The following is a 981124-nucleotide window of genomic DNA, read 5'->3' on the forward strand; positions in this document are numbered from 1 at the left end:
CGTTGTGGCGATGATGGCTACGAGATGGCGCCAGAGTAGCGCGTGTCGTCTATATGGAAACAAAGCGCTCCATGAGCGGAGGTCTGTCTGCAGCGGCTGCTGTGAATCACGCCCACGCGTAGCCCACGCGGTGCCTCTCGCGATCTCCCGATTAGCGAGGCAGTCGCGCCACACTTCGCTCCGTTTGCAACGCGCCATACGAGACAGATTGTCCTCACGAGCCAGTATATCACGAAATGAAAACACACATAGAGCTGAGTTCGAATATTGCATTAGGGAGTATCGTAATCGTCGGTGTATTCTTTTGCCTCTAAATTTTGATCATGTTCCCTCACTCATATATTAAGGCAGCAACCTTGTAGTGGCAGTTACGGTTCACAACCCTTTGGTATCGATTTCTTATTATCCCGTTGAACGCATGATATGCTCAGTTTTCGGCGACACAGTTGCGGCGCGTCGTATGATCACTGCTCATGGATGGAGGATCCAGTTTTGAGTTGACGTGTCCCTCATTTCTAATATCAGTGATACACGAACGAAAGGCGTGCTGCACTTGAGTGCGTTTAGAGGTAATAATAACATATATGATGGAATTATTACTCGTTGGGTTCTGAAGGAAATGAGGCTTCATACGCCAATTTCTGGGTCAACAGCTGTGCTTCTAAAAAGAAGAGAAACAAACATTTGTATAAGTATTCTGTTAGGTAATGATGGAACATAAAGCCTATTACCTAACCATGTATTGACCAACACGTTAACATTTGTTCGCGTTGAGAGCAAAAAAAAAAAAAGAATCTTGAGGACTGTCTGTCAGAGGTCCAGGAGAAATAAATATATGTATAGGAAAACTATTAAAGTATATTTAAGGGTAGTCGAACACATTGCATTTTCCTATTACATTAGGAACCGTGAGTGTCTTATTCGTATTTGATAAGCGCTTAAGAAATATATTTGCGCACGGCCCTGTTGCCATGAGTCGATCGACATTACCGAAACAGGGCCTGTGTAGCAGGTACAAGAACAGGGGCCATAAACAACCCAGCGCACATAGTGTTCGCTGCCCGATCTTTATGGCAGAGCGTAGCTTTTCCCGAGTGACCGAATACAAGTGCGGGCCAACAAACCGAAATGACCGAGGAAATCCATTCTGCACTCTTGATTCGTGGGGTTTAACTCCCCAAATGAACCATGGCGCTATAAGATAAGCTGTTGTGGAGAGAGCTACGCAATAATTTTGACCACCTATGGCTTTTTACGCTCCCCTAAGTGTAAGTACACCGGCGTTTTTGATAGCTGATGCATTTACAGTGTTTCAAAAGGAGCAGAAAAGTATCCAAATAAGTAGAAACAGAACAGGACAGGGAGGACGCTGCTCTTTCACTGATAGTTAACTCCCGGAGGTATGTCAAGGGGTGTGTGGGCATGTATATATATTTGCGCGTATGCACACATGTATACTTGAGGGCATGTGTATTTGCATAAGTTATCAGAAATTCAACTAGCCCAGCTTTCTACCATAACGAGCACTCTCGCATTTCACTCCCTTTGAAGTGCGACCGCTGTGACCGGAAATCGAACCTACGACCTCTTGCCCAGAGACAGAACGCCATCAAAGAACAGTAATAACTGAAATGTCCTAGTGGTGTTATACAATTCAGTGACATCTTTAATGCCAGTGTAACTGGGTGCTTCGAAGGGGCCGTTAAAAATGTCTCGCTAAAGAAATTGCGGCTTTCTTTGATGACGGAGTATCAAGATGAAGCATCTTGTTGTCGGGAGGGGAAGCTCTCGTTTGGAACCAAGTGCTTGACAGAGCGTTTGCGACGAGCGGCAACCGAGCGACAGCATAGGTTTTTGCTATCTAAAGCTGATGTGTCCTGAAGGCGTAATTTGTGGCCAATATCTTGAATCGTTATTCTCTTACGCCACATGTTTGCATGAACACTCCCTTTCGCTGTTGCCAAACTCGTACGCGGCAACCTGTCCGTACATGATGAGATGCAAATAGAAATATCCCGAGACAATCCTTACAAAATACAACCCCGGATGCATTTTCTTTCACTTGATTTAATTTGCATGCTAGTTGACTCCGGAAACATGGATAGAAAGGGAAGCAGGAAAATGTCCACAGTGGAGACAACCAAAAATAGAAAGGGCCAAGGCGGGTGCTGTGGTGAGCCGGTGGGGGGGGGGGGGGGGGGGGGTGAGGTGGATGGTCTTAGGCGCGCAAGTCCTTTTCAATAACCAGCATCCCCGCTGCACACAACGTATGCGAGCGTTAGTTTGTAGCCTCAGGACGACGGAAGGCTATGGTATGCTCTCCACTCCTCAGTGTATAACCCTGTCGACGTAGAGGCATCACCAAAACTAAGCGAATTCCTTCGGTTCTCGCTTGTATATATTGCACGCCGGGGACACAAAACATGGGAAGAACGGACAAGCGAAGCCGTAGTTTACGACGTCGTTACACGACAGCGCGGATGAGTTATGGCGGTGGAGGAAGCCGACCAGTCCCGTAGCGCACAGCAACACGTGCTGGGAGAACTCCACGTAATCACTCGCTTCCTATACGCTGTACTGGCGATGTTTTCATGCGTTCGCTTTTCCTTCGTTTTCCATCCGCGCACTGTTATATTTGTCTATCCGGTAACAAGAAGCCACTTCCCCCCCAAGAAACGTCGCCGAGAGTCGACACCATGTTTTCATCTTGGCCTGCCAATGATTAATGGCTCCGTCGAGACTGCGGCGCTGAGAAAAGCGCGCCCTCTTTTGAGGAAGGCGCGCGCTTGTCGTCTGGCAATGTGTAAAGAGCGCCACCTGCTTGGGGCTTAACGAAAACCAGGCATGGCCCGCAGACGACGGCCTACTGGGGGCTGTTCTCGACACCGCCGTATCATTAGCTGCAGGGACTGTGGCGGCGGAGTGCGTGCGACGAAGGAAATCCGCTCTCTCGGTTTTCATTTTGCTTAACTTGGACCTTGTTGGCACACGATACAAGTGCAAGGGTTTCGGAGAACGGCCGGTTGAATGTCCCCGCACGATTGGAGTCGCCGCCAGAAGGAAAAAGAACCACCAATCTGTTGCGCCGTACAAGATCTTTGCAAAGTGTTCACAGTTCATTATATACTTTTTCGCTGAGTCTCATAGCCATGATATAGAGGTTGTAATGTATAAATTTAGTGACAACGTGAATTTTTTTGTGCGAATTTCTTGTGCATCTTTTTTTTTTCGTTTCCTGCTACTGGTTTTTCATTTGCTGGTACGTATGTATATAGGCTTTCTGTGCACCATTTCTGTCATTCCTCAGTTTAGTCTTTTTTTGTAATTTACTTCTATAACCACTCGTCAGGTTCACTTCAATTTCTAATTGCTCGCATTCGTACGTACGAGGCCTGGCATACAGTTTTCGCTTTCGAAGACGTTTCTGTTTAGGGCTGTGCGTATTAATTGATATTTTATAATGGAGAGCAGATATAATTTTAAATGAATGGAACTAGCCGGCCACGTGCCTGCAATGAGGAGACAGATGCTACTAATAGCGTCATAGCATGTCGCGCTGTCCCATAGCAGCTGAACACTTCAGTGCAGTGCAAGCCTGAAATGCAGAGAAACATATATTATCTTGGATGAGAATGTATATGTCTTTGAAGGAGCAGGACTCTGGTGCGAGTTAGTTGGTACATGATCTTGAAGTAAACTTTTACCAGCGAGAAGAAAGCGAGTAGAGGGACGAGCACATCTTCATTGGCAGATTCAGTCATAACTACAACAGGAAATAAATACCCTGATAGCATTTTTCTTGCACCAACAGATGAGCAAGGAATTTACATGACATTTATGAAACTAGAAAAACAGTAAGGCGCTGGACATTGACGACATTAATCACGTATTTAACTTCATACTTGGGCCAGGAGTATTTCTAGACGATATGAAAAGAAATAGGGTAACCGTGTTGTTTAAGGGTAGAGACAGTAACTATGTGTCTATTTATAGACCTATATCTTCTATTCCTGTATTTTCAAAAGGAATGGAAAAAATAATCTATTCCCGCACATGAAATTTTTTTTATTCAAGAAGCATAATAATCGACTGTGAATTTGGTTTTCGAAAAGGAACGTCAATGGAACAGCCTTATTAACACTTAAAGAAATTATTCTGCAAAATATTGAACAAAACGTTCTCACGTTAGCTGTTTTTCTTGATTTCAACAAAGCCTTTGATTGCATTAATCACAACATTTTATTACTTAAATTACATTTGTACAGGATTCGCGGTATGGCACTGCCCTTGATAAGATCATATGCACAGAACAGACAGCCATGCGCTCATTTCGGTAATCAAATCATAGTACCTATCTGTGCTCAGTGGTGTTCCCCATGGAAGTGTACTGAGTCCCCTGTCATTTAATGCCTATGTCAACGACATTGTCAATAGTGAACCCAATGTGAGCTTTGTTATATATGAAGATGACACAAGCGCACTTTTCTCTAGCCCTGATGTAAGTGAATTAATTATTTGGTGCAATAAACTATGGTCTACCGAAAACATCATAAAAATTAATCAATTGAAGAGAAAGGGATCGTATTCCGAGCAAAAAATAAAAGAAAATCCAATCAACACAATCTTTAGTTTATGCCGGCGAAGATATTCTTTTCATCGATGAGCATAAAATTTAAGGCGTCACATTTTCTTCAAACCTCAGCTGGAACCAACACGTCGTTAATATTTGCAAGAAGCCTCTTGTATAGTTGGTGTACTAGCTCGTTGTAGATCTATCATACTCACGAAGGTGAAACTACAAATACACTACGCCATTTCTTTTATCTCACATAAATTACTGCAATTTGGTGTGGGCTTCCACGACAAACGCTAATGTAGTAAAACTTCAAACGTTACAGATGAAAATCATAAGGCATGTAGCTAATGTAGATTACCTCTCATCAACGCAACTTACGTGTCGGGATTATATTACTATTAAAGTGCAAAATATGTACGTTTTTCGCATTCTGCGATCCTGTTACTTCTGTTCTGATTCTTTTAAACAATTTATTAAAGACACTGCACGTCAAACTACCAGAGATGCTACCTCACGAACAAGAAACCCTGATATCTGACTTGTTCAAAGATTTCGCAATAATTACAAATCCCAAACACTTCAATGCAATTCGCCAGTGATTCTCAATAAATACAGCCATGTAAGCAACTTCTCGCTAAAAGAACTGCGGTTCTTTTTTGTAAATATGAAATAATTTTGCTGTCATTAGACTTTGAAAAATGTATCTTAATCTTTTTCTGCTTGTGCCTTTCTGACTTTATTATGCTGTGCATAATACATATAAAAATCGACATTGTATAAGTATATCATTTCTGTGATATTTCGTTCTTTTCAATCATGGTTCTTTTCATGGTTTTATCCCACCTTTTACTATGTATTTTCTGGTGTCTATGCCTTTTTTCCATTGACATGTAATTGCACATGATGTACTGACATAATTAATTTGTTATCTCATTTTTGCGTGTATTCGTATTAGGAAATGGTAAAAAACATTTCACGGCTTCGGTTTACGATATTACGTATTATACCTTTTAGTTATTCTTGTTGTAGTCCCCACTGCCTCGTAAAGAGTTACTTTGCATAGTGAAGCTCTACATAACCGCTTTTAGCCAGTGAACCTCTCCAGAATATTTTCTTTCTGGGAAATAAAATGATTACATTTGGTTTGAAGATAATGATGGAGTCCTGGGAATTGTATACGGAAACGATATCTAAACGCTGTTTGAAATTCGGCAGAATCCCTACCACGATGACCGTCTACCGTAATATGTTTAGCATTGAATCGATATAACGACACAACGTATCGCCTCAGTCGAAACGAGTTATGTACTGCAGCAGGCCTGCTGTGTCGCGCTTCCTTAACGGGCCCCTCACTATAGGCCGCATAGCAAATTTAGTTATATGGTGGAAGTTGTTACGTGCCTTGTAAGGATTGTTCTAGCGTGAGGATTTCAAATGAGTTGGTAGTAGCAGATATGGAATTATTCGAAGTGCCGCGAACCCATGATTTCAGGAGACGAGCGTCACCGACACTACTCGCGTCTGTCTAGGCTCCGCAAGAGTAATTCCTTCCCTGCGTTCTCCCACACCGGAGCCGGAGGATTGCGCGGCGCATACGTCACAGGGCCCCGCCTCCTTTCTTTCTTTCTCGCATTTATGCTGAGTGGCGGACTTCCGGCAATGGTATCGCGCGCGAGCTGTTGTGTTGGTCTCACGCAGCGCACGATTTTGCGCGCTCTGCAGGAGAACACCTGACCAGCAGTATAAGGGAAAAAAACAATTATGGGGTTTTACGTGCCGAAACCACTTTCTGATTAGGAGGCACGCCGTAGGAGGACTCCGGAAATTTCGACCACCTGGGGTTCTTTAACGTGCACCTAAATCTAAGTACACGGGTGTTTTCGCATTTCGCCCCCATCGAAATGCGGCCGCCGTGGCCGGGATTCGATCCCGCGACCTCGTGCTCAGCAGCCCAACACCATAGCCACTGAACAAACACGGCGGGTGGGAAGTAATATAAGAATGCTAAAGCATTAAATACAAGTAGAAGTTTCAATCGTTTCAATACGCACGCGCACTTACTCAATCAGCTGTCACCTTTGTGCACTGTAACCGTTGGACTCCCTGTGTTTCGATAGGACACAGCCACTTGAAAGAGCCCATTCGATGAGCTCTTCTGTGCTGCGCGCGAGCAAACGATATTGTTGATTTTCTTTCATAGTCATTTACCTGGCGCTTTGTCTATCATTTTACGGCTTTTTATAAGTCACAAACATATGAAGTAACAGACTAACACAAATCCAGCCCCTGGGATTCCCTTCACGCTCTTGCTTTTCTTAAGGCTCAGCAAGTTGAGTGCTGCATTGCTGTACCCCCTCACCCTGTTATCTCACTCGTGGGTCTTCTCTGGGATGGTAGGAGAGTGAAGGTAGTAAGGATATCGTAGAAAAAAAGCGAATGTCGCCCACAACCACGGAGGAAGTAAAAGTCAAGCATGGGGCATGACGTCGAGAAGCTGGCCTCCGCAAAGGCTCCGTCCCCTTTAACGCTACCCGTAGATTGCTTCGGCGCCTATCGACGCGTTGACTCTTGGGAAGCAGGCCCTCCATGTGTGGCCGAACTTTTATCTAGTTATTTTTAATATTTACTTATAATACCCTCAGAGCCTCTCAAGAAGTTACAGAGGAGAGTGCGTTACAGGGCATATAAAAGATAGTTCACCGAAAAGGAAACAAAAAAGAGGCAGTGCAAGCTGACATGCAGAATAATTTCATAGGAATACAATGAGTAGAAAAAAATAACTAATAGCAAAAATATGACATTCCAAGTGTATGAAACCGCGATCTAGTAAGCGATATTGGCTAAGGTATCACGAAAGGAGGAATTATCACTGATGGAAACCTTTCTTGCGGGAAGGTGGTTCTACTCTAGTGACGTATGAGGTGTGGAAGACTGGGAAAATGTATATTTATTTTAATATTCATTTGGCATCCACAGCGTCTCTTCAGGCATTAGATTTGTGCTGCAAGACGAGAGATAAACCTTGTAAGGGAGATCGATACGACGGGATGCGTGTAGTGTGGAGCACAAATAAATACCTCATGTTGTGCTGCATGCAAAGGCAAAGGCCTAGGCAAAGCCGAAGGGTGGGTCTAAAAAAAAAAAGAGTGGGTCTAAAAATTAATCTGCTGAAAACTAAAGTAATGTTTAACAGACTCGGAAGAGAACAGCAGTTTACGATAGGTAGTGAGGCACTGGAAGTGGTAAGGGAATACATCTACTTAGGACAGGTAGTGACTGCGGATCCGGATCATGAGACTGAAGTAATCAGAAGAATAAGAATGGGCTGGGGTGCGTTTGGCAGGCTTTCTCAGATCATGAACAGCAGGTTGCCATTATTCCTCAAGAGAAAAGTTTATAACAGCTGTGTCTTACCAGTACTCACGTACGGGGCAGAAACCTGGAGGCTTACGAAAAGGCTTCTACTTAAATTGAGGACGATGCAACGAGCTATGGAAAGACGAATGATAGGTGTAACGTTAAGGGATAAGAAAAGAGCAGATTGGGTGAGGGAACAAACGCGAGTTAATGATATCTTAGTTGAAATCAAGAAAAAGAAATGGGCATGGGCAGGACACGTAATGAGGAGGGAAGATAACCGATGCTTATTAGGAGTTACGGAAGGGATTCCAAGGGAAGGTGGCAGAAAGTTAGGTGGGCAGATGAGATTAAGAAGTTTGCTGGGACAACATGGCCACAATTAGTACATGACCGGGGTAGTTGGAGAAGTATGGGAGAGGCCTTTGCCCTGCAGTGGGCGTAACCAGGCTGATGATGATGATGTTGTGCTGCATGATGAAAACCCTTATGAAATAATGTTAAACGGGAAAACTTTCGTCAGGCTGCAGGCTATGAAAGAGAAATTATAATTTTCATAGCTGTTACGCTGGCAGTTATGTTATGATTCGAGAAATATGAGACGAGAAATGAGCAGAGTTGTTCTGAACTATTTCCGATGTGATAATTAAGTTTATGTGACTAGGGTCCCAGACTGATGTAGCATAATATAATTTCCGACTTGTTAATGTTTTAAAAAGCAACAATGTTAAAGATTCAAGAGGAATAAAAACGTTTCTCCTTAAGTAAACAAGCTGCGTGGTTAGCATTATTTACTATATGCTTAATGTGCGTCGCCTAAGTAAACTTGAAAGTGATATGAATTCCTAACTACTTTACGAGTTTGCCCGTTCAAATGGAAAGTTGTTTAAATAATATACGTGGGAGGTGTTAGACGTCCTAGATACAGGCATAAGACTACGATAATTTGTTTAATTTCATGAGCCATATACTGCATCAGTTCGATATCATATGTAGGTCGGATTGAAGAAGGCTATTACCAGAATCGCGAGTAATTTCTTTAAAATTAACGCAGTGATCAGCAAGAATATTAATGCTAGAAGATACTTATGACGGAAGCTCGTTACTATAAAAATAACCACAAAGAACCGTGTACCCACCCTTGGGGCACACCTGAATCGAGAGGAAGCATCGAGGAATAATAGCCGTTTGCCGTAACCTATCATAGCGTACTTATTATTCATTTATTATTATTGTCTAAATTCATTATTATTTTTTTTATTTTATTACTCTAAGGGCATGTTAGGGCATTACACAGGGTTTTCTATAGAAAAGGTCAATTTTAAGTGCAATGTGCACAATGTAAATGATGTAGGATGAAATTATATACACTAAAAATGATCTAAACGTTGAACAGCGACAAAAAACGCACGGTCTTTACAATACCTGGTAGCGTGAAAAACGCAAACGAACTCTAAACGCGATGCAGGCGACTAGGCCCCTTCAGAACATAAGTTTAACAACACAATCGAAGCAATAAGTAAACAACCTACAAACTACATATCAGATATAACGGAAAGACATGTCGCGCAGCAGTAATGACATGAAAACAGGGTTAATATAAATATTCGAGCATATCTAGGTTATTACAAGTTAATACAGTCTAAGAAGGTTAGCAGTGCTGCGTGGAATGATGATGATTCCGTAAGCGAGATATTGCTTGAAGGTAAAGAGTGTCATTCAACAATAGATAAAACTAGAGGTGAATTTCCACAAGCGTTAGTCGTCAAAGATACAGGTTTTAGTTTATAAACATGGCCTGCACGAGGGCAGAAGTGAGGAGCGGGAAGAATGTCGGCTCGAGGCGAATTGCACGTAACTATGCCAAAGACTATGGAAGAACGGCAACCGTGTTAATTTCCTGCGCATGTGAAGAACGGATGTCATTTGAAGGCATGTCATACGAAGGCGCTGTGGACGGTTTCAAGCAAACAGTAGTTCGGGTAGTTCTTAGCCACTGGCTTCTGTGCTCTACTCTCCCCCATACTCTCCGCGCTTGCGGCGTCAGGGGATCAGAGAGCTTTAGCATGGCATCATCGTATTAGCGATATTGGCGGCCACTGTTGCGCATGCGCTGAGCTCACAGGGCTCCGGCAACTTTACCGCCCCACCATAAACAATCGATTTCAATAATAACTAAACAACACCGCTCATATATAGTTTACCCCCAATGTGAAATTTGCCCAAGGTGGCTGATTGTACAATTCTTTTCTTTTTTTTATTGCTGTCGTGACGGAGAGCAAGTAACGCGGACGAATCATAATCGAAGCGGGCAGCCATGCTATTAGGCGCTCATGGCAAGCGCTGGATGCCGTCCGGAAAAATTGCAGGTGGCTGGTAAAGTCCGTGCATGCGCGGCTCGTACCGCTAATGGTAACTTGAAGACGGTAACACTATTTATTCATTTCGTACCTGCTTCACCTTTTCATGCATAACAGCAGAAGGGACTTAACCAAGCAAAACAAATCGACATCCAATTCAAGTACACAAAACGTAGTAACAATCATCATTCGACAGCAGTACACATACAGTTTCTAGCGGAACAACATTTCACTCCCTTATTGTCAGAGAAAGATTGATATCAAGAGCTTTCTATGTCGCTTGCCCATCACGTGGTGAGGGTCTGTATCCCATGCGCCGTCTGTTGTAACTTTAATGGGCTTCAAAATTGTCACGTCACGCTTCCTCTTAGTCATTTCTCTTTTCGTATGCTCACAACACAATCATTTCCTAAAGCTCCCTTCAGCTCATGACAGGGAACAGTGTTAGGCTGTAAAACACGCGAGTAGCAGATGAAGATCGGCGCGTCAGCATGGGCATGCGTGAAAGGAAGGGCAGTACAGCTGACACAGCAGACGAGCACGTAGGACCGGGGAGAGATTGCAAACATGGCAGGCAGATTTCATCAGCGGACACAGAAAAAGAAGGCAAGAAGAAACACGAACGTGAAAAGTAGAAAGCAGCGATGACGTCGTTAAGTGCTGCTAAAGCAAGCAAAGTGCGAAATGGTGACTCAAGCGGACGATAAATCGAGCCCGGATGCTTCCAAAATAGAACGGAATAAAGCGGACCTCAGATAAGAGAACCAGCGGGGGAAACCACAGGAAGGACAATACGACACAAAGTGAAGCTCAAAAGACACGCATATAAAAAGAAGAGGGGGCAGTCAACGTCGTGGGGTGCCAGGCTTTCGAAAAGAAAAGCCACAACTACGCGAAGCAGACGATGGCGGCGGCGACACAAACAAAACAGACGACAGAGCACCGCAGTCGTCTGCTCGCAGAAAGCAAAGGCGGCAGTGTGTAGAGGGGAACAGACCCTAACAGGGGGACGCCCGCTGGGCTTGCGGACTCTATCCTGCAATTTTTGTAGTGTTGTCTTGCGCTTTGTGCGGGGTACTCCGGCTGACGCTCGTAAAACACGTCCCCACCGCCACCCGCGCCCTCGACGGTGGTTTCGATTTCGGTTCCGTATAGCATAGCGGTCGGCAGGGATGGCGGAGTGGTAGCATGCGACGTCTCCGGCTGACACGCGAGGGAGCAGCGCTTGAACATTGTGTATTTGCAGCCCAGGTGGCTTTCCGAAGGACGGCTCCTCCTTTCGCAGCGTCCGGCGCCCGGGCATCTTCGCGCGCGCCAGGATGGAAGCGGGGGGGAGCGTGGGGTCGACAGCGGGAGTCGAGTTCAGAGTGGGGAGCGCACCAGGGCTGGCCTTTTTTAGTGTGGGCGGCTTTGTCGGACCAAGAGCCAGCGGCGGCTGGTGTCAGGAGGAAGCAGCCAAGCACGGATACGCGGTTTGGTTTCGAGCAAAAAATATAAAGTGGTAATGTTGCGAGGCAAAGAGACGGCGATGGCGAGGGGGGCGACGTTGATTCTGTGAGCAAAGCAGCTCCGTAATTCAGCAGAGCAGAGAGGGCAACGCAGTTGAGAAGTTTGAGGGCCGCGGAATAACGAAAGCGCGCCGCTGTGCCCCGTTCCTCCTCACGCTCAGCACACACTTCATAGCGGAACCCCCGGCGCTCTGCGCGCAGTCCATAGCTGGGTGTAATGTGCCTGACCCCGTTTCGAATGCAAATAAGCAACGCTCGGGAAATGTGCCGTTCTTTAGTCCGCTGCACGCACGACGTCGCCCGCGCGGTCAGAAACACGAACCCGCCTTTCTGTTAATCGCCTTTTCCGGCCGTCTCGCTGGCAGCGCCATCCGTGCGCGGATGCTCGGGCGCCGCGGCGTGCGAGCCACATTGTTCGAGGTCCAGAGCGACGTCACATTCGCGAGCGCAATTAGAAACAGCCGGCTGCGTGTCTCACTGTTTGTCGATTTTAATTTCCCGTCTGTGAAGGCCGTTACGCGATTGCACTACGCGCAAGGTCGGTACTCGAGCGGAAACCGTGACAGCTTATTTTGACAAAGCCAGTGCCCCACTACGCCCGCGCAGGGTGGACATTTATTTCCGCTACACGCCAGAGCAACGTCGACGAGGGACGCAGTACTGCTTTTATCTGAATGAGTTGCTGTGGAGAGACCGATGTAGATAATTCCTCGTATTCTCAATTTGTGTCCTTGTTGTTTATTATAGCTGACTGCGAAAATAGACCACCACTTGACGCCGGTTATGCCAGCCACACGCACACGAAATCCCACTGACAAGAAGTGTCAGAGGAACAAAAGAAAACTGAAAATGCTGCGCAGATCCAATGAACGCGCTCGTTGCTATCCACGAGGAGCGATGACCGCGTGAAGGGACTGTGCACAACTAAATGCAGCGCGTGTTCGTTTTTGTTTAATCTGATGCAGCGTTTATTTATAGCTCGTGTATTAAGTTTACTGCATTAACTATTACTGTAGTCGAATCTGTTCGTGTATTTTTAACACCTTTTGTATTATGCCGAAGGGCATGCTTTCGAATTAAAAAAAAAGAACTATTACTGTATTGACTTTACTGCACTGCTCCGTTCACAAGATATGCCGAAGTTCGAGGAGCTGTTCAGGTTGGTGGACACAACGTCGATGCAGCGATGCCAGGAGGACGAGGGAGATGTTTGATCCTTGTCGAGGGAAGAATGGTGGCAAGAGGTGTGCGGCAAGTGAGAATAATGACACATACGGTGTAATTTTACCCTTGTGTGACAGACACGTAGGACGATTTCAGACTTCTGTGCACCTTGAGTCATAGTGGGACATACACCCATTCCAGAGGATTTGCCAAGAATGGGCACACATGCATGGCCGCAGAATTTGGGTCGGTGAAATATAAGGCATTTGTTTGAACCCGGGTTATTCAATTAATATCATGGCGCCCTTCGGACCGCATGCGACCGTACGTAAACCGTTTACACAAACGCTATAGTACAATGCATTTTCTTATCAGGCATTGAAAACGCCTTCGAGCCAACTCTGACGGGACTAGTCTTCGCCAAATTCGCAAAGTGTTGTCAAGCGCCTTTTGTCACCGGTCGTATAAGGTAACCTATCCTTGTAAAAGAAAGCAAATTATGTGCCTCAGATTGAGCGAGAAGCAACCGCGTGCAAACACCCGCAACATTCGACCACCTCATGTTTCTTTTTTTTAAAGTGGAGCCAATGATCGGCGCACGATCTCTGTCGCATTATGCCCCAGTTTGAACGCGGCCGCGGCAGACGACGGGAATCGAACTCGAGACGTCGGGCTCAAAAGTACAGCGCCACTGAACGGCGGGTGCGTTGAGGAAAGGACGGCTGCGTGCCTGCTACTGCATTGCAAATAAATAACAGACAAAGAAAGAAAGAGAGAACCGACCGACCGACCAAATAAATAAATAAATAAATAAATACATACATAAATAAATAAATAAATAAATAAATAAATAAATAAATAAATAAGTAAATAAATAAAGTGAGGGCTCGCTTCTCCATGACGCGCTTGTGTAAACGTTATATGCTTTCCATGTGCTTGAGTCCGCCATTTTATTTTTATTGCAACTTAATGAGTCATGTCGTCAAGCGATTCTTTCCGTTTTCTTTTGCTCGCTGCATTGTGTTATTTATTCGCACGAAATCGTGCCGTCAATACTTGCAGGATCGGCCACTTGTCGAGACGGACGATCAAACATGGAGCTCGTTGAAAAAACAGTCTCACATGCTCAGTTGCTCACATGATCGAATTTGTCCTCTCTCTCTCTCTCTCTCTCTCTCTCTCTCTCTCGTTTTTCTTGTTGCTCGCTTTGAAGCAGCACTGACCGCATGAAATTAGGAGGCAGGATATATAGCGACTTACAAACTTTAAAAACCAGTCATATTGAAGTAGATGTTAATGAGAGACGCTAGGTAAGTTTGGATTGTAAAGTCCAATCTTCGGTAATCTTGTGCTGAGAGGATGATCATTAAATGAGTAAATAAGAATTTCATTTTTCGAATTTCCTGCCTAATAGTCAGCGGAGGTACATGAGGGAGACGTCATTCATTTCAAAATAAATTTTAGTATTTGGTCCTTTGTGGCTCGGTTCTCGAAGCTTGTTACACTCAACATTTGCCTCTGTTAAAATACAACGCTGGTCCACCTTTGCCGATGCAAGATTAACGACGCCCTAGCAGCAGAACGGCGTCAGAATCCACGAGGCGACGGTAAACCGGTGTGGAACCTTCAAGGCGGCGTCGCCACCCTGCTTTTCTCGCTTACTGAGCGTCTTCTCACGATAAGAGTTGGCTTATGAGCATTGTAGAAAGGTGACTCGCTCAAGCTATCTTTTCCTCTTTAAGAGGAAGCTTTAGCTCGGGTCCTACTCCGACGCGGCCTATTCAAATACATGCAAAACGCAAAAACGCTTTTTTGAGATAACCCCTGGGCCGATTTTTATGAAATTTGTTCCATTTGAGAGAGAAAGTTAAATTCTAGTGACTGTTGGAAGCGGAATCTTGATTTAATTCTTGAATTTTACAAAAAAAGATTTTTAAAAATTCGAAAGTTTGGAAAAGAGGGACGCATGAAGTTTGTCAATTAATAGTTCGGCATCAAAAAACAGATATCACGATTCTGTAAACGGCATCCATTAGATCATTCAAAGCGGACAAATTCTATATGTCAATTAATATTTTACCTCAATTCGTTACGTTGTGTACATGAGTTCTGAAAAAGCTGTATTTGCACATTACTAATTTTTTTATTCATGTATAACATATTAATTTTGTTCGCTTTAGATGTAGGGGCACGACACCCCTTCCAGAATGGGAGGCTTACGCCCGTTGCCTTTTCAGATCACGCTCACCGGGGTCGTGTGTTCCAAGACTGCTCGGTTCGCGCCATGTTGCTGCAGAGGATCCGCTTACAGCACGGCCGCCATGGTTGCGCAGGACGCCAAGCTTGGATACAACCAGCCAGCTCATCTGGCAACATGGATCCAGCACGACTACCGTGGACGCAACCGGCTGCCTTCATAATCGACAGCCGGCAGCCGCTTCACTTGGGCACTACACCACTTCCAGAATGGCAGGCTTACGTCCGTTACCTTTTCAGGTTAGTTACCTGAAAGGTGCTGCTTGCGTTAAATCCAGTAATTATTGCTTGTTGGTGGTGTCGTGCCCACGAGACCTGAATGATGTGTTGAAACAGTTCTTGGCTCTTGCGTGTGAAATATGCTATGCTTTGTCTGTAACAACACTGATGCTGTCGCGAGACGTTGAAAGTAATCCTGGACCAATGACTAAGGCTCAAGAAGAAGCTTTTGCTGCTGCACTAGAGGCTATTAGGAAATTAGAAGAAGCGCACTCACACTTGCTTTCTCAACTAGCTAGTGTCAAAGCCAGTAATACGGCAGTTATAAACAAGTTTCAAAAGCTAGAAAACGAGCAGGTAACACTACTCGCTGAACTAAAAAATTCGAAACAATAACAGAAGGCCGCTGAAGGTGAAATCAAGCTGCTGAACGCCAAGATCGCCGCGCTAGTCGATACTCCCGCATACGGAAATTTGGTTGTTACAACAACAGGCGCTGATATCCTTCGCGGTGTATCTGATAGATTGGCCACAATTTCTTCACGGTACGATGACACTGAGAATAGAATGCGACGCTCAAACCTGCTCTTCTTTAACATAGCGGACGAAGAAAAAGAGGACTGGGCTGCGTCGGAGCAGAAAATTGTCTATTTCTGTGCCGAAAAACTTGACGTAAGCCTATCAAGCACTCATTTCGAAATGGTGCATAGATTAGGCAAGCACGCCGATAACAAAAAGAGACCGATCATAGCGAAATTGACCTTTTATAAGGATAAAGAACGCATCTTGTCAGCTGCACGAAAGCTTAAGGGCTCCGGATTTTCGATACGAGAAGACTTCTCCCCAGCTACACGAGAAGCAAGAAGAAAACTGATCAAATTCGCGAACGCAAAAAAAAAAAAGAAGTATTTCAACCTCAGCGTCGATAGAATGCGCATAGATGACACAATTTACGTGTACGACGGCGTCACTAGCACAGTAGTACAGCTGAGCAGATAGCTGAAGCATAGTACACGAAGCCATGACTGCCATCAGTCACCAGAACCTCGGATCATACTGTCACTATCAGTATCACTTACTAATATTCGAAGCCTGGTGCGCAAGCTTGGTCAAGTCTTTTCTTTCCTAGACGATACAGGTTCTGACATTATCATCTTCACGGAAACATGGCTCCATCCTGACATTTCAGACAATGAAATAAGTCCCATACATATCACGTATAATATTTACCGATGTGATCGCACTAATAAACGAGGTGGAGGCGTACTTATAGGCGTTAGGAAGACGGTAACACCTTATTTATTTGATTCCAGCACTAACCTAAAAATTGTCTGGGTTGCGTGCATGACTCATTTTGAAAAGTTATTGTTAGGTTGCTGTTATCGTCCTCCTGACTCAAGTGGGTTGTTTCTTAGCGACCTGCGAATCAGCATAACTCACGCCGTTAGGGCTTGTCCGGCTGAAAGTTTTTCTCTTCGGCGACTTTAATCTTCCCTCCATAAACTGGAAGCAGTTGTCATCGACCTGCCGCCTTTCCTCTGGCTTCATTGCCTTAACATTGGATTTCAACCTGTCACAGATCGTAAGTCAACCCACTCGTGATTCCAATATACTGGATCTAGTATTGACAACGGTTCCTAATACTGTTGAAAAAATAACATATTTAGATGGTTTTAGTGACCATAAATTAATGCAATTGAACCTTAAAGTACCGTGCCGTTTTTCTGGTGCGACAACTAAGATAATTCGTGACTATAACAGAGGTAATTACAGTGTTATTAACGCTGAACTTTAAACTTTTCTTGTTAGTGTATTACTTGTTTCAGTAACCGAACAGTTCAAGATAACTGGGATTTGTTCAAAAACAAGCTAATAACACTTGTTAGTCAACATGCTCCGTTAACTAAAATAACAAATGATAAACGCAACCCGTGGTTCACTAAGTCGCTTAACAAACTGAGAAATAAAAAGAAACGATTGTACGCGGCCGCAAAACGCGCGTCCACTCCAATATCTTGGAAAAAATACACCGACTTCTTGAAAAGCTACTGCTCTAGAGTACGCGCTGCCCGAGATAAGTACTTTTCGCACGATTTGCCATCCCTGCTCACAACTAACACAAAACCATCTTGTGAATCAATGTGTGCGGAGCGACAGGACAGCAACATCATTTTGCATAATAAGGACCACATTCCCATTCCAGACCATGACTGTCCAAACGCGTCCAATTCATTCTTTTCATTAGTATACACCATAGAAGACGACTCAAACGTGCCTGAGGTAGCTGATCTTGACCTACCCTTTTTTACAGCCCATCGACATTACTGTCGATGGCATCGCATTCATTATAAATAATCTGAAAGTGTCCACATCAGCAGGCGTTGACGACATAAACTCAGATACTAAAAAACACAATATCAGTCTCGAGTAAAATATTATCTCATATACTCCGACAATCGCTATCAACAGTAATGCTTCCCCAAGAATGGAAAATCGCCAAGGTCATTCCCATCTTTAAATTTGGCAATAGAAATTCACCACGAAACTACAGACCCATTTCATTTACTTTCATCTGCTGTAAGATGCTAGAGCATATAATCACCTTCCATATTTACAATCATTTAGAGAATAAAAACTTTTTCTTCACAAACCAACATGGATTTAGAAAGGGTTTATCGTGTGACAGGCAACTATTTGAGTTCACGACTGAAGTACATTTTAATCTGGACAAAAACCTGCAAACTGACTGCATGTATTTAGATTTTTCAAAAGCCTTTGATCGCGTAGCTCACTGCCGACTAATTTCTAAACTGTCTTCGTTGTCCTTAGATTCGCTAACGCTATCTTGGATTCGGAACTTTCTTACCAATCGGCAGCAGTTCACCGTGGTTAATAATTTTTCCTCCCCGCTCTCTTACGTTTCCTCTGGTGTGCCACAGGGCAGTGTCCTCGGTACACTACTTTTCCTGATATATATTAACGACTTACCGAATAACATTTCTTCTCATGCGCGGATCTTTGCTGACGATTGTATAGTTTACCGAGAAATTGCTAGTACTGATGACCACGTAAAAATTCAAAATGATCTTGACCTTATGAACACTTGGTGTAGCACTTGGCTAATGTCGCGTAATCCAGATAAATGTAATGTATTTCACTCCAAAACATCTCCTTTCCGACCACTGATATCATATTAATAACAATCCTGTGTCTGTAGTTACTTCTTTCAAATACCTAGGCGTAACCCTGACAACAAACCTTTCCTGGACTACACATATCAACAACATCTGCGGGAATGCCTCCCGATCCTTGGGATATTTACGCCGGAACCTCCGTAAGACGCCGACAAATGTCCGCAAATTAGCCTATCTTACATTTGTTTGCCCTAAAGTTGAATTTGCTTCTTCAATATGGTCCCCTCATTACATTTATTTAGCCACTATGCTAGAATCAGTTCAGAATAGAGCCGCTCGATTCATTTCACAAAATTACAACTGGAACGAAAATACAACGCAAATTGAAAACAGCCTATCAATTCCATCTTTGAACACTCGTCATGATGTAGCAGTTATATTGTTGTTTCACAAGTACGTTCACGGACCGAGGCCATCACGAATAGCTCTGCAAGTTTCTCCATTCACCTCACGAAGATTGCATAATCATCTTTCTTTCACGCGCATATACGGCAAAACAGACGCTTTTAACTCATCTGCGCTTTCACCTGTCATTCGCTTGTGGAACGACCTTCCCGATATCCTGGTAGCTGAAGCTAACAAAGAAAAATTCCGTCACGACATAAACATTCATTTCTTAATTAAAAAAAAAAAATCCTCTTGTCTGCGTTGCTTCTTGTACGGTTTTTTCTTTGTATCTTAGAATTTTAGAGTTTGTTTAAACTTGACTCTTCATTGTATTATTATTAACAAAGCATTGTATAATTGCATAATTTTGTATGATTGTTTGCTCTTTACACTGTGTAAAACTTTTGTTTCCCTTACCCAATGCCCATTCTTCGGGCCTGTAAGGTATTTTGAACAAATAAATAAATACTATCAGAAGCAATTCACAAAATTGGGATATATGTTCTCCTTGCTGAGTTAGAGAGTTGTAAACTTGATAGTTTCGTTTTCTGAAAATTTCCGACTTTCGACAATTTTTAATAGAAAATTTACGATTTAAATAAAAAGTTAGAGACCAAAAGTCACTAAATTTAAGTTTTTTTTTGGATGTGACCAACCTCGTCAAATTTCGTGCAGTGGTTGCCGCGAAAAGACGAATTCGCGTTTTACATGTATTTAGATAGGAGCACTCAAGCTAAAGCTTCCACTTAAGATTCCTTTAATCACGGCCACGTCAGGAAATGAAGTTGTCATTCCTGCGTGTTCCCCGGAAAAGATCCCCGGTCCATGTACACCGCGGACTGGGTCAATGACGTCCATACCTGTGAATTTCCCAATTTTGATCTAGCGGAGTTTCTTTGTCGACGAGTTGGTGCGTACTAGTGAATGAATGGGAGACAAGGGAACAGCACGCTTGCCGAAGGGACGGGGCGAGCTCTCTGTTCATAATTAGCGTTAACCTTCAGCGATCTATACAGAAGCGATGTCATTCAATTGACCCTTGACTTGTCACTTACTCAACTTGTTTACGAGGCCACACGTAAAGCGAACACTTTAGATCTTATTTTCACATCTCCGCCCGATAACGCAACTTCTTTACAACAGTATAGCAATGGGTTTATTGACCACTTGCTTCTGTCTGCTGTACTCAAAATACCTGCCTGTTCGCGTAACGTTGTACAAAAACATATTCTCAACTATAACAATGCAAACTTTGATGCTATTAACCAGGGCCATAAAATTTTTTGGAAATCCTTCCTTCAATCGTTCTCCTCTGGCTCAGTCACTTAAAACTGGTCTCTTATCCAGCAGAAACTAACTGATTTGGTTCAGGCGCACATACCACGCACCTCGTTTAGAACGAACTTATCTAAACCATGGTTCCACAGATGGCTACGTGAAACGAAAATTAAAAAGAAACGGCTCTTTAAGACGGCAAAGCTCAGCGGCACGCCCCAGTCTTGGATGAAGCATCATTTTGTAGAAAAAGAGTACTGTCGTGCTCTTCGCACCACCAAACACAAATATTTGTTATGTGCCCTTCAATTGCTTGTTGAAAATAACCCCTAGAAAGTTTTGGAATTCAATTTCTCCCATCAGCACTGCAGTTATTGACATTTCATTGGTGGATGATGACGGGACAGACGTTAAACCGGAGGATTGCACTGTTTTATTCAATAATTACGTTACGAGTGTTTTTACAAAGGAAGACTATTCCAGCTTTCCATCTACGAAAGAAGTCGATTATATAGGTACATGAATGCCACAGTCGGAACTACTGCCGGAATTGCAGAATTGATTACCAACCTCAAAGTATTGTTACAGGATTTTGGGACTATAGAAAGACTGTATTTAGAATATATACACGATCAGAGCCAGTGTAGTTAAAAAATGGCTGACCAGCAACAGCACGCCGCCGCCAGCGTCTCGCGATCTTCTGTTTTCTCGTTATTTTAGCCTTTATTTTAGCCTTTCGTAACAGAATTGCTGAAGCGCCGTCTCGGCGCATGGTAGGCGAAGACTTGCGAGCGAAGTATGGCTTCAGCCGCAAAACGTGCACGATGTCAACAGAGGCCGGACTTGAGGATGGATCAAACTGTAACGGCGAAATCTCGTAATTGACCTCGTTAACTTGTCGTAGGACTTCATAAGCCCCTGTGTAGCGAGAGATAAGCTTCTGGGAGAGAGCGACCCGGCGACATGGTGACCGAAGGAGCACCTAAGCACCTGGGACGAACTGAACATCGCGATGGCACCGGTCGTAACGCTTTTTTGCATATGCTGCGAGGCTAAAAATTATGCAGATCCCACGCACAGTGGGAATCGATGTAAGCGACGCTTTCCGTGCTGGTGCTTTGATCCGCAAGAACAACTTCTGATGGAAATAATGCAGCTATGTCACCAACTAACAGAAAAAGGACATGACTTCACTTTTCAGTGGCTCTCAGGCCACTGCGGCATCATGGGCAACGAACATGCCGAAGAAGCTGCTATTGACGATAATTAGCGGTGATGTTGACGGCTAAAGCTTAATTTCTTCAACGTCTAGGCTAACACGAGAGCGGTGCGTTGATGCTAAACGTTACCTTCCGTGCACTACTGCTGTTTGCCTGCGTAGTACACAGAACACACAGGGAGAGGTGTTTACTTGAGGCGTTGTTGTGCGCCATATTTTGTAACTTCCGAGATGGTTTAGCGTTGTCATTCCCTCACGTGGCACATCGCATTGTGGCAGAAGTATTAAACTTGAACTATATTATGGGGCTGTACGTTCAACACCGCACTCTGATTATGAAGCAAACCTTAGTGGCAGACTCCGGATTAAATGCGGCTGCCGCGACTAACCTCAAATCCACGACCTTTAGCAATGCCATAGCCTGAAAGCTAACGCGGTGGCCACAGAAGTGTTGATTTGGCGGCCGACCGTTTCCGTAGTGTCTCCTGGACCCTGCGGTGCGCTTTAATTAATGCGGCTCTGCTTCTGAACGCCCTGCGTAAGTTACCCGCATGACATATTTGCATGGCGTTTATTTTTCAGAGATAGCAGCAACTTACTGTATCGTATGTTGAACATAAGCTTATCCTGTTTCCCCGTAACCGCTGTCGTATAGTAGTGGGGTTTCCTTGCCTTCTTATGTCACTTCCCCCTCTCTTAAATGGGAACTGCCTCTTCTCCTTCTTCTCCTTTCTATCTGCGTCCCCTCTGGCCTCGCACGTTAGTAGAAAGGGAAGCGCTGCAGTTTCTGCAATGCTTCCGAGGGGAGTCACGGATAATTACAGCTGCCAAGCGGCTAATGTGGCGACGGCCAGGGAGCTCTGGAGGGCATTCTGCACATTCAACGTGGTGGGGTGAAAACGAGTTTCTCCTGTCACCTTTTCTCTCTTAAGACGTCCGCGCGCCAAGTTTCATTCGAGACGCCAGCGCTCGTTTCTCCCCTGGTGGAACTACTCCCCCCCCCCCCCCCCACGGGTGTACGTATCCGCCACTTCCCTTCAATGTAGCGCCGGCGCTTAGTTCGCGCTGCGTGCGAGACGTCTCTTGTTTGCGACTGCGCCTCTTCGAATGACTGGAAATTATTAGTGTGTTGTTAACTGACACGACAGCAATGTAAACACGAAAGCGTTGATGCCACCAGTGAAATTCTGCCGATTCACAAGAAAATGGTACGATAAAAGCAGACGACAGACATGGATTACTGCGGTGTGCAGAACAAAACAAGTCGCTTTCGTGGGCATCACCTTCTTCAGCCACTACTGCGGGCCTTTCCACCCTATGTGGCTATCAACTTCATACACATCGGACCATGTAAGCACGTATACTGGTCTCCGTTCATGCTCAATCGCGGCCGATAAAGGCCCCAGGCACAATTTGCCCATGGCTGCAGCAGAAAAGGGTGAACGGGGAGCACGAATCACGGTGTGTGTAAATTGGGAGTCTATGTCTCTGTGCAGACTGCAGGAGTGAATGCTTACTTCGAGCGACTGCTTTCCGATGCAACTGACCAGGCCGCCATATTCGAAAAACATAACACGGCGACCGTAAGCAAGTGAGATAACAGCGAAATTAAACAGCAATCGATTACCGCATAAGGTTCAGACAATACATTATACATTACAGCACACATTATACAGCATGCTGTTTGGCTCCTACTACCGTCCACCAAGCGTGTCGTATAAGCAGTTCATCAAGCTTTCTGACTTTCTGGAGTGTTTGAAAAATGACCGTGTCTTGATTGGAGGGAACTTTAACCTACCTGAAATTGACTGGTCATGTGCAGTTCCCAGGAATTCTGTTCGTGGTTGTTTGTACTCCTCGTTTTTTGATCTAATGGACACTCATGCATTTGAAGAATGTGTCCTCAATGCGTCGCGTGACGATGGTACTGGCCGTGTCTTGGATTTGCTATTGTGTAATGGGTCTGGTATTGCATCAGACGTTCATGCACTACCTGGTTTGAGCGACCATAACATTTTTATTGCTGACGTTAGTGTTACAAATGTGCTAGTGATGAAGAAACCGCCTAGAAAGGTGTTCTTGTATAGTAAGGCTGATTACTGTTCTATAAATCAGTCGTTAGATTCGTGCTTCCCAACGTTTCACATATTAGCGGATGATTTGAGCGTTGAACAGTTGTGTCAAAGCTTTAAAGAAAAACCCTTCTATCTTCGAAATAAATTCGTTCAGACTCGGATGCTTTCATCTAAACGTGATAAAGATAAACCGTGGTTTCGCCAGGAACAGCGCATCTTGCTGCGCAGGTTGCGGAGGGTATACTTGAAGTATAAGAAAACACAGGTCCCTGGAAAACATCCAAACTAAAGAGGCTAAACTTTGAATTTGAGAATTCAGCCAAATCGGCTAAAGAATCTCATTTTGCTCGTCTTGGGGAATGGTTGGTAGAAGATCCCAAAGGATTTTGGAAGTATATTCGGTGTAATGGACAGAACGACAATTCTGTCCCTCCTCTTGAATGCTTAGGCACGGTAGTCGATGATGACAAGGGCAAAGGTGAAGCATTTAGTAGTTATCTTTCTTCCGTATTTAGTAATCGCCAGTTTCGAGTTGTAACTTTCGACTTTTCGCTGTGCAATGGAGAAATGCCCGAAGTTGAGTTTGCTTTGGAAGGTGTACGCAAGCTATTAGCAAATGTTTCTTCCAGAAAGGCAAATGGACGAGACGATATAGCAACAGCAACGCTTAGTAGTTGTTGTGAATCGTTATGCCTGTATTTACGCCGTCTTTTCCAAAATTGTTTAGACATGGGTGCTGTACCTACCGGCTGGAAATTGGCAAATGTTCTGCCTGTACACAAAAGTGGGCCTAAAAACTGCATTGAGAACTACAGGCCAGTGTCTTTGATTAGTATTACATGTAAAATAATGGAGCATGTTATATACAGTTGTATTATGTCACATCTAGTTAAACACAATCTATTAAATGCAAACCAACGCAAATTACGGCAGGGTTTTTCTGCTACTACGCAGCTTGTAGAATTCACTCATGATTTGGCCCTACCAATAGACAAAAGGCAGATAATTGATCGCATCTTTCTAGATTTTGGTAAAGTATTAGACTGTGTGGCTCATGACCTACTTATTAGCAAATTACACGCCTACAAGTTGCACAAAAAGGTAACTGCATGGATATCTGAATATCTTTCACATAGACAACAGTCTGTGGTTCTCAATGGCATCTCCTCTGATCCTGCTGCAGCGACCTCTGGAGTACACGAAGGCTCTGTCTCGGGGCCCCTCTTGTTTTTATTATACATAAATGATATCACTAGTGGTATTACGTTATCTTTGAGGATGTTTGCAGACGACTGCGTAGTATATAGGGTTATTGAGAGTGATTGTGATTTTTATGCACTGCAGACTGATTTAGATAAAATTTTTCAACTTGGTGTGCGAAATGGGAAATGTCGCTTAACGTTTCAAAATGTTTAAACATCACCTTTACAAGGAAACATTCATACAAGACATACGAGTACAAATTAAATAGCGTTACTCTAAGCAGGGTTACGGAATGCAAATACTTGGGAGTTAGGTTTACCTCGAATTTAAGGTGGAACATGCATGTACAGGAGGTAAGAAGGAAGGCGGCACGAAAATTGGGCGTCGATCCTCCGTCGAAAGTTTGTCCAGTTACCTATTAATTGAAAGAACGGCTGTATTTTACTCCCGTACGTTCGATACTTGAGTACGCATGTGTCTTCTGGGGTCCTTATACGTGTCAGTTAGTCAATTTACTTGAAAAAATTCAGGATAGGGCGCTTCGCTTCGTTCTGTGGAATTACAAGAACCTCAGTATCACCGAAGGCAAGCGCAGACTTCATTGGCAGGAACTAAAGGACAGAAGAAAGGATCTCAGACTCAAATTTTTTCATAGTGTGCCTTGAAACTTCACGAATTTCATTTTAAAGGTGACACCTTGCGTTATGATTTTTTTTATAAGACCACGAGGGAGTGGAATGCTCTCCCGTCAAATATTGTAGGTATACAATGTAATGAAAAAGTTTTACTGCGCTTTGTGCATTGAAAGGAGCGTCAATTGATGTAGATATGTATGTACCCCCCTGATGTATGTACCCCCCCCCCCCCTTCCAAGGCGACGCAGGTACTGAATAAATACACAAGTAAAAAATTGGCTATGAACCATATGGCAACAGTGAGCATTCACATACACAGGTCTCATAGGACACATTCAGCCGCCTACTTACAGGCATAATGCTTGCCTTCGTCGCAGGTGGCGGTCTGGTAACGGGCGACAACCAGCGGCGCAAGCAGATTGTACAGAGTGTCCCACCTGTTTGAAGCGGCAGTCGCCGTTAAAGATGAGCAACTTGCATTGCGAAGCAATCAGGTGACGCAGGCATCTGCTGCCGCAACCAACACAGCGACATGGACACCCGGCATTTTAGCATTAACTCCTTTCTAACCTGCACGTTTATTTTCTTTCTAAGGCCGCTAACGTAGTAGCTCACACTTGGTGTCCCACATTGTCTCAATATGGACAAGTTGCTTTCGTGGGCATCACCTTGATCAGCCGCTACTGCGGGCCTCTCCACAAATGTGGCTCTCAACTTCATACATATCGCACCATGTAAGCACGTATGCTGGTCTCCGTTCATGCTCAATCGCGGCCGAGAATGGCCTAGGCACAATTTGTCCATGGCTGCAACAGGAAAGGGTTTACGGGTAGCATGAATCACGGTGTGTGTAAGTTGGGAGTCTATGTCTCTGTGCAGACTGCAGGAGCGAATGCTTACTTCGAGAAACTGCTTCCCAACGCAACTGACCAGGCCACCATATTCGAAAAACGTAACGCGGCGACCAGAACCAAGTGGAACAGCAAAACCAGATTCTGCAATCAATCACTTCAATGTAGCTTTCGCAATGACCCAGTCTATCGAGGAAGAAGAGCAATCATCAATGAGACTAGGAATATGGAAAATAAGGAAGCTTGCGTTCAAGAAAGAAGCCACTCTGCTCTGCACGCATGGAAGGCTAAAAACATCAAGAAAACTGAAATAGTGTATAGCACATGGTGCGTAGGTTAGTGCAAGGCACATGCCGATGCTGCATCAGCTATTTCAGGAGAGGAATTGTACACTAGAAGATACTGCTACAGATACGTTACGCTACTAGACAGAGTCTGGTATTAAGTATCAGCGAAGAATCGGTTGACCTTTATGTTTGGATGAGCGTGAATGATTTCTAATAGAATCGGCAATGAAAAAGCTTGCATTTATAGAAAAAACAATTACACTTGGTATAAATGAAATTGACATGGCAAAGAAACTGATTAAGGGCAAACTGACTGAACGTTTTTGGTCAGCCAGCGCCGTCCGTGCTTGGTCAGAAGTTGCAGGTGCATCTGAACACAAACAATTTCTAGAAAGTCGTTGTTGAGTTACCTGGATGACTCGGCCAAATGTCCGTGCTGGTGGAAATGGTGGTTGAAGTTCTTTTCAGTCTTGACCCAGACCTCTGCAGACTTGATGTCTCATCCAAATTCTTCTGCATGCGCTTCTTTGTTCGTGGTGTAAAAGACTTGCAAATTCGGCTCCAGCCCCTTCCTGTTGGTGGAGATGGCAGCTCCTGTGATGACCAGGATGTGCTTGGCATAGACTATGTTGGGACAGAACAGTGACACATGAGATATAGCACATATTATCCAAACTCATGTAGTGTTTTGTTTTATGTTCGAGCCAATTGTACTGAACCATAAATATGAACAAACATTCATATCTGCTGCAAACAAATGACATGTACCTCAAGACTAGCTAGCCAATACAGCATATATCAAGCTTAGTGTGGGAATTTATAAGCTATTCTTTGTCATCTGTACACGATCATCATCATATGGGGTTTATATGGGGTTCTTCTTCATCATCGCTTGTGGGGCTGGCTCTCGAGTGTGCTCCGTGCTGTGGGCGTGGTCGGTTCGCCTAATCTTGTGACGCGGAATAAAAGCCGTGATTACTGCTGCGTCACAAGTGGTGGAGTGTGCTCTTCGGTCCCCCGTCCTCTGACTCCCCGCTCAACCTCCTGGAGCTTCGATCGGGTCGCCGATTGTGCCAGCTGTCCGCCAACATGTCGCAGGACGAGCCAACAGGCACTTCTACTTCCACCATCTCGGCCTCGACTACCCCAGCCTCTTCGTATTGGGTTGTCAGTGGGCACCAGCGTGATCCCCATCTGTTTGCTGGACTTCGCGGTGAAGACGTCGAGGATTGGCTGGACGACTATGACCGAGTGAGTTCGGCTAACCGTTGGGACGATGCGTCCAAGCTACGTCACGTCGCCTTTTATCTGACAGGCGTAGCGAAGACTTGGTTTTTCAACCATGAGGTTGATTTCACGAACTGGGGCGCTTTCAAACAGCAGCTCCGCCAAATCTTCGGTACACCGGCTGTTCGTTCTGCCCTCGCAAAAAAGACGCTCGACACTCGCAAGCAACAACCCGGTGAATCTTATACGTCGTACATCGAGGATGTGCTTGCTCTTTGTCGACGCGTGAACACGGCCATGACCGAATCAGACAGGGTTCGCCACATCCTCAAAGGCATCGGAGCTATTGCTTTCAATGCTTTAGCCATCCAGAACCCCGCTACCGTCGCTGATATCGTCGCTACTTGCCAGCGCATTGACGAACTCGAATCAGTACGGTTGCAGCCGGACACCACTGCAAACACTAGCGCCGACGACCCTACGTTACGAGCAATGATACGCGCAATAATTCGAGAAGAGCTTCAGTATCTTGGCTTAGCAGCAGGACCTATGCCTTCTCATGCCTCCGATACCAATCTGCGAGATGTCATCAAGGAGGAATTGGCATCCATGGCTGGTGCAGCGTACACGGACCCTCTAACACCTAGGGCCCCATCGACGTACGCACAAGTAGCCGCAGCTACTCCAGTCATCGTCCCACCGATGCCTCCAAAACCAACACCGGCTCACATCGCTTCCATGACTACCAGCGCACCTACCCAAACCAGCTATCCGCAGTGGCGTCCTCCTCGTCCCATCTGCTACTACTGCGGCTATCGTGGCCACATAGCGCGCTTTTGCCGCAAGCGCCAGCAAGACGAGCGTCGCGGATATGACGTATACGAACGGGATGACTTTTCGCACGGAGCTACTTTCCAACGTCTAGGGAGCTTCCATGACCAACGCCGTCCTTATGGTCCACCGCGCGGACGCTCTCCATCGCCTACTGTAGCATCCGAGACAGCTTACCGTCCTGCGAGACGCCGCTCGCCGTCACCCCTTCGCCGCTCTACGTCCCCACTGAGACCTGCTTCTCAATTCGCCGAGCGTCGTCCGGAAAACTGAATTATGCAGCTTTTGGAAGAAAAGCTGCATCGAACGACAGGACAGAAATTCCTCCATCGCGTCCGTACAATGTGATATTGGTTGTAGTAGAAGGTGTACAAGTAGAAGCTTTAATAGACACTGGTGCTAGTGTTTCCGTCATTCACCGTGATTTGTGTTCGCGACTTAGGAAAGTTACGACCCCCTATGATGGACCTACGCTACTCGCTGCTCAAGGGGCCTCCATTCGACCTATCGCTATGTGCACAGCTCGTATTTCCATCGATGGACTTCTACATCACGTACAATTTGCAGTGCTAAGTTCGTGTGCCCAGCAGCTCATATTGGGATGGGATTTTCTTTCTACGGCCTCCGCCTCCATCTGCTGTGGACAACGCGTTCTCCACATGACCGACACGACCTATTCACTTCATGCAGATGACACACCCCTTCACTTCGTTGCTGCAGAAGATACCGCGTTACCTCCTCGCCATCAAAGCATCTTTACTATCACGTCTGATGTGATTGACGGCGGCGACGTGCTCTGAACCAGGTGTTATATCTGAACCAGGTGTTGTTTACCTTGCAGTAGCAGCAGAACTAAAAAAATTATAGGGCCATTAGCTTACTCCCAGTATTATTTAAAATATTTACCAAAATAATCAATAGGATAAGGACACCATTGGACTTCAGTTAACCAAGGGAGCAGGCTGGCTTCAGGAAAGGTTACTCTACAATGGATCACTTCCATGTCATTAACCAGGTTATGGAGAAATCCGCAGAGTACAATAAGCCTCTCTATATGGCTTTCTTAGATTACGAAAAAGCATTTGATTCAGAAGAGATGCCAGCAGTCATAGAGGCGTTACGTAATCAAGGAGTACAGACCGTTTACGTAAATACCGTAGAAAATATCTACAGAGATTCCTCAGCCACTTTAATTCTACACAAGTAAGAAGATTCCTATGAAGAAAGGGATCAGACAAGGAGACACAATCTCTCCAATGCTATTCACAGCGTGCTTAGAAGTGTTCAAGCTATTAGGCTGGGAAGGCTTAGGAGTAAAGATCGACGGCGAATACCTCAACAACCTTCGGTTTACCGATGACATTGTACTATTCAGCAACAATGCAGGGGAGTTATAACAAATGATTGAGGACCTTAACAGGGAGAGTGTAAGAGTGGGGCTGAAGATTAATGTGCAGCAGACAAAGATAATAATAAATAACCTGGCAAGAGAACAAGAGTTCAAAATCGCAAGTCAGCCTCTAGAGTCTGTGGAGGTGTACGGATACCTAGGTCAACTAATCACAGGGAATCCTGACCATGAGAAGGAAATTCACTGAAGAATAAAAATGGGTTGGATCGCATACGGCAGACATCGTGAGCTCCTGACTGGGAGCTTACCGTTACCATGGAAAAGGAAAGTATACAATCAGTGCATTTTACCGGTGCTGACATACGGCGCAGATACTTGGAGGCTGACAATGAAGCTTGAGAACAAGCTAAGGACCACGTAAAGAGCGATGGAACGAAGAATGCTAGGCATAACTTTAAGAGACAGAAAGAGAGCGGTTTGGATCAGAGACCAAACAGGTATAGAGGATATTCTAATAGACATTAAGAGAAAGAAATGGCGCTGGGAAGGTCATCTAATGCGCAGACTAGATAACCGTTGGACCATTAGGGTGACAGAATGGGTTCCAAGAGAAGGGAAGTGCAGTAGAGGACGGCAGAAGTCTAGATGGTGCGACGAAATTAGGAAATTTGCGGGTTCTAGTTGGAATCGGTTGGCGCAGGACAAGGGTAATTCGAGATCACAGGGAGAGGCCTTCGTCCTACAGTGGACATGAATAGGCTGATGATGATGATGATGAGCAGCCAAAGTCCATACACCGGCCTTGTTGTAGCAGGCAGCAGCTGTAGCAGGCAATAGCCACTAAGCCTGTTTTCTGTCGGTATTTCTACAGAAAAAAAAAATGCTAGAGATATTGTCACGTGATAGTGACTGTGAAGAAAGCAGCCAAACTGAGAAATACGAAACTAGCGTGTTATTGGGCGAACTTGTGCCCTCAAAAACAGGCTACACTCAAAGAACGGCGACAGCGACGAACACAGTCGGCGATCGTTGAAAATCTGATCTGCGGGTCAAGCGCGTCGGCTTTTATACATCCGTCGTCGAATGTTCCAGAGTAATCGCTGGGACCCCCATGCCTTCCACAAAGTTCTACATTATTCGAGCCACGCGATGAAATCAGATAACACAAGGCTCGGCGACAACAGACAGCGGATAATAACATCGGTAACTTTCCAGAAAGTTCGGATACATGCAGGCGCGTCCCGCGCTGTGCGATAACATTTGTTAGGCGGCGAAACGTGGTCGCCCGATAGATATAAGTACACGTGTCAATACCCCCCTCTTAAAGAGCATCGACCCGATGCTGCAAACAAACGAAAATAATAAAGAAAAGCACTCGTAGCAAAGAAAACAACAAAATAAGGAAGTTCGTCAGCGTCCGTAGAAGGGTTTAAGGCGCACCACGTGGACCACTTCAGATTGTGCGCGGCGCCGCTGTGAATGCGAAATGCCGTCTGGCATGACCTCATAGTCCAGTGCGCCAATACGTCGGATGACCTTATAGGGTCCGAAATAGCGTCGCAATAGTTTCTCACTGAGTCCTCGTCGGCGTATCGGGGTCCATACCCAAACAAGGTCGCCGGGCTGGTACTCGACGAAGCGTCGTCGGAGGTTGTAGTGTCGGTTGTCGGTATGCTGCTGGTTCTTGACCCGTAGGCGGGCGAGCTGTCGAGCTTCTTCGGCGCGCTGGAGATAGGTAGCTACGTCAAGATTTTCCTCGTCAGTGACGTGCGGCAGCACGGCGCCGAGCGTCGTCGTCGGGTTGCTGCAGTAAACCAGCTTAAACGGCGTGATCTGTGTTGTTTCTTGCACCGCCGTATTGTAAGCGAATGTTACGTACGGCAGGACGGCATCCCAGGCATTGTGTTCGACGTCGACGTACATTGCTAGCATGTCGGCGAGGGTCTTGTTCAGGCGCTCCACGAGACCATTCGTCTGCGGGTGGTAGGCAGTTGTCCTCCTGTGGCTTGTCTGACTGCATTACAGAATGGCTCGGGTAAACTCCCCTGTAAAGTCCGTTCCTCTGTCGGTGATGAGGACTTCTGGGGCGCCATGTCACAGCAGGATGTTCTCGACGAAGCATTTCGCCGCTTCGGCTGCGCTACCTTTCGGCAGAGCTTTCGTTTGAGCGAAGCGGGTGAGGTAGTCAGTAGCTACAACGATCCACTTATTTACGCAAGTTGATGTCGGAAATGGTCCCAGCAAGTCCATCCCGATCTGCTGAAAAGGTCGATAAGGAGGCTTGATCGGCTGTAGTAATCCTGCTGGCCTTGTCGGTGGTGTCGTGCGTCGCTGACAGTCTCGGCATGTCTTGACGTAACGGGCGACGTCGGCGGTAAAGCGCGGCCAGTAATACCTTTCCTGTATTCTCGACAGCGTCAGGGAGAATCCGAGGTTCCCACCGGTTGGATCGTCATGTAGGGCTTGCAGTACTTCTGGACGCAGCGCTGACGGTACAACAATTAGGTAGCTGGCGCGGACTGGCGAGAAGTTCTTCTTCATGAGTAGGTTCTTTTCAAGCGTGAACGAAGACAATCCGCGCTTAAATGCCCTAGGGACGGCGTCGGTGTGCCCTTCCAATAATCGACGAGGCCTTTTAGCTCCGGGTCGGCTCGTTGCTGCTTAGCGAAGTCTTCGGCGCTTATTATTCTAAGGAAGGCGTCGTCATCCTCGTCACCTTGCGGCGGCGGGTCAATGAGGGCGCGTGATAGGCAATCGGCATCTGAGTGTTTTTTCGTCCAGACTTGTAGGTTACAGTGATGTCGTATTCTTGTAGTCTGAGGCTCCACCATGCCAGCCGTCCTGAAGGGTCCTTTAAGTTAGCTAGCCAACACAACGCGTGATGGTCCCTGACCACTTTGAATGACCTCCCATATAGCTAAGGACAGAATTTTGCTGTAGCCCAAATGATGGCGAGGCATTCCTTTTCAGTCGTAGGATAATTGCCTTCCGCTTTTGACAGCTACCGGCTAGCATAAGATATCACCCGTTCAAGTGCGTCTTTCCTCTGGACTAGGACGGCACCGTGGCCTAGGCTACTAGCGTCAGTGTGGATTTCGGTATCGGCGTTCTCGTCGAGAGAGAGAGAGAGAGAGAGAAGAATACAGGAAGGCAGGGATGTTAACCAGTCAATAGTCTGGTTGGCTACCCTACACTGGGGGAAGGGAGAATGGGAAGAGAAAGAAGGGAGAGAGGAGGTGTAGGTACGTGTATGGACAACACTTCAGTTAAAGTCGCTCGAGCAAACCAGAAGTTCTGAGAAAACACAAAAGTGCCTTCACTGCCTTCTGAGCCGATGATCGGTCGGTACGGTGCTCTAATATTGTCTGTTCACTCAGAGGACGATCGTCTAGTTTCCTCAATGTGTCGGACAAATACTGTCTTTGTGCTTGAAATTGAGGACAATGGCACAATATGTGGTCAATGTTCTCCTCGCATGCGCAAACATCTCATGCAGGACTATCAGCCATTCCAATTAGTGCTGAGTAGGCATTCGTGAAGGCCACTCCAAGCCATAACCGACACAGAAGAGACGCTTCACGCCGGTGCACACCGGCTGGAGGTCTGAGTTGAAGTGACGGGTTTATTCGGTGCAGTCTTGTGCGCCTTGTATGTACGGTATTCCACTCTGCTAAGGAGATAGTGCTTGCCAGAATGCCAAGTTGTCTCGCGGCGTCGGTCCTTGAGAGCGGAATGGGGACGCAGCGGTCTTCTTGGTTTGACGTCCGAGCTGCCTTATCGGCGTCATCATTGCTAATGATACCGCAATGACCTGGTATCCACTGAAAAGAGATATCATGGCCTTTTTCTCTTAAGTGATGGACAAGTTCCGTGATTTCGCACGTGAGCTGATCGTGAGTTCCATGTCGGAGAAATGAATGCACACATTGCAAGGCCGGCCTTGAATCGCTGAAGACTGCCCATTTTCTAGGACTTTCAGTATTTATCACTTGAAGGGCGTCGCGGAGAGCCGCGAGCTCTGCAGCTGTAGACGTAGTGACATGGGAAGTCTTGAACCGCTTGGTTATTCTCATTGCTGGTATAACTACAGCGCCACCGGAACTGGTTGATGTAGTTGATCCATCAGTGTAGACGTGTGTGCAGTCGCTGTATTTCTCGTACAAGAGAAGTAAAGTTAGTTGCTTGAGCGCTGATGATGGCAAGTCCGACTTTTTCTGAAGTCCTGGGACTGTAAGGTTCACTTGAGTACGGCGCATACACCATGGAGGAATAGATCTATAGGTCAGGTTACACACCTGCGGCAAGGCCTTCGAAGGCCTTGCCGCAGGTGTGTAACCTGACCTGAAAAAGGCATGGTGCGCGAAGACAGTCGCACTGAATGTCGTGTGGGGCCTATCTACTGGGAGACTTGCTAGGTGGTGGGTAGGGGTCCGGGCGAAGTGTCTTATGTGCACACGCATTGTTTCAATGCTAATGTGCGTTCTAATAGTGAAATCTTGAGCGACTGCAATAACTTCAGTCGTTGACGCACTCCGCGGTAGACCGAGACATATCTTGAGGGCTTGGGCTTGGATGCTTTGGATTATGTTCAGGTTAGTTCTGCAGGTGTTGGACATGACAGGTAGGCTGTACCGCAGGAATCCAATAAAGAGGACCCTGTACAGTTGCATCATAGAGTGTATTGGCACTCCCCAGGTCTTTCCTGCAAGGAACTTAAACATATGGCAAATTCCTGTCAGGCGTTTTTTCACATGAGGGGTCCAGGAGAGATTTTTGTCAAGGACCACCCCCAAAAATCTGTGACTCATGCTGTACGAGCTTATGTGTCTGTCGACGGAAATCACGTATGGAGATATTGATTTCCTGGTAAATGCCACCGCTGCGCACTTCTCGTATGATATACGAAGTCCTTGTTCTCGAAGGTAGGATGATGTTAAAGTAGCTGACTTTTGAAGCCGCGCGCGAAGCTGCAGTCGCGTCACAGCCGACGTCCAAATGCAAATGTCGTCGGCATAGATGGAGAGCCTAACGGTGCCTGGCAGGATGTCGGTGAGTCCAATGAGTGTTAGACTGAAGAGCGTTGGGCTGAGTACTCCGCCCTGAGGCACCCCACGGTTACTGTAATGCTGGGAGGTCAGGCCATCCTCGGTAAGTACGAAAAAGGATCTCTTATGTAGATAGCTACTTATCCAAAAATATACTTTGCCGCCAAGTCCTACTGCCTCTAACGCGTTGAAAATCGCTTCGGCGTTACGTTATCGTACGCTCCTTTAAGATCCAGAAACAGGGCAGCAGATAATCTTTTGCAGGACTTCTGGTGCTCGACGTACGTCACCAAGTCGATAACGTTGTCTATGAAAGAACGGCCACGCCTGAAACCGGCCACTGCATCTGGATATACCTGGTAATGTTCGAGGTACCATTCTAGCCGTGCTAGAACCATCCTCTCCATTAGTTTTCCGATGCAAATGGCAAGCGCAATTGGTCGGTATGATGCAATGTCTACAGGTGACTTGCCAGGCTTGAGCAGTGGAATTAGGCGACTGGTCTTCCATTCTTGGGGAACCGTACCTGTCTGCCAGGAGCTGTTGAACAGGAGCAGGAGCACTTTTCGAGCCTCATCGCCAAGATTACACAGGGCACGGTAGGTTATACCGTCGGGTCCTGGTGAAGATGAACGCTTGCACAAGGACAGTGCAGCTTCGAGCTCGTCCATGGAGAAAGGATTATCCATGCGGGAGTCGCGTGAAATCGGTGAGTGGCGGAGCGTCGACGTTCCAGCGCAACTAGTTTCGCCAGCAATCCTCCTGCAGAAAGCTTCCGCTACGTCAATCTCGCTGCATTGTTGGTGAAGGGCCAAAGACTTAGAAGGCCTGCTGAGGGGTTCCACGGAGGCCACGAACAGTTCTCCATATGTGAGACAATGGTTTTCGTGGATCCAAAGATTCGCAGAATGATTTCCATCTTTGTGATGCAAGTTTGTCCATGCGACGCTGAATTTTCTTTTGAGTTCTTCTGGCCAATCTCAAGTCATGTACAGACTTCGTGCGCCTGTATCTTCGCTCTGCACGACGACGAATTGCACGAAGCTTCTCTAGCTCAATGTCGTGTTCGGTGCGTGTAGACGTTCTCAGGAGCGAATGTTTCGCAGCCTCTAGGGCACCTTTTATGATGTCCTCTAGGCTACCCAGTTGAAAAAGAAAACAGGAATTCTTGTCGCAACTACAGAAATTTCTGTTGTGCGACAGAAGTTCCTGATGTTTCTGTAGTTGCGACAGACATTTCTGACGTTACGACAGAAATTCGGATGTCGCAAGAGAAACATTCTGTCGCGAAGACCAAGAGTTCTGAAGTCGCAACAGAAACGTTCTGTCGCGTCAGCAAGAGTTCAGAAATCGTTACAACAGCTTTCTATCGTGACAGCGATTCTGACGTTACGACAGAAATTCTGTCGTCGCAATAGAAAGATTCTGCCGCGACGACGAAGACTTCTGAAGTCGCAACAGAAACTTTCGGTCACGACAACAAGAGTTCTGTAGTCACAACAGCTTCCTATCGTGACAGTGATTCGGACGTTACGACAGAAATTCTGTCGTCGCAACAGAAAGATTCTGTCACGACGACAAAGAGTTTTGAAGTCGCAACAGAAACGTTCTGTTGTGACAAGAATTCTGTAGTCACAACAGCTTTCTATCGTGACAGCGACTTTGACGTTACGACAGCAATTCCGACGTCGCAACAGAAACACTCTGTCGCGACGGCCAAGAGTTCTGTAGTCGCAACAGAAACGTTCTCTCGCGACCACAAGGGTGTATGAAGTCGCAACAACGTTTTATCGCAACAGCGATTCTGACGTCTTAACAGGAACTCTCTGTCGGGACTACACAAAAATGTGCTACTTTCTGTCGCAGCGACATAAGTTCTGACGCCTCGACAGAAGCGCTTTCCGTTGCGGCGCTATAAAATTGTATGTCAGTTTCGCATAGGTGGTGTACACTGTACTTTTCTCTTGCACTGTTTTCAATCGTGCTTCTCTGAAGCCGGCAATGCTGATAGCACCGACACCGGTATTAAAGTCGACGTGGCCAATTGTTATAATTGTGCCTTACGACGAGGCACTAGAACCGCCATATCGGCCTCATCAAAATCATACCATCTGCAAGAATGGCTGCGTATCCATTTTACTTTATTTGGTAAGATGTGGCACACAGGCCTGTAGACTTACATGTGCCGTTACACTGACACATTAGTTAATTTCCCAGAAATATTGCATAAGCTTCTGCGAAGCGAGAAGGAAGTATTGGGTTGTTCCTTAAAGTTGCGTGAAAAGCTGTCTCGCTCTGGTCTTATTATTCTGGTACAGCGCTGCCGTGAGAAGCCAGTATGCTGTCAGAAAGAACACTCATCCACGAATGTTCATGTAGCTATTTTGCATTGAACACACGAATTATATGCGTGCTCGAAAGTGTAAAGAATGAGCGACAACTGTCGAAATTAGCAGCAACAACCCTAACAGTCACCGTTGTCTATTTCTGAATTTCTTATTGAATATGGATATCGTACATAAAAATTGATGTTCTAGCACTCCACGATGTACATGTCGATGGCAACAACACTTTTTCTCTGCTAGAGATGCGGCAGTTGACGCGGTGGAGTGACAGCGGAATTTGGCTCTGAAAATGCAAACATCAGCGTATCGTACTATTGACACGGCCAAAATGTACACTCGAAAAACATGTTAGGAGTGGTGCAGTGGTAAGATGCGGGGTTCGGAATCGTGAGGTCGCAAGTTGGAATCCTCGGCGGGGACCTTTTTTTTTCTTAATTGTTTTTTTACTTTCATAGTTTTCTTTTCTGTACTAACAAATTTACATAGCCTTAAGGAGGTCTCTGTCAATTTTTAATTAAATATTGATCAAGAACTACAGAACTCTCTACTACAGGACGTCACACTACAGAGAACAGAACTACAGACAACAGTACTGCAGACAACAGAACTACAGAAACAACGTCCCAAAATACGACAGACTGAAATTTCCTGTTGTGTTTTTCAACTGGGTAGTGGACAAGTCATCACGACAGCCGTCTTCGACAATTGACTTGAACATTGGCCAGTCGATACACTGTGTGACGGCGGCTAACCTGGAGTCCGTCAACCCTTCAACCCTAGGATAAGGCGGTAGGTGGTCACTTTCCCGCGTTTCAATATCCGGAAACCACCTGACCTTTCTAGTGAAGGAGCGTGAAACAAGGTCAGGTCCAGGCAGCTACAGTAGGCAGTTCCACGTAGAAAGGTGGGGCTTCCATCATTTAACAAGCACAGTTCTAGTTCGGAGGCAAATGACACTAATCTTCTGCCTCTCGAGTTTATCTTAGAACTTCCCCAGAGATGGTGGTGGGCATTAAAATCTCCAGTAATCACCAAAGGTTGCGGAGTCGCTGTGGTGATTCGCCGTAATCTCTCGCAGTCCAACCGACTTGAGGGCGATACATAGGCTCCAATTAATGTGAAAGTGAGCTTGCCTTTCTTCACTGTCAGACAGACGTATTGGTTTTCTTGGTCAGGCGACACTGGGTGATGGACATACGTAAGATCACGTCGCATGAATACGATGATCTTGCTGCATTCTCCGTGGGTGGCGGACATGAAACACTCATACCCGGACAGTCTGATGTTATCTGATAGGGGCTCGCAGATGACGATGACTGGGAACTTATTCGTGAACACAAACTGTCGAAAGTCCGACATGCGTGACTTCAGTCCTCTGGCGTTCCACTGAAATATCGACGCGTTTCGGGCTTCGTCACGAAACGACGGCTTCTGGAGAGCCATGATTTTAACCAAGAGCTGCAAGTACTGGACTCAAAGTGTCCAGCACCTGTAGTGCGCTTTGCGCAGACGAAGACTTCATGTTGGTAAGTATAACGCGAATGGCACTCATGAGCGACCGCAGAATGTTGATGACCTGGAGATCATCAGCCAGCGTCGCTTCAACAGTTGCAGAAGCCGTTGAAGTCGGTGCGTTTTGAGGTAACTTAGCAGGGAGTTGTGCCCTCGCTAGCTCAGGCCATTCCTCAGGACGGGCGAGCCTCTCCTCTTTGTTCGCTTTCCTTGGTGGCGCAGTGTGGAGATGCGGCAGCCCTTCTGACTGTAGCTGGCGTGTACTTATCTGCAGTTGCGGAATTTCTTGAACGTTTTCGGTGTCGATGCCGACGTCGCCGACCAGCGGTAGCAGCCTCGCGATGCGTTGAATTGTCCCGCACCATGCGTTTTAGAATCGTGAATTCCTTCCGCATCCGCGGGCAATCCTTTGATGAGGCCTTGTGAGGACCACTGCAGTTAGGGCACTTTAGAACATGTGCGCTGCAGGCCTCTTCTGAATGGGTCTCAGAGCACCGCGGGCAAACTACGCTGTTCACGCAGCCACCCTTCACGTGGCCAATCTTGCAACACTTGAAACACTGGAGGGGCTTCCGTACGAATGGTCGTACTGGATGGCGGACATGTCCTACTTTGACGTGGGAAGGAAGGCTGTCTCCTTCAAACAAAATCTTCACACAGCGTGTGTTTCCCAGTCTGGAAATCCTTGTAATGAAATTGCCTTCTGTCGTTGGCTTTATCAGCGTTGCCAAGTCGTCATTAGGAATGGCAACGTCGACGTCATAAATGACGCCCGCTGTACCATCGCCGCCTGTAGGGATCATTGATCGCACCTTTACCTTGTCGATATCAGTTATATTACGTAGGTGTTGTAGGGCACTGCGATGTAGCACATCAACTGCCAGGACATTTTTCCGCGAGTTTATTCGCACGTCTTTAATCTCATTTAATGCGATTCTCTCGAGTAAGGAAGAGAGGACCTGCCTGTTGAGGAGCCGCAAATTGGTCGCCGGGTCCACGGGCATAAAGAGCACAGTGTGCGGCCAGCGCAGCGGTGCACTCTTCACGGTAGAAGCACTTGGCGACGAAGATGCCTGCAGTAGTCTTCTTTTCGCTGATCTACTCATCACGACCTGGAAGTCATCGTCCGACGAGTCGTAGCTGTCCGAACATATCTCAGTGGCCTCGCCGTCTGTATCGCTTGACGCAATTCCACGTTTCCTGGACGCTAGCCGACCTGACGGCTGCACACTAGGAAAGTTCTCAGAGATTTCTTCATCCATTGCCACAAGGAGGGAGCGGCAGCTCCCAGAAATGCAGGGAAACAAAGCGAAAAAGCGGAGACAAAAGCACAAGCGTTCTATCTATCGTCGAAGTGTGCAAGTACCGGCGGCGACTGCATGCGTCGTTTGAGTTCTTGAAATTCATCGGCCTGCGGCGTTTTCCGCTTGAACTAGACATCACATTTGGTTAGATGCGTTAGCGGCTCCGCGATGCGTGAAAAGTCCTTGACAAAGTGCCTGTAGGAGGCACACATGCCAAGGAATCTACGCACTGCGTTGTTGTCGATGTGCTGCTGGAATTTTGCGATGGCAGCTGTCTTCTGCGGGTCGAGGCGGACTCCAGATTTGCTGATGATGTGGCCTAGAGACAGAAGCTCGCCGTAAGCGAAGAGACACTTTTCCGGCTTCAGAGTGAGCCCTGATGACTTGATGGCCTCTAATACTTTCGCAAGCCGCTTAAGTTGATCGTCGAAATTTCCGGCGATGACGACGACGTCATCCAAGTAAACAAGACAGGTCTGCCACTTAAGTCCTTCTAAAACCATGTCCATCACGCGGTGGAACGTTGCAGGCGCCGAGCACAGTCCAAATGGCATAGCCTCGAACTCATAGAGGCCGTCTGGCGTGATGAAGGCGGTCTTTTTGCGATCCCTTTCGTCGACTTCTATGCGGGAGTAGCCAGACTTGAGGTCCATCGATGAGAAGTATTTAGCGTTGCAGAGCCGATCCAATGCGTCGTCTATCCGTGGGAGGGGGTACACGTCTTTCTTCGTGATTTTGTTCAGTCTACGATAATCGACGCAGAAACGTAGGGCTCCGTCCTTTTTCTTCACCAGGACTACAGGAGATGCCCACGGACTTTTCGACGGCTGGATGATGTCGTCGCGCAGTATTTTGTCGATTTGTTTTCTTATAGCTTCACGTTCTTGCGTCAAAACTCGGTAAGGGCTCTGGCAGAGTGGTTGAGCGCACTCTTCGGTTATTATGCGATGCTTTGCGACTGGTGTTTGTCGAATCCTCGATGACATCGAAAAGCAGTCTTTGTATCGTCGAAGCAGACTTCTGAGCTAGTGCGGAGAGACAAGTCACGGGGAGACTTGGATTTATGTCGAAGTCTGGCTAGGGAACTACGGTTGTCGGGGTAGATGCGACAGAATCCCAGAGGACAAACGCATTGCTGGTTTCCAGAATTTCCTCGATGTATGCGATCGTCGTGCTCTTGTTGATGTGCTTGAATTCCTGGCTGAAGTTTGTCAGCAACTTTCGTGTTTCCTCCGTGCAGTCGAGCGATTCCTCTTGCGACGCAAATTTCGCGATCGAACAGTAGACGTTGGTCGCCTTCGATGACGCCTTCTACATCAGCGGGTGTTTCGGTGCCGACCGAAATAACAATGCTGGAACGAGGCGGGATGCTCACTTGATCTTCGAGCACACTCAAGGCGTGGTGACTCTGAGGGCTCTCCGGCGGTATCGCTTTATCTTCCGACAGCGCTATTGACTTCGACTTTAGGTCGATGACTGCGCCGTGTTGGTTCAGTCAGGAAGTCCATGCCAAGAATGACGTCTCCTGAACACTGTTGGAGGATAAGGAAGGTGGCAGGGTAAGTCCGGTCGTGAATGGTAATTCTTGCCGTGAACATTCGAGTTGGCGTTATGAGGTGTCTTCCAGTGGTCCGATTTTGAGGGCCTTCCCATATACTCTTAACTTTCTTCAACTGGCGGCGATGTGTCCACTCATGACGGAGTAATCAGCCCCTGTGTCCACTAAGGCGGTAACTTCGTGGCCCTAGAGAAGCACGTCGACGTCGGCGGTTCTTTGTCTGGCGTTGCAGTTAGGTCTTGGCGTCGGATCTCGGCTGTGTCGTGTTGAACTGAAGCTGGAAGATCGCGTCGTCAAGTCGTTTTTCGTCGGTTTAGTCTTGGCTTCCTTACTTCGTCGGGACGGCAGCGTGTAGTTATTATGTCGTCGAGATGGTCTCTTCGTCGTCTTCGTCGGCGGCGGAGGGTCTTCGTCAGTTCGACGAACAGCAACCGCACCTGCATCGGTTGCTGCTTTTAGTTTTCCGGATATGGGCTGGGCCGGTGTATGGTCGGCGCTGCGGTGACAGGTAGCGGCCTGGTGACGGCGAACGGGACGGTCGTCGAGGGCTCCACTGAGTGGCGGCGAGGTAGTCAGCGATATCGCGAGGTCGTTCGCGAATCTGTGGTCGCGGCGCGTTAACCGTGAATCCTCGGAGTCCCATCTCCCGGTATGGGCATCGGCGGTAGATGTGCCCGGCTTCTCCGCTGTGATAGCAAAGTGGACGGTGGTCGGGGGCGCGCCAAACGGCACTCTTCCTTGGAACGCCGCGTGAGGTGACGGCTTGGCGTGCTGGCGGCGGTGGCGGTGGTGGACGACGGAACTGTGTCGTCACTGGGCGCTGCGTGGGCGCGGAGGGGGAACGTGAAGGCGGGCTACAGCGGCGTATGTCATCGCTTGCGACTGAGGCTGGGGCGATTCAGGGCCTACTCCGAGTTGCTGTTGGAGCTCTTCGCGAAGAAACTCGTCGACGGTCTTCGGTGGGCTCCGTACCATTCCGGCGAAAAGTTCCTCCTTTACACCAAGCATCAGTAGGCGGACTTTCTTTTCCTCAGACATTTCCGGGTCGGCGTGGCGGAATAGGCGGCTCATTTCTTCTGTAAAGGTCAGGGTGGTTTCATTAGGCAGCTGCACTCTGGTTTATTGTAGTGTTTGGGCTCGTTCTCGGCGTACAACGCTTGTGAAGGTCTGCAGGAAGCCGCTTCGGAACAGGTCCCACGTCGTTAAGGTTGCTTCTCGGTTATCGAACCACGTCCTGGCAACGTCTTCCAATGTGAAGAAGACATGTCGCAGTTTGTCGTCGCTTTTCCAGCTGTTAAAAGCAGCGACCCTCTCATACGTCTCAAGCCAGGTTTCGGGGTCCTCCAATGTTGAACCGCGGAACGTCGGAGGCTTTCTGGGCTGCAGCAGCACGATGGGGGACGCTGGGGCTGCCATTGGGGTCGCCTTGGCCCCAACCTTTTTGATCTTGTCAGGTAGAAGTCCGTGCTCCGGGGGCAGCTGTTGAAGACGGCGGCTTGCTCGATGGTCCGGGACTACGTTGGTGTTCTCTTTGCGGTCCGGGCTTGAATCACGGCTTGCCGGGGGCGTCCGGTACATGAACGAAAAACACCTCCACCAGATGTCACGTGGTAGAGACTGTGAAGAAAGCAGCCAAACTGAGAAATACGAAATGAGCGTTTTATTGGGCGAACTTGTGCCCTCAAAAGCAGGCTACACTCAAAGAACGGCGACAGCGGCGAACACAGTCAGCGATCGTCGAAAATCTGGTCTGCGGGTCAAGCGCGTCGGCTTTTATACATCCGTCGTCGAATGTTCCAGTGTAATCGCTGGGAACCCGCCGTGGTTGCTCAGTGGCTATGGTGTTAGGCTGCTGAGCACGAGATCGCGGGATCGAATCCCGGCCACGGCAGCCGCATTTCGATGGGGGCGAAATGCGAAAACACCTGTGTACTTAGATTTAGGTGCACGTTAAAGAACCCCAGGTGGTCGAAATTTCCGGAGCCCTCCACTACGGCGTGCGTCATAATCAGAAAATGGTTTTGGCACGTAAAACCCCATAATTTAATTTAATTAATCGCTGGGACCCGCGTGGCTTCCACAAAGTTCTACATTATTCGAGTCACGCGATGAAATCAGAAAATACAAGGCTCGGCGACAACAGACAGCGGATAAAAGCATCGATAACTTTCCAGAAACTTCGGATACATGCAGGCGCGTCCCGCGCTGCGCGATAACATTTGTTAGGTGGCGAAACGTGGTCGCTCGATAAATTAAGTACACGTGTCAATATTCTGAGAATTGTCAACGAATGCGTAAGCATTGTTTGACTCGGCTGCTCCTTCACTTTTACTGAGTTATTCAGCTAGCTTATGCAAGCCTGCCCATCGCTACCAATCGATCACCTACTAGTACACTATTATAACGATTACATATGTTAACTTGAACAATTATGGATTTATGTTGCATATATCGTATCAACCGAGCGGAAACGCCGTCACGAGTGTTTTTGTTTTTTCAGGATATAGCTTACTTTTATTTTCCTTTCCTTTACGACCTTGACATGGCGACGGCGACGTCACCAGTTTTTTTCCTAACCCTTCGAATCATCTACTATTACACTTTCATAACGATTGCATTTGTAAACTTGACTAATTATGTATTCATTTTGCAGACATAAGACGTCAGGGGACGGACAAATTTTGCGGGGTACTCGCCAAAGAATGCCTGCGTACGCTGCGGTCCATGGTTCGAATCTCGGTCAGAAGTATTTTGTTTTGTTTTTATATGCATAAGCATTTCTATGCCTACTCGACCAGCAAACCCGTCCATCCGTCCATCGGTCGCGTAAGACGAATCGCTTTGAAGAAAATAATGTGTAAAACAAAATAAATTCGAAAGGAAAAAAAAGTTGCGGGTGGTTTAGCTCTGGTTAACCCTAGTTGAATTGCGAAAGCAAGAGCTGTATGGCTACGCTTGTGGTGTTAGCTTATGGCTAAGCGTTTGGTTTAGCTCTATTGTATAGACACGACAAGACACACTGTTCATGTAACGACTAGGCTTTTATTCCTTATACCAGTGATGACGCTGCGATTATCAGCTCTCGAGAACTCAAAGCGGTCTCTTCCGCAGTTGAAGAATCACTCCGGGACGTGGCACGACTTCTTCTAGCCGCATCTTCGTTACGACGCTTCTCAAGTAGTGCGGCGCGTTCTTCTGGCGTCTCTTGAGCGCGTTGTCTCTTCCTCACTTCGTTCTGTCGCTGTTGCATCTCTTTCGCGCCCTCCATAACGACTAAATACACTGAGGCGAAGCGCATATATATATATACCGCCCGCGAGGCGACATCTCCACTCCTTCTACCCCAGCGGCGCGCATCTGGTGGAGCGAGCGGCGACAGCAGCGGAGTCGACGGTGGTGCCATCTGTTGGAGCGCGGCTGCGGCGTTGCTAGGCAACGGCGGCTCAAGGTCGTTCGTCGGCCATGGAATATGGCATATGGCATACGTGTGCAGTATGCCTGCATGCCGCATACCGTATGCCGTATGCCTGCGTATGCCTGCATACGGCATATGGCGCGACGAACCGAAATGGCTCGCTGGCTGGCGTAGTAAAGCTTTCGCTTTGAAACGTTTGAGGCGGTGAGTTTCCAACCTACGACGCACCAAGCGCAGAAGCTGGTTGTCTTACCAACTGTGCTAAACACCACGCTTGCAGAGAGCCAATATATATGAACCATATGAATATGATGTGCCTGCGGTACAAAACAAATATCAAGGGAGAATAGTTTTTTATGAAGGCGTTGTTGAAATAACTGGTGATGGTGAAATGAAAATCATTTCTAGGACCACACGTAGAGCCGTCTTGGATCATTGTAGAGATCAAGAATATTCAAATTTTGCGAAAATTTAATGCCAAACGCGCGACATCCCCGATGCGTTTAGGTGGTCGCAGGATGCGCCTTCGATTGGGACATTCCTTAGCGACCGAAATGCAACCGACCTCTAAGGGTTCATGCACTTCACGTCGGGCAACACAGACAGATAAGCAGTCAGTGAGTTAATAAGAAGTGATGATCGGTTATACGAGTTTCATCACAGTTCATAATAGTTCGACGCGGATGTATAAGGTGCTAAAGTGCGATAAGTGCTTAGGTTGGTCGAAGCAATTCTGACAAGGGGAATAAGGCCTGATAAGAGTTGATAATGGTAGCATCAAGTCGAATAAGGTTGATAGGGACCGGTAAGAGTTGATAAAGTTCAGTTCATGTCCGATAAGGTTGCTAAGGATAAGAACCGGGTCGATTTCGATAAGGTTGATACCGGCAGGTAAGGGCTGGTAAGCGTTTAGACTGATCGGATCAAGCTTCATAAGTTTGATAATGGCCCCGGGCTGCGTGGAGGTGAGCCAGGGGGACAATTATTATGCATACTTGGACAACTACCAGAGGAGTTTCTGCGTGAATGTTTTCCTACGCAACCAATCATCTACTATAACATTATTGTAGTGATTACATGTGCTAACTTGACCAACTATACATTTATTTTGCTGATATAAGGCATCATGGGATGGACAAATTTGCCGGAGCACTCGCTAAAGAATGCTTACGCATTACAAGCAGGATGTGTTGTTAGCTATAGGTCCGGCTCACAAGTTAAATGTTTCATGTAAGACAGTACATTGTATTATTCACTAATTGCATGAGCTTTGGAACATGATCCCATCAGGCACCAGGGAAAGTTTATCGCTGAATTGTAAACAATGTGGCTGTGCTCCCACTCTGTGTGAAGCTAGCATTATTGGACAATGGAAAACGCTGCTCGAGCGGAAGACTGCAGAAGCGCATCATCTTAGAAAACTGCTCCGCGAAAGATGTGATCGCACACAATAATTGTTTTTCAGATAAGAACTACGGAAATCATATGTATCATATTGTACACATAGATTTTTATGTAGTGCATTTTTCTGTATTGTGTCTCCTTATTCTAGAAAACAAAAAAAGTGGAAGACGACGAATTGGTTGTTGTACATATCAGTGTTTTGGTCTCTCTGGAATATTGTATATTATCAGCGGTTTGTGCTTGGAGACGCCGCTTCCATTTTCGGCGATGGAAGTGGAAGCGGTCGAGGAGCGCCCAGACCTGCCAGTTTCTGCGGGAGCTACTCCAAGGAAGAGGAACTGTCCTCGGAGCGAAGCTGACAGTGATGACACCTAGCTGTACTCTCCCTCGAGCGACGCCACTTCGGACGATGAAGGCTTCGAGGTCCACACACGCCGGAAAGCCAAAAGACGAAACGTCAGCGGGTGCTCCGCATCAAGTAAGTCGACTGTGACTCCTACGCTGAGAGCTCCGGAGCATACGATTTTCTTTGTTCCCGAGACGGCTACGGACAATCTCAACCGACTCAATAGACAGGCCATCTCTGTTTATCTGGAGGCTGTCGCTCCAGGCGAGATAAAAGATTATTAAATAAATTAATTGATAACAGAGAAAAATATTAACCGCTGCAACGTCCTCGCTATAGATGTTTCTAACCGAAGTGCCTTGGACCCGTTGGTGAAAATTAGGAATCTATATGACTTCAAAGTGCGCTGCCACATTTCAGAGAGCTTTGAAACCACTGCAGGTGCGGTTTACAACATCAATGTGTGTGACAGTGATCTGCATGTTTTGATCAAAACAACGACGGACAGCATTGCCATAATGCAAGCTCGTCGTATTGGCAAATTAACTTGCGTAACGCTGCTCTTCAAAGGTTATTGCCCACCATCGCACGTGAAGGTCAACCATTTTCTTCATACTGTACGACCTTTCGTGCCCAAGCCCCTACAGTGTCGGAACTGTCGAAAAATTGGACGCGTGAGTGCTGTCTGTAAGAACCCGGGCATATGCCCAAGATGTTCCGAGTCACATAGTTCTGACACTTGTGCTGCAGCGGACTTCAAGTGCTGCGACTGCAAGGGCGCGCACGATGCGACTTCGAAAGATTGCCCGATCACGAAAAATGCACAGTTGATCTTGAGGCAGATGGTAAGAAACCATTCGACACAAAGACTCCGCAACTAAAGTGAGACGCCAACATTCCCGGCACCGCAAGTGAAGACGACACACTGATAGTTCTAAAGAAGTGCATAATCCGACGAAGACTGGTCGTCAACTGCTCACGTAATGCATTGCGAGTGCAGATGAGAGAAGGACGCCCATCACAGCTGATTCAACTGAAGCATGGCCACCTCTACCGAAGACACACCAACTCACAGAACCACGAGACACGACTCGTCCACGAACTATAAATGACCCTGCAGGAGGCCCTGCAGCAGGCCCTGTAGCAGTCCGCACAGAAGGCCAGGATTTACAAGTGCTGGCCACGCTGAGATCACTTATGAATGTTATGCGTACATTACTGACGAACTTGAACAGCCCGTATGTTCACAGCGCACTGCAGGTAGTGGACGCTATGAATCCAGTGCTTGCAAGTCTTGAATAGCACCATGGCTCATTCCCCACTGTCGTTCCGTGAAGATGTCAAGGAAGCATCACTTTTTCAGTGGCCTTTCAGTGGCTCGAGGCCTCAGATGAAGAATTTCGGATTTTCGACCTTTCATTTTCTCGAACAAATTTCCCATCATAATCGTCTGTGAACCAAACCTTCAAACCACAATCCGGCTGTCGGGCTATTACGCTCACTTACGTGCTACATTGAGTTTTGCCTCAAAACGACAATACATGTGTTTAACTCTGAAAACTAGGAAACTTACATTCGCTCTAGTCGCTGAATATATTGTCGCGACGATCTCGCCTTATCTCGGACAGTCTCGGGGGGAAGCGAGGAGCAGGTCTTCCACGCAGATCGTAGAGGCTGTGCTGCAGTCGACATGGTCGCGTTGTTCTCCTTCCGATTCACGGCTCACGGCTCACTTGAGACAAGAGCGGAGAGCGGTATTTTATCTAGACAATTAGAACAAGCGTTCAGTCTTGGCTTCGTCTTCTCTAGCACCCTCACTTGCACGCACGAGGTCGTCGTCCTCGTCGTCAGCGTGGTTGGGCACAGATGGCGTCGCGGCAATATTTATTTTTCCAACCAGTTATTTTGACACGCAAAGACTTGGTGCTTTGTTATCCACAACACCTGGCCCTTCAATTCTTAGCGGAGATATTAACGCACACCACCCGTTCTGGGGGAGCTTGAAGATGAACTTCAAGGGAAGAAAACTAGTAGCATTTGCTTCGGACCAAGAGCTTTGCTGTCTCACTGACGACAGCCTGACATATTTACGGGGACTGACGTACAGCAGTTGTCTGGACTTGACTTTGGTCTCTCGGTGTATTCGAAGCAGTGTAAAGTGGTTCTCAGACATAGAAACTCATGGAAGTGATCACGTTCCCACATATTTGTAGATTAAAGGAGTGACCAAGTCTCTATCTACTGCCCTTCGTAGAACAGACTGGACGAAGTTCACGTCACTTATGGAAAATGGATGTCAAGAAGGCCACCCGTCATTTCTGGAGAATCAGATTCGTTATGCACTAGAAGAGGCTATGTTCACTTTGTTTTTTTTTTTGCCTTCTCCAAAGTATACAGAATACGAAGGTGAACTGGAAAGGCTTCGAGGCGATTCGCCGACGAGCAGAAAGAAGACATAGGCGCACAAAATGTATTCACGATCTGAAGGAGGCGAGGTGGATCTAAAAGAAAATCAAGCGCCGCATGAATACGTTACAATCTTGAAACTGGAAACCCTTTTGCGAGTATTTGGAGCCTCGCATGCCTCTGTCTCATATATGGAGAACTCTTCGTAGCCTACAATCGTCTCCGCAACAGCGCCACTCCTTTAAATATCTTTCCCTGCATCAAGGACGACTTGAGATTGACGTTGCTGAGGACTCCTGCGCAAGATTTGCTGGCTTGCCGTCACTGCCTGTATCAACATCACGGGATGTTGCGGCATCCCAGGACTCCCCGCATGGATCGCGTGTTCTATATGGAGAAGCCAGAAACTGCACTGGCGACTCGTAGGAAGTCATCGCCAAGGTCCGACAGAGTCACATATAGGCCACTAGGAAACCTTGGCCAAAAGGGAGAGATACAACAAATCCCGGTACGATGTAATGATTCCTTGTGAGTGGAAGGTCAGCCGCCTAGTACCTTTACTTAAGAGTTCTAAATCTCTATTAGACTTGACATCATACCGCCCCATTGCTCTTGCCAGGTGCGTTGGTAAACTAATGAAAATGATGGTGTTGAAGCACCTTCAATGGTTCTTAGAGGCTAATGAGGTATACCCCAATGCAATGGCGGAATTCCAGCAAGATCGGCCATCCATCGATAACGTGCTTGATTTGGTAACATATATTCAACATCCAAATAGCATGAAACTATTGACGATAGCGATGTTTCTTGATGTCAAAGGTGCATATGATAATGTAGCAGACCAAGCAATCCTGGATGCTTTGACTGTTGAGCGTTGATGGCCGTGCACCACGCTGGATTAACCTATTCCGAGGATAGAACCTTCTTCGTGCTTACCGAGGATGGATTGACATCCTACCATCTAACCAGTAAAGGTGCGCCGCAAGGCAGCACTCTTCAACGCAGCACTGTTGGGCCTTGTTGGATCATTGCCAAGGACGGTCCAGACATCCATCTATGCAGATGATATCTGCATCTGGGCGTCCGGCGTGACATGCCCGCAGATACGACGAGGCTGCAGAAGGCGGTCACACAAACGTCTTCTTACCTGAATGCGAGAGGCCTTGAACTCTCCACATAAAAGTGCCGATTAGCCGCATTTACACGAAAAACAATGACTCCATATGTTATACGCATAAATGTACAAGTAATTGCTTATGAAACAAAGCACCGCTTCCTTGGAGTCACGATCGGTCATGATTTGTCTTGGACGCCGCATATACATGAAAAAGAGGTTGACTGCAATAGCCCATGTATACAAATTTGTCGGCGGAAAGTCTTGGGGCGCATCTGTGCAATCGATGCTACAGCTGTACCATGCATAATTTATGGGCTTCCTAAGATACAGCCTGTCCGTGCTGGGAAGCACCAGTAAAACGAACCTTCGTACACTCCAGATTATACGAGCCCAAGTTCTACGGAAGTGCCTCGGCCTTCCTAAGGAGGCATCCACAGCAGCTACAATCGCCATAGCACGTGACCACCCTATAGCAACATACACTGCAGTCGACGCTCTAAGAGTGCGCATTCGACATGCCGCAAGGACACCCTTTCACCATCTTGCTTGCCTGCCAACTAGGCCACATACGAGTTTCAGTCGTATCCTGACTTCTCACGGAACATCGCTGCCATCGAATTACGCTCCAGCAGCATGGCCTGCGTTGCCATTAAGCTCGAGTATGCCTTACCATCCCAGGAATCAAGAAAAAAGCACTGTAAAGCGGGTTTACTTGGGTGAGTCGCCTGGGGAACAGCCAAGCCTCAGCCGAAGCCCCGGAAGAAGCTGCCCCAAAACCCGCAGGTAAGGGAGCTGGTGGAGCAAATGAAATTGCTCCAAAAACAATTAGCTGCGGCTAATAACAAAATTCGACAATTAGAAAACGGACCTACTCCTAGTAATGCTCCCAGCACAAAAAACGAGAGCGAGATCGTGGCTTGGTGTTAAGCGTGGAGCGGATGCAGAAAACGACATGGAGGTAGATGGTGCACGCCGCACTAAACGGAAGGCGGAAGGTCCCGCCGCAGTACCCGTGGAGAGCGTCGCCGCGCCGGACCCCCGAATTTCAAAACTTGAACGCGTGATCGAGAGCATGGTCGCTGAGCGAGCCGCCCAAAACAAACAGCTGGTAGAGAGCGTTGCCGCTGTTAGCTCCGCCATGACTGCAGTTATGTCCCACATTGGATTAACCACGGCACAACCCCAGTCCCAACCTCAACCTCACATTCAGCCTCAGGTGGTAACTCCGCCTGCACCAACGCCAGAACCAAACATGCTCCGCAATTCTGTGACTCAACGCGCTTCCGGAGTGCTCACAAAAACGCCTAGCACGGTTTCACCGTGCATCGAACCGCACAAACAAACGTGATGGCCAAAGCACTAATCGTAATCTGGCAGTGGAATTGCAGGGGCTTCCACCGTAAACGCAGGTCTCTGGAATACACGTTTCAAAATAACCAAAGCAAACCTGAAATAGTTGCCCTCCAGGAAACTGGGATAGCGGCAAAACTATCAGGCTTTGCGGCTTACAACGAAATTACCGCTCCAGATATCTCTCCGGCCACGGTGATCCTTGTGAACAGAAATCTGACCGCCAACTAATTAAACCTAGAATTCATGGCGGTGTCATATACCTTCGTTGAAATCCTGCCAAAACGACGATCGGACCAAACGCTCTACATCCTGAATGTTTATAGCCCCCCTAGGGATAAAAGCCTAGCAGTAGCTACCTAATAGGCAAAGCATATAAAGCTGCAAAGCATGCACAACTCGTGCTGCTGGGAGATATTAACGCGCACCATTCGGCCTGGGGCTATCAAAAATGTCAAAAGAAGGGCACTAAACTCTGAGAGACCGCTTAAGACCTTGGTTTTATTCTTCTTGTTGACCCTGCAAGACCAACCCGCATAGGCAATAGCGTGAGTCAAAACACCTCGCCTGATTTGACCTTCACCAGGAACATAGACAATGCCATCTGGGAGAATACCGAACTAAACGTTGGTAGCGACCATTACATTCTCTCCATTACGGTACCCTGCAGAAGCTACAAGCGAAATAAGCTGAAAATTAAGCGCACTAAATGGGACGCTTTCAGGTATGTTCGCAATGGACGCGAACACGCAATCATTACAAACCTTTAAGAGTGGATATCCACTGTTCTCAAAGACGCAGCTAACTCCACCACGGAGGTAGACCAGGAGGAGGACGGCCCGGCTCCTGATGCTAAATTGGTCCACCTGTGGTCTGCGCAGCAGAGCTTGCAGAAGCGCTGGCTCGCGCAGAAGCACAACCGTGGCCTACGCAGACGCATCGCGCAACTGGAACGGGATATCGAGAAATGCTCACGACAGCTCAGTCAGGAACACTGGCACCAGCTATGCGACCGCCTTAACGGCCAGTTAGGGTGCAAAAACACCTGGTTCCTGCTTAAACACCTACTTGACCCCAGTCAGACTAAAACAGCATCACAAACGAACCTTCAGAGGATCATACACTCTTTCCCGGGAGATAATGATGCCCTTTTTGAAGCTCTTAAAAACCGCTTCTTTGATACAAGCACCAATATTCCTCTACCCGTAGCTTATACCGGAAAGGAAAACAGGGAACTAGACAGGGAAATTATGGAATCTGAAGTACGTGCTGTCCTAAACAACCTAAAAACTACAGCGGCGGCTGGCGAGGACCGCATCACCAATAAAATGCTACGGAACCTAGACGATCAGTCGGTTACCGAAATCACCAATCTTTTCAAGATGCACTGGAAAGAGGGAACTATACCCACCAGCTGGAAACATGCAAACGTAATTTTCATACCCAAGCCAGGCAAGAAGCTGGAGCTAGAGAATCTCCGCCCTATCTCCTTAACCTCTTGCCTGGGGAAGGTTATGGAACACGTAATTCGTAACAGGCGAAACGAGTACACTTAAAGCAATGGACTGCTGCCCCATACGTTGATAGGCTTCAGATCAAATCTGTCAACTCAAGACATTCAGACATGGCAAATTCAGCAAGATATCCTACACCCGGGCCCTATAAGAGCCACTCGTACAATTCTAGGGCTGGGCGTGAGTAAAGCGTTTGACAATGTGTCATATGCTTCAATACTCACAAATCTAGCCCAAATGAATGTCGGGAAACGCACTTATAGCTATATTACAAGCTTTCTCAGGGATCGCACTGCAGAAATACATTTTGGGGCCTATAAAAGCGGACAATTTCAATTAGGTACAAGGGGCACCCCTCAGGGTGCGGTCCTCTCCCCCTTCCTTTTCAATGTCACCATGCGAAACCTGCCTCCATTACTGGAAAGGATCCCGCATATCAAACACTCCATCTATGCCGATGATATCCCCATCTGGACCAATAGCGGTTCCCATGGAGAAATCACGGAAGCATTTCAAGCGGCCGCGGATACCGTACAAAATTTTGTGCGACAGTATGGTCTAGCGTGCTCGCCAACAAAGTCGGAGCTTCTCGTCATCCGAGATAAATCAACCAAACACACCACCCAAAGGGACGCCACCTCACCTATACGAGTCAGTGTGGAAGAAGGCCCAGTTCCGCCCGTGCTGACTATAAGAGTCCTGGGCATGCGAATCCAACATAAACCCATAATCCTGAGGCGATTGTCCGATTACAGACGACAGCCCGCCAAATATGTGGCCTAATCAGACGAGTAGCCACACGGCACCGCGGTATGAAGGAGGCTGATATGTGCCATCTGATGCAGGCTTTCCTGATCAGTTGCATCGTGTATTCCTTCCCCTACTACCACCTACGCCTTTCTGACAAGGAAAGTGTTAACAGCGTCATTCGCACAGCTTATAAAGCTGCCCTTGGTCTCCCGAGGTATGCGAACACTGAACGATTACTTGAGCTAGGTATATACAATACCCTAGACGAACTCGTGGAGGCCCATAAAACAGCCCAACGTGAATGACTCTCCAGCACCGCAACTGACAGGGGCATTCTAAGTAAACTCGGGCTGAATCCCGTTATGAATTCAGCAGGTGGAACAACATTACTCGGTGCGGTCAAACGCCGTTTGGTTATAAAACCATTACTCAAGAACATGCTCCCTGGGAGACACGACAAGAGGCGGTCTGCCAGAGCCAAGGCCCTTCAAGAAAGGTACAAAAGCAACCAGCACACCGCTTATGTCCGCTTATGGGAGGTACCCCTCAGACTCGGATCCCATGGATGAGGCATCGACGACATACCACGAGATAACAAACTACTACAAGCAAAAAAGGCGAATCTACCCGCCTCCAAACGCAAGCCTCACGCGAGCGCAAGCCTCGATCCTGCGTCGAACCCAATCTAAGTCGTTCCCCAGCCGACATTGGCTGGCCCCGATTACCAACGGGCAATGGAACCCAATATGTCAAAACTGCACAAATCAGACATTGGCTACCCAAAATCACATTCTTTGGTGGTGCGAGGGCTTACCCTCTCCCAGGTCGCTCCTGCCAGCTCCCTCAGAACAGACGTGGGAGGAGCTGCTCAGAACGCCGGATGAAAAACTGCAAAAAGCCCTCATTGCCTGGGCCGAAAGTGTCGCTCCTCGTGAGAGGCCATCCTAGGACTCAAGCCCGCCACTGAGCAGAATCTCAATAAAGTTGTTACCACCACCTAGAGCAGCAGCGACAAATGCAGCACCAGCAGGTAGGGCGCAGTCACAGAGCGAACTGGGTAAGAGCCGCGCGATGGCAACGGGGCTTTTTTAGCGTGCCGATCTTCTTCCTCACAGTCACCCTCGGAATTGAAGAATAGTCAGCCTGGCGACCTAGGGAGAGGTGAGCGGATCAGAATACGGCTTGAGCCGGTCAATGTGCACAGTCTGTATCGCATCGCACGCATGCGCACCAGCAATGGGCGCAAGCAGTCATCACGCTGCTGTCGGCTGTACGATAGCGCACTCCCCCTCTTACGAACCATGTGCACTATAAGTACCGACGCTCAATAAAAACGGGGGTTAACTGTTCACTGGCTGTGTCGACGCTTCACTGCGGCAAGCTCAGAACGATACATGGTGCCAGACGTGGTGAAGCCTGCTCCTAACGAATTCCACTAATGGTGGTTAGCTGCCGACGGACGTCCTGGATCCCCCTTCGGCAGTCATGGAAAGCGTCAAGCCTCCAGAATCACTGAACACAGCGGGAGACACAGGGAAAAGCTGGAAGCTGTTTCAAGAAAGGTTCGAACTCTTCTTGGATGCAGCGTCACCCGACAAACCAAGGTCACAAGCGACAAAAACTAAACTCCTTCTAAGCGAAGCAGGCGAAGATGCGATGGAGATCTACAACAATTTTTCGTTCTTTGCGACGGAAAGCACAAATGACTACAAATTGGTCGTCGCCAAATTCCAGGAGTATTTCGGCGAGCAGGAAAGCGAAGTTCACGAAAGGTACGTGTTTCGTACGCCTGTGTAGCGGGAGGCCGAACTGTTTCTACGAGAAGTTAAGAAACGGGCCAGGGTCTGTAATTTCGGTACCCTCACCGATGACATGGTTTGGGACCAAATCGTTTTCCGAATGAGCTCCCCGAAGCTGCGGGAGACAATGCTCAGAGAAAAGTTATCCCTGGAAAGTGTTATCGCCTTATGCAAAGCAGCCGAAACCTCAGGTCGCCAAAACGAGGTATGGTCTAGGACAAAGGAAACACCTGAAGTCGACTCAGTAACTGCGAACAGAAGGGTGGCACGTCAGCCAGTAGGTTCACCCGCTGCGACCGAATGCATCCGCCAAGGCGTTGCCCGGCATACGGCAAGACTTGTCGTTTGTGCAACAGGCCAAATCATGTTGCCTCGTGTTGCAGAGGGGGAGCTAATATTGGCGAAGTGCAGCGAGGAGACGACTTCAACGTCTTGGGTGTAGCCGTAAACAGTGTTCCGACCAGACGCGACTGGCTTGTGAAAGCCACAATAGGTGGAAGGAACGTTACATTCAAGGCTGACACCGGATCCCACGCGAACCTCGTGGCTCTATCAGTTTATCGCAAGTTAAATGTCGGTACGCTGCAGTCAAACGGCGCGGCGCTGCGCTCGTACAACGGCGGAATTATCAAGCACTGTGGAACTTTCTCGGCAGCCCTCGTCATTGGTAACCGGCAGGAAAGTGCAGGGTTCTTCGTGGTGAAGAAAGACCATCATTCTGGGGTTGAAGCAGGCACGTAGCCTTCACCCCCTCCCCGCCCCGAAATTAGGACGCATACACCCCCCCCCCCCCCCACTTCTCCCCGCCCACGCCACCACTTCTCACACACATTCCTAAAGCGCCGCCAAATCAATGTTGAGACTTAACAGCATTCGACGGTCAACATTTTGCTGCCTTTTTCACTCCTTTTGGATGGCGGTAGTTATCGGCGTCTCCTGGATGTGAAGGCTAGTTTCCTCATCAATTTGGTGCCCGCGCGATTAACTCGAGATGCATTCAGTTGTCACCGTCTATTCAATGGTCACGCGTATCGTTGTTGCTTTGTTAGTTGGACCTCCTTCGTTTAGACTAATCCAGGGACCAGAAAAGGGATTCAGTTCGTGGTCAGCTGGTCTGTATGCACATGCACGTGGAACGAGTTGCGGCCAGAGAAAATGTCAATTGCGTTTACCTTTTTTTTCCTTATTTCCTCGAGTGACGGCTCGCCGCGATGCCGACAGATCCTCGGAACCATATATCCGTGATATGGTTTAGATAAGGTGGAAAATAAAATAATGCGAGACAGTGTCTATCATCAAACCCTGCAGTAACCCTTAAACTTATAGGCAATATGAGTGTCACCCGTTAACTCGCCTGGTTTTTCCATAATTGTACAGCTCTTTTCGTGCAAAATTGCCAACTGGAAACAAAGTCGGACGGATTTGACAAATTAAGCGATCTACTAAAGGAGAGAGCCAAGGCAACATTGAAACCGGAAGGAAAAACGAAAATTAAGAAATTTAACTGTTGTTTATGGACATATTTATGGTTCAACATCGTTTTGTTTAAAAAGGATGTAGACAGAATGCCGCCCAACGTGGAGGACAATTTCGTGTGTTCTGAATGACGCTTCTAGTTATCATTCGAGCCGCGTAACGTCGCCACTTCTCTGCTGTGCTTATGTAGGTGTTTTCCTAACCTACCGGGGTGGGTGCAGTACGTGTAAAATCGCAGCTTCCTGCGCCATACGCGGTTGTACGGGAATTGCGGCCACGCATTGTTACGTAACTTCCCAAATAACAATACTAGTCGGTTGTGGCACTTGTTAGAGCACTAAACGAGGGATCCAAAAGGACTGCGATTGTTCCGCAAATATATATTTCTATATAATTCTTCCAGAGCTAATTCAAAGAACGCTACTACAGTCGGATACAATTTAAGTCTGCAATGAAGCCCCGCCCACGCCCTCATAACGGCCTGGCACTGTTCCTCCGCGAGGCTGCAAATAATTCGTACTTCAAACTATTTCTGTTACCCAAATAAGGCGGTAACTACAAAAATAAAATTATTAGCCCGTAATTTTAAGCCTTTGCCCTCGCCTATTATAGTGGAATGGCGAATGCCTAATTATTTACTGAACTGAAATAACATGCTTGCTTCGCTACAACTATTTGTAGTGAAGTTTCATGAGTAAAACGGGTTCAGCAGTGAAATGAACTGCACCGCACACTTTTGAAGAGTGAAATTCTCAGACTCCATACATTTCGTCCATGTCTGTTGCACACCTCATTGCTTCCGCCGATGAAAAGACTCTTCAAGAACAGTAGACGCTTCGGAGGTATCAAGTACGACGCCATTTTGAAAAGGCCGCATGACGACGATTTTATTTGCTTCTGTGATTGGCTGGCGGAGTAACACAACTCCGCGCGGTCCATGTGCCTTCGTTGCCAACTGCTCTGTTTTTAAGTTCTCTTATACTCAAGTAATCTTTATTTTAGACTTTCTCTTCTTTACTTGTTCTTGGCAGTGTTCTTCCGGCTCTTCTTTCCTGCGCGAGTCCATTTGACGTAGTTCTTCGTTTGCCAAGTAAAGGAGAGGTGTATCGTACAGGCGTACCTGTAAAAAACACCTTATTTCATTTCTCTTTTGTGGGTTTACGCGTTATTATGGCGAATGGTAGGCGTTATTCACATTTGTACTAATAAAGGTACCCCCCCCTCATTTGCATAGAAAAGTTACCTTCGGTTGCGCCCCCCCCCCCCCCCCCCCCCAAAAAAAAAATCCTGGTTACGTGCCTGGGTTGTAGGCCAGCGAACGCTTTGGTTTAATTCAGCGGAACTTTGACACCGTAGCCACAACCACCTCCGAAGAAACAGCCCGGCAGTTCTCCCACCCATTTCACGGAACTGGACGCCTTCATCAGGAATACAAAATTGTGCTTCGCGCAGATGCTACGCCCATCGTCCAGCCAACGCGAAGAGTCTCTTCACTATATCAGTTTGAAACAAGCAAAGCAGTTCATGGCGCTGTTACGAAAAATGTAAAGGCCCTGAAATGAACAAATTGAGGACAAATATTTTAAAACAACTTTGTTAGCCTCCCTGCCTTTCTCTCATTTGCATCTCTCTCTCTCTCTCTCTCTCTGTCATTCACGAACCTTGTTTTTATTTTTGTACGTATGCAACGACCAGGGCAAAATCACACTGACGCTGTCCTTTGCTAGATTGTATTGCGCAGAAGCAGCTGCCAGAAGTCGTGTATTGCGAGTAATTGCGCCGAAATTGTAGTCGTAACAGAGAGCACGTGTAAAAAGCAGAAGTTCTGCAATATATGCGAGGACGAGTCAAATGAAAGTGAGCCAGTGCAAATATATGACAAACGGGGTACTTTATTCAAAAGTAGTCTCCATGAGCATTTAGACATTTGTCCCGCTGACTAGCGAGTTGCGTGATTCTCGTCTGATAAAACTCGTTGCGCTGCAGTTTCAAAAAAAGTCTGTAACTGACTTTTTCACGTCATCGTCTGACACGAATTTAATTCCCCTAAGGTGTTTTTTTCAAATGCTCCAAAATGTGGAAGTTGCAAGGAGACAGGTCTGGGATGTATGGCGGATATTGAAGCGTTTCCCATTTGAACTTTTCCAGTTTTTTATTGACCACATCAGTGACGTGGGGATGGGCATTGTCGTGGAGCAAGATGACTCCATTCCTCAATTTTCCAAGTCGTTTGTTCGTGATTGCAACAAGCAGCCAATCCAACGCTTCAAAATATCGGAAACGATTAAATAGCCTCTCTAGGTTTAGCAAATTCGATCAACAATGGCCCCTGACGATCGAAAAAAGTCAACATTACCTTTGCGGCAAAAATGATGACGTTTGCTTTTCTTGGTGGCGATGAATTGAAATGTTTCCACTGTAAGCTTTGTCGTCGTGTTTCAGGCTCGTAGCAGTGGCACCATTATTCGTCCCCGGTCACAATTGCAGACAAAAAGTCCTCACCCTCATCGTGATACCGTATTGGATGAGTCAAGGGCGCCGAACCTCTCCGTCTTCTGGCGGCGGTTCAAAATCTTGGGCATCCATTGCGCACACGAGAGGCGATAACCGAAATGTTCATGAATTAAGGTGTGACCCGAACCGTGAATGATGTTCATACGCCCTGCCAATTCATCGATGCTTAACCTCCATTCTTGTCTAGCCAGGCTTTGTAATTGTGTTGGGGGTGGTTGCACGGTGGCTTTGGCCTGTTCTTGGATCGTCTTTTCGTACTTTCACGTCCTTCTTTGAACCGTTTGCTCTAACGCTTTACAGTGGCCAATGAAATGCAATGTTCAAAGTACACTGCAGCCATATAGGGACAAATTTTTTTTACGGAAACATCTTCATCTGTCAAAAACCTCACGACACGACGCTGTTCAACTTTTGGAGTGTCCATTATGTCCCACAACCATGTTCAACCCAGTGTATGAGAGCATCAAAGAACCTTGAGCTTCTCACCTGTGTGCCACTTTTGTAAATAAGAGATGCCTTTGTCCCACGTGCATGGCTTGCAGATAATGAACCAAGCCATTATTGCGCAGGGTGGGTTGGCTCACTATCATTTTACTCGCCTTTGTACTTCAGAAATGCGAAGATACAATGGAATATACAAATGCGAAGGTACAGCTTGATAAAGGGCAAAAAAGTCACTGGAAACAAAGTTCACTGCACGTATACACAAAACTTCTCAACAAGATATTTAAATATACGTATAAGTCTCCAATAAATATACGTATCTAAGAAAAAGTCACTCTATATGATGCGTCTAACAAGGCAAATAAACATGTTGGTGGTGGTCGGGGTAACACGAGAAAAATGCATGCGCTCTTGCTGACTTTGGCAGCCCGCGCGTAGCGAGAACAAAAAAAAAAAAAAATGGAGAGGCTCAGTGTATCCTCGCGAATAAAAGTCCAAGTAGAGAAATAAGCGCGAACGTAGTTACCTTTGCTGGCTTTAGTGTCTTGACATGGATGCTTTGGCACAGATGAAAAGTAATGTTGGTATTCTTTTCTGTGACATGACGGCACAAATGAACCACCACAACGCTTCGTCTCATCGGACCTCGTCGCGTGCTTTGTCAACTTGTCTGATAGTGTGTTGATTTGGCTTGTCTCGTTGTACGGTCCAATGTACGACTTTAGAAAAGTCAATGCACTTTTGGTGTCAAATGTTTATAACGAGGGCATTATAACGTAAAAGTATTCCAGTATGTTTTTATTCCAATCTCCTGACGTCAAATTTGCGTAACCTTCGGCGCAAGCATCGCGCGGTCAACCACAGGGTTGTCTGAACAGACCAATCAAACGCTCTCCTCGTCCATAGGAGGTCAGTTTTCTTTGTTTGAAAAACGAATAACTATCCTACACTGAGCGGTTTGTCTTATCTGATTGGCTCACAATAGGCGAGCAGCACGCTCAAGGGGAGAGGGATTCGATGGGGCCGAGCCACTGCACTGAAAATTGATAACCGGATGAAGAGGGTGGTGCCGGGCGTCTGCAATTGGTCTCTCTCCATTACTTAGCTTGCGGTGGCTCGTCGACAATAGCGGCGGCATGCAACGGAAGCCTAATAATGACGCTAAAACGGATCCTTAGCAAAGAATAGTAGGCAGAACGAGGACTTAAACGTGCCAAAAGTGCTCGAAAACGTTACACGGATACGCAAAAACCTTTATTACACGCAAATAAACCCGTGCGCTCCGGCAGGTGCGAGTCCAATGCCTGAGCGATCGGCGGCAGCCATATTTTATTCCTTTCGGAAAGGGGGAGCCTGCGGCTATTCAGAAGAAAATTCAGTTTTTCTTTTCGGCTCATTAATGCACCTTTAACAGGTACACGTCACTTTGACGCGGGGAGTTTTTGCGGTTTTGTGACGTCGCGTGAGAGACAGGTGAAGTGGGTGCAGCCCGAAAGCTTTTGACCAGTAGCCGAGGGATAATGGCGAAAAGGCGTCAAATTAGCAATAACAATTTTTTTTTGTTCGGTCAAATCATGCATAATCATTGTGTACACGTCATATCAGATGGGGAGCTATCGCGCTTTTCGTGACGTCGCGAAAGAAGTACTTGACCAATCGTGGAGGGCTGATTGCTGAATTGGAATAGAAATGTTTGGAATAGTTTTACGTGATAGCGCCCCAAATTTAGACCCACATAGTTTCAAACCCACATAGATTGAAAATCTAAAGCAGTACTTTGGAAATCTCAATACACCTTCCGCATCAAAATTTTATGAAAACTTTATACCCATAAAGTTTCAGAATTTAAATCCACGCGCTCCCTATAGATTCCGCGGCCTCCGCGAAATGCCGCGAGGAGCCCGCTCGCCATCCAAACGCCTCTGAAACTTTGTGCTCGGATAGAGCTCTTGGCGTTACGATATGACTCCCTGTGCATGGGCGTTGCCGCGAAATCCAGCCCGATTGCGCAATGTTCGCGCTAAAATGTCTTTTCGAGCGTGAAAAGGACATTCTAGACAAAATCGAGCATGATTTCCGGCGCCGGGGGTTGTTTTGGTCGGCGGCGCATGACAGTACCAAAAACTTTCGGGAGGGACTGAAGCCCCATAAGCCCCCCACCCCCTCCCTGGCTAGGCCGTGCTGTTTGGGTGCCAGCTTTTGCGACAGCTTTCACTCGCGAGCAGCAAGGTATGTCGGCCTTCACCGCCTACCCAAGGATCGCGCACATCGTAGAGCGCGGGGGTGGGTCGCCACCTCATGCAGCGGGCGCGCCAGGCATGCCGGCGAAAGGGTGCCGACGCCGACAGCGGGGGAAGACAATGGCCCGCGTAAGTGCAGCGCATGGCGGCGGCGTAACTCTCGCAGGGGCGATCCCCGCCGCGGATCAAGGTCACGCTATCGAAGGGGGGCCTTCTTTTGTACGCATGTAGGGCGGCGGGATGACGGCTGAATAAAGGCGGGCGCGCAAGCGACACACCGCCTTAGCGCGGGGCTGCACTCGCGCGAGAGTTGACGAGCGCGTTTCACTTTGGACGGGAGGCTAGCGGCCGTCGTTTGAACGGGACACTCTCCTAGGAGTTCTTCAAGAACGAACCGTAGGTCCGCGAACAATGGTGTTGGAAAGGTCGGGCGCCAAAAGTGATCGAATGGGGCCTTGTCTGTAGGTCACGTTAGTTCCGTAGTGCGTTTATAATTAGTTATTTAGTCGGAACGGGCTTCTTTGGCACATAGCGAATAAGCCATGTTGTAACCGCATCATCTTACTGCAATACATCAGCTTTCCTATTTAGTTAAGGTAGGCGGGCAAGTCTTTCGAGGTTTAAAGAAAGCTGCATAATTTACGAGTACAGAACAATGTGGAAAATGCCTTGCAGATCACTAAATGGGGCGATTGCTCAATTCCCTTCCGTTTTATCCATTTGGGAGCAACATAACCTCTTGACAATGATCAGTAAGGGCCTCTCGCTCCTGTCAGCTAGTGGAGGGGTTAGAGAGCATAGAGTTAATATAACCAACTCTAGAGGAAAAGCTGGACGCAAAGAGGGGACCTGCTTGGGTGCCGCCCTGTTGCTACTTGTCAGTGTGGCCAGCGCAATTACTACTAAAAGAGCTGAAAACAAATGTAGGTCGCCTTATACTTTGTCATTAAAAAACCAATACCTGATGGCTTCATGAAGGTGGTGTGTGAATAATAAGCTGACAGAAAGTGCTTGCTAAGTAAGTAATTTATGTAAATCACAGTGTACACATCCATTCAATAAAGCACGGTGTGAGTTCCGGTTTCGAATCTTCTTTATTTGTGTTTTCGGGTGCGTGGTAATTTCGTTTGGTACAGTTTAGGTTCGACACGACATCGCGGAACGACGTTGGTGCATTTTGTGCAAGACCGAAGCGCCAAAGGGTTCTGGCATTTCCCTTCACATGTAAGTAAACGAGTGTATCTTGTTGTTCAGAACATAAGGCGAGTAGACAGCTATCGTGATGCATCGCGATGGTTTGAGAAGCATCGCAGTACAGCAATTTCTTTACCTATCGCTTTGTCTGGACGGCTATGATGAAAGAAGACAATGAACATGGTGTGCGGTGTTTTTATTTGCAGGTTTCCCTTCATTAATATGGAATTGCTGGACAGATGGATCAGCCCAAACGGAATTGTACTGGTGAATGCAGAAGCAAGTCAGAATCTGTTTATTTGTTGCATTTTATTTGAACAATCATGCTTCTACAAAGGCCACAGCTGAAAGACAGCCTGATGGTGCGCCGAGTATTTCTGTGCCAGGAAGCAAGCAAGAGGCGCGCGGCTAATACGGAAGAAATCGCGTGCATGAACCCACATATTAATAGCGTATGCGTATTTTTAACTGTGCACTATGTTCAACACTTCCTCGCATGTCATTTCATGTGGCATATCTTTCCTGGTCACAAATGTGTGCAGCGAATCAATTTGCATTATCGACTCCTGGCGTGTGGGACCGTTCACTTGCACTTGACGCTGAGTCTTTTACATGTGTTCATAAACTGCAGATATGCACATCAGATCCCTACGAACATTTTCAAAATTTAATTATTTTAGAGAACATGCACATATGCAATACTGGCATAATCTCGAATACTACTAAGAAGCTGCGACACATTTTTGCTGGGTAGACTCGCAGGTAAAATAAATAGATCGTGTGGGCAGCTCCACCTCTTTTTCCGTAAATCTACAAGGGGTTCACAATGCAGAAAAAAAGGGTAAGGCGTGCAGAAACGGACACAAGAGAAGTGGAGAACACGGACGCCTACTATCAACTGAAGGAAGCACTAAGGCGAAAAAAGAAAGAAGACACAAAACTCATCTGTGTATGCAAAAATAATTTTTTTTTCTCGCGCAGTGATTATTTTGCTATAAAAGCAAGATACCCTATCACATTAGTGCAAGAAATGTTGTGTCATACATCATGCTAAAATGTGCTTCATTTTTTTGGGTTGAGTTATCCTTGTGGCCTATTCTGTCTAATCGCACTGCAAGCTGCATTCATCAATCTTCCGTTGGATCTTTGCAAATGTCCAATGAAATATGTTTCCCTCTTGTTATGCAGCTGATACGCAATGACAAACCCTTCTGTGTGCTCCGAAGGTAATATTTAAGCTCTAAATTAAAGAAGACATTTCTAGTCTGAAATAACAACCAGAAAAGGCAAATGCACAGTCTCAGATGTGCACGGTACAGAAATATTGAGAAGTGTGAAATGATTTTGTTTAAAGAAATAATGATATTTCAAGATGCAAGACTATATTGGAGGTCAAGCAAGTCAACATAAGTAGACTACTCTTAGAAATTATGCGAGGTAATGGGAGAGCGCACAATTGATCAGGAAATGTGTTGTTTTCCTGCAAAACGAGAAGTGATGATTGTCATTGCATGAGTCACTTTAACATCATGGGAATGTTTTCTGATAATTCAGAAACGAACAAAAAAAAAAAAGCAACGCAAGAAAAAAAAAACCATTTAATGATGCTCTCTCCTCACTGGGGTAAATAAAAGAATGGATTACATCTAGCATATACTTATCAGACAGCTGGTGAAACAATAGAATAAATATTTTAGCGAAGAAGACTGGCGTGCCCTATGGACGCACTATCATCATCGGCCCGCCGACGAAGAGGGGCTCGCGCTCTCGGTGTCTGACGCTCGACTGAGACGGTCGCGTTCCTGGCTGTTCAATAAACCGCATTACATATTTGGTGGAGCTGTGCTGGGTAGTAATTCGCCAACCACCCTGGAACTACGTAATCGGACACTGCCGGCCATCATGCCTGACGACGCCAGCCAAACAACACTTCCGGCATCGCCAACACTGATTTGTCCTGGCTCGGTGCGTCAACGCGATCCTCCGATCTTCAGCGGTTGCGAGGAATACGACGTAGAAGATTGGCTCTCGACATATGAGCGGGTGGGTGCCCACAATAAATGGGACGATGCTGCGAAGCTCAGTTACGTGAAATTCTATCTCACGGGTGTCGCTAGCGTGTGGTAGCACAACCACGAATCCGACCTCATAACCTGGCCAGATTTCAAGGCACACATTACGCAAGTCTTCGGTCACCCTGAGGTGCGGAAGCTCCGTGCCGAAGAGCGCTTGCGCAGCCGTTCCCAGCAACCCGGTGAAAACTTCACCAAGTACACAGAAGACGTTGTGGACCTCTGCAAGCGCGTCGATCCAACGATAACTGAGTCTGACAAGATCCGTCAGGTAATGAAGGGCATCGAAGACGACGCATTCGAAATGCTCCTCTCTAAAAGCCCGCGGACCGCGGTCGAAGTGACTGAACTTTGTCAAAGCTACGACGAACTCAGGAGGCAACGTCTACTCACTCGACGTTCTTCAGTCCCCGATACTTCCATTGCAAGTTTAGCCGCTGTGACTAACAACGACCATCTGTTCGGCGTAATCAAGGAATTTATACGCTCCGAAGTCACCCGCCAGCTATCCCTACTCACCGCCGTCCCAGGGCCTACGCCGTCCTTGGCTCCTACGTTGCGTCAGATGCTCCAGGAACAAGTGTCCGAAGCTATTCAGTCCCCTCGTGCAGCGCCATCATTGCCTGTACTTGTAAGCTACGCCGAGGTTGCAGCACGACCACCTCCATCGACTTTTTCAGCACCACCGTTTGCTACACCGCCATGTCCAATCCCTCCAGTGTACACCACCAGATCACCGGCTAGCATGGGACCCTGGCGTACACCCGACAATCGACCCGTGTGCTTCTTCCGTGGAATCCCTGGTCACTTGGCAGGGCACCGTCGCCGTCGCTTATGGCTTCAAGGCAATGACCAACCTGTCCGCTCTTACGCTTCGCCAGCTTCGTCCTTCTCGCCACCAAATGACTCGCACTTGCCGTCTACGACCAACGGCATGCCTTCTGCCCGTGATCGTCGCTCGCCATCCCCTCGTCGCCGCTCACTTTCCCCCATGCGACGGCGTCCAGTCCCATCGGAGCAGGAAAACTAGCTACCGCAGTTCAAGAGGCGAGAACTGCGTTCCAGTCGAACCACACAAAGCCTCGCTCTCTTCCGACGAACATAATCGAAGTATCTGTAGAAGGAGTCGTCACACTGGCATTAGTTGACACAGGCGCCGCCGTTTCAGTTGTTACGGAAGAACTTTGCCGCAAGCTTCTAAAAGTAATGACGCCCTTATCTGCGGTGTCACTCCGGACAGCAAGTTCCCAGTGCATTACCCCTGTTGCCGCATGTACCGCCCGCATCGTCATTCAAGGATACACATATACAGTCGAGTTCGTCGTCCTCTCATCCTGTTCATACGACGTCATCTTGGGGTGGGACTTCCTTTCCGATCATCAGGCCATCATTGATTGTTCTCACACCGAAGTTGAATTTTCTCCGCTTCCCGATACCTGTTCACATGGCTTTGACGATTTTGGTGACAAACTGGCCGTTACAGAAGACACCACGATCCCTCCGCACTCTTCTGGGAGTGCGAATGCCTGCTCTACTTTCGCCACTGACACCACTGCACTGTTTGTCCCATCGTACATTTTTGTTCGCCGACGGTGTTTTTTCCCTTCGCTGTCCTAACTGTCAGCGGTGGCTGCACGCGACTGCTCATTTCCAACACTAAGGCCACGCCCCTCGTCTTATGTCGTGGCGAGTGCCTTGGACGTCTTCAGCCTGCCGACTCAGTGACCATCTTTGACGCACCTCTTGACGACACCTGTTCAGACGTGAACTCGTTGACCTATAGCTTGCCTTGTCCCCAGCCTACGCAAGACGTCTTCCATAGCTCAGTAGATGCCCTCCTGAGCCCTACGAAGCGTTCGCAGCTTCTCAGCCTTCTACGAAAATACCAATGTACGTTCGACTGTGAACAAGCCCCACTAGGCCGCACATCGACTGTACGTCACGAGATCGACACCGGCACCCACGCACCACTGCGCCAGAGGCCTTATCGTGTATCACCCACGGAGCGCCGTGTTATTGAAAATCAAGTAAGCGAAATGCTTGAGCGTGAAGTGGTTGAACCCTCTAATAGTCCCTGGGCGTCACCTGTAGTCCTGGTTAAGAAAGAAGATGGCTCAATTAGATTTTGCGTCGACTACCGCTGTCTTAATCACATAACTCGCAGAGACATCTACCCTCTACCGCGCATCGACGATGCTCTGGATTGTTTGCAAGACGCAAAGTATTTTTCTTCGCTCGATTCACACTCAGGCTATTGGCAAGTGCCTATGAATCAGGCCGATCGCCCGAAGACAGCCTTCGTGACCCCAGACGGCCTATATGAATTCAACGTTATGTCGTTTGGGCTTTGCAACGCCCCTGCTACATTCGAACGAATGATGGACAATCTCCTTCGTGGGCTAAAATGGAAGACATGCCTATGTTACCTTGACGATGTCGTCGTTTCTCCAGATTTTCCCACACATCGGGACCGTCTCGAACAAGTCCTGCAGTGCATCACCGAGGTAGGCCTCCAGCTCAACTGGAAGAAATGTCGCTTTGGAGCCAAGCAGCTTGCAATACTTGGACACGTCGTATCGAAAGATGGCATACTACCTGATCCTTCCAAACTTAGCGCCATCGCCGAATTCCCGAAACCCACGTCCCTGAAAGAATTACGGAGCTTCATCGGGCTCAGCTCCTACTTTCGTCGTTTTATCTGGAATTACGCTTCTATCATTGCTCCCTTGACTCAGCTGCTTCGCGGCGACACACGACTTTCTACTTGGGCCACAGCTTGCGACGATGCTTTTGAAACAATGCGGCGTTTGCTCACTTCGGCTCCCGTACTGCGCCATTTCGACCCCACGGCCCCCATGGAAGTCCACACCAACGCCAAAGGCGTAGGATTTGGTGCCATGCTTGCACAGCGAAAAAGTGGGCATGATGAATACGTAGTAGCCTACGCAAGCCGAACACTAACGAAAGCGGAATCCAACTACTCCGTCACCGAAAAGAAGTGCCTGGCTATCATCTGGGCCCTTGGAAAATTCCGACCCTACCTGCACGGCCGCCCCTTCGACGTCGTTACAGATCACCATGCTGTATGTTGGTTATCGACCTTCAAAGATCCGTCTGGCCGCCTTACGCGATGGGCTCTACGGTTACAAGACTTCGACATACGCGTCATTTACTGGTCTGGCCGTAAACACACCGACGCGGATGCCCTCTCTCGTTGCCGACACCAAGTGACATGACTTGCATTTCAGTCATCGAATCGGAAGCCGTGGCCGAGTGGTAGAATCACGCACACCTTTAGTGCCGCGTCGCGATGGCCGCGGTTCGATTCCCGCTTCGCACTTTCTTTTTCAAGCCGCATAGGACCTAGTTTTGTAGTCTCACTAGATGGCAGAAGCACAAAACCCAACATTTGCTTTCGGTTCTGGTTTTTCAGCGGTGTAGTTTGTTTTTAAAAGCCGCATAGGACTTAGTTTTATAGTCTCCCACCAGATGGCAGAAACACAAAACTCATGGTTTGCTTTCGGTTCTGGTTTTCCATTGGTTCGATTGAAATATTACGTTTTCTATTTTTCCTTACTAAAACATAGCAGTGTCGTGTTCATTTGTTAAGTCAACGCATTTATGAAGATTTTGTTCATTGGACATAACTAGAAGCTTACGTATAGCTAAAAAAAGTTTCGTGCTTTGTAGCGTGGAACCTGGGAGAACAAAATGGCTATTCTTATTGCGTTCTTCTCGAAGGTCTGTTTTCTTCGACTTTCGCCTGTCTTTAATGGCACATACTCCGAGCGAATCAGGTCCACCTGGGCCACAATGCCACCCGATGGCCAGTGCCATTCCTATCCAACATTCGTGTGGAACAAAGGGTCTGCTAGGCTGACTCGCTGCCCGAACGTTAATTATTTCTAAAGATTCATCCAAATAATAAATGCACCAACTAGGAGAAGATTGCAGCGTGTGGATTAATAGCTACTGTTAATGTGTTCCCTACAGCCAAGTGGTATGAATCCATAGGTGTGGCCGTAAAAAAACCATCTGAATAAGTGTCCCGTGCTGTGCTGCCCGGTCGCTCTACAGAAGCTAGCTTGGCTAGCCGTCAGTATTTAGGATCAACGTATGGCGTCCCTCGTTCGAGGCATTTGCTTTTAATGCGCAGCATTCTTTGGCGAGTACCCCAGCAATTTGGTAGCAAAATCGTGCAAAATCGTGTCTGTAACGCCAAAAAGCTTGACGCATTTCCCATATGAATACATAGATCTTTATAAAAATGGTTGGGGTGGCCAACTTGAAATTAGAAGTGGCATCAGCATAAATTTGGGCGTGATACAGGGATGGGCCAAGTTGAATTTGGTAGTGATATGGGAGTGGCCCAACCTAAATTTGGGGTGGAATGGTAATGAGCCAAGCTGAATTTGAGGCTCATGTGGGGGTGGCCCAACCTAAATTTGAGGTGGTGTAGGGGTGGGTAAGCCTAAATTTGGGGGAATATGGGGGGTGGGCCACCCTAACCATGGGGCTGATATGGGGCTGGGCGAAGCTGAATCGGGGGTGATATGGGGATGGGCTAACCTAAATGTGGGAGTGATTTGCGGTGGGCCATCCGAAATTTGAGGTGATAGAGGGGCGGACCAGGCTAAGTTTCGGGCTGATATGGGGGTTGACCAACCTGGATTTGGGAATGATATGGGGGTGGGCCAACCTAAATTTGGGGGTGACATATGGGGACGGGCTAGCCTAACCATGGGGGTGATGTGCGGCTGGGCCAAGCTGAATTGGGGGGTGATGTATGGGTGGACTAACCTTAATTGGTGGGTGATTTGCCGTGGGCCATCCTAAATTTGAGGTGATCGAGGGGTGGGCCAGCGTTAGTTTGGGGCGGATATGGGGGGGGGGGGCAACCTCGATTTGCAGGTGGTATTGGAGGGGGCCAACCTAAATGTGGTGGTGTTGTGGAGGCGGGCCAATCTGCATTTGGGGGTGATAAGGGATTGGTCCTACCTAAATGTGGGGGCAATCTCGGGGTCGGCCGATCTGACTTTGGGGGCGATATGGGGGTGGGCCAACCTAAATTTTGGGGTGCGTCGACTCGAAATTTGGAGGACGATTTATGGAAATTCGCGCGTGGACCAACTTGAAAATTAGAAGTGGCCCAATTGAAATTTGGGATTGGGCTAACTTGAAGTTTAAGGCTGGAAGAAAAGAAAATCGGGCGTGGCAAACTTTAATTTTGAGGGTGGGCCAATTTAAATTTGAGGGCCTGTTTATGAATAGTCAGACAACACCAGTGGTGTTTCTGCATATTTTTCATCATCGCAAAGTACGTATCTATTAAGTGTTACCCAATACCCCACAAGGAGAGCTACCACTCGAGCATTCCCAACCCACTGAGCTAATAATGTGACATGAGTGCTCTCATCGTGACGACTGCGACGTTCAATGTGGAGATCCACAAGGACAAATCGCAGACCGAGCTCACAATTTTCATGCGAATGTCATCGCTAACACTGCTCGCTCGTGCTAGACGCAACACAAGCTTGCAACGATCATAATTCAACTTTCAATCGCACGCTAGTCGACACGTTCTCAGTGCACAATTTCGTCAATCATCTGGATAGGAACCTTGCTGGATGTTTTACTGTTATGTTGCGCCGTTTTTCACGAAAGCCTTCTCCCGCAAAGAGAATACGTTTTTGAGATTGACGAGGCAAGCTAGTATATAACTCATACGGAGCAAATGTATAAAGGGTTATAGTGATTTTGCGAAAAATATGTATAAGTAAATAAGATTTCAGATGGTATTGTTTCGACCGGGCATGATAACGATTTCTTCCCGCCTGTCACAGTGCTTTGACCGAAAACCTAATCATTTTGCTCAAACGTGTTGGCCCAATACTTCATGTGCTGAATGTACAAAAGTGCGGTGCGTGACCACAGCTTCAAAGCCAGTCTATTTTCTGTACTGTTGTTGATATTGTAGTAATGTGGAGTTTTCCTCTTCATAAGAGCACAAAAAGAAAAAAAAATATTAGATAGTAGCTAAGCGCAAAGTACCTTGGAAGATCAGAAACAAGCAATTATTCTTAATTTGCGGGTTGGTCTTCTCCGCTGGCAGATCGCTGTCCGATCACTTCAACGAATTTTATTTGTGTGCAACTGCAGCAAAAACAAGGATACTACCATTTCATTGCGAGGACCTTTATGCCCTCCACACACACAAGGACACGAGATAATTGACACTATCAGTTTATAACCTAATATTGTTTTGCTAATTTCAGTGTAGCGTGGTGTCTGCGAACGGAGTATTTTCCTAGTATCAGTCCAGTGTTAGCAGTGAGACAAAGTTCGGTCTACCATCCCCATGAGGGCATACTAGCCATTGTAGCGCTTTACTCTAGGACAAGGGCTAAAAACTTGGTGTGCTTTGTCCTTTCTGCAGGTCGTCCATCCATTCTGTTATGGTGACCATCGACGTTGTGTCCGTCAGGCCTCCTCCTCATCTATAGCTTCACCATCGCTAGAGTGGACAGAGAAAGGAAGCTTTCTTCACAATCAGCCCCAGCGGAATTCCACCACTTGTAACTGCTGCTATTTGCATTCTGTGGCTGGGCATGCTAACTACATCCTTAGTTTCACAATGGCTAGAGCGCGCAGAAAAAGTAGAGCTTTGGTCGCTATCACTACGACGAACCCATGTCAATGCAGATATAAGTACGTGCAGGGGCTGGGCATACTAACTTCTGCGCTGCCACCTGCCGCCGCCACCTCAGATTTTCTATGCATACCTGCTTCTTGTTTTCATCGCAGACGCATGCAGGACAAACGCGGACAATAATTGAATTGGATTGGGAAAACGCTTATTGAGCCTGCAGTAAAGCGCGAAGGCGCGCTTCGGACGTGGCCTACGTCGTCATCGTGGCGGGTGCTCTGCGAGGATCCCCGCTCGCCGTTGCCGGCTCGCCAGGCTCCTGCCTAGCCAGCGCCTCGATGACCTGCTGGATGGCCTGGAGTTGTTTTTCTTGGTCATCGCTTCGCGTTGGTTCCTCAAGCTGCGGCGGTATACGTCCTGAGTTAGCTTCGCTTGGATGTTTGGAGCAATATCATAGCATGTGCTCGAATGTGGCCGTCTCCCTGCAGCACGCTCTGCACTTGTCATGGGGGTGCGAATCTGGGTACATCGTATGCAATATCGCCGGGCTTGGAAGCGTTCTCGTTTGTACTTGCCTAAACAGCACGGCCTGCGACCTGCTCAGCCCTTTGCATGGCGACCGGAGAAGTCTGCGGGCCAGCCGAAAGCCTTGGTCAGTTCGTTGTAGCTGGTCATCCGGACTTTGGCGCTGAACCACAGCGGACAGCCGTTGCCTTGGGCGCGGTCGGTTAGTCCTCGTGCTCGAGCGTGTGCCGTTTCGTTGCGATTGGCATGCTTCTCCGACGCTTGTCCTGCGTGCGCCGGGAACCACTTGATTCGAGTCCTCTTGTCGCGGTCTGCCTGTCGGAGCAGGACGCGTGCCGCCGTTGGGGCAATTCTTCCTTTGGCGTAGTTCCTCACCGCCTGTCTGGAGTCGCTGAGGATCATGTGGCATTCTCGGACTACGAAGGCCAGGGCGATAGCTATTTCTTCTGCTTCCTCCACTTGCTTGCTCGATGGGCTGGCGATCGCCTGCACGTTGCCTCCGGAGTCGACCAGCGCGATAGCGAAGCCGTTGCGGCCGGCATATTCGGCTGCATCCACGTATCTGGCGCCGGTGTCTTCCGCGTGCAGGTCCGTCAGTGCCTTGGCTCTAGCGCGTCTTCTGCCTTCGTTGAATTCCGGGTGCATGTTCCTCGGCAAGGGGTCAACCCGCATGTTCCGTCGGACGTGGTCGGGGACGAGGCCTTTTGGTCCCTGCTGTTCGTGATAACCGATGCCTAGACTGCAGAGGATCTTTCTGCCGGCCTTTGTTGATGACAGTCTTTCCAACTGAGCGGCTCTTTGCGCTTCGGCGATCTCGTCGAGCGTGTTGTGTATGCCCAGCTGGAGGAGACGTTCCATGTTGGTAGTTTCGGGTAGACAGCGGGGTGTCTTGTAAGCCCTCCGGATTAGGATGTCTAGCTTGTTCTTTTCGCTTTTCATCCTCTTGTGGAAGGCTGCCATGTACACTATGTGGCAGAGTACGAAGGAGTGTATATGAAGTTTTCCTCCTTGATGACTCCCTTCTTGGTGGTAACGCGCTTGAGCAGTCTGGTGGCCTTGGCCGCCTTACTCATGATGCGGGCGACGGTGTCTCCGTTCCTGCCGAGCGCTTCAATCGTCATGCCCAGGACTCGCATCTTGCTGACCGTCGGTATTGTGTTACCATCCCTGGTGCGGATCTTGATCTTTTCGTGTTTCCTTTGCTTCTTGATTCTGTGCGTTTTGATCGGTTGGTAAAGCAGGAGCTCCGACTTACTTGGGGAGCAACGCAGTCCCGTACCTTCCAGGCTTTCTTCGATCGTGTCGACGGCCGTCTGTAGTGTGGATTTTATGCGGGCATCACTGCCCCCGTCCACCCACAGCGTAATGTCGTCCGCGCATATCGTGTGCTTCAGTCTTTCAAGCTGGCATAGTCTTTTGGAAACTTGTATCATAACAAGGTTAAATAGCATGGGTGAGATGACGGAGCCTTGGGGAGTACCCTGGCTCCCTAATGTCTTCTCGTCCGTCTTCAGGTCGCCGGCTCTGAGCTCCGCCGTTCTGCCGGTGGGGAAGTCTTTGAAATATTTGTTCGACCTCTCGCCTAGGTTTAGATGGGATACCTGCGCGACGATGGCAGAGTGCGTCACTTTGTCGAAGGCGCTTTCTAGGTTGAGTCCGACGACGGCTTCGGTGTCCCTGGTTTCGCCGTCGATGACCTGATGTTTGATAAGTAAAAAATCTCAGTGTCCTCCCACTCTGGTAAGAAAGATGACCAGCAAAGCTTTGTATGTGGGCTACTTAATGGCGAACTGCACCTCCGCCGTATGTCGGCCCCGCATTGCACTGTCTTCGGGATCGGCCAACGTAGGGGGGAGTTCTTAATGCCTGCTTCACCTCCGCCGCCGGTCGGCCTGACATGGCGTTACATTCGGGATCGGCCCACGTACGGGAAGAGCTGAACGCTTGCTTCACCTCCGCTGCGGGTCAGGCCGGTATTACGCTATCTTCGGGATTTTGCTCTACACGCGGACGCGATAGTGGGGAAAGTAGCCCTTAAGAGGAAACTTTAGCTTTGGTGGTCCTATCTAAATACATGTAACAGGGGAATTCGTTTTTCTCCACAACCAGTGCATCAAATTTTACAAGGTTTGTTGCACTTAAAAGAAAAACTTAAAATCTTGTGACTGTTGGTTTAGAATTTTTGATTTAGGTCATCATTTGTTTATTCAAAATTGGCAAAAATCGAACATTTCAGAAAACGAAACCATGAAGTTTACAACTCTGTCTTTCGGCAATGAAAAGTGATATCACAATTCTGTACCTTGCATCTAACAGCACATCTAAAGCGGACAAAATTTATATATTACCCATGAATCTAAAAAAAGTTTTGTAATGTGGAAATGCAGCTTCCACAACCCTTGTTCACAACGTAACGACTTCACGTAAGATATAAATCGGCATATTGGATTTGTCGGCTTTGAATTGCTTAAAGGATGCTGTTTACAGAGCCGCGATATCAATTCTTGATGCGGAGTTAGTAATTTGTAAACTTCGTGCTTCTGTATTTTTAGCACTTCCGAATTTTTGAAAATCTTTTACCTGAATTCAAGCCCTAAATAGAAATTCCACTTCCAATAGTCACTAGAATTTACCTTTCTCTCCCGAATCCAACAAATTTCATTAATATCGGCCCAGGGGTTATCTCAGGAAAGCGTTTCGGCGTTTTACATATATTTGAATAGGCCCCGTCGGAGTTGGGCCCGTGTTAAACCTCACTCTTAACGACTTCGTTCTAAAAAAAAAAAAAAGGGAATAAAAGAATAGAAAAAAACGCCTCAGCCGTCAAAATCGCCGCCTCAGATTTCGTCATGATGGCACCGCCACCATCGGCACGGCTCCGTGAGCAGCTATCAAGCTGTTCACTTTCGTTATCTTCCTTCCCTCGGCGGTGGCGCATTGTGTTGATGCCAGCGAGGCGCTAAATCTGCACCATCATTCGGTCATGAATCGCTTCCATGACCAAGCAAGCTTTCGGCGGTACACGTTCACTACCGTATTAACACCAAAACTTTAAAATGCTTGCCTTCGAGAAAGCAGCATGAATAAAAATGGAACGCGACTATGTGGCTATGGGGAACATGTTCACGGGGCCATACTATTGATGACAGCATCACAAAAGGCTAGATATGTTCAGGTTTACAGGTTTGGAAGGAATGACTGACGGGCTAGTTGCTTCATTATCACATAAAGAACAGCGCTTAAAGTTAGCGCAGTTTGTGTGTGGTTCCTCCTTTGTGTCCCGTCGTGAAGTGCTGTTCTTTCTGTGACTTTACAGATGTTCTTCTTCGGCGTCAGTTACGTCTTCCAAGAGTGTTTACTTCGAAAATTTTTGTTCGCATGGCTCTTACAGAAGCATGTTTAGTCGAAAATTTTTCACTTCGCTGCATAATATCGAGGACGGGCTCCAAATTGCTCATTTTCTTTAGCCACGCAAGAACCATTACTGAAAATTTCGTTAACTTAGCTTTGTTAATTACGCAAACAACTTCTCAACTTACTCCGCCTCTAGAGGTGACCAATCTGAACACTCGAATGATAAAATGATGTTAACATTGTCTGTATCGTTTCAATAGTTTTGTTTCGTGCAGTTAAAAGCAGCCGGCATATTGATGGTGCTGTAGACTTTTTATAAAGGAAGTGTGAAAGCTTGGACAGGTTATCTTGGCACAAATCAACTTCATGAGCTTAAGCACATGGCCCAACCTTGCACGTCTGTTTTTACAACCAATTCTCATACATTATAGAAGAAGCACGTTAGCGCTACGGTACATTCCACAAGGTGTGCGAGAACATTGTGCGCGCTCCCGATTAGGTTTCTGAGCGTTGGTGGCATCAGGCTCGGTTTCCTGACATCATAAGGAATAAAAACTTCCTGGAGGAAAGCATTGGTACATTTTCAGTACTTTCTAACATATGGATCAGCACGGATATGCACGTTAGAACGAAAAGTACTGAAATATTAAGGTGAGTGTTTCGCTGGATGTATTTTAGCTGTCTAAGGATAAGATATTAAGAAAAAAAATACGGTGATTTTGTGACAATTAATTCTGACATGAAATATGAGCTCTGACACAGTACCCGTGGTGGAACTGGCCCCTGGACTACAGGGCTACATTGAACCACGATTTGATAAATACCAGTAATTGGAAAGTGGTTCGCTCTTGAATTTCCTGTATGTCGGCGCCGCTGTGCAGTGTTGGGTGCCCTTTTTAAACCACAAGAACTATGTTTCAGCTAATATTGAAAGCAACTGTATTCTTTCTTTTAGGGGGAGGGGGGGGGGCTTTTTTTAGCGTCTAACCACAGTTCCAAAGTTATCAGTTAGCTCAAGATGCGCCTGCATGTGTTTCTAATATCCAGTATGTTATGACGGATTCAATAGCGAAAGAGCGTTATCTTATCAGATTGCGCGCGTGGAGCGAATACTGGCGCACATTCTCGATCACATTTGACGACCCGAGATTGCGTTGCAATGTCCGAGCATTCCAATCTGACGAACCGACGCCTTGATCCGTAGATCGGAATCAGAGGAATCACTTTGCGTGCAGCCATCGTTATGTTTGAGTGTTATTTTATTTTCCAGCGCAAGCTCATCTTATAATGAGTAACATTCGCGACTGATTCTTTTGGAAGTGTTTTGTTCTTGACATTTCTACAACGTGAGAGTATAGAGGGGCTCCATCTTCATTGAGTGAGTACTGGAAACGGACTAGGCCTTTTCTTGCGTCGGCGTTTACACATTTACCGCACTAATTTATTTTTCATAACTTACTTTTTAATTTAGGGGGCTGTAAAGCACAGCAACCTTTTATTAACAGGATGTTTTAATAACACAAAATTTAAATGCTTATTAGTCGGCTTTCACCTCATGGTAAGGAATTACAATAAATATATACTTATGATAATTAAAAGCCTATCCGTTTGACAACGTTTCATCTGAGTTCCCCTTTGCAAGGTGATACAGACTTGCAGGTGGATCGTATCGGGGACCCTCGACATATGTCCAACCGCCAAACAAAGGGTTATTCCGAATGTTCCATTTCAGGAAGGCGTGTTACCCTCCTGTCTTTCATTTCTGTTCGCAAATACGCATAAGACGAAAGTGCTGCGTGAAGAGCGTCGTTAGTCCAAGCCAACGAGCTACCGTAACTCACATCGCCTATATCGCTGTCATTTAGGCTTAGATAAGAAATATATATATTTTAAATCGACGCATCACGAATCCAAAGAGAGCTGCCCGCGACCAGCCCAGTTAGGTTTCTTTCATTTCGTACTTCGTCGTAGCGGCTAATAGTAGCTCACGAAGCAGAGCACTGAGCGTGGATATGGCAGAGAAGGTGTTCTATATACTGTCTCGTCACCCACCGAAAATTGCCCGCCGTGCTACTGGCCATTCCTAGAAAATTGTATATGTGACGCCCAGCCATTTGCAACACAGCAACTTTGTTTTCCGATGGGAGAGTCCAGGTGAGAGAAAGGGTGGTTATGGAGATAAAGACACGCTATTTTCTGCAGTAACTTAGGAATGCATGAATGAATTCCTTCATTTATTGAGAAAAACTAGGAGCAAGCATCAGTGGAAGCACGTCTCAGCAGACCGGGAAAGAAGCGGGGGGACAAAGAGGAAAAGCTGGGGCCCGGGTGGCAGGCGAAGTCGCAGCTTATATGGGCGAGAGAATATAACCAAGAGTTGGCGAAACCAGTTGAATTCCAATGTAGATGTGTGATGTGCCGAGTAAATGATTGGAGTCACCGCCCAGCATCCGTCCTTTGCGGCAGTATAAGCTCCCGCCGTTTTTGGTAACAAACCTTTACTGAAAACAAATCGTCGCAATTACTTATTCATCAGCCATGCCTAGCCGCGTATTCCTCAGTGGCAGGGTCTGTGGATTGCAACTACGCTGCCCCGTCAAGTTACGACCATATCGTGACGCTTGCGGTTACGGATGCCATACTCGTGACTCTTACTATACTACTACTATACTGCGCGAATACTATAAACATGGCTTTACTGCACAAGTTAGTGAACAGACATTTTAGAACCGCGTTTTTCGCCTTACATACGCTCAACGCAAGCACCATTGCAGCATGTTACGATGCGCGTCCCTTCAAGACAGAGACGCGAACGGAAACATAAGAACGCGTTAGAAGACAGGGTCTTGGGCCTCGTGCCAAACATATCCAAGCCAACAATATATTAACAATCATGCCGTCGTTTCTATGCAAAAGAGGTTATGTATTTCAACTTCTGGAGTGACAGTCCAATCCGCCACCTACGGGAGCGCATGAAGCCGCCGGGGGCCACATTGTTAGAGAAAAAGGAGCGCGGCCACAGTACGTGGCTGCGGTATACGCGCGACGCAACCTGTGCTTGCGATTCTGCAATGAAAAAATAAAATGAAACCCCTTTAGGAAGTATATCAGTCCGCCATCGTGTGCCGCTGTTGTCAAAAATGAAATGTCATGGTGGTGGGTGCCTTGTGTTCTGTGTACAATATGTTGCGAGAACTGAAAAACAGTCGTTTCCTGTTTGCTTCATTCAATAACGTGCCGCGTGCATCGGCACTGTGATGCCCTTTCGTCGATACGTAGTGCCGGCCCGTATTGACACAAAGACATGACCTCGAAATATAGTATCCTTGCGCCATTTCTTAAAAAAAAAATCACTATTTGTGTAAATGAGCGTTTTTGGTTTAAACCTAGAAAACAAGAAAAAAATATTCAATGGTAGGTCTCATTTTTGTCCGGCATTTCAGTTCTAGCTGAAAAGAGTCGGTAAAAGCAAATTTACAATAAAGCTAAGGCGACCCACAATCTGCACGCAGCCGCAAGCCTACATGTGCTCCGATGAGAATAACCTGCCAAAGTTAAGGTAATGTGTCAGCTGGCGGCTCAAGCAATCCTTACTTTTTTTTTTTTCGTTTCTGCATCCGTTCTGCCTGCGTCTGCGGCAAAAACGTGAAGTGGGAAGGCAGATAAACAGAAATTGGGGGAGAGGGTGGAAGCGTAATAGTTGGCGTGCCCATCTCCCAAATGCAAGATGGTACATTTGGGAGATTCGCACATACATGGGATCCGCAGAATTTTTTGACTGTCAATTTAAATGCTTAAGAATGGTGCTCATTAACGCAATATTTCCATTCACAGTGAGCAAAAGCGGCTGTCGTATCCACAGTAGAATTGATTGAAATGGCTTTAATCCCATTGACATTTTATCGTTGCCAGCTTCTGTGGGATCGGAGTCGTCAAAATGGGATACAGTTGACAGCGAAATCAGGAGGTTGATGAACGGCAAGAAGGCAGTAGCTTGCACAAGACCTCAGGGATATAAAATGACTTTTTGAGCAGATTGGTCAGGGGGCCACGCAATGGTTTCCACGTCTATTGAAGATCCTCCAAAATATGAACAGAGGCCGACAAAGATGCGGACATTTTGGGAAAGGTGAAACCACTGGAAATTTTAGGACAGCATTAGCCTAAATATAAAAGATGACTTAAAAATAAGAAACCATAACGTTGACAGGGTGGCGCAATTTTGGCACAAATAAATTGGCTGTTGAAGCAGTTCAGCTGAAACGCAATGGTGCGAAATAAGGCGAGAATGTCGGCAAGTGTTGAACAAAGGTCAAGTAGGTCCTGTGGCCGACGCCAGCGTTCGGCAGCTGTCAGGCGACTGCACGTATTAGCGAGATGCCTGGTCGTCAGCAGTTACAGTACGATTCGGGTCTGAAATATTGGACGCGGACTCTATCACATTGAATACATTGCATTCTACGGTGTCATTCTTCGACAGATGGTACCGATTCTCGCGCAATGAGGATGGGAACAAATTGTCTCACGTGCCGTCTGTCACCTTCCTCCTACTGCCAACATTCCTTCCTCTCTGTAGTTTCTTAGCTTTTATTAGGTTTGGCTGATAATCACGAGGTCTCGGGATCGAATCCCAACCATGGCAGCCGTATTTCAATGGGTGTGAAATGCGAAAACCCGCGTACTTAGCGTTAGGCGCACGTTAAAAAATCCCAAGTGGTCTAAATTATTCCCGAATTCTCCACTACGGCGTGCCTCATGATGAAATCGCGGTTTTGGCAAGTAAAACCTCATAATGTGTTATGTAACATTCGATAAGGACGTCCTGGGCAGTCGCACAACTCTTGAATACAATTAAGTGTCAGGAGTTGTGCGCGAGGTCTTTGAGTATGTCGATAGCCTTTATGGCGTTCGATAGCTGCTAGTGACAGTGACAAGAACTTTATTAGAGTGTCCTGAGGAACTCGATTGAGGGGAACCGAAGGCTCTCCGATCAAGTTGGTAGCTCCGCCCACGACGGGACTGGGAGATGGTGACTCTCCGTGACGACGCGGTCCCTCTGGACGGCCTGTAGTTGGTTTGTGAAATCCGAGCGCTTCAGCAAGGCGTCCCACTTGGACTTGTTATGAAAGTCGGAGCCCGCGTTGTACGGGCACAGCCAGAGCATGTGGTCGAAGGAGCAGCACGCGTGACCGCATTTGGAGCACGATTGCGGGAAGTTCGGGTCTATCCATCTACGCGCTCTCGGGGTGAGGTAGGATCTTGTCTGTAAAAGCCTGAAACTAACAGCCTGAGCCCTGTTCAGTTTCGGGCTGGGGGGAGGGAACTTCCTCCTGCTGTGTCTGTAATGTGACGTAATTTCGTGAAAGGTCGTAAGATTATCTTTGAAGGGGCAATCCTGCGGGAGAGCCGGACCGCTAGCCCGGGCGCGGTTCGTGAATTCACGTGCGAGGCAGTTGGCCCGCTCGTTAGGGTTGCAACCCGCTTGGTTAGTTGCATCGTCCATGTGGGGCGGGAACCATGCTATGGTATGACCTCCGGTTTCTTCTTGCGTAGTAATACGAAAGGATGTGTTGACGATGTCGGCTGCGTGTTTACAAACTAGAGCGGACGAGAAAGCCCTGACCGCCGTGCGCGAGTCGGAGAAAATGGCCGCCGGGCCTTTTGCGGCTCTAAGAGCCAAGGCTATCGCGGTTTCCTCTGCCTCGTTCGCGTGTTCAGCGTAGATTGATGCGGTGCTAATAAGTGTTCCGCGCGCGTCAACGACCGGGATTGTAAACCTGTCTTCGCTGCCATATTTGGCGGCGTCAACGAAGAATGCATCTGCCCCTTAAGGATCGATTCGTCGAAGGTGCTTGTCTACATTGCGGCTATATAATAAAGGCGGAACGGCAACATGGTAGAGAATGTGGAGAACATAGAAATCCCGCATATATTACTGCACAATAATTTTAAATAGCGTTCTTGCTCCACGCACGTGGATAACCGTCATAAGAAACTACTTTGGAAACTAACTACAAGTACTGTACATGTCATACCCAAGGGTGTACCTGGCCTGGTGGCCAGTAAATGTGACGTAATATTGCGAGCAGCTTCGGCCATTTCCTGTTAACGGACGACGACACAGACTGAAGTTACTAGCGCAAGAGTGGACAGGGGACACTAAAGAGGCTACAAGGACAAGCGCCCAGTTGGAAGTTTGCGCTTATCCTTATCGCCTCTTTACTGTCCCGTGTCCACTCCTGCGCTAGTCACTGCAGCATGGAATACCAACTAGCCCGGTCTCACACCCTGCGACGACACAGGGACAGTTTGCTCAATTATTGGGTCGTGACTTTTGTGTCACGACCCAAAAGAGAAACCAACATATCCATGTATATGTCTTAATACTTAAGCACATCTAGATTTGCAGCTGCGGCGGTAGGCCACGAGTGCGCATTGCAAAGTTGCTGGTGAAATAACTGTGTTCACCTTAACGAATTCGATAGGCGAAAATCAGAATCCGTCCACGACGGCGTCTCTCATAGACGCTGTGCCATGTTCGGTCGTTAACAATGAGTGCCGACTGACGAAAGGCTGCCACGATGTGCTTCTGATAGTTAGGCTAGCTTCCTTACTCCGTAGAATAAAAAAAAAGAAAAAGTAAAAGGAAAAAGAACAAGAAAAGAAGAACCGTATCAAAAGCCCAAAATCAACCATTGCTCGTCACGACTAAATGCTCTTAGAATGACGAGTAATTTCCAGGCGACGAGCGGCTACGCTTTATCAAGAACACTGATAACGCCGGCGGGACAAGCATTGTGGCGAAGTTCAACGTGCAGGGATAGCTTTTAATTATTTTATTTTTGTTTTGTTGACGTCATCACGCGTCACCGCGGGAAGTTTGAAAAGTTTAAGGTCAGTACGCCATGTGGTGGCACTCAAGCGATCTAAACCCTTGTGTCCAGAAAAGCTGGATACGAGCCAAAGACTGAACCGAGTATGTTTGAAGTATGCTGAGTCACAACGGCCCAAATACAATAAAAGGCTTTGAAATACGTGACGTCATAGTTGTGAACTGGCGCGAACTTTACGGCGCAAAGTGAAAAAGAGATGTAACTCTTACGAGTATTTTCTCTCTTGTTATTCGACGTGTTGTAGCAAAAGAACGCACATTGAGTTTTAGACGTAGGCGTTATCAGTCCGAACTGATCAAGTGTCTCTGTTTACTGTTTCTTTTTCTTTTTTTACACTGGCCGGAGCACCTGCCGGAGCACCATTCCTGCATTCGGCCTCCGCCGCAACGCGCCATTTCGAAGTCAATGAACGGGAGGATACGAGCGGCGCTTGCTGAAGCGACTTCCGAGGCCCCTTCTCGCTCGTCCCGGGCGTCCTTGTCCTCGTCCCGCGAACGCTCGTTCCGCGAGCCGGCAGCGCTGGAGCGCATAACGCGCGCAACCATGGAGCGCAACACCACGCAACGACGGATCCGCGCGCGACGCTGTTTGCGCGCAACCCTAATGGCCGCTGCGACGCCGCTGTCGACGCGCGTCCGCGAGACCGAAGAATGCGGCACGGTGCGATCGCAAGTGGCGCCCGCGCCTGGACTTGAAACGGCCGCCCGATGGTCGCGCGCGCGTTGACCTTCGCGCCTCTTACGAGAAAACTCGGGCAAAATCGTATGGATTGTCAAAAGTCCCATTTTGCACCGCTACCGCTGTATGATTAGTCCGGTTCTCATAGAGTGATTTCACACTGTGTGGATACGTCGGAGGGCTTGGCGGCAAGACAGATGCGACAACGATTTGAAATTGCAAAACTGCTAGAGTAAGGAACCGAACGTCTCACACGACTATGCGGACATATTCTCGTACTTGTAGAAGGCAAGTCGAGTCGGTTCTTTATTTACTTAATACTGCCAGTCGGGTGCAGCCATGGTAGGGGTGGGTAAAAAAATTATACAATTATTAACAAAAGGAAACGTGAAATAGAGCGTCACAATGCGCCTGAACTCTCGATGTGAATACCGGATAATGTGCATTACAAGCATAACTAAACATAGCGCGCACAAGTAAACAAAACATACAGCTATCTCGAGGCAATAACCATCTGGTCTAGACAAAAAAAGAAAAAGAAAACTGAAGAAATGCAACCGGCACAATGAACTGCGACAAAGAAAGTGACATTAAGGTTTAACACAACTTGTATCCATCTAGGCAATTATCCTCAAGCACAAAAGGAAAGAAAAACATTATTATGCAGAAACCGGACGCGCAAAAAGAGTAAAAACGCAAAGCTAGCTCCAAGATAAATGACCTGCAATGATGAGCGAAGAGGGCAATGTAAAACAACATGAATAGTTTAGAATAACGATAGTTACTTATAATGGGTCTTTTAACAATGTTACTCAAAAGTAACTTTCTTTCTCATAGCGAAGTCCTGTCATGTGCGATATCCTGCGTCATAGTATTTGTTATAAACTTATTGAGTTCCTTTTCATTGTACTCATACACAGCTGCATGTAGCTAACATCGTTAATTTTTAGGCTCTGCACTTGGCTGGTATTTTTTTTTCTCTGCTTTCGTATTGTTACGAGATTGCATGTGCTTACTAGATTCTATGCCCCCCTACTCAATGCGCCATGTAGGGGCCTTGTAAGGTATCTTACAAATAAAAATAAATAAATAAATAAATAATAAATAAGTTGCACCTTCTAGGGTATAACAGAGTATAACTGACGTTTATTTTATATTCTTGATAATCTGGATCTACCAGAACTCAGGTTTCAGCTAGTGCTTCATAATAACGGTTAAGGATATGGAAGCTCTCGTCAGTCCTCCGTTGCCATGCATGAGTCATAAAAAAAAAAAAAAACATGTTTTAGGATGTTGTTAGTAAGTGCCCAAGCAGCCATTTTATCTAGAGCAACCAGACGCCACACGCAAACTTCACAAAGCCCGCCCAGGTTTCGCCCTCACGCGGGACGTTATTGCCCATTGGCTGCGCAAAAAAAAAAAAAAAAAAGCCACTGAGAAGAGGGCAAGGATCGTCCGACCTACGAGCTTGTGCTTGGCTATCGCTCGTCCGGAACAATAGCGAGGCCAAACATATGCCAATTATTATGAGATTTCCCTGTCAACATCGACATACTTAAATGAACAAGGCCTCAAGATCTCGCCAGAAAAATGCGCATTGGTTACGCTTAGCCGAAAGCCAATGAGATGCAATGTCTCTATCGATGGCCAAAGCCTACCTTATGTCAGGACGCACCGATTCTTAGGTGTAATCACTGATTGTGAGCTCTGCTGGAGTCCTCATGTGGCCTACCTAAAGAAGCGCCTGGCGGATATTTCTAATGTGTTAAAGTTTCTTGGAGGAAATGTCTGGGGTACGTCAGTACATGCAATAATGCAACTATAAAGGACGCTCTTTCTTGGGTATGTGCGATACAGCTTGCCTGTGCTGACCAACACCTGCAGAAGTAATATCCGTACACTCGAAAGCGTCCAGGCCCAGGAGTGTGTCTTGGATTGCCGTGGTGCTCGTCAGCGGCTGAAACAATTGCCATTGCACACGCTTTCTCAGCCAAGACCCATATAGTCATGGATGCGCTCAGAGCACATGCAAGGCACCTTGCTCGAGCCCCTGCCCATCATCTAGCCTCACTGCCAGAGGATCGACCACGTGCCTCCTTTTGTGAAACAGTGCTGCCCTATCGTGCATACCTTCCATCAGGTTGTACAGCTCCAGCGAAAGTTCCGTTTCCCATATTGTGCTTGGCTCTAGCAAAGGTTCGACTATTGGTACCAGGAATACCAACAAAAGCCCAACTCTCGTCTCCAGCACTCAAGCAGCTTTCACTGCTCTGGCTATACGAGACATAGAACGAACATTATCATCTATATACTGACGCTTCAACCACAGTGAATGGGTCTGAAGGACCGGTGATCTTTCCTGCAAAACCCTCCACAATAAAGCTTCTACTATCTCACCAGACTACATCGACTACCGTGGAGCTTGCTGCTATTCTTTGTGCACTTCGTGTAATTTCTGATGAACTACCCAAGAAATGGAGCGTGTTCAGTGACTACAAGGCTGCTCATCATTGTTTGGTTTCTGCCTTACGGCGAGGACCCCACGAACAACTAGTTCTAGAAATCAGACCGCTCCTTCACCACCTCGTCGAGCAAGGACACGACATCCCGTTATAGTGGATTCCAAGGAACTGTGGCATAATGGGCAATGAACATGCCGACGCAGCAGCACGATCTGCACATGAGGAGGGCTTGCAAGACTCCATTCCATTCGCAAGAACAGACGCTGCAATGAAAACTCGCGTGTTTGCTGTCATGTCCGCTGCCGGAGTGGTGATGCAAGCAAGACTGACGCCACTCCGCTGTATACCCACGAACCCCAAAAGCCCCGTGTTTATTACACAGCCGCTTTTTATCTCTTTTCCTCAATGACGTCACAGCCTGTACACATGAGTGCTGGGTCAGATCAGAGAACCGATAACACTACATCTCCCTTTTTTTACAACACATAGAAAACAAATGAACCACAAAACAACCAAACAGTATGAAACATACAAATAGGATGAGTATACAGCACTCAAGTGTGGCCATATCGCTGTGGCGGCCTTATTTCTCGACCGTAGCGTGTCATATAACCACCGGGTCTCCCGTCCTCATGTGAGGCAGCAGCCGGCGTTGAATTAAGCGCAGAAGGCTCTGCCGAGGCCTTGTTTTCCTCGGATTGGCCTGCAGCGTCCGTAGTCGCAGGAAAGTCATAGGAGGGGTCATGCACGCCGGTTCGCTCGCTGTACCGGACCAACGCGCGTCTGTTTCTCTCTAGTTCAACCCCGTCGTCTGTCCGCACCCGATAAGACCGAGGCCGCATGGCTCGACTCAACACTTTTGCTAGAATTTTGCTGTCTTTTATCCATACCCGGTTTTCCGGGGCGAGCAGCGGTAGCTGCGTTACGGCAAGGCGACGGCCGTATTCGAATTTTTGCTTAATCCGCGATTTCTTGTCTTTGTATCGGAGGCTCCTGAGACCATTCGTCATTAATGGTACTATAGCTTTTTCGGGTGCACGGGAAGCGTAGAGCGCAACCGTCGGCCCATCAATAGCTGGGCTGGGCTTGTACCCAAAGGACCTGGGGAGTCCCTATAAGCTATAGGAGGGCCAGGTACGGGTCAACCGCTTTTTCCAACATTCGTTTTACCGTCTGCACTGTACGTTCGGCAGCTCCATTTGACTGCGGATACCTGGGGCTGGACGTGACGTGATGGAAGCCATAACTAGATGCAAACAATGCAAATTCTGCGGAAGCGAATTGAGGACTGTTGTCTGTTACGACAAGTTCTGAAATCCCGTGCCTAGCAAATATACTCTTGATTTGCTCAATAACCGCCGCCGATCTCGTGGAAGATAAAAGGGGCAAGCTCTGGATAGCGCGAAAAATAGTCTACGACCACGAGATACGATATACCATGCAAATGGAAAAGGTCAGCTCCTACCTTCAGCCAAGGCAAGCTGGGCGACTTTGATGGCATCATGGGCTCGGCTTTCTGAACGCGCAGTCTCGCGCACTCTCGACAAGTGTTTACCAGAGCTCCTAGCTCAGCGCTGAGACCGGGCCACCACACAGAATCGCGGGCCCTCGCGCGACGTTTCACAATGGCATTGCATGCAATGAACAAAGTATTTCACTTCTTAGGTTCTGAGGCACCACAAGAAGAGACCCATGCAGAAGCACACAGTCACATATTGTAAGGTTTGCTCTCTCCGACCAGTAAGGGCTTAGCCAACTGCTTACTTTAGCGAGACGTGGCCAGCCCTGCTTACAATACAACCGAAGTCGTTGGCAGGTTGAGTCTTTTTCTTGCGCGAACTTTATTTGGTTCCAATGGGCTGCAAATTTCAGTTCGCTAATGCAGCCTTGTGCATGGCTCGATACTTCACCGCAATCCAGCTCCCCTATCTCTACATCCGCTTCCGTGCAAGGTGCCCGAGAAAGGGCGTCGGCGGTGCCAATCTGTTTTCCTGGGACATAGGAGACTGAAAAGAGATATCGGATGAGCCTCAATCGGAATCTTTGTATTCTAGGGGGAAGCACATCAAGGGGTGACTGACCGGGTAGCGATACGAGCGGTTTGTGATCTGTCTCAAATTGAAATTCCAGCCCTATCAAGAACCCTTCCAGCCTTTCTGCCGCCCACGTCAGCGCAAGTGCTTCCTTTTCTATCTGCGCGTACCGTTGTTCTGTTGCCGTTAATGAACGAGAGGGGTGTGCAACCGGCAGCCTTTCCCCATCTGATTGTACTTGCATGAGCACACAGCCGAGACCGAATGACGACGCGTCGGCGGTCACAATAGTGCCCAGCGTAGGGTCGAATTGTGCGAAGCATTGCGCCGAGGTGATCAATTCTTTCAGAGTCTCGAAGGATTTTTGCTGAGGCAGGCTCAACTGCAGTGCCACTCACGGCCTTTCAAGAGAAGACTACGGAGCGGTGCTGACATGCCGGCAAGGTTGTTCACAAACCTTGCCAGATAGTTTATCATGCCCAAAAGCCTGCGGACATCAGCAACATTTGATGGCGTAGCCATTTCGTTTATGGCTCGAACTTTCTTGGGATCCGGCGTGATTCCCGCCGCATCGACCACGTAGCCTAAAAACGCTACTCTGCTGACACAAAAAGAACATTTTGCCCGATTGAGTGTTACCCTCGCTGCAACCAACCTTTTGAGCACTGCGTGCAGCCGTTCATCATGTTCACGCTTAGTAGCTCCGTAAACCAGAACGTCGTCCATCAGGTTCACTACTCCTTGAAGGCCACCTAAGATTTCAGTCATTCGCTTTTGAAAGTATTCCGGGGCCGAGGTGATACCGAACGGCAGTCGCTGGAAGCAGTACCTACCAAAGGGGGTGATAAATGTTAGTTCTTGACTTTCTTTCGCCAATTTAACCTGGTGAAATCCTGAATTGACATCTAATTTCGAAAAGTATGTAGCTCTGCTGAATATCTGCTGAAAAACAACCATTCACTTCGAGGCGCTCATTCGCAGCGCTTCTCAACACCGCTTGTGACCTGTCTATACGAGGCGGTACACCGGGGAAATCGGGCGGAACAACAGTGACTTTGGCTCCTGAATCAATTTTTGCACTTACGCGTACACCATTGATAGACACTTCCGCGTATCTGGCATTTGAGCTGTTGAGAGTCCCAACAAAAAAGTTTTGTCCATCGCCTTCTAGAATATATAGACACGCCCACCTGGTTGTTTTCTGTTCTCTTGTGACACACCACGGCGAAATGTCCCTTGATACCACAGTGGTCACCCCGCGCTGAACGTGCAGGGCACCGGGCTCTCGGGTGGCTCGACCGTCCACAGAACTGGCACGCCTGCGTTCGCCGCTGTGCTGTGGCGCCAGGCTCCCAGTTGTTGGACGGCTTCCTCGTTGTTCGTCGGACTACGTGAAGTTCGCCTGTATTCGCCTCGTTGCTGACGGCCCGGAGTTCCAGTTGCTGTTGGTGAACCGTTTCCTTGAGCCTGGCCCTCGCCAAAGCGGTCGCTAGCGTAAGGGTGGCATCCATCTAGAGCGCTTCCGACAGTTGCGCGTCCTCGAGGCCGACCACAAATCTGTCGCGGATCATTCGATCCGGGAATTCTGCAAATTCACAGCGGTCTGCAAGCTCGTGCAGGGCTGACACAAAGTTGTCCGCACTTTCCCCGGGTTCTTGCTTTCGTCGATGGAAATTTGCGCTTTCATAGACTATATTCTTCGTGGCCACAAAATGGGCGTCAAGTCTTCACTATCTCGTAGCTTCGAGACTCCTCTTCGGTAAGGCCGAATGTCTGAAAAATTTTTCTTGCCTGCCTGCCCATGGTGTACAAAAGCGTTTGCACCTGGGCCTCCTCCGTTCTGTCGTTGAGCCCCGACGCGTAGCGGTAGTCATCGAATGACATAATCCATTCTGGCCATTCGGAAGTCCGGTCGCAGTTGAAGGGTGTCGGTGGCGGGATGGCTGCCGGTGGCGGGGCTGCCGCTGGCGCAGCCGTCATCGCGCAGATCGAGCGCCGAAAAGGCAACTAGGATTGGGGGGGGGGGTCGATCCCACTTCTGACACCATGTCGTGTCCGCTGCCGGAGCGGTGATGCAAGCAAAAGACTGACGCCACTCCGATGTAGCCACGAACCCAAAAAGCACCTTGTTTATTAGACAGCCGCTTTTTATCCCTTTTCTTCAATGACGTCACAGCCTGTGCACATGAGTGCTGGGTCAGATCAGAGAACCGATAACACTACACTTGCAAATGAAGCCATCAGAACTTTATGGAACACACCATGCTTGAAGCACACACGTCTACACCGAATGGACCCATCCCTTAGACTTCGACCTCCATCTAGACTCTCTCGACTCGAGACAGCAGTACTTTGCTGACTGTGGCTTGGTGTCGCCTACACAAGATCTTTCGCCTTCCGAGTCGGTATGGACGACAGCGCGGCTTTCGGTCACTGCGGCGGCGAGGGGACTACCGAACACGTACTTTGCCACTGTCCTCGATACAGCGCGCACCGGCTGTCACTAGCGACCGCGTTGGCGACTGTTGTCAAGGCGTGCCACGTCTTTCAGAACAATCAATCTTGGAATGCCGACATGAACTGTCGTCGCAGGGAAAGTCATTCGAAGCTTTGTTGACCTTTTTACGTGACAGTGGCCTATAAGAAAGACTATAATGATCCAATTCCGTCCCTTTTCTTATTTTTTCTCACGCTTTTTTTGTCACGCTCTTCTTTCCTTCTTGACTTCCCCTTTCCCTTCCCCTAGTGCAAGATAGCAAACCGGAGGTTTTAAGTCTGGTTAACCTCCCTGCCTTTCTCTCATTTGCATCTCTCTCTCTCTCCCTGCAATTCCTAGTAGCCACGAAAAGTGTGAGGGGACAATACCGACGCTGGATGAATGAATAACAGTGCAAGTGGAGACCTAGGAACCTATCCTTTCGACTTTACAAAAGAAGCGGGAACAATGCGTGTGACTTGTTATCGCATGACCAATTGCGCTTCCCTCTCCTGCAGTTTTTATTTTCTGATTTTTTGCAACCTCCGCCACTTCTCTTGATTTACTTGTTTTCTTTGCGGTCCTGCCAGCCCCTTCACCAATCATGAGCCATCCCCTGTCATTCATTCATTCATTCATTCATTCATTCATTCATTCATTCATTCATTCATTCATTTAGAGAAAAATGGAGATAAATCGTCCACCTAGAGGAGCCGTACTATGTTGCACAAGCGTTTGAAAACTTAAGCAACGTGAGAGATCTATCATAAGTTGCTTTCAGAAAAGACACCCAAGTAAAACGATGAACACTAGAGAAATGTAGATAGAAACGTAATACATTTGTAGTACTTGGACGTCAAATTTGTTACGTTTTATCCAAGCTATTGCATTAGTTGCAATATATGGAGGGCGGCAAAGCGCCTACTTGTAATTCAGATGTCGCGACATTTACGAAGCTTCATCGGCATATAATGCGCTTATAACCAGGCAGCATATACATAGTCATTATTAGCACTTTCAAAGCCGACTGCTTGTCAGCGAGGCTGACGGGTCGATGTACAAACATCGAACTTGTGCACTATAGGTTGAAAAGACGAACTGAACCCATGCAACTGTGTGCGGAGATTAGAGCGCCAAAAAAGCTGTGGGACCCTTGAAGGAGGACTGTTCTCACCTGGGAAAGGAATAAATTATCCTGTCACAATTATTTCTTTATTGCTGACTGCTCATGAGAAAGAAACTATCTAACAGACCGGTTAAACTATGTTTCCTTCAATAACGACGTATAACATAGGCTCATAATAATCAGAGGTGCACTTCAAAACTCTGTAGTTCGGTCATTATGATTCATTTTAATCAATATAGTGATGACCTAGTTACCAAAAGTTACATTTCGCGTTGAAGCGCGAAATTGACAGAGCGGACAGAGAACGATACAATAAATAAGCGCTAAGTTCCAACTCCTCCATTTAGACAAAAATTACGGCAGAGCTCATCTCACGATGTGTGTCGATGCTAATGCGATTACATTGGAGCAATCTAGCGACACACTGTATTTCTGAAGTGAAGCTTTTTAACCTCAGTAGTTGTCATGCAGAGACTTCCGTTGCTTGAGTTATATGTGGCATAATCTGGCATCCTTCCATGTTGGTATGGCACTCGCTTGCCATAGTAATGCTTAAGCGTGGCGCCATGCCGACTACTCTATAACTCCGGCGCACAAGGACTTAACGACTGTGGAATGATGACTGTGGAATGACAGAGAAGGAGCGACGTCAGTGGAATGACAAAGGCGCTATAGCGACAACGGCATGATGACAATGGTATGGCCAGTCTTAAATGATGACCTTGGTATAACAGCGTGACAGCGCCGACATGAGGAAAGTTCCAGTCCCCACAGTACGTGTGCTCGGGCTTTTCCTCGAGCCAGGAAACCATGGACACGCCACCTCGAGCACACAGCCCGACAGATCCAGAGCCTACTCAGGCGAATCACGGATAAGAAGCATAAAGCAAGGGGAGATATGCAGGCTTATCCAGGCCTTTTTCATCGGTCGAATAGCCTATGCCTGCCTCTTTCTGCAGGTGCACAGATCGCACTTTGACAAAATCAACAGGGAGATCCACTACGCTTTAGAATAGCAGCCGGACTCCCCACGTGGGCCTGTAATGACAAACTACGCAGTCTGAGGATACATAATACTGTTACCGAAATAATTGATGCCTAACGTGCAACACAGTGGTGGAAGCGTTCTCAAGCTGCTAAACCTTCCACCAAGCACTGATATTACTCCCCGGGCCAGAATCCCCCTCGAGATCAGAAACAAGATTGTTATCCCACCGCTCCCCAAGAATATGGGTGAACAGAGCAAGCACTGGCGTCACGCACGCGCAGAATCGCTTCGACGCACCCTGACAGGCAAGCCAGCCGCCTTCGTGGATTTAGCTCCCGCAGACAGTGGCTTGTATGCGACAGCAGTGGCTGTTGCATAGGGCGTGATCCTTCCCACACAGACCATCAGAGCCCAAACCATGCTCGAAGTGGAAGAGGTTGCCATCGCTCAAAGCACCAACATCGCCGGTACATGCTATAGTGTCGGATTCCATGACGGTCATTGAAAGTTACCGTACAGGATGTGCTAGTCGCGCAGCCCTGCGAAAACTACGAGACCCACAGGTGGCCATCAAACTTCTCTGGGTCGTACGAAGGCCCCGGTCAATGAAGCAGCCAACCTAGCAAGCCGAGCATACACGAACCGGGGTGTAGAGGCAGCTCGCCCGGGTGCTCATGAAGAGGAGTCAAAGAGCTATGCCGATAGTCTTAGACAACAGCGCCAGGAGCGATGCGCGTATTCTCCTCCATGTAACACTCTGGAACGATACCAAACTGTCGCCATCCGGAGGTCTGTTATGATCGGCCAGCAGGGGCAGTGGCCTTCTAGCCTCTCCTGCCCCACTGCGACGAATCGCTTCGTGAAGCTAACAATGCGTCATCCTCGGACAGACTGCGGCGTCCGCAAGGCAACACACGTTTGGCGGACCATGTATTTGTTTGTTCATTGTCGCTTTTACGGACCAATGGGAGCAAAATAACTTCAGGAAAAGGGTGTTTAAGGCGTTCCCTCACGGTCTCCGGTAACCGCCACCGTCGTTTGACAAACGCTCCAGCTAACTGCGGGGTCGTTCCAGGAACCAAGACGCGCCAGTCTGAGTCAAGCGTGGTAATCCCCGTCTACGAAGCTCCACTCCTTTCTGTGTGTTAAGTGAAAAAAAAAAGGTGCGGGAGTGATTGTGTGAACGCTCGCCCTCAACGCGGATCCTGCAACGACTTTGGACGCTCCGATTGTACAAGGCGGGGGGGGGGCAGTTTTCTCTGCATTAGGGATCTAGGGAGGACAGAGGGAGTTTAAAGGAACTCTTTCGGCTGCTCGATGTGCTTTACTTCAGTCATGCGAGACTGACGACATGCGACATTCTCCACTCTTCATGTAGATATTGTAAATGAACCCAGTGCCCCTCGTTCTCGATGAGAACAAGTTCTTCCCTTCAACAACGTCCTTATGGATGAGCCGGACGACGGGATGAGCCAGCTACCCCTTTTTTTGCATGCTCAACCCCGACTTTTACAGACACAAAGGGTTTAGAGCTAACACAGGCTGGCGGCCATCCACAAAGATGACAGCGTGTCCAGGTGCACACGTTGAGGTTTGACGGCGTCAGGGCAGGAGGACATAACGTGGGAGCGCACGCGCAACCCACCCCCGGGTGACCTCATGCGATTGGCCCCCTCCGGAAGGCCTGGGAAAGCGTGCTTCGAACTTCAAACCATCTTCTTTAAGCCAGGCTGGCAGATTAGGTGGCGAAAGTTGCGGCTACATGGGCGCCGACCTGGCCCTCCCTGCTGCCCGGCCCCTGTCTTCCCCTTCCTGCTACAATAAATTTGCTACCAGCCTCCGTACTGAAACCAACACCTGCCGAGCAGCACATTTTATTTGTGTTCTGCCGCTGCTATGGGCAGGCCACGTTTAGTTAGATCTACCAAAGAGCAACGTGCCTACGAGGAGAGACGATGGGAACAGCAACAGGAATGTCAACGCCGGCGGCGGGCAGCAAAGACCACAGAAGATCGCGATGGAGAAGCGGACCGCAAGCAGCGAGCTATGCAAGACGACGAACGTCGCGAGGCGCACAACGAATCAAAGGGACGCAGCTACCACGCCGCTAAATTGGAAAACATTAAAGGAGCATTCGCTAAATTCTGATCGTGATGGTGGAGCCACCATCACGACCAATAGTGACCCTCCGATCAAGACAAATAATGACTACCGATAAAGACAAGAAATATTTGCGCATACCTTTCGTCCCGATGACCACCCATGGAGGCAATAAATGAGTTCGTAACTTTGTTCAAAATTCTGTGGCACCTCTGTGTCGTGTACTAACAGCTTTGCTGGTCATCTACCTTTGCAGAGTGAAATGGCTCATAATTTTTTTCATGGAACCCCACCGCATTTATACACTATATTGTCACCTAGCTAGTACAAGCTAAAATAGTTCACCACCGACAGATTGGCAAAAAAAAAAAAAAAACGTCTGCCGTTATCAATGGCTGATCCTCGGAGAGCGCGCGCGCAACCACGAACTTCCTCGTTCTCGCCTCAAGGGGCCAGTGTCATCACGTGCCAACTTGTTTCGCGTCAATATTGCTCCAGCTAACATACTTGGAATTTACCTTTTGTTTGCGTCGGGTTATCTGCCCCCTGTCGATTTCGAGCTTCAACTCTACTCATGCATTACCAAATAGCCCACTCCTAAGCCTTGCTTAGTTACCAAATGGCCGAAGTTGAATCATGTATATGCTGATGACGCGACCGTTTTCTTCGTTGTCAAAACAGTTTCGCGTTTATAACACTTAGTTAAAGAGTACATAAATGTACTATCCGCTTGGCTGCGTAAAAACTAAGGTTATATAAAACAAAATAGGTTATTTCTGTGCACTTGAGTAAGCTTTTGCATAAAAACGTAACATTACTTTTTTATTAACGGTAAGTTAGAGGAGGCTAGAGGAGGTGCCTAAACATATTTGTAGGGTTCTGTGTCAGGAGTACCTGTGTTATAACACATCTACATGTTGAAAAATTAACTGCAGGACTAAGAAGAGTGATCGACTGCGGCTTTAAACGCAATGATTGGTTGGTTGTATTGCTAAATAAGGTGTACTCTAAGTACACGCTAATTACTCCACGTCATCATACTGCTGCTTAGTATGGGGCGCCGCAAGCAACCAAAATTAATCGAAAATAACGGCATTGCAGAAATGGGCTGTGAGAGTTTCTAAGAACTATCATGAGCGGAAGATTTACGAACCCACAAACTGCTTATTAGACCCGAAATACTTTAGGTAAGTCAAGTTAATAGGTTAAATTAATACAGCATGTCAGAAAATATAGGAAACATGATGCCTAAATCTGCGACACAGTTTTTCCCGCGCAGAAACAACCCAAGGATACAATAAATTAGAACGAATATTATATTCGGCAGACATCGTGTAATTTTCCGAATTCCAATTTTGTTAAATTAACTAAGAGAAGAAATTGGTTTTAATTAACATGTGAATAATAAGCGTATTTGAAAACTAATGTTAGAATACGTTATTATACACGATCCAGGGTTTATGGTAAAATTATGGGAATTTCACCTTAGTTCCTTTTTCTCTCCCCTTCTTTTTTTGAATACGTTATGTGGGACTGCATTTACATTGTGCGCCTGAATAGTCAGTTGGTCTATAATTTCAGAATTTTTGTATGTAGTTACTGTTTGATATACATCGCTGCTCTGTATGTTTCGTATAATTGATGATTATGTTTACGGATTCAGTGTACGAAAACGCATCGCGCACATTTGCACTTTGTCCACTCGAAATCTACGCTCGAACGAAAGCCCTTGTCTTGCTTTGTGTCTTTAGCTCTCGTACAATGAAGCTGTAAATGCGACTAGAAACACTCAAACACGTTATATGCCTGTTTACGCAGTTGTCTGAGAAATCAAGGTCACTTACAAAGTTCATAGCTTGAGGAAATTTGGGAGATATTGTGGTTACTGCAGGCAAATGAGTTAATCAGGGCTTAAATGAATATTGCTAAACCCTCGTTTCTGACCTGTTTACAGGCGCTATGAAACGCTTGCAAAGTCTTTCCGTTTCCCCGGCGCACCAAGAACAGCAGAGATTTCTTATTTAGAGAACATGGTGACCACTATATGTTTAACGTGTACGGAAAGTGCGTAGGTTGATTATGTGCTTTGAAAATAATTGGTAAAACATATTACTTCATACTTAAGAAAGCATTCACTTTGCGTAGTACCTGCAGGCAAGGAAGGCGGGTTTGTCATCCTCTCAAACAGGACCTGTGACACCATAGCATGTGCTGCATATACAGAAGTATTTAATGACCAGAAAAGAGCCTGCTTAACTTAGATCCGTGCGAAATCCATTGAGTTATGCAAAAAGATGAATCTAACAAAATGATGAGGAGTACAGAGAACAAGAAATCACAGCCTGGAATAATTTTTTAGCTCAAGGACGCATAATATCGGTAGACAGCCCATTTAGGGTAATTATGTCGGAAAGAGACACGTGGCAAAAATACAGCGCTAGGTATTTGCTGGGAAAACTCTACGTGTTAGACATAAGAGAAGCATTCTATGTTAGACAGTCTGACCAGGTTCCAGAAATAAGTAAACATGCGTGCTTACAAATGACTAAAAGCTTCTTCTGCTGACATCACGCACTCGTATTACTCGCTTCCACAAATCGATTGAATGAATTGCATTGAACGCAGCATAGACTGCTTAGGCGCCGTTCGATTTCAGAGCGAAGCAGGAATTTCTATGTGGAAAGCTTCTTAAACAATTTTTTTTTAGTTCTTATTTGTCGTCTACTTTTGAAAGACAGACCTGCAGAAAAACAGTGTGTATATCGGGTCCTACGTAGCTCCGGTCCCCGAGTAACTCGTTTTTAGCCATGTTAAACAAAAACTTAGCTAAATGGTTCAAAGGCTTGAAAGTTCGTATTGTGTTTCGATATGTTGACGACTTCTTTATTTTGATTGACTGTACATGCGCATATTTCGAGCAGGAATGTGTCAGTGTTCTACGTGTTGTACGATACTGTCTCAGACCACTCCAATTAGGTACTGAAATGCCAAGTAACGATGCCATATAGTTTTTAGGCTTGCAGTTTGTTTTAACCGACCATCCATCAGAAAGGCCGGTTCGATCATCACCACGCTAACAAGCCTATGCTGCCATTTCATCCAGCGCACTCTCATTTCGTTCAGCTTGTCAAGAGTAACATTGTGAATATGTGCTGAACAAGAGGAAGATTGGGAAGATGTGCTTATTAATGCCTGAAATCTTGCCAACATGTGGTCAAATCTTACGCAAGAAGCGAAGCGTCTTCGCGGCTCTGGCTATCCAAACCATATCACTGTACCGGTAGGGGAAGGACTACCAAGGCAAATTCAGTGAAAAGAACACACACATGAATATGCCACAATGCACATAAGATTAATGTACCGAGAGTAGATGCATTCATCGACTGTTGCACTACCTCAAGAAAGTTGCCCAGGGTACTTAAAAGAATTAAATTATGGGGTTTTGCGCGCCAAAACCACGATCTGATTATGAGGCACGCCGTAGTGTGGGGACTCCTGAAATTTGGAACACCCGGGGTTCTTTAACGTGCTCCTAAATCTAAGTTCAAAGATGTTTTCGCATTTCGCCCCCATTGAAATGCGGCCGCCGTGGGCAGGATTCGATCCCGCGACCTCGTGCTTAGCAGCCCAACACCATAGCCACTACGCAACCACGGCCTGTTCCCAGCGTAGTAAGATTAGTTTTGCGCTGTCAGCACCAAACTAAGCAGCCTTAATTTGCAGGAAGACCCGACCAGGGTGCACCAAGGAAACAAGCTGTGAAAAGAAACACAGAGCAAGGGTTGTCGAGTGTAAGCCAGGTGTCATTTACCACATTCTAACGAGATGCGGAGCTAGCTACATTTTGGACAGACTGGCAGATGTATCAGCGATACGTGAATCGATAGAAGTAAGCAAGGAACAGCGCGATGGTTTTCTTGGCCTACTGTAAGAAGAACACCGGCTGCCCTTTCTTAACCATACAATGATTCTCCGTTAATGCGTCAACGAGTTGGGCAGGCCAATCGACCATTGAAGCAGAACACATAGCCAATTCTATGGTGACGCTTGCATGAGGAAACCATCCATATTATTTATCAAGGAAAAGGAATCCTTGCGCTTGGCACGAATGTTTATCAGAAGATAGGTCTCTTATACGTCGCGATAGACGTTGTCAGCATGCTCTGAGCACGTGTTGCGTTATGTACCTAGTGATATTAGTTTATTTTGTGCGCTTTGATTCCGCAATTGAACTCATTGTTAAAAGTGAGCGCCGCGTACGTGTGTGCTCTCTGTCGCGCTTGTGTCCAGTCCGGGGCGCGCTGTGCACTCCAGTTTGCGTTCAAGGTTGACAATCGTCGTGCACGGCGTCTGCTTTGTACACCTTTCTGGCGCTTAGCCGCAACGAAGTTATCGTTACAGAAGAGGCAAATACTTTTAGATTGGTCCCAGAGGCTGCAAACATCGGTATAATTAAATAATTCGTGAGACATGTTTCTAAGTGGTTAATAATGCTTGCGCCAATGAGGGCTGAATAATCTGTGAAGCAACGAAACTGTGATTTTACACCTTCAATAAGCGATACGAGTGTTAAGTCCACAACGAAAATGCCTGCCGTGTTGTTTACACGCAAGCTACATCCCCCCTCCCCCACGTGCTAAATAAATTTCCTGGAGATCAGTAGCTCGTGCGAGCATGGCGCGACCCACTAGCCGTACTCTAGTACACGATGTCATGCTGTGTTTACGCATGTGGTGAGCGGGCACAAACTTCCCTGCTGCTGTCGCTTACGGCCACCTCCATAAGTAAACGAGTGCACGAATCAGCTCAATACCTACGTCCGTTGCTTTTTTTGTTCATGTTGTAGCGGCACGCTTGTACACACAAAGAAGAAAAGGAGCGGGTGAAGAGGACTTTGTTTTTGCTGTAGCGGCCTCGCTCCATCCAGTGCTTTAGTGCCGAGCCTTCTAAATAGACGGCTCCCGCCTTGTAACAATATGTCATGCGCGTAACTTTGCATCCGTGGTCGACATTGTAATAACACAGATACGGTATATTACACAGGTAGTCTGTCTGCCTTAATTTTGTCTGCTGTTTTTAGGACATCTATTACGAGCTACCCGGACGAACGCTACACATTCGAGAGTTTACAGCTAAAAGAACATTTTTCCTTGTTGCGCGAGGAGCACATTTTTTTTTCACTTTGCGACAGTTACGCGGTGAAGTGCTCAAGGCACATATCCCAGGATGGTTGTACCGTCATTTGTCTAATTTGTTTTACTGTGCTGCTGCTGTCGTTACAGCTTCTGCTGATCTTAGTTGTGCCCGTCAAGATATAGCCCATCGCTGCACCGTTGACAACAATTAGCTGCAAGTGCTGATTGCTGCTGGTTGGCTCAGTCCAGAATCAGGTATGTACGTCTATTTGCGCAAGGAATTCTGATGCTTCTAATACTTGAGCTGCTCCAGTAAAGGAAGATTGAATTAGGTGTCGTTTGAGTGATGCGTGACACCCTATCACTGTTGTGCTATACAGGTGGCAAGGCATCTTCAGATCTAGGCCAGTAAGGCCGACCAGTTGTCTGTTGGAAGTTCCTGCAAAGCATTAAATGCGAATATAAAATTGTCTAGGCCAGAACTCTTATAATACTGTAGTGCCCTTGGTGCCTGATGTCATCACAAAAGAAACAGTAGAAGAATCCAGAAAATTTGTGTAGAGCTGTCCCGTGACAATCATACAGATATAATTATGTTGCGAACTGTGACTGAACATCCACAGCTGTGAGTAATTTCCTTGTGGGAATACTGCTGCTTTTCAGCATATATTGTGTCGGGTGCACTATCACTTGCCAGTTGCATCCTCAGTGTCTGACTCATTGTGATAAGACTGTGTCTATCTGTACAATGCAGTTGCTGCACCACAAGCGATGTCAGTGAGTGGTGGTGAAAGTGTTAGAATAGATTAGGTCTCCTACATAGGAAATGCCAGTCGGCCGAAACAATCGCTTAAGTTGTTTCAGCATCAGAAATAGCTCTGCAAGCCTGCAGGTATGCTTAGATGTCTCGGTGTTTGTCTGAGTTGTGATCGGCAACTGTTCGTATATTGCTCTTACGGTGGTATATTATTGAAACTTTGCCACTGGCTCTGGGCTTTATGTGTAGCAGTGTGGTGTACTCTGCATTTCATTCTGACATGGATGTGTAGCTGCAACGAAATATTTTGAAGTGAATTTCTTTGGCTCTTTCAATCATTATGTTTTTAGTTGGAGGTCTGTAATGGTTGGTGATCGGACTCTGCGAGGAAAGCATTCGTTTGCTCTTTCTTGTTCTTTTATTTGCTTGTTCTTTTGTTTGTTCACGCTTTCATTCCTTTAGGCTTCGCTTACATCGATAGTCATCATCTATGGTCCCTGCACATTTTCTTCACATAAGTTCATGCTCTAATTTGCCAGCAATCTTACCAACAAGGGTTTAGGGCTTACACTCTTGCTTGCTAACATTGCACACCTTTGATAAAGTTTGGTCACACCTCCGTTACTACAGGAACCCATTCCTTGAGTTGTACGTCACTGTTCATGACTTACAAGAGGGTTGAGTGTTGTCATTCCCTCTCATGGCCAGATGTGTTAAACATAAATATAATTATGGGGCTGTATGTGTCAACACTACAATCAGATTATGAAGCATGCCATAGTGGCAGACTACGGATTTTGACACCTTTGTGTTCTTTAGAGGGTCGCTGAAACGGTTCAGGACCTGCTGTGGTTGCTTAGTGGCTATGGTGTTGGGCTGCTGAACATGAGGTCATGGGATTGAATCCTGGCTACATTTTGATGGGATCGAAATTCGAGAATTCCCATGTTTCAGGTGCATGTTGAAGAACCCCAGGTGTTCTCCCACTACAGTGTGCCTTGTAATAAGATCGCAGTGTTGGCTTGTAAAAACACAGTTAAATTTTTTTTGAATGGTTCAAAGAAGTTTTGTAGACACATCGGGTACAGTAAACGTTCGTACCACAATTTGTGTGAAGCATCTCATATTAAGAGAGCTACAGACAATTACATGTCACCCTCCTCCATAGCCATGCATTTTCTCCTAAACTCATTTGCCGAGTGATCGGCCTTTAGCTCCACTTTCACTGGCTTTGCCTCATGATGGGACGTCATATTGTCTACTTCTGGTTGTCTTGGAGCCAGTGTGCGAAGCCTCTACAACCTCTCTACCAGCTGCCTGGCAGTCGGTTCCAAACGCGAGCTATCGAAGCAGTGTACGTTGTGAGCATTCTGTAGCAGCACCAAGTGTGTCTGATATTTCGGTAACCACGGGTGAGCTGGATGCTTTGATGGGTGGGTGGAGGCCTAAAGCCCCTCCCCATACTACTATTGCTGTAATGAAGGATAGACGTATCTGAGCGACCTGATTAGTCTACATGGTCCAAGCACCTGGTGGTGCAGAGTTGAACCAGCGAAACGAAGAGCTAATGTTGCTGTAACCAAGCCTAAAAAATTTTAAACATTTAGAAAAACATGTTCATGGCTAAGTTCCTAGCAAAAATTTACACCGGCAGGAAAATACAATGCACTTGGTTACTACTATATTAGTTCTGTGGTTGAGCACTCTGCTACCAAGTGGCTGCACCATGCAGGGCGTTCACATTTGCGCTTCCACTCGTCCAATAAAACGCCCAGGCCCAGTCGGCTTGTGCTTGGGTTTACTTGAAATGTCGCACATACGAGACACTGTTGTGGTATATGGTAATCCTTGTGTGACGTGATGGCCGCAAGTGCACAGATGCTGGTGCCGATGGTGCTGGTGCAGCCACTTCGCTCACATGTTTGCCTTGCTGAGGAGCATGATATTGCAGTTTGACATGTTGCCAATCGCTACGTTTGCAGCCCATAATGCAAGGGCGAACTGTATTGCTTGCGAAAATACAGATTCAGACCAACACCGACCGCGCAGCTCACGTCATAATGGAGCATGTTGTATCGTGCGGTGCCGCAGGCAGGACATGACCAGAGGCTCCAAGCAAGGGGAGCGGAAAGCGTCCCCGTTTATTCAACAGCCGTATATATATACACCAAGTGCGAGAGGGTGTGTTCCCTCACCACCATGTGCCATTGGCGATACCGATATCTGTCATGTCACACGTGCCATAGATGCGAAGCCAGCGCTGCGCCAGGTACTATACATCCCCTTTTCTTTCAAAGGAGGATAAAAGAAACACAGGAAAGAACATTAGTAGAAACGAACATTGAGCACGCTATTTAGGGAACTTGCACAAAGCTTCGATTATAAGTAAGCCTCTGTGGGGGCCTTCGCTCTCGCGTTGACCTTCTGAACGCAGGTTCTTGGTTCTGCTGCAAGCATGCAGGAGCGTTGGATGAGGCGGGAATGCGGCCAGTTGTGGCCGGTGACTCGGCGGCACTGTTGCTGCTGTATGGTGAAGGTCTTCCGTCAGCCCCTTGACGGAGGTCTTCCTCGGAGTCACAAAGTCCTCTTTGTCGAAAAGCTTCTCTTGTAGGCAGCAGATGTCGCCGATTGTGCCGCAGGAATGTGCCGTCTTCAGTGATTATTTTATACGACCGGGGATATGTCGCAGCTTGAACGACTTGACCTTTGGTGGCCCACTCCCCTTCTTTGATGCGTACCGTGTCTCGGGGGTTGAGTGGTGGTAGTCGTCGGCTGCAACGGTCGGTCTGACGATGCTTCTGTACGCTGCGGCCTGGGCAGGGCTGGACGTCGGGCAACATTGTCCGTAGTCGTCTTCCTTGAAGTACTTCGCCAGGTGATGGTCCGGATTCCATTGGAGTAGATCTGTAGGCAAGAAGACCAAGCCAAAAATCGTGATTCATTTGAGTGATTTTCTTTAAAATCCTCTTAACTACTTGCACACCTTTTTCCGCCAGACTGTTGGACTGGGGGTACCGAGGGCTGGAAGTGGTGTGGTTGAAGTCGTACATTCGGGCAAATGCAGCAAAAGCGTGGCTAGAAAATTGTGGGCCATTATCCGAACAAACTTCAACTGGTATGCCATATCTAGCAAAGATTGCACTTGTTGCTTCAATGACCGTCTTCGCGGTAGTATCTTTTAGCAGCTGTACTTCAGGAAAGTTTGATAATGCGTCGTAGACGCACAGGCATGACCGTCCACCATGCTCAAAGATATTGATGCCGACACGATGCCACGGTTTATCAGGTACTGGTCGTAACTTTAACGGCTCTTGGGGCTGTCTGTAAGCGTACGTTTTGCATGCAGAACACGCCTGTGCGAAAGTTTCTATGTTACAGTTTATTCCTGGCCAGAAGACGAGATGCCTGGCCTGTGATTTGCATTTATTGATGCCCAGATGACCTTGACGAATGCGTTCCAAAGTTTTTTTCCTCATCGTAGTTGGAATTACAACTTTGCAAACTTTTAAGAGGACTCCATCTCGAAAATTCGAACCTTTGCTCGAATGCCTGCCAGTTCTTGGCAATTTCACCAGCCGAGCTCAGCGGGCCTGGTGGCTTCAGGAAGTCAATGGGGCTGGTCTTGTAGTATAATTGTCGGTCCACCAAGACTGGACGTCGGCGCTCATCCCACTTCTGACACCATGTCTCGTGCGGTGCCGCGGGCAGGACATGACCAGAGGCTCCAAGCAAGGGGAGCGGAAAGCGTCCCCGTTTATTCAACAGCCGTGTATATATACAGTAAGTGGGAGAGGGTGTGTTCCCTCACCACCATGTGTCATGGGCGATACCGATATCTGTCACGTCACACGTGCCATAGATGCGAAGCCAGCGCTGCGCCAGATACGATACAGTTGCAACACAAGCAGACAACATTTATTGTATGCCGGAAGTGCTTAAGTGTAGCGATAAATTGTCCTTGTGCATTCTCTTTCTGGTACTTTCTTTTTTGTAGAAACAAATTAACTTACATTTCAACTATTACAAACCACATTTGTTCACCATAAAGTTGGGAAAAGTATTGATAATGCGCCCTGAGCAGTGAATCGGACAGCTCGCCTTGTGGCACCATGTGGTCACCTCAAGTCACTTGGTCAGGGGAGGCTGAAAACTCAAGAGGAGTGGCGTGCTGCGATTGGTAGTGAAGTACAATCACGCTCAGAATGAGCTACAACACAAAAGCGCATGGCAAAGCGTCGTGTGTTGTAGATTATACTGAGCGTGATAGTAAATATTTAAAACCTTATAATAAATTACACACTTTTTGTCAACCAATTATCACAAGTGCCAACTCCAACAACTCAGCACATTTCTACAAAATCGTGAAAATTGTTTCAGGGTCACCTTAACGTGCACTTATATCTAAATGCAAAAGCGTTTTTGCATTTCACTCTGGTCGAAATGCAGCTGCTGCAGTCGGGATTGAACCTGCGACCTTGACCGTAGCCGCAAAGCTACCGCCATGAGCACAGAAGGGTTGATTTCACATGCTGCTGCTTCTGTTTTGTCGCCTAGACCCTATGGTGACGTAATGAAGCATGGCGTGTACGCACCCCGCGCCAGTTGTTCACTTGGCAAATATGCGTCGTGTTTATATTTCCGAAATAGCAGTAATTTAAAGTATTGTACCTTTAGTTTGCGAGCAAGTGCAGTCGTTTTTGCTTTTCATTTTTCACGTTTTCCCTCTCCCACCTTCCTCTCCCTCCTCTGTATGGAAACTGAGAGTGAAGAGGGGTAAGGCTGTTATTCACTCGTTTCCCAACTGCGTAGGTTCTACCCATCCTCTGCATTCTGTCTATCTCCCCTCGGGACTAGCGCGTTAATACAAGAGTAAAAACCGCTGCAGTTTCTGCAATTATTTTTTGGGGGGGGGGTTCACGGATAACTACAGCTGTCAAGAGGCTTATCTGGTGATGACCCAGAGGGTGTTGTGCAAATGCGGCACAATGTAAAAGTTGAAACGAGCCTCTTGCATCACCTTTCCTCTCTACGTCGCTCCTGCCATGTTCATGCACACTTTCAGCCACTGCTTGAAGTGGCTTGTAAGGCAGTAGCAGCAGTAAAAAATTCGAAGGAACATGCAAAGAAAGCTTAGCTTTAAGAATCCATATATAACAACATGTTATTATCATAGCACATTAGTCGCAACTATCAGTTATCTCTTCTGGATGGTGTTTTCAGACTGTGCTTGACATTTGCATTGCCAAGTTCCCTTTAAACGAACAGTGTTAAGACAGGGTGGAAAGGTTGCCTTATTAGACTTCGAATGTGCCACCATTTCCGCGCAGTGCATCTCGCAAAGCCACGGAGAGCATCGTAGCTTCGCGCAAGAGGCGCCAGCTGCATTGCATCAGCACCACTCATAATGGCACTTCATATGGATCCGGAGAGAGAAAGAGAAAGTGAAAGAAAAAGGGCTAGAAGTGAAAGGTGAAGTGGTGCCTCGGCACCTCCCTTTCTGCCATTTCTCTCTTTGGGTGAGCGCGGAAACAATGTGGAAAATTTGCCGTAGAAGCAGCCCCAAGCAGCAGACAGCCCAGTTTGTAAATGATAGTGCTGACAGAGCACAACACCGTGTTGCTTGAGACGAAGCTGCAAATTTGGAAGACTGGAAGAAGTATAAGCTCGCATTCAATGATATTGTTACACGGGAAAATGCAGACGAGAAGCTATATGCAAGTATACTTACAAAATGAATATGCTGCACTTCACCAAAAGGCAACAGCCCGAGCTAGCCTTTAATCATCGTCTTGACACCGCTGGCCTCTTTTGCATTGTAACTACTACCCTACTACCGCCACAGTACTATCATAGTACTACCATAGCTCTACCCTCGTCAGTAAAAGTGCCAACCCGGTGCAACTAAAGGCTTGGCTCAGAAGCACTGTAGTAGGCCTTGAGCCTACTGACATGCACAACATCACTGGACGACCTACTAGAGGGTGACGTTGAGCTGACGGGAGCAATTTCGTAGATCACTGGTGTCACCTGGTGGACCATGTGGCAGGACCTTGTCTAAATCAGGAAAGAAGCTTCTCTGAAAGTCGAGCATGACAAGAGAGTGACCATAGGAACATGTGCACACCAAGGAAAAACTGTGCGTTACGGTGGCAGGCATTGTACAGTTGCTGCTGAGTGGCTTGCGATGCCGTCAGTCGAGCACGGGCAAGTTGGCAAGATTGGTTGGCCAAGGCGATGGCACTGCGCATACTCGCCTGTCGAGGAGGTTCAGAAAGAAATGCCGTATCCAGGGGCAAGGTTGGTTTGTGACCGTACTATAAATAGAGAAATTGTGGCAGCGTCATGCCGAGAATTATAGGCAAATGTAATGTAAGAAAGAGCAATGTCCCAGGCATAACAGTCCTTAAAAACGTACATGGACAGCATATCTGTGAGGGTACGGTTCAACCACTCCGTCAGTCTGTTGGTTTGAGGATGGTGTGAGGTGGTCAGCTTGTGTTGTGTGGAGCAGGAACGCACAATGTCGGTGATAACTTTCGACATAAAGTTATGACCACTATCAGTAAAAATCTGTTGCAGGTACCGTGGAGTAAGATAATGTTATGCAAGAAAAAGTGCAATGTCAGTGGCCCAACTGGTCAGGAGAGCCCGTGTGATTGGCACCACCCTTAGTAGGTGGCGTAATCATTTTCAACGGCTACCCATTTGTTTCTAGTGGATGACGTGGTAAAAGGGCTAAGGAGCTCTAATCCAGCATGGAAGAATTATTCTGCAGGGACAGTGATCAGCACGTAGCACCTGAGGCTCTTTCTGGTGCTGGCAGAAATCGCAGGCAGCAACGTGTTATCGGATGGAGCAAGTGAGACCGGACCAATAAAAGCGGCAGTGGATGGGGTTGTACCTGAGAGATACCCCAAGGTGTCCTGCAGTAGATTCATCATAGAACTCAAAGAGCAGAGTGTGTTGTAGAAGTTTGGGCATGACAAGAAGATAATCAGACCAGCCATGGGAGCAGTTCCTTCGTTAGAAAACCAACCTGGAGGACATATCGGCCAAGAGAGGCATTGTTAGGTGAAGAGTGCAGATGCTCAATGAGTGCTCGAAGTGATAGGTCTCAGTACTGCTCATCGGCGTTGTTAGGGAAGGCAGACACAGAAAATGCCTTCGGCGGTGCTACAGACAGTGTCGTCAGGCTCGTTGACCGGGTAACGAGACAGGCAATCAGTGTTCTTGTGGAGACAGCCAGATTTCTAAATGACAGAATACGAATATCCTTGTCAGCGTCACGCCCAGTGAGGAAGTCGACCTGTAGGGTCTTTCTGTGAGCACAACCAGCAATGTCCGTGCTGGTGTGTGATGACTTAAAAGGGTCGGCCATATAATAATAGGCGTAGCTTTGCAAATGCCCAAACTAATGCCAGAACTCAAGTTCAATGATGGAATGGTTATGCTTGAAGGTTGGGAGGTGTCTGCTGGCATAAGTGGTAATATGGTCGTTGCTGTGCTGGTGCTGTGCCAGTACTGCACTGATTCCGTGGCTGCTGGCATCGGTATAGACTTAGCTAGGTGCAGAAGGATCACGCCTTTCCCTGTGGGTTCTTGACAATGACCCTGTCATCAATCAGTGGTCTCTTTGTGACGCTCAGGAGAGGGTGACATAGTTATCTTGAAATGAGCTGTCATTTCTGGGTGCTCGAAAAGCTGAAGATCTGGAGCGTGACTGCCTGTTCTATGACTCAGGCAACGCTGATTGAGCTTCCTTGAGTGAACGATGAGACGTGATCAGCGCCCATGATAGCCACATGTCTGCCGGTGAAGCATCTTTTTTCTGAGGGATTGTCAGGCACAACACCCCTGCCACCAGACGGCGCATGAGGACGTTGAGCTGTTCGATGCAGCTCGGCTGGCTTGATGCTTGCATTCCTCCAAGCCATCGGGATGCAGGTTCCGAGAACTAAGATCTTCTGGCCAAAGGCATCTTAATAGGTGGGCTCTGACTTGACTGTATAGATTCAAGATGACAAGCTCCAAGGAGCGACCTTTGTCAGCCCTGCACAATGCCGCAAGCGCCACATGCAGGCCACTTATCGCCAAACTATACAAGTTGAAATAATCTGACAACCCCCTATCTGAAGGGAAACTCTGAAACACAAGGTTCACATTAATCTGGACAAGCACCAGGACTCTTTCAACAATGTCTCCGTGCATATAGACACAAACAGAGTTTATGTAATGAAGCTAAGTAATCATGAATTAGAGCTTCCACAGATCAGGAAGGCGAAGGGAGAACTGGCTTTGATTAATTGATATCTGTAACACTTAGCACACGATAGCTACATGATCATGACATAATGCCAAGTTGCGAAATAAACAAAATGGAAAACCATCTACAAGCCTTATCACTTTCCTAAATTGGCTCAGAAGGCCTGATTTATTCTGCCTTTCGTCTAGTTCACTTTTCAATTGTGCTACTGTAAAGCTACGCTCTACCCGAGCAGGAGGCCATATTTATTTATTTATTTATTTATTTATTTACATGTACCTTACAGGCCTTCGAGAAGGCATAGTGTAAGGGGGGAAATACGGTAACATATTACTACGGAATCGGGAAAGAAATAAACATCTGCATAATGAAAGGAGTACGCACAGAACGTGGAAAATTAATACATTAGCAAATACAATATGTAGAGCAATAACAATAAATGGTAAACAACAACATAATAGCATCATAACATTGTGAACGTTTTTACATGTTATACAGTAGTAAGTATTGTAAAAAAATTGGGAGCGCTGAAATTCTTTAACGTGTAGAAAAAATGCAAGAAAATTACAAAAGACATGATGTGTTTAGACGGTTGAAACAGCATATTGATCGGTTAGCAGATTGCGAAATGCAGTGTGTTTAGATTGGCATGCAATGGTATCTGGTAGTGCGTTCCATAAACGGACCGCACAGGGCAAAGCTGAAAAATTAAAAGCGTGTGTGTTGCCATAAATTCGGGTGTAGCTGAACTGATTGTTCAGTCGTGACGTCAAGGATGCTTTTTTCAGGTTTGATAAGGTTAGGCCAACTGTGTGAACAAATCTATGAAATAATAACAGAAGGGAAATATCAGGGCGAGTAGTTAGTGGTTGCAACGAAAGATCGATTTTTATTTGGGTTACACTTGACTGGTTACTATAATTTTTAGAAATGAAATGGCTTGCTCTATTCTGGATGCTCTCCAGGAGTTCGATAAGGTAATTTTGATGAGGAGACCATATACAAGAGGCGTACTCAATTTGTGGCCGTACAATAGTTACGTAAGCTAGTTTTCGTAGTGGTAAAGGCGCACTTCTTAAGTTGCGGCGCAGAAATCCTAATGATCTGGAGGCGTTAGCTGAAATGGAGGTGATGAAAGATTGTGTGTAAGGAGCACTCCTAAGTACTTATGTTCTGTGGTGTGGTCGACTATGTTATAGTCCAGATGATAAGAAAAGTGAGAGTTAACAGTTTTTCGAGAAAAGGAAACTACTTTGCACTTCGACACGTTTAGGGACATGAGCCACGTAGCACACCAATCACTGATATGTGCAAGATCATTTGGGAGTGCCGTGTGGTCAGAGGGACAGTTATTCGAACGGTATACAATGCAGTTGTCAGCAAATTGTACAGAAGATGATATATTGTTAGGTAAGTCGGTAATGTACATTAAAAAGAGAAGAGGCCCAAGTACACTGCCTTGGGGCACACCAGAGGAAGAGTTAGTCAGAGAGGCCAGAGGAAGAGTTAGCAACAACAGTGAACTGTTCGCGATTAGTAAGAAAATTACGAATCCATGATAGGGTTAGTGAGTCGAGTTTAATTGCTGAGAACTTTGATATCAGGCGACTATGGGCTACACGATCGCATGCTTTCGAGAAATCCAAAAAGATGCAGTCAATTTGTTTATTACTGTTCATATCAAAGTGTAAGTCTGACGTGAATTCTAGTAGTTGGGTTTCGCAAGAAAATCCTTTTCGGAAACCATGCTGTTTCGGGTAAAAATTGTTATTACATTCAAGATGAGAATATATATGGGATGCGATAATGTGTTCCAATATTTTGCAGCAAATGCATGTTAATAGTAACATGCTGATGTTAGTAGTAATGTGACATACCTTTGCATAATACAGTGCAGCGTGATTAGAATAAATCGCCAATTCTGACCAATAATAAAAAAACTTCCAACAAATCATGCAAACTATGGAAAGCAAGTTACAATCAAAATTACACTGTGGCCTTTTATCTTCACTGATGCTTTCCTTTCTCGAGTGTTTAGCTATCTGATTTTTCATGGAAGTAATCAAACTAAATAAAGTCTGCCATACCATGAGCAGTAAAGCAGAAGTAAAGAAAGCCATGGGAGCTATGCAAAGGGGGAAGGCAGCTGGGGAGGATCAGGTAACAGCAGATTTGTTGAAGGATGATGGGAACCCTGTCCTAGAAAGATTGGCCGCCCTATATACACAATGCCTCATGACCTCGAACGTACCGGAATCTTGGAAGAACGCTAACATAATCCTAATCCATAAGAAAGGGGACTCTAAAGACTTGAAAAATTATAGACCGATCAGCTTACTGTCCGTTGCCTACAAAGTATTTACTAAGGTAATCGCAAATAGAATCAGGAACACCTTAGACTTCTGTCAAGCAAAGGACCAGGCAGGATTCCGTAAACGCTACTCAACAATAGACCATATTCACACTATCAATCAAGTGATAGAGAAATGTGTGGAATATAACCAACCCTTATATATAGCTTTCATTGATTACGAGAAAGCGTTTGATTCTGTCGAAACCTCAGCAGTCATGGAGGATTACGGAATCTGGGTGTAGACGAGTCGTATGTAAAAATACTGAAAGGTATCTAAAGCGGCTCCACAGCCACCGTAGTCCTCCATAAAAAAAGCAACAAAATCCCAATAAAGAAAGGCGTCAGGCAGGGAGATATGATCTCTCCAATGCTATTCACAGCGTGTTTACAGGAGGTATTCAGAGACCTGGATTGGGAAGAATTGGGGATAAAAGTTAATGAAGAATACCTTAGTAACTTGCGATTCGCTGATGATATTGCCTTGCTTAGTAACTCAGGGGACCAATTGCAATGCATGCTCACTGACCTGGAGAGGCAAAGCAGAAGAGTGGGTCTAAAAATTAATCTGCAGAAAACTAAAGTAATGTTTAACAGTCTCGGAAGAGAACAGCAGTTTACAATAGGTAGCGAGGCACTGGAAGTGGTAAGGGAATACATCTACTTAGGGCAGGTAGTGACCGCGGATCCTGATCATGAAACTGAAATAATCAGAAGAATAAGAATGGGCTGGAGTGCGTTTGGCAGGCATTCTCAGATCATGAACAGCAGGTTGCGTACTCATCTATGAGGCAGAAACCTGGAGGCTTACGAAAAGGGTTCTACTTAAATTGAGGACAACGCAACGAACTATGGAAAGAAGAATGATGGGTGTAACGTTAAGGGATAAGAAAAGAGCAGATTGGGTGAGGGAACGAATGCGAGTTAATGACATCTTAGTTGAAATCAAGAAAAAGAAATGGGCATGGGCAGGACATGAAATGAGGAGGGAAGATAACCGATGGTCATTAAGGGTTACGGACTGGATATCAAGGGAAGGGAAGCATAGCAGGGGGCGGCAGAAAGTTAGGCGGGCGGATAAGATTAAGAAGTTTGCAGGGACGTCATGGCCACAATTAGTACATGACCGGGGTTGTTGGAGGAGTATGGGAGAGGCCTTTGCCCTGCAGTGGGCGTAACCAGGCTGCTGCTGCTGTTGCCGCTGCTGCTGCTGATGATGATACTATGAGCACAAACAAAGAATGTCCTCTTTTTGACAAAAGCTCCTAAAATGTTCAAAATGTAATATCGTCGAAGAAATTAAAGTTTATGAATGCAACCTGCAAAATGTGCCTCCAATAAACATTCCTGCATGTTATGACTCGTTATGAACTCCCGTAGAACCATAACTGATCCACTTGCGCAGCTTGGATGTGACCTTCCAAACTGTATGAATGAGAAGAAAGGGGGTTAACTGACGGGCCTGGTTCTTATTAAATATATCATGAGAAGCCAACAAACAGAGACACCAAGGAGAACATAGGGTAAATTACTTGTACTTATTAATTGAAATAAAGAAATTATAAATTAATGGCAATGAAAGTGGATGAAAAAACAACCTGCCACAGGTGTGGAATGATCCCACGTCTTTGCTTCATGCATGCGATTCTCTAACCAATTGAGCTACTGCGGCATGGTTTCCCCATCCACTTTCTTGTGTAATTATGTGTTAGTACGAGAACTAACCTTCGGAGTGTTAGACAGCGTCACGACTCTCAAGCCATGTTGGCGGATGTTCCAAACTTTTTGCAACACTAACCCTGTTTGCTTTACTATTCTACATGTTTTGTGACATAAACTTTCCGTTTGTGATTGGGGATCCAACGTGAGCCGAAAATGCTAACGACCTAACAATATTTTGTGTTATTCCTTACGCTTCTTAAGCATTGATCTTGCAACTAAGCTAAATACAGCGCGAATCAAAAGAACAAAACAATTTGCAACATGTCTGTCTGATTTCATATTTCAGACGAGCTCGAGAGGGTCGTGCATTTCGAGGCTTTTGCAAAGCGCTGTCTTGGAAGAAGGCAAAAGCCTCTAATTTGCCTGATGCACCTCGTAGCTACAACATTAAGACAACAGCCTCCAAGTACTGAGAGAAGATTACGTTTACAGATCCACACACGCACTGTTCCCTTAGGTGATAGGCAGCTGCCTTTCTTTGCCCCCGTGAGTGACCGGCCCTAGTAGCAGCCTACAGGACGCTTCGCTTTGTTCCTCTGCTTACGACAAGACATCTGCAGTGCGGTTAGGTGACGGTTACTACGCCTGAATCTTCATGAAGCTCTCCTTCTTGCGATGTGCATCATGCTGATCTCCGCAAATGCCTAAGCTTGGGATTTATCGTCCTTCGCCTTTTTCACAGTCTCCGGCTTGTGGGGATGCGCACCCGGCATGTTTTGGGGATAGCAACTCGGCTAGCAGGCATTGATCTATGAAAGGTGCAATAAATGCCCTTGTCATTGTTTGCACTACTGTGTTGTCGTTCTTTTGTCCCAAGAGTACGGAGGAGAACCACGTATCTCCCACATCTGGCGCCCAACGTGGGGCTCTTGGGGCATCGGATGATAGATTTAACAGTTTTACTTCGTTCGAGACCTTTGTTTGAACCGAAGCGTAGGCCTAGCGTGGATTTTGATCGCTAGCGTCGGCGGCGTGCTTTCTTGAGCGAGGCGACGGTGGCTGTAGTGTGTTTGAACTTATCAACATGCTAAGCCTTTTCGCAAGTGTTTTTTTTTAATGACATTCGTCAGTACGAGAGCCACGTGGTCAGCATCCTGGGAGAGCGAGGCTGAGCGCCCGCGGAGCAGTGGCAAGCCTGAAGCGAGTGAGTACGGAAGCCTCGTGGGTGGTCCGAATTTCTTATGTAAATAGCTTCTTCTATCTCTTTGACTCGGATGAAGTCGCGGCTCTGGGAGCCGGGTGGCCGCGGGCCACGGGTGCCACTACGGGCTGACTGGTATTGCGGCCTGGCACCGGGCGCTCCGACACCGTCTGGGACGGTGGGCGCCGTCAACTCGGATGCTGTGTGCACCGAGCGGAGTAGAACCACCTCACAGAGCTGACGTCTCCTCGCGGCTGCCTGTTTTGCTCCCATTTTGGGTGTTGTTTTTGGATGCCGGTTGTTGTCAGAGTAGCGACGCTTTAGGCCTAAGGCTTTACGAAGCTGCCTGTCGCACGCGGAGGGACACAACCTGGTGGACCGTGGCGTTGAGGCGTTGCAATTTGCTTCCCTAATTCTATTTAGCCTCGCACGAATTGAAATAACTCGTTCGACTCAAGGAAGCGAGCTTCGTTCACGTGAACTTAGCATCTGAGTAGCTGCCCCATCTTTTGCTAGCCGAGTTGAACATCGTACCACGTGGGCGATGCGCATGCAGAATTCCTCTCCCTTGCACTACTTTAGTGTTTGCCGAGTGTGTTGAGTTTACGCAGCGTGATTGGAGTCACCCCTGGCTTGCCGTCACCTGCACATCGTCTACGCTGCTGCTTCGGACTATGATCGAGCCATTCCGGGCGATGGTGATGCTGTGGCCAGTTCGGCGCGGCGACTTCGGCGGCCTCCTGTATCCAGCTCACAACCCTCGGCGGCGGACAAAGGAGCCGGCGGTCACCGACAGCTACTGCGGCTCTCGCCAGCAGGGCGTGTCGGCGCGAGCGACGCTTGCTCGTTCCGACTACTGCGTCGTCGTCTCCTGGGTCCTGGCCTGGAATCGTGCCGTCGAGTCTGCAAAGCTGCTGCTGTGACCGGCGGACGCCAGCGGTGTACCCCAAGGACAGTCGGCTCGCATGTTATGGACAGCGTGTGGACATTTCCTCAGCGCGGCCACTGTTGCATGTACTATCTTGTTCGCGAAGCACGGGTTAATGTTAGACCGTGTCACATGTTTCGCCGGAATAAGAAGTGATTTAAGGTTGGGGGGATGTGGGGATGCGTGACTCTCGCGCGTCCCCTGATGTTTTTCCCGCATAGCGCGTCTCCTGCAGGGCGGCTTCGCCCGCCGCGTGGCCTGGCGCCCGCGGCGCTCGGAGTGGTTGAAGCGCAGTGCGAGAGATGGCGCTAGTGTTGCGCTGCTAACGCCGCCGACAGGCGAGGTTACTTGGGCGCCGAAAGGAAGGCGCTTGCTCTCTTTGGTTCGAGGTCGTCGGCGGGCGCGGACGTCCGCGTGGGCGCCGTCGGATGCTTCTGCGAGACTGTCTCGCGTGGCCGCCTTCGAACGTGCCACCATTCGCGTGACTGTACACACGAACGACCAGGCGTTCGGATCCAGCATGGGGCGAATATATTCGCTCGCAATGCGGTCGCGGTAAGTCGGACTTCTAGATTTGTCGCGCGCCCATCGGCATGTTTTGGGGATAGCAACTCGGCTAGCAGGCATTGATCTATGAAAGGTGCAATAAATGCCCTTGTGATTGTTTGCACTACTGTGTTGTCGTTCCTTTGTCCCAAGAGTACGGAGGAGAAACCCCCGTATCTCCCACAGGCTGGATCCTGACTGTCGTGCATTTTTGTCTGTTGCCTTGTCGCTTCACATGTTTGGTTCCATACTCCTTACCCCGTCTGCCTTTCTCATCTTGGGTCTATCCCTTTGCTTCACCATCTGCTCTGACGTATGCAAACAGCCATAGTCAACTTGTACTGGCAGGCTGGCCGAACTTGCTGCCTCCGTACACACTTGGCCTAATGAGCCCTCCGTTTCTTGCGCAGAAAAACCGCCGCTGTCTACTGCCTTCCCCTCGCTTCCGGCTACCAGCAAGTTTGACTCATCACTGCACTCAACTATCTCAGGAATCATTCCATGGTCCTCTGACTGTTGCGCAATAGGGAATACAGTACGCCTATCAGTCTCTGAGTTTCCTTCCATGTTTTTGCCCTGAAAGATCCCATATTGGAGAAGGGTTCTCGTTACGTGAGCGTTTGCTCCGACCTATTCGATTATCAATAGGTTACTTGCTCTGGCAGGCTGGCCAATATTGCCGCCTCCATACACACCTGGCTGTTCAGTGAAAGCTGTCCCATATATGGCTGCATGTTCTTGTCGGAGTCCTGAGCTATGACAAATACCACCCGCTTCTCACAGCTCCTAGATATGTGGTCTTTTCCTCTGCAGTTGTAATACACAACTCTCTTCCGCGCCTCCAACGTGTGTACACCATCAGCGGGGGCATCTTCGTTTCTTGTGCTACTTTAGGTGTGTCACCCTTTTTCTCCTGATGTGTGCTGGGGGGATTTGAAGTCTCCGGTTTAAAATTCCCACGGAAATACTTGTTACCCTTTGGCTTCCGGGAACCATCTCCTGCTTTGTCGCTTGTTTCTGATTGTCACGACTTACTTCGGAAACTTCGGAGCGTGCGGTAATGCTTGGCGAGTTCTGCTGCTCTCTCTTTTTGCCCTTCGAAGTCGGTTTGAAATGCTAGACAGAAGGGTCTAAAGAAATCCTTCTTAGCCCTATCGTAGTTTTGCACTTTGTCCTCAGACAAGCAGTTCATGAAACAGCGATACTGAACAGGATTAGTGCTGGTAATCTCTTGGTCCACAAGTCCCGGCTGACATCCTTTCTCAGTAAAACTTCATTTGGGCCTAGTTGGTGCATAATTCTGAACTTAAACTTACAGCGCAAACACCCAAGACGGACCACAACAGGAATATATGACACTCTTTCAAAACCGGCGAGGAAATTAACTATATCATTCTCTACCATGAAAGTGTGGAGCTGGAATCGCGCTATTTGCCATCTAAGTATCTGACTTTTCTGCTCAAGCTCTTCCATTCCAAGAACATGCCATTGTGCTGCCTCCTGCACATGCCTCTGGTGTGTTTCTGCTTCATGTTTGCATCATTTTGCCTCTTCATGCTTGCGCCTCTCTGCTTCACGCTTGTGCCTTTCAGCCTCTTCATGCTCGCGCTTTTCTGCTTCACGCTTGCGCCTTTCTGCCTCTTCATGCTGACGCCTCACACACCTCTTCTTGAAATTCGCACTCGCCTCTCTCCTGCTTCATGCTTGCACCTCTTGCACTCCTCTGTCATTTGCTTTCTTTCAACAATGGTTTCTCAAGCCTCTTCAGCTTCCTCGACCATCACATCTGCATTCGTGACGTTGAGGACTGCTTTCTTGTGTAGTTGCGTAGCTGACGAAAATGCCCAGCTCTTCGCAAATTAAAAGGAGGTCCTGCGCTATGAATTTCTCTATGGCGAATTTGTTGGCCTTCAAAATGGACCCTTCCATAGAACTGAAATTTGCTATTTAAGGAAGGTGAATTCCCAAAACAGTGCCTACCAGAAAACACAAACATACTCTCCTAGCAACTGCTTACTTGTACTAGTGAGAGTTTTGGTGACATGAAGAGCAAACATCAGGCCATAGCTAGCCCATCCTTATCACTATTAGGAGACTGCAGAATTTCTTGTTATTCATGCTCTCTTTTTCACAAAATAATTTTCCTAGCCTCACCAGCCTCCTCCTAACTCCTCTCCTCATTCTGCAAAAGCTCTAATTGCTACCTTTTGCCTTTCGCAGGGCCAACCGAAATGTTCATCTGCTCATGACTTTCAAGGAGTTCTTGGACGCAACTTCTCCATGCTCACAAAGCACCCTGTGTTTCTTCCCCACTAGCAATCAGCCCACGAGACACTATATTCTTGGTGTATGTAATAAAATAACTAACACCAAACACTATTATGGATTGCCTGCGCTATGAGTCTGGCGAAAAGAGAAGCAAACATGTAGCACTCACCACACCAACGTATTCAATGCTGATCAATCTCATAAGCTGCCTGCCTGTATTGTAAAGTCGGTTCCATGTATGGTGCCGTGCCAGGTGCCGAGAGAAAGAAGGGTTGCGAGCGACAGTTACGAGAACAAAAGGTTTTATATTCAGAAGTACATGGTTGAGTTTTATACACAGGGCTCTTAACTTTCAGAACACACTACATGCTAGAGTGTGTATGTCCGAGCTTCTTCCTTCTCACATCCATCCCGATCACTTTTTATGCCGTTTATTTCCCTCTTTCCCTCGTCAAGGGATTTCACAGGATAATCACAAACGCCTTACCATTCACCACCTCCTTCTCCCAATGTTGCGCAATACGAGGCGGCTTCCACATGGCAAACTGAACTGGCCATTGACACCTTTCCCGGTAGTTCTCGACAATGATCCTCTCATCAATCAGTGACCTCTTCGTGATGGTCAGGAGAGGGTGACATTGTTATCTTGAAGCGAGCTGTCATTTCTGGGTGCTCGAAAGCCAAAGATCTGGAACATGACTACCTGTCCGTAAGACTCATGTGATGCTGATTGAGCTTCCTTGAGTGAACAATGAGGTGGGATCAGCACCTGTGATTGCCGCATGTCTGCAGGTGAATCATCCTTTGTTCTGAGCTATCGTCAGGCATAACAGCAGCAAGTTGGTGATTGTAAGGGTTGCCGAACAAGTTCTGCAGCTTTTGTTTAAGTGTATCAACTGGTGAGCTCATCTGCGTGTGTCCTAAGGCATACTTGAGCTGTGCTACCCACCGAGGTAAAATACTACGTTGGCAAGCATGACAGTTGAGTCGCACTGGTTATTGGTGCTGACACGTTGGTACAGGCTGATCCAGTCGTCGACGTCTTCCCCATCGTTCTCCAAGAATATGCCAGGATCATGTGGAGTAGAGAGTGCGATGTGGCTCGTCGGAGTAGCAGCAGGTGTCAGAGCCGGTTGAGTCGAGCTGTCATCTCCGGGAGCCATGACAGAAGGCTCGATATACCATCCACTGCGAGCCCCATGACGAGGACAGGGCATGTCTACCTCCACCAAATATGTTACATGGGAAGTCACAGAAAAGAAGCTACATACAAGTTTATTTACATAATGAATACGCTGCACTTTGCCAAAAGACAACAGCCCATACTACTAGCCTCTAATTATTGTCGTCATCTTCACACTGCTGGCCTCTTCTTTATCGTAACTACTGGTCCGTAACAATATTGATGATTCTGAAAACTGAGAGTTCTGTCATCATGAAGGTTGTATCCAGTGGCCATGCAGGGACCCTTTTTCACCATTAACTGCTGTTTCAAAAAGGCGGGCTTTATGCACTAGAGAAAAACTCGCATGGTAGTGATGGCATCATGGTGGAAGCTGCTAACATAACCGAGCCCTGGGAGCACGTCACTGTTTCTAGCCTCTATGTTGCTTTCTAGGCTCTCTGTATTTCAAAAAAATATCTGATAAATGGTAATGCAAGCCCATCTGTTTCATGAATAAACAGTGCATGTTTACCTGCAGAAAATATGTTTGGTCACTTTATTGTCACTCTGAAAAAGTTGAGATAACTTTTCTGCAAAATTTGTTAGTCTGAAGATTTTAAATCTACAGTAAAAATATTGAACACTGAGGGTTCACATTTGGGGGAATAATACTCTCGATGGTTTAAGAGGAAGATAATTACTGGTGCATCGATTCTTTTGAGATGTTTGGCAACTTTAATGTCATTAGCAGTCCGATGATTGGTGCACGATTGTTGATTGTATGTTAAGTATTAATATGAAAAGTGCTCACACCTGTGACCCAATTTGGCGGCAACGTGGTTCAATAAAGAGCAGCACGTACAGAGTGCGGCTGCAAAGCACCTGAACTAGGCGTAGGTGAGTGCCGAATTGGAACATATCTATGTCGGTGTATCTACTATTTTATTCTGATAAGTATTTATGCAAACCCATCTGTATATGTACTGATGAATAAACAATGCATGTTTACCTACAGAAAATATTATTTGCCACTTTATCGTCACTCTAAAAAAGTTGTAACTTTTTTGCAAGATAGGTCAGTCTGAAGATGTCAAACCTGCAATAAATGAGAAAACGTGGAAGGGTCGCACTTGGAGAAAAAAAATAGGCCCTAATGGGGTTAAGAAGAAGCAAATTGGTGGTGCATCTATTCTTTTGAGATGATTGGTGACCTTAATTTCATTAGCAATTTTATGATTGGCGCACAATTGTTGGTTACGGTAGTGGTGGGGTAGTGTTAATAGTGGTGTCAGAGTTTCTTTCAATACTGGCACATGCACAATGACCCAAGTTGGCATCAAAGTGAAGAGCAGCATGTACAGTCGACAACACATTGAAATGGACCACTGCTTAGGCGGCCGGAGCAGCTGCAGGGCCGCACCATGGCACTGCTATCGCACGCTCACGATGAGTACCCCGAGTGACGTGAAACTTCGTCTCCGCACCCTTGTTTTCGCGCTGGTGCTTGTCATGCTTAATAAATTTCAAGTGCGGTGTTCGGCCGTTCTGCTACTGACGGTCGGGACGAAGGGACGCGTGAATGCCAGTAGTTTCGCCAGCAGTAGAATGCCAGTAGATTCGCGAGTAGTTCAGCACTTTGCGTTGTCGAGCAGTAGTGGGTGGCCGCAAGTCATCAAAGCCCCACAGTGTGAAGGAACCAGAACTCGATGTTCTTTTTCCTTTGCTTCTTTTTTTGTCGGCAATTTTCAGTTGCGGACACAATAAAATGAAGCATGGCTTCGGTTCAAGAACGCAGACCAGTGCCAGCTAGTGAAAAGGGCAGCTGGTGTTTAGACGTCTGCTCTCGCATGTCCGTCCTTTTTAGCTCGCAGTTTCTCCAAACCTTTAGCGTCCCCTTAGCACTCTTTATTCCTAGAGAACAGTGCGAGATGATGCCGCTGTAACTGCAATGTCTGATGCGCTGCTGGAATAGGTTGTCGGGGGCGCAATTGTTCTCCGTGCCCAGCTTGCGCTGCAGCTTACGGTTGGCACCTTAAAGGGACCCTCACCAGGCCGCATAGCAAATTTTTGTTATATGCTGGAAGTTGTTACGTGTCCTCTAGGGAGCATTCTGCCGCAGAAAATTTTCAAATCGGCTCACTAATAGCAGAGATAGAAATATTTCAGTGCCATTACTGCCAAGCAAGACAGTCTCCCTACTCGCCCTGTCTAGCCTCCACAAGCAAAATTCCTTCCCTGCATTCTCCCATACTGGACCTCGAGGATCGCGTGACGCATACGTTTCTCTCACTTTTTTTTTCACTGCTATGCACTTCCGTGGCAACATCGCGCGCGAGCTATGCTCTCGTTCGTGCAGCGCACAAATATTCCACGCTATGTGCCGGGAAACCGTACTAGTGGCATAATTCAGTGCTATGCTAATACTGAGGCAGAACAAGCGGATCGCACGGAATGATCACGCACTGGAACACAGTAGAACATGGCACAGTTTTGGTATCTGCGCACGTGACCGCACGACCATGGGAACAAGCAGACGACGCTGAAGTACATTTCAATTCTTCAATTCAAGCAACATGTCACACAAATAACAGATGGTGCCTTCAATAATTCTCAAAGTCGCGCGTCACCACGAGCTACGTCACACTGCAGACACGACTACGTAGGTGCAGGGATGGGAGTATGTCATCCTCCGGCTTGGAGCGTGGTGGCTGCGAGAAGGAAAAACAGCGTTCCGTTTGAAATTTCGGATCTTTCCGCGGCACATGGCAATGAAATACTTTGCAGACACGATTGTTGTCACGTGCTGTATGCTCTGCGCTTGTCAGCTCAAAATGGCCAGACCTGGTGAGGGGCCCTTTAAGCAAGAAAATTTATCTCACTGATTTTTCCAACAACATCAAAAGTTGCCTGCATCCATCACCTACTTACAGCGAAAAAAGTTTCCAGTTCATCCTGACTTGGAAAATGTCCAGCGACGCGATCGAGCCAATGTTCGGCTTTCTGCGCCACATTGTCGGGTACAATGACATGTTGGACGTAAAGAGTGCAGCATGTGTCCTGGAAAAAATGCTGAAGACCAGAATCGTGGCAGCTTCAAGTGAAAACAATGTTAATTGCTTGACCACGTTCTCATCGCAGCATCTTGATATTCAACAGGAATTGCATGTGCGACAAGCACCTTTGATGAGGTCCTGAACATGACAGCGCAGGGGTAAAAAACTGCCTTTCAGTGTGACCATTTGTCTCCACCCCTCAGATCGCCAGCGTGGCCATGATTGGCAAATACACTGTGCGTGCGGCGAGTGAGCACATTCCCTGTGCAGGCCGTATAGCCTTCCTACGGCGAGCAAAAAGCAGCACTCCTAAGCACGGGCCCATCGCTCATCGAGACTGTGGTGGCCTGTTTTATCGATCTCGGGAACTGCTGAATCTGCTCATAGGTCTTCGGAGATTCGTGGATTGTGAGCTTCATTGGAGGCCCATCACGAAGCCCTTGAACATTACACACAGAGGATTGTGCAAGAGCCCATGAGCCTACCAGTGATGAGCTGTGGGAACACCGACACTGACCACTGCAAAGTGAGTAATGGAAACAAAGCCTGCTGACTGCTGAAATACCTCTTCTCTACCTTTGCCTCCTCCTTTCCCTACTTTCCCCTTTCCTCCACAGTTGGCATATCGATGAAGTGCAATACTTCAAACAGCTGAAGCAAGGTGCATTGATCATGTTCTGCAGCAAAGCTGAAGTGGACGAGTCGATGAACAGCGCCGAGCTGGATGCCTGCGGGATGTAGTCATTGGACAGTGGTGTGGAGACTTTTGATGAATCGTGGTCGTCATTGTCGAAGAGTAACGAGCAGGGATGCTTGAGGAGACAGCTGCTTGAGCATCATGTCAGCATTCTTCTCATGACTGACTTCATTGTGGCTAAAGACGAGAATGTCATCCATGAGCTTGATGACTCCTGTTAGTCCGATCAAGATTTCGGACTTTCACTTTCCACAGTATTTTGGTGTTGATGTTATGCCGATCGAATGGGAGACTTGTGAAGCGCAAAATGCCCAGTTGGCAACATTTATGTCGTCAGCTCTAGGCATGGCGGGGAGAGAGGGATTTTGGTGGGAGCCTGAATATGCATTGTCTTCAAACAACTGTTGCCTCACCTAGCTCTTAACATGCCCTTTTCTTTCCCTGCGCCAGTACATACTTCAGTGTGTTCCATTTACATAACAAAATTTCTTCGTTCTTAAATCAAATATGTCTTGTTTGGTTCTTTTTAAAGTTTTTTGTGTTAATTCATAGCAGTGCCTTAACACAATATAACGTGACAGTACTGAGAGCGTGTTCGACGCGTCGAAGCTGCCTGTTGACTTCGTGTCCCATTCATGTTCAGTCAGAAAGAAAGGTATTTAATGTGTAAGAGAGAGAGAAATAAACTTTATTGTGAGACCAGGCTTCTTGAGCCCAAAGGTGGGTGGCCTCCTCAGTCCAGGTAGCCATGGCTCGCTGCCGCCGCCCGAGCCCTGTTCACCAACCGCAGCTGGCTGCCAGGGTCCTGCGTCACCAGCAGAGCCTCCCACTGGTCTTCCAATTCTTCTGAATCTGCCTCTTTCTGCACGTTATCGCCTGGTGGAGATGATGATGGAGGTGCCTCTCGATTATTCCTGCATCCAAGCACCATATGGCGCAAGGTGTTGGGCGTGTCCGGCGGGCAGAACTTGCAATCTCGCCCGTAGATGCCCGGGTACATGGCGTGCAGCAGTGTTCCGTGTGGGTAGGTTCCAGGCTGTAGTCTTCTCCAGGTTATCGCTTGGTCCCTACTCATCTTCTTATGCGCGGGCGGGTAGCAACGCCACTGCTTACTGTAGTGCGCCAAGATATCCGAGTACTTCTTGGATATGCGTTCATCTTCCTCGTCACAGTCGTTGGTACGTGTTCTCTGCGCGTTGGAGATGGCTCGGCGTGCATGATCTCGAGCCGCGGCGTGCGCCGCCTGGTTCCCCGTGAGAGACTCGTGTACCGGCGTCCAGAGGATTTGTGCTGCTTCTATCTTGGTGTTGTTCAAGACCTGAAGTGCTGCCTTTCCAATCCTTCCATTCATATACCTTCTGCATTCTTCTTGCGAGTCCGTCACCACGGTAACCATGGCCTTCTTGCACGTTGCGATGGCCAGGGCTATGCCCACCTCTTCCGCAGTGCTCGCGTCCTTGGCACGTATGGATGTGGCTGTAAGTTGTTCGCCCTTCTCGTCGACCACGCTGATTGCGAATCGGTCGTTGGTACTGTACACAGCTGCATCCGTATATCTAACGTTTTCTTCTTTGCTGTTGGTGCGTTCGAGTATGCGCTTGAGCGCCTGTATTCTCGCCTGTCTCCTTTCCTTGTCGTACTCGGGATGCATGTTTCTGGGAATAGTACTTATGTGTAGCTTGTCTCTGATCTCGTGTGGGATACGCTGAGGTAGGTGCCTTTCGATTCAAAAAATATACTTGCTAAGGTGTGCCTCACAGTCTTCTCGGCAATGATGAACTTAAAGAGAGCCTGCCAGCCCTGAGCTATGGTCACCGTGGTTGTAGCAACCACTACTTCAGACCGGCTCAGCAATGCTAAAGCTGATCGAAAAAAAAGGAATCAGGAATTTTGAGCATACCTTTCTTCACCATTCATTTTTTTAACATGAACTAATCCTGACAAAATTTTAACTTTTTGAAAAGCTGCCAAATTAATGTAATGCTCAAAACTTCAAAACTCATTGCACGACATTGTCAAAAGATGGCTGAATGCTTATAAAAATGCTAGAAACGAGTTGCTTCAATGGAAACCATAAATGTTCTGTTATGTCCTAATACACACAAAAATAAAGTAAGCATGTTATATCATTCACATTAGAATATTTCTAATAGCTTCAAAGAAAAATTTTGTGACGAAGCAGGCGTGTGCTCTACGTCAAGCCTCCAGTGCATGTTACAAGCATACAAGCAACCGCCTGCACAACGTGTAGCCAGATGCACCGCTGCACCGACACAATGTTGCCAACAGCATCCCTCCGGCTCCAGCAGTACAGTTGCGAGCACGACTACGGGGCGGTCTGCTCGCATTTTGTGATGGCAAACCTCTAATGGCAAAACAAGCGACGTCCAAGGCATAATTTTGTTTAGAGGAGGCATTGGTCAGTGCTACACAGATACCGAGGCTGACAAAAGTCTATCATAGAGCATGACCACATGCTGGAACAGGCTAGAAAATTATATAGTTTTATTGTGTTTACTTGCAACTGAACGATGCGGGAATAAGCAGACAAAACAGAAATACAGTTGAACCTACTTATAACAATATTGATTCAAGTGCCACAAAAAATCCATTGTTATAACCGGGTTCCACGAAAAACATGGGGAATGGCGTAGCCGTTCCGAGAAAAATATAATGGCGCGAAGATCAGTTGTACTCCCCGCCACCTTCCTCCATCTGCCTTCTGATTGTGTTGACTCGATCAAATGTTTAACTCTGCTTCCTGCGCGCTTAGATCGCATGTTGTTAAGAAGCCGCGACTGTCGGCGTTCAAGAACGGCACTGGTATAACAACTGCCAAGAAGAGTCAAGAGCGGCAAATGACATACGAGCTCCACCGAGGCATCATTTTGGTGGCCCCAAGAGGCGCCTTTTAAAATATGCGGGAAGGCTGCTATGGCAACATCTCAGCTTGAGAAATCCAGAAGAAATGCTGGAGCCAGATCGCCACAAGCATCTCGCCACGTACCTCCCCACTGGCTTGCTTGAAAAAACCGCATGTCCGTCAGTCTTGCTCGCATTATGCGAAGCTTGCCGACATCCTTCTCCAAGGCATTTAGGTGCCCCATGTAGGGAAGCGGAAGGTTCCTCGCAAAAACAAGCTCATGAGGAACTGAATCATATGCAGGACCTCCCGCGGGGACAATGTTGACCCAGCTGCCCTGCTCCGTCATCGCTGTCGTCGCTATCGGATGCAAGTACGTTCGCGACGATCGCCTCATCGGTTAGAAGCACTTCGTTTCCAAATTTATAGCAGCGCGCTTTCTTTTGACCGGCAATGTTGTGCATTGCTGATTATCAGTGGGCTAATGAGCCATCTTCCCTTTCGGTGGCATGTCAAACTAGGCTGAGAAGCAATGTGGCCAGGAATGACTTCGACGCAATGAACAAAGAAAAGCATGGGCGACTTAATCCGTTAGCAGAATTGCCAAGAATGAGGGCCAGAGATGAAAGGAGCAACTGTGAGGGTCGAGCGAGCAATCTGGGAGCAGCGCCGGCAGCACTGTCAGCACAATTGTTGTGGTCCAGTCGTGTTTCGAAGGGTGGCGCAGCCCAGAGATATGGGTGCAGTCCGTTTGTGTTCGGAGGAGTGGAAGGGTGAGGGAAGAAATTCGAACGGAGCGGCAGTTGAGGTGCCGGGCGATCATGCAGCCGCTCGCATCTCACTTTTCCTTTTTTCATTTACAGGATTTCGCATTCCATTACCTTTCAGTATGGACGCCCAGCAGCCATACTTCATCGTTATAAATGATAATGCGTCATGAGGACATTGAAGTAAGCCGGTTATTTCCCCATAGAAAACTTACAAAAGTTTATGGTGCAGCTGCTTTTCGTTGTTATAACCGATATATTGTTGAAACCAGTATAGTTATAAAAATGGTTCGATTGTACATCTCTCTTGCTGTGGTGCAAAGTAAAACAAACACAGCAGATATTCGGTCTGCATGTTATATTATTTCTCGAAACTTTAATTCGTCTCTTGAGACAACAGATTACACAAATAACACATGTTGCCTTGAATAATTCTTGAAGGGTCACATGTCACTATGAGCAACATCACAGCATGCACATGTACGTAGGCGCTTTTGTTGATATAAGTCATCCCCTCATCTTGGAGCGCAGGCCCGTGAGGAAAAGTGCGAACGGTGTTTAGTTCGAAATTTTAGCTGTTTCCGGGGTGTGTAGTGATGTAATTTTAGCATCCTTCATTATGAGTCCGCATTGTATGCACTGTACTTGTCAGCTCAAAATGGCCACACCTCAAGGGGCCCTTTAATGCGAAAGTGGGGGAAAATTGGGTGGGGGAACAGGTGACTGGCAACTGTGTCATGAACTCTAGAATTAGAAGATGAAAGATGTGGCAGACTTCATGGAAATAAATTGCCTCTGTGTTATGAATACCTTCTTCTGGAAGCGAAATAACAGGAAGTGGGCCTGGAAAAATTGTAATGGGGACACAAGAAATGAAATAGATTTCATACTTTGTGCCGACTCTAGCATAGTGCAAGTTGTAGAAGTGTGAGGTCGGGTAAATAGTAGTGATCATAGGTTGGAGAGGTCTAGGATTGTTCTCAATTTGAAGAGAGAAAGACCAAATTAGTTGGGAGGGAGCAGGCCACCCAACCTAGACAATCGGGGGAAAAGTAGATGACAAGACAGGGATAATTGGAAATCACTGGCAGAGGCTGCTCAGGGTCATTGAACAATGGCATGTACCGAGTGACCCAACTTAGCACCAAAGAAGTTTGTTGAATAGCAGCACATACCCATTGTTACATGCTCAGCGACCGAAGTTGGGCCGGCAGTTAGTTTTGAACCCAGTTCCCAGGGACAGCACAGCGACCAAATGCTCTACCCATTTGATCATAGACTACACACAAACCCAAGTTGGCAGGAAAGAGGTTATGTGCGGTCATACATACATACGTACAGACCTACCGCTAAGTGGGTAAAGCTCTTAAAGAATGCTGTTGCATTGTAAATGAACTATGGACCAGCAATATAATGTGTAGGACAGGTAATCGATGGCCTATCAGGGTTACTGAATTGTTATTAATAGAACTGACGTGCAATCCTGGGCAGCAGACAGGTAGTGTGAGGACATAGAAAATTTGCAAGCATGGGATGGTATTGTCGGTGAGGAAAGCAGCAATACTAAATATGAGGAAACTAGCGTTTTATTGGGTGATCTTGTGCCCTCAAAAAACACGTTATACTCAGAGAACAGCGACAGTGACTAACACAGTCGGCGATCGGTAAAAATCTGATCAGCGGGTCAAGCACGTCGGCTTTTATAGATCAGTCATCGAATGTTCCAGAGTAACTGCTGGGACCCGCGTGCCTTCCACAAAGTTCTACACCGTTTGTGTCGTGCATACATGCACTCAGCTTACGCAAGGTTCGGCGACAACAGACAGTGGATAGAAGTAGCGATAACATTCTAGAAACTTCCTATACATGTAGGCAGATCCTGCGCTGAGTGACAACACTTTGTAGATGGTAAAAGTGCTCACCCGTAAAAGATAAACGAGGTCATATGTCAGTATCATCTGGCACCAGACATGGGGTGACAGGAGATCCTACAGTTGACATTAAATAGGCTGATTGCAATGAGCTTAGGATGTTGCAACAACTTTTCATTACTTGGACTACACCAATAGCTTTAAAATGCATGAGATGAAAAAGTGTCACAAATAGGTTCTGCTGTCATAAGCCTTCCACAAAGAAGAGGTAGCTCTGCTTTCGAGTATTCAATGTGGATTTTCCTTTGTAGCCCTTTAGGAATACTGAACTGGAAGGGTTATTTTCTGTTCCTTGGCTATGCTCCTGTATTTATTCTATTGTATTTTACCTCTTGTTCTTGATGCTGTAACAGGACTGCAATCGCCTCGCTTATTTTCTGCAGGCCTCACAAATGCGATGAGCCTAGCTGAAAGCATCACTGCCAAAATGGCATGCCATGCCCCTTCAAAGATCGGTGGTCAGGTCGAGGTTGGCATGCAGTGCAGCTTGCCTCTGGCTGACAAGTCTGTTGGGTGCTCGTTCAAACCAGGGAGCGAGTCTAGGAGCGTGCAGACTATGGAAGCTGTGGAGCAGTTAAGCTCCACCTCAGGTGGGCAATGACTGGCACTTTTCTTACATTTGCCTGCTTATACGAGTGTGGTAAATGACCAAGTCTGCCTAGCTTGGCACGACTTGCTCAAGTGTGTGTGATATTCTGTCGCTGAGGGTAAATTAGCCTAAATAAATAATATAATATAATATAATATAATATAATATAATATATTATAATAAATAATATAAGTAAATATTGCCCTACTGAGCACATTGAAGTACGTTAGATGGCAGAGCTTAATCCAGAGCCCTCTTGTCCTGGCGTTGTTGTAGCCCTTACATTGGTCCACGATAATGTTACACCTAGTGAGTCTTCTAGTTATGTATAGATCGGTGTATGAGTGTAAGAACATGAATATAAACCAATGGAGAATGTAAGTTGAGCTCTGGATTTGATGTGAATAAAATGAAAACATAATGCAGTCAACTATAAAACATACCTTGTTTTATCAGTATGCTCATTCATTGAGGGAGGCAAATACTACTCGGGAACTGTAAGGATTCTTGTCCTGGGACAGGTTTTGGTCACGACATCCCAGAGCACATCATTGGCGATGACTAAGCGGGCCTAGTTGTGTGCAACACTGCCCTCAGGCAATGAGCAGCATGCACTGGGCTCCTGAGGTGCACGCCAGCAATCGCTTCAGACGACCTGTACGCATGTTGAGGTGAATGCTGGCTATGTGCTGGTTTCGGTTCTCTTCCGTCGATAGCAGCTTCAGGTTTTTTTCCATGTTTACAGACATCAGTGGCGGACGGGACCTCTTTTGTACCACCTGTTTGTGCCAGCGGATACTTATTCTTCCTTAGCACTCTTGTTACAAGGTGCTATCCACCTCTGCTGATGCGAAAAGTGAAGCCTTCTCCCTACGAGAAATGAGACACTAGTGAGCAATTGAAGTGCCTTTGCAATGAATTGAATCTGCTGTCATCAGGAGAACTCGTCCACGGTGCTCTCAAGAGAATTCCATCATGTGTCTTCAGTTTCACTGTCAACAGTGTAGCCGTTTTAGAACAAAGCCTCCAGTGAAAATCGACAGTTGCTCTCTACTTTCTATTCATGTAAACCATACAGCACACTGCCATAATCTTGCTTTGCACTTCCACCCATTTTACCACATTGTTTTCAAATGCAGTTATAAAGTCAAGGCCTGAAACGTTATTCTTGCACCTCCAGCAGAAATAACTCGTGTTTGGAGAAAGTTTGCAAAGTTGGCATGTTTCCCACAATAATGACAAAAATGATGACGCTTTCTTCATTTTGACAACTACAAACAAAGAAACTTTATTTTGTTTCACTGTATACTACATGGCAGACACAGGAAGATCGTGCTAGTTATTTTGCGACAACCGACCAAAGCGCAACCTCTCCTTGGTAATTCAGATGCATGCAGTTGCAGCGTAACATTTTCAAAATGGTTTAAAAGATGTTTATTGCCACGTGTGTGGAATTCGAATATGTTCTTTTTAACAACATAATAATCATACAATTGCCGACCGATTTTCTTGGACACCCTATTTTCTGGGCCGGCCGGAATATTTTAACTCTGCAATATTATTGCCAATTTGCTCCATATAGTTATGTATAATAATAACGAAAATTTTGATTGTTTCGAACTGGTCTCGTTTAATTTTTTTTAATTTTTCTCACGATCGCAAGTTCGAAGCTACCGCAAATGCAAACAACATCGTTGTAATTTTGTTTTCCTGCAACCTCAAAGCAGCGTTGCACACATCTCGCATGCCGATTCAGAGCTACCATTTTAGGTGCAGCCTCAATAGGCACCGCTTGATGCACTCTCCTACGTGCCTTTGTTCTCTCATTGCTGTCGGCACTCGTCAGTCGCATATGGCCAGTGGTACTTTTTGTATTGCCTGTCTTCTGCATTGTGGTTTTCTTCAGCTGCATACTGTGATGCTAGGCTTAGCCACTTCAACAACCGATTGTCTTCCGTGGTTTCATCGCCAGTTGTTAACAATGGTGCTGACGCTGCCTTTGTCATCCACCGCCTTCCGACAAAGGCTTTGAAGCAAGGAAATCATAGCTTATTGACGATAGAAAAGATGGCTACCATTATCGTGAAAGTGCAAAGGGACTTGTCGCAATCGGACGTCGCAAAAGAATTAGAACTCTTGAAGCAAACAATATCAGACTACATAAACAACACGGTGAACATTTTGGAAGCCACTGAGAAATCTTCTGGATCCCACAGTGCGCACCCAAAACTTGAAGCTATTCTAATGTGACTGAAAGCCATGATTACCATGCAAGAGCTGGTGTCCGGTGATGTTGTCAATCAAAAGGCAGAAACCGTAGCGCTTCAGATGAACATTGAGGATTTTCAACTTAGTGATGGCTAGGTCCAAAATGTTAAGGGGTCCCTCACCAGATGTGGCCATTTTGAGCCGACAAGCGCCGTGTATACAATGGGTGCTAGCGTTCGTGTCTGTTAAGTATTACATCACTATGTGCTGCGGAAAGAGCTGAAATTTCAAACCAAATGCCGTTTGCCTTTCTTCTCGCGAGCTTTGTGCTCCCAGCAGGAGAGTTGATATATTTCTCACAAACGCGCTTACGTACATCGCACTGCTGTAACGTCACTCATAGTTACATGTGACTCTGTATGGTCTGTGGCGAATTAGTCAGAGAAAGGCGCTCAAGACAAAGAAAGGCCAATGAGCGAGTTAGTGCGGACACTCAAGCAGGGTGGCTCCGATGTGGCACATGGGGTACTCAACTGCACTCGGGACGAAAAGCAGCCAGTGAGCGGGAACAAAACATTGGGGGTGCTAGTAGGCACCTGTTTCACGCGCGTCTCAAAGAGTTGAGCAAATCCGAAGCTGGCACGGCTACGAATAGGGTACACATCTAGGCAGTCGACGTGACGAAAGGGCTTTCCAAAGAAGGGATTGCTCCCAGTGGCCAAAAGCAGAGGGTACGTACCTCATGCTGTAGGTGTCATCTGCGTCGAAGGAAATTACGTCCATGGCCAGGGGATCAAGCAGGAACAAGGGCTGAAAAGGGGCCTGCAGTGACGACATGCTGAAACCAAGTTGGGTGGCAGTTATATGGAGGTGGGTTTGCACAAAGCTCACCCGACGAGCAATGGTCAGGGAAGGGCACGACGCTCCTCCACTCTGCAACACACAAAAGCACTTGGGCAGGGTTCATCGAGTCTGACATGGCGCAGAGAAGGTTCCAGAGTCAGGTCGCCAATAAGCACAGGTGTTTATTCAACCAAGATGCAGCACAGTGTGACAGTCACGGCACTTATGGGAAAAGGCTCACCGCAAGACTGATCGACTATGCGTGCCCGCTGCACTAGGGCTAACTGCGAAGCGGCCAACCAAGTGCGAAAACTAAAGAATTGCGGGAGCAAAGGGCCTTGTAACCACCTCGTTGTGGGCCTGTGAGCATCTGCCGCGGCAATGACGCGCTCAGCGAAAGAGAGCTCGTGTGGAGAGGTGCCCGGGGCACGCCACTCGGGAGGCCAATTGGGGCACATCTTGGTGACATTAGCTCACGCGGTGATTCGACCCTGGGAGGGATAAGCACAGTTTGTGCAAGAAATTAGCTTCGGCACGCTAGTTGTGCCAGCCATGTTGCCGTTACGGTGGCAGTTCCCGGAGTTCAAGCTAAACACAGTACAGGAGTTGGGGGACGAGGCACAAGAAGGCACCTCAATCCCCACACCATGCAACGTGCGGGGAAGAGATGTCAGTGACCAGCCGAATGGTACAACCCAAGTTAGCCCATGATTCATACACACCTGCCCACTTGCCCTACATTCTGCGAAGGGTGTGGCAGATTTAGAGCCTGTCCAGTGGCCATCATGCTACCACACTTGATCCTCCCACCACCGCCACCGCAGCAAGGACAACGAACAACACTGGCGAAGCAGTGTTTGTAACCACAAGCATGGGTACAACATATCGACGACAGAGTCAAGGCCTCCTATGACCATGCACAACCACAAAAAGGACACAAGCGGCTACAAACACTGTCACACGAATGACTACGTTACCACCGAAAAAGACCGCTGGTAGCAGCCACCCCAGTTTCGAACAGACCTGCGTGAGCCGAAAGGCTCACCTTCATCGACGAGCAGAGATATTTTCTGCGAACTACACCGCAGAGTCCGCTATTGCCGAAGGCACCCAATGACTCAACATTAGACGACTTAAATCAAGTTCGATAGAAAGTGCTGCGACACAGTCATGATGTACAGCAGATCGTGATGCTGGTGTATCAGCGAACACCTTCCTGGCGCCTAAGTCGAGAACCAGAACGACATGGGCGAATTGCTATTGATGAACTCATCCAAAAAGAAAAAGAAACAAACCCCTCTGTAAACTCTGCGGCTGCTTGGACATTGTCAGGTGATTCCTGGGTTTCCCTTCCAGCCTGGTGGGATACAAGTAGCAACCGTAGTCACTGCTGCAGCGAGCGTGTTAGCCTGCTGCAGACTCAGAAAGTGACAGTGGGCAGGTACAACTTGCACCGATTCGACTGCTGGCAGCTGAAGAACTTCGTAAGGACAGTGTGCTTAAAGGAGTCACCAAGAAAACCTGAACAATGCCAATGACTTCCTCATCCACAGCTAACTGAAGAACATCAAATAGAAGGAGCATTGTCATAATCGACCGACTCGTCGATTTCCTCGCACGTAACAGCGCGTTGTGAACAGAAGAAAGGGGACAGAACCATGCGTACAGGTCAGGCAATACGAGGTTCCATATATTGCTTCTAAAACATTGGTGGTAATTACTGTGCGGTATTTTAAAAATTTAGATACTGTTCGTTTCGGCTTTTGTTTAAAGGCACATGCTCTGAAAGCATCGGGGTTTGAGTTAGAAAAAGTCAAGTGCAACACATGGCAAGAGAGAAGGCAAAGCGCGCAGTGTGTGGGGGGTCCCTCAAGGTAGAGGAGGCGCCAGGTGAGAACAGGGAGGAAATCAAGTCAATCGCCAGACATTGTGATGTCGATGCTATGCTCAAGAAAATCGAGGATTTCCAGCATGAGCTTGTGAAACAGGTCAAAGAGCTCAAAAATTAGCTAAATATGGAGCGCGATGCACGAAAAGCGGTCGACAAAAGACTTTAAGCAGCCGAATAAAAGCTGAACAGGGCCGCCATAGTGAACGAGAATGGATGGATGGAGTTATACTATGAGCGTCCCCTTTGAACCTTGATGGTGGGTTGTGCCACCAAGCTCATATATTGCCTCATGTCCTACCCTGCCCCCACCTTCATCACATTGGCATAACCACGTCTCTAAAGGTACGATAGTCGCTTTCTGGCTTCAAAGAACGAGATTTTTTTTCTTTCACGGTTAGTGCAATTCTTTTTCCTTTTTCCAGCAAGGGCAAGACTGAGTAAGCTGGATGGTCTCCTTTGCAGTTAATGCAATGTAGGGAACAAGTGCAATTGTCAGATTGGTGATCATTTTAGCTGCATTCAGCACAGGTTGTTTGGCCTTGGCATGCATTTGAAGCATGTCCGAACCTTTGGCACTTGAAACATCTGGGGTTCGGGATATATGGTCTGACATCTACTATTACGTACCCTGCATCCAGCAAGGTAGGCATGACAATTGTTCCAAAGGTAAGCATAACATGTTTTGTCGGGAATTCTTGGTCGTTCCTGCGGATGACAATTCTTTGTACTTTGGTAACATTTTTTTCTTGGAAACCTTCCAGCAGTTCCTCATCGCTCAAGCCAATAAAGACTTCCACTGATATCACACCCCTGCTTGTATTTAGTGTTCTGTGTGGTGAAATTGTCCCTGTCGAGTCGCCAATACCACTAAGTGCCTAGAGATTTCGCGCTTGATCTTTGTCATTTAGTTCTAGGAGGAGGTCCCTGCTAGACATTTTTGAGACATTGTACGTAGGTCCGATTTAGTCTTTTAGACACTTGGCCACTAGGAATGGGGAGAGCCTTCTTACTGGTATGTTGTTTTCGCTGTGGACAACATAGTACTTGGGAAATGATTGGGCGTTGCTCTGAAAAAACTGGAACGGTGCGCCATCTTTTAAGACGCCGATCATAGACAGAAGTTTGCGCTGCCATAAGAAAATGTATTTGTTCGGCAACAGTGCTAACTGCCCACCACGGAGCCCAACGAGGGGACGCGGCAGAGCTTGTGTTCAAGCCTGCACAACGCCAGCCGTACGCCGTCACTATAACCAAATATAAATACCCAAGGTAGGATAGCCACACAAACTTAACCCTCGCCGCCGTGGAGCAAGGAAGTAAATGGAAGAGAGAAGAAGACAGGAAAGTTAAAAAAGTGAGAGAGAAAGACGAAGATTTGAGGAGAGAAAGGAAAAGGCGACTGCCGATTTACGGCGGGTGGGCCAGTCCGGGGGTGCCGTCTGTGTGAAGCAGAGGCGAAAGAAGCGTGTTGCCTCTGCCAGGGGGCCTTAAAGGTCCGAACACCCAGCATCGGCTCAACCGCCAGGATCCCCCTTTCCCTGAGCATGGCTGAACCGTGCACAGCTACATGCGGGAGGGTCTAACCCTCGTGTGCTCGCACACGTGGTGCCGCAACACACCAAATGCCTGCTGATGCAGATGCCCCTGCGGGAATATTGAAACTGGGATATGTAGTTGCGAAAGAGAGCAAGGAGCAGAAAATGGCCACTCCAATTTTTAACGCTGAACAAATAACAAATATAGTCACAAGAGTCGAGGAAGAACTGCGCAAATGGTCAAGCAAAAACTGGGAATATAGTAAGCTTCTAAGTGTAGTAACGACAGAAATACGGAAAGAGAAGCAACATGTTCGTTGGAAAGGAAAAAAGAAACCCAAAAGCTGGTGGAAGAGGGAGATCCGAGAAGTGAGCGTCAAACAGAAAGAAATCCGAGAGCACAGGGAATAAAAGAAAAGCACATTTGAGGCAGGATGAAGTAGCCAGAAAATGGGAAATATACCACGAGAAAAATTCTATGGCTCAAATACTGGTTCAAGCAAAGATAAAAGCTGAAAGTGAACATTAGTTGTCAGAAATATGTGAGAAAAAGAAGGCTGCACATAGAAAACTTTGGAACCACACAAACTTATTCAGCAGGATGTCTGGAACAATACAACACATCGTAGATGAAGACAGAAGTGAAACTGAACGAGGAAACAGCAATAAATTACATCCAGAATATAACAACTGAATCTTTTCAAGGCAATGATGAGATTTTACTTGAAAAAAGAACAGCATGAAAGAGAACCAGATGGAAAAGGAGCTGGTGCTCACAAATTTCAACTGCAAGAAAAATGAAGAGAAAATTCCGAAGCGGACATCCACAGGGCTAGACGAAGTTCCCGTTAGGCTGATTAATAAACTAGGTCCAAAAAGTAAGGAAGCTCTGTTGAAAGGAGTAGAAAAATGTCCAAAAGATAGACGAATACCAGACAGTTGGCGACAAAGCAGAATGAATATAGTTTATAGTGGTAAGAGGCAGAAAGATAGAATTCCCTCATACATGTATAGACCGTTGACCATTACATTGGTAATATAAAAATTAGCAATGCAGGCAATTAAATTAAAGCTACAACATTGGGCAGAGAATAATGGCATTTTGGGAGACCATCAGGATGGCTTCAGAGTAGGTAGGCATCTGGACGATGATTTTTTGGCCTTACTCAGTCTATTGAAATATTCAGAGTAGAAAATAAACCAATATATGCAGCTTTTTCAGACATTACAGGAGCACATGACAATCTGGAGAGCAACATTTTGTGAGATATTCTGGAAGAGGAAGGCTGACGTGACGATTGTATACAGCTTTTGAGAAAGGTTTACCTAGAATATACAGTTTGTGTTGAATTGGAAGAGATGAGGAGCAAGGATAAAGTTGATATCAACAAGGGTCTGAGGCAGGGGTGTCCTTTGTCCCCACTGCTGTTTATGATATATGGCGACGACGGAAAGGACGCTGGAAGGAAGTTACATTGGGTTGAATCTCTAATACAAACATGCAGGTACAGTAGTAGAGCAGAAGCTTCCAGGTTTGTTTTATGCGGACGACATTGTGTGGCTAGCTAACATGCAAAGTGATATGCAACGTCAGTCTAATATCTGTGGACAAGACGGCGAGAATCTAGGTCTGAAATTTATTGTAAAAAAATCAAGTGTTATGGCATTCAATGAAAACAGCGCACAGACAGTGACAATACAGAGACAGGATATATCTCGGGTAACAGAATAGCAATACCTTGGTATATGGCTAAACGAATACTATCATATATGGAACTACAGAAAAAAAAAATAAAGGGGAAGACAATTGCGGCCAAAATGAAACACAGAGCGCGATGGGGATACAATAGGTACGAGGTGCTGTGGGGTATGTGGAAAGGTGTAACTGTTCAAAGACTTACATTTGGAAATTTGTTTGTTTGCTAGAAATCAGGGGTACAATCAGGACTCCATGGCAACCAAAGGTCAGCGGGACGCCTCGCATTGGGCACTCACAGGAAGCCTATAAATTAAGCTGTGCAGGGTGATATGGGTTGCACAAGATTTGAAGTGAGGGAAGATCACAGTAAAATTGATTCTGAAGAGCGACTGAGGATTATGGAAGAGAGTAAATGGGCTGGGAGAGTGTTCAGGTATATGTATAGGAAAAACATTGATTCCCAGTGGAGGAAAAGAACTAGGAAGCTTACCAGCAAGTATGCAACCTGTGTGGTGTGCAACATGGCAACAAAGAGCGTCAAGCACAAAGTCAGAGACGAGATAATCGCATGGGTGGCGGCAATGGAAAGGAAACCTGCTATGAGTAACTACTAAAGATAAAAAACCAAATTAGGAAAGAAACAATTTATGATAACTCAAAGGGAACCTCATTACTTTTTGAAGTGAGATCAGGATGCCTTAGAATCCGCACATATAAAGCGAGATATAAGAAGGAATAAGAAGCATGTGCTTGCTGTGGAAAAGCTCAGGAAATAATCGAGCATGTTTTATGAGAATATGAAGATATCTGCCCAGCAGTTCATTTAGGCACCACTGGCCTCCTTGAAGCTATTGGTTTGAGAGAGAGCTGGGGAAAAGGAAAGATATCTGCAATAGAGATTAGTAAGAGGCGATTGGAAGATTGGTGAAAGTAGGAAAACTACAAACAACAGACGCATACGAAAACAAAGTTCACAATAGTGGTTCAGAAAGTTTGGTTATGGGAATTCATCAAGGTGTTTTTCTCATTCCTTTCTTTTCTTTTTTTTAATATAGGTAGGACATGAGGCAATGTATAAGCTTGCTGGCACAAACCACCATCAAGTTTTAAAGGGGACACTCTTAGTATAACTCCATCCATCCATTTTTGCTCACTATGGCGGCCCTGTTCAGCCTTTCTTCGGCTGCTTACAGTCTTTTTTCGACCGCTTTTCGTGCATCGTGCTCGATATTTCGCTAATTTTTGAGCTCTTTGACCTGTTTCACAAGCTCATGCTGGAAATCCTCGATTTTCTTGAGCCTAGTATTGACGTCACAATGTCTGGCGATTGACTTGACTTCCTCCCTGTTCTCACCTGGCGTCTCCTATACCTTGAGGGACCCCCTACACACTGCATGCTTTGTCTTCTCTCTCGCCATGTGTTGCACTTGGCTTTTTCTAATGGAAACTCCGATGCTTTCAGAGCATGTGCCTTTAAGCAAAGGCCAAAATGAACAGTATCTAATTTTTAAAATACCGCACAGTAATTATCACCAATGCTTTAGAAGCAATATATGGAACCTCGTATTGCCTGACCTGTACACATGGTTCTGTCCCCTTTCTTCTGTTCACAACACACTGCTACGTGCGAGAAAATCGACGAGTCGGACGATTATGACAATGCTCCTTCTATTTGATGTTCTTCAGTTAGCTACGGATGAGGAAGTCATTGGCATTGTCCAGATTTTCTTGGTGGCTCCTTTAAGTACATTGTCCTAACGGAGTTCTTCAGCTGCCAGCAGTCGAATCTGTGCAAGTTGTACCTGCTCACTTTGTCACTTTCCGAGTCTGCAACAGGCTAACACGCTCGCTGCAGCAGCGATTACGGTTGCTACTCGCATCCGACCAGGCTGGAAGGGAAGCCCAGGAATCGCCTGACAATGTCCAAGCAGCCGCAGAGTCGACAGAGGGGTTTGCTTCTTTTTCGTTTTGGATGAATTCATCAATAGCAGATCGTCCATGTCGTTCTTGTTCTTGACTTAGGCGCCAGAAGGCGTTTGCTGATACACCAGCATGACTGTGTCGCAGCACTTTCGATCGAACTTAAGTCGTCTAATGTTGAGTCATTGGGTGCCTTCGGCGGTAGCGGACTCTGCGGTGTAGTTCAAGGAAAATATCTCTGCTCGTCGATGAAGGTGAGCCTTTTGGCTCACGCGAGTCTGTTTGAAACTGGGGTGGCTGCTAGCAGCGGTCTTTTTCAGTGATAATGTAGTCAGTCGTGCAACGGTGTTTGAAGCAGCTTGTGACTTTTTTGTGTTTGTGAATGGTCTTAGGAGGCCTTGACTCTGTCGTCGATATGTTGCACCCATGCTTGTGGTTCCGAACACTGCTTCGCAAGTGATGTTTGCTCTCCTCACTGCGGTGGTGGGAGGATCAAGGGTGGTAGCATGATGACCACTGGACAGGCTACGAATCTGCCACACCCTTCGCACAATGTAGGGCAAGTAGGCGGGTGTGTATGAATCATGGGCTAATTTGGGTTGTAGCATTCGGCCGGTCACTGACATCTGTTCCCCGCACGTTGCATGGTGTGGGGATTGAGGTGCCTTCCTGTGCCTCGTCCCCCAACTCCTGCTCTGTGTTTAGCTGGATCTCCAGGAACTGCCACCGTAACGGCAACATGGCTGACACAACTAGCATGCCGAAGCTAATTTCTTGCACAAACTGTGCTTATCCCTCCCCGGGTCGAATCACCGCGTGAGCTAGTGTCACCAAGATGCGCCCCAATTGGCCTCCCAAGTGGCGGGCCCCGTGCACCTCTCCACCCGAACTCTCTTTCGCTGAGCACTTCATTGCCGCGGCAGATGCTCACAGGCCTGCACCTAGGTGGTTACAAGGACCTTTGCTCCCGCAATTCTTTCGTTTTCGCACTTGGTGGGCCGCTTCGCAGTTAGCCCTAGTGCAGCGGGCACACAGTCGATCGGTCTTGCGGTGAGCCTTTTCCCATAAGTGCCGTGACTACCACACCGTGCTGTATCTTGGTTGAATAAACCTATGCTTGTTGGCGATCTGACTCTGGAGTATTCTCTGCGCCATGTCAGACTCGATGAACCTTGCCCAAGTGCTTTTGTGCGTTGCGGAGTGGAGGAGTGCCGTGCCCTTCCCTGACCATCGCTCGCTGGGTGAGCCTTGTGCAAACCCACCTCCATATAACTGCCACCCAACTTGGTTTCTGCATGTCATCACTGCAGGCTCCTTTTCAGTCCTCATTCCTGCTTGATCCCCTGGCCACGGACTTAATTTCCTTCAACGCAGATGACACCTACAGCATGAGGTACGTACCCTCTGCTTTTGGCCACCGGGAGCAATCCCTTTGGAAAGCCCTTTCGTCACGTCGACCGCCTAGAGGTGTACCCTAGTACTAGCCGTGCCAGTTTTGGGTTTGCTCAACTCTTTGAGACGCGCGTGAAACAGGTACCTACTAGCACTCCCAACGTTCTGTTCCCGCTCGTTGGCTGCTTTTCGTCGCGAGTGCAGTTGAGTACCCAAGGTGCGACTACGGAGCCACCCTGCTTGAGTGTCCGCACTAACTCACTCACTGCCTCTCTTTGTCTTGAGCGCCTTTCTCTGACGAATTCGCCATAGACCAGACAGGGTCACGTGTCACTATGCGTGACGTTACAGCAGTGCGATGTATGTAGGCGCACTTGTGAGAAATATGTCAACTCTCCAGCTCGGAGTACAAAGCTCGCAAGAAGAGCAAACGGCATTTGGTTTGAAATTTCAGCTCTTTCCATGGCACATCGCGATGCAATACTTAGCAGACACGATCGCTAGCACGCATTGTATACACGGTGCTTGTCGGCTCAAAATGGCCACATCTGGTGAGGGGCCCCTTAACATTTTGGACCTAGCCATCACTAAGTTGAAAATCCTCAATGTTCATATGAAGCGCTACGGTTTCTGCCTTTTGATTTAAAACATCACCGGACACCAGCAATTGCATGGCGATCATGGCTTTCAGTCCCATTAGAATAGCTTCAAGTTTTGGGTGGGCACTATGGCTGACATTCTTCTGTCGAGATTGGGAAGATTTCTCAGCGGCTTCCAAAATCTTCACCTTGTTGTTTATGTAGACTGATATTGTCTGCTTCGAGAGTTCTAATTCTTTTGCGACGTGTGATTGCGACAAGCCCCTTTGCACTTTCCTGATAATGGTGGACTTCTTTTCCATCGTCACTATGCTATGATTTCCTCACTTCAAAGCCTTTGTCGGAAGGCGGCGGATGACGAAGGCAGTGTCAGCACCATTGTTAACAACTGGCGATGAAACCACAGAAGACAATCGGTTGTTGAAGTGGCTAAGCCTAGCATCAAAGTATGCAGCTGAAGAAAACCGCAATGCACATGAGAGGCGATATAAAGAGTACCACTGGCCATATGCGACTGACAAGTGCCGACAGCAATGAGAGCACAAAGGCACGTGGGAGAGTGCACCAAGTGGTGCCTATTGAGGCTGTACCTCAAATGGTAGCTCTGAATTGGCATGCGAGATGTGTGCAACGCTGCTTTGAGGCTGCAGGAAAACAAAATGACAGCGATGTTGTTTGCATTTTCGGTAGTGTCAAACTTGCGATCGGGAGAAAAATTCAGAAAAATTAAACGAGAACAGTTCGAAACATTCCAAATTTTCGTTATTAATATACATAACTATATGGAGCAAATTGGCAATAATATTGCAGAGTTAAAATATTCCGGCACCCCCAGAAAATAGGGTGTCCAAAAAATCAGTCGGCGATTGTATCATTATTATGCTGTGAAAAAGAACATATTCGAATTCGACTTTCTGTTATTAAAGATGTTTTAAACCATTCTGCTAATCTTACGCTGCAACTGCACGCACCTGAATTACCAAGGACAGGTTGGGTTTTGGTCAGTTGTCGCAAAATAACTAGCACGATCTTCCTGTGTCTGTCATGTAGTATACTGTGAAACAAAATAAAGTTTTCTTGTTTGCAGTTGTCAAAGTGGAGAAAGGATCATAGTTTTTGTCATTATTGTAGCAAACATGCCAAATTTGCAAACTTTGTCCAAACACGAGTTGTGCAAAAATAACATGTCAGGGCTTTATAAGTGCATTTGAAAATAATGTGATAAAATGGGTGGAAGCGCAAAGCAAGATACGTAGTGGCAGTGTGCCGTATGGTTCACATGAATAGAAAGTAGAGAGCAACTGTCGATTTTCACTGGAAGCTTTGTTCTGCACAGCTACCCTGTTGACAGTGAAATTGAAGACACTGTGATGGAATTCTCTTGTGAGCACCGTGGACGAGTTCTCCTGGTGAAAGCAGATTCAATTCATTGCAAAGGCATTTGAATTGCTCACTAGTGCCTCATTTATCAAAGGGAAAAGGCTTCACTTTTCACATCAGGAAAGGTGGATAGCATATTGTAACAAGAGTGCTGAGGAAGAATAAGTACCCGCTGGCACAAACAGGTGGTACAAAAGAGGTCCTGTCGGCCACTGCAGTCTGTAAACATGGAAAAAAAAAACCTCAAGCTGCTATCGACGGAAGAGAACCAAAACCAGCGCATAGCCAGCATTCACCTCAAGATGCCTACAGCTCGTCTGAAGCGATTGCTGGCGTGCAACTCACGAGCCCAGTGCATGCTGCTCATTGCCTGAGGGCAGTGTTGCGCACGCCTAGTCCCGCTTAGTCATCACCGATGATGTGCTCTGGGATGTCGTCACCAAAACCTGTCCCAGGACAAGAATCCTTACAGTTCCCGTGCCGTATTCAGCTCGCTGAATACGGCACGGTATATTGATAAAACAAGGTATATTTTATAGTTGACTGCATTATGTTTGAACTTTATTCACATCAAATCCAGAGGTGAACTTACATTCCCCATTGATCTATATTAATTCTCTTACACTCATACACCGATCTATACATAACTAAAATACTCACTGGGTGTAACATTATCGTGGACCAATGTAAGGACTACAACACCAGGACAAGAGGGCTCTGGATTAAGCTCTGCCATCTAAGGTACTTCAATATGCTCAGTAGGGCAGTATTTTTGCATTTTGCCTCAAATATTATGCAGACAAGAATAAGATACCTGCCAATTTATCCTCAGCGACAGAACATCACACACACTTGAGCAAGTCGTGCCAAGCTAGGCAGACTTGGTCATTTACCACACTCATATAAGCAGGCAAATGTAAGAAAAGTGCCGGTCATTGCCCACCTGAGGTGGAGCTTAACTGCTCCACAGCCTCCATAGTCTGCACGCTCCTAGACTCGCTCCCTGGTTTCAACGAGCAGCCAACAGACTTGTCAGCGAGAGACAAGCTGCACTGCATGCCAACCTCGACCTGACCACCGATCTTTGAAAGGGCATGGCATGCCATTTTGGCAGTGATGCTTTCAGCTAGGCTCATCGCATTTGTGAGGCCTGCAGAAAATAAGTGAGGTGATTGCAGTTCTGTTACAGCATCAAGAACAAGAGGTAAATACAATAGAATAAATACAGGAGCACTTTACAATGCATAGCCAAGGAACACAAAATAACCCTTCCGGTTCAGTATTCCTAAAGGGCTACAAAGGACAATCCACATTGAATACTCGAAAGCAGGGCAACCTCTTCTTTGTGGAAGGCTTATGACAGCGGAACATATTCGAGACAATTTTTCATCTCACGCATCTTAAAGCTATTGGTGTAGTCCAACTAATTAGAACTTACTGCACCATCCTAAGGTCATTGATATCAGCATATTTAATGTCAACTGTAGGATCTCCTGTCACACCATGCCTTGTGCCAGATGATACTGACACATGACCTCGTTTATCTTTTACGGGTGAGCGCTTTTTACCGTCTACAAAGTGTTATCGCTGAGCGCAGGACGCGTCTACATGTATCGGAAGTTTTTAAAATGTTATTGATGCTTCTATCCGCTGTCTGTTGTCGCTGAACCTTGCGTAAGCTGAGTGCATGTATGCACGACACAAATGGTGTAGAACTTTGTGGAAAGGCACACGGGTCCCAGTGGCTAGTCTGGAACATTCGACGACTGATCGATAAAAGCCAACGTGCTTGACCCGCTGATAAGATTTTCACCGATCGCGGACTGTGTTTGCCACTGTCGCTGTTCTCTGAGTATAACGCATTTTTGAGGGCACAAGTTCATCCAGTATAACGCATTTTTTGAGGGCACAAGTTCATCCAATAAAACGCTAGTTTCTTCATTTTTAGTATTGCTGCTTTCCTCACCGTCACTACTATGTGACTATACCATCCCATGCATGGAAATTTTTTATGTCCTCACACTACCTGTCTGCTGTCCAGGATTACACGTCAGTTCGATTGGTACCAATTCAGTAACCCTGATAGGCCGTCAGTTACCTGCCCTACACATTACATTGCTGGTCCAAAGTTCATTTTCAATGCAAGAGCATTCTTCAAGAACCTTACCCACTTAGCGGTAGGTCTGTACGTATGTATGTCTGACCGCAGATAACCTCTTTCCTGCCAAATTGGGCCAGTGTGTAGTCTATGATCAAATGGGTACAGCATTGTTGCTGTGCTGTCCCTGGGAACTGGGTTCAATATTAACTGCCAGCCCAACTTCAGTCGCTGAGCATGTAACAATGGGTATGTGCTGCTATTCAACAAACTTCTTTGGTGCTAAGTTGGGTCACTCGGTACGTGCCATTGTTCAATGACCCTGAGCAGCCTCTCCCAGTGATTTCCAATTATCCCTGTCTTGTCATCTACTTTTACCCCGACTGTCTAGGTTGGCTGGCTTGCTCCCGCCCAACTAATTTGGTCTTTCTCTCTTCAAATTGAGAACAATCCTAGACCACTCTAACCTATGATCACTGCTATTTACCCGACCTCACACTTCTACAACTTGTACTATGCTAGGGTCGGCACAAAGTATGAAATGTAATTTCTTGTGTCCCCATTACGACTTTTCCAGGCCCACTTCCTGTTATTCCGCTTCCAGAAGAAGGTATTCATAACTCGGAGGCAATTTATTTCCATGAAGTCTGCCACATCTTTCATCTTCTAATTCTAGAGCTCATGACATAGTTGCTAGTCACCTGTTCCCCCACCCAATTTGCCCCCACTTTCGCATTAAAGGGCCCCTCGAGGTCTGGCCATTTTGAGCTGACAAGCACAGCGCATACAATGCGGACTCATAATCAAGGATGCTAAAATTACATCACTACACACCGCGGAAACAGCTAAAATTTTGAACTAAACACCGTTTGCTCTTTTCCTCATGGGCCTGCACTCCAAGATTAGGGGATGACTAGGATCAGCAAAAGCGCCTACATACATGTGTATGCTGTGATGTTGCTCATAGTGACATGTGACACTTCAAGAATTATTCAAGGCAACATGTGTTATTTGTGTAATCTGTTGTCTCAAGAGACGAATTAAAGTTTAGAGAAATAATATAACATGCAGACCAAATATCTGCTGTGTTTGTTTTACTTCGCACCACAGCAAGGGAGATGTACAGTCGAACCATTTTTATAACTATACTGGTTTCAACAATATATCGGTTATAACAACGAAAAGCAACTGCACCATAAACTTTTGTAAGTTTTCTATGGGGAGATAACCTGCTTACTTCAATGTCCTCATGACGCATTATCATATATAACGATGAAGTATGGCTGCTGGGCGTCCATACCAAAAGGTAATGTAATGCGAAATCCTTCAAAAGAAAGAAGGAAAGATTAAATGCAAGCCGCCCAGTGCTTCTCTCCATGAGAGATGCACACTAGCTTCGAGCACATTTCTTCCATCACATTTCCACCCCTCCGAACATGACTGGACCGCGCCAACTGCACTGACAATGCTGCCGGCGCTGCTCCCAGGTTGCTTGCTTGGCCTTCACAGTTGGTCCTTTAACCTCTGGCCCTCATTCTGCGCAATTCTGCTAATGGATTAACTTGCTCCTGCTTGTCTTTGTTGATTCCGTCCAAGTTATTCCTGGCCACATTGCTTCTCAGCCTAGTTTGACTTGCCACCGAAACGAAAGATGGCTGATCTGCCCACTGATCATCAGCAATGCACGACATTGCTGGTGAAAAGAAAGCGGACTGCTATAAATTTGGAAATGAAGTGCTTCTAACCGATGAGACGATTGTCGCGAATGTGCTTGCATCAGATACCGACGGCAGCGATGACGTAGTAGGGCAGGCTGCATCAACATTGTCCCCGCGGGAGGTCCTGCATATTATTCAGTCCCTCATGAGCTTGTTTTTGCGAGGGACCTTCCGCTTCACTACGTGGAGCACCTAAATGCCTTGGAGAAGGATGTCGGCAAGCTTCGCATAAAGCGAGCAAGGCTGATGGACATGCGGTTTTTTCAAGCAAGCCAGTGGGGAGGTATGTGCTTGTGGCGATCTCGCTCCAGCATTTCTTCTGGATTTCTCAAGCTGGGATGTTGCCATAGCAGCCTTCCCGGATATTTTAAAAGGCGCCTCTTGGGGCCACCAAAAGGATGCCTCGGCGGAGCTCGTATGTCATTTGCCACTCGTGACTCTTCTTTGCAGTTGTTATACCAGTGCCCTTCTTGAACGCCGACAGCCGCGGCTTCTTAACAACATGCGATCGAAGCGCGCAGGAAGCAGAGTTAAACAGTTGATCGAGTCAACACAATCAGAAGGCAGATGGAGGAAGGTGGCGGGGAGGAGAACTGACCTTCGTGCCATTATATTTTTCTCGGAACCGCTACGCCATTCCAAATTTTTTTCGTGGAACACGGTTATAACAATGGATTTTTTGTGGCACTGGAATCAATATTGTTATAAGTAGGTTCGACTGTATTTCTGTTTCGTCGGCTTATTCCCACATCGTTCAGTTGCAAGTAAACACAATAAAACTATATCATTTTCTAGCCTGTTCCAGCATGTGGTCATGCTCTGTGATCCACTTGTGTCAGCCTCGGTATCCGTGTAGCACTGACCAATGCCTCCTCTAAACAAAATTATGCCTTGGACGTCGCTTCTTTTGTCATCAGAGGTTTGCCATCACAAAATGAGAGCAGATCGCTGCATAGTCGTGCTCGCAACTGTACTGCTGGAGCCGGAGTGATACTGTTGGCAAAATTGTGTCGGTGCAGCGGTGCATCTGGCTACACGTTGTGCACGTGGTTGCTTATATGCTTCTAACATGCACTGGAGGCGTGACGTAGAGCACACGCCTGCTTCGTCACAAAATTTTTCCTTGAAGCTATTAGAAATATTCTAATGTGAATGATATGACATGCTTACTTTAATTTTTGTGTGTTATTAGGACATTACAGAACATTTATGGTTTCCATTGATGCAACTCGTTTCTGGCATTTTTATAGGCATTCGGCCATCTTTCGACAATGTCGTGCAATGAGTTTTGAAGTTTTGAGCATTACATTAATTTGGCAGCTTTTCAAAAAGTGAAAATTTTGTCAGGACTAGTTAGTGTTAAAAAAATGAACGGCGAAGAAAGGTATCCTCAAAATTCCTGCAGATTCCTTTTATTTTCGATCAGCTTTAGCATTGCTGAGCCGGTCTGAAGTAGTGGTGGCCGCAACCACGGTGGCCGCAGCTCAGGGCAGGCAGGCTCGTTAAGTTCACCATTGCTGAGAAGACCGAGCCACACCTTAGCAAGTATATTTTCTGAATTTTGCACATTAAATACATTTCTTTCTGACTGAACAGGAATGGGACATGAAGTCAACAGGCAGCTTCGACGCGTCGAACACGCTCTCAGTACCATTACTTTATTTTGTGTTAAGGCGCTGCTATGAATTAACACAAAAAACTTGAAAAAGAACCAAACAAGACATATTTGATTCAAGAATGAAGAAATTTATTATGTAAATGGAACACACTGATGTATGTACTGGCACAGGGAAAGAAAAGGGCGTGTTAACAGCTAGGTGAGGTAACAGTTGTTTGAAGGCAATGCATATTCAGGCTCCCACCAAAATCCCTCTCTCCCCGCCATGCCTAGAGCTGACGACATTCGTGTTGCCAACTGGGCATTTTGCGCTTCACAAGTCTCCCATTCGATCGGCATAACATCAACACCAAAACACTGCGGAAAGTGCAAGTCCGAAATCTTGATCGGACTAACAGGAGTCATCAAGCTCATGGATGACATGCTCGTCTTTAGCCACAATGAAGTCAGTCATGAGAGGAATGCTGACATTATGCTCAAGCAGCTGTCTCCTTAAGCATCCCTGCTCGTTACTCTTCGACAATGACGACCACGATTCATCAAAAGTCTCCACACCACTGTCCAATGACTACATCCCGCAGGCATCCAGCTCGGCGCTGTTCATCGACTCGTCCACTTCACCTTTGCTGCAGAACATGATCAATGCACCTTGCTTCAGCTGTTTGAAGTATTACACTTCATCGATATGCCAACTGTGGAGGAAAGGGGAAAGTAGGGAAAGGAGGAGGCAAAGTTAGAGAAGAGGTATTTCAGCAGTCAGCAAGCTTTGTTTCCATTACTCACAAATTATGCTTCAGCGATGCATGACAAGATCGCGACAATCATTCCCTTGCAGAAATTTCAACTACAACTTAAGAACTTTTCCTGACAGGGGGTTTCCTTTCAAGCAGTTTGGCGGCAGCATTTCTGTCAGCCACTCCTTGAGCAAAATTTTTAAAAAGCGGCCTGATAGTTCCTGGAACTTAGAAGCAGCAGCAGCTCTTTGCGGGGGTCAGTGTTGGTGTTTCCACAGCTCATGACTGGTAGGCTCATAGGCTCTTGCACAATCCTCTGTGCGTAAACTTCAAGGGCTTCGCGATGGGCCTCCAATGAGGAAGCACACAATCCACGAATCTCCGAAGCAGATTCAGCAGTTCGCGAGATCGATAACACAGGCCACCACAGTCTCGATGAGCGATGGGCCCGTGCTTAGGAGTGCTGCTTTTTGCTCACCGTAGGAAGACTATACGGCCTGCACAGGGAATGTGCTCACTCGCCGCACGCACAATGTATCTGCCAATGGCCACGCTGGCGATCTGAGGGGTGGAGACAAATGGTCGCGCTGAAAGGCAGTTTTTTAACCCCTGCGCTGCCATGTTCAGGACCTCATCAAAGGTGCTTGTCGCACATGCAATTCCTGTTGAATAAGAAGAAGATGCTGCGATGAGAACGTGGTCAAGCTCTTAACATTGTTTTCACTTGAAGCTGCCACGATTCTGGTCGTCAGCATTTTTTCCAGGACACATGCTGCACTCTCTACGTCCAGCATGTCATTGTACCCGGCAATGCGGCGCAGAAAGCCAAAGATTGGCTCGATCGGGTCGCTGGACATTTCCCGAGTCCGGATGAAGTGGAAACTTTTTTCGCTGTAAGTAGATGATGGATGCAGGCAACTTTTGATTTTGTTGGAAAAATCAGTGTGATAAATTTTCTTGCTTAAAGGGCCCCTCACCAGGTGTGGCCATTTTGAGCTGACAAGCGCGGAGCATACAGTGCATGATAACAATCGTGTCTGCAAAGTATTTCCTTGCCATGTGCCGCGGAAAGATCCGAAATTTCAAACCGAACGCTGTTTTTCCTTCTCGCAGCTGCCGCGCTCCAAGCCGGAAGATGATATACTCCCGTCCCTGCACCTACATAGTCGTGTCTGCAGTGTGAGGGAGCTCGTGGTGACGCGTGACTTTGAGTATTGAAGGCACCATCAGTTATTTGTGTGTTCTGTTGCTTGAATTGACGAATTGAACTTTAGAGAAATAATAAAACACACAAACGGAATGTTTGCGTGTTTTTTGCTTTACTTCACACCGAAGCAAGAGAAATGTACTTGCGCTTCGTCTGCTTGTTCCCACGGTCGTGCGGTCACGTGCGCAGGTACTGAAAATGTGCCATGTTCTACTGTGTTCCAGTGCGTGATCATTCCCTGCGATCCGCTTGTTCTGCCTCAGTATTAGCCTAGCACTGAATTATGGCACTAGTACGGTTTCCCTGAACATAGCGTGGAATATTTGTGCGCTGCACGAACGAGAGAATAGCTCGCGTGCCATGTTGTCCCGGAAGTGCATAGCAGTGAAAAAAAAAGTGAGGAAAACGTATGCATCACGCGATCCTCAAGGTCCAGTATGGAAGAATGCAGGGAAGGAATTTTGCATGTGGAGGCTAGACAGGGCGAGTAGAGAGACTGTCTTGCTTGGCAGTAAAGCCCGCCTGCAGAAATCATGGGTTTGTGGCACTGAAATATTTCTATCTCGGCTATTAATGAGCCGATTTGATAATTTTCTGCGGCAGAATGCTCCCTAGAGGACACGTAACAACTTCCAGCATATAACAAAAATTTGCTATGGGTCCTGGTGAGAGTCCCTTTAAGGTGCCAACCGTAAGCTGCAGCGCAAGCTGGGCACGGAGAACAATTGCGCCCCCGACAACCTATTCCAGCAGCGCATCAAACATTGCAGTTACAGCGGCATCATCTCGCACTGTTCTCTATGAATAAATAGTGCTAAGGTGATGCTAAAGGCTTGGAGAAACTGCGAGCTAAAAAGGACGGACATGCGAGAGCAGACGTCTGAACACCAGCTGCCCTTTTCACTTGTTGGCACTGGTCTGCGTTCTTGAACTGAAGCCATGCTCCATCTTATTGGTCCGCAACTGAATATTGCCGACAAAAAAAAAGAAAAGGAAAGAAAATAACATCGGGTTCTGGTTCCTTCACACTGCGGCGCTTTGATGACTTGCGGCCATCCACTACTGCACGACAGCGCAAAGTGCTGAACTACTCGCGAATCTACTGGCATTCTACTGCTGGCGAAACTACTGGCATTACCACGTCCCTTCGTCCCGACCGTCAGTAGCAGAAAGACCGAACGCCGCACTTGAAATTTATTAAGCATGACAAGCACCAGCACGAAAACAAGGATGCGGAGACGAAGTTTGACATCACTCGGGGTACTTTCATCATGAGCGCGCGATAGCAGCGCCATGGTGCTGTCCTGCAGCTGCTCCAGCCGCCTAAGCCGTGGTCCATTTCAATCTGTTGACAACTCTACATGGTGCTCTTCACTTTGATGCCAAGTTAAGTCACTGTGCATGTGCCAGTATTGAACGAAACTCTTTGACACCACTACCAACACCACCCCTACCATAACCAACAATTGTGCGCCAATCATAATATTGCTAATGACATTAAGGTCACCAATCATCTCAAAAGAATGGATGCACCACCAATTTGCTTCTTCTTAACCCCATTAGGGCCTTTTTTTTTTCTCCAAGTGCGACCCTTCCACGTTTTCTCATTTATTGCAGGTTTAACATCTTCAGACTGGCCTATATTGCAAAAAAGTTAACACATTTTTTTCAGAGAGACTATAAAGTGGCAATTAATATTTTTCGTAGAAAAGTATGCATTGTTTATTTTTCAATACAGATACAGATGGGTTGCATAACTGCTTATAAGAATAAAATAGTAGATACACCGAAATAGATATGTTCCAATTCGGCACTCACCTACGCCTTGTTCAGGTGCTTTGCAGCCGCACTCTGTACGTGCTGCTCTTTATTGAACCACGTTGATGCCAAATTGGGTCACAGGTGTGAGCACTTTTCATATTACTACTTAACATACAATCAACAATTGTGCACCAATCATAGGACTGCTAATGAAATTAAAGTTGCCAATCATCTCAAAAGAAACGATGCACCACCAATTTTCTTCCTCTTAAACCATCGAGAGTATTTTGCCCCCAAATGTGAACCCTCAGTGTTAAATATTTTTACTGCAGACTTAAAATCTTCAGACTAACAAATTTTGCAGAAAAGTTATCTCAACTTTTTCAGAGTGACAATAAAGTGACCAAACATACTTTCTGCAGGTAAACATGCATTTTTTATTCATGAATACAGATGGGCTTGCATTACCACTTATCAGATTTTTTTTTAAATATAGAGAGGCAAGAAAGCAACATAGAGGCTAGAAACAGTGACATGCTCCCAGGGCTCGGTTATGTTAGCAGCTTCCACCATGATGCTATCACTACTATGGGGGTTTTGCTCTAGTGCATAAAGCCTGCCTTTTTGAAAAAGCAGTTAATGGTGAAAAAGGGTCCCTAACACTTTCTCTATTGCTAGGCATGGCCACTGGATCCAACCTTCGCGATCACAGAACTCCCAGTTTTCAGAATCATCAGTAGTGCTACGGACCAGTAGTTACGATAAAGAAGAGGCCAGCGGTGTGAAGATGACAATAATTAGAGAGTAGTAGTATGGGCTGTTGTCTTTTGGCAAAGTGCAGCGTATTCATTATGTAAATAATCTTGTATGTAGCTTCTTGTCTGTGACTTCCCATGTAATATATTTGGTGGAGGTAGACGTGCCCTGTCCTCGTCACGGAGCTTCGCAGTGGACGGCACATCGAGCCTTCCGTCATGGCTCCCGGAGACGACAGCTCGACTCAACCGGCTGTGACACATGCTGCTACTCCAACGAGCCACATCGCACTCTCCACTCCACGTGATCCTGGCGTATTCTTGGAGAACGATGGGGAAGACCTCCATGACTGGATCAGCCTGTACCAACGTGTCAGCAATAATAACCAGTGCGACTCAAATGTTATGCTTGCCAACGTAGTATTTTACCTCGGTGGGTAGCACAGCTCAAGTATGGCTTAGGACACACAAACATGAGCTCACCATTTGAGATACGCTTAAACAAAAGCTGCAGAACTTGTTTGGCAACCCTTACAGTCCCCAACTTGCCACTGTTGTGCCTGACGATCCCTCAGAACAAAGGATACTTCACCGGCAGACATGCGGCTATCACAGGTGCTGATCCCACCTCATTGTTCACTCAAGAAAGCTCAATCAGCATCACCCGAGTCTTACAGACAGGCAGTCATGCTCCAGGTCCTTGGCTTTCGAGCATCCAGAAATGACAGCTCACTTCAAGATAACGTCACCCTCTCCTGACCATCATGAAGAGGTCACTGACTGACGACAGGGTCATTGTCGAGAACTCCCGGGGAAAGGCGTCAGTGGCCGGATCACAGTGTGCCATGTGGAAGCCTCGTATTGCGCAACATTGGAGACAAGAGAGCCACCGAAAGGGTGGGACATTGGGAACGGAAGGTGGTGAATGGTAAGGCGTTTGTGATTGTCCTATGAAATCCCTTGACGAGGGAAAGAGCGAAATAAACAGCATAAAAAGTGGACTGGGACGGACGTGGGAAGGAAGAAGCTCGGACATACACACTTTAGCATGTAGTGTGCTCTGAAAGTTAAGAGCAGTGTGTATAAAACTCAACCATGCACTTCTGAATATAAAACGTTTTGTTGTTCTTATAACTGTCGCTCGGAACCCTTCTTTCTCTCGGCACCTGGCACGGCACCGTACATGGCACCGACCTTACAATACAGGCAGGCAGCTTATGAGATCGATCGGCATTGACTACATTGGTGTGGTGAGTGCTACCTGTTTGCTTCTCTTTTCGCCAGACTCATAGCGCAGGCAATCCATAATAGTGTTTGGTGTTGTTAGTTGTTTTATTACATACACCAAGAATATTGTGTCTCCTGGGCTGATTGCTAGTAGGGAAGAAACACAGGGTGCTTTGTGAGCATGAAGAAGTTGCAAATCCAAGAACTCCTTGAAAGCAGATGAACATTTCGGTTGGCCTTGCGAAAGGCAAAAGGTAGCAATTAGAGCTTTTGCAGAATGAGGAGAGGAGTTGGGAGGAGGCTGGTGAGGCAAGGAAAATTATTTTGTGAAAAGGAGAGCACGAAGAACAAGAAATTCTGCAGTCTCGTAATAGTGATAAGGATGGGCTAGCTATGGCCTGGTGTTTGCTCTTTATGTCACCAGAACTCTCACTAGTACAAGTAAGCAGATGCTAGGAGAGTATGTTTGTGTTTTCTGGTAGGCACTGTTTTGGGAATTCACCTTCCTTAAATAGCAAATTTCAATTTTATGGAAGGGTGAATTTTGAAGGCCAACAAATTCGCCATGGAGAAATTCATAGCGCAGGACCTCCTTCTAATTTGCAAGGAGTTGGGCATTTTTGTCAGCTATGAAACAACACAAGAAGCTGTTTTCGACGTCCCGAACGCAGAAGATGTGACGGTCCAGGAAGCTGAAGAGGCTTTGGAAACCATTGTTGAAAGAAAGCAAATGACAGAGGAGTGCAAGAGGTGCAAGCATGAAGCAGGAGACAGGCGAGAGAGGTGCGAATGTGAAGAAGAAGAGACACGCGTGAGGCTTCAGCATGAAGAGGCAGAAAGGCGCAAGCGTGAAGCAGAGAGGCGCAAGCATGAAGAGGCCGAAAGGCACAAGAGTGAAGCAGAGAGGTGCGAGTATGAAGAGGCAAAAAGATGCAAACGTGAAGTAGAAACACACCAGAGGCATGTGCAGGAGGCTGCACAATGGCATGTTCTTGGAATGGAAGCGCTTGAGCAGAAAAGTCAGATACTTAGATGGCAAATAGCGTGATTCCAGCTCCATACTTTCAGGGCACAAGAGGATATAGTTAATTTTCTCGCCGAGTTTGAAAGAGTGTGTGTCGTATTTTCCTTTTGTGGTCAGTCTTAGGTGTTTGCGCTGTAAGTTTAAGTTCAGAATTATGTACCAACCAGTGGCGTAGCAACAGGGGGGGCCGGGGGGCCGTGGGCCCCGGGTGCAAGGGGCCAGTGGGGGGGGGGGGGGGGGTGTCATACGCCTGAAGACACCCCCTTTTTCCGCCGGCTTGACTGCTCGCATATGGCAAAGAATGCTCCGGTATCCAGTAGCCCGAGCTCATGTACCCGATGCGTTGCGCCGCGGAATTGTTGGCTGCAGCTCTATCAACACCCCACGAAATAATTGCACGAATGTGCGGGCGAAAAAATTTCATTCGCAAAATGGTCGCTAAACTCTTCGCCTTAGCGGAATGTTTCATGTGGCGTGCGATCGTGCCGTGCGTTCATGCTGGGAGCAGGAGTCGCTAAACACACAGTTAGGTTTTGGAAGGCGTTGAGGTACAGTGTACTATAATTCCTATTCCCCTATTCTAGTACACTGTAGTTGAGGCTCTTAGGTCCCTCTTCTGTTCAGAACGCGCAGCGAAGACGAACAAAGACAACAGCAAGAGGGCGTTGAACGAGCGCGCCCGGCGCTCTCGTTTACGGCAAAGCGTTCGTTGAGAGCGACGTTGCATAAGTGCGGCCGCCAAAAGTCGCAAATGGGATTCTCTGGATCGTCTTCAGACTCGGTGCGGCCGAAGAGTTTGGCGGCACATGACTCGACAGGCTGTATACAGTCGCGGGCACGGCGATGTTCAGCTCGCGTTTACTTCCCCTCTCCCGCTCGCTCCGAGAAGCCGCTGCGAAACCTGCCGTTATGTTTCACGCTTTCCTTCTTACCCTCGAAAGTTTCAGAAAACTGTTGTTGTTGTGTGACTTCATGTCACAAGTACAGTGTCTGTGTCAGCTGCACAGAATTTTACAAAAAGAAACGTGAATTTTGTAAGGATATTTTCCTATATTCTATAAGTTATGTATCTTTGTGATTACTAGGAACTCGGTAGCGTGAAAAATATGGCAGATAAGTAATAACTATATCCTTAATAATCCCTTAATTTGTACTTAGAGTGGAAGCACTTCAATTCCAGAATTGAGGAAGCGAAGTCATATGATTACCTCAACAAAAAGTTCTTAAACAAAATCGTTTTGGGTGCTACAACCTACAGTACATTGGCACTGTGCGCGGCGCCCAGTATGGCAGTAGCAAAAGAAATATGAAATAGTGGACCAATGAGGTTGATCCCTCAACCCTTTCCATTGCGAGTGCAGACCAACAGGTTTCGCTGGCACGGGCTTCATCGCGGTCTTTTTTTTTTTTTTTATGGTGACGCCAAGAATCGACGCGAAGCCTGCTCTATTATGTTCTCAATCTTTTGGTGGTACCGCAGCTCGGATAATCACGTTTGTCCGTATAGCAGCAAATAAAAAACACAGGTCTTCATTGATCACAATGAAAAGAACTCGTAATTGTCATAACATTGGCGTCCGCGCAGCAGGGAGGCAGGTGGCGTTTTCCGTTTTTCTAATATGGTGGGAAGAACAGCGTCACTAAGACAAATAAATTTTCGTTTTCGTTCAGGGCTGCCCACAGCCAAAATACTGCGGGCCATAGTACCTACGACGAGTTTTGTGAAGTTGTTGTTGGGCAAGATATGAATGTCGGCCTTCAATTTTGCAAATGCAATGTTGCCGCTAAAATTAGTAATTAAAACTTTATAAAAATATTTTTTTTAGTTGTGACGTGAGCCGTATTTGCCACGATGCCGTATTTGTATTGGTTGCCAAGCCTTATAGTCTGACAGAAGATGTGCACATGCGCTTATCACAAGTTATCAGTGCAGCACCCTGTTTTATTTGGTGCAGAAAAAACAGCGTGTATTGGCCTCGAACTCCACCACTGGAAAAGCTGGTGCTACCGTCGGCGTGACGTACTAGTAGGGATGACGTAGACAGAGCGGCCGCGTCGGCTGCTTCGGGAGCGCCGAAGCGAGCTGAAAACGAGAGTTTAAGCTCCCTCGTACGCTGCGGTCCTCATTTAGTGGCGAGATTTTCCCGCTTCGAGTGTCTCCTTTACAACGCTTGAAAGCACTACAATAGGTAGTGGCTGCCTTTGAAGGCGCGCAACATGGTAGGCTACTGCTCGGTGCCGCAGTGCCCGACGTACGCAACGGAGCCCGATGTAAGCCTTATTCATACGTAGCCGCAGGAAAAGAAGCTGCGTGAAGCTTGGCTCGCTAAACATAAAACCGGCAAGCAGTCATCGGCTACCACTCGGGTATGCAGCAAGCACAGACGTGAGGACGATTTCTGCTACGGCGCCCGGTCTGCGATGTTCGAAAAACGCGCACTGAGACGCTGGCCCGAGTCCGCTGCCCGACTAATGTCATGACGGTTTGTTCTATGAACTTGTCGATGCTATAGATACTGGCAAGTTCACTGGAGTGGAAAGGGAGCGGTAAGAAGCACATTAAAAAAAAGCATGGCATATGGTCATGTTCGCGTTATGAATTAATGCACTGGATTACAAAAAAAGAAGCAGCGGGAAATCGCACGCTGAGAACACTGATAAACATATAGTGCGACGCAACTCAAGAAATAATATTGAAACGTCCAAGAATTTAGAAAAAAAAGAAGATTGAATCGTCGCAACGGCCCATCTCAGTCTCCGTAGGCGTCGAAGTCTCTACAATGAAGTTATTTTTGAACAGCTCTGGTAGCGCCCACGCAACAATGGTTGCTTGTATACTGTCAAATGCTCATTCTGCGGCCTAAAACTCATGGCACGGTGCGAAAACGCGCACGCGGCGAAAGCGAAGCAGTGCGCGGACAAGCATGCAGACGCGCAGTCGGTCGCTGCGAACCCGTGCGATCGCTGCATTGAGGCTTCATTCTGTTATGCCCCATTTGGTTTTACAGACAGCCCACTCTAACAACATATTTCACATAGTTTACTCAGCGTTTGACTACCTTTCACGCAAGAAGCCGGTTCGGGAGACTCCATCGCGGCGACCGCGCACAGTGGCGTTAGCTGTACGTATTCGGTAAAGAGAGAGCGTGTGTAAACGATTCTAGATTGTTATTTAGACATTAAAAAAACTTCTCTCGTTTCGGAAGTACTTACAGAAATGTCCGGGAGAGCTCCCGCGTGGTGTTTTCAGTGAGCGCTGACAGCAAAACCTATGAGGAGCGCGCCGCGTGATCCTTCATACTACGCCAGCGAGGCGCTTCCGATGGGTGGCGACTCCGTAACTCCTCGCCGCCAATACCTGCTGCTTTCCCCATCTCTGGGAATGAAAGCGAAGGAGAGGGGGACCCGGGGGACGTGCGCGGTATCCAAGGCGGCTGTACCGGTGCTGAAACTCGGAAATTGTCGATATCCTAGCCTTCCTCGACTACACCCGGGGGGGGGGGGGGTGACAAAAGACCTATGGGCCCCGGGTACCAGACGACCTAGCTACGCCACTGGTACCAACTAGGCTCAAATGAAGTTTTACTGAGAAAGAGGGTGTCAGCCGGGACTTGTGGACCAAGAGAAAACCAGCACTAATCCTGTTCAGTATTGCTGTTTCATGAACTGCTTGTCTGAGAACAAAGTGTGAGACTACAATAGGGCTAAGAAGGATTTCTTTAGACCCTTCTGTCTAGCATTTCAAACCGACTTCGAAGGGCAAAAAGAGAGAGCAGCAGAACTCGCCAAGCATTACCGCACGCTCCGAAGTTTCCGAAGTAAGTCGTGACAATCAGAAACAAGCGACAAAGCAGGAGATGGTTCCCGGAAGCCAAAGGGTAACAAGTATTTCCGTGGGAATTTTAAACCGGAGACTTCAAATCCCCCCAGCACACATCAGGAGAAAAAGGGTGACACACCTAAAGTAGCACAAGAAACGAAGATGCCCCCGCTGATGGTGCACAGACATTGGAGGCGCGGAAGATCGTTGTGTATTACAACTGCGGAGGAAAAAACCACACGGCCAGGAGCTGTGATAAGCGAGTGGTATTTGTCATAATTCAGGACTCCGATAAGAACATGCAGCCATATATGGGACAGCTTTCACTGAACAGCCAGGTGTGTATGGAGGCGGCAATTTTGGCCAGCCTGCCAGAGCAAGTAACCTATTGATCATCGAATAGGCCAGAGCAAGCGCTGATGGAACAAGGAGAACCCTTCTCCAATATGGCAGCTTTCCAGGCAAAAACATGGGAGGAGACTCAGAGACTGATAGGCGTATTCCCTATTGCGCAGCAGTCAAAGCACCATGGAATGATTCCTGAGACAGCTGAGCACAGTGATGAGTCAAACATGCTGGTAGCCGGAAGCGAGGGGAAGGCAGTAGACAGCGACAATTTTTCCGCACAAGAAACGGAGGGCCCATTAGGCCAAGTGTGTACGGAGACATCAAGTTCAGCCAGCTTGCCAGGAAAAGTTGCCTATGGCGGTTCGCATAGGTCAGAACAGACGGTGAAGAAAAGGCATAGGCCCAAGATGAGAAAGGTAGACAGGGTAAGGAGCATGGAACCAAACATGTGAAGCGACAAGGCAACAGAGGCAAATGCACAAAGGTCAGGATCCGGCCGGAGACTGTGAAAAAAGCAAAGGACGGTAAATCCCCAGCTTAGGCGTTTCCAGAGATCGACGTGACGCACGTTGCAAAAAGGAGAGCTTCATGAAGATTCAGACGTAGTAACAGTCACCTAACCGCACTGCAGCCATCTCTTTGTAAGCACAGGGACAAAGGCAAGCGTCCTGTAGGCTGCTACAAGGGCCGGTCACTCACGGGGCAAAGAGAGGCAAATACCTAGCACCTAAGGGACCAGTGCAGGTGTGGGTCTGTAAATGTAATCTTCTCTCAGTACTTGGAGGCTGCTGTCCTAAAGTTATAGCTACGAGGTGCGTCAGGGAAATGAGAGGCTTTTGCCTTCTTCAAGACTGCACCTTGCAAAAGCTGCGAAATGCACGACCCTCTCGAGCTTGTCTGAAATCTGGAATCAGGCAGACGGGTTTGCAAATTGTTTTGTTCTTTTGATTTGTGTTGTATTTAGCTTAGTTGCACGATGAATGCTTAAGAAGCATAAAGAATACCACAAAATTTTGTTAGGTTATTAGCATTTTCGGCTCACGTTAGATCTCCAATTACAAACAGAAAATTTGTCACAACACACGTAGAACTGTGAGGCAAACGGGGTTAGTGTTGCACACAGTTTCGAACATCCTTTCTGCCTGTGGTAGAAAGGATGACCCACATTCGCTGCCAAAGTTTGCGAGTGGTGGCACAGGCGAACACTCCCAAGGTTAGTTCTTGTAGTAACACATGAATGCCCAAGTATATGGATGGGGAAACCTCGTCGCGGTAGCTGAATTGATTAGAGCATCGCACGTGTAATGCAAAGACGTGTGATCGTTCCCCACCTGCGGCAAGTTGTTTTTTCATCCACTCTCATTGCCTTTAATTTATCATTTCTTTAATTCAACTAGCAAATAAAAGTTTTTTTTTCCCATATGTTTCCTTGGTGTCTCTGTTTGTTGGCTTCTCAAGGTATGATTAACAAAAACTGGGCCCATCGCTTAACCCCCTTTCTTCTCATTCTTACATAATGAGGGTCTTGAATCCGGCAACATTGATGCCTTCAGGTAGCATGTGCGGGTTTATTGACCAGTTGCCTGCACCTTGAAAAATCATGTACTTATGCTGCCTGCAGCACAAAGGATGTTTCACATCCTCCGACAAGGCTTGAGAGTGGTGGCGCTGGATAACACTCCCAAGGTTAGTTCTCGTAGTAACACATAAATACCCAAGAAAGTGGATGGGGAAACGATGCCGCAGTAGCTCAATTGGTTAGAGCATCGCACGCATAAAGCAAAGACGTGGGATCGTACCCCATTTGCGGCAAGTTGTTTTTTCATCTACTTTCATTGCCATTAATTTTTCTTTATTTCAATTAATAAGTACAAGTAATTTACCCAATGTTTTCCATGGCTTCTCTGTTTGTTGGCTTCTCATGATACGATTAATAAGAACTAGGCCCCTCAGTTAACTCCCTTTCTTCTCATTCATACAGTTTGGAAGCTCACATCCAAGCTGCACAAGTGGATCAGTTATGGTTTTGCGGGAGTTCATAACGAGTCATAACGTGCAGGAGTGTTTTTTAGGCACGCTTTGTAGATTGCGCACAAGAACTTTACTTTCTTCGACAATATTAAATTTTGAACGTTTTGGAGCTTTCGTCAAACCGAGGACATTGTTGGTCTGTTCTGCTCACGGTATGGCAGACTTTCTTTAGTTAGTTTGATTACTTCCATGAAAAATCAGATAGTTAAACACTCGAGAAAGGAAAGCGTCAGTGAAGATAAAAGGCCTCAGTGTAATTGCTTGTAACTTGCTTTCGATAGTTTGCATGATTTGTTGGAACGTTTTTTATTATTGGTCAGAATTGGTGATTTCTTCTAATCACGTTGCATCGTATTATCCAAAGGTACGTAACATAAATATGGCCACCTGTTCGGGTAGAGCGTAGCCGTACAGTAGCACAATTTAAAAGTGAACTAGAAGAAAGGCGGAATAAATCAGGCCTTCTGAGCCAATTTAGGAAAGTGGTAAGGCCTGTAGATGCTTTTCCCTTTTGTTTATTTCGCAATTTGGCATGTCATGATCATGTAGCTATCTTGTGCTAAGTGTTACAGATATCAATTAATCAAAGCCAGTTCTCCCTTCGCCTTCCTGATCTGTGGAAGCTCTAATTCATGATTACTTAGATTCATTACATAAACTCCGTTTGTGTCTATTTGCACGGAGACATAGTTGAAAGTTTCCTGGTGCTTGTGCAGATTAATGTGAACCTTGTGTTTCAGGGTTTCCCTTCAGATAGGGGGTTGTCAGATTATTTCAACTTGTACAGTCTGGCGATGAGTGGCCTGCATGTGGCACTTGCGGCATTGTGCAGGGCTGACAAAGGTTGCTCCTTGGAGCTTGTCATCTTGCATCTATGCAGTCGAGTCGGAGCACACCTATCAAGACGCCTTTGGCCAGAACATCTTAATTCTCGGAACCTGCATCCCCATGGCTTTGAGGACTACAAGCATCAAGCCAGCCGAGCTGCATCGAACAACTCGACTTCCTGATGCGCCGTCTGGTGGCACGGGTGTTGTGTCTGATGATCCCTAGGAAAAAAGATGTTTCACTGGCAGACATGTCGCTATCGTGGGCGCTGATCACACCTCATCATTCACTCAAGGAAGCTCAATCAGCATTGCCTGAGTCTTACGAACAAACAGTGATGCTCCAGATCTTCAGCTTTCCGAGTACCCAGAAATGACAGCTCATTTCAAGATAACAATGTCACCCTCTCCTGAGCGTCACAAAGAGACCACTGGTTGACGACAGGGTCATTGTCGAGGACTCTTGGGGAAAGGCGTCGACGGTTGGTTCAAAGTTTGCCACATGGGTGCCTCGTATTTTGCAACGTTGTGGACAGGAGAGCTACCATATGGGTAGCGTTGGAGGCTGAAGGTGGTGAATGGTTCGGCATTTGTGATTGGCCAGTGTATTTCCTCAATGAGGGAAATAAACGGCATAAAGAATGGATCCGGATGGCTGTGAGAAAGGAGAAGCTCGGAAATGCAAACTCTAGCATTAGTGTGCTTCAAAAGTTGGAGCTGTGAATGTAAAACTCAACCATGTACTTCTGAATATAAAATTTTTTCTTGTTCTCTTAACTGTCACTCGAAACCCTTCTCCCGGCACCAGGCATGGCACCATCCATGGAACCTTCATGACAGCACGAATGCCCCTCCCATTCCCCCCATGACTTCACAACACCGCGAAGAAGCCATAGTCCAGATGTGCGCAGACGTCAACAGACCCTTACGTCACATACATTCAAGACATTTTGGCTCTGTCCCGCAAAGTTCACGTACATGGCTGAGCAAGACAAGGCTTCTCACATTCTCACAGTGTCGCCGATGGCACTTTCCACTTGCTCGTCTTCAACATGTCGACGGTGGACGCATTTATCAAAGAGTGCTGCTGCTTGAAACGCGCAAATAGCCAACAAAACAAACAACAGCTTGCCTGTCTACCAAACATGGCAGCAACATCTGGCTGTGCTGCCGCTCCCCATCTCAACAACACTCGCGATGTTACCCGGATTGAGGCATTGAGGCAGCCTTTGAATCCAGCTCCTTGAACACACCTGCAGTCATGGTTTCCCTAATTCTGGCAGTTGTCCGTCAAGAGTTCGCCTACGTGGGTCGTCTTCACTCAGTCTGCTCCGCTCATCATCATGACGCCCCCTCAGATATTCTCCCCATATTACATCTTATTACCCATCAAGTTTCCATAACTAGTCTGAATGGCGCACTGCTGACGACAAATCAATTTGTTCTCAATGTCATCAAATCAGGCACATTTCTCGCCCCTGTCACAGTCGCTGGAGTTCCCAGCCCAGACTGCCAATACTGTTTACTCTCACCCAAGGAGTCTTTCTCGCCCCTGTGTTGCACAGTCCAATAATGCTACCACTGAATCCCTTGCACTGAACCGCCCCGATTCATGGTCACATCTGCCCTAATGCTGAAAATGTAACTCGCCCCAGCCCCATTGCTCATGATCCCTGACTCCCTATGGATGCTGCCAGCTGGAAAACTAGATGATTCAGTGCCTCAAGGTGATGCTGCATTGCTCTCTATGCCGCCAAATCTCCTACTGACACTACCCAATCATATCAATCTTCTTGAAGTGCAAGTCATTGCGTGGTTGAACCGTACCCTCACAGATATGCTGTCCTTGTACGTTTTGAAGGACTGCTATACTTGGGACGTTGCCCTTCCTTACATTACATTTGCCTGTAATTCTTCTCGGCATGACGCTGCCACAATTTCCCTATTTATTGTAGGGTCGCAAACCAACCTTGCCCCTGGATACTGCATTTCTTTCTGAACCTCCTCGACAGGCGAGTATGCGCAGTGCCATCGCCTTGGCCAACCAAGCTTGCCAACTTGCCCGTGCTCGACTGACGGCATCGCAAACCACTCAGCAGCAACTGTACAATGCCTGCCACCGTAACGCACAGTTTTAACTTGGTGTGCACAGGTTCCTGTGGTCACCCTCTCGTCATGCTGGACTTTCAGAGAAGCTCCTTTCCTTATAAACAAGGTCCTGCCGCATGCTCCACCAGGTGACACCAGTGATCTACGAAATTGCTCCCGTCAGCTCAACGTCACCCTCTACTAGGTCATCCAGTGATGTTGTGCATGTCAGTAGGCTCAAGGCCCACTACAGTGCTTCCGAGCCAGGCCTTTAGTTGCACTGTGTTGGCACTTTCACCGATGAGGGTAGTGCTATGGACCAGTAGTTACGATGCAGAAGAGGCCAGCGGTGTGAAGACGATGATTAAAGGCTAGTTCGGGCTGTTGCTTTTTGGTGAAGTGCAGCATATTCATTATGTAAATATACGTGCATATAGCTTGTCTGCATTTTCCCGTGTAACAATATCATTGAATGCGAGCTCATACTTCTTCCAGTCTTCCAAATTTGCAGCTTCGTCTCAAGCAACACGGTGTTGTGCTCTGTCAGCACTATCATTTACAAACTGGTCTGTCTGCTGCTTTGGGCGGCTTCTACGGCAAACTTTCCACATTGTTTCCGCGCTCACTCAGAGAGAGAAATGGCGGAAAGGGGGGTGCCGAGGTGCCACTTCACCTTTCACTTATAGCCCTTTTTCTTTCACTCTCTCTATCTCTCTTCGGATCCATATGAAGTACCATTACATTATGAGTGGTGCAGATGCAATGCAGCTGGCGCATCTTGCGCCAAGCTGCGATGCTCTCCATGGCTTTGCGAGATGCACTGCGCGGAAATGGTGGCAGATTCGAAGTCTAATAAGGCAACCTTTCCACCCTGTCTTAACACTGTTCGTTTAAAGAAAACTTAGCAATGCAAATGTCAAGCACAGTCTGAAAACACCATCCAGAAGACATAACTGATGGTTGTGTCTAGCATGCTACGATAACATGTCATTATATATGGATTCTTAAAGCTAAGCTTTCCTTGCATGTTCATTCGAATTTTTTACTGCTGTTACTGCCTTATAAGCCGCTTCAGGCGATGGATGAAAGTGTGCATGTACGTGGCAGGAGCGACATAGAGAGGAAAGGTGATGCAAGAGGGTCGTTTCAATTTTTCCATTCTGCCGCATTTGCCAAACACCCTCTAGGTCATCACCAGATAAGCCTCGTGACAGCTGTAGTTATCCGTGAGGCCCCCAAAAATCACTGCAGAAACTGCAGCGCTTTTTACTCTTCTATTAATGTGCTAGTCCCGAGGGGAGATAGACAGAATGCAGAGGATGGGTAGAACCTACGCAGTTGGGAAACAAGTGAATAACAGCCTTGCCCTCTTCACTCACAGTTTCCATACAGAGTGGGGAGAGGAAGGTGGGAGAGGGAAAATGCGACATAAGAAAAAAAAAGACAGCACTTGCTCGCAAACTAAAGGTGCAATGCATTAAATTTCTGCTATATCTGAAATATAGACAACACGCATATTTGCCAAGTGGACAACTGGCGCGGCGTGCGTACATGCCAAGCTTCATTACATCACCGTAGGGTCTAGGCGACAAAAGAGAAGAAGCAGCATGTGAAATCAACCCTTCTAAGCTCGCAGCGGTAGCTTTGCGGCTATGGTCAAGGTCGCAGGTTCAATCCCGACTGCAGCAGCCGAATTTCGACCAGAGTGAAATGCAAAAACGCTTCTGCATTTAGATATAAGTGCACGTTAAAGAGACCCTGAAAGAATTTTGACAATTTTGTAGAAATGTACCGAGTCGTAAGAGTTGGCACTTGTGATAATTAAGTGAGAAAAAGCGGGTAATTTATTATAAGGTTTTAAAAGTGTACTATCACGCTCAGTATAATCTACAACACGCGACCCTTCGCCATGCGCTTTTGTGTTGTAGCTCATTCTGAGCGTGACTGTACATCACTACCAATCGCAGCACGCCACTCCTCCGAGTTTTCAACCTCCCCTGACCAAGTGACTTGAGGTGACCACATGACGCCAGTAGGGCGAGCTATCCGATTCGCTGCAGGGCGCATTATCGATACTTTTTCCAGCTCTATGGCGAACAAATGTGGTTTGTAATAGTTGAAATGTAAGTTATTTGGGTTCTACAAAAACGAAAGCACCAGAGAGGGAATGCACAAGGACAATTTATCGCTAAACTCAAGCACTTCCGGCATACAATAAATGCCTGCTTGTGTTACAACATGCTCCATTACGACGTGAGCTGCGCAGTCGTTATTGGTCTCGATCTGTGTTTTCGTGAGCAATACAGATTGCCCTTGGACTGTGGGCTGCAAACCTAGCGATTGGCAACATGTCACGCTGCAATTGCAATTCCTGCAGTTCCTCGGCAAGGCAAACATGTGAGCAAAGTGGCTGCAGCGCTCGTCGGTATCCAATCGGCACCAGGATCTGTGCATTTGCGGCCGTCACGTCACACTGACGGATTACCATATACCACAACAGTGTCTCGCATGTGCGACATTTCAAGTAAACCCAAGCACAAGCGGACTGGGCCTGGACGTTTTATGGGATGAGTGGAAGCGCAAATGTGAACACCCTGCATGGTGCAGGCACTTGGTGGCAGAGTGCTCAGCCACAGAACTAATATAGCAGTAACCAAGTGCATTGTATTTTCCTGCCGGTGTAAATTTTTGGTCGGAACTTAGCCATGAACATGTTTTCTAAATGTTTAAAATTTTTTAGGCTTGGTTACAGCAATATTAGCTCTTCGTTTCGCTGGTTAACCTCTGCACCACCAGTTGCTTGGACCATGTAGACCGATCAGGCCGCTCACATACGTCTAGGCTAAAACTCCTTCATTACAGCAATAGTAATATGGGGAGGGGCTTTGGTTTAGGCCTCCACCCACCCATCAAAGCATCCAGCTCACCTGTGGTTACCGGAATATCGGACACACTTGGTGCTGCAACAGAATGCTCACAACGTACACTGCTTCGATAGCTCGCGTTTGGAACCAACTGTCAGGCGGCTGGTAGAGAGGTTGTAGAGGCTTCGCACACTGGCTCCAAGACAACCAGAAGTAGACAACACGACGTCCCATCATGAGGCAAAGCCAGTGAAGGTGGAGCATAAGCCCAATCACTCGGCAAATGAGTTTAGTAGAAAATGCATGGCTATGAAGGAGGGTAACTTGTAATTGTCTGTAGCTCTCTTATTATGAGATGCTTCACACAAATTGTGGTACGAACGTTTACTGTACCCTATGTGTCTACAAAACTTGTTTGAACCATTAAAAAAAATTAAGCTGTGTTTTTACAAGCCAACACGGCGATCTGATTACAAGGCACACTGTAGTGGGAGAACACCCGGGGTTCTTCAACATGCAGCTAAAACATGGGAGTTCTCGAATTTTAATCCCATCAAAATGTAGCCAGGATTCAATCCCATGACCTCATGTGCAGCAGCCCAACATCATAGCCACTAAGCAACCACAGCGGGTCCTGAACCGTTTAAGCGACCCTTTAAAGAACACAAAGGTGTCAAAATCCGTTGTCTGCCACTATGGCGTGCTTCATAATCTGATTGTAGCATTGACACATACAACCCCATAATTATATTTATGTTTAACACACCTGCCATGATACAATGCGCCACGAGACGGAATGACAATACTCAACCCTCTTGTAAGTCATGAACAATGACGTAGAACTCCTCAAGAAATGGGTTCCTGTAGTAACGGAGGTGTGACCAAACTTTATCAAAGTTGTGCAATGTTAGCAAGCAAGAGTGCAAGCCCTAAAAGCCCTTGTTGGTAAGACTGCTGGCCAATTAGAGCATGAACTTGTGTGAAGAAAATGTGCAGGGACCATAGATGATGACTATCAATGTAAGCGAATAGCCTAAAGAAATGTGAACAAACAAAAGAACAAGCAAATAAAAGAACTCCAACCACCAACCATTACACACCTCCAACTAACAACGAAAATGGTCAAAAGAGCCAAAGAAATTCACTTCAAAAGATTTCCTTGCAGCCACACGTCCATGTCAGAATGAAATGCAGAGTACACCACACTGCTACACATAAAGTCCCGAGAATGTGGCAAGGTTTCAATAATATACCACAATAAGAATGGTTGCCGATCACAACTCAAACACCGAGACATCTAAGCATACCTGTAGGCTTGCAGAGCTATTTCTGATGCTGAAACAATTTAAGCGATTGTTTCGGCCGACTGGCATTTCCGATGTACAAGACCTGATCTATACTAACACTTTCGCCATTACTCACAGGCATCGCTTGTGGCGCAGCAACTGCATTGTACAGATAGACACAGTCTTATGACAATGAGTCAGACATAGAGGATGCAACTGGCAAGTGATAGTGCACCTGACACAAAAGAGGTTGAAAAGTAACAGTATTCCTACAAGGAAATTACTCACAGCTGCGGACGTTCGGTCACAGTTCACAGCACAATTATCTCTGTATGATTTATTGTCTCGGGGCAGATGGGCACAAATTTTCTGGGTTCTTCTACTGTTTCTTTTGTGATTGCATCAGGCACCAAGGGCCCTACAGTATTATAAGAGTTCTGGCCTAGACAATTTTATATGCGCATTTAATGGATTTTGGGAACCTCCAACAGGCAACTGGCCGGCCTTACTGGCCTAGATCTGAAAATGCCTTGCCACCTGTATAGCACAACAGTGATGGGGTGTCACGCATCACTCAAACGACATTTAATTCAATCTTCCTTTACTGCAGCAGCTCAAGTAAGAGAAGCATCAGCATGCCTTGAGCAAAAGAATATACATACCAGATTCTAGACTGAGCAACCAGCAGCAATCAGTGCTTGCAGCTAATTGTTGTCAACGGTGCAGAGTTAGGCTAGACCTTGACGGGCCCAACTAACATCAGCAGAAGCTGTAACGACAGCAGTAGCACAGTAAAACAAATTAGACAAATGACGGTACAACCATCCTGGGATATGTGCCTTGAGAACTTCACCGCGTAACTGTCGCAAAGTGAAAAAATGTGCCCCTCGCGAAACAAGGAAAAATTTTCTTTTAGCTGTAAACTCTCTAATGTGTAGCGTTCGTCCGGGTAGCTCGTAATAGATGTCCTAAAAACAGCAGACAAAATTAAGGCAGACAGACTACCTGTATACTATACCGTAATTGTTTCATCACAATGTCGACCATGGATGCAAAGTTACGCGCATGACATATTGTTACATGGCGGGAGACGTCTATTTAGAAGGCTCGGCACTAAAGCACTGGATGGAGCGAGGCCGCTACAGCAAAAAAAAAAGTTTTCACCCGATCCTTTTCTTCTTTGTGTGTACAAGCGTGCCGCTACAACATGAACAAAGAAAGCAACGGACGTAGGTATAATGAGCTGATTCGTGCACTTATCCATGTTTACCTTTGGAGGTGGTCGTGACAGCAGCAGGGAAGTTTGTTTACCTGCCCGCTCACCACGTGCGGAAACCCATAGAGTTTCCTACAAAAATTACTAGAGGCAACTCTGGCGCTAGTGTCTACGGGAGCTGCAATGGGAGTGGTTGTACCTAAAGCCCCTGCATCCACACGAGACGGTCATTTGAGGAATCGCCAGTCCACGGGATTGGCCAGTCGTTTCAGTGGGTGCGAGAGAGAAAATCTGGGGGCGTTTTGCGCCTGAAATTTCTCCCTTTGCCTAGGTACCACGGAGGAGCAGTTTCTTTGCTCGTTCTATGTGCGTTTGTCCCTAGGCGTGCCGGCATTTTGCCGTGTGTCGGCTGGCGATCCTTCACATCAATGTCTCCTTCCTTGACTAAGCTGCGCGGGCCGTGCGTCGTCTACAAGTTTTCCTCGTGCGTCTCCTTGGGTGTTGCTGGCGCAGTGCACTGGCGCGAACGATTGTTGTCGTTTGGTCAGTGGTCTCCCGTGAAGGCGAGTATGATATGGCGTTGCCCTGTCACTACCAGTGTCACACGTATACTTCTGATCGCGATCGGCGCCGATCCGGATTGAAATTCTCGACTGCGATTGGGTCTCTCGCTCATTTTGTCCAAAGGAGGCAATCACGACCGCGAAATTTGATCAGGATCGGGTGTGATCGCGATGAGCAGTGCGCCGGAACACAAGATACGCACACAGCGCACACTGTCAACAATTTCATTGCGAAAGCATTGCGACCTTTGAAGATTAGTGCATGGCACTAGTCACTTGATAGATATAGCATGTATTACATATATAGCAAAATATATAGCATCTTCACACTTTGCCCTGTGTGTGCGTTTTCGTTCCTTGCTTGTGCCCCTATCACACTGGTATCCTACCGTCCTCGCGAATTTTTCCATGCGTCGAACGCTTGGAGAGGGCTCAGTTGCGCGTTATTCAATTGCCATAATTTAAACTTTAAAATACTACTAACTTGTAGCGTGGGGTCTCTTTTTCACGTTTCTGTGTCTTCGTCCGCTTCCGCTGCTGCCTTAGTATGTCAAACGGCAAACTTCTGACTGCTGTTGCAGAAGTCTTAGCGTCACAAGTTGCCGGCTGGACGTAATAATATTTATATTAAGTCCGGCATGCTTAGGCCTCCGCCACGCTTAGGCCTCCGCCACTCCAATCTACGGGCCACCCTGCTTCCAGCTTTGACCTCCCCACTACCCCTTGGGTGCCCTGGGGATCCTGCGCCGCCTGCTTTATTATAACCTAAGGTCCTCTTCTGAGGCCTCCCGTAGCATGTGCCCTCTTGGAGCATTGCTTGTAAAAAATCCAATCTATCGTCGCGAGTTAAAAAGCGACCCGCGACTTATACAACACCAGTCAGAACTTTGCCTGTCGAACCAAGTCATTCTCACCGAATTATTTAAACGATTAAGCGACTTCTGTAGGTGTCGGTCAATGTCATATTAAGCCACTGGCAAATTTGTTCCCTTTACTGGACGGATCCTGCATCTCGGCACGCATTTTATAGCTGTGTATTCGTATAGATGTAGGAGTTTGGTCGGAGATCTCTATTAGTGCAGGCAGCATGCGCTAACACCATGTGGCAGATACTGCTTGATGATTTCTAGTATACCATACCTGTGCGCAGCTATCGTGTGCGCTACGGCCTTTATAAGTTACTTGACTCAGCCTAAGTTCCAGCTTTGCTCCGACACCACTTAAGTGCTGGTTTACCATGTCTGTGTGTCCACCCAGTTCTTTTAGCTGACAACGACTGCTGTCATCATTGATTTTCATTTTTCGTTGCCAGGATCGTGATCCCCGTCTTCACATTGCATTAGTACAAATAATAAGAAAACTTTGACTACTATTGTCACCACTTTTATTAAAGTTCAGGTCCCTGCAATAATGTGCATTTCACTGTTCAGCTACCCACAGCACAAGCTATTAAGCAGTTTTGTTCTATTGTGTGTCTATCATGAAAAACTAGCATCAACATACATAATTACGGACACTATGATTCAGTTATGCACTCAGCATCTCTGTAAACTTGCAACAATCACTCTCTCAGGCATAAAGCGCACTCTAAAGGGCCATCATAAAACAATATGTATGCATTTCTTTTATTGGGAGTTCTTCGAAAGTATATTTTTTTCACTGGAAGGTTGGTAACAATGAGCACCTCACCGTCATGGGCTAACAGTTTGGTGCAATGTCCCACTCATTATAAAACAAACGGTCCATTCTGTGTTATGGTTCTACCTACCTGTCTTCTACAAGCTGTGCATTCACATAAGAAAGAACTGTATATAATGATAGTGATGAAGCGGTGCATCTGAAATAACCTTTGACATCATCACAGGAACTTGAAAACACGTACCACATAGTGATAACTTTGATAATCCTTAATCATGTCTTATACATGGCTGGACATGTTTTCGTTCGCTTCTGGCCTTCCTTGGGTCACATGATATTTTCTGTACCTCACTATGGGACCTTGAAGCATAGGCATCTAAGGCTCTCACCTTAAAATAGAAGGACACAGAATTGATTGCTTCAATGTTGCTTACCATGAAAATGAACTACTTGTACTTTGTTTAATTTATTCACTTGAGAAATGTACATATAATACCATCCATGTTAACATAGCAGCATAGGTGGCGAATATGTGGGGGGCTCCGGGGCCCGAGCCCCCTCCGGAGATTTCCAGGGGGGGGGGGGGTGGCTGAGCCCCCCCACCCCAGGCGAAGCCAAAGCTTCCCTCCCCCTTCCCCCCACACACACCTAAAGTGCCAATACCAGTGCTTTGTCACCCAACATCATTTGAGGTTTCTTTTCACTTTCCTCGACCTTTTCCCTTAAAATTTTACTGAGGCTAATAGCTTACTGCATCCTTGTTGGCGCAGACTTGAACGGCTTTTAATTCATATTTTCGATTATTCCTGCAAAAAAAATTTAATTATGCGGTTTTATGTGCCGAAACCACGATCTCATTGTGAGGCACCCCTTAGTGGGGGACTCCGAAAACTTCGACCACGGGGGGCTCTTTAACATGTACCTAAATCTAAGTACATTGGTGTTTTCACATTTCGCCCCCATCGAAATGCGGCCGCTGTGGCCGGGATTGGATGTGGCGAGCTCGAGCTTAGCAGCCCAACACCATAGCCACAAAGCAATCACGGCGGGTCACTTTATTTCTTCAAGTCGTGACAATAGGGGGACGCGCCCATCAGAAGCACTCGCGGTGGCTGCCTCACCCATACTTTCTTACTTGAACATTATTTTAAATTTCCACTGTAAACATCATGCACATATACAATATATTTAAGTATACACACAGGACAAAATTTATAATATTTTTGAAAGAGATGGAGGTAGCCAATTAAGAATTAATTATAACGGTATGGATAGCCTGTGCCTAGAGAATGAATATGTTGTTGTATGCTCACGAAGCTTCAAATTGTTTTGAGTGGTTTTTTGATCATGAATAAAACCTAGACTTCAGTGACCCCTTCAGCAGACTCTTTTATCAACGGCGTGTGAAATGCACATAAATGTTGTGTGTCTCGGTATTGCTTCTCTTTACAGTAAACAATGTCAACAACTCATGAAAAAAAGAACATTTCTAATAATTTACAACATTTATTATGGATGGGAACATCGTCACTTACATTCAAACGTAAATATATACAGAGTGTCCCAATTAATTATAATGCACTAAGATTTAAAAAGAGCAATGCGTTACTCGAAGAAAACCGAGTGCATATTGTTTACAGTACATTGCAGTAGCTGCCAGTAATATTTTCGTTATAGAGATTTAATTTGATCATTGTAATTAATTATCTAAGTCAATATGTACTATCCTAATTATCAAATTATCAATGAGGCATCTGAAGGCACAGCCAAGAGACATCTGACTGCGATATTTTCAGCGACGTACTAATTGCGTACTAATTTTTTATGATAGATAAATAAACCCTGCGAAATATGGAGAATACCACGTGACTGTGCTCCCACCCGCATCATAAAGCAGCGCACTCGAACATGCTCCCTCTGAGTTGTCTAGGACGAAATAAAGGAAATAAAGAAAAACATTGTGATCGACCTAATGCCTTATCTGCCGCATCCCTGCCGAAGTAACACGTCTCGTTTGGCGTTACCTGGAAAAAAGTTGTGATAGCTGTTGTCTTAGCGTAGATAAAGTGCACGGATGCTTTTTTTTTTTTCCTACAGAACCTGTCACCACAAAAGTGAATTGACGTCAGTGCAAAGATTTAAAGGTGTGTTTTGTTCAATCCCATTTGCCATGTGTTTCTCTAATGAGCACCCGGTAAGCATGATCCTTGCCTTGGCATCTGCAAATGGCAACAAGAAAAAGACTGCAAATATGTATATCACTCATGGAAGTGTGGCGGTAGACCAAATGCATCGACTATCATCAGAAATTGTGAAAACCTGAGACAAACCGGCAGCTTCAACAAACCGGCGGAGGACTCCATCTTTGAGTCCTAGCCTTCGCAGGGATGTTCTAGCATTTATGGCCTCAAACCCTCATGCTAGCATGCGGGACATGGCCGCCCAGGTACCAATTTCCAAGTCGTCAGTTTGGAGAATTCTAAATGACAGCCTTTCACCCATCCCACCTTAACCAGCAACAATGCTTGGAAGATAGGGTCCCGTAGAATCGTTTATATTTCTCACAAAAGCCCATGAGTCACCGTACTTTTTGGGCTCCAAACACGCACCTTACCCTCCCCTTATATACGCTCGCGCTATCACCACGTCGACACCGACCCCTCCTGTACCCTCTGCCACCACCCCAAAGCCACTCTCGATCACATTCTTTTCCTCTGCCCGGCGGATCCTCCCCCGCGGGGCCTGGAGCACCTTACTACTTGGGAGGCTTGGGAGACCCTACTGCGCTCCGAGGACCCGGCCAAGCAAGCCATCGCCACAGGCCGGGCTGCCAGCGTCATGAGCCTCCGGGACATGAACGTTTGAGTGCAGTGGGACCGTGCGGGGGCCCAAGGACCTGCGTGTCCGCAACTCCCCTGTGTGCAATAAAGTTATCACTACCACCACCAGCATCATGTGCACAGATGAAGCCAATTTTCGCCGAAACGCCTAGGTACATTTGTATAATGCACACTAGTTGAGGGGCTCCAATCCATGATGTGTGAAGTGCAGTAGGCACCAGTACCAGTAGTCGCCCAAATTGTGGTTCGGAATTTATGCTGGTGCTATAATCGGTCCCATTTTCTTCGATCACATACTCACTGGACAGTGTTACATCAACAAAATCCTTGAAGGAGTGGTGGATGAGTTTCTCTGTGAAGTCCCGCTGTCACCTCTTCCGCTTCTGTGGTACCAGCAAGATGGGGCGCCCGCACACAGCAGCAGCCAAGCACGAAACTGGCTGGATGCGACTTTCAGTGCGCAATAGATTGGAAGGCACGGGCCTGTGAATTGGCCCGCTAGGTCATCTGACCTCTCTCCACTCGATTTCTTTCTTTGGGGTTATTTATGCGAATGGTCGTGCTTACGTAATTGAGATGGAGGTCAGATTAGTTCAAGGCAAGGATAACGGATGCCTGCCATAGAATTCCGGCGTCGGTCATCAAGAAAGCCACTAAAGATGTTTTATATTTAAAAGAGCGCCAAAAAACATGGACAAGGAAGGACACAGAACGAGCGCTGACTGCCGACAACACCTTTATTGAAGCATGCACAAATATGTACAATTCGCAATGGGCATAAAGAGAGTAAAAGAAGAAAGGGAAGGTGAGTCATCGTCGTTCAACTCCTGCTGCGCATGCGTCAATAACATTAAACTTGAGCAATGTTAGTGACATGTTAGTCGCACATTCAGCCACAAAAACTATAAACAAAAATAGTGACTTATTTCACTAAGCGTCCCTTAATTCATAGAATAAGGGTTCTCTCTTCTTTAACATGTCCAGCCTGCTCTATTGTTAGCGGCGGTATGGTGTACAATCTTTACAACGAAGTGACCAGTATTACGAACGATTTTGGAGGTCCCAGGCATTTTCTTATGTCTTTGACTGTACATGTCAATGCCCATCTATCTGTCACCCTGAAGGTCCAAGCCAAGTAAGTCCACTTGCTGAGTTTCTGTTACTGAGTAAGATGCATGCCAATGAACCAGCAATAAGTGCAACATTCTTTTTTCTCAAAGTATAGATCAGAAGTCACTTCTTGAAGCAAACCAGCTTGGTGCCTTTATACAAATGCTGCTTAGTCACTAAAAGTCGTACCATAACATGTTTGAGGAAAATCAATTAGAACATTGATGCTTTAATGCAGTGCTGCTGTGGTGCTTAACACTGCACTGTAAGTCAATTATAACGCAGCATTTTCTCATTCCAATTACAGTGGAATCTTGTTAATCCCATTGACTCCTGCTAAGATTGTGCAATTTTTCCTCCATGCAAGCATGGACTGATTTATCATCTGTTTGGGAGACAGTCTTAGTTTGTCCAGTGACCCACTGGGCTATGTGAATAATGTACACAATGATGCCATTTCAGACTTTTCTATCATCATGATGTCGATGGCACTGTCTGCAAGACTATCACCACTGTATTGCCCCTCTTCAGCGGGTAAGGCAGCAGCAGCACTAATAGGTGTGGTACCATGATAAAGCTTACTGCCTATGTTCTGACCATCCCTTCATAGCTTTATTGCCCACATAGTCAGTGCCTTAATTTTATTCCTACATATGCACAGGTGGTGTCCCAATCCTGTAGCCCTCTGGTGAATGGGGGTATTGAGATGGACCATCGCGCTATTAGACCAACTAAAAGTTCACAGGATAAAAATTGTAAACTTGGTCCCCCACTTGATGAATGGCTAACGTCATGAACTATTGTAGTGTTGATAGCTCAGATATGTTGAGATAATTGTTGCTCTTCAAAATGAAAATAACACATGACATTGCTGAACTGTGGCTGTTCGTCAACTCTTGATATTAAACAATAGAAAATCTTCTTACTGCCCTCAAATAGTTTGTGCGCGGTTTACAAGCTGGAACATACATTCAAAAAACTTTCTCCTCAAAACTTAATAACTGCTTCTCAGAATTAAAATATTGAAAATTGTTCATGGCAGAACAGCTCTTTTAGCATCATTTTGTGGAGTCTTGATAATAGCGATCCCTTGCTATTGAAAGTTGTAACATTCTTTTCATTAACATTGAAGTTTGAAAGCTTTCAAGTCCTCTTAAATAAAGAAAAAAAATAGGAGGCTTGGGACATATTGTGATATAGGGCCTATCCAGACATTTTTAAACTGCTGGAATAAGAAGTGAACATTCACGAATGTTTGTACTGAGAAAAAGGTACCGAGTTCCATTTATCTAAGCAGTGGTTCATACACACCTTTAACACCACCCCAGGAGGAGCCAGACACTGCCAAATTTTTTCCAATATACACCCCCCCTCCTTACTTTCTCCCGCACGCAAGAGATATTCGCCAAATGCCAGTTAGGTCGGAAGAGACAAAATAGAAAGGCGTCTTTTTGCGCCTCTTGTTCATCGAGCAATGTTTCAGAAAGAATGAGGACATACAAGGCACTGTTTCCAACTAAATTTTTTATCCAAGAAAACCAATATACAGTAAACTACCACTTGAATGTCACTTAAACAAATTATTCAGCTGTACAAACTTTTTTATATCCCCCATCGAAACACCATTCAACCCAATTCAAATGCCTTTCAGTTTAACAAAATTCAGTACAGTGGCATTTCAGTTCTGTGACCATATTCTGCTACATCATCATCATCATGATTTTTATTTTCACCACTGGATACAAGGTGAAAAAGGGAGAGCCGGAAAAAAGCCGAAATCTCTTCGGCTTGACAAAGCTCCGGTCTCCCAGACAGGCACGAAAGCGGCTGGTGTAGCAATACAATCACGCATAAAGTGTGGATATAAGAGTATTTATAAACACAAATACATATAGAAATTTTCATGTTATTACATAGAAACTAGTTATAATACAGTTGTGTCAAATGACTCCCAGTATACATATATAATCTGTTATCTTGCATATTATTATTTAACACAGACTCAGTCGCATATATCATAAAAATGCAAAAGCAATGTATGTATACATATATATACATATATACATACTTGAACGAAAAAACCAGTCAAAAACACAAAGGACAAGAGGAGAGGTTCACACCACAACGACTGGACTATCAACTGAGGTTTATTAGAATCGGTCTAGTCCCAGCAAGGCCAGCAGAGCATGCGCAACTGCATCATCGCTAATCACATAGCATGAAAAGACAAGACTCCTCTTGTCCTTTGTGCTTTTGACTGGTTTTTTCGTTCAAGTATGTACCAACTGGCCCAGATTTCAACCCTTCTATATACATACACACACATACATATATAAATATAACAAATTTCACAGAACTGTACAATAAACACAAGTTACCATCAGGAAATGTTCTTTTCTTTAGAAATTATTTTACATACTTGCAAATATATATGTGCATCTATGTTAAAAAAAAAATATCTGCATATAGGCTGCTGCTTTCACAACAGACATCTCGGCAACATAGCCCAGGGCGTCGTCACATCCTTGAATTTTAACAAACGCGAAGACGCCCTTTGCAGCATCCAGTTTACAACGCAGAACCCTGCCACGTAGTCCGGGCACAATCACTGCAGCGGAAACCTGGATTCTAGGAATAATAGTTACAAGTGTGAACGTATAAACACAACGAGAGTATATGATAAGTTCTGCGGAACTGTTAGAGCAGTTAACAATACACGTCTATAAGAACAAATCCAATATTTTAGTTTTGTTTAGAGATAACACATCAACATGTTGTTGGTTAAAATAGTTAGGTAGGGAAGGTAGTGTATGTTTAAGGCATTGGCAGCCATAATTAGTATGTGTGTGGTGCCTGTTGACGATATGAATATGCACTTCTAGTCTGTTGTAGAGTTGCCAGGGCTAGGAATGAATCGAGCTTTCGCAGCATAGCATTTCTATAGCTTAGTAATGTATTGAATTTATATATGTCACGGGCTCTAATTATTCTGTTTTGTTGGAAAAGCTCTTGCGTATGCTTGAAAAAAAGAAACTTTCGCTATCGCCCGAATTGCTTTCTTTTGAAGTATTTCCAGCATTTGAATATTTTGCGCTGTAGTGTTACCCCATATAAGTGAACAGTAACTGAGGTGTGAATGGAAAAGAGCATGATAAATGAGACGCTTAACTTTAAAAGGTAATGCACTTCTATTGCAATTTAACACACCAACAACTTTTCGTACCTTTGAGCAAACATGACTAACGTGTTCATTCCAAGACATACACACTGTGAATATTACGCCTACGGTTTTTATGGATGACGTAATGGTAATTTTATACGTACACCACACAATGTTATCTGGCAATGTAGTAGAACTTCCCGGAGCATGAAAAATAACGCATTTTGTTTTGGTTTCATTGTGGATGAGGCCGTTTGCCTTAGACCATGCTCGAAGTCCATAACAAACGGAGCTTGCTATAGGCGTTATTTCTTTTAAATCTTTACCTATAAAGAAAACAGAGCGATCATCTGCATACGCGACAAATTTACACATATCGCTCACTTGTACAATATCATTAATGTAATACAGGAAAAGTATCGGGCCAAGAATGCCAACTTGGGGCACACCCGCTGTCAAAGGTTTTATCTGCGATCTGTTCTCTATAATTTCAACAAACTGATGTCGGCTTTCTAAATAAGATCAGATAAGTTCAATTGTTATTCCTCGGAAGCCATATTTTTCCAGCTTTATCAGCAGCAATTTCTGGTTGACCCTATCAAAGGCTTTGCTGAAGTCTAAGTATAACCCTAAAGTCAGACATTTTTTTTTTCAGTGTTCTCTAGAATAAGCTCCTTCTGTATACTTAAAGCAGTTTCCGTAGACCGCTTTTTCTTAAACCCGTGTTGACAGTCGGTTAGCAGGCTATGTTTTTGCTTAAAATTATCAATACGAAAGTTAACAATTTTTTCGAGTCCCTTTGATAGCACAGGAAGTATAGATACTGGCCGATAATTGCCCATATTATTTTTGTCACCTCCTTTGTGAACTATTACTCTCACTACCTGCATATTACGCGGGAAAACTTCGGTTGACAGGGAAATATTAAAAATGTGCATTATTGCAGGTGCAAGTAAGTCTATGACGCACTTAATTGGCCTAATTTCTAAATCATCTAGGTCTCGACTATGGCTATTTTTCAAGGATGAAAATGTTGTAATCACCTCAGGGATGCTAGTAGGCTTTAGGAATAAAGATTCTTTTAATGAAGCGGCATGCATTGTATCATGAATGTTGTGATCTATGCATCCTACTTTAACAAAAAAGTTGTTAAAACTGTCCGCAAGTTCCGTACCATCTACAAGAGTGCCATCAATGTTCAACGTATCTGTTTGTGTATCGACTGACTTCCGATTTAGTGTTTCGTTTATTTTTTTTCCATACTTTTTCACTTCTGCTAGTACCTCCATGGGGTTGTTAGTTGAGTTTTCTTCTCTATTAGTTGCAGGTGTGCCTCATACAGTGTTTTCACTTTAACCTCCTTATTTGCCTTTCTTCACTCTCATTTCCACTTGATAATTTTGAACTTTAAGTGCCTACAACCCATATTAGGAAGTAGCCGCTAGCAACACTTGGGAAGCAATGTTCTTTTTTATTTTAAGCATGAATGACATTGTCATTCACTGTATTTTGTGTGAAGTGCACAAAGCATCACATGGCAATAATTGCTTTGTTAAAAGAACTGTAAAAGACCGACTGGCAAAAATTACTGCATATTTCACTTGGGATAGGTAAGTTGAAAACCCTGTATTTTTTTTTAGAATGCTTTTATTCCCAATTAGATGTTTTACTGGAAAACATTTTGCAGCAGAAATTATGTTCCTGTGTCGTTCTTCCAAAAGACATAGTGAAACTTGTGAGGCCACTTAGTGTCTGCAAAACTGAATGAATTGGTTTTATGTGCAAGATTAGATTGCCCAAATTATATAGAAATTTTTATGTTAATTATTAAGCTCAAGGATGTAATTAATGCTTTGAAACATTCGTTCTATGCTTCCATAAATGTAAATGTAAGCTTTCACACAGTGAACACACTAAATTAGAAATATGCCTGCTATCCATGCTTTTTGCGCGTTAAAGGAACTTGCATGCTTTTGCATGTTTAGGAAATTGCCTTTTATTCTGTTTATACGGCATAATTTTCTCATCTATACTAGTAGCTACAGTGTACTGAGGTTGAGTGCCAAGGCAAGGGACCCGGAAGTTTTACGGGAATAACTACCCAAAATTACTGTGGATGGATCTGGCAGAGGGAGCGGTTCAGGAAGCGCACTGAAACTTGGAAATTGATGTTCAGTGTGACCGCAGCATTCTGGAGTGAGGGTCTGTGCTGGAAGGAAACTATGATATATGTTAGCAACTAGTCAAACATTGTTTTAACCCCAATGAGTGCTTTTAATGGTGCATAATGGGAAAGGACAACCTGTGACATCGATGCGAGCCTTCCGACTCTAAAGTTTGCTCTATGCATTCCTCTGCGTCATTTCATCAATGGCAACAGAGCAGGCGTGTACCCAGTAATTTTTTTCAGGGGGGGGGGCAACCATAGGTCTCTTTCCTATGCAAATTAGGGGGGGGTACCTTTATTATACAAATATGAATAATGCCCACCATTCACCATAAAGACACATAAACCCGAAAAGAGAAATGAAATTAAGGTGCATCTCACAGGTAGGCCTGCGAAATGCACTTCTACTTTACATGGCAAACAAGGAACCACATCAAATGGACTCACGCTGGAAAGAACCACAGGAAGAACACTGCCAAGAACAAGTAAACAAGTGAAAATGTAAATTAAAGATTTCTATAGTAGAATACATAGCAACCATGGCACATGAACCACGCGGGGTTGTGTTACTTAGCCAGCCAATCACAAAAGCAAACAAAATCAACGTCATGTGGCCTTTTCAAGAATGCGTTGTGCTTGATAGATCCGGAGACCCTCCTGTTCTTGAAGAGCCTTTTCATTGGCGGAAGCAATGAGGTGTGCAACAGACACGGACAAAGTGTATGGAGTCTGAGCATTTCACTCTTCAAAAGTCTGCGGTACAGTTCATTTCACCGCTGAACCCGTTTTACTCATGAAACTTCACTGCCAACTGCACTGAAACTTGAAAACAAATAGTTGCAGCAAAGCAAGCATTTTATAATTTTCAGTTCAATAAAGAATTCGACTTTCGCCATTCTACTTTAATAGGCGAGGGAAAATGTATAAAATTACGCGCTAATAATTTTATTTCTGTGGTTACTGCCTTATTTGCCTAACAGGAAAAGTTTGAAGTATGAATTATTTGCAGCCTCACAGAGGAACAGTGGCTGGCAGTTATGAGGCCATGGGCGGCGCTTCGCTGCATACTTAGGTTGCATCCGACTATAGTTGCGTTTTTTGAATTACCTCTAGAAGAATTATAGAGAAATATATATTTGCGGAACAATCACATTTCTTTTAAATCCCTCGTTTACTGCTCTACCAAGTGCCAGAACTGACTCTTATTGTTATTTGGGAAGTTGTGTAACGATGCCAGGCCACCAGTCCTGTGCAACCACATAGAGCGCAGGACACTGGGGTTCTAGACATGCTGCACCCACCGTGAAAGGTTAGAAAAAAGCCCACATAAGCACAGCAGAGAAGTGGCAACATCAGGCGGTTTGACTGGTAACTGTAGAAGCGTCATTCAAGACACACGGAATTGTTCCCTACTTCTGGTGGCGTTTACTCTACTTCTTTTTTAAATAAAAAGATGTTTATCAATAATTATTTTCATAAACGGTTAAATTTGTTAATTTTTGCTTTATTTTCCTCTTTGGCTGTTGCCTTGGCTCTCTCCCTTAGTAGATTGTTTAATTTCTCAGCTCCTTGTGACTCTTGTTTCCAGTTGCCAATTTTGCACGAAAAGTGCTGTACAATTAGGGAAAAACCAGATGAGGTTACGCATGAGTCATATTGCTTATGGGTTTAAGGGTTATTGCAGGAGAGGGTTATAGCGCCGAAAAAACACAACACACAGCAAGCGAGACGGGACAGGCGCAACTTCCAACTGTTTATTCACCACGTATGCGAATGAATATAAGGTCAAACAAAGATGGGTAGCAAGAACCACACATGCGCACGAGGTTTTTACAAAAAGCGGATAAAGATAGGTGAGGTACACACGTATCTCACGCCCGTGTATCTAAAAAGGCAGTTTCATTCTTATAAATGGAGATAGATGGGGCGCTAACACAATCGCTACAGTTTCTTTGAATATAGTAGGCCTCCAACAGTTCACGGGCTGTCTGGTCCTTACTTCTGCTTAAAACCTTTGCTTCTTTCAGCCTTGCCACACACTTAATCTTCCTTTCTTCTCCGCAGGCTTTACAATGATGCGGCAGATGAAAACCAGTACCATTTTTTTTTTTTAAATCGCGATTATGTTCCGCTAATCGGTCATTAATGCAACGGCCGGTTTGTCCGATGTACTGCTTTCCACATGTGAGAGGTATCTGATATACGACACCCACGGCACATTTAACAAGTGGGGCTGCATGTCTCTTTTTACAGTCAGTTTTTTTTACCTTCTTGGGATCAGTTTTCACGCACAAGCCAGCCAGTTTCTTTGGGGCAGAAAAAACCACAGGAACCTTATATTTTGTCGCTACATGCTTCAAATTGTGCGCTACCTTATGGGTGTACGGGATGACAAGCGGTCTATTTTTGCTTTTGGGGACGTCATCTTGGTCGCCCCTCTTTGTACTTTCTTTTTTCAATTTTCTCAGCAAGGCTTCCGCTACTCCGGTTAAGATCGAGGTTGGAAAGCCTGCTTTTTCCAACTTCCGAATCTGGGTGTTAAAGCTTTCCTCTGCCTTATGGCAACAAGATTTCTTCAGCGACGCTTCCAGGCACATCTGAGCAATGGCGCGCTTTACTGTCTTTGAATGGGATGAATCATAAGGCATTAGTTCTTTTTGTGCGCGAGGGCGATACATCCAGCAAAAGCTTTGGTCATTAAGGGTGATGTCAATGTCTAAAAACTGCAATCTGTTGCCTTGGGCAAGCTCATGGGTGAAGTCTAAACCTTTTCCAAGTAGTTTAAAACCAGATAAAACTTCTTCCACTATTTGTGGGTAAGATGAGGAAACCTGTTTCTTTAAAATAATTAAAAAATCGTCAACGTATCTAAAAGTTTTCAGCACTTTGGCTTCGTCGAAAGTATCTGCCAGTGACCTGTTCATCTGCGCGAGAAAGATGTTACATAGCACTGGAGCGACGCAGGAACCAATGCAAATTCCTTTTTTCTGAACAAACAGCTAGTCTTCAAATAATACCACCGTGCAAGACAAGTAATACTCTAACAATGCCAAGAAATTCGCAACAGAAACACCGGCAGAGTTCTGGAAGGAAATCGCCCCATTCTTTTCAATGCACGACTGTACAGCGGCTAACAACTCAGTCTGTGGGATAGAATAGAACAGGTCAACAACGTCAATGGAAAACATATAACCTGAAGACTTATTGTCATTCAAAAATTTAACAACATCAAGAGAGTTCCTGCAAGAGAATGGGTCTTCGACATCTAACCCATTAAGTTGCCTTAGCAGGAAACCACTAACATGGCTCTGCCAAGCCCCTCTTTCACTCACGATACATCTGAACGGGATTCGTTCCTTATGGGTTTTTGCAGTGAAAAACACGTGCAAGCTAATTCCTTTACAAAGCTGAATACCTTTAGCAATTCTTTCCAAGCCAATACTTTCACACAGAGAAACCGCATTAGATTTCAGCTTCCCCAGCTTCATGAGCCTTCTCGTTGAACATACCAGACGGAATGATGACGAATCCGCCCTGCTTGTCCGCTTGGGTGAGTCGCAGCTTCTGGTCGGCGAAGAACTCGACGACTCTTTTGGTGGTCGACTCATGTCTAGCTCCGTTGATGGGCGCGGTCCTGTTGAGGCTGTCCACGCCATCTAGCAAGCACCTTTCCTGGTTCTCTGGGTCAGCTTTACCGGCAATCCTTCGATTCAAGGAAAGTAGCTCATGCCCTGGAATCCTAGGCTCAATGCTGTACTTCGGGCCCTTCCTAAGGATGGCAACTACATCATCCGGGATACTAGTACCCCCCAGAACCCTGAGCGCCATGCTGCTGTCTTGGTTTCTTCTTCAACACATTTTGTTAGTACCGGCAATGTCTTTTTCCACATGAATTCACTAGTTTGGGCGGCCAGCCGCCTGAAGGACTGAAGTTTCACGCCTGCAATGTTCACAAAGTTCTGGGAAAAACATATCCATTGCAGCCAATCGTACAGAAGACGTACCTGACGCCAGAGTTCTGCGCGTAAAATTCGGCATTGCGATTGTGTTAGCGCCCCATCTATCTCCATTTATAAGAATGAAACTGCCTTTTTAGATACACGGGCGTGAGATACGTGTGTACCTCACCTATCTTTATCCGCTTTTTGTAAAAACCTCGTGCGCATGTGTGGTTCTTGCTACCCATCTTTGTTTGACCTTATATTCATTCGCATACGTGGTGAATAAACAGTTGGAAGTTGCGCCTGTCCCGTCTCGCTTGCTGTGTGTTGTGTTTTTTCGGCGCTATAACCCTCTTCTGGAAACATGCAGCAACTAGCCCCCCAACAAGTATTACTCAGTTATTGCAGGGTTTCATGATTGACGTTGTTTCGCATTATTTTATTTTCCACTTTATCTAACCCATATCGCGGGTATATTGTTTCAGCTCGTCAGCGTTGCGGCGAGCCGCCACGCGAGAAAATAATGAAGCAAAGGGAGAAGTTAAATGCAATTGGTGTTTTCTCTGACTGCAACTCGTTCCACGAGCATACAGACCAGCTGACTAAGAAACGAATCCCTTTCCTGGTCCATGTATCAGTCTAAACAAAGAAGGTTGAACTAACGAAGCAACAGCGATGCACGTGACTGTTGAATAGATGGTGAAAACTAAAGGCATCTTGAATTCATCGCGCAGGCACCGAATCTATGAGGAAACTGGCCTTCACACCCCAAGAAATGCCGATAACTACTATCATCCAAAAGGAGTGAAAAAGGCAGCAAAATGGCAGCTCAATAGCTGTCAAATATCAAAATTCATTTGGCGATGCTTTAGGAATGTGTGAGGAGTGGTGGCGGGGAGGGGGCGGGCAGGGCTCCCACCACCTGGGTTCGTGCCTGCAAGAGAGGAATACTTAATGTGTTGGAAGAAGCTTAAATGGAACCTGGCCGTTACACAAGCAAAATAGTCTTGCAAATCACCAGATGCTAACTGTGAAGGCCTGCAGTTACCATGCTGATGGTGCAAAAGAAGCTGACAAGAATTAAAATCAGAAGGAGACAAGGTAGCTATGAATCTTGAGAATTTTTAGCTCTGCTCATGTTTTTTGTAAGCACTGCCGGCATTTCAATTTTTTTTTTTCTCTGGACCCGTGTTATTGCATTTCCTTTATATACCAACAAGCATATGAGCAAATCTTTTTGCAATATTCTCACTTAAACTTTCTACAGTTATTCTTAACATAGTTGGTTATTCAATGAACTGCCAAGATCGTATGACTTTTTATAGGACTCCATTTTATAGAAAGGCATATTTATCGGAAGAGCACATCTTTATGATGCTGGATGGTGGTGACATGCTTAACGGACGCAGGAGAACAGTTCATTACAAATGCGGTGGAGTATGAAATAGTTTTGATAGGCAAGCACTGTTATTGTACATGTCTATAAACTAGGTTTTACTGTATTTCTTTTTCTTTCTTTTTTGCACAATATGCCTAATGACAATTCTTTATTTCAGTAGACTCTGTTTCTATGCTGAAGTGCATGGAACTGCTACACTCAACCTTTCGGTTGTATTTTGACCCCAAACAATAATCATCATCTGTGTCGCCCGTATTTCCTTTCTTTAACACTGCGAGCTCGGTACTTCCTAGTCACCAACGGATGCGCATTATAAGCTTGACAAAGCATTCTCGACAGGAAACCGCAGAGTTTTCAAGGGAGGAAACGCAAGCAATGCAGACGACGACTATCGTTATGGGACAAGATAAGCTCCAAAGGGTGTAAACTTTTTTTAAGAGAGTAGACCTGTGTCACACGGCCACTTTCGATCTCGATCAAGTCCCATCCGCATCGAAATTCACTACCCCGATGGCTTCCCTCCCGCAGATGCCTCAAAGGAGCCATTCACGACTGAGAAATTCTATCCCGATCGAAAGTGTGTCCTACACTCCAAAGGGTGTAACTTTGCCTGAGAGTGTAAGCTCTAAGAAAAGTTTACACCCTTTGGAGTGTATATTTGCCACAACAATAATTGTCATCTGTCTTGCCCGCATTTCCTTGAAAACACTGCGCTCGTTACTTTCCTGTTGGGAATGCTATGTCATGCTGATAACGTGCATGCTGTTCGTTACTGGAAAGTACCGGGCTCGCCGCGTTAAAGAAAGGAAATACGTACAAAACAAATGACGATTATCGTTGTGTGGCAAATATACACCCCAAAGGGTGCAACTGTTTTTAGAGTGTAAGAGTGACGATTATTGTTGTGTGGCAGAGATAACCCTTTGGAGCGTACCTCTGCCACACAACGATAATCGTCATCTGCCTTGCTTGCGTTTCCTTTCTTCAAAGCGCCGCGCCCGCTACTTTCCAGTCGGGAATGCCATGTCATTCTGATAACGCGCATGCCGTTCGTTACTGGAAAGTACCGGGCTCACTGCGTTAAAGACAGGAAATGCTGACAAGACAGATGACGATTATCGTTGTGACAAAAGGGTGTAATTATGCTTAAGAGTGTATGCTAGCCACCATACCTTTACGATAAACATATCTTCTCTGTAAAAAAAAAGTTTAACAGCGATTTTTAGTAAAAAAAAGTTAAGTTCGTCTGGCAACAACAACAAAAAAGTCGCTTCCAAAGATTGTGCGCATCTATAGCCAAGCCGATCCATGCCTAAAACTTCCCAAAATGGCCGACTGCATCGTCAACATCGTTAATACACACTAAGCGTGCACTTCATTTTTCCCTGCATTGGAAATGCAAGCGGTTAATTTCGCCGAATGAACTGTCTCGATGCTTTACAGCGCCCGTCTCGTGCTTCTGAAAAGAGCTTGCGGTATTGGCGTGAACAGAGAGGCAAGTGGACGTCTTTATTCTACAGTTATTGAACCGTTACTTATCGATACATCTTGAAGTTAGTCTACAAGCTGTCGTTAAAAGTTCCGTCTTTCAGTAGACCTTGTGTAGCGTACTCTCAGATCAATGCGAAATTCTTGACTGCGTTCTCGAGTTTTGTTTAACGGTAATGAGAAGGAGTTAGATAATGCACAGAGGCAAGGTTTTGTCTGGTCCTGCAGAAGTCCCAGGTGCTTTTTCCGCCGCGTACACTGTCGCAATCGTTACACGTCTGAGGAACCAGACTGGCGGCGCATAGGTAAAGCCGGCTGCCAGTGCAAGCCACAGTCCCCTACCTTGTCGCTATAAAGAGGAAATTTGCGCGTGTACTAAGTGTACGCAACGTTTGTTTGTTTAGTATAATTTGGCGGTGCCTCCAGCAGACAAAATGTGGATCCCGTACTGCTCCGTCGGTTTGGGCTCGGCAATGCCTCCGCGTTATGGTGTCAAGATAGGCTTCTAGACACCATATCCGCGTGGCGGGCGCGTTTAAAAGGAAGCTTTAGCTCGGGTGTTCCGATCTAAATACATGTAAACGGAGTATTCGTTTTTCTCGGCAACCACTGCACCAAATTTGACGAGGTTCGTTACATTTAAAACAAAAGCTTAGAATCTAGAATTTCTGCATGGTACACAAAAGCCAAGCGGGGCATGGTGCTTTCAGTGCCAATTTTTTATAAAACGTAGTTTTCCATTATAAAGGGGACTGTAATGCGATGTCTTGAAGTAAGGGGTTGTCTTATATTAAGAGTCAACTTATGTTTCAATATGAACGAAATTTCTTTTAACGAAATTTACCCCTGCTGTTTAGTTCCATATTGTGCGTAGAAGCAACAGTGCGTGCACATTCAGCTGCTCAGTTTCTCTTCAATGCTGCTCTCATTTTGTAGAGTTCATCACATGTGCATTTGCAACACATTGGCGGAGGCAATACGAACTGCATTTCTCGCTAGCTGGACAAATCGGAATGGCAATGCATCTTGGAGAACAAGACTCGAATTGTGAAAGTCTGGTGGTAAGTCTGAAGTAATATATTTTCATTTATATTTGGTGTTAACTTTCCATCGCAAACTTTCTATCCTATTGAAGAAACATTTAGCCCCCTGTTTGGCCTGTTTTTTTAGGGCCTTTGATCAGGCCCCCTAGCAAGTTTTAGTTTACACTGCAATTTAAAGCTTCTTGAGACCCGAATACAGCCATGGGACATAATTACTTTTCAAGGTGATTATTGCCTCCTGGCATGTTACGAACATGAAAGATGTTATTTTTTTTAATAATAACATAGTCTTAAATAACTGGCATCCTTTTTAAATATCACAGTCACGTAGGCAGGCTAAGAGCTGCATCTCCAACAAGTAAACATCTCATGTTCGCTATGGTAAAAACTGCATTTCATTGCCTGAACGCAGAGGTGAAGATGGAGAGATGGAGTTATGTGTAGTAGACTGTTACTTTGCTGCTGCATCCTGGATTTTCATGCATTAATGAGGAATTCAACAGACTTCAAGGTTGCTTCCTGCTGTCTGTGACAATGCAGAGGTCTAGGTCAATTTAGAGTGAAATTTCTTGAAAGTAGATGAGAAGAATATGAGTGAACCACTTTTGACAGTTCCACATGCATTGGACTTCATATCCACAATGAATGTTTTGAGTAATGACTTCAGACTTCTCGCATTGCTTTACCGAAATAATCTTTTAAACTACTTTATTATTAGAGGAGACAGAAGAAATTGAATGCCCTCTTACTATACCACCATGAGGTGAGCATGACTGCCAACAGAGACACTCTCTCGCTCTGCCTGGAGTAGCATCCGCAAGCGACGTTCCTTCCTTGCCTTGTCACATACTTGAGCCGAAGAACCACATCGGGTTCACGTGACTAGCACCACCCATTTTTTTTTTCTTATCCAGTTTTGTTGCGTGGCACATTTTCCACCATGGCATTGCGCATTCTGAATTGGGCGATTTACTGAAGTAATGCGTCATGGTGAGCGACACTTTTAAGACTGTGTTTTGCGTCGCACTGCTTGTTTGTGTTGCCTTGACTCTGGCTGGGTGTGGCACTTTCTCGAGAGGGAGGAAAGTGGTGTTTCATTTGAAATTTCAGCTGTCTGTATGACATGGACAGATTTGTCATGAATACCCGTGTCATGTGCTGTAAGGCTGTAAACTTAAGAACAGCATTAAATATGTTCTATTAGTGGTGAATGCAACGCATACTTATCTTTTGCGCTCAAAGAAAATGTGAACAGTGTACAGTGCTCCCACTTCTGCGTCAGTCTGATAAAAAGGCCAACAAAGAGTGATACTGCACTAAATCAAGTATCTTGAAATTTGTAGACATACTAGGGATGCTTCTGCAGCAGACATGATTGACCAGAGAGGTTAACAATGTACAGCTGCTTGCGGTGACCAAATGCACAGCACCATCAGCTTTGTGCCATGCTATAATTCTATCAAAACTGCCTAAAATTCTTGCAGCTTTTTAGGAAAGGATTAGTGGCACATAACAGTGTGCCTTGTTTTTCCAGTTTTTTTTAATGTATATTTTGCTCCCACGTAGCTGATGCGACTCAAAGGTTTATAGTCCTGAAAGCTTGTTTGCTTTGTTATGAATGTTACCAAAAACTTACGTGTTCAAGCTTACCCCTGCCCACACCGAGCGCAGACCCAGTGAGTTTATTTAGTATAGAAAGCTAAAACAATGTAGTGGCAGCACTATTGTTATGAATCTGTCGTAATGATAGATGTTGTTGATTTTATGTATTGCTTGTTTTCATCACTCAGGATATCACCCAAAATGCTAGGAGGTGAAAAAAAAAGATGTATATAATGTTCACAAGATATGGTTATGTGATGAGTAGGGACTGGGTGGTGGCAGCCGATTGAGGGAACGAGCTCGCCTGCGGATCTTGCAACCACAAGAGAGAGGTTCAAGTAGATTTTATCGCATTAAAGTGCAACAAGTGACTAGAAAAAAAAAAGCCTGAGCATGTCATCAAAAGATACCGTTGGGAACAAAAGTCTATGGATCTACACGCACCATGAAATACCCAATTTTTTTTCTTACTTGCCATGTTGGCATACGCTGGTCCACAGTAAAGTTGCAGAATGGGGCAGGGCCCTCCATTTCATTCCTACTTGACAGAGTTGAGATCTCTTAATTCCACTCTTTTTAACTCCCCAGAATGCGAAGAGTTGTACCATTCCTCCAACTTTAAATGAAATTCTTACTATAGTTGTTTACTAGCTGTGCCTTACAACAAAAAATTTATTTTTGAAGTTCTAACAACATTGCAAATAATGTTATACTTTTTTCACGAGAACAAATTCGCTTTGTGACCTTTTACTTTTGCAGTACGTTGCTAGCTGTATAATCTCTCTCAAATCTACTCTTTTTGACGGTACATACATGTTACCTGCGCAAGTTTAATTCATGAATAAATAATGTGATTGCAGAATATATTCAGTAATGTTAATCTATAATGGCATCAGTTGGGCAGATGTAGTTGGAATGAAACGGGCACACAGTCCTGTAGCGCTAAACCTTCACTTAGAATCAACAGGTATCTTTGCCAATTACTCTAAACTAGACTAGGCCAAATTTGTTTACATTTATAAGTTTTTACTGAATACTGGCTCTTTCAGTATCTACCTATAGGTCACTACCTCTGCCATAGTACTTGCCAACAACATGGTATTCTACATATTGTGAAATTCTGAACTCCTGGAAACTGTTCCATGGACGAGCTTTAATTGCATTAAACACTAACTTTTAGTTGCCAAGAATGATTCTATTTAGCAAGAGCATGCTTGGACTATGACAGAAGGATGGAGGCCAAAAAAGTTACTGCCCTTCCACTTCTGTGAAACGGGGTGCAAGCGAAGCTTGGGATCTGCGGCACTTTGCAACGCCTCACGGCGAGGTCGGCACGTCCTTGTCGACCTCTTTTTCGAGCGAGTTCCTGGTGGCATCAATCAAACACTGTCTGTTCTTTGGCCAAACGCACAACACGTGGCCTGATCCCACTGCCATTCCTTCAACGCCGCCTGCTCTTCGGCAGAACAGACCAAACGCGGCCTCCCGATCTGAATGCTGGGCCTGAACTGGTGTGGGAAACTGCAGGTGTCAGGCGAGCGAACACACCCTTTCCCTCCTCTGGAGGAAGGGTACGCCCGTGATTGGCTCATGCCTTGCGCGGCTTCTACTTACCCTCCTTAAAGGCAGTGTTTGATGAACTGACAGTGGCCGAATCGGTTAGCGTGGTGGTCTCGCAACCCGGGGATCGGTGGTTCGAATCCGCAGCCTGATAAGCAATTTCTATTTTTCCGCAGCTTGGGTTTTTTCGTGCAGTAACACCGACACCAGTGAGGCAATACAAGCTTCTGTTAAAAAGGTCGCAAATGGTTGCATCTTATGCCAGTTCCTGTTGATGTGGACATTCACAATGTTATTTTTCACTGTCAGAGGTATCCTTGAAGAAAAAAGGGGGGGGGTGTCAACAAAGTATCAACACTACAGAAGCAACATCGACGTACATGGTAGTTGAAATAAATTGATGATTAAATGTTGATTATGCTGTCATGTACGACGTACAAATTAAGGTGATGGATCTGGCGAGCTTCAAGATCACGTGTCAGCACTCTCATTGGCTTGTTGAGCATGTGCAGCGTCGGTAAGATTAGCATTTCTTCTCTTCAGTGTTGACTGCTGCATTGTGACGTGGTGGAGCATTGCCATTACGAATCCCCTCAGAAACTATGAGCTACCAAGCTGCACTGAGACCAGTTTCACGTCTGTGCGCACTCAAGGATGACAGCGCGCATGCACTGTTGGATCTGGAGGACAATTCCAGTTGCTGTCCCCCAGATTTTGGACCTTGCCGTTGGGTGCGGGAGTTGGCCGAGGTTGAGGAGAACTTTGAGATGAAAACTGGAGGTTTATTTACATTATTTACAGTGAGAGTACAAAGAAATTAAGTCATAAAGTCATTACGGGCCGGCAGCAACTCGGACGCTGCGGCCCGTGACAAGAAGCTCGAAAGAAATGAATGAAGGAATGCTCTGGTGCTCCCAATCTCTGGCTTTTAACCCCTTCGGTGTCTCGAAGTCACGTCACGTTCGGCCAATCAGCGAGCCCGCTCAGGTGGCGTCATTTTCGGCCAATGGTAGGTGCCCGTGCAAGTGCAAGTCACATTCGGCTCAGAGGGTCGCTCCTTGGGCTCCAGTTGTCGGAGGGACTACTTGTCTGCGGTATTGCCTTCCTGGTCTGCAACTGCCGTCACAAAGGTGGACGGGGGGGATTGCTCCCAGGGCTTCACGGTGCATTACGGCCATCGTTGCTTCGCGGCTTGCAAGCACCGTCACAATAGGCGGATGGGGGGAGACTGGTTGTCTTCGAGCGACCTTTCAGAGCTGCAAAGCAGCTTTGCTCGGGACCTACGTTACCTGGAACCGTGCCAGGCTCCCGCTGCACTTTCAGGAAGAGTCAAGCAGTGGGTTTGGACATGCCGCGCCTCGGGAATGTGGTAGATGTGCTTCTGCGCTCCTTAATTAGGTATGGCGCGATTCGATGTGGTCTGGTGAACTCGAAGTAGGCTCAGGAAAACAGCATGAACACTCAAATGTGCATACATACAAATTCTTGATTACATCTCTCATTGTACTGTTACACTAAGGTACGTTTTAATACTGCATAAAATTACTGCTTAATTTGCATATCACCTAGCATTAATTATAAAAAATTCAGCATGTGCATCATATAGCCGGCAATAAAGAAAAAAAGTTACAGGGCTCCTTCCAACACATCATGCTACGTTTCGCAAGCTGTTCCAACAATGAAATAGATGATTGCACAATGGTGGCCGCTTTTCATAAGTTAGCATCGCTGGAATACATCTGTGTTAGTGGCAAAGCATACAAATTTGGTTTCGTGTCTTGGTGAACTGTGCAAGCTATTTCCGGCCCAAATTTCTTTTTAAGGAGTTGCACGCATTCATCGTCCTATTTTAAAGTTCAATGCAGGATGAAGGCGCCTCCCTGCAATCTCCAATTATCATTGTCTTGCACTAGCTGATGCGAACTTGTGCTTTCAAATTTCATCCTTGATGGAACTTCCCTTCCCTTGGCACCCATTCTGCGACTCTAATGGTCCACTGGTTATCTACCCTATGCATTATATGGCCTGCCCAGCTTCATTTTTTCCTCTTAATGTCTACTAGAATATCGACCATCCCCGTTTGCTCTTTGATCCACACCGCTCTCTTCCTGTCTCTTAACATTTATCATTGCATTGCTCTTTGTGCGGTCCTTAACATGTTCTCGAGATTCTTTGTTAACCTCCAAGCTTATGTGCCATACTGCATGCTTAGAAGAACGTGTCTACCAAGTTGACATTTTCAAATTCCCTGAATTTTTCAGGTTTTCGCCAAGTTTCACAGAACTTTGTTTTATGTCAAGATGGGCTAACACCATGTCAACTGATGCTGTCACTCTCTGGTAAGCATGTTAAAAAAATAAAAACAACAATCCAGTTTGAACAGTAAGGAGTAGTGTTTATTTTATTCAAAATAGAAAACTGAAAAGAGGGGTTTGTAAAATGCACAGCTACTAAAATATCTTCGAAAAAAACTTGGTGCCTTTTTACTCCGCGAAGGATGACCAGCGAAGCTGTGTATGTGGGCCCCTTAATGGTGAACTGCACCTCCGCCGCGGGTCGGCCTGGTATTGCGCTACCTATGGGATTGGCCCGTGTGTGGGGAGTGCTTAAAGCCTGCTTCATCTCCGCCGCAGGTTGGACTGGCATTTCACGACCTTCGGGATCAGCCCACATATGGGGAGTGCTTAATGCCTGCTTCACTTCTGCCTCGGGTCCGCCTGATATTGCACTATCTTCGGGATCGGCCCACCGTATGAAAAATTGTTGGTCTATGCGCGGATGCGATCCGCCAGATCCTAGCCATAGACAGCTTTGCTGTAAAAAAAGTGGTCTAGCTCACGGCAAATAGAGTCGAACATATTAAAATGCGAATAAAAAGAGATGCTGTTAGGAATGGCCGCACGGGGTGGCAACGTGCCAGCTATTTCAGCCCGCTGCACGTGTTCCAATCCAACCAGACGGGGCGCACTTCAGAGAACTGCGGATAACCGGCAGCCACGTGGCGCGGGGTCAGCTCCGGAATGTGGTACTCGGCAGCGCCACCCTTGACGGAGCAGAGTTCTACGAAGCCCTCTGACGTCGGCTCCGGACCTTTACACCTGTGTGTGTGTGTGCGGCACTGAAACCTGTGCAACACGTGTTTGTGAGCCCTCCTCCAAAAGGGCGGGTCATCTACGGTGACGTCGAACGATGACTGGACGAACGTTTCCGTCCACTGGGAATCAAGGGGGGAACAAGTGCTTATAAGCAGCGTTTGCCGGCTGCTAGGGTGTGCTTGTCGTCATCAGCTGAGTGCTCGTTGTCATGCTCGAAATGTACTAGTGAGCTGTGTGCTCGTAAGCTGTTTGCTGTATGCGTCGTCTTGCGTGCTCCATGTGGGAGTCACGCTAGACTGGCGATGTATATCATGTTTTAAATATAAATCCTGCAAATAAACCCTGCTCACCTAGCCCTGTCGTCCCAAGGTCCTCCCGACAACTACGACCGCTCCAATCCCGATAATGCATGCAAAAGCAAATAGAGCTATTTGTATCAACTGATCGCAAGCTCATTGGTATTATGCCCGAACTTTGTCACAAGTGAGATTCTCCAAACAACTGGAAAGTCAACCTCAACTGTCCTGACATACTCTCAGCCTGCGCATGCCTCAGTGTTGCGTTTCACTGCTTTAAGGGGTTTATTTTGGTTTGGATGTGGGTAACCTGCATCTCAGCGTCAGCCAACACTTTGCTTTTTGAGCTCAAGCTCCTTCAAAGAGGCGGTGGCACTGTTCCTTTCCTGGTCATTCCTCAATGCAATGGTCTTTCCTATTCTTGTCCTGGCTTTGATTAAGGCCATTTCAAATCTGCAGTTGCAGCACATTCGGAATGCGGATCAATGGTGAATATCTCAGCAACAGTGGGGACAAATTATTAGTGATTGAGGACCTTAAGCAAAAAATTGTTAGTGGGTTTTAAGATTAATATGCAGAAGACAATGTTCAAGAATTCACATCACCAGTCAGCCTTTAGAGTCTGTACAGGAGTAATTTTACCTAGGTCAGTTGCTCGCAAGGGACCCTGATCATGAAAAGGAAATTTACTTAAGAATAAAAATGGGTTGGAATGCATATGGCAGGCATTACCGAATCATGGCTGGGAGCTTACCACTGTAATTGAAAAGAAAAGTGTACAATTCTTGCATTCTACTAGTGCTAACATATGAGGCACACATTAGAATCGGGTAAATACCGTAATTAAATGTTGTAATATATGGTTCTTGCTTGAAAAGTTTCCTAGGGCAGGCATAAATGGGAGTTGTCGACACGCGATCACAGGTGTTGAATGCATACATTGTTTCCTAAGCATTGCCGAGGTAGACGTGCTGCCACTAAAGGGGTCGTTATTGGGTTCACCATAGGGGTCAACAGCGAGTCATTGCTCAAGTTCAAACTATCCCGCGAAGGCCAATTTTACAATCAAAATAAGAGATTCGGGACTGTAGAAATGTATAACCGCCGGCCAGGATTGAATTACCCGCAGTCGAATTAACAGAAGTCGACTGTACCATACGGCAGTGGACTTTGCAGCAAGAATGTATCTCCTACTACACATAGCAGAATATTGGCATGCTGCAGTGCTCAGTGGCTGCAGAACAGTAGACTCCTATTAATTTGATCCCGGCTGAAAGTCCCAGCCGGCACACGTGCATTTCTATAGGTCCAAACTTTAGTTATTTTGATACTAAAATAGGCCTTCACCCAATAATTCCAACTTGAGCAGTCGGCATGCATGCTGACCCCTACAGTGAACCCAATAAGCGACCCCTTTGGTGACATACCTTAGAGGACAGTAGATGTGTTAAACAGACTTTATCTCCTGCAGGAAATGCCTATTTTTTGCCTGCCCAGGAGGAGCTCCAAGCAATAATCACAGATCAAAACGTCTGATTGCGGTATTTACCCATTTCTAATGTGTCGTGCTTAACAAAACTTCCTTGGCGATTTTCGTATGCTTTACCGCATAACGCGGATGTACTGCGCCGAAGCTCACTTTGGAAAACTGGTTGCAATGTGCAACACATCAGACCCTTCTCCATTTTTTTTAAATAAAAATTGTGTGCGCATTTGATTTCTCTTTCATTTTAGGGGCTTTTGTCCTTTCTATGCTAGTTTACACTTTGGACACACAGACAGCGGGCGTGTGTTTCACTTTGGGGCATGTTAGAATCTGTACGTAAACCATGGCAAATAAATCAGTTGTGTGTGTCGGCATTTCTTCTGCACCTTCTTAAATTTGACCCACCAGATAATTCAGTCTGTCTCGTCGGTCCCGTCACAGTCGAATTAATGGAATGAAGTCAACTGCATTTTGCTTGCTGCTCAGAAGTATGAGCTTGAATAAAAAACATAACAACGCACAGGACATAAGGAGACAAATGAAGTGTTGCAACATTTGCCAACTGGCCTAAGTTAGCACTATATGAGCTTGAACCCAGATGTGCCAGCTGCATTAAGATTGTGATAAAATGTAAAATCGCATCTGTTGAACTCAGTAGGTTGGTTTTCCTTCTTGAAAAAGTGTTGCAGAGTGCCTGTTAAGGATTTACTGAATGATGCTGTCAAACTGTCAACAAGGCTGCCAAAAAATTATTCTTAATACAACCCTTTCATGGACACAGCAAGGTAACAAATTGTTTTGTGTGTGAAGCATTAAGAGTATATTCGTGATCAGATATTGTTCTTAAAAAGTGAACTTTGAAAGCAAACAAGCATTATGTATGAATAAAAAAAGTGGGAGATATATGTCTCACTGTCTAGATACACTATTTTTATCAAGGAGACGGTTACATGATCTAGTCACCCGCTTCTACCTTCTCATGGCTGCCTGTAAAATGGTAAGAAGCAGCATGTGCATGTTTGCATGCTTTTCTGGTTTTTACTGGACAGCCTTTACGCCAGCAGCATATTTTGTGATTTCCCATTCCGGTGGTCGGTCACATCAAGATGTTGGGCATGACAATAGAGGTGAACGGCTCGAACACCATCGCAGTCGCTAAGCTCACCACGAAGGCTGAGAACGCCACACGCCTTCCGAGACGAGTAGCCAACCGGCATCACGGGCTCAAGGAGGACAGCCTGCTTAGACTTGCACAGGCCTTTGTAATCAGTCACTTCATGTACATCGTGGCCATGCACTATTGGTCCAAAGTGGAGAGAGACAAGCTTGAAACGCTCCTGCGTAAGGTCGCCAAGAGAGCCATGGGTCTACCCATGCACACAAGCACTGGACGCATTAAGCATGTACAAGACGCCGAGCGACATAGCGGAGGCACAGGAACGGGCACAGATCACTAGGCTCTCCAGCACACTTGCGGGCAGGTGGATCCTACGAGAAATTTGTGTTGCGCTTGGGGAGATCAAGTGTAACAGCCACGGGCTAACACCCGACAAGAAGAAAAAGATCAGGGCAGCCCCTCTGCCCAGGAATATGAACCCAAAGCACTCTGACAGGCAGCCGCCTCCGGGAAAGCATGCTGCTTTACGGACGCAGCTAAATATCCTGGCAAACGAGCCTATGTAGCAGCAGTGGTCAACAAAGATGGCATGGTCATCAACGCGTGCACGGTCCGCACTGATAGTCCTAAGGTGGCCAAGCAGGCGGCCATCAGCCTTGCACTCCTAGAATTCTGTCCTTCGAAACAGGGAGCATATCCTGGACCGTCGGCAGAATACTTGGTACTCATCACCTCACCCCACACTATGTCAACTGGTTCCCGGCACACATGGGACCATTCCTCCAATGGCTGCTCCCTAACCTCAACGACACAGCACACGAGACCGCACGAGCTCTAACTCACCGTGCGAGCCCGGACTTCCTCTCGGCAGGATAGGCAAGCGAGCGCGATCCCCTCGTCACTTACAACGATCTCACCCAGCATTATAAGTTAGTCAAGAGAACCGTGCCGCTACCGCACAAAGCACTCAATAAAGCACAAGAAGTCACGTACAGGTGGCTTCAGACGGGCACCTACCCATGCCTGGCCTTCCTGCACAAAATCTTTCCGGATGCGCACCCTCACAATGCGAGTCGCTACTGTAAGGATATAGCTAGCCTTGATCACATGCTCTGGGCTTGCCCCCTGGCGCGGGAACCACAGGGGTGAGTGGGACCGAGCTCTACACAGCTCGGACCTTGAAGCACAGCTCTGGGCTGTCCATCAGGCCCGCGAGGCAGCGGAGAGGCATGGCCTCTCTGTCCCGACGTGGGAGCGGCCCGCTGCATAGTAATCGCGCGTACCGACGGACCTCAAGAAAGTTATCCATCCATCCATTATCACAGCAGTTGTCAGAAAACATTCTGCAGGGAACAGCTAAAACACTATGCATTTCTCATTATAGTGCTATTTTGTGTGCGTGAGTTTAATAAATAGATAATTTGCAGGTGTGTGTATGGCAAATTGAGATGCTAACTTCACCGAAATCATAAAAGCCCACAGCACTCAAAAGAATCTGAGCATTTGGCCACTGTTGTGTCACTAATGTGCACTGTCCTAGCCGTCTTCATTACCAAGCAGAAATACAACCAACAAACTATTTTTCGGGCATGCATGAGAATTTGGGTATCCTTGCAACACTGCCACGTACCCCATAGAGGCAATTAATTATAAGGACAGCTGAAATTTCGGATGCTGAAATGCTTTGCCTTCAAAGTGCGGAAGGCACGACCATTGTCAAAAATGTTGTATAATGCCGGTTTTCAAGCGTCAACTTTGCTGCAATATAGCTTGCTACTGGAAGAAGCTTATGCAATGTATTGTGGTGAAGCATACCAGCAGTGGAAAGGGGCCACTGTAACATGGCATGATATGTATTTCTTTATTTACACACATACATACTCTCTCCTGTTACAGCACAAGCACCAAGAAGCCTAATAAGTGTTGTAGTTTGTTTACAAAATTAAGAAAAATTAAATTATGGGGTCTTACGTGCCAAAACCACTTTCTGATTATGAGGCATGCAGTAGTGTGGGACTCTGGAAATTTCGACCAACTGGGGTCTTTAACGTGCACCTAAATCTAAGTACACGGGTGTTTTCGCATTTCGTCCCCATCGAAGTGCGGCAGCCGTGGCCGGGATTCGATCCCGCGACCTCGTGCTCAGCAGCCCAGCACCACAGCCACTAAGTAACTAGGGCGGGTACAAAATTAAGTTCCTTGCCTACCCAAATAAAGATGTTTGCAACATGATGTGCATGGTATAGCGTCCTTGGGAAGACAAGCTTAATTGGTTGCTGTTGGCTTTGTGTCTTGCTTCACTCTTGAGCAGCACTTACTGACTGCACAGTAATAACAAGCTCCACCAAATGGCTACAGATTACTTCTGTACTACTCCAAGTGTTCCAAAAAGACTTTTCGAACACGAAGTAGAAAAAAAATTTTCTGCTCCTAGACTGCTCCAGAATGACAACTTTCTGCTTGAAATCCTAAACTGTCTTCACCACCACTGAGGGGTTGATCTTCAACATCACTTATATACTTAAGATAAAATCTCGAGTAACACTTACTGGTTGTCTAAACATTTTGAAATGGTTTCACAGGTACTAATTTAACACTTCTTATATGCACTTTTTAAAACATAACAGTGCATAACGATTTCGGTAACATATTTCAGTATTCTACAGTTGATTTGGAGGATTATGCGCCATCACTGGTCTGCAATTATGGAAGTGTAGAGATAAAGAATTGGGGGCAAGAATGCCTACGTTTTACACATTGTCGTTGTACAGAACAAAACCTATGCAACTTGCTATAAAGCTGATTTATATAATATTTGAAATTACCATAAAAAGTATGTAAACAGCTGGGGTTTCATAGTTCTAGATTCTTATGTTTTCGACTAGCACGTCCCTTTAAATGGCAGTAAAAGGCATGCATAAATTGTTTTTTTGGACTGCCTGATTTTTTAAATGTTTTGTTTTCGCAGTCCTCAGGGAACCACCCCCAAGAAAAAGCACCTTTGACTGTAGCAGTAATCAGTGGTTTGCCTAATTGGCAAACAGTTCAGGATGCCAAACAGCCTCGAGACAGCTGTACCTCTGATAGAAGGCACTAATACACAGTGCAATGCACTGTTTCTGCACTCTGGACAACTGTGATAACAGCTGTATTATGTTACCTATTATAACTGCGTGGTGACAATACAGACAGGATATGCAGGGCATGCAGCGATGAGGACAGTAGCAATGGAATGATATCACCAGTGTACAGAGCGCTGAATTCATTCTTGCTCTGTTTACTGATAACTGAGAACTGCATGAAATAAAAAATGCGAGAAAAATTAAGAGAGAAATCCTAAGTGTGAAGGAATACTAGTCATCATATCTATTGCAATTATTCTCAAACAGCATTCTCTCTTTTTTGCTTTTATTATTAATGCATTTATATAGTAATGCTCACCTGCTGTTCCATGTGTTCCATCGACACATACACAATCAGTTGTGGTGTGGTCATAATGACTAGCATAAAATCTCTCATCCAAAAGGTCCTCATTTTTTCTCTCAAAAATTTCACTTTTGTAAGGTTGTCCTTGGTGGATCCTGCTTGCTTAACAGGTTAATGCAGTGGAACGTCTCATCCACGTTGGACCGCACATTATCCAGTACTGCATCCATGGACACGCCTTCTCGCAGCTTGTCTTGAGAGAGTAAAGAGAAAGTGTATATTAGTTGAAGCATAAGTAAATATTACCGAGCACGCAAGGAAGTGAAATGGGCACTGATGAACATTTTTAATATCATTATTGAGAATCACTTACAAAAAGCTTTTGCAATGGTGTGTAGTAAATAGTTCAAGCTGTCGCAGTTTTTGTTCTTTTTACGTCAACTCTTTGCAAGGACATGGTGCTATGCAGCCTTCAGCTGCTGAAGAGGCAAGATTACATATTTAAGTGTTTCAATGTTTGGTGTCATTGATAAACGGTCATAGGGATTATCTGCACCAGTGTTATCAGGTACGTAAGCGAAGAAATTTACTGTGTGTACCAAGTTTACAGCTAGGCTGCCAATTTCATCCTTCACTGTTGGTAACCTTGTTCGAACAGAAGACATTACTGAACCATTGTTACTGAACCACTGGACTGGACATGTGAAGATTGTGGTTCAGATCCTACCCAGGGCAATAATGTCTTCCAACTTTTATTTCCTTTGCTAAATATTGCCATTATTTACAATTTCTATTCTTCAGTTAGAACTTCATTTTCCAATTACATTCCATAGCATAAGTTATTGCCACTTCCATAGTGGCATGCCACCATAGAAGGGCAAAACAGGGTCGGCAATCGAAAACTTGTAGCATTTCCAGATTAACTTAAACATAAACATCACTGTTATTGATTGCATTGATGCACATAATTTTATTAATGTCAATATATATATATATATATATATATATATATATATATATAATGAATTAATGCTTTCAGCAATTATTTATATAGTTGATTTATCAGTCATTCATCCATATTTACAAGGAGCAGACACACCTGTGAACGTATGCTTTGAAGGCTATGCAGTCATGTGGGTTTTTGAGTTAAAGGTATTATTTCAGTCAAGTAGAGTACTGACTGAACACTTGAAGCTGTTTTACGGGTTCATGTCTAAGCCTAATTATCGTTATCATTCCAATCATGTTTCATTCATGTAGCTGATTCATGAGCATTTAAAATATTTAGGTACCATATTTTCCAAACCATAGGTGCCACCTTAATTTTCGTCCAAGCATCTTGTACAACAGTGCAACTTATATATGCAAGGCCAACATGAGGCATTCTTTTTCTCCAGCAATGTACTTGCAGTTTATTTTGTCTGCTGGAATATGCAGCTCATAAAAATTTTTTTTACTGAAGTTTAGTGCCCTGAAATGGGTAAGTATGACATTTTAGGATAAGTGTATAAACATGCACAATCGCATTTCACGATGCTGACCCAAGTTAAAATAGATGCATCTTATACAATGAGTTATATACACATTTTTTTCTTTGAAAGTTGTGAAAAGAGGGGGGAAAGGGGGTGACTTGTACAACAGTTCAAATTATAGTCCAGAAAATATGGCACATGGTTTGTGAGCCCTGCATATAGTAGAGTAAAATACAACTTGAGCTGATGAAAGTTTCACATGGACAGTACATCTGCTGCAGATGACCTACAGTAGTGGCGAGAGGTCGCAGTTTCATCGATGTCTGTAATAGTTGCACTTCAATTTAGGCAAAATGGCAGACATAATTATGTACAATGCACCTTAAGTAAACCCAAGTGGAAATGATTCCAGCTTACTGCTGTTTTGAGACATTGAATCCCACTAGGATCATAAGCCATATCAATCCAGGTAACTGCAAGCCTGAAAGATAAAGCAGAAAGGGAAAAAGCCACAGTCTGCTGCGTGGCATACAGTGCACCAGGAGGCACTACACCTTCCTGCTTGGTACATGAAGTGATGCAAACAAGTATAAACAATAACTAAAGTCGTTGCCTGCAATAAGAATAGCCATATAGGTCAAATAAAGGCCACTGGCTGTGCCAAGGTAGTTGTTACCACTGTGAAATTGGAGAACGGTTCCCTTTTTTCTCTCTCTCTCTCTCTGAACCCTTCAGGCATTGATACAATGTAGCAAAATGATAAACATGTTTATGATGTCATTAACTACAATGCCCTGCAGTCAGTAAAGGTGGCCTCGAATTATGTGGACATGAATTTCAAATGCACTAACATGTGCTCCAAGTTCATTGCATGGTCTGGCATGAGTATTGCCTTGTATTTGTGATGTTGAAAACTCAACAACCACTCTTGATGTATTATAAAGCAGAGCAAAAGCGGTTTCTTACCAGCAATAGCAGCTCTTTCCGACTTGGACAGAAAAACACCACCCAGTTCAAAGTCGTGGCCTCTGTGCTTGGATTGGAAAACCACATACACACCTGTGTTGTCTTCAGTCACGGCCATTGCCTCAAAACATCTTTTTCCACACTTAACACTTGAAGGCCGCTTCAGCATTTGTTTACTTGTAGCTGTGGAAAAAGATTACCGGGTGGTCTATTCCAACTTAAGCACTGGACTTCCAACACATGCTTAGTGGTGGTTCTACTGCGCCATTTACACCATTTAGCTACAATTCAACTTGCCTGAAACCTGGCTACGCAAACTGCGCAAAGGTGCGGTATTTTCACGCTTTCAGGGCAACGCAGCGTTTTCAGCAGGGGTATGAAAAGACTTAAATATAGGAACCAAATAGTGAATGTGCAAGTAATTCAGTTTGAGATGCATCATCTACTAGACTTTTCAAATATTCAGTAATATTTGCAGTAGTGCAATGGATTGCCCGACATCAATGCATTGCGTGCAGCATTTCAAGGGCACTTGGTTTGTTTCGGAACAAGCACACAAATAAAACAAATCTGGGTTTTTACATGCCAATACCACGATCTGATTATCAGGCATGCCTCTCTCAGTGAAAGCTTCGTCCTGGCTCTCAACACCGATCGAAGCAATTACTATATGCAATGCTAACAGGGTATGGTGACAAAAGCAGCATTTATAGCAAGCACAATGGCATGCGCTAAGATAAGACCCATTGACCACTGGAAGGCACACAGTTTGCATTGCATACATGTGTTCTTGCACGTGGTTCAGAACTGCATGACACTTTGTCATCTTTTAAGTACAGGAACTAACTTCTGTGCACGCTTGTGATAGTTGCTGACTTGTGAAAAGAGGGGGAGGTTACTTGTGCCAGGTTCAAATTATTGTCCAGAAAATATCGTATATGGTTTGTGAGCCCTGCATATAGTAGAATAATATACAAGTTAAAGTGATGAAAGCTTCACATGGAAAGCACATCTGCTGTGGATCTTGTGGACTCGTACAGCAGTGCTTCATCAGTTATCAAAAACCCGTACGAATGATCTCAGAACCTATCGCCAATTAGCCAATCGTACCAATATATTAGCGCCAAGCTTTCTGCGACGGCTTGCAGCCCATATCACAATCACCAAAAGCTAATTTCATGGCACACTACCCTGACCTTTGGCCCTAATCAGCACTGCTTCGTCAGGTCGGTTGGGTATCAGCAACTAAAGCTACAGTTAGCTGATTAATCGACTCATATCTATTTGCAGAGGCCAGCAAACCACCTCGCAACAAAATTGAGTGCATGGAATGGTAGCAATGTTGTTCGTGCCCACTACCTCCATCTTTGCATCCGTTTGTGCTATGGCACCTCCTTCTGGACGCCGTTTAGAGCCTCGCGGCAGTCTCTTGTCGAGCTTCTTGCGTTGTTATCGGGTGTAATACACTTGTGCATATTGCCATAGTGCTTGTGAAAGCACACATGTCATTTGCAATGCACATAAGACATTCACCTTTACTTCTTTTATTGTGTGACAGAGCAAATTGTTCTAGTGCAGTTGTAATTTCTTGCCTCTCTGACGCCTAGGCACACAGCTGCTTTCATTAGCCCACAAAATTTTTATTTGTTTAGAATGGCTTTCTACCTACTCAAATAAAAGTATTTGCAACATAATGGCATGGTACTAATTGGCTGGTTCTAGGTGTTAAAGTTTTCTTAAATGTGTAAGCATTTCTATGCTTACCCAACGTCCATCATGCAAGATAAAAATGTGGGCCGATCCCAGAGATAGTGCAATACTGGGCCGACCCACGGCGGAGGTGAACAGCCTTCAAGCACTCAACAAAGTGAAAAGTGCATACAATATAGATAGAGCATGCAGCAGCGAGTGGCTTTACCTTTGTTCTGCCTGTTGCTACCACGAGATCGAAGCAGCACTCACAAATCTCTCAGCACACACCGCACCCTGCCCCTTTCGCAGATCGCTTTCACGATATGGGCCCACTCTTCAAGGCAAAGGTACGAGAACACGGTGTTCAAGATATGGTGCATGCGGCGCATAATAATTTGACGTGGACGGATAAGGCACTAAAGAGCAGTACCAGCTTATGATCAGAACGTCGTCAGCACACCTGGTGCCACCATCCGCAGCAGTCCATGTTGCTGCGATGCTGCTGTTTATACCGGTCATATTAACTTCCATAACACTCTTTTTTGTTCAAGTACCCTAAAGAGTCCAGGAGGCATAGGGGTGGGGGATGTTACGATTGGCCAGCGGGGATAGTGACCTTCTGGCTTCGCTGCAATGAATCGCTTCGTGAAGCCAACAATACGCCCCCTTCGAGTAGCCCTACGGAGCCAGTAAGGCTAGACACGTTTGGCGCACAGGATTGTTAGCTGGTTCGCTGTCACCTTCAGGGACCAATTGGAGCAAGAAAACTCCTGGAAAAGTTTGTTCTATGGCGTTCCCCCATATACTCTGGTAATAGTCACGGTCGTTTGACAGATTCAGCAGCTAACTGCAGAGTCAGCTCAGGAACCAAGACGTGCCAGCTTGAGTCAAGCGTGACAACATCTGTCTACGAGGCCTCACTCGTTTCGGTGTGTTCAGTGAAACAAAAGTGCAAGAGAGTATGTTAACCTTCGCCCTTAAAGGCGGCTACTTCGACGACTTTGAATGCTTTCATTGGATGAAGGTTGGATGGCAGCTTTCCCTGGCCTTGGGATCTAGTAAGGACAGAGTGTGTTTAAGCAGACATTTTCGGCTGTTCAGTGTGCATTTCAGTCGTGCTAGACCCCTACTCCTCGTTCTTAATGAGAACAAGTTCCTCCCTTCAACAACATCCTTAGCATTGAATGAGTCGGATGACGGTATGGGCCAGGTACCCCTTTTTTCATGGCAGACACCAACTCATTATCAGATCTCGGCTTTGGCACGTCAAGTGTCAAAATTTGAATGTTTGATTTAACTGCAGGTACGGCGGCTGCCTAGTTCCTGCGTCATTTTAGATTACCTTTATCGTTCATTTCTATCTTCGTTTTCTGTTTGGGCTCCCTGGGGCTAGACAATAGCAGTTATGGCTAGACGCGGCGATGAAAAAATAGGCGAGTCTAGAAGCGTTGCCAATTTTGGTTCCTTAAAGTCAACTTTGCCGTAATACACTGCGGTGAAGTATACCACGAATGCAAAGGGGCCACTGTGAGGGGACACAGCACGAGTTCCTTAATTATACACGTGCGTTCCATTTTCTGTCAGTACGAGCACGGAGACAACTAATAACCAGAACTTTGTTTCTAACAAGTTGTTACAATTTGTTGGGGTTCTTCAAGCGAGAAGCTGTTGCAAACAGCTTGAACGTCCTTGACAGCACAGCAGTCAGTGTAGAAGAAAATAAAGCATGTATATAATCATATATTATATATAGTGATATACTACACACTATATTAGATCGTGCTTAACAATGGTAATTGCACAGTTATAAAATAGTAAAGAGGGTGGACAGTGCAACTCTATGTCTCAACCGAAACTAACATGAACACAGTATATATATATGTGTATATATATATATATATATATATATATATATATATATATATATATATATATATATATATATATATATATATATATATATAAAGAGAGAGATAGAACAGCGCATTAGTAACTCCAGTTACGGATATCCATACATTTGTTCCCGCACACAGGCATCATGTAACGAACGATTGTAGACCAAAAATTATTTCGCGTTTCTTTCCGGATATAGGCATGAACATTAATAATGCCTTGGTTTTCATACTTATTTGGAAGTTACGGAACATTACAGGTTAGCGATTGCATTAGATAAATTCTTAGCCTTTTTGGCACGAGCCATCTATTCTGGCGGGCTAGTTGGTGCGAATCCATGAATACTTTGTTTAGCGCAAAAGAACAGACACAAGAAAGACGATAGGACAAGGCGCAGCACCTTGTCCTGTCGTCTTTCTTGTGTCTGTTGTTTTGCGCTAAACAAAGTATCCATCTATCCTGGCTGTAGTCCCGACAGTGGCTTTACAAGTGAAGAGAATTTGTTAGAGGAAAAAATATGAATGCAGTAAAGGAAGGCCATATACATCTGGCAGTTTGATAGCATTAAATTTGGTAAAAAGTGGTGATGTTGTGTGGAGGTATGGAACGTTGGCAATAATTTGACGTGCACGTTTCTGAAGAAAAAGCTTGTGTGTGTTAGTGTTCACAGTGGTGCCCCACACACGCATGCAGTAGTTAATGTGAGACGCAAATAGTGCCTGGTAAATTTGTAATTTCAACTTTTCTGGAAAGAAATAATGATGTTAAGGCCGTTGTGGCTGGACCATCCCAATGAAGTGGAAAGGAGCGCGTTCGCTTTAGGAATGACATTGCAAGCCTCCAGACCAGAGACGAAGAGGTTGGTATCATCTGCATATAGAATGGTTGTTGCCTCGCTTTCTGCGAGGGTTCATCGAGCAATAAGGTTCCCAAAGAGCTCCAGCCACACTGGAAGGTGTGAGGTGAAATTCGGCAACACTGATGCACGCGGCTGTTCCCCCACTCTCTATTCCCCCCAGCCGCACTTTGCCTCGCTGCACCGCTCATTCTTGGCCCAGCACCCGTCCGATATGGAGGTTCCCATTGTTGATCCCGCCAAGTACGAGATTCGTTCCGTAATTCACTTTTTGCACGCCAAAGTGACTCCACCCATGGATATTCATCATCAGTTGACAGAGGTGTATGGCGTCAAGTGCATGTCCATTCAACACGTCCGAAAGTGGTTCAGGGAGTTTAGTGCCAGTTGAAAGAAAGTCCACGATGATGAACGGAGTGGATGACCGTCAGTTTCGGTTATCAAGATGGCCCAATGCAAAGTGCTTCAGAAGAGGAGGATCAACATCTGTGAACTTGTTGCTCAGATTCCTGGGAGTTCTTACGGTACAGTAGAAAGAGCTTTGACTGAAAAATTGGAGTATCATAAGTGTTGTGCTCAATGGATGCCGCGGCTATTGACATCAGACTACAAGGAGAAACGCCTTGACTGTGCTGGCCAGTTTCTTCAAAATTGTCAAGAAGATAAGGAAGGATTGTTGGGCTCCATTTTTATGGGAAACGAATGAAACAAAAATCCTGATATGAAACAAAAATCCAAAGAGTGGCGTCACCCCGAGTCACCAGTCGCAAAGAAGTTCAAACTCCTGCTGGCAAAGTCATGGCCACTGTTTTTTGCGATCGTAAGGAAGTACTGCTGATCGATTTAATGGAACGTGGGACAACAATCAACTCTGCGAGTTATTGTGCAACACTATGAAAACTCAGGCAAGCTATCCAGAACCGCCGGCGAGGACGACTGGCAGCCACTGTAACACTGCTTCACGACAACGCCCGACCTGACGTCTCCCGTCAAACCCGGGAACGTTTGACAAACTTTGGCTCGACTGTCACGCCTCACCCACCGTACAGTCCGGACCTCGCGCCTAGTGATTATCACTTGTTCCCCAAGCTAAAGGAACATTTGAGTGGCCAACGCTTCCGAAGCGATGAAGAAGTCGAAGAGGTGAAACGCTTAATCAATGGGTCGGCGGCAGACTTCTACGACGCTGGGATACAGAAATTGGAGCACTGTATACAAAAATGCGTAGAAAAAGATGGCGATTATGTAAGTTTCATCTTTCCAATAATGTAAATTGCTATGAGAATAAACAGTGCTGTCTCTTTCTAAAATTGATGGGAACCTTATTTCTGGATCAACCCTCGTATGTCCATCCATCATGACGTCTACCTAACTTGACACTGTTCAATTACGTCACGTAGAACAGCACGCATTGGCCAATGCTCATCTTCCACGAAGCAGCAACATCATCCAAACTCACCATGATATAAAAGGAGTGAACAGTGCTACTACTGGCCTCTGCTTCATACTCATGATGGTCTCAGTTTAACATTTCAGTGTTGCAACTGCGCTTCTCCATTTTATGATTTTTTCGTGGCATTTCTCGCAATTATATGAAACACAGCAGCATATGACGACAAAACAGTAGGTGATCAGTAGCAAATGCTTATGCATCATTTAGATAAATCCCACAGGATATTCTGCATGTAATTTTGTCTTTTTCCACTTTCAGTATGCTTCACCGCTATGGTATGCTTGACTGCGTAACATTGCTATGTCCAGTGTCTCTGACCCTTTCCCACTGTTGGTATACTTCATCACAATGCTAAGTGCGTGGTTGAATGTGTAACACTACTGTATTGGGATGAAGCTAACTTATGGGTCTCACATTAGACAGTTTTAATTTGGCGTACGCTATATGCTATAGTATAGCGTATGCTAAGCAGCGCACATTGTTTTAGTTTAGTTGGCCTGTGAGATGTTCGGATCTCAGAGGCCATGTGCCGTCATTGCGGCTATCTCCCGACTGTAGCTATAGGTGGTGCTAACATGTCGAATGTTTCTTTCATTAGGCTTCGACTCGTTCGAAATGAGAAGCGGTCTCAAAAACACCACACGGTTATCCAGAATACTCTGTCGTCGAAGCAGCCTGAGACTAAGCGAAAGCCATTTACACAGTCATTTGCTAAGAACAAAGTGCATTTTACAAAAGCAACACCAAATTCAATTCGAAGTGGGCAGCCGCAAACACGCTAACGCTAAATCTGAGAAATAGAGTGCGTACACTATACGCGATAGGTCGTTTAGCGTTCTGCGCATGCGCAGTGATGACCCACTATTTTATAGCGTACACTAAACTAAAAGTGTCTATTATGCAGCATGTTTTAGATGCTTGCTAGTTTTAAAGTCCAAAAGCCGAGATACAACAGCGTCACACACTATCATGTGAGGAAAACGAACCGCTGCATGCAGCAAGTAGCATCAGCATAAGCACTAGATTACAGTCGAACAGCTCTACAATGAAGACCACAATGAATTTGCCTGTACAACAAAGAAACTTATGCGTCCCTGGCGGCTGATTTATGTTTATAAAACGAATGCCACACCAGCGCCGCCACTGCCCTGTGAAGATTTCACCAGGGTAGGCTGTGCGCTAGTGCTAACAGCAGCGTATTTGAAGAGCGTGCTGATATTACTAGTCCTGTTGCCCTGCTCCAGGATTCACTCAACTCGTATGCTACTTGTTGTAACGCATCAACGGCTGACGAATGCATGGAAAGGCCACGAATGTCAATGAAGGCGACCAAAAATTTTGACAGCAAGGGAGGCTTAGTGGCACTAGACAATCGAGGGCTTTGCCTTGCATGGCTCCTGCATTTGGTTGGAGAGCAAGCTGGGAACCTCAATGGAGCATAGGGTGGCTACAGTAGAACATGCTGTTAGGGATATTGTGCGGAGAAAAATTATCAGCCTATCTCGTTAAGTCTTTCTTGAATTCTTGTTAAAGATTTTCTTTTGTTGAAAGTGCTTAGCTATTGTGAACAGTGAGCTGCGCAACCTTTTGCACAACGTGACCTGCGTAACGAAGGATTTTGAAGGTGCGAGCACTTTGTTAAAAAGGCGTTTGACTACATAGATACATTCAGAGCAGCGCCTTCTATCCTTTAGCCCATGCAGAATTTGTAGGTCCTATGTTTGTAAGTCCTAGGTTCTGCTGATGTACTGCAGTGAAGCCTTTAATATGTGTCCCAATGTCCGATGCTGCGGAGTTCAATATATCCATTTAATGTCAGAACAAGTTTGATGTATGAAGTTTCATATACATGTAATTCTCTTGGTGATTCACCACCTGTTATTTAAGCAATAATTCCATTTATCATTGTTTCATATAACAAGGTTCAATTGTAATGAATTATTGCTATATGACATTCTTTCCATTACTATAACTAATACTCTCAAGCTTGGAACCTCCCAGCTTCCTCATACAGTTGGCCAATGTGACAGCACACCTGACGCAACAAGCCATGTCGTACACTTACTCTGTGCATATTCACAGCCCATGCAAGCTTGTGCTGAAAGCTTGTTGCTGCTTGCAGAGGTAAACATTTCACTTGACTGTTGTAATGATCTTGCTGACTATGTGATGGAATAAACAGTTACTCCACAATATAACAGTATCAGGCCATTTTGTAAACATTAGTTTGAAGTAAAACTGTGCCATGCATCGTCGAAAAAGGAAAACAACATTACAGGGATGAGCATAGTTATCGTGGGCTTGTCTCTATAGCTTTTATGTCTTGCTTTGTCCACATTATGCTGCACAGTTTTGGTTGAAGCGGTTATTGGCTGGCAGACGTCTTCCCATCATGTTACTACGAGTTTTGATGAAAGCAGTCTTGGCCAGCCTCTCTACCCCTGGTTCTCTGGCTTAGGTGGTGGTGCCTCCAGTGGTTCGGATTTGAATGGGTGCAAATTAATTTTCCCTCTCAGTGAAATCATACCAACTTTCCCAGGTTACCTGGCTTCTACAATTCCTCCTAAGTTGGACTTGTTCAACAGCTTTACCGAGTACTTTAAGTAGGCAGTGTATTCTATGTCGTAGGGCAAACAGAAAATTAGCATAAGCACTCTTGCTTTCAGGCTACCATAGACTTCGAGTTAATAGTGCAGTCCAGATCAACATGTCCTACCTTGATCCCTCCAGCCTATGTGCCAGCCTTCCCTATGAGCCACTACTTGTGCAGGTGGACATACCTTCTTTGTTCCATGCAAAACATTTTGTTAACTGTTTTCAGGAAAAAGTGGTTCAAGCATAAATGGCTAACACATGCTCTTCATACCAGGGTGCCATGGATAATGGAGAAGATAGGGAAGTACAGGCTAGCATCGCTGTCCAAGATCCATCCGGCAGCTTCTCTGTCACAGGTCCATGTGTCCTAACTGCTGGTCTTCAATGGGAGTTGACACTAGGAGGTAAACGCACCTCGTCTGTAAAAGAAGACTGTGCAAACATACCCAGGACTTTCTAGTTATGTCTGTGGTTTCAATGTTGTGATCAGAAGTCATGTATGAAGCGAACCCAGCTTAGAGTATTATAGCCAGAATACAATGGTTTAGTAACATTGAAGTTGTTCTGTCATTTTTTTAGCTTGGTCAGAATCACAAGAGAATTGAAGGCAGCAGAATTGTGCACCAATGGCGCAAGTAATTTTTGATAAATCCAATGCTTAAGGTGACCATGAGCTTATTCAACCTAAGTTTCATATACATGTAATTCTCTTGGTGATTCACCACCTGTTATTTAAGCAATAATTCCATTTATCATTGTTTCATATAACAAGGTTCAATTGTAATGAATTATTGCTATATGACATTCTTTCCATTACTATAACTAATACTCTCAAGCTTGGAACCTCCCAGCTTCCTCATACAGTTGGCCAATGTGACAGCACACCTGACGCAACAAGCCACGTCGTACACTTACTTAACATGTCACAAGATGTTAGTGGAAATGAAAAGACCGCCATTTATAGTGATAGAACCAAGCATGCTGTTTGTAGTTCAAGTAGGATTGATAGTTTTGAATTGGCACAGAAAGTTGCAAAAAACTGGCCATGAAAGCTTTTTACTTGAGATTTAGTCCATGAGGTCACTGTGTAAGTCACCTGTTATAAAGAGCAGCATACTTATTGCTTAATATTGCAGCCTTTATATTACATATATGTTCCTGCTTTATTGTATGCATATTAGGAAGTAAATAAAAAGTTCATACTAACAAGCGGCGCTGCCTTCAGGGCAACGAGTGGAAGGGCAGAGTGCTGATGTTCCTCACTGCATGGTGGCGAACGTGAGTGTTTTTGTATGAGCAGGAGTTTGCAGCTGAATACCCCGAGTACTGTGCCACAGATGGCTGGCAGCACTAGAGTAATAGCACTACTGGCATACTACTCAGGTTAGCTTGATTAAATAAAATGAAAAAGCTTTCACTTGTACATGATGAAAGCAGTTGGATGGGAAACCATAAAAGGATGTACCTATTATTGTAGAAATACTTCAACACTTCTGAAAACATGAACAGCAAGAGCATTGGCTCTACACAAAGATTACTTTCTTACAGCTATAAACACTATAAATTGGGAAGGGCCCATTTCCTCCCAGCACAATCCTCGCTAAGTAGACGGCAAGCAACGGCATGGCGCCTCTTAAAAACAGATACATATTCAAACCCAATGGCCTACCACTGCTACTACCCGGACCTTTACACGAATTGATGTAGATTCTGTCAAGAAAGGGCAGACCTACACCATATGGTTTAGGCTTATACTCAGATGCCCACGCAGAATAAAATACACAAGACCAGAAAGCAGTGGAAGACCGCGTAGCTCAGTTTTGCACCGGAAGACCAACTTAAGCGAATCCAGCAGGCCGAAGATGCCGCCATGGTCCAGGGGCTCGAGGCCATCATCTAGGTAGAGAGGCCTAGGTCTGAAATCTGCTGTCCTAAAATAGTTTATTCCTCCTCCTCCTTAGATCTAGGGCTGCACTTGTCTGCTTTCCACCAATGCCAGCGTATAAGTTCTATTATGCCCACCTATCACTGTTTCTGGCAGGTTCCCAGATAAAAAAAAATTATATCAAGAATTTTCCACAGCATTTTCCACGTTACATCTGTATGGTTGGATACACTGACCGGTAAGCTTTCCATTGCATTTTTAAAAAATGAGTTCCACAAAAACTGGTGTTCAGTCCATTTTACTAAATCTATAGGTCGCTGTTACCAATTATAGTTAGCAGGCACGAGTAAGTGTGGTTGGTATTCTGGCAAGGTCATATAAACAAGCTTGCAGAACTGTTTTAAATACACAACTGCTTTCTGATGTTTTACTGGCATTTCAATTTTCTTTCTTTTCTTTTTCAAGAACTAAACTTAGGATGAAGTTTTCATAGTACGATCATGCTTTTGGAGATTAATAATAGGTAAAATACTGTAAAGTACTGGTGTTTCCAGCAAACTTCCTCATTTTCAGCCACGGTGCTACCTTGAGGTTCGTGGCCCACATGATGACTAGTGTAGTGCATTTATTGTGTTAGTGCGAGTAGTGTAACCTGTTATGATATGACATGCTAGTCTTGAGTATTTTCTTACAATGTGCCAACACGCAACATGGGAATATTTACTGTGAGGCAATTCAATACAAAGCTCGTCCTGGTCCAGGACTCGAACCCGGGATCACCGCCTTTCCGGGGCAGCCACTCTAACATCTGAGCTAACCAGGCAGCTAGCAGATGGCAGGGCAAAGTCAAATTGCCTTTGCATCGAGTTGTCAACAAATTCGACTTCGCCCTGCCATCTGCTAGCTGCCTGGTTAGCCCAGATGGTAGAGTGGCTGCTTCAGAAAGGCGGTGGTCCCGCGTCCGAGTCACGAACCAGGTCGAATTTTCTTCAACTACGAGGCTTTTCTTTGGAGGAACCCGTATGGGTTTCCTTTGTAGCAGTTGCTATGATTGGGTGGATGTGTCATTTTTCCCTTAATGAATTACTTCTCTCCACCTTGCGGGTTTTTGCAGAACTATTACGTTAGTTCAGTATAGTACACTAACAGAAGACAGTGATGTGTATGAAAAAAAATAGTTTTATTTCAAATAATGCATACTAACTAGACGTGGTGTACTTATCCGCATGAACATGGAATATTAAAAGCTTAAACGGGCTGTGCTTTGATGTGGATAAAGTGGTAACTGTGATAGTGCGGTGTTCTTTTAAGCAGGATTATGATATAATTGTAGGGAATTGTCATAGCTGGAAAAGTTTGAAGTACCAATTAACATCTTACCTGCCAACTCTCCCAATGTGCCTGGGGGACTCCTGAATTCCAACCAATTCTCCAGTTGTACAAACACGGCCATAAATTTCCCAAATATCTGCCCCGACCCCAATGCAAAAAGGAGTATCATGCAGCACAGCCGTGTCATAATTGCCATTGTGCACTAGAAAGCTAGCTAGCTGAAGTGCCATTTAAATTCGAGACATTTGTGTGTAGGCCTAAGTAGCCAAATTCGTTTCAGATGGAGACATTCATTGAAGAGCATGTGTGTGAGACAAAGGTGTAATAGGTGTTGCATAACAGCCGGGTCTTTTAGGTCAGCTTTGCAGCACTTGATAGAATACACAAATGATGGTGAAGCATATCAAGAGTCGAAAGGGGCCACTGTAACGGAACCTAGCATGCGGTCCTTAAATATACACGCGCGCACGCGGAGTCTCCGGTCACAGTACAAACATTGAGACGGCTAATAGCTGTACTGGCAGCCATTCAGTCTCACATTTCTGTGAGCCAAAAAAAGAGTGATTTCATCATTTTATTGTCGGTGGCCCCCCTCCCCACCTTTGGTTGGCGAATTTTCTTTCGAGGTCCCAAAGAGAAGAATGCAGCCCAATATGTCCCCTGGCTTATTTATAGCATTAACAGAAGTTTAAATTTGCACAGATATGAAAGCATACTGACTGACAAGTTAGCATTTCTTTTTTCACTTGGTTTTACATCGTAGGTCGACACCCCTGAGAAGGCTTCCTTGCAAGCTCGTGCAGCAAGACTTGCTTCTAAGCAGCAAAAGCAAAGAAAGGAGATGAAAAGTCTGCAGCAGTCAAGGTGGCATTTTCAAAAAGAGAATGCTAAACTGAAATCCGTTCTGAAAAGACAAAACACACAATATATTTTATTCAGAGAGCAGGTTTTTGTGCTTGATATTCTTGGTGCTGCAAATCAGTTGTTTTTGCAACAACGAATGGGTAAGCAGACAAGAGAACAAACACCAACAGACTGCTTGCTTAAGCAGAGATATTTTGCTCTTACTTTAAACTTTACTCTGAACAGGCATACAGGTACACGAGGAAAGTGTTTGATGCATGTTTGCCACATCCTTGAACTTTAGGCAATTGGACAATAGCGGTAATAGAAAAGCAGGATTTTCCAAGGAGGGTGTAAGTGCGCTTAAGTTGCTCAAAGAATAGCAAGCGAGACCATCAAAATATGTGGAGCCTTGTAGTTGACAAGATGTCCATTAAACAGCAGGTAGTGTGGCAAGAGGGACATTTTGAAAGCTATATGGACATGAGCAAAGGAGCCACAGGTGACTGCTTGCCACAGGCAAAAGCTGCCTTTGTAAGAATGGCTGTATGCATGAGCCACCGTAATTGTTCACTGGAGTCTGATCACATGACCTAAACTCGCCACTCTGATGTGTCTGTGTCTGCTCAATGTTTTTCAAACCAAGCATAACAAGTACAGCCGCATACAGGTTGCACAGTGTATTGAACATTTTAAAGGAGAGTCATGCAAGTCATACAAGTCATGCAACTACGTCATACCTGCCTTGTTGAGTAGGTGCGTGGATCACGTCTAGGGCTCACTGTCATCTGGTAGAGAAAAACTGCAAAACTCAAGTATTAAACAGTACCGGGTGGCACAGTTCTTTCCTTCTTTCTAACCATGCTATGCATTTCATTCAGTGGAATTACACCAGAATGGGCTTTTGTGTGAAGTGCACATTATATATCTTTTTACAGGTTTGTCAAATGGACAGTGTACAGGAACATACACACAGATTACCACATATATCTGCTGGGCAAGGCAAACAGCTAAACATTGGCCTGACAGTGACTTGTTTTTGCCTTGAGAATAATTATGGGTGTGTTGACAAGTTTGGCCGGACTTGTCCTAGGAGCATTCTTAATTTTGATGATTAAAATGAATTTTTTGTGCCTCATAACCGAGAAAACTTACATAATAATAGTTTTATGAAAAACAATAATGTCTTCACAAAATAAAGTAGAAAAGAACGCAGGAGTGCCCAGTCAGTCACAAGTGCTTTTTGCAAATTTTGCTGAACCTGCATTTTGTTAGCCCCTAAAGAAAGAAGTGCTGTCGCTAGAGTTTTAAGAATATTAACTGATTACCACATGAAGAATAAAATAATCACAAAAAGGAAACATTGAAAAAGATTGACGAAAGTTCAGATTTTTGCTTCCACATGTACAAAGAAGATGCCTTAAAATTTTTCCAGCCTGTTGCCATAAGAGCCATCAAGTTTGAGGAAAATACATTTGCTCTTGTCGGAGGTGAAAATTCACAAGTGCTCCATGTTCAGCATGTTTGAATTAGTGGTATGTTAAATACCTTTTTTCAAAAAGAAAAGCTTTCCTTAATTTTACAAAATTACATGTATTGACATAATTACGCAATCTGGAAAAACATGTTCCTATATTTGTTTGCTAGTGCATTTACAAAGCAAGTAGTGTGACTGAATAAATGCCACCACTGCTGTGACATAGTGTTTGTAGGTGCTTGATGCAGGTTCTTTTCCTTTAAGACACCAGAACACTTCATGATGGCTCGAAGATCGCCTAAACAGAAAATTTATGATTGAGAGCTTTGGAACATTCCTGGGCAGGGGTCGCAAAACAGTGCATGGGTGCAGTGAGAGAAGAATGGTGGGGCATTGTCACGGGGTTTTAGAGGGCCTGCTCCTGATATCAAGCAATAAAGTGCATCTCTTGCATGTGGAGAGCATCCAAGAACAGTTTACTCTGTTGAATGCAGAGCTATCACTTTATGAATGAGAGAGAGTGTGCAGTGGAACTTGCGGCACCGAAGTGAAGTAAAAAGACACTAATGGAAATGAGATTTCATCCTCCCAGTGCCTGTTTAAAGACTTGGCCTTTCTCCACCAGAAGTTCATCTATTTGTTTGTGAAATAAATTTTTTTTCTTGCAGAGCTAAGATTCTTTTCGTTGTCCTGAACACTAGGGTGGTAAAATACACTTTTTGAAATCAAAATTAAAGATTGTCGCCATATGTGGCTGGCTTAAGTTATCTGAACACACCCTTATGCAAGACATAAATAAGTCACACAGATAGACATCTTTAATGCTGTGCTGCAACAGTAAAATAGTAGCCTCAGATGAGACTACACCTTTTAATTGTTAATATCCTCTGAATACAGGTGCACTTTTCAGCAGCAATCTGAAAAGTAACGGGAGACAGAGACCAGGACTATGTGCGCCAGCATTGAACAGGTGCAGCGGGGTAAAAAAACGTGTTTTTGGAATAAGGCTTCTGCCTTGATGCCATACACTAGGCCATGCCATAGGTTTGGGCAAGAAGTGGTGCCTCTGCCCATTTCCTCCCGCGTCGAGATCCAGCAGGCAGCATGACAATTGCGTAATACACTCGTCTTCTGGTTTCCCTGTCACTCTCGCAATGCGTACTGTCCTTCCCCAGACTTTAGAGTTAAGGAAAGTATCTCTCTCTGCGGAAGAGACACTGGCTCCCTGACTTTGGCCATGACTGGATTCGATGAATACTTGCCACAACCTATGAGTGACCCATGCCCAACTATCGCAAACAAGGCAAGGCTATTTACTATGTTTTTAGAAAGTGAACACTCTCTGTGCAAGTGCTACTTATTGCTCTCCAGAATAAATAATGTTGTAGCTGGCACCACTGGTTACCCAATTTGTCAAAACCCAACGTAGCTATGATTACCTGCAGTACGGGTTGCGGAGTACTAGGGAATGCGGGTGTGTGGCTAGATCAGGAGCTTGCCTTCAGCCCTCTGTTTCTTCAGCCCTGTTCAGAGATGGGTAACATTTTGTTTATTGACAGTGGCGTACAGATTCAACTTCGAATTTGTTCATTTCGTAGTACTCACTGCTTGCCCTTCCTTCGTTTGTGTGCGAGTGGATGCATGTGCATGTTTTCCCTTCCTCTCTTCTTTTGATCTCTTGGTATATAAACATGCCAACTACTTGGCTATTGCCAACAACTTGGCAATAGCATGCCAAGTCTGCTCAGCTAACTTCTCCACCTACCATTACAATTTCTTGCGAGTGCAGACATATACTGACATACTGGTTGATGTGTATGGTTTGCTTGTGATAAATTTTTTAAATTTTCACCTTTGTAATAGTCAGTAAGGCTCTGGAACAAGCTGCCCAATACAATGGTAGAGGATTTTAATGAAGCTGTAAGGGCTCTTGATTATGCCAAAATGTGGTATGTTGCAAAACAGTGTGTTGTATATTTTATTACCTTTTCTTTTTGCTGAATTTTTTGTCGCATTTCACTCATTAGTAATAATATTGGAATAGCCTGTTACAACACTTATACATATTAAGCCTCTTGTTTTCTTCCATTCTTTTGTTTTCAATACTATGTTATTTGCTTCACATTAGTTAAAGTGCACGTATGGGCAATTTCAGGAAAATAAACATGGAATTAAATACATTCTCAGAACATGCAAGTTTTGTGCACAGTGGGTGAGCTGTGGAGTGTGAATAGTGCAACGTGCAGTGCATGTTAAGAGAAAATTGCCCTAGGCTAGTGGTATGGCATAAAGCAGCACCAAGATTCTTAGGAATTCAACGCACTGGAACCAAAATGCAAAATATACCTTTTCGTTCACTATTGTACCTAGTGCGCAATGAGAGACTATAATTAAAATGTACAGAGGAAATTTTTCACCTGATCACAGGACAGAAAACCAGTGATTCCCTTATTTCACAGAAAAAAAAACATGATTTTCATCTCTTTATATAAAAAGTGGGGACAATCAAAACAATCCATGGCACATAATGCAAGATAGCTCCATCTCTTCTTCAATCATTTCAAAATTAAATTAGGGGATTTGAAATCCTGCAAATGCCCAGTGGAATGCTATAATGGGTGATTACGGATTAATTTTGCCCATCTGAGGTTAACATGCACCCAAAGCATGTTATTCAAGCATCTTTGCATTCCATCCCCTGCAGCTACCATGGCCATAATCGAAGCTGCAACCTCTTAGCCAGCAGGAACATTGGACATCCTCTGAGCCACTAGAACGGGTCCCGAAATGTATACCTTGACCTATGCCCATGAGCAAGAAGTATATGGACCAGGGATCGTGCAATAAACTCAATTTTCTCATTCGCCTGTAAATTGAACTTGAAATTTGAGAAGCTAATCCCACAGGTGAAAAATTTTTTTGGTACTAATATATCTATACACGTAGGTAAATACAAGGTTGCTAGAGACTGATACTAAGCTGGCAGAAAAATGTGTGTTGGAACTATTAAGCACATTCTAACATGTCTTGTTTCGCTCTCAGGCAATGCATGATGAGCATGTTGAAAATGCAATTAAGCATTTACATCTGAAGCTTCAAATCACCAGAAATCATCTGAGTTAGAGATATGAAACACATGGGAAAAAAAGAAACAAATTCTGCCCTACAATTCAGCCCACTGCAAATTGCTTCATGAAAAGATTGTGCAGTTGTGCCATAGCAACAATCTCGCCAAGTGGCATTAACAAATGGTTCAAACTAGGGGTGGAGGAGACTGAATGCCCGGTCACTTCCGGAAAGGCGCAGTATATATATTTTTTATTTCTGTTTTGAAGATTCATGCAAAGGCTTAAAATGTTGAAGATTCCAGTTTTACGGGAAATGATGAGACATGATAGCCTCTTCATTGCATAGCAGTCAACACTCTTGTACAGGATCATTCATAGTAGATGCTGCATCCAACATTAGCTTTAATGATAGAGTACATAGAACACAAACGGAGCCACTAGCACGACTATCTGAAAGTGCGGCACGTCAGCATGCTGCATCAGCACCCCACCTTTTCTTTCATTGGTGGCGGAGGGCTCTCCTGGATCAGGAGCAAATGATGTATGACGCATGCTTCCTCCTTTCCCCTCCAGCCACGCTGAATCTGTGCTCCCATCCCCATGGCACACTTTCTCCTGTCCCATCAGGTGCCTCCTCAGTTCGCAACTGCATCGTCCTCCTCTCCAGTTTTTCCCCTTTCTTGCTGTACACAAGGTGACAGATGGGTTTTCCTTCTCATGAGCGCTCTAATGCTAAGACATCACAAAAAAAAAGAACAGAAAGCCATAATGTCTATGCAGCTGCCAAAATTAGAAGTAATATGTCGTACATTACACGGACGGCAAACCATGTTGTACAAGATCCTGCTTTTGTGCAGCAAATACTGTTGGGCAAAGCTGGAAACAGCTGGCTGTGTGAACATAAAAATGCAAGGTGCATGATAGAAGAGCATTTGATCTCAGTAATTTATGCAGTAATGGCAAGAGGACAACAAGAGAAATGATTCAGGTAGCCCAGATGGCGCAATAAGACAATGTATAAGTATGCCATCAATTGGTCTCACTATAAAAGAAATGTGAATATGACATTGGCCTTTAATAGGACAAAGAATCAGTGGTTCCATGTAGCATGACTTAGGGACAAAGTTGCTTCTGTACATTTTGGTTTTGGTGGTACACTGCACAGTAGTTCCTTCTGCACAACTGTTCCTTCTGCGAATTATACATTAAATTAGAAAAAAATTCAATTGCGCTGTTTTTAGGTGCCAAAACCACGATGTGATTATGAGGCATGTTGTAGTGGGCAACTCTGGAAATTTGGAGCACCTGGGTTTCTTTAAGATACACCTAAATCTAAGTACACAGGCGTTTTCGCATTTTTCCCCCATTGAAATGTGGCTGCCGTGGCCAGGATTTGATCCCGCGACCTCGTGCTTAGGAGCCCAACACCATAGCCACTAAGCAACCATGGCAGGTAAATTCAGTTAGAAGTCAGGGTTATCAGTGCTGTTTGTTGCTTACATCCTTTGTTTTACGCTGTATGTACACTGGATTTATGACGCGGTTTGTACTTCAAGAGGTTGTGAAACGGTTGTGTGACTGGCCCAAGTTTGTTATTGCAAGAGTAAAGGTCCAACATCGTCATAGAGACAAACATAACGGCTCTCAGTACATATTATACGAGTTGTGAAAATAGAGTGCATCTTTATAAACTTGATTGAATACACCATAAAGAGAAAACTAATTGACATTTCATATTCTTTATTTCATGTAATATCCATTGACACTCAGTATTTTCATAATACAATGTACACTGACCCACAAAATATTATGGGGTGCGCGAGCACGTGGCGAAACGGCCCTCCTCCGCTTCTAGCGGGGCACCCCTGGTGTCGAGACTGACGCCTGCGCACATGCGCCCCTCCGAGACTGCAAGCGTGCATGTTTCCACGCTTACTCCTTGCACCAGCGATATGCGAATGTAGCCGCGAGGTGCCCCTCTTGTGATTGGCACTGTGGCGGCTTCGACGGGAAAAACTTTGTTTATACAATGGAAATTGAGAGTTCATTTTCTTCTCGCCGGTCTCCTTCTATAGGGGGCGTTTTCTGACATGCTCTTCTGTGGGAGAATGCCCCATTCATAAAAAGAAACAACAAAGACTGGACACGAAATGGTGCAGCTCAGAAAAAAAAATTACTTGGGTTTGCCACTGGGCCGTATGTGTCGGCGCTCGTGACTCGACAAAAAGCAGCCGCAGCAGCACGCACAAGCTCAGGCTTCACATAGTTTTGCGCCAATCGGAAGAGGGGCACCTCACGGCTACATTCGGATATCACCGGCGCACGAGGAGGAAGTGCAGAAACATGCACGCTTGCAGTCTCGGAGGGACGTGCATGCGTGCAGGCTCGATACCATGGGTGCACAGCTAGAAGGGGAGAAGGGTCGTTTTGCTACACGCTCATGCACCCTGTAATATTTTGTGGTTGAGTGTACATACCAGACATGTTGTCTGTAGTGTTTATTTCTGAAATATGATCTTTTGGGATGTATAATACATATAATAGGCATCTTAGCTTTGTTGTACATTAAGAGGAATTTATTTTATAAATACTATATAATTATCTGAAAAGATGAATGTTTCTTTAGGTTTCACACATTTCTTTTGCTACATTGTAAATGTATATCCTAATAGATTAGTGTTTCGTATGTTATACGTTTGCCGATAGGAGACTTACTGCTGCCATGTGAGGGCCTTCAGGCACATTAAAGCTGTATGTTGCAGCTTTTCGCCTGGAGGACACTCAACAAAGTTTGTTGGAAATAAAACCATTTTTCGTATGTTAAGTCGAAAATTCTATTTCAAGTCGCTGCCTTTAGACACTTCGTGCCAACCGCCATTTTGGCAAGGCTGTGTGATGTCAGGGAATAAGGCTGCTTTGATGGATTTCAAGACCAGATAGCAGCCTTCCTCCACACACTCTGGCACCAAAAAGGGCAGCACAGGTGTCAGTGTTACTTTTGCTACAATTCCTTCACTTGTGCTATAAATAGCAGCAGCAAACTGCCGAGAGATGCACATGTAAAAGCAAAACAATGCATGAGGGCCATAACATATTTCCCAGCTCCTGAAATCAGTTCCAGTGTTTGCAGTAGGCAAAATCATGGCCTTCAAGATCAGATTACCAGTGGGAACAGTTCTCGAGGGTGCCAATTCATTTCATCAAGACTCAGTGTTGCCACACTGCTTTTGATACAATTGTGAGAAAAAAAAATTTAAGTGAACATTTTCTAAAACATTGAATGCAGTCAAATTTTCTTTCTGTTATGCTTTCCTTTTATTTGAAAGCAAAAAAAAATCTAAGAAAACAAGACGCAAAACAGAAAGAAAAATACCTCAGTATAGGGCGAGCCTCATTACACAGTGTGTGAAACCAGATGTGCACGCCTGTGAGGGTGATGATTGGCCAAGTGTGTGCACTATACATTCAGTGATGCTACAGGCACGCGCTCTGCTGTTTGCGTTTCATTTGACGCTGATAGTACATCCACACAATGTAGCCACAGGGACAAGTGAGCAGTCAAGTGAAGCTTTTTGAGATTATGTTTAGCTGGATCATGAAAATAAAATGTATTAATTAATCATATGCCATGGAAGATACAAGCACAAGTACACAAATTACTGTGCATGACAGGAGTGGCTGCGAAGATGTATAAGGTCTCACACAAAGGCTGGACAGCAGACAAGGGACGATGATATTTAACTAATTTCACCAGGAAAAATGACTTCGAAGTTTGTGCATTAAGTACAAAGAAAATCCGAAGACACCTAAGCACTTCTTACGAGTTGTGAATACTTTAATGTCCAACTGAACGCCACTGCCGAGTTATGAACTCCTCGCGGGCAAGCGGGCACGTTAAGACGCTTGGCACATATTGATTTAGCCTTACCGAGGCGCAGTTAGAACGCACACAAGAGCTTGAGCAGACAAGGAACACAGGCTTGCGAGAGGGAAGGTGATGTGTTGTCGTAGCAATGCACTCTCCCCTCGCCAAGTAGCGCGGCAGCAGATGTTCCCCTTCGCTCGCTTTCCTCTGCTTAGACACGAGCCAGCAAGTGCAAGCTAAAGTCATGAGCGCGCCTCGTGTGCTCACATGGCGTCACAGTCAATGGCAAATTAGGCACCGTTTTGCTGCTACAGATACTGCCGGCTTTTTCACTGAAGGATCCACTTAACACTCTTGCATAAAAAAAATCCTGTCACTGACCACATAATAAACAGCAATAAAGAAATTCCATTAAAAGTATTGCATCAAACCAGCTCAGAGCACAAAAGATTGACCAAAACTGTCAGGCTTGGCGGCTGAAAATTGATGTCTTGTAGCAAGGTTTAACGAGCACAAATGATATGCAAGAATACTCAGAATGATGCGAATGCTCAGATGCTGAGCTCTGTTCTTGTGCAGGAGCTTGGCAATGCAGCTGGCATAAAATTCCAGTCTTCTGACTACTACTCTGATTTCATTAAAAGTAGGTTATTCTGGCAAGAGTATAGGACAACATCACTGCAGTACACTTTTACTTCACCGTGTCAGATCAAAAAGTCAACAGACGTCTGAAGTGGTTCAACCACAATTCACAGCCGGAGAACAGGATAGCAACTATAGAATTTGGTGAGATGATTAGACAACAGCCAAAGGAGAGTGGACGAAAGTTAGAGGTGAAAGCTGTTCTGTTTGAATGTGTCGAGGTGTATTGGAGTCGTCAAGCAACAGGCAATAGCGATGGTGGTTCCTAGCGTGCCGATATTGTTCTGGCTGCAAGGCACATAATGGTGATTATTGCATTTTATAGTGTCCCATTCTTCTTTAGATGACAAAGTGTTTAAATTTGTGTATTGGTTACATTTGCAGTGACGTCCAAAATCTAGATTTGTACTGGGCAAAGACAATACTTAAAAATTAAGCTCAGTGGTTTTACATGCCAAAATCACTAAATGATGATGAGGGATGCAATAGTGAGAAACTCTGTATTAATTCCGAGCACCTGGGTTTAACGTGCACCCAACGCATGGCGCACAGCATGTTTTGCATTTTGCCCCGATCGAAATGTCGCCGCAGCAGCTTGGATGTGATCCCACGGCCTTGGGCTTAGCAGCCAACACCAAAGCCACAGCACCAGAAACATTAAAACAAAGCAGCGATTTGATAAAGCGTGTAAGAGCACAACAGTTTTTAAGCATTGCTTCATGCTAAGGTCCAAGTCATAAGTTCGGTACTGTCACACAACAGCCACATTAATGAGATGAACAATGGGGGTAAAATGCGAAATTAAGCTGCAAAATCATGAAGCAAAAGCCTTTGAAGCTGTGAAGTTCTTTCGGAACTTGGAAGGTGTGGACATTTGGACATGCAGAGGATGCAGTCTTTGGAAACAACTTGCCAAGTTAATTAGTTGTTTTTACCAAAGCAATATTTCATCACAAAGCAAATAGCTATAATTTCAGTATGCTCCAAGATTGAAGGCCCTATGATGAAAATTTCTATTGCATTTCTAGCAAGTTAATGGAGCAACCAAAGGTAAGAGACATTTGATGCTAGTATTCAATAAATTTCAATTATTAGAAAGCACTCGTCCTGTGCCCTTCTGTGTGTCTTCCGTTGTTTCCGCACTGATTAGTAAGTATGACGCTAGTGACTGCAATAGAATACGTGAAGGCCGAGAAAATAGCAATGGCAATGAAGAGCTATTGCTTGAACAAAAAAAAAAAAAGAAAAGAAGCATAGGTGTAGTGCCAAAGCAGAAAGGAAACGAAAAGTATGTGCAAAGCCATGCATGACAAGAGAAAGCAGTAGGCAAGGAGATGTGGTGAGCAGGGGAGGGGGGGTATTCTGTAAGAGCCCACCTAGTGGACTCCATTTCGGCCGCTACTGATTGGCTAGGGCTGCTCGTCTCCTCCTCTCTCACACAGCTGCATCCAATCAGCAGTGGCCGAAATGGGCAGTACACTAGGTGTGCTCTTACAGAATACCCCCCCAGGAGAAAATGATGAGATGGATTCTTGCCTTGTGAAGTGCAGCAACTGTTTTTTTTTCTGTTCAGAGCGAACTTGAGCGAGACTGGAGATATAATGGTGATATGAGGCTTTGATGTGGAGATAAGCTGTGGTCTAGGATGAAGCACAATTTCGGTTTCCAGCTGTGGATGAATTTCCAGGAGACCCTGCATATACAAGTTTTTTTAGCAATTAATAATTCACGTATCTGGCGAAGGAAATCATTACAGTGAACATGCGGCATAAGCAATAGTCAGGCACATATAGCAAAATACAGTGCCACTGTAGAGGAAAGGCGACAGAGAAGAGCAACAAAAAGTGATCAAGCATGTGCAGGGAGAAGGGTACAGAAAAAGTCCAAGGGATCTCACAAAGGAGATCAGTTTGACAGTGACGACAAGAGCAGTACTTATGAGCACAACTTTCGGAAGAAAGTAAGTAGCAAATTAATTGGGTCATCAGTTGCCAAAGAGCAAGCATTTTCTGTCACAAATGCTACTGATGCCAAGCGTCATGTCCTGGCGCTGTTAAGGAAGTGAAGGCGCAGTTGTGGCAAGGGATAGCAGCAGCAGGTGTGTCATAATAATGGCAGTACCAGGCAGTACTGGGCTACAGTGAGCCAACTGTACCAGCCTGTGCTTCTGGAAATCTGTCACCTATGTCGAGTTGAAATGTACTGCTAAAGTGGGTGTACGTCGGAAAGACTTTCTCGCCCGTGCGGCGCTCGTGCCGAGTCGGTGATTGCGGATTATTGATTTAATGAGCAATCTTTCGTCTCATTAAAGATGTTTTGTGCCTCTTCCCGGGGGAGGAGTAGGGGCCATAGTGTAGACCAGGCATGCCCTCCTGGAGCAGTACCTTCGCTCGTGCAAGGCTTTTTGTATGCTGCTCTCCGTGATTTTTAAATGGCATTTTTGAATGGTCCCCTTCGATATAAATAAAGGTTCTTCAGCAAAACCATGTGCAATAAATCTGTAAGCGGGAGCCGCAGAGCTAGCGAAACGGAAGCAAAGCAGGCACGTCGGACGTACATTTAGACAGAGCGTTATTATAAGCTCAGGTGCTCTCGTGAGGGCTCCGTTTGCCGGTGACGTATGCCATCTTGTTGCAGTACTGGTAAAAATCCATTATATCGTCGGGACGAAAAAAGCACCCCGCCACTTCTATAACACCAGTCGGAACACTGCGGCCGTCACCTTTTAGAGTGGTCTACGGCCATAAATTGCATAACGACTTTCGGTTTTCCCAGCTACAGGGTGCTAAATCTGCTTCAACATGCAGACATGCATGTTCACGCGAATCTCTTGAAGGGTGCAGTATGCACCGATAACCAACATACGATGGACACGGCGTAATGCTTTGGCATTAAAGTTATCCGATTGGTCCTCGATATCACAGGTTCACTGATCCCGTCGCACGTTCCGTATGTTAACGTTGCGACATAAAGCGCAACAAACCTACCAGCAACATCCAAGGAGACGCAGGAGGAAAACTTGCGGACGACACACGGCTTCGTCAAGAAAGACATTTGAAGCATGGCCAGCCGACACACGGCAAAATGCGCGCCTAGGGACAAACGCATACAAAACAAGCAAATCAACTTCTCCTCCGTGGTACCTAGGCAAAGGGGGAAATTCAAAGCGCAAACGCCCCCAGATTTTCCCTCTCGCACCCGACAAACGACTGGCGATTCCTCAAATGACCGTCTCGTCTGCATCCATGCACCACCGCCGGCGGAAAAGTGTATCCGGTCTCTAGTATGTCTCTAAACTAAACCCATAGAGTTTCTCACTACATTACCTAGAGAGAAATCTGGCGCCACCGTCTACGGGAGTTTCATAAGGGGGCATCGTGCCGTCATGGGAATGTCTGCGGCGTGCGTCTATTTGTCGTACAAAAATCCCTCACGTGACCTGATCCTAGGTGCCTAGGGACAGCATCATTTAGGGATTTTTGAGAAGGCGCGATGCTGGCGCCGAGCGACGCCGTGGCGTGTTCGTCCTCGGCGTGATCGTTCTCTGGACCGCGCGTTGTTTAATATTGCTCATGTAATCGTGCGTGCGTTGCTTGTGTGTTGGTTGTAGGTTCTGTGTTACTTGGCGGAAAGCCGTGAGTAGTAGCGGTGCGGCAATGCGGCTTTGGCCTCGATGAGCTCTGGCACTACAGAATCTGCGTTGTGTGACCCGTGCTTTCTTGAGAACCCGGCGGTCGTGACAATTGAAATATCGAATCTAGCCACCATATCGAAGTGGCCTAGCGCCTCGGCAGCGAAGTTCTGCGAACCGCGATGTGGCGTCGCCGTGTCCGACTTTGCTTAACGGACACCGAGGGATGTGCTGCTCGCTGCAAGTCATGTACATGCAACTGCGTCGACCGCCCATTGTTCAGCGCTGAATGTGTGTTTGGTGTGCTGTGCTTGAAACGATTGATGCAGCCGTGCAGCGGGGGTGGCGGAGGAGCAGAGTGGCTTAGGGTTTGCGCGTTCACAGACATGTGCTCCCGTCTTGGTCTCACTAACGGCTGTCGCGGGATTGTGGTGTGCTAGCTCCTTGCCTAGTATGAAGTTTACGACGCTAACACACAGCATGTTCACGTTTTTCCGTGCTATATGTCATTTGCATGACGGCCGAGTTGAAAACGAGACATATAGTGGTCTTTGCGTTTGTGTGTTGTAAATTACTTTCTATTGTGGAAGTTCTGGGAGTCTTATTACGCAAGGAGTGCGAACGTAAACATAAACACATATGTGTGTCTGAAATTTTGAATTACCCATAATACCCTTTACAACTGATAAGTGGGCTACACGGCCTGTGTGAATTAGCTACCGTATATTGCGACGCTCTTCCGTGTGGTAGACTGATGCATGGTGCGCGTTTACTTCTTGCTGTTGTAAAAACCACTTGTTTATTCACTCAATACAAATGTACGGCTTCTTCGCCGCAGTACATTTTAGTTACGCGGTGAAGCACACTAAAAGTGGGAGGGGGCCGCTATCAGCCAGCATACTATGTCCACTTAGGTGACCTGAGAGGCGGCGGCTGCGCAAGTGTATAATTGAAGAAGTCTTATTATGTCCAGTGACAGTGGCCCCTTTTCACTTTTAGTATGCTTCACTGCAGTACATTGCTTAGGCGTCACCGCGAAATAATAGTGTATTGCGAGAAAGATAATCGTAAAAAGCCTAATTATGCAACGTTTCTTTTGTAGCTTGCTACACTGCAATACAGGGGTGTAAATAAGCATCGTGCAGTAAAGTATACTAAGAGTGGAAAGGGCACATAGGTTTACACTGTGCTCATTATTTTCAATTGTGACATAATTTGCAAGTGCATCTGTGCTCTTGCTAAGCTTCATTGACAATTCTGTGTACATTACAAATTCATATTGCAGGGAAGCTTACTAAAGCACATTCGCCATTATGGTACGTGTTATTCACCTTTAATGCAGGAGCACAATGCGGATTCTTGCCCCTGGACTGCACATGCTCTTTGAGAATTGATTCATTGTTCATATGCGCACTGGTACTTTACTCTAAACTGGAGGGCTCAAGTTAATATGGAAGCACAATTTTTATTAAAGGGACAAGATGTTGCCGAGATGGTTGCAGCACAGCTTTTTTTTTTTCTTCCAGGCACCTTTTCTACTTGAAGCTTCCATTGCAGTGTTTCGAACCTCTTTGAACCAGCACATAGTGTATATAAAAATTGGACACTAATTTGGGAACATCACCTAAGTTTATGCCTATCTATAGTAAAAAGATGTAGCATGACCAGACAAAATAAAAAAAGGGGTGGGCTGTAGCAATACTAAGTGTTAAATGGTGCTTTATCCTTTCCCTTGAGTTTTCTGTTTTTGTGTTTTTATGGATCCTCTGCAGTAACCATGCGAGTGCCGAACTTGAGCTTGTTGGTTTCAAGTCTCATGGTTGTTACTAACAGAACAGTGTGAAAAACGAACAAGGGCTTCGAGGCATCCGTTCACCTTGCTTGCCTCATGGTGCTGCTTCATAAGCACCGTGAGCATCCAGGCCAACTAGGAAGGGAGGTTTGTTGCAATTGCTTCTGTACTTTATTGCCACCAAACCAACAGTGCTCTCAATGACAGCTTTTGGGCAGTAGAATGCTTGCACCTAGCAAAGTCTTAAGAAGGAAGCATTCAGGATGTGCAAAATGGGCTTTTGAAGCTGGCAGCATTACTCAAGGGGCTTTGCCCATCTGCCCTCTTTATGGACACACAGATGATTTCCTCTTTAAGGGGGATTGTTTCAGAGGTCGCTACATGGCAACGGTGTTGGGTGTTCAGTAGCTTGTCTTTGCCCACTGTTAATAACCTGTTCCTTCTCCAGTGCCCCTGTGAAGTGCCTACTTTTTGGACACAATGTGCTCTCCATGCATTAATGCATTTTTAGCTTGTAAAGACGTCTATTACCCCTTGCCTCAAGCTGGTCTTTGCTGATGTCACCCAAGAAGGCATTGGGGAGTATGGCAATGTACGCTTACAAAACACTGTCGATACCAGTGAAACTAAATTAATGGAGCTGCTGTTCTTTTTTTGTCCACTCCATTCTTGTTAGTTACAATGAGCAATGTCCGAACAGAAGGCATATGTAGTTGGTCGTGCATAGCCTGCGCACTAAGACTTGTTGGCATGTTATGACCTTAGCACAGTGTTTATATGTAAAAACCTTCTGATGTGTTGATGACTTCCTTCTCTTTATTATACTTTGCCTGGTGGAGCCAGCAAGTGGGTCAACCAGATGTTCAATAGGCTTCCCACTAGTTTTCCCAGAGTCTCCTTACCAGGGTGCTGCTCATAGATATCTGTTTTCTTGACCTTGCACTGCACTTCAACCATGGCCACACTTGCTAAACCTATAGCATGCTATCAAAAAAGTGCTATACACCATGTTGCTCCAAACTCGCAACATGTGCTACAAGGCCTTGAGGAACACCCTCATTTATTTACGCCCTCATCATACTGTATGAAGCTTCGCATGATAAGTGCGACAATTAACATCTGCTGGTTTTTCAGCGTTATTCCTATCCAGCTTGCTGAAAGCTATCCTGAGTGTTTCAAAAAGCAAACGACCGCTGCTAGACAAGAAGTGCTTAAAACAAGGGTCGCTATAACCACATATGTCACACGATATGAAGGCCACTGAGTATACAGGCGGTTTACTTCATATCCGACAAGCTTGGTTCTCCCTTTGCTAGTGAGTGAACTCAACTTGCCCCGAATACATGGCCTGTGACAAACTATGTGCCAGATGCTGTGTCCCCTGCAAAGCTGAAGATGTGTATGAGATCCCGACACCCTGCAGCGGCTTCTACACTGGGCAAACAGGCTACTATAAAAACGACTGCCTTTACTAATATGCTAATAACATGAAAACGGGCAGAAATTTGGCTATTCATTGGACCCAACTGCAGGTGCAAGCCACCCTTCCACCGGATGTGTATTGTTCACAGAAACTGGAGCTATAGAAATGCAGATAAAAACAATGATGGTTGAAAGTAGTAGAGCTGCACTATATTCTGCACAAGCAGTGCTATCTGCAGCGCTGGTACCTTATAGCCACAATTCATGGCTGGACCACCATGCAAAGGCACTATTCTTGAATTATTAACTTCTATTATATTTATGGTGGCCATATATTGCAATTATATATCATCCACATTGTGTGCAATATGGTTAAATGTCAATTATGATAGCCATTCCTAATCTGAAATGCAACAAAAGAGCAAATATAGGCAACAAATTGCAATTCAAAGAGACAAAAGGCAACCAGTGCACAGGATAAGTGACAGACTTCCTTTTATTGAAAAAGAAACGTGGCATGTGTCATGCCACCACCAGTGGGTAGCAATCTTTCAAGCTTGGGTGACAGAGGCAAAACTTAGCAAAATGCTACAATCACGCTGTAAAACGGCCTTGGACACAAAAAACCGACATCATATTGTGCAGAATGAAAGGGCAAGACTTCATCTAAGAACAGTCTATGGCACCACATACTTGAAATGGTGTAAAAAATGTTGACATGCCCTACCCATAAAGAAAAAACAACAAACACAGAAAACATGCCTTAAAGTGCAATGTGCAGAGTCTGAAACCAAGAAAAAACAACCCGAAAAAGGTTTTGCTAAGTCTTTCAATGATTAAAATTGTCAAACTGTATCATCACTTCTTAGTGAACCTGCACAGCTGAAAAGGAAGGAAGGAAAGCTCAATAGCAGAGCTGCAGAAAATGTCACCGAATAAATATACTTTGCTTACCAACGATACCTGTGGTTTAGTTGTGGTCTGTATATAAACTAATTGTGTATAAACTTTTCTTGTTTAGAATGGCTGAGCGGATAGGGAAAAAATGACCATAAGAGCACCAGGTGTATGCATAGTCTACGCACAAAAAGCCACTGCTTTCTTACTTCTTTTTTCTCTGTATGACTATTCATGGGAGTATTTAGGTGCCTTATTAGCACTGCTAACATCCAACAGCAAAACACAAAATTGGGCAAGTTGTGGCATAAAGAAAATTGCAGTTTCACTCATAATGTGAAACAATGATGCAGTAGCTGGTGAAATATGCACAGGAAGCTTACTTCATGCAGTGTTTGCTGAAGTGTTGTGAACACTTGCCAATGCAAGTCGGTAATCTCCTTAAAAAAGTAATATAAGTAAGAGTCCTATTTATTTGTGGGAGTTGTGCCTCAGTGTTGAAGTGGAAAGACTCGGCTTTTCTTCCTCCTCTTTCATATCCGGACTTAGCCACTGATCTACACCAAAACAACCCTTTAGCTTCTTACTACTGAATTCGTTTTGGTTTTCTCAAATCTATATTTGGGCTACGCATTGCTATGTCTCGCGCTTTGCTTGAGGAAAACAAGACACCAACAGCTCCATCCAGTAAATCTGAGAAGCCAAGCACTAGAAGAAGATTAATGAAGCAGATGCACCCAATCATTCTCATCACATGCAAGAAGAAAACTTAACATAGGACTGCCTTCACAAGTGGGAAGGTGATGTGCAAGAACTTGAAGGTGTGGATGCCAGCTCTATATACAGTATGCAGACATTGAGCAGGTGTTAGCCAATCTAGGCACCTGTTGGCTAGATCACGCTCTCCAGGATCAGTATTCACCACGAATGTACCTTCAGCAGAGTGGCTGAAATGTAGAATTGTGGAGTGCCACTCTTTTGATCGTATGTTTAAATCCTCGCAGCACAATGAGAACTTTATTTGCAATACTCTAGCAAGAAATTCGGGAATTCCAGTGACAACACCAGTAGACATCAGAACAACCAGGGGAGTTAGCCCATAGCAGCTATTGCTGTAAAAAATAAGACTGGCATAAGCACAAGAATTGAGATCGGCATACTACATGCCTTTGTTCTGGTAGTGGTCCACTACTTTGGTGCTACAGTTAATGATCTCCACTGTCACTGGACATAATAAGAGTTCTTTAATTATACAATGGCGCACCCGCCGCCTCTCAGGTCGCCTACGTTGACATACTATGCTGGCTGATAGCGGCCCCCTCCCACTTTTAGTGTGCTTCACCGCGTAACTAAGCTGTACTGCGGCGAAGAAGCCGTACATTTGTATTGAGTGAATAAACAAATGGTTTTTACAACAGTACAGAAATAAACCCGCACCATGCATCAGTCTACCACACGAAAGAGCGTCGCAACATACGGTAGCTGATTCACACAGGCCGTGTAGCCCACTTATCAGTCGTAAAGGGTATTATGGTTAATTCAAAATTTCAGACACACATATGTGTTTATGTTTACGTTGGATCCCCTTGCGTAATAAGACTCTCAGAACTTCCACAATAGAAAGTAATTTACAACACACAAACGCAAAGCACACTATATGTCTCGTTTTCAACTCGGCCGTCATGCAAATGACATATTGCGCGGAAAAACGTGAACATGCTGTGTGTTAGCGTCGTAAACTTCATACTAGGCAAGGAGCTAGCACACCACAATCCCGCGTCAGCCGCTAATGAGACCAAGACGGGAGCACATGTCTGTGAACGCGCAAACCCTAAGCCACTCTGCTCCTCCGCCACCCCCGCTGCACGGCTGCACCACTCGTTTCAAGCACAGCACACCAAACACACATTCAGCGCTGAACAGTGGGCGGTCGACGCAGTTGCATTTACATGACTTGCAGCGAGCAGCACATATCCTTCGATGTCCGTTAAGCAAAGTCGAACACGGCGACGCCACATCGCGGTTCGCAGAACTTGGCTGCCGAGGCGCTAGGCCACTTCGATATTTCAATAGTAACCACCGCCGGGTTCTCAAGAAAGCACGGGTCACACAATGTAAGATTCTGTAGTGCCAGAGCTCGCCGAGGCCAAAGCCGCACTGCCGCACTGCCGCACCACCACTACTCACGGCTTTCCGCCAAGTAACACAGAACCTACAACCAACACACAAGCAACGCACGCACGATTACATGAGCAATGTTGAACAACGCGCGGTCCAGAGAACGATCACGCCGAGGACGAACACGCCACGGCGTCGCTCGGCGCCAGCATCGCGCCTTCTCAAAAATCCCTAAACGATGCTGTCCCTAGGCACCTAGGATCAGGTCACGTGAGGGATTTTTGTACGACAATTATAGCGTCCTCGATCACCTTGCCCCGGGGTTGCCCCGAAACCAGAATGGTGCGCTTTGCCCCGCCGTGGTGACGCACTGCGGAGGGTCAACATCGAGGACAAAACTGCGCGTGCGTCTATTTGTCGTACAAAAATCCCTCACGTGACCTGATCTTAGCTGCCTAGGGACAGTATCGTTTAGGGATTTTTGAGAAGGCACGATGCTGGCGCCGAGCGACGCCGTGGCATGTTCGTCCTCGGCGTGATCGTTCTCTGGACCGCGCGTTGTTCAACATTGCTCATGTGATCGTGCGTGCGTTGCTTGTGTGTTGGTTGTAGGTTCTGTGTTACTTGGCGGAAAGCCGTGAGTAGTGGTGGTGCGGCAGTGCGGCAGTGCGGCTTTGGCCTCGGCGAGCTCTGGCACTACAGAATCTTACATTGTGTGACCCGTGCTTTCTTGAGAACCCGGCGGTGGTTACTATTGAAATATCGAAGTGGCCTAGCGCCTCGGCAGCCAAGTTCTGCGAACCGCGATGTGGCGTCGCCGTGTTCGACTTTGCTTAACGGACATCGAAGGATATGTGCTGCTCGCTGCAAGTCATGTAAATGCAACTGCGTCGACCGCCCACTGTTCAGCGCTGAATGTGTGTTTGGTGTGCTGTGCTTGAAACGAGTGGTGCAGCCGTGCAGCGGGGGTGGCGGAGGAGCAGAGTGGCTTAGGGTTTGCGCGTTCACAGACATGTGCTCCCGTCTTGGTCTCATTAGCGGCTGTCGCGGGACTGTGGTGTGCTAGCTCCTTGCCTAGCATGAAGTTTACGACGCTAACACACAGCATGTTCACGTTTTTCCGCACTATATGCCATTTGCATGACGGCCGAATTGAAAACGAGACATATGTCTGTTTTCTTTGCATTTGTGTGTTGTAAATTACATTCTATTGTGGAAGTTCTGGGAGTCTTATTAGGCAAGGAGTGCGAACGTAAACATAAACACATATGTGTCTGAAATTTTGAATTACCCATAATACCCTTTACGACTGATAAGTGGGCTACACGGCCTGTGTGAATCAGCTACCGTATGTTGTGACGCTCTTTCGTGTGGTAGAATGATGCATGGTGCGCGTTTATTTCTGTACTGTTGTAAAAACCATTTGTTTATTCACTCAATACAAATGTACGGCTTCTTCGCCGCAGTACAGCTTAGTTACGCGGTGAAGCACACTAAAAGTGGGAGGGGGCCGCTATCAGCCAGCATAGTATGTCAACGTAGGCGACCTGATAGGCGGCGGGTGCGCCATTGTATAATTAAAGAACTCTTATTATGTCCAGTGACAGTGGAGATCATTAACTGTAGCACCAAAGTAGTGGACCACTACCAGAACAAAGGCATGTAGTATGCCCATCTCAATTCTTGTGCTTATGCCAGTCTTCTTTTTTACAGCAATAGCTGCTATGGGCTAACTCCCCTGGTTGTTCTGATGTCTACTGGTGTTGTCACTGGAATTCCCAAATTTCTTGCTAGAATATTGCAAATAAAGTTCTCATTGTGCTGCGAGGATTCAAACATACGATCAAAAGAGTGGCAGTCCACCAATTCTACATTTCAGCCACTCTGCTGAAGGTACAGTAGTGGTGAATACTGATAACGGAGAGCGTGATCTAGCCAACAGATGCCATGATTGGCTAACACCTGCTCAATGTCTGTGTACTGTATATAGAGCAGGCATCCACACCTTCAAGTTCTTACACATCACATTCCCACTTGTGAAGGCAGTCCTATGTTAAATTTTCTTCATACATTTTACTGGATGGAGATTTATTGGATGGAGCTGTTGGTGTCTTGTTTTCCCCAAGCAAAGCCCGAGGCCTAGCAATGGGTAGCCCAAATATAGATTTGAGAAAACCAAGACGAATTCAGCAGTAAGAAGCTAAAGTGTTGTTTTGGTGTAGATCAGTGGCTAAGTCCGGATATGAAAGAGGAGGAAGAAAAGCCAAGTCTTTGCACTTCAACACTGTGATGGACAACTCCCACAAATAAATACGACTCTTACTTATTTTACTTTTTTAATGAGATTACCGACTTGCATTGGCAAGTGTTCACTTCAACAAACACTGCATGAAGTAAGCTTCCTGCGCATATTTCACCAGCTACTGCATCATTGTTTCACATTATGAGTGAAACTGCAATTTTCTTTATGCCACAACTTGCCAAATTTTGTGTTTTGCAGTAGGATGTTATCAGTGCTATTAAGGCACTTAAATACTCATGAATAGTAGTAGAGAGAAAAAAAGTAAGAAAGCAGTGGCTTTTTGTGCGTAGACTATGCATACACCTGGTGCTCTTATGGTCATTTTTTCCCTATCCGCTAAACCGTTCTAAACAAGAAAAGTTTATACACAATTAGGTCATACACAGACCACAACTAAACCACAGGTATCGTTGGTAAGCAAAGTATATTTATTCGGTGAGATATTCTGCAGCCCTGCTATTGGGCTTTCCTTCCTTTTCAGCTGTGCAGGTTCATTAAGAAGTGATGAGACAGTTTGACAATTTTAATCGTTGAAAGACTTAGCGAAACCTTTTTTCGGGTTGTTATTTCTTGGTTTCAGACTCTGCACATTGCATTTTAAGGTGTGTTTTTTGTGTTAGTTGCTTTTTCTTTATGGGTAGGGCATGTCAACATTTTTTACACCATGTCAAGTATGTGGTGCCATAGACTGTTCTTAGATGGAGTCTTGCCCTTTCATTCTGTACAATATGATGTCAGTTTTTTTGTGTCCAAGGCCGTTTTACAGCGTGATTGTAGCATTTTGCTAAGTTTTGCCTCTGTCACCCAAGCTTGAAAGATTGCTACCCACTGCTGGTGGCATGACACGTCACATTTCTTTTTCAATAAAAGGAAGTCTGTCACTTATCCTGTGCACTGGTTGTCTTTTGTTTCTTTGAATTGCAATTTGTTGCCTATATTTGCTCTTTTGTTGCATTTCAGATTAGGAATGGCTATCATAATTGATATTTAACCATATTGCACACAATGTGGATACTTTGTAATTGCAATATATGGCCACCATAAATATAATAGAAGTTAATAATTCAAGAATAGTGCTTTCGCATGGCGGTGCAGCCATGAATTGTGGCTATAAGGTACCCGCGCTGCAGATAGCACTGCTTGTGCTGAATCCAGTTCAACTCTACTACTTTCAAACATCATTGTTTTTATCTGCATTTGTATATCTCCAGTTTCTCTGAACAACAGACATCTGGTGCGAAGAGTTGCTTGCACCTGCAGTTGTGTCCAATGAATAGCCAAATTTCTGCCCGTTTTCATGTTATTAGCATATTAGTAAAGGCAGTCGTTTTTATAGTAGCCTGTTTGCCCAGTGTAGAAGCCGCTGCAGGGTGTCAGGATCTCGTACACATCTTCAGCTTTGCAGGGGACACAGCATCTGGCACATAGTTTGTCACAGACCATGTATTCGGGGCAAGTTGAGTTCACTCACTATCAAAGGGAGAACCAAGCTTGTTGGATTTGAAGTAAACCACCTGTATACTCGGCGGCCTTCTTCATTTTGTGTGACCATATGTGGTTATAGCGACCCTCGTTTTAAGCACTTCTTGTCCAGCAGCGGTCGTTTGCTTTTGAAACACTCAGGATAGCCTTCAGCAAGCTTTACAGGAATAACACTGAAAAACCAGCAGATGGTAATTGTCGCGCTTATCATGCGAAGCTTCGTACAGTATGATGAGGGCGTAAATAAATGAGGGTGTTCCTCAAGGCCTTGTAGCACATGTCACGAGTTTGGAGCAACATGATGTATAGCACTTTTTTGATCGCATGCTATAGGTTTAGCAGGTGTGGCCATGGTTGAAGTGCAGTGCAAGGTCAAGAAAACAGATATCTATGAGCAGCACCCTGGTAAAGGAGACTGGGAAAACTAGCGAGAAGCCTGTTGAACATCTGGTTGACCCACTTGGTGGCTCCATCAGGCAAAGTATGATAAAGAGAAGGAAGTCACCAACACAGAAGGTTTTTACATATAAACACTGTGCTAAGGTCATAACATGCCAACAAGTCTTAGTGCGCAGGCTATGCATGACCAACTACATATGCCTTCTGTTCGGACATTGCTCATTGTGACTAACAAGGATGTAGTGGACAAAAAAAGAACAGCAGCTCCATTTATTTGGTTTCACTGGTATCAACAGTGTTTTGTAAGTGTACATTGCCATACTCCCCAATGCCTTCTTGGGTGACATCAGCAAGGACCAGCTTGAGGCAAGGGGTAATAGATGTCTTTACAAGCTAAAATTGCATGCATGCATGGAGAGCACATTGTGTCCAAAAAGTAGGCACTTCACAGGGGCACTGGAGAAGGAACAGGTTATTAACAATGGGCAAAGACAAGCTACTGAACACCCAACACCGTTGCCATGTAGCGACCTCTGAAACAATCCCCCTTAAAGAGGAAATCATCTGTGTGTCCATAAAGAGGGCAGATGGGCAAAGCCCCTTGAGTAATGCTGCCAGCTTCAAAAGCCCATTTTGCACATCCTGAATGCTTCCTTCTTAAGACTTTGCTAGGTGCAAGCATTCTACTGCCCAAAAGCTGTCATTGAGAGCACTGTTGGTTTGGTGGCAATAAAGTACAGAAGCAATTGCAACAAACCTCCCTTCCTAGTTGGCCTGGATGCTCACGGTGCTTATGAAGCAGCACCATGAGGCAAGCAAGGTGAACGGATGCCTCGAAGCCCTTGTTCGTTTTTCACACTGTTCTGTTAGTAACAACCATGAGACTTGAAACCAACAAGCTCAAGTTCGGCACTCGCATGGTTACTGCAGAGGATCCATAAAAACACAAAAACAGAAAACTCAAGGGAAAGGATAAAGCACCATTTAACACTTAGTATTGCTACAGCCCACCCCTTTTTTTATTTTGTCTGGTCATGCTACATCTTTTTACTATAGATAGGCATAAACTTAGGTGATGTTCCCAAATTAGTGTCCAATTTTTATATACACTATGTGCTGGTTCAAAGAGGTTCGAAACACTGCAATGGAAGCTTCAAGTAGAAAAGGTGCCTGGAAGAAAAAAAAAAAAGCTGTGCTGCAACCATCTCGGCAACATCTTGTCCCTTTAATAAAAATTGTGCTTCCATATTAACTTGAGCCCTCCAGTTTAGAGTAAAGTACCAGTGCGCATATGAACAATGAATCAATTCTCAAAGAGCATGTGCAGTCCAGGGGCAAGAATCCGCATTGTGCTCCTGCATTAAAGGTGAATAACACGTACCATAATGGCGAATGTGCTTTAGTAAGCTTCCCTGCAATATGAATTTGTAATGTACACAGAATTGTCAATGAAGCTTAGCACGAGCACAGATGCACTTGCAAATTATGTCACAATTGAAAATAATGAGCACAGTGTAAACCTATGTGCCCTTTCCACTCTTAGTATACTTTACTGCACGATGCTTATTTACCCCACTGTATTGCAGTGTACCAAGCTACAAAAGAAAGTTTGCATAATTAGGCTTTTCAGGATTATCTTTCTCGCAATACACTAATATTTCACGGTGAAGCCTAAGCAATGTACTGCGGTGAAGCAAACTAAAAGTGAAAAGGGGCCACTGTCACTGGACATAATAAGAGTTCTTTAATCATACACTCGCGAACCGTCCGCCCCTCAGGTCGCCAAGTGTACTTACTATGCTGGGTGATAGCGGCCCCGTCCCACATTTAGTATGCTTCACCGCGTAACTAAAGTGTACTGCGGCGGAGATGCCGTACATTTGTATTGAGTGAATAAACAAATGGTTTTTACAACAGTACAGAAATAAACGCGCCCCATGCATCAGTCTACCACACGGAAGAGCGTCGCAACATACGGTAGCTGATTCACACAGGCCGTGTAGCCCACTTATCAGTCGTAAAGGGTATTATGGTTAATTCAAAATTTCAGACACATATGTGTTTATGTTTACCTTCGCACTCCTTGCGTAATAAGACTCCCAGAACTTCCACAATAGAAAGTAATTTACAACACACAAATGCAAAGAACACAGACATACGTCTCGTTTTCAATTCGGCCGTCATGCAAATGGCATATAGCGCGGAAAAACGTGAACATGCTGTGTGTTAGCGTCGTAAACTTCATGCTAGGCAAGGAGCTAGCACACCACAGTCCCGCGACAGCCGCTAATGAGACCAAGACGGGAGCACATGTCTGTGAACGCGCAAACCCTAAGCCACTCTGCTCCTCCGCCACCCCCGCTGCACGGCTGCACCACTCGTTTCAAGCACAGCACACCAAACACACATTCAGCGCTGAACAGTGGGCGGTCGACGCAGTAGCATTTACATGACTTGCAGCGAGCAGCACATCCTTCGATGTCCGTTAAGCAAAGTCGGACACGGCGACGCCACATCGCGGTTCGCAGAACTTCGCTGCCGAGGCGCTAGGCCACTTCGATATTTCAATAGTCACTACCGCCGGGTTCTCAAGAAAGCACGGGTCACACAACGCAGATTCTGTAGCGCCAGAGCTCACCGAGGCCAAAGCCGCACTGCCGCACCGCCACTACTCACGGCTTTCCGCCAAGTAACACAGAACCTACAACCAACACACAAGCAACGCACGCACGATCACAAGAGCAACGTCGAACAACGCGCGGTCCAGAGAACGATCACGCCGAGGACGAACGCGCCACGGCGTCGCTCGGCGCCAGCATCGTGCCTTCTCAAAAATCCCTAAACGATGCTGTCCCTAGGCACCAAGGATCAGGTCACGTGAGGGATTTTTGTACGACAAATAGACGCACGCCAGAACTGCACCCTGTGCAGGGTGCTTGCATGCAGCGCTACTTTGCCCCTGCGCGCAAAACGTGCGCGCGCATATTTTATTGTTTGCAGATGCTGAGCATCTGCGGCAAGCGCTCGAACCTTGTCAAACTGCGTGCTCCGACATACCTGGTTGCAAGCAAACACCAATGGATTTTATAATTAATCCTGACGACCCGTTCAATGAACCTGTCCACTTTCGGCCGCTCTTCACCACACTGTTCTTGGACGAGGTCGAGCAGCATGTCGTCTTCGCTGTCAGACGAACTTGAAGAATGCTCATCGATTGCGGCAACTAGCAGCGCTTCCTTTCTCATTGCCGACAAATCCACTAGCTAACTCCGTTAACTCCGTTGCAACGTGCCGCAGCTTTCGGGCCAGAGCGTCCGCGGTTCTACAGTCGGCAGTACGCGCGCACGTCGCGCGTCCCGCAGTGCTTGCTGGGATTGCACTCCGGCGCACCGCCGATTTTCTCGGTGCGAGACGGGGCAACGGAAAACCGCTCCAACAGGGTGCGCTTCCGGTGATCGAGGATGGTCAGTGCGCACCGGTGCGGTTGATCGAGGATGAAAGTGCGCACCAAGGCGCCCCGGTGCGCACCTGTGCGGGTGATCGAGGACGCTATTAGACGCACGCATGTCTGCGAGGCTTGTGTTGGCTGCTGTTGTAAGAGGCTTCGTCTAGAACGTAGATATGGCTGGGCCGGCGTTGCGCGTACCCGGTGGTTCGAACGGGTGCGTTGCGTTCACCCAAATAGCCAACTAATACTGATTTGGCTTGGCTCCCGTTGGATTTTTAAAAGGCAGCGGTAGTGCGCTTTGGACATTTCTTGGATTTCTTGTGAGCGACTGTGAAACAGGGTGTAACCTTTCTCTATGGTGAAACCTTTACGAGGTGTTCCTGCGTTGTATTTTCGATTTAAGTGGTCTTCACTGCCGTGGTTAGTTTGTTTGGCTGGTTAGTACATGTGCAAACGCTCTTTTGTGATGTTCTGGAGTTGTGGAAGGTCGTCGCCCCTATTGCAAATACTTGCGTTGTCGCGACATCATTCGAACACTATACAATCGGAGCAGAAACAAGTGCTATAACCTACCCCGGTGGTCGTGTAGGCGTCAGCTCTCGAAGTATTGGGCAATGCACGGTGGGAGCCCGTTTTATCTGCGGATGCGTGCTTGCACCAACTCTGACGAAACTGATCATTCGGGACCTATGAAAGCAGTTCTGTGTTGTTTTTGTTCCCTGCTTAGTTCGCCTGTTTACATACTCGCCTGAATGTGTGCTATTGTGATTTGTAAGTTTTCCCCCGTCGGTCTGTACCAGATACCTCGCATTCAGCTGCTTGTCACCTGTGGTCGTTTTATAACTTTGCTGCAAAATTTTGTCCTTCAGTCGAATAAACTTGGGAAGGAAATCGTGAAGCTTTACTCCCGGAAAGCGCTTGTACGTCCATAGAATTTACAGTTCAAATGCAACACATATCCTCATTTAAATTTTAGAAGAATTTATGATTTCAGTAAATTGAAATTGCAGTTAAACAGAATTCAATAACTTGAAGATTTCTATATGCACACCAAATAAGTTCTGCAAAGTAAAACGGTTTGTTACACTAAAGTTCAATATATGGAGGTCTAATTGTACAAAATTGATTGATATAGGGGTTGATTGGCTACAGGGTGTGCATATTCACACGCCTGCTCCCTTAGTCAGTCGTTACGTGCCGGTCTACTTGGGCAATAAACCAAGCAACAATGTTAATGTTTTCGAACTGTTCATATATCGGGAGCACACCAAGAACGTGACTTTCTGTTCCAAAAGAAAAAAAAAAGTAATAGTAATAATGTGTACAGTGGCATAGCAGAGTAAACAAACAAAAAAGCTGTCTTTTTAAGGCAATGCTACATTTTTTTTCCTAATTACAGCAGCCGTGCAAGGTGTTCTAGATCAGTTACAATATTTGAAAATTCATTGTGATGGGCCAGTCTGTTTCCCTTAGTGTTATAATGGCCTCATATTCTTGTGAAGTTAATCATATTACTCCTGTATCCTTACCACATTGAACTCCTGAAATGTTTTATCCTGGCCACTCCTCCTCATCCACCATGCTTCTTCTGCTTAATAGTTCTCAAGGCAATTATATTGCCCTCCTCTCCCTATTATTAAGGCAAAGAAACAGATCCACATGGCCATCACAAACTAATTTTCACTTGCACATGCCCTGACGTTCAAAACATTGCAGTTGAGCTAGAAGCTAGAGGGAAGCTAGAATTAGCACTAGTGAAATGTGAAGGTTGTTAGCAATGGTGCCCACAGTGTGTGAGGCCACAGTTTATGCGAAGATAAAAGTTTTGAGAAAAATTATATAAATTTTGCAGTTGATATTGTTTTTTTTAATGCTGCTGTTGCTTTAGTTATCTTTTTTTTGTCACCATATGTGTTAAATGTCACAGCATTTGATATTATAGAATTGACATATACCAGTGGGGGGGGGGGTCCTCATCTGGATAGTTCATTTCTAATGCATACACTTTGCATGGCTTGTTCGCGTTGCCAACACCTACTGTATTACTTTGCAATTAAAGCCTTCACAATTGTTTTTCACACAAAAATAAAACCAGCAGTCTAAAAATGTTCCTTTGTATCATGCAATATAGCGCTCCTCTCACCTAAAGCTGCATGTTCTCGAGACACAAGTAAACAGCTACATGTTAGCTGCAAAACCTCTTAAATTTGCAACAATATCGCATATATTGAGACAAAAAAAAAATACCTTGGTGAACATATTGCTGCAGATGCTGACCAGCACATAAGTAGTGCTTCTTTTATTACAAAACGTTTTACAAACGTTTAATCACCTTGCAGAGAGTGTCTACCACTTAAATCACAATCATTTTATTGAAATATTTTTGTGTCATTTGCATGTGGCAGAAGCAGGAAATAGTAAGCTGACTCTGCCTTAAAGCAAACATATGCATGAGAGAGCGCTTAAAGCATTACTTGTTCAAACCGAGGCTTTGGTGTCTAGACTTCACGACAAAGAGAGTAAAATGTGAGGTTACTTGCCCTGTATTCTGAAACCATCTATGACTGGAAGCTTCATTCCACTGAGCTGAGCGCAGTGCCACACCTCGACTGAAGCCGACGCTGTGTTTCACAGTAATTGACATGAAGTTTAATAAAGCTAAGCAACCACCTCTGTCAAGGAGCGGGGCTGCTGTGCATTTGAATCCAGGTGGAGTGGTGAGTGGAGAATACGGGAGTTAGTCATCTTTACCTATCCTCGAGCCTCTTAAGAGATTTCCTACAACATTTAAGCTCAGCCTTTCTGTTTTCTTACAGCATGGTTATTACAGGTGGTACAAAACATTCCATTCTACAGTTTCTATAATTCTTTGGGAAAACATCCATCACCTCACTAAACAGGAATAGGCTCAATAGGTTCACTGGTATCATCTATAGTGTCTCCATCCAAGACCTATTGCTATTACAAGGCATTGCAGACATTCATTGACGTAGCCAGAAATTTATTTCAGGGAAGGATTCTCCACTGGCCATTACCACTCCCCCATCACCTCTCTCTCTCGCACTATATAAATGTGTGGAGGGTTTTACATCACACCAAGAGAAACTCCTAGCACTCCCCGGACGGGAATGCTTTAGCAATGAGGATGCACATTTTTACGTTGCCAAAACAACTTTGCTTAACTTCTGACAAAAGTTTTTCATTGCTAAGGCATGCAGCCACTATGCTTAAAATTATGCTATCATCCTTGTGCTGTTTTTAAAAATGATTATATTAAAAATAACATTTTGTTTACAAATTGATGTACTTATATAATGTATATTATGACCTAGTTGGTACATTACTTAGGAAAGTGAACTGTGCTAAAAACATGACAGCGCTCTGTCTTGTGTCTTCTTGTTTACAGCCCAGACTTGTTGCAGCCCAAGTAATAGTGGAGGTCAGCGTTATTTTCTTACCAGGTTTGCTAGTGAGTGGTTCAGCCATGGCTGTGTATGGAAGAGAGCGGGCACTATTTTGCAAGTCGCCTATTACTTAATTGCAGGCATTAGGGGCATGCTGCCCTGACACCTGGCTATTCTAAAGACTGCAGAGCAGCAAGCACAGCACATGCTATGACAGGGTAGGCGAATCTCGGCTAAGGCAACTGGCCACGGCCATCTGGTGTTGAGCGATCGAGCAGTGATGACACAATCCCCCTATGTTCCATAATTTTTCACTTAACTTCATTCTTGACTCCCTTAAGGCGCATCACCACCCTAGCCCCCTTACTTTATCCACCTCCCACTTCCTGGAGCTCTCTGAAACTCTTTTCAGCTAATCACTGTCGCACTTTTCAACATTCACGGGGTTGTTGAATGACACAGCATTCTCTAACATTCCTGTATTTATGTTTCTGTGTGGACATCGAAGCCGTTCACCTAGCTCCTCTAGTTTGTGGCGGCTTCTTAGCTTCCCTGGTCCAGCACCCCATCCTTGATATAAATTGCCGCGCGCAAATCAACATTCTGTAGGCCCTTCTTTCTTGTCCCGTTTTCTCTCCATTTTTTCATTCTTAGCAGTGTGTACAAACTAGCCTGAGAGCAAGCTCTTCTGAAGTTAATTAACATACTGAAAGTCAGAGTCAATGGAAAGTAAAAGAAGAAAAAAAAGGGGGGGGAGTGTTTTTTTATGAGTTTTCTAAACAAGCAAGTTGTAATATAAGTAAGTTGTATAATAGCAAGCACAAAGTATGAAAGAATAAAAAACACATTTGCACTTCTCGTCTGACGAAATTTACTGTGCTTTTACAGAAATGAAAATCATTGAAAAGGAAGTGTTCACGTTGAGATATGAGCACGTAATCTGTAAGCCTTGTAAGCTTTTGTCAAGTAAAACAACATGAAATCCTGAGAGATTGAGCTTCTTAAGTACACGTGTTATAATAGGAACACCAACCTTCTTCAGGATGATAAAAGCACTGTAGATCAAGGTTCTCCACGTAGTGGAAACATTGTTAAATCTGTTAAGATGTGAATGTGGGCAAGTTGGTAACAAATTTCTAACTTGCTAAAGCACATTACTGTCCTCATCGAACTAATAACTATAGTTTCTTGTACATGTGTCTTGATCACATTCAGCACAACATTATGCATTTTTATCTTTTTTTAATACATTCTGTAGCCCCTCAATGGATTCAAGATGCTAGAAATTTATGTTGAACCACAAAGTGCTTGCCATTAGAAAAGACAAGAAGTCAGTTCCTGTGTTAGAAATATGTATTAGTTAGAGAAAGGCTAAAATTTAGTATGAACATTAGCCATGTTTTGAAGTTTTCATCCTACTCATTTTACAGTTGAAGCTAGCTTGCTTCTCAGGTTACTTGTGCTTAGAATTAAAGCACAACAAACAGATGAATGGCTTGCCGGGGTGTTATCCACAGAAAGTGGTCACTTTTCTCACTCTCACCGTAGTGTTTGGGCTACTGCTGGTACTGTTTGCCGCATAGCAGCCAGTGCTGTGCCACTGAGTGTCGTGTGCCGATGTGGCAGTTTTTCTTAGCATGTGGACACTTCTCCCACGAGTTTCTTCGATGTTGTCTTGACGAGAGCCGAACAGTGAATGAGCCAGTTCATCTTGAAATTTTATAATTGGCGTAGAGTTTCCTTCAAGCATGCCACGAATGTTCCACGCATTTATGATGGCACTTCCAACAATCAACTCAACATCTACCTTTCTGTACCACTTGAGTCCTTTTCTAAGGCAGTTGTGGTATAACGTCATTTGTTCACTATAGTCGACGCCCTTTTTTGCTGCATTGCAATCGAGACCGGCCTGATGTTTCATGATTGGTGCGCCGTCCCTTGTTTTCTTCCCACTGTCCACCAAAGTTGCTTCATATTTGGCGACAGATGTGAGTATCAGAACAGGCCTCTTGTCCATCCACTTCAGTGCCCTCACTCCATTTTTGGACTGAAGTCCGGTAACACTGCCATTTGCAACCTTTACTTCAGTGAGATCTTTTTGCAGCCCTTTCCTCACTGAGCGAACTGTGCCACGAATGAAAGTGTCTTCCTTTAGAAGGCGAAGAGTGAGCGGCAAGCTCATGTAGAAGTTGTCTACGTACAGCGGGCACACGACTTCCTTGTAATTTTGCAGGAGTTTCAAGCATACATCTTCGGCATGTCCGAAGCCAACTGTTCAGTCACACTTTCCTGCAACTCTGCAACCAGTTAATTGTCCGCAAAATGCCGGAACCTCAAAAGTAGGGAAAAGGCGGCCACGGCTCATATTTTGACGAATGAGTTCAACACCATACAGGTTACTTTTTGCCCAATAGTGACTCAGATAGGAAGATGGACGAGATTAATACAAATTGGTATTCCAACAAATGCTTTCGTTTGTTGGAGATTGGTTTCCATCCAATTTTTCAACTTTGATTTAGATTTGGGAGTAGGAAGACAGAGGAGACCAATACAAATCAGTATTCCAATAAATGCTTTAATTTCTTGGGCATTGGTTTCCGTCCAATTTTTCAACCGTGATTTAGATTTAGGAGTAGTTGACTTCAACACTTGTTGTGTGAACCTGTTTGTTTCATTGACTATCATTTGCCAAATGTCATCCGTAATAAACAGTGAACATAAAGATGGGGCATAACGGCTAGATGGCAACTGAATGATAGTGGGCGGCCTAGAGTGCGGTGTCACACTAGGCGAAGTGGTTGTTGCCGGTGTCCATTTCTCTAGAGATGGGCTGAGGGAAATGAGAGCATCATATCCTGAATCATTCACCTCAGAATCATCAGTCAGGTCTGACTCTCCATTCGACATGCTGGCTGAGGTCTGTGATGGTTCGTAAACACTATCTTTGTCACTGATTTCACTGTCTGTCCACTGCTGAACATCTGACACTGAAGCACTTGACTCATCCGCTGGTGATCGCGAAGTTGCTGGTGCATTCTTCTGGCCCAAAACTAAGTTTATTTGTTTCCTCTGCTTTGTGCTTTTTTTTTTTTTTAGGGGCATGAGGATCTATCTATTAGACACGCTGAAAAGTTTGGGAGTAGCAAGAAAAATGCAGGTACTTATTCCAACGGCACGTATTTCTAAAACTGCAGCGAAAGTTTGCAAGAAACCCAACTGAGAAATGCGCCGCCACTTGACTCTCCTAAACAAACATGCCACCCCGTGTCCAATGCAATAAAAATATATGTTAGTTGCAATTTCAAACCTCAGATGGCAACACAAGAGCGAGAATTCTTGCGTGTGGGTCACTGGAGAGTCACGCCGCACACAGCATAAAAACGTTTTCATTGAGTGCATCGTGGATTGCCAGTGGGTCATAGCATTTAACATCAGACAAGTAGTCTACTGGCTATCTATAACCTCACACAACAAAAATCGTACCTCTGAGTTCAAGTGTCATAATGTTATCGCAGCAGCAAGCAGATGAATGCCCATAACTTTGCTGCTGCGTAGGAGCACAGGCTGTGCTGTGATGTCATTCAGAGTGACACGTGACTTAGATTCAAGGCAGCATCAGTTATTTGTTGAATCTGTTGCTTCAGTGGACTAATTAAAGTTTAGAGAAATAATGAAAAATACAACCCGAATGTCTGGGTGCTTTTGTTTTACTTCGCACTGTAGCAATATGAATTTCCGTTTCGTCTCCTTTTTCCGACGTTTGCACGCGCGCAGAGAACGAAACTATACGTCATTGTCTACTGTGTTCCAGCATTGCGATCATGCTCCTTCATCCCCTCACGTTTGCCTCAGTGCTGGGGCACTGACTTATACCGCTAATCGCGTGTTCTCGTGTAGAGCGCGCATTATCGTCCGCTACAGGAAACGAGACAAGCGCAACAGCTCGCACGACACCGTCACCGGAAGTGTGCCGGTGACGGTGAAAAAAAGAAGACGGCAGGGTATACCCGCCGCGCGACCCCTCGGCTCCGGTATGGGAGAACGCAGTGAAGGAAATTCGCTTACACAGGCGAAACGGGGAAAGTCGAGAGAGTGTTTATATAGGCGGCGACGCTTGCCTCCTGAAATCATGTGTTCGCGGCACTTCAATCATTTTCTCTCTGCTGTTATTGAACCAATTTGAAAAATGCTTGCGGTAGAACACTTCTTAGAGGGCACGTAACAACTTTCAGCGTATAACCAAAATTTGTTATGTAGCCTGTGAGGGGCCCTTTAAAACAAACGCGGTAAAAATCGGGTGTACCGTGGGATGTTGTTACAGCTGCGTCGAGCTTCACAGCCCCCTTCACAAGCATTGCTGTGAAGCCTGTGGCAGAAATAGAGTTTTATTAAATCAAAGGACTGCATAGAGCGCGCTCTCGTGTTGTGCTACGTGAATTAAATCATTCGTTTCCTGCCTGCACAAACGTCTGCATCTCGAGTGGATTTCGAGCACACCGTATAATATGGTGCAGTTCCGCGTGCTTCGCAGCACTATACACAAGCACTGCCGTAAAGCTAGTGGCAAAAGTACGATGTCATGAAACCAGATCAATGCATATAACACGCTCTTTTGGTGCGCTGCGTGAATGGAAACATTGCTTGCCTGCCTGCACAAACGTTTGCATCTCGAGTTAATATCAAACAAACCATATAATATATGTGCAGTTTTGTCGAGCGCTTCACCGCACTGCATGCAAGCATTGCCGTAAAGCCTGTAGTATAAATAGGGTTTCATGAAGTCAAATGAATGCGCAAACCTCGCACTTGTGGTGTACAAGGTAAACAAAGAATTCGTTGCCATGTCTCCACAGTAGTTGGTCACGTTGATATGAGTGAGCATATAGGTTCATGTGCCCCATCTACCTCTGTGATGAGAAAATAAGCAAGAATATCAGCTGCTATGTGTCGATGTATATGCTTTTTATTACAAGGTGTAGGAGCAGTACATCTTACTGCATGAGTAAACCACTCATGGAAACAGTACGTTCCTTGAACATTGTAGCTATTTAATAGCCTAGGAAGCGCGCTATATTGGAAGTTGCAATTTTTTTTCTGTTCGCAAAATTCAATAACTCAGGGCTTTTTCTAAAAGCAAATTTCGCAATGATACGTGTGCTGCGTCAGTAAGTTAAGTAGGTAGCACATAATTAGGCTAAACCAGAGGAATATCTGCAGGCAGGGATTTATACAAATGTACATAGTATTTTTAAAAAAATGTTTTCTCAAATGTTTTCAGTGTGGATCCAGTTGCATATGCGCCCAGCGCTGATTTCCAGCGCTTAATTTTTATTGAACCTTGATGTAACAAAGACTACTTTGTTACATCAAAAATTTTTTTTACAACACTGCATTCTACTGTACGTGCCGCTCATGCGCCCCAAAATTTTGGCCCCTCTAAGGAAGTCACTGTTTTAAGTCACTATTCTCTAAGTTTCGTCCGAAACTTGAATAACGCTACTTCCAACACTCGTGAAACCAGCAGCCACGTCGGCTTGCCGCCTTTACACCGGCCGCAAATTACTTTTAAAAAATGTGGCACGCGCGGGCCGTGTATATGCACTCTGCTGCGCGCGGACAGCCGTATGCACGGGCACGGCCGGGCAAGAGACGTCGCGCGCTCTCTACCCTAGCGCGCGCTTGATCACGGGACGTGGACAGCGCGCATAAAGCTGCCATCCTTCTCGGCTCACCCTCGCACCCTTTCATTCGCAATTAATCCCAGCACGTGGGATGCAATGGGGCACTATAATTTTTGTCACACTTGGACTTTAAACCAAACATCAGGGCGATGGCGAAAATTCGCTTACGGTGTCCAAAAATTGCTATCGCAATAATACACTATGGAGAAAGGTATTATGGAAATTATCTGTGGATGGGTCGAAACCCCCTAATTTCCCAAACACGCACCCTTCCACTGGCACGCTGCACACCACGGATCCCGCGCGGCACGCTGCGTCATTAAGGCGTATCGTTCTTCTCTAGCTCTATGATCATTTCTGCAGTAGTCACTTGGCGAGAAGCTTAATTTCCAACCTATGTGCAAGTGTCGTACCTGAATTTCGAAAGTACACGGACCATATATATGTTGGCAAAATAATCGGAACTCACTATTTAGACTCGCCAAAATTATACTTAGCTGCTCATTTGAACTCATAAGAATATACTACTCAGCCGAGCTCACTCGGGCTCAAACTCGCCAAAATACTGCTCAGCTGGGCTCACTCAGACTCATGGGATGATCTGAGGGAGTTGACTCATCAGTGAGTTTGCCAGCGTATGATGTGTGCTGAACCACAAACCTGGCTTTCTTGAATAAAAACAGTTGGTCGCTGCAGCATATGGATGCACATAAGTGTAATTCAGAGAGCATCGCATTGTAAAGGCTGCCACAGTTACCATGCCATGCTGCAGCTCATTTCAATCATGTCAAATGCAATACCCCTGCCAGCTTTTAGTCAGTCGATCAAATGTGATTGCTATTTATCTCATCACAACACCTCATTTTCCTGCCTAAGGCTTTGGGTGAATTTTCCTTGGCATCCATTTTGTTACTCTAACAGGTTACCAGTTATCTGTTGCCTATACGAAATTTGAAGTTGTGCACATTTCATGTGGACTCTATGCCAAACTCGTAGTACTGCATGCGTTTTTGCAGTTAGGTCTACAGTTACAGAATCGCATGTGGGAGTTACTTTAGTTAGCAACTGTAGCTTTGGAACAAACATGTGCATGAGAGGGTGCTTAAGTGTTACCTGTCAAGACTGGGAGCATCAAGGCAACTTGTGCAGTAAAGGCATGGGCAGTACGAGCCCACAGATTTTTTAAGTGTGGCTGAGGTGATGCGTCTAGACTTCACTACGAAGAGAGCCAAATAAAAGGTTGCCTATCCATCATACCTATTCTGGAGCCTTTTCTTGAGCTTTTCTAAAACATTAAGCTCAGCGTGTACACTTTATCACAGCATAATTATTACATGTGATATAAAACATTGCATTGTGCAGTTTCTCCAACTCTTCGTGAAGGCATCTATCCATAGATTAAACAGAAATAGGCTCAATGTTGACATATCTCCACAGTAGCATCTCCAGGACCTCGTACTGTCACAATGCATCACAGACATTATTTAAGTGAACTCCAAAAGTGAAGCTCTTCGTTAACAATGGCTAAAATTGTATCTTTATATAGCAAAGTGATCATGCATAAATCTGTATGTCATGACAGAACACTTCGTTTCTCACGGACTTTAGTTTACAGTTGTTTTCAAGTTCAGGAAAATTGTGCAGTGGGCGAGTTGGCTCGACATACTTAACACTGTTGTGCGGAGTGACGAAGGGACAGGACTTGAGTGAGGAAACAACACACGACACCTGAGCACAAACTATCAACTGGTGATTATCACAAGACAATGATTCTGCTGAAAAGTAGGAACCAAAGGAAAAGGGAAGTCGTGGAAGCATACAACCTCAAGGTGGACCCACAGGGCTCATGTGTCAGCCCGCCGTCTATTTCACTCAGCAATAAAGAGATTAGCATAATCGCTGACCATAGAGGGTGTAGGTAGACCGGGAAGGGGACTCCTGTGCATGCGTGTAGGCTTTATGTACGCTTCACTTGCAGAAAAATAAACCAGTTCGTAGTTTGCGCTCAGGTGTCGTGTTGTTTTCTCGCTCAAATCCTGACCCTTCATCGCTCTGCGCAACAGTGTTAACTTTTCAGGTTGTTCACTATGTGATGTAGGAAGGGTAAAATTGATGGGAAATCCCAATATTCTCGGGCATATTGCGAAAAATATGGCCCAAGTCAAGTGTCATTTTAGGCTTCACTGTCCCCTTTTATAGGGCAAATAGTAATAGTTTGAATTCTATGGACGCTGGTTGCTTTTTCTGACTTAACCTAGGCGGTGCTCAGCTCTCAGTTGAAAGGAGCAGGTAAACAGGAGGACTTGCCACATAAGCAGGAGGTAGCACTCCACACAGACTTAAGCTTAATATACTGCGTGCTTCCACAGCCCTAGGGGGCTAGTGTGTAAGTGTTGACTAAGTGGACTGTCCATTCCAGTACACGCTGAATGAATAGAGCACGAGAGCCCACGGTGACGATTGCCACTTGCTCTACCAGCTTGGAGCTCTGCCTAATCAGTGTGTGCTGAAATAGTCCACTTAGTGGATCCTCACAGAATCCTTCCCGACTGATGTTTGTGTTGGTAGGTTGCAAGCATTGCACTTTCTTTCCTTTCATGTGGGCAGTTCCCACATATGGATGTCATTTAACATATTGTATTCATATTGCCTTTGATCTATAAATTTCTAATTCATGCTTATAACCAGGTCTACCAGCTCTTGTCCTGCATATTTATATATCCTTCTCATTTCTGCATCAACACTGCACATATTTATAGCAAATTGGAGTCATTCTCCATTATACCCTCAAGCACTTGGAAGTAGACACTGCAATAACCCCAAGGGAGGGGGGACAGTAACGCAAAAACCTTATTGGGCTTGTAGTGCTGCTGAAGGATGCACACATACCATGTATGCCAAAATTCTCAGCAGACATTCCAAAGTTTGTACGAGTTCGACTTTGGCTGGCTAAACTGAATGATTCATATTGAAGGCAATTCTTGCAACACTTGGTCAAACTGAATGAAACTGGACAGCACAATTAGCTGTGTTCATCTACCATTTATACGACTGCTGCCCCGAGCATTTTGCCTGTTACTTTGCCTTTCGTTTCTGTACTATCAAGCTCAAGTACACATGTACTTGATCACTGTACAAGTAGAATGGCTTCAAGGCTTTTCCTGGGCATTCAACAGTCACTATTTATTCCTATAAACCTTCCTGCATGTGAAGGCAAAAAAAACTTATTAATTCATGCTGGAAGTATAAGAAGACAGGTATTTGCACAGAAAATGTTTATTTTGAGCACCGAGGTTCTTGCAGATGTGGATATGGTGCTGGCTCCCTCCTTGCCCGAAGCATGTGCTTGCTGTACACAGCACCAGATGATGGCTTCCTAGGTCAAAAGATCAAATTGAAATAAGAGGCATTTTGTTTTAGCTCCGGAAAGAGAAAGCAGGATTGAGACATTAACATGTATAAAAAATACTTGCCTAAAGAAAAATTAATACACAAGCAAATTCACTAAAGAGGTTCGCTTTCAAGAGCAAAAGTATGGTTACGATGAAAATTACAAGGACGCTTCACTGCTCATTGAGGTTTCGGTTCAGTAGTTGTTGAGCCACGAGGGTTAGCATACTACATCTTGCATATTGTTTTGTAGAACAATATTGCACTTTGAACAATGTAGTGCCTATTTAAATGTACTGACAAGGAATGCTGAAACTCCAGGCTAGTTTGGTCTGCACAAGATATGATACAGACACTGTACTGCATTCATTTAGTGTTTTTGTCACTGATCTCATGCACAAAGGTCATTCACACCTATCCTACATGAAATGCAGTTTCTTTGAAGCTTCATCTAGTCCTTGAATTTGCTGCATGCTTATGTCTAAGGCAATTCGTTTGGTTCCTTTTAATGTAGTACATCTAAGCAACTGCTATCAAATGCCCATAGTGTTCCCTTGCATGTACAAAACATTTTTGGCCCTTTCAATGCACAATACTCATTACATTTGACACTTGGGACTCGTGCAAGGCGCCATTTAGTATTATATGCTTGTCCACATCTGATAATACCTTCATAGCTGGGTCATTCCCATGCCAAATGCCTTGGTTATTACTGTGACCATCTCACACTTTTCCTTTAGAATCTTCTTGCCCACTTTTAAGGAAGCATCCCACGACACAATGTCTCCATCCTAGTGGTGCTATGGAGTTAACTTATGTGCTAGTTGTAGGAGATGACGTCAACTGAAGGCCACTGAAGATAAAACTCTCTGCGAGAATTCCTTTTGCACAATAAATGCAAACAATATAGAATAGTCAAAATGTAGTTATCTGGCAAGACTGGCTGCATCCATCATCTTTGTTTGGTGCAATTCTGAGGTGGCTCCATGTTACAAGACGCTTGGCGATTATTGCCATGTGACTGTTCGGGACTCTATAAAACACAAGAATTGCCTTACTCCGGCCTTTCTCTTTGTGCAGCAGCCAACGTTATTATTCGTCCAATCGCACCGTGTACTGTTCGTGTGTCCATAGACTAAATTCTTCACCACATTGTTTTTGCGGTATTTCGTGAGTGACCCATGAACTCATCTTGGGGTGGGACTTCTTTGGCATCTGCTTCTATCTCTTGTCGTCAGCGCCTCACACAACTGGATGCCCCTGGCAATTCTTTTCCTAACCACGAAGAACGCATTCGTCTCGTCACCTCTTCCGATTACGTTCTTTGGCCACCTAGAGAAGAGATTATAGGTGTCAACTCCTGTAACATTGTGGATGGCGGCGTACTCATTCTACCCTATGACCATACCCTATCTCGAGCAATTCTGATTACCCCTGGCCTTATTCGCTTCTCTGAGGGGTCTGCATTGCTTACTGCAATAAACCAAACTCTCGAACCCCAACTGTTGCCTCGTGGATCAACTGTCACTTGAGCTGTTGACACTCATGTCATTGCAATTGTCGCGAAGACAGCTCAGTGTGTTCTTGCGTCTATTACCGTGCGCTGAACAAAATCGTGCGCAAAGATGTTTACCCTGTGTCACGGATGGATGATGCACTAGATTCACTCCACGGTGCTGAATAATTTTCTAGCCTTGACTTTAGACCAGGCTACTGGCAAATACCGATGTCCAAATCTGACAAGAAAAAAACGACATTTGCTACCCCTGATGGGCTCTACGAGTTCAGTGCGATGCCTTTTGGACTCTGCAATGTGCCTGCCACATTCGAACGCATGATCGATAAGTCTTGTGTGGCTTGAAATGGAAAACCTGTCTGTGCTATCTCGACGACATTGTGTTTTCAACCATGTTCTCACAACATTTGCAACGTCTTGATGAAGTCCTTGCCTCTCTTGCAAATGCTGGTTTGCAGCTCAACACACGCACGCGCGCGCGCGCGCGCACACACACACACACACAAATGCAGTTTCGCCAGCAAGGCCATCAAAGTTCTGGGGCACATAGTCAGCAAAGAAGGTATTCGACCGGACCCCGAGAAGCTTACTGCCATCCTCGAATTTTGTGTCCACTGCGTCAAAAAGACATGCACAGTTTTCTTGGACTTGCTTCTTCCGGCACTTCATATGCAACTTCGCTACGCTTACGTCCCCGCTCCATCAACTCCTCGCCAGTAATGCGCCCTTTGTTTCGTCCGACGAATGTGAACATGCTTTCCTGCTTTTGCAACATGCCCTGATGTCAGACCCAGTACTGTGCCACTTTGATCCGACCGCGCCCACCATCTTTCACACCGATGCTAGCAGTCAGTCTCGGTGCCATTCTACTGCAACGTGACAACACATTCCGCGAACGAGTAATTACTTATGCTAGTCGTGCACTAACCAGTGCAGAGAATTACTACACCATAACCAAGCAGGAGTGCCTTGCTGTTGGGCAGTGCAAAAATTTCGCCCATATCTTCATGGCCGCCATTTCACAGTCGTTACCGACCATAACACACTGTGCTGGCTTTCATTGCTAAAGAATTTATCAGGTCACCTGGGTTGCTGTGTGCTTCACCTACAGGAGTACGATTTCAATGTCACCTACAGGGCTGCAAAGAAGCATCAAGACACCAATGCTCTCTCTTGCTACCCTCTGAAGAATCGCGACGATTCACCATAACCTCTCCGTGATTGTGTACGTCCTGAGTCCTCTTCATCGGCTTTACCCATTGTAACCCTCAAATGGCTAAGACACGACAGCCCATCTGTCCTTGTGTCCCACCAACGCATCGACCCATACTGCTGAACTATTCTCCAACGCATGGAAGATTCTTCGTCACCTCCAAACGCCTGACTTCGTCGACAACTTAATCAATTCAAGCTGCACAATGAGGTTTTACATCGCAACATTTATCACATCGATGGCAACAAATGGGTCGCGGTCATACCATGTTCTCTGCAATGTGAGGTGCTCGAAGCCTTTCACGATGATGCGACGACTGGTCATCTAGGCTACCACAAGACTTACAACAGAATATGAAGTCGCTGCTCCTGGCCTGGCCCATCTTCAGCCGTTGCGAAGTATGTTGCACCCTGCGTTCATTGTCAAAGCCGCAAACGACCAACAGATCCTTCTGGCTCTTTACAACCTCTGCCTTGTCCCGCTTCGCCTTTTGAAGTAGTTGGAATAGACTTGTACGGTCCTCTTCCCACGACCTTACATGGCAATCGTTGGATTATAACGGCCATAGACCATCCAACACGCTATGCGGAGACAGCATCTCTACAATCCGGGACTGCTGCTGAAGTTGCCGATTTCTTTCTACACAACATTATCTTACACCGCAGCGCTCCGCGCGTTCTCCTCAGTGACCGCAGCAGTCTTCCTCTCTTCTATCCTTACCGAAGTTCTGTGCACCTCTAACACAATTCGCAAGACGACTTCCAGTTACCATCCGCAGACCAACAGCTTGACGGAGTGTTTTCACCATACCCTCTCTGACATGATTGCGATGTACATCCGCCCTGGCCACACGAACGGGGATGCAATCCTGCCGTTCATGACATTCGCCTATAACATGGCTACGCAACATACTACTGGCTTTTAACATTTTTTCTTCATCTATGGCTGTTCACCAAATTTCATTCCTGATGTATCATTCCTTTCGACTCCTGTACCCCCATCAGTTCCTTTCTTGGAACAGTTTGTGTCTCGCCTCGCGGAGTGCAGTCGCCTCGCCCCGCTTAACACAGGCATCTCCCAGGACGCTCGCAAGTTTCGTTACGACTCGACCCACTGTACTGTGACTTTTTCTCCTGGTGACGAAGTTCTTTGGACTCCTGTGTGCGTTCCTGGCTTATGCAAAAAATTTCTGGTGTTTTATTCGACTTTCCGCGGTCGTTGAGCAGACATCACCTGTCAATTACCATGTCTCGCTTGTTAGAACGCCACCCGATTCCCGTTGCTGTGGCACAGAGATAGTGCATGTCTCCCGCTTAAAACCAAATACTTGACGCATTTTATAGTACTTACGCGCAGCCAGGCGGCCGCTTCCACAGCGAGAGAGAATTAGCATGGGCACAACACATGCCTGACTTTCAACTTCATCATCTGCACAACTTTTTCATCTGCATATATCATCACTAGCAGCACAGTTTAATCCTCGAGGTAGTAGTCCGAGCTTGGCTGGAATAAAGCGGTTCCTTACGATACATATATATATATATATATATATATATATATATATTTCTTGCACTTCAAGAAACTTCGTTTGACCTCGAAGACTTGAGCACTGAAGTAACGGCGCTAAGTTATATACAAGACCTCATAGTAGGAGACAGTTCAATTTCACAGCCTGAGTCCCCTTGCTGGTGTAATCTTCCTTCGTGTAATTGTCGCATACTTGGCTATCACTAACACTGCTTCGCCTTTCTGCAAAACTGCAGCCTCTTTTTTTTTCTGCTAGTCCGAGCATAAGTGCTGCTGCACATGACTGCTGTTGATTCTGATTTCGAGTGAATCTGGCTTGGCCTCATTTCGGTTACTGAGTGAATTATACAGAGAGAGAGAAATAGAAGAGAGGAAAGGCAGAGAGGTTAACCAGACACATGTCGGATTTGCTACCCTGCACTGGGGAAAGGGAAATGGGGATGAAGAGAGAGAGTGTTCCACAGCTATCATGCACTAAGATTAAAAAAAAAACAGTTCCGTTACTCGAAGAAAACCTAGTGCATATTGTTTCCAGTAAAGTGGAGTAGTAGCCAGTAATTCTTCCGTTACTGAGATTTAATTTGGTAATTACAATTATCTAACTCGAGAAGTACTCTCATAATTTTCAAAGTGTCAATGAGGCATTTGTTGGCATCCCAAAATGACATCTAACTGCAGTGTTTTCAGCGACATACTAATTGCGTACAATTTTACCGACTGGAAAATAACCTCACGAACTATGAAAAATACCATGCGAGTGAACTCTCACCCGCATCATAAAGCAGTGCCCTCAAATAAGCTGATTGAAAGTAACTGCATTGCCTATCGCAAACCCGAAGAGACAGCGCACCACCTTGATAATGGTACGGAAGGAGCCCCAACAGCAGGTTTCGCAGCTTCTCCTTTCTCTCTACGTCACACTTATTATCCCTCTCTCAAGGCCGACTGATAAATGATAACAAAAGCACCTTGATAACGCAGCCAAAGTGCAGCTCTGACCACACACGAAATGTGAAGAGCAATGTAATAGACACAGAATGTTTCAAAATCCAGCCTTTCCTCGCACCGCATCGAAAGAGTGCGGGCGAAGTTATATTTCGCACCAGAAACTTGCTTCGGACCAAAGCCAATATAAAGTGAGCGTTTTATTTTTCATGAAAGTGCACACGTGCTGCAAAAACAGGTTCGTGTCAACAAATAAAAGCGAAATAAACACACTGGAAAGCGACCAACTTGTAGAGAAAAGGCAACACCAATGCGTTCACGAAATTAAATATACCACTTCTATGAGCCGAACTGGCAATCAGAATGTCGGCACACACACACACACAGACAAAAAAAAACTGTGTGCTGTTACTATCTATTAATTCGTAAGCTGCGTTGAACATCAGCCTAGAGGATGTGTTCAAATAGGTCTCCTTTTGAAGCTACGCAGTACTGTCTATTTTATCACACCTTTAGTGGCTTTCTTGATGACCGATGCCGGAATTCTATGGCAGACATCCGTTATCCTTACCTTGAACTAATGTGACGTCCGTCTAAGCTGACGTCCGGCACTATCTTTCACATAACCCCAAAGAAAGAAACTTAACGGAGAGGTCAGGTGACCTAGCCGGCCTCTTTACAGGCTCGTGCCTTCCAATCTATTTGAAAAGTAGCACCCAACCAGTTTCATGCTCGGCTGCTGCTGCATGCAGGTGGCCCATCTTGCTGATACAGCAGAAGTGGAAGATGTGACAGCGGGACTTTGCTGAGAAACTCATCAACCACTCCTTCAAGGATTTCGTTCACATAACGCTGTCCAGTCAGTGCGTGATTGAAGATGGTACTGATTATTGCACTGGCGTAAATTCCAAACCACACATTGAGCGACCACTGGTACTGGCGCCGATTGCGCTGTACTTAATGTAGATTGGAGTCCCTCCAATAGTGTGCGTGAATGACAATGAATGTATATATGATGGCACCTGCACTGTTCTTTTGCGCAAACTCATCATGCCACAGGTTCTTAGTGTCAAGATGTAAAACTTACCAGACCCAGCTTGTCAGTTAACAATCTACACTATAGAATTAACGTCTAAGGTTATCACTAAGATGAGTGCTAAAACCCCATAATGCTTAAATAGGACCAGAATTCACAAGTGGCTGTAATATCAACGTGCAAGTGCTCAGAGGGTTCCTGAAGCACTCTTGAGCACATGAACATAACTTCCAGCCGGGATATACACGTGCGATGGGAGACAATGACTCGTTACAAAGCCATACACAACACCCTTTCTCACAAAACCTTATAAAACTAGTAAAATTTGTTGGCCAAGTTACGATTTATCCTACTTTGAAGCAAGCACATAAAGAGAACATCCCAGTCTTCATCCACGATTAAATCACCAGTATTAAATGGACCCACCTTAAGGGTTATTTGGCAACAGCATGTGTATGTCCATGCTTGTATCGTTTATTGATTGTCCCGCTCTAGTAGAATGGACGACCACGCAGCCTGATCATGCACTTTGTAATGAAGCTTCTTTCTAGAAAATCACAAATACCGACCGCACACACAACCTTTGTCACATCTGCACAGAGCACTCGAGCGTTACGCTGCGGAGAAAGGTTACCAGAGAATGGCTGTTGACAGCGCAGCGATATTGCTATGTAAAGGCTCATATTACTATGTAAACGAACGCTGTTTCCCGCGCGTTTAATGACGCCGCAAAGCACTCATTTAGCGACTTCATTCACTACCGCCCTTAGTCGGCGGACGGTAGACCTGAACCATGTGTCAAGAATGTGCGTTTACATTGCGAGATAAATGATGAATACTCCTTATTTTCTCTAAACAAGTGCGCGCACATGCCGCACTTGGGTCATCTGCCATTTACACATGCTGCCGTGTAGCAGCACCGTAACCAGGTAATGTTACGTTTAGGTGATTGTGAAAAAGGCTCTTACAAGTTTGAAGGAACCTAAGATAAACAGTGTCGCCTAATATGCGTTCTCGGCGCTAGTACACTGTAGCACTGGCTGATCGGTGCGGCGGTCCGCGGGATGCGTCACAAGGAAAATAAGCTGGTAAGGAACCTGGAAATGAAGTATCAGGCAGCCGAAAGCGTAGGTTTGCATAGTAGAGGCACATCGAATGGAAAAGTGAAGTACTTACGCTAGCACAAGCCCCAAAAAATAAACGATCCACATCTTTGTCCAGTTGTTTGAGCGTAGCTCACCTTTGAGCTTGCCATTCTGTCGCCAAAACCAAAGACGGATGTGACATCACGGACGCGAAAAACAAAGAATGAATCGACATCCCGGGCGTGACGTTTGGGTGAACCTAACGCCTGCGTTCCGTCGACCGGGTGAATGCAGACACTTTCCTTCGCCAATATGCCAACATTAGTCCAACATTGGTACCAATTTCTGCCAGCATTGGGCCATGGTTGGACCAATGCTGGTGTGCTGCCTGGGGATGAATTTGTGGTTTTGGCTGCATTTCTAGCAGCTTATTCTGGCTCTGCTCTGGTGCCCCGACAGTGATTGTTTCATGGATTTGTCCATGAACATGTGCACCTTCATTTGCTGAGAGTGAGGCGGGGACAGACTGACCTGTAATTTTGGCGTGACTCGCATTCGCGTGTTCTAGCGCTTCGCTGTTAGCGATCTTGACGAAATTAGCAAAGGCATGTTTGCTGTGGTCCAAAAGCGGTTTATTTTCCGGTGGTATTGCAGGACTTGATGGAGCGCGGGGAGGCCCAGTATAAGAGTTGTGTCTCAGGGTCACTGTCTTTTGAGGGCGCTCATGAACTTGCAGTTGTGAACCCATGGAGTTCTGGCTTTGCTTCTGATGGCGTTTTGACTTCACGCGCAACTGTTTGTTGATCTTTATGCGCTGAGGGCAGTCTTGAGCCGTTGCAAGGTGTTTACCCCCCACAATTGCGGCATTTCGGCCCCTGGTTGGGACAGACCTTGTCACTGCCATGCAGCTTTCCGCCACATGTGGCACAACGCGGTCTGTTAAAATTCTGACAATGCTGCTTTCCGTGTCCTAATTTGTGGCACGTCTCACAAGTGTAGACCTGCGACTTGAACGGATAGACTAGTATTGTGAAACACTTGGGCCCGATTTTGTATGGAAGGCTAGTCCCTTTAAAAGTGACTACAGCGGTGCATTTCTCCCCAATGGGGCGAGCGCTGATAATGTCGCACTTCCGGCAGTGCAGGTTCATGGTAAGCTGCTCGGCAGTCATTCCTCCTGCGTTGTGGATAATGCCCCACATTTGATCCTTTTCTATGGCCTCGTGCTTGAAATACAGTTGGCTTGCCATTTATTGGAAGCTGTATTAAAGACAGAAGAGCATCTCGTGTCGCGATGATCCGTGTCAACCGCTATTTGATTACTCCTGTCCAAATATCTGACCTGAACGATCGGGTCAGCTTCCCTTTAATGCATTGAGGGGGCATTGTGCATGTGATTCCAAAGTGCCTCATCAATAACAATTAAATTTTCATCCATGATTCTGCATGGCTCTTGAGGTTTTAGGATCACAGTATGAGCGTATGAACGGCGTTGAGTGAGCGTTCAGTTGTTTCTTCGCTGGATCGTGGCGTTTATATGTAACGGTTTTCCATGCTCCTTGTTCGCTGTCATCTTCATGAGTAGACACCGAGTCCGAGTCATACGCATTAAACTATGGCGTTGCGTTGCTGTTGTAGTGAGAGACGCCATGACGAAACGCAGCCTTGGGTTTAGCTGCTGCAGCTGCAGCTATCGCGGACAGTGTTCCGCATGCGCATTTCTGCCCATGCTTGGCGGTGGGTACAATGAGTAGGTTTGAGACGAGTAAATCATCGTACTTGCCTTTGCTCCCTCTTGGTGGCTCAGGATCAGCAAGTGGAGCGAATGGATTCACGTCTGGACGCAGCGGCGTCTTTCTCGAAGCGGTGGTGTCGAGCATCGGTCGAGGTGCTCGTTAGGGTTGGCGCATTCTCTGGCGTGAGGGCGTCTTCAAACTGCTGTAACTACATGTCCTCGGGTAATGGAACATTCAAACCTGCCTCTGGGTAATCCATGACCACGGTCGATGCGACTTTTGGGCCCTAAGGCCCAAAGTAACAGGAGGAAGACAGTGACTGTCGGAGATGAAAATGCACACGTCTGTTCAACTCGGCCACCCGGTGGCGAGTCTCCTATGCCCATGGGGGTGACATTTATCATACTTTTGCTTCAGTTTGAGGTTTATTTCTGTACACATAGTGTTTTAAGTGTTCGAAGGCTATTAGAATATAGTTGTATTGACAAAGTCCCTGCTTTAACGTATCAAATATTTGCACGCCCTTAATCGAAACAGTAAACCCTTGTATTTATTATCTTAAAAGCATGTCCTGTACACAGTTTTGTCGGTGAGGAAATTCCTGATGAGACTAGTACAACTGCAATTCAGGAAGCATCTTTTTCAAATTTCGAAAAAAGGGTTTGGCCCAATTTCAATGCTTCTGCACACAAATGTATCACACAGTGCAGGCTTATAAGCTCAATTCAATATGTAAAGTTTATACAAATATTCCTACAAATATACGTCGCACTAGTGCTTATAGAAATGCTGGTACATTAGTTGAAATAAAATGTAAGAATGACTTAAGCATGGTGGACTTGACATTCAACTCAAACATTAGATTACTTATCTATGTTACTTATAACAGGTTCCTTCTGTGTTAATAATGAAGTTCCAACTGCCGTCATTCAACTTCTCTTGCAGCCCCAGATACAACAAAATTCTAGCATCCCTATATTGCATGCAGTCAATAAATTATTGAAATATCAAGAACAGACAACGAATACTCACCAAACAATGGCATTTATTTGATGCTCTGATGAAACAGACAGTGGAAAGCTAGCTTACTGAACAATCAATTCCTCTAAAAAAGTACCCATTTGTAAAAAAAAAGAAAGGCACGAATAGAATAAGATCAAAAGAATCCACGATGAACCATGTAGACCAGAACCAAGAGCCAACATATACATGAATTGGTCTAAGAGAACAAGTTCGTATGTACCAAAGAGAATACTGAAAAAAAAAACAGAGCCTAAAGAACACATCATTCAGACATCTGTAGTGTAACATTTATTACAATGAACATAAATAGTTTGTAGGGGCATGCAAACAGTAATTTTGAAGACACGAATGAACATCAATTACTTTTCAAATAATGAAAAGCCACAATATAACAAAGCAAATAGCTGTTTTGCCGACTTCATTTAATTAAAGTTTAACTGTATTTTGACTTTTACACTACGGCTTTATGTGGGTTAGTTCTCGTAAATCCTTTTGCTCTGTGTTCCATAACGTGTTGAGAAAAGATCTAGAGAAAATATGGTAACCCCACAAAAGTGTTTCAGAGACCCTTTAAGAGCAAGCTTCAGCTTGGAGGCTCCTATCTACATACATGGGAAAGGAGAGATCATTTTTCTTGACAGCTACTGCACGAAACCAGATGAGGTTTGTTGCATATAAAACAAATAGAATGTAGTGACTGTTGGTAGTGAATTTTTGATTTAGGCCATCAATCTTTTAATAGCAATTGTTGAAAATCACGAATTTTCAAAAAACGACACTATCAAATTTACAACTCTGGTAATCAGCAATGAAAAATACCACAATTCTGCAAAATGCTCAAATAGGACACCTAAAGCGGACAATATTTAGGGATGAAACAAAGCGTTAAAATAAGCCACTAATAAATGAGTAGGACATCTGGAAAGTCCCTGTAAACCATGTAACAAGTTGACAAGATATACATTGATACATCAAATTTGTCTGCTTTGGAATATCTAGCGTATGCAGTTTACAGAGCTACGATATATATTCCACGTGCAGAGTTAATTTAAAAAGTTCTTGCTACAATTTTTTTAAAGATGAAAATATTTGCAAATTCCTGTTATAACATTCAGGCCTTCAAACTCAATTATGCTTCCAGCAGTCACCAGAATTTAGCTTTTTCTCTCAAATGTAACAAATTTCGTTACAATCAGCCCACTGGTTATTTCAGAATAGCTTTTCTGCGTTTTACATGTATTTCAATAGGCGGCATCGAAGTTGGGCCCGAGTTAAAGCTTGCTCTCAGGAGCATGTGGAGACACTTGTCCTACCTGATGCAGTAGAACACTACGTAACATGCTACACGAATGTAGATTTTTAATTCAGACTCTAGTTCAACGAGATTGTTAAACTACCCTACAGTATGGAAAAATGGAAGAAATTGTTTTTGTAACAGTGTATTTGCCGAATTGTGCATTGCAGTATGTCTTGTGTGACATATTTGTTTTCATATATGTATAATGTGCATTAGTAATTAGCGTTAATTCTTTCGGTTTCAATTGTACGTGAGTATACATTGTTTCACTTGAATTCATTTTACACATATATATATGTATATATTATATATATGCATTACGTCTGACACTCGTGTTATTGGGACTTAGGCAATTCTAGCTTAATATGTAATACCTAACCCTATGCTCTGTCACTGCTTGTTAAAAAGGGCTGCGGACCTTGTCAAGCCATAAAAGGCTTTTTGTTCGCGGTCCTCAACATTGTGGTGTTGAAAATAAAGTGAATTGAATTGAATCATGGTGCTGTGCTCTTCAAGTCTGTTCAAGTGATGAGGACCTGAAGCAGGCAATGCAACTATTTGGCCGGTCACTTGTATGAATGCACCGGTGTATCTTCAGGGCATTCTTCAACGAGAATCACTGAAGGCAGAGTGGGCAATGAAATGGCTTCTCGCCTCATGTGTTTCCTAAGGTTGCCCTTTTGTGGGAATCTCCGAGAGCATGAAAGGCACTGATATGGCTTCTCGCCTGTGGGTGTGCAGGTGGGCTTTCAAGTGACCCTTGATTGAGAAGCTCTGAGAGCATAAGAGGAAACTGCTATGGCTTCTCGCCTGTGTGGGTGCGCAGGTGGGATTTCAGGTGGGCCTTTTGTGAGAAGCTCCGAGTGCATGAAGGGCAGTCAAATGGCTTCTCGCCTGTGTGGGTGCGCAGGTGAACTATCAGGCTGCCATTTCGTGAGAAGCTCCGAGTGCATGAAGGGCAGTCAAATGGCTTCTTGCCTGTGTGGGTGCGCAGGTGGGCTTTTAGGTTGCCATATTGTGAGAAGCTCTGAGAGCATGAAGGGCAGTCAAATGGCTTCTCGTCTGTGTGGGTGCGCATGTGGGCTTTCAGCTGGGGCTTTCGTGAGAAGCTCCGAGTGCATGAAGGGCAGTCAAATGGCTTCTCGCCTGTGTGGGTGCGCAGATGGGCTTTCAGGTGGGGCTTTTGTGAGAAGCTCTGAGAGCATGAAGGGCAGTCAAATGGCTTTTCGCCTGTGTGAGTCCGCAGGTGGATTTTCACGTCTTTTTTTCGTGAGAAGCCCCGAGAGCATGAAGGGCACTGATATGGCTTCTCGCCTGTGTGGCTGTGCAGGTGTTCTTTCAGGGAGGTCTTTTGCGAGAAGCTCTGAGAGCATGAAGGGCACTGAAATGGCTTTTCGCCTGTGTGGGTGCGCAGGTGCGCTTTCAGGTGATACTTTTTTGAGAAGCCCCGATAGCATGAAGAGCACTGATATGGCTTCTCGCCTGTGTGGGTGCGCAGGTGGGCTTTCAGGCTGCCATTTTGTGAGAAGCTCCGAGAGCACGAAGGGCACTCATATGGCTTCTCGCCTGTGTGGGTGCGCAGGTGGGCTTTCACGTGGGGCTTTCGTGAGAAGCTCCGAGAGCATGAAGGGCAGTCAAATGGCTTCTCGCCTGTGTGAGTCCGCAGGTGGACGTTCAGATAACACTTGTATGAGAAGCTCCGAGAGCATGAAGGGCAATGAAATGGCTTCTCGCCAGTATGGATGGTGGCATGTGCTTCCAGAAGAAATAGTTCATCAGCCACATAGTCACATAGCTGACATCGGTAGATGCATCCTTGCTTTGAGTTGTCACATTTGGCAGTTGACGCAGAAATTGAAGGCCTTGATGCTGCACAAATAAAAAAAGTAAATAAGAGTTTTTAGGAAATGCCAAAAAAGAACACATGCTAACTTTTAATGACAAGCTATGTTTCATTTGATTTGGGAGATCTTCAGGGTGACCTTGAGTATGATGAAACAAAGAACTAATGGTCATTTTTATTTACTCAATATTTCTGCATTTGAATGCTTCATGACCCTGTTTGTGAAGTCCACTTATAAAAGGGATTTTTCAGAAAGCTAAAGAATTACAAAGTAACAGAATGTGGAGTGCTTGACTACTCTCTCCTATGACCCTTAGAGAACACTTCAAAAATGCTTTGACCAAGCCTGCTCTCATATCCTCAATGATCACTTGACGCCCGGTAACCACATTAGGCACTTGCAAAATTTGTTATGATTCGCTGGCACAACAAATTTATTTTATACGAGACTTCATCAGTGAGTTTCTTCTTGACCACACATTGAACTTTGGCAATGTTATCGTAAGTCGAGATTGCAAGGAGCCGGCTAGGAAGTTCCGCAATTTTCCTCACATAACCTGCCAACACCTACAACCCGCATCCTCTTTCAGAACAGCCCAGAAAGAAAAAAGAATAATATGCGTCTATAACCCATGGTAACAACTGCATACACAACCCCTCGATGTTTACAAAACAGCATCCATTTGGGGATAAACCACTTGTGCGTGTCGTATCTTCAGCCAATGACTGCTTTACTGTTTCCTGAGACGGGAGCTGGGCCGTTGAGCACGGCTTATCGTGACCTAAGTTCAACTTTGCTAGCACCATGTGCACTATTCACTAACTGCCAAATGCAAAATGGCGACCCACACAGAGGAGGAAAATGACCGACCGTGCAGGAGAGAAGGGAGATTCAACACACAGGGGTGGAAAAAGGGTGGGATTCCCCAGGAGATAGCGAAAGTGTGAGTACTTGAGAACCTTGCCCTAAAGTGTGGCTTTGGGGCAGTGCACGCTGTTGTCATGGAGTGAAACTTCAAATCCGAATTCCAGTAATTCACACCCCGATCCTGACCTTACAGTAAATTTTTTACATGTTTGGTGCAGCTTAGAGGTGCAAAAATACGGCAACTTCGTTTGGAGTGTGCTCTGCTCCTTGTGCTCTGCCATCGCAAAATATTGGCATATGATTGCTGGAACCGACAAGGAATGGTATGATCCCTTTGCAAAGTGCAGTGGATTTTAACACACTAGCAGGTGAAGGTATTGTAGTATTGACGAATGGAGGCACCAAGCACCATCGGTGGCTCCGAAGGAATGACACAAACACTAGTTTCATATCGTGCCCAACTTACCCCTCGGTTGCAGCGAGGGCGCTTATATATACATATATATATATATATATATATATATATATATATATATATATATAATTTAACAGGCATGTTCGTCTCAGCAACATGGGCACGGCATTTGGAAAAGGGCCACTAACACAAGGAAGCCAGATTGAAAAACTGACAGAGTGAGACACACACGAACGTCAACTTCTTCTTCCATGCTGGCACAGAACTGGTGCCGAAGTGCTCCCGTACAACACACTTTGGAACGGTGCGGTGGGTTGCGCCACCAACCTCTTGCTAGTTTAATGCCCAATGTCCTACCTATGAATTCCAATAAACAAACTTCGTGAAACCCTATTGTGAATTTTGTTTTTGTACGCCCTTGTTGTTTCTAGTTTACCTAATTTTTTTCAAGCTTCAAGTCGCCTTTTACTAATCTCCATTCCGGACATGGTTATTTTCCCCCTGCTCTTGATGAATCCAAAGGCTTCAAGGACGCTAGTGATTCCTAAATCGACCGCTGCGCAGATATCTTCACATTGTAACATACCATGCTCCATTGCTCCATGCTCCATTCCTCTCCTTGCTGGTGCAAGGAGAGGAGGCGGTGGGTTGCACCACCAAGCTCTTGCTACTATACTGCTTAATATCCTACCTAGGTTAAAAAAAACATGATTTCCCACAACCAAATTTTCTGACCCCCTATTGTGAACTGCGCTTTTGTACGGCTCCGTTTTTTGTCGTTTCCCTACTTTTCTTCCACCAATTTTCCTACCACCACTTACTAATCTCTATTGCGAACATGTGTATTTTTCACTTGCTCTCGCTGAACTCAAGGGCTTCAAGGCCAGTGGTGGCTACGTCAACCACTGGGAAGATGTCTTCACATTCTAATACAGTCGAACCCGACTATAACGAATCCTTTTACATCGAATTATTCTATATATCGAACAATTTCTGGACACGGTATAGTTACAACGAGTATATATAGCAAAAATTACGCTAACATCGAACAAAAATAGCAGCGACTCCCGATATATCGAATGTCGGTTGGCAGAAAGTGCCCCCGGAAGTTGGCTTTCCCTCGTGGTGACGGAAAAACTCGGCGGCGCGGCTCCAACCAACCGGTCTCCTTAACGTGAACACGCTGCCTCGGACGAGCCATCGACATCCCCCTGCTAAATATGATCCTGGCCCGCCCGCAGCGCTTGCTCAGACAGCCAACCAGAGGCTCTTGTGCTCTCGTTGTGCAAGACGCCGAAAGATGCCGAAAGTGCGAGTTGTCTTGCTGCTTTTCTGGTTCATTGTGTGCGTGCTATGTGGGCCTTCTCCCACAGTGTTGCTGTGATGAAGCGGCAGAAATCACCCTTCGTCGTGAAGCTCGAAATCATAAATCGGGTCAAACGCGGTGAGAAGTCGGATATCCCCTCAGTGTACAAGATTCCGAGGAGCACTCTCATCACGATCATGAAGAATAAGGGGGAGATTAGGGCTAAAGCGGCCAAACTCGCGACCCAATGCCTGTGGCGTGCACTGTGCACTAGTCCGCTGCTTCTACACGAATGCGGAAAGTTGCGGCCTCAGCTGCTCCAACTCCTTTGACAATGTGGAAAAGTGCTTGCGTCGTAGGCAGCGAAATTGCTCCAGCAGAAGAAAATATAGGACTATTTCGTGCAAAACTAAGCTAGTTTCATTAATAAAGTAATTTTATAAATGGAATGTGCTTTTATGACATCCAATTATTTAGCAGGCTTATATCGAATTATGCTCTATATCGAACTGATAGCCATTTTTTTTTCGAATTCGTTATAGCCGGGTTCGACTGTAAAACACGCTCTATCGTTTCCCTACTGTACCGCAGCAAGCACATGCTTCTTCTTCCTTATTATATCTCGCTTTATAAGTGCGTGTTCCAAGGCATTCTGATCTCGCTTCAAAATGTAATGAGCTTCCCTTTGAGTTATCATAAATTGTTTCTTTTCTGATTTAGCTTTTTCCTCTTACGTAGTTACTCATGGTAGGTTTCTTTTTTCATTGCCACCACCCATGAGATTATTTCAGTTTCTGACTTTTCGCTTGATGTTCTTTGTTGCTGTGTTCCTCACCACACAGGCCGCATACTTGCTGGTAAGCTTCCAAGTTCTTTTCCTCCACTATGAATGAATGTTATTCTTGTACAAACACCTGAACACTCTCCCAGTCTATTCACTTTCTTCCATATTCCTCAGTCGTTATTCACGATTAATTTGTCTGTGAGCTTCCCTCACCTCAAAACTTGTCCAGCCCATATCACTCTGGATAGCTTCATTTATAGCCTTCCCGTGAGTGCCCAATGCGAGGCGTCCTGCTGACCTTTGGTTCCAATCGAATCCCAATTGTATCCCTGATTTCAAGCAAACAACTGCATTTCGAAATGTAAGTCTTGGAACCATTAGATCTTTCCACATACGCCACAGCACCTCGCACCTATTGTATCTCCCTAGTGCTCTGTGTTTCGTTATGGCCGCATTTCTCTTCCCCTTTACTTTATTCTTTTTTTCCTGTGTCTCCTTACATTTATTGCCTTCATTTATCTGTATACCAAGGTGTTTATATTCTTTTACGCAATATATTTCCTGGCGCTGTCTGTCACTGTCTGTTCGCTGTTTTCAATTAATACTATTGCACCTCATTTTTTAACACTACATTTCAGACCTAACTTATGGCCTTCCTGTCCACAGAATTGGCCAGACAATGCATGTCACTTTGCGTGTTAGCTAGCAACGCAATGTCGTCCGCATAAAATAAACCTAGAAGCTGCTGCTCTACTACTGTACCGGCCCGCTTGTATGAGAGATTAAACCCAATATTACTTCATTCTAGCCCTTTTCCCTCCTCACCATGAACATCATAAACAGCAGTGGGGATAACGGGCACCCCTGCCTCATGTTGATATCAACCTTCTCCTCGCTCCTCATCCCTTCCCATTCATCGCAAACTGTATTTTCTAGGTAAATCACTCTTATAAGCTGTAGACAGTCGTCGCCTATGCCTTCCTCTTATGGGGATCAACCGGAACCCCGCATGCCACCATGTTGAATTACGCTGGCTTGAGGCTTGTTTGGAACCGCTGGTGGCTTCAATTGCATTGGTGTCGCAGCTAGGTGTCATGAGCCGCCACCCGATTTCAAGGGTTAAGCCTTATCCATCCATCGATCCTGAACGGTTACCATTGCCACTTGTGTGCAGCGTGCGTCTCCCGGGATATTCTCGCCTTTCGGAAGTGAATTTTTGCTGTGTGTTCTAGACACTATGGCCTCGCCTCACGCCTCTCCGCCGAACTTTGCAAAGAAGAAACGCGGCAACTACACCACCTTAACTTTGGAAAAGAAAGCTGCGATCATTGAACTCATGGAGAAAGGACGGACGCTAGCTGACGTGGTGAAGCAGTTCCAGCTGTCCAAGCAAGCAGTTTCAGATTACATCCGAAACAAGAGCAAGATACTGTCTGCCTTCGAGAATTCACTCGAAAGAAAAAACCGGACAGCAAGGGTGATCATCTGCATCTAGAAGACGCATTTAAATTGTGGCTCGAAGGGATGCGGACAAAGAATTTTCCAGTTTCTGGTGACACGCTTGAACAGAAGGCCAAAGATCTCGCCATCAAGATGAACATTGAGAACTTCAAGTTCACTGACGCATGGCTCCGCAGCTTTAGGAAAAGGCATGGAGTATCCTTTAAGAAGATGTGCGGTGACAGTGGAGCCGTCAGCCAGGCAGGCTGTGGTGGCAGAATACTGCCGCAGTGATTTGATCTTTGTCCTGCAAAATTACAGCCCTGAGGACATTTTTAATTGCGATGAAACGATTTTATTTTTTAGGATATCCAAATGGTCCATTTGCTGTGTTTCTCAGGTGATCCAAGTACCGGAGGGCGGCTCAGCAAAGAAATAATTACAGTTATGGTCGGTGCGAACGCGACCGGTACCGAGAAAATTCCACTTCTTGTGATTGGAAAGTCGCAAAACCCCAGGTGCTTCAAGGGCCCCAGAAACCTGCCAGTATGGTACATGAGCAATTTAGAGGCACGGATTACGCAATCATTATTCGAGGGTTACCTGCGCCGCATGGACGGAATGTTTCAATCCCAGCAATGCCAAGTGGTGATTTTTGTCGACAAATGCGCAGCCCATGGCGCTGCAGACAATCTCCAGGCCATTCGGCTGGAATTTTTGCCCCCGAATACCACGAGTGTGCTACACCCCATGGGCCAGGGCGAGATACAAAATCTTAAAAGCACTCTACCGTGCCAGTCTGCTTCGCCGCACAATCCTGTGCATCGACAACGAAAAAGTGCACACCGTGAACCTCTTCACGGCAGTCTGCATGCTTGCTGATTCGTGGAAGGCCGTTCAGCCGGCAACGATAGCAAATAGGCACGCTGGATTTTGCGCTGCTGAACCTTGAACTGTGCGCGGAGCCTGCTCACCACGAGATCGTGACACAAGTGCTTAAGCTTCAAAATGATTCCGGATCCGATGCTTCAGCTGTCCTCAACCAACGACATGGGACATTAACAGTGCGCTGACGTTGCTGTCAAATGTGTACGACCAGAGGACGACCCTCGCGCAAATACAAGAGGATGTTGTCGCAAGCAGGTGCAAAATGAGGCAAGGGACAATCCGTGACTATTTCAAAGTTGATCCGCAAATATAAAGTTCATTTTTCCTATTCACAAGTTTTTTCGGACTGTTGTTCTATTCGGACATTTTTCCCAGCCCATCGTACTCTGAGAAATCGGTCGGCGACTAAATATAACTGAGTGCAGCATTTCGACACAATTTCACATGTTGTCATAGTTATTCGCAATTACATATATATATAAATATATATATATATATATATATATATATATATATATATATATATATATATATATATATAGAGAGAGAGAGAGAGAGAGAGAGAGAGAGAAAGAGAGCACAGATCGTTTGTGGTTTGACCCTCCCCCCACTCAATGAGACATAGTTGGTATACCACTGTTACCAGTTCCATCCTGCTGGTGTCGGTGATGTTTGCGGTGGATGGACGTGTTTTTCCAGGGCCCCGTGGCATCGACGAAAACATGGAGTTTTTTGTACATGCTTTGAGCTTGCTTCTGTTTTTGATTTCCTGATTCTTTAGCCTTTAAATAGTAATTGACTAGTTTTCTTTTTGTGTATTTTTTTGTGTGTGTGTTGTGTATATTTAGTTCTCCAGGATAGCCACAGCATCCATTCGCGAAACGTGTTTCAACACGTGCAACCGTTTTGGGACGTTAGCCTTTGTAGCTTTTAAATAGTAGTTTGGAAGTCGCAATACCATTAGCTATTAGTGGTTGCAGTCTGTGTGCATTGGTATCGGTAGTACTGCTTTGGTACGACAGTAAGAGCGTGTTTGAACACGTGTGAACACGTGTCGTACCTTAAGTCTGTGTGGCATTCATTGCTTCTAAATCATTGGTGATAACTACTTTGCAGCATTTTAAGGATCTAGATTCTGTGCGTATAGGACTTTGCTAGAAGGCACATGCTCTGAAAGCTTTGGTGTTTGTATCAGAAAAAGCGAAGTGCAACACATGGCAAGAAAGATGGTAAAGTGTGCAGTGTACAGGGAGTCCCCCAAGGTAGACAAGGGGCCGGATGAGAACAGGGAGGAAATCATGTCAATCGCCAGACACTGTGACGTCGATGATAGGCTGAAGAAAATGGGGGCTTTCCAGGATAAGCTTGAGAAACAGGTCAAAGAGCTGGAGCGTGATGGACAGAAGGTGGTGGAAAAAAGACCAAGCCGCCGAAGAAAAGCTGCACAGGGCCGCCATCGTGAAGGAGAATGGTCGCGACAATGCAACGCAGTCTGCCAACATGACAGGAGAGGGAGTGTCAACAAAGCACGTGGAAGGTATGCAAAGTAGGGTGCGAGTACCTGGAAAGAGCTTCACCTATCTTGATGCGACCACAAATGAAAAGCAGGAACGCAGAGGTCAATGCCCCTTGTCAAATCCAAACCACACAGAAACCTCCCCCTTTTCCCTTCCCACTTTCAATAAAGTTTACCACCAGCACGACCAGAAAAGCATGCCAAAGGGAAGCAGGGAGAGGCCTCGGCAATAGGAGAGAGTGAAAGGACGATTATCGCCGGCGACTCAAACCTGGCTAGGTGCTCAGAGGCAACTGTGGAGAAGGTGAAAGCTGAAAAAAGAGTGGCGGTAGGCATATTTGTGCGCTGTCCAAAGCTGTCGGCAATCTACAAAGACGGTTTAAACGCGTGAAAAGCTTCCCGGTTCATGCAGTACGTGTGGTGACCTTCATCTGTTGACTACCACGTTGACTACCACTCACGTTGATTACCACTCGCGTTGACTACCACGCACGTTGACTACCACTCTACATACACGCAGACGCACCAACAAAGGAATGCAGGGTCGATCGAAGCAGATTACGATGGCACGCACGCAGAAACAAGCGCGGTCAGCCACGGTCGTGGACGCTGCGAAGGAACGAGACACTAGAGTTGACGTCACAACACCGCGGTTTCCGGTCTCCGTTCGCATCGTCAGCGTCAGCAGCAGCGCGCTGCATTTCAACCGATTTACAGCGCAATTTCAACCGACGATTACGTCGCTCCTAATTGAAAAAAAAAAAAACCAAATTTTACCTACATGGTTTATAAGGTTCCCACATCCGTATATGAGCGTCTTATTGAATTCGACAGAGTCTTCAGCTTCCCTTTAAGCCTCAACGGTTTATTTGCGCCGGTCGCGCGCTGCAGACGATGACGCTGGCCATGATGATGAATATATACAGATGAATAACATGAAAGGCTAATATAATGCTCACTATATATATATAATGGGGAACGTTTGGCCCGGTTGACTGTTAAATTTCTGTCACGCGCCTTCGCTACTTAAGCTTTTGCTTAAGCTTCGTCTGCTGTTTGAGATTCATTTGCGTGACCGCGCGATTGCGAGAGCAATCGTAAAACGACGTAAGGTTGGTATTTCTAAACTTTTGTATTTCTATCCCAATCCGAGCGCTTTCTGCACGCGATGGTTGGGCGGCCCAGCTGCTGAATTTTCACGTTACTTCTAGGCCGGTATATTGCTCGTTCCAAAGAATGCCGCACACTTCCGTTTCTGCAGGTAACGAAACTTCTGGGCGATTGTGAAAACCATAGGCGGAGAGTATTCATTATTCCGGGGGATATATATACATATATATATATATATATATATATATATATTTGCGGCCTTCCTGATGTTGCCATGTGATCCTTGCCCAAGGCAAGGATCGTGTTTCTTTTCTGCTCATTAGAGAAAGACATGACGACTGGGACGAAACAAAAGGCACCTTTAAATCTTTACACTCGTGTTATCAATTCGCTATCTTGACAATTTTCGAGGCAAAAACAAAAGAACCATGTGTGCACTTTATGCGCCAAGACAACAGGTATCACCGCTTGTTTCCAACTAACACCAAACGCGACCTGTTACTTCGGCCGGGGCGCGGCAGATAATGCACTAGCTCGATCACGATGTTTTTCTTTATTTCCTTTATTTCGTTTTGGCTAACTCAGAGGGAGCATGTTTGAACGTGCTGCTTTATGATGCGGGTGGAAGCGCAGTCACGTGTTATTCTCCGTATTTCGTAGGCTTTATTTATCAATCGCAAAAAAAAAAAATAGTTTGCAATTAGTACTTCGCTAAATATACCGTAGTTAGGTGTCCTTTCGCTGGGCCTTCAAATGCCTCATTGACATTTTCATAATTAGGATAGTATATCTCGAGTTAGATAATTAGTCACAATTACCTAATTAATGCTCAAGAAATTACTGGCAGCTACTCCACTGTACTGTAAACAATATGCACTAGGTTTTCTTTCGAGTAACAGATTTATATCTTTTTTAAATCTTGGTGCATGATAGGACACCCTGTATATATTGACCTTTGCATGCAAGTGACGATGTTTTCATCCCTAATAAATGTCATAATTTATAAAAAATGTTCTTTTTTAAAGATATTATATGATATTGAAGCAGCGCACTTACACCTGACACGTAAACGTAGACATAGAAAGGACGTACACAGCGCCTGTGTATGCCCTTTCTATGTGCACGTGCACGTGTCAGATGAAAGTGCGCTGCTTCAATATCATGTCTCACCGACTTGCCCACCAGTATTTATTCTTTTTTAAAGAGTCGTTAGCATTGCTTACTGGAAAGAAAAGCAATACTGGGACACACAACGTTCACGTGCATTTCACACGCCATTGATGAAAGACTCTGCCGAAAGGTCACTCAAATCCATACGTTTTTTTTTTCATGCTCAACAAAGAACGCAATGAAATTTGAAGTGTGGTGAATATGTACCAAGACATTTATTCTCTAGACATACGCTATCCATACCTTTAGAATAATTTTTAATTGGCTACCTCCATCTCCTTCAAAAATATAATAAACTTTGTCCTATATATATATATATATATATATATATATATATATACATATATATATATATATATATATATATATATATATATATATATATATATATATATATATATATAATTCAATATATTGTGTATGTTCATGGTGTTTACAGTGAAACTTTAAGACAATGTTGAAGTGTGAAAATACGGATGAGGTAGGCGCCGCTAGTGCTTCTAATGTGCTTGTCCTTTTAGTGTCAGGATTAGCATAAATAAGGTGAAAGTATGAATTAAAAGCCGTGCACGTCCACGCCAACAATGATGTAATAAGCTCATAGGCCCAGTTAAATTTCACGCCAGAATGTCGAGGAAAGTCAAAAGAAACGTCAAATAATGTGGGCTCTGGTAATGTCACTTTAGGTGTGTGTGGGGGGGAGAGAGCTTCGAAATCGTCCGGGAGCGGGCGGGGGTGCTCAGACCCCCCCCCCCTCCCGCCCAGAAAACTTCGGAGGGGCTCTGGCCCCGGACCCCCGGTAGTCGGCGCCTATGGTGAAATCATCAGCATCAGCCTGGCTATGCCTACTGCAGGGCAAAGGCCTCTCCCATACTTCTCCAACTACCATGGTGATGTGCTAATTGTGGCTGTGTTGTCTCTGCAATCTTCTTTATCTCATCCACCCACCTAACTTTCTGCCACCCCCTGATACGCTTCCCTACTCTTGGAATCCAGTCCGTAACCCTTAATGACCATCGGTTATCTCCCCTCCTCATTACATGCCCTGCCCATTTCTTTTTCATGATTTCAACTAAGATGTCACTAATTCGCATTTGTTCCCTCACCCAATCTGCTCTCTTCTTGTCCCTTAACGTTACACCCATCATTCTTTTTTCCATAGCTCGTTGCGTCGTCCTCAATTTAAGAACCCTTTTCGTAAGCCTCCACCCCGTAGGTGAGTACTGGTAAGACACAGCTGTAATACACTTCTCTCTTGAGGGATAATGGCAACCTGCTGTTCATGATCATGAGATAGTTATGTTCATGAGGGAGTGCGTTACCGGTTCTGGTTACCGGGACCAGGCCGCACTCCAGGCCTGTTTGTGCAATTTTATCAACATGAGAATTTTTTAAAATCTGGTGTAAGATTGCGCGGCTCTGGGATTTGAACCACGGTCCTGTTGCATGCGAGGCGGATGCTCTACCTCTACGCCATCTCTGTACGCTATGGTGAAAACGCTGCTTATTTACACGTTTTCGGGTGCATGCTAGTATGCTGGTGAGGTCAAGCTTACGTTTACGCACATTAGACTACTGCTCCTTCGCAGTTGTATCTTTAGTAATGGAGTCCGGCCACGGCGTCCGTATTTCCACGGGGGGCGAAATGCCAAAACACCCGTGTTCAGATCGTGTTTTTGGCATTTAAAACTCGATAATTTAATTTTTTAGTAATGGAAAACGTTTGTGTCTGTTGACTGTTATTAATTATATTTCTGTCAGGTGATTTACCGTGGCGCTTAAGCTTCGTCTATTGTTTGAGTTTTCTTTGCGTAGCCGTGACTGTAAGAGCTAGCGCTAAACCATGGAAAGGCCGAATAACGGAACCGTTGTAAGCATTTGTATTTCATTGGCCGCACCTCTCACACAGGCCAGCTGACCAACCGCGCTGCTTCAGTTTTCTTTCCTCTCTCATTTTCAATCATTTGGGCCAGCGTATGTGCCGACATGTGTGCGCATCGCGCTGGACAATTGATTGATTGATTGAAAACATATTACTTTGAAACCGGGTAGAGTTAGAAGCGATGGCCTTGGTCAATTGAGCGCCTGTCGAGATTCAGCCAGCCAGCCACACGTCGTCGTCCTCGTTCACTACCCTTCGGCGCCCCCCGCATACTGTTTGTTGAGGCGTGAACCCACTATGCACCTAAGAGCGCCACATTTCCCTCCGCGCAGACGAAGCCCGCCGGGCAAGTCAAACAGGCGGTCGAGAAATAAAGGGCTTTAAACGGGCGACATGCGAAAGTTCAGTCTTTGCTGACCGTCGGCCATTCGATGTGAGACGTGCTATGCGGTAGGTTAATTCGCTGATGCGCTCCGTAATAACATAGGGTCCAACATAGTGGGCCAGCAGTTTTTCACATAGTCCACGTTTCCTGGTTGGTTTCCAGAGCAACACTTAAATCACCAGGGTCATATATCACGTGTCGGCGTCGGCGGTCGCAGCGTGCCTTCGAGCGGTCTTGTGAAACAAGAGTGCGTAACGAAGCAAGTCGTCGGGCTTCTTCAGCAAGACAGACTGTCTCTGATATACAAAGATTATCGTGGCTGGAAAACGGGAAGATAGTGTCTAGTGTATAACGAGGCGGACGAGCGTAGAGAAGAAAGAAGGGACTGTAGCCCGTAATTTCATGCTTTGAGGTGTTAAATGCGTACGTAATGAAAGGTAGCACGCTGTCCCAGTTCTTATGATCTGACTCGACATACATGGACAGCATGTTAGTAAGAGTTCTGTTCGTGCGTTCCGTAAGGCCATTTGTTTGGGGATGGTACGGGGTGGAATGTCGAAACCTTGAAGCACATAGACGAAGCATCTCTTCGACCACGTCTGCAGTGAACTGCCGCCCACGATCGCTGATGATGACTCTGGGAGGTCCATGTCGGAGAATGACAAAACGCAACAGAAAAATACACACTTCGGTTGCAGTAGCCGATGGTATTGCAGCTGTCTCACAGTAGCCAGTCAAGTGATCGGCACACACGATAATCCAGCGATTCCCATCGGATGAACGCGGGAAAGGACCGAGGAGGTCGATGCCAACTTGCTCAAAGGGAGAGCTGGGGGGTGGCACTGGATGGAGTTGACCAGGAGGAGCACTCGTCGGACGCTTATAACGTTGACACTCGCTGCAGCTGGACACATACTGGGCGGTCGTCTGGCGCATTTCAGGCCAGTAGAACCTTTCTTGGAGGCGGTAGAGAGTTCGCGCAGAACCCAAATGTCCAGATGTTGGATCGTCATGCATAGCGCGCAAGACGGAGACACGGAGACTCTCCGGGACCACCAGAAGATATCGTGGGCCTGTAGTAGAATAGTTCTTTTTGTAAAGAACCCCATCACGAACACAGAAACGAGTGGATGGTGCTGATTGCCTTGCAGTAATGAGCAGTGGTTCTAAAGTTCTGTCTTTTTGTTGCTCGACCTTGAAGGTATTTATATCAGGAAATCCCGACTCCAGTGATGCGATATAGCAGTTGAAGTTGTCCGCGTCGCACTCCGTCGTTGGAAGCGGCATGCGCGAGAGGCAGTCAGCGTCGGCGTGTCGGCGGCCGCTTTTATAAGAAACGGTAAAGTTATATTCCTGTAAACGGAGTGTCCAACGCGCAAGCCGGCCCGAGGGATCACGGAGATTAACCAGCCAGCAGAGAGAATGATGGTCTGTCACCACAGTGAAGGGGCGCCCGTACAGGTACGACCGGAAGCGCTGTACTGCGAAAATAACTGCAAGACATTCTTGCTCTGTAACGGTGTAGTTACGCTCGGACTTACTTAAAGAACGACTCGCATAGGCGACGACGTGTTCTTTGGTGTCGACGCGTTGAATAAGGACGGCGCCGATGCCAATACCGCTAGCGTCCGTATGAACTTCTGTGGGAGCCGCATGGTCGAAGTGTCGGAGAATGGGATGAGACGTCAGACGAGACTTCAGCTCACGAAAACTAGCTTCACATTCAGGAGTCCATTCAAAGGGAACGCCCTTCTGGAGGAGGCATGTCAGCGGATACGCGAATTTGGCAAACCCACGAATAAACCGGCGGAAGTACGAGCAAAGCCCTAGGAAACTGCGTAGCTCTTTTACATGGCGAGGTTGCTTGAAGGCTTCCACCGTAGCAGTCTTCGCTGGATCAGGCCGTATACCGTCCTTATCCACTAGGTGTCCCAGAACGAGTGTTTGGCGCTCTCCAAAATGACACTTCTTCGAGTTGAGCACCAAACCCGCTTTGTCCAAGCAGTCTAGCACAAGATCGAGACGTGCGTTGTGCTCACTGAACGTGCGCCCGAAAATCACAACATCATCTAGATAGCACATGCATACTTCCCACTTCAAACCACGCAGGATGTTGTCCATGAAGCGCTCGAAAGTTGCAGGCGCATTACAGAGCCCGAACGGCATCACATTAAATTCAAAAAGTCCATCTGGTGTTACAAATGCCGTTTTCTCCTTGTCTGCCTCGTACATAGGAATCTGCCAGTACCCCGACCTCAAGTCAACAGACGAAAAGTAAGACGCTGATGAGAGGCAGTCGATAGCATCATCAATACGCGGAAGAGGATATACGTCCTTTTTAGTGATGGTGTTGAGGCGGCGGTAGTCAACACAAAATCGCCATGTACCATCTTTCTTTCTAACCAGGATCACTGGCGCTGCCCACGGACTACAGGATTCTTGGATTACATTCTTATTTAGCATTTCGTGGACTTGGTCATTGATCACCTTGCGTTCCGACGGTGAGACTCTGTATGGTTTCTGTCGCAGCGGTTGGGCAGATCCCGTATCGATGCGATGGTGTATACGAGAAGGAGGAAACAATGGTGGTCCCTCTTGCTGGAAGAAGTCAAACAGTCGGGCATGTTTTAGCAGAATATTCGCCACTTCGTGACGCTGCTTAGTGCTGAGCGACTTGTTTACCATAGTCAGAAATGAGGAGTGCGCCGCAGGGCAGACATTAGCGAAATGGCGCTCATCCGCAGAATCAAGGGCCTCTGTAAGAATGGCGAGCGATAGCACGTGATCTTCATGGTAGGTGGCAAGTTTCAGACCCTGTGGTAGTATTGCAGGTTCACTCGAACAGTTTACGGCCCATAAGCTGGTGCGTCCCTGAACAACTGACAGCGTGCAATACGGTATCAGTACATTCCTCTTAATGCAACTCAGGTGAACGGGCTCCACGGTAGCGTCAAACGTTCCGTCGGTGGTGGGGAAACACGCGACTGAAACACACGTTGCGGATAACGGAGGCACAACTGTATCCCGGGATACACAACGCACACTTTCACGATACGGTGAGGCTTCCATAAACGCCGCAGCAAAGCTCGTACCTACACTGATTTCACCCGTTTTGCAGTCGACGGTGGCACCACACAGTTTCAAAAAATCAAGACCCAGGATTACGTCATGCGTAGAATGAGGTAGAACAGCGAACTCCGCGTTAAATATTTGACCACCCAAGGTAACGTCTACATTACACACGCCCACAGGATACAACAACTCCCCACTCACTCCGCGAAACGTATCGGCACGGTCCCAGCGAAACATCACCTTTCGTCCTAGGAGGCTTTTAAACGCAACACTCATCACTGAAACGGTTGCTCCCGTGTCCACTAAGGCCATGGATGAAACCACGTCAATTAATACAAACACCTTATTCTTAAACATACAAATGGTTGGAGGTATCTCTGTCGATATCGAAGATTGTCCAGCGACCTCACCTCCAACGGCCGCGCTGGCTAGTTTTCCGGAGGTGGCGACGGGTATCGACGCCGCGGAGAGGGCGACCGGCTTACACGAGGAGCGGGTGGTGGTGTCAAGCTGCGATCGGATGCTGGAGAACGGTTCCGTAGCGGCTCCGGGTGCTGGTGAGGCAAGCTTCCTAAATATGTGTGCGAGGGCGAATATGTTTCGCCCAGAGGAGCGCGGTACCGCCTAGACATCGTCGATCGGTCGAACCTCGGTGGTTGGCGGCGATTGCAGTACCTGGCAATGTGACCCAAGTCGCCACAGCTATAGCACACAGGTAAACGACGATCGATGAACTGCCCTTCGAAGCGCTCAGCCGTGGGGGGTCGTGTAGCAGAGCGGAGCGGCTGAGCCTGCTGCACAGGAGGAACGGTCGGTCTGCGTGCAAACCTGCTGGGGCGAGGGTGTTCTGCTGGTCGGTGTTCGGGCGTAAATGTGTCCTCACGTGGCCATGGAGCACCTCTGTGGTTGACGTCTGTGACACATACCGCCGGTTGCCAGGAAGCGCAGGGTGCGGCAGGCGCCATGTGTTGCGGGTAATAAGCGTCAGGTTGTCGTATGACGTCGCGCGCAAGTTCCTGGTGCCACAGCAGTTCTTCACGCACGATCTGCCGTATAGTAGACGAAAGATCGGCAGACGGGCTCTCATCGACGCTGGCAATGGTTGTCACATTCGCCAGGCGTCCAAACTTTGGCACAATGCGACGTGTTTTCAACGTCTCAAACGTACGGCAATGACGCACGACATCTGAGACGGAATCAACGTGTTCCCGACTTATGAGGAAATTGTACACATCTTCTGCAATTCCTTTGAGGAGATGTCCGACTCGGTCTTCCTCGGACATCTGCGGATTTACGATTTTGCATAGCTTGAGGATTTCCTCTATGTATATAGTGCATGTTTCTCCAGGAGCTTGAGCTCTTTGAGCTAGTGTTCTCTCGGCGCGTTTCTGTTTGGCGTGGGTGTCGCCAAAACACTTCTTAATTTCCTCGACAAGGTGCTCCCACGTTGTTAGGGAGTCTTCGTGGTTTTCATGCCACATCAGCGCTGTCTCACTCAGAAAGAGTGCAACATATTCAAGCTGAGTGACAGAATCCCAACGGTTGTAGCGGCTCACCCTTGCGTAGTGCATCAGCCACTCGTCGACGTCTTCGCCCACTTTTCCCGCGAACGAGCGTGGTTCCATGTAGTGCCGCAAAGGTCCAACTGGCGCTGACCTTTGAGAAGGTGAAACTATAGCTGGCATTTGTCCACCTCCGTCCTGAGCCATAGGGAAGGTCGTTGGCAAGAGACCGGCAAGACGACGGCTCCGGCGAAGTTCTAGATGTTGCGACTCCGTGGTACGTTCTGTCGTACCCCGCACCTCCACCACTCTGTTACGCCCACAAAAGGCGTTACTTTGAAGCCGGGTAGAGTTAGAAGCGATGGCCTTGGTCAACTGAGCGCCTGTCGAGATTCAGCCAGCCAGCCACATGTCGTCGTCCTCGTTCACTACCCTTCGGTGCCCCCCGCATACTGTTTGTTGAGGCGTGAACCCACTATGCACCTAAGAGCGTCACAATATTTATTTGCTGAATATTCGTAGAACTGGTGCGTGCGCCGCCTATTCTGGTAGTCCACTGGTTATTGCTGCTGCGCTAACCCTCCACACCAGCCAGTGCTGACGGTCAGGATCATCACTGCTCAGAATAGCCTCCCACTGCTCTTCTGAGCGATTTGTAATGGGGTCAACTATGTGATTAAATTGGCATGCCCACACCATCTGGTAGAGATCAGCTACCTCTCCACAGTGTGGGCATTGCGAAGAGTTTAGTGTAGGGTACCACTTGTGTAACTTAGCTGGCGTCGGGTAGCTATTGATCTGTAGTCTCCTAAGGGCGCACTCTTCTAACTTATTGAGGGATTTATGTGGTGTTGGGTACTCCTTCCTGGCTGTTCCGAATGGTGCGAGATTGTCAGCATGCACTGCTAAAGCAGTTAGGTCAGATTATGAGACTGTTGCATCCCCATATTGTCACTGTACTCTTACTAAAGCTATATAGTTGACATTTGCCTATTCTTTTTTTGCTATTGCGATAGAAATTGTACGGACAATGTTGACGAAATTCCGCTGATGCGAACGTGCTCCGCGGTGGGTTGTGGTTTTGTGGGGGCTGTTCCCGCGCAGCTGTGTCAAAGGTAGCATAATCTTGGCTCTGGAAGTGCATTGCGCTTGGGAAGCAATCGTTCGTCGCTGCTTATTCGCTTCATCATGCCAGTGTTCCTACAGAGAGTTTACCGTCAGTGAGATGTGTTAATGTTTGGCTTTGCGCACAACACTCAAGTTTCTTAACTTAACGAGGAAGTGAAGGTTTGCTGCAATGTACACTGGCGAATACAGCTAGTTAACTATAGCAGTCTGGTAAATTGCTGTCGCAATCACTGCCTCGCTTTTCGGGCGAAATTGCAACACTTCCTTGCTGTTGTCAGCTCGTTTGACAAAGGCATGCTGACGTAGAGACTAGAATTCTTTTTACCGTTGTACAGAGTTTAAATCATTACAACTTCTTTTCTGAAGACTGTAGCCCGGCAAGTTTGTATAAAGTCCTTAGGAAGCAAAGTTGTTGTCACAACCAGCAGATTGCTATTAAAAGTGAAAGTGGTTAACATGCCCATGGTGGACAGTAATATTCGTACACATTGCTAACACGTTTTTCTTGCATACTTTACAGTCATGCTGTGTTCCTGCCACCAGCATGGTGTCACTGTGGGTCTACATCATTCTTCGTTGGTGATCAGATGGTCAGCTTAAAAACAAGCCCACAGAAATCTGCTAACTTTCTTAGTACCTCTGATATCAACCGTGCATTTTCGTGTTTCCGACCACTGGAACTGATCCTACAAGATGGCTACTAAATTGTGTAGTGTACCCGTGATCTCTCCTGTTCTGCATCTTCAACCATGGATGAAAGGCTGCACCCAGCGAGTGGTAACTTCCTTATGGGCCGACGTACCTGTAAACTCTGGGCTAAGTTTTGTCTCTGTGACTGTTGAAGGAAGCCCACACAAATCCTCTGTTAACTTTTGATACAGGTGAACTCGTACAATGCATTTTTGTGTCCATGACTGCTGAAGCGAGCATGCTGATAACCTTTAGTTAAGTGAGTAGTCGCCAAGGTACCTGTGATGGCTTCAGCAATATTTTGCTGTGACCACGGAAAGGCCACATTCAGCTTGTTTGCTTAGAAGCCTTCGAGCCTGTGAACATTTACGGTGAATTTGTATATGTGACCACTCAAGTACCGCAAGTATCTTGTCACTTCTAGTACCTGTCAAATCAGTTTGGTTTCGTGCTGAAGCAAGTGTCTTGTAACAGCTTTTGTACCTGTGAACTCTCCAGTAATGTTCGTGTCTGCAACTGCTTAAGTGATGCTTTAGTAATTTTATTAATGCCCAGTGTATCTCTCAAATCTTTAGTAATTTCACTGTGTGACACCATTGGAGCATGCCCGCAGAAAGGCTGGAGTAGCTTCCTTCATGGTTAAGACATCTGTGAATTTTACAGCATATAGTGCATTTATGTGCCTGCGACCGCTGAAGTGAGCCAGCCTGCAATAGGCCTCCTACTACCTTTGTACGCCCCATTCTTGCAGAGGACTTTAAAATTATTTTACTGGCTGAGGTGCATCTGCAAATATTAGCTCAACTGAAAGTGTCAATGTTTGCTCTGGTGACATTTACTAGAATTTGTTATGGATACACATTAGCTATAGAAATGGATGATCATACAGACGCTGTTTGTGCCTACATATGACCACTGAACTAGTCTCAAGTAATTTCATTAATGCCTAATGTAGTTGTGACAGCTTTAGCATAACTTGTGTTAGTGTCTGTAGCTAGTAAATATGGCCTAGAGAAAGACTCCGGTAACCTAAAGTGGCTAACATATCTGAACTGTTAGCAAATTTTGCATTGATGGGCCTGCGACTATGAAAGAGCCCACAGCAAGTCTCATGGTAACTTCTGAAGTGGCTCCACTGCGAATTCTTAAATTTTCTTGCTACTCAAAGTGCATTTGCAAACAATTTAATTCATGCACACTTTTCTAACCATGGTGCATCAAAAATAGCTTCTAATGGCTGAGCTTGTGTGATGAAATTATTGAATTTTATTTGTTTGCATTGATGCGCTTTACTGAAAACTGCTGAATGCAGTTGAGAGTTGAACTTCTGATTCTCCTGTTACTGTTTTATGAACTAAATGCTGTATTTTTAATGAGATTGTCAAATGATTCAGCAGCCTGCAGAATTTAGTTCTGTAGCTTCGTCCCTGTTAGCCCCAAAAAAAGTAGAGCTTGCATGTCTATATGTTTTGATTTAATGTAGTTGTACCAAGTTGTATGTAAGGTATTAGCTTACCGTAGCAGGGAATTATGTGCACAATGCTTAGCTGCACAGCAGCCTTCTTTAGCATGCTTTGAGATGCCGTGGGGTGTATTCCTGGCCCGCCTCCCGGTACTTAAGCTTGTTAATGGTTGGTAGCGTTATTGGACCACTGGGATTTCAAGAGCCATGCAGTTCCTTTTCATCATTGCCCCACAGGCCAACACAAAACCAGGCCAAGCTTTGTTAATGGTATGTAAAATGCAGCAAGCCTGTTGCACTGCTACGGCACATTATGCAGAACGCCCCTATTATGTTAATTTATAATCAGTTTGCACGTCCCGTGTACATTCTAAATCCACAACCAAATGTCCCACAAATGTCCTTTGGACGATATGTAACACAAAATGTCCCAGAAGCGTGCTACATCCTGACAAAAATGTCCTTAGGGCATGCTCTGGGTTATGCAATAAAATAATCCATATTTAGACATCTCTTGGACGTCTGAACATCCCATTATGACGTTCATTAGACGTTTATGTGAACATCAGTTTGCGTGCATGGGACGATCCCATGGATATCCAAGAATGACCCTTACATATGAATGGTGGACATATGTAGAACTTTGGTGGTCGAATGAATCATAGCTTTGCGCGCTGTGTTCTCGCCACTTAGACGCGCGCGCACGTAACTCGAAAGCGATTTGCGCAAGTGGAAGAGTGGGGCATTTGCTGCGAGCACCGTCAGCACTGTGTTCTTGCCGCCTCGTTGGCATTGAAGTGAGAGGCAGCGGAATGGCAAATTCGCTCGCTGCTGCAGGCGCTTTCTCGAAAGTGGTTTTCTTGTTGGGTAAGCATACAAATGCCCACGCATTTAAAATTAGCTTACCTAGTCCGCCTAAACTCTGCGAATGCGGGCTGGGCCGAGCAGACTGCGCGCCAAGGGATAGCGGGTGACGTAAAAACAAGTACTTAGAAAGATTAGGGCGTGTGCCGTGGCGCTTCAGCGAAAAAGTACGTAGAAAAGTGGTTTTGGGTTTATTACTTCACGAGGGTCTCGAATCCGACAACATTGATGCCTTCAGGTAGCATGCGTCGGTTTATTGACCAGTTGCCTTGACCCAGAAAGATCACGTACTCGTGACGCCTGCGGCAGAAAGGATGTTACACATCCGCCGCCATGGTTTGTGAGTGGAGGCACTGGCTAACACTCCCAGGGTTCTAGTAGAAAACATAAATGCCCAAGAAAGCAAATGGGAAAACGGCGCCGCGGTAGCGGAATTGGTAAAGCATCGCAAGCGTAATGCGAAGAAGTGGGATTGTTCCCCACCTGCGACAAGTTGTTTTTCGTCCACTTTCATTTCCATTAATTTCATTTTCTTTAATGCATTTAGTAAGTACAAGTAATTTCCCCTATGTTGTCCTTGGTGTCAATGTTTGCTGGCTTCTTATGATAAGGCTGTTATTCACTCGTTTAGCAACTGCGTCTCTTCTATCCTATCTCTGCTTCCTCTTCCCCTCCTCTCAACCATTCTATCGAGCTAGCCTCTGGACTTGCACGTTAGTAGAAAGGTAAGCGCTACACTTTCTGCAATGCTTTTGCGAAGGGTCACGGATCATTACAGCTGTCAAGCTGCTAATGTAGCGACGACCAGGGAGCTCCAGAGGGTATGTGCACATTTGACGCGATGCAAAGTCCAAGCGAGTTTCTCGCGTCGCCTTCTCTGCCGCGCTCCTGTCATGTATACACGCGCACTGAGCCACCCTCCAATGCGGTGTGCGAGACCGCAGCAGCAGCAGCGGCAGTGGGAACGTCGAAGGAAAAGAAGCTTCGCTCTAAACGGGTTTATTTGCATTATGTACAAGGGCTCCAGGTACGGAAGCCCACTCCATGTAGAAGCATATTAAACGTCCGAGTTCACATCGGGACACATAAGCCTCTCTGAACGAAAGGTCTCTACTTTTTATCCCCTCGTCTTCCTTAGGCAACTAGACTAGAGAATGACTGAATGACTGTATCGCGGCGAATTACAAATGTCGAGTCGGTCGTAATATACCGCCAGGATTTCAGAACGTTCCGCCGAACTCCGACTTTGACGGTATGACATGTGTAAGCGTATTGTAACCTAGGAATCCAAGGTCGGCGCTGTTCTTCAGTAGCAGTCGATTTGGGCCCCTTTCATCCATTAGTTCAGCTTGTCATGTTCAGGTAGAGGGTCTTGACCTGTCGGCGTCAAAGCTGTGTTGACTTCTGGATAGGCAGGTGATGAATAGGGTGGCTTGCCTTTCGTAAACGTCTAAGAAACGCTCTTCGCCGTATTGAGTTGTACCAGGGCCTTCAGTAATGAGCGTCGACGGCGCCGCAGCTACGATCGTGCCAGGGCGCACCATTCAAGCTGCGTCGCAGCCGTTCCCTTCATTGCACTGACCCCTTCTAGTCTTCTAGTTCCCTGCAGCGGTGGTATTAACCACTTCAGCCAGTTCGTTTGCTCGCTCGCAAGCAGTGCTCGTAACGCGGGAGGAAAAGCCAGCCCATCTCGCCACCAGAAGAGGTTCCAACGTGTGGTCAACGCCACAGGACATTTGGGTTGCCTTAGGATGTTGCGTAAGAGGTTCATTGCCCTTTTTTTAGAAAGCGAGCAAGCGAGCCAAGCAGCAATGCGTACACACCGAGCTTTCTGCTTCAACAATGGGAGATTCGGAGACGCGCCATGAACAAGAAAATCCTTCTCAGCGCTCTATTTTGACTCCTCTTGAAGAGACTGTGAAAAGCATCACTTCCGACGACGCTTGTCCGTCCTCGTCAGTGCAAATGGACAGTGAGTGCGATGGGCTTTCTGCATCGTGCGCAGCAAGGGATGAACCTGATTCCGCGACCGAATTTACCACCTCGGATGTGGATGTCGACCATGCAGGCCAGTTGGACATTTCGAGATTTAAGACAATCACTCACACAGCCAATACTGAACCCGTTTCCATCTACGAAGTACGGCAAATTGAGCATAAACTTCCACTCGGACTAGTAACACCTATTTCCTTGGTTGGAATGCAGCGCGCAGGCTGACGCAGCTTTCTGTTACCCTTGCAGAATGTTTTCTACTGGTGCCAATGAGGAATCTGCATTTGTCAATGCTGGATACAGTAACTGGAAAAAAGCCCTAGAAAAAGATGCTGGTCTCAAAAAGCACGAAAACTCGCTCACGCATAAGTCTTGCCAGACATCGTGGGTTTCCTACACGCAGATTAAGTCAGGAAGACAGCAAGTCAGTTGCAACACATCTCAGCGACGCGTACTCCAGGGAGGCGCAGGAATATCGCCTCTATATAGGAAGAGTCGCAGATATTTTGCGATTCACCGCCATTCAGCGAATCCCTCAGAGATACCACGATGAAAGTGCCACAAGTGAAAGCAAGGGAAACATTGTTGAGCTCTTGAACTTGTTTGGGAAATATGACGACATTGTCGGAAAGAAACAGTGGTGGAGCAGCGAACGCGAAATACGTTCGTCACTCGATACAAGACCAGATCGTCGAAATTCTGAGCCACATCATATTAACAAGTAAAAAGGAAGAGATGAAAAGCTTCAAGTACTTTGTACTTATTGTCCATGAAACCAAGGACCTAAGCAAGACGGAACAATTATCAGTTGTACTAAGGTACTACGCAACTGGGGCTATCTTTGAGCGGTTTCTTGGAGTCGGCAACGCCGACCACTTGGAAGCAAAGTCACTCCTGGGCTACGTAAAGGAAACGTTGAATCGCTGTGGCATAGATACTCGTCTGGGCATTGCTCAAACACATGATGGTGCGAGTGTCATGAGCGGTATCTCAAGCAGCGTGCAGGCTCTGTTCAGGCAGGAATTGCCGCAGGCAGTGTACGTCCACTGCATGAACAACCGGATGTCTGCAAGGTTATAAAACCGGTGAGATATTTTTTTCTCTTTTAGAATGCCTCTATGTTTTCCTGAGTGGATCTGCAATTCACTCTTTGTCAGTAATAGAGCTGCAGCATCTCAGCGATACACGATAGGTCTGCCAGATAGTGGCTTGCACAGCAACAATGAAAAGCCTTCCTGCTATCCTTCTATGCCTCGCCGAAGTCATCGCTACAAGCAGCAGGCGGGCAACGGAAGCTAAGGGTCTGCTTGAGCAAATTAACTTCTCGTTTCTCTTCCATTTAAGCCTATTTAACGAGGTACTCGGCCGCCTTAAGGTTCTTTCGGACCAATTGCAAAGTAGAGATTGCAATTTTAGTCAGGCATGCCTCATCGCACGCGCACTCATTGACGAGTTCTCCAAAAAAAGAATTTCGCCGAACGCCTTCGACACACTCTGGGCTCAAACCGGCAGTGTTTCTGAGGAGAACAGGGTGTCCCCCCCCAAAAACGCAGAGAATGAAGCGCCTACCGCTACATCTAGAACAGTATGTATTGAGTGAAGGACATGCCATTGAAGAATAGTCTCGAGATTCAAAGGAAACATTCAGAGTCCGAGTTTTTCTGCCCGTTTTGGACGACCTGATTGTGGAGCTGACTAGGCGGTTCACGGAAAACGATGATATACATCGCGGAGTTAGCAACCTCCACCCACGGAGTGAGAATTTTATGGACATCTTACTGAAGCCTTCCACCAAGCACTATGCATGCGACATCGAAAGCGTTGAAGTTGAGTGCAAGCTGATAATGAAACTTCTTCAGCGCATCGAAGCCGAAAGTGCAAGAGAGACACTGCTGCAACTGGCGACTGTCTTGGGAGAACATAATCTAGCCTTCCACGACCTGCACATGCTAGGTCTTATCGCCGTGACGATACCGGCATCATCATCATCATCTTGCCAGCACACGTTTTTGTGCCTTCAAATATTGAAGACTTCGCAGCAAGATGAAAAATTAAAAATTAAATTATGGGGTTCTACGTGCCTAAACCACTTACTGATTTTGAGGCACGCCGTAGTGGAGGACTCCGGAAATTTCGACCACGTGCGGTTCTTTACCGTGCACCTAATTTAAGTAGACGGGTGTTTTCGCATTTCGCCCCCATCGAAATGCGGCCGCAGTGGCCGGGATTCAATCCCGCGACCTCATGCTAAGCAGCCCAACACCATAGCCACTCAGCAACCACGGCGGTTCGCAGCAAGATGAATAGCCATCTGAGTGACATAGCTGTGCTTGCGGTCGAGAAATATCTCTTGCCAATAAGATAGATCTTCAGCGTGTTGTTGACATGTTTGAAGCTGAGCACAGTAATCGACGTATACGTATGTACTAGTATGCCGGTATAATGAAACCCCATCATATCTTTGGGGCGATCTCGTGAGAAAATTGTGCGGCACAGGCGTAGGACCAATACCTGTACCAGTATTAGAACACCCGCTTCACCATCGAATAAATGCCGGCTGTATTTTGTCTTACACGGTCAAAGCGCAGGCATTGGCATCTGTGGTTGTTTCAGTTTCAGTTTATTTCTTTAATAAGGAGGAGACATACATGTTTACATAAGTATACAGAAGGAGGTCCCAGAGCATGTGGCTGAAAGGGGACCTCCTGTCAGAAAATATATACATTAAAGGAGATACAAGGCATAAAACAGCAATACAGTAGTCACTATGAGGAAAATTATTCAAAGTATATGTACAAACTGTAAAGTAATATAAATTCAATAGCTAGTCGTACAATTAAAACAGTAGTTTAAGGCATTCGCAACAGAACAAACCAAAATACTTATAAAGGCTATAAATGAGAGAAAAAAAAACTAAAGAAAAAAGAGAAAAACACGGCAAGGAAATGAGCAGGAGTGAAGTGAATAGCTTAGATATGTGGATTATTTTGGCTATCTAGTAGAAAAGTGAATAATGTTTTCTTGAAGAAACTCAAAGACGAAGAGTGCTTGACATTTAATGGGAGGCTGTTCCAAGTGGATAATGCTGCGAAATATCCAGATTGTTTTCCATAATTAGTATGTATTAGTGGCAATAAGAAATTGTTGTTAGCTGCAAACCTTGTGCGGTTCAAGTTAACCAAAGTAGCCGCAGAAAATATATTTACTGGAGAAGGATTACGTATTACCTTAAATAACGTTATGGCTAATTTATATTTAACAATATTTTTTACTGAAAGTATTCTGTGGTTGAAAAGCATATCAGAAGCACTGCAGTTGAATGAGCTGAATGACAATATCCGGATGGCTTGATTCTGCAAATGCTGTAGTGGTGCTATATGAGTTGGATATGTGTTACCCCATGCTGTAATGCAATAAATAAGATGGCTGTGAATAAAAGAATAATACAAGGTCAGCAAAGTTGGTTTGCTAAAATAATATCTAGATTTAAGTAAAATTCTAATACCGGGAGAAATTTTGCGCTTCAAATAGGCGATATGCTTCGTAAATTTTAAGTTTGAGTCAAGAATTATTCCAAGAAATGAGCATTCATTAACTGCACTGATGTTAAGAGAGTTTAGGTTGACAGTGGGAATGAACTCTGGTGTTCTGTGATTCGAATGAAAAAGCATAAAAGACGTTTTGGTAGGATTTATGCTTAGCGAGTTAACCTGGCACCACGTTAAAATATTTTTCAGATCAGTGTTTAGCTTAGTAGTCAGGGAAGTTAGTGAACGATCGGTTGCAAGTAATGTAGTGTCATCGGCGTAAAGAAAGGCCTCAGTTTCTGTTAAACAACCGGGTAAATCATTTATATAAAGCAGGAATTGTAGTGGGCCAAGTACAGACCCCTGCGGGACCCCTTTATTGGTTATTCTGAAATTAGAAAGTGAGGAACTAAAATACACAGCTTATTGTCTATCTGTTACGTAACTTTTTATAAGTGCTAATGCTGGGCCATCGATGCCTACTGCTCGTAGTTTAGTAAGTAAGATGACGTGGTTTATTGATTCAAATGCTTTGGATAAGTCGATAAAAATTGATCCTGCGTAGAAACCGGCATCTATAGCGCCTTTTATTTTATCCGTGAAAGAAAGTATAGCACAATCAGTCGAGGATCCTACCCTGAAGCCAAATTGATTTGGCGAAAGAATGTTAAATTTTTATAAGTATTCGGTTAAGCTTTTTTCAATACCTTTTTCGATAATCTTGCTACAGAAAGGAAGAATAGCAATAGGGCGATAATTACAAATGTAGGAGTGGTCACCCTTTTCAAATACTGGAATAATTTTAGCTTTTTTTAGTTGACTAGGAAATACTCCAGTCTTAAAGATCAAATTGATAACATGAGATAACGGGCGAGCGATAAGATGAGCTACTAATTTAATATTAATAGAACTGATTTCGTCCAGACCTGCTCCTGTAACCTTTAAATTTTGCATGATATTAATTATTTCATCTGGGCCAGTTGGAAATAGGTACAATGATTGTAAGCATCTCTGAAATGATAGTTGATTATCAGTAGTATGACCAGAGGAATGGCCACAAAAGAACTCATTAAATGCGTTCGCGATTTCATCTGCTTGTTCATACGTGGCGTCTGATGAATGAAGTGTACTTATTGGTTTAGCCCGATGGGTTCGGTTCAAGAAGGAATTTATTACATTCCACTGCCGTTTTGAATCTGCGCCGGCTTCAGCTATCCTTAATTAATAATATTTTCTTTTGGCTACTCTGAGCAGCCGGTTTAGCAGGTTACAATAGATCTTATAGCGAGTTTTGAGTCGAATGTTAAAAGGGCTGTGTTTAACTTTTCGGTACAGGTTATCTTTTTTACGTAGGCTAGTGAGTAGACCATTGGTTAACCAAGGGTTCTGTAAAGCTGGGACATGTCTTCTACATTTTACAAAGCTTGTAGAATTAACGATACATTTCTTTATGTTCTCCGAGAAGTCATTAAATGCAAATTCAGCGTTTGATTCTGAAAACACAGAACACCAATTTAGCTCACCAACGCGAGCGATGAAGTCGTCTTTATTAATCACGGCTTTATAGAACTTATGACGAGGTTTATGTAATTGATAAGGAAGTTTAAAAAAGACAGGAAAATGGTCAGTGATGTTAATTTCAAGTATACCGCAAACTGGAGGGCACATAAGGTTGGAAAATATGTGATCTATTAAGGTGGCCGAAGCCCCTAAATTACATCTAGTTGGAAGCGAAACCAATGATTCGAAGCCAAATCCATGAAGGCAGTTAGTGTAGGCAGTAGTAGCAGAGCTGCAGTCATCCAGAAGATTGATGTTAATGTCACCAAGAAGCACAACATTGTTCTTTTCTGAAGACAAGTTACCAAGTATAGCGTTCAGGTCATTGCAAAAAGCAGATATCGAAGTTGAAGGTGAGCGATACAGGCAACCGACAATTGTCTGGTTCGCATCTTCCAGTTCGATCGACACAGCTTCACAAAGGTGACGAAACCTTTATCTGTCCCTGTCATCACTTTGAAGGAAACTCCATATAGGGTGCTGTCCGAGGCCACGTTGGTAGCCTAGCTTGAGTAGTGAACAGTGTATAGACGGAGAGCTGTTATTTGCGTTTGTGAAACCTGCTGTACTGCACGACCAAATGTGGCACTGACTGAAATGCTTATTGCGTGCTCTATTTTTGCAATTCTCTCCTCTCATCTGTGTGTTTGTTATTCTTTTCCCATATACCTTTTTGTCATTTTTATCATCTCCAGCATTTATAATCACCAGCCGGCGCCACAAGAGTGTATTATCTTTATTTTTTGTAATCTAGCGCGTCTTTACCGATGTTGGAATTGATATACACATTGCTTTAAGGTGCATATTGCTTAGCGATGCTTAGAGGTGTTTCTCTCCCGTTGTGAAATATACGCTTTTGAAGCGATATTGCGATTTCGTTAACTGGTGTTATTTTGGTACTGCTGGGCACCTGTTTTTTTTTTTTTTTTCTTCCAGTCAAAAAATCCTGACGCCGCCCATGGGATGCATCCGCCTTCAGGACTACGTCTTTGCACAGCCATGCATCCTGGTGGAATGTGACCACCACCCACACTAGAAAGACTCACTTTGGATAATATACAAACAGGGAAACGAGATGTTCATATAGCAGATGCCCTGTCTCGGTTCCCTTCGAAAGAAACTGTGCTGGAAGAAGAGCACTTTCAAGTATACGTCGACCAAGAGTTAAGTCTCGACAGAAAGACCGCAGCAGATGAAGTGTGAAACCAACTGAGATGAGGATCTCGGTACCCTGAAGCTACATGCAAGCACAATATGGCCAGAAGACAAAAAGTTGGTCCCGGAACAAATCCGAGCAATATTGACTGTATCGCAGCCAGATCCATGTTGAAGACCATGTCCGCTTTAGATCGAACCGACTCAGCATTAGCTGCAGCATGAGAAGCCAAGTCTTAGACATCATGCAAGCGGCACGTGGAGGCACAGAAAAGATGAAGCAATGTGCCAGAGACGTCTATGTTATTGCAGGGTATGTCGGCTGGCGGTAGAGGGTCGTCCTCTTCAGTGATTTTACTGGTGAGTGCTGCTCGTGCTCGGAGTCTGTGCTCTGCCTAGACTGTCGCCACTGCGCTGCTCCTAGTCCGGTCAAATAAACACCTTAACACAGCAAACTTCGTAAAGAAAGTGGAAAGGTGTGCGCTCTGCAGACAACACAAGTCCAGGAACCAATGGCTGACCATGATGAGCCACAACATCCCCAAACTACCCTGGCACACAGTTGGCATCGATTTTTCCCACCAAACGGGAGAGGAATATAGAAGCAACGCAGACTTCTACTTGTTATATATTGAGCTTCAGCGCTTGAAGCACACAACGGCAGAGGCTGCCATTAAGTTCTGCCAAGAGGTCTTCGCTACGCACAGCGTTGCCAGCAAACTTTTCAGCGACAACGGGTTACCGTTTAACAGCCACAAGATTGCTGAATACATGGAGCTCTGTGACAACATCCACACTACATTAAGCTCACAATACCCATTGTTTAAACGGAATAGCAGTGCGTGCCGTGCAAGAGGCGAAGAAGCTTCTGAGCAAGGCACCTTGCCACACAATAGAGTTATACGGTGCCCTACTGTAGTGGAGAAACATGCCAAGAGAAGCTCCTGCAGTCTCCAGTCCAGCGTCTCATAGGAAGGATAAGGATAGCCAGCGCTGCATTCCCCCTTAATTAGTTGTAATCAAAGCGTGCCTACAAAATTTGCTTCTCAGCGACCACAGCATGCAGTTGTGTGTGCACCATGGTCTACAAGAAGGTGGAACATAAGAAGTACAAGCAGAAGCAGACCAGCGACTTTGTGTCACTGGGCCGTAAATCTGCCCCCACTATTGACAGGTCAGAGGGTGTAGGTGCCACCCGACGAAGTACACGCTACAGTGTTGAGCTTGGTTGAAATGCCATGATGCGTAACTGGCGCCACCTGATCCCTTTCGTTCCTGCAAGAGAACAGCAGAGAGCTTCACCAGATATGCAAGAACCACCACAGCATCTTGCAACAGTCTGAGAACCGTCTTCCAGCACAGCAGGATCAGGAACCGCCCAGGGACAGTCCTCAATGGACACTGGTCAAGTAGTGTGAACATGTAATGGCCAACAAGTTGTTTGCCCAGATCACCTTAACTTTTGTTTCCTGGCCTCACCTCTCTTCTGTGGTTTTTAAGAGGGGAGATGTAGAGGACGCCACTGTTCTGTTAGTATGCCAAATGCTTGTGGCTCCCTCTGGATGTTGGTTGACTGTATATATGTACTGGCCTTCGAATAAAGGCGGCACTTGTTCGTTTGGGATTGAGCGTGTCAGCCGTCTCTCTTTCTATATTGTCGCAACAAGTGGCATGCGCCATCAAGCCTACACCGGTCATATTTGCACATATCTTATATCTGCAACATGGCGCGGGCTCCTGAAATGAACCTACATTGTGTTTGCACAAAAGATGTGAGGAACATTGTGCAAACATGGTACCTCCCAAAGTACCATCAAAAAGAGCAATACTAAATAGCAGCTAAGAAATCTAGCTGGAATAAATATCAGAAAATTTCTTGGACAAGAAGACAGGCAAACCTTAGAGCAAAATTGAGCCTGCGTAGAACTACCAGTCGTTGGGCGACATTCCTTAATATTTGTGTTCATTGTTTACATTTGGGTTGCTGAACATTTGCCTTCTGCATTGTGGCGAGCAGGTGCTCAAGCAAGTCTTCCATTCACTAGCCACAAAAATCCGAGATAAACAGAGTAGCAGTATGAAATGCAAGGCAAGAAATAGTACACGAAGACCCTACACAGAGTGCCATTAAAATGTGCAACAGCTCACCTACTCGCGCATTATCTGCAAGAGGAAGCCCGACGATGGAGAAATTCTTTTTTCCGCGATCTATGCACAAAACTGAGTGGCAACTGCAACAACAAACCCAAGAACCAGTTTAAACCTTAGCACCGTAGGAGAAAAACGGCCAAGCTGAGAGCTCACATGCACCCCATCCACAATGGAAAATTCAACAAAGAGCAACAGCACTAAAAAAAAGAATAAAAGCTGCACAGGACAAATCTACCAACCACAAACGTGCTGTAATGTACATGGAAATGAGCATCTCCAAAGTTGCGCCCATGTGTCCGAGTGTGTGTGTGGTGCGACCGTAAGTTTCGCATGGTTGAGTGCTAGTTCAGTGTTCAAAACTAACGAGACCTGACGACTGCAACACGAATAAGCAGGGTGGCCAAAGTTTGATTCCTATGTAGGCGGCTGCGGCCAAGCATGGGGTTCGAGAAGTACCTATGTATTATCGAAGTTATTATCGAAAAAGTTAGGAGCAGCTAGTTGCTCCAAATTCTTGTCGGGCTGCTGTAGGCGTCTGTCAAAAAGAGAGCGCATGAGAAAAAAGGTGACCCTGCGCTCCGTGTGCGTCTCGCACAACTCCAAAATTTGGCTGAGATGTTCACATTAGCGTATGCTATCAGTGGACTGTGTTTCTCCAAGTCCGAGAGGTGGTTGAGGACACCTTTAAAAGGTACCACATATACCAACAGTCGCGGGGCTCCATTCTTATTCTATGGAAATTGTGCCGTGAGTATACGAACCTGGACAATCTTTCACCTTGGAATTATGCCTATATAACCACTCACAAGATGATAAAGCTCCGCCGGTGAGTTAAACAAATTGAAACTATTGAAACGACCGTACACCTACGAGATGCTCCGTGATACACGCAGATGAGGCGGTTAAATAAAGAGGACAAATAGCTTTCTCAAACCTGACACACCCTGGCATCCAAGCCACATCAAGCTATGCAACGGACTTTTTAGACCCCTTATTATTTGAACTACAGGTTATACACGATGCGACAGAAACCCTTACTAACTTGCCTAACATCAACATAACCCACGTCTACACTGACAGGCTGGGCGCAGTTAAGCAAAAAACGTTGCATATATGTAAGCAGCTACAGAAAATTCACAATTCTACGCTAGTGAACATCACTGTCAACTGGGATCAGGTACAAATGGTCATAACCATAACATTTAATGACTTTGCAGACCAGATTGTTCACTCTTTCTTGACATCCGTAACTACTCTTTCCCTTTCCTCTGACCCCGCTCTGTTTTCTGTGCCAGAAAATCCATTATCCAGTGCGACAAGTGTGCCCTTATCCCCTGCGTGTCTGCTCCGTTGCCCACATTCCTTATCTGGTGGAGCAAGTCTCTGTCCGGAGAGCTTTACTCTTCCCGTACTGCGCCCATCGGGCATCGTTAGCCCCCTAACGATGGCTTGAAATGCCGGTTTCGAGACTTTTCGCGCCACCCACAGACATACTGCGCTATCCGACATGAACGAGAACTATTTTGCTTTCTAAGCAGTTCACTTTTTACCCCCAGATGGTAAAACTTTTGAACGCACTTCAAAGTTTTCAAGATCGTCAAAGCAGAAAGCAAAATCGGCCTTCCGTGCCACTCACGGACACTCTGCGCCATGGGACGCGAAGAAGAACTATATTTTTGTTTTCTACGCAGTTTGCTTTTTTCCACAAAGTGCTAATTTTTTTAATGCACTCCGAAGTTTCGCAACCGTCAAAGTAGACAGCAAAAATAGCTGTTTCGGAGAGAGGCGCTCGCGCTTCGAAAGATCGCATCTCGTGATTCTGCTGCGTTTGCAGCTGATTTTATCGGTGGATCGAGCAGCAGCGAGTCTGAGGATCAGGGTGTCTACCAACCGGGAAACCGGGAATTCTCAGGGATATTGAGTAGTCTGGAAAAACTCAGGGCATTTGTGCTTCTATCAGGGAAAATTAGCTGTAATTTTATTGAAAGGGAACGAAAGTCGCGGTAATACTGGCTCGAGTAACAGAGAGGAATCGTGACGAATGGTCTCTGACGCCGCGTCATTGGCTGGAGGAGTTACCAGAGTACAGTAAACAAGCGACTCCATGGACGGACGGTTTCGCGGCAACACTACGTACCCCATAGGATCAATGTATAAGAACGTCCGAAATTTCGAACACAAGAACCCTTCGCCGTCCGATTTTCTAGACTTTTTGCCGTGACCGCAAGTCCGAAACGGCATTATTCAAAGCCACAGCCACCATTTTGATAACCTCGCCGCCTCGAACCGGCACTGTACCGGCACACTCGCGCGCAGATCCGCTGGCAGCCGTAGCCACCACCGCGGCAATGCTAGGCCTAGCTGCTTCGAGGTTCGATATTAAGCTTCTTGCCGTTCTGTGCCGTGTTTTTCATTGGAAGAATTCGCCGCTGTTAGCAATGGCACCGACACCGCCTTTGTGGTCATCGCGATTGGCTTCGAAGCTCGGAAAGCACAGTGCGTTGCATAATGCCGGTTCTCGAAAATCAGCTTTACCTCATTACAGCAATGTACGCTATGAAGGATAACAAGTGTGGTAAGGGGCAACTGTCACTGGACACAGTATGTATTCCTTGATTGTGCACGCGTGCACCCACCATCTCCCATCTCAGTACGAGTACCGATATGCCTAATAAGTGTACTGGCAGGCCTTCAGAGATTGTTCGGACGTGCCTGTGGCGATTTTAGCCCTTAAGGGATGTAAAAGACCTGCATTGATTTTTTCGGACACTTTCGCGGCCCCTAGGGAGTCCGGAAAATCGGACGCTGACTGTACAGCTGTCCAAGAGGATGCTTCAAATAGACCGTGTGGCGAATGTGCAACCGAAGGAGAACAAGAAGACAAAGGGCGTACACACTGAGAAATGAACGGGAAAGGAAGCATGCCACCGCTTTTTTTGAAGGAGCTTGCACTCTAAAAGCAAAGTGTTGGCTGACGCCGAGATGCAGGTGTCCCTCATCCAAGATAAAAAAAAAAAACTATTTAGAACAGTGAAACGCAACACTGAGGCGTTGTGCGCGGGCTGAGAGTATGTCAGGACAGTTCAAGTTGACTTACCAGCTGTTGCGAGAGAATCTCACTCGTGATAAAATTCGGGCCTCAAACCAATTAGCTTGCTATAAGTTGATAGAAATAGTGCATATTCGAAAATATTCTCTATGCATCTTTCTTATTCGTATTTGAGAATGTTCGACTCGATTTGTAATGGGTTTTACTATTACTTTCGAAGATATTTTATTCGCTGTACATATTACATCACCCCTCCCTTCTGTTTTCTTTTTGGATAATATAAACACTAACCCGTACTATTCAAACTGGATTAAGTTGTTGTTTTTTTCATTTTTTAACATGCTTACTAGAGAGTGACATCATTGGGTGGCATGATGTAGGGAGCCCGTCTTGACATAAAACAAAGTTGTGCCACTCAGGGAATATTGCAAGGGCACTCAGGGAAAACCTGGAAAACTCAAGGAATTTGGAAATGTCAACTTGGTAGACACCCTGGAGGATGCTGCCTCTTCGTTGGACATCGAGAGCAACGAAGACACAAGCCAGCCCGGAATATCGGAGGCCGCAGCCTGGCATGCCAAACTGTAGTGCTTGCACTAAAATATTTCAAGTGGGAAACCTGCTGAATGAAAAATTGATCTTTTGGGATATATAGTGCCTATTAGACGGCAATATATTTGCATGTCTCATAACTTATGTTACATTTTTTCTTAGTAGACATAAGCATTTCGTCACAAACATTGTTAAATTTTATCCCGCAATCTTGATTTTGGCAATTTATACTTCTTTTATCACATACATCTCGTTAATAATTGTAATTTTCAAGGCGAAAAGACAAGTCCACTTGTCGAAACGTTGGCTCCCGTCTTCACCTCGTTCTTGTTTTCCTCATCGTCTTGAATGTCCATCTCCCACCTTCCCCTTGTTTTCCATGGATCTCGTTAATAAAGCTTTCATGCGTGAAAAGTGCATGAATTCTGCTTTTTGTTTATGTATTACATAAAGTATTGAGTGGAGTAGTAGCTTCAGATAAAAATATCTGGCGTAACTTGCAAAAACACCTAGTTTCCCCGTGGTACGGAAAGAGTGAAGCCATCCAGCCATCACTTCCGCCTGGGGTCAGCGCTACATACACATTGTCCAGTGTCCACAGTGCACCGCTCGTGCATCTGCAGCTGATGCCCGCCATCTACTTTAGACGTGCCCTGGGTCTCTTCGACAAACACAACTCCCAAAAGTGTACTTAAAGGTGTGCATTGAAAAGACTATGAAGAATGGCTTATGGACAGCACATTCTTTAAGTCTGTTGCAGTATCATAGTGAAAGAAGCCTGCATGCGTATATGAATATTTATACTGATGTTACACCGGGTGGCAACCACAGAGAGTAACAGATAAGCACTCCGTTGTGGGCGAGGGGCAGTGCTACATTCCAGGCGAGGCGGGAACTTATGCTTAGCACTGCGATTGATACACCGAACACTGTTCTACAATGCGAATGCTTTGTCAAATTTCTTCGCAAAAAATACCATTGGCTTTCGCGCATGTTACACCTCCGCTTGCATGAACATGCCGTTAATGGCGCACTGTGCGTAGGATGGCAGCCAGACGGTTGGCCTGCACAGTGCATTACGGAGAGCGGAAAAGAACTGTCCGTACATCATCTTACGAACCTCAACAACAGAAATGGCCCTCAAGAGTAACGACAACACATCGAAATCCACATAACAGAGGCCAAACCCACACGCGGCAGCAACGCTAAAGCAGATTCAAAGGCCACCCCCCACACCCCTTCCCACCCCAATCCTCCCAAAACATGACAGCTTCTCTGCGCTCACAGCATTGAGTGTGCAGCAATGTCCCCTCTTATCGCCATTCCATTCTCCATAAGCCTAAATGAGCCCTTATGTTAAGGCTGTGTGTAAGCAGATCACTAGGAAAAGGAAGGGAGGGGTTCTGCAGCACTATGTAAAAGCTGGTGGAGCATCGCCAAAGCCAAAAGGTCTGAGAACCCCTACCTTGTGTAAGTGTGCACAGTTCTGTCAAAGAAAGGCCCATATGCTAGCGTAAATTCCAACGGAATCTGAAGCGATCTATGAAGGTTTCAATGTGCCGCTTATTGTGATGAGAGCCTGCACATGAGAAAAATGGTGTATACATTAAATAAAATTTCGTAATGACATTTTGCTTCAACGCACTTGTAGACAAAATGATCACTCATGGCAGAATGAGAAGATAACCACTTGTGTAAAAAAAGTGTGAACCACTTTTCACGCAGAAGGATCTTTAATTAGGCGATGATTTACTTGGAGAACATGTCCTAGCGAGCCGTGTAACATTCAAAATTTCTCACTAATGAGTATTTTACTGTACGCTGCGGTCTTTTGTATGCATAGTGTATAAACAGATGCTTCGTTGTTGAGCCGTTACATCAAGGAATATCACATGGCTGTGGACACTGAAATATGTGCTCTAAACTGATTATCGAAAATCTCTCCACAACCTTCAGTGCACCTGCATAGCCTTGGCTATATTGTAATATAACTAAAGAACTTGTTAATTTGTATTACAACATATTTATTTGCAAAGTGTGTACCAACATAACTGGCACGATACTTGACTTTGGTATTGTGGTGTTGTCAGTGTCATGTGTCGCGTTGTATCAGTGTTTTCAAATTGTTTCATTGCTTTCTTAAAACATAATGAAACAGCTTTTCAACTTATACTGGAACATGCTATGAATTACCTCTGGAGCTCAACATGTCCGAGCACACAGTAACACTTGTGTAACAGAATGTTATGTAGCACACCGCGCACACATGCATATTCCTAATTGAGATTTGGCTTAATACATTGACACCTACATCGCATAAGGGTGTTGATAGACAATTGCTACATATCTGAGTTCACAAGTTACAAGTAAGCAAGCTTTGAAAGAAGACCCGGCACTGAAATGGCCACATGTTGGTGCAGGTGCCTCTTCACGTGGATGTAACGTGCCACAGTCTGAAGCCATACGTGCCACCAAAATGGCCGAATGGATGTGGAAGTAATCCTTAGGAGCGCAACTTGCAGAACAAAAAGAAAAAAGCCTCAAATGTGTTTATTCATTACATAAAGGTACATTGTCGCCCTATATAGAAGTAATTTTTGCATATTGAATGCAATACAAATCGAATAGTGCGAGAATTGAAACAAATGTAGAATATGTTTCAAACTGTTTTTGAAGAATGCACAGCTATTGTCAAAATATGTGTAAAACAATGCACACATCCTGGTGTTCATTCCATTGGCAAGTTCCTGTAGTTACATCGCACGTAATGCAGCATCGTTTACTAAAAGTGCTAACGGATCACTAGGAACAAATGAGGAAATCACTCGCACACAAAGGACTCTTCAGGGAGTGCAAATGGTCTTTGTATAGCTAGGAAAGTCTAGCTTGCCTGAGAAGCGTATCCAGCTTCTACTACACATGCTCTCATGTTTTATGCATATACTATGCCCATGGTTGTTGTTCACACGTCTTTGTTCACATTTTTTGCCCTAAAGGGCTGCGGTGAATTGGCTTGGGAAGTAGCGGGAGTGAGAAAGTAAGGGAAACAATGGGGGACGTAACCCTTCGAGGGTCGATTTTTTTCGCCAGATGCGACCGCCCAGAGTCGATTTTTTTAAATTGCAGATTCCAAATCTTCTCAGGTAGTTATTTCAAAAAAAATTACCGTAATTTTTTCTAAGGTAACCCTAAAGTGATAAAAAATATTTTGCGTTGGTATATAAGCACTCTTCATTCATGAATAACAACAATAAAAACAGAATTAAACCTATAAGAATTGAAAATTTTATGCATTGTTATAGTTCAAGGCTTTGAAAATGCGCACACGAGAATATTTCGCAAGACTCAAATGTTCCTGCTCCTACACTAATATGTACGTCCATAGCGTAATCGAACTGCGTATGTGCGCGAACTCAAGAAAACTGTGTGGTTATGTGCCCGTCAAAAAAACATCTGACAAACTTACGCTAATCATCTTATCGCTAACCAGAGGCAATTAGATTTCGCGAGCCTCAAAAAAAAAAAGAAAGAAAAGAAAAAAGCAACGGAAACACATGCACGGTAGCATCCTTCCTATGCGCACCTCTGTGAGCACTAAACGAGCGAGAAACAAGCGGTCGCCCTTTGAACGATTAGTAACGAGATAGCCATCAGTTTTGCAAGCGCAAGAGACCGAGACCGCTCGCGGAACAAAACGCAAGCCGCCGCCTGCCTGCGCGCGCGTCAATGCGCGAGCTGTAGTATGTAGACGCACAGGAACAAACTAGCGCTAAAAGAAACCATGCAGCGAAAAACAAGAGAGGGAGGCAAGCGAAAAAAATTCCTTGTATTTCCACATAATGGCCGCACGTGACAGAAAAGAAAAAGTAAGAAAATTGGTGCGCTTTTTCAGTATACAGACGGCACCATAAATATATGGCATCGACCATTTTGGAGATCGTTCGCAGCGCCGTATATTTATGTCACTGACCCTCAAATGGTTAATCATCTACATCATGCGGTCTGATGCTTTCGCTGGTATGCTCGAGATGAAGAAGCCTGGTCCCTGTGGCTGGAGCCTCAGGGTCATGAAGGAATTCATACAGTGATCGCCAGAGCTTGTTGGCGGTCGCAGCACTGCAGTGTCTCGGTAGAGCCCAGGTCTGTAGGGAGGTTGGTCGCCATTCCGTTGGGAGCGAAGCAAGGGCCCTTTGCCTGGGGCCAGAATACAGTGGGCAGTCCCAGATTAAGTGTTCGAGGTCTGCCCTGGTGTTGCAGGGGCTGCAGCTACCCGCACGTGAACATTCCAGGCCTCGAGGGTCTTCCGTTCTGCGAAAACGCTGCACGAGAAAGGGAGTAAGAAGGGTGACAATCTGTACCTGCCGGAGCAGAACCTGCTGCCGAAGAGAAACAGCCTGGGAGGGAGGGGGAGGAATGTCCATGGGATTGGACGTAGTGAAGAGATAGCTGCGCCGGTGGTGCTTGGCTTCAGCTATTGCTTCCATGGCGTTGTACCACTGACTGTGTATTTCCGTGTGTTCAGATACGTTGTTCAGTGATTGTTCGGGCAGTTTTGACAGTGCAGACAGTAGCGTGGCGTGCGCTAGTCGATGAGTCCGTTCATTTCCTGGTATACGCGTGGGCTCCGGGATCCAGTGCAACTGAATATCATGACCTTAGTCACGCAGACGACGAACGTGGAGGCGGAGTTGCTGGAGCACAGCAGTGGTTGTACGAGTGCCCTGGCAAGCTTTAAAGGCATTTTGAGAGTCCGTAAACACTCTGTAGTGGTGCTTAGCCTCTCTTGGAAATTTGTTGGCAGTGTGTTCAGCATGCTTGGCAAAATCTAGGATGGCATACAGTTCTGCCGTAGAGCTGTGAACGACATGTCTTGTGAGGTGGAGTTTACTGCCCCGATTGGTTGCTTCCATATTTGTCCACGCCATAGTGAACATTGGCTCCTCCTCTGATCCTCCGATAAAAGCATTCGCATAGACTACCGTATTTACTCGCGTAATCCTCGCACTTTTTTCCCCTGAAAATCAACGCGAAGTTTGGGGGTGCGATAATTATGCGGGGAAAAATTTCAAGCAAATGTTTCGGAGTGTTAAATGCAAAGATGAATGGGTGCAAGATCAGGATTGTCAGGTCCGCAATTGTAAATATAACTAAAACATTACTTTCAAGCGTAACTTACCTTCGTTATGAAAGTACAGGGTGAACCTTTCAGCCATTTGTCTTCAAATGCGGTTAAGGCGGTCTGACGTGAACGTAAGCTCAAGCTGCTAAAGCACTTTATTTGCCGCGCGCAACCTCCCCGTCACTACTCGCGTTGCGTACGTCCTGCAGGCAATCGTACTCTTCATCAGAGTCCGTGTCGACACTGGAATCGATGGTTTCTTCATCTTCCGATGCTTCTTCGTCGTCCCACACCAGGTGGTCCTCGGTCGCATCCAGGGCGTTCGAAATTGCTGTTTTCTCCCAGTCTTCGGTCCACGGAAGGCCCGGCGCGTCTTACCAGTCGTCTTGAGTTCGTCGTGCTGCCGTCTCCAATACCGGACGCAAAACTCGTTGACGCCGAAGTGTCTGCTGGCGGCGCGGTTGCCATGTTCCAACGCATACTCAAAAGCTTTTAGCTTAAAAGCAGCTGTGTAGCTTGCGTAGCGTCCCATGGCGAAGTGGCACAAAGAGCACGGTGCAACACGCGAACAAGGCCAACGAGGCCTACGAGACACCGGAGAGCTGGAGACACCTTCGCAAAATGGCGTAGCGGTGGTGAGTGGATGAGCGGTAGCGGCGGTGGCAGCGGATGATAGCACAGTACCGCCGCCTAGTAGCACGCGCGCCCAACCATGGCGATCGCTACGACAAGCAGACGGCTCGCGGCAGTAATTTTGGGGGTGCGATGATTATGCGAGGAAAAAAATTTTTCCAATTTTTGATAGCCAATGTGGGGGGTGCGAGCATTACGCGAGTGCGAGCATTATGCGAGTAAATATGGTATATGGCAAGTGCCCGAATTGTCGTTGCCCCCCTCACGTAGTTGGTGCGTATATTTCTTGTGGCGTTTGGCGTGGGCCTGTCTTCTTGCCAATTGATCTTGTTCCATGTTCTTCGGCAGTGGCTTAGGATCCGCAATTGGTACTTGCTCCCAAGGGGGACATATCCGTGAAAGCGCCGGAAGGTTAATGTCATGCCCAATTTTAACCAATGTGGCCCTTCCTGCGTTTGTGGACTTGAGGCGTGTCACATGAGTATGCTCGTGCATTGAAATAACATCAGCAATGTCACCGAAAGCGCTGCAGCTCTTGAGTGCAGGGAGTGGCGCGTACTTTGACAATCCTGTCTTTACTCTCCTTGCCTCGTTGTTGAGGCGTTCCAGAGTATGTAGCTGTGTTCGAGTGACGAGGTGAAAAGGGGCGCCAGACAGGATGCGAGAATGCAGGAAAGCCTGCACAAAGTGTCTCATTTCTTTTTCTTTAATGCCCCTTGCAAGCTCGGAAATCCTGCGGAGGATTTGAGTGACCTGCTTGGTGACTTTTACTGTTTGATTGTATCACGTTATGGATATACACTGCTCGTCTAAAAACATTCCAAGTATGCGGATGACCCGCTTCCTGAGAATGGGTGTCTGTCCGATCGAGAGATGGGCGCTGGCTTTCTCCTCGTCCTTCGACTTTGACCTTTTCCCACCGTGGATAACGACAAACTCGGTCTTCTCCGGTGCTACCGTAAATCCTATCTCCCTTGTGAAGCTCTCGATGATATTCCACGCCGTCTGCAGGGCCTCCTCTTGTTCTCTTGGGGAACGTCGCGTAGTCCACAGCGTCACATCGTCTGCGTAGATAGCATGCTCATTGCTTGTGGTTCCATAGATGCAGGAGGTGCCTATCGAATAAGGTGGGTCCGGAGAAACCCGAAGCGTTTTAGTTGCTGTGCGCTTGGCACGCGTCATAGCTTGCGTTAAAAGTCAAGATTGTTAACTGGACCGTTTTCTTCTAGCAGCATCCGATATTTGTCCCGGTGCGTAATCGTACAATCCCGTTTGTAAGATGATGGGTGGCACGAGGGACCATTTGTTCTCACTGTGATGGCAATTGGAAGATGATCACTGCCAAGAGAGTCCTCTAGAAGTTTCCATTGGCAGGTTCTGGGTCTCGAGGACCATGTTAGGGCTGGCGTCATGTCTGCTTGCCTTGTGTCCTGTCCAAGCCTTGTATGGGATTGCGGCAGAATAAAGAGCGATAGTCCATAATGGTCAAACTCTTCCATGATACGACGACCGCGTGGGCTGTACTTATTATAGTTCCAGGCTACGTGTTGAGATTTGAAGTCTTGACAGATTAGAATTGTATCCTTGGGATAGATCTTCCGAAAATGTATGTAGCTAAAGTCCACCGAGGTGCCCTTAGTCTTCCTTCGTGCGTTTTCTGGACGTATGTACACAGAAAAATACAATTATTTTTCTTTCGGGCGTAAGCTGAATGCAGCATCCAGTAACATTAGCAACATTCGAACACCAAGGCTCAGTGTCGAGCTTTGTGTGGGTGAGTCTTCGATCCAGATACACAGCTGTGCACACAGGTGTGTCGGTGTCTTCGGGGAAGCCATAGCCCTCGTAGTATGGTAAGCGTGGCATAAAGCAGTGCACCTCCTGCAATGCCACGACGGCGAGTCTGAGACTTATGCGACAGGCCCCAGCGTAAAATCATGCCTGCTTTTTTCTTTGTGAAGGAGCGGCAGTTCCACTGAATCACTGTTGGGACGGCTCCCCCCACATCCCGACCGTGACAGCAAACATTAACTTGAGTGATCAGTTGAGCCATGTTGTGTGTGAGCCATCTGCGTCGGAGCTATCTGTACAGACAGCAAAGGCGCCATATTAACTCATGCGGCCGTGGTAAGACCTCCGAAGGAGAGCGTTCCATTGTGCATCGGGCGCTGTATGATGGTGCGAACGCATGTTTCAATAGCTCGTTCTATCATCGTTTGTACCCTTGACACGATGTTATGTTCCATTTGTGCCAGGTGTGCAGAGAAGATGGCTTCGTAATCAGGATGAATTTGTGGTTTTGGCCGCGTTTCTAGCTGCTTATTCTGGCTCTGCTCTGGTGCCCCGACAGTGATAGTTTCATGGATTTGTCCATGAACACGTGCACCTTCATTTGCTGAGAGTGAGGCGGGGACAGACTGACCTGTAATTTTGGCGTGACTCGCATTCGCGTGTTCTAGCGCTTCGCTGTTAGCCATCTTGACGAAATTAGCAAAGGCATGTTTGCTGTGGTCGAAAAGCGGTTCATTTTCCGGCGGTATTGCAGGAGTTGATGGAGCGCGGGGAGGCCCAGTGTAAGAGTTGTGTCTCAGGGTCATTGTCTTTTGAGGGCGCTCATGAACTTGCAGTTGTGAACCCATGGAGTTCTGGCTTTGCTTCTGAGGGCGTTTTGACTTCACGCGCAGCTGTTTGTTGATCTTTATGCGCTGAGGGCAGTCTTGAGCCATTGCCAGGTGTTTACGCCCCCCAATTGCGGCATTTCGGCCCCTGGTTGGGACAGACCTCGTCACTGCCATGCAGCTTTCCGCCACATGTGGCACAACGCGGTCTGTTAAATTTCGGACAATGCTGTTTTCCGTGTCCTAATTTGTGGCACGTCTCACAAGTGTAGACCTGCGACTTGAACGGATAGACTAGTATTGTGAAACACCTGGGCCCGATTTTGTATGGAAGGCTAGTCCCTTTAAAAGTGACTACAGCGGTGCCTTTCTCCCCGATGGTGCGAGCGCTGATAATGTCGCACTTCCGGCAGTGCAGGTTCATGGTAAACTGCTCGGCTGAAATTCCTCCTGCGTTGCGGATAATGCCCCACATTTGATCTTTTTCTATGGCCTCGTATGCTTGAAATACAGTTGGCTTGCCATTTATTGGAAGCTGTATTAAAGACAGAAAGGCATCTCGTGTCGCGATGATCGGTGTCAACCGCTATTTGATTACTCCTGTCCAAATATCTCACCTGAACGATCGGGCCAGCTTCCGTTTAATGCGTTGAGGGAGCGTTGTGCATGTGATTCCAAAGTGCCTCACCGATAACAATGAAATTTTCATCCATGATTCTGCATGGCTCTTGAGGTTTTAGGATCACAGTGTGAGCGTATGAACAACGTTGAGTGAGCGTTCGCTTGTTTCTTCGCTGGATCGGGGCGTTTATATGTAACGGTTTTCCATGCTCCTTGTTCGCTGTCATCTTCGTGAGTAGACACCGAGTCCGAGTCATACGCATTAAACTATGGCGTTGCGTTGCCGTTGTAGTGAGAGACGCCATGACGAAACGCAGCCTTGGGTTTAGCTGCTGCAGCTGCAGCTATCGCGGACAGTGTTCCGCGTGCGTGTTTCTGCCCATGCTTGGCGGTGGGTACAGTGAGTAGGTTTGAGACGAGTAAATCATCGTACTTGCCTTTGCTCCCTCTTGGTGGCTCAGGATCAGCAAGTGGAGCGAATGGATTCACGTCTGGACGCAGCGGCGTCTTTCTCGAAGCGGTGGTGTCCACCATGGCATCGGTCGAGATGCTCGTTAGGGTTGGCGCATTCTCTGGCGTGAGGGCGTCTTCAAACTGCTGTAACTCCATGTCCTCGGGTAATGGAACATTCAAAGCTGCCTCTGGGTAATCCATGACCACGGTCGATGCGACTTTTGGGCCCTAGCGCCCAAAGTAACAGGAGGAAGACAGTGACTGTCGGAGATGAAAATGCACACGTCTGTTCAACTCGGCCACCCGGTGGCGAGTCTCCTATGCCCATGGGGGTGACATTTATCATACTTTTGCTTCAGTTTGAGGTTTATTTCTGTACACATAGTGTTTTAAGTGTTCGAAGGCTATTAGAATATAGTTGTATTGACAAAGTGCCTACTTTAACGTATCAAATATTTGCACGCCCTTAATCGAAACAGTAAACCCTTGTATTTATTATCTTAAAAGCATGTCTTGTACACATTTTTGTCGGTGAGGAAATTCCTGATGAGAAACTAGTACAACTGCAATTCAGAAAGCATCTTTTTCAAATTTCGAAAAACAGGATTGGCCTAATTTCAATGCTTCTGCACACAAATGTATTACACAGTGCAGGCTTATAAGCTCAATTCAATATGTAAAGTTTATACAAATATTCCTACAAATATATGTCGCACTAGTGCTTATAGAAATGCTGGTACATTAGTTGAAATAAAAAGTAAGAATGACTTAAGCATGGTGGACTTGACATTCGACTCAAACATTAGATTACTCATCTATGTTACTTATAACAGGCTCCTTTTGTGTTAATAATGAAGTTAAAAATTTATAAAGTTTTTCCTTCAATTTTTTTAAAGATGAAAAATCTTTGCAAATTCCTGTGGTAACATTCAGGCCTTCAAACTAAATGATGCTTCCAGCAGTCACCAGAATTTAGCTTTTTCTCTCAAATGTAACAAATTTCATTACAATCAGCCCACTGGTTATTTCAGAAAAGCATTTCTGCGTTTTACATGTATTTGAATAGGCGGCATCGAAGTTGGGCCCGAGTTAAAGCTTGCTCTCCGGAGCATGTGGAGACACTTGTCCTACCTGATGCAGTAGAACACTACGTAACATGCTACACGAATGTAGATTTTTAATTCAGACTGTAGTTCAACGAGATTGTTAAACTACCCTACAGTATGGAAAAATGGAACAAATTGTTTTTGTAACAGATTATTTGCCGAATTGTGCATTGCAGTATGTTTTGTGTGACACATTTGTTTTCATATATGTATAATGTGCATTAGTAATTAGCGTTAATTCTTTCGGTTTCAATTGTACGTGAGTATACATTCTGTTTCACTTGAATTCATTTTACACATATATGTATGTATATATTATGTATATGCATTATGTCTGACATTCGTGTTATTGGGACTTAGGCAATTCTAGCTTAATATGTAATACCTAACGCTATGCTCTGTCACTGCTTGTTAAAAAGGGCTGCGGACCTTGTCAAGCCATAAAAGGCTTTTTGTTCGCGGTCCTCAACATTGTGGTGTTGAAAATAAAGTGAATTGAATTGAATCATTGTGCTGTGCTCTCCAAGTCTGTTCAAGTGATGAGGACCTGAAGCAGGCAATGCAACTATATGGCCGGTCACTTGTATGAATGCACCGGCGTATCTTCAGAGCATTCTTCAACGAGAATCACTGAAGGCAGAGTGGGCAATGAAGTGGCTTCTCGCCTCATGTGTTTCCTAAGGTTGCCCTTTCGTGAAAATCTCCGAGAGCATGAAGGGCACTGATATGGCTTCTCGCCTGTGTGGGTGCGCAGGTGGGCTTTCAGGTGGCCCTTTTGTGAGAAGCTCCGAGTGCATTAAGGGCAGTCAAATGGCTTCTCGCCTGTGTGGGTGCGCAGGTGGGCTTTCAGGCTGTCATTTCGTGAGAAGCTCTGAGAGCACGAAGGGCAGTCAAATGGCTTCTCGCCTGTGTGGGTGCGCATGTGGGCTTTCAGCTTGGGCTTTTGTGAGAAGCTCCGAGTGCATGAAGGGCAGCCAAATGGCTTCTCGCCTGTGTGGGTGCGCAGGTGGTCTTTCAGGTGGGGCTTTCGTGAGAAGCTCTGAGAGCATGAAGGGCAGTCAAATGGCTTCTCGCCTGTGTGAGTCCGCAGGTGGATTTTCATGTCTTTTTTTTGTGAGAAGCCCCGAGAGCATGAAGGGCACTGATATGGCTTCTCGCCTGTGTGGGTGCGCAGGTGGGCTTTCAGGCGGCCCTTTTCTGAGAAGCTCCGAGAGCATGAAGGGCAGTCAAATGGCTTCTCGCCCGTGTGGGTGCGCAAGTGGCCTTTCAGGTGGTGCTTTTCTGAGAAGCTCCGAGAGCATGAAGGGCAGTGAAATGGCTTCTCGCCTGTGTGGGTGCGCAGGTGGGCTTTCAGGTGGTGCTTTCCTGAGAAGCTCCGAGAGCATGAAGGGCAGTCAAATGGCTTCTCGCCTGTGTGGGTGCGCAGGTGGGCTTTCATGTGGCCCTTTTCTGAGAAGCTCCGAGAGCATGAAGGGCAGTCAAATGGCTTCTCGCCTGTGTGGGTGCGCAGGTGGGCTTTCAGGTGGGGCTTTTGTGAGAAGCTCCGAGAGCATGAAGGGCAGTCAAATGGCTTCTCGTCTGTGTGAGTCCGCAAATGGACATTCAGATAACACTTGTGTGAGAAGCTCCGAGAGCATGAAGGGCAATGAAATGGCTTCTCGCCAGTATGGATGCTGGCATGTGCTTCCAGAAGAAATAGCTCATCAGCCACATAGTCACATAGCTGACATCGGTGGAGGCATCCTTGCTTTGAGTTGTCAAATTTGGTAGTTGACGCAGAAATTGAAGGCCCCAATGCTGCACAAATAAAAGAAGTAAATAGTTTTTAGGAAATGCCAAAAACAAACACAGATGCTAACTTTATTGACAAGCTATCTTTTTTATTTGATTTGGGAGATCTTCAGGGTGACCTTAAGTATGATGAAACAAAGAACTAATGGTCATTTTTATTTACTCAATATTTCTGCATTTGAATGCTTCATGACCCTGTTTGTGAAGTCCTTATAAAAGGGATTTTTCAGAAAGCTAAAGAATTACAAAGTGACAGAATGTGGAGTGCTTGACTACTCTCTCCTATGACCCTTAGAGAACACTTCAAAAATGCTTTGACCAAGCCTGCCCTCATATCCTCAATGATCACTTGACGCCCGGTAACCACATTAGGCACTTGCAAAATTTGTTATGATTCGCTGGCACAACAAATTTGTTTTATACGAGACTTCATCAGTGAGTTTTTTCTTCACCACACATTGAACTTTGGCAATGTTATCGTAAGTCGAGATTGCAAGGAGCCGGCTAGGAAATTCCGCAGTTTTCCTCACATAATCTGCCAACACCTACAACCCACATCCTCTTTCAGAACAGCCCAGAAAGAAAAAAAGAATAACATGCGTCTATAACCCATGGTAACAACTGCATACGCAACCCCTAGATGTTTAAAAAACAGCATCCATTTGGGGATAAACCACTTGTCCATGTCATAACTTAAGCCAATGACTGCTTTACTGTTTCCGGAGAAGGGAATTGGGCCGGTGAACACGGCCTATCGTGGCCCAAGTTCTACTTTTCCAGCATAATGTGCACTATTCACTAACTGCTAAATGCAATATGGCGAGCCACACAGAGGAGGAAAATGACAGACCGTGCAGGAGAGAAGGGAGATTCAACACACAGGGGTGAAAAAAGGGTGGGATTCCCCAGGAGATAGCGAAAGTATGAGTACTTGAGAACCTTGCCCTGAAGTGTGGCTTTGGGGCAGCGCACGCTGTGTTATCATGGAGTGAAACTTCAAATCCAAATTCCAGTAATTCACACCCCGATCCTGACCTTACAGTAATTTTTTTACGATGTTTGGTGCAGCTTAGAGATGTAAAAATACGGCAACTTCTTTTGGAGTGTGCTCTGCTCCTTCTCCTCTGCCATCGCAAAATATTGGCAAATGATTGCAGGAACCGACAAGGAATGGTATGCTCCCTTTGCAAAGCGCAGTGGATTTTAACACACTAGCAGGTGAAGGTATTGTAGTATTTGCGAAGGGAGGCACCAAGCACCATCGGTTGCTCCGAAGCAATGACACACACACTAGTTTCATATCGTGCCCAACTTACCCCTGAGTTGCAGCGAGGGTGCTTTATATATATATATATATATATATATATATATATATATATATATATATATATATATATATATATCACTTAACAGGCATGTTCGTCTCAGCAACATGGACACGGCGTTTGGAAAAGGGCCACTAGCACAAGGCACCCACAGATTGAAAAACTGACAGAGTGAGACAAACATGAACGTCAACTTCTTTCTCCGTGCTGGCACAAAACTGGCGCCGAAGTGCTCCCGTACAACACACTTTGGAACGGTGCGGTGGGTTGCTCCACCAACCTCTTCCTATTTTAATGCCCAATGTCCTACCATTATTTCCAATAAACAAACTTCCTGAAACCCTATTGTGAACTTTGTTTTTGTACGCCCTTGTTTCTAGTTTACCTAGCTTTTTCCAAACTTCAAGTCGCCTTTTACTAATCTCCATTCCGGACATGGTTATTTTCCCCCTGCTCTTGATGAACCGAAGGGCTTCAAGGACGCTAGTGATTCCTAAATCGACCGCTGCGCAGATATCTTCACATTCTAATATACCATGCTCCATTGCTCCATTCCTCTCCTTGTTCCTCTAACTGGCGGCACCTCCTCTCCTTGCTCCGGCAAGGAGAGGAGGCAGTGGGTTGCACCACCAAGCTCTTGCTACTATACTGCTTAATATCCTACCTAGGTTAAAAAAAGAAAAAGAAACGATTTCCCACAAACAAATTTTCTGACCCCCTATTGTGAACTTTGCTTTTGTACGTCTCAGTTTTTTGTCGTTTCCCTACTTTTCTTCCACCAATTTTCCTACCACCTCTTACTAATCTCTATTGCGGACATGTGTACTTTTCACTTGCTCTCGCTGAACCCAAGGGCTTCAAGGCCAGTGGTGGCTACGTCAACCACTGGGAAGATGTCTTCACATTCTAATATAGTCGACCCCGACTATATCGAATCCTTTTACATCGAATTATTCTATATATCGAACAATTTCTGGACACGGTATAGTTACGAGTATATATAGCAAAAATTACGCTAACATCGAACAAAAATAGCAGCGACTCCCGATATATCGAATGTCGGTTGGCAGAAAGTGCCCCCGGAAGTTGGCTTTCCCTCGTGGTGACGGAAAAACTCGGCGGCGCGGCTCCAACCAACTGGTCTCCTTAACGTGAACACGCTGCCTCGGACGAGCCATCGACATCCCCCTGCTAAATATGATCCTGGCCCGCCCGCAGCGCTTGCTCAGACAGCCAACCAGAGGCTCTTGTGCTCTCGTTGTGCAAGACGTCGAAAGATGCCGAAAGTGCGAGTTGTCTTGCTGCTTTTCTGGTTCATTGTGTGCGTGCTATGTGGGCCTTCTCCCACAGTGTTGCTGTGATGAAGCGGCAGAATTCGCCCTTCGTCGTGAAGCTCGAAATCATAAATCGGGTCAAACGCGGTGAGAAGTCGGATATCCCCTCAGTGTACAAGATTCCGAGGAGCACTCTCATCACGATCATGAAGAATAAGGGGGAGATTAGGGCTAAAGCGGCCAAACTCGCGACCCAATGCCTGTGGCGTGCACTGTGCACTAGTCCGCTGCTTCTACACGAATGCGGAAAGTTGCGGCCTCAGCTGCTCCAACTCCTTTGACAATGTGCAAAAGTGCTTTCGTCGTAGGCAGCGAAATTACTCCAGCAGAAGAAAATATAGGACTATTTCGTGCAAAACTAAGCTAGTTTCATTAATAAAGTAATTTTATAAATGGAATGTGCTTTTATGACATCCAATTATTTAGCAGGCTTATATCGAATTATGCTCTATATCGAACTGATAGGCATTTTTTTTCGAATTCGTTATAGCCGGGTTCGACTGTAAAACACGCTCTATCGTTTCCCTCCTGTACCGCAGCAAGCACATGCTTCTTCTTCCTTATTATATCTCGCTTTATAAGTGCGTGTTCCAAGGCATTCTGATCTCGCTTCAAAATGTAATGAGCTTCCCTTTGAGTTATCATAAATTGTTTCTTTTCTGATTTAGCTTTTTCCTCTTACGTAGTTACTCATGGTAGGTTCCTTTTTTCATTGCCACCACCCATGAGATTATTTCAGTTTCTGACTTTTCGCTTGATGTTCTTTGTTGCTGTGTTCCTCACCACACAGGCCGCATACTTGCTGGTAAGCTTCCAAGTTCTTTTCCTCCACTATGAATGAATGTTATTCTTGTACAAACACCTGAACACTCTCCCAGTCTATTCACTTTCTTCCATATTCCTCAGTCGTTATTCACGATTAATTTGTCTGTGAGCTTCCCTCACCTCAAAACTTGTCCAGCCCATATCACTCTGGATAGCTTCATTTATAGCCTTCCCGTGAGTGCCCAATGCGAGGCGTCCTGCTGACCTTTGGTTCCAATCGAATCCCAATTGTATCCCTGATTTCAAGCAAACAACTGCATTTCGAAATGTAAGTCTTGGAACCATTAGATCTTTCCACATACGCCACAGCACCGCGCACCTATTGTATCTCCCTAGTGCTCTGTGTTTCGTTATGGCCGCATTTCTCTTCCCCTTTACTTTATTCTTTTTTCCTGTGTCTCCTTACATTTATTGCCTTCATTTATCTGTATACCAAGGTGTTTATATTCTTTTACGCAATATATTTCCTGGCGCTGTCTGTCACTGTCTGTTCGCTGCTTTCAATTAATACTATTGCACCTCATTTTTTAACACTACATTTCAGACCTAACTTATGGCCTTCCTGTCCACAGAATTGGCCAGACAATGCATGTCACTTTGCGTGTTAGCTAGCAACGCAATGTCGTCCGCATAAAATAAACCTGGAAGCTGCTGCTCTACTACTGTACCGGCCTGCTTGTATGAGAGATCAAACCCAATATTACTTCATTCTAGCCCTTTTCCCTCCTCACCATGAACATCATAAACAGCAGTGGGGATAACGGGCACCCCTCCCTCAGTCACATGTTGATATCAACCTTCTCCTCGCTCCTCATCCCTTCCCATTCATCGCAAACTGTATTTTCTAGGTAAATCACTCTTATAAGCTGTAGACAGTCGTCGCCTATGCCTTCCTCTTATGGGGATCAACCGGAACCCCGCATGCCACCATGTTGAATTACACTGGCTTGAGGCTTGTTTGGAACCGCTTGTGGCTTCAATTGGATTGGTCTCGCAGCTAGGTGTCATGAGCCGCCACCCGATTTCAAGGGTTAAGCCTTATCCATCCATCGATCCTGAACGGTTACCATTGACACTTGTGTGCAGCGTGCGTCTCCCGGGATATTCTCGCCTTTCGGAAGTGAATTTTTGCTGTGTGTTCTAGACACTATGGCCTCGCCTCACGCCTCTCCGCCGAACTTTGCAAAGAAGAAACGCGGCAACTACACCACCTTAACTTTGGAAAAGAAAGCTGCGATCATTGAACTCATGGAGAAAGGACGGACGCTAGCTGACGTGGTGAAGCAGTTCCAGCTGTCCAAGCAAGCAGTTTCAGATTACATCCGAAACAAGAGCAAGATACTGTCTGCCTTCGAGAATTCACTCGAAAGAAAAAACCGGACAGCAAGGGTGATCATCTACATCTAGAAGACGCATTTAAATTGTGGCTTAAAGGGATGCGGACAAAGAATTTTCCAGTTTCTGGTGACACGCTTGAACAGAAGGCCAAAGATCTCGCCATCAAGATGAACATTGAGAACTTCAAGTTCACTGACGCATGGCTCCGCAGCTTTAGGAAAAGGCATGGAGTATCCTTTAAAGAAGATGTGCGGTGACAGTGGAGCCGTCAGCCAGGCAGGCTGTGGTGGCAGAATACTGCCGCAGTGATTTGATCTTTGTCCTGCAAAATTACAGCCCTGAGGACATTTTTAATTGCGATGAAACGGTTTTATTCTTTAGGATATCCAAATGGTCCAGCAGCATATGCTGCTGGACCATTTGCTGTATTTCTCAGGTGATCCAAGTACCGGAGGGCGGCTCAGCAAAGAAATAATTACAGTTATGGTCGGTGCGAACGCGACCGGTACCGAGAAAATTCCACTTCTTGTGATTGGAAAGTCGCAAAACCCCAGGTGCTTCAAGGGCCCCAGAAACCTGCCAGTATGGTACATGAGCAATTTAGAGGCACGGATTACGCAATCATTATTCGAGGGTTACCTGCGCCGCATGGACGGAATGTTTCAATCCCAGCAATGCCAAGTGGTGATTTTTGTCGACAAATGCGCAGCCCATGGCGCTGCAGACAATCTCCAGGCCATTCGGCTGGAATTTTTGCCCCCGAATACCACGAGTGTGCTACACCCCATGGGCCAGGGCGAGATACAAAATCTTAAAAGCACTCTACCGTGCCAGTCTGCTTCTCCGCACAATCCTGTGCATCGACAACGAAAAAGTGCACACCGTGAACCTCTTCACGGCAGTCTGCATGCTTGCTGATTCGTGGAAGGCCGTTCAGCCGGCAACGATAGCAAATAGGCACGCTGGATTTTGCGCTGCTGAACCTTGAACTGTGCGCGGAGCCTACTCACCACGAGATCGTGATACAAGTGCTTACGCTTCAAAATGATTCCGGATCCGATGCTTCAGCTGTCCTCAACCAACGACATGGGACATTAACAGTGCGCTGACGTTGCTGTCAAATGTGTACGACCAGAGGACGACCCTCGCGCAAATACAAGAGGATGTTGTCGCAAGCAGGTGCAAAATGAGGCAAGGGACAATCCGTGACTATTTCAAAGTTGATCCGCAAATATAAAGTTCATTTTTCCTATTCACAAGTTATTTCGGACTGTTGTTCTATTTGGAGATTTTTCCCAGCCCATTGTAGTCTGAGAAATCGGTCGGCGACTAAATATAACTGAGTGCAGCATTTCGACACAATTTCACATGTTGTCATAGTTATTCGCAATTACATATATATATAAATATATATATATATATATTTGTATATATATATATATATATATATATATATATATATATAGAGAGAGAGAGAGAGAGAGAAAGAGAGCACAGATCGTTTGTGGTTTGACCCTCCCCCCACTCAATGAGACATAGTTGGTATACCACTGTTACCAGTTCCATCCTGCTGGTGTCGGTGATGTTTGCGGTGGATGGACGTGTTTTTCCAGGGCCCCGTGGCATCGACGAAAACATGGAGTTTTTTGTACATGCTTTGAGCTTGCTTCTGTTTTTGATTTCCTGATTCTTTAGCCTTTAAATAGTAATTGACTAGTTTTCTTTTTGTGTATTTTTGTGTGTGTGTGTGTTGTGTATATTTAGTTCTCCAGGATAGCCACAGCATCCATTCGCGAAACGTGTTTCAACACGTGCAACCGTTTTGGGACGTTAGCCTTTGTAGCTTTTAAATAGTAGTTTGGAAGTCGCAATACCATTAGCTATTAGTGGTTGCAGTCTGTGTGCATTGGTATCGGTAGTACTGCTTTGGTACGACAGTAAGAGCGTGTTTGAACACGTGTGAACACGTGTCGTACCTTAAGTCTGTGTGGCATTCATTGCTTCTAAATCATTGGTGATAACTACTTTGCAGCATTTTAAGGATCTAGATTCTGTGCGTATAGGACTTTGCTAGAAGGCACATGCTCTGAAAGCTTTGGTGTTTGTATTAGAAAAAGCGAAGTGCAACACATGGCAAGAAAGATGGTAAAGCGTGCAGTGTACAGGGAGTCCCCCAAGGTAGACAAGGGGCCGGATGAGAACAGGGAGGAAATCATGTCATTTGCCAGACACTGTGATGTCGATGCTAGGCTGAAGAAAATGGGGGCTTTCCAGGATGAGCTTGAGAAACAGGTCAAAGAGCTGGAGCGTGATGGACAGAAGGTGGTGGAAAAAAGACCAAGCCGCCGAAGAAAAGCCGCACAGGGCCGCCATCGTGAAGGAGAATGGTCGCGACAATGCAACGCAGTCTGCCAACATGACAGGAGAGGGAGTGTCAACAAAGCACGTGGAAGGTATGCAAAGTAGGGTGCGAGTACCTGGAAAGAGCTTCACCTATCTTGATGCGACCACAAATGAAAAGCAGGAACGCAGAGGTCAATGCCCCTTGTCAAATCCAAACCACACAGAAACCTCCCCCTTTTCCCTTCCCACTTTCAATAAAGTTTACCACCAGCACGACCAGAAAAGCATGCCAAAGGGAAGCAGGGAGAGGCCTCGGCAATAGGAGAGAGTGAAAGGATGATTATCGCCGGCGACTCAAACCTGGCTAGGCGCTCAGAGGCAACTGTGGAGAGGGTGAAAGCTGAAAAAAGAGTGGCGGTAGGCATATTTCCAAGAGTGACATTAGGCACTGCCATGGAGCAAGCAAAAGCAAAGCTTGCGGGAATAGCCCACGGACGCGACCTTGTCGTAGTCGCAGGTGGGCTAAATAATGTCCCAAACAAAAAAGACGACTAGCCCAGCCGTTGGCAAAGGAGGCAGACGACTTGTGTGAGCTGTCTCCTCAGGTGCAGATCGTGGTGTGCATGGTGCCGGATGTGCCTGCACGTGACAGTAACGTACAAAGAGCCATAGTGGCTACTAATGAGGCTATATGGACTATGAGCCGAGAGAAAGGTTTCGACATTGTACAGGGTGCCTACCAAGTTTGACATTTCCAAATTCCCTGAGTTTTCCAGGTTTTCCCTGAGTGCCTATGCAAGATTCCCAGAGTGATGCAGAACTATGTTTTATGTCAAGACGGGCTGAAACCATATCACCCGATGCTGTCACTCTCTAGTAAGCATATGAATTTTCTTTAAAAAAAGAACGACTTAATCCAATTTGAATACTGAGTAGTGTTTATGTAATGCAAACAGAGAATAGACGGGAGGGGTTAGTAAAAAGCACAGCAAATAAAACGTCTTTGAAAAAAATTGCAAATCGAGTCGGACATTCTCAAATACTAATGAAAAGGAGATGCATACAGAAGCAAATATTTTCGAATATGAGCTATTTCTATCAATTGATAGCAAGCTCAGAGGTATGAGGCCCGAATTTTGTCACAATTTAGATTTTCAACAGCTCGTAAGTCAACCTCCACTGTCCTAACATACTCTCAGCCCGCACATGACGCCTCAGTGTTGTGTTTCACTGCTTCAAAAAGTTTATTTTGGCTTGGATGAAAGACACCTGTATCTCGGAATCAACCAACATTGTTTTTTGAGCTCAAGCTCCTTCAAAACGGCGGCAGCACGCTTCCATTCCCATTCTTTCCTCAATGCATAGGTCCTTTCTGTTCTTGTCCTCCTTCCGGCACTCGTTCGCCCCACGGACCATTTGAAGCATCATCTTGGTCAATTGCACAGCCCACGTCTGATTTTCCGAACTCCCTAGGGGCCGCCAAAACGTCCGAAAAATCGGCCAGTTGTAAAAAACAAACGCATGTCATTTACTGCCCTTAAGGCTCAAACCGCCGTAGGCACATTCGAAAACGCTCTGAAGGCCTGTCAGTACACGTATTAGGCAAATTGGTGCTCGTACTGTGACAGGGGAGACCGGGTGCACGAGCGTATAATTAAGGAATACATACTGTGTCCGGTGGCATAGCCGCTTCCCACGCTTGTTATGATTCACTGCAATACTTTTACATATGCTTCACTAAGTAACATTTCCGTACGGAGGCGAAGCTGACTTTCCGGAACCGGCATTATGCAACGCACTGTGCTTTCCAAGCTTCTAAGCCAATCGCGAAGACCACAAAGGCGGAGTCCGTGCCATTGCTGACAGCAGCGACTTCTTTCAAAAAAAAACACGGCACCCAATGGCAAGAAGCTTCATAGCGAACGTCGAAGCAGCTAGGCCTAGCGTTGCTGCAGTGGTGGCTACGGCTGCCAGCGAATCTGCATGCGAGAGCGCCGGTTCGAGGCGGCGAGGTAATCAAAATGGCAGCGGTGGTGGCTTCGATTAACGCCGTTTTGGACCTGCAATTAAGGCAAAACGTCCGGAAAATCGGATGTCGAAGAGTTCTTGCGTCCGAAATTTTTTACGTTCTGATACATTGATTCTATGGGCTACGTGGTGGGACCGCGAATCCATCCAAATTATCGGGAATCCGGAAAGTCGGTTGTTGACTGTACACTGGCAACTCCTCCAGCCGACGACAGACAATCAATGACAATTCATTACGATTCCTGTCTGTTACTCGAGCCAGCATTACCACGACTTTCGACCATTTCAATAAAATTACAGCAAGTTTTCCCTGATAGAGGCACAAATTCCCTGAGTTTTTCCAAACTACTCAAAATCCCTGAGGATGCCTGGTTTTCCCGGTTGGTAGACACCCTGTTGTAAAGTAAACAGGGAGGTGAAAAGGTGTGGTGGTTTCCAACGAGACGGGGTCTACTTCAACCACAGGCTTGGACGAGAAGTGAGCTGGCGACTTGCTGGTCGTGCGGTTGCTTTTTTAAGGGGCCCACGGACGATCAGGAGGCCAGTGTAAGTAGTGATGAAGAAGGTCCCCCTAAAGAAACCTCGGAATAGCATAATTGCAAAATAAAAGCAAAAGGAGGAAAACAAGAAAGAGAGCTCGCCATGCAAAGGCTACATAAACATGCAGGCCGGCAGAAGAAAGGAGACGTGGGTAGAGATTGAAGAGCAGTTAAATAAAGAACAAATAGGGGTGTATTCGGTTACAGAAACACACCAATTAGAGAATCGAAAGAGCCGCCAGTGATTGAGAATTATGTTTGGGAAGGGTGCAGCAGAAATAAATCTCAAAGAAAGGGAGAGGGAGCCGGAACGCTCATTCATCAGGGAGTCAAATGGAAAATAATAAATTCAAAATGTCAAGAGCATCTATGGTTGTCATGTACAATTAGTGGAAAGAAAACTTAGCTGCAGGCGTAACGAACTTGTGGACCGGAAATAATTGCAGAGAGAAGAATCAAGAGTTAGTGGAATGTCTAAATGCCAATATCAAGGATTTCGGGAATGGTGCCCAAATTATTCCATTAGGTGACATGAATGCCCACATACAGGACCTATATGGCTATACTAACAACAATGGGAAGTCAATGCTAGATCTTTGTAAGCAACATAACCTCGTTATCGTGAATACAGGGCCTAAGTATGACAGGCAGACCACGTGGGAAGTGGAAAACCGGCATTCGACAATTGATTACTGCCGGCTGATAGAAGGAATTCATGATTAGTTGAGAGAAATGGTCATTGACGAGGAAGGGTATAGTAGCATAGGCAGTGACCATAAACGCGTCATTTTAAAGCCGGTTAGTTAATTTGGGTTTAATGGCGCAAGAGCGCCTAAGGCCATGCTGTGCCAGCCACAAGATATTGTTACTTGTGGAAAAACACAGATGAAAGAGGCTACATACAGTGTATTTACACTGGAGCCAGACCACCAGGCCGACACTCGCCCGCGCAAAGGGCACAGACCGACTTCGTCGTCGTTCTCGCGGCAGCTCGTCACTTGAGCATCGCTCGATGATATCGTAATACTACCCCCCGGTGCAAAAGCGCCGTCACGGTGCTGCTAAATATCAAAGGCGCGTGGAAAGTTGTAGGGTTTGAGTCGGGCGACGTGGACAATGTCAGTGGTTGTCACAGCGGAGGACGTAGTGGGCGTGTCTAGAGCGATTTCGTAGGTGACAACGGTTACTTGGCGAAGCACACGATATGGGCCTGTGTAGCAGGAAAGCAGTTTTTCACCAAGGCCAACTTTACGCGATGGTGACCAAAGCAACACGAGGGCGCCGGGCACAAAATGGACATCACGGTGATGGAAGTCGTAGCGTTGCTTTTGTTTGCCTTGAGAGACTTGTGAGGTGCGCGCAAGTTGGCGAGCATGGTCAGCATGGGCGATAACATCACGGGCATAAGCGCTAGTTGAACCTGTGATGGACGGAAGCACAGTGTCCAGTGGTAGCGTTGGTTCACGGCCATACAAGAGGTAAAAAGGCGAAAAGCCAGCAGTTTCAAGACGGGAAGAGTTATACGCAAATGTAATGCCAGGTAGAGCCTGGCCCCAGTCACGGTCGTCGTCTGAAACGTATTTAGATAGCATGTCTGTAAGGGTGCGGTTCAAACGCTCAGTGAGGCCGTTTGTTTCGGGGTGGTAGGAGGTGGTAAAATTATGCTGTATTGAGCAGGCCCGCATGATGTCGTCAATGACTTCGGCTAAGAACGTACGGCCACGGTCTGTTAGCAATTGACGCGGAGCACCATGAATCAAATTATATCATGCAGGAGGAAGTCCGCAACATCAGTTGCGCAACTAGTCGGAAGAGCGCGGGTTACGTAGCAGGTCGCGTAGTCCGCCGCGACCGCAACCCACTTCTTTCCTGATGTAGACTCTGGAAATGGGCCGAGACGGTCTAAGCCGACACAATGGAAGGGATCGGCAGGGATGTCGAGCGGCTGCAGGTAACCAGCGGGGGGCTGGGAAGGCTTCTTGCGTCGTTGGCAAAGTTCACAAGCAGCGACGTAACGTCGTACAGAATGGGCAAGGCCCGGCCAGAAAAAACGGCGCCGTACACGGTCACAGGTTCGAGATACGCCGAGGTGTCCTGTTGTTGGTGCGTCGTGGAGCTCTTCTAGAACAGTTGAGCGGAGGTGTTTAGGTATGACAAGTAGAAACTCAGAGCCGTCCTGATGAAGGTTACGACGGTACAGAGTACCGTCGCGGAAGATGAAGAGGCGTAGAGTGGCGTTGGCCAGAGAGTGTTCAAAACGGTCGATGAGTGCTCTGATGTAGGCGTCGTCGGCGAAATGAAGCACCTTTCGAAATACATCAAGTATAGCTGTTAGACGCTCAAGGAGAGTGTCGAACGTGGGCGAGAAGACGATGACGTCGTCGAGGTAGCACAGACATGTGGGCCATTTGAAACCACGGAGCAAGGAGTACATCATACGCTCAAAGGTGGCAGGGGCATTGCATAATCCAAACGGCATTACTTTAAATTGGTATAGGCCATCAGGTGTGATGAACGCGTTTTTTCTCTGCCCATATCATCAACAGCAATCTGCCAGTATCCAAAGCGAAGATCAATAGAAGAGAAATAGCTGGAACCGTGGAGGCAGTCAAGGGCGTCATCTATACGTGGGAGCGGGTAGACGTCCTTCTTAGTAATGTTGTTCAGATGGCGGTAGTCTACACAGAAGCGCCACGTGCCATTCTTATTTTTAACCAACACTACGGGTGATGCCCAGGGGCTCGAAGAAGGCTCAATGATGTTTTTGTCTAGCATTTTGTTGACTTCACTTTGAATTACTCGGCGTTCCGACGCAGAAACTCGATACGGTCGTCGGTGAATAGGAGTAGCATCGCCAGTAAGAATCCGATGCTTGACCGCGAGCGTCTGGCCTAAAGGGCGATCGTCGAAGTCGAAAATATCTCTGTAGGACGATAATGTTGGTAAAGGTCTTCAGCCTGCGCAGAAAACAGGTCTGTCGCAACCATTTTCTGTATCTTGGGATCAGCGGCCGACGCTGGCACGATGGGCCTGCTAAGCTCGCAAGAAGCATCGGTCGATAAAGTTGCCACGTGATGGTCGCCGAGGCAATCAATGTTGGCAAGGCAAATACCTTGCGGTAGAATTTGCTTTGCCAATCCAAAGTTAAAGATAGGCATGAAACTGCGGTTCGCAGTAGTAGTAAGTATAATGTGAGGCATGGTAACGCCATACTGTACTGTAATGTTGGGCAGAGGAGTGACGAGGTACTCGCCATCAGGGACTGGTGGGGAAGACATGAGTTCAATATAGGCTATTGATTTTGGCGGCAGGCGAATAAAGCCGGTGGGGCGTAGGCGGCACTGGGGTGTGTCAGAAGGTTCTGCGAGAATCGGCAACTCAAGGCGAAGGGTACTGGAAGAGCAACCAATAAGAGCAATCACGGAGAAGAGGACAGTAGTGTGGCGGCCGGCGATGCTGACACGTGCCGTACACATGCTGATGACAGGCACAGTACCGCCATCCGCAACGCGGAGGACGCGTGCCAACACTGGGGTGAGGAGCTTCTTCAGTCGTCGTCGGAACTCGGCACTCATAATAGAAAGATGCGCACCTGTATCGACGAGTGCTGTCACAGGATAGCCATCAACGTCAACGCCAAGAAGGTTTTGGTTCGTGTGTAACGTGAGCAGAGGATTTGAGGGCAGGGTGGACAACGCAGCTTCACCTCCAGAAGCTGCAGTGCCTAGTTTTCCGGCTGGATCCAGGAGGCGATAGGCAACGGAGAGAAGCGACGGGGTTGGGGCGAACGAGACTGATGGCGTCGAGGTGAGGGAGAGCGGCTGTAGCGAAGGTTCGGTGCAGGAGCATCAGCGGCAATAAGTTCATGGCAGGTGGTATAGGGAACAGAAGGTCCAAAGGGGCGGGAATGAGCAGCGGTGTATATCCGAGGAGGTGGTGGCCATCGGTTGCGGCAGTGACGAGCGACGTGGCCGATGCGACAGCAGTGGAAGCAGATCGGCCTGTCATCAGGGGTACGCCATTCGGACGGGTTGCGGCAAGATGTGGCAGAAAAGGTCTGCCGGGGACGAGGAGGGCTGCTAGAGAACAGGGGAACCGTGGGTGGAGACGTTGAACACACGGAGTTGAGACCCATGTTCCAAAATTCCTATCTGACGACGGCCTGAATCAGCCCAATCGTGGTTGCTGGTGGACCGGGAGGCGTCGCGGAGAAAGCTGGCCAATAGGCGGCCTCGAGCTCGCGGCGAACAATACAGGTTACATCGTCACAGGGGGTGGTCTGACGCGGTGGACCCTCACATGTCGACGTAGCAGCAGTGTTGTGTAGCCACGTGATGTGTGATACGGCGGCTCTTAGCTTGTTCAAGGCGACGGCATTCTTTGATGATGGCGTCGATAGTCAAGATGTGACCGAAAACAAGCAAATTGAAGGCATCGTCGGCGATGGCTATTAGCACATGCGACACTTTATCTGCTTCAGACATCGTATCGTCAGCTTTGTGGCAGAGAGCCAAGACGTCGAAGATGTACGAAATGTACCGCTCAGTAGATGTCTGAACACGAGACGCAAGAGCCTTTCTCGCGGCAGCCTTGCGCCCAATGGGGTCGCCGAACAGTTCCCTGAGCTGTTCTTTGAAACTGTCCCAACTATTTATCTCGCGGTCATGCGTTTGGTGCCACACGCGTGGGGTGCCGCGGAGATAAAAGATGACATCGGCGAGCATGATCGTTGGATCCCAGCTGTTATTAGCACTGGCGTGTTCATAGAGCTTGATCCATTCGTCAACGTCCTCTCCCTCCAGGCCAGAGAACACACCAGGGTCGCGATGTTGGGCAACCGTGATGATTGGAGCAGTCGGACAAGCCGAAGCCGTTGCTGAGGCGGGCTCGTCACCGGGAGGCATGGTGACAAGCTCGACGTACCGACCCCTCCGGAGTTCCGTGGTGAGGACGGGGATCGCTGACCTCCACCAGAATGTTACATGTGGAAAAACACAGATGAAAGAGGCTATATACAGGGTATTTACACTGGAGCCAGGCCACCAGGCCGACACTCGCCCGCGCCAAGGGCACAGACCCACTTCGTCGTCGTTCTCGCGGCGGCTCGTCCCTTGAGCATCGCTCGATATCGTAATAATATTAAGAAATCAAATGATCAAGCAACGAAAGCTGCATTACTTTATAGTCTGTGCAAAAACAGGTTTCTTCTAAAAAGCTCAACAAATCAGTGAAGGGCACTAGCAGATCATCTCCAAATATTGAGGCGGGGTGTAAAGGTATGTGTAAGTTATAGAGATTCTGTAAAAGCTTCCGTCTCTGTGCTTCAGTATGTGGACATGTCATAATAATGTGCATTACTGCAAGTGGTTCATGGCCCTTCTCGCAAGTTAGCGGGTTTTCGTTTTGAAGTAGAAAATTGTGCGTCAGATGTGTATTCCCAATTCAGAGTCCGCATAGGATCACCTCATAGAAGCGTTGCTGGTGACTGCATGACTTCTACTCGCCAAGCAAGGGTTTTATTGTGTGTAACTTGTTATTTATGCAAACGTCCCATTCTAGTTGCCACTTTGATACCAGGGCCTTATGAATCGCTTGGATACTGTCTCTGTGTGGAAGTGTTTGTCTTATGCCTTCTTGTGCTGCATTGAATGCGCATCTATCTGCTGCTTCATTCCTTGGTATCCCAACATGGCTTGGGACCCAGCAGAATCGTATGGTTCTTCCGTACTTATTATAGGCCACAATGTTTAGGCTATCGCCAAGCAGGGGTTCAGACATGGAATTAAGGTTTAGAGCTCTGAGTGTGCTCAGCGAATCGGTATATATGATAGCATTCATCTGCTTGACAGCGGTAAATTTTTTTACTGCCATCCATATCGCATAATCTTCAGCAGTAAAGACAGAAGAAAGATTATTTATCCGAATGCTATTTTCCAAATCTTTTGTTATGATTCCAACACCTACATATTGTCGTGTTTTAGAGCCATCAGTGTAAAATTCTGTGTAACTTTAATATTTTTCTTGAATAGCTCGGAACTCTTGCATTATGTGCAACGTCGTTTTTCTTTAAATGTGTTAGTGTCCAGTCGCATAGCTGTGAAAAGTTGTACCATGGGGGCAATCTTGGTGGCCTTTCAGCAACCTGCACGACCTGATGAGGAACATCATAAGTCTGACAGTATTCTGCGTGTCGTAAGACAAGTGGCCGAACCGTGCTGGGTTGGTTTCTGTATTGTACCCGTGATTTTCACTGTGTTACGATGCTGTAGCATATATGTTGTGGTGATGACCAAATTGTCAGTACATAGGAAAGTGTAAGTAGTGCTCTGCAGTGCTGTAAGGAATGCTCATTGCAGTCAACGTACCGTATTTACTCGCATAATGATCACACTTTTTTGTCAAATACTTTAACGCAAATTCATGGGTGCGAACATTATGCGGGTTAAATGTCCCGTGAAAAGAAACATTTTCTTTTTTCATCCCGCATTTGCTGCGGGATAACAACGGGTCAACAAGCAGGTGGAAAATGGCGGCCGCCGGAGCAAGCCGAACGCAATTATTTTTCTTTTCTTAAGTACATTACGTGCATTGAAACAGTTTCTTCCATATCAGTAATGAAAAATATTGTTAATACCGGCAAGTTTACGACAATAACACAGCCATGTCCATTTTGAGTGGAAAGAAACAGAGATGGGCGTGCATAGCTGACAGAAACCCATGGCGGGCATGCTGCGGAAACTGCAGCATTTGTCTTCACTGCTATCCTAATAAGGTAGGTTTCTCTTAAGGGTGGGTGAATATCTTAGCTGTGCTAAAAGTGTCAGCATATGAATAGGGTAGACTTCTAACGTATCAGTGCAAATGTGGCCACTATCGTTGCCGCTCGCGATTAGTTGCGTGCCCACGAGTGCAGACGAGAAGAATTGAAAGGTGCCTTTTATGTTGGTGTTGTTGACCAAAACCATTATGATGCCTACAAATAATAAAGCTCAGGCATGTTCGGTTGTAGCCTTTTCTTCCATAGAAGTGCGGAAAGTGATGAAAGGAATGAAATCGGGCATCTGCTTAAGAATGTTGGGCACGTGCAGACCACTTGATAAGTCTTCAAGAGTTGTTCGTGTAGCATTCGACAGAAAGTAAGGGCGATCATCATTACCTAGACTTAGCACATGACATATCGCTGCAACAAGTTCGGGGTGCGATCATTACGCAAGTGCAGTCATTATGCGAGTAAATACGGTACAAACTTGGGACAGGCGATGTTCTGTAGGCACCGCTTGCCAGTCGTAGGCCGAGATTGTGAACTGGATCAAGTCGCTTGATGTATGACTGCCTAGCTGCACCATAAACCACAATACCGTAGTCGAGGATGCTACGTATAAGGCACCGGCATGTGTGTAGTAGACAAGTTTGGTCAGAACCCTAGTGCTTGTGCGATAACACCTTGAGGATAGTTAGTGCTTTATTTGCTTGAATTTTAGTTGTGTTAGTGTGGGCTTCCTAAGTTCAGCTTTGTGTCAAACGTTATGCTTAAAAACGTGTGGTCTTCTTTGACTGGCAACGTTGTACCATCCGATGTGAGAACTGGATTGCAGTGTAACCCTCGCTTCTGGGAGAAGAGAACTGTAACAGTTTTGTCTGCTGAAAAACGGAATCCATTTTTGTTAGCCCATTGTGTGAGTTTATCATTATTTGTAGTTGTCTTTCACAAGTGAGTAGATTTGAGGCGCGGCAAGCCACTTGCAAGTCATCGACATATATTGAGTGCATAAAAGAGGATGGGATGATCTTATTAGCAGAGTTCATTTTGACTATGAAGAGTGTCGTGCTCAGAATGCAACACTGTGGAACGCCATCTGCCTGTGTAAATGTGCATGAAAGTATTGTGCCGAGACGCACCTGAAATCTTCTATTTGTCATAAAATCAGACAGACAGTTTAGCATTCTGCCATGAACTCCCAAGTCAGCCAGGTCTCTTAAAATTCCATACCGCCACGTGGTATCATACACTTTTTCTAAATCGAAGAAAACTGCGACACAGTGTTGTTTGTGTAGAAACCCGTTACGTACTTCATGTTCTAGTCGTACGAGGTGGTCAGTTGTCGAGCAGCCCTTTCTGTATTCGCAGTGGCGCATGTCTATTAGGGTTCTTGATTCAAGGATGAATGCGAGTCTTATGTTTATGATACTCTTGTAGGGTTTAGCTAGACAACTTGTTAGTGCAATGGGTCTGTAGCTGCTTGGGGATATTGCGGGTTTACCTCATTTCAAAAAAGGCACTACTACTGCATTTTTTTCAATCTGTAGGCATTACTCCAAATTCCCATATTTTGCTGAAAAACTTAAGAAGTGTTTCTACTGATGCTTGAGATAGGTGCGCCAGCATTGTGAAGTGGATGTGGTCAAAACCTGTTGCCGTTTTCTTACCGGCAAAGAGAACTCTGTTCAATTCTTGCAATGTGAGGGCATTATTATAAATTACATTTGAAGCCCCTGTATTGGGCAGTCTCTGTTTCTCCGCCGAATCTCTATATTTTTAGAATGCATTTGAGTAGTTTGCTGAGCTGGAGACGTAAAAGTGTTCGCCTAATAAGTTGGCCTGGTCCTGTAGTATTGTTTGTGTGCCTGGACATGTAAGTAGTGGTACTGTGTATGATGTGTACTCTCCTTTGAATTTCCTCACCTGGTCCAACATTCGTTTTGATTTGACTCTACTATTGATTGAAGATATGTATTTCTGCCACGATGATTTCTCTGCCTTTCTTCAAATAAATCGTGCTTTGGCTTTGGCCTGTTTGAAATTTACAAGGCTGCTATAAGTGGGGTACTTCCGTAGGATTCTCCAGGCCTTATTTTGTTCTTTTTTGGCTTCGGTACACTCGTTTGTCCACCAGAGATTTAGTCTTTTGCGCACAACACCAGATGACTGGTGTATTGCCTTTTCTGCCGCTGAGATTATGATCTCAGTGATCTTTTGGTTAAGTTTGTCAATGCTTAGTTCTGGCAAAAAGACTTCCAGTTTTGCGTTCTTCATAAAAACCGGCCACTCAGCGAGCTGTAATTTCCACCGGCGTGGCCTAGTGATTAAGGTTGGTGGTGATGATAAATGTTTGATAACTGCGGGCAAGTGATCACTACCATAAGACGTGTCGAGGGCTTCCCATTATTAAAAAGAAATGGTGAGCAAAAAGCTAAATCTAAACAACTAAAGGTGTGGGAAGTCGGTGAAAAACACGGTGCATCTGAATTTAAAAACCAGACATCATTTGACAGACTCAAATCTTCAAGCAGCTGCCCTCTTTGGTCAGTTTTGATACTGCCCCAAAGAGTACAGTGAGCATTAAAGTCCCCTACTAAAATAAATGGCTCCAGTAATTGACCTGTTAAATTTTCTAAATGTTTAGTAGTAAAATGGGCGTAAAGCGGAATATACAGTGAACAAATGGTGATGGTTTTGTGAGCTATAACGGTGACAGCAACGGCTTCTATGTGACTGTTAATGGGAACTTCTCTAGCTGCAATACCGCCCTGCAGAACAATGGCTACACCAACCGAAAGCCGGTTCACCTGAGTACTGTCGCGCCATACAACAGTGATACCTTTTAAAATATTTTTGTTTTTTACCTAGGTTTGTTTCCTGTAAGCATAAGGTTACAGGAGAGAAGTTAAATAACAGGTCTTTGATGTCACCTAAGTTATGTAAGGCACCTGTGCAATTCAAGTTCATAATGAAAGACATTATAAAATTTAAAGGTAAAAAATGGCATTCCGAGTGAATAGGAGATAAAGATGTTAGGTAAGATGGATCTCAAGAAGGCTGACACAAACGAACGACAACCTTTAGGTTATCGCTTTCTTATTTAGAGTGGTTATTGGGACTTTGTCTCTGTTTAGGTGCTCAAGAGAGCGCTTGTCCTTCGGCGTCGATGACACCGGGGTTCTTGGGTCGACCTCCATCACTCTCTCTGAAGCGCTGGAGGACCGAGAGTTGGGCGCCGAAACACGTGTCTCGGGCCTTGTGGTTCGTTTGATTTTATGGCCCTGCGGAACTAGTGTCTGCAGGCCCTTCGACGATGATGGAGCAGCACTGGTTGCTTCCACCACGGGGGTAGGAGGGGTCACTATGGGACCACTGTGCATGGGCTCGGAGGACTTCTGAGGCCTCTGTGACGCTGCCCCCACCTTCATCACATTGGCATAACAACGTCGCAAAAGGTACGATAGTCGCTTTCTGGCTTCAAACGAGATTTTTTCTTTCACGGTTAGTGCAATTCTTTTTCCTTTTTCCAGCAAGGGCAAGACTGAGTAAGCTGGATGGTCTCCTTTGCAGTTAATGCAATGTAGGGAACAAGTGCAATTGAACAAGTGATTGGTGATCATTGGAGCTGCATTCAGCACAGGTTGTTTGGCCTCGGCAAGCATGTGAAGCATGTCCGAACCTTTGGCACTTGAAACATCTGGGGTTCGGGATATATGGTCTGACATCTACTATTACGTACCCTGCTTCCAGCAAGGTAGGCATTACAATTGTTCCATAGGTAAGCATAACATGTTTTGTCGGGATTTCTTGGTCATTTCTAAGGATGACAATTCTTTGTACTTTGGTAACATTTTGTTCTTGGAAACCTTCCAGCAGTTCCTCATCGCTCAAGCCAATAAAGTCTTCCACTGATATCACACCCCTGCTTGTAGTTAGTGTTCTGTGTGGTGAAATTGTCCCTGTCGCGTCGCCAATACTAGTAAGTGCCGAGAGCGTTCGCACTTGATCTTTGTCATTTAGTTCTAGGAGGAAGTCCCTGCTAGACATTTTTGAGACATTGTACGTAGGTCCGATTTCGTCTTTTAGACACTTGGCCACTAGGAATGGGGAGAACTTTCTTACTGGTATGTTGTTTTCGCTGTGGACAACATAGCACTTGGGAAATGATTGGGCGTTGCTCTGAAAAGAGAACTGGAACGGTGCGGCAACTTTTAAGACACCGATCATAGACAGAAGTTTGTGTTGCCATAAGAAAATGTATTTGTTCGGCAACAGTGCTAACTGCTCACCAGGGAGCCCAACGAGGGGACGCGGCAGAGGTTGTGTTCAAGCCTGCACGACGCCAGCTGTACGCCGTCACTATAACCAAACATAAATACCCAAGGTAGTATAGCCACACAAACTTAACCCTTGCCGCCGTGGAGAAAGGAAGTAAATAGAAGAGAGAAGATGACAGGAAAGTTAAAAAAGTGTGAGAGAAAGGAAAAGGCGACTGCCGATTTACCGCGGGTGGGCCAGTCCGGGGGTGCCGTCTATGTGAAGCAGAGGCGAAAGAGGTGTGTTGCCTCTGCCAGGGGGCCTTAAAGGCCCGAACACCCGGCATCGGCACAACCTCCAGGATCCCCCTTTCCCTGAGCATGGCTAAACCGTGCACAGCTACATGCGGGAGGGTCCAACCCTCGTGTGTTCGCATACGTGGTGTCGCAACACACCAAATGCCTGCTGACGCAGATGCCCCTGCGGGAATATTGAAACTGGGATATGTAGTTGCGAAAGAGAGCAAGGAGCATAAAATGGCCACTCCCAATTTTCAACACTGAACAAGTAACAAATATAGTCACAAGAGTCGAGGAAGAATTGCGCAAATGGTCAAGCAAAAACTGGATATATAGTGAGCTTCTAAGTGTAGTAACGACAGAAACACGGAAAGAGAAGCAACATGTTTGTTGGAGAGGAAAAAAGAGACCCAAAAGCTGGTGGAACAGGGAGATCCGAGAAGTGAGCGTCGAACAACAGAAAGCAATCCGAGAGCACAGGCAATAAAAGAAAAGCACAGTTGAGGCAGGATGAAGTAGCCAGAAAATGGGAAATATACCAGGAGAAAAATTCTATGGCTCAAATACTGGTTCAAGCAAAGATAAAAGCTGAAAGTCAACATTAGTTGTCAGAAATACATGAGAAAAAGAAGGCTGCACCTAGAAAACTTTCGAACCACATAAACTTATTCGGCAGGATGTCTGGAACAATACAATATATCCTAGATGAAGACGGAAGTAAAACTGAACGAGGAAACAGCAATAAATTACATCCTGAATATAACAACCGAATCTTTTCAAGGCAATGATGAGATTTTACTTGAGGAAAGAAACAGCATGAAAGAGAACCAGATGGAAAAGCAGCTGGTGCTCACAAATTTCAACTGCAAGGAAAACGAAGAGAAAATTCCGAAGCAGACATCCACAGGGCTAGACGAAGTTCCCGTTAGGCTGATTAATAAACTAGGTCCAAAAAGTAAGGAAGCTCTGTTGAAAGGAGTAGAAAAATGTCCGAAGGATAGACGAATACCAGACAGTTGGCGACAAACTGGAATGAATATAATTTATAGTGGTAAGAGGCAGAAAGATAGAATTCACTCATATAGACCGTTGACCATTACATCGGTTAGCAATGCAGGCAATTAAATTAAAGCTACAACAAGGGGCAGAGAATAATGGCATTTTGGGAGACCATCAGGATGGCTTCACAAAAGGTAGGCACCTGGATGATGATTTTTTGGCCTTACTCCGTCTATGGAAATATTCAGAGTAGAAAGTAAACCAATATATGCAGCTTTTTTAGACATTACAGGAGCACATGCAACATTTTACAGACAGCAACATTTTGCGAGATATTCTGGAAGAGGAAGGCTTACGTGATGATTGTATACAGCTTTTGAAAAAAGCTTACCTAGAAGATACAGTTTGTGTTGAATTGGAAGAGATGAGGAGCGAGGATAAAGTTGATATCAACAAGGGTCTGAGGCAGGGGTGTCCTTTGTCTCCACTGCTGTTTATGATGTATGGCGACGACAGAAAGGAGGCTGGAAGGAAGTAAAATTGGGTTTAATCTCTTATACAAACATGCAGGTAATGTAGTAGAACAGAAGCTTCCAGGTTTGTTTTAGCAGATGACATTGTGTGGCTAGCTAACATGCAGAGTGATATGCAACGTCTGTCTAATATTTGTGGACAGGACGGCAAGAATCTAGGTCTAAAATTTATCGTAAAAAAAACAAGTGTTATGGCATTCAATGAAAACAGCGCACAGACAGTGACAATAAAGAGCCAAGATATATCTCGGGTAACAGAATATAAATACCTTGGTATATGGCTAAAAGAAGAATATCATATATGGAACTACTACAGAGAAAGAAGAATACAGGGGAAGACAATTGCGGTCATAATGAAACACAGAGCGCGATAGGGATACAATAGGTACGAGGTGCTGTGGGTTATGTGGAAAGATGTAACGGTTCGAAGACTTACATTTGGAAATTTGGTTGTTTGCTAGAAATCAGGGGTACAATCAGGACTCGATGGCAACCAAAGATCAGCGGGACGTCTCGCATTGGGCACTCACAGTGTGGGATTCTCCTCCGCGCTCTTGGGACAAAGGAACGACAACACAGTAGTGCAAACAATCACAAGGGCATTTATTGCACCTTTCATAGATCAATGCCTGCCTGCCGAGTTGCTATCCACAAAACATGCCGATGGGCGCGCGACAAATCTAAAAACCGACTCGCAGCGACTGGACGGCGAGCGAATATGTTCGCCCCATGCTGGATCCCAACGCCTGGTCGTTCGCGTGTACGGTCACGCGAACGGTGGTGCGTTCGAAGGCAGGCCACGCGAGGCGGTCTCGCAAAAGCATGGGTCGGCGCGCGCGCGGGACGTCCACGCTGTTCGCCGATCCGCCGGGAAAGACGAAGCGCCTTGTCTCCCGGCGCCCAAGTAACCCCGCCTGTCGGCGGCATTAGCAGCGCAACACTCACGCCCTCTCCCGCACTGCGCTTCAACCACATCGACCGCCGCGGGCGTCACGCAGGCCACGCGGCGAAGCGGGATTGCAGGAGATGGGGGAAAACAGGATATCAGGGGACGCGCGAGAGTCGCGCATCCCCACAACAGGAAGCCTATAAATTAAGCTGTATAGGATGATATGGGCTGCACAAGATTTGAAGTGAGGGAAGATCACAGTAAAATTCATTCTGAAGAGCGACTGAGGAATATGGAAGAAAGTAAATGGGCTGAGAGAGTGTTCAGGTATATGTACAGGAAAAACATTGATTCACAGTGGAGGAAAAGAACTAGGAAGGTTACCAGCAAGTATGCAACCTGTATGGTGAGCAACATGGCAACAAAGAGCGTCAAGCGGAAAGTCAGAGAGTCGAGATAACCTCATGGGTGGCGGCAATAGAAAGGAAACCTGCTATGAGTAACTACTAAAGATTAAAAAAAAAACAAATTAGGAAAGAAACAATTTATGATAACTCAAAGGGAAGCTCATTACTTTTCGAAGTGAGCTCAGGATGCCTTAGAATATGCACTTATAAAGCGAGATATAAGAAGGAAGAAGAAGCATGTGCTTGCTGTGCCAAAGCTAAGGAAACGACGAAGCATGTTTTATAAGAATATGAAGATATCTGCCCAGCAGTCGATTTAGGCACCATTGGCCTCCTTGAAGCTATTTGTTTGAGAGAGAGCTGGGGAAAAGGAAACATGTCTGCAATAGAGATTGGTAAGAGGTGATTGGAAGATTGGTGGAAGTAGGGAAACTACAAACAACGGACGCATAAGGAAACAAAGTTCACAATAGTGGTTCAGAAAGTTTGGTTATGGGAATTCATCAAGGTGTTTTTTCTCATTCCTTTCTTTTCTTTTTTTAACATAGGTAGGTCATGAGGCAATATATGAGCTTGGTGGCACAACCCACCATCAAGTTCCAAAGAGGACGCTCATAGTATACATCTATCCATCCATTCTCGTTCACTATGGCCGCCCTGTTCAGCTTTTCTTCGGCTGCTTAAGGTCTTTTTTCGACCGCCTTCCATGCTTCGTGCTCCATAGTTAGCTAATTTTTTAGCTCTTTGACCTGTTTCGCAAGCTCATGCTGGAAATCCTCGATTTTCTTGAGCCTAGCATCGACATCACAATGTCTGGCGATTGACTTGACTTCCTCCCTGTTCTCACCTGGCGCCTCCTCTACCTTGAGGGAGCCCCCACACACTGCACGCTTTGCCTTCTCTCTCGTCATGTGTTGCACTTGGCTTTTTCTAATGGAAACACCGATGCTTTCAGAGCATGTGCCTTTAAACAAAAGCCGATACGAACAGCATCTAAATTTTTAAAATACCGCAGAGTGATTATCACCAATGTTTTAGAAGCAATAAATGGAACCTCGTACTGCCTGACCTGTACGCATGGTTCTGTCACCTTTCTTCTGTTCACAACACGCTGTTAGGTGCGAGGAAATCGACGAGTCGGTCGATTATGACAATGCTCCTTCTATTTGATGTTCTTCAGTTAGCTGTGGATGGGGAAGTCATTGGCATTGTTCAGGTTTTCTTGGTGACTCCTTTAAGCACACTGTCCTTACGAAGTTCTTCAGCTGCCAGCAGTCGAATCGGTGCAAGTTGTACCTGCCCACTTTGTCACTTTCTGAGTCTGCAGCAGGCTAACACGCTCGCTGCAGCAGCGACTACGGTTGCTACTTGTATCCCACCAGGCTGGAAGGGAAACCCAGGAATCACCTGACAATGTCCAAGCAGCCGCAGAGTTGACAGAGGGGTTTGTTTCTTTTTCTTTTTGGATGAGTTCATCAATAGCAGTTCGTCCATGTCGTCCTTGTTCTTGACTTAGGCGCCAGGAAGGCGTTTGCTGATACACCAGCATGACGATCTGCTGTACATCATGACTGTGTCGCAGCAATTTCGATTTAACTTAAGTCGTCTAATGTTGAGTCATTGGGTGCCTTCGGCGGTAGCGGACTCTGCGGTGTAGTTCACGGAAAATATCTCTGCTCGTCGATGAACGTGAGCCTTATGGCTCACGCGAGTCTGTTCGAAACTGGGGTGGCTGCTAGCAGCGGTTTTTTTCAGTGGTAACGTAGTCATTCGTGCAACGGTGTTTGAAGCAGCTTGTGACCTTTTTGTGTTTGTGAATGGTCAGGAGGCCTTGACTCTGTCGTCGATATGTTGCACCCATGCTTGTGGTTCCGAACACTGCTTCGCAAGTGATGTTCGCTCTCCTCGCTGCAGTGGTGAGAGGATCAAGGGTGGTAGCATGATGGCCACTGGACAGGCTCCGAATCTGCCACACCCTTCGCACAATGTAGGGCAAGTGGGCAGGTGTGTATGAATCATGGGCTAACTTGGGTTGTAGCATTCGGCCGGTCACTGACATCTGTTCCCCGGACGTTGCATGGGGTGGGAATTGAGGTGCCTTCCTGTGCCTTGTCCCCCAACTCATGCGCTGTGTTTAGCTTGATCTTGACCCAAGGTGCGACTACGGAGCCACCCTGCTTGAGTATCCACACTAACTCACTCACTGGCCTGTCATTTTGTTGAGCGCCTTTCTCTGGCGAATTCGCCATAGATCAGACAGAGTCATGTGCCACTATGCGTGACGTTACAGCAGTGCAATGTACGTAGGCGCACTTGTGAGAAATATGTCAACTCTCCAGCTGGGAGCACAAAGCTCGCAAGAAGAAGAGCGAACGGCATTTGGTTTGAAATTTCAGCTCTTTCCATGGCACATAGCGATGTAATACTTAGCAGACACGATCGCTAGCACACACTGTATACACAAAATGGCCACATCTGGTGAGGGGCCCCTTAACATTTTGGACCCAGCCATCACTAAGTTGAAAATCCTCAATGTTCATATGAAGCGCTACGGCTTCTGCCTTTTGATTTAAAACATCACCGGACACCAGCACTTGCATGGCGATCATGGCTTTCAGTCACATTAGAATAGCTTCAAGTTTTGGGTGGGCACTGTGGCTGACATTCTTCTGTCGAGATCGGGAAGATTTCTCAGCGGCTTCCAAAATCTTTACCTTGTTTATGTAGACTGATATTGTCTCCTTCAAGAGTTCTAATTCTTTTGCGACGTGTGATTGCAACAAGCCCCTTTGCACTTTCCTGATAATGGTGGCCTTCTTTTCCATCGTCACTATGCTATTATTTCCTCACTTCAAAGCCTTTGTCGGAAGGCGGCGGATGACGAAGCCAGTGTCGGCACCATTGTTAACAACTGGCGATGAAACCACGGAAGACAATCGGTTGTTGAAGAGGCTAAGCCTAGCATCACAGTATGCAGCTGAAGAAAACCACAATGCACATGAGTGGCGATACAATGAGTACCACTGGCCATATGCGACTGACGAGTGCCGACAGCAATGAGAGCACAAAGGCACGTGGGAGAGTGCATCAAGCGGTGCCTATTGAGGCTGTACCTGAAATGGTAGCTCTGAATTGGCATGCGAGATGTGTGCAACGCTGCTTTGAGGCTGCAGAAAAACAAAATGACAGCGATGTTGTTTGCATTTTCGGTAGTGTCAAACTTGCGATTGTGAGAAAAATTCAGAAATATTAAACGAGAGCAGTTCGAAACATTCAAAATTTTCGTTATTATTATACATAACTATATGGAGCAAATTGGCAATAATATTGCAAAGTTAAAGTATTCCCGCTGGCCCAGAAAATAGGGTGTCCAAAAAAATCAGTCGGCGACTGTATCATTATTATGCTGTAAAAAAAAACATATTCGAATTCGACTTTCTGTTATTAAATATGTTGTAAACCATTCTGCTAATCTTACGCTGCAACTGCACGCACCTGAATTACCAAGGACAGGTTGGGTTTCGGTGAGTTGTCGCAAAATAACTAGCACGATCTTCCTGTGTCTGTCATGTAGTATACTGTGAAACAAAATAAATTTTTCTTGTCTGCAGTTGTCAAAGTGGAGAAAGGATCATAGTTTTTGTCATTATTGTGGCAAACATGCCAAATTGGCAAACTTTGTCCAAACACGAGTTGTGCAAAAATAACATGTCAGGACTTTATAAATGCATTTGAAAACAATGTGATAAAATGGGTGGAAGCGCAAAGCAAGATTGTGGCAGTGTACCGTATGGTTCACATGAATAGAAAATAGAGAGCAACTGCCGATTTTCACTGGAAGTTTTGTTGTGCAACGGCTACCCCGTTGACAGTGAAATTGAAGACACTGTGATGGAATTCACTAGTGAGCACCGTGGACGAGTTCTCCTGATGACAGCAGATTCAATTCATTGCAAAGGCATTTGAATTGCTCATTAGTGCCTCATTTATCAAAGGGAAAACGCTTCACTTTTCGCATCAGCAAAGGTGGATAGCATATTGTAACAAGAGTGCTGAGGAAGAATAAGTGTCCGCTGGGACAAACTGTTGGTACAAAAGAGGTCCCGTCGGCCACTGCAGTCTGTAAACATGGAAAAAAAAACCCGAAGCTGCTATCGACGGGAGAGGACCAAAACCAGCGCATAGCCAGCATTCACCTCAAGATGCGTACAGGTCGTCTGAAGCGATTGCTGGCGTGCACCTCAGGAGCCCAGTGCATGCTGCTCATTTCCTGAGGGCAGTGTTGCACACAACTAGGCCCGCTTAGTCATCGCCAATGATGTGCTCTGGGATGTCGTCACCAAAACCTGTCCCAGGACAAGAATCCTTACAGTTCCCGTGCCATATTCAGCTCTCTCAATGAATGAGCATATTGATAAAACAAGTTATGTTTTATAGTTGACTGCATTATGTTTCAATTTTATTCACATCAATTCCAGAGGTCAACTTACATTCTCCATTGGTCTATATTCATGTTCTTACACTCATACACCGATCTATACATAACTAAAAGACTCACTGGGTGTAACATTATCGTGGACCAATGTAAGGGCCACAACACCAGGACAAGAGGGCTCTGGATTAAGCTCTGCCATCTAAGGTACTTCAATGTGCTCAAAAGGGCAGTATTTTTGCCTTTGGTCTCAATCACTATGCAGGCAACAATAAAATACCTGCTAATTTATCCTCAGCGACAGAACATCACACACACTTGAGCAAGTCGTGCCAAGCTAGGCAGACTTAGTCATTTACCACACTCGTATAAGCAGGCAAATGTAAAAAAAAGTGCCGGTCATTGCCCACCTGAGGTGGAGCTTAACTGCTCCACAGCCTCCATAGTCTGCACGCTCCTAGACTCACTCCCTGGTTTGAACGAGCACCCAACAGACTTGTCAGCGAGAGACAAGCTGCACTGCATGCCAACCTCGAACTGACCACCGATCTTTGAAGGGGCATGGCATGCCGTTTTGGCAGTGATGCTTTCAGCTAGGCTCATCGCATTTGAGAAGCCTGCAGAAAATAAGTGAGGCAATTGCAGTCATGTTACAGCATCAAGAACAAGAGGTAAATACAATAGAATAAATACAGGAGCACTTCACGATGCATAGCCGAGGAACACAAAATAACCCTTCCGGTTCAGTATTCCTAAAGGGCTACAAAGGACAATCCACATTGGATACTCGAAAGCAGGGCAACCTCCTTTTGTGAAAGGCTTATGACAGCGGAACATATTTCAGACAATTTTTCATCTCATGCATTTTAAAGCTATTGGTGTAGTCCAACTAATTAGAACTTACTGCACCATCCTAAGGTCATTGATATCAGCATATTTAATGTCAACTGTAGGATCTCCTGTCACACCATGCCTTGTGCCAGATGATACTGACACATGACCTCGTTTATCTTTTACGGGTGAGCGCTTTTACCGTCTACAAAGTGTTATCGCTCAGCGCAGGACGCGTCTACATGTATCGGAAGTTTTCAAAATGTTATCGATGCTTCTATCTGCTTTCTGTTGTCGCTGAACCTTGCGTAAGCTGAGTGCATGTATGCACAACACAAATGGTGTAGAACTTTGTGGAAAGGCACGCGGGTCCCAGCGGCTACTCTGGAACATTGGACAACTGATCGATAAAAGCCGACGTGCTTCACCCGCTGTTCAGATATTCACTGATCGCGGATTGTGTTTGCCACTGTCACTGTTCTCTGAGTATAACATGTTTTCTGAGGGCACAAGTTGACCCAATAAAATGCTAGTTTCCTCATTTTTAGTATTGCTGTTTTCCTCACCGTCACTACTACGTGACAATACCATCCCGTGCTTGCAAATTTTCTATGTCCTCACACTACCTGTCTGCTGCCCAGGATTGCATGTCAGTTCGATTGATAACAATTCAGTAACCCTGATAGGCCGTCGGTTACCTGCCCTACACATTACATTGCTGGTCCAAAGTTCATTTTCAATTCAACAGCATTCTTTAAGAACTTTACCCATTTAGCGGTAGGTCTGTACGTATGTATGTATGACGGCACATAACCTCTTTCCTGTCAACTTGGGTTTGTGTGTAGAATATGATCAAATGGGTAGAGCATTTGGTCGCTGTGCTGTCCCTGGGAACTGGGTTCAAAACTAACTGCCGGCCCAACTTCGGTCGCTCAGCATGTAAGAATGGGCATGTGTTGCTATTCAACAAACTTCTTTGATGCTAAGTAGGGTCACTGGGTATGTGGTACTCGGTATGTGCCATTGTTCAATGAGCAGCCTGTCCCAGTGATCTCCAATTACCCCCGTCTTCTCATCTAATTCTAACCTGACTGTGTCTAGGTTGGCTGGCCTGCTCCCTCCCAACTAATTTGGTCTTTCTCTTTTCAAATTGAGAACAATCCTAGACCTCTCTAACCTATGATCACTACTATTTACTCGACCTCACACTTCTACAACTTGCACTATGCCAAGGTTGGCGCAAAGTATAATATCTATTTCATTTCTTGTGTCCCCATTACGACTTTTCCAGGCCCACTTCCTGTTATTCCGCTTCCAGAAGAAGGTATTCATAACTCAGAGGCCATTTATTTCCATGAAGTCTGCCGCATCTCTCATCTTCTAATTCTAGAGTTCATGACATAGTTGCCAGTCACCTGTTCCCCCACCCAATTTTCCCCCACTTTCGCATTAAAGGGCCCCTCGAGGTCCGGCCATTTTGAGCTGACAAGCACAGTGCATACAATGCGGACTCATAATCAAGGATGCTAAAATTACATCACTACACACCGCGGAAACAGCTAAAATTTTGAACTAAACACCGTTTGCTCTTCTCCTCACGGGCCTGCGCTCCAAGATGAGGGGATGACTTATATCAACAAAAGCGCCTACGTACATGTGTATGCTGTGATGTTGCTCATAGTGACATGTGACCCTTCAAGAATTATTCAAGGCAACATGTGTTATTTGTGTAATCTGTTGTCTCAAGAGACGAATTAAAGTTTAGAGAAATAATATAACATGCACATCGAATGTCTGCTGTTTGTTTTACTTTGCACCACAGCAAGAGAGATGTACAGTCGAACCCTTTTTATAACTATACCGGTTTCAACAATATATTGGTTATAACAACAAAAAGCAGCTGCACCATAAACTTTTGTAAGTTTTCTATGGGGAAATAACCTGCTTACTTCAATGTCCTCATGGCGCATTATCATTTATAACGATGAAGTATGGCTGCTGGGCGTCCATACCAAAAGGTAATGTAATGCGAAATCCTTCAAAAGAAAGAAGGAAAGATGAAATGCAAGCCGCCCAGAGCTTCTCTCCATGAGAGATGCACACCAGCGTCGTGCACATTTCTTCCGTCACATTTCCACCCCTCCGAACACGAATGAACTGTGCCCATAGATCTGCGCTGCGCAACCCTCCGAAACACGACTGGACCGTGCCAAATGCGCTGACAATGCTGCCGGCACTGCTCCCAGATTGCTCGCTCGGCCCTCACAGTTGGTCCTTTAATCTCTGGCCCTTATTCTGCGCAATTCTGCTAACGGATTAAGTCGCTCATGCTTGTCTTTGTTCGTTGCATTGAAGTCATTCCTGGCCACATTGTTTCTCAGCCTAGTTTGACATGCCACTGAAACGGAAGATGGCTGATCAGCCCACTGATCATCCGCAATGCACGACATTGCCGGTGAAAAGAAGGCACACTGCTATAAATTTGGAAACAAAGTGCTTCTAACCGATGAGGCGATCGTCGCAAACACGCTTGCATCAGATACCGACGGCAGCGATGACAGAGTAGGGCAGGCTGCGTCAACATTGTCCCCGCAGGAGGTCCTGCATATGATTCAGTCCCTCATGAGCCTGTTTTTGCGAGGGACCTTCCGCTTCCCTACATGGGGCACCTAAATGCCTTGGAGAAGGGTGTCGGCAAACTTCGCATAAAGCGAGCAAGGCTGACGGACATGCGGTTTTTTCAAGCAAGCCAGTGGGGAGGTATATGGCGAGATGCTTGTGGCGATCTCTCTCCAGGATTTCTTCTGGATTTCTCAAGCTGAGATGTTGCCATAGCAGCCTTCCCGCATATTTTAAAAGGCGCCTCTTGGGGCCACCAAAAGGATGCCTCGGTGGAGCTCGTATGTCATTTGCCGCTCTTGACTCTTTGCAGTTGTTATACCAGTGCCGTTCTTGAACGCCGACCGTCGCGGCTTCTTAACATGCGATTGAAGCGCGCAGGAAGCAGAGTTAAACAGTTGATCGAGTCAACACAATCAGAAGGCAGAAGGAGGAAGGTGGCGGGGAGGAGAACTGACCTTCGCGCCATTATATTTTTCTCGGAACCGCTATGCCATTCCCCTTTTTCGTGGAACCCGGTTATAACAATGGATTTTTTGTGGCACTTGAACCAATATTGTTATAAGTAGGTTCGACTGTATTTCTGTTTCGTCCGCTTATTCCCACATCGTTCAGTTGCAAGTAAACACAATGAAACTATATAATTTTCTAGCCTGTTCCAGCCTGTGGTCATGCTCTGTGATCCACTTGTGTCAGCCTCGGTATCTGTGTAGCACTGACCAATGCCTCCTCTAAACAACATTATGCCTTGGACGTCGCTTGTTTTGCCATTAGAGGTTTGCCTACACAAAATGCGAGCAGATCGCCCCGTAGTCGTGCTCCCAACTGTACTGCTGGAGCCAGAGTGATGCTGTTGGCAACACTGTGTCGGTGCAGCGGTGCATCTGGCGACACGTTGTGCAGGCGGTTGCTTGTAACATGCACTAGAGGCGTGACGAAGAGCACACGCCTGCTTCGTCACAAAATTTTTCTTTGAAGCTATTAGAAATATTCTAATGCAAATGATATGACATGCTTACTTTAATTTTTGTGTGTATTCGGACATAACAGAACATTTATGGTTTCCATTGATGCAACTCGTTTCTAGCATTTTTATAAGCATTCGGCCATCTTTCGACAATGTCGTGCAATGAGTTGTGAAGTTTTGAGCATTACATTAATTTGGCAGCTTTCCAAAAGTTAAAATTTTGTCAGGATTTGTTAGTGTTAAAAAAATGAACGGTGAAGAAAGGTATGCTCAAAATTTCTGCTGATTCCTTTTATTTTCGATCAGCTTTAGCATTGCTGAGCCGGTCTGAAGTAGTGGTTGCCACAACCATGGTGGCCGCAGCTCTGGGCGGGCAGGCTCCTTGAGTTCACCATTGCCGAGAAGACTGTGAGGCACACCTTAGCAAGTATATTTTTTGAATCTTACACATTAAATACCTTTCTTTCTGACTGAACATGAATGGGACACGAAGTCAACAGGCACCTTCGACGCGTCGAACACGCTCTCAGTACTGTTACGTTATTTTGTGTTAAGGCACTGCTATGAATTAACACAAAAAACTTTAAAAAGAACCAAACAAGACATATTTGATTTAAGAACGAAGAAATTTTGTTATGTAAATGGAACACACTGAAGTATGTACTGGCGCAGGGAAAGAAAAGGGCATGTTAACAGCTAGGTGAGGCAACAGTTGTTTGAAGACAATGCATATTCAGGCTCCCACCAAAATCCCCCTCTCCCCGCCATGCCTAGAGCTGACGACATTCATGTTGCCAACTGGGCATTTTGCGCGTCACAAGTCTCCCATTCGATCGGCATAACATCAACACCAAAATACTGGGGAAAGTGCAAGTCCGAAATCTTGATCGGACTAACAGGAGTCATCAAGCTCATGGATGACATACTCGTCTTTAGCCACAATGAAGTCAGTCATGAGAGGAATGCTGACATTATGCTCAAGCAGCTGTCTCCTCAAACATCCCTGCTCGTTACTCTTCGACAATGAAGACTACGATTCATCAAAAGTCTCCACACCACTGTCCAATGACTACATCCCGCAGGCAGCCAGCTCAGCGCTGTTCATCGACTCGTCCACTTCACCTTTGCTGCAGAACATGATCAAAGCACCCTGCTTCAGCTGTTTTGAAGTATTGCACTTCATCGACATGCCAACTGTGGAGGAAAAAGGAAAGTAGGGAAAGGAGGAGGCAAAGGTAGAGAAGAGGTATTTCAGCAGTCAGGAGGCTTTGTTTCCATTACTCACAAATTATGCTTCAGGGATCCACGACAAGATCGCGACAATCATTTCCTTGCAGAAATTTCTACTATAACTTGAGAACTTTTCCTGACAGGGGGTTTCCTTTCAAGCAGTTTGGCGGCAGCATTCCTGTCAGCCACTCCTTGAGCAAAATTTTTAAAAAGCGGCCTGATAAACTTCCTGGAACTTAGAAGCAGCAGCAGCTCTTTGCGGTGGTCAGTGTCGGTGTTTCCACAGCTCATCACTGGTAGGCTCATGGGCTCTTGCACAATCCTCTGTGTGTAAAGTTCAAGGGCTTCGCGACGGGCCTCCAATGAGGAAGCACACATTCCACGAATCTCCGAAGACCTATGAGCAGATTCAGCAGTTCCCGAGATTGATAAAATAGGCCACAACAGTCTCGATGAGCGATGGGCCTGTGCTTATGAGTGCTGCTTTTTGCTCGCCGTAGGAATGCTATACGGCCTGCACAGGGAATGTGCTCACTCGCCGCACGCACAATGTATCTGCCAATCATGGCCACGCTGGCGATCTGAGGGGTGGAGACAAATGGTCGCGCTGAAAGGCAGTTTTTTAACCCCTGCGCTGTCATGTTCAGGACCTCATCAAAGGTGCTTGTCGCACCATGCAATTCCTGTTCAATAAGAATAAGATGCTGCGATGAGAACGTGGTCAAGCTCTTAACATTGCTTCCACTTGAAGCTGACACGATTCTGGTCTTCAGCATCTTTTCCAGGACACATGCTGCACTCCTTACATCTAGCATGTCATTGTACCCGGCAATGCGGCGCAGAAAGCCAAACATTGCCTCGATCGGGTCATTCGACATTTTCTGAGTCAGGATGAACTGGAAACTTTTTTCGCTGTAAGTAGACGATGGATGCAGGCAACTTTTGACTTTGTTGGAAAAATCAGTGTGATAAATTTTCTTGCTTAAAGTGCCCCTCACCAGGTCTGGCCATTTTGAGCTGACAATCACAGAGCATACAGTGTGTGATAACAATTGTGTCTGCAAAGCATTTCATTGCCATGTGCCGCGGAAAGATACGAAATTTCAAACCGAACGCCGTTTTTCGTTCTCGCAGCCCCCGCGCTCCAAGCCGGAGGATGATATACTCCCGTCCCTGCACCTACGTAGTCGTGTCTGCAGTGTGACGGAGCTCGTGGCGACACGTGACTGAGAATTATTGAAGGCACCATCTGTTATTTGTGTGTTCTGTTGCTTGAATTGACGAATTGAAGTTTAGAGAAATAATAAAACACACGAACGGAATGTTTGTGTGTTTTTTGCTTTACTTCGCACCGAAGCAAGAGAAATGTACTTCCGCTTTGTCTGCTTGTTCCCACGGTCGTGCAGTCACGTGCGCAGGTACCGAAACTGTGCCATGTTCTACTGTGTTCCAGTGCGTGATCATTCCCTGCGATCCACTTGTTCTGCCTCAGTATTAGCATAGCACTGAATTATGCCACTAGTACGGTTTCCTTGCACATAGCGTGGAATATTTGTGCGCTGCATGAACGACAGAACAGCTCGCGCGCGATGTTGTCACAGAAGTGCATAGCAGTGAAAAAAAAAAGTGACAAAAACGTATGCGTCACGCGATCCTCGAGGTCCAGTATGGGAGAATGCAGGGAAGGAATTTTGCTTGTGCAGGCTAGACAGGGCGAGTAGAGAGACTGTCTTGCTTGGCAGTAAAGCCCGCCCGCAGAAATCATGGGTTTGTGGCACTGAAATATTTCTATCTCAGCTATTAATGAGCCGATTTGAAAATTTTCTGCGGCAGAATGCTCCCTAGAGGACACATAACTTCCACCATATAACAAAAATTTGCTATGGGGCCTGGTGAGGGTCCCTTTAAGGTGCCAACAGTAAGCTGCAGCGCAAGCTGGGCACGGAGAACAATTGCGCCCCCGACAACCTATTCCAGCAGCGCATCAAACATTGCAGTAACAGCGGCATCATCTCGCACTGTTCTCTATGAATAAAGAGTGCTAAGGTGATGATAAAGGCTTGGAGAAACTGCAAGCTAAAAAGGACGGACATGCGAAAGCAGACGTCTCAACACCAGCTGCCCTTTTCACTAGTTGGCACTGGTCTGCGTTCTTGAACTGAAGCCATGCTCCATTTTATTGTGTCCGCAACTGAACATTGCTGACAAAAAAAAAGGAAGAAAAGGAAAAAAACATCGGGTTCCGGTTCCTTCACACTGCGGCGCTTTGATGACTTGCGGCCATCCACTACTGCACGACAGCGCAAAGTGCAACGGGTGGATGTCTGATTTTCCCTTCATTCAAAGTGCTGAACTACTCGCGAATCTACTGGCATTCTACTGCTGGCGAAACTACTGGCATTACCGCGTCCCTTCGTCCCGACCGTCAGTAGCAGAATGGTCGAACGCCGCACTTGAAATTTATTAAGCATGACAAGCACCAGCGCGAAAACAAGGATGCGGAGACGAAGTTTGACATCACTCTGGGTACTCTCATCATGAGCGGGCGACAGCAGCGCCATGGTGCGGTCCTGCAGCTGCTCCAGCCGCCTAAGCCGTGGTCCATTTCAATCTGTTGTCGACTGTACATGCTGCTCTTCACTTTGATGCCAAGTTGGGTCATTGTGCATGTGCCAGTATTGAATGAAACTCTTTGACACCACTACCAACACTACCCCTACCGCTACCATAACCAACAATTGTGCGCCAATCATAAGATTGCTAATGACATTAAGGTCACCAATCATCTCAAAAGAATGGATGCACCACCAATTTGCTTCATCTTAACCCAATTAAGGCCTATTTTTTTTCTCCAAGTGTGACCACTCCGGGTTAAGTTCTTATTTATTGCAGGTTTAACATCTTCAGACTGACCTATATTGCAAAAAAGTTAACACATTTTTTTCAGAGAGACTATAAAGTGGCAATTAATATTTTTTGTAGAAAAGTATGCATTGTTTATTTTTCAATACAGATACAGATGGGTTGCATAACTGCTTATAAGAATAAAATAGTAGATACACCGAAATAGATATGTTCCAATTCGGCACTCACCTACGCCTTGTTCAGGTGTTTCGCAGCCGCACTCAGTACGTGCTGCTCTTTATTGAGTCACTTTGACGCCAAATTGGGTCCCAGGTGTGAGCACTTTTCATATTACTACTTAACATACAATCAACAATTGTGCACCAATTATCGGACTGCTAATGACATTAAAGTTGCCAATCATCTCAAAAGAATCGATGCACCACCAATTATCTTCCTCTTAAACCATCGAGAGTATTTTTCCCCCAAATGTGAACCCTCAGTGTTGAATATTTTTACTGTAGATTTAAAATCTCAGACTAACGAATGTTGCAGAAAAGTTATCTCAACTTTTTCAGAGTGACAATAAAGTGACCAAACATATTTTCTGCAGGTAAACATGCATTTTTTATTCATGAATACAGATGGGCTTCCATTACCACTTATCAGATTTCTTTTTTAAATATAGAGAGGCTAGAAAGCAACAAAGAGGCTAGAAACAGTGACGTGCTCCCAGGGCTCGGTTATGTTAGCAGCTTCCACCATGATGCTATCACTACCATGGGGGTTTTGCTCTAGTGCATAAAGCCCACCTTTTTGAAACAGCAGTTAATGGTGAAAAAGGGTCCCTGCATGGCCACTGGATACAACCTTCATGATGACAGAACTCCCAGTTTTCAGAATCATCAATATTGTTACAGACCAGTAGTTACGATAAAGAAGAGGCCAGCAGTGTGAAGATGACGACAATAATTAGAGGCTAGTAGTATGGGCTGTTGTCTTCTGGCAAAGTGCAGCGTATTCATTTTGTAAATAAACTTGTATGTAGCTTTTTGCCTGTGACTTCCCATGTAACATATTTGGTGGAGGTAGACATGCCCTGTCCTCGTCATGGGGCTCGCAGTGGATGGTACATCGAGCCTTCCGTCACGGCTCCTGGAGATGACAGCTCGACTCAACCGGCTCTGACACCTGCTGCTACTCCAACGAGGCACATCGCACTCTCCACTCCACGTGATCTTGGCGTATTCTTGGAGAAAGATGGGGAAGACGTCGATGACTGCATCAGCCTGTACCAACGCGTCAGCACCAATAACCAGTGTGACTCAACTGTCATGCTTGCCAACATAGTATTTTACCTCGGTGGATTGCACAGCTCAAGTATGGCTTAGGACAAACGCAGACGAGCTCACCAGTTGAGATACACTTAAACAAAAGCTGCAGAACTTGTTCGGCAACCCTTACGGTCACCAACTTGTTGCTGTTGTGCCTGACGATCGGTCAGAACAAAGGATGCTTCACCTGCAGACATGCGGCAATCACAGGTGCTGATCCCACCTCATTGTTCACTCAAGGAAGCTCAATCAGCATCATGAGTCTTACGGACAGGTAGTCATGTTCCAGATCTTTGGCTTTCGAGCACCCAGAAATGACAGCTCGCTTCAAGATAACAATGTCACCCTCTCCTGACCATCACGCAGAGGTCACTGATTGATGAGAGGGTCATTGTCGAGAACTACCGGGAAAGGCATCAAGGCCGGTTCAGTTTGCCATGTGGAAGCCGCCTCGTATTGTGCAATGTTGGGAGCAGGAGGTGGTGAATGGTAAGGCGTTTGTGATTGTCCTGTGAAATCCCTTGACGAGGGAAAGAGGGAAATAAACAGCATAAAAGGTGGACTGGGACGGATGCGAGAAGGAAGAAGCTCGGACATACACACTCTAGCATGTAGTGTGCTCTGAAAGTTAAGAGCCCTGTGTATAAAACTCAACCATGTACTTCTGAATATAAAACCTTTTCTTGTTCTCGTAACTGTCGCTCGGAACCCATCTTTCTCTCGGCACCTGGCACGGCACCACAATGGAACCATTGAAAACTACTACAACTTGCTGCAATCCTTCCTGGTAATAAACTAATTGACTAGATATCCGATCACCTGCACCTCCGACTCCAATCCGTCACTTTTAATTGCAAAACCTCTTCTATAGCTCAGGTCCTGTCAGGGGTGCTGCAGGGCTCAGTTCTCGGGCCGCTCTTATTCATCATATATGTTAATGACATTATTGAAGTAGCCAGAAACACACAAGTGAAAATATCTCTACGCAGATGATTGCGTGATCTATTCCAACATTCGTACTCTTCGTGATCAAGAAGTGCTTAACAACATATTGTCACGTGGTGGTGACGTTAAGAACACAGTGGCGATACTGCGAAAGGCAAAACTAGATTTTATTGGGCGAACCTGTGCCCACAAAACAGGCTACACTTATAGCACAACGAAAGCGGCGAACACAGTCGGCGATCGTCGAAAATCTGATCAGCGGGTCAAGCGCGTCGGCTTTTATACAGAATCGTCGAATGTTCCAGACTAATCGTTGGGACCCGCGTGCCTTCCACAAAGTTCTACACCATTCGCGTCAGGCGAATAAATCAGATAACACAAGGTTCCGCGACAACAGACTGCGGATAGAAGCATCGATAACTTTCCAGAAACTTCGGATACATGCAAGCGCGTCCCGCGCTGTGCGATAAGATTTGTTAAGACGGCGAAACGTGGTCGCCCGATAAATATAAGTACACGTGTCAATACCCCCCTCTTAAAAAGCATCGTCCCGATGCTACAAGTATAAGAGCGAAACACAAAAGGACACTTATTAAACATAGTTAACAAAACAACGAAAAGAAAGCAAGTCCAAAGGTCAGTTACGCGAAGTCTCAAAGTTCGTCAACGCTGGTGGTACGGCTTGAGTCGCACAACGTGGACAACTTCAGGTCGTGAGCGGCGTCGCTGTGACAGCGAAATGCCGTCTGGCACGACCTCATAGTCCAGTGCGCCAATACATCGGATGATCTTGTACGGTCCGAAATAGCGACGCAAGAGCTTCTCGCTCAGTCCTCGTCGGCGTATAGGGGTCCAAACCCAAACACGGTCACCGGGCTGGTACTCGACAAAGCGTCGTCGGAGGTTGTAGTGTCGGCTGTCGGTCCTCTGCTTGTTCTTGATCCGCAGGCGGGCGAGCTGTCGGGCTTCTTCGGCGCGCTGGAGATAGCTAGCGACGTCAGGATTTTCCTCGTCAGTGACGTGCGGCAGCATGGCGTCGAGCGTCGTCGTCGGATTCCTGCCGTAAACCAGCTTAAACGGCGTGATCTGTGTTGTTTCTTGCACCGCCGTGTTGTAAGCGAATGTTACGTACGGCTGGACGGCATCCCAGGTCTTGTGTTCGACGTCGACGTACATTGCTAGCATGTCGGCGAGGGTCTTGTTCAGGTGCTCCGTGAGACCATTCGTCTGCGGATGGTAGGCAGTTGTCCTCCTGTGACTTGTCTGGCTGTACTGCAGAATGGCTTGGGTGAGCTCTGCTGTAAAAGCCGTTCCTCTGTCGGTGATGAGGATTTCTGGGGCACCATGTCGCAGCAGGATGTTCTCGACGAAAAATTTCGCCACTTCGGCTGCGCTGCCTTTCGGTAGAGCTTTAGTTTCAGCAAAGCGGGTGAGATAGTCCGTCGCCACGACGATCCACTTATTCCCGGATGTTGACGTCGGAAACGGCCCCAACAAATCCATCCCAATCTGCTGGAATGGTCGACGAGGAGGTTCGATCAGCTGTAGTAACCCTGCTGGCCTTGTCGGTGGTGTCTTGCGCCGCTGACAGTCTCGGCATGTCTTGACGTAACGAGCGACGTCGGCGGTCAGACGCGGCCAGTAATACCTTTCCTGTATCCTCGACAGCGTCCAGGAGAATCCGAGGTGCCCAGCGGTTGGGTCGTCGTGTAGGGCGTGCAGTACTTCTGGACGCAGCGCTGACGGTACAACAAGAAGGTAGCTGGCGCGGACTGGTGAGAAGTTCTTCTTCACTAGCAGGTTGTTTTGTAGCGTGAACGAAGACAACCCGCGCTTAAATGCCCTAGGGACAACGTCGGTGTTCCCTTCCAAGTATTCGACGAGGCCTTTTAACTCCGGGTCTGCTCGCTGCTGTTTAGTGAAGTCTTCCGCGCTTATTATTCCAAGGAAGGCGTCGTCGTCCTCGTCGTCTTGCGGCGGGGGATCGATGGGGGCACGTGATAAGCAGTCGGCGTCGGAGTGTTTTCTTCCGGACTTGTATATTACCGTGACGTCATATTCTTGTAGTCTGAGGCTCCACCGGGCCAGCCGTCCTGAAGGGTCCTTTAAGTTAGCTAACCAACACAACGCGTGATGGTCGCTGACGACTTTGAATGGCCTGCCATAGAGGTAAGGGCGGAATTTTGCTGTAGCCCAAATGATAGCGAGGCATTCCTTTTCAGTCGTAGAATAATTGCCTTCCGCTTTTGACAACGACCGGCTAGCGTAAGCTATCACGTGTTCATGACCATCTTTTCTCTGGACTAGCACGGCACCGAGGCCTAGGCTACTGGCGTCAGTGTGGATTTCGGTATCGGCGTGCTCGTCGAAGTGCGCAAGTACGGGCGGCGACTGCATGCGTCGTTTGAGTTCTTGAAATGCGTCGGCCTGCGGCGTTTCCCAATAAAATCTAGTTTTGCCTTACCCAGCACCTCCACCAGATGTCACGTGGTGGTGACGTTAAGAACACAGTGGCGATACTGCGAAAGGCAAAACTAGATTTTATTGGGCGAACCTGTGCCCACAAAACAGGCTACACTTATAGCACAACGAAAGCGGCGAACACAGTCGGCGATCGTCGAAAATCTGATCAGCGGGTCAAGCGCGTCGGCTTTTATACAGAATCGTCGAATGTTCCAGACTAATCGTTGGGACCCGCGTGCCTTCCACAAAGTTCTACACCATTCGCGTCAGGCGAATAAATCAGATAACACAAGGTTCCGCGACAACAGACTGCGGATAGAAGCATCGATAACTTTCCAGAAACTTCGGATACATGCAAGCGCGTCCCGCGCTGTGCGATAAGATTTGTTAGACGGCGAAACGTGGTCGCCCGATAAATATAAGTACACGTGTCAATATTTTCATCATTTTCAGACTGGAGTAACACATGACAGATGAGCATTACCTTCAGCAAAACTGTGGCAATGACTTTTACTAACAAGAAACAGCCCCTAAAATTCACGTACAGCACTCAAGGGTACAGTATTAACGAAGTTAACAAGTACAAATGCTTTGGACTTACTTTCACAACTAACCTAACCTTAGTTATGCCAACCCTTAGTTGGCATAATCATATCAATAAAGTCTGCTATAAAGCGCTGCAAAAATTAGGGTGCCTAAAACAAACTTTAAAGCAAGGCACTAAAGAGTGCAAGCTTACAGCCTATAAATCACTAATTAGACCTGTTTTAGAGTATGCTTCTGTAGTGTGGTCGCCTCAACGCATAAAGGATATTTCCAAATTAGAATCCACTCAGAAAAAAGTTACAACCGTATGTCTTCACCGTCATCGCACGCACACGCTTTATCACTGGACCCATTGTCGTTTCGTTGCACGTGTGACCGTCTAATCTTGCAGCACAAAATCATGCAAGGATCGACTAACAATGAAGCGCCTACCTTGCTAATCACACCTACTGTGCGAGTAAGCCGACGTATTCACCCATTAAACATAGCTCCCTTCATTGCAATAATAGATGGTCTTAAGTTTTCTTTTTTTCCACACACTGTTGAATTATGGCATAACTTAGTTGGTTCTCTGCGTTTATTGCCGACTAATCAATTTCGGAAACAACTGCCTAACCATGTTAGTTGACATTCTTGTGTTCATAAGTTATGTAACCCACTTCTGCTATGTCTCTAAATGAGATAGCAGCGTTTGTAAATAAATAAATAAATAAGTGAGTAGGACATTTGAAAGGTCCCTGTATATAGTGTAAGAAATTAACAAAAGAAATGAATTCATACATCAAATTTGTCCGCTTTGAAAGATCTAGCTTATGCAGCTTACCGAGCTATGATATCTATTCCAGGCACAGAGCTAAAAATTTATGAAGTTCTAGCTCCAATTTTTTTCATGCTGGACCATCTTTGCAAATTCCTGTTATAACATTCAGGCCTTCAATCAAAAATATGCTTCCAGCAATCACCAGAATTTAGCTTTTTCTCTCCAATTGTAACAAATTTCGTTATAATCGACCCACTGGTTATTCAGAAAAGCATTCCTGCATTTTACATGGATTTGAATAGGCGGCATCGGAGTTTGGCTCGAGTTAAAGCTTGCTCTCAGGAGTATGTAGAGACACTTGTGCTACCTGATGCAGTAGAACACTACGTAACATACTACACATATGTATATTTTGTAACTAAGACTCTAGTTCAACAAGATTGTTGACCTACATTACAGCACCATGGTGCTGTGCTCTCTGATGACTGTTCAAGTGATGAGGACCTGGAGGAGACGGTGCAACTTTATGGCCGGTCACCTGTATGAATGCACTGGTGTATCTTTAGGGCATTTCTGAACGAGAATCTCTGAAGGTAGAGTGGGCACTGAAATGGCTTCTCGCCTCATGTGTTTCCTGAAGGTGCTCCAGTATGAGAAGCTCCGAGAGCATGAAGGGCACTGATAAGGCTTCTCGCCTGTGTGGGTGCGCAGGTGAACTTTCAGGTTGCTCTTTCGTGAGAAGCTCTGACAGCATGAAGGGCAGTCAAATGGCTTCTCGCTTATGTGAGTCACCAGGTGCGCTTTCAGGTCATACTTTCGTGAGAATGCCTGGGAGCATGAAGGGCACTCAAATGGCTTCTCGCCTGAGTGAGTGAGGAGGTGCTTTTTCAGGTCGCCCTTTCGTGAGAAGCCCCGAGAGCATGAAGGGCACTGATATGGCTTCTCGCCTGTGTGGCTGCACAGGTGCTCTTTCAGGGAGGTTTTTCGCGAGAAGCTCTGAGAGCATGAAGGGCACTGATATGGCTTCTCGTTTGTGTGAGTCACCAGGTGTGCTTTCAGGTGATATTTTTTTGAGAAGCCCCGAGAGCATGAAGGGCACTGATATGGCTTCTCGCCTGTGTGGGTGCGCAGGTGAACTTTCAGGTCATACTTTCGTGAGAAGCTCTGAGGGCATAAAAGGCAATGAAACGGTTTCTCGTCCGCATGGATGCGCAAGTGGTCTTTCAGGTGAGCCTTATCCGAGAAGCTCCGAAAGCATGAAGTGCACTGAAATGGCGTCTTGATTGTGTGGGTGAGCAGGTGGGTTTTCAGTCTCTGCTTCTGTGGAAAGCTCTGAGGGCATAAAGGGCAATGAAACAGTTTCTCGCCAGTATGGTCGCTGGCATGTTCTTCCAGAAGAAATAGTTCATCAGTCTCATAGTCACATAGCTGACATCGGTGGAAGCATCCTTGCTTTGAGTTGTCACATTTGGCAGTTGATGCAGAAATTAAAGGCCTCGATGCTGCACAAACAAAAAAAAGTAAATAAGAGTTAATAAGAAATGGCAAAAAAGAACACAGAGGCTAAATTTAATGACAAGCAATCTTTTTCATTTGATTTGGGAGATCTTCAGGGTGATTTCAAGTACGATGAAACAAAGAACTCCTAACGGTTATTTTTATTTCCTCAGTAGCCACCACAAGATCACCTATGTATAATTTGCACCATATCGACTCTGTGTCAGGAAGACTCGGTATCACTACAAAATCAATGCCTTTGTGAATAAATAAAGCTACTCCGCCGCCCCTACCTCTTGAACCTGTCACATCGCAAGACAGAGTAATTAGGAGGCACAAACTGGCACAACAAATTTGTTTTATACCAGACTTCATCAGTGAGTTTCCTCTTGATCACGCACTGAACTTTGGCAACATTATCTTAAGTTGAGATTTGAAGGAGCCGGCTAGGAAATGCTGCAGTTTTTCCCATATAACCTGCCAACCCGCATCCTCTTTCAGAACAGCCCAGAAAGAAAAAAAATAATATGTGCGTATAACCCATGAAAATAACTGCATACACAACCCCCAGATGTGTACAAAACAGCATCCATTATGGGATTAACTACTTGTCCATGTCGTATCTTAAGCCAATGACTGCTTTACTGTTTCCCGAGATGGGACCTGGGCCGTTGATCACAGCTTATCGTGACCCAAGTTCAACTCTGCTAGCACCATGTGCACTATTACCTGTTAAATGCAAAATGGCAACCCACGCAGAGGAGGAAAATGACCGACAGTGGAGGAGAGAAGGGAGCTTCAACACACAGGGGTGGAAAAAGGGTGGGATTCCCAAGGAGATAGCGAAAGTGTGAGTACTCGAGAACCTTCCCCTGAAGTGTGGCTTTGTGGCACCGCAGGCTGTGTTGTCATGGAGCGAAACTTCAAATCCAAATTTCAGTAATTCACACCCCGATCCTGACCTTACAGAAAATTTTTACAATGTTTGGAGCGGCTCAGAGCTGCAAAAATACGGCAACTCCTTTTGCAGTGCACTCTGCTCCTTCCTTGTGCTTTGCCATCACAAAATAGCGGCAAATGATTGCTGGAACCGACAAGGAATAGTACGCTCCCGTTGCAAAGCCCAGTGGATTTTAACACACTAGCAGGTGAAGGTATTGTAGTATTTGCAAAGGGAGATACCAAGCACCGTTGGTGGCTTTGAAGGAATGACACACACACTAGTTTCATACTCTGCCCAACTTAACCTTCGGCTGCAGGGAGGGTGTCCACATATAGATTATATATATATATATATATATATATATATATATATATATATATATATATATATATATATGAGGAGTTTTTTTTCGAAGTGGGTCAAATCCACGTAAACAAAAGTTGAGAAAAAAGCAAAAATTTGTTACCGGACCTAAATGCAACGCTAGCAAAGCTATTATATGATATGCTTTACATGTCGGCTAGGGCAAGTTTACGACCACAAGTAATGAAAAATTATGCGGCAGATATGCCCAATATTAGGGAGAGAACTCTGGATTTGGCTCGTATTGAATTGAAACACTGGATTTTAGGCGGTATTGTTATGAAAACTTTATTAAAATTGGCTTTCCAGAATGGCATCATGTAATAATGACAGAAAAGCTATAATAACATTGGCAGCAGGGCTTTGCTGTGCTTCAAGAACAATAGAACTATACTTGAAGAGCAGGTGCGTCTTCTTGGCAGCATAAGCAGCTCTCTTCTAATTCTTCCGCAGGATCATTTCCTTGGGCGCGCCTGAAGACACTAACGAAGTACGCAAGCTCTTCATTGTCTTGCCAGGAATTTCCGAAATGCTTCACAAGAAGGCTGGTCACATCTCTGACTTTCATTTCGTTGACGTGGTGTGCGTACAGTGCACATCTTATGGGTGCTTGTGCAAGGGACCTTCCCCTTTTTAGCACTGACACGAAATTTGACACAGAAACTTTATAGTGAGGCTCTGCTCTAATTTGAGGACTCCTACCAGCTGCATTTCTTTGAATGTAGAAGACCTTCGTTTCGGTTATCTTGAACGGCAAGCTGGATGTCGACTTCATCACCGCCGTGCAGTAGGCCTTCCAGTCGTACGCATGCCAATGTTTTCCAAGCTCTAACACAGTGCCGTGATTTGAAAAAATCCTTTGGTAGCTTTGTGGATTCAGGATTTCTTCGTGTCGTCTAACATCTTTTTCAATTCTGCCAAATACCCTGTCTGGGGGTAAAAAACTGTGTCCTGTGACAGGAAACACAAGGGAAACTACTGAGACACCTGCTGGAGCCTCATTCTGGAGCCACCAAAGAAGCATGCAAAGCACAGTACTGTTCTTGTTTTGTCCAGCACAGCCATCGGCTACTAACCGCACCTCTCTAATTCCTTCAAAGTTAGCGCTTCGAAGTGTATTATGTACCGCACTGGCTACTTGGTTGCTTCCTTTGGAGCTTTCATCTTCGCTCCATGTGTAGGAATGGATGGCCTCTTTGGGCATTGATCCATCTGCCTGGTTTTCCACCACGCAGAGGTGGTACTGATAGAGCTGGCGGCTGTAGTAGGCTTCCTGGTCCGGAACTTTGGGGAGCACTTGATTTTGTTGGCAATCAAATGAGAATGTTTTCAAGTCTTCCCTCTTCTCACGCAGCAGGGAATAAAAAGCCTTATACTTCAACTTGTGTACACGTTGCTCTGTTATGACACGCTGCTTCTGTGTAACATCTCCACAAGTTTTCATCTCATACGCATTTTTCAGGCACACAGAGCAAACGTCTGTCCTCGGTGTTCTGAACGAAAGATTGAACGTCGCTCGAAAAATGTGGTGAAAGAAGCCATACTTCACCCTCACATCTTCGGGTGCTTGTTGGTGATAAATCTGCCACAGGTTTCGGATGCTCTTCAGCTCACTTGGAAGGTATAACTTTTTTGTCTTCTTCCGGTTGTAGTGCGACTCTCTTGCCCGAAGTCGCTTAATGAAACCCACAACAGCTGATCGCTTTCGACCGTAGCGCTTGATCTTCTGGTCACCTCCACGACTGTCGGCTTTCACTTCACCTTTTTCATGCTTGTGCTTTATATAGCGAGTAACTGTGCTGTGACTAATATCAAGCACTGCGCAAAACATATCGCGACAAACACGAATCTCTTGGCCATTTTCTATCCGTACCTTGTAAACAACAGCAAGGCTCCGACGAGGTTCCGCTTCTTTTCCTCTCCTACGTTTTACGGCTGTTGGCGTGCAGTACATCAAAACGAACGCCTTTTGTTCCACGCTACACAGTTCGTAAAACTTCTCCTTGAAACGTTTAGTGAATGCTTCTGTCACAAGCGCACACCTGAGAGTCTTTTTCGCGTGTTTACATTTTGGCAACGGCGCATTCTTGCTTTTACGGTGGTGATGCGGCTTTTTGTCACTTCGCCGTCGACGTCTAGGGATAGATCTTTCGCCGATCTCTTCATTGCCATCCGAATCCATGAACAACGATATCAGAAAAGCGAAGAACTCGCGAAAACACGAACGAAACACTCTGAGCTGTCAGGCGGGAACCAACTCCTTGGCGGGAACTGACAAGGAGGCAGCGATGGCTAAATGACGTCATGCCAAAAGCGCTCTCCTATTGGGCAAATGGATTTGGCTCATTTTGATCCGTGCAACAGCTGGATCTGGCTCAATTTCGATACGAAATACGATCTGCGAACACGTTCGCCTGGCGTTATTTGACCCATTTCGTTGCAACGGTTTTTCTGTGAGAAAGTTGCCTAGTTTTTCTTGTCATTACCGTTTTATCTGACCCAGTTTCGGTTTGTGGATTTGGCTCATTTCGAAAAAAAAAACTCCTCACATATATATATATATATATATATATATATATATATATATACATATACTATATATGCACGTGTGTGTGTGTGTCTGTGTGAGAATGTTACAAGCCCTCTTTGGAATGAGGCGATGGGTAGTGCCACCAAGCTCTTGTTATTTTAATGCCCAGCGCCATACCTATGTTAAAGTAAAGAAAAAAAAAAAAACCACGGTGAATTCAAACAAACAGAGTTTCTGAAACCCTACAGTGAATTTTGTTTTTGTCCACCACCGTTGTTTCTAGATTACCTATTTTTCTTTCGCCATGCTTCAAACCGCCTTTTACTAATCTCTATTGCGGACATGTTTACTTTGCCCATGCTCTCGTTGAACCCAAGGGCGTCAAGGAGGCCAGTGATTCATAAATCGACCGCTGGGCAGATATCTTCACATACTAATAAAACATGCTCCATGGTTTTCATAGCTTTACCACAGCAAGCACATGCTTCTTCTTCCTTCTTATATCTCGCTTTATAAGTGCGTGTTCCAAGGCATTCTGATCTCGCTTCGAAAAGCAATGAGCTTCCCTTTGAGTTATCATAAACTGTTGCTTTCCAGATTTCGTTTTTTCCTCTGAAGTAGTTACTCATGGTAGGTTTCTTTTCCATTGGCGCCACCCACGAGATTTCAGCCTCTGACTTTTCGCTTGACGTTCTTTGTAGCTATGTTGCTCACCACACAGGCTGCATACTTGCTGGTAACCTTCCTAGTTCTTTACCTCCACTGTGAATTAATGTTTTTCCTCTACAGATACCTCAACACTCTCCCAGCCCATTTACTTTCTTCCACATTCCTCAGTCATTCTTCATGATTAATTTTTCTGTGTGCATCCCTCACTTCACAACTTGCCCAGCCCATATCACCCTGGACAGCTTCATTTGTAGTCCTCCCGTGAGCGCCCAATGTGGGAGTCCCACTGACCTTTGGTTGCCATCAAGTCCTGATTGTAGCCCTGATTTCAAGCAAACAATCGCATTTCCAAAAGTAAGTCCTGGAACCATTACACCTTTGCGCATACCCTGCAGCACCTCGTATCTATTGTATCCCTATAGTGCTCTGTGTTTCATTATGGCCGCCTTTCTCTTCCCCTTTACTTTATTCTTTTTTCCTGTTTCCATATATTTATTGCCTTCATTTATCCGTATACCAAGATATTTGTATTCATTTACGCAAGATATTTCCTGGCACGGTATTGTCACTGTCTGTTCGCTGTTTTCAATGAATACTGTAACACCCCATTTTTTAACGCTACATTTCAGACATAACTTATCGCCTTCCCTTCCATAGAATTAGCCAGACATTACATGTTACTCTGTGTGTTAGCTAGCAACACAATGTCGTCCGCATAAAACAAACCTGGAAGCTGCTGCTCTACTACTGTACCGGCCTGTTTGTATGAGAGATTAAACCCGATATGACTTCTTTCTAGCTCCCTTTCCCTCCTCACCATGTACATCATAAACAGCAGTGGGGATAACGGGCACCCCTGCCTCAGTCACTTGTTGATATCAACTTTCTCCTTGCTCCTCATTCCTTCTCATTCGATGCAAACGGTATTTTCTAGGTAAATCTCTCTCAAAAGCTCTAGACAATTGTCACCTAAGCCTTCCCCTTCGAGAATATCCCACAAAATGTTGTGGCCTACGTTGTCGCTCCTGCAATTTCTAAAAACGCCACATACAACTGTTTCTTTTCTACTCTGAACACTTCAATAGATTGAGCATGGAGAAAAAATTATAATCCAGACGCCTATCTATTATGAAGCCATAGTGAAGTTCCTCCAAAATGCCATTATTCTCTGCCCATCTTTCCAGCTTTAATTTAATTGCCTGCATTGCTAACCTGCATATTACCGATGTAATGGTCAACGGTCTATACGAGTGAATTCGATCTTTCTCCCCCTTACCTCTATAAATTATATTTATTTTACTTTGTCGCCAACTGTCTGGTATTCCTCTATCTTTTAGACTTTTTGCTACTGCTTTCCACAGAGCTTCCTTAGTTTTTGGACCTAGCTGATTAATCAGCCTAACGGGAACTTCGTCTAGCCCTGTGGCTGTCGGCTTCGGAATTTTTTCTTGGGCTTTCTTCCAGTTGAAATTTGTCAGCACCAACTCCTTTTCCATCTGGTTCTCTTTCACGAACTTTTATTCCTCAAGTAAAACCTCATCATTGCCTTGGAAAGATTCGGCTGTTATTTTTCCAATGCAATTTAATGGTGCGTTGCCTTTCAGTTTGTTTCCATCTTCATCTAAGATATGTTGTATTGTTTCAGACTTCCTGCCTAACAAGTTTATGTGGTTCCAAAATATTCTAGTTGCGGCCTTCTTTTTCTCCCGTATTTCTGACAACCAATGTTCACTTTCACCTTTTATCATTCCTTGCACCCGTATTTGAACCACAGACTTTTTCTCCCGGTATATTTCCCATTTACTGGCTACTTCTTCCTGCGGCAACTGCGCCTTCTTTGCCTGCCTGTGCTCTCGGGATGCTTTCTGTTGTTCGGCAATCGCTTCTTGTATCTCCCTGTTTGACCAGCTTTTCGGTTACTCTTTTTCCTTTCCAATGAATAACTGCTTCTCTTTCCCACTTTTTTGTTATTACATTTGGAAGCTCACTATATTCCCACTCATTGCTTGGCAATTTGCCAAGTTCTTCCTAGACTTTTGTGGCTTTAATTGTTATTTGTTCAGCGTTCGAATTTGGACTGGACATTTTGTTCTCCTTGCTCTCTTTCGCAACTGCATATCTCAGTTTCAGAATGATGTGTTTATGGTCACTTCCTATGCTACTATACCCTTCCTTGTCCATGACCATTTCTCTCATCATGAATTCCTTCTGTCTTCAGGCAGTAATGTCGATTGGCGGTTTCCCAATTCCCCCGTGGTCTGCTTGTTGCTCACAAACATCTAGTATCGACTTCCCGTTGTTGTCGGTATAGCCATCTAGATCCTGTGCGTCTGCATTCTTGTCACCTAACAGGACAATTTCAGCACCATTCCCGAAACCCTTAATATCAGAACTTAGGCATTCCACTAAGTGATTCTTGAGAACTAATCTATTACTTTACCTTGACTTAATATTTGTCCTTTGTGTCCCTTTAATCTCAAAACAAGTTCACCAAATTTACATGACCAAGACGGCTCTATTAGTCCTTTTAGTATTTGGCAGTGGAATTGTAGGAGGTCCAGTAATAAGAAGGCATCCCTGCAGCAGTTTGTTGGAACGCGTGGTGTGAAACCTCAGGTTATGTTACAGGAAACACTGATGTCTAGCGTGACCTTAACAGGTTTCAAAGCAGAAGTTAAGGATAATGAGCATGGCAGAGGACTCGCAACTCTCATTAATAGGATGTTGGCATATATTAGAAATGATCTTTAGATGGCGGATTCCAAGATTGAATATATTATGGTGGAGCTAATTTTAGGTCGGCAAAGCTTATTGCAGATGCATTTAGAATCCTAGTTCCAGTTCTTTAGCTTTATCAGATATAACAAAATGGCTAGTTTTTTTTTACTTTGCTGTAATAACTAAAACCCACAGATATGTTTTTTGAGAGCCAGAAAAGAAAAAAAAGTACCGTACCTATTCGCATAATGATCACACTTTATTGTAAAAAAAATTGACGCAAATTCAGGGGTGCCATCATTACACGGTTTAAATTACCTGAGAAAAGAAAAACAATTTTTCATCCCGCATTTGCTGTGGAGTGACAATAGGTCAACAGGCGGCTGCCGTTGTAATAGTGCGGGGCACCAAAACAAAAATGGAGGCCGGAGGAGCAAGCCGAACGCGCCGAACGAGATTTATTATTTTTCCTGAGTACATTATGTGCATTGAAACAGTTTCTTCCATATCAGCAATGAATAGTATTGTTAAGCGCATTGAAACAGTTTCTTCCGTATCAGTAATGAATAGTATTGTTAATTAATATCGGCAGGTCTGTGGCAATAACGTAGCCATGTCCACTTACGGGGACAGAAACAGAGATGGGCATGCTTAGCTGCCAGTGACATAGAAACACATGGCGGGTATGAAGTGGAAATTGCGGCATTTGTCTTCACTACTATCCTAAACGGCACGTTTCCGCTAAGGGTGGGGGAATATCTTAGCTGTGCTACAAGCGTCCGCGTATGAATAGGGCACACTTCTAATGTATCAGTGTAAACGTGGCCACTATCGTTGCTGCTTGCGATTTGTTGCGTGCCCACGAGTGCAGGCGAGAAGAACCGAAAGGCGCCTTTTTTGTGGTTGTTGAGCACAACATTTTAAAAGCCTACAAATAATAAAGCCAACACAAGTTTGGTTGTAGCTTTCTTTTTTTATGGAAGTGCGGAAAGTTATGAAAGGAATAATATGGGGCATCTGCTTAAGAATGTTCGGTGCGTGCAGACCGCTTGGTATGTTTTGGAAGAGTCATTCGCGTAGCACTCAACAGATGGTAAGTGCGATCATTATTAGGTAGACTTGGCACACGACATATCGCTACAGCAAGTTCGGGGTGCAATCATTACAAGGGAAAGAAAAAAAAATCGAATTTTGACGACAAAATTCAGGGGTACGATCACTACGCGAGTGCGATCATTATGCAAGTAAATGCCATACCAGCCAAGAAAACGTAACAGTCAGGAAGGCAACAAATTGCCACAGCAGTGATAAAAACAGCTCTGAATGGCTGCCAGTACAGTTATTAGACATCTCGGTGCTTGTACCTTGACTGGGGACAGAGTGTGCACATGTGTGCAACTAAAGGACACACACGATGTTCCATCAAAGTGGCCACTTTCAACTTTATTATGCTTCACTGCAAAGCTATGCACATGCTTCATTAAAATTAATAACACAAAATTTCTCATGAAATAACAATTAATTGCATTATACACCAAACTGATAAGCTTGAGTCACTAGTGAGAACAAGTGAAATACAATGCGCACTTCAGTGATCTCGCTATACTGCACACTATAATATCATGTATATCAAATGAAATGTCATAAAACAAGCGACTCAACTATACCTACTATGAAGCTGTATGCCTAAGTCACTAGTGAATACCATCATTGGTATGAATCCAGCTGTAATAAAACAAACACATTTTTGTTACCAATGCTAAAAGATAACACTGAGTCATTAGTGATTACTAGTGATGCGCTGACTACAATGTTCTATACTTTCATGCAGAATAGCGTCATGGATATCAAATGAAACTCCATCGAGACGGCAATTCAATAACTATAATATAATACCTAGGAGATGTTAAGCACGAGTCTCTAGTGATGATGAATCACTTTGTGTAATGTGACCATTGCAGCCACCATTCGTGCACATCTTCAATGGCATAAGTGAACGTGTCAGTAAATAAGCTAAATCATTCAACTTTCCCAATTTATATTACACAGTCATTAATGATCACTATTTATAAGCTCCGTTCGGTGTCCTTCTACTTGTATGCGTCGCAGCGTCATGGATGGCAAACAAAAAACTCTTTTAAACATCGATTCAGTTGTGATAACTAGGAGACGCAGAAATGTAGTCACTAGCGGTCACGGGTCACGGGTTCTTTGACAGAGGCTGACATCCTTCGTGCAAGTCATCATTGCTATCTATCAAAACGTCATTATATGAGGACTTTTTTCTGCTATCATTGGTAACTGATAATGCAGACTGATTAGTCATCACTACTGATAAGCTCCATTCTGTGTTTTTGTACTTTTACACAGCATAAAGTCATGGGTATCAAATTAAAAATGAGTCAAATGATTATTCAAGTTTAATCCCTAGGAGATGTCACTTTGTCACTAGTAATCGCGAACCACTTTGTTTGGTATGACAGCGGTAGCCATCAATCGTATACATAGTCATCGATATCTATCAAAATGGCATTGAATAAGCATTTCCGCTACCACTGCTACCTGATAATGAAGAATGTTTAGTGACCACTAGTGATAAGCTCAGTTCAGTATTCTATTACTATTATAGAGCATAATGTCAACGAGGTCAAATGATAAGTAATTGGAATGGCAATACAATATTAATAATTAGGAGATACTAAGAATTAGTCACTACTTATCTCAAATCAGTTTGTTTGGTAAGACAGCGGTAGCAATCATTTATTCATTTTGTCACACGTATGGGCGTGTTTCTTCAAATAGTTCTCTCTATTTAAGATTGCAGATGTGGTCGAAACAGTGGTGCTCACTAGTGATTAAGTCTACTTTGATTTTCTCAACTACTTGCGAATCACAGCTTCAAGGACATAAAGTGAAAGACCATTTAAAAAGTGATTGAATTATGAGAATTATGAACAGAGTAGTTTGAGCCAGTAGTAAATATCAATAACCTTCTTACTGTGATGGCATTTACCTGTACATACTACTGTTGAGTAGAACAAAGTGTCAATATACCAGCAGTTAGCTGAAGAATATAAAGAATATCAGCTAATCACTAGCGACAAGCATTGATTTTGCACAGTTATGTGTTGTCGGCATTTACAATCCTTCACTGCAAGGGTATCACATGAACAGTCGTTAACGGGGTTATTAAGTTATGTTGTGTAGGATCTCATATGCTTAAGTCCGTAGAGATGACAAGCGAACACAGCATTGATGGTGCTTTGCAGTGCAGACGGCAGCTGTCATGCGTACAGGACGATTTCGCAAGTCCCGTATGTTCAGAGAACGGTGACCAATTTGACCATTTCGTATTATAAATTTCTTGAAACGGCATATGGTGTGAAGCAGTAAAAAGATGAAAACAAAGGATGAAATGCCCAAGAGGTCTGTAAGGAATGAAGCAACTGCGTGACCGTTGGTTACGATTGCTCGGTGCGACCGCTATAATAGAACCCCATTTTGCCTGGCCTGTGCACATGGTTATGTCACACTTCTGTTCACAACACGCTGCTACGTGCCAGGAAATGGACGAGTCGGTCGATTATGACAGTGCTCCTTCTATTTGATGTTCAGTTAGCCGTGGATGAGGAAGTCATTGGTATGGTCCAGATTTTATTGGTGGCTCCTTTAAGCATATTGCCCTTACGAAGTTCTCTTTGTCACTTTCTGAGTCTGCAACAACCTGACACACTCGCTGCAGCGACGACTGCGGCTGCTACTAGCGTCCCACCAGGCTAGAAGGGAGGCCCAGGAATCCCGTGACAGTGTCCGAGCAATCGCAGAGTCGTCAGAGGGGTTTGTTTCCTTTTCTTTTTGGACCAGTTCATGAATAGCCGGTTGTCCATGTCATTCTTTTTCTTGACTTAGGTGCCAGGAAGGTGTCCACAAAAATACTAGCGTGACGATCTGCTGTACATCATGACAGTGCCGCAGCACTTTCGATCGAACGTGACTTAAGGGGGAACGTGGGTCCTAAAACTTTTTTCTTATTTTTGGGTGAATCCTTAACAAACTCCACTGTCTGGGGTAATTGTTTGTGCTGATTTCAGATCTGTAATTAGATTTTTGATAGCTGTAGCAGTTCATAAAGTGTTGAGGTCAGAAGTCAAATTAATTTCAAACTAGTTATGGGGTTTTTCGATGATTCCTTCTTGCTTTACCAAAAACTAAATGCATGACACCAGTGCTAAAGAACTACTGTAGGGGGTGATGCTATTTTTATTCATTTGGAAGCATTTTACGGACAAGAAAACAATTTTGCATTTATTATGAACATTTTTTTCTAGTTAGCAGTGAGCACTATACCTGAATGTAATTTTCATGACGGTGCAAGAGTAATCAAAATAGCATCACCCCCAACATCATTTTATAACAAATAAAATGATACCACCCTTGTCATTCTTGGCCAAAAACAACCCAGACAAAACACCTGTAAGGCTGAGTACGGTGTGCAAAAACACCGAACTGAAATAAACGCATTTGAAGTTTCAAAGAAATGCAGTTTTTGCTGAAGTGAATCTACAGAAATACAAATGGCACCGTTTTGAAGCTCTAGATTTTGTTAGAATGGCCATACTAAATGTGTGACTGCACGCTCTCAAAATATAATAGCACACTGGCCACTGAACTAGCACAAGAAACTTTATTAGGCACCATTCTCTACAAAGAGCATGGTGCCTGGGTTTCAAACCGAGGTGCAGAACTCTGTGTGGGCATGAATATAGTTCTAGTGTTGTACCTGCAAGCTGCCTGATTGATAGCAGTCTCCAAAACAATCAGTGAGGCATTTTTTTCATTTCATAGAATTGACCATGTTACTGAATGAAGACTGAGTGTAGTAGCCTTCCAAGTCATCTTCACCTAACAATGGCTTTGAAACTTAGGATCAGAGAGCCAGTTATAGATATGCAGCTGCTAGGTGCTTTCCAGAATTGTACTTTTGTATGATGCCTCGATCACTTCTGAAGCCAGATATTGTGACAGCCCAACGGGCCTAGTGAACAGAGCTCATGATGAGGTTTTCTTCATGAAAGGGGGGGGGGGGGGGGGTACCATAGATATTGTTACGAGCTATTGTGACAATATGATCATACAGTGAACGCGCAATATGCTTGGTTGCGGGTCTGAGGTGCCGACGCGCGAAATGCCTTGCCGCAGATACAAGGAGTCGCCGCTCGGTGTGCTTAGTCACACAGTCCGAGGTGCAGACGCGCGAAATGCCTAGACGCGGGCTCGAGGAGTCGACACTCGATGTTCTCGCAGTCGGAGGCGCCGATGCACAAAATGATTAGGTGAGGGTCCGAGAAGTCCACGCGCGATGTGCATGATCGCATGTGCGATCATGCACATCATGCGCATTCATCACGTGATCATCGCACATCGCGCGGATTGCATGTGCGATGTGCTTCATCACGAATTCCGAAACACCGAGTGCTGAAAGGCTTAGCCGCATGTCCGAGGATTCCGCGCGTGAATCTAGGTCGCGAAGTTCGCGTCGCCGATACTCGGAATGCTTAGCCGCGAGTCTGAAACGTCCACAAGCATAGGAATCGGCCACGCTACTGCGATGTCCGCGTAGCACCCGTTTTGACACGTCGAGATTATGGCGAGTGGAGACGTTCAGACTCGCGATGCGCAAGGAGCCGAGCAGACGACGCGAGCACCGGACCAATGGCGAACCGCGCTGGAGTCACGTGGCGGGTGCGGCCAATCGCAGACTCTGGCATGACCTTCAATCATTTGCTTTTTGTGCGCTTGTTACTGTATGGAGGATATTGCTGAAGCGACAAATTCGAAGACGGAGAAATGCGCTTTCCAACGAGACCAAGATGGCGGCGCTCGGGCGCGCCGTTCCAGAGATATTGTGGCGTGAAAAACGCTGTTGTTTCTTGATTTCCACGAAATTTTTCGCCACCTTGGCTGATAAAACAATCTTTTAGAGAACTTCTACGCGGTTTATATGGATTATATTTTGGAGTCGGATATAAAAGGAGTTATAGAAACTGAAAATGTGATTTTCAAAAAATCATTTTTTTTTGCCATTTTTCACAATGTAAAACCCGCGTCCCCCCGTCTAACATTCAGTCGTTGGGCGCCTTTGGCACTAGCGGACTCTGCAGTGTAGTTAGCAGAAAATAGCTCTGCTGGTCGACGAAGGTGAGCCTTTGGTCAAGAAATCGGTGCAGTCGCATACGACCGGGTCAGGGTTATGAGGTCTTTGACGGAGTAGTAGTGCTCGCGTGGGTCTGTTCAAAACTGGGGTGGCTGCTAGCAGCGATCTTTTTCAATGGTAACGTAGTCATTTGTGCGATTGTGTTTGTAGCAGCTTGTGTCCTTTTTGTGGTTGCGCATGGTCTCAGAAGGCCTTGACTCTGTCGTCGATATGTTGTACCCATGCTTGTGGTTCCGAACACTGCTTCGCCAGTGTTGACCGTTCTCCTCGCTGCGGTGGCAGGATCAAATGCGGTAGCAATTTTTTCACTTGCATTTCTGATGGCCACGGGACAGACTCCGAATCTGCCACACCGTTCGCACAATGTAGGGCGAGTGAACAGGTGTGTATGAATCATTGGCTAACTTGACTAGTACCATTTGGCTGGTCACTGACATCTGTTCCCTGCAAGTTGCATGATGTGAAGATTGAGGTGCCTTCCCGTGCCTCATCCCCCAGCTCCCACGCTGTGTTTTTCTTGATCTCCAGGAACCGCCACCGTAACAGCAACATGGCTGACACAGCTAGTGTGCCGAAGCTAATTTTCTGCGCAAATTACGCTTCTCCCACCCAGGGTCGCTTCACCACGTGAACTAGTGTGGCCAAGATGAGCCCCAATCGGCCTCCCTAGTGGCGGTCCCCAGGCGCCCTCTCCACCTGAGCTCTCTTCCGCGGAGTGCTTCATTGCCATTGAAGAGGCTCACAGGCCCACAACGAGGTAGTAACAAGGACCTTTGCTCCCGCAATTTCTCGTTTTCGTGCTTGGTGGACCGCTTCCCAGTTGGCCCTAGCGCAGCGGCCATGCAAACTCGATCAGTCTTGGGATGAGCCTTTGCCCATAGCGCAGTGACTGTCACACTGTGCTGTATCTTGGTTGAATAAACCCTTGCTTGTTGGCAATCTGACTCTGGAGCCTTGTCTGCACCGTGTCAGAGTCGATGAACCCTGCCCAAGCGCCTTCTTGCATTGCGGAGTGGAGGAGCATCATGCCCTTCCCAGACCATCGGTCGTAGGGTGAGCCTCGTGCAAACTCACTTCCGCATAACTACTGCCCAACTCTGCTTCGGCATGTCATAAATAAAGGCCCCTTTACGGCCATCGTTCCTGCTTGATAACACTTACAGCATGAGGTACATACCTTCTGCTTTCAGCCACTGGGAGCAATCCCTTATTTGGACAGCGCTTTCGTCATGTCGATCGCCTGGATGTGTACCCTAGTCCTTGCCATACCATTTTCAGATTTCCACAGCTCTTTGAGGCGCCTGTGGAGCAGATGCTTACTAGCCCCTCCAGCCTGCTGTTCCTGCTCGCTGGCACCTTTTCGTCCCGAGCACAGTTCAGTACCCCAAGTACCGTATCGGAGCCACCCTGCATGAGTGCTGGCATTAACTCGCTCGCCGACCTCCCTTTGTCTCAAGCGCCTTTCTCTGACGAATTCGCCGTGGACCAGACAGAGTCGCGTGTCACTATGAGCGACGTTACAGCAGTGCGATGTACGTACGCGCACTTGTGAGGTATAGGTCAATTCTCCAGCTGGGAGCACGCAGCCCGCGAGAAGGGCACATGGCGTTCGGTTTGAAATTTCAGCTCTTTCTGCGGCACACAGCGATATAATACTTAGCAGACACGATCACTAGCGCGCATTGTATAGACGGTGCTTGTCAGCTCAAAATGACCACATCTGGTGAGGGGCCCCTTAACATTTTGGACCCAGCCATCACTAAGTTGAAAATCCTCAATGTTCATCTGAAGTGCTACGGTTTCTCCCTTTTGATTTAAAACATCACCAGACACCAGCACTTGCATGGTGATCTTGGCTTCCAGTCACATCAGAATAGCTTCAAGTTTTGAGTGGGCACCTTGGCAGACATTCTTCTGTCGGGATCCAGAAGATTTCTCAGCAGCTTCCAAAATGTTCACCGTGTTGTTTATGTAGTCTGATATTGTCTGCTTCGAGATTTCTAATTCTTTTGCGACGTCCGATTGTGACAGGTCACTTTGGACTTTCCTGATAATGGTGGGCTTCTTTTCCTTCGCCAATATGCTAAAATTTTCTCGCATCAAAGCCGTTATCAAGTTGACGGTAGACAACGAAGGCAGTGTCGGCGCCATTGTTAACAAATGGCGACGAAACGATTGAAGAGAATCGGTTGTTGAAGCAGCTAAGCCTAGCATCGCAGTATGCAGCTGAAGAAAACCACAATGCACATGAGACGTGATACAAAGAGTACCACTGGTCATACGCAACTTACGAATCCCGACAGCAATGACAGCACAAAGGCTTGCGGGAGAGTGCATCAAGCAGTGCTTATGGAAGCTGCACCTGAAATGGTAGCTCTGAATAGGCATGCGAGATGTGCGCAACGCTGCTTTGAGACTGCGGGAAAACAAAATGACAGCGATGTTGTTTCCATTTTCGGTAGCTTTGAACTTGCGATCACGAGAAAAATTCAGAAAAGTGAAATGAGAACAGTTTGAAACAGGCTAAATTTTGCTCGTTATAACTATATAGAGCACGTTGCCATAATATGGCAGAGTCCAAATATTCGGGCGGGCCCAGAAAATAGCGTGTTAAAAAAATTGGTCAGTAATTGTATCATTATTGTGCTGTGAAAAAGAACATATTCGAATTCCACTTTGTGCATTTTGAAAATCTTACGCTTCAACAGCATGCACCTGAATTGCCAAGGAGAGGTTGGGCTTTGGTCAGTTGTCGCAAAATAACTAGCACAATCTTCCTGTGTCTGTCATGTAGTATACTGTGAAACAAAATAAAGTTTTCTTGTTTGTAGTTGTCAAAGTGGAGAAAGGATCATAGTTTTTGTCATTATTGTAGCAAACATGCCACATTTGTAAACTCTGTCCAAACACAAGTTGTGCAAAAATAACATGTCAGGGGTTTATAAGTGCATTTGAAAACAATGTGATAAAATGGGTGGAAGTGCAAAACAAGATTGTGGCAGTGCCCTGTTTGGTTTCTATTAATAAAAAGTAAAACAGAGAAACTGCCGATTTCCACTAGAAGCTTTGTTGTGCAATGGCTACCCTGTTGACAGTGAACTTGAAGACACACTGCGATAGAATTCTTTTGTGAGCACGGTGCACGAGTTCTCCTGATGACAGCAGAATCAATTCATTGCAGAAGCATTTGAATTGCTCACTAGTGCCTCATTTAACAAAGGGAAAAGGCTTCAATTTTCGCATCAGCAAAGGTGGATAGCACATTGTAACAAGAATGCTGAGGAAGAATAACTATCCACTGGCACAAACAGGTGGTACAAAAGTGTTCCCGTCAGCCACTGCAGGCTGCAAATATGGCACAAAAAACCTGAAGCTGCTATCGACGGGAGAGGACTAAAACCATCTCAAGATGCGTACAGGTCGTCTGAAGCGATTGCTGGCATGCACCTCAGGAGCCCAGTGCATGCTGCTCATTGCCTGATGGCAGTGTTGTACACGCCTAGTCCTGCTTAGTCATCACCAATGATGTGCTGTAGGATGTCATGACCAAAACCTGTCCCAGGACAAGAATCCTTGCAGTTCCCGAGTATTATTTGCCTCCCTCAATGAATGAGCATATTGATGAAACAAGGTATGTTTTATAGTTGACTGCATTAAATAATTTTGTTTAATTTTATTCACATCAAATCCAGAGGTCAACTTACATTCTGCATTGATCTATATTCATGGTCATACACTCGTACACCGATCTATGCATAACTAAGAGACACACTGGGAGCAAGGTTATCATAAAGCAATGTAAGCACTACAACACCAGGACAAGAGGGCTCTAGATTAAGCTCTGCAATCTAAGGTGCTTCAGTGTGCTCAGCAGAGCATTATTTTTGCATTTTGCCTCAATCAGTATACAGACAAGAATAAAAAACCTGTTAATTTGTCATCACAAGCAGAACGTCGCACACACTTGAGCAAGTTGTGCCAAGGTAGGCAGACTTGGCCATCTACCACACACACACAAGCAAGCAAATGTAAGAGGAGTGCCGGTCACTGCCCACCTGAGGTGGAGCTTAACTGTTCCACAGCCTCCGTAGTCTGCACGCTCCTAGACTCGCTCCCTGGTTTCAATGAGCAGCCGACAGATTTGTCAGCCAGAGGCAAGCTGTGCTGCATGCCAACCTCGACCTGACCAACGACCTTTGAAGAGGCGTGGCGTACCCTTTTGGCAGTGATGCTTTCAGCTAGGCTCATCGCATTTGTGAGGCCTGCAGAAAATAAGTGGGGCGATTGCAGTCCTGTTACAGCATTAAGAGCAAGAGCAAGAGGTAAATACAATAGAATAAATATAGGGGCGTAGTTAAGCAACACAAAATAACCCTTCCGTTTCACTATTCCTAAAGGGCTACAAAGGACAATCCACATTGAATACTTGAAAGCACAGCAACCTCTCTTTTGTGGAAGGCTTACGACAGCAGAACCTATTTGAGACACTCGGCGAATGAGTTTAGGAGAAAATTTATGGCTATAGAAAATTGCAGTGCGAATGTTTACTGTACCCTATGCATCTACAAAACTTGTTCGAACCGTTTAAAAAAAAAATTGTTTTTAAGTGCCAAAACCGCAATCTGATTACAAGCCACAATGTAGTGGGCAACTCCGGAAATACGAGACACATGGGGTTCTTTAACATGCACCTAAAACATGGGTGTTTTCGAATTTCGATCCCATCGAAATGCGGCCACCATGGCCGGGATTCCATCCCACAACCTGTTGTGTAGCAGCCCAACACTATAGCCGCTAAGCAAACACAGTGGGTCTTGAACCATTTCAGGGACCTTTTAAAGAATACGAGGGTGTCGAAATCCGTAGTCTGCCATTACGGCATGCTTCATAACCTGATTGTAGTTTTGACACACACAACCCTATAATTATATTTATGTTCAACACATCTCCCATGATATGATGTGCTATGCGAGGCAATGACAATGCTCAAATTTCCTATAGGTCATGAGCAGTGACGTACAACTCCTCAAGAAATGGGTTCCTGTAGTAACGGAGGCATGACAAAACTTTATCAAAGGTGTGCAATATTAGCTAGGAAGAGTACAAGCCCGACGCTCTTGTTGGTAAGATTGCTGGTAAATTAGAGCGTGAACTTCTGTGAAGAAAATGTGCCGGGACCATAGATGATAACTGTCAATGTAAGCGAATGGCCTAAAGGAATGAAAGGGTGAACGAACAAAAGAACAAGCAAATGAAAGAACAAGGAAAAGGGAACGAATGTTTTCCTAGCAGAGTCCGACCACCAACAATCACAGACCTCCAACTAAGAACGAAAATGGTCGAAAGAGCCAAAGAAATTCCCTTCAAAAGATTTCATCGCAGCCACACGTCCATGTCAGTATGAAATGCAGAGTACACGACACTGCTACACATAAAGCCCAGAGCAAGTGGCAAAGTTTCAATAATATACCACCGTAAGAACAATATACGAACAGTTGCCGATCACAACTCAGACAAACACCAAGACATCTAAGCATACCTGAAGGCTTGCAGAGCTATTTCTGATGCTGACACAATTTAAGCGATTGTTTCGGCCGACTGGCATTTCCTATGTACGAGACCTAATCTATACTAACACTTTCGCCATTACTCAGAGGCATCGCTTGTGGTACAGCAACTGCATTGTACAGATAGACACAGTCTTATGACAATGAGTCAGACATTGAGGATACAACTGGCAAGTGATATCACTTGCCAGTTGACACAAGATATGCTGAAAAGCAACAGTATTCCCACAGGGAAATTACTCACAGCTGTGGAAGTTCAGTCGCAGTTCGCACCATATTTCTGTATGATTTGTTGTCTCGGGACAGCTCTACACAAATTTTCTGGATTCTTCTACTGTTTCTTTTGTGATGGCATCAGGCACCAAGGGCACTACAGTATTATAAGAGTTCTGGCCTAGACAACTTTATATGCGCATTTAATGCATTTTGGGAACTTCCAACAGATAACTGGTCGGCCTTACTGGCCTAGATCTGAAGATGCCTTGCCACCTGTATAGCACAACAGTGATAGGGACTCACGCATCACTCAAACGACACTTAATTCAATCTTCCTTTACTGGAGCAGCTCAAGTATTACAAGCATCAGCATGCCTTGAACAAGTGGATATACATACCAGATTTTGGACAGAGGCAACCAGCAGCAATCGGCACTTGCAGTTAATTCTTGTCAACGGTGCAAAGATAGGCTAGATCTTGACGGGCACAAATAACAGCAGAAACTGTAACGACAGCAGTAGCACAGTAAAACACATTAGACTAATGACGGTACAACCATCCAGGGATGTGTGCCTTGAGCACTTCACCGCGTAACTGTCGCAAAGTGAAAAAATGTGCTCCTCGCGCAACAAGGAAAAATACTTTTAGCTGTAGGCATCACGAGTGTGTAGCGTTCGTCTGGGTGGCTCGTAATAGATATACTAAAATCAGCATACAAAATTAAGGCAGACAGACTACCTGTGTAATATACCGCATTAGTGTTATTACAATGTCGACCGCGGATGCAAAGCTACGCGTATGAGATATTACAAGGTGGGAGACGTCTATTTAGAAGGCTCGGCACTAAAGTAATGGATGGAGCGAGGCCGCCAGAGCAAAAACAAAATTCTCCTCTTCCCGCGCTCTTTTCCTTCTTCGTGTGTACAAGCGTACCGCTACAACATGAACAAAGAAAGCAACGAACGTAGGTATAATGAGCTGATTCGTGCGCTCATCCATGTTTACCTTTGAAGGTGCTCATAAGCGACAGCAGCAGAGAAGTGAGTTTGTATACCTGCTCGCTAACCACGTGCCGTAAACACAGCCACCACAACTCCACCACAGAACCACGTGAACTCGTGCACAGGACACTCAAAATAAACAAAGCATGGTGTATGGGTAGTGGGTCGAGGGGGCGCGCGGGCATGCGCACGCGTGAAGCAAAAAAAACCGGAAAATCTTTGCGGCCGCGAGGCGGCGCTTTGAAGCCTTTCACATCAGTAAGAGGCGATTGGAGGATTGGTGGAAGAAAAGTAGGGAAACGACAAAAGACGGAGACGTACAAAAGCACAGTTCGCAATAGGGTATCAGAAAATTTGGACGTGGTAGTTCATAGTGTTTTTTTTTTTTTTTTCATTGGTGAACCTAGGTAGGATATTAGGCAGCATAGTCCATTTGTGTAGCAAGGGCTTGGTGGCGCAAGCCACCGCCCCGTTCCAAAGGGGACGCTCATAACATCCATCCATCCTGTAGAGTTACTGTATATGCTACCGGCATATGCTACCTGTGGTAGCATATGGGGAACCAGCGCTGGAGGAGGAGGAGGAAAAACTTTATTTGCTCTAATTGGTTAGAAATTTGCGGTGGCAGATGCGGTCGGCCGTCTTCACGGTCTTCTTCCCCATCTGCGCAGGGTCGACGCCCCTATTCCAGGGCACCACTGAGGGTGGCTACTCGGCGAGCGTGCCTTACTAGTCCATGCTGGACTTTCGGGTCGCTGCTGGAGAGCACCCTCTCCCACTGCTCCGCACTCGGGTCTTTTATTTGAAGGAATTGTTGATTCTGAACGCATTCCCATGTAATGTGATATAAGGTGGGCTTGGCGCCGCACCAGGGGCAAATGTCTCTATACTGGGTGGGAAACATCTTGCTTAGTGTGTTTAGGTTTGGATATGTTCCTGTTTGCAGCCTCCTCCAAGAGGTTGCTTCATGCTGATTTAGGCTGTTGTGGGGTGGAGGGTATTTGATTCGGACCCCCTTACAGTAATTCAAAATGTCTGAGTAGCTGGGGTTGACTGGTATGGGTTCCTCAGGGTCGGTGCTTGTGGCCGCTCGGTTTGTGTGCTCTCGAGCTGCCTTGTCCGCCCTTAGGTTCCCTTCTATTCCAGCGTGTCCCGGTACCCAGAAAATTGTATGCCTGACTTTGTTGTTAGCCCTGCAGGAGCGGATCGAGGATGTGAAGCGCTCTGCGTCCTATTCTGCCGTTCATGTAATTCCGACACGTAGTTTGCGAGTCGGTGAGTATTGTTAAAGACCTTTCGGATCGGTAGCCCTCCACTGCCGCTAGAGCTACGGCTATTTCCTCAGCTTCCGTAACCGAGCAGTCCTTCATTGACGCGCTGCTGATCTCTTTGTAGTCCTGGCTTATTACTATCGCAGCTGTCTTTACTATGGAGTTTTCACGGCGCCTGCAGCGCCGCCCTGGCGGTCAGAACATGCACAATGCAGCCTCCCCCGTGGACGAAAATTGCGTTGCGTGCCCTTAAAGTCGAAGGAAAACAAAAGGGCGCCGACGATACTGTTGCGTATACAAGTGCCACAACTAAGTCGGGATGAGGGAGGATGTATCCTGCGTCTTTCCATCTAAACCCTACGAACAAGAACGGAGGCGGCGTTGGATCCAAGCAGTCAGGCGAGCGGAGTAAGCTCCCGTCTTGTCGCCCTGTCAAGCGGTGTCGGGCTGGTTTCTAAATCAGATTTCGCGTGTATCCTTGGTTTATTCGATAGTGAAGACGGTCAGCCATGGCAGACAGTACCAAACAGCAGAATCTGCAGTCGGTATCTTGTCGGAAACAAAATGAGCAATAGCATGCACCATCCGGCATATGTACCATTTTTCCTTCGCAATGCCACCGTCAAGCCCCTTCCAACGCCACCGCACCAAGTGAACGATACGAAAGGTAAAAATTATCCATTCATTGCCAAGAATTATGTGGGAGGGAATGCTGCCTTGTAATACGAGTTGTATGCGCACAGTGCCGGCGCACGCGCGACTAAGCCACCTATGTGTTTATAAAAATGCGCTTGCGGATGAGGACTCGGCGCTGAGATGCATCCGGCAAATTTATGTAATTAGTGCTAAATGTAGCCAGGATTGTTACGGATCAAGCAGCGGAGCACTCAAACCTTTGCTTCAGCTGATGCGATAAAGCTTTTTTCTCCATTGACTGCTGTGGCGAAGTAACATCAGAATTTTTTATGTCTAGCCAGAGAAATATGGAATACCTTCAGGCCAACTAATACTTACGAAGCCATAGCGCAGCACGACCGCAGCCATAACTGCTAGATTTGCGAGGCAGGCAGCCACGCAAGCATGGCATCGATACACGACGCAACCGTTAAAGAAACACACTACACTAGAGTCACTGGAAAAAATTTTTTCCAGTGACTCTACAGTACACGTGCTCGCCGCGACGCACTGTGAAAAATATATAAAGCTTAAAAAGCTTCTCTCGTCATTTCTTCACTTGATGGCGCTAGCTTCTTTACAAAAACTGTCCACTTGAAACTGTCTACCTGAAGCGGCGCGAAAACGGAAACATACGAACTATAATACGGCTGCGTATGTGTGTGTGTCGTCTGGTTGTGTGGCTGGAATATGCCGCGTTTCGTCGCCAGGGCGGCGTGCAACGCATTCTTTTCGACGCGCCGCCTATCCAGCACTGGTTCCCCATACAGTAACTCTATTTCACTGTATATGCCAACGTTCTTAGACGTACTTCAGTTTCACAGCTCCCTATGCGAGCCCATTGGCCGACGTGGCCGCAACGGGTGTCACTGAAACTACCGGCGCTGCAGTCGCGTCTTTCGTCGTGCGCCTCGCGTCGTCTGCTTCTGCTGCGACGCGTCGTTTGCACCAACTGGCCTGCAGGCGCTTATCCGTCGGTAAATGTAGTTTAGATACGCAGTCTGAGTTTTGTGAGAAACCTGCCGCGCGTAAGAAACGGGGACTTCACGGTGTCTGCACTATCGGCGCTGCAGTGACGCATCTGTCACGCAGCGCGCATCGTCTACTCCTGCGATGTCATCTCTGCGGTGGGTCGTTTTCCCCAACTGGCCTGTGCCGTTCGCTCTTTGACGACTGTGCTTTGGCTGCCCGCACAATATTTTATGCCAAGGACCCTTGAATGACATGTCTAGCTAGTCTTTAGAGGCAGCAACTACACCGCAAATGAGCGGTCGTGCACTGCGATTCTGCTTTTCAACCAACTTTTTACTTATAAAAGCGCCACGGTACTCCCTTCAGCAGGGGCTTTATTTTTGCTGCTTATTCTTAAGATGTGTCGTAATTAAAGACGGCGAGCGCCTGTGCAGACGTAGGGACATTAACGCATCACGCCCAGCAGTCGCTTGAGACAACGCTGTGGTGAATTGATCCACCCCCGTCAACGCTTCTTCGCCTAATAAATTTCATTGGCACATGTATTTTTTATAGTTGTTCGCGGATATTATGGGACGTGCGATGAGTCGGAAGTGATCTGTGAGCAGTGACAAGGACGAAGTTAAATACTATGAACATATTCAGGTCAAAGCTTAATCCATTTTCTTTTTGGCGAACAACACAAACACAGTGACACTTTTTATTTACTTTGTGCACAAAAAGTAATTTTGAACTACTTTTGCTCAAAGCAATTCTGCCCTCTTTCTGGCTGCTTGCACCTGCTCTGTCAATGAGTTATCGACTCCAATCAGCACAGGTTATGTATGAAATAAACTACGCTAACTCACCTGTATATATTTGTGCTTGAGCAAATGGTTGCGTACGCACTACAGGGCATGTGGCACATCACACAGGAAATAAAGGTACGCGCGCTCTGGCAGGCATGGATGTAGAATCTTGTGAAAATGTGAGGTTACGCTGCCGCTGATTCCCATCTGCTGCCACATCGAGCGATTGTTCCCAGCTCCGTCCCTGACTACGGCGACCATCATAGCACCATGTTTATGCAATTGCATTACTGCTTTGCAGCACCAGCTCTGCTAACATCCTGCAATGCGCAGCACCTTTCGTGGCAAAGGTGGCAATCGGTTGCACCCAGCTCTCCAGAAGTGGTACGAACATCAGCACGAGCGCATGCTCTGGAAGTTGGTCAGTTCCTTCATTTGAAGTACCACCGTAGTCCACAAAACCATCAAGTTTGAAGGTTGACTTGTTGAAATTGTACGTCTGGCGTAACTCAATTTCATCCAAAAATCAGTGTGCCGAATTTCTTCCCATCTGCTCTGTTGCCCAGCTGTTTTCCAATAGCTTAAATACAGAGAGGATTGAAACCATACTTGCATGGTATTCCATTGCATTCCTTTCAGAATTTGTGTGAGGCGGCTCAGGGAAGGCAAGGGCAGCAGATTCATGTCAGATAGAAGCTTTTATGCTCGAGGGCTCGCTATCCTCAGCATTAAACAATTCAGAAGCCAGTCCGCATTGTACCGCGCGCCACACGGAGACTGCTTTCAACTGTTTAAACGATGTCATAAATGCAAGTCGCTGTAAAGGCGGAAGTTCGGGTACGCTTCCTCGATTCTGTTATCGGGCATTTCAGAAAACCTTTTCTTCAGAGCCAAAGCTTTCTTTTTCTTTTTTTTTGCTTTTGATGCGGAGCAGCCGCCCTAAGCAGCCTCTTCTTCACATTGCGTAGTTTCTGATATCGCTTGAGCGTTGCGCTCGGAGCCTTAATGGTCAGTCGAAGTTTACTCTGTAGACGGAGACAACGCGCGCAGACTAGTTGCTTTGTAAGTACATTGCACTGCTTGCGGTGCATATTATCTGATGTCGTCGTGTTACGCTGGCCTGCTTTCACGCCCGCACACATATGTTCAAGCTGTCTGCTTCTCTCAGGATTCTTTCCACACCTGCAATGCTAGTCGAAGCTCGAAATAGCCCCTTGTGAATTTTGCTGTAGTCGTTTATGCAGCAAGTACCCTCCTCTTCAAGCACAACAGTTTTCATTACTCGCAATGCCCGGCTACCAGTTGCCTCATATAAAATACTCCACATCGCTTCTGTGTTGCGTCGTCCTCAACAATTTCGAACTTCCAGAGCGCAGAAGGCAGTGTCACGTTCGTGAGCTCGTTGAGCACAAAGTGTGTAGCGCATATTTCTGAAGTTCCTTCTTCCAAGCACAACAGCAGGTTTGAAGTTGAAGCGCTGTCAATACAAGCTTTGCCCGATGTACTTGCCGGCACTTGCGTTCGTTCTTTTGGTGGACGTCGCTTTCGCTTAACATTTTTTTGGCTTTGAAATGTGCTCAGGCAGCCCAGGAAAGAGCCGAAGAAGTGGGCCGGGAACAAGCATCCATTTCCCGCGTGGAATCAATATTTCTTTGTTACCCACAATATGCTTGTAGTATCTCAAAATGTCGTCGTCCTCATAGTGGCGTTCACACACTTTTGATTTGTTTGTGAGGCGTTTGTCTTTTCGGTGTAGCATGCGTTCCCAACTTTTAAGCTCTCCAGCACCTTGCGGCGGTGCGAAATAATGGTGACCAGCGGCATCATGTCTCAGGCCGCTGGTGCAGCCGGGGGCAAAACAGCACGGCATAGGGAACTCCTTGCTGTCATGAGATGCGGAAACGCTTCTTCGAGAAGCTTTTCAAGAAAGCAAATCACGAGAAGGATAACGGCAGACGATGCTGCGCAACCAACATGACACCAGAAGTGAAAGCAGAAGTCAAGTTTCAAGTTCATTACCAGAAACGCATTTACAATACTTAGCTCAGATATCACAAATTTTCACAAAGAGGCTCAAAATTAAGAACTATGAAATAACTACTTCTCAAAATGGAAACCGGAAATCTACCAGAAATGGAGCAACTTCAATCAGAAACGAAACAAAAAGTGACGAAAGACGTGATCGCAGCGCCGCTAGTTCGCGTGACCACCACTTCGGCCATCTCTCGAGCGGAGCTGTGAAACTGAAGTATGTCTAAGAACGTTGGTATATGCTACCAAATTGGTAGCATATACAGTAACTCCATTTCACCTGTATCATTGGTGCCAACCCCGCACTCGCGCCTTGGCCGTCGCCTGGACAAGGTATATACCTGGTAGCGAAGCTTCCGTAAGAGCCCATACTTTCAAAACATTAGTGGTTCATATCATAGTATCACGGATGTTATGAGGGTCCCCTTTGGAACGGGGCGGTGGGTTGCGCCACTCAGCTCTTGGTATTATACTGCTTTATTGTCCTACCTAGGTTAAACGCTGAAAAAAGAAAAAAAAAAAACATTAACTCCCACAAAAACATTTTCTGATCCCCTATTACGAACTGTTCTTTTGTAGTTTCCCTACTTTTCCTCCACCAATCCTCCAATCGCCTCTTACTAATCCCAATGGGGAGCCAGCGCTGGAGTTGGATAGGTGGATGGATGTTATGAGCGTCCCCTTTGGAACGGGGCGGTGGGTTGCGCCACGAAGCTCTTGCTATTATACCGCCTAATGTCCTACCTAGGTTAAATAATGAAATAGAAAAAGAACCCTATGAACTTCCACAATCGGAAGTTCATAGGGTGCTCATAGGGAACTTTCTGATCCCCTATTGCGAACTGTGCTTTTGTACGTCTCCTTCTTTTGTCGTTTGCCTACTTTTCTTCCACCAATCCTCCAATCGTCTCTTACTAATGCCTATTGCGGACATGTTTGCTTTACCACTGCTCCCGCTGAAGCCGAGGGCTTCAAGGAGGCCAGTGGTGCCTAAATCGACCGCTGGGTAAACGTCTTCACATTCTAATAAAACATGCTCCGTCGTTTCCCTAGCTTTACTGCAGCAAGCGCATGCTTCTTCTTCCTTCTTATACCTCGCTTTATAGGTGCGTGTTCTAAAGCATCCCGATGTCGCTTCGAAAAGTAATGAGCTTCCCTTTGAGTTAAAGTAAATTGTTTCTTTCCTGATTTCGTTATTTCCTCTTTAATAGTTACTCATGGCAGGTTTCTTTTCCATTGCCGCCACCTATGAGATTATTTCAGTTTTTCTGACTTTCCGCTTGACTTCCTTTGTTGCTGTGTTGCCCACCCTACAGGCCGCATACTTGCTGGTAAGCTTCCTAGTTCTTTTCCTCCACTGTGAATCAGTGTTTTTCCTGTACAGATACCTCAACACTCTCCTAGCCCACTTACTTTCTTCCACATTCCTCAGTCATTCTTCATGATTAATTTTACTGCGAGCTTCCCTCACCTCAAAACTAGTCCAGCCCGTATCACCCTGCACAGCTTCATTTCTAGTCTTCCCGTGAGCGCCCAATGCGAGGCGACCCACTGACCTTTGGTTCTCGTCGAGTCCTGATTGTACCCCTGATTTAAAGCAAACAACTGCATTTCCAAAAGTAAGTCCTGGAACCATTACACCTTTCCACATACCTCGGAGGACCTCGTACCTATTGTATCCCGGTAGCGCTCTGTGCTTCATTATGGCTGCATTTCTCTTCCCCTTTACTGTTATGGTTTTTTCCTGTGTTTCCATATATCTATTGCCTTCGTTTATACATATACCAAGGTATTTATATTCTGTTACCCGAGGTATTTCTTGGCCCTGTATCTCCACTGTCTGTTCACTGTTTTCATTGAATACCGTAACACCTGATTTTCTAACACTAAATTTCAAACCAAAATTGTTGCCTTCCTGTCCACAGATATGAGCCAGACGTTCCAAATCACTTTGCTTGTTAGCTAGCAACACAATGTCGTCCGCATAAAATAAACCTGGGTGTTTCTGCTCTACTACTGTACCGGCCTGTTTGTATGAGAGATTAAACCCGATATTACTTCCTTCTAGCGCCCTCTCCATCCTCACAATGTACATTATAAACAGCAGTGGGGATAAAGGTCACCCCTGCCTCAGTCCCTTGTTGATATGAACTTACTCCTCGCTCCTCATCCCTTCCCATTCAACGGAAACGGTATTTCTAGGTAAATCTCTCTGAAAATCTGTAGACAATCGTCACCTAAGCCTTCCCTTTACAGAATATCCCACAATATGGTGCGAGCTACGTTGTCGTAGGCTCCTGTAATGTCTAAAAAGGCCACATATAACGGTCTGTTTTCTACTTTTGATATTTCAATACACTTAGTAAAAGCAAATAAGTTATCTTCTAAACGATACCTATACTGAAGCCATTCTGAAGTTCTCCCAAAATGCCATTATTCTCAGCCCATGCTTGAAGCTTTAATTTTATTGCCTGAATTGCTAGCCTGTATATTACCGATGTAATGGTCAACGGTCTATACGAGTGAATTCGATCTTTCTCCCCCTTTCCTTCACAAATTGAATTCATTCTACTTTGTCGCCAGCTGTCTGTCTTTAATATACTTTTCTACGGCTTTCAACAGAGCTTCCTTACTTTTTCGTCCTAGTTCGCCTAACGGGAACCTCGTCTTGCCCTGTGGCTGTGCACTTAGAAATTTTCTCTTCGGCTTTCTTCCAGTTGAAATTTGTCAGCACTACTTCCTTTTCCACCTGGGTCTATATCATGCTCATTTTTTCTTCAAATAGAACCTCGTCATTGCCTTGGAAGGATTCGGCTGTTATTTTTCGGATGTAATTTATTGCCGCTTCTCCTTCGAGTCTGTTTTCATCTTCATCTAGGATACGTTGTTGTATTGTTGTTGACTTCCTCCCTAATAATTTTATGTTGTTTCAAAATATTCTACGTGCGGCATTCTTTTTCTCACGTATTTCTGATAACCAACGTTCACTTTCACCTTTTAATTTTGCTTGCACCAGTAATTTGAACCATAGACTTTTTCTCTCGGTATATTTCCCACTTACTGGTTAGTTCACCCTGCGGCAACTGCGCCTTTTTTGCCTGCTTGTGCTCTCGGGATGCTTTCTCTCGTTCGGCGATCGCTTCTCGTATCTCCCTGTTCCACCACCTTTTCGGTTTCTTTTTTCCTTTCCAACGAATATGTTGTTTCTCTTTCCGTATTTTTGTCGTTATTACACTTAGAAGCTCACTATATTCCCACTCTTTATTTGGCCATTTGTCAAGTTCTTCCTCGACTCTAGTGATTATATATGTTATTTGTTCAGCGTTCAAATTCGGACTGGCCATTTTGCACTCCTTGCTCTTTCCCAATTATATATCCCATTTCCAGTATGATGCGTTTATGGTCACTCCCTATGCAGCTATACGCTCACTCATCAATTACCATTTCTCTCAACTTATCATGAATTCCTTCTGTCGTCAGACAGTAATCAATTGTTGATTGCCAGTTTTCCACCTCCCACGTGATCTACCTTTCATACTTAGGCCCTGTATTCACGATAAATGGTTATGTTGCTCACAAAGGTCTAGCATTGACTTCCCATTGTTTTCGGTATAGCCACCTAATTCCTGTATGTGGGCGTTCATGTCACCTAATAGGATAATTTCAGCACCATTCCCGAAACGCTTAATATCAGCGCTTATGCATTCCACTAACTCTTTATTCTTCTCTGTGCAATTATTTCTCATCCACAATTACGTAACGCCCAGCCAAGTTTTTTCCCCACTCATTGTACCTGATAACCAAAGATGCTCTTGACATTTTGAATTTATTCGTTTTCATTTGGTTCCCTGATGGATGAGCATTCCGACTCCCCCTCCCTTTCTTTCCGACTTTGTTCTGTTGCACCCTTCCCAAACATACTTCTCAATCACTGGCGGCTCTTCCTGGTCTCTAAGGTGCGTTTATGCAACCGCATACACCCCTATTTGTTCTCCATTTAACTGCTCCTCAATCACTGGCCACTTTTCCTTTCTTCTGTCGCCATGTATGTTTATGTAGCCTCTTGCATGGCGAGCTGTCCTTTTTTCCTCCTTTTTCTGTTATCGACGGCGATGCTCTTCTGAGGTTCCCCATAGGGGACCTTCTTCATTACTACCTACTCTGGCCTCCTGAGCACCAGTGGGCCCCCTAAAAAGCAACAGCGCAACCACGAAGTCGCCAACCCACTTCTCGTGCCAGCCTGTAATTGAAGTGGATCCAGTCTCGTTTAAAACCACCACACCTTCTTACTTCCTTGTTTAATTCGACAACTTCGAAGCCTTTCTCTTGGCTCATTTTCCATATCGCCTCATTACCAGCTACTACAGCTCTTTGTACGTGACTGTCACGTACAGGCACCTCTGGCACCGTGCACACCACGATCTGGACCTGGGGGGATAGCTTGCGCAAGTCGTCCACCCGCTTCGCCAAGCACTGGGCTAGTCTTGTCCCTTTTCAGTTTAGGACTTCATTTAGCCCACCTGCTACTATGACAATGTTGCGCACGTGGGTATTTTCCGCGAGCTATTCTTTTGGTCGCTCCATGACAGAAGCCAGTGTCTCCCCTGGAAATGTCCCTACCGCCACTCTTTCATCGCCTTTCACCCTCTTCACAATTTTTTCTGAGCACCTAGCCGGGTTTGAGTCGCCGGCGACAATCACCCTTTCACTATCTCCATGCTTCCCTTTGTCCTTTTCCGCGTGATTCGGACTCGACAGTGGGCATTGTCCCTTGTGCTTTTGCTTTTCAGCGTCGTGGCCTCAAGGTAGGTGCCGCTCTTTCCAGCTAACCCTTCACCACGTTCGACACATTCCACGTGCTTTGCTAGCACTCCCTCTTCTGTCTCGTCGGGAGACTGCGTTCCATTGTCACGTACATTCTCGTTCACAATGGCTACCCTGTTCAGCTTTTCCTCGCCTGCTTCAAGTCTCTTTTTCAACTACTTTCCGTGCATCACGCTCCCTATGTAGCTCATTTTGAGCTCTTCCACCTGTTTGACAAGCTCTTCCTGGAAAGCCTCCATTTTCTTGAGCCTAGCATCGACATCACAGTGTGTACCGATTGACTCGGTTCCCTCTTCATTCCCATCCGTCCCCTCCTCTGCCTTGAGGGACCCAACACGCACTGCCTGCTTTCCCGGCTTTCTTGCCATGTATTCCACGGCTTTTCTGATGCAAATACTATAATACTGTAATAATGCAGAGCACGTGTCTTTTAGCAAAACCGATACGCACAGGATCCAAATCCTCAAAATTTCGCAAAGCAACTCTCACCACTGTTTCAAAAGCAATCAACGCCGCGGAGACGCAAGGTTTGACACGCTCTCGCACGCGCTCAAACCACGCGGCCACGCTCTCAGTTTCCTAACAAAACACGCACAGTAAAACCACTAATAGCTATTAGTCTTGCCACCTCCAAGCTACCATTTAAAGGCTATACAAACACTCAACTTCCCACCCGGCTGCACGTGTTGAAGCATGTGGCGCGAAGGGACGCTCTGACCATCCTGCAAAACCCATAGTACACGAAACACACCCGCGCCAAAAGAAAGAAAAGAAAACCACCCAATTACTATATAAAGGCAAAAAAATAAGCAAATCTAAAGCAGAAGCAAGCTCAAAGCACGCACAAAAAGTTATGATTTTGTCGCCGCCACGGAACCCCGAAAAGCACGTCCATTCGCCACAAAATCTCACAACCGACTCACAGCCCCACGAACCAACTGGTTCATGGGGCTTAGTGCCATCTGTATGTGGAAAGAACTTTTTCGGCGGAAGAAAAAATAATGTGACGCCATATTCGTTAAAAACAGAAGTGGCGTCATTTTGTTTTCGGAGGCGCGAAATTTGTTTTGTTGGCTATCCTTTATAGCTATATATTCAAATGCCCCGCCATTCGACTGGATGGGCGTGTAGAGCTTTCAGCGCGGTAAGCGATGCAGTAAAAGGCCAGCCGTACGGTTGTGGAAATCGAACCCCTGCACAGAACATACTTTCTTTGGAGGCCGACGAAAGCTTTAGGTGTAGAGTGCTGGTCCTATCGTCGGACGCCAAGCCCGTCGGCCAGCGCTGTCGCACGAAAACAACTAAACAATTACCTGGCGGTTGTAACTCGCTACTTTTGACTGAACAGGTTAAGAAGCGATGAAACTAGCTACGTCACCAAATGAAGACAAACGTCGACAAGCAAAAAAAGCACAACGTGTGAGGGCGTATTTCAACAGGTGAACTTTACAGGTGGGCATTCCTGCACATTTCAAGAGCTGCATTGCATTGCGAGTGATAGCGGTGTCAACGATGGATGCTCAAAATAAATGTATTTATTATTAATAACACTAATTAAACTTCTATTTTCTTAACTCCTCACGAATATATAAGATTGACCAGCAATTTTATTTTCGTTGAATGAATCTAACTGTGTCTCGCTTGAATTAAAAAAAACGCTTTTTTCTTTCCCAGTGTTTGTTCCCTCCAAACATAGTCGCACTTCAATCGCTGCTCCCATAATGGATGGATGGATGGATGGATGGTGGCTATACCCTTTGTAACGGGCGGCGGCTGGCGCCACCTAGCCTTTTTCTCCCCTTCCTATTTTATTATTATTATTCTTTTTCCCCTTTCTTTATATCCTTTTTTCCTTAACCTAGTTTTCACTCCCCTCCTCTCCCCAATATAACGATCTAACACAGTAGAGGAAACATTATCTCCCCGATTTATGGTGTTATCTATCCCTTGACTTCCTCCACCAATCCTCTAGCCTCCCCTTCGTTACTGCCACTCTTTTCTCGTCTATTTGCCCTCGTTCCCCGGGAAAACCTAATGCCCCTTCCATATCTGCCACTGTTCCCTCTGCCAGGGTTGGGCGAAGGTCTGTGCATCTCAGCACTATATGCTCAGTGGTCTCCATTTCGGTTCCGCATGCTGTGCACCGAAGGTCCACGTCTTCAAATTTAGCCCTGTATGTTTTCGTTCTCAAAACCCCCGTCCTAGCTTCGAATAATAGTGAGCTGCCCCGCGAGTTATCAAATAAGAGCTCTCTCTTAATCTCCTGTTTTTGTGCCCTATACATTGATAGCGCTGGCTTTCCGAGCATTCTTTCTTCCCACATTTTTCTTTCCGTCTCCTTCACCTCCTTTCCCACACTAGAACCACGTTGGACCCCCTCCCTCGGCTGTAGGTATCTATTCCTCAGCTTCCTCGTTCTGAGTGTCCACTTTGTGTTCAAACTTTTCATGTACAGATATTTGTACACTTTTCCTGCCCACCTTTTTTCCTCCAGTGCTGGGAGTCTCTGTTCAAATTTTAGTTTACTTATTGCCTCTCTACCTTCGAATGACGTCCATCCCATGTCCCCCTGCACTCCCTCATTAGGGGTGTTCCCGTGTGCTCCTAAGGCCAACCTGCCTACACTTCTCTGTCTCGTTTCCATGCATGCCTGAACTTCCGATTTCATGCACAGTACTGAATTTCCGAATGTGAGGCCAGGTACCATAACCCCTTTCCATACGCCCCTAACCACCTCGTACCTATTATAGTTCCAAAGTGCCTTATGTTTCATTACAGCTGAGTTCCTTTTCGCTTTTTCAATCATAATTTTTTCCTGTTCTTCCAAGTACTTTTTGCCCTCGTTTAGCCATATGCCCAAATACTTGTATTTTTCAACATGATCAATCTTAGTGCTTTGTATTTCCAATGGTTCCCCCCTTTCTTCATTGTATACTATTATCCCAGACTTCTCTCTACTGAATTGCAGTCCCAATTTTTCTCCCTCCTCTCCACATATGTTCATTAGTTCCTGTAGCTCTACTCGGGTGTCAGCAAGCAGTACAATATCATCTGCATACATCAGTCCGGCTAGTACTTGAGCTACCTTCTGCCCTTCCAGCATATAGCTTATGTCAGTTCCTATTGTGCTCTGTTCTAGTCTCTTTTCCATTTGGCTCATGTAAATCATAAAAAGCAGAGGCGACAATGGACAGCCCTGCCTGAGACCTCTTCTTATTTTAGCTGGCTTTGTAGTTTCCCCCTCCCATGTTATCTCTACCTCATTATCTGTATAAACTTGTTGTAGGAACTCAATCATCTTTCTATCTAGACCATATTCCCTCAACTGGCTCCATAACTTTTCTGGGTTTACATTATCATAGGCTCCTCTAATGTCTAAAAAAGCTATCCATAGCGGTTTCTGCCTGGCTGTCGCTATCTCTATGCACTGTGTTATAACAAATAAATTATCATCTAGCCGTCTGTTCCTTCTAAATCCATTCTGCAGTTCTCCCAAGATCTCTTCACGTTCTGCCCATTCCTCCATTCTCTTTTTCACCATCTGCATTGCTACTCTGTATATGACTGATGTGATAGTTATTGGCCTGTAGGATTTAATGTTGTCCTTGCTTCCCTTACCTTTGTAAACTAATATCATTCTGCTTGATTTCCAGTCCTGTGGAACATCTCCCCCTACTACTATTTGTTCAATAAGTTGTCGTAATTTTAGTTTACTTTTCTGGCCTAATATGCTTATCAATTTCATAGGTATGCCATCAGGTCCTGTCGCTGTTCCCACGGGGACCTTGTGTTCAATTTTGTCCCATTCCTTACTTGTCATCCTTCTGTACTCCTCCTCTAATTCTGTCCTGCTGTTGTCATTGTTCTCCATTTCGCTACCCACTGGCTCTGCAAATGTTGCCTCTATTGTTAACCTAATATATTCCTGAGCTTCCTCTCCCTCTACCTTTGTTCCTTCTGGTGTGGTCAGTGAGTGCTGAACCACCTCTGTCTTCTTACTCTGTTGCCTTATGTGTTCCCAAAATTTCTTAGAGGCATTTCTGTCTTTTTTCCGTATTTCTAACATCCACTGTACTCCAACTTTTGCTATCTTGGCTTGAATTAATCCCAATGCTTCTCTTTTCATTGCAAGGTAATCCTCCCATTTTGTCTCCACCTCTTCTGGTGTGGCTCCCCTTTTCTTCGCTGCTCTGTGTTTTCTGCACGCATCTTTGCGTTGCTCTATGGCCTCCTTAACTTCTCGGTCCCACCAGCTTTTCGGTTTATATTTTCCCTGCTTACTTCCTAGTTTCCTAATCTGTCCCTTCTCTAGCTCTAGTTTAAAAATACCTATTAACTCGTCGTATGTCCATGCCCTTTGCGGTTGCTTGGATACCATGCTTTCAATGTTTTTCGCCACTTCTTGTAGCTGCCTGTCATTCAATTTGCTCATACCTTTCCTTTCTTTAGTTTCTACCAGTGGTACTGTCTTTCCAAAACTGATTTTGATTCGTTTGTGATCACTCCCCAGGCTTTTTGTACCTTCCTCATCAATTTCCATCCATCCCATCCGTCCATACAGCTTGTGGGACATTAGGCAGTAGTCTATTGTCGAGTGGGTATTATTTCTTTCCCATGTTATTTTCCCGTCGCATTTAATTTCAGTATTAACTATCACCAAATCATGAGCCTCACAAAATTCTACTAACATCTGCCCAGTTGCATCTGTCGCCCCGTCAAAGTATTCCAAATGTGCATTCATGTCCCCTAGGATGATTATCTCCCGTTTCATAGCTAACTCCCTGATGTCCTTGGCCATACATTTGAAATGTTTTGCATTCTCCTCTTTCGACTCATTCCCCGTTTTTAGATACACAACTCCCAGGATTGTCTCAACATTCCCTACGGTGCCCTTGAGCCACATGTGCTCACTGCAGCTCTCCCTTACCCTTTCCCAGTCCTGTCCCTTCACTAGCGCCCCAAGGCCTCCTCCTCTGCGTTCTTTCCCTTTTCTATTGCACCCAACCCAGGTGTATCCCGCAATGAATGGTGGCTCTTCCTCATCTCTTAAATGGGTTTCGGCAACTCCATATACCTGAAAATTTTCCGTTTGTAACTGTTCTTCTATTTCGTCCCACTTAATGCGATTTCGTCCCCCCTGCATGTTGATGAACCCCACATTTACTGCCTTCTTCTTCCTCTTCCTCCTCCGTGCTCCTGTCCTGCCCCCCCTCCCCTGTCCTTCGTCTTTTACGTTTTGGCTTGCAGGGTCGCCCTGCGTGCCTGCAAAAAAGCCTGAGCCCTACGACCCACCCTCGTTCCTACCTGCCATCCCGCTGGTGTAGTGTAGTGAATGCCATCCGGGCCGAAAGGGGGGAAGTTTTTCCCCCCAATCATTCTGTTCACCTCCACCACATCACACCTGAGGGCTCGCCCCAACTCCCTAATCACTACGTTTGCCGCCACTACCTGTTCTTCAATGAAAGGGCCCTGTCCCCTGACCTCTGGGACCGTACACAGGGCAATGTGCACCGCCTCAGAGGTCGCCCTTAATTTCGCCACTCCCTCTTGAATCTGTCTGCCCAGCATTCGCCCCCTATTCTGCAGGACGTCATTCACCCCGGCGTGCAAAATTACCAGGTTTCTTCCCTCTCTGTTTTCACTCAGTTTGCTTTTGGCTCTCTCCGCCACAGCTTCGAAACGAGCCCCCGGCATGCATTCGACCTTCACTCGTCTGTCATACTGCACTGTTCTGAGGAGTGCTGTTTGCATTCTCGATACGTTGGAGCTTCCAACGACCCAGACCTTTCTGTCTTCCAGCAAATCTTGTGTCCCTCCTGTCTCTGTCGGCTGGGTCTTCCCTGCCTCCTCGCCTTCTCTGCCTCCTGTCGTCTTATCCCTCTGTACCTGTGTCTCCCGCGGTCCCCACGTTAACGTGTCCGCCCCCAATTCTGCTCCACTGGGTGATCCTCCTGCTTCCTTTTCCTTCAGTTCCTGCTGTGCTTCCCTCTCAGCTTCTCTCTCTCTCATCTCTTTCAATTGTTTTTCCAATTGCTGCCTTTTCTCTCGCTCCTCACTCCATTTCCGTTCTACAGCCTCCATTCTTGAGGCCCACTCCCTCTCGACCCTTTCCTCAAACTCTGCGCGTTTCGTTTTTTCTTTCTCAAGTTCCTCCTTTGTCCTCGCCATTTCACTCTTTAGCTGCTTCTCCAAATTCTCAATCACCTTACACAGCCTGCACACGAAGCCATTCCCTTCCGCCTCCGCCACGGTTTTGAATGTCGTTTCATCCAAATAACACCATCGTTCACACCTCTCACACTGGACGAGGTCCCCGCCTTCCTCCTTGGCTTTTCTAGCCGGTCGTCCCATGAATTCTCTTGTCCTACTGTTATTTAACAGTCTAAAAGCGAGGAAAAAAAATTAACTATAATATAATATAATAAAGACCACTGGGAATCTCTAGAAGAATAAAGAGAGCTAGTTAAATAACCAAACCAATAACCAGGGGAAAAAAAGAAAAAAAAAAGGAAAGAAAAAAAGGACAGAAAAAAAAAAACACACACTTTTAGCCCTAACTATTAAACCTTTAGTCCTAACTGTTATGTGTTGGCCACGACCTACTTTATCGCCCTACTTTGGCTAAGTGTTTTCCTGGCTTCGCAGCGCTCCAATTCTCTGCAACCTACGTTTCTACGCTGGCTCTATCTCCATTCAGATTTCCCGCCGCTGCAATTAGATATAAAAATAGAAATAGAACTTAGCTGTCGGCATCCGTCCGTCTCGGCTCCGGCTTGACCCCTCTTGCTGATGTCGATGACATTTTGTACTGAACCGCTTTTCGCCAGAAGCTTTGCGACATATTTGGATCGACCTTGGCCTGCATTCGTTCGCGTATTTATGTTGTTCTCGGTTTTGTGGGCGCATCTGTTATTTCGTGTGCCGTTTTTTCTCAAACCAATTTCTCTCCCGGTTGCAGAAGTGGCTATAGCGGCGTGAAGAATGCGCCGAAGTTGTTTAATGCCCCCGAGGATGACGAAAGGCTCTGTGTTTGGAATTGGAAGATTCACCGTGCTGATAGGCCCCTGGAGCTGGGTGTGAGTTATAGTTCGAAGAAAAGTACATATTTCGAGACTATGTTCGCGTCATTGATGAAAAAACAGCGCGGATACCACGCTTTCATCTCGCTTTCACGGGACGCATTACCGACCATTCAATATGTTCCCAACTACCTGTCGATGGTGATAGCACGCGAAGACCTCAAAGAAAAAAGTGTGCGCAGAACCTGCAGTGTGTGGCACGGCTAAGAAACCTTGCTTGCAAGTTTATGAGCTTCAACCGGATGGGCCAGGAATCGACGCGCTGTACGTGCCGTTTGACTTATGGAATGTGTCTCAATCGACAGAGCAGTGCGCTGCTCATAAATTTCCCAAACATGGTGGTGCTCCTTATGTTCACGCCTCTTTTAACAGTCAGTGTCAAGCTGCCATGATCGAAAAGACTGTCTTCATGAAATCCGGAAGTACACAATTAGGCGACCTTGTCTGCCGGACGTATGTTTGCCGTACGCTAATATCAGAACCACTCTCGCACACCATGGAAAGAAGCGAAACAGGTGCTGCACGACTCTTTGCGTCCTGTTTTACAGCGAAGTTTGCTATGGCTAGGATCCCGGGATTTCTTCGTGGCGTAACGTACACAGAAAACTATCATTATCTGTTGCTCATACCTCAAGGCAGAGGCTACAAACACGTACCAAAATGAAGCGAACAGTGTATACATTCTTTGGAATCACGCATACAACATACAGAACAGCATACGCTTGAATAAAGAACAAGCTTAAAACTCGCATCCGAACCACGTGCATAATTGACGATAACACACTCCTACGCCTACATGCAATGCGAAGCACCTACTGTTGCTTTAGCTACCGCGGCGACTCCCTGCTTCGTATGGGCGTCTTGCGCTGGAGTTTGAGGTATAGTAGCGGCGCCTGGTGGCGGCGCGGGAAACGACATCTGGGTCGTACCAGCTTGGGTCGTATTGAGCCCTGGCTGTGGCGAAGCACGTTTCTAGGCCGAGTTTTGCGTCGATTCGCACTTTTTTCTGCCCTGTTGCGAGTGCGAAAAGGCTCGTCACTTCTCACAGACCACGTCGACCACGCTGCGAGCTGGTCACAGCCTATAGTTTAACGAAAACGGACTCTCCGTGTGCCGTGGGACGTAATGCTGGAAGCAGAAGGAATCGGCGACGCCGATCCGGAGGGACCTAGCTCAGCATCGAAAAAGCGTCACCGTCGATACTGCTGCGTCGTGGGCTCCCATGAACAAGAAGGCCTGAATCCCAACATCCGATTCTATCGTCTCCCTTCAAGGCCACACGAAGCGGAGCGTCGGGCGCGCTGTATAACTGCAGTTCGTCGCGCTGGGTAAGCGAAACTTCGCGCCATGCTGACTGCTTCACCTGTCTTGAAGCTTGCTTGATTATAGATCTGCGTTCTAAAATTCGGTCTTTTGCACCTACAGTCCCTACGGCAGACCGACATAGCAGCAGGCATGGCTGGTGATTCACGATTCGAAACCCGGCCACAGCGACAATTAACAATTCGACCGGTGCGAAGTGGTGAAGTGCCCAGGTGTGTGCAAATGACCACAAATGGCCGGGTTGATTCGGTGATAATTCACTACCCCACTACGAGCAGCACAGGTTAGAGAGTTAAATGTGCTCATACTTGACCTCAAGCCAGCATGTTGAGGCAGCGCAGCAAGATAGTATTGATTACAGCAGATCGATTTTCGAGCGTTGTCATTAAAAGCTACATCAAGCGAGCAGCGCACGAGCTCGCGCTGCAGCGCGATTCGCACGTATACGTGCGAGCTCATATGCATTGCATCAGTTATTACCAGTTACTAAAAGGGACAGATTGCCGCTACTACAACGCAGGCCTAACTACTTGTTTAGCGGCATGCAGTCAACAAAGATTGCAGGAGGCCCGCCGTTTCGCGGCATGTCGAAAGACCGCTGCCGTCGCGGCGCGTACGATCGTGCGCTCGAGCAGTTCGTACATCGCGGCATGCTGAAAGACCGCTGCCGTCGCGGCGCGTACCGTCGTGTGCTCGAGCAGTTCCGTACACATGATGTCTGCTTATCGCTGCTGTGGATTCATTTATAGCAAGCATTTTCTCGCGTTTGTGCGCCTGAATCTAGCAGCGTGCCAACCTTACCTGAAGTTCCACTTCGTGCGCGACTCGCTTCACTTGCGATTGACACCGCGCTGAAACTTCGCCGCTTAATTCTTGAACGGCATACACGTATTCGGCACTGCATAATTTCTTGCCTTTACGCAGCGTGCCACTCCTGAAAAAATCTTCGGCGCCCGATATTCGCTGCAGGCCGTCATACAACACAACCGAAAGTGGCGGGTCCATATTGTAAACGTGCTTTCCGAAGCAGACGACCGAGCTTGGTACGACCCATTTTAGGACAGAGGGCGCTTTTTAGCACCTTTTTTTGCAGCGCCCCCTGGGCAATGCAAGAGCCCCATACAAGAGTAAATTTAAGCTACCACGGCGACGGTAGCTTGACTGTTGTATACGAAGCAGGGAGTGACGTAACTACACTTTCGTACTTGCAAGAAGGACCCGCCTAGCAACTAATTTGTGTTGTGACACGCACGTATAATGGTAGAGCAGCGTGCATAGGGGGGCGGCGAATTTCTCTTCTCTCTGGCACACGCTTTGTAGGCGCACGAAGTAGCGGCGCAAGCCACTTAAGTCGCAGGCCGTCGAAACGTGATAACTATATTCGGATACAACTTTAGAAAAAAGGGGGCGTTTACTCCTCCGAAGCGGATGCACACATGCATCCACCAATGGGCGCGCACTCTGGACCGACGTCATGAGCCGGACGGCCGGTGACCCCGCCGTCGGAGAAGATGGCCGCCCGGGCTTCGAACTGGGCCAAGTCGCGTCAGCTCTGCGCGTCAGCCCCTCGTCACAGTGAATTCCCAAACTGCATGTAAATGTCGCCACGTGAATAATTTCAACCTACGTCGCAATGGGTAATCGTTCTAGTTGTCGTTTGTGGCTTCGCTGTCCAACCACCTTTACAGCGTGGATTGCAGCCCATATTTTTTTATGTGTAAATAAAGCGCTCTGCTCTCAAGTTCACGAGACGTTCATTTCAGGGATCGCCAGCCGTTTGTGCGCAGGCGCGAGTAAAAGCGGGCGTGAGAGAAAATCTGGCGCCTTTTGCTCGGCACTACGGAGAAGCTTGCGCGTGTTGTATGTTTTTGTGCCAGCATTGCGGAGTGTGGTCGAGTTTACTTACGCTTCGACGCGCGCGGTGACGCAGTGGGCACGGACGCCCCATTTGGTGATCGCTGTGTCTGAAGGGGCAAGGTTCTCACTGTTGTTGTAGTCACGGGTCGCTTTTTTCGTCGCGACGACAGATTACATTTTTTTACAAGCTCGCATAAAGAAATTGGTTGTCCGCGATAGCGGACAGCTACGACGCGCGCAAGCTTCGGTGGGAGCGAGGCGTTCTACTCCGGGCGGCCCGGCCAACAACACTATCTATAACAAGACAAGGCCTGTGCACTCGGCGAGTGACGTCACGGTGAAGAGGCCGGCGGCGTGCTCGGGGATACGGGTTGAGTTAAGGGATCGCGCCCTTATCGGCAACGTTAGCCAGAGCGCAGTATAGTGTTCTTTTTTTTTTAGCCATTGTTGAGCAGATGGCCCGCAGAGAACATGAGGTGTTCTAAGATTATTTTATTTGTGCAAAGCTATTTACGCGCTGCATTATTAAAAAAATAAAAAATGCAATGGTTCAACCTCAGGAATGAGAACGAATTTCGGGCATCTGATGACAGGGAGCATGGCTTATATTGAAAAGTCACAGTGCTGCCCTCTTCTTCAGAGTAGCTTCTTTTTCTTGATTTATCGTCGGCGTCAAAGAGTTTAATTGCCGTTCATGCGACCACGAAAGTTCAACACAATGTTAGCATTGCACCATAACACATATCTCATGGCAACTTCACTGGTGTGCCCTTCTTCACATTCGGGACACATGTATTTATTCCAATCTAGATTAGGCTCTAAACGAATAATTTCGCTTTGGAGTCATTATTACATACAGTACCGCAGTCCACATATTTACAACACCTCAAATGAGTTTAGCAATAGAGATACAAAACATACAGATACAGATACAAAACAGATACAACAGATGCATACAGATACAAAACTAGAAAGGCGCTCGTTCCGCTCGGACGTGTTTTTCCGTAGCTCCGGATTTTCGCCCCGTTTGCTGGTTTCTTTTCCCCGCTACTGGGACTCTGTTGTTTATGGACCGCTTTGGCGGTTCGTAATTACTACTGGCGCCTATCTACAAGGTACGTCGTCATCTACACCCTCCTGCTGCGCCGTCGAGCTCGAGTTCTTGTGCGGCTTCGCGAGTGCGAGTGCCCCCGCGGCACTCGCCGCGCCGGCGCGGAGTATCCAAGCTGCTGTCCGCTGCGTCGAGGGAGCGGAACATTACCGATGCAACTGCCATCCAAGCCAGGAACGTCTCCTCCGTGGGGACAAGTGCAACGGGTGAAGGCGGTACCCTGAGCATGGATACCACCAACATGGACCAGAACAGCCCTGCTGTCGTGGCGCACACCTCAGCCAAGAGGACGAAGGAAGCTACTGGCCTTCCATCGGATGAAAATGTAGCTCCAGCAGCCCCGAAAAGACCTCGCTCATCACAAGGCCTGCCTGCACGACCGACACGCACGTCTCCGGAGTCGCCAACGACATCGTGGTACAAAGTGGTTATCAAGCCTCGTGCTAGATATGACATGTCCACTCTGCACAACCGTATCATTCAAGCGGCCCTGGATGCCTGCCTCGAGACTTCCCGATTTCAAGGTTTTGCTCTACACAAACCAACTAATACGGTCTCAGTATGGGTGTCTGCTATGGCACTAGTTTATAAACTCGAAGAACTGCAACAAATACAAGTCTCGGAAGAGTGTGTCCTTCCAGTCCAGGCATACCTCGCCAGTGGTACAGATTTAAGACGCTACGTGGTTAATGGCGTTGACCTTGACGAAGAACCCGAGAGGCTCCTGCAGGAACTATCGTGTCCCACACACAAGGTCATGGCTGCTCGCTACCTAGGCAGCGGTCGTACGTGCCTAATCACGCTTCAAGGTCCTAATTCCCCACCTGAACGTATCCTGTATTACGGCTGCGTACTGCGCCCGCGTCCGTTCAAGCCTTCCGTTGTGTACTGCTACTCTTGCTTTAGACAGGGACACATGAAATCATCCTGCCCCTACCCACCTAAAGACGACACCATGGAGCCTGAACCGTCAGCATCGTTTAGATGCGGCCTATGCCAAACAAACGATCATGGCATCACTTCCACGACCTGTCCTACGAAGTTGAAGGCCACTAAGAAGGTTCGACAACGCCATTATCGACAGCCAGCACGGACCCCTCGAGATTCATCAATGAAACAAGTCCCTGTGTACAACCGTTACGCCGTACTGGCCTCGCTGGAAGAGGACGCTAGCCAGGTGACAAAAGCAAGTACAGAGACAAGTGATGCTGCCACTCGTACCTATAGCGCGGCTGTTAGGTCGTCCACTTCACGACCGCAACGGGCATCACAATCGATAGAAGACACGCCGCTTCCTTTGGCAGACGAAGAGTTCGAGATCGACGCTCGCCTCGCCAACCTTGAAAGGGAGATCCAACGTCTCAAGGAACGTCGTACAGTGCTCCGGCGTCGTCATGACGGAGCGCGGCCGTCGCATTCACCGTCGTCGTCTAGTCCTGCTCATATGGCTAACCCGGCATCTGTGTCGAAGCCTCTTTCACCCGGAAGAAGAAGAAGGCGCCGACTAGTGCGGACGTGGAAAGATCGGCTACCGCTTTCGTAAATATTTTCGGTCTGCTTTTTTGTCACCTACCGCGGAAATGCACGCCATTCGACACGGTTTCTTCTGAGGACTTCCTTCGGTGAGTGGCCTTTGCGCGGAAACCGTGGAACTTTTTGTGTAGACCACGCCGCGGCGACGCTAGGCGCGGGTAGGCTTAGGCCTAACCCGACGAAGAGGGGCATTATGCCCGAAGTAGAAATGGTGGTAGGAGAGGAAATCTCCTCCGAAGAAGCCAACAGCCCAGGCTGGACGACAGCGTTGGGCAAGAACAAGAAAGCCCGGCAAGAAACACCAGTTTCAACGAGCAAGAGAGCTCACGTGGGCTCGAAGGGTGGCTGCCGCACGGCTGCCCCGCAAGGCGTGTTGCAACGTCTCGCAGCCTCGTCGAGGCTCCCCAGACTACCTAGGGAGCACATACGAATTATTGTCCGCCCAAGGGGCGGGCTTGACGTCAAGAAGATAAGCCAAATCAAGCTGGCTCAAGCCTTGGCCATGGCGGCTGCACTAGCCCCCACAGAAACTGAGGGCGACGTAATCTGCCCTAATTTCACTCAAAACGTTCTCGTCGTATCCACCCCGGAGAAGAAGAACGCCGCCGCTTATGCAGGAATCCAGCAAATCCGCATAAGCGAAGGACTGTACAAAGTGGCCGCATACATAGCGGCCCCAGACAACACCTGCAAAGGGGTCATACGAGGGGTCGACGCAGACATCAGCGAGGCCCAACTCCAGCGCATGATCGTCAACCACCGTAACCCGAAGGCTCTGGAAGTCAAACGAATTAAGACCACCACCACAGTGGTTGTCCTCTTCGACGGCATGAAAGTGCCTAACTATGTCATGTGCGGCGTCAGCCTTCTGCGCTGCACGCTCTACAAACGCCAAACCGAGGTGTGCTACGCGTGTGGCGGCTTGGGACATCGCGCGCACGTCTGCCCCAACCCCACCAATGAGGATTGCCGGGGCTGCGGACTAAGCTCACCACCCGATGACCACCAGTGTTCGCCGAAGTGCGCCCTTTGCGGAGGCCCGCATCTTACGGCGGACAAAACATGTAAGCGGCGCTTTCAAGTCCCATACGTCGTACGCAGACGCCGACGGCGCCGTAAGCGCGCCGACAACAAGCACCAGCAGCAACAGCTGGCCAAGGAGAACAGGCCACGTGGCTCCAGCGCGGCGGGAGCCCCCAGGAGGGAGCGCTCCGCCACGCCCTCTGGTCGACAACGCAGCCTCTCCAGAGGGCGCTCTCGTTCCCGAGGGCGCTCTAACTCCCGGGTTCGGATCCAGGAAACGCCAACCTGGGCCGATCGTGTCAAGTCGAAGCAGACGACGCTGGCTTCAAAGGTAACGCAGGTAGCATTGCCGGAGCATAAAGTTGATCCCAGAGTCGCTCAACTCATGCAAGAGAACGCTCGACTCAAAGCAGAAATGCAGCAGATGAGGGCCGACTTGGAGTCTTTCCGTAAGTCGTACCCCTCGCAAGTCGAGAAGCAACAGGTGCCCCCCTCAGGGGAGCCACAGGCGCGCTCGGGTAAACGTAGGGCCGCGCCCCCAGAGGGGGACGCTGACTCTATGGAGACCGAGTCCAATAACAAAGACTTAGAAAGCATGCAGCGGGCAATTCAGCAGCTCGCTGAAAGCGTGACTGTCCTCCTTAAAAGGATGGCGTCCCTGGAAAGTGCACAGGCCGCGTTAGCTACGGCTAGACAGCCTTCGAGGGAGCCCCGTCGGGCACCTTTACCCGCAAGCGCCGTCCCCGTCAACAAGACGGTGGAATGGCCAATCCAAGGCAATCACCATGGCGGTCAATCCCAATAAGTTGGTTGTGTGGCAGTGGAACTGTGCCAGTTTCCAACGGCGCAAAGCTCCGCTGCAGCAATTCGTTTCGGCACAGGCGGTCAAACCGCACGTAATTCTTTTACAAGAAACTCTCGATGACGCGCCCACCTTTCCGGGATACCGGGTTGTATCGATACGGGAGGAAGGAAAGCGGGGTTTAGCAACCTTGGTCGCACGGAAGTGCTCCTTTCAAGTACACAAATTACCAATTGGCAAAACTAGGGCGGAAATCATTATGGTCGAAATTATCCCTAACAATTGGCTTAAGAGCAGTGTCTTCCTTTTAAACATATACAGCTCGCCGTCGGATCAACGGCAGGCATTCGCCACGATCATGACAAAGGCGGTGGCCCTGAGCAAGGGAGCCTCCATAGTGATAGCGGGTGACTTCAATGCCCCCCACAATGCCTGGGGATACCCCCGCCAATCCACCAAGGGCAATCTCCTTGTCCAGGCAGTTGCTGACTGCTCACTGGAACTGATTACGGATGCTCAATACCCGACGCGAACCGGCACGTCGGTAGTCCGATACACCACTCCGGACCTGGCGTTCGTCAAGAACGCCCCCGGAGCAGGATGGCAAAATTTGCAAGAGAACCTGGGCAGCGACCACTTCATTGTGGAGATTACCCTAACGATTAGCACAGCCCCTACCAGGGAATTTAAAGTGACGGATTGGGATGCCTTCCGGAAAATACGGAAGGCGGACCAGACCGACTACGATAATCTCGATAGTCTGTTCGCAAGACTACAGAAGGACGTACAAGCTGCGACCAAGGTGGTTAAGACCGACCTAAAGATAGATCGTATGGACGCGCGCCTTGCGCACCTCCTAGAAGCCAAAAACTCCATCCTGCGCCGCTGGAGAACGCACAGACTGCACCGCCGGCTTCGTAAGAAAATTGCGGAGCTCAATCGTACAATTGAAACTCATTCCATCGAACTGTCCAAACAACAATGGAATGAAGTGTGCTCCTCGGTTGATGGGCAGATGAGAACGGGGGGCAAATGGAACCTGCTCAAACACTTACTCGACGATTCGCAAACCAAAAGCAATCAGAGACTAGCCATCGATCGCATAGTTCATATTCAAAAGGCGGCGGGCGTATTTGAACACGTCCTCTTGCAAGAGTTGGCCGAAAAGTATCTTCCGCTGGGCCACTCCGGTGACGGGGATTATCCTTGTTATCAGGGGGGAGCGGTGGGGGAGCTCGACGCCCCCTTCACGGAATCCGAAATCTGGGAGGTGCTGCAAACGCTCAACGGTCGCTCTGCACCGGGCCCGGATGGCATCTCCAATAAGCTCCTCCGGAACTTGGACGAACAATCAGTTGCGCTGCTCACCGGGGAGGTCAATAAAATTTGGGAAACGGGCCTAGTCCCCGACTCCTGGAAGACAGCCTCAGTGGTGCTCATCCCGAAACCAGGCAAACCTCTTGCGCCGGAGAACATGCGGCCCATCTCGCTCACGTCCTGCGTGGGTAAGGTGGCCGAACATGTCATTCACAACCGTATATCTAGGCATATAGAAAATAATGAGTTATTCCCTCACAACATGGTCGGCTTTCGGCCGGCACTCTCCACACAGGACGTCATGTTACTTATAAAGAGGCAAATCATTGATGTCGACAGTAGAGACACTCGGGGCATCCTTGCTCTAGACTTGTCCAAGGCTTTTGATAACATCTCGCACCGGTTCGTACTAGACGCCATCTCAGATCTGGGCCTGGGGCCACGATTCCATGCGTACGTTAGCTCCTTCCTCAGGGATCGCAAGGCCACTGTCAAAATAGGGCAAACCAAATCGAAGGAATTTACATTGGGAGCGAGAGGCACCCCGCAAGGGGCGGTCATCTCTCCCCTACTGTTTAACATCGCCATGAAGGGCCTCTCGGACAGACTGGCCACAGTAAGAGGAACGGGTCACGCCCTCTACGCGGATGATATTACCGTGTGGTGCATGGGAGGGTCTGACGCTGCAGTTGAGAGTGCGCTCCAAGAGGCGCTCGACATCACAGAACACTTCCTACTAGACACGGGCCTGAGTCTGTCACCAACCAAGTCCGAACTTCTATTGTATAGGCCCACTCGACGGGGGGTTAGGTGCTCCACACCCTTAGATCAAGTCCCCATAGCCCTCTATACGAGGGACGGACAACAAATTCACAGAGTGGATACCATCAGGGTCCTCGGACTCTTGCTGGAATCTCGCGGAGGCAACTCACAGACTATAGCCCGCATTACTTCGAAGACGGAGAATATGCTTCGGCTTATCCTCAGGGTCTCGAACCGCAGAGGGGGTTTAAGCGAGAGCAATCTACTCAGACTCTACCACGCGTTTCTGATGAGCCACGTTAACTATGTAGCCTCCGCGTTGCGCTGGTCTAAACGGGATGAGGCCAAAATCGACGCCCTCATGCGCAAAAGCATCAAGCGCGTGCTGGGTTTACCACTCACTACCAGCACCGCGCGTCTCATGCAACTTGGCATGCACAACACCCTATCAGAGGTGATCGAGGCCCAACGAGTGGCTCAAATAATTCGACTATCATCATCGCGAGCGGGGAGACGCATCCTCGAATCCGTTGGATGCGGTCACCAGGAAATCACGGAGCGCAACGTGACCCTATCACCCATGGTCCGAGATACGTTCAAGGTAGATCCCATGCCACGTAACGTCCACCCTCAATACAATGTAGGGCGCCGGGTAGCCAGGGCTCGTTCCCTGTTAAAAGCGGCTGCTGCCACTCCGAATCTGGCATGTTTCGTTGACGCCGCCCAGTACGAGTGCTCTGATCACTATGCCGTAGTTTCGGTTGACTCCAATGGCACTCTGATTAATTCAGCATCCGTGCGGAAGGTTTCTTCAACAGTAGCCGAGCAGGTTGCTATAGCTATAGCACTGAAGGACCCTCTACGTTCCAACATCTTTACAGACTCCAGATCGGCAGCCCGAGCTTTCGCCTCCGGCTCGATCTCAAAGGAGGCGGCGGCCATCCTCGGCAGCGAGGGGGCTGCTGGTTTTCATAGTATCAAATGGTTCCCGGCCCATATGGGAATCAATGTACACTCTGAGCTTGTTAACGCCAGAAAAAATTATCCAAATTTCAGCAACGATATAACATCAATGGCACGCTTATCGACGTACAGTCGGAATATAAGTATTTAGGAGTCTATTTTACCGAATCACTCACTTGGCATAAACAGATTGACACTGTCATAGCAAAAGCTAGCAGGATGTTACATTTTATTCGCAGAAATTTTAAACAGGCAACACGCGAAGTTAAAGAAACTTTATACTTCTTACATGTTAGAACAATACTTGATTATGCTTGTGTAATATGGGATCCCTATCAAGATTACCTCATCAATAGACTGGAAAAACTACAGAACCAAGCAGCAAGGTTTGTTTGCAATAATTACAGCCCGTACTCTAGCATTTCCGAAATGAAGGCCACTTTAGGATGGGATCTACTACATATGCGTAGGCAGAAGCTAAGGCTTAAATTATTGCACCGAATATATAATAATCAGACAGGTATTAATCGCTATAACTATCTCCTGGAACCAGATTATATATCGAGTCGCTGTGATAACAACAAAAAGATCTCAGCCTATAACTGCAGAACAAACACTTTTTACTACTCTTTTTTCCCCAAAACAATTAGACAATGGAACAGTTTATCAAATCATATAGTAAATGTGTCAAATAACGAACTATTCTATTCAATGCTGTGACGGCGCTCTTGTAAAACAAATGTATGTGTTATATATCTTGGAACCTGCTTGTTTCACGTTACTTGTACGCCTTTCTCTAACAGTTATTGTAGTGATTCTGTTTGTCAGTATATCTGTCCGAAAGCTTCTCTGTATTACTGGTTGTATTTTGTTCCCCCCTACGTAATGCCTTTGTGGCGATGTAGGTACTTTGTAAATAAATAAATAAATAAATAAAAATGAGTTGGCCCATGACTGTGCGCGAGGTCTTACACACCGCGGCGGTTCAGGTGGACTCACGGGCGGCGACTTAGGGCTGTACAGGGATTCGCTTCTCACCTTCCATGAAATCTTGACACATTATCAACTTGCTCGGCGGGCCTTTCCGCTACCACACGCTAAACTTAATAGACCACAATCGTCGGCGTTTCGCATGCTTCAAACGGGGTCATTTCCCTCCAGGGGCAGATTCAGTCACTTCGCGCCTAATGTAGAACCCCACTGTCCAGACTGTGGGGAGGCGTACTGCTCCTTGTCCCATATGCTCTGGCAATGCCCTGCGTTACGCAGCTCATCGCTAACCACTCTAACCGACTGGGAGGCAGCCCTTAAGAGCGGCGACCTCTCAGAGCAACTACGGGCTGTCCAGAGGGCCTGCGACAGGGCGGAGGACCACGATCTTCCGACCCCGACGTGGGTGCGGCCCGCGACGGCTACGGGTACTCCCTGAAAAGGGAGGTACCCTAACGCCGGTTCCTAAGGACCATTAATAAAGTTCTTTGTCTGTCTGTCTGTCTGTCCTCTTTCACCCCAAGAACTCCTGCGCTTCGTTGCGCAACAGCTCCAGCATCTCACCTCGGTTCTACTGGCCAATCTTAATCTATGATGGCTGCTACGTCTTCAAGTGTGCCAGAAGGCATCTTACAGTGGAACTGTCGCGGCATCGCGGGGAAGGTCGGAGAGCTGCGTCAGCGTCTCAGATATGGGAAGCTGCATGCTTGGGCTCTACTGCTTCAAGAATCCAACGGCCTGCCACCCATTCCAGGATTTGTGGCATACTCATCGCCTTCAATGTTGGATCGTAGGAGTGCTACGCCCGATGTCCCTCCAGGAAAGGTTGCAGCGTATGTAAGATGCACTCTTCATCAGACTCGTGTTGATCTTTCACGGTGGTGTACTCTATGGCAAGAAGTCGTGGCCGTATTGGTTCGTCTCCAACGCACGGACGTTATCATCGTTTCATACTATGCCCGCCCTTACAGCGGTCGTGCGGCTCGGTTGTGTCTCGGCTGGCTGGCGCACCTACGACAGAAACATCCTGGTTGCCCCATTATGGTCGCAGGAGATTTTAACGCGCCCCACACCACATGGGGATACGCTATTTCCAATGCGCGTGGTACATGTGTGCTGGACACATTTATGGACGCCCAATTCACTCTGCTTAATAATGTGTCAGTGCCTACTCGTCGGCGAGACCACCCTTGCGCGCCGCCACACTCACCGGACTTATCTTGGTGGCTAGGAAGGACGACCGTCTCGTGGTCATGTGAACCCGACTGCTGGGGTAGCGACCTTCATCCGATTCACCTTGGCTTATCTTCGGGCGGAACAGGCCGCCTCCGCCGACTATGTCGAGTGGTGGACTGGGATCGATACAGGGCGGTATCAGAAAGCAATGTATCCAACTTCATGGTGGACCCGTCCCATTGTCTTAAGGCGGCATTAGTTGAGGCGACACGTACGTCGTGGGTTGATGAATCGCGAACCGCTCCTGATTTGCAACTTCTGCGTCTCTGGGCGTCGCGCCGCCAAGCAGAACTTGCATCAGAACGTGACCCTGCATCAAATACCCTTCGCTTAGAGGCCCAACGCCTTACTGCAGTAGCTCGGCGCCATGAACACCGCTTAGAACGTGGCCGCTGGATGGACTGGTGCTCTTCTCTCGGACCTTCGTCGTCCAATGCCTCCATTTGGCGCACCTTCCGAGTAATGGAACGTGATCGGCGCCCTCCAGAGCCCGCAGCCTGCGCCCTGTTAGCATCGGGCCAGACACCAGCAGTATTCGCAGAAACTGTCGCCCACACCTTTTTTCCGGCTTTGGACACAGCACCGCCTCCCTTCGCTGTTCAAAACTGCCTTCCCGCGGACGCAGGCACGCCGCCTACGCTCTCTGACATCGAGGGTATACAAGCTGCCTTCACTATGGCGGAATTTTTAGCGGCAATCGACCTGTCGAAGCCATGCAAGGCACCAGGACCGGATGGCATACCGTATGAACTTTATAAAAACACGGAAGGCAAGGTTCTCGAAGTGCTGTTGGGGGCCATAAACGAAGCTTGGGCTACAGGAGTCATTCCCGATTCTTGGCGGCATGCAGAAATGGTCCCTATTCCCAAACCCGGAAAACCCCAAGATAATATCGCTCATATGCGCCCAATAGCACTAACCTCAACGTTAGGCAAGCTGATGGAGCGTATGCTCGCGACACGTATTACATGGTGGCTCGAGCGGTACTCATGGTATCATCCTGGCCAAATCGGGTTCCGTGCTCATCTAGGCGCAGAGGATGGCCTTGCGTACCTATCTTCTATGGTTCTCATCGGAGGCCACTCCCGAAGAATTCGCACGATTCTGGCAATGGATATTCGTAAAGCATACGACCATGTGAGTCACGAAGCAATTGTCGGAATTCTCCATTGGCTTCAATTCCCTAGCCGTGTCTGCACATTCGTCGAAGCCTTCCTGTGCGCTCGCACCTTCTCCATTCGCCTGGCTGGCCAAGCAGTAGGTCAGTTCGTCGCACATCGGGGTGTCCCACAAGGATCTGTGCTCGCACCAGTCCTTTTCAATATTGCTCTCCTTCCACTAGCCTGGAAGCTAGCCACGATACATAACGCACAGTACATAATGTACGCAGACGACATCACTGTCTGGTCAGTTCATCCTGAAATCTGCCACCAAGAACAAGCGCTCCAAGAGGCCCTAAACATGACGCACAACTGGTGTGCTCAGATAGGCCTTGATATTTCCAAGGACAAGACGACGTACATGTCAGTAGCGAACAAGTATGGGCGCCGTCTACTGGCACTCCGGCCTCTTCAGTTAACTCTGGATCAGCAACCATTACATGAAGCTTCAACTGTCCGTGTACTCGGCCTTGAAATGGATTCCTCCGGATCTGCGGGACCATGGGTCAAGAATGCAAAGCAACAGGCCGCAGAAACGATACAGTTGATACGTCGGATTGCGAAGAAATCTGGCGGAGCGAGCACCAACATGGCTCGCCTTCTGGTCCGTTCCGTATTGCAACCACGACTCGTCTACAGAGCCCAGTTTCATCATCTCACGAAGGCACAATGGGCTCGCCTTGAGGCCATTAATAATGAAGCTATGCGGGCCATAACGGGACTACCACGTCTCACTCCGTTGCCAACCCTACAGGCTGAGTCCCAACTCAACACTATTGACGAACTCGTACACCAACGTCGATGCACGCGCGCCCTAAAGCCATCATATTTCGGCTCGGCTGCTTCACTGGCCTGGTACATGGGACACGAAATAGACAATCCAGCATCTACGAGACCCGATGTAGCTCCGTGGAAAAGGGTACAATTAAGTGACAATAAGCCTCTTGGTCGTCTGTATAGCCCGGTTCCTCGTCAGGCGAATGCCCATGTTTCCCGCCTTCATCGTGCCGATGACAATCAAGACGATACGACTCTTGTAGCATACACTGATGCCAGTGTTAATGGCACCATGATTCACACAGCTCTCGTGTGTCCATTGATACCAGAGGCAGGCCAAACGTGCTCGTATGTTGCCGATCCTGCACCACCGGCCTACCTTGCCGAGCTTGCTGCCATACGAGACGGCTTGGCCGCGTTGCTACCTACTGTTCAAGATGCTCGCTACTCTCAACTCATCATTCGCACAGACTCGACTCAAGCCATCCACGACATACGTAGGGTGTCTCGGTCCACTCTATTCTCAGATAGCATTCACCGTCTTGCTGCCACTGCGAATATCCTCATACGCGTCCAGTGGGTGCCTCGAGCAGCCCTGCCGGGTCTCCTTGAAGCAGATATGGCAACCCACCCACAGATTACAACATACCCACTTCCACATTTTCCTGAAGACGCCTGTGGACGACTGATCCGGGAAAAGGAAAACCTCCGACGTTCCACACGAGCTCTCATACCTCCGTGTGGGTCAGACCTCCCTGGCGGGTTAACCCGCCGAGAGGAGGTTACGTTAAGGAGGCTACGTGTCGGAGTCGCACTCACCCCGTCTGTGACCGCTCTCTGGCCACAACAATACCATGGTCCTTACGGCTCATCGTGCCCATTTTGCAACACAGGAATACAAAATGTGACAGTGACACACCTATTATGGACGTGCCCAGGGCTTCATCTAAGCCGTCTCCGCCATCTCCGGGCAACAGGCCTTCGGCCTGGCCGCCCACCCGACCTTGAATGTTGGATTCATGGACCCCATCATCGTTCACTCCTAGATTTCTTGCACGAGTCGAATCTGTTCGTGTATTTCTAACATCTTTTGTATTATGCCTAAGGGCATGCTTTCGAATTAAAAAAAAAAAAAAGAACTATTTACAAAGAAACAGCTGGCTTATTGCGCAGAATCCCAGTTTTTTTTTTCTTCTTTGCCTTAGCATTGGCGCCCAATAGTCTGTCATTGATCTTGCAGAAACATGAACGCATGATTTTTCGGCCCCGACTTGTAATTGCTCCAGCCATCGGGCGCGCAGCACACGCAAGCGCAGAGATACGTGCACGGTTCACGTCCAGAAAAAAAGTGCGCTCGGAAGCATGTCGCGGCATGCCAGGACTTTTCTAACCCCGAAGCTATCCATGGAGCGGCAGGGTTCCCGGAACTAAAGTGGGATACAACTTTAGAAAAAAGCGGGCGTTTACTCCTCCGAGGCGGAGGCACACGAGCATCCACCAATGGGCGCGCACTCTGGACCGACGTCATGAGCCGGACGGCCGGTGACCCCGCCGACGGAGAAGATGGCCGCCCGCGCTTCGAACTGGGCGAGCTCGTGTTAGCTGTGTGCCCCTCGTCAGAGTGAATTCCAGAACTGTTTGTGATGGTCTATCATGCCGGAAATATTACTGCGAGCTTATGAAGCGGCATTTGTACTGCGTGCGTTTATTCTGAGCCGTGATCCGGCGAAGGAACATTGCTGCGAGCATCGCTGGCGCTTTGCCTGAAAACAGGATCCCGCGGCGACCGCTACGAACACACATCCTGCGTGTTTGTACCATGTTGTTTTATTTCGCTCCCGAGTGAAGTTACGAAGAGAGAAGTTTTCCAAATACTGGTGCCTACTATTAGCGGCAGGTGTGTTCGTGTACTGTTTCGCTGCGTTTTTCGTCGGACGGGGTGAAATGATGGAGCAAAACCATTCTCAGGAGAAATCAGAAAAGTGTGCGTGCATGAAAGAAACCTACGAGTGTCTCAAGAGAAAATATTTGCAGAAGAAGCCTTCAACGCAAAGATTTGCCGCCGTCAACTTAGCGTGAACGATCGTTGTCAGCAGCGAGATAGCCAAGCGTCTAGCGACGGTGTTCGAGTGTTGTGTAGGACCGTCGATTGATTGTTTTCCACCAGTGCTCACTGCACGCGCAAGCTGTAAAATACGTGCTGTGAAATTGCGAAAACACAAAACAAAAAATATAAATTTTATGCTATTTAAAACCAAGACTACTTACTTAAAACGATGAATGAAGCATTTTTGTACCTTGCCTCGACCGTATTCTCGCCCCAGGTTTGTAATGGTTGCGATAAATGCATTGTTTTATATAAGTACTTCTTCAATAGTAACTGATTCATTTTAATCATGGAAAACAGGTAGTAGATACGCCGTGTACATGTGAACAAGCGCAAAAGCCTTGCAGAGATGCTCCTTCTACTTTTGTCACTTGCAATGAAGCTAAAGAGCAGACGACGGGCAGCGTTGTAGAAGACACGGGGTTATTTTTCTGTTGCTATCCGGCATGTGCTGTAGCACAGGAGAGTTCTACTAAACCAGTAATCAAAATACAAGTGTATTTATTTATACCGAGAATTACGCGTTTCAGGAGCACGATTTTTTGAGCGGGACTATTTTAGTCGTGGAGGCAATCGGATATTGCGCTTCGGTCATCTGGGCGGGGCTTCCCCTTTTTTCTAAAGTTGTATCCGACTTATAGTCGAATTGTTATCGCCGTCGTCGCCCACTTGGTCTTCCGCTTCTCATTTTCAACACAGGTGCATCGCTCGTAAGTTTGTAGCACGCTGCACGGAACTTCTATGTGGGCCTCGTTTGCGTGACGTAGCCCCTCCTCCCTTGCCTGAACCCCCAGCCTCACGCGCCACAGGTACAGTGACTAGACACTGTACCACAGGAGAGGGCACGCATCAGGGCTGCACTGGATGCATGCATGGAAGGTAGGAGCGTCCCATTTGAAACGGGGTGATGGCAGTTGCCACCATGCTCAGCTTTTTATTTTTGTTTAACTGTGTTAGAATTTATTAAAATTCGCCATTTTCTTTAAATACGTCTTCCTACACATTTAATCTTATGTCACCTCTCTGCATTTGAGCCACCAATCCTCCAATCGCTTCTTGCTGATTTCCACCGTCTATTTGAGCAAAGGAAAAATCAGACATCCACCAGTTCGTAGCAATTGCTACAAAGGAAAGCCATACGGGTTCCTCTAAAGAAAAGCCTCAGAGTTGAAGAAAAATTCGTCCTGGTCCGGAACTCGAACCCGGGACCACCACCTTTCCGGGGCAGCCGCTCTACCATCTGAGCTAACCAGCCGGCTAGCAGATGGCAGGGCGAAGTCGAATTTGTCGACAACCCGAAGCAAAGGCAAGTGTTTGACGTCAAACACCGCCTATTTATTTACATGAGTGTTGCTATCTCTGAACCCTAGGGCCTCAGGAAGCGTGACTGTGCCCGCAACGACATCGGGATGGATACCATCACATTTTAGTATGAGGTGTTCTATTGTTTCTACAGATTTACCACACACAGTACATGTGTCTTCTTCGTTAGTTTCTTTTTATAGCTCCGCATTCTAAGACATCCTGACGTAGCTTCAAAGAGAAGAGCAGTGCCTCTTGAGTTATCATAAAACGCTTCCTTCTTTATCTGCTGTTTCCAGTCTCGATATAGTTCAACACTATGCTTCTTTTCTATTGAATTTATCAAAATTTTACCTTCCGCGCTTTTAACCTGTCGTTTAATGCTCTTTCTCCGTCCTCGTGTCTGGCATAATCAGATAATCTATACGTGCTTATCAATCAAGCTTTTGCCTACTTCTTAATCTTTTGTATCTTCCTTAAGAACTCTAAATCTAGCTACCATGTTCTGTTACTTGATACAAGCTTAGTTACCTGATACAGGCTTAGTTACCTAAGCCTGTAACGTCACCGGTCCTCTCAATCTCTTCCCTGCTTTTTTCTTCCACTAATACTCTAAACTTCACTTGAGTATCTCAACTGCTGACCGGTTAATGTTTCCATACGCTTTGAATCCCAGCGCTTCTGGAAGGTTAACTTTACCTACTGGTCTTCATGGGTGAACACCTTTGCATTCCATTATAGTGGGCTGAGTTGTCTCCGGATTTTCGCTGCAAAGACGCAAGCCTCATCATGTTGCGAATATTTGCTCCGGAATTTTTTTGTCCTTAGGGAACCAGATCGGGCCTCAAATAGCAAGGCTCTGTCTTCTGTGTTATTGTACAGACTTTCCTTTCTAATTTATTCCTGCTTCTTTCCATGCTTTTCTTTTTCCATGCTTCTTTCTTTTTCTCGATCCTTTGCATCCATTTTACTGTCTCTGTTTCTCTCACCTTCTTGTTTATGACTCGTGGTCGTCTATTTACACTTTCGATTACCTTGTACTGCGTTGCCAACTTTCTTGACCTCTTCCTCCATTCCATGTCAACACTTTCGAGGTGCAGACATATTTGTGCACTCTAACCACCCATTTGCTGGATTTTCCTGCGGCTTTCTTCAAAACTAATTTTGATCTGCGCTTCACTGACTTCAAAAGATGCCTAACCCATGTGACACTATACTGCTTCATTTGATGTTTTACCGTGTGACCCGAAATCCAACCGGTCTACCGACCTTTGGTTAAATGTATACAACGTCGGCAAGGTATCTGATTTTAGCCACAAAATAGCATTTGTGAGCGTTAGCGTTAGCCCCATTACTTCTTTCCAAATTCCTCGCACCGCCTCATACTCATTGTATCCCCAAATTGTTCTATCTTTAATTATTGCGGCGTTCCGCTTCGCCTTCATTTTTTAGATTCTTAGTGGATGCTTGAGTAGGTCTTTCCTTCGTTTATGTTTACTTTCAGGTATTTATATTGCTTGGCTATGGGCATGGGCTAGCTGTTGAATTGATACCACTTCATTACTTGTCTCTCCATTACAGATCATAAGACCGGATTTTTTCTGAGCTAAACTTAAGGACCAGATTTGTCGCTGCATGGCCACATATGCTGGCAAGTCTCTGTAAATCTTAAGACATGTTTTAACAGTTGAACTAGAGAAACGAAGGACTAAGAAAGATAGACAAGGTCTTCCTTAGTCCTTTGTTTTTTTCACTTCAGCTGTTCAAACTCATCTTAGCTATGAACCAACTAGCTCAGTTGAATACCACTTCGTAAATCCCTTGCATTGTCCGCTAGTAGCACTATGTCGTCTGCATATATCAGCCCAGGGACATTTTGTTGAAATATTTTGCGATTACGGATGTAGTATAAATCAATACCAGCCAGTCAACGCGCTTAACATAAAGCGTGAACAACAATGGAGAAAGAGGGCATCCTTGTTTCAGTTCTGTGAAATTCCACTAGTTCTTTGGAATTCCGGCCTTCTCATACACATTGTACTCGGTCGTTCTTATATAACTCCCTCTGCAGCTCCCCGAAATTATCTATGCCCCCATGCTAGAAAATATCCCACAGCAATTCCATGTCCACATTTTCGTAAACTCCCTTATTATCTAGAAATGCTATCCATAAATGTCTAGTCTGAGGTTTAAACTCTCTATGCACTAAGTTAGTACAAAAATATTATCTTCCAAGCGTTTGCCTTGTTTGAACCCATTTTGTAGTTCCCCCAACATATCATTTCCTTCCGACGCAATTCGACAAATCTATGACTTACATTGTCATTCTATATATCACGGACGTTACTGTAGCTTACTGTAGTTCGAGCTCGTATTATCCTTATTACCTTTGACTTCGTAGATTATGTTCATCTTTCTTTTACGCCACTCAATCGGGATATCCTTTGTTTTAATCACTTGCTCAATGCCACTAGTCCGCTGTACCTTGCTCATGGACCTAGCTGTTTCATTAGCTGTATCGGGATTTAATCTGGTCCTGCTACCGTGTTATTAGGGATATTTTCTACGGCTTTTTTCCAATAAAAGTCTTCCGCGGTAAATTTTAATATTTCAGGCTTCTGTGTTGCTGGGTCCCGGTTGTCTTGACCACGCTTTCTTTCTTGACGAAGTTACCACTAACAACTGCTCTCACCGCAGCGCGTCGTCTCCATCAAAGAGGTTACCACCTTCATCTATTATAGCCGTTTACGAATTTAAGTTGGAGCTCTGAGTGCTCTTAAATGGTTCCAGAATCTTTTTCGTGCGTCTTTGTCTCTTTTGCGAAGGTTATGCGCCCGACGTTCACTAGCGCATTTAATTTTCTCTTGCACGATCTCACTTGCCATCTTTTTCTTTTCTCGGTATTTGTTCCATCTAAGGAGCATCTCTTCTTTGAGTAATCCCAACTTTTTTACTTTTCTTTTGTCCCTAGGTGCCTGCTTATGCTTTTTCATAGCTTGCTTTATTTTCTTAGTCCACCCCTTATGTGGTTTCTTCTTTCCGCTTCGACAATTTTTTAGCCCTGTCTAGCTCATCTCCTGCTGCATGACGTCTACCAGTTCCTTGTAATACCAGTCTGCTGTAGGAAGCGCCTCCATTTTCTTCTCTATGCTTTTTGCGATCTCTGCTATTTGCTTTTCATCAATCTTTAAGCATTCTGCTGCTATTGGTTCCTGTCTCGCGTCGGTCTCCAAAATTTTAAAGTTATACCTTTACAATTGTTACACAGGCTATCTGTTTCCTGTTCATATATTGTCATTTGGTCTATAGCCGTTCATAAACCATTACTGGGGCTAAGGCATAGCCGTTACACGACTGCCAGTTTCCGCATTGACACGTTACATGTATATAACACTTATTCTCTCTTAACTGTATTAGGTTCTGCTCCTCGCACAGATCCGGCACTAGAGAATACTTGTAATGAGTGTATCTGTCTCGACCTGTCTCGAGTTGTTGTCTGAGTCCCACACGATCATATCTTTATTGATAAAGAGCTTAGTGAAAACGAGCATAGTGCGATCACCTTCTTTTTTAATACTTTTAGCGAACTGTAAGAGCTTTCGGCGTTTTTCACGAACAGGGGCTGAGTAATCTCGGGAGATACTAAAGTTGTGTTCTTTAACTTAATAATAATAATCAACATCATCATCAGCCTGGTTACGCCCACTGCAGGGCAAATGCTTCTCTCATACTTCTCCAACTACCCCGGTCATGTACTAATTGTGGCCGTGTCGTCTGTGCAAACTTCTTAATCTCATCCGCCCACCTAACTTTCTGCCGCCCCCTGCTACGCTTCCCTTCCCTTGGAATCCAGTCCGTAACCCTTAATGACCATCGGTTATCTTCCCTCCTCATTACATGTCCTGCCCACGCCCGTTTCTTTTTCTTGATTTCAACTAAGATGTCATTAACTCGCGTTTCTTCCCTCACCCAATCTGCTCTTTTCTTATCCCTTAACGTTACACCTATCATTCTTCTTTCCATAGCTCGTTGCGTCGTCCTCAATTTAAGGAGAACCCTTTCCGTAAGCCTCCAGGTTTCTGCCCCGTAGGTGAGTACTGGTAAGACACAGCTATTACACATCTTTCTCTTGAGGGATAATGGCAGCCTGCTGTTTATGATCTGAGAATGCCTGCCAAACGCACCCCAGCCCATTCTTATTCTTCTGATTATTTCCGTCTCATGATCCGGATCCGCCGTCACTACCTGCCCTAAGTAGATGTATTCCCTTACCACTTCCAGTGCCTCGCTACCTATTGTAAAGTGCTGTTCTCTTCCGAAAGTGTTAAACATTACTTTAGTTTTCTGCAGGTTAATTTTTAGTCCCACTCTTCTGCTTTGCCTCTCCAGGTCAGTGAGCATGCATTGCAATTGGTCCCCTGAGTTACTAAGCAAGGCAATATCATCAGCGAATCGCAAGTTACTAAGGTATTCTCCATTAACTTTTATCCCCAATTCTTCCCAATCCAGATCTCTGAATACCTCCTGTAAACACGCTGTGAATTGCATTGGAGAGATCGTATCTCCCTGCCTGACGCCTTTCTTTATTGGGATTTTGTTGCTTTCTTTATGGAGGACTACGGTGGCTGTGGAGCCGCTATAGATATCTTTCAGTATTTTTACATACGGCTCGTCTACACCCTGATTCCGTAATGCCTCCATGACTGCTGAGGTGTCGACTGAATCAAACGCTTTCTCGTAATCAATGAAAGCTATATATATGGGTTGGTTATATTCCGCGCATTTCTCTATCACCTGATTGATAGTGTGAATATGGTATATTGTTGAGTAGCCTTTACGGAATCCTGCCTGGTCCTTTGCTTGAGAGAAATCTAAGGTGTTCATGATTCTATTTGCAATTACCTTAGTAAACACTTTGTACGCAACGGACAGTAAGCTGATTGGTCTATAATTTTTCAAGTCTTGGGCATCCCCTTTCTTATGGATTAGGATTATGTTAGCGTTCTTCCAAGATTCCGGTACGCTCGAGGTCATGAGGCATTGCGTATACAGGGTGGCCAGTTTTTCTAGAACAATCTGCCCACCATCCTTCAACAAATCTGCTGTTACCTGGTCTTCCCCAGCTGCTTTCCCCTTTTGCATAGCTCCAAAGGCTTTCTTTACTTCTTCCGGCATTACTTGTGGGATTTCAAATTCCTCTTGACTATTCTCTCTTACATTATCCTCGTGGGTGCCACTGGTACTGTATAAATCTCTATAGAACTCTTCAGTCACTTGAACTATGTCATCCATATTAGTAATGATATTGCCGGTTTTGTCTCTTACCGCATACATCTGAATCTTGCCTATTCCTAGTTTCTTCACGGCTTTTGGGCTTCCTCCGTTCCTGAGAGCATGTTCAATTCTATCCATATTATACTTCCTTATGTCAGCTGTCTTACGCTTGTTGATGAACTTGCAAAGTTCGGCCAGTTATATTCTAGCTGTAGGGTGAGAGGCTTTCATACAGTGGCGTTTCTTGATCAGATCTTTCGTTTCCTGCGATAGCTTACTGGTATCCTGTCTAATGGAGTTACCATGTACCAACTTCTATTGCACACTCCTTAATGATGCCCATAAGATTGTCGTTCATTGGTTCAACACTAAGGTCCTCTTCCTGAGTTAAAGCCGAATACCTGTTGTGCAGCTTCATCCGGAATTCCTCTATTTTCCCTATTACCGCTAACTCATTGATCGGCTTCTTATGTTTCTTCTGTTCCCGCCTCAAGTTTATAAGGCACAGTACGGTACGTTTCTGGTATTTCTGAAAAATAAACACCCTGCAAATTTGTCAAATGGGCAGCTTACACGGGGTGTGCAGAAGCAGAGCCACATTGACGCACACCATAAGGTCAAGGCAACACTACGGAAGTGGTCACACGTCAACACTTCAGCCCCCGCCGCGGTAGCTTTATGGCTATGGTATTGCTTGAGGTTATGGGTTTGATCCCGACTGCAGTAGGCGCTTTTCGATGAGGGCAAAATAAAAACTGCTCATGCACTCAGATTTAAAGGGAAGCTGAAGAGTCTGTCGAATTCAATAAAACGCTCATATACGGATGCGGGAACCTTATAAACCATGAAGGTAAAATTTTGGGGGGGATTTTTCACTTGGAGCGACGCAATCGTCGGTTAAAATTGCGCTGTAGCTCCGCCCCCCGTCGAGCGCCGCGTGCTGCTGCTGACGCTGACGATGCGAGCGGAGACCGGAAACCGCTGCATAGTGACGTCAACACTGGTGTTCCGCTCCTTCGCAGTCTACGCGACCGTGCCTGACCGGGCTTATTTCTGCGTGCGTGCCGTCCTAATCTGCTTCGCTCGACCCTACATTCCTTTGTTTGTGTGTATATAGGAGTGGTAGTTGACATGCACAGCATCAATTGAACTTGTAGGCCGATCATGCCGGCGTTCTGTGCAGCCTACGCTTGCACGAACACCAGCGGTCGCGACGATGTTTCGATGTTCCATTAGTTCCTGCAAGACAAGAAGCTTTCAGCTAAGTGGGAGGCTGCTGTGAAGCGAAACAACTTCAAGCGCTCAAGAACAACAGTGTTGTGCTCTAACCACTTCCGTGACGATTACTACCGGAGTTTATCAATAATGAGTGCTTTTGGTTCTCCTATAAAAAAAAAAATTGACGCGCTGAACGGAAGGTGCATGTTTATCTCCCACCCTTGACGCAGGTTTCATCGCCAAGCGCCGCGAATTTTCTATTCGCACGCGTGTTGTGAAATAGCCTGCATGCAGCTACCATAACGCAGTGCAAGCGTAAAGTTTGCATGTGTTGGAAAGCTTGCTCACGCCAGGACGCTGCGCTCCCCCTTCTCTCGCACACATAGAGAAACCGACCATCTCACGTAGCTGACGGAATTCGCCGGTTATGAGTAGCGTGCGGATGGCGCGCTGATGAAGGTTCTATACTACACGTGCTACAACAGCCGGTAAACTTTTCCCGCGTTTAAACCGTCTCTGTGGATTGCCGACAGCTTTGGGGCAGCGCACAAATGCCGAAGATCGCATCACCGCTTACGTTCTACGAGGAGGCATGCAGGAACATAACACTACAGTTGTTTGCCCGGAAACGTACTCACTGGAACGCTGAATGCAGCTTAGCAAAAGCATACTCGCCAAAGAACATTTCCAACACAAGGAGATGCTAACACTTCGCCTTCGTTCACACGGAAAGCAGTGCTTGCACCAGCATTTTTTGCTTCTTGGAGAGGCCGGCTCTTCGCACTCGGCTCGTACATGTAGGGAGTAAAGTATAAACCCCTTACAAGTGATCTTGCACGCGACAGCGACAGCGTGACAAGCGAGGTGATGTCTGTCGCGTTCACTCGTCGCCTGCAAGCCGAACTCCACGCGAGCGACGGCTTTGAGCGACGACTTCCCGGTATGAGGGCAGCAATATACGCGCCGAAACTAGCGTGACGCATGCTTCATCAATTTAAGTTGATGTATTTTACTGAAGAAGGAGCATAAAATATTTCTGAAGGTCTTGCACTAGGTTCTTATTTTTACACGTGTAAAATTCAATAGTTTGCTCGTTCCGTGCGACAAACAGTACTATTTGAGTTATCTACATCCAGTTTCGGCTTGGCACTATTGGCTAGTCGCTCATAGCATTTCCGGGCGACGAGCGACGAGTTCTAGTTTTCTAGAAACGAGCGATCGAGCGACAACACCGAGCGATCTGTTCAAGCGACGGCCCGTTTTGTCGCTCGAAGCCGTCGCCCGTCACCGTCGCGCGCAAAATCGCTCTTGTGGAGTTTGGACTTAACGCCGAACTCCTCAGAGAAACGCAAGCTCTCGAAATTTTCCATGACCGTCTCAGCGAAACACCACCAAACTACCTTGAACCGTGCTTCGTGTGTAGCGGCAGCAGTCGGTCCGGACGAACGCCATTGTTGACGTCACGAGGCGCCCGACCAATCACAGGCGAAAACGAGGCGCGAGAGCTGGGCGTGTCTGCTGCTGCACTTTTCGTCGAAATAAAATATGTTTGCGCTTTCTTTCGCTCAATTTCGATGCGATATTCGAATTCAGAGGGTTGAAAACCACGACGTACTGCTCTTCACTCATTTTTTCTGGAAAAGCTTTCAGCTTCCCTTTAAGGACATGTTAAAGGACACCTGTCAAAATTAATCCAGAGTCCGACACTACGGTGTGCCTCATAATTTGATTGCGGTTTTGGCATGTACAGCCCCACACTTCAATTAAAGTTTAATACTTCTGCCAAGATGTGATGTGTTATGTGACACAATGAATATGTTCAACCCTCTCAGAGGTTATGAAGTATGGCACAAAACACCATCTCAAGTAAACACCTGCCCCTGTGTGTTTTGTCTACTACACAGACAAACAGCAGTGGTGCAGGCAACGCAACGTCTAACGTCAACTCGCCACTCTCATGTACCTACCGCTGAAGGAATTGAAGATTCACTGTCAGCATCACCGCTAATTATTTTCGATCAAAGCGAACTGCTCAGAATGTTTCGCTTACATCGATTCCCGCGGTGTGTGGGATCTTCATAATTTTTCTTCCTGTGTGGATAAAGCTGAAAACTCAATTAAAACTGGTTTTTCATAATGGATTCTTCGACACTGCCGACTCTTCGACACTGCTGGCCTAGTTTTGAACATTTGGTTTGGTTTTCAGGGATTGCATAGTGATCGAAATCTACACCTTGAAGATAGTTGAAATGGCAATTCTTCAGTTAGCTGGTAGCTGATCAGCTTGAAGAGTGTGCGAACTTAGCAGTAGAGAAGCACTCTGAAGAGCAATGCAAACAATTTGAGCAGTAAAGTCTAAATGATTATTTTCTTGATTTCTCTGTTGCTCGGTAAAATCTGTACAATTACTTTATAGACAGTTGTTAAACTTTAGCCTTAGTCCATGGTTCCATGGTCTGTTGGTTGGATGTTTGTTAGTAGCTGCCACGAAAACAAAGCTAAGAAGATTGTGGTGCTCTAATGTTGAATTTTTTTTGATAGTGCAGTATGCAAAGCAGCTGTATGCTACAAAGATCTTAACTTGTTAGTAACACTGCTGGGTAGTCTTTCTACCACGAGGCACGTATTGGCATGCCTAGTGATGAGGCATAAGTCACTGTACAGCATGGAAAACACTCAGGTGAACAGGCAGAAGTGATGAGGCGCTGCACTAATATAAATTTATTTGGTAGGAAACTATCACGCTGATGGCTAAGAAATCATATTCTAATAAAGCAATTGACACTGCTGACACCGACACCGACACTTCTGACACCGACAGCGGTATGGGCACCGCGCCATGTCGCCGAAGGGAAAGGTGGTCTATTTCAAATCACTATAGTTGAAAATGAATCGTAATAGAAGCACTTGTCAGTTCAAATCTGCCGATGACGTGCACATATGAACTGGTTGACGGCGCTGCATATATATCTTTCAGTAAACGTAACAAGGGCTGATCGAAGTTTGTGCATTTCAACTCTCGAAGAATGGTTCAATATATGCGGAGGCATTGTAGAAATAGCGATGAACGGCTGATATCTAGCTGGTACTGCAGTCGAAGGGCAGTTTCGTCAGCATTGCATGGAAGTTTGCTGAAGCCCGCACACTGCGAGGACACGCGTTCGTCATTCACTACATCAGCCTATTACGACTACATTAAGTGGTCTGCATACTAGTTTGTCAAACGTATTTAAGAAGCCCAAAAGTTCTCAGCATATACGAAGCACATACTATATGATTCCGCAATCGTATTGTTGTTGGAAGGGGTCTTGAAGCGACATCTTCAAAAATCGTATTTCTGTTGGAGGGTCGCCTGTAAGCTTGAGGGACCTTCATGAATCTTATTGGTGTGGGAAGCGCGCCCATAGAAAGCCTTGAGGGAAATACAACAAGCATACTGCTGTTGGAGGCTCGCCAACAGCAGGTTTGAGGGACCTTCTAGAATCTTATTGGTGTGGGAAGCGTGCCCACAGGCTGTCCTGTGCGACCTTTAGGAATCTTATCGGTGTTGGAAGGGCGCCAACAAGAAATGCTGAAGGACCGTCAAGAACTCTGTTGGTCCAACAAGATCGCTCTGTCGGATTTTTTGACTGGGAGCTCATTTGACAAAGATAGGCTGACGTAGAGACTAGGAGAATTCCCTTTATCTTTGTACATAGTTGAAATCATTACAACTTCTTTTCTGATGACTGCAGCTCAGCACTTGTAAAAGCCACTAGGAAGCAAAGTTGCTGTCAGAACCAGCAGTTTGCTGTTAAAAGTGGTCAACATGCACATGGTGGATAGAAGTTTTCATACACATTGGTAACATGTTTTTCTTGCATACTTTACAGCCATAGTGTTCCTGCCATTAGCATGGTGTCACTCTGGGTCGACGTCAGTCTTCGTTGATTATCAGCACAAAAACACGCCCACAGAAATCTGCCAACTTTCTTAGGACCTCTGATTTAAACAGTGCATTTGCGTGTTTGCGACCACTGGAACTGATCCTGCAGGATGACTGGTAAATTGTGTAGCGTACCCGTGATCTCTTCTGTTCCACACCTGCAACCATGGATGAAAGGCTGCTCCCAGCGAGTGGTAACTTCCTTATGGGCCGACGCACCTGTAAAGTCTGGGTTAAGTTTTGTCTCTGTGACTGTTGAAGCAAGCACACACAAATCCTCTGTTAACTTTTGATACGGGTGAATTCGTACAATGCATTTTTGTGTCTATGACTGCTGAAGCGAGCATGCTGCAAACCTTTAGTTAATTGAGTAGTCGCCGAGGTACCTGTGACAGCTTCAGCAATATTTGGCTGCGACCACGGAAAGGTCGCATTCAGCTTCTGTTTACTTGCCTACAGGCCTTTGAGCCTGTGAACACTTAAGGTGACTTTGTATCTGTGACCACTCAAGTACAGCAAGTATCTTGTAACTTCTAGTACCTATGAAATCAGTTTGGTTTTGTGCTGAAGCAAGTGTCTTGTAACTGCATCTGTACCTGCGAACTCTCTAGTAATGTTCGTGTCTACAACTGCTTAAGTGATCCTTTAGCAATATTATTAATGCCCAGTGTATCTATCAAATCTTTAGTAATTTTATTGTGTGACACCATTGGAGCAGGCCCGCAGCAAGTCTGGAGTAGCTTCCTTCATGGCTGAGACACCTGTGAACTTTACAGCATATATTGCATTTATGCGCATGCGACCGCTGAATTGAGCCAGCTGGCAGTAGACCTCCTACTACCTGTGTACCCCCCATCCTTGCAGAAGGTTTTTAAAATTCTTTCACTGACCGAGGTGCATCTGAAGAATATTAGCTCAATTTGAATTGAAGTGGTCTCGTCACTACACGAAAGTGTTAAGGTTTGCTCTGGTGACCTTTCCCAGAATTTGTTATGGATACAGAGCGCATTTGCTACATGAATGGATGATCATACAGAAGTTGTTTGTGTCTATATGACCACTGAACTAGTCTCAAGTAGTTTCATTAATACCTAATGTAGTTGTGACATCTTTAGCAAACCTCGTGTTAGCGTTTTTAACTACTGAATATGGCTTAGAGAAAGACTCTGGTAACTTAAAGTGGCTAACATATCTGAACTGTTCAGCAAATTTTGCATTGATGTGCCTGCGACCATGAAAGAGAGCCCACAGAAAGCCTCATGGTAACTTCCGTAGTGACCGCACTGCGAATTAAGTTTTCTTGCTGCCCAAAGTGCATTTGTAGACAGCTTAATTCATACACACTTTTAATAACCATGGTGCATCATAAATAACTCCTAATCGCTGAGCTTGCGCGATGAAATTATTGAATTTTATTTGTTTGCATTGATACGCTTTACTGAAAACTGCTGAATGCATTTGAGAGTTGAACTTGTGATCTTCCTGCTACTGTTTTATGAAATAAATGCTGTATTTTTAATGAGATTGTCAAATGAATGAGATTGCCACACGATTCAGCAACCTGCAGAATTCAGTTCTGTAGCTTCGTTACTGTTAGCCCAAAAAAGTAGAGCTTGCATGTCTATATGTTCTGATTTATTGCAGTTTTATCACATTGTATGTACTCTATTAGCTTACCGTAGCAGGCAATAACGTAACCAATGCTTAGCTGTACTGCAGCCTTCTTTAGCAGCTTTAAGATGCCGTGGGGTGTATTTTACATTATAAAAATGTTTGGTCGCCTTATTGGACCGCTGGGATTTCAAGGGCCATGCAGTTCCTTTCATCATTGCCCCACAAGCCAACGCAAAACCAGGCCAAGCTTTGTTTATGGTATGTAAAATGCAGTAAGCCTGTTGTACTGCTAAGGCACACTATCACGAACGCCAGTATTATGTTAACTTATAATCAGTATGCACGACCCGTGTATATCCTAAATCCACGACCAAATGTCCCACAAACGTCCTTTGGACGATTACACAAAATGACCCAGAAGTGTCCTAAATCCTGACAGAAATGTCCGTAGGACATGCTCGCCCACGAAACACGCAAGCAGCTATTCGATGTTCTAAAGGATGTCTTGAACGGCTAATTCAAAAGTCTATGAGTTGTCTTGATCAAGACATTTTGTAGCCATGGATGGCTAGAAGTACTTCAGTAAGCCCTGCTAACGTTACGGTAAAAGTTGGCTAATGGACAGCTTGACAAGAACAGCTGAAGACTTCGTTTAGACATACTCTCAAATTTTTGCGGCAGCTGTTACAGTAACACGAGGTTTGCCCACAGTTACAATTTATATTAAATGAGGCACGGACATCAGAAAAAAAAGTATATTGTCGAATGGAGTGATGCACAGGTAGTTTTTCCAGATGTGAACCATGGGAATAGTGTAGTACAGACTCATTGGTAAATTAGTGCTTTTTATTTAGACCAATCAATTGAATGCCGCCTGTCAGAATTATTTTGCAAATAAAACAACATCTGTAGTGTATGCCGATATCATGCCAATGTTCTGCCCATTGATATAATACCCACTGACCTAAACAAGAAGACCTCTCCATGAAACACGTCATTATTGACAAAACTTCGCCCTGCTGGGTCTCCACCAAATTGAAATAGTTTCTAGCAGTGAAACATTTTGTCAGTGATGCTGAAGTTCAGGTAAAAATTACATGGTTTCAATAGTCTGATATCAGTATACGAAACAGAACGCTGTGCTGCGATGAATTGTTAAGAAATAAAGGATAGTACACATCTGGAAAAACACTCTGCGAACCACTCTAACTGGCAATATAAATATATTTTTTCTGATGTCCATGCTTTATTTAAAAGTAAATTGTAACTTACTTAGTGGGTGCCCCTTGTACGGCAACGCTACATGCCTGTACAGCATCACACAGAAATAACGGCCAGTTCTTCGATACACCATCCATTAGCGAATGCCTTGCACGTTGAATGTTACCGGAACTGAAAGATAAATCATAATATGCTGTTATTTTTTTCATACACTGTACGATTAGTTCTTTCATGCATACAAGATGATTGCAAGCGAAAATGCAGCAAGACATCTACTTCACACCATGTCACATAGTCATACTTTATTATCTAATAAATTAGAAAAGATGCAGAAAGTGTGATTAACGAGAGTGACAAATAGCAGCAAAGGTGAGCACAGATAAATCTTGAAGATGATTGCCGCCGCTGCCAGAGCAGGCCAGCCTTCGTAGAGCTGCACTGGCTGCTCACAAAAGCTTGCTGTCACAGGCCACGCGTGAAGGTTCTTGTAGACACAGGCAAGCAATACCTGCACAGAAGAGGGAAAACAAGCGAGGGAGGAAATGGGAATGTCGAAATTGGGACTTCAATTAGCAATATGCGCTAAGTAAGAAGTTTGGCTCACATTAAAAATAAATTTAAGCACTCCGTTCTCGTAAATTATGGGTATCTTCAGGTATCTGTGATGATGTTTAAAATTACTAGTATATTTTCTGTCATATAGTTATTAAATTGTAGAACAGAGTCAAAGTCAGCCTTAAAACTAATATATGGTATTTTGTGGCTAAAAAGGCACTTATCAACTTGTCAAACAAGTCTGAGAAGCTTCCTGCTAAATATAATCAGTTTAAAACAGTAATCCACTCTGGAGGTAAATGATGTACTAACTTGACTAAAAAGTTAAATAGCGCTTTATATTGTTAAACTAAAAGCAAGTTTGGCATGTTGCACTGCCTAGTTGTTTCCTTTTTTTCAAACTTAAACATGATACAGTACAGAGTAAACAGGTAGCATGCAAAGGAGGACTGGTGATAAAGTAGTGTCCCAAGGCAACACTCCTAGGCTGGATCAATCACTTTTGTTGACATTTTCATGGGACTCTAATTGGCTTAAGGCAATTCCTCACAGAAAGGATGCATCAACTTGGATGATGCGTCATACAACATTGAAAGTATCTCATGATGTGATCAAGCGATAACATTGCCCACTGTCTTGGAAGTGTTAACATGCTGTTTGCGCGAGAAAGTGAAAAGTGATTTGTATAGGTAGCAAATTCATCAGTGCATCTATAGCCTCAGGTAATTCTGAGCATCTACGATGACCCGCAATTGAGAAGCCACTGCACACAAAAAGGTGCATTCAAGTAATGGCCCATGCTGAATAATTGCCCACCTAGTGAAAAGTCAAATGTGGCAGGCTAGTGGGCCTGGGCGAATAAATTGCTAAATTCTGATAACATCTTCAATGATATTATTGAAACAGGTGACAAAAAACAGCACAGGTAAAATTATAGTTATGAAAAAATTTTAAAAGCACCTCTGCAAACTGCTGGAACCCTCAGCATCATGCCCGTTCTACACGCACATGGAACTGTAGCGGCAAATCATACCTTTTACAGCACACATATATCTTAAGTTAGAGTGCTTGCAGATACTGTACAGTAAATTCCTGTAAGAACTAAATTACACAGAAAGCATTTAGAATACACCACTAATCACATACTGGCTTGAATACATTTGTGCATTAGGGAAGCAAGGTGTAATGTACACTGTTGTAGCAAATTTTTACTCATGTATGGAATACTCATATGACACAAAAGAATTAATTTGTGAGTTCTTACATAGCAGTGACTACCTACAGGTAAATTTTGTAAGACTTAGGGAAACTAATTATTAGAAGAACTGTGTATGCACACTGGCACTGAGAAATTGGTCATAATAGTGGCAGCTTATAAGGGACCAGTGCAAAAAAATGCCCGTTTGTGAGACACTAACTAGCTATTTTACCACGAAGCGCTCCCTGGCCTTAACCCATATACAAAGCACTGGGAAAACTACAGAGAGTACAGTACATTGGCCTATACTGATCATGATGAGGTCCCCTCTTCCAGCTAGCGCCAAGGTACAAGAAGGATGTCCAGCCGTCTATGGAGTGAAAGGAACAAAATAAGAGAGCATCAAGTCAGTTGAAAGACAGATCTGCAATTACAAATGAGGTGACCCAGTCAAAATCATTCATTAATAAATGCCAAGCAGTCGTGATTGCACTCCCAGATGAAGCACCTACTAGGCTAAACGTTTTGCTGCTTATTTAGGACAAAACACAAGTGAAATTTGTACATCAGCAGACGATTGCATTTGGAATTGTATACATGAAGTAAACATTGCAGTTATATTTTTCTTGTGCCATAAAGTGGGAACGCTACAAGCTGCATAGTCACTGACACACGTGCGCGCGCTCGCAACGCTATAATCCATGCAAGAACGAAAGGACACAAAATAGGGCGAGTTCAGTCTAGTTCAGCATTACAGCCAGCTCGTCGTCTTCGAATGCACTCACTTCGGTTGGTTCGTGCTACGTTAACCACAAAGACTAACAAGCAGGACAAAGTTCTGACTTGTGTTGCGGAAGTCGTGGAGCGCGGTAGTGCTGAACACAAGCAGAACCCTCGTATAAAAGTAAAGATGACGAAAACCCGCAGGGCAGAAGAGCCCATCCATCAAGAATTGTCGCGGGTAACACCTAAAAATATTCACATTGTTGACGAAAAACGAAGTGCAATGTATTTCACTTACAGGAAAAAGTGTTATCCGAACGTGCGACGTACAAAGACGCACCGTTACACGAAGGCGGCGAACGCAGATACCGCCATTTCGGCAGTAAGCCGTCTGCGAAAACACGCAATACAGCCGATGTCACGAAGCATTGATGCAGAACGCACGGCAAACAGCATCAGCACAGCTAAATGACTCCAGTGAATATCCAGTAGAAATGTACAGAACGGCTTAGAATGACGCACAACTAGCATAACAAACCCACGACCGAGATACAGTGAACTAACCGAGACATTGAGGGCGGCAGTCGCCATTTTTTCAAACTTCCTGTCTCCCAGTGTATCCAGCACGAAATGAGATGTCTGACAAATTTGGAGCTTGCCTATACTTGCCTGCCGCCGAAGTGATCGCAGCGCAGTGGCTCTGTGACACCCTGTTGTCACTGAAACACCGGTGTTTCGCTCCTGCCAGCACTGCTGCTGTCAGTACCTGCGCGAGCATAGAACGGTTTCCAAGCGTAGTGCGCACGCCCCGTATGGAAAACAATAACACGCCCTTGATTGTTGAAGTTCTGGTGCGAAATTATTTAACATTGAAGCCAACTTATTATGTTGCTTCCAACGAGTTCGATTTGTCTGTGGCGTCTTTTATTCGCTAACGCCGACGGCCGACGGTAACCGCATCTAAAAAAGTTCTTGAGTTAGAAGTTCTGAATGCGTTTATCAAAACATACTCTGGTGACACCAGTAGTGGGTTTTGCCGCAGATAGAATATATACTAGCATATTCCAAGTGCTGAGGTTATGTTTAGAAGAAATTCTATTTTCAGTCTTATCATAGACCAAGACGTCTGTAGCCGTTTCAAGAAGATTTTAAGAGGTTCTGTGTTTCGTGGGCGGGGTTATGCAATAAGAATAATCTATATTTAGACATCTCTTGGATGTCTGAATATCTCATTATGACGTTCGTAGGATGTTCTACGAACGTCAATTCACGTGCATGGGACGATCCCATGGACATTCAAGAATTATCCGCAGGCTTCTTACATATGACCAAGGGACGAGCGAATGTCCCGCTTCGGATCTCTGCTAGACATCTGCAGAACTTTGGTGGTCCAATGGGTCATAGCTTTGCGCGCCGTGTTCTCGCCGCTTAGACATGCGCACCCGTAACTTGAAAGCGATTTGCGCAAGTGACAGAGTGAGGTGTTTGCTGTGAGCACCGTCAGCGCTGTATTCTCGCCGCTTCGTTGGCATTGAAGTGAGAGGCAGCGCAACGACAAATTTGCTCGCTGCTGCGGGCGCTATCGCGAAACCGGTTTTGTAGTTGGGTACGCATACAAATGCTTATGCATTTAAAATTAACTTACCTGCACTGCCTAAACTCTGTGAATTCGGGCTGGGCTGAGCAGACTACATGCCCAGGGAAAGCCAGGGACGTAAGACCGAATACCTAGAAAGATCTAGGGCGTTTGCTGTGGTGCTTAGGCGAAAAAGTACCTAGAGACGTGTTTTTGGGGTGTTTACAACACTAGGGTCTCGAATCCAGGAACACTTATACCGTGAGGTAGCATGCGTAGGTTTATTGACCAGTTGCCTTCACCCAAAAAGATCACGTACTTGTGACACCTGCATCAGAAAGGATGTTCCACATCTGCCGCCAAGGCTTGTGAGTGGTGGCACTAGCTAACACTCCCAGGGTTCTAGTAGCAAACATAAATACCCAAGAAAGTAGATGGGAAAATGGCGCCACGGTAGCTCATCACGGCGTCACGGTAGAGCATCGCAAGCGTAATGCGAAGACGGGGCATCGTTCCTCTCCTGCGGCAAGTTTTTTTTCGTGCACTTTCATTTCCATTATTTCATTTTCTTTCATTTATTTATTAAGGACAAGTAATCTCCTTGTGTTGTCCTTCCAGTAAATGTTTGCTGGCTTCTTATAATAAGGCTGTTATTCACTCGTTTAGCGACTACGTCTGTTATACCCTCTCTCTGCTTCCTCTTCCCCTCCTCTCTACCATTCTATCTAGCTAGCCTCTAGACTTGCACGTTAGTAGAAAGGTAAGCGCAGCAGTTTCTGCAATGCCTTTGCGGGGGGTAACGGTTAATTACAGCCGTCAAGCTGCTAATGTGGCGACGCCCAGGGAGTTCCAGAGGGTATGTGCACAATTGACGCGATGCAAAGTCCAAGCAAGTTTCTCGCGTCGCCTGCTCTTCCGCGCTCTGAACCAATCCCCAACGAGGTGCGTGAGACAGCAACAGCAGCAGCAGTGGGAAAGTCGAAGGAAGAGGAAAAGAAAGTTTCGCTTTAAAACGGTTTATTTACATTATGTACACGGGCTCCAGGTACGGAAGCCCACTCCATGAAGAAGCACATTGAACGTCTGAGTTCACATCAGGAGACATAAGCCTCTCTGAATGAAAGGTCTCCGCTTTTTATCCCTTAGTCTTCCTTAGGTGACTAGACTAGAAAATATGACGACTGTATCGCGGTCAATCACAAACCTCGAATCGGTCGCCATATCCCGCCAGGATTTCACGCCATTCTGTCGAACTCTGACTTCAGTGGTATGAAATGTGTAAGCGTAGTGTAACCTAAGAATCCAAGGTCAGTGTTGTTCTGCGGTAGCAGTTGACTTGGGCCCCTTTCATCCATTAGTTCAGCTTGTCATGTTCAGGTAGTGGGTCTTGACCCATCAACGGTCGGCGTCAAAGCTGCATTGACTTCGGGATAGGCGGATGAAAGGGGTGGCTTGCCTCTCGTCAACGTTTAAGAAATGCTCTACGCCGTATTGAGTTGTAACAGGAGCTTCAGTAGCGAGCGTCGACAGCGCCACAGCTGTTGCCCTCATTGCATTGACCCCTTCTAGTCTTCTAGTTCACTGCAGCAGTGGCACTAACCACTTCAGCCAGTTCGTTTCTTCGCTCGCAAGCAGTGCTCGTAACGCGGGAGGAAACGCCAGCCCATCTCGCCACAAGAAAGGGCTCCAACGTGTGGTCAACGCCATAGGACCTTCGGGTTGCCTTAAGATGTTGCAGAAAAGGTCCATTACCGACTTTTTTTTGAAAGCGAGCAAGCGGGCCAAACAGCATTGCGTCCACACCGAGCTTTCTGCTTCAACAATGGGAGATTCAGAGACGCGCCATGAACAAGAAAATCCTTCTCAGCGCTCCATTTTGACTCCTCTTGAAGAGACTGTGAACAGCACCACTTCCGACGACGCTTGTCCGTCCTCATCAGTGCAAATGGACAGTGTGTGCGACGAGCTTTCCCTATCGTGCGCAGCAATGGATGAACCCGATTCCGCGACCGAATTCACCACCGCGGATGTGGATGTCGACCATGCAGGCCAGTTGGACATTCCGAAATTTAAGACAGAGTCACCCACACAGCCAATACTGAACCCATTTCCATCTAAGAAGTACGGTAAATTGAGTGTAATCACTCGGACTGGTAATGCCTATTTCCTTGGTGGGAGTGCAGAAAGCAGGCTGACGCAACTTTCTGTTACCCTTGCAGAATGTTTTCTACTGGTGCCAATGAGAAATTTGCATTTGTCAACGGTGGACACAGTAACTGGCAAAAAGCCCTAGAAAAAGATGCTGCTTTAGGAAGGCACGAAAACTCCCTCGCGCATAAGTCTTGCCTGACACCGTGGCTTTCCTACAGGCAGATGAAGTCGGGAAGACAGAGCAAGTCATTTGCAACACATCTCAGCCACGCGTAATCCAGGGATATGCAGGAAAATGGCCTCTATATAGCAAGCGTAGCAGATATATTGCGATTCACTGCCGTTCAGGGAATTGCTCAGACAACCCACAATGAAAGTGCCACAACTGAAAACAAGGGAAACTTTGTTGAGCTCTTGAAATTGTTTGGCACATATGACGATATTGTGGGATACCTGGATGGTGGAGCAGAGAACGCGAAGTACGTTCATCATTTGATACAAGACCAGATCCTCAAAATTCTCAGTTACATCACACTACCAACCACAAAGGAAGAGATGAAAAGCTCCAAGTATACTGTGCACTTATTGTTGATGAAACTAATGACCTAAGCGAGACGGATAAATTATCAGTTGTAGTATAAGGTACTATGATAGTGGGACTGTCTTTGAGCGCTTTCCTGCATTCCGCAACGCTGAGCACTTGGATGCAAAGTCACTCCTGGGCTACGTAAGGGTAACGTTGAATCGCTGCGGCATAGATACTCGACTGTGCATTGCTCAAACATATGATGGTGCGAGTGTCATGAGCGGTACCTCAAGGGGTGTCCAGGCGCTGTTCAAGCAGGAATTTCCGCAGACAGTGTACGTCCACTGCATGAGCCACTGCCTCAATCTAGTCACCGTGGATGTATGCAAGGTGATAAAACCGGTGAGGGATTTTTTTATCTCTTTTAGAATGCCTCTATGTTTTCCCAAGTGGATCTGCAATTCACTCTCTGTACATAGACATGCAGAAAAGTTATTTGCCAGTGATAGAGCTGCAGCGTCTCAGCGATACACGATGGGCCTGCCAGATAATGGCTTGCACATCGCCAATGAAACGTTTTTTTGCTATCTTTGTATGTCTAGCCGAAGTCATCGGTACAAAGAGCACGCAGGCAACGGATGTTTGCGGTCTGCTTGGGCAAATGAAATTCTCGTTTCTCTTTTATTTAAGCCTATTTGCCAAGGTACTCGGCCACCTTAAGGTTCTTCAGGACCTATTGCAAAGTAGAGACTGCAATCTTAGTCAGGCATGCCTCATGGCACGCACAGTCATTGACGAGTTCTACGAAATGACGAATTCGCAGAACGCATTCGAAAATGTCTGGGAGCAAAGCTGCAGTATTTCTGAGAACAGGGTGTCCCAAAGAAAAAAGCAGAGAATGACACGCATATAACAGTATGTATTGAGTGAAGGTCAGCCCATTGAAGAAAAGTCCACAGATTCAAAGGAAACAATCAGAGTCGGTGTTTTTCTAGCCATTTTGGATCACCTTACTGCAGAGCTGACTAGGCGGTTCAGGGAGAATGATGATGTACTCTGCGAAGTTAGCCCTCTCCACCCACGCAGTGAGAATTTCACTGAGCACTATGCATGCCACATTGAAAGCGTTGAAGTTGAGTGCAAGCTGATAACGAAACTTCTTCAGCGCATCGAAGCCGAAAGGAAGTTCCAAGATAGAGACACTGCAGCAACTGGTGACTGTCTTATGAGAACATAAACTAGGCTTCCACGAACTGCACAATCTAGGTATTATCGCTGTGACAATACTGGCATCGTCATCTTGTGAGCGCATGTTGTGCCTTCGAAGATTGAAGACTTCGCAGCAAGAGGATGAATAACCGTCTGAGCGACCTAGCTTTGCTTGCGGTTGAGCGATCTCTTGCCAATAAGATTCATCTTCAGCGTGTTGTTGACATATTTGATGGTGCGCACAGTAATCAACGTATACATCTGCACTAGTATGCTGGTATAATCATACACAATCGTATATTTGCGGCGTTTTCGTGAGAAATTTGTGCAGCGCGGGAGTAGCACCGGTACCCACACCGGTATCTGCAGAACACCCGCTTCACCATCGAATAAATCCCGGCTGTGTTTTGTCTGTACTGCCACAGCGCAGGCATTGGCAACTGTGGTTGTGACGAAACCTTCCTCTGTCCCTGTCATCACCTTGAAAGAGACAACACATAGGGTGCTGTCCGAGGCCACGTCGATGGCCTAGCTTGTGTGAACATTGTATAGTCCGAGAGCTCTTATTTGCGCTTGTGAAACCTGCTGTACTTGGTGACCAAATGTGACGCTGACTGAAATGCCTATTGCGTGCTCTATTTTTGCACTTCGGTCCTCTCTTCAATTTGTTTTTTTATTCCTTGGCCACTACACCTTTTCTTCATTCTTTTTCCCATTTCCAGCATTTAGAATCACCGGCCGGTGCCACAATAGTGTATTCACTTTCTTTTTATCTAGCGCATCTTTACCAAAGCTGGAACTGATATCCACTTTGCTTAGCGGTTTTTGTCCTCTCTCCTATTGTGAAATGTACTCGTTTGAAGCTATATTGCGATCTAGTTCACTGATGTTATTTTGTTGCTGCTGGGTACCTGTCTTTTTTCTTTATTTAATACTGTTTTTTATGTCTGTACTGTACTATGTGTTATATAAATTTTCAGTTTCTTAAGCACTGCTGTGCAAATGTGCCAAATCTTAATTTATATCTTACTGCGATGCTGGGATAGCTTATTCACACTGATGTGTTCAGAAGGCCTTCAGCCCAGTTAAAAACAGAGATAACACAAAGCACAAGTTCCCCTCCCCTCCTCCCCCCCTAGTAAAAAATCCCGGCGCTGCCTCTGGGCTACACCCGCCTTCACGACTACGTCTTTACACAGCCATGAATCCTGGTGGAATGTGACCGCAGCACACTCGAGGCGATCTTAAGAATCCACTCTCAAAGTACACTAAGTGTGCAGATAATGCGCCCGATACTCTAGAAATACCCACTTTGGATAACATACAAACCGGGAAACGATATCTTCATATAGCAGATGCCCTGTCTCGGTTTCCTTCGAAAGAAAAGGTGCCGGAAGAAGAGCAATTTCAAGTATACGTCATCTACGAGTCTCCAAAGAAAGACCACAGCAGATCAAGTGAAACAAACTGAGATGAGGATCTCTGTACCCTGAAGCTACATGCAAGCGTAAAAAGGCCAGAAGACAAAAAGTCCGTCCCGGAACAAATACGAGCCTACTGACAGTGTCGTGACGAGATCCATGTTGAAGACGATGTCCGCTTCCGATCCAACCGACTCACCTTTACCCGCAGCATGACGAACCAAGTCCTAGACCTCCTGCAAGCGGCACATGAGGCACAGAAAAGATGAAGCAAAGTGCCAGAGACGTATGTCTTCGCACGGCATGTCAGCTATAGAGAAGGATTGGAAGGAAACGGAGCTTTCTAGTGGGCTGTCCTCTTCAGTGCTTCTGCTTCTGAATGCCGCTCGCGCTCGGAGCCTGTTCTCTGCGCAGACTCTCGCTGCTGCGCTGCTCCTAGCCTGGCCAAATAAACACCTTAACACAGCAAACATCAAAGAGAAAGTACAAAGGTGTGCGCACTGCAGACAACACAAATCCAGGAACCAACGGCTGCCCATGATGAGCCACGAGATCCCCGAACTACCTTGGCCGACAGTTGGCATCAACTTTTTCCACCAAGCGGGAGAGGAGTATGGAAGCATGGTTGACTCGTATATTTTGAGCTTCGGCGCTTGAAGCACACAGCGGCAGAAGCTGTCATTAAGTTCTACCAAGAGCTCTTCGCTATGCGTGGCGTTCCCTGGAAACGTCCGCGACAACGGACTGCCGTTTGACAGCCACAAGGTTGTGAATACATGGAGCTATGTGACACCATCCACAGTACATTGAGCTCACAATACCCCTGTTTAAACAGAATGGCACAGCGAGCCGTCCAAGAGGCGAAGAAACTTCTGAGCAAGACACTCTTACCACACGACAGAGTTCTATAGTGCCCTACTGTAGTGGAGAAACATGCCAAGAGACAAGCTCCTGCAGTTTCCAGTCCAGCGTCCGACGGGAAGGACAAGGACGCCGCTGCCTATGCAAACTACGCGTCTAGAGCCTGAAACATAGCCACCCTCGCAGGTGACTGAAAGACGAGATACGCCAGCGCCAACAGACATACTATGACCTGGTGCAAGAGACCTAGAGAGTCTGCACCCTGGGACCGTGGTCGCAGTTTGCGACAGCTGAACCTCCGAGTGGTCCCCAGCGGTCGTGGTCACAAAATACCCTACACTCAGGTCGTACATCGTGGCAAACGAACATGGTCAAGAGAATTTGTTGCAACAGAGAGCGTCTCTGCTTCCACAGCCCCACACCAACAGCAGCGATCATGCCACAGCCTACAGGACCCCAACAACAGGCACAAAGGTGAAGCTCAAGACAGCACTGAAAGCCACGTGTGGGGAAACGGCGCCGTGGTAGCTCAATTGGTCGCACGTGCAATGCGAAGGTTGTGGGATCGTTCCCCACCTGCAGCAAGTTGTTTTTTCATCCACATTCATTTCCATTAATTTGTCGTTTCCTTATTTTATTTATTAAGCACGTGTAATTTCCCCTATGTTGTCCTTGGTCTCAGCGTTGGCTTCTTATGATATGACTAATAAAAATCAGGCCCCTTGGTTAACCCCGTTTGTTCTTGTTTATAACATAACGAGGGTCTCGAATCCGGCAACATTGACGCCTTCAGGTAGCATGCGTGGGTTTATTGACCGGTTGTCTTCACCCAAAAAGATCATGTTCTCGTGACGCCTGTGGCAGAAAGGATGTTACACATCCGCCGCCAAGGTTTGTGAGTGGTGGCGCTGGCTAACACACCCAGGTTTCTTCTAGGAAACATAAATACCCAAGAAAGTGGATGGGGAAACGGCGCCGCAGCAGCTCAATAGGTAGAGCATCGCACGCGTAATGCGAAGGTTGTGGGATCGTTCCCCGCCTGAGGCAAGTTCTTTTTTCATCCACTTTCATTTCCAATAATTTATTGTTTCAGTTAAGTTTTGCTCTTTTCTCCTTGAAGTCGACCAAAGTCTCTTCAAGGTGATTATCGGCGTTGATGAAGCAGGAGGCAGGTTGGAGGTAACAAAACTTGAAGATATATTGCAATGAAAATATTTACACAGTCAAATACAGAGTTAGCAAAAGAACACTGATGCAAAACACACAAGTAAACAGCGCCTTACTCTTCTACTTTTCTCAAGTTAGAGCCTAGGACAACTGTCACTAGACACGACCAACCGAGCCTCACTGTTCTACCACTATGTGGTTACGGCCAAGACTAGTATTGCATCGTACGGAGTCTTACTGTTCTATCAGGTTTAGTGATTCCAGCCTAGACTGAGGAACAATGCACCTCGTCTCGATTGTTATAGGTGAAAGAGACAAAGAAAATGGGCGGTAGGGCCGTTAGCCCATCCCACGGAAGCAGTTGCCAATGAGAGTTGAAAGTCTGCTTAAGCCACAACCCAAAGGGATGGCCTTACTCTCAAAAGTAAATGCGTTGGAAAACAACCCTGTTTTCCTTCTTCCCACAACTTCGTTTTCCTCTCTTATTTCCACATGGTCAGTGACGGCCTCGGCAAACACGCCAGGCACGCACGATTTATTGAGGCCATCTCGCACCTCAGCGGCGTTTCTAGCCAGCAGGGGGCTCGGGCGCTAGTGTCACAACACCTCGTACCGCAGTCCCCCTGAAGGTTTTTCCTCGTAGAAAAATAATGACCGCTGACGGCATCCTGACTCGGTGTTCTTAAACGAAGTTCTCCGAACGCGGCCTCCGCATGCGCACCGCGCCTCTCTCTACGGCGCGCACTGCAAGTTGTAACTCGACTCCAAGCGGGCTCTCCTCAGCGCTCAAAACAAGATGCACGTGGCCGCCGCCCGGATGCGTAGGGGCGTGGACCCCCGCTCCGTACGCGCAACACGTGGTCAACATTGCTAGGCGCCCTTAAACCTCGGCTGCGTCTCTAACCAGCAGGGGACTCAGGAGCCGGCGCCACAACGTCGCGTATACCACCGTCCCACTCGAGGTTTGTCTGCGTGGGCCTATTATGGCCATCGGCGGAATGTCAACACAGCGCGCGTAAGAGCACGTTCTCCGAATCCGTTTTCCGCATCCGCACCGCATCCCCCCGGCGCGAGCCGCGGCTCGGCACCCGACACCACGCGGGCCGTCCGACCCCTCAAAAACAGAAACGGTTGCTGCCCGACGCGCTGGGGGGTGGACGCCTCCCTATTCACAAAACACATGGGCAACTCGCGGCACTGCAAAAGTATATACAAAACCATGCAGCCCTACACCGTCCATTCTGCATGCTCGAGAGATGAGCGGCCTAACACGTTCCCCCTAAAGAGTATACTGGGCTGATTTTCGCTCAGTGATACGATAAATCACTGCCGCGATTACGTAATGAACTTTCTAACCACACCCTGGCCTAATTACATCACAACAACAAACACCTTGAAAGAACAAAGCAAGGAGAGAGGAAAAAGAAATGCACAATACATGTCATCAAACAATTGAGCACATGATTGCAGTTCCAAGCTATAAGAGCACTCTAGTGTCTCTTGTGTCTTGAATCGGCACTCACAAAGTCCGCAATATACAGCGCCAGGTGAGCAGGAACATTCACGCCCATCCAGTTGGCATGGCACTATAGTATTACGCTGGCTTCCATGAGCTGTTGTGAAGCCTGGACAAAGCATCCACGTTACCATTACTGACACCCTTCCGATGTCGCAGTGACACGTGATATCGCTGTAGAGCCAGCGCCCATCTTGTCAATTTTGCCTCGTGTGGAGTCGAAGTTGTAAGGTACGACGATGGATTGTGGTCGGAAACAACGTTTATCATGGCACCAAAAAGCCAGTAGTGAAACTTCTTTAAGGCCCATATAATAGCAAACGCTTCCCTCTCAATTGTCGACCATCGCGTGTGAATCGGCGTGAAGCGGTGGCTGGCAAAGGCAATAGGCCTCTCCTTTCCCTCGGCTGTCATTTGCGCTACATAAGCGCCCGCCGCCGTAGCTGATGCGTCTGTGAAAAGTCAGTAGGGCTCAGATGGGTCCAGAGTGCTGAGCGCCACGGCCTCGCACAGGGACTGTTTCAGTGTCTCAAATGCATTCTGAGCTTCCTCCGGCCACGGTATGCTATTGGGTACCGCTTTCTTTGGTAACCGCGTAAGCGGGCTCGCCACCTCTGAATAGTCTCTGACGTACTCGCGATAGTAGCCGCACAGTCCTAGCAGGCTGCGTAGCTCCTTTTTAGTGCGTGGTGGCACCAGATTCTTAATTGCAGCTATATTCTGTGGATGTGGTGCGTGTGTCCCTGAACCGACAATATGACTGAGGTAATGAATATGGGATTGTGCAACCTGACACTTTTCCGGACTGACTTTCTGCCCAGCCTTTTCTAGGACCTGAAGGATAATGTCGAGATGCTTTAAGTGCTCCTTCCACGTGCTAGAGAAAATGGCAATATTGTCACGTGGTGGTGACGTTCAAGAACACAGTAGCAATACTGTGAAGAACAAACCTAACTTTTATTGGGCGAACCTGTGCCCACAAGAACAGGCTACACTTATAGCACAACGATAGCGGCGAACACTGTCGGCGATCGTCGAAAATCTGATCAGCGGGTCAAGCGCGTCGGCTTTTATAGAGCAGTCATCGAATGTTCCAGACTAATCGCTGGGACCCGCATGCCTTCCACAAAGTTCTACAACATTCGAGTCACGCGATGAAATCAGATAACACAAGGTTCGGCGACAACAGACAGCCGGGTAGAAGCATCGATAACTTTCCAGAAACGTCGGATACATGCAGGCGCGTCCCTCGCTGTGCGATTACAGTTGTTAAGCGGCGAAACGTGGTCGGCCGATAAAGATAAGCACACGTGTCAATACCCCCCTCTTAAAAAGCATCGACCCGATGCTGCAAACAAACGAAGTTAATAAACAAAAGCACTCGTAGCAAAGAAAAGAACAAATAACAAAGTTCGTCAGCGTCCGTAAAAGGGTTTAAGGCGCACGACGTGAACCACTTCAGATCGTGCGCGGCGCCGCTGTGAATGCGAAATGCCGTCTGGCACGACCTCATAGTCCAGAGCGCCAATACGTCGGATGACCTTGTAGGGTCCGAAATAGCGTCGGAGTAGTTTCTCACTGAGTCCTCGTCGGCGTATCGGGGTCCAGACCCAAACACGGTCGCCAGGCTGGTACTCGACGAAGCGTCGTCGGAGGTTGTAGTGTCGGCTGTCGGTCCTCTGCTGGCTCTTGATTCGCAGGCGGGCGAGCTGTCGGGCTTCTTCGGCGCGCTGGAGATAGCTAGCGACGTCAACATTCTCTTCGTCAGTGACGTGGGGCAGCATGGCGTCGAGCGTCGTTGTCGGGTTCCTGCCGTAAACCAGCTTAAACGGCGTGATCTGTGTTGTTTCTTGAAATGCCTTGGCCTGCGGCGTTTCCCACTTGAACGCGACATCACATTTGGTTAGATGTGTTAGCGGCTCCGCGATGCGTGAGAAGTCCTTGACAAAGCGCCTATAGTAGGCACACATGCCAAGGAATCTGCGCACTGCCTTCTTGTCGGTTGGCTGCGGGAACTTTGCGATGGCAGCTGTCTTCTGTGGGTCGGGGCGTACTCCTGATTTGCTGATCACGTGGCCTAGGAACAAAAGCTCATCGTAAGCGAAGCGGCACTTTTCCGGCTTCAGAGTGAGCCCTGATGACTGTCGCAAGCCGTCTAACACTGTCGCAAGCCGCCTAAGGTGATTGTCGAAATTTCCGGCGAAGACAACGACGTCATCCAGGTAAACAAGGCACGTCTGCCACTTCAGTCCGGCTAACACCGTGTCCATGACGCGCTGAAACGTTGCAGGCGCCGAGCACAGTCCGAATGGCATGACCTTGAACTGGTAGAGGCCGTCCGGCGTGATGAAGGCAGTCTTTTCGCGATCTCTCTCGTCGACTTCTATTTGCCAGTAGCCAGACTTGAGGTCCATCGACGAGAAGTATTTAGCGTTGCAGAGCCGATCCAATGCGTCGTCTATCCGTGGAAGGGGGTACACATCCTTCTTCGTGATCTTGTTCAGTCGACGATAGTCGACGCAGAAGCGTAGGGTTCCGTCCTTTTTCTTTACCAGGACTACAGGAGAGGCCCACGGGCTTTTCGACGGCTGGATGATGTCGTCGCGCAGCATTTCGTCGACTTGTTGCCTAATAGCTTCACGTTCTCGCGTCGAAACTCGGTAAGGGCTCTGGCGGAGTGGTCGAGCGCTCTCTTCGGTTATTATGCGATGCTTTGCAACTGGTGTTTGTCGAATCCTCGATGACGTCGAAAAGCAGTCTTTGTATCGTCGGAGAAGACTTCTGATCTGTTGCTGCTTACTCACAGGAAGACTTGGATTCACGTCGAAGTCTGGTTCGGGGACAATGCTCATCGGTGTAGATGCGGCTGAATCCGAGTGGACAAAGGCATTGCTGGTTTCCACAATTTCCTCGATGTATGCGATTGTCGTGCCCTTGTTGATGTGCTTGAACTCTTGGCTGAAGTTGGTTAGCATAACTTCCACTTGCCCTCCGTGGAGTCGAGCGATCCCTCTTGCGACGCAAATTTCACGGTCGAGCAGTAGATGTTGGTCGCCCTCGATGACGCCTTCTACGTCAGCGGGTGTTTCAGTGCCGACTGAAATAATAATGCTGGCGCGCGGCGGGATGCTCACTTGATCTTCGAGCACACTCAAGGCGTGGTGACTACGACAGCTCTCCGGCGGTATCGCTTGATCTTGTGACAGCGTTATCGATTTCGACTTCAGGTCGATGACTGCGCCATGTTGATTCAGGAAGTCCATGCCGAGAATGACGTCTCGTGAACACTGTTGGAGGACAACGAAGGTGGCAGGGTAAGTCCGGTCATGAACGGTAATTCTTGCCGTGCAGATCCCAGTCGGCGTAATCAGGTGTCCTCCAGCGGTGCGTATTTGAGGGCCTTCCCATGCAGTCTTAACTTTCGGCAACTGGGCGGCGATGGGTCCACTCATGACGGAGTAATCGGCTCCTGTGTCTACTAAGGCGGTGACTGCGTGGCCGTCGAGAAACACGTCGAGGTCGGTGGTTCTTTGTCTTGCGTTACAGTTAGGTCTCGGCGTCGGATCACGGCTGCGTCGTGTTGAACTGAAGCTGGAACGTCGCGTCGTCAAGTCGTCTTTCGTCGGTGTAGTCTTGGCTTCCTGACTTCGTCGGGACGGCGGCGTGTCGTCATTAGGTCGTCGAGATGGTTTCTTCGTCGTCTTCGTCGGCGGCGGAGGATCTTCGTCAGTTCGACGAACAGCAACCGCACCTCCATCGGTTGCTGCTTTTAGTTTTCCGGATACGGGCTCGCTGACCGGCCCCGGGCTGGGCCAGTGTATGGTCGGCGCTGCGGCGACAGGTAGCGGCCTGGTGACGGCGAACGGGACGGTCGTCGAGGGCTCCACTTAGTAGCGGCGAGGTAGTCGGCGATGTCACGAGGGCGTTCACCTTCCCTCGGGCGCTGTGCGTTGACGGCGAAGCCTCGCAGTCCCATCTCCCGGTATGGGCATCGGCGATACACATGGCCGGCTTCTCCGCAGTGATAGCAGAGCGGGCGGTGGTCGGGGGCGCGCCAAATGTCCGTCTTCCTCGCGTAGGTACGCTGGGCGACGGGTGCGCGTGCTGGCGGCGGCGGCGGCGGACGACGGAATTGCGTCGTTGCAGGGCCCTGGCGTGGTCGCGGAGGGGGACCTTGACGGCGTGCGACGGCGGCGTATGTCATCGCTTCTGGCTGGGGCTGCGGTAATTGTGGTTGCAGCTCGGGAACTCCAAGCGATCGGTGCACCTCTTCTTTGACGATGTCGGCGATCGAAGCCACTTGGGGCTGCGACGAAGGCAGGACCTTGCGCAGTTCTTCGCGCACAATGGCCCTGATGGTCTCCTGAAGGTCGCCGGAATCCAATCCTTGGATGGCGTACTGCGGCGTGAGCCCCTGGCGGTTATATTGCCGAGTGCGCATCTCCAGAGTTTTCTCGATCGTCGATGCCTCTGCCGAAAACTCAGCTACGCTCTTCGGCGGGTTACGAATAAGTCCTGCGAAAAGTTCTTGCTTGACGCCCCGCATCAGGAAGCGGACTTTTTTCTCTTCTGACATTTCCGGGTTGGCGTGCCGGAAAAGACGGGCCATCTCTTCCGTGAAGATCGCGATCGTCTCGTTTGGCAGCTGCACTCTGGTTTCTAGTAGTGCTTGGGCTCGCTCTTTTCGCACGACGCTTGTGAACGTGTGCAAGAAGCCGCTTCGAAAAAGGTCCCACGTCGTCAAGGTGGCTTCCCGATTCTCGAACCACGTCCTGGCGGCGTCTTCCAATGCGAAATAGACATGCCGCAGCTTGTCGTCGCTGTCCCAACTGTTAAACTTAGCGACCCTCTCATACGTTTCGAGCCAGGTTTCCGGGTCCTCGAATGTTGATCCGCGGAACGTCGGAGGTTCCCTGGGCTGCTGCAGCACGATGGGGGACGCTGGGGCTGCCATTGGGGTTGCCTTGTCCACAATCTTCTTGGTCTTCTCAGGTAGAAGTCCGTGCTCCGGGGGCAGCTGTTGAAGACGGCGGCTTGCTCGATGCTCCGGGACTACGTTGGTGTTCTCTTTGCGGTCCGGGCTTGGATCACGGCTTGTCGGGGGCGTCCGGTACATGAACGAAAAGCACCTCCACCAGATGTCACGTGGTGGTGACGTTCAAGAACACAGTAGCAATACTGTGAAGAACAAACCTAACTTTTATTGGGCGAACCTGTGCCCACAAAAACAGGCTACACTTATAGCACAACGATAGCGGCGAACACTGTCGGCGATCGTCGAAAATCTGATCAGCGGGTCAAGCGCGTCGGCTTTTTATAGAGCAGTCATCGAATGTTCCAGACTAATCGCTGGGACCCGCATGCCTTCCACAAAGTTCTACAACATTCGAGTCACGCGATGAAATCAGATAACACAAGGTTCGGCGACAACAGACAGCCGGGTAGAAGCATCGATAACTTTCTAGAAACGTCGGATACATGCAGGCGCGTCCCTCGCTGTGCGATTACAGTTGTTAAGCGGAGAAACGTGGTCGGCCGATAAAGATAAGCACACGTGTCAATATCATCTAGGTATGCTGTGGCGTATGTCTGATGTTGCGATAAGAGCTTGTTCACCATTCTCTGAAAGCTCGCGGCTGAATTTTTTAGCCCGAACGGCATCACCTTCCAAGCATATTGACCTTCATGCGTTACAAACGCGGTGAAATTCTGACTCTTCTCTTCCATCGGCACCAGTACCCGCGCCTAAGGTTTATCACCGTAATGAACTGTGCTCTTCCCACTCTGAAAATCAATTCTTGAGGATTCATCATAGGGAACGCATCCACTTTGGTGACGGCATTTAGCGCGCGGTAATCTACACACATGCAGATTGTCCCATCCTTTTTACCTACGCATACTACCGGATGCGCAAATTCGCTTTCAGTAGGATAGATCAGTTTCCAAGCCAAAAGTTCACCAATTTGCCGGCTGACCTCTTTCTTTAATAGCTCAGGTATCCGATAAGGGAACGTCTTCCTTGGCTGGTGCCCTGGTTCTAAGTCTATCCTATGTTGATCCACATTTGCCATAACCGGAATGCCGTCAAAGAGTGCGCGATGCCTTTGAAATACAGCCTCTATTTCCGTCTGGGAATCAGCATCAAGATGAGCAACCTTTTCGCTTGTCACCGCCAACTCTTCGCGCCTTATAGTTGTAGGTTGCGAAGCATATTCCACCTCCCCAAAGTCATGGTCTTGATCAAAAATGACCCCAATATGGCTGACTCTTGCATAGTATGGTCGAATGTAGTTGGCGTGAACACTTTTCACTTTACCCTCTACTGTTTCAACCCGATAAGAATGGCGTCGCTCACATCCGACCACTGCGAACGGGCCCAGCCACTTAGGTGCCATCTTACCATTCCGATCGTTGTCGAATACCAGCACTTTGTCGCCAACCTTAAAAGCTTTGTGTCTGGTGCTGCGATTATACGCACCAGCATAGCTGTCCTGACGTGTTGCACTAGTTAGCTCAGCAATATTAGCAGCGATCTCGAGTTGCTCCCGAAGTTGCTGTAAATACTTAGCGGGGTTCTCTCTTAAAGTTGCAGGTACCGTCAGTTCTCCCATCCACGTCCGCTGTAGTATTAGAAGCGGTCCCGTGGGGTTTCTTCCATACAACAGACGGAATGGAGCCACTCCGGTGACCTCATGGGGAACTTCCCGATAAGCCCATAATACAAGCGGGATCAATTTGTCCCAATTCTTCGAGTCTCTTTGAATGACATGAAACAACATGTTTTTCAATACCCTGTTCCATCTTTCTACAACTCCATTGCTCTCTGGGTGTTCTGGGGTTGAGAATCTTGGTGCACAACCTACTTTCTCGAGCATCGACTGTGTGAGCTGTGATTTGAAATTAGTGCCCTGGTCGGAACAGATCATTTCCGGAACGCCAGAGCGACTGAAAATTTCAATCAACGCGTCGCAAGTCGCCTTAGCTGTCAAAGAGCGCAGTGGGACAACCTTTGGCCACCTTGTGCAAGTGTCCATCAAGCATAGCGCGTACCTATGGCCTCTCGCTGACGCTGTGTCTAAGGGTCCAATGATGTCCACGTTGACAATTTGAAAAGGGTGCTCTGGCCTAGTGAGAGGAGTTATAGGTACTCGGTCCGTGCGACGCCTGTCAGAGCGAATTTAACAATCATGGCATGAGCGACAATGTTCTAATACCTCCTTCTCCATGCCAGGCCAAAAAAAAAATAATACCTAATGCGTGCTTTAGTTTTCATTGGGCCTAGGTGCCCTCTGCATAGTGACTCGTGAGCTAAATGCATCACCTCACTGCGCGTGTCTTTCGGAACAACTAATTGTCTCACTCGGGTGCCTACTATTGAGTCCCAGTGGTATAAGAGTCCATGAGAGACGAACATGCCGGATTTCCCACTCCGAGCATCTTCCCACCCTTTCTTTAAGGTAGCGTCAGCTAGCTGCAATCTGCGGAACTCTTCTCTCTGGCTTATTGACGCACCCCTCTCTTCATCAGTTAGCTCAACTTCTCCAGAAACACCTTCCTCCTCCAAAGTAACGTTGCAGGCCACTACCTCGGCTTTCTCATTTGATCGCTCTATCCTCTGAGCAGGCTCGGCCGGTGCTACAATGGATTCCAGAGAGCTGCTGGCCCTCAACAAATGTTCCCAATCTTCCTTGGTCAACAAACAATCTGTGCCCTCGACAAGCTCATTTGTCAACGCGCAGAGTAGGTCAACGTTCTGAGGTTCCGCCGCCATTTGCGGGCTATTTAACTTTACCGGCAACGTTGCTACCTTTGCCTCAATAGTTTTACCAAATGCAGACACCAATCGTATCGTGCCTGAAGGCTCCACAATACTTTGCGGAAGCAGACTCTCGCGTATGACAGTTATTTCACTCCTCGTATCTAGAATCGCATCCGTGGATACGTCTCCGCATGAGATAGGGATCAACTGCAGGTTAGTCATGCCTTCACCTTTGTTTTTCAAGGCCTCTACCTTTGCAGTAAGGACTCCATCAGGTATCTCACTTCCCGTCTCGTGGGCTATCGCCACCCTTTGTGCCCTCTGCCTTGGCTCGGTAGCCTTCATTGGCTGATTTTCCTTGTCACTAGACTTCGGGCAATCCTTAGCGAAATGGCCCGAGTTGTGACATACGTGGCACTTGAGGCTCGACGGCACTTGAGGCTCCGATCGCCCCGCTCCGACCCAGTGCTGGACAACGTGCCATTAAGACGTTCAGCATTCGTCCTTGCCTGCAACAGCCTTTCGTACTCAATCTGAAGTTGTATACAAGCAGTCTGAGCATTGAGTTTTTGAATTTCAAGTTCAAGCGTTCTTGTATCATTCGGAATTTGCAAAGGCTGAGATGCCTGCTGCGACAATTCTTGGCTCTGACTGGGTGCTCTCACTTCATTTGATTTATCGGAATTTAGCATATCGTCATTTGATAATTCCTTATTCCGATCCATTTCCGCCACAGTCGCACCCTCAACTCCATTAGACTCCATTGTCTCTGCGCCCCCGCGTGTCCTCACGATGTGATCTACACATCAACTGCCATGCCAACTTGAGAAAGACGCAAGAAATCCTGCTCACCCTTTGCTGAATGCACTGGCATTTCCGGATCTCCTCGAAGGTGCAGGAGGTGGTCGTTGAATGACTTGATCTTCTCACCAATGGTCCAGTATTTGATGTTGTAGAGCTCGCCGATCCTGTCGGCTGCGCCAGTTAAGTTTTGTACTTTTCGTCTTGAAGTCGACCACAGTCTCTTCAAGGTGATTATCGGCGTTGATGAAGCAGGAGGCAGGTTGGAGGTAACAAAACTTGAAGATATATTGCAACGAAAATATTTACACAGTCAAATACAGAGTTAGCAAAAGAACACTGATGCAAAACACACAAGTAAACAGCGCCTTACTCTTCTACTTTTCTCAAGTTAGAGCCTAGGACAACTGTCACTACATACGACCAACCGAGTCTCACTGTTCTACCACTCAGTGGTTACGGCCCAGACTAGTATTGCATAGTACGGAGTCTTACTGTTCTATCAGGTTTAGTGATTACAGCCTAGACTGAGGAACAAGCACCTCGTCTCGATTGTTATAGGTGAAAGAGACAAAGAAAATGGGCGGTAGGGCCGTTAGCCCATCCCACGGCAGCAGTTGCCAATGAGAGTTGAAAGTCTGCTTAAGCCACAACCCAAAGGGATGGCCTTACTCTCAAAAGTAAATGCATTGGAAAACAACCCTGTTTTCCTTCTTTCCACAACTTCGTTTCCCTCTCTCATTTCCACATGGTCAGTGATGGCCTCGGCAAACACGCCAGGCACGCACGATTTATTGAGGCCATCTCGCACCTCAGCGGCGTTTCTAGCCAGCAGGGGGCTCGGGCGCTAGTGTCACAACACCTCGTACCGCAGTCCCCCTGAAGGTTTTTCCTCGTAGAAAAATAATGTCCGCTGACGGCATCCGGACTCGGTGTTCTTAAACGAAGTTCTCCAAACGCGGCCTCCGCATGCGCACCGCGCCTCTCTCTACGGCGCGCACTGCAAGTTGTAACTCGACTCCAAGCGGGCTCTCCTCAGCGCTCAAAACAAGATGCACGTGGCCGCCGCCCGGATGCGTAGGGGCGTGGACCCCCGCTCCGTACGCGCAACACGTGGTCAACATTGCTAGGCACCCTCGGCTGCGTCTCTAACCAGCAGGGGACTCAGGAGCCGGCGCCACAACGTCGCGTGTACCACCGTCCCACTCGAGGTTTGTCTGCGTGGGCCTGTTATGACCATCGGCGCAATGTCAACACAGCGCGCGTAAGAGCACGTTCTCCGAATCCGTTTTCCGCATCCGCACCGCGTCGCCCCGGCGCGAGCCGCGGCTCGTCACCCGACACCACGCGGGCTGTCCGACCCCTCAAAAACAGACACGGTTGCTGCCCGACGCGCTGGGGGGTGGACGCCTCCCTATTCACAAAACACATGGGCAACTCGCGGCACTGCAAAAGTATATACAAAACAACCATGCAGCCCTACACCGTTCATTTTGCATGCTCGAGCATGCAAAAGCATGAGCGGCCTAACAGTTTCTTTATTTCATTTATTAAGCGCAAGTGATTTCCCTTATGTTGTCCTAGGTGTCAGTGTTTGTTGGCTTCATATGATATGACTCATAAAAATCGGGCCCTTCGGTTAACCCCCTTTCTTCGACGCTACATCGAGTGTGACTGAAGCCTTAGTTCCAAAAGTCATTTTCTTTCACTAAAGAAAGGGAGATGTGCCCAGCAACATCGTCATATGCATCACAAGCATAGCCAGCACTGAATCTCTCCTAACGTAGTTGTTATAAAAGCGTGCCTACAAAATGTCTGTTTGTCAGAGGCTGCAGCACGCAGTTGTATGTGCACCACGGTCTACAGGAAGGTGGAACGTAAGTACAAGGACAAGCAGACCAGCGATTTTAATATGTGTCACCGAGCCGTAAATCTGTTCCCACTACTGACAGGTCAGAGGGTGTAGGTGCGACTCGACCAAGTACACGCTAGTGCTGAGCTTGGTCCAAACGCCACGATGCTAGCTGGCTGAAATGCAGCGAGGCGGCATCCTGCAATGTAACTGGCGCCACCTCATCCTTTTCGTTCTTGCAAAAGAACATGAGATAACTTCACCAGGTATACGAGAGCCACCACAGCATCTCGTTGCAATCCGAGGACCACCGTCTTGCAGCACAGCAGGGTCAGGAACCGCCCAGGGAGTTTTCAATGGAAATTGATCGAGTAGTGTGGACACGCAGTGGCCAACGTGTTGTTTGCCCAGATCGCCTACATTTTTAACTGTTTCTTGGCCTCACCTCTCTTCCGTGGTCCTTAAGAGGGGAGGTGTAAAGGATGCCACTGTTCTGTTAGTATGCCAAAAGGTTGTGGCTCCCTCTGGATGTTGGTTGACTGTATATATGTACTGGCCTTTGAATAAAGGGGGCCCTTGTCCATTTGGGATTGAGCGTATGAGCCATCTGTCTTTCTATGCTGTCGCAACAAATGGCATGCGCCATCAAGCCTACACAAGGTCACATTTGCACACATCTTATATCTGCAACATAGTGCTGGCTCCTGCAATGAACCTACATTGTGTTTGCACAAAAGGTGTGAGGAACATTGTGCAAACATGGTACCTCGCATAGTACCATCAAAAGAAGCAATACTAAATAGCAGCTTAGAAATCTAGCTGGAATAAATCTCAGAAAATTTCTTGGACATGAAGACAGGCAAACCTTAGAGCAATATTGAGCCTGAGTAGAACTATCAGTGGTTGGGCCACATTCCTTAATGTTTGCTGTCATTGTTTACATTTGGGTTGCTGAACATCTGCCTTCTGCATTGTGGCGAACAGTTTTCGATTCACTAGCCACAATAATCCGAGATAAACAGGGTAACCGTATGAAATGCAAGGCAAGAAATAGTACACGTAGACGCTACATAGAGTACCATTAAAATGTGCCACAGCTCACCTACTTGTACATTATCTGCAACAGGAAGCCCCACGATGGAGAAATTTTTTTTCGTGATCTACGCACAAAACTGAGTGGCAACAGCAGCAACAAACTCAAGAACCTGTTTAAATCTTAGCACCGTAGGAGAAGAACGGTCAAGCTGAGATCCCACATGTACCCTGTTCGCAACGGCAAATTCAACAAACAAGAGCCATAGTACTAAAAAAAAAAGAAAGAATAAAAGCTGCACAGGACCAATCTACCAACCACAAACGAGCTGCAAGGCACAGAGAAATGAGCTGCTCTAGAGTTGTGCCCAAAAGTCCCAGCGTATGTGTGATGTGACCTTAAGTTTTGCATGGTTCAATGCTCGTTCAGTGTTCAAAACTAACGAGACCTGACGACTGCGGCACCAATAAATAGGGTGGCCAAAGCTCAATCCCTATGTGGGTGGCTGCGGCCGAGCGTGTGGTTCCGGAAGTACATAATTATTATCGAAATTCGAAAGCAACTTTTCACCTACTTCAGCCTGGTTATTAAACTCCGTGAATACATATACACAGTAGCCCTAGGAAGGAGCTCACTGATCCAAATGCCATTGTTGATTGATGCCGGCTATTCGTCAACAGCAGCCCCATATTGGAATCACCTGTATTAGAAAATAAATCAGCCCGACAAGAGTTAGCAGCAGCTAGCTGTTACTAACTCTTGTCAGGCTGCTGTTGGCGTCTCAAAAAGAGAGCATATCAGAAAAAAAGTGAACTTGCGATCTACGCACGTCTTGCACAACTCCAAAATTTGGCTGAGATGTTCACATTAGTGCATGCTATTAGCAGATTGTGTTTCTCCAAGCCAGAGGGGGGGTTGAGGACCCCTTAAAAAGGTACCACATATACCGACAGTCGCGGTACTCCATTCCTATATCTATGGAAATTGTGCCATGAGTATATGAACTTGGACTATCTTTCACCTTGGAATTCTACATGTATAACCACTCACAAGATGGCGAAGCTCAGCCAGTGAGTTCAACAAATTGCAACAATTGAAACGACCGTATACCTACAAGATGCTCCGTGATACACGCAGACGTCACAGTTAACTCGAGAAGAGGACAAATAGCTTCCTGAAACCTGACACACCCTGAGATCCAAGCCACTTCAAGCTAGGCAACCGTCTCTTCAGACCCCTTATTACTTGAACTGCAGAAACCCTTACCAACTTGCCTAACATCAACATAACCCACATCTACACTGACACGCACGGTGCAGTTAAGCAAAAAAAGGTGTCTACTTGTAAGCAGAAAATCCATTATCCAGCGGGACATGTTTGCCCTTATCCCCCGCGTGTCTGCCCCATTGCCCACAGTATTTCTCTGGTGGAGGAAGTCTCTGTCTGGAGACTAACTCTTTCCGTACCATGCCCATTGGGCATCGTTAGCCTGTTAACTATGGTTTGAAACGCCGGTTCCGAGACTTTTCGCACCAACCACGGAGACACTGCGCTATCGGACATGAAGGAGGAGAACTATTTTGGTTCCTAAGCAGTTCGCTTTTTACCCCAGGTGGTAAAACATTTGAACGCACTCCAAAGTTTTCGAGATCGTCAAAGTAGCAAGCAAAAATGGACGCCCGCTATCAATGGTTTGAAACGCCGCTTTTGAAATGCCGACACTCTGCACCATGGGATGTAAAGGAGAAGTATATTTTTGTTTTCTAAGCAGTTCGCTTTTTTCCCTCGAGGCGGTAATTTTTTAACGCACTCCGAAGTATCGCTACTGCCAAAGTAGAAAGCAAAAATGGCCGCCTCGGGGAGCGGCGCTCGCGCTTTAATAGATCGCAGATCTCGTGATTCCGCTGCGTTTGCAGCAGATTTTATCGGTGGATCGAGCAGCAGTGAGTCTGAGGATGCTGCCTTTTCATCGAACGTTGACAGCGACAACGACGCAAGCCATCCCGGATTATCGGTGGCCGCAGCCTTGCACGCCAAACTGTGGTGCTCGCACTTAAATTTTTCTAGTGGAAAACCTGTTGAATGAAAAATTGATTTTTTGGGATATAGTGCCTGTTAGATGGCAATACATATTCTATATCATAATTTATGTTACATTTCTTTAGTAGATACAAGCATTTCTTAGGAAACTTTGTTCAATTTTGCGACACAATCTTGATTTTGGCAATTTATGTCTCTTTTATGACATACATTTCGTTAATAAATATGTCGCCTTATGAAAGACAAGTCCACTTGTCGAAACCTTGGCTCCCGTTTTCACTTTGTTCTCCTTTTGCTCATTGTTCTGAATTTCCATCTCCCGCCTTCCCCTGTTTTCCCTGGATCTCACTAATAAATCTTTTATGCATGAAAACTGCATTCATTCTGCTTTTTGTTTATGTATTCCAGAAAATATTGAGTGGAGTATTTCAGAAAAAATATTAGGTGTAACCTGCAAAAAACACCTAGTTTCCCCATGGTGCGGAAAGAGTTAAGCCAACTAGCCATCACTTCCGCCTGGGGTCAGCGCTACATACACATTGTCCAGTGTCCACAGTGCACCGCTCGCGCATCTGCAGCATATGCCCACCATCTACTTTTGACGTGCCCTGGGTCTCTCGGACAAAGACAACTCCCAAAAGTGTACTTAAAGGGCGTGAATTTAACAGACTATGAACAATGGATTATGCATAACACGTTGTTTAAGTCTGTTGCAGTCTTAGTGAAACGAGCCTGCATGCGTATATGTAGATTCACACTGACGTTACGCCGGGTGGCAGCCAAAGAGAATAAAAAATGAACACTTTGCTGCCGGCGAGGGGCAGTGCTGCATTCCAGGCGATGCGGGCATTTATGCTTAGCACTACGATTGATACACCAAAGACCGTTCCGGAAGGTGAATGCCTTGTAAAATTTCTTCGCCAAAAATACTGTAGGCTTTTGTGCATGTGATACCCTTCTGTTTGCGTGAACATACTGTTAAACTGTTCATGGCGCACTGTGCGTAGGATGGCAGCCAGATGGTTGGCGCGCACAGCGCATTACGGAGAGCGGAAAAGAATTGTCCGTACATCATCGTATGTACCTCATCAACAGAAATGGCCCTCGAGAGTAACGACAACACATCGAAATGCACATAATGGAAGCCAAACCCAGACGCGGCAGCAACGCTAAAGCAGATTCAAAGGCCACCCCCCACCCCGCTCCCCACCCACCCTAATCCTCCCAAAACATGACAGCTTCTCTGTACTCACAGCATTGAGTGTGCAGCAACGTCCCCTCTTATCGCCATTCCATTCTCCATAAGTCTAAATGAGCCCTTATGTTAAGTCTGTGTGTAAGCAGATCACTGGGAATAGGAAGGGAGGGGTTCTGCAGCACTATGTAAAAGCTGGTGGAGCATCGCCAAAGCCAAAAGGTCTGAGAACCCCTACCTTGTGTAAGTGTGCACAGTTCTGTCAAAGAAAGGCCAATATGCTAGCGTAAATTCCAACGGAATCTGAAGCGATCTATGAAGGCTTCAATGTGCTGCTTATTGTGATGAGAGCCTGCACACGACAAAAATGTATACATTAAATAAAATTTGGTAATGACATTTTGCTTCAATGCATTCGTACAAAGAAGGGTCACTCATGGCAGAATGACAACATTCCAACGCCTTGTCAGCGCCTTGTCCTGTCGTCTTTCTTGTCTCTGTCGTTTTGCGCTAAACAAAGTATTCATGGATTCCAACAATACAAATAAGTAGGTTCATACACGAGTACATTTACACTGCTTATGTTCTAAACATTTCAGAAATGTAGCTTAGCTCCAACTAAACAAGGCATCCACAAATTGTTTCTACTTAACCACAGAGAACTTTCCAACAGTTCAGGGCACCCCCCCCCCCCAAACTAAGAAAAACAATCTGCTATTACCTTTTGTTGTGCACATGTAAACCACTTTTCATGCACAAGGATGTTCAACTAGGCAACAATTTACTTGGAGAACATGTCTTAATGAACCGTGTAACATTAATAATTTCTCGCTAATTAGTATTTTACTGTACACAGGAGTCTTTTGTATGCATAGTGAATAAACAAATACTTCGTTGTTGAGCAGTTACACCATGGAATGTCACATGGCTGTGGCCACTGAAATGTGTGCTCTAAACTGATTACCAAAAATATCTCCGCAACATTCAGCACACCTGCATAGCCTTGGCTATATCATAATATAATTAAACAACTTGTGAATTTGTATTACAATATATTTATTTCAACACTGTGCACCAACATAACTGGCACGATACCTGACTGGTATTGTGGTGTTGTCAGTGTCATGTGTCGCGTCGTATCAGTGTTTTCAAATTCTTTCATTGCTTTCTTAAAACATAATGAAACAGCTTTTCACATTATACTGGTACATGCTATGAATTACTTCGGCAGCTCAACATATCTGAGCATACAGTAACACTTGTGCAACAGAATGTTATGTAGCGTACTGCACACGCATGCATGTTCCTAATTCGTATTTGACTTAATACATTCACATTTACATCGCATGACGGTGTCGATAGACAATTGCTATCCGAGTTCACAAGTTACAAATAAGCAAGCTTTGAAAGAAGACCCAGCACTGAAATGGCCACATGTTGGTGCAGGTGCCTCTTCACGTGGATGTAACATGCCACACTCTGAAGGCATACGTGCCACCAAAATGGCTGAGTGGATGTGGAGGTAATCCTTAGGAGTGCAATTTGCAGAACAAAAAGAAAAAAACCCTGAAATATGTTTATTGATTACATGAAGGTACATTGTCACCCTATATAGAAGTAATTTTTGCATATTGAATGGAATACAAATCGAATAGTGCCAGAATTGAAACAAATGTAGAATATGTTTCAAACTGTTTTTGAAGAATGCACAGCTATTGTTAAAATATGGGTAAAACAATGTACACATCCTCGTGTTCATTCCATTGGCAAGTTCCTGTAGTTACATCGCACATTATGTAGCATAGTTTACTAAAAGCGCTAACGGATCACTAGGAAGAAATGAGGAAATCACTCGCATACAAAGGGCTCTTCAGGGAGTGCAAATGGTCTTTGTATAGCCAGGAAAGTCTAGGTGACTAAGAAGCGTATCCAGCTTCTACTACGCATGCTCTCATGTTTTATGCCTATAATATGCCCATGGGGGTGACATTTGTCATACTTTTGCTTCATTTTGAGGTTTATTAGTGCACAGGTAATGTTTTAAGTGTTCGAAGACTATTAGAAAATAGTTGTATTGACAAAGCGCCTACTTTAACATATCAAATATTTGCACGCCCTTAATTGAAACAGTGAACCCTCGTATTTATTATCTTAAAAGCATGTCCTGTGCACAATTTTGTCGGTGAGGAAATTCCTGATGAGAGGCTAGCACAACTGCGGTTCAGGAAGAATCTTTTCAAATTTCTAAAAACAGGATTGGCCTAATTTCTTGCCTTCTGCACACAGATGTATTACACAGTGCAGGTTCATCAGCCAATTCAATATGTAAAGTTTACACAAATATTTCTACAAATATATGTCGCACTAGTGCTTATAGAAATGCTGGTACATTAGTTAAAATAAAATGTAGGAATGAATTATGCATAGTGGGCTTGACATTCGACTCAAACCTTACATTACTTGTTACTTATAACAGGTTCTTTCTGTGCTAATAATGAACTTCCAACTGCCGTCACTCAACTTCTTTTGCAGCCCCAGATACAATAAAGTGCTAACATCCCTATATTGCATGCTGTCAATAAATTATTGAAATATCAAGAACAGACAATGAATACTCAACAAACACTGGCATTTATTTGATGCTCTGGTGAAACAGACAGTGGAAAGCTAGCTTACTGAACAATCAATTCCTCTAAAAAAGTACCCATTTGTAAAGAAAGAAAGGCACAAATAGAATAAGATCAAAAGAATCCACGATGAACCATGTAGACCAGAACCAAGAGCCAACAAATACATGAATTGGTCTAAGAGAACAAGTTCATATGTACCAAAGAGAATACTGAAAAAAAAAAAAAACAGAGCCTAACGAACACATCATTCAGACATCTGTAGTGTAACAATAATGATTACACTGAACATAGATAGTTTGCTGTGGCATGCAAACAGTAATTTTTGAGATACGAACAAACATTGATTACTTTTCGAATAATGAAAAGCCACAATATAACAAAGCAAAAAGCTGTTTTTGCCGACTTCTTTTAAAGTTTAACTGTATTTTGATTTTTTTCTGAGCTACGACTTTATGTGGGTCATTTCTCATAAATCCTTTTGCTCTGTGTTCGATAACGTGTTGAGAAAAGATGTAGAGAAAATATGGTGACCCCGCAAAACTGTTTCAGGGACCCTTTAAAAACAAGCTTGAGCTTGGGGGCTCCCATCTAAATGTATGGGAAAGGAGAAATCGTTTTTCTTGACAACTACAGCCCCAAACCTCATGAGGTTTGTTGCATATAAAGGAAATAGAATCTAGTGACTGTTGGTAGTGAATTTTTTATTTAGGCCATCAGTTTTTTAATAACAATTTTGAAAATCACGAATTTTCAGAAAACGAAACTATCAAGTTTACATCTAACTCGGCAATGAAAAATATCACAATTCTGTAAAATGCTGCAAGTAGGACATCTATAAGGTGGACAAAATTGATGCATTAAATAAGGCGTTAAAATATGCGCCTAATAGTGGGTCTGGTAGTGGCATGGTGAACGGCTGTCTGAACATTGCTCGCTTCATCTTGCAGATCTCTGCTTGCGTCAGCCGCCACTATCCGGAGGACTATGCTTTTTCCATTTGTCGATTGCGTGGCATTCCGGTACATGTGAACTTGGATTCCACCTTCAACGGCACGTGTGATTTCGTATCACACGAGAACCTGCTTATCGACGACGACGAACTTCATCGGTGCTGGTCAAACAGTGGATGGCGGACTACTGATGAACGCTCACGTGGTCAAAGGACGATATAAAGCCAAAATCGCGGCTTCTGCTCTTCAGTGGGTCCGGTAGCAGCATGGCGAACGGCTGTCTGAACGTTGCTTGCTTCATCTTGCAGGTAAGCAATAGACACCATGTGCATTGCTTCAGAAGTGACGATCGTTGTTTGCTGCTGCTGCCAGACCCAGAATGCCTTTTGTGTACCTTTTTTTGTTTGCTGCATTCCTTGAGAATATTTCTAATTATGTGCGGTGATGTAGAGTCAAACCCTGGCCCAGACACAAAAACTGAACGTATGCTCATGGAACTGCTAGAAGGGCAAACACGAATAAGCCAAGATTTAGTAAGTCTGACCGCTAAATTGATGCATTTGAAGATAGGATCTTGAAGATAGAAGTGTGGGTGTTGGCTGCCGCTAACGTCGACCAGCGTGTGTATACTCTAGAAGAAGCAGTCGACGACCTCATAAAAGCCATCGAACTGCTGGGCAGAAAAAATGGCGATTTAGAAAACCGATCATGTTGGAACAACTTAATAATCTATGGCCTGCCTGAGTCATCGCCTGAATCCCCTGAGCAACTACTTGCCGCTGTGCTGAAGCTCCTTTCCACGAAACTGAAAATAGAATGCAACTGCGTTGAGTGCTGTCACAGGCTCGGTGCACAAAAAAATGGGAAGGTGAGACCTATCATACTTAAGTTGCTCGATTTCAAAGTGAAGACTTCGATACTAAGGAGTGCTTTTAAATTCAAAGGGTCAGATACTCATATCAGTGAGGATTTTTTTTCCCTGTGTGGCAGACACGCAAAGCTCTGTGGGTAATTCGGTCGAGCTTAGGGAGAACATGAACAAGGTTCGACTGAGCTTTGACATTCTGATAGTAGACAGGGTCTGCTACTCATGGGATGACACTAGCAAGTCGCTTATCAAAACTTTCAGCAACACACCCACTAGCAGCACAGAGTTACTTCGGGATAGATACAACCTAACCATTTTGAATATAAATGCACGCAGCCTATTGAACAAGCTAGTTCACTTCAATTGGCTAATTGAATGCCATCAGCCATCTCTTATCTGTGTTACTGAGACCTGGCTAAATGACTTGGTCACGGAAGGTGACTTCGTGCCTCCTAATTACTCTGTCTTGCGATGTGACAGGTTATGTGGTAGGGGCGGCGGAGTAGCTTTATTTATTCACAAAGGCATTGATCTTGTAATGATACCGAGTCTTCCTAACACCGAGTCGGTATGGTGCAAATTATAAATAGGTGATATTGTTGTGGCTACTGGTGCTTTATACCGGCCTCCTGATTCTGAAAAAAAATATGTTTTCAGATTGTTGTGATTATATATTAAAACACAAGCTTCACAACCGCAAATTGATCCTTGCTGGTGATTTCAATACCCCATGTACTAACTGGAGTACATCGGCTTCGTATGGTCACGACAGGCCGATTTGTGACTCACTTATTGACTTGGTTTTGTCGTTAGATGTGACTCAGATTGTTAGTAGCTTTACCCGCGAGAGCTCGATCCTAGACCTGATTTTCCTTAACCAGATGTTACTACAATATGGATAGGACTGCCAAATCATAGAAGGCCTGTCCGATCACAACGGAGTTCTGCTGAAGGTTGATGTCACTTGTGAGCGCAATAGAACTGATTTTCAGATTGTCAATGATTTTTCCCATGCTGTTGACAATTCTATTGTTGATATTCTAGCATCCTCTTCTGACACTTTTCTACAATGCAGCAGCATTTGCAGTGTGGACAAGTTGTTTGATATGTTTTGCAACGTTGTTAAGGAATGCATCTCGCAGTTTGTTCCCAAGAAGTGTGTGAAATGCAACCCGAAGCAGCCTTGGTATAATAGGGACACTATTCATCTTATCAGGGGCATCAAGAGGCTCCGGAAACGTAAAAATGTGAGTCAGAGCAACCAATGCTCAATACTGCACCTGCTTCTGTCCGAATTAAAAACCAAAATGCACGAAGCCAGACACTTTTATTTCGACACCATGTTGTCAATATTCTTGAAAGAAAACTCATCGAAGTTTTGGAAAACAGTGCTTCCGGCTGCTCATGACACTTCATCATTGATCATTAACGATCACCCTTCGTCTGATCCTCTGATTATTTCCAAAACTTTCAACGCTTATTTTCAGTCTGTATTTTGTCAGGATGATGGCGTCGGTCCCCCTTTTTGCATCAACAACACTTTACCAGAGTGTCCTGCTCTCGTTATAACTTACGCTTGTGTTCACAACTTATTACTAACAATTGATACTAGAAAAAGTTCTGGAGCTGACGGAGTGCCAAACAAATTTTTACAGCGATACTCTGAAGGGAATGCCCGGTATTTGACAGTTAGATTTAACAAATCTCTTGAGACGTTAACAGTTCCCCAGGTTTGGAAACAAGCTAACATCATTCCCATCTTCAAATCTGGCAGCAAACAGCAAATCACTAGCTACAGGCTTATATCGTTGCTGCCCACATGTTGCAAACTTCTCAAGCACATCATTCAGTATTTATCGGAAATAACTTTCTGTCCCCACAGCAGCGCGGTTTTCAAGTAGGACTTTCTACAGCGCAATTATTAGAATTTACGCAAGACATAGCCACATCCCTCAGCTTAATGCCATCTTTATCAACTACTCAAAAGCATTTGACACGGTAAGCCACAGAAAACTACTTTCAAAACTTGCTGCAATCTGTCCTGGTAATAAACTAATTGACTGGATATCCGATTACTTGCACCTCCAATTTCAATCCGCCACGTTTAATTGCAAAACCTCTTCTATAGCTCAGGTCATGTCAGGGGTGCCGCAGGGCTCAGTTCTCGGGCCGCTCTTATTCATCATGTATGTTAATGACATTATTGAAGTAGCTAGAAACACACAAGTGAAAATATGTCTCTACACAGATGACTGCGTGATCTATTCCAGCATTCGTACTCTTCGCGATCAAGAAGTGCTTAACAATGTATTTTCATCATTTTCAGACTGGAGTAACACATGACAGATGAGCATTAACTTCAGCAAAACTGTGGCAATGACTTTTAGTAACAAGAAACAGGCCCTAAAATTCACGTACAGCACTCAAGGGTATAGTATAAACGAAGTTAACAAGTTCAAATACTTTGGACTTACTTTCACAACTAACCTCAGTTGGCATAATCATATCAATACAGTCTGCTCTAAAGCGCTGCAAAAATTAGGGTGCCTAAAACAAACTTTAAAGCAAGGCACTAAAGAGTGCAAGCTTACGGCCTACAAATCACTAATTAGACCTGTTTTAGAGTATGCTTCTGTAGTGTGGTCGCCTCATCGCATAAAGGATATTTCCAAATTAGAATCCACTCAAAAAAAAGTTGCTAGATTTATCTATGGCTGTTACGATCGTATGTTTTCACCGTCATCGCATGCACACGCTTTATCACTGGACCCATTGTCGTTTCGTTGCACGTGTGACCATCTAATCTTGCAGCACAAAATCATACAAGGATCGACCAACATTGAAGCACCTACCTTGCTGATCACACCTACTGTGCGAGTAAGCCGATGTATTCACCCATTAAACATAGCTCCCTTCATTCCAATAATAGATGGTTTTAAGTTTTCTTTTTTTCCACACACTGTTGAATTATGGAATAACTTGGATGGTTCTCTGCGTTTATTGCCGACAAATCAATTTTGGAAAGAACTGCCTAACCATGTTAGTTGACATTCTTGTGTTCATAAGTTGTGTAACCCACTTCTGCTATGTCTCTAAATGAGATAGCAGCGTTTGTAAATAAATAAATAAATAAATAATAAGTGAGTAGGACATTTGAAAAGTCCCCGTAAATAGTGTAAGAAATTAACAAAAGATATAAATTCATACATCAAATTCGTCCACTTCGAAAGATCTAGCTTATGCAGCTTACCGAGCTATGATATCTATTCCAGGTACAGAGCTAAAAATTCATAAATTTCTCGCTCCAATTTCTTTTCATGCTGGACCATCTTTGTAAATTCCTGTTATAACATTCTGGCCTTCAACCAAAAATATGCTTCCAGCAATCACCAGAATTTAGCTTTTTCTCTCAGTTGTTACAAATTTCGTTATAATCGACCCACTGGTTATTCAGAAAAGCATTTCTGCGTTTTACACGTATTTGAATAGGCGACATCGGAGTTTGGCTCGAGTTAAAGCTTGATCTCAGGAGCATGTGGAGACACTTGTGCTACCTGATGGGGTAGCACAAGCGACCATACTACATGTAACACTACGTACTACAACGTAACATACTACACATATGTATATATTGTAATTCAGACTCTAGTTCAACGAGATTGTTGACCTACCCTACAGTACCATGGTGCTGTGCTCTTTTAAGTTTGTTCAAGTGATGAGGACCTGGAGCAAACGGTGCAACTTTATGGCCGGTCACCTGTATGAATGCACTGGTGTATCTTTAGGGCATTCCTCAACGAGAACCTCTGAAGGTAGAGTGGGCACTGAAATGGCTTCTTGCCTCATGTGTTTCCTGAAGGTGCTCCAGTGTGAGAAGCTCTGAGAGCATGAAGGGCACTGATATGGCTTATCGCCTGTGTGGGTGCGCAGGTGGACTTTCAGGTTGCCCTTTCGGGAGAAGCTCTGACCGCATGAAGGGCAGTCAAATGGCTTCTCGCTTGTGTGAGTGAGGAGGTGCATTTTCAGGTCGCCCTTTCGTGAGAAGCCCCGAGAGCATGAAGGGCACTGATATGGCTTCTCGCCTGTGTGGCTGTACAAGTGCTGTTTCAGGGAGGTCTTTCGCGAGAAGCTCTGAGAGCATGAAGGGCACTGATATGGCTTCTCACCTGTGTGGGTGTGCAGATGGGCTTTCATGTAAGACTTGCGCGAGAAGCGTTGAGAGCATGAAGGGCATTGATATGGCTTCTCGCCTGTGTGGGTGAGCAGGTGGGTTTTCAGGTTGGACTTTTGAGAAAAGCTCTGAGGGCATAAAAGGCAATGAAATGGTTTCTCGCCCGTATGGATGCGCAGGTGCTCTTTCAGGTGAGCCTTTATCGAAGACTCTGAAAGCATGAAGTTCACTGAAATGGTGTCTTGCCTGTGTGGGTGAGCAGGTGGGTTTTCAGTCTCTGCTTTTGTGGAAAGCTCTGAGGGCATGAAGGGCAATGAAAGAGCTTCTCGCCAGTATGGATGCTGGCATGTGCTTCCGGAAGAAATAGTTCATCAGCCTCATAGTCACATAGCTCACATCGGTGGAGGCATCCTTGCTTTGAGTTGTCACATTTGGCAGTTGATGCAGAAATTAAAGGCCTCGATGCTGCACAAAAAAAGTAAATAAGAGTTATTAGGAAATGCCAAAAAAGAACACAGAGGCTAAATTTAATGACAAGCTATCTTTTTCATTTGATTTGGGAGATCTTCAGGTTGATTTCAAGTACAACGAAACAAAGAACTCCTAACGGTCATTTTTATTTACTCAATATTTCTGCATTGGAATGCTTCATGACCCCGTTTGTGAAGTTCACTTATAAAAGGGATTTCTCAGAAAGCTAAAGAATTACAAAGTGAGTGAATGTGGAGTGTTTCGCTACTCTCTCCTACAACTCTTAGAGAACACTTCAAAAATACTTTGACCAAGCCTGCTCTCATATCCTCAATGATCACTTGAGGCCCGGTAACCATATTTGGCACTTGCAAAATTTGTTATGATTCGCTGGCACAACAAATTTGTTCTAATATCAGCATTCATCAGTGAGTTTCCTCTTGATCACGCACTGAACTTTGGCAACATTATCTTAAGTCGAGGTTTGAAGGAGCCGGCTAGGAAATGCTGCAGTTTTTCCCATATAACCTGCCAACCCGCATCCTCTTTCAGAACAGCCCAGAAAGAAAAAAAATAATATGCACGTATAACCCCTGAAAATAACTGCATACACAACCCCCAGATGTGTACAAAACAGCATCCATTTGCGGATAAACCACTTGTCCATGTCGTATCTTAAGCCAATGACTGCTTTACTGTTTCCGGAGACGGGAGCTGGGCCGTTGAGCACGGCTTATCGTGGCCCTAGTTCTAATTTGCCAGCCCCATGTGCACTATTCACTAACTGCTAAGCGCAAAATGGCGACCCATGAAGAGGAGGAAAATGACCGACAGTGGAGGAGAGAAGGGAGCTTCAACACACAGGGGTGGAAAAAGGGTGGGATTCCCCAGGAGATAGCGAAAGTGTGAGTACTCAAGAACCTTGCCCTGAAGTGTGGCTTTGTGGCAGCTCACGCTGTGTTGTCATGGAGCGAAACTTCAAATCCAAGTTCCAGTAATTCACACCCCGATCCTGACCTTACAGTAAATTTTTTACGATGTATGGTGCGGCTTAGAGGTGCAAAAATACGGCAACTTCTTTTGGAGTGCACTCTGCTCCTTGTGCTCTGCCAACAGAAAATATTGGCAAATGATTGCTGGAACTGACAAGGAATGGTGTGCTCCCTTTGCAAAGTGCAGTGGATTTTAACACGCTGGCAGGTGAAGGTATTGTAGTATTTGCAAAGGGAGGCACCAAGCACCATCGCTGGCTCTGAAGGAATGGCAGACACACCAGTTTCATACCGTGCCCAACTTACCCCTTGGCTGCAGGAAGAGTGTCCATATATATATATATATATATATATATATATATATATACACGTGTGTGATGTGTGTGAGGATGTTACGAGCGTCCTCGTTGGAGTGGGGCGATGGGTTGCGCCACCAAGCTCTTGTTATTTTAATCCCCAGTGCCCTACCTATGTTAAAGAAAAGAGAAGAAAACACACAGTGAATTCCCATAAACAGACTTTCTGAAACCCTACTGTGAATTTTGTTTCTGTCCACCACCGTTGTTTCTAGTTTACCTATTTTTCTTTCGCCAAGCTTCAAACCGCCTTTTACTAATCTCCTATTGCGGACATGTTTAATTTCCCCGTGCTCTCGCTGAACCCAAGGGCATCAAGGAGGCCAGTGATTCCTAAATCAACCGCTGGGCAGATATCTTCACATTCTAATAAAACATGCTCCATGGTGTCCCTGGCTTTACCGCAGCAAGCACATAGTTTTTCTTCCTTCTTATATCTCGCTTTTAGGTGCGTGTCCTAAGGCCTTCTGATCTCGCTTCGAAAAGTAATGAGCTTCCCTTTGAGTTATCATAAATTGTTTCTTTCCTGATTTCGTGTTTTCTTCTTAAGTAGTTACTCACGGTAGGTTTCTTTTCCATTGCCGGCACCCACGAGATTATGTCAGCCTCTGACTTTTCGCTTGATGTTCTTTGCAGCTGTGTTTCTCACCACACAGGCCACATACTTGCTGGTAATCTTCCTAGTTCTTTTCCTGCAATGTGAATCAATGTTTTTCCCGTACAAATAACTGAACACTCTCCCAATGCATTAACTTTCTTCCATATTCCCAAGTCATTCTTCATAATTAATTTTTCTGTGAGCTTCACTCACTTCAAAACTTGTCCAGCCCATATCACCCTGGACAGCTTCAATGCATGGAGTCCCACTGACCTTTGGTTGCCATCGAGTCCCGAGTGTACCCCTGATTTCGAGCAAACAATCGCATTTCCAAAAGTAAGTCCTGGAACCATTACACCTTTCCACATACCCCGCAGCCCCTCGTATCTATTGTATCCCCATAGCGCTCTGTATTTCATTATGGCCGCATTTCTCTACCCCTTTACTTTATTCCCTTTTCCTGTATTTCCATATATTTATTGCCTTCGTTTATCCGTATACCAAGGTATTTGTATTTTTTTTACGGGAGATATTTCCTCGCACGGTATTGTCACTGTCCGTTCACTGTTTTTAATGAATACCATAACACCCCATTTTTTTAATGCTATATTTCAGACGAAACTTATCGCCTTCCTTTCCACAGAATTAGGCAGGCATTGCACGTCCCTCTGTGTGTTAGCTAGCAAAACAATGTCGTCCGCATAAAACAAACCTGGAAGCTGCTGCTCTACTACTGTACCGGCCTGTTTGCATGAGAGATTAAACCCGATATTACTTCCTTCTAGTTCCCTTTCCCTCCTTACCATGTACATCATAAACAGGAGTGGGGATAACGGGCACCCCTGCCTCAGTCACTTGTTGATATTAACTTTCTCCTCACTCTTCATCCCTTCCCATTCAATGAAAATGGTATTTTCTAGGTAAATCTCTCTCAAAAGCTCGAGAGAATTGTCACCTAAGCCTTCCCCTTCGAGAATATCCTACAAAATGTTGTGGCCTACGTTGTCGCTCCTGTAATTTCTAAAAACGCCACATATAACTGTTTCTTTTCTACTCTGAATACTTCAATACACTGAGTAAGGAGGAAAGATTATAATCCAGATGCCTATCTATTATGAAGCCATCATGAAGTTCCTCTAAAATGCCATTATTGTCTGCCCATTCTTCCAGCTTTAATTTAATTGCCTGCATTGCTAACCTGTATATTACCGATGTAATGGTCAACGGTCTATACGAGTGAATTCTATCTTTCTCCCCCTTACCTCTATAAATTATATTTATTTTACTTTGTCGCCAACCGTCTGGTCTTCGTCTATCTTTTAGACTTTTTCTACTGCTTTCCACAGAGCTTCCTTGCGTTTTGGAGATAGCTGATTAATCAGCCTAACGGGAACTTCGTCTAGCCCTGTGGCTGCCTGCTTCAGAAGTTTTTCTTGGGCTTTCTTCCAGTTGAAATTTGTGAGCACCAGCTCCTTTCCCATCTGGTTCTCTTTCATGCTCTTTCTTTCCTCAAGTAAAACCTCATCATTGCCTTGGAAAGATTTGGCTGTTATTTTTCCGAGGCAATTAATTGTCGCGTTCCCTTCCAATTTGTTTCCATCTTCCTCTAGGATATGTTGTATTGTTTCAGACTTCCTGCCTAATAAGTTTATGTGGTGCCAAAATATTCTAGTTGCGGCCTTCTTTTTCTCCCGTCTTTCTGACAACCAACGTTCCCTTTCACCTTTTATCATTGCTTGCACCAGTATTTGAACCATAAACTTTTTCTCCCGGTATATTTCCCATTTACTGGCTACTTTTTCCTGTGGCAACTGCGCCTTCTTTGCCTTCCTGTGCCCTCGGGATGCTTTCTATTGTTCGGCAATCGCTTCTCGTATCTCCCTGTTTGACCAGCTTTTCGGTTACTTTCTTTCCTTTCCAATGAACATGCTGCTTCTCTTTCCGCATTTCTTTTGTTATTACATTTAGAAACTCACTATATTCCCACTCATTGCTTGGCAATTTGCCTAATTCTTCCTAGACTCTTGTGGCTATATTTGTTATTTGTTCAGCATCCGAATTTGGAGTGGACATTTTGTTCTCCTTGCTCTCCTTGGCAACTGCATATCGCAGTTTCAGAATGATGCGTTTATGGTCACTTCCTATGCTACTATACCCTTCTTCGTCAATTACTATTTCTCTCATCTTATCATGAATTCCTTCTGTCATCAGGCAGTAATGTCGATTGCCGGTTTCCCAATTCCCCCGTGGTCTGCTTGTTGCTCACAACCATCTAGCATTGACTTCTCATTGTTGTCGGTATAGCCATCCAGATCCTGTGCGTGGGCATTCTTGTTACCTAACAGGACAATTTCAGCATCATTCCCAAAACTCTTAATATCCGAACTTAGGCATTCCACTAAGTGATTCTCGAGCACTAATCTATTACTTTAACTTGACTTAATATTTGTCCTTAGTGTCCCTTTAATCTCAAAACAAGTTCACCAAATTTACATGATCAAGACGGCTCTATTAGTCCATTTAGTATTTGGCAGTGGAATTGTAGGGGGTCTAGTAATAAGAAGGCATCCCTGCAGCAGTTTGTTAGAACACATGGCGTGAAACCTCAGGTTATGTTACAGGAAACACTGATGTCTAGCGTGACCTTAACGGGTTTCAAAGCAAAAGTTAAGGATAATGAGCATGGCAGAGGACTCGCAACTCTCATTAATAGGATGTTGGCATATATTAAGAATGATCTTCACATGGCGGATTGCAAGATTGAATATATTATGGTGGAGCTAATTTTAGGTTGGCAAAGGACATGTCAGAAGAGCGTTTGCCTGCTCCACCTGTACAGTAGCACCCGGGACACGACGCAGAGTTTCATATTTCTCTTTACCAAGGCAGCCAATCTGGCTGGTCGGTTAAATGAGGGGACTTTAAAGCAGCGTATCATGTGTAGAATTATGTTTATAGCACTATTAGGAGCAGAGACTACGGCAGCAAGCACTAGACTTGATTTTAACTCAGATTACAGACCATTCGTATCGTGCTAGATGCGGCAAGTCTACATGTAGAGATTCGATACCGGATCTCAGTTTTGTTCGGGGGGTGATGGATTCGTCCTGGTCTTATTCTAGTATAGATTTTGGTAGCGATCATTACACACTTGTGATTACTTTGGTAGCGGCTAATAAAAAGCGCAAAATCAGGATGGTTGACTGGGATGGCTTTAGGAAACGAAGAGTGCAGAGGATCAATGATGGAAGTGAGTGGACCTTGGAACAATGGACTAGTCAGCTTAAAAGTGATGTTGAGGTGACCACTACGGAGCTTAAGACCGGTATTGACACAGAGCAAATGGATAGACCCACGGCACATTTGTTGTAAGCGAAGCAGTCAACGTTAGCGAAACGGAAGGATCAGAAGTTGAATAGAAGGCTTAGAAAGCGTATAGCAATGGTTAATCAGGAAACTGAAGACCACTGTTGGGGTACTGTGCAAGCAGCAATGGGATGAAGTATGCACTTCTATATTGATGGTCGCATTAAGAGAGGAGGCGTCTAAAGTTTGCTTAGACATTTACCAGATGAGACAAAAAGTAAACACCATCAGAGGAAAGTGATAGGTAAACTGGGCCATCAGGTGTGTCGGGACTCCATGGAGCAGGTGTTGCTGAATGGTTCGGCTGACAGATACCTACCATTGGAGACCTAGCACGACACACACGACGTCATTTCGGAACAAAGTGAAATAAAGTTATGGATGAGGAATTTACTGAAAGTGATACAAGGGCGGCACGCTGCAGGATCTTAATGGTCGATAGCCATCAAGGCCGGATGGCATCACGAATAAAATGTTACGAAATTTAGACGAGGGGTCCATTGAGTTCCTTACGCGGTAGATCAACAGCCGATAGAAGGAAAGCTCTTTCCCGGAAGAGCGGAAACATGCAACTACTGTTATGATACCTAAACCGAGGAGGGCCATTGGGCTTCAAAATCTCAGAACCATTTACTTGACATCGTGTTCGGGGAAGTCACTGAGCATGTCATTTTAAATAGGCCTATGCTTTGTGTTGAGGGCAATCGGGTCTTTCAGCACTTGATGATAGGAGTTCAGCCCAGCCTCTTGACTCAGGATGCTACACTCTTAAAAAAAATTTCATCCTTTGGGTCGTATCTTGCCACCCAACAATAATCGTCATCTGTCTTGTACGCATTTCCTTTCTTTAACGCTGCGAGCCAGGTACTTCCAAGTCACAAACGGCATGCGCGTTATCAGCATGACAGTGTATTCTCGACAGGAAAGCAATGAGTGCAGCGTTTTCGAGAAAGGAAATGCAAGCAAGGCAGATGACGATTATTGTTGTGTGGCCAATATACACCCCAAAGGGTGTACATTTGTTTAAGAGTGTATGATAAGGATAAGGAGCGTACCGGAATCTTGGAAGAATGCTAGCATAATCCTAATCCATAAGAAAGGGGACGCCAAAGACTTGAAAAATTATAGACCGATCAGCTTACTGTCAGTTGCCTACAAACTATTTACTAAGGTAACCGCAAATATAATCAGGAACCCCTTAGACTTCTGTCAAGCAAAGGACCAGGCAGGATTCCATAAAGGCTACTCAACAATAGACCATATTCACACTATCAATCACCTGATAGAGAAATGTGCGGAATATAACCAACCCTTATATATAGCTTTAATTGATTACGAGAAAGCCTTTGATTCTATCGAAAGCTCAGCAGTCATGGAGGCATTACGCAATCAGGGTGTAGACGAGCCGTATGTAAAAATACTGAAAGATATCTATAGTGGCTCTACAGCTACCGTAGTCCTCCATAAAGAGAGCAACAAAATCCCAATGAAGAAAGGCGTCAGGCAGGGAGATACGATCCGTCCAACGCTATTCACTGCGTGTTTACAGGAGGTATTCAAAGACCTGGATTGGGAAGAATGGGGGATAAAAATTAATGGAGAATACCTTAGTAACTTGCGATTCGCTGATGATATTGCCTTGCTTAGTAACTCAGGGGACCAATTGGAATGCATGCTCACTGACCTGGAGAGGCAAAGCAGAAGGGTGGGTCTAAAAATTAATCTGCCGGAAACTAAAGTGTTGTTTAACAGCCTCGGAAGAGAACAGCAATTTACAATAGGTAACGAGGCACTGGAAGTGGTAACGGAATACATCTACTTAAGGCAGGTAGTGACGGCGGATCCGGATCATGAGACGGAAATAATCAGAAGAATAAGAATGGGCTGGGGTGCGTCTGGCACGCATTCTGAGATCATGAACAGCAGATTGCCATTACCCCTCAACAGAAGAGTGTATAATAGCTGTGTCTTACCAGTACTCACCTACGGGGCAGAAACCTGGAGGCTTACGAAAAGGGTTATACTTAAATTGAGGACGACGCCACGAGCTATGGAAAGAAGAATGATGGGTGTAACGTCAAGGGATAAGAAAAGAGCAGATAGGGTGAGGGAACAAACGCGAGTTAATGACATCTTAGTTGAAATCAAGAAAAAGAAATGGGCATGGGCAGGACATGTAATGAGGAGGGAAGATAACCAATGGTCATTAAGGGTTACGGAGTGGATTCCAAGGGAAGGGAAGCGTAGCAGGGGGCGGCAGAAAGTTAGGTGGGCGGATGAGATTACGAAGTTTGCAGGGACGACATGGCCACAATTAGTACATGACCGGGGTATGGGAGAGGCCTTTGTCCTGCAGTGGGCGTAACCAGGCTGATGATGATGATGATGATAAGGAATAAACATGAGCTCCTTGACCGACGGACAAGGAATACTAAGGTACTACTTGGGCTTGCCGTGGAAAATGCTTTCGATAAAATCTGACATTCTGTCATCCTATGGGTGATACCAAACTAGAATCTGGGCAGCGGCTATTCCAATTTGTCAAGGCTTTCCTTATGAGAAGGAGATGCCGCACGGTCGGGTCGATAAGGTCAGAAGTCTTTAAATTGGGTTGCTATGGTATGCCGCAGGGATCTGTACTCTCGCCTATGTTATTCAATCTGGCGATGTTGAAGTTGGCCAATACACTCGACACTGTTTGGTGTATTGGCTATTCTATCTATGTGGATGACGTTGCTATATGGGGTATCAATGGTAGTGACGGAGAGCTTGATGCTATGTTGCAGGAGGTGGTAATGTTTACGGAAGAGTATTTGGGTCTTATGGGGCTCAAGTGCTCCACTAAATAGTCGGAACTGCTCATCTTCAAATCTAAGAAGCTAGGTCATAGGCCAAAGGATAGGGTACCGTAAGTTGAGCCTTGCATTAGAATCCACACTAGGGAAGGGTCGTTGATACCCAAATTGAGGCAATCAGGGTCCTGGGTTTGGTAGTTTAAGCAAATGGATCGAATAGAACCATTCAGCGTATTACCAAGAAGACGGACGAGGCCGTAAGACTTATCAGAAGGATCTCTAGTAAGCATAGCGGTTTAGGAGAAGGTGCGATGCGGTTAGTTCCGCATTTACTCTGTGTCATTTCTCGTATGTGGCAGTATGCTAAATTGGAATAGGGGGCAGGGGGAGGGGAAGATAAATTGGAAGCTTTTATCAAAAAACCCGTTAATGTGGCCTTGGTCTGCCTGCGAGTACGTCAAATGATATGTTGTTGCGACTGGGTTTGCTTAATATTTTAGATGAAATTGCCGAGGCTCAGCTAACGGCACACAGAGAGCAGTAGCTAGGTACACCAGTAGGAAGGTATATATTAAGTCAATTGGAGAATCAGTGGCTGTGACAGGCGATCTGGCGGAGCTACACGAGTTGAACGTGAACCTTACGGCCAATATCATGGCTTGTCCGTTTCTACGGAATGTGCACCCTGTGCACAACGCAGGGAGGCAGATGGCGAGAGAAAGGGCTTTGTTGCGAGAGGCAACGGATGAGGAGGAGGAGTCTGCATTTGTTGAGGTGGCATGGATAAATTGGAAACATGCTTATTCATTGGTGGTGGTAGATGGTAAAAGGAGCATTCTAAATGCCGTTTTTTTTAAACAAAAGATCCGGGGCTCGGTGAGCAGGCAGCTATTGCTCTAACATTGATTGATTCAGGGATAGTTTTGGTGTTTAGTGACTCGCAACCTGCGATTAAAGCCATCTCGAGGAAACTTGTTGCGGAACCGGCTTACAGACTGCTGCAGGGTAAAGATCTCACTTTGTATACAGTTAAGTTACTTGTTTCTCGGTGCACATGGGGTCAGTGGAGGGAGCCCCGCAATCTCAACGAGGTGGCACACAAGGAGGCACGAGGATTAGTGTGCTGTGTACTCCCTGAATGGGGTGGATCTCCCGCTCCTGAGTTCAGGGACCAGCTGTTAACCTACAACGACATCACCAAGCACTCTGACTTAGGGCACAGAGCATTCTCCCTGCCACAAGCGGTTACATTAAGGCTTCTGCAGACACGAACGTACCCTAACCCAGTTGTCATGAATAAAATTAATTCAGGCTTTGAGGTTGCAGTCTATTGTAGTAAGTGTGGGGGTTTGTTCGATTTAGAACACATGCTGTAGTTTTTTTCTGTAGCACAAATAGCACAAGGACGTAAAAGAGAAAACAGACACACAAAGCCACTAATTTCCAACAATTTATTTACAGGATAGGCGCCTCTTTTATACCCTCACTTTTTTTTATAAGCACGTGTCTACTGTCAAGGCGACAGAGCAAATCACTGTACAACTCACTTGAAGACAAGGCAAAAGCTATTATGTTTAATGCATTCACATGAATTCCAACTTCTTTGATAGTGACATGGACGATTGGCTAACAGAAGCATCGCCAAACTCTTCAATGCGGGCACTTTCAATGACGAGATGAGTTCATTCGCATTTACTTCTCTTGATAATAACTGTATCTTCAATTTGCAGAACGTATCCACATTTGTGATAATGAATTGCAAGGAAGGCATCCGGCAAAGGCTTGTCAACTTTATTGGAGTTCTCCCTAAACCTATCATTAATGCATCTGCTGGTGTATCCAATATAACTCTTTCCACAGGGCAATGGAATTTGGTAGATAACACAGATCCTACAGTTAAGATACCCTTTGTTTTACTTTATGCACACATGCTATATTTTACAATATTGTGTTGTTTTTGCACACAAGCTGATAAGCTTGTTTGGAGCTGTGAATACTATGCCAACCTATCCCCGTACGTAGTCCTATCTCTTTCAGGTTATGCGATAAGCGGTGAATGTAAGGAATTACGGCAAAATTTTTCTTTTTAACAGACTCAGCTGGCTGACGTCGAGAAACCAGCCTCTCCTTACAGCGTTGCTCTGAGCAGTACTTCAGCAATTGCCACAATCAAATTGCTTGGAAAACCAGCCTCAGCCAACTGCAGTACCTGTTGAAAACCGGAAGAAATTAAATGTAGGCACGACTTCTTTAGTACATTGTTCAAACACATTTTCCATATGCCCCTTTTAATAAGGAGGGATGAGCAGAGCTGTACGATAAAAGAGGCTTATTAGCTCTAGGTTAGTAACACCAGCAGATGTGTTCCTCAGACAACAGAAATTGTAGATCGAGAAAGCAGATACTCTTATCTGTTGGCATTTCGGAGGTCACATCAAGAGGTCAAAGACACTCACAAATTATGCTTCTAACACTTTCACATTTTTTTTGAAAACAATGAGAAGTGCAGTCAAGAAAGAAAAGGGAATCATCAACATATCAGAATGCTCTGTAGAGTGAGGTTCCCTTAAGCGTCGCTGCCTAGACTCTACTTTTGCAAGATACAGGTTGCCGAAGATGGGTGCCAAACAAGATCCGATACATGCGCCCTGCATCTGTAGAAACGAAACATTATTCCAGTGGATAAACGTTGAGGTCAGGTATTGCTTAAGTAATGCCAAAAAACTCTGAACAGAAGTTGCAGCTTCATTGCAAAACCACACAGCACCAAATTCGTCAATGCTTTCTTCAACGCAGGTTAACAGGTCGGATTTAGGAATGGAATAATAAAGGACTTTTATGACAGCGGACAATACGTTCAGCCTCTTGTCAGAGTGCACAACAAATTCTAAAACTTGGTCCGAACACTTCACAAAGAAGGTGTCATTAATGTCGAGAACATTGTGTTTTTAGCAGGTAAGTGAATATTTCCTTCTGCCATGTCCCTTTCTCAGACATGGTTACCCTGAAAAAGAAATTACTTTTGTGTCTTCATGCTAAAAGATACCTCTAAGCACTTCCCGCTGTTCTTCTCAATGCCTCTTACAACCCTATTCAGATTTTTTTTTCACATATCGATGGCTTTAGCTTGGACTTTAGCCGAGACGCTTTTATGTTGCCTAAACACGGCTGAGATGGCTTTGTTAGCCTTTGAGAAAAAAGACCAATGAGTCATGACTGCAAACCTACCCTCCTTGTCGGCAAGCACTACAGACAACGAATTATCTACTTAATAAGGAACTACGTGACGCACAGATAACCTTCAAGGTTGAGGCTTATAGTGTTTTTTATTAAAAAGAGCATATAGTGAAAATGTGTGAACAATGCAGTAAAGAAATCATGCCCTCGTTTAATTTCTTCTAGTTTTCAACAACAGGTCGTACAGTTGAGTGAGGCTGGTTTTCCAAACAATTTGATTACGTCAATTCCTGAAAAACTGCTCAGGGCAACGCAGTCAGGAGAAGCTGGTCAGCCAGCACAGTCTGTTAAAAAGAAAAATTTCCCCGTACAGTCAACGACCGATTTTTCGGACCCTCTAGGGAACGTAAAAATGTCCGAAAATTCAGGCAGTCCGAAAAAATGAATGCATGCTAAAAACCGCACCTTTTCTCTTTTTTTCTCGGATCTAGAGGTAAAGGGCGAAGTACCAGGCTTCCGAAACCCTGCCAAAGCATCAATGAAGGTGCTATAAAAAGAGGCGTTCAAAAACTCTGTATGCAGCCGACCGCCGGTTTATTATGCACATGTGCATCGTCAGGCAGCCAGTGTTATTGCTGCAGTGGCTTAAAGAACTTGTTGCTTGAATGTTTGGACGGCGTTCCGGTTGCATGCGATCATATTCGCCTCGATCTGAGCAAGGATCATGTCAGCACTGTACACCGATGAAAAAGTTAACAGTGCTCGCGTCAACTCGGCGCTTGTAGGCGGCGCAGGCACTGGCTCCTCATTTTCAACATCGGAGTCTTCTGAATACCCCACAACCTGACGGACTATTCTCTCGTCAGTCAGTGCTGCACAGAAGTTGACCTCGTTGTCAGCGTCAACAAACTGTTCAAAAGTTATTTCCGTGGGTACGGTACTGCTTTCCGCGCTTCGATGCCATCGGCGAGAATGACGAAGACGGAGTGGGGGCCATCGAAGGCAAGCGAAATCCTCAAGTTGCAAACAGTGGAGTTCGCTGACGAGCGTCGAAGCACCTAGGCCTAGCGTCGCAGAGCACACTTGACACAACAGCACAACCACACACCACGCTAGCCAAAACGTGGCCTGCGCAAACAAACGAAATAGCGCCGCTCCGGAAACTCCGCCGGAGGTGGAAGTGCGGCCATTTGTGGCGATGGACATAGCCAGCGTGGCCAGACCAAATCGGTGTGTGACGGCTAGATTCGGCTAGTTGTGGTTCAGAGCGGTGATAAGCTTCGGCTGCAAGTCGATTTCCTTCGCAAGGGCGCTGCGCGAGGAGCCAGAGGACCTTCCGTCACGTCAAAAAGTCCTGAAAATTGAACGGCGGGGGGGTTTGAGCGTCCGAAACGTCAGATGTCCTTATACATTGATTCTATGGGGGCTCGTGGCGGTGCCGCAAAGACGTCCGAAAATTTGGGCGTCCGAAAATTTAGTCGTTGACTGTAATTCCTAACATCCACTGCCTATCACATCACTGGAAGATAGGACTACGTGCAAAGTTTGACATAGTATTCACAGCTCCAAACAAGCTTATCAGCTTGTGTGCAAAATACACATAGAAAACCACATAGAAAAACAAAGGATGAATGCAAATCGCAGCGCAGAAAGGATACGTTAACTGTAGGACCTGTGCGTTTTACAGAATTCCATTGCCTTGTGGAAAGTTATATAGGACAAACTGGCAGATGCATTCATGGTAGGCTTAGAGAGCACTCCAATAAAGTTAACAAGCCTTCGCCGGATGGCTATATCACAATTCATTCTCATATGTGCGGATACGGTCTGCGATTTGAAGATACAGTTATTATGGGGAGAAGCAAATTCAAATTACCTCGTCTCATCATTGAACGTGCTCGCATTGAGGAGTTTGGCGATGCGTGTGTTAGCCAATCGTCCATGTCACTATCGAAGGAAGAGATAAAATTCCAGCACATACGTTAGACATAACAGTTTTAGCCTAGTCTGCAAGTAAGTTGTACTATCATTTGCTCTGTTGTCAGTAGACACATTCTTATTTTCAAGAAAGTGGGAGAAAAAAGTGAGGCTATAGAGTGGTACCTGTCCAGCAAATAAATTGTTGGGAGTTGTGTCAGCTTTCTCTTCTACATCCATGTGCTAATTGCGCTACAGGAAAAAAACAGCAAAATGTTACACCAACAAGCCCAAATATCTACACTGACGGAACACATGCTTTGGCGCTGCTTGGTGTTGGCCGGTGATGGTTCTCAAAGGTGAACAGTGGTGGCAGCGGACGCTGCACAGTGAAGCGCTGGCAGACCAACTCAGGCCTGTCCAAAGGGCCTGTGTGATGGCAGAGGGGCTCAGCCTCTCTGTACCGACGTGGGAGTGGCCCGCATTAGTCCCAGACCAATTCCTCAGGACCTAAATAAAGTTCTTCATACTATACCATACTCGTCTTAAGAGCCACGACGTCCTCAAACTACCCTGGCAGACAGTTGGCATCCACTTTTTCCACTGAGTGGGAGAGCAATATCGAAGCATTGTTGACTTTTACACTTTATATTTTGACCTTTGGCACTTCAAGCGCACAATGGTAGAAGTTGTCGTTAAGTAATGCCAAGAAGTCTTCGCTACGCATGGTGTTCTCCGCAAACTTATGAGCGACAATGAAGCACCGTTCAAGAGGCACGAGTAGGTTGAGCACATGGAGCTACCTGACACTATCCACACTACGTTGAGCCCACACTACCCCCATTTAAACAGCATGGCAGAGTGAGCCGTCCAAGAGGTGAAGAAGCTTCTGAGCAGGACACCCTACTAAACCACAGAGTTCTAGAATGCCATACTGGAGTGGAGGAACATGCCAAGAGACAAGCTCCTGCAGTCTCTAGTCAAGCATCTGACAGGAAGGACAAGGACGCAGCTGCCTATGCAAACCAACCTTCTAGAGCCTGGACCGTGCCAACCCAGAAGTGACTGCAAAACTTGAGGAGGTACGCCAGTACAAACAGACATACTACAACTGAGGTGCAAGAGACCTGGATAGTCTACACCCTGGGTCTGTGTGCCAGCCGCACCTCCAAGTGGTCCCCAGTAGGCGCAATCACAGAACACCCTACACCCAGGTCCAACGTCATCGCAAACGAACATGGTTAAGAGCTTCGTTGCAAGAGAGAGCATCCCCGTTCCCACAACCCCACATCAACAGCAGCAACTTTGCCACAGCCTACAGGACCCAAGCCCCAGGCACGAAGGTGAAGCTCAAGACAGTTCTGAAAGCCACGTGCTGCCGAAAGCCACAACGCTCCGTGGAGTGTGACTGAAGCTCTAGTTCCAGAATAGTCATTTTCCTTCACTAAAGAATGAGGAGGTATGGCCAGCAAGGTCTTCATATACATCATCAGTATAGCCACTGCCGCATCGCTCCTTAATTAGTTCTAATCAAAGCGCGCTTATAATATGGCTGTTTCTCAGTGGCCAAAATGTGCAGTTGTGTGTGTAGCAGGGTCCACAGGAAGGGGAAACGTAAAGAAGTATAAGCAGAGTACAAGCAGAAGCAGATTAGCGACTTCAATCTGTGGCACCGAGCCGTAAATCTGACCCCACTATTGAAAAGTCAGAGGGTGTAGGTGCGACCAGATCAAGTACACGCTACAGTCTTGAGCTTGGCCAAAAGGCCATGATACTACATGGCTGAAACACAGCGAGGCGGTGTCCTGCAACGTAACTGGCGCCATCTGATCCCTTTTGTTCCTGCAAGAGAACAGCAGACAATTTCACCAGGTATACAAGAGCCACCACAGCATCTTGTTGCAGTCCGAGAACCACTGTCTTCCAGCACAGCAGGGTCAAGAACTACCCAGGGACAGTCCTCTATGGACAGTGATCAAGTAGTGCGGACATGCAGTGGCCAACGTGTTGTTTCCCCAGATCACCTAAACTTTTAATTGTTTACTGGCCTCACCTTTCTTCTATGGTCTTTAAGAGGGGAGATTTAGAGGATGCCACTGTTCTGTATGCCAAAAGTTCATGGCTCCATCTGGATGTTGGTTGACTGTATATGTGTACTGGCCTTAGAATAAAAGTGGCACTTGTTTCTTTGGAATTGAGCGTGTCAGGCGCCTGGCTTTCTGAGCGGTCACAACAAGTGGTATGGGCCTATAAGCTTACGCCGATCATATTAGCACACATCTTACATCTACAATATTGTGAAGGCTCCTGCTAGGAACCTACGCTTTGTTTGCTCAAAAGATGTGGGGTACATTGTGCAAACATGGTATCTCGCATAGCACCATCAAAAGAAGCAATACTAAATAGCAGCTTAGCAATCTAGCTGGAATAAATCTGAGAAAATGTTTTGGACTTTAGAGCAAAATTGAGCCTGAGTAGAACTATGAGTGGTTGGGCCGCATTCCTTAACATTCACCTTCATTGTTTACATTTGGGTTACTGAACATGTGCCCTTCGCATTGTAGCGAGCAGGTTCCCAAGCAAATCCAGGGTGTCTACCAAGTTGACATTTCTAAATTCCCCGAGTTTTCCAGGTTTTCTCAGAGTGCCCTTGTAAAATTCCCTGAGTGAATCAGAACTATGTTTTATGTCAAGACGGGCTGAAACCACATCGCCCGATGCTGTCACTCTGTAGTAAGCATATGAAAAAAATTGAAGAAAAAAACGACTTAATCTAATTTGAATACTAAGGAATAGTGTTTATGTTATTCAAAAAGAGAATAGACGGGAGGGGGTAGTAAAATGCACAGCAAATAAAATATCTTCGAAAAAAATTGCAAATCAAGTCGGAAATTCTCAAATACGAATAAAAAAGAGATGCATACAGGAGCAAATATATTTTAATATGAGCTATTTCTATCAACTGATAGCAAGCTCAGTTGTATGAGGCCCGAACTTTGACACGATTGAGATTCTCTCTCAACCGCTCGTGAGTCAACCTCAACTGTCCTGACATACTCTCAGCCCGTGCACGATGCCTCAGTGTTGCGTTTCCCTCAGGGTGTCTACCAAGTTGACATTTCCAAATTCCCTGAGTTTTCCAGGTTTTCCCTGAGTGGCCTTGCAATATTCCCTGAGTGACACAGAACTTTGTTTTATGTCAAGACGGGCTCCCTACATCATGTTGCCCAATGGTTTCACTCTCTGTAAGCATGTTAAAAAAATAAATAAAAAATAAACTTAATCCAGTTTGAACAGTAAGGGGCAGTGTTTATTTTATTCCAAAAGGAAACAGAAGGGAAGGCTTAGTAAAATGCACAGCGAATAAAATATCTCCGAAACAAATAGTAAAACCTATTGCAAATTGAGTCGAACATTCTCAAGTACGAATAAAGAAGAGATGCATACAGAATATTTTCGAATATGAGCTATTTTTATCAACTGATAGCAGGCTAATTGGTATGAGGCCCGAACTTTATCACAAGTGAGATTCTCTCGCAACAGCTGGTAAGTCAACCTCAGCTGTCCCGACATACTCTCAGCCTACGCACAATGCCTCAGTGTCGCGTTTCACTGTGTTAAAGAATTTTTTTTTTTGCTTGGATGAGGGAAACGTGCACCTCGGTGTCAGCCAATGCTTTGCTTTTAGAGTGGAAGCTCCTCCAAAAAAGCGGCGGCATGCTTCTTTTCCTATTCATTTCTGAATGCATAGGTTCTTTGTCTTCTCGTTCTCCTTTGGCTGCGCGTTCGCCACACGGACTATTTGAAGCATCCTCTTGGAGAGTTGTACAGTCAGCGTCCGATTTTTCAGACTCCCTAGGGGCCGCAAAAACGTCCGAAAAAATTAATGCATCTTTTACAGCCCTTAAGGGTCCAAATCGCCACAGGCACGCCCGAAAAAGCTCTGAAGGCCTGCCAGCACACTTAATAGGCATATCGGTGCTCGTACTGTGACAGAAGATGGCGGGTGCAGGCGTGTATAATTAAGGAATACACACTGTGTCCCGTGACAGTTGCCCCTTCCCACACTTGTTATGCTTCACAGCGTACCACTACTGTAATGAGGTGAAGCCCACTTTCATTGTGCAACGTGCCGTGCTTTCTGAACTTCGAAGCCAGTCGCAATGATCCCAAAGGCGGTTTCAGTGCCATTGCTGATAGCGGCGAATTAATTCAATGAAAAACACGGCACAGAAAGGCAAGAACTTTAATACCGAACTTCGAAGCAGCTAGGCATAGCATGGCCGCGGTGGTGACTACGGCTGCCAGCGCATCTGCATGCGAGTGCGCCAGTTCGAGGCGGCAAGGTTATCAAAGTGAAGGCGGTGGTGGTTTTGATGAATGCCGTTTCGGACCTGCGGTCACGGCAAAAAGTCGGAAAATAGGACGGCGAAGGGATCTTTCGTCCGAAATTTCAGACATTCTTATACATTGACCCTATGAGGTACGCAGTGGTGTCGCGTATCCGTCCGAATTATTTGGTGTCCGGAAAGTCGCTCGTTGACTACTCTGGCAAGAGATACCGGGTGCATGCGTGTATAATTAAGGAATACATACTGTGTCCCGTGGCAACAGCCCCTTCCTACGCTTGTTATGCTTCACTGCAATATGTTTGTGTATACTTCACCAAGTAACATTCTTGTACAGAGGCAAAGCTGACTGTCGGGAACCGGCATTATGCAAAGTACCGTGCTTTCCAAGCATCTCAGCCAATCGCGAGGACCACAAAGGCGGAGTCGGTGCCACTGCTGACCAGCGAATTCTTTCATTGAAAAACACGGCACCTAACGGTAAGAAGCTTAATAGCAAACGTCGCAGCAGCTAGGTCTAGCGTTGCCGCAGTGGTGGCTACGGCTGCCAGCGGATCTGCGTGCGAGAGCACCAGTTCGAGGAGGCGAGGTAATCAAAACGGCAGCGGTGGTGGCTTTGATTAATGTCGTTTCGGACCTGCGGTCACGGCAAAACGTGTGGAAAATCGGACGGCTAAGGTTTCTTGCGTCCGAAATTTCAGACGTTCTGATACATTGACTCAATGGGAAAAGTGGTGGTGCCGCGAAGCCGTCCAAATTATAGGGCATCCGGAAACTCGGTCGTTGACTGTACACTGGCAACTCCTCCAGCCGACGACAGGGCGACAAAAACGATTCATTACGATTCCTGTCTGTTACTCGAGCCAGCATTACCGCAACTTTCGACACTTTCAATAAAATTACAGCTAATTTTCCCTGACAGAATTTTCCCTCGCATGCAAAGGGCCCTCCAGAGAGTGCAAATGGTCTCTGCATAGTCAGGAAAGTATAGCTGCCTCAGAAGCGTATACAGCCTCTACTACGCACATTCTCATGTTTTATGCCTATACTATGCCCACAAGGGTGACATTTATCATGGTTTTGCTTCCATTTGAGGCTTATTTCTGCACAGGTAAAGTTTTAAGTGTTTGATGGCTATTAGAATATATTTGCACTTACAAAGTGCCTACTTTAAAGCATCAAATATTTGCACACCCGTAATCAAAACAGTGAATCCTTGTATTTGTAATCTTTAAAGTACGTCCTGTGCACAATATTGTTGGTGAGGACATTCCGGATGCGAGACTGGCACAACTGAAATTCAAAAAGAATCGTTTCAAATTTCGAAAAACTGGATTGGCCCAATTTCTTGCCTTCTGCGCACAAATGTATTATACAGTGCAGGTTTATAAGCCCAACTCAAAATATAAGGTTTATACAAATATTTCTGCAAATATGTGTCCTACTAGGGCTCATAGAAATGCTGCTACATTAAATTAAAAATTAAATTACGGGATTTTACGTGCCAAAACCACTTTCTGATTATGAGGCACGCCGTAGTGGAGGACTCCAGAAATTTTGACCACGTGGGGTTCTTTAACGTGCACCTAAATCTAAGTACATGGGTGTTTTCACATTTCGCCCCCATCGAAATGCGGCCGCCGTGGCCGGGATTCGATCCCACGACCTCGTGCTCAGCAGCCCAAAACCATAGCCACTCAGCAACCACGGCAGGTGCTGGTACATTAGTTGCAATTAAATGTAGGAATGAATTAGGCATGGTGGACTTGACATTCCACTCAAAACGTAAACTACTCATTTATGTTACTTATAACAGCTTCTTTCTATGCTAATAATGAACTTCCAACAGCCGTCACTCAACTTCTCTTGCAGCCCCGGATACAATAAAATGCTAAAATCCTTATATTGCATGCTGTCATTCAAGTATAAAAATACCAACAACAGACAACAAATACAAACACTGGCATTTATTTGATGCTCTGATGAAACAGACAGTCGAAAGCTAGCTTTAGTGAACAATCAATTCCTCTAAAAAAGTAACCATTCATAAAAAAAATGTGAGAATAAGCTCAAAATCATCCAGGATGAATCACGTAAACCAGAACTTAGAGCCAACAAATACATGAATTGGTCAAACAGAACAATTTCATAGGTACCAATGAGAATACTGGGGAAAAAAATAGTGCTTAAAAAGGAGATCATTCAGACATCTGTAATGTAATAATAATTATTACAATGAACATACATAGCTTGTTGGGGCATGCAAACAGTAATTTTTGAGATAGGAACAAACATCGATTACTTTTTGAATAATGCAATGACACAATATGACAAAGCAAATTGCTCAGTTTACCGACTTCATTACATCAAGGTTTAACTGTATTCTGAAATTTTTTCTGAGCTATAAAAGCCTTTGTGTGGATCAGTTCTCATAACTCATTTTGCTCTGTGTTCTATAACGTGTTGAGAAAGGATCTAGATAAAATATGTCAACTCCAAAAAAGTGTTTCAGGCATCCTTTAAGAGGAAGCGCCCAGCTCAGGGGCTCCCATCTAAATACATGGGAAAGGAGAAATCGTTTTTCTCGACAACTACAGCACCAAACTTGATGAAGTTTGTTGCAGTTAAAAGAAATACAATCTAGTGACTGTTGGTAGTGAATTTTTGATTTAGGAAATCAATCTCATAATAAAAATTGTTGAAGATCACAAACTTTCAGAAAACGAAACCATTAAGTTTACAACTCTAACTCAGCAATGAAAATGATATCACAATTCTGTAAAATGCATCGAACAGGACATCCAAAGCTGACAAAATTGATGTATTAAAAAAGGCTTTCAAATATGCTACTAATAAGTGGCGCCCAGTCAACGTTTAACAGCCAAACTCTGTCAAGTGAGGCTAGCTTAGCAGGACTCTTTGAGCAACTATCAGACATTGTTTGTGATATCATCGGCTTTAGTGAGATTAGAAAAACTGGTCAGGCTTATGCATTGAAGAATAACAGCCATGTCCTCCACTATAGAGGTCTCCCAGAAAAGAAGCAATACGGGGTGGGATTCCTAATCCATAAGAACATAGCGGACAACATTGACGAGTTTTACAGCATTAATGAGAGGGTAGAGATGTAATAAAACTTTATAAGTATAGATTAAAGATAGTGCACGCCTATGCTTCAACATCCAGTCACGATGATGAGGAAGTGGGTCAGTTTTATGAAGATGTTGAATCAGCAATGAGAAAAGTGCAAACTCAGTATACTGTAGTAATGGGTGACTTCAATGCGAAAGTGGGGAAAAGGCAGGCTGGTGAACAAGACACTGTCAACTACGGCGTCGATTCTAGGAACCGTAGAGGAGAGATGCCGGTAGAACTTACAGAAAAGAGTAGGCTACAAATAATGAACGCCTTTTTCAGGAAGCGTAATAACAGAAAGTGGACCTTGAAAAGCCCTAATTGTGATAAAAGAAATAAAATTAATTTCATACTTTCTGCCGATCGCAGCATAGCACCGGATGTAGAAGTGATAGGAAGGGTAAAGTGCACTGATCATAGGCTAGTGAGGGCTAGGATTCACCTAATTTGAAGAGAGAAAGAGTAAAATTGGTCAAGAAGAAACAGGTCAACCAAGAGGCAGTAAGGGTAAAAGCAGACGAATTCAGGCTGGTACTTGCAAACAAATATTCAGCCTTAGAACAGAGAGATGGACATGACATAGAGGTAATGAATGAAACTGTAACTAGGCTGGCTACAGAGGCAGCAATTGAAATGGGAGGCAAGGCACCAAGGCAACCAGTAGGCAAGCTCTCCGAAGTAACAAAGGACCTAATAAAGAAACGACAAACATTGAAAGTGTCCAACTCAATAGATAAGATAGAATTCGTGGAACTATTAAAACTGATCAAAAAGGCGAAAGTAAGTGATATTCAATACTATAACATGAGAGACTGAAGAAGCCATAATGAATGGACACAGCCTGAAACCAGTGAGAGAGAAACTTGGTATAGAACAAACCAAGATGTAGGGACTAAAAGATAAGCAGGGTAACATCATCAGGAATCTCAAAGGTATAGTAAAAGCAGCGGAAGAATTCTATAAGGACCTGTACAGTACCCAGAGGAGTCAGGATACCTCCACTGAAACAGTAATGAACAGGATTCAGATACTCCTCCTATATCTAGCGATGAGGTTACAAGAGCCTCACAAGACATTAAACGAGGAAGAGCGGCAGGAAAGGATATAACAACAGCCGATTTATTCAAAGATGGAGGAGACTACAGAGGAATCTCGATGATGTGATCACGGCTAATACGAATTTCCGGATGATACGAATTTTCCTGTGGTCCCGGCCGAGCCCCATTACTTTGCAACGTGCTAGAGAACGGTTGTACGAATAAATTTTCGACCCGTGTCGGTTGATACGAAAATTATCGAAGACACTGGAAATTCTAAGTGTGCTTGGCGAAAGCCAAATGCTGCTGCCGTCTGCGCTCCGCTTCCCTGGCTTTGCTGTTCACTGACATAGCCAGGCGCTGCTGCAGTATACGCTCCAATTCATTCGCTTTGGTGTTCGACGATATCGCCTGTCGCTGCTGCCGCTTTCGTTCTGCTTCCCTGCCTTTGGTACCTGGCGATCTAATCAGTCGCTGTTGGCGTTTCCGTTCTGCCTCCCTTGCTTTCGCATCTGGTGACATGTTCAGTCATCGCATGCGCATATGCTCCTTGTTCTTCTGGTGTTTGGTGTTGGGGGAATCCGCCGTCCACTGCCGCTTCCCCGAACTGCTTGGCACGGAATCACTGGGCCGCTTCGGAGCCACTCGTCTCACTCACTCGACTGCAAGAAGACGTCTGCCGAAGGAGCGGCGGTGCAGCTGCCACCGCCGACGCATGGCCGACGCGCACGCGCTCTTTCTACTGCTACTGTGTGACGTCACGGTTGCTATGCACAGTGGCGCCCCCCCACTAGCACGCCAGTTGCTAAGGAGGGGAGGACGAAAGCCACCTAGAGAAAAAAAAGTTGTTCCAATGCACGGACGGACGCGACCGCAAGCATGAGCCAAAGATTTCGCCTTAATAAACGCCGCCCCACCGACGGCCGCGAAAGAGAAAAGCGCCCAGTCACGCGATTTCTCCCTTTCTCTTTCTCGAAAGATCTAAATTTATACATAAAATTAGTCCACTTTGGATGATCTATCATATGCAGCTTACAGAACTACAATATCTATTCCAGGTGCAGAGCTACACATTTATAAACATCTTGCTTCAATTTTTTTTCAAGCTGAACAATCTGTAAATTTCTGTATTAACATCCAGGCCTTCAACCAAAAATCTGCTTCCAGCAGTCACCAGAGTTCAATTTTTTCTCTCAGATGTAACAAATTTCGTTAGAATCGGCCCACTAGCTATCTCAGAAAAGCATTACTATGTTTTACACGCGTTTGAATAGGCGGCATCGGAGTTGGGCCCGAGCTAAAGCTTCCTCTTAGGAGCATGTGGAGACACTTGTGCTACCTGATGATGCAGTAGAACACTATGCAACATGCTACATGTTTGTAAATTTTGATTCAGACTCTTCTTCAAGATGATTGTTGACCTACCCTACAGTATCATGGTGCTGTGCTCTCATAAGTCTGTTCAAGTGATGAGGACCTGGAGCAGACGGTGCAACTACAGTCGCCGACTGATTTTCCGGACTCCAAAAATTCGGACATGCCCGATTATTCGGTCAGCTTCGCGGCACCGCCATTCTCCCCATAGACCATAATGTATAAGAACTGTCAAAAGTTCGGACACCTTGCAACCTCTTGTCAGATTTTTCGGACACTCCTTGAGCCAACTTGATCGAGAGCACCATGCACAGACTCTGAACGGTGCATGGTTCGACTTGCTGAACGCCATTTTTGTTTGAACGGAGCTCCTTGCTGCCCCACGAAGTGGCACTACGGGAAATCCTCGCTCATCATCATCGTTGCTGCCTGGTTCGATAGAGTGGCTCTACAGCAGTTCCGGTTTCAGCTTAGTAAGCCATGTCAAGACAATCTAGCAGCTGATTTGTTTCTTCGTGCAAGACGCTCTCAGGCCGCGTTTTTCGTTTGTGCGACTGGTGTCGGCCCGGTGGTGTTTGCTTTGTGTGCTGTGTCGAGGTTTCGGTGATCCAACGCGGCATATGTAAACATCGCGTCAAGGGTCTAATGGCCCCGATAGTGCCTGCACAGACTGCGCTGGGCAATGCCGGCAAGCGGGTGCCGGGAGGCCTAAGGTTTGTCGCCTTCCGATGTGCTCCCTACAGATGCCGAAAATGTTCTGCCAAGACCTGCGCAGTGGTTGCATTGCAATTCCGGATCCCGTCTCATTTGACAGTTCCACAGGTGCCGACACTGCTGTGCTGACATGCGCAGTACTCGACGACGGCGAGATCATTCGTCAGGTTTCTGCTGCACCGCCGGACGTTGACTCCGAGTCGGAAGATGACGCACCATGTGCTACACTGCCGTCGCATACGGAGCGTGTACAAGCAGTGACTGTACTTTCAGCCGCCTATAGTGACCGAAGGACCATCTCCGACATTCAGGCTTATCTGATATTGCGAGTAAACAGAACAGCGTGCAATGGCGCATTCACCATTTCTTCAAGCTTACTGCCAAGCCCGAATCAGTGCATGGAAATAAAGGATTTCTTTTTTTTCTTAATGTGCTTTTTCGGTCACCTGTTTATTCGGATATTTCTGCAGTCCCCATGAGGTCCGAATAAACAGTCGACGACTGTCTACGTCAACTCTCCAGCTGGGAGTGCGCAGCCCGCGACAAGGGCAAATGGCGTTCGGTTTGAAATTTCAGCTCTTTCTGCGGCACATAGCGATGTAATACTTAGCAGACACGATCGCTAGTGGGCATTGTATGGACGGTGCTTGTCAGCTCAAAATGGCCACATCTGGTGAGGGGCACATAACATTTTGGACCCAGCCATCACTAAGGTGAAAATCCTCAATGTTCATCTGAAGTGCTACGGTTTCTCCCTTTTGATTTAAAACATCACCAGACACCGGCACTTGCATGGTGATCTTGGCTTCCAGTCACATCAGAATAGCTTCAAGTTTTGAGTGGGCACCTTGGCAGACATTCTTCTGTCGGGATCCAGAAGATTTCTCAGCAGCTTCCAAAATGTTCACCGTGTTGTTTATGTAGCCTGATATTGTCTGCTTCGAGATTTCACATTCTTTTGCGACGTCCAATTACAACAGGTCACTTTGCACTTTCCTGATAATGGTGGCCTTCTTTTCCATCGTCAATATACTATGGTTTTCTCGCATCAAAGCCTTTCTCGAGTTGACGGTAGACAACGAAGGCAGTGTCGGCGCCATTGTTAACAAATGGCGACGAAACGATTGAAGACAATCGGTTGTTGATGCAGCGAAGCCTAGCATCACAGTATGCAGCTGAAGAAAACCACAATGCACATGACAGGCGATACAAAGCGTACCACTGGCCATATGCGACTTACAAGTGCCGACAGCAATGACAGCACAAAGGCTTGTGGAAGAGTGCATCAAGCAGGACCTATCAAGGCTGCACCTCAAATGGTAGCTCTGAATTGGCATGCGAGATGTGCGCAACGCTGCTTTGAGACTGCGGGAAAACAAAATGACAGCAATGTTGTTTGCATTTTCGGTAGCTTTGAACTTGCCATCACGAGAAAAATTCAGAAAAATTAAACGAGAACAGTTTGAAACATGCAAAATTTTGGTCGTTATGACTATATAGAGCACGTGGCCATAATATGGCAGAGTCCAAATATTCGGGCAGGCCCAGAAAATAGGGTGTTAAAAAAATTGGTCGGTAATTGTATCATTATTGTGCTGTGAAAAGAACATATTCGAATTCCACTTTGTGCCGATAAACATGTTGTAAAACATTTTGAAAATCTTATGCTGCAACAGCATGCACCTGAATTACCAAGGAGAGGTTGGGCTTTGGTCAGTTGTCGCAAAATAACTAGCACTATCTTCCTGTGTCTGTCATGTAGTATACTGTAAAAGAAAATAAAGTTTTCTTGTTTGTAGTTGTCAAAGAGGAGAAAGGATCATAGTTATTGTCATTATTGTGGCAAATATGCGAAATTTGCAAACTTTGTCCAAACACGAGTAAATACAGCTAGGAGGGCAAAAATAACATGTCAGGGCTTTATAAGTGCATTTGAAAACAATGTGATAAAATGCGTGGAAGTGCAAAACAAGACTGTGGCAGTGCGCCGTTTGGTTTCTATGAATAGAAAGTAAAACAGAGCTACTGCCGATTTCCACTGGAGGCTTTGTTGTGCAATGGCTACCCTTTTGACAGTGAACTTGAAGACACTGTGATAGAATTCTTTTGTGAGCCCCATGCACGAGTTCTCCTGATGACAGCAGATTCAATTCATTGCAAAGGCATTTGAATTGCTCACTAGTGCCTCATTTATCAGAGGGAGAAGGCTTCACTTTTTGCATCAGCGAAGGTGGATAGCACGTTGTAACAAGAGTGCTGAGGAAGAATAAGTATCCGCTGGGACAAACTGTTGGTACAAAAGAGGTCCCGTCGGCCACTGCAGTCTGTAAACACAGCAAAAAAAAGCCTGAAGCTGCTATCGACGGGAGAGGACCAAAACGACTGCATAGCCAGCATTCATTCACCTCAAGTCGCGCACAGGTCGTCTGAAGCGATTGGTGGCATGCAACTCAGGAGCCCAGTGCATGCTGCTCATCGCCTGATGGCAGTGTTGTACACGCCTAGACCCGCTTAGTCATCGCCAATGATGTGCTCTGGGATGCTGTGACCAAAACCTGTCCCAGGATAAGAATCCTTACAGTTCCTGAGTAGTATTCGAATCCCTCAATGAATGAGAATATTGATGAAACAAGCTATGTTTTATAGTTGACTGCATTAAATAATTTTGTTTGAATTTTATTCACATAAAACCCAGGGATCAACTTACATTCTCCACTGATCTATATTCATGTTCTTACACTCATACGCCGATCTATACATAACTAACAGACTCACTGGGTGTAAGGTTATCATAAAGCAATGTAAGGGCTACAACAACACCAGCTCAAGACGGCTCTGCATTAAGCTCTGCAATCTAAGGGGCTTCAGTGTGCTCAGCAGAGCATTCTTTTTGCATTTTGCCTCAATCAGTATACAGAAAAGAATAAAAAACCTGTTAGTTTGTCATCAGCAGCAGAATGTCGCACACACTTGAGCAAGTTGTGCCAAGCTAGGCAGACTTGGCCGTTTACCACACACACACAAGCAAGCAAATGTAAGAGAAGTGCTGGTCACTGCCCACCTGAGGAGGAGCTTAACTGTTTCACAGCCTCCGTAGTCTGCACGCTCCTAGACTTGCTCCCTGGTTTCAACGAGCAGCCGACAGACTTGTCAGCTAGAGGCAAGCTGCACTGCATGGCAACCTCGACCTGACCAACGACCTTTGAAGGGGCGTGGCGTGCCATTTTGGCAGTGATGCTTTCAGCTAGGCTCATAGCATTTGTGAGGCCTGCAGAAAATAAGTGAGGCGATTGCAGTCCTGTTACAACATCAAAAACTAGAGGTAAATAGAACAGAATAAATACAGGGGTATAGCCAAGGAACACAAAATAACCCTTCTGGTTCAGTATTCCTAAAGGGCTGCAAAGGACAATCCACATTGAATACTCGAAAGCACAGCAACCTCTTCTTTATGGAAAGCTTACGACAGCAGAACCTATTTGAGACACTTGGCAAATAAGTTTAGGAGAAAATGTATGGCTATGGAGAATTGCAGTGCGAATGTTTACTGTACCCTATGCATCTACAAAACTTGTTCGAACTGTTTAAAAAAAAATGTGTTTTTATGTGCCAAAACCGCAATCTGATTACAAGCCACAATGTAGTGGGCAACTTCGGAACTATGAGACACCTGGGGTTCTTTAACATGCACCTAAAACATGGGTGTTTACGAATTTCGATCCCATCGAAATGCGGCCACCGTGGCCGGGATTCCATCCCACGAACTCCATGTGTAGCAACCCTACACTATAGCCGCTAAACAACCACAGTGGGTCCTGAACCGTTATGGGGACCCTTTAAAGAACATGAGGGTGTCAAAATCCGTAGTCTGCCATTATGGCATGCTTCATAATCTGATTGTAGTTTTGACACATACAAACCCATAATTATATTTATGTTTAACACATCTGCCATGATATGATGTGGCATGCAAGGCAATGACAATGCTCAACCTTCCTGTAGGTCATGAACAGTGATAAACAACTGCTCAAGAAATGGGTTCCTTTACTAACGGAGGCGTGACAAAACTTTATCAAAGGTGTGCAATGTTAGCAAGAAAGAGTACAAGCCCTACGCTCTTGTTGGTAAGATTGCTGGTAAATTAGAGCGTGAACTTCTGCGAAGAAAATGTGCAGGGACCATAGATGATAACTGTCAATGTAAGCGAATAGGCTAAAGGAATGAAAGGGTGAACAAACGAAAGAACAAGCAAATGAGAGAACAAGGAAAAGTGAACGAATGTTTTCGTAGCAGAGTCCGACCACCAACAATTACAGATCTCCAACTAAGAACGAAAATGGTCGAAAGAGCCAAAGAAATTCCCTTCAAAAGATTTCATCGCAGTCACACGTCCAGGTCATAATGAAATGCAGAGTACAGACACTGCTAGACATAAAGCCCAGAGCAAGTGGCAAAGTGGCAACCACCATAAGAACAATATACGAACAGTTGCCGATCACATCTCAGACAAACACCGATTCATCTAAGCATACCTGCAGGCTTGCAGAGCTATTTCTGATGCTGAAACAACTTAAGCGATTGTTTCGGCCGCCTAGCATTTCCTATGTAGGAGACCTAATCTATTCTAACACTTTCACCACCACTCACTGACATTGCTTGTGGCGCAGCAACTGCATTGTACAGATAGACACATTCTTATGACAGTCAGACATTGAGGATGCAACTGGCAAATGATAGTGCACCCGACACAAAATACGATGAAAAGCAACAGTATTCCCACAGGGAAATTACACACAGCTGTGGACGTTCAGTCACAGTTTGCAACATAATTATATCTGTATGATTTATTTTCTTGGGACAGCTCTACACAAATTTTCTGGATTCTTCTACTGTTTCTTTTGTGAAGACATCAGGCACCAAGGGCACTACAGTATTATAAGAGTTCTGGCCTAGACAATTTTATATTCGCATTTAATGCTTTGTGGGAACTTCCAACAGATAACTGGTTGGCCTTAATGGCCCAGATCTGAAGATGCCTTGCCACCTGTATAGCATAACAGTGATAGGGTGTCACGCATCACTCAAACAACACTTAATTCAATCTTCCTTTACTGGAGCAGCTCAAGTATTAAAGCATCAGAATTCCTTGCGCAAATGGATGTACATACCTGATTCCGGACTGAGCCAACCAGCAGCAATCGGCACTTGCAGTTAATTGTTGTCAACGGTGCAGAGATAGGCTATATCTTGACGGGCACAACTAACAGCCGAAACTGTAACGACAGCAGTAGCACAATAAAACAAATTAGACAAATGACGGTACAAACATCCAGGGATATGTGCCTTGAGCACTTCACTGCGTAACTGCCGCAATGTGAAACATGTGCACCTCGCGCAACAAGGAAAAATGTTTTTGGCTGTAAGCATCACGAGTGTGTAGCGTTCGTCTGGGTGGCTCGTAATAGATATCCTAAAATCAGCATACAAAATTAAGGCAGACAGACTAGCTGTGTAATATACCGCATTAGTGTAATTACAATGTCGACCACGGATGCAAAGCTACGCGTATGACATATTGTTACAAGGCGGGAGACGTCTATTTAGAAGGCTCGGCACTAAACTAATGGATGGAGCGAGCCCGCCAGAGCAAAAACAAAATCCTCCTCTTCCAGCGCTCTTTTTCTTCTTCGTGTGCACAAGCGTGCCGCTACAACATCAACAACGAAAGCAACGGACGTAGGTTTAATGAGCTGATTCGTGCGCTCGTCCATGTTTACCTTCGAAGGTGCTCGTAAGCGACAGCAGCAGGGAAGCGAGTTTGTATACCTGCTCGCCCACCACGTGCCGTAAACACAGCCATCACAACTCCACCACAAAACCATACAATAAAGAACACAGAACACTCACTCATAGAATAAAGTGTAGTGTACTAGAGTAGGGGTAGTGGGTCAAGTTGGAGGCGCGGGCAATGCGCGCGCGTGACGCAGAAAATCCGAAAAATGTTTGCGGCCGCGAGGCGGCGCTGTGGAGTCTTTCACCTTAGAGTTGCTGTACATGCTACCGAATTGGTATGAAGCTAAACATTTCGACAGAATTGCCTATCTGGTGGGCAAATTGATTAGGACTTTCAGACTGACTCCAACCAAATAACTGAATTTTATTAGCCCGACGTTTCAGAGCCCATTCGGCCCTTGTTCAGGGGGTTGCAGCATATAATTGGTAGCATATACAGTAGCTCTATTTCACATGTAGCATTGGTGGCACCGCGCCACGGCCGCACTCACGCGTTGGCCTTCGCCTGGACAAAGTATATATATACCTGGTAGCGAGGCTTCCATAAGAGCCCATACGTTCAATACATCAGTGGCTCATATCATAGTATCACGGATGTTATGAGGGTCCCCTTTGGAACGGGGCGGTGGGTTGCGCACTAAGCTCTGCTATTATACTGCCTTAGTGTCCTACCTAGGTTAAACAATGAAAAAAAAAAACACTATGAACTCCCACGCCCAAATTTTCTGATCCCCTATTGCGAACTGTGCTTTTGTACGTCTCCTTCTTTTGTCGTTTCCCTACTTTTCTTCCATCAATCCTCCAATCGCCTCGTACTAATCGCTATTGTGCACATGGCACATGTTTACTTTTCCACTGCTCTCGCTGAATCCGAGGGCTTCAAGGAGGCCAGTGGTGCCTAAATCGACCGCTGGGTAAACGTCTTCACATTCTAATAAAACATGCTCCGTCGTTTCCCAAACTTTACCGCAGCAAGCACATGCTTCTTCTTCCTTCTTATATCTCGCTTTATAGGTGCGTGTTCTAAGGCATCCCGATCTCGCTTCGAAAAGTATAATGAGCTTCCCTTTGAGTTATCATAAATGGTTTCTTTCCTGATTTCGTTATTTGCTCTTAAGTAGTTACTCATGGCAGGTTTCTTTTCCATTGCCGCCACCCATGAGATTATTTCAGCCTCTCTGACTTTCCGCTTGACCCTCTTTGTTGCTGTGTTGCCCACACTATACAGGCCGCATACTTGCTGGTAAGCTTCCTAGTTCTTTTCCTCCACTGTGAATCAATGTTTTTTTCCTGTACAAATACCTGAACACTCTACCAGCCCATTTGCTTTCTTCCATAATCCTCAGCCGTTCTTCATACTCAATTTTACTGCGAGCTTCCCTCACATCAAAACTAGCTCTAGCCCATATCACCCTGCACAGCTTCATTTGTAGTCTTCCCGTGAGCGCCCAATGCGAGGCGAACCACTGACCTTTGGTTCCCGTCGAGTCCTGATTGTACCCCTGATTTAAAGCAAAGAACTGCATTTCCAAAAGTAAGTCCTGGAACCATTACACCTTTCCACATAACTCGGAGGACCTCGTACCTATTGTATCCCCATAGTGCTCTGTGCTTCATTATGGCTGAATTTCTCTTCCCCTTGACTGTTATTGTTTTTTCCTGTGTTTCCATATATCTATTGCCTTCGTTTATCCATATACCAAGGTATTTATATTTTGTTACCCGACGTATTTCCTGGCCCTGTATCTCCACTGTCTGTTCACTGTTTTCATTGAATACCATAACACCTGATTTTCTAACACTAAATTTCAAACCAAAATTGTTGCCTTCCTGTCCACAGATATTAGCCAGACGGTGCAAATCACTTTGCTTGTTAGCTAGCAACACAATGTCGTCCGCATAAGATAAACCTGGGAGTTGCTGCTCTACCCACGAAACACAGAACCTCTTAAAAACTTCTTGAAACGGCTACAAACGGCTATAGACGTCTTGGTCAATGATAAGACTGAAAATAGAATTTCTTCTAAACATAACCTCAGCACTTGAAATATGCTAGTATATATTCTATCTGCAGCAAAACCCACTACTGGTGTCACTAGAGTCTGTTTTGGTAAACGCATTCAGAACGTCTAACTCAAGAACTTTTCTAGATCTTTTTGTCTAAAAGTGCATAAAATGCCAAACGACGTGTTAAAAGTGCTGCTACCGTCGGCCGTCGGCGTTAGCGAATAAAAGACGCCACAGACAAATCGAACTCGTTGGAAGCAACATAAGTTAATTGGCTTTAATATTAAATAATTTCACACCAGAACTTCAACAATCAAGGGCGTGTTATTGTTTCCCATACTGGGCGTGCACACGACGCCTGGAAACCATTCTATGCTCGCGCAGCAGGTATACTGACAGCAGCAGGAGCGAAACGCCGGCGTTGCACAGCGGTGTCACAGAGCCACCGCGCTGCGATCACTTCGGCGGCACAATCCAAATTTGTCAGACATCTCATTCCGTGCTGGAAACACTGGGTGGTAGGAAGTTTGAAAAAACGGCCACTGACGTTCGCATTGTCTCGGTCGTGGGTTCATTATGCCAGTTGTGCATCATTCTAAGCCGCTCTGTACATTATACTGGATATTAACTGGAGTCATTTAGCTGTGCTGATGCTGTTGGCCGTGTGTTTTGCATCAGTGCTTCGTGATATCGGCTGTATTGCGTGTTTTCGCCGACGGCTTACTACCACAATGGCGGGATCTGCGTTCGCCGCCTTCGTGTCTCGGTGCGTCTTTGTACGTCGCACGTTCGGATAACACTTTTTCCGGTAAGTAAAATACATTGCACTTCGTTTTTCGTCAACAATGTGAATATATTTAGGTGTTACCCGCGACAATTCTTGATATATGGGCTCTTCTGCCCTGCGAGTTTTCGTCATTACTTTTATACGAGGGTTCTGCTTGTGTTCAGTCGTTCAGCACTACCGCGCTCCACGACTTCCGCAACACCAGTCAGAACTTTGCCCTGCTTGTTAGCCTGTGGTTAACGTAGCACGAACCAACCGAAAGGAGTGCATTCGAAGACGACGCGCTGGCTGTAATGCTGAACCAGACTGAACTCGCCATATTTTGTGTCCTTTTGTTCTTATGTGTGCGCGCGTGTGTGTCAGTGACTATGCAGTTTGTAGCGTTCCCACTTTATAGCAAAACAAAAAATATAACTGCAATGTTTACTTCATCTATACAATTCCAAATTAAATCGTCTGCTGATGTACAAATTTCACTTGTGTTTTGTCATAAATAAGCAGAAAAACCTTTAACCTAGTAGGTGCTTCATCTGGGAGTGAAATCACGACAGCTTGGCATTTATTAATGAATGACTGTGACTGGGTCACCCTATTTGTAATCGCAAATCGCAAATCTGCCTTTCAACTGACTTGATGCTATCTTATTTTGTTCCTTTCACTCAATAGACGGCTGGACATCCTTTTTGTACCTTGGCGCTAGCTGGATTACGGGACCTCATCGTGATCAGTGTAAGCCAATGTACTGTACCCTCTCTGGTCCTCCCAGTGCTTTTTATATGGGTTAAGGCCAGGGAGCGCTTCGTGGTAGAATAGCTAGTTGGTGTCTCACAAACGGGCATTTTTTTGCACTGGTCCATTATAAGCTGCCACTATTATAACCAATTTCTCAGTGCCAGTGTACATACACAGTTCTGCCAATAATGAGTTTCCCTAAGCCTTACAAAATTTACCTGTAGGTAGTCATTGCTATGTAAGAACTCACAAATTAACTCTGCTGTGTCATACAAGTATTCCATACATGAGTAAAAATTTTCTACAACAGTGTACATTACACCTTGTTTCCCTAATGCACAAATGTATTCAAGCCAGTATTTGATTAGTTTGGTGTTCTACATGTTTTCTGTGTGATTTAGTTTCTTTACAGGAACTTACTGTACAGCATCAGCACGCAGTCTAATTTAAGATTTATGTGTGCTGTAAAAGGTGCGCTTTGCCGCTAGAATTGATAAAACATGGGCCGAGGCTTCCATACAAGGACAAACTTCAATTTCGCTCTGCCGCCATCATCACTTGGCTGGCGCTTGCAAAATGAATCACATCAAGTAGCTTGTGTCAGACTGTTTTTTAAACTTGTTGTGAGGAGATCACAAAATGATCTGTGGAGGCACCAGCGTCTGAGATATAGATTGCGCTGCAACATATGTGCGTGTAGAACAGGCATGATGCTGAGGGTTCCAGCAGTTTGCAGAGGTGCTTTTAAAATTTTGTCATAACTGCAATTTTACCTGTCCTGTATTTTATCACCTATTTCAACAATATCATTGGAGGTGTTATCAGAATTTAGAAATCTACTTGCCCTGGCCCATTAGCCTGCCACATTTACTTTTTCACTAGGTGGGCAATTATTCAGCATGGACCATTACTTGAATACACCTTTTTGTGTGCAGTGGCTTCTGAGTTGCCAGTCAACATAGATGCTCAGAATTACCTGAGGCTATAGATGCACTGATGAATTTGCCACCTATACAAATCGCTTCGCACTTTCTCACGCAAACAGCATGTTAACACTTCCAAGTCAGTGGGCAATGTTATCATTTGATTACACCATGAGATACTTTCAATTTTGTATGACGCATCATCCAAGGTGTTGCGTCATTTGTGTGAGGTATTGCCCTAAGCCAATTAGGGTCACATGAAAATATATCAACAAAAGTGATTGATCCAGCTAGGAGTGTTGCTTTGGAACACTACTTTATCACCAGTCCTCCTTTGCATGCTACCTGCTTACTCTGTACTGTGTCATGTTTAAGTTTGAAAGAAAGGCAATAGCTAGGCAGCGCAAAATGCCCCAAACTTGCTTTTAGTTGAACAATATAAAACGCCATATAACTTTTTAGTTAAGTTAGTACATCATTTACCTGCACAGTGAATTACTGTTTTAAACTGATTATATTTTGCAGGAAGCTTCGCAGACTTGTTTGACAGGTTGATAAGTGGCTTTTTAGCCACAAAACAACATACAATAATTTAAAGGCTGACTTTGACTCTGCTATGCAACTTAATGACTATATGCCAGGAACAAGGTCTCCGAGTTGTGGCGCTGGCTAACACTCCCAGGGTTCTGCTAGGACGCATAAATACCCAAGAAAGTGGATGGGAAAATGACGCCGCTGTAGCTCAATTGGTAGAGCATAGCAAGCGAAATGCGAAGGTTGTGGGTTCGGTTCCCACCTGCGGCAAGGTGTTTTTTCATCCACTTTAATTTCCATTAATTTATTGTTTCTTTGTTTAATTTATTAAGCACAAGTAATTTCCCCTATGTTGTCCTTGGTGTCAGTGTTTGTTGGCTTCTTATGATAGGAAATATACTAGTCATTTTAAACATCATCGCACACATACCTTAAGATACCTGTAATTTAAGAGAAAGGAGTGCTTAAATTTATTTTTAATGTGAGCCAAACTTCTTACTTAGCACATATTGCTAATTGAAGTTCCAATTTCATTCTGTGCAGGTATTGCTTGCCTATGTCTACAAAAACCGTCACGTGTGGCCTGTAACAGCAAGCTTTTGTGGGCAGCCAGTGCTCTCCTACGAAGGCTGGCCTACTCTGGCAGCGGCGGCAATCATCTTCGAGATTTATCCATGATCACCTTTGCTGCTATTTGTCACTCTTGTTAATTACACTTTCTGCATCTTTTCGAATTTATTAGGTAATAAAGTATGAGTATGTCACATGGTGTGAAGTTGATGTCTTGCTGCATTTTCGCTTGCAATCACCTTTTATGCATGAAAAGCTCATCGTACAGTTTATAAAAAAAAATAACAGCATATTGTCACGTGGTGGTGACGTTGAATAACACAGTAGCAATACTGTGAATGACAAAACAAACTTTTATTGGGCGAACCTGTGCCCACAAAACAGGTTACACTTATAGCACAACGATAGCGGCGAACACGCTCGGCGATCGTCGAAAATCTGATCAGCGGGTCCAGCGCGTCATCTTTTATACAGCAGTCATCGAATATTCCAGACTAATCGTGGGACCCGCGTGCCTTCCACAAAGTTCTACACCATTCGCGTCACGCGATGAAATCAGATAACACAAGGTCCGGCGACAACATACAGCGGATAGAAGCATCGATAACTTTCCAGAAACTTCGGATACATGCAGGCGCGTCCCGCGCTGTGCGATAAGATTTGTTAGGCGGCGAAACGTGGTCGCCCGATAAATATAAGTACACGTGTCAATATTATGATTTATCTTTCAGTTCTGGTAACATGCAGCGTACAAGGAGTTCACTAATGGATGGTATGCCGAAGAACTGGCCATTATTTCTGCGTGATGCTGTGCGAGCATGTGGAGTTACCTTACAAGAGGCACCCAGAAAGTAAGTTACAATTTACTTTTAAATGAAGCATGGACATCAGAAAAAATATATTTATATTGCTAGTTAGAGTGGTTCGCAGAGTGTTTTTCCAGATGTGTACTATCCTTTATTTCTTAACTCATTGCAGTACAGTGGCTATTGTGCCCCCTGTAGCTGAAACCAGGATGTAATTTTTGCCTGAACTGCAACATCACTGAAAAAATTTTTCTTTGCTAGAAACTATTTCAATTTGGTGGAGACCCAGCAGGGCGAAGTTTTGTCAATAATGACGTGTTTCACGCAGAGATGTTCTTGTTTAGGTCAATGAGTGCACATTAGAATTATATCAGCATACAATACAGACCTTGTTTTATTTGCAAAATAATTCTGACAGGCGGCATTCAATTGATTGGTCCAATTAAAAAGCACAAATTGACCAATGAGGCTGTACTACACTATTCCCATGGTTCACATCTGGAAAAACTACCTCTGCATCACTCTATCCGACAATATAAACTTTTTTTCTGATGTCCATGCCTCATTTAAAATAAATTGTAACTGTGGGCGAACGTCGTGTTACTGTAACAGCTGCCGCAAAAATTTAATGGAATGTCTAATAAAAGTCTTCAGTTGTTCTTGTCAAGCTGTCCATTAGCCAACTTTTAGCGTAACGTTAGCAGGGCTTACTGAAGTACTTCTAGACGTCCACGGCTACAAAATGCCTTGATCAAGACAGCTACTAGGCTTTCGAATTAGCCGTTCAAGACATCTTTTAGACATCAAATAGCTGCTTGCGTGTTTCGTGGGTACTACTGTACCCGCGTATTTGTATGAGAGATTAAACCCGATATTACTTCTTCTAGCACCCTCTCCATCCTCACCATGTACATCATAAACAGCAGCGGGGATGAAGGGCACCCCTGCCTCAGTCCCTTGTTGATATGAACTATCCCCTCACTCCTCATCCCTTCCCATTAAACGCAAACGGTATTTTCTAGACAAATCTCTCTCAAAAGCTGTCGACAATCGTTACCTAAGTCTTCCCCTTCCAGAATATCCCACAAGATGTTACGGTCTACGTTCTCGTAGGCTCCTGTAATGTCTAAAAAAGGCCACATATGGCCATATGTTCATATGTCCTTTATGGCCAAAAAGGCCATAAAAAGGTCTGGTTTATGCTTTTGATATTTCAATACACCGAGTAAGAACAAAGACGTTATCATCCAAACGCCTACCTATTCTGAAGCCAGTCTGAAGCTCTCCCAAAATGCCATTATTCTCTGCCCATGCTTGAAGCTTTAATTTGATTGCCTGCACTGCCAGCCTGTATATTACCGATGTAATGGTCAACGGTCTATACGAGTGAATTCTGTCTTTCTCCCCCTTACCTTTATAAATTAAAATCATTCTAATTTGTCGCCAACTGTCTGGTATTCGTCTATCGTTCAAAGTTGAACGTTCCACTCCTTTCACCAGAGCTTCCTTACTTTTTGGTCCTAGTTCATTCATCAGCCTAACGGGAACCTAGCTCGTCTAGCCCTGTGGCTGTGCGCTTAGGAATTTTCTCTACCGCTTTCTTCCAGTTTAAATTTCTCAGCACCAGCTCCTTTTCCACTTGGGTCTCTTTCATGCTCTTTTTTTCTTCAAATACAACCTCGTCATTGCCTTGGAAAGATTCGGCCATTACTTTTCGGATGTAATTTATTGCCGCTTCTCCTTCCAGTCTGTTTTCATCCTCGTCTACGATATGTTGTTGTATTGTTGTTGACTTCCTGCCTAATAATTTTATGTGGTTCCAAAATATTCTAGCTGCGGCCTTGTTTTTCTCGCGTATTTCTGACAACCAACGTTCACTTTCACCTTTTAATTTTGCTTGCACCAGTATTTGAACCATAGAATTTTTCTCTCGGTATATTTCCCATTTACTGGTTACTTCATCCTGCGGCTACTGCGCCTTCTTTGCCTGCCTGTGCTCTCGAGATGCTTTCTGTCGTTCGGCGATCGCTTCTCGTATCTCCTTGTTCCACAAGCTTTTCGGTTTCTTTTTTCCTTCCCAACGAACATGTTTCTCTTTCGGTATTTCTGTCGTTATTACACTTAGAAGCTCACCATATTCCCACTCTTGGCCATTTGCCAAGTTCTTCCTCAACTCTAGTGATTATATTTGTTATTTGTTCAGCGTTCAAATTGGGACTGGCCATTTTGCTCTCCTGGCTCTCTTTCCCAACTACATATCCCATTTCCAAAATGACGGTTTATGGTCACTCCCTATGCTGCTATGCCCTTCCTCATCAATTACCATTTCTCTCAACTCATCATGAATTCCTTCTGTCGTCAGACAGTAAACAATGGTTGATTGCCGGTTTTCCACCTCCTACGTGATCTGCCCTTCATACTTAGGCCCTGTGTTCACGATAACGAGGTTATGTTGCTCACAAAGGTCTAGCATTGACTTCCCATTATTGTCGGTATAGCCATCTAAATCCTGTATGTGGGCGTTCATGTCACCTAATAGGACAATTTCAGCACCATTCCTGAAACGCTCAATATCAGCGCTTATGCATTCCACTAACTCTTTATTCTTCTCTGTGCAATTATTTCCCATCCACAAATACGTAACGCCCAGGCAAGTTTTTTCCCCACTCATTGTACCTGATAACCAAATATGCTCTTGACATTTTGAATTTATTCGTTTCCATTTGGCTCCCTGATGGATGAGCATTCCGACTCCCCCTCCCTTTCTTTCCGACTTAGTTCTGTTGCACCCTTCCCAAACATACTTCTCAATCACTGGCGGCTCTTCCTGGTCTCTAAGGTGCGTTTATGCAACCGCATACACCCCTATTTGTTCTCCATTTAACTGCTCCTCAATCACTGGCCACTTTTCCTTTCTTCTGCCGCCCTGTATGTTTATGTAGCCTATTGCATGGCGAGCTGTCCTTTTTTTCCTCCTTTTTCTGTTATCGACGGCGATGCTCTTCTGAGGTTCCCCATAGGGGACCTTCTTCATTACTACCTACTCTGGCCTCCTGAGCACCAGTGGGCCCCCTAAAAAGCAACAGCACAACCACGAAGTCGCCAACCCACTTCTCGTGCCAGCCTGTAATTGAAGTGGATCCAGTCTCGTTTAAAACCACCACACCTTCTTACTTCCTTGTTTAATTCGACAACTTCGAAGCCTTTCTCTTGGCTCATTTTCCATATCGCCTCATTAGCAGCTACTACAGCTCTTTGTACGTGACTGTCACGTACAGGCACCTCTGGCAACGTGCACACCACGATCTGGACCTGGGGGGATAGCTTGCGCAAGTCGTCCACCCGCTTTGCCAAGCACTGGGCTAGTCTTGTCCCTTTTCAGTTTAGGACGTCATTTAGCCCACCTGCTACTATGACAAGGTTGCGCACGTGGGTATTTTCCGCGAGCTATTCTTTTGGTCGCTCCATGACAGAAGCCAGTGTCTCCCCTGGAAATGTCCCTACCGTCACTCTTTCATCGCCTTTCACCCTCTTCACAATTTTTTCTGAGTACCTAGCCGGGTTTGAGTCGCCGGCGACAATCACCCTTTCACTATCTCCATGCTTCCCTTTGTCCTTTTCCGCGTGATTCGGACTCGACAATGGGCATTGTCCCCTGTGCTTTTGCTTTTCAGCGTGGTGGCCTCAAGGTAGGTGCCGCTCTTTCCAGCTAACCCTTCACCACGCTGGACACATTCCACGTGCTTTGCTAGCACTCCCTCTTCTGTCTCGTCGGGAGACTGCGTTCCATTGTCACGCACATTCTCGTTTACAATGACTACCCTGTTCAGCTCTTCCTCGCCTGCTTCAAGTCTTTTTTTCAACTACTTTCTGTGCATCACGCTCCCTATGTAGCTCATTTTGAGCTCTTCCACCTGTTTGACAAGCTCTTCCTGGAAAGCCTCCATTTTCTTGAGCCTAGCATCGACATCACAGTGTGTACCGATTGACTCGGTTCCCTCTTCATTCCCATCCGTCCCCTCCTCTGCCTTGAGGGACCCAACGCGCACTGCCTGCTTTCCCGGCTTTCTTGCCATGCATTCCACGGCTTTTCTGATGCAAATACTATAATACTATAATAATGCAGCGCACGTGTCCTTTAGCAAAACCGATACGCACAGGATCCAAATGCTCAAAATGTCGCAAAGCAACTCTCACCACTGTTTCAAAAGCAATTAACGCCGCGGAGACGCAAGGTTTGACACGCTCTCGCACGCGCTCAAACCACGCGGCCACGCTCACACTTTCCTAACAAAGCACGCACAGTAAAACCACTAAAAGCTATTAGTCTTGCCACCTCCAAGCTACCATTTAAAGGGTATACAAACACTCAACTTCCCACCCGGCTGCACGTGTTGAAGCAGGTGGTGCGAAGGGACGCTCTGACCATCCTGAAATGTACACGAAACACACCCGCGCACACGAAATACGAGAGACAAACAAAAGAAAAGAAAACCACCCAATTACTATTTAAAGGCAAAAAAACCAGCAATTCAAAAGGAGAAGCAAGCTCAAAGCATGCACAAAAACTTATGATTTTGTCGCCGCCACGGAGCCCCGAAAAGCACGTCCATTCGCCACAAGATCTCACAACCGACTCACAGTCCCATGAACCAACTGGTTCATAAACTGGTTCATGGGGCTTAGTGCCATCTGTATGTGGAGGGAACTTTTTCGGCAGAAGAAAAAATAATGTGCCGCCATATTCGTTAAAAACAGAAGTGACGTCATTTTGTTTTCGAAGGCGCGAAATTTGCTTTGTTGGCTATCCTTTATAGCTAGATATTCAAATGCCGCGCCATTCGACTTGATGGGCGTTTAGACCTTTCAGCGCGGTAAGCGACGCAGTAAAAGGCCAGCCGTACGGTTGTGGAAATCGCACCCCTGCACAGAACATACTTTCGTTGGAGGCCGACGAAAGCTTTAGGTGTAGAGTGCTGGTCCTATCGTCGGACGCCAAGCCCGTCGGCCAGCGCTGTCGCACGAAAACAACTAAGCAATTAACTGACGGTCGTAACTCGCTACTTTTGACTGAACAGGTTAAGAAGCGATGAAACTAGCTACGTCACCAAATTCCGACAAACGTCGACAAGCAAAAAAAAAAAAGCACAACGTGTGAGGGGGGGTGTATTTCAAGAGGTGAACTTTACAAGTGGGCATTCCTGCACACTTCAGGAGCTGCAATGCATTGCGAGTGATAGCGGTGTCAATGATGGACGCTCAAAATAAATGTATTGATTATTATTAATAACATTAATTAAACTTGTATTTTCTTAACTCCGCACGAATATATAAGATTGACCAGCAATCTTATTTTCGTTGAATGAATGCAACTGTGTCTCGCTTGAATTAAAAAAAAAAAAAACGCTTTTTTTCTTTCCCAGTGTTTGTTCCCTCCAAACATAGTCGCGTTTCAATCGCTGCTCCCATAAACCCGCTTGCTGATTTCGGTCACAATTTGTAGTGAACCGGTTTTCGCCAGAAGCTTTGCGACATATTTGGATCGACCTTGGGCTGCATTCGTTCGCGTATTTGTGTTGTTCTCGGTTTTGTGGGCGCATTTGTTATTTCGTGTGCTGTTTTTTCTCAAAGCAATTTCGCTCCCGGTTGCAGAAGTGGCTATAGCGGCGTGAAGAATGCGCCGATGTTGTTTAATGTCCCCGAGGACGACGAAAGGCGCTGTGTTTGAAATCGGAAAATTCACCGTGCTGATAGGCCCCTATAGCTGGGTGTGAGCTATAGTTCGAAGAAAAGTACGTATTTCGAGAGTATGTTCGCGTCAGTGATGGAAAAACAGCGCGGATACCACGCTTTCATCTCGCTTTCATGGGACGCATTACCGACCATCCAATATGTTCCCAAGTACACGTCGATGGTGCCAGCACGCGAAGACCTCAAACAAAGAAAGTGTGCGCAGAACCTGCAGTGGTGTGGCTCGGCTAAGAAACCTTGCTTGCAAGTTTATGAGCTTCAACCGGATGGGCCAGCAATCGACGCACTGTACATGCCGTTTGACTTATGGAATGTGTCTCAATCGACGGAGCAGTGCGCTGCTCATAAATTTCCCAAATATGGTGGTGCTCCTTATGCTCACGCCTCTTTTAACAGTCAGTGTCACGCTGCCATGATCGAAAAGACTGCCTTCATGAACTCCGGAAGTACAAAATTTGGTGACGTTGTCTGCCGGCCATATGTTTGCCCTACGCTAATACCAGAACCACTCTCGCACACCATGGAAAGTAGCGAAACAGGTGCTGCATGACTCTTTGCGTCCTGTTTTACAGCGAAGTTTGCTATGGCTAGGATCCCGGGATTTCTTCGTGGCGGAACGTAGACAGAAAACTATCATAATCTATTGCTCATACCTCAAGGCAGAGGCTACAAACACTTACCAAAGTGAAGCGAACAGTTCATACATTCTTTGGTATCACGCATACAACATACAGAACAGCATACGTTTGAATAAAGAACAAGCTGAAAACAAGCATCCGAACCACGTGCATAATTGATGATAAGACACTCCTACGCCTATACATGCAATGCAAAGAACGTAGCTCTCCCCGCATACGTTGCCCAGTAAAAATTACTCTTGCGTTAGCTACCGCGGCGACTCCCTGCTTCTTATACAACAGTAAAGCTACCGCGGCGACGGTAGCTTCACTGTTGTATACGAAGCAGGGAGTGACGTAACTACACTTTCGTGCGTGCAAGAAGAACCCGCCTAGCAACTGATTTGTGTTGTGACACGCACGCATAATGGTAGAGTAGCGTGCATATGTGGTGCGGCGAATTTCTCTTCTCTCTGGCTCACGCTTTGTAGGCGCACGAAGTAGCGGCGCAAGCCAATTAAGGCGCAGGCCGCCGAAACGTAATAACTATAGTCGGATACAACTGCAGAGAAAAGGGGGCGTTTACTCCTCCGGAGCGGATGTACACGTGCATTAACCGATGGGCGCGCACTCTGGACCGACGTCATGAGCCGGACGGCCAGTGACCCCGCCGTCGGAGAAGATGGCCGCCCGGGCTTCGAACTGGGCCAAGTCGCGTCAGCTGTGCGCGTCAGCCCCTCGTCACAGTGAAATCCCAAACTAGCAGTGCTAGGCGAGTCTAGCAGTGCTATTGGAGGACTTAGACGGCAGTAAATGGGATATAATAGGGCTCAGTGAATTCCTGTGCTACCGAGGCTTAGCGGAGAGACGAGAACTAGGAGTCGGATTCCTGATTAATAAGAATATAGCTAGTAACATACAGGAATCCTATATCATTAACGAGAGGGTGGCAGGTCTTGTTGTGAAACTTAATGAGAGGTACAAAATGAAGGTTGTACAGGTCTACACCTCTATATCCAGTCATGATGACCAGGAAGTCGAAAGCTTCTATGAAGACGTGGAATCGGCGATGGGTAGAGTGAAAACAAAACACACTATACTGATGGGCGACTTCAATGTCAAGGTAGGCAAGAAGCAGGCTGGAGACAAGGCAGTGGGGGATAATGGCATAGGCACTAGGAATAACAGGGGAGAGTTATTAGTAGACTTTGCAGAGCAGAATAATATGCGGATAATGAATTTTCGCGACATGCCCGATTTTCGCGACTTGCCCGATAATTCGAATGGCTTCGCGGCCCCACCACGTGCCCCACAGAGTCAATGCATGAGAACGTGTGAAATTTTGGACGCAAGAACCCTTAACCGTCCGATTTTCCCGACTTTTTGCCGTCAGAAACGCCATTCATCAAAGCCACCACCGCCGCCATTTTGATTATCTCGCCGCCATCAATCGTGTTTTTGACTAATTGAAACAACGTGTCAGTATTTCGCAATAATTGGCGGCGCCTCCAGGACACCAAAGCTAGAACTCGGACTGATCCGTGGACCACGGACTGGTCCGTGGTCCATGTATTTATATAAGTACGTGCAGAAAAATAATATCTACACTTCAACAATTAAACGAAGCTATAGCGATAAGAAACGAAAGGCAGGTTAAGTAAGAAGAGGAATAAAAGTGTCTCGATTTTCACAATCGAGGATCGCCACCTGTACAAAGGAAGATGCCCGACTTATTTTTCTTCTCAGAAGGAGATTTCTCTTTCGCATCAGTGAATCTGTAGTGCAACTGACTCCGCGCGAAATAGCTTGAAAGGCTTACCGTACATTTCTCCAGCTATTGCGTAAGTGCTTCTCACTCATTACGGGCGAAATTACGATGTCAGTATAATTATCCGTGACAGCTTCGAAATTGTTAATTCACTTCGTCTTTGTCCGGATTCGTGGCTAATGTGCTCGCACTGTGGGCATATGCGCCATGTACATCTAGGACAACGACAACGAATGCCCGCGAGCTCGCGCTCTGCCACTCTTTCGTCCATCGTGGTATCCGTTCCTGATCGTTGGCAATGGCGTCATGCCGAGACGAACGTTTGAGTGCTGCCGAAGAACGCGCCGTAAGAATGTGCGATAAGATCGACGCCAAGCTGGAGGAGTGCATGGATGATCCCTCCAGTGAGACTACAGACGCTACGCTCAAGTACAATGAGGGAGAAGAGGAGGAGGCAGCCACCAGACAGGAGGAGATTCAGCGTGAAGATCTACACCTGAAGCTCAAAGAGCAACAGGAGAAGCTACTATCGGTCGTCAGGCTTCGACTTGAGCTGGCTGAGTGTGAGAAGGCACTTCTAGAGAGCCTGGCGGCGTCAGCCGCGGCTGACGAAGAAGGAAACAGCACGTAGTACCCCGCTGCTAGACCGAGTGATCAGAGCCTGCCACTGTCATAGCTTCTTGTGTGCGCTGGGACACAGTGGCTAGACGGAGTGAGGAGTCATGCCATTCGCTGGACATATCGACCATTTGATGGAGCACAGGTTCAAGAACCTCTCCGAGCACGTAGCAGGTCGACAGACCATTATCTCCTTCAACGGACAGGTGGGCATGTTAAACCATATTGTGGAACAGAAATGAAGGCTGTTGGTGCGGAGCAGCATGACGGATGCGCAGAAAAAGCGGCTCGCCATGTATCGAGAGCAAGAGAAAGCCGTCACGCCCGATCAGCGCGTTTTGGTCGAGCAGGACCTGCCGGAGGTGGAAGGCACCGCTTTTGCGAAGAATCACCAATAGTTCGCCGTCGTCATGCGCCGCGCCGACCGCGAGGACTGGGAACCCGCACGCGCTGTGCCGTTGTCCGAGACTGCGTATCGCGGTGTGGAATTTTTCTCTTGTTCTTATCTATGCAGCATTTAAATGAAAAGTGGTAGTCCCTCTATGCTTTCCCTGGCTTCATTGTCTGTTTGCTTTATTGGGTGTAACTATGGGTAAAGGGAGTGAATCGTCAGCAGTGTTTTTTAGACACACGAAAGCCTGGAATAATCACAGCAGCACGAATGCAAATTACAAAATAATACGCTCAGTCAGCAGTAATCGCTGGATGATGATGATTTAGTGACCTAACCTTTGAAGCGGGGCGGGAACAACTATTCACCTACCCTGTTCGAGCTAATCAGATAATCAATACCTGCTTATCAATCAAACTTTTGTCTACTTCTTAATCTCTTGTATCTTCCTTAAGAACTCTAAATCTAGCTACCATGTGCTGTTACTTGATACAAGCTTAGTTACCTGATACAGGCTTAGTTACCTAAGCCTGTAACGTCGCCGTTCCTCTCAATCTCTTCCCTGCTTTTTTCTTCCAGTAATACTCTAAACTTCACTTGAGTATCTCAAGTGCTGACCGGTTAATGTTTCGATACACTTTGAATCCCAGCGCTTCTGGAAGGTTAACGTTACCTACTGGTCTTCATGGGTGAACACCTTCGCATTCCATTATAGTGGGCTGAGTTGTCTCCGGATTTTAGCTGCAACAGACGCAAGCCTCATCATGTTGCGAATATTTCCTCCGGAATTTTTTTGTCCTTAGGGAACCAGACCGGGCCTCAAATAGCAAGGCACTGTCTTCCGTGTTATCGTACAGATTTTCCTTTCTAATTTATTCCCCTCCATTCTTGTAAATTTCCATGCTTCCTTTTTTCGATCCTTTTCACCATTTTACTGTCTCTAGCTGTTTCTCTCACGTTCTTGTTTATGACTCGTGGCCGTCTATTTACACTTTCGATTACCTTGTACTGTGTTAGCAACTTTCTTGACCTTTTCCGCCATTCCATGTCAACACTTTCGAGGTGCAGACATATTTGTGCACTCTAACCACTCATTTCCTGCATTTTCCTGCGTCTTTCTTCAAAAATAATTTTGATCTGCGCTTCACTGACTTCAAAAGATGGCCAACCCATGTAACACGGTACTGCTTCATTTGAGGTTTTACCGTAGGACCCGAAATCCAACCAGTCTATCGACCTTTGGTTAAATGTATACAACGTCGGCAAAGTATCTGATTTTAGCCACAAAATAGCATTAGCCCCATTACTTCTTTCCAAATTCCTCGCACCGCCTCATACTTATTGTATCCCCAAATTGTTCTATCTTTAATTATTGCGGCATTCCGCTTCGCCTTCATTTTTTAGATTCTTAGTGGATGCTTGAGTAGGTCTTTCCTTTGTTTATGTATACTTTCAGGTATGTATATTGCTTGGCTATGGGCATGGGCTAGCTGTTGAATTGATACCACTTCATTACTTGTCTCTCCATTACAGATCATAAGACCGGATTTTTTCTGAGCTAAACTTAAGGACCAGATTTGTCGCTGCATGGCCACATATGTTGGCAAGTCTGTAAATCTTAAGACATGTTTTAACAGTTGAACTAAAGAAACAAAGGACTAAGAAAGATAGACAAGGTCTTCCTTAGTCCTTTGTTTTTTTTTCAGTTCAGCTGTTCAAACTCATCTTAGCTATGAACCAACTAGCTCAGTTGAATACCACTTCGTAAATCCCTTGCATTGTCCGCTAGTAGCACTATGTCGTCTGCATATGCCCAGGGACATTCTGTTGCACCATTTTGCGATTACGGATATAGTGCAGATCAATACCAGCCAGTCAATCCAGTCGCCCTTAACAAAGCGTGAGCAACAATAGAGACAAAGGGCATCCTTGTGTCAGTTCTGTGAAATTCCACTAGTTCTTTGCAATTCCGGTTTTCCCATACGCTTTGTACTCGGTCGTTCTTACATAACTCGCTCTGCAGCTCCCCGAAATTATCTATGCCCTCAGGCTAGAGAATATCCCACGGCAATTCTATGTCTACATTTTCGTAAGCTCCCTTATTATTTGGAAATGCTATCCATAAACGTCTATTCCGAGAAACGCTCTATGCACTGAGTTAGAGCAAAAATATTATCTTCCAAGCGTTTGCCTGATCTGAACCCATTCTGTAGTTCCCCACCATATCATTTCTTCGCCACCCAATTCGACAACTCTAATTTATGATTTACATTGTTATTCTGTACATCACGGACGTTACTGTAACTGGTCAGTTCAAGCTCGTATTATCCTTATTAACTTTGACTTCGTAAATGATGTTCGTCTTGCTTTTACGCCACTCAATCGGCATCGCCTTTGTTTTAATCACTTGCTCTATGCCACTAGTCCGCTGTACCTTGCTCATGGACCCAGCTGTTTCATTAGCTGTATCGGGATTTAATCAGGTCCTGCTACCGAGTTATTAGGGATATTTTCTTCTCCTTTTTTCCAATAAAGGTCTTCTGCGGTAAATTTTAATATTTCAGGCTTCTCTGTTGCTGGGTCCCAGTTGTCTTGACTACGCTTTCTTCCCTGACGAAGTTATATCTAACATCTTCTCTCACCGTAGCGCGTCGTCTCCATCAAAGAGGTTACCACCTTCATCTATTATAGCCGTTTACGAATTTTAGTTGGAGCTCTGAGTGCTCTTACATGGTTCCAGAATCTTTTTCGTGCGCCTTTGTCTCTTTTGCGAACGTTATGCGCCCGACGTTCACTAGCGCATTTAATTTTCCCTTGCACGATCTAACTTTCTCGGTATTTGTTCCATCTAAGGAGCAGCTATTCTTTGAGTAATCCGAACGTTTTGCCTTTTTCTTTTGTCCCTAGATGCCTGCTTATGATTTTTCATAGCTTGCTTTATTTTCTTATTCCACCCTTTACGTAGTTTCTTCTTTCCGCTTCGACAATTCTTTAGCCATGTTTAGCTTATCTCCTGCTGCATGACGTCTACCAGTTCCTTGTAATCCCAGTCTGCTGTAGGAAGCGCCTCCATTTTCTTCTCTATGCTTTTTGCGATATCTGCTATTTGCTTTTCATCAATCTTTAAGCATTCTGTTGCTATTGGCTCCTGTCTTGCGTCGGTCTCTCCAAAATTTTAAAGTTATACCTTTACAATTGTTACACAGGCTATCTGTTTCCTCTTCATATATTGTCATTTGGTCTATAGTCGTTCATAAACCATTTCTGGGACTAAGGCGTAGCCGATACACGACTGCCAGTTTCCGCATTGACACGTTACATGTCTATAACACTTAACTGTATAAGGTTCTGCTCCTCGCACAGATCCGGCACTAGAGAATAATTGTAATCAGTCTATCTGTCTCGATCTGTCTCGAGTTGTTGTCTGAGTGCAGCACGTACTTATCTTTATTGATAAAGAGCTTAGTGAAAACGAGCTTAGTGCGATCACCTTCTTTCTTAATACTTTTAGCGAACTGTAAGAGCTTTCGGCGTTTTTCACGAACAGGGGCTGAGTAATCTCGGGAGATACTAAATATTGTGTTCTTTAACTTAATTCCCATGTTTAAAACAGATTCAACCTTTCTCATTAAAAAACTTTGCTATAATTGGTCGTTTCTTATCTGCCGAAAATGCACCTAGTCTGTGCGCCCTCGCACTTGTGTTCACAGTTAGTTCGAGCTTATCGGAGCAAAATTCACGCACAAGTTTTTCAGATTGCTGCCACGTTTCCGCTTCTTCAGTATTATCAATTCCAAAGAACAGAACATTGGCACGGCGGTAGCGGCTCTCTAAATCATCAATTTTGTCCTGCATGGCCGAAAATGCTTTTTCGTAAGACTTGGGTACCTGCGCACAAACTCGCATGCCAGCCTGTGACTCAAGCGCAATAACTCGCTTTTTAAGTATTTGCACTTCATTTTGCATGGTAAACTGCACGGTAGAAACTTTTTTGACATAATCCAAAAGGTGTGTGTGGCTTGATTCAATGCAAGTAACTGCGTCAAACACCGAGTTCAATTTCTGTTCTTGCGCTTTAGTCATTGGCCCCGGATTTTCCTTAGTATCCCCGCTAAGCAATAACATGCTCCAGATACACAGCTTCACGCAAATAGGCAGCTTCTCGAACACGTTTCAAATCGCCAGGGAAAGGGAAACCCCACTCGCGCGAAGATAGACAAAAGCGCGTTGACGATCTCCACCGAGCTTAGTTCTTTGAGGGGCTCCACCACTGGGAATTTCGTTGCGGAGCGTAGTACACCCACGTAACACAAAACGTCTTGAACACTTCTTGGAACGACTACAAACGGCTATAGACGTCTTGGTCTACACGAAGACGTTAAACAGACGTTAGTCGAAACATTATGTAGCGGCAAATACAGTAAATTAAACAGACTATTGTGTCTCAGCTGTGGTATCAGCCCACGCCTGACGTCAACGAAGTATATTTTGGTGAACATCTTCAGAGCGTCTAACTCAAGAACTTTTTAGACGTTTGTTTGTAAGAAAAGACTCGACATACTTAGGTGCGCGCTTGAAAGTGCAGAAAAAAAAAATGCCCGACGCACAGCGTTTCATTTCTTGGCACTTAACAGGCCAATCAGTTAGTTAACGTCGCATGATAGCCTTTCGCTGCTTAAATTTCCCCCCTTTGGGTGAACAACCAGAAAAAGTTTGCAGGTTCTTTGATGCCATTCCGATCTTATCACTGAATCGCCGCACCGACAACGTGTTTGCCGAGCGGCCACCAACGTTCACTCCGCAAGGTGCGTAGCACGAAGGTGAGTTTGTCTATATACATATTATAAGCAGCGATCGAACGACAATCAGCGTACAGAAAAAAAAAAATAACGTCCGGGCGCCCATGTGCGTGCTCGTTAAGCGTCTTTATCAGCTAGAGCACAAGCCTTCCTTTCCTTTAGCGTGAAAAAGCGGTGAAGAATCCACAATTGTGATATCGGCTATCGTCAACGGCAGATGTGCCGCGCTGTGGCAAACGTGCGCTCCGTTTGAGAACGGCGAAATGCTATCTGCATTTGTACAGCACCAGGGGGCGCGCTGAAGCTGCCGCCCGATTCAAAGGTAGATAGCCGCATAGCTTCAACATCACCAATAGGATAGCATGGTAGCGAGATTAAAGCGTTTCGCTACTTTTAGAAGATCCTGATGAAATTTAGACACTTTTGGGCTTTAGGTAATTGTCGTTGAGCCGCGCTCCCTCTACGACTGCAGTAGATAGTGCCAATCTTTCCCTTCCTCAGGACTACGTCTCTCAGTAAAGTTTTGATTTCGGTGCGTGCTCACTCTTTAGCTTTCGCTCACCGGTGCTCATGGTTCCCCGTGCCAAGTTCTATCGGGTTTATATTTTAGCTTGTGCACCGTTCATGGCTCTTTTGATCACGTTCAAGCCTTGACCAGCGCCTGCAGGTGCGGTGCAGTTCTTACGGTACGTATACGTTCACTTTCTTCAACTTGCACGCAACTTTTGTTTTAGCGTGCCCGTACGTGCTGGCGCGAAGCTTAGGCTCCTTTATGCATTAGCATGAACCTATGTAGTAGAACGCTCTCTTGTGATCTGGGAGGCAAAGCTGAAATTTCACATAATTTGGTTGAATTATTCCAGAAATTCTAGGTACGGCAATGGAAAGAAAGAAAATGCCATTTGAAGATTTATCTCGACAGCAAAAACATCGTCGACTTAGTGCTGTAGTCGACCCCTTGGTTTGCTATCTTCACGTTCCAGGAAGTGTCGAACGAGAGTCGCGTTCAACTCACGAAACGGACAAAGTGCATACACTGGATTCAGCTTCTTTTCCATCTACTAGTGTCGCGTCAAACGATGGTCTCTCGGAGCAGAGTTCCGGCTCTACAAGTGAAGTGTCGCGATACTCGCATGAAAGGACTGTGTCAGGACCTATTGGTGCGCGAGACAAAGAAGCGAGTGCTGCGTTCTTTCTTGACGAACAGGGCAGTTCAAGCTCTAGTACATCGCTGCCAAGTGAGACTTGTGAGCGACTTGAGTGCGCGGCAGTGTTTCGTCCGCCCGAACAGAGTGGTAGTTCGACAAAGATGGCTCGCCACTTGAGAAATTGGGCGTGAGAGCAAAATGTTACGCATACGGCGGTGTCCGCACTACTCAGAGTATTGAAAATACACTCCTGTCTTTCAGACTTGCCATGTGACGCACGGACGCTGCTTCGAACTCCACGATTGGCTTTGATTGAGGATTGTGCTAATGGCTCGTACTGTCATTTTGGCATTGCAGAGAGCATTAATTCAATGTTAGCGAACAGTACGAATTTTTCGCTAGTGTCGCAAAGCATTGCACTGCCTTTTTATATTGATGAGCTTCCACTGAATAAAAGCTCACTAAGCCAGTTTTGGCCAATTCTAGCCAGCACATCTGGCATTCCAGGAAGTGGTGTGTTTTTGGTTGGATGCTATCATGGAAATCAGAAACCATCTTCTCTGACTGACTTCCTTGGCCCTCTAGTCAAAGATTTACTTCATTTTCTTCATAATGGACTGCAGGTTCACGGCAAGCCAGTTACCATTAGTGTGAAAGGTTTCATTTGTGATGCACCTGCACGTGCATTTATTTTAGGCACAAAGTTGCATTCTGGCTACTATGGCTGTGGAAAGTGCAAACAAAAAGGTGAATATGCAGAAGGAAGAGTTGTTTTTCCAGAAACGCAGGCGCCATTGCGAACATATGCCGACTTTGATCAAAGAGTGCAGGAAGAACGCCATGTTTCTGAAAGGCCACTTTCAGCGCTACCAATTGGCCTTGTTTCACAGTTTCCCTTAGACTACATGTCCCTAGTATGTATCGGGGTCACTAAAAAGTTGATACTTCTTTGGTTGAGAGGCCCATTGCCACATCGTTTGCCTTCACCATCTATTGAAAGGATGTCAAGATGGCTGTTGGCGCTAGCACGGACACATTGTGAAAAGTTTGCCAGAAGGCCACGATCTCTCAGAGAGATTGATCGATGGAAAGCAACTGAGCTTCGCTGCTTCCTTTTGTATTTAGGTCCATGTGTTCTGAGAGGCATTTTGTCGAAAAATCTGTACAGTCACTTTCTGATTCTTCACACAGCAATCACCATACTATCGAGCCCTTCTCTCTGTCGCGAGTACTGCAGCTGTGCAAAGGAGCTCCTTATTTGTTTTGTTTCATCATTCCAGTCCATTTATGGAAAATACAGTCTTTCCTATAATGGTCATTCATTGGTTCATCTGACTGATGATGTCTTGAGATATGGGCCTCTTGACAGCTTCAGTGCATTTCCAGCAGAAAATTTCATGCATCACCTAAAGAAGTTGGTAAGGCACTTAAACAAACCACTAGAGCAGCTTGTTAACCGAATAGTAGAACGACTGTCCTCAGGCACGTTATTTGCCATCAATCAACTTTCTTTGCAAGGAGTACAATGTTCGCAGATTCACAGCAGTGGCCTACTTGCAGAGCGTTGCATTGGGCCTCAGTACCACATAGCAAACTTTCCACAATTTACCTTAAGGACTTCTGTAGGCAACAATGTCTGTACCATGACAGATTCCACTGTTTTCAGGATATCAAACTTTGCATATGATAGTCAGGGAAATAAAGTGCTAACTGGGAAAGCCCTTGAATGTTCTGGTGACCTTTACACTACACCTTGTCCATCATCTCATCTTGGAATAGTCATCGTGAAAAAGGTTGACAGTCCCCTTTCGTCAAGGATGCTCTATGATGTTATGTCCAAGTGTGTGCTGCTGCCTCTTGCAGGTTCCCCCTCCGAATATGCACTGTTACCCCTAATCCACCTAACTGTATTGCCCCCCCCCCCTGCACATATAAAAACCTGAAACTGTGGAATAGTTCATGCTTGTTAATTGCAGATATATTTTTGTTCTTTATTTCAGTATAGACCTCACGAAGCTGAATAGCTTTGTTGAGCCACCTTACAACTAAGCAATCTGGCTTCTAGGTCGCACTTGGGACATTAGTTTCGAACTGGCAGATGTGGCTCTGTTAGCAGCTGCAGCGTGTCGTCCAACTGCCACTATCAGTAGCTAAATTGCACATGACATCTCCTCATAGTGGCAATGGCCGTACTTATCAGCATACAGAAACGTAAGCGTAGCTACGACACTTGTTACGCTGTACCTGAGAAATGAATGGACTGCACATTACCACTTGCAAAATCACCATTTCTGAGAGCTTAAGTGGATGTCCAAGTGTGGCCAGGATGCCAGATGGCCTGGCCACTGGGTGACTCGGCAAAGTGGCATGCCATTGGTCTGCAAACATTTCTCCCCAATATATATTGAAAAGTAGAATGATAAACTACTCATACAAGGATAGTGTATATAAAATACTGTGTACTTCGGCCTTATGTGATGTGGTAAACTTGAATGCTTTCATGTAAACCTGTAAATAATGCACATCATGCAATAATACTGATAATCACTCAACACTAGATTATGTCTCTACTACATAACTGTTCCTGAAAAAAATGTTGTTTCAAGTTTAACGTTTAAACAATGCACATCTCAATATTTGTACTTTTTGGGGGGTTTGCTTTTTTACGCCTTTGTTTTTTACATCTGTGGTGTCCTGCACCAAAGCTGTGCCTATTGTGTTGACCTGTACACCTCTTAGAAGTTTTCTGTTCTCTTCTTGTTCTCTATGCTCACAATGATAGGTTATGTATGCGGTCTTGAGGTTTGTTGATGACAACAGTGTTGAATAAAAGGGTGTGTTTGTGGCCGACTATGCTGGGTACCCATGAATTGACAAAAGCTGTAAAATGACCTGCCCATCTCAATCCTTCTACGATGCCTACCTTCAAGGTGAAGGCGATCAAAACTACAGGTATGAAACAGTTTTTTGCAAATTGGTTTTATCATTTTGAGATTGCTGTTACTCTTAAAGCCATTAAAAGCCTGGGCAGTGGTTGAATAATGGAGTTGGGGGAAGCATGCAGAAAAAAAAGCTGTTCAGCATGAATAACACAGATAAATAAATATACTATGCGATTTCTGTTTCAGCAACATACGGTGAAGATCGGCAAAAGTTGCCAGATGCAGAAAATTCGGACAATGTCGACCCGACAGATCAAGGTAAGGGCTTCTTCTAATTCCCTTTTCATTATTCTTATACAATTCACATTTACAGAAAAAGGACGTGGTAAGCGGCGCAAATACGCACGCATGTTGAGCTCGTCGGATGATTCGGAAGAGGAAGACAATTTTAATCTTCCAGAACCACCCTTTTCTCAAAGGTAGTAGCTGTTTTCACGTACTCTTTCAAAATGTGCTAATCCATGCACATGTTACAGCACTTCAAGCGCCAGTAATGAAGGCAGAACAAGTAAGTGATGACTACTTTTTGTCAGCAGTAGAACCAGCTTTCATTGCAAGTGATAAATGTGAGCTAAACCTTGGGGAGGGATAAACAAATGTAAGCTTTGATCTGGTATTCATACTTACTGAGGCACTACACCATAAGCAGCAAGCTGAATTCCTGCTATTGCTTGAATGTGTATCACTGCATTCAATTTTGCACTGGATTGCAGCTTCCAGACAAAGGCTAACTGAAACAGCTTTTGAAAGTAAGATTTTTTGTCTTTAGGTAAGCACTATAACACCGCTGAATATTGCTCCTGGGTACTTTTAAAATTTTTGTTTTGCAGAAACCCAGCAGGCAGACTTATCTGTACAGACAGCTCAGCTATGTAAGATTTTCTCTTCTATTAAGCAGCTATGTGTCATTGCTGCATGCGTTCGTTTAATGTTTTCCCCTTTTCTAGCCTCGGTGGAAGAGCAAGGAGGTTTGTAGTGGATATGCGTTGTTGCGTTTAAAGTATGTATGAACAGTCCTGAAACTAATAGCTAAGCAAGGCTGCTGTATTAGACATTTAGTGAAAATGTACTTGTCCTTTACTGAGAGTGAAAATGACAGCTTAAACGAATCACAAGCCGCAGGTAAATTTTGTTGCAAGTTATCTTCTTATAGGCAGCCAACAGTGCCGTCACATAATTTGATTTCATATTACCTTTGTTGCTTTCATTGCACTTGGTTTAGCAAATACACAATGCATGTCATGAAATACTGATTTGGTCATGCATGAATATACTAGGACCATTTGACAAGTAGAGCTTGTTTAGAGATGTAGTACTGAGTCAACTGTGCTTTCTTTTTTGTGACAGGCAGCCAGTAAGCTCAATGTGCTGTGTAGTCATTTCAGTCAGGTAAGTTTCATTCCTAACAGTAGAAAACCAGGTGATGTAATATTTTATGTACTTTCTGCTTTTTTGCACTGGGAGTTCACAGCTCCCGATTACTACATGCATGCATAGTTACAGAGCAAGTGCCTAGAAGAGCTGCATATTCTTGTGCGAAATTGCTCGTTTCTTTTTAGCACACCAGCCTAGGGCACCATTTCTGCAGCCACGTCGCGAAAGCAAGTTTCATTGCTGGTACTCTCGGCAATAGGCTTGCTAAGTAATGTTGTAGCATATATGCATGTCATTTCCCTAATTTTCTCCAGTGTATTTGCTCAAGGCCCATTGCAGTGGTCCATTTCCAGTACCCAAGGTGCGTTTTGCTATTGACTATGTTCCATAACTCCACAGTGTGATCAAGGAGAGACCCGTTCTTAGATATTGCGCTTCCTTTTGTAGGAGGCTGGCGGAGAGCGCCAGCTGCACAGTCTCGTTCAGGTGAAATTCATCTGTCAGTGCAATTTTACTGCTTTTTGCTTGTGACTGGTTTTTTGAAGACACTACCATATTTGTAAATATTAACGTTCTGCAGACTCACCACTTTGGATGGCATCAAGCTCCCTAGGTTTGTTGTGGAATTGAGTTTTGCTCTCCATACATGCATGATTACCTCCACATAGAGCTAGTAATTAAGCAGATAATGTTTAGAGGATTCTGTGGGTTTTTCCAGGAAGCCTTCCAGCAATACTATTCCCATAGTTGCATTGAGGTAAATTTGATTTGAAAATTTAAACGTATGTGTGTAGCAGTTGAATGACGCACAATTGCACATTACTCTGCTTTTTCTGCAGACTCTCCAATTTGGATCGCACTACATTCACAAGGTGCATTGTGGGGGTACACTTTTCTAGCTCATACATACATACAAAATGTCATTACGGCCAGTTATAAAAACAATTTTTCTTTGCTTTTCTGCAGAAAGTTGTCGAGCAGAACCAGTACCAGCTGCACCCACATTCTGGTAAGTTTCCTAGGATTTCCAGCTTGTAGCATTGGTTAAACATTTCCTTAGTTATTTTTCTGAATCTTGCAATATTCATGGATTCCTTGCTTCTTTATATATGTGCACTAACTGAGGCCATTGTATTTTTTGGAATTGTGCTTGCTTGTTCAGGAACTGGACATACAGAATTCGCCACGCAGTCTTGTCACCTATTTAATATTTAACACGACCTGTTTAGTAGTATTTAGAATGTACTATAATTGTACTCTACCACGGTTGCGCTTTAAAACCACGGCGCTGCAAGTTTGCTTCAGAGACTTTCCTTTCCTTCCCACTTCTCCGCCCTTAAACTGGCTCTCTCAACTACTACACGCAGAGACAAAGCAACAGCGCGCGCATTAGATCCCATAGATGAGATGAATATTTACAATTATTATTAGGGTTATAATTATATTCGAGTGCTGATTGCCGTGCTATCGTTTGCTAACGAAGCTTTCCCTCAAGTCTAAATATTTTAAGGCAGTTTGTCGTGTGCGTATCATGGCCACGCACGCTTATATCGCCTTCCGTTTCTCTACCACGGGTGCGCTTTAAAACCACGGCGCTGTAATTTTGCTTCAGAGACTTTCCTTTCCTTCCTTCTCCGCCCTTAAACTGGCTCTCTTAACTACTACACACAGATATAAAGCAACAGCGCGCGCATTAGATCCCATAGATGAGATGAATATTTACAATTAGTATTAGGGTTATAATTATATTCGAGTGCTGATTGCTGTGCTATCGTTTGTTACCGAAGCTTTCCCTCAAGCCTTAATATTTTAAGGCAGTTTGTCGTGTGCGTATCATGGCTACGCACGCTTATATCGCATTCCGTTTCTCTACCACGGGTGCGCTTTAAAACCACGGCGCTGCAGTTTTTGCTTTCCTTTCCTTCCTTCTTCTCCGCCCTAAAACTGGCCCTCTTAACTACTACACGCAGAGACAAAGCAACAGCGCGCGCATGCGATCCCATAGATGAGATGAATATATATATATATATATATATATATATATATATATACATATATATATATATAGAAAACTATCAGTCATAGCTCTCGTAGTATAGCCCTCTGGGCCGTTTCCTTTTTTTCTTTCGAAAGTAGTCCTATTAGGGTTATTATAATTACACGAAGGTACTTCACCCTCGTCAGCAGCAGTCCTTGGGATAGTTATTCTGGCGGCTAGCTTCCCACGCTATGCGTGCCGCTATCGCACCTGGTTAAGCTTTTCCTAGACGCTAGAGTTATGCTTTGTCCGCGCAACCTTGAGCGATCGGAAAGCGCGTTTTCCCCTCTTGGCCGGCGGAGAGGGGAGGCTTTGTGTCCGGCCCGCAGAGCGCTCCCCATCTCAGTAAGGTGCCTGGTGGCGGTCCCGTGCAGACGATGCCCTCTTGGTGAGCGCATATTTCCCCCTCATCTTTTAAGAGGTTCAAAACTTACAAGCATTTGTCTCGCAAACCATATTTATTTCAAGGAAATTTTCCACGTCTCAATAATTTCTCTCGTCGTATTCGAGTGCTGATTGCCGTGTTATAGTTTGTTAACGAAGCTTTCCCTCAAGTCTAAATATTTTAAGGCAGTTTTCCTAGCCTCTAAAGCCGCTCGAGTTCGCTCTTCTCCTCAAGCGGCCATTTTTCCTAGAAAGTATGCGTTCCAACCACTCGGACTATCGCGGACAACATGAGTCTCTTTCCACGTAAGTGTGAGGCTCGGAGCAGGAGCTGTTGCGCTTGAAAGTAGCCTGGGGCCTGACGAACCAACCGACTGAGCTATCTTTCCGGGCAACATCGAAGGGTCACGAGTTCAAATCACCTGCTATGTTCCTTTTTTTTTTTCGTCCCTTTTTCTTTCTTTTTTTCTTTCTTTTAATGTCTTTTCCTTTATTTTATCACTGTACGGGAACCCTCCTAAACAAAAAAGGAAATATATATATATTTCAAATATGTCTGGCCTCACACTCACATGTGCAGGTCATAAATACCAGGTTCTCTAGCCGAGTGCCATCCATGCGGTATAACCGAGCTCAGATTAGTCCACCTTGACTGATCAAATAGGGCACCACTGTAGGTTAAATGAGGCGTACAACTCCTGCGGGAACCGCCGTGGTTGCTCACTGGTTATGGTGTTAGACTGCTGAGCACGAGGTCGCGGGATCGGACCCCGACCACGGCGGCCGCATTTCGATGGGGGTGAAATGCGAAAACACCCGTGTACTTAGAATTAGGTACACGTTAAAGAACCCCAGGTGGTCGAAATTTTCGGAGTCCTCCACTACGGCGTGCATAGTCAGCAAGTGGTTTTGACACGTAAAACCCCATAAATTAATTTTTAATTTAACTCCTACGGGGACGGTAGAGTATCCGTCTCCAGTGCAAGAGGACCGTGATTCAAATCCCGGTGCCGCGCAATTCTCCACCGGAAAATACAAAAAAAAAACTGTGTGTTGAGAAAATTGCACAGACAGGCCTGGAGTGCGGCCCGATCCCGGTGACCAGAACCGGTAACGCACTCTCTCACCAGAGCAGGATTGGCCACCCTGGTGCAGTACTTGGCCACAACCTCCTATATGAATACATCAATCGAACCCCGGCCCTCAGTCCCCAGCAGCCGCGAAGCAACTGACCACGGCGGCGGTCAGATCTGTGACGCTGCAGAGGGTGCTAAGAATACCTGGCTCCGGACAGGCCGCCATTGGAATCTGAACCTGGCAACGTTTAACGTTAGAACGCTATCTAGTGAGGCGAGTCTAGCAGTGTTATTGGAGGAATTAGAGGGTAGTAAATGGGATATAATAGGGCTCAGTGAGGTTAGGAGGACAAAAGAAGCATATACAGTGCTAAAAAGCGGGCATGTACTGTGTTACCGGGGCTTAGCGGAGAGACGAGAACTAGGAGTCGGATTCCTGATTAATAAGGAAATAGCTGGTAACATACAGGAATTCTATAGCATTAACGAGAGGGTGGCATGTCTTGTTGTGAAACTTAATAAGAGGTACAAAATGAAGGTTGTACAGGTCTACGCTCCTACATCTAGTCATGATGACCAGGAAGTCGAAAGCTTTTATGAAGACGTAGAATCGGCGATGGCTAAAGTCAAAACAAAATACACTATACTGATGGGCGACTTCAATGCCAGGGTAGGCAAGAAGCAGGCTGGAGACAAGTCAGTGGGGGAATATGGCATAGGCTCTAGGTATAGCAGAGGAGAGTTATTAGTAGAGTTTGCAGAACAGAATAATATGCGGATAATGAATACCTTTTTCCGCAAGCGGGTTAGCCGAAAGTGGACTTGGAGTAGCCCGAATGGTGAGACTAGAAATGAAATCGACTTCATACTCTGCGCGAACCCTGGCTTCATACAAGATGTAGACGTGCTCGGCAAGGTACGCTGCAGTGACCATAGGATGGTAAGAACTCGAATTAGCCTAGACTTGAGGAGGGAACGAAAGAAACTGGTACACAAGAAGCCAATCAATGAGTTAGCGGTAAGAGGGAAACTAGAGGAATTCCGGATCAAACTACAGAACAGGTATTCGGCTTTAACTCAGGAAGAGGACCTTAGTGTTGAAGCAATGAACGACAACCTCATGGGCATCATTAAGGAGTGCGCAATAGAAGTCGGTGGTAACGCCGTTAGACAGGAAACCAGTAAGCTATCGCAGGAGACGAAAGATCTGATCAAGAGACGCCAATGTATGAAAGCCTCTAATCCTACAGCTAGAATAGAACTGGCAGAACTTTCTAAGTTAATCAACAAGCGTAAGACAGCGGACATCAGGAACTATAATATGGATAGAATTGAACAGGCTCTCAGGAACGGAGGAAGCCTAAAAACAGTGAAGAAGAAACTAGGAATAGGCAAGAATCAGATGTGTGCGTTGAGACAAAGCCGGCAATATCGTTACTAATATGGATGAGATAGTTCAAGTGGCTGAGGAGTTCTATAGAGATCTATACAGTACCAGTGGCACCCACGACGATAGTGGAAGAGATAATAGCCTAGAGGAATTCGAAATCCCACAGGTAACGCCAGAAGAAGTAAAGAAAGCCTTAGGAGCTATGCAAATGGGGAAGGCAGCTGGGGTGGATCAGGTAACAGCAGATTTGTTGAAGGATGGTGGTCAGATTGTTCTAGAGAAACTGGCCACCCTGTATACGGAATGCCTCATAACCTCGAGCGTACCGGAATCTTGGAAGAACGCTAACATAATCCTAATCCATAAGAAAGGGGACGCCAAAGACTTGAAACATTATAGACCGATCAGCTTACTGTCCGTCGCCTACAAAGTATTTACTAAGGTAAGCGCAAATAGAATCAGGAACACCTTAGACTTGTGTCAACCAAAGGACCAGGCAGGATTCCGTAAAGGCTACTCAACAATAGACCATATTCACACTATCAATCAAGTGATAGAGAAATGTGCAGAATATAACCAACCCTTATATATTGCTTTCATTGATTACGAGAAAGCGTTTGATTCAGTCGAAACCTCAGCAGTCATGGAGGCATTACGGAATCAAGGTGTAGATGAGCCATATGTAAAAATACTGGAAGATATCTATAGCGGCTCCACAGCCACCGTATTCCTCCACAAAGAAAGCAACAAAATCCCTATAAAGAAAGGCGTCAGACAGGGAGATACGATATCTCCAATGCTATTCACAGCATGTTTACAGGAGGTTTTCAGAGGCCTGGAGTGGGAAGAATTGGGGATAAAAGTTGATGGAGAATACCTTAGCAACTTGCGATTCGCTGATGATATTGCCTTGCTTAGTAACTCAGGAGACCAATTGCAATGCATGCTCACTGACCTGGAGAGGCAAAGCAGAAGGGTGGGTCTGAAAATTAATCTGCAGAAAACTAAAGTATTGTTTAACAGTCGCGGAAGAGAACAGCAGTTTACGATAGGTAGCGAAGCACTGGAAGTGGTAAGGGAATACATCTACTTAGGGCAGGTAGTGACCACGGATCCGGATCATGAGACGGAAATAACCAGAAGAATAAGAATGGGTTGGGGTGCGTTTGGCAGGCATTCTCAAATCATGAACAGCAGGTTGCCACTATCCCTCAAAAGGAAAGTGTACAACAGCTGTGTGTTACCAGTACTCACATATGGGGCAGAAACCTGGAGGCTTACGAAAAGGGTTCTGCTGAAATTGAGGACGACGCAAAGAGCTATGGAAAGAAGAATGATGGGTGTAACGTTAAGGGATAAGAAAAGAGCAGATTGGGTGAGGCAACAAACGCGGGTAAACGACATCTTAGTTGAAATCAAGAAAAAGAAATGGGCATGGGCCGGACATGTAATGAGGAGGGAAGATAACCGATGGTCACTAAGAGTTACGGACTGGATTCCAAGGGAAGGGAAGCGTAGCAGGGGGCGGCAGAAAGTTAGGTGGGCGGATGACATTAAGACGTTTGCAGGGACAACATGGCCACAACTAGTACATGACCGGGGTAGTTGGAGAAGTATGGGAGAGGCCTTTGCCCTGCAGTGGGCGTAACTAGGCTGATGATGATGATGATGATGATAATTGTGGAAAACGTTTCCGCTACATTTTTTGCAGAACTGCCACGGTGGCCTGCTTCTAGTTCTCAAGGCAAGTTGTAATATTTGTCACATCTTCGTACATGAACACATGATTGGCTATAATGTCAGCATTTAAAATACAGCTGCATTGCTGAGTGGTCATCTGGTTTGCTTGTATTTCTAGGCAGCTACTGTCCAGTGTTAGTGTCACGGTTGCATCACCAAGGTAAGGCTTCATTTGTCAGAACTAACCTCAACAGCTGCACTGAGTGCGCAGCCTCAGTTTGTACATATTGCGAATGTGCAAAATTACATTTTACATGACATTGTACTCACAAGGTGTTTTCACAACGCTGAGGATTGATGGTTGTTACAGCTTTGTGCTGGTGTACTTGAAAAAATTCAGTTAGCTCAGTAAAGTAGAATGAATACTACAAATTTGTTATCATGCAGTAGGGCATATGTTCCACAAACAGATGAACAGGGGCCAAGCGACCACATGTATCACTGTTTCATGCATACCTATATTAAACTTAAGGCAAACCTATAGGAGCATGCAAGGTTTGACTGTACGTCAAACCTTGCATTTCCATGTGGCTCTTTTGTGTACTGGTTTTTCTTATTTGGCACCATGTGGCTGCCTGGCTGCAATTTCTCTTAGTCATGGTAAGCCAGAACTTGACTATTTCCTTGCATTGCTGTTAAACATGCTTTCCAATTACTGACAACTGTGGTGCTCATATTAGCTTACGTGCTTATTCCGAAGAAATTTTTATCCTCGTCAGAAAAAAGCATGAAAAGAAAGCTTGTAGGAAAGGACACTAGTAATAGTTTGCACCTAAGTATCTTGTATGTATCGTTGACTGCAGCATAAGAGGGGGCTAGCTTTTTCACTGAAGTGAGTGTATAGCTTTATTTTATATATATCTCAAACACCAGCTATTCTGCATTTTTAAATAGGTATATAATAAAGCTACACACTCACATCAGAGAAATAGCTATTGCGCTCTTGTGCTTTACATATGCCCTGTGTAGCCAAGCATCACTTCTATATTGAATAAGGATAGGAGCTGCTCGCTGCACCAGCATGGTTATATATACTTAAGATGGTACATCGATTCTCTCACCTGTACTACATGCAACAGGACACGAGACATTGAACACTTTCTGTGGTCGTGCCCCAGATACTGCGATAAAAGGGATGCTCTTCTAGGGAATCTGCAGAAAAAAAACAACATCCGCAGGCATGCCTGCGACACAAATGTATTCCTAGGAGGATCAGTTATAACAAACAAAGAAGCTTCACATCTTGTTGCATTCTTAAAAGCAGCCCTGAAACACTTCTTGAACATGGTGAGAAAACAATGCTGATCTGTCGTAGAGGCTGCTGTGAACATTTGACCCCAATATTACTGCACTACATGAAGCCGGGAATTTACAATCACGCGTCAAACAAAACGAAAAATTTCTTCCTCTCGCTTCCGTAATGTCACCACATTAAAAGCAGCTGGCCCACCAATGCTATTGGCTGATTTCGTGATCACAAGACTATTCTCAGTAACAAATAATTCCTAATTTCTTTTAAATGAAAAATGTCTGCAACCAGAAGAAGAAAATAATAAGTTCATCTTTGTACTGGGCGTAACTGCATCGGCTGCGTGTGGCCTCCGAAATGGCAGAAATGTGCTGCATAGTGTAGTCTATCGCGGGCCAGAACAGGGTGCCATGGCACTGAACTTTTGACCTTTGCTGTGTTCTCTTGGCTTCTCCACTGTGTTTCTTCCAGTGCAATAGTAGACGCGAAAATAGGAAGTCGGGTATCGGTACGATTACTCCGCTTATAGTTGCAGTATTCGAAAAATGTTTACGGCATCTGATGACGTCTTTTAATAGTAAGGTCACTCTATGTTAGAAAAGTGTTTCCGAGCGTCTTTGGAAAGAGGGGTTTTATGGACATGTGGTAAAATACCGCAATAATATTTTAAGAGACACTTGAAAGGAGCAATTGCTCGCCGTGATTGCTAGGCTAAAGTGTGCCTGTTGCTACAACCTATACAACCCACCACCACCACTGAAATAAATGTAACAATTCTAAAAGGTTTGTTTGCAAACCATCAACACTGCTAATGATGTACTGCAAGTCTGTGGTTGGATTAAACCATTTGCCAGTTTAATTGCACTCTACAATTGCTTTTTCATGATATGATATCAGAAACATAATGCTGAACATCATCATGTAGCATAGGATTTTGAGAGAAGCGATCGCTTAAAATTATAGAGTAAATGTGACCGAAGCAAAGCAACGGCACGTAATTTTCTATTTGAAATACCGAATTGCACATCTTTATTGTAAATAATTTGTGGCTTACTCCTATCTTCACTGCTGTATTGCAGAACAAACCTTCATGTGAGGCCTGAAGCAGGCAAGCATCTGTAGGCAGGCAGTGGTTTCCAATAGGGAAGGGACCATTGCTGTTGATTCTGCAGCTACATCGTAATTTTATGTGGTCACCTTTTCTATAGTATGTTTAAATTATGTAAGGTCTGCGTGTCCTTTATTTTATTAGACAATAAAGCCGCTTTGTCATAAGATTAGGTGGTCATCTTCTGCTACATTTGGTGAACATTTGCTCTAGAGTCATTGCACAAAAATCCCATTTATTACATACATGTTACAAAATTTTATGCAGGTTATTATAAACAATTTATTGCTTGAATTTATTTTCCAGTTCTATATATTAACATGCCGTGTACTAGGAAGCTTGCCCAAGGATGGTATGCTGAAGTGGCCATTAATTTTGCTTTTTAGCACGCCACTGTAGGATAACCATATATAAATGCTCCTGTAAGTACACCTATAAAAGCCTGCGTATTGTTTCCGAAGCCATTATAACACAATTCTGGGAACGTATAATAAAATTCTACCTTTGTTCTTGTAAAGATGTTTATAAAAGCCTGCATATATAATGCTTCCGAAGTCAGAACTACACAATCCTGGGAACGTCTAATACAATTTTTGAAGTTGTTCTGGTCGAGATATTTATTAGCCAACTTTTAGCGTAACATTAGCAGGGCTTACTGTGAAGTACCTGTAGACGTCCACGGCTAGAAAAGGTCTTGACCAGGACAGCTATTAGACTTTTGAATTGGCCGTTCAAGACGTCTTTTAGACATCAGATAGCTGCTTCCGTGTTTCGTGGGCAGTGAGAATATGCCGATAGCCAGACTGTGTTGCAGGAAGCGGTCCCACTGTGTCTGATATGAGCCGGTGAAACAGCTCCGTGACAATAGGAAGAAGTTTCATTGGTGCTTTAGCATTATCTCCGGGCTTGCCTATGCGTTGACATGTGTCGCAGCTTCTCACGAATGCTTCCACTTCCCGAAAGCAGCCGGGCCAGCAAAATTCCTGCAGTAAGCGATCCTTTGTTTTCCGAATGCCCAGATATCCTGTGCAAAAACCCACGTGAACCAGGTGCAGGAGCTGCTCACGATATGGATGCGGCACCACCAGTTGGTAGAGTTGCAATCCCTTTCGACTAACGTACTTTCTACAGAGGACGCCTGCCCTCTTGTGGAACTTTACGTTCTGTTTGGCCACACCTTCTTTCGCCTCGGGTCTTAGGTTCCACAGGGTGGCATCTTTTTCCAGTTCAGCAATCAATGTGGCAGGGATTACATTCAATAACTTTCTTCTGCATTCTGCCTCTCGAGACATTTCAAGCTCCGGTGCTTTCCTGATCTCTTCATTAGATAGTGTACTTTCCGCAATATCCCCTATAGGGCTGTCCTGTTTGGTGCTGATTGACGAATCCTCCATCAAGCCTGCTTCCTCCACCACTGGACATTCGTACACTGCCTTGGCTGCGAGCTCCCTTGCTTTGGAACGAGTTACGGTTTGTACTATTCCCTCACTAAACCCGATTCCGCTGCGTTGCAGCAGATTCCCGGATTTTTAGAAAACAAATATGGATAGTGCGATGGGAGAGGTGCCGAGACGGCGGCTTCAGTGTCCTGTACTCCAAAGGGGCCTTCGATGCGAATATTTGCCACTGGGAGACAAATACTGGAGGCCTCTACGACTTGCCTTATCCAAGCACATTCTCCCGTGAACTGGCCTTCCTCCACGTACGACGGGTGCACCACGTCCACTGTGGCTGCCCAGTCGTGAAGCACCCGACAGGATTTGCCGTTTACCACGAGTTCTCGAATGTAAGGTTTTAGCACTTTCAGATTTTCCTCGTTACTAGTTAGTAACATAAACACTAGTTTGGGATTTTTGCACCCCACGGAGATAAGCCCCGTTTGCGGGCAGTTGTAGCAAACTACTGGTTTTGACTCGAAAGATTCTTTCTAGGGGTGTGCGAATATTGAAATTTTCGTATACGCATCGAATACGAATAAGGCAGAAAACTGTCTTCGAATATCGCATCGAATATCGAATATGTATGTAGTATTAAAAAGTTGCAAAACATAGTAACAATAGTTTTATAACCCTTGTTAAAAATAACATGGCATTTTACAAGGCTGTTGCAGGTTAAAAAGACACTCATTACAGATAATGCACTCAGGTAAAGACAGGTAATGCTCTCAGTCAAGTAATGCACTTGTTAGTGGTTATCACGAAGGAAAATTAACTGCTCGACATGTTCAGAAAGTAAACGCTCTGTATGCACTGTGACAACATTTCAAACGGTAGAAAATACTTTAACTTAGAACTAAGGTGGCAGCGATGGCGAAGTACTTCTTGGCGAGTGTACTTAAAAGTGCATACGTGAAGCGGCCAATGGACTGCCACCACTCACAAAGATCCTTGCCCCCTTTCGAGAAGAAGCTTTTCCTTATAGTCTGTAACTTCCCTCTGAGAGGCAGATGTCAAACGTGCGTTCTCCGTGTTCTCACTAGACCGTCAAAAGCTTTTCATACAGTGGATACTACCAGCGGACAGGAACTCGACGCTGGCATGGCAGTGTCCTCACTGGGTTCTACACCAGCTGCGTGGAGCTTCCTTGTTACAATGTCTTTCAGCCAGATCATCTGACCAGACGTCTGATGAACTGTGTCCTTAAAGCATGGAGCAAGACACATGGCCGGGTTGGCCACTTCGTCAAATTTGCACTCAGCAAAACGAGTCTTGGTACATTTTGCGAGATTGTTAGCAAACGCTGAGTTGCCTTTGCTATCTTCGAGGCAATGCAGCATTTCAAAAATAATTGGAATTTGACATGACAATGAGGGGTACTTTTCAGCACTTAAAATCACAGTTGCGTCAAATAAGGTCTTCAATGCCACCCAAAACTCCACTGCATCTCTTCACATTGCAGAGTTAAAGGTATCTACGCTCGTGTCCGAAAGGGTGAGCTCAAGTCTGATGGACTCTTAGAGTTCAAGGAGCCTTGAGAGCATGAGGTACTGACTACTCCATCTTGTGTCAACATCCTGCACAACATAGAGCACGTCTTTGTTCAGCTACATCTGCAGATCGTTCAGTCTTTTCTGTGCACTAGGACTATACTTGTAGTGCCCTACAATCGTTTTCGCCTTCTTGCAGAGTCTGTTGATTGCCGGAGTACACATTTCATTGCTGATCACTGATCAGGGCAGAGTGTGCGCAAAGCAGGCTCGCTGGAGCCAAGGCAGTCTCCTGGCAGCCGCTCCGATATTGCGGCCGCTGTTCGTCACGATGTACTTCACGCAGTCGATTGGTACCTCACAGTCGGTGCTGTTAAGAACGGCCAGCTGCAGTGCAAGTTTGCCAGCCAGTTACGCCAGCGGTGGCAACCTCATCTTGGAATGCCGCCGCCAACCTCTAGCCACGGCGTGGCTAAGTCGACTTTGTGTCGGTATCAATACGCGCATCCTCCACTCTCCGTCGCTTCAGCTAGGATGCGTTGTGACTGAAGAAGTTCGACGAAGCAGGATTTGTGCGCAACACGACAACGTGGACCTGATCTCCTACGGGCGGGGGAGCTGCCGCGGGAACGCCGACGGAGGCTCTTTCCCACGCACCGACCAAGGCGCAAGACAACACGCTACCCGGAACGGCTCCGAGTTCTACGAAATTCGTGTGGTGTCGGTTTCGGACCGTGAACACGCGTGTGTGTGTGCATGTGTGTGTGTAAACCGTCCTGCGGAGAGGCGGCTAGTTTGCGATGACTAAACGAACGTTCGCGTCACCGTGTATCGCGGGAGGACCGAGTGTTTAAAAACTGCTGTTGTGCTTGACACACTTCTCTTAAGCAGTCATGTTGGACTAGACCCTCTCTCATGCAGTCGTTTTAGACTGACGTACTTTCTCTCGCAGTCATGCTAGACTGATGAACTGCATGTAATTACTGTCAATAAACCCGTATTCCTCGTTCTCGATGAGAAGCAGTCCTTTCCTTCATCAACGTCCTCAGCGTGGATAAGTTGGACGACGGCATGGGCCAGCTACCTTCGAATTCATGCCGGACTCCAATCTTGACAACGGATCACGAGCAATGGGATTGAGCCCCCGATCCTGACAACTGGCTGACAGCGGTGAGATGGACTTTGCGACGTGGTGCTGTGACTGCGGTGAGTGCATGGTTCTTACTTTGACTCTCTAGGCTTCATTTTGTGGTTGTTCCGTTTAGAACAGTAGGGAAGCTAGATTGTTGAGTGTTAGCTAGGTTGTGTTTTCCTAGCTAGATTTAGAGAGCCGGATCAAGGCAGTAAAGCAGCAATCATGGAGTTAAGGACACTGCTGAGAGACGAGTTGTTGATTGTTGGTGAGGAACTGGGCCTAGATGTACGCAAGGAAATGCTAAAATCGGAGTTATTGGAGCTAATTTCCGATCAGGCCAGTGAGGAAGAAATTGAAATGGGATTGGAACTTCTAAAAAAGAGAGGGAAACGGAAAGAGAAAGAGAAGAATGGGACAGAGAAGAACGGGAAAGAGAGGAACGCGATAAGGATCGCGAGTTAACAAAAATGCAACTGGAACTTGAAAGCAAACGTTTGGAGTTGTCTCAAGGAAGTGAAGGCGCTATGGGACGATCAAGTGAGGCAGAATCGTACCACATGGACAGGCTATTAAAGCCATTTGAGGTCGGGACCGACATAGGCTTGTTCCTAAACAATTTTGAAAGGACTTGCGAGAAGATGAACTTCGGCCCGTGTATATGGCCACAGCGGTTGCTGTCTATGTTGCCGTCTCCTGAAGAAATACCGCCTTTCAGCCGAAGCTTTTCGGCAAAGGTTTAGGTGCACAAGCAATAAAGATAGCGAGGGATATCCGGAGTTTGCATATAGCTTAAAGGCCAACCTAGTCGAGTGGCTGAAAAGCGCGGAAGCGTACGACAGCAGAGACATGATCATTGAATGCATGTGTCTAGAGCAGTTTTACAAAACCATCCCCCAAGCTGTGAAACTGTGGGTGCAAGACAGAGGGAATGTAAACAATGTGGAAAGGGCGGCTGAATTAGCCGAAGAGTACGCAACGCGTAGAAAGTTGAACGTCGAGAACGGAAACTGGAACGGTCGAAATGGGCCGCGGAAACCGTTTCCGTTCAAAATGGGTTTGCAGACTAGACGATCGGAGCCTGTAGACAGGGAGGAAAAGCCCGCAGAAAAGAGCGAGGAGAAACTTAACGGAGAAACCACACAAAAAGAACAGAAAATAAAATTCGAATTTTTTAGACCAATTCGCTGTTACAAATGCCACAAACTGGGACACATAGATGTAAACTGCGGGAAGCCTAGCGTAGTGTTCTCCTACGCAGAGGAAAAAGACGAGAATATGGAACTTTTAAGTCCATATCTTCACGACCTGCAAGTTAATGGCAAACCATGCCGAGTGCTAAGAGACAGTGCCGCCATGATGGACATTGTCCATCCGTCTTACGTGACGGTAGGTGACTTCACCGGAGAAGTAGCATGGATCAAACAGGTTGTAGAAGAGCACAGCGTGTGTCTGCCCATGGCCAAAGTCAAAATCAGTGAAGCATTCGGGGAGCTAGAGACTGAGGCTGCAGTTTCCAAATTTTTGTCACTGCAGTACCCTTACATCTTTTCGAATCGTTCAAATCAGTTACTGCGTGAAAAAGGGCTTAAACTGGGAGAGGGCGTAGTAAAGGCATTGACGCGAGGCCAAGCTCGTGAAATCACGTCGCTTTCGGCCGGAAATGCACAAGCTGCTCCAGCGGCAGTAGCAAAGGAGATAACTGCAATAACCGAATCCGAGCTAGGCTCGAGTGATGAAAAAACAGTTGAGGAAAGCCTGCCAGCTGACCAGTTCAATGAGAGCGTAGCACTAGAGTGTCAAAGTTCAAGCCTGCAGGAAGAGCAAGCTGACGCACTCACAAATGAGACAAGGTCGTTATTATCACCGGCCTCAAAGAACTTTGATCAGCTCTTACGTGTGGATTGAGAGTCATTGGCAGCCGAGCAAAAGAATGATGAGAGCTTAGCTAAATTACATGACACGGCTCAAGAAGGCATTGCTAGGCGCAACGTGACGATACATGAGAGAGGAGGATTGTTGTATCGGCACTACAGAGATCGAAAGAGTAGGATTTTAGATCAGTTGGTCGTACCTACTAAGTATAGGGAGGACCTTTTGAGTCTCTGTCATGGAAATGGGTGGTCCAGCCACCTAGGCATAAACAAATCAAAGGAAAGATTGCTTAAGGAATACTACTGGCCTGGCTGTTTCAAAGACTGTTAGGAATGGCCGTACGGGGTGGCAACGTGCCAGCTATTTCAGCCCGCTGCACGTGTTCCAATCCAACCAGATGGGGCGCACTTCAGAGAACTACGGATAACCGGCAGCCACGTGGCGCGGGGTCAGCTCAGGAATGTGGTACTCGGCCGCGCCACCCTGGACGGAGCACAGTTCTACGAAGCCCCTCTGACATCGGCTCCGGACCTTTACACCTGTGTGTGTGTGCGGCACTGAAACCTGTGCAACACGTGTTTGTGAGCCCTCCTCCTAAAGGGCGGGTCATCTACGGTGACGTCGACCGATGACTGGACGAACGTTTCCGTCCACTGGGAATCAAGGGGGGAATAAGAGCTTATAAGCAGCGATTGTCGGCTGCTAGAGTGTGCTCGTTGTCATGCTCGAGATGTACTAGTGAGCTGCGTGCTCGTTGTCGTGCTAGAAATGTACTAGTGAGCTGCGTGCTCGTTGTCGTGCTCGAAATGTACTCGTGAGCTGTGTGCTCGTAAGCTGTTTGCTGTATGTTAGTCTTGCGGGCTCCATTTGGGAGTCACGCTAGACTGTCGATGTGTCTTGTTTTAAATGTAAATCCTGCAAATAAATCCTGTTCACCGAGTTCCCCTCTATGACCGTCAACTCCTTCAAATGGTGGCAGCGGCGAGATCGTACGACGACTCCTACATCTGTTTGACAGCGGTGGGATCGTCCGACGAATCTAATATCTGGTTGGCAGCGGTGAGATCGGCCTATGACTCGGAGACAGCAACGGCAGCTGACGGACATTGGCACATGGTGACCGACCGGTACCCTGATCAAGTTGGAGGCGACTTGGAATGGACCGCCTCTTGCAACTGACTGGATACGGCGGAGAAGGACTGGTGATATGGAGCTGCTTCAGTGGGTAAGCGTTTGGTTTTGGCTGTAAGATTTACCAGTCTTCAATTTCGCTGTGTTTGTTGATTTGATTCGCTTGGGATCTTTTAATTGTATTTGATTTGCGTGGGTATCGCAGCAAGTATTGTGTGACAGCAGAGCCAAAGCTTAAAGTAGCGACCATGGTCCTAATGTGTTTGACGGGAGCTGACCTGTTGTGGTTGTGTGAAGAGCTCATGGTAAACGTAGGCGAGGACTTGACGGAATCAGATTCGTAAAACCATTGTAGAAAGTAGCAATGATTTGAAATTCATCGAACTGGTTGAAAAACAGCGTCAGCACAGCTAAATGACTCGTTAATATCTAGCGTAAATGTGCAGAATGGCTTAGAATGACGCATTACGAACCCACGACCGAGACATGGCGGGCAGCAGTGGCCATTTTCTTAACTTCCTGCCTCCCAGTGTTTCCAGCACTGAATGAGATGCCTGACAAATTTGGAGCGTGTCTACTTAACTGCCGCCGAAGTGATCGCAGCTGACACCGCTGTGGTCACTGCGACACCGGCGTTATGTTCCTGCTGCTGTCAGTATACCTGCTGTGCGAGCATAGAAGAATGGTTTCCAGGCAGCGTGTGCGCACCCCGATGGAAAAAATATAACACGCCCTTGATTGTTGAAGTTCTGGTGTGAAATTATTTAACAATAAAGCGAACTTATTATATGGCTGCCTACGAGTTCGCTTTTTCTCTGGTGTCTTTTTTTCGTTAACGCTAATGGCCGACGGTAACCGCACATTTAACGCGCCGTTTGGCATTTTATGCACTTTTAGACAAAAATATTTGAAAAACTTCTTGAGTTAGACGTTCTGAATGTGTTTACCAAAATAGACTTGTGACACCAGTAGTGGATTTTACCGCAGATAGAATATATAATGCACATTCCAGGTTCTGAGGTTATGTTTAAAAGAAATTCTATTTTCAGCTTTATCATAGACCAAGACGTCTATAGCAGTTTGTAGCCGTTTCAAGAGGTTTTTAAGAGGTTCTGCGTTCTGTGGGTAGCCACAGCAACATCCGGGAGAGCACGGTGCAAATAACACAGCGCAATAAAACAGAGAAACCAAAACGCAAACCTGACCATACGACGCCCTTGCCAAGGTACGTATGCTACTGAGCAACACGTGTGAGTGCCCATAACCATAACAAAGCTGCCATTGTGGCCCGAAAACATGGCCGATATGGCAAAAAAAAGAAAAAAGCAAGAAAGAGAGAAACTATGACGTCACTTTCCCCGGACTTTTCTCTTTGCGTGTGGAATGGCCGGTAGGGCCTCTCCTTAGTATTTCTTTCCTCCATGGCCGAAATTATCCTATCAGGTGGCATGAATGCCCACATACAGAATCTAGATCGTTACACCGACAACAACGCTAAGTCAATGCTTTTACAAATTACTATACGTACAGATATATGTCAGCAACATACTCTCGATCGTAATCGTGAATGGAGGGCTTAAGTGTGAAGGGCAGACCACGTTAAAAGTAGGAAACCGTAAATTGACCATTGGTTACTCTCTGATAACAAAAGGAATTCATAATAAGCTGAGAGAAATGGTCATTGACGGGGAAGGGTACAGCAGCATAGAGAGTGACCATAAATGCATCATTTTGAGAATGGGACATGCAGTTGGGAAAAATCAAGGCGCGCAACATGTCTAGTCCTAATTTGAACGCTGAGCAAATAACAAATATAGCAACAGAGTCGACGAAGGACTTGGCAAATGGCCAAGCAAAGAGTGGGAATGTAGTGAGAGTCTAAGTGTAATAACGACAGAAATTCGGAAAGAGAAACAACAGGTTCGTTAGAAAGGAAACCGAAAAGCTGGTAGAACAGGGAGTTGTGGGAATGGATCGCCGAGAGACAAAGAATCCCGGGATCACAGGCAGGCAAAAAAAGAAGCGCAGTTGCCGCAGGATGAATAGCCACCAAATGGAAAATATACCGGGCGAAAGACAGACGAATACCGGACAGCAGGCAACAAAGGAGAATGAATTGAATTTATGAAGGTAATCGGGAAAAGGACAGAATTCACTCTTATAGCCCGTTCACAATCACATCGATAATATACAGGTTAGCAATGCAGGCAGTTAAAGTAAAGCTGCAAGCATGGGCAGAGAATAACGGAATTTTGGGAGAACTTCAGTATGTCTTCAGAATGAGTAGGCGTTTGGATGATAACTATTTGTTCTTACTCAGTGTACTGAAACACCAAGTGCAGAAAGCAGACTGTTATATATGGCCTTTTTAGACATTAGGGGAGTGTATGACAACGTAGACCGCGACATTTTGTGGGATATTCTGGAAGGGGATGGCGTAGGCGACGACTGCATACAGCTTTTGAGATACATTTACCTAGAAAATACCGTTTGCATGGAATGAGATGGGATGAGGAGCGAGGAGAAAGTTGCTATCAACAAGTGACTGAGGAAGGGGCGCCCTTTATCCTCGCTGCTGTTTATGATGTACATATGAGGAGGATGGAGAGGGCACTAGAAGGAAGCAATATCGAGTTTAATCTCTCATACGAACAGGCGGGTACAGCAGTAGAGAAGCAGCTTCCAGGTTTCTTTTATGCGGATCAAATTATGTTGCCAGCGAACAAGCAGTGATGTGCAACGTATGGCAACTATCTGTTGACAGGCGAGAATTTAGTTCTGAAACGCAGCGTTAAAAAAACAGGTGTTATGATATTCAATGAGAACAGTGAAGAGACAGCGGCAATATAGGGCCAGGAAATACCTCGCGTGAAAGAATATACATACCTTGGTATAAGTTTGACGTAATAGTTCTGCGGAAACCCGCAAGGTGGAGGGAAGTAATTAATAAAGAGAAAATCAGACATCTACCCGTTGTCGCTATGAACAGGTGGATGTCTGATTTTCACTTTATTAATACCTTGGTATATGAATAAACTAAGGCAAGAGATATATGATAACACAGGAAAAAACAATAACAGTAAAAGGGAAGAGAAATGCAGCCATAATGAAACAGAGTGCTATAGGGATACAAGAGGTATGAGGTGCTGCGGAGTATGTGGAAAGGTGTAATATGGTTCCAGGACTTACATTTGTGAATGCAGTTGTTTGCTTGAAATCAGGGGTACAATCAGGACTCGACGGGAACCAAAGGTCTGTGGGTCGCCTCGCATTGGGCGCTCACGGGAAGACTACAAATGAAGCTGTGCAGGGGGATATGGGCTGGACTAGTTTTGAAGTGAGGGAAGCTCGCAGTAAAATTGAGTATGAAGAACGGCTGAGGAATATGGAAGAAAGTAAATGGGCTGGGAGAGTGTTCAGGTGATCTGTACAGGCAAAACATTGATTCACAGTGGAGGAAAAGAACTAGGAAGCTTACCAGCAAGTATGCGGCCTGTGGGGTGGGCAACACAGCAACAAAGAACGTCAAGCGGGAATTCAGAGAGGCTGAGATAATCTCATGGGTGGCGGCGATAGAAAATAAACCTGCTTTGAGTAACTGCTTAAGAGGAAAAAAAATCAGGAAACAAACAATTTATGATAACTCAAAGGGAAGCTCATTACCTTTCGAAACGAGATCAGGAAGCCTTAAAACACGCACTTATAAAGCGAGATACAACAACGAAGAAGTATGTGCTTGCTGCGGTAAAGCTATGGAAACGATGGAGCATGTTTCATTAGAACGTGAAGATATCTGCCCTGCGGTCCATTAGGCACCTCTGGCCTCTTTGAAGCCCTTGGGTTCACTGAGAGCAGGGGGAAGTAAAAAATTTGGAGGGCTCTTAAGCTTCCCCTTTAACAGTACAACGTGATAGCATTCAAAGGTCACAGACTGCTTCTCCCGCTGTCCGACAACTGCAGCGTATGTAACCGTAATTTTTACCGGGAAACACTAGCCGCGAACGCTAAGCACGACGGCGGGCTTTCTGGTAGAAACGCCGTCTCTTGCGGGGGCCGCGATCCGACGGAGGCGAGCGCCAGCTGGAGGTATTGCAAAGAACCGGGCGCGCGCAAATGGCAGACGCCGCGGCTGGTTTCTGAATGGTAGAAACGCTGGAAAAGCGGTTTGTTTGAGTTTTCGCGTAACAAAATTATGTTTCCTTGTATACTCAAATTACAATCCGAGAGTTGTCATGTCTGTAGGTTGTGCGTAACTCATAGTTTACAATTTTCCTGCGCGTTTTAGCTTCAGAAATTCAGTTAGTTCAGTAAATTTCTTGCGTCACATGGAGGGCCTAGGTATGGGTGGTTCGAAAATATTTTCGCCGAAGCGACGTCGGACGACGACACCGGATTTTCTGTGACACAGGCTCCTTAACGCTATCGCATTAACATGTCCGCAGTAGCGGCGATATGAAGCTCGGTGGAAGAAAGCAGCAAAACGACAAACAACGGAGGCGTGCAAAAAGAAAGTTCACAATAGGGGTTTAGAAAGTTTGGTTATGTCAATTTATTGTGCTCTTTTCTCCGTTTCTTTTTTTTCTTCTTAACATACATAGGACATTAGGCAATATAATGACAAGGGCTTGGTGGGGCAACCCACCACCCCGTTCTAAAGGAGGCGCTCACAGCATCCATCCATCCATCCTGCTACGCTCTTCGATGTCGTCCGCTTGGCTGCCTACGTGCACAGCGGCAGCTTGGCGCGGGTGGGTTTACAACCTCTCCTGCGTGTCCGGTTTATCAGGAAGTCTCTCAATAATGAAAGGACAGCAAAGAAAGCAAAGTTAGAACGTTTTATTATGAGAAGATGCAAATAATGGCATTTCGCCAATTGTATCACATCGCAAGGCTCAGTGGCCTTGTAATTGCCTTTTTTCTATACTTTACCTTCTTATTCACGAACCTCTTGCCATTTCATTGGATGTTGTGTGCTGTAATCTGTTTACACTGTTTTCTAAGGGTTCTTCATTCTTCTATTTATAACTTGCTTGGTCGTGTGCTTGATTGCTTGCTCGGGATTATCGCGGAGTGGAACGCACGTGCTTCCACAATTTCATCTAATGTCCAAACGTATTCGGGTGCTCTCCTTGACCCCGCGCAATGTCAGCTTTACATGTCGCGTCATTTCGTTGCACCGCATCAGCTGCGCATGCTTCGCAAATAACGTTATTTTTTTTCGTCGTTACTTTTGCCATTTGGTACTTGATTTATTATTATGTGTTGATACCTGTTCTTACTCTTGTTGCTCAACTTTATTTGGAGGTCCTTTTTTGTACTGTATAGGTTTGGAACGACTTTAGGTTTATCCTCTACTGTGACAAATCGCACACCTGTACCTCGTGTTAGTTATTAATGCGGTAGCATTATGTCTCATGAGGCGGAAAATCCGGAGTTGTCGGCGTGACCCCGATGGTCGAAAAGTCAAGTGAGCCAATCAAGGCAGTTCGTGACGTCAATTAAGGCAAATTTTGTTAAGGCAGATTTATTAAGGCAGGTTTAATTAAGCTTGTGGGGATGAGCGACTCTAGCGCGTCCCCTGATTTGCTCCTTTTTCCGCATAGTTTGCGTCTCCTGTAATCCGGCTTCTCCGCATAGCTTAGTGCCGGCTGCGGTCGATCTGGCTGCAGCGCATCACGAGAGATGGCGCGATGGATGGATGGATGGATGGATAAATGGATGGATGGATGAATGGATGGATGTTATGAGAGTCCCCTTTGCAACGGGGTGGTGGGTTGCGCCACCAAGTTCTTGCTATTATACTGTCTAATGTCCTATACAAGTTAAAAAAAACACGATGTGTTCCCACAACCAAATTTTCTGACCTCCTACTGTAAACTTTATTTTCGTACGTCTCCATTTTTTGTCGTTTCCCTTCTTCCACCAATCTTCCAATCGCCTCTTACTAATCTGGATTGCGGACATCTTTACTTTCCACCAGCTCTCGCTGAACCCAAAGGATTCAAGGACAGTGGTGCCGAAATCGACCGCTAGGCAGATATCTTCACATTCCAATAAAACATGCTCCATCGTTTCCCTAGGTTTACTGGAGCAAGCACATGCTTCTCCTTCCGTTTCATATCCCGCTTTATAGGTGCGTGATCCAAGGCATCCTGATTTCGCTTCCAAAAGTAATCAGCTTCCTTTTGAGCTATCATAAATTGATTCTTGCCTGAATTCGTTTTTTCCTCTCGAGTAGTTACTCATGGCTAGTTTCTTTTCCATTGCCGCCACCCATGAGATTATTTCAGCCTCTAACTTTGCGCTTGACATTCTTTGTTGCTGTGTTGCTCAACCTACCGGCCGCATTCTTCCTGGTAAGCTTCCTAGTTCTTTTGCTCCACTCTGAATCAATGTTTTTCTTGTACAAGTACCTCAACACTCTCCCAGCTCATTTACTTTCTTCCATATTCCTCAGTCGTTCTTCATAATCAATTTTACTGTGAGCTTCCCTCACTTCAAAATTTGTTCAGCCCATATCGCCCTGCACAGCTTCATTTGTTGTCTTCCCGTGAGGGCCAAATGCGAGGCGTCCCACTGGCCGTTGGTTGCCATCGTGTCCTAATTGTACCCCTGATTTCAAGCAACCACATTTCCAAAAGTAAGTACTGGGACCATTACACCTTTCCACATACCCGGAGCATCTCCTACCTATTTTATCCGCATAGAGCTCTGTGCTTCATTATGGCTGCATTTCTCTTCCCAATCAATGTTATTGTTATCTGTATTTTCATATGTATATTGCCTTCGTTTATCCATATACCAAGGTATTTATATTCCCTTAACCGAGATATTTCCTGGCCCTGTATTGCCACTGTCTGTTTACTGTTTTCATTGAATTCCATAACACCTGATTTTCTAACACTAAAGTTCAAACCTAAATTGTTGCCTTCCTGTTCACAGATATTAGCCAGACGTTGCAAACCACTTTGCTTGTTAGCTAGCAACACAATGTCGTCCGCATAAAACAAACCTGGAAGCTGCTGCTCTACTACTGTACCCGCCTGTTTGTATGAGAGATTAAAGCCGATATTACTTCCTTCTAGCGCCCTCTCTATCCTCATCATATGTAGATCATAAACAGCAGTGGGGATAACGGGCACCCCTGCATCAGTCACTTGTTGATATCAACTTTCTCATCGCTCCTCATCCCTTCCCAATTAGCGCAAACGGTATTTGCTAGGTAAACCTCCCTCAAAAGCTGTAGATAATCGTCACCTAAGCCTTCCCCTTCCAGAATATCCCACAAAATGTTGCGGTCCACGTTGTCAGACGCTCCTGTAATGTCCAAAAAGGCCACATATTACGGCCTGCTTTCTATTCTTGATAGTTCAGTATACTGCGTAAGAACAAAGAAGTTATCATCCAAACGCCTACCTATTATGAAGCCATTCTGAAGTTCCGCCAAGAAGCCATTATTCTATGCCCACACTTCCAGGTTTCATTTGAATGTTTGCATTGCTAACCTGTATATTACCGTTGTAATGGTCAACGGAGTATACGAGTGAATTCTTTCACCCCGTTATTTTGTAAATTAAATTCATCCTACTTCTTCGCCAACTGTCTTGTATCCCCCTATATTTTACAGTTCTTTCCACTGCTTTCAGCAAAGCTTCCTTCCTTTGTGGTCCTAGTTCATTATTCAGCCAACGGCAACCTCCTCTAGGCCTGTGGCTGTGCCACAGGCCTAGATTGCCTTTTCCCAGCTCTTTTTCCACCTGGGTTTCCACCTTTTTTTCTTCAAATACAACCTCGTCATTGCCTTTGAAAGATTCGGCTGTTATTTTTCGGATGTAATTTATTGCCGCTTTTTCTTCCAGTCTGTTTTCATCTTCATCTAGGATATGTTCTATTTTTGTTGACTTCCTCACTAATAATTCTAGTGGTTTCAAAATAGTCTATGTGCGGTCTTAATTTTCTCACATATTTCTGACAACCAACGTTCAGTTTCACCTTTTATCCTTGCTTGCACCAGAACTTGAACAATAGATTTTTTCTCCCGGTACATTTTCCATATACTGGCTACTTCATCCTGCGACAACTGCGCCTTCTTTGCCTGCCTGTGCTCTCCGGATGCTTTCTGTCGTTCGGCAATCGCTTCTCGTATATGCGTTCCACCAGCTTTTCGGTTTCCTATTTCCTTATCAACGAACATGTTGTTTCTCTTTCCGTATTTCTGTCGTTATTACACTTAGAAGCTCAATATATTCCCGCTGTTTACTTGGCCATTTGCCAAGCTCTTCCGCGACTCTTGTGAGTATATTTGTTATTTGTTTAGCGTTCAAATTTGGACTGGCGATTTTGCAATCCTTGCTCTCTTCCCAACTACAAAACCCATTTTCAAGGTGATGCGTTTATAGTCACTCCCTATGCTGCTATACCCTTACTCGTCAATAACCATTTCTCTCAACCTATCATGAATTCCTTCTGTCATCAGACAGTAAGCAATGGTCGATTGCCGATTTCCCGCTTCCCACGTGATCTGCCTTTCACACTTAAGCCTGTATTTACGATAATGAGGTTATGTTGCTCACAACGGCCTAGCATTGACTTCCCGTTGCTGTCGGTATAGCCATCTAAATCCTGTATGTGGGCATTCATGTCACCTAACAGGATAATTTCAGCATCATTCCCGATACCCTTAATATGAGCAGTTATGCATTCCACTAACTCTTTATTTTTCTCTGTGCAGTTATTTCCGGTGCACAAAACGTAACGCCCAGCCAAGTTTTTTCCCACTCATTGTACCTGATAACCAAAGATGCTCCTGACATTGTGAATTTTCCCTTTTCCATTTGGCTTCCTGATGGATGAGCATTGCGACTCCCCCTCCCTTTCTTTCCGACTTAGTTCTGTCGCACCCTTCCCAAACATAATTCTCAATCACTGACAGCTATCCGAGTTTCTATGGTGCTTTTCTGTAAGCGCATACATCCCTATTTGTTATCTATTTAACTGCTCCTCAATCTCTGTCCACTTTTCCTTTCTTGTGACCTTGTCTTCCTTTCTTTTTCCTGCATGTTTAACAGGCCTGTTGCATGGCGAGCTGTTTTTCTTGCTTTCCTCCTTTTTCTGTTATTGACGGCGATGCTATTCTGAGGTTCCCTTAGGGGTCCTTCTTCAATACTATCTACTCTGGTCTCCTGAGCGCCCGTGGGCTCCCTAAAAAAGCAACAGTGCGACCAGCAAGTCGCCAGCCGATTTCTCGTGCAAGCCTGTAATTGAAGTGGATCCCGTCTCGTTGAAAACCACCACACCTTCCCACTTTCCTGTTTGCTCCGACAAACTCGAAGCCTTTCTCTCGGCTCATTTTCCATATCGCCTCATTAGCAGCTACTACGGCTCTTTGTACGTGACTGTCACGTACAGGCACCTCTGGCACCGTGCACACCACGATCTGTACCTCGGGGGATAGCTTGCGCAAGTCGTCCACCCCCTTCACCAAGCGCTGGGCTAGTCTTGTCCTTTTCCTGCTTATGACGTCATTTAGCCCAACTGCTACTATGACAAGGTTGCGCGCGTGGGCATTTTTCGCGAGCTTTGATTTTGCTCGCTTCATGACAGGACCCAGCGTCTGCCCAGGAAATGTCCTTACCGCCACTCTTTTATCGCCTTTCACTTTCTCCACAATTGCTTCTGAGCGCCAAGCCAAGTTTGAGTCGCCGGCGATAATCACTCTTTCACTCTCTCTTACCTCTCCGTGCTTCCCTTTGTCCTTTTCCGCGTGATTCGGACTCAACAATGGGCCTTGTCTCCTGTGCTGCTTTTTCCTGTGATGAAAGCTATTAGATCAGCAGGTTTGACGATAAAACCGCAGAAATGTCATTTCGGATTTCGCGAGCTTGTTTTCCTCGGCCATGTCGTCAGTTCAGAAGGCATTCGCCCGGACCCTGAGAAGACTGCGGCATTGGAGAAGTTTCCAAAACCAACCGACAAAAAGGCTGTTAGGCGATTCTTAGGACATTGCGCCTACTATAGACGCTTCGTAAAAAATTTTTCAAGGATCGCCGAACCACTAACGCGGCTAACAAAGGAAGGCGCGCCTTTCGTCTGGTCGAATGAGCAGGAGAATGCTTTCAATGAGCTCCGAAAGCGTCTTCAAAACCACCCAGTTCTTGCTCATTTCGACGAGGCAGCCGAAACTGATATTCACACAGACGTAAGCAATTTAGGCCTCGGTGCCGTCCTCATTCAGTGGCAAAACGGAGAGGAACGAGTCGTTCCATATGCTAGCCGAACACTTTCGAAGGCTGAGGTGAACTACTCAGCGACAGAAAAAGAATGCCTCGCGGTGATATGGGCCATCAGGAAGTTTACACCATACTTATATGGCTGACCATTACGAGCTATCAGCGACCATCATTCGTTGTGCTGGCTGGCGAATCTGAAAGACCCATCTGGACGACTGGCAAGATGGAGTCTACGGCTGCAGGAATACGATATAACGGTCGTATACAAGTCCGGTCACAAGCACAGTGATGCTGATTGCTTGTCACGTGCACCGATTGAATACACGGAATCTACGCTTACGGGAAATGAATAGGATCGCCCGTTCCTAGGAGCTGTGACAACAACGCAAATGGCTCAGCATCAGTGATCCGACGCGGAGTTACGCCTGCTCATTGATTACCTAGACTGACATCCTGTCAACATTCCACGAGCTTTTGTCCGCAGCTTGTCGTCGTTCGTCCTGAGAAATAATATCCAATACAAAAGAAATTTTGAACATAGTGCAGAGACATTTCTGCTCGTCGTGCTTTCAAAGTTACGACTGGAGATATTGGAAGCCTGCTACGACGACCCATCAGCAGGACATTTAGGAGTGAGCAGAACATTCGCACGCATCCGCATGAAGTATTACTGACCACAGGTATTGAATTCTGTGCAACACTACGTAAGAACCTGCCGGGACTGCCACAGACGTAAAATACCACCATTCAAGCCAGCAGGTCTCCTACAACCGATACAGCCACCGGAAACTCCAGTCGCACAAGTGGGAATGGACTTACTTGGCCCCTTTCCCACATCGTCATCAGCAAAGCATTGGATCGTAGTTGCAACTGACTACCTAACTCGATATGCCGAGACAGGGTCTCTTGCCAAGGGAACGGCGAGTGAAGTAGCTGATTTTTTCGTCACTAATATAGTACTGCCGCATGGCGCTCCTAAAGTTCTCATCACGGACCGAGGAACCATATTTACTGCCCATTTGACACAGTCCATCATGAAATTGACGCACACCAGTCACCGAGTGAGTGAGTTAGTAAAGACTTTATTTGAAAACAAGGTATTGACGGATGACCTTGCTGTTAGGCAGCCACGAGCCCCTGAGCCCGGGCGGCTTCTTCAGCTCTCTCGATTACCTTGGCCTGCAGGTCAGGGTCGGAGCTGAGCAGCACGGCCTCCCACTGCTCAGTACTACTTATTTCGTGATTTGTGTGATTTTCGGCTGGGCACGACCACATAATATGGAATAGATCCGCTTTTTGCTTACAATGCTTACATGTATTAGGGTATTGGTGCGGGTAGTAGTAGTGATAGGCTACGGGGTTGGGGTAGGTGTTCGTCTGAAGTTGTCTCCAAGCTACTTCTTGTCGCTTGTTAAGCGATTTGTGTGCTGGCGGGTACACTGCCCTGGCTAACCTGTAGTGCTGAGTTATTTCCTGGTAACTGACCATGCGATCCCTCTCTGATCCTAGCGTGAGCCGTCCGGGTGCTCGGTTGGCGAGTCCTCGAGCGGCGGTGTGGGCGGCATCGTTGCCGGGTATGGAGGAGTGTGCTGGTGCCCAAATGATCTGGATTGGTCGTGGGTGTTGGTTGGTGTCTACTATGTGTTTTACAGGAGCCGAGACCCGACCTTTCGTAAAATTGCGTACTGCTGCTCTGGAATCGCTAATAATGTAATGACAATGTGTGGAGGCTATTGCCAGAGCGATAGCCGCCTCTTCCGCTGTTTCGGAGTTTCTGGTGCGAATTGAACCACCAGCACGTATTTGACCTGAGTCCACCATTGCAAGGGACATACAGTTGCGTTCTATGTATTCTGCTGCGTCGACGTAGACTACGTCTTTGAAGGCGTGGAATTTCTAATGTAGGGCTTTGGACCGCTCGGCCCTCCTTTCCTTGTGGAATTCGGGGTGCATGTTTTTAGGGAGTGGAATAATTTCGAGATGGCGCCTCTGATCGTGAGAAATGTCTACTTTAATGCTTTGCATCGACTCGTAGTTGATGCCCAGATTCTTGAGGATGTTTCGCCCGGCGGCACTCTGAGCTAGCCTTTCGTATTGAGATATAAGGTGCGCTTCTACAAGTTCATCGAGGGTGTTGTGCACACCTAGGGCTAGCAACTTAGCGTTGGCCGTCCTTATAGGTAACCCAAGAGTCTGCTTATAGGCCCTCCGGATAATCCACTCTATTTTCTCTCTCTCAGCCGCTTTGAGGCAGAGGTACGGGGTAATGTAGGTGATGCGGCTGAGAACGAAGGCTTGTACCAACCTTATGAGGTTGGCTTCTTTCATGCCAGAGTGTCGGTTGGCAATTCTCGAAATGAGTCGCGTCGTCTGCCGAAAAACCATCCCATATCATCCGCAGATAAATGGACTGACTGAACCACTGAACACAACGCTGACTGATATGTTGTCAATATGCGTGGACATCGAGCACAGAACATGGGACATGATACCACCGTGCGCAATGTTCGCGTACAATACTGCTGTGCAAGTGACGACTCAAATGACACCTTTCCAACTCGTTTTTGGCCGGACCATCACCACAACATTAGATGCAATGCTACCAGTATATGAGACCTTCGATAATGGCAATGACGTCAGCGACTTCATACAAAACGCCGAAGTAGCACGGCAGCTAGCGCGACACCGCATTCAGCAGCAGCAGCAAACCGACGCGGACCGATACAACTTGCGACGAAGAGACGTCCAGTATGTACCTGGATACAAAGTATGGGTGTGGACTACCGTACGGATGCGCGGCCTATCCGTGAAGCTTCTTCGTCTTTATTTTGGCCCGTATAGGATAATTCGCCGAAGTAGTCCATTGAACTACGAAGTTGCTCCAGAAGGTCAAGTAACCTCATCACGACGGCGGCATCGAACAGAAATCATCCATGTCGTTCGAATGAAATCGTACTACGAGAGGCAATAACTGCTTCCGCGTACAAACATTGCGAGTTCATGACAGTCCAGAAACCACCTCCTTCTGTATGACCATCAGGACGATGCACTCTTGGAAGGGCGACAATGACACAAGATGATTTCAAATTACGCGCGTCAGCCGCTTCCTGCGTCCGTCGAGCTGTTTACTGCTACCTGCGAAAGATAGCGGCAGTGAAGCGGGCAACACGGGCTTGCAAGGCACGCGCAATGGGAGCAACGTGCCATCAGCGCGGGACACGAGGAAAGAAGAGGTGCGGGCCTCTTGCGAAAAGACTGTGGACGTTCTAGTGAGGCTCTCGTTTAGATGTTTGTCGGGCACAAGTTCGCCCAAGGTAAAGTGATTAAAGCACCGTCACTCAACTGTGCGTTACAATATGTATATATTGTATATATATGTATATATAATCGAGCCCAGTTTGAGAACGCGACTGCCGCGGATTTCTGCACGACCGCAGTGACTTTTACTTGCGGGCACAAGTTCACCTTTAATAAATATCCTTGTTTTACTAACATCGTTACATTTCTGGTGGAGGTGCGGGGTATCAGTCGAAGCCCCACGAACGAAAGTCAGCGTAGCCCCGACAACCCGCGAGTTCATCTCGTGGAACTGACACCTGTACACCAGCGGACCAGCCGCCGTCTTCGAGGTGACTCGCCCGAATTCGGCCATCTTCTCTTCTTGCCGAGAGAAATTCCCACAACGGACGCCGCCCCAATGACTACCCAGGTAACACCGGCACAGCTAGTCGTAAGCCAACCTCGCAAGCCGCCAACATTCCATGGTGACTCGTTCGAAGACGTGGAAGATTGGTTGGAACTGTTCGAGAGAGTGGCGAGCTTTAATGAATGGCATGAAAGACAGAAGCTCCGTAACGTATATTTCGCGTTGGAAGACTTCGCAAAAACGTGGTATGAAAACCACGAACCCTCTTTGACCTCTTGGGAGGAATTTCGACGACAACTGCTAGCAACGTACGCCAGCACGGATCGTAAAGAAAAGGCGGAAATCGCACTTCAAGCCAGGAACCAGCTCACAAACGAGAACGTGGCGATGTACATCGAGGACATGTCCCGCCTGTTCAAGCGTGCTGATCCCACCATGAGTGAAGATAAGAAGCTGCGCCATCTCATGCGTGGAGTAAAGCAGGGACTCTTCGCAGTTCTCGTCCGCAACCCACCGCGCACGGTCGCCGAGTTCAGATGTTAACCAACGACCATCGAAAAGACGCTGGAACAGCGGGCTCGGCAATACAACCATGAGGCAAGCTGCGCACCTGTCCATGTCTTCCCTGGAGGCCTGCCAAACGACCTGGAAGCCCTGCGGGAGCTTGTCCGGTCAGTGATCAACGAAGAGCTCAACAAGTTTCAGATACCTCAGGCTCCAGCTGCACTACCTATCGTCGACGTTGTCCGGGACGAACTTAGGAACGTCATACGGGATCCAGAGCGTGAGCCACAGCTGACGCGGCGCACCCCAACGTACGCCGACGTACTAAGGCAACCCGCGGTACACAGTAGTGGAGCAGTTGCGACGACCGTTCCCTACCCGTCGACAGTACGCAGTGCACCTCGTCTACTGGAACCACCGGCTGCCTATCAGCCTTTAGCACGTAGTGCACCTCGTTTTGTGGAACAAAGGCCCCGGAAAAGTGACGTCTGGCGGGACCACGAGCGCAGGCCTCTGTGTTTCCACTGCGGAGAAGCGGGTCACCTGTATAGGTTCTGCCCGTACCGTCAAGTTGGGTTAAGGGGTTTTCCCTTAAGCGCACCATGCCCCCGAAACGGTGAACGGCCAGCAGAGATCGAAGAATACTTGTCGACGCGCCAAAGCCCCGTTACTCCTAGCCAACATCAACCACGGGCACCGTCGCGCATGCGTTACCGATCGCCTAGCCCGCGCGCGTCTCCAAGATTGCCTAGGCGTCGTTCACCAAGCCCACACCAGGAAAACTGAAGCAAGCGACCTGTGGAGGTGAGGCCGCTGATAATCAGAGTTACGAAGATCCTCCAACGCGATTCCAGTGTGGTGACGAGATAATTCCAGTCTACAGGTGCAGGAACGAACCGATTACGTCAGATTTGCGGTTGATAATAGACAGATGCGAGCTGAATGCCTTAGTCGACACCGGCGCTGATTATTCGGTAGTAAGCTTCAAGATGGCGAAGCACCTTAAAAAAGTTGTGACGAAGTGGACTGGTCCGCAGATACGCACGGCAGGCGGCCATCTTATTACGCCCCTTGGCCGATGCACCGCAAGACATACGATAAAAGGCTTCACTTACGTTTCTGACTTTATTGTACTGACAGAATGTTCACGGGAACTTATATTGGGAATGGATTTTCTACAAGCTAACGGCGCCATAATTAACCTACGTAGGTCCAGTGTATCTTTCTCGACAAAACAAGCTATACCTGTGGAAGAATCGGAGGACCGACGTCTCGCTGCACTGCGCGTCGTTGACGATGACGTAACTGGGCCGCCACGCTGCAGTATAATGGTTCTTGTGGAGAATGAAAGATTTTCCGACCGCGAAGGCATAGCGGATGGAAACATAGAGCTCCTTTTCAACAAAGGTATTTGCGTAGCTCGGGGCCTTGTTCAGTTAAACGATGGCCGTGCAAATGTCGCACTTACAAATTTCGGTAATGAATTCCAACACATCGCACAAGGAACAGCTATTGCCTATTTCCACGAGTTCTGTGAAGCGACCGAATTATGCAGCCTAACTACGTCAACTGCCCTGCCAGGAACCTGCAGTGTCGACAGATCAATTACCGTCAACCCGAGACTCCCTGAAGCCCAAAAGAAACAGATATATGCCCTGATAAAGGATTTTTCTGACTGCTTCTCCACGTCCTCGAAGGTACGGCGCACGTCTGTTGCGAAGCACAGAATCGTAACAGAGGATGCCACAAGACCGGTATGCCAGCACCCGTATCGAGTGTCACCAAAAGAAAGGGAGATCATCAAGAAGCAAGTAGAGGATATGCTTTCAGATGACGTTATTCAGCCTTCCAGCAGTCCATGGGCGTCTCCAGTAGTGCTGGTTAAGAAAAAAGATAACACACTTCGATTCTGCGTCGACTACCGTAAACTGAACAGCGCAACCAAGCGGGATGTGTGCCCCCTTCCGCGTATCGACGATACGTTAGATCGGCTCCGATGTGCAAAGTTTTTCTCCTCCCTGGATCTCAAGAGTGGATATTGGCAAATAGAGGTGGATGAACGGGACCGTGAAAAGACAGCATTCGTAACCCCTGATGGCCTCTACGAATTTAAAGCACTTCCATTCGGCCTCTGTTCCGCACCCGCAATGTTCCAGCGAATGATGGACTCTGTGCTTGCAGGATTGAAATGGCAGTCATGCTTAGTGTATTTGGATGATGTGGTCGTATTTTCCACCACATTTGACCAACATCTAGAGCGCCTGCGACTAGTATTAGAAGCTATTCGCGCAGCAGACTTGACAATTAAGCCGGAAAAATGTCAATTCGGCTTCGATGAACTTCGGTTTCTCGGACACGTCATCAGTGCTGAAGGCGTTCGGCCAGATCCCGAAAAGACAGCAGCTGTTGCGAGGTTCCAGACACCCACAGACAAAAAGTCAGTGCGACGTTTCTTGGGTTTATGAGCATACTACAGAAGATTTGTGGAAAACTTTTCAAACATTGCTGAGCCCCTTACAATACTGACAAGAGAAGATCAACCTTTCCTGTGGAAAAGCGAACAACAAGACGCCTTTGACGAGTTAACGAAACGCCTGCAAGCTTCTCCAATCCTTGCCCATTTTGATGAGACAGCTGACACTGAAGTTCATACCGATGCGAGTAACGTCGTCCTCGGTGCCATACTAGTGCAGTGGAATAACAGCCAGGAGAAAGTAATTGCTTATGCCAGCCGTAAGCTCTCGAAAGCAGAGGCAAACTACTCCGCAACCGAGAAAGAGTGCCTTGCAGTCATTTGGGCAATATGTAAATTTCGGCCCTACCTCTATGGTAGACCATTCAGAGCAGTCAGCGATCCCCATTCGCTTTGCTGGCTGGCGAATCTCAAGGATCCATCCGGACGACTAGCAAGATGGAGCCTTAGGCTTCAAGAGTGACATTAGTGTCGTATACCGATCCGGGAGGAAACACAGCGATGCCGACTGCTTGTTACGCGCACCCGTCGAGACAACTGTGTCAGAAGAAGAGGATTTCCCGTTCCTTGGCATTATTGACGAGTCACAAATTGCTCAACAACAACGAGATGACCCGGAATTGCTTCCACTTACACAGCGCCTGGAGGGACTCGACGTTCAACTGCCGCGTATTTTCTCTAGAGCGCTATCCTCGTTCTGTCTGCGAGGAAGTGTCCTCTACAAGAGAAACTTCGAGAACAGCGAGACAAAGTTTTTACTTGTCGTACCCACATCTTTGCGAGAAGAAATTTTGCATGCATGTCACGATGAGCCGACGTCTGGACACATGGGCGTGAGCCGTACGGTCACCAGGATTCGTCTGAAATACTACTGGCCCAAGTTATTAGCATCAGTGCAGCACTTCGTCAAGACTTGTCGCGAGTGTCAAAGGCGCAAGACTCCATCCGTAAAACCGGCCGGCCTCCTCCAGCCAATAGAGCCACCAAAAGCCCCATTCCAACAAGTCGGTATGGACCTCCTTGGACCCTTCCCAACATCATCTTTAGGCAAAAAGTTGATAGTTGTGGCCACGGACTATCTGACCCGTTACGCAGAAACTGATTCCCTGTACAATGCAACGGCTGTCGAAGTTGCAAAATTCTTTGTCCACAATATCGTGCTCAGGCATGGCGCTCCCACAGCTGTTATTACCGATCGTGGAACGGCCTTTACTGCGGACCTAATGAAATGCTTGTTGCAAATGACACATACTGATCATAGGAAAACTACGGCGTACCACCCTCAGACAAACGGGTTAACTGAACGCCTTAACAGAACACTGACCGACATGCTTTCGATGTATGTCAACGTTGAACATAGGCTGTGGGACGAAATTTTGCCATACATCACCTTCGCATATAATACGGCCGTTCAGGAAACAACACGAGTCACCCCGTTTGAACTTGTATTCGGCGGAGCAGTATCCACAACTTTGGATGCTATGTTGCCGTTAGATGAAGAAAACCATAACTCATCTGACCTAGATGATTTCTTGCAACGAGCCGAGGAGGCACGACAGATGGCAAGGTACCGAATACGCCGCCAACAACGCATCGACTCCAGCCGGTACAACCAGCGCCGTAGTGAAGCTCATTACCAGCCCGGTGACAAGGTGTGGGTATGGACCCCAGTGCGACGCCGTGGACTGTCTGCAAAGCTTCTGTGCCAATACTTCGGCCCTTACGAAATACTTCGTCGTATAAGCGACGTCACTTACGAAGTGAAATCCGCTGGACACGAGAGCCCAAGACGGCGCAACTCCACGGAAGTTGTGCATGTTGTCCGCATGAAACCCTACCAGGAGAGGTCATGAACAACAACAAAAAAAAAAAAAGTGAGCGCCCACAGGAACCCTTACTTCCTCTCACGCATGGGGCCGATGCGGTAAGGAGGGGGATAGTGCCACGACAAACTTCGTGACATTCAAGTTGCGCGCCCTTTGCATTGGACACTGTGCACGCCGTACAGGGGTGTTGTTCAGCAACAACAGGCAGTGATCTTCGTGGCACGGGCAGCCAGTTGGACCCGGCGCGCATGCGCCACGCGCACGAGGTGTCACGCGAGGAGAAGAGGAAGACGGTTCGAGCCCAGTTTGAGAACGCGACTGCCGCGGATTTCTGCACGACCGCAGTGACTTTTACTTGGGGGCACAAGTTCGCCTTTAATAAATATCCTTGTTTTACTAACATCGTTACAATATATATGTATGTATATATATATATATATATATATATATATATATATATATATACATATATATATATATATATATATATGTATACATACATACATTAGGAATGCATGACGGGCTGCTCACACTTTAAGACACGCGTTTTGACACTCTTAATGCAAAAGCAATAATAACAAAGTAGTCTTTGACATACTGAGAGAACTACATGCCACACGTCACCCATACAATGATCCGCCTCCAAGGTATCGGTCACAGCTTGGTATGAATGAGTCGGTACAAACAAGCGCGAATACAAACCCGACGCGTACGACTTCCTTTTGAACATATAACCGTTCTGGCTGACTCAAGTAACACGTACGGTTAAACGAGAAGAAAGGAAACCGAGGGCCGAATTTTTATTAGTCATATCATAAGATGCCAAGGCACAAAGACACGACGGACAGCATAGACGAAATTACTTACACTCATTAATTGAAAAAATCACAAATAACAATAATAAACGTGTGCGAAAAAACAACTGGCTGCAGGTGGGACCCGAACCTACGCCTTTACATTACGCGTGAGATGCTCCTACCATTTGAGCTACTGCGGCACCATTTCCGCATATATTTTCGGGGGTATCGGTGTTTGTCTGCTACAAGTAATTCTGTAAATGTTAGCCAGCGCCAGAACTGAAGGCCTTGACAGCGGATGTGGAAACTCCTTGCTGCCGCAGGCGTCAGGTGTAGGTGATTTTTTTTCGGTGAAAAAGCTGGTTAGTACACTCATAAATGCTACCTGAACGCCTCAATGCTGCCGGATATGAACTATGTAATGAACGAGAAAAAAGGAACAGAGGGCCCGATTTTATTTACTCAGATCATAAGCCGACAAGCAAGTACACGAACGATAGCAGAGGTATGTAATATTTAAATGTAGAATTCCATTGAAGGAATGACAAATTGATGTTTAATAAATATTTATGATTAAAAATATTTAACAAATAATTAATATCATAAATATGAAATAAATGGTGAATATAACAAACCCGTATATACAGCTTTCATTGATTACGAGAGAGCGTTTGTTTCAGTCGAAACCTCAGCAGTCATGCAGGCATCACCGGATCAGTGCGTAGACGAGTCGTATGTGGAAATACTGAAAGATATCTATAGCGGCTCCACAGCCACCGTAGTCCTCCATAAAGAAAGCAACAAAATCCCAATAAAGAAGGCCGTCAGGCAGGGCGATACGATCTCTTCAATGCTATTCTCAGCGTGTTTACAGGCGGTATACGGAGACCTGGATTGGGAAGAATTGGGGATAAGATTTAATGGAGAACACCCTAGTAACTTGTGATTCGCTGATGATATTGCCTTGCTAGGTAACTTTGGGGACCAAATCCAATGCATGCGGACTCACCTGGACAGGCAAAGTAGAAGGGTGTGTCTTAAAATTATTCTGCGGAAAAATAATGTTTAGCAGTCTCGAAAGAGAACAGCAGTATAGGATAGGTAGCGAGGCAATGGAAATGATAAGGAAATGCTTAGGGCAGGTAGTGACCGCGGATCAGGATCAGGATCAGGTGCGTTTGGCAGGTATTCTCAGATCATGAACAGTAGGTTGTCATTATCCCTCAAAAGAAAAGTGTATAACAGCTGTGTCTTACCAGCACTCACCTGCGGGGCAGAAACCTGGAGGCTTACGAAAAGGCTTCTATTTAAATTGAGGACGACGCAACGAGCTATGGAAAGTAGAATGGTAGGTGTAACGTTAAGGAATAAGAAAAGAGCAGATTGGGTGACGGAACAAACGCGAGTTAATGATATCTTAGTTGAAATCAAGAAAAAGAAATGGGCATGAGTTGGAGGCGAACAGGGGCACCCCAGTAGCGTACAATGAAATCACCAAACATTTTTACTTGGGACGACGTCCCTTCCCGCCCCCGCACCCCAAACTAAACAGGCCGCAGGCGCTAACGCTACGCTTGTTAGAGACAAATACCTATCGAAACCCCGTCACCTTACACATCATCTAAACGGACGTCTACCTCGACGACGCGTGCCCCTCATGCGGGGTCACGGCAACACTCGCACACGTGCTCTGGGAGTGCAGAAACGCTCCGCCTGACTCTACCTCCGACAAGTGGGAGAAGACCATACGAAGCCTGCTCCTAGAAGACCAGCAATGGTCCGTCCAGCAGGCTCACGCATTGGCCGCCAGGTACTCCCTGTTGTCCCTGCGTGGGAGACGCCCACTGCGCGTTGACGAGCGTCCTGCAGGACTTTTACTGGTTTTTCCAATCCAATGGGCAGGGCACGTAATGAGGAGGGAAGATTGATGGTCATCAAGGGTTACGGACTAGATTCCAAGAGAAGGGAAGCGTAGCAGGGGGTGGCAGAAAATTAGGTAGATGGATGAGATTAAGAAGTTTGCCGGGACAACGTGGCCAGAATTAGCACATGACCGGGCTAGTTGGAGAAGCGTGGGAGAGGCATTTGCCCCGCAGTGGGCGTAGCTAGGCTGATGATTATGATGATGATGATGATGATGATGATGATGAACAAGGAATGTAAATGAAAGTCGCAGGTGGGTCACGAACTCATGTCTGTTCAATATCCTTCAGAAGAACTTCAGTTTGGCCTAGTTGGTGATTACTGCATGTCATATTGACCGCAAATGCAGACGAGGACAGCGGAAGAGAACACAAAGAACACGGGCAGTAACTTCGACTGTTCAATATCCGCCGCCGAGGCGGTGGCGTTGGCTAACACTCCTAGGGTTAGTTCTAGAAAATAAACATCGATACCCCAGAAAGTAGATGGGAAAAAAAAGTGCCGCAGTAGCACATTTGGTAAGAGAATCGCATGCAAAATGCGAGGAAGTGGGCTTGTGCCCCACCTGCGGCCAGTTCTTTTTTAATCAGCCTTCATTTCCTTTAACTTACGATCTCTCCAATTCAATTATTAAGAGCAAGTAATTTCACCTATGGTTTCCTTGGTGTCCTTATTAGTTGCCTTCTTATAGTAGGTACGGGTAACTGAGCACTTAGATTGTTTTGAATGAAAGGTCTCATTTCAGTCAACATAGGGTGTCACTTGCTGAAACCGCACGTAACAAAAATACGTAGTTCCAGTTATCGCTTGCAACTTTCTAAGCGCACAACCTTCGCACCTTACTTTTGCATCGTAGTGTAGAGGAAAGGAGTCATTACTTGATCACGCATATGTTCCGTGCACAGGTGGCGTCTTTGTTAAGCCACGTAACGACGCATATGTGGTTAAAATTTAGCCTCGTGTTCGTCGCTCACAGATACATAGCTCGGCAGTAGACACGTCGATCAGAGCGTGAGTGCAGGCTTGTGCGATAGCTAACTTAGGTATAATCCATCAAGCTCAGACCTGTGCACATCAGCAGTTATAACGCTTACACGTGTGCAATTTGTTAAAGAAGTCTGACGGTTGCTTGGCTATGGCACCCCCGCGCAGTAATAGTAGCGTTCGGAAATGGCGTGAAATGATTCCGGCAGTAAAACAGAAGGATGCCAAATGGCACCCACCACTTTTGATCACGACGAGCCCACATCGAATGAGCAGCGAGCAAGGTTTTCAAGATTAGACCATTGATCCCCCACTAGCTGTAACAGAAGTTAAACATGAAAGCTTCGTAATTCGTGAATAAATGTCACTTGTGTATTTGGCAACATTCATTTTTCTACCCTAGTGCCCATACATCCTTAGAAACACGCACAAGGCATTTCACGTACCACAATGCAGCTGCGTACGAATACAGCCGACCTAACTTTTTAAGCAGTCTTGGTGCTCTTACACGCACGTGATCCAGCCGAGTGCTTGATGTTAGGTGTTCCCTGTTAGCGCTGCCATAGTGTTTCTCATGGCAGCCCTTAAAAAGCGCATCACCCTATTTCGCGCTTAAAATGGAGGATGTCAGAAATGCTCAATTATGTAAATTATGGTAATTACCTTTTAACCAAGATATCACTGGGATTGACTAAAATCTTGAACTAAAACCGCAACACCCGAGGAGCTCATATAAATTTTCAGAATAGCTAAAACAAAGTTTTAATGGCGTTCATTCTTTGATCGTATCCGGCTAATTTCCCTAAAAAAACTGAAGCTGAGCAGCCGAAGAACGCAACACCCACGACTTTATTAGCTGCGCAAGAGGGACGCCACCACTTCGTGGCGTCTCAGCGAGCATCAAGCAAGCGTCCGTAGGCAGCCATGATCTCGCTCACTTCATGCATGCCCAACGTTGGGGCGCAAACAGCCACGTCACTCATGGCCGTCTACTAAGGCAGTTGCGCTCTTCGTCTGTTCAGTTTCGGTTTCTCGGCGTCACGTTGGATGACATTCATTACGATGTAAATATTAGCAGCGTCCACTTCTTTGGAATTTCGGAGACGGTAATGAGCTCCTCGGGTGGTGCTTTTCAAGGTTACATTGGGAGAACTCCCGCGACTCTTTCAGCTGCGAAGTCAGTCTTGTCTAACTTGCACAGTCCTCTTCAAATGTATGCCTCTGTGGTTACAGCAATCCAGAGAAAATATTTCAAACATCTCATGTTGCTAAATTTATAGAAACTTTAAACGCACTTCACGGAACACTTCACGGTGCCTACATCGCCATTTTTTTCCTTCAACAGCCATCACATATAGCGTTCGTCCACGTGATGCCTTTGCCAACAAAATTATGAGCGTCGACATTGCTTGTAAAATACTAATCAATCAAAGGATTTTATTTCCCATATATTAGTTGTGGATCACCTCTGGCAAAAAAAATGCGACCAAACTGAGCTTGATGGTGCCTGGGGGGCCATACACGTGGTGTATACACAAAGACTTATACCGAACATACACAGAAATAGTATACATAACGAACAAAAATCTTTAAACGAGTGAACGAGCATAGAAAAAGTAGTGGCATAAAGCGCTAATAAAAATAACCGATACAAACTTTTAACATGCGTGGGTGTTACTCGAAGTAATAAACATAATGACATCATATATTTACAGCAACGCGATAATTTGTTAATCATGAAACAAAATAGCAATCATAACAACAGTGATCATAATAAGAAGAAGGAAAGCCAAGAACACATATAGTACCTAAATATGTAATGCAATCTTCGCAATCAGGTACAGTGAAATGAAAGTGTAGGGGTAAGAAAAAGAAGGGAACGCTCAGTATGGCGCTGAAAAGTAGTCGCGCAACTGTTTTTTAGAAACGTTAATAAAGTCGAACCCGTGTGTGTGATATTTGTTCAAAAGATATGTAAATTGAAGACCAGTAAGTGTTTGTCAGAACACGTGAAGCATTGCGGTACCAACTGTCTCTCGTGACCTCTAGTCTGAGGATCGCCTATTTGTTCTTCCAGCTATGGCAAGGAAGTCCGACACGGCTGTGGACGACACGAAGGACGCCGACAGGAAAACACAACAGCGTAGGCTTGGCCAGTCGCACCAGGAACAGCGTCTAGCCCGAGCCCCCCTTCCGTAGCACTGGCGATCCGGCTGCGGAGTTGTGTACGGCACACTTCTTCATTACAATTTCCCCCCTCGCTGAAGACGGAGCCGCACAGGAGGCCTAAGGCCTCGTGAGGACGAAGGGCTCGTGATATGGCTTGAGCCGATCTACGTGCACAGTTTCGTGGCCTCGGCGACGCAGGTCCTTTAGGGGCGTCAGAGGTTCAATGACGTAGTTCACCGGAGAAGATTGCTGTTGAATCCGGTAGAGTCCATGGTATCGGGATACAAACTTGGAGGAGACACCTGGTGTCGAAGTAGGAGGCACCCACAACCAAACGAGAGCGTCAGGCGAAAACCGGTGATGGGGATGCCCTTCGTCATGACGAAATTTCCGTTGCGCTTGTTCTTGCGTTGTAAGAGAGCGACCTAGTTGCCGACATTCTTCTGCATACCTGGCGGCTTCGGAAACCGGTGTACCCTCTGATAAGTCGGGACGGTAAGGAAGAATGGTGTCAATGGAAAATGATGGTTCGCGGCCATATAGAAGAAGGAAGGGAGAAAAGCCCGTCGTTGACTGTTGTGCCGTATTATAGGCGTACGTGACATAAGGAAGGATGAGGTCCCAGTTGGTGTGGTTGGAAGCGACATACATCGAAAGCATGTCGCCAAGATTTCGGGTAAAGCGCTCTGTCAATCCGTTTGTTTGTGGGTGACATGCGGTGGCACAGCGATGAAAAACGTGGCATTCGGAGAGAAGTTCTTGAACGACATCGGCTAGAAAGACGCAGCCTCCGTCGCTCAGGAGTTCGCGGGGAGCACCATGACGTAGAACGAAGCGTTGAAGGAGGAAAGAAGCAACGTCACGAGACGTCGCGGCTGGCAGAGCAGCCGTTTCAGCATAACTCGTGAGGCGGTCTATAGCTACAATGACCCAACCATTACCAGCAGCTGTGTATGGCAGAGGTCCGTATAGGTCTATCCCAACCCGGTCAGAGCGTCGCAAAAGCCGCGGCAAAGGTTGCATTGGTCCAGAAGGGCGGCTAGGATCAGGCTTGTGGCGTTGACATTCTGTGCAAGTGTGACTGTACTTTTGCATAAATGTGTACTTACCGTGCCAATAAAATCTATGCCGTAGTCTGGTGTTGGTCTTGAAGAGACCAGCGTGTGCACACTGAGGGTCGGCGTGGAAAGCGGCGCATACATCAGTGCGGAGCTGCCGGGGTATTACACGCAGCCAATTGCGGCCGTCGGAACTATAGCTACGGCGATACACGATTCCGTCGCGGATGGCGAAGTGCGAAGCTTGTCGGCGTAACGCTCGGGATGGTGGGCGTGCAGGTGAATCAGAGATGTAATCTCTCAAAGATGAAATCCAGGAGTCCTTGCGCTGCTGCAGAGCCATGTCCACAGAAGCGAATCGGAGAAGTCGTCTAGGAAGGAGACACTGACAATGTCGGCGTAAACAGGCGAGCGCGAAAAAGAATCGGCATCGGCGTGTTTCTTGCCTGAGCGGTAGACAACCCGGATATCATACTCTTGGGGCCTCAGTTCCCACAGGGCTAGGCGGCCACAGGGAACATGGAGAAACGAAAACCAGGAAAGTACGTGGTGGTGGGTAATGACATCGAAGGACCGGCCGTACAGCTATGGACGAAATTTTGTGATGGCCCAGATGATCGCTAGACATTCTTTTTCCGTGACTGAATAGTTCGCTTCAGCTTTCGTGAGAGTGCAGATGGCGCAAGTAATAACATATTCTTGGCAGCCGGGCTTTCACTTGACGAGCACAGCGCAGAGACCAACCCCGCTAGCATCCGTATGGATTTCCGTGGGAGCCGTTGGATCGAAATGGCGGTCTAAGACAACAGATGGTGGTACGCGGCTATGCGTGGGTCGTCACGTGGATGAAGTGGAAGGTGGCGGCACAGGTGTGCAACGTGTCCAGGAATACCGCACGAATAGCAGATGTGCGCCAGGGATTAATTACTCGATGGGCAGGAGGTCGTGGCGGCGTGGGGGTAAAAACAGGGCTAGGGACCGGAGGTCGAGCCCGGAAGATCGGCGGTCGTGGTCGTGTGACGGCGTCGGCGTAAGTCAATGGGGCGGTGAGTTGAGGCGTCCGTTCTAGAGGAAGGACCTCGGACCCTTGTTCTTCTATAACGTGCGGTAGGTCGGACTAATCGACGAACTTGACTGCAGCGGGTTGGAGACGAGGGAGAGCTGGCGGGCGACTTCTTCCCGCACGACAGCCTTGATCTGCGAGAGGAGGGTGAAATCTGGAAAAGGAGAGGTCAAGCCGGAGAACGATTTTCTGATGGGGAACAGGACCGCGGGTGAGGATGGGTTGACGGCGGAGCTTGCCATAGACTTGGCACAGTTCAATAACGTGAACAACAGTAGAGGGGTTTTTTGAAATGAGCATCTGAAACACGTCCTCGTCGATGCCCTTCATTATATGCTTGATTTTATTTCCGTCAGTCATGGATGCATCGAAGGATTTACAGAGATCGATGGCATCTTCGATGGAGCTGGTAAAGGTCTGACCAGGCTGCTGAGAGCGCGACTGCAGACGCTATTCGGCACGAAGTTTTTCAACAGCAGGGCGGCCGAAGACCTCGGTGAACATAGTCTTGAACACCGTCCAGCTTGGGGCTTCGCTTTCGTTGTTCCGAAACCACAAGTGGGCAATTCCGTAGAGGTAAAAAGGTACGGTGGTCAATTTCGTGATGTTATCCCATTTGTTGCTCAGACTTACGCGTTCGTATGATGAGAGCTAGTCATGAACGTCGTGATCGTCAGTGCTGCTGACGATGGGAGGGTCCCGCTGACGTAGTGTGCCAGGGCATACGGAGGACTGGAGAGCAGGTGGTGGTAAGCTCGTGGCGCTTTCGGTGCTGATGATGGCAGGGATGTTCCGGCTGTGCAATTCCAGGATTACAGGAGACCCAGCAAACCTCCACCAATTATGGCGAGGAAGTCTGACATGGCTGTGGAAGACACGAAGAACGCCAACAGGTAGACAAAACAGCGTAGGCTTAGCCAGTCACACCAGGAGAAGCGCCTAGCCCGAACCCCACTTCAGTAGCGCTGGCGATCCAGCCGTGGAGTTCTGCACGGCACACATCCGCTTCCTTACACAGCCTATGATTACTGTTCAAACAATATTGAGTTTTCTTTTCAAGCAAGTTCAGCGCCCTTCCTCAATGTGAAAATGGAAGACGAGCGAAGCTTTACGGCTCAATGGCTATATTAGGTTCTATATGGTGGTTATGCTATATTGCTTGACTAAAGGCACAAGCACGTAACATCTTTGTTTCCTTTTTTCTTTATTTTTATTTTTATTAATTATCCTACTTTTTATTTTTTTATTGCTTCTTATTATTTTTTCTACTTCATACACATACACTGACGTTTCGACACGCATTGTCATAGACTAGCGTTTAAGCAACAGCGCTCATAGCTCCGGCGCATTGTTTTTGACAAAATCTCGGACGTATTTGTTTCCTGACCCTCGCGCCCTATAACGTAAAACTATTCCAATATGTTTTTTCTTTCAATCTCCTGACGTCGGATTTGCGTAACCCCGACGCAAGCATCGGGCTGTCACCCGCAGGGTTATCTCAACAGACCAATCCAATGCTCTTCTAGTTCATAGGAGGGCACTTTTGGTTGCTTGAAAAACGAATGACATTGCCTACCGTGAGCCGCTTGTCTTCTCTAATTGGCTCACAAGAGGCGACCAGAACGCTCAAGTGGAGAGGGATTCGATGGGGCCGCTCCACTGCACTGAAAATTGATAACCGGATGAACAGGGTGGCGCCAGCCTCTGCGATTGGTCCGCTTTCGCTTACTTAGCTTACGGTGGCTCGTCGATGATCGCGGCGGCATGCAACGGAAGCTTAGGAATGACGCTAAAACGGATCCTCAGCAAAGAAGAGTTGGCAGAATGAGGTCGTAAACGTGCCGAAAGTGCTCAAAAGCGTTACACGGCCACGCAAAAAGTTTTATTACACGCAAATAAACCCAAGCTCTCCGGCAGGTGTGAGTAGCCAGTGCCTGAGCGATCGGTGGCAGCCAACTTTTATTCCTTTCGGAACGGGGCAGCCTGCGACTATCCAGAGGAAAATTCAGTTTTGCTCGGCATATTAACGCATCTTGAACGCGTACACGTCACTACGACGCGGTAAGTATTCGAGGTTTTGTGACGTCGCGTGACAGGCAAGTGAAACGGGTGCAGCCCGAAAACTTTTGACCAATAGCCGAGGGCTAGTAGCAAAAAGGCGTCGAATCAGAACTATTTTTCTTTTCTTCAGTCAAATCATGCATAATCAGTGTGTACACGTCATATCAGATGGGGCGCTATCGCGGTGTTGTGACGTCGCGTTACAGACAGGTGAAGATGGGGTGGTCCAAAAAGAGTTGTTCACCGATAGCGGACGGCTGATTGCAGAATTCGAATAGAAAAGATTGCAATAGTTTACGTTATAGCGCCGCTAGCCCTAGACGGTTTCGTTCGAAAACTAGGGCAGTAAATCAGCGTGGTGTTCAAAACTTGATAGCGGAGAAAAAATTGTCTGGTAGAATGGGGGTACGAAACATTACCAACGCAACGTATCGCTTTCTTCTGTAATAAAAAAAAATGCGAAGTTTTGTCAGCGTAGTTCTTCCCCGCACAAGTGTTCAACCATTTATGCGAGCGTCGAACAGTGCTTTATATATTGTTAAGGTGACTGAATGTTTTCTCGTTCCTTCGCCGTGTTCTTCTCATTAGCCTGTCTACAGCGAAACCTATATCATGGTCTCGTTGTCGAGACTTATAAAGAAACCGAACATGCCACAAGCACACAGCTCGCCATTGGCCAATCGATACCTCTCGTGACAACAAACTTGAAAGAAAGAAGACTGATCTTGTCAGAAGCAAGCACTGGTACATAAGCAACTCGGCAGCCTTAGTTTATTGAGAGGCGCAAAAAAAAAATGAATGGCGAAGGCCCGGCTCTACGGCAATCTTACACAAACACACACAAAATGCTACACTCCCAAAATACGTGGGAATCCGAGTGTAAGTGAAAGGAATACATTGGCCGAAGCCGCAGCCGCAATCTTGCCTGCTGTGCTTGTAACACGCGACAGCGCGTGGCCCATGCCCCGTGCTCGCTACGATGCTTCCACATTCTTTGGTTATATAATGAAACTATTATACAATTGCAAAGTGCCAGATTTATTTATGTACTAAATTAGGCAGTCCCTTCGCCCTATCATCATCATCATTATCGCTGAATGTAAATAAACACAAAGGCGCGAGGGGCACAGAAAAAACGTTTACGAAAAATGACAGCTTGTTTTGTATTAAGCACAACATCCTTATTGGAGAAAAGAGAAGACCACCCAAGGGTACTTTGGGTTTACAAACAGATTTTCGTTATAGTGTAGGAACATTCCGGTGTTCGTGGTTTCTCAACTGGGGTCTTCAACTGCGTAGATAGGATATATGGTATATAAGCTAGACAGGTGATGCATCCTTTTGCCATGATTTAATTATGCTACAGAAAGTAACATTTCGCTGACGGAAGGACACCAATAAAGTTGGCGCTCGACGACCAGCAACAGAATTTATGAAGGCAATGTGTGTCTGAATACGGTATTTTTCTGCCGTGTTTCATGAACACGCCTCAACTACATTTAGTAATATGCATGCATTGCTCGATGTTTATCTGACGGCGTAAATGGTGACGAAGGTGGTACATATTCTACAATTGCAGAGGGCCCTGCAGACTGACTGCCGAGAAATATAGTTTGTACGGCCTGTGAGCAAATGAAATCCACGCACATGTACAGATTGGTTAAAAATGGTTGAACTCATTAAGGTGTCTTTATGGTCCAAAAAAATTGACTCGGGATTAATGCAACTAAAACGAAGGCCATCATATTCTGTGCAAAAAACAAAAAGGTTTCCTCGTCTCATCAGCTTAGCTATGAACACCAGCCTGTTGCCATTGTCAGTGACCACAAATCTCTAGGAATATATTTTTCTTCAAATTTAAAATGGGATACTCACATCGAATTTCCTTGTCGAAAGTTGTCTGCAGTTACAGGGGTACTATCGCGCTGTCGTAGTATTCTTCCACTACAAGTAAAGCTTCAAATTTACTACGCTCTGCTCTATTCAAACATAAACTACTGCAACCTGGTTTGGGCTACCACAGCTAAAACTAATATAAATAAGATTGTTACCATACAAAAAAGAATTATACGACAAATTTCAAATCTTGAACGCACAGGTACCACGAAAGAAGCATTTCTAGAGCATAATTTACTTTGCGGGGATAAAATGTAGGAATTTCGGTCATTGCAGTTGTTTAATTTTTCATCAACTAAAATCGTTAATTACCTCTCTTCTCTGGCATCGTTATAACGTTACTCGTCGACTGTTAAAACGCGCTGCACTGATATTTGGGCGATACCACATTTTCGTACGAATTACAAATTTCAGTCACTGGCTCACAATGTTCCCCTAACACTTAATAATCACCAAAATACTGCTGAATATAGTAGAAGGCAGCTTCGAACATATGTTGTGCAATTGTAACTAAGTAAAACATGCAGCGTATTGTGAGTGACCTTTCGGTTTGATACCGTGTTTCCGGCCTATTGCGTATTGGTTATGTGCAGAGTGTTTGCAATTGCTTATGTATCGTGTTGTAAGTCATATTGTTTCTTTAATTTGATGTTTTCGTGCCTACTGATTGCGTACAGTGCACTTGAAATTGTTGAGAGTGAACTTCAACTTTGTGTCTTTTCGTTACCTGTTCTAAACTTTGTTTCTTTCTTTCAATACTTACTTTGCTGATCTTTGGCGTTGCTTGTAAAACTAATTTCTTAAACTGAAATCGTGTTTGATTCCATTGCTTGCGATTATACCTGTTTTTTTATGTGTCTTGTCCGCTATGCCTTGTAACGGCTTCCTGCGCATTTTGTGAAGCTGCTCTAGGAACTTTTAGCCAGGAAGCCGTCCAGATGCTTCTGGGAAATAAAATGAATTGAATTGAATTACTTCCTAATAAGTGCAGCAGCCAGATACAACAGTGCGCCTGGCTTTCTGCAGTACACAATCTGCATCCAGCGTAGTTCGGAACACAGCGCAAGCATTGTCTTGCGGACGTAATTTTGCAATCCAAAAAGAGATGTGCTAATACATCCGCGGGTGACTTTGTGCAGACATCCTTAGGATTTTCATTTTCACACAGAAAATACCGCCTTGGCTGTTACGTCTTCCGATCGTCCGTCGCACGTCCGCTATCGGCTCTGCTCGTTCGGTTCTTTCCCGGACGTTTCTGGATGTCCTGCGGATATTCGTTGCCCAATAGGTTTCGGCTGCGAGAGCCAGCGGATTTCTTACGTTGACAATGTTCCTCTACAGCTCATCCGGGTCGTCACTTAGGGTGACGCCTCTAATCACCCGTTTCAAGTACAGTACGGCGCCGCTTTGTAGGCGCTGACCTCGTGTTCCTTGCTCATCACCAGGATCGACTTGATTGTGGTGTACCTCGTCGCAGTCTCCCTGCCTGGTGTTTTGACGACGATTATGTTTTGCAGCACGTTCGGGCAGATGACGTGTGATACGGCCTCAGCTTCACCGACTCCTGCTGCCTCCATTATCGCTCTGCCTACGATCGTTGCCGCGGCTTTTGACACGTCTAATCCTCCCCTCGGCCCATTTGTGATTGCGTTCGTCTTTGGGGAGCGGGGGCATGCGTCCGGCCTCGAGAGCCCTTCTCCAGATCTTGTCTCCGTTGTGCCGATCCCCGGCAGACGTCGTGGCACAATGGTTAACGCCTTCCATCTTGGATTGAACACCTCTGGCGTTGGCTTCTCTGTTAGACGAACGCCTGCAAACGGCCCTCTGCCAGCCCAAATCTTCCAAGAACAGATGCGGGGGCAAGTCCTCCCCATCCACAGGCTAAAAGATAAGAGGTTAAACAAGCCAAAAGCAGCGCTTTTATTAGCAGGTGGCTACGATGCATGAGATGCCGCGCCAGGCGTCTCGGCTGGTGTCAGTGGCGTGGTTCGTGCGAATAGCACTGCCAAAAAGGCCAAAAGTCCACCAACCGACCAAACATCGGCATCAGCTTTGTCCTCTCGTCCTTAGAGGTCCGTTACTAATAAAATCCAATGGGAGACCTCAAAAATTCTGCCGAGAACATTTTAGAAAGCGGGAGCCGATGTTCGCATGCGCTTCCTACTCGGCTTCTTTCTCCACCTTGGATGTCGAGAGATTTCTCAGAGTCCCAAACCTCAACGAGTCAGTACACGAGGCCGCACGAGACCTATGTCACCGTGCGAGCCCGGACTACGTCTCGGCTGGATGGGAGAGGGAGCGCGACCCCCTCGTCACTTACAACGATCTCATCCAGCATTATAAGTTAGTCGACAGAACCACGCTGCTACAGCACAAAGCACTCAGTAAAGCACAAGACGTCACGTACAGGCGGCATCAGACGTGCACCTACCCATGCCCGGCCTTCCTCCACAAAATCTTTCCGGACGCGTACCCGCACAATTCGTGTCGCTACTGTAAGGATGTAGCTAGCCTTGCTCACGTGCTCTGGGGTTGACCCCTGGCGCCGGGGGCCAGGGCCACCAAGGAAGAGTGGGACCAAGCTCTACGCAGCTCGGATCTTGAAGCACAGCTCTGGGGGGGCATGAGGCATGACCTCTCTGTCCCGACGTGGGAGCGGCCCGCTGTGCACTAATCGCGCGCATCGACGGACCTCAAGATCCATCCATCCATCCATCCATCCATCCATCCATCCATCCATCCATCCATCCATCCGTCCGTCCGTCCGTCCGTCCGTCCGTCCGTCCGTCCGTCCGTCCGTCCGTCCATCCATCCATCCATCCATCCATCCATCCATCCATCCATCCATCCATCCATCCATCCATCCATCCATCCATCCTAATGCCCTGCTAAACTGTATCTTTTTTCTTTCTGTGTGCTTTTAAATTAATTATTCATTCGATCTGACTTTACTGATTTTATTTATTAGTGAACTGCATGGTATACAGCGCTAGGTCCATAGATATTCGAAAAAATCAAAATTCATTGTAAATGGGAATATTTCAACCATTCATTGGCCAATCGCCCCTCGTGGTAGGTGCCAAATCGGATTTCGTCCCGGCCACTCCATATGGTGCGCCCATGTAAACTTAGAGAGCCGCGTTAAACTTGCTCGCCGCAAACGAGAGTACGCAGCTTTGGTGACGCTAGATGTAGCAAAAGCATACGACTCTGTAGAACATTGTATTCTATTCGATAAACTTCAGTCTACGAATATCCCAAAATATATAACCGCTTGGATCTATGAATTTATAAGAGATAGAGAGTTTTATTGTTACCAACGCGGTATTTCGACGTCCAAGCACAAGCAGACAAGAGGTGTACCACACGGTTCCGTTCTTTCCCCTATATTACTTAATATTTTGCTAAGCACAATTCCTTTGTGTCCGGAAGTACATGTTTATGTTTACGCGGACGATATCGCATTTTTTACTTCCGCAAATAATATACATTCACTACAACAGTCGTTGCAGAATTACTTAGGAATGCTGGAGACATGGCTAGAGGGGTTATGCATGTCGTTAAATATTAGCAAAAGTGCGGTATTGGTATTCCCATTAACTGCACAGGTGCAAATTACTTTACAATACCGACAGGAAATCATTCCTCAAGTTGACGAAGTCAAGTACCTTGGTGTCATTTACGATGGCAAACTCACCTGGCGCAGTCACATTGAACATATTAAAACAAAGGCAGAACGAGCCGTAGCTATGCTCCGCCGGCTCAGCCACCGTCGCTCTGGACTACGCAGGGATACCTTACTGATGATCTATAAAATGTATGTTCGGCGCATATTAGAATTGGCTGCATGATACTTTCCGGTGGCCCCGCCTACAAAATTAAACCTCTCATACTTTTAGAAAGAGAAGCTCTACGGTCATGCCTCGGGCTTCCTAGATTTGTTGCCAATGCTGTTTTATATCAGGAAGCTCATATACCCACCCTAGATTGCAGATTCCGCATGCTTACGGTTCAGACATTTTTAAAAATTTATGAGTTTTCACAAAGACGTACGCAATATGCCTTTATCACTGAACCTGCTGAGTTTTTCCAAGTATCGTGGTCGAGATTGCACAGCCCTCAGATAGTATTCGTACAAGCACAGTTACAAAAACTGGATGTATCCATACGCCAAGTTTACCATTCAAATGATGCCTTTACAGACCTCAAAATTGAGTTCGAGGACATATTTCCTAATCACGCAAAACTATTACCAAGGCAATGTTTAATTAATATCTTACACGGCCACCTGCACCAGCTAACCACTGACAACGTAGTAGCTACTGACGCTTCTGTTTGCAATGAGAAGGCAGGAGTGGGGATCTTCTCTGAATCTCTTCAATGGTCCTACTCCCTTCGCCTTCCCGACTTCACACCTATATTTCAGGCAGAACTATTAGCGATTATATTAGCATTACGAAAACTCCCCCAAAAAGACCCATTAGCTGTTATCATGACCGACTCGCTATCTGTATGCACCGCACTAACTGCATCATTAAATTCAGCAATTCAAAGAACATTTCGTTCCATGATACCTCCGTAGTTACGAAAAGTATGTTTGCTTTGGGTACCGGGACATCGTGGGTTGCACTTGAATGAAATGGCAGATTCACTCGCACGAGCATCCCTTAACGGCCCTATCATACCTGTTTTGCCGACATCAGCTTATGTCACCGCGGCAAGGTACAGAAATTTCGCTTTATCTCAAAATTCTGCAATATCCATGCTAACACCGTGTTCTGAATTCCACCATCTTGGCTTCCCATGGAATATTAATTGGTGTCCTTCAAGGCAATTGGAAGTATCTTTTACAAAATTGAGATGCCGTATACCTCCTCTAAATTTTTACTTACACAGGTCTGGTCTCGCGATGTCCCCTCTATGTTCTTATTGCAGTGCACCTGAAACTATTGAACATTATTTTCTCTCATGCCGCCGCTTTCTAAGACAAAGAAGAATATTAGAATACTCATTTACCAAACTTGGCCTATCACTAACCTCGACAAACATTCTTTCTTTTGGGGCAACTTCACTGGGAACCAGCCACAGGGATGCTTTTCTTGCTGTTTACAATTTTATTAGAGAGACAAAAAGAGTACCTTGCTGATTTTCTACAATTATCCATAGTTTCTATTACTTAATTCCTTTACGTTAAATTATTCTATCAAAATTCTTACCAATACTTTCATTGCAAGTCTAAATTACAGTTCTATCGTCCCACGCTCCACTATTCAAATCTAGTTTCTCTATACTTCCAAACTTACGGAAAACCGCCTGCTTCTTGGCCAATCCCCCATAGTGGGTACGCGCCACTGTCTGGGAAACAAGACAAGACAAGACAAGAATACGATCGGACGTCTAGGCCTATGTAGCCATAATTTGTTAAAATGCCGCGAGCTCAGGTACTACCGTTTACGAAGCTGGAAGAAGTCCTTACTTTCAACGAGGTGCCTTTCTTCGCCGTAGACCCTCTCAGCAGTTCAAGCAGCGGCTTGGCGAAGTCACCCAGGATTGTGTATTTTCATGACACCATGGACTCGTACACGGAAGACAAGTAAGTGGTGCGCGCGTTAGACTCAATCATAGGTAATTCCGATTGCCTAAATGAAGGACATGGAAAAGATGGTCATCGCGCCCTTAAGAAGAAGAAAAAAATATTCTGTCAGCAGCTTGCACAGTAGGCCAAAGGGATAATGGCCAGCAGTTCGCCCTCATTCAGCCGGACGAGTTCTTTAACAATAACTGCCAGGACCCGTGACTACCACTGGTGCAATGCGCCGTAAAAGCGATGGTCAGCGTGCTTGGTGGTGAATATGGTCCGAAGCCGACGCTAACTTAACCTAGCCGGCCATGTATTTCAAGTATATCAATTTTCTACGCTTTAGCTATATAATAAGGTGCCGCTACCCAAGTTACAATAGTACAGCTAATGTGCAGCGTCTGGGCAGCTTCATGACCTACCATTTATCTCTTGACTGCCCATACTACTATATTGTCCCTTGACATTAAAATCCGAAGGTAACGCAAGTGTACTTTGAACAGCCGCATCGGAAGGGATGGCGGCCGCACTGTAGGCGTGGTAATATGCGCGACCCATTTGCGAGAAAGGCCGACTGGCGCGTAATATGAAAACTGTTATTATTTGTCGCCCATTGGTGATTTTTATATGCAGAGATTGGCGTATGCAGGTCCTGTGCTTTTGTAACCCTCTCTACCCCTTCCCCAATTTCCCCCCTCTTTTTTTCAAGCTCTCACTTCCTGCTGCATTTCAAATAATGAAAAAAGATGGTGAGAGTTTGCATATTCGATGACACAGCCTTTGGGCGTGTTGGTATGACATGATGAGGCTAGTAGCGCACGAAAGGACAAGGACGAAAAAGACATGGCACACACAGGCGCTGACTTACAACAGTGTTTACTTCGAGTCAGAGAACCACGTATAAAGGCAACATCGCGAATCGTCACAAGTATGCAGTTTGCAAGGCTCATCTATCTTTGCGCAGATAACTCTAAACTAAATGATAATTGATCGTTATGAATCGCATTTATCCCCTACCCTATCAATTGTTTCGGCTTCGATAAATTCGCTAGTTAACTGACCCCTGCTGCTGCCAACAGTTGTCTGTAGTGCGCATCGAAGAACCCTCCCCGCATTTTCTTTACGTTATTGTGCTGTTCCTTTAAAGGCTCATTCAGGCACTTTCATTCTTGTCCAACATAATTCTTACTACATGTCATTAGGAGGTTGTACACTACAGGCTGAGCACAATCGAGGAACCTGGTCTGGTGCTTCTTGCAAGCAGAATTTTTCGGTGGTCCAGGCCTGCTTTGTGTGCACACACATTGCAGTCTTGTCGTAGCATCAAACATTCACATTCGCATGTTGTCCTGTCTTTCTTATTTGCGGAGATAAACCGTTAATGTACGGAATGACCAGAAATTTAATGAAATCGGCTGCATTCAAGGTGGCGGAAGCCTTCCTAGACGCATTTGGATTCAGAAGACCCTCACTAACTTTGACAAGTACGCGCATCCACTGAAAGTACGAGTCACGTGCCACCGAGCCACTGCGGCCTTATCACACGGCGCACACGAAATTCCTCAAGAGTGGAATTGCGAAGGCATGCCTGTCCAACGCATTATGTAAGTCAAGTTCTGAGCATATGACTGCAAGTTTTAACGACTAGAGCATCCGTCTTCGGTTGGCAGGTTATCCAAGCATGTGCTTGCCAGCGTTGCTGAGAGTCTTCTGAAGTCAAATTCGTCTAGAAAGGCTTCCCCCATCCTCACTGCAGCCGATTTCAGGAAATTTGTGGTCATCCAGTACATTCACGGCTTATCTCACCAAATAAAAAAGACAGGACCACGTGCAAATGTGAGAGGTTTCTGCTCCGACAAAATTGCAATGTGTGTGCACACCAAGCAGACCTGCTCTACCTGAAAATGCACTGTGCAAAAAGTAGCACCATAAAAGGTTCATTGATTGTGCTGAGGCAGTAGTGTACAGCCTCCTATTAACATGTAGAAATAATTATGTGGGAAAAAAAACACCGCAATAACGTAAAGAAAACGCGGGGAGGGTTCTTCGATGCGCACTGCAGGCACTGTAAGCATTCCGTTGTCAGTGCAAGTGATGGACAACTGACTAAGTACCTTCTAGTATATCAAGAGTTCTCAGTTGTTGGCCGCAGGAGGGGCCGGTTAACTTGCGAATTTACGAAGTTCAAATGATTTATAGGTTAGGGGATAAATACCGTTTCAAAACGATCAATAATCCTTTCGTTTAGAGTTATTCTATCTGCGCAAATATAGGCGAGCCTTGCAAATTGCACACTTGGGGCGATTCGCCATGTTGCCTATATACGTGGCTCTCACACTCAAAATAGACACTTGTAAGTTTGCGCCTGTGTGTACCACGTATTTTTTGTGCTTATCTTTTTGTTTGCTATAAGATTCATCTAGTACTTTGGTTTTTTTTCTATTTGTTCTTAGGTACGTGTACGGGTGCCAAAGGTATAGTGACAATGGTTTCCACCACTGGCAACAAGTGGATGTCTTCATCTACTTTACCGCGAGCTTTGTCTCCCTCCCACCCCCTGGATGGGTGTCGCCGGCCCACAAGCACGGCGTACGCATACTCGGTGAGTCGCAACGATGGTATTGCACTGACACGAGTGCGTCCTTTCTCTCTTTGCCTGTGATTACAGAGAAAGAATTACGTACCACTGTCAGCATGTTATCTTCCTCGCGTAAGACTTGCTCGCTGTGCCGGAAACCTTGCGGGCCGGTTCTTCAACGAGTGAAGCGTGTCGAATCAGATTGCAAACGCGATGGAGATTGTGCTCTACAGTCCCGAACCTACTGAGTGCACGGGGTATTTGAGAAGGCGGCTTGGAATTTCCATAGATAATAAAATTCCCACTATATATCCCTAGACACTTTAATTGGTCTTCCCTTACGCATTTACTCCACAGTATCCGCTTCTAGGCTGAAACATAGAATGCATCCGTACGATGTCCCAGTCGTCTTAGACACAGACTACAGCAACTTCGAGATCACCATCTTCTTGAATGTCGCGAAATCCTTTGCTTTCAGGGTGACACGCAATTTTACGGCAAATTGTTGCCTGTGGGAAGGTATAAGCACTGCCGGTAGCCAGAGACCATTCAGGCGATTGGTTTTTCCCAGCATATGGAAACCATGGTGAGCGAGAACTCTAGAAGACCAAACGTTCTAATTTCGGAGCAGCATTAAGTGGTAGCTTCAGCAGTTGAGCTTTCGGAGTACAATATCTTCATAAGTCCCGTCTAAGGCGTTTCCTCGCTCCCACAAGGCCTTTGCGATTCATTTTTGACTCGCTCTAAACCGCGTCACCTGCAATGTGGCGTTCTGGTTACCAAGGAGTGCCCACACCACGCAAGAAAGTCTCCTAAGGCTCCTGCTGTAGATCCGCTGCCCAATATCAGCATGCTATATCTGATACTAGCATGCAGCAGTTATAGAAACCGAATTAAGTCAATTATTTAAATTGAACATAGGTTGATTCAGAAGCCCAAGCAAACAACGGCCATTGAAACAGTGTAAAACTTCTGGAACGAATAATGAGATTTTTGTCAGAAATGTTGCTACTATTTGTGAACTAGTCATTGCTTTCTGAAATACCTCGAACACCTGGTACCTCAAACCTGCCAATTACCCAGGACCCAAGGGTGGAGCGTGTGCCGTATCGTAACGTCTATAACGTCTGTAACGATTTGCTTTGGAATCGGTTCGGTCTGGCTGTTACGTCAAGCTGACTTCACTCGGAGAAAGAGTGGAAAGTCGCGGTGCAAGGGAGACCAATGAACGAGCGGTGTTTGTCGCAAGGTCACGTTATTATTTTTGTTTGTACTTTGAGGACGATACAGTAATTGAAGGATGGCGCTAGTTAGGTAAAAAATATTGGTTTGTATACAACATTTGCAAATTTAATTTCCAGTAATTGAGCTACCGACGCAAGCAGCAAGTGTTCTTTTTTTATCTGCGATAATTTTTTTATTCTTTTGTCGCCAGGTGGTGCACGATAGGTTAAGCTATCAAAGCGGTTCTCTATTTGTACGCCAGGGCTCTAAGAAGATTTCGTTCAGCAGTGGCTGAGCTCTTCAGGGTAGACAGTTGCGATGACACTTCCGTCCACACATCGCAAAAGTTCGAGAATCATGCCGCCGTAAAGGAAGCCTTCTTGACTGCGGCTTTCTCCTGCAGCGTGGAGAGAAATCTCGCACCCCTTTTCCTTTTCGTTCGACCATATTGACCCTAGTGATGGCGGTAATGATTCGACTGACTGACGGTTGCGACAACCCAATGGCTTGTACATTCCAGGCGCACTGCTGAAAACGGCCCGCAGCAAAAAAATGCAGGGTCTCTTAACACTTATCTTCAGAGGCCAATGGCGAAATCCTACTCTTCCTGCACTTATCATTCGCCTCTTTCTCCTTGCCTCTCTTTATTTTCTTTCTTTTAGTCATTACTGCTCACTACTAAGCATCTTTATTCATTTGTAATCAATTGTCGTCACTACAAGTCGTTAGACGTGTTAGACGTGCTCATGCGCAGGGAGCCAATGTGTGACAGAACAACGTGGTCATGATAACATACTTTGGATGAAGCGCATTTCTGCGGAATATAATACGATAGATGTATCGCTGACGCAACCAGACCCTTTCTTTTTAATATAATACGCTTCCAACAACTCCCTTGCAGTTTGGTCCCTACTTCTGCCAAGAATCAATACTCGTTCAAAGCATGGCCTACAACGACAGGCTTTACAGTGCGCAGGAAGATGCGCGTTCTCACTCTTGCCGATGCTATTAGCGTGCTCCCTCAGTGTCATTAATACAACGTCCCGTTTGTCCGACGTATGATTTGCCGCAATCTAGGGGTATCTGGTAGACCACCCCTTCAACGCAGTCCCTGAAATGTTCGGCGTGCTGCTTCTGGAAGCACCGCGGCCCCTCGCGTGTGATCCGGGGGCACAATTGAGCTAACTTGTTGGGAGCCGAAAAGACAACTGGAATGCCATATCTGGTAGCAACCTTCTTGAGGTTATGGCTCACACGGTGCACATAAGGTACTATTGGTTTTCCTCGCTCCCTTTCCTTCGAGTGCGTATTCCCACTCGCAGCGGTAGTTTTCAAGTTCTGTGGGAGGGACTCGACCACGGCATTTAAGACAGACTGAGGGTAGCTTGCTTTTTGAAGTCTCTCAAGTTGATAAAAAAACTCGCCTGCATTACATGCACACAGGACTTGTGCAGCGCCGATTCCAGGCAAAGTAACGAACTAACGAGCTTCCGAAGGACAGTTCGTTGCAGCTTTTAGACCTTAACCTAACACTTAAGAGTGACCACGTTTGCTGTGCGTACCTCCCTCGAGGTAAAAAAGAATTGCTATAATATGATTCAGCGCACTCTAAGACTGTGAAGCGTGGAATCGCCTTACGTTGCCTGGAATCGGCGCTTCAGCGAGAGCGCGCAGCGATATATCGCGCCCCAAGTGTTATGCGACGCGTCTCCGTTTCCGAACAGTGTATTGCGAGCAGCGTCAACGTCAGGAGACTGCCTGTGCAAAGCAAGGCGATGCAATGCCTTTCTAACGTTGCAGCGAGAGCGCGCAGCGATATATCGCGCCCAAAATGTTATGCGACGCGTCTCTGATTCCTAAAACTGCAGTGCGAGCAGCGTAATCGTCAGCAGACTGCCTGTGCAAAGCAAGGCGATGCAATCCTTTTCTAACGTTGCAGCAAGAGCGCGCAGCGATATATCGCGCCCCAAGTGTTATTCGACGCGTCTCCGAGTCCTAAAACTGCATGGCGAGCAGCGTAATTGTCAGGAGCCTGCCTGTGCAAAGCAAGGCGATGCAATCCTTTTCTAACGTTGCAGCGAGAGCGCGCAGCGATATATCGCGCCCCAAGTGTTATGCGACGCGTCTCCGTATCCTAAAACTGCATTGCGAGCAGCGTAATCGTCAGGAGACTGCCTGTGAAAAGCAAGGCGATGCAACCCTTTTCTAACGTCGTAGCGAGAGCGCGCAGCGAAATATCGCGCCCCAAGTGTTATGCGACGCATCTCCGTTTCCTAAAACTGCATTGTGAGCAGCGTAATCGTCAGGAAACTGCCTGCGCAAAGCAAGGCGATGCGATCCTTTTCTAACGTTGCAGTGAGAGCGCGCAGCGATACATCGCGCCCCAAGTGTTATGCGACGCGTCTCCGATTACTAAACCTGCATTGCGAGCAGCTTACTCGTCAGGACCCTGCCTGTGCAAAGCAAGGCGATGCAATCCTTTCCTAACGTTGCAGTGAGAGCGCGCCGCGATATATCGCGCCCCAAGTGTTGTGCGACGCGTCTCCGTTTCCTAAAACTGCATTGCGAGCAGCGTAATCGTCAGGACCCTGCCTGTGCAAAGCAAGGCGATGCAAGAATTTTCTAACGTTGTAGCGAGAGGGCGCAGCGATATATCGCGCCCCAAGTGTTATGCGACGCGTCGCCGATTCCTAAAACTGCATTGCGAGCAGCGTAATCGTCAGGAGACTGCCTGTGCAAAGCAAGGCGATGCCGTCCTTTTCTAACGTTGCAGCGAGAGCGCGCAGCGATATATCGTGCCCCAAGTGTTATGCGACGTGTCTTCGATTCCTAAAACTGCATTGCGAGCAGCGTAATCGTCAGGAGACTGCCTGTGCAAAGCTAGGCGATGCAATCTTTTCTAACGTTGCAGCGAGAGCGCGCAGCGATATATCGCGCCCCAAGTGTTATGCGACGCGTCTCCGATTCCTAAACCTGCATTGCGAGCAGCGTAATTGTCAGGACCCTGCCTGTGCAAAGCAAGGCGATGCAAGAATTTTGTAACGTTGTAGCGAGAGCGCGCAGCGATATGTCGCGCCCCAAGTGTTATGCGACGCGTCTCCGATTCCTAAAACTGCATTGCGAGCAGCGTAATCGTCAGGAGACTGCCTGTGCAAAGCAAGGCGATGCAATTCTTTTCTAACTTTGCAGCGAGAGCGCGCATCGCTGTATCGCGCCCCAAGTGTTATTCGACGCGTCTCGGATTCCTAAAACTGCATTGCGAGCAGCGTAATCGTCAGGAGCCTGCCTGTGCAAAGCAAGGCGATGCAATTCTTTTCTAACTTTGCAGCGAGAGCGCGCATCGCTGTATCGCGCCCCAAGTGTTATTCGACGCGTCTCGGATTCCTAAAACTGCATTGCGAGGAGCGTAATCGTCAGGAGCCTGCCTGTGCAAAGCAAGGCGATGCAATCCTTTTCTAACTTTGCAGCGAGAGCGCGCAGCGATGTATCGCGCCCCAAGTGTTATTCGACGCGTCTCCGATTTCTAAAACTGCATTGCGAGCAGCGTAATCGTCAGGAGCCTGCCTGTGCAAAGCAAGGCGATGCAACCCTTTTCTAACGTTGCAGCGAGAGCGCGCTGCGATATGTCGCACCCCAAGTGTTATGCGACGCGTCTCCGATTCCTAAAACTGCATTGCGAGCAGCGTAATCGTCAGGAGCCTGCCTGTGCAAAGAAAGGCGATGCAACCCTTTTCTAACGTTGTAGCGAGAGCGCGCAGCGATACATCGCGCCGCAAGTGTTATGCGACGCATCGTCGTTTCCTAAAACTGCACTACGAGCAGCCTAATCGTCCGGAGACTGCCTGTGCAAAGCAAGGCGATGCAACCCTTTTCTAACGTAGCGAGAGCGCGCAGCGATATATCGCGCCCCAAGTGTTATGCGACGCGTCTCCGTTTCCTAAAACTGCACTACGAGCACCCTAATCGTCAGGATTCTACCTGTGCAAAGAAAGGCGATGCAACCGTTTTCTAACGTTGTAGCGAGAGCGCGCAGTGATATATCGCGCCCCAAGTGTTATGCGACGCGTGTCCGTTTCCTAAAACTGCATTACGAGCAGCCTAATAGTCAGGAGACTGCCTGTGCAAAGCAAGGCGATGCAACCCCTCCTAACGTTGTAGCGAGAGCACGCAACGATATATCGCGCCCCAAGTGTTATGCGACGCGTCTCCTTTCCTAAATCTGCACTACGAGCAGCCTAATCGTCAGGAGACTGCCTGTGCAAAGCAAGGCGATGCAACCCTTTTCTAACGTTGTAGCGAGAGCGCGCAGCGATATATTGCGTCCCAAGTGTTATGCGACGCGTGTCAGTTTCGTAAAACTGCATAACGAGCAGCCTAATAGTCAGGAGACTGCCTGTGCAAAGCAAGGCGATGCAACCCATTTCTAACGTTGTAGCTAAGGCGCGCAGCGATATATCGCGCCCCAAGTGTTATGCGACGCGTCTCCGTTTCCTAAAATTGCACTACGAGCAGCCTAATCGTCAGGAGACTGCCTGTGCAAAGCAAGGCGATGCAACTCTTTTCTAACGTTGTAGCGAGAGCGCGCAGCGATATATCGCGCCCCAAGTGTTATGCGACGCGTCTCCGTTTCCTAAAACTGCACTACGAGCAGCCTAATCGTCCGGAGACTGCCTGTGCAAAGCAAGGCGATGCGACCCTTTTCTAACGTTGTAGCGAGAGCGCGCAGCGATATATCGCGCCCCAAGTATTATGCGACGCGTCTCCGTTTCCTAAAACTGCACTATGGGCAGCTTAATCGTCAGGAGACTACCTGTGCAAAGCAAGGCGATGCAAACCTTTTCTAACGTTGTAGCGAGAACGCGCAGCGATATATCGCGCCCCAAGTGTTATGCGACGCGTCTCCGTTTCCTTAAACTGCACTACGAGCAGCCTAATCGTCAGGAGACTGCCTGTGCAAAGAAGGCGATGCAACCCTTTTCTAACGTTGTAGCGAGAGCACGCAACGATATATCGCGCCCCAAGTGTTATGCGACGCGTCTCCGTTTCCTAAAACTGCACTACGAGCAGCCTAATCGTCAGGAGACTGCCTGCGCAAAGCAAGGCGATGCAACCCTTTTCTAATGTTGTAGCGAGAGCGCGCAGCGAGATATCACGCCCCAAGTGTTATGCGACGCATCTTCGTTTCCTAAAACTGCACTACGAGCAGCCTAATCGTCCGGAGACTGCCTGTGCAAAGCAAGGCGATGCCGTCCTTTTCTAACGTTGCAGCGAGAGCGCGCAGCGATATATCGTGCCCCAAGTGTTATGCGACGTGTCTTCGATTCCTAAAACTGCATTGCGAGCAGCGTAATCGTCAGGAGACTGCCTGTGCAAAGCTAGGCGATGCGATCTTTTCTAATGTTGCAGCGAGAGCGCGCAGCGATATATCGCGCCCCAAGTGTTATGCGACGCGTCTCCGATTCCTAAACCTGCATTGCGAGCAGCGTAATTGTCAGGACCCTGCCTGTGCAAAGCAAGGCGATGCAAGAATTTTGTAACGTTGTAGCGAGAGCGCGCAGCGATATGTCGCGCCCCAAGTGTTATGCGACGCGTCTCCGATTCCTAAAACTGCATTGCGAGCAGCGTAATCGTCAGGAGACTGCCTGTGCAAAGCAAGGCGATGCAATTCTTTTCTAACTTTGCAGCGAGAGCGCGCATCGCTGTATCGCGCCCCAAGTGTTATTTGACGCGTCTCGGATTCCTAAAACTGCATTGCGAGCAGCGTAATCGTCAGGAGCCTGCCTGTGCAAAGCAAGGCGATGCAATTCTTTTCTAACTTTGCAGCGAGAGCGCGCATCGCTGTATCGCGCCCCAAGTGTTATTCGACGCGTCTCGGATTCCTAAAACTGCATTGCGAGGAGCGTAATCGTCAGGAGCCTGCCTGTGCAAAGCAAGGCGATGCAATCCTTTTCTAACTTTGCAGCGAGAGCGCGCAGCGATGTATCGCGCCCCAAGTGTTATTCGACGCGTCTCCGATTTCTAAAACTGCATTGCGAGCAGCGTAATCGTCAGGAGCCTGCCTGTGCAAAGCAAGGCGATGCAACCCTTTTCTAACGTTGCAGCGAGAGCGCGCTGTGATATGTCGCACCCCAAGTGTTATGCGACGCGTCTCCGATTCCTAAAACTGCATTGCGAGCAGCGTAATCGTCAGGAGCCTGCCTGTGCAAAGAAAGGCGATGCAACCCTTTTCTAACGTTGTAGCGAGAGCGCGCAGCGATACATCGCGCCGCAAGTGTTATGCGACGCATCGTCGTTTCCTAAAACTGCACTACGAGCAGCCTAATCGTCCGGAGACTGCCTGTGCAAAGCAAGGCGATGCAACCCTTTTCTAACGTAGCGAGAGCGCGCAGCGATATATCGCGCCCCAAGTGTTATGCGACGCGTCTCCGTTTCCTAAAACTGCACTACGAGCAGCCTAATCGTCAGGATTCTACCTGTGCAAAGAAAGGCGATGCAACCGTTTTCTAACGTTGTAGCGAGAGCGCGCAGCGATATATCACGCCCCAAGTGTTATGCGACGCGTCTCCGTTTCCTAAAATTGCACTACGAGCAGCCTAATCGTCAGGAGACTGCCTGTGCAAAGCAAGGCGATGCAACTCTTTTCTAACGTTGTAGCGAGAGCGCGCAGCGATATATCGCGCCCCAAGTGTTTTGCGACGCGTCTCCGTTTCCTAAAACTGCACTACGAGCAGCCTAATCGTCCGGAGACTGCCTGTGCAAAGCAAGGCGATGCGACCCTTTTCTAACGTTGTAGCGAGAGCGCGCAGCGATATATCGCGCCCCAAGTATTATGCGACGCGTCTCCGTTTCCTAAAACTGCACTATGGGCAGCTTAATCGTCAGGAGACTACCTGTGCAAAGCAAGGCGATGCAAACCTTTTCTAACGTTGTAGCGAGAACGCGCAGCGATATATCGCGCCCCAAGTGTTATGCGACGCGTCTCCGTTTCCTTAAACTGCACTACGAGCAGCCTAACCGTCAGGAGACTGCCTGTGCAAAGAAGGCGATGCAACCCTTTTCTAACGTTGTATCGAGAGCACGCAACGATATATCGCGCCCCAAGTGTTATGCGACGCGTCTCCGTTTCCTAAAACTGCACTACGAGCAGCCTAATCGTCAGGAGACTGCCTGCGCAAAGCAAGGCGATGCAACCCTTTTCTAATGTTGTAGCGAGAGCGCGCAGCGAGATATCACGCCCCAAGTGTTATGCGACGCATCTTCGTTTCCTAAAACTGCACTACGAGCAGCCTAATCGTCCGGAGACTGCCTGTGCAAAGCAAGGCGATGCCGTCCTTTTCTAACGTTGCAGCGAGAGCGCGCAGCGATATATCGTGCCCCAAGTGTTATGCGACGTGTCTTCGATTCCTAAAACTGCATTGCGAGCAGCGTAATCGTCAGGAGACTGCCTGTGCAAAGCTAGGCGATGCAATCTTTTCTAACGTTGCAGCGAGAGCGCGCAGCGATATATCGCGCCCCAAGTGTTATGCGACGCGTCTCCGATTCCTAAACCTGCATTGCGAGCAGCGTAATTGTCAGGACCCTGCCTGTGCAAAGCAAGGCGATGCAAGAATTTTGTAACGTTGTAGCGAGAGCGCGCAGCGATATGTCGCGCCCCAAGTGTTATGCGACGCGTCTCCGATTCCTAAAACTGCATTGCGAGCAGCGTAATCGTCAGGAGACTGCCTGTGCAAAGCAAGGCGATGCAATTCTTTTCTAACTTTGCAGCGAGAGCGCGCATCGCTGTATCGCGCCCCAAGTGTTATTCGACGCGTCTCGGATTCCTAAAACTGCATTGCGAGCAGCGTAATCGTCAGGAGCCTGCCTGTGCAAAGCAAGGCGATGCAATTCTTTTCTAACTTTGCAGCGAGAGCGCGCATCGCTGTATCGCGCCCCAAGTGTTATTCGACGCGTCTCGGATTCCTAAAACTGCATTGCGAGGAGCGTAATCGTCAGGAGCCTGCCTGTGCAAAGCAAGGCGATGCAATCCTTTTCTAACTTTGCAGCGAGAGCGCGCAGCGATGTATCGCGCCCCAAGTGTTATTCGACGCGTCTCCGATTTCTAAAACTGCATTGCGAGCAGCGTAATCGTCAGGAGCCTGCCTGTGCAAAGCAAGGCGATGCAACCCTTTTCTAACGTTGCAGCGAGAGCGCGCTGTGATATGTCGCACCCCAAGTGTTATGCGACGCGTCTCCGATTCCTAAAACTGCATTGCGAGCAGCGTAATCGTCAGGAGCCTGCCTGTGCAAAGAAAGGCGATGCAACCCTTTTCTAACGTTGTAGCGAGAGCGCGCAGCGATACATCGCGCCGCAAGTGTTATGCGACGCATCGTCGTTTCCTAAAACTGCACTACGAGCAGCCTAATCGTCCGGAGACTGCCTGTGCAAAGCAAGGCGATGCAACCCTTTTCTAACGTAGCGAGAGCGCGCAGCGATATATCGCGCCCCAAGTGTTATGCGACGCGTCTCCGTTTCCTAAAACTGCACTACGAGCAGCCTAATCGTCAGGATTCTACCTGTGCAAAGAAAGGCGATGGAACCGTTTTCTAACGTTGTAGCGAGAGCGCGCAGTGATATATCGCGCCCCAAGTGTTATGCGACGCGTGTCCGTTTCCTAAAACTGCATTACGAGCAGCCTAATAGTCAGGAGACTGCTTGTGCAAAGCAAGGCGATGCAACCCCTCCTAACGTTGTAGCGAGAGCACGCAACGATATATCGCGCCCCAAGTGTTATGCGACGCGTCTCCTTTCCTAAATCTGCACTACGAGCAGCCTAATCGTCAGGAGACTGCCTGTGCAAAGCAAGGCGATGCAACCCTTTTCTAACGTTGTAGCGAGAGCGCGCAGCGATATATTGCGTCCCAAGTGTTATGCGACGCGTGTCAGTTTCGTAAAACTGCATAATGAGCAGCCTAATAGTCAGGAGACTGCCTGTGCAAAGCAAGGCAATGCAACCCATTTCTAACGTTGTAGCTAAGGCGCGCAGCGATATATCGCGCCCCAAGTGTTATGCGACGCGTCTCCGTTTCCTAAAATTGCACTACGAGCAGCCTAATCGTCAGGAGACTGCCTGTGCAAAGCAAGGCGATGCAACTCTTTTCTAACGTTGTAGCGAGAGCGCGCAGCGATATATCGCGCCCCAAGTAATATGCGACGCGTCTCCGTTTCCTAAAACTGCACTATGAGCAGCTTAATCGTCAGGAGACTGCCTGTGCAAAGCAAGGCGATGCAACCCTTTTCTAACGTTGTAGCGAGAGTGCGCAGCGATATATCGCGCCCCAAGTGTTATGCGACGCGTCTCCGTTTCCTAAAAATGCACTACGAGCAGCCTAATCATCGGGAGACTGCCTGTGCAAAGCAAGGCGATGCAACCCTTTTGTAACGTTGTAGCGAAGAGCGCGCAGCGATATATCGCGCCCCAAGTGTTATGCGACGCGTCTCCGTTTCCTAAAACTGCACTACGAGCAGCCTAATCGTCCGGAGACTGCCTGTGCAAAGCAAGGCGATGCGACCCTTTTCTAACGTTGTAGCGAGAGCGCGCAGCGATATATCGCGCCCCAAGTATTATGCGACGCGTCTCCGTTTCCTAAAACTGCACTATGGGCAGCTTAATCGTCAGGAGACTACCTGTGCAAAGCAAGGCGATGCAACCCTTTTGTAACGTTGTAGCGAAGAGCGCGCAGCGATATATCGCGCCCCAAGTGTTATGCGACGCGTCTCCGTTTCCTAAAACTGCACTACGAGCAGCCTAATCGTCAGGAGACTGCCTGCGCAAAGCAAGGCGATGCAACCCTTTTCTAATGTTGTAGCGAGAGCGCGCAGCGAGATATCACGCCCCAAGTGTTATGCGACGCATCTTCGTTTCCTAAAACTGCACTACGAGCAGCCTAATCGTCCGGAGACTGCCTGTGCAAAGCAAGGCGATGCATGCCTTTTCTAACGTAGCGAGAGCGCGCAGCGATATATCGCGCCCCAAGTGTTATGCGACGCGTCTCCCTTTCCTAAAACTGCACTACGAGCAGCCTAATCGTCAGGATTCTGCCTGTGCAAAGAAAGGCGATGCAACCCTTTTCTAACGTTGTAGCGAGAGCGCGCCGCGATATATCGCGCCCCAAGTGTTATGCGACGCGTCTACGATTCGTAAAACTGCATTGCGAGCAGCCTAATCGTCAGGAGACTGCCTGTGGAAAGCAAGGCGATGCAATCTTTTTATAACGTTGCAGCGAGAGCGCCCAGCGATATGTCGCGCCCCAAGTGTTATGCGACACGTCTCCGATTCCTAAAACTGCAATTCGAGCAGCGTAATCGTCAGGAGACTGCCTGTGCAAAGCAAGGCGATGCCGTCCTTTTCTAACGTTGCAGCGAGAGCGCGCAGCGATATATCGTGCCCCAAGTGTTATGCGACGTGTCTTCGATTCCTAAAACTGCATTGCGAGCAGCGTAATCGTCAGGAGACTGCCTGTGCAAATCTAGGCGATGCAATCTTTTCTAACGTTGCAGCGAGAGCGCGCAGCGATATATCGCGCCCCAAGTGTTATGCGACGCGTCTCCGATTCCTAAACCTGCATGGCGAGCAGCGTAATTGTCAGGACCCTGCCTGTGCAAAGCAAGGCGATGCAAGAATTTTGTAACGTTGTAGCGAGAGCGCGCAGCGATATGTCGCGCCCCAAGTGTTATGCGACGCGTCTCCGATTCCTAAAACTGCATTGCGAGCAGCGTAATCGTCAGGAGCCTGCCTGTGCAAAGCAAGGCGATGCAACCCTTTTCTAACGTTGTAGCGAGAGCGCGCCGCGATATATCGGGCCCCAAGTGTTATGCGACGCGTCTACGATTCGTAAAACTGCATTGCGAGCAGCCTAATCGTCAGGAGACTGCCTGTGGAAAGCAAGGCGATGCAATCTTTTTATAACGTTGCAGCGAGAGCGCGCAGCGATATGTCGCGCCCCAAGTGTTATGCGACACGTCTCCGATTCCTAAAACTGCATTGCGAGGAGCGTAATCGTCAGGAACCTGCCTGTGCAAAGCAAGGCGATGCAATCCTTTTCTAACTTTGCAGCGAGAGCGCGCAGCGATGTATCGCGCCCCAAGTGTTATTCGACGCGTCTCGGATTCCTAAAACTGCATTGCGAGGAGCGTAATCGTCAGGAGCCTGCCTGTGCAAAGCAAGGCGATGCAATCCTTTTCTAACTTTGCAGCGAGAGCGCGCAGCGATGTATCGCGCCCCAAGTGTTATTCGACGCGTCTCGGATTCCTAAAACTGCATTGCGAGGAGCGTAATCGTCAGGAGCCTGCCTGTGCAAAGCAAGGCGATGCAATCCTTTTCTAACTTTGCAGCGAGAGCGCGCAGCGATGTATCGCGCCCCAAGTGTTATTCGACGCGTCTCCGATTTCTAAAACTGCATTGCGAGCAGCCTAATCGTCAGGAGCCTGCCTGTGCAAAGCAAGGCGATGCAATCCTTTTCTAACTTTGCAGCGAGAGCGCGCAGCGATGTATCGCGCCCCAAGTGTTATTCGACGCGTCTCCGATTTCTAAAACTGCATTGCGAGCAGCCTAATCGTCAGGAGCCTGCCTGTGCAAAGCAAGGCGATGCAATCCTTTTCTAACTTTGCAGCGAGAGCGCGCAGCGATGTATCGCGCCCCAAGTGTTGTTCGACGCGTCTCCGATTTCTAAAACTGCATTGCGAGCAGCGTAATCGTCAGGAGCCTGCCTGTGCAAAGCAAGGCGATGCAACCCTTTTCTAACGTTGCAGCGAGAGCGCGCTGCGATATGTCGCACCCCAAGTGTTATGCGACGCGTCTCCGATTCCTAAAACTGCACTACGAGCAGCCTAATCGTCCGGAGACTGCCTGTGCAAAGCAAGGCGATGCAACCCTTTTCTAACGTAGCGAGAGCGCGCAGCGATATATCGCGCCCCAAGTGTTATGCGACGCGTCTCCGTTTCCTAAAACTGCACTACGAGCAGCCTAATCGTCAGGATTCTACCTGTGCAAAGAAAGGCGATGCAACCGTTTTCTAACGTTGTAGCGAGAGCGCGCAGTGATATATCGCGCCCCAAGTGTTATGCGACGCGTGTCCGTTTCCTAAAACCGCACTATGAGCAGCTTAATCGTCAGGAGACTGCCTGTGCAAAGCAAGGCGATGCAACCCTTTTCTAACGTTGTAGCGAGAGTGCGCAGCGATATATCGCGCCCCAAGTGTTATGCGACGCGTCTCCGTTTCCTAAAACTGCACTACGAGCAGCCTAATCGTCGGGAGACTGCCTGTGCAAAGCAAGGCGATGCAACCCTTTTCTAACGTTGTAGCGAAGAGCGCGCAGCGATATATCGCGCCCCAAGTGTTATGCGACGCATCTCCGTTTCCTAAAACTGCACTACGAGCAGCCTAATCGTCCGGAGAATGCCTGTGCAAAGCAAGGCGATGCGACCCTTTTCTAACGTTGTAGCGAGAGCGCGCAGCGATATATCGCGCCCCAAGTGTTATGCGACGCGTCTCTGTTTCCTAAAACTGCACTACGAGCAGCCTAATCGTCAGGAGAATGCCTGTGCAATGCAAGGCGATGCAACACTTTTCTAACGTTGTAGCGAGAGCGCGCAGCGATATATCGCGCCCCAAGTGTTAGGCGACGCGTCTCCGTTTCCTAAAACTGCACTAAGAGCAGCCTAATCGTCAGGAGACTGCCTGTGCAAAGCAAGGCAATGCAACCCTTTTCTAACGTTGTAGCGAAGAGCGCGCAGCGATATATCGCGCCCCAAGTGTTATTCGACGCGTCTCCGTTTCCTAAAACTGCACTACGAGCAGCCTAATCGTGCGGAGACTGCCTGTGCAAAGCAAGGCGATGCAACCCTTTTCTAACGTAGCGAGAGCGCGCAGCGATATATCGCACCCCAAGTGTTATACGACGCGTCTCCTTTTCCTAAAACTGCACTACGAGCAGCCTAATCGTGCGGAGACTGCCTGTGCAAAGCAAGGCGATGCAACCCTTTTCTAACGTTGTAGCGAGAGCGCGCAGTGATATATTGCGCCCCAAGTGTTATGCGACGCGTGTCAGTTTCGTAAAACTGCATAACGAGCAGCCTAATCGTCAGGAGACTGCCTGTGCAAAGCAAGGCGATGCAACCCATTTCTAACGTTGTAGCGAGAGCGCGCAGCGATATATCGCGCCCCAAGTGTTATGCGACGCGTCTCCGTTTCCTAAAATTGCACTACGAGCAGCCTAATCGTCAGGAGACTGCCTGTGCAAAGCAAGGCGATGCAACTCTTTTCTAACGTTGTAGCGAGAGCGCGCAGCGATATATCGCGCCCCAAGTAATATGCGACGCGTCTCCGTTTCCTAAAACTGCACTATGAGCAGCTTAATCGTCAGGAGACTGCCTGTGCAAAGCAAGGCGATGCAACCCTTTTCTAACGTTGCAGCGAGAGTGCGCAGCGATATATCGCGCCCCAAGTGTTATGCGACGCGTCTCCGTTTCCTAAAACTGCACTACGAGCAGCCTAATCGTCGGGAGACTGCCTGTGCAAAGCAAGGCGATGCAACCCTTTTCTAACGTTGTAGCGAAGAGCGCGCAGCGATATATCGCGCCCCAAGTGTTATGCGACGCATCTCCGTTTCCTAAAACTGCACTACGAGCAGCCTAATCGTCCGGAGACTGCCTGTGCAAGGCAAGGCGATGCGACCCTTTTCTAACGTTGTAGCGAGAGCGCGCAGCGATATATCGCGCCCCAAGTATTATGCGACGCGTCTCCGTTTCCTAAAACTGCACTATGGGCAGCTTAATCGTCAGGAGACTGCCTGTGCAAAGCAAGGCGATGCAAACCTTTTCTAACGTTGTAGCGAGAACGCGCAGCGATATATCGCGCCCCAAGTGTTATGCGACGCGTCTCCGTTTCCTTAAACTGCACTACGAGCAGCCTAATCGTCAGGAGACTGCCTGTGCAAAGCAAGGCGATGCAAATCTTTTCTAACGTTGTAGCGAGAGCGCGCAGCGATATATCGCGCCCCAAGTAATATGCGACGCGTCTCCGTTTCCTAAAACTGCACTATGAGCAGCCTAATCGTCAGGAGACTGCCTGTGCAAAGCAAGGCGATGCAACCCTTTTCTAACGTTGCAGCGAGAGCGCGCAGCGATATATCGTGCCCCAAGTGTTATGCGACGTGTCTTCGATTCCTAAAACTGCATTGCGAGCAGCGTAATCGTCAGGAGACTGCCTGTGCAAATCTAGGCGATGCAATCTTTTCTAACGTTGCAGCGAGAGCGCGCAGCGATATATCGCGCCCCAAGTGTTATGCGACGCGTCTCCGATTCCTAAACCTGCATGGCGAGCAGCGTAATTGTCAGGACCCTGCCTGTGCAAAGCAAGGCGATGCAAGAATTTTGTAACGTTGTAGCGAGAGCGCGCAGCGATATGTCGCGCCCCAAGTGTTATGCGACGCGTCTCCGATTCCTAAAACTGCATTGCGAGCAGCGTAATCGTCAGGAGCCTGCCTGTGCAAAGCAAGGCGATGCAACCCTTTTCTAACGTTGTAGCGAGAGCGCGCCGCGATATATCGGGCCCCAAGTGTTATGCGACGCGTCTACGATTCGTAAAACTGCATTGCGAGCAGCCTAATCGTCAGGAGACTGCCTGTGGAAAGCAAGGCGATGCAATCTTTTTATAACGTTGCAGCGAGAGCGCGCAGCGATATGTCGCGCCCCAAGTGTTATGCGACACGTCTCCGATTCCTAAAACTGCATTGCGAGGAGCGTAATCGTCAGGAACCTGCCTGTGCAAAGCAAGGCGATGCAATCCTTTTCTAACTTTGCAGCGAGAGCGCGCAGCGATGTATCGCGCCCCAAGTGTTATTCGACGCGTCTTGGATTCCTAAAACTGCATTGCGAGGAGCGTAATCGTCAGGAGCCTGCCTGTGCAAAGCAAGGCGATGCAATCCTTTTCTAACTTTGCAGCGAGAGCGCGCAGCGATGTATCGCGCCCCAAGTGTTATTCGACGCGTCTCGGATTCCTAAAACTGCATTGCGAGGAGCGTAATCGTCAGGAGCCTGCCTGTGCAAAGCAAGGCGATGCAATCCTTTTCTAACTTTGCAGCGAGAGCGCGCAGCGATGTATCGCGCCCCAAGTGTTATTCGACGCGTCTCCGATTTCTAAAACTGCATTGCGAGCAGCCTAATCGTCAGGAGCCTGCCTGTGCAAAGCAAGGCGATGCAATCCTTTTCTAACTTTGCAGCGAGAGCGCGCAGCGATGTATCGCGCCCCAAGTGTTATTCGACGCGTCTCCGATTTCTAAAACTGCATTGCGAGCAGCCTAATCGTCAGGAGCCTGCCTGTGCAAAGCAAGGCGATGCAATCCTTTTCTAACTTTGCAGCGAGAGCGCGCAGCGATGTATCGCGCCCCAAGTGTTATTCGACGCGTCTCCGATTTCTAAAACTGCATTGCGAGCAGCGTAATCGTCAGGAGCCTGCCTGTGCAAAGCAAGGCGATGCAACCCTTTTCTAACGTTGCAGCGAGAGCGCGCTGCGATATGTCGCACCCCAAGTGTTATGCGACGCGTCTCCGATTCCTAAAACTGCACTACGAGCAGCCTAATCGTCCGGAGACTGCCTGTGCAAAGCAAGGCGATGCAACCCTTTTCTAACGTAGCGAGAGCGCGCAGCGATATATCGCGCCCCAAGTGTTATGCGACGCGTCTCCGTTTCCTAAAACTGCACTACGAGCAGCCTAATCGTCAGGATTCTACCTGTGCAAAGAAAGGCGATGCAACCGTTTTCTAACGTTGTAGCGAGAGCGCGCAGTGATATATCGCGCCCCAAGTGTTATGCGACGCGTGTCCGTTTCCTAAAACCGCACTATGAGCAGCTTAATCGTCAGGAGACTGCCTGTGCAAAGCAAGGCGATGCAACCCTTTTCTAACGTTGTAGCGAGAGTGCGCAGCGATATATCGCGCCCCAAGTGTTATGCGACGCGTCTCCGTTTCCTAAAACTGCACTACGAGCAGCCTAATCGTCGGGAGACTGCCTGTGCAAAGCAAGGCGATGCAACCCTTTTCTAACGTTGTAGCGAAGAGCGCGCAGCGATATATCGCGCCCCAAGTGTTATGCGACGCATCTCCGTTTCCTAAAACTGCACTACGAGCAGCCTAATCGTCCGGAGAATGCCTGTGCAAAGCAAGGCGATGCGACCCTTTTCTAACGTTGTAGCGAGAGCGCGCAGCGATATATCGCGCCCCAAGTGTTAGGCGACGCGTCTCCGTTTCCTAAAACTGCACTAAGAGCAGCCTAATCGTCAGGAGACTGCCTGTGCAAAGCAAGGCAATGCAACCCTTTTCTAACGTTGTAGCGAAGAGCGCGCAGCGATATATCGCGCCCCAAGTGTTATTCGACGCGTCTCCGTTTCCTAAAACTGCACTACGAGCAGCCTAATCGTGCGGAGACTGCCTGTGCAAAGCAAGGCGATGCAACCCTTTTCTAACGTAGCGAGAGCGCGCAGCGATATATCGCACCCCAAGTGTTATACGACGCGTCTCCTTTTCCTAAAACTGCACTACGAGCAGCCTAATCGTGCGGAGACTGCCTGTGCAAAGCAAGGCGATGCAACCCTTTTCTAACGTTGTAGCGAGAGCGCGCAGTGATATATTGCGCCCCAAGTGTTATGCGACGCGTGTCAGTTTCGTAAAACTGCATAACGAGCAGCCTAATCGTCAGGAGACTGCCTGTGCAAAGCAAGGCGATGCAACCCATTTCTAACGTTGTAGCGAGAGCGCGCAGCGATATATCGCGCCCCAAGTGTTATGCGACGCGTCTCCGTTTCCTAAAATTGCACTACGAGCAGCCTAATCGTCAGGAGACTGCCTGTGCAAAGCAAGGCGATGCAACTCTTTTCTAACGTTGTAGCGAGAGCGCGCAGCGATATATCGCGCCCCAAGTAATATGCGACGCGTCTCCGTTTCCTAAAACTGCACTATGAGCAGCTTAATCGTCAGGAGACTGCCTGTGCAAAGCAAGGCGATGCAACCCTTTTCTAACGTTGCAGCGAGAGTGCGCAGCGATATATCGCGCCCCAAGTGTTATGCGACGCGTCTCCGTTTCCTAAAACTGCACTACGAGCAGCCTAATCGTCGGGAGACTGCCTGTGCAAAGCAAGGCGATGCAACCCTTTTCTAACGTTGTAGCGAAGAGCGCGCAGCGATATATCGCGCCCCAAGTGTTATGCGACGCATCTCCGTTTCCTAAAACTGCACTACGAGCAGCCTAATCGTCCGGAGACTGCCTGTGCAAGGCAAGGCGATGCGACCCTTTTCTAACGTTGTAGCGAGAGCGCGCAGCGATATATCGCGCCCCAAGTATTATGCGACGCGTCTCCGTTTCCTAAAACTGCACTATGGGCAGCTTAATCGTCAGGAGACTGCCTGTGCAAAGCAAGGCGATGCAAACCTTTTCTAACGTTGTAGCGAGAACGCGCAGCGATATATCGCGCCCCAAGTGTTATGCGACGCGTCTCCGTTTCCTTAAACTGCACTACGAGCAGCCTAATCGTCAGGAGACTGCCTGTGCAAAGCAAGGCGATGCAAATCTTTTCTAACGTTGTAGCGAGAGCGCGCAGCGATATATCGCGCCCCAAGTAATATGCGACGCGTCTCCGTTTCCTAAAACTGCACTATGAGCAGCCTAATCGTCAGGAGACTGCCTGTGCAAAGCAAGGCGATGCAACCCTTTTCTAACGTTGCAGCGAGAGCGCGCAGCGATATATTGCGCCCCAAGTGTTATGCGACGCGTGTCAGTTTCGTAAAACTGCATTACGAGCAGCCTAATAGTCAGGAGACTGCCTGTGCAAAGCAAGGCGATGCAACCCCTCCTAACGTTGTAGCGAGAGCACGCAACGATATATCGCGCCCCAAGTGTTATGCGACGCGTCTCCTTTCCTAAATCTGCACTACGAGCAGCCTAATCGTCAGGAGACTGCCTGTGCAAAGCAAGGCGATGCAACCCTTTTCTAACGTTGTAGCGAGAGCGCGCAGCGATATATTGCGTCCCAAGTGTTATGCGACGCGTGTCAGTTTCGTAAAACTGCATAACGAGCAGCCTAATAGTCAGGAGACTGCCTGTGCAAAGCAAGGCGATGCAACCCATTTCTAACGTTGTAGCTAAGGCGCGCAGCGATATATCGCGCCCCAAGTGTTATGCGACGCGTCTCCGTTTCCTAAAATTGCACTACGAGCAGCCTAATCGTCAGGAGACTGCCTGTGCAAAGCAAGGCGATGCAACTCTTTTCTAACGTTGTAGCGAGAGCACGCAGCGATATATCGCGCCCCAAGTGTTATGCGACGCGTCTCCGTTTCCTAAAACTGCACTACGAGCAGCCTAATCGTCCGGAGACTGCCTGTGCAAAGCAAGGCGATGCGACCCTTTTCTAACGTTGTAGCGAGAGCGCGCAGCGATATATCGCGCCCCAAGTGTTATGCGACGCGTCTCCGTTTCCTAAAACTGCACTACGAGCAGCCTAATCGTCAGGAGACTGCCTGCGCAAAGCAAGGCGATGCAACCCTTTTCTAATGTTGTAGCGAGAGCGCGCAGCGAGATATCACGCCCCAAGTGTTATGCGACGCATCTTCGTTTCCTAAAACTGCACTACGAGCAGCCTAATCGTCCGGAGACTGCCTGTGCAAAGCAAGGCGATGCCGTCCTTTTCTAACGTTGCAGCGAGAGCGCGCAGCGATATATCGTGCCCCAAGTGTTATGCGACGTGTCTTCGATTCCTAAAACTGCATTGCGAGCAGCGTAATCGTCAGGAGACTGCCTGTGCAAAGCTAGGCGATGCAATCTTTTCTAACGTTGCAGCGAGAGCGCGCAGCGATATATCGCGCCCCAAGTGTTATGCGACGCGTCTCCGATTCCTAAACCTGCATTGCGAGCAGCGTAATTGTCAGGACCCTGCCTGTGCAAAGCAAGGCGATGCAAGAATTTTGTAACGTTGTAGCGAGAGCGCGCAGCGATATGTCGCGCCCCAAGTGTTATGCGACGCGTCTGCGATTCCTAAAACTGCATTGCGAGCAGCGTAATCGTCAGGAGACTGCCTGTGCAAAGCAAGGCGATGCAATTCTTTTCTAACTTTGCAGCGAGAGCGCGCATCGCTGTATCGCGCCCCAAGTGTTATTCGACGCGTCTCGGATTCCTAAAACTGCATTGCGAGCAGCGTAATCGTCAGGAGCCTGCCTGTGCAAAGCAAGGCGATGCAATCCTTTTCTAACTTTGCAGCGAGAGCGCGCAACGATATATCGCGCCCCAAGTGTTATGCGACGCGTCTCCTTTCCTAAATCTGCACTACGAGCAGCCTAATCGTCAGGAGACTGCCTGTGCAAAGCAAGGCGATGCAACCCTTTTCTAACGTTGTAGCGAGAGCGCGCAGCGATATATTGCGTCCCAAGTGTTATGCGACGCGTGTCAGTTTCGTAAAACTGCATAACGAGCAGCCTAGTAGTCAGGAGACTGCCTGTGCAAAGCAAGGCAATGCAACCCATTTCTAACGTTGTAGCTAAGGCGCGCAGCGATATATCGCGCCCCAAGTGTTATGCGACGCGTCTCCGTTTCCTAAAATTGCACTACGAGCAGCCTAATCGTCAGGAGACTGCCTGTGCAAAGCAAGGCGATGCAACTCTTTTCTAACGTTGTAGCGAGAGCGCGCAGCGATATATCGCGCCCCAAGTAATATGCGACGCGTCTCCGTTTCCTAAAACTGCACTATGAGCAGCTTAATCGTCAGGAGACTGCCTGTGCAAAGCAAGGCGATGCAACCCTTTTCTAACGTTGTAGCGAGAGTGCGCAGCGATATATCGCGCCCCAAGTGTTATGCGACGCGTCTCCGTTTCCTAAAAATGCACTACGAGCAGCCTAATCATCGGGAGACTGCCTGTGCAAAGCAAGGCGATGCAACCCTTTTGTAACGTTGTAGCGAAGAGCGCGCAGCGATATATCGCGCCCCAAGTGTTATGCGACGCGTCTCCGTTTCCTAAAACTGCACTACGAGCAGCCTAATCGTCCGGAGACTGCCTGTGCAAAGCAAGGCGATGCGACCCTTTTCTAACGTTGTAGCGAGAGCGCGCAGCGATATATCGCGCCCCAAGTATTATGCGACGCGTCTCCGTTTCCTAAAACTGCACTATGGGCAGCTTAATCGTCAGGAGACTACCTGTGCAAAGCAAGGCGATGCAAACCTTTTCTAACGTTGTAGCGAGAACGCGGAGCGATATATCGCGCCCCAAGTGTTATGCGACGCGTCTCCGTTTCCTTAAACTGCACTACGAGCAGCCTAACCGTCAGGAGACTGCCTGTGCAAAGAAGGCGATGCAACCCTTTTCTAACGTTGTAGCGAGAGCACGCAACGATATATCGCGCCCCAAGTGTTATGCGACGCGTCTCCGTTTCCTAAAACTGCACTACGAGCAGCCTAATCGTCAGGAGACTGCCTGCGCAAAGCAAGGCGATGCAACCCTTTTCTAATGTTGTAGCGAGAGCGCGCAGCGAGATATCACGCCCCAAGTGTTATGCGACGCATCTTCGTTTCCTAAAACTGCACTACGAGCAGCCTAATCGTCCGGAGACTGCCTGTGCAAAGCAAGGCGATGCATGCCTTTTCTAACGTAGCGAGAGCGCGCAGCGATATATCGCGCCCCAAGTGTTATGCGACGCGTCTCCCTTTCCTAAAACTGCACTACGAGCAGCCTAATCGTCAGGATTCTGCCTGTGCAAAGAAAGGCGATGCAACCCTTTTCTAACGTTGTAGCGAGAGCGCGCCGCGATATATCGCGCCCCAAGTGTTATGCGACGCGTCTACGATTCGTAAAACTGCATTGCGAGCAGCCTAATCGTCAGGAGACTGCCTGTGGAAAGCAAGGCGATGCAATCTTTTTATAACGTTGCAGCGAGAGCGCCCAGCGATATGTCGCGCCCCAAGTGTTATGCGACACGTCTCCGATTCCTAAAACTGCAATTCGAGCAGCGTAATCGTCAGGAGACTGCCTGTGCAAAGCAAGGCGATGCCGTCCTTTTCTAACGTTGCAGCGAGAGCGTGCAGCGATATATCGTGCCCCAAGTGTTATGCGACGTGTCTTCGATTCCTAAAACTGTATTGCGAGCAGCGTAATCGTCAGGAGACTGCCTGTGCAAATCTAGGCGATGCAATCTTTTCTAACGTTGCAGCGAGAGCGCGCAGCGATATATCGCGCCCCAAGTGTTATGCGACGCGTCTCCGATTCCTAAACCTGCATGGCGAGCAGCGTAATTGTCAGGACCCTGCCTGTGCAAAGCAAGGCGATGCAAGAATTTTGTAACGTTGTAGCGAGAGCGCGCAGCGATATGTCGCGCCCCAAGTGTTATGCGACGCGTCTCCGATTCCTAAAACTGCATTGCGAGCAGCGTAATCGTCAGGAGCCTGCCTGTGCAAAGCAAGGCGATGCAACCCTTTTCTAACGTTGTAGCGAGAGCGCGCCGCGATATATCGGGCCCCAAGTGTTATGCGACGCGTCTACGATTCGTAAAACTGCATTGCGAGCAGCCTAATCGTCAGGAGACTGCCTGTGGAAAGCAAGGCGATGCAATCTTTTTATAACGTTGCAGCGAGAGCGCGCAGCGATATGTCGCGCCCCAAGTGTTATGCGACACGTCTCCGATTCCTAAAACTGCATTGCGAGGAGCGTAATCGTCAGGAACCTGCCTGTGCAAAGCAAGGCGATGCAATCCTTTTCTAACTTTGCAGCGAGAGCGCGCAGCGATGTATCGCGCCCCAAGTGTTATTCGACGCGTCTCGGATTCCTAAAACTGCATTGCGAGGAGCGTAATCGTCAGGAGCCTGCCTGTGCAAAGCAAGGCGATGCAATCCTTTTCTAACTTTGCAGCGAGAGCGCGCACCGATGTATCGCGCCCCAAGTGTTATTCGACGCGTCTCGGATTCCTAAAACTGCATTGCGAGGAGCGTAATCGTCAGGAGCCTGCCTGTGCAAAGCAAGGCGATGCAATCCTTTTCTAACTTTGCAGCGAGGGCGCGCAGCGATGTATCGCGCCCCAAGTGTTATGCGACACGTCTCCGATTCCTAAAACTGCATTGCGAGCAGCCTAATCGTCAGGAGACTGCCTGTGGAAAGCAAGGCGATGCAATCTTTTTATAACGTTGCAGCGAGAGCGCGCAGCGATATGTCGCGCCCCAAGTGTTATTCGACGCGTCTCGGATTCCTAAAACTGCATTGCGAGCAGCGTAATCGTCAGGAGCCTGCCTGTGCAAAGCAAGGCGATGCAATTCTTTTCTAACTTTGCAGCGAGAGCGCGCATCGCTGTATCGCGCCCCAAGTGTTATTCGACGCGTCTCGGATTCCTAAAACTGCATTGCGAGGAGCGTAATCGTCAGGAGCCTGCCTGTGCAAAGCAAGGCGATGCAATCCTTTTCTAACTTTGCAGCGAGAGCGCGCAGCGATGTATCGCGCCCCAAGTGTTATTCGACGCGTCTCCGATTTCTAAAACTGCATTGCGAGCAGCCTAATCGTCAGGAGCCTGCCTGTGCAAAGCAAGGCGATGCAATCCTTTTCTAACTTTGCAGCGAGAGCGCGCAGCGATGTATCGCGCCCCAAGTGTTATTCGACGCGTCTCCGATTTCTAAAACTGCATTGCGAGCAGCGTAATCGTCAGGAGCCTGCCTGTGCAAAGCAAGGCGATGCAACCCTTTTCTAACGTTGTAGCGAGAGCGCGCAGCGATATATTGCGTCCCAAGTGTTATGCGACGCGTGTCAGTTTCGTAAAACTGCATAACGAGCAGCCTAGTAGTCAGGAGACTGCCTGTGCAAAGCAAGGCAATGCAACCCATTTCTAACGTTGTAGCTAAGGCGCGCAGCGATATATCGCGCCCCAAGTGTTATGCGACGCGTCTCCGTTTCCTAAAATTGCACTACGAGCAGCCTAATCGTCAGGAGACTGCCTGTGCAAAGCAAGGCGATGCAACTCTTTTCTATCGTTGTAGCGAGAGCGCGCAGCGATATATCGCGCCCCAAGTAATATGCGACGCGTCTCCGTTTCCTAAAACTGCACTATGAGCAGCTTAATCGTCAGGAGACTGCCTGTGCAAAGCAAGGCGATGCAACCCTTTTCTAACGTTGTAGCGAGAGTGCGCAGCGATATATCGCGCCCCAAGTGTTATGCGACGCGTCTCCGTTTCCTAAAAATGCACTACGAGCAGCCTAATCATCGGGAGACTGCCTGTGCAAAGCAAGGCGATGCAACCCTTTTGTAACGTTGTAGCGAAGAGCGCGCAGCGATATATCGCGCCCCAAGTGTTATGCGACGCGTCTCCGTTTCCTAAAACTGCACTACGAGCAGCCTAATCGTCCGGAGACTGCCTGTGCAAAGCAAGGCGATGCGACCCTTTTCTAACGTTGTAGCGAGAGCGCGCAGCGATATATCGCGCCCCAAGTATTATGCGACGCGTCTCCGTTTCCTAAAACTGCACTATGGGCAGCTTAATCGTCAGGAGACTACCTGTGCAAAGCAAGGCGATGCAAACCTTTTCTAACGTTGTAGCGAGAACGCGGAGCGATATATCGCGCCCCAAGTGTTATGCGACGCGTCTCCGTTTCCTTAAACTGCACTACGAGCAGCCTAACCGTCAGGAGACTGCCTGTGCAAAGAAGGCGATGCAACCCTTTTCTAACGTTGTAGCGAGAGCACGCAACGATATATCGCGCCCCAAGTGTTATGCGACGCGTCTCCGTTTCCTAAAACTGCACTACGAGCAGCCTAATCGTCAGGAGACTGCCTGCGCAAAGCAAGGCGATGCAACCCTTTTCTAATGTTGTAGCGAGAGCGCGCAGCGAGATATCACGCCCCAAGTGTTATGCGACGCATCTTCGTTTCCTAAAACTGCACTACGAGCAGCCTAATCGTCCGGAGACTGCCTGTGCAAAGCAAGGCGATGCATGCCTTTTCTAACGTAGCGAGAGCGCGCAGCGATATATCGCGCCCCAAGTGTTATGCGACGCGTCTCCCTTTCCTAAAACTGCACTACGAGCAGCCTAATCGTCAGGATTCTGCCTGTGCAAAGAAAGGCGATGCAACCCTTTTCTAACGTTGTAGCGAGAGCGCGCCGCGATATATCGCGCCCCAAGTGTTATGCGACGCGTCTACGATTCGTAAAACTGCATTGCGAGCAGCCTAATCGTCAGGAGACTGCCTGTGGAAAGCAAGGCGATGCAATCTTTTTATAACGTTGCAGCGAGAGCGCCCAGCGATATGTCGCGCCCCAAGTGTTATGCGACACGTCTCCGATTCCTAAAACTGCAATTCGAGCAGCGTAATCGTCAGGAGACTGCCTGTGCAAAGCAAGGCGATGCCGTCCTTTTCTAACGTTGCAGCGAGAGCGTGCAGCGATATATCGTGCCCCAAGTGTTATGCGACGTGTCTTCGATTCCTAAAACTGTATTGCGAGCAGCGTAATCGTCAGGAGACTGCCTGTGCAAATCTAGGCGATGCAATCTTTTCTAACGTTGCAGCGAGAGCGCGCAGCGATATATCGCGCCCCAAGTGTTATGCGACGCGTCTCCGATTCCTAAACCTGCATGGCGAGCAGCGTAATTGTCAGGACCCTGCCTGTGCAAAGCAAGGCGATGCAAGAATTTTGTAACGTTGTAGCGAGAGCGCGCAGCGATATGTCGCGCCCCAAGTGTTATGCGACGCGTCTCCGATTCCTAAAACTGCATTGCGAGCAGCGTAATCGTCAGGAGCCTGCCTGTGCAAAGCAAGGCGATGCAACCCTTTTCTAACGTTGTAGCGAGAGCGCGCCGCGATATATCGGGCCCCAAGTGTTATGCGACGCGTCTACGATTCGTAAAACTGCATTGCGAGCAGCCTAATCGTCAGGAGACTGCCTGTGGAAAGCAAGGCGATGCAATCTTTTTATAACGTTGCAGCGAGAGCGCGCAGCGATATGTCGCGCCCCAAGTGTTATGCGACACGTCTCCGATTCCTAAAACTGCATTGCGAGGAGCGTAATCGTCAGGAACCTGCCTGTGCAAAGCAAGGCGATGCAATCCTTTTCTAACTTTGCAGCGAGAGCGCGCAGCGATGTATCGCGCCCCAAGTGTTATTCGACGCGTCTCGGATTCCTAAAACTGCATTGCGAGGAGCGTAATCGTCAGGAGCCTGCCTGTGCAAAGCAAGGCGATGCAATCCTTTTCTAACTTTGCAGCGAGAGCGCGCACCGATGTATCGCGCCCCAAGTGTTATTCGACGCGTCTCGGATTCCTAAAACTGCATTGCGAGGAGCGTAATCGTCAGGAGCCTGCCTGTGCAAAGCAAGGCGATGCAATCCTTTTCTAACTTTGCAGCGAGAGCGCGCAGCGATGTATCGCGCCCCAAGTGTTATGCGACACGTCTCCGATTCCTAAAACTGCATTGCGAGCAGCCTAATCGTCAGGAGACTGCCTGTGGAAAGCAAGGCGATGCAATCTTTTTATAACGTTGCAGCGAGAGCGCGCAGCGATATGTCGCGCCCCAAGTGTTATTCGACGCGTCTCGGATTCCTAAAACTGCATTGCGAGCAGCGTAATCGTCAGGAGCCTGCCTGTGCAAAGCAAGGCGATGCAATTCTTTTCTAACTTTGCAGCGAGAGCGCGCATCGCTGTATCGCGCCCCAAGTGTTATTCGACGCGTCTCGGATTCCTAAAACTGCATTGCGAGGAGCGTAATCGTCAGGAGCCTGCCTGTGCAAAGCAAGGCGATGCAATCCTTTTCTAACTTTGCAGCGAGAGCGCGCAGCGATGTATCGCGCCCCAAGTGTTATTCGACGCGTCTCCGATTTCTAAAACTGCATTGCGAGCAGCCTAATCGTCAGGAGCCTGCCTGTGCAAAGCAAGGCGATGCAATCCTTTTCTAACTTTGCAGCGAGAGCGCGCAGCGATGTATCGCGCCCCAAGTGTTATTCGACGCGTCTCCGATTTCTAAAACTGCATTGCGAGCAGCGTAATCGTCAGGAGCCTGCCTGTGCAAAGCAAGGCGATGCAACCCTTTTCTAACGTTGCAGCGAGAGCGCGCTGCGATATGTCGCACCCCAAGTGTTATGCGACGCGTCTCCGATTCCTAAAACTGCACTACGAGCAGCCTAATCGTCCGGAGACTGCCTGTGCAAAGCAAGGCGATGCAACCCTTTTCTAACGTAGCGAGAGCGCGCAGCGATATATCGCGCCCCAAGTGTTATGCGACGCGTGTCCGTTTCCTAAAACTGCACTACGAGCAGCCTAATCGTCAGGATTCTACCTGTGCAAAGAAAGGCGATGCAACCGTTTTCTAACGTTGTAGCGAGAGCGCGCAGTGATATATCGCGCCCCAAGTGTTATGCGACGCGTGTCCGTTTCCTAAAACTGCACTATGAGCAGCTTAATCGTCAGGAGACTGCCTGTGCAAAGCAAGGCGATGCAACCCTTTTCTAACGTTGTAGCGAGAGTGCGCAGCGATATATCGCGCCCCAAGTGTTATGCGACGGGTCTCCGTTTCCTAAAACTGCACTACGAGCAGCCTAATCGTCGGGAGACTGCCTGTGCAAAGCAAGGCGATGCAACCCTTTTCTAACGTTGTAGCGAAGAGCGCGCAGCGATATATCGCGCCCCAAGTGTTATGCGACGCATCTCCGTTTCCTAAAATTGCACTACGAGCAGCCTAATCGTCCGGAGAATGCCTGTGCAAAGCAAGGCGATGCGACCCTTTTCTAACGTTGTAGCGAGAGCGCGCAGCGATATATCGCGCCCCAAGTGTTATGCGACGCGTCTCTGTTTCCTAAAACTGCACTACGAGCAGCCTAATCGTCAGGAGAATGCCTGTGCAATGCAAGGCGATGCAACCCTTTTCTAACGTTGTAGCGAGAGCGCGCAGCGATATATCGCGCCCCAAGTGTTAGGCGACGCGTCTCCGTTTCCTAAAACTGCACTAAGAGCAGCCTAATCGTCAGGAGACTGCCTGTGCAAAGCAAGGCAATGTAACCCTTTTCTAACGTTGTAGCGAAGAGCGCGCAGCGATATATCGCGCCCCAAGTGTTATTCGACGCGTCTCCATTTCCTAAAACTGCACTACGAGCAGCCTAATCGTGCGGAGACTGCCTGTGCAAAGCAAGGCGATGCAACCCTTTTCTAACGTAGCGAGAGCGCGCAGCGATATATCGCACCCCAAGTGTTATACGACGCGTCTCCTTTTCCTAAAACTGCACTACGAGCAGCCTAATCGTGCGGAGACTGCCTGTGCAAAGCAAGGCGATGCAACCCTTTTCTAACGTTGTAGCGAGAGCGCGCAGTGATATATTGCGCCCCAAGTGTTATGCGACGCGTGTCAGTTTCGTAAAACTGCATAACGAGCAGCCTAATCGTCAGGAGACTGCCTGTGCAAAGCAAGGCGATGCAACCCATTTCTAACGTTGTAGCGAGAGCGCGCAGCGATATATCGCGCCCCAAGTGTTATGCGACGCGTCTCCGTTTCCTAAAATTGCACTACGAGCAGCCTAATCGTCAGGAGACTGCCTGTGCAAAGCAAGGCGATGCAACTCTTTTCTAACGTTGTAGCGAGAGCGCGCAGCGATATATCGCGCCCCAAGTAATATGCGACGCGTCTCCGTTTCCTAAAACTGCACTATGAGCAGCTTAATCGTCAGGAGACTGCCTGTGCAAAGCAAGGCGATGCAACCCTTTTCTAACGTTGTAGCGAGAGTGCGCAGCGATATATCGCGCCCCAAGTGTTATGCGACGCGTCTCCGTTTCCTAAAACTGCACTACGAGCAGCCTAATCGTCGGGAGACTGCCTGTGCAAAGCAAGGCGATGCAACCCTTTTCTAACGTTGTAGCGAAGAGCGCGCAGCGATATATCGCGCCCCAAGTGTTATGCGACGCATCTCCGTTTCCTAAAACTGCACTACGAGCAGCCTAATCGTCCGGAGACTGCCTGTGCAAAGCAAGGCGATGCGACCCTTTTCTAACGTTGTAGCGAGAGCGCGCAGCGATATATCGCGCCCCAAGTATTATGCGACGCGTCTCCGTTTCCTAAAACTGCACTATGGGCAGCTTAATCGTCAGGAGACTGCCTGTGCAAAGCAAGGCGATGCAAACCTTTTCTAACGTTGTAGCGAGAACGCGCAGCGATATATCGCGCCCCAAGTGTTATGCGACGCGTCTCCGTTTCCTTAAACTGCACTACGAGCAGCCTAATCGTCAGGAGACTGCCTGTGCAAAGCAAGGCGATGCAAATCTTTTCTAACGTTGTAGCGAGAGCGCGCAGCGATATATCGCGCCCCAAGTAATATGCGACGCGTCTCCGTTTCCTAAAACTGCACTATGAGCAGCTTAATCGTCAGGAGACTGCCTGTGCAAAGCAAGGCGATGCAACCCTTTTCTAACGTTGCAGCGAGAGCGCGCAGCGATATATTGCGCCCCAAGTGTTATGCGACGCGTGTCAGTTTCGTAAAACTGCATAACGAGCAGCCTAATCGTCAGGAGACTGCCTGTGCAAAGCAAGGCGATGCAACCCATTTCTAACGTTGTAGCGAGAGCGCGCAGCGATATATCGCGCCCCAAGTGTTATGGGACGCGTCTCCGTTTCCTAAAATTGCACTACGAGCAGCCTAATCGTCAGGAGACTGCCTGTGCAAAGCAAGGCGATGCAACTCTTTTCTAACGTTGTAGCGAGAGCGCGCAGCGATATATCGCGCCCCAAGTAATATGCGACGCGTCTCCGTTTCCTAAAACTGCACTATGAGCAGCTTAATCGTCAGGAGACTGCCTGTGCAAAGCAAGGCGATGCAACCGTTTTCTAACGTTGTAGCGAGAGTGCGCAGCGATATATCGCGCCCCAAGTGTTATGCGACGCGTCACCGTTTCCTAAAACTGCACTACGAGCAGCCTATTTGTCGGGAGACTGCCTGTGCAAAGCAAGACGATGCAACCCTTTTCTAACGTTGTAGCTAAGAGCGCGCAGCGATATATCGCGCCCCAAGTGTTATGCGACGCGTCTCCGTTTCCTAAAACTGCACTACGAGCAGCCTAATCGTCCGGAGACTGCCTGTGCAAAGCAAGGCGATGCAAACCTTTTCTAACGTTGTAGCGAGAACGTGCAGCGATATATCGCGCCCCAAGTGTTATGCGACGCGTCTCCGTTTCCTTAAACTGCACTACGAGCAGCCTAATCGTCAGGAGACTGCCTGTGCAAAGAAGGCGATGCAACCCTTTTCTAACGTTGTAGCGAGAGCACGCAACGATATATCGCGCCCCAAGTGTTATGCGACGCGTCTCCGTTTCCTAAAACTGCACTACGAGCAGCCTAATCGTCAGGAGACTGCCTGCGCAAAGCAAGGCGATGCAACCCTTTTCTAATGTTGTAGCGAGAGCGCGCAGCGAGATATCACGCCCCAAGTGTTATGCGACGCATCTTCGTTTCCTAAAACTGCACGAGCAGCCTAATCGTCCGGAGACTGCCTGTGCAAAGCAAGGCGATGCATCCCTTTTCTAACGTAGCGAGAGCGCGCAGCGATATATCGCGCGCCAAGTGTTATGCGACGCGTCTCCCTTTCCTAAAACTGCACTACGAGCAGCCTAATCGTCAGGAGACTGCCTGTGCAAAGCAAGGCGATGCAACTCTTTTCTAACGTTGTAGCGAGAGCGCGCAGCGATATATCGCGCCCCAAGTAATATGCGACGCGTCTCCGTTTCCTAAAACTGCACTATGAGCAGCTTAATCGCCAGGAGACTGCATGTGCAAAGCAAGGCGATGCAACCCTTTTCTAACGTTGTAGCGAGAGTGCGCAGGGATATATCGCGCCCCAAGTCTTATGCGACGCGTCTCCGTTTCCTAAAACTGCACTACGAGCAGCCTAATCGTCGGGAGACTGCCTGTGCAAAGCAAGGCGATGCAACCCTTTTCTAACGTTGTAGCGAAGAGCGCGCAGCGATATATCGCGCCCCAAGTGTTATGCGACGCATCTCCGTTTCCTAAAACTGCACTACGAGCAGCCTAATCGTCCGGAGACTGCCTGTGCAAAGCAAGGCGATCCGACCCTTTTCTAACGTTGTAGCGAGAGCGCGCAGCGATATATCGCGCCCCAAGTATTATGCGACGCGTCTCCGTTTCCTAATACTGCACTATGGGCAGCTTAATCGTCAGGAGACTGCCTGTGCAAAGCAAGGCGATGCAAACCTTTTCTAACGTTGTAGCGAGAACGCGCAGCGATATATCGCGCCCCAAGTGTTATGCGACGCGTCTCCGTTTCCTTAAACTGCACTACGAGCAGCCTAATCGTCAGGAGACTGCCTGTGCAAAGCAAGGCGATGCAACTCTTTTCTAACGTTGTAGCGAGAGCGCGCAGCGATATATCGCGCCCCAAGTAATATGCGACGCGTCTCCGTTTCCTAAAACTGCACTATGAGCAGCTTAATCGTCAGGAGACTGCCTGTGCAAAGCAAGGCGATGCAACCCTTTTCTAACGTTGCAGCGAGAGCGCGCAGCGATATATTGCGCCCCAAGTGTTATGCGACGCGTGTCAGTTTCGTAAAACTACATAACGAGCAGCCTAATCGTCAGGAGACTGCCTGTGCAAAGCAAGGCGATGCAACCCATTTCTAACGTTGTAGCGAGAGCGCGCAGCGATACATCACGCCCCAAGTGTTATGCGACGCATCTTCGTTTCCTAAAACTGCACTACGAGCAGCCTAATCGTCCGGAGACTGCCTGTGAAAAGCAAGGCGATGGAACCCTTTTCTAACGTAGCGAGAGCGCGCAGCGATATATCGCGCCCCAAGTGTTATGCGATGCGTGTCCGTTTCCTAAAACTGCATTACGAGCAGCCTAATAGTCAGGAGACTGCCTGTGCAAAGCAAGGCGATGCAACCCTTCCTACCGTTGTAGCGAGAGCACGCAACGATATATCGCGCCCCAAGTGTTATGCGACGCGTCTCCTTTCCTAAATCTGCACTACGACCAGCCTAATCGTCAGGAGACTGCCTGTGCAAAGCAAGGCGATGCAACCCTTTTCTAACGTTGTAGCGAGAGCGCGCAGTGATATATTGCGCCCCAAGTGTTATGCGACGCGTGTCAGTTTCGTAAAACTGCATAACGAGCGGCCTAATCGTCAGGAGACTGCCTGTGCAAAGCAAGGCGATGCAACCCATTTCTAACGTTGTAGCGAGAGCGCGCAGCGATATATCGCGCCCCAAGTGTTATGCGACGCGTCTCCGTTTCCTAAAATTGCACTACGAGCAGCCTAATCGTCAGGAGACTGCCTGTGCAAAGCAAGGCGATGCAACTCTTTTCTAACGTTGTAGCGAGAGCGCGCAGCGATATATCGCGCCCCAAGTGTTATGCGACGCGTCTCCGTTTCCTAAAATTGCACTACGAGCAGCCTAATCGTCAGGAGACTGCCTGTGCAAAGCAAGGCGATGCAACTGTTTTCTAACGTTGTAGCGAGAGCGCGCAGCGATATATCGCGCCCCAAGTAATATGCGACGCGTCTCCGTTTCCTAAAACTGCACTATGAGCAGCTTAATCGTCGGGAGACTGCCTGTGCAAAGCAAGGCGATGCAACCCTTTTCTAACGTTGTAGCGAGAGTGCGCAGCGATATATCGCGCCCCAGGTGTTATGCGACGCGTCACCGTTTCCTAAAACTGCACTACGAGCAGCCTATTTGTCGGGAGACTGCCTGTGCAAAGCAAGGCGATGCAACCCTTTTCTAACGTTGTAGCGAAGAGCGCGCAGCGATATATCGCGCCCCAAGTGTTATGCGACGCGTCTCAGTTTCCTAAAACTGCACTACGAGCAGCCTAATCGTCCGGAGACTGCCTGTTCAAAGCAAGGCGATGCGACCCTTTTCTAACGTTGTAGCGAGAGCGCGCAGCGATATATCGCGCCCCAAGTATTATGCAACGCGTCTCCGTTTCCTAAAACTGCACTATGGGCAGCTTAATCGTCAGGAGACTGCCTGTGCAAAGAAGGCGATGCAACCCTTTTCTAATGTTGTAGCGAGAGCGCGCAGCGAGATATCACGCCCCAAGTGTTATGCGACGCATCTTCGTTTCCTAAAACTGCACTACGAGCAGCCTAATCGTCCGGAGACTGCCTGTGCAAAGCAAGGCGATGCATCCCTTTTCTAACGTAGCGAGAGCGCGCAGCGATATATCGCGCCCCAAGTGTTATGCGACGCGTCTCCCTTTCCTAAAACTGCACTACGAGCAGCCTAATCGTCAGGATTCTGCCTGTGCAAAGAAAGGCGATGCAACCCTTTTCTAACGTTGTAGCGAGAGCGCGCAGCGATATATCGCGTCCCAAGTGTTATGCGATGCGTGTCCGTTTCCTAAAACTGCATTACGAGCAGCCTAATAGTCAGGAGACTGCCTGTGCAAAGCAAGGCGATGCAACCCTTCCTACCGTTGTAGCGAGAGCACGCAACGATATATCGCGCCCCAAGTGTTATGCGACGCGTCTCCTTTCCTAAATCTGCACTACGACCAGCCTAATCGTCAGGAGACTGCCTGTGCAAAGCAAGGCGATGCAACCCTTTTCTAACGTTGTAGCGAGAGCGCGCAGTGATATATTGCGCCCCAAGTGTTATGCGACGCGTGTCAGTTTCGTAAAACTGCATAACGAGCAGCCTAATCGTCAGGAGACTGCCTGTGCAAAGCAAGGCGATGCAAACCTTTTATAACGTTGTAGCGAGAACGCGCAGCGATATATCGCGCCCCAAGTGTTATGCGACGCGTCTCCGTTTCCTTAAACTGCACTACGAGCAGCCTAATCGTCAGGAGACTGCCTGTGCAAAGCAAGGCGATGCAAATCTTTTCTAACGTTGTAGCGAGAGCGCGCAGCGATATATCGCGCCCCAAGTAATATGCGACGCGTATCCGTTTCCTAAAACTGCACTATGAGCAGCTTAATCGTCAGGAGACTGCCTGTGCAAAGCAAGGCGATGCAACCCTTTTCTAACGTTGCAGCGAGAGCGCGCAGCGATATATTGCGCCCCAAGTGTTATGCGACGCGTGTCAGTTTCGTAAAACTGCATAACGAGCAGCCTAATCGTCAGGAGACTGCCTGTGCAAAGCAAGGCGATACAACCCATTTCTAACGTTGTAGCGAGAGCGCGCAGCGATATATCGCGCCCCAAGTGTTATGGGACGCGTCTCCGTTTCCTAAAATTGCGCTACGAGCAGCCTAATCGTCAGGAGACTGCCTGTGCAAAGCAAGGCGATGCAACTCTTTTCTAACGTTGTAGCGAGAGCGCGCAGCGATATATCGCGCCCCAAGTAATATGCGACGCGTCTCCGTTTCCTAAAACTGCACTATGAGCAGCTTAATCGTCAGGAGACTGCCTGTGCAATGCAAGGGAATGCAACTGTTTTCTAACGTTGTAGCGAGAGTGCGCAGCGATATATCGCGCCCCAAGTGTTATGCGACGCGTCACCGATTCCTAAAACTGCACTACGAGCAGCCTATTTGTCGGGAGACTGCCTGTGCAAAGCAAGGCGATGCAACCCTTTTCTAACGTTGCATGGAGAGCGCGCAGCGATATATTGCGCCCCAAGTGTTATGCGACGCGTGTCAGTTTCGTAAAACTGCATAACGAGCAGCCTAATCGTCAGGAGACTGCCTGTGCAAAGCAAGGCGATGCAACCCATTTCTAACGTTGTAGCGAGAGCGCGCAGCGATATATCGCGCCCCAAGTGTTATGGGACGCGTCTCCGTTTCCTAAAATTGCACTACGAGCAGCCTAATCGTCAGGAGACTGCCTGTGCAAAGCAAGGCGATGCAACTCTTTTCTAACGTTGTAGCGAGAGCGCGCAGCGATATATCGCGCCCCAAGTAATATGCGACGCGTCTCCGTTTCCTAAAACTGCACTATGAGCAGCTTAATCGTCAGGAGACTGCCTGTGCAATGCAAGGCGATGCAACCGTTTTCTAACGTTGTAGCGAGAGTGCGCAGCGATATATCGCGCCCCAAGTGTTATGCGACGCGTCACCGTTTCCTAAAACTGCACTACGAGCAGCCTAATCGTCAGGAGACTGCCTGTGCAAAGAAGGCGATGCAACCCTTTTCTAACGTTGTAGCGAGAGCACGCAACGATATATCGCGCCCCAAGTGTTATGCGACGCGTCTCCGTTTCCTAAAACTGCACTACGAGCAGCCTAATCGTCAGGAGACTGCCTGCGCAAAGCAAGGCGATGCAACCCTTTTGTAATGTTGTAGCGAGAGCGCGCAGCGAGATATCACGCCCCAAGTGTTATGCGACGCATCTTCGTTTCCTAAAACTGCACTACGAGCAGCCTAATCGTCCGGAGACTGCCTGTGCAAAGCAAGGCGATGCATCCCTTTTCTAACGTAGCGAGAGCGCGCAGCGATATATCGCGCCCCAAGTGTTATGCGACGCGTCTCCCTTTCCTAAAACTGCACTACGAGCAGCCTAATCGTCAGGATTCTGCCTGTGCAAAGAAAGGCGATGCAACCCTTTTCTAACGTTGTAGCGAGAGCGCGCCGCGATATATCGCGCCCCAAGTGTTATGCGACGCGTCTACGATTCGTAAAACTGCATTGCGAGCAGCCTAATCGTCAGGAGACTGCCTGTGGAAAGCAAGGCGATGCAATCTTTTTATAACGTTGCAGCGAGAGCGCGCAGCGATATGTCGCGCCCCAAGTGTTATGCTACACGTCTCCGATTCCTAAAACTGCGATTCGAGCAGTGTAATCATCAAGAGACTGCCTGTGCAAAGCAAGGCGATGCAATCCTTTTCTAACGTTGCAGCGAGAGCGCGCTAGGATATATCACGCCCCAAGTGTTATGCGACACGTCTCAGATTCCTAAAACTGCATAGCGAGCAGCGTAATCGTCAGGAGACTGCTGGTGCAAAGCAAGGCGATGCAATCCTTTTCTAACGTTGCAGCGAGAGCGCGCAGCGATATATCGCGCCCCAAGTGTTATGCGACGCGTCTCCGTTTCCTAAAACTTCACTACGAGCAGCCTAATCGTCAGCAGACTGCTGGTGCAAAGCAAGGCGATGCAACTCTTTTCTAACGTTGTAGCGAGAGCGCGCAGCGATACATCACGCCCCAAGTGTTATGCGACGCATCTTCGTTTCCTAAAACTGCACTACGAGCAGCCTAATCGTCCGGAGACTGCCTGTGAAAAGCAAGGCGATGCAACCCTTTTCTAACGTAGCGAGAGCGCGCAGCGATATATCGCGCCCCAAGTGTTATGCGATGCGTGTCCGTTTCCTAAAACTGCATTACGAGCAGCCTAATAGTCAGGAGACTGCCTGTGCAAAGCAAGGCGATGCAACCCTTCCTACCGTTGTAGCGAGAGCACGCAACGATATATCGCGCCCCAAGTGTTATGCGACGCGTCTCCTTTCCTAAATCTGCACTACGACCAGCCTAATCGTCAGGAGACTGCCTGTGCAAAGCAAGGCGATGCAACCCTTTTCTAACGTTGTAGCGAGAGCGCGCTGTGATATATTGCGCCCCAAGTGTTATGCGACGCGTGTCAGTTTCGTAAAACTGCATAACGAGCGGCCTAATCGTCAGGAGACTGCCTGTGCAAAGCAAGGCGATGCAACCCATTTCTAACGTTGTAGCGAGAGCGCGCAGCGATATATCGCGCCCCAAGTGTTATGCGACGCGTCTCCGTTTCCTAAAATTGCACTACGAGCAGCCTAATCGTCAGGAGACTGCCTGTGCAAAGCAAGGCGATGCAACTCTTTTCTAACGTTGTAGCGAGAGCGCGCAGCGATATATCGCGCCCCAAGTAATATGCGACGCGTCTCCGTTTCCTAAAACTGCACTATGAGCAGCCTAATCGTCAGGAGACTGCCTGTGCAAAGCAAGGCGATGCAACTCTTTTCTAACGTTGTAGCGAGAGCGCGCAGCGATATATCGCGCCCAAAGTATTATGCGACGCGTCTCCGTTTCCTAATACTGCACTATGGGCAGCTTAATCGTCAGGAGACTGCCTGTGCAAAGCAAGGCGATGCAAACCTTTTCTAACGTTGTAGCGAGAACGCGCAGCGATATATCGCGCCCCAAGTGTTATGCGACGCGTCTCTGTTTCCTTAAACTGCACTACGAGCAGCCTAATCGTCAGGAGACTGCCTGTGCAAAGCAAGGCGATGCAACTCTTTTCTAACGTTGTAGCGAGAGCGCGCAGCGATATATCGCGCCCCAAGTAATATGCGACGCGTCTCCGTTTCCTAAAACTGCACTACGAGCAGCCTAATCGTCCGGAGACTGCCTGTGCAAAGCAAGGCGATGCAACCCTTTTCTAACGTTGTAGCGAGAGTGCGCAGCGATATATCGCGCCCAAAGTATTATGCGACGCGTCTCCGTTTCCTAATACTGCACTATGGGCAGCTTAATCGTCAGGAGACTGCCTGTGCAAAGCAAGGCGATGCAAACCTTTTCTAACGTTGTAGCGAGAACGCGCAGCGATATATCGCGCCCCAAGTGTTATGCGACGCGTCTCTGTTTCCTTAAACTGCACTACGAGCAGCCTAATCGTCAGGAGACTGCCTGTGCAAAGCAAGGCGATGCCACCCTTTTCTAACGTTGTAGCGAGAGCGCGCCGCGATATATCGCGCCCCAAGTGTTATGCGACGCGTCTACGATTCGTAAAACTGCATTGCGAGCAGCCTAATCGTCAGGAGACTGCCTGTGGAAAGCAAGGCGATGCAATCTTTTTATAACGTTGCAGCGAGAGCGCGCAGCGATATGTCGCGCCCCAAGTGTTATGCGACACGTCTCCGATTCCTAAAACTGCAATTCGAGCAGTGTAATCATCAAGAGACTGCCTGTGCAAAGCAAGGCGATGCAATCCTTTTCTAACGTTGCAGCGAGAGCGCGCTAGGATATATCACGCCCCAAGTGTTATGCGACGCGTCTCAGATTCCTAAAACTGCATAGCGAGCAGAGTAATCGTCAGGAGACTGCTGGTGCAAAGCAAGGCGATGCAATCCTTTTCTAACGTTGCAGCGAGAGCGCGCAGCGGTATATCGCGCCCCAAGTGTTATGCGACGCGTCTCCGTTTCCTAAAACTTCACTACGAGCAGCCTAATCGTCAGCAGACTGCTGGTGCAAAGCAAGGCGATGCAACTCTTTTCTAACGTTCTAGCGAGAGCGCGCAGCGATACATCACGCCCCAAGTGTTATGCGACGCATCTTCGTTTCCTAAAACTGCACTACGAGCAGCCTAATCGTCCGGAGACTGCCTGTGCAAGGCAAGGCGATGCAACCCTTTTCTAACGTAGCGAGAGCGCGGAGCGATATATCGCGCCCCAAGTGTTATGCGACGCGTCTCCGTTTCCTAAAACTGCACTACGAGCAGCCTAATCGTCAGGATTCTGCCTGTGCAAAGAAAGGCGATGCAACCCTTTTCTAACGTTGTAGCGAGAGCGCGCAGCGATATATCGCGTCCCAAGTGTTATGCGATGCGTGTCCGTTTCCTAAAACTGCATTACCAGCAGCCTAATAGTCAGGAGACTGCTTGTGCAAAGCAAGGCGATGCAACCCTTCCTACCGTTGTAGCGAGAGCACGCAACGATATATCGCGCCCCAAGTGTTATGCGACGCGTCTCCTTTCCTAAATCTGCACTACGACCAGCCTAATCGTCAGGAGACTGCCTGTGCAAAGCAAGGCGATGCAACCCTTTTCTAACGTTGTAGCGAGAGCGCGCAGTGATATATTGCGCCCCAAGTGTTATGCGACGCGTGTCAGTTTCGTAAAACTGCATAACGAGCAGCCTAATCGTCAGGAGACTGCCTGTGCAAAGCAAGGCGATGCAAACCTTTTCTAACGTTGTAGCGAGAACGCGCAGCGATATATCGCGCCCCAAGTGTTATGCGACGCGTCTCCGTTTCCTTAAACTGCACTACGAGCAGCCTAATCGTCAGGAGACTGCCTGTGCAAAGCAAGGCGATGCAAATCTTTTCTAACGTTGTAGCGAGAGCGCGCAGCGATATATCGCGCCCCAAGTAATATGCGACGCGTCTCCGTTTCCTAAAACTGCACTATGAGCAGCTTAATCGTCAGGAGACTGCCTGTGCAAAGCAAGGCGATGCAACCCTTTTCTAACGTTGCAGCGAGAGCGCGCAGCGATATATTGCGCCCCAAGTGTTATGCGACGCGTGTCAGTTTCGTAAAACTGCATAACGAGCAGCCTAATCGTCAGGAGACTGCCTGTGCAAAGCAAGGCGATGCAACCCATTTCTAACGTTGTAGCGAGAGCGCGCAGCGATATATCGCGCCCCAAGTGTTATGGGACGCGTCTCCGTTTCCTAAAATTGCACTACGAGCAGCCTAATCGTAAGGAGACTGCCTGTGCAAAGCAAGGCGATGCAACTCTTTTCTAACGTTGTAGCGAGAGCGCGCTGCGATATATCGCGCCCCAAGTAATATGCGACGCGTCTCCGTTTCCTAAAACTGCACTATGAGCAGCTTAATCGTCAGGAGACTGCCTGTGCAATGCAAGGCGATGCAACCGTTTTCTAACGTTGTAGCGAGAGTGCGCAGCGATATATCGCGCCCCAAGTGTTATGCGACGCGTCACCATTTCCTAAAACTGCACTACGAGCAGCCTATTTGTCGGGAGACTGCCTGTGCAAAGCAAGGCGATGCAACCCTCTTCTAACGTTGCAGCGAGAGCGCGCAGCGATATATTGCGCCCCAAGTGTTATGCGACGCGTGTCAGTTTCGTAAAACTGCATAACGAGCAGCCTAATCGTCAGGAGACTGCCTGTGCAAAGCAAGGCGATGCAACCCATTTCTAACGTTGTAGCGAGAGCGCGCAGCGATATATCGCGCCCCAAGTGTTATGGGACGCGTCTCCGTTTCCTAAAATTGCACTACGAGCAGCCTAATCGTCAGGAGACTGCCTGTGCAAAGCAAGGCGATGCAACTCTTTTCTAACGTTGTAGCGAGAGCGCGCAGCGATATATCGCGCCCCAAGTAATATGCGACGCGTCTCCGTTTCCTAAAACTGCACTATGAGCAGCTTAATCGTCAGGAGACTGCCTGTGCATTGCAAGGCGATGCAACCGTTTTCTAACGTTGTAGCGAGAGTAGCAGCGATATATCGCGCCCCAAGTGTTATGCGACGCGTCACCGTTTCCTAAAACTGCACTACGAGCAGCCTATTTGTCGGGAGACTGCCTGTGCAAAGCAAGACGATGCAACCCTTTTCTAACGTTGTAGCGAAGAGCGCGCAGCGATATATCGCGCCCCAAGTGTTATGCGACGCGTCTCCGTTTCCTAAAACTGCACTACGAGCAGCCTAATCGTCAGGAGACTGCCTGCGCAAAGCAAGGCGATGCAACCCTTTTCTAATGTTGTAGCGAGAGCGCGCAGCGAGATATCACGCCCCAAGTGTTATGCGACGCATCTTCGTTTCCTAAAACTGCACTACGAGCAGCCTAATCGTCCGGAGACTGCCTGTGCAAAGCAAGGCGATGCATCCCTTTTCTAACGTAGCGAGAGCGCGCAGCGATATATCGCGCCCCAAGTGTTATGCGACGCGTCTCCCTTTCCTAAAACTGCACTACGAGCAGCCTAATCGTCAGGATTCTGCCTGTGCAAAGAAAGGCGATGCAACCCTTTTCTAACGTTGCAGCGAGAGCGCGCAGCGGTATATCGCGCCCCAAGTGTTATGCGACGCGTCTCCGTTTCCTAAAACTTCACTACGAGTAGCCTAATCGTCAGCAGACTGCTGGTGCAAAGCAAGGCGATGCAACTCTTTTCTAACGTTCTAGCGAGAGCGCGCAGCGATACATCACGCCCCAAGTGTTATGCGACGCATCTTCGTTTCCTAAAACTGCACTACGAGCAGCCTAATCGTCCGGAGACTGCCTGTGCAAGGCAAGGCGATGCAACCCTTTTCTAACGTAGCGAGAGCGCGGAGCGATATATCGCGCCCCAAGTGTTATGCGACGCGTCTCCGTTTCCTAAAACTGCACTACGAGCAGCCTAATCGTCAGGATTCTGCCTGTGCAAAGAAAGGCGATGCAACCCTTTTCTAACGTTGTAGCGAGAGCGCGCAGCGATATATCGCGTCCCAAGTGTTATGCGATGCGTGTCCGTTTCCTAAAACTGCATTACGAGCAGCCTAATAGTCAGGAGACTGCCTGTGCAAAGCAAGGCGATGCAACCCTTCCTACCGTTGTAGCGAGAGCACGCAACGATATATCGCGCCCCAAGTGTTATGCGACGCGTCTCCTTTCCTAAATCTGCACTACGACCAGCCTAATCGTCAGGAGACTGCCTGTGCAAAGCAAGGCGATGCAACCCTTTTCTAACGTTGTAGCGAGAGCGCGCAGTGATATATTGCGCCCCAAGTGTTATGCGACGCGTGTCAGTTTCGTAAAACTGCATAACGAGCAGCCTAATCGTCAGGAGACTGCCTGTGCAAAGCAAGGCGATGCAAACCTTTTATAACGTTGTAGCGAGAACGCGCAGCGATATATCGCGCCCCAAGTGTTATGCGACGCGTCTCCGTTTCCTTAAACTGCACTACGAGCAGCCTAATCGTCAGGAGACTGCCTGTGCAAAGCAAGGCGATGCAAATCTTTTCTAACGTTGTAGCGAGAGCGCGCAGCGATATATCGCGCCCCAAGTAATATGCGACGCGTATCCGTTTCCTAAAACTGCACTATGAGCAGCTTAATCGTCAGGAGACTGCCTGTGCAAAGCAAGGCGATGCAACCCTTTTCTAACGTTGCAGCGAGAGCGCGCAGCGATATATTGCGCCCCAAGTGTTATGCGACGCGTGTCAGTTTCGTAAAACTGCATAACGAGCAGCCTAATCGTCAGGAGACTGCCTGTGCAAAGCAAGGCGATACAACCCATTTCTAACGTTGTAGCGAGAGCGCGCAGCGATATATCGCGCCCCAAGTGTTATGGGACGCGTCTCCGTTTCCTAAAATTGCACTACGAGCAGCCTAATCGTCAGGAGACTGCCTGCGCAAAGCAAGGCGATGCAACTCTTTTCTAACGTTGTAGCGAGAGCGCGCAGCGATATATCGCGCCCCAAGTAATATGCGACGCGTCTCCGTTTCCTAAAACTGCACTATGAGCAGCTTAATCGTCAGGAGACTGCCTGTGCAATGCAAGGGAATGCAACTGTTTTCTAACGTTGTAGCGAGAGTGCGCAGCGATATATCGCGCCCCAAGTGTTATGCGACGCGTCACCGATTCCTAAAACTGCACTACGAGCAGCCTATTTGTCGGGAGACTGCCTGTGCAAAGCAAGGCGATGCAACCCTTTTCTAACGTTGCATGGAGAGCGCGCAGCGATATATTGCGCCCCAAGTGTTATGCGACGCGTGTCAGTTTCGTAAAACTGCATAACGAGCAGCCTAATCGTCAGGAGACTGCCTGTGCAAAGCAAGGCGATGCAACTCTTTTCTAACGTTGTAGCGAGAGCGCGCAGCGATATATCGCGCCCCAAGTAATATGCGACGCGTCTCCGTTTCCTAAAACTGCACTATGAGCAGCTTAATCGTCAGGAGACTGCCTGTGCAATGCAAGGCGATGCAACCGTTTTCTAACGTTGTAGCGAGAGTGCGCAGCGATATATCGCGCCCCAAGTGTTATGCGACGCGTCACCGTTTCCTAAAACTGCACTACGAGCAGCCTATTTGTCGGGAGACTGCCTGTGCAAAGCAAGACGATGCAACCCTTTTCTAACGTTGTAGCGAAGAGCGCGCAGCGATATATCGCGCCCCAAGTGTTATGCGACGCGTCTCCGTTTCCTAAAACTGCACTACGAGCAGCCTAATCGTCCGGAGACTGCCTGTGCAAAGCAAGGCGATGCAAACCTTTTCTAACGTTGTAGCGAGAACGCGCAGCGATATATCGCGCCCCAAGTGTTATGCGACGCGTCTCCGTTTCCTTAAACTGCACTACGAGCAGCCTAATCGTCAGGAGACTGCCTGTGCAAAGAAGGCGATGCAACCCTTTTCTAACGTTGTAGCGAGAGCACGCAACGATATATCGCGCCCCAAGTGTTATGCGACGCGTCTCCGTTTCCTAAAACTGCACTACGAGCAGCCTAATCGTCAGGAGACTGCCTGCGCAAAGCAAGGCGATGCAACCCTTTTGTAATGTTGTAGCGAGAGCGCGCAGCGAGATATCACGCCCCAAGTGTTATGCGACGCATCTTCGTTTCCTAAAACTGCACTACGAGCAGCCTAATCGTCCGGAGACTGCCTGTGCAAAGCAAGGCGATGCATCCCTTTTCTAACGTAGCGAGAGCGCGCAGCGATATATCGCGCCCCAAGTGTTATGCGACGCGTCTCCCTTTCCTAAAACTGCACTACGAGCAGCCTAATCGTCAGGATTCTGCCTGTGCAAAGAAAGGCGATGCAACCCTTTTCTAACGTTGTAGCGAGAGCGCGCCGCGATATATCGCGCCCCAAGTGTTATGCGACGCGTCTACGATTCGTAAAACTGCATTGCGAGCAGCCTAATCGTCAGGAGACTGCCTGTGGAAAGCAAGGCGATGCAATCTTTTTATAACGTTGCAGCGAGAGCGCGCAGCGATATGTCGCGCCCCAAGTGTTATGCTACACGTCTCCGATTCCTAAAACTGCGATTCGAGCAGTGTAATCATCAAGAGACTGCCTGTGCAAAGCAAGGCGATGCAATCCTTTTCTAACGTTGCAGCGAGAGCGCGCTAGGATATATCACGCCCCAAGTGTTATGCGACACGTCTCAGATTCCTAAAACTGCATAGCGAGCAGCGTAATCGTCAGGAGACTGCTGGTGCAAAGCAAGGCGATGCAATCCTTTTCTAACGTTGCAGCGAGAGCGCGCAGCGATATATCGCGCCCCAAGTGTTATGCGACGCGTCTCCGTTTCCTAAAACTTCACTACGAGCAGCCTAATCGTCAGCAGACTGCTGGTGCAAAGCAAGGCGATGCAACTCTTTTCTAACGTTGTAGCGAGAGCGCGCAGCGATACATCACGCCCCAAGTGTTATGCGACGCATCTTCGTTTCCTAAAACTGCACTACGAGCAGCCTAATCGTCCGGAGACTGCCTGTGAAAAGCAAGGCGATGCAACCCTTTTCTAACGTAGCGAGAGCGCGCAGCGATATATCGCGCCCCAAGTGTTATGCGATGCGTGTCCGTTTCCTAAAACTGCATTACGAGCAGCCTAATAGTCAGGAGACTGCCTGTGCAAAGCAAGGCGATGCAACCCTTCCTACCGTTGTAGCGAGAGCACGCAACGATATATCGCGCCCCAAGTGTTATGCGACGCGTCTCCTTTCCTAAATCTGCACTACGACCAGCCTAATCGTCAGGAGACTGCCTGTGCAAAGCAAGGCGATGCAACCCTTTTCTAACGTTGTAGCGAGAGCGCGCTGTGATATATTGCGCCCCAAGTGTTATGCGACGCGTGTCAGTTTCGTAAAACTGCATAACGAGCGGCCTAATCGTCAGGAGACTGCCTGTGCAAAGCAAGGCGATGCAACCCATTTCTAACGTTGTAGCGAGAGCGCGCAGCGATATATCGCGCCCCAAGTGTTATGCGACGCGTCTCCGTTTCCTAAAATTGCACTACGAGCAGCCTAATCGTCAGGAGACTGCCTGTGCAAAGCAAGGCGATGCAACTCTTTTCTAACGTTGTAGCGAGAGCGCGCAGCGATATATCGCGCCCCAAGTAATATGCGACGCGTCTCCGTTTCCTAAAACTGCACTATGAGCAGCTTAATCGCCAGGAGACTGCATGTGCAAAGCAAGGCGATGCAACCCTTTTCTAACGTTGTAGCGAGAGTGCGCAGCGATATATCGCGCCCCAAGTCTTATGCGACGCGTCTCCGTTTCCTAAAACTGCACTACGAGCAGCCTAATCGTCGGGAGGCTGCCTGTGCAAAGCAAGGCGATGCAACCCTTTTCTAACGTTGTAGCGAAGAGCGCGCAGCGATATATCGCGCCCCAAGTGTTATGCGACGCATCTCCGTTTCCTAAAACTGCACTACGAGCAGCCTAATCGTCCGGAGACTGCCTGTGCAAAGCAAGGCGATCCGACCCTTTTCTAACGTTGTAGCGAGAGCGCGCAGCGATATATCGCGCCCAAAGTATTATGCGACGCGTCTCCGTTTCCTAATACTGCACTATGGGCAGCTTAATCGTCAGGAGACTGCCTGTGCAAAGCAAGGCGATGCAAACCTTTTCTAACGTTGTAGCGAGAACGCGCAGCGATATATCGCGCCCCAAGTGTTATGCGACGCATCTCTGTTTCCTTAAACTGCACTACGAGCAGCCTAATCGTCAGGAGACTGCCTGTGCAAAGCAAGGCGATGCCACCCTTTTCTAACGTTGTAGCGAGAGCGCGCCGCGATATATCGCGCCCCAAGTGTTATGCGACGCGTCTACGATTCGTAAAACTGCATTGCGAGCAGCCTAATCGTCAGGAGACTGCCTGTGGAAAGCAAGGCGATGCAATCTTTTTATAACGTTGCAGCGAGAGCGCGCAGCGATATGTCGCGCCCCAAGTGTTATGCGACACGTCTCCGATTCCTAAAACTGCAATTCGAGCAGTGTAATCATCAAGAGACTGCCTGTGCAAAGCAAGGCGATGCAATCCTTTTCTAACGTTGCAGCGAGAGCGCGCTAGGATATATCACGCCCCAAGTGTTATGCGACGCGTCTCAGATTCCTAAAACTGCATAGCGAGCAGCGTAATCGTCAGGAGACTGCTGGTGCAAAGCAAGGCGATGCAATCCTTTTCTAACGTTGCAGCGAGAGCGCGCAGCGGTATATCGCGCCCCAAGTGTTATGCGACGCGTCTCCGTTTCCTAAAACTTCACTACGAGCAGCCTAATCGTCAGCAGACTGCTGGTGCAAAGCAAGGCGATGCAACTCTTTTCTAACGTTCTAGCGAGAGCGCGCAGCGATACATCACGCCCCAAGTGTTATGCGACGCATCTTCGTTTCCTAAAACTGCACTACGAGCAGCCTAATCGTCCGGAGACTGCCTGTGCAAGGCAAGGCGATGCAACCCTTTTCTAACGTAGCGAGAGCGCGGAGCGATATATCGCGCCCCAAGTGTTATGCGACGCGTCTCCGTTTCCTAAAACTGCACTACGAGCAGCCTAATCGTCAGGATTCTGCCTGTGCAAAGAAAGGCGATGCAACCCTTTTCTAACGTTGTAGCGAGAGCGCGCAGCGATATATCGCGTCCCAAGTGTTATGCGATGCGTGTCCGTTTCCTAAAACTGCATTACCAGCAGCCTAATAGTCAGGAGACTGCTTGTGCAAAGCAAGGCGATGCAACCCTTCCTACCGTTGTAGCGAGAGCACGCAACGATATATCGCGCCCCAAGTGTTATGCGACGCGTCTCCTTTCCTAAATCTGCACTACGACCAGCCTAATCGTCAGGAGACTGCCTGTGCAAAGCAAGGCGATGCAACCCTTTTCTAACGTTGTAGCGAGAGCGCGCAGTGATATATTGCGCCCCAAGTGTTATGCGACGCGTGTCAGTTTCGTAAAACTGCATAACGAGCAGCCTAATCGTCAGGAGACTGCCTGTGCAAAGCAAGGCGATGCAAACCTTTTCTAACGTTGTAGCGAGAACGCGCAGCGATATATCGCGCCCCAAGTGTTATGCGACGCGTCTCCGTTTCCTTAAACTGCACTACGAGCAGCCTAATCGTCAGGAGACTGCCTGTGCAAAGCAAGGCGATGCAAATCTTTTCTAACGTTGTAGCGAGAGCGCGCAGCGATATATCGCGCCCCAAGTAATATGCGACGCGTCTCCGTTTCCTAAAACTGCACTATGAGCAGCTTAATCGTCAGGAGACTGCCTGTGCAAAGCAAGGCGATGCAACCCTTTTCTAACGTTGCAGCGAGAGCGCGCAGCGATATATTGCGCCCCAAGTGTTATGCGACGCGTGTCAGTTTCGTAAAACTGCATAACGAGCAGCCTAATCGTCAGGAGACTGCCTGTGCAAAGCAAGGCGATGCAACCCATTTCTAACGTTGTAGCGAGAGCGCGCAGCGATATATCGCGCCCCAAGTGTTATGGGACGCGTCTCCGTTTCCTAAAATTGCACTACGAGCAGCCTAATCGTAAGGAGACTGACTGTGCAAAGCAAGGCGATGCAACTCTTTTCTAACGTTGTAGCGAGAGCGCGCTGCGATATATCGCGCCCCAAGTAATATGCGACGCGTCTCCGTTTCCTAAAACTGCACTATGAGCAGCTTAATCGTCAGGAGACTGCCTGTGCAATGCAAGGCGATGCAACCGTTTTCTAACGTTGTAGCGAGAGTGCGCAGCGATATATCGCGCCCCAAGTGTTATGCGACGCGTCACCATTTCCTAAAACTGCACTACGAGCAGCCTATTTGTCGGGAGACTGCCTGTGCAAAGCAAGGCGATGCAACCCTCTTCTAACGTTGCAGCGAGAGCGCGCAGCGATATATTGCGCCCCAAGTGTTATGCGACGCGTGTCAGTTTCGTAAAACTGCATAACGAGCAGCCTAATCGTCAGGAGACTGCCTGTGCAAAGCAAGGCGATGCAACCCATTTCTAACGTTGTAGCGAGAGCGCGCAGCGATATATCGCGCCCCAAGTGTTATGGGACGCGTCTCCGTTTCCTAAAATTGCACTACGAGCAGCCTAATCGTCAGGAGACTGCCTGTGCAAAGCAAGGCGATGCAACTCTTTTCTAACGTTGTAGCGAGAGCGCGCAGCGATATATCGCGCCCCAAGTAATATGCGACGCGTCTCCGTTTCCTAAAACTGCACTATGAGCAGCTTAATCGTCAGGAGACTGCCTGTGCATTGCAAGGCGATGCAACCGTTTTCTAACGTTGTAGCGAGAGTAGCAGCGATATATCGCGCCCCAAGTGTTATGCGACGCGTCACCGTTTCCTAAAACTGCACTACGAGCAGCCTATTTGTCGGGAGACTGCCTGTGCAAAGCAAGACGATGCAACCCTTTTCTAACGTTGTAGCGAAGAGCGCGCAGCGATATATCGCGCCCCAAGTGTTATGCGACGCGTCTCCGTTTCCTAAAACTGCACTACGAGCAGCCTAATCGTCAGGAGACTGCCTGCGCAAAGCAAGGCGATGCAACCCTTTTCTAATGTTGTAGCGAGAGCGCGCAGCGAGATATCACGCCCCAAGTGTTATGCGACGCATCTTCTTTTCCTAAAACTGCACTACGAGCAGCCTAATCGTCCGGAGACTGCCTGTGCAAAGCAAGGCGATGCATCCCTTTTCTAACGTAGCGAGAGCGCGCAGCGATATATCGCGCCCCAAGTGTTATGCGACGCGTCTCCCTTTCCTAAAACTGCACTACGAGCAGCCTAATCGTCAGGATTCTGCCTGTGCAAAGAAAGGCGATGCAACCCTTTTCTAACGTTGTAGCGAGAGCGCGCCGCGATATATCGCGCCCCAAGTGTTATGCGACGCGTCTACGATTCGTAAAACTGCATTGCGAGCAGCCTAATCGTCAGGAGACTGCCTGTGGAAAGCAAGGCGATGCAATCTTTTTATAACGTTGCAGCGAGAGCGCGCAGCGATATGTCGCGCCCCAAGTGTTATGCTACACGTCTCCGATTCCTAAAACTGCGATTCGAGCAGTGTAATCATCAAGAGACTGCCTGTGCAAAGCAAGGCGATGCAATCCTTTTCTAACGTTGCAGCGAGAGCGCGCTAGGATATATCACGCCCCAAGTGTTATGCGACACGTCTCAGATTCCTAAAACTGCATAGCGAGCAGCGTAATCATCAGGAGACTGCTGGTGCAAAGCAAGGCGATGCAATCCTTTTCTAACGTTGCAGCGAGAGCGCGCAGCGATATATCGCGCCCCAAGTGTTATGCGACGCGTCTCCGTTTCCTAAAACTTCACTACGAGCAGCCTAATCGTCAGCAGACTGCTGGTGCAAAGCAAGGCGATGCAACTCGTTTCTAACGTTGTAGCGAGAGCGCGCAGCGATACATCACGCCCCAAGTGTTATGCGACGCATCTTCGTTTCCTAAAACTGCACTACGAGCAGCCTAATCGTCCGGAGACTGCCTGTGAAAAGCAAGGCGATGCAACCCTTTTCTAACGTAGCGAGAGCGCGCAGCGATATATCGCGCCCCAAGTGTTATGCGATGCGTGTCCGTTTCCTAAAACTGCATTACGAGCAGCCTAATAGTCAGGAGACTGCCTGTGCAAAGCAAGGCGCTGCAACCCTTCCTACCGTTGTAGCGAGAGCACGCAACGATATATCGCGCCCCAAGTGTTATGCGACGCGTCTCCTTTCCTAAATCTGCACTACGACCAGCCTAATCGTCAGGAGACTGCCTGTGCAAAGCAAGGCGATGCAACCCTTTTCTAACGTTGTAGCGAGAGCGCGCAGTGATATATTGCGCCCCAAGTGTTATGCGACGCGTGTCAGTTTCGTAAAACTGCATAACGAGCGGCCTAATCGTCAGGAGACTGCCTGTGCAAAGCAAGGCGATGCAACCCATTTCTAACGTTGTAGCGAGAGCGCGCGGCGATATATCGCGCCCCAAGTAATATGCGACGCGTCTCCGTTTCCTAAAACTGCACTATGAGCAGCTTAATCGCCAGGAGATTGCATGTGCAAAGCAAGGCGATGCAACCCTTTTCTAACGTTGTAGCGAGAGTGCGCAGCGATATATCGCGCCCCAAGTCTTATGCGACGCGTCTCCGTTTCCTAAAACTGCACTACGAGCAGCCTAATCGTCGGGAGGCTGCCTGTGCAAAGCAAGGCGATGCAACCCTTTTCTAACGTTGTAGCGAAGAGCGCGCAGCGATATATCGCGCCCCAAGTGTTATGCGACGCATCTCCGTTTCCTAAAACTGCACTACGAGCAGCCTAATCGTCCGGAGACTGCCTGTGCAAAGCAAGGCGATCCGACCCTTTTCTAACGTTGTAGCGAGAGCGCGCAGCGATATATCGCGCCCCAAGTATTATGCGACGCGTCTCCGTTTCCTAATACTGCACTATGGGCAGCTTAATCGTCAGGAGACTGCCTGTGCAAAGCAAGGCGATGCAAACCTTTTCTAACGTTGTAGCGAGAACGCGCAGCGATATATCGCGCCCCAAGTGTTATGCGACGCGTCTCCGTTTCCTTAAACTGCACTACGAGCAGCCTAATCGTCAGGAGACTGCCTGTGCAAAGCAAGGCGATGCAACTCTTTTCTAACGTTGCAGCGAGAGCGCGCAGCGATATATCGCGCCCCAAGTAATATGCGACGCGTCTCCGTTTCCTAAAACTGCACTATGAGCAGCTTAATCGTCAGGAGACTGCCTGTGCAAAGCAAGGCGATGCAACCCTTTTCTAACGTTGCAGCGAGAGCGCGCAGCGATATATTGCGCCCCAAGTGTTATGCGACGCGTGTCAGTTTCGTAAAACTGCATAACGAGCAGCCTAATCGTCAGGAGACTGCCTGTGCAAAGCAAGGCGATGCAACCCATTTCTAACGTTGTAGCGAGAGCGCGCAGCGATATATCGCGCCCCAAGTGTTATGCGACGCATCTTCGTTTCCTAAAACTGCACTACGAGCAGCCTAATCGTCCGGAGACTGCCTGTGCAAAGCAAGGCGATGCATCCCTTTTCTAACGTAGCGAGAGCGCGCAGCGATATATCGCGCCCCAAGTGTTACGCGACGCGTCTCCCTTTCCTAAAACTGCACTACGAGCAGCCTAATCGTCAGGATTCTGCCTGTGCAAAGAAAGGCGATGCCACCCTTTTCTAACGTTGTAGCGAGAGCGCGCCGCGATATATCGCGCCCCAAGTGTTATGCGACGCGTCTACGATTCGTAAAACTGCATTGCGAGCAGCCTAATCGTCAGGAGACTGCCTGTGGAAAGCAAGGCGATGCAATCTTTTTATAACGTTGCAGCGAGAGCGCGCAGCGATATGTCGCGCCCCAAGTGTTATGCGACACGTCTCCGATTCCTAAAACTGCAATTCGAGCAGTGTAATCATCAAGAGACTGCCTGTGCAAAGCAAGGCGATGCAATCCTTTTCTAACGTTGCAGCGAGAGCGCGCTAGGATATATCACGCCCCAAGTGTTATGCGACGCGTCTCAGATTCCTAAAATTGCATAGCGAGCAGCGTAATCGTCAGGAGACTGCTGGTGCAAAGCAAGGCGATGCAATCCTTTTCTAACGTTGCAGCGAGAGCGCGCAGCGGTATATCGCGCCCCAAGTGTTATGCGACGCGTCTCCGTTTCCTAAAACTTCACTACGAGCAGCCTAATCGTCAGCAGACTGCTGGTGCAAAGCAAGGCGATGCAACCCTTTTCTAACGTTGTAGCGATAGCGCGCAGCGATATATCGCGTCCCAAGTGTTATGCGATGCGTGTCCGTTTCCTAAAACTGCATTACGAGCAGCCTAATGGTCAGGAGACTGCCTGTGCAAAGCAAGGCGATGCAACCCTTCCTACCGTTGTAGCGAGAGCACGCAACGATATATCGCGCCCCAAGTGTTATGCGACGCGTCTCCTTTCCTAAATCTGCACTACGACCAGCCTAATCGTCAGGAGACTGCCTGTGCAAAGCAAGGCGATGCAACCCTTTTCTAACGTTGTAGCGAGAGCGCGCAGTGATATATTGCGCCCCAAGTGTTATGCGACGCGTGTCAGTTTCGTAAAACTGCATAACCAGCAGCCTAATCGTCAGGAGACTGCCTGTGCAAAGCAAGGCGATGCAACCCTTTTCTAACGTTGTAGCGAGAGCGCGCAGCGATATATCGCGCCCCAAGTGTTATGCGACGCGTCTCCGTTTCCTAAAACTGCACTACGAGCAGCCTAATCGTCAGGAGACTGCCTGCGCAAAGCGAGGCGATGCAACCCTTTTGTAACGTTGTAGCGAGAGCGCGCAGCGAGATATCGCGCCCCAAGTGTTATGCGACGCATCTTCGTTTCCTAAAACTGCACTACGAGCAGCCTAATCGTCCGGAGACTGCCTGTGTAAAGCAAGGCGATGCATCCCTTTTCTAACGTAGCGAGAGCGCGCAGCGATATATCGCGCCCCAAGTGTTATGCGACGCGTCTCCCTTTCCTAAAACTGCACTACGAGCAGCCTAATCGTCAGGATTCTGCCTGTGCAAAGAAAGGCGATGCAACCCTTTTCTAACGTTGTAGCGAGAGCGCGCAGCGATATATCGCGCCCAAAGTGTTATGCGACGCGTGTCCGTTTCCTAAAACTGTATTACGAGCAGCCTAATAGTCAGGAGACTGCCTGTGCAAAGCAAGGCGATGCAACCCTTCCTAACGTTGTAGCGAGAGCACGCAACGATATATCGCGCCCCAAGTGTTATGCGACGCGTCTCCTTTCCTAAAACTGAACTACGAGCAGCCTAATCGTCAGGAGACTGCCTATGCAAAGCAAGGCGATGCAAACCTTTTCTAACGTAGGGAGGGCGCGCAGCGATATATCGCGCCCCAAGTGTTATCCGACACGTCTTCGTTTCCTAAAACTGCACTACGACCAGCCTAATCGTCCAGAGACGGCCTGTGCAAAGCAAGGCGATGCAACCCTTCCTAACGTTGTAGCGAGAGCACGCAACGATATATCGCGCCCCAAGTGTTATGCGACGCGGCTCCTTTCATAAAACTGCACTACGAGCAGCCTAATCGTCAGGAGACTGCCTGTGCAAAGCAAGGCGATGCAACCCTTTTCTAACGTTGTAGCGAGAGCGCGCAGCGATATATTGCGCCCCAAGTGTTATGCGACGCGTGTCAGTTTCGTAAAACTGCATAACGAGCAGCCTAATCGTCAGGAGACTGCCTGTGCAAAGCAAGGCGATGCAACCCTTTTCTAACGTAGCGAGGGCGCGCAGCGATATATCGCGCCCCAAGTGTTATCCGACACGTCTTCGTTTCCTAAAACTGCACTACGACCAGTCTAATCGTCCAGAGACGGCCTGTGCAAAGGAAGGCGATGCAACCCTTTTCTAACGTTGTAGCGAGAGCGCGAAGCGATACATCGCGACCCAAGTGTTATGCGACGCGTCTCCGTTTCCTAAATCTGCACTACGAGCAGCCTAATCGCCAGGAGACGGCCTGCGCAAAGCAAGGCGATGCAAACCTTTCCTAACGTTGTAGCGAGAGCGCGCAGCGATATATCGCGCCCCAAGTGTTATGCGACGCGTCTCCGTTTCCTAAAACTGCACTACGAGCAGCCTAATCGTCAGGAGAATGCCTGTGCAATGCAAGGCGATGCAACCCTTTTCTAACGTTGTAGCGAGAGCGCGCAGCGACATATCGCGCCCCAAGTGTTAGGCGACGCGTCTCCGTTTCCCAAAACTGCACTAAGAGCAGCCTAATCGTCAGGAGACTGCCTGTGCAAAGCAAGGCAATGCAACCCTTTTATAACGTTGTAGCGAAGAGCGCGCAGCGATATATCGCGCCCCAAGTGTTATGCGACGCGTCTCCGTTTCCTAAAACTGCACTACGAGCAGCCTAATCGTGCGGAGACTGCCTGTGCAAAGCAAGGCGATGCAACCCTTTTCTAACGTAGCGAGAGCGCGCAGCGATATATCGCACCCCAAGTGTTATACGACGCGTCTCCTTTTCCTAAAACTGCACTACGAGCAGCCTAATCGTGCGGAGACTGCCTGTGCAAAGCAAGGCGATGCAACCCTTTTCTAACGTTGTAGCGAGAGCGCGCAGCTATATATCGCGCCCCAAGTGTTATACGACGCGTCTCCTTTTCCTAAAACTGCACTATGAGCAGCCTAATTGTCCGGAGACTGCCTGTGCAAAGTAAGGTGATGCAACCCTTTTCTAACGTTGTAGCGAGAGCGCCTAGCGATATATCGCGCCCAAAGTGTTATGCGACGCGTCTTCGTTTCCTAAAACCGCACTACGATCAGCCTAATCGTCCGGAGACTGCCTGTGCAAAGCAAGACGATGCAACCCTTTTCTAACGTTGTAGCGAGAGCGCGCAGCGATATATCGCGCCCCAAGTGTTATGCGACGCGTCTCCATTTCCTAAAACTGCACTACGAGCATCCTAATCGTCAGCAGACTGCCTGTGCAAAGGAAGGCGATGCAACCCTTTTGTGACGTTGTAGCGAGAGCGCGCAGCGATATATCGCACCCCATGTGTTATACGACGCGTCTCCTTTTCCTAAAACTGCACTACGAGCAGCCTAATCGTGCGGAGACTGCCTGTGCAAAGCAAGGCGATGCAACCCTTTTCTAACGTTGTAGCGAGAGCGCGCAGCTATATATCGCGCCCCAAGTGTTATACGACGCGTCTCCTTTTCCTAAAACTGCACTATGAGCAGCCTAATTGTCCGGAGACTGCCTGTGCAAAGTAAGGTGATGCAACCCTTTTCTAACGTTGTAGCGAGAGCGCCTAGCGATATATCGCGCCCCAAGTGTTATGCGACGCGTCTCCCTTTCCTAAAACTGCACTACGAGCAGCCTAATCGTCAGGATTCTGCCTGTGCAAAGAAAGGCGATGCAACCCTTTTCTAACGTTGTAGCGAGAGCGCGCAGCGATATATCGCGCCCAAAGTGTTATGCGACGCGTGTCCGTTTCCTAAAACTGTATTACGAGCAGCCTAATAGTCAGGAGACTGCCTGTGCAAAGCAAGGCGATGCAACCCTTCCTAACGTTGTAGCGAGAGCACGCAACGATATATCGCGCCCCAAGTGTTATGCGACGCGTCTCCTTTCCTAAAACTGAACTACGAGCAGCCTAATCGTCAGGAGACTGCCTATGCAAAGCAAGGCGATGCAAGCCTTTTCTAACGTAGGGAGGGCGCGCAGCGATATATCGCGCCCCAAGTGTTATCCGACACGTCTTCGTTTCCTAAAACTGCACTACGACCAGCCTAATCGTCCAGAGACGGCCTGTGCAAAGCAAGGCGATGCAACCCTTCCTAACGTTGTAGCGAGAGCACGCAACGATATATCGCGCCCCAAGTGTTATGCGACGCGGCTCCTTTCATAAAACTGCACTACGAGCAGCCTAATCGTCAGGAGACTGCCTGTGCAAAGCAAGGCGATGCAACCCTTTTCTAACGTTGTAGCGAGAGCGCGCAGCGATATATTGCGCCCCAAGTGTTATGCGACGCGTGTCAGTTTCGTAAAACTGCATAACGAGCAGCCTAATCGTCAGGAGACTGCCTGTGCAAAGCAAGGCGATGCAACCCTTTTCTAACGTAGCGAGGGCGCGCAGCGATATATCGCGCCCCAAGTGTTATCCGACACGTCTTCGTTTCCTAAAACTGCACTACGACCAGTCTAATCGTCCAGAGACGGCCTGTGCAAAGGAAGGCGATGCAACCCTTTTCTAACGTTGTAGCGAGAGCGCGAAGCGATACATCGCGACCCAAGTGTTATGCGACGCGTCTCCGTTTCCTAAATCTGCACTACGAGCAGCCTAATCGCCAGGAGACGGCCTGCGCAAAGCAAGGCGATGCAAACCTTTCCTAACGTTGTAGCGAGAGCGCGCAGCGATATATCGCGCCCCAAGTGTTATGCGACGCGTCTCCGTTTCCTAAAACTGCACTACGAGCAGCCTAATCGTCAGGAGAATGCCTGTGCAATGCAAGGCGATGCAACCCTTTTCTAACGTTGTAGCGAGAGCGCGCAGCGACATATCGCGCCCCAAGTGTTAGGCGACGCGTCTCCGTTTCCCAAAACTGCACTAAGAGCAGCCTAATCGTCAGGAGACTGCCTGTGCAAAGCAAGGCAATGCAACCCTTTTATAACGTTGTAGCGAAGAGCGCGCAGCGATATATCGCGCCCCAAGTGTTATGCGACGCGTCTCCGTTTCCTAAAACTGCACTACGAGCAGCCTAATCGTGCGGAGACTGCCTGTGCAAAGCAAGGCGATGCAACCCTTTTCTAACGTAGCGAGAGCGCGCAGCGATATATCGCACCCCAAGTGTTATACGACGCGTCTCCTTTTCCTAAAACTGCACTACGAGCAGCCTAATCGTGCGGAGACTGCCTGTGCAAAGCAAGGCGATGCAACCCTTTTCTAACGTTGTAGCGAGAGCGCGCAGCTATATATCGCGCCCCAAGTGTTATACGACGCGTCTCCTTTTCCTAAAACTGCACTATGAGCAGCCTAATTGTCCGGAGACTGCCTGTGCAAAGTAAGGTGATGCAACCCTTTTCTAACGTTGTAGCGAGAGCGCCTAGCGATATATCGCGCCCAAAGTGTTATGCGACGCGTCTTCGTTTCCTAAAACCGCACTACGATCAGCCTAATCGTCCGGAGACTGCCTGTGCAAAGCAAGACGATGCAACCCTTTTCTAACGTTGTAGCGAGAGCGCGCAGCGATATATCGCGCCCCAAGTGTTATGCGACGCGTCTCCATTTCCTAAAACTGCACTACGAGCATCCTAATCGTCAGCAGACTGCCTGTGCAAAGGAAGGCGATGCAACCCTTTTGTGACGTTGTAGCGAGAGCGCGCAGCGATATATCGCACCCCATGTGTTATACGACGCGTCTCCTTTTCCTAAAACTGCACTACGAGCAGCCTAATCGTGCGGAGACTGCCTGTGCAAAGCAAGGCGATGCAACCCTTTTCTAACGTTGTAGCGAGAGCGCGCAGCTATATATCGCGCCCCAAGTGTTATACGACGCGTCTCCTTTTCCTAAAACTGCACTATGAGCAGCCTAATTGTCCGGAGACTGCCTGTGCAAAGTAAGGTGATGCAACCCTTTTCTAACGTTGTAGCGAGAGCGCCTAGCGATATATCGCGCCCAAAGTGTTATGCGACGCGTCTTCGTTTCCTAAAACCGCACTACGATCAGCCTAATCGTCCGGAGACTGCCTGTGCAAAGCAAGACGATGCAACCCTTTTCTAACGTTGTAGCGAGAGCGCGCAGCGATATATCGCGCCCCAAGTGTTATGCGACGCGTCTCCATTTCCTAAAACTACACTACGAGCATCCTAATCGTCAGCAGACTGCCTGTGCAAAGGAAGGCGATGCAACCCTTTTGTGACGTTGTAGCGAGAGCGCGCAGCGATATATCGCACCCCAAGTGTTACGCGACGCGTCTCCGTTTCCTAAAACTGCACTACGATCAGCCTAATCGTCAGGAGACTGCCTGCGCAAAGCAAGGCGATGCAACCCTTTTCTAACGTTGTATCGAGAGCGCGCAGCGATATATCGCGCCCCAAATGTTATGCGACGCGTCTCCATTTCCTAAAACTGCACTACCAGCAGCCTAATCGTCAGCAGACTGCCTGTGCAAAGCAAGGCGATGCAACCCTTTTCTGACGTTGTAGCGAGAGCGCGCAGCGATATATCGCACCCCAAGTGTTACGCGACGCGTCTCCGTTTCCTAAAACTGCACTACGAGCAGCCTAATCGTGCGGAGACTGCCTGTGCAAAGCAAGGCGATGCAACCCTTTTCTAACGTTGTAGCGAGAGCGCGCAGCTATATATCGCGCCCCAAGTGTTATACGACGCGTCTCCTTTTCCTAAAACTGCACTATGAGCAGCCTAATTGTCCGGAGACTGCCTGTGCAAAGTAAGGTGATGCAACCCTTTTCTAACGTTGTAGCGAGAGCGCCTAGCGATATATCGCGCCCAAAGTGTTATGCGACGCGTCTTCGTTTCCTAAAACCGCACTACGATCAGCCTAATCGTCCGGAGACTGCCTGTGCAAAGCAAGACGATGCAACCCTTTTCTAACGTTGTAGCGAGAGCGCGCAGCGATATATCGCGCCCCAAGTGTTATGCGACGCGTCTCCGTTTCCTAAAACTGCACTACGAGCAGCCTAATCGTGCGGAGACTGCCTGTGCAAAGCAAGGCGATGCAACCCTTTTCTAACGTAGCGAGAGCGCGCAGCGATATATCGCACCCCAAGTGTTATACGACGCGTCTCCTTTTCCTAAAACTGCACTACGAGCAGCCTAATCGTGCGGAGACTGCCTGTGCAAAGCAAGGCGATGCAACCCTTTTCTAACGTTGTAGCGAGAGCGCGCAGCTATATATCGCGCCCCAAGTGTTATACGACGCGTCTCCTTTTCCTAAAACTGCACTATGAGCAGCCTAATTGTCCGGAGACTGCCTGTGCAAAGTAAGGTGATGCAACCCTTTTCTAACGTTGTAGCGAGAGCGCCTAGCGATATATTGACACGTGTACTTATCTCTATCGGGCGACCACGTTTCGCCGCCGAACAAATGTTATCGCACAGCGCGGGACGCGCCTGCATGTATCCGAAGTTTCTGGAAAGTTATCGATGCTTCTATCAGCTGTCTGTTGTCGCCGAACCTTGTATTATCCGATTTCATCGCGTGACGCGAATGGTGTAGAACTTTGTGGAAGGCACGCGGGTCCGAACGATTAGACTGGAACATTCCACGACTGCTGTATAAAAGCCGACGCGCTTGACCCGCAGATCAGATTTTCGACGATCGCCGACTGTGTTCGCCGCTATCGTTGCGCTTTAAGTGTAGCCTGTTTTGTGGGCACAGGTTCGCCCAATAAAAGTTAGTTCTTGCCTTTCACAGTATCGCTACTGTGTTCTTAACGTCACCACCACGTGACATCTGGTGGAGGTGCTTTTCTTTCATGTACCGGACGCCCCCGACAAACCGTGATCCAAGCCCGGACCGCAAAGACAGCACCAACGTAGTCCCGGACCATCGAGCAAGCCGCCGTCTTCAACAACTGCCCCCGGAGCACGGACTTTTGCCTGAAACCAGGAAGATCACCACCAAGTCCACCCCAATGGCAGCCCCAGCATCTCCCATCGTGCTGCAGCAGCCCAGGGAGCCTCCGACGTTCCGCGGTTCAACGTTCGAGGACCCGGAAAGCTGGCTTGAGACATACGAGAGGGTCGCTGCTTTTAACAAGTGGAACAGCGACGACAAACTGCGACATGTCTTCTTCGCATTGGAAGACGCTGCCAGGACGTGGTTCGAGAACCGAGAAGCCACCTTGACGACCTGGGAGCTATTCCGAAGCGGCTTCCTGCAGACATTCGCAAGCGTTGTACGCCGAGAACGAGCCCAAGCGCTATTAGAAACCCGGGTGCAACTACCAAATGAGACCACCGCGATTTTTACAGAAGAAATGAGCCGCCTATTCCGCCACGCCGACCCGGAAATGTCCGAGGAAAAGAAAGTCCGCCTACTCATGCGCGGTGTAAAGGAGGAACTTTTTGCCGGGATGGTACGAAGCCCACCGAAGACTGTCGACGAGTTTCTTCGCGAGGCCACCAGCATCGAGAAGACACTCGAGATGCGAAACCGGCAATTCGACCGCCGCACCAACTCGACAAACTACGCCGGAGTTCAGTCACTGGCCACCGACGACCTACGCGAGACTATCCGAGCTGTCGTGAGGGAGGAGCTACAAAAGCTGTTCCCATCATCACAGCCTCAAGTGGCTACGATTGCCGACGCCGTGCGTGAGGAACTCCAACAACTTGGAGTAGCCCCTGAATCGCCGCAGCCTGAACCGCAAGCGATGACCTACGCCGCCGTCGCACGCCGTCAAGGTCCCCCTTCGCGACCGCGCCAGGGCCCTGTCACGCCGCAATTCCGTCGTCCGCCGCCGCCGCCGCCAGCACGACCACCCGTCGCCCAGCGCACCTACGCGAGGAAGACGGACATTTGGCGCGCTCCTGACCACCGCCCGCTCTGCTATCACTGCGGAGAAGCCGGCCATGTGTATCGCCGATGCCCATACCGCGACTTGGGACTGAGAGGGTTCGCCGTCAACGCGCCGCGTCCACAGCTTGGAGAGCGCCCACGTGACATCGCCGACTACCTCGCCGCTACTCAATGGAGCCCTCGACGACCATCCCGTTCGCCGTCACCAGGCCGCTACCTGTCGCCGCAGCGCCGACAATACACCGGCCCAGCCCGGGGCCGCTCTGCGAGCCCATATCCGGAAAACTAAAAGCAGCAACCGATGGAGGTGCGGTTGCTGTTCGTCGAACTGACGAAGATCCTCCGCCGCCGACGAAGACGACGAAGAAACCATCTCGACGACCTAATGACGACACGCCGCCGTCCCAAAGAAGTCGGGAAGCCAAGACTACACCGACGAAAGACTACTTGACGACGCGACGTTCCAGCTTCAGTTCAACACGACGCAGCCGTGATCCGACGCCAAGACCCAACTGCAACGCCAGACGAAGAACCACCGACCTCGACGTACTTCTCGACGGCCACGCAGTCACTGCCTTAGTCGACACAGGGGCCGATTACTCCGTAATGAGTGGACACATCGCCGCCCAGTTGAGGAAGGTTAAGACTGCATGGGAGGGCCCCCAAATTCGGACCGCTGGAGGACACCTCATTACGCCGACTGGAATCTGCACGGCAAGAATTACCATTCATGACCGGACTTACCCTGCCACCTTCGTTATCCTGCAACAGTGTTCACGAGACGTCATTCTCGGCATGGACTTCCTGAACCAACACGGCGCAATCATCGACCTGAAGTCGCAGTCAGTAACGCTGTCGGAAGATCAAGCGATACCGTCGGAGAGTCCTCGTAGTCACCACGCCTTGAGTGTGCTCGAAGATCAAGTGAGCATCCCGCCTCGCTGCAGCATCGTTATTTCGGTCGGCACCGAAACACCCGCTGACGTAGAAGGCGTCATCGAAGGCGACCAACGTCTACTACTCGACCGTGAAATTTGCGTCGCAAGAGGGATCGCTCGACTGCACGGAGGAAACACGAAAGTGCTGCTGACAAACTTCAGCCAGGAGTTCAAGCACATCAACAAGGGCACGACGATCGCATTCATCGAGGAAATACAGGAAACCAGCGATGCGTTTGTCCTCTCGGATTCCGCCGCATCTACCCCGACGACCATGGTTCCCGAACCAGACTACGACATTAATCCAAGTCTCCCAGTGATTAAGCACCAGCAGCTCAGAAGTCTGCTCCGACGATACAAAGGCTGCTTTTCGACGTCATCGAGGATTCGACAAACACCAGTCGCCAAGCATCGCATAATCACAGAGGAGTACGCTCGACCACTCCGCCAAAGCCCTTACCGAGTTTCGCCGCGAGAACGCGAAGCTATAAGAGAACAAGTCGACGAAATGCTGCGCGACGACATCATCCAGCCGTCGAAAAGCCCGTGGGCATCCCCTGTTGTCCTGGTGAAGAAAAAGGACGGAACCCTACGTTTCTGCGTCGATTATCGTCGCCTGAACAAGATCACGAAGAAGGACGTATACCCCCTTCCACGGATAGACGACGCATTGGATCGGCTCTGCAACGCTAAGTACTTCTCCTCGATGGACCTCAAGTCTGGCTATTGGCAAATAGAAGTCGACGAAAGAGATCGCGAAAAGACCGCCTTCATCACCCCAGATGGCCTCTACGAGTTCAAGGTTATGCCATTTGGACTGTGCTCGGCGCCTGCAACGTTCCAGCGCGTGATGGACACGGTTTTAGCGGGATTGAAATGGCAGACCTGTCTCGTTTACTTGGATGACGTCGTTGTATTCGCCGGAAATTTCGACGATCACCTTAGGCGGCTTGCCACAGTACTAGAGGCCATCAAGTCATCAGGGCTCACTCTGAAGCCAGAAAAATGCCGCTTCGCTTACGATGAGCTTCTGTTCCTAGGCCACGTCATCAGTAAATCCGGAGTACGCCCCGACCCCCAGAAAACAGCTGCCATCGCAAAGTTCCCGCAGCCCACCGACAAGAAGGCAGTGCGTAGATTCCTTGGCATGTGTGCCTACTACAGGCGCTTTGTCAAGGACTTTTCACGCATCGCCGAGCCGTTGACACGTCTAACTAAATGTGATGTGGAGTTCAAGTGGGAAACGCCGCAGGCCGACGCATTTGAAGAACTCAAACGACGCATGCAGTCGCCGCCGGTACTTGCGCACTTCGACGAGTACGCCGATACAGAAATCCATACTGACGCCAGTAGCCTAGGCCTCGGTGCCGTTCTAGTCCAGAGGAAAAACGGAGTCGAACAGGTGATATCTTACGCTAGCCGGTCGCTGTCAAAAGCGGAAGGCAACTATTCTACGACCGAAAAGGAATGCCTTGCCATCGTTTGGGCTACAGCTAAATTTCGCCCTTATCTTTATGGCAGGCCATTCAAAGTCGTCAGTGACCATCACGCGTTGTGTTGGCTAGCGAGTATAAAGGATCCTTCAGGACGACTGGCGCGGTGGAGCCTCAGACTACAAGAATACGACATCACTGTAACCTACAAGTCCGGACGAAAACACTCCGATGCCGATTGCCTATCACGCGCCCCCATTGACCCGCCGCCGCAAGATGACGAAGATGACGACGCCTTCCTTGGAATGATAAGCGCGGAAGACTTCGCTGAACAGCAACGGGCAGACCCGGAGCTAAAAGGCCTCGTGGAATATTTGGAAGGGCACAACGACGTTGTCCCCAGGGCATTTAAGCGCGGATTATCTTCCTTCACGCTTCAAAACAATCTACTCGTGAAGAAGAACTTTTCACCAGTCCGCGCCAACTACCTTCTTGTTGTCCCGTCAGGACTTCGTCCAGAAGTATTGCACGCCCTACATGACGATCCGACCGCTGGACACCTCGGATTTTCCCGGACACTATCGAGGATACAAGAAAAGTATTATTGGCCGCGCCTGACCGCCGACGTCGCCCGTTATGTCAGAACATGCCGAGACTGTCAGCGACGCAAGACACCGCCGACAAGGCCAGCCGGATTACTACAGCCAATCGAGCCTCCTTGCCGACCATTCCAGCAGATCGGGATGGACTTGCTGGGACCCTTTCCGACGTCAACAACCGGAAATAAGTGGATCGTCGTGGCGACGGACTACCTCACCCGCTTCGCTGAAACTAAAGCACTGCCGAAAGGTAGCGCAGCCGAAGTGGCGAAATTCTTTGTTGAAAACATCCTGCTGCGACATGGCGCCCCAGAAGTCCTCATCACCGACAGAGGAACGGCTTTTACAGCGGAGCTCACCCAAGCCATACTGAAATACAGTCAAACAAGGCACAGGAGGACAACGGCCTACCATCCGCAGACGAATGGTCTTACGGAGCGGCTGAATAAGACCCTCGCCGACATGCTAGCGATGTACGTCGACGTCGAACACAAGACCTGGGATGCCGTCCTGCCGTACGTAACATTCGCTTACAACACGGCGGTGCAAGAAACAACACAGATCACGCCGTTCAAGCTGGTCTACGGCAGGAACCCGACGACGACGCTCGACGCCATGCTGCCGCACGTCACTGACGAGGAGAACGCTGACGTCGCTACCTATCTCCAGCGCGCCGAAGAAGCCCGACAGCTCGCCCGCCTGCGAATCAAGAGCCAGCAGAGGACCGACAGCCGACACTACAACCTCCGACGACGCTTCGTCGAGTACCAGCCCGGCGACCGTGTTTGGGTATGGACCCCGATACGCCGACGAGGACTCAGTGAGAAGCTACCCCGGCGCTATTTCGGACCCTACAAGGTCATCCGACGTATTGGCGCTCTGGACTATGAGGTCGTGCCAGACGGCATTTCGCATTCACAGCGGCGCCGCGCACGATCTGAAGTGGTCCACGTGGTGCGCCTTAAACCCTTTTACGGACGCTGACGAAATTCCTTATTTTTTGTTGTTTTCTTTGCTAAGGGTGTTTTTTTCGCCTGTATGTAGCATCGGGTCGATGCTTTTTAAGAGGGGGGTATTGACACGTGTACTTATCTCTATCGGGCGACCACGTTTCGCCGCCGAACAAATGTTATCGCACAGCGCGGGACGCGCCTGCATGTATCCGAAGTTTCTGGAAAGTTATCGATGCTTCTATCAGCTGTCTGTTGTCGCCGAAACTTGTATTATCCGATTTCATCGCGTGACGCGAATGGTGTAGAACTTTGTGGAAGGCACGCGGGTCCGAACGATTAGACTGGAACATTCCACGACTGCTGTATAAAAGCCGACGCGCTTGACCCGCAGATCAGATTTTCGACGATCGCCGACTGTGTTCGCCGCTATCGTTGCGCTTTAAGTGTAGCCTGTTTTGTGGGCACAGGTTCGCCCAATAAAAGTTAGTTCTTGCCTTTCACAGTATCGCTACTGTGTTCTTAACGTCACCACCACGTGACAATATCGCGCCCAAAGTGTTATGCGACGCGTCTTCGTTTCCTAAAACCGCACTACGATCAGCCTAATCGTCCGGAGACTGCCTGTGCAAAGCAAGACGATGCAACCCTTTTCTAACGTTGTAGCGAGAGCGCGCAGCGATATATCGCGCCCCAAGTGTTATGCGACGCGTCTCCATTTCCTAAAACTGCACTACGAGCATCCTAATCGTCAGCAGACTGCCTGTGCAAAGGAAGGCGATGCAACCCTTTTGTGACGTTGTAGCGAGAGCGCGCAGCGATATATCGCGTCCCAAGTGTTATGCGATGCGTGTCCGTTTCCTAAAACTGCATTACGAGCAGCCTAATAGTCAGGAGACTGCCTGTGCAAAGCAAGGCGATGCAACCCTTCCTACCGTTGTAGCGAGAGCACGCAACGATATATCGCGCCCCAAGTGTTATGCGACGCGTCTCCTTTCCTAAATCTGCACTACGACCAGCCTAATCGTCAGGAGACTGCCTGTGCAAAGCAAGGCGATGCAACCCTTTTCTAACGTTGTAGCGAGAGCGCGCAGTGATATATTGCGCCCCAAGTGTTATGCGACGCGTGTCAGTTTCGTAAAACTGCATAACGAGCAGCCTAATCGTCAGGAGACTGCCTGTGCAAAGCAAGGCGATGCAACCCTTTTCTAACGTTGTAGCGAGAGCGCGCAGCGATATATTGCGCCCCAAGTGTTATGCGACGCCTCTCCGTTTCGTAAAACTGCACTACGGCCAGCCTAATTGTCAGAAGACTGCCTGTGCAAAGCAAGGTGATGCAACCCTTTCTAACGTTGTAGGGAGAGCACGCAACGATATATCGCGCCCCAAGTGTTATGCGACGCGTCTCCGTTTCCTAAAACTGCACTACGAGCAGCCTAATCGTCAGGAGACTGCCTGCGCAAAGCGAGGCGATGCAACCCTTTTGTAACGTTGTAGCGAGAGCGCGCAGCGAGATATCGCGCCCCAAGTGTTATGCGACGCATCTTCGTTTCCTAAAACTGCACTACGAGCAGCCTAATCGTCCGGAGACTGCCTGTGTAAAGCAAGGCGATGCATCCCTTTTCTAACGTAGCGAGAGCGCGCAGCGATATATCGCGCCCCAAGTGTTATGCGACGCGTCTCCCTTTCCTAAAACTGCACTACGAGCAGCCTAATCGTCAGGATTCTGCCTGTGCAAAGAAAGGCGATGCAACCCTTTTCTAACGTTGTAGCGAGAGCGCGCAGCGATATATCGCGCCCAAAGTGTTATGCGACGCGTGTCCGTTTCCTAAAACTGCATTACGAGCAGCCTAATAGTCAGGAGACTGCCTGTGCAAAGCAAGGCGATGCAACCCTTCCTAACGTTGTAGCGAGAGCACGCAACGATATATCGCGCCCCAAGTGTTATGCGACGCGTCTCCTTTCCTAAAACTGCACTACGAGCAGCCTAATCGTCAGGAGACTGCCTATGCAAAGCAAGGCGATGCAACCCTTTTCTAACGTTGTAGCGAGAGCGCGCAGCGATAGATTGCGCCCCAAGTGTTATGCGACGCGTGTCAGTTTCGTAAAACTGCATAACGAGCAGCCTAATCGTCAGGAGACTGCCTGTGCAAAGCAAGGCGATGCAAACCTTTTCTAACGTAGGGAGGGCGCGCAGCGATATATCGCGCCCCAAGTGTTATCCGACACGTCTTCGTTTCCTAAAACTGCACTACGACCAGCCTAATCGTCCAGAGACGGCCTGTGCAAAGCAAGGCGATGCAACCCTTCCTAACGTTGTAGCGAGAGCACGCAACGATATATCGCGCCCCAAGTGTTATGCGACGCGTCTCCTTTCCTAAAACTGCACTACGAGCAGCCTAATCGTCAGGAGACTGCCTGTGCAAAGCAAGGCGATGCAACCCTTTTCTAACGTTGTAGCGAGAGCGCGCAGCGATATATTGCGCCCCAAGTGTTATGCGACGCGTGTCAGTTTCGTAAAACTGCATAACGAGCAGCCTAATCGTCAGGAGACTGCCTGTGCAAAGCAAGGCGATGCAACCCTTTTCTAACGTAGCGAGGGCGCGCAGCGATATATCGCGCCCCAAGTGTTATCCGACACGTCTTCGTTTCCTAAAACTGCACTACGACCAGTCTAATCGTCCAGAGACGGCCTGTGCAAAGGAAGGCGATGCAACCCTTTTCTAACGTTGTAGCGAGAGCGCGAAGCGATACATCGCGACCCAAGTGTTATGCGACGCGTCTCCGTTTCCTAAATCTGCACTACGAGCAGCCTAATCGCCAGGAGACGGCCTGTGCAAAGCAAGGCGATGCAAACCTTTCCTAACGTTGTAGCGAGAGCGCGCAGCGATATATCGCGCCCCAAGTGTTATGCGACGCGTCTCCGTTTCCTAAAACTGCACTACGAGCAGCCTAATCGTCAGGAGAATGCCTGTGCAATGCAAGGCGATGCAACCCTTTTCTAACGTTGTAGCGAGAGCGCGCAGCGACATATCGCGACCCAAGTGTTAGGCGACGCGTCTCCGTTTCCTAAAACTGCACTAAGAGCAGCCTAATCGTCAGGAGACTGCCTGTGCAGAGCAAGGCAATGCAACCCTTTTCTAACGTTGTAGCGAAGAGCGCGCAGCGATATATCGCGCCCCAAGTGTTATGCGACGCGTCTCCGTTTCCTAAAACTGCACTACGAGCAGCCTAATCGTCCGGAGACTGCCTGTGCAAAGCAAGGCGATGCAACCCTTTTCTAACGTAGCGAGAGCGCGCAGCGATATATCGCACCCCAAGTGTTATACGACGCGTCTCCTTTTCCTAAAACTGCACTACGAGCAGCCTAATCGTGCGGAGACTGCCTGTGCAAAGCAAGGCGATGCAACCCTTTTCTAACGTTGTAGCGAGAGCGCGCAGCGATATATCGCGCCCCAAGTGTTATGCGACGCGTCTCCATTTCCTAAAACTGCACTACGAGCATCCTAATCGTCAGCAGACTGCCTGTGCAAAGGAAGGCGATGCAACCCTTTTGTGACGTTGTAGCGAGAGCGCGCAGCGATATATCGCGTCCCAAGTGTTATGCGATGCGTGTCCGTTTCCTAAAACTGCATTACGAGCAGCCTAATAGTCAGGAGACTGCCTGTGCAAAGCAAGGCGATGCAACCCTTCCTACCGTTGTAGCGAGAGCACGCAACGATATATCGCGCCCCAAGTGTTATGCGACGCGTCTCCTTTCCTAAATCTGCACTACGACCAGCCTAATCGTCAGGAGACTGCCTGTGCAAAGCAAGGCGATGCAACCCTTTTCTAACGTTGTAGCGAGAGCGCGCAGTGATATATTGCGCCCCAAGTGTTATGCGACGCGTGTCAGTTTCGTAAAACTGCATAACGAGCAGCCTAATCGTCAGGAGACTGCCTGTGCAAAGCAAGGCGATGCAACCCTTTTCTAACGTTGTAGCGAGAGCGCGCAGCGATATATTGCGCCCCAAGTGTTATGCGACGCCTCTCCGTTTCGTAAAACTGCACTACGGCCAGCCTAATTGTCAGAAGACTGCCTGTGCAAAGCAAGGTGATGCAACCCTTTCTAACGTTGTAGGGAGAGCACGCAACGATATATCGCGCCCCAAGTGTTATGCGACGCGTCTCCGTTTCCTAAAACTGCACTACGAGCAGCCTAATCGTCAGGAGACTGCCTGCGCAAAGCGAGGCGATGCAACCCTTTTGTAACGTTGTAGCGAGAGCGCGCAGCGAGATATCGCGCCCCAAGTGTTATGCGACGCATCTTCGTTTCCTAAAACTGCACTACGAGCAGCCTAATCGTCCGGAGACTGCCTGTGTAAGGCAAGGCGATGCATCCCTTTTCTAACGTAGCGAGAGCGCGCAGCGATATATCGCGCCCCAAGTGTTATGCGACGCGTCTCCCTTTCCTAAAACTGCACTACGAGCAGCCTAATCGTCAGGATTCTGCCTGTGCAAAGAAAGGCGATGCAACCCTTTTCTAACGTTGTAGCGAGAGCGCGCAGCGATATATCGCGCCCAAAGTGTTATGCGACGCGTGTCCGTTTCCTAAAACTGCATTACGAGCAGCCTAATAGTCAGGAGACTGCCTGTGCAAAGCAAGGCGATGCAACCCTTCCTAACGTTGTAGCGAGAGCACGCAACGATATATCGCGCCCCAAGTGTTATGCGACGCGTCTCCTTTCCTAAAACTGCACTACGAGCAGCCTAATCGTCAGGAGACTGCCTATGCAAAGCAAGGCGATGCAACCCTTTTCTAACGTTGTAGCGAGAGCGCGCAGCGATATATTGCGCCCCAAGTGTTATGCGACGCGTGTCAGTTTCGTAAAACTGCATAACGAGCAGCCTAATCGTCAGGAGACTGCCTGTGCAAAGCAAGGCGATGCAAACCTTTTCTAACGTAGGGAGGGCGCGCAGCGATATATCGCGCCCCAAGTGTTATCCGACACGTCTTCGTTTCCTAAAACTGCACTACGACCAGCCTAATCGTCCAGAGACGGCCTGTGCAAAGCAAGGCGATGCAACCCTTCCTAACGTTGTAGCGAGAGCACGCAACGATATATCGCGCCCCAAGTGTTATGCGACGCGTCTCCTTTCCTAAAACTGCACTACGAGCAGCCTAATCGTCAGGAGACTGCCTGTGCAAAGCAAGGCGATGCAACCCTTTTCTAACGTTGTAGCGAGAGCGCGCAGCGATATATTGCGCCCCAAGTGTTATGCGACGCGTGTCAGTTTCGTAAAACTGCATAACGAGCAGCCTAATCGTCAGGAGACTGCCTGTGCAAAGCAAGGCGATGCAACCCTTTTCTAACGTAGCGAGGGCGCGCAGCGATATATCGCGCCCCAAGTGTTATCCGACACGTCTTCGTTTCCTAAAACTGCACTACGACCAGTCTAATCGTCCAGAGACGGCCTGTGCAAAGGAAGGCGATGCAACCCTTTTCTAACGTTGTAGCGAGAGCGCGAAGCGATACATCGCGACCCAAGTGTTATGCGACGCGTCTCCGTTTCCTAAATCTGCACTACGAGCAGCCTAATCGCCAGGAGACGGCCTGTGCAAAGCAAGGCGATGCAAACCTTTCCTAACGTTGTAGCGAGAGCGCGCAGCGATATATCGCGCCCCAAGTGTTATGCGACGCGTCTCCGTTTCCTAAAACTGCACTACGAGCAGCCTAATCGTCAGGAGAATGCCTGTGCAATGCAAGGCGATGCAACCCTTTTCTAACGTTGTAGCGAGAGCGCGCAGCGACATATCGCGACCCAAGTGTTAGGCGACGCGTCTCCGTTTCCTAAAACTGCACTAAGAGCAGCCTAATCGTCAGGAGACTGCCTGTGCAAAGCAAGGCAATGCAACCCTTTTCTAACGTTGTAGCGAAGAGCGCGCAGCGATATATCGCGCCCCAAGTGTTATGCGACGCGTCTCCGTTTCCTAAAACTGCACTACGAGCAGCCTAATCGTCCGGAGACTGCCTGTGCAAAGCAAGGCGATGCAACCCTTTTCTAACGTAGCGAGAGCGCGCAGCGATATATCGCACCCCAAGTGTTATACGACGCGTCTCCTTTTCCTAAAACTGCACTACGAGCAGCCTAATCGTGCGGAGACTGCCTGTGCAAAGCAAGGCGATGCAACCCTTTTCTAACGTTGTAGCGAGAGCGCGCAGCTATATATCGCGCCCCAAGTGTTATACGACGCGTCTCCTTTTCCTAAAACTGCACTATGAGCAGCCTAATTGTCCGGAGACTGCCTGTGCAAAGCAAGGCGATGCAACCCTTTTCTGACGTTGTAGCGAGAGCGCGCAGCGATATATCGCACCCCAAGTGTTACGCGACGCGTCTCCGTTTCCTAAAACTGCACTACGAGCAGCCTAATCGTCAGGAGACTGCCTGCGCAAAGCAAGGCGATGCAACCCTTTTCTAACGTTGTATCGAGAGCGCGCAGCGATATATCGCGCCCCAAATGTTATGCGACGCGTCTCCATTTCCTAAAACTGCACTACCAGCAGCCTAATCGTCAGCAGACTGCCTGTGCAAAGCCAGGCGATGCAACCCTTTTCTAACGTAGCGAAAGCGCGCAACGATATATCGCACCCCAAGTGTTATACGACGCGTCTCCTTTTCCTAAAACTGCACTACGAGCAGCCTAATCGTGCGGAGACTGCCTGTGCAAAGCAAGGCGATGCAACCCTTTTCTAACGTTGTAGCGAGAGCGCGCAGCTATATATCGCGCCCCAAGTGTTATACGACGCGTCTCCTTTTCCTAAAACTGCACTATGAGCAGCCTAATTGTCCGGAGACTGCCTGTGCAAAGGAAGGCGATGCAACCCTTTTGTGACGTTGTAGCGAGAGCGCGCAGCGATATATCGCACCCCAAGTGTTACGCGACGCGTCTCCGTTTCCTAAAACTGCACTACGATCAGCCTAATCGTCAGGAGACTGCCTGCGCAAAGCAAGGCGATGCAACCCTTTTCTAACGTTGTATCGAGAGCGCGCAGCGATATATCGCGCCCCAAATGTTATGCGACGCGTCTCCATTTCCTAAAACTGCACTACCAGCAGCCTAATCGTCAGCAGACTGCCTGTGCAAAGCAAGGCGATGCAACCCTTTTCTGACGTTGTAGCGAGAGCGCGCAGCGATATATCGCACCCCAAGTGTTACGCGACGCGTCTCCGTTTCCTAAAACGGCACTACGAGCAGCCTAATCGTCAGGAGACTGCCTGTGCCAAGCAAGGCGATGCAACCCTTTTCTAACGTTGTATCGAGAGCGCGCAGCGATATATCGCGCCCCAAATGTTATGCGACGCGTCTCCGTTTCCTAAAACTGCACTACGAGCAGCCTAATCGTGCGGAGACTGCCTGTGCAAAGCAAGGCGATGCAACCCTTTTCTAACGTTGTAGCGAGAGCGCGCAGCTATATATCGCGCCCCAAGTGTTATACGACGCGTCTCCTTTTCCTAAAACTGCACTATGAGCAGCCTAATTGTCCGGAGACTGCCTGTGCAAAGTAAGGTGATGCAACCCTTTTCTAACGTTGTAGCGAGAGCGCCTAGCGATATATCGCGCCCAAAGTGTTATGCGACGCGTCTTCGTTTCCTAAAACCGCACTACGATCAGCCTAATCGTCCGGAGACTGCCTGTGCAAAGCAAGACGATGCAACCCTTTTCTACCGTTGTAGCGAGAGCGCGCAGCGATATATCGCGCCCCAAGTGTTATGCGACGCGTCTCCGTTTCCTAAAACTGCACTACGAGCAGCCTAATCGTGCGGAGACTGCCTGTGCAAAGCAAGGCGATGCAACCCTTTTCTAACGTAGCGAGAGCGCGCAGCGATATATCGCACCCCAAGTGTTATACGACGCGTCTCCTTTTCCTAAAACTGCACTACGAGCAGCCTAATCGTGCGGAGACTGCCTGTGCAAAGCAAGGCGATGCAACCCTTTTCTAACGTTGTAGCGAGAGCGCGCAGCTATATATCGCGCCCCAAGTGTTATACGACGCGTCTCCTTTTCCTAAAACTGCACTATGAGCAGCCTAATTGTCCGGAGACTGCCTGTGCAAAGTAAGGTGATGCAACCCTTTTCTAACGTTGTAGCGAGAGCGCCTAGCGATATATCGCGCCCAAAGTGTTATGCGACGCGTCTTCGTTTCCTAAAACCGCACTACGATCAGCCTAATCGTCCGGAGACTGCCTGTGCAAAGCAAGACGATGCAACCCTTTTCTAACATTGTAGCGAGAGCGCGCAGCGATATATCGCGCCCCAAGTGTTATGCGACGCGTCTCCATTTCCTAAAACTGCACTACGAGCATCCTAATCGTCAGCAGACTGCCTGTGCAAAGGAAGGCGATGCAACCCTTTTGTGACGTTGTAGCGAGAGCGCGCAGCGATATATCGCACCCCAAGTGTTACGCGACGCGTCTCCGTTTCCTAAAACTGCACTACGATCAGCCTAATCGTCAGGAGACTGCCTGCGCAAAGCAAGGCGATGCAACCCTTTTCTAACGTTGTATCGAGAGCGCGCAGCGATATATCGCGCCCCAAATGTTATGCGACGCGTCTCCATTTCCTAAAACTGCACTACCAGCAGCCTAATCGTCAGCAGACTGCCTGTGCAAAGCAAGGCGATGCAACCCTTTTCTGACGTTGTAGCGAGAGCGCGCAGCGATATATCGCACCCCAAGTGTTACGCGACGCGTCTCCGTTTCCTAAAACTGCACTACGAGCAGCCTAATCGTCAGGAGACTGCCTGTGCCAAGCAAGGCGATGCAACCCTTTTCTAACGTTGTATCGAGAGCGCGCAGCGATATATCGCGCCCCAAATGTTATGCCACGCGTCTCCATTTCCTAAAACTGCACTACGAGCAGCCTAATCGTGCGGAGACTGCCTGTGCAAAGCAAGGCGATGCAACCCTTTTCTAACGTAGCGAGAGCGCGCAGCGATATATCGCGCCCCAAGTGTTATACGACGCGTCTCCTTTTCCTAAAACTGCACTACGAGCAGCCTAATCGTGCGGAGACTGCCTGTGCAAAGCAAGACGATGCAACCCTTTTCTAACGTAGCGAGAGCGCGCAGCAATATATCGCGCCCCAAGTGTTATACGACGCGTCTCCATTTCCTAAAACTGCACTACGAGCAGCCTAATAGTCCGGAGACTGCCTGTGCAAAGCAAGGCGATGCAACCCTTTTTTAACGTTGTAGCGAGAGCGCGTAACGATATATCGCGCCCAAAGTGTTATGCGACGCGTCTTCGTTTCCTAAAACTGCACTACGAGCAGCCTAATCGTCAGGAGACTGCCTGTGCAAAGCAAGGCACATCTCTGCAGTTTGCGCAACAGCGTTTCGCAAACTATGTTTTTTAAGAAGGAAGCTTACAAAGGCAACGGTGAATGTTAAACTTCAAGCATACAATGCCCTTGTCAGACCTAAATTGGAGTATGCATCCGTTGTATGGGATCCACACACAAAAAAGGATATACACTGCTTAGAACGCCTGCAAAGGAAAGCTATCAGATTTATATTTAATAAATACAAAAAGCCTGGATTCTCCAACTAAGCTCATGATTGCGCATAACATTCCCACCCTGGCTGCACGCAGAAAAATCAGTCGACTAAAATTCTTGCATAATACTTTGTCTGGAAAAATAAATATATCGGTACCCCCATATTTAAAGTCTACCGCAAGAAGACCAACACGTAACACTCACAAACACTCCCTACAACCAATTTTTGCAAAAACAGAGGCTTTTAAGCAGACTTTTTTCCCACGCACAGTTTCGGATTGGAACAGTCTACCTGAGTTTGTTTGTCAGGCTGAAAATTTTGACGAAGCCCTTGAACTCCACTTGTCTTAAATATCAACGTAGCCAAACTGTTATTTCTGGTGCAAGTACAGTTGTAAATTATTGATTTGCTGTTCTTTTTACGTGTGTGTATGATAAATACCGTCCCAGTGAAACCGATGTATTATATTGTCGTGCAAATGCTGGAAATTATTTCTGTGCTGTTCTTTTCGCATTTCATTGTAATTCCACTCCTGCTTGGGCCACATTGGCCTGCAGTATTGTGAAATAAATAAATAAATAAATAAAAACCCTTTTCTAACGTTGTAGCGAGAGCACGCAGCGATATATCGCGCCCCAAGTGTAATGCGACGCGTCTCCATTTCCTAAAACTGCGCTAAGATCAGCCTAATCGTCAGGAGATTGCCTGTGCAAAGCAAGGCGATGCAAACCTTTTCTAACGTTGTAGCGAGAGCACGCAACGATATATCGCGACCCAAGTGTTATGCGACGCGTCTCCGTTTTCTAAAACGGCACTACGGGTGCCCTAATCGTCAGGAGACTGCCTGTGCAAAGCAAGGCGATGCAACCGTTTTCTAACGTTGTAGCGAGAGCGCGCCGCGATATATCGCGCCCCAAGTGTTATGCGACGCGTCTTCGTTTCTTAAACTGCACTACGAGCAGCCTAATCGTCCGGAGGCTGCCTGTGCAAAGCAAGGCGATGCAACCCTTTTCTAACATAGCCAGAGCGCGCAGCGATATATCGCGCCCCAAGTGTTATGCGACGCGCCTCCGTTTCCTAAAACTGCACTAAGAGCAGCCTAATCGTCAGGAGACTGCCTGTGCAAAGCAAGGCGATGCAACCCTTTTCTAACGTTGCAGCGAGAGCACGCAGCGATTTATCTAGCCCCAAGTGTTTTGCGACGCGTCTCCGTTTCCTAAAACTGCACTACGAGCAGCCTAATCGTCCGGAGGCTGCCTGTGCAAAGCAAGGCGATGCAACCCTTTTCTAACATAGCCAGAGCGCGCAGCGATATATCGCGCCCCAAGTGTTATGCGACGCGCCTCCGTTTCCTAAAACTGCACTACGAGCAGCCTAATCGTCAGGAGACTGCCTGTGCAAAGCAAGGCGATGCAACCCTTTTCTAACCTTGCAGCGAGAGCACGCAGCGATTTATCTAGCCCCAAGTGTTTTGCGACGCGTCTCCGTTTCCTAAAACTGCACTACGAGCAGCCTAATCGTCAGGAGACTGCCTGTGCAAAGCAAGGCGATGCAACGCTTTTCTAACGTTGTAGCGAGAGTGCGCAGCGATATATCGCGCCCCAAGTGTTATGCCACGCGTCTCCGTTTCCTAAAACTGCACGACGAGCAGCCTAATCGTCCGGAGACTGCCTGTGTAAAGCAAGGCGATGCATCCCTTTTCTAACGTAGCGAGAGCGCGCAGCGATATATCGCGCCCCAAGTGTTATGCGACGCGTCTCCCTTTGCTAAAACTGCACTACGAGCAGCCTAATCATCAGGATTCTGCCTGTGCAAAGAAAGGCGATGCAACCCTTTTCTAACGTTGTAGCGAGAGCGCGCAGCGATATATCGCGCCCAAAGTGTTATGCGACGCGTGTCCGTTTCCTAAAACTGCATTACGAGCAGCCTAATAGTCAGGAGACTGCCTGTGCAAAGCAAGGCGATGCAACCCTTCCTAACGTTGTAGCGAGAGCACGCAACGATATATCGCGCCCCAAGTGTTATGCGACGCGTCTCCTTTCCTAAAACTGAACTACGAGCAGCCTAATCGTCAGGAGACTGCCTATGCAAAGCAAGGCGATGCAACCCTTTTCTAACGTTGTAGCGAGAGCGCGCAGCGATATATTGCGCTCCAAGTGTTATGCGACGCGTGTCAGTTTCGTAAAACTGCATAACGAGCAGCCTAATCGTCAGGAGACTGCCTGTGCAAAGTAAGGCGATGCAAACCTTTTCTAACGTAGGGAGGGCGCGCAGCGATATATTGCACCCCAAGTGTTATCCGACACGTCTTCGTTTCCTAAAACTGCACTACGACCAGCCTAATCGTCCAGAGACGGCCTGTGCAAAGCAAGGCGATGCAACCCTTCCTAACGTTGTAGCGAGAGCACGCAACGATATATCGCGCCCCAAGTGTTATGCGACGCGTCTCCTTTCCTAAAACTGCACTACGAGCAGCCTAATCGTCAGGAGACTGCCTGTGCAAAGCAAGGCGATGCAACCCTTTTCTAACGTTGTAGCGAGAGCGCGCAGCGATATATTGCGCCCCAAGTGTTATGCGACGCGTGTCAGTTTCGTAAAACTGCATAACGAGCAGCCTAATCGTCAGGAGACTGCCTGTGCAAAGCAAGGCGATGCAACCCTTTTCTAACGTAGCGAGGGCGCGCAGCGATATATCGCGCCCCAAGTGTTATCCGACACGTCTTCGTTTCCTAAAACTGCACTACGACCAGTCTAATCGTCCAGAGACGGCCTGTGCAAAGGAAGGCGATGCAACCCTTTTCTAACGTTGTAGCGAGAGCGCCAAGCGATACATCGCGACCCAAGTGTTATGCGACGCGTCTCCGTTTCCTAAATCTGCACTACGAGCAGCCTAATCGTCAGGAGACGGCCTGTGCAAAGCAAGGCGATGCAAACCTTTCCTAACGTTGTAGCGAGAGCGCACAGCGATATATCGCGCCCCAAGTGTTATGCGACGCGTCTCCGTTTCCTAAAACTGCACTACGAGCAGCCTAATCGTCAGGAGAATGCCTGTGCAATGCAAGGCGATGCAACCCTTTTCTAACGTTGTAGCGAGAGCGCGCAGCGATATATCGCGCCCCATGTGTTAGGCGACGCGTCTCCGTTTCCTAAAACTGCACTAAGAGCAGCCTAATCGTCAGGAGACTGCCTGTGCAAAGGAAGGCGATGCAACCCTTTTGTGACGTTGTAGCGAGAGCGCGCAGCGATATATCGCACCCCAAGTGTTACGCGACGCGTCTCCGTTTCCTAAAACTGCACTACGATCAGCCTAATCGTCAGGAGACTGCCTGCGCAAAGCAAGGCGATGCAACCCTTTTCTAACGTTGTATCGAGAGCGCGCAGCGATATATCGCGCCCCAAATGTTATGCGACGCGTCTCCATTTCCTAAAACTGCACTACGAGCAGCCTAATCGTCAGCAGACTGCCTGTGCAAAGCAAGGCGATGCAACCCTTTTCTGACGTTGTAGCGAGAGCGCGCAGCGATATATCGCACCCCAAGTGTTACGCGACGCGTCTCCGTTTCCTAAAACTGCACTACGAGCAGCCTAATCGTCAGGAGACTGCCTGTGCCAAGCAAAGCGATGCAACCCTTTTCTAACGTTGTATCGAGAGCGCGCAGCGATATATCGCGCCCCAAATGTTATGCCACGCGTCTCCATTTCCTAAAACTGCACTACGAGCAGCCTAATCGTGCGGAGACTGCCTGTGCAAAGCAAGGCGATGCAACCCTTTTCTAACGTAGCGAGAGCGCGCAGCGATATATCGCGCCCCAAGTGTTATACGACGCGTCTCCTTTTCCTAAAACTGCACTACGAGCAGCCTAATCGTGCGGAGACTGCCTGTGCAAAGCAAGGCGATGCAACCCTTTTCTAACGTAGCGAGAGCGCGCAGCAATATATCGCGCCCCAAGTGTTATACGACGCGTCTCCATTTCCTAAAACTGCACTACGAGCAGCCTAATAGTCCGGAGACTGCCTGTGCAAAGCAAGGCGATGCAACCCTTTTCTAACGTAGCGAGAGTGCGCAGCAATATATCGCGCCCAAAGTGTTATGCGACGCGTCTTCGTTTCCTAAAACTGCACTACGAGCAGCCTAATCGTCAGGAGACTGCCTGTGCAAAGCAAGGCACATCTCTGCAGTTTGCGCAACAGCGTTTCGCAAACTATGTTTTTTAAGAAGGAAGCTTACAAAGGCAACGGTGAATGTTAAACTTCAAGCATACAATGCCCTTGTCAGACCTAAATTGGAGTATGCATCCGTTGTATGGGATCCACACACAAAAAAGGATATACACTGCTTAGAACGCCTGCAAAGGAAAGCTATCAGATTTATATTTAATAAATATAAAAGGCTGGATTCTCCAACTAAGCTCATGATTGCGCATAACATTCCCACCCTGGCTGCACGCAGAAAAATCAGTCGACTAAAATTCTTGCATAATACTTTGTCTGGAAAAATAATTATATCGGTACCCCCATATTTAAAGTCTACCGCAAGAAGACCAACACGTAACACTCACAAACACTCCCTACAACCAATTTTTGCAAAAACAGAGGCTTTTAAGCAGACTTTTTTCCCACGCACAGTTTCGGATTGGAACAGTCTACCTGAGTTTGTTTGTCAGGCTGAAAATTTTGACGAAGCCCTTGAACTCCACTTGTCTTAAATATCAACGTATCCAAACTGTTATTTCTGGTGCAAGTACAGTTGTAAATTATTGATGTGCTGTTCTTTTTACGTGTGTGTATGATAAATACCGTCCCAGTGAAACCGATGTATTATATTGTCGTGCAAATGCTGGAAATTATTTCTGTGCTGTTCTTTCCGCATTTCATTGTAATTCCACTCCTGCTTGGGCCACATTGGCCTGCAGTATTGTGAAATAAATAAATAAATAAATAAATAAAAACCCTTTTCTAACGTTGTAGCGAGAGCACGCAGCGATATATCGCGCCCCAAGTGTAATGCGACGCGTCTCGATTTCCTAAAACTGCGCTACGATCAGCCTAATCGTCAGGAGACTGCCTGTGCAAAGCAAGGCGATGCAAAACTTTTCTAACGTTGTAGCGAGAGCACGCAACGATATATCGCGACCCAAGTGTTATGCGACGCGTCTTCGTTTCCTAAAACTGCACTACGAGCAGCCTAATCGTCCGGAGGCTGCCTGTGCAAAGCAAGGCGATGCAACCCTTTTCTAACATAGCCAGAGCGCGCAGCGATATATCGCGCCCCAAGTGTTATGCGACGCGCCTCCGTTTCCTAAAACTGCACTACGAGCAGCCTAATCGTCAGGAGACTGCCTGTGCAAAGCAAGGCGATGCAACCCTTTTCTAACGTTGCAGCGAGAGCACGCAGCGATTTATCTAGCCCCAAGTGTTTTGCGACGCGTCTCCGTTTCCTAAAACTGCACTACGAGCAGCCTAATCGTCAGGAGAGTGCCTGTGCAAAGCAAGGCGATGCAACCCTTTTCTAACGCTGTAGCGAGAGCGCACAGCGATATATCGCGCCCCAAGTATTATGCGACGAGTCTCCGTTTCCTAAAACTGCACTACGAGCAGCCTAATCGTCAGGAGACTGCCTGTGCAAAGCAAGGCGATGCAACGCTTTTCTAACGTTGTAGCGAGAGTGCGCAGCGATATATCGCGCCCGAAGTGTTATGCCACGCGTCTCCGTTTCCTAAAACTACCCTACGAGCAGCCTAATCATCAGCAGACTGCCTGTGCAAAGCAAGGCGATGCAACCCTTTTCTGACGTTGTAGCGAGAGTGCGCAGCGATATATCGCGCCCCAAGTGTTATGCCACGCGTCCTCGTTTCCTAAAACTGCACTACGACCAGCCTAATCATCAGCAGACTGCCTGTGCAAAGCAAGGCGATGCAACCCTTTTCTAACGCTGTAGCGAAAGCACGCAACAATATATCGCGCCCCAAGTGCTATGCGACGCATCTCCGTTTCCTAAAACTGCCCTACGATCAGCCTAATCGTCAGGAGACTGCCTGTGCAAAGCAAGGCGATGCAACCCTTTTCTAACGTTGTAGCGAGAGCACGCAACGATATATCGCGACACAAGTGTTATGCGACGCGTCTCCGTTTTCTAGAACTGTACTACGGGTGCCCTAATCGTCAGGAGACTGCCTGTGCAAAGCAAGGCGATGCAACCGTTTTCTAACGTTGTAGCGAGTGCGCGCCGCGATATATCGCGCCCCAAGTGTTATGCGACGCGTCTTCGTTTCCTAAAACTGCACTACGAGCAGCCTAATCGTCCGGAGGCTGCCTGTGCAAAGCAAGGCGATGCAACCCTTTTCTAACATAGCGAGAGCGCGCAGCGATATATCGCGCCCCATGTGGTATGCGACGCGCCTCCGTTTCCTAAAACTGCACTACGAGCAGCCTAATCGTCAGGAGACTGCCTGTGCAAAGCAAGGCGATGCAACCCTTTTCTAACGTTGCAGCGAGAGCACGCAGCGATTTATCTAGCCCCAAGTGTTTTGCGACGCGTCTCCGTTTCCTAAAACTGCACTACGAGCAGCCTAATCGTCAGGAGAGTGCCTGTGCAAAGCAAGGCGATGCAACCCTTTTGTAACGTTTTAGCGAGATTGCGCAGCGATATATCGCGCCCCAAGTATTATGCGACGCGTCTCCGTTTCCTAAAACTGCACTACGAGCAGCCTAATCGTCAGGAGACTGCCTGTGCAAAGCAAGGCGATGCAACGCTTTTCTAACGTTGTAGCGAGAGTGCGCAGCGATATATCGCGCCCCAAGTGTTATGCCACGCGTCTCCGTTTCCTAAAACTACACTACGACCAGCCTAATCGTCCGGAGACTGCCTGTGCAAAGGAAGGCGATGCAACGCTTTTCTAACGTTGTAGCGAAAGCACGCAACAATATATCGCGCCCCAAGTGCTATGCGACGCATCTCCGTTTCCTAAAACTGCCCTACGAGCAGCCTAATCATCAGCAGACTGCCTGTGCAAAGCAAGGCGATGCAACCCTTTTCTGACGTTGTAGCGAGAGCGCGCAGCGATTTATGTAGCCCCAAGTGTTATGCCACGCATCTCCGTTTCCTAAAACTGCCCTACGAGCAGCCTAATCATCAGCAGACTGCCTGTGCAAAGCAAGGCGATGCAACCCTTTTCTAACGTTGTAGCGAAAGCACGCAACAATATATCGCGCCCCAAGTGTTATGCGACGCGTCTCCGTTTCCTAAAACTGCAGTACGAGCAGCCTAATCGTCAGGAGACTGCCTGTGCAAAGCAAGGCGATGCAACCCTTTTCTGACGTTGTAGCGAGAGTGCGCAGCGATATATCGCGCCCCAAGTGTTATGCCACGCGTCTCCGTTTCCTAAAACTGCACTACGACCAGCCTAATCGTCCGGAGACTGCCTGTGCAAAGGAAGGCGATGCAACGCTTTTCTAACGTTGTAGCGAAAGCACGCAACAATATATCGCGCCCCAAGTGCTATGCGACGCATCTCCGTTTCCTAAAACTGCCCTACGAGCAGCCTAATCATCAGCAGACTGCCTGTGCAAAGCAAGGCGATGCAACCCTTTTCTGACGTTGTAGCGAGAGCGCGCAGCGATATATCGCGCTCGAAGTGTTATGCGACGCGTCTCCATTTCCTAAAACTGCACTACGAGCAGCCTAATCGTCAGGAGACTGCCTGTGCAAAGCAAGGCGATGCAACCCTTTTCTAACGTAGCGAGAGCGCGCAGCCATATATCGCGCCCCAAGTGTTATGCGACGCGTCTCCGTCTCCTAAAACTGCACTACGAGCAGCCTAATCGTCAGGAGACTGCCTGTGCAAAGCAAGGTGATGCAAGCCTTTTCTAACGTTGTAGCGAAAGCACGCCACAATATATCGCGCCCCAAGTGATATGCGACGCGTCTCCGTTTCCTAAAACTGCAGTACGAGCAGCCTAATCGTCAGGAGACTGCCTGTGCAAAGCAAGGCGATGCAACCCTTTTCTAACGTTGTAGCGCGAGCGCGCAGCGATATATCGAGCCCCAAGTGTTATACGACGCGTCTTCGTTTCCCAAATCTGCACTACGAGCAGCCTAATCGTCAGGAGACTGCCTGTGCAAAGCAAGGCGATGCAACCCTTTTCTAAAGTTGTAGCGAGAGCGCGCAGCAATATATCGCGCCCCAAGTGTTACGCGACGCGTCTCCGTTTCCTAAAACTGCACTACGAGCAGCCTAATCGTCCGGAGACTGCCTGTGCAAAGCAAGGCGATGCAACCCTTTTCTAACTTTGCAGCGAGAGCGCACAGCGATATATCGCGCCCCAAGTGTTATGCGACGCGTCTCCGTTTCGTAAAACTGCATTACGAGCAGCCTAATCGTCAGGAGACTGCCTGTGCAAAGCAAGGCGATGCAACCCTTTTCTAACGTTGTAGCGAGAGCGCGCAGCGATATATCGCGCCCCAAGTGTTATGCGACGCGTCTCCGTTTCCTAAAACTGCACTACGAGCAGCCTAATCGTCAGGAGACTGCCTGTGCAAAGCAAGGCGATGCAACCCTTTTCTAACGTTGTAGGGAGAGCGCGCAGCGATATATCGCGCCCCAAGTGTTATGCGACGCGTCTCCGTTTCTTAAAACTGCACTACGAGCAGCCTAATCGTCAGCAGATTGCCTGTGCAAAGCAAGGCGATGCAACCCTTTTCTAACGTTGTAGCGAGAGCGCGCAGCGATATATCGCCGCCCAAGTGTTATGCGACGCGTTTCCGTTTCATAAAACTGCACTACGAGCAGCCTAATCGTCAGTAGACTGCCTGTGCAAAGCAAGGTGATGCAACCCTTTTCTAACGTTGTAGCGAGAGCACGCAACGATATATCGCGCCCCAAGCGTTATGCGACACGTCTCCATTTCCTAAAACTGCACTACGAGCAGCCTAATCGTCAGGAGACTGCCTGTGCAAAGCAAGGCGGTGCAACCCTTTCCTAACGTTGTAGCGAGAGCGCGCAGCGATATATCGCGCCCCAAGTGTTTTGCGACGCGTGTCCGTTTCCTAAAACTGCATTACGAGCAGCCTAATAGTCAGGAGACTGCCTGTGCAAAGCAAGGCGATGCAACCCTTTTCTGACGTTGTAGCGAGGGCGCGCAGCGATATATCGCGCCCCAAGTGTTATTTGACTGTGTTTTTTCCCGTCAAACTTGGCAGGCAGTCTGGCAACATTGACCCGAAAAGCTGACAATAGGTTTAAACCACACCAGTCAGAACTCTGCCGCAATTCGGTCTGAAGCGGTAGGCAAAATCTTTTGCCTTATCATCCGGAGTACTTCTACGAGCAGCCCACATGCGAGTAGCCCACGCAAAAGAGAGCGACCTCACATGCAACAGATATAGGCAGTCGTCAAAGAGAACGCCCGCGCTCTCAGTTGAACCGTCATTGACATTAGAGGAACGTGTCAATGAAAAGCTGCGCGAGCTCCAAGACATAGACAGCCCATGACATACTTCCTAATTGAATCAAATATAAACAGTGTCTTTTGCTTTATTCACCAACGGGACCTGTAAAACAGCTACATCTCAGGCTTATGACGCATAAATTTAGGGAAAAAGGGGCTACTTACTTAATATTTTCAAAACACAATTCACCTACGAAAATCTTCAACATGTAACAAATAATGTTTCCTACATTCTCCCTAAATATCATATTGTTGCTGTTATTAGGGCGTTGACGAAATTTTGCTAGCATTCCATATATCGACTTGAGAAAGGCAGAAGACGGCGGTTTACCAATCTTTATTTAACACATATAAATGAGACAGTTCATTTATTGCTGTACTTCTTCCCATTCCGGTACATGAACCCCATTTCTTCGCAATATAAACTCTGATATTTGTTACCTCACGACACAGCGAAAACACGAAGGCTTAAAAAGGAAAACTAACTACAAACACGATACATCTGATTGCAGTCGTGCTCGAACGGAACAGCAACGCTGCGTTCGAGCGCGGCTGCGTGTCTGTTCGGCACGCTCCGACGTTGCCGACCGTGGCGTTCCGAGGCAAGCAACAATGGCGCCATCTGGATTTCAAAAAAAAAAGAATGAATGGCTCAGCGCGGAGCCCTCGGTGGACCCCACTCTCCCAATCTTCTAAGTTCTACTCATGTATACCTTTTTAGTGAGGGCGCCATTTAGCGATCGGAGCGCCGTGTATCGTCTGGTGTTACGCTTGTGTGTGGGATCGCGCTGGAGGGTGCCCTGCGAACGTACTGTTCAGTACGAGTGGCAAGTTAACGCGTTTTTCTGAGAGGTCGTAATAAGTACTTGCGATTCAGAAACTTCTTAGTGCGCCCTTGCCTCGGTGTGAGGAAAATAACGAAAAACCTATTCTTACACCGTGGCCCTTACTAAGATTTTAGCTTCGATATAGCCGCAATATCGAACCGTGACAGACCTAGAGGCGTTGTCACAGCTTTGCCCGTGATCGGAATAGGAGGCGAGTCAAGTCTGTAGATTGTCGATACGGTACGTACCTGCAATGTGGTTTTGTACGGCTAGCCTTGAACTCTATTAGGGTATTACATAGGTGACTCAGGCGTCTCCGTGTGCGACGCGGTGCGACTCACCAGAGTACATCCTAACTTAGGTAATGAAACGCTCCGAGGAGGCACGTTTTGCTAGCTTTCGCGCGGCTAACAATTCCGCCGTACGATTTTCTGAGCCTTATTAACCTTGCACCAGGGCATCAAGCTTCAGAACAAAACAGCTGAAAAATACTTGTACCGAAGTGGGCCGTTAACATGGATAAAACGACCTGATGACAGCGACTCTGTATACGCCAAAGTCGACCAGGGACACGCAACGCGTCGAACGAATACTCGTATGCAAGCTATCAGATCTGGAATGGTGCCTGTGCAACGACACTTCGCAGACTCGAGAAAGCTGAAAACCTAACTGATATCTGCAATAGGAACTTTATTTTCTGAAGTAATCCAGCGCGCAATGCGCGGAGTCGGCCAGAGGACTTCCATGCGAGATTCTGAAGTATGGGAGAGCCCATGTGAACGATAGGGTGATACAGCACACGTTAGGCATGGTTTTGTTGATAGAACGAAAATATTACGAATTCATTTCCTTGGGCGATACGCACTCTTTTCATAAATACGTCCCCGCTCCACTTCTACCAGAACTTTGGTTTGCCACGCATAAAAATATACGAATACTTTTCAACAAAATATTTTTAATGTGGATCCACGAATAAATAGTTCACTTCCTCCATTCGCAATAGTTTACGGACTCGAATACGCACATTTCGTTCATACCTCAACTATACCTCAGCTTGATTGTGGGCGCTCAAATTGTCGCCGTGCATTTGCTGGAAACAAACTATTCTCTACATACACGCGACTGAGCTTACCGTATCATTTCCTTTCATTTGTGCTGGCAATTCAAACCGGACGCTTTTCTGCAACCGCAGCAGCGGAGTCAACGAAGTCATGGCGCCGGAGGATGCCCTTGACGTTCACTTCCAAAAGTTATTTTTGTAGCCTGATACAGCCAAACAGCAGTCCTCTGACGTGATTCTTCTGATATGGCAGCAGTCACAGAGTCAACACGTTTGCATTCCTCTAATTCGCAATGACAGCGCTACCGTTTCAAGCTGCCGCTGCGAAAAATGACTATCCGCACTTATGAGTGCGAGAAGCCGGCGCACCGCTCTGGTTAGAGGCTAGGCTGCTCCTCGACTATAAAACGGGATATAGGGCAAAAATAATGCTTTTCATCGCTCTTTCACATGAATTGGTAGAACACGACATTGAAGCGTCTCGTCGCAGAAGCTGTTGCCTGTTTATTCTATGTCGTTGCGATTCGAGTGTCCGAGCGGTAATTAAGTGTACGTGGCTTGTGATGTGCCAGGTCTCGGGCGGTCGAGAGGCCTGGGGCAACGACCTAGAGATGAGAAAAAGCGTTTATCTGCGAATTGAAGTCTTGAGAGTTTACATGTACTAGCAAGAGTTCGAGTACTAGTACGAGCATGAGTAGGAACAGATGTATAAGTCTGAACACGCCCCCGATGCACTAAAGATCTATTTGCTTTTTATGCGCTTTTTAGCGCTTTCTCAAGCCAGGGAGATTCACTTTTCTTCTCGATCAGCAGTTATCGCTGAACAATTATAAAAATCCAGCACACGACGAGGCATCATCCGGCCGGACTCCACCTCCGAAGTTGCACGTTCGCCCGCGCATACGTGGCATTGTCTTGGTCAGCTGGGAATTCGATGTCGGCTTACGTCTCACGGAAGTCCTAGACGTTAGCCGCTTTAATCATATTAGTGGGCCATTCGTGACAGTCCACTTGTCGGGGCCAGATTCCGGTAGAATGGTAATAAAGGCAGTCATTGATTCCAAGAAGTGCGTAGATGGTTGTTGCCTCGATGTGACTTCCTTTGTTTTCGTGTAACCATCTATACCGGGTACAGTCTCGTCCAGGTGGGTCTTGCCCGTCAGCTTGGTTACGCTGATTTAGTAGTCATCTCCCGAGTAATCAGGAAGCGACGACGCAGCCTGAATTGTCCTTCATTGCTGCATCCTCACCAGTGAAACACTAATCATCGAGAAGGGATGCCGGGTAAACCATGCTAAACGTCAATCGTTACAGCACCTCGGGCGGGGGACGAAGATTTTCACGCGTAGAGGCATGTAGTGACTGCACGAGAGATCGGCGTTTCAACAGCTGAATTTCCTTCCATTGCAACGAAACACTTGTTCGTGGCACCTAGATTCCTTGGAGTTGAGCATGCCTCGTTCTGCGTTTTCTCCCTGAAACGCACTAGTGATGCTGCAGTGTTTTTTCGTCGCCTGTTTGATAAGCAATCACTTCAGTACAAAGCCAGAGCCTCAACCACAATGTAAGCGAGCACAAGGCAACCCTCAACCATAAAAACACCAGGCTTTACAAAGGACAGGCGACTGCTTTCCTATCTGTTTCACGCGTCCTCCCCCTAAAACACTAAAACACTCGTTTCCTATATGCTCCAAAACTTTATTACCAAAATCAGGTACTAGTGAACTACAACTACGAGATAATAAAGAAAACACCCGAAAAAACATTACTCCCCAAGCACTCCGTAGAGATGGTTAAGCAGCAGAGCTGAAACGTGTGGCCCCAGTCTTTATAACTGGGTAAATCCCGACGGTTCAATAAACGATGGCTTGGTAGGCTGCGGTATCCTCCGTGCGCAGTTGCTGCTTGCGCTTGCCTTCACGAGCCTGTTCTTGTGGCCAGGCTGCAGCCTCCGCACGGCGTAGACGACAACGTTCCCGGCTCTGCTGGAAGCTTTGTTGATGGAAAGCTGCCTGCTCCACAGGAATACATATGACGCCTGGGCCAGAGAGAAGCTGCTGTGCACGCCCTCGGCTGCGATGGAGAGCAAAGACGTCACTACTGGCTCAGCCAGTCACGCGTCTCTTGCTCTTTCTTTGTTAGCACATGCGCATTGGGTTGCGCCGGGGGAGTTTTCGACTTAAAGGCCACGGACGGGCGAATCGGCTACCCATGCACAGCTTCGATTTAAATATAGCAGCAGAAAAATTACAAGGAAACCAGAGTCGACATGAGGCTCCACTAGGGGCAATGACACAGACCATCGGCATTATTAGGTTTATCAATGGTCTCCTGAATGACTAGATGACGAATGATGACTTCCCTCTGTCGCTATGGTTTGTAAGTAAATTGCTGTGATACACTTGCGTTCATTTCCCCGGTCCCACGATTAGGTAGGTTCTATCAGATACCTCCTGAACTACGTCCTTCGATCGTTTCCTTGGAACGTGTAGCTTATTTTTTAAAAACCGTTTCAGAATCATTACCCTTTCCCTGACTATGAAGCGTCGCGTCCGAGCTGTCCGGTGATACTAACGCTCCGCAATATTTGTGGCTCAGTAAAGCGGAAAGTTCGGCTAATTGGTCATTAATCATCATACCTTGGTAGTGAAGGAGCCATTGACAAGGACAAGGCGTAGACACACAAGAATACACGGCACTCGCTGCACTCGCATGCATTTTATTTCAGAGCACATACTTCATATTTTTGCTCCTGCGCACCCTCAGACGTCAATGATTTGCCTGAGTATGCGCGGGCAAATAATTTTAAAAAATGCTCTTGGCTCGTTTATCTTTGAGCTACAAGGGTGCGCAGGTATATAAATATGAAGCATGTGTTTTGAAATAATATAGTTGTGAATCAAGCGAGTGTCGTGCATTCTTGTGCGTGCAGTCGTGCATTCTTCGCCTAGTCCTTATCAGTGTACTGCTTTACCACCAAGGTAGGATGATCATTTGGGGTCTTGCGCATTTCCTACCCTGCCAATTCGTGAGCTACGAATAGTCGGTCTAAAAGCTCTGGTACGTATGCCACAACACAGGGTCGCGAGCCCGGCCCTCCCAGGCTCTTCGAACAATGCGAAGCGGGTACCAAAAGCAGCAACCGTAAACAAGCTCCGAAGTTAAAGAAAACTGCTGTGTCGTGCGGTGCAATTAGAAGCGCGAACACTGCCACACGCAAGCAAACGTCCCAATCTGCTTTGTGCTCATAACACAGGCTGGCAAAATTCGTTTCATGACTCAGTGAACTTTCGCTACGCCGTTTGACTGGGAGTGGTACGCTGAGCTATGAATAATTTGAATGCCACACATTGCCAGAAACATCGAGGTTAGTGTGCTCGTAGAGACGGACGCCTGATCTGACTGGATATCTGCGGGAAACCCCACTCGCGCGGAGATAGACAAAAGCGCATTGAAAATCTTCACCGAGCTTAGTTCTTTTAGGGGCACGACTTTCAGGAATTTCGTTGTTGGGCATATTACAGTGAGAATATGCCGATAACCAGACAGCGGTGCCGGCAGTGGACGGACTGTGTCTGTTAGGAGGCTGCAAAACTGCTCCATGATAATGACGACAAGTTTCAGTGGCACTTAAGCCTTATCCTCTGGCTTTCCCATGCGTTGGTACGTATAGTAGCTTCTCACGACTGCTTTCACTTCGCTAAAGCAGTGGGGCCGGTAAAATTCTTGAAGTAAGGAGTCCGTGGTTCTCCTGATGCCAACATGCCCTGACCGAAGGCCCCGTAAACCAGTTGCATGAGTCCTTTACGGTAGGGATTGTTGCAGCACTAAGATGTGTGTCGAACCCTGCTCCACATGGTAGCATGGCCGGGGCTTCGGGTTGAAGAAATCAGAAGCTCGGAAGCGGGGAATCGGAAACCAACAGTTTTACTCGCACTTGAACAAACCTGGCCCTTCAAGGAAAAACAGAAAAGGAAATATAGCGTTCAGCAAGAAGCGCTTGCATGAGCTTCGTTTGCATGGCCTATAGCAGCCTCTTTTCTCTACTCACCGTCATTATAACACGTGTGCTCAAAAACTCCCTCCTGGCGTGAACGAGTCACAAACAGGTCACAACCCATCACGACGATAGCCAATGGACAAGCACATACAACGCTGCTGAAGGCAAATGGCAGACCAGTGACCCCCCCCGCCAGTTCAAGGGGGCGTGAACGTAGATAGAAGCTCTGGCCGTGGGAACGAAAGAGGATATCTTTTATTCCTAACTGGTCTTCTCGGCTGCTTCTCAGTTGAAGACAGGTACCATTTCGTGGCGGCTTTTTTCCGGGAAACGTCCACGACTCCTTCTCATCGTCTCCGCCTTCCCTGGAGTGGCAACTCTTCCTTAAATAGAGGAGCTTGTTATTGGGAAAGAAGCAGCGCCGAGCATAGCGTGGGAACTGTCCTACGAATTTCTTCTCATTCTATCTTTCTGTGTGACAAACAGCATGTCGTCGACTGCAGTCATAATCGGATGCGGCCTGGGCGAGCTGAGATCCGAAAAGTTCAACACCCCAAACAAAGGCACACCGCAGGGATCGGTCATCTCACCCATCCTGTTCAATGTTGCCATGATTGGACTGGCCCAACAACTAGACCAAATCGACGGCGTACGCCACGCCATGTACGCCGACGATATCATTGTATGGGTCACCAAAGGCTCACTCAGGGAAAAGGAAGAAAGATTACAAGAAGCTGCGACATGCGTAGAGGAATATGTCAAGGCAAGAGGTCTAGCCTGCTCAACGGAGAAGTCCGAGCTCCTAAGAGTATGGCGAGGCAAGAAGAATCGCACCGCCCCAGAGGAAGTAAACATGAAGTTGAACATCCACCTCGAGCGACAGCCAATCCCGGAGAAGACGCTCATCAGAATATTAGGAATGTGGATAAAATCGAACCAACGATGTACCCACACCCTAACACTACTTAAAACTGCAGCCAACCAAGTGGCCCGCATGATAACGCGGGTCTCGCGGAAAAGACACGGCATGAAGGAAGCCGACACACTCAAACTGGTCAGAAGCCTGGTGGTCAGTAAAGTGACGTACAGCCTCCCGTACTACCACTGTACGAAGCACGAAATGCAACAAGCGGACGCAATCCTGAGGAAAGCCCTCAAGACGGCGCTCCACCTACCGCAGTCAACATCGACCGACAAACTCCTGGCCCTGGGGCTACACAACAGTCTCGAGGAGCTCCAAGAAGCGCAGATAATCGCGCAAATGCAAAGACTAAAGCTATCGGCAACGGGCAGAAGACTCCTGAGCAGATACGGCAGTGAAGCTACCATAAAGGAGACACTAAGCACGGAGACGATGCCGGAGGAATACAGAAACACCATCAACACCACCACTATACCCAGCAATATGGACCCGAACCTACACATGGCACGAAGACAAGCAAGAGCAGAGTATGTACAAAGAACACTGGCAACTAGACACGACACAGTTTACGTAGACGCCGCTACCTACACTCAGGACAGAAACCACAAGAAAAGCAAAGTCGCAACGGTGATCAACTCGGACCTAAAAGAAATCACCAGCGCATCAATTCGGAACTGTACGGTAGTTGAGGCCGAAGAGGCAGCCGTGGCTCTAGCGGCAGCGGAGGGCTACCGATCCAACAGGTCCTTAACCATACTCACAGATTCACAAGCAGCATGCCGCAACTACCTAAACGGCAGAATCAGCCACAGCGCGCTCCGCATCCTCCGCTCAAGTGGCAAAACCGTCAACAACCAGGCCAAACACACGATAGTTTGGGTGCCGGGACATACCGACATTACGGGAAATCAGGTGGCCGATAGGATAGCTCGAGGGCACGCAACAAACCGAGCATCCAACAATCCCGACCCCGCTGAGGAACCCGAGCCGGTAGCCCAAAGCTGTTCAGAGATACTAAACTACTACAGAGGCATCAGACGAAAATACCCGCCCCCTCACAAACAACTAAACAGAGAAGACGCCGTAGCATGGCGACAGCTACAAACGGGAACATTCCCGTGCCTAAACATGCTAAGCAAGATCTACCCCACGCAGTACGAGAGCAAGTGCCCATGGTGTGGAGACAAACCAACCCTATACCATACCACATGGGCTTGCCAGAAAACAGAAGGGCTAGCCATAATAAAAAACCCGAGTGCGGAACAGTGGGAAAGGATGCTATCCAGCGACATCCTGAAAGTCCAACAAGGACTAGTAAGGCGTGCACGCAGGGCAGCTACCCTCAGCGGAGCCCTGGACTAGGGGAACCGACCCTGGAGAGAAGATGGAAGACTCCATCTGATGCCGCAAAAATCACTGCAAAATAGAGCAAATAAACGTTTTTCATCATCATCATTGAGCAACTTTAGGTTCTGCTTGGCCACACCTTTTTTAGCGTTGGTAATTAAGTTCCGCAGAGTGGAATATTTACCTGTTCAGCTATCAATATGGTAGGGCTAATCTTGAAAACACCCGTGCACTTAGATTTATGTGCACGTTAAAGAACCGCAGGTGGGCAAATGTTCCGGAGTCCCCCACTACGGCGTGCCTCATAATCAGGAAGTGGTTTTGGCGCGTTAAAACCCATAATTAATTTTTTTATCTTGAATAGCTTGTCCCCCATTCCGCTTCTGGAGATATTCCAGACCCCTCCGGTTTGATGACTCCATCATTAGCTTGTGTGTTTTCCACAACATCCCCAACAGAGCTGTCCTGATTGGTGCTGGTAGACCAATCCTCTGTCAACCCTGTTTCTTCGACCACTAGACATTCATACAGTGCCTTGGCCGCGAGCTCCCTTACCTTGCAACAAGTTAGGGCTTGTATATTCCCTCACTTATACGGAATCAGCTGCGTCGCAACAAATCCTCGAACTTTTTAGAAAATAAATCTGGATACTGTGGCGGACATGTGCCGCAACGGCTGCTTCACTGTCCAGTACTCAAAATGGCCCTTCAAGTGCATTTTTCTATTCGTAAGCAAACACTGGAAACCTTTGCGGTTTCCCTTATCCAAGCACATTCTTCCATGAACTGGCATTCCTCAACGTATGACGGGCGCACCACATGTATCATGGCTGCCGAGTCGCAGAGCACGCGACACGGTTGGTCCTCTACAGTGAGATCTTGAAAGTACAGTTCTAGTAATTTCAGATTTTCCTCGTTACTACTTAGAGATATCAACACTACTTTGGGATTTCGCACCCCGCGGAGCTATGGCCCGTTCCCTGGTAGTTGTAGCAAACTACTGGTTTCTTTGCTTCGAAAGCTTGTTTTCTTTTGCCTTTCTGTCTTCTGTTCTGGTGACTCCTCGGCTATCTGAAGATTGATGTAAGACCCTATTGGCAACTCCGGCGGTTCCCTTACTGTCAGAGGTTCGGCTTGCCGGGGCCTGTGATCCATTGTGCTTCGAAAGAACATGCTTCCGAAAACTGTGACGGTGAGGCACATTGCGTAAACTGTGAAGGAGAACGTGCCGCGTGCTCGAGGGCTTGTCCGTCCTGGAAAAAAAGAAAAAGAAATCACACTGAGAAATAAAGAAAACATTTCGTTCAAAGCAAGAAGACATATCGCCCTAAAGAGCACATTGTGCTTCAATGCAAGAAAAACCTTCGCCGATAGTGTGCGACGGGGCGTAGCGCCACACCAGCCTTCGGCGCCTGCCCAGGCCACGGTTACCGGGCCTCCGCCGGAGCCACCCACGCGCCGTGCCGAGGCAACGAAACCTGCCTTGCCTCTTGCTAAACAGGGCCCGTCGGCCGCTATGTCTGCCACTCACAAGGTTCCTCCCCAAAGGGAGAGGCCTGAAACACACATACCAGCCGTTCCGTGGAGCTACAACGCCTCGGGAGAGTCCATGGAGACAACTGCCCGTTCGCCAACGCTACCGCAGAAGTACAACTCTCTCGAAAAGAAAAACTAGAAAAGGCCCCAATAACGGGCCCTTAATAATAATATTATTTGGGGTTTTACGTGCCAAAACCACTTTCTGATTATGAGGCACGCCGTAGTGGAGGGCTCCGGAAATTTTGACCACCTGGGGTTCTTTAACGTGCACCTAAATCTAAGCACACGGGTGTTTTCGCATTTCGTCCCCATCGAAATGCGGCCGCCGTGGCTGGGATTCGATCCCGCGACCTCGTGCTCAGCAGCCCAACACCATAGCCACTGAGCAACCACGGCGGGTGATAACGGGCCCTTAAAAACAACGAACCTAATAGCTTTTAGCCACATACACACAAAATAATTCAACATGGCGTTCCTGATTCATTGGAATTGTCGCGGACCGATTAACAGCTACAGCGACATCAAAGATATCCTAAACTCATTTTCGCCTGTGGCTTTATCGTTAGAAGAGACTAACTTAGGACCACAACCTAAGAGCATTTAAAGAAATAACAAATCTTTCGTTGTGACAGAGCATGCGAGTAGGCTCTCTGTCGCAATCACTGTGCAAAATGGTGTCGCTACTCATGAAATCAGGCTCCAAACAAATACGAAGCTGTAGCATTGGCCGTTCTTGATATTAAAACAATCACAATATGTAGTGTGCATCTCGAACCATGCCGAAACGTTACAGTTCATGACTTAGAAGCACTTTTTAAACAGCAGCCAGAGCCATACTTATTAGCAGAACATATTATTGTACACTCATCTTCTTGGGGCAGTGGCCAAGGGGGCGCTAGAGGCAATATTCTAGAATATTTTATTCTTTCAAATAATCACCGTCTCATAAATACAGGAAAACACACATATTGCTCTCCGGGCTCAGGAAAAATTAACTACTTGGATTTAACTTTGAGTTCTCCATCCGTTTTTCACGACTTTAAATGGGATGCTCTTGGCAACCCCTACGGCAGCGATCACCTTTCCGTAAAAAATTAACCGATGATCCTCACCGCAAATCATCCCCCCTAAGCCACGCCGTTGGAAACTACACTTTACAAACTGAGCACTACCTAAACAAATTGTTCACAACCTCTATCATTACTGCTGCGTGGTGACCTATCGACCAGTCTTCAGAAGTGGTTCAACATAACCACAAAATCTGGTATACGCAAGAATATAGGGAAGCAAAAAAGAAACAAAGCAAAGCCTGGGAGATTTTCCGCAGATGCCTCAACATACGATAATCTTGTAATATTTAAAAAGGCGAAAGCCAATGTAGGCCGCATCCGTCGCGGTGCCGAGAAATCTTTCTGGAAGAACTACGTATCATCTCTTAACAGTTCAACAGCATCCAAAAAAATGTGGGAACTAGTCCATAAATTGAATGGCAGCTTCTCCCCCTTCACAATTCAGTTTTCTAACACCTCCCGGCACACAAACTAGTATAGAGGAACAGGCAGACATACTAAGGAAACATTTTTCTAATGTTTCGAGTTCCTTACACTACACACTCGTTGCTAAAGTACGAACATATGGCGCAAAAACAAAAACTTCCCACTAGTGGCAATACAAATGAGCCCTATAATACATTAATTGCACTTCACTAAATCCAGAAAGTACTGTCCGCCGGTAAACACAGTACATTTCCCTAATTAAATATACTAGGAAATGCTGGCTCACCTCTAAGACGCTGCCGTAAATGCAATTTTGCAATTCATGAAAATATGGTATCAGGAAAAATACCGGAGGGAAAGAAGCCGTGATTATACCATTTCTCAAGCCTACAAAACCACCTACCACCCCTGGCAGTTATAGGGTGAGAGCTCCCACAAGTTGTCCCGCAAATTCATTTGGAAGTATCCTGAACATTATCAGGCTGATCATTCTTGAATCACGTAAACTCATTGACATCCAGCAGTGTGGCTTTAAAAAGCCTGTTCAACAAATTACAATCTTCTCCCGTCTAGAAAATTCAGCCCGAGAAGCATTCCTACACAAGCAACACTGTCTAGCAGTCTTTTTCGATATAGATATCGATAGTGTGAGTATGGTCTATTGTTGAGTAGCCTTTACGAAGGATCAGGTAGGATTTCGTAAAGGCTACTCAACAACAGACCATATTCACACTGTCAATCAGGTGATAGAGAAATGTCCGGAATTAGCCAGCCCTTATATATACCTTTTATTGATTCCGAGAAAGCGTTTGATTCAGTCTAAACCTCAACAGTCATGCAGGCATTACGGAATTAGGCTGTAGACGAGGCGTATGTAAACATAGTGAAAGATATCTATAGTGGCTCCACAGTCCCCGTAGTCCTCCATAGAAGAAGGATGCCAGGCAGGGAGATACGATCTCTCCAATGCTATTCGTAGCGTGTTTACAGGAGGCATTCAGACAACTGGATTGGGAAGAATTGCGGATAAGATTTAATGGAGAATACCTTATTGACTTGCGATTCGCTGATGATATTGCCTTGCTTAGGAACTCAGGGGACAAATTGCAATGCATGCTCACTGATCTGGAAAGGCTAAGCAGAAGGGTGGGCCTAAAAATTAATCTGCGGAAAACTAAAGTAATGTTTAACAGTTTTGAAAGAGAACAGAAGTTTACGATAGGTAGCGAAGCACTGGAAGTGGTAAGGGAATGCATCTGCTTAGGGCAGGTAGTGACCGCGGATCCGGGCCATGAGGCTGAAGCAATCAGAAGAATAAGAATGGGCTGGGGTGCGTTTGGCAGGCTATCCCAGATCGTGAACAGCAGGTTGCCTTTATCCCTCAAAAGAAGAATGTATAACAGCTTTGTTTAACAACTCACCTACGGGGCTGAAACCCGAAGGCTTACAAAAAGGGTTCTTCTTAAATTGAGAACGACGCAACGAGCTATGGAAAGAAGAATGATGGGTATAACGTTAAGGGATAAGCAGAGAGCAGATTGGGTGAGGCAGCAAACGCGGTTTAATGGCATCTTAGTTGAAATCAAGGAAAATAAATGTGCATGGGCAGGACATGTAACGAGGAGGGAAGATAACCGATGATCATTAAGGGTTACGGACTGCATTCCAAGAGAAGGGAAGCGTAGCAGGGGTCGGCAGAAAGTTAGTTGGGCGGACGAGATTAAGAAGTTTGCAGGGGCAAAATGGCCACATTTAGCACATGACCGGGGTAATTCGAGAAGTATGGTAGAGGCCTTTGCTCTGCAGTGGGCGTAGTCAGGATGATGATGATAATGAAGATGATGATGACCACGCATACGATGCCACCTGGAGGTTTGGTATTCTCCGCGACCTAGCTGGCCTTGGTTTCCGCGTTGGGATGCTGAACAGCCTGAAAGATTTCCTGTCATGCGATTCATTTCATGTACGCCTAGGTGCAACCCTTTCGAAGAAGTTTGTCCAGGAGGATGGAGTGCCGCAGGGTTGCATTTTAAGTACGATTCTTTTTATAGTAAAAATGAGCTCCATGGCAAAAATCATTCCAATGTCAATTATATGTTCTGTATATGTCGATGACCTTTAAATGGAATGCACATCCTCGAGCTTGCCAACATGCGAGAGACAGATAGAACTCACAATGAACAATTAGCGATTTGGGCAGAAAGAAATCGATTTAAGCTGATTTAAGTTTAGGATCCCCAGTGATTGAACACTGGGGGTCTGAACATGCCGTCTACACTTTCGTCACTCCTTTTTATGTTCCTCGTTAGATTATGGCTGTATAGTGTATGCTTCAGCAAGACCGTCATAATAAAAGAAATTAGACCCAGCACATCACTTAGGCTTATCACTTAGGTGCATACCGTACATCTCCTATACAGAGCCTCTATGTAGAAACAAACAAACGCCCCCTATAAAGCAGAAGAGCCGCTGTAACTTATGCATATTGTCTTAAGGTGCAATCTCTATCAAAACGCATTTGCTATCCACATATAACGAAATGCCCTTCGAGAAAAATATTCAACAAAAAACCACAAACTGCTAGACCATTCCACCTGCGATTTCAAGAGGTGTGTCGGAACCTTGACATATTGGACACATTACCTGGCATTGCCCACGGACTTTATCCACTACCACCGCGGCTCATCTTTTCCACAGCTTGCGATCTCACTCGAACACAGTTCCGCAAAGCACAAACTCCGCCACAACACATTATTCAGGAATTACGTGCACTAAAGCAAAAATACAGCAGTTTCAAGGACATTTACACTAGTGGTTCGAAAACGACAAGCCATGTTGGAAATCCAGTTGTACAAGGGAATTCAGAAGCAACAGTAAGACTCCCGCAGTGTACATCCATCTTCATTCCTCAATGGTACACCATTTCAATAGCCTCAGAGAAAATAGTAAAGGAGAGCCTCGCAAATAGTATTATATACACAGACTCCCTAAGAGCACTCACCGCTCTTCACGCCATAAACGCAATCGCACCATTATTGGGCGACATCACACACAGTTTAATAAAAGCCACCAGACAAGGATAGTAGATTAAATTATGCTGAGTACCGAGCCACGTCGAAATTAGTGGCAATGAGACAGCAGATGCATGCGCGGCACTAGCCCAGCACAAACAAATCACGAAAATAAACATACTTTCTAACGACTGCATGAAGTTATACATTCTAAACTAAGGGAAAGATGGCAGTCTGCTTCGAACAAAGAAGTAAACAACAGACTACACTTGTTAAAGCCCGTGTTAGGCGAGTGAAAATCTTGCACACACATTCTATGCCTTCTTCGCATAGGACAGGCATAGCACACACAAAACTTCATTCTAACCGAGGAAGATAAACCCCAATGTGAAACATGTGGAGATGAAGTAATAGTAAACCACATCTTATTTTCATGCAGAAAACTTGAACCAATGAGGAAGAAGTTTTTTACCGTTTTACAATGAATACATTCCTTTTCACCAAGCATTGTTCTTACGCGAAGATGCGGTTGCGTGTATATCATGTGTTTTTATCTGTTTAAGGGGAGTAGGTGTTCTCATAAATCTTTAAAACCTCGCTAAGTGCTTCACTACATATTACAGAACACTTCATCTGACTTCTCATCTCTGAGAAGGAAGCCGAAGTCTTTAGGTAATTTGTTGGGGCTCTCCAGGTTCTTTTCCAGACAAGGACTAACTCAGGTGACCTAACGTTTGAAAGAAGTTACACCTAGTGTTTGGCGCATGATATCCTTGGCTGATTATGTGTCATTAAACTCAACTTAAATCAACTGAATTATTTTTCACCGAATCTGACCTCTTTCATATCTACTGACTCGCCTTTGACCATCGTTCCGGCCATGCGGGTCTGTAGTTATTCCCTTCGTTCTTATGGGTCTCTTCGAGAGCACGGCGAGTTACACACTCTTCAGCGACCTCGGTCGCTCTCGTGATAGTGTCCACGTATTTCCTAAGGTGAACCCAATACTAGGTGTTTTCAGGCAGTCAGCGGAAGAACTGTTCTAATGCAAAGCACTACATTGTCTTTGCAGAGAGCACCCTCTTCCCCATGTGATTCTTGGAAGTTTACCCCCAAGGTGTATACGAATTTTTTGTTTGACCCACATTTGGTCTTCTCGACTTTTCGGAATATTCGCCTCGATGCTCCTGATGATAGTCTGTATTTCTTAAACAGACTCGCTTTGACTTTATCATAGTCCTCTGCTCATTCTTTCCCCATGCGGGCTATGATATCGGCAACCTCACATAACAGCAACCTAAGCAAACGTTGCGCCCACATGTTTCTGCCAAATGTTTCCTTCTTGCATGCGCGCTCAATCCGCACCAGAAAAAGACATCTGTCCCCTCATACTGCGAAGGATTGGATCAAGTCTGTCCTTCTGCGCTTGCTTTCTGGTGCCACGGCGCTAGATGTTTCAGTATTTTGAGCCCTTATTGACTGAAATCCTTGGCGCTTAATTTCGAGTGCTTCAATGCTCTGCCCTCGAGCTCCTTTTCTTTTTTCCTCAATGATTTCGAGACATTAATCAATTTCCTGGTCCACTGCTTCAATCGCCTCAGTGGTCTCTGGCTTTCTCTTCGATTCAAAAATTTTGAGCACCAGCTTACTGGCCAAGATTAACAATCCCAGCTTCTTTAGGACCTTAATGTTTATGACAGCCCTCAGTGCTGCAAACTCTTTACAACAACTTTGATGTACTGCAAATATTTCTGTCAACGGTTACAGAAACTCATTGTTTTGTACTTTCAACCAAAAAATACGCAAAATCGGTTGATATCTTAGTGAAGAAAAGCCATGCACTCACCATATGCCCTCATGGGTCCTGGGACCTTCCTTCCAAAGTCGTTATCCCAGACTTCGTTAGTTCCTGGCATGATGAAGCGTAGTCTATCTCACCGGCTGCCAACTAGTTGCTGCGATTGGAGTGTCGAAGAGGTCATTAGGTTTCCGTGGCTGATGATGTGCCAAGTGCCGGGTGATCTACAGGTCTGGGCGCAGTCCAAGAGATGAGGAAAACGGGTTCATTTATAAATTTACACGTTCTGAGTTTCCACGTAACAGCAGAAATTGGAGTACGGTCTCGAGATCGAGCAGAAACTCGAGTACAAGCACGAGTAGCAGAATAAGTACGTGTAGCAGCGCGCATCCAGAAAACTGAAGCTCCACTTTTTATGCACTTCCTTGTCCCTTTTATGCCGCCAGGGAAAATCGCTGTTCTCGGGCCACCACCATTGTTGAACTGTTCACGAAATCCCGCTCATGACGTCACAATGTCCAGCCTGTCTGCGGCTCCAATGTTGCGAGTTTATCCAGCTTACTAAGCAACGACAGGACAAGCTGGCATCTTTATGCCGAAGTCGTTCCCATGGAAGCCATCCGCATTCGCCCCGTTGATAAATTAGTGGGCCATTCGTGACGGTCCGCTTTTAAGAGTCGGGCTCCGGTCGAGTCGTAATAAAGGCAGTCATTGATTCCAAAAAGGGCGGATGCAGTTGTCGCCGCGATGTGAGTTCCTTTGTTTGCATATAACCTTCTATACCGGCTACAGTTTCTTTCTGGCGGGCGCTCGTTTCACCTGTCAGTAATGGTTACTCTGATTTAGTAGCCAACTCCCAGGTCCTGAGAAAGCGACGATGAAACGGGAAGGGCGTTTCATAGCCGGGTAAGCAAGGATGAAGGTCAATCGTAACAATGCGAAGAATTAAAGTACAAGCATTTTAGACTCGCTGGATAGTGTCTAGCGCAGCCAGTTGGGCGGCTACGCACTCAGCCTCAGGAATGTGAGTGGTCCAGTTCGCCGTGAACGGGTGAAGGCGTTGTGCTCCACGCTGGCGTGTCTGCTGCCGCACCAAAGCAGGATTCGCCCATCTAATGACGCCATTGCCTTTCTGCGCCATTTATCGCAGCAGTTGGCGCCGTACAAACACTGCTGATGTCTGTTGAAGCTGCACCTCGTAGGTAAGGAGGCGTCACTCGCTAAACGACGCGAAAGAGAAACGATGCGCAGAAAATGCGTCCTTACCTAAGCAGAAGGCCTGCACCACCTAAATCGGGCTACATCACGTTGGAGCCTCTAGTGCGCTGAACCTACTCAAGCATTCACTATCGGCGCTCGTTGGTGTCGTGATTCAGTAATTAGCTTCAGCCCTCCTAAATGGCGGCGCAATCTCTGTAAAGAGAGAGGATATTTTACACGTTGGCACTGACGTCACATCTTTTGCAGGAACTTGATGGTAGAGCTTGGCACAAGGCCTTTTCGATTAAGTATATTGACGTTAGACTCGAGCACTGTGCCTTGATTCGACGATTTCAACTTCAGCGCACGTCACCTACAGGACACCTAAACCAAGCCTGACATAATGAATCTCTGTGAATCGTGAAGAGATTTACGTGGCGATCAGTTTTGCGAGCCACGAAGATGCTATCTATCAGCGAAATATCAAACGTGGAGAAAGAAACCCTAATTTAAAGAAAAAACGTAAACCCAGTTCCACGCAATGAAAGCTGTCCTAACAGCGAAGCTGGTGGTCGATTTCTCAAATTTGAACTCGTGTTTGTCATGAAAGTCTTTTGAATTGTTGTCATTTTGTTAGATTCGAGTGCGGTGCCGGTTATTCCACAATATTCAGTTGCGTGAGGTTGGGCTCTGTCACACACCTTGAAGCTGTGAACGCAGTCAAGGTCGAGGAATTCTCTGTTTAACCGTTCATCGCCACCATCCGTGGGAGGGATGTGTCTGTGTCGAAGTCTCTGCTCGGCATCTTATTCTCGAGATTGGGGGTTAGCTCACCTTTACCGGTGCTTGGCGTAGGTTGCCTACTTTTGGAATTGGTGTTGGCTTGCCTCCACTGGCTCTTCGTTTGTGCTTCCTGTTTCTGATTCTCGTCGGTAGCGGCTTCCCGCCCATGGCACTTCGCTAGCGGTCCTCGCTTTCCAAGCTCAGGATTAGCGTGATGTCAGTGCTGCCGCTTGCACCGTGCGGAATCCACGGAGCAAAAGGGCGCCCCGGCGAAACACCTCCTCTTATACCTTTCTATTCCCCCCTTCCCCGACGTGCGCTGTGATTTGTCCGCACCTCTCACCCGTCACTCCCTTCCTGGTGTGTCCTCTGATTGGTCCGCTGCCGTCCCGACTGGGCCCCAGATGGATGGATGCTATGAGCGTCGCCTCCGCAATGGGGCGGTGGATTGCCCCGCGAAGCTTTTGTTACTATATTGCCTAATGTGCTACCTCTGTTAAAAAGAAGCTGAATTCCCGCAAACTTTTTGAACACGTATTCTGAACTTTATTCTAATACCCCTCCGTTGTTTGTTATTCGTCGTCTTCCACCAATCTTCCAATCGCCACTTACTAATCTCTACTGCGGACATGTTTACTTAAGCCCTGCTCACGCTGAACCCTAGGGATTCAAGGAGGCCAGAGATGCCTAAATTGACGGCTTGGCAGATATATTCAGATTAAAAAAAACATTCCCCACAGTTTCCCTTTGTTTTACCGCAGTAAGCACATGCTTCTTCATCCTTCTTATATATCGCTTTATAATTGCTTGTTCTAAGGCATCGTGGTCTCGCTTCGGAAAATAATGAGCTTGCCTTTCAGTTATCAGACATTGCTTGTTTCCCGATTTCGTTTTTTCTCTCAAGTACATACTCATAGCAGATTTCTTTTCCACTGCCACCACCTTTGAGATTTTGTCAGCCTCTCTGACTTTCCGCTTTACTTTCTTTGTTGCTGTGTTATTCACCCTACAGGCCGCATACTTACTGGTAAGCTTCATAGTTCTTTTCCTGCACTGTGAATCAATGTTTTTTCCGGTACAAATACCTAAACACTCTCCCAGCCAATTTACTGTCTTCAATATTCCTGAGTCGTTCTTCATAATCAATTTTGCTGTAAGGTTCCCTAAATTCAAAACTTTTCCTGCTCATATCAGCCTGCACAGCTTTATTTGCAGTCGTCCCGCGAGCGCCCAATGCAAGGCGTCCTACTGACCTTTGGTTGCCATCGGGTCCTGAATATATCCCTGATTTAAAGCAAACAACCGCACTTCCAAAAGTAAGTCCTGGAACCATTAGCACGTTTCTACATAGCCCGGAGCACCTCGTACCTATCGTATCCCCACAGCGCCCTGTTTCATTGTGGCTGAATTTCAATTCCTCTTTGCTCTTATTGTTTTTGCTTAGTTTGAAGATATCTATTGCCTTTGTCTATCCATACACGAAGATATTTATATTATTTTAGCCAAGGTACTTTCGGGCCCTGAATTGACAACGTCTGTTCACTGTTTTCATTAAATACTACAACACCTGACTCTAAATTTCAGACCAATATTCTCGCCTTCCTATCCACAGATATTAGCCAGACATTGCATATCACTTTGCCAGTGAGCAAGTAACACAATGTTGTCCGCATAACACAAACCTGGAAGCTATTGCTCTACAACTCTACCCCCCTGTTTGTATGAACGCAAAAGCCGAAATTACTTTCCCCTTGAACCCTTTCCATCCTCACCATGTGCATCATAATCAAGAGTGGGGATAAAGGGCACCATTGCCTCAGTCCCTTGTTAAAATTGACACGTATCTTTTTCGCGTGGCCGCTTTTCACCGTCTCACAAAGGCTATCGCTCAGCGCGATGTGCACCCGCATGTATGGGAAGTTTCTCGAATGTTATCGATTGTTGTTTCTTCTGTCTGTTGTCACCCAAGGTTGTGTAATCTAATTGCTTGTGTGACGCTAATTGTGTAGAACTTCCTGGGAGACGCGCAGGCACGAGAGATTACTGTGAAGCCTTCGATGGCATACGTAAAAATCTGGCACCCTTGACCCGCTGATTAGATTTCGACGATCGCCTACCGTGGTCGTCGCTTTTGCTGTGCTTTGATTGTAAGTTCATTTTGTGGCCGCCAGTTTGCCCAATAAGAGGTTAGTTCTGTCATTGGCAGTTCTACAGCTGTATTATTCACAATCACTACTACGTGACAACTTGGGGAGGTGCCAGTGTGTTCATGTGCCGAACGCCGCCGCAAAGCCGTGTTGCAAGCTCGAGCCACGAAGACAACACCAACGTCGCCAAGGACCAGCGAGGTGGCCGAACGCTGCAAGGACTACACCCGGAGAACAGACTGCGACGCAGCTGACCTGCGTCGCAGTCTGCGACGCAGGTCTGCTGAGACCTGCGACGCAGCAGAGGGTGCTAAGAATCCCTGGCTCTGGACAGGCCGCCAATGGAATAAACCTGGCAACGTTTAACGCTAGAACGTTATCTAGTGAGGCGAGTCTAGCAGTGCTATTGGAGGAATTAGAGGGCAGTAAATGGGATATAATAGGACTCAGTGAAGTTAGGAGGCCAAAAGAAGCATATACAGTGCTATATAGCGGGCACGTCCTGTGCTACCGGGACTTAGCGGAGAGACGAGAACTAGGAGCCGGATTCCTGATTAATAAGAATATAGCTGGTAACCTACAGGAATTCTATAGCATTAGCGCGAGGGTGGCAGGTCTTGTAGTGAAACCTAATCAGAGGTACAAAATGAAGATTGTACAAGTCTACGCCCCTACATCCAATCATGATGACCAGGAAGTGGAAAGCTTCTTGATGACGTGGAATCGGCGATGGGTAAAGTCAAAACAAAATACACTATACTGATGGGCGACTTCAATGCAAAGGTAGGCAAGAAGCAGGCTGGAGACAAGGCAGTGGGGGACTATGGCATAGGCACTAGGAATAGCAGGGCAGAGTTATTAGTAGAGTTTGCGGAACAGAATAATATGCGGGTAATGAATACCTTCTTCCGCAAACGGGATAGGCGAAAGTGGACGTGGAAGAGCCCGAACGGCGAGACTAGAAATGAAATAGACTTCATACTCTGCGCTGACCCTGGCATCATACAAGATGTGGACGTGCTCAGAAAGGTGCGCTGCAGTGACCATAGGATGGTAAGAACTCGAATTAGCCTGGACCTGAGGAAGGAACGGAAGAAACTAGTACATAAGAAGCCGATCAATAAGCTAGCGGTGAGAGGGAAAATAGAGGAATTCCAGATCAAGCTACAGAACAGGTATTCGGCTTTAACTCAGGAAGCGGACCTTAGTATTGAAGCAATGAACGACAATCTCATGGGCATCATTAAGGAATGCGCAATCGAAGTCGGTGGTACCTCCGTTAGACAGGATACCAGTAAGCTATTGCAGAAGACGAAAGATCTGATCAAGAAACGCCAATGTATGAAAGCCTCTAACTCTACAGCTAGAATTGAACTGGCAGAACTTTCGAAGTTAATCAACAAGCGTAAGACAGCTGATATAAGGAAGTATAATATGGATAGAATTGAACATGCTCTCGGGAACGGGGGAAGCCTAAAAGCAGTGAAGAAGAAACTAGGCATTGGCATGAATCAGATGTATGCGTTAAGAGACAAAGCTGGCAATATCATTACTAATATGGATGAGATCGTTCAATTGGCTGAGGAGTTCTATAGAGATTTATACAATACCAGTGGCACCCACTACGATAATGGAAGAGATAATAGTCTAGAGGAATTCGAAATCCCACAGGTAACGCCGGAAGAAGTAAGGAATGCCTTGGGAGTTATGCTAAGGGGGAAGGCTCAGGTAACAGGTGAGGATCAGGTAACAGCAGATTTGTTGAAGGATGGTGGGCAGATTGTTCTAGAGAAACTGGCCACCCTGTATACGCAATGCCTCATGACTTCGAGCATACCGGAATCTTGGAAAAATGCTAACATAATCCTAATCCATAAGAAAGGGGACGCGAAAGACTTGAAAAATTATAGACCGATCAGCTTGCTGTCCGTTACCTACAAAGTATTTACTAAGGTAATTGCAAATAGAATCAGGAACACCTTAGACTTCCGTCAACCAAAGGACCAGGCAGGATTCCGTAATGGCTACTCAACAATAGACCATATTCACACTATCAATCAGGTGATAGAAAAATGTGCGGAATATAACCAACCTTTAAATATAGCTTTCACTGATTACGAGACAGCGTTTGATTCAGTCGAAAGCTCAGCAGTCATGGAGGCATTGCGGAAGCAGGGTGTAGACGAGCCGTATGTAAAAATAGTGAAAGATATCTATAGCGGCTCCACAGCCACCGTTGTCCTACATAAAGAAAGCAAGAAAATCCCAATAAAGGCGTTAGGCAGGGAGATACGATCTCTCCGATGCTATTCACAGCGTGTTTACAGGAGGTATTCAGAGACCTGGATTGGGAAGAATTGGGGATAAGAGTTAATGGAGAACACCTTAGTAACTTGCGATTCGCTGATGATATTGCCTTGCTTAGTAACTCAGGGGACAAACTGCAATCCATGCTCACTGACCTGGAGAGGCAAAGCAGAAGAGTGGGTCTAAAAATTAATCTGCAGAAAACTAAAGTAATGTTTAACAGTCTCGGAAGAGAACAGCAGTGTACGATGGGTAGTGAGGCACTGGAAGTGGTAAGGGAATAGATCTACTTAGGACAGGTAGTGACTGTGGATCGGGATCATGATTCTGAAATAATCAGAAGAATAACAATGGGCTAGGGTGCGTTTGGCAGGCATTCTCAGATCATGAACAGCAGGTTGCCATTATCCCTCAAGAGAAAATTTTATAACAGCTGTGTCTTACCAGTACCCAGGTACGAGGCAGAAACATGGAGGCTTACGAAAAGGGTTCTACTTAAAGTGAGGACGACGCAACTAGCTATGGAAAGAAGAATGATAGGTGTAACGTTAACGGAGAAGAAAAGAACAGATTGGATGAGGGAACAAACGTGAGTTCATGATATCTTAGTTGAAATGAAGAAAAAGAAATGGGCATGGGCAGGACACGTAGTGAGGAGGGAAGATAACGGATGGTCATTAAGAGTTATGGAATGGATTCCAAGGGAAGGGAAGCGTAGCAGAGGGCGGCAGAAAGTTAAGTGGGCGGATGAGATTAAGAAGTTTGCAGGGACAACATGGCCACAATTAGTACATGACCGGGGTAGTTGGAGAAGTATGGGAGAGGCCTTTTCCCTGCAGTGGGCGTAACCAGGCTGATGATGATGATGAAGCTGAAGAAACTGAAGACTGCATCGAAGGGTCCTGAAATTCGGACAGCTGGAGGACACCTCATAACGCCGACGAGAATCTGCACGGCAAGAATTACAGATTATGACCGGACCTACCCAGTAACGCTCCTTGTCTTTCAATAGTGCTCGCGAGATGTAATTCTCAGCATGGACTTCCTGAACCAACGCGGCGCCACCATTGACCTGAGGTGGAAATCCGTAACGCTGTCCACATACCAAGTGACACCGACGCAGAGCCCTCTTGGCCGGCGCACCTTGAATGTTCTTTAGGACCAAGCTCCCACCTCGCTCCAGCATTGTAATTTCCGTTGGCAGTGACACACCTGCAGACGTAGAAGGCGTCATCGAGGGCTACCAATGTATAATGCTAGTCCTTGAAATTTGCGTCGCAAGAGGGTAGCTAACACGGAGGGAAAACGAAAGTGATGCTCACAAAATTTGCCAGGTGTTCAAGTACCTGAAGTACCTCAGTAAACAGCAACAGCTAAGAAATCTTCTGCGATGATGCATAGAGTGCTTTTCGACATCATCGAGGATTCCATAAACACCAGTGGCAAAATCTCGCATAATAATCGAGGAGTGCGCTCGACCCCTCTGTCAGAGCCCTTACCGTGTTTCGACGGGAGAAGGCAACGCTATTAGACAGCAAGTCGACGAAATGCGAAAAGCCCGTGGGCATCTCCTGTAGTCTTGTTCAAGGAAAAGGAAGCAAGCTTTCGTTTCTGCGTCGATTATCGTTGACTTAACAAGATCACGAAGAAAAATGTGTGCCCCCATCCCACGAATAGACAACGCATAGGACCGACTCTGAAACGCTAAATACTTCTAGGCGATGGACCTCAAGTCTGGCTACTGGCAAATAGAAGTCGATTACAGAGATCGCGAAAACACCGCCTTCATCACGCCATGCGGCCTCTATGAGTTCAAGGTTACGTCATTTGCACTGTGCTCGCTGCCTGCAACGTACCAGCGCGTGATGGACACGGTTTTAGCAGGGTTGGAGTGGCAGACACCCCTTGTTTACTTCGGTGACATGTTCTTCGCCGGAAATTTCGACGATAACCTTAGAAGGCTTACGACAATACCAGAGGCCATCAAGTCATCATGGCTTACTGTATAGCAGGAAAATTGCCGTTTCGCTTACGTTGAGTTCTGGTCCTAGGCACGCCATCAGCAAATCTGGAATCCGCCCTGGCCTGCCGAAGACAGCGGCCATGGCAAGGTTCCCGCAGCCCATTGAGAACAAAGCAGTGCATAAATTTCTTGGCATGTGGGCCTGCTACAGGTGCTTTGTCAAGGACTTTTCATGCCTCACTGAGCCGCTGACACATCTAACTAAATGTGATGTCGAGTTCAAGTCGAAAACGACGCAGGCTTGCGCATTTCAAGAGCTAACACGACGCACGCTGTCGCTGCCGGTACTTGCGCGCTTCGACGAGGACGCAGATACCGAAATCCACATTGACACCAGTAGCCTAGGCCTCGGTGTCGCCCTAGTTTAGAGGAAAGGCGGACTTCAACGGGTGACACGTAAAGCTAGCCGGTCGCTGCCAACGATGTAGGCAATTATTCTATGACGGGAAAGAATGCCTCAATCAGGGCGACAGCAAAATTCCTCCCTTACCAATCATCATCAGTCTGGATACGCCCACTGCAGGATAAAGGTCTCTCCCATACTTCTCCAACTACCCCGGTCATGTGCTAATTGTAACCATGTCGTCCCTGCAAACTTCTTAATCTTATCCGCCCACCTAACTTTCGGCCACCCGTGCTACGGTTCCATTCTCTTCGAATCCAGTCGGTAAACCTTAATGACCACCGGGTATCTTCCCTCCTTATTACAAGCCCTGCGCATGCCCATTTCCTTTTCTTGATTTCAACTAAGATGTCATTAACTCCGGTTTGTTCCCTCACCCAATCTGCTCTCTTATCCTTTAACGTTACGCTCATCATTCTGCTTTCCATAGCTCGTTGCGTTCTCCTCAATTTAAGTAGAACCCTTTTCGTAAGCGTCCAGTTTTCTGCCCCGCAGGTGAGTACTGGTAAGGCACAGCTGCTATGCACTTTTCTCTTGACGGATAATGGCAAACTGCTGTTCATGATCTGAAAATGCCTGCCAAAGCCACCCCAGCTTATTCTTACTAATACGGCAGGTTATTCAAAGTCGTCAACGACCATCACACGTTGTGTCGGCTAGCGAAATTGAACGACCCTCCAGGCCGGCTGGCACGGTGGAGCCTCGGACTGCAATCATATGGCGTGACTGTAATGTTCAAGTCCGAAGAAAAACACTCTGATACCGACTGCCTATCACGCGCCGCCATTGAGCCCCCGCCACAAGACGACGAGGATGACGTAGCCTTCCTTGCGATAATTAGCGCGGAAGACTTCGCTGAACAGCAACGAGGAAACCTGGACCTAAAAAGCCTCGTCAGATATTTAGAAGGGAACACCGACGTTGCCCCTAGGGCATTTAGGGGAGGAATGTCTTCGTTCTCGCTTCAAAACAACCGACTCGCATAGAAGAACTTCTCACCAGTCCGTGCCAGCTCCATGCTTGATCCCTTAGTGCTGCGTCCAGTACTACTACACGCGCTGCGAGACGATCCGACCACCGGGTACATCGGATTCTCTGAGACGCTTTTGTGGATACAGGAAAAGTATTACTGGCTGCGTCGGAACGCCGAAGTCGCCCATTACATCAAGACATGCCCAGACTGTCAGCGACGCAAGACACCACCGACAAGACCAGCGGGATTACTACAGCCAATCGAGCCTTCTTGCCGACCATTTCAGCAGATCGGGATGCACTTGTTGGGACCCTCTCGGACGTGGATCGTCCGAGAGGGTCCCAACAAGTGGATCGTCGTGGCAACGGACTGCTTCACCAGTTTAGCTGAAACGAAAGCTCTGCCGAAAGGTAGCGCAGCCGAATTATCGGAATTCTTCGTCGAGAAGCTCCAGCTGCGACATGGCACCCCTGAAGTCCTCGTCACCGACAGAGGAACGACCTTTACAGCGGAGCTTACATAAGCCATTCTGCAATACAGCCAGACAAGCCACAGGAGGACAACTGCCTACCACCAACAGGCGAATTGTCTTACGGAGCATCGGAATAATACCATCGTCGACATGCTAGTAGTGTACGTTGAAGTCGAACACAAGGCGTGGGATGCCATTCTGCTGTACGTAACATTCGCTTACAACAGGGTGGTGCAAGAAACAACACAGAACTGGTTTACGGCCTGAACCCGACAACAACTATCGACGCCATGGTGCCGCAAGTCACCGACGAAGAGAATCTTGACGTCGCCACCTACCGCCTATCTCCAGCTCGCCGCAGAAGTCTGATGGCTCCCCCGCCTACGGATCGAAGTCCAGCACAAGACCGACAGCCGACAGTTCGACGACGCTACGTCGAGCACCAGCCCGGTCACCATGTTTGGGTTTGGACCCTGAATCGCCGACAAGGACTTAGCGAGAAGCTTTCACGCCACTTTTCAGGCCCTACGTGGTCCTCCAATGCATTCGTGCACTCGACTATGAGGTCGTGGCAAACGACATTGTGCTATTACAGCGGCGCCGCTCACGACCTGAAATATTCCATGTTGTGCAACATAAGCTGTTCTACCAGCGCTAACGAACTTTGAGATGTTGCATAGCTCAACTGCGGACGTTCTTTGGATTGTATTACTTTGGACTTTGTTTATTTGTTGTTTTGTTACCGCCTAATAGGTGTCCGTTTGTTTTTTCGCTCTCCTGTTATGTTTGTAGCATGGGGACGATGCTTCACCGCTTTTCACCCCTTAACAAACTTATTGCTCAGCGCAGGACGCGCCCACATGTATCGAACATTTCCAGAATGTTATCGATTATTCTTTATGCTGTTTGTTGTCACCCAAGCTTCTGTAACTTGACTGCTTGTGTGACACAAATTGTGTAGAACTTTCTAGAATACAAGCGGGCACGAGGGATTCCTGTCGAGCCTTCATTGGCTCATGCATAAAAGCTGACGCGATTTACCCACTGATCAGATTTCGACGATCGCCGACCGTGTTCGCTTGTATTGCTGTGCTTTGAGTGTAAGTTGCTTTTGTGGGAACAAGTTTGCCCTATAAAAAGTTGGTTTTCTCATTCACAGTTTCACAGCTGTATTATTCACCGTCACTACTATGTAACAATATCAAGTTTCTCCTCGCTTCGCATCCCTTATTTAACGCAAACGGTATGTTCTAGGTAAAAAAGCTGCATGCGATTGTCGCCCAAGCCTCCCCCTTTCACAATCGCCCACAAATTGTTGCGGTCTTCGTTGTCATAAGCTTCTTTAATGTCTAAAAAACCACATATTACTGTCTCCTTTATTCTCTGGATGTGTTAGTACACTTAGTAAGGAGAAATCGGTTATCATCCAGACGGCTCTATTGTGAAGCAATAATAAACTTCTTTCAAACTGCCATTATGCTCTGCCCATGCTTGCAGTTTATTTTTTTTTTGCATCCATTGCTAACCTGTATATTAACGATGGTATGGCCGACGGTCCATATGAGTGAATGATTGCTCCCCTTACCTTTATAAAGTAAATTCATTCAGTTTGTAGCGAACTTACGGGTATTCGTCTATCTTTTAAACGTGTTTTTACTGCTTTCAGCACAGCTTCCTTACTTTTTGACCTAGTTCAATATTCCGCCTAACGGGAACCTCGTCTAGCTTCGTGGCTGTGTGGTTCAGAATTTTCGCTTCGTCTTTCTTCCAGGTGAAATTTGTCAGCCCTAGCTCCTTTACCCATCTAGTTCTCTTTCATGCTCTTTTTTTCTTCAAGTACAACCTTATCATTTCCTTGGAAAGATTTGGCTGCTATTTTTCGGATGTAATTTAATGCTCCATCTGCTACCAGTTTGTTTCGATCTTGGTGTAGGATGATTTGTTTTATATTTCCGTATTTCCTGCCTAATAAGTTTATGGAATTCCAAAACATTCTAGGTGCGGCATTCTTTCTCTCACGTATTTCTGATAACCAACGCTCACTTTCACCTTTTATTTTTTTTTTGCACCAGTATTTGAACCGTAGAATTTGACTCCCAGTATATTCCCCATTTACTGGCTATTTCATCCGGCGGCATCTCCGCCGATTTTGCCTGCTTGAACTCTCGGGAGGCAATCTGTCGTTTCTCGATCCCTTGTCGTATCTCCCTGTTCCACCAGCTTTTCTGTTTCTTTTTTAAGTTTCCACCAAACATACTCTTTCTCTCTGTATTTGTGTCGTTATTACACTTAGAAGCTCATCCTATTCTTACTCTTTACTTGGCCATTTGCAAAGTTTTCCCTCGACTATATTGTAACTATATTTGTTATTGTTCCGCATTCAAATTTGGACTGGTCATTTCGCACTGCTTGCTTTGTTTCCCAAATACATATCCCATTTTCAAAATGAGACGTTTATGGTCACTCCCTATGCTCCCATATCCTTTTTCGACAATGACCATTCCTCTCAACTTATCATGAATTCCTTTTGTCATCAGACAGTAATGAATGGTATGCCGGTTTCCCACATCGCGCTTGGTCAGCCCTTCACATTTAGGCCCTGTATTCACGATAACGTTGTTGCGTTTCTCACAAAAATCTAGCATTAATTTCCCATTGTTGTCGGTATAGCTATATAGGTCGTGTATATGGGCATTGATGTCCCCTAATAGGATAACTTCGGCATCATACCCGAAGCCCTTATAATCAGCACTTATTCATGCCACTAAGTCTTGATTGTTCTATGTGCAATTATTTCCGGTCCACAAATACATCACGCCCAGCCAAGTATTTTTTCCAACTCATTGTACCTGATAAATAAAGATGCTCTTGACATTTTGAATCTAATAGGGCACGGCAGCTGGCCGCAGGCGCACATGAATAACCCTTTTGTATTCATCGTGCAGGTAAGAAAGCACTTTAAAGATTGCATGCATTCGAACGAGCTTTGTTTATTTGTGCTGCTGTGCCCTGGACTGCTGTGTGAACTAGCCTTTGACATGGTGGATCTCGTCAAATTATTGCTACTAGCTGGAGATATCGAAACAAACCCGGGTCCTGATACACCCGATATTTCGCGGCAACTGCAACAAATCCTGAAGGATTTAAAAGAAATTAAGGAACAGCGTTTAACCGTAATAGACAAGAAACTAGAGCAACTTACAACTCTAGATAAAAAGATTTCATCTTGCGCGGAGAAGGTAACTAAACTAGAGCAAGTCGTTTGAACGCTGGAACTAAGACTAGACGACCTTGAAAACCGCTCCACACGATCCAATCTAATTGTGTATGGTGTGCCAGAAGAGGAAAAGAAAAATTAAGACACATTACAACTTACAGTAAATGAAAAAATTGTCAAAAATGTCCTGAAACTCGAAGCTGTAAGTATCGAACGTATTCATAGATTAGGCAGGCCGGATACCAGTAAAACAAGACCAATAATTTTTAAACTTCTCGACTTTAGAGACAAAACTAAAATCTTGAGAAACTGTTTCAAGCTAAAGGGTTCAAGTTTTTCGATCTCCGAAGATTTTTCGCCTCGCGTACGAGACTTAAGAAGGAAGTTATGGAATTCTGTCAAACCAAGGAAAGAATCCAAAGACAAAATTAATCTAATTTATGACAAACTACGAATCAATGGCGAAATGTTATACTGAGACGAAGAAAATAATGTAGCTCCTTTGAAACCAGGTTCCGTCAATCCTGATCCAAAAAACCAGCAACACGGCCCTCGAAGCCTACGTTCACGCCGAACTTGATATCCGACTTATCCTTCTTGAACATAAATGCCCGTAGCATATTAAAAAATACGGATTCCCTTGAAGCCTTGATTCTTGCATATGAACCTGACTTTCTAACACTAACAGAAACCTGGCTAACAGCTGATATTATAGATGTTAAGATAGCCCCTGCCAACTACGCTGTCATCCGGAAAGACCGGACAACATGAGGCGGTGGCGTGGCCATTCCAGTAAAGAAAGAAATCCCGTTTTTAATGTTACCGGATGTTGCGGGCGTTGAAGCTATCTTTTGTAAACTGCGCTTCGCATCTTATACTGTTGTTGTAGGCTGCGTCTATCGCTGTCCTTCTTCCGGCGTCGACAATGTGTGCCGATCGCATGAATATACTGAGCAATATGCATCAGGGTCCAGATTAATAATCGCAGGTGATTTTAACGTTCCTGAAGTGAATTGGCAAGCAGTGCAGCGTCATTCACCCTGTGCGGATGTGTTACTTGACTTTATGTAATCGTTCAACCTTACACAAATTGTAACTGAACCTACACGTGTACAGGGATCCAGCCGTTCCATACTAGATCTAATATTCGTCAGCAATCACTTCATAAATGACGAAACAAGATTAAGCTTACTAGATGGTATTTCGGATCACAAAATTACCCATTGCACTATACCCCTTCATGACAGCGTTACCCTCAGCAAATCATCGCTTACCCCGACTATATTAAAGCTAACGACACTAGTATACTAGATTACCGGATTAATGAATACCACACGTTTCTGCAACTTTCCCATAACAGCACTGCAGACAACGATACATTGTGGCTCGCATTTTCCGTCATTATATCTCATTGTATAACCAATTACATACCAACTAGAAAAAGTAACTTACTAGGTGTTCTCCATGGATAACGCGTGACGTTATACATGCGAAACGTAACGTAAACCGAATGCGAAAATTGCTGAAAACTAACCCATTCAAATTTACGCATGAAAATCTCAGCACAGCTATTCAACTTATGAAATCAAAAACTAAGACAGCCAAACAGTTCTACTTTACTAATACACTCACAAACTTTTTGAAAACTGCTCCCACAAAGTTCTGGAGCTACATTAACCAAAAGAATCGTAACGACAACGAAGCCTCAAATGAAGATATCAGGAACTCTGCTAACTTGCTTAACGACTACTTCTGCTCCGTTTTCACTGAGGACAATGGCACACTACCACAAGCAGGCTTCTCTAGAAATAAGCCACTAGATCCAGTCACATTAACCGAAGCAGGCGTACTTAACCTACTGCTTAACTTAGACCCAAAGAAATCGCCAGTACCTGATAATATTCCAAATGCATTCCTTCGCAGATACGCTGAGTGGATGGCCAAGTACTTATTTATAATTTTTAACAAATCAATCTCCTCAGGTACCCTCCCTAAGGATTGGAAAACAGCTTAAGTGAAACCAATTCATAAATCGGGAAGTAAAATAGAACCCGCTAACTACAGACCAATATCACTAACATGCACTGTTTGTAAACTACTAGAGCACATTATCTTAAAGCACATAACCAAATACCTTGAACAGGAAGAAACACTAACGGATTGTCAGCATGGTTTTCGCAAAGGAGTTTCCACAGTCACACAACTAATTGAGCTCGTCCACGATGTATCGTTATGTATTGACCAACAGAAACAAATCGATCTAATCTTTCTAGATTTTTCAAAAGCTTTCGATCGCGTGACACACAAGAAATTAATTTATAAACTCGAACTTACGTTGGGAAAGAGCCCTATTCTGAACTGGATCAAAGACTGCCTTACTAACCGCACTCAATTTCTAGAAGTTAACCAGCAATATTCGATGAAATCTAGCGTAAGATCCGGAGTTCCACAAGGAAGTGTTCTGGCTCCAGTTTTATTTCTTATATACATTAATGATCTGTCTTCTAATATTCCAGTCAGTGTTAGACTTTTTGCTGACGATTGTGTTCTGTATCAGGCAATCAATTCTCATAATGACCATGTGGCCTTGAACGACGCTTTGTCACTTGTGTACAAATGGTGTAACGAATGGCAAATTATTTTAAATATTAAAAAATCAGCTATCTTATCAATCACTAGAAAAAAGCTCACATCAGAATTTAGCTACACTATAATTAACGCCACACTTAACAAAGTGAGGGAGTACAAGTACCTTGGCTTAACATTAACACACGATTTCAGATGGGAGCGCCATGTTAACAACGTTACCTCGACCGCACAAAAAAAATTGTTTTTCCTGAACAGACGTCTTAGACTAGCAACCCCAAACACAAAACTACTAGCACATAACACATTTGTCAGATCTGTGTTAGAGTATGCTAACGTTGCTTGGTTTCTTTTCACCAAAGAACTCATTAACAAACTAGAAGCAATTCAAAGGAAGGCAAGGAAGGCACTAAGATATATTTACAACAAACATAGGTTAATAGACTCACCCACAGAATTGCTAAAACAGGCCGGTATACTGACCTTACAAAAACGAGCGAAGCTTGCACGATTCAAATTTATGTACCAACCTATTCATAATGAATTGAAAATAGACAGTTCCAAATACTTTAGCACAAACACGACTCACCCGACATAAACATTCACTATCATTAAACGAACACCCATTTCATACGGAAAGCCATACGCATTCGTTTTTCTCTTTAATGACACGTGAACGGAATAAGCTGGACCCTAGTATTTCAGACAGTCCATCGTTAACTACTTTTTTGACATTAGCCGAAAATGAATTGCGTGCTTCACAATTATGATGTACCTGTGTCACCATCTATTTTTGTGCCATTTTATTTCATTAGATTGTGTACATAATCACAATTTCTTTAACGACACCTTAAACGTATCTTATGGATTACTACCTCTTGTGTATACCTCACTTTTATAACTTGTATTACTTGCCATTACTGAGTACTATTGTTTATTTATGCAAATTGTTTACTTCTTTTCCTGTTGTAATTATTGCTTACCACCATTGATATTTAACAGACTACCTCATTACCCTTTGTTACTCTTAAATTTATTGCTATGTATTATTGTGTAATTTTTGCCTACCATGTTGTTCACCTTTGTAAATTTTCTACCTTTGATTAGCTGTTTTTTTCGTAATATTATTACAGTGTATAACGTTACTTTCCTGCCTACTACATTGTCTGCCTCTGCTAACTGCATGTCTAATATGTCTAATCTTATTATTGCACTAATTATTATTGTTACACTGCAAGATAACTATGTATGCCCTTCGTGTTATGATCCCTGATGGGATAGACAGTATGAATAAATAAAATAAAAATAAAGATGCTCTTGACATTTCGAATCTAGTCCTTTCCATTTAGCTCCCCGATGGATGAGCCTTCCCACTCCCCCATCCCTTTCTTTCCGACTTAGTCTTGCTGCACCCTTCCCCAATATAATTATCAATCACTGGTGGCTCTTCCGGGTCTCTAAGGTTCGTTTCTGTAACCACAAACACCTCTGTTTGTTCTCTACTAACTGCTCCTCAGTCTCTACCAACTTTTTGTTTCTTCTGCCGCCCTGAACGTTGATGTAGCATACTGCATGGTGAGCTCTCTTCCATGTTTGTCTACTTTTCATCTTATTCACTACGATGCTATTTTGAGGTTCCCCTAGGGGACCATCTTCATTACTACCTACTAGCCTCCCGATCGCCTGTGGCCCCCAAAAAAGCAACCACACGACCAGTAAGTCGCCAGGCCACTTCTCGTCCAAGCCTGTGATTGAAGGGGATTTCGTCTCGCTGGAAACTACCACACCTCACTTCCCTGTTTACTTCTACAACCTCGAAACCTACCCTCGGCGCGCCGTCTGGCAGTGAGCTCTAGAACCTGCCCCCCTTCATGGCACCGGACGCTTGACGGCAAAGGCTCGACTTAGCACAGCTCCGCTGTTAAGACAATCGCCTGCTCTTTTCAAAGCAGTTTCCAGTCCCTTCTGCTCCCTCCGTTGTGCCCACAAGGCCGTGAACATAACTTTACAACGTTAACAGCTGTAGACCTAGTCCGCGAGGGTCATCAATTTCAATCCGCCAATTAGCACTCTTTCGGCATGTGATCTGAGGCCTTGCTGTTCCTCGTCTTATTGTTTGCGTGCCCTGTGCAATCAGTTCCACTTATAGTCTATAGCCTCGTTTTACAGTGTTTGCGGGGCGGCAACAGTATGTAGCCGGAAAGCACGCAGTCGCAATAGCCTCATATAAACCCTGTTTACAATAAATAAGGAGACAATTCCCCAACGTGACCTTGGGTAATAATCTTATGCTCGCTCGTCTCTACGGGGCGAGGAAAAGAGTGTCTATGCAGAGGGTAGGGAAGAAGATTGAGTCACCTTATAGCTCCGAGTGGTTTAGTAGCTGTCGTGACACTCCATAGGCCATGCCCGAGATGCTAAAAAGGTGTCCATTCTGGTGTGGTAGGTTGCTGCTTAACGCGCCGACGCCACCTTAAGCGGCCTGCTTCTAGACTATGCAAGGACACTCAAAGCCAGTGTTCGAGGTACGGTCAAATATGTCGACGAATATGTCTGGAAGCACAATTGCCATTTCAGTAATTTCCCCGAACTGACTGGCGATTGCGGAGCCTTCCGCTTTGCAGTATAGGTATAAACATTTACTACGTACCAGAAAGCTTGGGCTTTTCTTATTTATTTATTTATAAATAGTATTTGTGTACAGGAGAACAGCATGGGAGTTACACTTTGCCTAAATTGACATATGTATTGTCAAAGCACTCTTGGCAAAAGTGCACGGCTGGTTGCTGTTAACACATGTACTTGTTTATCTTTCTCGGGTGACGGCGTTTCACCTTATAATAATTGTTATCCCTCAGCGCAGGACGCACCTGCATGTATCGGAAGTTTGTTGGCAAGTGAACTGCTAAGCGAATTTTGGAAGACAAGCGGGCACCAGCGACTACTCTGGCACCTTCGATGACTCGTGTATAAAAGCCGACGCGCTTGACCACTGATCAGATTTTGGACTGTTGCCCATTGTGTTCGCCGCTAACGTTGTTCAGTGAGTATAGCCTGCTTTACAGCGAAGCTGCTAAGGGCTAGCTACCCCAGGTTCGCATCCGTGAGAAGACGAAAAATCCCGAAGATAGTGTAGTGCCGGGCCCACCCGCGGCGGAGGCGAAGCAGACGTTGAGCAATACCCATGCGTGCGCCGATCCCGAAGATTGTGCAATACCTGGCCTACCCGCGGCAGAGGTGCAGTTTGCCATTCAGGGGCCCACATACAGAGCTTCGCTGGCCATTCTCTTTCACAGAGTGGAAGGGCACTGAGCTTTTCGGGGCACATGTTCACCCAATAAAAGTTAGTTTTGTCATTGAGGAGTATTGATATTCTGTTCTTGACCGTTACTTCTACGTGAGATCTGCTGAAGGCGAGGGGCACGTTCATGCACCGAATGTCCCCGAAAAGCCGTGATGTAAGCCAGAAACCGGCGCATGCTTTTCAACACGTTTGAATAATGAATTTACGCCTGCTGCTACAGTTGCTTTTTACCTTTGAAGTTACAATAGTGCACAAAATATTGGCATCAGCGCTGGCGCTTGCGCTTCGTCTGTCTACAAATTAGCTTTGCAAACACCTGCACGGACTTCTCATGTTGCATCAAAAGAGCGGTTTCACGATTTCATTTTGGTAGCTTATTGCGCACTCAACTATGTAACAATTAGGCGTGCAAAGTATCACTGAAAAATCTGTGTTAGAAATATTGGCACGTAGTAGTCACGGTGAAAAATGATGCAGAGTCGAAATTTGGAGTTACGAATTTCACTATTTACTAGGCTATTTTTGTGCCTAGAAAGAGCAACATTCATTTGCAACGATATTGGCGAGTGAAGTCGGCGACCGTCGAAAATGAGACCTGCAGGTTAAGCGCGTCAGCTTGCATGTGTCAGTCGTGGAAATTTCCAGCGTATTCGCTCGTGCCCGCGCGCCTTTGTTGTGCCATTACCACAGGCCCGGATTCCGAATCTGCAAGATGCAGAATTTATCCTGCGAGCGCCCTTTGGACAAACCCGGGGCTGCGCCGAAAGGCACAGCGCCCTAATTCTCCCTTGACAAGTCAAGATGCTGAGCCGTCAGGCAGCGGTGTCCTGCGGAGAAGCATCGGCGAGCAACATGTCCAAACGTGCAACCAAGTGCCAGACAGCCCGGCGCCGCACCTCCTTTTGCCTGGAGGTTACCGCGCCCGCCAACTTTGAACCGGGTGGCCAGCGTGGTCTCTGGTTGGACCTCTCGGACGACCGTCGAGTGCTGGCTTTGTATTGGGCCGTTTGAGTGACAATGGTTTCTCGGGGCATTATAAGGCGCGACGCGGCCGCCTGGAAAAACCGGATCCGCCGACCCACCGGGAGCTGAGTGCCGCTCTCGACTGGAGTGAGATGTGTCACGCGTTTTCGCCGGACGCCGCCGTGCGGGAACAGTCGCGTTTGCTGTGAGCTCTCGGCCCCAGTGCCGATCAGATCTTGTCCTGTATAATGACCTGTATATAATGTATAAAGTCCCTTTCGTTATTCTCACCGACGCCTGACTCGGAGTCTTCGCTACCAACGCTCTGTCACGAAACGGGTGACGAGCGCTACGGGACCACCTCAAAGTCGTAATAGTGGTGGCAGCGGTACAAAGTCGTAACACCCTTCATAAACTACTACACAATTCGTGGCGCGTGTGCAATCAGCTTATACAAGGTTCGTCGACAACCACACAACCGACATAACCATTCATAACATTCGCGAAACTTCCCATACATGCAGGCACGTCCTGCGCCGAGCGATAACGTTTAACATTTGTTGGCCGGTGAAATGTGGTCACCCGGTACAGATAAATAGGTATCCGTTTCAATATAATTAATTTGTTGGTGCATGAAAGAAACGTGAAAAAGTGGGTTCTGAGAACATCAGCAAAAAGAATTGACACACTTGAAGCACTCACAAAAACATCAAGAATAGCTAAAATATACGTAATTCGTAGCTTGTCTCCTTTTGATTCTATCAAGTCTTGTCCATGTAGCTCCACATTTTTCAAGGTTGTTTTGAATCATCAACACCGCATCAGAAGGCCTTTACGTTGAGTGTATTGCTAGAAAAGGAACTGTTCTATTGTAACTGGTTTCAATATGTCAGGTCTGTCTTTCTGAACAATAATGAAAGGACATACCGTCAGATAATACAAGCTTGAGAATCGGAGGGTTTTAATAGGCGTATTTCATCGCCCTTTGCCAAGTTGTACTATAGAAGCACTTATTAGAATTTATGGTGAGAGCTCATATGCATAATATAGGATATGTATATATACATAAACGTTATTTTCACAGTTTGTAAATTCCAACTAACCACAAAAAAATACCAGATTATTGTTTTCAGCCTAGCCAGGAAGACATTCAGCAGGAAGTTTTCAGCCAGGAAGACATTCAGTTTGTTCTGTGAGGCACGCAATAATGATTGCGGCATATTATTTTATTGCACAACACTGGATGCAGTAGCTAAGCGTTATTAACACTGAGAATAAATTAATGGCACAATGCATATATTCAGCCACCCAGCATTTTATTGCACTTTCTTAATTGCACTTCTTGCAATTCTTGCACTTGCATCTTATTGCAATTTGTCAATTAAAAAAAGGCATTGCCTTTTTTTAAATGGCACAAAAGCTGCTCCACTGAAGTAATATGCTAGTATATAATTAAAGAGTGCGATTTTATGCTGCAATAATAATCAATCAATGAAGAAATAAATAAATCTAATTTTTAATATAGTGCCCAGGAACAGTTAGAGAACCTTTGTACTAGGGCACTTAAAAAGCAAAATGTGAGAACAAATGTACAGAAAACATGAATGTGGCAGACAAAACAATTCGAGACAGAGAAACAAATAAGGAAAATGAAACGTGGACGAGTAAAATAGAGTTAATCATACATGATTATCAACACATACACAAAACACAGCAAATGAACTTTGAAGTATGTCAATACAAGCACAATTCTTATTCCATACTTTTTGGAGTCGGGTTATATATAGCACAGTGTTTAATGTGAGAAGGCCAGGCGAATAACGTGGAATGCGGCCTGGTGTACTGTTGCAGCTAGAACAATATCACATGGTCAAGAAGCTTTGAAAAATGCATAATGCCATGGACCACCTTATACAGGATGAAAAGATCTCATTAAACAAGTCTCGAGTCCAGAGGTGCCAGTTACGGTATATTTCCGAAGGCTGAACTGTGGTTGCCAGAATGGTAAAATTAGTGCTTGAATATAGATATCAATTTATTCTGCACACGCTCAATGAGGTCGGAATTATATTGGGGTGCTGCACTCCCATCTAAAGAGGCATACTCTAGTAGTGGCAAGCACACCGCAGAATACAATTTCAGAAACCGAACAGCGCAGTGGAAATCATGCAATATACGACATATAATTTCAAGAGCGTGAAGAGCACAGTGTGTGATTATTTGCGTGAAGAGAAGCTCAGGTTTTGTTGAAGTACACAGCAAAAGCTTTCACTTCATCGACCCTGGTCAGTGGAGCACCGCGAAGGGTGCTTGAAAATTGCGCATGGCGCGTTGCCGCATATAACATAGAAAACTTGTTTGGCCTCCCGTTTACAGATATTTTTATCGTGTTCATTTCTTTTGACCGTGTCATTTCTTTTGACCCACACGGCGACAAAGGCGGTCTGCAGCTAGAGCTGCTTCCTTACCAACATAGACTCAAATCGTGTTGATGTCGGAGTAGCACGTCCATCTCAGGAAAGCCTAAGGTGACGGCGGCCTCTTTGCGGCTGAAGGGTGATTTTAAGGAAGTGGGGATGTGGCATCGCACGCGCATCCCTATATCTCCGAAGCGGCCACGCGCTTATCACGAGATAATCACGTGCTCGCTCACGGAGGGTAATGGGGAGAGGGCACATTGGCCGCTCGCGCTGCTCTTCGCGCCTGGCCGTGACGCTGCAGCCAAGGCACCCCGTTCCATCCTTTCCCTTTCTTGGAACCGCGGTTACTCCCTCTCCGCCGCTCGGGGAGAAGCACTATTCCTGCGATGCATCTGTGTCTTTCGGCTGAGGAGCTTGCGACTGGCCGTATCTCAATTCAGCCGCTGAGACCGCCGAACGCCGTCCCCCTGCTGCGCTCGGCCTTCGTGAGCGACTGACCGCCCACAGGGCCCGAGCGCGGATCCACTCTGGGTGAGCTGAACTCTTATCAGCCTCTTTTGTGGTTCCGACATTGTGCGGTTCCTTTCTCCTCAGATGTGCGGAACGCTCCGCCGCTGTGGTTTTGTTTTGTATTTGTGTTTGCTGTTGCTGTCCAGTTGGTATTGTACCATAAGGTGAGTAAACACCGTAAGTCCGAGACTCACCGTGTCCTCCTGGTCTGAACCCGCCGTGGTCGCAACTCACTGCGAACGGCGGGTTAGGGGTTACAGCTCTGACTGTTAGGGCTGCTGCGAAAGTGCTTGCTAGCGACTGCCTCTCCGGCGGCGCTGTGCGATGGAGAGAAGGGTCAGGTGCGCACGCGCGAACTTAAGTAATACCCCTATAATGTATAGCATCCGATTTGTGTGCGGGGAATGTCTATGCTACCTTCCGAGTGCTAGAAAACGCACCAGAATTTAGGAAACTATGGAAGATGCTTGTGAGAACAGTAATCAAGTATGCTCCCACTCATCTTAACCCTTTCAGACAACTTTATCCCGTTGATTAAAACTTTCATTTCGCCACAACTATTGCATCTTCAGAATCATGTAAAGTGTAAAGCAGCAGAAAATATTAAGAATATTTGAATTGTTTATTGAGTTTTGCCAAGTTAACAGGTTTTCGACTCCCTGCGAAAACTCGCTACAAGGACACCAAATGTGATAACGTAAACTGTGTCGTGTTTCTAAAAGCTTTAAAAGCACTTATCCAGCCACTAGGATATTGTGCCTTTTGCATGAAATCGGGAAAAACAATGAAAGGAGCTAACCCGGTACATACAATATACTGAAACACAGTTAAACACCCAACCGTCTAGCTTCGCACTCACCTTGCTAAAAATTCTGCCTGTTATTCAAGATTGCAGCACAGTTCCAATAGTAAATGTTACAAGATGTATGCAATACACTTCAAATATCATTACTTACATCAGTGCGTTTACTGATGATACACTATCTCGTTGTACACAATTGTGTCGACAGTGTTTGAAAGGGTTCAGCAATGTGGGAGGAATGCCATCTGCACCACAAGAAAGGGAACGTTTGAGGTGCTTTATACACTTGAAAACAAGGTCTTCATTGATTCATAGCATACACACCGTGCCAGACTGAGAAGAAAGGTTACTTGAAGCATTTTTTACAACGCATACAAAACATAAATCGGCTCCAGCGGCATCAGCTATATTCGAGACATCACCATATTCATCAAGAAGGGATACATCATTGGCGCTCTCCCTAGAAGAGTGAGAGCGCATGAAGCTGCACAATTATTTTGAATTACGCATCACACTGGCTTCAGCACATTCAATGTGGTCTTAGTGATGATTTTAATAATAATAATAACAACAATAATAGTAAAGTTATTGGTAACATGCCACTTTAAACAACTTGCCAGGCTAAAAAATAGAAAATGGGGATGCCTGTACGCTAGAGCGTCTGAAAGCCAGCCATTTGGAGCAGTAATTAGGAGGGTGAAGAAGACACACCCTTCCACTTGCGCGCGCACACACATGCGCACACACACTCGGCGGGTGCACAACACTCAGGAGTGACATTTCAGTCTTCATGCAAAGAAGGGGAGTCCGAATGGCCAGGGAGGCGCAAAGAAAGCTCGGTATGCGAGATGTGAGCATGGAGTTGCAGTTTGTGGCCGTACAGATGGGATCGGGCTCAGGCTGTGCTGAGCCCTTGTTGAGACGGACTGAAGAAAGATGAGTGCTGCCCAGAGAGCTGTCAAGCAGCCTGCAAAATTTACAGACTAGTGTGATTTTCCGTTGGTACTGCAGGGTGTGCCACTTGAAGGCTTTGAGGTAATCCTTGAAGACTGGCATGAGCTAGCGACGACCGTAAATACGTGAGTAAAGGGTTGAGCAAGATCAAGTTTATTAGCGACGTGATTTTGGTACAGGGGCTATACTGTGAGAAGTACTCAAGCCGTGGCAGAATGATAGAACTATAGAGTGCTCGGGAAACTTCAGGCCCACAGGGAAGGGATAGATGCGATACACACTCAAGAACGTGAAGACACTTAGATACAGTGCTGGTGACATATGCAGAAAAGTCGAGACAATGGCTGAATGTCAGACCCAGAATGGTAAGGGCCCGAACAGACTATATAGGGCTGTCTCCGAGGAAGTAGGTTGAACATGCATCAGTTTTGCTGCGGCCGATACTCATGGCAGCACTTTTTTGCAGTGCTACTACAAAGTTTGTTATTGTAGGCCCAGTCGTTCACCTTTACCGTATTTATTTCAAGCGCGTATTGGCACGTTAACTCGTTTATCTTTTACGGGTGAGTGCTTTTACCATCCAAGAAATGTTATCGCTCAGCGCAGGCCGCGTCTACATGTAGCGGAAGCTTCTAGAATGTGATAGATGCTTCTATCTGGTGTCTGTCGTCGCCGAACCTTGTGTAATCTGATTGCATGTATGGGCGACGCGAATGGCTTAGAACTTTGTGGAAGGCATGCGGGTCCCACGATTACTCTGGAAGATTCGACGTCTGATCTATAAAAGCCGACACGCTTGACCCGTTGGTCAGATTTTGGACAATCACCGACTTTGTTCGCCGCTTTCGCCGTTCGTTGAGTGTATCCTGTTTTTTAGGGCACAAGTTCGCCGAATAAAACGCTAGTTTCGTCTTTCCCAGTCTGGCTGCTTTTTTTACCGTCACTACCATGTGACAGCATGCTGTACACTGGCATAATGTTACAGTAGAAGTGTTAACTCTCTGAACACATTCTGAGAAAATGCATTACGAACTTGCTTTTGAGTTTATCCTTTTCCCTGACTACCGCTTATATTATCGCGGGCAGAAACATTTTAGTGGAAGCTGAAAAGATTTGTGCAGTTTAAGCATACCTACTTCACAAAGCACTGACGACACCTTTTCATCTTCATCGCAATGAACTTCCAAAATCTGCTCACTCTATAAACAAACAAAAAAAGAAATCGAATGACAATTACGGTTTAATGTACACAGTATGTGCTGTCTCTCAAGCAGACAGCGAAGCAATCGTGGTGTACGCGGCTGCATGTATAAGTCTTGCATGTTGCAGGCCCTGCTATGCATTGCCCATGGCGTACATATTGCAAACACATCACTTCTTCTTGCAGTGCTCAAGTATAAGGATACTGACTAAAACGTGACTGTGTTATGTCCTGCTTAGTGCGTCAGCGTTCTTGAGTGCTGCACGAGCGATTTATGCCCAACTAGCTCATGCGCCTGAAAAAAGTGAGTGAAGAAGTACTATGAACTTGTACTGAACTAGATTAACTTGCAGAATATTATAGCGCACTGTCATCTGGCGTGGTTGATGACGTACGTACTTCTCATTGTTCGGCTACGAGTGCCTTTCGCGTTTGACAGTTATTTTCGCCACTGGAAACCACGCGGAGCTCGCCAGATAAACTTGAGTCACCTGAAACCACACGAAATAGGCCCGGTTCACCATTCTAAGTTTTTCACGGTTGATTAGCCCCATCACACTCTGCACGAAGTCAGGAGTGCCATATTTTATTGACTGCAGTGCCAAACGAAACTGACAATTCATTTCCGTCGACAGAGTTTTTCAGCTGTGCTCGTTTACTACCCAGTTATAAACCCGATGGACGTGCTAGGCCTACGCGTAAGGTTAATCAACATCGGCGGTAGGCGATATCTGACTATCCAGACTGCGGAGTTCTGAGGCATGTTTCCATTTGTTTCAAGCACGAGAAAATATATATGCACCAAGCACAGACGTTGCGAAAATCATGATTCGGTTGAATATTTTAGCAGACGATCGCACTGAGACTGGCGGGACCCAGTGGGCAGGTTGGATTTGTCGGCATCGTTTGCAGTCAGTTCAGATTGACGTCGCACTGCCACAATCCACTGCTGTCGATTGTGCCGTTCTCGACCTACTATCACAACACGCCTTCAGGAATATTGTCGCACATGTCGTGCGTCCAAAGAACGGGGACGATCGTTGGTGTCGGCGTTTTTGCATCGCCGGCCATCATAGGCATAGCATCTGGAGGCCTCGCAGCTATCGTTTGGTTAACGCCGGCGACGCGTCGATGTCTCTGATTGATGCACGCCGGCGAAGCTTCACCACGCTTTCGCAAACATTTAGCATCGCCAGTCGACAAAATCGGTGCGCGTCGGCACGCTTCGCCATGTTCTCGGCAGACTCTTTTGACGCTTTTCACGCATTGGCTCTTGGCAAACCTTGCCGACGCATGCCAGTGGTTGGGCCTTTACAATTTCGTCGGCCACCACCTCCGCCGCCGCCACTCGCCCACCTGCCGCCCAGCGGAACTACCCAAGGAAAACCGACGCCTGGCGGGCTCCTGGCCCCCGCCCACTCCACTACCACTGCGCAGAAGTGGGTCACGTCTACCGCCGATGTCCATACTGGGAGATGGGACTCCGAGGGTACACCATTAACGCGCCACTCTCACAGCAAGGTGAAATAGTGCGCGATATCGAAAGATATCTCGCCACCATACAGAGCAGTCACGCCGAGTTCGCCGTCACCAGGCCGCTACGTGTTCCCGCAACGCCAACCATACGCTGGAACATCCTGATGCCAGTCTGTGAGCCAATATCTGGAAAACTGAAAGCAGCAACCGATGGAAGTGTGGTTGCTGCTCGACAAATGGGCGAAGATCCTCCGCCACCAACGAAGATGCCGAGAAGAGAACCTCGACAAAATCTCACCGAGACGTCGCCATCCCGACAAATCCTAAAAGAAAAAATACGCAGAAAATGAGTGCATGATGACGCGATGTTCTAGCCACAGGCCTAACTGCAACACAAGACAGAGAACCACCGACCCCGACATGCTCCTCTACGGAGAACGTTAACGTCTTAGTGGACACTGTGGGCTTCTCATTCGTTCTCTAGGACAAAGGAACGACAACACCGTAACGCAAACAATCACAAGGTCATCTATTGCACGTTTCGTAGACTAATTCCTGCTACCCGAGCTGCTATTCACAAAACATGCCGATGGGCGCGCGACAGATCACGGAAGTCCGTCTCACCGCTATCGGAGGACGAGCGAATGAATATGTTCGTCCCATGCTGGACACCAACGCCAGGTCGTTCGCGCGCACGGTCACGCGAATGCGTTGCACGTTCGAACGATCGTGTTCGCCCATTCCAGGATAGGCCTCGCGAGACGGTGTCGCAGAAGCATGGATCGGCGCTGTTAAGAATGGCGAGCTGCAATGCAAGATTGCCACCCAGTTACGACTGGGGAAAGCCACATCTCGGGAGCATCGCCGCGAACTTCTAGCCACAGCGTGACTAAAACGACTTTGTGTCGGGGAACAAGACGCGCATCCCCCACTCTCCGTCGCTTCAGCTAGGATGCGTTCGATGAAGCGGGCTTTGTGCTGAAACCGCCGCCATCCTCTAGCCCCATCGCCGTTGTGACGGAATGAGTTCGGCGGGCGAACTATTGTGCACAAACTCCCCAGAGCGGACCTGATCTGCTACGCGTGCGCGAGCTGCCGCGGAAAAGCCGATTTTTGTTGCTTCCCACGCGCCGACCGGGACGCAGGACAACGAGCTACTCAGAATGGCTCCGAGCTACTCGGAACGACTTCCCTCTGACGTCGGTTCCGGACATTCGCCCGTGGGTGCCTTTGTGTGTGTAAACTGACCTGCGGGGTGGCGGCGAGTTTACAATGAGTAAACGAACGTTCGCGTCACCTTGTATCGCGTGAGGACCGAGTGTTTAAAAACTGCTGTGGTGCGAATGCTCGAGACACTTTTCTTAAGCAGTCATGTTCGACTGACACTCTTTTTCTTAAGCAGTCATGTTAGACTGATGCACTTTTCTCAGGCAGTCATGTTAGACTGATATAAATACTGTAAATAAACCCATATTCCTCGTTCTCGATGAGAAGCAGTTCTACCCTTCATCAAAGTCCTCAGCGTAGATAAGTTGGACGACGGCATGAGCCAGCTACCTTCGAATTCATGCCGGACTCCAATCTTGACAACGGATCACGAGCGATGGGATTGAGCCCCCAATCCTGACAGCGCACGCGGAGAACGTCCGCGCCGCTTGCCGAAGCTGAGCCAAAGAGGAAAAACCGTCTCCTTTTTGCAGCCAAGTAACTCCACCATTAGGTGGCCTTAGCAGAGCAACACTTGCGCCGTCTCTCGTGCTGCCCTGCAAGCATACTGACTGCCGAAGTGAAGCTACGTGGTGAAGCCGTATTACAGGAGACGGGAGCTACGCAAGAAAACAACCTATCAGAGGACGCGTGAATAGTGCGCATTTCCCCATCCCCCCTACCTTAAATCACTACATATCCAGCGAAACGTGTCACACGGTCTAACATCAACGCGTGCTTCTCGAACAAGGTAGTACAAGCAACAGTGGCCGCGCCGAGGAAACGTCCACACGCTGTCCATAACATGCGAGCCGACGTTGTGCTTGGGTACACTGCTAGCGTCCGCCGGTCTCAGCAGCAGCTCTGCCGACTCGACGGCACGATTCTAGTCCAGGACTCCGGAAACCATGACGCAGTAGTCGGTGTGGGCAGGCGTCGCTCGCGCCGACGCGCCCTGCTGGCGAGAGCCGTAGTAGCTGTTGGTGGGCAGCGGCGCCACCCACAACCCCAATTCATCCACGTGTTCTGTCTTAAGCCTTTCTACGCCCACTGACGAACTTAAGGACTTAGTTGCTTTTTTCGTATTTTGTTTCTTTATTAAGCATGGTTTTGTTTTCAGTTTCCTGTTTGTAGCATGGGGACGATGCTTTTAAGAAGGTCTACTTATATGCGTGTACTTGATCTTTCTCGAGGGACCGAGTTTCAGTCTAACAACTGGTATCACTCAGCCCAGGACGCACCTTCATGTATCGAGCATTTCTCGAATGTTATCGATGGTTCTATCCTCTGTCTTTTGTCACCGAACTTTGTATGAGCCGACAGCATGCACGCGCGACGCGGATTTTGTCGTACTTCCTGGAAGACAAGCGGACAACAGCGATTAGTCTGGACCTCCTATGACTCATCTGTAAAACGCGACGCGTTTGACCCATGACTAGATTTTCGACGATCGCCGACTATGTTCGCCCTATTGTTGTTCTTCCATTGTAGCCTGTATTCAACGGCGCGGGTTGGCCCAATAAAAGGCTGATTTCGTCATTCACAGTTTTGGTGCTTTCTTCGCCGTATGCGACATTATGTTTCGTATTTCCAAGCCTTAAACAGCACCAATGCTGATGCGTATTGTAGAGCATGAGGCCTTCTGGATTTTTCGCCGGATCTCCTACATCCACGCGTGCCCCTCATCTTTCATTTGGAGCTGACACCGACGATCCGCTCGTTCTTTGTCATCCGTCACTAGCGTCCAACAATATCAGGGGTGTTTTTCTTTTTCTTATTTAGGCGAAACCATCAAGTAGACCACTGAGCGAAAAAGCTCGCGGCGTCTGTTGCAGCGAAAAAAAAAACGGCACCCAACTTCCCATTGGCTAGGACGCTAATTCACGAGCATGCGAGGTGTGTCCCTGTCGCTGGCTCGGGCGGCCAGCACATATCGCTATGGAGCCTGAAGTGTCTACGTATATTGTCGGCGGCCACAACCTCGGCCTTAGTGACGCGTGGCCGTCCACGCCAATACATGGCAGACGGAGTAAGAGACTGGCAAAACGCAGCAATATTAACGAAGAGGCACGCAGCCAAAGACACCGCCGTCGTCAACTCTCCCCGTAAAGTGCGGGTGGAACGAGCATTACCGCAAACATTACACGCAGTGCAAAATTCGAAGGACTAGTCCGCGGCTTTCAAATTGAACATTAAGCTTTTCGCATTCACAACTCGTAGGAAGTGCTTAAAGCCGTTTATTTAGCGAAATTTTTATGAGGCACCCACTCGTACTTCAAATGCACAATGATGTTTCAAGGCTGATCTACACTGCAGATTCCTATACTAGGCTTTTTACTTTAAGTGGTCCAAAATTTAGTTGCAGTAGGCCGTTAGGCTAAGAGACTCTTGCAATTATCCATGGCAATTGTACCAGCGACATATAAATTGACAGTGTAGTCGCTTGAACACGACACATCGCAGACGGTTAATAATTATTAGCAGAACAGGGCATGACTTTGCTCGCAATCTGGCGTGAGACAATTGGCGATAATTATAAGCAAGTTTCAGGCAGGCTCCATTATTCAAAAGCCGGAGACACTATACTTATAAACTCGTATATGGCTGGACCTTTTGTATGTCTAATCTTACCATGCCGTGTCATCTTTATTGACCCTTTTTGTAGCGATCCTGTGGGCGTCGCTATGTTTGATCACGTGGTGACGCGTACATTGCTTGCCTTCAGTCTCTTCATTTACAATGTGTGTGTGATGCCGGTGCGGCTTAGGAAAACTCTGTTTTGGGAAATATCGTGAACAGTGGCCCGGTCGACGACACGAAGCTTTGGCCGCAGCTTCAGAGAACATGCAAAAGCGCTTTGGAAGCTGATTGAGCTATGTCCAAACGGCGGGAGCAGCGTATATGGTGTTTGTTTTAAAAGCGGGGCTGAATATGCATTCCAAGCTGTCCAATGTTTCCGCTCGTGAATTGAGTCACGATTAATGTGTTTCACTCTTTGTTCTTTATTAGACAAATATCTTGAAGTAGTGGCTTGTCACACTTCTGCCTCAGAAAATTTCCTGATTGTGGTCACTATCTCATTATTCCTGCCGAATCGCTCGCGGGTGTGCTCAGTTCCATTGTATTTGCTCTTACTGCGCGTAAAGCTTTAAACGCAGCTGCTTTGTGGATTGTAATACTTTGTAGTTGCATGTACAATCGCCTGCAGCTCGCTTCCTCTTGTGGATGGTCACGAAACATTCAGCTTCGACCATAGGTGCGCTTTTGATATAGTCCGTCATATAGTGCCCATATATTCAAGTGTGGCCCATTTCACTTGTTGACGTGTTGGCGATAGAGTGGGCGTAAGAATTCGTGCCAGATAGAGTAGATGTAAAAATTATGGGGTTTAACGTGCCAAAACCACTTTCTCATTATAAGGCACGCCGTAGTGGAGGACTCCGGAAATTTCAACCATCTAGGGATCTTTAACGTGCACCTAAATCTAAGGACACGGGTGTTTTCGCATTTCGCCCCCATCCAAATGCGGCCGCCGCGGCCGGGATTCGATCCCGCGACCTCGTGCTCAGCAGCCCAACAATAGCCACTGAGCAACCACGGCGGGTCTGGAGTATATGTGTGTACATACTGTGAGCGAAGCATACTATGAGAGGAAGCGGCGCTATTCCCTTTTTCATTGTATAACGTGCGGTACTCACTCGATCTTGCTGACGTCCCGGGGCTGAAGCACTTTCTTCGAAGGTTAGCGATACAGCGCTCACAGATGAGCAAATTTCTCTACCCTCGAAGAAAAGGGGTACATTTCGAAGTTACGGTAACACGTACGGACAGTTGCAGCAACTGTCTGCGAACATGGCCAACCAGGTTCATTCCATTCCTTAATATGCTAGTGACTTTTTTGCAGCCAACTAAAGCAGACGTCTTCAATCCACATGATTCAATCCGGTAATATTGGAGCAGAGTGTGTTAGCCAAAACTCAGTTGCATTTGCGACAGCTGATCGCACAGAAGCATGGTTCAAGCGGTAAGTTTCGCATTAGTGCGCCGTCGCTGAGGCGACGTGCGGTGCGCCGTCGAAAGCGCCATCTCGTTTCCCTAGACCAAACTGTTCCGCGAAAAGGGTCAATAAGGATGTATAATTTCAGATTTCAGACACACACAACGTATCCGAAACTTTTAAAAAAGTCATCGGAAAGTTGCACATGTACGGATCTGGCGTAAGCTATCGGAACGTTGATCCCTTCCTTGCCTTTCCGCAGGAGCCGTCAACAGCAAAAACATATGCCTACAAGAAATGACGAGAAAAGGAAAAGAACTGTGCCTTAAGTTAGCACGTATAGCATCGACCTACAAGTTCGATGGATGGCTTTTGAGTTTAATCGAAAACATGGTAAGCGTGACACTGATTTCTCACTCACTCGCACATTGCGCTAGCTTCTCCGAGGGGGGTACGGCGGGGAAATAGGGATATTTAAGATGTCTTGCACGCATCTTAAAGACAAGCTGTAGGTCCGGGCGGACTGCAGTTTCCCTGTCTAAATACATGTTGAACGTACCACGCCTTGAATGCAGAATGGCTCTCGAACCGCCAAATCTATTTGGAGTAAGAGGTAATTAGAACAAGTGTAGGAAGCAGAAATATATTTTTCACTTCGAACATTTGAGAAAACGCCCCACATATGTAAATAAAAAACGAAGTGCAATGTGTACAGCTCCAGATATGTGCAACAAACATGGATCCCGCAGTAGTGACAGCTGTGTCCGATTCATTTTCGAAATCTTACACGTGTTCATCTAAAACCGAGAATCAAAGCCTTCGGGCAAGTTTTCCTAGCGTAGCCTACAGAAATGGCAGGATTTTCAAGCAGCACAAGGAAAGTAAGCGTAAACTGGTATCAAATTTGTAAAGAAACGCACACGTCTAGAAAATGCCAGTATGTTGCAACCATCACCATCTGTGTATTAGAAGGACAACTTCCGTGAAAAAAAATTAAGTGTGACATACGCCGCACCCAGAAATTGAAGAGACCTTCAAACTTAACGCTGCTTTGCGAGAATGTTTAAATTTCTTTACGTATCTGGCATTTCCCGCGTTACGCGAATAAGCTTTCTTTTTGTCTAAACTTGCAACGCCCTTAAGCTTACACGCCAACGTGTCTAAACAATCAGTAGCCTGTTCCCTAGTGGGAACATAATTAGGCATGTAATGATGACAACTGTTTCTTTGCGTTACTCGATAACGTGAATGAATAGGATGGCAATGAGTGACAGTGGCAAAGACGTTTCAAAAGCACTTCACTTCTAGTCACTTAGACTTTCGCACCTAATATATATGACAGGTTCAAATAATTATGTTTCATATAATGAAACGTAATGTGGCCAACAACCAGTAATGGTATAGTAATTTATTTATTTGTTTAATTACAGAGTACCTACATCGCCATAATGGCATTACGTAGGGGGGAACCAAATATACCTAGTAATACACAAAAGCTTTTGGACAGATATACTCACAAACGGAAGCACTACAATAGCATTTAAAGAAAGATATACAAGTAATGTGAAACAAACATATTTCAAGATATATAACCCATACATTTGTTTTACAAGAGTGCCGTCACAGTATAGAATAGAATAGTTCATTATTTTACACATTTACTATATCATTTGATAATCTGTTCCATTGTATAATTGATTTGGGGATATAGCAATATGTTCGAAACCAACTGTTCACACAATTCTTAAAGCACTCACTTTTGTGTGCCAACATGTATAAACAATTTATGGACAGTTATCAGGCAAAAGAGCCTTGCATCTCGTTATCCTTTAAAAGTCATTGTAACTTGCCATCTGTGCATAGTGCATTGTGCTCACAGCCTGTGAGAGTGAGAAAGACACTGCGATGCGTTTCTTCGCGTAGCGGTCCGCTTTCAAGGCCACGGCGGGGCAGAGCGTGTCCGTTGCAGCAGTGTCCAGTGCAGGAAGATGCATTTTAATGGCCTGTACATGCAAATTTTTTTCGGCTATTTTCACTGTTTGTGCGGCACTCAACGGCTGCAGCTTCTGTGGTAGACAATAGTACGCTTCCGAAATCCAAATAGTCCTAATTAACGATGCTCTGTTATTTCTAATTGAACGCGCATGCAGAGGCACAGCGACTTCCCGCACATGAAGAAGTTCGTAAAGAAGCTGACGGACGAGATGCATGAAAAGGTGACATGTTCTCTTGTTCTTTGGAACGATGTGGCAACGCGCCAAGGATGTTTTTTCGACATCTGCGACGGCGTAATATTAAATACCGAATGGACTGGAACAATCTTGGATCAGATAGCCAATCTTGCCGGACAGAGGAGGCAAGACCTGTGTATAAATACTGAAGGATTCAGAACACAAAGTGATGATTTTGAGAAGCAGAATGCCTTCCAGGTAAGCTGCTTTGGAACACGACTTCTGACATCTTCAGCACGCACGCGTCGCCAACTCTGGGAGGCCTTCAGACCATACGGTTCCCTATTTAAAGGAAAGTTTGGCACCAACGTCTGCGCAATTTACCTGGAGGGTGCTGGGTCAACTTGGGTACGCAGGCAAATATAATGCTTAGACTATTTTACGCGCGTTGCATAGACTGCGGTATGGTCAAAACTGCTTAGCAGATTTGGCAGCCTTCATGGACGAGAAACGCTATCCATGAGGTGACCAGTCCTTTCGACCGCTTGCAGTACCGCAAAATTGTGGACTACGAGATTGGTTTCTCTTAATCTGAGAGAGCCCTCACAGAGGGTTGAATGTAGACAGGATTGACCCATCATAGCTTCACAAGCAGTCTCAATTTATTTCTTACGCACCTTGAAAACTTGCCGGCAACACGGTTGTTGCCTCTCCTCGCGAGGCTTCATGGGCGGGAGCAATGACAGCAGTGAACAACCGCTGTTAAGTGGAAAATTTATTGTTCTCACGTATTCTTTTGCAGTCTCAGTGTTCGCTTACAAGGGTAAGCGATGAAATTTCTCACGGCATTCCCATGTTCTGGTTTGGTTGGTCCGCAGTGCAGCATGCAGGTTAAAGGCATTTCGTTTAAGATTTGAAGGCCACTTTTTTGCTTTACCGTATCCCGCTTGTTTACCCCGTTACTTTTGCTCTTTTTCAAAATGTGGAATATGAACGACAATGCTCAGACTGACTCCATATTCATGGACTTCTCTAAAGCATTTGATCGCGTTGCTCACTGTCGCCTCATTTCTAAACTGTCATGCTTAAACCTTGACGATCTAGCAATTTCTGGGATAAGAAACTTTTTGTCTTTTTGAAAGCAGTCCACTGTCATTGAACAGTACTCTTCCCCTTTCAGTTACGTAATATCAGGCGTACTTCAGGGAAATCTCTTTGGTCTGTTACTCTTCCTGATTTTCTTCAATGACTTGCCATCTAACATTACATACAGTGTTCAAATATTCGCAGATGACTACGTTATCTACCGTAAAATTCGCTCCCCCGCTAGTCATATCGCTCTTCAACATGGCCTTCAATGTGTCACTAACTGGTGTTTGGATTGGCAAATTAATTTGAACACTAACAAATGCAATCTACTGACATTTACTCGCTAAAAATGCTACTCTATTTTCAGTTACTCACTTGGCAGTGGTATCGTCGCTCGCACATCTTCATACAAGCACCTTGGCATTATTCTAACACTTAGCCTTTCATGGTCATCCCGCATTGAGAAAATAACGGCTAAAGCATCGTGCACTCTCGGATATCTAAACCGTTACCTTTGCAGCGCTCCTTCCCTCACCAGAAAGATAGCCTACCGAACATTAGTGCAACCCCACCATGAATTCGCAGCTTTTATATGGTCACCTCATCAGGCACATCTTATCCATCCTCTCGAGTCGATCCAAAACCGCACTGCACGTTTCATTGCCAGAGATTATAACCCATTTTCGAGCGTAACTAACATCAAGTTGTCGTTGTCGCTTTCATCTTTGGAATCACGCAGGAATATAGCATTACTTTGTCTTCTGCACAAAATTATGCATAATGTACATCCGTCTACCTTACCACTCGTTCATCCGTCCCGCACATCTAGAAGTATGCATAATCATCTCAGTTTCCAATGCACCTTCGGTCACACCAATGCGTTCAACTGCCAGCTTTGCCACGTGCGATTGCGCTGTGGAATGGTCTTCCTGATAACATCGCTGACATAAACGACCAATTAACCTTCAGACCAAAAATCAGTGCAATATTTGGCTAATACTTAGCTCAAAACACGGATATGTTTTAGTTTTCTTGCTATTACCTTCATTGTTGTGTATTTATGTAAGCATTTGTTCTAAGGTTGTTTGCCTTACTGTATACTGAAAAGCTAACAACTGTTAGTTTACCTTCCTTTCTTTTTATCGTTATTTATTTCGCGTTCTTTCCTTATTATTTGATTCTCTTTCTGTTAATATTCATGTAAGAAAAAACATGTTTTTGCTCCACAATTGTTATCTGTACCGCCCCCCTCACGATATACTCCTTCTGGAGAATGTGAGCAGTGGCCTAGCCAGGAATTTCGTTCGTGGGGGGTTCACGTTGGAACTCGGCCTGCTCGTTACAGAATTTGTCGAGGGATCAAATACATGAATAATAATTGCATTGTCATTGCCAAAGAGGCTGCAAACGAATTATCGGACGCTACGCGCTGTCAAGACAAGTAAAATGTGTATTTTTTAATAAAGAATATATTCGTATGTCCCAAAAGTTGTGACAGTAATTTATGCCAATTCTTCCACGTTTTTATCTATTTAATAAGTAAAGGAAATATCACAGGAATTTTAGAACAATATCAGTTCGAAATCAGCAAAGGAGTGCATGCCGCTGATATGATAAATGTAAAGGCCGTGAAATGAACAAGTATAGGACAAATGTTTTAATGAAACTTTGTCATTCAAGAATCTTGTTTTTTTTTTTACATATGCAACGGCCAGGGAAAAATCTCAATGACGCTCTCGTTCGTTTGAATGTATTGCGCAGGAGCAGCTGTCACCAGTCGTGTATTGTAATTGCACCAAAATTATAGTTGCAACAGATATCAAATATAAAAAGCAGGAGTTCCGCAAAATATACATTAGAAATGTGAAGATACAATGGAATAGACAAATGTGAAGATAAAGCTTGATAACGGGCAAAAATATTCTCACTGAAAGCACAGTTCACTGCATGTATCCACAAAACCTCGCAACAAGATATTTAAATATACGTATAAGTTTGCAATAAATCCACGTATTTAAGCGAATGTCACTGTAGACAGGGTGTCTCAGCTAATATAAGCCAGAGATTAAAAATATGTCGATGCACTCTAAGACGAAGCGACCAAATGCATGTTGCTTGCTTTTGTATGTAGTGTGTCACGCTATACTTTGTATTTTTGCTTAATTAGGATTTTAGTCAAGATTAAATAACCAATCTTGAAGTTACGAAACCAGGAAAAAAATCAAATTAGAAAGCTACAGAGCGGTTTGTAAAACGTTCGAATAAACAGTTTCTGTATTTCTATTCATTAAGTATTAGTGTATATTAGCTTACTGATGATGCCCGCGAAATACAATACACCATGTGGCAGGCCCGCTTTCACGTCGCTATTGCACTGCTCCCAAACGTTCGGCGCACAAAAAGCCATAGGCTGCGGCCGCTTAAAAGGCCACAGGGCAGCGGCGTAGGCGCTGGCTGTGCCATTCACGCCAGCGATGTCCTCCCTTCGCGACAGTTCGTTATAGCGATAAACAAACCCAGCGGTTATCGCTTGGGCGTCCGGAAGCAAGAAGTCCGTCATTTCGCGACAGCTGTAAGGAAATTGAACATCCCTAAATAAAAGAAAAACTGAGTTTTAGAAGGCTGAAAATGGTAGAATAAGAGTATCTTATATAGCCGCACGCCGTCTTTCACTGAATTTACGTTTATTTTCCGTGCGCTTTCCCAGCAAGAGCTCTAAGAGGTCAACATCTGCAGCGGTACAACACTGGGATCTTCTGAGAAGGCTTGCTGTCGCGGCCTTGAGCACCGTCGCTGAAATGCTGTGGGAAACTTCAATTATCGTCTCCTGTAAGGCTTCCGGAGTCGTCGTTTCCGTTGTGTATTCGTGATCATTAATATAGCCCCGGAAGAAAAAGTCGAGATGGTTTGGGTCGGGGGACCTTGCCGGCCACAGGACATGCCCTATCCACTGCCATGGGAAGGCAACATCAGGCCATGCTCGTGCTTGACTGCAGGTGTGGGCTGGGGCCCCGTCACGCTGATACCACATTGCGTCAAGCCGGGCTTGTGCCATGTTGCAGCAGGTCTTCAACCGGCTCTTTGAGGAACTCACTTACATACCTCTTGCCGGTCGGAGTGTTATAAAACACTGAGCGAATGACTGTGCTGTCATGCATTCCGCACCAAACGTTAAAAGACCACTGATATTGGTGGCGGGATCTTCCTAGTTAGTCAGTGTGGATTTTGCTCACTACAATAGGGTGCGTTGTGTATATTGTCAATTTCGGGAAACTTTCCCCTAGTCAGTCCAGAGTACCTTGGTGAGAAAGTCAGAATCCGGCTCCTTCTGAAACAAAATCAAATCCGCAAAGTCGAGTTTCTTTTGGAGATCCCTTGACTCCAGGCATTGATGCAACAGCTGATGATAGGGGTGCAGTGCAGCTGTTTTGAAAATCGTCAAAGTAGTTCAGCTGGACACACCGAGCTCTGCGCCACGCTGCGCGTGCCAGCGTGTGGATTAGCCGCGGTGAAAGACAAAACGTTGGAGTGAACCTCATTACTTATGACTGAAGCTCTCTGCCTCTTCCTTGAAAAGCTTCTGGTTTGCTTCAGCGACTCGTAGGTGTTGAATATTGTCATCCGGCTCGGTCGCATACCTGGGTGACAGCTTCAAGACATTCTTGCAGCCTGCCGTCTCGGTCCGCTTGCAGCTCCTAGGACAAGGATCATGTCTGCTTTTTCCTCGTTGGAAAAAGGCATCACAAAATTGCTCGCGCTCTAAGAGCCGGTGCACGATAGCCTGTTTATCGCTGTGCGGAACTACCACCTACCACCACCACCATGTCCGTCAGTCGCTTTACGCAGCGCAAGCGATAACGGTTGCTAGCTTAAATCGAACAGCCAACGCTTGCGTCGCTGCCCTGTCGGTTTTTAAGCGGCAGCGCACCTGTGGCTGTTTGTGTGCAGAATTCTTGGGAGCAGTGCAGTCACGACGCGCAGGCGGGCATGTCACGTTGAGTATTTCTTTCCTATTTCGCGGGCAACCGCAGAAAGCTGAAAAACGCTAATGCCTAATAAATAAAACACAGAAACTGTTTATTCGATCATTTTCCAAACCACTCTGAAACTTACTAATCGGAATTTTTTTCTTAGCTTCGTTGCTTCAGAAATTGGTTCCTTAATCTCCGACTAATTATCTAATTGCAGAAAATACAAAAATTGCGTGACACATTGCATACAAAAGGGAGCAACATGCATTAGGTCGCTTTGTCTTAAAATGCATCCGCATATTTTTAATCTCTGGCTAAAGTTCGCTGAAAGACGCCTGTATGGTACGTCAAATAAGGCAAATAAAGATGTTGCGCAATCACAGATTCACAAATCACAGAATCCTAAGGCTGGCCCTCTCCACTCACTCCAATGCATCGCCCGTGAAGGCAGGCGGCGCGCTTCCTCCCCGCTTTTTTCCGTTGCGCACGAAAGACTGGCCCACGATCGTCGGCTCACCACATCCACCCCCCTACGCTTTCACTGGCATATAAGGCATGCGGCCCGCAGTGACGATGTTATCGCCCTTGGAGTTCATACGGAACATGACGGCGATGGCGACGACCGGAATGCGCCTTGAGTGTCCATATAATTGCTATCGCAATAATATAGTAAGAGTATCCGACAAAGGAAGGGTCCCGTGGCCCATTCCTTTCCACAAAAGCAGTAACAAAATGGAACTTTCACTACGCGACGATTCGCTGCGCCTGAAAAACGTCTTTCTTTTTCTTTGGTTGCGCGTGTCACCGAAATGAAAAAACGCAAAGGAAAGCATGTTGGCCACAATCGAATGTTTATTTTGGGCACCTAATGTGGCTACCGAAGGAATATCGAAGATAACGCGAGACGCTTGGTCCACAGAGAACCATATGCATGCTGCTCGTTACCCTACACTGGTGATACAAAAGACTTTCCGGAGAGGCTGCGATAACTTCGAAATGAAGGTGACGCCCTCACGGGAACTCGTTGCAATACGTCGAGACCCCGCGGTGGTGGCGTCGAGCGACCATTGCTTCTTTTTCTCGTCGGCTAGCGAGAAAGAGTTCAAAACTTTCTGACGCCACAATCTACTCGGTCAGGGAAAAATGAACGCACACCGAAGTTCACCGCGCTGTTGTCAGGACAACACGTGAAAAACGCATGAATCATGGCTGGCTCTGGCAGCGCGCGGTGTTACGTTTTGGCCGAGCAATGCTCCGAGCCGAGACAGGAACACGACGCCGAACGATGAACGAGGCTATTTTATTCCGGCATAGCTGCTGCCGGTTGATACAAAGCACCCACGGCGTGGCTGCGCTGTCCTTTTTACCAGCCTCGCCAACACAAAGGGAGAGGGAAACACAGCCCTCCTCACGATAAGAACCATGCGCCACAGCACCTTATCTCGCTGACGGGCTCGCCGGGGTTCGGCACTTGGTGTAGGCAGACGCATGCGCGTGAGCGCAACAGCGGTTAATAAGCACAAAAAAATTGAAGAGGCTCAATTTGTCCTGATGAATAAAAGTCAAAGTAGAAAAAATAAGAACGTTGTTACCTTAGCTGGCTTTATATAGTTCTCGACATGGTTCTTTGGCGCAGGTGAAAAAAATGTTGATATTCTTTTCTGTGACATGACGGCACAAATGAACCATCACAACGCTTCCTCTCATCGGACCTCGCTGCGTGCTTTGTCTACTTGTCTGATAGTGTGTTTATTTGGCTTGTCTCATTGTATGGTTCTATGTACGACTTTAGAAAAGTCAATGCACCTTTGGCGTCAAATGTTTGCAAGAACATTAAACCCATGAAAATCCGGAATTGAAAATCTAAAGCACGACTTTGGACCTTTGGATGCACCTCTCGCATGAAAAATTTGGGATGCTTATACCCCATAAAGTTTCGGAATTGAAATCCATGCTCACCGTAGATTCCGCGGCATCCGCGAGATGCCGCGACGAGTCTTCTCGCCATCAAAACGCCCTGGAAACTTTCTGCTCGGATGGGGCTTTTTGTGTTATGTGACTCAAGATGCATGGGCGTTGCCACGAAATGCAGCCCGAGTTCACAATCTTCTCGCCGAAATGTCTTTGCGAGCGTGAAAAATACATTTTAGACATATCCAGAATGATTTCCGGCGCCGGGGTTTCTTTTGGTCGGCGGTGCATGACAGCACGGAAGAATTTCGGGCGGAGGGGGGGCTGAAGCCCTATAAGCCCACCCCTCTGTCTACGGCCATGCTTGTGAGGTATATGAAATAAATAAATAAATAAATAAATAAATAAATAAATAAATAAATAAATAAAATTAAATTCTGGGGTTTTACGTGCCAGAACCACTTTCTGATTATGAGGCACGCCGTAGTGGGGGACTCCGGAAATTTCGACCACCTGGGGTACCTTAACGTGCACCTAAATCTATGTACACGGGTGTTTTCGCATTTCGCCCTCATCGAAATGCGGCCGCCATGGCCGGGTCACTTTTGCTCGGGTGCACGACTGTAGAAAAGCGTTATTTTGTGTGCTAAAGCTGCCGAGGCTTCTATGGACTTGTCTTGTTGGTTTGATAAGGCCAATTATTAGTCGCGCAAACTATGAAGGAGTTCATACTTTGAACCTATTTTACGCGTAGCTTCGCGCATTCTGAACGGTTTATAGCTGTATCACGCAGAACGGTTGATGCTTTTTTGAAATACAAGGGTTTTTGCTTGCCTCATTTGCAAGGCGCTAAAATCCCGATGCGTTTTATCAGAGTAACGCCATACAAGTGCTTATTTAGCAGCTTTATTGGTTTCCTGGAGGAAACCTTCGATATTCTAGTAGCTTGGGAGATGTTTTAGAAAAGAGGTAGCTCAGGGCGAGGATTGTTGTCATTTGCTGCATATGGTATTGCTGCTTCATTTTAGTTGAACGATTCCCGTTATGTTTGTGAAGCCTTTACACACTCATGCTATCGGAGCTGAGTTACTGCACCATGTGCGTTCTTGCGCGCGCATTTCGTGCCCCATTGAACTTTTTGTGTTATAATTTGTGGCGCAGAAGTGCCAATGCCCCCGCCTCAAGGACGAAACCTAGCTTTGCCGCCAGTGCCTGTCCACTTTGACCGGCGCTACTTAACCTTTAAGTATATCGTATGGCCTCTTTCTTTGAAGTATTCGAATATAAATACTCAGAAGTTGGTAAGATTTTGGCTTTGTACGTTTCCATGCTGGTCATTAAGGATTCCAGGTTACTGTAGTACACAACGAAGGGAAGTTTGTAGACGTAAGCAGAGGCGGTGCAGCCTTAATTCGCGGTTTTCTCAGCCGTGTGTTTGGTGACCATGTTTACTATTGTACGCATTCCCATTAATAAATTCGTGATGACTCTTCTTGAGGCGACTTTAACGGCACATATTCGACGACGTCACGTGTATGCATCAGTAGCAAGATCCCTACAATATGTGCGGGCACCGCTCTGGGCAGGGTCGTTTGTACCAACTACATGTGAGTATTAATGAGGTACAGAATGAGTATTAGGGTAAGAGCAGACAGAGAAAAATTGATTGAGCCATTGCATCAGCCAACAAAACGACGCGCCTACTTAACACGAGCTGTATTTCGTGTAAGTGGGCTTCGTTCCGCTTGACTGCGGAATGCACCCGCTGCGTATGTGGACTGGGTTGTACCAAAGTCCCGTAAAGTTGTGAACATGTCCACTATCACAGAAGCTTGGGCCTATCCTGCAGCTGCAACCTCTGAAGTGGTGGTCTCGCATCTGAACAAAGGGAAAATCGTAGCCGCGAACTTCAGCCATCATTGCTGCTAAGTTTTGTCGTATCCTACTTATTTCCGAGTGGACTTTTGAAAGCGTCCACTATGTGGACATCCGTGGAGCATCTATACACCCTTTTCGCGGCGATACCGTGGTCGCCGCCATGTTTGATGAAGTGGTGACGTGTCCATTGCTTGTCTCAGCTCCACGTTTATAATGGATATGCAAGACGCCTGGTGCGGCTTGGCAAATCTTTCTTTCAGCTGATATCGTAGACGGTAACTGAGTGAACGAGAAGGTTTGATCATAGTTTCAGAAGACATGTAAGCGCTGTCTGAGCTCACTGCTTATTGTCCGAACGGCGCGAGTAGCATCATCATCATCATCAGAAGCAGCAGCAGCCTGTTTTATGACAACTACAGGACGAGGGCCTCTCCCTGCGATCTCCAAATACCCCTCTCCTCTGCAAGCTGATTCCAACTAGCGCCCGCGAATTTCGTAATTTCATCACCCCACCTAGTCTTTTGTCGACCTCAATTGCGTTTTCCTTCTCTTTGTACTCATTTTGTAACACTAATGGCCCAATGTTTGTCTAACCGGCGCATTACATGGCCTGCCCAGTTTCATTTCTTCCTCTTGATGTCAATTAGAATATCGTCAATACCCGTTTGTTCACTGATCCAAACCGCTATCTTTCTGTTTATTATCTTTAAGCCTTACGATCTTCGTTCCATCGCACTTTGCACGGTCCTTAACTTGTTCTCAAGCTTCTTCGTCAGTCTCCAAGTCTCTGTCCCATATTTCAGCACTGGTAGAATGCACTGATCGTACACCTTGCTTTTCAATGATAATGGTAAGCTTATAATCTGGAGCTGGCAATATCTGCCGTATGCGATCTAACCCATTTATATTCTTCTATGAATTTCCTTCTCATGATCAGGGTTCCCTGTGATTAATTGACCTGGGTAAACGTACTCCTTCACCGACCCAAGAGGGCGGCTGGCGATCCTGAACTCTTGTTCTTTGTCAGCCTATTTATCATTATCTTTGTCTTCTGCATAATAATCTTCAACCCCGCTCTTACACTCTCTCTGTTAAAGTCCTCAATCATTTGTTGTAACTTGTCTGCATTGTTGCTGAATAGAACAATGTCATCATCAAACAGAAGGTTGCTCAGATGTTCGCCGTGGATCTTTTCTGCGAAGCTTTCCCAGTTTGATAGCTTAAATGCTTCTTCTGAGCAAGCAGGACTAGCACTGGAGAGATTGTGTCTCTCTGTCTGACCCCTTTCTTTAAAGGTACGTTCCTGCTTTTCTTGTATAAAATTGAGTTAGCTGTAGAACCTCCGTAAATATTTTCCAAGATATTTACGTCAGCTTTCTGTACTCCTTGCTTACGTAATGCCTCTATGACCGCTGGTACCTCTACTGAGTCAAATGCATTTTCATAATCTATGAAAGCCATATAGAGAGCCTCATTGTACTCTGGATTTCTCGACAACCTGATTGATGACATGGATGTGATCTATTGTAATGTATCCCTTCCTGAAGCCAGCCTGTTCCCTTCGTTGACTAAAGTGCAGTGTTGCCCTTATTCTATTGGAGATTGTTTTGGTAAATATTTATATAATACTGGGAGTAACCTAATGGGCCTATAATTTTTCAATTCTTTGAAGTCTCCCTTTTTGTGGATTAGTATAATGTTGGCATTCTTCCAGTTTTGTGTCATGTCATGTCTTGCAAGGCCCTTCTGACCTCATCGCTAGTTATAGGAGGAGTTCCTGTATAATATTTATTACTGTTTCTAATTGAGGTATCCTGGCTCCTATGGGAACTGTACAGGTCAGTATTGAATTCTTCCGCTGCTTTTACTATACCTTCGAGATACCTGATATATATACCTGATATACCTGATGATAGTACCCGGCTTGAGTGCATAGATCTTAGTTTGCGCTATGCCAAGTTTCTTTCTCACCAATTTCAGCCTTTATTAGGTTATATTTTCTAATATCCCTTATTTTCGCCTTGTTGATCAGTTTTGATAGGTCCGGGCATTCTATCGTATCGCTTGAGTTCAACACTTTCATATTTTGTCGTTTTTTCATTAAGTCCTTCGTTACTTGGGGGAGCTTGCGTACTGGTTGCCTTGGTGCCTTGCCTCTTACTTCAGTTGCTGGCTCTTAAGGCAACCTACTAACGGTTTCATTCATTGGCTCTATGTCATCATAATCTCTCTATTCTAAGGCTGTATATTTCTTAACAAGTGCCAGTCTGAATTTGTCAGCTTTTAACCTTACTGTCTCAAAGTTGACCTGTACCTTCTTGACCAATTTAGCTCTGTTTCTCTTCAAATTGCGGTGAATTTTAGCCCACAGTAGACTAAGATCACTGCACTTTACTCTATCTACCACTTCTACATCCTGTATTATGCTAGGAACAACAGAAAGTATGAGGTCAACTTCATTTCTTGTTTTACCAGTAGGGCTTTTCCCGGCCCGCTTTCTGTTGCTACGGTTCCTGAAAAAAGGTGTTCATTGTTTGTAGCTTATTCCTTTCTCCGAATTCTACCAGCATCTCTCCTCTAGCGTTCATAGAATCGACGCCGTAGTTGCCAATTGCTTGTTCACCAGCCTGTTTTTCTCCCATTTTTACATTGAAATCGCCTATTACTACGGTATACTTAGTATGGACTTTTCTCGTCGCTAATTAAACATCTTCATAAAACTGATCTATTTCCTCATCATCGTGACTGGATGTTGGAGCGTAGGCTTCTACTACCTTTGCTCTATACCTCTTATTAAGTTTGATTACGATGACAGCTACCCTCTCATTAATGCTGTAGAATTCGTCAATGTTGCCCGCTATGTCTTCAAGAATTATGATTCCTACCCCGTTTTGCTTCTTATCTAGGAGACCTTTATAGCAGAGGACATGTCCTTTATTCAGCAATGTATAAGCGTCACCAGTTCTGCTAATCTCACTAAGGGCGGTGATAACCCAAACAATGTCTGATAATTCCTCAAAGAGACCTGCTAAGCTAGCCTCACTCGAGAGGGTTCGGGTGTTGAACGTTGCAAGGGTCAGTTTCCATTGGCAGCATGTCCGGATTCAGAGACTCTCAGCACCGTCTGTTGCGTTACAGGTCTGACCGCTGCCTTGGTCGGGTGCTCCACAGCTGCTGGGGACTGAGGGCCATTGGGTAACTGAGTTAGCCATTTGGCAGGGTGTTGCCGAATACTGCACCAGGGAGGCGAATTCCTCATCTGGTGTGTGACTGTCTTATTGAAGCTTTGTGGGCGTTCCTAGTTTGGTTCCACCTGGATTAGTATAGCCCCAGTCGCTCTCGGCATCTTTTGCCGGTGACAGGCGTCACTCCAAGCCTGCAGAAATTGTTCAGTGGAGGAGGTGAGTTGCAAGCTCACTCTCATAAAAAAGGACTTATAGCGGGATTCGACCTTCCGACTATTGCAACCGAGTATTCCCCATAGCTCAGCGAGATAATCCCGCATGCGGGGAGGCTACCTTATTGCTAATAAGTTCAGGCCCAAGGGCCTTACATGCCTCAAAACTTCTTTGATTTGTCCGCGATAGAAGTGTTTTCCTTATCGCGATGGGTAACTCAATATCGAAGGATTTCTAAGCGTTGCCGGCCTCGTAGTTCCGGAATCGCGCCTGCGCAGGTGACACGGCGTAGTATTCCTCAATGGCTCCAACATCGTGGTCTCGGAGTCATCAGCACACATGCAGCCATGAACGCGTACAATATATACGATACATTTTCGGCGAACTTGAACGATACTTAAATGTAGTGTGGAAAAAAAGAAAATGGGAAGAAGTAAAAACTTTCAATGCTTACCTGGAATTTCGTAGTAGCGTGTTCAAGGCGGTACACCAAAGCAACTCACGGTCTCGGCTGCCTGTCTTACACATCGGAGAAATTATTCCTAGCATATACAGTGCTTGGATAGTTTAAAATGCATTTCTAGCACTTCTTTTTGCACTAGCATATACAGTGCTTATGCAAAAAGCTGTGCAAGAAATGCATCTTAAGCTATTCAAATTTACCGATTATGAAATAAATCAAGAACAGTATGTTTTGTTATTTGTTCTTTATTTTGAAAACACATTGTCACGTTTCTGACTGAGTAAATGTGCTCGGTGTCGTCACTATCCGATTGTTTTTTCTGCATAATCGCTCGCTGGCGGGCTTATAGTTGGGATAGACTTGTTCTTGCAGCGCACAGGGCTTGTAACGTAGATGTGCTGTGCTTTGTATTTGCTTGCAGCAGAAATATTTCATCGCTATTCACTCGCTTACTCTGCAGATGTCACCAAACGTTCAGTTTCGATCACTAGTGTGTTGTTTATGTAGTCGCCGTCACCAATACTTCGGTACATTCATTTAAATGAGTGCCCATTCACTTACTTTTTGGTATACGTTGGCGATACCGAGGCCCTAAGTTTGTATCCAAGTTGAGGGGGATGTCTGTAAATAACATTCTAGAAACTTTATATGAGAGTGCAAATTTGACGTGAGAAGGGAAGAAAACAAGAGAGGTTAAGCGGAAACGGGATAAAGTTAGGTTCAAGGTATGGTATGGTACATTTAGGTTATTTCTGAAAGATAAAATTCACGCAAATACGTCAGCGGATAACAATGCAGAGCCGCAGTAATTAAAGCGCACCGCGTCCCGTGGTCTAGCCGACACCAAAGAAGCGGTCGCACGTCAAATCTACAGTTATGTGCACCCGCAATAGATTTGTGGCTATGTACTTGGTCGAGGTCGCGAATTTGATCCCGAAGGCGGCAGCCGCATTTCGACGGGCTGAAATCAAAAACGCCAATACACTTAGATTTAGGGACATGGTAAGTGAACACCATGGTGCAAAAATTAATTCGAATTCCGCCACTACGGTGTGATTCATAATTGGAGTGTGGTTTTGGCACACAGAGCCTCGTAATTCAATAGAGTTTAATACTATTACAACGATGCGATGTGCCGTGCCATGTGAGCAAATCACAATGATCAACCCTCGTAGAGGTTATGAAATATGGCACACAACAATGCCTCAAGCAAATACCTCTTCCTGTGTGTTCTGTGTACAAACAAACAGTAGTGTGCAAATATGAGCATGCAAACAGCAGTAGACTGTACAAAGAGCAGTGGTGCGCGCAAGGTCAGGTTTAACATCAATTCACTACTCTCCTGTTGCGCTGAACTTTGAAGATGATCAAGCATTTGCTATCAGCGTCAAAGCTAGTTATCATTATTCAAAGCAAACAGCACAGAAAGCTTCGCTTACATCTATTCCGCCATTGCGTGGGATCTGCAAAATTTCATCATGACGTTCCTTCGACAATTTTTTATCCTTCGAAAACTCTGTGCATCTTGAACAACCGGCGACACAGGTTGTCGATGTGTAGCAGCGTAGCGCGGAATCGGCCACGCATTAATTTGAATTCTCACTATGCAACTCGCTATTTTTGAAGCCAACTACAGCATTCGTCTTCCCTCTACCGCTTCACATTCTGCAGCTGGAATGGGGCATAATACGTTCGCGAACACTTAGTTGTACTTCCGACAGCTGATCGCACAAATGCAGGGCACAAGTGATAACTGCACAGAAGGACGGCAGAAGTGGTAATGGTTTCCTGTTCGTACTCTTTTGCTAAGGCAATGCGCAGCGTGCCATCGACAGCACCATGTCGTTCCTCGACAGCAAACTGCTCCTCTAGAAGGGTCTATGGGCGGTGCCCTAAACATCAGCGCATCATCATCATCATCAGCCTGGTTACGCCCACTGCAGGGCAAATGCCTCTCCCATACTTCTCCAACGACCCCGGTCCTGTATTAATTGTGGCCATGTTGTCCTTGCAAACTTAATCTCATCCGCCCACCTAACATTCTGCCGCTTCCCTTCACTTGAAATCCAGTCCGTAACCCTTAATGACCATTGGTTATCCTGCCTCCTCATTACATGTCCTGCCCATGCCCATTTCTTTTTCTTGATTTCAACTAAAATGTCATTAAGTATCGTTTGTTACCTCACCCAATCTGCTCTTTTCTTATCCCTTAACGTTACACCCATCATTCTTCTTTCCATAGCTCGTTGCGTCGTCCTCAATTTAAGTAGAACCCTTTTCGTAAGCCTCCAGGTTTCGGCCCCCCACATGAGCATTAGTAAGACGCTGCTGTTATACACTGTTTTCTTGAGTAACAATGGCAACCTGCTGTTCAGTATCTGAGAATGCCTGCAAAATGCACCCCAGCCCATTGTTATTCTTCTGATTATTTCAGTCTCATGATCCGGATCCGCGGTCACTACATGCCCTAAGTAAATGTATTCCATTATCACTTCCAGTGCCTCGCTACTTATCCTAAACTGCTGTTATCTTCCGAGACTGTTAAATATTACTTTAGTTTGGGGCGGATTAATTTTTAGACCCACCCTTCTGCTTCAGTGAGAATGCATTGCAATTGGTCCTCTGAGTTTCTAAGCAAGGCAATATCATCAGTGAATCGCAAGTTACTAAGGTATTCTACATTAACACTTATGCCCAATTCTTCCCAATCCAGGTCTCTGAATACCTCCTGTAAACACGCTGTGAATAGCATTGGAGGGATTGTATCTCCCTGCCTGACGTCTTACTTTATTTGGATTTTGTTGCTTTCTTTGTGGAGGAATACGGTGGCTGTGCAGCCGCTATAGATATCTTAGTATTTTTATATACGGCTCATCTACACCCTGACTCCGTAATGCCTCAATGAATGTTGAGGTTTCGACTGAATCAAACGCTTTCGCGTAGTCCATAAAAGCTATATATAAGGGTTGGTCATATTCCGCACATTTCTATATCACATGATTGATATTGTGAATACAGTCTACTGTTGAGTAGCCTTTACGGAATCTTGCCTGGTCCTTTGGTTAACAGAAGACCAAGGTGTTTCTGATTCCATTTGCGATTACCTTAGTAAAGACTTCATAGGCAACTCACAGTGAGCTGATCGGTCCATAATTTTTCAAGTCTTTGGTGTTTCCTTTCTTACGGATTAGGGTTATGTTAGCGTTCTTCCAAGATTCTGGTACGCTCGAGATCATGAGGAATTGCGCATACAAAGTGGCCTGTTTTTCTAGAACAATCTGCTCACCATCCTTCAACAAACCTGTTGTTACCTAATGCTCCCCAGCTGCCTTCTTCCTTTGCATAGCTCCCAAGGCTTTCTTTACGTCTTCCGGCATTATTCGTGGCATTTCAAATTCATCTAGACTATTCTCGCTTCCATTATCGTCCTGGGTGCCACTGGTACTCTATAAATCTCCATAGAACACCTCAGCCACTTAAACTATCTCATCCATATTACGTAATGATATTGCCAGCTTTGTGTCTTAAGCATACATATGATTCCTGCCTATTCTTAGTTTCTTCTTCACTGCTTTTAGGTTTCCTCTGTCCTTGAGAGCATGTTCGATTCTATCTATATTATACTTCCTTATGTCAGCTGTCTTACGCTTGTTGATTAACTTGGAAAGTTGGAAAATTCCGCCAGTTCTATTCTAGCTTTAGGCTTAGAGGCTTTCATACATTATAAAATATGAAGACGCCAAATAAACAGACACACACAAGAGAAGAGAACGGGACAGGGCGCCACTCGCAACTGTTTTATTTACAGAACGCAGGCACATATATACTGTGTGTCAACACATGCGCACAAAGCAAACATTCATTCACGCATCTAATCAAACATTCATGACGCAAAACGCTCAAGAAACCTCGTCTCGGCCTTATATAATGTTATCGAAGTATCGCTAACGCACTGGCGTTTCTTGATCAGATCTTTCGTCTCCTGCGATAGCTTGCTGGTATCCTGTCTAGCGGAGTTACCACCGACTTCTATTGCACACTCCTTAATGATGCCCATAAGATTGGCGTTCATTGCTTCAACACTAAGGTCCTCTTCCTGAGTTAGAGCCGAATACCCGTTATGTAGCTTGATCCGGAATTCCTCTATTTTCCCTCTTACCACTAACTCATTGATCGGCTTCTTATGTACCAGTTTCTTCCGTTCCCTCCTCATGTCTAAGCTAATCTGCGTTCTTACCATCCTCTGGTCACTGCAGCGCACCTTTCCGAGCACGTCCACATCTTGCATGATACCATACAAGATGCGGAAAAATGTATTCACTATCCACATATTATTCTGTTCTGGAAACTCTACTAATTGCTCTCCGCTGCTATTCCTAGAGCTTGTGCCATATTCCCCCACTGGCTTGTCTCCAGCCTGCTTCTTGCCTACATTGAAGTCACCCATCAGTACAGTGTATATTGTTTTGACTTTACCCATCCCCGATTCCATGTCTTAGAAGCTTTCGACTTCCTGGTCATCATGACTGGATGTAGGGGCGTAGACCTGTGTTACCTTCAATTTGTACCTCAACCTTAAATTTGTACCTCTGACAACAAAACCTGCCATCCTCTCGTTAATGCTATAGAATTTCTCTATGTTACCAGCTATATCCTTATTAATCAGGAGTCCGACTCCTAGTTCTCTTCTCTCCGATAAGCCCCGGTAGCACAGGACGTGCCCACTTTTTAGGACTATATATGCTTCTTGGTCCTCCTAACTTCACTGAGCCCTATTATATCCCATTTACTGCCTTCTAATTCCTTCATTAGCACTGCTAGACTCGCCTCGCTAGATAACGTTCTAGCGTTAAACGTTGCCAGGTTCAGATTCCAACGGCGTCCTGTTCTGACCCAGGCATTCTTAGCACCCTCTGCTGCGTCACAGGTCTGACCGCCACCGTGGTCAGTTGCTTCGCGTCCGCTGAGGATTGAGGGCCGGGGTTTATTGTTGTATTCATATAGAGGGTTGTGGCCAATTACTGCACCAGGGTGGGCAATCCTGCTCTGATGAGGGAGTGCGCTGGCGGTTCTGGTCACTGGGATCATGCCGCACTCCAGGCCTGTATGCAATTTTATCAACACGCGAATTTTTTTTTTTTTAATCCGGCGCAATATTGCGCGGCACGGCAATTCGAACCACGTTCCTCTTGCACGCGAGGTGGATACTCTACCTCTACGCCACCACTGCATCCCCTCTCCTTTATAGATAAGCAAAAGAAACTAAGAGTTTATGCGTAGCCTCCGAGATTGGGGCGCATATGCTTCGCGTAGACCTCTTCCACGTGACATCACCAGCACATGCGGAATGACCCCGGTTGGCAAAACACAGCCACCGCCGGCTTCTGCGTGCTGCGGTTGGGCAGTGCTTGCTGTAGGTGGTGCCATCAGAATGCGTGTTTCTCTTTTTTTAGGCGAATATCCATAATTACCTTGCCAGCCAGATTACCAGTATCATTTATAGGTAAACATCGGCGTGTGGTAAAGTATATGATGAAAATCTGGCGACGCTGGCCTTTTACAGTGAAACTGTTAAGGGTTAGTTCCCCCAGCATTGTGTCCGTGTGTAGACACAAAACCCTCCATACGAGGACCTATCCCGAAGATAGTACAATAGCGGGCCAACCCGCCGCGGAGGTAAAGCAGGCGTTAAGCACTCCCCATACGCAACCCGATCCCGAAATATAGTGCGATGCTGCGACGACTCGCGACGGAAGTGCAGCAGGCGTTAAGCACCCCCATACGTGCGCCGACCCTGAATATAGTGTAATGCCTGGCCAACCCGCGGCTGAGGCGCAGTTTGCCAATAAGGGGCCGACATACACAGCTTCGATGTTCATCCTTCTTCACAGTGTGGAGGGGCACTGATTGTTTTGCTTGCGAATATGAACCACGTGGTGGCGTGCAATGGATTGTGAGATGAAGAATTTCACCTTTTCCATGGTAGTGCGTTGCTTTTATGTTTGAAAGTATGGTGCAAATAACAGCGAAAATATCGACTCCGCTTTGCGTAGGGAATCGACAAACATTATGTGTGTGTGTGTGTGTGTGTGTGTGTGTGTGTGTGTGTGTGTGTGTGTGTGTGTGTGCTACTCGATTAGCAATCCGTCTCACTTGCGACACTGTGGACGTGTATTGCGTGTATTAACGCCAGTCGCAGCGATCGGAGTCCGATAGAACTTCAGGAGCCGTAATTAATGAACAGGTGAGAAGGAATGAGACGCGATGATTAGTGAACTCGTGTAACTCATTGCAATCTGCACTGCGTGTAGAAAAAGAGAACACTTTCATTTTAGTATAAGCTATCGACTGAAAGGTATGGCTATAAATGAGCTCGTAGCTTGTTTTGAAGCTACGTGTTTACATATCACCACGTGGAGTACCCAAGTGGCAAACCACTGAAATTCTTGAATTTTAATGCGGATCTCACGGGTCATAGGTAAAACTGAACTTTATTTTTTATTTATTGTTGCACTTACTTTTGCACTATAAACTTCTTGCTATGATGTTGAAAATAAACATTGAAAACTTCGGTCCTCTAAAGATGAGAGGAATAAAAGGAGGCAGCAAACACAGCGAAGTTACGGCGCACGGATTATGTGCGTATGTGCGCTTTTGCTTTGTACATTCACTTGACCACGGGAAATAATTAAAATAAACTTCTGCTATTTCATATCCCTAAACGGCACAGCGGCTTATGAGGGACACCGTGAGTAAAGGTTCCGGGTAAACTTTGCCTACCTGGAGTTCATACGGTGCTCCTAACTTGCGGTAACAACTGTGTTAACATTCCACTCTCATCTTAATTGACGCGCCGCCAATTGGTAGGGCCCCACTGAGCCGCTGTGATTGGTATGGCTGATAGCTATAGGCGAGCTTTATCGAGAATATCATTTAAAGGTACAGTGTTAATGGGGCGCAAATTAGAACCGATATGACAATGGAATTGAAATTTTTGCCCGAAGACCAGTCATTTTAGCGAAGTAGGGCTTCGGCGCCGTGAAAATGTGCCCCATCTGTGATAAAATGTTCGCTTTCGAAGAGTAATATTTTTATGGCTGTCTAATCTACGCAAGAGGCACATTCTTACGAAAACCCTATATGCTGACTTAAGGGAACCATGAAGTCGGTAACAACGCTACGTTGTTGAGCCGGTAAAATAGGGGCGATTATACTTTCCTAACACAGTTCGTAGATGCCATCACTTCAAGAAATAGCAACGTGCCTGAATTACGATCACCGCATTTGATATACAAGCAGTGCTCTCATGCAGTGAGAACAGGTCGCATTGACGTTTTTTGCCAACCATAGCAGACATCGAAAGTAGCGGAGATGGGAGGGGCACTTGCAGTAACCTCACGCTACAGTGTACCCCCTCCTAGCACACTGTAGTCAGGCTGTTTGCAAACAGGCGGTCGTACGCGCCTTGCCATCTCCGATGTCATGCTCCAGACCGTGACCGTGAACTCGATCAATGTACTGTGATACAGGATCCGCTTCCTTCGTACGCGTGAGGGGTCATATGCGCAAGTCGTGATTGTTTATTTTCCTAAGCGCGTGCGGTGCTGAAGATATTCCTAAACTGGAGCCAAGCCTTGCTGGGGGCCCACTGTTTAACTAGCGAATAAAATCTTTGTGCATGTGTGCATGCGGCGGACGCTTGTGTTGCTTAGTGGCTTGAACGCTTGCCGATTGTCCTCTCTTCATATGGGTATGATGAACACAGCTTGCGGCCTTTCCGTTCGTGTCGAACGCCATGATCTCACCCATGATTTGGCGGTGTTGACTTTTTTTCAGGCAATTTGTGAAGCTTTGAAATACGGAATATCTGCGGCTATACACGGCTGCGACCCAGTATATAGCCTGGACGACGAGCCCGATGACATTAAGCGCGTATGCTGGTGAGTTTGAATGGTTGCTAGTAACGTTGCTGAGTCAACAATGCTGTGTACACGTATTTATATGAGGTGTCTCAGCTAAATGTAGCGAAGCTCTTCAACGAAAAAAAAAGAAAGATTAAAAAGCATGGTGCAAGGGAAGTTTTATGACCGGTGGTGTTCGGTAGTCAGAGTTCTGACTACCGAAAACTGTAGGTCTTGCAATTTTACCTTGCGTCGTGCTTTTTAATCTTTTCTTTTCGTTGACCCGCTTCGCTAAAGTTAGCTGGGACATCTTGTATATACAGACAGTGGATGTAAAGCCCCTTGATTAAACATGCGTATGGTACATAAAACCACATAATATTACAAATGTACAAAGGTCGCGAAAGACTTCTCGTTTCACTCTTCTAAACAGCCTGGTATATTTAGCGGATGGCGAATAGAGTACGAGTTGCAATATGCTGCAAGTACATACGACTCTCCAACCGATTATTGCTACTAGGTAGTGAAAACATAGCTTCAATAACGAGCTTTACTTGTGAAATGCAATATATCGGGACGACGGTCGAGGGGTCTTTTTTCTCTGAACATATCAAGGACACGTGCTTATTAAAAGGGCTCTGAGATCTTTGAGCGGTGCCCTTTCGCGTGTGACGTAAGCGGGGAGACTCCGCTGCCGCGACGCACGCATGTTCTCTATGTGAAAACAACCTGATCCTGTCGGCCGGCCTACCCTGGTCGAGTTTTTGAAATAGCAGTCTGCGAGTTTGCAGAAGAGCATGTAGGGATGGTTCCCGGACACTATTCCCTGAATCCGTAGTCACCGCGTCGTCTGCTAATCATCAGTGCGTACAAGCGCGCCTAGGGCATTCCTAGGGCATTCCGTGCCGTGGAGCACTCATAATGATTGGCCAGTCCGCTTTTGACGATGAACGACTGCATTTCGCATTCGATTACCGTGTATTCGCTGCAGTAGAGCGTTTGTCTAAATCTAGCGCGCACTACGTTATCCCCCGCTCCATTGGCAACAGACATTTCAATTTTGTTGGTGCCCAGTATTTTAAGCTTGCCATGAAAAATATTTTTACGTCACTACCAAGAAATTAGGCAGCCGTTGCCGGAAGTTAGTGCATAGACTGCTTGAGCGACATTGCAGCGCAGTGCTTGTGCTACAATAAGACCTGATTGCGCAATGAGGTACCAGGTAGTTAAGTGATGCATCAGCAGCTTTAAATGGTCCAGCACGATTGCAGCTGAGCCAGCTCAGAAGCATGAATAAATAGTGGAAACAAAAATTATGTGGCTAGATGTCAGATCCCAGTTTCGCCTGATCTTTTGTGCAGCCTTCACTTACATGCGGGAGCTTGTATGCATTTTGTTAGAAAGAAGTGATGTACGTGAAGAGTACGCCATGAATTCATTGAACTTAGAGGGCTGGTCTCAGTACCACTAAATTTCCTGTACTCGCCGACGAGGCGTCATAGACAAGATTGTAACGTGTCCCACACACAACCCCATACACTACCCGCCGTGGTTGCTCAGTGGCTATGCTGTTGGGCTGCTGAGCACGAGGGAGCGGGATCGAATTCCGGGCACGGCGGCCGCATTTAGATGGGGACGAAATGCGAAAACACCCGTGTACTTAGATTTAAATGCACGTTAAAGAATTCCAGGTGGTCGAAATTTCCGGTGTCCTGCACTACGGCGTGCCATAATTTAATTTTAACCCATACACTGGTTTGCGGTGGTTACGAAATGCCTGGATCATCTCCTAGAAAGGCGAACATCATTAGTGGGAAAGGCAGACAAAAATATGCAGTTTTGTAATGCAGTGCTACCTTCTCATGATGCTTAAACTTGATCACTTCCACCGTGACACACACTGGCTTCTGCATCTTATTTGACTCAGCCTAACCCTACTCTTCTTGCCTTGCTTCTAGCATAGCTAGCGTGCACATTTTGCGGGCGAGGCTCTTCCAGCGATCAGATTTTGTGCTATCGCGTAACAAAAACAGGCTGGAGTATCTACTTAGATAGCTCTTCTGAGCATATTTTGTTCTCTAGGCGCATCAAGATTGAGCAGGTAGGGCGTTCTGTTGCTTTACTGAAAAGTTGATGGCGCGCTAAACGCTTAGAAAAAAGGGGAAAGGAGGACACCTGCAAAGGCGCAATACAATGTTGACAGTTGTTCCTGGGTTTTGTTATAATATTTTACGATAATAAAGTGACAGTTTCTGAACAATTAACGGTAGCCTGAAACAATGTTGAACAGAAATAGTCTCACGGTAACTTAAAAAAGCGAACCTTTCCTTCTTCATTGAAAAGGAGTAATCTGACTTATTTGCAAGAACATAGTGTAAAGAATGACTGACGATTTCTAAAAGATGATTGAGCGTGGTGCCAACTAATATTGCAGATAAATTACTTGGCAGAGAAATTGTGAAAATTTTCTTTTCAGCAAATGTTTTGTATCGGCAATGCCAAGTTACAAGAACCATGACGAAAAAGAAAATTAGCAGTCCCCTACACAGCCATTTAGTCTAGAATAAATATTGAGATTGGGCCTTGCGAGCATGCTTTGTTCAAGGACTGCCTATACTTTCGTTTGCTCACTTCAACCCCTGAATAAAAATTCTGCTTTCTGAAGTCACTAGAATTTAGCTTTCTTCTTGAAAGGCAATCCATAATTTTTTTTTTTCACAGCAGTCCAGCGGTTGTCTATCAAAAGCATTTTAGTGTTCAGTTCAACTTTATACAGAAACAAGAGTTTGTGTGAAGCTAAATTGTCTTGTTAGCCTAGGAGCCTAGGCATTTCGTAGAAATTTGGCAGCGGTCAATCGAACTGTGAAGACAAACTGCACTTAGGAACTCTGTGAACAAGCTTCATCGCTCCTATCATAATGACGCGGTTATAAAACCAATGCATGGAAAACTGCCGGAGTTACCCCCTGTGGCAATCACATGTTGTGCATCTCAAGTTTTCACCCGGTCTACTTCCTCGTAAATTTTCGCAGGCTTCATTGTCATCTATAATACGAGAAATTTTTCGAAATTAAATGGCATTTACTAATCAGTCCTAGCCAATGGGCGCGTAGTAGTGTTTCATATTGACACGTGTACTTATCTTTATCGGGCGACCATGTTTCGCCGCCTAACAAATGTTATCGCACAGCGCGGGACGCGCCTGCATGAATCCAAAGTTTCTGGAATGTTATCGATGCTTCTATCCGCTGTCTGTTGTCGCCGAACCATGTGTTATCTGATTTCATCGCGTGACGCGAATGGTGTAGAACTTTGTGGAAGGCACGCGGGTCCCAACGATTAGTCTGGAACATTCGACGACTGCTGTATAAAAGCCGACGCACTTGACCCGCTCATCAGATTTTCAAAGATCGCCGACCGTGTTCGCCGCTATCGTGTGCTATAAGTGTAGCCTCTTTTGTGGGCACACGTTCGCCCAGTAATAGATTTATGTTCGTCCAGTAAAAGTTAGTTTTGTGTTTCACAGTATTGTTCTGTGTTCTTTAACGTCACTACCACGTGACATCTTGTAGAGGTGCTTTTCGGTAATGCACCGGGCACCCCCGACAAGCCGTGATCCAAGCCCAGACCGCAAAGAGAACACCAACGTAGTCCCGGGCCATCGTGCAAGCCGCCGTCTTCAACAGTTGCCCCCGGAGCATGGACTTCTACCAGGGAAGACCAAGAAAATTGTGGCCAAGGCAACCCCAATGGCAGCCCCAGCGTTCCCTATCGTGCTGCAGCAGCCCAGGGAGCGTCTATCCGTGATAGGGGGTGTACATCCTTCTTAGTGATCTTGTTCAGTCAACTATAATCGACGCAGAAATGTAGGGTCCCGTCCTTTTAATTCGCCAAGACTACAAGAGATGCCCATGGGCTTTTCGAAGGCTGGATGATGTCGCCACGCAGCATTTCGTCGACGTGTTGTCTTATAGCGTCACGTTCTCGCATCGAAACTGGGTAAGGGCTCTGGCGGAGTGTTTGAGCGCACTCTTCGGTTATTATACGATGCTTCACGACTCGTGTTTGTGAAACCCTCGATGATGTCAAATAGCATTCTTTGAATCATCGGAGCAGACTTCTGAGCAGTCGATGCCGAGTCATGGGGAGATTGGATTTATGTCGAAGTCTGGCTCGAAAACTATTGTCGGGGTAGATTCAACAGAATCCGAGAGGACCAATGCATGGCTGGTTTCGACAATTTCTTCGTAGTACGCTGTCCTCGTGCCCTTGTTGCTGGGGTTGAACTCCTTGCTGAAGTTCGTCAGCACCACTTTCGCTTTCCCTCCCTGCAGTCGAGCTGTCCCTTTTACGACGCCAATTTCACGCTTGAGCAGTAGATCTTAGTCGCCCTCGATAACGCCTTCTACGTGTGCGGGTGTTTCGGTGCCGACGGAAATACCAATGCTGGAATGAGGCGGGGTCTTCGAGTACACTCAAGGCATGGTGAGCACGACAGCTGTCCGGCGGTATCACTTGATCTTCCGAAAGGGTTATCGACTTCGACTTCCGTTCGATGACTGCGCCATGTTGTTGCAGCGATTCCATGCCGAGAATGATGTCTAGTGAACACTGCTGGAAGATAACAAAGGTGCTAAGGTAGGTCCGGTTAGGAATAGTAATTATTGCAATGACTATTCCATAGGCGTTATTGGGCGTCCTCTAGCTATCCGGATTGGAGGGTCTTTCCATCCAGTCTTAACTTTCAACTGGGTGGGAAGAGGCCCACTCATCACGGAGTAGTAGGCTCCTGCGTCCAGTAAGCCGGAGACTGCATGTCCATCGAGGACTACGGCAAGGTAGTCGGGGCTTTGTCTTGTGTTGCAATCAGGTTTCGGTGTCGGATGATTGCTGCGTCGTGCTGAACTGTGGATGGAACATCGCGTCATCGAGTCTTCTTTTCTCTGCGTATTCTTTACTTCTAGGCTTCATTGGATGGCGGCGTCTTGTAGATATGTTGATGGTGACGGTCGTCGTGGGCTCCGCTGAGTGGCGGTGTGGTAGCCGGCGATGTCACGGGGGCGTTCATCTTGCTGTGGGCGCGGTGCATTGACGGCGATCCCTCGCAGTCCCACCTCGCGCTAAGGACATCGGCGGTAGATGTGGCCAGCCTCTCTGCAATCATAGCAAGGCGAACGGTGGTCGGGGGCGCACAAAACGTAAGTCTTCCTTCTACTGATGCGCGAAGTGATCAGTTGGCGCGTTGGCGGCGGCGGTGGTGGACGACGGGACTGTAGCGTAACCGGGACCTGGCGCCGGCACGGAGGGGGAACGTGACGGCGGGCTATGGCAGCGTACTTCATTGCTTCCGGCTGAGGCTACGACAATTGAGGTACTGCGAGTGATTGTTGGAGCTCCTCGCGTACGACGCCGGTAATCGAATTTACTTGAGGCTGTGATGAAGGGAACAGCTTCTGAAGATCCTTCCGCATGACCGCTCTGATAGTCTCGCGCAGGTCGTCGGTCGCCAGTGACTGAACCACGGCGTAGTTTGTTGACTTAGAGCGGTGCTTCAATTGCCGGTTCCGCAGTTCCTGTCTCTTGCCTATGCTGGTGGCCTCGCGAAGAAACTCGTCGACGCTCTTCGGTCGGCTTTGTACCATTCCGGCGAAAAGTTCCTCCTTCACGCTACGAATGAGTAGGCAGACTTGCTTCGTTTTGCACATTTCAGGGTTGGCGTAGCGAAACAGGCTCGTCAGCTCCTCGGTGAAGACCGCTGTGTTGTCATTGGGTAGTCGTTCTCGGGCTTCTAGCATAGCATCGGCCCTTTCCTTGCGCATGTCGCTCGTAAAAGTCCGCAGGTAGCCGCCATGGAACAGGTCCCACGTTGTCAGGGTCGACTACCGCTTCTCAAACCACGTTCTGGCTGTGCTTTCTAAGACGCAGTATACATCCCGCAGCTTGTCGTCTGAGTCCCAACTGTTGAAATTCGCGATTAGCTTGTAGGTCGCCAGCCAGCTTTCTGAGTATTAAGACAATGATACATGGAACGTTTGTGGGTCCCGAGGCTGTTGCAGCAGAATGAAGGACGCCGGGGCCGCCATTGGGGTTGTGGTTGTATCTGGTTTTTCGTGCGCCAGAGGGCAACTGTTGCAGGCGGCGGCTTGCTCGATGCTTAGGGACGATGTGGATGGCGTCTTTATGGTCCGGGCTTGAATGACGGCTTGTCGGGGCGTCGGGTACATGAACGAACTTGTACTTCCACCAGATGTCGCAAGGTAGTGGCTGTGACAAACACAGTAGCAAAACTGTAAGTGGAAAAACTAAATCTTTATTGGGCGAACTTGTGCCCTCAATAACAAGCTGCACTCAAAGAACGGCTACAGCGGCGAACACAGTCGGTGGTCGCCGAAAATCTAATCACCGGGTCAAGCGGGTCGGCTTTATTACATCAGTCATGGTCCCGTGTCTTCCAGAACGTTCTGCACTATTCACGTCGTGCATACATGAAATCACAGTACACAAGGTTCGGTGACAACAAACAGCGAATAGAAGCATCGATAGCAATTGAGAAACTTCCGATACATGCAGGCACGTTCTGCGCTGTGCGATAACATTTGTTAGGTGGTGAAACGTGGTCAAAAGATAAACAAGTACACATGTCAATATCGTACACATATATGTATAGCTGCATATAGCACTTTGTGTTAAAGCTGCCAATCCAGGACTGAATTATAATTGTAGCTTCAGCCTAGTACTCATGAACAATGGCCTTCTTTAAGGTATTCTTTAGCCTTCCTCTGGGTGTGCTACTGGGTGTTCAGTTCTTTACATTAGCATTCTAAGGACACTTCATGGACTTTCGGGGGCTATGTATGTATGTATGTATGTATGTATGTATGTATGTATGTATGTATGTATGTATGTATGTATGTATGTATGTATGTATGTATGTATGTATGTATGTATGTATGTATGTATGTATGTATGTATGTATGTATGTATGTATGTATGTATGTATGTATGTATGTATGTATGTATGTATGTATGTATGTATGTATGTATGTATGTATGTATGTATGTATGTATGTATGTATGTATGTATGTATGTATGTATGTATGTATGTATGTATGTATGTATGTATGTATGTATGTATGTATGTATGTATGTATGTATGTATGTATGTATGTATGTATTAAATATTCATTGGCGGTTCGTTCCTTCAAGAACGCTACGAGTAGGAATGACGAGGCAGTTTGAGGTACCGTCTACAAAGACGCGAGTAACCAGCACCGCAAGCAGAGCAAGCCTAACGTTGGCGATGCTGCTGGACAGAGGCGCGTCTTCTTGACAGTCGCCTCCGCAGAAAAAAACCCATCCTGGTGATCGAAGAAGTTGGAGGCAGAGGGCTATGGTAGAACTTGAGGCACGTCACGTGGACAAGGACACGTCCATGCCGGCTTGGTTCGATGAGAAAATTTACCGGGGATGTTTGCTCATACTTTTGCACGAGTTCCGACGATAGCTCAGAAATCTGTTAAGGAACAGCCAGCCATGCAAGATACTCTGGGGAATAGGTGGTATTTAGAAGTGATTCCGAACGGCTTTCCTTCTGGCACTCTTGTTGTTGTTATTTAAAGGTGCGTGCGAGATATCGGCACTGTTGAGCTTGCCGGGCTGCTTCGTGCATAGGCGGACACTCGGAAGCGTCAGTACGGTATGGAAGAAGAGTGTCGATTCTATGCGAACGCTTGGGTCCGTACAGGAACAAAGGTGAAAATCCCGTAGTTGCTTGAATTGCGGCGTTGTATGTGAGCGTTACAAAAATAAGAACGCAGTCCCAGTTTTCATGATCAGATGCTACGTGTATTATATTTTATATGTTTATTTCGTGATACGGCCAATACCAACAGGGATTTTTACACGAGTGGGCTAGAAAGGTCTGCAGACATCGTGGTAGAAGCATTTGCATAAGTATACAAAAGGATACCTTGAATCTGTTAAAGATAATGGAGATATGTTAAGAGCATTGAGCATAGATAACGCATAGTCAACAGATTTCATTCACATATGATCTTCTGCAGAAGGAAAAATGCAAGCATATAAGATATAAAATTCATAACATCATCCACAATTTCACACCACATATTTCCAAAATGCCTGGTAAGTAAAACATTGATAAACACAATGATATCATTACTTACTCATTCCTGACTGCACAGTTTGGCCAGCAAGTTCAACAATTTAGTCAACAGTAGACTTCGGCCACCGTCTGGGTTAAAGCATACCAATCACGAACAGCTCGCCGGAGAAGAAAGAAAAACTAAGCGCATTGTCAGCGCAAAAATTCCCTTGGAGTGTAAGGTGATGCTTAAGACGGGTTTCTTTGTATGTGATACAGCGGGGAAATGTAGGCGTCAGAATCCACTTTAACCCTATTATGCAGGATCAGATACAAAAACTTGAGCCGGTACAGCGTCGCACGACTGCTTAATGTATGAAGACCGATCTCGGATAGCATCTGTGAGGAGGAGTCGCTGCGCCTATATTTGTTACAGATGAAACGCGCGGCTTTTGGGTGGACAGCCTCAAGAGTAGCTATTTGATTTTGGGCAAGCAGAAACCACGCCACATTCGCATATTCTAAGATAGGGCGTATGATATTCACGTAGGCCAAGAACTTGGACTCCTTCGTAGAAAACTGCAGGGCCCGCTTTAAAAACATCAGCTCTCGCATGGCTTTGCTTGCCATGTGCTCTACATGAGCCGACCATCCTAAATCTGACCATATGGCGACGCCAAAGTACGTATACATACTAAGTGACCGTGGCAAGGATGGTATTATCCCAACTGTGTGTAATAGCAAATTTGGATTTCTTTTCTGTTACAGACATTGAAACTCTTTATCAAAGTTCTTGGCAATTTTTTAGTTTTGACACAATCGCGTTACGAAAGCAAAATCCTTGTTAAGACTAATCTGACCTTGTAGGTTTGGCACTTCTCCATACAGGACGCAGCCATCTGCAAATAACGTAATCGTGGATTGAACCTGTCTAATTATTTCGTTTATGAAAAAAAGAAACAGGATAAAGGCCAAAACGAAACCCTGGCGTACACCAGAAAGGACTGGCACAATTCCAGAAGTGAGGGAGCCTAACTGAACAAATTGGTGGCGATCAGGTAGCAAGATTTATTCCAATAAAAAATTTGCCCATCTCCTAGTATATTTTTGAGCTTTAGCAGTTTAGCATGGCAGACACGATCAATGGCCTTGGAAAAGTCTAGTTAATTACATGTATTTGTTTTTGGTCGTTAATTCCTTTGGCGAAATTGTGTAGGATCCCAACAAGTTCGGTAACGGTAGACAGACGAGTCTTGAAGCTATGTTGCTAGGAATGGAGAACATTATCTGCTTCAATGAATTCTGTAATATGTTTTAAGGTATGTTCCGAGATCTTGCAGCAATTATATGTAGAGGAAATAGGCCTATAATTTGACTGACAAAAGGTACCGGCCGATTTGTAGACTTGCACTTTTTTTGTAATTTTGCATTTTGTTGGAAGGCATTGTTCAGAGATTCATTGATTGTACACAAGGCTTAAGTATTTGGTTACAAGCTCGGCATAGCGTTTCAGGAAGCATTTTGGATTCTGTCTGGACGCTTGCAGTTTTTATCGTCTAAACTTAATAAAAGTGAGAACACGCCTGCTTCGGCTACCACTGCTGCGCTCAGCACCTCGTTTTGCTCTATATTTCCTGGCCTGTAAGCATGCTTAATGCCATTGTCAGGGAGAAATAAGGGATTGAAAAATGCAAGTAACTCTTGTGCTTGTTTCTTTTCTTCGGTCGGTGATAACGTTTTTGAAGGGTTGCCTTTGAGCCTGACATAACGTCAGAATTTCTTCGGCCTGGCTTTGATAGAATTGCTAAGCGCTGTAGCTCAGAAGCGCTGTTTTCTACCTTTGCTTTTTCATTTTGCAGTCTGTTTCACGAAATTGTTTTTGTTTGCAGAAGTCAAGAATTGGGAGTAATTTGTTAGCTCTCCTCAGCCTTTTTATGTCGCGTTTTAAATGAATTACATCGCGTGTTATCCATGGGTCGTGCTTATTAGTGTTCTTTTCTATCTCTGGGACACATTGCCTCAAGCTGTGCATAACATGTGTTTGAAACAGCAAACGAATTTCATCAATGCTGGCCGAGCCCTCTGAGAATAGCTCGTGGGAGTCGTACTCGTGGGCAATGTAGGTCGGAATAGCGTCATGTTCTGCTTTATTAAGGGCGTACGTGCGCTTTCTAGTACTACATTGCCGGATTCGATTTGGAATAGTTAGCCTGCGAAGAACCATGTCATGACCCCATAGTCTTTCAAGAATTTCGATTTTATTATTTTCTTTCGAGATGAAATGGCTTGCGAAAACAGTCTAAGAGCCTGAAGTGTCCTGCACGCGGGTAAGCTTGGGGACAACTTGGGTCAGGTTGAAGGTAAACAGAAAACAAAGCAAGGTATTGTTTATAACATTCGATGGACTCAGAGAGCTTCAGTTAATATTTGCGAGATTAAAGTTTCCTCTGATTATTATGGCTGTTTCTACCTTCTGTTCATGCATGTACTCTAGAAGCGGCTCAAGATACGACACATCGGTTTGGTGCGGGAGGGGGAACCAGTGTTCTGTGTGCTGCGCCAAGACAGATATGGCTCTGGCCCAACTGAATCCTACACCAGACCGCCTCCACGCCAGGGACACCTGGCATCACTGAGTAATTTATACCTTGGCCTGTTAGCTTAGCAACATCAGCACCTCTAGATGTCCTATCTTTTCAGACGATGGAGTAGCCCGGTTGAGCCATTTCATGGTTTCCAGTGTCAGCATGCAGCCATGTCTCATTCACGCAAATTATGTCGAGTTAAAAAAAGGTTGTAATCGCCTCCAACTGCTCGATTTTGTTCAAAAGGCTGCGCGCGCATCGACAATCAGTATAGCTAGGGCCGACGGAGGTTTCAAGTTCGCTTCACTGGCCTGATCTGATCTGTTGTCGGGTCTGATGTCGTTGGTCTGATCATCCCAGGTGTACAGGCGGCTATTTTTACTTCACCGTAAGACAGAAAAACTTTCTCCTTCTGGCACCTGTACAATTTAATTTTTCCCATAGCTTCTTTCTAACTTCTCTTACTGTGGGCGAAAAGGCTAGCAAATTGAGTATTCCGTTCCCTGTAACTTTTTGCAATTACTAAGTATTTTAACTTCATCCCGGTTGTCACACAACTACAGAATAACAGGTCTGTTCTTGGGATTGTCTGTCGCTTGCTTTCGCCCAAGACGGTAGACTCTTTCAATGCGAACCGTTTTTATTCCTATCGTATCTTCAAAGATTCTTTTCTCAACAGCATTGAGCAGATCTTAGTGGCTGTCATTTTTAATCTATTGACAGCGTATATAAGATTAGAACTGTAGCCTCTGCTATCTAATTCGTTCATTTATTAGCCAATTTCAGTACCAGATGATCGAGTTTGTCAACCTTTCCCACGTATACCAAGGCCTACTTTTCTGTTTTACCTATTTTTTTCGAGCTTTATACCTATCGCTTCTAGCTTTAGATACATTTTGCAGTCATTCTGAGCTGCCCTTCAATCGTAATGTCACAGGTTCAAGGATTAGTCTCGACATCCCTTGCTAACCGCAACAGGAACCGGAAAGAAGCTTTCAGAAGAACATTTCTGCTACGAAAGGATTTGCCGATGCACTTCGTCCCCTGGATGGCGAGCAAGAACGGATTTGTACGATGCCTTTGGCACTGCAGCCGCGCCCACTGAAGGATCCCTCGCAGAAACAGTTCCTTAAATAGCAGTGCTGGCACGTCATGGTCTTGTCCTCGACAGAGTTGTATTGTTCGGTGGAAGTAGCCGCTGGCACAATCAGGTGTCCGGTCATAAAGCCAGTCATGTCCCTGAACAATGGTAGGTGGAACAGTTCCGTCGATGAGTTCCCTGATGAAGGACCGGTTGAAGTCAGCAGCAAATCAAGTGTAACCTGAGTGGCGAACAAGAACGTATTTCAGCGAAGAGTCTTTGCACTGCTGCCGCGCCCACATATCGCGTATATCGCGATCGTATCACCAAAAGTGCGGTTAAACCTTTCTTTGGGCCCGTTAGTCTGCGAGCGGCATACCGTGCTCGTTTGATGAATATTGTAACATTCCAAAAGCAGAGATTCAATGACTTCGGAGAGGAAGGCACGACCTCTATAACTAAGCGGTTATCTAGGTGCCCCGTGTTGATGGATGAAGCGATGTGGGACGAAAGAGCCTACATCCCGCGCTGTAGCATTTGGTAAAGCAACAGTTTCGGCGTAGCGTGTCAAATGGCGTACAGCAACTATGACCCATCTATTACCATCCGGTGTCATTGAAAGCGAATCGTAGAGGCCAACACCGACGTGACCGAAGGGTTTTCGTGGGCTCGAAAGCGACTCAAAGGCACCACACGCACATAATGGTGGTGATATGGGACGCTGACGTTCATCGCAGCTGTGAACAAACTGCCGTACAAAAGGGTACATTCCGCGCCAGTAGTAGCGATGACGAATGCGTTCGTATGTCTTATATACTCAGGCGTGGCCACGTTACGGATCGTCGCAAAAAGACGCACAGATGGGGGCTCTTCAGCTGCTGGAAATGGCCAGTAGCCATCTCCGGCCGTTAGATCCGATCGGGATGGTGAAATAGCTTAGTGTCAGAGGGATCAGGGTACAGGTATGGTCAGTAACCCAGACAGAAAGTGGAAAAAAGGAGCAATCCCAGGATCACGACGTTGTCTAGTTCCAATTGTGTGCAAATGGTTCTGCAGGCCAAGTCCGGAGAAAGAGGTGAATAGGACAGGGCGTCAGCGTCAGAGGGCTTGCGTCCCCAACGGTAGACGACGAAACCATCCCACTCTTCTATTCGGAGTGTCCAGCGCGTAAGCTGGCGTTATTGATCTTTCAGCGTCGCAAACCAACAAAGCGCGTGGTGATCCGTTATAAGGTCGAATGGGTGACCATGTAAGTATGCTCGGAATTCGCCAAGCGCCCGTTCTAAAGTCAGGCACTCTTTTTCAGCCAAGCTGCAATTGGCCTCGACTTCTGTCAGCGTGGGACTCGCATATCGCCAACAATTCTAAGTAACGGGCTTTTCGTTGCGCGAGAACGGCGCTAAGACTTAGCCGCTGGCATCTGTGTGTACTTAAGTTGAAGCTAGGTGGAGGGGTAAGAACACGATGCAGCGTAGCAAACGCGTCGCCGCATGCAGGGGACCAGAAGGAGAAGTCTATGCCACCGCAGAGGAACTGGGTGAAGGGCGACGTGTTCGATGTGAAACTGCTAACAAATCACCGGAAGTATGAGCACAGGTCCGCCAAGATGCGACGTTTTTTTATGTTACTAGGCTTCGGGGAATGAGCTACTGCACGAAGTTTCGCAGGCTTGTGTAAAACGACTTGTTTGGACATGGTGTGGCTCGAGAGCGGCAGCTGCCGCGCGGCGAAGCGGCACTTTTTGAGGTTGATTTGCAGGCTAGCGTTGGTTGGACACGTTCGATCACGTGTAAGGCGAAGAACATGCCTAGAAAAATCAAAAGAGACCCACGACATCGTCGAGCTAGTATAGACACATAGACCACTTGAGCCAACGCAGAGTATATTCCATGAGTCGCTAAAACATGGTAGGCGTGTTACAAATTCCAAAGGTCACGAGGTTGAAATCACATAGGCGATCAGGTGCAATTATTGCAATTTTTTGGCGATCGGCTTGAGTTATCGGGACCTGCTAGTAGGCTGAACGAAAGTCTAATGACAAGAACAATTCTGCACCTTGAAGGCTGTCAAGGTAGTGGTCGATGCACTGCAAACAATACACGTCTTTGCGCTACGTTAATGAAGCGACGGTTGCCAACGCACAAGCGAATAGACCCGTCCTTCTTGCGGGTGAGAACGACAGAAGCCTAGAGACTGTGGGACGATGGAATAACGCCACTGCGTAGCATACCTTCCACTTCGTCTTTAATGACCCGTCGATCTTCGGCAGAGACGTGCTACTGTCTTTGACGCAATGGCTGCTGTTAACTGTGTTGCTTCAGTGCTGCACTTCGGATGGTCGGCCGAGTTACGGCTGGGAAACATCGAACGAATTTCAAAAGTGGTGTAGAAGCTGAAGAAGCTCTTAGTATCGGCGATGTAACTGCAGAACTTATCACTTGACGAATCTTCAAACGTTGAGAGAACGTGTAGTCCGTTAGAGTCAATATAGCAAGATTCGCCTAGCAAAGTAACAAAGAACGAAGACTCAAGGTATCCCACCCGGCTGAGACGCTCGCCAGCAAGCAACACAAGAGACGCAGAAATGGGATTGTACGGAAAAATTTTGCTGAGGCTGGCAGCGATGTTAAGCGCTGCAAATTGCAGTGGATGTGCATTACGACTCATGAAGGTGTCAGACAGTGTGAAGAAGACCGTACCATCGGATACACACCCAGAAGGCTAGGACAACGGCAAAAGAGGCAGGCAGAATGTTGATGTCCTCATGCACGAGCAGTTTAGGCGGCCGATCAATAGCTTCGTGGGATGGTGCGTCAGACAGCGGCGAAAATTCACCTTCAGCGAGTGCGCAGTCGATGACGGCATTGGGACGGGAACTCCAACCTTAGAGTGACGTCATGTGAGCAGGTATAAAGAACAAGAACTTGGCAATGCGCATAATGCTATTTATAAGCACACGGGAAGTACAGGCTGCGAGAGGTGTAATGTGCTGCGCGCTTGCCGTGTGAAGCGACAGTCCAGAGAACCGCGTGATTACCTTACGCACTGAACTGCAGAATTTGGCGGTTATAATAGAAACGGCGGTGCCAGTGTCCACAAGCGCTAAAGTATAAACACTTTCGACAAACATTGCGACCATGTTAGTGGCAGACGAGCGATGCCTTGGCCAGTTCGAAAATGGTACAATTCTTGCCACCTGAACTGCAGCACTTAGCTTTCCTGGTTGGAGGGTGCACGTCGGTGACGCATTGGGGAGAGAGATCGGGGACGAGGACATGGTGAGTGGCGCGACGGAGATTCAGGGAGGTCAGTACAAACATACCGCTGTGAGAGACCAGGAGTGGATTCCCGCATGGGCTGTCTGCTGTACTGGAACGGCCAGGCAGCGTCGTTGGAAGTTGCAAGGCGACGGTGGCTATCACGAACGGCGTGTCCTGAAGTGCAGCAGGGGTAACAAATGGGACGATTGTCTGGCATCCGCCGAGGGTTGCCGACTCGCGTCCCGGCCCAACATGTAGTAGGGGAGGCGGCTGGTGCAGATTGTTGCAAAGAGAAAGGCGGCTGTGGAGGCCTACGCACTACCGGCAAATACGTATGACAAGGAAGGTTAAAATTGCGCGAGAAGAAAGCAAGGACAAGCGGAAGGAACGCATAACACACCACGAGCGCAGACTGCTAACGGTTCAATGTTGATAATCAAAGCATAGGCGATTTCAAGCAAAATTTCAGACACGTGACCACACCGTCAGTCATACTTGTGCAGATAGCATGCGAAAATTCTGCAAACTAACTGTGTAACACCGTTTGCACCGAATAAACATGAGCGAAAAAATGGTAAGCAATCTATGCTGCACACAAAAGATTGAGCGGGCAAAAGGAACGAAGAAGGCACAATTTTAACAGTAACTGTTGTGTAAGCGACATTCGCGCAACCATCGTTTTCCTCATTGAAAATATCTGAACGATGCTTGTTTTACAATTGTAGATTTTCCTTTCGGGTGGCGTTAGTATTGCTTGTTAGGTATCGGCATGCGTACCCCCGTTGTGCAATAACCCTTGAAAATTTAAGTGTTGACTAAAGCATGATAAACATAATCTAAGTGCAAGAGCTTTGTCTTTTACCTTGGATTCCCATCGTAACGCGACTGTCACGAGTGGCAACGCAACCCCTCACCTTTCCTTAGCAGCAGAATGCCATTTGCAGAATGCAGTTGAAAAGCAGGAATTTATGTTGACATTCCTAGGTGAAATATTCTTGCAAGTAGCATGGTACTTGATTACTTATAGCGTTAGAGATGGAAGAGGATATTCTTATATGGGTTTACACATAAATGTGATCGCAAGCTTATAAGAAACTTCTATTACCAACATCTGAGGCATGTAGTATCTGCGCACTTCATTATCTGTGGACGTCCAAGAATCGCTTATACTTAAAAGATGCAATCATTCACACGAAAGTATGCAATTGGCTGATTTCACTGCAGCTTTGATTTGCTTTTCTTTAGCGTGGCGTCTTCTACTGTGTCATGTATAGAAGAACAAGCTGTCTGACTGCTTTTCGCATTGTTGCGCGAGTTTTACATGATGGTGCAGGAGGGTGCTTTGTCACTGTGCCCCTATGGCAAGCTAGTAATATTATGTAACTGTATTGTTTACCGATCAAAGGAAGGTTTAATGCATGTTCAGTAAGGATGCCAAGTGCGCAACATATTTTAGCATCGAAGCGGGAGGCGTAGGCCCGTATCTTGAAAGCGATATGCGAAAGTGGCAGTTTCTCGCATGTGCTGAGAGCTCTGCGAGCACTGTGTTCTCACCATTTTGTTGGCATTGAAGCAAGAGGCAGCAGGAAGGTGAATTCGCTCGCCGTTGTGGGCACTATCATGAAAGTAGTCATCCTTTACGGCACCGACGGAGGGACGCTTTTCTCCTTGGGCAAGCATAGAAATGCTCATGCATTGAAAAGAATATCCATGAGAGAAGAGATGCAATTTAATTTGCATAAAATATCCGAAAACATATTGACGACGCTCAAAAACATATTGACGACGCTAATTGTTCAAGCCACGGAGGTATACTATCGTAGAAAATTCATTACGATAGCCTGCACTTTGGTTCACATGTCAAATTTAAAAAGAAAGTTGGGTAAGATAACCTTTCGAGATGCACAGGGAAATTTACGCGTGAAAACCGACAGGGTAAATGCAGTAAACTGTCGTGGTTCCAGCGCAATGTTGCAACTTCGTGTGCTTTGCAGTCTCGTCATGTGCCCTTGCTCAGGTTGCAATTATTTAAACTGCTCCGTACTCGTGATTTTTGTATGCGACTCAACAAGAGAAAATTGTGACAAGCTCAAGAGGCTATCTCGTCTCGTGTGGATCGAACACGAGACGAGTCTATAGCCTAGAAAGACTACATGAAGATGTCTTTGATTTGCCACGTCCCGTCCCAACGAGCGCATAGAAGGAGAATGGAATCCGCGGTACAAGCTCTTTATTTTTATTCTCCCTTCGCGTACGTACCGGATTCGGTAATCCGCGTCTCCGCGCGTTGTACTTGCTGAGCAAGACGCCATTTCCCCAAACGAACCGCGAAATAGCTCCCGGTGCAATTTCGGTAAAACATCGCATCGAAGGCTGCGGCGTTGAGGGGGGGGGGGGGGGGGGGGCAGTGCTACTGTGATTTTCGCGACAGCAATCTCACTTCCGGTACCATGAAAATCGCATCGTTGTGATCCTGTGAAACAAGCTTTACGCGATTCTCAACGTCGTTGGCACGCATCGGCACGCCGTGAATTTCGTAGGTCACGCACGGGCTTCACTGCAGCCCAGCTCGATGGCGCCAAATGTGCTTAGGGAAGCGTGAAAGGTTAATCCTTAAGCAGTACACGCGTCATGCATAAGGTCGCAATATGTTGGGGCACTATATAGAGAAAATTCTTCACCGTCGACAGTCACCGTGACATGGTTTCTGCTCAATGTTATTTTTTCTTTTTCATTTATTCCTTTCTGCGATAGCATTTCTATGGAGCCTTCAAGCGCATTTCTACCATCGCCGTGAGGTTCTGCAATAATGTCCAAGGGTGGCAAAGTCGTCACCGCGCGCCGTATGTGGTATCTGCTAGTGAAATGTTGCGAGGGTGAGTCCACGGCCGCGGCTCGATCTCGCGTACGAAGGAGAGGAAGGGCGCAGTTTTCCGTCTCGCGCAAGACAGCGCTGCAGGGTAGGGAGGGGGGCGCGTTCTCCCCCGAGCGGCCCGAGCGCCCGCGCGCGCCCGGCCGCGCTGCTGTATCTTGAAATCCACCGACGACGATGGATTTCAACGGTGGATTTCCACAGTCCACTGGGTGCAAGGCGGACGACGATCACGGCTCATTCTCGTGCGCCATATTTGGAGGAAAGCGAGGAGACAGCGCGGGAAGGAAGGGGGACGGCTGATTGGGCTGTGCCAACAAGCACGTAGTTTGCACGGCCAGGAGCAATATCGCGTGGTTGTGTGCGCTGTGTTCACACCGCTCTTGCGTTGAAGCGATATACCTCACGAAGGACAATTTTCTCGCTGCTTCTGGCGCGCTTGCTCACACCAGCTTTTTGATAGCGAGTGTGCTAGTGATAGCGAGTTTGATAGTGATAGCGAGTTTGATAGCGGGTGGGCTTCGCGGCTGTGCCACCACACAGACCGCTAACCAGTTCATCCTGATCATGCAGGTTTTCGCCCGCATCATCGTCGACCTGCTCGTGTCTACCTTCTTGGCAGCCTCTTCTGCCACTTCGGGAAACTTCGTGCCTGCTGCCAACGGAAGCGAACCCAGCGTCTGCCTCCTCCCTGTCGCCCATGCTTCAGGACGTTTGACAGCGCCCCCAGCACCGCTGTGGATCATCGAAACTAATCCAGCTACCGTATCGCCATCGACAACATCATATGCGCAACCTATAAAGCTGCAACCACCGTCCACCGCGCACTGTGGGCTTCGCGGCTGTGCCACCACACAGACCGCTAACCAGTTCATCCTGATCATGCAGGTTAGTAGTTGGTATCAAGCTCCTTCTAAAAAATCAAGTGATTACTTTTTGGTGCAGCTGCCAAGCCCACAGTGCTGCATTTTACTTATTTCTGAATGTATTGAAGCCATACGTGCCTTGCTACTGCTATCAGGGGACATAGAGACAAACCCCGGTCCTGAAAAAGCTGTCCTCGACGAACTAAAAAAAAAAAAAAAAAAAAAAATTGTCTACTGGCCAGGCCACACTAATATCCGAGATGCAGAGCCTCAAAACCCAGCTAACGAGCACAAACTGCACTATTGCTAATCTAAGCACCCGCCTCACAGACTTAGAAAATCTCTGCAAAAATCTTTTGGCTCTCCGAACAGAAGTTGACGCCATTAGCACTAAGACCGGTGAACTAACCCATCGTATGTGCGATATTGAAGAGCGCCTTGACGACCTCGAGAACCGTTCCCGGCGCAACAATTTAATATTCTACGGTTTTCCTGACACTAACCCGAAGGAAACATACGTTCAATCGGAGCAAATAATCGTAAGCCACTGTCTTGAACGCTTTGGTCTTATAGTCGAGCCCAAACATATAGAGCGAGCACATCGACTAGGGCGTTACACCACTAACCGCAAACGACCCATCATAGTGAAGCTTTCATCCTTCAAAACTAAAGAATCTATCCTCTCAAACGGTCCAAAACTAAAAGGCACAAATTTCAGCATTGGGGAAGACTTCACGCGTCCAGTTCGAACCGCCCGAAAACAGCTCATTGCCTTTGCTAGGAGCAAATCCGTACCATTTTCATTGCGTTACAAAACATTGCATATTGGAGCCCAGCGCTATATCTTTGACTCTGCATCAGGAACTGTCAAAGCCGTATCGTAGGGATCATGTCGCCGTCAGCAACCACGCCATCAGCACCATAAATGCGCAAGAGCGAATCTTTCATTTTCTGTACTTTATACTAACATACGTAGTTTTCTTCCGAAACGCGTGCTCCTGTCTAATCTAGTACAATCAACCGGCAGTAGTATACTGATACTAACAGAAACATGGCTCAATGACGACATTTCAGATACGGAGGCACTGGCTGACTTGCCGAACTTTAACATTTTTCGCCACGACCGCAAAAATGCACGTGGCGGGGGCGTACTCATCGCCACTAACAAAGAACTATCATGCTCTCTAATCAGTACATCTTCACAACTGGAATCGCTATGGGTAATGTGTCGTGCCCCTCCCGAAGCAATAATACTTGGGGTATGCTACAGGCCCCCTCGAACTGATCCAGATTTCGCCCTCGAACTTAATGAAATATTATCCCAGCTTACTAAAAAACACCCCAATGCACACATCCTCCTTTATGGAGACTTCAACTTCCCTAGCATTAATTGGCTCAATCAGGCTTCACCAACTTCAGGAAATACCGAAGCAAGCGAATTTATTAATGTTTGCCTCAACTTTGGCCTCACCCAACAAGTAACAGAACCGACGCGCGTCACTTGTGAATCGTCAAACATTCTAGACCTTCTACTAACGAATAACCCCGAAAGCTTAAAATCTATCGCATATTTACGAGAAATAAGCGATCACAAAGTCATTTATACCACTTTTAACTTCGTCCCCAAAACACGTTCCGTCTTCCGCAACACAATTCAGTTGTACGATAAGGCTGACTATGAAGCAATTAATAATGAATTACGAGATTTTCTGCCTGTTTTCCAATCCAATTTCGTTTCCCGTTCCCTCAATGACAACTGGCTAGCGATTAAAGACAAAATTACTGACCTGACTAATAAATTCATCCCCACGGTGAGCTTTCTTGCCAATAAAAATAAACCATGGTTCTGTAAAAATTTAAAAAGACTCGAAAATAAGAAAAAGCGCCTTTTTCGTACTGCGAAATGTGATGGAAGTCCGAGCGCATGGGACAGGTACTATTCTGCGGAAGACGCTTATTACACTGCAATTCGGAAAGCGCGAGAAACATTTTATCATAACGACTTAGCTAAAATTCTAAAAACTAACCGTAGAAAATTTTGGGAAGTCATAAACCCGCAACAAACACATGACATCACACTTACAAGCGATAAAGACGAAATTATGAGCGACGCTGTTTGTGCTGACACTTTTAACATCGCGTTTTCATCCGTGTTCACTGAAGAAGCCGACTTGCCTCTTCCTACGCCACCTACTGCGACACTGCCAATGATGGCCCCTGCTGAAATTTTTGTCGCTGGCATTTCATCACTCATTGACAAATTAAAACTTTCATCATCGGCTGGTGTCGACGACATTAACTCAAAACTGTTAAAAAATACTAAAGAAATTATTGCAGTGTATCTTTCGATGCTCTTTTCACTTTCACTTGAAACAGGAATCTTACCAGACGACTGGAAAGAGGGCAAGGTCATTCCAGTCCACAAATCAGGTAACAAACAATCCCCGCTAAATTACCGCCCCATTTCTCTAACAAGCGTCCCATGCAAAATTATGGAACACGTCATATACTCTCACATTATGCACTTCCTTGACACTAACAATTTTTTTCATCCTTCCCAGCACGGATTCCGTAAATCTTTATCTTGTGAAACCCAACTTGCCATATTTCTTCATGATCTACACTCTAATCTCGACCTCAACCTTCAGACCGATGCAATCTTTCTCGACTTCGCTAAAGCATTCGATACAGTATCACACAAACGCCTTATACTAAAACTCTCTCAGCTGAATTTGCACCCTAACGTTTTCGCATGGATCGTAGCATTTCTCGACAAACGCTCCCAGTTTGTTTCAATTAAAAGTAGCCGCTCCAGCTCCCTCCCTGTAGCATCCGGCGTCCCCCAAGGATCTGTACTCGCACCCCTCCTGTTCCTCATATATATTAACGACCTGCCTGTACATGTATCCTCCCATATCCGTTTATTTGCCGACGACTGTGTCATCTATCGCACAATTACAAAGATTTCTGATCAAACTACACTCCAACATGACCTTAACCTTGTACAACAGTGGTGCGATCTTTGGTTAATGAAGCTTAATCCTACTAAATGCAAGCTCGTTTCCTTTCATCGCAAACTTAATCCCCTATCATTTTCATACCTGATCTCCCACTCCACTGTCGAACAAGTTCAAACATACAAATATCTAGGCGTCACCTTATCCTCTGACCTTTCATGGAACGCACACATCAGCAATATCATATCATCCGCGAACAGATCCCTCGGTTTTTTAAAGCGTCATTTGCGTCACGCACCATCAGACATAAAACTTCTCGCGTACAAATCACTCATCAGATCGAAACTAGAATATGCAGCACCCATCTGGAGCCCGCATCAAGCATACTTAAGAAACGAACTAGAATCTGTACAAAATCGTGCCACTAGGTTCATCCATTCTTCATATTCATACGACATAAGCATATCATCCCTCAAACGTAAAACTGATCTTGCTAATCTTTCTGTGCGTCGCCGCGTCGCCAGTCTTTGTTTGTTCCACAAATTATTTCACAGTCCGCTCAATCTAGCACCGTATATCATCCCACCCGCGCGCATATCCCCCCGTACGTCCCATCCTTACTCAATCGCACGCGCACGTGCTCGCACCACTACTTTTGCAGCCTCATTTTTTCTTCGCACAGCAGTGGATTGGAATGGCCTTCCCCGGAACATTGCAGCCATCACGTGTTCATCAACTTTTGCGGACAACTTAACTACATTTGTTTTTCATGAAGATCACTCTCTGTAACCTTGATTTGTAAACCCACCCCTTATGTAATACCCCCTAACCGGGGTCTTTAAGGTAATAAAGTGAAGTGAAGTGAAGTGAAGTCCGCGCCCATCAAGTGTAATGGGTTCGTTTGCTTCTGCGTGCGGATATCGTGATATTTAATTCAGTTACTAAGCGAATGTTTCGAAGTTTACACGTCCGATAAGACTACTATCTTTACTGCATATTGTTGTGTATTAATTTGCTATAGCAACCGATGCATCAGTTTAAAGCAAAACTGTGACTTTTTTCACTTTACTTACAGCATGTCACAAGGCCGAATTACAAGCCTCCTCCAGAATTCAATGGATACACTTTTAAACCACCCGACAACAATTTGTAAATCGCGATCTGTGCCCGATTATAACTGCTTAAAAAGTTCTCGAAAATCTGGTAATTGTCGATTATGCAATTCAATTTACGGAACAAGCATCGTCGACCTCTTGGAGTAATCCAGCTGACACGGCAGAATTGTGATATCTGCCTCAGGTAGATCAAATCTTAAGACTAAAACAAGATACAAACAAATAAACACTGCGTGCACGATATGTTCATCCTGCATTTCTGCTTTCCTGAAGTTTTCTCACTATATCTTACCCTCTACTTAGTCGGCGGTGGCTCTCTGGCTGTGGCACTCTCTTGCTCGGCATGAGGATGAGGGTTCGATGTGCTGCCTCAGCTGTCGCATTCCGGTGGGGTGGAATGAATAAGACTCGACATCCACGCTTCGATGAACAACGGCTGGTCAGAAACTCAACCAACTGGAGATAGCGGTCTGCATGTTGCTGCGAGACATCCAGCTAGCTCCCTCGCGCACTCGATTGTTTATTGATATGAATAAATCAGTGAATGTGTGAGTCAGTGAATGAACGAGTTTGTTACGAGAAGGCAGCGTTAAGAAAGGAGAGATGAAAGACAGACAGGAAAGGCGCTGGGTAAAACAAAACATTTGTTTATGTGAGCAAAAATATATGCGTGTTCTAGGAGAGAGAGGAAGCGTTGGGGTGAAACACGCACATGCGTCCTAACCTACCAAGAACAGGAAATTTTTCAGCTGTGGAGATAGTTTATCAGTTTGTTGGTTAATGCAATAAATAATGAGCAAACATATTTAGGTCCGATGGAATGCATGACAAATGTCACAAACATCGCGGAATCAAATCCCGGCTTCTGCAGCCGCACTTCTGTCGGGGCAAAATGAAAAACGACTCGTGTCCTGTGGGAGCGGGAAGACAAAATGACCACATATAATGCCATCACAAAAGATTATAGGTTACAGCGGGACATATTCCCATGCTGTCACCCAAAATTGACCAAAAAGCAGTCTGTCGCATGGCGGCAGTTACAAACTAGTACTTATCCGAATCTGTCGCTCTTGCATATCATATATCCGGATATATATCAAATGGGCAAATGCAACGCATCTGAATCCAGAGCGACTCTGGAGCATATATTAGGGAATGCCGAGAGATACATAACAATAACGAGAACGTGGCCTCCAGCAACAGCCTTCGCACGCGCTGGGAAGCCGCGCTGCTCAGACCCGCCCTGGAGGATCAACTATGGGCCGCCCAGCAGGCCAACTATGGCGCCCGGACCCACGAGCTCTTGGCCGTCACCTTGGCGGGGCCTTTGGCCCTCCCCACCATCTCGCAGGGCACACAATAACGTTATTTCCTCCTCCTCCTTCTGTCCTGGGCACTAGGGCACGTTAAAGGTCTCCTAGTGGTCAAAATTATTCCCTAGACCCCACTTCAGAGTGCCTCATAATAAACTTGTGGTTTTCACACGTAAAGCCCTAGAACTCATTCATTCAAACGCCTCGGAGATTTCCCGATCGCAGGTAAAGTGGCACCTGCGGGAGGTACGCATCAGGTGGCATTCAGGGCTGCACCCTCACTGGGCACAAGGATTCCGCGGTCTTCGCTCCAAGGTAGTTGGTGTGTTGTCGCAAGCGGTCGTTTTTGCAACGGCTCGTCTGCACGATGTACACGCTATTACATTACCCAGGAACTTCATACACCACACCTGCCTCGCAATGGCGCACGAACTATGACCTGAGTAAGGTCGGCTGGGAACCGCAATCGATCTGTTCTCGCTCTCTCTTTCTGCATATATATATATATATATATATATATATATATATATATGTGTGTATTCATGTATTTATGCATTTTTTCACGTGGTAGTGACGGCGAAGAAAGCAGCCAAACTGGGAAAGACGAAACTAGCGTTTTATTGGGCGAACTTGTGCCCTCAAAAACAGGCTCTTCTCAAGGAACGGCGACAGCGGCGAACACAGTCGGCCATCGTCGAAAATCTGATCAGCGGGTCAAGCGCGTCGGCTTTTATACATCAGTCGTCCAATGTTCCAGAGTAATCGCTGGGAACCACATGCCTCCCACAAAGTTCTACATTATTGGCGTCACGCACACATGCGATCAGATTACACAAGGTTCGGTCGCACACAGTGGTTGGAACAATCGATAACAATCCAGAAACTTCAGATACGAGTATGCGCGTCCTGTGCTGTGCGATAACACTTGTCAGGCGGTGAAATGTGTCGCCCGATAAAGACAAACAAGTACACGTGCCAATACCCCCCTCTTAAAAAGCATCAACCCGATGCTGCAAACAAACGAAAGTAATAAAGAAACACACCTGTAGCAAAAAAAAAAACAACAAGATGAGGAAGTTCGTCAGCGTCTGTAAGACGGTTTAAGACGCACCAGGTGGATCACTTCTGATCGTGCGTGGCGCAGCTGTGAATGCGAAATGCGATTTGGCACGACCTCATAGTCTAGTGCGCCAATACTTCGGATGGCCTTGTAGGGTCCGAAATATCGTCGCAATAGTTTCTTACTCAGTCCTCGTCGGCGTATCGGGGTCCAAACCCAAACATGGTCGTCGCGCTGGTACTACACGAAGCGTCGTCGGAGGTTGTAGTGTCGGCTGTCGGTACGCTGCTGGTTCTTGATCCGTAAGCGGGCGAGCTGTCGGCCTTCTTCGACGCGCTGGAGATAGGTCGCGATGCCAAGATTTCCTCTGCAGTGACGTGCGCCAGCATGGCGTCGAACGTCGTCGGGTTCCTGCCGTAAACCAGCTTAAACGGCGTGATCTGAGTGTTTTGCACCGCCGTGTTGTAAGCGAAGGTTACGTATGGCAGGGCGGCAACCCAGGTCTTGTGTTCGACGTCGAAATTACATTGCTAGCATGTCGGCGAGGGTCTTATTGAGGCGCTCCGTAAGACCATTCGTGTGTGGGTAGTAAGCAGTTGTCCTCCTGTGCCTTGTCTGACTGTACTGCAGGATGGCTTGGGTGAGCTCCGCTGTAAATGCCGTTCATCTGTCGGTGATGAGGACTTCTGGGGCGCCATGTCGCAGCAGGATGTTCTCGACAGAGAATTTCACCACTTCGACTTCACTACCTTTAGGCAGTGCTTTCGTTTCAGCGAAGCGGATGAGGTAGTCCATCGCCACAACGATCCACTTATTTCCGGATGTTGACGTCGGAAACGGTCCAAACAAGTCCATGCCGATCTGCTGAAAAGGTCGGCAAGGGGGCATGATCTGCTGTAGTAATCCCGCTGGCCTTGTCGGTAGTGTCTTCCGTCGCTGACCGTCTCGGCATGTTCCGACATAACGGACGACATCGTTGGTCAGGCGCGGCCAAAAATACCTTTCCTGTATCCTGGATAGTGTCCGGCAGAATCCGAGGTGTCCAGCCGTCGGATCGTCATGTAGGGCGCGCAGTAATTCTGGACGTAGCCGTGACGGAACAACAAGAAGATAGTTGGCGTGGACTGGTGAGAAGTTCTTTACGTGTAGGTTGTTTTGAAGCGAGAACGAAGACAATCCACGCCTAAATGCCCTAAGGACAACGTCGGTGTGCCCTTCCAAATACTCGACGATCTTTTTCAACTCCGGGTCCGCTCGTTGCTGTTCAGCGAAATCTTCCGCGCTTAATATGCAAAGGAAAGTGTCGTCGTCCTCATCATCTTGCGGCGGCAAGTCAATGGGGGCGCGCCATAGGCAATCGGCATCAGAATGTTTTCGTCCGAACAGTGATATCATATTCTTGCAGTCTTAGGCTCCACCGCGCAAGCCGTCCTGAAGGGTCCTTTAAATTCGCTAGCCAATACAAGGCATGGTGGTCGCTGATGACTTTGAATGACCTGCCATATAGGTAAGGGCGAAATTTCACTGTAGCCCAAATGATGGCGAGGCATTCCTTTTCCGTTGTAGAATAATTGCATTCCGCTTTTGACAACGACCGGCTAGCGTAGGCTATCACGCGTTCAAGCCCGTGTTTTCCCTGGACTAGGGCGGCAATGAGGCTTAGGCTACTGGCGTCAGTGTGGATTTCGGTATCGGCCTCCTCGTTGAAATGCGCATGTGCTGGGGGCGACCACATGCGTCGTTTGAGTTGTTGAAATGCGTCGGCCTGCGGCGTTTCCCACTTGAACTCGACATCACATTTAGTTAGATGGGTCAGCGGCTCAGCGATGCGTGAAAAGCCATTGACAAAGCGCCTGGAGTCGGCACACATGCCAGGGAATCGACCCACTGCATACTTGTCCATGAGGTGTGGGAACTTTGTGATGGCAGCAGTTTTCTGCGGGTCGGAACGGACTCCAGACTTGCTGATGACGTGGCCTAGGAACCGAAGCTCATCGTAAGCGAAGCGGCACATTTCCGGCTTCAGAGTGAGCCCTGATTACTTGATGGCCTGTAGTACTGTCGCAAGCTCGAAATTTCTGGCGATGACGACGACGTCATCCAAGCAAACAAGACAGGTCTGCCACATCAATCCTGCTAACACCGTGTCCATGATGCACTGGAACGTTGCAAACGCCGAGCACAGTCTGATTGGCATGACCTTGATCTCGCAGAGGCCATCTGGCGTGATGAAAGCGGTCTTTTCGTGATCTCTCTCGTCGACTTCTATTTGCCAGAAGACAGACTTCAGATCCATCAATGAGAAGCATTTTTCGATGCAGATCCGATCTCATGCGTCGTCTATCGGTGGTAGGGGATATACATCCTTTTTTGTGATCTTGTTCAGTCGACGATAATCGACGTAGAAACGTAAGGCTGCGCCCTTTTTCTTTGCCAAGACAACAGGGGATGCGTACGGGCTTTTCGACGGCTGGATGATGTCGTCGCGCAGCATTTCCTCAACTTGTTCTCTCATAGCTTCACGTTCTCGCGTCGAAACTCGGTATGGGCTCTGGCGGAGTGGTTGAGCGCAGTCTTCGGATATTATGCGGCGCTTTGCGACTGGTATTTGTCAAATCCTCGATGACGTCGAAAAGCAGCCTTTGTATCATCGGAGCAGACTTCTGAGCTGTTGCTGCTTAATCATGGGGAGACTTGGATTTATGTCGAAGTCTGGTTCGGGAACTATGGTCGTCGGGGTAGTTGTGGCAGAATCCGAGAGGACAACATGCATGACTGGTTTCCCGAATTTCCTCGATGTAGGCTAGCGTCCTGCCCTTGTTGATGTGCTTGAACTCCTGGCTAAACTTTGTCAGCAACACTTGAATTTTTCTCCGTGCAGTCGAGCGATCGCTCTTGCGACGCAAATTTCATGGTCTAGCAGTAGACGTTGGTCACCCTCGATGACGCCTTCTACGTCGGCAGGTGTTTTGGTGCTGACGGAAATGACAATGCTGGAGTGGGGCGGGATGTTGACTTGACTTTTGAGCATGCTCAAGGCATGGTGACTACGTGAGCTCTGCAGCGGTATCTCTCAATCTTCCGACAGCGTTATCGACTTCGACTTCAGGTCCATGATTGCGCCGCGTTGGTTCAGGGAGTCCATGGCGCGAATGACGTCTCGTGAACACTGCTGGAGGATAACGGAAGTGGCAGGGTAAGTCCGGGCCGGATAACATTCCAGAAACTTCCGATACAAGTAGGCGTGTCCTGCGCTGTGTGATAACATCGGTCAGGCAGTGAAACGTGTCGCCTGATAAAGACAAACAAGTACGCGTGTCAATATATTAGTGAGACACCGGCCGCATGGAGGCATAGGGGCGTCACCATCGTGATCACACAAGTGGGGCTCATTCGTGCGGGCCATGCACAGCGAGCCTGGCATGGAGAGCGGCGATCGGGAAGATGTGTTTTGGGCTCAGTTGGTCTGCGCTCCCTACAGTAAAGATTGCCTTTGTATGTCTCCCACACTCAGTGTCGTCTCTGAGAGCCCCAGCTGGCCACTGGTACTGAGCCCACATTTGGCACCCGTGACGTGGGGCCAGCTGGTGGTTCTCGGAGATAGGCATCGGGGCTTCTGGTTTGCTAGCTTGTGTTTTTGGCATTTTGCCAGCAGCAGTTGTGTAATCTTTCGTGGTTGGGTTACCGCATCTTGTGCAGCGTTACTTGCGTGCTTAGATCTTTTGCGCCTAGTTTGCTGGTTATTTTTGTCGGCTTTTCATGGAGACGCGCTATTCGGCATGCAAAGCAGCCTCGGTAGATCAACAGCATCCTGAAGTCTCGTCTGCGGCGAGAGTTGGACTCAGTGAAGCCGGTGAGAGAAGAGACGCGATGGGGCCTCGTCGCCATTGGGTCAGCTCGCCGCGTTGTGTCAGACGTTAACGGCTCGGCTCGAGGACATGGCCGCCGCCCCTCGCATTCGCCACTAGCGCGCGCACCCCATGGAACTCGCGAAGTTGACGGTGGACGTTCCATTGTTTAGCGACCACGACGCCGGGAAATCTGTCACTGATTTTCTGCATAATCTTGCCCTGTACAGGACGGTCTCGGGTGTCTCGGAGCTTGACTTGCTCGAACGAGTATTGCCCGTTGCTCTTCGAGGTACTGCGACCTAGCTGCTGCACCTGCAGCCTCCATTCACGTCCTGGGACCAATTCTTTCCGGCGTTGCGAGTGGGGTTTTACCGGTAGGCTACGACTACTGCATCCGCCCCTAGCTGGACACCCGAAAGCCACACCCAGATGAGGGTCTGCGAGAACATGTTTTGGCCATGCAGGAACTCTTTCGACGCGCTGTTCCAAGCGCCACCGAGTCCACTAAGGTCACACATCTTTTACCAATGTGCCACCCTCCTTTCAGGCCATACTTCTTTGCCCGTTCATTTTCCTGACTTGAGAAAAGTGTGGGCTTTGCCAGGCAAATCACGGAGACGCTCTTTTGGGAGCAACACTACGCTTTACCACCACCTGCCCACGTCGCTCTCGGGCCAGCCTGTGCCCGGAGGGAGACAAATACTGGGTCTGTACCATCGTTCAGTCCCCGGCTACTAACTTAGGTGGCGGGCCCGGATAGAGAGCTCGTTAACACTAAAAAAAGTCCAGTTAGCGTGCTCAAGAGGCTTGCTTGGTTTTATTGCGTATGATATGAGGGTATATTTCAACCTAACAACGGAAAGCTTCGCACCGTTGCTGAATACCCTTGCCCGACCCAAAGTCAAGAGCTTTGAGCGTTTTCTGTGAAAGATTCCATTCCACCGCTCATTCATACCACGCTGCCGAGAGCTCACGGTCCCGCTTAATCGACTAGTGCGCAAAGGCGTAAAATGGAGTTGGGGTGAACCTCAGCACGACGCATTTTTAATGCTGACCAGTACAAAAGCAGAGACCACAGCTCTAAAGGTTCCCGACTGAAACAAGCCATTTTTCTACAAACAGACGGAAGCGACTGTGGTGTAGGCGCTGTTTTACTACATGAATAAGAGGATGAGTTTCGGCCAGTTGTGTTCAGAAGTCACACTCTAACAACTATAGAAAAAATGCAGTGTCATTGAGCGCGAATGTCTTGCCGCTGTATTCGTGCCTAAAAAGATGACATGTACTTGGACGGCGCCTCTATTATTGTCCAAAAAGACCATATGGCGCTTACTTGGCTGCAACGTTAACAGAATACAGCAGGTCACCTTGCTCGCTTGACATTAACGTGCAGAATTATAATTTACCATGGGCCATCTCACTGGCTCACAAAACAAAGTTGCTGACGCACTCTCGCGTGCCCCTTTGGGCGATCCTTCTTCCGAGCCTCCTTACACGCCGGAGCCACCTTTTTTTCTTCCTGCAGTTGACACAGCTGCTGCTGCTGACCTTGGTCAGCAGGAAGAGCCTCCTCAAGGCTCAAGGGAAACACGGCCTCTGCCGGTGTGCCATCGTACGGCTAGGTGATTGAGGTGTGCTAGCGTCCAGCATCGATGAGTTCAATTCTTATGTACTCCCTACCGATGGCCTTCTCCTTCGTTACATAGCACAAGCTGACGGGGATACCGGTACCTCCACTTTTCGTGTCGTGATCGCGAGAAGTCTAAGAAGAGCCCTCATTACTTACTTCAGGAACTTCGCCATGGCTGGTAACAGTTCTGGAGCAAGACATAACTTATGTCAAACTGCTACTTTTCCAAGCATGCGGCAGGACGCTTTATGATATACACGAAGCTGTTCAATTTGTCTGCGACCGGGCTTGATGCGGCGAGTTCTTAGTCAAAGCCCCTGGCAAACCCTGGCGTATGATGTAATGGGCCGTAGCCCATGTACTCCGCAGGGCAACCGCTAATTATTGGTGGTTACTGACCACTTCACAAAGTAGGTCAACTTATACCCTTGCACCCACTTCGCGAAACATTTCTCGATGTCTTTTCGCGTTTTGCCCCCCCCCCCCCCCTATTTATAACCGACAACTCCACTTCCTTCACGAGTCGCATATTTGCTAAGGCGTGTTCTGCCTTCGCCATCAAACACAAAAAGGCCATTCACAGGCTGTCAAGGATTGGTGGTGAGCTATTCGCACTCTCCGAACCGGAGGGGATGGGGCGAGAACAAACCCACCCCGCGTGCGTTTACTGATGGTTCGACTGCTGACCGGCGATAAGGTCCACGCCTGATCAACCGTGAACCAGAGGCATGAGATGGAGGGCGACGTACAAACACACCTCAATTTAATAAAATAAAATCATGTCCGAGACATAATGAAAAAAAAAGAACATGAAAACTACAAGCACTGGGCCCTAGCTCGCGGAAGGCGTGCGGGTCAAACAACACAGGCCCTGACGCCACTCGCGCGACACAAAGCCCACCACGTGGGAACTCCTAACACTCGCAAAATAACAAAAAAATACGCCACACAAATGAAAAATACATGCGACAATAAACGCGGCAAACACTACACTAACAGAACATACAAGAATCGAGACGCGATGAATGAATAACTAAAAGATTAAGCGCGATAAAAAAAACTACAGTCCGGCGGGAAGTTCTGAGAGCGGGCCGCAACACGAGGCTTATCTGTGGCGTGCTTTCCGAGATCCCGATCTGAAGAGCGTCGGGCTGATGGTACCTCGCTGCCGAAGATATTGCCGGACTTGTACCGTCTGTCGATCGAACCGCGAAGACTTCGGCCTGGAGGTTTCAGCCTGCTGACCACATTTTCAGCTGTCTCCCGGTGCCCGACCACGCTGCTCCGTCCTCCGAACCACTCTGCCGGCTCGCCGAGCCGCCTCGTCCCTCGTCACGCTCAGGCGAACCACGTGGCCAACCGGTCGGGCGAGCTCGGGAACAATGGGGAGCCCTCCTCCCCATCGCCGTGCCAGCGGCGTTGCAGCTGCGGCGGCAATGGCGGACATCCCGAGAGGGACGAGGGCATGCACTCTGTGACACCACCCCGACGACAAGAATGTTATTCTAATAACATTCAAAACTAACACATAATCATGCACGCGCACCTTCAGTAGACCGCACTCCCTACGCACTCGAAGGTCACGTGCACAATCACGTCGTCGTGTGGGTCACGGTTCTGGAAGTCCTCCGCAAAAGGCACTTGTATGCGCACATCGCCGCCTCGCTCTCGGCCAGTCGGTGCCCCCCACAACCCAACTGAAATAAGAGAACAGAAAATTGGCGATAAAATAATGTTCCCGAGAATCTTCAATTTCAACATAAATGTGATAAGGCATTGTCCCCTTGGGCCGTATGACTGGCGCAAACCACGGCAGAGCCCGTACGCGCACTCTACACGCAACACGTATCACACACACCAAGGAAACCATAAACAAAAAAGTCAGAGATCAGTGTATTGAAGGGCAGGAAAACCAAACAACAAACGCAGTGAAACTTTAAAAAAATCCCCTGAGCTTTCCCGACTAAAAGGTGGCGAGACGCACTACCCGCTCCACAGCGACATGTCAGCTCGCGCCCCTGTTGCCTGCTTTTGGTTCGGCGATTCGGGTACACCGAACCCCTGCCCGGTCCTCACCCACGCGCAGCGCCTGACCAACCGGGTGCTACGAAGGACGCGGCTCAGTGGCATCTGCCGCAGATGAGCCGTATATCTCGCCGCGCCTTCCTTCGCCACGACGAGCGATGCCCCGCGACCGCCAAGCTCTGTCGAAGCCTCAGCCGTTGCGCCCTCGTTGTCGTTTTGATTGACGGCCTCTTCTTCACCCTCTGCAATCTGCCAGTGGTCCGTACCTCGTTCCTCCGCGGTGTGCAGTAACCCGCCAGCCTCCGCCGTGCCACACAGTTCACCGCCTCTCTCGGCCTGCGATGGCACAATTTGCCTGCGCTGCGGCTGACGTTTTTCGTGGCCAGCCTCTGACCATCGTTACCCGCCACACCACCTATTTTTCGAAGCAACGGCCTCTCGTTCGCTTCGAAGGCCCCAGCACCCAAGAGCTGAGAGGAAGGATACGGGCTGTGTACAAACCTGAGCAATGCTCACTCCAGAGGGATGAGGTTGGTCAGCGGCGGCGGTCAAGCCCGGCAGGCACTCTGTGTTACGAATGCTCTCGACACGGTCCTCCCTGACGCGCAACAGCGCAATTTCCCTCTCCAACTCGAGGACGCGCCGGGTAGACCGTGCCGCATCGCACTGATCGGCCTCGCGTTGTCGCAACTCATGCGCTGTCTTGCGTTCGCGACGACCTGCCTCTTCTTTGGAGCGCATGTCGCGCAAGAACTCCCGGAGCGCTGGCCCCTCAAGGCCCATCTGCCTCACGACGGCCACGATGCGCTCCAATTCATCGAGCAGTTCATCAGCCATATCTCGTCCTTCTCCCGCTCTCGGCGCTACGCGTCTGTTCCGCCCGCTATCCCTCGTGGTCACGGAAAATCGCGGTCAGCGAGTCCTGTCGTGCGGACGCCAGTTGTCAAGGGTTGGGGGTGAGCTATTCCCACTCTCCGAACCGGAGGGGCTGGGGCGACAACAAACCCACCCCGCGTGCGTTTACTGATGGTTCGACTGCTGACCAGCGATAAGGTCCACGCCTGATCGACCGTGAACCAGAGGCATGAGATGGAGGGCGACGTACAAACACACCTCAATTTAATAAAATGAAATCATGTCCGAGACATAATGAAAAAAAGAACATACAAACTACAAGCGGTGGGCCCTAGCTCGCGGAAAGCGTGCGGGTCATACAACACACGCCCTGACGCCACTCGCGCGACACAAAGTCCACCACGGGGAACTCCTAACGCTCGCAAAAGAACAAAAAATACGCCACACAAATGAAAAATACATGCGACAATAAACGCGCAAACGTTAAACAGAAGATACAAGAATCAACACGCGATGAATAAATAAAGGAAAGATTAAACGCGATTAAAAAAACAACAGTCCGGTGGAAAGTTCTGAGAGCGGGCCGGAACACGAGGCTTATCTGTGTCGTGCTTGCCGAGATCCCGATCTGAAGAGCGTCGGGCTGATGGTACCTCGCCGCCGATGATCTTGCCGGACTTGTACCGTCTGTCGATAGAACGGCGAAGACTTCGGCCTGGAGGTTTAAGCCTGCTGACCACATCTTCAGCTGTCTCCCGGTTGCCGACCACGCTGCTCCGTCCTCCGAACCACTCTGCCGGCTCGCCGAGCCACCTCGTCCCTCGTCACGCTCAGGCGAACCACGTGACGAACCGGTCGGGCGAGCTCGGGAACAATGGGGAGCCCTCCTCCCAATCGCCGCGCAGGCGGCGTTGCAGCTGCGGCGGCAATGGCGGCCATACCGAGTGGGACGCGGGCATGCCCTCTGTGACACAGGCCAACATAACCGATCGCATCAACAGGAACCTGAGGTCGATGCTTACAGGGGAATCAACCGATCATACGGAATGGGATACTAAGCTCTCGGAAACAGCATTTGCGGCACGTACCACGGTCAAGAGATTCACTGGTTTCACACCTGAATATCTGAACTTTCGCACACATTTCCATTAACCCATACTTTGCTGCCGTCCCATTCGGCCCATTCCGATAAACGCCATTTCGTGAAGGCACGACGTGAGATGCTTACAACTACTATCAATGCTGCTCGTGAGCAATTGCATAACGCTCAGCTCGAGCAAACACGCCAATATAATGCACACCCCTCTGAGTACCAACCAGGTGACTTAGTATTACTGTGAACACAATATATGAGCAACTCAGCTAAAGTTTTTTTTTGGCATCGTTGGTACCTTGATGGCATGGTCCATATGCTATATTTTGCAGCTTGGTGATTTTTAGCTTATCGCTTGAAAGGTGCCTTAGTTGGACCAATACACTCTCGGAGCTCAAACGCTATGCTTCGCGTCCCTGTTAACGCTCATGGTTCTCTCGTGACCCCCTTTTGCTGGTTTGCAATAGGGGGTCGCGCAAAGGGGGTAAGCTGCGAGATAACAAGCCTGCAATATTAAGATTCATACTAGGATTGTAATGCCAGCAATCTTGCACAACGCACTGCACATTTTACAGGTGTACCACTATGCACGCTCGCCCTGCCAGCGTCACCGGTTCCATGACCGGTGCATGCTCTGCTACACCCATTTGCTCGCTGGTCATCACCCGCTGGCCGTCGCATCGTTGTCACATAGACGGCCCTTGATTTCATAAACGCCTCCACTGGCTGGGCCTCGCGGCTGCCTTGGCAGTTGCTGCCAGGGCAAGTTATTGGGGAGTCATAGGAGGTGGTTCTCGAGCTGTTTCGAGGCCATCTCCTCCCTGATCGCTATCCATTCGAGCAGCCTCCTGTCTATGCAGGAGGCTGTGTGTAACGCAGGAGACATGGCGGTCGTGCGAAATTCTTTATTCCGAACCTTGTCTTCCTCCTTCACCTCTATTGTACCGCACAGTCCTGGTACGGTTCGTCACACTCTTCTCCCTCCCCCCGAGAGAGTAGTAGGTGTATGGGCGGATGATATCATCTTAACCTGCGACATGAACGATGTCAGTATGGCGACTGAGTGGGGTCACGCTGCGTTCAGTCTCGTAGTTTACAGGAGATATTTTGCGTATGATCGTATACGGTTCTTCCATTATTGCAGTTTACCAAGGTTGGGCTGCCAGGGTGTATCGTATTGAACGCAGTCCACCCCTTGAAGCTATGAGGGAAGAAATTGCTTGGTATATATGAGTTTGTTTTTCTCGTGATATGCCACGGAATCGCGGACCGCGTTTGCGCGAGCTTACTGCAGGCTCTCAGTAACGTTGGAGAGGAGTTGGGGGTAAGATGGTGCGCCATTCATAAAGAAGCAGGGTGAATATCCTCGTGGGGTGTTTTGTTGTACTCGTCGACAACGTGAGTGGGGAGACGTATGCGTCCATCGTTTTCGGGTTTCGTCGTTGACCTTGCAGTAGAGAGGAATGACTATGAACTGGTTACTGCGCTCATTTAGGCCATTACATCGTGGGCGTTGTGAGCTTGTATAAAGCTGATGAATGTTGTTGTGTGTGAGGAATTGCTTGAATTTGTCAGCGGTGAAACCTGTGCCGCGGTCGGAAAAGAACTTGCGAGGCTTGCCAGCAATGAGGATACTCTTCTGGCAGGAAATGTAGGCGTCGCACGTCTGATTTCTATGCGCAAAAGCTCGCAGATAACGGGTGGCATGGTCAACGGCCAAGTGAAGGGATCTTTTGGAGGAACCGCAGCTGGCCAATCTCCCATAGTGTCCTTGGCCAGAAGACCAAATGGTTGCTCTGCGGGCGGTAACGCTTCCAAGGAACCAAAACGTTTTGTTTTCGTCGCATGGTAGCGCTGGTGAAGTATCACAGTATGAAAGCATTCGGAAGCATCTGTGACGATGTCATGCCAATAATAATATGGAGAGAAGTCGCAATGTCTTTACTCCAATATGACCGAAAGCGCCATGATCCTTCTGAAGAGGAGAAAACAGGTGAGGAAAAGCAACGTAGACTTTTCGTATTCACTTGCGCATTACTATGGTCATTCCATTCTCAATAGGATTATTGCAAGGCAGTTTGTCGTGGTGATGCTCTCGCATTTGTTCAGCCGATAGGAACTGAATGATAGGGTTTCTAAACAGTGCATCGGCTTCGACGTTGTTAATCCCCTTTCAGTGCTTGATGGAGAGCTTCAAGGACCATCGGAAGAGACGGCCTCGAGAATTTTTTCTGTTTTGAGCCACTGCAATGTCGCGTGATCAGGGGTCAGTGAAAGGTTTTCTATTAAGATAACAATGCCATTCATCGATGGCATCAGTAATTGCTAAACATACATGTTTTGTGATGGCACAATTGATTTCATGTTTTAGCAGCTTCTGTGAATGATAAAAACTGCATGCTCTCGACCTTCATCATCAGCCTGCTTCAAAACGGCACCGATACCTTTGTTGGACGCATTGCACTATAGTACACAAGTTTTCGTGGTATCGAAGATGGCAAGGATGGGTTCTTCCTTTACACATTTCTTAGGCCGCGTGAAAGCCAGTTCACATTCAGGATCCCAGTTCCAGGTGGTGTCTGCGGAGTAGGCGTGTCAGTGGATGAGCAATTTCACTGAAGTGTGCGATGTATCGAGGATACACATTTACGGTGCCGAGAAAACGTTGTAACTCTTTAGGACGCGATGTTGTCGGAAACTGCAGGATTGCCTCCACCTTGTTTGTTGCGGAGTAACTGTGCTATTTGAAACCCTGTGTCGCAGGTACTCAATGGAAGCTTGTGCGAGCCGGCATTTCCTCAATTTCAGTTTAGCACATTCGTTTCTAAAAGTGTTTGTAGCAGCATCTAGATACGTGAAAGGGTCTGGAAAAAGTGTCAAGCAACGATGCCATCAAAGTATTCCGTGACGTGCGTCAAGTGGCGTTTGGTCAAGATTGACTTGACAGCTCATTCGAAAGTGCTTGGAGTGTTTTAGAGACCAAAAGGCATTACAAGCCATTCGTAGTGTCGGTACGTGTGACAAAGGCCCTTTTCGGAATGTCTTCCGCATGCATCCTCATGTGCCAGTAACTTGACGTTATGTATAACATTGACAAATACGTCGATTTCTCGAGATAGTCATGAACGTCGTCGATGCGAGGGATGGGTTGATAGTCGGGCACGGTCACTGCGTGTAGCTTGCGGTAATCTTCTGAGAAGCGCTTGTGTCCTTCTTTTTTCTCGGCCAGAAGCGCCAGCGTAGCGTACGGTGATGTAACCAGTCGCATCCCTCTTTTTGTGAATAGGTCGTTGATTTGTATGTCTATTTCGAGCAATCGGCCTGTAAGCATAGATAGGTAGCCCTGCGGATGGGAACACAGTGGTTGAGAGGAATGTGATGCGTTTCGCTAGTGATGCACCCAATGTCAGTCTGTGATTTGGAAAAAATGCCCTCGTACTTATTGATAAGCTGCGTCAATGCCATCCTCTGAGTTTCATTTAGATGCAGGAAATCACAAACTTCAACTTCCTGTAAAATATCGTCCATCTTAGCCGTGTAATGATTTTGTGGACGAGGGTGGAGGATCTCATTCTCTTGGCGTAGAGTCACGGTATCAAGGTCCACAGACAAGTTAGAGACAGGCACTGTCCAAGCGAAAAAGTAGCTTGCTAGTCATGCCTTGCCGAACATGTGCCTGAATTTCCTTTGTGATTTTTCCGATCTGCCCCTTTAGATTGACGTGTCCTAAAGTTTCGGTAGATGATGTAACTTATTGAAAATTGCTGCATGAATCTTTCTTTGTTGGTTAAGAGCCTCCAGCACTGCTTTGCTGATTCAGGTAATCGTGGCTTCTGTATCAAGAAGTGTAGCGCTGACAGGGTACCCGTTGATGAGTGCATCAAATTGAATTAAAATAGCTTTGGCCACTCCTCGTTTCCCTGGTTGGTAGCGAGGGTGGAAACTCTTGCGCGTCGTGGACATTCATATTTCTTGTGCCAGTGCATCTGTCAAGGCAATCCATCCATTGTGCAGTGTCGGCATTCGAACACTGGCGCTCGTATCGGCGTATCAGGTGAACGGTGACGGGCGCCGCCGTTTCCTGCGTTGATCAGAGTGTGTCGGCCTGACCGAACGAGCTGTGACTTAACTCGCTGCATAGTTGATTATACTCGCAGCGTAGCTAAAAGCCACGTCGCTGGTGTATACGGGTTAAGCCTAGCAAGAGCGATCTCCAGATCGGCGGGAAGATCGTCGATGTGCCCTCATAGAAAGTGCACGTCCTTCAGGTCGGCAAGGCGCCCCGGACACTTTTTTCGTTGTAGTAGTCCTTCAGGCTCTGGCCTGGTTTTAGTTGACAGTGAATGAACTCACGGACAGGATCCGTGATGGCGCGTGTAAAGCGTCGTGTCACGCATTGAGTGATGGTTTCTCAAGATGGGTCAGTGTCAAGCACCTCGGTAAGGTACCATCGGAAGGCCTTTCCTTCAAGGTAATCGGAGAACTGGCACACCTTCTCTCGCTCCGTCCATGCAGTGGTCACCGTCTTCACCTTGAAGAGCCGGAGCCACTTGTGCAAGAGGACGCCCTAGGGTGCTGCCGAGTACTTCGGGTTGTTGATGGCTTTCTTGGATGTTGTCAGGTTGTAGGGTACGGTTCATCCTGTCGACTAGTGTAATGAAGGAGACATGGCGGTCGTGCGAAACTGTTTTCTCCAAACCACTTCTTCCTCCTTCACTATTATTGCATACATATAGACTTTGCTACTTTCGGTGTCATGACATACGACGAATCATGCCCATGACCACGTAGGCCGGGCTCGTGTGACTCGCTACATTGTATGTTATCAACTTGCAGAGCTGAGGAACGACAAGACTCCCTGCGACAGTCGCCACTGGAACCTTCCAGTCGCGCCATTTGTGTACCGCGATTCGTCTTCGTAACATTACATATAGTGTCACCAAGTATTCCCCGCAGTGGTGTATTGCGACACCACGTACCCGAGCACATGAGGGTCGGACTCTGCCGCGTGTAGCCGTGCACAGTTTTCCCGTGTCTGGGAAAAGGGGAATCCTGGCGGTTGAGCCGATGCCAGGTGTTCGGACCTTTAAGGCTCCCCGCTGGAGGCAGCACACCTCTTTAGCCTCTGCTTCATCGGCGGCACCTCCAGATTGACCCACCTGAAGGAAATCGGCCGTCGCCTTTTCCTGTCCTTCTCTTCAATCTTAGTCTTTCTATCTAGGCTTTCATCTTTCCTGTCTTCTTTTCCCTTCTTCTTACTTTCGAATTTCCTTGCGGCAAAATTTAACCGTGTGTAGTTTTGGGTATATACATTAGCATATAGAGGCGGTGCATTGCTGATGTATGCAGGTATCTCGGAACCTGTAGCGTCCCCTTGTTGGGCTCTGTGGTGGGTGGCTTTCCCCGGCGCCAGATTTTGAAACCATGTTATGGCAGTAGCATTCCGCCGACTACCAGATCGGCCTCTGAAGACAGGTCGCACTGATGCTCCTTTTCAATTTACCCTCCGAACCGACCTAGACAACTTCCCCCGTTACCATGTCTTGCAAAGTGAAGGATCAACAAATATACGTAAGCTATCCCCTTTCATCGTCACGAAATGCCTCGATAGAAAAATAGACAAAGAATGCAAAGCCTCGAAAATGACTAGCAGATACCTGTTAATAGAATTGAGGAACGAAGAACAAGTGCAAAAGTGCTCCGAACTCGTCAGTATTGGTGAAATCAGTGAGGTTTTTCCCAATCGCTCATTAGACACCTGCAGGGGCGTTATGTCACTGCAAGATTTCCGCAGCTTGAGCGACGAGTAGTTCCTCGAGGTGTGCCATGAACAAAATATGATCAAAGATGAAAGAATTACATTCCGAAGAAACGATGAACTCCCCACCAAAGATGTTGTACTTCCATTTGGTACTAGCATTCTCCCTACCTCTCTCGACGCAGGATATCTAAACATCAATGTCAGACCATACATATAAAACCCAAGGCGGCGTTTCAAGGGTCAGAGCTTCGGCAATGCCACGCAACCATGTAGAGGCAAAGAAACATGCGTGAAATGGAGTGCCAATAAAATCTACCTGAAAAGTGTAACGCTTCCGCACGTTGCGTAAGCTGCAAAGGGGTCATCCAGCATATTATCATCATGTCCCTGTTGGAAGGAGAAGGAGCTGATTTCTCTTACAGTAAAAGATTTCATTTTTCGAAGCGAGGAAGAGGCATTCACATTCACAGAAAATAAGTTGTGGAAATGGGTGCGGCAGGGCGCAGCACCACGTCGGACTCAGAAGTTCAAAGGGGTCACAATCAGTGGTCCCGTAGAAACTCCGTGCGCCCCCTTGGTGGAAGCAGCTAGTGCTGCACCACGATCATCCAAGACGGTCCTGTAGACCGCTGTTCCGCAGGTCCCAAAAATAAACAGAACGCCAAGGACCGAGACGCGTGTCTCCGCGCCTGGCTCTGGATCATCCAACGCCTCAGAGGAGGCCATGGAGGTTGATACCAAACCCCGGCGTCACTGACGCCAAACATTCTTCTGAGCTCTCTAAGAAGGACAACCTCCTTGTAACTGCGCTGAAAGAGGGACAGGTAAACTGAATGGTTACCGACCACCAAACGTGCACTGTTTCATATCGCATGTGACCTCTAATTTTAAGTTCACAAACATGAGTACATTCATTTTCACTTTACAACCATAGCTTTCATTGCACACAGGACTCGCAGATATCGTATGTACAATACAGGTGGCGTCAAAGACATCATCAACACTTTTTCGCCTGTTGAAGTGTGTTTTCAAGAAAATAATCTTGGTCCGAAAAATAGTCAAATTCTCAAAGGTTTCACAGTTGTCCGAAGAGGCCGCGAATACTCGAGCCGCTTGTCAGGTGGAGTCGCAGTAGTCATGTAGAGTGGCACTCCTACTCGACATGTTCAACTGAATATATATTGCGAGGCTGTAGCCGTCACCATTCTGTGTCTCAAAATCATCACCATTTGTTCGCTGTATATTCCACCTCACACTCGCTTTACTACTAAACACCTATGGAATCTAACAGATCAATTACCGGAGCCACTTGTTTTACTAGGAGATTTTAATGCTCATTGTACTCTTTGGGGCAATGACGAAACTACCACAAAGGGCAACTCGTTGAAGATTATATTCTGTCCAATGACATCTGCCTATTAAACTCTGGTACAACGACCTACTTTTCGCCAACGTGCCTCACATTTAGGTGTTTAGATTTAGCTATTTGCTCACCAAGTATTTTACTGATTTTAAATGGTAAGCGCTGAACATTTTTTTATGGCAGTGATAATCTACATGCAATCATCAAAATAACGTCATCACTATCCATTACAAATTTGAAACCGCGCCGCTGGACAATACACCTAGCTGACCGACCGCTTTTCGTGAAACATGCGAAACTCGAAGAAGTATCTTCAAGTGAACTAGGCGTAATCGAACATTTTATTTTCAACGGCAGAAAAGGCAATACCGCAACAATGTAGCTTTGTGTGCCAAAAGATATATCCCTGGTGGACTCCTCAGTGTACAAAAACAACAATGCAGGGTGTCTACAAAGTTGCCATTTTCAAACTACTAGAGTTTTGCACGTTTTCTCTGAGTGACATAGAACTTTATTTTATGCCAAGACTGTCTAGGGAAGGATGGAACACCACGTCGCCCGTATATGCCACTCCTAAGTACGCACATTAAAAAAAACTGCTTAATTCCGCTGGAACAGTTAGGAGTAGTGTTTATTTTATTCAAAATAGAAAACATATGCTGGGGATAGTAAAATATACAGCAAATAATATATCATCGAAAAAGAAATATGATTAAGCCCACATTGACCCAAGGCAAACATTTTCAACTACGAACAAAAAGAGTTGCATAATAGAAGCCAAGTGATAACAATATCATTGGTATTAGGCCCGAACTTTGTCAAAAGTGAGATTTTCTCAGAAGTTCTAAAGTCAACTTCAACTGTCCTCACATACTCTTAGCCCACGCACAATGCCTCTGTTTTTTGCTTCACGGCTTTCGAGAGTTTATTTTGGTTTGAATGAGAGTCACCTCCAACTTTGCGTCAGCCAACGCTTTGCTTTCTAAGGTCAAGCTCCTTCAAAGAAGAGGCGCCACAGTTCTATTCCAGATCATTCCTGAATGAGACGCCAATTTATGTTCTTGTCCTCGAGACGCCGCCCGTTCGCCCCACGTACCATTTGAAGCATCCTCATGGTCAGTTGTACAGTGAAAGTCCGATTTTTTGTGCTTCCTAGAGGCCACGAAAACGTCCGATAATCAATTCAGGCAGTCGGAAAAAATTAATGCATGTCTTTTACGGCCCTTAAGGACTCAAATCCTTACATACAGGTCCGAAAAAGCTCTGAAGGCCTGTCAGTACACTTATTAGGCATATCAGTGCTCGTACTGTGAGAGGAGACGGCGGGTGCACGCTGTATAATTACGGAATACTTACTGTGTCCTGCAACAATTGCCCCTTTTCACAATTGTTAAGCCTCACCGCAATACATTACTTGTGCTTCACTGTGTAACACTGCTGTGCCAAGGCAAAACTACCTTTCGGGAATCGACATTATGCATCACGCCTTGCTTTCTAAGCTTCGAAACCAATCGAGATTGCAGAGGCAGAGTCAGTGCCAATACTGACAACGGCGAATTATTTCAATCAAAAGCACGGTACCGAACGGCAGAAACCTTAATAGCGAACGTCCAAGCAGCTAAGCCCACCGTTGCCGCGGTGATGGATATGGCTGCCAGCGGATCTCCGTGCGAGAGCGCTGGTTTGAGGGGGCGAGATAATCAAAACGGCAATGTTCGCTTTGAGTAATGTCGTTTCGGACCAGCGGTTGCGGCAAAAAGTCCGGAAAATCGGACAGCGAAGGGTTCTTGCGTCTGAAATTACAGTCGTTCTTATACACTGACTCTATGGGGAATGTGGTGGAGCCGCGAAGCCGTATGCATTATCGGGCATTTCGGAAAATAGGCGCGCGAAAAATCGGTCATTGACTATTCACTGGCAACTCCTCCAGCCGACGACACGGCGTCAAAGACAGTTCGTTACGACTCCACTCCTTTACTCGTGCAAGCAGTCGCGTGGCTTTCGTTCCCTTTCAATAAAATGATAGCTAATTTTCTTTGATTGAAGCACAAATTCCCTGAGTTTTTCCAAACAATTGAACATCCTTCAGAATTCCCGGGTTTCCCAGTTTTCGTAGTTGTTAGATGCCCTGAAAAAAGCATCAAAATATGGCCTGGGGAACCTTACGCAGCTACCCGACCTATGCCAACCTCGTATGCATTAAAAAAGCCAAAGCAAAAGCACAATTTATTCGACGTCAGACAGAAAAATATTCATCGAAGAGATATATATCCGCAATAAGCAGTTCTGTAACATCAAAACGAATGTAAGAACAGTTGGGAAAGTTTCGGGGCGATTAGTCATCTTACACAATACCATTACTTACAACTCTAGGCACACAAACAGCATTACAAGAATAGGCAGATATACTTGTCAACACTTTCGTGTTGTCTAAAGTTCAGTGAATTATACAAAAGAATTTTTAAAGTATAAACAGTGTGCTGAAAAAGAGAAGTTGCCCACTACTGAAGCCTCAAATAAATTCCACAATTCCCGTCCCACACAACAAGAAACAAACAAAGTCCTTTCTGCAGCAAAAAAAAAAAAAAAAGCAGCGCCAGGTCACGACCGAATTCACTACGCCATGTTGGCACAACTATCTGAAGCACCTGTAGAAGTTCTTCTAAAATCCTTCAACATAATCTCGAAATGTGGTATACTGCCAGAAGACTGTAAAAAGGCAATAGTAGTTCCATTTCTAAGAACTGGCAAATCCCCAACATCCACAAGCTGCCATAGACCAATTGCCATGACAACCTGTTTCGCAAAATCATATGAAAGCACAATTAATATAAGATTCTTATTCATATTACAATTGATAAACCTTATAGACCCCCACGAGTGTGGATACACAAATGGTTGTTCATCTAGTGACCATCTTTTCCGTCTAGAACATGAAATCCGACATGTAGTTTTACACAAGCAACATTGGCTTGCAGTTTTCTTTGATTTAGAAAAAAACCTCTGACACCACGTAAAGGTTATAAACAGAGATAACGTGCCTCACAAAGGCTGGCCAATGTTTCGATAGGAAGACTACCTTCGTAAAAGGTGGCCTCGTCATCCTCGGCATGTTAGTTTTAAAGGGTTAGTACAGTTACGTCACGTGTGGTTGTTGTCGGTGGCGGCTGGTTGTAAAGGGCGAGACCAAAGAGATTGAGCGCTGTCACCTGATGTCTGTGAGCGTGGTTCCAAAGATGAGGGGACAATAGCGGGAGAGTATGAAGGCGGGAAAAAAATAGGGCTGAGAAAAAAGAATGAAAAAAGGGGGTCACCAAGAGGAAAAATAGGACAAGAAAAGAAAAAGAGGGCCACGGGAGGATGTTGGAGAAGCGAGAGGTTAGGGAGCATTCAGGGCTGTCATTGGTGGCATTTTATGTGGCTTTAAAAGAGCCGGTTAGGTGGTAAGTGTGCGAGTAACAAAAATACCCAAAAAGACATCAGTTGAAAGTGTGGCTTCAGTAACGTAGCGGCAATGCGTCGAGTAATCTTGAAGAAGGTGGCGAAAAAGAGTCTGGGGTGCAATGCATGGTGTAACTGGAAGGCGGCGGCATGGTATTTCAACGGACGTTAATCCCAGTAGCTCAACCTGGGTGTTGTTATAGTGGTATACAGAAATGGCGATACCCTGTGGGGCAGATGCGCTGAATAAGGTTTGCTGGGGTCTGGGACTTTGGAATGTGTTGGTGAGGGAGTTTCAAAAAAGGGGGAAGGAACTGATAACGGAATAACAAATAGGAGGGTGACGTGCGCAGAAGCCGGCGGGGACAGGTGTACATGTGAAAAGGAGGTCGTACAGTTGATAAAAACGTAAAAACATGAAAGAGTACAATGAATTGAGTAGTAGGCAGGAAAAAAAGTTTTTTAAATATAGGAATTGGTGAGGTTAAGAGTTCAGGTTAGCTGGTGGCATAATGTGTTTTGTCTTTTGGTTGATATGAGAATTTCGGATTTAACTTACCGCTTTTAAAGATTTCAAAGATTTAAAGATTGTCAAACCAATAACTCTTCTCTGCCACGAAGCACCGGATCCCTACAGGGTAGAAAACTTGCCAAAAACATGCGAGCTCCACTCCCAATCTGAATACCTACACAATCTGCACAGAGAAAAGTATAATCAACAAAGGTGTAACGCTGAAGGCTGTACCAGCATTAGAAACACTCCCACCGTACCATCCGGCAAACTGGCAAACACTGAACAATGCCTCACTTTCACTTTTGAGTATCCTGAAGGAACACTGGAAAGAACAAATCAAAAGTTTTAGCCACAGACCTCTGAGCATAGTCCTGACACGGGATAAGAAGAAAGATTTAAAGCATTACACTGAAAAACAGTCTAGAAAATCGGTTCAAAAACAAAAGAAAAAAAGCAAGCTTTTATCAGAAAACAACCTTTCAGGCAAACAGCCACCTCACTCCAACAAGAGGGATCTCGAGTCTAGAAATGCCAGACATGACAGAAACATCCACAAATTTAAACCAGTACAATGTTGTAGACATTTCACAAACATTAAGTAAAAAAGGAATAGGCGTGCTCATCAAGGGCCTAAACATTTTTTCCAAGAACAACACAATAAATGAATTTGACCTACACACGCACTTCTCAGAATTCTCCCGACGAATGCGTATCCGACACTTGTTCGCCGACACGACAGACACCGGTACGAAACAACTTATAGCTGAATCCACTTGGACTATCGAACCAGAACAAGCCATAGAACTTCACATATACCTTAAAACTGCCTGTAAAGAAATTCTAGGCGAATCAAAGACATCTAAGTGACCTAAAAGCATAACTTCGTCGGAGAGTCGTATCATTTCAAACCTTAGTGGCCGGAATGACATTGTTATTAAGGAATCAGATAAGGGTGGTAGTTATTTGGCTAGTAGAAAAATACAAGCACGAGGCTTACAGACAACTAAACAACCCATAACATCACCGTAAGTTAGATAACAAACCGACATTATCGTACACAGTGACAATTACCAACACGCTGAAATCACTTTTGGCTGATGAATTGATAACACCTTCTGAATACAAATTTCTTAAACCAAGCAACAAAACGGCCTGGTGCTTCTATCTCCTTCCAAAAATTTATAAAATTCCATCCAATGAAATATACACCGCTATTATCCCAGATCCCCGATAGTATCAAACAACCCCCCGACATAGAGCATCTCCACATTCCTTTATCACTTCCTTGGTGAGTTGCCAAAACGACTTCCATCATTTATACAAGAAACGCCCGACCTGCTGAGAACTATGGAGGACATTATTACTAAAGGCATTCTACCCTACAACATGACTCTCGCAACACTAGACGTACCGGCCCTGCACACCAACATTCCAATTCCTGATGGTTTATCTTCGATAAATTGCACACTTCGCAGATCGGCCCACATTTTTGCCCATGGATGATGACAGGAAAAATGTGGACCAACTGGACGCTAACAGCTTCGCTGTAAAAAAGGCCGCAGGTGTGTGCGACCTTGGAGAATTACAATCCGATTTCCAGTGAAGCTGTTTCTTTCGAACAGTTGCAATAAGTTTCAGTTTCCCTTAGTTATGTCACATACTGTAAAATGTTGCCCCTATATATATCATTGTACCGTTTGAAAACTTGCCCCGATGTAATGATTTGGAGCACTTCTTGATGAGAATTAAAAAAAAACAGTAATTCATCAACACACAATACTTCACCATAACGTGGATGATGGCATCCTCCCTTCTGATCCCCCTCCCACTGATACCAAGTTGGAACGTGTAATTACGCCTGAAAAATAGGAAATGAAAATAGCGGGTAATTATTAGCAACACTTCTAACTGGACAAGGAACGCAACAATTTCATCGCGCATCGCAGTTACCATGTCCCCCCTGCCCTTTCCACAAAATATAAACCTGCTGTGAACTGTATACACCTATGTCGGGACGCTGAGAAGCATAACTGATAGCTGCCATATCATGCGCTGTAGCACTTGAATAAGATTCTTTTTTTTACAACAGCTACATTTGATCCAACCGCATTTAACTTCGCACAGAGTTTCAATATATAGTGAACCACCAATTCTCGCTAAATTGTTTTTGGCGGTTTTTATAGTCAGGGCAACGGGATCGATTTTTCCCCCGCTCGTTAGACACGCTCAAACAGTCTAGAGGGCTTTCATACATCATATTTTGCAAAAGCCCAAGTCACCCATCTATTTTGAACTTCACCTACACATCTCCCATTAAGTTGTCCGTACAGTCACCAAACGTAACGAAGCTGCTTCCTTTAGTTGACTGAGGACACCAGGCGAAACTTATGTATCACGCCTGAAAAAGTAAGAATAGATGAGGGTTCAATAATTATACGTTAACGCTTTCTAATAAGCCAGAAACGTTCAAACTACGGGACACATTGCACTTAAAATGCTGCCTATTCCTTCAAAATATAAAATATCTGAAACGTAGAGTTTTTTTGGAACACTGGAAACATGGCTAACAGCAGGAGCGTGATACTTTCTACCACCTGCTTACTATTCTTTTTTTTTTTTTGACGCTGTATTTGATCAACAAACATTTACCACCGCAGATAAACTTGCCGTATTGTTCCCCTTATGTTCGCCAAATTTGAACTCAGCTGTAGCTGTAATTATGCCAGTACAGCCTGTCTAAGCCTGACACCGCTCATAAAACAGATCAATAACGCTATGGACCACCTGCATACGTACTCTACTGAAAAATGCGCGCATTTAACCCACCCATTTGGAACAGTTCCTTCACATTGGCCACACCATGCACATAATATTCAGTAGATAGGAACAGGGCGCCCTGTTTAGCTCACCGAGCACACCGGAGAAACAAACTACGAATATTGTAATATGCACGAAAATACGCGGAAAAATGGGGTTTTAGTAATTATCTGCGACACTTGGATTTAAAGTTGAAAAGCTGTAGTAAATTTCCCTATCTTCAAGGAATTTGATGTCCGTATCTCGCGCTATAGCTTTAGGAGTTTGGGAAATATTTATGTTAGCGGCAGTATGACAGCCTAAAGCCCCACCATCCACGCGCCACCGCCAAACGTGTATGGAGGAGCATTATGACAGCTTATTGCGCTTCAATGAGTAGCTTTCTACAAAAGCTGTAATGAACGTACACAGAATAAACGTGAAGCTAAACATTTCGACAGAATTGCCTGTCTGGTTGGGAAACTGGTTAGGACTTTCAGACTGACTCCGACCAAATAACTGAATTTTATTAGCCCGACGTTTCGGAGCCCATTCGGCTCCTTCTTCAGGGGTTGTTCTTCGGCGGCGCGGTGTGCAGCTTTTAAAGGGTCTTTTGTAAAAAAAGGAGGGGAAAGCACGGAAGGTGGGGAGACGCTTCACAGACGGGAAGGGGGGGGGGGGGGGGGAGAACAAAAGGGTGAGACGGCTGCTGTGGTTCTGGGCGGCTGGGGTGACCGGTGCTGGGGGAGCATGACCCCCAAGAGTGCTGCTGATGGGAAGCGGGGAGGGGGGGAAGGTTACGGGGCAGCGCCGACTTTTTGATGTTGGTGAACCCGAGCGGGAATCTACCTGGCTGGGCATCCTTTTCTTCTTTTCGTCATGTCGCCAAGGCCATGGATATAACCGAGGGTAGATTGCCCGTCACGCGGTTTATGTTACACCCTCCCCCCCCCCCCCCCCCCCCATATTCTGAATGTGCCATGACTCCAGCAGCAGTCTTTTTCGCGAGTTCGTCTTTTTTTGAAGGATTTGAGTTTTCTCGAAAGCGATTCTCTGGTCTGCGTCTTCAGAGTGTTCGGCGAACTTTAGAAACTTTAGTAACTGCTGTAGTTTTGTTTGACTTCCCGGCGCCCAGCCGAAAGTGGCCGCTTTCAAAAGTAGGGGGTTCGGAGGCAAATGACATACTTTGCCCTCCCCCCATCCCTGGGTAGATACGCCTGTGAGTGGTAGTGACGATGGAACGCCGTCTACCGGCTTCGCAGGAAAGAGCGTGTCAACAAAGCACGTGGAATACGCGCAGCGTGGAGAGGGGGTGGCGGTAAAGAACTGCACCTACCTTGATGCGGCCACAAAGGGAAAGCAGGAACGCAAGGTTCAATGCCTCTTCTCAAGTCGAAACCACACAGAAAAGGATGACAAGGGGAAGAAGGGAGACGCCTCGGTAATAGGAGAGAGTGGAAGGGTGATTGTCGCTGGCGAATTAAACCTGACAATGTGCTCAGAGGCGATTTGGAGAGGGTGAAAGGGGACAAAAGAGTGGCGGTAGAGACATTAAGCACTGTCTTTCAGCGAGCAAAAGCAAAGCTCGCAGAAAATGCCCACGGACGCAACCGTGTCATAGTAGCAGGTGGGCTAAATGACGTCGCAAACAAAAAAGGGACAGGACTAGCCCAGCGCTTGGCGAAGGGGGTAGACTTGCGCGAGCTGTGCCCTCAGGTGCAGATCGTCTTTTGCACGGTGCCGGAGGTGTCTGCACTTGACAGTAGCGTACAAAGAGCCGTAGTGGCTACTAATAAGGCTATATGGACAATGAGCCGAGAGAAAGGTTTCGAGGTTGTAGAAGTAAACAGGGGAGTGAGAAAGTGCGGTGGTTTTCAACGAGACGAGATCCACTTCAATTACAGGCTTGGACGAGAAGTGGGTTGGCGACTTACTGATCGCGCGGTTACCATTTTAGGTGGCCCATGAGCGATCAGGAGGCCACTGTAAGTACTAATGAAGAAGGTGCCCCTAGGGGTACCTCGCAATAGCATCGCCGTCAATAAAAGCAAAAGCAGGAAAACAAGAAAGAGAGAAAGAAAAAGAGAGAAAAGTGAGTAGAGGTGGGGAGCACTTAAACGGAGAACAAATAGGGGTGTATTCGGTTACAGAAACGCACCAGTTAGAGACTCGGAAGAGCCGCCAGTGATTGAGAATTATGTTTGCGAAGGGTGCAACAGAAATAAATCTGAAACAAAGGGAGCAGGAGTCGGAATGTTCATCCGTCAGGGAGCCAAATGAAAAAGAGTGAATTCAAAATGTCAAGAGCATCTATGGTTATCAGGTACCATGAGTGAGGAAAAACACTGGGCGGGGCGTAACGTATTTGTGGACCGGAAATAATTGTACAGAGAAGAATAAAGAGTTAGTGGAATGCCTAAGCGCTGATATTAAGGGTTTCGGGAATGCTGCTGAAATTATCCTATTAGGTGACCAGAATGCCCACACACAGGATGTAGATAGCTATACCGACAACAACGGGAAGTCAGTGCTAGATCTTTGTGAGCAACAAGCAGGCCACGTGGGAATCGGGAAACAGGCAATGGACCATTGATTACTGCCTGATGGCAGAAGGAATTCATGATAAGATGAGAAAAATGGTTATTGACGGGGAAGGGTACAATAGCATAGGGAGTTACCATAAACGCATCATTCTTAAACTGAGGTATGTAGTTGGGAAAGAGAGCAAGGAGAACAAGATGTCCAGTCCATATTTTAACGCTAAGCAAATAACAAATAAAGTCACAAGTGCCTAGGAAGAAATGTTCTTAGGCTTAGCTGACGACTGTCTAACCTTTTGAGAGAGATTTACCTAGAAAATACAGTTTGCGTTGAATAGGAAGGGATTAGGAGCGAGGAGAAAGTTGATATCAACAAGTCACCGAGACAGGGGTGCCCGTTATCCCCACTACTGTTTATGATGTACATGGTGAAGATGCAGAGGGCGCTAGAAGGAAGCAATATCGGGTTTCATCTATCATACAAACAGGCCGGTACAGTAGCAGAGCAGCAGCTTCCAGATTTGTTTTATGCGGACGACAGTGTATTTCTAGCTAACACGCAACGTGACATGCAATGACTGGCCAATTCCGTGGACAGGAAGGCGATAAGTTAGGTTTTAAATGTAGCGTTAGAAAAGTAGGTGTTACAGTATTCATTGAAAACAGCGGACAGTGATAATACAGGTCCAGGAAATATCTCGCGTAAAAGATTATAAATACCTTGGTATACTGATAAAGGAAGGCAATAAATATATGGAAACACAGGAAAAAAGAATACAGCAAAAGGGAAGAGAAATGCGGCCACAATGAAGCACAGAGCACGATGGGGATACATAGGTACGAGGCGCTGCGGGGTATGTGGAAATGTGGAATGGTTCCAGGACTTACTTTTCGAAATGCGGTTGTTTGCTTGAAATCCGGGGTACAATCAGGACTCGATGGGAATAAAAAATCAGTGGGACGCCTCGCATTGGGCGCTCACGGGAAGACTATATATGAAGCTGTCCAGGATGATATGGGCTGGACAATTTTTGAAGTGAGGGAAGTTCACAGAAAAATTAATTATGAAGAAGGACTTAGGAATATGGAAGAAAGTGAATGCACTGGGAGAGTGTTCAGGTATTTGTACAGGAATAGCGTTGATTTACAGTTGTCAAACAATTGTCGTTAAGCCAGCAGACAAGGTAGGTGCAGTGGTGGTACTTGACCGGAGTGTTTATATAGCCGAAGGTTTCCTTCAACTGCGCGACTCTAACTTTCATGCAGAACTCCCAAGCAATCCTACCGAGAAATTTGAAAGCGAAATAAAGGACGCCCTAACCACTCTGCGCAAGGCAGAGCAGATAACCGATAAGACGTTCAAAGCATTGATACCAACAAACTCTGGCCCCGGCCGTTTCTACCTACTACCCAAAATTCACAACATAAGCAATCCCGGTCGGCCTATCGTTTCTAGCAAGGGAACAGTGACTGAGAAAATATCCAGCTTTATTGACAGTCTCATTAGGGACATCCCATCTTCATTCCCCTCGTACCTTAAAAACACAAATCACTTCCTTCGGGAGGTATCAAACCTGACGGTACCGGCAGGATGTTACTTGGTCACTATGGATGTCGCATCTTTGTACACCAACATACCTCACGCCGAGGGCATAGCTTCCGCAGTTTCAGCTTACGCTGGCTCCAGCCAACCTGGGCAATTAGAGAAAGATTCTTCTAAAAGACTCTTCTAAATTTAGTACTGAAATATAATCACTTTGAGTTCGAGACAAGCATTATCTGCAAATCGGCGGAACCGCCACGGGAACGAAGATGGCGCCAAATTACGCAAATATCTTTATGGCATCGTTAAAAATACCCTTCCTCGCAAACTCGGCCATAAAACCAATATATTATAGGCGATTCCTGGATGATATTTTTGTGTGTGCTGAGTGTGAGCAAAGTCTCTTGGGCTTCATTTCCAATTTCACTTCTCAGCCAGCACCCGTCAATCTGCTTTACGCACAACTTCTCCCAAGGTAGTATTCACTTCCTCGACGTCACTCTGTCACTGAGTGGCGGTCGCATTGCCACGTTCCTATACAAAAAGCCGACAGATCGTCAGCAATATCTGCATTTCTATTGTAGCCACCACCATCACTGCAAAACAAGCGTCCCCTACTCCCAGGCCCACAGATACAAAATAACCTGTTTCGAATCTGCACAATTTGAGCGACACGCGGAGGAACTGAAATCTGCTCTTTTACGCCGCAAATATCATTCACAAACAGTAGACGATGCCCTTGAACGCGCCCGCAGCTTAGATCGAGCACATATAATGGGAGAAAGGGTAAACAATACCAATAAACAATCAGATCCGAACTTAGTCCTAACATACAGTACCGGTGCTCCGCGGGTCAATGCCATTCTCAACCGCCATTTCAACATCATGAAACAGAGCATCCGACTCGCTACTATCTTCAAGCGGCCGCCTCGGGTTGTGTATAGAAGAAAAAAATTAAGGAATTTGTTAGTCAGGGCGAAAACACAGAAGCCAAACACGCCCAAGGGCTGTCGACCGTGTGGGAAACCTCGTTGCAAGGTATGTCGTCACATGACAAAAACAGACACGGCTGAGGCATCGAAGTCGTCCTTCGTATATAAAATTAACGAAAACCTTGACTGTGATTCCAGTAACGTCGAGTACAAAATTCGATGCGAGGTGTGTGCGCAGGAATATATAGGACAACGACCCCTTTTCGCCTGCGGTTCAACAATCACCGCGCGCATGTGAAAAGTCTCCCGAATTTACCCTTCTCCAGGCACGTTCGACTACCAGATCACTCCTTTGAACGCGTGAGCGTTGTGCTCTTGCAGTCTAGTTTCCAGCATACCCATGCACGCGAGCAGAGATAATCCTTTTTCTTGCATAAATTTCGAACGTACGCTAAAGGATTTAATGAGAGTGTGGGGCGGCTGACGTGCCTCCGGGATATGCCATGAGAGTGCATGGGAAGCGCGAATACATGTTCTGTACTCTAAAACTGAGACGCTGGCCAGTGCTTGCTCCTCCCTCCGCGTGCGCCTCAAGGGGGCCAACGGAAAACTATTAAATCCAGTTTTCTCCACCCTGCCGCTCAAGTGGTCATTCTGAGTGACCTATTGGCCCTTCTGGGACTCCGCACGAGCTGACGTGATGTCTGTTGTCGGTTAAACGTTCAAAAATGGGACCACAAGGAGGCTCCTTAACTCGGCTCCCTAAAGCTAAGCCCAGGGGCGCACTTTCCTTGCGAATCCCACGCATATATTCTTTTTGGAACTATATATTTCTTTCGCACCGTAGCTGGACCACAGAGTTGCCGGAACGGGTGTGCCTTGTATACGTGTATTGTGTCACTGTCTTACTTTCCACAAGTTGTCGCTCTTCTCCCTTTCTTCTGGGCCCCTTCTCTATTGTGCCCCCCGCCGCCCGATTCAACTTGCCCTCTCTCCCGCTACAACGGCAGCACGCGCACTGGTGCTGCGCAGCGGCCGTTTTCTCTCATCTTGCCTCGTGTAAACGGGAACCTAGCTGCCGCTACACCCCTCCCCCTTCCACTCTCCGACTTGTCTCCCTCCTCCTGTGTGCTTTTTCTTTCGTTTCATCTTTCTTTTTTCTTTTTTCACTAACCTCGTTGCCCTACATACATAGGACTCCGCCTTCCCCTTGCCCTGCATCATTGCCAATAAGGCAGCTGTAACTCTGACAAAGCCCCGAGAGAAAGTCAATTACTGTCACAACTGTCTCTCTCGGTTTGATGTATCTGGGAACGACCGGGCAACAGGTGTGGTGTCTCCACTATCAGTGCGGAACTGCCACTTTCTTGAAAACCCTGATGAAGATCAGTCCACCAGTCGAAACTGTTGAAATTAAATACATGTTCTGGTTAACTTGCAGCACACACGTCTATATATATGTATAGATATATATATATAATCTATATATATATATATATATATATATGTATATAGACATGTGTGTGTTGCACGTGAGCACTTTGTCGCCAGTTCTCTGCCAGCGCGGAGGAAGAAGTTGACGTTCGTGTGTGTCTCGCTCTGTCAGTTTTTCAGTCTGTGGCTGCCTTGTCTGTGTTAGTGGCCCTTTTCCAGACGCCGGGCCCACATAAAATATATATATATATATATATATATATATATATATATATATATATATCTGTGTGTGTGTGTGTGTGTGTGTGTGTGTGTGTGTGTGTGTTAGGTGAGCGAAGGATTAACAACTGGAGACTACAAAGTATATTTACAAAAGATAATGCAGCGCTGGCCAGTTCAGCCGACAGCTCGAGAGCCAGAGAGCGCTCGTCGTCTTCGTCGGGGCGTCCGCGTGCATCGGCCACAAGAAACACGCAATATGCATGTGTCATTATCCCTGGCGACGAAAGCACCGTCCCGGTGCGTCTAAACATCGGTGATATCAGGAGAGTAATATGGTTTGAGGCATGCGACATGCACAACGTCAGAGGAATTCGGGGCAGATGAGGCACTGGTACTGACTGGGACGATTTTGTTCGTATAATTGGAGTCACGGCACGCAGCACTCGACATGGGCGTGTGCCGCGACAGGGGTTTTTCTGACAGGCAGCGTGATGAGTTGGGGACCACGGGAGTACCAGAGATCCAGGCGATAAGTCGGCCTCTCTGTGTCGGCGTTCGTACAAACTTGCTTCTCTTGCGAGGTGAGGAGGCAAGCGCGGGCAATTTCGCGTACTTCGGCTGCCCTGGTGATAGCGCCAAGTGCATACACGATGGTCTCTGCTGCGGCGGATGGAAGGGATGCGTCCAGTGGCAATGTGGGTTCTCGGCCGAACAATTGAAAGAACGGGGAATAACCGGCAGTGTCGTGACGCGAAGAATTATACGGAAAAGTGACATAGGGTAGGGCAAGGTCCCAACCAGTATGGTCGGACGAGACATAGTTTGCAAGCATGTCTGTTAGGGTACGATTCAGACGTTCCTTGAGACTATTATTCTGTGGATGGTAAGACGTAGTCAGCTTGTGCTTGGTTGAGCAGGACTACAGGATGTCGCCGACGACTTTAGAAAGAAATGTCCGACCACGGTCAGTGAACAGTTGGTGTGGAGCGCCATGCTGCAGAATCACGTCGCGTAAACGAAAATCAACGACATCTGTGGCGCAGCTTGTTGGAAGAGTTCTGGTGATCGCGTGGCGCGTGGCGCAATCTGTTCCCACAGCGACCCACTTGCTGCCAGACGTGGATAGAGAAAAAGGCTAAATAAGTCCAAGCCAAAACGAAAAAACCGCTCCGAAGGAATGTCGAGCCGATGAAGGCTCCTGGCAGGGAGCGTTGATGGCGTTTTTCGGTGCTGGCATTTCTCACACGCCGTCACGTATTTCCGAACGGAACGGGCGAGGCCTGGCCAAAGGAAGCGTCGGCGAATCCCGTCGTAGGTGCGGGAGACGCCAAGGGGACCTGCCGCTGGTAAATCATGAAGTTCTTGGAGAAGAGCTGACCGGAGGTGCTTAGGAATGCCGAGGAGTAGGGCAGGACCGTCGGGGCGTACATTGTGGCGATATAGTACATCATCCCGCAGAACAAACAGGTGAAGGGGCGAATTAGAACACAGAAGATTCGAAGCCATCAATGATGGCGCGCAAGGTGGCATCGCGGCGTTGCTCGTCGGCAAAGTGCAGCAGCTGAGAAACGGAGAAAACGTAAGCGTCGACATCAGGGTCAGGGTCGGCGGATGGTTCGTCCACTGGATAACGGATAAACAGTCTGCGTCTTGATGTAATCTGCCCGACTTCTACACTGTTGCATAGGAATATTCTTGCAGCAACAGAGCCCAGCGACCAAGCCCGCCGGTAGGATACTTTAGTGAGGAAAGCCAGCAGAGCGTGTTGTGGTCCGTGATTACAGAGAAGTGCGTGCCGTAAAAGTACGGGCCGAATTTGGAAACCGCCCAGACGAGAGCCAGGCATTCACGATCTCTAAACGAATAGTTGCGCTCCGCTGCTGTGAGGAGCGGCTAGCGTAGGCAATAGCACGATCTTGACCCTGTTGGCGCTGGGCTAAGACGGCTCCCATACCGTGACCACTGGCATCGGTACGTACCTCTGTAGGAGAGGACAGGTCAAAGTGGGCCAGTATAGGTGGCGTGGTGAGAATGTTGGTGAGCTGTGCAAACGCGGCAGTTTGAGCGGGGCCCCACGTAAACGGCACGTCCTTCTTCAGAAGATCAGTAAGTGGTAGGGCAATCGCTGCGAAGTCTTTAACGAAGCGTCGGAAGTAGAAGCAGAGTCCTACGCAACTTCGGACATCCTTGACAGACTGAGGTACAGGAAAAGACGTGACAGCACAAGTTTTCCCCTGGTCTGGTTGAATACCGGAAGCGTCGACGAGGTGGACCAGCACTGTAATCTGTCGACGACCGAAGTGACACTTCGATGAATTTAGTCGCAGCCCAGCCTCGTGGAAGACTTGAAGAACAGCTTATAAGCGCTCAAAGTGTGTCTCAAATGTAGGTGAAAATACGAGAACGTCGTCTAGGTAGCAGAGGCATCTTGACCATTTGAACCCTTGAAGCAAAAAGTCCATCATACGTTGGAACGTTGCTGGGGCGTTGCATAGACCGAATGGCATAACTTTGAATTTATGTAGACCATCGTGGGTGATGAGCGCGGTCTTCTCTTGGTCCTTTTCATCCAGAGAAATTTGCCAATAACCAGACCGAAGGTCTATTGATCAAAAGTATTTTGCACGATGCAGCGGTGGCGCTGCATGGTGTTTGGCACCATGCAGAAATGCATGGTACCATGCACCATGCAAATATTTGGCACCAAGTGTGCAGCGGTGGCGTAGAGGTAGAACACCCGCCTCGCGTGCAAGAGGTCCGTGGCTCGAATCCCGGTGCCGCGCAATTTTCCACCGGATTAAAAAAAAATCCGCGTGTTGATAAAATTGCATAAACAGGCCTGGAGTGTGGCCTGATCCCGGTGACCAGAACCGGCAACGCACTCCCTCACCAGAGCAGGATTGGCCACCCTGGTGAAGCGCTTGGCCACAACCTCCTATATGAACACAGCAATCAAGCCCCGGCCCTGAGTCCCCAGCAGCAGCGAAGCAACTGACCACGGCGGCGGTCAGACCTGCGCCGCCGCAGAGGGTGCTAAGAATCCCTGGTTCCGGACAGGCCGCCATTGGAATATGAACCTGGCAACGTTTAACGCTAGAACGTTATCTAGTGAGGCCAGTCTAGCAGTGCTATTGGAGGAATTAGAGGGCAGTAAATGGGATATAATAGGGCTCAGTGAAGCTAGGAGGCCAAAAGAAGCATATACAGTGCTAAAAAGCGGGCACGTCCTGTGCTATCGGGGCTTAGCGGAGAGACGAGAACTAGGAGTCGGATTCCTGATTAATAAGAACATAGCTGGTAACATACAGGAATTCTGTAGCATTAACGAGAAGGTGGCATGTCTTGTATGAAACGCCAATGTATGAAAGCAACTAACCCTACAGCTAGAATAGAACTGGCAGAACTTTCGAAGTTAATCAACAAGCGTAAGACAACTTACATAAGGAAGTATAACATGGATAGAATTGAACATGCTTTCAGGAACGGGGCAAGCCTAAAAGCAGTGAAGAAGAAACTAGGCATTGGCAAGAATTAGATGTATGCGTTAAGAGACAAAGCCGGCAATATCATTACTAATATGGATGAGATAGTTCAAGTGGCTGAGGAGTTCTATAGAGATTTATAGAGTACCAGTGGCACCCACGACGATAGTGGAGGAGGGAATAGTCTACAGGAATTAATGGAAGAGAGAATAGTCGAGAAGAATTCGAAATCCCACAGGTAACGCCGGAAGAAGTAAAGAAAGCCTTGGAAGCTATGCAAAGGGGGAAGACAGCTGGGGAGGATGAGGTAACAGCAGATTTGTTGAAGGATGGTGGGCAGGTTGTTCTAGAGAAACTGGCCACCCTGTATACGCAATGCCTCAGGATCTCGAGCGTACCAGAATCTTGGAAAAACGCTAACATAATCCATAAGAAAGGGGACGCCAAAGACTTGAAAAATTATAGAACGATCAGTTTACTGTCCGTTGCCTACAAAGTATTTACTAAGGTAATTGCAAACAGAATCAGGAACACCTTAGACTTCCGTCAACCAAAGGACCACGCAGGATTCCGTAAAGGCTACTCAACAATAGACCATATTCACACTATCAATCAGGTGATAGAAAAATGTGCGGAATATAACCAACCTTTAAATATAGCTTTCATTGATTACGAGAAAGCGTTTGATTCAGTCGAAACCTCAGCAGTCATGGAGGCATTGTGGAATCAGTGTGTAGACGAGCCGTATGTAAAAATACTGAAAAATATCTATAGCGGCTCCACAGCCACCGTAGTCCTTCATAAAGAAAGCAACAAAATCCCAATAAAGAAAGGCGTCAGGCAGGGAGATACGATCTCTCAGATGCTATTCACAGCGTGTTTACAGGAGGTATTCAGAGACCTGGATTGTGAAGAATTGGGGATAAGAGTTAATGGAGAATACCTTAGTGACTTGCGATTCGCTGATATTGCCTTGCTTAGTAACTCAGGGGACCAACTGCATTGCATGCTCACTGACCTGGAGAGGCAAAGCCGAAGGGTGGGTCTAAAAATTAATCTGCAGAAAACTAAAGTAATGTTTAACAGTCTCGGAAGGGAACAGCAGTTTACAATAGGTAGTGAGGCACTGGAAGTGGTAAGGGAATACATCTACTTAGGACAGGTAAGGTCCCTCTATAATTTCCAAGGTAGCGCCATTAGAGTCACTGGAAAAAATTTCAGAGTACCGCAAAGGTCGGGATTTGACTGGCAACACTGAGCGGCCAACGCCATATACCTTCCAAGCCGACTGCGTCGCGTGGAGGCCGCCGTGTTGGAAGAGCTTGATATTCAGTGACACATCGGGTTGAGTGTTTAATGAAGTACAAATACTTTGTGCCCGGAGATAATAGTTGCTAAGAACGAAAAGAAAACGTTATTTTGTGCGAAGTAATGCAGCCGGCGGTTGTTTTGCACGCCGATCGTGTTTACTGCTGGAACTCTGCTACGATTGTGGGCAGCAGCTTAGCGCTGCTATCGGGAGCTTATGCACGCGTTTCTTTTCCCTTCCGCGGAGCGAGCTACGTAGGAGACATTTCGTCACTTCGAGCCGGAATGAGGCAAGCTTGTGCTTTTGGGCATGAACATCGTGGACCGCCGTCGGCTTCTATTGAATGTTTCCAAGCAGGACGAAACTAACACCTGACAGTGTCATCGGCACGTACGTTCATTGTATAATTTCACAAGCTAAATCGGATACATTTATTTAGTTTGTAATCGGATACCGCGCGTTCTCGACTCTGCCCGGCGACTTCGTCCGCCGTATACACACGACACACTGCGACTGCCGTGTGCGCACCGGTGTTTGGCCGTGATCATAAGACGATATGTGCGCAGCAGGCGTAAAAACCAACTTCGATTACCATTTTGCGCACTAAATCTTGTGGAAGGCCAATATGAGCCATTTGCGTTATTACAGCAACGTATATGTACTTCTGTACACTGATAATGCGCGAGAGTTTGCTACATTGCAATTTATGAACGCGGCTGTCTAGTGCGTCCATGAGCGGCTATTCTTAACTTATTTATGGCTGTTTTCTTAGACTGCCAAGATATGCTGCCTGTGTAAAAAGAAAGCAGGAACGCCGGCTGGTGACGCAGCACTTTTTTTTTTCTAAATTACATGGGCGATGTATAAAATTCTTGTGCTTTCAGAGCGGTTTATGTAACATGCATAGTGACAGAGTGAAACTAAAGCTACTGGGTGTTCTGTTGTTTTGTATTTCTTGTTATGCATCAAGCACAACAGTATATGGGTATGTACGGTAGCATTTCAACATAAAACATAATATGTATGCTGACTTCAGTTATTGCATGTGCTCGGCTTACAAGCTCAGAATTTGAAGCATGTGTTGTGAATACCACCTGGCCATTGGTCTCAAGCTCGAAATGCGTATGTATAAATGACCAAAGGATAAGTGGAAAGAAGGAAGTATCATGGGCCTCGTATTGACCAGGTTTTTATTGACTGCGATCGTCACGATCTGCGAAAAACAAGTGCGATATGGGTCGAGTGACTCGAGGCGAGAGCGCGCGGAGAAATCATGCGAGTACCTGGTGCACGTGAGGACGTGGAATTCTCGCGCGACAAGTGTGCCTTCGCGTGCCACGAGCACGGAATAACCGCGTGCGTTGAGCAACAAACGCGTACACGTGTACCCGCGTCAAGCGTGCAATACGCGAACGATCCCTACAATGAACTCCTATTTTCGTAGCATCGCTAACACCGCGTGCACTTCGCTTAAGTATCTTCTAAAACAGTGCCGAAAAGCACAAGCAAGGTATACTTATACCTCGCACACGCGGGTGTTTGTTGTAGGCTTGAAATTCTCCCGGCCGGTTCTGTGTCACCACGCAGAACGACGCTCTCGGACAATCTAGAAAAAAAAGTCTTTCCAGACCCAGTTCGGTTGCTGCATCCGAAGGCGCAGCAGCCAGGCACGATTTCCTTGCAACCAAAGGCGAGCGCGACAATCGGAACACAAAAAAAACGTAGGGAACCTGCGCTGCCTGCGCTCTAACTCAGCCGGCCCGCCCGGCGCTTGGAAGGTGTATGGCGCCCCAGAGGTCACGTGGCACGGTTGGGCCAATGAACGCGCCGGCGGCGCGGGGAAAACGAATGCGGTACTCTGAAATTTTTTCCAGTGACTCTAAGCGCCATCTGCCGCGCGCGCCACCTAAGAAGTTCCTGTAGCAGACGGCGCCCACGCTAAACCGCGGCGCCGCGGCATTCGTGAGGTGAAAAAATATCTGCATACGCGCGGAAATAAAACCTTCTTTGGCCTGACTGTGGCGAAAAACGAAAGAAGGACCCGAACTGCTAAATTTAGTCCTTTAATTTCAAATAGGTGCTCCAAGAAAATAGCTCAAGAGAGCGTAATGAGGGCTTGATCGCCTCGATTCCGCGTGTTTACATTTCGTTCGTTTGCGCTTAATCGCCGCGCGAGCCTTGGTGATTGCTTACGCTTAATCCCGTATGCTCTGTGAAATCTTTTGCATGTAAGTGTGCTGCGTACACATAGCGCTTGTATTGAACGAAGAAGTCGTGTAAAAATGAAGGCTGACAGTCGCTTGGACCGGAAAACTTTCGACATAACGTCGCTCAAACGTGCGATTCTCAAAGCGCGCGACCCTCACGGCAACTAAACAACATCCTGTGTGTTTGTGGAAACGAGTGCGCCAACAGTCTTCTTGTCGCTGAGTGTGTCTGTCGTGTAGCGATTACACGATGACTGCTGTGTCTTGTGGTTCAATGCTACGAGCCAGTGCAACTTTCGTGACATGATGAAGAGGTGGTATGGATCGTGTCAGCGTGTCTCCTCGATCGTGTTCGGGCTGCCAGCGCGATCTGATCTCGCGGCACACCAACATCGAGCGTAGTGTGTGCGCGTGTGTGAATGTGGTTGACTGTTCTCGTGAACCGTGTGACGTCGCCGCGTAAACTCGAATCATGACGCGCATTATTGTGTTTATCCCTTTTCGCCTCCGTGCACCGCTGAATCCCCGTAAGAATTAGAGGGCCCTTATACGAAACGCACGCGGATTGACCCAGCTATTACTGCACTGTGTTTTGCTGGCAATCCGCGCATCGCTTGTGGCGTTTTTCTTATGTTCATTTGCAGTTGTGTGTTTTTCATCAGTAAAATGGCATTGCCGATTACTGAAATATCTTCGAGTGTAAGGGAAACTTGGAAGGAACGAGCTCGCAGCTGTATGTAATGTACTTTGATATACTGTATTACGCTTTATTATTTGACGGCCAGTAGCTGTGGCTATGCAGTATTCGTTTTTAAAAACAGAGTAATGCAGGCACTTAGCAATATATTTATTCACATATGCAATGCACAAAATACGGTTAGGATATTGGAAATTACATTTTGGACATGTTGTAAAGCGCAGTTAACAACGCGCGCACAAACACAGGAAAGTGCAAAAGTAGAATTCGCTGCTGAATTTTATTTTTTATGCACGTAACGCAATGCGGATATTTGTAAGCGAGTTAATGCGTTTCTGCCCCACTATTTACTTGCATGCTAGGTCATACTGCACTTGCTAAGTCAACGGGCTCGTAATGCACTAAAATCAGTAATCTCCACGAACTTCGGCCGTCAACATTCATGCGCGCGAATGAAATAATACTGCAGCTCTGCACACACAGGTGTATACTTTCTCTCGCACCTTCGTATCGCTCTACGTTACTTTCCTCGCATAGTCGTGCAGTTACCGACGGTTCAGTCTTTCCGTCCATTTCTATGCAACCAGAATTACCTTCTGGTTAGGTTTTGTTTGCTGCGCGGGATGCAAAATAACTTCTTGTCGTCCTCCGTCTGATCTCGGCACCCATCCGCACAGCAACAAGGCATTTTGGTCCTTCGCATCCTAGGTCATGCCGATCTATTCAGCGGGCTCACAGCGAACTAAAATAAATAATCTCCACAAACTTCGGCCCTCAACATTCATGCACGCGAGTGAAATACTATCACCGCTCGACACACGCACGTGTATATACTTTCTATGGCACCTTTGTATCGTTGTATGTTACTTGCCTCGCATAGTCGTGCTGTTACCGACGGTTCAAAGTCCGTCCGTGCAATTCTGTGTAACCATACTTTTCGTCTGGTTAGGTTCTGGTTGCCGCGCGCGATGCAAAATAACTTCTTGCCATCCTTCGTCCGGTTTCGGCACCCAACCGCACAGCAACAAGGCATTTCGGACCTCCCGGAACGAAATTATCGCAGCGATGTGCAAAGCACAACAGGCGAAACGCGCGCTCTTCGCCCGGCGCGCAGGAACTTTCATGGCGGCAAAGGGGCGGAGCAAGGTCACATGTCACCGATCAGCCTATCGCAGGCGTTGTCGGCTGGATCAAAGTCTGGCGGTACTTTTAAACGATTGAGGGACTTTAAGGACAGGTAGTGACTGGGGATCCGGATCATCAGACTGAAATAATCAGAAGAATAAGAATGGGCTGGGGTGCGTTTGGCAGGCATTCTGAGATCATGAACAGCAGGTTGCCATTATCCCTCAAGAGAAAAGTTTATAACAGCTGTGTCTTACCAGTACTCACGTACGGGGCAGAAATCTGGAGGCTTACGAAAAGGGTTCTACTTAAATTAAGGACGACGCAACGAGCTATGGAAAGAAGAATGATAGGTGTAACGTTAAGGGATAGGAAAAGAGCAGATTGGGTGAGGGAACAAACGCGAGTTAATGATATCTTAGTTGAAATCAAGAAAAAGAAATGGGCATGGGCAGGACACGTAATGAGGAGGGAAGATAACCGATGGTCATTAAGAGTTACGGCATGGATTCCAAGGGAAGGAAAGCATAGTAGAGGGCGGCAGAAAGTTAGGTGGGCGGATGAGATTAAGAAGTTTGCAGGGACAACATGGCCATGATTAGTACATGACCAGGGTAGTTGGAGAAGTATGGGAGAGGCCTTTCCCTGTGTGATGTCGAGAGCAGACGACGCTGAGTGCACGCGCGCCGAGGTGGAAGGAGGAAAACGACGACGCCGAAGAGCGCCGGGCACGTGAACGCGCGGCGCAGGAAAGACAAAAAGAAAAACGCAAACAATTAAGAAAGACCACGGAGCGTCGGGCTGCCAATCCGAAAATGCCAAATCGGCCAGACCAAAAGAAAAAGCGTGGTGCGCTGGCAGAACGGGGGGGCGACACGCAGGGGCGACACGCAAGAGGACACGCAGGGAGACGCCGGGGAGACGCCAGGAGAGTCCCAGGAAGCGACGGCTGGAGGAGGTCAACCACCGGAGCGGGCGTTGAAGACGGGCCGTCGGGTTCCGGACCCGAGCCCACCAGGACTTCACCCGCCCGGGGCCTCCTGCCACCCTGTTCCTGTGCGTCGCCCGTCTACCTGAGCGTGCCGTCAGCTCCTCAAGGCCGGTGAGCTTTTGCGCCAGTGGGCAGGACGAGAACAGTCGGGCTTCGGGCCCGAGTTCTACGCCAGCTGCCCGGCCAGAATGCCAACCCCGTCTGCCGTGCCGCCTGCTGCCCGAGGCCGGCGTTCGAGCTTCCACGCCGTGGGCGAGAGGGGAGCAGTCGGGCTACGGGCCCGAGCTCTCTGCCCGGCCAGAACGCCGCCGCCGTCCACTCCAGCCGCCCAGCCGCCAGCGTTACCTCGCCTCGCCAGAGCTGGCGCGCTCCCGGCGCCCGGTTGGTCAGCTTACGCCGCGACCTTTGGTGAGACCGGCGCCACTCCTTCTGCCAGCTTCTCACCGCGTTGCCGCGTCGAGACTGCGACGCGTCCCCGCCCTCGTGGCAAGGCCGGACTCGCGCCCTCGCTAAAGCCCTATGTGTGTTCCTCAGCGCAATGTCCGCTTGAGTGTTATTTTATGCATGCTTTTTATTTCTTTCTAATTGCTTTAGGCCTTTTTATTTTTGATTAAAAGTCTTTGTGTGTGTGTTCAAACCAACGGCTTTGTCCTCAATTGGGTTCTCGGAGGCTCCGCCTAAGAGAACCATTAAAACATTGAGAACACGAACCTTTGCCCCCATATTAGGGGTCATCACACCCTGCAGTGGGCATAACCAGGCTGATGATGATGATGACAATCCAGGGCGTCGTCATTGCGAGGCAAGGGGTAGACGTCTTTCTTGGTAATGCGGTTGAGATGACGATAATCTACACAGAAAGGGCAGGTGCGATCTTTCTTTTTACCAAGTACCATAGATAACGCGCAAGGGCTCGACGAAGGTTTAAAAATATATTTTGCAAGCATCTTGTTCACTTCATCTTGAATAACGTTACGCTGTGAAGCAGAAACTCGATATCGCTGGCGATGAGTAGGACTGGCATCACCAGCATTCATCTGATGCGTAACAATTGAAGGCTGGCCCAATTAGCGATTGTTGAGGTCGAAGATGTCGTGGTAGAAAACCAAAAGGCGACACAGAGCTGCTTGTTCGGGCAATAGGTCCGCAGCAGTCATGGGACAAAATGTTGCGTCAGGGCAAATAGCATCCTGTGGACGTGGTGAAGAATCTTAGCAGACGTCTACTGAAAACGTCGTGACGTGGTTATCCCCTATAGCACGCGTTGCAACCGATATCCCTTGGGGTAGTCGGTTGCTTCCTCAAATTCCTTTGTCAGGCCAGAATTGACGACGGGGAGGCATGTACGGTTATCGGCGACGGTGACGACGGAGTGGGGGCATAGTGATATTGCGCATCAGAAGGACATCAGGAACAGGTGTGACAACGTAATAACCGTCAGACACAGGAAAAGATGATAGCAAATCGACGAAAGTCAAGGCTTTAGGCGGAAGGCGGTCATGCTAAAGTCGTGCGGCAGTTCGGCACAAATATGCGCGAGTAGAGGAAGTTCGAGGCACAGGGTACCGGCAGAATAGTCGATCAAAGCTGAATGCGCCGTAAGAAAGTGGAATCCGAGGATTAGGTCATGGGGACAATTGGTCAGCACTGTAAGAAGAACGGAAACGTGGCAGTCGGCGATACTGATACGGGAAGTACACATCCCAGTGTAGTCAACAGCGCTACCATCGGCCACGCGTACGGATCGAGTATTAGGAGGAGTGAGAACCTTCGTCAGTCCACGACGGAGGTTACAACTTATTATCGAGGCCTGGGCTCCAGTATCTATTGACGCCGTCAAAGGGACACCGTCGACATGAACGTCAAGTAAGTTCTGGTTCGTTGGGAGCGTCAACGGAGGTTTTCACACGACGAATATAATGCAGCACTAGCTGCAGTAGCTGCATGGTATTGTTTTATGTCCAGGAGGGTCCATAATTGGTCGCCGACGAATAGTGGCGTGGCTGGCGCGACGGGGCCGACGGCGCTGAGGTGACGGCGAGCGAGAAGGACGACTGTTATTGACGGATACGCCTGAGGTAGGAGGCACACGGTGAGACGAGTAACGGCGCTTGTCGGCATATGGGCGAGGAGACGGGGAAAAGGAGCTCGAATACGGCGATGTCCAGCAGGTGCGGCAGTGGCGAGCGACGTGGCCAATGCGGTGGCAACAGAAGCAAATGGGCTTGTCGTCCGGAGTTATCCACTCAGTATGGTTGCGGTATCTGGAAGGTGAATTAATACAGATCGCTATGAGGCGTAGCTGTCGGTAGCGGTCGGGCGTCAGGTCGGGAGACGGAGCAGGCAGCAGGAAAACTGAGGTTGGCAAGTTCTTGCCGCACAACTGCCTGAATGAGAAATCGCTGGTGCTGGTTGGTCAGTGGTGTGGTCAAGTGGGCGTGGATGGAACGGCACAGGACTTGTAGTCTCGAGCTCGAGGCGAAGAATACGTGTGACGAGATCATTTAAGGGTGGTCGACGCAAAACGACGTCGCAGCCGTGTTAGGGAGCCGGGAAAACTGCGGAATGACGCGGCGGCTTTTGGCGAGCTCAAAGTGGCGGAATTCCTCGACTATGACGTCGATGGTGGACGCATTGTTCAAAACCAACAAGTTAAACGCGTCGTCCAGCATCTTTTTGAGTACGTGGCCGACTTTGTCAACCTCGGCCATGTTGTCGTCGACTTTCGGCAAACAGCGAGCACGTATTGTATGTACGAGACATACGATTCAGTAGAAGACTGAACTCGGGTAGCTAGCTCTATTCTAGCAGCCAGCTGCCGACCGGTGGGATTACCAAAGAGGTCACTGAGCTTCTCCTTGAAAGCAATGAAGCTAGAGATCTCGTCCTCGTGTGTTCGGAACCAGATACGAGGATTTCCGCCCATGTAGAATAGGACATTCGCTAGCATAATGGTAGGGCACCAGCGGCTGTTTTGGCTAACGCGCTCATACAGGTTGAGCCAGTCCTTAACGTCGACATTATCTTCGCCGGAGAATATGCCAGGATCGCGAAGGTTGGTAACCGTAATGTACGTTGTTGGCGGGGTCGCAGGAGTAGAATCAGACGAGGTGTCGTCACCGGGAGCCATGGCGGAAAGCAGGATGGGGCGCCCGCTGCGGAGCTCCGTGGCGAGGACGAAGAACGGCACCCTCCACCAAAATATGACGCAAACAAAGAATTAAGACCTGGAGGCTATTGACAAAGTATATTTACAAAGGATAATGCAGCGCTGGCCAGTTCAGCCGACAGCTCGAGAGCCAGAGAGCGCTCGTCGTCTTCGTCCGGGCACCCGCGTGCGTCGTCCACAAGAACCACGCACTATACATGTATCAATATTGTTGCGTGTGGAAAGACACAGACAGAAGAGGCTATTTATAGGCTATTTACACTGGAGCCACGCAGGCAGGCCGACCTTCGCCTGCGCCAAGCGCACCGACCAACTTCATCGTCGTTCTCGCGGCGGCTCGTTTCTTGAGCATCGCTCGATGATATCGTAATACTACCGCCCCGGCGGCAAAAGCACCGTCACGGTGCTGTTAAATATTCAAGGCGCGTGGAGAGTTGTAGGGCTTGAGTCGGGCGACGTGGACAATGTCACTGGTTGTCACAGCGGAGGACATAGTGGGCGTGGCTAGAACGATTTCATAGGTGACATCGGTCACTTTGCGAAGCACGCGATATGGGCCTGTGTAACAAGAAAGGTGTTTTTCACATAGGCCAACTTTACGCGAAGGTGACCAAAGCAACACGAGGCTGCCGGGCACAAAATGGACATCACGGTGACGGAGGTCGTAGCGTTGCTTCTGCTTGCCTTAAGATACTTTTAGACGAGCGCGCGCAAGTTGGCGAGCATGGTCAGCATGGGTGATTGCATCACGGGCATAATCGATAGTTGAAGCTGTGGCGAACGGAAGCACAGTGTCCAGTGGTAGTGTCGGTTCGCGGCCACACAATTGGTAAAACGGGGAAAAGCCAGCAGTTTCGAGACGGGAAGGGTTGCATGCAAAGGTAATGTAAGGTAGAGCCAGGTCCCTGTCACGGTGGTCGTCGGAAACGTATTTGGATAGCATGTCTGTAAGGGTGCGGGTCAAGCGCTCAGTGAGGCCGTTCGTGTGGGAATAGTAGGAGGCGGTAAATTTATGCTGTATTGAGCAGGCACGCATAATGTCGTCGATGACTTTGGCCAAAAACTTACGGCCATGGTCTGTTAGCAATTGACGCAGAGCACCATGCATCAAAATAATGTCATGTAGGAGGAAGTCCGCAACATCAGTTGCGCAACTGGTCGGAAGAGCACGGGTTACGGCGTAGCGGGTCGCGTAGTCCACCGCGACTGCAACCCACTTGTTCCCTGATGTAGATTCCGGAAATGGGCCGAGAAGGTCTAAGCGGACACGATGAAAGGGCTCGGCAGGGAAGTCGAGCGGCTGCAGGTAACAAGCGGGGAGCTGGGAAGGCTTCTTGCGTCGTTCGCAAACTTCACAAGCGGCGACGTAACGTCATACGGAACGGGCAAGGCCCGGCCAGAAAAAACGGCGACATACACGGTCATAGGTTCGAGATACGCCGAGGTGTCATGCCGTTGGTGCGTCGTGGAGCTCTTCTATAACGGTGGAGCGGAGGTGTTTAGGTAATACAAGTAGGAACTCAGAGCCGTCCGGATGAAGGTTACGACGGTACAGAGTACCGTCGCGGAGAGCGAGGAGGCGTAGAGTAGCATCGGTCGGAGAGTGCTAAAAACGGTCGATGAGTGCTCTGATGTAGGCGTTGAGTGCTCTGATATAGGCGTCACGGCGTTGCTCGTCGGCGAAATGAAGCAGCTGTGATACAGGGAATACGCAAGAAGCACTGGCAATATTACAGGAGTCAGAGTCATCAACAGGGTAACGCGACAAGCTGTCAGCGTCTTGGTGCGGGCGGCCAGACATGTACACCACGCAACATGAAAATTCTTGTAGCCTCAAAGCCCATCGACCAGGCCGGCCTGTAGGATCTTTTAGCGAAGAGAGCCAGCAGAGAGCATTATGGTCAGTGATTACGGAAAAAGCGCGACCGTAAAGGTAAGGACGGAACTTCGCAACCGCCCAGACAACAGCAAGGCATTCTCGTTCCGTAATAAAATAGTTACGCTCCGATGGTGCTAGGAGGCGGCTTGCAGGAGCAATAACGCGATCGTGGCCACGCTGACGCTGGGCTAAGACGGCACCTCCGCCATGACCGCTGGCATCTGTACGTAATTCTGTAGGGGCATCAGAGTCGAAGTGGGCAAGAATGGGTGGGGAGGTTAGAAGAGTGACGAGACGAGAGAAGGCTGCGGCCTCTCCAGTGCCCCACGATAATTGTATGTCTTTCTTCAAAAGATTAGTTAGGCGTCTAGCAATTGTCGCAAAATCTGGAACAAAACGGCGAAAGTACGAGCACAGCCCTACAAAACTTCGAACGTCTGCGGCTGTCTTCGGAACCGGAAACTCTCTGACAGCGCGAGTTTCGTCGGGATCAGGCTGTACTCCGGGAGCGTCAACGAGATGGCCCAGAAGAGTAATTTGCCGGTGGCCAAAACGACAATTGGACGAGTTAAGTTGCAGCTTCGCCTTTCGAAATACATCAAGTATATTTGTGAGACGTTCAAGGTGGGTCTCGAACGTTGGCGAGAAGACGGTGACGTCGTCGAGGTAGCAGAGACATGTGGACCATTTGAAATCTTGGAGAACGGAGTCCATCATACGCTCGAAGGTGGCAGGGGCGTTGCATAATCCAAACGGCGTTACTTTAAATTGGTATAGGCCATCAGGTGTGATGAACGTGGTTTTTTCTCTGTCCATATCGTCAACAGCAATGTGCCAGTATCCCGAGCGAAGATCAATAGACGAGAAATAGCTGGAACCGTACAGGCAGTCAAGGGCGTCGTCCATACGTGGGAGCGGGTAGACGTCCTTCTCAGTAATATTGTTCAGATGACGGTAGTCTACACAGAAGCGCCACGTGCCGTCCTTCTTAACCAACACCACAGGTGACGCCCAGGGACTCGAAGAAGGCTCAGTGATGTTTCTATCGAGCATTAATTTTTTCACTTCATCTTGAATTACTCGGCGTTCCGGCGCAGAAACTCGTACGGTCGTCGGTGAATAGGCCTGGCATCGCCAGTATGAATCCGATGCTTGACCGCGAGCGTCTGGCCTAAAGGGCGATCGTCGATGTCGAAAATATCTCGGTAGGACGAAAATACTTGGCAAAGCTCTTCAGCCTGCATAGAGGACAGGTCCGTCGCAACCATTTTCTTTATATTGGGATCGGCACCCGAGGATGGCACGACAGCCGTGCTAAACTCGCGAGAACCATCGGTCGATAACGCTGCCACGTACTGGTCACCGAGACAATCAAGGGTGGCAAGGCAAACACCTTGCGGTAGAATTTGCTTTGCCAATCCAAAGTTACAGACAGGCACTCGAGTGCGGTTCCCAGTAATATTAAGTATACTGTGAGGCACTGTAACGTCATACCTTAGTGGAATGTCGGGCAGAGGAGTGACGAGGTACTCGCCATCAAGAACTGGTGGGAAGCACAACAGTTCAATGTAGGCTATTGACTTTCGCTGGAGGCGAAGAAAGCCGGTGGGACGTGAGCAGCAGTGGGGTGCGTCAGAAGGTTCTGCGAGCATCGGCAACTCAAGGCCAAATGTACTGAAGGAGCAGTCAATAAGAGCAGAATGTGCGGAGAGAAAATCGAGGCCGAGAATGAGGTCGTGGGGGCAATGAGCAATTACGGTGAAGAGGACAGGAGTGTGGCGGCCGGCGATGCTATCACGTGCCGTATACATGCCGATGATAGGCACAGTACCGCAGTCTGCAACGCGGACGACGCGTGCGACGCTGGGGTGAGGATCTTGTTCAGTCGTCGTCGGAAGGCAGCACTCATAATTAAAAGATGTGCTCCTGTATCGATGAGTGCCGTGACGGGATAGGCGTCAACGTCAAGAAGGTTTCGGTTCGTGGCTAACGTGAGCAGAGGATTTGAGGGCAGGGTCGACAACGCAGCTTCACCTCCAGAAATTGCAGTGGCTAGTTTTCCGGCTGGATCCGGGAGGCGATAGGCGACGGAGAGAAGCGACGGGGTTGGGGCGAACGAGACTGGTGGCGTCGAGGTGAGGGCGAACGGCTGTAGCGAAGGTTCGGGGCAGGAGCATCAGTGGCAATGGGTTCATGGCGGGTGGCATAGGGAACAGAAGGTCCAAAGGGGCGGGAATGAGCGGCGGTGTATGTCCGAGGAGGTGGTGGGCATCGGTTGCGGCAGTGACGAGCGACGTGGCCGATGCGACAGCAGTGAAAGCAGATCGGCCTGTCATCAGGGGTACGCCATTCGGACGGGTTGCTGCGAGATGTCGCAGAAAAGGACTGCCGAAGACGAGGAGGGCCGCTAGATAACCGGGGAACGCTGGGTCGAGACGTGGAACATACGGTGTTCAGACCCATGTTTTCAAATTCCTCTCTGAAGACGGCCTGAATCATCGCAATGGTGGTTGCTGGCGGATCGGGAGGCGTCGTGGAGAAGGCTGGCGAACAGGCGGCCTCGAGTTCGCGGCGAACAATACGGGTGACGTCGTCACAGGTGGTGGTCTGACTTGGTCGACCTTCACATATTGACGTAGCAGCAGTGTTGGCTAACCGCGCAATGGGGTGTGACATACGGCGGCTCTTAGTTTGTTTAAGGCGATGGCATTCTTTTATAATGGGGTCGATAGTCGAGACGTTGCCCAAAACAGGCAAATTGAAAGCGTCGTCGGTGATGCCTTTTAGCACATGTGCCACTTTATCTGCTTCGGACATGTTATCGTCAGCTTTACGGCATAGAGCCAAGACATCGAGGATGTAGGAAACGTATGGCTCTGTAGATGACTGAACATGAGACGCAAGAGCCATTCTCGCGGCAGCCTTGCGCCCAATGGGGTCGCCGAACAGTTCCCGTAGCTTTTCTTTGAAATTGTCCCAACTGGTTATTTTGTCATCATGCGTTTGGTACCACAGGCGTGGGGTGCCGCCGAGATAAAAGATGACATTGGCGAGCATAATTGTCGGGTCCCACCTGTTATTATCACTGGCGTGTTCATAGAGTTTGATCCAGTCGTCAACATCCTGTCCCTCCAGGCCAGAGAACACACCTGGGTCGGGATGTGGGGTGACCGTGATGATTGAAGCAGTGGGACAAGCCGAAGCCGTTGCAGAGGTGCGCGAGTCACCGAAAGGCATGGTGACAAGCTCGGTGAGCCGACTACTTCTGATTTCCATGGTGACGACGGGGATCGCTGACCTCCACCAGAATGTTGCGTGTGGAAAGACACAGACAGAAGAGACTATTTACAGGCTATTTACACTGGAGCCAGGCAGCCAGGCCGACACTCGCTCGCGCCAAGCGCACCGACCAACTTTGTCGTTCTCGCGGCGGCTCGTTTCTATATAAACACCCTCGCTGCAACAGAGCGGTAACATCGGCACGGTATGAAACTAGTGTGTGTGTCGTTCCTTAGGAGCCACCGACGGTGCTTGGTGCCTCCCTTCGCACATACAACACCTTCACCTACTGGTGTGTCAAAATCCATTGCGCTTTGCAAAAACGGAGCGTACTAATCCTTGTCGGTTCCAGCAATCATTTTCCACTATTTTGTGATGAAAGATCATAAGCAGCGAAGTGCAGCCCAAAAGATGTTGGCGTACTTTTACACTTCTAAGCCCCACCAAACATTGTAAAACTTTTACCGTAAGGTCAGGATTGGGGTGTGAATTACTGGAATTTCGATTTGAAGTTTGGCTCCGTGGCAACATAGCATGCGCTGTCACAAAGCCACACTTCAGGGCAAGGTTCTCGAGTGCTCAGACTTTCGTTATCTCCTGGGGAACCCCACCGTTTTCCCACCGCTGTGTGTTGGAGCTCGCTTCTCCTCTCCTGCATTGTAGGTCATTCTCCTCTTCTGCATAGGTCGCCATTTCGCGTTTAGCACTCGGTGAATAGTGCACATGGTACTGGCAATGTAGAACTTGGGTCACGATAAGCCATGCTCAACGGCCCAGCTCCCGTCTCCAGAAACACTAAAGCTGACTCATTGGCCGAAAATACGACACCGTCAAGTGGTTTATCCCCAAATGGATGCTGTTTTGTAAACATCTGGGGGTTGCGTATGCAGTTATTCTCATGGGTTACGCGCGCATATAATTTTTTTCTGGGCTTTTCTTGAGGAGGATGTGGTTTGCAGGGGTCGGCAGGTTATATGAGAAATACTGCGGCATTTCCTAGTCGGCCTCTTGCAATCTCGACTTACGATAACGTTGCCAAAGTTCTGTGTGTGAATTAGAGGGAACTCACTGATGACGTCTCGTATGAGATAAATTTCTTGTGCCAGCGAACCATAACAAATTTTGCAAGTGGCAAATATGGTTACCGGGCCTCAAGTCATCATTGAGGATAAACCGCGTTCGATGCGAACTGTAGTACCAATTTGGGTCACCTGGTCCTTAGCTCTGGGCATGTGGTGCTTCACAATGACAGTCTTGACGGGAACTTGGGTAATTAGATACCTGCGGCGGGGTACGTGCCGCTACTTCATTGAGAACTTCGACTTGAAATTGGAATATTGGGTATGTTACGTTAAAGATTACATAACAAGTATCATCAACAAATACTTACTAACTGTTTGACAGAATTGGAGTAGCATTACAGTCCTCTCGTAAATTTCAAGCACCACATGGAGCAAGTTCCGGAGAGTACTATTCACAATAGTAAATGCACGAAAAACAGAGTAACGTACAAGTTTCCAACATGTTTTTGATCGGCCCCTTCTAAAAGTGCCGTTGAGCGGGAGTAAACTACCACACTCTTCACCTTTAAAATCCGATGACATATAATGTTGATTTGAAATAGAACAGCGTGGTATTCACGGGGACGTTTTAACGACGTAATGTTTATGCTCAAATGTAACGCGCAGACAAGAGTGCCGTTATATAATTACCAGCTATGAGCAAGTTACGTGCGTGCGTTGACGGTTGAAGATCAGTGGAGAGGAGGATATCGCGTTTGCAAGCGCATGTGTGCACCCGAATAGAGGACTTCTACGATGCGGCATCGAGCAACATTTATAGACGAAGTCAAACACACTCAGCGCAAATATCAAATCATGTGACGACACAAGACGAGATTACAAGCGTATACCACAAAGAGACAATTACGGACCTTTGCCAATTCGAACATGCCGAAACTCAAGCAGCGTAACAATCCATCGTTTCTGCCCTTCCCTCCCAATGCATGAATGTCTCTTTCTTAGGGCCTTGCTCTGTGCTTGAGAACAAATGAGGACATATTTACGGTTAACTAGCAATTTTTACAACATGAAACGATAAAAGTCGGCTAACTACAGGTGTGAGCCGCTCCTTAGATTAAAGGGGCAGCTTTGTTGCCCCTGGTGTGACACTCTGTGAGTGCGGAGTCCAAACTGATTCGGTTTCGTGTTATCATTTCTGCTGTAATAGCTGGACAACCAAAACAATTGCTTGACGAAAATTTGAATTCTGTAAGTGGAGAACAACTCCTGTAACAATGTAGCGCATTTTATAAAAAGAGATAGAGAATTCAATAAGAAATGAACAGGGACGAACCAGGCGATTCGCTACTGAGGATTGGAAGCCGCAGTGTTGCAATGCAGTGCAAAGCGGTGCGCCGGGGTGCGTCAATAATTTGTGCTATACTGCTAATTTGGACTTGGTGGTGCATGGGATGGACGCGTAAGTAATGATTTGTGTCACAGCATTTACCACTGGATAATGCACATGGAACACATTATGTTGCATGCTGTGTCAAAACGAAATAAAGCTTGAATCAACAGGCCAACCCGGCAGTGGGCGTTTTTTCTTTCCTTCTTCTTCACAGTACAAACAGTAGTAGCACGGTACTTGGTCCTTCGTTTTCTGTCACTTTCCCGTAGTTCGCAATCAAATCGGTGCACGTTCGCGACCTTTATTTTGCCGTACAAGAACTTGAGAGCTCACCACTCTTGTTTCAACATGAATCGCCAAATGTTTTCGAATAATTCTTGCCGTAAGAATTGGCAACTTTCGAACAGTGCAGATTATGTGTAATTGTTATGTGTCAATGATTGGCGAGTTTTTGAAAGAGATGACATTTTGAAACAAAAGTCCCAGTCACCGCAAGCTCTGACCTGAAGTGGTATATGTGGTACAGAATAGGCTGTACCTGTCGAAAATCTTTTCATTTCTTTCTTTTTCTTTTTTTTTTGGTGTTTACCTCTGTGCGTTATACACCGCACTTATAGCTTTGGTTGCCCATCGCGACGATGCTTCGTTCGGAGGGACGCGAATTGCGCGCCTGTACTCCGTTGAAGAAGAAGAGAACGCTAGTGTGCATGAGCGTATTTGTCAAGGCGCAGTGAAGAAGTCGCGGTTGCGCTCAAAATAAGAACAGCGACCTGCTGCTGCGCCTCGTGCTCTTGGACCCCCGTTTTGATGTTGCGACAATATTATGGGAATCAGTTAAACCCATTACATTAGAGTTCAGCAAAGCCATTTCACCCTATCGTTAAGTTCACTTCGAGACCATTTGCTGCTAAATGTAAAATCAGTGACGATCACAACTTGCTGCGTTCGGCACTGATGTCTATGGGGCACAATCTTTAGCTTAGAGCACCAATGTCATTCCCAGTCCTCGGGAGATGACTCGGGTGAGGGACGTCCACTCGGCCACTTACGTTCGGCGTCCTATCGAGCTCTGTTATAAGCAACCTTGGAAGCTGGTCTGGCGCGCTTGTCTTCATCGGAGGTGGTGTGACTGATTGTCGCGCCGCCACTTTAAGAATTCACTGAATTCTACAATGATATTGGTCTACTACATTGTTACTCAAAACTCGCCGGATTATAGTGATTGAGATGTATATTAAGCTCCTACGAAGACGCTTTCATCACCAGCATCGTGTTCGAGAATTTTGGTTCGATGCTAAAAAGCGCTGGCACACCGTTGAGTGTATTGTGGCCCAGGTTGACTCATCATTCGTGGTGACGCTGATACAGGCGCTAATAGTCAGGGAATGTAGTCCGTCTTGTCCAGCTCTACGGAGTTTCTGGGTGAAGGAATTCGGGCTGACACAATGCACGTTTTTAGCTGTTGTTTGAGTTGTTGATTGCGTTTCTTTCCTTAGGTACGTGAGCTGTGTGCATGCCCCCTCCCTGGCTGCGGCAGTCTGCATGTAACTTCCTAGCTAAGCTCTTTCCCGCTAACTTGGGTGACTGGTGGAGTGCTCGGGAACCGCGTTCGAAGCGTACTGTTGTACCAATTTGGGTCCCTGGGGCCTTAGCTCTGGGCACGTGGTGCTCCACAATGACAGTCTTGACGGGATCTTGGGTGATTACCTGCGGCGGGGCACGTGCCGCTATTTCATTGACAACTTGTACTTGAAATTGGAATATTGGGTATGTTGCCTTAAATCTTACATAACAAGTTTCATGAACAACTACTTACTAACTGTTTGACAGAATTGGGGTAGCATTACGGTCTTCTCGTAAATTTCAACCACCACATACAGCAAGTTCTGGAGAGTAACATTCACAATAGTAAATGCGCGAAAAACTGAGTTATTTGCACAACTTTCCAACATGTTTTTAGATCGGCCCCTTCTAAAGCTGCCGTTGAGCGAGAGTAAACTACAGCACTCTTCACCTTTGAAATCCCATGGCATGTAATGTTGATTGAAATAGAACAGCCTGGTATTCACGGGGACGTTTTAACGACGTAATGTTCATGCTTAAAAGTAACGCACAGACAGGAGTGCCCTTATATATTTACCAGTTATGTGCAAGTTACGTGCATGCGTTGACGGTTGAAGATCAGTGGAGAGGAGGATATCGCGTTTCCAAGGTGTCAGGATTGGGGGCTCAATCCCATCGCTCGTGGTCCATTGTCAAGATTGGAGTCCGGCATGAATTCGAAGGTAGCTGGCCCATGCCGTCGTCCAACTTATCCACGCTGAGGACGTTGATGAAGGGAAGAACTGCTTCTCATCGAGAACGAAGAATATGGCTTTATTTACAATATTTATATCAGTCTAACATGACTGTTTCAGAAAAAGACTGTCAGTCCAACATGACTGCTCAAGAAAAGTGTGTCGAGCATCCGCACAACAGCCGCCTTTAAACACTCGGTCCGCCGGCGAAACAAGGCGGCGAATGTTCGTTTCGTCATCGCAAAACTAGCCGCCTCCCGCGATACAAGGTGACGCGAACGTTCGTTTACTCATTGTAAATTCGCCGGCGCCCCGCAGAACAGTTTACGCACACAAAGGCACACACATTCCGATGTCCGGAGCCGACGTCAGAGGGGAGAAGTTGCGGGTACCTCGGAGCCATTCTGAGTAGCTCGTTTTCCTGCGTCCCGGTCGGCTCGTTGGAAGCAACAAAAAACGGCTTTCCCACGGCAGCTCACGCACGCGTCGCAGATCAGGTCCGCGCTGGGGAGTTCGGGCACAATAGTTCGTCCGTCGAACTCATTCCCTCACAGCGGCGATGCGGCTAGACGATGGCGGCGGTTTTCAGCACAAAGCCCGCTTTATCGAACGCATCCTAGCTGAAGCGACGGAGAGTGGGGGTTGCGCGTCTTGTTCCCCAGTCGTAATTGGGTGGCGATCCCGCATTGCAGCTCGCCATTCTTAACAAAGGGCATATGTGCACCCGACTTCTTCGATGTGGCATCGAGCAACACACTCAGCGCAAATATCAAATTATGTGACGATACAAGACGAGATTACAAGCGTACCACAAAGAGACAATTACGGACCATTGCCAGTTCGAACATGCCGAAACTCAAGCAGCGTAACAATCCATCGTTTCTGCCCTTCGCTCCCAATGCATGAATGTCTCTTTCTTAGGGCCTTGCTCCGTGGTCGAGAACAAATCAGGACACATTTACGGTAAACTAGCAATTTTTACAGCATGAAACGATAAAAGTCGGCTAACTACAGGTGTGAGCCCGCTCCTTAGATTAGAGGGGCAGCTTTGTTGCCCCTGGTGTGACAATCTGAGCGCGGAGTACAAAACTGATTCGGTTTCGTGTTAACATTTCTGCTGAAATAGTTCGACGACCAAAATAATTGCTTGACGAAAATTTGAATTCTGTAAGTAGAGAACGCCTCCTGTAACAATGTAGTGTATTTTATAAAAAAGAGATAGAGAATTAATGAGAAATGCACAGGGACCAACCAGGCGATTTGCTATTGAGGATTGGAAGCCGCAGTGTTGCAATGCAGTGCAAAGCGGTGCACCGGGGTGCGTCAATAATTTGTGCTATACTGCTAATTTGGACTTGGTGGTGCATGGGATGGACGCATAAGTAATGATTTGTGTCACAGCATTTACCACTGGATAATGCACATGGAACACATTACGTTGCATGCTGTGTCAAAACGAAATAAAGCTTGAATCAACAGGCCAACCCGGCAGTGGGCGTTCTTTCTTTCCTTCGTCTTCACAGTACACACAGTAGTAGCACGGTACTTGGTCCTTCGTTTCCTGTCACTTTCCCGTAGTTCGCAATCAAATCGGTGCACGTTCGTGACCTTTATTTTGTCGTGACACAAATCATTACCTTCGCGTCCATCCCATGCACCACCGAGTCCAAATTAGCAGTATAGCACAAATTATTCACGCACCCCGGCGCACCGCTTTGCACTGCATTGCAACACTGCGGCTTCCAATCCTCAGTAGCAAATCGCCTGGTTCGTCCCTGTGCAGTTCTTATTGAATTCTCTATCTCTTTTTATAAAATGCACTACATTGTTACAGGAGAAGAACTGAAGAAACCGAATCAGTTTTGTACTCCGCACTCAAAGAGTGTCACACCAGGGGCAACAAAGCTGCCCCTTTAATCTAAGGAGCGGCTCACACCTGTAGTTAGCCGACTTTTATCGTTTCATGCTGTAAAAATTGCTAGTTTACCGTAAATGTGTCCTGATTTGTTCTCAACCACGGAGTAAGGCCCTAAGAAAGAGACATTCATGCATTGGGAACGAAGGGCAGAAACGATGGATTGTTACGCTGCTTGAGTTTCGTCATGTTCGAATTGGCAAACGTCCGTAATTGTCTCTTTGTGGTATACGCTTGTAGTCTCGTCTTGTGCCGTCACATAACTTGATATTTGCGCTGAGTGTGTTTGACTTCGTCTATAAACGTTGCTCGATGCCTCATCGAAGCAGTCCTCTATTCGGGCGCACACATGAGCTTGGAAACGCGATATCCCCCTCTCCACTGATCTTCAACCGTCAACGCACGCACGTAACTTGCTCATAACTGGTAATTATATAAGGGAAGTCCTGTTTGTGCGTTACTTTTAAGCATGAACATTACGTCGTTAAAACGTCCCCGTGAATACCACGCTGTTCTATTTCAAATCAACATTACATGCCATGGGATTTCAAAGGTGAAGAGTGCTGTAGTTTACTCTCGCTCAACGGCAGCTTTAGAAGGGGCCGATCTAAAACATGTTGGAAACTTGTGCAAATCAGTTCTTCGCGCATTTACCATTGTGAATGTTCCTCTCCAGAAGTTGCTGCATGTGGTGGATGAAATTTACGAGAGGACCGAATGCTACCCCAATTCTGTCAAACAGTTAGTAAGTAGTTGTTGATGATACTTGTTATGTAAGATTTAAGGCAACATACCCAATATTCCAATTTAAAGTTGTCAATAATATAGCGGCACGTACCCCGCCGCAGGTATCTAATCACCCAAGTTCCCGTCAAGACAGACATTGTGGAGCACCACATGCCCACAGCTAAGGACCAAGTGACCCAAATTGGTACAACAGTTCGCTTCGAACGCGGTTCCCGAGCACTCCACTAGTCACCCAAATTAGCGGGAAAGAGCTTAGCTAGAAAGTTACATGCAGACTGCCGCAGCCAGGGAGGGGGCATGCACACAGAAACGCAATCAACAACTCAAACAACAGCTAAAAAAGTGCATTGTGTCAGCCCGAATTCCCTCACCCAGAAACTCCGTAGAGCTGGACAAGACGGACTACATTCCCTGACTATTAGCGCCTGTATCAGCGTCACCACGAATGATGAGTCAACTTGGGCCACAATACACTCAACGGTGTGCCACCGCTTTCTAGCATCGAACCGAAATTCTCGAACACGATGCTGGTGATGAAAGCGTCTTCGTAGGAGCTAATTATACATTTCAATCACTATATTCCGACGAGTTTTGATTAACAGTGTAGCAGAGCAATATCATTGCAGAATTCAATGAATTCTTAAAGTGGCGGCGCGACAATCAGCCACACCACCACCGATGAAGACAAGCGCGCCAGACCAGCTTCCAAGGTTGCTTATAACAGAGCTCGATAGGACGCCGAACGTAAGTGGCCGAGTGGACGTGCCTCACCCGAGCCATCTCCCGAGGACTGGGAATGACATTGGTGCTCTAAGCTAAAAATTGTGCCCCACAGAAATCAGTGCCGAACGCAGGAACTGGTGATCGTAAGTGATTTTACATTTAGCAGCAAATGGTCCCGAAGTGAACTTAACCAAAGGGTGAAACGGTTTTGCTGAACTCTAATGTAATGGGTTTAACTGATTCCCATAATATTGTCGCAACATCAAAACGGGGGTCCAAGAGCAGGAGGCGCAGCAGCAGGTCGCTGTTCTTATTTTGAGCGCAACCGCGACTTCTTCACTGCGCCTTGACAAATACGCTCATGCACACTAGCGTTCTCTTCTTCTTCAACGGAGTACAGGCGCGCAATTCGCGTCCCTCCGAACGAAGCATCGTCGCGATGGGCAAACAAAGCCATAAGTGCGGTGTATAACGCACAGAGGTAAACACAAAAAAAAGAAAAAAGAGAAATCAAAAGATTTTTGACAGGTACAGCCTATTCTGTACCATATATACCACTTCACGTCAGAGCTTGCGGTGACTGTAACTTTTGTTTCAAAATGTCGTCTCTTTCAAAAACTCGCCAATCATTGACACATAACAATTACACATAATCTGCACTGTTCGAAAGTTGCCAATTCTTACGGCAAGAATTATTCGAAAACATTTGGCGATTCATGTTGAAACAAGAGCGGTGAGCTCTCAAGTTCTTGTACGGCAAAATAAAGGTCGCGAACGTGCACCGATTTGATTGCGAACTACGGGAAAGTGACAGAAAACGAAGGACCAAGTACCGTGCTACTACTGTTTGTACTGTGAAGAAGAAGGAAAGAAAAAAACGCCCACTGCCGGGTTGGCCTGTTGATTCAAGCTTTATTTCGTTTTGACACAGCATGCAACATAATGTGTTCCATGTGCATTATCCAGTGGTAAATGCTGTGACACAAATCATTACTTACGCGTCCATCCCATGCACCACCAAGTCGAAATTAGCAGTATAGCACAAATTATTGACGCACCCCGGCGCACCGCTTTGCACTGCATTGCAACACTGCGGCTTCCAATCCTCAGTAGCAAATCGCCTGGTTCGTGCCTGTGCATTTCTTATTGAATTCTCTATCTCTTTTTATAAAATGCACTACATTGTTACAGTAGTTGTTCTCCACTTACAGAATTCAAATTTTCGTCAAGCAATTGTTTTGGTCGTCCAGCTATTACAGCAGAAATGATAACACGAAACCGAATCAGTTTTGTACTCCGCACTGACAGAGTGTCACACCAGGGGCAACAAAGCTGCCCCTTTAATCTAAGGAGCGGCTCACACCTGTAGTTAGCCGACTTTTATCGTTTCATGTTGTAAAAATTGCTAGTTTACCGTAAATGTGTCCTGATTTGTTCTCAACCATGGAGGAAGGCCCTAAGAAAGAGACATTCATGCATTGGGAACGAAGGGCAGAAACGATGGATTGTTACGCTGCTTGAGTTTCGGCATGTTCGAATTGGCAAAAGTCCGTAATTGTCTCTTTGTGGTATACGCTTGCAGTCTCGTCTTGTGTCGTCACATGACTTGATATTTGCGCTGAGTGTGTTTGACTTCGTCTATAAACGTTGCTCGATGCCTCATCGAAGCAGTCCTCTATTCGGGTGCACACATGAGCTTGGAAACGCGATATCCTCCTCTCCACTGATGTGCAACCGTCAACGCACGCACGTAACTTGCTCATAGCTGGTAATTAAATAACGGCACTCTTGTCTGCGCGTTACATTTAAGCATAAACATTACGTCGTTAAAACGTCCCCGTGAATACCACGCTGTTCTATTTCAAATCAACATTACATGTCATCGGATTTTAAAGGTGAAGAGTGTGGTAGTTTACTCCCGCTCAACGGCACTTTTAGAAGGGGCCGATCAAAAACATGTTGGAAACTTGTACGTTACTCTGTTTTTCGTGCATTTACTATTGTGAATAGTACTCTCCGGAACTTGCTCCATGTGGTGCTTGAAATTTACGAGAGGACCGTAATGCTACTCCAATTCTGTCAAACAGTTAGTAAGTATTTGTTGATGATACTTGTTATGTAATCTTTAACGTAACATACCCAATATTCCAATTTCAAGTCGAAGTTCTCAATGAAGTAGCGGCACGTACCCCGCCGCAGGTATCTAATTACCCAAGTTCCCGTCAAGACTGTCATTGTGAAGCACCACATGCCCAGAGCTAAGGACCAGGTGACCCAAATTGGTACTACAGTTCGCATCGAACGCGGTTTATCCTCAATGATGACTTGAGGCCCGGTAACCATATTTGCCACTTGCAAAATTTGTTATGGTTCGCTGGCACAAGAAATTTATCTCATACGAGACGTCATCAGTGAGTTCCCTCTAATTCACACACAGAACTTTGGCAACGTTATCGTAAGTCGAGATTGCAAGAGGCCGACTAGGAAATGCCGCAGTATTTCTCATATAACCTGCCGACCCCTGGAAACCACATCCGCCTCAAAAAAAGCCCAGAAAAAAATGATATGCGCGCGTAACCCATGAGAATAACTGCATACGCAACCCCCAGATGTTTACAAAACAGCATCCATTTGGGGATAAACCACTTGACGGTGTCGTATTTTCGGCCAATGAGTCTGCTTTAGTGTTTCTGGAGACGGGAGCTGGGCCGTTGAGCATGGTTTATCGTGACCCAAGTTCTACATTGCCAGTACCATGTGCACTATTCACCGAGTGCTAAACGCGAAATGGCGACCTATGCAGAAGAGGAGAATGACCTACAATGCAGGAGAGGAGAAGGGAGCTCCAACACACAGCGGTGGGAAAACGGTGGGGTTCCCCAGGAGATAACGAAAGTCTGAGCACTCGAGAACCTTGCCCTGAAGTGTGGCTTTGTGACAGCGCATGCTATGTTGCCACGGAGCCAAACTTCAAATCGAAATTCCAGTAATTCACACCCCAATCCTGACCTTACGGTAAAAGTTTTACAATGTTTGGTGGGGCTTAGAAGTGTAAAAGTACGCCAACATCTTTTGGGCTGCACTTCGCTGCTTATGCTCTTTCATCACAAAATAGTGGAAAATGATTGCTGGAACCGACAAGGATTAGTACGCTCCGTTTTTGCAAAGCGCAATGGATTTTGACACACCAGTAGGTGAAGGTGTTGTATGTGCGAAGGGAGGCACCAAGCACCGTCGGTGGCTCCTAAGGAACGACACACACACTTGTTTCATACCGTGCCGATGTTACCGCTCTGTTGCAGCGAGGGTGTTTATATAGAAACGAGCCGCCGCGAGAACGACAAAGTTGGTCGGTGCGCTTGGCGCGAGCGAGTGTCGGCCTGGCTGCCTGGCTCCAGTGTAAATAGCCTGTAAATAGCCTCTTCTGTCTGTGTCTTTCCACACGCAACATTCTGGTGGAGGTCAGCGATCCCCGTCGTCACCATGGAAATCAGAAGTAGTCGGCTCACCGAGCTTGTCACCATGCCTTTCGGTGACTCGCGCACCTCTGCAACGGCTTCGGCTTGTCCCACTGCTTCAATCATCACGGTCACCCCACATCCCGACCCAGGTGTGTTCTCTGGCCTGGAGGGACAGGATGTTGACGACTGGATCAAACTCTATGAACACGCCAGTGCTAATAACAGGTGGGACCCGACAATTATGCTCGCCAATGTCATCTTTTATCTCGGCGGCACCCCACGCCTGTGGTACCAAACGCATGATGACAAAATAACCAGTTGGGACAATTTCAAAGAAAAGCTACGGGAACTGTTCGGCGACCCCATTGGGCGCAAGGCTGCCGCGAGAATGGCTCTTGCGTCTCATGTTCAGTCATCTACAGAGCCATACGTTTCCTACATCCTCGATGTCTTGGCTCTATGCCGTAAAGCTGACGATAACATGTCCGAAGCAGATAAAGTGGCACATGTACTAAAAGGCATCACCGACGACGCTTTCAATTTGCCTGTTTTGGGCAACGTCTCGACTATCGACCCCATTATAAAAGAATGCCATCGCCTTAAACAAACTAAGAGCCGCCGTATGTCACACCCCATTGCGCGGTTAGCCAACACTGCTGCTACGTCAATATGTGAAGGTCGACCAAGTCAGACCACCACCTGTGACGACGTCACCCGTATTGTTCGCCGCAAACTCGAGGCCGCCTGTTCGCCAGCCTTCTCCACGACGCCTCCCGATCCGCCAGCAACCACCATTGCGATGATTCAGGCCGTCTTCAGAGAGGAATTTGAAAACATGGGTCTGAACACCGTATGTTCCACGTCTCGGCCCAGCGTTCCTCAGTTATCTAGCGGCCCTCCTCGTCTTCGGCAGTCCTTTTCTGCGACATCTCGCAGCAACCCGTCCGAATGGCGTACCCCTGATGACAGGCCGATCTGCTTTCACTGCTGTCGCATCGACCACGTCGCTCGTCACTGCCGCAACCGATGCCCACCACCTCCTCGGACATACACCGCCGCTCATTCCCGCCCCTTTGGACCTTCTGTTCCCTATGCCACCCGCCATGAACCCATTGCCACTGATGCTCCTGCCCCGAACCTTCGCTACAGCCGTTCGCCCTCACCTCGACGCCACCAGTCTCGTTCGCCCCAACCCCGTCGCTTCTCTCCGTCGCCTATCGCCTCCCGGATCCAGCCGGAAAACTAGCCACTGCAATTTCTGGAGGTGAAGCTGCGTTGTCGACCCTGCCCTCAAATCCTCTGCTCACGTTAGCCACGAACCGAAACCTTCTTGACGTTGACGCCTATCCCGTCACGGCACTCATCGATACAGGAGCACATCTTTTAATTATGAGTGCTGCCTTCCGACGACGACTGAACAAAATCCTCACCCCAGCGTCGCACGCGTCGTCCGCGTTGCAGACTGCGGTACTGTGCCTATCATCGGCATGTATACGGCACGTGATAGCATCGCCGGCCGCCACACTCCTGTCCTCTTCACCGTAATTGCTCATTGCCCCCACGACCTCATTCTCGGCCTCGATTTTCTCTCCGCACATTCTGCTCTTATTGACTGCTCCTTCAGTACATTTGGCCTTGAGTTGCCGATGCTCGCAGAACCTTCTGACGCACCCCACTGCTGCTCACGTCCCACCGGCTTTCTTCGCCTGCAGCGAAAGTCAATAGCCTACATTGAACTGTTGTGCTTCCCACCAGTTCTTGATGGCGAGTACCTCGTCACTCCTCTGCCCGACATTCCACTAAGGTATGACGTTACAGTGCCTCACAGTATACTTAATATTACTGGGAACCGCACTCGAGTGCCTGTCTGTAACTTTGGCTTGGCAAAGCAAATTCTACCGCAAGGTGTTTGCCTTGCCACCCTTGATTGTCTCGGCGACCAGTACGTGGCAGCGTTATCGACCGATGGTTCTCGCGAGTTTAGCACGGCTGTCGTGCCATCCTCGGGTGCCGATCCCAATATAAAGAAAATGGTTGCGACGGACCTGTCCTCTATGCAGGCTGAAGAGCTTTGCCAAGTATTATCGTCCTACCGAGATATTTTCGACATCGACGATCGCCCTTTAGGCCAGACGCTCGCGGTCAAGCATCGGATTCATACTGGCGATGCCAGGCCTATTCACCGACGACCGTACGAGTTTCTGCGCCGGAACGCCGAGTAATTCAAGATGAAGTGAAAAAATTAATGCTCGATAGAAACATCACTGAGCCTTCTTCGAGTCCCTGGGCGTCACCTGTGGTGTTGGTTAAGAAGGACGGCACGTGGCGCTTCTGTGTAGACTACCGTCATCTGAACAATATTACTGAGAAGGACGTCTACCCGCTCCCACGTATAGACGACGCCCTTGACTGCCTGTACGGTTCCAGCTATTTCTCGTCTATTGATCTTCGCTCGGGATACTGGCACATTGCTGTTGACGATATGGACAGAGAAAAAACCACGTTCATCACACCTGATGGCCTATACCAATTTAATGTAACGCCGTTTGGATTATGCAACGCCCCTGCCACCTTCGAGCGTATGATGGACTCCGTTCTCCAAGATTTCAAATGGTCCACATGTCTCTGCTACCTCGACGACATCACCGTCTTCTCGCCAACGTTCGAGACCGCCCTTGAACGTCTCACAAATATACTTGATGTATTTCGAAAGGCGAAGCTGCAACTTAACTCGTCCAATTGTCGTTTTGGCCACCGGCAAATTACTCTTCTGGGCCATCTCGTTGACGCTTCCGGAGTACAGCCTGATCCCGACAAAACTCGCGCTGTCAAAGAGTTTCCGGTTCCGAAGACAGCCGCAGACGTTCGAAGTTTTGTAGGGCTGTGCTCGTACTTTCGTCGTTTTGTTCCAGATTTTGCGACAATTGCTAGACGCCTAACTAATCTTTTGAAGAAAGACATACAATTATCGTGGGGCACTGGAGAGGCCGCAGCCTTCTCTCGTCTCGTCACTCTTCTAACCTCCCCACCCATTCTTGCCCACTTCGACTCTGATGCCCCTACAGAATTACGTACAGATGCCAGCGGTCATGGCGGAGGTGCCGTCTTAGCCCAGCGTCAGCGTGGCCACGATCGCGTTATTGCTCCTGCAAGCCGCCTCCTAGCACCATCGGAGCGCAACTATTTTATTACGGAACGAGAATGCCTTGCTGTTGTCTGGGCGGTTGCGAAGTTCCGTCCTTACCTTTACGGTCGCGCTTTTTCCGTAATCACTGACCATAATGCTCTCTGCTGGCTCTCTTCGCTAAAAGATCCTACAGGCCGGCCTGGTCGATGGGCTTTGAGGCTACAAGAATTTTCATGTTGCGTGGTGTACATGTCTGGCCGCCCGCACCAAGACGCTGACAGCTTGTCGCGTTACCCTGTTGATGACTCTGACTCCTGTAATATTGCCAGTGCTTCTTGCGTATTCCCTGTATCACAGCTGCTTCATTTCGCCGACGAGCAACGCCGTGACGCCTATATCAGAGCACTCAACGCCTACATCAGAGCACTCATCGACCGTTTTTAGCACTCTCCGGCCGATGCTACTCTACGCCTCCTCGCTCTCCGCGACGGTACTCTGTACCGTCGTAACCTTCATCCGGACGGCTCTGAGTTCCTACTTGTATTACCTAAACACCTCCGCTCCACCGTTATAGAAGAGCTCCACGACGCACCAACGGCATGACACCTCGGCGTATCTCGAACCTACGACCGTGTATGTCGCCGTTTTTTCTGGCCGGGCCTTGCCCGTTCCGTATGACGTTACGTCGCCGCTTGTGAAGTTTGCGAACGACGCAAGAAGCCTTCCCAGCTCCCCGCTGGTTACCTGGAGCCGCTCGACTTCCCTGCCGAGCCCTTTCATCGTGTCGGCTTAGACCTTCTCGGCCCATTTCCGGAATCTACATCAGGGAACAAGTGGGTTGCAGTCGCGGTGGACTACGCGACCCGCTACGCCGTAACCCGTGCTCTTCCGACCAGTTGCGCAACTGATGTTGCGGACTTCCTCCTACATGACATTATTTTGATGCATGGTGCTCTGCGTCAATTGCTAACAGACCATGGCCGTAAGTTTTTGGCCAAAGTCATCGACGACATTATGCGTGCCCGCTCAATACAGCATAAATTTACCGCCTCCTACTATTCCCACACGAACGGCCTCACTGAGCGCTTGACCCGCACCCTTACAGACATGCTATCCAAATACGTTTCCGACGACCACCGTGACAGGGACCTGGCTCTACCTTACATTACATTTGCATACAACCCTTCCCGTCTCGAAACTGCTGGCTTTTCCCCGTTTTACCAATTGTATGGCCGCGAACCGACACTACCACTGGACACTGTGCTTCCGTCCGCCACAGCTTCAACTATCGATTATGCCCGTGATGCAATCACCCATGCTGACCATGCTCGCCAACTTGCGCGCGCTCGTCTAAAAGTATCTTAAGGCAAGCAGAAGCAACGCTACGACCTCCGTCACCGTGATGTCCATTTTGTGCCCGGCAGCCTCGTGTTGCTTTGGTCACCTTCGCGTAAAGTTGGCCTATGTGAAAAACACCTTTCTTGTTACACAGGCCCATATCGCGTGCTTCATAAAGTGACCGATGTCACCTATGAAATCGTTCTAGCCACGCCTACTATGTCCTCCGCTGTGACAACCAGTGACATTGTCCACGTCGCCCGACTCAAGCCCTACAACTCTCCACGCGCCTTGAATATTTAACAGCACCGTGACGGTGCTTTTGCCGCCGGGGCGGTAGTATTACGATATCATCGAGCGATGCTCAAGAAACGAGCCGCCGCGAGAACGACGATGAAGTTGGTCGGTGCGCTTGGCGCAGGCGAAGGTCGGCCTGCCTGCGTGGCTCCAGTGTAAATAGCCTATAAATAGCCTCTTCTGTCTGTGTCTTTCCACACGCAACAATATTGATACATGTATAGTGCGTGGTTCTTGTGGACGACGCACGCGGGTGCCCGGACGAAGACGACGAGCGCTCTCTGGCTCTCGAGCTGTCGGCTGAACTGGCCAGCGCTGCATTATCCTTTGTAAATATACTTTGTCAATAGCCTCCAGGTCTTAATTCTTTGTTTGCGTCATATTTTGGTGGAGGGTGCCGTTCTTCGTCCTCGCCACGGAGCTCCGCAGCGGGCGCCCCATCCTGCTTTCCGCCATGGCTCCCGGTGACGACACCTCGTCTGATTCTACTCCTGCGACCCCGCCAACAACGTACATTACGGTTACCAACCTTCGCGATCCTGGCATATTCTCCGGCGAAGATAATGTCGACGTTAAGGACTGGCTCAACCTGTATGAGCGCGTTAGCCAAAACAGCCGCTGGTGCCCTACCATTATGCTAGCGAATGTCCTATTCTACATGGGCGGAAATCCTCGTATCTGGTTCCGAACACACGAGGACGAGATCTCTAGCTTCATTGCTTTCAAGGAGAAGCTCAGTGACCTCTTTGGTAATCCCACCGGTCGGCAGCTGGCTGCTAGAATAGAGCTAGCTACCCGAGTTCAGTCTTCTACTGAATCGTATGTCTCGTACATACAATACGTGCTCGCTGTTTGCCGAAAGTCGACGACAACATGGCCGAGGTTGACAAAGTCGGCCACGTACTCAAAAAGATGCTGGACGACGCGTTTAACTTGTTGGTTTTGAACAATGCGTCCACCATCGACGTCATAGTCGAGGAATTCCGCCACTTTGAGCTCGCCAAAAGCCGCCGCGTCATTCCGCAGTTTTCCCGGCTCCCTAACACGGCTGCGACGTCGTTTTGCGTCGACCACCCTTAAATGATCTCGTCACACGTATTCTTCGCCTCGAGCTCGAGACTACAAGTCCTGTGCCGTTCCATCCACGCCCACTTGACCACACCACTGACCAACCAGCACCAGCGATTTCTCATTCAGGCAGTTGTGCGGCAAGAACTTGCCAACCTCAGTTTTCCTGCTGCCTGCTCCGTCTCCCGACCTGACGCCCGACCGCTACCGACAGCTACGCCTCATAGCGATCTGTATTAATTCACCTTCCAGATACCGCAACCATACTGAGTGGATAACTCCGGACGACAAGCCCATTTGCTTCTGTTGCCACCGCATTGGCCACGTCGCTCGCCACTGCCGCACCTGCTGGACATCGCCGTATTCGAGCTCCTTTTCCCCGTCTCCTCGCCCATATGCCGACAAGCGCCGTTACTCGTCTCACCGTGTGCCTCCTACCTCAGGCGTATCCGTCAATAACAGTCGTCCTTCTCGCTCGCCGTCACCTCAGCGCCGTCGGCCCCGTCGCGCCAGCCACGCCACTATTCGTCGGCGACCAATTATGGACCCTCCTGGACATAAAACAATACCATGCAGCTACTGCAGCTAGTGCTGCATTATATTCGTCGTGTGAAAACCTCCGTTGACGCTCCCAACGAACCAGAACTTACTTGACGTTCATGTCGACGGTGTCCCTTTGACGGCGTCAATAGATACTGGAGCCCAGGCCTCGATAATAAGTTGTAACCTCCATCGTGGACTGACGAAGGTTCTCACTCCTCCTAATACTCGATCCGTACGCGTGGCCGATGGTAGCGCTGTTGACTACACTGGGATGTGTACTTCCCGTATCAGTATCGCCGACTGCCACGTTTCCGTTCTTCTTACAGTGCTGACCAATTGTCCCCATGACCTAATCCTCGGATTCCACTTTCTTACGGCGCATTCAGCTTTGATCGACTATTCTGCCGGTACCCTGTGCCTCGAACTTCCTCTACTCGCGCATATTTGTGCCGAACTGCCGCACGACTTTAGCATGACCGCCTTCCGCCTAAAGCCTTGACTTTCGTCGATTTGCTATCATCTTTTCCTGTGTCTGACGGTTATTACGTTGTCACACCTGTTCCTGATGTCCTTCTGATGCGCAATATCACTATGCCCCCACTCCGTCGTCACCGTCGCCGATAACCGTACATGCCTCCCCGTCGTCAATTCTGGCCTGACAAAGGAATTTGAGGAAGCAACCGACTACCCCAAGGGATATCGGTTGCAACGCGTGCTATAGGGGATAACCACGTCACGACGTTTTCAGTAGACGTCTGCTAAGATTCTTCACCACGTCCACAGGATGCTATTTGCCCTGACGCAACATTTTGTCCCATGACTGCTGCGGACCTATTGCCCGAACAAGCAGCTCTGTGTCGCCTTTTGGTTTTCTACCACGACATCTTCGACCTCAACAATCGCTAATTGGGCCAGCCTTCAATTGTTACGCATCAGATGAATGCTGGTGATGCCAGTCCTACTCATCGCCAGCGATATCGAGTTTCTGCTTCACAGCGTAACGTTATTCAAGATGAAGTGAACAAGATGCTTGCAAAATATATTTTTAAACCTTCGTCGAGCCCTTGCGCGTTATCTATGGTACTTGGTAAAAAGAAAGATGGCACCTGCCCTTTCTGTGTAGATTATCGTCATCTCAACCGCATTACCAAGAAAGACGTCTACCCCTTGCCTCGCAATGACGACGCCCTGGATTGTCATCATCATCATCAGCCTGGTTATGCCCACTGCAGGGTGTGATGACCCCTAATATGGGGGCAAAGGTTCGTGTTCTCAATGTTTTAATGGTTCTCTTAGGCGGAGCCTCCGAGAACCCAATTGAGGACAAAGCCGTTGGTTTGAACACACACACAAAGACTTTTAATCAAAAATAAAAAGGCCTAAAGCAATTAGAAAGAAATAAAAAGCATGCATAAAATAACACTCAAGCGGACATTGCGCTAAGGAACACACATAGGGCTTTGACGAGGGCGCGAGTCCGGCCTTGCCACGAGGGCGGGGACGCGTCGCAGTCTCGACGCGGCAACGCGGTGAGAAGCTGGCAGAAGGAGTGGCGCCGGTCTCACCAAAGGTCGCGGCGTAAGCTGACCAACCGGGCGCCGGGAGCGCGCCAGCTCTGGCGAGGCGAGGTAACGCTGGCGGCTGGGCGGCTGGAGTGGACGGCGGCGGCGTTCTGGCCGGGCAGAGAGCTCGGGCCCGTAGCCCGACTGCTCCCCTCTCGCCCACGGCGTGGAAGCTCGAACGCCGGCCTCGGGCAGCAGGCGGCACGGCAGACGGGGGTGGCATTCTGGCCGGGCAGCTGGCGTAGAACTCGGGCCCGAAGCCCGACTGTTCTCGTCCTGCCCACTGGCGCAAAAGCTCACCGGCCTTGAGGAGCTGACGGCACGCTCAGGTAGACGGGCGACGCACAGGAACAGGGTGGCAGGAGGCCCCGGGCGGGTGAAGTCCTGGTGGGCTCGGGTCCGGAACCCGACGGCCCGTCTTCAACGCCCGCTCCGGTGGTTGACCTCCTCCAGCCGTCGCTTCCTGGGACTCTCCTGGCGTCTCCCCGGCGTCTCCCTGCGTGTCCTCTTGCGTGTCGCCCCTGCGTGTCGCCCCCCCGTTCTGCCAGCGCACCACGCTTTTTCTTTGGTCTGGCCGATTTGGCATTTTCGGATTGGCTGCCCGACGCTCCGTGGTCTTTCTTAATTGGTTGCGTTTTTCTTTTTGTCTTTCCTGCGCCGCGCGTTCACGTGCCCGGCGCTCTTCGGCGTCGTCGTTTTCCTCCTTCCACCTCGGCGCGCGTGCACTCAGCGTCGTCTGCTCTCGACATCACACAGGGAAAGGCCTCTCCCATACTTCTCCAACTACCCTGGTCATGTACTAATCGTGGCCATGTTGTCCCTGCAAACTTCTTAATCTCATCCGCCCACCTAACTTTCTGCCGCCCTCTACTATGCTTTCCTTCCCTTGGAATCCATGCCGTAACTCTTAATGACCATCGGTTATCTTCCCTCCTCATTACGTGTCCTGCCCATGCCCATTTCTTTTTCTTGATTTCAACTAAGATATCATTAACTCGCGTTTGTTCCCTCACCCAATCTGCTCTTTTCTTATCCCTTAACGTTACACCTATCATTCTTCTTTCCATAGCTCGTTGCGTCGTCCTTAATTTAAGTAGAACCCTTTTCGTAAGCCTCCAGATTTCTGCCCCGTACGTGAGTACTGGTAAGACACAGCTGTTATAAACTTTTCTCTTGAGGGATAATTGCAACCTGCTGTTCATGATCTCAGAATGCCTGCCAAACGCACCCCAGCCCATTCTTATTCTTCTGATTATTTCAGTCTGATGATCCGGATCCGCAGTCACTACCTGTCCTTAAAGTCCCTCAATCATTTAAAAGTACCGCCAGGCTTTGACCCAGCCGACAACGCCTGCGATAGGCTGATCGGTGACATGTGACCTTGCTCCGCCCCTTTGCCGCCATGAAAGTTCCTGCGCGCCGGGCGAAGAGCGCGCGTTTCGCCTGTTGTGCTTTGCACATCGCTGCGATAATTTCGTTCCGGGAGGTCCGAAATGCCTTGTTGCTGTGCGGTTGGGTGCCGAAACCGGACGAAGGATGGCAAGAAGTTATTTTGCATCGCGCGCGGCAACCAGAACCTAACCAGACGAAAAGTATGGTTACACAGAATTGCACGGACGGACTTTGAACCGTCGGTAACAGCACGACTATGCGAGGCAAGTAACATACAACGATACAAAGGTGCCATAGAAAGTATATACACGTGCGTGTGTCGAGCGGTGATAGTATTTCACTCGCGTGCATGAATGTTGAGGGCCGAAGTTTGTGGAGATTATTTATTTTAGTTCGCTGTGAGCCCGCTGAATAGATCGGCATGACCTAGGATGCGAAGGACCGAAATGCCTTGTTGCTGTGCGGATGGGTGCCGAGATCAGACGGAGGACGACAAGAAGTTATTTTGCATCCCGCGCAGCAAACAAAACCTAACCAGAAGGTAATTCTGGTTGCATAGAAATGGACGGAAAGACTGAACCGTCGGTAACTGCACGACTATGCGAGGAAAGTAACGTAGAGCGATACGAAGGTGTGAGAGAAAGTATACACCTGTGTGTGCAGAGCTGCAGTATTATTTCATTCGCGCGCATGAATGTTGACGGCCGAAGTTCGTGGAGATTACTGATTTTAGTGCATTACGAGGCCGTTGACTTAGCAAGTGCAGTATGACCTAGCATGCAAGTAAATAGTGGGGCAGAAACGCATTAACTCGCTTACAAATATCCGCATTGCGTTACGTGCATAAAAAATAAAATTCAGCAGCGAATTCTACTTTTGCACTTTCCTGTGTTTGTGCGCGCGTTGTTAACTGCGCTTTACAACATGTCCAAAATGTAATTTCCAATATCCTAACCGTATTTTGTGCATTGCATATGTGAATAAATATATTGATAAGTGCCTGCATTACTCTGTTTTTAAAAACGAATACTGCATAGCCACAGCTACTGGCCGTCAAATAATAAAGCGTAATACAGTATATCAAAGTACATTACGTACAGCTGCGAGCTCGTTCCTTCCAAGTTTCCCTTACACTCGAAGATATTTCAGTAATCGGCAATGCCATTTTACTGATGAAAAACACACAACTGCAAATGAACATAAGAAAAACGCCACAAGCGATGCGCGGATTGCCAGCAAAACACAGTGCAGTAATAGCTGGGTCAATCCGCGTGCGTTTCGTATAAGGGCCCTCTAATTCTTACGGGGATTCAGCGGTGCACGGAGGCGAAAAGGGATAAACACAATAATGCGCGTCATGATTCGAGTTTACGCGGCGACGTCGCACGGTTCACGAGAACAGTCAACCACATTCACACACGCGCACACACTACGCTCGATGTTGGTGTGCCGCGAGATCAGATCGCGCTGGCAGCCCGAACACGATCGAGGAGACACGCTGACACGATCCATACCACCTCTTCATCATGTCACGAAAGTTGCACTGGCTCGTAGCATTGAACCACAAGACACAGCAGTCATCGTGTAATCGCTACACGACAGACACACTCAGCGACAAGAAGACTGTTGGCGCACTCGTTTCCACAAACACACAGGATGTTGTTTAGTTGCCGTGAGGGTCGCGCGCTTTGAGAATCGCACGTTTGAGCGACGTTATGTCGAAAGTTTTCCGGTCCAAGCGACTGTCAGCCTTCATTTTTACACGACTTCTTCGTTCAATGCAAGCGCTATGTGTACGCAGCACACTTACATGCAAAAGATTTCACAGAGAATACGGGATTAAGCGTAAGCAATCACCAAGGCTCGTGCGGCGATTAAGCGCAAACGAACGAAATGTAAACACGCGGAATCGAGGCGATCAAGCCCTCATTACGCTCTCTTGAGCTATTTTCTTGGAGCACCTATTTGAAATTAAAGGACTAAATTTAGCAGTTCGGGACCTTCTTTCGTTTTTCGCCACAGTCAGGCCAAAGAAGGTTTTATTTCCGCGCGTATGCAGATATTTTTTCACCTCACGAATGCCGCGGCGCCGCGGTTTAGCGTGGGCGCCGTCTGCTACAGGAACTTCCTAGGTGGCGCGCGCGGCAGATGGCGCTTAGAGTCACTGGAAAAAATTTCAGAGTACCGCATTCGTTTTCCCCGCGCCGCCGGCGCGTTCATTGGCCCAACCGTGCCACGTGACCTCTGGGGCGCCATACACCTTCCAAGCGCCGGGCGGGCCGGCTGAGTTAGAGCGCAGGCAGCGCAGGTTCCCTACGTTTTTTTGTGTTCCGATTGTCGCGCTCGCCTTTGGTTGCAAGGAAATCGTGCCTGGCTGCTGCGCCTTCGGATGCAGCAACCGAACTGGGTCTGGAAAGACTTTTTTTTCTAGATTGACCGAGAGCGTCGTTCTGCGTGGTGACACAGAACCGGCCGGGAGAATTTCAAGCCTACAACAAACACCCGCGTGTGCGAGGTATAAGTATACCTTGCTTGTGCTTTTCGGCACTGTTTTAGAAGATACTTAAGCGAAGTGCACGCGGTGTTAGCGATGCTACGAAAATAGGAGTTCATTGTAGGGATCGTTCGCGTATTGCACGCTTGACGCGGGTACACGTGTACGCGTTTGTTGCTCAACGCACGCGGTTATTCCGTGCTCGTGGCACGCGAAGGCACACTTGTCGCGCGAGAATTCCACGTCCTCACGTGCACCAGGTACTCGCATGATTTCTCCGCGCGCTCTCGCCTCGAGTCACTCGACCCATATCGCACTTGTTTTTCGCAGATCGTGACGATCGCAGTCAATAAAAACCTGGTCAATACGAGGCCCATGATACTTCTTTCTTTCCACTTATCCTTTGGTCATTTATACATACGCATTTCGAGCTTGAGACCAATGGCCAGGTGGTATTCACAACACATGCTTCAAATTCTGAGCTTGTAAGCCGAGCACATGCAATAACTGAAGTCAGCATACATATTATGTTTTATGTTGAAATGCTACCGTACATACCCATATACTGTTGTGCTTGATGCATAACAAGAAATACAAAACAACAGAACACCCAGTAGCTTTAGTTTCACTCTGTCACTATGCATGTTACATAAACCGCTCTGAAAGCACAAGAATTTTATACATCGCCCATGTAATTTAGAAAAAAAAAAGTGCTGCGTCACCAGCCGGCGTTCCTGCTTTCTTTTTACACAGGCAGCATATCTTGGCAGTCTAAGAAAACAGCCATAAATAAGTTAAGAGTAGCCGCTCATGGACGCACTAGACAGCCGCGTTCATAAATTGCAATGTAGCAAACTCTCGCGCATTATCAGTGTACAGAAGTACATATACGTTGCTGTAATAACGCAAATGGCTCATATTGGCCTTCCACAAGATTTAGTGCGCAAAATGGTAATCGAAGTTGGTTTTTACGCCTGCTGCGCACATATCGTCTTATGATCACGGCCAAACACCGGTGCGCACACGGCAGTCGCAGTGTGTCGTGTGTATACGGCGGACGAAGTCGCCGGGCAGAGTCGAGAACGCGCGGTATCCGATTACAAACTAAATAAATGTATCCGATTTAGCTTGTGAAATTATACAATGAACGTACGTGCCGATGACACTGTCAGGTGTTAGTTTCGTCCTGCTTGGAAACATTCAATAGAAGCCGACGGCGGTCCACGATGTTCATGCCCAAAAGCACAAGCTTGCCTCATTCCGGCTCGAAGTGACGAAATGTCTCCTACGTAGCTCGCTCCGCGGAAGGGAAAAGAAACGCGTGCATAAGCTCCCGATAGCACCGCTAAGCTGCTGCCCACAATCGTAGCACAGTTCCAGCAGTAAACATGATCGGCGTGCAAAACAACCGCCGGCTGCATTACTTCGCACAAAATAACGTTTTCTTTTCGTTCTTAGCAACTATTATCTCCGGGCACAAAGTATTTGTACTTCATTAAACACTCAACCCGATGTGTCACTGAATATCAAGCTCTTCCAACACGGCGGCCTCCACGCGACGCAGTCGGCTTGGAAGGTATATGGCGTTGGCCGCTCAGTGTTGCCAGTCAAATCCCGACCTTTGCGGTACTCTGAAATTTTTTCCAGTGACTTTAATGGCGCTACCTTGGAAATTATAGAGGGACCTTACCTGTCCTAAGTAGATGTATTCCCTTACCACTTCCAGTGCCTCACTACCTATTGTAAACTGCTGTTCCCTTCCGAGACTGTTAAACATTACTTTAGTTTTCTGCAGATTAATTTTTAGACCCACCCTTCGGCTTTGCCTCTCCAGGTCAGTGAGCATGCAATGCAGTTGGTCCCCTGAGTTACTAAGCAAGGCAATATCAGCGAATCGCAAGTCACTAAGGTATTCTCCATTAACTCTTATCCCCAATTCTTCACAATCCAGGTCTCTGAATACCTCCTGTAAACACGCTGTGAATAGCATCTGAGAGATCGTATCTCCCTGCCTGACGCCTTTCTTTATTGGGATTTTGTTGCTTTCTTTATGAAGGACTACGGTGGCTGTGGAGCCGCTATAGATATCTTTCAGTATTTTTACATACGGCTCGTCTACACCCTGATTCCGCAATGCCTCCATGACTGCTGAGGTTTCGACTGAATCAAACGCTTTCTCGTAATCAATGAAAGCTATATTTAAAGGTTGGTTATATTCCGCACATTTTTCTATCACCTGATTGATAGTGTGAATATGGTCTATTGTTGAGTAGCCTTTACGGAATCCTGCGTGGTCCTTTGGTTGACGGAAGTCTAAGGTGTTCCTGATTCTGTTTGCAATTACCTTAGTAAATACTTTGTAGGCAACGGACAGTAAACTGATCGGTCTATAATTTTTGAGGTCTTTGGCGTCCCCTTTCTTATGGATTATGTTAGCGTTTTTCCAAGATTCTGGTACGCTCGAGATCCTGAGGCATTGCGTATACAGGGTGGCCAGTTTCTCTAGAACAACCTGCCCACCATCCTTCAACAAATCTGCTGTTACCTCATCCTCCCCAGCTGCCTTCCCCCTTTGCATAGCTTCCAAGGCTTTCTTTACTTCTTCCGGCGTTACCTGTGGGATTTCGAATTCTTCTCGACTATTCTCTCTTCCATTAATTCCTGTAGACTATTCCCTCCTCCACTATCGTCGTGGGTGCCACTGGTACTCTATAAATCTCTATAGAACTCCTCAGCCACTTGAACTATCTCATCCATATTAGTAATGATATTGCCGGCTTTGTCTCTTAACGCATACATCTGATTCTTGCCAATGCCTAGTTTCTTCTTCACTGCTTTTAGGCTTGCCGCGTTCCTGAAAGCATGTTCAATTCTATCCATGTTATACTTCCTTATGTAAGCTGTCTTACGCTTGTTGATTAACTTCGAAAGTTCTGCCAGTTCTATTCTAGCTGTAGGGTTAGTTGCTTTCATACATTGGCGTTTCATACAAGACATGCCACCTTCTCGTTAATGCTACAGAATTCCTGTATGTTACCAGCTATGTTCTTATTAATCAGGAATCCGACTCCTAGTTCTCGTCTCTCCGCTAAGCCCCGATAGCACAGGACGTGCCCGCTTTTTAGCACTGTATATGCTTCTTTTGGCCTCCTAGCTTCACTGAGCCCTATTATATCCCATTTACTGCCCTCTAATTCCTCCAATAGCACTGCTAGACTGGCCTCACTAGATAACGTTCTAGCGTTAAACGTTGCCAGGTTCATATTCCAATGGCGGCCTGTCCGGAACCAGGGATTCTTAGCACCCTCTGCAGCGGCGCAGGTCTGACCGCCGCCGTGGTCAGTTGCTTCGCTGCTGCTGGGGACTCAGGGCCGGGGCTTGATTGCTGTGTTCATATAGGAGGTTGTGGCCAAGTACTTCACCAGGGTGGCCAATCCTGCTCTGGTGAGGGAGTGCGTTGCCGGTTCTGGTCACCGGGATCAGGCCACACTCCAGGCCTGTTTATGCAATTTTATCAACACGCGGATTTTTTTTTAATCCGGTGGAAAATTGCGCGGCACCGGGATTCGAGCCACGGACCTCTTGCACGCGAGGCGGGTGTTCTACCTCTACGCCACCGCTGCACACTTGGTGCCAAATATTTGCATGGTGCATGGCACCATGCATTTCTGCATGGTGCCAAACACCATGCAGCGCCACCGCTGCATCGTGCAAAATACTTTTGATCAATAGACCTTCGGTCTGGTTATTGGCAAATTTCTCTGGATGAAAAGGACCAAGAGAAGACCGCGCTCATCACCCACGATGGTCTACATAAATTCAAAGTTATGCCATTCGGTCTATGCAACGCCCCAGCAACGTTCCAACGTATGATGGACTTTTTGCTTCAAGGGTTCAAATGGTCAAGATGCCTCTGCTACCTAGACGACGTTCTCGTATTTTCACCTACATTTGAGACACACTTTGAGCGCTTATAAGCTGTTCTTCAAGTCTTCCACGAGGCTGGGCTGCGACTAAATTCATCGAAGTGTCACTTCGGTCGTCGGCAGATTACAGTACTGGTCCACCTCGTCAACGCTTCCGGTATTCAACCAGACCAGGGGAAAACTTGTGCTGTCACGTCTTTTCCTGTACCTCAGTCTGTCAAGGATGTCCGAAGTTGCGTAGGACTCTGCTTCTACTTCCGACGCTTCGTTAAAGACTTCGCAGCGATTGCCCTACCACTTACTGATCTTCTGAAGAAGGACGTGCCGTTTACGTGGGGCCCCGCTCAAACTGCCGCGTTTGCACAGCTCACCAACATTCTCACCACGCCACCTATACTGGCCCACTTTGACCTGTCCTCTCCTACAGAGGTACGTACCGATGCCAGTGGTCACGGTATGGGAGCCGTCTTAGCCCAGCGCCAACGGGGTCAAGATCGTGCTATTGCCTACGCTAGCCGCTCCTCACAGCAGCGGAGCGCAACTATTCGTTTAGAGATCGTGAATGCCCGGCTCTCGTCAGGGCGGTTTCCAAATTCGGCCCGTACTTTTACGGCACGCACTTCTCTGTAATCACGGACCACGACACGCTCTGCTGGCTTTCCTCACTAAAGTATCCTACCGGCGCGCTTGGTCGCGGGGCTCTGTTGCTGCAAGAATATTCCTATGCAACAGTGTAGAAGTCGGGCAGATTACATCAAGACGCAGACTGTTTATCCGCTATCCAGTGGACGAACCATCCGCCGACCCTGACCCTGATGTCGACGCTTACGTTTTCTCCGTTTCTCAGCTGCTGCACTTTGCCGACGAGCAACGCCGTGATGCCACCTTGCGCGCCATCATTGATGGCTTCGAATCTTCCGTCTTCTAATTCGCCCCTTCACCTGTTTGTTCTCCGGGATGATGTACTATATCGCCACAATGTACGCCCCGACAGTCCCGCCCTACTCCTCGGCATTCCTAAGCACCTCCGGTCAGCTCTTCTCCAAGAACTTCATGATTTACCAGCGGCAGGTCCCCTTGGCGTCTCCCGCACCTACGACGGGATTCGCCGACGCTTCTTTTGGCCAGGCCTTGCCCGTTCCGTTCGGAAATACGTGACGGCGTGTGAGAAATGCCAGCACCGAAAAACGCCATCAACGCTCCCTGCCAGGAGCCTTCATCGGCTCGACATTCCTTCGGAGCGGTTTTTTCGCGTTGGCTTGGACTTACTTAGCCTTTTTCTCTATCCACGTCTGGCAGCAAGTGGGTCGCTGTGGGAACAGATTGCGCCACGCGCCACGCGATCACCAGAACTCTTCCAACAAGCTGCGCCACAGATGTCGTTGATTTTCGTTTACGCGACGTGATTCTGCAGCATGGCGCTCCACACCAACTGTTCACTGACCATGGTCGGACATTTCTTTCTAAAGTCGTCGGCGACATCCTGCAGTCCTGCTCAACCAAGCACAAGCTGACTACGTCTGACCATCCACAGAATAATAGTGTCAAGGAACGTCTGAATCGTACCCTAACAGACATGCTTGCAAACTATGTCTCGTCCGACCATACTGGTTGGGACCTTGCCCTACCCTATGCCACTTTTGCGTATAATTCTTCGCGTCACGACACTGCCGGTTATTCCCCGTTCTTTCAATTGTTCGGCTGAGAACCCACATTGCCACTGGACGCATCCATTCCATCCGCCGCAGCAGAGACCATCGAGTATGCACTTGGCGCTATCACCAGGGCAGCCGAAGCACGCGAAATTGCCCGCGCTTGCCTCCTCACCTCGCAAGAGAGGCAAGTTTGTACGATCGCCGACACAGAGAGGCCCACTTATCGCCTGGATCTGTGGTACTCCCGTGGTCCCAGACTCATCACGCTGCCTGTCAGAAAAACCCCGGTCGCGGCACACGCCCATGTCGAGTGCTGCGTGCCGTGACTCCAATTATACGAACGAAATCGTCCCAGTCAGTACGAGTGCCTCATCTGCCCCGAATTCCGCTGACGTTGTGCATGTCGCATGCCTCAAACCATATTACTCTCCTGTTATCACCGATATTTAGACGCACCGGGACGGTGCTTTCGTCGCCAGGGATAATGACACATGCATATTGCGTGTTTCTTGTGGCCGATGCACGAGGACGCCCCGACGAAGACGACGAGCGCTCTCTGGCTCTCGAGCTGTCGGCTGAACTGGCCAGCGCCTCATTATCTTTTGTAAATATACTTTGTAGTCTCCAGTTCTTAATCCTTCGCTCACCTAACACACACACAAACACACACACACACACACATATATTTTTTTTTTACGTGGGCACGGCGTCTGGAAAAGGGCCACTAACACAGACAAGGCAGCCACAGACTCAAAAACTGACAGAGCGAGACACACACGAACGTCAACTTCTTCCTCCGCGCTGGCAGAAAACTGGCGCCAAAGTGCTCACGTGCAACACACACGTCTATATATATATATATATATTGTGACGCTCTTAGGTGCATAGTGGGTTCACGAATCTGACGCGCTTAGGTGCATAGTGGGTTCACGCCTCAACAAACAGTATGCGGGGGCACCGAAGGGTAGTGAACGAGGACGACGACGTGTGGCTGTCTGGCTGAATCTCGACAGGCGCTCAGTTGACGAAGGCCATCGCTTCTAACTCTACCCGGCTTCAAAGTAACGCCTTTTGTGGGCGTAACAGAGTGGTGGAGGTGCTGGGTACGACACAACGTCCCACGGAGTCGCAACATCTAGAACTTCGCCGGAGCCGTCGTCTTGCTGGTCTCTTGCCAACGACCTTCCCTATGGCTCAGGACGGAGGTGGACAAATGCCAGCTATAGTTCCACCTTCTCAAAGGTCAGCGCCAGTTGGACCTTTGCGGCACTACATGGAACCACGCTCGTTCGCGGGAAAAGTGGGCGAAGACGTCGACGAGTGGCTGATGCACTACGCAAGGGTGAGCCGCTACAACCGTTGGGATTCTGTCACTCAGCTTGAATATGTTGCACTCTTTCTGAGTGAGACAGCGCTGATGTGGTATGAAAACCACGAAGACTCCCTAACAACGTGGGAGCACTTTGTCGAGGAAATTAAGAAGTGTTTTGGCGACACCCACGCCAAACAGAAACGCGCCGAGAGAACACTTGCTCAAAGAGCTCAAGCTCCTGGAGAAACATGCACTATATACATAGAGGAAATCCTCAAGCTGTGCAAAATCGTAAATCCGCAGATGTCCGAGGAAGACCGAGTCGGACATCTCCTCAAAGGAATTGCAGAAGATGTGTACAATTTCCTCATAAGTCGGGAACACGTTGATTCCGTCTCAGATGTCGTGCGTCATTGCCGTACGTTTGAGACGTTGAAAACACGTCGCATTGTGCCAAAGTTTGGACGCCTGGCGAATGTGACAACCATTGCCAGCGTCGATGAGAGCCCGTCTGCCGATCTTTCGTCTACTATCCGGCAGATCGTGCGTGAAGAACTGCTGCGGCACCAGGAACTTGCGCGCGACGTCATACGACAACCTGACGCTTATTACCCGCAACACATGGCGCCTGCCGCACCCTGCGCTTCCTGGCAACCGGCGGTATGTGTCACAGACGTCAATCACAGAGGTGCTCCATGGCCACGTGAGGACACATTTACGCCCGAACACCGACCAGCAGAACACCCTCGCCCCAGCAGGTTTGCACGCAGACCGACCGTTCCTCCTGTGCAGCAGGCTCAGCCGCTCCGCTCTGCTACTCGACCCCCCCACGGCTGAGCGCTTCGAAGGGCAGTTCATCGATCGTCGTTTACCTGTGTGCTATAGCTGCGGTGACTTGGGTCACATTGCCAGGTACTGCAATCGCCGCCAACCACCGAGGTTCGACCGATCGACGATGTCTAGGCGGTACCGCGCTCCTCTGGGCGAAACATATTCGCCCTCGCACACATATTTAGGAAGCTTGCCTCACCAGCACCCGGAGCCGCTACGGAACCGTTCTCCAGCATCCGATCGCAGCTTGACACCACCACCCGCTCCTCGTGTAAGCCGGTCGCCCTCTCCGCGGCGTCGATACCCGTCGCCACCTCCGGAAAACTAGCCAGCGCGGCCGTTGGAGGTGAGGTCGCTGGACAATCTTCGATATCGACAGAGATACCTCCAACCATTTGTATGTTTAAGACTAAGGTGTTTGTATTAATTGACGGGGTTTCATCCATGGCCTTAGTGGACACGGGAGCAACCGTTTCAGTGATGAGTCTTGCGTTTAAAAGCCTCCTAGGACGAAAGGTGATGTTTCCCTGGGACCGTGGCGATACGTTTCGCGGAGTGAGTGGGGAGCTGTTGTATCCTGTGGGCGTGTGTAATGTAGACGTTACCTTGGGTGGTCAAATATTTAACGCGGAGTTCGCTGTTCTACCTCATTCTACGCATGACGTAATCCTGGGTCTTGATTTTTTGAAACTGTGTGGTGCCACCGTCGACTGCAAAACGGGTGAAATCAGTGTAGGTACGAGCTTTGCTGCGGCGTTTATGGAAGCCCCACCGTATCGTGAAAGTGTGCTTTGTGTATCCCGGGATACAGTTGTGCCTCCGTTATCCGCAGCGTGTGTTTCAGTCGCGTGTTTCCCCACCACCGACGGAACGTTTGACGCTACCGTGGAGCCCGTTCACCTGAGTTGCATCAAGAGGAATGTACTGATACCGTATTGCACGCTGTCAGTTGTTCAGGGACGCACCAACTTATGGGCCGTAAACTGTTCGAGTGAACCTGCAATCCTACCACAGGGTCTGAAACTTGCCGCCTACCATGAAGATCACGTGCTATCGCTCGCCATTCTTACAGAGGCCCTTGATTCTGCGGATGAGCGCCATTTCGCTAATGTCTGCCCTGCGGCGCACTCCTCATTTCTGACTATGGTAAACAAGTCGCTCAGCACTAAGCAGCGTCACGAAGTGGCCAATATTCTGCTAAAACATGCCCGACTGTTTGACTTCTTCCAGCAAGAGGGACCACCATTGTTTCCTCCTTCTCGTATACACCATCGCATCGATACGGGATCTGCCCAACCGCTGCGACAGAAACCATACAGAGTCTCACCGTCCGAACGCAAGGTGATCAATGACCAAGTCCACGAAATGCTAAATAAGAATGTAATCCAAGAATCCTGTAGTCCGTGGGCAGCGCCAGTGATCCTGGTTAGAAAGAAAGATGGTGCATGGCGATTTTGTGTTGACTACCGCCGCCTCAACACCATCACTAAAAAGGACGTATATCCTCTTCCACGTATTGATGATGCTATCGACTGCCTCTCATCAGCGTCTTACTTTTCGTCTGTTGACTTGAGGTCGGGGTACTGGCAGATTCCTATGCACGAGGCAGACAAGGAGAAAACGGCATTTGTAACACCAGATGGACTTTTTGAATTTGATGTGATGCCATTCGGGCTCTGTAATGCGCCTGCAACTTTCGAGCGCTTCATGGACAACATCCTGCGTGGTTTGAAGTGGGAAGTATGCATGTGCTATCTAGATGATGTTGTGATTTTCGGGCGCACGTTCAGTGAGCACAACGCACGTCTCGATCTTGTGCTAGACTGCTTGGACAAAGCGGGTTTGGTGCTCAACTCGAAGAAGTGTCATTTTGGAGAGCGCCAAACACTCGTTCTGGGACACCTAGTGGATAAGGACGGTATACGGCCTTATCCAGCGAAGACTGCTACGGTGGAAGCCTTCAAGCAACCTCGCCATGTAAAAGAGCTACGCAGTTTCCTAGGGCTTTGCTCGTACTTCCGCCGGTTTATTCGTGGATTTGCCAACATCGCGTATCCGCTGACACGCCTCCTCCAGAAGGGCGTTCCCTTTGAATGGACTCCTGAATGTGAAGCTAGTTTTCGTGAGCTGAAGTCTCGTCTGACGTCTCATCCCATTCTCCGACACTTCGACCATGCGGCTCCCACAGAAGTTCATACGGACGCTAGCGGTATTGGCATCGGCGCCGTCCTTATTCAACGCGTCGACACCAAAGAACACGTCGTCGCCTATGCGAGTCGTTCTTTAAGTAAGTCCGAGCGTAACTACACCGTTACAGAGCAAGAATGTCTTGCAGTTATTTTCGCAGTACAGCGCTTCCGGTCGTACCTGTACGGGCGCCCCTTCACTGTGGTGACAGACCATCATTCTCTCTGCTGGCTGGTTAATCTCCGTGATCCGTCGGGCCGGCTTGCGCGTTGGACACTCCGTTTACAGGAATATAACTTTACCGTTTCTTATAAAAGTGGCCGTTGACACGCCGACGCTGACTGCCTCTCGCGCATGCCGCTCCCAACGACGGACTGCGATGCGGACAACTTCGACTGCTATATCGCATCACTGGAGCCGGGATTACCTGATATAAATACCTTCAAGGTCGAGCAACAAAAAGACAGAACTTTAGAACCACTGCTCATTACTGCAAGGCAATCAGCACCATCCACTCGTTTCTGTGTTCGTGATGGGGTTCTTTACAAAAAGAACTATTCTACTACAGGCCCACGATATCTTCTGGTGGTCCCGGAGAGTCTCCGTGTCTCCGTCTTGCGCGCTATGCATGACGATCCAACATCTGGACATTTGGGTTCTGCGCGAACTCTTTACCGCCTCCAAGAAAGGTTCTACTGGCCTAAAATGCGCCAGACGACCGCCCAGTATGTGTCCAGCTGCAGCGAGTGTCAACGTTATAAGCGTCCGACGAGTGCTCCTCCTGGTCAACTCCATCCAGTGCCACCCCCCAGCTCTCCCTTTGAGCAAGTTGGCATCGACCTCCTCGGTCCTTTCCCGCGTTCATCCGATGGGAATCGCTGGATTATCGTGTGTGCCGATCACTTGACACGCTACTGTGAGACAGCTGCAATACCATCGGCTACTGCAACCGAAGTGTGTATTTTTCTGCTGCGTTTTGTCATTCTCCGACATGGACCTCCCAGAGTCATCATCAGCGATCGTGGGCGGCAGTTCACTGCAGACGTGGTCGAAGAGATGCTTCGTCTATGTGCTTCAAGGTTTCGACATTCCACCCCGTATCATCCCCAAACAAATGGCCTTACGGAACGCACGAACAGAACTCTTACTAACATGCTGTCCATGTATGTCGAGTCAGATCATAAGAACTGGGACAGCGTGCTACCTTTCATTACGTACGCATTTAACACCTCAAAGCATGAAGTTACGGGCTACAGTCCCTTCTTTCTTCCCTACGCTCGTCCGCCTCGTTATACACTAGACACTATCTTCCCGTTTTCTAGCCACGATAATCTTTGTATATCAGAGACAGTCTGTCTTGCTGAAGAAGCCCGACGACTTGCTTCGTTACGCACTCTTGTTTCACAAGACCGCTCGAAGGCACGCTGCGACCGCCGACGCCGACACGTGATATATGACCCTGGTGATTTAGTGTTGCTCTGGAAACCAACCAGGAAACGTGGACTATGTGAAAAACTGCTGGCGCACTATGTTGGACCCTATGTTATTACGGAGCGCATCAGCGAATTAACCTACCGCATAGCACGTCTCACATCAAATGGCCGACGGTCAGCAAAGACTGAACTTTCGCATGTCGCCCGTTTAAAGCCCTTTATTTCTCGACAGCCTGTTTGACTTGCCCGGCGGGCTTCGTCTGCGCGGAGGGAAATGTGACGCTCTTAGGTGCATAGTGGGTTCACGAATCTGACGCGCTTAGGTGCATAGTGGTTTCACGCCTCAACAAACAGTATGCGGGGGCACCGAAGGGTAGTGAACGAGGACGACGACGTGTGGCTGTCTGGCTGAATCTCGACAGGCGCTCAGTTGACGAAGGCCATCGCTTCTAACTCTACCCGGCTTCAAAGTAACGCCTTTTGTGGGCTAACAATATATATATATATATATATATATATATATATATATATATATATATATATATATATATATATATATATATATATATATATATATATATATATATATATAGATTATATATATATATATATATATATATATATATATATATATATATAGTCGTGTGTGCTGCACGTTAACCAGAACATGTATTTAATTTCAACAGTTTCGACTGGTGGACTGATCTTCATCAGGGTTTTCAAGCAAGTGGCAGTTCCGCACTGATAGTGGAGACACCACACCTGGTGCCCGGTCGTTCCCAGATACATCAAACCGAGAGGGACAGTTGTGACAGTGATTGACTTTCTCTCGGGGCTTTGGCAGAGTTACAGCTGCCTTATTGGCAATGATGCAGGGCAAGGGGAAGGCGGAGTCCTATGTATGTAGGGCAAGGAGGTTAGTGAAAAAAGAAAAAAGAAAGATGAAACGAAAGAAAAAGCACACAGGAGGAGGGGGACAAGTCGGAGAGTGGAAGGGGGCGGGGTGTAGCGGCAGCTAGGTTCCCGTTGACACGAGGCAAGAAGAGAGAAAACGGTCGCTGCGCAGCACCAGTGCGCGTGCTGCCGTTGTAGCGGGAGAGAGGGCAAGTTGAATCGGGCGGCGGGGGGCACAATAGAGAAGGGGCCCAGAAGGAAGGGAGAAGAGCAACAACTTGTGGAAAGTAAGACAGTGACACAATACACATATACAGGGCGCGGCCCGTTCCGGCAACTCTGTGGTCCAGCTACGGTGCGAAAGAAATATATAGTTCCAAAAAGAATATATGCGTGGGATTCGCAAGGAAAGTGCGCCCCTGGGCTTAGCTTTAGGGAGCCGAGTTAAGGAGCCTCCTTGTGGTCCAGTTTTTGAACGTTTAACCGGCAACAGACATCACGTCAGCTCGTGCGGAGTCCCAGAAGGGGCAATAGGTCACTAAGAATGACCACTTGAGCGGCAGGGTGGAGAAAACTGGATTTATTAGTTTTCCATTGGCCCCCTTGAGGCGCACGCGGAGGGAGGAGCAAGCACTGGCCAGCGTCTCAGTTTTAGAGTACAGAATATGCATTCGCGCTTCCCATGCACTCTCATGGCATATCCCGGAGGCACGTCAGCCGCCCCACACTCTCATTAAATCCTTTAGCGTACGTTCGAAATTTATGCAAGAAAAAGGATTATCTCTGCTCGCGTGCACGGGTATGCTGGAAACTAGACTGCAAGAGCACAACGCTCGCGCATTCAAAGGAGTGATCTGGTAGTCGAACGTGCCTGGAGAAGGGTAAATTCGGGAGACTTTTCACATGCGCGCGGTGATTGTTGAACCGCAGGCGAAAAGGGGTCGTTGTCCGATATATTCCTGCGCACACACCTCGCATCGAATTTTGTACTCGACGTTACTGGAATCACAGTCAAGGTTTTCGTTAATTTTATATACGAAGGACGAGTTCGATGCCTCAGCCGTGTCTGTTTTTGTCATGTGACGACATACTTTGCAACGAGGTTTCCCACACGGTCGACAGCCCTTGGGCGTGTTTGGCTTCTGTGTTTTCGCCCTGACTAACAAATTCCTTAATTTTTTTCTTCTATACACAACCCGAGGCGGCCGCTTGAAGATAGTAGCGAGTCGGATGCTCTGTTTCATGATGTTGAAATGGCGGTTGAGAATGGCATTGACCCGCGGAGCACCGGTACTGTATGTTAGGACTAAGTTCGGATCTGATTGTTTATTGGTATTGTTTACCCTTTCTCCCATTATATGTGCTCGATCTAAGCTGCGGGCGCGTTCAAGGGCATCGTCTACTGTTTGTGAATGATATTTGCGGCGTAAAAGAGCAGATTTCAGTTCCTCCGCGTGTCGCTCAAATTGTGCAGATTCGAAACAGGTTATTTTGTATCTGTGGGCCTGGGAGTAGGGGACGCTTGTTTTGCAGTGATGGTGGTGGCTACAATAGAAATGCAGATATTGCTGACAATCTGTCGGCTTTTTGTATAGGAACGTGGCAATGCGACCGCCACTCAGTGACAGAGTGACGACGAGGAAGTGAATACTACCTTGGGAGAAGTTGTGCGTAAAGCAGATTGACGGGGGCTGGCTGAGAAGTGAAATTGGAAATGAAGTCCAAGAGACTTTGCTCACAGTCAGCACACACAAAAATATCATCCAGGAATCGCCTATAATATATTAGTTTTATGGCCGAGTTTGCGAGGAAGGGTATTTTTAACGATGCCATAAAGATATTTGCGTAATTTGGCGCCATCTTCGTTCCCGTGGCGGTTCCGCCGATTTGCAGATAATGCTTGTCTCCAACTCAAAGTGATTATATTTCAGTACTAAATTTAGAAGAGTCTTTTAGAAGAATCCTTCTCTACTTGCCCAGGTTGGCTGGAGCCAGCGTAAGCTGAAACTGCGGAAGCTATGCCCTCATCGTGAGGTATGTTGGTGTACAAAGATGCGACATCCATAGTGACCAAGTAACATCCTGCCGGTACCGTCAGGTTTGATACCTCCCGAAGGAAGTGATTTGTGTTTTTAAGGTACGAGGGGAATGAAGATGGGATGTCCCTAATGAGACTGTCAATAAAGCTGGATATTTTCTCAGTCACTGTTCCCTTGCTAGAAACGATAGGCCGACCGGGATTGCTTATGTTGTGAATTTTGGGTAGTAGGTAGAAACGGCCGGGGCCAGAGTTTGTTGGTATCAATGCTTTGAACGTCTTATCGGTTATCTGCTCTGCCTTGCGCAGAGTGGTTAGGGCGTCCTTTATTTCGCTTTCAAATTTCTCGGTAGGATTGCTTGGGAGTTCTGCATGAAAGTTAGAGTCGCGCAGTTGAAGGAAACCTTCGGCTATATAAACACTCCGGTCAAGTACCACCACTGCACCTACCTTGTCTGCTGGCTTAACGACAATTGTTTGACAACTGTAAATCAACGCTATTCCTGTACAAATACCTGAACACTCTCCCAGTGCATTCACTTTCTTCCATATTCCTAAGTCCTTCTTCATAATTAATTTTTCTGTGAACTTCCCTCACTTCAAAAATTGTCCAGCCCATATCATCCTGGACAGCTTCATATATAGTCTTCCCGTGAGCGCCCAATGCGAGGCGTCCCACTGATTTTTTATTCCCATCGAGTCCTGATTGTACCCCGGATTTCAAGCAAACAACCGCATTTCGAAAAGTAAGTCCTGGAACCATTCCACATTTCCACATACCCCGCAGCGCCTCGTACCTATGTATCCCCATCGTGCTCTGTGCTTCATTGTGGCCGCATTTCTCTTCCCTTTTGCTGTATTCTTTTTTCCTGTGTTTCCATATATTTATTGCCTTCCTTTATCAGTATACCAAGGTATTTATAATCTTTTACGCGAGATATTTCCTGGACCTGTATTATCACTGTCCGCTGTTTTCAATGAATACTGTAACACCTACTTTTCTAACGCTACATTTAAAACCTAACTTATCGCCTTCCTGTCCACGGAATTGGCCAGTCATTGCATGTCACGTTGCGTGTTAGCTAGAAATACACTGTCGTCCGCATAAAACAAATCTGGAAGCTGCTGCTCTGCTACTGTACCGGCCTATTTGTATGATAGATGAAACCCGATATTGCTTCCTTCTAGCGCCCTCTGCATCTTCACCATGTACATCATAAACAGTAGTGGGGATAACGGGCACCCCTGCCTCGGTGACTTGTTGACGTCAACTTTCTCCTCGCTCCTAATCCCTTCCTATTCAACGCAAACTGTATTTTCTAGGTAAATCTCTCTCAAAAGGTTAGACAGTCGTCAGCTAAGCCTAAGACCATTTCTTCCTAGGCACTTGTGACTTTATTTGTTATTTGCTTAGCGTTAAAATATGGACTGGACATCTTGTTCTCCTTGCTCTCTTTCCCAACTACATACCTCAGTTTAAGAATGATGCGTTTATGGTCATTCCCTATGCTATTGTACCCTTCCCCGTCAATAACCATTTTTCTCATCTTATCATGAATTCCTTCTGCCATCACCCTTATGAAAATGGTTATGCCCTTTATGTTTACTGTATGTTTCCCGCAGTTCACATGAGGAAATGTCCTTTATGTTTCCTCCATGTTGAAATTTGGCCACTGCTTTTATGTTTCCTTCATATGTCCTCCCTTTATGTATCCCTTATGTTACCGTACTTTATGTTTCCTCCATGTTGAAATTTGGCCACTGCTTTTACGTTTCCTTCATGTGTCCTCCCTTTATGTATCCCTTATGTTACCGTACTTTATGTTTCCTCCATGTTGAAATTTGGCCACTGCTTTTATGTTTCCATCGTGTGGCCTACCTTTATGCATCCTTTATGTGGCCGCAGTGATTAAATCCTGTATTTTACGTAGAGATGCATAGATGAAGAATTCCGTGTGCACATTTTATATGTATAAACTTTTCCTGAGTTAAAAAGTTTTGCATTGGTTTTCATTGTACGGTTACTGTTCCCTACATGATGCAGCGCATCGATTGGAACTCTGCTATGGCACAGAAATTCATGCCTATTTGTTCTAAAATTACAAACTAATTACACTTCATAGATTATTTCAGTATAACACTTGGAGTACCACTGTACGTTCCTCACTGCAGTGCTGCTGTTCTAGTTACGTCTTTGTTACTAATATAAAATGTAACGTTTGGATAGAAAGATCAGGTTGATTCAGTGCTTGCACTTTTAAAAGAAAGTTTTGACTATACTTTGCAAAGGTTTGTCTGAAACTACGAACAGTTTATTGGACTATCTGGATGTTACTTCAATTTGCCACGTCTGCTCACAGCAGACCTCTGGAATGTGGTGCTTGGGTGAGAGCTCACAAGGCACCTGAAAAACAAAACAAAAGCCAATCTTTTTCACTTATTCAAAAATATTCATATAAGCAAGAACAGCCTGGCCTGTATGCACACAGCTAAGAAACGTGGAGCAGACAAAAACAGCTCATAAAAACATCAGGGCAACACAGAAGCTTTTAACTAATTGTTGTTTGAAACAGACTCAGCTGCCAGTCCACTCAGGTATTAAACTGCTCACAAATTCTTTTAAACACTTCTGCAGCAGCTGCTAAGTAGTACATGAACTTTAGGAGTAGGCAACTGGCCAACAAATCTGTGTGCCTGTTTGTAAAGATGTCTCATAGTTATATCGCAAGTGGTTACACTGTTATATGGTAAAATTCAGGCGGGAATAAAACCAGCCGCAAACATCAGACTACCTGGGAAATTATCCCCAAAACTTAAATATCTAGTAAATCAAACGAACAATCGATTACGAAGGGTCTAAAACCTAAGCCGCGATTTTGTAGCGATCCCTTTTCCGATGCTACTCCTTTTGCTCATTGATCTGACCGACATTCCGCTATCGTTATTAACTAGAACAGCCAGCCGCGGAAAGTGGGTTATAATAGTGGCAAACATCGAGCGGAAAGCATCGCAAGAAAATCGCATCCCTTATTCGGCAGTGCTACAAGCCACTGTCTTTAACAATCGCAGGAACTGACATCCTGTTCTTCGGATGAAAATATTAATGAAAACGAGCGTCTGATTGACATGCCTCGATTAAAAAGAAATTTCGCTGTTGTAATGTCGGTCTATATTTGCCCTACAATAAAAGACAAATACGCGAGCACGTCGAAGAACAGAAACAATGCAGACAAGTTCTCGCGAAGCTGGACTTCAAACTGAACACTATCAATAAAGTAATCTTCACACAAGCTAATATCTGTTCAAGTGTCAAACATCGCAGTCGCGTGCCAACTCGCGATTCCCGTGACACATCGACATGCATTACACACGTAACTTGCGGAAATTCATATCTACGGAATAATTTCTTGCCGGGAAACTACCGAGAGAACAGTAACTTTCAGCGTTTACGTAAATATTTGCCCATTAAGTCCTAACAATCAGCGGTGGTAGCACTTCACTCCATAAAGCAAGTAAGCGGTAAGAAATAATACATTTCACGGAACTCCCCTCGTGAAACGCTTTGCTAAATGTGCACAGTAACATGGTCAACATACGTTCAGAAATTGTTCAGTTGTCGTTCTCCAAAGCTTACAACATGAAGCAAAAGCTGCAACCAAACGGCTCCTTCGTCTCGCCGGCACCACGCGACGACGCTCTTTCCGGCGCGAACACTGTCGAATTGACGATGAACACCAGCGCACGAAAGCACAACTTTCAACAAATTCTTCCACGCACCATAATTCGAAGCCACAGTACCAGGTATTCCACGAGCGAACGCGGACAGGCGAGAACAAAGGCAGCTCGGACGGGCGCTGTAGTACACATAAGACACTGGCGTATCACAGGAAACATAAGGCGAGCTAATGGCGTTACACGACTCCAGAGGTTTCCTGATGGTTAATGCACACGGTACGGATCACAGTTTGTTTAGGCACTTCGAAAATATGATTAAATTACCGTGTAACTGCAACGAGCACTCTCACCGCTCACAGCAACACAACGTGGCTTAGCTCACCGTCAACCGTCACACTGCGGCAGCGCCGCACTGCGGTTAACAAGTGAATTTAGCCTCCGAGATCTACATTTCCTTTTAGGGCGTGCATTTTGAAAAAGCACGGCCTTCAAGATTAAAAAAAAAAAGTCGTAGCTGGAAGGAAGGCTGGTATTTAAACACAAATTATTGAGTTTAAAGTGTCTTGGTGCGCTGCCTTGTTTTTTTAGAGTATATACAAAGATTTTAGACGAACTATGCGCGAACATTTGCCGGCGGACACGAGGCAGTCAGCGCAATCATGTGCAGCTCGGTATGCTTGGAGTGGCGCACGGTGTGCGGGCAGCCGCGATAGCTGTGACACCCACCGATCAGAAATTCGGAATCCCCACACATATACACGCTTCTTATGGCGCCCAGTGGCGTGTTTTTGAGAATGTCAGGCCTTATCTACAATAGGTGGAACCATATTTCCTCGTAGCGTAAGGAATAAAGGCGACAAAATGTGGCGATGGCTCGCTTGCAGCGGCAGCGGAACTTCGGCCAAAGTGAAACAGGCGTACTGCTTGCATGTTCGCGTAATCAAATACGGCCATACTCCGCACACAACTTTCATACTCAGCCAACTCACAATTATAAATTATTCAGTTGTACGCCCAAGCAAGCATTTACAGGATACGCGCTGCCCTACTTCTACGCGTGCTAAGATCGACACAGCAGTTACTCGTACTTGTGGTCAGCGCGAAAGCGACACGGACAAAAGGAAGAAACACAACAACACGGCGCTGTTTCTTCGGAGTGTTTGTTCCTTGTTTCCGCGTTGCTTTTGCGCTGTTGCTAAGGGTACGATGAATCGTAACCGACTCGCCCACTTCGCTATCTCGCTACAGCAATCACACGCAGTTTTGAAAAGAAAGGCACTTTTAGCATCAACCGTCGGTTCTGCATTGGTTAGTGACCAAACTTTTGTGTATAATCTGCGTGAGTATAGAGAAAAAGTAGCATGACAAGGCCGAGGGCTGAAAAAAAAATAGCGTAGAAAAAGCAACATTTCAAAAAGTGCTTCGAAGACCACGGTGTTGAGGTGGAGCAGTAGCAGCGTCTCCCAATATTCGAGTTTTTTTTTTCAGCTTAGAGCATCAGAAACGTTATAGATATTCAATTTCACTACATTCTTTCGAACTAGGCGATCTGAAAGTTAGCGGCAGCTCCCGTTCAGCTTTGGAGGTGGCAACGCGCGCTTGCATTTCCCGCTGATGGCTGCAAAGAAATCTTACGAGCGTAATATAGAGACGATCGTAATGTACGTATTAGATATTTATGTGTAATGAGGCTATCATGAAAACAATATAACACAGCGAACAGCTACTTAAATGGTTGTATAATCATATACGCTCACTAGCAAAGCGGCGGATTGCCCGCGGAGGCGTCGGCCTCTTTTGCGGTTCATGTAGCGCAAGCCATCGAACACTGCGCGTCGTGCCTCCGCGTGTCCAGCCGCCGCGCAATTGTTATTTCTCGTGAGGGATTATTGGCTGCATTAGGCTTTAATGTACGTATGTACTGTTGATGGCGCAAGGTGATCAATACGGCCAAGATGGATAGGAGGGGGAGGCAGGTGCACCCCCCCCCATTTTTTTTTTACTTTGATACGCCAGTAGTTGAAGTTAATACATCTTTCAGGTAGACGATCTATCTGTAGCATCTCTAAAAAGACAATGACTGGGCGCACTCTATGTTACCTGGATGTGCACTCGAGGGAGTACACAGCCAGGTAACATAGAATGCCCACACAGGTAACATAGGGCTCATATATATATATATATATATATATACATACATATATATATATATATATATATATATATATATATATATATATATATATATATATAGCCAGATATATAAATTAAGTAGATCATTTCTCAAACTGGAGGCGAAGCGGAGCATCTGAAAGACGCCTGCTATGAGTACCGCCTTAAACACTCAATCAACTATATTTGATAGCCTAGCTGGCACAAAACTTTCATGAAATTCTTGCATATTAGGTTAAATACTGCAGATTTCTGCATCTGACTTGCTACTGGAGAATAGCAGGTTGAAAAAGTGAGAAATACTTTATATATTAAGAGAATGCATGGCATAAATCATTATATACACCATCCTAGCTATTTCATGGCATGCTTAATTTTCCGCGCAATATAGCCCCAATTAGTGCCGGTCGGCATGTCTAGTGCGAGGGGGGCAAGCAGTGCCTTTTCCCTGAATCTGCCAGTGACTAACATACTTTACAGATAGCTCTAACTATCCTATTCGCAAAAGATGCTCACTGCGCACATTCTGTTACCTACATGTGCACTCAAGTGCACATGTAGGTAACATATAAAGAGTGCATGCACCATATATAGATTAATGCTCTATGTTACCTACGTGTGCACTGAAGTGCACACCTAGGTAACATCCCACCGTAAACACAAAGGGCACATACTACAATAATTATAATAAGGGTTGTTTTCTTGGGGCAAAGGAAAGGATAAGTCAAGATTTAGTACTTACAATGACTCTGCAGAGTGTATCAACGGCTGTCACACAGTACAGATATATCTGCCTGTATTATATGTACAGACAGTTGTTATGTGTACTCTATGTCACCTACATGTGCACTCAAGTGTACACTCAGGTAACACATAGTACACACCCAGTTAACATCCTGCCGTAAACATAAAGGACACATCCTAGAGGCATAATAAAGGTCACTTCCTCGAGGTATACGTTAGGATGAGTAAACATGTGGTACACACAAAGTTGGCGTCCCGGAGGTCACACAAAGGACAAGGAATCATAAAGGTCACATAGGGCACAAGAAGGAAACATAAAGGAAACATAAAGGCAATGACCATTTTCATAGGGGCAGGCAGTAATCAATGGTCCATTGCCTGTTTCCCGATTCCCACGTGGCCTGCTTGTTGCTCACAAAGATCTAGCACTGACTTCCCGTTGTTGTCGGTATAGCTATCTACATCCTGTGTGTGGGCATTCTGGTCACCTAATAGGATAATTTCAGCAGCATTCCCGAAACCCTTAATATCAGCGCTTAGGCATTCCACTAACTCTTTATTCTTCTCTGTACAATTATTTCCGGTCCACAAATACGTTACGCCCCGCCCAGTGTTTTTCCTCACTCATGGTACCTGATAACCATAGATGCTCTTGACATTTTGAATTCACTCTTTTTCATTTGGCTCCCTGACGGATGAACATTCCGACTCCTGCTCCCTTTGTTTCAGATTTATTTCTGTTGCACCCTTCGCAAACATAATTCTCAATCACTGGCGGCTCTTCCGAGTCTCTAACTGGTGCGTTTCTGTAACCGAATACATCCCTATTTGTTCTCCATTTAAGTGCTCCCCAACCTCTACTCACTTTTCTCTCTTTTTCTTTCTCTCTTTCTTGTTTTCTTGCTTTTGCTTTTATTGACGGCGATGCTATTCCGAGGTTCCCCTAGGGGCACCTTCTTCATTAGTACTTACAGTGGCCTCCTGATCGCTCATGGGCCACCTAAAATGGTAACCGCGCGATCAGTAAGTCGCCAACCCACTTCTCGTCCAAGCCTGTAATTGAAGTGGATCTCGTCTCGTTGAAAACCACCGCACTTTCTCACTCCCCTGTTTACTTCTACAACCTCGAAACCTTTCTCTCGGCTCATTGTCCATATAGCCTTATTAGTAGCCACTACGGCTCTTTGTACGCTACTGTCAAGTGCAGACACCTCCGGCACCGTGCAAACCACGATCTGCACCTGAGGGCACAGCTCGCGCAAGTCTACCCCCTTCGCCAAGCGCTGGGCTAGTCCTGTCCCTTTTTTGTTTGCGACGTCATTTAGCCCACCTGCTACTATGACACGGTTGCGTCCGTGGGCATTTTCTGCGAGCTTTGCTTTTGCTCGCTGAAAGACAGTGCTTAATGTCTCTACCGGCACTCTTTTGTCACCTTTCACCCTCTCCAAATCGCCTCTGAGCACCTTGTCATGTTTAATTCGCCAGCGACAATCACCCTTCCACTCTCTCCTATTACCGAGGCGTCTCCCTTCTTCCCCTTGTCATCCTTTTCTGTGTGGTTTCGACTTGAGAAGAGGCATTGAACCTTGCGTTCCTGCTTTCCCTTTGTGGCCGCATCAAGGTAGGTGCAGCTCTTTACCGCCACCCCCCTCTCCACGCTGCGCGTATTCCACGTGCTTTGTTGACACGCTCTTTCCTGTGAAGCCGGTAGACGGCGTTCCATCGTCACTACCACTCACAGGCGTATCTACCCAGGGAGGGGGGAGGGCAAAGTATGTCATTTGCCTCCGAACCTCCTACTTTTGAAAGCGGCCACTTTCGGCTGGGCGCCGGGAAGTCAAACAAAACTACAGCAGTTACTAAAGTTTCTAAAGTTCGCCGAACACTCTGAAGACGCAGACCAGAGAATCGCTTTCCAGAAAACTCAAATCCTTCAAAAAAGGACGAACTCGCGAAAAAGACTGCTGCTGGAGTCATGGCACATTCAGAATATGGGGGGTGTAACATAAACCGCGTGACGGGCAATCTACCCTCGGTGTATATCCATGGCCTTGGCGACATGACGAAAAGAAGAAAAGGATGCCCAGCCAGGTAGATTCCCGCTCGAGTTCACCAACATCAAAAAGTCGGCGCTGCCCTGTAACCTTCCCCCCCTCCCCGCGTCCCATCAGCAGCACTCTTGGGGGTCATGCTCCCCCAGCACCGGTCACCCCAGCCACGCAACACCACAGCAGCCGTCTCACCCTTTTGTTCTCCCCACCCCCTTCCCGTCTGTGAAGCGTCTCCCCACCTTCCGTGCTTTCCCCTCCTTTTTTTACAAAAGACCTTGTAAAAGCTGCACACCGCGCCGCCGAAGAACAACCCCTGAAGAAGGAGCCGAATGGGCTCCGAAACGTCGGGCTAATAAAATTCAGTTATTTGGTCGGAGTCAGTCTGAAAGTCCTAACCAGTTTCCCAACCAGACAGGCAATTCTGTCGAAATGTTTAGCTTCACGTTTGTTCTGTGTACGTTCATTACAGCTTTTGTAGAAAGCTACTCATTGAAGCGCAATAAGCTGTCATAATGCCCCTCCATACACGTTTGGCGGTGGCGCGTGTATGGAGGCTGTCATACTGCCGCTAACATAAATATTTCCCAAACTCCTAAAGCTATAGCGCGAGATACGGACATCAAATTCCTTGAAGATAGGGAAATTTACTACAGCTTTCCAATTTTAAATCCAAGTGTCGCAGATAATTACTCAAACCCCATTTTTCCGCGTATTTTCGTGCATATTACAATATTCGTAGTTTGTTTCTCCGGTGTGCTCGGTGAGCTAAACAAGGCGCCCTGTTCCTATCTACTGAATATAATGTGCATGGTGTGGCCAATGTGAAGGAACTGTTCCAAATGGGTGGGTTAAATGCGCGCATTTTTCAGTAGAATACGTATGCAGGTGGTCCATAGCGTTATTGATCTGTTTTACGAGCGGTGTCAGGCTTAGACAGGCTGTACTGGCATAATTACAGCTACAGCTGAGTTCAAATTTGGCGAACATAAGGGGAACAATACGGCAAGTTTATCTGCGGTGGTAAATCTTTGTTGATCAAATACAGCGTCAAAAAGAAGAAGAATAGTAAGCAGGTGGTAGAAAGTATCACGCTCCTGCTGTTAGCCATGTTTCCAGTGTTCCAAAAAAACTCTACGTTTCAGATATTTTATATTTTGAAGGAATAGGCAGCATTTTAAGTGCAATGTGTCCCGTAGTTTGAACGTTTCTGGCTTATTAGAAAGCGTTAACGTATATTTATTGAACCCTCATCTATTCTTACTTTTTCAGGCGTGATACATAAGTTTCGCCTGGTGTCCTCAGTCAACTAAAGGAGGCAGCTTCGTTACGTTTGGTGACTGTACGGACAACTTAATGGGAGATGTGTAGGTGAAGTTCAAAATAGATGGGTGACTTGGGCTTTTGCAAAATATGATGTATGAAAGCCATCTAGACTGTTTGAGCGTGTCTAACGAGCGGGGGAAAAATCGATCCCGTTGCCCTGACTATAAAAACCGCCATGAACAATTTAGCGAGAATTGGTGGTTCACTATATATTGAAACTCTGTGCGAAGTTAAATGCGGTTGGATCAAATATAGCTGTTGTAAAAAAAAGAATCTTATTCAAGTGCTACAGCGCATGATATGGCAGCTATCAGTTATGCTTCTGAGCGTCCCGACATAGGTGTATACAGTTCACAACAGGTTTATATTTTGTGGAAAGGGCAGGGGGGACATGGTGACTGCGATGCGCGATGAAATTGTTGCGTTCCTTGTCCAGTTAGAAGTGTTGCTAATAATTAGCCGCTATTTTCATTTCCTATTTTTCAGGCGTAATTACAGGTTCCAACTTGGTATCAGTGGGAGGGGGATCAGAGGGGAGGATGCCATCATCAACGTTATGGTGAAGTATTGTGTGTTGATGAATTACTGTTTTTTTTAATTCTCATCAAGAAGTGCTCCAAATCATTACATCGGGGCAAGTTTTCAAACGGTACAATCATATATATAGGGGCAACTTTTCAAAGTATGTGACATAACTACAGGAAACTGAAACTTATTGCAACTGTTCGAAAGAAACAGCTTCACTGGAAATCGGATTGTAATTCTCCAAGGTCGCACACACCTGCGGCCTTTTTTACAGCGAAGCTGTTAGCGTCCAGTTGGTCGACATTTTTCCTGTCATCATCCATGGGCAAAAATGTGGGCCGATCTGCGAAGTGTGCAATTCCGGGCCGACCCGCGGCTGAGGTAAAGGAGGCTTCAAGCACTCGGCGAAATGAAGCGAAAAGTGTATGCTTCTTTTTTAATCACGCACACGACATACAGAACGCATTCCTTTCAATAACGAACAACACAAAACAAGCATCCGAACCACATAATTGATGATAAGGCACGCCTGATAACAATGCGAAATACGTAGCCTTCGCTACACATACGTTTCATGGTAAAGATTACCGTTGAGCAAGCAGCCGCAGGGAAAGCAGGTTGCCACGCAGGGGAGTGACGTCACTGGCTCTTCGTAATATAAAAGAACCAGCAGCAGCTGCTCTCATTGTTGGCGCTGCATTATTATGGGTAAACAACGCATAGTTAGGACTCCCGAGAAGCAGCGTCAATACGAGGAGCGGCAGAGGGAAAAAAATTACAGGGTCTCTTAAAATCTATCTTGAGAGATCAACGGCGACAGCCTACTCTTCTTTCCTCGTATTGTTCGTCTCTTTCTCTTCACCTCTTCGGTTTCTCTTCATTATTTTAGTCATTACTACTCACTACTAAGCATTTTTAGTCATTTCTAATCAATTGTGGTCATTACAAGCCGTCGTTAGACATGTTGGTCATATCATAGTCATTAGTAGTCACTACAAGTCATTTCAGTCCTTTATTGTCATTTGGTCATTAGTAAGGTCATTAAGGGTTACGGACTGGATTCCAAGGGAAGGGAAGCGTAGTAGAGGGAGGCAGAAAGTTAGGTGGGCGGATGAGATTAAGAAGTTTGCAGGGACAACATGGCCACAATTAGTACATGACCGGGGTAGCTGGAGAAGTATGGGAGAGGCCTTTGCCCTGCAGTGGGCGTAACTAGGCTGATGATGATGATGATGATGATGATGAAGCATTTTAATCATTTCTAATGAACTGTAGCTGTTACAAGTTGTCGTTAGACATATTGGTCAGTAGTAGTTATTACAAGTCATTATTAGTCATTTTAGTCATTACTACTCATTACTTGACATTTCTAGTCATATCTAATCAATTGTGGTCATTACAAGCCGTCGTTAGACATATTGGTCATTTTGGAGTCATTAGTAGTCACTACTAGTCATCATTAACCTCTACCAATCTCTATTATAACGTTATCATTCACTAACTGTCACTATCAATCATTTTTCATTCTTTAATCTTTCTTCATATGGCTTGATGGCGCTTCGGCGGACATTCCGGCGGTCAGATGTGCCGACAAACTTCAGCATGAGTGTCAATGCCGATGTACCCTTGTTTTTACTCGACACACCGTGCATCAAATGTATATATGGCATATGGGTGTGCATTCTTGCTGCATTGAGTGGATGATAGTTGCATGTTGCCGTTCTGCTGACGGCTGGAGTCGCGGCTGTTCGGCCGGTTCTTTTTGTATGGCCGTTTCATGTGTTCTTGTCGCGGGCATGTATGCGTGCGAGCTGCCGTGGGGGGAGGCCATGGGTCTTGTCTTCGATGCGTGCTGCATCACTGGTGGTGTGGGGCTCCTGTCGTGGGTGACAGCGCCTTGCTTTATTGGTATTTATTTGGTTGCATTTCCTTCTTTCATTTTTCTGTTTTTGTTTTGTTTGTTTTATCCAAAACAAACGATTGTGTCTGAATCGTTTACTTTCTCTTTGTATAACTGCATGGATCCATAACTAGCCTATGGCTAAGGATCCAGACGTTTTCGCATACCATTTTTGATTATCTGAATAAAATTTCTGCTGTTGTTGTTGTTGTTGTTGTAGACAGGCTTTCGCCTTAAAACCGCAATACGACCAACGGCGGCGTGCTCTAAAATTTACCATTACTCCCATTATTATCATTACTCTAAATTATGATTACATGAAATTACCATTACTACCATTACTCTAAAGTAATAAAGCATTGCATACCCCCCTTAGCAGCTGTGGTGGTGATTTTCAACAGCTTCGCTGGACATCGACATTCGCAGTGCAGGGATGGCGATTCAGTTATTTTCTTGTGAATATTGCAACTAACTTATGTTGATTGTACTTCGTTGCATATAACCTCGACACATAATGCTGCCTAAACTAGCGATACATTTACGCTGTAGACTTAACCACCAAGTTCAACTATTTGTTTAATGCTTAAAATTGTAGCAAATGTGCATTATTTATGTGCGCTGCACTGCTGCTACTGGGCGGGATCAGCGACCTCTGTGAGGCATTCATTTCCTTTCGTTCCTTCATCATCTTGCCATTATATGCAGTTGCAAGAAATAAATGCAAATTCACACAATTTTTCGGGTCCCGTTGTTCATCACGTGTGATAGATAAATATGTCTACGTCTGTTAAATATACAGTACAGCCGACGGATATTTCGGACTCCGAAAATTCGGACTTGCTGCATTTTTCGGACGACCGACGGGCACCGTCTATTTCCCCATAGAATACTGTACACAGCAGCGACTAATAATTCCGACAACGTGCAGGTAGAAAGTTCTATCATTCGGACAAAACATTGGCACCTTCAAGTCGTTTCGCGACTGATTTCCACGGGTAGGCATCATTTGGGGCTCAACCGGCACCCCGCATGCCGCAATGTTCAATTCTGCTGGATTGAGACTTGTCGGGAACCGCTGGTGGCTTGGATTGGATTGGTGTCGCGGCTAAGTGGCATGAGCGACCATCCGATTTCAAGTGTTCTGCCTTATCCATCCATCCATCGTAAACGGTCACCGTATCCCGGGATATTCTCGCCTTTCGGAAGTGAATTTTTGCTGTGTGTTCTCGACGGTATGGCCTCGCCTCGCACCCCTCCGTCGAACTTCGCAAAGAAGAAACGCGGCAACTACACCACCTTGACTCTGAGAAAGAAAAGCTGCGATCATTGAACTCATGGAGAAAGGACGGACGCAAGCTGACGTGGCGAAGTAGTTCCAGCTGTCCAAGCAAGCAGTTTCAGATTACGTCCGAAGCAAGAGCAAGATACTGTCTGCCTTCGAGAATTCACACTCGAAGGATAAAAAAAAAAAAACGACCGCTAGGGTGACCATCTGCAGCTGGAAGACGCATGTAAATTGTGGCTTGAAGGGATGCTGACAAAAAATTTTCCAGTTTTCGGCGACACGCTTAAACAGAAGGCCGAAGATCTCACCATCAAGATGAACATCGAGAACTTCAAGTTCACTGACGGATGGCTCCGCGGCTTTAAGAAAAGGCACGGAGTACCTTTTAAAGGAGTAGTGACACAAAAAAATCCACATGGTTTTTTTTTCTGCTTTAATAAATAGTTAATGACCCAATAATCACGGCACGAAACCTCATTTACTTCAGAGCGCGACAGGTAATTATTTGCAGTCTTTTTTGTAGCGACCAGTTGAAGTTTCGTTTCCAGAGAGCATCGAGACGGGAGAAGCGGGAATGTAAATAAAGTGGTCACGTGTTCGCAAAAAGCCATGACGCATGCTCTGACGTACAGCCAGCGGGCGCGACCAACTTGCTGAATATTAGAGAGTTTTAGAATAGGGGCCCCAAACGTTTTGGGGCCCCAAAGAAATAGCGTCGAAGCCACTGCGCATGCGCGAGATGCAAATTGCGTTGGGGTTTTGCGTTGGGAACGCTATTTCACCGATTTAGCGGGGGCCCAAATAGCGGTCCCAAAAGTTTTGCGTCAACAAACATGGCGGCACCCATCGAAGCGACGGCTCTAATCTAGCACCAAACTGGGTTTGATTCGCGGTAACGCGTGAAGTTCGCAAGCTGGGAGAAGTGACTGCGGTTTACGCTTCCTCTCAACTAGCGTGTGTTATGAAGATTGACTCATTAGACGCCGCTGATTCCGAATTCGAATGCGGATTTTATGGCTCGTAGGCCTAACACGGCTAAGCTTGGCTGGTGAAGGCACGTAAAGTTGGGTTTGTTGCTCAATACTAAGCGCAACTAATTGTTTGGTGCTTGAAGAATAACCTCTAAATTGTAATTAAACGCGACTACACGCAAGCCAAAATTACTATTCCTATCATAAAATGGTATATTTCATTTAATTATTTCTAATAGCTTTTCTTAAACGCCGTAGTGGTGCTGTCAGCGCACGACGCTATCCGCAAACGCAAAGCCCTATTCTAAAACTCTTCACTCCTGCGTGCCCCAGCGCTACACCCGCAAAGCTCTCTGGGGCCCCAAAATATTGGGGCCCCTATTCTAAAACTCTCTATTGTCGTGCGACTGCCGCATTGGTCGGACGACCGCAGCCAATGACAGCGCCGGTAGCGTGAACGTCATGGCCACGTGGTAGACCCGGCGAGGCGGGGCCGGCGCGCGGGCGCCTCGCCGCTCTGATCGTGTCTTTTTTTTTTCTCTCCCTGGTCGAAACGCGGGCCTCTTTCGCCGCTGACGGCGGCACATAAATCGGCTACAATTTGTTTCCGACACGAAATAACTTCTAGAATAACTTCTAGAATAAAGTGACCTCGAAAGAGTGCGAGTTATAAAACGTTGTGCGAAATAGTAAATCGTAAATCGTTGGCGTCATTTCTACTCGGACGCAGTAAGCGCAGACGCGCCAGCAATCGTCTGTACACGAAGCGGCTCGCCTGACTGGCGTGTTTACTCATCGCAACTAACGGCACCGGGAAAACTAACCATATTTTCACTTAAGAGAACCATATATATTCAGGCATTGATTGTGCTGACGAATTTAGGCGCTTTATTACGAGCTGCGGACGCATCGCTAGGGCCCTCGGCCCCGAATAGACGGCCGGCGAGCTATAGGCCTACGTCGTCTCCCAGTGATCGCAAGCTCGGCTGGCATGCTCATTCGCTTCTGTCGGCGCCAATGAAATCAAATGTGCTGCAATTTAAGCGTGACATAACTGTGTACACGTTGTGCCGACTAACATAGGCGCTTCGTTATACGAGCTGCAAGCGATCGTGTCACAAGCGCAACCGGTGTCGTATTCGATGGCCCAGCGAGCCCTGCCGGCTCCTGGCCATCGGCGGCTGTCAACGGATCCGATACTGCTAACGAGGCCTTGCGGAAACACGTCTAGATTGCTCGCATAGACGTGTTGCTTTCACTTTCTGTTCGAAGTTACGCAGCATTCCGAACTTCCACGCAGGGGCGCCGGTTCTGGGCGGAGCTGCCCGCCGCTCGCTCATTCGTACCATGTGTCCCGAATCGCCGCATGCGGCAAGTCGCACACGACGCGCCGTACGACAGATCGCGCGGAAAATCGCACCATGTGTCTCGCGCTTTAGACGTGGCCAATCACTTAGCGACTCGGATATTGCGGCCAGCGATGGCGAGGACGAACCTCAACAAAAGCCTCGCATCGGCCACGATCATGGTAAAACACAACAAATCGGCGTTGAACGTTGTGACAGCGCAGTCAAGCTGATAGTGTGAGAAATATCCCGATGGACACGACAAAACCTGCTGCTGCAGCCACAAGGAGAGCGTCCCACTACAACAGCTGGAACAAGCAACAGATGAGAAGAGCACATATAAGCCGCATGGCAGCCAACGAAAATTCGTGACGTATAGCCACATGACGTAGCGTTTTCTTGGCTATTTACAATCCCGCTTGATGTCAATGTCGCGAGGTGCTCTGTTTTGCGGTTGGCTGCACGCACGTACTTTACTATTGATTTTAAATGTGTTCTAAGCGATATTCGCCACTGGTATTTTATAGACGATGTGTGTGTGACCAACTAAGTCGATCTCACAAATTATCTCGACTTCAAATTTTTGTGTCAGTACTCCTTTAAGATGTGCGGCGACAGTAGAGCCGTCGAACACGCCGTGGTGGCAGCTACCGCAGCAATGATTTGAGTTCTCTCCTGCAAAACTACCGCCCTGAGGACATCTTTAATTGCGATGAAACGGGCTTATTCTTTAAGATGCTGCCGGAGCGTTCGCTGTATTTCTCAGGTGACTTAGAGAAACAACTTTATTTGACCAAGGGGTTCGGGCACGTAGGTCCCAGGGTCCCCCGCACGACCTCACTGCACTACATGTTTGTGAATTCATTGAGTTCCATGACGTGGGCGGCCCGGTCAGTGGCGATCTTCTGCCTGGCTGGGTCTGTCGAGCGTAGAAGGGTCTCCCATTCCCCCCAGGTAGTCAGGCGCTCCGAGCCCCGCGGGAGAGGGTCCGCCGGCATTCACGGAGAAAGTGGGTAGCGTGGGTTTGAGTGCATTGAGCACACGAGGGGGTGTATGTTCCCGGATGGATGCGGGAGAGGAAATAGAGAGAGGGAAGGGTGTGGGTCTGGAGGTGGCGCCATAGTATTTGGCCAGGGATTGGTGGGGTGGGGGGGGGAGGGCGTATACCTGGCGTTCGGCGCGATATGCCTGGGCCAGCTCGCTGAACGAGTGCATGCGCTCCCGGGAAGAGCTCAACTCCGGTTCCGCCGCCGCCCGGTTGATGAGACCTCGGGCGTGGTCATTGGAGGCTTCGTTACCGGGGTTCCCCGAGTGCGGAGGCACCCAGATCAGTTCCACATGGCGGGGCGGGTTTACGGAGGGCGAGCTGAGAATGCGGTCTCGTGGACTCGTCCTCGTGCAAAATTTAGGAGTGCGGTTTTTGAGTCGGTAAGGACCTACCGGGCATCAGTGTGTGTGAGGGCAAGCGCGATCACCGCTTCTTCCGAGGATTCCGGGGCGGACGCACCAGGAACGTGGAGAGTTGCGATGGGTTGGAGTGTATTGTCAACGACTACAGCTGCCGCGTCTCCGCCCGTGCAGGCCGCGTCCACCCATACGGCGTCAGCTTCGAAACCGCAGTATTTGTGCAAAGCTTTTGCACGGGCTTTGCGCGGACCGAATGATAGGTGGCATGCATGTGTGTTCCGAGGGAGGGGTTCTACTATGAGCTAAGTGTGTATGGGGCGGGGAACTGGTAGGAGTGTGGGAATGGCTGCTGGTATGCGAATTCGGAGAGCGTCTAGTATGTAACGTCCTGTGACAGATTGAGCTAAGCGAGTGTATTGTGCTTGTCTGTGGGCCTCTGTGAGTTCGTGTGTGGTGTTGTGGAGCCCAAGCTGGAAAAGTTTCGTGGTTGGCGTGTTATGGGGGAGGTGTAGGGCCACCTTGCAGGCTTTAAGAAGCATAGCATCTAGGGTGCCAATTTCTTCTAGTCTACTCTATAAATCGCTCGTACGCCCAAAACTGGTATATGCATGTTCGGTGCGGGGTCCCGGTCTTCAGTGTGTCCGATTCAAACTTTGGAATCGGTGCAAAATCGCAGCGCAAGATTCATACTTCATAATTACTCTCGTACATCTAGTCTGTCCACCATGAAAGCTCACTCAAAATTATCAAATGACTCTCACAAAATTTATCATTATCGCCATCTTAAATAAGTCTTTGTATCTGAGCCAGAGTACACTTCATCCCGTAGAAATCACCTTCATAATGTAGGCGTCTAGTTTTCTCGAACTCATGTTGTTACTCATTCATTCCTAAGACAAGCAACGATTGGAACCGCCTGCCCACCTCAACTGCCGAAATTACCTGCACTGACTTGTTTATATCTCCAATTGAAGTTATTGTTTATTTTCTGTAATCTGCATTTTGCTGTAACGTAGTTAACAGTTGTTTCTGTTTTCTGTATTGCCGCATTTCTGTGTTAATACATGTGTTTTTCATGCATTCCACTCCCTTCTGTAATGCCCACGGGCCCTCAAGGTATTTAAATAAATAAATAAACTTTTCCTTTTGCTTCATTATTTCCTCGAGGGACGGCTCACCGCAACGTTGGCATATCCTCGGCACCATATACCCGTGATATAGGTTAGTTAAGATGGAACTTAATATCAAGCAAGACAGCGTCCATGATCGAACTCTGCAATAACCTCTAACCCATAAGGAATATGAATATCACCCGTTACCCCGTCTCGTTTTTCCCTAACTGTACAACCATTTTCATGCAAAGTTGGCAACTGGAAACAAGAGTCGCAAGGAGTGTAAAAATCAAGCAGTGTACTAAGGCATAGAGCCGAAGCAACAGCCAAACAGGAAGGAAAAGCGAAAATTAACAAATTTAACGTTTGCTTGTGAAACTATATATGGATTAACATCTTTTTATTTAAAAAGAAGTAGAGAAAACACCGCCATAAGCGGAGAAGGATCCTGTTTTCTTAATGTCGCTTCTGCCGTTATCAATCTAAGCGCCTGACGTACACTTCTCTGCTATGCTTATGTAGTTTTTCTAACCTTCCGCAGTGGGCGCAGTACGTCTAGAACCGCAGCGTCCTGCGCTCTACGCGGCTGTACGGGACTGGTGACCACGCATCGTTACGCAACTTCATAAATAACTATACGAGTCGGTTTTCGCACTTAACTTGGTAGAGCAATAAACGAGGGATAAAAAAGAAAAAAAACTGGGATTGTTCCGCAAATATATATTTCTCTGTATTTCTCCAGAGGTAACTAAAGAAACACTACTAGAAATCTTTATTTTACACTTCCTCTTGTTTACTTGTTCTTCGCAGTGTTATTCCTGCGCTTCTTTCGGCGGGAGCCCATTTGATGTGGTTCCTTGTATGTCAAGCAAGGCAATTTCTATCCCACCGGCGTATACCTGTGAAATACACCTTGTTTCTTGTTGTTTTTTTTTCAATCAGTATATCAATATTTGTTTTTGACGAAATCGAATACAAGATGGACATAAGTACACATTCGGAGGTCCCGAAGTAACAACTGTCGGGGGGACCTCCTAACAAGACATGAAAAGGGGATAGTAGGATCGTGGCAAACAGTGAGTCACATCATATGATACAAGTTCTACATCATCATCGGAAATAAACGGTTCTCTTTTGCGGGTTTACGCGTGCTTATGGCGGACGGTGGGCATTATTCCCATTTAGAATAGTAAAGGTACCCCTTCCCATCATTTGCGCAGAAAAGTTACGTTGGGTTGCCCCCCCCCCCCCCCCCTCGAACAAAAAATCCAGGGTATGTGCTAGCTAGGCATCACGTTAAGAGACAGAGAGAGAAAGCGGTTTGGATCAGAGAGGAAATAGGTATAGCCGCTATTCTAATTGACATTTTAAGAGAAAAAAATGGAGCTGGGCAGGTCATGTAATGCGCCGGTTACATAACCGTTGTACCATTAGGTTTACAGAATAGGTACGAAGAGAAAGAAAACGCAGTCGAGGACGGCAGAATACTAGGTGGGGCGATGAAATTAGGAAATTCATGGGCGCTAGTTGGAATCGGTTGGCGCAGGACAGGGGTAATTGGAGATCGCAAGAAGAGGCCTTCGTCCTGCAATGGACATAAAACCGGCTGATGATGATAATAATGATGATGAGTTTTCAAAAAATGAACAGCTATTATCAAAATATGAGTGAAACAATGCGCACGTCCTAGTGTTCCTAACATTGGCAAGTTCCTGTAGTTCCATCGCACGTTATGAAGCATTGTTTATTAAAAGCACAAATGTAGCAGAAGGAACGAATGAGAAAATCACTCGCATACAAAGGGCTCTTCAGAGAGTGCAAATTATTCCTGTATAGCCAGGGAAGTCTAGCTACCTGAGAAGCATATACAGGGGCGCTATAACGTAAACCTATTCCAAGCTTTCCTATTCTAATTCTGCAATCAGCGCTCTGCGATTGGTTGAAAACTTTTTAGACCACCCCCGCTTCGCCTGTCTGTTACGCAACGTCACGAAAATCGCGATAGCTCCCCATCTGATACGACGTGTGCACACTGATTATGCATGATTGAACCGAACAAAAAAATAGTTATTTCTGAGATGGAAAACACAAAGACTCAATCGCAGGCTACGGAAAAAGATCGCGGAGCTCAATGACCACATTGAGGAGCATGGCTCCGAACTTAATAAACAGCAATGGAGAGACGCCTGCTCGGCAGCGGATGGAAAAATGCGTAAAGGAAGCAAATGGGCCCTCTTGAAACATCTCTTAGACGATGGACAATCCAAATGTAATCAGACTAGTCATAGAACAACTAAATAATAAGGAAAAAATGAAAGTCACCTCAGAAGCCTCCATATTTCGGAAGCTAGCCAACAAATACCTTCCAATTGGCCAAAGCCCAGGTTCTTCCCCCTCAGTATAAGGGTGCGCCTACCCCAGAGCTTGAGGTCCCCTTCTCGGAAGCTGAGATCAGGGAAGTGCTGCACAATTTAAATGGCAGGTCTGCCCCAGGCATGGACGGAGTTACAAACCGGCTCTTAAGAAATTTGGACGACAAAGCAATTCAAGCTTTAGTGAAGGAGATAAATGGGGTATGGGAGGAGGGCGCTGTACCGAAGAGTTGGAAGGAGGCCACAATGGTCCGAATCCCCAAGCCAGGTAAATCACTGAGCTTGAAGAACATCTGTCCTATCTCCCTTACTTCTTGCATTAGCAAAGCAGCGGAATATGCAGTGCACAACAGAATATCGAGCGGAATTAACAATTCCCGTATAATATGGTTGGTTTCAGGCCCTTGCTTTCAACGCAGGATGTCATGCTCCTGCTCACAACACAGATAATCGACTCTCAAAGCAAAGATGTAAAAGGGGTCCTCGCACTGGATCTATCCAAAGCCTTCGATACAATTGCACATGACTATATCCTTCAGGAGATATCGACCTTGAACTTAGGAGTTAGATTCTTCTCCTTCATTACATCCTTCCTCGAGAGCAGGACGGCGGCCATAAAGTTGAGGCAATCAGTCTCGGAATATTTCACACTCGGAAGAAGGGGTACTCCCCAAGGGGCAGTTATCTCACCCCTTCTGTTTAATATAACAATGCGCAAGTTGTCGCAAAGCTTTGGAGCAATTCCTTACGCAGGTCATGCATTATATGCTGGCGATATTACAATCAGGTGTCCTGGAGGATCGGAGGCAACTGTCGAACAAGCTCTACAGGAGGCTCTCGATGTTACAGAGTCTTTATTAGAAGGTACGAGACTGGCTCTCTCGCCTGGAAAGTCGGAACTCTTGCTGTACAGACAGGCTAGGCGAAGTGCTAGGGGGCTCACCCCACTCGATCAGGCGCCCATTAGCGTTCGTACCAGAGATGGGCACACCATCACGAGAGTACATTCTATCGAAATTCTAGGGCTTTCAATAGACTCAAAGGGCTGCAACGCTAAGATTATAGCCCATCACACCACGAAAACTGAGAACAGTATTAGATTAATTATGAGAGTGTCCAACAAGAAAGGCGGCATAGGCGAGAATAAAATCCTTAGGGCTCACCATGCTTTCCTCATGAGCCATGCGATTTACATAGTCGAAGCCCCCAACAGGACGAAAATTGAACTAGATAAATTAGACACGCTTATGCGCAAAAGTGTCAGGGTGATCGGCGTGTCAATCACGGCTAGCACAGAGAAACTCATGACGTTGGGAGTACACAACACAACTTCGGAATTAATAGAAGCCCAAAGATCAGCACAGATTATTAGATTATCAAACTCCAAAGCAGGCAGAAGACTGCTGGATGCGACAGGCCTCCGTCCTAGCTTCAATCAGGGAAATACCACGCAACTTGATATTCAAACAAGGAACTCCTTTATTGTAGACCATTTTCTAAGAAATGTTCACCCCAACACAATAAAGTCGAAGGTTAGCGAGGGCTAGAGCTTTCTTAAAGAACATATCCCGAAGGGAGGCCTTTGTTGACACGGCGCGACACGCCAGTGCCCACAAGTTCTCTGTAGCCATAGTCAATGACAGGGGAAAACTCCTCTCGGCGTCCTCGCTGAAGACCTCCTCGGTCGATGTGGCGGAACAGGCTGCTATAGCTATCGCATTACTTGACTCGAAACGCACTACGGTGTATATGGAATCCCGAGCAGCCGTTAGAGCGTTCGCATCGGCATTGATAGCCAGAGAAGCAGCCAGGATTCAGAACGGCTAACACCCCTCTCACATTGTTCCCCACATAGTCTTGCTCCCAGCTCACATGGGACCAGACGTATAATCGGGTCACCTGAACCCCAATCAGATAGCCCACGACCGTGCGCGAAGTTTCATATGCCGCGACAGGATGGTGTCTCGGGTGAGTTCGGGAGAGCTCGTCCACAGTGATCCTCTAGTTACTTTTCATGAAAGCACATCTCATTACAGAGGAAATGGGCAGAGTTTTCCTTTCTCCCATCATAAACTCAACAGGCCACAAGCTAGCACGCTCCGCATGCTCCAGACGGCGATTTTCGACCAGCCACCGCAAGCTAAGTTAAGCGAAAGCGGACCAATCGCAGACGGCGGCACTACGTTCTTCATTCGGTTATCGATATTCAATGCACTGGCTCCCCCATTGAATCTCTCTCCATTTGAGCATGCTCCTCGATTCTTCTTGTCAGCCAATTAGATAAGACAAGCCGCTCAGTGCAGGCAAAGTTATTCGTTTTTAAAGCAAACAAAAGTGACTTCCTATAAACGAGGAGTGCGCTTGACTGGTCTGTTCAGACAACCCTTCGGTTCACCGTCCGATGGGTGCGTCAGCGGTTACTCAAATTTGACGTCAGGAGATTGGAATAAATACATATTGGAATAGTTTTACCTTATAGGGCCCCAGCCTCTACTATGCACATTCTGATGTATTATGTCTATACTATGCCCACGGAGGTGACATTTATCATACTTTCGCTTCACTATGAGGTTTATTTCTGCACACATCATTTTTTAAGTGTTCAAAGGCTATTAGAAAATATTTGTATTGACAAAGTGCCTACTTTAAGTTATCACATCTTCTCACGCCCTTGATCAAAACAGTGAATCCTCATATTTATTATCTTAAAAGCATGTCTTGTGCACAATTTTGTTGGTGAGGAAATTCCTGATGAGAGACTGGCACAACTGCAATTCAGAATCTTTTCAAATTTCGAAAAACAGGATTTGCCCAATTTCTTGCCTTCTGTTCACAACTGTATTATACAGTGCAGGTATATATGCCCAATTCAAAATGTAAATTTTATATTAAAATTGAAAATTTATGCCTGCGTACTGTACTGCCAAGTTGACAAAGGGGCAGGACCTCTGTCAAGCTTACGAGTTTTTAGTCCTGTCTCTTTCTCTGTCCAAGAGAAAAATAAAGACTGAATTGAATTGAGTTAAATATTTGTACAAATATATGTCACACTTGTGCTTGTGGAAATGCTGGTATGTTAGTTGAAATAAAATGAAGGAATGTATTACGCATGGTGGACTTGACATTAGATGCAATGCTCAAATTACTCATTTACGTTACTCATAGCAGGTTCTTTCTGTGCTAATAATGAACATCCAACTGTCGTCATTAAACTTCTCTTGGAACTCCAGATACAAGAAATGCTAACCCTATATTGTATGCTGTAATTCAAGTATTGTGTAAATTTAACTATGTGTAAGTGTAATTCACATACTCAGTAAACACTGGCATTTGGGGCTCTGATGAAACAGACAGTGGAAAGCTAACTGAACAATTAATTCCTCTAAAAAGTAACCACTTGTAAAAAAAATATGGGAATAGAGTAAGATGAAAAGAATCTCCAGCATGAACCATGTAGACCGCCACCTAGAGCCAACAAATAGATGAATTGGTCTAAGAGAACAAGTTCATAGGTATCAATGAGAATACTACGAGCTTAAAAAGCACATCATTCACACAACTGTAGTGTAACAATAAGTATTAGAATGAACATACATAGCTTGCAGGGGCATGCAAAGAGTAATTTTTGAGATAGGTACAAACATTGACTACTTCTCGAAGAATGAAAAGCCTTGATGTAACAAACTGCTGTTCTTGCCGACTTCTTTTCATCAAGGTTTCACTGTATCTTGAATTTCTTTCTCAGCTACAATGGTTTGTTTGGGTGAGTTCTCGTAATTCATTTTGCTGTGTTCCATAACCTGTTGAGAACAGTTCTAGAGAAAATAAAGTGACTCTGGAAAAGTGTTTCAGGGACCCTTTAAGAGCCAACTTCAGCTTGGTACTACTGCACCAAACCTGATGAGGTTTGTTGCATAGAAAAGAAATTGAATCTGTTGACTGTTGAGAGTGAATTTTTTATTCAGGCCATGAATCTTTTAATAAAAATTGTTCAAAAACACCAGTTTTCAGAAAATGAGACTATCAAGTTTACTACTTTGATGATGAAGATGTGTGTGGTTTAGTGGCGCAAGGGCCAGATATGGCCAAAGAGCGCCATGTCCGTGTTAATTAGTTTGCAGTGAAATCATGATTACTATGGAGTTGGTGTGCCGTGGCTGTAGAGGGGCCTTAAAAATGGTAGCGCTAAAGTGCGTAAAATCTGTATAATAAGATTATGGCGATGACTTATGAAGTGTACTATGAACAATAAGACTATTAAAAAGAATGATATGATGTCTAAAGATATATCAGGTTATATAAGATATGCTAGAGCACTAATGCCTCCTTAGAGCCCTTGAAACACAAGGGCCTGGAGGCATGTGCTATTTAAAACAATTATCGCAGCGGCATCCTCTGGAGCGAGGATGCTCTACGAATTTAATGGGCTTATGACGTGTAGAACTACATCTTTTAAGAAGTCGAGGACTGCCTTGGTGTTAAAAAGCGGTTCATGACCAAAAAACATAGCCGGGTGCAGAGGGATGTAATAACGGTATGCTAGCGGAAAATGTTTTTTTTTTTTTTTCAGGTTCGGCTTTCCGACACTCCAAGAGGACATGGAGGACGGTCAGCCTCTCACCGCATCTACCACAGGTTGGAGGATCGTTTCCCGTGAGTAAAAAGTTATGGGTCCCAAATGTGTGTCCAATTTTGAGGCGACAGTATAGGACATCTGTTCGCCGACATTTTGTTGGGGAGGGCCAAAAACCCAACTGGGGCTTTATGACGTGCAGTTTGTTATTTGTTTGCGCGTCCCACGTGCACTGCCAGTGATTTCGCAGTTTATTTCGTAAGAAAGGCCTCAGGTCTGTGACAGGCACATCAGCGGTAGGGTTAACAGCTTGCGATGTGATGGACGTGGCCATCTCGTCCGCGAGAACGTTACCATCGGTTCCCCTATGGCCAGGGACCCAGCATATTATGATATTCTGGTTAGATGAGTACGCTTTACATAATACCGAATACAGTTCACTGAATACGGGATTTTTATGTTTGTAGGGTGTCATTAAGGCCTTCACGACGCTTAGAGAGTCTGTATAGATCGCTGCTTTTGAAAGTTTTGATCTTCTTATGTGCTTCACGGCAGAGAGTAATGCGTAGGCCTCGGCCGTAAAGATGCTTGTTTCCGGATGTAGTGCATCGGATTCCGAGAAGGATGGGCCGACGGCTGCATAGGATACCCCGGCATTTGACTTTGAAGCGTCTGTGTAGAAATCTGCGCAGGAGTGTTTGTACTGAAGTTCTAGGAAATGCATTCTGATTTCGGCCTCAGGAGCGTGCTTTGTAACTTTTATAAAGGATATGTCACATTGTATCACCTCCCACTCCCAAGGAGGTAAGAGCTTTATTGTGTGCATAAGCGATGCTCGAGGAGTGGGACATGCATTTCATTGCTAAGCTCCTTCACACGCAGCGAGAAAGGCTGTCTTATAGAGGGGCGATTGCTGAAAAGTGTAGCGCACGTCATATCGGTAACGGTATCAAAGCATGGATGTTCAGGATTTGAGCGTACTTTAAGGAAATATGTAAAGCTGTTGTATGATCTCTGTAGGTGGAAAGACCATTCATTTGATTCGGCATATAAACTTTCAATCGGGCTTGTTCTGAAAGCGGCCGTGGCTAAACGGATGCCTAGATGGTGAACCGGGTCTAGCATCTTTAGCGCGCTTGGAGCGGCAGAATTATATACCACGGCACCATAATCTAATCGTGACCGGATGAGGCTCTTATACAGATTCATTAGGCACGTCCTGTCACTACCCCACGTAGTCTGGGATAGAAGTTTCATTAGGTTCATTGTTTTCAGACACTTTTCTTTGAGTTGTTTAATGTGTGGGACGAAAGTGAGTCTATTGTCAAGTATAACGCCTAGAAATTTGTGCTCTTTGTATACAGGTATCTGTTGTCCACACATTTGTAAGCAAGGATCCGGAACTAGGCCTCTCTTCCTTGTAAACAGCACACAAGAACTCTTTTGAGGATTGACTTTAAAACCATTTTTCTCTGCCCACCCTGACACCTTGTTCAAACCATGCTGTACCTGCCTCTCGCATACTGCGATGTTACAGGATTTGAAGCCTATTTGAATGTCGTCCACATAGACGGAATACAAAATGGCTGGTAGTAAGGAAGCACGAAGCGTTGTCATTTTAACAATAAAAAGTGTGCAACTGAGCACGCCTCCCTGGGGTACACCAGTTTCTTGTGTAAAAGGGCGTGACAGCACATCGCCGACTTTCACCCGGAAGGTACGATTGGACAAGTAGCTTTTTATTATGTTTATCATATTACCATGAATGCCCATTTCCGATAAGTCTCGCAAGATCCCGTATCGCCACGTTGTGTCATACGCCTTTTCCATATCGAGAAATATCGAGAGGAAGAACTGTTTATGTATAAATGCGTCCCGGATATTTCCTTCAATACGTACAAGATGGTCGGTTGTGGAGCGCCCTTCTCGGAAGCCACACTGATATGAATCAAGCATTTTGTTCTGTTCAAGGAAATGGATCAGTCGCCGATTTATCATTTTTTCAAATACCTTACATATGCAACTTGTGAGGGCTATCGGGCGGTAGCTTGCCACTGAGGAAGGATATTTCCCTTGTTTTAAAACAGGGACCACAATGGCTTCTTTCCATGCGGTCGGAAGGTACCCTGCGTCCCAGATAGTGTTGAAAAGTGTAAGTAGTGTCACATGCGTGTCATTGTGTAAGTTTTTCAGCATTTCGTACATAATTCAATCACATCCTGGTGCGGAGCTCTTGCATGCGCTCAAGGCAGCTCTCAATTCGGCAATACCGAAAGGACGGTTGTAAGGCTCATTCTCTCGACTTTTTCTTAATAATGGCTTACGTTCTTCTATTTGTTTGTATTTGAGAAAGGATTGTGTATAATTTGTTGGACTTGACACGCTCTCAAAATATTCCCCAAGTGAGTCTGCCTGGTCTTGCAGTGTATCGCCCTCTGTATTTACCAAAGGGAGTGAATATGTTTGTCGCCCTCTAATTCTATTTACCCTGTTCCAGACTTTGGCCTCGTCTGTAAGCGAGTTAATGCTCGATAGGTACTTCTGCCAGCTTTCTCTTCTGGCCTGTCGGCGGGTTCTCCTGCCTTGAGATTTTACTTGCTTAAAGTTGACTAGATTCTCTGCAGTGGGAGAAGCGCGTAGCAACCCCCACGCTTTGTTTTGCTTCTTACGAGCGATCCTACAATCGTCGTTCCACGACGGGACCCGCCGTTTACATGCCAAGCCATTTACTTCTGATATGCATTTAGATGCAATATCTATAATGAAAGCTGTGAGATACTGCACAGCAGCATCGATTCCTAAAGAAGACATGTCATTCCATGAGATACAAGTTAAGTTTCGGAACTTCTCCCAGTCGGCTGTATCGATCTTCCACCTAGGAGCATGTGGTAGACATTCTTTTTCTTTATGCGTCTTTAGCAGTATGGGGATGTGGTCGCTCCCGTAAGGATTGTTGGTCACTTCCCATTCGAGTTCAGGCAGTATACAAGGGGAAACTAGGCTGAGGTCAATTGAAGAAAATGTTCTGTTTGCGAGAGAATAATATGTGGGTGTCTTTTTATTCAGCATACACGCACCGGACGAAAAAAGGAACTGTTCAACGAGACGACCTCGCGCATCTATACGAGAGTCGCCCCAGAGAGAGCTGTGTGCATTGAAATCGCCAAGAACAACATAAGGTTCTGGCAATTGATCTATCAAGGACTGAAATTCGTGTTTGTTTAGTTGGTAATGCGGGGGTATGTAAAGCGAGCAAATGGTGATGAGTTTGTTTAGTAGGACAGCTCGAACCGCCACTGCTTCAAGAGGCGTTTGTAGCTGTAAATGTTGACACGCTATACTTCTGTGAGTGACTATGGCAACACCGCCCGATGATGCGACGGCATCATCGCGATCTTTGCGAAAAGTTAGATACTGTCGAAGGAAGTTTGTGTGTTTGTTTTTTAAGTGTGTTTCTTGTAAACACAGCACTTTTGGATTGTGTTTTTGTATAAGTTCCTGCACATCATCAAGGTTTCTGAGAAGACCTCTGACGTTCCATTGGATTATTTGTGTATTCATATTGGGAGTTAATAGGTGCTGTGTGTCCAGAAACAGAAGTAGTGATTATGTAAATTACAGCGATTAAATTACAGAGCCCTTTCGAGGCCCTGTAACGGGAGTTTTGCCCTTTCTGGAGCGTTCGAGCGAGCCTCGCCGCTCCTTAGGCGCTTGGTGCGCCTTGAGGACAGGTGTTGTGTCCATTGCCTCGTGTGAGGCGCCGGGCACGTGCTCTTGCGAGCGAGAAGTTTTCAGAGGGAGTCCCGCCTTGGAGGGCAAGACCCCTGCGCCCACCAGCCCGGAAGTTGATGGGGCTCCCTGAGGGATTTGGCTACGCCGGCCGTTGCCAGCGCTGGGAGGGACCTGGGAGGTTGAGGCAGCCTCGGCTGCGCCCACCTGCAGGGTTGGTGGTCCCTTCTGCTCGGTTGGTGGAGCAGCGGTAGCTGCGACCACCGTGGGGGCAGATGGCGTGACTGCCGACTCACTGCTTGTGGGTCGGACAGCCGCCGGAGGCCGTTGTGGCGCTGCCCCCTGACGCGCCACTTCGGCAAAGCTTTTCTTTGGCAGATATGCTACCCGCCTTCGTGCCTCTTTGAACGATATATTCTCTTTTACTTTTATGGTTACAATTTCTTTTTCCTTCTTCCAGGAGGGGCAAGACCGCAAGTACGCGGCGTGATCCCCATCACAGTTTACACAGTGTAGAGAGTTCTTACATGCTTCAGTGGCGTGTTCAAGGGCACTGCATTTCGCACATGTTTGGCGGCCTCGGCAGCTCTGCGAGCTGTGGCCAAAACGTTGGCTCGAGTTGGACAACGTCCAAAAGGAGGTCCTCTACGGTGTCGCGTGTACAGATGAAGTTCCGGATGCAGTCTATGTGCCGTAGCACCTCGGCAAACGTGGTAGGCACAGGCACGACATCTGTGGTGGCTTCGTGCTCGTCCGATGTCGCAGCGGTGTCAGCACTAGGCAAAGCCTCCTCAATGGCATCATCCAGCGACACCTCGCCACAGATCGCAACACTGTCGTCAGCCTCCACGTACCCGGCGAAGGTCGTGGTGAGGTTTAAACACTCGAAATCGTCATCGGCAAAGCCTGCATCGGCTTCGAGTGGAATCAAGGTTGTTGCGTCCCCAGCAGAGAAGGCAGTCTCTCGCTTAAAGCCACAGTGCTTGAACGAGTTAGCGATTGTGCTTCGCGACGCTGCATTCCACGAACTGGCAATAAAATGAATGACGTCGAGCACAGTGATCTTTTTTCCGACTCGCTACGCTCTGTAGCCACCAGCCCACGCTGCACTGACTGCTTCCGGTACCCTTGCTTGACGCACTTAATGATGCCGGCATCCAGCGGCTGCAGCCGGCTTGTACAGTTGGGCGAAAAACAACCTTTATGTTCCTCAGGCTGGACGTATCAAGTGGGTGGCATGGTGTGTTGTCCACGAAAAGCAATATTTTCCTTGCCTTAGCACCCATTTTGTTATCCAGCTGCTGCGAAAAATTGCTGAAGAGCGAAGACGTCATCCACGCCTTTTTGTTGAAGTTGTAGCTGCATGGCAGCGTCTTCAAGTTCTTAAAGCACCGTGGCTTTGCAAACTTTCCAACAACGAGCACGGGCAGCCTCTCGGAACCGTCCTCATTAGCACAGAATAGTGCCGTCACACGGTCTTTACTACGCTTGCCACCATGACGGCTGTCACCCTTAAATGCAAGGGTTTGCTCAGGCTGCATATGGTAAAAAATAGCGCTCTCATCGGCGTTGAAAACTTTGCAGGGCTTGTATGCAGCAATCATCTCCAACAGTTCCATCCACTCATTCACCATCGAAACGTCCATGGAAGTGCTTTTTCCACAGGAGCGGCTGTACACAATCCTGTTTCGTTTTTTAAAGCGATCCAGCTGCCCGTTCAATGCCTGAAAGTCGTCGATGCTTAGACGTAATGCCACATGGTCCGCCTTTTCCTTTAGAATGGCGCCATCAACGCTGATCGCAGAGCTCAGTGCTTGGTGCAGCCACTTGACGAGAACATTTTTCAACTTCTCATGCTGTCGTTTTGCCGCTTTCCGCTTGAGCCCGAACTTGTTGGCATTCTGCAATATCACCGCTTTGTTTGTCAGGATAGTCTTAAGCGAAGATTCAGGTATCTTAAAGGGACACTAAAGTGAAAAATGATTTCTTCTGCATGAGTAAATTACTCTTATACAGCACTAAAAACACCACTCTTACAACGATAAGACGTTTGGTAAGCCAGAAAAAGCGAAAGAACAAAATACGGGTGGCGACGCCTACTTAAGTTCCCGCACCTGGGGGCGGTGACGTCTGGGATTTTGATGGCACCTTCTAGGGCCTACTAATTATATATAGCGGTACACATTCACTACATTGTATTCTAAAGGAACCAAATATTAAACATTGCAAGTTTCGGGTACCTTTAGTCAGCCAACGCAGCCCAAATGCGAAAACATACTTTGGAATCCCTGACGTCACGCTGACGTACCGGCGCTGGGGTTTCGGCGCGAAATTCAAATACTGATACTTGGACCTTCATTTCCTCATCTAATATTCGAACTATTCTTTTTAAATGACTGCCTGCAGGGTTCTCAAACAATGCTTCATTAGTCTAAACTGATTTACTGTTTCGCTTTAGTGTCCCTTAAAGGTCCCGGGCAGTGCTGGCTTTCGTGGCTCCATGCCGCTTTTCCGCTTCCTCGATATAAATTCAGCTTTTCGCCGAGCGACAGAACTGTCCACTTTCGGGACGTTGTGCTTCGTGTTGCTCCACAAAACTCAATACCTCCGCTGAACGCTAGGATTACGACGAAGAACATGTGTGATAAACCTAGGCCTCTCCGCGTTACCTTGTTGGCGATCTTCTGCTGGGAAACTGGAAGGAGAGAAACGCTTCCCCAACGCGACGAGAGGCGATGCCAGCGAGAAGAGAGGGAGAAAATGATTGTGGAGAAGAAAAGGCGCTACTTCAGCACAGTGAGCGTCGCACGCAGCTGCTGGTGGGGCAGAGAGAAACGAACAATGAGACGAGGCAGGAAAGAGAGCTGCGCCAGAGCGAACCGGTCGATGGGTGTCAAGCGATTGTTGTGCTTTGAGTGTAACTTGCTTTTGTGGACACAGGTTCTCCCAACAAAAGGTTGGGAGAGCTATCGAGAGTTTTGCTGCTGTGTTTCTTGACAGTCATTACCATGTATATCTGGTAGAAAATGTCTTATGAGAGACTGGCACAACTGCAATTCAGAAAGAACCTTTTCTGAATTGGCAGGATTGGCCCAATTTCTTGCCTTGTGCATGCATGCGGAGAGACGGAGTGAGGAAAGAGACCCGCGGCACTTTTCTTTCGTCCGCCATTCCATCCAGCGCTTCGCGAGGGTTGTCTTATAACGCGGGTCAGGCGTAAAATTGCGTCGGATTACCGGGATTTTTAATGCATTGCTTCTATGGAGACTTCGCTGGGACTGCGCTAATCTGTCGTAAAACCCAGGTCGTCACAAAACTGGGGGACGTATAACCGGGGTTCTGCTGCATTGTTTTCTAGATGTTTTATTATGGCACTGTACACTATGTGCTCCAGTGTTTTACTACACACACTCGTTAAGAGAAATTGGCCTGTAGTAGGAGACAATCTTTTTCTGGCCACTTTTACGGATTGGTACCACATTTGCAACTTTCCACTCCTTAGGTAAACAAGAAGTACTTAACGATTTCTCAAACATAATAACCATATAGTAGGCTATTTTAGAACAAGCCTTTAACACACAAGAAGGTATACCACCAGGACCACTTGCAGAAGAAGCATTTATATTGCCAAGTAACGCAAGTATACTACCGTGTGTCCCAACCAGTTCTGGCATAGGTTCGAACACACTGTCGGGAGTACGCAATAATTCATTATGACAGGGAGTTGTGAAAGAAGACTGGAAACAAAGATTGAAGCAAGAAGCTTTATTGAAGTCATGAGTAAGGAGTACACTGTCATTTTTTAAGCTCAGGATGCCAATTGATCCTTTGCTAATTGTTTTTCAACACTTCCACATTTCTTTTGGGTTATTTTGTAACTTTGGGCCCAATGCTAAGTATTTTTCCTTAGCAACCTTGTTTTTTACTTTTATATCTTTTCCAAGGGACTTCAGCATTATAAATACAGAAGGGTTACGCTGCTTTCTGTACGCATTCAGAAGATAATGTCTCTTATTAATCAATCGCTTGACCTCCTGAGTAACCCAAGGCTTACCTCTACGTTTTTTTGCAGACAAATGTTTACATGGAACATGTGTGCCAAGCAACTGCTTTAGTGTGAAGCAAAATGTATCCCATAGGGTATTGCAATCTGCAGACTGAACGAAGTGACTGAATTCCTGCAGGAAGATGGCAAGACCATTAGATAATGAAACATAATTGCCTTTCTAAAAAAAATATATCTTCCTTCGGTGATCATGTGCACATGAGAAGAGGATGATCTGAACATGTGCTACAATGCAGTCATGGTCACTAATACCAGGAATTACGGCGTTGTAAGATACAAGCAATGGCTGGTTTGAGAAAAGCAGACCTAACACAGAAGAGCTATTTGGACCACACCTGGTAGGTTGAGAACAAACTGACAAATATCGCTGGTAACTATTGCCTCGCGGAATGCTATAGACAGAGCGGATGAATTAACAAGGACAGGCTTGTTGGGAACCCACCTCATGTCAGGCATATCGAAATCACCGCCAATAAGATAGTCATTATTTATTGTAGAAAGAAACTCTGAAAGGGCTGTGAAGGTCTCAGGCAATGTGGAAGCGGGGGAACGGTAAAAGGAGCCAACCGTCAGCAACTGCCAAGTTTGAAATCGGATATTGCACCGAACTGACTCAGGTCAATCGGTTGGGATTAACATTGGAGACGACTGTGTGCCCTAACCAACAAGTAGAAACACTACATCATGCATATTCCAATCGGAACGGTAGACGTGAAAACCAGATGGAAAAATTTCGGAACTACCAACAGATTCAGCGAGTTGCAAATATGCAGCGAATTCATCAGTTCTCTTTTTAACACTATATGTATATATATCCCATATATACATATATAGTCCATATATATGTCCATATATCATTGTACATACTTCATCAAAAGAAAAGGCCCTCGAAAGTAAAAGATGACACATCGAATTGCATATAATGGAGCCCAAACCCAGACTCCGCAGCAATGCTAAGGCAGATCCACAGGCTCCAAGATCCAAATGCTAGGCCTATGAGCGCTCGAATCGCCGAACGATCTCGGAAAATGGACGCGCTGTGCGCTCATAACTAACCCTTCAGGTGAGTTTAGAGAAAGCGAACGTCGATTACAATAGCCACTGGTGATCAATGCAAGTGAGAGTGTAGCCATCACGAGAATTCACACTGAAGCGGGATGCATAGATGCAACCATGTTCGACAACGGTATTTCTTCGTCCATAAACATTACGAACGTTAAACTTGCAAAAAACTTACGTTATCTTAGTGCACATACATCACAGAATCTCATAACGTACGCAGCATGTGCAGTCAGGACGACGCTATTTCTTTATGTATGTAATGCATTTAGGTTTGGTTGCAAACGCCATTCTAAAATTGTCTAATGAAACAGCTTGTCACATTGTGCTGGAACATGCTATGAATTTACCCGGCAGCTCAACATATCTGAGCATACTGTAATGCTTGTGTAACAGAATGCCATGCAGCTTCTGCACACATATGCATATTCCCAGTTCAGATTTTACTTAACACATAGACACCTACGGGGCTTAACTGTGTGCACAAATTGCTATTTGAGTTCACAAGTTACAAAGAAGCTTTGAAAGAAGAACCTGAAGGGTTCTGAATGGTAACGTGCTGGTACAGCTGATGGCTGACTGGATGTGGAAGTAATCCTTAGTTGTGAAACTTGGCAAAAAAGAAAAAAAAAAGCCTCACACGTTTATTTATTACATGTAGGTACATGTTAGCCAATATAGAAGTAATTTTTCAGCTTGAATGGAATACGAATCGAAAAGGGCCAGAAGTGAAACTTCTGGCCCAAATGCAGAATACAGCTCAAATATTTTTAGAAAAATGAACAGCTAATATCAAAATATGCACAAAACAATGTGCACATCCTGGTGTTCATAACATTGGCAAGTTCCCATCGTTCCGTCGCACGTTATGAAGGATTGTTTACTAAAAGCACAAATGGAGCTAAAACAAATGGGGAATTTGCTCACACACAAAAGGCTCTTCAGGGAGTGCAAATGATCCCTACATAGCCAGGAAAGTCCAGCTCCTGCACGTTTAGATATTTTATGCCTATACTATGCCCACGGGGGTGAAATTTATTGTACCTTTATTTCCATTTAAGGCTGCTTGTGTGCAGGAAGGTTTGAGGTGTTCCAAGGCTACTAGAAGATATTTGTAATTATAAAGTGCCTATTCAAAAGCAACAAATATTCACACACCCTTAATCAAAACCATCGATTCTTGGATTTATTACATTAAACACAGGCCCTGTGTAAAATTTCGTTGCGAGGAAATGTCTTATGAGAGACTGGCACAACTGCAATTCAGAAAGAACCTTTCCTGAATTGGCAGGATCGGCCCACTTTCTTCCTTGTGCACACAAATGTATTAGACAGTGCAGGTGTATGCTTGGTTCAAAATGTAAACTTTATAGAAATATTTCTACAGATATGTCACACTAGTGCTTATAGAAATGCTGATACATTAGTTGAAATCAAATGTAGGAATGAATTAGGCATGGATGACTTGACATTGGACTTGAGGCTTCAATTATTCGTTTATATTAGTTATAGCAAGTGCCTTCTGCGCTAATTATGAACTTTCAATTGCCACCACTCAATTTTTGTTGCAGCCCCCGATACAATAAAATGCTAACAAGACTATACTGTACGCTGCCATTCAAGTACTAAAATACACAAAACAGTCAACAAATACTCATGAAACACAGACATTTATTTGGAGCTCTGATGAAACAAACAGTTGGAAGGTAACTTGTTGAACAATCAATTGCTCCATAAAAATACCCATTCTTAAAAAAAGTACGGACAGAATAAGCTCAAAAGAGTCTTCAGAATGAACAATGTATACCAGAACATAGAGGCAACAAATACATGAATGCATAAAACAGAACAAGTTCATATGTACCAAAAGACCATATTGAAAAAAAAAATACAGAACTTCGAAAGCAGATCACATCACTTGTGCTTCCTGATGCAGTACAAAGCTATCAAATATGCTACACATCCATAGATATTTAATTCAGACTAGTTCAACGTGGTCAATGATCTACCCTACAATATCATGGTGCTTTGCTCTATGCTTATGTCTGCTCAAGTGATCAGATCGCGTAAAGGACTTGTAGCATACGGTGCAACGATATGGCCGGTCACCTGTATGAATGCGCTGGTGTACGTTCAGGGCACTTTTCAATGAGAACCTCCGAGAGCATGAAGGGCACTGATAGGGCTTCTCACCAGTATGGGTTTGCAGGTGGCATATCAGGCTGGTCTTTCGTATGAAGCTCTGAAGGCATGAAGGACAATGAAATGGCTTCTCGCCTGTGTGGGTACGCAGGTGGACTTTCAGGTTGCCCTTTTGTGAGAAGCTCTGAGAGCATGAAGGGCATTGATATGGCTTCTCGCCTGTATGAATGCTCAGGTGGACTTTCAGCTGCATCTTTTGTGAGAACCTCTGAAAGCACGAAGGGCACTGGTATGGCTTCTCGCCTGTGTGGGTGTGCTGGTGGGCTTTCAGGTGGGTCTTTTGTGCCAAGCTTTGAAAGCATAAGGAGCACTGATATGGCTTCTCACCTGTGTGGGTGCACAGGTGTTTTGTAAGGTTGCCCTTTCGTGAGAAGCTCCGAGAGCATGAAGGGCACTGATGTGGCTTCTCGCCTGTATGGGTGCGCAGGTGCTCTTTCAAGTCAGCCTTTCGTGGGAAGCTCCAAGAGCACAAAGAGCACGCGAATGGCTTCTCACCTGTGTGGGTGCTCAGGTGGTTTTTCAGGTGGATTTTTTGCGAGAAGCTCCGCAGGCATGAAGGGCATTGAAATGGCCGCTCACCCGTGTGAATGGACAGGTGAACATTTAGGCTGTATCTTTTTGAGAAGCTCCGAGGACATGAAGGGCACTGAAATGGCTTCTTGCCTGTATGGACGCTGGCATGTGCTTCCAGACAAAACTGTTGATCAGTCTCACAGTCAGATAGCTGACATCGGTGGAGGCCTCCTTGCTTTGAGTTGTCACATTTGGCAGTTGATGGAAAAATAGCAGGCCTCGATGCTGCACAAATAAAAAAAAGTAAGTAAAAGTTATATTGAAAAGCCAAAAAGAACACAGACGCTATATTTCATGACAAGCTTTCTTGTTTTTCTTTTTAATTCGGAGACCTGAGGGAAATTTCAAGTATGATGAAACAAAATCCTAAGAGTTCTTTTTAATTTACTCAATATTGGCACATGTACTTATCCTTTTCTCAGGGAGTGCATTTTATCCACTAACAACTTAATGTTATCGCTCAGCGCGAGACGTGCTTAAATGATTGGACCTTACAGGAATGTTATCGATGGTTCTATACTTTATCGTCACCGAAGCTTATGTAATCTGATTGTATGTGGGACGCGAATTCTGTAGTACTTTCTGGAAGACACGCAGGCACCAGCGATTATTCTGGAAACTGATGACTCATGTATAAAGCCATCGTGCTTGACTGGCAGTTCAGATTTTTGACAATCCCTGACTGTGTTCGCCACTATCGTTGTGCTTTGAGTGTAACTCGCTTTTGTGGATACAGGTTCTCCCAATAAAAGGTTAGTCAAGCTATCGATAGTTTTGCTGCTGTGTTTCTTGACCGTCATTACCATGTGACATCTGGTGGAGGTGCGTTCATGTATCGAACGCCACCACAAAGCCGTGATCCAAGCCCGACACCCGAGGGCAATAGCAACGTCGCGAAGGATCAGCGAGCTAGCTGTAGGCAGCAAGGACTGCTACGGGAGTACAGACTTCTACCTGAAAAGACCAGGAAGTGCACAGTCACTAGAGGAGCTACAACGGCAGCCCCAGTTTCGCCAACACTGATCATGCTACAGCAGCCGAGGGAGCCACCGATGTTCTGCGGATCAACATTTGAGGACCCGGAATGCTGGCTGGAGACGTATAAAATAGTCACTACATTTAACAACTAGAACAGCGACGACAAGCTGTGCCATGTCTTTTTCGCATTGGAAGACGCCACCAGGGTGTGGTTTGAGAATCAAGAAACCACCTTAAGAATGTGGGACGTGTTCCGCAACAGCTTCCTCGAGACGTTTACAAGCGTTGTATGCAAAGACAAGCCCAAGCTCAACTAGGAGCATGAGTGCTGCTGCCCAATGAGACCGAAAATGTCGGAGAAAAAAGACTGCTTTCTGATCAAGCAAGAACTTTTCGCCAAATTGGTCCACAACCTGCCAAGACCATAGCCGAGTTCTTGACAGATTCAGCGACAATTGAGAAAACTTTAGAAATTTGCACTAGGCAATATAACCACCAAGCGCTCAAGCCGCAGTGTGCCATCGAAGCACGAAGCTCTGCCGACCTCCAAGAAGTCATCAGGGCCATTGGGTGCGAACAACTGCGCAAGACCTTGCCTTCGTCGCAACCTCAGGTGGCCGCAGTCACTGACATACATGCTCAAGGAGGAACTATAGTGATCACAAGGAGTTCCTCAGGTAAAGCCTCAATCACTGCAATCGCAGCCAGAAGTGACCACACGCCGCCGTCGCCTGGCATGATCGCCCTCCGCACCTGTGCCAGGACCCCACAGTGCCACAATTCAGTTCTTGACCACCGCCGCTGCTAGCACGCAAAAAACCGTCGCTCAACAGAGCATTCTAAGGAAGACTGATGTTTGGCATGCCCCCTACCACTGTCCGCTCTGCTATCACTGCAGAGAAACAGGCCACATTTTCTACCAGTGTCCATACCACAAACTAGGACTAGTCTATGCTAATTACAAAGGACAACAGACTTTTGAATATAAGGGACTATATTTCAACCTGAGTTTGCTCTACTTATTTTATTATTGCAACAAAATTCACTTTTAACGGACCGCACTACAATGGACTATCGGTCACAGCGGATGAAATTAGCAGCATTTTTTGTCAAAATCAGCCATATAAAACAGACTTTTGCCGTTTCGACACAAGCTGACAACTTACTTGCGAGGGTCAGCCGACGATCGCTGTTCAGTATCGTGCATGCGAGGGAGGTAGGCGGGCAGCGGAAGTGCGCTGTCTTCCATTGCCGCGAGGCACAGAGCAGTGGGAGGTGAGGGAGAGGGGTTTTTACTGCGGTGGCTGCTGCTTGCGGCACGGCCGTCATATCTTGAAAGCTATCTGCGATGTAGACAAAGTGCGCCCAGTGCCAGTAGCTTTGTATGCGATGTGCTTTCGAAACTTAGTTCGCGTTGAAGCGAGAGACAGCACGAAGGTCAATTCGCACATTGTTGCCACCGCGCTTCCTCACTCCAATATTTTGACAGCAACTTTCCGCGGTTGAGCGAGATGTCTTCATGTTTACCTGTGCGCGCATTATACCTTCCGCGGTTGAGCGAGATGTCTTCATGTTTACCTGTGCGCGCATTATACCGTGCTTATTATTTAGTTAGCAAGCGAATTTTTACAACTTTACACAGCCAATAGAACTACTATCCTTCCTTCGCATAGCTGTCTACTAATTTGCTATCACAATCGATGCTTTGCTTCTCGGGTGAAACTGCCACTTTTTTGTTTGTTCTTTCCTTGTTTGTCCCTTTTCGCAATAACGTTGTTACACATCGTGACCAAAGTTTTGGAAATGAAGCGTTTCGGATATTACGGGCGTTGGATAAACCGGACATTTTTTGTCGGATTCTACGGGTCCGTTGTAACGACAGCTGACTCAACGCGGGTTCACCGTCAAAGCTCCGCGCCCGCAGCAAGGCAAACACACTCATGGTATCGCCGGCTACCTTGCCGCCACTCAGCGGAGCTTTTGACGGCCGTCCCGTTTGCCGACACCAGACCGCTACCTGTCACCGCAGCGCCGACCATACACTGGCCTAGCCCTGGGCTGGTTTGTCGGCCCACATCCGATAAATTAAAAGCAGCAATTGATGGAGGTGTGGTTGCTGTTCGTCAAATTGGCAAAGATCCTCCACTGATGATGAAGACGACAAAAAGAGTATCTTGACGACACATACGCCGATAAAAGAAGACCTGACGATGCGACGTTCCAGCCACAGGTTAACACGATGCACCGTGATCAGACGCCAAGATCTAACTGGAACGCAAGACAAAAAACCACCGACCTCGACGCGCTTCTCGACGACCACACAGTCACCGCATTAGTGGACACAATAGCCGACTACTCCGTGATGATTGGACTCGTCACCACCCAGTTGAAGAGAGTTAGGACTGCATGGGAAGGCTTTAAAATTCGGACTGCTGGGTGACACCTAATAATGTTGAGTAGAATTTGCACAGCAAGAATTACAGTTCATGGTTAGACTTACCCTGCCACCTTCATTGTCCTCCAACAGTGTTCATGAGACGTCATTCTCGGCATGGACTTCCAGAACCAACATAGCGCAATTATCGAGCTGAAGTCAGTCAATAACGCCGTCCGAAAATCAAGCAATACCGCCGGAGAACTTTCGTAGTTACCCAAGCCCTGACTGCGCTCGAAGGTGAAGTGTGCATCCCACATTGCTCCAGCATTGTCATTTCCGTTGGCACCGAAACACTTGCAGACGCAGGGTGGTCAACGTCTCCTGCTCTATCGTGAAATCTTCGTCGCAAGAGGGATCTACCGACTACATAGAGATAAAGTGAAAGCAATGCTTACCAAATTCAGCCAGGAGTTCAAGCATGTCAGCAAAAACACGACGATCGCATACTTCGAGAAAATTGTGGAAACTAGCAACGCAGGCACCAGTGATTACTCTAGAAGCTTCGATGACTTATGTGTAAGAGGCAATGCACTTGACCAGCAGTTCAGATTTTTGATGATCGCTAAGTTTGCCGCTATCATTGTGCTTTGAGTGTAAGTTGCTTTTGTGGGAACAGGTTCGCCCAATAAAAAGTTAGTCAAGCTATTGACAGTTTTGCTGCTGTTTTTCTTGAGCGTCACTACCACGTGACAATATTTTTGCATTTGAATGCTTCATGACCTTGTTTGTGAAGTCCAAATATAAAAAGTATTTTTTCAGAAAGCTACAATATTACAAAGTGAGGAGTGTTGACTTTCACGGATTTCTACACCCTTTAGAGAAAAGTTTAAAAATGCTTTGACCCAGCTCGCTCTCTCATCCTCAATGAGCCCTCGAGGCCCACATTTTGCATTGCAAGACTTGTTACGATTTGCTGGCACAAAAAATTTGTCTCGCATGAGACTTGGCTTGACTTGTATATGATCAAAGCAGTTGGACAGGAAACAACAGGATGTAGCAGTTATTGTGGAAGTAATGCAGTAGTTCAGAAATTATGACCCACACGAACATCACCTCAATAAAAGAAAAAATTGCTATGCTTAGGGCCACACTCATCATATGCTTACTAGCAAAGCCCCCATCCAATTGCTATCACACTCACCTCTTAATGTTTCCAAGATAGGAATTGAAACACAGTCACAATTTCAGATAGAAGAATCCTGATACAAGATGCTCCACGACATTTTTCGTGTCGCCATTGCAGTGTTTTGACATTACGAGTAGCAAGATTTTCACTGCGAAAAAGAAGATGAGTAGCATAAATATAGGTTGTCAGCCCCTTTAATAAGATGTTTGCTATCACCTTTGGCCGACCCACTCTAGTCATGACAGCAGAATCTTTATGCATTCAATGTTCACAGGTAGGCAATCGTTTCCCTGACGTACCAGAATGCCATGCAGCTTACTACAGACACACTTAAAATCCTAGTTGGAGTTCCATTGCCTCCATGAGATATACTGAAATGGCTAGTTTTTGTACTTTCCTGTAATACAGTAGAACCCCACTGTTGCGTTCTGCAAGAGACCACAAAATAAAGTAATGTAACAACTGGGCAAATGTAACAGTCAGGAAGGCCAAAAATTACCACAGCATCATCAAGAACAGCTCAATGGCTGCCAGTGCAGTTATAAGACATCTCAGTGCTTGTACCTTGACCGGGGATGGATTGTGCACTGTATAACCAAGGGACACAAATGACGTTTCATGAAAGTGGCCACATTCAATTTTAACATGCTTTGCTGCAATGCTTCATACGTGCTTCACTGCGTAACACAGCTTTATTCTGGCAAAGCTGAATAAATAGAAGTTGCAATTCTGCAGAGGAACGTAAGCCTGCTTACATGTCTGAATGCGAAAGCCTTATACTCCCTTTGGCGAAATGTTTCTCCGTGCATTCCTTGCCTAAGCTCTCGCCTGCGTTTTAACTGCACCTTGTGGGAGTATGCTCAGTTTGAAGCTAGGGTTCAAGGCTAGCTCTGAATTCAGCCAAGAGCAGTCGTTCCGTGGTACTCCCCAATCTATAGTGCATTTAATCACAGCTACGTTGTGTAATGAAAAATAAGGTAATGAGCAGTGTCAATTTAACGTTTATGGCAACAAGTAACAAGGAACATTTGCAGAGGGAAGTCCACTCTGTGAAAAGTTGACACTAACTTTAGCATACACCAAAGAGGATGAAGGCGGAAGCCTGCCGGCTCATGAGACATTGCATTACTTGACATCTTTATTCTAATGCATTGTTACTTCCTATTTTCTCCCAGCAAAGATTGCAGGTTCGAATGCCTTATCTCTCTTAATTATGCGTGGATTAATTAACTTCACCTTATTTAAAACCAAAGGTAGTGGGTTTGACTCTCGTCCTTCATGATGTCAACTAGAATCCAACTTGAAATATCACCGGTTCACCCATATATCCATGTTGGGTCATGGGTTCGAGTGCCTTAATCAACTTCGCCTTAACACCAAAGGTCATGGGTTTGACTCTCGACCTTCACAATGTCAGTTGGAATCCAACTTGAGATATCGCTGGTTCACCCATATCTCCAAATGGGTTCGACTCTCACCAAAGTTCGCAGGTTCAACTTCCACCAAAGGTTGTGGGTTTCAGTGCCTTAACTCTATTTTACTGAACTCTGCTTTAATTTACTTCACCTTAATTGACAACAAAAGTAGTGGGTTCGACTCAACCTTCGCGATGTTGATTGGAATACAACTTGGAGGTATCGCCAGTTTGCCAATATCTCCAAGTGGGTTTAACTCTTGCCAAATGTCGAGGGTTTGACTCTCACCAAATGTTCGGGGTAAGGTGCCTTAATTAACCTCACAGGTAGTGGGTTGAAATCCGACGATAGGTCGGGGGTGCAACTGCTTTGAGTGCCTTACATAACACCAAAGGTCGTTGGTGTCATTGATGTCAGTTCGATTGTTCCGCATTCAGTAGCCTTGACAGACCGGTGACAGACCCTACACATTACATTGTTTGCCAGAGTTCATTTTACTGCAATAGCTTTCTTAAAAACTTCACCCAGCTAGTGGCAGGCCTGTATCTGTGTACTATATATGTATATATGTATGTATATGTATGTCTGCACCTAACCTTTATCCTGCTAACTTGGGTCACTAGGTAGTCTATGGTCAAATGGGTAGAGCATCTGGCTGCTGTGCTGAGGGAATTGGGCTCAAAACCAACTGTCGAACCAACTTGGGTCACTGAGTATGTAACACTGCGTCTCTGCCACCCTTCGACAAACTTCTTTGACACCAAGTTGGGTCACTGGATAGTTGCTGCTCTTCAGTGACCATGCGCGGCCTCTCCCAGTGATCTCCATTTAAACCCTGTCTTGCGTTAGCCGTTTCTAACTTGTGTCTGCAAATTTCTTAATTTCATCAGCCCACCTAGCTTTCTGCCATCCTCGAATGCTTTTCTTTCCTTAGGAGCCATTCTGTAACTCCGATAGACTATCTGCCCATGCATTACATGGCCTGCTCCATTTTTTCCTTTGATTGCCAACTAGAATGTCGGATACTGTTGTTTGCTTTCAGATCCACACCGTCCTCCTCAAGTTGCACCTAACCTTTTTCGTTCCATCGCTCATTTTGCAGTCGATCACTTGTTCTCAAGCTTCTTTGTTAATCTCCAAGTTTCTGCTTCATATGTTAGTGCAGTTAGAATGCAATCACTGTACTTTTCAACAACAGCGGTAAGCTCCCGGTCATGGTTTGATAATGGCTGCAATATCGGCACTTTTATGACTTGTCGTTTCTTTATTAGTTTATTTGTTACTTGGGAGAGCTTACCTACTTGTTGCCTTTGTGCCTTACTTCCAACTTCAATTGCTGCTTCTGAAATCAGCCTAGTTATGGTTTCTTTCATTGTGTTAGCTTCACTTTCCTGTTTTAAAAGTGCACATTTGTTAGAGCACCAGCTTGAGTTCATCTACTTTCATACTGACTTTGTCTAGGCTGGCCTGTGTCCTTTTAATTTGGTCTTTCTCTTTTCAAATTGAGAACAATCCTAGACCTTACTAACCTGTGACCACTGAATCACTTAAACCTACCTAACACTTCTGCACCCTGAACAATGCTAGGGTACACCCAGAGTATGAAATGTATTTCCTTTCTTCTTTCCCGATCAGGGCCTTTCCAGGTCCACTTCCTCTTACTGCGCTTCCGGAAGAAGGTGTTTATAATTTGGAGGTGATTACTTTTCATAAGCTATACCAACATCTCTCGTCTGCTGTTTGTAGAGTTGGTGCCGTAGTTGCCCCAGTCGCCTGTTCACTTACCCAATTTTCCCCCTCTTTCACATTAATGTCACTCATGACTATAGTACACTGAGTTTGCATTGATAATTCGAACAACCTCATAAGGCTGTTTTACTTCATGATAATGACTAGAGGTTGGAGAGCATGCATGTACTATGTGAAATCTATACCTCCTATTAAGGTTTATTATGATGACTGGTACCCTTTTATTAATACTGTAATACTGTCACGTTGAGTGACGATGAACTACCACGGTGGCACGACGCATTGGGCGCAAACCTGTGCCCTGCAAAACAAATAAGACTCAAAACAATGATAATGGCCGCGAGCACACTGATAGATCGTCAAAGGTTCCAACGTAGTCGCTAGTGGCTTCATGCCTTTCGTACCGCGCATACAATCTCATTACACAAGGTTTGGCGACAACAAACAATGGATAGAACCAGCAGTAATCTCTGTGGAAAATTTTGTGCTTGAAATGCATGTGGGCACTTAAGAAGACGCTTGAAAAAAATCAACATTTTCATACCGAAACTGAAATAATGCTGCAGTAACCATACACCAGAAATGGCATACTATGAAGACTGCCGAGAACCAGCACCCGGGTGGTCTGCTTTTGTTGCTTTTATGCCATTCCCGTGTATCAGCAAACAGGTCCTGTATGTCTGCTAGCCGCACAGTATACATTGCTAGCTGCTACATGCCCTGTGCGAACACCATTGTACACCTGCGATGTTCCTTTAATGCGAAGCAGAGCCATATTTTTTATCTTGTTGTCTACGTTCAACAAGCAGAGCTTCGATACCTTCTGTCTCCACTCAAGGAAGAGTGCATTGAGGTGGCTAAGCAAAAGGAGCAAATATAGTGCAGCTAAATGCAGAGGCGACCCACAGGTGGTGCAGTTAACCTACATTACAAAAAATTGTAAACTCTACAGTCTAGTGAGACTGGCATGGGAATAAAATTTGTGCTATCGTACACCGGAGTCACTAAAACGGTGCATCATGCAGTCGAGTGGCTGACCAGCAGCATGCTGACCTACATACAGTTTGAGTTCACTGATGCAAGCATGTTGAGTTTTTACCTTCAACAAACAACAAAGCACTCGCTGGCTGCGCACTTCTGTGCTTGCGCTACGGCAACCGATTGTCGTGCAGCTACGGGTCACTATTTTGAAGAGCAGGGTAAAACTTGTGATCTTAGCATCTCCGGCATGACACATCCAACTTCACCAGCTGCTGCTGGGACGCTGAAAATACCGGACTCATTGACTGATCAGACAACTACCACCATTTGTAGTAAAAGACGATAAGTAGCTAATGCTCGGCAGCAGTGGGGTAGTAGGCTCTACTTTCTAGACAGGCCGTGGCTTGGTACAAAGAGCGTGTAAACTCACAGACAGACAGGCCCGACTCCAGCCGCGATAAGTTTGCCTGCTTCGCTCTGGTGACATATCATTCCTGCATGGCCTGCCACCGCATTTGCACTATGGCTGCCGTGTTACGTTCCTCTCCATGACAAATGCAGCAGCTTCCTGCTGACAGCGTTTCTGGCACTGTGTCAAAAAGGCTTTTGTTTGTCTACTTTTACACATCCAATGTAGAGACACACGAAATGTCTCAAAGATTATGCCCTACCAAAAACGATCACTCAAGGTTATCACCCCTGAATAGAACTTATGATGATCTATGGAGTTTTGTGGCGCAAAGGCCAATGATGGCAGAAGAGTGCCAAGAAATAGTGTGATGAAGTCGGTGGTGCGGTCGACCAAAATGGTATTGGTGACATGGCTTTATAGCGGCCTAAAGATATTTGTTATTAATAGTGTAAAATATGCTATATCTGCTGTAGATCTATGATGATTATTACGAGAAGTGCTACAAGGATATTGCCTACTATCGTTGCACAGCGCTGCTGTTTGTAGCGACAATGCTCGCCTCATAGGAGACCTCTTTGCAGAACAAGGCAGCCCTATCTGCACTCAGATACTCCTCCATTGAAGCCCTACCTGTTTCATCATCAGAAGCAATATAGAGGCTAGAAACAGTGACATCAGCGGCTTCCACCATGCTGACAGCACTAACATGGGGGTTTCACTTTGACACACATAGCCCGCCTCTTTAGAACAGTAGCTTATGATGAAAAAGGGTCCCTATCCCTTTTTTCATCTATAGGCATTGTGGGGTCTTCAGGCCTCACAGGAGTATCGACCACCACGGGTTGAAGCTTAGCGAGCCACAGGGCCGCATCAGCTGTCAGTCTCTAGCGCCACTGCCGGCAAACTCGGGCCACAAGGGGCTACCGAGCGATGCACGCAAGAACACAGTATTGCCCCCGAGTTAACCGATACCATTTATTGTATCCGGCGGCACCTGAAACCGCACAAACGCCTGGTCCTGGAGCGGCGGAGAACAGAAGGGGTCCCGCACCACGGGCAAAAAAATACAGTCAAGGGCATCTATAGCTCGTCGCTGCAAGAGCACAGGCTCAAGATGGCACATGCCACTAGGAAAAGCCCAGCAGGTATGCTACTTGCTCTCGCGATAACCAATGGGCCAACTTTCGAGAGCTCGGCAATCTCCTTCGCCTTGGGTCTCTCCAATAAGAGAAGCTCGGCGTGGTACGAACTCGCGCGAGCACTAGGCACCTGTTCTTCGGGTTAGCATCCCGACAGAATAAAAACAAGGTACGCGCTCCCCACACCGTCAAAGGCGCCGTGCGTGAGCTCTGTCCTAGTCACAAAGGTGTTGGCGAACGACAGAGAGCATGTACGTACCCGGCGCAGTTCCAAGGGAGAAAAGACATACTACCGCCACGAGAGTAGCCGCCAGGGGCCCCGCATGAAGTCTTAGCCCAGCCCTCATCGTGGACCATCGCGAGTGGAGTGCCCCCGCTGACAACTGGTTCGGAGCAAGGAGGGAGTAGGCATAGGGATGGCAGAACAAGTGAAGGCACACGCACAATGGTGCATTGGGTTCCCCAAATCCCCACAGCATGGCCACTGGGTCCAGCCTTCATGATCATGGCACTCTCAGTTTTCAGAATCACCAATATCACGAAATGCATGAGCTCATACCTCTTTTAACCTTTCGAAATTTGCAGCTTCGTCTCAAGCAACACAGTATTGTGCTCTGTGGCACTATCACTGACGAATTGGGCTGTCCGCTGGTTTGAGCCTGCTTAAATGGCGAATTTCTGTTTCTGTGCTCACCAAGAGAGAGATTGTAGAAAGGGGGGCACCACTGTGCCACTTCACATTTCATTTCTACAGAGTGTCTACGAAATTGACATTACCAAGTTCCCTGAGTTATCCAGGTTTTCCCCGAATGCTTTTGCAAAATGCCCTCAGTCACACAGAACTTTGTTTTATGTCGAGACAGGCTGACACCACTTCACATAATGCTGTCACTCTCTAGGAAGCATGTTAAAAAATTAAAAAGAAAGCAACATGATCCAGTTTCAATAGTAAGGAGTACTGTATTTTATTCAAAAAGAAAACAAAAGAGAGGTTATTAAAATGCACCACGAATAAAAGAGCTTCTAAAAAAACAGACCTATTGCAAATCAAGTCGAACATATTCTAATACAAATAAAACGAAGCGGTATACAGAAGGAAATATTTTCAAATATGAGCTATTTCTAACAACTGATAGCAAGCTCATTGGTATGAGACCCGAACTTTGTCACAAGTGAGATTCTCTCTCAGCAGCTGGAAAGTCAACCTCAACTGTCCCGGCATACTATCAGCCTGCACACAACGCCTCAGTGTTGCGTTTCACCGCTTTAAAGAATTTATTTTGGTTTGGCTGAGGGACGCCTGCGTCTCAGCATCGGCCAACACTGTTTCTTTAAGCTCAAGCTCCTTCAAAGAAGTGGCGGCATGCTTCTTTTCCATTCATTCCTCAATGCATCGGTCCTTTCTGTTCTCGTTCTCCTTCTGCCACGCGTTCACCCCATAGACCATTAGAAGCACCTTCTTGGTCAGTTGTACAGTCAACATTTGATTTTTCGGAGTTATGGTGTTTTTTCTTTCATTCTCTCTCGCTCTCCGGACGCGTATGAAGTGCCATCATCAGCAACGCGATGCAATGCAGCTGGCGCCACTTGTGGCATTCTGCATAAGTTATGCTGCTCACCTTGGCTTTTGGAATTCGAGCACATGAGATGCACTGCACAGAAATGGCAGCAGATACTAGCTTGCATAGGTAACCTTTCTCCCTTGCCTCTGCATTGTACGCTTTAAGGGAACTTAGCAATGCAAATGTCAAGCTCAGTCTACTTTGAAAACACCAACCAGAAGACACAACTTTGATTGTTGTATCTAACATGCGCTCATAGCATGTCATTATATACAGTTTTCTAAAGCAAAGCTTTCTTTGTCACTCCCTTCCACTTTTCTTCTGTTGCTGCTGCTTTTTTGGAAGCCACGTGAGGCAGTGGGTGAGAGTGTGCATGTACATGGCAGGAGCATGGTAGAGAGGAAAGGCATCGCGAGAGACTCGCGAGACCGGCTTGCTCACCATGTGACACATGGAATAGCACAACTCGACAGCTCACACATAACTGCTAACAATCTCTAAGTGAAGGAAACATACTGTCACTATCCGAGTGCAATAAATGTAAAGTGCTGATGCTTCAGCTGGAGTGGTCAGCACAATTAAACAGAGAGCAAGGGAAAGAAATGCAGCCATGCAAGTGACGACTGTTGAGCACAATAGTACAACCATCCCGTGACACCCGCATAACCTACAGTCATCTGATAAAGGTGAAGAAAAAAAAATATGCAAAATCCAGAACTGTAATCGATGTAAGCGAAGCTTTCTATGCTGTTTGATTTGATTGATGATAATTAGCAGTCATGTTTATGTGCAATGTTTGATTTCTTCAACATTTAGTCCAACACGAGAGTGGCAAGTTGATGTTAAATGTTAACTTGCATGCACCACTGCTGTTTGTCTGCGTAGTACATAGAGCACACACGGAGAGGTGTTAGCTTGAGGCATGATTGTGGGCCATACTTCATAACCTTTGAGAGGGTTGAGCGTATTCATTGCCTCACATGGCGCAGTGAATCGTGGCACAAGTATTAAACTTTAATTGAATTATGGAGCTGTAGTGCCAAAACCACAATCGGATTATGAGGCAGGCCGTAGTGGCAGCCTCTGATTTTGACACAGTGGTGTTCTTTAACACATCTCTAAGTGCACGAGAATGTTTACAGCAATTCCATAGCCGCAAAGCTTCCGTGGCAGGCACAGACGTTTTGGTTTGACGTGTGGCCGCTTCCATATCTGTCACCTAGACTCTACTGTGCGCTAATGCGGCTTTGCTTCTGCACACCCTGGGTAAGTTGTCCGTCTGACCTTTGCATGGTGTTCTTTTTCAGAAATAGCAGAAACGTGCCATACCGCACCTCGAACTTAAGTTTTATCCTGTTCGCCTGCAATCACTGTCGTGTTTATAGTAGCAGCATTTCCTTGCCTTCTCAAGTCACCTTTTCCGTATGCCCCCTTCCTTCCCCCCTCCCCCGTTGAATGGGAACTGCGAGCGACGAGTGGCAAGGCTGTTATTCCCTCAATTCGAGACTGCATTGGTTCTACCCATTACCTGCCTTCTCTCCCCCCTCCTTTTTACCATTCTCTTTAGCTTCCCTCTGGACTTGCACGTTCGTAGAACGGTAAGCGCTGCAACTTCTGCAATCCTTTTGCGGGATGTCACGGACATTGCAGATGCCAAGAGGCTGATGTGGCGTCGCCCAGAGAGCTCCAGAGGCCATTGTGCACATTCGAAGCGGTGCAAAGGTCTGAATGAGTTTTTCGCGTCGTCTTTCCTTTCTGCCGGGCTCCTGTCATATATGCAGATGCTCTGAAACACCCCCCGACACGGAGTTCCAGACAGCAGCAGCAGCGGGAAAGTCGAAGGAAGAGGCAGACCTTTCTTTAAAAGACCCATGAGACAGTTAGGATGGATAGTTGGCGTGTTTCTTCTTTGTCCTCCGTCTTTTCAGCGCCTTCACTTCAGAAACCATGAGACAGCATTCGCAGCACTGACAGTTCAGTGCATATGCAAGTGCCCGCGCATGGGAGGTGGCACTCTTGTCACATCGCGACTAAACACACGCCTGTTGCACACTAGCAACAGTGGCACTCTATGGTTTCAACTATATGCAGCGCATAGGAACTGCAGAAGTGCTCATCCAAGGCACGAATAGATTATCCTGCGATCTCTGCACGACTGCAACAACCGTTTCGCGCTAGCTGAAATTTCGAGACCACGTTATACCGCACGAAATCGCAAACGCATTTGTTCCCACAATTAACTGCAAAAAAAAAGTCAGGTAGTCATGCAGAACCCAGATAAGTACTCTCACCTTTGTTCCAGATGCGTTACGGCTACGGCGGAAGAACTGAGGTGCTCCGACAGTGCGCCTACTGTCGCGCCCGCGCTGAGGCGAGAGAGCGGTCATAGAAAACACAACCAACTGCGATCACAGAACACCTTTACAAACTTCTGCGATGTTCTCCAAGACATGGTTTCTCACTAGATACTCCAAGAGAGCGGCCACTTCATATGGGTGGATGGATGAATGAGGTTCAACCCTTTGAATCTGGATGGGTGGATAAGTGGACCGATGTTATGAGCGTCCCTTTTGGAACGGGGCGGTGGGTTGCGCCACCAAGCCCTTGCAATTATACTGTTTATAATTTCCTGCCTAGGTTAAACAATCAAAAAAAAGAAAAAGAGAACACTATGAACTACCGCGCCCAACATTTATGATCCCCTATCGCGAACTGTGCTTTTGTACGTCTCCGTATTTTGTTGTTTCCCTACTTTTCTTCCACCAATTCTCCAATCGCCTCTTACTGCCTCTTACTAATGCCTACTGCGGACATGTTTACTTTACCACTGCTCCCGCTGAACCAAGTGCTTCAAGGAGGCCAGTGGTGCCTAAATCGACCACTGAATAGACGTCTTCACATTGAAATAAAACATGCTCCAGTTTCCCTAGCTTTACCGCAGCAAGTACATGCTTCTTCCTTTTTGTATCTCGTGCGTGTAAGATATACCGATCTCGCTTCGCAAAGTAATGAGCAGTGGCGTAGCTGTAAGTCGTCTGGCACCAAGGGCCCATATATATATTACCTTCGTTTATCCATATACCAAGGTATTTATATTCTCTTACCCGAGATGTATTTCCTGGCCCTGTATTGCCACTGTCTGTTCACTGTTTTCATTGAATACCATAACACCTGAATTTCTAACACCAAATTTCAAACCTAGATTCTCGCCTTATTCCTGTCTACAGATATTAGCCAGACGTTGCAAATCCATTTGCTTGTTAGCTATGTCGTCCGCATAAAATAAACCTGGGAGCTGCTGCTCTACTACTGTACCCGCCTGTTTGTATGAGAGATTAAACCCGATATTACATTACTTCCTTCTAGCGCCCTCTCTATCGTCACCATGTACATCATAAACAGCAGTGGGGATAAAGGGCACCCCTGCCTCAGTCCCTTGTTGATGTGAACTTTCTCCTCGCTCCTCATCCCTTACCATTCAACGCAAATGGAATTTTCTAGGTAAATCTCTCTCAAAAGCTGTAGATAATTGTCCCCTAAACCTTCCCCTTCCAGAATATCCCACAAAATGTTGCGTTCTACGTTGTCATAGGCTCCTGTAATGTCTAAAAAGGCCACATACAACGGTCTGCTTTCTACTTTTGATATTTCAATACAATGAGTAAGAACGAACAAGTTATCATCCAAACACCTACCTATTCTGAAGCCATTCTGAAGCTCTCCCAAAATGCCATTATTCTCTGCCCATGCTTGAAGCTTTAATTTGATAGCCTGCATTGCAAGCCTGTATATTACCGATGTAATGGTCAATGGTCTATACGAGTGAATTCTATATGTTTCTCCCCCTTACCTTTATAAATTAAATTCATTCTACTTTGTCGCCAACTGTCTGGTATTCGTCTATCTTTTAAAGTTTTTTTCCACTGCGTTAATCTGGCGGCGGCGCGCGCCACCTAGCCTTGAATGGTACTATATGCATGCATACCTATGTATTTACTCCTTTACTTTTGCGTTGATATTATCCACCAATCAGATAGCCTCCGTTCAGTTATTTCTACCTGTTCAAAGTCTATTTTACTTTCACTGTCTTTAAAACCCATAGCTTTGAATAGTTCCCCGTTACATTCAACTGCAAGGTGAAGTTGTTTACAAGCAAGTATCAGGTGTTTAGCCATTTCCTCCTCCTCTCCACACGCCCCGCACAACAAGTCTGTCTCCTGGTAGGACACTCTACTCCTGGTACCTGTCTCGGTACGTTTTAGTCCGCAGTACACCTGTCCTGGCCTCAAACAACAATGAGCTTCCTTTAGAGTTATCGTAAATATTTTCTTTGGCTATTTCTTGCTGTATGTCGCTAATGCTGATTTGGTTTGCATCTCTGTTTTTTCACATACCCTCTCTGTCTCCTTAACCTTTTTCTCGACGGATGGTTCCTTACCTTGCCCAAGTATTTGCTTGACAGTTTTCTATTTATAGTTCGCTAGTTCGTGTGACCGGAAGTGAGCGCCGCCGCTAGGGGCACCACGTGTTCAGGGGCTTGCCATAGAGTTTCATTCAGCTCACCCAGGCGGCTCTGGCGCTTCCTCCTCCACGTTTCCTGTTGGCCCAGCCTCCTAGCTCCACTCCCCCATTGGCCAATCTGTGTCACGTGGAAGCAGGCGCCGCGCTTTTGTATTGGGGGCGAGCTCCACCACTGGAAAAGCTGGCGCCACCGTCGGCGTGACGTGGCATGAGGGATCACGTGGACACAGTGGCCGCGTCGGCTGCTTCGGAGGCGCCGAAGCCAGCTGGAAACGGAAGTTTAAAGTCCCACCTGCGCTAGCGGATCTGATTAAGTGGTGAGGCTTTCCCGCCTTGGGTGTCTGCTTGACAACATTTGAAATCACCATAATATGTAGTGGCTGCCTCTGGAGGCGTGCAGCATGGTAGGATACTGCTTGATGCCGCAGTGCCGGACGTACGCAACGGATCCCGGTGTCAGCCTTATTCACACGTAGCCGCGGGACAAGCTGCGTGAAGCATGACTCGCGAAACTTAGAACCGGCAAACAGCCATCAGTTACAACTCGGGTATACAGCAAGCACTCACGCGAGCAATATTTCTGCTACGGCGCCGGGACTGCGATCCCAAGCAACAGAAAGTCCCCGTTACAAAATCGGCCCAACGTCTCTGGCCGACTGCAAAACGGTTGGCCCAACCTCGGCACCCGATGGAGGGCCGGCATGGGGGATTGACACTGACCTAACGTCTAACGACCAACGGCAAGCGACTTAGGCCTGACCGCTGTAGCCTACGTGGCCTAGTGCACACTGCACGCGGGCCGACTACGACGCAACATTTCGTAAGCACCGGTTTGCCGATGGCCATCGGCTGGGTGCGGACGTTTTTTTTCTTTATTATATTAAGAAAAAACATCAGGTTTTTCTTTTTTTGCTGCGTGTTACGTTTTCAGGTGAACGATATACAGTTTATTGAGGCGTTTAACTCGCGCTGACAATTAATATACGCGACATGCGCGTATAATTTACATGTAAAACATAATTAAACGCCACTAATTATTCTCTGTACTCGTTAGTATAAATAAGTAACACGCAACAAAACAAACACGTGAACGCAACGTTTTCTCTTTTAGGGTTTTATTTTGCAATCATAAAATACATTTTTTCGTGCAGCAGTGTAAACAATTTGCAAGCAGTCTTCGTTCACTGAAATAGTACGATACAGCTAAAGGACAGTGCTGGTCTGCTGTGAGAGTTTTGCATACTGCCTGGGAGTCTCTTTTTCAGCCATTCCATGTTCTTGGCTCTGAACGGTGCAGCATCCTGTATTTCTCTGTCACCATCGAGAGTGAAGCTTGGTTAGTTACAGTGCTCATACAAACTGAAACAAACGAACAAAGAAATAATATAATAATGAATAACTCTATGAACCATGCAGATGATTTAGTGGACTTCTTCACATTTGTGTGCACGAAATCCTGATCCTGGCATAGTCACAGACAAAATTATTATTTCGTCGTTACACATGTATGTATAGACACACAATGTGCACTTACAGTGAAAATTAGTGCGTTCAACTTCTGCGACGTCATTCACGCTTTAGAACCACCCGAGCAAACATGAGGACAGGAAGGATCGATTTACTGACTTGACTCGGAATATTGCTGCAAAAGATATACATCCAGGCAACGCGATCAATGAATACCACAACACTTGGTTGCACAAACAAAGTAGCACGCATCAGGGCAGTCAGTCTTAGATGATGATGCTAGTATATCTCGAAAATTTCAAGCTTTACGGTATGCTGTTTTAGGCGGATCAGAGAATATGTTTTAGAGGCGTTCACTTTGCATTAGAATATTGTAGTGTTTCTTTAATACATGCGAAACACTTGAGACTGACGCAGTGTGGGTTAGGACAAGATTTGTCTGGGGTGAGGGAGTCGATTTGTTCTTAATGCAAAGAAGCGTCCTTCGGTCATGCACGTCTGCGCGTTTTATTACATCGTCAATTAATTGTGGTGGGTAATTTTGTTTGGCTAAAGCGTTTTTTAGGGTACCGAAATTCTTTTGAAACTCTGATTGCTCAGAACAAATTCTTTTAAAACGTAAGGCTTGGCTATAAGGAATGCTAGTCTTGCAATGTTTAATGTGACTGCTATCGAAGTGCAAATATTGACATCTATCTGTCAGCTTTTTGTATAGGGCCGTAGATAGTTTATCATTTAGCACTGAAACGCTGACGTCAAGGAAGTTAATAGTAGATGCAGAATACGTGTGAGAAAATGATATGGATGGATGGGCATTGTTAAAGTCAGATATGAAAGAAAGCAGTTCCTGTTCCCCATGAGGCCAAATCAGAAAACATCGTCAATGTAACGTTTGTAATAAAAAGGTTTTAACGTCCTGGTTAGCAAAAATTTATCTTCTAGCTGACCCATAAATTTATTGGCGTAGTTCGGGCCAATTCGCGTACCCATAGACGTCCCACTAACTTGTACATAGTGCTGTCCTTCAAATTCGAAGTTATTTAGTTCTAAAATAAGGGCTAGCAAAGTTGCCAATGTGTCGCTATCGATGAGTTTCTCGGGTGATACACATTCGTAGCAATTGACGACTGCCATGATGCCATCAGAATGTGGAATGTTAGTATACAAAGATGCTACATCAAGTGTGACCAAAAGAGAACCTTGAGGAATAATGAGATCGATTATATCCGACAGGAAGTGGGTAGTGTCGCTTACGTAAGAGGCAAGGTAGTGACTAAGAGGCAAACGTAGCTGGGATGTTACTAATCAGGGAATCTACGTAGCTGGACAAATTTTCCGTGGCTGTACCTACATATATATATAGGTTTTTTTTTCAAAGTTCAGCACGCAGGACCCGCCGTAACATACGCAGGAAAGAGACGACGAACTTTTTGGAAGACTTCTCTTACTTAACGTTTTCGGCTGGTGGACCAGCCTTCGTCAGAGTACAGTAACGCATGTACAACACATCCTTGGACCATCCTTTAGCCGGAAGCTGATCTAACTGCCAGATGAACTGTCACTAATATATATATATATATATATATATATATATATATATATATATATATATATATATATATATATATATATATATATATAATTTTGACCTCTTAATGCGTCAAACAGTAGTTTGGGTATTATTTTACGAGATCGATTATATCCGACAGGAAGTGGGTAGTGTCTCTTACGTAAGAGGCAAACGTAGCTGGGATATTACTAATCAGGGCATCTACGTAGCTGGACAAATTTACTGTGGCTGTACCTATATATATATATATATATATATATATATATATAATTTTGACCTCTTAATGCGTCAAACAGTAGTTTGGGTATTATTGTTACCATGTAGGTTCTGCTTTCCTTTTTGTGAATATTGTTTAAATATTGTATAATCTTGTTTTGTTTCCTTTTGTTCTTGCTCATTATTCTATAACTGTTGTTACACTGTGCAATTACCTTTGTTTTAAAAGTCTTGCTGAAGACGCTGCCAAGCGAAAGGGGGCTGCGGCTTGGTCAAGCTGTATCTGACAACTTTTTCTGCGACTCCGCTGTCTGTATTTTTACCAAGGCAGAAATAACTAATTTGAATTTTAACAAGTATTCATCTTCAATGCATTGCGTCTATATGTGCACGTAGTTCGATATGTGCGTGCATGCATGCATGCATGCACAGGCAATACGCCTTGCAGGCGAGCTTTGCACGAAAATGGTAGACGTGCCTCACAGGAGACGGAGCTTGAAAAAACACTCATGATGTGCCATAAATTTATTAATTCTCGACTGCTTGATTGTTGAATGTCATTAGTTCATTGTGCAAAGGTTGTAATAATTTCATCTAACTCTAGTTATTCCCAATTAATCAAATACACGTCGACAGCAGAAATGCTCCATTTGTATGACTGACATTGATTGACATGCAGCCTTAATTATTCTTAGACGAATTCACAATAGCTAGAAAGATTGCAGATTCTGACATTTCTTGGCTTGGTATAATCACTTCTTTCACACTCCCCAGTGAAAACATCCAACCGACATGTTTTCCTGATTTGTACAGTGCGCGAGTCGCATGTGCTTATATCGTCTGACGATTTTTGCTGTGATGCGACAGGGCCGTTTACAATTAACATGCCGTTCGCGAACAATTTTGCTTGACTCTTTCCGCTGTGCTATTACGACTATTACTATTACGAGAACTGTCTAACCCAATATCCACTTGATGAAATTTTGTTCTCCGTTAAATGGTTATTTTCTCGATAGTTTACCCACAAGAAAAGAAAGTAATAATGAACGATACAATAGTGTTACAAACGTATCCGTTTATGAATCATCGAAATCTTGTGCTTTTTGGTAAAGGAAATGTAATACGTCCGCGATATGTCTTCTTCTTGCCACTTGCACACTGGTCTCCACGTACTCTTGCTCTCATAATAGTGATCGTTGCATACGCACCCGCATATATGGCGAAAATAAATGTGATTCTGATTTCATTATTCGCTCTAATTACAAGAGTTCAATCAGTCCAGAACAAAACACAGAACCATCCTTTAGCCGGAAGCTGATCTAACTGCCAGATGAACTGTCGCTAACGTCTGTATGCGATAATTGCTGTTTTTCCCCGTGTGATGAACCGCCGTCATCGCTTTTGTACAGCTGGCATATATTCCGTCATTATATATATTCGTCCGTCAACATTTGTTAAGCTAAAGCAACAACAACAAAAAATTGCTGCCTCTCACTTCTTCAAAGCACTGCGCAGCCTGTCGGAACGCACTGGCGCGTGTGAACGCATGGCCTGAAGGCTCAATTTCAAAGTGTTGTTCAATTGCTGCCTGAACCACTCGTGAAGACCTTTCGCGCCACGTTACTTTATTATGATCGCTTTTCTTGTGACCGATGACAAGACATTAAATTTGGCGGCCTCTGCAAGAGAAAGCTGCATCACCACAGCTTCTTAAATATACGAATTGGCTCAGCGGCTGTCGGACAGTGTGCATGGTTCCTTGTGGCACGTCACTAAAAAAACAATGAAACACTTAGCGTATATGCACAAGATGACGCGACCACTAATATAACGTGAGAGGGGACTTTCGGTCTCACAAAAAAAAACTGTATATATATATATATATATATATATATATATATATATATATATAACGCGAAGTGATGTCGCAAGGAAACAGGAAACGACGTATAAAAGCGGGTGCTCGCAAGCAAGACGCAATTTATTCTTCGTTAGTGCGAACTGCCGTCGCAAAATACAGTGAAAGGACGAGTGCCTGCAGAATTACTCGTTGTTACTGCTGACTTATTTGTCACCGTCGGCGAGAACGGTTTCTGCCCGCCATGCGACCAAAATTATTCCGCAGGCAGCACTTCAGAAATACCCGCAATAGAATCGCACACAGCAAAGCCTTTCACACAGTGTGCGACGAAGGCCGCACGCTTGGCGCGCCTACACATCACCGCCGATCGTCTTGCAGAAGGTTTCGATTAATACGCCGTTACCACATTGATGCGGCACTAAGAACCTTGTAAAGAGGGGAGAATAAAGGCGGCGCGAAATGCACAGTGGCAACTCCTAGCTCGCGCGCGCGCTCTTGCGCACGGTGAAATCTCAGCGCTAGATAAAGTAAAGGAAAAATAGAACACATTATGTTTAGGTCACGAACCCGAACATAATGCGAGGTGCGTTCCGAGGCTGGAAATTTTGGGGGAAGAACTCACGCTATATTCGTGCAAATATATTAAGTGCCTATCTCTCGTGCGTCGGCTCTTCTGTGGCCCACGTGCTCTCACGCTGCACAACCTCTCCTATAGCCGGTGACACTGGTAGCAGAACGTAAATACCGCCTCCTTTTATAGTATTGTTATTTTATTATTATTATTTTGTTTTTGTACAAAGTAAACACCAAAAATTGCCAATTTACGCCAGCATCCAGGCACTTCAGCTACGTGTGTCTGTGTGTGTGGTTGTATACCCATTCGCTACATTACGTGATTAACTACAAATGCTCAATTAGGTGTAAATCTCCGTTTATGCATTATGGTATACGTTTTTAACAAGTAGACGTTATTTCGTATTTGCGGTTGTCCCGATTGGAAACGTACTATCAGCGTCAAATGAGACGTGAACAGCGGAGCTCGTGGCCCAAGCATAAGTGAAGGTGTAGTGCGCGCCGTCCAGTCATCACCATTGACAAGCGCGAACGGCCGATTTCGCCGCACGGTGCTCGTTTGCGAGTCAGACAAACGGCCAAACGCGCTCGGCACGCCCACTCCAACCACCGTCGCGGCTGCCAGCGGTACCGCGCTGTGCAAACTTGCTGACTGAAACAATGAATGTGGCGCACGAGCGGCAAACCACATAAGCGAATCTCTAATGAAGCTGCAGACTGCACTACGCGCACCGCTGTACGCGCCGATGGCACTTAAGGTTTCGGCGAACTGGCCGATAATATTCGCCGCAAGCTGCAATGTTTCAGCTTCTCTTTCATTTTTATCTTCTCCCTTTCAAGAACCCGAACAGAAGCGAAAACATCGCGCGGTGCGGCCAAACCGGATGTGCGTGCCTGTCAGTGGTGATGACTGGACGGCGCGCACTAAACCTTCACTTATGCTTGGGCCACGCGCTCCGGTGTTAACGTCTCATTTGACGCTGGTAGTACCATGGCGCTCAGCGCGAGCTACAACGCGCGACCGCTTTACCTCGCGCATTCGCGTTGTAGCTCATATTGAGCGCGATAGGACATCATAGCCCCATATACGAACCAGAAAACATATATATTCTAACGCGGAAACTGAAAGTTTGATCACATTAAACGACTTTTTTTTTTCTTCGTATATATGGGCCAGAAGAAGAGCAGGGTAATATTCTACGGGACGTCTTTCATATATAAAATATCCTCAATGAGACTTCCGACGGATGCGGTTTCGTATACTGAGGCAGTACATGCATGAGTCGGATATTCTAATGACGAAGCTTTCTTTCACATGGGAGCTATAGGTTGCGTGGGAGCTAGGTTGCAGCGCGCAGTCTGCCATTTGGGAAGTGGTGTCATTCCTTCGTCTTGCGCAAAAGCGATGTATGAAAGCGCTATACATGAAAACATATAAGGTTGACAGCAGCTTTGGTGAGTGAGTGAGTGAGTGAGTGAGTGAGTGAGTGAGTGAGTGAGTGAGTGAATAAACTTTTATTTGGTCCAGCAAAGCGCGATAAAACGCGCACCCGGCTAATCCCACGACGGGACTGACAGATCTAGTCTGCCGGCCCGATCGCGGGCGGGCTGGACGGCCAGGATTGGTCCTCAAAGACGGCACTTCGCAGGAGCGCGTCCCACTCTTCCTTGGTGAACTTCGGGCCCAGCGACCCGCACTCCCAGAGCATATGAGGCAAAGTAGCTACCTCACCACAGGCCACGCAAGAACAATTCGGATAAATCTCTGGATATATGCTATTAAGGAACGCCGGATTTGGGTAGGAGTTCGTTTGCAGAAGTCTTAGTGTGTGACCGCCTGCGGCCTGCTTTGCTTGGAGTGAGGCAGGGGTAAAACCCTTCTCTAAAAAGTAAAAGAATTTGGTGATTTCCTTGTGTGTGAGAGGAGCGTCTCTGTGTCCGGGGAGAGAGTCGCCCGATCCGAGGGCAGCGCAGGCGGTAAAGCCACGCGCAGCCTCGTGGGCAGACTCGTTGAGGTTCAGAGGAACCCCATAGAATAAAGAACAAACTTAGAGAAGGGAAACTGTACCTTCCACCGTGGTTCGAAAATAAGCAGCGGCAGCGCATGGAACTTACTTTGGCGGACGCCAGATGACGTTGTTCAATCCGGAAGCGGAAGTGCAAATCTTTTTTTTTTTAGAGCAAAATTCAATATGACCATTTTTTGCCGGTCGTGTACGCTGGTTCGCGCCGTGCTTGCCCTGCAGGCTGTGCGGCATGCCTCAATGCCTTCGCTGCCGCGTAGCTGGTGCGTTCTAATTGCCAAGAGCCTCTACTGACGCCCATACAAACAAGCCACAAGTGAGTGAACAGAACGTGCGACTTTATTGGCAGAAGACAAGCAGTGTACATTCTCGTGCAATAGCAGAAATAAAATTTGCATGTCGAGATACGCTGGAATCATTGACGCGAGCTCGTAAACGGCTCACCGTCGTCGTCGCACGTGGTGGTCAGGTTAACGAGCAACAACCAGCAGCGGAAACATATTGGACAGAGTGTGCCACTTGTTTGCAGCGACAGTCGCCGTTAAAAATGCCTAAATTGCATTGCGAAGCAATCGGGAGACGCAGGCATCTGCTGCCGCAGCCTACACAGCGACATGGGCTACCCCAGATTTTAGCCGTTCACTCCTTTCCAACCTGCGCGTTTCTTTTCTTTCAGGGGCCGCTAATGTGCGGCTCACACTTGGTGTCTCACATTGTCTCACTATGGACAAGTCGCTTTCGTGGGCATCGCCTCCATCAGCTACTTTTGCGGGCCTTTCCAACCATCTGGCTATCAACTTCATACGCATCGGACTATGTAAGCACGTATGCTGGTCTCCGTTCATGCCTAATCGCGGCCGAGAAAGGCCAGAGGCACAATATGCCCATTGCTGCAGCAGGAAAGTGCGAACGGGGAGCACGAATCACGGTGCATGAAAATTGGGAGTCTATGTCGCTGTGCAGGCTGCAGGAGCGAATGCTTACTTCGAGAGACTGCTTCCCAGTGCAACCGACCAGGCCGCAATATTCTAAAAACATAACACTGCGACCATAACCAAGTGACATAACAGCAAAATTAAACAGCAATCAGTCACCGCATGAGGTTCAGACAATACATTATACATTGGCGACGAACCATATGGCAACAGTGAGCATTCACATACACGGGTCTCTTAGGGTACTTTGAGGTGCCTACCTACAGGCGTAGTGCCTGCCTTCGTCGCATGTGGTGGTCTACTAACGAGCAACAACCAGCAGCAGAAACAGATTGGACAGAGTGTCCCTCCTGTTTGCGGCGACAGTAGCTGTTAAAGATGAGCAACTTGCAGTGCAAAGCAATCGGGTGACGCAGGCATCTGCTGCCGCAGCCTACACAGCGACATGGACTACCCATAATTTTAGCATTGACTCCTTTCCAGCCTGCATGTTTCTTTTCTTTTGGAGGCCGCTAATGTGTGGCTCACACTTGGTGTCCCACATCGTCTCAATATGGACAAGTCGCTTTCGTGGGCATCACCTTCATCAGCCACTTTTGCGGGCCTTTCCACCCAACTTCATACACGTCCGACCATGTAAGTACTTATGCTGGTCTCCGTTCATGCCTAATCGCGGCCGAGAAAGGCCAGAGGCACAATTTGCCCATGGCTGCAGCAGGAAAGGGTGAACGGGGAGCACGAATCACGGTGTGCGTAAATTGGGAGTCTATGTCGCTGTGCAGACTGCAGGATCAAACGCTTACTACGAGAGGCTGCTTTCCAGTGCAAACGACCAGGCCGCAATATTCGAAAAACATAACACTGCGACCGTAACCAAGTGACATAACAGCAAAATTAAACAGCAATCAGTCACCGCATGAGGTTCAGACAATACATTATACATTGGCTACGAACCATCTTACAGGCATAGTGCTTGCCTTTGTCACATGTGGTGGTCTGGTAAGGAGCGACAACCTGCGGTACAAACAGATTGGACAGAGCCTCGCACCTGTTTGAACCAACAGTTGCCGTCGAAGATGAGCAACTTCTATTGCGAAGCAATCAGGTGACGCAGGCATTTGCTGCCGCAACCAACGCAGCGACATGGACTACCCGGCATTTTAGCGTTAACTCCTTTCCAACCTCCACATTTATTTTCTTTCGGGGGCCGCTATGTGTGGCTCACACTTTGTGTCCAACTTTGTCGAAATGTGGACAAGTCGCTTTTGTGGGCATCACCTTCGGCAGCCATTCTTGCGGGCCTTTCCACCCATACGGCTATCAACTTCATACACTTCGAACCATGTAAGCACATATGCTGGTCTCCGTTTTGAGCAAATCATGGCCGAGGTAGGCCACAAGCACAATTTGCCCATGGCTGCAGCAGGCCAGAACAAACGGGGCGCACCAGTAACGGTGTTTGTGTACCGGGAGTCTATGTCGCTTTGCGGACTGCAGGAGCAAATGCTTACCTCGAGGGACTGCTTACCAATGCAACTGACCAGGCCCCCACATCTGAGAAACGTAACACAGTTACCACAACCAAGTGTGGCAGCAAAACCAGATTCTGCAATCAATCACTTCACTGTAGCTTGCACAAAGACCCAGGCTATCAAGGAAGAGGAGCAATCATCAACGAGACTAGGAATATGGAAAATGAGAAAGCTTGCATTCAAGAGAGAAGCCACTCTGCTCTGCAAGCATTGAAGGCTAAAAACATCAAGAAAAGTAAAATGGTGCATAGCACATGTGCATAGGTTAATGCAAGACGCATGCCGATGCTGCATCAGCTATTTCAGGAGAGGAATTGCGCCTGACAACATAAACTAGAACATACTGCTACAGATATGTTAGGCTGCTAGACAGTGACTGGTATTAAGTATCAGCGAAGAATCGGTTGACCTTTATATTTGGATGAGGATGAATGACCTCTAACAAAAATGCGCAATGAGAAAGCTTGCATTTGTAGAACAAAAATTACACTTGGCACAAACGGAATTAACATGGCTAGGAAGCTGATTAAGGGCAAACTGATGGAACTCAATCTTTTGGCCAGCGTCGTCCGTGCTTGGTCGGATGTTGCAGGTGCATCTGAAGACGAAGAATTTCTAGAAAGTCCTTTTTGAGTTACCTGGTTGACTCAGCCAAATGTCCGTGCTGGTGAAATGGTGGCTGAAGCTCTTTTCAGTCTTGACACAGTCCTCTGCAGACTTGATATCTCATTCATATTCTTCTGCATGTGCTTCTTTGTTCTTGGTGTAAAAGCCTTGCAAATTCGGCTCCAGCCCCTTCCTGTTGGCGCAGATAGGAGCTCCTGTGATGACCAAGATGTGCTTGGCATAGACTCTGTTGGGGCAAAACAGTGACACATGAGATACAGCACAGATTAGCCAAATTTATGGGTGTTTTATATGTTTGAACCAATTATACTGAACCATAAATATGAACAAACATTCATATCTGCTGCAAACAGCAAGCCAATACAGCATATATCAAAACATATTTATTTCTGAACCATGTGTTGTTTACCTTGTAGTAGTAGCCAATGTCCACACAATGACCTTGTTGTAGCAGGCAGCAGCTTCTGTTTAGTGCGTGGAGTGTGTTGCTTTATACTGGTGCCGTCCTCATTACTGCGTGTCTGGAACAGAAATTTTGACTGAATCAGAAATTGAAAAAGCAAAGTTTTGCAATATGAAATGCAAAAAGGTGTGACATATATGTTGTAATGATTTGCGACTACAGAACACATGCAAATGTACACTGTCTGTTCTAGGGTGCTTAAGCAGCATGGTAAATAAATATTGCTATTGTCCATAAAATTGATGTCTGCCTAACTACAATGCATGTCAACAGCGCAAGTACTATTAAGATCGCAAATGAGAACATTTGTGGGTTCATTCATACACTAGAAGTGATCAGACTGCTAGTTCCACAAGCAAATGCATGAAAGTCATGAAGCTGTTAGAACTGATGCATTATTTTTCAGCACGAACGTGATGCACCGCTTCACTACTGCAAAAATAAATGCCCTACGGTAAACCAATCTGAACAGCAAGAACATTTGGAACCAACAAGTACGAAATATGGGTGAATTATCATGCTTGCAACTGTTTAATACATGAAATTCTGTACTTTCACTTCATTTTACCACAGGATTATTCGGTTTTGTGGACGAAAGACGTTGCCGGCCGACTCGAAAAAAAAGTTTAATATGTATATTGATAAGGCTACTCAGTCACCTACAACCACGGCTACAATAACATGAAAAATGAGACGCGCGTTCCGATATCGCTCTTTCTTTCCTGGTTGTGTGCGTAAACCAAACGACAGCCTCGCAAGTAAAGGTTTATTTAGGAAACAGCAACCGAGATCATCACTGCCCATATGTAATGCAGGATCTAGTTCGTTAACTTGTGCCCGCCTGGAAGGTAATGAGACGGATATTATATAACGATTCAAGCAGCGGTGTTAAACAACTCACCGTTATTGCCGTTGTCAGCCGCAGCAAAATCCAGCTCCCGTTTCGATGCAGACCTGTTCCGAATGGCTCACGACCGAAACCCAACTGCCGGGCTTACATGTCCGCTTGCAAACACGTAACTTCACCCCAAGTTAAATAACGCGAGACATCGAAGCGCAAGAAACTAGTTTTAGAAACAAAGAAGCAACCAGTCTTGAGTGTACGAACGAATGAATCCGTGCCGCCGTGCACTCGGAAATACCGGTAAAAATTTTAAATCCAGGCCAGAGGTCACGTGAAAGATCGATGATGCTGAACGCTATTTGCGTTTATAATGGCGAAGAAACAATAAACTTACTAACAAAGAGCACAATATCTAATTAGCAATGATAATTTTGCCCTGTTTTTATGTAAAAGAAAATGCTTCGGTAATTGTAAGAGAAAGTTTGTAAGATAAAATTGCGCTTATTACGACGCCTCTACCGGGAAATGTTGGAACTTACGAACGCATCCCGAAGTGATGCTACTACGTCGGCTATGTTAGCAGCGGCGCGCGGTCGATTTTTTCGCCCTCTGTGGCCATTTGTTGAACTTGAGAGTGTGCTACCCCTGGGAACCCCCTCAATCGCCCCGACGTGTGCAGGGAACCAAAGGATCGAGTGCATGGAGGTGTTGCCGTGTTTGGCGCCTTTCAGAATTTGAACTACCTGCCGGGCAACCCGGCCTTACTGGAATGCCCTGATGGCGGCTTTCGAATCGCTATACACCCTGTCTCTCCGACCGTCTTGCATGGCGAGTGCAATGGCCACTTGCTCGGCCACCTCTGGGTTCGTCGTCCGGACGGAAGCACAGTTGATGACTTTGCCCAGCGTGTCAACGACGGAAAGCGCAAAAGCCTTGCCGTCTCGGTATGCAGCTGCGTCCACGAAGCTTGCTGCGATTTTGTCCTTGTTTATTTGCTTTAGTATACTCAATGCTCTTGCCTTGCGACGACCTGCGTTGTGAATGGGATGAACGTTGCGGGGCAAGGGGCGACCACGATCTTCTCCCCTATGTCTCTGGGGATTTGGGTATCTTCAGCCAAGTTCTTGGTGGGTGCGAGTCCGATCTCCTCGAGGATACGCCTGCCGGCCGGCGTAGTGGAGGACAGCCGAGTTAGCTGGGCCCGTTCCTGAGCCTCGGCTATCTCCTTCATGGTGTTGTGTATGCTGAGCCGAAGGAGATTTGGTGGACAAGAAAAAAAAAGCCTATACAAGATGGCCTATTGTAAGCTGTTCCATGGTTTCAGACAAATTTATAACTATATTAGGTAAAGCTGTATAGGTAAAACTATACTGAATAAAAACAAAGATATTCCAAATAGTCTGTACATTTATTGCGACGCACTATAGCGTATGCCTCCATGTTAATTTTTCCGCGTGCAAGTGCTTTTGTGGTGCTGCCTTGGGCGTGTTTCTGAATTTCTCATCTTGGGCTCAGATAGATCGCACCGTTTAATCAAAATTTACTGACGACAGACACCGCTGGCTTCCCTGCCGCAAGCGCAGTGTACAACTCCAGGCCATGTCATGTATCCAGCTGCAGAGACTAGTCGAAAACACGGAGGGAAAAGAAAAACGGTCGAACAGAAAAGCTTCCCGCGCTTCTCTGCCTGCCTTCCCTAATGGCGCACGTTTTTTTTTTCTCTTCTTTCTTCCCTTGCTAGCTCCATACTGCGGTTGCTCGGCCACGCTACCCGGCCTTGGGCTTGGTTCTCCCCCTCTTGCCCGCATTCTTCCCCGCCGCTGGACTGTTTTACTTTACTTCCTCTCTTTTTTTTCGCTTAGCCCGAGTTACCAGAGGGTATATCAGCTTGTCGTGGGAACTAGGCATGCGCGTTTGCTCTAATAAGCTTTAAAAGAATCCTTACATTGCTTGTTCGTTCGCACTCAATTTCGCAATGAGGTCGTATTCTTTGTTCTTGCGTTTTTCACAGAGTGTTTAATTAGTATTCTCTGCTTGCCATGGTTCATGCGAAAAGGCACCTCGTATACCCAGTCAAACCGGACCAGCTGTGAACGAACTAGTTTAACAGCAATGCAAAGCGTTTTACCCATGCGGACAAATAAAAAATGCGGCCTTTTAGCGAAGCGTGAGTTCAAACCAAGCAGCAATACGAGCAAAGTCATTAAAAAAAATTAAAGAAGTCAGAGTCACAGTCTGGTGCTTCTGCAGTGTGCATCAGCTGTGGCAGTATGCAAAATGCTTATTATTGTAGTTATGTACTTAGTGCAATATATTTTATGCTGTCTAACAAAAAAATACGTGGATCCAAAGTTCGGTCGGCAACTAAAGCCGGCCCGATGCATTGCCGGCTTGTCGCATCGACGAGCGTTTGGCGCGCTCGGTGTCCAGTCGTGCTCTGACGGAGGCCCAGCCCGTGTGGCCGGCCGCGTGCCCATGTAGCTGGAAGTAGACGTCGGGCCGACTGTTTTCGGAAGTCGGATGGCCAGTGAAGCCGGCTTCCAACCATTTCTCAACAATCGGCCAAGCATCGGCAGTCGGTTGCTTGGCTTGTAGCATTCTTAATTGTAACTTGTTTGAGCTGCTTCACTGCAGTAGTGATTGATTCTTTCATTGTAAGTGATCAAGAGTGACTTGCACTATTGTGATGTTGGGTGCTGTACAGATGGACTTGATGGCATCAAGTGAGGCTGCAATTCAAGTAGTGAGTTGGGCGTTTCTGCCTTGTACGTAAAGGAAAAACCAACAGCGGGGTGAGATGGGCTCACATAGTTTTGTTATGTTCAGCCTGTCGCAGATGCTCACTTCTGGTAAGTTTCACAGATGCCATAGCACCAAGTTCTACGTGTCACAAGCTTCTTTTATATTTGGAAATATAGATACAAAGAATCTGATGGGCTCAGTGTATACGAATTGTCATCGATCATCAACTTGCCCTCTCTAGAGCCGCATTGATATGGACTATTTAGCTTTCTAGAGAGCGTAGGAGACAACGATTTGTCATTTTTTCGAAGACTTTGCATTGACAGCTTCGGTAAGTACCCCGACCTGTAGCTAGCTGCCAAAGATTCATCCTAAGCTTGCTTCCTTGAGAAGCGGAATTACAATGGCTTTTTTTTTATGCAGAATGAAGATGCCCGAAATGACAGATTTTTAAAAATAATTTAAAGGATCATTAGTGTTTCGGGGTGCAAGTGCTCTAATATCCCGTTTATGTATAATTCGTTCAAGTGCCAGAGGTCGACTTATTACAGAAATTTAAGCAGGCTTTAAGCTCAGAATGAAAATGGCTATAATGTGGAGCATACTTGAAGTTGAGTTGTTTTCATTCAGCCATTTCATATAAAAGAATCTTAATAATGTGCATCAGTATAGGAAACAAGTTTGAAATGTGAAGCTCCCACCCTCCCCAGGTGCATTCATTCTTCGCCCGACCTCATAATGTGTTCCCTTAATTGATAATTGGCCAACGACAAAGCATGAGTTTGCTTTCGTTTGCCCAGTTTGCCCAACAAGCAAGGCCCACAACTGAGTCACATTTCATTATACATAGTCTTGAATACATTTTGAAGATCTCCGGGACCGGCCCAGTTTACTATTACTCTTTCAAGGATCTGCTGATTTCACTCAACGATACACACGAGGACGTCGCTAATCCCGGGAACGCAGGAAAAGAAAGCTTCTGTTTATAATTGTTCGCAGTGGTGGGGGCCGCATTGGTTTCTCCGCGATCCGAGTCAGTAATATTTGCGCAGCTATGATGACATTAAGATGCACGGCACTGCAGCAAACGGGGTGTCAAAACTGGTTCACTGGTTGTTTCGATCTCGAAAACGAATCGCGGTGACATACTTTTGTATGGTAGACAGCTAGCAAATAACTCATCTGGGCTCGATCCTTTGAGGAAACATTTGAGTGACAGCGCGCAAACTGCAGTTTCACGTGTCCATTATACTGTATATAAATCCATATTGCGGTGTTTGGAGACTGCGTAAACACAGCGTGTGGCGACGTAAACAGGGACATGTGCTGTAAGCTTGCAGCGCTTGTCTGCTGCACACACTCGCCAAGTGACGGCGCCCAGAGAGGAAACAGGGGAGAAGCGTGCGTGTGGCGCATGCGGTCCCACTACAGTCCCTCGGGCGACGCACACGAGATACTCAATAAAATTGCTTTCCTTCTCTGCAGGAACCTGATAGATATATTTTTCTGCCTTGCAATATTGAACGCCGACTACTGATATAGAGAGACCCATGACAGTATAGTTGAAAACATTTTGCGATGATGTCTTTAATCAAAATGTGTACATTACCCATAAGACAACATTTTTTTTCATATCTCTAAGTTAAACGCGTTGTTTAGTAAGATTTGATATATTTTAATTGTTTTTAGTTTAATTTATTAAATTGAAATCACTTCCGCGCGTTGTAGGAGTCGATTCTGTGTGGAGTCTACTGGGTAGCCGTGCGTCTCACGAGTCGCTGCCTTTTTTTTTTCGTTGTCTTGCATTGGTGCATACTGGCACAATCCGGCGACGGTCTCGCACGCAACCGGTTTGTCTTCTTTCACGCAGAACACGATTTCGCATGTAGTGCACGAGAACCCCCAATTAACGGTATAGGTCAGTGCCACATTCACAAGCACTGAGGCAGACATAAGCGAATGAAAGAGCACAATTGCGTATTGGAACTGGGTAAGAAATGGCAGATAGTTTCATTTTCACATGAAACAACTGCATGATGCAAGAATATAAGCAGACAAAACGGAAGTATGTCCCTCTAGCTATAGCACGGAGTAAAACAAAGACTCGCCGACATTCAGTTTGTAGGTTTTATAATGTCTCCAATCATTAAATCATTTACTGAAGTAATAAATCAAACAAATAGCTGATGTTGCCTTAAATAAGTCTCGAAGTCACGTATCGCTGTGAGTGATGTCATGGCACATGCCACAGGTGTGCCACAAAATAAAAGAACAATGACGTGTTCCTCTCAGGGCCTTTCCGGTATCCCCAGCGCTCGTCGTGACGTCACCAGGGTGCATCCGGTGATGTCCCCAGGAGCAGCTGCTGTCGAATGGTTGAAGAAGAACCTACGCCTTCCGGTTAGTTTGCTAGCAGCTACACGCGCTCCCTTCTCTTCCTCGTCTTGCTCACGTGTCCACACTTGCGAATCGGAAACTACGGCCCACAATGCAAGTGCCTAATCACTCGTGTTCCAATAAAGTAGTGCTTAGTGATCTGCACAGCTGTGCAAAAATGTCCAACAGTGTTTTGCAATGGCCAGAAGGCATCCGCTGTGTGTGGTGCTTGGCTGAAAGAGCGCCAACTGGAAAAACGAAGCCACGTAACACTGGCTGCCTCATGGTGACGCCCCACATTGCCTGGCTTGAGCACATTGGAGTTCCGGCAGAATCAATCCACAACGGCGATTTACGTGTTTGTGTGCGCCGCTTCGATACAGAAGACTCCCGTCACGAGCCACGCCTGCTGCAGGAGTTGAACTGCAGTGCGACACCCCACCCGAGGCCAAATTGCCAGAACATATGTCGATGTTCTTTTTAAACAGTGGTGCTCTGGTGCAGAGCTATATGGTGTAATGTTGTGAAGTGCTTTATGCACATATATATTTTTCGTTATCCGCATTAGCACTACCGAATAGCCACCACTCGACTCGAAAAATAATTAGGTTAACAGTAAAACAAAACTTTGAATGATGCATATGCACCTGTTCTCATATCACGAACCCATTTTATGTCTGCTGCGGGGCATCGGTGCGCTGGGCTTCTAAAAATTTTATTACAGGGTTTTATGTACCAAAACTACTATCTGATTATGAGGCACGCGATAGTGGTGTACTCCGGAATAATTTGGAGCACTTTGCACTCTTTAACGTGCACCTAAACCTAAGTACACGGGCGTTTTCGCTTTCTGCCCCCATCGAAATGTGGCCACTGAGGCCGGGATTAGATTCCGCGGCCACATGCTCAGTAGTTTAATGCGTTAGCCACTAAGCAACCATTGTGAGTTGCACAAGGCTATGGTGGCAATGGGATATTCATGGTGAAATAAAAATGTGGATTCAACACTTCTGGATCTTCTATCTTCTAGATCTCACTTATATGCCTTGCTCATTTGTGACTGCAGACATCACAGGCCAAGCCACCTCCAGCTGCAGCATTGGGTGCCAGCACTATTGAGGCATTGCAGGTTTCACAGCCAGTGAGTACCGTGATTTGAATGTTTCTTTTTTTTCATTTCACATCTCAACAATTAGTCATGCGAGTTCTTTGAAAATGGGTGTTGTTTCAATTGGCACAAGAAATTAAACTTTGTTTATTATTATACAATGCATGCAGCATTCTACATTTAGTTCGCCAAATTCTTCCAACCTCCCGTACACACAAGTTTCATAAGAGCTGACATTGACACATTCCTTCCCGTTATTTTTGTGACAGTGTTTTCATTGTTATCCATAGTTTTACAAGTGTTATACACCAGTTACAATACATTTTCATGGTTCCTACAGACAATCGCTTTATGCAAATATTAGCAGAAGCAGTTTCTATATTAAACTGTAAATAAATAGAAATAAGAAGATAATGCTTATTTAGTTCTAGCTAATCTCACAAAAAACTAAGTTCATTTCCTGCATTTCTGTAACACCTGATGAAGGGCGTTGTTATAACACATACTGTATGTATGTATGTAATACATACTGCAGTATTGACACTAGCGATGAATCAGTCATGTCTCAAAATAGTGCATTGTTTGCAGGTTGTGCCGTCTGAATGCAGATAGAGTCAGTGTCTACTGTGGGAATGCAGACCAAGGTGGCAGCTGACTACAGCACTTGTGTATGGCATTCTCTCGGAACCCAAAAAGTGCCCAAACAACGCACAATATGTGTGCAGACACAATGGCAATTTTTAAGAGGGAGCTGCTAAGAATGATTACACTTTGTCACAGCAAAATAATGGCTACTATAAGGTTCCCTTTCTTGTGTTCATGTGAAGTTTGTTTCTACGTAGTCACTAGAATTCAGAGAGGGTTTGCTATTATGAGAGCAGCTACAGCTGGCAGCAGTCATATATATTACCATGTGCTGTATATACAGTCTCATGAAAACAAGGTTGTTTGCAATAGTGAAGTTATGTAGAAATCAAACATACATGCAGGCACACCTGACTGCACATTTGCTGGGGTCTAAAAGCACGCAGAATGCTAGTTCCGGCCAAGTCATTTGGAAAGCACACCAGAGCGTGCAGATACCTGCTTCTCCTGTGCTGTCACAATACATTGAGAATGCCTAATTTCGATGCTGATACCATATGTGGAACAGGTGGAGTGCGAGTTCACTGAAGCTGCTGGTGATGAAACATACAAACCATCTAGTTAAACCTTCGAGGACACGTTTGCAAGGTAAACGACAGTGAAATGTAGCATTTGTGTTCTATGACTGCAATTTATGGTGCAGTAGAAGATACATTCTTCTGCTGAGTTTATAATCCACCACGGATTTGGTATATCACCTGGACGCGCCTTCATCCTGGTGCTCTGCGGCATGGACCCCAGCAAGTTGGCCTGGAGAGTGTGTTCTCGGGCTGTGGCATGTGCTGCCATGCTTCCCGCCAGCAGCTCGTGCCATGGAGTCTGGACTGTATGTGTCCGGAGGTGCTTTTAAGTAGGTATAAAGCTGTAGCACTTATTCTTCCAGGTAGGTAGTGCCTACACACCACTTGAAAATCTGCTATCACCATTAATTGCTCATTTCAATCAATCAATAAATCTATCAATCAATCAATTAATCAATCAATCAGGAAACGTTATTTCTCTACGAGAAATGTGGGGGTGACGGAAAAAAAGTCACTAGCTGCAGCTTGACAAGGCTCCGGCCTCGTACAAATTCCAGCAGCAAGTGAGCCTTGGTAACATTTCTAAATAAATGTGAATGGGAAACAACTAAGCATGCTTATCGAAAAAAGATACACTTTGACAAAAGATATACAAATAACCTATAATTTACGCAAGCAAAGAGCAGAATGGGTTTTAATTTGTCATACAACGTGGGAATATCAGACATACAGGGTCAAAACAGAATAATAAAGCTGTGAAATGCAAACATATTGTAACGGATACGGACGAGGAGTTTGAGAGGCCGGGCTGCGCTACGATCACGCTACGATCATCGTCCATCTCCTGCAAATAAAACCATTTCTTCGCCAACTCTTCGTAACAGTTGTGGTGGAGGTGCGAGGTAATCGACACCCGAAGACTGAGGCTGAACCACAAGTTCTTCGACGGAGCCGTCGCCTTGCTGGACTCCCACCGAATCCACCGGAGCTGAATATGTCCCACTGGACACTTTCTTACCCTTCGTACTGCACAGTGACAATTCTGTATCGAAGACATTGTGTCTCGCCGAAGAAGCCCGTCGAATAGCTCGTCTTCGTACTCTGGCCTCGCAAAGTCGCTCGAAAGAGCGATACGACGACTCTCACATACAAGTATCGTTGCAAAAAGGTGACTTGGTCCTTATTTGGACACCGCAACGCAAGCGTGGATTGTGCCAAAAGTTCTTGTCACAATAATCAGGCCCATTTGTAGTTGTGGACCGCCTGAGCGAACTCACGTCATAGCTCGCCTCCTGTGCAATGGTCGGCGATCAAGCGGAACTCAGCTGACTCATATTGCTCGCCTGAAGCCCTTCTACCCTGCTTGTCCATCCTGACTCGCCCCACGGGCTTCGTCTGCTTGCGGGGAAATGTAATGGATACGAAAGGTGCGGACAAGAAGAGAGAAGACGAAGAGGACGAGGAGCTTGAGAGGCCGGGCTGCGCTACGGTCACGCTACGATCATCGTCCATCTCCTGTAAATAAAACCATTTCTTCGCAACTCTTCGTAACAATATTGTTAATAAACATAAACAACAACAATAAATAAAATAACAATAAATAAAAAAGGAAAAAGAAATCTCGCAATATATAAGGGTGAAAAATCAGTGTAGTATCGAGCATATGAAATCTAAAAACGGAAAGAGGCAACGGCTACACAACTGGACCGGAACTGCAATTTTTTTTTGCTGCTGAGAAATAAACTTTTGCAATTCCAGCTATCCTCGCAGTGTCCAAACACCGTTGATCAAGTCACCTGTGTGTGCGAAAGAAGAGCATGATTGAAACAACATCTCGTGGGTCAGATCGTGTGAATTTCACGTAGATCTTGGGTTTGTTTATGAATCATTTGTTTCGCTCGACCCACGGTTAACTAGTGTTCTACTAAACCCCACCCCACCTACTTCCCGATCCACAGAATGCGCCGAAGTTAGGCTTGTAGTGCCATCTGTTACGTGCTTAATGTACTAGGGTAGTTTTCATGTCAGATGAGCCATCTACTGGCAGTGCTTGCAAATACAGGCCTTCTTCTAGGGTCTCCGAGATCCGAAATCAATCGGGAGCCCAGGCGGCTTGTTAACCGAGTATTTCCGATTTGTCGAGGCTGTAGAGTGAAAGCACGCAAATAAATAAATAGTAAAAAAACGTTGCGCAATAAGCGCGCATTGAAGTAGCTAGTAACTAACTCACACAGTAATGTTATAGAAAGAAATATTAAATTAAACCTAAAGCTAAAACATTTTTGCGAACCATTCCTGGAAATACTGCTTAGGCTCACAGGGACATCAAGGCGAGAAAAAGAGAAGGTGGACCCATAAGACAATAAATGAGCAAAGATCATGCTGGCGCATTCGGATGTCGCGGAAGTTGCTTGAGAGGACGCGGACGCGGTGCACAGAAAGCTGCTAATTTCGCCTACGCTATCGGATGTGGGCAAAAGGCCGGGCTGCACAGATGTTTTATTTTTTGTTGTTGTAATTAAATCGGTAGGTAACATATGTGCGAAATAACACATGCTGCGCCCGCAGGCTAGATAAAATGTGATAGCTGTACCTTGGTATGCTGGTATTGGCTCCACGGTTCTATAAAATAATCTACCGAATCAGTACGTTTTTTCTGTAGCAGAACAAAGCACAATGCTTCAGATTCGCAGCCACGATACAGGCGTTCGGTGAGAAGTGACTCTCGATTATATACCCATGACATGCGCCGTACTTTGACGCCTAGGATGTCACGGCCTCTGAACATCGATCTTCAATCGCCGCGGCGAACGTCGGAAACAGCTCTCAATGGCTGTCATTGCGCGTATATAACTTACGAACGTGTACTAGTTACCTAGGTCCCGTCACGGTCGCATACGGGGCGTGCAAGGAGGGCAAAACGGAGGCTCCTATTAGAGACTTTTAGCGTGTCCGGTATTCGGGCAAGCGCGGGCGGTTTTCCGGTTTAGCGGGGGCGTCAACGTGAGCGGCCAGATTGGTGGCGCCAGCTGGTGGCGCAAAGCTCAACCACACAAACACAGAGCTAATTACTATATTCTGCTTAGCTGCTGGCGTAAATTTTCGACAGTGGCGTAATCGTGTTCACAATTACGCCGCTGCGAAAAATTTGCACGAGTGGCGAAGCAGGATATGGTGAGTTACTGCAGTTTTAGCTATGCGTTTGCTTGGTTGAGCTCTACAACACCAGGCGGCTTCACCGCTCACGTTTACGCCCCGACCATCCGGTAATCCGCCCAAAGCGCTCCCGTTTACCGGAATAGCGTACAAGCTAAAAGTCTCTATTGTCTCTGCCACGTTAGCTCTGACAACCGGCCAACACAAGTCTCGGCGCGCATAATGTGACAGGGAGACGGCGGGTGGACGAGCGCATAATTCATGGACACATACTACGTACGGCCATGACCCCTTGCCATATTTAATATGCTTCACCGAGATATCTTCCAAATGGCTAACTCAATTACCCAATGGCCCTCAGTCTCCAGCACCTGCGGAGCACTTGACCAAGGCGGTGGTCCGACCTGTAACGCAGCAGAGGGTGCTAAGAATCTCTGGATCCGGACAGGCCGCCAATGGAAACTGACCCTTGCAGCGTTTAACACCCGAACCCTCTCGAGTGAGGCTAGCTTAGTAGGACTCTTTGAGAAATTATCAGACATTGTTTGGGATATCATCGGCCGTAGTGAAATTAGAACTGGTGAGGCTTATACATTGCTGAATAACGGACATTTCCTCTGCTATAGAGGTCTCCTAGATAAGAAGCAATACGGGGTAGGATTCCTAATCCACAAGGACATAGCGGCGAACATTGACGAATTGTACAGCATTAATGAGAGGGTAGCTGTAGTCGTAATCAAATTTAATAAGAGGTATAGATTAAAGGTAGTACAAGCCTACGCTCCAACATCCAGTCACGATGTTGAGGAAGTAGATCAGTTTTATGAAGTAGTTGAATTAGCGATGAGAAAAGTGCACACTCAATATACTGTAGTAATGGGCGACTTCTATGCAAAAGTGGAGAAGAAGCAGGCTGGTGAACAAGCAATTGGCATCTACGGCATCGACTCTAGGAACGATAGAGGAGAGATGCTGGTAGAATTCGCAGAAAGGAATAAGATCCGAATAATAAACACATTTTCAGGAAGCGTAGCCACAGAAAGTGGACCTGCAAAAGTCCTAATTGTGAAAGAAGAAATGAAAGTGACTTCATAGTTTCTGCTAATCCCAGCATAATGCAGGATTTAGAAGTGAAAGGCAAGGTAAAGTGCAGTGATCATAGGTTAATGAGTGCTAAGGTCACCTCAATTTGAAGAGAGAAGGAGTAAAATTGGTCAAGAAGAAACAGGTCAACTTACACGCAGTAAGGGTAAAAGCACACAAATTCAGGCTGGTACTTGCAACCAAATTTGCAGCCTTATAACAGAGAGAAGATGATGATGACACAGAGGTGTTGAATGAAACCGTAACGAGGTTGGCTTCAGGAAGGGATACTCTACAAGGAATAACATCTATGTCATCAAACAGGTAATCGAGAAAGCCGGAGAGTACAATCAGCCTCTCTATATGGCTTTCATAGATTACGAAATTGCATTTGATTCAATAGAGATACCAGCAGTCATAGAGGCACCACGCCATGAAGGAGTACAGGATGCTTACGTAAGTACCTTGGAAAGTATCTACAGATGTTTTAGTTACCTTAATACTCCACAAAAAAAGTAGGAATATAGCTATAAAGAAAGGGGTCAGGCAGGGAGAGACAATCTCTTCAATGTTATTCACTGCGTGTTTGGAAGAAGTATTGAAGCTATTAAACTCGGAAGGCTTAGGAGTAAGGATCAACGACGAATATCTCAGCAGCCTTCGGTTTACAGCTAACTAACATTGTCCTGTTCGGCACCACTGGGGACCAATTGCAACAAATGATTGTACACCTTAACAGAGAAACTGTAAGAGTGGGGTTGAAGATTAATATGCAAAAGACAGAGATAATGATCAATAGCAGGGCAAAGGAACAAGAGTTCAGGATCGCCAGTCGGCCTCTATAGTCTAGAATCACAGGGAACCATGATCCTGAAAAGGAAATTCACAGAAGAATAAAGATGGATTGAAGCGCATTCGGCAGACACTATCAGCTCCTGACTGGATACTTACCATTATAATAAAAAAAGTGTAAAATGAATGCATTCTATCGGTGCCGACATATTGGGTAGAAACTTGGAGACTGACAAAGCTCGAAAGCAAGTTAAGGACCGCGCAAAGAGCAATGGAATGAAGAATGTTTGGCGTAACGTTAAGATCCAGGAAGAGAGCGGTGTGGAGCCGAGGGCAAACAGGTATTCTAATTGACATTAAGAGAACGAAATGGAGCTGGGCAGGTCATGCAATGCGTGGGATAGATAATCGTTGGACCATTATAGGGTTACAGTATGGGTGTCAAGAGAAAGGAAGCGCAGTGGAGGACGGCAAACGAGTAGGTGGAGCGATGAAATTGGGAAATTTGCGGGTGCTAGTTGGAATCGGTTGGTGCAGGACAGGGAATTGGAGATCGCAGGGAGATGCCTTCGTCCTGCAGTGGAGATAAAACAGGCTGATGATGAAGGTGATGATTATGATGATGACGACCGAGATCTCTTGTGTAAGCTTGTCCTCGCAAAACAGTTGTGTTGCGGCGAAGCTGTAGTAAGGCTGTCACTTACAATATTTAATTGTTATAGCACTCTCTATAAAACGGCGCAATTATTTTTCTTGCTAGCCTGTCTTAGGGTAACTTTACCATTTATCTTGTCGCATGCAGCCGCAGTACGATGGCAACAGACCCGTTGTCTTGCGGGCATGCCCGGTAGCGTATCTACAATTGCTAGTAGGTACAATGAGGCGTGGCACTTGCGGAGACGACGGACGTTTGCGCGAATGCGCGAGTAAGAGCAAGTGTGAGAGAGGAAATGTGGGGACTTTTGCTCCTTGAATATACGACTCTCCTAGGCACTACGGAGGAGTTTCTTAGTGCGCGTTGTATGCGTTTGTCCCGAGGTGTGCCGGCAGAAGTCGCGGGCCGCTGTAGTGCTGAACTTAGTATCGCAAGTTGGCAGCTGGACGTAATTATATTTATTAAATTGTGTTTTTTACTAATTAAACAAGGTGTCATTATTTCGCTTTATTGGCGGTGCCTCCAGGACACCAAAGCGGCACCGGGGACATTAAAGCCCGGACATTAAAGAACCCGGACTGGTCCGTGGGTTGGGGCTCGCCGAGGCCTGCGCGGCCCCAACCCACGGGTTGCCCTGCTTCCAGCTTTGATCCCTCCGGTACCACTTGGGTGCCGTGGAGATCCTGCGCTGCCTGCTTTAATATAACCTCAGGTTCTCCCCTGAGGCCTCCGTTTGCCGGTTACATGTGCCCTCCTGAAGCAGTGCTTGTAAACAATGCAATCTATCGTCGGGACTAAAGAATCAACCCGCGACTTATACAACACCAGTCAGAACCTTGACCATTCACACACAGCGATAACCAAATAAGACGTCCGTGCCCACTGCCTCACTGTGCGGGCAGCCAGCGGCGGAGCGTAAGAAAACTGGACCGCACTCCGCAACGCTGGCATGCCTAGCGGACAAGCGAATACAACATGCATTAAGAAACCTCCCCGTTGTGCCTAGGCAGACTCACATATTCAAGGAGCAAAGGCCCCCAGGTTTTCTCCCTCGGACCCGCTCTTACTCGCACCTGAGCAGAAAGGTCGAGCGCCGTGAGAAACGCAACGCCCTGCTGTACCTACTAGCAATTATAAAAAACGTTGCCCAGTATGCCTCTTAGTGATTGGACTGACGTCGTGTACACGTTTGTAAGCGTAACTAACCACCTCGTAAAGGGGGAGTGAAATAGATTGAAAGAAAAAATATGCAAAAGGTGTGAGAGTAGATGCAGGTCGGATTGTTCAGCTAGCCACGGGTACCTTTTACAGGTTACTTTATACGGAGAAAAACAATGAGTGCGTGCATCCTTGAAGGGACGCTAAAGAGAAAAATGATTTCGTCTGCATCAGTAAATTACCTTTCTACCGACACCAAAAACATCACTATTACCACGATAAGACGCTTGGTAAACCAGAAAAAGTGCGAGAACGAAAGACGGGTGGCGACGCCTCCTTGAAGTTCCCGCACTTGGTCGCTGTGACGTCATGGATTTTGATGGCATCTTCTAGGGACTACTTAATTATATAGTGGTACAGATTGACCACATTGCGTTCTAAAGGAACCAAATATTAAACGTGGCAAGTTTCGGGAACCTTTAGTCAGCCAACGCTCCCCTAATGCGAAAACACAATTTGGAATCCCTGGCGTCACACTGACGTACCGGCGTCGGGGTTTCGGCGCGAAATTCAAATACTGATATTCGACCTTCATTTTCTCATCTAATAATCCAACTATTATTTTGAAATGACTCCCTGCAGGGTTCTCAAATAATCCTTTATTAGTCTCAACTGATCTATTGTTTCGGTTTAGTGTTCTTTTAAAGGGCCCCTCACAAGGTCTGGCCATTTTGGGCTGACCAGCACAGAGCATACATTGCGCGATAACGTTCGTGCCTACAAAGTATTGCATAGCTACGTGCCACAGAAAGATCTGCAATTTTAAACCGAACACCGTTTTTCCTTCTTTTGCGGGCACCGCGCTCGGAGCTGGATGGTGACGTAGTCGTGCCCCTGTGCCTCCGCAGTCGTGTGCGCAGCGGGACGTCGCCCGTGGCGACACGTGACATCGAGAATTATTCAAGAAAACATCTGGTATCTGTGTATCTGTGAGATCTGTTGCTTGAATTGGCGAATTGAAGTTTAGAGAAATAATAGAACACACACACGGAATGTCTGTGAGTTCTTGTTTTACTTCGCACGGAAGCAAGAGAGATGTAATTACGCTTCGTCTGCTCGTTTCCACGGTCGTGCGGTCACGTGCGGAGGTACCGAAACTATGCCATTTTCTACCATGTTCCAGCGCGTGATCGTGCTCGGCGATCCGCTTGTTCTGCCTCAGCATTCGTGTAGCACTGAATTATACCGCTAGTCATGTTTCCTAGTGCACAGCGCGCAAAGGCGTGCGCTGCGCGAACGAGACAACAGCTCGCGCGCGACGCCGTCAGCGGAAGTGCCTAGCGCCAAAAAAAAAAAAAAATGAGGAGTAAAAAAAATGAAGGCGGGTCCTGTGACGTATGCGTCACGCGATCCTCCAGGTCCGGTATGGGAGAACGCGGGGAAGAAATTTCGCTTGCGTAGGCTTGACAGGGCTAGTGGAGAGAGCATGTTGCTTGGCAGTGAAGCCCGCCTGCTGAAATCATGGGTTCGCGACACTGAAATATTTCTACCTCAGCTAATAATGAGCCGATTTGAAAAAAAAATTGTGGCAGAATGCTCCCTAGAGGACACGTAACAACTTCCAGCGTATAACCAAAATTTGGTATGGGGCCTGTTGAGGGGCCCTCTAACAGGATGCACTATCTCATCACCTACGGTTGACTTAGTACGCTTTAGAGCTTTCTGTTCAATTCCAAATGTTTGCATGCGGCTTCCTTATAATCAACAGCCTATATGTGTCCACTGCAAGGGGAAGGGCTCTACGAGTGGGCTCTAATTACCTGTTTTGTGCCAGCTAATTCCCTCGGATGCCCACAAATTTCTAACTTTATCACATCCCCTAATTGTCGCCGTACGAAACTGCGATATTTTTTTCTTGGCACCCATTCCGCAACTCCAGTAGGTCACCGGTTATCTGCCGTATGGATTACAGGGCCCACCATTGCAACTACATTTTTTTCATTTGGTTATCAACTTGAATATCGGCCACCTCAATTGCTCTGTAATCCATAGAATTCCTTCCTCTACTGCTTTTACTATATATCATGTCAGTTACTTGAACCGCGCCGCATGTGCCAAAACTAGCAATTGCTGTCTTATTACGGTGTCCTGCCCATTGGAACTGTCTAGCCTTAAAAAGCTGATATTGTTGTGTTTGCTGTGTGTTTCTTCTTCCCTCGTTAACTTGATTCTCATGTTATTGGGAGATGTTGAGTCGAACCCTGGCCCAACGAGCAAGACAGAGTCCACTGCTTTCGAAACCGTCCTGAAGGCAATCGAAAAACTGGAATCTGGGCTGAAATCAACATTGCTTGAATTTAAGCGCATAAAGGACTAAGGAGCCGCTACTAACGATGAAATAAATAAAAAAAAATATGCGAGAGTCACTGCACTTGAAGGTAGCGCAACCGTAAGTGCTCCCACTAAAGCGGTTCCACCTCAGAATACCCTGCAAGATATGTCAAGCCAGCTACAGCGAATAACATACACATGTGACAATGCAGAAAACAGATTAAGACGATCAAACTTATTATTTTTTGGGTTAGAGCATGACGGAAAAGAAGATTGGGCTATGTCTGAGGGAAAGATTATCAAGTTTTGCGAAGAAAAACTCGAACTTCCTACAACCAGTATGCCGTACAAAGGCGTTCATTGCCTGGGAAATATTCTACTAAAAAAAAAAAACTGCCCATAATCACAATGTTGTCTTCATTCAAGGACAAGCAAAGTATCCTGTCCGCAGCATGTAAGCTTAAACGGACAACATTTTCAACCGGCGAAGACTTCGCGCCATCAACACGCGTGGCTATAGAAGAAAGCTGTATCATAAGAAGCCACCAAACACTGACACTAGATAGCTAGATAGAAGCCCAAGCTCACAAAATAATCAGCTGCATTTCTTGCCGCAGGCCGCTCTGTCGCTCTCAGTGGACTACACTAACATCCGAAGTTGCGACCTAAACGCGATACACTTTGTGCTTTTCTCGATGATCGTGACGCAGCCATAATAGTACTAACGGAGACATGGTTGAATCCAGAAATCGATGACAATGAGATTCTGCCATGAGTTCTGGACCTGTGCGATGACGAGAACCTTATAGTAGTTGACAGGGAGGATAAGTGTCATAGACACGTAACGTGGCAGTGTTGAAGTGTGCAATCATGTATCGATTACGCCTTAATCTCAGAAACGCTCTACAAATGACTGGACCAAATGATGATGGATGAACGCGGAAAAAATAGCCTGCGTAGGAATCACAGATGTTTAAGAATAAAGTTTGGGAGAGATACTAACGAAATACACGAACCAATAGCATCAGAAATTCTAAACGTGAATGAGAACCAAGTAACAGAGACCGCAAAAAACAGTGAAGAACCTGAATGATTTTCCTACACCACTCTACACCACCGGACGTTATGTAGCAGGAAATAAGAGTCACGGCCGAAAAATTGTTGGATTAGTAAAATGAAGCTTCGTAAGTGATGCAACAAGGAAATAAAGGAAGCTGTAGAAGAGCCTAAGCAGGTGTTTATGGATCACCGGGAAGCCAAAAAGTTGCGATTACATGTAGAAGAGGTGCTCCTTAAATGGAACAAATACCGACAAAAGAAAACGGCCGCCAGTGAGCTTGTGCACGAGGAAATTGAATTCGCAAGTTAGCGTTGGGTGCACAACATTCGCAAAAGAGACAAAGGTGCCTCAAAAAAATTCTGGAACCATATGAGCACTCGCAGCCCCAAGTGAAAATTTGCAAATAGCTGTAAGGGTTGAAGCTGGTAATGTCTGCGAAGAAGACGAAGCGATGCGGTACATCACAGACGTTATTAGGGATAACTTCGGCACGAAAGAAGGCCTAGTTTAGACAGCAGATGAAGCAACAACAGAGGAGCCTGAGAGGTCAAAATGTAGCATGGAAAGCTTTTATTAGAAAGATGCAGAAGAAAATGCCCATAATACTACGGTTGCAGGACTCGATGAAATCCCGATACAGATAATCAAAAATCTAGGTTCAAAAATCAAGGCAGTGCTGAGTAATGCCACAGAGCAAGTAATTAAAACGAAGAAAATTCCGGTTTGATGGTGTGAAAGCAAGATGAACCTCGTCTACAAAGGCAGAGTTGACAAGGATGACACGAGCTCGTACACGCCAGTTACAGCAACGTCGGTGATATATCGAACGGCAATGCGAGCCATAAAATCATAACTGTCGAGGTGGGTGGAAGAACATAATGTACTGGGGGAACTACAGAACGGGTTCAGACCAGGCATACGCTAAGAGGGAATTTTCGTTCTAACTCTGCGTATAGATTTCAGTACCTAAGCATAGATGGATACCATTTCTAGATATCAAAGGAGTATATGACAACGTTGACAGGAAATTGCTATACCGATACGAATAACTTCATTAAAAGCATCCTGAGAAGCGCTGCCCCTTAGGGCGACACCGGGCTGCTTCCACGGGGTGCAGTTAGGCCCAACCTAAGCGCCGCATAGTAGGTTCTCTGGACAGCCCAAAGCTCACGATGGTATTGCGAGCTCTTGATGGCCGAGCTCCACTTCTGTTCAGCGGTATCCGTATCCTCTCGTAACGAGGGACACCGCCAGAGCATGTGATCTAAATTGCATGTCCCCCGCAGATACGATACTGAACTAAAGACCTCCAGGAATAAACAGTGCATGAAGGTCACACAAGAATAAGAGCTTGTCTGAAGCATCGTAAGGCCCGAGGTCTCGTGAGCTTTTTACGTGGTGGAGGAAAGATTCTTTTCTGCAGATAGAAATATTTAGGCAATTCATTAAAGGTGAATAGAGTCTCCCGGAACACCTAAACATTGGACTGCGACAAGACTCCTTTTCCCGCACGGAGAGTTCGTACGCACGCCTGGGAGTGGGCAATGTCGTTGAGGTTTGTGAGGGAGTGCATATTTAGGTCCAAGTGTGCCGGAAACCAAGTCATCTTATGTGGAGTGATTGCCCTGTTCCTGAGAATACTATGGGCCTCTTTCGCGATAGAGTTCCAGGCGAACGCCCTGACTGCCGATCTAGAGTCTGCGTGTATTTGCGTTCTGTTCTCGTCCAAAAGCAACCCGCTCCACTTTAGAACAGCAACCTGCTCCGCTTTAGAAGTGGTCCCAGTCACCGAGGCTGCCGAAACAGCATGGCCTCTGATCTATTGTCACTATGGCAAAGTGAGACGAGCGGCCATATTGAGCCGCATCCGCAAAGCAGGCCGACTGGGGCTCGTTCTTGATCTTGTTCAGGATCGGAATCGCCCTGGCCCTACGCCTTTCCCCATTGTGCTACGGGTGTACATTTCCAGAGATTGGCGCAACGTAAATGCTTTCTCTTTGCTCGTCAGTTATGATTCGATGCCTTCTATTGTCAGCAAGTACGGAGTTAAGGCTCAGGGTGGCTAGAATTCTCTCTGCCGAAGAGCAGGACAGACAAGCACGTTGGACCGATCCCTGCGCCTAGATGATCTCCTCTAATGAATTTTGTACTCCCAGTTGATAGGAGCCGTTCTGTGCGGGCGGTCATGGGGATTCAGAGTACCCTTTTGATGCTTTTCCGAATGAGGATGTTCAACTTCTTTTTCTCAGAAGTGGGCCAATTGTACAATATACAAACGATGTCTGACTGATCTAAGACGGCAATACTGTATATAGCTTAAATGAGACATAGCCTTCCTTACTTCCTAGCGTATAGGCCCCGCAGCGTTACCGGGAAACTAAGGGGCCAGTTCGCCCCATTTCTTCCTTCTCATTAGCTCTGCTATAAGCGGTGTTCAAAGCCGTAGAAAGGCCGAAGACGCCTAGGAACTGTGAAGGCCTTCTGCAGCTCGTCTGACAAGGCCGTTCGGGTGGCCCATCTCGCCACTCTTAGTATTTACAAGTGAGCGCAAGTTCTGCACGGCTAGAGGCAGGCAGACACGACAATAGGCGGACGATACGCGGCACGGGGCTTCTCGATAAGCGCTGAAAACTTATTCCTTTTTCTCACTTTTCTCACACAAATTTTAAGTGCTGTTCAAATTCGCCGAAAATGTATCGCGTAGCTAGTTGCGCTCAAGGCCGCATGCGCGCTTGAGATTCGTGAACCACGATGTTAGGACCACTGAGAATTGACACTGTATCGTACAACCAAAACTTGCAGAGGGTGGATAAATCAACAGATATCTGAGGCATGCAAGGCTCTCTGGCCGGTACTTTTTGGCGATAAGGTAGCCTTGCCACCTACGGGATTATCTGACTGACCTATGTCGGACGCTCGGTTGCCATAGTCAGAAGTTTGAATTCTTAGATTTTTTTTATTCTGATGATGGTGAGCTTGAATTTCGCATCCTCCAGTGCAGGCTTGGAGTGACGCTTGACACCGGCAACAAATGCCGAGATCCAGTGGGGCTGTAGTATTAGAGGCACAACCAAATTGAGAAGGCCCACAAAGCTTTAACAAGGACACTTTCTCACCAGAACAGGAATTGGTCTCCCTGTTGAAGTATTCGGCTACTACCTCCCGAATGATTCTTACAATTAACCCACGGCCGTCTGTTCCCAGCAAATGCGGAGCACCTGACCAAGACGGCAGTCACACCTGTAACTAAGCAGAGGGTGCTAAGAATCTCTGGACCCGGACCGACCGCCAATAGAAACTGACCCTGGCAACCTTTAACACCCGAACTCTGTCGAGTGAGGCTAGCTTAGCAGGACACTTTCAGGAACTATGAGACATTGCTTAGGATAACATTGGTCTTAGTGAGATTAGAAGAACTGGTGAAGCTTATACAGTGCTGACTAACGGCCGCGTCCTCTGCTATAAAGGTCTCCCAAATAAGAAGCAACACAGGGTAGGATTCCTAATTGATAAGGACATAGCGGGCAACATTGATGAATTCTACAGCATTAATGAGAGGGTAGCAATAGTCGTATTGAATGTTAATAAAAGGCATATATTCAAGGTAGTACAAGCCTACGCTCCAACATCCAGTCAAAATGATGATGAAGTAGATCAGTTTTATGAAGATGTTGAATTAGCGATGAGAAAAGTGCAAACTCAGTATACTGTAGTAATGGGCGACTTCAATTCAAAAGTAGGGAGAAAGCAAGCTGGTGAACAAGCAATTGGCAACTACGGCGTCGATTCTAGGAACGCTAGAGGAGAGATGCTGGTAGAATTATCAGAAAGGAATAAGTCGCGAATAATGAACACCTTCTTCACGAAGCGTGGCAACAGAAAGTGGACCTGCAAAAGCCCTAATGGTGAAACAAGAAATGAAATTGATTTCATACTTTCTGCCGATCCCAACATAGTGCAGGATGTAGAAGTGATAGGTAGGGACATAATATTGTATTGTATTGGGTTTTATGGCGCATAAGCAACTGAGGCTATCATGCGCCAAACACATAAAAGGTAGGGACATAATAAAGAAACGACAAAGGACCTAATAAAGAAACGACAATACTGAAAGCGTGCAACTCAAGAGATGAGATAGAATTTGCGGAACTGTCAAAACTAAACAAGGCGAAAATAAGGGATATTGAAAATTATAACGTGATAAATACTGAAGAAGCCGTAAAACATGGACGGATTTGCAGGTTGGTGTTGCATATCATGCTACTCCTAAACATAAGAAGCGCCGTTTTCTGTCTACACCGTGGCCCTTGTTCCTTGCTATTCGCTTTATTGGAAGCGTGCCTTTCACGTGGTTTTGCATTACGAGCTTTGTTATGCATCTGCTTGTACTTTTGCCCGGAGACATCGAGCTGAATCCTGGACATCTGACAGAAGCTCAGGTTGCAAAGCTCGTGAGAGCTGTTGTTGTCATTCCTGTAATTCAAGAAAACCAGCAAAAATTTTTGAAGGAGGTCTCAGTTATCCAGTCAAATCAGTGCGAATTCACGGAGAAACTAGATTGTTTGGCAACAAAGCTATTTAAAGTAGAAGAAGAGATTGAGTCCTTCAGAGGCACACAGACAGCTGTCACGAACCTTCAGTCCACTGTAGGATCCTCTGACGAAACAAGTTCAAGCTTTGTCAGAAAATAAAAAAACGGCTACCTAAAAAACCGATCAAGGCGATGCAACCTTGTTTTTTATGGCATTACGGATACTGAAAAGGAAACCTGGGATGGGGCAGAAAAAAATGTTATCTGTTTGTGTAAGAAACAGCTTGGTGTGAGCATCAGTCACAGTGACATTGAACGCGCTCACAGGATAGGGCCATACAGCGCGCAAAAGCCGCGACCAACTTTAGTTGCTTTTTCGTCCTACAAAACTAAACAGAAGGTCCTGCTTCAAGGTCGGAAGCTTAAAGAAACAACCTACGCAGGGAGTGAGGACTACTCCGCGCAGGTTCGCTTAGAAGAAGGCATCTAATTTCATTCGCCAAAAAGCAAACGCACCCCTTTAAGCTTCGGTTTAACCGTTTGAATATTGGAAACAGCACCTACATCTTTGATAACGAGGCAAAAGAGGTAGTACAGTGCAATTCATAGCAAACCCACGAAGTTGACCGTTCTGCGCATGTCAAACAAAGTTTGCAGCATATAGTTATCAACTGTCGCAGCACAAAAAATAAAGCTGATGAGTTCGCGCTTGTAATTTCACTGCATTGTCCGGACATTGTCATTGGCACTGAATCCTGGCTGGATGAGACAGTTTTAAATGCTGAAGTGTTTTCAATAGGCTACATGGTGTATCGCTCGGACAGGAACGGACGCGGAGGGGGCGTATTCATACTTGTTTCGATAACTTGCAAAGCTGGCCGATCGATCATTGCAACGTAGGCTGCGAGCTTGTCATGTGCAAAGTTGCTTCACAAACTGGTAGGACAATTACAATAGCCTCATTCTACGGGTCACTAGGAAGTGACAGTGCAGCTATATCTAGCCTGTCTGAAGCACTGGCGTCAGTTTCTTATGACGTTGTTCTACTGGGGGGTGACTTAATTCAACCTAGCAGACGTGCCTTGGGGCCGCCGTCTGCCGACGAATTTATCGAAATCATCGTTACAGTCTGCATTGTTGGATCTCACAAGTAGCTTCAACCTTACACAGTGCGTCGAGTCCCAAACCAGAGTTACTGCTCTGTCATCCAACACCCTCGATCTCCTCTTCACAAATGAAGCTGATCTGGTGTCTCCACCTATCTGTGTTCCTGGTATCAGCGACCACGCTGTCGTTTTAACCAGCGTTTCTTATCCACTCCAAAATATCCCTATTGCAAAAACCAGCGTCTTCCAGTGTGAAACCAGCGCGCTTTTTGGCGCTGGGTCGCACTGGGTACGCTGGCACTCGCTGGGACTCACTGGGACACCAGTGAGAACGCTGGATAAGAGCTGGGTCACACTAGAAGAGACGCTGGTTCCACTGCCATGACGCTGGGGCGCACTGGTTTGTGCTGTACAGGCGCTGGTTCTCGCTGCAGTTTGCTGGTTCGCACTGGAAACTGCGCTGGTTGTGTTTGTGCCGCGCTGGTTCCAGTACGCAAGGACGAGCGCTGCTGAATATTAAATGCTTTATACAGTTTCATCGCTTGGTACTAGTCTCTTGTCCTAAATAACGCCATATCTTGGGGTTATAAAAACCTATTTCGTGTCACAGCTTGGAATAAGGGTGCGTGAGCTGCCCTGTTTATTCATGCACATTTGAAACTGAAAATCGCTTTCGTTTTTTTTTCATTTCTCCTGACTGGGCGGATAGCTAAATTCTTGAACAAAACCACGTAAACGCAGAGGACGCCGCCTTTTTTAGTAGTTCGCACGTAATGTTTGACTGGGAGCTGTCGCCGTTGTCGCAGTGTTGTGGAGTGGACAAGAAATGCAGAAGTCGTTCAGACGCGCGCGAACGGACCCCGAGTTCGAAGCCTATCTCTAGCTGATATTATCGCACCGATTAGAAAGCTCAGGTGATTCGTGCGCTTCCACTTTCCCTATTGTACTAAAGAAAGTTCCGAGTGAGGCCCAAATACACACATTTTAGCTTTCGCCAGCTATATATACCCGCGCCGAGATCGGTCCCCACCGAAGCTTAGGCCTAGCGTATCCGCCGAGTCCGTCCTCACGCTATCGGCGCGTCTAGGCTCAGGAATCAAGAACTCCAACAAGGATAAATCACTCTATATTTCAGCTTTCGCATCGGTGTTCTTAAATAAACAATTTTTTCATGTCTACAGTGCCAGCACAAGAAGCGATGACCGCGGATGTGACGCGTCATAAACACAGGTATATGTGCTATCGCCGCAGGCTCCCAGCACTAGCCTGCGCTTCTCTGACGAAGATATATGAATAGACAGGCGTGTTGACTGAAAGGCATCACTGAACTAAGGAAACGTTGCATATCCTTTGCGTGAAGAACAAGAAACGGCTATCGAAATTGGCAGTAACAGCCCATACACCGTCCCGGGTCGGCGGTTGATTTAGGATTTTTTTTCGAAGTTAAAATAGCAATCGCAAGTGAAAATCGAGGTTGTGGCACTTCCAAGCATGCTGCTGAATACGGACAGCAACTTTTTCTTTCTGGTACAGGCATGAGCTTTAGTTGCTGGGCGATAGCGCATCAACCATGCCTGTACGACACATAGCTTTGCGAAACAAACTGGTTCTCGGCTTTGACATGGCAAATTATCCGGCTGTTTCCGTCTGCTGGCGTGGCGTAGCGGTAGAGTGCCGGACTTGGGATCTGTAGGTCGGCCGATCGAATCCTGGTCGGAGCAGTTTTATTTTTACGTGTTTTTTTTTTATTGCACTAAAACGCTCTTAGTTGCTTTCTGTATTCAAAAAAATATATGCGGCGTCCAGGCACCGCATATTTAACGCGCTAGAGCTGTTTTTCGCGCGAGTACCCAGTGCCTCCCAGCAAGCTGCACCTTCCCAGCATCCAGCGTGCTGCACTGGGCCCATAATCCGGCGCACTGGGTCCCAGTGGCACTGGGTTTTGCAATAGGAATAGTTCGGCTTACTCCAAAACTGATATACATTTACGATCAGGGAAACTACCAGGCAATGAACAGTTAATTAACTGATTCTCTTCCAGCTTTATCAGCGGTTTGCTCAGAAAAAGATTTCTCGGGCACGGCTGGGCACAACCTCCGGGATCGAGCCGTGCAAGAGGTTGCGTTTTTACCGGAAAGCACCATCTCGTCCGGAAAGACTTCTGCGAAGCCTGAAGCAGGCAGACGCGACCGTAAGCTGTTTTGCGTACCTCCATCCAAACGCGACTCACGAATTCCATCTAAGCGCTGAAAGTTTCCTTTCTCTCATCTTTTTCTTCCGCACTACATTTAAGTGATGTTCAAGTTCGCCGAAAATATGTCGTGTATCTAACCGCGTTCATGGCCGCATGCGTACGGAAGACTAAGAAATCTCGATGTTAAAACCATTGAGAAATGCTACGTTGTGTCACCTCTTGCGATCAGGAAAACCCGTATATCGCGGATAATTCAAGCATGTTTTCAGGCACGTAGGATCCTTTGGGCTGGAATTCTCAGACATAAGGTGGCCTGACAGCCCGAATGGTTATCTGACTGAGCTATCTCGGACGCTCGGTTGCCATAGTCAGAACTTAGAATCTTCGCGGTGTTTTTTCGAAGGTGGGAAAGTCGAATTCACCTACCCCAGTACACTACATATCCAGGCTTGCAGTGGACCTGACACCGGCAGAAACGCCGAGAGCAAGTGGGGCTATACCAATCCAGGTACAACCAACTTACGAAAAGCTACTAAGCTTCAACAACACGCTCCCTCACCAGAATAGGAATTGGCCTCCCCGGTGCAGTATTCGGCCACTGTCTCCCAAATGACTCCTTCGATTAAGCAATGGCCCTCAGTCCTCAGCAGCTGCGGAGGACCAGACCAAGGCGCTGGTCAGACCTGCAACGCAGCAGAGGGTGCTAAGAATCTCTGTACCCGGACAGGCCGCCATTGGAAACTGACCTTTGCAGTGTTTAACAACCGAACATTCTCGAGTGAAGCTAGCCTAGCAAGGCTCTTTGAGGAACTACCAGGCATTCTTTGAGATATCATTGGCCTTAGTGAGGAAGGAGAACTGGTGAGGCTTATGCAGTGCTGACAAATAGCCACGTCCCCTGCTATGCAGGACTACCAGATCAGAAGCAATTCGGAGTAGGATTCCTATTTCATATGGGCATAGCGGGCAACATTGACGAATTCTGTAGCATTAATGACATGGTAGCAGTAGTCGGAATCAAGCTGAATAGGAGTTATAGAACAAAGTTAGTACAAACCTACTCCAACCTACAGTCACGATGAGAAAACACAGGACAGTTTTATTAAGATGTTGGATTAGCAATGCGAAAAGTGCAAACTCAGTATACTGTAGCCATGGGTGACTTCAATACAAAAGTGGGGAAAAAGCAGGTGGTGAACAAGGAATTGGCAACTACGGCTGGATTCCAGGAACACTCGAGGAAAGGTGTTGGTAGAATTCGCGGAAAGGAAAAAGGTGCACATAACGAATACCTCCTTCAGGAAGCGTTGGAACAAAAAGTGGACCTGGAAAAGGCCTAGTTGTGAAACAAGAAATGAAATTGATTTGATACTTTCTGCCAATCCCAGCATAGTGCAGGATTTAGAAGTGTTTGGTAGGGTAAAGTGCAGTGATCACATATTAGTGAGGGCTAGCATTCACCTCAATTTGAATAGAGAGAGAGAGTGAAATTAGTCAAGAAGAAACAGGCCAACCTAGACACAGGAAGGGTAAAAGCAGACCAATTCACGTTGGCAAATGCAAACAAATATGCAGCCTTATAACAGAGAAATAAAGATGACGCAGATGCAATGAATGAAACCGTAACTAGGGCTGGCTACAGAAGCAGCTATTTAAGTGGGAAGTAAGGCACCAAGGGAACCAGTAGGTAAGCTCTTCCAAGTAACAAAGGGCCTAATAAAGAAACGACAATACTGAAAGCTTCCAACTCAAGACATCAGACAGAATGTGCGGAACTGTCAAAACTAATTAACAAGGATGAAATAAGGGATATTCGAAATTATAACGTCAGAAAGACAGAGGAAGCAGTAAAAAATGGACGCAGCCTGAAATCAGTGAGCAGGAAACTTGGCATTGGACAAACCGATATGTGTGCACTGAAAGACAAGCAGGGTAATATCATCAGCACTTTTCAAGATATAGTAAAAGCAGTGGAATAATTTTATGCTGACCTGTTTAGTACTCAGAGCAGCCATGTTACCTCCGTTTGAAGTAGTAATGAACAGGTTACAGATGCTCCTTCTATAACTAGCGATGAAGTTAGAAGGGGGTTGCAAGACATGAATCTGGGAAAGGTGACAGGAGATGATGGAATAACAGTAAATTCAATCAAAGATTGAGGAGATATGTTTGAAAAGCTTGTGGCCCTGTATACGAAATGTCTCCCAAGTTCAAGGGTCCCAGAGAACTCGAAGAATGCCAACATTATACTAACCCACAAAAAGGGAGAGAGTAATGAATTTAAAAATTATAGACCCGTTAGCTTAACTGCAGTCTTGTATAATATATTCACCAAGATGACTTCCAACTGAATAAGGGCAAAACTTGACTTCAGTCAACCAAGAGAACAGGCAGGCTTCAGGAAGGGATACTCTACAATAGATGACATCCATGTCATCAAACAGTTAATCAAGAAATCCGCAAAGTACAATCAGCCTCTCTATATGGCTTTCAAAAATTACGAAATTGCATTTGATTCAATAGAGATACCAGCAATCATAGAGGCATTACGTGATGAAGGATTACAGGATACTTACGTAAGTATCTTGGAAAATATCTATAGAGGTTCTACAGTTAGCTTAATTCTCCACAAGTAGAAGACAACTGTAAAGAAAGCGGTCAGACAGGTAGAGACAATCTCTCCAATGGTATTCACAACGTGTTTGGAAGAAGTATTCGAGCTATTAAACTGGGGAGGCTTAGGAGTAAGGATCAATGGCGAATGTCTCAGCAACCTTCGATTTGCAGATGACATCGTCCTGTTCGGCAGCACTGGTGACCAACTGCAATAAATGATTGTGCATCTTAACAGAGAAAGTGCAAGAGTGGGGTTGAAGATTAATATGCAGAAAAACAACGATAATGGTCAATAGCCGGGCAAGGGAACAAGAGTTCAGGATTGCCAGTCAGCCTCTAGAGTCTGTGAGGAGTACGTTTACCTAGGTCAATTACTCACAGGGGACCCTGATCACGAGAAGGAAATTTAGAGAAGAATAAAGATGGATTGAGGCCGCATTCGGCAGACACTGTCAGATCCTGACTGGAAGCTTACCATTATAAAAAAAAAAACGTGTAATATCAATCCATTCTACCGGCACCGATATATTGGGCAGAAGCTTGGAGACTGACAAAGAAGCTCGAAAAGAAGTTGTTAAGGACCGCACAAAGAGCAATGGAACGAAGAATGTTAGGCGTAACGTAAAGATACAGGGAGAGCGGTGTGGAGCAGAGGGCAAACAGGGATAGTGGATACATTAAGAGAACGAAATGGAGCTGGGCAGGTCATGTAATGCGTGGGCTAGATAAACGGTGGATTAGTAAAGGCAAGGCGTGGAAGACCAGGACTGAAGAAGAAGATCACAAATGGCAGGACCGGCGCCGGTCCTGTCGTTTGTGTTCTTCTTCTTGAGTCCTGGTCTTCTGCGCCTTGCCTCTACTAATTCAAGCATGAACCAAGTAGCCCAAGCAAGAGTTTTACTTGAGCATATGACCGGGGGACCATTAGGGTTACAGTATGGGTGCCAAGAGAAAGGAAGCACAGTCGAGAACAGCAGAAGACTAGGTGGGGTGATGAAATTAAGAAATTCGCAGGCGCTAGCTGAAATTGGTTGGCGCAGGACAGGGGTAATTGGAGATCATAAGAAGAGGCCTCAGTCCTGCAGTGACATAAATAGGCTCAAGATTATGATGATGATGATTTCAAAAGCACGGCAAAAGCTCCCGTTAATATACGGGAAGTGCTCCCCGTTTTATGTTTCAATGACATTTCACGGTAATTGGCAACGTTGGCTCAGTTAACGCTTGTACTCTCAAAGCTTTATCTAACAGTATTTTATTGAACGCGCAGACTGTACGCATTGTGAAAATACGTACAAAATGTGAGAGCTAGCCTTCTACCAAAAGCTGCAATACCAGATCGTATAAATCTATAGGGATAGGGGTAATTGGAGATCGCAGGGAGAAGCCTTTGTCCTGCAGTGGACATAAAATAGGCTGCTGCTGATGATGATAAACGTATATATGCATGCTGTATTCCGGTCGCATACGTGCCTTGTAACGTGGATCACAAGCGTAGATATATGCGTGTGTTTGCAATCTTCTCAAATTAAGCGCTTTGCAGTTAATTGTACAGACTATACAGACTAGACTACAGACTACGAAGAGCGGTGGGCATACGAACCAATGAAAACAAACTTGCAGCACTCCGGTGCTGGTGCACATGGGAATGACATCGGTGCTCTACGCCAAAAATTGTGCGCGCTATAAATCAGTACCAAAACGCAGGGAGTGGTATGATGACCGTAATTGCGTTTACATTTAGCAACCGATGGTCTCGAAGGGAACTGGCGGCCTATATATCCAAGTACAACAGCCGGATAAAATTTTCGAGTCCGGGAAGTAAATAACCCAAGAGTGAAGGGCTTTGCTGAACTGCAATGTATCCGGTTTAACTCATTCCCATATTTTCAAAATATCTTTTCTATGTGAATAATTGAAAACTCACTGAAAAAAAAATTACGCATAATCTTCACTGTTCATGTATTGTCAATTCTCGCGGTAAGATGGAATCACATACATTTGGCGCTTCATCTTCTAACAAGGATAGTGAGCGCACGCGTTCTTGTACGACAGAATAAAAATCGCGAACATGCACCCACATGTGTGCAAACTACAGGAAGGTGGCTGAAGATGAAGGACCTAGCACCGTACTATTATGGTGTGTACTGTCAAAAGAGAAAGAACGAACGCCCAGAGCTGATTTGGCGTAACGATTCAAGTTTTACTTGCTTTTGACCCAGCGTGCAACACCCTTTGTTCCATGTGTTTTATCTATGGGTAAATGCTATGACAGAACTCATTATTCACCCGCTCATTACATGCACCAACCAGCCGAAATTAGCACTATACTAGAGCTTATTGACGCATCGCAGTGCACTGCTTTGCATTGCATTGCAACACTGGGGTTTGCTATCCCCAGTAGCAAACCCTCTTGTTTATCTCCCTGCCTTCTTTTCTTGCATTCTCTATCTCTTTGCACAAAACGCACTACCTTGTGGGAGAGAAAGCGTTCTGCTCTTTCAGAATTCATTTTTTTGTGAGGCAATTATTTTACTGTTCCATCAATTAGAGCACAAATGCGAAAACGAAACCGATTCTGTCTTCTTTCGTTATCCGTGCTCCCAAAGTTCGGCACCAGCGCGCGCTGCGCTTCCGACTTGAGATTTCCGTCGCTCCCGATGGAGAGGCTTGCTATTTTGTAGCGAATGGATGTGTTTTTCGGGGCTCCGTGGCGGCGACGAAATCATAAGTTGTTGTGCATGCTTCGACCTTGCTTTTGTTTTTATTTGCTGATTTCTTTAGCGTTTAAATAGTAATTGGGTGGTCTTCTTTTTTTGTGTGTCTCGTATTTCGAGTGTGTGGGTGTGTTTCGTGTTCGTTAGGTTTTGCAGGATGATTAGAGCGTCCTTTCGCGCCATGTGTTTCAACACGTGCAGCCGGGTAGGACGTTGAGTGTTTGTAGCCTTTAAGTGGTAGCTTGGAGGTGGCGAGACTAATAGCTATACGTGGTTTTACTGTGTGTGTTTTTATAGGAAAGTGAGAGCGTGGCCGCGTGGCTGAGCGCGTGCGAGAGCGTGTCATACCTTGAGTCTCCGCGGCATTGATTGCTTTTGAAACATTGGTGACAGTTGCTTTGCCACCTTTTGAGGAATTGGGATTCTGTGCGTATCGGTTTTTGCTAAAAGGCACGTGCTCTGCATTATTATAGTATTATAGTATTTGCACGCATGGTAAGAAAGCCGGGAAAGCAGGCAGCGCGCGGGGGTCCCACAAGGCAGATAAGGGGACGGAGGAGAATGGAGAGGGAACCGAGTCAATCGGCACACACTGTGATGTCGATGCTAGGCTGGAGGAAATGGAGGCTTTCCAGGAAGAGCTTGTCAAACAGGTTGAAGAGCTCTAAAATGAGCTAAATAGGGAGCGTGATGCACGGAAGGTAGTGGAAAAGACTTGAAGCAGCCGAGGAAGAGCGGAACAGGGCCGCCATTGCGAACGAGAATCCTCGTGACAATAGAACGCAGTCTCCCGACATTACAGGGAAGGGAATGCCAGCAAAGTACGTGGAATGCGTGCAACGTGGTGAGGGGTTAGCTGGAAAGAGCGGCACCTAACTTGAGGCCGCCACGCGGAAACAGCAGGAGCGCATGGGTCAATGGCCCTTGTCAAATCCGAATCACGCGGAAAAGGACAAAGGAAAGCTGGGAGAGGTAGGAGAGAGTGAAATGGTGATTATCGCCGGTAACTGAAACCTGCCTAGGTGCTCACAAGCAACTGTGGAGAGGGTGAAAGGCGATGAAAGAGTGGCGGTAGTGACATTTCCGGGGCGGACGCTGGGTTCTGTCATGAAGCAAGCAAAACCAAAGCCCGCGCAACATGCCCACGTGCGCGACCTAGTCATAGTAGAGTGTTTTAGTTGAGCGTCTTTACGGTACGCTCCGCTCCGAGCGTCCCCGCTAAGCCACAGCGGAGCGGCGGGCGATTTTCACGTTTTAGTTGCACGTTTAGCGTAGCGGAGCGGACCTTTCGTAGTTGCAGCGCCCCCTGGCTAAATTCAGGGTAATGAAAGAAAATAAAAACACTTTATGATCATGTATATATATATAACTTGTTTCTCCATGAAGTATCTAGACGTGCGCTTGTAATGCGTTACCGATCCATTTTATCCAATGGAAAATAAAGCGCCGTCTTGGGGAACGCCACGTGTTAGCCAGCGCGCTTGCTTTCGGCATCCGATCCAATCCGTTCGGACGCCAACGCTAGCCAAAGTGCTGCGCGGCACGCTCCGCTCAGGCAGCTTCTAAGCGGACCGTGTTCCTCGCTCCGCTATCCCGCGACGGCGCATGCGCATTCACGCTTCCGCTCCGCTTAACTGCTTAGCGGAGCGTAAACACGCTCAACTAAAACACTCTAGTAGCAGGGGGGCTAAATGACGTCCTAAACAGGAAAGGGACAGGACTAGCCCAGCGCTTGGTGAAGGCGGTGGACGACTTGCGCGAGCTGTCCCCATAGGTGCAGGTCGTAGTGTGCACGGTGCCGGAGGTGCCTGTACGTGACATTCACATACAAAGCGTCGTAGTGGCTGCTAATGAAGTGATATGGAAAATGAGCCGAGAGAAAGGTTTCGAGGTTGTCGAAGTAAACAGGGAAGTGAGAAGGTATGGTGGTTTTCAATGAGACGGGATCCTCTTTAATTACAGGCTTGCAGGAGAAGTGGGCTGGCGACTTGCTGGTCGTGCTGTTGCTTTTTTAGGGGGCCCACACGCGTTCAGGAGGCCAGAGTAGGTAGTAATGAAGAGGGTCCACTAAGGGAACCTCAGTTTAGCATCACCGTAGATAACAGAAATAGGAGGAAAGCGAGAAAGAGAGTTCGCCATGCAATGAGCAACGTAAACATGCGGGGCGGCAGAAGAAAGGAAAAGTGGGCAGATATTGAGGAGCAGTTAAATAGAGAACAAATAGGGCTGTACGCGGTTACAAAAACGCACCTTAGAGACTCGGAAGAGTCGCCAGTGATTGAGAATTATGTTAGGGAAGGGTGCAACAGAACTAAGTTGGAAAGAAAGAGAGGCGGAGTCGGAATGCTCATCTATCAGCGAGCCAAATGGAAAAGAGTAAAGAGAAAATTTCAAGAACATCTTTGGTTGTTAGGCACAATGACAGGGGAAGAAAACTTCGCTGGGCGTTACGGATTTGTCGACGAGAAATAATTGCACAGAGAAGAAGAAAGTGCTAGTGGAATGCATAAGTGCTGATATTAAGGATTTCGGGAATGATGCTGAAATTATCCTATTAGGTGATATGAATGCCCACATACAGGATTTGGATGGCTATACCGACAACAACGGCAAGTGAATGCTAGACCTTTGTGAGCAACATAGCCTTGTTATCGTGAATACAGGGCCTAAGTGTGAAGGGCAGATCACGTGGGAAGTGGGAAACCGGCAATCAAACATTGATTACTGTCTGATGACAGAGGGAATTCATGATCAGTCGAGAGGAATGGTCATGGATGAGGAAGGGCATAGCAGCATAGGGAGTGACCATAAACGCATCATTTTAAAATGGGATATGTATTTGGGAAAGAGAGCAAGGAGTGCAAAATGGCCAGGCCAAATTTGAGTCGAGGAAGAACTTCGCAAATTGCCAAGAGTGGGAATATAGTGAACTTTTAGGTGTAATAACAACAGAAATACGGAAACAGAAACAACATGTTCGTTGGAAAGGAAAAAAGAAACCGAAAAGCTATTCATACAGGGAGATACGAGAAGCGATCGCCGAACGATAGAGAGCATCCCGAGAGCACAGGCAGGCAAAGAAGGCGCAGTTACCGCAGGATGAAGTAGCCAGTAAATGGGAAATATACCGAGAGAAAAAGTATCTGGTTTAAATACTGGTGCAAGCTAAAATAAAAGGTGAAAGTGAACATTGGTTGTCAGTAAAACGTGAGAAAAAGAAAGCCGCACATAAAATATTTTGGAACCACACGAATTTATTAGGCAGGAAGTCAACAACAATACAAAAACATATCCTAGACGACAATGGAAACAAACTGGAAGGGGAAGTGGCTTTAAATTACAGCCGAAATGAACAGCCGTATCTTTGCAAGGCAATGACGAGGTTCTATTCTAAGAAAATAGGAGCATGAAAGAGAACCAGATAGAAAAGGGGCTGGTGCTGACAAATCTGAACTGGAAGAAAGCCCAAGAGAAAATTCCTAAGCGCACAGCCACAAGGATAGACGAGGTTTCCGTTAGGGTGATTAATGAAATAGGACCAAAAACTAAGGAAGCTCTGCTGAAAACAGTGCAAAAAACATTAAAAGATAGAATACCAGACAGTTAGCGACTAAGTAGAATGAATTTAATTTATAAAGGTAAGGGGCAGAAACACAGGAATCACTCGTATAGACCGTTGACCATTACATCGGTAATCTACAGGCTAGCGATGCAGGCAATCAAATTAAAGTTGCAAACATGGGCAGAGAATAATGGCATTTTGGGAGAACTTCAGAATGGTTTCAGAATTCGTAGGCGTACGGATGATAACGTATTTGTTCTTACTCAATGCATTGAAATATCAAGAGTAGAAAGCAGACCGATATGTGGCCTTTTTCGACATTGCAGGAGCGTATGACAACGTAGACCGCAATATTTTGTGGGATATTTTGGAAGGGAAAGGCATAGGTGACGATTGTCTGCAGCTTTTCAGAGAGATTTACCTAAAAAATACCGTTTGGGTTGAATGGGAAGGTATGAGGAGCGAGGAGAAAGTTGATATCAATAAGGGACTGAGGCCGGGGTGCATTTTATCCCCACTACTGTTTATGATGTACATGGTGAGGATAGAGAGGGTGCTAGAAGGAAGTAATATCGGGTTTAGTCTCTCATACAAAGAAGCGGGTACAGTAGTAGAGCAGCAGCTTCCAGGTTTATTTTATGCGGACGACATTGTGTTGCTAGCTATCAAGCAAAGTGGTTTGCAACGTCTGGCTAATATCTGCAGACAGGAAGGCAAGAATCTAGGTGTGAAATTTAGTGTTAGAAAATCAGGTGTTATGGTATTCAATGAAACAGTGAACAGACAGTGGCGTAATAGGGCCAGGAAATACCTTGTCTAACAGAATACAAATGCCTTGGCATATGGATAAACGTGGGCAATAGATATATTGAAACACAAGAAAAAACAATAATAGTGAAGTGGAGAGAAATGCAGCCATAGTGAAGCACAGAGGGCTATGGGTATACAATAAGTAGGAGGTGCTCCGAGGTATGTGGAAAGGTGTAATGGTTTGATGACTTGCTTTTGAAAATGCGGTTGTTTGCTTGAAATCAGGGGTACAATCACTTCTCGATGGGAACCAAAGGTCAGTGGGTCGCCTCGCATTGGGCGCTCACGGGAAGACTACAAATGAAGCTGTACAGGGTGATATGGGCTGGACTAGTTTTGAAGTCTCACAATAAAATTGATTATGAAGAACGACTAAGGAATATGGAAGAAAGTAAGTTTAGGTATCTGTACATGAAGAACATTGATTCACAGTGAAGGAAAAGAACTATGAAGCTTACCAGCAGGTGTGTGGCCTGTAGGACGGGCAACACAGCAACAAAGAACGTCAAGCGAAAGTCAGAGAGGCTTAAATAATCTCATGGGTGGCGGCTGTGGAAAAGAAACCTGTACTGAGTAACTAACTAATAGGAAAAAAACGAAATCAGCAAAGAAAAATAAATTCTGATAAATCAAAGGGAAGCTCATTACTTTTCGAAGCGAGATCAGGATGCCTTAGAACACGCACCTATAAGGCGAGATAAAAGAAGGAAGAAGAAGGATGTGCTTGCTGCGGTAGAGCCAGGGAAACGATGGAGCATGTTTTATTAGAATTTGAAGACATCACTCAGTGGTCGATTTAGGCGCTACTGGCCTCCTTGAAGCCCTTGGGTTCAGTGAGAGCAGGGGAAAAGTAAACATGTCGGCCATAGAGATTGGTAAGAGGCGATTGGAAGAGTGGTGGAAATGTAAGGAAACGACAGAAAATGGAGTCGTACAAAAGCAAAGTTCGCAATAAGTGGTGAGAAAATTTGGTTGTGGGAGTTCATATTGATTTTTTCTTTATTTCTATTTTAACCTAGGTAGGGCATTAGGCAGTATAATAGCAAGTGCTTGGTGGCGCAAGCCACCGCCCCGTTCCAAAAGGGGACGCTCATACCGTCCGTCCGTCCGTCCGTCCGTCCGTCCGTCCGTCCGTCCGTCCGTCCGTCCGTCCATCCGTCCGTCCCTCCATCCATCCATCCATCCATCCATCCATCCATCCATCCATCCATCCATCCATCCATCCATCAATCCATCCATCCATCCATCCATCCATCCATCCATCCATCCATCCATCCATCCATCCATCCATCCATCCATCCATCCGACATACAAACAGGCGGGTACAATAGTACAGTAGTAGCTTCCAGTTTTGTTTTATGCGGCCGACGTTGTGTTGCTAGCTAACAAGCAAAGTGAAACGCAACGTCAGGAAGGCGATAAATTAGGCCTGAAATTTAGCGGTAAAATTCAAGTGTTATGGTCTTCAATCAAAATACCAAACAGAGCGTGACAACAGAGGGCCAGGAAATGCCTTGCGTAAAAGAATAGAAATACATTTGTATATGGATAATCGAAGGCAATAAATATGTAAAAATACAGGAAAAAAATAACAGTAAAGGAGAAGAGAAATGCGGTCATAATGAAACACAGAGCGTTATAGGGATACAATAGGTACGAGGTGCTCCGTGGTATGTGGAAAGGTGTAATGGTTCCAGGACTTACATTTGGAAATGCGGTTGTTTGCTTGAAATCGGGAGTATAATCAGGACTCGATGGGAACCAAAGGTCAGTGCGACACCTCGCATTGGGCGCTCACGGGAAGACTACAAATGAAGTTGTGCAGGCTGATATTGGCTGAACAAGTTTAGAAGTGAGGGAATCTTATAATAAAATTAATTATAAAAAGTGACTGAGGAATATGGAAGAAAATAAGTGGGCTGGGATTGTTCAGTTATTTGTACAGAAAAAAAGATTGATTCACAGTGGATGAAGAACTAGGAAGCTTACAACAAGCTTGCGGCTTGTATGGTGAGCAAGACAGCAAGAAAGAATGTTAGGCGGAAATTCAGAGAGGCTGAAATAATCTTATGGGTGGCGACAATGGAAAACCAACCTGCCATGAGTAAACACTTAAGAGGAAAAAAAAAAACGAAATCAGGAAAGAAACAATTTGTGATAACTCAAAGGGAAGCTCATTACTTCTGGAATCGAGATCAGGGGTGCGATTTTGTAGGATTTCTATTACTTTCTTTATGCCTTTTGCCGCCATCACTGCGCAGCCATTGGTCGAAAATGACCGGGCCGCGCCCATTGTTTGTCAATCCCGCGACGTCAGGAACCCGCAAAAACTGTAATCGTCATAGTGACGTTGACGCACTCATTATGCGGAGCATAAGGCATGGATTTTTGGCACGGCCAGAGGCAGGGTCGTTTCCGAAGGAATAAAAGAAATGGCTGCCCCTCTCATCGCTATGGCCGTGGCTCTTCGCCGTCGCCGACGTGAACACGGAGAGCCAGACGACGCGTTTGAGATGCGGGATGACCATTTTCGACGGCGTTTTCGCCTCTCGAAGGGAACGGTGTGGTTGTTGTGCGAGGAACTGGCGGGGGAACTAGAAGCTGAGCGAGCGACGGGACTGTCGGTGGTGCGGAAAGTGTTGTGTGCGCTGCGCTTCTTTGCTACCGGGAGCTTCCAAGCGTCCGCTGGGAGCGAGGAGACGATCCGTGTGTCGCAGTCGACGGTGAGCGAGTGCGCGCGACGTCTGGCAGAGGCTGTCGTGAATGCAGGGGCCCGCAACAAGTGGGTCCATTTTCCAAAGACAGCCGAGGAAAAGGCAGCCGTGAAGGAGGGTTTCCTTCGGTGCGGCGCTATCCCCGGCGTCATCGGATGCGTAGACTGCAGCCTCATAGCCATTATCGAACCCAATGGTGAGCGGAAGGCTGTGTTCATGTGCCGCAAGGGATACTACGCCCTCAACTGCATGTTCGTAAGTAAAACTCACGTTCTCTGCGACCCTTTCTGAAAATTACGTTGCTCTCGTCAACGGGCACTTCCTCTGTTTACGTTTTACCTCAGATCTGCGACGTGGACATGAAAATCTTGGCCTTGGACCCTCTGCGACCGGGGTCGGACCACGACGCTTTCGTCTGGCAGACGACATGGTTGCGCCGGCGGTTCCAAGCGGGGCGCATCGTGAATCCCTGGGAACACCTCCTCGGTGAGAAAAAACATTTTTTTTTTGGCACAGTCACGCTTCAGCAGCGCAGAACGCCATGTCCGCTCCAACCAAAACCTTTAACCAAACTACAAGTAACATGAGTAAGTCGGGAGTAAAAAAAAGAAAATGAGGGCATTGACTGCCACCATTGGCAATGTTCGAAGTGTTAAGTTACAAGTACATTATGTGTCTGCGAGGAGCAGATGAAAGCAAGACGTATTGGTGCTGACTGCACCCAGTGCCTGCCAGAAGCAGAAGAACACACATTAGTGCTACTGCTACTACTGTTATTGATAGCACCAACAAGTGTTGATTTCTTGTTTGTGGCAGGCACCGAGTAGTGCACTTGTAAATTGGTTAAGAGTTTGTGTCGGGTATGGACATGGTCAACTCGTGCTTTTACTTGGGGCTTGCAACCCTGAAGTCTACCTTTGTTGAATGATGCTGCAGCTTTCCTCAGTTGACAACTTGCCTCTCGTCAGAGGAGTACTCAACGTTCTATTTCCATCTTAGTGCAGGTGACAGTGGCTACCTCTTGGAGCCGTGGCTCCTGACCCCAGTTCCCGGCCATCCTCCAGTGCACAAAGCCGAGGGGCAGTACAACAAAGCACATGCCGCCATGCGTTCCGTAGTGGAGAGGTGCATTGGGCTCTTAAAGAGCCGTTTCCGCTGTCTTCAGCGATATCGCACCCTTCTCTACGAGCCGGAACGTGCAGCCAACATTGTCGCGGCATGTGCTGTGTTGCACAACCTTCGCCTTTCTGAAGGCGACATAGAATCAGGCGATGACAGCGATGACGACAGCAGCAGCGGCAGTAGTAGTGAGCTTGACAATAACGGCGATCCCATGCCACACAGTCTGCCCCGAAACACGGGATCTAAAATGCACTACTTGAGAGGGCGGGCTGTTCGCGACACTGTGACTGGCATGTTTGGCACAACCCGTGCGCAGCACATGCGTTATCTGAGAAGTCTGCGGCGGCAGCTGCGACGTCAACAGCAGCGTCAGCATAGCTAGGTGCATGCACACAGTTTTAAATAATTGCATTGTGCATTTCATGCTGTGAAATTGCAGATACATTTCCCGTGCAAAGTTGTAGTTGATGTCTGCGTAATGCAAAGCATTCATGATTTGTTGAGAAATGTAAATGTTGTTAATTAATATATGGGGCTTTACGTGCCAAAACCACTTTCTGATTATGAGGCACGCCGTAGTGGAGGGCTCTGGAAATTTCGACCACCTGGGGTTCTTTGACATGCACCTAAATCTAAGTACACTGGTGTTTTCGCATTTCGCCCCTATCGAAATGCGGCCGCCGTGGCCGGTATTCGATCCTGCGACCTCGTGCTCAGCAGCCTAACACCATAGCCACTGAGCAACCACGGCGGGTCCGTAAAAGCTGTGTAGTGAAGGGTTACGTAAAGCCTGCATTTATAGTAAGTGAAACAGTATCTTTAGTGGTGACATATGAGATGGAAAGGAAGCTAAAAATCAGTGCATTTTCAAAGTGTCTGCCACAATTCGCTTGTTGCTGCTGTCGTCATCTAGATGCATGTAGCCTGCAGAATTTTTATTCTTACTCGTATCCCCTTACGCATTCATGGACATAAGCGCCTGTCTCCTCACTTTCTACTAGCACAGAGAAGCCCACAAAAGCCAAGATGTACAGTGCACGTCACACCTTCCGCTCCATGGAACGTGATGTTGCACGCGCAGCTTCTAGGTCCTTCACCATTTTGTCTCGCAACAACGGCAAAGTTCCTTTCTAGTGACGAAAATGCCGTCCAACTGGTCGTCCGACATGTCAAACGCTGTGGCTCCCGTGAAGTGTGTGCACGCACGAGCAGTTGATAGATTTCAACAAGGTGATCTCACTTGTATACAGCAGAACTCAGCAATGTTATACAGTAATATTTGTACAGTGCAAGCTAGCACTAGAAATGTGGTTGCGATGTGTAAATAAAAGCACTAGAGGAAAACTGCACCTTTCTGTATTTCAGCCTTCAACATACACTTTTCTTTACAGTAACACTTGTTTATGTACACATCACATGCGACAGTCTCTACATTGAAGAAGTGTGAGAATCATGAGTACTCAGTAGTAGAGACATTATGCAACATATCACAGACGGGTTGGAATAAATATTGCATCACATTTTTCTTGCATCAAAAAGATTCACAGGTAACTGCATCACACAATATCACAGGTAACGGCATGCATCGTTTAAGAAAACTGTTGTACGCTGCACAAGTGCGCAGTAATAACAACTGGCTTAAACTGCACCAGAAACAATATTGAGCAGGTGCTTAAATCACACGCCAACCGAATATTTATCACAGCGAAATGTATGGGTACATCACTACATGTGAAAGGAACATGCTGTTGCGGCGCTCTGAAACTGAAAGAGCCATAACATCATACTTTGATATTCAATAAGACCAACTGCATAAACATTGCACGCAAATTGCACCACAAGGGCTAAACATACAATGTATCACAACCTGACAGATCACTGAATGACAACAAAATGTTTGATAATGAGACAGATGTACAAGAAAAGAGACATTCCAGCTCTGTACGTAGTGACACAAACAAATATGCATATGCAAAAAACAAAAAATAAACATTACAAATGAAAAGAAGGAGCATAGGCAAGGAATTGTCATAACTTTTTTTTTCTTTTTCGCTGTGTATATTGACAGGTTGCTTTCGACATTATATTAAGGCCTGAAACTTTCATCATTCGATGACAAGGATTAAATTGTAGAACACTTGCAGTGTGGCGTCGTGCTTAAATTGACATGACAATAACTAGGCGCCTCAAAATTGCAGTGCCACAGTCGGAATGCCCGCACACACCAGGCCTACTGGCACTTTTGCAGGTGAGCCTGATGGTGTGCACGCTCTTATTGCTGAAGTATAACTTGAAGAAAAAATTCATGCTGCAATGGCTATGCTACTTGTGGTTGCATTAAAGGGTGACTTCAGCAATTTATTTGCAAACTAGCAATATTCGCCCTTCGTATCATTAATACATCAACAAATTTTAAGATAAGTTACAAATTCCTTGCCTATGCTACCTGTGCTTCCTTTAATTATGTGGGGCCTGAGAGGGGGGAGGGATTTGGCTGCCACTATGCCCCAGTGCAGCCAGCAGCAGCTGAAGCAGGCGCTCGTTGGTGTCGTGCGACCGACGCGCCACTTCGAGGCGCTGCCGCTGCACTTCGAGGCGCTGCGGCTGCACTTCCCGCATTCCCGCCACCTCCTCCCCAAGGTGCCGCAGGCTCTGCATGTGGGCCTCATGGTGCTGTTAGCAAAGATGTGTAATTAGTTTAATTACAGAAGCTCAGTAACAAGGCCTTCGTGTGTTGCATTCTTCCACATTTGCAGGCTATTGTCTTGTCATTGTATATTCAAACACTGGAAATGTCTTTCTGGCCCATCAAACTTGTGCCGTCGAATTCCATTAAGATGTGTTACATTGCTATGTCTGCTTCCTTGAACATAACGCCACTTTTTTCTTTTTGCCACATAATTGCGTAGATATTTACACATGTTATATCAAGCGAATGTGTACAAGATATCACCACAGGACTACACGTAAACGTCATGCTTGTTCACTGATTAATATAATTTTTAGAGAGGTAATATGCTCATCAATTTCATACGCAGAAAAATATGCATCTGTGGCCTTACACATACCTGCCGGTTTTGCTCCATCATTTGTTGGCGGAAGCGGGCGTCTTCTTGAGCTCTGGCTTCCGCCAACTGGCCCTGGCGAACGTATTCGACAGTAGCAGTCACCACGGCACCCTCGAGTTCCTGCTGTCTGGGCTGTCTACGGGGTGCCCGTGGCACCTGCGGGGTTGGCTGCGGCACCTGCGGGGTTGGCTGCGGCACCTGGGTAGTTGGCTGTGACACCTGGGTGGTAGGCGCGGCACCTGGGGGGTAGGCCGCGGCACCTGGGGGGTAGGCTGAGGCACCTAGGGGGTAGGCCGCAGCACCTGGGGGGTAGCCGATGGCTCTTCATGCAAGGCAAAAGCAAAGACTGCTCATTCACTGTTATCCGACCCACACAGATTGATTGTCCTAACCAGTCACTTTGAAATGTCATTGTAGCTGCATAGCTACAATAATGATACACAAAACAGGTAGTTAGAGCAAAAGATGCCACAGAAAGTTGCTGGTAGCAGTAACCTATAAGAAGCACAAGGAATCTCTATTACATCATGTCATTTGTAGTCTTGCATTTTTCCTCCATGATTAAGAGTTGGATGCTGGACACAAAGATAATAACAACACAGTGACGTACTTTACTTCGTAGCAAGATCATACAGCAACTGCAAACAACAGTGCTACTACAAAAGCTAGGTCACTGCCTTACGTGTAAGGCCACTTGGCCCAGCAACAGCTGCAGGGCCCGACACCATGAAGGCAGTTGTCGCTGGTGGATGTCTGCGGGAACCGCTGGGCCCTGCAGCTTCCTTTGAACTTGTGTCCTGCAGTCAGAGTAGTGCTCAGACATTGCGAGCAGTGTGTGCAATGCGCATCATGTACACAAGTTGCTGCTCAGAGTACATAACCTATATTGTCACTTGCACAAAAATAAAGGGCTTAAAACATTTTGCAATATTGTGTTACAATGCAATGCTGAAAATTCGTGAGGCCACAGCAGGTAACACAAACAACACTTTTTTAAATCCAATGTACGCACCTCGCTATCGGCGAAGAACTAGGGGGGGGGGGGAAACAAGGACCCCTCCTGTCCTCATAAGGACGTCGAGGACGCGGCCGTCGACGCCACCCACTTTGCCACCTCCAGTAGCCCTGCAAACACGGCAACAACGACGACGTGAAACGACGTTACTGTCAGCATCATTAGAAGCTCACCTCTTCTCGCTCGCGGCCCTGGCCGCTTCTTTTTTCGCTTTATGGGCCATCTTGGCCCAATGGTTGCGCCAACGGCTGGTGGTCTTTACGGCTGGCCCCTGTGCGTTAAGGACCGCCGCCACCTCCTCCCACAGTTTGTTTTTTCGAGCAGCAGTCATACGTGGCGAGAACTCTGTAGAAGCTCTCGCCAGGTATGGGTGCTGCTCAATGAACTGCTCGAGAATAGCCGCCTGCTCTTTTGACACCAGCGGCCCTTTTACTTCCATTTTCTCTTTGTCAACTTGGGAATTTCAGCCGGCCCGCAGCACAGTAAGAAATTTAGAGGCAAACATTCTGTCTAAGCTAAGCGCCTGCATAAAGTGCTCACTACGACTTAATTATTTCTGCATTTTTATACCATTAATGTAAAAAAAAGTGAAGTCACTACTCACATTTAACGTCGTAGCAGCTTCTTTCTCGGAGCGTATCAGTGCAGGAAGTATTACCGATGCAGCGATGACTTTGACGAAGCTATTGTTTTGTCATGGCGGTGCCCTATGGAAAGTGCCTTGACAGTTCTCGATCCACTATGTTGCAAAGTTTGACCTCGGGTGCTACGGATAATTCTTCTTGGCCCTCCCTGAAGAAGAAATTATCACACGTGAGACATGCAGCGAAAACCACATGACAATGCAAGCACTACACGAGCAATAGTTACTCACCTCAATCCTGTATCTCAGGGGGGGGGGGGGGGGGGGCAATTACGGACACGCTAGGGGCTGTCACCTGTTCGGGTAAACAGAGGCTGCCATTTTGCGTGCGTCCAACGGCATGGATTGGATGCACATCCGACTACTATGTGGCTACTGCTTCGAAAATAGAGTACTTGCATTTGCATTTCTTTGGGCTGCGGCAGCTTTTGCGTTGTAAGATAAAAAAATGAATTTGCTTTACGCAGCATGGAAGTCCGCTTTTATTAAGTGCCGTTTTACAAAATAAATTTGCTATACAGCCACGGAAAAAGAGAAGAGAACACGAAAGAAACATCCGGCCAATGAAGGGAGCTTCTGATTGGACGATCCAAGAAACGTCGTGCTTACGCAACCACAATTTACAAAACCGATGACTTCACGCGAAAAGGCATTGGCATGAAAAAAGTCATTTCTACAAAATCGCGCCCCAGGACGCCTTAGAACACGCACTTATAAAGTAAGGTATAAGAAGGAAGAAGAAGCATGTGCTTGCTGCGGTAAAGGTTGGTGGAGGTACAGGTCGCTCATAAGATCCATCCATCCGTCCGTCCGTCCGTCCATCCGTCCGTCCGTCCGTCCGTCCGTCCGTCCATCCATCTATCCATCCATCCATTCATCCATCCATCCATCCATCCATCCATCCATCCATCCATCCATCCATCCATCCATCCATCCATCCATCCATCCATCTGATCTAAGGAGCGGTAGACAAAGCTGCACATGTGAATTCAGCTGTCTTTTATCGTTTCATGTTGGAAAAAAGTTTAGTTCACCCTAAATATGTCTTGATTTGTACTCAAGAGCGGAGCAAGGCCCTAAGTAAGAGATTGACGCATCGGGAGCCAAGAACACAAGCGATGGATGCTTACCCTGCTTGAGTCTCGACACGTTGGAATTGGCAAAGTTCAGTATTCGTCGCTCTGTGGTGTATGCTTGTGTGCTCGTCATGTGCCGTCCTAGCGCGGAGATATTTGCGCTGAATGTGTTTCACTTCGTCTACAAAACTCTGCACGCTGTGGCATCGAAGAAGTTTTCCTGTGTTCGGGTGCACATATGCTCTTGGACATGCGATAACCTGCGCTCAATGGATGTTCAACACTCTACGCGCGCTCGTAACTTGCTCACGAGGTAAGCCCATTGTAATTTTATTTGGTTTGCATAAGGTGGGTGTTAAAAAAGTAAACAGGGTTTTATAGCAAAAATGGAGCACCAATGGGAAAAAGGATCACCTATATTTTCAGATTGATTTCATTGGTAGCGCGATCAGCTCGATCGCGATCGCAATTTCCCGTGTGACACTCATAACCTCTTGCTCACTTGCATTAAAAGCGTAGAATAAGACCGCACTCAGATGCGCACTTGTATTGACGCTTGTACTAGCTTCAAGGCATACTTTATCCGATACGGCAAGAAGTTCTGTGAGACTACGCTGCTAAATGTTTGAGATAATAGCATTGACTCACTACGTTAGTGTCATGCTTGCATGCACGTTTATTTTTGCATGCACGTTTTTATAATGACCAAAAAAAAGTTCTTCGCTTTGGCTGCTCTGCTGTGTTTTTCCTTGGTGCGACTGCTTGCGGTGCAGCAAGACGTTTTGCTTAGGATGATACCTGGGCAGTCAAGGCATTCGTGTCAGCAAGCAAGCTGTAAATGTATCATTTGCAAAAAAATACTGACATATAAGGGAAGCGAATGCACTCAATACAAACAGTATTTTACGAATAATTTAATTTTATTGCTAAATCGGAGAGTAGATATGCATGGCAGATTGTATTGTTACTTAGTAGGAACAAGGTTACTCGATACTAATGAATCATTCTCTTTTACTGAAAGGCTGGTTGCTGTTTTCTTGCTAGAGCTGAGAACAGGTGTGCTGCCTGCAATGGGTCCATATCTCTCAGGTTATCGCAGTACTGTGGCTCTCAAAGTGAGTGGATTTTTTTCTCTCAGCTTTTTGATACCTTACTCATGACTATCTCCATAGCTGTATAGGTTAGTGACATTGGAAGGCTGGTGGACAAGCAACCCTTCATTATTGCTATACATCTGACAGAGTGCAGCTGTGGCAGTATGCGAATGTGTTAACATATAAGCCAAATTACATTCTCGGACTTATTATGTTAATATTGTGAGCGTAACACATGCCTGACTTTTAACTTCATCATCTCCACATATCATCACCCATTATACATCTTCTTCTGTATGTATGATCACCAGGAGCACACCTTGGACCTCGAGGTAGTAGCACGAGCTCGGCTAGAATAAAGCGGTTCCTTACAAGCGGTGGACGGTGGTTTCCGTTCCCCAAGACCTCTCGCACGTTCTCACTGGAGCTCCGCTCAAGTCGCCGCATAACACCATCGACCGCGCTCGTTTCATCGAATCCAGGCACGTCCGAGGCCGCTGTTTTACTGCAGCCTCTGCCTTCCGTCGTGACCATAAACAGCCGCCAGCGCGACCGCCAAGTCTTCGCTGGTCTTTCCGGGGATGACGTGGAGGACTGGCTTCAAAACTACGACCGCGTAAGCGATTTCAGCAAGTGGGACAGTTCACAGAAATTACGGAACTTTCCCTGTTCTACCTGTCCGATATCTCGAAAACCTGGTTTTGGAACCACGAGCCCGATCTTCCTGACTAGGTGACTTTCACGCAACAGCTTCAGCAGATTTTCCGTGCCCCAGCTGTTCGCGTGAGGCCGTGAAGAAGAAGCTCGGTGTGCGCATACAATTCGCTGGGGAATCATGCACCTCATATATTGAGGATGTGTTTGCACTGTGCAAGCATGTGAACGCCACCATGTGCCAGAGCGACCGAATGCACCACATTATTAAAGGCATCAACAACGTTTCAATGCCCTTGCTACACAAAATCCTGCTGCCATCCAGGATGTGATAACTACTTGCCAGTGGCTGGAGAAGCTCCAATCCCTTTGGCTATGCACCAATACCTCCGACATTCGTCTCCTTTCGATGATGGACTTGCGCACGCTTATCCGCGACATCGTCCGTGAAGAGCTTCACGGGCGTTGTTCTTCATGCGTTCCTCAAAGTACCGTCCCTCCACCCCCGACCAGCTTGCGTGACATCATTCGGCAAGAAATCACGTCCGCATCGCGCCTACTGTGCTCCGACGGCTCCTGCTCTCATCAGGTACCAAAGTATGCCGACGTTGAGGCGCTCTCTCCAGGCATCGCCGCCCCTTCGCCTACACCAAGACTTCAAGTGGCTTCGTTTTAGTGCATGTACAGCGTTACGACGCTCCGTGTCCTGCCAGGGCCATTTGCTTCGACTGTGGCTATCGAGGGCACATCTCCCGATATTGTCGTAGGCGTCAACAGGATGAGTAATGCGGCTACGCTCCCGAGGAACGTACAAGCGTCGATCCAGCATTTGGTTATTAGCGCACGTCTTACCGCCTCCTCTTATCACCGGTCACCTTCTCCTTCCTACCCTACAGGTATGCCTGTGAATTCTCGTGAATGTTGCCGGAGGTAGCCGTTTCCACGTCGTCGTTCGGTGTCGCCTCTCCGACCCCTTTCTCATGTCACGAACGCCCTCTCGAAAAACTTCGCAGACAATTGCAGCAATCCGCCTGCAAATGTCACACTTTCGACAGTGCCGTCCAAGTCAAGATCGCCGCCAAGTAAGGCCTCTTCCACACCATTGTTGGCAAACATGAGCACTGACCTAACGCCTGCCCAGAGTTAAGACCTCCTTGCACTACTGAAGAAACACCGCTCCTTGTTCGACGTGAATTCGCCCGTGCTCGGTATGACTACCACCGCTACTCACCACATACAGACTGATGGCTCCCACATTGTTCAGCGGTGCCCATATCGCGTCTTTTACGGAGCTCAAGATCATCGAGGAAATGTATCAGGCATACTTACACAAAATATCATATGTCCTTCCTTACTCCCGGACCTCCCTAGTTCTTCTAGGGCAGAAGAAAGACCGCTTAGTGCGTTTCTTGCGTCGATTACCGTGCGCTGAACAAAATCGCGCCCAAAGATGGTTCCTCCCTGCCACGGATCGACGATTCACTAGATTTACTCCACGGTGCCGAATATTTTTCTAGCCCTGACCTTAGAACAGGCTACTGGCAAATACCGATGTCCGAATCCGACAAAAAATAAAATAACGGCGTTTGCTACCCCGTATGGTCTCTACGAGTTCAATGTGATGCCTTTTGGACTCTGCAATGCGCCTGCCACCTTCGAACGCATGGTCGACATTGTCTTGCGTTGTTTGAAAGGGAAAACCTGTCTGTGCTATCTTTACGACATTGTAGTGCACGTTTTCAACCACGTTCTCACAACATTTGCAACATCTTGGTGAAGTCCTTGCCTGTTTTAAAAACGATGGCTTGTAGCTCAAGACAAAAAATGCAGTTGCGCCAGCAAGACCCTCAATGTTCTGAGGCCCATAGTCAGCAAAGAAGGTATTCGACTGGACGCTGAGAAGCTTGCTGCCGTCCTCGAATTTTTCCATCCGCTGCGTGAAAAAGACCTGCGCTGTTTTCTCGGACTTGCTTCTTACTTCCGGCGCTCCATAGGGAACTTCGCTGCGCTTGCCTCCCAACTTCATGTACTCCTCGCCGCTAATGTGCCCTTCTGTTGGTCCGGCGAATGAGACCGTCCTTTCCTGGCTTTGAAACATGCCGCGACGTCGGACCTAGTACTGTGCCACTTCGATCCGAGTGCGCCCACCATCCGTGACACTGACGTAGCAGTCATGGTCTCGGTGCCATTCTACTGCAACTGGACAACACCTTCCGCGAACGAGTAATTGCTTACGCTAGTCGTACGCTAACCACTGCAGAGAAGAATTACACTATAATCGAGCAGAAGTGCCTTGCTGTTGTTTGGGCAGTGCAAAGATTTCACCCATATCTTCACGGCCGCCATTTCACAGTCGTTACCGATAATAACGCACTGTGCTAACTTTTATCGCTAAAGAATTTATCAGGTCACCTGAGTCGCTGGGTGCTTCGTCTAAAGTAGTACGATTGCGATGTCACCTACAGGGCTGCAAAGAAGCATCAAGATGCCGATGCTTTATCTCGATACCTTCTGCCGAATCATGACGATTCCTCATCGCCTCTCCGTACTAGCGTACGTCCCGAGTCCTCTTCATCGGCTTTACCCATCGCAACCCTGGATTGGCTAAGACCCGGCAGCCCATCTGTCCTTGTGTCCCACCAACGTATCGACCCATACTGCCGAACTATTCTCCAACACATGAAAGGTTCTTCGTTACTTCCAAACGCCCCATTTCGTCGACAACTTAATCAATTCAAGCTGCAAAATAGGGCTTTACATCGCTACATTTATCACGTTCATGCCAACAGATGGGTCCCGGTTATATCATGTTCTCTGCAACGTGATGTGCTCGAAGCCTTTCACAATCATCCAACGGCCGATCATCTAGGCTATCACAAGACTTACGGCAGAATACGAAGTCGCTGCTCCTGGCTTGGCCTGTCTTCAGCCGTTGCGAAGTACGTTGCATCCTGCGTTCTTTGTCAAAGCCGCAAACAACTGACAACAGCTCCTTTTGGCTCTTTACAATCTCTGCCTTCTCCCGCTTCGCCTTTCGAACTAGCTGAAATAGACTTGCACGGTCTTCTTCCCACGACATCATATGGCAACCGTTGGATTATAACGGCTGTAGACAATCTAACACGCTACGTGGAGACAGCATCTCTACCTCCGGGACTGCTTCCGAAGTCGCCGATTTTTGTCTACACAACATTTTCTTACGCTATGGCGCTCCGCGCGTTCTCCTCAGCGATCGCGGCAAAGTCTTCCTCTTTTTAACCTTACCAAAGTTCTGCACGCCTCTAACACAATTCACAAGACGACTTCCACTTACTATCCGCAGACCAATGCCTTGATGGAGCGCTTGCATCGTACGCCTTCGACACGATTGAGATGTACATTCGCCCCGACCTCTCGAACTGGGATGCAATCCTGCCGTTCGTGACATTCGCTTCTAACACGGCTACGCATCGTACCACCGGCTTTTCACATTTTTTCCTCATATATGGTCGTTCACCAAGTTTCGCTCTTGATGCATCGTTCCTTTCGACTCCTATACCCCCAGCAGCTCCTTTCTCAGAACAGTTTGTCTCGCTTCGCGGACTGTCGTCGCCTCGCCCGCCTTAACACCGGCATCTCCCAGAACGCTCGCAAGTTTCGTTACGACTCGACCCACCGTGGTGCGACTTTTTCTCCTGGTGACGAAGTTCGTCTTTGGACTCCTGTGCGCGTTACCGGCTCGTGCGAAAAATTTATCAGGCATTTTATTGGACTTTACACGGTCAGTGAGCAGAACACCACCTCTCAATTACTTCGTCTCGCCCCTTAGAATGCCGTCCGATTCCCGTTGCTGTGGGACAGAGATAGTGCATGTTTCTTGCTTAAGACCATATACTCGACGCATTTAATAATATTTCCGCGCGGTCATGCGGCCGCTTCAACAGCGAGAGGAAATAAGTGTGAGCGCAACACATACTTGACTTTCAACTTCATCATCTCCACGTATCATCATCCATTGTGCATCTTCTTCATCTGTATATATCATCACCAGCCGCACAGTGTGATCCTCGTGGTAGTAGCACAAGTTCGGCTGGAATGAAGTGGTTCCTTACAATATATTGATGTAATTCAATTGTGGTCTAGCAAGCAAAAATGCTTAACATGAAGAAATAATTTTAATTTGTGCTTGGTAAGTTCTGCAAGCAAACCAATTAAGCTGTTACACATGAAATGGGACATTTTTAGATGTGTTCTACAATGCTGGAGTCCTGAATAGCTTTAGAGTTAAGTAATACCACTATAAGTTCTCTGTAAAGTATGCAGCAAAGTTCAGCGTTGTAGGAGGCTGGCGTCAACAGAGGTCTATTTACTGTGAAGTTCAAATTAATGTTCCTGTTAGGGTGACTGTATAAAACTTATGGTTTAGTTCTAATCTTGTATGAGGCAGACTTAGATGGAAAACTTGATTTCTTTTGGACAATGGCAGAAATGTATGGGTAATATTTGCATACATAGACATTAAATCGCTATTCTTTACCCATGTGGCGCCCCTGCATGCTAAAAGTTACAGGGTGCTGATTGAATAGTGTCAACTTTTGTTGTAACATTAAAGCAACACCTATTGTATTATGAGAGATTTCCATTATTACATAGAATCATAGTGTGATACTTGCACTAAATGTATTTCACTTTGTCTATAAAAGCCTGCACACTGGTGGATCATGAAAATTTATGATGTGAAACATGTCATGCAGCTTACCAATTTGCACGAATAAAATGCAGTATTTTTTTCTCAATAGCTTCTGGCCTCAGAATGCACTTCACGTTACAGGACTATAATGCAGTTTGCTCTCTTTACATTTTCTGGCACTTCAAACTCCGGCGACCTAGACAACTGGGCAGCAATAAGGAAATTGGTACCGCGTGTGGAGCCTTGTTCAAACACACGGCTTTGCTTTGTTTGACTGTGTCGCGGGCACTTCTGATCTACTGCCTGCCCAATAACCTCGGTGATCTGGAAGCGCCGTCCACTTCTATGCGTTGTTTTCTGTTGCATTGTGGCATCACATCACATTATAATCGTAATAATAGTTATTTTCTAAGAGATTTATATACTCCCCTTGTGTTATATTTGCGGTCGCATTATTTATATGCAAATGACCAGTGGTCAAAGTTACATTTTATCGCAAAGTAAGCTACTAACACCTAAACAATTCTCCATAGCAGAAAACCAAAGCCAAACTGCCGAACAGTAACAAGCAGCAGCCTCAGTGCAGTCTGAAGTAGACAGCTTGCATTAGCCATGCACAGGTGCACAGCGTATGTCTTTATTACTTTGCTGAACAACTGAGCTGCATGAAAACTGAATATTTAGGTAGCTTCGACCATGTGCCATTCCACTGCTCCTGCCCTCAGCAACTGTGGAAGAATATAACGGCATTTCTTTTTCTAACTCATTTTTCTTATTGCCTTGTATAAGTAGGAAACGAATCACGTAGAAAATCAAAAGCCAACAATGTGTAAACTAGGAACATTGATTGTGCAGTTTGATGACTCAGAATAAGTAGAAAAACACCAAAAGACTTGACAATTACCTTTTACTTGACCCGGGACTAGAACATACAGTAACCATACTTGCCTGCTGTAGCCCCGTGTCACGTAAATTTAAATTGTAGTGTAGCTTTCCAATGTATGCTTCTATTGCGGCATTCTGTCACAGGGCTAGTAACATGTCACACGTCTAGCAACTAGCCTGTCTAGCAACAGATGTAGAAATGGGCCAACTGTACTTTTTAATGATTTGCCAGAATGTATAGGCAGTTCCCTTAGAAAAATAAGGTCATAGAATCAACGCACAGTGATCTGACTTTCTCTGCACATGTTGTACGTTCAGGAAAGTAAGGTGTGAGCTGTTGCCAAAGTTACGACCAGAAAAAAAAGCCAGAATAAAAGGGACGACACCACTGATGTCTACTACAGGGGGTGGATAGCACACCGAGCGCCCTCGAGTGAAGCCAACCTTGTCCCGGAAGTTGGCGCTTCACGACTTTGCAGCGGCACTTTCTTCCTTTCAAATACCTGCCTGTTTAGCCTTGAACTACCCAAGCAGGCCATAGCAGTGTTTGGAGATGTCCAGAATTTTCCCATTGCAGCGCCCACAGTGTTGCTACCATAAGTGGTTGGCACTGGAAACACTGGTAAATGAAAAAAACTTTTTTTTTGTGAGAAAAAAACTATTGTATACGGGTTCAGATTGTCGTAAAAGCGCTTACCAGACATATGAAGACAACATCTCCTAACATGTGGAAAATTCCGAAGAAACATTTTTACGGCAGCAATACTATGGGACGACAAGCGCTACTTAGTGCAGCATACGCCTTGCTTTCGGGACAAACACATTTCCCCTGACTTCACCTGCGTTCGGCGCGCCGAGCGGCATCCAGCAAAACATATTAGCGATCAGTGGTGGACACTGTTTTATGTACCCTTTCTCGACGCGAACTGAACACATGGTAAACTATTTCCAAAGCAGAAAAGCCGAGGGCAAGGACTCTCAACACTGTTGTGACTTCGGTGTGAAGGACAAAAGACGGACTCTTTCCGCAGACGAAGAAGAAACGAAAAACTTTGTACAATATTTACAGATAGTGGATGATAGCGCATCAGACCGACTGGGCGGCTGGAAGCGACTCTCTTCTCACAATGGGCCGGTTCTCCCTTAAATCCCGTTGGCGACCCCTCGTCGGCAGGAACCAGTTTGGCCGAGCTCTCGTCGGCAGGAACCAGGCGGGGCAGGGGGATCACCTCGCCCGTGTCGAATTCTTGATGCGTCGTGGAGGTGGCTGGGCGCTTCTTGAAGTCACCTCTCGTGTTGAAATATTGATTCATCGCGGATAACTGGGAGCTCTCGTGGCCTCGTGGTCGCCACGTGGTGCTCGTAGTGTGGCACAACAGCACACCTGCCGCCAGATAATACATCCAGAAATCGAGATCGACGCCGCTCGACGTATGCGATGTGCTGGTTGGGTGACGTCCTTGATGGGGCTAAGGAAATGACTTTGCCGCCAATTCATCCTCTGGTCTTTGCTTGGATCTGAGAAAGCTCATGGAGTGACCGAAAATCAACGCCAATCCCTTCGATGAATGTGAGCACCGTCCCAATGCTCTCCACAACGCCAGACCAAACTCCATGAAAACAAACGCTCTAACCCCTCTCTGTACTCTCAACAGCACCATTACGGTTGTTGTACTAAACACGGAACACGCACCCGATAAAGAGCCCGGGATGCAGACCTCTATAAATAGTGCTATCAAAGAAAACACATTCAAAGAGAATCAACAGCAAAGTAATAGATTGCAAAGAAATTCCTAACAGTCATTCGGGCAGGCAAGACACAGCTGAGGCGATGGAAGAAAATTTATATTTTGCCCTGTCTCGCTCGGAGTGAAATTCTGTCACTCGTAATTGGGTTTACCAACTTGCTGACATGCGTCGCGTGACCGAACAAGTGCTTTAACCACTTTCCAGCATCCTGGCCAATAGAAACCTTGCGCGAGCCTAGCCTTTGTTTTCTGGATACCGAAGTGACCAGCCCAAATATTCCGATGCGCTAACTCTAAAAGCTGTGGTCGGTACTTTTCTGGCAAGAGTAGTTGGTTGTATGTCCGACCCTTGAAATCATGATATTTCCGGTACTGGAGACCTGACCTAGTGTAGAACGAGATGTTCTTTTGGGCCACTCCTGTATTTACATTAGCCTGCAGCACAGTTAGCGAAGGGTCACTTTTCTGTGCCGCGACAAGCGCCTTTTATTCAACCCTACCAAGCTGATCCAAGCAAAAGGATTCGGGACTAAGCAATGAACTTTCCTCTTCAGCCCTAGGCGTCCCATTTTCCCGAGTCTCGAAAGGCTCCTCAACCACTGTCACTGATCCGGTAATTTATCCATCACAAGTCTGAGTCACGTGCGCTTCGTTTGCCCTATCTTCAGGCCTAGACTGCCGCTGTGAGGACGTTACATTGTCAGTAATTTCCTCGTTTGAAGATGAAGTTTGACGTTTCTTTGAGAGGGCGCGTGACCGTGATCGCGTTAATGTCATCCAAGCGATACTGGCAGAGAGCGACCGGCCCTCCTACTGTAACATCTTCTCCGATTTCCTTGAAAAAAGATATGAAAAGTGTTTCAGCAAACTTGGATGGCTGCCTCCGTTTGCAACCTTCCAAACGCGCCCTCGAAAGTTACCCTGGCAACTGGCAAGCACGCGCTTTGCTCTTCTGCGACTTGTCTGATCCAGGCACATTCCCCAGTATAGTCTCCGGGAGAAACACAAGGCGGATGAGTAACATCCATGGTGGCGGCTGAATCGCGAAGTGCCCTACACCTTTTTCCGTTTACCACAACATCCTGCATATGGCAGCCTCAGATTTTCGTCCGACTGGCTAATGCTGGTGAACGCGATTTGCTCCTTACAATTTGAGGAAATATGGCCTTCCTTTCTGCAACGGAAGCATATAATTGGTCTCCGGGCCTCGAACGCGCGCTCTACGTCTGCCTTAGCGTTAGCGGCCCCAGCCGACTGGACTGTCTCTGCTAGCCCTTCCCTCGCCACCTCAGCCTTAGTCGATACTCCCTTGCTGAACTCGTCGCTCGTGGATAATTTCTCATTCGGCGAAACTGGGTTGCGAGGGGAAAACCGCTTTCCAGAAGAGTCCTTTGTTTCTAGCCTATCTTCCTGAATTGGTTTTCCTTGGAAGTTACGGTGCATGTAATATTCCTCCGCGAGGTGCACTACCTTCTCTAGGTCTACCTCTGGGATTCTGTCCTGCAGCCAAAGTCTAACTTCTTCTGGAAGAACTCGGTGAAACTTCTCCAGTGCTATGCATTCAAGTATCTTGTCGTGGTTGCCATACATTTCTGCACTTTTGAGCCACTCTTTTAAGTTAGACTTTAACTCGTATGCGAACTCAGTGTGCGAGTCGCTGGCCCTTTTTGCCTGTCTAAACCGCTATCGAAATGCCTCGGCAGAGAGGCGGTATTTGCGAAGAAGCGCGGATTTTACCTTTCCGTAGTTCTCGTAGTCTTCTTTAGACAAGCGTGCGGGAACTTCCGCGGCCTCTCCTGGGACGAATGAAAAAAGTTTTTGAGACCAAAGGTTTTCGTCCAGCCCTATCTTTTCACACGTTCGTTTGAAATTTACGAGAAAAAGTGCGATATCACCGCCTATCCTGTACGGTAGCATCAGGTGCTGTATTCTCATTTTAGGCGTATCGCCTTCACCGGAAAGGGGAGTTGAACGCACCGAGCTGATTCGAATTTGCTCGATTTCCAGTTCTCTCATTTTAAGAGCTTGATCCCGTTCTTCGCGCCTTTTTCTCTCCTCTGCCTCGTCGCGCCTTTTCTGCTCCTCTTCGCGCATTCTTTTCTAGCTTCTCCTCTCAAGAATTTCTCCCCAAACCTCTTCGACTTGCTCCTCAGTTACCTCTTGTGCCATCATAACGCCCGAATGGCTTTCTTTCACCTTGCCGCGTGTGGTATTCTGTGATGGATTCCGGTTTCGGTTTTGGGTCGTTTATGTCAGGGCCCCACTCAGCGCCAAATGCTGTAAGTTGCCTGTTGTGTTTCTCCTCACTGTAATAAAATCATTCTTGGTCTGGTCCCGACTTGTGCAGTCCGGTGCTTTTTCTGCGGCACTGCGCGCCCCGGCGGTTTAGGCCTCATGTCGTAGGTCCTCCGTCCGGACACCCCGTCGAAGCTAAAACACCGCGTCGACCGAAAAGCCCATCTCCTGACAAACATCAAGAAGGTCCTGTATCCTGAGCTTCTCCATCGCGATCTGACGGGTCGTCTCCGGTTTTGCCTCTAAATTAGCTTTGCTTCCTAAGCCGGAAATCTATGCAAGGCCTGAAGCAAACTAAAACAAAACCATGACAACCCTTTCAGAATCCATGAGCGATTGTGTGCGACAAAGGATTGGCGATGCGAAAGGCAAATGTCGGGCACTCACCCCCTCCAAAGTAGCTGACGCTGGTGGTCCTCGTGGCTGTCGTTGAGTGGTGTAGCGGGCGTTATCTGGCTTCGAATCCTACAGCTTGCCATCCACTGTTGTGACTTCGGGGCGGAGGACGAAAGACGGACTCTTTCCGCAGACGACTCATCAGACCGACTGGGCGGCTGGAAGCGACTCTTTCTTCTCACAATGGGCCGGTTCTTCCTTAAATCCCTTCGGCGACACCTCGTCGGCAGCAACCGGTTTGGGCGAGTTCTCGTCGGCAGGAACCAGGCGGAGCAGGATGATGACCTCGCCCGTATCGAATTCTTGATTCGTCGCGCTGATGGCTGGGCGCTTCTTGAAGTCGCCTCCCGTGTCGAATTCGTTATTCGTCGCTGAGAAGTGGGAGCTCTCGTCGCCTCGTGGTAGCCACGTGGTGCATCATGTATGGCAGCTGCCGTCGCCTCGTGGTCGCCTCGTGGTGCTCGTAGTATGTCACAACAACACATTGCATTTTAATGTTGCTGGTACTGGGCTAAGCAAGTACTGTGGCATAGTAGATTTGCACGAGGCAATCTAGGAGCTAAAAAAGCCTGCTGGTTGATTGCAAATGGCCAACGTATGGTTAGCATGTGAAAGTTTATTTTTTATCCTCATCCCTTATATCTGCAGTGCTCAAAGGTTTCACAACTGGAGAAGCCTTGAAAGCATGAAACACTTCACGAAACCAGCTTCAACATATCACGTGTCTATATCACGTAATTTCATGGCTGCATGAGTGCGCGCACTGGTCAGCACGTAAGAGTGTTCACGATGTTGGCGATGAATTATCGACTTTATCTTCAGGTAAACCCGATCTTGAGAAAGCTGATGTAGCCTTTAGAGAAATTGTGGCTGCGAGCTTGCTTTCTGAGGGCTGACTTTTGAGAATACAGAATGAGCTCAACACATTAAATGCCAGAAGAAGTTGTTGAAGATTTCAGATCGAGAAAATTCAAAGCCCGATTCATTTAGCGTTGTTGATATTCTGCTGAAAGTTATTGATTATTACGTTCATATAGTGCCCAAGCATTACGGCAACTCCTTCGCTTGGAGTACATAGCAAAAGTGTACTCCACATGAGCTGGTAGCTTCTTGCTGCATTTTTAAAAACCGGTTTCAGTTGTGTTTTCAAATTTGCCTTGCTTATTAGGTGTTGTGTCCTCGTTTCTTTTCAACATCTGAATAGTTAACACAACTTGACCTTTTTGCTTGATTTTCCAGGTTGAACGCCACTGCTGCAAAACAATTTACCTTCAAAACTGCTTGCACCTTACTCAAAGAACCACTTGAAGCAGCCATAGCAACCAATAACACGCATGACATATGGTTATGAAAATTGTAATTTTTGATCCACAGGGTGTCCCAACTACCATGCACCAAGATTTAGAAACATGTAAATGTCATGCAGCTAGACAGAACCAAAGTGCCGTTGTTTGCCGTCGCTTGTAGGTACTCAGATTATTGTTTCATTTTACCTTATTACATAATTAGTCTTAATTGGTCAATAAACTTTTCAAACATAATAATTAGATGACAAGTGTCAATGAGAAAATTGTAGAGCAACATGAACAACTGCCGATGCAGCTTTGTGTTGCTCATTGTGCGCTACATAAAAGGGTTTTTCCAAGAAAGAAGCCCGCGAATACACGCAAATATGTGCCAGTCAAGAGACAATTTTGTGTCGCGAAGCTACGAATTCCAAATAAATAGGTTCTTAAAAAAAGACTTAGCTCAGAAAATTATCTTTTTTTATGCAGCTTACGGAGCCAAGGTTTCTTAGACATTGACATCACCCTGCCGCAGCCACAGCAGCTGACCGCCAAAGCTAAGACCAGAAGCAGTTGTTCCTCCAGTGACCGTGAAAAGGTCCCCTGGAGCACAAGTGTAATTCGGCACCACCAACTTTCTCCTGCAGTTTTTCTACCTGTTTACTAACAATGTGGGTTAAAGATGGCAAAGGGAAAGGGAATTCAACAGCTCGAAACATAGAACTTGCTCAAGCTCAATGCAGTTTAGGTGTAAACTTCTTCACTTTTCATTTATCCAAAAACGGGAAATAAGTCGATGGTATGGTTTTCATATGGACACCTCTTCCCCGAAGAGATTTGGCCGTGAAAAAAAGCAGCTTATGAAGGCTTGAATATCGGTCAGGATAATTTGGCGTAGATAAGATAATGATTATGAACGTTTGTAGTGAAGGTAGTGGTAGTAAACTGAATAATCAGAGATTAGATATAGATTAGAAGACAGATTTCAGTCCACTGCCAGAATTTTACATGATCCCATTCATTCTTTTGTTTTATAGTCTATGCGTGTCGAGCGACAGTGCTTCCTGATACAGTGCTTCTTGATGCTTGCTTCTTGCTGACATCATTCGTATGCTGCATAATTCCCCTGTTTAAATTGCCTGTTTCTCCCGTACAATCCAATGTACGTTCTTCACAAGAAACCTTGCAGATGATTTCCGGAAACTTGCTGATGAGATCACAGGGCGGCATTAACTTGCCCCCCCCCCCCCCCCCAGGCTTAGATATGCGTTCAAGAGCCTCGTATCTTGCAAGTGTTAAATATATACTCCTGCTAACGAAATTCTTGATATCATCCACAACCTTATTCGTGAATACGAATTTGCCTAGATTGGAAGTACAGTCCATCTAAAACGTGTCAAGCGATATATCGCTGACGATGCATACACATTCCAAATAAAAAAATAAATATAGCACCAAATACAAGAATCATTGGCATGATGCCATTCTTTCAGTGGAATAAAAACTGTCTTCCGATGAAAATGTGGAGTCCATTATAATTCAGACTGCTAAATACCTCATGATGGTTGCGACGTAAAATAAGCATGCTCTATATTTGTTGGATGTTTTTACTATATTGACACGTGTACTTATCTTTATCGGGCGACCACGCTTCGCCGCCTAACAAATGCTATCACACAGCGCGGGACGCGCCTGCATGTATCCGAAGTTTCTGGAAAGTTATCGATGCTTCTATCCGCGGTCTATTGTCGCCGAACCTTGTGTTATCTGATTTCATCTCCTGACGCGAATGGTGTAGAACTCTGTGGAAGGCACGCGGGTCCCAACGATTAGTCTGGAACATTCGATGACTGCTCTATAAAAGCCGACGCGCTTGACCCGCTGATCAGATTTCCGACGATCGCCGACTGTGTTCGCCGCTTTCGTTGTGCTATAAGTGTAGCCTGTTTTGTGGGCACAAGTTCGCCCAATAAAAGTTAGTTTTCTCGTTCACAGTATTGCTACTGTGTTCTTCTACGTCACCACCACGTGACATCTGGTGGAGGTGCTTGTGCGTTCATGTACAGAACGCCCCCGCAAAGCCGCGATCCAAGCCTGAAGCCCGAGGACAAAACCAACGTCGCCCAAGACCAGCGTGCTAGCCGCCGACTGCAAGGACTGCCCCCAGAGCACGGACTTCTACCTGAGACGAACAGGAAGATTGCCACCAAGTCCACCCCAATGGCAGCCCCAGCATCCCCCGTCGTGCTGCAGCAGCCCAGGGAGCCCCCCACGTTCCGCGGTTCAACATTCGAGGACCCGGAAACCTGGCTCGAGACGTACGAGAGGGTCGCTGCATTTAACAGCTGGAACAGCGACGAGAAACTGCGACATGTCTTCTTCGCATTGGAAGACGCTGCCAGGACGTGGTACGAGAACAGAGAAGCCACCTTAACGACCTGGGACCTTTTCCGAAGCGGCTTCCTGCAGACATTCACGAGCGTCGTACGCCGAGAACGAGCCCAAGCACTCCTAGAAACCCGAGTGCAGTTGCCTAACGAGACCACCGCGATTTTTACAGAAGAAATGAGCCGCCTATTCCGCCACGCCGACCCGGAAATGTCCGAGGAAAAGAAAGTCCGGCTACTAATGCGTGGTGTAAAGGAGGAACTTTTCGCCGGTATGGTACGAAGCCCACCGAAGACCGTCGACGAGTTTCTTCGCGAGGCCACTAGCATCGAGAAGACACTCGAGATGCGAAACCGGCAATTCGACCGCCGCACGAACGCGACAAACTACGCCGGAGTTCAGTCACTGGCCACCGACGACCTACGCGAGACTATCCGAGCTGTCGTGCGGGAGAAGCTACAAAAGCTGTTCCCACCATCACAGCCTCAAGTGGCTTCCATTGCCGACGCCGTGCGTGAGGAACTCCAACAACAACTTGGAGTAGCCCCTCAATCGCCGCAGCCTGAGCCGCAAGCGATGACCTACGCCGCCGTCGCACGCCGTCAAGGTCCCCCTCCGCGACCGCGCCAGGGCCCTGTCAGGCCGCAATTCCGTCGTCCGCGGCCGCCGCCACCCGCACGACCACCCGTCGCCCAGCGCAGCTACCCGAGGAAGACAGACGTTTGGCGCGCTCCTGACCACCGCCCGCTCTGCTACCACTGCGGGGAAGCCGGCCATGTGTACCGCCGATGCCCATACCGGGAGATGGGACTGCGAGGTTTCGCCGTTAACGCGCGGCGGCCACAGATTGGCGAACGACCTCGCGATATCGCCGACTACCTCGCCGCCACTCAGTGGAACCCTCGACGAGCTTCCCGTTCGCCCTCACCAGGCCGCTACCTGTCGCCGCAGCGCCGACCATACACTGGCCCAGCCCGCGGCCGGTCCGTCAGCCCATATCCGGAAAACTAAAGGCAGCAACCGATGGAGGTGCGGTTGCTGTTCGTCGAACTGACGAAGATCCTCCGCCGCCGACGAAGACGACGAAGCAACCATCTCGACGACCTAAGGACGACACGCCGCCGCCCCGACGAAGTCAGGAAGCCAAGACTACACCGACGAAAGACGACTTGACGACGCGACGTTCAAGCTTCAGTTCAACACGACGCAGCCGTGATCCGACGCCAAGACCCAACTGTAACGCCAGACAAAGAACCACCGACCTCGACGTGCTTCTCGACGGCCACGCAGTTACCGCCTTAGTGGACACAGGGGCTGATTACTCCGTCATGAGTGGACACATCGCCGCCCAGTTGAAGAAGGTTAAGACTGCATGGGAAGGCCCTCAAATTCGCACCGCTGGGGGACACCTCATCACGCCGACTGGAATCTGCACGGCAAGAATAGCCATTCATGACCGGACTTACCCTGCCACTTTCGTTATCCTCCAACAGTGTTCACGAGATGTCATTCTCGGTATGGACTTCCTGAACCAACACGGCGCAATCATCGACCTGAAGTCGAAGTCAATAACGCTGTCGGAAGATAAAGCGATACCGCCGGAGAGCCCTCGTAGTCACCACGCCTTGAGTGTGCTCGAAGATCAAGTGAGCATCCCGCCTCGCTCCAGCATTGTTATTTTGGTCGGCACCGAAACACCCGCTGACGTAGAAGGCGTCATCGAAGGCGACCAACGTCTACTGCTGGACCGTGAAATTTGCGTCGCAAGAGGGATCGCTCGACTGCACGGAGGAAACGCAAAGGTGTTGCTGACAAACTTCAGCCAGGAGTTCAAGCACATCAACAAGGGCACGACGATCGCATACATCGAGGAAATTGAGGAAACCAGCGATGCGTTTGTCCTCTCGGATTCTGTCGCATCTACCCCGACGGCCGTAGTTCCCGAGCCAGAGTTCGACATAAATCCAAGTCTCCCCGCGATTAAGCAGCAACAGCTCAGAAGTCTGCTTCGACGATACAAAGGCTGTTTTTCGACGTCATCGAGGATTCGACAAACACCAGTCGCAAGCATCGCATAATAACCGAAGAGTGCGCTCGACCACTACGCCAGAGCCCTTACCGAGTTTCGACGCGGGAACGTGAAGCTATAAGAGAACAAGTCGACGAAATGCTGCGCGACGACATCATCCAGCCGTCGAAAAGCCCGTGGGCATCCCCTGTTGTCCTGGTAAAGGAAAAGGACGGAACCCTACGTTTCTGTGTCGATTATCGTCGACTGAACAAGATCACGAAGAAGGATGTATACCCCCTCCCACGGATAGACGACGCATTGGATCGGCTCTGCAACGCTAAATACTTCTCGTCGATGGACCTCAAGTCTGGCTATTGGCAAATAGAAGTCGACGAAAGAGATCGCGAAAAGACCGCCTTCATCACCCCAGACGGCCTCTACGAGTTCAAGGTTATGCCATTTGGACTGTGCTCGGCACCTGCAACGTTCCAGCGCGTGATGGACACGGTTTTAGCAGGATTGAAGTGGCAGACCTGTCTCGTTTACTTGGATGACGTCGTTGTCTTCGCCAGAAATTTCGACGATCACCTTAGGCGGCTTGCAACAGTACTCGAGGCCATCAAGTCATCAGGCCTCACTCTGAAGCCAGAAAAGTGCCGCTTCGCCTACGATGAGCTTCTGTTCCTAGGCCACGTCATCAGCAAGTCTGGAGTCCGCCCCGACCCGCAGAAGACAGCTGCCATCGCAAAGTTCCCGCAGCCCACCGACAAGAAGGCAGTGCGTAGATTTCTTGGCATGTGTGCCTACTACAGGCGATTTGTCAAGGACTTCTCACGCATTGCTGAGCCGCTGACACAGCTAACTAAATGTGACGTCGAGTTCAAGTGGGAAACGCCGCAGGCCGACGCATTTGAAGAACTCAAACGACGCATGCAGTCGCCGCCCGTACTTGCCCACTTCGACGAGCACGCCGATACCGAAATCCACACTGACGCCAGTAGCCTAGGCCTCGGTGCTGTCCTAGTCCAGAGAAAAGATGGACATGAACACGTGATAGCTTACGCTAGCCGGTCGTTGTCGAAAGCGGAAGGCAATTATTCCACAACGGAAAAGGAATGCCTCGCCATCGTTTGGGCTACAGCGAAATTTCGCCCCTACCTATATGGCAGGCCATTCAGAGTGGTCAGCGACCATCACGCGTTGTGTTGGCTAGCTAACTTAAAGGACCCTTCAGGACGGCTGGCACGGTGGAGCCTCAGACTACAAGAATACGACATCACTGTAACATACAAGTCCGGACGAAAACACTCAGATGCCGATTGCCTATCACGCGCCCCCATTGAGCCGCCGCCGCAAGATAACGAGGATGACGACGCCTTCCTTGGAATAATAAGCGCGGAAGACTTCGCCGATCAACAACGAGGGGACCCGGAGCTAAAAGCCCTTGTCGAGTATTTGGAAGGGCACACCGACGTTGTCCCTAGGGCATTTAAGCGTGGATTATCTTCATTCACGCTTCAAAACAACCTACTCGTGAAGAAAAACTTCTCACCAGTCCGCGCCAACTACCTTCTTGTTGTTCCGTCGGCGCTGCGTCCAGAAGTACTGCACGCCTTACACGACGATCCAACTGCTGGGCACCTCGGATTCTCCCGGACGCTGTCGAGGATACAGGAAAGGTATTACTGGCTGCGTCTGACCGCCGACGTCGCCCGTTACGTCAAGACATGCCGAGACTGTCAACGACGCAAGACACCACCGACAAGGCCAGCAGGGTTACTACAGCCGATCGAACCTCCTCGTCGACCATTCGAGCAGATTGGGATGGATTTGTTGGGGCCGTTTCCGACGTCAACATCCGGGAATAAGTGGATCGTCGTGGCGACGGACTATCTCACCCGCTTCGCTGAAACAAAAGCTCTACCGAAAGGCAGCGCAGCCGAGGTGGCGAAATTTTTCGTCGAGAACATCCTGCTGCAACATGGCGCCCCAGAAGTCCTCATCACCGACAGAGGAACGGCTTTTACAGCAGAGCTCACCCAAGCCATTCTGCAATATAGCCAGACAAGCCACAGGAGGACAACTGCCTACCATCCGCAAACGAATGGTCTCACGGAGCGCCTGAATAAGACCCTCGCTGACATGCTAGCGATGTACGTCGACGTTGAGCACAAGACGTGGGAGGCGGTCCTGCCGTATGTAACATTCGCTTACAACACGGCGGTGCAAGAAACAACACAGATCACGCCATTTAAGCTGGTCTACGGCAGAAACCCGACGACGACGCTCGACGCCATGCTGCCCCACGTCACTGACGAGGACAATCTTGACGTCGCTATCTATCTCCAGCGCGCCGAAGAAGCCCGCCAGCTCGCCCGCCTGCGGATCAAGAACCAGCAGAGGACCGACAGCCGACACTACAACCTCCGACGACGCTTCGTCGAGTACCAGCCTGGCGACCGTGTTTGGGTCTGGACCCCGATACGCCGACGAGGACTCAGTGAGAAACTACTCCGACGCTATTTCGGACCCTACAAGGTCCTCCGACGTATTGGCGCTCTGGACTATGAGGTCGCGCCAGACGGTATTTCGCATTCACAGCGGCGCCGCGCACGATCTGAAGTGGTCCACGTGGTACGCCTTAAACCCTTTTACGGACGCTGACGAGCTTCGTTATTTTTGTTGTTTTCTTTGCTACGAGTGCTTTTGTTTATTACTTTCGTTTGGTTGCAGCATCGGGTCAATGCTCTTTTAAGAGGGGGGTATTGACACGTGTACTTATCTTTATCGGGCGACCACGCTTCGCCGCCTAACAAATGCTATCACACAGCGCGGGACGCGCCTGCATGTATCCGAAGTTTCTGGAAAGTTATCGATGCTTCTATCCGCGGTCTATTGTCGCCGAACCTTGTGTTATCTGATTTCATCGCCTGACGCGAATGGTGTAGAACTCTGTGGAAGGCACGAGGGTCCCAACGATTAGTCTGGAACATTCGATGACTGCTCTATAAAAGCCGACGCGCTTGACCCGCTGATCAGGTTTCCGACGATCGCCGACTGTGTTCGCCGCTTTCGTTGTGCTATAATTGTAGCCTGTTTTGTGGGCACAAGTTCGCCCAATAAAAGTTAGTTTTCTCGTTCACAGTATTGCTACTGTGTTCTTCTACGTCACCACCACGTGACAATATGACCCTATAATGCTTAAACAGCAGTGAAAGCACCGAAATCACAGTACTTAATACTTTATATTGCTCCAGAAATCAGTTTCTCTGCCGATCGCAGCATCCCACACTAACAATTTCTGACAGTAAATGAGGGACAGAAGGCACATACCTAAGGTGGTGCTATTCGCTTCGATTGTTTGGAATGGAGATCATAGTGTACGTGTTACCCTACGTGTCATTACCTTTACACAACAAAAAGAGGGGGGTTGCGTTTCGAAAAACTGCATATAGGTTTTTACTGTGTGCAGTTCAAATTAGAAACCTTCACAACTGATACTAAATGGACTATGCAAAGCTTTACGCTATACAGGGGCACTAGTTTACGCAGAACACACTCTTCACCGCGTCACAGCCCAGGTGGCGATTAAGGTTCTTCAAAGGTGTTTCATAGTATTCGATGGCACATATCGCTTAACTTATTTCCAGAATATTGCATTCCAATTGTGTCATATTGTGACGATGTTAATAAAACAACGATATTTATTAAGGGCGAACTTGTGCCCAGAAGTAAAAGTCACTGCGGTCGTGAAGAAATCCCCGGCAGTCGCGTTCTCAAAACTGGCCTCGAACAGTGTTCCTCTTTCTTCTCGCGTGACACCTCGTGCGCGTGGCGCATGCGAGCCGGGTCCAACTGGCTGCCCGTGCCACAAAGATCGTTGCCTGTTATTGCTGAACAACGCCATGGTACGGCGTGCACAGTGTCCAATACAAAGGGCGCGCAACTAGAATGTCACCAAGTTTGTCGTGGCATTATCCCCCTCCTTACTGCACCGGCCCGATGCGCGAGAGGAAGTAGGGGTTCCTATGGGCTCTCACTTTTTTTTTTCTTCATGACCTCTCCTGGTAGGGTTTCATGCGGACAATATGCACAACTTGCGTGGAGCTGCGCCGTCTTGGGCTCTCGTGTCCTGCGGATTTCACTTCGTAAGTTACGCCGCTTATACGACGAAGTATTTCGTAAGGGCCGTAGTATCGGCACAGAAGCTTTTCATACAGTCCACGGCGTCGCACTGGGGTCCATACCCACATCTTGTCACCGGGCTGGTAATGAGCTTCACTACGGCGCTGGCTGTACCGGCTGGAGTCGATGCGTTGTTGGCGGCGTATTCGGTACCTTGCCATCTGTCGTGCCACCTCGGATCGTTGCAAGAAACCATCTAGGTCAGATGAGTTATTGTTTTATTCATCTAACGGCAACATAGCATCCAAAGTTGTGGTTACTGCTCGGCCGAATACAAGTTCAAACGGGGTGACTCGTGTTGTTTCTTGAGCGGCCGTATTATATGCGAAGGTGATGTACGGCAAACTTACGTCCCACAGCCTATGTTCAACGTCGACATACATCGAAAACATGTCAGTCAGTGTTCTGTTGAGGCGTTAAGGTAAACCGTTTGTCTGAGGGTGGTATGCCGTAGCTCTCCTATGATCAGTATGTGTCATTTGCAACAAGCATTTCATTAGGTCCGCAGTAAAGGCCGTTCCACGATCGGTAATAACAACTGTGGGTGCGCCATGCCTGAGCACGATATCGTGGACAAAGAATTTTGCAACTTCGACAGCCGTTGCACTGTACAGGGAATCATTTTCTGCGTAACGGGTCAGATAGTCCGTGGCCACAAGTATCCACTTTTTGCCTAAGGATGATCTTGGGAAGGGTCCAAGGAGGTCCACACCGATTTGTTGGAATGGCGCTTTTGGTGGCTTTATTGGCTGGACGAGGCCTGCCGGTTTTACGGATGGAGTCTTGCGCTTTTGATACTCGCGACAGGTCTTGACATGTGCTGCACTGATGCTAATAACTTGGGCCAGTAATATTTCAGACGAATCCTGGCGAATGTACGGCTCACGCCCATATGTCCAGACGTCGGTTCATCGTGACATGCATGCAAAATTTCTTCTTGCATAGATGGGGGTACGACAAGTAAAAACTTTGTCTCGCTGTTCTCGAAGTTTCTCTTGTAGAGGACACTTCCTCGCTGACAGAACGAGGATAGCCCTCTAGAGGAAATACGCGGGAGTTGAACGTCGAGTCCCTCCAGGCGCTGCATAAGCGGAAGCAATTCCGGGTCATCTCGTTGTTGAGCAACTTGTGACGCGTAAACAATGCCAAGGAACGGGAAATCCCCTTCTGACACCGTTGTCTCGACGGGTGCGCGTGACAAGCACTCGGCATCGCTGTGTTTCTTCCCGGAACGGTATACAACAGTAATGTCATACTCTTGAGGCCTAAGGCTCCATCTTGCTAGTCTCGGGTTGACGGTAATTGATCTGTTGACTCTGCTGGTCCCTGGCAGGGCAGTTGACGTTGTCGTTAGGCTGCATAATTCGGTCGCTACACAGAACTCGTGGAAATAGGCAATAGCTGTTCCTTTTGCGATGTGTTGGAATTCATTTCCGAAATTCGTAAGTGCGACATTGGCACGGCCATCGCTTAAGTGAGCAAGCCCCCGAGCCGCGCAAATACCTTTGTTGAAAAGGAGCTCTATGTTTCCATCCGCTATGCATTCGCGGTCGTAAAATGTTTCATTCTCCACAAGAACCATTGCACTGTAGCGTGGCAGCACAGTTACATCATCTTCAACGACGCGAAGTGCAGCAAGACGTCGCTCCTTCGATGCTTCCACAGGTATAGCTTGTTCTATCGAGAAAAACTGTTTTGACTTTACCCAACGCCGATTCCACGTCTTCATAGAAGCTTTCGACTTCCCAGTCATGATGACCAGGAGGTCGAAAGCTTCTATGAAGACGTGGAATCGGCGTTGGGTAAAGTCAAAACGAAATACAGTATACTGATGGGCGACTTCAATGCCAAGGTAGGCAAGAAGCAGGCTGGAGACAAGGCAGTGAGGGAATATGGCATAGGTACTAGGAATAGCAGGGGAGAGTTATTAGTAGAGTTTGCGGAACAGAATAATATGCGGATAATGAATACCTTCTTCCGCAAGCGAGATAGCAGAAAGTGGACGTGGAGGAGCCCGAACGGCGTGACTAGAAATGAAATAAACCTCATACTCTGCGCTAACCCTGGCATCATACAAGATGTGGACGTGCTCAGCAAGGTGCGCTGCAGTGACCATAGGATGGTAAGAACTCGAATTAGCCTAGACCTGAGGAGGGAACGGAAGCAACTGGTACATAAGAAGTCGATCAATGAGTTAGCGGTAAGAGGGAAAATAGAGGTATTCCAGATCAAGCTACAGAACAGGTATTCGGCTTTAAATCATGAAAAGGGCCTTAGTGTTGAAGCAATGAACGGCAATCTTGTGGGCATCATTAAGGAGTGTGCACTAGAAGTCGGTGGTAACTCCGTTAGACAGGATACCAGTAAGGTATCGCAGGAGACGAAAGATCTGATCAAGAAACGCCAATGTATGAAAGCCTCTAACCCTACAGCTAGAATAGAACTGGCAGAACTTTCGAAGTTAATCAACAAGCGTAGGACAGCTTACATAAGGAAGTATAATATGGATAGAATTGAACATGCTCTCAGGAACGGAGGAAGCCTAAAAGCAGTGAAGAAGAAACTAGGAATTGGCCAAAATCAGATGTATGCGTTAAGAGACAAAGCCGGCAATATCATTACTAATATGGATGAGATAGTTCGAATGGCCGATGAGTTCTATAGAGATTTGTACAGTACCAGTGGCACCCACGACGATAATGGAAGAGAGAATAGTCTAGAGGAATTCGAAATACCACAGGTAACACCGGAAGAAGTAAAGAAAGCCTTGGGAGTTATGCAAACGGGGAAGGCAGCTGGGGAGGATCAGGTAACAGCAGATTTGTTGAAGGATGGTGGGCAGATTGCTCTAGAGAAACTGGCCACCCTGTATGCGCAATGCCTCATGACATCGAGCGTACCGGAATCTTGGAAAAACGCTAACATAATCCTAATCCATAAGAAAGGGGACGCCAAAGACTTGAAAAATTATAGACCGATCAGTTTACTGTCCGTTGCCTACAAAGTATTTACTAAGGTAATAGCAAATAGAATCAGGAACAGCTTAGACTTCCGTCAACCAAAGGACCAGGCAGGATTCCGTAAAGGCTACTCAACAATAGACCATATTCATACTATCAATCAGGTGATAGAAAAATGTGCAGAATATAACCAACCTTTATATATAGCTTTCATTGATTACGAGAAAGCGTTTGATTCAGTCGAAACCTCAGCAGTCATGGAGGCATTGCGTAATCAGGGTGTAGACGAGCCGTATGTAAAAATACTGAAAGATATCTATAGCGGCTCCACAGCCACCGTAGTCCTCCATAAAGAAAGCAACAAAATCCCAATAAAGAAAGGCGTCAGGCAGGGAGATACGATCTCTCTGATGCTATTCACAGCGTGTTTACAGGAGGTATTCAAAGACCTGGATTGGGAAGAATTGGGGATAAGAGTTAATGGAGAATACCTTAGTAACTTGCGATTCGCTGATGATATTGCCTTGCTTAGTAACTCAGGGGACCAACTGCAATGCATGCTCACTGACCTGGAGAGGCAAAGCCGAAGGGTGGGTCTAAAATTAATCTGCAGAAAACTAAAGTAATGTTTAGCAGTCTCGGAAGGGCACAGCAGTTTACAAGAGGTAGTGAGGCACTGGAAGTGGTAAGGGAATACATCTACTTAGGACAGGTAGTGACAGCGGATCCGGATCATGAGACTGAAGTAATCAGAAGAATAAGAATGAGCTGGGGTGCGTTTGGCAGGCATTCTCAGATCATGAACAGCAGGTTGCCATTATCCCTCAAGAGAAAAGTTTATAACAGCTGTGTCTTACCAGTACTCACGTACGGGGCAGAAACCTGGAGGCTTACGAAACGGGTTCTACTTAAATTGAGGACGACGCAACGACCTATGGACAGAAGAATGATTGGTATAACGTTAAGGGATAAGAAAAGAGCAGATTGGGTGAGGGAACAAACACGAGTAAATGATATCTTCGTTGAAATCAAGAAAAAGAAATGGGCATGGGCAGGAGACGTAATGAGGAGGGAAGATAACCGATGGTCATTAAGAGTTACGGAATGGATTCCAAGGGAAGGAAAGCGTAGCAGAGGGTGGCAGAAAGTTAGGTGGGCGGATGAGATTAAGAAGTTTTCAGGGACAACATGGCCAGAATTAGTACAAGACCGGGGTAGTTGTGGAAGCATGGGAGAGGCCTTTGCCCTGCAGTACCCGCCGTGGTTGCTCAGTGGCTATGGTGTTAGACTGCTGAGCACGAGGTAGCGGGATCGAATCCCGGCCACGGCGGCCGCATTTCGATGGGGGCGAAATGCGAAAACACCCGTGTACTTAGATTTAGGTGCACGTTAAAGAACCCCAGGTGGTCGAAATTTCCGGAGTCCTCCACTACGGCGTGCCTCATAATCAGAAAGTGGTTTTGGCACGTAAAACCCCATAACTTAACTTAACTTGCCCTGCAGTGGGCATAACCAGGCTGATGATGATGATGATGATCGAGAAAGACACACTGGACGTACGTAGGTTAATTATGGCGTGGTTAGCTTGTAGATAGTTCATTCGCAATATAAGTTCCCGTGAACATTCTGGCAGTACAATAAAGTCAGAAACGTAGGTGAAGCCTTTTATTGTAAGTCTTGCGGTGCATTGGCCAATGGGCGTAATAAGATGACCGGCTGCCGTGCGTATCTGCGCTCCAGTCCACTGCGTCACAACATTTTTCAGGCGTTTCGCCATCTTGAAGCTTATTAGCGTATAATCAGCGCCGGTGTCGACTGAGACATTCAGCTCGCATCCGTCTATTATCAACCGCAAGTTTGATGTAATCGTTTTGTTCCTGCACCTGTTTACTGGAATTATCTCGCCATCGCACGGGAACCGCGTGGGAGGATCTTCGTAACTCTGGTTATCAGCGGCCTCACCTCCACAGGTCGCTTGCTTCAGTTTTCCTGGTGTGGCTTGGTGAACGACGCCTAGGCAATCTTGAAGACGCTCGTGGGTAGCGCATAGGCGACGGTGACCGTGGTTGATGTTGGTGAGGAGCAGTGGGGTTTTGGCACGTGGACAAGTATTCTTCGATCTCTGCTGGCCGTTCACCGTCTCGGGGGCATGTTGCACTTAAGGGAAAACCCCTTTATCCAGCTTGACGGTAAGGGCAGAACCTATACAGGTGGCCCGCTTCTCCGCGGTGAAAACACAGATGCCTGCGCTCGTGGTGACGCCAGACGTCACTTTTGCGGGGCCGTTGTTCCACAAAATGAGCTGCACTACATGCTGAAGGCTGATAGGCAGCCGGTGGTTCCAGTAGACCAGGTGCACTGCGTACTGTCAGCGGGTAGGAAACGGTCGTCGCAACTGCTTCACTACTGTGTACCGCGGGTTACCTGAATACGTCGGCTTACGTTGGGGTGCGCCGCATCGGCTGTGGCTCACGCTCTGGATCCCGTATGACGTTCCTCAGTTCGTCCCGGACAACGTCGACGATAGGTAGTGCAGTTGGTGCCTGAGGTGTCTGCAACATGTTGAGCTCTTCCCTGATCACTGACCGGACGAGCTCCCGCAGGGCTTCCAGGTCGTTTGGCACACTTCCAGGGAAGACACGGGCAGGTGCGCAGCTTGCCTCACGGTTGTATTGCGGAGCCCCCTGTTCCAGCGTCTTTTCAATGGTCGTTGCTTCGTATCTGATCTCGGCGACCGTGCGCGGTGAGTTGCGGACGAGAACTGCGAAGAGTTCCTGCGTTACTCCACGCATGAGATGGCGCAGCTTCTTATCTTCACTCATGGTTGGATCAGCACGCTTGAATAGGCGGGACATGTCCTCGATGTACATTGCCACGTTCTCGTTTGTGAGCTGGTTCCTGGCTTGAAGTGCAATTTCCGCCTTTTCTTTACGATCCGTGCTGGCGTACATTGCTAGCAGTTGTCGTCTAAATTCCTCCCAAGAGGACAAAGAGGGTTCGTGGTTTTCATACCACGTTTTTGCAAACTCCTCCAAAGCGAAAGATACGTTACGGAGCTTCTGTATCTCATTCCATTTATTAAAGCTCGCCACTCTCTCGAACAGTTCCAACCAGTCTTCCACGTCTTCGAACGAGTCGCCATGGAATGTTGGCGGCTTGTGAGGTTAGATTACGACTAGCTGTGCTGGTGTTACCTGGCTAGTCATTGTGGCGGCGTCCGTTGTCTGAGTTTCTCTTGGCATGAAGAGAAGAGGGCCGAATTCGGGCGAGTCACCTCGAAGACGGCGGCTGGTCCGCTGGTGTACAGGTGTCAGTTCCATGGGATGGACTCGCTGGTTGTCGGGGCTACGCTGAGTTCCGTTCGTGGGGCTTCGACTCATACCCGGCACCTCCACCAGAAATGTAACGATGTTACTAAAACAACGATATTTATTAAGGGCGAACTTGTGCCCCCAAGTAAAAGTCACTGCGGTCATGAAGAAATCCCCGGCAGTCGCGTTCTCAAAACTGGCCTCGAACCGTCTTCCTCTTTCTTCTCGCGTGACACCTCGTGCGCGTGGCGCATGCGAGCCGGGTCCAACTGGCTGCCCGTGCGACGAAGATCGCTGCCTGTTGTTGCTGAACAGTGCCACGGTACGGCGTGCACAGTGTCCAATAAAAGGGGCGCGCAACTTGAATGTGACCAAGTTTGTCGCGGCAATATGAGATAAATTCATTAGAAAGTATTAACTTGCCCTAAATGTAAATTCTCGTATTGCAGCTGTGTACTGGTAAACTGGCAGCAGCTTGCAGTAACTACAGCATGTGGAAATACAATTGCAACTGCCATATTATATGTAGCTGCTAGTGCACAGGCATCGCCGCAGCAATGGTTAGAGCACATAAGCCTTTCTCCTTGTCTGCGCTACAGATCATTGTTGCTAGGACTGTAAAAGCAGAGTGCCTGTTTACAGCACCCGCCGAGAATCGTCAGCGAATCATTAACGAATAGCAAACATAATGAAAAATGAAATAATTTTTAGTATTTCTCAACAAGTAACACTCTTTGCCTTCCCCTCTGGTGTTTTTCAAACTGTGGTGTTTCAAACTTGTTTTCAAGAAGGTTGGCACGTCCACGCAAGGTTTCACTGCGGGATGTCATTTTGCATGAAAGAGTGCATTTGTGCTCATCACACCTCGTCGGCAACGTTCTGCTGCGCAGAATGTCATGAGCTTTCGTATGCATCGGTCACCATCTCACAAACCGGCTGCTTCTTTGTTAGTTGGAATGTAGCATTTTTGCAAATGACATTTGATGTCTTAACAAAAAGAATTGTGCCCTCTGATGCCCTCGTTCTCCTCACTTGATGCCTAGTTTTACAGTAGCATGATCGACACCATGAGAGTAAGTGTGGTGTATAATTATTGTGAAGGGTGTGGTGGGAGAGGGGTACAATAATTTTAGGAAGTTTTCCGGATGACTGGGAGCAGTATTGTAGAATGCTGTTTGTTTGTTTGTTTCACTCATTGTTACCAAACGTCACTTTGGTCGTGGCAACAACTTTAGTGTAGTTTGCTAGCGCTCCTGCCAACATATATATTGTGTAAGCATCTCTGTTGATCAAAAAAAAGACCTGTTAATGGTTTGCCAGGAGCTAAGGTCCATTTCGGCCATGAAAGGTTGAGCTTACACCTATGGATATTATTTCTGAATGAATGCCCACCCAGGAGAAGTGCCCATAAGATTTTCTTTCACTGTAATAACGTTGAAGCTTTGAACAGCATTTCAAATTAGACTTGTTGATAAAATGACCCGTTTCTTTGTTCAAGTAAGACAAAGGTTCCACAGGCAGAGAGAAACTTGAACTCATCAACA

At 46.9% G+C, this 981124-nt stretch overlaps 3 protein-coding genes, 4 long non-coding RNA genes and 1 pseudogene across 17 annotated transcripts; 3 read left to right on the plus strand and 5 right to left on the minus strand.

Moving 5' to 3' along the window:
• Window positions 1–99716: 99716 nt before the first annotated feature.
• LOC129383646 (uncharacterized) lies at window positions 99717–130242 on the plus strand. Of its 5 annotated transcripts, XR_011895944.1 has the most exons (7): window positions 99717–99845; window positions 100344–100451; window positions 118124–118250; window positions 126813–126899; window positions 129031–129237; window positions 129758–129907; window positions 129982–130242. It is a non-coding gene; the product is annotated as an uncharacterized lncRNA (long non-coding RNA). The 5 variants fall into 5 exon arrangements; XR_011895943.1 differs by lacking the exon at window positions 129758–129907 and having other exon boundaries at window positions 129982–130239; XR_011895945.1 differs by lacking the exons at window positions 126813–126899; window positions 129758–129907 and having other exon boundaries at window positions 129982–130238.
• A 39465-nt stretch (window positions 130243–169707) lies between these two features.
• LOC140219770 (uncharacterized) lies at window positions 169708–212741 on the plus strand. Of its 3 annotated transcripts, none has more exons than XR_011895949.1 (2): window positions 169708–169888; window positions 212458–212741. It is a non-coding gene; the product is annotated as an uncharacterized lncRNA (long non-coding RNA). The 3 variants fall into 3 exon arrangements; XR_011895947.1 differs by lacking the exon at window positions 169708–169888 and adding an exon at window positions 210363–212358; XR_011895948.1 differs by lacking the exon at window positions 169708–169888 and adding an exon at window positions 210363–211712.
• On the minus strand, window positions 201207–203859 carry LOC129383644 (uncharacterized). The gene is made up of 3 exons (XR_008611502.2): window positions 203695–203859; window positions 203146–203209; window positions 201207–201509 (listed from the first exon to the last, which is right to left on the minus strand). It is a non-coding gene; the product is annotated as an uncharacterized lncRNA (long non-coding RNA).
• A 3497-nt stretch (window positions 212742–216238) lies between the features above and the next one.
• LOC126526636 (uncharacterized) lies at window positions 216239–219650 on the minus strand. The gene is made up of 3 exons (XR_008611503.2): window positions 219160–219650; window positions 216984–217045; window positions 216239–216304 (listed from the first exon to the last, which is right to left on the minus strand). It is a non-coding gene; the product is annotated as an uncharacterized lncRNA (long non-coding RNA).
• A 45694-nt stretch (window positions 219651–265344) lies between these two features.
• LOC126526634 (uncharacterized) lies at window positions 265345–892983 on the minus strand. 5 transcript variants are annotated; one of them, XM_072289588.1, is made up of 5 exons: window positions 379910–380004; window positions 379254–379358; window positions 377128–377334; window positions 344010–344216; window positions 265345–268508 (listed from the first exon to the last, which is right to left on the minus strand). In XM_072289588.1, the coding sequence occupies exons 3-5, from the start codon at window positions 377318–377320 to the stop codon at window positions 267436–267438; spliced, it is 1473 nt and encodes a 490-aa protein (XP_072145689.1). In that variant the 5' UTR covers window positions 377321–377334; window positions 379254–379358; window positions 379910–380004; the 3' UTR covers window positions 265345–267435. The 5 variants fall into 5 exon arrangements, with proteins under 5 accessions (XP_072145689.1, XP_072145688.1, XP_072145690.1 ...); XM_072289587.1 differs by having other exon boundaries at window positions 379861–380004; XM_055068263.2 differs by lacking the exon at window positions 265345–268508 and adding an exon at window positions 313636–315297 and having other exon boundaries at window positions 379861–380004.
• Window positions 275579–293889, plus strand: LOC126526593 (uncharacterized; annotated as a pseudogene).
• Window positions 395647–397185, minus strand: LOC140212938 (uncharacterized). The gene has a single exon (XM_072284042.1). The coding sequence runs from the start codon at window positions 396766–396768 to the stop codon at window positions 395647–395649; it is 1122 nt and encodes a 373-aa protein (XP_072140143.1). The 5' UTR covers window positions 396769–397185.
• Window positions 877342–882137, minus strand: LOC126526591 (uncharacterized). Its single transcript, XM_072284043.1, has 2 exons — window positions 882095–882137; window positions 877342–878690 (listed from the first exon to the last, which is right to left on the minus strand). The coding sequence occupies exons 1-2, from the start codon at window positions 882135–882137 to the stop codon at window positions 877696–877698; spliced, it is 1038 nt and encodes a 345-aa protein (XP_072140144.1). The 3' UTR covers window positions 877342–877695.
• Window positions 892984–981124: the final 88141 nt, after the last annotated feature.

Source organism: Dermacentor andersoni, chromosome 8 (assembly GCF_023375885.2).
Source record: "Dermacentor andersoni chromosome 8, qqDerAnde1_hic_scaffold, whole genome shotgun sequence".
Classification (NCBI taxonomy): domain Eukaryota; kingdom Metazoa; phylum Arthropoda; class Arachnida; order Ixodida; family Ixodidae; genus Dermacentor; species Dermacentor andersoni.

Coding starts and splice junctions, on each gene's coding strand:
- LOC126526634 (XM_072289589.1), bottom strand. CDS start 377,320: ATGAGCCTAGCTGAAAGCATCACTGCCAAAAGGGTACGCCACGCCTCT. Junction 344,217..377,127: donor ACAGTTAAGCTCCACCTCAG/GTGGGCAGTGAC, acceptor TATTTTCTGCAG/GCTTCTCAAATGCGATGAGC. Junction 268,509..344,009: donor GCAGTTAAGCTCCACCTCAG/GTGGGCAATGAC, acceptor TTATTTGTGCAG/CATCAAGGCCTTCAATTTCT.
- LOC140212938 (XM_072284042.1), bottom strand. CDS start 396,768: ATGGGACGACCGGCTAGAAAAGCCAAGGAGGAAGGCGGGGACCTCGTC.
- LOC126526591 (XM_072284043.1), bottom strand. CDS start 882,137: ATGTGGGATGCACACTTCACCTTCGAGCGCAGTCAGGGCTTGG. Junction 878,691..882,094: donor CGAGCGCAGTCAGGGCTTGG/GTAACTACGAAA, acceptor TTATTTGTGCAG/CATCGAGGCCTGCTATTTTT.